Here is a 997,500-nt window from a genome sequence, read left to right as displayed (position 1 = left end):
ACAATGATAAATCCTTACTTTTTGCCCTGCAGCAAATTTTCCCCATGCTCAGGCAATTTTTTTTTTCTGCCAAGCTTTATAAATCAGCTCTCTTAGGATTTTTCAAGGTATCTCAAAATTGTGGAAAACATATTGAACACCTCCACTTGATTGCAGTCCCAATCTGCGGCATTCCAATCAATACATGAATAAAAATTCTCCCATGAAACCGTCAAGAATCATCATCTAAACATTTGCGCTTGTGCTGAAACTTGCCTCCAGCACAACACATTTTTATGACTTTCAGAAAATAGCCGGCTTGCAAGCCAGTTTCATAAAAAGATTTTGTACATCTTTATCATTTCCGTCTAATGTAGAAAGTTCTTTTTACCTCTCTATAGCATTAATTGCCAAGGTGTACAAGAGTGATTTTCGCTGCACATAAATTAGCAGAATAGATGTCATGTCTGCTTTATAGAAAAGGGTGAAACTTAGTGCTAGTAGTTGTTGAATTGTAAAAGTGATATGAATTGTAATACATTTAGTAGAATGTGATAAAGAAAGTTGCACGAACAATGCTTTTCTGTGGTCTGATAAGTGATAATTTTCTGTTTGTGTGATAGCATGTACAGCACTTATACATACACTGTATGTAAAGTATAATCATAAAGTTCAAAGTCAATGATTAGTGGATCCATCTACTGAAATCAAGATTCTTCACCAGGGAATACATTGCTCAATTAACAAACTGATAAAATAGTTCCTCTGTTCCTTTTACCAGTTGCTTAAGGCAGCCATGCACTAGTCGATTGCCACCAGATCGACCAACAGATAGATCCCTCTCTGATCAAATCTGATCAGAGAGGGATCTAATGCTGCCCATACACTGCACACAGATTTTGAATTGATTTCAGCATGAAATCGATTCACAATCTGTGGAGCTGCCATCTGCCTCTCTGCACCTGCCCCCCCCTGCCAGCAGCAATACATTACCTGTTCCGCCGGCGCAAGTTCCCGGTTCCGTATTGTCCCTTTCTCCGGCTCGCCTTCTTCATCTTCACTTCCTGTCCCGTCCTGTGAGAAGGGGAAGTTCAAACAGTAGAGCGCCTTCTACTGTTTGAACTTCTGCTTTCGGGGACTCGCGCCGGCGGAACAGGTGAGATTATTGCTGCGTCAATCGAGCAAAATTTTCCGCCTGGACAGATCGACAGAATCGATCGATTTTGGATGGAAATCAGTCGACTGGTTTGCATAATCAATTTCACAGCAGATTCGATCACAGTGATCAAATCTGCTGTCTATTGGCGGGAAATCGAGTAAATTAATGGGCACCTTTAGGTGAGTTTCTGCATCTTCACTAAAAGTTGCTGAATGAGTAGAATCGGGTTACAATCTTAGCTTTGTTATATGACACATGCTGCAGAGATTACAGCTTCATTCCATGTCCACTGTGACATTTTGCCCCAATAGCTGAGTACTTGCACTGGAGGTGCTGGCTATTAGGGTAGTATATGTTATTATTAGGCATTAGCATTGAAGCAAACCATCACTGAAAATAAACGTATGAGATAATTACATTGTATGTGTTGCACTAATGAAAATTAGAACAATCCCAGAGTCTCACATTTTTTATATTCAGTTTAAATGTTTAATTTGTAAGATTGAATACTTGAAACAGCAATCATCACTGTGTAAGAAAAATATAGCTTAATTCAGCTGTAAAATAATACAAATAATAGCTGTCTGAACGTTACAATCCTCTCCTGTTATCAGAAGTATTTCTTTAGCCAAACAAAAGTGTTAATTTTTCACGAGAGCCCAGGCTAAAAAGCACTAGTTTTCAATTCTTGCAATACACATAGAAAAATGTAAAGGGGCCTCAGACAAATTATTAGTAGGACTAGAACTTTGTGTACCCATATTTACTTTATCTCAGCATGTCACATGACACTTCATATAAGCTTTAAGCACTTAAAGTGAACCTCCAGACTAAAAATCTACTCAGCAGCGCTGAAAAGGCTTGGTGTTTCTTTAACAGTTTCACAGCATCAGAAATCTGTTTTTCTTACCTAAGCCTTATTTTTAGCTGCACAAAAGCTAAGCTCCGCCCCATCAAAGACAACTGCTAGGGCTGTGCAAAGCATTATGGGATTTCCTATGTTGTTATTCACGTTACTTAGCAACTGGGAGGAGTGATCAGCACACAGGACAGTTGGAACTGTGTCTCATGCTCCCTGTCACCTCTTTTCAACCAGGGTGGGTAAGAAATTATATTACCTATCTATTTTAATTAAAATAACTTATGTAACTTAATGACAGTATGTTTGTTTAGGCTGAAGTTCCTCCTTAAGGACCGCAGTGATAAACCCCCCTAACGACCAGGCCATTTTTTACTAAATAGGCCACTGCAGCTTTAAGGCCTCGCTGCACGGCTGCACAACTCAGCCCACAAGTGATTACCCCCCCCCCCTTTTCTGCCCACCAACAGAGCTGCTCTCTGTTGGTGGGCTAAGATCACTGCCAAGAAAAGGTGGGGGGAAAGGCTACGCGTCCCTAAACACATGCTGCAATTGAATGGTTAATCGCACAGGCATAAACCGCCTCTGCTAGACTGAAAAATGCATGCCCTGCAACCAAGACAAGTGCTAACATTTATTAAACTAGGAGGTACTTTAGCTTCCAATATGGTTTGCATGCAAAGTATATTATACTAGACACTTGCGCCACGGTGAGGCAAACCTCCGGGCAAGTGACCTAACCTAAATTTAAAACCTTGGGAGCAGCTAAGCAAAAAAAATGTGTGACTTACATTTGGTTGAAGAGCGAGGAGAACGCTAGCGCATACCACTAAGGCTGCATCTAAAATGATCACCAGCTCAGTGTGCAGCACCTAAATAGATTTTCTGCATGCTTTGCATTAAATTCAGATGCAAATCATATGCAAATCTGCTACTACTTATTATGCAAACAGGAAACTCAGGAGGAGGGGCTGGGAGCAGCTAACCTGACAGTTACATAGTTACAAAGTTAAGTAAAGGTGGGGGGAAAGGCTGCGCGTCCCTAAACACATGCTGCAATTTAATGGATAATCGCACAGGCATACACCGCCTCTGCTAGACTGAAAAATGCATGCCCTGCATCCAAGACAAGTGCTAACATTTATTAAACTAGGAGGAACTTTAGCTTCCAATATGGTTTGCATGCAAAGTATATTATACTAGACACTTGCGCCACGGTGAGGCAAACCTCCGGGCAAGTGACCTAACCTAAATTTAAAACCTTGGGAGCAGCTAAGCAAAAAAATGTGTAACTTACATTTGGTTGAACAGCGAGGAGAACGCCAGCGCATACCACTAAGGCTGCATCCGAAATGACCACCAGCTCAGTGTGCAGCACCTAAATAGATTTTCTGCACACTTTGCATTCAATTCAGATGCAAATCATATGCAAATTTGCTACTACTTATTATGCAAACAGGAAACTCAGGAGGAGGGGCTGGGAGCAGCTAACCTGACAGTTACATAGTTACAAAGTTAAGAAAAGGTGGGGGGAAAGGCTGCGCCAGCATGTTTATTTTTTTTATAAATATTTATCTTAATATTTTTAAAATAAATTTCCCTATTTTTTTAAATTATTTTTATAACCCTATCAAAATAATATGACAGCAGATCGCCTTTGTGCCTCCGGAGGGGACAGCCAAGTGAAACGGCTGTCCCCAGTACAGCGTTGCCTCAGATTGCAGCATGCCCGTTTCTAGGGTCGTGCGGGGCGTGCCGTCGCCCTGAGTGCTGTTGGGAGGGGAGGCGCTATAATGGAGGGGGGAGCCGGAGCCACGGGGAGGGCAGCCCGACCTCTCCCTTCCCCTCCTCTCCCGGGCTGCCCTCCGTGCTCCCCCCTCAGCTGTAGAGTGAGCAGGAAGCACTGGATACAACTCACCTCCCTGCGTTCCACTCGCTGCTCTCTCGCCGCCAGTCTCCTCTCTGTATACACACTTATACACACGCTGCTTCCTGTTTACCTGGAAGCAGCGTGTGTATCAGCGTGTAGGCAGAGAGGAAAAGATCGGCGGCGAGAGAGCAGCGATTGGAACGCAGGCAGGTGAGTTGTATCCAGCGCTTCCTGCTCACTCTACAGCTGAGGGGGGAGCACGGAGGGCAGCCCGGGAGAGGAGGGGAAGGGAGGGAGAGGTCGGGCTGCCCTCCCCATGGCTCCGGCTCCCCCCTCCATTATGGAGGGCAGCTACCTATCTAACCTATACTGGGGGCACCTACCTAATCTCACCTATACTTGGGGGCACCTACCTAATCTAACCTATACTGGGGGGCACCTACCTATCTAACCTATACTGGGGGGCAGCTACCTAATCTAACCTATACTGGGGGGCACCTACCTAATGTAGCCTATACTGGGGGGCAGCTACCTAATGTAACCTATACTGGGGGGCAACTACCTAATCTAACCTATACTGGGGGCACCTATCTAATCTAGCCTATACTGGGGGGCAGCTACCTAATCTACCCTATACTGGGGGGCAGCTACCTAATCTAACCTATACTGGGGGGCACCTACCTAATCTAGCCTATACTGGAGGCAGCTACCTAATCTAACCTATACTGGGGGGCACCTACCTAATTAACCTATACTGGGGGGGCAGCTACCTAATCTAACCTATACTGGGGGGCACCTACCTAATTAACCTATACTGGGGGCAGCTACCTATCTAACTTATACTGGGGGGCAGCTATCTATCTAACCTATACTGGGGGCAGCTACCTAATCTAACCTATAATCCGGGGGGGGGGGGCAGCTACCTAATCTAAACTATACTGGGGGGCACCTATCTAATCTAGTCTATACTGGGGGGCAGCTACCTAATCTAACCTATACTGGGGGGCACCTACCTAATTTAACCTATACTGGGGGGCACCTACCTATCTAATCTATACTCAGGGGCAGCTACCTATCTAACCTATACTGGGGGGCAGCTACCTATCTAGCCTATACTGGGGGGCAGCTACCTATCTTACCTGTATTGGGGGCACCTACCTACCTAGCTAGCCTATACAGGTGGCAACTATACCCGCTACCTATATTGGAGGCACCTACCTAACTAACCTATACTGGGGGCACCTACCTAACCTATGCTGGGGGCAACCATTCTAGCTACCTATATTAGAGGCACCCAGCTAGCTAACCTGTACTCGGGCACCTACCTATCTAATTTATACCGGGGGCGCCTGCCTATCTAATCTATTCTGGGGGCAACTATACTGGCTACCTATACTGGAGGCACCGACCTGGCTAACCTATACCGGGGGCAACTATACTGGCTCACCTATGCCTGGTTACCTATACTGGGGTACCTATTCTTGGCTACCTATACTGGGGGGACCTATACTAAGTGTAACTAGACCTGGCTAACCTATACTGCGGGCACCCATACCTTGCTCCGGGGGGGGGGGGGGCGCAATTTTTACACCCTCACCTTACCCTGGGTGCATTTTAGCCTAGAAACTGTACTGGATTGCAGCGCTGTACAAGGTAAATAGTTTAGTCGTCTAACAGTCTCTGAGTGGCGATCGCCGCTGGGAGACTGAAGGCTGAGCGGACCTCCGTCATTCCAGCAGGGATCCCCTGCAATCACTGCCCAGAGCTATTCACGCCAATCGACGTGGAGTGGTCCTGGGGCTGCCGCTGCATTCACTCCAATTGGCATGGAGCGGTCTGCAAGAAGTTACGGGCAGATTTTAGATAAAATTAGTGTAAAACGAATGGTTTACCTTTAAGATGTGAGTGTTTTACCATCTACATAGCTACATTTTTGAAAAACAGAATGTAGAAAGCCTGTATGGACACTGCTCTTTTTGAAAGGTTTTTATGTGATCTTGAAGACTTTTCATGGTAAGTAATGAGTACTAACAAGCAAACAATTGCCCTAGCATACAAATCTCCTCTGACCCAAGGGATGGAATTAATTTTCCCCAATGAAAACCTCTGAAAACCACCCATCAGCCAGTGGATTGCCATGTGCTGGCTTTGGTTCTGTTTCCTTCCTTTCCTAGGTCAGTATAAATTTGCATGTTAGGGGAATTTGCATATCATGCATAGTAAATTATGTACACTCACTGTATTTAGTCAGTGCCATCACTTACCACCTTCCACAAGGGCATGGGAGGGAAGGGGATGATGGGGAGTTGGGCTCTGGTGCTGAGTAGAGGTGGTCAATGAGATACTAATAATTCTGACTTGCATGCAGCATTAATGCAAATTGTATGCACTTTGGAATTTGGCCAATCTAAATCAATAGTGCATTTGAGTGGCCCAGTTCCAAGCTGCATACAATTTGCTCTATATTTGCATGCTACCTGGAATTATTAGCCTCTTACTGACCATATGTACTGCTGATATGGTATGGTGGTGGCTGGATAGTGTAATGGTTAAGGGCTCTGCCTCTGATACAGGCGACCTGGGTTCGAATCTTGGCTCTGCCTGTTCAGTAAGCCAGTACCTATTCAGTAGGAGACCTTAGGCAAGTCTCCCTAACACTACAACTGTCTATAGAGCGCGTCCCAGTGGCTGCAGCTCTGGCGCTTTGAGTCCGCCAGGAGAAAAGCGCGATATAAATGTTCTGTGTTTGTTTTGTTTGATATGATATGAATGCTAAGCATGCTCAGATACAATGTTTTTGACGGTGCTGAGGAAAAGGTTTAGGGTCCTTTGACCCTGGTGTTGAAAAGTGGCATTGCACGAACGACCACATGGTGAAACATATAGTATAATGAAAGTATGCTTCACAGGCAATATAAAACCAGCCCAAGACAACAGAGTTTGGGGTGTCTAGAGGCCCGAGGGTTGGTGTCAGAATCCCCCACCCCATCAGTAATACTGCTGTGGCAGCTTTACCCGAATCCTTGCCTAACCAGCCGCTAGCTCTGCCCCTCCGTGTCCCCCATCTCTATTGCCTCAGCGGGCCACTGCAACACAGCTAGGGGTGGCCACAGAGCTGGGGGCTGCTTAGGCAAGGCTGGGGGGCAGAGTATAAGACACTTAGCTAATTTATGGGTGAGCAGGTGAGTTTAATACATTTTTAATTGCCAATTCTTCATCAATATTAGACGTGAAGCATTTCACATTTATTATTAAGCACGTTTTGGCTGCTCTTTTAGAGAGGTTCTAGCTTACACCTATTTTACTCTAGTTTTGGAAGCCTCTAAAATGTATCTGGTTTCCATCCTAGTTACAGGCTAATGGCTTACTAAGTAGTAGGTAGTAAAGCCGAGATCAGGATGAGAGCCCTGGAAAATCATTTCTAATATTTCGGATCATATAGGTCTGATTTGAAAGGCAAACAATCAGCGCAAGAGCAAAGAAAGTAGTATTAAAAAAAAAAAAGAAGAAACTGCACTTTCCATAGTGCTCTTTTTTCTTCTTTTTTTTCTTTTTCAAACACGAACTTCATGGTAAATTTGGGGACATATTTATCTCATTCTTTAACCTATTACATCACCTTTGTATTTTTCTACCCAAGATACATTTTATGCTAGGTCTTATTTGATGTCATTTTTTATTTTGTAGGTTAACTAAAATATGTTAATTACTGAAAAATTCCAGGTATGATTTAATAAAGTTATTTGTTTTCTACTGAATCTTTTTTAAACTTAGTTAAGATTCTGCCCAGCGCCTGCCTCTAGGACTCCTTGAGAAGCGAGATGCACTGATAGCAAAACTATTTCCAGTTCAGTTGAATAACAAGTCAAAACTGACAGTTGTTTGTGCTGTTCATACTGAGTGAACACTTCACATTTTAAGCAAATTGCCAGTCTTCTTTTCTCAAAATGTGTCAGTGGCAAGCCAGAGTATAATGCAATAAAGGTCAAATAGGATATTAATTCAACAAACGCCATCTAGTGTCCATAAATATATCACACTTTATAATTCATCAACACAGCAGAAACATGACTTCTAGATAGCACAGTAAGTCTGCTGAGTAAATATCAACAAATATATTTGTTAACTGAAACAGAGCAAAACTTAACCATAAATTCACACAGATTAATTTTACACCACATTCTGGCATCTTGTTGCTTTTATTTCACATAGAAAATACATTATTTCCAATATTATTATTGACTTATAAAGCAAAGAAAATATTTTGTGGTGCTGTACAAAGTAATAAACAAACATGGGGTACATTATAATACACACAATAGCATGCACCAAAAATAGACACTGGTACAAAATACGGAATTGGAAGACATAGTAATTGCAGTGACAAATGTAACATGATGAATAAAATGTATAACAAATTCCAAGACACAAAAGGGTGAGAGAGCCCTGCCCTTGCGAGCTTACAATTTAAAGGTATAGGGAGGAAACAAAAAGCATGGCATGCAGTGCATTACCCCTAAACGTGCATGTTAACAGTAAATGGGAAGCATAGTTTTAATTGTCGCTTTACTGTACCTAACACAATGCAAACATAGCGTGCAGTGCCACTGTCCCGATCCATTGCGCCAATATCTCAGCCCCTGACCTCTGCACTTTTATCTCGAGCCCCTGACTGTCTATCTGCCGTCTATACATTCATATCATCTCGTTTCCTTAAAGGAGTCATCAGGGAGATTTTTATAAAATAAGCGCTACTTACCGGGGGCTTCCTCCAGCCCCAAGCTCCCAGGATGTCCCTCACAGCTCTGCCCGCAGCCATCCGCCGCAGGTCCATCCCGGTCCCCGGCGATAATGTCAGGGCGACCTCCAGGTGGCTCTACTGCGCCTGCGTGAGCGGCGCTGTCAATCACCGCCACGTGTGCCGGAGCAGACTGCGGAAGCGCAGTAGTTCTGCTCTTGCGCAGTCCGCTCCGGCCCACGTGGCGGTGATTGACAGCGCCACTCACGCAGGCGCAGTACAGAGCTCTGAGGTCATCGCGGTGGACCGTGACGGACCTACGGCGAACGGCTGCGGGCAGAGCTGCAGCGAGGGACATTCTGGGAGCTTGGGGCTGGAGGAAGCCCCCGGTAAGTAGCGCTTGTTTTATAAAAATATCCCTGATGACTCCTTTAAACTGTACATGAACAAAATGGGAATTGTGATATTTCCACTTTCTCTCTCTGCTCCCCTACCCAAAGTAACCATCAATGTAGAAAATACCCCGAAAACCTCAACGCCTAAAGCTGCCTGTCTGGAGGTAAGGGCTGGTGCACACCAAGCGTTTTTTGGTAGCGTTTTCAAAACCGCTGCCGCCTGTGAAAACACTTGGCTAATGTATCTCAGTGGGATGGGGCACACCAGCGGTTTGAGGTTTTTAGCTAACCGCAAACATGGCTCCTGCAGCATTTTTGCGGTTTGCAGATGCGTTTCTGCCTCAACGTAAAGTATAGGAAAAGCTCAAACTGCTCTTCTGAAAAACGCTAGATCAGAGCGGTTTCCAGGTGTTTTTGTTACAGTAACTGTTCAGTAACAGCTTTACTGTAACAATATATGAAATCTGCTACACAAAAACACTGCAAAAAACGCTAGGAATGTTTTGAAAATCTCTCTAAACATGCCTAGAATCGCCCTGAAAATCTGCTTCAAAACCCCTCTAGCGTTTTGCGAATCTGCTATAGGTTTTTGGTGTGCACTGGGCCTTCCTTTCACAAGAGGCTACTAAAATGTTTCTATATGCTCTAATCATATCGAGCCTTGACTACTGTAAAGGCACGTACACACGCTATACTGTAGTAAATGACTGGTCCATCAGACCTTACCGCTGGGTAGACATTCTGCCGACAGACAGCGTGTACACACGTGCCTTAACACCCTATTCTGCGGTCTGACATCTCTCCAGTCTCTACTGAACTCTGCTGCCTGCCTTATCCACTCCTCCTCCCACTCCTCTGATGCAGCCCCTCTTCGCCAATCTCTCCATTGGCTACTTATTACCTAAAGCAAAATTCAGTTTGATGAAGGAAGACAGCAAGGGCACCACTCTTGAAGAACCCTTTATTACAGCATGGGCTAATACAGGTACAGCAAGGCAGTGAAAGGGGAAACCTTATAGCTGTTTCTTGACCTAGTCGCTTCCTCAGAGGCAGTATTACCTAAAGCATCTAGTTTAAACTCCTCATCCTATTATGCAAAGCTCTTCATACATTTTCACCTTCTTACATTTTCTCATCAATCTCCAGTTACCATACCACCCCACTCATCCCAGGAGACCCTCTTATCCTCTAGCTTAGTCACCTCCTATCCCTCCCACAATTATCCACTCCTCCCATTGCTCCACCAGGGCGGCTCCCCTCCGTGAATCCCTCCACTGGCTTCCTATCCAGTCCAGAATCAGATATTGTGTCTGACCTACAAATCTGTCCACAAAACCTGTCCAACCTACATTTATGATCTTACTCAGAGATACACACCTAGACGCTCACTCCGCTCCTCCAATGAACTTCGCCTAACCGTCCCATACATCACCCAGTCCCATGCATGCCTCCAGGACTTCTCAAGAGCCGCTCCAACACTATGGAACTCCCTACCTCCACCCATTAGGGCAGCCACCTCCTTCAACATCTTCAAGAAGGCCCTCAAAACTCACCTTTTCACTCTGGCCTACCACCTCTCACAATTGCTCTAAACCCACAACGGAACTCTGGTACCTACCTTTCGTGTCTCTACCTCTCCTTCTAGATTGTAAGCCTTTGGGCAGGGTCCTCCTCCTTTTGTGTCCTACCTGATCATGCACCTCCATTACTGTGAACCCATGCTATGCACTTGAGTGAACCTAACTTGCCTAATCTCCATGCTCCATCCAGTCTCTACCTCTCCTTCTAGATTGTAAGACTTTGGGCAGGGTCCTCCTCCTTTTGTGTCCTACCTGATCATGCACCTTCATTACTGTGAACCCATGCTATGCACTTGAGTGAACCTAACTTGCCTAATCTCCATGCTCCATCCAGTGACTGACTAAGCATTACCTTATGCTCATACTGTGCTGTGTGATCTGGTTTTCTTGTATTTCTGTATTGTCATATTGCTGTATGTCACCCCTAAATATTGTCTGTAACCTAAATTAATGTCCAGCGCTGCGTAATATGTTGGCACTTTATAAATACAATAAATAAATAATAAATAAATAAATACTTTTATAAAAAAAAGCTCAGAAATACGCTTTTCAATCTGACACTTCCTCATCTGTCAGCAGGGCTGGTGATGAGGACAGGTATCTGCCACTTTAGGCTCAGGCTTCTATCACATGTATGACCAGGGGTGTAGCATGAAATCACGCAGCCCCATAGCAAAATCCCCTCCCCCCCCAAACAAAATTACTGTATAAGATATTTTTGTGCTATATGTATAGATTGGTATGGTTGCTACATTGGCAGCCTGCTATTGGTCTGGAGGGGGTCATCAAATGAGCTATAGGGGTTCTTGGATTACATTAATGCCAATGATCTCAATTTGCGGTTCACAATGAACTCCCATTCTACCACCACAGATTATCTAGATATCACTGTTTTTGGTTTTGTCGAGATAGGTAATGTCATGACCAACACATACCGCAAACAATGATTTGTTAATTCTCTTTTGCAGGCATCGAGCTGTCATCCACATCATACAATCGCAGCTTTGCCTGTTGGGGAGTTCACTAGAACTAGTGAACTGAATTAATGTGGCTTAAGTAGGAGCTAACACTTGTGGAACAGCGTCTCAGAGATCAGGGGTATGCTGACTGGCATTTGAGAAAGGCACAAGGGGTTGTGAGTGACAGAGACAGGTTGGATCTCCTGAGGGATGGACCTCCTAAACTTCCTAGAGGTGGCAGAGTGACTTTTGTCCCCCAATACAGTCTACAATATCCTAAGATTGTATCCATCATCAGTAGATTCCTGTCAGTCCTGTCCTCTGACCCCAAAATTGGTCAGGTTTTATCTAATCTTTTACATTTGCAAACCTGCTACTACAGGCTCTCATCTAGTTTATTGATATCATCACGGTCTGCATCTTCAGGTAATTGGCTGTCCACCATGGGCTCCTACAAATTTGAGGTACCCTCGTGTCGGTATTGTGTGGTCCAATCTCAGGGCAGACAGGTTCAATCTTACATATACAACAAATCTTTTGAGTCGTAGCAATTTGTTAATTTTAATACTAGCAATGTCATCTAGATGATTTCCTGCAAACTCTGTTGGCTCCAATACATTTGTTGCACCACTTCCTCCTTAAAAGGAAAGCAGTGTGGATTTTCAGAATGGGTACTCGGTCTCCAAAAAAGTAGAAAAAGTAGTATACTAGGCCTCTTGGAATGTAGAAAAACAATGTTAACTTTATTGGTATAAACACATGAATTGCGTCAAGCACATCATACCAGCAAATAAAATTTGCAAGTATTGCAATAAATGCTGGACTAACTTGAGGTCAACCTCAAATCAAATGTCATTCACCTCACCACACATGCACTGCAATATCATTGGTAGCCAACCTCTTGCACACTGCACAAATTTTGAAACAATTAATTCCATAAAAATAGGAATGAGGAAAAATGTCCATCATGGTACTGACAGAAAAACTGACATCACAGTAGTTGACAGTACTCGGCCTCCCACAGGCCTGAATGCCAACTGGGATGTTAGTCTGTTTTATGAACTATGATGTATGGTTTGCACCTTATGGCACAATATACCGGTACTCACTTGTTAAGATTGCTGTGAGTTTATTTTATATGTTTCTTTTTTTTTTATATGTTTTCAATTTTGTTCTTATAGAAGACATGGGACTCGATTCACAAAAGGGTGCTAACCTTAAAAAGCTTTGGGCGTGCTAACTAGGGTGCTAAGCAGTTAGCACGCCCAAAGCTTTTATTGATCGCACGCAAAATTTAGCGCTGAGCGGTGTGCGTGAAACGTTGCACCAGGTGCGATTAAAACATTGCACTGGGTGCCCCTAAAACATCACACCGGGTGCTCCCGAAACATCGTTTCGCACACATTTCGCAGAGCTTAAACTTTGCGTGCGCTAACTTAGCTCGCAAAACTTTGTGCGTCCTAAAGGGCTTTAGGCGTGCTAAGGGACTGCTAAGTAAGTTAGCACCCTTTTGTGAATCAAGCCCATTATGTATAGTGAAAATCTTCATACCATGTACTATATACGGTATGTGTAAGAGAGAGTTCCCCTTTAGGCTGTGGTTGCACACCTGGGGACAGGACCTCTCCCACTACTTGAACACACTTGATTGTGATGTTGAGCTATGGCTGATCACTGACCGATACATGTGAGCTTTTTGTATGTTGCCTGGATTTTGAAATAAAGATGTCAAAGTGGTTTTATGCTACTAGCGAGCAGTCTGTTTTTGCATGCTGTACATATTAATCTGTTAGAAGGCTGTTATAAACTGGTTTATTATAGAGCAGTAATGTAGAATGCAGGAGAAACAGATATTAACCAGGTAATCCTATCTGGACTGCTATAGTTCAATCATAGTGGAAAAAAAAGAGCATGCACTTCCTGTTAATTACCAGGATAGTGTATAGCACCTAGTGGGCAAAAAGTAAAATTAAAGTAAAAAAATAAAAAATAAATACACTGAATATTTAATAAAACCTTATTAACACCCCACCCTCCCCCGTAGCTTACTGTTATTTTAGCAAATAAGGGGCATGTAATTATTGATAGGGTAAAAACAGAAAACATGCACCTTTATTTCTGAATAATATATGGTCGCCATACATTGTACTAGGAAAATAATTTAAATGTTGTGATAGCTAGATGGCTCGAACCTCTGATGTTAGGTTCGCGAACCACGAACGCGAACCTCCGCAAAAAGTTTGGTTCGCAGCGAACTTTTGTGAACCGCAATAGACTTCAATGGGGATGCGAACTTTGAAAACTAGAAACATTTATGCTGGCCACAAAAGTGATGGAAAAGATGTTTCAAGGGGTCTAACATCTGAGTTTATGCATGGGGGAGTGGGATACACGCCAAAAGTCCAGGGGAAAAATCTGGATTTGACGCACAGCAGCGTTTTAAGGGCAGAAATCACGTTGAATGCTAAATTGGAGGCCTAAAGTGCTTTAAAACATCTTGCATGTGTATACATCAATCAGGGAGTGTAGTTAGAGTACTGCTTCACACTGACAGACCAAACTTACTGTGTAACGCACTGCAAACAACTGTTTGTGTAGTGACGGCCGTGCTGGACTGGTGCACACCATGGCCAGAGTGCAGGCCATGGTGGTTTTCAAGCCCATATGGTCGCCGGGCTAAGGTAGCTCAATGACAGAACAACAGTGACTGTCCAGCTGATCGAATTTGGTCTGCCCACAATGAAGCAACGACCCTATTATCTTGGGTGTGCCCCCTCGAGACACTTATATAGCCGGCGGTCACTGCTTCATTGTGATACGCAAGCCCCTTCACCGTGGTCTTTTGTTTTGTTGTTGCAGCTGCAGTGCAGCCAGAAAAATTAGGCAGGTATGTACACGCACCAGAAAAATTATTATAGAGGCCGCTGCTAGCAGTGGCCTTAAAAATTCAGGAATCGGCCTGGAGTCCTGGACCCTGTTGGTGGTGGCGGAGAAGATAGTCAAGCGGCCTGCAGGCAGAGATGCTGTGTGGGGACCGACTTAGTCTTGGGGCAGGCAGTCACACGGCGTGCAGGCAGAGATGCTGTGTGTGGGGACTGACTTAGTCTTTGGGCAGGCCTGACCGTGCTTTGCAGACCAGGCATCTGTGGTCAGATGGACCCTTGACCCAACGCTGTGTGCCAGAGATGTCACCACTTGCCTTTCAACATCACTGTACAGTTTAGGTATCGCCTTTTTTGAAAAATAATTGTGGCCTGGTATCTTACACTGCGGTGTGTGGCTTTGCTTTTGTGTGCTGCTTTTCCTCAGGTGGTCATCCCATTGCAGTTTGTGCTTTGTAATCATGTGCCTTCATAAGGTAGTTGTCCCTACACGGGTCTTGGTCTTTCCACGGCTCAATTTTCGGTGGCAGAGAGTACAGATGGCATTGCTCTCATCTGAGGCAGACACACAAAAACATTCCACACTGCTGAGCCCTGGGGTGATGGCACTTTGGTGATGGCTGCCGACGGAGTGTTAAGTGGGGTGCCAGACTCAGAGCAGGAGAAGGAAGATATCTCACGCTTCTGTGCGGAAGCTGAGGAAGATGAGGTGTTTTGTGTTAAATAGTCAACTATGTCCTGACAATATTGGGGGTTGATGGCACGTGCCTTCTTCTGAACACTGTACTTTGTTCGAGGGCCGCACAAAATCACGACAGCGCGACCTCGAACAGACCTGCCAGGTTGCCTGCCTCTGGCTCTACCGCTTGTTTTGTCCATATTGGGGGATGAAATGAAAGGTATGGACTGACTTGACTAATACAATGTACGGTAACACAGGTGCAGTGAACAGGTTGCAGTGACTGCTGGTACAACAATGTGCGGTTAAACAGGTTCAGTGAACAAGTTGCTGTGACTGCTGGTACAACAATGTGTGGTTACACAGGTGCAGTGAACAGGTATGTAGTGACTGGTATTACAAATGTGCACCTGTCACACACACACAGGTACCAAACAGGTACAGTGACACTGAGTGCGCTCACGTAGGTAGGTGGGTGCACTGAACAACAGGTAGGTGTATGCAGTGATGAGTATTACAAATCTGCACCTATCACACACACAGGTAGTCACTGAATGTGCTGGGCCTGGCAGTGGCACAGTAGGAATTACCAAGGGGCCAAGGTCCCAGCAGCAGCTGCGACTGACTGACAGGGCTGTATATGCAACACAAGTGTCTGTGGGATACACACACACAAAAAATAAAAATAGATCACAAGAACAACATTAGCTGTTGAGATGAGGAGTGCTTTTTAGCAATAAGTATCAGCAAGAAAGAGCAACCTAACACGCCTAACTGTAGCCTAACTAAGCTTTCCCTAATGTCTCTGCAGCACCTCTCTCTTCTCTAATTACTGCAGCCACACGAGTGAGCAAAATGGCTGACACTGCCTGCCTTTTATAAGGGGGGGGGGGGGGGCTCCAGGAGAGAGTGTAGCCTGATTGGCTGTAATGTGCCTGCTGACTGTGATGTAGAGGGTCAAAGTTGACCCTAATGATGTACTATGGGGGCGAATCGAACTTCCGGAAAAGTTCCCGGTTCTTCGCGATCACTAATCACCGAAGTTTGCCGGTTCCCGTTCGCTGGTTCCCGTTCGGGCCATCTCTAGTGATAGCCGAGAGAACTGGGCAAACAAAATGTGTGGGTCTTTTCTATTGAAGCTTTGTTTATTTTAAAACTAAAGGGGATGGAATTAAATAAATTGTGTATTTTTTAATTTTTTCTTTTCCCAATGAAATGCATAGAAAATAAAGTAATTACTGAAAGCAAGTGTCATCCCCAAAAAGCCTAATTGGTGGGAGAAAACAAGATATGGATCAGTTAGGTGTGATAAGCAGTGATTAACCACTTCAGGACCACAGTCTTTTCGCCCCTTAAGGACCAGAGCCTTTTTTTCCATTCAGACCACTGCAGCTTTCACGGTTTAATGCTCGGTCATACAACCTACCACCTAAATGAATTTTACCTCCTTTTCTTGTCACTAATACAGCTTTCTTTTGATGCTATTTGATTGCTGCTGCGAGTTTTACTTTTTATTATATTCATCAAAAAAGAAATGAATTTTGTCAAAAAAATGACTTTTTTAACTTTCTGTGCTGACATTTTTCAAATAAAGTAAAATTTCCTATACATTTGAGCGCGAAAGTTATTCTGCTACATGTCTTTGATAAAAAAAAAACCATTCAGTGTATATTTATTGGATTGGGTAAAAGTTATAGCGTTTACAAACTATGGTGCCAAAAGTGAATTTTCCCATTTTCAAGCATCTCTGACTTTTCTGCGCACCTGTCAGGTTTCATGAGGGGCTAAAATTCCAGGATAGTCCAAATACCCCCCAAATGACCCCATTTTGGAAAGAAGACATCCCAAAGTATTCAGTGAGAGGCATGGTGAGTTCATAGAAGATTTTATTTTTTGTCACAAGTTAGCGGAAAATGACACTTTGTGACAACAACAACAAAAAAAAAAGTTTCCATTTCTTCTAACTTGCGACAAAAAAAAAATGAAATCTGCCACGGACTCACTATGCTCCTCTCTGAATACCTTGAAGTGTCTACTTTCCAAAATGGGGTCATTTGTGGGGTGTGTTCACTGTCCTGGCATTTTGGGGGGTGCCTAATTGTAAGCACCCCTGTAAAGCCTAAAGATGCTCATTGGACTTTGGGCCCCTTAGCGCAGTTAGGCTGCAAAAAAGTGCCACACATGTGGTATTGCCGTACTCAGGAAAAGTAGTATAATGTGTTTTGGGGTGTATTTTTACACATACCCATGCTGGGTGGGAGAAATATCTCCGTAAATGACAATTTTTTTATTTTTTTTACACACAATTGTCTATTTATAGAGATATTTCTCCCACTCAGCATGGGTATGTGGAAAAATACACCCCAAAACACATTATACTACTTCTCCTGAGTACGGCAATACCACATGTGTGGCACTTTTTTGCACCCTAACTGCGCTAAGGGGCCCAAAGTCCAATGAGTACCTTTAGGATTTCACAGGTCATTTTGAGAAATTTTGTTTCAAGACTACTCCTCACGGTTTAGGGCCCCTAAAATGCCAGGACAGTATAGGAACCCCACAAATTACCCCATTTTAGAAAGAAGACACCCCAAGGTATTCCATTAGGAGTATGGTGAGTTCATAGAAGATTTTTTTTTTTTGTCACAAGTTAGCGGAAATTGATGTTAATTGTTTTTTTTCACAAAGTGTCATTTTCCGCTAACTTGTGACAAAAAATAAAATCTTCTATGAACTCACCATACTCCTAACGGAATACCTTGGGGTGTCTTCTTTCTAAAATGGGGTCATTTGTGGGGTTCCTATACTGCCCTGGCATTTTAGGGGCCCTAAACCGTGAGGAGTAGTCTTGAAACCAAATGTCGCAAAATGACCTGTGAAATCCTAAAGGTACTCATTGGACTTTGGGCCCCTTAGCGCACTTAGGGTGCAAAAAAGTGCCACACATGTGGTACCGCCGTACTCAGGAGAAGTAGTATAATGTGTTTTGGGGTGTATTTTTACACATACAGATGCTGGGTGGGAGAAATATCTCTGTAAATGACAATTATTTGATTTTTTTTACACACAATTGTCCATTTACAGAGAGATTTCTCCCACCCAGCATGGGTATGTATAAAAATACACCGCAAAACACATTATACTACTTCTTCTGAGTACGGCGATACCACATGTGTGACACTTTTTTGCAACCTAGGTGCGCTAAGGGGCCTAACGTCCTATTCACAGGTCATTTTGAGGCATTTGGATTCTAGACTACTCCTCACGGTTTAGGGCCCCTAAAATGCCAGGGCAGTATAGGAACCCCACAAGTGACCCCATTTTAGAAAGAAGACACCCCAAGGTATTCCGTTAGGGGTATGGTGAGTTCATAGAAGATTTTATTTTTTGTCACAAGTTAGTGAAAAATGACACTTTGTGAAAAAAACAATAAAAATCCAATTTCCTCTAACTTTTGACAAAAAATAAAATATTCTATGAACTCATCATACACCTAACAGAATACCTTGGGGTGTCTTCTTTCTAAAATGGGGTCACTTGTGGGGTTCCTATACTGCCCTGGCATTTTACGGGCCCAAAACTGTGAGTAGTCTGGAAACCAAATTTCTCAAAATGACTGTTCAGGGGTATAAGCATCTGCAAATTTTGATGACAGGTGGTCTATGAGGGGGCAAATTTTGTGGAAGCGGTCATAAGCAGGGTGGCCTCTTAGATGACAGGATGTATTGGGCCTGATCTGATGGATAGGAGTGCTAGGGGGGTGACAGGAGGTGATTGATGGGTGTCTCAGGGGGCGGTTAGAGGGGAAAATAGATGCAATAAATGCACTGGGGACGTGATCGGAAGGGGGTCTGAGGGGGATCTGAGGGTTTGGCCGAGTGATCAGGAGCCCACACGGGGCAAATTAGGGCCTGATCTGATGGGTAGGTGTGCTAGGGGGTGACAGGAGGTGATTGATGGGTGTCTCAAGGTGTGATTAGAGGGGGGAAATAGATGCAAGCAATGCACTGGCGAGGTGATCAGGGCTGGGGTCTGAGGGCGTTCTGAGGTGTGGGCGGGTGATTGGGTGCCCACAAGGGGCAGATTAGGGTCTAATCTGATGGGTAACAGTGACAGGTGGTGATAGGGGGTGATTGATGGGTAATTAGTGGGTGTTTAGAGGAGAGAAGATCTGCGGGCGATCTATTGGTGTGGGTGGGTGATCAGATTGCCCGCAAGGGGCAGGTTAGGGGCTGTTTGATGGGTGGCAGTGACAGGGGGTGATTGATGGGTGGCAGTGACAGGGGGTGATTGATGGGTGATTGACAGGTGATCAGTGGGTTATTACAGGGAATAACAGATGTAAATATTGCACGGGCGAATTGATAAGGGGGGGTCTGAGGGCAATCTGAGCGTGTGGGCGGGTGATTGGGTGCCCGCAAGGGGCAGATTAGGGTCTAATCTGATGGGTAACAGTGACAGGTGGTGATAGGGGGTGATTGATGGGTAATTAGTGGGTGTTTAGAGGAGATAAGAGATGTAAACAATGGATTTGGGAGGTGATCTGATGTCGGATCTGCGGGCGATCTATTGGTGTGGGTGGGTGATCAGATTGCCCGCAAGGGGCAGGTTAGGGGCTGATTGATGGGTGGCAGTGACAGGGGGTGATTGACGGGTGATTGACGGGTGATTGACAGGTGATTGACAGGTGATTGACAGGTGATCAGGGGGGATAGATGCATACAGTACACGGGGGGGGGGGGGTCTGGGGGGGGGGTCTGGGGAGAATCTGAGGGGTGGGGGGGTGATCAGGAGGGAGTAGGGGGCAGATTAGGGACTTAAAAATAAAATAGCGTTGACAGATAGTGACAGGGAGTGATTGATGGGTGATTAGGGGGGTGACTGGGTGCAAACAGTGGTCTGGGGGGTGGGCAGGGGGGGGTCTGAGGGGTGCTGTGGGCGATCAGGGGGCAGGGGAGGGGGAAATCAGTGTGCTTGGGTGCAGACTAGGGTGGCTGCAGCCTGCCCTGGTGGTCCCTCGGACACTGGGACCACCAGGGCAGGAGGCAGCCAGTATAATAGGCTTTGTATACATTACAAAGCCTATTATACTTGTTACATGCGGCGATCCGGGTGCTAGTAACCCGCCGGCGCTTCCGAACGGCCGGCGGGTTACAACGAACGGTGGGCGGAGCCAGTCCCCGGCGGCTGATCGCGTCACGAATGACGCGATCGCCGCACAGACACTCCCGCAGCCGCCCCCGCCGATGGGCGTATTGCGGTCGTTTGGGCCCGGTCTTTGCCGCCGCCCATCGGCTGGGGGCGGTCCTCAAGTGGTTAAGTTAATGTCAAATGAATGGGGGGAGTGGTACAGGGAAAAATTCCTGCCATCCTTAACCTCCCTGGCGTTATGATTTATTGCGGCGCACGGCCGCGGGAGGCTTTGTTTTGCCTAATTTTTTTTTTAACATGTAGCTAGCCTAGAGCTACCTACATGCTTCCCCCCTCCCTGCGGCGTCCGCCCGTACGCTTTGATAGCCGCCAGCGCATAATCCCAACAGGAAATCCTGTTTTGAACAGGATTTCCTTTATGGGCTTCCCCCATCGCCATGGCGACGATGGTGATGACGTCATTGACGTCGTGACGTCAGGGGGAGTCCCGATCCACCCCATAGCGTAGCCTGGCGTAGCCTGGCGTAGCCTGGCTGCGCAAGGGGTCTGCGGGGAGGGGCCTCTTTCGCGTCGGGTAGCGGTGGATCGTCGGCGAGCAGTGGCGATCGCAACAAACAAGCAGATAGCAAAGTGCTAGCTGCGTGTTTAAAAAAAATGTATGCAAATCGGCCCAGCAGGACCTGAGCAATCCTCCGCGGCGGCATAGACCGAGCTCAGCTCGGGATTACCGCCAAGGAGGTTAAGGTGAAAACAACTCACTGACTGAAGTGGTTAATAACACCTCATTGCTAATGGCTCTTGGCTATCACATCACCAAAAAGAACAAAAACTTGGTTTGGGATCAAAATAAGATACTAACCTGAAGAGAGGGAAGCCTCAGGATCCATCCTATTGAGGCCTCACTTGGTGGTCCGATGTCCCCTGTCGCTAAGCGTATCCCTTCTCCACATCAGAGCCGCGCAGCTCCTCTTCTTGCAGCGTGGCCTCGCAGTAGCCATGCTAGCACGGCCATGCATACGTAGTAGGTAAGCATCCAATTTGTACCCAAGCTTTGGCTCGGGTACACTTTAACCACTTACATTGCAGACACAGGAAGAGTAAGAACATTGCTACTAAAGCAGCACTGCAAACCCTGTGGTTAAGCTGGTAATGCAGCATCTTACCTAATGTACCGTATTTTTCGCCGTATAAGACGCAGGGACTGCGTCTCATACGGCACAGGCAGGGAATCAGCGAACTCCGATCGCCCACCGATACAAACCCCGATACAAACCACGCCATGTCGGGGATTCCCTGCCTCTTTGTGTCCACTCTCTCCTCTCTCCCCGCGTCTCTAATCTCCCTGCACAAGTGTAACAGTTCAGGCAGCCGGATCACATACCCCATAGCTGCCGGGATCTGTCTCCTGTGTAATGCTGCTGGTGGTCTTCTCCCCGTGCGCCTGTTCTCTATTGCATGTTCGCTCCACCTTGTGCATTTGTAAAATATTGGGCAGCTGGCTTCTCTATTGCCGCGAAGATTGTAGACCTATCTCCTGTGTGCAGCTGGCTCTATTGAAAGTCTCGTTCTGATTGCGTCATCAGTTTGAGCCTTTTAATAGAACCAGCCGCGCACAGGTGACAGGTCTGCAATCCCCGCGGCGATAGGAAGCCAGCTGCCTGATACTTTACATATGCAGAAGGTGGAGCAGACATGCAATAGAAAACAGGAGCACTGGGAGAAGAAAACCAGCAGCGTTACACAGGAGACAGATCCCGGCAGCCATGCGGTATGTGATCCGGCTGCCTGAGCTGTTACACTTGTGCAGAGAGATTAGAGACAAGGGGCAGAGAGCGGCCACCCACTTGGCACCAGGGAATGCCAACACAGGAGGACACCTAAAGGGACACAGGAGGACACCCTAAAGGGACACAGGAGGAAACCCTAAAGGGACACAAGAGGACACCTAAAGGGACACAGGAGGACATCCTAAAGGGTCACCGGAGGACTCCTTAAAGGGAAACAGGAGGACACCCTAAAGGGAAACAAGGGAACACCTAAAGGGACACAGGAGGACACCCTAAAGGGACACAGTTGGAAGCCCTAAAGGGACACAGGAGGACACCTTAAGGGACACAGGAGGACATCCTAAAGGGTCACCGGAGGACACCTTAAAGGGACACAGGAGGACACCCTAAAGGGACACAAGGGAATACCTAAAGGGACACAGGAGGACACCCTAAAGGGACACAGGAGGACACTCTAAAGGGACACAGGAGGACACCCTAAAGGGACACAGGAGGACACCCAGGAGGACACCCTAAAGGGACACATGGAGGACATCTAAAGGGTCACATGAAGGACACCTAAAGGGACACATAGAGGACATCTAAAGGTACACAGGAGGACGCATAAGGGACACAGGTGGACACCATTTGAGGGAGAACATGTACAAGACGCACCTGGAACATGGACGCACCAGGTTTAGTATGCATATATTTTTTTCCCTAGTTTGTGCCCTATGTCAGGAACCGACCCGCGGCACGCCTGCGTATGCGGTTTCCGACTGCGGGTTTGACCAGATCAAGCGGGGAGCAGCCTTATTTAAGCTACAAACAAGGCTGTGACCCCCCAGAACACTTCTCACTGCCACCACTAGCGGTTCGCTAGACACGTCCCCTCAGCTATCGAGGGCTAAACACGCAATCTGCGTTTTCGCATTTGGGTCAGCTTTGCGCTTAGGCCGAATACGAGAACGCCACGCACCCACACACAGTTGCAATCTTACACTGTAATGAAGCAAACCCACTAACAGTCGTTCCGAACGATACTGTTAGCCACTCTGCTGTCGCTACTCGCACTGGCGTTTTTCGTACGCTGGGTCAGCTGCGCGCTTTAGGCCAACTTATGACAACGCCCCCACACACAATGCAATTACAATTTCATATGGTAGTGTTGCTCAAACATACAACTAGGCACGGACTTATACACAGCTACACTGCAGTCTCCTCTAGGCTATGAGTGTTAGTTTAGTACGGCAGAAGTCAAGCTTATTAAATAATGATTTAATATTCCATAAAAACATAGAACAATGCAGAACTTAATATATACAGAAGATTACAAAAAGACAAAATAAAAATGTTACAAAATTAAGAGTTACAAAGATAAGAGGTTACAAAGATAACACACACGGATATTTGCGTAAAAATAAACGGGGGAAAAAAGAACGTTACCAGCTTAGGTTAGAACGTTGTTTGACGGGAGGACGCCGTTTCGACCAGGAGTCGCAATCATCCCTAGCTATTCGCTACCTCCGAGAGAAGATCCTTATTAGGTATCTGCCTCTGCTTTTTATACTCTGAGCTACGCCTGGAGGCTGCAACTTCCTTGGGGAGGGGAGGAACTAGGTTTTAATTAAATCTCAGACATAATTGGATATTCAGAGATCCAACATCCACTATAGTACCCACACCCAACAAAAGACTTCCTTAGCCCAATTTCCCCAGGTTACAATGTCTATACATCAAGAGATTGTTAAGTGAGGCTTTTCAACTCCACCAATAATTTAATTTCCTCTTAGTGAAATAGTTTTTCTTCACCAAAAGTTGACGTTGACATGTGTTAGACTTTTCCTGACTAGGCTTGCTTTGTGTATTGAGACAATGGGCTGTCTCCTGAGTTCAAAAAGCCAAGCAGATAATCCCATTAGCAGAAACTCAAAGCACCTCATATGGTCAAGACAATACCCACTTCCTTGCCCCAAGCAATCAACTGCAACAGCTCCCTTCTAGCAGACCTACATGGAACACAGGCAGAAAAATGAAAGAATATGTTCCTGTTATCCTTACATCATAAGCACCCCAATATATTCCTGACACCCTATATTCCGGAGCATCTTATACAGCGCAAAATATGGTATATACACATACTGTTGTTGCTAAATACGCATTCCATAATGATTAACAGAAATAAGAACAATAAGGTGCAGAGTACAATGAATTATCTAGATGAGGACATGAAGCTGCTATGTATTCTCAGATATACTAACCATTACTGTCTAAACAGTAGGTGTTGGCAGCAAATCAGAAAGTATGGATAAATGAGCCAATAAGTGTTGGCTAAGGAAGCTACCCAGGCAGATAATATCATAATAATTGAGTGCAGTAAGTAAGAGGGAGGTGCCCACATTCTTCTGCAGTCCCCCTACCCCGCCTGAAGAAGTGGTTACCGTCCATGATATGCGTCAAGTGAGGTTTGGGGTGGAGAACAGGGTGGCCCATCAGCCAGCTCTGGTGCCTCAGGGAAAAATTCTATCTGAGGGGGTGGGTAACAAAGGGGCAAACTAATACTGCATTTGGGGGTTGGTGAGGGGTGGCATCTTATATTGCTTTATTTGAGGGGAAAGGAGTTGCCGGTCAGGGGGGGCTAATGTTAACTAGAATCATCCCTGCCCTCTGCTTCTTGCCAGCAGTAAAGTAAATCAATGATCTACAAAAGACATTCCACTAAACCTTAGCCCACATAGGTCATCTACAACAGGTATTCACTGTGCTAAAATGTCTCCATGCGCTATTTTCTAACAATACCTTCACCGTAATTACATCACCATGTACAGGAAGCTCTTCTGTAGGGGAGGAAGCATGTCTGAAAAGGTTTATAGTTTAAAGGCCCATCTCTCTGGCCAGATTACTGATGCTTTAGGTAGTAAATAATATTAAAAAATGCAGTAAAACTGACTATTTTCCCCTATAGGCTTGACAAAACATAAGTGCAAAATATGTCCCTTGACAGATATTATTAGTGCATTTCTCCACTCTATGCATCCACATTATTTAGTTGACTCTTCGTGCATAATACATTAACTATCCTAATTCCAGTGACTCTATGTGCACAAGACTAGTGAATGTGAACAATACTTTCATTCGCAACATTTGTATCAATAAATCTGAAGCATTTACACAGATCAGCTATAACCCCGTGGGTTGGGTGATTCACAGGCAACTATTGGATTGGGCTGGGCCACAACAACATGCAGTTTTGAATAGCATTTCTGTACTCCAAATTATTAGTACAGAAGGGGTAACACAGGCAAGTGTGAGAGTGAAACATCAGCAATTGCAGCACAGTGGCATAGTGATTAGCACTCTAACCTTGCAGCGATGGGTCCCCTGTTCAGATCCCAGCCAGGGCACTATCTGCAAGGAGTTTGTATGTTCCCCCTGTGTCTGCGTGGCTTTCTTCCGGCACTCTGGTTTCCTCCCACATACCAAAAACATACAGATACATTAATTGGCTTCCACCTAAAATTGGCCCTAGACTACAATACATACACTAAATGATACATACATAGATATAGGACTATGGTAGGGATTAGATTGTAAGCCCCTCTGAGGGACAGTTAAGTGACAAGACAATATACTCTGTACAGTGCTGTGGAAGATGTCAGCGCTACGTAAATACTAAATAATAATAATAGTTGTTAAAATAGCAGTTCACAATCAGCAGTATTCCTTGCAGAGCAAGAATTAAAGTCTGTACGGCAATTCAGACTCAATCACTATAATTTCAGTTGTTACAGTGTCTTTGTGCTGGTGAAGGAACAAATTGTTGACCACAAACCAGTAGTTGCAACAAGGGCAAGACTATTAAACAATTACAAAAAATGCTAGAAGCAATCAGCGTCTTATGATACTAACCCACAGTGACAGTGCAAGCTTGCTTTTTTTGCTACTGTCACATTTTTCACATGCTGCCTGTCACATGCTACTGTCCCATTTTTCAGATTCCACTCACAGGCGGTATAGTCATGTTAGGAGTGGGAGAGAGTCTTTGGCTTTATGTATCTCACCTTAAAATCCTTGCTTGCTCCTGTGCACGTGACCATGGCAGCGCCGATTGTTGCAAGGGACAGTGTGGTCCCTCTACCAATTGGTATGTATCCCACCTTGAAATCCTCTAAAGATATTCCATATGCAACTATGTTAACCATTTATGCCACCAGGACGTAGCTCCTACGTCCATATAAGCAGTCGCTCATGCTGCCTGGATGTTGGAGTTACATCCAAGAGAAACCCCCCCTTGCTGCAGAAGATCACGCATTCTCCTGTGCACGTGACCGCAACAGCACCATCCAGTGCAATGGACAGTATGGCCCCTCTACCCGATCGATGTACCAGTAAGCCACAATGATCACTGTTACAACAAGTAACATTGATCACTGTAAACTGAGCACAGTTGTACACCAATGATTGGTCAAAGGAATCATGTGAACCCTTGACCCCTGTGACTGAAGTGATTGGCCCAAGGGATCATGTCCTCCCAGTCCCAAACATTGTTCATTGGTTTGAATTGGTATAGCCAGAGGATCAGCATTACAGCTTGGAGCTCATTTTCAGATGGTGTTGAAAATCGCAGGCTCCATAGATCTTCAGTGACATGTAAGTAAACATATCTGTTAGGAAAACTGGTGCAGATATGTGCAGGCAGCTTGGAATATAACTCTATAGAATCCTTTCAAATATATCACCATAGTAATACCAACAAACCCCAGAGACATACGGTACATAAAATCGTCTGCAAAAGAATAACTTTGACAAGCTGTAAAAAGTGATCATGTGGCCATAAAAAGTTATCATGTACGTCCTCTTCGTTGACTTTTATGCTTACTCCCTTTGAAATGTTTTGCACAAAAGAGCTTCATGTAGCAAAATATAAAATCTGCTATGTGGTGTAATATATCACGGAAGCACTTGTCTAGTACTGAACTCTTACTTATTATCTCGCTTTTTATGAAGAGAGATGACAATTCCGGGTCAATGAAACTCCCTTTTCCTCTGGAGCACTACAGTAACTGTTTTGATTTTTAAATGTATAACTGCTGTCACACAGAGTGAATAAGGGACGGTTTTTGAAAACAATAGGTTATCTTAAAATGTCCAAAGTTTACAGTGGGCCACAAATAATTTTTGTAAGCATGGCATATGCAACCAAAGCTTTTGGAAATCTTTGCACTACTAAAAGCTTGTAAACCTGGCATGTATATAAAAACAATCCCACTGCACTGCAGCGATGCTTCCTATGCATTGACGTTTGTCACGTTTATAAAGAAAAAAAAAGCAATATTAACATGCAGCCGTAGTTTAGATACTGAACACTCTGTAAAGGTGGCAACTAGCAATCTAATTTCTAGCAAAAAATCATTCGAGTGATCAGATAATTCTGATCGGAAGTGAAATATCGTAATACATCGTTCACTACACCATCAACGAACCAATCTTTGCTTCCTATCTATCATAACCAACAAGAAAATCCAAATTTTGGTTCAATGAAAATCTAATTGGATGACTATTTTTATTATTGTTCATAGTTGATTGTGCCCATCAACTGAGATTATTTACAACTAATTTGATCATCCAATCAGAATTTTCTGATTGCTCGAACGATTTTACACTAGAAATTGGACCGTTAGTGGCCACCTTAAAGGACAAATAAGACAAGACAAATAACATTTATATTGCGCTTTTCTCCTTGCGGACTCAAAGCGCCAGAGCAGAGCAGCAGCCACTAGGGCGCGCTCTATTGGCAGTAGCAGTGTAAGGGAGACTTGCCAAAGGTCTCCTACTGAATTAGTGCTGGCTTACTGAACAGGCAGAGCCGAGATTCGAACCCTGGTCTCCTGTGTCAGAGGCAGAGCCCTTAACCATTACACATACAGCTCCGAGCAGTAAATAAAATTAAAATCTAAACTTACCTGGGGCTTTCTCCAGCCCACCGTAGGTCAGGAGGTCCCTCGGCATCCTTCTGGCTCTTCTCCCAGGCCCTGCTCAGAAATGGCTCCCCGGCGGCTCCTGGCGACAGTCGTCACCACGACGTCAGTCGTCACCATGCCGGCAGCCTCACGTCATCACGGCGGCCGGCGTGACAGTACTGCGCATGCGCAATTAAAAAGCGCATGCATAGTACTGTTACTCCAGCCGCTGTGATGACACGAGGCGGCCTGCGTGGTGACGACTGACGTCATCTTTCAGGAAGAAGGAGCCCGACACTCGGGCCCAATGTCGCCGGGAGCCACCAGGGAGCCATTTCTGAGCAGGGCCTGGGAGAAGAGCCAGAAGGACGACGAGGGACCTCCCGACCTACGGTGGGCTGGAGAAAGCCCCAGGTAAATTCAGATTTTGATTTTAGTTACTGCTCGGAGTCCCTTTAACCACCCTGGCGTTCTGATTAAATCGCCAGGGTGGCTGCGGGAGGGTTTTTTTTAAATAAAAAAAAAACTATTTCATGCAGCCAACTGAAAGTTGGCTGCATGAAAGCCCACTAGAGGGCGCTCCGGAGGCGATCTTCCGATCGCCTCCGGCGCCCAGAATAAACAAGGAAGGCCGCAATGAGCGGCCTTCCTTGTTTTGCTTATATCGTCGCCATAGCGACGAGCGGAGTGACGTCATCGACGTCAGCCGACGTCCTGACGTCAGCCGCCTCCGATCCAGCCCTTAGCGCTGGCCGGAACTTTTTGTTCCGGCTGCGCAGGGCTCAGGCGGCTAGGGGGGCCCTCTTTCGCCGCTGCTCGCGGCGAATCGCCGCAGAGCGGCGGCGATCTGGCAGCACACGCGGCTGGCAAAGTGCCGGCTGCGTGTGCTGCACTTTATTTGATAAAAATCGGCCCAGCAGGGCCTGAGCGGCAGCCTCCGGCGGTGATGGACGAGCTGAGCTCGTCCAGACCGCTCAGGAGGTTAAAGAAGATATTGCTGGAAATGCGGCAGAGAGAAAAGCAAACCCCCAAACTCATTAACTAATACTGCCTTCTGCTTGTTAAGAGTAGAGTTCACTACATTATATATGAAACGGAATTTGCTACTTTTCATTAAAAATTTTCCTAATCAACAATTTTTTTGAAAAATAATTTTAGATTGCACTTTAGACATGTTAATACTGGTAAAGCTCCTGGGAACAAGGGACCAGCAGTAATATTGCTATGTGGAGACAACGCAAAACAATATTACCGGTACTACTGCCAGCAGAGTACTGTGAGTTACACTATCAGCCCGACCCATGGTACTCGAGTAACACGAGCATTGCTCTTAATGGCATTTAATAAAGGTCTTATCTAACTGAAACTTCATGCTATAGCTAAGCTCTGGTATTAAAAAGCAATAAAGCAGCACCTCTGCATTAAGGCCTAGTCCACACTAGGTCTGGAAAGATATCCGTGGCTCAGTTTTTCAGCCCTGATTAAAAACGGAGCCCCGGATACTAAAGGTTAAAAATAGCAGCCGTCTTCACCCAAGAAAAAAATGGATCCATCTGCATTTGCAGGGACCCGTTTTCAAAACCAGAATGGAAGGTCCGGATCTGCTGCATTTTCACGCAACGGATCTGGACCCTGATACACGGAGGGGTAATGGCAGGCAATGGGAAAATGGATTTCCCTCTACACAGGCAAATTTTGACAAAGAAACAGATCCGTTTCTGTGTCACAGCCCTGGGGGGGGGGGGGGGGGTTGGGTACCGCTATGCTGGAGGGTGATAGCAGGCAGGACGGGGGTGGCAGCAGTCGGCGGGGTTGGGGGACGCCCCCATCACCTGAGACCCCCGGTCCCCGCTACCCCTCCAGATAGTTTCAATCATTTAAAAATCGTTTAAAATCAATATAATGTAGCTGGCGGGGAACTTACTTCCTGGTGTCCCACCGCTGCCGCGTCACTTCCTGTTATGCCATCCTCTGATGTTCATTGAACGGCATTACAGGAAGTGATGAGGCGAGCGGTGGAGCGCAAGGAAGTAAGTTCCCCACTCGCCGCCTGCTACATTATATTGATTTAAAACGATTTTTAAATGATTGAAACTAGCTGGAAGGGGGAGCGGGGAAGGGGGGACCCAGGTGAGGGAGGGGGGACTGACCCCCCCTTCCCCACCGCTGCCCCTGCTGCCCCCTTCCTGCCTGTTCTCCCCTTCGGCATGGTGGCGCCCCCACCCACGGCAAGGACTGGGGACGTTTCCACAGATTAGAAACGTCCCTGCAAAAATACCCCATTTCTCTCAAATCGGAGAGAAAAAAAAATTGTTTACAAAAACGGATCCGTTTTAAACGGATCAGTTCTGTAGGGGACAAGTGTGAACCTAGCCTAAATCCAGGTACAGTCCCGGGTCTATTACTTTTTGCTTGGACTGTTCGCTCCTAAGGGTCGGGGGCTCCTGACCTGACTCCTTGGTGGATTATCTTGGAGTACCCATTGGTTGAGTGTGAGATGACTTTCTATTTATGGTCTTTAATTGGGCAGCAAGGTTTTAGCAGGCAGAGCATTTGTATCTGTCCCCTCAAACATGACTCTTCACTGAGACCTTTACGTGACTTAAATATGCTTTGTAACAACTGTCTGTGGAAAGGAAAGCTTGAGCAGCCTACTATATTTTACTGAGGAGGAGCCAAAGACTGAGGAGGAGTTAGTGCAGTGACTATTTAACATTTTTAAAATTCAAAAGTAAATCAGAATAGAAGATATTACCGAATTTCAACTGGTGCCTGGCTATCTGTTGCCCCCAGAGAGAGGTGAATAGCAGCCTCCATGCAACACTACTCTCGGGCCCATATGCAATTAACTTTTTCTCCTACGTTTTCTTCTAGGAGATAATTTTTCATTTTGGATTTAAAATACCGTAACTTTTGATCATCTTGGAATTAAGTTGAAAAAGTATAAAAAAGTAGCTCAAAATTATTTTGAGTATTTTCTTGCTTGCTTGTGATTAAAAATGCATTTTATTTTCAAGTTACAGTATGAAAATATCACCAAGGAGAAAAAGTGAATTGCATATGGGCCTCAATGTTTATCTGATTCTGATGCAATGAATGTCCAGTTTAGGATGTTTTCACCACACAGCAGAAATGACCGCTTTGGTACCTTGCTGCAGCATCCCATACGTTTGCTGAAATGTGTGATAGTATCTCTGTGTTTTTTTTAGTAAACTTCAAGGATTATTATTATTTAAGCTTGGTTTTTCTTCTCCTTATGGCTGTGCTGCACCCATACATTGTGAACGGATGAGTATATTGTGATTTGTAGTCTAATGTTCTAATTATACTTCAAGTACAGAAAAAAATACATTAATTGCTTGCAGAATTTTTCTTTCAAAATAGCTTGTACAAAATGAAAAAAAAAAATCTCTTTTTGTCTATGACTTTTATTCTTAAGTTGCTATAAAATGTTTTCTACTTATTTCTTCCATGGTAAATTACAAATTAATTAAGCAGGTTGTCAGCACGAAGTTATGCTTTATAAAATTGAGGTTTGACCTTTTAACATATTAATTTTAGCAGAACAAGTATATAACATGCAAAGAGCAAAATAAAAAAAAGTCATAAAATATTTTACGATTACAAGCATTCTTTGCAGGTATAAAGGTGAAAATAGTGGATTAAAGTTGAAGAGAAATCGAGAGCCCAATATGGTGCAGTATGTCAAAATTGATTGGATAAAAGAAACAGTGAGATGGCAATACTCACAAACACGGGTTACCACCTAGGTAACCGCTCATTAGGCAGGTGAGGAGATTAGACCTGTCCTCACTCAGGATTAAGAAGTCGCTCTCTGTAGATAGGAAGAAAAGGGGGTAGATCACCCCCTCCACGCGCACAGAGGCGCTCTGCTTGCTATAATTGAATTGCTGTAGTTTATCCCCTGCTTATTGCCTGAAGAAGTGGGTTGTGCCTGCGAAACGCGTTGCATCTTTGGGGTATTTTCAATAAATGTGTATATCTATATATTTACAGTCCTTGGTGTCTGCTTTAACGGAGGCGAGTCCACCACTTCCTCCCGGCAATTTGTTAAAAAAACTGTCCTTTGCCAGTGTGAGACTTAAAGAGACACTGAAGCGAAAAAAAATATATGATATAATGATTATACAAATGTAGTACAGCTAAGAAATAAAACATTAGGAGCAGAGATATAAGTCTAATAATGTTTCCAGTACAGGAAGAGTTAAGAAACTTCAGTTGTTATATATGCAAAAAAGCAATTGAGCTCCATGACTTTCAAAGTCGAAGAGAGCTCTGTCTTCTGAAGCTTGTTATCTCAACTGTCAACCATATCATCTTGTTCTCTATATAGGACAGGTCAATAGTTCACAAGACTGCTCTGTAAAAATATTTAGAATGCTGAGTAGTGTGTAAACTGCAAATATTAGAGAATGATGCAATGTTATAAAAAAAAAAAAACACTATATAACTGAAAATAAAAAATATGAGAATATTTTCTTTTCTACTACTCTAATAATTATCCGTACTACACAACCAATTAATTATATCATATTTTATTTTTTCACTTCAGTATCTCTTTAAGTAAACATGCATTTTTAAAAGTTTACCCTTTCTTTCAGTAAGGCCTCGTTCACATCAGGGCCGTTTCTGGGCGCTTTCCACAGCGCACTGCCCTGTGCGTTCAGCAAGGTATTGATTTTTCCATGTAACTAAATGTAGCTGGTTCACATCTATGCGCTGCGCTGAGCAGCGTTACAAAAACGTAGTGTTGCATGCATTTCTGTGCGCTGAGCTGTAAAGCGCACATTAATGCAAGTGAATGGGTCCGCTTTTTTAGCGCATAGAAGCGCGTACAAGCGCATAGAAGCGCATGCGTTTTTTACCCCTAATTGGAGAAAAAAATACATTTACATACAAAAACAAAGTTTTATTGACAACTGCTGCTGCTACAATAAGCAAAACGTGCTTTAAAGAAGCGCAGCGCAATGCACAGAAACGCGCACTAAAGCGCGCACAAGCGCATGCGTTTTTTTACCACGCGCTTTCACACGTTTTTCAGCGCAGCAGATGTGAACGAGGCCTTAGGCATCGTTTTTAGCATCCATGTATAGATGTATGGATGTTTAGGGCTTTTTGTATTATTCAGAAAAATCTTGTGTGTGGGGATATTATTATTATTCCCCCCCCCCCCCCCCCCATTCCCTTTAGATTGTAAGCTCGCAAGGGCAGGACTCTCTCCCACTTTTGTATCTTGGAAATCATTATATATTTTATTCCTCGTGTTACTTTTATCACTGTCATTACCACTTCTGTATTTTGTATTCTGTATGTTGTATTGTTTTTGTATTTTGTCACTAATTATGTATCTTGTACATTGCTGTACACCATTGTCTGTATTATTCTGTGCCCCATGTCCGTTCCTTACTTTGTACAGCGCCACGGAATATGTTGGTTCTTTATAGATCAATAATAATAATAATATGTGTGTCATTATATACAGTGCTACCAGTTTTTCCCGATCACCCTCACAGCCTGGGGACCCATTGTGCATAAAACAAGTGTGGCCATCACACCCATAACAAGTGCAGCCACAAAAACACCTGATCTGAAGGGAGTAAAGTAGTAGTTGGAGCCCCCTTACAGCTCTGCCCCCCCCCTGAGGTCGTAGGGCTGCTCCCCTGTAATGACGCTCCTGCTGTGTAGTGTACATTTTTATTTTATTTACATCTGTGTATAACTGTGATGTCTGTATCATCTGTATGGATGGGTTTTCTAATCTTATTTCATTTTTTTCCCTCTTTTCTTGTTCACTTTTCACTGTTTGTCCTTTCCACATTACTTTTTACTGTCATCAGGAGTAATCATTCTACCTATTTGACAGTATACATAACAAGTCCTCTCTGTAGAAAATGTGCACTAAGCCTTTGTTTGTATTCAAAACTGCACTAAGCCTTTGATCTGATTCCTTAATTCTTTTCAGCAAAGAATATGGGACTGAAGATCCCCTAATGAAAAACCTTGTTTCCCAAATATCTTATGAGAACTAATGTTACATGTATTGTACACCTATTAGCAGTACACTTTAAGGCTTTAAGGGCCTCTTCGCAGAAGTCATCTTGCACAGTGGTGCGCACTGTTTTGCTCTGTGTCTTCCCTGCTGCCTGAGATCCATCTTCACTTATTAAAGCACTGTTAAAACCACCTATGATGCAATGCGCCACCATGTGAAAAATGCATCAAGGCACATTTCCATGCATTGAAAATGGGTGGCACCATTCACTTGCATAGAATGGAATACTATACTCCCCTGTGGACGGCAGCAGTGCTACCAGCCCTAAATATGTAGAAATACAGAAACTACAGTGCCTTAATTTTATCAACAAAAGTATTTGTTCTGTTTAACTTTTATGTAATTTATGTTTATCTAGGCCCAATCATTTGGTACAATGAAGTTACTATGCCAAACACAAGTACCTCATAAGCCCAACAGAAGCAGCCTGGGATACATGTACCTATCACCTGTTGAGAAACACTACTGTAGGACACATGTATGACACAGAAAACATTAAGACAAGCAAGGAAGAAGGGGCGCTCTGAGACTCCCAGTAATTCAAAAGAAAGCTCCAATAGGAGAGGTCTCACCTTGTTCTCCTATGGCCGGCACAGCGTACACAGCCCCGATAACAAGCCGGGGACCGGGCTCTCCGTTCCGGCATGGCGGATGTGACGTCACTCCTCTCAGCACTCCCCACAAGTGTTACTATGGAGAGCGAGACGCCGCCAGTCACACGCACTGAAGCTGCGTGGTGGAATGCGTTTATTTCTCCGCATGGGGGAAGGATAGAAATATAAAAAAGCCGCTATGTATGCGGCTGTATATATACAGACCAAACTAAAAAGTCAAGAAAGTATAAAAATTTATTAAAAGACAACGCGTTTCGCAGAGGAACATCCTCTGCTTTATCAAGTCATTAATCACACTACATTATCCACAATTCATTATATAACAAACTGCAGCCAATCGGCTCTGTATGGGAGGAGGACCAATACCATATTCATCCTAAAAGAGATCCATTGCACGTAATGCCCCAGGTAGAAGGGCAGGGGACCAAGGGCATACACTGCACAGACTCTACAAATAGAGGCACCCAAAGTAAGAGGGAAAACAGCGACCTCATACCACATAAGATACCATCAGTGTATAAGATAGACATCAATCCAGGGAAAAAGATCCAAAAAACAATACTGGCCAGTATTTGTCAAAAATCCTTTTACATTCTCCGGCTTGGCCGGAGTAGTTAATAACTATGGGTAGGCGGCTTGCAATTAGCAGTATCTGGACCTCTATTTCTCCCTTTTATATCTGGGTGGCTGGACAATAAACAGTCCTGCTGTGAGAGAACAGATGCTCTCCCGATGAGTCATCTTCAGCCAATAGTACACTAGCTAGATCTGGATATTAACTTGGGTTTGCAACTAGCGTTTGGGATGACATATGAATTTGTTTATTTAGGTATGCATTTGCATTGATTTATACTATATGGTGCAGATCTGTGTTGATGCAGCCTATGGGTGCTGTATGTGAAAATATAATTTTTTTGGGAAATATATATCCTTTATAAATCATAACGCCGAACTGGGGACATACAGTGTACAGTGACTCTCTTTTTGGATCTTTTCCCCTGGATTGATGTCTATCTTATACACTGATGGTATCTTATGTGGTATGAGGTCGCTGTTTTCCCTCTTACTTTTCTCCTCTTGTTTTCTTTCTTTTGACACAATGGGTGCTTCTATTTGTAGTGTCTGTGCAGTGTATGCCCTTGGTCCCCTGCCCTTCTACCTGGGGCATTACGTGCAATGGATCTCTTTTAGGATGAATATGGTATTGTTCCTCCTCCCATACAGAGCCGATTGGCTGCAGTTTGTTATATAATGAATTGTGGATAATGTAGTGTGATTAATGACTTGATAAAGCAGAGGATGTTCCTCTGCAAAACGCGTTGTCTTTTAATAAATTTTTATACTTCTTGACCTTTTAGTTTGGTCTGTATATACACAGCCGCGTACATAGCGGCTTTTTTATATTTCTATCCTTCCCCCATGCAGAGAACGGAACGGAGAGCCCGGTCCGGCTTGGCTAAGAGGGACGCATGCTTATCGGAGCTGTGTACGCTGTGCCGGCCATAGGAAAACAAGGTGAGACCTCTCCTATTGGAGCTTTCTTTTGAATTACTGGGAGTCTCAGAGCGCCCCTTCTTCCTTCTTGTCTTTACAGTGAACAGTTTCAGGGAGTAGCCGAGCGATACCAAGTAGCCTGATCGCACCTATTTGGGGGAACTTTTCACTACCCCACACGGACTCTTCACAGAAAACATGAAAACATTCACTCTCCTTTTACAAAATTCATTTCATGTCTTACTCATTCTCCTGGTAAACACTTTGCTGTAACAATCTGCTAGTGTGTGTGGGCACTAGCAGACAGACAAGTATACAACGTTCCCTTAAAGGGAAATGTCTTACAGTGATAGTAGAAGGCAGTACTAACACTGAATACAGATATAGAGAATGGTCATACAAATTGGGTCGGCAACAGATCAGATGAGTAAGGTACAAAATCAGCAGGCAAAATCTAAGTGAGTAATCAGGCAGAGGTCGGCAACAGATCAGATTGGCAAAGATACAGAATCGGCAGGCAAAATCTAAGTAAGTAATCAGGCAGAGGTCGGCAACAGATCAGATTGGCAAAGGTACAGAATCGGCAGGCAGAGAGAAGTCAGAAAAACAGGCAATAGTCAAACACAAGCATTCAATATATACTGTATGTAAGCTGAGCTAGTATGGAATCCCCGGGGTCCTGCCGGTTCAAGCCACACACGGAACTGACTAGGGTCTAAAGCCTTCACTGCGAAGTGTTAGCTAGAGCAGACAGTGAACAAGTGTCAGAACAGCGCTTAAGAAGCAATATCTGGGTAAGCAGGAGAACACACCCCCAAGCCGTTTGGCTAGTCCGGAACCGGAGGTGGAGCCATGCGTGTCAGCTGACAGCTGGTCAGCTGACACGCTTCCTTAGAGCATAAGAGGAGCGACGCTGACAGCGTATGCGTCCACCCTCATTTACAGTCTGAGTATCATGCTGCCAGATCCCCACAGGAACGTCGCTGACACCAACCCTGCCACTGCGGCCAGCCGCACCGGAAGTCCCAGATGCGCTGCCAGCGGTGGCAGCAGCAACTGACCTGGTAAGCGCAGGATTACTGACATTACACCCCCCTCCCCCCGAAGCATGGACTCAGAACACGCCAGAACTGGTCTATCCGGGTGAGAATTATGAAATTCAGAAATCAATTCATCTGCATAAAGTCTATGAGCAGGAATCCAAGATCTTTCCTCCGGACCGTAACCCTTTCAATGTACCAAATACTGTATGGAATTTCTTCTTTTCCTAGAATCCAGAATTTTTTCTACCTCAAATTCAGGTTCCCCATCAATAATAATGGGAGGGGGGGGGGGGGAGTGGAATCAATATCAGCATCAGCAGCAGACTTCAGAAGAGACACATGAAAAGACTTGCTCCCCTTCATGGAAGCCGGCAGAGACACCTTATAGGTTACTTCATTAATTTTTTCAGAAATAACGTAAGGACCAATATATTTGGGACCGAGTTTGGCCGAAGGCTGGCACAAACCAATATTTTTCGTGGAAACCCATACTCGATCTCCAGGAGAAAACTGCTGGTGAGGAGAGCGATGACGATTGGCTTGTCGCTTCCTTTAAATTCAGATTGACTGAGGCCCAAATCTCTCGCATCCTGATCACCCAATCTTGCAGAACTGGGAAGGATGAGGAAGAAGTGGGGACAAAAGAGAATCTGGGAGATCTCCCGAAAACCACTTGGAATGACGAAAGTTTGGATGAGGCATTCAATAAATTGTTATGTGAAAATTCTGCGAACGGCAAAAACTGTACCCAATCTTCCTGGGACTCAGAAACATAACACCTTAGAAACTGTTCTAGAGACTGATTAGTCCTTTCCGTCTGGCCATTTGTCTGAGGATGGAATCCAGAGGAAAAGGACAAAAACATACCCAGATGTGCACAAAAGTTTTTCCAGAACTGGGACACAAATTGCACCCCTCTGTCGGATACAATATTTTCTGAAATGCCGTGCAATCGAAAAATATTTTCAATAAATAAATCAGCCAATTCTTTGGCAGAAGGTAATTTCTCCAGAGGTATGAAATGTGCCATTTTGCTGACCCGATCCACAACAACCCAGATAACCGTCTTTCCCTGGGACGCAGGGAGATCTACAATGAAGTCCATAGAAATGTGCGCCCAAGGAGAAGTGGGAACTGGCAACGGTTGTAGCGTACCAGCAGGAGCATTCCTGGCCGCTATGCTTCTAGCACAAGCAGTGCAAGCTGACACAAATTACTTACAATCGGTTTGAATGGAAGGCCACCAGAAATGCCGCTGGAGTAAATCCAATGTTCTGGTCACACCTGGATGACCAGCTACCTTACTGCAATGACATTGCTTCAGCACAGATAGCCGTAAATGCAAAGGAACAAACAATCGTTCAGGAGGTTTCCCCGACGGGGCTTCTGCCTGAAATTGAGTCCGTGATTCCAACAAATCGACTGATAATTTGGTTGCTGAAATAACAATATGTTCAGAGAGTATATTAGAAGGAGTAACAGGTTGTGACTCTATAGGATCAAAACATCTGGATAACGCATCTGCCTTTACGTTCTTGCTCTCAGGTTTATATGTTATGATAAACCTAAACCGGGAAAAGAATAAAGCCCAGCAAGCCTGCCTAGGATTCAGCCTTTTAGCTCCTTCTATATACTCTAGATTCTTGTGATCTGTGTACACAGTAATGGTGTGTTCTGCCCCTTCCAACCAATGCCTCCATTCCTCGAAAGCCATCTTAACCGCCAGCAATTCTCTATTACCAATGTCATAGTATCCCTCTGCCGAACTAAATTTTCGTGAAAAGAACGCACAAGGTAGTGTTGGGCGAACACCTGGATGTTCGGGTTCGCGAATGTTCGCCGAACATGGCCGCGATGTTCGGGTGTTCGTGCCGAACTCCGAACATAATGGAAGTCAATGGGGAACCGAACTTTCGTGCTTTGTAAAGCCTCCTTACATGCTACATACCCCAAATTTACAGGGTATGCGCACCTTGGGAGTGGGTACAAGAGGGAAAAAAAATTAGCAAAAAGAGCTTATAGTTTTTGAGAAAATCGATTTTAAAGTTTTAAAGGGAAAACTGTCTTTTAAATGCGGGAAATGTCTGTTTTCTTTGCACAGGTAGCATGCATTTTGCCGCCATGCAGTCATAAATGTAATAAAGATAAGAGGTTCCATAAACAGGGACCGGCAACGCTAACCCAGCAGCAGCACACGTGATGGAACAGGAGGAGGCGCAGGAGGAGAAGGCCACGCTTTGAGACACAACAACCCAGGCCTTGCATGAGAACAAGAAGCGTGCGGATAGCATGCATTTTGCCGCCATGCAGTCATAAATGTAATAAAGATAAGAGGTTCCATAAACAGGGACCGGCAACGCTAACCCAGCAGCAGCACATGTGATCGAACAGGAGGCGGCGCAGGAGGAGAAGGCCACGCCTTGAGACACAACAACCCAGGCCTTGCATGAGGACAAGAAGCGTGAGGATAGCATGCATTTTGCCGCCATGCAGTCATAAATGTAATAAAGATAAGAGGTTCCATAAACAGGGACCGGCAACGCTAACCCAGCAGCAGCACACGTGATGGAACAGGAGGAGGCGCAGGAGGAGAAGGCCACGCTTTCAGACACAACAACCCAGGCCTTGCATGAGGACAAGAAGCGTGCGGATAGCATGCATTTTGCCGCCATGCAGTCATAAATGTAATAAAGATAAGAGGTTCCATAAACAGGTGTACTACTGTTCCCAGCAGTGACACAGAGCACAATGCTATACAGTGGTGGGTGAGCGGTGTACTACTGTTCCCAGCAGCGACACAGAGCACAATGCTATACAGTGGTGGGTGAGCGGTGTACTACTGTTCCCAGCAGCGACACAGAGCACAATGGTATACAGTGGTGGGTGAGTGGTGTACTACTGTTCCCAGCAGCGAAACAGAGCACAATGCTATACAGTGGTGGGTGAGCGGTGTACTACTGTTCCCAGCAGAGACACAGTGTGGCAGTAAACACAATGCTATATAGTGTGGGTGAGCGGTGTACTACTATTCCCAGCAGCGACACAGAGCACAATGCTATACAGGGTGAGCGGTGTACTACTGTTCCCAGCAGACACACAGAGTGGCAGTAAACACAATGCTATATAGTGTGGGTGAGCGGTGTACTACTGTTCCCAGCAGCGACACAGAGCACAATGCTATACAGGGTGAGCGGTGTACTACTGTTCCCAGCAGAGAGACACAGAGTGGCAGTAAAAACAATGCTATATAGTGTGGGTGAGCGGTGTACTACTATTCCCAGCAGCAACACAATGACCGGGGGACCCTGGCTAGCCTGGCTGGAGAGAGAACTACCCTGCCTGCCTACCGAAAGCTAAACCCACAGACAAATGGCGGAGAAATGGCGTGGATCGGGTATTTATTTACCCAAACCACGTGACCCGTTCGGCCAATCAGAGCGCGTTCTGGTCCGAACCACGTAACCCGTTCGGCCAATCACAGCACAAGCCGAATGTTCGGGTAACGTTCGGCCATGCGCTCTTAGTTCGGTCATATGGCCGAACAGTTTGGCCGAACACCATTAGGTGTTCGGCCGAACTCGAACATCACCCGAACAGGGTGATGTTCTGCAGAACCCGAACAGTGGCGAACACTGTTCGCCCAACACTAGCACAAGGGTGCAAGCATTCTGGTTGATCAGAATATTGAGATAGGACAGCACCCACCCCTACCTCTAAGGCATCAACCTCGACGATAAAGGGTCAGAGGACATCGGCATGCATGAGGATAGGGGCAGAACAAAAAGCCTCCTTGAGAGTGTGAAAAGCTTGGGAAGCCTCAACAGACCAATTAGAAGGATCGGCTCCTTTTTTGGTCATGTTAGTCAAGGGAGCTACGATGGTAGAAAAGTTGCGAATAAATTTGCGATAATAATTCGCGAAACCGATAAACCTCTGCAACGGTTTCAGACCGAGCGGTTGAGGCCACTCCAACACTGCATCAACCTTTTTCTTGTCCATAGACAAACCAGAATCTGAGATGATGTATCCCAGAAATGGAATTTCTTTGACCTCGAAAACACACTTCTCAATTTTAGCATAAAGTGAGTTCTCTCTCAATTTCTGTAGAACAAATTTAACATGTTGACTATGTACATCAATATCTTTGGAGAAAATAAGAATATCGTCCAAGTAAACGATAACAAATCTACCTAGTACATCTCTAAAAATCTCGTTCACAAAATCCTGAAACACAGCAGGTGCGTTACATAACCCAAAAGGCATCACCAGGTACTCATAGTGACCGTCTTGTGTGTTGAAAGCGGTCTTCCATTCATCCCCCTGTCTGATCCTGATTAGGTAATAAGCCCCTCTGAGGTCCAATTTGGAAAATATCTGTGTCCCAGTGACATGTGAGAACAGATCCTCTATGAGAGGTAGAGGGTATTTGTTCTTTATAGTGATGTTATTCAGACCCCTGTAATCAATGCATGGTCTAAGACCACCATCCTTCTTCAGAACAAAGAAGAACCCTGCTCCGGCGGGAGAACTAGAAGGTCGGATGAAACCCTTCTCAAAATTTTCTTTGATGTATTCTTTCATAGCTTTCTTTTCAGGACCAGACAGAGGGTAGATGTGCCCTCTAGGAGGCATAGTACCTGGACGAAGATCGATGGGTCAATTGAAAGAACGATGCGGAGGCAATTTGTCCGCTGATTGTGGAGAGAACACATCAGAAAACTGCTCATACTGCTTAGGAACCCCCTCTACAGACAAACTCAGCGCATGCAATGGTAATTTTTGTAAACAATTCTTAAGACAAAATGGAGACCAAGACGTGAGTGGTCCTGTGCTCCAGTCAAACTGAGGAGAATGTTTTTTTAACCAGAGAAAACCCAGAACAATGGAACATGACGTCATTTTCAGAACATAAAATTGCATCTCCTCCACATGAAACAACCCAATCTGGCACGAGAGAGAGGTTGTCTGAGAAAGTGGTTGATGATCCTGTAGAGGAGAGTCATCAATACCAGTTACGTAGAGTTTTTTCGCCATGGGTACCAAAGGAATTCCCCATTTCTCCACTAAACTGGCATCGATAAAATTCCCTGCTGCTCCTGAATCAATGAAGGCTTGAGAAGAGAACTCACAATCCTTCAAAGATACCTTAATAGTTAGCAGTAGTTTATCAGAATTCTGGGGTGATTGAAGATCGCCTAGGGGTACACCCCTTATAGAACCTAGGAGAAGAAGTTTCCCGACTTCTTGACACAATTTTGTACCACATGCCCTTTTTCCCCACAATAAAGACACAACCCCTCCTGTCTTCTTCTCTGCCTCTCAAGATCAGACAATTTAGTGTGGCCCAGCTGCATGGGTTCATCAGAGTGTGTGACAGGGCTGGAGGTTAGCAAAATGTGACCGAGACCTGCTCTGGTGGTGATAACGGATTCTGCGGTCAATTTTAATGGCCAAACGGCTTCCTCCAACGTGCAAGGTTCAGGATGACCAATCAAGACTTCAGACACTTTATCAGATAATCCTACTAAAAATTGATCCAAAAGGGCAAAGTTTTCCCACCTAGAGGCACTAGCCCACTTTCGAAATTCCGCAGCATAATCCTCCGCAGAACTATGTCCCTGACGGAGGTTGCGGACAGAGCTGGGACAAGGTCCTCCAGCACCCAAGGCTGAGACACCAAAGTGCGCCCCTCCATCCCTCCCACCCCAGCGTCACACACTAATTGCTATTAGACTAAGAGGCGCCACAGGGCCCACAACCTCCCCAACACCCTAATATCTAGTTATCTGGCTTGCAGTCACTGCCATGTATCCCCTTTTCTTATTTCTTTCTGCTTCAAACACAATTAGGAATAACAGCTGAATGAATTGTGCGCCCCCTTCTACACTGCGCCCTGAGGCTGGAGCCTCTCCAGCCTATGCCTCGGCCCGGCCCTGGTTGCGGATCTTACGTACAGCAGTGGCAGCTTTATCTTGGTCATCATAAATGATAGCCATAGCATCAAAGAAATCATTGACAGAATTTAAAGCCTCATGGTTAGGTGGTAAATTATAGGCCCAAGTTTGGGAATCACCCTGCAAGAGTGTTTTTATCAAGGTGACCCTCTGATGCTCATTGCTGGAAGAAATAGGTCTAACTTCAAAGTAAGACTGACAGCGACTCCTGAAATTGCGGAAATCGCTTCTATGTCCGGAAAATCTCTCTGGCAATGGCATTTTAGGCTTAGGTACCAGGTGAACTGGTGGAGCAGTTTGAACTTGCTATTGCGGCTGCAGTTCGCGAACAGCCTGAGACAAACTGTCCAATTGTTGCTGTTGGTTGGTTACCGTATTGCTTAGGTTACCAACCGCCAGCATGAGAGCTTGAACTTGTTTGTAAAGCTCTTCCATATCGATATTGGTCTGCTCTAATGTAACGATCTGCTAGTGTGTGTGGGCACTAGCAGACAGACAAGTATACAACGTTCCCTTAAAGGAAAATGTCTTACAGACAGTGATAGTAGAAGGCAGTACTAACACTGAATACAGATATAGAGAATGGTCATACAAATCCAGTCAGCAACAGATCAGATGAGTAAGGTACAAAATCAGCAGGCAAAATCTAAGTGAGTAATCAGGCAGAGGTCAGCAACAGATCAGATTGGCAAAGGTACAGAATCGGCAGGCAACATCTAAGTAAGTAATCAGGCAGAGGTCGGCAACAGATCAGATTGGCAAAGGTACAGAATCGGCAGGCAGAGAGAAGTCAGAAAAACAGGCAATAGTCAAACACAAGCAATCAATATATATGTAAGCTGAGCTAGTATGGAATCCCCGGGGTCCTGCCGGTTCAAGCAACACACGGAACTGACTAGGGTCTGAAGCCTTCACTGCGAAATGTTAGCTAGAGCAGACAGTGAGCAAGTGTCAGAACAGCGCTTAAGAAGCCCGGGTAAGCAGGAGAACACACCCCCAAGCCGTTTGGCCAATCCGGAACTGGAGGTAGAGCCATGAGTGTCAGCTGACAGCGCATGCGTCCGCCCTCATTTACAGTCTGAATATAATGCGGCCGGATCCCCGCAGGAATGTTGCTGACACCATCCCTGCCACTGTGGCCATCTGCACCGGAAGTCCCAGATGCGCTGCCAGTGGTGGCAGCAGCAACTGACGTGGTAAGCACAGGATTACTGACATTTGCTTTATTAAAACCCATGTGTATAGAAGGTACATTTCTTCTGGATTTTAAATGATATAACAGGGCGATGATATTAGCAAATATTGTAAGGGTAGTACTATTAGTTTGGCGGGGAGGGGGGGACCTAGGAGCCCATCAGCTGATGATCCAGTCTGCAGGGCACAATACTATCTGGGGGAAACAATTCCATAGTGAGGTTCAATACCTTTTTAATACATATAATGCTGAAATCTATTAAAAATCTATCTGCAGTGTGTGGTAGGTATAGATCCATTTGTGATCAGATTCCGTTGAGAGAAGGATCTATTTTTAGACACGCTGGGTGGCCTTCTACTAGTGTATGGCCACCTTAAAGTGAAAGAAAAGCATTTTTCACACCAGGGCATTTCAATAGCACATTGAACATGCATGCCAATAATGTGAATGTCAAAAAAAACTTTCAATTTTATCTCTTCTTTTTACATTTCAAAGTTTAGCAGGGGATTTTTAACCTACTTCTGAGACCTGCCCAACCACAGAAACTGCAGGCAGATAAGGACTGATGTAATATTTTATTCCACACATTAGCAGAGAGCAAACAAAAGCATTCATCATTGGGGGCGTGGGGACATAGGACACTATGCTTCAAAGAGTTTAGAGAAGTCACAGATGCTATCTTCACACTTTCCCCTGGATAAATAATGGCAGTTAGAAAGGGGGGGGGGTGATATGGCAGCTCCAATAGCTGTTATTATTATTTAGTATTTATATAGCACCAACATCTTCCGCAGCGCTGTATAGAATATTTTGTCTTGTCACTTAACTGTCCCTCACAATCTAATCCCTACCATAGTCATATGTCTATGTATGTATCGTGTAGTGTATGCATTGCAGTCTAGGGGCAATTTTGAAGAGGCCAGTTAGCTTATTTGTATGTTTTTGGGATGTAGACGATAACCAGAGTGTCCTCAGGAAACCCATGCAGCCACGGGAAGAACATAAAAACTCCATGCAGATAGTGCCTTTGCTGGGATTCGAACCAGGGACCTAGCACTGCAAGGAGTGCTAACCACCATGCCACCATGCTGCCCATATAGCTATCAGAAACCAGGAAAAAAGCAGTGCTTGGTTCCATTTAACCAGATACCTTTATCTATGGGAATGGAAAACCATACCTGTTTGCTATCTTCTAAAGAAGGTCCTCCTCATTCTTATAGGAATGTGAAGAAAGAGACAGCAGTCTTTTCCGTTCTATTTATTCCCCTTGTGTCATTCCTCCATAACTGTTCTGCCCTTCCATTGCCCACAGAGCTGTAAATGAAAATTGTATTTTCTGATCATTTAGTGCTGGTTTAAAGCTATTGCTTTTGGTTGAAGTATACATTTTTCAGTATCTCTTGCACATGAATATACTAACACCTTGCATGCAATTTGTTAGGTACTTGTCCCTCCCACTGTCGAAGAAGTCTTTCCTCCATGGGAGGGGACCTAACACTAACTAAATCCTACCAATGCATATGCATAGCCTGGGCGCGCTACCAGTAAAATTAAGAATTGCGCAGAAAAAGTGGGATCAGCGCATCACCAGGCCGCCTCTGAATGGCCTCAGCTCAGAGATGCGCTGAGCCCCCCCAGAGACAGTGGGAGGGACAAGTACCTAACAAATTGCATGCAAGGTGTTAGTGGAAACTAACATCCTCCAAGTGGTAGACAGGTTGTATGTGTGCTCATTGTGTATTTGTATCCCATGAGTGGGGTCTGCACTTTTTTGCAGGTAAGCATTCATCTGTTTTTAAGTAGCGCTGTTCATTTCTTTGCTATGTTTGATTTAATTCTGGTCAGCTGCTCCCACTTGTTAGTTTTTCTTTGGTGTATATGCAGAGCCTCTGTTTGGGTTCAAGGTGCGTTTGTAGTTCCTGGGGGGGCTCAGCGCATCTCTGAGCTGAGGCCATTCAGAGGCGGCCTGGTGATGCGCTGATCCCACTTTTTCTGCACATGAATATACTGTATACAACAATTTGTTTTCTATCTATATTAATGTATAATTGCTAAGCTCTGAATATATTATTACCCCATTTAAAAATGAATTAAAATTAAAATACGGCTATAATAAAAGTTTTATGTCAATATGGGAAAATGGGAAGATACACGACATTGATAGAGGTGCTCAGTGCCCAACAGATAATAAAATTTAGGGAGACAGTGCAATCCCAGAGGAATGATGAAGCAGAGAACAGTCAGATGTCACATCTGTGATTGCTAACCTTCTGCCAGAAGCTGAGAAAGCGCTCTGGAGAACAGTAGGCTCTAGTGTGGATATCTGATGCCAGGCTGTATTTTATCCCTGTGATGATGGATGACTAGGTCAGTTACTAGCTGTATTAGTTTTCCTCTTGGTGGCATGCAGCCTGCTTCTCGTGTGCAGCTCTGTGACCAACTCTTTCCCCTCGTCATAATTATCTCGGTTTGGATATTTGTCCTGAGCATTTTGTGTGCCTCTGTTGGTAACTGTAGAAATGGCTGCTGTATTAAATTAGCTGGAAATCTGAATCCTGATCTGGACAAGAGGAATTTGGAACATAACCATCATTTTCCCCTAATCTAACCCACTAAGAATGATCCACTGTTCTTTAAGACCCATGTTTCTTATTTCTTATTACAGGGGGATGGTTACATGTATATTATATTTATGAAGCGTTTTAACATTCTCCTCCTCTTTAACAATGGCATTGCCAAGTATGCAAGGAATAAACGTTGAGGCTGATTTTGCAAAAGCAAGGTTGATAATATATCATTGTAAAATGTATTATATTCAGCCACATAATAAAATGTTAAACCCTTAATTATTTCTTTCTTAGTAAAGTATTTTTCATTGCCGGTAAAGAGGTAAAATGGAAGGGGAAAGTATTTACTTGGATAAATTACACCTACTCTCTGTTTACGGTGGATGTGTTTCCAAAACCAAACTTGGGTGTACAGCAGTTCATTAATAATACAGCATAGCACATTTCTCCTAAATCTGTCAGTAGGACTTGATTAATGTTATGATGCAATGATAAATTCATTTTAAGTATAGCCAGATCAATTATCTACTGAAGACTGTTTGTAGCAGCACACTACAGGGTTGTGTGGGGTCTTTGGAGACGTGGATTCTGTTTGGTCAGAACAAGAGGAGACCGCACAACTGTGATGTGAACATAACTCTTTTATCAAAGATTTTACAATAGAAAACAAGTTATACTGTATGCCCCGGAACTTAAAACTCAAACAAATTCTGTGTAGTTGACCTTAGCAAAAGAACAACTTTGTAACAATTATAGTATGCAGAGCAGACACACCTGATTTTTAATACACTCACTTTTAAATGGATATGCTTATGAACATCACTTTTAATTTTGTGTATACTTGGTTCTGCCAGTAACAGCTGTTTATTTCATAAAATTGTCATAAATTAATTTTGCTGACTTCTATTAATTACATTTGGATACAGGGAACAATGAACCACTTGCCATCTTTGCCAAGGATTGCAATTGGTTACTTAGTCTGGACTAATGGGAAGCCTCTGTAGGAGATTCAGATATCTTGGCGGCAGGAGGGGGCATTGGGCGGAGCGGCAGGGGGGGGGAGCGGTCATAGTGTACCGATGACGTGACCGATGTCATCACAGGGGACGCTGTTACCAATGCGAGGGACGCCAGGGGAGGAAGTCGGAAGCAGATGGAGGCTGTGCCTGCGGGGATCGGAACGGAAGGTGAGTTTTTAAGTAAACTATGCCTGCTTCCCCCGCCGCTCCGCCTAGTCTGATTCGGGAGACTTCGGGGCACCTTCCTATCTAACCTATACTGGGGGAACCTACCTATGTAATCTACACTGGAGTCACCTACCTATCTAACCTATACTCGGGGAACCTACCTATCTAACCTACACTGGAGGCACCTACCTATGGGGGGGACCTACCTATCTAATCTACACCGGAGTCACCTACCTATCTAACCTATACTGGGGAAACTACCTATCTAACCTACACTGGAAGCCCCTACCTATCTAACCTATACTGGGGAACCTAACTATCTAACCTACACTGGATGCCCTACCTATCTAACCTTTACTGGAGGCACCTACCTATCTAACCTACACTGGAGGCACCTACCTATCTAACCTATATTTGGGGAACCTACCTATCTAACCTACACTGGAGGCGCCTACCTATCTAACCTACACTGGAGTCACCTACCTATCTAACCTATACTGGGGGAACCTACCTATCTAACCTACGTTGGAGGCACCTACCTATGGGGGGAACCCACCTATCTAGTCTACACTGGAGTCACCTACCTATCTAAACTATACTGGGGGAACCTACCTATCTAACCTTCAATGGATGCCCTACCTATGTAACCTATACTGGGGGAATCTACCTATCTAACTTACACTGGAGGCACCTACCTATCTAACCTATACTGGAGGCACCTACCTATCTAACCTATACTGGGGGCACCTACGTATCTAACCTATACTGGGGGAACCTACCTATCTAACCTACATTGGAGGCACCTACCTATGGGGGGAACTTACCTATCTAACCTACACTGGAGGCACCTACCTATCTAACCTATACTGAGGGAACCTACCTATCTAACCTACACTGGAGGCACCTACCTATCTAACCTATACCGGAGGCACCTACCTATCTACAGCCAAGCAAAGCCCCAGGGCCCCAACCCAGCAAAGCACAGCCCTCAGCAAAGCAAACCCCACTAGCCTAGCAAAGCCTCCTGGTCCCAGCCCAGCAAAGCGTACAGCCTAGCAAAGCCTAGTAAAGCCCCAGCCCAGCAAAGCCCCCCAAAATGCCACCAGCCCAGCAAAGCCCCCAGGAAGTCACCTAGCAAAGCCAGGCGGGCTCAACATTACCGCCAGCCAAGCTGGCACAGTATCACCATCAGTCAGGCCGACACAGCATCACCACCAGCCAGGCCAGCACAGCATACCATAGCATAACCACCAGCCAGGCAGCCCAGCATAACCGCCAGCTGAGTACAGCACACAGGCCAGCCAGCTGAATACAAGACCGATGCCAGGCGAGGGGTTTATTTATGTGAAATTCTGCCTATTGAGTACTGTATTTTTCGGAATATAAGACGCTCCGACATATAAGATATATAGTTTTAGAGGGCAAAAATCAGGAAATTTTTTTTTAACTAAACCTAGATGCGTCTTTGGTGCAGGGGCGTCTTACCAACCTACTCCCCTCTAAAATGTCTCTATCTAGGCTACACTGGCCAGCTGCACTACACTTCACTACACTTCACTAACTAACCTCTGCTGTCCCCACCAACTACACTACACTTCACTAACTAACCCCTTCTGTCCCCACCAACTAAACTACACTACACTTCACTAACTAACTTCTGCTGCCCCAACCAACTACACTACACTTCACTAACTAACCCCTTCTGCCCTCCCACCAACGACACTACACTACGCTGCACTTCACTAACTAACCTCTGCTGTATCTCACCTGATCCTGCTGCCGCGCTCCTGTCCTCCATCTGCGGTAATCCGAGGCTGCCCAATCATCCAGATTCATGTCTTCTGTATCATGAGGCTTCCCACTCATTAAGGATGCAGCTCTTTGGTGTCCCATCCGCCGCGTTCCTCATTGCTGCAGTCTCGGTATATAGATTGCAGCCTTCCGGTGTACGTGTTCCTTTGCCGATACTCTTCCTAGTTACCGCCTCATAGGCACTTCCTGGTTGATCTGGATGATCGGGCAGCCTCGGATTACCGCAGATGGAGGACAGGAGCGCGGCGTCAGGATCAGGTGAGTATATTCTGGGACCCAAAACCGTACCTTTTGAATATAAGACGCACCCACTCCCCCCCCCCCAGTTTTGGGGAAGAAAAGTGCGTCTTATATTCTGAAAAATACGGTATATTTAAATGGCCAAAAATTGTAAAATTTAAAATATGTGCAAACACAGACAAATAAGAAGTACGTTTTTTCCAGAATAAAATGAGCCATAAATTACTTTTCTCCTATGTTGCTGTCACTTACAGTAGATAGTAGAAATCTGACGGGTTTTGGACTAGTCCATCTCTTCATAGGGGATTCTCAGCAAGGCTTTTATTCTTTATAAAGATATTCCCTAAAAAGGATTTAAACAATGATGCTGGCCGGCTTCCCTGCTCACTGCACAGTTTTTGGCAGTTGTACAGAGCAACTGCCATTCACTAGGTGCATTTGAAAATAAATAAATCCCTGAGAATCCCCTATGAAGAGATGAACTAGTCCAAAACCTGTCGCTTCTTTCAGATATCTACTACCTACTGTAAGTGACAGCAACATAGGATAAAAGTTGTTTATAGCTCATTTTACTCTGGAAAAAACGTACTTCTTATTTGTATGTTTGCTCATATATTACAATTTACAATTTTTCGCCATAGTGCCCCTTTAGGTTATGCCACTGCTATGTTCATGTACATTTGGCCCCACCTATGACCATGCCCACTGTCTGCAGCATTGCCACGCGCATTTTTTTGACACACAATCATTCCCTCTTGGTGCCCAGGGGTGCCCCGGATCTCCCAGGAACCTAGAAACATCCCCGGCTGCTCAGTGTCTTGTGTGATATGTGTAATAAGTAATAGGCAATAAGTTTACTCTGTAGCTATATTCCCTTCCTGCTGTAAGTTCTACTATCCTTCAAATGCGGTACTATATTAGCATTCCTAATTAGTAGAATTAGTTATTTCCACCTGCCAAAAATGTCCAGCTATCACTTTAGCATCAGGAATCTAACTAGAAAGAAAACCACAATCTGAACCACTCCCAGTAGTATGCCTCCTCTCTTTTTAGGACCTGTATGGGGCATATACCAGGTGATATCAGCATCCGATGTAAAGCATGCCACCACAAAAATATATTCTATAGTTCGCTGCCCTTCCCTGGCTACTGATTTGGTGCCATTTTGCCTTGGAAGCCCAACAAGCTTGTGAAATTTAACTCAAGCAAATGGCTAACATTTGGTTCTGATTTTTTAAATCTTGTGATCAATTTCAACCATGGATTTAATTTCTTTACCAAATCCAAAATAAAAGGCCCCCGCATACTGTTTTATTCATGGCATACAGAGCAGTCACAATGAACACAGGGCATAATAGGTGAGTACCATTGCTTGGCAATGCAAATTGAAGTATGACTCTTCAGCCTTTTGGGGGCTTATTAAAAAAAGTTCTAGATTTATACAGGTAATAATTAGACAAAGTAATAAATATCGACACATGAGTACATGCACTATTTGAGAGCAGCTATATACAGTATACACTCTATATACTGATATTGTAGCACTGATGATACCACTGAGCATTACTAAGGGAAAATTACCAGCATTACATAGTTTACGCATCTCTATGCATCTTTTTTTTTCAAAAGGAAATTGTTTTTGTCTGAGCTATTGCAAACATGCCTTTTTTCGCCAGCATCAACACTTGTTTTAGTTGTATCCTTGTATAACCTGCAGATTTACGAACTGTAGCCCATAACACCTTTGTTAATTCACTTCTCGGACCTGCAATCAGGATGGCTGAGTTCATGTGAGGGGAGGGTTTAAAAATATATAATTATAAATACCATACTTGGAAAATATCCAGAACAGTATGAATGCACTTTCTATGTTGAATGATGTCATAGTATTATATATATGGTGTTTAATACCTTATATTACCACTTATTAGCAGGCCGTATGGTCAGGCTGAAGTTTAACTAAATCTCAGGAAAAGGGGACTATTTATAATTATTAATATTTGTTCTGAAGCAAAAATAAAGTAATGTCTCAAGTAAAATAAGGAAAACAAGTAATCTGAGTGTTTTGGGGCTGGCACTAAACTCTTAAATATAATTGTACCATCCTTGTGCAATCTCACCTAGAAATATGTCGATCCTGACTGAATCTGAATTTTTCACAGATGCATTCACTCCTTATGAATAAAATGCCTTTTTAGCTGCCAACAAGCAAACAAGTGCTCACAATATGTTGTTCCAAATTTACTTCAGTTTGATATTACTTTTCTTACCTACCTTTTAGTACTCTTTCAATTGTTACGTACAGAAAAAAGTATTTTGTAGATGAGCTGAGAAACCATAGGTGGAAAAGTTAGTTGAACTTATATGGCCTGTCTATTGTATATTTATGTTATTGTATATTCACATTACTAACAGGTAAAGTAAAATTTTGTAAAGCTACAATTCTTGCTAAATTAGGTTTTGCATCTGTGTAAGGAGGAGCCTAAGTTAAATGCTTAGTCGAGGCAAGTAAGCCAACTGATGGAGTTGGGGTTTGCAGGTTGTGACCTGTTTAGTCTGGAATTTGTGATCACATAGCTTTAACACATCACTATGTACTGATCTGAGACAAGCTTATGCACTTTGGGTCCTACTGGAGAAATGCGCTTCACAAATGTTTTAATGTTGTTGTTGTGACAAACTGACAATCACAACACTGGTCTTTTGACTGGGGTTGCAGAACTCTGGCTAAGAGGAAAGAGCCCACTGCTCTCCAGGTACTCTGCTCTTGGCAGGCTTTGCAATGTAGCAACAATAGTTTATTTAAAATCATTACTCAAATTAGTTGGATGGGTTAGAGAAGGGGATAATCATATAAGGTACAGGAAAGGGGATTTGATAAAGTTGCATGGGAATCAAAGTGGCAAACAATTCTTTTTTACATGAGGATATGTGATCTAAAAAGATCAGTACAGATTGCTTTGGGTGACATCAGTTATAGGTGTGTACTAGACCTAAGGGCCTGTTTATGTCCATTTAACTAGCTTGATTTACAGAATTGATTTGTCTTGATTTACTAGGGATATAATCAATGTAACCAGGAAGCTGAGAGGATGGCCACAGACAATGGTATCAAAACTGTCACCTTTGGCCCACACACGACCAGATATCTGTTGTATGTTTATATGTTTCAGCCTTCTTTCCAAGCAAGGCCTTTGTCAGCTTCTACTGTGCTGCTGCAGAATTATACAGAAATAAAAAAACACACAATATTTGTACCAACGGCTTCTTAGTGGCATATACAGGATCTTTCAAAAAATTAGCATATTGTGATAAACTTCATTATTTTCTGTAATGTACTGATAAACATTAGACCTTCATATATTTTAGATTCAAATACACACAACTGAAGTAGTTCAAGCCTTTTATTGTTTTAATATTGATGAATTTGGCATACAGCTCATGAAAACCCAAATTTCCCATCTCAAAAAATTAGCATATTGTGATAAAGTTCATTATTTTCTGTAATGTACTGATAAACATTAGACTTTCATATATTTTAGATTCAAATACACACAACTGAAGTAGTTCAAGCCTTTTATTGTTTTAATATTGATAAATTTGGCATACAGCTCATGAAAACCCAAATTTCCCATCTCAAAAAATTAGCATATTTCATCCGATCAATAAAAGAAAAGTGTTTTTAAAACAAAAAAAGTCAACCTTCAAATAATTATGTTCAGTTATGCACTCAATACTTGGTCGGGAATCCTTTTGCAGAAATTACTGCTTCAATGCGGTGTGGCATGGAGACAATCAGCCTGTGGCACTGCTCAGGTGTTATGGAGGCCCAGGATGCTTCGATAGCGGCCTTAAGCTCATCCAGAGTGTTGGGTCTTGCGTCTCTCAACTTTCTCTTCACAATATCCCACAGATTCTCTATGGGGTTCAGGTCAGGAGAGTTGGCAGGCCAATAGAGCACAGTAATACCATGGTCAGTAAACCATTTATCAGTGGTTTTGGCACTGTGAGCAGGTGCCAGGTCATGCTGAAAAATGAAATCTTCATCTCCATAAAGCTTGTCAGCAGATGGAAGCATGAAGTGCTCCAAAATCTCCTGATAGCTAGCTGCATTGACCCTGGCCTTGATAAAACACAGTGGACCAACACCGGCAGCTGACATGGCACCCCAGACCATCACTGACTGTGGGTATTGACACTGGACTTCAGGCATTTTGGCATTTCCCTCTCCCTAGTCTTCCTCCAGACTCTGGCACCTTGATTTCCAAATGACATGTAAAAGTTGCTTTCATCCGAAAAAAGTACTTTGGACCACTGAGCAACAGTCCAGTGCTGCTTCTCTGTAGCCCAGGTCAGGCGCTTCTGCCGCTGTTAGTGGTTCAAAAGTGGGTTCAGGCTTCCATCTGCTGAAAAGCTTTATGGAGATGAAGATTTCATTTTTCAGCACGACCTGGCACCTGCTCACAGTGCCAAAACCACTGGTAAATGGTTTACTGACCATGGTATTACTGTGCTCAATTGGCCTGCCAACTCTCCTGACCTGAACCCCATAGAGAATCTGTGGGATATTGTGAAGAGAAAGTTGAGAGACGCAAAACCCAACACTCTGGATGAGCTTAAGGCCGCTATCGAAGCATCCTGGGCCTCCATAACACCTGAGCAGTGCCACGGGCTGATTGCCTCCATGCCACGCCGCATTGAAGCAGTCATTTCTTCAAAAGGATTCCCGACCAAGTATTGAGTGCATAACTGATCATAATTATTTGAAGGTTGACTTTTTTTGTTTTAAAAACACTTTTCTTTTATTGGTCGGATGAAATATGCTAATTTTTTGAGATAGGAATTTTGGGTTTTTATGAGCTGTATGCCAAAATCATCAATATTAAAACAATAAAAGTCTTGAACTACTTCAGTTGTGTGTATTTGAATCTAAAATATATGAAAGTCTAATGTTTATCAGTACATTACAGAAAATAATGAACTTTATCACAATATGCAAATTTTTTAGAAGATCCTGTAGAGGCAGGTTCAATATTGTCAATAATTCAGGATAGCCTAAATAATTTTATAATGTTTATTAACTGTTATTTAGATTTTAAGCTCGCAAAGGCACGGTCATCCTCCTAGTGTTTACTGTTTCTGCTTGAGACTCTGCTGTAAATTTTTTGGTTGTACCTATGTTCCCAGTGTTGTCTTACTGTGCTTTGTAAAGCGCTGCGGAATATGTTGGTGCTATATAAATAAATATTAATAATTAACGAAAGGAAAGCTGGTGCATTAAGGATTGTAGAAAAAAAGATAAGTAAATAATAGATCATTGTAAAATAAAATAAATAAATGATGAATAAGAATACTTAAAGCACTCCTGAGCTGACAAAAAAATTATGAGGTGGCCGTACTTAGGGCTTCTTTTGTGTCTCCATATACTGTGTGGCCCCTCACCACTGCTTTTTCCATTCCATACACCCTCTTTGTGTGACTTCTCCAGGGCTTTCCAAAGGCATGGGCATCCAAAGGCATGGGCGGTTACAAATGTTTCCGAACTATGCATGCCCACAACACACACTGGGCTGGGCAGGTAGAGTAGACAAAGTAGACAAAGCATACACCCAAGCTTCAATTGGGTCCAGTCGGAGCTTTGAATGGGACCATTGTTTCCATCGGAGGCCAGTGAAGCTGAGGGACCATACAGTTTATGGGACACTGAAGACGCCCCAGGTAGTACCACTTCATACATTTTTACTGAGTTAAGGTACCCTTTAACCACTTGCCCACCGCCCACTGCACAGGGGCGGGCGGAAAGTGGATCCCGCAAGGACCGCCGCACAGAGGCGGCGGTCCTTGTATGGGCATGGGCGGAGCGATAGCGTCATCCATGACGCGATCCTCCGCCGGGGATTGAAGGCCGGGGATTTAGCCTCCAGCTCGCCGGCCACTTAGCAGCGCCGGCGGGCAGAGAAATACAAATCTCCGCTGATCCATGCGTATAATAGGCTTTGTAATGTATACAAAGCCTATTATACAGGCTGCCTCCTGCCCTGGTGGTCCCAGTGTCCGAGGGACCACCAGGGCAGGCTGCAGCCGCCCTAGTCTGCACCCAAGCACACTGATTTCCCCCCCCTGCCCCCTGATCGCCCACAGCACCCCTCAGACCCCCCCCCCCCCCCCGCCCACCCCCCAGACCCCTGTTTGCACCTAATCACCCCCCTAATCACCCATCAATCACTTCCTGTCACTATCTGTCGACACTATTTTTTTTTTATTCCCTTAACTGCCCCCTGCTCCCTCCTGATCACCCCCCACCCCTCAGATTCTCCCCAGACCCCCCCCCCCCCCCGTGTACTGTATGCCTCTATCCCCCCTGTAATAACCCACTGATCACCTGTCAATCACCCATCAATCACCCCCTGTCACTGCCACCCATCAATCAGCCCCTAACCTGCTCCTTCCGGGCAATCTGATCACCCACCCACACCAATAGATCACCCGCAGATCAGACGTCAGATCACCTCCCAAGTGCATTGTTTACATCTGTTCTCTACCCTAAACACCCACTAATTACCCATCAATCACCCATCAATCACCCCCTATCACCACCTGTCACTGTTGCCCATCAGATCAGACCCTAATCTTCCCCTTGCGGGCACCCAATCACCCGCCTACACGCTCAGATTGCCCTCAGACCCCCCCTTATCAATTCGCCAGTGCATTATTTACATCTGTTCTTCCCTGTAATAACTCACTGATCACCTGTCAATCACCTGTCAATCACCCATCAATCACCCCCTGTCACTGCCACCCATCAATCACCCCCTGTCACTGCCACCCATCAATCAGCCCCTAACCTGCCCCTTGCGGGCAATCTGATCACCCACCCACACCAATAGATCGCCTGCAGATCCGACGTCAGATCACCTCCCAAGTGCATTGTTTACATCTGTTCTCTACCCTAAACACCCACTAATTACCCATCAATCACCCCCTGTCACTGCTACCCATCAGATTAGACCCCTATCTGCCCCTAGGGCACTCAATCACCCGCCCACACCCTCAGAATGCCCTCAGACTCCAGCCCTGATCACCTCGCCAGTGCATTGCTTGCATCTATTCTCCCCTCTAATCACACCTTGAGACACCCATCAATCACCTCCTGTCACCCCCTAGCACACCTACCCATCAGATCAGGCCCTAATTTGCCCGTGTGGGCTCCTGATCACTCGGCCAAACCCTCAGATCCCCCTCAGACCCACTTCCGATCACCTCCCCAGTGCATTGATTGCATCTATTTTCCCTTCTTACCACCCCCTGAGACACCCATCAATCACCTCCTGTCACCCCCTAGCACTCCTATCCATCAGATCAGGCCCAATACAACCTGTCATCTAAAAGGCCACTCTGCTTATTCGCCCCCTCATAGACCACCTGTCATCAAAATTTGCAGATGCTTATACCCCTGAACAGTCATTTTGAGACATTTGGTTTCCAGACTACTCACGGTTTTGGGCCCGTAAAATGCCAGGGCGGTATAGGAACCCCACAAGTGACCCCATTTTAGAAAAAAAGACACCCCAAGGTATTCTGTTAGGTGTATGAATAGTTCATAGAAGATTTTATTTTTTGTCAAAAGTTAGCGAAAATTGATTTTTATTGTTTTTTTTCACAAAGTGTCATTTTTCACTAACTTGTGTCAAAAAATAAAATCTTCTATGAACTCGCCATACACCTAACGGAATACCTTGGGGTGTCTTCTTTCTAAAATGGGGTCACTTGTGGGGTTCCTATACTGCCCTGGCATTTTAGGGGCCCTAAACCGTGAGGAGTAGTCTAGCAAACAAATGCCTCAAAATGACCTGTGAATAGGACGTTGGGCCCCTTAGCGCACCTAGGCTGCAAAAAAGTGTCACACATGTGGTATCACCGTAATCAGGAGAAGTAGTATAATATGTTTTGGGGTGTATTTTTACACATACCCATGCTGGGTGGGAGAAATCTCTCTGTAAATGGACAATTGTGTGTAAAAGAAATCAAACAATTGTCATTTACAGAGATATTTCTCCCACCCAGCATGGGTATGTGTAAAAATACACCACAAAACACATTATACTACTTCTCCTGAGTACGGCGGTACCACATGTGTGGCACTTTTTTACACCTTAAGTACGTTAAGGGGCCCAAAGTCCAATGAGTACCTTTAGGATTTCACAGGTCATTTTGCGACATTTGGTTTCAAGACTACTCCTCACGGTTTAGGGCCCCTGGACGTCAAACACTCTGATGAAGTCCGCGGTGGGCGGACGCAACGCGTCAGTGGGCGGGGCTACAACCTGCAGTGTGTCCTGAGCGTCTCCGTGGTTCATGAACTCTCAGCCGGAAGGGTTTGCCTAAGTGGATTAGCACACCGCTACTCCCCGCTGCGGACGCGCGGCTGGGTTGAGAGGCTGGTGGGCGAAGACAGCCCCTTAAACGGACATCCGGGAACGCTGATTGATGGCAGCGCGGTGAGACTGGTGAGGTACCGATCGCTGTTTTCCAGCTAAGGGATGTGGCTTTATACAAAAAACGGGAACCCTCAATGAGCTGAGGATCAAGTTCATGCAGCAGACCTGGCTACCTCTGTCTCCCCACTCTGAAGATATCGTAGTTGGTGCCGGTACCAGTGTGGATGAGGGGTGCTTGTGGTATGCTGGGTTGTGCTTGAACGGAGCGCTCCACATGTATTTTAATTGTTTTTAGGACGGAGGTGTCTTGAATATGTTTATATGAGTACAATAAAGCATTTTGATAATTTGGTATCCCCAGGGTGGTCACATTTTTTCAGTTGAGGTAGGAATTCGCAGACCCTTGTGACCTCCCCCTACTACGGTTTGGTGTGGGACCATCAAGCTAAGGGTGAGATAGACAGTTTTCAAGTTGGTATTAGGGCCCCTGAAATGCCAGGGCAGTATAGGAACCCCACAAATGACCCCATTCTAGAAAGAAGACACCCAAAGGTATTCCGTTAGGAGTATGGTAAGTTCATAGAAGATTTTATTTTTTGTCACAAGTTAGCGGAAAATGACACTTTGTGAAAAAAAACAATTAAAATCAATTTTCGCTAACTTGTGACAAAAAATAAAATCTTCTATGAACTCACCATACTCCTAACGGAATACCTTGGGCTGTCTTCTTTCTAAAATGGGGTCATTAATGGGGTTCCTATACTGCCCTGGCATTTTAGGGGCCCTAAACCGTGAGGAGTAGTCTTGAAACAAAAATGACCTGTGAAATCCTAAAGGTACTCATTGGACTTTGGGCCCCTTAGCGCAGTTAGGGTGCAAAAAAGTGCCACACATGTGGTATCGCCGTACTCAGGAGAAGTAGTATAATGTGTTTTGGGGTGTATTTTTACATATACCCATGCTGAGTGGGAGAAATATCTCTGTAAATGGACAATTGTGTGTAAAAAAAAATCAAACAATTGTCATTTACAGAGATATTTCTCCCACCCAGCATGGGTATGTGTAAAAATACACCCCAAAACACATTATACTACTTCTCCTGAGTACGGCAATACCACATGTGTGGCACTTTTTTGCAGCCTAACTGCGCTAAGGGGCCCAAAGTCCAATGAGCACCTTTAGGCTTTACAGGGGTGCTTACAAATGAGCACCCCCCAAAATGCGAGGACAGTAAACACACCCCACAAATGACCTCATTTTGGAAAGTAGACACTTCAAGGTATTCAGAGAGGGACATGGTGAGTCCATGGCAGATTTCATTTTTTTTTGTCACAAGTTAGCAGAAATGGAAACTTTTTTTTTTTGTTTTATTTTGTTTCAAAGTGTCATTTTCCACTAACTTGTGACAAAAAATAATATCTTCTATGAACTCACTATGCCTCTGAGTGAATAATTTGGGATGTCTTCTTTCCAAATTGGGCTCATTTGGGGGGTATTTATACTATCCTGGAATTCTAGCCCCTCATGAAACATGACAGGTGGTCAGAAAAGTCGGAGATGCTACAAAATAGGAAAATTCACTTTTTGCACCATAGTTTGTAAACGCTCTAACTTTTACCCAAACCAATAAATAAAGGCTGAATGGGTTTTTTTTTTATCAAACACATGTTTGTCCACATTTTTCGTGCTGCATGTATACAGAAATTTTACTTTATTTGAAAAATGTCAGCACAGAAAGTTAAAAAAATCATTTTTTGACAAAATTCATGTCTTTTTTGATGAATATAATAAAAAGTAAAAATTGCAGCAGCAATCAAATAGCACCAAAAGAAAGCTTTATTAGTGACAAGAAAAGGAGCCAAAATTCATTTAGGTGGTAGGTTGTATGAGCGAACAATAAACCGTGAAAGCTGCAGTGGTCTGAATGGAAAAAAAGGGTCTGGTCCTTAAGGGGGGTGAAGCCTACGGTCCTCAAGTGGTTACGTTTGGGTAGGGCTGTCCAGTCTTTTAGGTTACAGTAAGGAGTCAGTTTTTCTGCATCCATTCTGCATCCAATCTGCATGTAGTGGAAACAGGCCCTAAAGCTGGCATCAGTCAGTGTATTGCAGTTAAAGTGCTTTCTTAGCTTCTTCTACTCCGAACCATATGAGTGCTTTAATATTATATCCAGAAGTCAATTTGACAATAAAGCAACATGGCCTTTTAGATGCTCCAAATGTGATGGATTCTAGACAGAAGCTTTTTATAATTTCCTTCGGGCAGCTCGGCGTAAAATTCCACACTTTTTATTTTCATATTTTACTAGGTGAAAAAACAGTTTTACATTTTTGCTGACGTCAAATGTGACTATTCTGCTATGTTGCATCCATGACAAATCATTATTTTGAGTTTCTCAGTGTCATATTTAAATGTTCTTTCCATACATTGCGATTAGGGTGATAATCGGAATCTACGGAGGCTTCCTATACATTTGTAAATGATACCCTTCTGGATTTATTATAAATATGAATTTTGATGCTTGAACTCTGAGCTGGGAGGTCACCAGGACAGCAACTAATAGAACATAACATTTCCGTATGTTGCAGTGTGACTGCATTGCTCAATTCTGATCTTCTATAGCCATTGCTGTTTAAATCTATTATAAAATAATAATTTACAGCATGTATGAATTGCTATCCCTTCCACTGTGCTATTTCTCTTATCAAACTATTATTAGTATTATTATTAATTTATAAAGCGCCAACATATTCTGTAGCACTGTACATGGGTTACAAAATAATACAGACAAATGGAATACACCAATATACAAAGTACATACAGTAGTTGGTGACAAAATACAGATTTAATACAAAATACAGAATTGGTAATGACAGTGACAAAAGTAACATGATGAATAAAATGTATAATGATTTCCAAGACACAAAAGGGGGAGAAAGCCCTGCCTTAGCGAGCTTACAATCTATAGGATACCATCTAAACTATATTTTAGTGTAGCAATAAAACAACTAAACAGATTCCATAATTTCTGTTTTGGTAACTAATATAGTTCAATCACTATCCGCTAACTGAACACAGTACTGCCCATTGTGAGCTTACATAAAAGTTTGCTTCTTCCTTTTTGTTCTTTAAATAATGGAAGCAGTTTGACTGCTGCGATCCTCTGACTTCCCCAGTGTGAGGTGATAATTTACAGTTTGTGTCAGGCTTGTGCCAAGGCAGGTAAAAGCCAAGCCAAACAGAATTCAGGACACAGTCTTCAACCTTCCATTCACAAAAGAACAGACTTGGCTTTATTCCACTGCTATTCCAAAAATGTCTGGTATCCCCGGGTCCTGTGATTATGTTTTCTGTCCACTGAGATATTTTACACCAGCTCACAAGATTAAAAAAGGGGGCACTACTTTAAAGTTTAAAGGAAACCAGTTTGTACAGTGAGGAATATACAGGCTGCCTGTGCTGAGCTTGCCTTCAGAAAATGCTAACTGTACATCTATCATGCTGATTCAATTGCTTGTAGTAATTTCACTGACCCGCAACACACTGACTTCAGTGGCTGCTGGCTCTAGGTCACTCAGAATGTATTGAACCTTCTGAATAAGCATGATAGCCAAAAAGTTTCAGATTCTTTACAGCAACACCATCAAATGAATCCTCCTAATTTCAGTACGGTTTGCTTTAAAAGTATATTTCATTTTAGTCAAGTAATGTTAAGCATTGTTAATACTATTTTTTTCCCCTTTTCCCCATTCCTTTAGGAATATTGCCTTCCACCAGGTATATGCAAGCCCATGAGGTGAATAAAAATGAATAGGCACAGAATTGACCTTTTTCCGACCGCGTCACGCCGATGGGCGTGGCCGCGGCGGCAGCCCAGGACCGCCTAACGGCGATTGGCGTAAAGTCCTGGGGCTGTAATGTGCATGAGATCGCGCGCACACTGCGCATGCATCTCATGCTCGGAGGGCAGAGCTCCGCCTCCTCTTCAGTCTCCGAGCGGCTATTGCCGCTCGGGAGACTGTTAGATGGCGATCACGCCGTCTATTTACTAGGTGCAGCACTGCAATGAGCAGCAGCGCTGCACTGGGGACAGCCGTCTGACACGGCTGTCCCCCTGGGGGACAAGAGAGCGATCGGCTCTCATAGGCAGAAGCCTATGACAGCCGATCGCCGAAATTGGCTGGCTGTGGGGAGGGAGGGAGGGAGGGAGGGAAGGGTTTTAAAGAAACAGGGATTTTTATTAAAAAACAAACAATAATATTTATTATAAAAAAACTATCATGGGAGGAGCGATCAGACCCCACCAACAGAGAGCTCTGTTGGTGGGGAGAAAAGGGGCGGGGGGTCACTTGTGTGCAGTGTTGTGCGGCCCTGCAGCTTGGCCTTAAAGCTGCAGTGGCCAATTTTACTAAAAATGGCCTGGTCACTAGGGGGGTTTAGCCCTGCAGTCCTCAAGAGGTTAAAGAAGACACCTAGGAAGTGATGCATAAAAGTATCACCTTGTGGCACCAGTTATTGCTGAAAAATTGCTGAAAACAGCAGCATTGATGGTGAAATCAATGAGAATTATGGAGTGAGATAAACTGACGTTTTCATACCTCCTGTTGTACAGACAGAAGGCCCTGCTTACAAACAATGCGAGTTACAATGTTTCAGAGATACAAAGTTGTCTTCATGTAAAAAATATATAATATTGTTATTAATACATGTTTGATGTTACATGTTACTGTATTGTATAAACTGCTATAAGTAGTTTAACCACTTCACCTACAAGGGTTTTTCCCCTTAAAAAAAATAACAGCAATTTTTATCTGTCAGCACTCCTTCCCATCATTCGCCTATAACATTTTTACTACTTATCACAATGAAACAATCTATATCTTGTTTTTTTCCGCCACCAATTAGGCTTTCTTTGGGGGGTACTTTTTGCTAAGAATTATTTTATTCTAACTGCGTTTTAAAAAGAAAAATAATAACAAATGGAAAAAAATCATCATTTCTCAGGTTTTTGTCATTATAGTTTTAAAATAATACATGCTACCATAATTAAATCCCACAAATGTTATTTGCCCATTTTTTCCGGTTATTGCAACTTCCCTAGTACAATATATGTCGCCAATATTTTATTTGGAAATAAAGGTGCATTTTTTCAGTTTTGCGTCCATCCCTAATTACAAGCCCATAATTTGTAAAGTAACAGTAACATACCCTCTTGACATACATATTAAACAAGTTCAGTCCCTAAGTTAACTATTTATGTATTTTTTAATTGTATATATATATATATATATATATATATATATATTTTTTTTTTTTTTTTTTTTTTTTTTTTTACAAAAAAATGTAATGGTAACTATTGGGGAGCGTAGGAAGTAAGGGGTTAATTTTAAATGTTAAAAAATGTCTTTTAATTAAAAAAAGCATGTACATGTAATTTCACTATTTGGCCACAAGATGTCTTTGTGCATAACTTCCCTATGCATAGTATTAATATGCAAAGAGGAAATAATGCATTGATGTGTAAGTATAGTTTTTTGTGAATGGTGGCGCTGTCTAATATACGGTGGCAGTCATTCACACGGGGACTTAGATCAATGAATGGCAACTGTGTTCCCATTCATTGATCTCCCGGCTAACGATTGGCGGTTGTAAGGATCGTGGGAGCGCATGAGGGGCATCTGTTTGTAAGTAGGGTTCCACCTGTATTAACACTTATGAGCTGCTTGTTTTGTCATATCACTAGCACTTCATACAATATAAACAGGAACCACAAAATATAAAACTATCAGCGATAATAAATCAGTGGATGAATATCCACTTCCTCATGCTAAAATGCAACTTATGATATTCTAGTTCTTGAAAATATCAAACATACTTTCTCCTTTTAGGATGATGTAATGATTTCTATGGAACCTCATTGAGGGAAAAAGCATCCAATGGGCTCGATTCACAAAGCGGTGATAACCCAGTTATCACGCCTAAAAGACTTTAGGCATGATACCATTGCACCACGCTGGTGAAAAGCCCCTTATCACGCCTAAACTCAGTTTAGACGTCAGGAGTTTAGGCGTGATAAGTTTAGGCGTGATAAGTTTAGATAAGTTTAGATCGCGCGCAACTTTTCACGCGCACCAAACTTTGCTAGCGCAAAACTTTTGATCAGCTGTGCACTGCGGTGCTAACCCAGTTGGTGCTATAGTTATCACGCCTAAACTTATCACGCCTAAACTGAGTTGTGTCAGCTGTGTCAGCTGACTGTCATGGCAGAGAGCTAATTTGTAAACACAAGATGTTAACAATATGCTCCACCCACAACATGCCATGGCCACACCCACCCAGCCAGTGGGTGGGCCCAGGGAGGGGGGCTCAGGCCTGATGATGTGTGAGGGGCCCCAAAATTTCTGATAGCGGCCCTGCCAGAAGCATTCTGGGTCTGTGTAGCAGCTTATGTAGCAATAGGACAAATAGAAAGACAGCAATATCGGGTATCATTAACCAAAAAAGATTTCAATATTCAATAGATTTCTATCACACAATGAGTTGTATAGTGATTGTATCAATAATACTGCTGCGCTCTCAAGAACTTAATATATAAAAAAATTTCAATGAAATAAATTATATCAAATTACAAATAGCTTACAAAAATGTCCTTGAGTCCTCGAGTTCAATAGAGATGATTGATCCGTATTACGAGTCTCTATAGATGATTCAATGTTCAATAGCATTCAAAGTAGTGGCACTGTGATCAATTTCTCCTGAAAGACGTACACACATCTCCACATAGGGTGATAACGTTCAGGCAGTCAAACCCCAGCAACACACCACCACAGTGTGTCTGTGACTTGTGAGATTGGTGCCAATCAGGTACACTCCCTCACCCCCTCTCCTTATATGCTCACCAGAACTAAACCACCCCAGGTCTCAGGTGGGTCTTAGGAAATATTCAGATGCACATCCTGCAGGTATTAATCCTGTAATAGAACACTCCAACATAGGGTAATACTGTTCATATAGTTAGGCATTAATCAATGGCAACTCTTTGTGCAAACAGATTGTGCTTTCACTCCGTGTTTGTGAATAATCCCACTCCCTTCACAACAATCTGCTCACCGGATATGGCCCACCTAAGATTGCAGGTGGCAAATGCGCTTGTTATTGCCCTCCGAACAAATTTTCTGACTCTAATCCAAAGACAGCTTGGCCTCTCCTGAGGTCCTTTTTATCCCAGTTAAAATCTCAATAACAACACATAGAAAACACATGTAGTGTAAAACTATTAATGCTTGCCTCTGGGCGCACATAAAAATGCACTTACGCTTCCAGGGCAAGTTTGAACGTATCACAGAAATTTATTTTCCAATGCCCATCCGCCGGATGATGAGGGAATAAAGATGCCGCGGCTTCCCGCTCGAATCCTCCCTCCAGCCGGGTACTCCAATTGTTGTCCGCGCAAGTACGGTGACCGGCCGGTCCACTCGCTTCCGGGTGTGCGTAGTACATCAGACGCTAAGCTCCACCCTACGCGTTTCGTCCTCACGCCAGACTCATCAGGGGCTCCGCCTCCTAACGTCCGACGTTCTGTTACATAGTATCTGCCAGCTGCTGATAGGCTATGCATCCGTGCGGCCGGTTGGGCATTGTTTACAATCTGTCACTTACAAACATCCCCTCAATTAATTCAGCATTATCCCCAATACATAACTCTCGCTATTATACATTAAATTTCATGTAAAAATTGATAATATAAAATAAAAATAAAAAATTCTATTACATTAATTGGACTCCAATTTCTTGCCTGCTTACTGTAAGGACTGCCATCTAGTGACCATAATGTTTACTACACCGTGAGTCCACTGATTCTTAACCCAAAATGTTCACATGCCTGCCATCTTTTTTTATATATTAAGTTCTGGAGAGCGCAGCAGTATTATTGATACAATTTATTAGCCCACTGGACTTCCTGCAGCGATCCCAGTAACAAGAGCATACTGGTTTAATTAGAATTTTGTGGACTGTGGCGCAGTATTTAGTTAATATAAGTGTATAGTGATTGTGTAACATTTTTTAAAAGTGGACCCAAATTAAAAATACAAGATTTCAGAAATAAAATCTATTTTTAAATTATAATAATAAATAGCAGCCTTTTTCAGCTGCATGATGACAAATATAAAATATTTTACATTTATTGGAGGAACCCCTCCCTTCCTTTCATATTGCCGGGACAGAATCCGGCAAACTGGTGGAGTAGATGGTGTCCGGCAATGGAGGAATTGTTAATAGCTGCCCCCAGTATAACCCTAGTTATGAACAGAGAAGGGTGAAAAGCAGGCACTGAAATGCTTATAGGCTTGAAGGAGCATTTATTTATCTTTGTATGTGTCAGAGTGGTGCAACTAAATATTTTGAATTAAAAAAATTGTTTGGTTTGGGTCCGCTTTAACTAAACCAGAGTAACCTTCAACCAAATATATAAATAATGAGGCGGCTACTACCACATTACACAGCTGGCAGCACACATTTTTTACCTTTCTTAACATTTTGTGCTTATTTTAGCTATTGCCCATTTTTGATAACACAATGAGAAACAGCATGCACTCTACTTTTTAAGTATAAAAGGAGACACTTTACTAAAAAAAATAAAAAATACTTGGCTAGAAGTATAATTTATTTGAGTATCTGGCATGTGTTAATTACATTCCTTCTTGGACGTAAAATAGTTAAATAGCATTTAAAGGTGTCTCATTCGGGGATTATTTTTGTTTTGCCATTGGCATAATATTCTATAAGGCCCTTACTGAATTTAATATAGTTTTAAGGGTCTGGGGAATTTATTGATCTCTTAAGAAGGAAGAACATTATATGCCGCGTGCTCAGTTATAGTGTAGGAAGAATGTGGATAATTACACTGGAAGGGGCATTTGATTAGATATAAGAGCCTCCATTTACACAAACACTTGAAAAGCTGGCTTAATTAAGAAATAACAGTTTGGCATTGAAAGGACTGAATTCATCTGTGGCTTAGCGACAGTAATAAGTCACAAGATGGTATTAGTGTTTGCAGGAAAACACTGTAGCATCCTATTTCATACAGCACAGAATATGTAAAATTGCTTCCACCAGTATCTCGATCGATGCCAAAATGAATTTTAATGTCTGGATGCCAAAATTAATTGCATGTTCATGAAGTTTTAAAGGAGTTCTTTAAACATTTTCATCAGTTCATGACAAGTCCCCTATTACATTTTAGTGGAAATCTGGACTATTTTTTATATACCCCCTTTTCCCGAGATAACAGTTAACCTCTTACATACTCATGCAAACTGGGTGAACAGCAAGAAAAGGCCAGCAGGTTTTTGGCCCATTTGCTGAACCATACCTTCATGGCTTTCAGTATTATTGGAGGACAAGGAGCTCATAGCCATTTCACCATAGAGCAGGGCCCCTAATACTTTATTGACAAGACAAGACACAGAACATTTATACCATGCTTTTCTCCTGGCAGGCTCAAAGCACTTCAGGGCTGCAGCCACTTAGGGCGAGCTTCACGGCAAGCTCCACTTGCAACCAGGATCATTAGTGAGCCTTGCCCAAAATCTCTTTACTGTTTTACGTACTGGATTCGAACCCTGGCCAAAGGATCAAATCCCACATAAAAGGCCTTACCATTACGCTATCCTGCTGCTGAACCCTGAACTGCAGATCTTGACTGATCAAAATATTGGCAGCAAACTGACACACCCATCTGGCAGTTTCCTTTTTGAATGCTTTGGAATGGCTGCATTTTGCATATGTTATGGCCAAAGCCAGAAATCAGCCAAAGTGGGAAGTGGCCATATTTGACGTCGGTCAAAGTCCAAAATGCTGGGGATTGCTTACATTGGCCGGCCAGTTTGCAAAATGGACAAAGTCAATTGGCCAAAGTCCAAAATGTTAAAATCCCAGAACATCCCGTGTCCTGTCCGGCAGCAGGAAAGGCACTCAGAACTCCCTCTCTGCTCTGAAAGATACAGAACAGCATAATAACCTTTGAAGAAAAACATTTATTTGTTACAGCTGATACATATCCTGCAATAAATCTGCCGTGTGTCTATTTCCTGCTTTCAAGGAGACAGACATATTGTTAACTTCCTGTGCTTTCAAATTAGCTGGTCTGCCTTGGTAGTCAGGTGACCAAATTACCGTGGTGATTAGTCACAGATGAGGGGGAATTAGACAGGCTTACCTCTCTAAATACATACGGGATAGATTTTGCAATGTTTTCCTTCAGTCCTGTGCAAGAGTTCAGGTCCACTTTAAAGGAAGTGGCTGGAAGCGAGGGGCACTGCTCAGAAGCAGCCGAAGAGGAGAAGATGGAGAGAAAGCATAAGGTGGAGAAGGAAGGCGGCGGGGAGAAGATGCAGAGAAGACAGAAGGCGGTGGGGAGAAGATGATGGGGAGAAGATGGACAGAAGACAGAAGGCGGCAGGGGAATCAGTTGCAGCCGGCAGCATACAAGCCAGCCCCAGGTCCATACAGGAAGCGAAGTAAGCAGCTGTAGCCGGCAGCATGAAAGGAAGGCTTGGATCCTTGCAGGAGAGGGGGGCAGACTAAGCAGAAGAAAAAATAGGCAACGACAGCAGCAGCAGATGAACGACAAGGAGAGGAGATAATTTGCGGCGGGAAACAATACTTCTGGACTTGGCCGGTCATATCAATCTACCCATAATGCGTTCTGGCCGGCCGAAGTCCACAAAAAACAAAAAATCGCCGTTTTGCACACTGGCCGGATCAGCTGGCCACTTCTAGTTTTGACTGGCCAGAACCCAAAGTGGCTAGACTTCGGGATCTGGCTCTAACAAATATACACACACACATAAAAAAACGAGATAAGCTTGCTATATAACATTACCTTGTTTACTTGTACTATATGGGGTTGAACTTAACAGAAGTGAAACTTTCCTTCAAGAAAGTATTGCTTACTTACCAGCTGGCTTTTAGAGGACAGAACCTTGACCCAAGCCTTTATCAAACAGTCAGTTCTCCATTGTGATTGGGGATGGAGGAGTGTTGTTACCCCTGCATCAATTTGAGAGCACTTTCATTGGCTACAAACCTCAGTGCACTGATCTGGACACCTCTAAGCCTTCAAAGGAAACAGGAAGACTGAGCGGATACGGCGAGACTGGGGAAATCTATAGCTGGACCGTCTCCTGGGTTGTTTGAATAGGATATTGACTGTGACAGTGGCGAAATGGAGAAGTGATATTATGAATGTTTGGGAGCACACTGAATTCCCAGATTGGTAAGAAGCATTCCCAAAATGTCATATTCCAAACTAGAGCCAAATGTGTAATTAGAATATCATCATTGCCCTTCCCAATACAAATCCTACACATTTAGGAAAACTAATACTCTATACTGAATGGAGAAATTTTAGTGAGTGTGGAGTAGTGTGGATGATGGGAGCACTCTGCATCATGTTTTTATGTATGTTGTTAACAGTGTGTGGTTTTCTTTTTATCTGGAAATAATCATTTTGTACTTCTAAAGCTATAACAGAACATGGTCTGTCCCTATGTCCTTAATTAGCTATATAGTCTGGTAACCGCCTTCCTTCGTTGTGGTTTTGCTGATGATTTTAGCATCTGGTCTATTAACAATTGCAGTGAAGTTATAACTAGGCATAGTACTATATGTTGGACTTTACCGATTTGCACACTGATGCACCGATTAAAATGAAAAAAGCCCTAAGGATTTTGTGTAGATATGCTGCCATGTAAAATTTCCAAGAAATAAGACTATGTAAAAGAATACTTATGGGCAAGACATTTCCCACACTTAGCACATGAATGGGGCTTCTCACCAGTGTGAGATCTCTTATGTATGACAATATCTGATTTCTGTGCAAAATATTTCCCACACTCAGCACATGGACATGGCTTCTCACCATTATGAGATCTCTCATGTGTGAGAAGATATGATTTATGTGGAAAACATTTTCCACACTCAGCACATGGATACAGCTTCTCACCAGATTGAGAGCTCTCATGTGTGACAAGCTCCAATTAAGACCTACAACATTTCCCATGCTCAGCACAAGAAAACATGATCTTACCAGTGTAGATGCTTCATCACTTCAGCAAAGTAACTTTTCTAAACAGTGAAGAGGATTATTAAGATTTTTTCATAAGCCACTTCATTTAAAGTGGACCTGAACTCTTGCACAGGACTGAAGTAAAACATTGCAAAATGCACCCCGTATGTATTTAGAGAGGTTAGCCTATCTAATTTCCCCCTCATCTGTGACTAATCACCACTGTAATTTGATCTTGCCCCTGTGTCACCTGACTACCATGGCAGAGCAGCTAATTTGAAAGCACAGGATATTAACAATATGTCTGCTTCATTGAAGTGGACCTGAACTCTTGCACAGGACAGAAGGCAAACATATAGAAATGCACCCTGTATGCACTTAGAGAGTTTTTCTAATTACCCTTCATCTGTAACTAATCACAAGTTTTAATTTGATCCTTAGCTGTGTCAGCTGACTGTCATGGCAGAGAGCTCATTTGTAAATACAAGATGTTTAACAATATGTCTGCTTCCATGAAAGCAGAAAGTACACACACTGCAGATTTATTGCAGGATTTGTATCAGGTGTAACAGAGAAATGTTTTTTCTTTAAAGGTTATTATGCTGTTGCTTATCTTTTAGAGCTGAGAGGAAGTTCAGGTCCATTTTAACTTGTCACCTAGGACTTCTTCCTCAGTATGGGTAAGTTCTAAGTCATATACAGTTGAGGCCAAAATTATTTCCCTGTTATTAAATTAGACAATACTTGGAAACAAATACACAATGAGTTTAATTAGGATATTTTATTGATAAGCCGAGTTGAAACAAAAAAGGGAAAAATGAGAAAAAAATTATAAGCCCCCTGGCTGTCAATAGTCAAATGTGTACCCTTTCTGAGCCACAACTGACAACAATCAATTGGAGTAGTTCTTTATTATGTTAGCACAGGTCTCCTGAGGAATTCTGGCCCATCCTTTCATTGCTAACTTTTCTAGCTGGTCCAAATTTTATGGTTTCCAAGCATGGACATTCACTTTGAGCACCCGCCACAGATTCTCAATATGATTGAGGTCTGGGCTTTGTGTGGCCTACTCCAGGATCTTGGTTTTGATATCCTTGAGAAACTGTTGGACTAATTTCGATGTATGCTTTGGGTCATCGTCTTGTTGGAAGACCCAGCAACTACCTAAGCCTAGACTACAAGCAGATTTTTGTGTATTCTCCCTCAAATGACATAATTTTCTTTTTTTCATGAAGCTATGCATCCAAACAAGGCTCCCAGTGACTGAGGCTGCAAAACAGCCCCATAGAATAATGCTCCCACCACCATGTTTAACTGTAGGAACTGTGTTCCTAGGGTCGAAGGGCTCTCCCTTTCTTCGACAAACATATGCAACATCCATGTGCCCAAACAGTTCCAGTTTAGTCTCATCAGACCAAAGCACAGACTTCCAAAACTCATCTTTATCTTTTAAATGTCTACAGGCAAACCCAGTTTGGGCTGGGACGTGTCGCTGTTTGCGTAACGGGGTTCTCCTGGGACAATGGCCCTGAAGCCCACCATGATCAAGAGCCCTCACAACTGTGTTCCTTAAAACATCAACTCCAGAAGAGGCCAGGTCAGCAACAATCACCTTGACAGGTGTCTGGAGCTCCTTGCTGCCATCTCAATCACTATTTTTCTCTCCAGCGTTCTAGAAATCTTGCACTTACAGCTACAGCCAGGTTTGTTTTTTCAGAATTTGTCTCTTTGTACTTTGCAATGATGCAACATACAGCAGTTCTAGACATTGTGAATCACTTGGAGATGGCAGTGTAGCCTTCCCCCTTACCATGAGCCTGTATAATTTTCTTTCTGAGCTCCAGACTGATTTCCTTTGCCTTTGGCATGGTGAGTACTGTAATAGTAGTCTCTCTCATGTGTTCAGGTGCCCTGTTCCTTGGAGTCTTTTTATGCTGATTCAATGTTGTTAGGAAGCCAATTGACTACACAGGTATGGCGTCAAAGCTGATTTGTTAATTACTGTAGGTGTGTTTTGAAAGCAAACATTCACATGGAGACAATATTTTTGACCTCTCCATTTTTACTATATTTGATATAAAGTGTAAGTGTAAGTCTAAAATGTATTTTATATTACAAAATGTAGCGAAAGCTATCAAATAGGACAGGTAAATGCTTGATTATATCAAGTATCATCATTGCTGCAAACATTGGGAAGACAAAAAAGGAAGAACAACCAAGAGCCCCCAATAGTGTATTATTGTTGATATAAGGTAATATTTCAATTCGTACAGCAGATATGGATATACTCACAAGTCTGGGTTGCAAACTTCAGGCAACCACTCCAATCGCATATGGGGATATGTCCCAACTCAGGCTAAGAAGTCGCTCTCTATAGAAGAAAAATAAGGGTGTACACACCCATCCACCAGCAGAGTAAAAATTAGTAGTCTATTAAAACCAAATAAAAAATTGGGGGACCGGGGTGGATCCGTCTCCCCATTATATATGACACAACCACCATATATGGTATCCAGAAAAATATATATTTAATCAGTACTCCACATAAAATTATGCAACACGTTTTGCGAGTCCCAAGCCCGCTTCCTCAGGCAAATACAAGAGCAGGAGTAGCTTGTGCAGATAGGTGCAGCACCTCTGCCTTGGGAATATGTTTAGGAAAATGTTCCATAATTCCTGGAGGGGCTAATAATTTTGGCCTCAACTGTAGGTTCTTTATCCTTTTGTCCTTGCTGTTCTAGGATGCTGTATTTTATTGTTGATTTTTTTTCCTCCATGTTAGTTTTCCAGTTTTGTTGTGGTTGCTGGTCTGCAGTAGTAAGATGTTACATTTGTTCATTTGTCTCTTGTTACCCTTGGTTTGCTGGGCTAGCTGGACACACTCTGTACATTTTAGGTCCCATTCCAAGGTCTCACCAGGTAGTTTATATGCCATGTTTTGTTTAAAGCTGTCATTTTTCTGATGACTAGGAATAATTTTTGCTCATTAACAAACTTTTCAGTTTGTATAAGACATTTTTTTCAGTTTGTTTGAAATTTTGAAAGAGACGGAAAATTGATTTTAGGCTCTCACATCTATGTTTCTGCCACAATTCCATAAAGGGAATTCCACCAAAAAGAGGAAGGATAGGAAAGGTCAACAGGATCTCATTAGTACTGGAGTAGTAGGACTTATAACTTGGGGGCTCTGAAATTATGGTTATAATCTAGCAGACATATCAGTGGGAGTCAATATGAGAATGCCAATATGCTGTCTAAATTTGTATGAAGGGCACTCTGCATAGTTATGAAGTTTGAGGTAACTTTCTGCCTTATTAATTATGTTGTTATTGAGAGGGCATTTTTCCTAGGTGTAGTGCTTAGGAGGCATTGAGCCTAATTATGTTATTTGTGTTTGAGACAAGAAGAGACAGAGCATACTCAGGAGAACAGTACAGCAGTAGATTGGGTGAATTCAGAATAATCTCACCTCTAGAAGTTGCTGGCAAACCTGTACAGGAGTAGCCAGTGTGTAGGCTTTTATCCCTTTAGCCAGGGATCAGGCAAAAAGGCAGCTGGGTTCTTCCGTCACTCTTATGGTTGTTGGCAGGCAGCGACCGGCTCTGAGGTTGTACACCCTGTCTGTGTGCGAGTCCACTATATGCGACCGCGCAGACTGTGGTGAATTTCAAAGCATCAGCTCCAGGAGTGAGGAATCTAAAAGTAAAGCTCCATCTTTGCCTGATGAAAGGAGCACTTGGCCTCCTGAAAACGCGTTGCAATATACCTAAATAAACTTCAATCAACACTATACGGCGCCCGCCGTTTCTTCTTTCCTACACGCATTGCTGCATTACAATTAGAGAACCACTCCAACTGCCCATGAGCTGCCTGTGCAAGACTCACGGAGCAGCGCGTACCTTTGCCTTTAGATTCCTCACTCCCTGAGCTGACGCTTTGAAATCCACCACAGTCTGCACGGCCGCATATAGTGGACTCACACACAGACAGGGTGTACAACTTCAGAGCCGCTCGCTGCCTGCCAACAACCATCCAAGTGACTGAGGAATCCAGCTGCCTTTTTGCCTGATCCCTGGCTAGAGGGATAATAGCCTACACACTGGCTACTCCTGTACAGGTTCGCCAGCAACTTCTAGAGGTGAGATTATTCTGAATTCACACAATCTACTGCTGTACTTTTCCTCTGGGTGCGCTCTGTCTTTTCTTGTCTCAAACACTGATACTTTTGCCACCGAGGTGGGTACCAAGAGCAGCACCTTTATCCTCCCCCTCTTCCACCCTGCCATGCTGATCGCTCCTTCTGTTTGTCGGAAGAAAACCTCCTGCTTCGTTTCCTAATTATGTTATTTGGGGGATATGCTGCCTACCCATATTGTTTATGGGGCAGTCTGCTTAGTTATTACATTGGGTAACATTCAAATTATGCTATGTAGGTGAAACTGTCCTCAATTCACTAAGGGAAGTTCGGTAAAATAATTCAGTATTTTACACTTTTTTTTAAGTTCACAAAGATTTCCCACATGCGGTAGAAGTTTGGTAATATACTGAAAAAACATGCTTCAATTCACTAAGCCCTGCTCTGTAAGTTTCACCAGCTGTGGAGCTGGTCAGACAGGAAGATGTGAATTTTCCCACAAGTTCTGTATACCAGTATAAAGATATACAGATCTAAAGGGATACAGAAAAGCCTTTTTAAATGTATCCTTCTCCTGCTCTGCTGATGTGAAGTCTCACCATCTCACCATCCAGAGTATTGGATCAAATGGCGTGAGAAGCAAGACTGTGTGGCTCTCCATATTTGCTGTGTGGCTCTCCCGATTGGCTGTTTGCTACATCTGTCAATGTAACCAAATGGAATTTGTGAGTTACCGGCTGGTCAGAGCTGGAGGTAAATACCAAACACTTTTACTTGATTTACTGAATGCTTTAATCTTTGTAAATTGCAATTTCTTGACTTTTTTTTAGGTATTTACTGCACAAGACAGTAATTTACCTCACTAGTTGGTAATTTTACAGTGCGGTAATAGGTTTAGTGATTTTGGCATTTGACAAGGTGATCGGTAAAATCAGCTGTTTTCTGCATTACTGAATGCGGTAATGCTTAGTGAATCGAGGTCATTGTCTAATTATGATGGCTGATGGAATACTTTGCTTTAGGGTTGGGACGAATCCACAATTTCTTCGAATCCGAATCTAAAAAGGTTCTCGAATATCTCAAACCTTTCGAATCATGAATCTAACAAATCCTGCACCTAAGAATTGTGCGATCTGTGGTATAGTTGCCCACAGTGTAGGTACCCAGACATAGGTGCCTTCAATATAGATAGCTAGGTATGGGTGTCTTCAGTATCGCTAGCAAAATATGGGATCCTTCAGTATAGCTAGCTAGGTATAGGAGCCTTCAGTATAGCTAGATTATATGGGCCTTCAGTATACGTAGCAGGGTTATGTGCCTTCAGTATACGTAGCAAGGTATAGGGGCCTTCAGTATAAGTAGCAGGGTATAGGGGCTTCAGTATATGTAGCAGGGTATATGTGCCTTCAGTATAGATAGCAGAGTATATGGACCTTCAGCAAAGGTAGCAGGGTATATGATGTGCCTTCAGTATATGTAGCAGGGTATAGGGGCCTTCAGTATAGGTAGCAGGATATAGGAGCCTTTAGTATAGGTAGCAAGGTATCTGTGCCTTCAGTATAGGTAGCAAGGTATATGTGCCTTCAGTATAGGTAGCAGGGTATAGGGGCCTTCAGTATAGGTAGCAGGGTATAGGGGCCTCAGTATAGGTAGCAGGGTATATGTGCCTTCAGTATAGGTAGCAGGGTATAGGGGCCTTCAGTATAGGTAGCAGAGTATAGGAGACTCAGTATAGGTAGCAGGGTATATGTGCCTTCAGTATAGGTAGCAGGGTATAGGGGACGTCAGTATAGGTAGCAGGGTATATGTGCCTTCAGTATATGTAGCAGGGTACAGGGACCTTCAGTATAGGTAGCAGGATATAGGAGCCTTCAGTATAGGTAGCAAGGTATCTGTGCCTTCAGTATAGGTAGCAGGGTATATGTGCCTTCAGTATACGTAGCAGGGTATATGTGCCTTCAGTATAGGTAGCAGAGTAAAAGGGACTTAAGTAGCAGAGTATAGGGTTCTTCAGTATAGGTAGCCCCGTGCTCCTCCGTCACCCTGCGGCATCCTCCGCTTGCCCCCCCTGCATAAATAAGTTCCCACTCACCTTCCCTGTGTATCGCAGAGCGGCAGACCTCTTCCTTTCTTCCCTGTTCCCCCTAGAGGCCGGACCGGCTTTTACTGATGAGGTGATAGTAAAAGCTGGTCACTAGGGGGGAACAAGGAAGTCAGTGTGAGGTCTGCCGCTCCGCGTTCTGCTCTGGATAGGTAAGCGGATACTTTAACTATACAGGGGGCGAGCGGAGGAGGCGCGTTGGTTTCAAAGGAGGACAAGGGCAAGCAGGCGGAGCGGAGGATGCTCGGGGACGCAGCGTCGGGATTCGGCTGATTCGGAGAGCGGTAAATCGCGTTGGGATTTGAATCCACGAATCCCGAATATTTCCCAATAATCGAGAAATTCATGGATTTGCCGGATGCGGTAAATGGCGTTGGGATTTAAATCCAAGAATCCCGAAACTTTCCCAATATCGAGGGATTTGTGGATTCGCCGGATTCATCGTCCCATCCCAACTTTGCTTAATTTTGTTGCTTGGGAGATAGCCGGCATAATTATGCTTTAGGGGTATTATCAAAATTCTTCCCAATGTTTTCTTACTTGCTTGTGGTTTGAAAGGCAGTTTTTCTGTCAAGATGTGAAAGAATCACCAAGGAGAAAACTATGAATTTTTTTTTATTGATTAGGGGCTATTGTTGCAGAAGTCTTAATATTTGCACAGGTGTCCGTTTGCTAACTTTAGTCTTGATCTAATGTAATCTTTCTAGCATACCTCCCATGTAGTGGTAAACTGTGGATTTTCTTTTTAAGTGCAGACTTGTACACTTAATTTAACTTCACATCATGTGATAAAACTCTGAGGTTATTATTAGAGACAGTTTTCTACATGTTGCATTCTGAAATCGGGCAGAGACTGCCTGGGTTGGGCAAATTGGCTGCCGTTGGCTATCTTCTCCTCCACTTGTTGATGAACTTCTGGGCAGTGGAATGATTGACGTTGTATTGTTTGGTGACCTTTTTAAATCCCTTCTCTGTCTCATAGGCATGTATAACCTTCTTTCTGAAAGCCATAGAGATCTCTTGATTCAGGACGTTATGATACCTCACACTTCAACAACAAAAAGCAAATCAAACTAAGTGAGGTTGACATAAAAAAGGCTCATCTTCGCTTGCACTTGATCTTCTGTACCTTTAATTTTAGGTATCTGAGGTAGTGATAAATCTGTAATGAATTTTTCCATGTTCAAAATGTATGCACAATGCACTACAAAATGTAACTATCACATGATAGTTGTTACATTGTAACACCTTTATCTATCAATCCTCTTGAAAGGAAGATACAATACCTATATGTTGATTTTTTTTTTTTTTAATGTTCATGATGTATATTTACATTTTTAAAATAAATGTATTTTTTCTCTATAATATTTACATATGGATACTTAATAGTGTATTTTCATTCAGGACAACCAGAAAGCAATACAAATATGACAGAGGTTTTGCTATCCAAAACCCTTCTTCAGCCCTTATGTCTCCTCAAGTCCTTGGCACCCGCTCTCCTCTTGTCTCCATCTATGGGGAGTGGTGTGATCTGTGATGCCAAACCTCATATGTGTTTACATGCTGTTCCACTGCGCCCTTTACTGGCTAGGTGGTAGAACATTGACACTCCTATTAAATTTTGATGTATGAGTTGTGTTCTGGACAGAGTGGCAGCAGGTAATGAATAAACAGATAATCTTGACTCTTCAGATTATATGGCCCCTGATGCATGTGGGTATAGGCAAAACCAGAACAACTAATGGGATTGAGGAGAAAAAGCGGAGGCAGATATTTTGGAATTTTCAATAACTACACTTTCAAACTATTGTGCATCAATCCTGCTGTGCTCTCCTTCAGTCACATTCCTATAATAAATGCCAATAATCTCTCATAGCGTGATACTGTGTAAATAATCAAGTTTTAGCTGTTCCACATCAAACATGCATCTCCCAGTGATCGTGAATCACCAGTGCTCATCACTTTGTGGGTACACTGCACACCCCCTTTCACCAGCAGCTCTCCAGATCTGAACCACCTCTGTCTGCAGGTGGATCTTTGAAACTTCCTCAAAACTGTCTATGGAATAAGCCAACCAGATCTCAAGCTTCAGTGTATACAAAAATGTTTTTTTATCATAAAAGACATAAAAAATAATAAAACCAAATTGCATGGCCCCTTAAAATAATGGATTCCCAACTGCGCGCACAGATTGCACTTACTTTGATAGATTGCACCTTGGTTTTGACAGAGCTCATCAATAATCAATGTCAGCTGCCACCCCTCCATTGTCAGTGGCCTCTACGTGGCGTCATATTGGAGGAGCAGTGAGCGAGCGGAACTCTGTGTAGAGTATCACGCTATGAGAGATTATTTGCATTTATTATAGGAATTTGACTGAAGGAGAGCACAGCAGAATTGATGCACAATTGAAGTACCACGACTGAAGCAAACTCATTTAGATGTTTTGGTTGGATTGCTTTGATTATTGATGGCACGCTCATTCTCTTTTTTACACATTTTAAAACTGCAACTATCCTTTAACCACTTCAGCTTCCACTTCAGCCTACGGGCGTTTTCACCTCAAGGATGGAAGCAATTTTTCCCTATCAGCGCACCTCCCATTAACTCACCAATAACTTTATCACTATTGATCATATGTAAATGATCTATATCTTGGTTTTTTTTAGCCACAAATTGGGCTTTTTGGCAGCGATACCTGTTTTCTCAGTAATTACTTTATTTTCCATGCATTTTATAGGGAAATATGAGAAAAAATACCAACTTTCTCCAATTCTATTCCCTATAGTTTTAAAATAAGCAATGCTACTATAAAAAAAAACTACACATTTTATTTGCCCATTAGTCCCGGCTACCACAACATTGAAATGATGTTCCTAGTACAATGTATGGCGACAATATATTATTTGGAAATAAAGCTGTATTTTTTCTGTCTTGTGGTGTATGTATCTGGTCAATAATTACAAGCCCTTATTTGCTAACATAAAAATAATTTACCTTCATGACATACATATTAAGATTCTGAGTCCCTAAGGCAATTATTGATGTATTTAAAAACAAAACTGTGTTTTTTTTATTGTAATTGTTTGGTAACCTTTATCAGGTTAGTAAGTACACGGTTCAGGAGTACTTTAATTGCTTGCAGTCAAGGAATTTAACACTTAGTAGGCACTTGCTTAATCTGCAATACAGTAATAGTTTCTTAATGCGCTCCTCTCTCATACCACTAATTATACTTAAATAATTCTCTTATATAACAACACTCTGTATATAAAAAATTGGACTTGTTCGCCACACCCTTGAAGGACTTTGCTATAAAGGGGCCCATACACCTAATGATTTTCCCGCCGATATACAGCAGATTCGATCACTGTGATCGAATCTGCTGTGAAATCGTTGTGCAAATGCTGACAGAACAATCGATTTCCGTCCGAAATCAATCGTTCCCATCGATTCCCATCGAGCCGTCCATGCGGAAGATTTAGCTTAATCGCCGGCAGGTCGGGAGTGCGTCGATAGCGGCGTTCGAATGCCCGATGACCGATGCAATACAGTGGCAATACATTACCTGCTCCGTCCGCCGCGAGTCCCCGCTGTCACCGCTGTCTTCTTCTCCGCTGGGTTCTGGGTTACGGACCGGCTGGCTTCACTTTCTGTCCCGGCAGGAAGTTTAAACAGTAGAGCGCCCTCTACTGTTTAAACTTCCCTGGACAGAAAGAAGTGAAGCCAGCCGGTCCGGAACCCGGAACCCAGCGGAGAAGAAGACAGCGGTGACAGCAGGGACTCGCGCTGACCGGAGCAGGTACTGTATGCGGGGGATGGGGGGGGGGCTTTTGGGAAGGAGTGGCAGCACCACCACAGAACTGACAGGAAAGGACAGGACCGAAACTGGACACCTTTTAGTACTCGGTTAACGAACGAGATAGGGACTGTAGGTTAGTTTTTAACCTAAATCCGTTCTTAAGTTGGAACGTATATACTTTTAATTGGCTTCCTCCTAAATTGGCCCTACTGGATACATATGGCTATGGTTGTGAGGACCTCTGAGGAACAGTGAAGTGACAAGACAATATACTCTGTACATTGCTGCGGAAGATGTCAGTGCTTTATAAATACTAAAAAATATTAATAATATGAATATTAAATATTTGGCCAAGATAAGCTGGGACATGTAGTCCCTCTGCAGTGGCACTGAGAGTCCCAGCCTGTGTCTCTGCCTGCCCCTGAACAGCCCATCACTGCTAACCTAGTATTGTTTAATATTGTTTCGCCTCAGGGGCAGGGGTGCTGCGAGCATGTGAAACTGAACCAACTTACAGGAGAGTTCAGCCTGTCAAACTGTGTGCATGGACAGGTATTGACAACATTGGAAAACAGATACTCAGCAGCGGCAGCTTCTGAACAAATGGATCGTAACCAGCCCAGCCACATGTGCAGGAACAGACTTACGTCACATCCCCCTCTGACCTTCTCCTCCTCTTCCTCCTCTCCGCACACATTATTCGTTCTTACAGGGAGTCCCCGACTTGGTAGAAGATGTGACGGCATCCAAAGATGACGTCATCGTGGCAGAGTGATGGGACTGGAGGGCCTTTGTATCAGCGGTTTGTTCGTAAGTCGGGCGTCCGTAAGTCGGGGACTACCTGTATTTCCTTTATCTATCAAGTGGGTTGTCAACAAGCAGTTAAAACATGTAATTCCAAATGATTCAACTCATGCATTTAGCCCTGGCCTTCTGTCATATAATGATAAAACAAAAGTAACAGAGGCACCAACAAAGTGTAAAATGGTTAAAAACCGTTTAAAAGGAGGGGTGTAGGTGGATACACCTCTCAGGTAAAAATAGACCAGCCAATACGCTGTTAATAAATAACAGTATTATTTATTGGGGATTCTCCAAGCATGCAACGCGTTTCACGGGCAAAGCTCCCGCTTCATCAGGCAATCGAACAGGAGAAACACTAGGGGGAGAAACAAACAGAAGACAAATATGCCAGGGAACGCTTGATTTACAGACAAGACAGAAAACGCTAGACATTTTTATACACATTGTATATGAGATTATATATGAACTCACATGTATAGTATAAATAAACAATTTTTTTACTGTAGGTGTTGTTACTACAATTTAAATCATCACAAATTTTGGACACCCATCTATTTCACCTGGTATTATAGACAACATATGCTCAATAACCTTCTATATACTACTCTTTCAGGTATGGTCAGTTTAGTGGAAGCCATTATGTGAAGGTCTTAGTGCCTGATCCATATTCCATAGGATCAGGCACTAAGACCTTCACATAATGGCTTCCACTAAACTGACCATACCTGAAAGAGTAGTATATAGAAGGTTATTGAGCATATGTTGTCTATAATACCAGGTGAAATAGATGGGTGTCCAAAATTTGTGATGATTTAAATTGTAGTAACAACACCTACAGTAAAAAATTGTTCATTTATACTATACATGTGAGTTCATATATAATCTCATATACAATGTGTATAAAAATGTCTAGCGTTTTCTGTCTTGTCTGTAAATCAAGCGTTCCCTGGCATATTTGTCTTCTGTTTGTTTCTCCCCCTAGTGTTTCTCCTGTTCGATTGCCTGATGAAGCGGGAGCTTTGCCCGTGAAACGAGTTGCATGCTTGGAGAATCCCCAATAAATAATACTGTTATTTATTAACAGCGTATTGGCTGGTCTATTTTTACCTGAGAGGTGTATCCACCTACACCCCTCCTTTTAAACGGTTTTTAACCATTTTACACTTTGTTGGCGCCTCTGTTACTTTTGTTTTATCACTATACAGTCCACCCTGGGTGGAGGGGTGTTTTTCCCCATTTTTCTACAGAGAGCGACTTTTTTAATACCTGAGTGGGTCAGATTCAAATTATCCCCACCTGCATTCTCAGTGGTTGCCTTTGTGGTGACCCAGACTTGTGAGTATATTTACCACGTACTTTCATTTCTTCCCCATTTGTATCAACTTACTACACCATATTGGGCTCTCGGTCTCTTTGTTTACTTGTTTTCTAAGCTGCTTCTGTCATATAATGGACGTTAGGCAGCAAAACGTAGTGACAGTACGGGGTACCTGGTACAAGTACACCAGGCAAAAGAGTCTTTAAGACAGACAGTGCTTGAGGGAGGAAGCAATCAATGGGACCTCGGAGGACAAGCTGAGGTCAACATCAGTCTCCAGAAACAGCAATGAAACCTTGACAAAGTGTAATGGCCCATACTCACGAGGGACTTTTGTCGCCTCAACACGCGGCGCGCGCGTGTTGCGGCGACAGGTCGCCCGTGAGTATGGGCCGTTGCACGCGCGCGCACCCCGAACTGTCGCCCGTCGCTTTTGTCGCCATGCGATTGAAAGTTTCAATCGCATGGCAACAGTCGCCGCCGCACCTCCGCCGCAACTGTCGCTAGTCCGCGTGAGTACGCGGACTAGCGACAGCAACCTCCATAGAGGTAAATGGAGCTTCCGGCGGGGGGAGGAGGAACGTCGGCGACAGCTTCCGTCTCGCCGCTGGTCCCTCTTCCGCGTGTGTACGCGGAGGGACCTGGAGAGAAGCTGTCGCCGGCCTGTCGCTAGCACGCTCACGTGTGCTGGCGACAGGCCACTTCTGCAGCCCGTGAGTACGGGCCATAACACACATGTTGCCTATGCAATTTCCTATTGCCTCTCACTGTTTTATAGATGGTAAATAACTCAGCCAGCAGAGTGAGTGCTCCAGCAATGAGTATGGGTTTAGGTGAATTTTCAATACAACCAACAGAAGGATCACATCTGCAGTTTCCTAAGGCAGGGCTTGCAGGTTATGGTGTTGGAACATGCTTGTTGAAAGGAAACAAGCTGGCACTGTGCATTTTGTTGATATGCGTGTTCAGTGTTATTGTCTGCTATATTTCTCTTTACGTTATAGTTTTTAGCTTCCACCCTGTGAGATTTTTGCCGAATTCTATCTTTATCCTTGTGTGATGCACAAGTAAAGCTTTCTTACATACAGTATTGCTGAGCCAAATGCTCCCTGTGCAAACATCATAAAGACCTCAACTGTCTACACAACCCCAGATTCATATGCGATAAACCAGAAAGTCCACATAAACATGAGATCCCGAGGATTCAGAGACACAAATGCTGGCAGTTGAATGAATAAAGGTTACTGTTTTGTGAATAACACTTTCACCTTGCAGCACTAGTGCTGGTTCAAATCTGGGTCAGGGCACTATCTGCATGGAGTTTATGTTTTGTCCATGTTTGCAAGGGTTTCCTCCAGGTACTATGGTTCCCTCTCAGAGTCTTATATACACAATAAGATACGTACACCATGCAATTTTGGTTGCAAAAAGGGAGTATATTGTACAAAAGATATAACACGGACTACACAATCAGTCAGATGGACTATACAATCAAAATTGTGTATAAAATACAATATGAGGTACATAAATACAGCAATGTCCACATTTAAATACAAACATATGCAACAATCAGTAAAAAAAATCTGAACCAATATGCCTATAGAGATGCAGCATGTATGGGCAATCTGAGTCAAATATCCATCTGTGGACACATTGCATGTAAAAAGTCCTTAGGAAAATCAAATGCAATTGGTATGAAGCATATCAGATAGTGACTATATATGGGCAGCACGGTGGCGTAGAGGTTAGTTCTCTCGCCTTGCAGCGCTGGGTCCCTAGTTCGAATTCCACCCAGAGCACTATCTGCAAAGAGTTTGTATGTTCTCTCCGTGTCTGCGTGGGTTTCCTCCGGGCACTCCGGTTTCCTCCCACATTCCAAAAACATACGGATAAGTTAATTGGCTCCCCCTAAAATTGGCCCTAGACTACAGTACTTACACTACATAATATAGACATATGGCAATGGTAGGGATTAGATTGTGAGCTCCTTTGAGGGACAGTTAGTGACAAGATATATATATATATATATATATATATATACACTGTACAGCGCTGCGTAATATGTCGGCGCTATATAAATACTAAATAATAATAATAATAATAATAATAGTTCAATACAGCGTGGTGAAGGGGCAAACCCCGCCAAGTATTACCCAGACAGACGGCGTCGTTTCAAACAACAGAGTGTTCTTTCTCAATGGGTGCAAGCAGATACGGCAAACTGAAGCAGTGATGGTGGCGGAGATATCCTGCAGACTGCCAGAGAAGCACTCTTTTTAAATGCACAAGGAAGGCAGAGGAAGCTGTCACACCGGGGCCGGCCCTTGTAGTGTGATGACATCACGTGACGGGCATCGCCCGTGTCATCATCACTATGTGCAGACACCTGATATTCCCACCAGGGTTGGCTGGCAAACTGGAGGAGCAGACTGGGCTCCAATCCCAATATGGCCTCCGCTCCTATTGCTGTGGGGATAGGAGGGACGGCACTCACAGAGTACTTGCAGTATAGGTGGCGCTGCAGAGGCTCTCACACCCTAAAAACCTAGAGATAGTTTAATTAGTTCCCCACAAAAATTAGACTACAAAAGGAACACAAGCCAATGATTTACTGGAGCTAGTCTACTTTAGGGGACCCACCGTAAATCCCCATAGAGAATTGGAGCTGTGCTGAAAACGGAACAAATTTTCCGCTTTCAGCTCTTTTAAATCCCCACAAGCTATAGATCTTTGGAAAGGTTAGAATCTGCTCTAACGGATGATGCTACTTTCGGTGAGCAAAAGGTGCAACTCACCATGTAGGAAGCGCCGAAGGGCCGCGATCGCGGCTCCGTCGGCCATCTTACTTCTGTGCTGCTCATTTTTCTCCCTTCTCATTGGAGGGATTGTTAGCTGGAGGCGTGTCAGAAACTGCTCTCCCTTCTCCCCGGACAAGACAAACGCAGAACTAGCTACCTGACGGTTGTTTTTTTTTTCCCTCTGGCACGCCCCCAGCTAACAATCCCTCCAATGAGGAGGGAGAACAATATGAGCCAGCACAGATGTAAGATGGCTGACGGAGCCGCGATTGCGGCCTTTCGGCGCCTCGTTCACGGTGACTTTCAGTTTCTTCTCACCGAAAGTGGCATCATTCGTTAGAGCAGATTCTGAGCTTTCCATACATGTATAACTTGTGGGAGTTTAAAAGAGCTGAAAGCGGAAAATTTGTTCCGTTTTCAGCACAGCTCCAATTCTCTATGGGGATTTACGGTGGGTCCCCTAAAGTAGACTAGCTCCGATTTACTATAGTAGGGATTAGATTGTGAGCTCCACTGAGGGACAGATAGTAACTATATATACAGTATATATGTTACAGGCAAAGTACGAAATTCTATAGAATGCCTGAAGCGATTAGGCAAAGTACAAAATGTCTGTTTCGTTATGCACTTTGCCTAGGCATTCTATAGAATGTCTAAGAAACACTCGGCAAAGTGCGAAATGTCTGTTTTTTGTTACATACTTTGTCTCTCTCCTCCCCTGTTATGTCTGCAGCTCTCTCTTTCTCTTCCTTACTTTAGTTTTTTTCAGTAGTTTTTTTTTTTTTAGTCTCTGCCTCTATTTTCTCACAAAAAAAATCATGCTCATTTCTTGCTGCAAGTAGAGCATTGTTTTTTGCTGCATCATGGCTTTACAGGCTCCTCCCCCTCACTAGCCTTCAACTGCCAAAACCCAACTACCATTTTTCTGCACATGATGTCCAGCTTTTAACTCCTCTTTCCTGCTCATGGGCTCCCCCTGGTGGCAGCACCTGAAGGCTCCTTTACAGTAGCACTTTCCACAGTAAATATCAGCATACATGCACCCATCATCATCACTAGCCTTGCAGCTGTTATAGTCAAATTGTGAAAAAAAGCAGGCATTCTATAGAGAACTGGATATTCTACAGTTTGCCTGAATGATTTCAGGCATTCTATAGAATGCCTAGGCAAAGTACAAAACGAAACAGACACTTCGTACTTTGCCTAATTGCTTCAGGCATTCTATAGAATGCTTGATTTCGTACTTTGCCTGTAACATATACACTATGTAACACACTATGTAACATCGCTGTAGAAGTGTAATGTCTACAAGAAAATATATGTCTAAGCTATAACTCTGCTGCACAGATACACAACAAACAAATTCAAAATAACTACTTAGCTACAATACCTCCTTTGACTCCCTCAAACAAAATGACTGCATGTCAGGTGACATGCAGATATGAGAGTCACAAGGAGACAGTGGGGATCACAGGGTTTATTGTTACACCCCTACTACCCAGTAAAAGCTATACAAAGCAGCCAATTACAATAAAACAATTTAAGGAAATACAGTAAATATGAACATAAGACAAACCTAAAAGTTACCAGAGTATGTAAAATGGAAAATCAGGTAAAATGGTAACATATACGCTGCTGTAAGTTGTTACGAAAATGAAGGTATGTTGGTGCTATATCACACAGAGAGAAAGAAAACCTACAAGTTACAAAACAGGCACCCATACATTTTTTTTGCAAATGTCTTCTCATCCTCAATTTAGATGCCTTGTGTACCCATCACTACCTTTAACTTGTATTTATTCCGGAAGGGACTTTTCTTGAGTAAAAACATTTTATTTGTGCGTGTGTCCTGTTTACCTAGAGTGTTTTGCTGTAACTTGTGTCACTCTTTGTAAGTGGACCTTTCTTTTGGAGCTGTGACCACCATTTCCTACCCACAAGACCAAGTGTGGACAATACTTCCCCGAGTGGTTGCTTCTAGTAGTAACCCAGCCCTGTGGGTATGATCACCTACCCTTTATTTCCACGATATTACACCATATTGGGCTCCCGGTGTCCCTGTGTTCTTTTCTGTTTCCACTAGTCCAAATGTTGTTGTAACTTTCATGATTTTATTTATGCATTGAACTGTTTGGGTTGCAGTTGGACTCTCCAATGCTGTACAGATGCATCGCTCTAACCGTAAAGAAACAAAGTTCCCGAACTGTCACCCTAGCAATCGGATCTAATCACCACAGACTAGCAGGATGGGGATAATTGTTTTCCACATGCCCAGCTAGATAGACATTTTCTGAAAGAAAAAGGCAGACAAAGCCTAGGTATATGCAATGAAAAGTTACTGTTGTGGCAATATGTAGCAACACAGTTGAATTTTCATATTTGATACAACTGTTTTGCAAGAAATGTCACTTTAGAAAAGTCACATGATGCAGAAAAGGGCAAGGCTTGATAACGAATTGGCATTGGTGGATAACAAAATTACAATAATGATAAACATTGTTAACGAAATTGGTTAACGATAAATACGTTTTTAAAACAGATGGGAGTTGATAACGAAAATATATTAACGCTAAAAATTGTAACGTAATTCAACAATACAGCTTAAACCAACCCTGCTCTCACACAGAACCCTACCCTGGTGGTGCCTAACAGTAACCACCGTCAAGGTGGTGCATAACCGCAACCACCAACCCCTGGTGGCACCTAACCCTAACCCACCTGGTGGTGCCTATCCCTAACCACCTCCTGGTGGTGCCTGACCACACATCCCTGGTGGTGCCTAACCCTAACCACCCTCCCTGGTGTTGCCTAACCCCCCCCCCCCCCTGCAGAAACACCCTTTTATACATAGAAACAATATCTTTGAGAACATAAAATCTGTGCATACAAACAAAAAATAATATGCCAAAAACTATAACGTTGCAAGCTTCTAAAATAATTACGTACTTAAAAACTTTAATGTTCACAATATTTATCTGGCACCCTTTTTTTCTTCTTTTTTCGACGTATTACCGATAATTGCGTTAGAGTCTATGGCGGCGTCCTTTTCGTCCACTAGCCGCCGGTACCATTTTTTCCTGCTTCCGTGCACAAAGTATTGAGCTACTAGCAGAGTAGATTTTTTTTATTTGCACAGAGCTATTACCTGACACCTCTCATCTCCTCTCTGTGCTTCCTTGTGTGGGCAGAGTGAGCTTTGTATTCACAGTAAAACATGGTCTGGTGCCCCTTCCCAGCTCCACCCTAACTAGCTCCTGTGGTTGATAATATGATATGGGGAGAAATTTGGGAAATGCACAGATTGCTATTTAGTACAACCAAGCTGCATGTGACATTCACATCAGAAGTCAATATTGCAAACCTAGCCAGTAATATCTAGGAGAACTCATAGAGAAGCATATGATCAGTTTGGTCAGGTGATAGATTTGTAAAATTCTGATTTGCTAGCCATGATCATGTGCTTAAGAAGGATCACAGCTTTGCAAATCTATAAAACAAATCACATGCTTTTCCAAGAGACATGACCATCACTACCAGCCAGGTAATTAAAAAAATGGTTTATAAAATTATGATAGAGGTTATGAAATTATAAAATATTCCACACAACAAACATTAAAGTATGACCCTGAACTGGAACTTTAAGAACTAAGTCAAACAGATCAAGTTTACATATTGTAAAGATTTTGCACCAATTAAATATAATACTATTAACTTTTTAATGAGCACATTTAAACCAATTTAGCTGATTCTGCATGCTCATCAAATTACTTCCAGATTAGATTTACCATTATCTGTGGCACTGCACAAATACTGTGGTATGACATATTTGTACAGAAACTTGTGGCTGTCTTGAATTAAGTATTTATTTTTGTATGGGGTCATAGGGTTTGAGGAGTGGCTGAACAACGAAGTTGCTGCAGCTGTTAATAATTTTTGATAAAATCACAGTGACAAATGATGCAATATAAAATAGCACAAGCTTTGACTTCAAGATTTCTTTTCAATATTTTACCATTACGTTCAATGCAACATCGTTCTTAGATGATTGCTTATATTAAAACCTAACAGGCATTTGCAGAGGTTATTTTTGGTGTCACCTTCTATTTTTGGTTACTTACTGAACACCCTATCTATAAGGCCTCTTTTCCACGGACTGTTGATAGGCAGTGAAGTTCCTCTCAAACTCTCACAACTGATAACTGCTGCCTGGTAACTGCTTGTTGCTGCCAGGTATCTGCTCACTGCTGCCTGGTAACTGCTTGCTGAGCACACTGTTCAACAGTCCATGGAAAAGAGGCCTAAGTCTCACTGTAATAAAAAAATAGCTAAATTCAAAAAGACTTACAGCAAACCTAATGGCAGACAACGATCTTAATAAAAATATTCTGGGGTCACTGGATAATTTATCCAGATGCCCAACTGCCACTGTCACTCACATGAATTAATACATTTGTGACTATCTCCTGTCACATGGGTATATGTAGCAAGCCGTGCCCCCCTGCATAATTCACTTCAGGTCACTAGGCACAATTTTGGTCATTTGAGAGGAAGGAAATTTTCATCATAGGTTGATTCCAAACAGCTCTGGTTCCCTAAGCAGCATGTGCAAGTCAGGAGTTGGGTTCACTGATTCACTTGGGTTGACAGCATCCACCCACTCAATTTTAATTCTTAGTAATGGCATGTAAGCAAACGGAAAAAAATATATATCTCATTACGCTATTCACACAGAACAGAGAAGTGTCGATTTAGAGCTACAGTTATTTGAAAAACATCAGTTCAGCGTTAGGAATTAGGACAAATATCTTAAAATGACTACACCATTTTTGTGGATGCAACATACAACTTAAACAGCACAAGAACATCTGGTGCTCACCTCCTTCTAGGAATAGATAAATATATACAATAGTTATGCTGAACTTAACCACTTCCCAACCACAGGTTTTTTTCCCCTTAAAGGACTTACGAGCCCAAATACAAAAAAAAGTTCTGTACCAGTACGATTTTTGAAGGCACGGAGGATGCTACCCGGGCCCTCCGTGCAGTTCCGCCAGGTCCCCGCTTCTTAATCTCCCCCCCAGCCAGATCCCGACCCCATAGCCCGGGTCGGGCTCTCTTGCCTCCTCAAAAATAGCCACCGGAGGAGGCCGCGGCTGCGCAGTTCGCACAGACGCGAGTGCGGCTGCGCAGCTCTAGGGCCTCCCTCCCCGATCCACACTACAGGCTGTCTCTTGTAACAGATCTTACAGATCTCCAAAAGATCTCACAGGTCTCAGAACTCTGTTCTGTCCATGTACATACATACGCAACCAACAGATCTCAGGTCTCAGAACTCTATTCTGCCCATGTACATACATACGCAACCAACAGATCTCACAGGTCTCAGAACTCTGATCTGTTCATGTACATACATACGCTACCAAGAGATCTCACAGGTCTCAGAACCCTGTTCTGTCCATGTACATACATACGCAACCTACAGTTCTCACAGGTCACAGAACTCTGATCTGTCCATGTACATACATACGCAACCAACAGATCTCACAGGTCTCAGAACCCTGTTCTGTCCATGTACATACATACGCAACCTACAGTTCTCACAGGTCTCTGAACCGTGTTCTGTCTAGGTACATACATACGCAACCAACAGATCTCACAGGTCTCTGAACCCTGTTCTGTCCAGGTACATACATACGCAACCAACAGATCTCAAAGGTCTCAGAACCCTGTTCTGTCCATGTACATACATACGCAACAAACAGATCTCAAAGGTCTCAGAACCCTGTTCTGGCCAGGTACATACATACGCAACCTACAGTTCTCACAGGTCTCCATGCCATGGGGGAAGGGGAGGGGGAACACACTGAAATCCTCCTGTCCCTGCATAAGCTTATGGTATTTTTGACAGGACAGGTAACCCCAGACCTCTCAGTCTCAGAACGGCTGCTCAGTTTCTCCCAGGCTGTGAGTCAGTCAGATCATTCAGTTCACTCGTCATGGGTCACTGCATTCTCCTGACCCCGCACAGCTCCTGCGGTAGCGGCAAAACGCCCTCAGATCAGTATAAAAATCCATATGCCGCCATATTGTTTTTTATACTGATCTGAAGAAACAGAGGATGTTCCTCCTTTGAATGCGTTATCTTGCCCAATAAACTTTTACACCCTTCTCTGGCCCCCGTGATATACCCTCTCACAACCGCTGTGTATATTGCAACTTTCTGCATCTCAGTCACATCACAGTTGGCTATCAGCTACCTGACGCCAAAAGTTCCTGCATTGGATGAGCGGCAAGTGTATTGGGAGCAGACGTCGCTCTCCTCTCCTGAGCCTGTGTTCTGCCCCCTGCTCTCCAGCTGTCTATGCCACCACCAGCTCTATTTGCCAGAATTGTAGCAGACCACTTCCCGCGGAGACTCTATCACCGGACACCACCTGGAGAGCTTGGTCCCTGGCCTGCTTAAAGGGGACAACACTTGATTTGGCTGGACTGCACTAGACAGCCAACACCTTCCAGGTGAGACCTGTCCTGGGTGGGGCAGCGGTTTATTGTACTTTCTGTTCTGCAGAATAATATTAGAGATTTTATTTACTTTTTGATTATTAGTCATACTGAATGGAACTTTATTTCCAATGCGTTTAGGTCTGAAAGCATTTAGTATTCGGGCATTCCTCTCCATGTTTTGAACCTCCTCATAGGCTTTCTCAATCTGTATTTTGTCATAGCCACCATTATAAAATTACTGAATTTGCAAGCAATTTCTTCTCAGTCTAACAAACTGTATATATGTATATTAACAATCAACAATCTGTTGTTATAAAAAGGAAATATAACTAATAGAATCATTATTTTTCAATCTCTAACATTGCCTTACCAAATAAAAAAGCAAAATCCCTGAGCCTTTTCTAATGACTAAATCCAAATCCAGTATTAAAGGGGGTTGTAACATCCGAAAATAAAAAAATATCAAAAAATAGTTAGTGCCACAAATATTAATGTAAACCATTTTTTTTCCAAAATTGGTCCCTATTTGTACCTCACTTTCTTCCTTTTTGCCTGGTGTGGTTGCCTTTGCCTAACTGTCAGGAACTATGTAGTGTCAGTGGAATTGTGGGAAGCTTGATTTTTCTTAGCTACAGTATCAGGCTTATCTAAACATGGAAATAGCAGAACGCTTTGATAAAATAAGGCACTATGACCAGAAGAAAGAGATTTATTCCCCCTAACTCTTTATACAGTGATGTAAGCCTGTTGTCTAGGCCAGGGGTCCCCAACCCCTGGTCCGCGACCCACTGCTGGTCCGTGGGCTGTTTTGTGCTGGGCTGTGGGTCTAGACTCTCCTCTCTTTTTTTCCCCTTCCAGCAGAGCAGCATGCATCAGATTGTTAGTAGGCAGCGCTGTTCTCATTAAAACATCAGTTGTGCTTCCTTTGAACAGCTCAGTGCTGAAAAACTCTCTGCTGCATGCTGCTCAACTTAAAGGAAATAGAAGATGCCAGACCCGCGGTGGTAAGGCTGACTGGGGATTAGGAGTGCACATCTAGCTACCTAACCTGGGAGGGGGGCTACAGAACGCTGGGGGCAAATCTAGCTTCCTAACCTGGGGAAGGGGTGCTACAGAACACTGGGTGCACATCTAACTACCTAACCTGGGAGGGGGGCTATAGAACACTGGGGGCACATCTAGCTTCCTAACGTGGGGGGGGCTACAGAACACTGGTGGCACAGCTAGCTTCCTCACCTGGGACGGGGGCTACAGAAAGCTGGGGGCAAATCTAGCTTCCTAACCTGGGAGGGGGGGGGGGGGGCTACAGAACACTGGGTGCACATCTAGCTTCCTAACCTGGGGGGAGGGCTACAGATCACTGGGTGCACATCTAGCTAGCTAACCTGGGAGGGAGGATACAGAACACCTGGGATACATCTAGCTAACTGGGGAGAGGGGGCTACAGAACACTGGGGGTAAATTTAACTATTAATACTTGAGAGGGGACTACATAACACTGGGAGCAAATCTAGCCATCTAAACTTGGGAGGGGTTACCTAATACTGGTGAAACATCTGTGCCTGTGTGAGATCGTTTTTGAGGCCCAGTGGTTTTCCATGTGCCCGCACCATAGCCCTGTTTCCTGCCCACTCCAATTTGCTGACAACAAGCCCCCCCCCCCCGATCAGTGGTAGTCTCTATTCAATAACTTGTGCAATTCGCCATTATATAATTCTAATAAGTTATAATGACATAAAGGGACGTATATCACAAGTGACCAGATACCAGCCATTTTCCAATCCTCCCATTAAACATTTTATCATGTGACTTAAATATAGCTAGGGAGAAATTTGACCAAAGGTTGTAGCTGCAAGTCAACATACTCTGAAACCCTGTTACTGAGTCTATTCCTGAAATAATTGGGTGCCCTGGAGGTCCACTACATTTTTATGAACCTTTGATAATAAATATATCACAGGTGTCTTAGGAAACTCTGTTCTAAGATATTTTAATTCCTCATCGTTCAATAACCCTTTATCCTTCCCCCGATCCAATAACACATCCACATTCTTTTTCAATGTTCCTATAGGGTTAGACTTTAATTTCTCATATGTATCATTGTCTGATAATTATTTCAGTATTTCTTTATCATAGTTCACGTTATTTAATATTACAACTCCTTCACTTTGTCTGCTGATTTTATTACTATAGTGGGATCGCTCATCGGTTCTCTCAAAGCCTTCCTTTCTCCTATGGATAAATGATTACTCTTCAGAGGCTTTTTCTCTAACTTATTCACATCATCAATAACCAGTCTTTGGAAAGTATTCACATAATCACTGTTTACATTGGTAGGGTTAAATACTGTTTTACCTGCAAATCTGTATATCTGTTTTATGCATTTATTTTTCTTAGTTTATTCCTATTGTTAAAATATTTTTTTAGCGTTAGCTTATGCACATACTTGTTTACATCCGCAAAGCCTTCAAACAATGAAGACCTTTTGGGTCTGTCCCTACAGCCACATAATTCTCCAATGCCATTATATATTACCATACCTTAAATTCCGTTAACCTGAAATATTTCAATTCTCAAACAACTTTTTTCATCCAGATCTATATTATCTAATAAAATGTGAGTGTTCATCACTATGTTGCCAATTTCTGTGTCTTTCTGATTGATACTCACATGATCATAAATTTCAGTCTAGTTATTTCTCTATGTAATTCTAACCTATATGACTGCAACCACCAGAGAAGATTTAGCAAGGTCCACACTTGTCTTTGGCCTGGTGCACACCAAAACCCGCTAACAGATCCGCATAATGCTAGCAGATTTTGAAACGCTTTTTCTTATTTTTCTATGGCGTTTTGCTAGCGTTTTGCGGATTGCTGCAGCGGATTTCAGTATAGTACATTTCATATATTGTTACAGTAAAACTGTTACTGAACAGCTTCTGTAACAAAAACGCCGGCAAAACCGCTCTGAACAGGCGTTTTTCAGAGTGGTTTGCGTTTTTCCTATACTTAACATTGAGGCAGAAACGCATCCGAAATCCAAAAAATGCCTCACCCCGGCATTTTTCGTTTTTGCAAAACGCCTCCCGCTCTGGTGTGCACCACCCCATTGAGATACATTGACCAAGCGGATCCGCAGCCGCAAGCGGCTGCAGAAACGCTGAAAAAGCCGCTCGGTGTGCACCAGCCCTTAGTGCATGTTTTCTGCATAGTAAAACACAGTTAACTGAGAACCCATGTTGATGGGCTAATTTACACTTGAATGTGTTTTCCCATGCAAGAAAAAATGAACATCCTGCAACAAAATTTTAAACACAGTGTACATTTACTCTATCAATTATATTAGCAGCTGTGAAAAAAACATGCAGGTTTTTACACACACAAACGCATATGGTATGCAGAAAATGCAATTGGAAAAAACCCACACAGAAAAATGACAGACAAGTGTGAACCATGCCTGACACATAAAATTAATGAACAACATCACAATCTATGAGGCTTCACTGGAATGCCTATTTTCTTCTTGAAAAAAAAGGCCTAGAAAGATGTTCTGAAACACATTTTTATTCATAGCTTTTATATGGACTAGCTAACAGAATTATTTTTAGTACTTTTTTTTATTTAAGTAATGCTGCCTGTACAGTTTTACTATGATCACGGGGGTGTTGATTGCTATTTATAAAGTGATTTTTCTTGTAGTGTTGTACCGTGCTAGATCTCTAAGTAGCAGATGCATAATCTGGTGAACATGGCACAAGATGTTATAACGGCACCAGCACAGTTTAAAGCCACAGAGAGAACAATATATACACAGGAACCAGGGATCCGTGAAACCATGATTGGGCAAAACAATAAGAAGTGACGGAGTCCTGAAAATTGGCGATACTTTTCTGCTACAGCTTTATAAAAGGCCAATATCACAAAAAGGTAATATCTGATATTTATTTATGCCTTTAAGGGGTGAGTGCTTACATAATTTTATGCCTTTGTTCACCTTCATGAATAGGAAAGTCTGATACTAGGCTAATTCCCACATAGAAAGTCTTATATTCTGCTATTTTTGATAAACTTCACAAAAAAATTCACAGTATGCATTATAGAATATTTTTTTTATTTTATTTACAGAAGTGTCTGCATCATTTTGCTATTTCAGACTACAAAGGGGTGCAGCATGGATTAAACTGTTTGAGGAGATTACAGTCCAGTGTTCTCCCCATCCTTTTTTTGACCACTGGGGCACCCAGCAAATTTTCTGAACACCCAGCTGCCACAATGCAGCCCTCCAATCTATCAGCAGATGTGTTTATTACTACAATAAAGCTGTAAACACACTGTGGAGGCCCAACATAATAGGAACACATGGGGGGACTTTTTTTTTTTTTTTTAGTATTTATATAGCGCCGACATATTACGCAGCGCTGTACAGTGTATATATATATATTGTCTTGTCACTAACTGTCCCTCAAAGGAGCTCACAATCTAATCCCTACCATTGCCATATGTCTATATTATGTAGTACAAGTACTGTAGTTTTAGGGCCAATTTTTAGGGGGAGCCAATTAACTTATCTGTATGTTTTTGGAATGTGGGAGGAAACCGGAGTGCCTGGAGGAAACCCACACAGACACGGAGAGAACATACAAACTCTTTGCAGATAGTGCCCTGGCTGGGATTCGAACCAGGGACCCAGCGCTGCAAGGCGAGAGAGCTAACCACTACGCCACCGTGCTGAAACCTAGAAGAGATTTGTGGTTGTTAGGACCGGGCTACAATAAACATAAGACATACTTTGAAAAATTCTAGGAAATAGTAGCAAAAGAGGGCACTGGAATGATTCACCAGATAACTGGGGCACTGAAATTTTGGCACGCTAAATATTGTACTGCCTACTGTTGGTCACACCTACTTTTTGACTCCCCAGTTATGACATCAGAATACCATTACTAATATAAATTTCTGAGAAGAACAATGCTCTGCAGTTTATTTATTCATTTATGAAAACCTGAGTTGCACTAAGCATTTGGTAAAGGCTCTCCTGACCTGATCATTTAAAAGTGATTCTTTTGAAATCAACCTTCCCATGAGTTTATGCATAGATAAAACTATGTTGTGCCCGGGTTTTGGCTTTAAAGGGAACCAGAGACGAAGCGCTCTTGTGTATTTTACCATATATATCAGTAAGAACATTAGAGAAAACACTTACCATGCTCTCTGTTTCATCCTCACTGCTAAAAGTGTCTGTTATCAGCTGTGATAAGTATCCCGGACTGAGCATTCAGTCTGGCTTTGCAGGGAATAATTATAGCTGAGTCATTATAGCAGAGCCACAAGGGGGCAGGCTTGGGCTTGAAAAGACACCAGAGAAGACAGACTCAGCTATAATCTTTCCGTAGCAAAGCTAGACTGAGTGCTCAGTCGGGGATTCTTATCAGAGGTGATAACACTCAGATTAAACAGAGAACAATGAAACAAAGAGCAGATTAGGTGTTTACTGTCATGTTCCCACTGATTTATAAGGTAAAATACAAGAGGGTGCTTCATCTCTGGTTCTCTTTAAGGTGTTTTGTGAAGGTAATAAATAAAATCAATTTTGGTTTCTTTCCATTTAAATTATGAGCCAATTGTTTTACTTTTTCCCCAGTTCCACATTACATATACAGGTATTCGATAAAACAAGTTACCAAGCAGCTCTGTATGACGCAAAACCACTAGGAAAGTATAGGGGACTAAAAAAGACTGAAAAGCCCTCCTACTAAAAAGCAATGCTTAGAGTGATTGCCTTCTTAAAACAGAAGGTACTTGCATTAATTCAGCTTTAAAGAGACTCTGTAAAAAAATGTTCAGCCTTATTTCTTCTATAAGTTCCTATACCTGTTCTAATGTGGTCTGTCTTACTGCAGCCTTTCCTAGTTGCATAGTGGCTGTATTATCTCTGTTATATAATCTAATCTTCTTTCCTCTGATGGCTTTGTCTGACTCAGGCACTCAGGCTGGAATGTGCTGCTCTGCTTGTGATAGGATAGAAGCTATACACACCCTCTTCAGGCCCCCTGCAGGCTCTGTGTGAGTCACAGACTGAGCTCCTCTCAGCCTATCACAATCTGGTTAGCAGCCATGTCTTTTGTTTGTAAACACTGCCTAAAACTGGCAATTACAAGCCAGGATTGCAGCAGGGAGTGGCAGAAACAGCACAGAGGGGCCCAGGAGAACATAATGAATAGAATGGTATGCTTTTTATTGTAAGAATTTTAGAGTACAGATTCTCTTTAAGTGAACATTTGTGGTTTCCCACAATGTACCACTACTGAAAATCTAAATGATCTCTTTATGCCCCTGAAGCCAGGCTTGCATCAAGAACCGCTGGTGTATAGCTAGGCTATAGCTTTACATTTTAGATAGCCACATCAACCCCACATGCAGACAGCCCCGTTTTGTTTTGTTTTTTGTTTTATTGGTTTTGGGTCACCCCAAGCTGCTTGGTTATTCTGCTGTACTGGTCCATACCTATCCCATAGAGCCATCCAATCCCTGCCATGCACTGAGGAGGACTAAAAGTTCAAAACAGGCTGTCAACATGTGGGGTTGATGTGGCTCTGTACAATTTAAAGCTATAGGCTGTCTATACAACAGCGGTTCTGGATACAAGCCTGGCTTCAGGGGCATAAAGAGATAATTTGCATATTCAGTAGCGGTACATTGTGAGTAACCACACATGTTCATTTAAAGCTGGATTATTTGACTTCTGTTTTAAGTAGTTTTAAATATGGAATAAAAAAGTTCAGTGGTGCACATTGGTCATAGTGCACACTTCAGAGATCTATGAAAATATTTTAAACAGGCTTAAGCAACAAGCTTAATCTAGACAATCCCAACAGTTTTCACTGATAGAGGAAAGCCATCCACATCCCAGGTCAATTAAGACATTAAAGCACAAGTGAATTTAGATGGAAACACCTTCACCACATCCTTTGAGTGGGACCATTACCACATGACAATGGATCCATGTGGTAATGGTCCCACTCCATTTGGATCAACTGAATCAATATGTGGGGCAGTATAGCCCTCTACCACCATCACTACCACTAGGATAACCTTGTTTCCTTGTTCAGCAGTCCAGCATCAACCATCAGTTTCAGGAACTAGGTTGGATGGCCATATAGCTCAATAAAAATAATCTTACCACGTACTGTAAGCTACATTTTATTAACATGAAAATAAAAAAAACACTTCCACTCACTTTGGTAGATGAGTCAACATGCTTGACTTTATTCACAGGCCACTAGAATGACTTCTGCCTTCTCCACAGCACAGCACACACAATGCTTTATAGATTCTGCTATGCATATTTCATCATGAGAGTGACTTATCAGGGAGGTGTACAGCTATATAACCTGGAATTTACTAAACAAGGGAGGGAGTGTATCCTTATTGAAAGGGGAGGATCTTTTCTTGAGTTTCCCAACTCAAATGGCGTGGTAAAGACCTTTATATGCAGCCTTAGTAGTGCTTTGACATCCTGGTTGCCTTGGCATACAACATTCTTTCCACTGCCAGTGAATCCATTTAGGATTGTCTAGATTGTTTTGTAATGTTTTCCTTAAATATTATTCTAGTTGTTGAGCTTCGAAAGTCCCGAGATGTGAATACAGCATTAGGGATATTAATCTGCTTGGATCATTTGATCAATTTCAACTTAACAAGAATAAAAATAAGCCTTCCTTTTACATAGCATTGTCTAAACAAATTACAAGAAAATTTTCACTGACCAAGGAGTTAAAAACAAAAACAAAAAACAATCAATAGTCAAAGTGGTCAATAGTAATTTTCATTTACAATGCAGCTAGAGGCTTTGATTGGCTAGATTTAATTCCAGTACTGGACCATTCAAAGTTTATATGGATGAGTAAGACATACTTTTTTGCTTTTTACTAGTCTGTGAAGCAAATCAATCATTTCATGAAAAGGGAATTTGGGTGCTTTCTGTACACCAAAGAGCACAATCTATTTTATAAATCTATATAATCTAATAGTAATTGAACGATTGTTTACAATAATGTATCGTTGCCATGCTTTCAAACACATAATAGCTAAAATTCCTGATACAAATTATTGTCAGCAGCAAGAAACAGAAACATACATTTTAATGATATTACATTTCATAATGGTTTGCGTAGGAGTGATGTATGTTGCATGCTTTTTCTTTTCTTTTGTGCTTGTTTGTTGTTGTTTTTTTTAACAAAATGGAAATCACGCTTTACCGATGGATGCAGCAAGTGAAAGGGATTCCAGCATGATATGAGCACATATTCCCTACGTGTGACATTGTACATAACATTACTGTTTATCTCTTCACCTTCCGAAGGCCATCTAATTTATCCCCAGTTCACCAGGTTCATGAACTCTCAAGCTTCTATGATTCCCCAGTTTGTCCATCCCTCCTTTAGTGCTTAATATGTTTATTGTATTCTTCCCCTTTAGGCCTTATTTCATGAATCTCTTGCCAGCTCATTAAAGCCACAGCCGTGCACATAACGTGCATAGCCCTTTTTATCCATCCATGACACTTCCTACTTAACTTACACCCTCAAGCCCAATGTATTTTTCCTGTCAGTCTTGCTGCTGATTTTTAATTATGATAAATCCTCCTTCAGGCCTCTGTTAGTTTCTCCCATGGCACCACATGTCCCAGACCAATATTTGTACCTTAGGATGGTTACGGTTCCAATAGGCCACAGGAATATTCTTTTTAATGAACAAAGAGATCCTTGCACTTGGACTTGCACACTGCCACGCTTATTAAACCTGCTGGATGTCAGGCATTGAAAATGTCCCTTGGACACTAGTGATCGGCAAAGAAATAAAATGACATCTTCAGGCAAAGTTATTTATTTCATCTTCAAGAGAAGCTATTGTGGTCCAAACAATCTTTTGTATACCATTTATTACATTTTTTTAAATAACAAGAGGACTTTGCAGGTATCCTAATCATTGCTTCAGGTTTAAAATAAAGACAGTCTTAGTCCTCCTGACCCTTTCATGAATAGGTGTCTACGGCAAAAAAAAAATAATATTGTTACTTTTTTTAATATATATATATATATAGTGCTGACATCTTCCACAGCACTTCACAGAGTACAAGGAAGAAGTCAAGTCACTAACTGTCCCTCAAAGGAGCTCACAATCTAATCCCTACTACAATCCTAGTTTATTGTTGTAAAAAGGGTGCCTTAAGTACCCCACCCCCTAAAAAAGTATTTACTTCAGTAGGGGGAAGATACTTACCTGGGTAGGGGGAGTTTCTAGGTGGTCTAGAAGCTTCCCTGATCTTCCTATGCGCCTCCTGCACTGTGATAGGATACTCTAAATAATCTTCAACATTAAAGTGGAATAGAACCCTGCATTTCAACTTTGCTCTAAAACATTATTTACAGTATATTATATGCAACCAGCATTTTTTTTTTTACTAGACCAGCATTGGAAGGGTTACACAGAGCTTTAAAGTTCCTGGAGATTTCTGCAGACGCATCTGAAGCTGACATAGATACATTTTGTTTACATAAATGTATCTAAGTGTTGAATGTGACTCACTCTCTCTGAGGAGCTGGAGGACAGCCAAAGAGTGTGTAACATTTATAACTTGTTACATTCTATTTAGTTAAAATGTATCTATCTGAACTTCTGCATATCTCTCCACTGAACTTTAAACCTCTGTGTTTAACCCTTCCAATGCTGGTCTAGTAAAAAAAAAAATGCTGGTTGCATATAATATGCTGTAAATAATGTTTTAGAGCAGAGTTGAAATGCAGGGTTATATTCCGCTTTAATGTTGAACGTTGCATGCGGCCGTGCTCACCAGTGTGGCTACACTGTGCAGGCGCAAAGTATGGCCCACTCCTGCACAGTAGCATGGAGCTGATCATGCATGGCTATTTCTCTGTGCATGAGTGACTCCATGCTACTGCATAGGCGCTGACCAGCCACATTCGTACACGGAGGGGAGTGTGGCTGGAAAGAGGAAGAGGGTCCTGACTTTCTGCAGGGGGCTGTGGAGTATCAGGGTAGTCTCTGGAGCATCCACGAGTCTTCCCCCTACTGACATAAGTATGTAACTTTTTTCTTTGTTTGACCTGGCAAGTTTACTTTAACATGCAGGATCACATACAGAAAGGGTGCATGGATGAACTTGCATGTTGGAGTGCTGAACAGAGGCAACAGCAACAAGATGGAGGGGATGCAATAAGGTTCTGGAGAGCCTATAAATCATTATGGTAAAAAGATTCGAAACCTTTTTTTCCATCAGGTTTACTTGAAAGGGACTCCGAGCACCTCTCATGGGTATGACTTTAAGACTCCGACCAGTACTGCAAAGTACTTAAAGATGCATAGCTTTCTGTAGCTTGTGCTCTCCTCTTTCATTTGATGCCATTCTACACCAAATAGTTTTTGTTTGATTTCAATTTAAAGGGAAGATCCGCGCTGTTTTTAAAAAAAATAAAAATACAAATCCACTTATCTGGGGCTTTCTCCAGCCCGTGGCAGGCAGGACGTGCCCTCGGCACCGCTCCAGAGGCTCCCGGTCTTCTTCGGTGGCGCACCCGACCTGGCCAGGCCGGCTTCCAGGTCGGGCTCTTCTGCGCTCCAAGATGCGCCTCACCCGGGCGCGCTGACATCATCAGACGTCCTCCGGGCTAAACTGCGCAGGCAAAGAACTACTGCGCCTGCGCAGTACAGCCCGGAGAACGTCCGATGACGTCAGCGCGCACCAGTAAGACGCACGTTGGAGCGCAGAAGAGCCCGACCTGGAAGACAGTCTGGCCAGGTCGGGTGCACCACCGAAGAAGACCAGGAGCCTCCGGAGCAACGCTGAGGGCACGTCCTGGTTGCCACGGGCTGGAGGAAGCCCCAGGTAAGTGGATTTGTATTTTTAGTTTAGCGTGAACCTTCCCTTTAAAAATTGAGGCTGCCATCTTGGCTATGTTATAACTTCCAGGTCACCCCTGTCTTCTCTATTAGAGAAGTGCATCACAGAATGAAGCAGGAAGAGGAAGTGACACGCATGGCCATTGCAAGAGGCTCCTCCAGAGGGGTCATAGCACTACTTTGTTGGAAGTCGTCTGGCTTAAAGGCATGCCCATGAGAGGTACATGGCAAAGAAATGAACCTACCTGCAAGAGAGTGCAAGCCCCACTTGTGGGGTAAAATACACCTAGCATACACATGATCTGTCTACCACTGGAGGATGTTGGTGTCCTGTAACAGCTTGCATGCAACTTGTTAAGTACTCTTATTATATTATAGTATTTATTTGCCATGTACTAATTTGATTAATTTTTGGTCAGCTGCTCCCACTTAACAGCTTTGATTTTGGTGTATATGCAGAGCTTCTGTTTGGGTTCAAGGTGCGTTTGCAGTTTCTGGTGGGGCTGACCGCACATCTGATTGGAGGCCATTCGGAGGCGGCCTGGTGATGCGACTGATTCACCTTTTGCGCAATTTTCAATTTCAATTTTACTTAGTGGCACACCCAGGCTATGCATATGCATAGGTTAGGATTTAGTTAGTGTTAGGTCTACTCCCCTAGGGGGTTGGCTTCTCCGCAGTGGGAGGGATGAGTACTTAACAAGTTGCATGCAAGCTGTTACAGGAAACCAATATCCTCCAGTGATAGACAGGTCATGTGTATGCTAGGTGTGTATTTTATCCCACAAGAGGGGCTTGCACTCTCTTGCAGGTAGGCACTTATCTGTTTTTAAGTAGCGCTGCTCATTTCTTTGCCAAATACTAATTTAATTCATTTTTGATCAGCTGCCCCCACTTAATAGCTTTGCTTTTGGTGTATATGTAGAGCTTCTGTTTGGGTTCAAGGTGCGTTTGCAGTTTCTGGGGGGGGCTCAGCGCACTTCTGATTGGAGGCCATTCGGAGGCGGCCTGGTGATGCGCTGATCCACCTTTTGCGCAATGCCAATGAGAGGTGCTCGGAGCCCCTTTAAGCCCTACATTTCTATTCTGTGTATCTAATTTGTTTTCATATCATAACATATAGAGTTAGTATATTTAGTATGATCTTTCCTTGTTTTTTAAAAGATTCCTACAGGTGCTCCAATTTCCTCCCAAATCCCAATAAACTACTGATAAGTTAATTTACTCCACTGATACACTGGCCTTAGATGGCAGCACTTTCTGAATGAATACTTATAATGGAACTAATAGATCCCTGTAACTAATAGAACCATTTTCTAAGAAACACTTTTCATCTGTAAAACACATTACCAGAGTATTTTGTCTAAGTACAAATTTCCTAGTCAGCCTCAGAGGGGCTTAATATGAAAGTGATGTCCTCTGTAACATGTAAATTATGCATGCAAAATACGAGAACATGATTTCATGTACAGCACATATCGTCACGTCAGGATAAATATGTTCATAAAAGCCATAATAGAAACACCTGTATGCCTGCTCCCATTATAAAGGTTTCACAATCTAAGCAATTTATTTCTGTGTGTTTGGGTCTTAGCCAGACATATGTCATGTGGAGTTAGGTTAATCTTCATAGTAAATGTAATTATTACAAATGTCTAATACAGAATAGGTGCACATTAATAAAATATTGGTTATTATGATAAAACAAAACAGCTACTTGATGGGAGACAGGGTCCCAGCTAAATGAACATGGCCTTGGCATTATATCATTCTTACCAGGTGGATCCCTGGCATCCAGGGTAAGATAGATGCCAGGCTGCCAAGGAAAAACAGAGTATCAGACACAATAAAAAGGAGAATGATGACATATACATTAGCTATTTTGGATTAAGGAGGCACATAATAAATTCCAGCAAAAGAGAGTCATTCACAGTAGATATCAGAAGTCTTCAATTGCCCGGTAATGAATGAATATTACTGCTGATTATAGAAAGCATTTGGATGAATGCACAGAAAATAATGAACCTCTGAACACAAAATTCAGAGCTACCATATTTGTTCATTAAAGGGGCACTATGGCGAAAAATTGTAAAATGTAAAATATGTGCAAACATATACAAATTTGAAATACATTTCTTCCAGAGTAAAATAAGCCATAAATTACTTTTCTCCTATGTTGCTGTCACTTACAGTAGGTAGTAGAAATCTGACAGAAGCGACAGGTTTTGGACTAGTCCATCTCTTTATAGGGGGTTCACAGGGATTTATTTATTTTCAAAATGCACTTAGCAAATGGCAGTTGCTCCATCCAACTGCCAAAAAACTGTGTAGCGAGCAGGGAAGCTGGCCAGCATCATTGTTTAAATCCTTTTTAGGGATTATCTTTATAAAGAATAAAAGCCTTGCTGAGAATCCCCTATGATGGACTAGTCCAAAACCTGTCACTTCTAACAGATTTCTACTACTCTAAGTGACAGGAACATAGGTGAAAAGTAATTTAGGGCTCATTTTACTCTGGAAAATACATACTTCTTATTTGTTTGTTTGCACATATTTTACATTTTACAATTTTTCGCCATAGTGCCCCTTTAACCATTTACTGACATTCTAACGTATTAAAACGTCATGCTTACCGCTATTAACAGCAACATGACGTTTTAATACGTCCCGCGTTCCCGCCGCTGCTACCACCGTGTGTGCGCCGCTACCGCCGCCATTACCGTCGGGCTTCCGTGCTGGGTGATTGGGGAAGAGGACCGAACGGTCCTCTACCCAATCGCAGTGCCTGGAGTGAATGGACGTGACCGCGAACAGCGGCTACGTCCATTCACAATAACAGGAAATGTAACAATTAAATAAAGTGAAGAAAAAAAAAAAAAGTGAACATTTCCTATGAGTGTTCACTAGCATATACATATATAAAAAGTATATTACACCTACAAAATACATTCATTTTCAAGTACATACAGATCTTAATAAAATTACACTTCCAATCCTCCCCCCCCCCCCCCCCCCAAAAAAAAACACTTGTAAAAAAAAAAATCAGCTAAAAAAAATAAATAAATAGTTGCCTTAGGGACTCAGCTTTGTTAATTTATATTTTATGGGGGGAAATTAATTTTAATTTATTACATAGGGGCTTGTAATTATGGCCAGAATAAAAAAAAAACCAGAACAGAAAAATAACACTTATATTTCAAAATAATATACTGTCGCCATACATTGTGATAGGGACATAATTTAAACTGTTTAATAATCGGGACGACTGGGCAAATAAAACGTGTTTGTTTTATCCACAGGAGAATGTTTAATTTTAAAACTATAATGGTTGAAAACTGAGAAATAATGATTTTTCTTCTTTTTTTTCTGTTTTTCTCATTAAAACGCATTTAGAATAAAAAATTTCTTAGCAAAATGTACTATCCACAGAAAGCCTAATTGGTGGCGAAAAAAACGAGGTATAGATCATTTTCTTGTTATAAATAGTAATAAAGTTATTAGGGAATAAAAGGGAGGAGCACTGACAACTGAAAATTGCTCTGGTCCGTTAGGATAAAAAACCCTTGGGGGTGAACTGGTTAAGTACAACCACCACTTAAGGACCTCAGACTTTTACATAAACCAAGCAAAAACATTTGTCGTAATGAAAATGTACAGTGTTTTTTTTATATATATTAGAAAAACAGTTAATATTACAATTTAAAATGTGATATGTGTTTGAGTGCCACCTAAATGCTGGCTATAAGTATATCCCTACAGGAGGTCAAAGTCCCTGCATGCTTCAAGAGGTCTATTATGATAGACCTCGCTAAAATACATGGGGTCTCCTCAAAAACTGTAGGCCTGTGGCACTTACATCCGTCATCATGAAGACCATTGAAAGAGTGGCCTATCCCTCCTTAAAGAGAATCTGTATTGTTAAAATCGCACAAAAGTAAACATACCGGTATGGGAGGTCAGCAGAAGGTGCACCTGTACAATCAGGTCCTCCGCTGTTTAGGGCCTCACCTCCACATCCGACATACTGCCAACAGCTCCAGCACAAAGTCACTGCTGCTCCACTCCAGGAATGCTGGGCCCATGTGTCCCCATCCAAAATGGCCCCTAGAATACGCATAGGAAGTGGGGTAGAACGTCCGGTTTTTATAGCCAGTGTGTTCTGTGCTTTCTGTTCCCCATTGGTTTCTATATCCTGATGGTGCAGTCAGGTTCCGGTCCGGGTGCGTGGGCCGGATGATCCGGACCCGAAAAATGTCCGGAGTCCGGATCCGATCCGGCTCCATTCTGTACGGAACGTACACATGTGAATGTCTGCATAGACTTTGCATTGCTATGCGGAACGTACTTTCCGTTTGTACAGTATACGGTCCGGATCCGATCAGGCGAATCCAGACAGCGAACGCTAATGTGAACCGGGCCTTACACTGCTGTTTATTATCTCCCACTTTGAATCCTGTATGTACTTTAAATCCTGTATGTGCCAAATCCAATTCCGAGCATGACCCAGTTTTGCTTGACGAATAAAATGTTTCCGATTTTGATTTTAATTCTGATAGTTATCAGTCATTAGAAACATCTTCACTGCAGCAGTAAAGCAAAACTCTCTTCTGCTGACAAACTTTTACCATTTTTACCCCCAAAATTTTTTTATACCACAAGGATGTTTATAGAGTAGAAAAGGTCACAGCGTACAAATGACACATCAGAACAAAGTACACAAGGGTAGTGAAGTTATACTTTATGTTAAAGTGTAACTGTCGGGCATAAAATAAAAAATCAATTCTTTATTTTTATCTGGTAAACAAGTAATAAGGATGCTAACCAGTCAATCCAAAAGTTAAAATCACTATTACTTTTCTTGTTGATAAATGATCATTCCCCAGTTTACCTGACTCTTATTTGGTAACCACAAAATTTGGTACACAAAAAGGAAGTTGCAGGGCATGCTGGGTTGTGATCTTTTGCTTCTCTACTTCCCCTCAGACTTAACTAATACAGCCTGATTGGCTGAAGCCTCTTTCCCGCCTGTTTTCCTCTCCCACACCTCTGTTCCTCTCTGATTGGCCAATATTTCTCATGCTTAGACAATGCACTTTCTATAGTGAAGGGCGGGCAAATCAGGCAGAGAAGAATAAGGGAGGAAATGACATCAGGATTGGCTTCAAAATAGCCACAGTTAATATGGGAAATGCTCAGAAGGATTTTCTCTTTTTTTACTGTAGAAAAATCACTAAAATCAAAATGTGGACAGTGCAATGCATGTTATGTAAGTAGAGCAAGTATTTATATACTTATATATGTGTTTTTTTCTGAGATAGTATCGCTGACCGCTCCTCTTTAATGGTAACATTTCATTTACTTGCAGCTGGTGATATATCACCCAATCCTGGGCCACAGCCTGCTGCCAGACAAGCATCCCATGCTGACCTGCTTCATACACTTCACAGCCCTCTGTCCACAAATAACCTCAACACCCATCCTCGCTCCAACCTTATTTCCATCCATCCCACCCACAAACACATACTCCCCCTACCCTGCGGTCTCTGGAATGCCAGATCCGTCCGCAATAAACTTACAGCAGTCCACGACCTCTTCCTCTCCAAATCCCTCACCATCCTCGCACTCACTGAGACATGGCTCAATGGCTCACCCCCTCTGACTCTGCCGCAGAGGCTGCCCTCTCCTATGGTGGGCTTCACCTCAGTCACACCCCCAGACCAGACAATAGGGCCGGGGGAGGGGTGAGTCTGCTCCTCTCACCATCCTGCACCTTCCGTGTCCTAACCCCACCTACCTCTCTACAATTCACATCATTTGAGGCCCACACCATCCGCCTCTACCACCCCCTCCCTGCCATTGTTGCGGTCTTATACCGCCCTCCGGGCTCCACCCCACAATTTCTCGATGACCTTGCCTCCTGGCTCCCTCACATCCTCTCCTCTGACCTCCCCACCATCATCCTTGGGGATTTCAATATTCCCATCGATGGAGCCCAGAGCTCCGCTGTGACCCGGCTACTCACCATTGCCAACTCACTTGGACTAGTAAAACACGCCAACACCCCCACTCACACTGCAGGTCATACTCTCGACCTTATATTCACTAAATCCACCACCATTGCAGATCTTGACATCGCACCCTTTCCACCCTCAGACCATCACCTTCTCACCTTCAACCTCCTCACGGAAAGCACCTCCAAATTACCCACCCACCCACCTGGTCGATGGCAGCGAGACTTACGCAAGCTCAACCCTAGTGTCCTTGCTGACCCCCTCCATGCCCTCTCCTCCACTCTCCCCACCCTAACCTGTCCTAATCTTGCTGCAGCTCAGTATCGCCAAACTCTCTCATCAGCCCTAGAGAAAGCTGCTCCACCAATATTTCGCCGCCACCGACCCCCTAACCCCCAGCCCTGGCGCACTACCCATACTCGCAACCTCCAGAGGAAAACACGCACCACTGAACGGAAATGGAGAAAAACTAGACTTAACCAGGATTTCCTACAGTACAAGACCAACCTGCTGCAGTTCCACACTGCCCTTGCTCATGCGAAGCAGGAATACTTTACCAAGCTCATCGGAGCACAAGCTTCCAATCCCCGGCGTCTTTTTGCCACTTTCAACTCCCTGCTTAAACCCACCCTCCCCACCCTCAGTTTCCTCCCTCTCTGCCACAGATTTAGCCACCCACTTCACCAACAAAATTGTCTCCATCCGCCAAGAAATATCCAATCTCCAATCTTCACCTCCCACCCCCTCCCAACCAGCTCCTCCTCCACCCTATCCTCCCCTCACAACCTTCACTCCTACTACCACCGAGGAAGTCAACCACCTACTGCAGACTTCCCATACCACTACTTCGCCCCTTGACCCCATCCCTTCTGATTTATTCCAGCTTCACTTCACGGAATTGGCCCCAGTCCTCACTACCCTGTTCAACCTCTCCCTATCCACAGGCACCTTCCCCTCAGACTTCAAGCAGGCCACTGTACTACCCCTGCTCAAGAAACCCTCCCTTGACCCCTCGCTACCCTCCAATTACCGTCCTATCTCCCTCCTCCCCTTCGCCTCAAAACTCCTGGAGCGTCTGGTTCACAAACGCCTGACCCAGTACCTCAATGCCAACTCAATCCTAGACCCACTGCAATCTGGATTTCGGCCTGCCCACTCAACCGAAACTGCTCTCACCAAAGTGGTCAATGACCTTGCCTTAGCTAAAGCTGAAGGTAAATACTCCATTCTCCTCCTCCTTGACCTTTCAGCAGCTTTTGACACAGTAGATCATCCCCTACTCCTCCAGTCCCTCCAGTCCTTGGGCATTCACGATCTCGCCCTGTCCTGGCTTTCATCCTACCTCTCCAACCGCTCCTTCACGACTGCCTTCAATGAGTCCTCGTCCACCCCCAACCACCTCTCGGTGGGAGTCCCCCAAGGTTCGGTCCTTGGCCCCCTACTGTTCACCCTATACACATCCTCCATTGGCAAGGTTATCTCCTCCATGGGTTTTAACTATCATCTGTATGCAGATGACACCCAGATCTACCTCCACACCCCTGACATATCCACCACTACCATGGACAAGGTCTCCTCCTGCCTATCAGCCATCTCCTCCTGGATGTCCGCTAGGTTCCTGAAACTAAATCTAGACAAAACAGAATTTATGATCTTCCCACCCCGGCCATCCATGAACCTCCCAGATGTGCATGTCACTGTTAACCACACTACCATTCGCCCTACCTCTCAAGCCCGTTGTCTGGGTGTCACCCTGGACTCCGCACTCTCCTTCACTTCCCACATCCAAATCCTCACAAAGTCCTGCAACTTCCACCTCCGTAACATCTGTAAGATTCGCCCTTTCCTGACCTCTGCCACCACCAAACTCCTCATCCATGCCCTCATAATTTCCCGCCTTGACTACTGCAATGCCCTGCTGTCTAGTCTCCCTATGACCCGTACAGCCCCACTGCAGTCCATCATGAACGCGGCAGCCAGAATTATCCACTGCTCCCATCGCTCCACCACGGCAGATCCCTTCCTAGAATCCCTCCACTGGCTTCCTATCCAGTCCAGAATCAAATTCAAGATACTGTGTCTGACCTACAAATCTGTCCACAAAACCTGTCCAACCTACATTTCCGATCTTACTCAGAGGTACGCACCTAGCCGCTCACTCCGCTCTTCCAATGAACTTCGCCTAACCGCCCCCCGCATCACCCAGTCACATGCACGCCTCCAGGACTTCTCAAGAGCTGCTCCAACACTATGGAACTCCCTACCTCCACCCATTAGGGCAGCCCCCTCCTTCAACATCTTCAAGAAAGCCCTCAAAACTCACCTTTTCACTCTGGCCTACTACCCCTCACAAGTGCTCTAAACCTACAGCTGAACTCTGGTCCCCTACCGTTCGTGTCCTTACCTCTCCCTCTAGATTGTAAGCCTTTGGGCAGGGTCCTCCTCCTTTTGTGTCCTACCTGATCTTGCACCTCCATTACTGTGAACCCATGCTATGCATCTGAGTAAACCTAACTTGCCTAATCTCCATGCTCAATCCAGTGACTGACTAAGCATTACCTTGTACTCATACTGTGCTGTGTGATCTGGTTTTCTATTATTCCTGTATTGTCATATTGCTGTATGTCACCCCTAAATATTGTCTGTAACCTAAATTAATGTTCAGCGCTGCGTAATATGTTGGCGCTTTATAAATATAATAAATAATAATAATAATAATAATTTATATGTATATAACAATTATTTATTAAACTTTCTAATTAGTAAAAAAAATATATAAAGAAACAACTTAAAAATTGAACGTACTATAACAACACTATAGTTTCCCTTTAAATAAATATAATTCTATTTCTATCTCATACATGATTGCTGATACATTTAAATAATGTCCCTAGCATCAACACGTTGTAGATAACTAAAGATAGCACATTTTTCTTTACATAAATATATCTGATATTAGTCTTTGTTTCTGCCAAATGCACAGTCTCTTTGATATTGTACACAGTGTACTTACTGTGTTTCATTTTCCTCTAAAATCACTAAGGAGTCACTTCAGTGCAATAAAACAAACTGATGTATAATAGATCTCTTTCCCTATGTCTAGTGTGCCAAATAATTGTGTGAATGCTTCAACAAGGTAAAAGAAGGTCCCCCTCTTGTGGTGATATATGGATTGTATTATCATAATTTCATATGAAATACTGTAGATATATCAGTACTCTATGGAATAATATTGGAAATGATGTGTGTATGCTGTAAGTTGCTCAATGACTGCAGCAGTGATAGTGTAAGCAGAGACGTCTAACCTGCTGTCATTGCTAAACATTAAAGGATAACTGTAGAGAGAGGTGTATGGGGGCTGCCATATGTATTTCCATTGAAGCTATACCAGTTACCTGGGTATCCTGCTGATCCTCTGCCTCTAATACTTTCAGCCATAGACCCTGAACAAGCGCATGCAGCAGATTAGGTTTTTCTGACAATTTTGACAGATATGACAAGATTAGCTGCATGCTTGTTTCTGGTGTAATTCCAACACTACTGCAGCCAAATAGATCAGCAGGGCTGCCAGGCAACTGGTATTGCTTAAAAGGAAATACATATGGCAGCCTCCATATACCTCTTACTACAGTTCTCCTTTAAAATGGAGATCAGAATCCACAGAAGTTTCCAAAAAAGGGAAAAGCTGTATTCAAAAAAGTTATTGCAAGATATGTTTAACTGACTTGCCCAGTAAGGAAATATGAATAAGAAAGAAAATTCTATTGATGCCCGCAGTATAGTACACACTCCCTGCATCACTGTTTTACAAAGAAGCTCCTATGTTACATTTTAAACTACTTCTGGAAACCTTTACTGGAGGAACATCTGGCTACCTATACTGGAGGGGGGTACATCAGAACACCTATACTGCGGGGACATCTGGTTACCTATCTTCACAGAGGTGCCAAGCTGTTATTGGACCCCGAGCTGTGTGATACTCCAGTTGTTTATTGCCTAATGAAGCGGGATTGTGCCCGTGAAACGCGTTGCAGTTTTATCTAGGAGTATGTGAATAAAATATTTCTACCTAAAGCGACAGCATTGTGTCTGTTTTGGTGTGGCTGGTCCACCTCCACCACCAGAATGTTTTAAACCTTTTAGCATATTTTATCCTTTTGGCGCCTCTGTTCATCCTTATATCTGGTTACCTATACCATGGGACATGATCTGACCAGGTATACTGAAGGGACATCTGGCTACCTATACTCGGGTGGCATCTGGCTACCTATATGGGTGGAATGTCGGGGGATTGTATAATTACCAATATTGAGTGGACTTTTGGCTACCTTTATTGGGGGACATCTGGCTTCCTATATGGTTGGACATTTAGCTGCCTGTATTGTTGGACAACTGGCTACCTCTACTGTGGGGATATCTTTGGCTGCTTGTACATCTCCCAAGAGGAAGGGGGGGGGGGAGAGGGGGGCAAAACAAGACATGGGGCAATACGTAGGGTTTTCAACCAGGGTTGAGGTATCAAATTATTTTCAGGATCTCAGATTGGCCAGATGAAAGAAGACGATTGTGTGCAAAGTGGAGATTGCAGTTTGGATGGTATTTTGAGACTAGCGAGGAGATGTGCTGCTGGGGAGAGAGATTTTGGAGAGTTTTGTAGGTTAGACTAAAGTTTAAAGTGAATCCTCTGTTTAATTGGCAGCCATGAAGAGCATGCCAGAGAGGAACATAGGAATATTACCCCAAAACAATGTGCTTGGGGAAATGAGATTATAGGGTTCTTGTGGACATTTATTGTTATATCAGGCAGAGAAATGGATAGAGATACTGGAAAGATGATCAGTTTTGTTTTACTTATGTTAACTTGTAAGAAGTGAAAGAAGAAACAGCCGACAGGCAGTTAGGAAAACATGGAACAGGCCGTCAGGACTTTTTGCTACTTATATGGGAAGGGTGGGGGGACATCTGACGACCTATACTTCCACCTACAGTAAGGGGGCACCTGACTAGCTATAGTGGGGGATATCTGGCTACTTATACTGGGAGACAACTCTGGCTACTTATACTTTGTGGACCTCTGGCTTCATGTACTGGGGGGTATCTGGCTACCTATACTGTGGGAATATCTCTGGCAACCTACACTGAGGGCAACATCTGGGTACCTATACTGGGGGACCATTGTAGGCTACTTATACTGGGGAGAACATCTGGGCACCTATTCTGGAGGAACTTCTTTGGTAACCTATACTGGGGGCCCCTCCGGCTGCCTAGTATTATTGGGAAGCACATTTGCCTGACTTATAGTTTTGGGGTGTACATTTGGCTACTTAATACTATTTGAGGGGCAAATCTGTCTACCTAATACTTCTAAATGTGGGACATGCGACTTCTTAATTATTTTATCTTGAGGGATCTAGCTACATCATTATTTTATCTAGATGCACTTGACTATTTAAAGGGGCACTACAGCGAAAAACTGTAAAATTTAAAATATGTGCAAACATATACAAATAAAGGCTCGTACACAAGTCGGGTTTTTGCAAACGACCCGTCGTTTGGAAGTCCAAGCTGAATGACAGACTGTACACACGCCCGATTTGACGTCCAAGCGACGGGTCGTTTGCAAAAATCTGAGGTGTGTATGTAGCTTAAGAAGTACATTTTTTTCCAGAGTAAAATGAGCTATAAATTACTTTTCTCCTATGTTGCTGTCACTTACAGTAGGTAGTAGAAATCTGACAGAAGTGACAGGTTTTGGACTAGTAAAGCACTTAGTGAATGGCAGTTGCTCTGTCCAACTGCCAAAAAACTGTGTAGCGAGCAGGGAAGCTAGCCATCATCATTGTTTAAATCCTTTTTTGGGAATATCTTTATAAAGAATAAAAGCCTTGCTGATAATCCCCTATGAAGAGATGGACTAGTCCAAAGCCTGTCACTTTTGTCAGATTTCTACTGCCTACTGTAAGTGACAGCATTATAGGAGAAAAGTCATTATATGGCTCATTTTACTCTGGAAAAAAATGTACTTCTTATTTGTATATGTTTGCACATATTTTAAATTTTACAGTTTTTCGCTGTAGTGCCCCTTTAATAATTTTATCTGAGTGTATATGACTACATGGCTTTTTTTCTGGAGGCATGTAACTACTTGATTTGTTTACCTGGAGGCATGTGACTACTTGATTCTTTTATCTGGAGGCATGTCACTAGAGATATTTGTTTTATTTATATATAGACAAGACTACTTAATTATTTTATCTGGAACCATGTGACTACTTAATTCTTTAATCTAGAGAAACATGGCTACTTCATTATTGTATGTAGGGAGGCCACCGATCCTTTATTTATGTATCTGAGGGTCATATTGGCTATTAAATTCTGGTATCTGGAGAACCAAGCTGCTTTATTCTGGTATCTGGGGAACCCAATTGCTTTATTCTGGTATCTAAAGACTAAACCTCTGAATGATAACAGAAGTGTGGCCTACAGATAAAAAACTAGACTGCCTTTGTGGCAGTATAATGAATGATGGTTAACTATTGCCTATTGGACTGAGGTATTCCAACCTGCCTGAGGACCCTTTCAACAAATCATTGCTCAGTCTGGGGCTCTGCATGGTCTTTTCTGGTTCTGGTGGAGGGAAATTTTGTTTAGCTGCAGCGGGAATCGACTCATCTTACGTATTTTGATTCTCTGCTTTTGTTGTTTTCATCATTTGATTTAGGTTGGGCAACTGAATAAGGACAAAGCTAGGAATTGTACAGTGAATATATTAATCGACAACACATTGTAAAACCACATGCAGATTTCAGCATAAACACGCTTATTTTCATGCATATTTTCTCTCTAAATATGTTCATGAGAGATTTTATTTTGGTGCTGTGAAATTGTCCTTATTTGTCTCTACAATGATTTTTCTGGAATTCTTAAGTACAATGCTCGGGAAATCTAAATATTTCTATGTAAATATTTATCCTTTCGTTCCTAAAATGCTAGTAAATTCTAACTGAAAGTATTCAGAAAGCCAAATTATCAGGTTCAATTCGTATACTGAAATAGAAATAACTTGTAATAATGACTCGGGAAGATAGGTTTACTACAATGTGTTGTTATTTCTTCGTTCATTTTTTACATAAAAAAATCATACTAAGTAATACACCCAAACATTTATATTCCATAGCTATAAAATATCTGAATGCAAGATACAATAACAATAGTTGAATCCAGTTCACCAGGGCTGATTTTCAAAACAGGTGCAATGAGAACTGGTAGATGGGGACAGATGCCCAGAGCAACCAATTAGAATCCTTGGCCTATGTAACAAATGAAAATTGATTGGTTGCTAAGGGCATTGGGACTTCCGTATAGTATCAGTTTCTTGGACTGAGCAGATATGCCAACAGGAAAGACACTGGAGCGCCGCCAAAAGATTTTCATAGCTGATGGAGGTGGGTGGGGGAATAAATATTTTTTACACTGATTACTTAACTTTGTATCAAGTGTCAACTTTGTGCTGTCATATCTTCAGTGCTGTCCCATGAAAAGATAGGATAAAAGATTTACAAAAATCTGAGAGGCATACTCACTTTTGTGCGAGAAAATATACTGAAGTGCTCTTAAGTTGCATTCACACTAGGTCAAAGTCAGCCCCAATCACATTGTTCGCACTGTTCCCCCTCACCCATGGGAAGCTGATCCATGGTGCGCGGCTTGTCGTCTCTCTGCCTTCCTTGAAAGCAACCGAGCATATTGTCTGTACAGCATCAGGTTCTGAACTGGCGCCTGAGGGATCATATCCCAATCCCTGCTGGGTGAAAATGTTTGGCGTAACGTAGCCGGGTGACAATGTTTAGTGTAACGTAGCTTTAGAGATTGCCATGACTGACAGCACAGTGAATCCAAATCCAATCCAGTGTGCAACACCCCCATCCCTTGAAAAAAGAAAGAAACAGGCAGTAGATAATGGTTTCACAAATGCAATTCAGTGGAAAATACACAAATATTTTTTCACCTTACCTTTCCAGTTCTGTGAGCCCCGGCAGGCACGTGCAGATCGGGGGGCTCTGGGTGCCCAGACACCCCCTTTATTAAAATATTCAAAAAGTGGCCCCTTTGTCTGCCAAAGGAAGCCCCACCTACATCCGTGAGAAGCTCCACCCAACTCAAACAAGATGCTCTGCCCACCTTGCTGGAAGCTCTGCCCCTGCCTAGGACACTTTGGTGTGAAGAGGTTTCAGACAGAAATCCTCCTGTGGCCATTCCATCAGCTGTGTAGTAGCGAGTAAGATGGAGTCTCCCTGACAGCTGCACCCACAGTGACTTCTCCCTCCACCTAGCACCCACAGTGACCTCTCCCTCCACCTAGCACCCACAGTGCCCTATTCCTCAACCTAGCACCCACAGTGACCCCTCCCTCCCCAGAACTAGTAGTGATCCTGGCTCCCCAGCACCCACATTGACCTCTCCCTCCCCCAGCAGCCACAGTGACCTCCCCCAGCAGCCACACTGACCTATTCCTCCCCCAGCAACCACAGTGACCTTTCTCTCCCGCAACAGTAGCCCTCCAGTCCCTCAGCAACCACAGTGACCTCCCCTTCCTTCAACAAACCACAGTGACCTCCACTTCCTCCAGCTCCCTCAGAGACATCTCCCTCCCCCAGCAACCAGACTGACCCCTCTGTCCCTCAGCACCCACAGTGACCTCTCCATTCCCCAGCACTCACACTGACCCTTCATGGTCCACACCCAGTACCCACCCATGGTTCAAACCCATATGACACCCTGTACTCTCCCATGGCACACATCTAGACCCCACATGGCACTCACTACTCACTCATTCCCTGCCCATTCCACTTACATGCACCCAGTACTCCCTTTTGGCCTGTACCCAGCACTCACATGGCTCCCTGTACCAATTAGCACTCACATGGCACCCATCTGCTACTTGTTTAGCACCATCTGCTACTTATTCAGCACCCAGTGCTGCTAAGCACCCACTGCAAATTAACATCCAATACGACTTCCACTATAACTTACCCCAAACTAGACCTAGGTACCGCTGCAGTTTGACACAGACTGCACTTTGACACCTCAGCACCGATTGCAACGTAGCACAAACTGGACCTGTTACGTAACAGTTTGCATTTATGCATTGCACATGAGACAAAAAGGACAATGCCCACATGTACAACTGAAATAAATGCAAAGATATCCAAAAGGCAACACAATATTATATTCCCGCAGGCAAGTGTATTCAACAGGCATACACATGCAATCCGGGATATATACAATTAGACTACCCTGCATAAGGTATACATGCAGAGCAATCCAGTGTATATACAATTGTGTGCACATGGATCCCGTAACCTGGATAATATATACAATAGATATTTACAATATACTGTATTTACAAGACAATTCACGGTACACAGGGGACAGGCAAATGGATAGTCATACAGGCAAGACATAAACCAGGAGAACAGATCCTACAATGTAGTCGCTTAGGCAAAGAATCGTCAATAGCAAGCACAGGTTGAAACACAGAAAGGCAATCAACAAGGAACAAGGTACAAAGATCTCAGGAAACCAGGACAGGCTAGCACACAGGCTAAGCAGCAACAATGAACTAGCACTGATTAGTGCTCAGGCTTGGTTTAAATGCTGACAGATAACAGGTCTCCTCCCAGCAATAGTCTGTAATCACAGTTCCATACCTCCCAACTTTTTGAGATGAGAAAGAGGGACACTTAAGCCACTCCCATGCCACACCCCTGACCACTCCCCTGCCATGCCCCTAGTCACGCACCTGATAAAAATTTCATGAGTAAAATATGTTGTTTTATAATTCAAACCTCACTGGTCCTTTCTATCCTGGTTCATTTTCCTTCATTTTAACATTTTAAAATTAGTAATATATCAATTTAAAGGATGGGAATAAAGTTTAGAGTCAATCAAACAAACTTTTTAGTAGAGAAATATATATATTTACATAGAAAGAGGGACAAAGTCCTGATAGAGGGACAAATGAGGAGGAAAGAGGGACAGGGCTCCCAAAGAGGGACTGTCCCTCCGAAAAAGGGACAGTTGGGAGCTATGCAGTTCCTGTGCTGGTGGAATGGAGGAAGTTCATACCGGCAGTTCATAATGTCACCAGCAGATGCAGATCGTGACAGGACCTTTGCATAGTAATACGGAACATCTTGTGTTTGACTTCTTCTGCTGAGCACAAGCAGTACCATGGTTCTCCACAGGTGCGAGCCGTCTTGCACCTGCACAGTTTGGCATGCGCCCACAAACTTCCAGGGGCTCACAGCATCTAGTGGTGGTCTGGAGGAGGACATGGGAAGCCTTTGCAGGATCCAAAAGCTTTCCTTTACCGAGGTAATCTGATTTTTTTCAAACTTTAAGGTTTTCTTCAACGCAGTTGCAAGAACACCTGGAGAAAAAAGTGACTCAATTGTGCAGATCAACTAATCAGAATAATTTACAACTGAAGCTCCAGTGTTTGCTCTGCTCCCAAGTTCTCTGCATTTTTCTGGATAAACAATATAACTGAAACCCCCAAGCATTTGTACAGGACACACTGGACAGATTTATTTTCTGGATTCTGTGTAGTGGGGACCTGGACTTGCTATTTCATGCTATCACAGGAGAAAACTAAAGTGAGGGAGGGAGTAACTGAGGAATAGCAGTTATTGTTGGTGCTCTGCTCAGATTTGACCACACATTCGTGTGAGGTATGAATTCAGACCCTATAAACCCAGTGCAGGTGCAGAAGAGTAGCTTAACACTTCCTTTTTTTTTTTTATAGAATTGCATTCACCAGAGGTCTCAAATTATTGTAATACCTTAAACGTAAATTTAAATGTATTTTTTCTTTGAAATGGTGATTAAATTGAATATGAAAAAGACTCATTTGGAAAGTGCTGTATATATTCACAGATGGCAATGAAGTAACTTTATATGAACAACTAATCAGTGGTCCGCAAATTTTGTTTTTCTTGTGGCACAGTTACACGTGTTGCACTTTCTATACCATCAGTCACATGTAATATATTTCGCTTGATGGTGGTGTAGTGGATAACACGTTTGTCTTTCAGTGCTGGGATCCTAGTTCAAATTTGGGCCAGGGCATTATCTGCATACTTCGATTTCACTGTTTTTCTGTGGAATTCCTCCAGATACACCAATTACCTCTGACATCCCAAAACATATTGGTCAGAGTAGCATCCACATGGCATTCTAGGCAGGTGTCTGGGGCCTAGTGGGTGTCAGTGGGGCAGAGTTGTCATCTTCTTTAACCTCTCTACCACCTCAGCTTACCAGAAGAGGGAGCCAAAACTACTACTTCACTAGAGTCCTTTTTCATCCTAAAGGGGAACTGAAGTAAGAGGTATACAGAGGCTGCCATATTTATTTCCTTTTATTCGATACCAGTTGCCTGGCAGCCCTGCTGGTCTATTTCTCTGCAGTAGTATTTGAATGACACCAGAAACAAGCATGCAGCTAGTCTTGTCAGATCTGACTTTAAAGTCTGAAACACCTGATCTGCTGCATGCTTGTTCAGGGGCTATGACTAATAGTATTAGAGGCAGAGGATCAGCAGGGCTGCCAGGCAACTGGTATTGCTTAAAAGGAAATAAACATGGCAGCCTCCATATACCTCTCTCTTCAGTTCCCCTTTAATCCAGCTCTGATACTGATTAATTGTAACTTGCCATAGACTATGACAAGGGGGCATCAGACGATGACTATGATAGGGATTACATGTTAAGCTCCTCAGAGGGACAGTTAATGACATGACTACAGACCCTGTAAAGCACTAGATCAATCAGCATTATATAAATATACAGTAACAGAGCTATGCTGCTGTTTGTAACAAAGATATTGTTATTTGACTGTATTTATTTTGGTTTATAATCTGCATTTACTCATTTCTTATCCAGGCTTTTGATTGGAAAATGACATGTGGGTGTCTAGAAAAATATATTTTTCATATGAATTCAGCATGTTTCTTTTATTAAAATCATTGCCATTTTTTGTGGCTCTGCATCTCATTATATAGATTTTTTGCCTGTGTAAGCACATGCATACATGATGTACTGCAGCCAGGAAAATTATTTTTTTATGACAATAAATAAAGACTTGTATAATCACTAACATTTTCTAATGTTTTATGCTGAGGCCATTTGGAAATGGTCCAGGTATATGGGCATTGTAGAAGCATCTGTCTAGGTATGCTAATAATATGTTGTTGTAAAATTCCAAAAAATCACGCTGCGCTCACAATCCAAAAAGCCATGTACCCAGGATCACCCTAAAAGTAATAACACACAGTGTGCTCAATACTGTATGATAAAATCACTTTGCTAAAAATACACAGCACTCCACAGGGATATGCCACTACCAGGAAGGATCATATACAGTATACCCTGTGATCACCCTCACTGGATAGCTGCTTTTATCAGGCACCAGGGGTGTAGCAATAGGGGGTGCAGAGGTTGCGACCCCATCGGGGGCCCTTGGGCCAAAGGGACCCTGAGGGGCCCTCCCTCAACCACAGTATTAACTCTCTATTGGTCCTGTGCTCATAATAATCCCTTCTATAGATATTTTGAATAGTGGTAATCATTAACAAACTGCTCCCCATTCCCTTTGTGCACCTTGGACACTGTAGTTGCCATTGACAGGTTTTGGTGCGCCGTATCAATTGTTATGTATAGAGTGCTTGGGGCCCCGATGTAAAGCTTGCATTGGGGCCCACAGCTCCTTAGCTACACCAGTGTCAGGCACATCAAATTTAATCCGGAACTTCAGCTGTATAAAGCCTTAAAGTCACTCATGCGGGCAGCATAGTGAGTAAAAGTCAGTTTAATCCACTTCAAGGCAAAAAGACAGGGCACAGAACTTTGTGTGTGGCTAAGCCATGGATTACCGCCAGCACACTTCCTTCTCTCCCGAACACAGCATTGGCATCAGCGTACCTACAGGTTCTGCCCTACATGTTTAGTCAAAACAACGACTCATCAGGGGCTGGAGGTACACACCAAAAATGCCTTTCTCCAGTACTGCTCACCTCCGTCACCATAGCGATTAGAGGCATCGCTTGCACTTAGGAAAACTGGTTCTCCTTCAGTACGCTTTGTATCCTGCCACACCCAACACCTCCCACTTGTTGCCAGGCAACAGACGGGACGAGGAATGATTTCTGTAATCTTGACATATCCATAACTGAACTACATCCACCATGATACTTGAAGCTGAAGAAATTTTATTTTAATATATATTAAACCCCCAAAACCCTTCCCCTCATATAGCTCCTCAAACTTTACCCCATATTATACCTCATAAAGTACCTAATCTCTTTTCATGAACCAATCATGAATCTAATTATATACTATACCAAGTACAATGCTCATTATTTGACAAGTGCAAAGTGAAAGTAACTTAAAGAGACACTAAAGCGAAAAAAAAATTATGATATTATGATTTGTATGTGTAGTACAGCTAAGAAATAAAACATTAAGATCAGATACATCAGTCTAAATGTTTCCAGTACAGGAAGAGTTAAGAAACTCCAGTTGTTATCTCTATGCAGAAAAGCAGTTAAGCTCTGCGACTTTCAAAGTCGTGGAGAGGGCTGTTATCTGACTTTTATTATCTCAATTGTTATTGAACTATTTACTTTTTCTCTGCCAGAGGAGAGGTCATTAGTTCACAGACTGCTCTGAAAGAATCATTTTGAATGCTGAGTGTTGTGTAATCTGCACATATTATAGAATGATGCAATGTTAGAAAAAACACTATATACCTGAAAATAAAAATATGAGAATATTTTCTTTGCTGCTAAACTTCTAGTAATTATTCATAGTACACAACCAATTCATTATATCATATTTTTTTCCTCGCTTCGGTGTCTCTTTAAAGGAATACTGTAGGGGGGTTGGGGGAAAATAAGTTGAACTTACCCGGGGCTTCTAATGGTCCCCTGCCAACATCCTGTGCCCACGCAGCCACTCAACGATGCTCCTCCAGTTCAATTCTGGAATTTCAGACTTTAAAGTCGGAAAACCACTGCGCCTGCGTTGCCATGTCCTTGCTACCACTGACGTCACCAGGAGTGTACTGCGCAGGCCCAGTATGGTCTGTGCCTGCGCAGTACGCTCCTGGTGACATCAGCGGGAGGGAGGACACGATAACGCAGGCGCAGTGGTTTTCAGACTTTAAAGTCTGAAATTCCAGAAGTGAACTGGAGGCGGGGGAAGCGGTGCATCGGTGAATGGCTGCACGGGCACAGGATGTCTGCAGGGGACCATTAGAAGCCCCGGGTAAGTTCAACTCATTTTCCCCCGACCCCCTACAGTATTCCTTTAATGTCAAGTACCAGGTAGACCATAAACTCAAAAGTTCTACCTTTTAAATCCTACTAGCGCATGACTTTTGCATTATGCATCTATATTAGTGGAACCATAAAGTGCCATATTCATTAAGTTTAAATGAGTGCATAGTACAGACTTCATGTTCAGCAAGTGCCAGGTAGGCAATAAGCTCACTAGTTGTACTTGTTGATTACTACAAGTGCAAAATTTTTGTATTATACATCTAAAAAACAACTAGTGCAATTTATAAAAGTGTGCTACAAGAGAAAGGGTAGAAATGCTGGCACTGCAGCAGCCGTCTTCCATACAGGGAGAGGGAGGGGGGCAGCACAGTCCCAAGCTGTGGTGTGTGCACTGTGAATCTTCAGCGTGCTCAGGCCACAGTCGTATCTAATGCAAAGAGAAGAAGAAGAACGCCGGCACTGCTGTCATACTCTTTATTCAAACTTTTGCGAAATACAATGAAAATGTCCATATAAAAAATTATTAGACAACACATACCATTGATGACTGTGAACACATACCATCGATGACTGAGGCAGCCTCCGTAGAAGCGCAAACGCGCGAAACGGCCGTAAGGCTCTTCAACCCCTGCACCTGCCGCACCATTCACAGTCATCAATGGTATGTGTTGTCTAATTATTTTTTATATGGACATTTTCATTGTATTTCGCAAAAGTTTGAATAAAGTGTATGACAGCAGTGCCGGCGCTCTCCTCCTTCTCTTTGCAATTTCTAAAAGTGTATAACTTTTGTATTATGCACAAGTCACTAGTCATATATAAGTGCAAGTGCTTAGTGCAGCAATATTATAGCTTAAAGAAAACCTGAACTGAAAAGGAAAAGTCAAAATAAGCATACACAAGTCATACTTACCTTCCATGTATTCTACTCCTCAGTGTCTTTCTCCTGTCCTGCGTCCTGTTTGTTCACTGTGATCAAGGGAATTTTCCGTCCTCCATTTTGAAAATGGCTATTACCCATAACAGCTTTCTGGTCAGCACACAGTTAAAATGTAACATCGCCCACTTGAGTAATAGGGAAACATGGACATTACCTGGTACACCAGTTTTCCTCTCAGCTATAACTGACAGCAACTGATATTTTACTGACAGCAACTGATATTTATCAGATCTGACAAAATATTGTCAGAACTGGAAGGGATAATTGTCAGAAGAAAATGGTGAGCTTCTGAGAGGAACTGATGGCAAGGTAACTATGTAATGTTCATTTGAAGTTACCTCATGTGTTTATTTTAAATATTTTTACTCAGTACAGGTTCTCTTTAAAGAGAACCTGTACTGAGTAAAAATATTTAAAATAAACACATGAGGTAACTTCAAATGAACATTACAGAGTTACCTTGCCATCAGTTCCTCTCAGAGGCTCACCATTTTCTTCTGACAATAATCCCTTCCAGTTCTGACAATATTTTGTCAGATCTGAAATATATCAGTTGCTGTCAGTAAAATATCAGTTGCTGTCAGTTATAGCTGAGAGGAAAACTGATGTACCAGGTAATGTCCATGTTTCCCTATGGCTCAAGTGGGCGATGTTACAGTTTAACTGTGTGCTGACCAGAAAGCTGTTATGGGTAATGGATATTTTCAAAATGGAGGACGGAAAATTCCCTTGATCATAGTGAACAAATAGGACGCAGGACAGGAGAAAGACACTGAGGAGTAGACTACACGGAAGGTAAGTATGACTTGTGTATGCTTATTTTGACTTTTATTTTCAGTACAGGTTTTCTTTAAAGAGACAATGACCTTCAATTAAGCCTATAAAGTGCATACTCTTCGCAATTAATAAAGTGCATGTACAGTATTTTTTAATACCTCTTAAAGTGAATGGGAACCGCATTTAAAAAAAAATAAAGCAAATACTTACCTAAGGAGAGGGAAGGCTCTGGGTCGTATAGAGCCTTCCGTCTCCTCTCTCGGTGCCCTCTATCCTGTGCTGGCTCCCCCCCCCCCCCATTTCGTTCCCCTGCCGAAAGGGTATTTGGAAGTCTTCGGGAGCCGTGTCCTCCCGAAGATGTGCGGCTCCATACTGCACAGGCATGAGCGTGCAAGGGAGCGTGCTTGCGCAGGTGCAGTACAGGGCCGCCCTTCTTCAGGAGCACTCGGGCTCCCTGAAGACTTCTGAAGCCTCCTACGGTCGGGTAAAGCAGTATTTGACTAAATTAGTCAAATACTGCTACCGGGCGAGCCAGCACTGGAACGAGGGGACCAGGAGAGGAGCTGGAAGGCTCTATAGCAGGGGTCTCCAACCTTTTTGAGCCCGGGGCTCACTGTCCCGACCAAATTTTTTTTCCGGGGCCCCCCCGGGGGTGGGGGGGGGGGTGTTGGAGGGGTGTTGGAGGGGCGTGGCTAGTGGCGGCGGCAGTTACCATAGTATATTAAGTACAGTTAGCCCAGTATAGCTAGTACAGTTAGCCCAGTATAGCTAGTACAGTTAGCCCAGTATAGCTAGTACAGTTAGCCCAGTATAGCTAGTACAGTTAGCCCAGTATAGCTAGTACAGTTAGCCCAGTATAGCTAGTACAGTTAGCCCAGTATAGCAAGTATAGTTAGCCCAGTATAGCAAGTATAGTTAGCCCAGTATAGCAAGTACAGTTACCCCAGTATAGCAAGTACAGTTAGCCCAGTATAGCAAGTACAGTTAGCCCAGTATAGCAAGTATAGTTAGCCCAGTATAGCAAGTATAGTTACCACAGTATAGCAAGTACAGTTAGCCCAGTGTAGCCAGTAGTTACTCCAGTATAGCAAGTACAGTTACCCCAGTATAGCCAGTAGTTACCCCAGTATAGCAAGTACAGTTAGCTCAGTATAGCTAGTACAGTTAGCCCAGTATAGCAAGTACAGTTAGCCCAGTATAGCAAGTACAGTTAGCCCCGTATAGCAAGTACAGTTAGCCCAGTATAGAAAGTATAGTTATCCCAGTATAGCTGCCCCAGTGTCGCCAGTACACTTAGCCCAGTGTAGCCAGTAGTTACCCCAGTATAGTGCCCCAGTGTAGCTAGGATAGGTGCCCTCTCCACCCGGCGGCCGCCGCTCCTGTTACCTTATGAGCGGGCGGTCGCTTCCTTCCTTATATTCCCCCAGGTGCTCCTCTCCTAGGTTGCAGCATCTCGTAATACAGCAGCGCTTCCCGCGCGGCTGCGGTAAAGAAGGGAAGGAAGCAGGGCAGCGGCTTCCTGTAGCGGCGATCACCGTTACCACGGGAACCACTGCCCCGCCCCCTTCCCTTCTTACAGCAGCCGCACAGGAAGTGCTGCTGTAATACGAGATAGGAGAGGGGCTATGGGGAATATAAGGGAGGAAGCGGTCGCCGCTCTTAAGGTAACAGAAACGGCGGCTGTGGGGGGGAGAGGAAGAAAGGCCAGATTCGCCGCGGCCCCCTAGAAATTTGCCCACGGACCACCAGGGGGCCGCGGCCCCCAGGTTGGGGACCTCTGCTCTATAGGACCCAGAGCTTTCCCTCTCCTTGGGTAAGTATCTGTCTCATTTTTTAAATGCGGTTCCCATTCACTTTAATACCTTTTTAGGCCTTTTATGTAAGAACTAATCCTCAACTCGCACACCATCAGAGACCTCCACCTAAAAACACCCTACCCATAACCTAAATACATTCTCCACTCCTACGAAAGTTACATAAAACCAAGGTCAAAAAAGCCCATATTATATCAATAAGAAAACAACCCAAAAGCCCTTGACACAACTAGGGCTGTGGAGTCAGAGTCGAGGAGTCAGAGTCAGAGCAATTTTTGGGTGCCTAGAGTCGGAGTCTTCTATGGAACTTTGGAATCCCCAGTTCATAATCTCTAGAAATGTCAACTCCAACGAGACAGAATTGCAAACACAATTTTGACTTGGGCATTCAAAATCTGGAATTGGTTATCCACATACTGCACATATGGGTAATAGTGTGTTTGAATATGACACCCCACTATAGAAAAACTTGAGCCTGTCTGAATTAAATAAGATAGCCAGAATGCACAGGCTTGGAGTTTTGGAGTTGGCTGTCTTTGTCACATGCTAGAAAACAATCAATTGCTACCTTTTACTGTATTACAGACATGCTCTAAGAGCACAATTTAGAGGGAATGGGTGTGGTGGGAATGGTGAAACCAATATGCTGTACACATTACCTTTACAGCCAAAAATGAATGGAGGCCAACACCTAATTGAAGAGCTGTATCACATAATTTTGACAAATAAGTGTAAGGCCTGGCAGATTCCCTGCCTTCAGTCCAGTCTCTATGCCCCAATCTCCAACACAGTCATCACACTATGTGGCGTGTTCCCGTTCAGCCTCGGGGGACCAGTTATGTTTAACCAACACATGGTTTCACCCAGGCCTTAATGTGCAAGATATAGAGACTAAAGCCTCATCTACACGCGTAGATGAGGCTCCGATCCGATCGCCTCTTCCACGTCTCCGCTCGCCGCGCGTGCGCCGGATTCAATACCCGCTCGTCCCCGCACCGCGCCGCTTATCTTCCGCTCGATTCCCTGCCATTGTCCCCTCGTGGGGAACGAGCAGGGAGTCGGTGGTAGCAAGATCCGACCTGTCGGATCTTATCAATCGAGCTGCATCAGCGGCTCGTTTGATAAGGCACATCGGAGCCTCATCTACACGTATAGATGAGGCTTAAAGGAAGGGAGATAGATATACTACCAGAACCCACTAAACAAAGACAGGCATTACTGGGTAATTTCAGGACAAGTGTGGGATGCACTGAGGGGAGACAGTTCAGGTCAAAGCAGGAGTAAACAGACAAGAAACAGAAGAAGGTTGCTCAGAGTGACTGCAGTGCTGAGCTTGTGATAAGCTCCACAATAAACAAAACAAGGACAAACACGAGGGAATGTTCACCAACCAATTGCTACCACAAAACATCCACAAAAATACAAACAAGGCAGAACAGGAACGAGCGTGATTTTAGGATTGATCCTGTAAATCTGATTGGATTGGTTACGAGATTTTTGTCCATTAGTGGTCCCAAACGATAATTTCTGATTGTTCATATTTATAATCGTTCGTAAACGATTGGTCGGCAAATTGCATTGTTAGTGGCCACCTTTACTCTCAAATATCACATGGTCGTCATGCATATTAAAAAATGTTCTCACCAAGGTTCTCACTGCATCACTGGAACATCGTTTTAAATTATATATGATAACTGGCCTGCCCAAGAATGCACAGTGTTGAATGGGGAAATGTACAGTAATCCCTAGTCATTGTAACGGAGCCTAGCAAGATCTTAACGTGCAGAGAATTTGTAGTCCTCTGCACATCATGGTCCCATCAAGGATAAGATCATATCTTGCCTAACGTGTGGTTATTCTAAAGGTGCATACACACCTGTGACATGCGTGTCTTCACGTGGTAAGTGCTTGCCGAGCGGAGGTTAAGGGCTGCTGTACACACACCTGGTTATTGGCTGAAGAGGTCATTATCAGCCACCTCTGCTGACTTTAATCAAGTAAGCGTACTGGACTTTGGCCATGGGATTGGTCTTCGCAATCCTTCAGCTTAGTAAATGAGGCTTAGCTTGTAAAAAGGCTTCCCTTGCTTGGAACACATTTTAAAGAAGCACCACTGTGGCACCATTCAAAATACCCACTTTTATGGTACTTTTCCTGGTTTCAGCATTAGAAATACTTCCTATAGCTAAGTTGTATTGTTATGTATCCCACCCTCCTAATAATGTTACAGCTTAGGCTGTTTAGCTATGCAGAATTCTCCTCCCAGAGCATTTTGGGAGACCAGGTATTTTTTCTATGTTGTTGCCACCTGTGATCAATTTCGAAATGTAAATCAGTGTGCAATGTAATGTAAATGAGCAAATACTGACACAATAATTTATAAATGAATATTGTAAAAATAAATAAATGTATTTTGTTATTTTCAGTAAGTGGCATTCTGTATGCACCTCTAGGGATTTTTTAAGATTTTCACTATTCTGATTAGTATGTAGCGCCTCTTTTTATATGAAATTGCTCTTTATTCAGTTTAGAGGTTTCTGGCAGACTATCAGATTTGGCTTCAAGCTTTGTTTGGCTCCACCTCTGCACCATAAGTCTCTAGGCACAAGTTCTACACTAGACACACCTTCTCTGTCATTACCCATGGTTCATTAATATTCTCCATAGAGACAAGTACAAACCAAGACACACACAGAAACCATGTTTCACTGAAAGCCTTGGCAGGACAGTTTGCAGTGTCTATACATCCATTCCCTTTCATCCATTTCAATTGCAATTTTACTTTACTTGAGACCAAACCTGACAAATAGACTCTGCTGTGAAGCAAATTTGCTGACTACTGAAGACTAGAAATGATCATGGGATTTGGCCAGAGTTACATTCGTTCTGAATTGAAGGTATTCTGAACTTGCAAGCTACACCTGAATTTTGGCTGAATGACTGGTCATTCAAGTTTGCAGAAGATTGTTTTAAAGGATACCAGAGCCAAAAGAAGGAGGAGAAAGAAGGGGAACAGGCATGTATTGGAAGCTGTGTTGAAGCCATCCGCTTCCCCCGTTCTACTCTGCCCTCCTCCTTTATTACCTAAAGACCCCCCCCTGGAAGCCTCTTACGGTTCGCCGGGAGTTGTGATCACTGCGCCTGCACTGTCTGACTGCGTGCATCCTACAGTGGTCTTTAGGTAAGAAAGAAGGGGGGCAGAGGAGAACGGGGAGAGAGGAGGGCATCAACACAGCTCCCATTACATGCCTGTTTCTCTTCTTCTTAGTGGTGGGGGCATCTTATCATAGTGACATTTAGCTCATTAAGTTGCCTGTGATGAGTTTTGCATTGGTATTTACCTGAGTAAAACAGCAAGAATTTAAAAATTATGGTAACATTACATTTAAATGTGGTGATATTTTTACATCTTATCAATCAACTGGCTTTTAAGCCACCAGCAAGCAAAAATTACTTGTGACTGCACTTTTTCACCTACTTTTTGGTACTTTTTCAATTGCAGAGCGCTGAAAACGTATTTTAAACAGAAGATAGAAAATTATCTCCTAGGAAAAAATTTAGAGAAAAACTGAATTGAATAGAGGCCCAATGTGCTCATAAGCCAGAGAAGGGTTTGGAACACAAATTACTACAAACACACTGTAATTCGTCCGTCAGCAATAGCTGGAAGCCGAATGACTTCTTTTCTTTCCCCCACTATCCATGGCGGCCTGGAGGGGGAATAGTAATTAATGCTGCTGGGACTTGTGCAGGAGTAGGGTAAGCCATTTATCGGCTTTACCCTGTGCCCAGATCTCCTGCAGGCGGATACATAGGCACGCTGGGGCATGTGATTTACATTGGCTATATTGAAGAAAGCCATAACTAATGTGGACTACATTTGGGATGCTATGACTAATATGGATTTACATCGAGCAATCTAAATAAAATGTATTTGAAAAAAAAATGCTTGTGTTTTATGTCATTAAAAAATTCTAAACGTATCATTTTTTATAACTGTTATTGAAGAGGCACTGTAGTGACCTATAGTAGAATCTAGTAAATTATTCAGGATACTCCTTTTTACCTTAAATATCCTGGTTTCAGTATCAGAAACACTTCCTATGGCCTGGTGCACACCAAAAACCGCTAGCAGATCCGCAAAATGCTAGCAGATTTTGAAACGCTTTTTCTTCTTTTTCTGTAGCGTTTCAGCTAGCATTTTGCGGTTTTGGGAAGCGCTTTTGGTGTAGTAGATTTCATATATTGTTACAGTAAAGCTGTTACTGAACAGCTACTGTAACAAAAAACGCCTGGCAAACCGCTCTGAAGTGCCGTTTTTCAGAGCGGTTTGCGTTTTTCCTATACTTAACATTGAGGCATAAACGTATCCGCAATCTAAAATCTGCAGCAGCCCGGGAGTATGCGTTTCTGCAAAACGCCTCCCGCTCTGGTGTGCACCAGCCCATTGAAATACATTACCCTAGCGGATCCGCACCCGCAAGCGGATCGCAAACCGCAGCAGAACCTCTCTGGTGTGCACTAGGCCTGTATCTATATATTGCTGTATATAGGTATGTAACCCCACTTTCCCAATGATGTCACAGCCTAGGCTATTTAGCTATGCAGAATTCTCCTCCCAAAGTTTTCTGGGAGACCAGGTGTTATTTCCTCTATACAATAAACACAGTAAACAAACATTCAACAGTGATGCACCTACCAGCAGTAAAGATATTGCCACCCGTGAAAAAAATTTGAGAATGTAAATTAGGAAAAGAGGAAAAAAAAGAGAAAAACATTTACAAGTGAAAAACATTGCCTAACTAATCTATAACGTAGCATTGTTAAAAGTAAGCAATTTTATTAATTTAGCTGTATCCAGTAAAGTTCATTTTTTATACTGTGCAACTGGTCAAGGGTCTGTGCAAACACCCCATTAGTCATTAAGGCTAATTTCACACCAGGACGTTGCGTTAGAGGGGGCGTTAAGGTCGCATAACGTCCCCCTAACTCAACGCCTGGTGGTGCTGGATCTGGACGTCAGAGTGAGCCGCGTTGTGCAGCTCACTCTGGCGTCAGTGATGCCGTGATGCGCACTCTTGTGCGCATGCGGCATCACGTGGTCCCGCCGGCCAATCGCCGCACAGAGCGGCTGCTCCAGGAAGTAAACACTGCACGTCATAACATGCAGTGCATATTAATTAGCCATGTGCCTGGCCGCTCTCCGCTCCTCCCCAACATTACTGAGCATGTGCAAGCAGTCTAACGCGGCTCAGCCGCGTCCAAAGTACTGCATGCAGTACGTTGTCTTGTGACGCAGCGTTACAATGTAACGCAACGTCCGCACTGTGAACAGCCCCATTGATTTTTCATTACTGTGCGGTGGGCTACGTTACAGGCTGCTCTAACGTGCGCCTGTAACGTCCCACTGTGAAACCAGCCTTAACTATAAGCCAGTGGCTACCTGGTGTGTTCAATGTTGAAGAGAAACTTAAGTGAGTAAAATTATTTAAAACAAACACATGATGTAGCTGCAAATGAATATTACATACTTACCTCACTGTCAGTTCCTCTCAGAAGCCCACCATTTTCTTCTTTCAGTGGTCCCTTCCAGTTCTGACACTATTTTGACAGAACTGAAATACACCAGTTGCTGTCAGTTATATATCAGCTGCTGCCAGTTGCAACTGAATGTGCAAAGTAATGTCCATGTTTCCCTATGGCTCAAGTGGGTGATATTACAGTTTAACAGTGTGCTGACCATGAAGCTTTTATTTGGCTAATGGCCATTTTCAAAATGGATGACAGAGAATTAAATTGATCACAGTGGAGAAAGAGGACACTGGAGCGGAGGAAGAAATTGATGTATAGACTATACAGGAGGTATGTATGACGTCTTTATGTTTATTTTGATATTTTATTTTTGGTTCAGGTTCTCTTTAAGGGTGGGACTTGTTAGCACAGGACCCACCTATATTAATACTATTTGGGAAACCAGTAGTAGACAAGAACACCTTGCTCCTAGACATTAAGTTAATGGTGCATTTTAATGAGTGCTGTCTAACGTCACTTGCAAAGACTTGTGAGCCATGTGAGCTGTTTAGTGTTGTGCCACATTTGGCGGCCCTTTTTTTCTTGCTTCCCATCAGCTTGCACTGCTGAACAACAGTTAGGCTGGGACCACTATCAGGATCACAGCATAATTAATTCTGTTTAAATATTTACGCTACTTAAAACATCCTTAGTCTCTTCCAAAAATCCTCTGTACACCATCTCTCAGTCTGAAAACATAAGAAAATTGAGAGTGCTTGTACAGTCAGTGGTCACATATGGTGATGGGTGGTAAGATAGTAGGAGGACACAACTATAGCTAGTGCAGGTGCTTAACAGGCAAGAACAATGCGTGCACTGATAGTTGTATGTGGCTTGGCTTGGCAGTGACATGATAGTGACTCTGTAAACATAAAGACCCTCAATTGTAGCACCTGCAGTCCAGAACCGCTACAGCGGTGCCTGTAATCATGTGTGTACTCGAAACATCAAGTACTGCACACTAATGAATGTTGCTGCCTGCCTGGGTGTCAGCTGTATTGTTTATAACATCATCAATGTGCGTTCATTTTTTATTCATCATTTTGGATTGTGTACATACATGGAGGAGCCATGCTGCATTTGTATATAAAGGCTTTACATTATAGTTGTGTTTTATTGTATCTCTTATCTCAATTATAGCTACTCTCATCTCCACAGAGATTATCTCTTTGAAGACAATAGTCTGTCATTTTACCAGCAGTCACTAATGACCAGTCAATGAATAATCAAAATATACCTTTTCCCCAGGGCTCCTCCTTGCAGAAGTGAACAGACAGCTAAGAACAGTTTTCTGCTTTATAGATAGCTTAAATGACAACCGAGGTGACATGTGACATAATAAGATAGACATGTGTATGTCCAGTGCCAAGTAAATGAATAGGCTGTGCTCCTTTTTCTCTTGCTCTGCCTGAAATAGTTAAATATCAGGTATGCAAGTGACAGTTTCTGTCCGGATCAGACTATAGTGTAACCCTCACTGATAAGTAATTACAGCCATAACCACTTTCCTGGCAGTAAATGACTCCTCTGAGCAGTAAAAAGATAAAAAGGGTCAATACAGTGGCTTGCAAAAGTATTCGGCCCCCTTGAAATTGTCCACATTTTGTCACATTACTGCCACAAACATGAATCAATTTTATTGGAACTCCACGTGAAAGACCAATACAAAGTGGTGTACACGTGAGAAGTGGAACTAACATCATACATGATTCCAAACTTTTTTTTACAAATCAATAACTTCAAAGTGGGGTGTGCGTAATTATTCAGCCCCCTGAATCAATACTTTGTAGAACCACCTTTTGCTGCAATTACAGCTGCCAGTCTTTTAGGGTATGTCTCTACCAGCTTTGCACATCTACAGACTGAAATCCTTGCCCATTATTCTTTGCAAAACAGCTCCAGCTTAATCAGATTAGATGGACAGCGTTGGTGAACAGCAGTTTTCAGATCTTGCCACAGATTCTCGATTGGATTTAGATCTGGACTTTGACCGGGCCATTCTAACACATGGATATATATTTTTTTAAACCATTCCATTGTTGCCCTGGCTTTATGTTTAGGGTCGTTGTCCCGCTGGAAGGTGAACCTCCGCCCCAGTCTCAAGTCTTTTGCAGGCTCCAAGAGGTTTTCTTCCAAGATTGCCCTGTATTTGGCTCCATCCATCTTCCCATCAACTCTAATCAGCTTCCCTGTCCCTGCTGAAGAGAAGCACCCCCAGAACATGATGCTGCCACCACCATATTTGACAGTCAGGATGGTGTGTTCTGAGTTATGTGCATTGTTAGTTTTCTGCCACACATAGCGTTTTGCAATTTGGCCAAAAAGTTCCATTTTGGTCTCATCTGACCAGAGCACCTTCTTCCACATGTTTGCTGTGTCCCCCACATGGCTTGTGGCAAACTGCAAACGGGACTTCTTATGCTTTTCTGTTAACAAGACAAATGACAAGACAAATAACATTTATATTGCGCTTTTCTCCTTGCGGACTCAAAGCGCCAGAGCAGAGCAGCAGCCACTAGGGCGCGCTCTATTGGCAGTAGAAGTGTAAGGGAGACTTGCCAAAGGTCTCCTACTGAATTAGTGCTGGCTTACTGAACAGGCAGAGCCGAAATTCGAACCCTGGTCTCCTGTGTCAGAGGCAGAGCCCTTAACCATTACACCTTCAGCCAACAATGGCTTTCTTCTTGTCACTCTTCCATAAGAGCCAGCTTTGTGCAGTGCACGACTAATAGTTGTCCTATGGACAGATTCCCCCACCTGAGCTGTAGATCTCTGCAGCTCTTCCAGAGTCAACATGGGCCTCTTGACTGCATTTCTGATCAGCGCTCTCCTTGTTCGGCCTGTGAGTTTAGGTTGACAGCCTTGTCTTGGTAGGTTTACAGTTGTGCCATACTCCTTCCATTTCTGAATGATCGCTTGAACAGTGCTCCGTGGGATGTTCAATGCTTTGGAAATCTTTTTGTAGCCTAAGCCTCCTTTAAATTTCTCAATAACTTTATCCCTGACCTGTCTGGTGTGTTCTTTGGACTTCATGCTGTTGTTGCTCCCAAGATTCTCTTAAACAACCTCTGAGGCCGTCACAGAGCAGCTGTATTTGTACTGACATTAGTTTACACACAGGAGCACTCTATTTAGTCATTAGCACTCATCAGGCAATGTCTATGGGCAATTGACTGTACTCAGACCAAAGGGGGCCGAATAATTACGCACACCCCACTTTGCAGTTCTTTATTTGTAAAACAATGTTTGGAATCATGTATGATTTTCGTTCCACTTCTCACATGTACACCACTTTGTATTGGTCTTTCATATGGAATTCCAATAAAATTGATTCATGTTTGTGGCAGTAATGTGACAAAATGTGGAAAACTTCAAGGGGGCTGAATACTTTTGCAAACCACTGTAGTTCATAGATTTTAGCTTTTGCATACTTCAATGTAGGTGTCATTGAGCACAGACAATGAAACAGTAAAAACCTAAAAACTAGATTTAAATATAAAATAAAACTGTTGGATATCTAAAACATTTTTAGGAGGAGGAAGATAGATACTATTGTTTATCTCATCAGTTTATTTTCATCTTGAATGTCCTTTATACAATTCAGAAAAGATTGCTGGGATTTTCCAAGAGTAAAAGATTAAGGGAGGGATCACTTTTGAGTCTGCGGAAAACACCCGCAGTTTCCCTTGAACAATTCTTTGCTGTTTCAGCACACTCAGTCAACAGCCAGCTGACAGCAGCCGACTGTCGGCAATAGGAATCACACGTAGTGTGCGATAAAAGCAACCAAGTTGGTATTTTTATTCCTGCTGTGGAAACATTTACATTACCCCCACTTCATGAAAATCTCCTTAGGGATGCATTACGTGCGTTTCGTGTTTGCATTCGCATCACTGAAAAAAATTGTGTAAGTACTGCACGTGTGATCCCCGCCTCAAGCCTATTTTAAGACCCCAAAGCCCCTGTGATGACATCATTCTGGTGCTTCCATCTGTGCCACAATTGACATCTGCAGTTATGACTGACACATTATTTTAGGGGCTCTCACTGTCACTCAGTGGAAGGGACATGAAATTCCCTCTATTCACTCTCTTCTTTTACTGCCAGTTAGTGGGGGAAGCATGGCTGTTACAGTTGCTGACCTTCCCCTCATGTCTATCAGTTGGCGGGAGCTGTGTATAGAGCATATACTGCAGGAGAGGGAACACTGGACCACCACTAATAGTTATGGGTAGTAGTGCAAGGGGATGTGGAAGGGGGCAGCTTCAGTAATCGAGATGCGAAACAATCAAGGCATGCACAAATAGTTTGCTTGCACTCTGGGAGGAAAAAGGGGAAATGTTCTTTAGTTGTAAGTTATCACATAGATTGCTATAAGTTGTTTGAAGTGCAAGCTATTAATTAGTTGATAGCGACAAAAATGTTGTTGGGTGGGAAAGTGACCAACTGATGCTTAATGGCCAAAGTTCCCTCCGGTCTGGCTATCTATCCAATCTCCTACTCTCAGCCAAAGTTCCTTGTCCCCTCCAACCAGAAGTGAAGGTATGGTCCATGCAATATCAGGTGGAAGTAAAATACTTTGTTCAATCCAGCAAGAATCAGGCTTAAAATCCTAACACCAACATGCTGTTGCTGCTAGCATGTTGGTGTATGGATTTTAAAGGAAACCAGAGCTGACACTTACTTAAAGTGGATCCAAGATGAAAAACTAACTATGACAAGTAACTTGTCTATATATCTTATCTAAAGTTTAGATAGTTTACACAGCAAATCTGTCTGTATACAGCTTCAACAGTTTCATGTTTGTTTATTCCTGTGATACAATGAGAGCGGCCATGTTTTGTTTGTCACATTACACACAGGCAAGCTGCAACTGCATCTCCAGCCTCAGCTCACTCCCCTCTCCTGCTCCCTCCTCCCCTCAGCCTCTGAAATCTATGGCTAGTAACCTCCTCCTCCTCCTGCCCAGACTGAGCTCCCATAAGCCCTTGCTACATAGGTCTGAGTGCCTTGGCGTTTTGGAGAAGCTGTGGGCGAGGCTTGTTTAGTTTATAGGGAATTAGAGTATTAAAACAAAACAAAAAAAGTATTTGGCTTGAGGCATGCCATAGAAATTATATGTAAGGAACACAATTATGCAATGAGTAAAAATTTATCTCGGATCCACTTCAAAGTTTTATACATACCTGGGGCTTCTCCCAGCCCCACCCGCTTAGATCACTCCCACGCCGCAGTCCTCCGCTGTATGCAGCTTTGGTATCAGTTCCCTTCACTTCAGCCAGTTGGGGCCAGTCTACACAGGAGAAGTGCACTCTCTACGTATCTCTCCAGCTGCTACGTCAGACTGGCCCCGACTGACAGAAGTGACAGGACCCTGTACCGGAGCTGCAGACAGCGGAGGACGGCGGCGTGGGAGTGATCTGTGCGGATGGGGCTGCAGGAAGCCCCAGGTATGTATAAAACTTTTAGTAAGTGTCAGCTCTGGTACATTTTAAGCCTGATTTTTTTCGGATTGAATAAAGCATTTTACTTCCACCTGATACTGTGCGGACCATACCTTCACTTCTTGTTGCACAGGGCCCAAGCAGCCCAGTTCCTGCACTATCTGGGGATAGAGGTTGAAGAGTAGAAATTCACTGGCTATTCTCATCTCCAATCATTTTCATGTAACAAAACCCTACCCCTTATCCACCTGCATTCTGTGTGCAGGTGCAGTGCACATGTAATGGGGGCACTGTGTAGGAATGGATTTAGTGATCTGAAGGCGATTCTGTAATCAACATAAGTTACAGGCTGCACCCTCTATACTGCTATTGCGGCCTTCCTTGCCGCAGTAGCAGTATAGAGGGCGCTATTGTGGCCGGGAACGCGAAGAATCACTCGCGTTCCCAGCCTGTCAGCGTCTGTCGCTGAAACCGGAAGTAGCCGTCGGCGGGGTCAGGAGGATTGGAGCGAGGCTGCGAGGGCACCAGTCAGCTGCAGGGGGCTGAGGAAAGCCCCAGGTGAGTAAAACTCTTTTTAAGTGATTAACTTAATGCACAAACTAAAATGCAGGTAACGCCCTTCGGATGGCCCATTGAACAGTGAAACACTTTTATTACAGATAACATTTTAAACACCTTATTAAAGCGGTATTGTCACCATAAAAATCAAATTTCAACAGCAACTGGTCTCAGTGTATTAAGTGATAAAGATGCTAATCCTGCATTCAAAACTTGCTAAACTTTTTCTGCTGTTATGGTTTGGAGTTATCACATACTTTAGGAGCACTGGCCCTAGTGCCAAACAGTGCCAAAGAGTTGAATGCTGGGAGTTCTTTTTATCTATAATATATTCCTCCTCTGCCATTTATTTCCCTTCCTAGCTGCTTATCAGAAACACCCTCTGATTACTTGTGTTTACAAGCAAGGCTGAGGTGACTCGGTGATTGGATGTGTAAATAAAAAAACAGTACAGTTGTTAGTATACACCTCAGTGGGAGTGTCTGAAGACTCTGGGAGGAGGGCAGCTAATGAATACACAATGAGCAAGAGAAGGGAGGAGGAAAACAAGAGTCAGGGAGGATATGGTGTCAGCATTAGCTTGGCAAGATGGCCACTGCCTAGAATAGGATTTTCTGCTTTTCCTTTATAAAATTCACAGGAATTATAATGTGGACAGTGCAACACATCTATTATGTAAGTAGAAGTAGTATTTATCTACTTATATATGTGTTTTTCATTTCTCGGTTAGCATGGGTGTCGCTTGTTCTTTAAAAAATGACAATACCTCACATTGTTAAACTGTGGCGGCAAAATTCCCCATGTAGAAGACTGTGCGTCCAAACTAAATGCGTCCTGACAAAACCTTTTTTCTCCTCAGTAGAAGACAGCATTTGTAACCTGAATAGAAATAAGGTGTGGGCACAGAGAAGGGGCAAAGACATCTGAAACTTCCCTATGAATGCTAAACTTTTGTGTGCCAAATTAGTTTTGGCGAAAATGACGGAAGTACGACCAATGAACTACTTGTCACAGCGCTCACATACCAGCGATGTATGCCAACTGGAAGGTGGACAAGGACTTAAAAGAAGCTCTGTAAAAACAAACATATTTAGAAGTAGATCTCTGAGCCTGCCTTCTTTCACGTAGTTTCATGAAGGAATAATAAATGTGAACGTGCCACAATTTAAATATTCGTGCAATAGCTATATATGCAATAGTTCAATGATCAATGATTCTTAAGCTTTAATAGGTATGAATTGTCATGCTTTGTGGAACCACCTTTCATATTCCTTATTCTTCTCTTTCCCAGCTTATGACAGTCAAAGTCATTTATAGAAAGTGTAAGTCATTGGTAAAAGTCCTAGTGTGTGAGCACTAATTTCACTCTTGCACTAAGTATGTTGTAAACTTTTCCTAAAAAAAAATAAAAATCTGTTTCTTATCAGTTTCGAAGAGTAGGACACACAAACGTATTCCAGATTTTATTTGTGGGTTTTGGTAAATTCTCAAGATATGCTGACTTTGCTTACTGAACACATTAATTTATTTGGTTCAGATTTTTAAACGTTTATCTTTCTGACCCCAAAATGCTAGGCTAATAAATATTTTTGCAGCATTTTAATGCAAGATAAGAATAATTTTAGAAATCACAACTTACTTCCTATCCGGTTAACCTAGTGTGGGTCTTATTTAAAAAAATGTACTTATTAATAGAAATAGATTATTCATTACATTAATTAGTTAGAGTAAAACTGAAGCGAGGAAAAAAAAAAGTCAGATATTTACCTATGGAGACGGAAGACTCTGGATCTTATTGAGCCTACCCTGCCCCCTCTCGGTCCTCTCATTCCAGCACTGTCACCCTTGCTGCATGTATTTGACCAACTGGTGAAATATGCCTTTGGGACCCTTCAAAGGTTTTGGGAGCATTCGTGTCCACAAGTGCTCCCAAAGACGACTGTACGGTACGGGCCGTACTGAACATGTTCTCCTAGAACCTGTAAGACCGGCAGTACTCTGATGTTTATAGGAAGATGGATGCCTGTCTAGAAATATTTGTAAGTATTGGACAACTACCCAATAACCTAATTGATTGAGCTATATCTGCAGATTGAGGTGCTCTAGCAGGATTTGTAGCATGCCAATAACATTTTTCAAAGCTGTTTTTGCCTTTGCAAGAAAGAAATAATGAGCCAGTGGAGAACACAAATAAAGGTTTTATTGCCATCATAAGCCAACATGCTTGTTTTGCTGCATATAAGGTAAATAACTATCACTTTTGTAAAGAGCTGCAATTTTTAAGAACCAGTCTGGAGACCATAAGCATGCCTATGTTCTTTACACACTGGCCATGTGTGTAGTAGGCAACTTAACAAGACAAGACAAATAACATTTATATTGCGCTTTTCTCCTTGCGGACTCAAAGCGCCATAACAAGAGAATGTATCATTTTATAAAGTGTGAGGTATGTTACTGTACGTTGAGTCATTAAGTAATTCCAAGAATAAAAATGATGCGTTTCATGGCTAAGAACCCCTTCCTCAGAGGTTCATGGAATAGAAGCTGGTGGTAACGCTCTCTGCATGTTACATCCTACGCTTGTAGCCTTAAATTGCATCCGAAAGGCGCTCAGTGGTGAAAGTTGCCTAAGACATCTGCTATTATTTTTGGAACTTACACTTTACTTTCTTTATTCAGACAGGTACTATTGACCACAATGTATCTATAAGTGTTTAGTTTAACTGCATGGAATATTTTTTCTTTAATGTCCATGGTCATGAAAAATTGAAAATTTTGTAAAAATGTTTAACACATTACATTTCTCACAGGTTAGATGCACTATAAATTACTTTTATCCATGTATATGAATAGGCTGCACTCTCTGGGCCTGATTCACAAAGCGGTGCAAACTTTTTCACGGACTTTTGCGCGCGCAATTTGCGCGATCGCGGACTTTTATTGAGCGCGCAAAAGTCCGCGATCGCGCGAATCGCGGCAAATTGCGCACGCAAAAGTCCGCTAAACAGTTTGCACCGCTTTGTGAATCAGGCCCTTTATGTTGTTGCCAACACTTGACAGATAAACCACGATGACCAATAATAAAATCCCTTTCAGTGTTTTACTCACCAGATGTTAAGGTCACCAGATCCAGCTCACCATCTGTAGATGGCTCCTCCTCTTTAATACTCCGCGGTGTGGGAATAAAAAATGAGACGACCGGCTTCCAATAGTGTAAAACACCTTTATTTTAAAAGGTTGTGGCATGTAGCAAAATGGGCATATCAAGTCTTAGCAGGTGGGCTCAGCCCCCAGGTGGCTGCCCACACACTGCGTACTACCACTCCCTATTCGCATCTGCCGCTTGTTAAAACTCGCACCACTTTCTATCTATGTCACTCTTACACAGCAATACGCTGCGATGGTCCCACAATGCGGCCATTCACATTGGTCCGTTGGCTCTGCAATGTGTCGGGTTCTGTCATAGTAACATGTGCCCAGCTGGGCACTACCAGACAACTTGTGCAGTATGCTTTACAAATGAATGGCAACAAGGTACTGCGCATTGTGACACACACCTGTTACTCAAAGCCATTCATTTTGAAATCTGTTGTAATAAGCCACATTAAGTTTCAACTCGCACTTATGCTGGGTACACACAACACGATTTCCCGTTCGATCGGCGGGATCGATCGATTATTTCCGACATGTTCGATCAGGTTTCGATCGATACAGCCATCGAATTTGCATGTTAAGTATGCAAAATCGACATCTGTTTCGATCGAAGCCCAATTGAACATGTCGGAGATAATCGATCGATCCCACTGATTGAGCGGTAAATAGCATCGTGTGTACGCATCATAAGCACTTTTGAAAATAATGGAATCCCTGGGACTACTGTACGAGGAAATGGACTAGACAAATTTGTACTACTTACTGTAAGTGATAGTGACAAAGAAAAAGTAATTTATAGTGCATTTTACTCTGGGAGAAATGTACATGATATGTACTGTATGTATTTTACATTTTTCATGACAGACGTCCAGTAAATCAATATGAAATTAAACTGAACTTTATACATTGGATAATCCAGAAAGAAGTCTCAGTATACCTGAACATTTTTCAAAAGTCAATGGCAGTGACTCCACTGGTGTAAAATGTTATGGCATAGATAAGATTATGCTGCACTGGAGAGGGGACAATATGATTAAAACCCTCTCCCAGTTAGAAACAAGATCAATATACCAATTAAACACATTATCACCTCACAGATTAAATTATGCAAATATAGACCTCACATTTTTTTTTATCAGAGATGAATAATAATATTTAATTCACCTTTTTACTCTCTTATTATCTGATCCTATTAACATTTTACTGATGGATTTTATTATGATTTTAGTATGTGTCTTATTCTGTGTAATTCAATGTTATAATTGTTGCAAACTTATGCATGTTAAACATTGCATAACGTTTTGTTTCAAAGTTCCCTTTACTGACCTTGGGCTTGATTCACTAACCAGTGCTAACTCAGCACACCTAAACGCTTTGCACGTGCAAACTAGGGTGCTTAGTTTGCTTTGCAAAGCTGATGCTGTTCGCGTACTATTTTAGCGCAGTTATGGCATTACGCGGTACGCGCGAACGGCGCTGCACGCTACGCTCCATTCAAGTGCAAAATCAGCTGCTTCTCATGCAAAGTACGCTTATTACGTTACTTAGCACGCAAAGTATTTGATTTTGCACGTGAAGCAAAACTTTACGCGCGGAGCGCTGAACTTTACGGCGCAAATTCTTACGCGCATATTAGCTCTTGAAGAGGCACTTTGCACATGCTTAGGGGATTTCACTAGCATGCTAACACTTAGCATGCTTTTGTGAATCAAGCACTTTGTCTGGATTTTATTATGATTTGATTATGTGTCTTATTCTATGTAATTCAATTGTATTTAATTATACAATTGTTGCAAATGTATGCTTGTGAAACATTGCATAAAGTTTTTTTGTTTTTTTTAATTGCCCATACTCTGGACTGGGAAGGGCATTACTTACATGATGGACTCTGCTCTAATCAGCTGCATCCCCTGACGAAGACATAAGCCAAAATTCAGGTAGGGACAGGCAGCTTTAAATCCTTTGCTGTGCAATAAAACAAGTTTTTATCCAGTAAGTAGCAGTATATGTGCACATGATTTATTTCCAATGCAGTCTGCACTATTTTGTCCCCTTTATCTTATCTTACTTAGAGAAGAGCAGCCAGCCCTCTAGTTGAAGGGGGAAGCAATAAGTGGACGAGGAAGTATCCAGGCAGCGTGCACTCAGGAAGTCTAGTGTCTCCTTGTGCTGCATGGTTGTCGGCAGTGGTTATCGGGATTACTGGAAGTTATCACAAGCAGCGGAATCAGTGCGGGCAGCGGCACGGGGCGACCAGCTAGCTCACCAAGCGGTGTGGTTTTTTTGGTCTCTTAAAGCGGACCGAAACCAAGCATTTTTTTTAATTCAAAATATTTAGTTACACCACTCTGACACATACAAAGATAAATAAACACTCCTTCACGCCTATGAGCATTTCAGTGCATGCTTTTCACCCTTCTCTTTTCATAACGAGGGTTATACAGGTGACAGCCATTAGCAATTTCTACTTTGCCGGACACCACTTCTACTCCACCAGTTAGCCGGATCCTGTCCCGGCAATATGAAAGGAAGGGAGGGGTTCCTCCAATAAAGGTAAAATATTTTATATTTGTCATCATGCAGCTGAAAAAAAGGCTGCTATTTATTATTATAATTTAGAAAATAGATTTTATTTCTGAAATCTTGTGTTTTTAATTTGGGTCCACTTTAACTGTCATTGAACTACCTCAGCTTGACCATAGAGGCTGGAAACCCGTGATCACCTGCACTCCCACGATTGTGTGCACACGCATAGAGGCCACTACACAAAGACTGCCGCCAAGAGGACTAAAATGTATGTCCTGCTGAGAATTTCTTTAAACAAAGTCGCCAAAATAGGATAAAAGCGTCTTAAAACCGTTTAAAAGGGGGAAGCGGTGGACTTTCCTCCCTCAAGATCAAAACAGACAGGGATTCGTTATTTATATCAAAAAATAACATTTATTGTACAAATATTCCACTTTTCGCGTGGAGCATTTGTACAATAAATGTTACTTTTTGATATAAATAATGAATCCCTGTCTGTTTTGATCTTGAGGGAGGTAAGTCCACCGCTTCCCCCTTTTAAACTGTTTTTAGACGCTTTTATCCTATTTTGGCGCCTCTGTTTAAAGAAATTCCCAGCAGTATATAGTCCACCCCTGGTGGAGGGGTGTTACCCCAGTCTTCTCCTATCTTCAGAGAGTGACTTCTTAGATCTGAGTGGGGTCTGGTTATAATTCTCCCCACCTGCAAGTACAGTGGTTGCCTTTGCGGTAACCCTTGTTTGTGAGTAAAATTTTTCACATTGTGCAATGTATTTCTACACCTCAAAATACTACACTATTCTACACGGTATTGGGCTCTCGGTCTATACCTTTTTCTCGTTTTACAAACATTTGTGTCCTTGAGGTGTCAACTGGTAAAAACAAAGATATGCTCACCTGACGTAATCACTACAGGTCTTTGTGGTTGTTTGCGAACTGAGGTGCGTTAATCGTGGCGTTTCATCTGTCAGTGTGAAGCGGGCATAACCCTTACACTACCTGATCGACATGTACACATGCCGGATGTTTTAACCACTTGAGGACCGCAGTGTTAACTACCTCAAGACCGCGTCACGCCAAGGGGCGTGACCGCGGCGGCAGTCCCAGGACCACCTAACGACAATTGGCATCAAGTCCTGGAGCCAGCTACTGCAGGAGATCGCACGCAGACGCCTTCAGTCTCCCAGTATCGCCGCTCGGAGACTGTACTGCAATAACTGTGTACAGCGCTGCGATCTGCAGCAGCGCTATAAAAATAAATAAATAAACAGTAAAAAATAATGACAAAATAAGGACACAAATATTTATTTAAAAAAAAATAAACACTAGGGGGCAATCAGACCCCACCAACAGAGAGCTCTGTTGGTGGGGAGAAAAGGAAGGGGGGAATGACTAGTGTACTGTGTTGTGCGGCCCTGCAGGTTGGCATTAAAGCTGCAGTGGCCTATTTGTAAAAAAATAGCCTGGTCCTTAGGGGGGTTTAGCACTGTTGTCCTGAAGTGGTTAAACCCCCCTAAAGACCAGGCCATTTTCCCTAAATAGGCCACTGCAGTTTAAGGCCTCGCTGCAGGGCCGTACAACTCAGCACACAAGTGATCTCCCCCCCCCCCCCCCCCTTTTCAGAAAGTTCTGTTGGTGGGGTCTGATCGCTCACTTCCCCGGTGTTTATTTTATGTTTTTATAAATATTTTTCTCCCTTATTTTTAAATAAAAATGCTTATTTTTTTATTATTTTTTCCTCCCTCCCCCCGTCAGCCTATCACAACAATCGGCTGTCATAGGCTTCAGCCTAATGCTGGGCATACACAGATTAGCCGCCGATTAGCCGCCGGATCGACTTCCGCCACGTCGGATATTAGCAATCGAGCCATCAGGCTTGATGGCTCGATTGATAATATCCGACGTGTCCGATCACCGCGGGGATCGATTCTGCTGGCAATACCCGCGGGCAGACAGTAGAGGCGAATCGAGCGGAAAAAAAGAAGCGCCGGCGGGACGAGCGGGAAACGATCCGGGCGCATGTGCGGACAAGCGGGGGATGCCGCGGGAGTCGATCCGGCGGCTAACCGGCCGCCGGATCGACCCCTGTATGCCCAGCATTACACAGCAGATCACTTCTGTGTCTCCCAGGGGGACAGCCATGTCACACGGCTGTCCCCAGTACACAGTACAGCATTTCCTTAGATCGCAGCGCTGTACTAAGTAAATAGATGGCGATTGCCGCTGGGAGACTGATGACGGAGCAGAGCATTTAGCACATTCAAGCGGGTATGAGCGCGCCCCTGCAAACTCCGCCTCCAGGACTACACGCCGATCGGCGTTAGGCAGTCCTGGGGCTGCCGCCGCGTCCACGCCGTTTGGCGTGGAGAGGTCCTTTAGTGGTTAAAGCATTCCACGAGTTTAGGAATGTAACATGATTTCTGCCCTTTAGCAAATAAAACACGACTGTTTGTCAACTCTGTAAGTTTTTGTGGGACTTTTGCCATGGATCCCCCTCCAGCATGCCCCCGTCCAGGTGTTAGGCCCCTTGAAACAATTTTTCCATCACTTTTGTGGCCAAAAACAGTCTTTGTGGGTTTAAAAATTCTCCTGCCCATTGAAGTCTATGGAGATTTGCAAATTTGCCAAATTCACAAACTTTTGCGGATTTTCGGATTGGAAATTTGCGAACCCAAAATTTGATATTCGGCCCATCTCTGTTTGCCATAGCACCGGGGGTAACCACCTTTTTTTTTCTATATTTCTATATTTTCATATGTGCTTCTTATTGTATGCTTTAATTACTTTACACTGCTTTTGTTGATGCTAATTGTGCCCATATGGTACATTGTTTTGATTAGATAATTTTGATTGATTATTCCGTTAGTTCAAATACAAATATTTTTTCCAACATGTCCAATAGGATTTTTATTGGAAAAACAGGATAATCATTTCATTTTCTTGATAAAAAAAAAATATTATTTTCAATTCGATCATTTTGGTTAAAAAGAAAATTGGAAAAGTTACACTTTTTATTTTACCATGTATGGGCACCATAAGTCCTGTGCCAGCATCCAGTGGCAAAACTTGCTTTTATCCCTCTATAAGCTACTAACTACCTTAGCTATGCAAATATCCAGAGCTGCAGACTGCTACCTTCTCATAGAGTTCTGTCTGTGCCCCTCCCTTTTACAGTCTGACCAACATAATGAAGTAAGAGTCAGCTGTTAACTCTTTGTAGGCGTTGTTGCAGGATTTTTAGCTGCAGAAGTCTCACATGACACAGAAATGTAACACAAATGCACTGTAATGACTAAGCTATCAGATGATTTATCTAGATCTTTGCTTGGATTGAGGTTTAGGTTCTGGTTCTGATTTAGGCATTGGAAGTGAACACAGACAAGAATAAAAAGTTTTGTCTGTATTGGAACTGTGAGGACATTTCCAGTGATTAATCGCTTAGTACTGATTTTGGCACATGTAAAACTTAGCCATTAGTATTTGATTTCAATAGTTAATTACCTTTATCTCAGCGTTGTGTCAGTTTCGGGCGTGTGTTGTTGAGGTTGCAAATACATGTGCTTAAGGGGTAAATGCTGTGGAGGATTGTGATGCAGGCTGCTGTGTTTTCCTTGTGTCTCCAGGGCAGGGTTAGTTGGGTTGGCTCAGTGTCACACACAGATGTGACTCTTTACCCTGCAAACTTACACCGTGACGGCTGAGGAGGAGGAAAGGAAAAGGCATAAAAAAAAAAAAAAGAAACACAAATTCTTCCAAACCCACATTCACACACAGACACAGGAGCTGAAGAGAAGCCACAGACGGCATAACCAGACTTTGGGCAAAACTTCTAGAGTAGCCAAGTTTGGAGCTGTAACATTTCTTTCTTTGTACTGTCTTATTTCCCTCCCACCCCCTTGTGTATGGAGCAGTGTCTGGACTAGCTGTGCTGATAAGGAAGATACAACTGCAAGAGCAGCCCAGCAAGCTGTCTGTCTGTCTGTCTGCTTGGGTAGCAAGAAGACAGACTGAAGCCTTCACTTTTCACTGTCAGTAGCCCCTGCCCCTAATTCCATTCACTGTGAACTCAGAAAACATAATCACACTCCCGCTGAATCATAAAAGCACATAAAAGCCGACTGTGATTTACACCATATTAACTCTTCTTCAGCTGACAAGAAGGGAAAGTATGTGGCGTGCAGCAGTGCTGTTATTACAGATCCTTTTTAAGTCACCCTAGGTAGAGTAAATACACAGCAAGTGAGAGAGGGGGAACGCAGAGCTTCCCTCCCATCCTCTGCATCCAACTCCCCTCTCTTCCTCACTCTCTGCTCACATGCAGTTCCATGTCTTCAGCTTTCCCTGAACTTTTTTTCTGTAAGCAGAGAAAAGCCTGCCTCTCTGACCAGTATACTTGGCTTCCAGATATCTGGTGAATGAACAGAATACCTGAAGAATAGTGACACAAGTTTGCCTGGGAAAGAAAAAAAATAAGATTTGAGAGTTTACTGATTGGAGAAAAAGTTGGGACAAACTGACAAACTCTTTCTGCTCCAGCTACCAGGAGACGCTAATCTCAGGAGTCTTGTGCAGTTCAGGAGGAGCATGCAGCCATGGTAAGCAGCAGATTACATCATATATATACAATATATATATATATATATATATATATATATATATATATATATATATATATATATATATATATATATACATACAAGTTGTGTGAGTGTGGTGTGGGAGTTGTTTGTATAGAATAAAAAAATACATAAAATATGTATAAATTGTCATTAGTGATGCTGCAACTGGACTCGATGACATCATGACTTTTGGATGTTGAATTCATGTAGAAGAAGTACAAACAGCACTATAAAGTTTATATTATGTTACGATTGGCTATTTAATCTTCTCTTGCAATCATTTATATTAAATTAATATAAAAATGACAAACTTAGAAACAGGGTGACAGATGTGTTTATTTTAGAAGCATTTTTTACTTACCTTTGCAGAATGTGTACTGTAAAAAATAGTGTTAAATGTGAATCTGTGGAGCTGTGTATTACTGTTCACTAAGGTTAAAGATATAAGTCTGGAATTTGCTTCTTGTTTGCTCTGAGTGCCCTGGCTTCTGGTTCTTGCTTGTAAAGTTTCTTCCGTAAACCGGCAAGTGGCAGCATATTTTAGGAAGTGGACTGTCCTTGCCAGTGCTGGCTTATTTGTGTGTGTTTATCACTTGCAGTTTGTTGAAAATCCCTTCACTGCTGCCAGTAATTTATCACAGCCAGAGTTTTATCACTTTGTTTATACAATATAACCTCCTTGCTGTCCTAACCTTCTGCATCTAACATGCAGCAAGTGGGATGGAGTAGTGGGTACTCCCTATCACCCCTTCTAGTGCCAAAGACCAGATATGGAGGATTACGATTTTTTTGTCTGTGTGCCTCTCCTCTCCCCTTAATGTGACATGTCTTGTTTCAATGATCAAAGGCTCTGGTGGAGTGTGGTGGGATAGGCCTGTCAAAAAATGCAAGCATCAGAACATAGTGGGAGAGAAATCAAGAATTGGGAACTACCCAAAACACAGTGGTGGCAGCAACAATGACAGAAACTACAGTGGCTTTGCAAGCAACAGGAGATTTATGATATTTGTACTGATATTTTTATTTTTAATCTGTTGTAAAATGGGAATGATATACCTACTATGACATATAAAATAATTTGGAGAGTGGCACAAACTTCTACATCTAGAAATTGTATTCAAACACTTTTGTGCAAAACGAACGGATGTTTTGTGTTGTATAAAATATATCATTCTGCCCAATAAACTTTACAAGATGAGTGTTAAATGTTCGCTCCAGTCTTTTACGCAACCTTGAATATTAGGCTTCTTTAAAGGTACTGGTAGGCAAATGTATGAAGTGCTGGAATATTTTTGGCCCTGTGTTTACATGATGTCAAATCAGTTGATTCAACAATGACACTTTATTAGACCACAAACCATCTCGGTGAACAATATGAAGACATATTGACAGCATGAATGCATATCACAACAGTTACAAAACTTCTGAAAGGTCTGACCAGTAAGCTGCTAGAAACCAGAAGATGCCCAGTGCACTGATCTGATGGCAGACCTACAGCATGCCTAACTTATTGCCTGTAACGATAATATAGTTTTAAACTATATCTGTGTCACTAGGAACACAAACTGTCACACTTTCCGCTAGAAGCAGCGCTGGCTAGTGTTGTACAGAGTTTACATAGCGCAGCAAGTCTGTTATGCCAGGGCCCATTCTTTATTTAGTTAAGGAATGTTATATCAGAGATGGATGTTTAATTTAGCTAGAAAACATTAGCCAGGGTAGCAGTTACATCCACTGCATGGGGGGGGGGGGGGTGGATCTGAAATATAATGGCCTAGTGTCTTATACACACACACACACACACACACACACATATATACACACACACATATACATACACACACACACACACACACACACACAAACACACACACACACCAGACACACATAAGATTTCAGTCATGTCGTCTTATTGTGATATTTTCAATCTATCGGTATTTAACATGTCTGGAATTAGTATTATGAACGCTTTAATTTTAGAGTTAACTTATATTTTAAAACTTCTGTCTTTTCTTACCAGTGCGTTTATTTAAGTTCATTGCATATACCTCTTGGCAAAGTTTCTGCACTTTGACTGACTTATGAAGACACATCACAGCTTTCTGAAAAAGTTTATGAGTTGAAATGATTTTATAGTAACAAGGTAAACAAATGCTAAGCGCCGCTTGAAACTGTCATTTCATTTTGTATAGCGTAAACGTGGAGAGTTAGTAGGATTCTGCTCGCTATACACCTAAGGAGAGAAAAAACCTTTTTAGAGCCTGTTTTGGAGTGTTAGATTTTTCCCTCCTCTCTGCGCTTTACATAACATTCTGTCCTAATCCTGCTTGCTGTCAGAAATGTTTCATGGTTGTGCAATTGCTGTAGTGAAGAATGCCAATTTGCATTCCAGGAGTGTCATTTGATTACTTTTATCTGCTCTGCTCTAAGTCCATCCCAGACCTCTCATTTCATCTTTCCATGTCACGAGTCAATGCTGTGTCTTCTTTTCAAGAAAGAAAAAAAAAAGGCCTGGCCAAGACAGGGAAAAAAAATTCTTTCATGTTGCTGCTTCAGTCCCTCTCTAAGTTATCAGCAGCATAGAAGGATTCATTTGGGCCTAGAGACCTGGAACAGATGTGGGTTATGCAGTTCAATAAGTCTGTGGACAGGTACAATGTAACATCCCTAGAGAGGCTAGTTAACGAAGACCAGGTCTGCGGAGTTCCCAGTGCTCTGACCTGGTGATGTCCCCACAGTTTTCTTATTTGATCTCTTCTAGCGATTTTTTTACTCTTAGTTGACATTTTCTTTTCTTTACCTTCGGAGGCAGCTACCAAGGGACACAGATGACCAGGCAGGCTTAGGATGTATTTTTGAGGCAGGGAAATAGACATGCCACATGCTCAGCATGCCTGTTTGAATAAGTATCCTCACATAAAAAGACATCTTATAGGGATGGTGATAAATCATTAGAGTAAGGGTTAAGCACACATTTAATGTCAGGAGTCCCGAGGTGTGCGATCTTGTACAGTCGCTGTTTTGTCAACAATGAAGCTTTTGTGGAGATGAGGTGACGTGTTAAGTACCAGCTGCGTGCTCTGTCTTGTACTGTATTATGGAAAGCATATTTGGAAATGTGTTTTAAAATAAGCAAAAAAAAAAAGGAATAATATTACAGGCATACTTTTGATTCTTTTGACAAGATCTGTAGTTTCTTTTGGCCGCCATATTTAATATGCTAGAACTCTGGTGGAAACGTGAAACTTTCCCCAAGTGATAAACATTAAGGAATGCCGAAGACAGTGCATATGAACATAATGGTATTGATGGACTTATACCTTCTGTTACTTTATGGCAGTAATTCTTTGCCACAGAAGTATTATGGGATTTAAATGGTATGCCTGCCTTGCTATGATGGCCTTTTCATGCCTGATACATGGCAATGATTTATAATTAGTGGGATAAAGAAGAGTTGGACAGTTTCCTCTAAGAGCCAATCAGAATCCAGCTGTTATGTTTCCTGGGATGGTTTTAACAGAATTCATACATAAATTACTGTTGGTTGTAAAATAACATCTAGTATTTTCTGTATTCACATTACACTTTGTTCCTTAGATGCGCTCTTAATCTAATCTCCCTACCTCATTCAGCTTTGTGAAAATATTAGGTTAATACTTAAATAATGCTCAATGCTAAATAATAGCATTCAGAAAACATAGTCTAAAAAAAGCTGTTGTCAGAGAATGACCTTAACCAGTTAGCAGGGTTTTTAGCTGGGTGCAAGCAGACCCCATTATTTCCCATCATGGCTTATCCAGTTATCATTAAGCTATAACTGCAGGGGTCAGACTCAAATGTCCTCCTCTGATTCGTAAATGAAGCTTTTAGCAGACACCTATTTCTGTGGCAAATATAGCCCACTGGCTGAAGTGTAAAAAAATGAAGTTTTCTTAAGCACCAGAGTTTAACGCTTTCTCCGATTCAGGATAAACACAATTTTGGTTCTGTGCAAAAATGGGCTCATCTTTGTTTTTAAAAACTTATCTAGGATCCAGCACATGCACATTTTTGACTTGGATAAATCAGGATGCTGTCTTCATATTTATTTCCATAAATCAGCATATGTATATATTTATGAATGCATTTAATGTGCTTTCTTAAAACGTAAGATATATATTATGGTTAATAGGGCGGCATCTCTTGTAGGGAGTTGATAGTGACAGTATGCTCAGTTTGGAGTGAATATCGGAAACGGTGTGATAAAGTTTGCATTTTTATTTTAACTGATATATAGTAGTCACTTTCGGCTGTTCATCCACTTAGTGTACTGCTGCTGGTTCTAATGGTTGTATACATTTGCTATTATGGTAATATGGTTGTATGTTTTCACACTAGCAGTCCTTTTGCTTCTGTTTCTTTCTGTTACTTTGTTCCAATTTAATAACATTTATGCGTTTTCTTTAATAAGCTCAGAAACACAAACTGAAAACGGGAATGTATAGTGTTTTTCTAAGCAAATATATTATGAATTCATCATGTTTAGCAATCATTGGAATAATTTGAAAAGTAATACAAATTAATTATTCTATTTTGTTTGATTTTCATTTTTCCTCTCAGTTTGCTAGTGTAACTGGTAACATTTTTTGCACAGAATTGTGTGTTGTTTTTCTGTTGCAATAAAGAATCTTACAGTTTTTTTTTTCAACATTACTGATTTACAAAGCTTGTTTGTCAAACTAGCAATCGGGATGTACACAAATATTGTTATTGTTTATATTTATATAGCACTGAAATCTTCTACAGCAGTTTTACATAGTGTATATAGTCATGTCACTGACTGTCCTCAGAGGAGCTCACAATCTAATGTGTGGGGGTAAGGGCAATTAATCTATCTCTATGTTTTTGGGAGGTGGTAGGAAACCAGAGTACCTGGAGGAAACCCACACAAACACAATGATTATTTACAATCTCCACCCAGATAATGTCCTAGCCAAGATTTGAACAAGGGACCCAGCGCCACAAGGCAAGGGTGTCTGTATATGAATAAATTAAATGGAATTGCAAGAAATTCATGATGGAATTCAGAGTTTGGAAGAGTGTTCCAGAATGAGATACTGTAACATTTGCTTTTGAAGAGTTATGATGATGTTCCAGAATGTGATAAAATTTGAGTTTGGAGAGTTGTGACGATGTTCCAGAATGTGATAACATTTGAGTTTGGAGAATTGTGATGCTCCAGAATGTGATAACATTTGAGTCTGGAGAGCTGTGATGTTCCAGAATGTGATAACATTTGAGTTTGGAGAGCTGTGATGTTCCAGAATGTGATAACATTTGAGTTTGTAGAGTTGTGATGTTCTAGAATGTGATAACATTTGAGTCTGGAGAGCTGTGATGTTCCAGAAAGCGATAACATTTGAGTTTGGAGAATTGTGAAGCTCCAGAATGTGATAACATTTGAGTCTGGAGAGTTGTGATGTTCCAGAATGTGATAACATTTGAGTTTGGAGAGTTGTGATGTTCTAGAATGTGATAACATTTGAGTTTGGAGAGTTGTGATGTTCCAGAATGTGATAACATTTGAGTTTGGAGAGTTGTGATGTTCTATAATGTGATAACATTTGAGTTTGGAGAATTGTGAAGCTCCAGAATGTGATAACATTTGAGTCTGGAGAGTTGTGATGTTCCAGAATGTGATAACATTTGAGTTTGGAGAGTTGTGATGTTCTAGAATGTGATAACATTTAAGTTTGGAGAATTGTGAAGCTCCAGAATGTGATAACATTTGAGTCTGGAGAGTTGTGATGTTCCAGAATGTGATAACATTTGAGTTTGGAAAATTGTGATGCTCCAGAATGTGATAACATTTGAGTCTGGAGAGTTCTGATGTTCCAGAATGTAATAACATTTTGAAATACATTATAATTGTTTTTGTTCTAGAATATTTGTAGTTTGTTGTTCATGGTGTTCATAGAAATATACTTCATCCCCTGAAAATAAGCCCTAGCACATCTCCTGGAGCACAAATTATTATAAGACACTGTCTTATTTTTGGGGAAACACTGTATTGCTGTATATTTTCTATTCAGCTCAGAACACAACACACCCAATCATTCCTCAGCGACACACCTTGCCAGCACTAACGATGCCGCCACCTGTGATACATTTCAGAATTTAATTTGGGGTGAGGAAAGATTTTGCGATGGAAAAGCACTAATTTATTTATTGCAATTAGATCTTAGAACTAAGCGTAGATACTGGAACTGTTTACTGAAATTCTACCTACTGCTAAATACAACATACTGTAGACATATTTTCATGCTTTGTACTTTTTATACCTGGTCTATATGCATAATATTCTAGCAAGCACTGAAAAACCCAAGCTTATGTACAATGGGGGTTTCATTCATTTTTCTTGGGTTATTCTATTCACTACAGCTGAACTCCAGAAAGATATAACTGTGTATTTGTTCAAGAGATGATAATACATGATTAATGTATTACATTCATTTTTCAAAAAGCTAGTAGAAATATTGGATTCTGTCTTATATCACACTCTTGCTACCTCCTGCACAGCAAAATTAAAACTGGTAAATGGCATCCACCAATGTAAGCAATCCTGTTAATCTAAGTGTGGGAGATTCATTATAGGAATTGGGAGCTGGACAAAGACTTGCTACTTTTACTACCTAGGGAGAAGTCTGGTTGGAGGGATTATCAGGTTGTTAGTCAATTCTACGGTAGTAGGGTGAGCTCACATAGGATGACCGGAAATTAATGGCCAATCTCTTATCCATTTCATGTAACTCTGGGAACAGTTTGCAGTAGAGCTGAATGAAAATACTAATTTTTACTTAAAATTTCTTTCTGAAAATCCTTAAATTTTAGCTTTCGGATATGTGAAGTTGACTTTTCAGATGGCTATGCTAAGGGGTCTATTAGCTCTCCATAGTACTCTCCTCTTGTACCAACACACAGAAACTGGAACAACAGTTATATTTCTGGGTCTCTGTCTCTTTAAAAACCTCTATATGCTATAGCTATATATTGCTATACACCATTAAAAAATAAATACACTTTAAAGTGCGATTATACTCAAAATTACACTTTTCCTTTAAAACATTAAACACAGCACGATACAAATATAAGACACTAAGGGCCATATTCTATTGCTGAACTCGCCAGTGCTAAGCACTGACGAGTTCTTAACTTAGGCGATGGGGGCATCGCCTAATCTAATTAAACTTTAGACCCCCCCCCCAGGCGGAAAATAACTCGCTTGGGCGATATAATCGCCCAGCGAGTTCTTACTACGGAATTCAATTACCCTTATCATGTCTCCGGGAAGCGATGCTTCCCGGCAGACATGAGCGTTAGCTTAGACCTGCAAAAAGCAGGTCTAAACTAGCTAACGCACGTCGTTGCCGCTGCATCTGGGGGTCTCCTTTAATAAGGAGACCCCCAGATCTCCTTGTCGGGTCGCCGCACAGTTTAGAAGCCCCCGCGCAGCTCTGCAAAGGCTCCCCTGTCATACGTACCTTTGCCGATCACCCCACGCCTCTCGCTGCAAAATCCATCACGTAATTACAGTGTATCTAACACTGTAATTACTGTCTGTGTCCGCATAGAAGGAGCCCGGGCAAAGCATCTTTGAATCTGCAGCCGGGCTCCCCATTGTTCCGCTGTTTGAGCCATTTTATTAGTTCAGACAGTGGACAAATGGGGAGCCCGGCTGCAGATGCAAAGATGCTTTGCCCGGGCTCCTTCTATGCGGACACGGACAGTAATTACAGTGTTAGATACACTGTAATTACGTGATGGATTTTGCGGCGAGAGGCGTCGGGTGATCGGTGGCGGTACGTATGACAGGGGAGCCTTTGCAGAGATGTGCAGGGGCTTCTAAACTGTGCGGCGACCCGACGGGGAGCTCTGGGGGTCTCCATATTAAAGTGCTGCGGCGGAAGATGTTCAGCGGGCGAGTGCGCATGTGTGGGGAGTGAGGCCGTGGTGCTGATGGACAGTACCACAGCGTAAACCTCACTCCCCATCACTCGGTAAAAGGGAGCATCGCTCAGGCTTTCGCCTGAGTAATGCTCCCTAACGATCGGCCATCGCGCGAAGGATATGGGCAATAGGATTTGCCGGTAATCCTCGCGCGATGGCAAGGTGATAAGTAGCTTGCATCTGCAAGCTACTTATCACCTTGAATAGGATATGGCCCTAAGGGCCTGATTCACAAAGCTTTTCTGTTAAATTATCTCACCTTATTTATTAACTCACAGTTTATCTCTCCTTAAATGACTTAACTCATTATTTACCTCTCCTTATCTAACTTAAATCATGGTTTAGCTCTCCTTATTTGACATAGCTCATGGTTTAGCTCTCTGTATTTGACATAACTCATGGTTTAGTTCTCCTTATTTATTTATCTCATGAATTATCTCTCCTGTCCTTATTTGTTTATCTCATGCATTAGCACTCCTTACAGTTAAAGTGAAAAATAAGTAACCTTCATGAATCAACCCATATAAAACTTGTCTAATGTAAGTTGAATACATATTTTTACACCTCACTGAAGCTGACTGATATCAATCATATCATGGCTGCAGGACAAATTATTATTTAGACTTGCGATTAAAGGGACCCTGAACAGAAGAAAAAATGCCATACTGAACTTACCTGTGACGTCCTCCAGTAACACCCCCCCCCCCCCGGCTCCGTAGTCTGTGAGGTGCCTTGGCGTCCTCTGTGCTCTCTCTGTTCTCTCGCTGGTGGCTGCATTAGCCATGCAACTTGGCCGGGAGCAATGTGCAACTGCGCATGTGAGCCCTGCCTGCGTGCCTGACTTGTTCACTCACCGTGAGCGCTCTGTGCACGTGCGGTTCATTCTTTCAAGTGAGACAGCCCCCGCACGTGCAGTTGCGCATGACTTCCAGCCAAGTCGCGCATGTAACATAAGTAATTAGTAAGCAAATAAAGAAAGAAGTGAAAGTGATCTTCTTCCCTCTTGGACACAGCAGAAACATTTGTACCTTGTTTACACAGCGTAGTACACTTCCAGCACAATCTGATAATGCTAGCCCACAAGGGCAAGCTTATAAATTAGCAGCTAAATGAAGTGAAAACCTTGAGTGTTAAACCTTTCAGTACCACTTAAAACACTCAAATGGTTTTAGCTGTTAATTGTATATTATGTTTAAAGGGGAACTGAAGTAAGAGGTATACAGAGGCTGCCATATTTATTTCCTTTTAATCAATACCAGTTTCCTGGCAGCCCTGCTGGTCTATTTCTCTGCAGTAGTATCTGAATAACACCAGAAACAAGCATGCAGCTAGTTTTGTCAGATCTGACTTTAAAGTCTGAAACACCTGATCTGCTGCATGCTTGTTCAGGGGCTATGGCTAATAGTATTAGAGGCAGAGGATTAGCAGGGCTGCCAGGCAATTGGTATTGCTTAAAATGAAATAAACATGGCAGCCTCCATATACCTCTCTCTTCAGTTCCCCTTTAAGACCATAGTTGAAATTTGAGTAATCCCACTATTAGTGATGTATAATGTTGTCAGCTGATGGGGCTAGTATGCCCAGATAGATGACCTACCCTCACTCAGTGCATTCGTCAGCAGTTCTGGCAATTAATTCTTACTCCTCATAAAAGTCACTGGATCTGGAAAGTAGCATTTAGTGATAATTTTTAGGGTCAGATTAGTCCTCAAACATCAAACAAAATCAGTCATGCAGTTTTGCGACTGGACAATGTTTTGTTATATTTCCTGATTAGCACTTTCTCTTGCGATGCTGCAGGTTGCACTAAACCCAAGTGTGCAGGAACTTAAAGCGGACCCAAACCAAACATTTTTTTTAATTCAAAATATTTAGTTGCACCACTCTGACACATACAAAGATAAATAAACACTCCTTCAAGCCTATGAGCATTTCAGTGCATGCTTTTCACCCTCCTCTTTGCATAACGAGGGTTATACAGGTGGCAGCCATTAGCAATTCCTCCATTGCCAGACACCACCTACTCCACCAGTTTGCCGGATTCTGTCCCAGCAATATGAAAGGAAGGGAGGGGTTCCTCCAATAATTGTAAAATATTTTATATTTGTCATCATGCAGCTGAAAAAGGCTGCTATTTATTATTATAATTTAGAAAATAGATTTTATTTCTGAAATCTTGTATTTTTAATTTGGGTCCACTTTAAACAATGTATAACTTATGTATAGAATTATACTCTGTCTGGCCATTTCTTTTAAATGGTGGCTACATCACTTAGATACTTAGATACTTACCTTGGCAGAGGGAAGCCTCTGGATGCTCCAGAGGCCTCCCCGTCCCCCTCCGTTCCTCTGTTCAAGTGTTGGGATCCCAGACTGTGCAAGTGCAGACAGCTGCAGAGTAGCACAGAGCTCCCGCTGGGGCTTGGCAGAAATAGCCCTGCCCGTTTGGCTCCGTGCCAGTGCACAAATGCAAACTGTCTGCACCTGCTCAGTGCAGACGAACCCTGTCAACCAGCCTTTATCAATGGGCTTGCGGGGGTCTCAGTGCTGGAACGGTGAGGAGGAGGGCAAAGGGAGAAGTCTCTGGAGGATCCAGAGACTTCCCTCCTCCTGAGTAAAGTACCCAAATTGGAGTCTTTTTCCTCTAGGTTTACTTTACGTAAAACTATAATAAGAATTATAATCATTGAACTCAAAGCCAATTTTCAGGCGCAGATAGAAAAAACACCATCTAAAAGTTTAGGAATCCAAGTGCATAAATGCTTTCTTTTTGTTTGAGGAAAGCTTAGTGCAGCTAAAAATCCAGTCTTGGAATTTTAAACACGTGTCCAGAAGCTGCAGTAAGAGAGCATTCAATTTCAAGGTATGTAGGTGTGGCTGCCGCTGTGTCTGGATTGTATTTTTTCCATTTTGCATACTGCTAGAGGGCTGGCACAGTCTAAATATCTTGAAAAGATTGCAGCCTACAGCTCAGGCAGTCAGTGGTTGAAGAAGAGATCTCCTGATCTCCTTACCAGTATATTACAAGCAAATTATTTGGTAACTGCTTATCAAGGAGATTCTGCATACACTTTACTTAAGCTTATGTCGACTTATTATATCTCTACCGAGCATTTACTGCACCCCGTGACAACCACTGACACAGGTGTGGTTACAAATGCTGTCATTTGGTTGCACTGCACAGCAATCAGATGCTGCTTTCTATATGGCAGATCAGCAGCTGAACAGCAAGGTAACTGCACCATTTAGACTTCTGTATGAATAAGGACTTAAGCCACATTCACAGTGGCCATTGTGTGACGTTCTTTGTGACAGCAGGAACGCAACGCAATAGATTGGGAAAGCGGTGCTACACATTATGCTTGAGTGGCGTCGGGTACAGTGAAGCCTACAGCCAATGAAAAGTATGCTTCACTCTTACTGTTAATGCAGGTTTAGCAGTAACACACTGCATGAAGTATGGTACGATGCCACAACCAGGGCTGTATTTAGGGTTTGGGCTCCCCTAGGCACCCCAAACCTTTGACGCCCCCCCCCTAGAGGTACATGGGCGGCATGCGAAGCGCGCCGTGGCAAAAATGTGCGTGTCCATAACATACAGTGGGTGTGGATAATTAACATTTCCTAGTAAGAGTGCAACCGAAAGTCGGTGGGGCCGTGTTTTCTCCCCAGATATGAGTAAAGTGACCCTAAAAAAGCAAGCAGGAACTGTTTCCAAAACCCCCAAAAAACACACACATTAGCCAGTGTTCTCTCGCACAAAATAGTGGTAGGTATTAGATTGTGAGCTCCTCTGAGAAAAGTCAGTAACATGACTATGTTTTCTGCAAAGTGCTGCAGAAGATGCCAGTGCTATATAAATACATAATAATACGGTAGGACATTAGACTATGGCAGGATTAGATTGTGAGCTCCTCAGAGGGCAGTCAGTGACATAACTACGTACTCTGTGAAGTACTGCTGAAGATGGCAGTACAATATAGTACAGTAGTATGGCAGCACGGTGGCATAGTGGTTAGCGCTCTCGCCTTGCAGTGCTGGGTTCCCGGTTCAAATCCCAGCCAGGTCAACATCTGCAAGGAGTTTGTATGTTCTCCCCGGGTCTGTGTGAGTTTCCTCCAGGCACTCCAGTTTCCTCCCACATCCCAATAACAAATGATACCGATAAGTTAATTGGCTTCCCCCTAAAAATTGGCCCTAGACTACAATACATACATACACATGTGACTATGGTAAGGATTAGATTGTGAGCCCCTCTGAGCATCCCTCAGAGGGGCTCACAATCTAATCCTTAGTGACAAGACAATACATACTCTGTACAGTGCTGCGTAATATGTTGGCGCTATATAAATAAATAGTATAAGTACAGTATAAGTAGCCAGGTCTATAGGTGTCCCCAGTATAGATAGCCAGGTCTATAGGTATCCCCAGTTTAGGTAGTAGTCAGAGGCCTAACTACAAATCACTGGGCTACCTTGTAAAAATTTGGATGGGGCCCCCCCATAGGTGCCAAATAATTGTAATGGGGCAACGTTTCACCATAAAATAATCATAATGCAGCAATGTTTCACCATAAAATTATTGCAATATAGGCAGCATTTCACCAAAAAATTATCGTAACGTACGCCAGCATTTCAGCAGAAAATAATCGTACAGTGGGCTGCATTTCAGCAGAAAATAATCACAACGTGGACAGCATGTCAATAGGAAATAATCATACAGTGTGCAGCATGTCAGCAGAAAATAATCGTACAGGGGGCAGAATGTCTTCAGAAAATAATCGTACAGTGGGCAGCATTTCAGCAGAAAATAATTATACAGTGGGCAGCATGTCAGCAGAAAATAATTGTACAGTGGGCAGTATTTCACCAGAAAATAATCGTACAGTGGGCAGCACTTCACCAGAAAATAATCATAGAGTGGGCAGCACTTCACCAGAAAATAATCGTACAGTGGGCAGCATTTCACCAGAAAATAATCGCAACGTGGGCAGCATGTCAGCAGAAAATAATCATACAGTAGGCAGCATGTCAGCAGAAAATAATCGTACAGTGGGCAGCATGTCAGCAGAAAATAATCGTACAGTGGGCAGCATTTCAGCAGAAAATAATCGTACAGTGGGCAGCATTTCAGCAGAAAATAATCGCAACGTGGGCAGCATGTCAGCATAAAATAATCGTACAGTGGGCAGCATGTCAGCATAAAATAATTGTACAGTGGGCAGCATGTCAGCATAAAATAATTGTACAGTGGGCAGCATGTCACCAGAAAAAAAATTGTACAGTGGGCAGCCTGTCAGCAGAAAATAATCGTACAGTGGGCAGCATGTCACCAGAAAATAATCACAATGTGGGCAGCATGTCACCAGAAAATAATCGTACAGTGGGCAGCATGTCATCAGAAAATAATCGTACAGTGGGCAGCATGGATGTCACCAGAAAATAATAGGTGTCCCCAAGGTAGCAGCCGGCGAACAACTTACTTCTTCCACACACAAGGAAAACTTTGCATGCCGCTGCCTGGTCTAGTGACGTCACTGACTAGACCAAACAGTGGCATGCAGAGTTTACCTCCGGCGTCTGGAAATATCCCGGCCGCTGCAACTCTGCTGGAGGGGGGGAGCGAGTTCCCCTCCATGTTTGTGCCCTCCGCTGCTATCCCCCCCCCCCCTCCCCAAATGGAACTTTTTTTTCTAATAAAATATTTATTATAAACAAAATCAAATTTTTTAAAAAAATACACTCCTAATAGGTGGGCCGCCCATGGCACCGGCCCACCACACTGTGAACATTGCATAGTGGTGCACTGCAACACATTAAGCCACATTATAAAAGCGTTGATTACATCGCAATGCACCACTGTCAATGAGACCTAAATGTTGGGGCTGTGATCAGCTTTTTAGGGAGCAGAAAAGGTGGTTATAGAGGACACATTTTCTGTATCTACAGCTACTAAGGTGATTAGCTTTACAGAACAAAGTAATAACACCAGTGCAACAGTGAATAAAAACAAAAATCACTCTCATAAGTTGCAGTATTATGTAGATACAGACAAATAATAGACACAGTACAAATAACACATCGACTATGGTTGGATATACATTTTACAAATAAAAATATGCATAACAATGAATGGCCTTTCTCTTTGAAAACTCTTAGTGCCTCTAGTTTCCACCTGCATAGGTGTATTTGATTAGTAGTATCTTTTCTCCTCTCTGCCGTATCATAGTTCATACAGACTTTGGGGGTTATTTGATAAATAACAGAGACGTTTCTGTTGTTTTAAAGAGACACTGTAACTAGAAAAACGGCTCCTGGGGTGGGCGAAGCCTCCGGATCCTAATGAGGCTTACCCAGTCCTCCTCTGTCCCACGGGGGTCTCGCTGCAGCCCTTCAAAATTGACACATGTACATGCTTTTTGTTTTGTTGTTGCAGTGCAGCCAGAAAAATTAGGCAGGCATGTACACACACCAGAAAAATTATTATAGCAATTCAGGAATCCACCTGGAGTCCTGGTGGACCCTGTTGGTGGTGGTGGAGAAGGCAGTCATGTGGCCTGCAGGCAGAGATGCTGTATGGGGACCGACTTAGTCTTGGGGCAGGCAGTCACACAACGTGCAGGCAGAGATGCTGTGTGTGGGGACTGACTTTCGGGCAGGCCTGAGCGTGCTTTGCAGACCAGGCATCCGTGGTCAGATGGACCCTTGACCCAACGCTGTGTGCCAGAGATGTCACCACTTGCCTTTCAACATCACGTTACAGTTTAGGTATCGCCTTTTTTGAGAAAAAATGCGGCCTGGTATCTTCCACTGCGGTGTGTGGCTTTGCTTTTGTGTGCTGCTTTTCCTCAGGTGGTCATCCCATTGCAGTTTGTGCTTTGTAATCATGTGCCTTCGTAAGGTAGTTGTCCCTACGCGGGTCTTGGTCTTTCCATGGCGCAATTTTCGGTGGCAGAGAGTACAGATGGCTTTGCTCTCATCTGAGGCACACACAAAAAAATTCCACACCGCTGAGCCCTGGGGTGATGGCACTTTGTTGGTGGCGGCCGACTGAGTGTTAAAGAGAACCCGAAGCGGGGTTCTATGAATGCAATCCACATACAGAGGCTGGGTGTGCCTATACAGCCCAGCCTCTGTTGCTATTTCAATCCCCCCTAAGCCCCCCCTGCGCTCTGTAATCAGCCATAAATTACAGCCGCGCTGCTGACACGCAGCGTGTCAGAGCGGGTTGTGTTTACTTCTGTAATGTCAGTCTGCCGCTCCCCCCGCCTCCTGCAGAGCTCCGGTCCCCGCCCGCGTTCCTTCCCTCGACGCTGATTGAAGGGAAGGGACGAGGGCGGGGACCGGAGCTCTGCAGGAGGCGGGGGGAGCGGCAGAGTGACATTACTGAGGTAAACACAGCCCGCACAGCGCGGCTGTGATTTATGGCTGATTACAGAGCGCAAGCGGAATTTAGGGGGGATTGAAATAGCAACAGAGGCTGGGCTGTATAGGCACACCCAGCCTCTGGATGTGGATTGCATTCATAGAACCCTGCCTTGGGTTCTCTTTAAGTGGGGTGACAGAATCAGAGCAGGAGGAGGAAGATATGTCACTCTTCCGTGCAGAAGCTGAGAAAGATGAGGTGTTCTGTGTTAAATAGTCAACTACGTCCTGACAATATTGGGGGTTGATGGCACGTGCCTTCTTCTGAACCCTGTACTTTGGTCGAGGGCTGCATGAAATCACGAAAGCGCGACCTCGAACAGACCTGCCAGGTGGCCTGCCTCTGGCTCTTCCTTTTGTTTTGTCCATATTGGGGGGGATGAAGTGAAAGGTATGCACTGACTTCACTAATAAAATGTATGGTTACACAGGTGCAGTGAACAGGTATGCAGTGACTGCTGGTACAACAATGTGCGGTTGCACAGGTGCAGTGAACAGGTTGCAATGACTGGTATTACAAATGTGCAGCTGCCTGTCACACGCACACACAGGTACCCTGAACAGGTGCAATGACTGGTGGTATTAACAATGCATGCGCTCACGTAGGTATAGGTAGGTAGGTGCACTGAACAGTGAACAGGTGCAGTGATTTGGATTACAAATGTGCAGCTGCCTGTCACACACACACACACACATGGACTGCAATGACAGGTGCAATGACCGGTGGTATTAACAATGCGTGCGCTCACGTAGGTATAGGTAGGTAGGTGCACTGAACAGTGAACAGGTGCAGTGATTGGGATTACAAATGTACAGCTACCTGTCACACACACTGACTGCAATTACAGGTGCAATGACTGGTGGTATTAACAATGCGTGCGCTCACGTAGGTATAGGTAGGTAGGTGCACTATACAATGAACAGGTGCAGTGATTGGGATTACAAATGTGCAGCTGCCTGTCACACACACAGGTAGTCACTGAATGTGCTGGGCCTGGCAGTGGCACAGTAGGAATTAAGGTGTCAAAGGCTAGCTGCGACTGACTGACAGGGCTGTATATAATGCAAGTGGCCCACACAAAAAAAAAAAAAAGATCACAAGAACAAGATTAGCTCTCAAAAGAGCTGTTGAGGGGTTTTTAGCAATAAGAATCAGCAAGGAGCAAGCTAACAAGCCTACAAGAGCCTAACTAAGCTTTCCCTATAGCTCTCTCTGCAGCAGCTCTCCCTTCTCTAATTACTGCAGCCACACGAGTGAGTCCAATGCCTGACGCTGCCTGCCTTTTATAAGGGGGGGTTGGGGCTCCAGGAGAGAGTGTAGCCTGATTGGCTACAATGTGCCTGCTGACTGTGATGTAGAGGGTCAAAGTTGACCCTAATGATGCACTATGGGGGCAAATCAAACTTCCGCAAAAGTTCGCGGTTCTCAGCGAACACAAACCACGGAAGTTTGCCAGGAACCGTTCGCCGGCGAACAGTTCGGGCCATCTCTACTTATAATGTACATACTGGAGGTAGCAGAGATCAGCAAAGATTGCAGCTAGTTTACTATCAGTGCAGACACAGAGTAACAGCTTATAATGTACATACTGGAGGTAGAAGAGATCAGCACACACTGCAACTAGTTTACTGTCAGTACAGGCACAAAGTAACAGCTTATAATGTACATACTGGAGGTAGCAGAGATCAGCACACACTGCAGCTAGCTTACTATCAGTACAGGCACAAAGTAACAGCTTATAATGTACATACTGGAGGTAGCAGAGATCAGCACACACTGCAGCTAGTTTACTGTCAGTACAGGCACAAAGTAACAGCTTATAATGTACATACAAGCGCTAAAAACAAACAGTACACAGGGGGTAGAAATGAACAGCACAAACTACAGCGAGTTTACTCTCAGTATACTGTATACACTGGAGGCAGCAGAGATCAGCAAACACTGCAGCTAGTTTACTAATAGTATAAACAGAGTGACAGCTTACACTGTACATAGGCAAGGTATCAGGGATCAGCCCTCACGTCAGTTAGTTTAATATCAGTACAGATACAAAGTAACAGCTTATACTGCACATAATAGAGGTAGCACACGCTGCAGCTAGTTTACTATCAGTACAGGCACAGAGTAACAGCCTATACTGTAATGGGGCATGGAGTATGGGGCTCTGGCACAGACACACACAATGGGGAACACACACACACAAAATTGGGCACAGACACACACAGTGGGGCATATAGGATGAGGCACAAACACACACACACACACACACACACACACACACACACACACACACACACACACACACACACACACACACACACACAATGGGGCATAGAGAATGGGGCACGGACAGACTGACTGTTCTTCCCCTCTTCCTTTGCAGCTCTGCAGCAGAGGCAGATTCGATCATTGTGAATCTGATAAGGATTACTGCCCCAACATACTGCCCGATTGTAATTTTGGTTGATTTCTGCTAGATCGGACAATATTTTTTTTGCTGGTCGATTGGGTGCATGGCAGGGGTATCTGTGCGGGGGCCTAGAGCTGGTGATGAATCCCCCGATAATTCTGCTCTCCCCGGGGTCCTGTGCAGAGTATTAGCACAGCTAATCTATTCAAATTGATGTGCAATGTGTGGCAGTGATAGGTCTCTCTCTGTTCGGCATCTGTTGCTCTCTCTATTTGCCAGGTATGGTAGGCTTTAGCAGCAGACCAATTTTATCTAAAAAAATAATACTCATGTTCCTGTTGCAAGCAGGCCTTTGTGTTTTTTATACACACCAATAAGTAATGTGGATTATTACCCTCTCTGCCAAACAAGTTATTTACAGTATAAAACAAAGTTGCTGGCAAACACCACATGTATTGTTAAATGTGGAGTTTGCATGATGTTCTCATCTAATTTGTTATTTTTTTCAATCATATGTTGATAAGCCAGATCACAGCATGTTATGTTATGAAGCAACACTACCCCATATTGATTAAATTCACCACATAATAAATACTCCTCACGTCATATGTCTTTCATTTATTTATGCTTTTCCTATAAAATCCCTTTATACAATCTGTTCTTTAAAATATAAGATAATTCTAAATAATATGCCTGTACACTTTCTTAATTATGAAAACATCTAAGCCCCCCTTAAATGCAGATATAGAATTTTCCATAAATACTTCCTGTTGCAATACATTCCACATTTTAATCACTCTTACTGTAAAGAACCCTTTCCTAAATAAATGGCTAATACCTTTTCCTCCATACGCAGATCATGCCAACTAGTCCTTTGCGCAAGCCTAGGGACAGAAATCTTATCTGCCAAGCTTTTATATTACCCTCTGATGTATTTATTCATGTTAATTAGATCACCTCTAAGGCATCTTTTCTCTAGACTTAATAAGCCCAGTTTATTTAACCTTTCCTGGTAAGTAAGACCTTTCCCTCCCTCAAATCAATTTGTGTCATACCATAGGTTGTACGGTTCTTATTCACTTCTGTATAATGCCTGAAGAAGAAACTTAAATTTTTTAAAGCTTGCAATAAACCATGTACAATTAGTCATTAAAGATATTACTGGAATCAAAGCTTGCTTGTTTGATGTCTGCATTTATATCCTGCGCAATTTTGTATCATCTGTAAAAATAGCAACATTACTTTCTACTTCATCTACTTGGTCTTTAACCACCCTGGCGTTCTGATAAGATCGCCAGGGAGGCTGCGGGAGGGTTTTTTTTTAATAAAAAAAAAACTATTTCATGCAGCCAACTGAAAGTTGGCTGCATGAAAGCCCACTAGAGGGCGCTCCGGAGGCGTTCTTCCGATCGCCTCCGGCGCCCAGAATAAACAAGGAAGGCCGCAATGAGCTGCCTTCCTTGTTTTGCTTAGATCGTCGCCATAGCGACGAGCGGAGTGACGTCATGGACGTCAGCCGACGTCCTGACGTCAGCCGCCTCCGATCCAGCCCTTAGCGCTGGCCGGAACTTTTTGTTCCGGCTACGCTGGGCTCAGGCGGCTGGGGGGACCCTCTTTCGCCGCTGCTCGCGGCGGATCGCCGCAGAGCGGCGGCGATCGGGCAGCACACGCGGCTGGCAAAGTGCCGGCTGCGTGTGCTGCTCTTTATTTGAAGAAAATCGGCCCAGCAGGGCCTGAGCGGCAGCCTCCGGCGGTGATGGACGAGCTGAGCTCGTCCATACCGCCAGGCTGGTTAATAAATACATTGAAGAGTCCTGGGACCAGTACTGACCCATGTGGGACCACACTGCTAACTGTCACCCATTTTGAATATGATTAACTGACCATAACGCTTTGCCTTATGTCTGTTAGCCAGTTCCCTATCCATGCACTCAGATTCTTCCCCAGTCCTAGCATCCTCAACTTCTGCACCAGATTGTTGTGGGCAACAGTGTCAAAGGCTTTTGCAAAGTCCAAGGATATCACATCTATAGCAATCCCAATATCCACACTAGCATCCACCAGCTCATGAAGGTTGAGCATGTTAGTCAAACAGGACCTGCCCTTAGTAAACCCATACCGATGCTGAGAAATAAGTTTATTTTCTCCTATGAAGTCTTTCTATAGGATCTCTTAGGAACTCCTCAAATAGTTTGCACACGGCTGATGTTAAGCTTACAGGTCTATAATTTCCCAGATATGATTTTTTTGGCCGTTCTTAAATAATGGAAAAAACATGGGCGCTGTATGCCAATCTATTGGAACTATCCCCCTTGAGAGAGAGTCACAATAAATAAGATAAAAGATTTTATCGATAAATGAACTTAATTCAATTAAGCACCCGAGGATGAATGTCATCTGGGCCAGGTGCCTTATCAGCTTTGATTTTATTTAGTCTTGCCTTCCTGCGTTGAGTATTTAATATTAATATTGGAAGATTGGAACTCTTCCACATCTGTAATTTGCAACGGCGATGTTTCCCTTGTGAAGACAGAAGCAAAGCAAACATTTGATAGTTTCGCTCACTGGTGGTGCTCAGTGGTCGTTCACTGTTCCCTCCCTCATCCTTATACTAATACAGTCCACCTCACAATCGAATACTGTTCAGAGCACACAGAACTGTATGTGTGAGGACATCTAGTGGTTAAAAGAAATACATTAAGCATACACATTTTACACTACATTTTATACAATATAAGTTAAATAAAAAGAAATTAATCCCTCCTTTCCCCCTCCCCATCTCTCATAGTTACCTAAATAAAACAAGGGACACAAAAAGGGACAGCACTTACAAAAAACAAATAATTAGTAATGTTAGGGACTTAACGTGTTTTTGTTTTTACTATGCATGCCATGAGGGTATATTACTGTTATTTTTGAAAATAAGGGCTTTTAATTATTGATCGGGTACAAAAATACACCTTTATTTCAAAATAGTATATTGTCGCCATACATTGTACTAGGAACATAATTTAACATTATGTAATAACCAGGACAAATGGGTAAATATAATGTGTGGATTTTATTTACAGAAGCATTGTAATTTTAAAACTATAGGGGATGGAATTGGAGAAATAGTGTATTTCTTTCCTTTTTCCCCCTCACTTTCCCTTTTAAATGCATAGAAAGTAATGTAATTACAGAAAACCCATATCATTCCCAAAAAGGAATATGTGGTGGAAAAAACAAGGTATATTTAATTTCAGGAGTAAAAAAAGTGATAAAGTTATTAACGAATGAAAGGGAGGAGCGCTGAAATATGGAAATTGCTCTGATCCACAACACGAAAAAAAACCTTAGTGGTGAAGTAGTTAAACTACTTATAATAGTTCATACTGTACAATACTGTAATATTTAACAACAAACATATATAATAAAAAATCAGTACTGTACATTTTGTACAGGAAGACATCTTTGTTTGTATCTCTGAAACACTGCAAATTGAGGATTTTGTAAATAGGAAACTGTACATCTATGCATGAAAATAATTATAAGTTTAGCTTTCTGAAGTTCACAAGTGGTTGCAAATTAAAATAGAACAATATTTTTACTAACATTGAATTACAAAAATACTTTTTTGTTGTAAATGAGAACGTTCACTTTAAATGATCCAGAAGATATGTAAATATTCAGGCTGTTTGTATGTACATGACATGGCCATATTCTCTAGTTACATCGCTTTCTGCTTTTTTCGGAATAAATAGGCAGCACTTAGCAAAAAGACTAAATGTATACATGATGGCATTTAAGCTGCAGTTTATCATAAAAACAGATTGCTGTTTTTCAGTTTCAAGGCCACTCTGGCAACTGGAGAATGTTTTGCGATACAAATTCTGAATGAAATGTACTAATTCTTTCAACGAGATGCAGAGACAGCAAATAATTCTGCTGTCGTATTTCCAAGAGCCCAATATGAGGATTTTTGTTTATCACACACAGGTCCTCAAGAGTTTTAAGAAGTGCAAGGAAGAGGACTGCATCTGAATGATAAATTGCATTCTCTCTGTGTATTGCCTGTTTTTAAATGAAAATGAAACCTGAAAGATCATACTTCACTGCACAGTGCAAGTGGCTTAAATAAAAAATTCTTCTAAACAAGTACACGGGAGGACACATGAATTTCACAATTACAAATATAGAAGCGTAGAAAAGCCACCGCATTTTTAATTTGCAATTGAAGGTTTTTTTTTTACAGCATTGACAGATTTATAGTACCAAAATAATACTGTTTTTTTGTCTGCAAGGTTTTTTTGGTTACATTTTTGATGGGCTCAACAAGGCAGTTTTTATATTGAATATGGTCTCATAATAGTAGGTGTACAATCTGTAGTTCCACTAATGTGCTTTGGGTCCTACGGGAGAAAAGCGCTTTACAAATGTTTCGCTGTTGTTGTCATTGTTGAAGCAGTTCCCACAGTGCTATTATTATTATTATTATCATCAGTATTAGTATGTACACTATAGTACTGTATATAGCTCTGACACCTTCTGCAGCACATAACAGAATACATAATCTTGTCACTAACTGTGCCTCAGTAGAGCTCCCAGTCTAATCCCCACATCAGTAGAGTGTGCAGTCCAATCCCCACCACAGCAGAGCTCACAGTCTAATCCCCACCACAGCAGCGCTCACAGTCTAATCCCCACCACTGCAGAGCTCACAGTGTAATCCCCACAGCAGCAGAGTTTGCAGTCTAATCACCACCACAGTAGAGTTTGCAGTCTAATCACTACCACAGTAGAGCTCACAGTCTAATCCCCACTACAGCAGAGCTCCTAGTTTAATCCCCAACACAGCAGAGTTTGCAGTCCAATCCCCACCACAGCAGAGCTCACAGTCTAATCCCCACCACAGCAGAGCTCACAGTCTAATCCCCACCACAGCAGAGCTCACAGTCTAATCCCCACAGCAGCAGAGTTTGCAGTCTAATCACCACCACAGTAGAGTGTGCAGTCTAATCACCACCACAGTAAAGCTCCCAGTCTAATCCCCACCACAGCAGAGCTCACAGTCTAATCCCCACCACAGCAGAGCTCACAGTCTAATCCCCACAGCAGCAGAGTTTGCAGTCTAATCACCACCACAGTAGAGTTTTCAGTCTAATCACTACCACAGTATAGCTCTCAGTCTAATCCCCACTACAGCAGAGCTCCTAGTTTAATCCCCAACACAGCAGAGTTTGCAGTCCAATCCCCACCACAGCAGAGCTCACAGTCTAATCCCCACAGCAGCAGAGTTTGCAGTCTAATCACCACCACAGCAGAGTTTGCAGTCTAATCACCACCACAGCAGAGCTCCCAGTCTAATCTCCACCACAGCAGAGCTCTCAGTCTAATTTCCACCACAGCAGAGCTCCCAGTCTAATCTCCACCACAGAAGAGCTCCTAGTCTAATACCCACCACAGCAGAGTTTGCAATCTAATCCCCACCACAGCAAAGCTCCCAGTCTAATCTCCACCACAACAGAGCTCCCAGTCTAAACCCCACCACAGCAGAACTCCCAGTCTAATCACCACCACAGAAGAGCTCCTAGTCTAATACCCACCACAGCAGAGTTTGCAATCTAATCCCCACCACAGCAGAGCTCCCAGTCTAATCTCCACCACAACAGAGCTCCCAGTCTAAACCCCACCACAGCAGAACTCCCAGTCTAATCACCACCACAGTAGAGCTCCCACTCTAATCCCCACCACAGTAGAGCTCCCAGTCTAATCCCCACCACAGCGGAGCTCCCAATCTAATCTCCACCACAGCAGAGCTCCCAGTCTAATTTCCACCACAGCAGAGCTCCCAGTCTAATCTCCACCACAGAAGAGCTCCTAGTCTAATACCCACCACAGCAGAGTTTGCAATCTAATCCCCACCACAGCAAAGCTCCCAGTCTAATCTCCACCACAACAGAGCTCCCAGTCTAAACCCAACCACAGCAGAACTCCCAGTCTAATCACCACCACAGTAGAGCTCCAACTCTAATCCCCACCACAGTAGAGCTCCCAGTCTAATCCCCCCCACAGTGGAGCTCCCAATCTAATCTCCACCACAGCAGAGCTCCCAGTCTAATCCCCACCACAGCAGAACTCCCAGTCTAATCACCACCACAGTAGAGCTCCCAGTCTAATCCCCACCACAGAGGAGCTCCCAGTCTAATCTCCACCACAGCAGAACTCCCAGTCTAATTACCACCACAGTAGAGCTCCCAGTCTAATCCCCACCACAGTAGAGCTCTTAGTCTAATCCCCACCACAGCGGAGCTCCCAGTCTAATCCCCACCACAGTAGAGCTCCCAGTCTAATCCCCACCACAGCGGAGCTCCCAATCTAATCTCCACCACAGCAGAGCTCCCAGTCTAATCCCCACCACAGCAGAACTCCCAGTCTAATCACCACCACAGTAGAGCTCCCAGTCTAATCCCCACCACAGAGGAGCTCCCGGTCTAATCTCCACCACAGCAGAACTCCCAGTCTAATTACCACCACAGTAGAGCTCCCAGTCTAATCCCCACCACAGTAGAGCTCTTAGTCTAATCCCCACCACAGCGGAGCTCCCAGTCTAATCTCCACCACAGCAGAACTCCCAGTCTAATCACCACCACAGTAGAGCTCCCAGTCTAATCCCCACCACAGAGGAGCTCCCAGTCTAATCTCCACCACAGCAGAGCTCCCAGTCTAATCCCCACCACAGCAGAACTCCCAGTCTAATCCCCACCACAGCAGAGCTCCCAATCTAATCTCCACCACAGCAGAGCTCTCGGTCTAATTTCCACCACAGCAGAGGTCACAGTCAAATCCCTACCACAGCAGAGTTCCTAGTCTAAACTTTAGCCTAGCAGAGCTCACAATGCACCACAAATGTTGGAAATCATTCTGATTTTCAAAAACATTTTGATGAGGATATTTTTGAAATACATTATGGGTCTAAATACACTGGCAAACTAATACATTGTAAAAACGAATACCTGCTGTTCCTGAGAAATATAACACTAATATATATAGCGACACAACATAAAAAAGCTGAGTACATGGCCGTTCCAGCTTTTTCCACATTGTTGTTCACTAGGTCTGAGGGTGAGTTCACACTGTGCATTTTGTGCCGCTCTGGGTTGCCCAGGGGCTGTGGGGGCCTGTTTCTTCTCTCTTCTCCCCTGCAGAGTGAGCAGAGATGTGAGTAGGGGTGTATCTATAGCCCCCCCCTTCCAATCACATGGGTATTGGGGGGCTAACATGTTTGCTTTGAAATGGATAATGTTATGGTAACACATTTGTTTTCTTAACTCACGTTACTCTGCAGTTGTTCAGGGTGTTAAAATAATGTGCATGTTTTAACACATTGTGCACAGCAGTGTGTGTGGTGCTATGCCTGCGTTGTAGCTTGGGTATCATGCCACACTGTGACCTAAACATAGGGAAAGCTCAGCTCCTGTGCAGCAGTGAAAGGTTGTTTTTTTGGGGGGAAGGGGGGGGGGGGGGTTGTACTCATACTCACCTACACAATCATAATTGTTAGGTTTTCAGGTTCTTTGAAGGATATGGAGAGATTTAATTGGTCCCAAGTACCCTGTAAAGCACTGAGTAATATGTTGCCATTATATAAATACTGGAAATAATAAAACCTGTTCATATACATTTTGTTTATAATTACTTTAAATATTTAGACATGACAGTTCAGCTACTATAAATAAATTTTTAAAAGAAACCTGCTGAAATAAATATGTACACTGCTAATGTAGACCTTCTTCAAATGTCTGACTGTTAAGGTGGCCATACATCTGTAGACTTGGCGGCCAATTGACCATCAAATTCGATAATTATTATCGAATCTGATGAAAAGAGAGCATGCCTGATTGACAATAAGACCAATTTTGGGCTGAAATTGTTCGCATATATCGATTGGACATGCTGGAAAATATCGGGCCCACATGCTCAATTGGGTGCGCAATGGTAAAAGCGTGCAATAATTAAGCATGACCAACACAACAGATCTCTCGGCCATTGTCCCCCTCATGTTTTATGTCTTCCCCTGGTGCCCTTGCAGTTATACTTTACCTTTCGCCGTCCACGCAGAGTGTCCGTACCCTATCTGTGCATTCTGGCCCCATGTGACTACCAACATATAGCAGGTGGGGCACTGTGTGACGTCACACACTCCCCACATGCTATAATATCGGCGACCACGTAGGGGTGCAAAGTAGTACAATAGTAAAAATAGTGATAGTATTAGTAATAGTACTAGTAATAGTAGAAGAGTAGTAGAAGTACAATGAGGACACTCAGCCCGGAAGAAGGACAGGTAAAGTATAACTGCACAGGGGGGAGTGGGGAGGGTTGGAGATAAAACATTAGGAGGACAGTGGCCGGGGTTGGGAAGGTAGCATGAAATATTTCATGCTGAAAACGATCGGAAATCAACCTGCAGTTTATGGCAGCCAGAAGACATCTTTCCGCTCAGATTCGATCAGAGAGAGATCCGTCTCTTGGTTGATTGGCCACCAAAATGGCTAGATGTGTGGCCACCTTTACTCTGATCCACTGCCTTGTTTGTCTTTGTTTACTCTTTGTTGTTATTCAGTCATACCTTAAAAAAATCTTACTTTTATGCCTATTTATACAAAGGCGTACAACCTTTTCACTAGAAAAATAGTTATTTCTGCCAAAATATTACCATTTCACCAAAGTAGTGGAAAGATCAGCAATTTCATGTGATCACCACTTTCAACTGAATAAAAATCGGCTTTATGCACAAAAGGCCAGGGTAGCACCATCTGTTACTCTATAAGTACCACTCACGTTACCGAGGTACGTACGTTGCTATGGTAATGTGAGACGCATGTGATGCTAATAGTGTAAAGGTAGGCGCTCCTTTTTCCATATCTTTCGGTAATGCATTGGGGCAGCTGTATATATGCTAGACTCTTACCACAGATGACCGGACTGACCACCTTGACTAGATTCCTCTAGCACACATACTGGTCTTACCTTACAATAATGCATCATTGAGAGATCCACGGTGTCAGATTGTCTCCCTCCTCACCCTTCCTGCTTGAAACTGCTCTGTAATCCTTGGCATCATCTTCTGCACTCCCCTTTCCATGGCAACAGAAGGTGCCATGAAGCTGTAGCATCGCAACAAGTTTACATGGCATTTGATCCCAAACTGGTGCCCAAGGAATCGAGTGCATGTGCATGCAGTTTAAATTGCCGCATAGAAAAGCGAAAGCAATACAAAATGTTTGCCCATGTAATTAGCAAGCTGGCAAGATCACCAGGACTGTAGGAGTTACTAGAAAACTTGAAACTTTTACACATTGGGAATGGCTCAGAGTGGGAAACTAAAGAAAAAGGTGTTTCAAAAACTGAATTGAACTAAATGTGTAGGAGAACATGTAAGGGTCACTTTAAAGAATATTTCCAGTGTTCTGAAGCATTTCCTATATGAAAAGCCTGTAAAATAAAGCTTTACAATTGCGCCTTGTAGTTTCTTATATGCACTGTGTGATATACTCACCTTTTTCTGGCCATAACTTTAGGTACTTGTTAAGAGGTATCCTGAGCTATAAAAAGTGCTAATATAAAAACATTAAGCATGCCATAAACCTATGCTTTTTCTAACTGAAAAATAAGAAGCTCTTGTTGCAATGTAGTCACTATGAGGCACATAGTGGGCTCAGCAATTACCACAAGCACTTAATGCCGGAGTTTGATTTAATAAGGTTCTACAGAATAAGAATGTGACATTCTGTAGTTTCAATTTTTTAACATTTAAGTGAATCTCTGGGATGTCTGAAAATGCCTAATGTCTTGTATATAGCAATAGAATTCAAAGGCTTCCTACAGCAGATGATGCTCAGAAACAAGAATCATCAGTTTCCTAGTTAAGGCAATTGACTTGAAGAATGAGAAAAAAAGTGTTCCATTAGATCAGTGCAGAAACCAGGAAAATTAATGTGAGAGTGGGTATGCTGAATAATTTACTGGATTCTAGTATGATTTTTTTTGTGTGCATAGCTTGCTAAAAAAGTGTTAGGACATACCCAGATATGCCACGTTAGGACCTACCCAGTTAATAACCACCAAGGAGGTTAAGGGCAAGCTTTCAGGAAATGCTTTTTTTCTTTCTAAGACCCCTGTCAGACCTGTTCTGAGGAAGTAAAAAATAATTTGCCCCATTTGATAAGTAAAAATGAACTGTTAGTGCAAATAAAACATGTCACTTACAGTACTCGACACTTTGTTAATTTGTCTGTATACTTTTTCTCCTTCCAGTTCAATCTACAATTTTGTCTCTTAAAGTGTGCCAGAGCTCAGTAAAAATATACATACCTGGGGCTTCCTCCAGCCCCATACGCACAGATCTCTCCCACGCTGCTGTCCTAAGCCTTCTCCTGCACTGGTACAGGGTCCCGTAACTTCCTCCATTCGCGGCCAGTCTGTGCAAGAGAAGTCCGCCCTCTACGTATCTCTCCGGTGGCTGCTGGAGAGATATGTAAAGAGCCCATTTCCCTTGCGTCAGACTGGCCGCGAGTGGAGGAAGTTACAGGACCCAGCACCAGCGCAGGAGAAGGCTGAGGACAGCAACATGGGAGCAATACATGCGGTTGGGGATGGAGGAAGCCCCAGGTATGTATAACACTTTTATTTTTACTGAGCTCTGGTTTCCTTTAAGGTCTTATTGTGCTTCTTTCTGAGAATGTTGAAGGCAAGGTACTTTGCAGTGCGTGTACATTCCAGGAGCGCTACTGTTCAGTAAGGTTAGATAAAGGTAAAAAATATGAGCCATAACCTCAGCTGAGCATTGTGAAGTTAAAATGCGGAGATAAAACCAAAAAGCATTTTCCTCCTTAAAAATCATCACACCAAATACATATTGCATTTATCTTTTATACAGCTGTCCCACTACCATTATTGGCCTGCTTGTCCTTTTCGCCATTGTGTTTTTTTTTATGTACAAAGCACTGCTAACATTACCACCTAAATGTTTCCTTTATTGTGATCATAAAGCATTCAGCCCTGCTTAACAAGTTGTAGAGGGCTTGCAATAAAACCAAAGCACTCACCAGTATAACTCCTTGTTTGCCTTCTTAAGCATTTACTTGATGAAATAAGATATGTTTATTTGCTTTTAACATTTTTGCAGTGGAAAGCATCTGCAAAACAGCATATTGTTTTAGTAAATAAATATAAGAGTGAGCTGCTAGAAATAAAATCTGTAACAGCGGCACTAAAGTAAAACCCCCATCCTCACACTCAAATTGTAGAAATGGCAGTGGGGCACTCATTGAACACCAAACATTCAGGCAAATAATAGTTCTGTTACTTCTGCAGTCATAGTGCTACATGCATTCCTGATTTACTTTGAGCAATCTACACTATTAAAAAGTCATTCATTTTTGGCACAACCATCTAGGCTTAGTTACTTCTAGGACCTCCCCAAAATCCTTCCCAGACAATCCCCAAGCGCAATTGCAAACGCAATGTGATGTGATTGCGTCTTTGAATCAAAATTATTCTTGCCACTTTTGTGCATTAGCAATTTTGCTGAGGCCATTTTTCACAGTTTCCCTGATTGTTTACCTAAATACGCTAGGAAAATCGCACGCAATTTCTTTTGCTACACAAATGCAAACGCTCAAAAAGCTTTGCATACAACACGATTGCGATTTTCTAAAATTGCATCACTGCACTGTGTACAGAGCCTCATGATTTACATTGATTTCATGAAGGCTGCCGACTGAAAAATTGCATGCAATTCTAAAATTGCAGTGCAACGCAGCCAGTGTGTACAGTCCCCTAGAAGCCTAGTTTGATGCAAACATTAGTTTTTTGTGGCCAGCACCATCACCACATAATGTCGCCTTTGTGGATGAAGCGTTAAATGTGCAGACAAGGGCCCATATGCAATTAACTTTTTCTCCTAGATGATATTTTTAAACTTGTCAATAAAATGCATTTTAAATCACCAGCAAGCCAGAAAATATTTAAAATAATTTTAACAGTACGGTTTCACCTACATTTTGGTAGCTTTTTCAGAGTGCTGAAAAGTTACTGTATTTTTCGGACCATAAGACACACTTTTTCTTCCCCAAATCTTATGGTCTGAAGGTAAGAAAGAATAAAAATAGAGTGCAGAGGTGTGCAGGGAGTGACTGTTACCATTCCAGCGCTGAGCTTCTCTCTCCGTCCAGCTTCTCCAAGCGCCCCTCTTCTCATTGGGCATCTTTTTAGGCTTTCCTCTTCTCCTCCAGTGTGGGTCACATCTCCTGGCATAGCACGCTGGAATGCAGACGTCAGCGTGACCCCGGCGCACGTACGCCTCTCATGTAACAGCAGCTGCCGGACCAATGTGGAAGAAGAAGGAAGCCACATGGACGGGGGACCCGGAGCTGTACAGCAGCAGGCGCCTGCTGTGTACAGCTAGGCCAAGAGATGCCACCCATGCTGTAGGTAAAGAGGGACGCCTACGAAGATGCCCAAAGAAAAGAGGGATGCCTGGACAAGCCGGAGCAAGGTGGGAGAAGCGTGGCAGTAGGTTGAGGTGAGGGCTGAACTGTTAGGAGGACCGGAGGGGATTAGTGCAGTGTAATGTAATGTAGTGTACAGTGTAGTGAAGTGTAGTGTATAGTCTAGTGTGGTATGTAGTGTAGTGTATAGTCTAGTATGTAGTGGATAGTCTAGTGTAAGTGGTAAGGTGCAGCAGGGAATAGTGTAGTGTAGCTTAGAGACAGTTTTGGCAGGTAAACGTTCCATACAATGCCCCTGCACCATAGACACATCTAGGTTTAGATATATATATTTTTTCAGATTTTTGGCCTTAAAACCTAGGTGAATCTTATGGTGTAAAAAATACGGTACTTTAAATAGAAGACGAAAAACTATCTCATATGAGAAAAAGTTAATTGCATATGGGACAAAGTATTTCTGAGCCCATGCAGTAAATTTAACTGCAGAATCGTGTATGTTTTAATATAGTGCTTCCTGAAGCCCAAAAGATCATGGACATCCAATATTGTCTTTTTGCCTTGTATACAGAAATTTCCTTGGACATCCTAAATCTTTTAACTGAGTATGTACTGTAGGTTGAATCCCAAAGTCTTTGCAATTTACACAGAGGAATTGTAACGAGAAATCCGCAATGCCGTATGGATTGCGGAAGAATGGTCGCATCCAGTCCGGCAAGCGGACTTTCCAACGCAGGATGCGGAAATTCGTCCGCATCCGCTGCGCAAACCCGTCCGAGCACTCTGCTCCAAACTCACCAGCATGCTGCTCACCAGGGCTCTGCCATCTTGCCTCTAGGGGGTGCGCGCGCACGCCAGACACGCCTTTATACTCTTAGAAAGCGTGTCAGCTGACCTGGAGGTCAGCTGACATTTTAGCCTGCTCTGATTGGTTGCTGCCTGGGGTGGAGACTTCTCTCCCTGGCAGTATATAAGGAAGTGCTTTTCAGTCACACTTCATCTGTGTTTGCGATACCCTGTGTCAGCACTCAGACCTAGTCAGCCTTGTCTCTGGTATTGTGTTATATATTGGTTTATCGCCAATATATACACATATTATACTGTCTTGATTAACTGTGTATGATTCTGTGCCTGTCTTGACTATTCTTCTGCTTCCTGATTCTGTACTTCGCCAGCCCGTACCGTTATCGACTATTGGCTTGGTTTCCGACTATTCTCTTGTCTCACGTTTCTGTACTGTTTCCGCCTGATCTGTTGCCGAACCTCATTTTGTCTGACCTTTCTCCCTTCAGTGGAACGTCTCCCACTGTAGGGTTCTATCAGAGGCTTGCCTCTTGAGACGACCGCCTCTAGCAAACCTTTGCTGCTAGAGGCTGAGACTTCTCCATTACGTCCTTTGGAGGATCATCTCACACACGGGGTTCCCATTCAGAGGTAACCACACTTCTGAGGAATTACTGTGTGGTGGACTTTTCCACAATACTTGTGAATTCATACTGTATATCATTGTTGTCTGCTGTTCCAGCTTGCTGGAGGTTGTATTTCTGTGCCCTATAGAGATACTCTATTGCACCAAGCCTCTTCTTGCATCCGATTGTTCCATGTCACGCTATACTTGCATTATTGGTGATTCTGCAGATCACCATATAATCAGGTATAGCATCTGTATTATTGGTGATACTGCAGATCACCAATAATTAGAAAGTCTGTGCTTGCTGACACCAATCATTACAGGAATATTGTTTTTAAATGGTTTTTCTTTTCAGTATTACTGACTTATTGCCAATGAATCTAATTCATTTTGAGATGTTCCAACACGTTTTTTTTGTTTTGTTTTTTAGCATAACACTACTTTTTCAGCCTATTATTGCTCTTATCCTGACTTTTTTTAAACCTGTCATTGGCCCCAAATCTATAATGAGCATGCATTTGACATTTGTTTTGTTGCCATTTTATTTTTAGTTAAATTTAGGATATGAAATATTTGGAAATCTTCACATTCTGTTTTTTTCTATAACCATTTAAGCCTTCTGGATGTAGAGGCTACATCCAGAAGGCCATGTGCACTCCCGCGGCTGATCGTGCACGTGCACGCGCTCCCCCGACCTGCGGTTTGTTAGCCGAGGGATCAATGAATCGGGCCATGGTGCCTGATCAGTGATCCCTTTCCCCTGCAGAAAAAACGATGGCTTGTCTCGGAAGCCTAGCTTTTTCTGCCTCTTACATCCCCCTACGTCCCTCTAAGCGTACATGTTACGATTCGAGTGACGTAATTGTAAACAAACTCATGGCTGCCATCTTGTGGCCAAATAATAAAACTACAACTACATGTAAAAAAACCACACATATTTACATTAAAAATTACAATTTACACCCCAGCCTCCCAAAAATACCCATATGAAATGTTTAATAAAAAAAAAAACACATTACAATAATAATAAAAAAAGGTAAATATTTACCTAATGGTCTAAATGTTTTAAATATTCATGTAAAGATGAAATATTTCAATTTTTTTTATTATAAGCTTGTAAATCTTGATGGATGCAAAACGGAAAAAATGCACTTTTATTTCCAAATAAAATATTGTCGCCATACATTATGATAGGGACATAATTTAAACAGTGTAATACCCGGGACTATTAGGCAAATACAATATGTGGGTTTTAATTATGGAGGCATGTATTGTTTTAAAACTATAATGCCTGAAAACTGAGAAATAATGAACTGTTTCCATTTTTTCTTATTCTTCCTGTTAAAATGCATTTACAGTAAAGTAGCTCTTAGCAAAATGTACCACCTAAAGAAAGCCTAATTGGTGGCGGAAAAAACAAGATATAGATCATTTCATTGTGATAAGTAGTGATAAAGTTATAGGCTAATGAATGGGAGGTGAACATTGCTCGGATGCATAAAGTGAAAACGACTGAAGGCTGAAGTGGTTAATAATAGTTTGTAGTTTTTGTAATATGTAGTATAGAAATACTTATACGTTTGTTAAATAACACCGCAGCTTTTTGGAATTGGAGATGTATAGATTTCAGAAAAGAAACACATTATTCTTTTAATACAAAGTATTGTTGTTGAAAGCACCAACTTAATACCATCTTATTTTATAGCATAAGGGTACAGTGGTGAACATCCTTACTCTTCCTTTGTATTAGTATTTATAAAAAAAAATGACCACAGAGGACTCTGATGGTATAAGCTCTGCTCGATCACATGATTTTAACCATTAAGTCAAAGATTTACAAATAGACAGATCACATGTATCTTCTGCACTTCCTAGCTTACACTTCATAATGTCACTTGCGGGAGATTTCATGTAAGAGATCTTATCTCCCTCTACTCATAAATAAATTGGATCAAGACATTTTAATATAGGCAAACATTTATAGTTTTATTCCTTCATTTATTGCAGCTGTGACTTTTTTCCCCCGTGTGTCTCTTATGGCATAAGATATACAGAGAAAAACACAAGCACCAAAGGGGAGAGATATTTGTTTTACTTGTGAGGAATGTAAGTTAAAGTTGACTTGCCGCTATCATTTGACATGATACATGTTCACTCAGAGTCTTCAGAAACAGCATATTTATTGATTAAAATGGAAAGCACGTCAGCACTTTTCCAAAACATACTTTTAATGTCAATATTATCAGAATATAGTCCCCTCTCCAGATGCCGTACTGGCAGTGAAAGGTAGGTGGCATTAAATATTGAGCACGCTAAAAGAAAGAAGACATATGTCACAGTTAAGAAGGAACAGTTTTCAGTAAACTTCACGTTTTTCGTTTTGCTGAAGTCAGCTTAAAGCAAGCACATTTTACAGTGTTGATTCTGGAGGCAGAATTGTCAAGTAGTCAACTATTGAATTTTATGTGGGTAAAAGTAAAATGTTTGGAAGGATACAATTCCCCGGAAATATCTTTACATTGTCTGCCTTATTTTTCACTCTGCATTTCTTTTAAATAAAACAGATTGCAAACTGTTGTCTTTAGCCTGACTTCAATATCTGGTGCTGCTTGATATACTGTCGGAAGAATACTAAGGTCCTTTCCACTTGCTAAGACAGTATCAGTGCATTTGTTTTGAATTCATAGTTTAATCTGGCCATATATGGAGAGAGGACTTTGTGCACTACAAAGGATTCTGACAGGATTGCATAACGGTTGCCTAGTGTATTTTATTTAGAGGGACTGCAAGGAATAAACATGCTACAAGTCACTCAGTGACAATTCAAAGCAAAATTAAGATTAAGTAAAAAAAAATCAGCTGAGTATCGAGTAAAGTCACAACAGTAACAATTTTAAAAGCTTTCTCCACAACTAAATTTTCCCTCTCCTCATACTGATTATTATTGATGCTGATAGATAGTAAGATGGTCTACTCACATCGCAAGCCCTCCTTTAAACTCAAAAAATCCCCCCAAAGCACCAGTAATGAATGATGTCATAAAAGACTTTCAACTGGTCCGCTTATCCCTTCAAGAGCAGGGTTGCCACATCATAGCAGCAGCCTGGCCTTCCACACTGCTTGTTAGAAGGGATTGTGCAGCATACATCACCTACCCTTTCCTTTCACTGCTACTGGAGGGGTTGGTGTAGCAGGTATAGCTCCTAACTACACAGAGTGTAGTTATAGTATGACGTGATGGGGTGGAGGGGAGGGTGATGCAGCATTGTGGGGTACCACTCCAGGGATTTGTGGAAGAGTCAGGGATGGTTTGCCACAGTGGCGGCTCCAGCCTTAGTTTTTGTTTTTTAGACAAAAAAGGTAGTCATTTCTCCCATCCCATATTGAGTAGCAAATGCATTCCTTCGTCATTATAGATAGCAGATGCCCACCAGTATAGCTAGCCAGACATACCCTTAGTATTAGGTAGCCCCCCATTATAGGTAGAAGATATGTCCCCAGTATTAGGTGCCCCTCTTCCAAGTCTAGGTAACAGATGTGCCACTAGCATTAGATAGCCCCTTCCCCAGTATTGATAGCAGATGTGCCCTCAGTATAAAGGTGGCCACTCACCATACAATGTTTTAACCTCCTTAGCGGTAACCCCGTGTGTGACACGGGGTAAGCCGCCGGAGGGTGCCGCTCAGGCCCTGCTGGGCCGATTTACTTAATTTTTTTTTTGCTGGACGCAGCTAGCACTTTGCTAGCTGCGCCAGCACCCTGATCGCCGCCGCCGCGCGCCCGATCGCCGCTATCCGGTACGGCGCGCGCCCCCCCCCCCCAGACCCCGAGCGCTGCCTGGCCAATCAGTGCCAGGCAGCGCCGAGGGGTGGATCGAGTCTCCCAATGACGTCCCGACGTCGCTGACGTCATTCCGCCCTGTCGCCATGGCGACGGGGGAAGCCCTCCAGGAAATCCCGTTCTTTGAACGGGATTTCCTGATCGCCTATCGCCGGAGGCGATCGGCGGGGCTGGGGGGATGCCGCTGAGCAGCGGCTATCATGTAGCGAGCCCTCGGCTCGCTACATGATTTAAAAAAAAAATAATTTAAAAAAAACTGCTGCGCTGCCCCCTGGCGGTATTTTTCATACCGCCAAGGGGGTTAAATATCTGTTCAATTCAAGAATTGCAATCAATGTTTCTGACTTATTGTAACATTTCAAAAATCTGACCAATATACCACACACCTATGTTACATTTTTCCCCAATCATGATAAAAATGATTTGAAACTCTGAGAAAATTGCTAGGGTGTGCATATTAATAAATTGACAATCCAACACACACCATACAATGTTTAGAAAAATTTAAGAAAAATTTCCAGCATTCCGGATCAATAAAAATCGAAAAAATGGGAAATCCGATTGGATTTTTCAGTCGAATGAAAAAAAAGCTTTTGATTTTTTGGGGAGATCCGATCATATTTATTGAATTAATCGAATCATTTTATTGTATCGTGTGTGGCCACCTTTAGGTAGGTCCCCCCACACACTATAGGTAGCCAAATGTGCCCCGAGTATTAGGAAACCCTCCTCCCTATTAATGATGGCAGATAGTCATGTGCTTCTGAAGTAGAGGGATACACAAGGTGAATATGAGGTTGTTGGACAATTGAATCACATCTTAACTTAGATGGGATCTCACGAAGATAAAAAAAACCATTTATGCAAGAAGTAATTTATATCAGTGAATTGTATCAGGCCCCATGACAAAAAATCTCTAGCAAATTTACTTAGGTTCCCCCATAACTTTTGTACAGTGAGCATTGCTGTTGAAGGAAATACTGACTACATTAGCCATTGTTGTCATATGCCCATGTTAAATAGGAACTGCTGAATCTGTGTGTGTCATATGTCTTGTCTGCGTCATCAAGCCTTTGCACTTTCCCCTCAGTCACACAACACTGTGTTACAAGTACAAATGGAGCTTTGTCTGAAAAAACTACAAATCATTCTAACACATACAGCATAAAATAACATTGACTAGACTATCTTAAAGAGAAACTGTAACCAAGAATTTAACTCATCCCTATCAGTAGCTAATGCCCCCTTTCCCATGAGAAATATATTACTTTTCTCAAACGGATCTTCAGAGGGCTCTGTATGGCTGATTTTGTGGTGAAACCCCTCCCACAGTGTGATGTCAGTGCCTCACAGCACTGAGGTACTGACATCACACTGTGGAAGCCTTGTTGCATTGTAGGAAATAACAGCTGTTTACAACTGCCAAAAAAGCAAGCAGCATCTTCTTCCTGTGACATCAACTGCCAGCAGTAAAAATATCGCCAAGTGATAAATGTCAGAATGTCAATCAGAGAGAGGAAAGATTTTACAATGGGCAAACACTGACTAAATCATTTATACATAATTTTTGTAAAAATTAAGCACTTTTTTTATTACATTATTTTCACTGGAGTTCCTCTTTAAAGTACTTTACATTCTGTGCAGTATACTAAGAACAGTATATCTCTGTGTGTTATATTTTATGATTACTTTATTTCAGGCAGATTAGTTCATCAGTATCAGAAAGTCAAACATGTCCTTTACTTTATGTCTCATACATATGCAGGGCTGATTGGATGTCCAGGTACAATCGGACTCCACTCATACTGCAGCAAACATGAATGTTAAAGTGTACCAGAGCAGATGAAACATACAAGTTTTATACATACCTGGGCCTTCCTCCAGCCCCATAAGCTTGAATCGCTCCCACGCAGCTGTCCTCAGCCTTCTGCAGCTCCGGGACTGGGTCCCGTAACTTCAGCCAGTCGCAAACAGTCTGCGCAAGAGAAGTGTGCCTCTACGTATCTTTCCAGCGTCTGCTAGAGAGATACCTAAAGAGCGTACTTCTCTTGCAACAGACTGGCCGCGACTGGTTTCATCAGCTCTGGTTTCCTTTAAGGGACACCTGAACTGAGAAGGATATGGAGGCTGCCATATTTATTTCCTTTTAAACAATACCAGTTGCCTGGCAGCACTGCTGTTTTTCCACCTCTAATACTTTTTAAAATAAACCCTGAACAAGCATTCAGATCAAATGTTTCTCACTGAAGTCTGACTTAATATAGTTCAACTTCACTTACAAGCTGCATGCTTATTTCAGGTGTGTGTTCCAGACACTACTGCGGTGAAAGAGATTAGCAGGACCGCCGGGCAACTGGTTTGGTTTAAATAGAAATAAATATGGCAGTCTACATATCCCTCTCAGTTCAGGTGTCCTTTTAAGCTGACACTCCAGGCCCCATTTTAAAGGAAACCAGAGATGTTTGAATAAGCAGATTTTATACTTAGCTTGGGCTTCCTCCAGCCCGATGCTGGCCATGGGCTCCATCGCTGTCCTCTTGGGCCCCTCCATTCCTCCGCTAAGTCCCCTGGTATATTTCCCAGTCATCACGCATGTGCGGCCCAGCCTTGCGCATGGCCCTGTTGTGCTCCCACTGGTGAGAGCCTTCTGCATCTGCACAGTTAGTATTGTGTAGTTGCAGAATTCTCCCCTCGCTGGGAGCATTCTGTGCCTGTGCAGTTAGTACTGTGCAGGCCTGGAATGGCCGGGCCATAGGAACGCAACAGGGAGTGTGCGCTCCGGCAATGCATATGCAGTGGACTACAACTGGCCCTGACTGGGGACTATAACGGGGACACAGCAGAGGAACAAACAGGCTCAAGAGGATGGTGATGGAGCCCACGGTTGGTATGGGGCTGGAGGAAGCCCTAGGTAAGTATAAAAGCTGCTTATGCAAACATCTCTGGTACACTCTAACCTTGGAGAAACACAACAGGAAACAGCAATGATTTACAAGCATGCCCAATCAATTTTATCTGGTGGTCAACTCAATACTACTTCTATTAGTATTATGTATATATATTAGACTGGCTTATTCCCCAGTATGTAAATGAGTATACAGAACAATTCAAATTGAATTAAGCAGAATTACATGTGTAAAGTCTTACCACATAAGGGCTAGTCCATACGGAGGTCCGCCCGGCTTCCAGCAGCGTCTCGTTCAGCGGCGTCTTGATGGCAGCGCATTCGGGCTTTCGGCGAGCTTTCCATCGTGATCGGCATTTTCGTCCCCACAGGGGAACACTAGCCGCGACGGTTAACTGACCCTGTTTGCCTCAAACGCCGAGGAAAATCGGGATTGGAACGCCGTGTTTGCACAAACGTCTGTAAAAGCACAGTACAAATGTTGTTTAATCCACGAGTCCCAACCGACGGCGGTAAACGCAGGGCGGACATCTGTGTGAACAAGTCCTAACTCTCCATAGCCTCCAGCACAGCTGCTGCTAATGCTATACAGACGTTGCTGTGACTATAGACATTGTAGCAACAGGCTGTAGCATATATAGTACAAGCCCATGGAGCTTCAAGGCAAGTTTCTGCTCTTCTAAAATTGTTAATGGTGTAACATTCAATCACATCATTTGAAATGCAAGATCAGATAAAGAATTAAAATAAAATAAGTCCAATAAAAAGCTGCTTAGTATATTATAAACTGTAATTTCTTTGTGTAAAGTTCTTAAAACTAAGTGCTGACTAACTCATGAAGCAACTGTAAATCACAAGTGCTAACTGATAGCCATGAACAGTAGCATATTAGCAACCAACTAGCAAGAGATGCTATAAAGGGTGCCGCTTGCATAGTCTTAACAAAGAAAAAAAAAGATCAGCCAACGTGCTCATCTGACAGCAGGGCTTGAAAAACTAAAATCAAATGTGACATTCACTTTAATTGTATGGCAGCATGGGAAACCTGTGCTTATTTCAAATGCACTTGTTAAAATGATTTTTGCTTAATTTAACCATAGGCTGGTAAAGCAGGCAGGTCCCTTGAGGTGGTGTAAAATATGTTCTTTGTGTAACATGCTGATATGGGCACTTTTTTTCATAAAGATGCCTAAATACATAGCTACACATGACAGCACTTTGTAAAGTAAACTTTAGTCTATTAATAAAGATCAAAGTTTCTTTTGCATTTATATTACTATTATTTATTCATAGGGATTGGTTTCAAATATTACAGTTTGCAGAATTCCAGTCAAATAGGTTCAATAACCAGAAAAACAGAGGCACCAACATAGGATAAAATACACTATAAACTGGTTAAAAGGGAAGTAGTGGTGGGCTTACCTCCAAGTAGTCAGACCCGATAAGTCAAGTTTCAAAAACAACTTTTATTTTCACATTTGAAAAAAGCACTCCACCTCATTTCGTGGTTTAAACCCGCTTCTTCAGGCAAAATTATTGGTGTATCTGTTTTACCAAGGGTTCAAGCTTGGTCCCTCCGCCAGTGAAATTTTTGTCATTCAAGTTGATTTGAGTAAAATTAGATTTTGCCTCAAAAACTGAACTCTCATAAGTACGTTTTTTTGAAAAAAAAAAATACATAAATTCATAATGACTCTTAAAAGATCAGTCAGGGAACGTCATTGTAGAAGACCAAGTGAAAGCTGAAAATGTAAAGGCCTGATTTGCTTCTGGCTTTACCAAGGTGATGCCTTTAGTTCATGTTATGGGCCTGGGTTGTTCCCACTCTACCCCATTCAGCATGAATTGCCTAACACAGGGAGGTGTAAAGGCACACTTAAATAAAATCAAGATAGATAAGGCAACTGTCCCAGATGGCATTCGACCCCAAGTATTAAGGGCAAAAGCAAATAAAGTACAATTCTGGGATGCATAACATGGAAAATAAAATCATGAGATGCTAGTATACTACTCTCTCTGTATAATCACTTGTGAAGCAACATCTTGATTATGGGATACAGGTTTGAGCACCACACTATAGGAAGGACATTGACATACTAGATACATGTACAAAGACATGAAATGCCTCACTAACTAAAGAAGGTTTGAAAAACTGGTTTATTTAGCCTGGACAATGATGGCTAAGGGGTGACCAGGTTAATACATAAGCTTGGAAGATAAGTTTTTTGTCCCTTGGCTTGTACAGAGGACAAGAGAAAAGGTTTAAGAAGGAGTTCTTTACAGTAAGAGTGATTAAAATGTGGAATATTTTACCACATCAAGTAGTTATGGCAAATTCTTTATCTGAATTTAAAGTAGGCTTGGATGCTTTCCTTTAAAGGTTAATTGGCAAAGCCTTGTAAGGATTGTTTGCCTTCCCCTGGAACAACTGGAATATTTTAGGGTGCTGGACAGAAATGTGCCTAATTTTTATTTATCTATTTTCTCCTGGTTGACCATGATGGATGGATGTCTTTTTTCAACCAAACTATGTAACTATATAACTTGTCCAATGATACGGTCACAGAGATCAATCCCATCATGTGCTTAGGGAGGAGAAGATAATTATCCCTACACAGGTGTTGGTAGTCCCCCGGGTTAAATATGGTATAATCTGGATGCCCCTTTAATAAGAGATCCCCATATATCTGTATTCTTTGAATAAAATGTGCTATAATGGAAAAACACTGCTGCTCGGCCGCTGAGCCCAGATTGCACATTGTTATGTGCGAGTGTCCAGAGGAGCTTTACTCCCACTTTCTATACAGGAATTTCTACACAGCGGCAGACAGATTTTTGCCTCTGAGCAAACATTGCCTTGATAAAGGGGCCCTATGTGGCTCCGAAACGTTGGCCCTATGCTTTTCCATGGAACCAATAAAGATTTACTTTGGATGCGCCAACTCTTTCTTTTTTTGGAGGCTTAAGTAACAGCCTGGAAATCCTGGAGAAATTCAGCATAACACTCCACATTCATCTAAAGAAAGTAAAAAATCATGGTGTTCCAAATGAAAAACACAATGTCAGTCCAGAGCCTCGTCCTTACATTGAATGACTGTATACTTAGCAGAACTGAGAACTATATCTAGCTTGATCTGGAAATCAAGCTGTCTGGAATCCTTAAAGGGACTGTCCGGGCAACTAAAACACCCCAAAAACATATACTTTCCGTGGGAAATGTTGGGGATTCCTCCAGCCCCTTGCAGCCGACATGTTCCATGCTGCAGCTCTGCTCTCAGCTGTCGGCTTTCTCCTTCAGGCATCATACAGAACTGGATCAGAACTATACCGTAGGTTGTACGTGTCTTATCCAGTTCTGAATAATGCCTGAAGAAGAAGCTTAATGAAAGCTTGCAATTAACAATGTACAGTTAGTCACTAAAGGTATTACCCGAATCAACATTTGTTGCTTTGATGTCTGCATTTATGCTCCACAACTAACACCCAACCATACTTCACTTACTTGACACAACACAAATATGAGCAAAGAGGTCTATGTGGATAAATGGAGGAGCAAAATAAAACAGAAGCTTCCTATATACCAGTCCCTACAGAGAGACTATAAACTGACCCCATACTTCTAACCATAGACCATGAACAAGCATGCAACTCAGGTAGTCTGCCTTAAGTCTGACTAGATTAGCTGCATGCTTGTTTTACTTATGTGATTCGGACACTATTTCCAACTGCCAGGCAACTGGTATGGTTTGAAAGTAAATAGGTATGGCAGCCACCATGTGCCTCTCACGTCAGATTCCCTTTAAGGATAAAGATAATGAGCATTGGAGGATGAATACGGACTCAGAGAACGCCACACTCCTTCAGGCTGTCAGGTACACTAGGCTGTGGACACACTAGAAATTAAACCTTAGTAACTAGTTATCAAAAAGAAAAAGGTTCCACTGCACCAGAGGCTGGGTGAAAAAAGGTCTGCATTTATTGTCACATCAGTGGATACAAAGGATAAAAAAGCTCAAGCGTATCGGGGCTCATGGCCCCTTTATCATAGCTATGATTAAGGGGCCACGAGCCCCGATACGCGTGAGCTTTTTTATCCTTTGTATCCACTGATGCGACAATAAATGCAGATCTTTTTCACCCAGCCTCTGGTGCAGCAGAACCTTTTTCTTTTTGATGTCTATATGAGCCTTGTGGATTCCTGGCTCCCTCTGGCTTGTGTGTGTGTGGTTGTAGTGGGTCCATTTCTGTTCTATTAGTAACTAGTTGTCTTAGTATAATGAGGAAAGAAGGCAGCCTTGGATGCCTTACTTATCTGTATTTATTACAAAACAAGTAGGAAAATAATAGCAATAATTTTCAGCTTTACTGAGCACAATGGCCTTAATTCACCAGTGGTTACTGACCTATTTATCTCATGGGAGGTAATTTACCTCCTGTGCTATCTCCAATTAGCAATTCTCCAGAAGTATAGGGTGAAATATCGACAGAGAAAAATCCATGCGATAAATGTGTGATAAATGTGCGATAAATAGGCGATAGTTAGTCGTTTTTTTTCTCAAAATCACAATTCACCAGGGAAAAAAGGGGGTGTGGCCATTCGTTATTTTTTCATCTATTTATCTCCTGAATGTACCTGGAGATATGTGGTTTTTCTCACAGCTGCTGCAGCTCACTCTGCAGCTAGTTTACTAGCAGCACACAGTTACAGCCTATACTGTACATATTTCAGGCACCAGAGAGCAGCCCATTTACAATATTAAGCATATTAAGTATTTACAATATTAAGTGGATGGGCAACATGAAGGAGGAATCTGGATACATTTTTCATCAGGAGTGAGTGTGAAAATGTTTCCAAAAACCTCCTCCCTTTCACTTATTTACTTAATATTGTAAATGCTTAATATTGCTTAATATACTTAATATGCAGAACGAAGGGAGGGATTTGTAATGGAAGGAGAGGGTCAAAAACAGGGAGGGAAACCCTCTGCGGGTACATGCTGGTAATAACCTCCTCCTCCTACCCACAATCCTTTACTTCCAGCATCCAGAGAGGCAAAGTATCACATGCAAATCACTAACACCGCATATCTATCGACCGTTTATCGCACGGTTTTCGCATCCATATCGCTCCATTACCGCACCATTATCGCCTGCTATCAAACCCTCCTCTCTCTATCCTCTCACAGTGGTGAATTGCAAACAAATTGTTAAAATACCGCATGAGATAAAATGCCGACCTTTTATCTCTTACTAACTCTTCTCTGGTGAATTGAGGCCATAGTTACTGACACTTAAATGCAGGCTTCTAAAGTTGAATAAAAACTTTTTGCAGTTATAAAGGTAATTGTTTCTCAAAGAGATTAATTAATGTGCGTTGACAGTTGTTCCACATTTTAGCACCTCAGGGACATGGGATATTGCTACTTCACTGAGGTAATAGTGTTCCATAATGTGCCTTACAGCTTAGCAGGTTCTCAAAGCAGTGATAAAGTTCACAGTGGCACACTTTCTATAATTGTCAAGCCAATTGAATCTAATACTCACACAACATTTTATAGTGTCTTGTAACTGTGGAACATTGTCACAATATTTCATTACTTTAACACAATTCTTTTAAATTATTATTATGTATGATATATTCCCCCTTATAATGAGACTCCGCAGGAGATTGTCTCAAGACAGTGTCTGTCCTTTTATATTAAATATAAGGCTCCTTTATAATTAAAAGAATAATGCCATGAATGGTTTTATTTTAGTGTGGTAGTAGTAAACGCCACACCTACTCATGCAGCAACTATAAGGCTCTGACCATTTATAGTAGGCCAAAAATCTTTGAGGCAATACTATGACATTGTGTTTAATGCTAGGTACACACAATGCAATTTTCTGACATATTTACTGTCACGCTGATTATTTCCAACACGTCCGATCTGATTTCTGCTCAATTTCCCAATTGCTTTTCTGTTCACTTCTATGGAAAATTGATTGGAAAATTGTTGTCTGATCGGAAATCAGATTGGACATGTTGGAAATAATTGGTGTGACAGTAAATTTGCTCCACTTGTTAAATTATCGGGCGATTGACGTGCCAGTACTGTATAGCTGCAATTCTGCTAATTCTGCAGCTGTGGCCTCCATATTGCAATTGCTTGGCACACTGGCAATTCTGCTTGTTAAATTATCAGGTACTCAACGCTTCAGTACTGTACAGCTGCAATTCTGCTAATTCTGCTCCCCAAGCCCAATTTACTCACCTGGCGCTGCCAGACGGTAAATGCATTGTAGGCTATGGCGACACCCAAACTTAACAGGCCATTTTCACTGCTTTATTCTCCAGCACCCTCCTTACATGAGAGGACATTCTCTCATGTACAGCTTCAGCATTTGAACAGAGGTTTTATTAACATATCTCCAGAAAATTAATAAAGGAAAGCTAAAGCCAAATAAAAAAAAAAAAATCTGTTAACTTACATGGAGCTTCTTGCAGCCCCTTGTAGTCATGCCCGCACCATCATTCGGAGACCCCCCGGGAGACCCTCCGGCCAGCAGCAGCAACCCTTGCAAATCTGGCCAGCCACACACCTCCTTGTTGCGTCCTAATTGCCAACAGCATTCTGCGCATGTGCAGTATATTAATATAACTACTGCACACGCGCAGAGTGCTCACGGCAACTGGAGAGCAACCAGGGTGTGCAGTAGCTTCTGACTGGTGGTGACCGGCAGCTTTCAGGGGATTGCTGCTGCTCGCTGGAGAACTGTGGAAGGGGCAGGCAGAGAATGATTCCAGGGGGTTGCAAGAAGACCCAGGTAAGTAAACTGATTTTTTTTTATTAGGCGTTAGTAATCCTTTAAGCATTATAATATAACAATTAACATGATTACCATATATTGAGACCATCACTGTAACGCATATTGAATGAATTACAGAATTACAGTAGGAGAAAACACACTGATGACTCAACACCATAATGAATGCGTTACCCGTAGTATGATTCAGCAGGACATTTAGATGCCCTAACCTGAGTACCTGGAAAAAGCTTCATGTCAAGATATTGATACTGTTTGTTCCGTGTACTCTAAACCGATTTGAACCAAAAGACTGGCTGGGCAAAATGGCAAATCTTTTGACATGTAAGATATCTCATATATCTGCATTACAGCTTCACTCTAAAAAAGTAATTTCAGGCTGCTCTACAAAATGGTCCGACAGGTATTAAATATGTTTAAAATATTAGGATGTAACGTAACATATGTTGCTCATATCTTGACAACCTGGGTTGAAGATATGCTTTTAACATGAATGTCAGTAAATGTCTTAAAGGCTCCTGTGGTGTAAATATATACTGATCTTTTCCATTTGGGGTTCATCCTAGCTTCTACATATGACAACCAGCTTGGGGATTCCTGCCCATCTGCCCACAATGTGTCAGCATGCATGTCTTTTTCTAATTTCATATATGAAAATCATTAAAGACTTAGATATGTTGAAAATGTAGCTAATCATCTGAAAAGGGTGGATGCTTTCACATTGGATTATTGTTACCATACGTGTGTAAGACGTTACACAAAATGAGTATGTAGTAGACTCAGTCAGAGCAGGATAACTCCTGCAGGCAATTGGCACAAGGGCTTATACAGAATTCTAAATAGTATCTAGTAACCAGAGTTTCTTTCACTACCATACTCATTTGGCTGGATAGTGTAGTGGTTAAGGGCTCTACCCCTGACACAGGAGACCAGGGCTTGAATCTTGGCTCTTCCTGTTCAGTAACCCAGCACCTATTCAGTGAGGAGACCTTGGGCAAGACTCCCTAACACTGCTATTGCCTATAGAGAGCACACTAGTGGCTGCAGCTCTGACACATTGAGTCCACCAGAAGAAAAGTGAGTCTGACTCACAGCACTGCTAGGTGTCTCCACCCAGTATACCTATCTAGGGCTGCACATACAGAGCTGTTGCCTGCATTTTATTATAGCGCTCCACTCTGTACCTCACTGGTGTTCATTCAAATTTAGGCAGCTTTAAAATAGACCAATCAAATGCAGCTTTTAACTTGGAATTATTTGCATCTCATTGACTGTTGTCTTAAAATGTTAAGTTTACGTTCTATTGAACAAAGCTTAAGCATCAGGCATCTGGTGGAGCTTTCTTGGCTTATCAGAACATCCCTTTATCTGAGCCATGATTGAAAATTTTGGCATGAGAAGTGCAGTAATGTTGACCAACAATATCTGGTTTCATTAACCTGAATTTGGCTCATTGTCTGGGACAAACAAAAAGTTTACTTTCTTAAATGAAAAACCAGGGTGGTTTCTGGGCTAAATTGCATCCAGGGAGAGGGGGTAAAAATTGCGTCCCCACACCCTTGTGGACTCGCAAACCCTTACTCTTTAGTGACAGTCACACGGCCACAGGTCACAAGTAGATCTGCCTACTTACTAGTGACTAGCCCAGGCATGGGCAAACTCGGCCCTCCAGCTGTTACAGAACTACAAGTCCCACAATGCATTTGCCTTTATGAGTCATGACTGTGGCTGTCAGACTCCTTCAATGCATTGTGGGACTTGTACTCCCTTAACAGCTGGAGGGCCAAGTTTGCCCATGCCTGGACTAGCCGCTCATCCAGGAGGAAGCAGGAACCAGGAAAACACACAGGCGAAGAGAGCCCAGAAAGCCAACTCCTCCATGGGCGCTGCGCACTGACAACCTGCAGTACCGCTACAGGACAACAGGTGTCCTCACTTGGCGGTGACATGATGATGACTTGACGTCTGACGCAGGCAGCCTAGGAAGAATCAAGGAAGGTGATCAAGCTGGTAATCTTCTTCTTTCACTTGGCTGCACTGCATGTCACCAGCTCCCTAGCGGTTATGTCCTTTTGCCTGCGCCCCCTTCTTCTACTTGCCGGTCTGCATACAGGGTGGTCGCACTGCCCAAGATACGGCCCCGTGAAAAAACATTCTTATTTTCAGAAGTCTTTTGTCTTTAGGCCTTAATTCTCCTATCATTTAGGTTGAGCTCACAGGTCTTTTTACTACATTATTTTAATCTTACAGAGCATCTTAATAGGGAGATGAAATGCATTCTGCTATGATTGTTTACACAATATTTGTCTTTTAAGAGTTAAATACAAACATTTAGAGCTGCAGTTTCCAGAAAAACAGTTATGATTTTATGGCAATGCAGCTGCGTGCAATAATACAAAATGTGTGACTTTATTACTGCTTGGGGACATGTTAAATCCTTACTTTGGGACACAATTTGAGCCATAATTTGAAGAGAAGGGAAAACAATTTCTTTATGTGAGTGGCTAGTATTCCTCACCTCGGTTGGCTTTACCGGCTTATGTACACAATATTATATATAATGTTATAAAATAAATGACAATTAGCAACATTTTTTCTTTCATTGGTGTTTAAAGTAATCTAACAGAGGGTCACTGCTTCCCTTTGTGACAGTAAGGAAAGGCTGTTTAAAGCAGACCTAAACCCATGATTTCCGCTGTGCTCTAAAAGACAAGCAACAGCATAATAACCTTTACAGAAAAACATTTCTTTGTTACAGCTTACAGAGCTCAGCAGAGATTCTGCAGTGTAGTTACTTCCTGGTTTCCTGGGAGCACAGATAGGGTTAACCTCCTCTGCTTACATATAGCCTGCCTGAATTGTACACCAGGGGCACAGATCAGACAGAGCTGACAGATCAATTTAGAGTAATGTATTACTAGCAGATACGGGATAATTAGACAGCCTGTTATTTCTAAATGCAAACAGGGTGGGTTTCTCTCTGTTTTCCATCTCAACTGTGGAAGAGTTTAGGTCCTGTTTAGTATATACCCTAACTACCACTGCAGTATTGCCTACTGTCACAAATTGAGCTCTGAAGCATTGCTACCGACTCCCTTTTCTTTGGGAACCAAGTCCCTCTGCCCCTCTTTCTTCCTTATTCATGCCTCCTTCAGGACTGACATACCCATTGGTCTAAATATATGTATGTAATATCCCCCCCCCCCCCAGTGAGGTTTTTCAGGTTATTACAATCCTCTAAATTGATGTGATGCTTGTTTTCAAATGTCAATATGGAAAGTAGTGGTAATAGAAATAAGCATTTGCCTTTTGCTTTGCTTATCTGTCTTACAGGTGTCCCTTTTTCCTATCTCAAAAAGTTGGGAGGCTTGCTACAGAGTGCTTGTGAGTCTCCAGAGGACATGTGTTTGCTGTTTGGCCTAAGTATTGAGGTGGGGTAGAAGTAGGCAGAGGCATGGCAAGATTAAGGGAATGGGTGGCATTGGTGAACAAGGAAGTCAATCATTACATATTGGGGGTAAGAAAAACCTCATTAGAGAGAACAGATTGGAGCGCTGAGTTAGCATGGCTGTACAGTATACAGCCTTAGCACAGGTTTGCAATCCACAACTTTCCTTCAAAGTTCATTTATAAAGCAGATGTGAAAAAACAAAATATATAACTTTCTGTATCCTTCATTTAATTTAGGTGTACCCAAGGTGATATGTGACAAATGTGACTAAATAAACGTGTATATATACAGTGCCAAACAGATTTATAACTAGGCTGTTTTTCTTTTTCTGTCTGAAAGAGTTAACCTTCAGCCATGCAAGTGACAGTTTATCCCTTGTTAAACCCTTATTTGGTTGTATTGCAACCGTCACTTATAAGGAATCACAGCCATAAAACGTTTTATACAGAGAACAACTTCTAACTGCAGGGGATAGATAAATAAAGGTCAATAGTTCATGTATTTTAGCTCTGGGATACTTAATAGACTGTCATTGAGCAGAGACAATAAAACATTAAATCTACTTTGTAAATGTTTAACTACTTAAGGACCTTGATAGTTGAAATCTACGCCCTGTTTTGATGGCTACCTGGTTGCCAGGGCATAGATTTCAACTCATTGCCACTGCACGCATCCGCCGGTTTTTTGTTGCTCACACCGATCTCGCCACTGGATCCCCACTGTCTCTCCCGCTGCAGCTCACTTGCTCTGCCTGTTTCTATGATGGCAGAGACCTGTGAGCGGATCAGCAGCAGATTTCATTGGCTCCTGGCCCTGTCTTTCAATGTAAGCAACTCCCATTGGCTTATATTGAAAGACAGGATCAGGAGCCAATGAAAGCGGCTCCTGATGGACTCACAGGAACTCTGCCGTCCATAGAGACGGCAGAGTGGGTGGCCCAGGTTCCTGACATGCGGCGATGACGACGGTTGCGGTAGGTATGTACGGCGATTCGTCGGGTTTCCGCTGTTTCTGTACCAGCGGTCTCTGGTTCTTAAGGGGGCAGAGACCGCTGGTACTTAAGTGGTTGTACACAAAATAAAATGATGGGATATCTAAAAAAGCCATTTTTAGGAGTAAGGTGATAAATACAATTGTTTATTTTCACCTCGGGTTCACTTTAAAGCAGTATTCGGGATAGAGAGATTTTATTGTTTTCAGTGGTCAAATTGGAGAACCCAACATATGTCCTCCAGCCACTGCTATGGGCTGCAGCATACTCTACCCAGCCATTTGTTCTTGTTTATCCACTTTAGGAGACCTGCTTCTTTCCTGTACCTGGGCCGCTTACTTCCTCACTAGCTATGCACTAATGTTAACCTTCAGCCATATATTCATGGTGACACCATACATATAACTTCTACCTAAAAGTCCTAAGTGTCAGTCCCTTGATTTTAATTCTCTAATCATAATATTGTGGTTAAAAAAAATAGGAAAGGGACAAAAAATGCACATATACAGAAAGAGACAGAGAGAATTATATATCACCTGCTATTTGTGAGAATGTGATTTACACGTCATATCTGATCAAGCAGAAAAATGCCAGTAAATGACTGTGCATTTAAAGAGGAACTCCAGTGAAAATAATGTAATAAAAATAAAAGTGCTTCATTTTTACAATAATTATGTATACATGATTTAGTCAGTGTTTGCCCATTGTACAATCTTTTAAATCCCTGATTTACATTTTGACATTTATTACATGGCGACATTTTTACTGTTGGCAGGTGATGTAGCTGCTGCATGCTTTTTGGCAGTTGTAAACAGTTGTAAACAGTTATTTCCCACAATGCAGCAAGGTTCACAGACAGGAAACTGCCAAGAGTACGTACTTTTCTTGTGGGAGGTGTTTCACCACAATATCAGCCATACAGCGCCCCCTGATGGTCTGTTTTTGAAAAGGAATAGATTTCTCATGTAAAAGGGGGTATCAGCTACTGACTGAGATAAAGTTCAATTCTTGGTTGGAGTTTCTCTTTAAAGAGAAACACTTTCCTGTCAGTAAATGGCTTCTCAGAGCAGGAAAGAGAAAAAAAGGGTCAATAATTTATAAATTTGAGCTCTAGCATACTTCAATGAAGGTGTCATTGAGCAAAAACAATGAACAGTAAAAACTTAATAACTAGATTTAAATATAAAATAAAACTGTGGGATATCATAAAAAGTCATTTTTAGGAGAAGGAGGATAGATACAATTGCTTTTCTTATCCGTTTATTTTCACCTCGGTTGTCCTTTAAAAATACAGCAGTTCCCCTTTAACAGCAGAGCATAAGATATGTAAATATACAGTCCCCCCCCCCCACACACACACACTTAGCAACCAGTTACATGTTGACTAATATGTATGATTTTATTTGGCTGCTGCCGACTACTTCAAATTACCACAATTATATGATGCACAGCGTTCCAGTGACCACAAAACAATTGCTGGTGACTTATCTTTCTGTCCATTGAAAACATCTACCCTGTGCTTCTTGGAAAAAGCTCTTCCTAGACTGGCAGCATGATGGCTGAAAGCAAATGTTTCTTAAAGAGGAACTGTCACAAAAATCTTAACATTTAAAACACATACAAATAAGAAGTACATTTCCTCCTGAGTAAAATGAGCCCTAAATTACTTCTCTCCGATGTTGCTGTCACTTACAGTAAGTAGTAGAAATCAGACATTACTCACAGCTTTTGGGCTAGTCCAACTCTCCATAGGGGATTCTCAGCATGGCCTTTATTCTTTATAAAGACACTCCCTGAAAAAGATTGATACAAAAATGCTGGCCAGCCTCCCTGCTCACCGTACACTGTCTTTGGCAGTTGTATGGAGCAACTGCCATTCATTAAGTGCTTTTGAAAATAAAGAAACTCCTGAGAACCCCCTATGAGAAGATGTGCTAGTCCAAAATCTTTCGGTAATGTCAGATTTCTACTACTTAGTGTAAGTGACAGCAACATAGGAGAAAAGTGATTTATGGCTCATTTCACACTGGGAGAAATGTACTTCTTATTTGTATGTGTTTACATGTATTTTAAGATTTTCGCGCCAGAGGTCCTTTAAGCATACGAGAATGTGAAGAAATGCAAGATAGGTTCTAGTATTTGTCAGACAAACTGCAGTATTTGTGCATTTAGAGCATGATGGTAAAATTTAGGGAGCACGTCTGTAAAAACGGCAAAATTGCATACACTTATTCACGTGGCCCGGTGTTCTGTAGTTGTAGGAAATAAAGGTTTACATTTTCAAGAGAGCCTGAAATATGTACTGTCTGCACTACTTATGCTGTAACATCAGTTTGGCAAAGAATGTTATTAAAATAAACAGACCTTCACAGTAGCAAATGCCAGTTTTGGTCCTGAATGTTCATTATCAGATCATATGAATGGTTGCCAAAACTTAATTCGGGTTTAATTTTCCAGTACTTTGCTGACCTCGATGGCCAAAGACTGCCACAGTGCAATTACACTTCCCAGCACAACGGGAATGTTGGTTAAAAGTTCATGGTTACGGTATGTTAGTTTTACAGTGTAACCCCCATTCCCTGCTCCAGTGTACCAGTGTTCCCCTTAGGCCATGTGGCCTGATAGAGATTGTGTAAAAAAAGGACCACTCTTGTAAACACAAGGCTAGATCATTAATGTTGATACTTAATTGCTAGATAATTATTTTTGATATATGCTTCCCGGTGAGCTCCTCTCTACTTCCTGTTTGTAAACAGGAAATATGGAGGAGCTGGCTGCTGGGATGCATACAGCAATTGAGATAAATGCACCACTCTGCCAGTACTATGCAAAAGGACACAGGAGGGGGGCCCATGAAGAGGAAGGGAGTAAAGGTGGCTATGCACTTGTTAGATTAGCAGCAGACAGATCATCAGATAGATTTTCTGATCTATCTGATGTGTTTAGGAACATTTTTTACTAGTAACAGATTTCCAATAGATTTCAGTATGAAATCTATTGAAAATCAATCTGATGGCATTTTTTTGCCATCAGATTTCCATTAGGTCCAATGCAAATTGATAAGCAATCTCTTCAGATCGACCTAGATTTTCCAGCATGTCAGATTGATTGCAATCGATCGAAATCGGCCGCAAATTGATCGATCAGGCAATCAATTTGCGATCAATCGGCTGAGTGTGTGGGCCCCTTAATGATGTCGGCCCCTCTCCCTGCATTCTGCATCGGTGCAGCTGCCATATACTGGAGGCTGGTGCCTCAATCTTTTCTGCTGAGCAGGGGGTTGATTTGTCACCACTTCCTTGCTGAAGGGGGGGGGACCACATTCCCTGTGCCCCATCCCGTAACAACACCACTGTGGGTATGTCAGCTATTCATCTGACCTGCTTCTTTGGTTCTCAAGAGGAATAGCAACCATGGATAAGTTGTGTGTAAAGAAAGTAATGTTGCAGGGATATTCAATTATACTTCAATGGATTACAGACCAATTTACACTATGTCTGTTGCATTTAAGTAGAGAACACTGCATACACAAAGGACATGCTAAATATGCACATGATTTCACATAGATCCTTTTGCACGCGTCTGTTGCATCTCTGTGTGCTGCTTTACAACACTGCAGTGCACGTTTTTCTCCGCACACTTGATAAGGTACAGTCACAATACATGTCTTTGGCAATGCATAGGACACTTGTTGCCTGTACCTTTTAAGGGATACTTACTATCAGAATTAGTTTAGTGCACTGTACAGAATATGATCGTGGCTAACGAAGGGTGAATATAGGATGCATACAGGCGTTCAATTTTGAATGCTATTCACTGTAGTGTCAACAGATTTTGAAAACTATGAACAGGTTTTGTAGGTAAGCTGTCATAATACATGGAAGTGGTAAAACTGGCATCACTGGCCAATCAAAATTGTATGTGTGTACTAGGTTTATAACTATTTTTATTTCACCAAGTTTTTTGTGAAAATGTCACATCTTCGCACAGATGTGATATAACACATTTTCACACAGATAAAAATGTTTGCAAAAATATACGTGCAAGAGAAAACGTCCAATTGCCAAATGCAAAGAAAACACATTTTTGCACAGATGAAAATATGCATGACAATATATGGGCATGCATGCAACAACCCATTTTCAATAAATGCTTTTCAGTCAATGAGCATAAAAAAAGTGTAAGAAATGTCTTATTTTTGTGAAAATACATTATATGTTCTTGAAAATATCAAATCAGGTGAGTGTGCAAATTGTGATGCAAAAATGACTGGTGAAAATTTTAGCTTGTCCCTAGTCACATCCGCAAAAACTGTCAGGACAAAAGCATTCGAAATGATAGAAAAATGACTAGCAACTGCCCAATACACACAGCATCACATTACCTGACATATGCATTAAATCTCACGCATTAAGGCACGCATATATGTGAACTGGCCATTCCAATTAAAATACAGAATAAAACAACGCACACATTTCTGTATTATGTGTAATTTTTTTTTTCATTTAAAATTTACATTCAGACAAATGATTACTGAAGGCTTTTAGAGAGTGACACAATATCTAAATGACAGTACATGTTAAAGCAGAAATACCTGGCAAGTGTTAAAAGAATGAAAGTGGCACTGGGTGTAACAACTTTCTATTCTCATACTAGAAAAAAAATACCCAATTGACTTAAAAAAAAGATATTTCCTTCTAACACCTATTCCCCTGTATTAACCGGAGCTCTGCTTTTCATAATGCTGTCAACACACGCACTGGAAAAACTATGGGGTAAGCTTATACAAACATGAGGAGTCTGTAGCCTTCCACTTTGTGAGGCCTTTTCCCCTCTGCGGGATAGGTGACAGTCATATTTATAATGTGACAGAACATAAGCACCTGTCACCAGCAGGGTGTTTATTTACTAATATGCAGTTTCTTGTAGCTTCTGATCAGTCACTGTGCTTTTTAATATCTGTGGTCTCCAGTGCTAGGCAATGGCCTTTCTACAGTTGGTTTGAAGAAGTATGTTTTTGAGAAATCAGTGTGGCAGAATTTCCACAGCTACTGCGTTTACATGTAAAGTGAAATGCCACCGTTACTTAAAAAAGAGCAATCCCTTCAGTTCACCTTGATACCTTGCAGGTATAACTGGAAAGCCTTATTTCAGCCTTTATTTTTATATGTAAGCCTATAAAACCTGTGCATGTAAAACTGTAATACCACAGGATTATTTATAGATAGTGTGGGAGTGTTCAAGTATGCTGCCAGTCAGTGGACTAGTCCAGGTGTGTCAATTGAGTAATAAGTTCCTATTCTACACTATATACTACTATAGTTGGAAACAAGGCACACACACATATATACAATATATACATATACAGTATATATATATATATATATATATATATATATATATATATATATACATATATATATATATATATATATATATATATATATATACACACAGTGTATACTGGGGCCCCATAGTAGTACCTTTGTGCCCCAGGAGCCCCCCCAGTACAGGGTTCTAGAGCTACATTCTCTCCCCCCGTATTAGGTAGCCCCAGTATAGGTAGCTAGAGGTACACATAGAGCTTGATTCACTAAAGCGTGGTAAGTGTTAGCACGCCAAAGAAAAGCCTCTTAGCAAGTGCAAAGTGCCTTTGCACGTGCTAATATGCGCGCACAAAGTTTAGCACTGCACGGTGCGTACGAAACGTCGCACCGGTGCACGTGAAATGTCGCACAGTCCGCGTGCAAAATAGTCTGATAAGCGTACTTTGCAGGCATACGGTGCGACATTTTACACGCACCAAATAGCGTACGATCAGTAACAGCTTTGCCCGTGCAAACTACTTACCACCCTAGTTTGTACGTACAAAACTTTTAGATGTGCTAACTGTGTTAGCACGCTTTAGTGAATCAAGCCCATAGTATGAGTATCTAGGGAGGCCCCCAATGTAGGTGGCTAGATGTGCCCCTCCCCTCAGTGTAGGTAGCCTGAAGTAGCCCCCAGTATAGGTAGCCAGAATATCTCCAAAGTATAGGTAGCCAGATTATACACCCAAGTATAGGTAGCCAGATTAGCCCCTCCCAAGTATAGGTAGCTAAATTAGTCCCCCTGAGTACAGGCAGCACCCTCCCCACCATATGCAGAGCAGTGAGCGCAACACTGGAAAACAGTGACTCACCTCTCCGGGCTCCACTGAGAATCTACCTTCTACATGTACCCATGTCTCTATGATTACAGCTTTCTCTCTCATCATGTAACCCATATGATGAGAGAGGGTGCTGCAGTCCTGGATGCAAGGACGCTAGAAGAAAATTAGACCATCAGCAGAGCCACGAGAGGTGAGTCACTGCTCTCCAGCATTGTGCTTGCTTACTCTGCTCTTCAGGGGGCCAACCGTGTTCTCCATGAGGCCTGCTGTGGACCCCCTTTTTGCCAGCTAAGACCACCGGGCCCCCTTGGCTATGGGCCATATAGCAGTTTCTGCACAAATGTTTTCTTAGATCTGTGCATGTGCTCTGTTTTTATTTATTAACCAATGCCAAGCAAATCGCTTGTTTAATAGTTGGGGAGGAGCCCAGACACTGGCCAATCTCTGCATGACAGACTGGGCTACAAGGTACAACCTTCTCAGAAGGATTCAGACTATACCTCCCCCTTGCAGCCTAATAATGTCAATGATACAATCAAAGCAGCTTCATCAGTCACATCCATGGAGCCTGAAGCTGAATACTCACTTAACGACAAAAGAAGATGGATCATAGTGACGTCCCCCGACAACGAGTGTTCCCTCAATCCATCTTCCTGCCGACGGGAACACACAACGTGCACAAATGAGAGTTCAAGCATTCGTGGTACTTTGTGTTGTTGGGGATCTTAAATATTTGATTTGCTGTGACAATCGTTATCATCAAGTGTTGGTAAACGTTGTTCCTGTTATCTGCGCTTAGCGTACTGGGTACAAGCCTTAAAGTGAATCTCCAGACCTTTCAGCAGCACTGAAAAGGCTTGGTGTTTTGTTAACAGTTTTACAGCATCAGAACTTTGTTTTTCTTACTTAAGCCTTATTTTTAGCTGCACAGAAGCTAAGCTCTGCCCCATCAAAGAAATCTACCTAGGCATTTTTCCCCTGATGCTGTGCAAAGTATGATGGAATTTCTGATGTTGTTGTTCTCATTGCCTAGCGCACGCAGCGGGGACGGGTGATCAGGACAAAGGACAGTTGGAACTGTGTCTCATGCTCCCTGTCACCTCCTTTCAACAAAAAAGATGGCTGCCCCCATGAAATCACAAACATTTGCCTGTTCTTTTAAAACAGGGTGGGTAAGAGATTATATTACTTATCTATTTTAATTAACATAACTAATGTTACTTAATGACAGTATGTTTGCTTAGGCTGAAGTTCCTCTTTACGAACTAACTCACTGATCTCTGTGTTTCTGGACAGGGATGTCTCATTTCACACAAAAAGGCAACATGTGAGCACTGATCTGCGCCTAAACAGACTTAAAAAATCGATTTGGTTGTAAGACTACAAACTATTCAGCCTTATTATGTAGCCTGCGCTATTCATCTTACAAAATGTGTCTCCACTTAGTTCTTTCAGGTCGCTAAACTCTTAGCATGCCTACCATGATGTTATACACCGGCCTTCACACTGTGGAGGTTTATGTGGCGGCACTTTTTAAAGGAAGCATTGTAAAATGTATCCTTGTTAATAATTGTGCCAAATACACAAGTCAGACCAATCAATCTGACCTCTGTTAGCATGGAATAAAAAAATGTTACATTCACTCTGCTGTTTATTTGAGAGAATGTGGCACAAAATCTGTTTCGTGACAGTTTTCTTCCTGTTCTTGAGTTGTGAAAAATGTTCAAGCTAGATTTCTTGTGGTTTTGGAGGGTGTTGTTTGGGTGGAAACAGTGAGTAATTCTCCCAGTGGAATTATGGAATTCCCTACACCACGCTCTGCTTTTGGTCCCATAAATTTGGCTCAAAAGTGTACAGATAGGAAAAAACCTGAGATTGTGACAAAAGAAAATATAAACAGTGTCAATAATAGGTCTATGCAGACTTTCCCAATGTATTTATTTCACACACTGTCACTTTGTTTGAGGTGCTTTTCAGCTATTGAAGCAATCACATCACTGTCCCTCTGTTGATCTAATATTTCTACCATAGTCTAGCAACAGACAGTTAATCTATTAGTACACTTTAAAGCTGTGAAATAAAAGAAGTATATCCAGAGGACATTTATGCACACAGAGAGAACATACAGACTCCATGAAATAATGTCCTAGATTGGTAAACAGGAGAGCAAATTACTGGGCTTATACAGGAGACCATACAATATAAAAAATGACAAAAAATACGTAATAAACACATTAAAAAGAGCTGGAATAACCTCCTGAATGGACCCAACACATCTGAACAACCCCATAGCATGCCATCGGGTAGATGAGACATGCAGGAATATTCCGTTTGTTATTGCAAATAGGCAATCTAAATTCTATACCGATAATGTAGGAGAACAGTAGTCTATAGCAGAAGCAGTAGAAGCATTTCACATGTTGATGCACAGCTTGAAACCACATAAGCATATGCAAGGATGCATATAAGCAATGTGAGCTAATTGTGTAGCTGCCGATGAGCCAGAGGATAAACTGTCACATCAGACCTCCAGACCTGTGTAGGGCTGGGCAAAGAAGCTTAAAAGCACAGCGTCAAAGTTCCAAGCAGAGCGTGCAGGAAATAAAGAGCATGAAATATACTTACAAATGTCCTTCATATGAGTAACCCCAGCTACTGCATGTCCAAGGCCTTAAATCCATAGGTGAGATCCATAGGAAGAAACCATGGATGGGGTCCAAACTCAGGGAGAAATTCCAGCAACAGAGGCACCCTGGAGACCCACGGAAGCACTGGATCATCAGTGAGAACCCTCTAGAGTCCTAGATTGGAATAAAACTCTGGGCTCTACAGCCACAAGGCTAACCATTTATCATGGTGATGCTTATTTTTAATTTATTTTACTACATTTCTAAACAGCATGTATGAACGTTTGTAGAGATGCCTGTGATTAAGTGGTGCTAGAAATTACCCAGTGGAAAATTGTTATAGATTTGTGATATTATGTTGTCAAATGTATAAAACATGTCTGTATTAGACCCAAAGTGAATGTGGAGGTGGGAAATATCTGATCGCAAATTAAAAAATTACCTCAACCAATCCCACAATCCTTCTGACATTATCCATCTGTCTGTTTCCTACCCGTGATGAACCTTGTTTGATCAGGATGGATAACCTTAGGGTGGAGGGGGTTAGGCCTATCAGCCAACAATCTAGAGTACAATTTCATATTGGAATTTATTAGGGAGCCATATCCCTCTAGGCTTAGGGATGACAATTACAGTAGCTTCAAGAAAGCCTGCCAGGAAATCTCCTTACTCTGCACAATCTTGTCAGCTCAGGAGCTAGAAGGTCCTTGAAGATTTTGGAGTAGGCGGTGGTGTACCCATACAGGCCACGGGCTTTGGAGGCCTCTTAAAAATCTCTACCACTTCTTTGATAGAGATGTTGGGCATCCAATTTGGCCCTATCAGAAACTTGAAAAAATGGAATATGGGTCTTAGCTAGAAAGTCCAGGATATCTGGTACGGATACTTTAGATTTATCAGTAGTGGTACCATCACATAACTTGAAGTAGTAACCTGCAAATGTTGGTATTTGAATTTGACATAGTCTATTCAGAACACCCAAATACTCCCGACTGCCGCTGTGCAGCACCAAACAAGCAGACAGGGTCAGAAGGAGTTCACTGCCTTGCGAGTCACATTGCATTTCATGTGACTCCAATGCTTTCTTTTTCCTAACTGCCATGCAGTATAAACAATTTAAGTCCCTGCCCCCAATTTAAACCCCCACCTGTAGGGGATCTTGCATTTGATGAGCATTGATGTTAAGGGTATCATGTCCTTTCATCTTTTCAAAGTGATGGGGGAGAAATCAGGGTACAGGACTATAGAACTGCCATGAAACAGGGCCTCCGAGACCTTTCGAGCTGCAGCTAAGATGGCCTCATTGGTGCTGTAATAATGCATGTGAGCAATAACATTCAGTGGGAGTTCATCTGGCTTTGGCTTAGTGCTGAATGCCCTATATACTCTGTCCATCCTAAACTCCTTACCCACCTAGTCAGGAGCAAGAGAGGACAACATATATTTCAAATAAGGAGCTAAGTCTTTGACATCCTCAGGGATCCCTCTAATCCTAAGATTGCTCCTTCAATCCCTGTTTTCCTGATCTTCTTGACTGACTTTAATGGCTGACACATCTGACCTCAGCGAAGCAATATCAGGGTCAGATTGTGAGCAAAAAGTTCTCACCTCCTCTGGGCGCTCCTGTATATCATGTATGCATTCCCCAACAGAGGTAATTTCATGGTATTTATCTCATGGCCTTATTATTAGAAGTTTTGACCAGTTTCTTTGTTTTGCTTGCGGTCCATTTTAGTTACTGTCTTCCTTGACGCTATTAACTTACTAGGAGTCAAGGCTTCCTCTTGGGAGGCCTAGGCCCATCTTGTGAAGAATTCTGCTTTTGTTTGTGGGAGAAAAGCTACAGTATTCCCAGGTCAGCATCTGCCGGTGTTCGCTTTGGGACGATGTCTGATAGATCAAGGGCACTGTAGTTGCTGCTGGGGAGAGAAACACGGGCTCTTGAGAGGATGAGGGGAAACATTTTTTTCAAGTACCTTGACATTTCCCTTAACTATTGCAATAGCTTTCAGTTGTAATAAATCACATGCCCATACTTATCGATTATTGATCTAGATGTGTTATCAAAGTTCATAACATGCATGAAGCTGAGTAGGAGAAAGAACTTCTTATAGCCAACTGCCAGCTTCTTTCCTGTTCCTAACTGGGAATGAGGCAGGGATTTTAGGCTTTGGCGAAATGTCCCCGACAACACTGGTATCTTAATGCAATTGCGGATTTGTTTATCATTAGCAACCACTCATTTCTCTCTAGATGTCAAGTCCATATCATGATTTGCAGTATAACAACAACAAATCTAAAACCAGTGTAGTAAGTTCAGGAAGTGTTCACTTCTGGTGTCAGAGTATTTAGGCTAGATAATATTTGAGAACCTTGATGGAATTTTTTAGAACTTTATAAGCTAATGCTAGGTACACACCATACAATTGTCTGTTAGATTTTCTATTAGATTTACCTGCAAGATAGATAATTTCCAACATGTTGGAAATTATGTATCTAACCATCTATCTGCCTAGCAATTAGGCATTGTTCTACTCAGCAGGAGATAACCACAAGACAATGCACCAGAGATAATGACCAGTCTCTACCAGTACTTTACAGAAAATAATCTAACAGAAAATCAAAAGGTGCTTACACATGCACTACAAAAGGCAACGACGGGTCCACTGTCTTTTAGCCAACTGTAGCACGTGTGTACGCGCTGTCGGAGGACTGATAAGGCTGTTTCTGAACGATCCGCTGAGCTAAAAGACCGCCCAGCGGGAGGGCCCCGTCGTTGCCTTTTGTAGTGCGTGTGTACGCACCTTAACAAAAAAATCTAATGCTGGGAATACACGGCTCGATTCTGAGCTGATAAGATGGCTCGATAGATAATTTCTGAAATGTCCAATCACCGTTCGATCATATTGCCTCTCGATTTCTCATTGAAGTGAACTGAAAAATGATAAGAAAAATAAGCGGAAGATAAGAGAATCAAGCGGGCAAAACGATTGGGCGCAGAATCGAGCACCAGACCCGTGTATTCCCAGCATAACAGAAAAATCGAACAGAAAATTGTATGGTGTGTACTAGGCATTAAACGGCACTTAATGTTTCCGGCTACACGTGTACATTCCATATTTTAAGACTTGATTTTCTAGTCATGATAAGTTTTGACTTACTTACTTTTTTTTTCTAAAGTTGATCTGTAAAATGTAAATTATTATTGAAAGACAATGCTGAACCTAAGGCTGTATATTTTATTTTTCCAATCACATTAGATAAGGATAACATTAAATAAAAAAGTTAGTATTTTGTCTTGCATCATGCGCCTTGGTAAAGAATTGTCACCCAGGTGTACAAACTTCAATTATTGTGTGCCCCTTCAAATGTCTTGTTATCGTTGCAATCATCCAACCTTCTCATAGGGACAGACACTAATAAGTTCCTCCAGTATTAATGACAGTAAAGGCTGTTTTGTTGCATAATTTACTTGTTAAGATGACAATCATCCTTAATAGCAGGCAATTAAGTAAATTTCTGAGTATAATTATCTCTAATTAAATGTGAAATTAATGATTATATATAAAAATGTAATGTAGTAGTAATATGCTAGACGTTCTTTTCCCAGCATGCTTTGGCTAACATGTTCCGATGTTACAAGTAATACGATTTGGGAGAATACGTGTGGATCATAATTGTCACCACTAATCACTGCTTTTTTTAATTTTTATATTAGATACATGCAGTATAAGACATTCTTCCTCAGCCTTTTTTTTAATTGTCAGATAAAAGTCATGCAACATCTTACATTAAAGCCTCCAGGCATAGCTGTAAATATACCATCTGCAGAATGCCCATATGTTATATCTTGGTTGCTTCTTGGCTTGTTGATAGTGTTCAGACTGCAAGGAGTGGTATAGGGTGCATGGACTGGGCACTCAGTAACTAAGTTATTGGCAGGCTCCTATGTCACAATGTGTTATCAGGAAGCTAAAGCCAATCCAGAAGAAGGAAGGTGAGTACCAGTTAGAGTTAGCAGCTCAGGTTAGGTGCCAATTAGCAGTAGTAGTGGACTAGTGGTAGACTGTTTAGTAGTGGGAGGTTATATTACAGTTAGAATTAGGCATCAGGAAAGGGGTAATTTTACAAGGTTATGATTGGAGTGAAGGTTAGCATTGCATGTCAGAAAAGGGTCCATTAGACTTAAGGTTGACCATCGAGAAGGAGTTAACATTAGGGGAACGGGTTGAGGGGAAGCAACTTAAAAGGGTATCTAAATTGACACATGAGATAATCAAGTAGTCACATGCTGCCAAATAAAAATAAAAAGTAGTCACATGCATCCAGATATAATAATTAATTGATCACACATCTCCAGAAAAAATTAAGTAGTCAGGTGCCTCACGATAAACAGATGAGCAAAGAATTATAAATGAGAATAAACTAGCATAAAACTACCATCACCAAAAGGAATTCAGAGACCAACAGGTGCCATAATCAACCCCAAGCCACAAAATAAAAGTTAAGTGATCTGACTGTAACAAAATTGCAACAGAAGAACTCCCAAAGTGTCAGGCATGTCAATTTCAGAGGCAAAACAGCAGACAGGCAATACAGCAGTAAACAATTACACTTCACAGTGCACCCAAGATAGACACGTGGCAGTATGCAAAAATAATGACACAGTATGCAAAATACAGAGATCACCCCAGTAAGCAAAGAGCAGACACCAAGCCGTAGATGCAAAGTGTGAACAGTGGCAGACATCACTTCAGCAATCAATAAGAAAGTGTAGGCCGGCAGAAAATTACACAGTGTCTCACTCATATGCACGGAAGGGAATCTGAACGCCCACTAACCCGACACACTAATGCTGGATCTACACGGTGCGTTCGCGCACTCGATTTCCCGCTCGATTCCCGTCGATTTGTTTATTTCCAACATGTCCGATTTGGATTTCGATGGATCGTTAGGTCGATTCGGCATACTTCGCATGCGAATCGACCTAACGATCCATCAAAATAAAAACCGGACATGTTGGAAATAAACGAATCGACGGGAATCGACGGGAATCGAGCGGGAAATCGAGTGCGTGAACGCATCGTGTGGATCCAGCATTACATAGATGTGGGCAGCAGACACTGGTCCTGTCCCCCGATTGATGTACTTATCTTGTGCCGCCTACTGCCACCATGCAAAGTGAGTGGGCTTGGTCAGAGCATAGGAAGTGCTCAGAAAACTTTGGACAGGATGGAAAATTTAGGTCGATCAGTGGCAGGGTGAGAGCACTGGTAGATTGATGACCCATAGCATTGCACCATGTTAAACAGTGCATTGCTCCGTTTCAATTGATTTTCAATAGAATCCCGGCTGGAATCTATTGAATATTGATGTGCATTGTGTGGTAGGAAGTGTATGGCCAGCTTACATGTGGCAAAACACTATCAAAAATGCAGATGTGAACCGAAAATGTAAGGGTATTGGCCATAGGTTTACAGAAACATTTCTTATCAGCAGCCAATCCCATATCAAACTGTACCAAATCCATAAATATATTATTTTTTGAATCCCTTAAAGAGAACCCGAGGTGGGTTCTAAGAACACTAATTGCACACAGAGGCTGGGTCTGCATATACTGCCCATCCTCTGTTGCTATCCCCCCCACCAGCACTCTGCTCTGCCCCCATAAATCATATGCCGAGCTGTCGACACGCAGCGTGTCGCAGCTGGCTGTTTACCTCTGGATCTGTCACTCTCGCCGCTCCCCCGCCTCTTCCATAGTGCTGGCCCCCACCTGCGTCCCTTCCCTCGCCGCTGATTGGAGGGAAGGGATGAGGGCGGGGACCGGCGCCATGGAGGAGGTGGGGGAGCGGCGAGAGTGACATATCCAGAGGCAAACAGCCGGCTGCGACATGCTGCGTGTCGACAGATCGGTGTATGATTTATGGGGGCAGAGCGCAGCGGGGGGATCAGTATAGCAACAGAGGCTGGGCAGTATATGCAGACCCAGCCTCTGTGTGCAAATTAACGTTTTTAGAACCCACCTCGGGTTCTCTTTAAGCTTGAAAATCGCATATAAGAGATAGAAATCTGTGTCATTGGTGTGGGGGTAGCTGTCACAAGCACAATCTAGTGGTGTTGCAATTAGAAAAGGTCACCTCTATTTTTACCAACATGCTAGATGGTTCTTGACCAAGGTGGCTGGTTGGGGCTGCAGTTTATGATAATTTAGTGTGTGTATGGTGGCCCGCAGTACCCCTTGATGCGTTGGTGAGAGATCAGGACTGGTGGATCATCTTTGCCGAATGCAGGTATTTTACTCACCCTGGGCGCTCTGTGCTGCACCATCATGCGTCATGCTGTCTGCCCTCCTCCGCCCCTCTATAGCAAAAGAACATGTTGATAGCCTATAGGTTAGCAACCGATCTGAACAGAATTTGACCTCAGAATGTCACCTAAAGGATCAGTTCCCAATCCCTGCAAAAGGAAAGTAAGACCAGAAACCCACTAGGAGCGATTTCTAATCACTAGTTGTCACAGGAGCCCTAGTGGCTGACCGCCCTTAGCCTTCTAAACGGTGCCAGCGCACAGATCGTGCGAACTCTGGTCGCAGTCAATGCGCAGGAACCGTTAAGAATTAGCCGCAGACAACTCAGAAGGGAGCCTGTGAGACACGGGTGATTACAACTTCACCCACTGGTTCAGAGTAAACTGCCACCACCGCGGTTACCATGGGACCGTGGAGCCCATTAACTGACTAATCCTGCGAATAAAACGGTTAAACACACGATATTCTGTCTAGCCAACAACAAACAAACAGTAGCGTTTCTTCAGAGACCCGGGATCAGTTCTGTGTGTGCTGATAAGCAGGGTAGCAGACAGTGAATGACTTGGAGGAAGTCTTTTATTCACAGCAATATAAATAATTAATATATACAGACAATTATTAAAATCAACAATTATTAAAACAGTAATAGCCAGTATAAAAAATAAAAGAAGGGAGAAAAATACTTAGTTCCTGGAAAGATGTCCTTTTTGTGGGAAAACAGAGTTCTGGGTTTTCAATTTGAGTTCAGAGTTCAGACCAGGTGGATGCCAGCATATCCTCAAGCTGGCATCTGATGAGCTCAAGATGTTTCAGTGTGGAGGACACTGAGTTTGGGTCCTCAGCCATTCTTATGCCCCTGCTTCAGTAGGAGGGAGTGAGGGCGGGGAGCCATACACCCCCTTAGAAGATGAGATGAGCCCTCCCCTTATCCTGGGGCTAGAAATCATATCTACCCATATATGGGCTCTATCTCACAGAACCGTACAGGTCAGGGCAGATTTATTAACATTTTCAGGTCTGTCTTGATTTACCCAGCGCCCTGATACCAGACATGAGGGGTGGGACCCCTGTGGTATCATCAGGCACTTTCAAACTGCCTAACTGGCAGTCCTTACCTCAGAATGTTCTGAAACTTCCTCAGAACCAGCACCGGGGCTCATGCTACACTTCCCCCATGTTTGGCGAAGCTGCCATCTCAGGAACCCCAGAAATATGACAGATCTGGGAAGTTATGGATTTGCTATGAGACTCAGGTTATTCCCAGGCAAAGGCTCTTTGAAGTTTGGAGCAGCCAGCGAGGTGTCGCCTCCCCTGCTGGGAATGAGCCAGTGGGTCTGGCTTTTAGCCCAACTAGATTGCTTCTGCCATGGTGCTTGTCACCTTATACCTGATGGATGGGCCATCAGCACAGCTTGAAGCCAGGGACTCTCTGGGGCAGATTAGGCTCAGGCTCATTAGCATATCAAAAGAGCCACCAGCCTTTAGGATGGTGCTCTCTTTGCTAAGAAAAGGACTTCAGCTGTCCCTACACACTCAACCCAGATTGTACCGATTTGAAGCGCAATCGATGCAGGGAATCGAGTGCGATTGCTTTTTCTTCACGGGCGGTTCCAGGACGCGCCTGCGGCCCCGCAACCGTCCGTGACAGCCCTCCCTGGGGAGAAGGCAGATAGACATTCATCAGCAAGATGTGTGTCGTTGCCGCTAACCTGCGAGATCTGATCTAGTTCCCCGTTGGCGTTCTGGGGTCGGCTGCCCGCTGCGTGTCGGCCAACCTGGCTGACGGGTCTTGGGTTGCCGGTGCGGCGGGAAAACCTATTGGAGCCTGTGGCTCGGTTTCCCTGGACCGGGCGCGGTCTGCTACCCTCAGGGTTGACCCGACATGGACCGTTCTGGACAGGGCGTTTGCGCCACTGCAGTCGGACGTGGTGTCTGCCGGGACTGCTGACAACGGGCAGTGGGTTGGTTAGGTCAACAGCCAGCCCACGCGGGGTTCCCCTGCTAAGTGGCTGTGGACCTAAGGGAACCCCGCGGGGATCCCTGGACCTTCCCAGCTCCTGACAGACGGCACATGCTCTGCAGTAGTTTGCTACATCCCTGTTCATCCGGGGCCAATAAAACTGTTTCCGAATACCGGCAAGTGTCTTGCGGACCCCTGAGTGCCCTGTCAGAGGATTACCATGTGCGGATTTCAGCACATGTCCCCTGAACGCACTCGGGACCACAAGCCATTTGGTATTTGCGTGGGATCTACCTGTAGGGGGCTGTACAGACTCACTGTACAGTCTCCCACCTTCCCAGTACACCTTGAAAGCGGCCCCGTCTGCGAGGGGCTCAGCGGCTTGCTGCCTGAGCACCCTCAGGCTTGGGTCACTTTGTAGTGCGGCTGAGAATAGGGCGCTGTCAGTTTCAGCCAACTGGCTCATGTCACACGAGGCCAGCGGCTGAAAGGTCTCATCCCTGTGGTCAGAGGAGGGGGAGGAGGCCGGAACCCCCTCCACCTGTTCTGAGCTCGGGTTCTGAGCAGTGCAGCTGCGCGGTACTGCTAGCACAGGTACACTGTCAGAATGGCACAGACGGACATTACTCAAATCATCATTGCATGCAGTAATGACATTGACAGGTATAGACATTTTTTCATTACAGACGGGTTGTACAGTAAACTCAGGTACAGCTACAGCATCATCACAACAGACAGTCTGTACATCAAACTCAGGTGCCTTTGAAGCAGGCACTATTGAACCTGGTACCCTTGAACTGGGCACATTCAACCCACCTCCCCCTGGTGCTCCCCCAAGTGTATAAAGTACCTGGTGGTGGGTGGAGAGTCCGTCTCCTTCCGTGAGCGACAAGGCGGTCGTGGCAGGTTCATAGTAGGACACAAGCTTGCCCAAATCAGTCCCTAGCAACACAGGGACTGGGAGATCCTTCATAACCCCAACAACCCGTTCTTGGACTCCTCCCACTCCCCAATCCAGCTTCACTTTTGCGTGGGCTATGTGGAAAAGGGTGCCCTCTACTCCAGTAAGGGCAAGGGATCGGCTGAAGCTGATGCTCTCCTTTGGTACAAGGTGTGAGTGAACTAACGTGATGTCAGCTCCGGTGTCTCGAAATCCGGTGACAACTTTGCCGTTCACTCTAACAAGTTGCTGCTGGTCGGTTCGGTCGCGGATTTCCTTTCCGCGGGCAAACAGGACAAAATCTGATGATCCAGGCTGTGGTTCGCTGGCGGGCTGCCTCTGCTGTGGGTGAGGTGCAGGTGATGCAGATGATCCAGGTGCTGGTGGTGTCTGTCTCCGCTCCGGACAGTCGAATTTCATGTGTCCGGGCTGGCGGCAGTAGTGACAGGTGACCTCTCCAGGCGCTGCAGGCCTGGGTGCAGCAGCTGCGCTGGGTGGCCTCTGTGGCGGACGGCTCACAGGGGCAGGAGGGTCTGCCGAGGTATTGGGCTGACCTCCTCTCCAGCTGGATGGGACAGTTCTGCGGGTATCAGCCACCCGGGTAGTTGCAAAAGTCTCAGCAAGGTCTGCAGCGACAGTTGCTGAAGCCGGCCTGCGTTCTAGCACAAACTGGCGTACATCAGCAGGGCAAATGTTCAGAAATTGTTCCAGGACTATCAAGTCCTCCAGGACATCATAAGACCCTTTGGTGAGGCCTAGTGTCCACTGGCGGAGTGTGGTGAGCAAGTTGCTGGCCACATCTCGGTACGAATCAGAAGGCTTTTTCTGCCAGGCCCTGAACTTTTTCCGATAGGCTTCTGGAGTCAGCTGGTACTTAGTAATGATAGCGTCTTTTATAGCAGCATAATCATTATCCTTCTCCGCAGGCAATTCTGCGAAGGCATCAAGCGCTTTGTAGCGCAGCAAAGGTGTCAGATGTCTGGCCCACTGGTCTTCGGACAGACGATACTGACGGCATGCTTTTTCAAAAGACCGCAAAAACAAGTCAATGTCTGTGTCTTTTTCAATATTAGCAAATTTAAATTTTGCACTTACGGGTGGTGCAGCTCCTTCAGCAGGGAGGCTGGGCGGTGAACTCCGGCTGGCCTGTTGAACTTTGCCATGTTGAGCTCATGCTGTCGTCTCTCCCGCGCCTCTGCAGATTGGCGCTCCCGTTCGCGCTCAGCGGCATCCCTCTCTGCGTGGCGTTCTGCGGCTGCAGCAGCAGCGGCTTGCCGCTCCCGTTCCTCCCGCATTTGGCGCTCTGTCCGCGCTTCTGCAGATTGGCGCTCCTCACGCATGTACTGCAGGTACTTGTCCAGGTCAGTGTCCATCAGCTTTTGTAATGCCTGCTGCATTAGCGGATCAGTACAAACGGACAGTCCAGTACTGGCCGGTTCCAGGCGAGTACTTTCAGAAACTCTGGGATTGGGGTCCACACTGACATTCTCCTGCGTAACTGTTGATGCAGGGCCCTCAGGATGCACAACCTCTGTACGGTCAGGAGTCTCAGTCTCTGGTTCCCCTTGCCTTGAGTCAGATGGGTCAGCGTCTACCTCAGCAGACACATCCAGCTCCTGCAGTTGCTGGGTATCCCATTGAAACAATTCCGTTACCAGGTCCCCTTGTTTCTTGCGGCCGACATCAATGCCTCTCTCTTGGCAAAGATTTTGCAGGTCCGCCAGGCACATTTTCTTGTAGTTCCCGGACATTTCCACGCCAAATAAAATAAAACTTTTGGGGAGGGGTACTGGCTACACAGTCTCTCTGTATATATAAAAAATATATTGCCTTCCAGCTACACCAACGAATTAGTTCGTTTCTCGATAGCGCTAGTGCTATCGCAGATACTTTCAGCACAACACAGGTCCCAACCGCTGCCTAACACTGTCACAGGAGCCCTAGTGGCTGACCGCCCTTAGCCTTCTAAACGGTGCCAGCGCACAGATCGTGCGAACTCTGGTCACAGTCAATGCGCAGGAACCGTTAAGAATTAGCCGCAGACAACTCAGAAGGGAGCCTGTGAGACACGGGTGATTACAACTTCACCCACTGGTTCAGAGTAAACTGCCACCACCGCGGTTACCATGGGACCGTGGAGCCCATTAACTGACTAATCCTGCGAATAAAACGGTTAAACACACGATATTCTGTCTAGCCAACAACAAACAAACAGTAGCGTATCTTCAGAGACCCGGGATCAGTTCTGTGTGTGCTGATAAGCAGGGTAGCAGACAGTGAATGACTTGGAGGAAGTCTTTTATTCACAGCAATATAAATAATTAATATATACAGACAATTATTAAAATCAACAATTATTAAAACAGTAATAGCCAGTATAAAAAATAAAAGAAGGGAGAAAAATACTTAGTTCCTGGAAAGATGTCCTTTTTGTGGGAAAACAGAGTTCTGGGTTTTCAATTTGAGTTCAGAGTTCAGACCAGGTGGATGCCAGCATATCCTCAAGCTGGCATCTGATGAGCTCAAGATGTTTCAGTGTGGAGGACACTGAGTTTGGGTCCTCAGCCATTCTTATGCCCCTGCTTCAGTAGGAGGGAGTGAGGGCGGGGAGCCATACACCCCCTTAGAAGATGAGATGAGCCCTCCCCTTATCCTGGGGCTAGAAATCATATCTACCCATATATGGGCTCTATCTCACAGAACCGTACAGGTCAGGGCAGATTTATTAACATTTTCAGGTCTGTCTTGATTTACCCAGCGCCCTGATACCAGACATGAGGGGTGGGACCCCTGTGGTATCATCAGGCACTTTCAAACTGCCTAACTGGCAGTCCTTACCTCAGAATGTTCTGAAACTTCCTCAGAACCAGCACCAGGGCTCATGCTACACTTCCCCCACGTTTGGCGAAGCTGCCATCTCAGGAACCCCAGAAATATGACAGATCTGGGAAGTTATGGATTTGCTATGAGACTCAGGTTATTCCCAGGCAAAGGCTCTTTGAAGTTTGGAGCAGCCAGCGAGGTGTCGCCTCCCCTGCTGGGAATGAGCCAGTGGGTCTGGCTTTTAGCCCAACTAGATTGCTTCTGCCATGGTGCTTGTCACCTTATACCTGATGGATGGGCCATCAGCACAGCTTGAAGCCAGGGACTCTCTGGGGCAGATTAGGCTCAGGCTCATTAGCATATCAAAAGAGCCACCAGCCTTTAGGATGGTGCTCTCTTTGCTAAGAAAAGGACTTCAGCTGTCCCTACACACTCAACCCAGATTGTACCGATTTGAAGCGCAATCGATGCAGGGAATCGAGTGCGATTGCTTTTTCTTCACGGGCGGTTCCAGGACGCGCCTGCGGCCCCGCAACCGTCCGTGACACTAGTGATTTGAAAAAGCTCTTGCTAATGCAATGCTATGGGGGATTTTTATAAAATCACATCACTCAAGTGGGATCACACCCATAGCATTACATTAGCAAGAGCTTTTCAAATCGCAAAGCGCTCAGAAAATCGTTCCTAGTGGGTTTCTGGCCTAACTGTGTGTGTCTACGCACCTTTAAATCACTTCCTGTTTGGCCAGCTGCCAGTTGGCAGTATACTAATTACCGTATACTAACACAGTAATCCGCGAAGGCCTGTTTTTAGTGGTGGGTGCGGCCCACCCCTACTGCCAATATTCAGTGTGAAAGAGGCCTCAAATGCTGCAGAAGATATCAGAACTATATAAGGGCTCATTTATATTATAAATCGTATTCGTTTTTTGTGGTTTTGCACTGTCATTTTTCTGCTATTGCTTTTGACATTTTTGTCCCAGGATGCTAAGAACAGGGCTGCTCAAATCTGATCCGGGAGACATCCGGATAGTTGCTATACGGATATCTCCCAGTAAACCTGTACGGAGTGGGTGGGGGACGATCTTACCTGCCTGACATCTTCTTCGTCCGTCCTTCAGCGCCTCCCACGATGCACTCCACGCGCATCACGTGATTACAAACACTTCCTCCTTCAACCTGGAAGGAGGAAGTGTTTGTAATCACGTGACCGCTGCTTGGACCGCATCATGGGAGGCGCCGAGGGACAGACGAAGAAGACGTCAGGCAGGTAAGATTGATCCCCCCGCCCACCCCGTACAGGTTTACTGGGAGATATCTGGATAGCAACTATCCGGATGTCTCCCGGATCGGATTTGAGCAGCCCTGGCTAAGAACTCAGAGAAAATGCTGCATTGAGGATGTTGGCGACTGGGCAAATTTGGATCGCAATCATATCAAAGTGGTATACAAGAGTTCATGCGATTGGAAGTGTAGTGCTACAGAATGTGCATGTAACCAACATTTCTCTGAATTTCACACATGTATTTTCACAAGAAAGTTTACAATGCAACAATGTAAAACAAAACTCCTTTCCAAATAAAATGTGATCAAGGAAATGTATAAAAAGTTCCACTTTTGTTTTTCTTTCATTGTAAAACACTAGATTAATTCTACAAATTCTTCTGTTGCACAGCCTTATTATCCCCTTACCTTTTCTAGTGCAAATCTATAATTTCCTGTACAGTCTTCAAGAGATAGAATTTCACTGATCACTATTTATACTGCAAGTTGTTTTGCTTCTAACTTAAGGACCACTTAACTAGTTTTGTGCGTTAAACCAAGTACCCTATTACGCACTGATGTATAACTAAATGACTACAGCTGTCTGTGAGTTAAAAGAAAAACACTAATTAGCATAGGTTACATATGTCCCATCAGCAGTCGCAGCATATTCTCCCCTTCATGTCTCTGCTCTTTACTCTGTGTGTCTCTCCACTGTACTAGTTCATATTTCAGACTGCTCCCTGGAGCTCTCATGGCTGTGCCAGATGGAAATTCACAGAGGTTTGTAGAAGTCCCTGAGAGGCCACATGAAGGAGGGACACACAAGGAACAATCTAGCCCAGTTATCACCTCTGTCTCACTCTTAAGTCTGTCAGGCTACACAGGTCCACAGGGTGACTCATGCAAGGCCCATGTCTTTCCTATACCTCCATCCTCTTATATTTCTCTTTCGTCCTCATCCACCCTCCCATCTCCACCCCCCAATCCTTTTAGTCTCCACCATCCCAATTCTCTGGAGTCACCCATGAGGCCATCCAGTCATACGTTGTCCATCAGATATGTTTACTTATTCTGTGACAGCGGACACATCTGGAGCGCATATTCAGGTTATTCTAGTGCCACTAGACACATTCCACAAAATCATTCCAGCAGTTGTTATGGCGATCCTATTCCCTCCAGTGATTTTCAAGCTGCATGACAAAATATAACCTGGACCTTAGCTGGGAGGGGTACAAACAGGGATAGGGGAAACATAATGGTTAAAACGTGTAATCTGATGGCTAGAAGGACAAATAGAAACTGGTGCTGTGTATACTTCTAGTGCTTAGACCTACTTGACAGCCATAAGTGTGTGTATATCTGTAACTTCTGTGCTATCTGTACTGCAGCACTGTACAGTACAACTGCAGATATCATCTATTAAGCTTCTCTTAAGGTGGCCATACACTGGAAGATTTTTTGCATCAGTATCATCTGGCCAATTCAAGCATTTGATTTAATCTGCTAGAAATCGATATCACAAATGATTTCCAATCAATCGATTTCAGACTGAAATTGATTGATTCAGTCAATCGTGCAGGATGGAAGATTTCGCCTGATCAGGTCGGCAGCGGCGGCAGATTAACAGTCCATAGCGTTGTACTGGATCAAACAGTAAAACACTGGTTCTGTAGATTTTTTTTATAGATTTCATACAGAAATCTATTAAAAATCTATTCCTAGTGTGTGGCACAGATCAGATAGATCCCCATCAGATTTGATGTGACAGGGAGCTATCTAATGGTTGAATCTGGTGACCATCTATAAATGTATGGCCACCTTTGCAGAAATGACCTATTGCAGAAGTTTTATGTTAATATATTGTTTTACAGTTTTAGCTATATTTTAGCATACACACTCAACAATAGATGCTATCCCACAAAAAATGTTACCATGCACACCAGCACGCACAAACATAAGGAAGGAACCTGCACACTGCTCTGGAGAAGTTTTAAAACCTGCAGCCAATCAAATTGATAATTTCCAATTGTTTTGGTTAACAGTGTGCCACCAGCAAATGACAGTGCAAGCATACAGTACTTGATGGATTTAAAGTTGCAAAAAAACTCAAGAAAGCATACAGAAAAAAAACCAAAGCAATCAGTTTAATAGTCACTTAAAGGGAAGGTCAGAGCACAATAAAAATAAAAAATCTACTTACCTCAGGCTTCCTCCAGCCCCTTGCAGCCGTCCTGTGCCCCCGCTGCGGCTCCAGTGGCAGTGGCTCCCGGCCCCTACGGTGCAGATGCCGACCTCACCAGGTCGGCATCTGCTTGCGCTTAATCATGCGGCTCCCTGAGTCGCACTGATGTCATCCGGACTGTACTGCGCAGGCGCAGTACTACTGTGCCTGCGCAGTATAGTCCAGATTATATCAGCGCAACTCTGAGAGCCACTTGCACAGGCACAGTGGGCATCTTGCACCGGAGGGGACCCCGAGCCACCAGCGGGAAGCGGAGCTGCGGCGAGGTCATAGGATGGCTGGCAGGGGCTGGAGGAAGCCCCAGGTAAGTGATTTTTTTTAAGGTGCTCAGATGTGTCCTTTAAAAAATAGTCCGTTTGCAGATTGAAACAGAACGGATCCGAATGAATGCAAATGGATCCATTGTTAAACTATGGATCCGTTAACATCCGTCTGTTCGAACGGATCCATTCCGCATGATCCACTGAACAGCCCGCGACTTTCCTTTTGCAGCAAAATTTCCTGTACCGCTGAGCCCAGCAAAACAGAAACGAATCCTGAAGCCCTGCATTCACACTAGTGAAGAAACGGACTGTTCTAAACAGAAAAATACACTTTGGGGATAGGGTCTGGGGGGTATGTGGGGAAACGGAATAGAAGCAGCTGAAGGGAAACGGAGTGGCAATGGATTGAAAACGAATCTGATCAACCCGTGATCAAATCCATTTTCATGGATCCATTTGCCACTTAATTGCAAGTGTGAACCTTAGGCAGGTGTGGACTTATGGCTGTGCATCTGCATGAGGGACTTTACACATCTGAGGTACATGTTGTCAGCTACCAGGTTAGTGCCACTGTATATATGTATGTATGCTATAAAGACTGAGTTATCATTACTGCAGGTGTGTATAGGTTTGGCAAGCAGTGCAAGGCCCTCTATGGCAGCAGCAGGAAAACACTGTATCACTGTGCTGCCTATACTGTCAGAGTCAGGAGGAGAAAGCAGAGAGAGACAGTAACAGGATGCACACTCTGTCAAGCAGTCTGCAATGTTGTTGGACTGGCCCTGCCTGGCTGCTAGAGAGAGACACACAATTTATTTCTGATGTGGACCAAGGAAACTGAGGATCGGAAAAACACAAAGAAAAAAAACCCAGGAACCAATAGTTCAATATGTCTATACAGTAATACACTCACAAATGTTGGCTGATGCCTCAACATTTATGCTTTGTTTGTAAAGATTTGGAAAAGCAAATAGAATGTTATTTAACCACTTTACCGCCAGCGGTGCGGATTTCTCCGTCCCTTTTTCCACCCTGTTAACACCAAGGGACAAAGAAATCCGCACCTGACGCCGCTCCCGCCACTCTCGCCGCTGTCCGCGCTCCCGCTCGCTCGTCCGCGGCTCCGTGCTTTAAAAAGAAAAAGGATGGCACTCAGACTCAAACCACATAAAAAGGCAAAGTATAAAAAAAAACAAAAAATCATATACTTATACAATTGTCCAAGTGCTTAATAATCGATTTACTTATATATCTGTCTATGAGTCTTCATCTCAGGTAAGACTTTATATTCTTACCTGTTTGAATTAAAACTGATATACCTTATCATTATAAAACTGAGGGGCGCCTCCTACTGTATAAAATAATCTGGGAGGTGGTTACTTCTGGGGTTGCAGGTATTTCAGCTGGAGTTGACATATTTGTTGACCATCAAACTGTGTTCTGAAAAAAGAACTTTGTAACTGGTCTGTTAGATTAGATGCTTCTTGCTGGTGGTAGTGTACAGTATCTTGCTTGTCTGTTATGGGTTGCAATTGTGCAACAGGTAACAGATGCAATTCTGCTGCCATCAGAATAGGTTCTGCCCTAGCACCTTTAAAGGTTATCCTCATAGTGATTTTGGCTTTTTTTCTCCCATGGCAGGATGAGCTTCATTATTTTGGACTCGTAGCTGGATCCAGAAGGGTGGACAATTGGCAATCATCAGTGAATTTTATATTACCTATGCAAGATCTGTTCTGTAAACACAGCTACATGACAGCATGTTTAAGAGAGACACCTTAAAGTGAAAAAATGAATACAAAAGTATTTACACAAATAACACATCCCCAACATGATTCCAGTCTTAAATTCATTCAGACTTATTTAGAAAAATGTAGACTTTCAAATGTTTATTTAATACCTAGAATGATCTCATCAGCAAAAATAACACCAGAATAAAAATATAGCTTTTAAAAAGAAAGCAATAGTTAAGCAGCACATGTATTTACCCAGATCTGTATATATGATCTGAAAATGGACTGCTGGATGGTCCCAAAAAGGGACTGTTCTTGCAGAAAAGGTGCATTTGTGAGTTATGCTATGGAAAACTCTGGATTACTGTGGACTGAACACCTCATGTGTGTCTTTTTCTACGTCCTTTAATCCATAGGCAGTATCTGGAGTTTATAATGAATAAAATATTCCTTGTGTAAGCCTGCTCATTCTTCCTCTACTCCGAGACCAATATTCCTTTCTCCTATTCCTTTCCCAGCTTTCTTGGTTAAAGTCTCTTCCCTTTTGATGTTAGATACTACTCAGCCACCACAGACACTAAAAGAATGGCAGGTCTTCTTCCTACTGTGAGTTTGTCACTTCATCAACCTCTCACAGTGCACCAGCAGAAGAACAGTAGGACCCACAACACTGGTGTCTGGTCACAACCGACTCAATGGGACCTTAAAAGGGTTCTGTGGGGGGTTTTGAAATAAAAAAAACGTACACTTACCTGGGACTTCTACCAGCCCCCTGCAGCTGTCATGTGCCCGTGTCGTCCTCTATGATCCGCCGTTCCCCACCGCTATCACCGGTCAATTATTCATCTAACAAGACGATTACAATGCGGCTGCATGGCTGCGTCCACTCGCGAGCGGGAGCGAGGAGGCGTGCGGCCACAGCCACAGTTATATTCATCTAGTTAGACGAATAATTGACTGGTGATGGAGGCGGGGAATGGCGGATCGTAGAGGATGGCATGGACACATGACAGCTGCAGGGGGCCGGTAGAAGCCCCAAGTAAGTGTCTTTTTTTCTTTTCAAAATCCCCCACAGAACCCCTTTAAATGGTGCACACATCCTGTGTTTTAGTCATTTTATGCAATTTTATTGTTCACTGTTATTATTATGAGTGCCACAATCCATGTTTAGTCAATCTGTCACAGTGTCTCCAGAATGAAGGGACATCACAACGCTATAAAATGATGGCTTTACCATGCTGTCCATCAAGCTGCACAAAGCAGACCCTTCACACTAATATACACATTTCTCCCACAAACAGCAACATGTTCTTCAGACATTCAGTGGTCTTTCCATGCAATTATATTGTGTTAAACTGCGGTAGTTAAAGTGGACCTGAACTCTTGCACAATACAAAAGGAAAACATAGAGAAATTCACCCTGTATGTATTTAGAGAGTTTAGCCTGTTTAATTCCCCCTCATATGTGTCTTATCACAAGTTGTAATTTGATCTCTCCCCTGTATCACATGACTGCCCCGACAGAGATGGCAGATAAACTCATTTGAAAGCACAGGTTGTTAACAATATGTCTGATTCCATGATTCAGGAAATAGAAACAGAGCAGATTTATTTTCAGGACTTGTATCAGCTGTAACACATAAATGTTTTTATTTAAATGTAATTATTATTATTATTTAGTATTTATATAGCGCCGACATATTACGCAGCGATGTACAGTGTACATATATATATATATATATATATATATATATATATATATATACATATGTATATACACACACATACATATACACATATCTTGTCACTAACTGGCCCTCAAAGGAGCTCACAATCTAATCCCTACCATTGCCATATGTCTATATTATGTAGTGGAAGTACTGAAGTCTACTAGGGCCAATTTTTAGTGGGAGCCAATTAACTTATCTGTATGTTTTTGGAATGTGTGAGGAAACCGGAGTGCCCGGAGGAAACCCACGCAGACACGGAGAGAACATACAAACTCTTTGCAGATAGTGCCCTGGCTGGGATTTGAACCAGGGACCCAGCGCTGCAAGGCGAGAGAGCTAACCACTACGCCACCGTGCTGCCCATAATTATGCTGTTGCATATCTTTTAGAGCAGAGGGGACATTCTGAGCTCAGATCTGCTTTAACTTCCAGAGGCTAGAAAAAAACAATAGTTTTTTTTCTCTCTCATTGACTTAAATATACAAAATTTGGACTTTCTGAGTCCTGAACATTTTGACCTGTTTGGCAGAACTGTCCTTGAACCAGCCAGAGAGCAGCAACAGTGTTGAAACAGTTAGCACTAGGCCTGTTGTGTGTGTGTGTGTGTGTGTGTTTTTTTCCCTTCAATTAAGGTTTTAGTGTGGCATTCAGTAGAGAACATCTAAAATAGTTAAATACTATATATTCTTGCATATAAGACTACTTTTTAACCTTTGAAAATCCTCTGAAAAGTCAGGGTCGTCTTTTACGCTAGGTGTCATTGATGTCGGTTGATACCTATCCTGTTACCGACTCTCAGATCACGCTGCTGAGGACTGTAGTGGAGCGGCACAGGCGAGCATGTGCGAGATCTGAGAGGCAGAAAAGGAAGTAAATGGGATACAAGGGTGAGCCGGAAAGGTGAAAGAGGCGTGTTTTATGGGCACAGTGCAATCTATTCTCTCATACCACTTTGATAAACAGTAAGACAAGGAGAGCTGACCAATCCACTTAGGGAGAGGGAGAGTTGACCAATCCAACCAGTCAATCGCCTCTATACTGTTATATACTGGGTACCACATACAGTACAGCACTAGTATCTGTTCATACATAGTATATGTTTATGATGTTTTTTTAATTTTTATTTGGTGCGCGTTGGAAGAGAGGTACTCTTATACGGCAAATATATATCCCAAACTCTATATTTTAACTGGAAAAGTTGGGTGGTCATCTTATACGCCCAGTCGTCTTATACGCCCAGGCGTCTTATATGCCGGAATATATGGTACAACATGACAAATGAAACTATCCTTGCACTGCCAACATAAAATATTTTTTATAGCCTGAGAAAAATCTAAATTAAAAATTAGTAGATAAGATACATTTAAGGTTAATTCCATCTCAAACTAATTATTGTGGATTCAGAGAAAGAGCTCCTCATTTTCATCTACTTAATTATGTCTCAAGCCGGTATATTATGTGCAGCCAGTCATTTGAACTAAATATCCCTAAACAAAACTTAGTAGAGGGTTGGGGACTTTGCTGTTGTTTCTTTGACAGGAAATTTACAGGCCCTTGTAATGATAGTGGTAGTGGTTGTGATGGGCTGAAACCTGAGCTATATTAAAGCTCCATGGTGATAACATAATTGTCTTTTACCCACAGCTGATCTTTTTTTTTTTTTTTTTAGCTTTAAAAGACTTTTATTTGGGTTATGATTGTGTACTATAACAATATACATACATACTTACAGTACAACAGTAATGAAACCTAGTGAGGAACAGCCCCACAACTAGAAGAACAGAAAACAAAGACACTCAGGAACCTGTTGATAGATATAACATATAGTGAGAATCAAGTACGGTATGATACTACACATCAAAAATTATGCAGGATGTGGAATAGGCCACAATTCTCCAACCATGTGATCCAAGGGGACCAAGCATTGTGAAATCCTCTCATATAGTCAGTGACTTTTGCAGTGACATGAGCTGCCAGCATTACTCCAGAGAGAATACATCCTCTTTAGGATGGGAGGAGTATTCCAGTTTCAAGCAATAACTCATTTTGCATTCAAGGCCATGTACTGTAGGAGCCTGTGGTGTATATATTTAAGTTTGGAAGGCTTGTCATCCAACAGAAGGATAGTTGAACTAAAAGGATTGGGTATGGGAGCATGAAAGAGAGTATAAGTGTTTTATTTTCATTAGCACCACTATTTAAATATTGGGAACTGAGTAGACCAGTTGCTTTTGTTTTAAAAGTGAAACATTGTTCTATACTTGCCAGACTCTTCGTCATACATTTTGATTTGAAATATACCAAATATTTTTAGAGGGAGAAAGGTCTGTACTCCAGGTTGGCCAGGTTAGCACATATTATACTGTTGTAATACGGCAATCTTTGGTTTAGCTTTGTCTTGCTAAAATAAGCAAGGCCTTTTTTGAAAAAGAGCTCATCTAGATAGCAGCATATATTGCTCCAAAATCTGTATATAACTGTAACATTCAGTATTACTAATGTCTTCCCAGATGTACTAGCTTTTCATGCAATTTGGACTAATTTGACCCCATACTAGCAACACTGATGACTTTTGATTGTGTGCTGATAAACAAACTGAATAATTATTCAACTTTTTAGTCCAGGTGATATGGTGCCTATGATGTCTTCAAAAAATCATATTTTTATTCTCTAGACCAGTGTTCCCCAACCCTGTCCTCAAGGCCCACCAATAGGGAATGTTTTGTGGAAATCCACAGAGGTAGTTACTAGCTTTGCATGCAATGTGGACTAATTCGACCCCATAATAGCAACACTGATGACTTTTGATTGTGTGCTGATAAACAAACTGAATCATTATTCAACTTTTTAGTCCAGGTGATATGGTGCCTATGATGTCTTAAAAAAATATCATATTTTTATTCTCTAGACCAGTGTTCCCCAACCCTGTCCTCAAGGCCCACCAATAGGGAATGTTTTGTGGAAATCCACAGAGGTAGTTAACCACTTCAACACTGAGGGGTTTACCCCCTGACCACCAGAGCAATTTTCACCTTTCAGCGCTCCTTCCATTCATTTGTCTATAACTTTATCATTACTTATCACAATTAAACGATCTATATCTTGTTTTTTCCACCACTAATTAGGGTTTTCTTTAGGTGGGACATTATGCCAAGAATTATTTTATTCTAAATGTGTTTTAATGGGAAAATAGGAAAATCTGGGAAAAAATTAATTATTTTTCAGTTTTCGGCCATTATAGTTTTTAATTAATGCATGCTACTGTAATTAAAACCCATGAAATGTATTTGCCCTTTTGTCCCGGTTATAAAACTGTTATAAAATTGTCCCTATCACAATGTTTGGCGCCAATATTTTATTTGGAAATAAAGGTGCATTTTCTTCAGTTTTGCGTCCATCCCTAACTACAAGCCCATAGTTTATAAAGTAACAGTGTTGTACCCTCCTGACATAAATATTTAAAAAGTTTAGTCCCTAAGGTAACTATTTATGTATTTTTTTTTATTGTACATTTTTTTATTTTTTTTTAATTACAAAAAAAAATAAATTTGGGAGTGTGGGAGGTAATGAGTTAATTTTTTGTGTAAAAGTAATTTATTTGTATGTGAAAAATGTGCAGGGTGTAGTTTTACTATTTACTAGCGGCGGGCGGCGTGTTTACGAGCGGGAGCGCGGACAGCGGCGGGAGTGCGCAAAGTACGGATTTCTCCGTCCCTGGGGGTTAAAGGATGGAAAAAGGGACGGAGAAATTCGTACGGGCGGGGAGAAAGTGGTTAATTAGCTCTACTGAGACACTAATTACCTCACCTGTGATTGTGTAAGGTTTTCTTCAAAACATGTACTGTTGGTGGGCCTCGAGGACAGGGTTGGAGAACTCTGCTTTAGACCATAGTCTTTTCCACTTTGTCTCAGTCCAACTTAAATGAGCTTGGATCCAGAGAAGGTGAAAGTGTTTTTAGATAATGTTTATTGCCATTTTCTTATTGGTATTATAGTTTTACCTTGCATTTGTGGATGCAGTGACAAACTTTGTTCATAGATAGTAGTTTTGGCACATATTTCTGAGCCCATGCAGATCCAAAACATACTTTTTGTCAAAAAGACAAATGTTACTTCGGGTAAGAATGGCTAACCATAGATAGTTTTCTTTCAGGCTTGCATTGACACTTAGCCATTAAAAGTATACTTTTGTAATTTGTTTAAAAAAGCATGACTTACACCAGTCAACCCCTCGCTGGATGCCATGCAGTGATTTGCGCTGAATGTCTAAAGATCATGGACATCCAACTTTAGCTTTTGGACTTCTCCCTTGTGCACAGAGAATTTTGCTCTGAACAATTTACTGCAGTATACTGTAGATGATGTAATCTCCATTTTCACATCAATGCATTTAAGATTATGAGAACGTTACATTTTTGTGAAACTAAGGATCATTGCAAAATTAAAATAAAAAGTTTGCAATAGTCTGAAATTTCACATTGTGATTTTGCATCGTAATTCAGATTTTTACTGTAAAATTAATATTATGCAAATATCGAGCTCATCACAAGTTGTGAGTTGTTACAACAGATGATGTTGCCTAGCATCAGACTCAAATTAAGTACATATATTTTTTTCATAAAACAATAACATTGTTTTCTACTGTTTTACACACACACACACACACACACACACACACACACACACACACACACACACACACACACACACACACACACACACACACACACACACACACACACACACACACACACACACACACACATATATATATTTATTTGTATTTTGCATTATACATCACATCCCAACTCTTTTGGAAATGAATCTGTAGCAATTTTAGTGCAGTCAGTGTCTCATTACATCATTTCAGAACAGAAGCGCATTAGATATTTCAAATGTGCTGTGATTCCCCTTGGTCTACAGTCCAGCTAAAGCTGCTAAAGTAATTTATTTGGCTTCTCTCATTGAACTATTCTGTCTCCCCCTTGTAGTACTTACACAAATACCATTTGTGTAGATACTGTTGAGACCGGTCACCAAGGCAGCCTGGAATACCTACCCTCAGGAGGGCTTCTAGGGACATTTAAAGGTCACATAGTCAGACCAATATTCACTTGACACGCAATCATTTTTCCTTTTTCTGTTATGGCTGTGCAAGTTATATGCTCTTCTCTGTGACATATTAGGTTTCTAAACATTGCTGTACAATGGCACAAATAATTCAACTTACTGCATGTTGTAGCTCTAACTTCTGCAGCCACCCACATTACAGACAGGATAAATATTATTTTAGATACTCTATTAGACTATTCATATTTTTTTCTGGCATTTAAGCCCAAGGCATTTATACTCTTCTATATCCCCATTACACTTTAGCTGACAACAGCTAAAATGCAGCGAAACGACTAAAAGGACAAAACAAAATAATAATGATAATAATAATACATAGACAAGCAGTACAGCATCACAGAAAACAATGCAAATTTGCCAGGAGTTAAAAACATATGTGAATGTTTATAAAGTTTTGCCACTTTTGTTCACAATTTTTACCAATTAATTTTTTTCACTATATTTATTAAATTCCTCAAATAGTTTTCAGTTTTGCAGTTTTCACAAGTACAGCAAAGGCTGTACCAATCTCATGGCTCCAAAAACGTTATTTTACTGCTGTACTTCTCCCCAGCTTGCACACAAAGAGATGGTCAATGAGCTGTAGAGGTTTCTGGCTTGCATACACATTTAATGCACATCATTTGCAGCTTGGAATTTGTTTAATCAAATTACTTCCTGTTGCTTTTGATTAGCCTAATTCCAAGCTGCATTCACGTTTCAATAAATGGGCATGCAAACTGGAATTGACCATTTCTTCAGGTAATAGAACTAATCTCAATCACTGTGGCACCTGTCACCTGCTTTTGGGTGATTTGGATGCAGAGCTACAACACTGCTCTGTCAGCCCCGAGTGGCCTGTTGATGATATCTTCATTGCCTGTCAGATCTGTCAGACTTTTACTTCCCTAATGCTGGGTACACACCATGCGTTTTCCCGCTCGATCCGCGGGTCGAACGGGATCGATTCGACTATTTCCGACATGCTCGATTCGGGCTTCGATCGTTCCTGCCGTCGATTTTGCATACTTAACATGCAAATCGACGGCAGGAACGATCGAAGCTCGAATCGAGCATGTCAGAAATAGTCTAATCAATCCCGATCGACCCACGGATCGAGCGGGAAAACGCATGGTGTGCACCCAGCATAATACACGTTGACAGCAACAAAGGAAAAAAGTTATTTGAGTGCATCTTACACTGGGACAAGTGTACATCTTATATGTATGTATTTTAAATCTTAAAATGTTTTCGCTACAGTGGTCCTTTAATAAGTCACATCCATGTGTAAAGCCATAAACCTGCTTCCTTAGGTCAATAGTACAGTGCCTTAAGACAAACATAAGAGCTCACTGTCTCTTTTACAAAGTTAATTTGTTCTATGTGAATTTAAACACTGAACTGTCAGCTTTTATATTATTTGTTTCTATATACTGTACTATTGACCCGAGGAAGCTGGTAAAGCCCGCAAAACGCGTGCATCTTTTGTGTCCAATAAATTTTCGTATATCCCACTGCTTGCCAGAGGAAAGATTATTAATTTTAAACAGTTTCGTTTTTAATTTACGGTCCCAGGGTGCCTCCTCCCACCAATCCCATCTGATGATACCCTGTAAATTCATATTTTTGGTCCTTATTTTATCATTTTACTACCATTTGCAACCTTTTCTTACAAACGGTAATAACATGATAAAATAAAGACCAACATATTAATTTACAGGGCAGTCTATAGGAAATGTCAATCACCTATGAGTTTCATTGTCCTTCCTATGTCACATTCATTTTTTTTTCAATTGCCATTTTCAGCAGAATCAATGCCAGTTCTGTTCCACCACAGCCTTGCCATCATTAATTGTCAATTCTATATTCAATCTACCTGGCATTGGTTTTGTGTTTTGTATAGCACTGACTGCTATTAACGTAAACCTGTAACATTATTAGGAGAAAAATTCAGATACTTGCCTCGGTAGGTGAGAAAACGCAGCCCAATTGGCTGTATGCTACTGTGCTGGTGCAAGGCATCCTGCGCCTGTGCAGTGTGTCCGCACTTGGTAATGGACTCTCACCTTACTGACGCTCAAATTCCGGGTGGTGTTAATTACTATTCCCCCTCCGAGTCATAGCAACTTGGAGGGAGAAGTAATTTGGGGTCTGGCTATCGCTGGCACCCAAATACACTGCTGTGCTGTCTATGACGGCGCCCAGGTCAGGCATGGCACACGGAAGAGCACAGGGCGAGATGATCGTCTTGCTTTTTTCTCCTTCAGGTACACCTTAAATGAAGGTTTATTGTGGATAATCAGTTTCAAAAAGATGTGCTTTCCATTCTGAGACTGTAAGTTGGGAGGGTTTTTTTTTCTCTTTCTGTGTTTCAGTTTTGGGGGGACCTTTAAATATATACAAAGCTGCATTTACATCATCAGCTGTGTAGAGGTTTGTGGCTGTAATCGGTGGGAGGTGTTTAAAGGACAACTATCAAAGTCAACACAAATTCTAAATGCCACATATATTTCCAGTAATTACTAGCAAATAGCAATACAAAGGCTTTTTTTCATCTTTTCATTTTTTATATGAAGAAAATGACATTGACAGAGAACAGTTCTCACTGTGAGCATTACTATCCAGCATACAGAAACAATCTTCACTGGCTCTAATACTGTGACTGGAATCTGTTCAGAATGATAGAAAGCAGAATTAAGGTGGCCACACACCATACAATGTTTTAAATATCTGTTCAATTTATGAATTGCAATACATTTTTCTGACTGATTGTAAAATTAAAAAAATATGACCAATGTACCACACACGTATGTTCAATTATTCCCCAATTATGATAAAAATGATTGGAAACTCTGACAAAATTGCTAGGGTATGTATATTAATAAATGGACAATCTAACACACACCATACAATCTTTAGAAAGATTGAAGAAAAATATCTGGCATTCCGGATCGATAAAAATTGAAGAAAACGGGAAATCCGATCGGATTTTTCAGTCGAATGAAAAAAAAGCTTTCGATCGTTTTTATTGAATTAACGTAAAATAGGATTATTTTATTGTATCGTGTGTGGCCACCTTTATAACTTCAAATATGTGTAAATAATCATCAGATGAAGCTATGTGTTCCTGTCTATGTGTCTCTGTCTGACATGCAGTTTAAAGTAAACAGTTTACAGCCAGGTTACAGTTAAGCTCTGCCTCCCCCTTCCCTCCCCCGATGCTGACACAACATTGTTACATAACAGCTGGTAAACAAGGCTTTTTTTCACACAGGCTGTGATGGGAGACTTCTGAAAAGCATTCTAGTGTTAATGGCTAAAAGTCCTATAGGTACATGGGGTTTACAGAAAAACTATTTCTTTGATAGTTGTTCTTTAAAGAGAAGCCAAGGTGGGTTCGTGAAATCATATTAGGACACAGAGGCATATTGTGTGTACTGTGACCAGCCTCTGTATCCTTCTATAGTGCCTCCAGCCGCCCCCCCGTGCTCTGCTGTCCCCACTTATAAAAAGCGCCAGGCTAGCGACACTCAGATTTTCATTAACATAGTATTTACCTTCAGACTCTCAGTCACCGCTGCTCCCTTGGCTCCTGTATAGCGTGGCTCTCTGCCTGTGTCCCTTCCCTCCTGTTTAAGCCTATTGTAGGAAGCTTAGAGGCTGGTCACAGTACAGACAATATACCTCTGTGTCCTAATATGATTTCACGAACACACCTCGGGTTCTCTTTAATTACTTTTGTGTCTCTGGCCTCCGGAAATGTAAATCTGACCATAGCTGTTAGTAAAGCAGGAGAGCATAGCTGTTGGTAAAGCACACATGCTAGTATTCAATGAATAATCAGCAGTATCAAAACAAAAGCTTAGTGAAGGAGTATCAATTACTGCACAATACTGCAATATTGTTTAAAAGTAACGTGACAGAGAAAATACCATCCTAAAAGGTTGCAATACAAACACATTAAAGAGGAACTCTAGTGAAAACAATGTAATGCATACAATTGCTCGGCATGGCCGAGTGGGATACACGCCAAAACTCCCTGGGAAAAATCAGGATTTGACGCACAGCAGCGTTTTAAGGGCAGAAATCACATTTTATTGCTAAATTGGAGGCCTAAAGTGCTTTAAAACATCTTGCATGTGTATACATCAATCAGGGAGTGTAATTAGAGCACTGCTTCACACTGACAGACCAAACTCACTGTGTAACGCACCGCAAACAGCTGTTTGCGTAGTGACGGCCGTGCTGGACTGGTGTGCACCGTGGCCAGAGTGCAGGCGATGGCGGTTTTCAAGCCCATATGGTCAGGCTGAGGTAGCTGAATGACAGAACAACAGTGACTGAGTGTCCAGCTGATCGAATTTGGTCTGTCCACAATGAAGCAGCGACCTTATTATCTTTGGTGTGCCACCCCCCGAGACACTCATATAGCCGGCGGTCATTGCTTCATTGTGATACGCAAGCCCCTTCACCGCGGCAATGTAATGATCACGAAGGGGAATTGACACATGTACATGCCTTTTGTTTTGTTGTTGCCAGAAAAACTAGGCAGGCATGTACACGCACCAGAAAAATTATTATAGCGGCCGCTGCTAGCAGTGGCCTTATAAATTCAGGAATCCGCCTGGAGTCCTGGACCCTGTTGGTGGTGGCGGAGAAGGCAGTCAAGCGGCCTGCAGGCAGAGATGCTGTGTGTGGGGACTGACCTAGTCTTGGGGCGAACAGTAGCCCTCCGGGATCCATGCCTCATTCATTTTGATAAAGGTGAGGTACTGAACACTTTTGTGACTTAGGCGACTTCTCTTCTTAGTGACAATGCCTCCAGCTGTGCTGAAGGTCCTTTCTGACAGGACGCTTGAGGCAGGGCAAGACAGAAGTTGGATGGCAAATTGTGACAGCCCTGGCCACAGGTCAAGCCTGCGCATCCAGTAGTCCAAGGGTTCATCGCTGCTCACAGTGTCTACATCCACACTTAAGGCCAGGTAGTCAGCTACCTGCCGGTCCAGGCGTTGGTGGAGGGTGGATCCGGAAGGGCTAAGGCGAGGCTTTGGACTAAAGAATATCCGCATGTCCGACATCACCATGAGATCGCTGGACCTTCCTATCCTTGCCTGCGTGGACATATGCGGAGGATTACTGGCAGTGGTACCTTTATTCCTTTGTGCTGTGACATCAACCTTAAACGCACTGTAAAGCATAGTTGCCAGCTTGTTCTGCATGTGCTGCATCCTTTCTGCATTCAGGTGAGTTGGTAACATCTCCGCCACTTTGTGCCTATACTGAGGGTCTAGTAGTGTGGCCACCCAGTACAGCTCATTCCCCTCTAGTTTTTTTATACGGGGGTCCCTCAACAGGCTGGACAGCATGAAAGATGCCATCTGCACAAATTCGGATCTAGATGTACTATCCATCTTCTCTTGCTCTTCCTCAGTGTCGTCAGGTAAGTTCTCCTCCTCCCCCCCCAGCCACGAAAAATACCACGGGAACGTTGAGCAGCACAAGCCCCCTGTGACGCCTGCTGCGGTTGTTCTTCTGCCTCCTCCTCCAAAAAAACACCTTCCTCATCATCTGAGTCTGACTCCTCTTCCCCACATGGCTCTTCCTCCTCCTCTTCCCCCCTCTGTGCTGCCGCAGGTGTTGAGGAAACAGCTGGTTCTGATGAGAATTGATCCCACAACTCTTCCTCCTGTACCTGTTCCTCTTCACACTCCTCCACAGCTTGATCCACCACTTTACGCATGGCACGCTCCAGGAAAAAAGCATAGGGGATCAAGTCGCTGATGGCACCTTCACTGCGACTCACCATGTTTGTCACCTCCTCAAATGGCCGCATGAGCCTGCAGGCATTTTGCATGAGTGTCCAGTTCTTAGGCCCGAACATCCCCATCTCCCCAGACTGTGTCCTTCTACTGTAGTTGTAGAGATACTGGGTGATGGCTTTCTCCTGTTGTAGCAGGCGGTCAAACATGACCGGGGTGAATTCCAGTGAGTCGGGCTATCACAAATCAAGCGTCTCACCGGCAAGTTGTATCTCTGCTGAATGTCCGCAAAGCATGCCATGGCCGTGTAAGACCGCCTGAAATGCCCACACAACTTCCTGGCCTGCTTCAGGACGTCCTGTAAGCCTGTGTACTTAGACACAAATCTCTGAATGATGAGATTCAGCACATGTGCCATGCAGGGAACATGTGTCAACTTTCCCAAATTCAAAGCTGAAATTAGATTGCTGCCATTGTCACACACCACGTTGCCGATGTCCAGTTGGTGCGGGGTCAGCCACTGATCCACCTGTTTGTTAAGAGCAGCCAGGAGAGCTGCTCCAGTTTGACTCTCTGCTTTGAGGCAAGACATGTCTAAGATGGCGTGACACCGTCATACCTGGCATGCAGCTAAGGCCCTGAGGAGCTGGGGCTGTGTAGCTGGAGAGGAGATCGCAGCACCAGTAGAGTTGAACTGCCACTCAGCCAAGGAGGAAGAGGAGGACGACAGCGAAGAGGATGTAGCAGGAGGAGAGGAGGTGGCAGCAAGCCTGCCTGCAAGCCGTGGAGGTGTCACAAGTTCCGCTGCACAGCCACGTATACCCTGCTTGCCATCGGTCACCAGGTTGACCCAATGGGCTATGTAAGTAGTGCACCTGCCCTGACCGTGCTTGGCAGACCAGGCATCCGTGGTCAGATGGACCCTTAAACCCAATGCTGTGTGCCAGAGATGACACCACTTTCTATCGGGGGGGATGAAGTGAAAGGTATGCACTGACTTGACTAATACAATGTGCAGTCACACAGGTGCAGTGAAAGGTAGGCAGTGACTGGTATTACAATACAATGTGCAGCTGTCACACAAGTGCAGTTAACAGGTATGCTCGGAGTGGTATATTACACAGCGTGCAGTCACACAGGTACTGTGAACGATTATGCAATGACTGGTATTATAAATGTGCACCTGTCACACACAGACAGGTACCAGACAGGCACAGTGGCACTGCGTGCGCTCACGTAGGTAGGTGGGTGCACAGAACAACAGGTTGGTATATGCAGTGGTGGGTATTACAAATGTGCACCTGTCACACACAGACAGGTACTGGACAAGCACAGTGACACTGCGTGCGCTCACGTAGGTAGGTAGGTGCACTGAAGTGAACAACAGGTAGGTATATGCAGTGATGGGTATTACAATGTGCACCTGTCACACACAGATAGGTACCAGACAGGCACAGTGACACTGCGTGCGCTCACGTAGGTAGGTGGGTGCACTGAAGGGAACAACAGGTTCCCTGCAGTGATAGGTATTACAATGTGCACCTGTCACACACAGACAGGTACCGGACAGGCACAGTGACACTGCGTGCGCTCACGTGGGTAGGTGGGTGCACTGTGAACAACAGGTAGTTATATGCAGTGATGGATATTACAAATCTGCATCTGGCACAGTAGTAATTACCACCAAGGGGCCAAAGGCCAGCTGCGACTGACTGACAGGGCTGTATATAATGCAAGTGGGCCCACAAAAAAAAAATAGATTACAAGAACAAGATTAGCTCTCAAAAGAGCTGTTGAGGGGTGCTTTTTTTAGCAATAAGAATCAGTAAGGAGCAAGCTAACAAGCCTACAAGAGCCTAACTAAGTTTTCCCTATATATCTCTCTGCAGCAGTTTTCCCTTCTCTAATTACTGCAGGCACACGAGTGAGAGAAAAGCCTGACGCTGCCTGCCTTTTATAAGGGGGGGGGGGCTCCAGGATGGATTGTAGCCTGATTGGCTACAATGTGCCTGCTGACTGTGATGTAGAGGGTCAAAGTTGACCCTCATGATGCACTATGGGGGCGAATCGAACTTCCAGTAAAGTTTGCGGTTCTCCGCGATCGTGAACCCCGGAAGTTCGCCGGCGAACCGTTCGGGCCATCTCTAACACACATAAACACACATACTCGTAGTATATTGTATAGGATTTCAGAAAAATGTCAAATGTCAATAAAGAACACATTGCAAAACGCCTAAATTGCTTTTATTTAAATAGTTTACATCAGGTCCCATGACATTTCTTCTAATGTGTCAGTATAATCCCACACCATAAAAATCCAATATAATCTTCATAAGTATAAAGTCAAGTGCTGCAAATATTAAGACAAAGCAGGTGTCTGCATCATGTCTAGCCTGTGCTCAGTATGTAAAGCATTCAAGAAAAATGAAGAAGCCGTACTAGCATCTCTCTTACCAGATGTGACTTTGCAATTATGTTTAATGATATTTTACTTGTACTTCTCCTTTCATTAACATACACTAATATTAATAAGTAAATTACACTTTTGATGAAATGTCACAGTTTTAAGCCAGAGTACCTAACAAGACTACAAAAGACAACAGCTATAAGAAACAGAAGGAGCGCTCTGAAAGACAGGTAATAAGCAGCAATTATTGCCCTATCCAGGACAGGTCTCACCCGGAGGATGTGGGCTGTCACGATGTCCAGCCACAAACAGCGTGTGTCTACTTTAGGGTAGCTGGGGACCAGGCTCTCCGGGTGGTCTTCAGTGGTAGATGGTTCGTGGAAGGCAGGTGGCACAGACCTCAGCTGGCATGGGTGCGGTGTCAAGTGTCACAGTAAAGACGCCAGCTCTCCCCGGCGCAGCAGTACAGTGGGAGAGCGGTGCCTGTGTATCACAGAGTCGCCGCTTCCTCAATGCTGGGGAAGCAGCATTAAATCGCTGCTAGGCAATGCACCGTTATTGCAAAAGAGGGTTAGTGGGGAGCAAAGGGGTATAATAGGGGTAGTTTATTGGGCATAAGATAACACATTTCACACAGGAACACCCTCCATTTCCTCAGATCAATAATCAATAAGATTATTGATCTGAGGAAATGGAGGGTGTTCCTCCGATAGCATGGATGGTCCTGATTGGATAGTGACAGACAGGTTATACCTACTGCACTTATGCAGGAGTGGATCTAACTAACTATGCTGGCCGGCAATCCAGCGCCCCAGCTGTATGTGAGTGAAAGAGTTGAACCTGTTGGTTTGCAGCAAGTCAGACCATGGAGGACTCAGCCCCCTTTTCTCCTGTTTACTAACCTTCCTAGATGGTGAGGAACTATTGTCTCTTGAGTGCATTATGTTTTCATGGATCCAAGTCAAGTCAACTATTTGAATTATATCACCTCTCCAAAATCAATATTAAAGGGAAGCAGAGATGAACGTTTCACACAAAATAAACATATCAGTTGATAGCTTGTAAAGAATAAATGCTCTACCTGATAATTTTGATAATGTTTAGGACTAGTTCATCTCTTCATAGGGGATTCTCAGGGATTTATTTATTTTCAAAAGCACTGAATGGCAGTTGCTCTGTCCAACTGCCAATAAACTGTGTAGCAAGCAGGGAAGCTGGCCAGCACCATTGTTTAAAGCCTTTTTAGGGAATATCTTTATAGAGAATAAAAGCCTTGCTTAGAATCCCCTATGAAGAGATGGACTAGTCCAAAACCTGTCACTTCTGTTAGATTTCTACTACCTACTGTAAGGGACAGCAACATAGGAGAAAAGTAAGTTATGGCTCATTTTACTCTGGAAAAAAACGTACTTTTTATTTGCTCATGTTTGCGCATATTTAAAGTTTAAAAAAATTTTCGCCATAGTGCCCCTTTAATCAAGGCAGTGTGAGTGTATATATGGGTGAGCGGGCATATGTGTGACATCTGGTGAGTAATTACTAAACTAGAGAGTATGCAGTATGCATGTGTGCATTCTATTGTGGACACTGCTGGGCTATTGATATACCTACTGGCTGCAGGCATAATTTACCAAACTTTCAGTGTTTTGATGATGAGGTATTAGCCTAACCATCTGGTTAATCTAAGTTTGTAAGTGTGTTTGTCTATACCATTATGTACAATAAAGTATTTGTATTACCAGTAGTATTGTGACTCATGTGCAATTCAGTATTTGGTTCAGTATAGGAGACCAACCAGCATGTTGGAAAGGGCTATGCATCACATAGAGCAGTCACATAGAAGCTCAGCTGTAAGTAACTGTTAGTGAACATGATGGAAGAGAAATACCAGTAAATAATCTTTAACTCAGGCTAGTTTCTCCAGAAGCAGGAAATTTGGGCACTAGAGAGCTGCGTAAGTATGGATGCCGCTGTAGACGTCCTTACAAATATAATTTTAAGCAGGAAATTTGGGCACCTGCTATAAACAATATTTGTATGGGCACCTGCAGTGGTGCCCAATATTTGCGTTTTGGTGTAAATGGTTATATTTAGCGTATTTTTGTTGCGGGTTTGCAGTGGGGACTGTTAAGGTTAGGCATTGGCAGGGGGATTGCTAAGGATTACACCAGGAGGGGTGGTGGTTAGGGTTAGGCTTTGGCAGGTGGGGTGGTTAGGGTTAGGCAACGGTATCATTTACCCATATTTCATTATCGGTATCATTTACCCATATTTTATTAACATAATTTGCTCTGTAAATTAGTAAAAGATCAGTAAATTTAAGGATATTCTACTATCCAATATTTCGGGGTGACCAAATTTATGGGTGCCATTATTGCATGTATTCAGTTTCTCCTGCCCTGTTGTTATTATTATTATTTATTTATAAAGTGCCAACATATTGGCACACACCGTGGCGCTGAGTAGAAATGATGTGCCCTACCTATCGTGTCATTACCTCTCCCTCTGGATTGTAAGCCTTTGGGCAGGGTCCTCCTCCTTTTGTTTCCTACCTGATAATGCGCCTCCATTACTGTGCACCCATGCTATGCATTTGAGTGAACCTAACTTGCCTAATCTCCATGCTCCCCTCCAGTGACTGACTAAGCATTACCTTGTACTCCTACTGTGCTGCCTGATCTGGTCTTTCTTGTATTGCTGTATGTCACCCCTAAATATTGTCTGCAACCTAAACTAATGTCCAGCGCTGCGTAATATGTTGGCGCTTTATAAATACAATAAATAAATAAATGTGCCAGTGTACGTAATAATAATAAGTACCGTACCATAATAACCAGCTTTAACTTGAATTTTGGTGAACCAAGAGTGTCCGCATAACTGGTGCAATAGTTTATATTTAGTAGAACATGCTGGTATGCTGGTAGCTGTAGTTCCTCTGAATATCTATAAATCTGAACTAGAGCGGTTTCTTATTCTTGTAGGTCATTAGAGTGGCAGGTCAGGGACCCTCTAATCACAAAATTATTGATTCAGAGCTGTAAAAGCTTGGTGTGCTGCCAGAGCTTGCATTTATTGCTGCTTTTTCTGCTACTGAATCCATTTAAGAGATTGGTACTTTGGGGGCTCAGAAGGTTGGGTTGGAGAAGGTTAGTATGAGGGTTCAGTTAGTGTTACAGTCATATATACAATTAGCTAGGGATGTTCATTACATTTAAGCATATTTTTCAGGTGAAGTCACTCTTTATTGACATATTTTCAATCAGAGGTTGATGTTAGGCTGAACCTTAAGAGTTAAAGAGGAATTCTAGGCTCATCGAAAATCCCAAATTTACATTTCTGACCCTATTCTGACAAAGTTCAATTTAAAGCCCTTAGTTCTGGCTTGCTTTTTTTATGCATATGCTTATCAACAAGCCCTTATTTGCTATGCACAGGCAAGGTTTTTTAAATATATATATATATATATTTATTTTTTTTACCAGGCTGGTAGAGTTTGCAAATCCTAGCTCCGGCCTATCACCCACGACTCTAGTGGTAACTCTAGTGGCAGTGACATGCAGGGCCATAGGGGCAACCTGAGTAATTGCCCCAGGACCCCACACCAACTGCTGGGCCCCTCCAAGGCTCTCCCAATTTTATTGTGGGACCCCTGTTTTTAGCAGTGTAGCAACTCACCTGTACTAGCCGGTGCAACCTCCTAGCTCCGTGTGTTTCAGTCTTCATCCGTCTGGCTGCATCTTCACAGTGGCCGGTGGAATATTATTAGTACATAATAGTATGCCACGGACTCTGCAAGGGTCCTGGGCGCCACAAAAAAGTTGGGGGGGGGGTGACCTAGGAGAGGGGAGGTGCCAGCAGCTGGCTCTGGGGCCCCTGGTGGTTGGAGGAGGTGAATGAGGCAGCAAAAAGGTCCTCCTAATGCTCATTTTGGGGTGTCAGGTCGGTCATGGGGCCTCCTCGGTTAATTTTGCCCACAGTCCCTATTGTAGCAGGACTCTGGTGACATGGCCGTGTGCAGGCAATGACATGCTATAAGTGAATAGCCTCAAGCGTGTGGTGCATCACTAGATAAGAAAGAAATATCCATGGTTTCCACACATTTGTTTGGTAAATGTGAGTGAATGCATGCACTGTTTTCCTTTTGATTTCAATGGAGCAGTGTTCGCGGGGTACACAACACATGATAATCCACTATGTGATTTCCAGGCGTTAATGATTACTGTAACATTCATCTGCCATTTAGCTGCTGTGTACATGTATTTACAGTGTACAGGGAAAATGTTCATAAAACATTCCTGGGCCCATATGCAATTAACTTTTTCTGCTGAGTTTTCTCCTAAGTGATGTTTTTAAACTTGCCAATACAATGCATTTTAAATCACCAGCAAGAAAGAAATTATTTAAAATAATTTTGACAGTACTTTTCCACCTACTTTTTGGTACTTTTTTAATTTCAGAGTGTTGAAAAATTATTTTAACCACTTGAGGACCGCAGTGATAAACCCCCCCAAAGACTGAGCCATTGTTCTGGAAAAAGGCCACTGCAGATTTAAGGCCTCGCTGCAGGGCCGCACAAAAGTGATCCCCCCCTTTTCTCCCCACTAACAGAGCTCTCTGTTGGTGGGGTCTGATTGCTCCCCCAGTGTTTATTTTCTTTTTTATAAATATTTTTGTTTTGTTTTTTTAAATAAATGTACCTATTTGTTTGTTTTTTTCCTTAACTCCCTCCCTCCCCCCAGTCAGCCAATGACGGTGATCGGCTGTCATAGGCTTCAGCCTATGAGAGCTGATCGTTCTCCTGTGTCCCGGGGGGGATGGCTGTCCCCAGTACACTGCTGCCTTAGATCGCAGTGCTGTACAGGTATATTAGACAGCGGTTTCGGCATCTAAAAGACTCCGAGCGGCGATCGGGCCACTGGGAGACTGAAGGGGGAGCGGAGCTCCACCTTCCAAGCGGAGATGTGCGCACATCAGCGTGTGCGATCTCCTGCTAGCCCCATAGGAAGCTGTTCACGCCAATCCGCATAGAGCAGTCCTGGGGCTGGCACCGCGTTCACGCCAATTGGCGTGACGTGGTGGGCGAGTAGTTAAACACAAGATGAAAAATGATCTCCTAGGAGAAAACTCAGGTGAAAAAGTAAATAGCATATGGGTTCTGGTGTTTCTTTTCTAAAAAATTAGAAAATATATATATTTTAAAAAAAAATTATGCCACCCTTCAAGCTTTATTACCCTGTTGTCACAAATACGGACTAGTACACTCCAGGGAATTTAGTGAGTGCTAGGGTGGGGCTTCACCTTCTGAGCAATACAAGCCAACACGGTTTATAACATGAGAGGATATCTGCAAAAGGGGGGTTTACACACATGTGAGAGTAGGCACTGAGTGGGTGGAGGAACTTAATATGGAATGTAATATTCCCATTTAGTAAAAAGTTGGCCCCTGTATGGCAAAACATAATTAGGCAAAAGGGATAATTTGTGGCTTTCTGTCTACCGGTATTCAAAATACAGAGATACAATTAAAATACTAATTGTGTTATGTATTCAAGGCCTCCTTTATCGGTTAAATATTTTGGACACTTTCTAGTTCATTTTTAATTATGTGGGGGACTCGTCAGGAGTGCCCCTTCTCACCCCTGCTTTTCATTCTCACCTTACAACTAATTTCTTACTTTCTAAGTGGAAATATCTACATTCATGGAGTAGAAATTGGAGGAATCCATCATAAGAGTTTAATGTTTGCTGACGACACCATTTTATTTACTATTTATTTACTTCATACATTCTTCTACATTCTGCCACCTAGCTTTTTTCTTGTCGTATTATTCTCCTTTAACTTTGATCTCAACTCATCACAACTTGTCCAAACTCACCACAGCCCAATGCTATAATGATCTGGAGCTTCATCAGCGACTCCTTTGAATTTCCTTTTGGGGTGCACTATTGGTTCATTTGTTTGGACAAATAGAAATTCAGTGGAAATTTCAAATAAGCCCCTGGAGCGAAACATACTTTTAAAATTTACCATCTATAATTTCTATTTGTCTGTGTTAAACAATATGCTTGTTTTTTTTCCCTGCACACTGGTTCTCTTTAAGCCACCTGCTATGTAATGCCTATTTGGTTCAGTACCAAATGTTTGTACTATGCCCATAAGATATACAAAACCAATTTGTATTTTACCGTGCTCAGTAAACTGTTAGCTCTTTTGTGACTTAACTCCCCAAACAATGAAAAACAGCCATCTAGTTCCATGTTCATTCGGCAAAAGCGCTGGAAAATTAAATAAATATGTTACTAGGCAGGACTGTGGTATGAAACTGCTTTCTGTCTGCCACTTGGATCACACTTTTCTTTTTGTGTATTTTTCTTTTGATAATCAAACCGTTTTAGCTGGGTGAATTTGAAATGAAACAAACTAGAAAGTGAAACGGCAAACTAGGCCCGTGTTTGCTTAGTCTGCAATAGTTCTCAGAACTACATAACTCTCTCCCAGCTTCCATGAATTGCCATACTTTACACACATCCTTTCTTTGTCAGTGCTTTATTTGTTATCTTAGCCAAGAGACAAAATCATATTTATATTGTGAGGTATTGCTTGCTGTTGCCTAGGCATATGCACGTTCTGTCAAATACAATTACCCTGGTTGCCTAAAATAGATTATTTTTTTTTAAGTATGGATTTTTAAAGTCCTTCAAAAATATTTTATGTATTGGACATCGTTAATGTTTTAGGTATTTTGTTTTTAAAGTTCTAAAAACTCAGCACTTCCTGTCATCAGTGGGTTTAAGTGTAGTCAAGTTTCGGTGGAAATGGCTACCCCTTTATATTTGTGACCAGCGACTAGCTTTTGAAAAATGTATTAGCTGAGTGCTGATGGTGAGCTTGGGCTCCAGCTGCAGGGGATTATGGCTTTCAGTGGGTTGAGGGAGCTTGGAATGTATTCCTTGCTAGCAGAGGATTTGTGTCCCTTTCCTATTGCCATTAACCCTTCCGTGTCCTGTGGCCTGGCAGTAAATTGCCTGGCAAGAATTCTAAATCATGAGGTTAAGTCTCCAGTCAGTGCCATCACAGCCTCACAGGCAGCCATTACTGGTTCTTAGCTTTTAATGTCAGACATGAAAGTGTGGAAAGGTAAGACACTACTTGCGGGATAAAGTTATAAACAGATGGGCAGGTTGATGCTAGATATTAATTTTGCTATTTACTTTTGAATTAGTAATCAAAACATAGGATCTAAAAAATAAATGACTATTTTTCGTATTCGAGACACTTTCCTATCACAGTTGCAGAAATGCTTAGTTTCGTAAGTATATAATAGCGTAAGTATATAATAGCATAAAGTTAAATGATTGAATGAATTTGTTAAAAAATACCCCCCTCCCCCTTCCCCACACCTAAAAAGCAGTATCCGAACTATTGCCATTTGGCTACCGATGGCATTTCAGGCCATTGTGGTCTCTTGAACATTTGCCAAAGCTGGCACCCAATTCGACTACTTCAGTACAAACCTTGTTCAGAGGGTGTGTAGTATAACTGCAGATTTTATTGAACATGATGCCAGACTTTATGCAGCCACAGTCGTCTGTTTTTTTAACAAAAACACAAACCACCCTAAATGGAATGCAGAGGCATCATAAACTTGAATTAGCTTGGGTTTTTCAATAAACTACTGATGAGATCCATCATAAATAATCAAAATCATAAACTGTTTGTTTTTTAGTAACACACAAGTGTGAGCTTGGGGTATAGGCTCACATATGAAATTCCCAGAGTCAATTTTTATACACATACCATAAAACAAATACCTAACCAAATTAGTACATGGAAGCAGTAGATAGGTATTTGTTTTGGCCTAGGCTACTGGTTTGTGGAAAATGTATAGTTGGTGAGGGAGGAGTCTTTCATTAACCATTAGGTTGGTACCTAAGTAAAACTGCTGGTTAAGTGTTGGGAAAACATAGATGGACATACTTCATGAACTCAAGAAGGACCATGTGCTGTTCTGGACACCAAAGTATTTTGGCACTGTGGAAGAAAGCTTTCTGTATGAGTGCTTTACATAATTTGTGGAGTTCAGAGAGCCTGTTAAGGGATTATAGAAGTACAGTGATTTGTTTATGTCCTGTTATAGCAATGTGTCAGCATCTTTTGCAGCTTTGGGTCTGTTCATCTGATTGGAGGAGGACCTATTTAATTTACATTTACTGAGACATCACTTTTTGATTTATGTAGGACATTTCTGTAAAATTTTTATTTTAGGAAAGCCTGAAGTATATAATATATAGTGAGGACCTGTTTTCCCTCAAGCCACCAGTAGAAGGCCACAGGAATCCCGTAGGCATACATTTTGAATGATCCTTTGTCACATTTCATCGTACTAAACTGCATTCAGTGTGACCCTGACATAACGGCATTGTGTGCACACCTTTGTGTAATCCAATCCTCTAGATTTATAGTTTAAAAGGCATTAGAAATCGTTCCATTCAGCAATCCTGCAACAAAGCAAATCCACTCCTTTTCAGGCACTTCCATTAAATAGCACCATACTTTAAAATTCTGGTAGACAACCACAATATTATCTGTTGCATAAGCCTTTTCTATGTGCTTTTGGCCAACTACAGTGAGTGTCTGTTTCAGCTTGAGACTGCTGCAGTTCCCAGTATTTATTTTTGCATACTAGGAGGATGAGACTGCACCATCCCAACTGTGCAGGTGGGAAATAAAAGACGTATAATTTATGCCCACAGAAAATAATTTCCTGCAAAGAGCCTCACCAGTATAATAACCTTAAATAACATTAAATAGCATACTCTATTCATTTACAATCACAAACAATTTAAGAGGCCCTTTCATTATGATCATAGAGCAGCATGGTTACTCTGTCCTATATTACGTTATTTAATAAAAGGTGACCTTCAAAAAATACTATTTGCTGGATAAAGAATGAACAACCCAGTAAACTTGATACAAACACAGGACGGTATTCAGACATAACGCTAGTTAGTCACCTAAGACAATGTATGGTAACAGTCATTTAATGTACATCAGATAACAAAAAGTCATCACTCCCTAACCAGCTCCTGTCGTCTCCAACTCAAAAACATATTATATATAATATCTCGTCTGAACTTTTTTGTAACATACTAGTTTGTGGACTACCAACTAACAGACTGGCACCGCTCCAATCTATACTGAACTCGGCTCTCCACAATCTCTCTCCCCTGGACATCTCCTATTTTCCAGATATTGTCCTCCTCTAGAATTACTTCCTCGCATTCACGTATACAAGATTTTGCACGTGCTTCACCCCTCCTCTGGAATGCCCTTTCACAACACATCCGTCACTCTCCATCCTTCGATATCTTTAAATGCTCCTTCAAAACTCACTTTTTCTGTATATGCTCTACCTTAGGCCATTCCCCCTTTGTCCTCTGGCCAAGTTGTACTCCTTACTAGATAACCTAAAAACACACTGCCTCCAGGTATGATTATTGTATACTGTCCATCTGCTTATTATTGTATACTACCTCTCCTCTTGTTCCCTCCCTATTCCTCTAGATTGTAAGCTCACAAGGGAAGGGCTCTCTCATCCTTTTGTGTCTTGGAATTTTCTATACATTTTATTCATCGTGTTACTTTTGTCACTGTAATTACCAATTTTATACCAATTCTAATTTGTGGCAAATCTGAATATTGTGAATTGGTGTATAGCATTATCAGTATTATTATATACCCCATGTTTGGTTCGTACTCTGTACAGCACCATTGAATATGTTGGTGCTTTATAAATCAATAATAATAATAGAAATTGATTCAATTCCGCTACCAGATGTCCAGAGGAGCGCAATCATTAAGTTGTTGGTGCCAGAAAGGAATGTGGAGTCCACAGTTGTCTCACCTGTTCACACTCAATCTTTTTTTGTTGGTGGAATCTAGGGCAGAGTGACACAAGTTGTCACAAAGATTGACTGATTGATTTTGTGAGTTAAGGGCCTCATCTAAGGAGATTGTGGTAAGCAGGTGCTATATGATTATTGGGACTCGTGTGTAATGATATCAAACAACAGACATTTGTAGATTGTTGATATGAATAATCAAGGTACTTAAAGAGGAACTCCAGTGAAAATAATGTAATAAAAAAGTGCTTCATTTTTACAATAATTATGTATAAATGGTTTAGTCAGTGTTTTCCCATTGTAAAATTTTTCCTCTCCCTGATTTACATTCTGACATTTACCACATTGACATTTTTACTGCTGGCAGGTGATGTCAGTGGAAGAAGATGCTGCTCGCTATTTTGGCAGTTGGATCAAGCTGTAAACAGCTGTTATTTGCCACAATGCAATGAGCTTCACAGACAGAAAACTGTCAGGACCATGGTCCTGACATCCCACTCTGGGAGGGATTTCACCACAATATCAGCCATACAGAGCCCCCTGATGATCAGTTTGTAATATGTAAAATATTTCTCATGGGAAAGGGGGTATCAGCTACTTATTGGGATGCAGTTCAATTCTTGGTCATGGTTTCTCTTTAACGCTATGAAACAAGGGGCCTGATTCATCAAGCTGTGTTGCTTTAGCAGCACAGCTTAATGTGCAGTAGTGCTTGTTAATCCACGCTTTACATAGCAGCGCTTGCTGATTTGTAGGAGTGTGCCGTCCTTTAGTTACGCATCTTGATTCCTTAGCATCGCGCATAACTTTCAATGTGGATGGTCCTGTGAACTATAGTTACTGTGATACATTACTAACAGCCACTGCTGTAATAAGTAACATGCTAAGGAAACAATGTGCATAACTAAGGGAAGGCACGCTGCTATGTAAGGCGTGGATTAGCATGCGCTACAGCTCATTAAAGCGCAGTTAAAGTTTCAATACAAATTCAACTCTAAATCTAATATTCATTTCCACTCAGGAACCAACTGCTGTTAGGTGAATGGTGAGATGGAGAAGCCTCCTCAACATTCATCATAGAACTGTGCCACTTTCATTGAACATTGTACAAACTTAGTGCTCTGCAAGACATTTTGTAATATCTTGTTAGGGCCTGTACACACTGAAAAACGCAAGCAAAATCGCAAGCGCATGCGTTTTTAAAGTGCATGTAGTTTTAAAAACGCATGCGCTTTTGCCTGCGTTTTTTGTGCGTTTGCGTTTTTCTTGTAATTGCTGATTGGCTAAAGAATCCTTTGTTTTTTATCTAGTTTACATTTAACAGGAATCAGGAGATTGCAGAGTCTTCTGGGATACTGACTTCTGAAAAACGCAGGCAAAAACGCAAGCGCATGCGTTTTTAATGCGTTTTTCATGCGCCGCGCTTAAAAAAGCGCAGCAGGCACTGCGATTGCCTTTTTCTAAAAACGCATCGCACCAGTGTGTACAAGTCATCACGATTTTCATTCTTTTTCAAAAGACCTTGCATTTTTAAAAACGCATGCGTTTTTAAAAACGCAACGCAAGCGCAGCAGTGTGTACAGGCCCTTAAACGTATTTTGCTATTTCAGTTTGCATCCAGCTATATGTTTGAGGCTAAGTTCACAGTGGGACGTTAAAGTCGCACGTTAAAACAGCATTTAACGCAGAATAACTCACTGCAATGAAAAATCAATGCCCCATTCACAGTGCACACGTTGCGTTAGTGACTAACGCTGCACGTTAAGTAAAAGTACTGCATGCAGTGCGTTATACACGTTATTAGCTGCGTTGGACTGTTTGCACATGCTCAGTAATGACTTGGAAGCATACTTTTCATTGCCTGTATTTTCTACTGTATCTGCTGTATGCGACGGTAACGCTACGTTGCCACTTTTTGGGCGCGTTGCGTTGTAAGCTTGCGGTGCGACTTTAACGTGGCATCAAAACGCAACGTCCCACTGTGAATCTAGCCTCAAAAACTGAATGAAGCTGGAATTGCTAGTTGCCAGCCCTGTGCTCCCTTTCTAAGGTATAAGCAGTGTAGGAATGTCCATTTTAGTTGCATATCGACTTAGCTGCATGGTTAGGAGCATGTTGCTCATTGTCAACACAGCTATTGTAGAGGTACACTTTAAAGTGAACCTCCAGACTAAAAATCTACTCAGCAGCACTGAAAAGGCTTGGTGTTTCTTTATCAGTTTCACAGCATCAGAACTTTGTTTTCCTTGCCAAAGCCATATTTTTAGCTGTGAAGAAGCTAAGCTCTGCCCATTAAAGAAAACTACCTAGGCATTTTTCCCCTGATGCTGTGCAAAGCATGATGGGATTGCTGATGTTGTTGTTCTTGTTGCCTAGCAACTGGGAGGGGTGATCAGGACACAGGACAGTTGGAACTGTGTTTCATGCTCCCTGTCACCTCCTTTCAACCAAAAAGATGGCTGCCCTCATGAAATCAGCCTGATCTAAAAACAGGGTGGGTAAGAGATTATATTAACTATCTATTTTAGTTAACATAACTAATGTAACTTAATGACAGTATGTTTGTTTATGCTGAAGTTCCTCAATAAGTGTTTGGTTGGCCTGTGCATCAGTCTGTGGTATGTGGGAATGTTGTAGGGATGGTATACCATAAGTACAAAAGTGTTTATGAGTCTGATACATAGTGATGTCATAACAGACCAGTGCAACACCACTCTCTGCTGCCATGCAGGATTGCGCAAGGGAATGCAATTACACTCAATGGACATTTAAGTGGAGAACAACAATAACAAAGCAATGCATTGATGGTTGTAAGCAATCACTATAAACATATTTAACAGATTACTTAATTAACAACTTCAAGGATAATCCAGTTATTTTTGAAAACAAGAAGTTTAACAAAACTTCTGAAAAAATCAATTTAAATTAATTTCTCTTAACACAGTGTTTGCAGGAGTATAAAATGTTTCATTTATTCTTTTTAAAACAGAAAAAAACAAGGTTAAATCAGTTTTCAAAGATTAATTGCAGTTACTTGTTTGACTAGGTGCATGCTTTTATTTTCCACAGTGGAGTTCTCTGTGTCTTGTTTTAGGTAGTCCAAACCAGTTCCACTTGTTATACATTAAGGCAGTTCAAAGAGCTGTATCCCAAAGAATCCAATTAAATTCATTCACCTGCAGTACATCAATGTATAGGATTTAGAAGTGTAACAGAAAAGTGCTTTACGGTTGCTATGGGTTACTGTACCTTACCATCTGCTTCATTAAGTATGGCTCCCTGCTGTAATTGTTGGCAGACATCTGCCTCACTTACAGTCTCCGAGCAGTTTTTTAGCTCTTACTTCTTTTCAGAGGGAAGCTGTAAATTTGCATAATGAAGGCACATGCATCATACTTCCTCTGAAATGTTACAAAGTCATTTACTCTTGGCCACACTAGTCAAACTTCAATATGCTAACTGTTAGTTCATAATGTGTGTACATAGTTTTTTTTTTCCGATCCTCAGACAGAAGGCAAACGCATGCCACAAAGGTATGCTTTCTGCTGGGCTTTTGAAATTCATCTCCCATGCCAGCAAGCAGTTTAGTGGCAGGAAGTCCTTCTTCGTAAAGCAGTCTTGAACTGGTAAAGTAGAAGCATGTGTAAAACGTAAAGGGGATATCAGCTTTCTGAAGATTGCGGCCCCAGAGTAACAAGGTGCAAATGAGAGCACTGCCCCACCAGCACCCACCCCACCTGTGGTGTGAGACCCACTAAAAAAAATAGGAGACCCACTAAAAAAATGAAAATAACATAAATGTCACTGCTACGACTAATAATGTGCAGGAAAATGAAATATTTTTATAATCAGTTCCTTGATTCTCTACCCATTACATGAAATGTATAGTTTTGTACCATTGTTTTATATTTATTGTCAAAAACTAGTGACAAGTAAACTATTTTTATTACATTTTTTTATTAGGAACATTTGGATTACAGATAAACAGTTCATTTATTAGCAACTTGCTGGTTTAAATGTTTACATTTTGTGAACAGAATAAAGTGTTGTTTTACTCTTGTAGTTGCAAAGTAATTTCTAAGGTCTAAGTCATTTCTTTCACACTATACATGTGATGTTGCGATGCAGTGCTATGCAATCGCAATGCAGGACTGCCAAAAATGTGCATCGTACAATGGGCGATGTGCCGCATGCAGTACCATTAAAAGTATGCTTAACTAAGCACATTACTCTCTAAATGCACTGCATGCAGTGTGCTATCCCCACAGAACCTGTGGAAATGCGCCACACTCATCAATCAGTGTGATAGCACCATAGGAATATCTCATTGTGATGCACACAATGGACACAGTGTGAAAGGAGCCTACATACTACAAGTCTCAAAACTTGGTGACGGATAAGTTGATAACTGGGCCCTGTTGACGTTTATGGAACCTTGACTGCACAGCCATTAAATAAGCCTATTCTTGAACGTACAAAGATTGCCAGTCTGACCAGCAGGGTAATATTTTTAAATACAAGCAGTCACATACTGTTTTCTGGAATTCTAGGGTAGGATCACAACTCAAACTCCTATAGATATCGGCATCACTCAGCTGTCTCAGAGCCTCATTCCTGTAGGTTGAACTATCAAGAACGACTACCGCCCCCCCCCCCCCTCCTCCCTCCCCCCCTTGTCTGCATTACAGACAACAATGTCTTTATTATTCTGAAGACTTCTGAGGGCACAGGTCTCATCCAAGGTCAGATTGGAAGGACTCATATGTAGAGAATTTTCCGCTAGCTGTATCAGATCCATCTCAACAAAATCTTGGAAGGTGTCCACAGGGGGCATCCTGAGTCCAACTGGGTAAAATTGGGGTTATTGACTCTAACTGGTTCCACATCATCCATAGTGATCAGGCTAGCGCTATCAGATGCCAGAACATCTAGCATCCACCAGGCACGGGTATCCTGAAAATGACCTATGTCAGCTATATCAGCCGAGTGTGAACCCGTCTTTTCTTTTGTCAGATCAGCATCCTCTCCAATATGTTTTCTTAAAAGGATAGATCTGACGAAATGGTTAACGTTGACAAGTGTATCAAACACGTCCAGATGGTGAGTTGGTGCAAAGGATAAACCTTTAGATAAAATTTTAATTTCAGTCTCAGTGAGGAAAAGGAAGGAACATTCGCACTCTCTGACAGGTGGCATCCTAACAATTTTATTAAACAACCACAAGACAGAGATAAAAGTGTTTGGACTGCAATGTCCTTAGAAACAGTACTACACTGTAATAAATTCAAAAACAATGTGCATAGTTAGAGTGAGACAGACATGATGGGTAAAGAACGCAAGACGGAAGTGCTCAGGAGGTATACTTAGCAGATCAGAGATGCAGGCTGGAGAGGGTATGGAGGAGAAGAGATCCCCCGGTGGACTCCTCCATACCCTGAGCAGTCCACCGGAGGATCCCTTCTCCTCCATACCCTCTCCAGCCTGCATCTCTGACTGGCTAAGTATACCTCCTGTGCACTTCCGTCTTGCGCTCTTCACCCACTCTAACTATGCACATGTTAGAACTATTGTTCCAATTGATTAATATGCATGCTATATGGTATTGAATATCACACTTAGGTTATTATTCACATTGAATATTATCACTTTTTTGCTCTTCTTTGGAGGTAATGGACCCGGGTTCATGCTCTGTACAGAGTACCACAACTGATCTAATTGATATCTAATTGAATTGATGCATGTTTATGATGAGATGATGAAATACACATATATGTGTTTAGATGATACGTTAATATTTGGAGGGTATGACCAGTTTTTAATTGTTTTAACATTTTGGAATGAGATTATATATGGAATAAAATGTTGATATATTTTTTTTTTATTTATTACAGTGTAGTGCTGTTTCTATGAGCTTCTTTGCTTATTTTTTTGTCTATAATATATGAGCTCTAGCACACAGCTGAGTAAGAGTGCAGTGTCCCTTAGTATACTGCAATGTCCTTACTCATCAGCCCTTTATCTGTCTTGTGGTTGTTTAATAAAATTGTTTGGATGCCACCCGTCGGAGAGTGCGGAAGTTCCTTCCGTTTACAGTACTGCTGCCTGATTCCAGCACCTCGAGATGGAAAGAGTGAGTGTAGCGGTGTTTTCCAATTTTGTTTTCAGTCTCAGTAAGGGTATAACTGGACAAACTGACCACATTGTTGACATCTCCCAACTCAGACCTTGCAGGGACACCCCCAAGCAACCTACAGTTCTTTATACCTGCTCTCCGTGTCCTTCTCCTTTTCGCCCTTTTTTAATGGGGTGCTTCTGCTTTTTGTAATTGGACTGCTGTCTTGTGGGTTTTTTGGTGGAGGTGGTGCACCTGCCCCTACTCCCTGTCCATGTGAGTATACCTGTGATGGTATAACCTCCAACAAATAGGCTCCATCTGAACTACCAGCTGGGGCAGCCTGTGGAATTGTAACCTCAGGTGAGCTAAAACCGACCCCACGTCTGCTCCTAGAATGGGACCTGTGGTGAGCACGTCCACGGTCCAGGAGACCTGCGTGCACTCTCCCACTGACTCCATTCATAGACAGCCTTTCTCCTGTAATCCCCCATGTCCCATAGATGTTTAATCCTTTTTATATCCATAATCATAGCTTCTAATTTAGCAATATTATCACACATCTTTTTATTCAAGTCAACATTCTATGCCGCGTTGTACTAAAAAAAAAATAATATATATATATTGCTTATGCTATATGTTTAAAATCGGAGTTGTTCAAAAGTAATTCACTTATCCATGATTCACAATGTATTATACAGGACTCCACTTACAGGAATTCAACTTACAAACAATCTCCTGGAACCCGTTTGTAAGTAGGAGACCACCTGTATCCTATGATATTTCATATTTTGCGGTTTGAAATGCTTTAAAAAGCTGTATAAAAGCCCTTGTTCAGGCATGTGCGTTTTTCTGCATCTTGAGTGAACTATATTATAGTTAGCTATGTTTGCATTATTCATTTTTATTACCTGTCTAGTTAGGTTTGAATTGCTGCTTCCTGTGCTAATGTAAGACACTTCTTGGCTGGGCTGAACAAAAGTCCATGAGCTGTCCAAACTCTTCCCCTTATCCCTTCATCATGCACAGACATTAGTCAAGGAGGGTCTGGGAAGGTTTTTCAGTTTAGGTAACATTGCTCTTGACATTCCTCTTAGCACTGGTACACAGATTGAGCGCTTAATACCTACCTGATCTGGAGGCAGCTCTGGCTCTCTTCTTCCACCAATGAAGGGCGCTGTAACACTGCCATTATCTTCCGGCTCCCGATCACATGATGTGACAAATGATCAGGACCCAAAGGAGAATGTTAGCGTTACAGCACCGATCGGTGTTGGAGTAGGAAAGCCGATCCTGCACCCAAATCAGGTAGATATCAAAATGCTTCCTGCACCGCTCTTCATTAGGCTGGATGAGACACAAAATGAAAGTGCAGTGCATGTAAAAAACAAAACCCCAAATCAGCAATTAAAGGGATAAAGTTAACTAACAGTAATTCTGCCCCATCTGAAAATGCATCTCCTGGGTCATACTGTGAGCCCTTGTGTGTCACAAATTTGTGTGTTCACACCCAAAGAACAGCTCAAGAACCTAGGATGCCCAAAGCCTCCCTCCAGCCCTCTGTGCCCTCATGAAGAAGCCAATACAGTGAGAGTAGAGAAAGGATTTTGACATTGGAAAGGGTTCTTGTGAACATAAGGCAAATCTTCCCCAGATTCCCCATCCACCCTTTGCAAACGAGGGGGGGGGGGGGGGGGTGCTATCTGATGGCCACCTCTACACAAAGGCAAGGGTTGCAAACTTTTGCCACTGAGTAGAAGATATTTTTCCAGTATATCCAGGACAGTTGTACCAGATCACTTATGTTCGTCACTGACCTCTAATGTTCTCAAGTTTTAAAGAACAGAGCAAGTAGAGTTGATAATGGTTTTATTTTAAAAAGTAGCAACTTCAAGTGACACTAAAGTGAAAAAAAAACGTATGATGTAATGATTTGTATGTGTAGTACTGATAATTAATAGAACATTAGAAGCAAAGAAAACTGTCTCATTTTAATTTTTAGATATTTATTTTTTTGTTTAACATTGCATAATTCTGCAATTACCAGCCACACTCTGTATTTTAAACTATAACACAAGCAGAGCTAATGACCCTTTCAACTTCCCTGCAGTAAATTTTTTTATCTAAATCTGTCTCTGGGCTGGTGCACACCAAGAGCACTTCTGAGCACTTGTAAAAAAAGCTAGCGCTTTGAAAAGCGCTTGGCTAATGTATTTGAATGGGATGGATCACACCAGAGCGATGTGATTTTTTTTTCCTAAACACAAATCCTTCAGCATTTCTGAGGCAATTCAGACTCAATGATAAGTATAGGAAAGTGGAAAATTGCTCTAAAAAGCCATACACAGAGCAATTTTACAAGTTTTTTTTTTTATTTTTTTTTTTTACAAACACTGAACACTTCCATTTCCACTGTACAAAAAATAAAATATTGCTACACCAAACCGTTCCAAAAATCTCTAGGCATAACTAGAAAATCGCTAGGCACATGCCTGAAATCACTTAGAAAAATATCTTCAAAAAGCACTTAGCATTTGCGATTACGCTAGCGCTTTTAGGTGTGCACTGGCCCTCTGGATGTTTCTTTGATGTAAAAGTTCCAGAAAACAGTGACCCAGGTTGGATCGAAGAGCTCAGAGAGGCTCTTTTGCATAGATAACAACTGAAGTTTCTTAACTCTTCCTGTGCTGGAAACAATATAAGACTCATATTTGTGCTACTAATGTTATATTTCTCAGATGTACTACACATACAAATCATTATCTCATAAGTTGATTTTTACTTCAGATTCCCTTTAAGCATTGTTATTACCAGGGGTGTAACTAGAAATCACTGCCCCCCCCTGCAAAACTTTGGATGGGGCCCCATCCCCAACCCCCCCCCACTCCTTTCCCCCAGCTTTCTGCACAGGTAAACTGAGAACCAATGTTATTCAATTGGCTAGTGCACACTTGAATGTGTTTTCCCCATGCAGATAAAAACAGACACCAGTGAAGCACTGCACACATTTACTCTGTCAATTACATTAGCTTCTTTGATAAAGCGTGCATGTTTTCACACATACAGACACACATGGTGCGCAGAAAAAGCATACAGAAAACAAACAGATGAGTGTCCTCCCAGCCTCACCTTATTAAACTCACTCTGTCCATCTCTGACAGAGCAGAACTGGCTCTGAAGACTTCTCCAGCATCACTATAGTGCACAGCACTTGGGGAGGGGTAGAGAGGTTGGGGCTGGGTGCTATACACAAGAGCCTGCTGCACACTGAATAAGGACTGTCTACAAATCTTTGTCTGCAAAACTTTGTATGATTCCTCACTAGTGGCTGAGCAGTTGCAGTCATTAGAACAATTGTGCTGAGAGCAGAAAAGTTTTTTCTCTCTGTGCCCTTAGTTGTCAGTCTCTCAGGACACGGAAAAGCAGCTTCTCTCCCCTCCCCCCTCCCCCCTGCAGCTGCATACCTTGTAGAGTCTATTGTTATTTCCCTGGTTGTTACTATGACATTGCTGTATACTAGACTAATCTGTTTATTTGCCTTTAGTTCAGCTTGAAGTGTAAAGATTACAATGGCAAACCACTGCAATAAAAACAACATTAATAACAATGGCAGCTTCTTTATATCTTCTAGGTCAGGTGCTCTTTATTGTCTCCTGGTATTTGGTATTTCAAGTGATCATATTTAACTACTTGAGGACTGCGTCATGCCGATCTGCGTAAAGTCCAGGGGCTTGCTTTTGCAGGAGATCGAGCGAACGCTGCACACGCATCTTGGTAGGCGGGGCGTCTCCCAGCGCCACTCGGAGACCGGTAGACAGTGAAACCGCCGTCTAATTAGCATATACAGCGCTGTGATCTACAGCAGCGCTGTACTGGGGACAGCCGCGTGACACGCTGAAGCCTATGACAGCCGACTGCCGTGATTGGCTAGCTGGGGGGAGGGAGGGAGTTAGGAAAAAAAATAATAAACACGGAAATGTAATAATAAAACAATAACATAAATATTTTAAAAAAAATAAAAATAAACATTTGTTGGAATCAGACCCCACCAACAGGAAGCTCTGTTGGTGGGAAGAAGGGGGGGGGGGAATCACTTGTGTGCTGTGTTGTGTGGCCCTGCAGCTTTGACCTTAAAGCTGCAGTGGCCTATTTTACAGAAAATGGACTGGTCTTTAAGGGGAGGGTGGGGGTAAATGTGGTCCTGAAGAGGTTAATGTACACCTGAAGTGAGAGGGACATGGAAGCTGCCATATGCATTTCCTATGGCTTCTTCCAGTCTGGCTGTCCTTCTGATTCTCTACCTCTAATACTTTTAGCCATGGACCCTGAACAAGCATGCAGCATATCAGATGTTTGACTGGATGTGCCTCAGGTGTTTGATTCAGATACTAGTGATACATGAAAAATCAGCAGGATGCAAGGCAACTGGTATTGTGTAAAAGGAAAGAATCATGGCATCCTCCACATCCCACTCACTTCAGGTGCTCTTTATGGATAAATCTGCCCTAAAATAATATTTTCACATTCTAAACACAAAGTATAACATCAAACAGGCAGCATTTTATTTAGTAATTTATCTTTTTAGGTAAATTAAAAAAACAAATAAATAATAAATGCTGCATGATTAATTTTAACAGATGAAACTAAGTGAAAAAGAAAATATAACACACTGACAAACTTGAGTTTAAGAGACAAAAAAGAAAAGTACACATCTGTATTACTCACAGGACTCATACAAGGGAAAAATTGTTAAATTAGCAATGAAATCAGGCTATCTAAGGAATCAATTTATGCTAAGGGGCATATTCTATATGATCTAAAGCCAACGGCAAAAATTCTTATTGACAGCAGCTGGGATGTTTTGTGGCTTCAAAGGATATGGAATCTGTCCCGTACATAAAGAAAAATTGATCCATGTCTGGTTCAGCCTTCATAGAGTATCTACAGCTGCAAGCTGCTGTTATATTTTAATTCAATAATTTTTCCGCAGAGCATTTTAGAAGTCTGTTACACTGTCCAAGTACACATTTCATATTCATGTGAGCATATTCTTGTGGACTCTTCATTCTTAAAGAGATGACCTTTGCAAAATGTGTAACTCCCTTAAATTCTTTAAAAATAAATCATTATTTCATGGTACCCATATAAATACGCTTGTGAAGGCCTTACCCTGGGTTCACTGTCAAACATGTCTCTGAAGGAACTGAATTTGGATTTCAATGAGGGTTTCTAGGAAGGATGCCATTGCTACATGATCAGGAATATAGATAAGCATACTGAGATGCCTTAGGGCCTTTTTCCACTACCTTGCGATTTGATTCTGATCGCAAATTGCAAGGTATATTAAACTAAAGGAAACTGCAGCAGCAATTTTCATTAGTGCGATCCAATTGCGATGCGATTTTGGTCAAAGCGCAATCGTCGTCCTGCCGTGTTTTGTATGCGATTGAGCTGTACTATAATGAGTATAGTAGCTCAATCGCAATCGCAATGGTGGAAATTGAAATGCGATTGCAAATCGCATTTCATAGTGGAAAACAGCCCGTAACTGGATTTTAGCTCAAAAAAAGTACTCGTTCTCAGTAAGTGGAAATTCTGCTCCAAAAGAGCTGGTTTGCATTTTTGTGAAGATATGTGTGCTTTATTCATTAAAATGTTTTCACAATATTTTTTTTTGCCTTTTGTTTCAACAAACAAAATTCAGAAATGATACCTTTTACCTATTTTTTTGAGTATTGTTAGTTGGTACCTCGCTAACTTACTAAGGATCTGACCAGATAGCACCATAAGCCCCCATTCTATTACCCCAACTTCCTCTTTGGGGTAAACGGAGGTGTTGAAGAACCCCTTGTCCTTAAAATTAGGGCAAGGTTAATTTTGAAGGGCAAGGTTTTGCAGCCCCCCACCCTTCCCCCTGCAAGCCACCTCCCACTCTGGTGTTGAAAGCTATCCAGGTTGGTATGCATGTGGATTGGTGCTGGTCTGTGAGCACTGCCTTATGCTTTCTGGCTCTGTCCTCCTAGCCACCCATGCTGCATGGCTGGTAAAGGGTTTAAATCAAAAGAAAATAAGCAAATTTTAATAAAAAATAATAAGAATAGAATTTATTAACACAAAAAACAAAACAAAAACAAGTTGCAGCAGCAATCAGATGCCACGAACAGAAAGCTCTGTTGGTGGCAAGAAAATGGGGGGGATTCATTTGTGTGCTTAGTTGTATGGCTCTGCAGTGAACTTTTAAAGCTGCAGAGCGCTGCATTGTAAAAAAATCGCCTGGTCACTGGGGGGTGTAAACCTATGGTCCTCAAGCGATTAAAGCAGATCTGAGATGAAAAACTAACTATAACAAGTTACTTGTCTATATATCTTATCTAAAGTTTAGTTAGATAGTTTACACAGCAAATCTAGCTGCAAACAGCTTCAATAGAATATGATTATTTCTTCCTGTGATACAATGACAGCAGCCTTGTTGTTTGTAAACATTACACACAGGCAAGCTTATCTGCATCTTCAGCACTCAGCCTGTGAAAAAAACCTAATCCCCCCTTCTCCTCCCTCCTCCCCTCTGCCTGTGAAATCTCTAGCTAGTAATACCTCCCCCTCCTCCTGCCCAGACTGGGCTCCCATGAGCCCATGCTACTGTCTGAAAATGCCAAGGCTCTCTGAAAAACTGTGGGTGAGGCTTGTTTAGTTTATAGGGAATTAGAGTACTAAAACAAAAACAAAAAGTATTTGGCTTGAGGAATGCCCTATAAACAATAGGAAAGGAACACAATTTTGCAATGAGTAAAAGTTCATCTCGGATCCACTTTAAGAGTGACTTTGAACTTCTAGTCAGCATTAGCCCAGTGATGCTTCTTAATTTTTTAAGTTTATAGCAGAATTACAGTCAAAACTTTGCTTCTGCTCCAATGGTTTTTACAGGTAGTCCCTGACTTACAAACATCTGACTTACCAATGACCCCCCAATATGAACAGCCCGAAAATGGATCAAATCAAAAAAATGTATTTCCAAATAGAAAAAAATGTATTCAAGAAAACGTGTTTTAAAAGGACACTTTGCTGTAAATGCCATTTTGTGCCAGCACACTATACTACATTATATAGCGAGTTCCGAGTTCTGCATACACAGTTTATACATTTTAAAGCAAACCTGTGATCCAGCACTGGGACCCTCTGGAAGTTTGCTTGGATTATGTCAAATCAACTCAATTTTAAAAATCGTTATTACGTGTAATTTTGAAGTTTTACGGGAAATTTTGCGGTTAAGCAAAATTAGCACAATACGATCATCAGTAGGACAGAAGAAGGCACAAAGGAGGACAGAAGGAGGCATAAAGAGGGACGGGGGAAAGGGGGGGTAGAGAGGGTACATAACAACACATTGGAGGCAGTGGGACACGGGGGGGGGGGGGCAGAGGTGGCACAGAGGGGGGCACAGAGAGAACAAGGGGACAGAGGTGACACAGAGGGGGAGGGCAGAGGTGGCACAGAAGGGACACTGAAGGCATAGGGGGACAGAGGTGACACAGAGGGGGACACTGAAGGCACAGGAAGGCACAGAAGACGTACAGGGGACAGAGATGGAATAGTGTTCCGACTTAAGAATGGGTTCAGGTTAAGTACAAACCTACAGTCCCTATCTCATTCGTTAACTGAGGACTACCTGTACCAAGAAAAAAATACTTTTATAAAAAAAAGTGTCTGAGATGATAAGTAGGCTTACCTCTACTCTCTCTAGGATTCCTTTTACATTATTGCACTGCCTGGATGCTGTTTGACAGCCTACTCACTCCTTCACCACTATTGAAAGTACAAATGTTTTATAATCCTTACATTTTCTTTATAACATCAGTGCTATTTATATTGACAGGGTTAGACATCTCTGACTGACTAAGCTACTAGTCAATCAACCGTTTCATATATTTAAGTTAAAGTGAACCTTAAGTGTAATTAAAGAAGGTTTTTCCTCACCTGGGGCTTTCCTCAGCCCCCTGCAGCTGATCGGTGCCCTCAACGTCTCCCTCCGATCCTCCTGTCCCCGCCGGCGGCTACTTCCGGTTTCGCCGTCAGGACCCGACAGGCTGGGAACGCGACTCTTTTAGTTCCCAGCCACAATATCGCCCCCTATGCTGCTATTGCGACCTTCCTTGCCGCAATAGCAGCACAGGGGGCAATATTGTGGCTGGGAACTTTAAGCATGTGATAAAGTCTTCAGACATTAAAAGGGCGAAAGGAAATGATTAAGATTCTCTATCAACCTCATATAGTTGGTTTTGGAGGACAGGAATGTCATGACAGCAAACTGTAGGTTAGGGGAGGTTAGCTTTAGCCTTGCCATTAATTTTAGGATCCAGGCAGAGTTAGAAGTATTAAGGTATGTTAGTGATAGTTCAGGTAATAATTGTTTAAGGGTTAGCGTGAGGTGAGGGCGCAGTTTTTAAGATATAAGCAAAGGTGACGCCTGATACCTTGTACCAAAATCACCTAGCACCAAGTTGCCAAACAATGACACTTAGGCCTCTTCTACACTTGAAGTCATGTTATGGGTTCTTCTGCAATTGCACCACAACGGTGTCAGGAGGTCGCACCACAAGTAACCATTGTTGTGCCACTATTGGTTATCCTCTCGCCAATGTACTGCAACTCTGCAACCTGTCGCACTCTGATCACTGTGATAGGCCCATAGGGCAATCACTGCTTCTGTGGCAGGATGCTGCATTTTTGTGTGACGCAATGAAACATACCAGAGTAAGTTTGAAAGGTCCATTAAGCTTTACTGTGCTAACAGAAATGCAGATATCAAACCAACAAAGGCTGATCCAGGGAATACCTTTAATGACTAACTACATGGTTTATTGCAAGCATTCAAAACATTAAGTTTCTTCTTCAGGCATCATACACAACTGGATCAGAACCATACAGTTAGTCATTAAAGATATTACCTGAATCAATGTCTGTTGGTTTGCTGTCTACATTCTGCTCCACAATTGACATCGGACCACACTTCACTTACCTCACTGTTTTAACAAGCAAGGATTTAAGAAGCAAGTGTTAAGAAGGAAGGATACGCATATGTAAAGATATGTAGCTAATTTCTAGCCCAGTAAATAAGAATTCACCACGTGTATTTGTCGGAAATCCCCTTGTTTATAAAGTTGTTTTGGCAGGGTGAGAGGAGACTGATGTGGCAGCTACTAGGTGTCACACTGGAGAATGCTGCAGCTGCCGTTGTGCCATTTTGCCACATGTGTGGGAGAGAATTAAACTTCTAATACGCTTGAATGATTAGACATTCAAGCAACCAAGCCGAGACAATAATTACCAAAAGAGTTCATTAAAATCAGCAAAATAATAGTTAACGTTTGTATTTTGCTATTGTTCAACTTTATAAATGTGTTCTGCTTAAGTTAGCCAGTACAATGTCGTAAATTATCTATTAGGCTGTAGTCCAACTTTTAATACAAGCTAGACTAACATAACCACCCAACTTAGGTTATTTAGTCCTATGTGTTTTATTTGTAGTACATTGTAAATTGAAGAGACCAATAAATAATACAAACTTTATTATGGTCTATTTATCCCATATTCTAAAACTAAGTTGTTGTTTTTTTTGTTATGATTATTACTTCTTATTTTAACTACAACTCTTAATGCATGCTATTTAAAATAATAACAATAGTACAGCACTATCTCTTTGACTCTGCTTTCTCTATGAGCAATCATTTGTAATTTATTGAGCAGTAGTATTTGTAGTTCAGCATAATAATATGGTTAAAGAGAGCCCAAGGTGTGAAAATAAAATTAAAAAAAATCTAGGCTACCTGATCCGGTGGGCTAGGTGGATCAGGTAGCCGCCATCCCACCACTCTCCGCAGCTCCTGTGGCCAGATATCCTTTATTTTCAGCTCAGGTCTGAGCACGCTGCCAGTGCAAGCAGATGCACGCTCTTTGCAGCCAGTCTCCCCTTCCTCCGTATTTCCACAGCACTTTGGCAAAATCCTGTACATGTTCTATTTTCTTTGCAAAGTGATGTCATACAATATGAAGTATTTGTTAGTCACACAGAATGCTTTCTGAATAGTCCATTGCCAGTAGTATTGTTGTGTGTGGAAATATGGAATTCTCAATGGGAAGAAGTTATAGCGAATTCTAAATCTTCATTTAAAGGGTGCTTGAATGCTTTCGTTACATTGAAGTACATTCATGACTATAATTACTAGGTAACTTTGGTGTTGTTGACTCAGGGATTCTATCTGATTGCCATCTGGAGTCAATAAAGTGAACTTGAGATGGCGAGGGGGGATATATGTACTTAGGGCTTCCTCCAGCCCCCTCCAGGTCGATTTTTCCCTCACCATCCTCCACCACCTCCAGGATCTTCTGAAATTGTCCTCGTAGCGTCCTCTGGTCCGCAGCATACTGTGCATGCATGGCCCAGCCGTACGTGTACCCCCATGGCCGGGAGCTTTATGCACCTGTGCAGACGCACAATACTCCTGGCCATGGGAGTATGATGGGGGAGCGCGTGGCTGGACTGTGCCTGCTCTGACTGGCCCCGACTGGGGGATTTTCCGGGGCCAATTTCAGAAGATCCAGGAGGCGGAGTAGGACGGCGAGGGAGCAATCAGCCTGGGAGGGGGCTGTAGGAAGCACCAGGTATGTATATTTTTTCCCTCTCTGACATCTCAGGTACACTTTAATAATTTTTAATTTTTTAAGGCTGATTCGCCAAAGCCTTGTAAGGTTTTTTTTTGCCTTCCTCTGGATCAACTAGGATATGTGAGGGTGCAGGTCAGTGATGTACCAATTTTTCTAGTTGAACTCGATGGGCAGATGTCTTTTTTCAACCAAACTATGTAGCAATGAAACTTCTCAAAGGACTAGAGGACATGAGCTGCGCATGGAGGAAAAACGTTTTAGCCATTTATTTAGGAAAGGGTTCTTTACGGTAAGAGTGATTAAGATTTGGAATGCATTGCCACAGGAAGTCGTTATGGCAAACTCTATACCTGCATTTAAAGGGGGCTTAGATGCTTTCCTTGCGTTGAAAGACATCCATGGCTACAATTACTAGGTTATGCCTACTGATGTTGATCCAGGGATTTTATCTGATTGCCATCTGGAGTCAGGAAGGAATTTTTCCCTTTTGGGGCTAATTGGACCATGCCTTGTGGGGGTTTTTTCGCCTTCCTCTGGATCAACAGGGGTATGTGGGGGACGGGCTGGAATTGTACTTTGTACTGGTTGAACTCGATGGACGTATGTCTTTTTTCAACCAAAATAACTATGTAACTATGTAACTATGTAAATTGCTAGGGCTAATAACATGTTACTCCAAATATAATACTTTCTTTCTGAGCATGGAAAATCAGCCAAATCATGTTCCCAACACAGCCTGTCAGGTTAGGATTAGTGTTGGGCGAACAGTGTTCGCCACTGTTCGGGTTCTGCAGAACATCAACCTGTTCGGGTGATGTTCGAGTTCGGCCGAACACCTGATGGTGTTCGGCCTTTTAAGTTCGGGTTCGCCCCGAACTACTAATTGGCCACCAAACAGGGCCGAACAGGGCCCCTGTTCGGCCGAACAGGGCCCTGTTCGGCCGAATACTGCCCCCCTATGGGGTCGCAGGCATAAGGGGGGAGCATGCCCCGATCGCGGGGGGGGGGGTCGGAAATTCCCCCCACCCCCTCCGCTAGCGCTCCCCCCTCTGCCCGCTTCCCCATACAAAAGTTTCAGGAAGTACCGGTCCGGTGGTAGTGGGTGGCTGGCAGTGGGCGGCACTGTGAAGTGAGTGACTGAGGAGGAGGAGTCCGGAGAGTGACGCGTTGAGGGAGGCCGGGCAGCGGGCGGTTCAGCAGTAGTACGGTACTACTGTTGAACTGCCCGCTGCCCGGCCTCCCTCAACGCGTCACTCTCCGGACTCCTTCTCCTCAGTCACTCACTTCACAGTGCCGCCCACTGCCAGCCACCCACTACCACCGGACCGGTACTTCCTGAAACTTTTGTATGGGGAAGCGGGCAGAGGGGGGAGCGCTAGCGGAGGGGGTGGGGGGAATTTCCGACCCCCCCCCCCGCGATCGGGGCATGCTCCCCCCTTATGCCTGCGACCCCATAGGGCCCCCAAAAGCGGGATGTTCGGGGAGTTCGGGGTTCGGCCCGAACATGCCGAACATTGCGGCCATGTTCGGCGAACTTTCCCGAACCCGAACATCCAGGTGTTCGCCCAACACTAGTTAGGATTCCCCTGCTGCTGCCATTTAATGTAGATGGGAAAAATAACAGGACCTCCTGCTTTGTGCAGCTGATTACTCATGCACAAAGTGGAAATACTTAAGCTGTCAGATCACAAGTTTCAAATTCCTGTTCACTATTGGGAGTTCTTCAACCCTATCCTCAAGGCCCACCAACAGAAAATGTTTTGTAGAAAACTACAAACATGCACAGGTGAGGTAGGTAGTGTCTCAGCAGAGCTGAATAACTATCTCTGTGGATTTCCACAAAACTTTCACTGTTGGTGGGCCTTGGGGACAGGGTTGGGGAAAACTGCTATAGGACACAATACAGTAAGTTCCAGGTTAAAATGGACTTTTGTTTATTACTGCATTGGCGTGTAAACAAGTTGAGATTACAGGTTGTATCCCCTCTAAACTACCGCTGTTTCATGTATCTGCCCCTTTATCAAGGACATCTTAGGGGAGACGCAAAGAGTCTAGTACCATCTTCATACATAAACTGTGCTGCTTAAATAACACGTGGACTGTGACACAAGCCACGCTGTGCTATACCCTAGATATGCCTCTCCTCCAGAATAATACCCAGCAGATGCTGATACACCAACACCAAATCCAGACTGGTACTACCTTCTCTCCTCATACACCAATAAATAAAATAAATTAACAATTTCAATTTTTTAAATCTGTAAATAATTGACACATTCAAAACCCCTGGTGAACAGGCACTAGAGGAGGACTCTAGGAGGACAATGCCCTAATATATTGACAAAAGAGATTTACTGGACTACTGAAAAATCTTTTCCAAATTTGATATTTGTAAAGGTGGAAAACAGATTCCTGGTAGCAAATAAGTGCAGTTTATGCTTACTGAGATTTTTGTACCTTTTTAGCTGGCTGCTGATTGAAAAGTTTTAAATAACATTAAATTGCAAAGGGAAAAAAAAAAGGTTGCTTGCTTATACATTTCTATAGTACATTGATAGCAGGAGTGGAATTTCACCTTAAATAAAATTATTGCTTGACCAAAGCACTTTTTGTAAACCTATGTTTTTTTATTTCTTAAAACCTACAAAAAACATGTCTTGGACAAACTTTGCATTAATAGGACATCTATAAAGATCCATTCTGAGTAACTCCAAGTGTCATTCTGACCTAGACTTGTCTAATTAGATTAATGTTACTGTAAACATTAGATGACTTTTGATTTAATTCCTGCTGTTGTCTGTTTTCTATTAATTTTAATTAACATGGCTAATAAATACTGATATTAAAAAAGTCAACAGATGTGCAGCAACAAATTTGTCACTTAGAAGCCTATCTCCACTGACAAATGTAAATAACATCTAATAGATTCATTTTTAGAGTGCTCAAAATTGTCTTTTTGTGTAAAATAAGGCAGTTTTTAGAGGGTACCTGAGATGGGACTCCAGGCTATATTTATACTTACCTAAGGCTCCGTCTAGCCCCATGAGGCTCATGGGCTCCCTCGCCATACCTTGGGCAGCTCCATTCTCTTCTAATTCTCCCCGGTAATCTGGCCAGTCGTGCCTGGGAGCTTTCTGCGCCTGGGCAGTACTACTGAGCAGGCGCAGAATGCTTCCGGCTGCGTGAGTGCAACAGGGAGTGCATGCGCGGCCGGGCCATGCATTCGCAAAAGAGTGTGGTCGCTGGGTTACTGGACAGAATAAGAAGAGAGTGGAGCTGTCCAGGAGGATGGCCATGGAGCCCATGAGCCTCATGGGGCTGGAGGAAGCCCGAAGTAAGTATAAATATAACATGGTGATCCATCTCAGGCTCTCTTTACATTTTGATCACATGACCAGACGCAGCTGAGTTATTTCAGGCTATGTGGGTGGAGTCACTGCAGCTGATTTGAATTGCAAAGTTTTATTGTTCACACTCATGAGGAGGCAAGGACAAACTGAATCTCTCCAAAATGATGCAGCCTATAGCAATTTCAGTCTGTGAGGCAGGAAATGGTCCTTGTCTGCTCTCCTCTCCTGACCAGGTAGTTTACAAGTGATTTATCAGACATGAAACCAATCAAAGCGCTTCAACACAGACAAACACAAGATCTGCAACAGAGTGCCTACATAGATCTTTATAGAATCAGGCTTTTAAGAGGTAATCACAATAGGTGAAGGGATTTGGGTTTGATCCTCCTCCTCCTAAAACCATTTTCAGTCAATCATTTTTTATTCAGATTTGTAGTTTTCTTAAAATGGCAAATATAGGTGGGTGCCACCAGCACAGCAGTGGAATGTCACACCATTTTGTTGGATGAGTTTTCCAAGTGGCAGCATAGCAGCATGTATATCATAAACCATATTCAATGTTGTGCTAACAATGTGGGAACAACCTGCTGTTGGGCTCTCACTGAACCCAAATGAGTTCACAGTGCAGCATCCAGGGCTACTTATGTGAGGTGAGGCAATTAACTCATGTTTGTGTTCTCTTGGTGCCTAGAACACAATTTTAATTGGTTTTATGATTGCATTGACTCTGTGATCAAATAACGGTATTGATTGATTATTCATGGTGGTGCAGCCTGCTTTTTCCAGGATTTCTTTCTCTTTACTTTATACAAAACAAGCTACTAAGAGCAGCTATAAAAATGATTTTTAAATAAGAAAACACATTTCCAAAAGCAATACTTACAATTTACACTAAACAATGTTTGCTTTTAAAATGTAACAACTTCGATTTTGCATTTGTTGGGCTTTAACAATCAACCTTAGCATTGAAGGCCCACCTCAACCTCTACTGTTGCATGTGACTTCTTGTGGGGGAAAGTTGTTGAAGTCTTTTTTGAAGGATAGCCATCTGCTACGTTTAATGATTGCCACACAGGTTCCTGGATTCTAGGACCAATAGTAGCATATCCTTAGGGTGGTGGTGGTGGTGTAGTGGATAGCACTCTTGGCTTGCAGCGCTGGGTCTCTGCTTCAAATCCCAGCAACGACACTATCTGCAAAGAGTTTGTATTTTCTGTCTGCATGAGTTTCATCCAGGCACTCTGGTTTCCTCTCAAATCACAAAAAAATATAGATAAGTTAATTGGCTTCCCCCTAAAATTGGCCCCCTTGATATACTGGACATATAACTATAGTAAGGATTAGATTGTGAGCTCCTTTGAGGCAAGGTTAGTAACATGGATATGTATACTCTGTAAAGTGCTGTAGAAGATGTCAGCACTATACTAATACATAAAATAATATTAATAATAATAATAATAAATCTCTCCCTCTAGCATAGGAATGGAGGTGAGGCTTTGTGTACCCTGACCAACAGCTCAATTACATCCTCCTGAGCTGTAATAAGCATCAAAAGTCCAAATGGTCGCCCCCATGGTTAAAAATATATACATTTATTTTACAAATAGAAGGCATACAGGGCAGCCGTGTAGTCAACAGCCGGCCATTTCGGGCTATTTGCCCTTCTTCAAGCCAAAGAGCTAATGTCATATATTAGCAAACATTAGCTATTTCTTATTGTTGTGTGATTTTTATTTCTTTGCTGAGTACACTACCAACTGATCATTATGGAACAGAGATAATTAGAAGAAATAGAGTATACCTACAATATAATAAAACATTATCATCTGTATACATTGTTAATACACATTAATATTAATTAAACTGCAGTATTACTTTTGCCTCTCTAGTAAATAAAAAAATGTGCCAACATAATTTTTCTTCATGTGCCCTTGAGACATTAAAGAATATAAGAATTAAAGAATATAATGTAGGGGTGTGTGTGTGTGTGTCTTAACATGTTTATTGCACCTGTATTTTCTAAGCCAAGAAAATGGAATTTACCAGATGGCACTGGAAGCCAAAACGTGCTAGCTTTTGCACTTTTGGAGCTGTTGCTGGCTGCTGCTGCAGCTGTGCATTGTTTCTTTAAAACTTAATATGGAATGTCAATGTATGTACTTGTTTCAGAAAATACCACAAGACATTACACTGGCCAGATGACAGCCCAGGTTCACATTTATTATATAAATTTGTGGCTTCAACACACCATGATGCCACTTTTGACAGCATTGTAGATTTGTATGCACTTGTGCGTACTGTGTCAAAAGTGCAAGAGAGGCTTGTTGCTTAGGACGAAAGCTATGGCAAGTTTGCACAAAATACTAAAGGATAGAGATGTGACTTTACCAACAAAGATCAGAGTAGGGCTTGTTTCCACTACACGCGGAGCACCGCGGCCGAACTAAAACCAATGCACTGCAATTGAACAGTTTCCATTGCATGCTGGTTATGCATGCTGCAGATTCTTGCACAGCTGCATCTGCCCACATCCGCGTCCTGTCTCCTCCATTCACTTCCACATGGGAAGATGCAGAAGTGACGCGAATGCAAGCGGAAGTGATGCAATGTGACGAGGTAGTTGCATTCGCATCACTTTGCCAATGGAAAAAGTCCCTTAGTTAGAGCTATGGTTTTCCCAGAAATAAAATATGGCTGTGAAAATTGGACTATAAATAAGGTCATGCATAGAAAAAATTATGCTTTTGAATTTTGGGTGTGGAGAAAGCTTCTAAGAGTTCCCTGGCTAAAAGATCTAACCAGTCAATACTCAAAGAAATAAGGAAAACATGTTCAAAAAAGGGCTAATACTACTATTAAAACTCAAATGCTTTGGTCATATAATGAGAAGACCAGATTCTTTGGAGAAATCCTAGCTGCTTGGAGAAATTGAGGGCAAAAGAAGAAGAGGACACCAGACGCTAAGATGAAAGACAGTGTATGTGAAGCTGTGAACATGCCTATGCAACAACTGAAAGAAGCTGTAATTGACAGAGACATCTGTTCAAACGCACATATGGTCACAAAGAGTCGGTGTCAACTGAAAAAATGAGGAGAGGGAGGTGGAAAAACCTGGGATGAAACGTATGGCGGAATCTGGGAGCACCCATTAATAATAGTATATGATCAGATGTTCACACACTTGAAGATAATTAGCTAAAAGGAGTCACATTTGACTTCCTACCTGTTAATTATAGAGTGTTACAAATATATATATATATATATATATATATATATATATATATATATATATATATATATATATATATATATTGAAATAAAATGCGATCAGAATTAGACAACTCATCTTCTCCTTTTATATAATTATTTCTTTATAAGTGGGCAGGGCCCTCTCACCCTTTTGTGTCTTGGAAATTGTTATTCATTTTGCATCTTGCAATCTGGTATACATTTTATTCATCATGTTACATTTTTCACTGTATTTACCAATTCTGTATTTTGTACCAGTGTCCATATTTGGTGTATACCATTATGTGTATTTTTATGTACCCAATGCTTGTTTCTCTTACATTGTACATCGCCCTGGAATATGTTGGATCTTTATAAAGCAATAATAATAAAAATAAAGAAATTGTATGAGTGAAGTCAAATGATTATTAATTAAGATAAAGATAAGGAAAAATACAAAGTCACAAGTATGATTCAGAATTTGTTACCTGACCCATACAGTTATCGACTGAAGCAACAACAATTGTGTTGCTTCTGAAGTTTGTTAACAACAAGAAAGCCTGTACAACAAAGGTCAATGTCACTATTCTTGTAAGTTCTTGGTTAAACAAAAAAAAAATCTTGCTCCTTATGACCAGGTTAAGATCAGTAAACTGGATTAGTTTAACATATATCTACACCGTACGTTTTTTGTTGTCCCAACATCAGAACCACCTTATTGTAAACCATACGGTGTCAAATATTGTTTGCCTTTTTATGTATTATACATTATTTTTTGATATTCTTTTTTATCTTCTCATTCTCTTTCTATTGCTCATGTGGGGGTGCTTGATACATATCAAAAACTACTCACTGTACAAAAGAAAAATACAAATTACTTTTAAACCTCTACTAGTTGCATTAGCAGTTTTAAAAGTAAGCATTATGCTATTCTGCATAGTTACCGTAATTTTCGGAATATAAGATGGTCCTGCTGATAGATGCACTCCACTTCTCCTCCTGCAGCTGAGGATATAGCGGTACACTGCAGCCGCCTGCAGCTTTACAGCTCTGTGTCCTTCGTCCTTTTTGGCCTTCGTACTTCCTTAATAATGTTCTGTTACTGTAACGTGTACAAGTCACTTGTGCCACTGGGGTTACAGTAACAAAATACTAATAAGAAAGTACAGAGGCCATAAAGAACGTACATCAGCAGAACCGGAGCGAGGGGTAGAGGAGCACAGTGGCAGAATTAGGTGAGATCAGAGGATACTGAAGTGTTAATGTAGTGTAGTATAGTGTTGTGTAGTGTTAGTGCATTACAGTGCAGAGTTAGTGTGGCGTAGGGTGAGTGTAGTGCTTTGAAGTGTAATGTAGTGTAGTGCAATGCAGTGCAGCTTAGCTGGGGGGGGGCAGCAGGGGTTAGTGTAGTGTAGTGTAGTGCAGTATAATTGGTGGCAGCAGGAGGTGTTAGTGTAGTGTTAGTGTAGTGTAGCTGGGCAGAGTAGAATGTAGCTTAGAGTAGCTTAGAAACAGCTTGGGGGGGAAAAGGTCCATAAGACCTACACTGCACTATAGAGGCACCAGGTTTAGTATTTCCCCCCCGATTTTTGCCCTCTAAACCTTGATGCGTCTTATAGTTTGAAAAATATGGTAAGTATTTTTCTTCAGCAATAAATGTGGCATATTTTCTTTTATTTGTAAGGCAAAATTGTGTTTTACTTTGTAAGCCTGCCTCAGCCTTTATATAATTTGCTGTTATAAGATATCCCATTTTGCTCCTACAGGATTGCAATGGGGAATTCACCCCAACGATGAGCCATAGCACAGCCAGCAGTGAAGACCCACCTACTACACTAGAGACTCACAGTTTATCAGGTGCCGCTCCTACCTGGGAATTAAAATGGCCCTCCAGTAAAATGACTGATGATGTTGCACCGTCATACTGGACTGGGATGTGGCAGTCAGAGAAAAAAGGACAATCTGTAAGTGTTTCTTTGGATTTTAACTTGAAATTAAGGTAAAAGGGAAATGTTTATTGCAGCCCCAGTATCAAAAATGTCAGTGGTGCTCAACATCTAATACACAGGCCTATGCCCCCCAGAGGTCCATAGGCACACAACTCTATAATAATATTGGTGACAGTGGAATTGGGACAAATACAGGAGTTGCCATTATGTTCTGCCCAATCCTGCTAGGAGCCCAGGCTCTTAATCGTGCTATTACTTTCTGCTGCTGACAGTTTCTTTAAATGTAGGACTGGAGTGAATAGTGCCTATGATGAGCATATAAAAGGTGACAGTGATCAGTGTTTGCAACATTTAGAAGACTGCAAAAAAAATAGTGCAGAATCAGCTGTATTATTAAAATATTAATAAAAATCCATGAATGTTGCTCAAACGCAGACATTTCCATAATGTCAGTGCCTACCAGAGCTACCATCTCCCCATAGACTGTTTAGTTTATTATGTCTCTCTCGGAAATGGCATGCAAAGGGAATGTTGAATTTATAACAAACAACTCTTTTTTTGCTAAGGCATCATGTCGGATTTGCCTGCGATTAAAGGAACCACACACACCTTTACTCCCCTAGGTGGAGATAAATAACAAATATTTCTTTCTTGTTGTTTCTTAATCTAATTATGATGTAGTGGTGCACAATGTAAAGCGTTATCTTAACTTAAAATCTCTTGTTTTTTATACAGTATTTATACCTTTATTAGTTATAGTTTAGTTAGGTAAAAAAAAGGTAATTATTTTAACAATAAGTGTGTCCATAGACCAGGTGGCCCTAGGCAATTGTAGCTTGTTTTGAGACTGTCACCAAGTTAAACAACTTTTGGTACCATTGATATTTATTTAATATCCTGAATTATTTGTTAAATATTGCTAACTGTCTTTATTGCTGTTTTTGTCATCCATTGCTATTCTTTATTCCATACCTTGCATAATCCTCAAATAAGTTGTTTTAAAGGGAACCTAAACTGAGAGGGATATGGATTGTTCCTTTAAAAATAATACCAGTTGCCTGACTCCCCTGCTGATCCTTTGTCTCTAATACTTTTAGCCACAGCCCCTGAACAGGCATGCAGATCAGGTGCTCTGACTGATGCCAGACTGGATTAGCTGCATGCTTGTTTCAGGTGTGCGATTCAGCCACTACTGCAGCAAAAGGGATCGTCAGAAGTGCCAAGCTACTGGTATTGTTTAAAAGGAAACATCCATATCCCTCTCAGTTAAGGTTCCCTTTAAACTGTGTGTTAATGAAGTCACTGTCATTACAACAACTGCATCTTTATATTAAAACACACACACACACACACACACACACACACACACACACACACACACACACACACACACACACACGCACACACTTACTTAGTGTCACCCAAAATGATTGTGGCTCCATTGTTAGACTGACACTACAGGAAACAGGCACCATGCATACAGATCCCTTGGCTGTAGTATAGCTATGTACTATCCATAGGAAAGGGGAGGACAGACTGCAGAGGGTCATGAAATAGAGTCACTTCCAGTTGGCAGAGTAAAGCTAAGTACACACATGGGAGAATTGTTGCCCATTAGGGATCTAGAAATAATACCTCACGTGAGAATTCAGGGAATGATGCAGTACAGACACGCCCCTAGCCTTGAGGCTAGCTATGTGTTCTGTTGCTAAGGAGGGGGGCGGATGGACGACTGTTGGTGAATGACTGTGCAGCTTCAATTAGTCGGCAGGAAGTGGAAATAGAATTGCTAACGGTAATGGCCCTGATGCCCAAGCAATATCGATTATCGGTCGCTGTACACACATAACGATTGTCAGCTGAAAAGATATTCTCAATTATTTATTAAACACCAATTATCATCTCCAGATAACGTTGCTCTATCATGCTTACTTAGATGTGTTAAGGGTAGCACACAGCTGTAGCCAGGTTCTTAAACAATAAGCTTGTTTCCATGTTGTGTTACTGTCAACATCATCTGTGTGGTTGGCAAGCTCCACCTACCGATGCATTTTGCTGAGGTAGGTAGCTTTGTCAGAATAATATCATCTATCTACAGTTCTAGTACCTGCTCTTTACTGCATATCTACTCCACGTTTCTCCATCTAACTGTAACATGTAGTTGATTCCATTAACAGGTAGTGTGCGCATCATTTGTGAAGTGAATACGCCTTGTCATTGTGAATTTTTGAGAAATGTTTCGGGAGGGGGGAGTTGTGCATCACATACAGTGCTGCCCATAATTATTCATACCCTTGGCAAATTTTGACTTAAAGTTACTTTTATTCAACCAGCAAGTAATTTTGGAATTTTGGACTGGAAATGACATAGGTGTCTCCAAAAAGATAATAAGACGATGTACAAGAGGCATTATTGTGGGGGAAAAAAACATTTCTCAGCTTTTATTTATATTGGAGCAAAAAGTGTCCAGTCCAAAATTATTCATACCCTTCACAAACTGTCACAGTCTGTGGGAAAATTCAAAGTTCTATACCATTCCAAATAGTCCAAGCTGTTCTAAAGCATCCTAATTACCCTGATTAATTGGGAACAGTTGTTTTAATCAACTCAACAGGTGAAAAACAGCAGCTCTCTGCAGTTGGTTTGTGGAAAGTCATGGCTAAGACAAAGGAGCGACAGTGAGGACTTACGGCTGTGCATTGTGGCTGCTCAAAAGTCAGGAGAGGGCTACAAGGCCATTTCTAAATGTTCCAGTGGCTACAGTGCTAAATATTGTTAAAAATACAAGATGTTTCTCAGAGGATGTGGTCGAAAGCCAAAAGTAACACCTTTGCTGGCCAGGAGGATAGTGAGAGAAGTGAAAAAGAATCCAAGGATCACCACAAAGGCCATCATGGTGAATCTGAGCTCTGCTGGTGGCAATGTCTCAAGGCTGACAATCCAACAGACACTGCACACTGCTCGGTTTCATGGATGCAGACCAAGGAGGACGCCACTTCTCCAGATAAGGCACACAAGAGCTCGCTTGACCGCTTGCAAATGCTCATCTGGACAAAGAAGAAGACTTTTGGTCTTTTATGTTATGAATTGTTTGGTCACAATGATGTTTTCTTCATTTGGCATAAAAAGGAGAAGCCTTCAACCCAAAGAACACCATCCCCACTGTCAAACCTGGTGGTGGGAACCTAATGCCTTGGGGATGCTTTTCAGCCAATGGACCAGGGAACCTAATCATAGTAAATGACACCATGAAAAAAGAGCAATACATGAGGATTCTCAATGACAACATCAAGCAGTCTGCTGAGAAACTTGGCCTTGGCCACCAGTGGACATTTCAGCATGACAATGACCCAACTAGCACAACAAAAGTGGTGAAGGAATGGTTAGCAGACAACAACATTAACGTTTTGGAGTGGCCCAGCCAGAGACCTGACATGAATCCAATTGAGAATCTGTGGAGGGATCTAAACATCAAGGCGATGGTAAGAAGACCCTCCAACCTGAAAGATTTGGAGCTCATTGTTAAAGATGAATGGGCAAAAATACCTGTGGAGACATGGAAAAAGCTGGTCTACAGTTATAGGAACCGTTTGATTGCTGTAATAGCCAATAATGGCTTTTCTATTGATTATTGAGAAAGGTATGAATAATTATGGACTGGACATTTTTTGCTTAAATGTAAATAAAAGCTGAGAAATTATTTTTTTCCCACAATAATGCCTCCGTCGTATTATCTTTTGGGAGACACCTATGTCATTTTCCATCAAAAAATTACTTGCTGGTTGAATAAAAGTAACTTCAAGTTAAAATTTGCCAGGGGTATGAATAATTATGGTAATTATGGGCAGCACTGTATATTTTTTAGTTTTATGTTTTTTTTTTTTTTTTAAGTTTATGGCTGTTATGCTGTAGTTAGCTGTTTACATACTTTTTTCCATTACGGTACTACTGATGTGAGCTTGTGGTTCAGGGACCCATACATGTATCTTGTGATCTTAATTTTATTTTTTGTGCACTTCAACTTGACTATTGGTTGGAGTAAGTAGCATGCCTGTACTTATAAATACTATAATTCAAAAAGGTGTCCAGTTGAAACTCGCTTATATTGTTTCACTGGGTAACGTAAGGCCATTTGCACTAATGTCTTAAAGGACAGGCTGTAGGCTGTCAGAAACATGTAAAGACCCTGCCTCCCCCCACCCTCCCAAAAAACAAAAAACAAAACAAAAAAACAAAACAAAAAACTATACAAAGACATGCAATAATATTGCTGAAATCAAACCAACAAATGTAGATTCAGGTAATATATTTTAATCAATAATTGTACATAGTTTTCTAGCAAGCTTTTCTGAAACTTTAAAGAGAACCTGAACTGAAAATTAAAAGTCAAAATTTATCATACACAGGTCATACTTACCTCCCGCAGAGTCTACTCCTCAATCTCTTTCTCCTCTCCTGCGTCCTGTTTGTTCACTGTGATCAATGGAATTATCCATCCTCCATTTTAAAAATGGCCATTACCACATAACAGCTTCCTGGTCAGCACACTGTCAAAATGTAATATCGCCCACTTGAGCCATAGGGAAACATGAAGATTACCTTGCACATTCAGTTGTAACTGACAGCTGCTGATATATAACTGACAGCAACTGGTATATTTCAGTTCTGACAAAATATTGTCAGAACTGGAAGGGATCACTGTAAGAAGAAAATGGTGAGTTTCTGAGAGGAACTGACGGTGAGGTTAGTATGCAATATTCATTTGCAGCTACATCATGTGTTTATTTTAAATAATTTTTCTCACTTCAGGTTCCCTTTAAGTTTAATCTTTAGGAATTACACAGAACTGGATCAGAATTGTAAGCAATACTCTGTACAATTAGTCATTATCAGTATTACCTGAGACAACATTTGTTGCTTTGATGCCAGCATACCTGCTCCCCTGCTAACATCAGACCATACCTCACATGCTCTACCAATAATTATCTGGTTCACATATACATATGTGGTGCTGGACAAACATAGTAAACTTATTGTATGTTTTTTTGTACAGTCTTACCAAAAACGGAATAGCATGCTTAGCCAAACTAAAATTTCCTCCGGTAGTAGCATCCCACTTTTAACCACTTAACATCTCAGTCGTTTTCAGCTTATGCATCCGAGCAATGTTCACCTCCCATTCATTAGCCTATAACTTTATCACTACTAATCACAATGAACTGATCTATATCTTGTTTTTTCCGCCACCAATTAGACTTTCTTTGGGGGGTACATTTTGCTAAGAGCCAATTTACTGTAAATGCATTTTAACAGGAAGAATAAGAAAAAAAATGAAAAAAATCATTATTTGTCAGTTTTCGGCCATTATAGTTTTAAAATAATACATGCCTCCATAATTAAAACCCACGTATTGTTATTGCCCATTTGTCACGGTTATTTCACCATTTAAATTATGTCCCTATCACAATGTATCGCGACAATATTTTATTTGGAAATAAAAGAGCATTTTTACCGTTTTGCATACATCACTATTTACAAGCTTATAAAAAAAAAATAGAGAGAAATATTTCATCTTTACATAGATATTTAAAAAGTTTAGACCCTTAGGTAAATATTTATGTTTTTTTTTTTTTTTATAGTAATGTTTTTTTTGTTTTTTTTTTATTAAACATTTTATGTGGGCATTTTTGGGAGGGTGGGATATAAAAGTGTTTTGTTTGGGGAAATATTGGTGTAGTGTAATGTTTTTGGGTATTTGCTTGTAGTTTTACTTTTTGGCCACAAGATGGCAATCTCGATTTTTTTTACATGACGTCACTCTAAGCGTACAATGTACGCTTAGAGGTACACAGCTTCAGAAAGAGCGAAGCTTCCGAGAGAAGCTGTCGCTTTTTCAGCGGGGGAGAGGAATCAATGATCGGGCTCCCCAGCCCGATACATTGATTCCGTGGCTACCGACTCCGCGGCCGGGAGTGCGCGTGCACGCGCGCGATCGGCCGCGGGAGCGCGCGGGAGCGCGCCTGTCCTCCTTGACGTTTTTATACGTCAAGGAGGACAAAGTGGTTAAGGACAACTATTTCAAAAAAGTGTAAAACTAAAAATGCAAACATTTAAAATGTAATTTTTTCCCACAGTAAAATGCACTATAAATTATGCACTTATTGAAAAGCAGTTGCTTCATCCATTAGTGAGCACAATTCTGCTTAATTATATTATGTAATTATTTGGATGATGCAAACTATGTTATGCTTCATTATTTTATTTGGGGTTCCACATTGCCTAATAGTTATTTGGGAGGACCAGCTGCCTAATTATGTTTAGGAGGGGTGTACAGCAGAGTCCCAGTTATCCAGAACTCAACTAACCCGAAGTCTCCACCAACAAGAACAAATCTGTGGCAGTACTCACAGTAGTGGAGGCCAACGTTTTAGGGTTTTTGTAGGCTCTGCTGTGCTTAAATACTGGGTTCCATGGCCCTCACAAGGTTAATATACTTTCAATTACTATATTTTAACATTTAATACAAAGTTCATGGTATGTATACAGACTCTGGGATTGTACTGTATTAATTAGTCCTATTTTTAACATTTTTGGGCTTGATTCACTAACCGGCGCTAACTACGACACAACAAGTAGTTTGCACCCACACATTAGTATTAGTACCACTCACTGTGCGCACAGAGCGGGTGCACCCATATTAGTGCGTGGGGCGACGATAATGTCGCACCCGCTGCCCCTAGATAACGGCGCATGGGGGTGCCCCTGAAACGCTTCAGGGGCACCAGATGCGCCGTTATCGTCGCACCAGGTGTGATTTTTAAAGGGGAAGCGGGTACGACGTTATTGTCGCACCGCGCACTAATATAGGCAAGGGCGTGAGCGAGGCTGCGCACGAAGTAGCTTTGCGTGCACTAGGGGCAAAAAACTGCTTTTCACACCGGCACTAACACTTAGCGCCGGTTAGTGAATCAAACCCTTAGTCTCAAGCAACCAGAAAGTACACTTATCCGGCATCAGCCAATCCCCATGGGTGCCAGATAACGCGGGCTTCGCTGTAAGGCATGCTGCTTAATTATGTTGTTTGGGGGGCATGCTGTGTACGTTTGTTGTTTGGTGGACAATAGTTCATATATCATCAGCTTTATTATGTTATATTATGTCTCTGTTTGTATGGTAGATAGAGTCTATTTTTTTTTTCTTCGAGGAAAGGGAGCTTCATCCAAAATTATGTTGGGGTAGGGTGGGCCATAACTAATTTCTAGTTCCACCTTTGCTAGGTTTACATACATCATTTAGCTATGCCTACAGTCTGTCACGAGTTCACTCATTTTTGTAGTATGTCACACAATGCGTTTTTCAATAGTGCCCAGAGTTCTCCCAGATCAGAATAATTTTTTAATAATTGCTAGTTATGGGTGATCTGATCATAACTATCCATAAACTGTCATTGAGGCCCTGGGCCCACTAGGAGCACTTTTCTGCAATCGTGATTTTTGATGAGATTCTTAGAGCAATCTGAAGGAATGTGATTTGCCCCGGCATTCCTTCAATGTGATTGCACCGAAAATGCTGCATGCAGTTCCTTTGCAATCTCATAAAAGTCGTAACACTGCAGTCATAGGGTTCCACAGTGATTGGAAAATGCTGCAAAAGCGCACGTGGCCCCAGCCCTAAAAGTCTTCCTTCCACTATTCTCTCTTGTATTCCCATTTAAAAAATAAAAACCTGTGATGAAAAGTAACCCATGGAAACTTATGTCACTAAGCAATAACTTTGAAGATGAAAAGCTGTGTCTTTGAAATGTTATATTTATAACAGTGATGACAGTACCATTCTACAAAGATGTTTTTATACATGAAAAACTGCCTCCATGACAACTGTCTTGACCAATCACGTGTTCCATTGATAGATGTTGGGCATGAGGCGCCTGCTAGGGCAAAATGTAATAATATCTGAGCCTGAGCAGAACATCATACTCTGATTTATAATGCATGCATAAGGAATTCCAGCGCTGACGAAGTTAAGGAAATGTTCTATACAGCTGCCAGGTTTAGCGCTGCTTGCTTAAGGAATTCATTGTGTTTGACCAGAAGGTTATGTTTTCCATTAATTGCAACAGTTTCCAAATACTTTGACTTTCTCAATATGTCATACAAACTCATGTTCAGAGGGGGAGGAAACCATCAAAACTCTCATTACCTCTTTGATGCAAAATGACGAGGCAGCCAGCGACATCATTCTGGATGCTGTTGGAAGTGTAATTTCTTTTTGTGGGACTTATTAAGTGAAGCATTACAACCCTTCAATATGTTAGGATATAAATTTAATAAAAGTTACATAGCTTCTGCCTCTTTAGTGCCAATTTTGCTTTCAGAAAAATCCCATGTAGTGTATAATACAAAGGTGAATTCAGAGCTGCCAAGGGATTCCTCTAAATTGAATGTGCAGATTTGACTTATTTATTCTTCCAGAGAGAGTGTCCGTTTATAGATTTTAATAAAAGTAGGTCACCTGTCACTCCATATGGTTACAGTCCCCAAATCCTTTATTGTGTAGTCTGAGAATGGATGAAAGGGCAACCGAAGAAGGGGGAAAATTAAAAAATATGAGTGAAGCTTGGTGAAATGAACAGTCTTTATAGCATAATGAGATTTTGCTTGTAACTTTATCCAACTGCCCTTTTGAACCTTATGATAATTAAAAAATATAGGTGCCAAAACCTGCAGGCTACAGGTTGTTAGGCCTTTGCTAACTGAAATGGAACTCCGTTCCTAAGGCATGCCTTACTACAGGTCTCTTGGGGTGGTGAACAATAGTCCCATTGCAAACCTGTACTGGATTTATTAGAATTGTGTTTAGGTGGCAAGAGTTTTCAGCCTTTGCTAGGGCCAAACTGAACCACAGAAAAAAAAGCAGAAAGGCTAGCCATGTTCGACTCAACCTACAGGGAACTGTTCTAGGTTGTGAAATTTGTTAAAACCTTTTTTTTTATATTTTCATGGGCCAATAATAACTTTCTGAAGCTTAGAGTGAGTACAAGTGTCTCCCAATGTCATTGATGACATCCTCATTAGTGAGTGAGAACGGACTGACCCCCACCCCCTCTCCATAACTTAGAACAAGCTACCTTGTTTGTATTCGTACAATGATCTTTTATAGAATATTCAAAAACAATTTTTTGGGGTAATGATAATTGAAAGTGTGCATTTAGAGTGGGTACAACACTCAGTAAGTACAGTGAGCACAGATTAAGTTGCTTAACATCTCATGCACTAAGCAATTCCTTGCAATGGTCTTACAGGGTTTAGATATGGGTTGCATGTTCTTACCACTTTACAACTATTAGCAGGCAATCTTACATAAATGCCGATCAGATTTGTAAGGTCAAGTTTCCACCGCACACTTGTGTTTTAAGTGTGAGAATTTGCATGCAAAATATATACAAATGTTGTATGTGTCTAGTATATTGGGCAATTTCACCTCCAAAAGGTATGCAAATTTTCACATTTCACATGTGGAGCCATGTGCGATTCAGATGTGAATGAATGCTTAATGCTAAAAAATACAGCAGACTTTTTGTTTATTTAATACATTTCTGTTTTAAATAAATGAGAAAAATCACATTAATCTAAACTCCATTATTCTAATAGTCCTCCTTCTCCTAATATTTTTACACTATAAAAAAAAGTCTTGTAAGCCATCAGCAAGAGAGGAAATATTCAGAATAATTTTGACAGTCATTTTTCACCTACCTTTTTGGTACTTTTTCAATGCAGAGTGCAAAAGTACCGAAGATGAAAAAAATATTTCTTAGGAGAAAAATTAACTTAGATCAAGCCCAATAAGTTAAAGCCTACCTCAAATGACATCACAACTGGTGCTGTGTTTGCCCAAACGGACCATTTAGTAAGCACATACATGACAATGCATTTTGTGAGTTTGGGCCCAATTCTTTAGGTCAGTATGCAGTACAGTGCCTTAAAGGACCACTATTGCGAAAAAAGTAGGCAGTTAAAATCTGCCAGAACCGACAGGTTTTGGGGCAGTCCATCTCCTCATAGGGGATTCTCAGGGTTTTCTTTGTTTTCAATGCATTTCCTTATGTCTCGATAGTAGTCCTTTATTAATTATGGTTAGTAGCATATAGTGAGCTCTGAAGAAAATGTTGGGGTAAAACCCCCCAAACATAAGACATATGAGGCATGACTCATAACGCACTAAATGGAGGTAAAGTTGCTGTGCGCAGGCACGCATAGCAATTTTATTTGTAGTAATGTTGGGGAACACTCCCCGTTAACCTTGTAGCACCATATGCATTATCATGGCTACACTTTACAAGTAACGTGTGGCAATGAGTGGTGCTCCCCCAGTGTCAGCACCGGTAAAATTGACGTGTGCTTGCAGCACACAGGTAACTTTACCTCCATTTAGAGTCACAGGGCCATGCTACATAATACAAAGCATTACAAATAAAAGAAAACATTGAGTTGCTGATGAGAGACTATGAGATAGTTAAAGCGGACCCAAACCAAATTTTTTTTTAATTCAAAATATGTAGTTGCACCACTCTGACACATACAAAGATAAATAAACACTCCTTCAAGCCTATGAGCATTTCAGTGCATACTTTTCACCCTTCTCTTTTCATAACTAGAGTTATACAGGTGGCAGCCATTACTTCTGAGCTTAGTAGGAGGTTTTAGATCATGGGTGTGTTTGTCATCAGCTACCCTCCCTCACAGGGACGTCATCTATGTGAAATCTCACACAAGCTGAGATCACCTCCCCTGCGACATCATCAGTAGCAGCCTGTGTTTTTTTTTCTCCTCCACCAGTCTGGCAGATTCTGTCCCGGCAATAGGAAAGGAAGGGAGGGGTTCCTCCAATAAATATTTTATATTTGCCATCATGTAGCTGAAAAAAGTCTGATATTTATTAGTATAAGTTAGAAAATAGATTTTATTTCTGAAATCTTGTATTTTTAATTTGGGTCCACTTTAACTAAGAGATGGATTGCTGTTAGGCATGACTGTGTTGAACATTTGAAGGGCTAGAGTGTGTTTTTTGATAGGACAAATCAGAAAAGTTTGAGGAGATGTTTCTTAAAATGTTTTGAAGAAAGAGATGACTGAAGGCTGTCATTGTGTGAAGTCTGTATGGGTAAATAGGTATGGTGGAAGTAAAGGATGATGGTTGCTTATTGAGTTGTGTTGAGCCACAACACTTAAAGGACAATAGGAGGTATACATTGGGATGTGAAAGTTTGGGCAACCTTGTTAATGTCATGATTTTCCTGTATAAATCGTTGGTTGTTACGATAAAAAATGTCAGTTAAATATAACATATAGGAGACACACAGAGTGATATTTGAGAAGTGAAATTATTTTTATTACATTTACAGTGTGTGCAATAATTGTTTAAACAAAATTAGGCAGGTGCATAAATCTGGGCACCACAAAAAAGAAATAAAAATCAATATTTAGTAGATCCTCCTTTTGCAGAAATTACAGCCTCTAAATGCTTCCTGTAGGTTCCAATGAGAGTCTGGATTCTGGTTGAATGTATTTTGGACCATTACTCTTTACAAAACCTCTCTAGTTCATTCAGGTTCGATGGCTACCGAGCATGGACAGCTCGCTTTAACACCACTGATTTTCAATTATATTCAGGTCTGGGGACTGAGATGGCCATTCCAGAACGTTGTACTTGTTCCTCTGCATGAATGCCTTAGTGGATTTTGAGCAGTGTTTAGGGTCGTTGTCTTGTTAAAAGATCCAGCCCTGGCGCAGCTTCAGCTTTGTCATTGATTCCTGGACAATGGACATTGGTCTCCATAATCTGCTGATATTGAGTGGAATCCATGCATCCCTCAACTTTAACAAGATTCCCAGTCCCTGCCCTGGCCACACAGCCCCAGAGCATGATGAAAACCATATTTTACTATAGGTAGCAGGTGTTTTCTTGGAATACAGTGTTCTTTTTCCTCCATGCATAACACCCATTGTTATGCTCAAATAACTCAATTTTAGTTTCATCAGTCCACAGCACCTTATTCCAAAATGAAGCTGGCTTGTCCAAATGTGCTTTAGCATACAACAACCGGCTCTGTTTGTGCTGTGGGCTCTCGCATACAGCATCTCCTTGTGTAAACTGTGGCAAAAGGTTGAACGATGAACAGTGACTCCATCTGAAGCAAGATGTTGTAGGTCTTTGGTGCTGGTCTGTGGGTTGACTCTGACTGTTCTCACCACTCGTCGCTTCTGTCTATCCGAGAGAGCTACTCTTCAGAGAAAAGAGAAGGGAAACTTACAATTCACCCCCTTACTCTTTCTCATAATTCGATTCACCTGTGTATGTAGGTCAGGGGTCACTGAGCTTACCAAGCCAATTTGAGTTCCAATAATTCGTTCTAAAGGCTTTGGAATCAATAAAATGACAACAGTGCCCAAATGTGTGCACCTGTCTAATTTTATTTAAACAATTATTGTGCACTTTCTGTAAATCCAATGAATTTCATTCTCAAATATCACAGTGTGTGTCTCCTATATGATATTTTTAACTAACATTTTTTATCCTAACAACCAACGATTTATACAGGAAAATCATGACGGTTAACAAGGTTGCCCAAAAATAAAATCTTCTATGAACTCACCATACTCCTAACGGAATACCTTTGGGTGTCGTCTTTCTAAAATGGGGTCATTTGTGGGGTTCCTATACTGCCCTGGCATTTTAGGGGCCCTAAACCGTGAGGAGTAGTCTTGAAACCAAATGTCACAAAATGACCTGTGAAATCCTAAAGGTACTCATTGGACTTTGGGCCCCTTAGCGCACTTAGGGCGCAAAAAAGTGCCACACATGTGGTACCGCTGCACTCAGGAGAAGTAGTATAATGTGTTTTGGGGTGTATTTTTTCACATACCCATGCTGGGTGGGAGAAATATCTCTGTAAATGATAATTTTTTATTTATTTTACACACAATTGTCCATTTACAGAGAGATTTCTCCCACCCAGCATGGGTATGTGTAAAAATACACCCCAAAACACATTATACTGCTTCTCCTGAGTACGGCGATACCACATGTGTGACACTTTTTTGCAGCCTAGGTGCGCTAAGGGGCCCAACGTCCTATTCACAGGTCATTTTGAGGCATTTGTTTTGTAGACTACTCCTCACGGTTTAGGGCCCCTAAAATGCCAGGGCAGTATAGGAACCCCACAAGTGACCCCATTTTAGAAAGAAGATACCCCAAGGTATTCCGTTAGGAGTATGGTGAGTTCATAGAAGATTTTATTTTTTGTCACAAGTAAGCGGAAATTGATTTTAATTGTCTTTTTTCACAAAGTGTCATTTTCCGCTAACTTGTGACAAAAAATAAAAACTTCTATGAACTCACCATACTCCTAACGGAATACCTTGGGGTGTCTTCTTTCTAAAATGGGGTCATTTGTGGGGTTCCTATACTGCCCTGGCATTTTAGGGGCCCTAAACCGTGAGGAGTAGTCTTGAAACCAAATGTCGCAAAATGACCTGTGAAATCCTAAAGGTACTCATTGGACTTTGGGCCCCTTAGCGCACTTAGGGTGCAAAAAAGTGCCACACATGTGGTACCGCTGTACTCAGGAGAAGTAGTTTAATGTGTTTTGTGGTGTATTTTTACACATACCCATGCTGGGTGGGAGAAATATCTCTGTAAATGACAATCTTTGATTTTTTTTTACACACAATTGTCCATTTACAGAGAGATTTCTCCCACCCAGCATGGGTATGTGTTAAAATATACCACAAAACACATTATACTACTTCTCCTGAGTACGGCAATATGACATGTGTGACATTTTTTGCAGCCTAGGTGCGCTAAGGGGCCCAACATCCTATTCACAGGTCATTTTGAGGCATTTGTTTTCTAGACTACTCCTCACGGTTTAGGGCCCCTAAAATGCCAGGGCAGTATAGGGACCCCACAAGTGACCCCATTTTAGGAAGAAGGCACCCCAAGGTATTCCATTAGGTGTATGGTGAGTTCATAGAAGATTTTATTTTTTGTCACAAGTTAGTGAAAAATGACACTTTGTGAAAAAACTGTAAAAATCAATTTCCGCTAACTTTTGACAAAAAATAAAATCTTCTATGAACTCGTCATACATCTAACAGAATACCTTGGGGTGTCTCTTTTCTAAAAAGGGGTCACTTGTGGGGTTCCTATACTGCCCTGGCATTTTACGGGCCCAAAACCGTGAGTAGTCTGGAAACCAAATGTCTCAAAATGACTGTTCAGGGGTATAAGCATCTGCAAATTTTGATGACAGGTGGTCTATGAGGGGGCAGATTTTGTGGAACTGGTCATAAGCAGGGTGGCCTTTTAGATGACAGGTTGTATTGGGCCTGATCTGATGGATAGGAGTGCTAGGGGGGTGACAGGAGGTGATTGATGGGTGTCTCAGGGGGTGGTTAAAGGGGAAAATAGATGCAATCAATGCACTGGGGAGGTGATCGGTAGGGGGTCTGAGGGTTTGGCCGAGTGATCAGGAGCCCACACGGGGCAAATTAGGGCCTGATCTGATGGGTAGGTGTGATAGGTGGTGACAGGAGGTGATTGATGGGTGTCTGAAGGTGTGATTAGTGGGGGGAATAGGGTGATTGGGTGCCCTAGGGGCACATAGGGGTCTAATCTGATGGGTAGCAGTGACAGGTGGTGACAGGGGGTGATTGATGGGTAATTAGTGGGTGTTTAGAGGAGAGAACAGATGCAATGCACTTGGGAGGTGATCTGACGTCGGATCTGCGGGCGATCTACTGGTGTGGGTGGGAGAACAGATTGCCCGCAAGGGGCAGGTTAGGGGCTGATTGATGGGTGGCAGTGACAGGGGGTGATTGATGGGTGGCAGTGACAGAGGGTGATTGATGGGTGATTGACAGGTGATCAGTGGGTTATTACAGGAAAGAACAGATGTAAATAATGCACTGGCGAATTGATAAAGGGGGGTCTGAGGGCAATCTGAGCGTGTGGGCGGGTGATTGGGTGCCCGCAAGGGGCAGATTAGGGTCTGAGGTGATTTGACGGCGGGTTTGCGGGTGATCTATTGGTGTGGGTGGGTGATCAGATTGCCCGCAAGGGGCAGGTTAGGGGCTGATTGATGGGTGGCAGTGACATGGGGTGATTGATGGGTGATAGGTGATTGGCAGGTGATTGACAGGTGATCAGTGGGTTATTACAGGGAAGAACAGATGTAATTAATGCACTGGCGAATTGATAAGGGGGGGTCTGAGGGCAATCTGAGCGTGTAGGCGGGTGATTGGGTGCTCGCAAGGGGCAGATTAGGGTCTGATCTGATAGGTAACAGTGACAGGTGGTGATAGGAGGTGATAGGGGGTGATTGATGGGTAATTAGTGGGTGTTTAGAGAAGAGAAGAGATGTAAACAATACACTTGGGAGGTGATTTGACAGCGGGTTTGCGGGCCATCTAATGGTGTGGGTGGGTGATCAGATTGCCCGCAAGGGCAGGTTAGGGGCTGATTGATGGGTGGCAGTGACAGGGGGTGATTGATGGGTGATAGGTGATTGGCAGGTGATTGGCAGGTGATTGACAGGTGATCAGGGGGGATAGATGCATACAGTACACGGGGGGGGGGGGTCTGGGGAGAATCTGAGGGGGGGGGGGGGGTGATCAGGAGTCCCCAGGGGGCAGTTTAGAGAATTTTTTAAAAAAATAGCAGTGACAGGGAGTGATTGATGGGTTATTAGGGGGTGATTGGGTGCAAACAGTGGTCTGGGGGGTGGGCAGTGGGGGGTCTGAGGGGTGCTGTGGCCGATCAGGGGGCGGGGGGGGGGGAAATCAGTGTGCTTGGGTGCAGACTAGGGTGGCTGCAGCCTGCCCTGGTGATCCCTCGGACACTGGGACCACCAGGGCAGGAGGCAGCCTGTATAATACACTTTGTATACATTACAAAGTGTATTATACACTTTGTAGCGGCGATTGCGGGGTTAACAACCTGCCGGCGCTTCGGAATGGCCGGCGGGTTGTCGTCGCGGGTGGGCGGAGCCAGTTGCCTGGGGAAGCGCGCGTCATCAATGACGCGATCGCTCCCCCGGCATGCTGAAAGGACACAACGGCCTTGGGCATATTGCGGTCCTTTCGGCGTCCACTTTGCCGCCGCCCATTGGCTGTGGGCGGTCGGCAAGTGGTTAAACAGACTGAGAAAGCTGCAAACAAATATGGATCATAGTTATAGGTGATTCAGGCTATCCAGACATTAATGTGATATTAAAGCTACCTATTCTGATAAAAGTTAACCCTCCTGGCGGTCTATTAGAAATTGCCAGGGGGCAGCACAGCAGTTTTTAAAAAAAAAATTAAATCACAGCGGCATCCGCCCACTTCGATCGCCTCCGGCGTTCTTTAATCAAAGAACGGGATTTCCTGAAGGGCTTCGCCATGGCGACGGGGCGGGATGACATCATCGACGCCGTGACGTCAAAGGGAGTCCCGACCCACCCCTCAGCACTGCCTGGCACTGATTGGCCAGGCAGCGCACGGGGTCTGGGGGGGGAGGTGGCGCGGCGATCGGCGGATAATCGGCGGGTAGTGGCAGCGATCAGAATGCACATGCTGCTAGCAAAGTGCTAGCTGCGTGTTGCAAAAGAAAATTATGCGAATTGGCCCAGCAAGGCCTGAGAAATCCTCCTGCGCGGCATAGCTTACCGCCAGGGAATGTTTAAAAAAAAATGTACAAGACAATGAATTGACCCAAATAAAGTAGTAGCTGTGCCAACCAATGGAAACACACTGCTATATTTCAAATAGACTAAATGTTGTATCAAAAGTGGCCATTTAAGAGCAGTAGGGGAATATGGATCACACTATGGTGACATTTTATAAGGGGACTATTAAAATTATAGAGTGGAAAGTAGGACCAAGGCAGTGTGTCTGTGATGGTGGTGGAGAGGATGCTGGTGCTAATTTAAATGAAAACGTTGTGAAATGGTGAGGAAGGGGAAATTAATAGTTAATTTAATGTGAACCTTAAAGGACCTCTATCATGAAAAATGTTAAAAATGTGCACACAATACAAATGTACTATAACCAATTATATTGCCACTCGCTCAAATCTTCTGTGTGCATTAAAGTACCTGTATTATATTTAGCTTACACGTACCACACAAATGGGAAAAAGATTGAACCCCCCCCTTACCTTTTGTTACTTCACAAAAAAAAAAAAGAAGCAGACTGTGCTGTGCAAATCCAGTGCACCTCAATCTATGTAGTTATTCTAATTGGAACACTCCCACACCACACATGTTTCAGATAACCATGTCAGACACACAATAGATATGGTGCCATGTTTCCCAGGTCAGGAGATAAATGATGTTATTACCAGAGGTACAGACTAACCAGTAAGCTCATGGTGAACCAGAACTCATTGGAGTGTGTTATTACCTGAGTTATTCAAAAAAGCAACCTGTTCATCAGTGAATAGTACTTGAAAACCTGAATCTGATTTTCTGTATACGAAGGAGAGACCTCAACAAATTAAAAGGTTCTACTTTATTCCTGTGTCGCTGTCACTTATTTTAGGTAGTAAAAATCATAACAGACAAATCTGACTGGGTAATTTTGAATGTTCCCTTTATTTATTAAAAAATATTTGTTGAAAAGGAACTGTACAGCAATTGTGGCCAGCCTACCTATTTGTTTTCACACTGTTTAGGCAAATGGATTGAGCAGTAAGTGCTTTAGAAAAGAAAGAAAACCCTTAACCACTTGAGGACCCACCCTTTACCCCCCCTTAAGGACCAGCGCTGTTTTAGCTGATCTGTGCTGGGTGGGCTGTGCAGCCCCTAGCACAGATCAGGGTGCAGGCAGAGCGACCAGATCACCCCCCTTTGTACCCCACTAGGGGGATGATGTGCTGGGGGGGGGGTCTGATCGCTCCTGCCTGCCTGGGTGTTGCGGGGGGGGGGGGGGGCACCTCAAAGCCCCCCTCCGCGGCAAAATTCCCCCCCTCCCTCTCATCCCTGTCCCCCCTGGCAATCTGGGCTGCACAGGACGCTATCCGTCCTGTGCAGCCAGTGACAGGCTGTCCCCTGTCACATGGCGGCGATCCCCGGCCGCTGATTGGCCGGGGATCGCCGATCTGCCTTACGGCGCTGCAGCGCAGCAGCGGCGTACAATGTAAACAAAGCGGATTATTTCCGCTTGTGTTTACATTTAGGCTGCTTCCTGATTAATTAGCCTGCAGCCGGCGACGCAGAACTGCGTCGCTGGTCCTGCAGCTGCCACTTTGCCGACGCGCGGTATGAGTGCGCGGTCGGCAAGTGGTTAAAATCCCCCACAAAGAGATGGATGATATCAAAACCTGTCAGAGATTTGTATCATGCACTGTAAGCATGTAACATTTATAGTGCATTTTACTCAGGGACAAATGCACCTCTAATGTGTATTTATTTATTGGGGGGTTAGTCCCTTAAGTACCCCCAAAATACAATACAAAATACAACATTGCCTTCTTAAAACAATAAAAACAATATATAATTACATATGATGAAACCTAAACATCCCCCATTCAAAAAACACTGCAAGACAGTGTGAATTTTTTTCCCAAGACAGAGAAATACACGTGAGGTATGAACAGTAGGAATAAAATGCAAAACTGTCCAAGTGTTTACGGGAATTCAGAGTGGTTAATTTACCCATGTTGCCTCTCGCAACTGTTATGTACGCTGCTCTCCATCTTTCCAACACTTTCGCCTTCACAGTCAGGAGGATGGAGCACAGTGTTCAATGCAGCAGCAAAAAGAAGCGCCATGCGTAAGTTATCTCTCATTGCCATGCTCCACACCCTCGAAATACTCCAGGACAGTTTTGCTTTTCATGAAACTGAACTTGCTTATCCCTGTTAATCAGGTAAGTCTGGGTATCTTATGCATACTGGAAGTATTATAGGCTAAACAAAATGAATGGGTTTTCCAAGGGAGGACTAGTAAAGAGAGAAAAGCATGGAGCAACACTTAAAGTCTCTGGGAAAACCAATATGGAGGGGAGTGAGAGAGGGAGAGTCACCGCGGAAGAAAATCTGCAATAAGTGCTCAGATTAAGGTGAAGGAAAAGGAAATGGTTTTTAAAAAACATAACAAATTCTAGGTATTAACAGAGTTTTAATGCCTACCTTTAGAATGGTGCCATTTGGAAAGTATTGTCAATAAGAGCACCTCTTGCAGTGACAGTAATCAGCTGATCTCTCTGCCTATGTCTGTTTGGCCTCAAGAGTAATGAGCTTGGCCATGTTGGATCTTTAGCGACGCCTGAGCACCACACAACACCATCGTTCTCGCTGCTCCCAAGTCCGCTAGAAGCCACTCTACTCCCCCTACATACAAACATGTCATCAGCCAGAGGCTGAGGATGCATCTGTACAGCATCGTAAATGCTCTGTCGCCCGGCAGGGATTGGTACACAATCTTTTAGGTGACAGAGATCCAGAAGATGTCTGAAGGTGAGTATGTAGCTTAAGGGATTTAGGATGATACTCACGGAGATCTTTGTGCAGCTTTTGTTCCTGACTTATATCCAGGGGAAAATGTTGTTTATTTGGCACACTGTTCTGTGCCTCTCTCTGGCCTTTTGCATTGAGAATTGTGTATAGCTGGCCAGAATGTATGGGGGTCCAGTGGAAAGATTTCTATTACAAAACATGTAAATGGAATCATTTTACAATCTACTTTAATGGAGGATTGACTATCTAAGGAGAAATTTGTTATGAAAAGTTTGCTTCTACTTTAAATTGTAAAAGATGACACGGATATTGGTCACAACTGGTGATCTGGTGAAGCCCACTTTGGGAAATAGTTGTTAATGCATAGTGTATGCTTTGTATACAGTCCCTTAACCAAACCTTTACATTTCATCCTAATGAACAAAAGCTCTTCTTATACAGGGACGTCACTGAAGAACTGCTTTAGTAATGACCCATTTTTGCAGCGCTGAGGTGCATCATTGTGATGTTAAATGACAATCATGTGGTATATTCTTATGTTGGTAAGACTTAGACAGCTATTCAGCTACTCTCTGGACAAAGTCATTTGTGTCCATTTTAGTTCTCTGCACAGCGTGATTGTCATTAGACACACAGATCAATTTTGATGGATGAGACATAGTAGCACAATCATTGTAATAGTCATCCAAATCATTCAAGCTTATAAAGAGATATTAATTAGTTCAGTGACACTATATACGTTAATAGTTTAGTGTCCTTTGCAAATGTTTATTTCTTACTTGCTGCAGTTCTTTAAGCATATATTTTTATTTGTAACTTAGACTAAAACTCACTAGTATCATAGTCTTGGCTATTGGTCCTTAGTGCCAGTAAGAGAAATGCTGTAGTTAGGATTTTTCAGTGTACCATTGATTTAATGTTTCTGTACTTTAGAATGATAGAAGTTGAAAGTGGGGCCGAGTGAAGCTGTCCTTTTAACGTGGAATGGGTGGCAGTTGTAGATGCTGCCAAGCTTGGAAGAGTCCATAGATTATTTAGTAATGTACTCTTGAAGGTCTGAGACTGATATTGTATTGATCCTGCGTTGCTGTACACCAAACAGAATATATACCACTTCCAAACCACATGCAAACATCCCAGAGGGCTTTACAAAGCCATTTTCTGGAACTGGTAGGAAAAAGCCGTCAGCAAGAAAGAGTTGAAGTGTAGTCCCTCTTTACAATTAGCAGAGCTCTTGTCTGCTAAAGGTACAGTCTGTAAAATCGTTTTTAAAATTATTTCTACATTGTTATGTTTGGACACTATATATACAGGTAGTTCAATTATTCACATTACACTTCATAAAGTAACATGTATTGCATGTACACACAATACAATATTCCTTAAAGTGTAAGGTACCATTGTAGTTGAACCAGAAGCTATGAATTCAGTGAGTGCTGTACCTGGACATATTCATGTATTGTAGCTGTTACAGCTAAACATAGCAGTTTCAGTAAAAATCTCAGGCAATTGACTGAAGGCAAACAGCCATGGTTATTGACATAGTGGCAGATGCCAGTGGGAGTTTCTGAAAGTGCTGTGACATCAGCAGAGTGATAGGTCAAACATTTTTTTTTCCTTATTGGTTTTCTAAATGGCCAGTGATAGGGCAGTGAATGTAATACAGATACTGTAATACCTGGGTCAGAGTTCACCTCAGTTAGAGCAATGTGACTAAAGACTGTGCAGTTCCACACTCAAGTAGTATATTGCACCCACCCCTTTTAGAGGCAGTGCTCATTAAAGCGAACCTCCAGACTAAAAATCTACTCAGCAGAACTGAAAAGGCTTGGTGTTTCAATACCAGTTTACAGCATCAGAACTTTGTTTTTCTTATAGAAGTCTTATTTTTAGCTACATTTTTAGCTAAGCTCCACCACATCAAAGAAAACTGCACGGGCTTTTTTCCCCTGATGCTGTGCAAAGCATGATGGGATTTCCTACGTTGTTATTCACGTTGCCTAGCAACTGGGAGGGGTGATCAGGACACAGGACAGTTGGAACTGTGTCTCATGCTCCCTGTCACCTTCATTCAACCAAAAAGATGGCTGCCCTTATGAAATCACAAACCTTTGCCTGTTCTTTTAAAACAGGGTGGGTAAGAGATTATATTACCTATCTATGTTAATTGACATAAATAATGTAACTTAATTACAGTATGTTTGTTTAGGCTGAAGTTCCTCTTTAAGGAAGCAAGATCACTGTTACTTCCTCAGTCAGCACTACCTTTTTATGTTTACAGTTCAAAGGTTGGAGGTTATGCTCCATTCAAGAGCAGATTTTTAATGCATAAAGTGGCCCCATAGATCAATACACTTTAAAAGGCACATTTTATAACCACTGCCAATTTCTTTACTTAAAGAAGAACTTTAATAAATATAACTTAATTAATACAATTGCTTATTTTTTCAATAACATTCATAAATTATGTAGTCAATGTTGGCCCCTTTGTAAAATCCTACCTTACCCTGATTTACATTCTTACATTTATCAGTGGTGCAGGCGTCTTAACTGCTAGCAAGGTGAATCACTATGGGATTTTTGTTTTCTATGTGAAGTGAGCAGGAACATCACCTGATCTCCCAGAGTGCTCTGGGGACAAGGTTGCATTACATCATAGCCTAAAATGAGAGGGCAAGGTTACATACCAACATACAGAAATAAATGAATATAAGAAACATTTTGGATGCTGAAACCAGGATAATTAAGGTAAAAATGTGTCCTGCAAAATTGATTATGTTCTACTATATGCTATAATGGTTCCTCTTTAGGTAGATATGTTTATTTTAGTTTTTTTGTATACTTTTACAGAGACCAAGGAGACCTCTGTTTTGTTTTTATTGGTGTAAAGTGTTCCCATCTGGGAAAATTCTTATAGGGTCATGCCACTCAGGAGACTCAGTCACTGGCAACTACTCACAGGAAGTAGGTGCTAGTGGTAGCAACTAGCTGCTCTTCATGCCAAATCCATTAACATGGGACAACAACTTGCTGCTAGTGACTGAGTGGCCCATGTGACATGACCCTTTAGAAATGCTATTGAAAAACAAACTATGCCTATTGTTAACCCGTTCATTGTATCTGCATAGTTTTGTATTAGTGTGATCTTTTGGTAAATTGCACCATACAAAGCTGGAGATAACGCATACACCATACAGGGTTGCCGCCTCCATAGTGCTGCCTGGACTACCAAATGGGGCTCTACTCAATGTCAGATTCCTGAATATCACTGGACTTCTGTAGTGATCCGCTCAGCTGTCTGCACAGACAGACAGCTGTTTGACCATTCCTTAAGTCTGAGGGCTGCAGGTCTCTGGAAAAGAGACCTGCCTGTGCTTTGCAAGTATCAGACCTGCTCTGCTGCTGAGCAATTTGCATACACTTGTCACGCAAACAGCCTAGCTGCCTCCTTTGAAGGCTTGCAGTATAAATACCATGTGATCCCAGAGTCCTTTGCTGCTCATAGAGGTTTGTTCCTGCTGGACTCACCTGGAGTGTCAGCCACTGCTATCTTAATATAGTTAATTCTTGGGGAGTGCTCCTTGCATTCCTAGCTAGTGCAGTCAGTTTGTGTATAATTTGTACTGCCTATTCTGTCCTGTCTTGTCTGTCGCGATTGCGCTGTCGCCAGCGGCGGTTGATTGCGAATCGCTCTGCCTTGTTTGGATCGCACTAGCCTCTAGCGGTAGCGGCTGTGTATCCTTCTGATCTGAGTTTCTGGAGTGTATGCTGGACCAGCGGTTGCTACCGGCTACCTCATCTGTCTGTCTTGTTTGGATCGCACTAGCCTCTAACGGTAGCAGCTGTGGATCCTTCTGATCTGAGTTCCTGGAGTGTAAGCTGGAGCAGCGGTTGCTACTGGCTACCTCATTTGTCTGTCTTGTCTGTTTGTGCTCATTTGTGTTACTTGTGGCTAGTGAGGGTGGCGTGCTCGTCTCTGTTGCGCTTTTTGTGCAGAGACCGCGCTGTTGCGAATGAGTGTGGTGTTCGCGTTTAGCTAGCGTTTGTTATTTTCCTTATCTTTTATTGTTGTTTGCTGTGCCTTTGCTACTCTCGTGCTCTGTCCTGCTCAGTCTGGTGTCACTATTTGGCAATTGCCATTGTTGCGATTGCTTTCCCACTTCGTTTCCGCCATTGTGTGTTCACCGTCGCTGGGTGGCGACTAATTTGGTGGACACACATTGATTCTGTCTCTTTGCTCTCTCTCTTTGGGGGCTATCTTGCCTTGTGTTGCTTCTCTTCGTACAATTTCCATCTGGCATTTGTGGCAGCGCAGAGGGTTTATTCCTCTGCACTCCACAGCTCTACCTGCCGGTGGAAATTCCCCTCTACTGGTGCTTGCACCAAAAGCTGGGTTCTATTATTTTTGACACGCTTGCGGAGGACCTCCGTAGTGTCAGCGCACATCTTGTGCGCTGACCACGGAGATATCCCGCAATCGTTACAACTTCCCAGCTTGTAAGTCCATACTTGCCTAAAATCTTGATTGATACTCCCCTTAATGCCTAGTCAACACAACACACCTGGTTGCAGTACTGTAAAAGAAGCCTCAACATGAGCATCTTTAAATCTCCAGCCAGGGCTCTCCATTTGTTCATTTATCTGGTTTACGAGAATCATTCCTAAGGAAGATTCTCATTGATCATATCAGTGGACCAAGCAGTAAAGCCCATGTGGAAAATTCAAATGTACACCATGTTGGTGCTCCCTTCTGTCTGCACTAATTTGCTATAGTATTTATCATGTGATGCCAAAAACTTATTTGAATCTCCTGCTGGGATTTCTTTTGGTTCATTGAACTTACCAACCGGAATCGTTCCTGCTGACAGTTCAAGAGACAAATGTTTGAACTCCTTTCATTTGTTTCTTTACTTGTGTTTGGATGTTAGGTCTTTATGATGTAGTTTATAAAATCAAAAAACAAAATAAAACAAGTACAATCCTAGACAGTTTGGGTGCTCTGTTGGAAATCCTTGTAGAAAAAAATGTAGAGAAGCTAGACAGGAATTTTTTTTTTTTATTTGTTTAATCTAGACTGATTATCAGTTTGCACATTTAAAAAAAACAAACAAACATTATTTTATAAGACAACTGGACTCAATGACACACTTAGAAATGGTCTTGCGAGTCTGTGAAGCTTTGGAAAGGAACAAAAAAATTGCCCACTTGTGAATGAGAGGGTGCAGTAATGTGGTTCTTCCCAAAACCTTAAAATATGCCTGTTAACAAATTTCACGTCTGTTAATTTGTAATTCTAGAATAAAGCTATATGCTGCTGAGCCTGGCAAGATGGTACAAATGTGGCTCATTTGGCAAAATCCAATAATGGAATTAGTGACAGGTGTTTGAGGGGCTGTGAATAACTAGGTACACTAAGCTATATCTACTGGCCCTGTCCAAATATAGTTAGTTTTTGGCAAGAAGAACAAATACAAATTACCAGAATCTCCTCCATGCTTTAAAAGGTGACCCCTGGCAAATACTTTTACATTGGCACATGAAAAGAGTAAAAGTCACCATACACAAGAGAATGGTTCACTGAAATCAGCACTCTAATGAAAGTAAAAGAACTTTTGTATACATTAAAACACCAACAAGATTTTCTCAGATCTTGTCACATTCGAGTACTCAGGAGGACAACTTAAAGTAAAACCACATTAAAAATGGCTCCAGGTGGTGCTATACCAGTATATTATTATTATGATTTTTTGTATTCTGCAGTGCTTTACAGAGTATATAGTCATATCAAAGACAATCCATCAGAAGCTTACAATCTAATCCCCATCATATGTCCATTGTAATCTAGGGCCAATTTTAGGAGGAATCCAATTAACTTACTGTATCTGTATGTTATCTATATGTTTTTGGGATGTGGGAGAAACCCAAGCAGGCACAGGGATAACATACTAAAGGCAGCCATTCACTGGTTGATTATGCCACCAGATCTACCAGCAGATAGATCCCTTTGTGATCGAATCTGATCAAAGAGGGATCTATTGGCTGCCTATACTGCAAACAGATTTTGAATCGAATTCACTATGAAACTGATTCACAAGCTGTGGAGCTGCCGCTGCCGCCGTCCCCTGCATACATTACCTGATCTGGTCTCCTCTGTCTCTTCTCCGCTCTGGGCTCCAGCTTCACTTTACTTCCTGTCGGGGGAAGTTTAAACAGTAGAGGGCGCTCTACTGTTTAAACTTCCCCCGACAGGAAGTAAGTGAAGCCAGCCGCTGCCAACCACGGAGAAGGGACCGCGAGGACAGCGGGGACACGCGCCAGTAATATATTGCCGCTAGCAACGGTCGTCGGACATTCGAATGCTGCTATCGACGCACTCCTGACCCGCCAGCGATCGAGCGGAATCTTCCACGCAGACAGATCGACGAGCACGATCAATTTTGAGCGGAAATTGATCGTTCGGTCAGCATTTGCGCAACGCTTTCACAGCAGATTCGATCACAGTGGTCAAATCTGCTGTCTATCGGTGGTAAATCGGGCAAGTGTATGGGTACCTTAAAGTGGATCCGAGGTGAACTTTTACTCATTGCATAATTGTGTTCCTTTCCTATTGTTTATAGGGCATTCCTCAAGCCAAATACTTTTTTGTTTTTGTTTTAATACTCTAATTTCCCACAAACTAAATAAACCACAGGTTTTCAGAGAGCCTTGGCAGTCGCAAGGGCTCATGGGAGCTCAGTCTGGGCAGGAGGAGGAGGAGGTGTTACTAGTCATTGATTTCAGAGGCAGAGGGGAAGAGAGAGGAGGAGGGGGGATTAGGTTTTTTTGCTTAAGATACAGATAAGCCTGCCTCTGTGTAATGTTTACAAACAACATGGCTGCTGTCGTCGTATCACAGGAAGAAGTAATAATTTTCTATTAAAACTGTTTGCAGCTAGATTTGCTATGTAAAATCTAAACTTTAGATAAGATATATAGACAAGTTACTTGTTATTTAACCAATAGCTGCGCACTTGGATACTGCAAAACAAGTGTCTCTCTTTCTCATGCAAGACAGTCCTACAAGACAAGTAGTGTGGGGTTCTTCCTAAATGACCTCCGGGATGCAGTGACCAATTCTTGTGGAAAATCACCTCCACCACACCCCACACAGTGGGAACTCACCGCATACAAGTGACCCTCTGTTAGATGGGTCTCCAGCGCTTATGGGGTCATCTGGCCGCCCCCTGCCATTCAAGGATTCTCTTCCACAAAGATCACTTTGCTGCAGTATCAATACACCTCAAAGAAACATAACCAGAGCTCCCATAGCATAAAATTGTAAAACCACTTTAATTTTAAAAGAAATGCACACTTACAAACGTGTCCGGTGTTTTAGGCACAGAGTTTTTGTGGGCTCTACCCCAATCGTGGGCCGCCGGGTCGGCTTGGCTGCACTGGTTAGTTTGGCCTCCCTCTGACTCCTCACGTGTCCCCCTGTGTTGTCTCCATGTCTGTTGGCCGCGTGCGCTTTACCGGTTTCGTCGCCTGTAGCGACTCATCAGAAGCATGCGCGGCAGTGTGATAGCTACTTTTTATACCTAATAAGTCCCCCCCTTTCTCATTCCCCTCCCCACACCCCTAACCCGGAATGACTAGCTCTCTTACTCTCTCCACCAATGGAGAAGCGCTTACCCGCAACTCCTTCCGGCCACGCGTCTCCTTGGTAACGCTGTTTTCTCAGCGTGCAGCGCTATTCCCGCTACGTCATCTTGATGCGAGTCCAGTGTCGCGTAAACACTTGGGTCTAGACTTATTGCCATCTAGTGTTTGTTTCTCTAACTGCATCACTCGATGCGTACATTCCTCTTTTAATGCGGTCTTCTAGCCGCATTTTCTAATGATGTCTCCATCAATGCCCCCTGGTGGCTGCTCCTCCTCCTACATCTCCTATTGAGAATTTGGCCTAATTACTAGGCTTTTTCTCTCTACACAGCCTCTGCTTCCCCGGGGGCCTGTGGGATTTTGCCCTAACATCATTATGATACATATCATTCATTTTTATAACAGCAAATTGCTACATACAAGAGACAACATTGTTCACATTTATCTTTCCCTAAAGGTATTCCATACTATTTTTGTTCCCTATACAAAATTATCTTTTTTTTGTTCAATTCGACAAACCGGCTAGTGCCATACTTATCTTTCCAACATTTCCTTTCTCATACTGTGCAAAAATTCCAAACTACAAAAGTGAGTGTCGCCCTTTTCCAAAGAGCCACTTTTATTACCATGTGCAAAAAGTAAATATATATAGTGATAATAATAAAGGTGAAACCCCCCCCCCCACTTCCTCCCATATTCATTAGCCCCATTCTAACTTTAAGTGACAGTATTGTGGGTTTTCAGAATTGGCTTCTACTCACTTTTAGGTTTCTCAATCGTTACTTAGAAAGCAAATTAAATCATTATTCGGTGTTTAACCCTTTCGGTTTCAGTGTATCCAGCATATAAATCCATCTGGTCTCTCTCTGTGATACCCCTTTAAACAAATCCCCCCCCCCTCCAAGGCTTGACTATTTTTTCTACCCCACTGAAAGAGAGTAACGATGGATCCTTGTTGTGCACCCTCTTAAAGTGAGCATTAATGTATGGCTCATTAGACCCTTTCTAATATTTCTCAGATGCTCCCCAATTCTCTCCTTCAGAGGCCTTGTGGTTCACCCAACATATTGGCATCCGCACGGGCACCAAGCCACGTATACCACACATTTATCATTACACGTGATAAAATCCCTTATCTTAAATGTCCTATTATTAGAATATCCCCTAATATGTGCCCCTCTTTCTGGTTTAGCCTCCCTGCAGCCGTTGCAGTCCCTATATGGAAAAAATCCAGGCTTCTGCCACCCCATAAATTTGGGTGGCAGTTTCTTTGGCTCTACACAGCTAGGAGCCAAAAGGCTCTTGAGATTTGGGGCCTTTTTGTAAATGAATTTTGGTTTTGAGGGTAGTAATTTGCCTAGATCTAGATCTAGCTACTACAGTTTCTCCTCACCCTCATAAATTGTCCCCTGGGTACATTCTTTATCCACTTTGGGTGGTGTCCACATCTGGTGGATATATAACCGTTTCTGCCAGAAGTGGACACCACCCAAAGTGGATAAAGAATGTACCCAGGGGACAATTTATGAGGGTGAGGAGAAACTGTAGTAGCCTGGAGGACTATGAGGACCAATCAAGAGTTTTGAAAAACAGGTTTATGGAAAAGGGCTAGGAAGAAAGTTTTCTGGAGAAAGAGATACAAAGGGTGAGACAGGGAAGAACTAATACATAGGGAAAGAAATAAGGGGAAAGAAGGAGAAGAATATAACTATGCATTTATAACTGAGTTCAACAACCAATATAAACAGTTGGAGAACTTTTTTTGAAAATAATTGGGAGATAATATTGTCTGACATAGATCTAGGCAAATTACTACCCTCAAAACCAAAATTCATTTACAAAAAGGCCCCAAATCTCAAGAGCCTTTTGGCTTCTAGCTGTGTAGAGCCAAAGAAACTGCCACCCAAATTTATGGGGTGGCAGAAGCCTGGATTTTTTCCATGTAGGGACTGCAACGGCTGCAGGGAGGCTAAACCAGAAAGAGGGGCACATATTAGGGGATATTCTAATAATAGGACATTTAAGATAAGGGATTTTATCACGTGTAACGATAAATGTGTGGTATACATGGCTTGGTGCCCTTGCGGATACCAATATGTTGGGTGAACCACAAGGCCTCTGAAGGAGAGAATTGGGGAGCATCTGAGAAATATTAGAAAGGGTCTAATGAGCCATACATTATCAGCTCACTTTAAGAGGGTGCACAACAAGGATCCATCATTACTCTCTTTCAGTGGGGTAGAAAAAATGGTCAAGCCTTGGAGGGGGGGGGGGGGTTTGGTTAAAGGGGTATCACAGAGAGAGACCAGATGGATTTATATGCTGGATACACTGAAACCGAAAAGGTTAAACACCGATATTGATTTAATTTGCTTTCTAAGTAACGATTGAGAAACCTAAAAGTGAGTAGAAGCCAATTCTGAAAACCCACAATACTGTCACTAAGGCTTGTTTCACAGTGGAACGTTACAGGCGCACGTTAGAGCAGCCTGTAACGCACCCCACCGCACAGCAATGAAAAATCAATGGGCTGTTCACAGTGCCCACGTTGCGTTACATAGTAACGCTGCGCCACAAGACAACGTACTGCATGCAGCACTTTCTAAGCGGCAGAGCCGCGTTAGACTGCTTGCACATGCTCAGTAACGTTGGGGAGGAGCGGAGAGCGGCCAGGCACATGGCTAATTAATATTCACTGCACTCAGTGACGTGCAGTGTTTACTTCCTGGAGCGGCCGCTCTGTGCAGCGATTGGCCGGCGGGACCACGTGATGCCGCATGCGCACAAGAGTACACATCACGGCATTACGGACGCCAGAGTGAGCTGCACAACGCGGCTCACTCTGACGTCCAAAGCAGGGAGCACCAGGCGTTGCGTTAGGGGCACGTTATGCGACCATAACGTCCCCTAAAACGCAATGTCCTGGTGTGAAACCAGCCTTAAAGTTAGAATGGGGTTAATGAATATGGGAGGAAGGGGGGGGGTCACCTTTATTATTATCACTATATATATATTTACTTTTTGCACATGGTAATAAAAGTGGCTCTTTGGAAAAGGGCGACACTTACTTTTGTAGTTTGGAATTTTTGCACAGTATGAGAAAGGAAATGTTGGAAAGATAAGTATGGCACTAGCGGGTTTGTCGAATTGAACAAAAAAAAGATAATTTTGTATAGGGAACAAAAATAGTATGGAATACCTTTAGGGAAAGATAAATGTAACCAATGTTGTCTCTTGTATGTAGCAATTTGCTGTTCTAAAAATGAATGATATGTATCATAATGATGTTAGGGCAAAATCCCACAGGCCCCCTGGGAAGCAGAGGCTGTGTAGAAAGAAAAAGCCTAGTAATTAGGCCAAATTCTCAATAGGAGATGTAGGAGGAGGAGCAGCCACCAGGGGGCATTGATGGAGACATCATTAGAAAATGCGGCTAGAAGACCGCATTAAAAGAGGAATGTACGCATCGAGTTATGCAGTTAGAGAAACAAACACTAGATGGCAATAGGTCTAGACCCAAGTGTTTACGCGACACTGGACGCGCGTCAAGATGACGTAGCGGGAATAGCGCTGCACGCTGAGAAAACAGCGTTACCAAGGAGACGCGTGGCCGGAAGGAGTTGCGGGTAAGTGCTTCTCCATTGGTGGAGAGAGTAAGAGAGCTAGTCATTCCGGGTTAGGGGTGTGGGGAGGGGAATGAGAAAGGGGGGGACTTATTAGGTATAAAAAGTAGCTATCACACTGCCGCGCATGCTTCTGATGAGTCGCTACAGGCGACGAAACCGGTAAAGCGCACGCGGCCAACAGACGTGGAGACAACACAGGGGGACACGTGAGGAGTCAGAGGGAGGCCAAACTAATCAGTGCAGCCAAGCCGACCCGGCGGCCCACGATTGGGGTAGAGCCCACAAAAACTCTATGCCTAAAACACCGGACATGTTTGTAAGTGTGCATTTCTTTTAAAATTAAAGTGGTTTTACAATTTTATGCTATGGGAGCTCTGGTTATGTTTCTTTGAGATGTATTGATACTGCAGCAAAGTGATCTTTGTGGAGGAGAATCCTTCAATGGCACCACCAGTGAAACCTCGTATTTTATTATCAGCGCAGTTTTTTTAAACAATTGTGAAGTTACTTGTTATAGTTAGTTTTTCATCTCGGATGCGCTTTAAGGCTACGTTTCCACTGTAGCATGATATTTTCACCTGCAAAAATGGTGTAAGATTTTTCTGATTGGTGAAAATGTGCATGTAATTTTTTACACTTTTTATGCAAATTTTCGTACGCAGAAATTCACATTAGTTAAATATAACACAAGCTGCCTAGTAACACCTTAGTCATGACTGCTGACAACTTCCTGTAACCATGAATCTTATGTGATTTTTCGGGCAAATAACGCGAAAGTTAGCATTGCCCATACAAAGCATTGTACGAGAATCGTATGCGATGCCTGAAAAGATGATACAGGAGGACCTCAGAAAATTTGCATTGAATGGAAACAGCCCCATTCACTACCATTAGTTGCAAAATCAATGTGAATTTTCTGAGAGAAAAATCGGACACAAAAAGCACAAGTGAAAACCAGGCCTAACTCTGTACTGATAGTGCACTGGCTGGGAATTGGACCGAGCACTGCAAGGTGAGAGTGTTATCCACTACGCCACTGTGCTAAAGAAATACTATGGATATTTAACATTTCTTTAACAAGTTAGATTGCACTTCCAGTCCTGCTAATTGGCAGATGCAGTTTTTTGTGAGCTCTGAATTGCATCCTGCTGTTTTGCCTTTACTGACATCGTGGGAAGAGATATGGGAGGAGAAATCTCGCCCTAGTCTCTACCATCTAAATGTGCGTACACACGCACTACAGCAGCCAACAATGGGTCCGTTGGCACCTCCCACTGGGCGGGTTTTCAGCAGACTGTAGTGCGTGTGTATGCACTGTCGGCGGACTGATAAGGCTGTTCCTGAACGATCCGCTGTACGCACCTTAAGGCTCATTGCATTTTAATACAATCTACAGTATATAGCATACAAAGCCATTACAGTGCACATAAAGAAAGCAGAGCAGCTTATCTGTATGTGGAAGCTGAGCTTTTGTGTTTTCTGGCAGTTCTTTCTAAGGCACATTGCATGTAAAGAGCAGGCTTCTCTCCTTCCTATCTCTTAATCTTCATGGGTGCCCATAACTCTGTGCTCTGGGAGTTGGTAGCTCTGAATCTTTCTGCAGCACCTGCACCACCTGCAATTTAGATATGCAAAAGCCACGGGGGTAAATGATTATTAGTCACACTTTCAAAAATGGTTGTCTGATGTAATTATTCATGATCATTTCAAGTGGCCCTTTACTGTAGAAATGTTCTTTTTGTCTACCTGCCAAGCAATGTGTTCTGCAATATGGAGAGGGAGAGATGAGGAAGTGTGGCCGTGAGCTGCTGGCCCCTACAGTGGTAAATAGCAGTTGTGGTCAGGTATGGTTTTTAGCATTCCCTCTCACTAATGATCAGTCAGTTGGTGAATGAGTGCATACTTCAATGTTAGGTATGGTTAAAGTAGACCCAAACCAAACATTTTTTTAATTCAAAATATTTAGTTGCACCACTCTGACACATACAAAGATAAATAAACACTCCTTCAAGCCTATGAGCATTTCAGTGCATGCTTTTTACCCTTCTCTTCTCATAACTAGGGTTATACAGGTGGCACCCATTAGCAATTCCTCCTTTGCTGGACACCTCCTACTCCACCAGTTTGCCGGATTCTGTCCCGGCAATATGAAAGGAAGGGAGGGGTTTCTCCAATAAATGTAAAAAAAAAATTATATTTGATATCATGCAGCTGCTATTTATTATTATAATTTAGAAAATAGATTTTATTTCTGAAATCTTGTATTTTTAATTTAGGTCCACTTTAAATAGTATTTTCATTGTAATAGTAATCATTCTCATTCCAAATGTCTCAATTTTAGTTGTCCCCATTAAAATGTCCCACCAATGGTAAGACTTCCTATAATTTCACTTTTAAAGTGCCTTCATACATACCCCCCTCTATACTGTGCTCCCTCATAATGGTTCCAATGCTGTGTGCCCCAGTGCTCCACTTTAGTGGCCTATGTACTGAGCTCCTTTATAGTGGCCCCAGTGCATTTTATAGTGGTGACCATTCCCTCATTGTCCTCATGATTTTTTTCACTGATGAGTTAGTGATTTGCCCAATGCAGAGATTGCATATTTAGAAATTATAAGCTCACCTCTCCCTGTGTCAGCAACAAGTGATGCTTCTACTCCAGCTAGTCTTCTCTCGTATGTATCGGGTCCTGGCTTCATGATGTCATCATAATGGGCCTGGTACATGCATCTAGAGGAGATTATGCAGTACACAAAAGAGCTGTAGTAATTGATGGAATAAAGTAGAAGTGAAATGATACTTGCCTAACATTGCTTCCATTTGCCGGTCTCTGTGGGGATAAGAGGATGTAAGACATTGCTGGGATCATCCTGGGCTGTCATCTAAAGGCCCCGAGGGGTAATAAACACAGGAGCATGCTAACCTGCCTGCTGTGCACATTGATTACCCAAGTTGTACAGGATATATGTGTCCTTGGGCGTCATATACAGTACAAAGAACTTATACTCTGAGATTCTGTCCCCCATAATAGACGTATCCCCCCTCCACAACCCTCCTGCCCCCATGGCCCCTCCTTTCCCCCCTGACCAACTCTTTCAACTCTGCTAATAAATCTACTTAAACCAAATGACAAGAGCAAATAGTCACATTGCGCATGTTACACCAGGCTAAATATACACAATGCAATTTCCTGTCTGATTGACGAAAATCGGGTGATTATTTCGGACATGTCCAATTTGCTTCTGTTCAATAACAGAATACATTCTCCAAAGTTATAATGGGAAAATATATCCCGTTATCGATCGGGAGCAGTTTTGACATGTACACACAACTTTACAACAACAAATACAACTTTCCGTCCGATTATTCGTCAATCGAGCAGGAAATTGAATCATGTGTACCCAGCATTAGACTTGATTACAACAATACATAAACTAATGGCTTTAAACTTTATAGTGACAACAAAATAGAAATTATGAATACCCCTTGTGTGTAACACCTCTTTTGATGGATCCATCTTGCCCCACCCTGACTAAAGATATTGGTTCTTATTCTCTTTTTCTCCTAAGTTTTCTCTTAAAGGGGCACTATGGCAAAACATTTAAAAATGTAAACTATGTGCAAACATAGACAAATAAGAAGTACGTGTTTTCCAGAGTAAAATGAGCCATACATTACTTTTCCCCTATGTTGCTGTCACTTACAGTAGGTAGAAGAAATCTGACAGAAGTGACAGGTTTTGGATTAGTCCATCTCTTCATAGGGGATTCTCAGCAAGGCTTTTATTCTTTATAAAGATATTCCCTAAAAAGGATTTGAACAATGATGCTGGCCAGTTTCGCTGCTTGCTACAAAGTTTTTTTGGCAGTTGGACAGAACAACTGCCATTCACTAATTACTTTTGAAAATAAATAAATCACTGAGAATACCCCATGGAGAGATGGACTAGTCCAAAACCTGTCGCTTCTGTCAGATTTCTACTACCTACTGTAAGTGACAGCAACATAGGAGAAAAGTAATTTATGTCTCATTTTACTCTGGAAAACATGTACTTGTTATTTGTCTATGTTTGCACATATTTTACATTTTAAAGTTTTTTGCCATAGTGCCCCTTTAAGTTTTCTCTTAGGAGCTAATTTTTCATCTACCAAACAACTCTTCCGCATTCTACAGTTGAAAAAGTACCAAAAGTGGGTAAAAAGTACTGTAAAAGTAATTCTGAGCATTGTCTTGCTTGCTGATTGCATAAAAGCCATTTTATTGATTAAGTCTGATAATATCACGAAGTGAAAAACTTAGGAGAAGAAGTGAATTGAATATGGGCCATTGAGTGTTGGAAAGCAGTGATAAACTAGTGACTAAGGCTGCAAGAATTACCCTAAAATAAGTAGCCAACATCACTACTTTAGTTCGATGCAAAAAAATAAAAATGTAACCTCGAGTTGCTCGACTAGAAGGAAACGTGGAAGTGCTAAACATGTTTCTGGCAGTTGGTGGTGGAAATGAAAACATGAGTGTCTCTAAAATGCTCAGTCTGTTATCGCATTTTAGTGTGTGTTTTGGCAATTTACTGAATGCAAATCTGGTTTCATTTACAGCTTTCAGTACCCTTGAACACTTGCCTTCTTCCAGTTAGATGTTTGAAGTGATTATAATTTATGTCATAAATGTACCTAAAGAAATCCATTATAGATTCCTGAAACAGATCCAGCCACAGTAAAATAACTGATAGTGACTTAAGGTGGGCTTATACTGGGTGAAGGCAGGTACACACTATACAATTTTTAAAGAATTATGAATATATTAATTGAATTAAAATCTCTGTTGAGATCTGATCTAATATAAAGTACGGGGGTGAGCAATAGATATTATAGTAATTAAACTTTATTTATAAAGCCATAGCATATTATAGATAGGGCAGACAATACAATGTCAAAGTATTAAACACAGGAGCATTACAGTGTTTAACAATAGTACACAAAATAAACAATGGTGCACAGATTGCAAGGTAATTATATATATATATATATATATATATATATATATATATATATATATATATATAATGAATATAGACATTTAGTCACTGAGCCCATAAGGTGGCCGAGAAGAGCACATGAGGAAAAGGGCCCTGTCAAATAGGCTTACTATGTAAGGGATGGAGGAGGGGAACATATTAGAGGCAGTGGAGTGGCAGTTCAGTAGGGGGGATTGGAGCTATAAAGATGACAGGTAGGCTTTCCTAATAATCTTTAAGGCCTGCTTGAATGAGTTGAAGGTGGGGGTGAGACTTATGGGTGGAAGAAGAGAGTTCCACTTTTGAGAAGTCTTGGTTTTAGGAAGTCACATGTAGTCCCATGTGATGCGGCTGCTCTGGCCTAGAGTCAGGCCGCTTCCGGGTGCAGACAGTAGTTCCCTGCTGACAATGTGCTCATTGCGGATCAGCGCCGTATGATACTGGATGGGGGTCCCACTCCTTTATGTCGCAGTACTGCCTCAGGCTGCGACAGAGATAGGGTCAGCTGACAGATCGGTCCGTTGACACTGAGGTAGGATATTTACTATTGTCAGCTGACTTGCTGTGTATCTGTGTGTGTCAGCTGACATCCTTAGGTAGGATTTATTGAAAATGTGTGATTAGCTTCTGTGTGCATGTGGCCGGCCACTGATTGGATGCTTGGTGTATATTAACCTGCTGAGTGCACTCTATCATTACCCGTAATAGCGTTAGCTTGCTAGCTGCTGGGTGTGCCTGAAAACGTATGTGACCTTTGCTTGTTTCCTGACTACTCCTAATCGCTGCCTGTACTGACTCCTGCCTGTTACTTGGATTACTCTTGTTTGCCGCCTGGTCTGATCTTGGATTGCCTTGACTTCTCAATACTGTTTAGCCCTTTTGTACTGCATTATTATCTTCTGTGTATGACCCTAGGATTGTTACTGGACTTGTTTTGTTTGGCTTTGGTGAACTATATCCACTCTACGTTCAGGTCTGATACCTTGAACCCTTAAAGGCCTGGGTGTAAGTCAGGCAGGTGATTTTCCTCACCTCCCGTTCAAGCCGGGGGCGCGCCACAAAAGGTGAAGACGGTGGGGTTAGATTGGGCATTAGAGCTGAGTTGTGGAGATAGTCTGCCAAGCCTGACACCTGGAGCTTTTGAGTGAGCAAGTGATGCAAGGGGAAGACATCTGTAGGGTGTTGGAAGAGCAGAGAGAGTGGATCGGGGAGTATTTTAGGACAAGATCTGAGATGTACGAAGGGGAGATATGGTAGATGGATCTTTATGCCAAGCAGAGCAGTTTAAATTTAATTCTGAGGGGGAAAATGGTGCCAGTGAAGGGACTTGTGAAGAGGAGCAGCCGAATTAATGTTCAACCTCGTGATCAATTTGTTCACATAACTGATTAGTACATTTTTAAATAGCTAGATCACGTGACTGTTTGTGATCATGACCTGCTAATCAAAGAATCAAAGAGCTAGGACAGTGGTACAACCTCCTCCTGCCTGGTGCTATTTCCTACTACCATAGTGAACACATTTTCCATTTTAGAATGTTTACATTTAAGCAGGAACTCATTTTTGATTGCTTTGTATATTGCTACAAAGAGGAAACTGTTTTCTTGAGACTTTCTTCTGGAAGCTTGTTTTAAAAGTAAATATTTTCCAGCATGTGATATTCAGATCAGATGGACTGAAGTGGAAATAATGCCAGTTTCCTCAACAAATGTACAACAATCATATTTATTTGCCTACTTGTCTCAGTTTCTGAGATGGCAAGCATATTTGCGTTCTACAAAATTCAAGTGTGGGTGTAGGCTCGTAAAATTATATATATATATATATATATATATATATATATATATATATATATATATATATATATATATATATTCATATTTATATATATTGTCCTAGAGTAAAATGTACTATAAATTATAAATTAATGTTTTCTGCTGACTATAAATTATATTTTACCATGTTCCTGTCACTTACAGCAGTTAGTTAAACCTGACAGATCTCGCAAGCTTTGAACTAGTCCATCTCCTCATGGGGGATTCTCAGTATTTATTTTATTCTATACAAAAGCATTCCCTAGAAAGGATCTATACAATGCTCTTGGCTAGCCTACATCCCCTTGTGTACTCTATTCTGGTGGTTGGACTGTGCCACTGCCTTTTAGGGAGTGCTTTTGAAAATAAAGGCATTCCTGAGAATCTCTCACGAGGAGATGGACTAGTACAAAACCTGATATTTCTGTCAGATTTTTACCAACTACTCTATGTGACAGCAACATAGGAAAAAGTTAATTTGCAGTTCATTTTACTCTGGGACAAACGTACATCTTATATGTATGCCTACTCATGTATTTTAAACTTTACAATATTTCACAATAGTGGTCCTTTAAACAAGTTTCCTTTATCCGTTATAAAAAAAAAAAAATTTTTTTTTTTACAGAATAAAATCATATTTGTTCATTTTACATCAACAAAATATTGGATGCATATATTGTGTGTGCCTTGTAGTGTGCATTAAAATATGTTATTAGAGAGCAGTAAAATAAAGCAGCTTCAAAACATTGTTTTGCTGTTCTTCCTGTGAGCTCTCATTATTATACAAAACTTGTTAGCCTGGGTAAAGTGGCACCTTGAGCACTGATGTAAACTGCGTTTCCAGCACTATATTAAAATTTGCCATACTCCTCCCCTGATGATTAAGAGATTTACATCTGGTAGCAATTCATTCAGCCGAATGGAAGAGTTCTCCCCTGACATTGCTGATAAGCGGACACATGACATTTGCAAAGAGCAGTTTGCCCACTGGAGTGCCATGGCAAACTGCAGCAAAATCCACCCTTCCAATTTCATCAGAAACGCAGGGAATATTGCAAATGACACTACCAAATCAACTGTAAATAGATGATAATTTGATTGACATCTGGAAAGCTGTCACAGACTGAGCAGCCTATAACAGGAGCATTTACCCAGTGCAAAGACAGCTTTCAAGTAAATCACTTTTTGTCCAGTGGGGCCCAGCCAGAATATAATTGCTTGTCCTTGCCTTCATTGCAAATTCCCCATTACGGTTACTAGCAGTGTCTAATCATTTAAAGGAAAGTTGTCTTCCAAAAATACACATTTTTTAATGTTAACACATTGCACTCTGGTTTGTAAGTCACTATTTTTTTCTCTGCAGAGAATAAACTTTTTGTTCAGTACTGTAGAATGAGTGCATATATCAGGCATACTATAAAAAATACAGATCTAGGTTTTTTATTCAATAGTACTAAGCAGTGAGCAGCAACAATTTTGCTTTTCTAGTATTTACTACACAAGTATTGAACTATATTTCATTAAATCCACTAAACAGTGAACAGCAGTCATTTTACTTTTATTGTTATATGTTATCTCTAATATGCCAACATATTATACTGCACTGTACAATACATAGGGATAGTAGATGACAAACTTGCACACATAAAAAGTACAGACTATGACACTGGAGGAGGGGAACCTGCCCATTTAGGCTTAGGCTTGGTTTCAACTTGCGACGGTCCACTTGGCATACAGCGGAGCGGACCAGTTCAGTGTCCTCTTTGGTCCATTTTCCCGTCATGTTGGCATCTAGTGGCAGATGTGTTAGCACAATAGGTGGCTATGGGAAACTTATCCGATCATATGGAAAACTAGAGCAGGTTGAGGCAAACAAATCCATTTTTAATAACAAGTGGAAGCTGACCCTATTTTTAACAAAATTATCTGCTTCCTGTATTTCTCTGCACTGCACAGCATGTACTGTACGGGTTCATTTTCTGTTTAAGTGGAAACCAAGCCTTACAGTCTAGCATTTCTGCTACTACAAATTTTACACATTTTTCAATAGAAAATGCATTAGGGACCTTTTCTACTAGCGGCGATTGTGATGCTGAATCGCAAAATCACAGATCACTAGTGATTTTTAAATTGCTACAGTTTGCCTAATAACATAGGAATCGCGGTAGGTAATTTCCACTACCGCAATTCGTTTTTTACTTAAAGGGAACCTGAAGCGAGTAAAATTATTTAAAATAAATACATGATGTAGCTGCAAATGAATATTACATACTAACCTCACCGTCAGTTCCTCTCAGAAGCTCACCATTTTCTTCTTACAGTGATCCCTTCCAGTTCTGACAATATTTTGTCAGAACTGAAAAATACCAGTTGCTGTCAGTTATATATCAGCAGTTGTCAGTTACAACTGAATGTGCAAGGTAATGTCCGTGTTTCCCTATGGCTCAAGTGGGTGATATTACAGTTTGATAGTGTGCTGACCAGGAAGCTGTTAGGGGGTAATGGCCATTTTTAAAATGGAGGACAGAGAATTCCATTGATCACAGTGGACAAATGGGATTGAGGAGTAGACTACACAGGAGGTAAGTATGACCTGTGCATAATTATTTTGACTTTTTATTTTCAGTTCAGGTTCTCTTTAAGCGTGACCGCACTGCGGAGCAATTTTTGCTGCGATTTGCTAGTGGAAAAGGGCCCTTACACCTACTGCTTGATCCTGAAGGCAGCAAGCAAAGAGGCTCACTCTTTCTCTTGGCTTGGGACACATTACAAAAATAAGTGGAACCAAATCCATCCAAAGCTCACACACATCTAGGGATTTGGGACATGACTTAGTGCATAGCATCATGGTGGAATCTATTTGCCAAAAGTTGCCCATCTCTTCATACATCTATAAAATCTGCTTTGTGAAGTTCCTCAAAGGTTGCAGGACAATCTATCTACTCATCTACTTATACTGTGTGCAAGGCCGGGCTGAGGCAGAGGTGAAAAGGCACCTGCCTTGGCTGCAAAGAGGTGAAGGAGGGTTAAATTAACACATTTGTATCAGCGCAACTGTGGGCAGAAACAACTGCAGAGTACTAGAGAAACATATTGCCCACACAGTCCAACCACGTTCTCATCCCCTGCTGCCAGTCTGATGATCACTAGGAGTGTCTGTGCCAGGTTCACTCCACCCAACTCTGTGAAAGTCGTACTGTCAGAAGGTATGGTGGGTATGTAGTTTTGTAGTGAGTGTAGTCTTGTGTATGGTTAATAACTGTAAATTTGGGTCATATACTGAATCTACATTAACCATTTCAGCTCGCAGGGATTTTTCACCTTATGCATCAGAGCAATGTTCACCTCCCATTCATTCACTAATAATTTTATCACTACTTAACACAATTTATTGATTTAGAACTTGTTTTTTCCGCCACTAATTAGGCTTTCTTTGGGTGGTACATTTTGCTAAGAATTATTTTTTTATAAATGCATTTTAACAGGATTAATAAGAAAAAAATGGAAAAAAATTAATTATTTCTCAGTTTTCGTCCATTATAGCTTTTAAAAAATTCACGCTACCATAATTAAAACCTATGTATTTTATTTGCCCGTTTGTCTTGGTTATGACACCATTTACATTTTGCCCCCTTGAGAAAGCCGGAAGTCGGCGAAACATAGGAGGGAGCTGCGCGCATCCTGCATGGGACGCCACGCCGTCCTGACCTCCATCCCACCATCCATACCATATCCCAGGGGATCCGTCCAGGTCTGTAAAAGGGCGCTTCCATCCACGCTGCGCATGCAGTCTGCTGGACTGACTGACTGCCTCTTCTTTGACCTGCGGACTAAATCCCCCAGCCTGCTGCACTCTGCCGAGGCGGAAGTCATCACTCCCCTGGATGGGTTTAATTGCCATCGTCTGGAACTGGTGAGGTAGACGTACTACACTTGGCCACATTATCATTGCCATCGCAGGCTGGATGGGACTGTGATTGGATGTGAACAATCATTTCATGATCTTTCTCTTGCTGCTGCTGGTCACAACAGTAACAACTTTGGCTTGCTTACTAACCTCTCTGCTTTCGTGATTTGCTTTTTGCACGTTGATGCATATACACTATGAGGTTAACAAGTATATTTACTGTCTGGAGATGAGGTACAGACACAAATGAAGTGCTTTTTCAGCAATTTGGAGATTGTCTTATGACTATCACAAACTGCACTGCCTGCTTGCTACCAGCTATATTAAAGCTCTTTCATTACCAGACTGTTTCCACCTGGTTTAGATGCCGGCGTATGGGTGTCATGTAGGATGGATGTGTCATGACGGGGTGGCCATCCCATGTGCTTTTTAATATACATTTTTATATTTTGCTAGTTATCTAATAAAATTTGATTTCTCTTTTTCATACTTGATTAGCTTTTGTTGGATTTATTGGATGAGCTTTTATAGAACGTGTATGTTCTACTAGTCATATTTCCCACTGCCATTACTTTGATTGTTATAAATGTTGTCCCTATCACAATGTATTGCGCCGACATTTTATTTGGAAATAAAGGTGCATTTTTTCCGTTTTGCGTCCATCACTATTTACAAGCTTATAATTTAAAAAAAATGTTTGTAGTATACCCCCTTCAAATGCATATTTAAAAAGTTCAGACCCTTAGGTAACTATGTTTTTTTTTTTTCTTAATTGTAATTTTTTTCCATGAAAATTTTTATTTGGGTAATATTTTGGTGTGGGAAATAAACAGTTAATTTTTAATGTTATTCTATGTGCAAATTGTAATGTAAAAACATGTAGATGTAGTTTTACTATTTGGCCACAAGATGGCCACCTTGAGTTTTTTTTTTCTCCTTGTGCTTCTTGCTAACCGGAAGCACAAGGGGGATGTCCAAAATTGTTTTTGCAGAAAGACTGAAGCCTCTAGTTAGAGCGCTTCGGTTTTTCTGCTGGGGACACGGATCGGTGATCGGAAACCATGTTCCCGTTCACTGATCGCAGGACTACCGGGGGACAGCACGGGGGTGTGCCCGTGATTGTGCATGGGGAAGGGGGGGAACGCCCCCCTGCACGCTGCCAACCCCATCCTGGATGCTTCCCCCTTCACATATGTTTTCATGGACTGGAAATGTATGCTCCAAATGCATTGGGAAAGCGTAAAAATGGAGGGGGGGGGGGGGATACCAAACCAGATCCGTTTAAAAAAGATCCGATCTGTGATGGACCTAGTGTGGACCTAGTCTAATACACTGGTTAGCCACAAATGAAAACCACATGCGTAAAGATATACAGTATAGAGTAATATAGGAATACAATTAGATAGAGAGCAGGGGCGTAGCAATAGCCATAGCAGTCATAGCAGCTGCTATGGGGCCCTGGAGCAGAGGGTGCCCAGGTTGTACTTAATATATTCGCTATTACCTCCTCCGCCCTCTCACTTGGACTCTATGCAGTGTAGAAAGCATAAGAATGTAAATTGCACAATTAACTCATATCCAAAGGGTAGGGAAAGGTGGCATTGCTCAAGAGTCCTTGCATCTGAAGGCCCAATGAAAGTTTTGCTATGGGTCCCCATAATCTCTAGCTATGCCACTGATAGAGCCCTTTTTGTAGTTGTCTAGATCCTATTAAGTTGAAATGCTAAGTAATGTTGGTAACTTGCATATAAGGTGATATTATGTGGCAAAGCTAGGCAGTAACATGATAAAATGTCCAAAGCCAAATAATATGATTGCCTCAAGAGGTAGGTAGGAGTTTTATGGTGACTTTAAATATTTTGAGTGTTGTTGCAAATGGATGCTGGGTGTGTCAGCAGAGAGGAATGCTTCCTATTTCAAGCACTGTGGGGGGGGGGGGGGGGGGGGAGAAGGCATACAACTGTTGTGTTGCAGATTCGTGATGTGGTGTCCGATTCCACCCAATTTTGTAAGAGGTTAAGACCTTGATACAGGTATATTACTTCTGCTCACAAAAACATTCCAAAGAGATCACCTGCCACCAGGACTAAAGGTGTTTCTCCCTGTGATACGTTTCAGAAAGTTGGGTTGTGTACATTGTGCTCTCTCACTAAAGAAAGTAAAAACAGAAAATCCACTGGAAACTTAGGTAAATAGGACATTATGGCCCTTATTCAATTCACTTTTTCTCCTAGGGGAAGGAAATAATTTGTCATCTTATAAAAATAACTTTTCAGCATTCTGCAATGGAAAAAGTGCTAAAAAGAAGGTATTAAAGTGTTATCAAACTTATTTGCAGTATTTCAATGCAAGCTGTGAGCTTTAAAGGTACTTTATTGGTAACGTTTGAAACTATCTTCTGGGGAAAATTCAGGAGAAAAGTTAGTAGGATATGAGTCTATAACTAAAATGGAGGTTCTGTACAACTTTCTCAGTTTGAGAATATAGGAAAACCTTGGCCATTTTTTTACACTCTGTTGTAGACATGCAGGACCCAAAAGAGTTTATAGGCTCCCAATCTCCAGTTTTGGTAATAATAATAATAATAATAATACATGGTAACCTACTACTACTACTACTACTACTACTACTACTACTACTACTACTGCTGCTGCTGCTGCTGCTGCTGCTGCTGCTGCTGCTGCTGCTGCTACTACTACTACTACTACTACTACTACTACTACTACTACTACTACTACTACTACCATACTACCACTACCACTACTACTACTCCACTAAACCAACCAACCACAATAATAACTGCAAACTTAATAGGTGTACTAGAAACTCTAGATAATAATATTGATGAGAATAATATTTTTTTACATCCTAACATGTAATTTCTTTATTTTACAGTTTTAATTAGATCTAATAGTACATCAGATTGTAAGAATGCCTAGTAGTATGGAATGAAGAGGCAGATAGTGCAAAATGAAAATCCAACTTGTGTGGAAAAAATATATCTGGATACAGGGACATGACTGTAATTTCTCCTTCCTATTATAATATCTCCCTTTAGCAAGCTGGAACGAATGCTTCTGGCACTGGGACCAAACCAATGACTGACTGTATGACTAGCAGACAGGTTTATTATTATCTGTGCATCGCATACATATCTCAGTTGTGCATTATGCTAAAAAGTGTTGCTAGTCAGTTGGGAACTGTATCCATTACTGTTAGGGTTATCTACTTACAGGATAGATGAGATTGAAAAATGACGTGTCCATGAAGTTCAGGCTATTGCATAATTTCCAGTCCCTGGAACTTAAATATTCTTACCAGAACAGATAACTGTAGACTAAGGTGCACCCTTATCACAGTAGTAATTAGGGAATACCGACATATTACTCTTTAGAGTTACTTAATCATTTTAATGATGTATTTTATTTTCATGTCAGTCCCATTGTTTACAATAAGGTCTGGGGACCACTAAAGCGTTTTCAGCAGCATTTTGTAATCGCCAGCGATTCCTCAAGCACTAGATTAACGTTAACCTCCAGACTAAAAATCTACTCATCAGAACTGAAAAGGCTTTGTGTTTCTTTAACAGTTTCACAGCATCAGAACTTTGTTTTTCTTACCAAAGCATCATTTTTAGCTGCATTTTTAGCTAAGCTCCACCCATTAAAGAAAACTGCCTGGGCTTTTTTCCCCTGATGCTGTGCAAAGCATGATGGGATTTCCTATGTTGTTATTCATGTTGCCTAGCAACTGGGAGGGGTGATCAGCACACAGGACAGTTGGAACTCTGTCAAATGCTCCCTGTCACCTCCTTTCAACCAAAAAGATGGCTGCCCTCATGAAATCAAACATTTGTCTGTTCTTTTAAAACAGGGTGGGTAAGAGATTATATTACCTATCTATTTTAATTAACATAACTAATGTAACTTAATGACAGTATGTTTGTTTAGGCTGAAGTTCCTCTTTAATGAAAGTCAATGGAGATGATCCCACAGTAGCGATTGCAATTTCCTGAAATTGCAATTACAGCACCTGCAGCATTTTTGGAGCATTTGCGCTTCAACACAAAGTATAAGGACACTGCAAAATTGCTTTTTAATCGCTGTGCAAAGCGATTTTACATCACTTTAACTACCAAGCCTATGTAAATCACAAACCGCTATGGAAATTGCAACTTGTAATCACTGTCCAAATCACTTGCATTAAATTGTGGTACGCAATTGACACTTTTCTAGTTGGACCAAGTCCTTAAACGTATTTTGGTTATTGTTTTAAATAATGTAAATTTCTTTCCCATGATGTACACACATTCATGTACCTTCTTATGCAAGAAACTAAGTGGTTTTCAATGTGGTGGTTGTGCGTCTGCTGGTTGCATGTAAAAAAATCTTTCATTTCCCAGTTAAAAGTGCATGTAATTGTGCATGAGGTATACAGGTAGTCCCTGACTTATAAATGCCCGAATTATGAATTACAAACGTGGATAGAAATGGTCCAAAAGTGGGAAAAAGTCAAACAAATTAGTTTCTAAAAAGGCGAAGTAGTTTTTTGAGAAAGTCAATTTAAAAAAAACAATTCAAAGACAAAAAAATGGTCTTTAACCTTCCTGGCGTTATGATTATTTTTTATTTTTACATTTTTTTAGAAACGGTAATCTTTTATTAATAACACACAAAAAAAAAAAGAAACAAAGCAGCAGAAATTAGAGACCACCAGCATACAGTTCTATTAGTGGGAAGAAAAGGAGGTAAAATTAATATGGGTGCTAAGTTGGATGACCGAGCAATAAATCAATAACGTGGCGCAGTGCTGAATTTTAAAAATCGCCTGGTCAATGGGGGTGAGTGGGAGGGGGGGGGGGGCAGCTGTGTATACACCTGTGGTCCTCAAGTGGTTAATTAGTGATTCCATAATTCTTTATCAGTGATGCCAGCACCTTTTCTGCTGGGAAGGTGAATCACTGTGGAATGTTTCACTCCTCCCCCTCTTCCCACATCAAAGTCAAGTAAGTTCAACAGTAACAACTTGTTGTTGTGTGATTTTTTGCTTTTGCTCGGAATGAGCTGAAAATGTATTTATGTAGTTTATAGGGAAGGGGAGAAATACGCGAAGAGATTATTCATGAGAAAAGCTTTGTGAATCGACCCCCTAGTTTGTAAATGCCATGCATACAGGCTAGCCATCTGCACCCTTTATATGCAGTATAGTACAGTGGTTTGTAATAGGCTGGATTTTTATATAATAAAACAGCAATGATAATAATAACAACAGCAATAATTATGAATGAACGTATCATGTGATGTAATTTTTCAGATCATTTATCAGTGTGTCCTGATGTGAAGAGGACATAAGACAGGCTGTCATTTTTCCAGTTCAGGCCAGAACTCTGAATTCAGTGAATTGTACAGGATGCACCTTGCTATTTATGGCTTCTTTTGTGTGTGGCTAAGACAAAGAAGCATGAACGGTTTCCACCTGAAGTGGTCTTTAAAGGGGCACTACAGTGAAAAACTGTAAAATTTAAAATATGTGCAAACATATACAAATAAGAAGTACATTTTTTTCCAGAATAAAATGAGCCATAAATTACTTTTCTCCTATGTTGCTGTCACTCACAGTAGGTAGTAGAAATCTGACAGAAGCGACAGGTTTTGGACTAGTCCATCTCTTCATAGGGTTTTCTCAGTAAGACTTTTATTCTTTATAAAGATATTCCTGAAAAAGGATTTGAACAATTATGCTGGCCAGCTTCCCTGCTCCCTACATAGTTTTTTGGCATTTGGACAGAGCAACTGCCATTCACGAAGTGCTTTTGAAAATAAATACATCCCTGAGAATCCCCTATAAAGAGATGGACTAGTCCAAAACCTGTCACTTCTGTCAGATTTCTACTACCTACTGTAAGTGACAGCAACATAGGAGAAAAGTAATTTATGGCTCATTTTACTCTGGAAAAAAAAAGTACTTCTTATTTGTATGTTTGCACATATTTTAAATTTTAGTTTTTCGCTGTAGTGCCCCTTTAAAGGGAATCTGAAGTGAGTATAAATGTATGAAATAATGAATTATGTGTGTAGTACAGCTAATAAATAGAACATTAGTAGCACAGATATGAGTCTCATATTGTTTCCAGTACAGGAAGCGTTAAGAAACTTCACTTGTTATTTATGCAAAAGAGCTTCTCTGAGCTATTCAACCAACTTGGGTCAGAAACAGTCATGTTTTCCGAAGCACTTACACATCAAAGAAACAGCTCCAGATAATGTTTTACTGGCAGAAGGTTCAAAGAGTCATTAGCTCTGCTCTGTTTTATAGTATAAAATACAGAGTGTTGTTTGTAATTGCAAATATGACAGAATGATGCAATGTTAAAAAAAGGCTATATAGCTGAAACTAAAAATATGAGACTCCTTTCTTCGCTACTAATGGTCTGTACTACACATTCAATTCATTATATCATGAGTTTTTTTCAGTGGCGTAGCTAAGGCACTTTGGGCCCCGATGCAAGTTTTACAATGGGCCCCCCCCAAGCACTCTATACATAACAATTGATACGGCGCACCAAAACCTGCCAATGGCAACTACAGTGTCAGAGGTGCAAGAAGGGGATGGGGAGCAGTGTGTTAATGATCATTACTATTCATAGCATCTATAGAAGTCATTATTATGATCACAGGACCAATAGAGAGCTAATACTATAGTTGAGGGAGGGCCCTTTGGGGCCCCTCTGGCCCAAGGGCCCTGATGCTGTCGCTACCTCTGCACCCCCTATTGCTACGCCTCTGGTTTTTTTACACTTCAGTGTCACTTTAACAAGGTGCAACATGTATATCTACTGTATAGGCACAATTATGCTGAAGCAAAAATTCTAATTTGCTTCATTCTATGTAATATTATGTAAAAGCATAGTTACATGTGCAGTTTTGTGCAGATTCCCGGCAGAGACGAGTGCAATAACGTTGGCTGCAGACAGTGTGCCTCCTTAACAAGTGTCAGAGGCTTTGATAGGAGTGACATGCAACTAAATGGAACAGGGAGAGTGTCATCCGTGGTCTGCTAGTCCATTAGTTTCCTCCAGCAGCTTGTTTTACTAAGGAGCCTTCTAATGGGTTCTCGGCAATAATTACTATCTCTCTTTCACATGTTATTCAACATGACAGGCACTTGCTGAAGTTGTAGCTAGCATATTTGCACTCTAACAGCTTCAGAGTTAAAGCTTTTTTCCCCAACCTCGAGGATGTACGAGCAAGAAATCAAGCCAGTGTTCTTCTTTTCCTGTACTGATGTGCTTTGTTTACTATCAGTCATAAAGTGAAGTGCTTGAAGAAACCTGACAGATTACGGTTTGCTTCTGTACCTATACAGGTTATCTGTTAGCAGGGTGCTCGTATACATTCATGTATTTCACTGTCTAAACATTAGAAATAACGCAGCATAAAAATTGCAGTAAGTGCTGTTTGCATGGGTTTACTGTAAGTTTAGTTTAGACAGTTGCGGTACAAGGGTATGCATTTTAATTCAGATAAAGGGATTCTAAGTTTAATTTTTGTTGTTTTTGTATTAAGCCTTAGATTTTTGGAAAGGCCACACAGGCCCTGGTCTAGGCTTTTCCCCAAGGGACTAGGTGGACATGGCAGAGGGGTTAAAGAATGCGGGAACTGTAGGCTGCAAATGAGGAGCAATGCATGGCAACGAGAAGCTGCTGCTCAAGAGAGTTGTACATGGAAGAAAGGGCCTGGGCTGTAGATGGAATGGGAAAGAAGGGAAAGGATGCTCCAGAACATGCAAATGGAGCTACACGAAAGTTTGCCTGGGGCAGAAAATGCTTAAAGCAAACCAAAGGCGAAAAAGGTTGTAGCCTCCATTCAGGATGTCCAGGGTGCATGCAGAGCCTGGACAAGGTCCTCCAGCACCCAAGGCTGAGACACCAAAGTGCGCCCCTCCATCCCTCCCACCTCAACTGTCACACACGGATTGCTATTAGACTAAGAGGCGTCCCAGGCCCCTCAACACCTTAATCTCTAGCTATTTGGCTTGCAGTCACTGTTTTTGTTATTTCTCTCTGCTTCAAACACAATAGTGTTGTGATAGCTGAGTGCACTCTTATGCTGGGTACACACGATAAGTTTTTCCTGTTCGATTCTCTGCTCAAACGTTTTTTTCTACATTATTCTCCACTGGATTCTCTTATCTTCCGCTTGTTTTTCTTATCTTTTTCCATTCACTTCTATGAGAAACCGAGTGGTAAAACGATCGAGAGGAATATTGGACATGATGGAATTTATCAGTCGAACGCATCTATCAAACTGAAAAACGCAGTGTGTGTACCTAGCATTACATTGAGCCCTAAGGCTGGAACCTCTCTCGCCTCTGCCTCGGCCCGGCCCTGGGTGTATGCACATTCTATAATATCCGTGCGCCCTTTTGTACACACTCTTGTTTCATTTACAAATTCACAGGTTAAAGCAAACCTTTAAGCCCTGTACACAGTCTAGTTGAAACTCTTTCTCCAGTGTACTGTTGATCTTAATCTGTTAATTATGATTATGGAAAATTTTGCATACAGTTTCGCAGTTATGGTCATACATACAAGAATTACGATTAGGACATTCTATTGATTTCGTGTGACCCATTTGTAATTTCCCATAATTTTTGAGTAATTCTGTTCCGAATGTAACTGTTGTTACTGTAGCAAAGCCCCCCTCCATGCTATAATGACCACATTTGCTACATATGTTAAGGTGAATAGTAGGAATAAGTAAAAAAAAATAATTTTTCAAAAAGACTTTCGTTTTTGAGCAAATCAACAAATGAAAAATTACAGTTTAAAAAAATATGTTTCCCTAGCATTTTTAAAATTGAGTTTCTCAAAAGCTACAAGGTCTTTTTGAACAATTATTTTTTTGCCTTGTTCCCACTATACTTGCTCTCCCTTAATATACATAGCAATTATGGTGACAATAGCATGCATGGGGGCTTTGCTATTAACTCAGTCAGCACAAAATTATGCACACATTATGCAACATTTTGAAATTACTATCTCTGATTATGTTTACATGCAAAGTTCATTACAAATTTTCCTGAAATTTTTAATTACAATTTCTTATCGTAATTATGTGAAATTTGTGCTCATCACTAGTCCAGCATGTTGTCAGCAGCCCGTGAACCGAGAGCACTGTTCACCTTACTTATCCTTCCCACCACATAACTACACTCCTGTGCCACACAATCAGCCCCCTCCCCACAAAAGAACAGAACACGTAGCTAAAGTGAGACAATGGCAGTCAATAACATTAATGTTAGTAGCCCTTTCCCGACTAACAAGAAACCCACTCTTGGCCACTAGAAACAACCTCTTATGTTCACCATTCATTTGGGAGAATCCACATTTTCTTTCTAAAAAAAGAAAAAAAAGAAAAACAGATAAACTATTTTTAGTGCCAAACCTTATTAAAGAGCAAGTAAAAAAACACTGTACTTTCCCTTTAAAGATGTTAAAGTAGGAGCTGAAGTGTTTATTAGAAAACAGGAACACTACTACTACCTTTTAGTTAAGTCTGTGCTAGAGTCACCAAAATCAGCTTTCATTATATATCAAATACACACACAAAGCACACACAATTAAACAGTTTTGTCTTTCAAATCTCTCCTTTTCATCATTCTTCTTAGCAAAGAACACATTGCCCATTTTTTTTTGTCAGTGAGAATGAGAAATTAATAATATGACTAGCCATAAACCAAAATATAAACAGTAGTGTCATACTTCTCCGAGGCAGCTATAAAAACTACAATATTTCTAATTAAGTGATTTGTGTTGTTTACAGTGATGAAAACAAGCAACTAATTGCTTGCAAGCAGTTACAAATTAAAATATGCAAAAAACTACTTTAAAGCCCTTTTAACAGGCCTGTTAATCATTACTCTCCAAGTCCAGACATATTGTTGCCATTTATTTTGTTGTGTTGTCCCAAAGCTTGAGTAGTTGTATGCATACAACAGTATTATGTGCCTGATTTGGGAATGCTTTTTGAATGCTTTCATGCCTAACAAAGCACATTCATTGTGCTGATTGCCAGCTACATATATTTATCTAGGCAGACATCTATTTTACCTTCCAAATGTTATCTTAGAGCAAATCCCTCTGTGTTGATATTTTAAGTGCAGGTAATGCATTATTTTATGTTTTACATACATAGTTACAGGGTCGGATTTTCCATAAGGCACTGTAGGCACGTGTCTACAGGCGCCTTATGTGGTTGAGGCGGCCCCCCCTCCTCAGATCACTGACCTCAGGAGCTTACAGTCTAATCCCTGCCTCTTATCACTAACATCAGGCACTTACACCATAATCCGTGTCTCATGTCACTAAGGATAATATGAGCCAGTGATTAGAGTGTAAGATACTAAGGCCAGTTAGTGATAAAAGGCAGCAATTAGAGTTCGGAATATTTTTAATTGGGGGTGTGGCCTGTGTTCAGGGGCTGAGCTTATGGCACCAGAACACCTGTGCTTACCTGATGTAACAAATGGGTGTCAGCACACAGAGAGAATCTGATTATTGGGGATCTGCAGTATCACCAATAATACAGATGTCAACTGATCATTGATGATCTGCAGAATCACCAATAATACAAGTGCGACTAACCTCCGGACACCTAACACAGTGAATAAACAATAGCAACAGCAATAATATAGAAAGATCGTGGAAATGTCCACCACACGGCGATTCCTCAGAGGTGTGGTTACCTCTGAATGGGAACCCCATGTGTGAGATCAGCCTCGGACAGGCCCACCGAACCACCGATGGTCCCATCGGTGGGCCCCGGCCGTCCCGCCTCCTGGGGGCCCCAGTGCTAAAAAGGAGGGGGGCTAAGCGCAGGAAGGGGGGACATTGTGCACAGATCGGCGGGGAGGGGCGGAAGCCTCCCCCCCCTCCCTCACCTAGGGGCCCCCCTTCCGCGCTCCCCCCCCCTCTCCAGAATTGCAGCCAGCGGGGAAGAATCACTTAACGGCATGAGTTACGGAGATGAGATCCGTAGCTCTGCGTGCCGCTGGCTGGTCTGCTCTGGTTCCTGAACTGACTGTCCAATCACGCTCTCGCAGGAAGTACTGCGAGAGCGTGATTGGACAGTCAGTTCAGGAAGCAGAGAGCAGACCAGCCAGCGGCACGCAGAGCTACGGATCTCATCTCCGTCATGCTGGTAAGTGATTATTTGCCGCTGCCTGCAATTCTGGAGGGGGGGCCCCTAGGTGAGGGAGGGGGGTTTCTGGTCACTGCTGCCCACATTACGATTTTCTGGTCACTGCTGCCCACATTACGATTTTCAGGTGTCTGCTCCCCACATTACGATTTTCTGGTGACTGCTGCCCACATTACGATTTTCAGGTCTCTGCTCCCCACATTACGATTTTCTGGTGACTGCTGCCCACATTACGATTTTCAGGTGTCTGCTGCCCACATTACGATTTTCAGGTGTCTGCTGCCCACATTACGATTTTCAGGTGCCTGCTGCCCACATTACGATTTTCAGGTGTCTGCTGCCCACATTACGATTTTCTGGTGACTGCTGCCCACATTACGATTTTCTGGTGACTGCTGCCCACATTACGATTTTCAGGTGTCTGCTGCCCACATTGTGATTTTCTGGTGTCTGCTGCCCACATTACGATTTTCTGGTGTCTGTTGCCCACATTACGATTTTCAGGTGTCTGCTGCCCACATTACGATTTTCTGGTGACTGCTGCCCACATTGCGATTTTCAGGTGTCTGCTGCCCACATTACGATTTTCTGCGCGCGCCGCATGTGGACATATCCCTATTGGAGACTGTCCTCAGAAGTGCTCACAATCTTTTCCCTACCATAAACTCATGCAAAATTTCTAGAGTACATGTGTATGTGAGCCCAAAATGGGGGGGAGGGGGGTGGCGAGGAGGAGGGGATCGGGGGGGGGGGCCCCAGGCTGAAACTTCCTTGGTGGGCCCTTAGTGTCCCAGTCCGACCCTGTGTGAGATCCTCAGTCCAGGCAAAGAGAGGAATCTCGGCCACTAGCAGTAATCGTCTGCTAGGGCAGGCGTCTCGGAGAGGCAAGCCTCAGAGGTAGCCCTACAGTGGGAGACGTTCCACTGAAGGGAGAAAGGTCAGGCGAGCAAAGGTTCGGCAACAGAGAAGGCGGCAACAGTACAGAAACAGAAGGCTGATTCAGAGTCGTTTAAACAGGCAGGGTCGGCAACTTGAATCAGATAGGCAGAAGTACAAGAGTGTTTAGAGTAAAGAGTAGTCAGGGATAGCCAGAGTCAAAACACAGGTAAATATACAATACAATCCTAATCTAAGGTGTGACGTCCTTGGTGACAACACCTGGGAAACTGAGCTAAGGTCTGAGCGCTAACACAGAGTGTATTCACGACAGCAGACAATGAGATCTGTGGGCTTAAATGCAGAAGCCCTGTTCCACCAGCCCGCCCAGGGGCTGGAACTGAAGTCAGCATGTGATTGGCTGGCTGAGGTCAGCTGATAGCCGGATCAGCTGACCCGTCTTCTTAAGAGATAAATGTCCTGCCGTCTCGCGCATGTGCGCCTGACCCTCTGCCTCTGAACATCAGAGAGGCCAGGTCCTCGGTCAGCGCACGCCCGCGCACCGAAGTCCGCCAGCTGGATTGCGGGACCCCCTGCCATACTGTCAGCCACGGCGGTGACCACCCTGCTCTGCGCCGGCGGCTCCGTATGAGAGTCGGAAACCGCCGGCTGGGAAGCGGAGGCCGCCGCCATGCTGCCCTGCATGGCGGCGGCAGCGGCTCCGCTATTCCTCACACCTGGGTTGTAAATCTGGCCCTGCATAGTTATTTGGGTTAAAAAAGACATACGTCCATTGAGTTCAACCTGAAAGTTTGGCACAACACTAGCCTGAGCCCTCACGTATCCCTGTTGATCCAGAAGATGGCAAAAAACCTTACAAGGCCTTGACCAATTAGTCCCAAAAGGGAAAAAAAACTCCTCCAACTCCAGATGGCAGTAAGATAAAATCCCTGAATGAACACCGCCAGGAATTACCTGGTAATTATAACCATGGATGCCTTTCAATGTGAGGAAAACATCTAAGACCCCCTTAAACACAGATATAGAATTTCCTATAACTCCTTCCTGTAAGTAATACATTCCACATTTTAATCATTCTTACTGCAATCATTCTTTTCCTCCTTTTTCCCCCAAGCTGTGCTCGCCCTTAACTAGCGCCTCCACACCATGCCCTATACTCAGCACGCCCTCCGGGCAGGGCCTCACGGACACCGCGCTCTACAGCTTAATGCTATATAGACCCCTGTACTATGCCCTATACTGTGCACGTGTGCTTCTATACTGTCTGTGTTTTTTGTATTTCTGCACTATGACTGTTTTTTGTATTTCTGCACTATGACCGTTTCCCTCACTTTATGTTTTCTTTTGCTATGTCCATGCTATGTCCAATGCCAATGTGTACCAAAAATAATTCTGAGTGCGGCATCCGTCACACGCTAATCTGCCAAGCTATTATATTTCCCTCTGATGTATTTATACAGTACATGTTAATTAGGTCTCCACTAAAGGTGTGTACACAAGCACGACAGCAGCCAACGACGGGTCCGTCGGCACCTCCCGCTGGGCGGGTTTTCAGCAGACTGTAGTGCGTGTGTACGCACTGTCGGTGGACTGATAAGGCCGGCGGATCGTTCAGGAACAACCTTATCAGTCCGCCGACAGTGCGTACACACGCACTACAGTCTGCTGAAAACCCGTCCAGTGGAAGGTGCCGACGGACCCATCGTTGGCTGCTGTCGTGCGTGTGTACCCACCTTAAGGTGTCTTCTCTCCAGACTAAATAAGCACAGTTTTTCTAACCCTTCCTGGTAATTGAGACCTTTTATCCCTCTTATCAATCTAATCTTAAACTGCAATGTGCCTCCTGTAATGCCGTGCCCAGATCTGAATTTCATATTCCAGCTGCAGCTTTAAAAGAAAGCGGAACAGGGGCAGCATTAGGCTAGCTTCCTGATACTAGGGTTTTTATTTCCCTTTTAATACATCCCAAAATGTTACTTGCTGTAGCTGCAGCTGCTTGGCATTGAATACGATTATTTACCTTGTTGTCTTAAAGTGGTTTAAAACCCTGACCTAATATTCAGTAAAAACATGTTTTCCTACTTGTTATATGCCATACGGTTATCATATTTGCATTTGTGCATAGGTATTATTATTCATTTAGATATTATAGGTTCCCAATAGTACAGTTTTTTGCTTTGTGAGCTGACTTTGCATTTTATTAATAACTGGTTTTATTCATTATGTAGTGAAGGCAGACATGCTTTGACTCTCTGTCTGTGTTGAGCTGCTTCTCCACAGTCAGAGAATGTGTCACATTCCTCACTTGATACATTTAAGTAAACACAAGATAACATTATCTAAAGTTCGGATGCGTCCACATTTCACTACACTGTACTTTCAAGCTCTCTGTGTAACCCTTCGAATGCTGGTCTAGTAAAAAAAAATTGCTGGTTGCATTTAACCTTCCTGGCGGTAAGCCCAAGCTGAGCTCGGGCTATACCGCGCAGGAAGATATCTCAGCCCCTGGTGGGGCGATTTGCCCCATTTAAATTGCTGTATGCGCAGCTAGCACTTTGCTAGCCGTGCGTACAGCTTGATTGCCGCCGCTCTGCAGCGATCGCCCGCACGCAGCGGCGCAATAGGCCCCCCCGCCAGAGCCCTTCGCTGCCCGGACCAATGAGTTCCAGGCAGCGCTATGGGCTGGATCGGAGGCGTCTGACGTCAGGACGTCGGCTGAAGTCCATGATGTCATTCCGGTCGTCGCCATGGCGACAGGAGAAGCCAAACAGGGGAACACGTTATGTACGCGTTCCCCTGTTTGCTATTGATGCCGGCGACGATCGCACTAGAGGGACACATGCGCCCTCTAGTGGTGTTTCATGTAGCTACCACTCTGGTAGCTTTACATGAAACAAAAAACAAAAAAAACAAAAAAAAAGGATTTCTGCCTATCTGGCAGAAAAATTGAACTGCCAGGAGGGTTAATATGCTGTAAATAATGTTTTAGAGCAAAGATGAAATGCTGGGTTATATTCCGCTTTAAAGCGAACCTTAAGTCACCTAAAAAAATGAGATGAACTCACCTGGGGCTTCCCTCAGCCCCCAGCAGACGATCGGTGCCCTCGCAGCTCTGCTCCGATGTCCCAGGACCCGCCGGCGACGACTTCCGGTTTCGCCGTCACCGGCCGACGGGCATGGGAACGCGAGTCATTGTTCGCGTTCCCAGCCTGTATATCGCCCCCTATGCTGCTATTGCGGCCTCCTCGCGTTCCCATGCCTGTCGGCCGGTGACGGCGAAACCGGAAGTCGTCGCCGGCGGGTCCTGGGACATCGGAGCGGAGCTGCGAGGGCACCGATCGTCTGCTGGGGGCTGAGGGAAGCCCCAGGTGAGTTCATCTCATTTTTTTTAGGTGACTTAAGGTTCGCTTTAAGGGTCCTCTAGAATGTAATCCACTAGGCAGCGGATCGCAGCCCTCTTGCAGTTTGCCGCAGCACCTTACATATAAATCGTGGTGCTCATTTCCCACTAGTGTCATTCTTTTTTTTCCCAGAATGCAATCGTCGGCTTGTGCGATTTCTTTGTGCGATCGCACTTTGTTCCCGATGGTATCACGGCACAAATGCGGCAAGGGTAAATGCAGTGGGGTTGTGCTTGTGATCACGCTTCCCAGTAAAAAGGGTCCTATGCCCCTCTTTAACTTTGATGTCCTCATCTGTATCCCATTTATTTTGTATGGTGCTAGACCGTTGGTACGACCAAAAATACTTTAAATATTTCAACTTTGATTTTCATCTGCTAATAACAGTATGTGCCAATATAGCCATTCTATCTAGATCCTTCTGCAATATGTCACTATCCTCCTGAGAGTTGATAATCGTGCACAATTTTTGTATAATCTGCAAAAATAGCATTATAACAGATGCGTAACAATCGCCACCACGATCCCTGCCATCATGGAGGAGTTGCGTTGTCGGGGTTTTGCTGGGGGAGGCGACAGATTATAGATACCCACCTGGATCATAACCTTAATTTTGTACATGGCTGTAATCCTCAGGGTTGCTGTGGGTTTGTAAAGAAATTAAGTGCAGACTGTTATGATGAGATTACATCTGATTGACGCTCCTGTCAGCTTGAAGGCTGCTGGTTTTGCAAGACTAAGGGCCTTTCCACACTGAAAATCGCAACTGCGTTGTGATCGTGATTTTCAATTGTTTTCAAGCGTGCCTTTCGCTACCATTACAAGTGCATTCACCAGGAGTGATTACGATTCCACTGGAAACTTTTTAAATGGCTTGCTATGCGATTCCCCATTCATTTAACCCAATCACAAATACAGGAAACATGCAGCAGGCACTATGTTTGTGACTAGGTAAAAAACAGATTGCAGCACTCTGTACTGGGTACTGCAATTACTCTGTTAACCGTGGTGCCCTTAGGATCCTCAAAACGCATGTGCTTTGAAAATCGTATGCAGTGTGGAAGGGCCTGTTTACACCTCAAGTCAAGTCTCAACCCATCCCTTCTAATGTTATTGAACTTAGAAGATTGTAATAATGTTATTAACCATCCCAGACCTTCTGGAAAGGCATTCAATACAGATGAGTTGCATCATGGGAGGTTTATAGTACTCTTGAGCAGTGGCGGCGCCAGGGGGGTGCTTTGGGTGCTGAAGCACCCCCTACAATTCTCCAAGCACCCCCCAGTGTGAACTGACTTTCGGCGTCTAATAGACACCGTGTCAGTTCACCGGCAGCAGCAGCCCGCAGCTCCGGCAGCGGCAGAGCAGGGCTGCGGTAAAATGACGTCCGAAGCCCTGTTCTGGAGACTTTGAGTTGCTGGCTGCAGAGGATCATGGGAGCTGCACGCCGGACGGAGGACGTGACAGGAGGTCTGCTGCAGGTGATTAAATGTTTTTTTTTAAATTTATATTAGCAGGTGTATTTGCTGGTCAGGTCTGCCACATGATTGCACGTATTTTCTGGTCAAATCTGCCATGTGATTGCATGTATTTTCTGGTCAAATCTGCCACATGATTGCACGTATTTTCTGGTCAAATCTGCCACATGATTGCATGTATTTTCTGGGCAAATCCGCCACACAACTGCATGTATTTTCTGGTCAAATCTGCCGACATGATTGCATGTATTTTCTGGTCAAATATGCCGCATAATTGAACGTATTTTCTGGTCAAATCTGCTACATGATTGCATGTATTTTCTGGTCAAATATGCCGCATAATTGAACGTATTTTCTGGTCAAATCTGCTACATGATTGCACGTATTTTCTAGTCAAATCTGCCGACATGATTGAACTATTTTAACATCAAGTAGATGCCCACAACATCAAAAATAAACCATATCTCCAGCTCCATGTTACATATCAATAATCTTTATTAAGGAAGAAATGCTCATTAAAAACAATTAAAAAGTTGTACACAGGTCGAGCCACACTCTATTGTGTCTGGTTATGATTGAACTATTTTCTGGTCAAATCTGCCGCATGATTGAACATATTTTCTGGTCAAATCTGCCACATGATTGCACGTATTTTCTAGTCAAATCTGCCAACATGATTGAACTATTTCTGGTCAAATCTGCCACATGATTGAACGTGTTTTCTGGTCAATTCTGCCACATGATTGAACGTGTTTTTTGGTCAAATCTGCCGACATGATTGAACGTATTTTCTGGGCAAATCTACTTACATTATGTGTATTTTCTTGAGAAAACCTGCATAATTATGTGAATTTTCTGGGGAAAGGGTCACCAAAACTTGGGCCCACTGGTGGCAAAACCGAAAGTAGCTGGAGGCGGGAGAACGGAGGCTCGTCGAGAAGCGGCGCGGGACAGGACGGCATCTGGGGGCTTGGGGAAGCCACAGGTAAGTGAAACAATGTGTTTATTTTCTCTCTACAGTTCCGCTTTGAGGCTTGTACCCATGGTGCAATTTTGTGTGCGGTTCTTCTGACAACCAGCGTTTCTTGAGCGACAATGATCATTTCCACACTCTCACAATGTGGGTATGAGTGTGCGACTAGGCAAACAACATTTTAAGGTATGCGGCGATAGCGACTGTCACGGTGGATTGGATCTTTAAGATCCCCAACGACTCCCGTGCAAAGTGCCGTGATCGTTTGAATTCTCGTTCACGACCGCCGCGTGACATTGCGTAGTATCACTTCTTTCCACAGGCAGGTGAGTGGATTGGGGAACACTTGTCGTCGGGTGATGTGAACCATCTTTCTGCATCTTCAGGTGAGTATTCAGCATTACACAGGTGAGAGAAGCTATGTCTACCTTTTCCTGGGTTAGTTTCATGGTGAGGAAATTTGGTGATTTCTAGCTTACCTGCTTACCTCTAATAGTGTTGGGGTCATATATGGCATACAGAACCACATTTCTTTCATCTGCAAATGTGGGTTTCTGTTTTAAATAGATAACTTAATTTCTCTCTTTTTTTACATTTTCATTTTCTGGAAGTTGTTCTTTAAAGGCTAAATATAGATTTAGCCTTAGCAGCACAGTGGCGTAGCGGTTAGCGATCTCACCTTGCAGCGTTGGGTCCTTGGCTCGAATCCCAGCCAGGTCAACATCTGCAAGGAGTTTGTATGTTCTCCACGTGTCTGTGTGGGGTTCCACCGGGCACTCCTGCTTCCTCATCCACATCCCCCCCAAAATACAGCTAAGTTAATTGGCTTCCCTCTAAAATGGCCCTATACTATGATACATGCGCCTCATGATACTGTACATACATAGCCATATGACTATGGTCGGGACTAGATTGTGAGCCCTTCTGAGGGACAGTTAAGTGACAAGGCAAACTATACTCTGTACAGTGCTGCATAATATGTTGGCTCTATATAAATACTTAAATAAATACAATAAATATTCCCCTGATCAATAGTGTTATTCTGCATTCTGCTTTTTGCTACCCTCAGAAAATCTGAGAACCCCACTGGCTTCTTATTGATGAAAAACACTTTCTTCTCACAGCAGCCTGCATACTGTATGTACTCTGTATGACTGTACTAGTTTCTGCACTTCGCTGCTCTTCCACATGCGCAACTTGCCAATTCACCATTAGAGATGGCCCGAACTGTTCGCCAGCAAACGGGAATCAGCGAACTTCCGTGGTTCGCGCTCGCGGAGAACCGCAATTTTTTCCGGAAGTTCGATTTGCCCCCATAGTGCATCATTAGGGTCAACTTTGACCCTCTACATCACAGTCAGCGGGCACATTGTAGCCAATCAGGCTACACTCCCTCCTGGAGCCCCACCCCCTTATAAAAGGCAGGCAGCATCAGGCATTGGACTCACTTGTGTGCCTGCAGTAATAAGAGAAGGGAGAGCTGCTGCAGAGACATTAGGGAAAGCTTAGTTAGGCTATAGTTAGGCTGGTTAGGTTGCTCTTTCTTGCTGATACTTATTGCTAAAAAGCACTCCTCATCCTCAACAGCTCTTTTGAGAGCTAATGTTGTTCTTGTGATCTATTTTTTTTTTGTGTGTCGCCCACTTGCATTATATACAGCCTTTTCAGCAGCTGGCCTTTGGCACCTTAATTCCTACTGTGCCACTGCCAGGCCCAGCACATTCAGTGACTACCTGTGTGTGTGACAGGCAGCTGGACATTTGTAACCTGTACCTGTTCACTGTTTAGTCCACCTACCTACGTGAGTGCACGCATTGTTAATACCACCAGTCATTGCACCTGTCATTGCAGTCCGTGTGTGTGTGTGACAGGCAGCTGCACATTTGTAATCCCAATCACTGCACCTGGTTACTGTTCAGTGCACCCACCTACCTATATCTACGTGAGCGCAGGCATTGTTAATACAACCAGTCATTGCACCTGTTCAGGATACCTGTGTGTGTGTGTGACAGGCAGCTGCACATTTGTAATACCAGTCGCTGCAACCTGTTCACTGCACCTGTGTAACCGTACATTGTATTAGTCAAGTCAGTGCATACCTTTCACCTCATCCCCCCAATATGGACAAAACAAAAGGTAGAGCCAGAGGCAGGCCACCTGGCAGGTCTGTTCGAGGTCGCGCTGTTGTGATTTCGTGCAGCCCTCGACCAAAGTACAGTGTTCAAAAGAAGGCACGTGCCATCAACCCCCCAATATTGTCATGACATAGTTGACTATTTAACACAGAACACCTCACCTTTCTCAGCTTCCGCACGGAAGCGTGACATATCTTCCTCCTCCTGCTCTGATTCTGGCACCCCACTTAACACTCAGTTGGCCGCCACCACCAAAGTGCCATCACCCCAGGGCTCAGCGGTGTGGAAATTTGTTTGTGTGTCTGCCTCAGATGAGAGCAATGCCATCTGTGCTCTCTGCCACTGAAAATTGAGCCGTGGAAAGACCAAGACCCATGTAGGGACAACTACCTTACGAAGGCACATGATTACAAAGCACAAACTGCAATGGGATGACCACCTGAGGAAAAGCAGCACACAAAAGCAAAGCCACACACCGCAGTGGAAGATACCAGGTCGCAATTTTTTCTCAAAAAAGGCGATACCTAAACTGTACCGTGATGTGGAAAGGTAAGTAGTGACATCTCTGGCACACAGCGTTGGGTCAAGGGTCCATCTGACCACGGATGCCTGGTCTGCAAAGCACGCTCAGGCCTGCCCAAAGGCAAGCAGTGGCCGCTATAATAATTTTTCTGGTGCGTGTACATGCCTGCCTAATTTTTCTGGCTGCACTGCAGCTGCAACAACAAAACAAAAGGCATGTACATGTGTCAATTCCCCTTCTTGATCATTACCTTGCCGCGGTGAAGGGGCTTGTGTATCACAATGAAGCAATGACCAACGGCTATATGAGTGTCTCGGGGGGGGGGGGGGTGCACACCCAAGATAATAAGGTTGTTGCTTCATTGTGGAAAGACCGAATTCGATCAGCTGGACAGTCACTGTTCTGTCATTGAGCTACCTCAGCCCGGCGACCATATGGGTAGAGTTGGGCCGAACCTCCGATTTTAGGTTCGCGAACTTTCGCGGAACGTTCGGTTCGCGTTAAAGTTCGCGAACCGCAATAGACTTCAATGGGGATGCGAACTTTGAAAAAAAAAATTATGCTGGCCACAAAAGTGATGGAAAAGATGTTTCAAGGGGTCTAACACCTGGAGGGGGGCATGGCGGAGTGGGATAGACGCCAAAAGTCCCCGGGAAAAATCTGGATTTGACGCAAAGCAGGTTTTAAGGGCAGAAATCACATTGAATGCTAAATGACAGGCCTAAAGTGCTTTAAAACATCTTGCATGTGTATACATCAATCAGGTAGTGTAATTAAGGTACTGCTTCACACTGACACACCAAACTCACCGTGTAACGCACCGTAAACAGCTGTTTGTGTAGTGACGGCCATGCTGGCCTGGTGCGCACCATGGCGAGAGTGCAGGTTTTGGTGGCTTTACAGCCCATATGGTCGCCTGGCTGATGTAGCTGAATGACAGAACAGTGACTGTCCAGCTGATCAAATTTGGTCTGACCACAATGAAGCAACGACCTTATTATCATTTGTGTGCCCCCCAAGACACTCATCTAGGCGCCGGTCATTGCTTCATTGTGATACGCAAGCCCCTTCACCACGGCAAGGTAATGATCACGAAGGGGAATGGGCGCATGTACATGCCTTTTCTTTTGTTGTTGCAGCTGCCCGCAGTGCAGCCAGAAAAATTAGGCAGTCATGTACACGCACCAGAAACATTATTACAGCGGCCGCTGCTAGCAGCGGCCTAAAAAATTCAGCAATCCGCCTGGAGTCCCGGACCCTGTTGGTGGTGGCGGAGAAGGTAGTCAAGCGGCCTGCAGGCAGACATGCTGTGTGGAGGGACTGGGAGCGACTTAGTCTTCTTGGGGCAGAACAGGTATGCAGTGGCGGGTTCACTGAACAGTACAGGTATACAGTGGCGGGTTCACTGAACACAACAGGTATGCAGTGGCGGGTTCACTGAACAGAACAGGTATGCAGTGGTGGGTTCACTGAACAGTACAGGTATACAGTGGCGGGTTCACAGAACAGGTATGCAGTGGCAGGTTCACTGAACAGAACAGGTATGCAGTGGCGGGTTCACTGAACAGTACAGGTATACAGTGGCGGGTTCACTGAACACAACAGGTATGCAGTGGCGGGTTCACTGAACAGAACAGGTATGCAGTGGCGGGTTCACTGAACAGTACAGGTATACAGTGGCGGGTTCACAGAACAGGTATGCAGTGGCAGGTTCACTGAACACAACAGGTATGCAGTGGCGGGTTCACTGAACAGTACAGGTATACCGTGGCGGGTTCACTGAACACAACAGGTATGCAGTGGCGGGTTCACTTAACAGAACAGGTATGCAGTGGCGGGTTCACTGAACAGAACAGGTATACAGTGGCAGGTTCACTGAACAGAACAGGTATGCAGTGGCGGGTTCACTGAACAGAACAGGTATACAGTAGCGGGTCCACTGAACAGAACAGGTATGCATAAGTGGGTTCACTGAACAGTACAGGTATACAGTGGTGGGTTCACTGAACACAACAGGTATGCAGTGGTGGGTTCACTGAACAGAACAGGTATACAGTAGCGGGTCCACTGAACAGAACAGGTATATAGTGGCGGGTTCACTGAACAGAACAGGTATGCAGTGGCGGGTTCACTGAACTGAACAGGTATGCAGTGGCGGGTTCACTGAACAGTACAGGTATACAGTGGCAGGTTCACTGAACAGAACAGGTATGCAGTGGCGGGTTCACTGAACAGTACAGGTATACAGTGGCGGGTTCACTGAACACAACAGGTATGCAGTGGCGGGTTCACTGAACAGAACAGGTATGCAGTGGCGGGTTCACTGAACAGTACAGGTATACAGTGGCGGGTTCACAGAACAGGTATGCAGTGGCAGGTTCACTGAACAGAACAGGTATGCAGTGGCGGGTTCACTGAACAGTACAGGTATACAGTGGCGGGTTCACTGAACACAACAGGTATGCAGTGGCGGGTTCACTGAACAGAACAGGTATGCAGTGGCGGGTTCACTGAACAGAACAGGTATACAGTGGCAGGTTCACTGAACAGAACAGGTATGCAGTGGCGGGTTCACTGAACAGAACAGGTATACAGTAGCGGGTCCACTGAACAGAACAGGTATGCAGTGGCGGGTTCACTGAACAGTACAGGTGTACAGTGGCGGGTTCACTGAACAGAACAGGTATACAGTAGCGGGTCCACTGAACAGAACAGGTATGCAGTGGCGGGTTCACTGAACAGTACAGGTATACAGTGGTGGGTTCACAGAACAGGTATGCAGTGGCAGGTTCACTGAACAGAACAGGTATGCAGTGGCGGGTTCACTGAACAGGTATACAGTGGCGGGTTCACTGAACAGAACAGGTATACAGTGGCAGGTCCACTGAACAGAACAGGTATGCAGTGGCGTGTTCACAGAACAGGTATGCAGTGGCAGGTTCACTGAACACAACAGGTATGCAGTGGCGGGTTCACTGAACAGGTATACAGTGGCGGGTCCACTGAACAGAACAGGTATGCAGTGGCAGGTTCACTGAACACAACAGGTATGCAGTGGTGGGTTCACTGAACAGGTATGCAGTGGTGGGTTCACAGAACAGGTATGCAGTGGCAGGTTCACTGAACAGGTATGCAGTGGTGGGTTCACTGAACAGGTATGCAGTGGTGGGTTCACTGAACAGGTATGCAGTGGTGGGTTCACAGAACAGGTATGCAGTGGTGGGTTCACAGAACAGGTATGCAGCCAGGAACAAGCTAAGCCTAACTAATCTTTCCCTATGAGAGACAGTCTGCAGCAGCTCGCCCTACTCTCACTAATGCAGGCACACGAGTGACCGTAATGGTCGCCGCTGCCTGCCTTATATAAGGGGGGTGGGGCTCCAGGGGCTAGTGTAGCCTAATTGACTACACTGGGCCTGCTGACTGTGATGTAGAGGGTCAAAGTTGACCCTCCATGTGCATTATGGGGCGAACCGAACTTCCGCAAAACTTCGCCTGCGGGACGCGAACGCGAACCACGGAAGTTCGTATGGAACCGTTCGCAGGCGAACCGTTCGGCCCAACTCTACATATGGGCTTGAAAACCGCCATGGCCTGCACTCTGGCCATAGTGTGCACCAGTCCAGCACGGTGGTCACTACACAAACAGTTGTTTGCGGTGCATTACACAGTGAGTTTGGTCTGTCAGTGTGAAGCAGTACACTAATTACACTACCTGATTGATGTATACACATGCAAGATGTTTTAAAGCACTTTAGGCCTCCAATTTAGCATGCAGTGTGATTTCTGCCCTTAACGCTGCTTTGCGTCAAATCCAGATTTTTCCCCGGGACTTTTGGCATCTCTATCCCACTCATCCATGCAAAAACTCAGATGTTAGACCCCTTGAAACATCTTTTCCATCACTTTTGTGGCCATCATAAATGTTTCTTCTTTTTAAAGTTTGCCTCCCCATTGAAGTCTATTGCGGTTAGCTGAAGTTCGCGCGAATCAAACTTTTGCGGAAATTCGCATTCGCGGTCTGCGAACCGAAAATCGGAGGTTCGGGCCATCTCTATTCACCGTCACTGTGCATTTCTGTGTGAACACTTTGCTCCTATTTGTGACCTGTGCACTAGACCTAATCATTATTCTCTGCATATACAGTATGTTCTTGTGCCCCTCATGCATGTATGGGTGGGTGGGTGATGTTTGCTGGGAATTTTTTTGTTATTGTAACAGCCCGCATCTTGCCATGTGCCTCCTTCCTTTAATTTGCTCTGTTACAGTGCATCCATCATACATACTTAAAGCTCTAAGCCAAGCTCTGCAGGGAGTGAAATTTATAGGCAATGAGTTTTTTTTTTTTTTAATGTATGGGGTAACAAATGGACCATTTTTACAGACTGTCTGTACATTTATGGATGGTTGGAAAAAGAGAAATCCCTATCTGTATGTTTATGGATTGCTGGCAAAGAGGGTCTATAGGGCAGTTGTACATTGCCCACCTGCTCTGGCTGCTGCATTGCGTTTCCTGTGCAAGAATGCAATGGATCTTGACAGATGTGCTGCTTGTTATCCGCGCATTTCATCAGTTACAATGAAAGCATGCAGTCATGAAAAGCATTCTTCACATTTACTGTTAACATGCGCATTTAGCAGTAATGCACTGCATGCAGTGTGTTACCGTATCGAACTCGTTATACCACAATGTGAATGTCGCAAAGGTGGTGCGTTGCAGTGTTGTAAGCCACGTTACAAAGCAGATGTTACTCCGCAACACAACACTGTGAATGTGGACTCTTTGAGACACCCTCATCTCAAAATAAATGATGTATTTTGCAATATCATTGTTACTTAGTGGCCAGTTTGTGGCTTTATACTATTAAATATATTCACATATTTATTAATATACCGGTAAGTACAGTTTAAAAGTAAAAAAAAAAAAACAATAAAAATCCTTAGTTTTATCTGCAACATGTTTTTCAGCTTTTGCTTTTACAGCCTGTCCACTTCTGGGCATTTTCTGTACTTCTTGAACGCAGATCATGTTTTTATTTGGTCACATATTTTATTATATGCTTTATGTGATTTAGAAATGTTGATAAAAGTGAAAAAATGAAACTTTTCTTGTAATTTTCTTCATTTGCTACTTTTATGGAAATAATGTAGCCACAGCCACGTAAACCAAACTGTGACTATTTTGTTTGCAGGGGTGTAGAGACATCAGTATGCGTACCTTTCAGTAATTTACTGTAATTATACAGTTTGTGTTAGTATACTCATACTTAACGTTCTAGTTCATGCATATTTTTGTAATTGCTTTTCATAGAAGTGTTATTATAAAAAGAAGTACGTTTAAAATTATATTGTAAAAACACTTCATTTTTGCAATATAAAAATCTAACATTTTGGCTGCAGTCTGTCAGCAGTCACTGTGTAAACAGCAGCCATCTCTTTCTTTTCTACTGCCCTCTTCCCCCTCCAAGGGGAGACCTGGTCCTGCCACAGTGATGAGTGTGAGGTCATAGGGGGTGGGGCCATCTATTGACAACCTATTAAATGGATCTAAAGGTGCCCACTAATGATACAACCTTTTTTTTGTACAATCTTACAAAATCTATGTAGTAGAAGGGTAAACTGAGTGAATATACTTTGAATGGATACTTTAGGTAGTCCCTCATATTATTGTATTTATAAAGGGCCAACATATTACGCAGTGCTGGACAATACATATATACAATGATGCAAGGATGACAGATGTAACAAGGTTATACAACATAGAACAAAGTTATACAAGGCAAACGGTGCAAGATACATGAGCGTGCGATTATGGGCTGGTTAGATAGGCCCAGTAATACAAGTACAGGCTGTCATAGGAAAGGAGCACGCGATCGTGTAGACTACACTAGGGAAGGGAGGACCCTGTCAGAGGCTTACAAATGAAATTGAAAGATTAGACAAAAAAAAGACTGTATCATTAATGGGACACCTTTAGTCACTAGGGAGGCGTGAGTGGGTCAGTGGGGATTGCAGTTGGTCTCATCCCCTACAATTTCACACTTATCACTGTAGGCAGCCTGAGCTGTGGGGTCCCACATGTCTCATGTATGTACATCTAAGTGGGTATGGATGCTCGTTAGACATGACATGTGACCGTGACTGCTATCAATCACAAACATATGCATGGTAGCGGTTGCTCCCACACAGCTGCGTTACAGAGCACTCAGAAGGCAATTGCTTCCTGCAGTTTGGCGGAAGAACACAGTAAACGTGTAAGGGCCCTAAATGCACAGCCCACTCCCCTAAACATCTTGCAGCTTTTAACCAATTTCCCCTTCCCCTTAAAAACTATTTTTGGCGGTGGAAAGGGGGGCCTCACTTCTTTCCTCCCGCCCTCTCCTAGGCTCCCCGCCCCTTGGGGCATCAATTGACTCTATTCAAGTTGCTCCCCTTTTGTGATACCATTGACTCACTCAAAGTAGTTAATCTTCTCTAATAGTTGCCTCTTTGCTGCACTTCAGAAAACTAAAAAAAAAACCTTTTTGAATTCTTTTAAGCAAACTGCTGATCTCAAGAGCCTACCAGCCAAGGCAGAGTGCTAGGCAGAGTTCTTATATGGAAACAAAATAAGTCTACAAGCAGGGCCGCCCATTACTGTCTGTTATACAAGTAAGCTGACTTACTAAGCCAAAAGATGGTAAATTGCAGCCCTATAACTTACCCCAAGGTAGCATAGTGTTTGCGTGCCAGGATGCGATTCTGCCGTGATATGCTGGTATCCATTTACTGCTGCTGGTCCCTGCACATTCATTACATGAATAGGAAATACCGCATACTTCTTATTCATTGCACTGCACTGTGGACAGGCTTCTTGCATCATATCTCTAAAAAAATGTGCTGATATCTGACAAACATTTTTTTTTGCACACTGCCAAATAAAGAGCAGAAATTAGGAATTTCCAAAACCCAGGGCACCGGCCTGGAACTGTTACCTGAGGGATCGAGTCTCTTGCTTGTGTACATAGATTTAGGTTTAAAGTCATTGGAAACCGTTATAAAAACCGTTATAAAAAAGTCAGATACTTACCCAAGGAGAGTGAAGGCTCTGGGTCCTATAGAGCCTTCCTTCTCCTCTCTCGGTCCCTGTTAAGGCGCAGGATCCCCCATAGCAGTATTCAACCAATTTTGTCAAATACTGCTGTGTCCGCCAGCGAAGGGAGGCTCCGGAAGTCTTCGGAGCCGCCCCATACTGTGCATGCTCGAGCCCCCTCTCTCGAGCGTACTCGCGCATGCGCAGTATGGAGCCACTTGTCTTTGGGATGACTCGGTTCCCGAAGACTCCCGAAGTCCCTCGAAGCGGGGGATTCAAATGGAGGAGCCGCTGCCGCAATGAGGGTACCGCTATAGAAGGGGGAAGGCTCTATAAGATCCAGAGCCTTCCCTCTCCTTGGGTAAGTATCTGGCTTTTTTTTTTTAACGATTCCCATTGACTTTAAAGAGGGGATCCTTTTCATCTACAGGCTATTTGCAAAACTGGAATTGATCAAGTGACTATAGTAAACTGGGACACCTTTTTTGAATATTTTTTGCATACTGCAATAGTCTGCATGAGAATACACACCATAACATCAGTAAAGAATCAGGAATAAAATGTGTGGTGAAACACTTTCTCTGTACAACATGTGGATAAACCTAATATGGAGAAGAAACATTGAACCATCATACGGTTTCATTCTCCAACATTAACAAAAAGCAGTTTGTAGCAACTAACCCTTTAAAAGCCATATAAAGTAGAAAAAAAAGTGTGACAAATAATCCCAGTAGACATAAAAATACTTTTATTCTTTTTAAGAAAAAGAAAAAAGCCTGCGGAAAAATATTTAAGAGTAAAAGCAACGAGCATCCTAGAAAAAAGTGTAGTATGTTTTTCGTTAATATTTGCAAATGTAACACAGCTGCAATCTTCAACTTTTGTTTGCCCCCATCCTTCATTTCGCTGAATGTGGTGGAATAAAAGCAAGTTGTACTGGAAACATATTTAAAGCACATGATGATAATGAACTCAGGGTGGGGAGGGGCGTTAACATTTAAGAATGCGTTTTTCTTTACTGCCAGGTACTGCCAGATGTTGATATTGGCTGTACTAGTGTGGGGTCACACAGGGCATTGAGAAGCTCAGGGCTGTAGGGACTGGAATTCCAGCTCTTTAGGATTTGAAAAAAAAAAGCTGTCGCTAGTCTGATTTAAGAGCAACAATCTCACACATTTGGATGGTAAACACACGAGAAGACATAAAATTAAGTCAAGAGTCCATATTTTCATGTGGATTGATGGAAACCTGTACTAGGATAGGCTGCTGTTGCTGACTCTTATACGCTGCTATCCTCCTTGGATATACTGTTTTTCTTGCATCAGTACTGTTGGAACTATTGACCTTTAACAACCATGCTGCCACAAGTATAAAGCTGAATACTCAACACTTGACAGGTCCAGCAACGACCCCTTGATGATGAGCATCCAGTAACTCCTCTTCCTGCTCACGATGTCATGCGACTTTACACAACGGGCGCAAAGAGGAAGTCAAGCAATTGCGGTACGATTCATCAGGGATCTTAAAGAGACTCTGAAGCGAGAATAAATCTCGCTTCAGAGCTCAGAGTTAGCAGGGGCATGTGTGCCCCTGCTAAACCGCCGCTATCCCGCGGCTTAACGGGGGTCCCTTCACCCCCAAACGCCCCACTGCAACACTTGGTCGCAGACTTGGTCGCTCCTGGAGGCAGGGCTAACGCTGCAGCCCTGCCTCCAGTCGCGTCTATCAACGGCGCATCGCCGCCTCTCCCCCCGCCCCTCTCAGTGAAGGAAGACTGAGAGGGGCGGGGAGAGGCGGAGATACGCGCTGACAGACGCGCGTGGGACAGGGCTGCGGCGGTTAGCCCTGCCCCAACCAGGAAGCACTCCACCGCTGTACGGAGGAGATTTGGGGGATCAGGGACCCCCGTTAAGTCGCGGGATAGCGGCGGTTTAGCAGGGGCACACATGCCCCTGCTATCTATGAGGTCTGAAGCGAGATTTATTCTCGCTTCAGACTCTCTTTAAAGCCTTGACGGTCATTATCAGCATGCATTGCTAAACATCGTTCACGTGATCACGCGCCTGTACCCATGTAGCGAGAAACGGAGAAATGACCGCTCGTCGCTCAACAAAAATCACCAGCCGTTTGTCGGGAAAATCGCATGATGGGTACGGGCCTTTAGCCTGGGTTCACACTGGCAATAAAAACAATACGTTTAGTTAAACAAAATGGATCAGAAGGGATCCTATGCAAAGTAATAAGATCCGTTCAAATCGGTTATGTTCAATGATTCCAGATCAACCAGATGAAGCGGATGGCGACGGAGGCCAACAGAATAAATGCTAGCCTATGAGAACGGACAGTGTCTGTTCTCACTAGGCGGCTAGCCCCTTATGTGTTGCAAAATACTCACCTCCGCGCTGCTGCAGCCATCCATACTGGTCCCTGCATGCTTCAAACACCAGTGTACCAATCCCAGAGCCCCACCAGAAGCTAAAACTGGTTTACAATAGACGAGGAAGGATTCTTATTGGTTTACAGGGTAGTGGACCAATGAAAACCCTCCCTGGTGGCCAGAGAGGATTCCCATTGGTCTTTTGGAAACCAATGGGAGCCTGAAGCTTCTGATGAAAAGCCGGGATAAAAACAAAACTGATCCTTTTAAACGGAAAATGGAAAAAAAAACAGTTTTGCAGGATCAGTTTTTCATCCAGTATACTGTTAATCCAGATTAAGGCAAAGATGGTAAAGTGCGCAGGATATTTTAAAGTGAGACTCCAGACTTTTGTTTCCAGCTTTTGTTTTTAAAGCTATGTACTGGTGTTGCTGGTTAGGCTCAAGCTGGATCCTTCAGGCAACACTGCGGTGTACAAGGAGTGTTCACACACATCCCATGGCTGCAGCCAAGGCATGTTTTTATGTACAAGGGAAGTGGGCAAGGGCCCAGCAGATGATGCAGTGGCCTCTGATGGGTGGGGTTAGGAGTGGTCACACTGGGCTTGGATGTCGCTGATGTGACCCTGATACCAGTACACACACTAGATACTTGGCCGAGGTGGTTTCAACAGCCATCTTGCCTGAGTGTCAATTAGTGTGTGTAGCTTCAAGTAAGAGAAAGACAGTGCAAGACAGGTAGCTATACAGGAGGAGGCACTATGGGTGTAGCCAGCCAGGGGGAAGGGGTCCATGGTAATAGGCTTTGGGACCTCTTACAGCGCTATGCTCCCACCCCTCCTCCCCCTTCCATAGGAAAAGAAAATATAGCAAGGCTGTAGCCTCTTGACAGGGTTGTATGGAACCTGCCCCTAAACTGTTGCCAAAGGAATTGAGTCCTAATCCCTGCAGGAGACATTTTTCAAATTCCATTTCTTTTCTTCTTAAGGGCCTGTAAACTTTAACGCATTGCTGTCCTGATTCAGTGTGCCATAGGTAGGGTAGGGACTTCAGATATCAGGCATAAAACACTGATTCATGCACTGAGCAGAACTACATTCTAAAAAGGCACTGCTGCAAACATTTTTGACCGCAAAACAGCACTGTCCCATTTAATGTGCTGCAATAGTGCAAAGCAGTTGCCATTAGTTTCTTTAAAACATACAGCCTCCTGCATTGCAGGTTAATATTAATATGTATTTATAAAGTACTGATATATTTTGTAGCACTTTACAGAGTACACAGTCATGTCAATGACTGTCCTCAGAGGAGCTCACAATGTACTCAATCATAGTCATAATCTAATGTCTTACCATATTATCATTATTCATTTATATAGCGTATGCCAAATTTTTAAGCGATGGCTGGAGGCTGGCCGTCAACTCTCTCCCCCCATAGCAACAGTATATATAATATATAATATCAGTAGGCTGTAGCCGAGGGACCTGTCTATATAAGCTTGTGGCCACAACTGTCACCCTGGGGATCGGGTTCAGTTGATTAAAGCAGGCCTAGGGTAGTGGAAAGTACAAATCTGTCCGTGAAAATCCAGGAAGCCTCTAGACCATCAAGAAACTTCCCACTACGGTCTCTTTTTTTTCTTTTAAGTTCACTTCAGGTACCCTTTAAGTGCCTTCACAGGATTTGGAAATAATTTGCACTTTGAGTGTGACTTGTATTTATAAGCTTATGACCACAACTGTCACCCCGGGGATCAGATTCAGTTGATTAAAGCAGGCCTAGGGTAGTGGAAAGCACAAATCCGGCCGTGAAAATCCAGGAAGCCTCTAGACCATCAAGAAACTTCCCACTATGGTATCTTTTTTTTTCTTTTAAGTTCACTTCAGGTACCCTTTAAGTGCCTTCACGGGATTTGGAAATAATTTGCACTTTGAGTGTGACTTGTATTTAAAATGGTAAGGAATGGTTGGAATCTCTGTAAAGTTTTTATTGTTACCTATATCCCAACTGGGTAGAATGCCACTCAGAGGGACAGCCCAGATTCAATATAATTTTTTCACAGGTTTCTCACATGGGTCCTGAGTGACTCACACTGGTGAGTCCAATAATCAGGTGACAATAACGTTGCCTGATGCTATTGCATTTAGCCCCAGGCAGGGATGCTATTGCATTTACACCCTGTCCTATTTTAGTTTTCGTGCTGCCAGGAAACAATGCATAAGCTCCCCATGTATGCACGTCCCCCCACCTCCTCCTGCACAGCGAAGGTGGGGAAGAGTCCCTTGTCATGATATGGACAACGCATCTAAGAGAGGGGAAGGCTTTGTCACCCCTCTCTTACAGAGCTCCCCATATCAAGGACCATGTGGGCTAGTATGGGCTAGTTTCCGCGCGCGTTTTTCTGCATATTTTTTCTGCACACCAAGTGTGTTTCCATGCAGGAAAACGCGTGCGTTTTTTCATATAGCAGCTGATGTAACTGATAGAGAAAACTGCCAAAATGTGCAGAGTCATCATGCAGAATGTCAGTTTTTTTTCTGCGTGCGAACAAAATATTAAGTGTGTACTAGCCCATTGATTAACATGAGTTCTCAGTTTTTCTGTGCAGAAAACACGCACGAAAACAGTGAAGTGTGTTCCCTGCCTCAATTGCATGCCCCGACTTTCCAGTGTCTTTCTCATAGTGTGCCATTTCATTCTATGCCCCCATCATAGATTGTCCCAGCATTCCAGTGTCTCTGTAATAGCAAGTCCCTGCATTTCAGCTTCTTTATTATAGCCTGTCCCTTTATTCTAATGTCTCCCACACGGTGTGCCCCGGCATTGCAGTGATCCAATTGATATTTTGCTTTAGCATTCAAATTTCCCTCTTCTAGTGTGTCCCTCCTTTCTAAAATCCCATTCATAGTTCGCTCCAGCATTACAGCGCCCCCCTCCACAGTTCTCCTCCACAACAAGTGTCACTCTCACAGTGTGTCCCTGCATTCCAGTGCCCCCCTTAGGGTAGGCCTCAATGTTCTTGTGACCTCCTGATAATATGTCTCAGTCGTCTAACCCCTACCCCCCCCCCCCCCCCCCCAAAAAAAAAAGTGTTTCCCAGTGTCCCCTGAATAAATCCTAAATTCTCATTGTCCCCTGTAGTGTGTGCCAACTTTCCAGTTCCCCATGCATACCAATTGTCACAGATCCACTGCAACTGTGCTTGTTTTCATCTTGACATACTGGGACCTTTCTTTATCTGTCTTGTTGCTGGGGACATTGTAACGGACATTGTGATGGAGCACTAATGAGGGCACTATGATTAGAAGGTCAGTGATAAGGGAAATGTTATGACAGAGGCACTAATGGGGGTCATTGTAAGTAGGGAGCACTAATTTTAGTAAATCAATATTTTGCTCTGGCTGGTTGTGCAATATGTCAGGTCTTAGCTCTTGTAAATATTACCATATAAACTGTGTATAGATCACCAATTGTCTCTTTGCTACATCCCTTAATTTTAGCTGTTTGACCAAATACACCTTTTGCTGTGACAAACTAGGGCAGGGTTCACACTTATCATTGCAAAAAACTCTGCATTTTTTTGCGTTAAATTTTGCGTTCATATGCAAATTTTTGTCTGTTATTGCAGCTAATGAAAGTCATTGGAAAATTGCATGCATAATGTGAATTGATGCTACAAGATATACGTTTTTTTATGCACAGATTTTAGCATACGAGCAATTCTCCATTGACTTTCATAAGCTGTGCAGCGAACAGGTTTTTTTTTACATTTGCATGTGCATTCACATGCAAATTTTAAAAACCCCGCCTAAGCATGCTTCTCGCTCTCTCTGGCCTGGTGCACACCAAAAACCGCTAGCAGATCCGCAAAATGCTAGCAGATTTTGAAACGCTTTTTCTTATTTTTCTGCAGCGTTTCAGCTAGCGTTTTGCGGTTTTGTGTAGCGGTTTTGGTATAGTAGATTCCATGTATTGTTACAGTAAAGCTGTTACTGAACAGCTACTGTAACAAAAAACGCCTGGCAAACCGCTCTGAAGTGCCGTTTTTCAGAGCGGTTTGCGTTTTTCCTATACTTAACATTGAGGCAGAAACGCATCTGCAATCCAAAATCTGCAGCAGCCCGGGAGTATGCGTTTCTGCAAAACGCCTCCCGCTCTGGTGTGCACCAGCCCATTGAAATACATTACCCTAGCGGATCCGCACCCGCAAGCAGATCGCAAACCGCAGCGGAAACGCTCCGGTGTGCACTAGGCCTCTCCGGGTATTATTATTTTGTCACACCTACCCTGGTCCGCCTACTTCAGTCCTCAATCTGAATGGACATAGACCACCCAACATCTATATGCTAGCCAGCAAAGATTCGGCTAAGCAGACAGATGAGAGGGGTGCATGCAAACATACATTCGCTGCAAGCAGTTAATAGTAAACTTTCACCACCTATCAAAATGAGGATTAGGACCTGCTCAGGGCTGTTCTAAGCCTGCAAAGAAAAGTTAAAGAACATCTAATCTTTATACTCAAAACAAAATGCAAAGGTAATGTCTTTTCAGAAGTGCGGAGTTCGGTTCTGAGATATACTCATTACAGGTAGATAGCCTTTTAAATGTTTTTAAATCATTTATTTAGAAAGTAAGAGAGTGATTGTTTAGTGTACTTGTAAAGGGCACCACCTCTGCAGTATCATAGGAGACCTGGGTTTGAATCTTGGCTGTACCCATTCAGTAAACCAGTAGCTATTCAGTAAGGGGTCCTTGGGCAAGACTCACTAACACTGCAGGGTGGCCTATTGAGTGCGCCCTTATTGGCTGTTGCTCTCAATAATTTTGAGTCTGACAGGAGAAAAACTCTATACAAATGTTAGCATTATTAGTATTTATATTTACAGAGTACATAGTCTTGTCACTAACTGTCCCTCAGAAGGCCTCACAATGTAATCCATGTCATAGTTATATGTCCATCATAGTTGTGGATCCTTTTTCTCATTTTCAAATGTTGGGTGATAGGTGTATGTGGGACAGTAGTATTATGCCATATAAACTCGGACTGAACTCGGACCCTGCATTTAAAAAAGTGCCTTGGGGGGGGGGGTTCTTACCAGGGGGAGGGGGGCCTCTGAAGCCACAGCCGACAATTTGTCAGGCTGTGGTGTAGAAGCAGTAGCACCTGCAATATTTACCTTCCCGCCTCCAGCGCAGGCGCAGTAGTGGCTCTCGGCTCGGGGTCAGGTGGAAATAGCCGATCCCAGTTGGGTCCGCTCTACTGCATAGGCGCAAGTCACTTGCACCTGTGCAGTATAGCGGACCCGACTGGGATCTGCTATTTCTGCCTGATCCAGAGCCGAGAGCCACTACTGCGCCTGCGCTGGAGGCGGGAAGGTAAATATTTACATGGCCGCCATTTGGAGGGGCCTTGTGAGACCACCGTGGGATGGAGTAGGATGAGGAAGCCTTGATGGGATTCAGAGGCTTTTCTCTCCTGAGGTAAGTACCCACCGGGGTCACTTTTTTACTTTACAAGTTTTCTTTAAAGATAGGACACTCTGAATATTTAAAGGACCACTATCATGAATTTAATGGCATTTCAATAAAGTCCTAATCAAAATTAGTAGCTTTTCAGTACATTTTTTTCATTAGTTAAATTGATTAATACTCATCAACATCTGATATACACATTTCTATAGTAAATACATCGTAGGCATTCAGGAACAGTCCATAAAAAATAATAGGGGTGAACAGCAGCTCCATGAGGAATACAATTGTTGAATACTATAAACAGATATATCAGTGCTGTATGGAAGAGTTCATTGTCTGCAGGTCAAATTAAATCTCATTGATTTGATCAAAAAATTGTAAACTTAAAGAGACACTGAAGCAAAAAAAAAAATATATATGATATAGTGAATTGGTTGTGTACTATGAATAATTACTAGAATATTAGCAGCAAAGAAAATATTCTCATACTTTTATTTTCAGGTATATAGTGTTTTTTCTAACATTGCATCATTCTATAATATGTGCAGATTACACAACACTAAGCTTTCAAAATCAGTCTTTCAGAGCAGTCTGTGAAGTAATGACCTCTCCTCTAGCAGAGAAAAAGTAAACAGTTCAATTACAGTTGAGATAATAAAAGTCAGATAACAGCCCTCTCCACCACTAAACTTAGTTGGAGAGTTAATGGCTTGTTTGCATAGAGATAACAACTGGAGTTTCTTAACTCTTCCTGTACTGGAAACAATTAGACTGATGTATCTGATCTTAATGTTTTATTTCTTAGCTGTACTACACATACAAATCATAATATCATAATTTTTTTTTCGCTTCAGTGTCTCTTTAATTGTGCATTAATCAATGCAAACAAAATACCGTATGTGAATCTTGTCGGGAAAATACCGCATTCGGTATTTTAGATTTTTGTGTGCTACCTTAATTCATAAAAATCTTTACAGCTGCGATAGAAGTGCAGGGATTTACTAAACTAAACTGGCGGTAACATGAGAAGCTGTCTGAGTTGTTACATTTCTCTGTGCAGAGACAGCATTACAATAAAAGAGGCATCCCAACTTCCCATTAGATGTGCATGTATTGCTATACAGTGTGTTATACTGCCTCTGCTTGCCCTGAATCTGTCTATTAGTCTTTCTTATCAATCTATTTAATTGACACAGCTTAGAAGAACTTCAAGAAACTTTACATATGCCACGCTTCCAGCGCATAGACATCTCAAAAGCAGGAACCCAAGAGGTTAAACACACAGCCTAAGGTATTCAGGGAAAGCCTTGTTTGTTCCGCTCTTGCTGCTGCTGCCTGGGGGGAGGGGTCTCCATTAACATCACACAGTTACAAGCTCTTATCGCTCTCTTATCAGCACTTCAAAGCAGGCGGTATTCTTCGTGCCATTACTGCCTGCTATAATCTTTATGAATTGACATTTACTGACATGTGTTGAGGTAATTACCGCACAAGTCGGTAATTTTCCACACTGCTCAGGTTTCAGTTTTTCATGCGGTAACTGCTTTTATGAATTGACATTTTGCTAAGTGCTCGGTAAAGTCAGCTGTTTTCTGCATTACCGCATGCGGGAATGCTTTATGAATCGACCCCATTGTGTCTCTGTCTTATGTCAGACAGCTCTACTACTCCAGTATCTAAATCTGCTTGTGTAACAAGACTTCCATGTTAAAGGATACCAGAGCCGAAACTTATTAAAAATGGGGGAAGCAGGCATGTATTAGATGCAGTCCCCATGCCCACTGCTCCCCTGTTCTCCTCCGTTCCCCTCCTTTCTACACTATATTGGCGCTGCAGCTCAGTCCAGGCCATCCCAGGTCTGGAAGTAGTGCACAGAGGTGCACGGCCAGGAGCGCTCTGCATGCGCACACAATGGCACGTACACTACTTCCAGACCCGGGTGACCTAGACTGAGTTGCGGTGGCGATATAGGGCAGAAAGGCACTCTTTTGGCTCTTGCTCTGGTATCTGTAATGTCTTGCGTGGAATCTGGATGCTATTGGCCATTTAATTTGTTAACTCATTATTGTTTGGTAATTGATTTGATAATTCATTGACGTTTAGTAATTACCCTGATCATCTTATTATGACTGTAACTTCTTTTTTGTTTCTGAATTGTAAGGTAATGTGTCCAACAAGTGCTACTGCTTTCATGGAATTTAGAATAAGGTTGTGTTAATTTTATTTACTTTTTAATTAAAATACATGAAATAATTGTAATACATATTTTTAATGAATAATACAACATGTTTTAGACCCTTTACATGTCCACTACACTGTATGTTAACCTTTTCTAATGTCACACTGGCATTTCCAGTATAGGCCCAATGTCCGACATAAAACAATAAAGGAAAATTTGGCTGCTTCTAGGAGAACTGTAGCTGGATAAATGAAGCACAGTATCAGGTCCTTTAGATCAAAGTGTCAGACTACATCCGACACTTTGATTGCCACTGCCCCCTCTCCTGCTCTGCTGCTGTACCACTTCATTTAAATATTATGAGGGCGCATTTGGGCTTGCTGCTAGGGTGCCATCACCGGATCGAGTCCAGCATGGTGTCAGGCTATGCGGTTCAAAAGTGTCGGACAAAATGCGACACTTAGATTCCCTTCAGCACCGGATACGAAAAAATAAAGGCACGGGGGAAAAGGGCACACAAGAAGGTTGTTAGTAAAATATTGTTATTAAATACCGATATTTTATTATGGCCAAACCTAACCTTTCTCACACAGAACCTTCCCCCCCTGCCAAAGTCCAGAGCTGCTCCCGTGATATTCAGAGCGGCCTGAGAGTTGTGGTATGTGAGAGGCACTCCTGAGTTACCTGACTGGCAGCATGGAACATGTATCCTGACTAGCTTCAGGCTGAACTGCCTGCTATGTGCCTTCTCCTTTCAGGAGCAGCTCTACACTGTGCAGTGCTGGCAGTGTGAGCGCAGCCCTGACTTCCTCCGTCTGCAGATACTGGGGATTGTACATTGGGGAATAGCTGTGCATCATGTGGACCCCTGACCCCTACAGTGAAGATTGTCGCCATGGTGCTGGCCCCTTGCGGACTAATGCTGGATCTGAACGGTTGCATGCGGCAAGTGATGATTATTATTGTAACGTGCAGTACAAATGCCAATACACAATAGCAGCATTTGGGCGCCTGCAATGCCCGATATATAGCGGGCGCTGTATCAGCGCCCACATTTCCGCTGTGGCGCCTAAAAACTGCAATCGCGTTTCAAATTCCACCATGCGATTGCGATTGAGCTACTATTCTCAGTATAGTAAAGCTCAATCGCATCCAAAATGCGGCAGGACGACGATTGAGCTTGGACCAAAATCGCATCGCAATCGGATTGCACTAATGGAAATTGCTGCTGCCAATTCCATTAGTTTAATGTACCTCGCGTTTTGCGATCGGAATCAAATCGCAGGGTAGTGGAAATCCCCTGCCCTATTACTGTTGTTTGTGCATTTTTTCTGATCAAGTGACCAAAAATAGTACTGGGGTATCCAAGGCTTGTTATTATGTACACTGCTAATAGTTGCAGGCTTTCTTTAATTATTGTTGGCTAATTAGGAAACAAAACATAGCTTTCATCAAAATTGTCATTTTCGCTAAATAAGACTACACAGCCAGCCCTTGTAAAATTAGCATAGTGTAACTGATTGATTTTATATGTTTTACTGTTATGGAGTTGTAAGATTTGGAATATGCGGCATGTAGAGGAAAACACCTGACACTGCTTGTAGCAATATTGCAAATGTATTCACCAATTGCATACAGGTGCATGTTGCTGCAAAAATTCAGATAGAAAAACGGACACTCCAGGGTGAAGATGGGAGTTGAGCAGTGGGTGCAGTGCACTGAAGGGATCCTGATAGCCTTTTCATGCCAATTGGCTTCCAAGGCTGCGTCAGGCACACTAACCTCACACTAAGGGCCTGAGCCCACTAATGTAGTTGTGTCTGCTTTATCAGTTACACATCAATGTTAGAGCTCGTTTCCATTATGCAGCCGTGTGTCAGCGTGGCTCTATGCGTGCAACCATGCACTGCGTTTCAGTGGTGAATCGCAGCGCATGTATGGAAACATCAGATTGTGCAGTCTAGGCAATCTCTGCCCCTGCAGTCGCGTTTTCATAAGCGTGGCTAAAAGGGCGCAAATGGAAACAAGCCCTTACAGATGCTGAGAAGCAGACACAACTGCGTTAGTGGGCTCAGGCCCTAACTCTCACTTAACAATAACTTAAACTACCTTTCAGTCTGGTGGAGAGTTACATTGAGGGCCCGTTTCCACTATCGCGAATCCGCATGCGTTGTCCGCATGTGGATTCGCACAGCCAATACAAATGGATGGGCCTGTTTCCACTTGTCAGTTTTGCTGTGCGTTTTTCTGTGCAGGATTTTTCTGCATGGCAGAGCCCTCAGAATTCGCCTGCGTGTGGAATGCAGGCGAATCGCACACAATGTATTTAATAGGGAATTCGCATGCGGTTTCCCCATGCGTTTTTTGCCACGAATTCGCATGCGAATTAGCATAAGTACCAATGTAAATTCACACAGGCAGTGACATGGTTAACCCATTCGCGTTCCGTCGTTTTCACTTGAGCAATGTTCACCTCCCATTCATTAGCCTATAACTTTATCACTACTTATCCCAATTAACTGATCTATATCTTGTTTTTTCCACCACCAATTAGGCTTTCTTTGGGGGGGGGGGGGGGTACATTTTGCTAAGAGCCACTTTACTGTAAATGCATTTTAACAGGAAGAATAAGAAAAAAACGGAAAAAATTCATTATTTCTCAGTTTTCAGCCATTATAGTTTTAAAATAATACATGCCTCCATAATTAAAACTCATGTATTGTATTTGCCCATATGTCCCGGTTATTACACCATTAAAATTATGTCCCTATCACAATGTATGGCGACAATATTTTATTTGGAAATAAAGGTGCATTTTTTCCGTTTTGCATCTATCACTATTTACAAGTTTAAAATAAAAAAAATATAGAAATATTTCATCTTTACATTGATATTTAAAAAGTTTAGACCCTTAGGTAAATATTTACATGTTGTTTTTTTTTTATTGTAGTGGTTTTTTTTTATATTAAACATTTTATTTGGGTATTTTTGGGAGGGTGGGATGTAAACCATATTTTTTTAATGTAAATGTGTGTTGATTTAAATTTTTTTCACTTTTTGTTGTAGTTTTACTTTTTGGCCACAAGATGGCGGCCATGAGTTTGTTTACATGACGTCACTCTAAGCGTAACACACGCTTAGAGTGACGCATCGGGGAGGGAACAGCCAGAAAAGGCACAGCTTCCGAGAGAAGCTGTCGCTTTTTCAGCGGGGGAGAGGAATCAGTGATCGGGCACCATAGCCCGATTCACTGATTGCCTGGCTAACGAACCGCGGGCCGGGAGTGCGCGTGCACGTCGCATAGGTGAGGGTATATGCGATTTTAACCTATTTTGGTTCCTGGACGTAGAAACTACGTCCAGGAACCAAAATAGGTTAAAATTGCATATACCCTCACCTATGCGAATTCGCAGCAAAAAACGTATGCGGATGCGATTCATCAGCGGTGAAATCCAGGCGATTCCGCACCGCAATAGTGGAAACGAGCCCTTAGAGACAAAGCAGCAGTGGTCATCAGTGCTCAACTTGTGCAGTACCAACCTGAACTCCTTTATTGGCATGAATATGCTGGCTTTATATATAATTCCTATTTCACATTTTTACATGTTTTGTGTGTATCTAGAAGCCTGTTAGGTGAATGTAAATATCTCCGGTGTGAACAAACCCTGGCTTAGAATTGTTCGTGAGGCACCCCTTGATTTCCGCAAACTGAACTTGTTTAGAAATAGGATATAATCATTGCTCCCCTGGAACAATTGCAATTTTTTATTTTGCCCTCATTGGAAAAACAGTTCGTAAATTGTGAATACCAGGATATTTGTGGTTGTGCTATTCATAGCTTTGCGTTCAGAACTGCGATTAAAAAGCTTTTAATCATGCTTCATATTCTAAAACATATTTCACAAGAAAGCCAAGTGCTTTTACTGTGCCATGCAACTGCAGCGTATCGTGCTGTGAGGGATTAAACACCGCCAGCAATAAAATATAACAACTGGGATTCTTTCTTCCTTTTCTTTTGACGAATGCACAAGTCATCTCTGGTAACAGTAAACTGTTACTGTAGAAGCTGTGCCGTGGGCGCTTTGATTGGTTTGGTTGTTTGACTACTTTGTGGGAAATGATGAGGTTTCGAGGATATGTTTTGTGTTTGGATTAAATGTGTATGTTAATTTATGGTTAGGTTTTATGGAGAACCATACACACAACATTTTATTTACACTATGCCGGAGATTTGAGATGTGGGTAACATCTGACATTCATTTGTTGAGACCAAGGAATTTAAAGAAAATGGCATAACAGTGTGCTAATTAAATTGTCCTTTCCTGACGTTCCACATGCAGCAGGGACTATAACCAGCTGTTTCTCTACGAAGCCAGATCTTGGTATATATATATATGTATATATATATATATATATATATATATACAGTGGCGTAGCTAAGAAGCTGTGGGCCCCAGTGCGAGTTTTGAATGGGGCCCCCCAAGCATGCTATACATAACAATTGATACAGCGCACCAAAACCAGTCAAGAACAATGACAGTGTCAGAGGTACAAGAAGGGGAGTGTTAATGATTACTACTATTTAAAACATATATAGAAGGGATTATTACAAGCACAGGACCAACAAAGAGCTAATGCTGTGGTTGAGGGCCCCTCTAGTCCAAGGGCCCTCGCTGCGGTCGCTACTTCTGCACCCCATATTGCTCCGCCACTATATATATATATATATATATATATATATATATATATATATATATATATATATAGTGATGTCGCAATATATATCCGCGAACTTCCGCAAAAGGTTCGGTTCGCGCGAACTTTCGCGAACCGCAATAGACTTCAATGGGGAGGCGAACTTCAAAATTTTGAAAAATTTCTGCTGATTGGAAAAATGATAGAAAAAATGTTTCATAGGGTCTAATACTTGGAGGAAGACATTGTTGAGTAAAATACACATCAAAAGTCCCAGAAAAAAATATGGATTTAATACAAAGCAGTGTTTTAAGGTCAGAAATCTCATTAAATGTTCAATTGCAGGCCTACACTACTTTATTACATCAGGAATCCTCTCTCTCCCCTCTCTCTCCTCTCCCGGAGGGAGGAGGGTCTCATCTTCCAGGGAATTGTAGTATTTCAAAAGCCAGCTTACATACCGTGGCTGGAAATTGAACCCATGCTGGGCTGGGAATTGAACCCAGGTCTCAGTGTGTGGTAGGTAACTCATTTAACCACTATACCACCAACAACACTACATGCTGAAGCCAGCCTAGCATGTACTATTATGATCAATCCAAGAGAAAAATTAGCTTGCTTAATCCACGGAATTGTACTATATCAAAAGCCATCTTACATACCGTGGCTGGGAATTGAACCCGGGCTGGGCTGGGAATTGAACTCAGGTCTCAGTGTGTGGTGGGTAACTCATTTAACCACTATACCACCAACAACACTACATGCTGAAGCCAGCCTAGCATGTACCATTATGATCAATCCAAGAGAATAATTAGCTTAGAGTGAGGGAGGAGGGGTGAGGGAGTGAGGATAATTAATAACAATCTGCTAGGAAAAAACCTACAAGAGCCTAACTAAACTCTCCATAGCAGAGTCTGTCAGCAGCTGTTCCTTAACTAATTACTAGAGGCAGACGAGTGAGTAAAACGACTGCAGAACCTTGCCTTTTATAAGGGGGGGGGGGGGGGCTCCAAGAGTGAGTGTAGTGTGATTGGTGACAATGTGCCTGCTGACTGTGATGTAGAGGGTCAAAGTTCTGCTCAATGGAGCATCATGGGGCGAATCGAACTTCCGCAAAAGTTCGCCTCCGCCGGCGAACGTGAACCACCTAAAGTTCGCCTGGAACCGTTCAGGACATCTCTCTCTCTCTCTCTCTCTCTCTCTCTCTCTCACTCACTCTCTCTCTCTCTCTCTCTCTCTCTCTCTCTCTCTCTCTCTCTCTATATATATATATATATATATATATATATAATTGTTTTCTCTGTTTTATATGATCTTCACTAGTGATCTTTGTGTAACTGTGCTAATTTTTTATATGGAAAATAACTGATTTTATTGATGTATATTTTGCTTCATGTTTTGTCATTTATGCCCTTGTCAAAAATATGATTCTTAAGGTTTTCTGCTGAGTGGGCAGACTAGATCTCCATCCTAGTTGTACAGACAAATTACAAGCCCCAATACAGCATCTTCATTTATTATATTATACAATTATAGCCTAAGCCACCAGTAATTCTTTTTTATGTATACTGATACTTTGTAAAGGTTTATCGCTCCCAGCTAGTAGGTTGTGAACCTTGGCTTGCTTTGGAGTTACAAATGGATACAAGAAAGTTACAAAACTGCCTTTTCATTGTAATTTATGTTTGAGGTGCACACAAGTATCTCTCACTTAAAACAGTAACCTTATTAAGAAATAAAGTTAGATACTCTAGAGCCTTCCCATTCCTCTTTATGTCCCCTTGTTCCACCGCCAGGCCCACTTCACATCTCCTGACGGCTATGTCTCTGGCTCTCCTTGGAAGTACTTGCACACAAGAGGGACGTGCGCAAACGCAGTATGGAGCTGCTTGTCTTCCAGTATACTCTAAGATTGGTGTACTTTTGTGGTCAATTAAGGAGACCCAAAGTCTCCATTGACATTAATAAATCATAGGTTGGAAGAGGGGGCCCGGCGGTAGAACGAGATGACACAGAAAGCACTGGGAAGGCTTTAAGAGATCCTCCTCTTAGGCGAGTATCTAACTTTTTTATTTATAAAGTTACAGTTGTCCTTTAAAACATAATTTAAATATGAGACCCTTTCAGAATGTGATAGTCAAAGACACAGAGTTTTCTATTTGGAAATATTTTTTCATCTTCTGTTTAAAATAAGTTTTTAGGAAAAGTACCAAAAAGTAGGTGAAATGTTCTATCAATATTATTCAGAGTATTTTCTTGCTTACTGGTGGCTTTTATTAATAAGGTGTGAAAATATCACTTAGGAGAAAACTTAGGAGAAAAAGTGAATTGAATAATACGTTTTCTCCTAGGTGATGCAATATTTTCACACCTTATTAATAAAAGGTATGCATGGGGCTACAAATACTGGCATAAAAAATGTCTGCATTAAAGAGCAGCTGGTAGGCAGCTGGAAGTGGCGAGAAGATGGGAGGCTGAACTGCCTGACTACTGCACAGTTAAGCCTCCCACGTGAAAGAGGTGGTTATATCCCCACATCTAGTCACTGCTTCCTTTTTTTCGGCTTTGATAAACTGGACATCTTTGTATTCAGCTTGGTGTTTATTTGCTAAGTTAAACTTGTCTCAAACAGGCATTTTTAATTTTCTGCTTATGCACCCTTATTACTCTGCGGCTTTATCTTGTTGAAATGTAATTTTATACCATTTTACTCATATCAAAATCACCAGCTTTGTCAGAAAGCCTGTCCTAAAAGATGCTTAAAGGGAACCTAAACCTAACCTAGAAAAAACTAATATATATATATATATATATATATATATATATATATATATCACTGCTTCCACACCACATACACTCCCCAATTTTTTAGCATATTGAGCGGACCCCCGATCTACAGTACCTCTTTGCCAAATCGTAGTCCCTGAGCCCCGCTGGTTCCAGAGATAGATTACCGAAATGTATCTCGGGAACCAGCGGGGCTCTGGGGGCTACAATTTGGCACAGAGGTAGGGGGGTCCCCTCCATACCCTTAAATTTGTAGAAGTGTAGGTGGGGTGGAAGCTGTGATATTTCACTTCCCTTTGAGCATGCGTGAAGGGAGCTTCAGGTCAGCACAATCAGACACCTGCAGTCATGTAGTTAGACTCCTGTGTGCAAGTATGTTTGCTTGTTGATGTAGCTTGCCCAGTTCCTGTCACTCTGCCTTTCATGTTGCTGATAGTGATTTCTATTGGTGATGTGGGAGAAAGTAGGGGTGGGGGGAGTAGGTGTGTGTGGAGCAGGGATTTCTCTCCTAGGTTTAAGTTTTTAAATGACAGGCAGGTGGGGGGGGGGAGCAGTTGTGAGGCAGGGGTCTTTCTCTGTTTGCAGAAGACAGAGCTGGGACAGGTGACAGAGGGTTCAGAGAGGTGACAGGGAGATGGCTGGATGTAAGGGTGGTGCCAGGGGACAGAGCTGGGATAGGTGACAGAGGGTTCAGAGAGGTGACAGGGAGATGGATGAATGTAAGGGTGGTGTCAGGGGACAGAGCTGGGATAGGTGACAGAGGGTTCAGAGAGGTGATGGGGAGATGTCTGGATGTAAGGGTGGTGTCAGGGGACAGAGCCAGAACAGGTGACAAAGGGTTCAGAGAGATGACAGGGAGATGTCTGGATGTAAAGGTGGTGTCAGGGGACAGAGCTGGGACAGGTGACAGAGGGTTCAGAGAGGTGACAGGGAGATGGATGAATGTAAGGGTGGTGTCAGGGGACAGAGCTGGGATAGGTGACAGAGGGTTCAGAGAGGTGACAGGGAGATGTCTGGATGTAAAGGTGGTGTCAGGGGACACAGCTGAGACAGGTGACAGAGGGTTCAGAGAGGTGACAGGGGGATGCCTGGATGTAAAGGTGGTGTCAGGGGACAGAGCCAGGACAGGTGACAGAGGGTTCAGAGAGGTGACAGGGAGATGTCTGGATGTAAAGGTGTTGTCAGGGGACAGAGCTGGGACAGGTGACAAAGGGTTCAGAGAGGTGACAAGGAGATGGCTGGATGTAAAGGTGGTGTCCGGGGACAAAGCTGGGACAGGTGACAGAGGGTTCAGAGAGGTGACAGGTAGATGTCTGAATGTAAAGGTGTTGTTAGGGGACAGAGCTGGGACAGGTGACAAAGGGTTCAGAGAGGTGACAAGGAGATGGCTGGATGTAAAGGTGGTGTCAGGGGACAAAGTTGGGACAGGTGACAGAGGGTTCAGAGAGGTGACAGGTAGATGTCTGAATGTAAAGGTGGTGTCAGGGGATAGAGCTGGGACAGATGACAGGGGATTCAGAGAAGTGACAGGGAGATGTCTGGATGTAAGGGTGGTGTCAGGGGACAGAGCTGGGACAGGTAACAGAGGGTTCAGAGAGGTGACAAGGAGATGGCTGGATGTAAAGGTGGTGTCAGGGGACAGAGCCGGGACAGGTAACAGAAGGTTCAGAGAGATGACAGGGAGATGGCTGGATGTAAAGGCGGTATCAGGGGACAGAGCTGGGACAGGTGACAGAGGGTTCAGAGAGGCGACAGAGAGATGTCTGGATGTAAAGGTGTTGTCAGGGGACAGAGCTGGGACAGGTGATAAAGGGATCAGAAAGGTGACAAGGAGATGGCTGGATGTAAAGGTGGTGTCAGGGGACAAAGCTGGGACAGGTGACAGAGGGTTCAGAAAGGTTACAGGTAGATGCCTGGATGTAAAGGTGGTGTCAGGGGGCAGAGCTGGAACAGGTGACAGAGAGTTCAGAGAGGTGACAGGGAGATGTCTGGATGTAAGGGTAATGTCAGGGGACAGAGCCGGGACAGGTAACAGAGGGTTCAGAGAGGTGACAGGGAGATGGATGGATGTAAAGGTGGTGTCGGGACAAAGCTGGGACAGGTGACAGAGGCTTCAGAGAGGTGACAGGGAGATGCCTGGATGTAAAGGTGGTGCCAGGGGACAGAGCTAGGACAGGTGACAGAGGGTTCAGAGAGGTGACAGAGAGATGTCTGGATGAAAGGGTGATGTCAGGGGTTCAGAGCCGGGACAGGTGACAGAGGGTTCAGAGAGGTGACAGGGAGATTGCTGGATGTAAAGGTGTTGTCAGGGGACAGAGCTGGGACAGGTGATAAAGGGATCAGAGAGGTGACAAGGAGATGGCTGGATGTAAAGGTGGTGTCAGGGGACAAAGCTGGGACAGGTGACAGAGGGTTCAAAGAGGTGACAGGTAGATGCCTGGATGTAAAGGTGGTGTCAGGGGGCAGAGCTGGGACAGGTGACAGAGAGTTCAGAGAGGTGACAGGGAGATGTCTGGATGTAAGGGTGGTGTCAAGGGACAGAGCCGGGACAGGTAACAGAGGGTTCAGAGCGGTGACAGGGAGATGGCTGGATGTAAAGGTGGTGTCAGGACAAAGCTGGGACAGGTGACAGAGGGTTCAGAGAGGTGACAGGGAGATGCCTGGATGTAAAGGTGGTGTCAGGGGACAGAGCTGGGACAGGTAACAGAGGGTTCAGAGAGATAACAGGGAGATGGCTGGATGTAAGGGTGGTGTCAGGGGACAGATCTGGGACAGGCGTTGGAGAAATGGCAGGATATAGGGATGACAGCAGTAATTAACACTGTGACGGGTGGCTGGGTGTGATGGAAACACAGAACTGACTAGATTGGAATATGAACAGATGCAGGACAGACAGGGGCGTAGCTAGAAATCACTGGGCCCCATAGCAAATTTTTTTCATGGGCCCCCCCTCACCCCCCAGGTAAATTCTCCCTCCCCCAACACAAACACGCACACATTACAGGAAATATTACGGGAATATTGTTGTGGCCAGTTACTTACCTGGGGCTTCTTCCTGCCCCCTGACGTCCTCCTGGTCCCACACTGTCATTCTGCTCTGCTCTATTCCCCCATTGTCCCCCTTCAACTGTTGCATGTCTGGCCCCCTTGGCCAGGGGCATTTTGCTTTTACGCAAGTAAAAAATTGCAACTGCACATGCACAGAACGGTTCCGGCAACAAGAGGAGGATTAAAGAGGTTTACGGCCACATAGACGGCGACTGGCTGAGTCACCCAGATTTCAGAGCGGGACAGCAGAGGAACGGAGCAGCGTGGAATGATGGTAAGGGAGCAGGAGGACTTCAAGGGCTGAAAGAAGCATCAGGTAAGTAAGTGGACACATTAATATTTCCTTCAAGCAATACTGAAAATGGAACTGAAGTGAGAGGTATATGGTGGCTGCCATATTTCTCTCCTTTTAAACAATACCAGTTGCCCGGCTGTCCTGCTGATCTATTTGACTACAACAGTGTCTGAATCACACCAGAAACAAGCATGCAGCTAATTATCTCAGATCTGACAATAATGTCAGAAATATCTGATCTGCTGCATGCTTGTTCAGGGGCTATGGCTAAAAGTATTAGAGGCAGAGGATCAGCAAGACAGCCAGGCAACTGGTATTGCTTAAAAGTAAATAAATATGGCAACCTCCACATCTCTCTCACTTCAGTTGCCCTCGAAGTGAATAAAAAAAAACAGATACTTACCTATGGTGAGGGAAGGCTCTGGGACCTATAGAACCTCCGCGTTCCTTTTACAGTCCCCTCGTTCCAGCGCTGTCACCCCCGTTTGAGGCTATGGAAGTGTTCAGTAGCCTGAGTGCTCCCGAAGATGGGCGGCTCTGTACTGCGCATGCATGAGCACGCTCTCCTGCGCACAAGTGCAGTACAGAGCCATCCTTCTTCAGGAGCACTCAGGCGCAGCTAAGGTTTTTGTGGCCCTAAGCGGACTGCAGGAAGTGGCCCTCTTCGCACGCCGTGGCAAAAAATGGGCGTGGCTATTCTGCATGAAAGTGGGTGTGGCCATGACATGTGGGTCGAGTAGTAAGGGGGGATTGGGGGAGTTAGCGCGTCAAAAAATTGGCGTGGGGCTGTGCTGAAAAATGGGTGTGGCCATGACATTGTATGGGTGGAGCGTAACCGTCCGTAACCCCAAAGCAGCAAATATAGCCAACTATGACCATTAAATAATAAATGCAGCAACAGTTACCCCAGCCACCAGAAAATAAATGCAACTCAGCCCACATTTCAGCAGAAAACAAACGCAATTCGGGCGACATTTCAGCAGAAAACAAACGCAATTTGGGCCACATTTCAGCAGATAATAAACGCAGTTTGGCCCACATTTCAGCAGATAATAAACGCAATTTGGCCCACATTTCAGCAGATAATAAACGCAGTTCAGGCGACATTTCATCAGATAATAAACGCAGTTTGGGGCACATTTCATCAGATATTAAACGCAGTTCAGGTGACATTTCATCAGATAATAAACGCAGTTTAGGCCACATTTCATCTGATAATAAACTCAGTTCAGGCCACATTTCAACAGATAATAAACGCAGTTCAGGCGACATTTCATCAGATAATAAACGCAGTTCGGGCCCCATTTCATCAGATAATAAACGCAATTTGGGCCACATTTCATCAGATAATAAACGCAGTTTGGGCCACATTTCATCAGATAATAAACGCAGTTTGGGCCACATTTCATCAGATAATAAACGCAATTTGGGCCACATTTCATCAGATAATAAACGCAGTTCGGGCCACATTTCATCAGATAATAAACACAGTTTGGGCCACATTTCATCAGATAATAAACGCAGTTTGGGCCACATTTCATCAGATATTAAACGCAATTTGGGCCACATTCCATCAGATAATAAACGCAGTTTGGGCCACATTTCATCAGATAATAAACACAGTTCGGGCCACATTTCATCAGATAATAAACGCAATTTGGGCCACATTTTATCAGATAATAAACGCAGTTTGGGCCACATTTCATCAGATAATAAACGCAATTTGAGCCACATTTCATCAGATAATAAACGCAGTTCGGGCCACATTTCATCAGATAATAAACGCAGTTTGGGCCACATTTCATCAGATTATAAACGCAGTTTGGGCCACATTTCATCAGATAATAATTGCAACTTGGGCCACATTTCATCAGATAATAAACGCAGTTTGGGCCACATTTCATCAGATAATAAACGCAGTTTGGGCCACATTTCATCAGATAATAAACGCAGTTTGGGCCACATTTCATCAGATAATAAACGCAATTTGGGCCACATTTCATCAGATAATAAACGCAGTTTGGGCCACATTTCATCAGATAATAAACACAGTTTGGGCCACATTTCATCAGATAATAAACGCAGTTTGGGCCACATTTCATCAGATATTAAACGCAATTTGGGCCACATTTCATCAGATAATAAACGCAGTTTGGGCCACATTTCATCAGATAATAAACACAGTTCGGGCCACATTTCATCAGATAATAAACGCAATTTGGGCCACATTTTATCAGATAATAAACGCAGTTTGGGCCACATTTCATCAGATAATAAACGCAATTTGAGCCACATTTCATCAGATAATAAACGCAGTTCGGGCCACATTTCATCAGATAATAAACGCAGTTTGGGCCACATTTCATCAGATTATAAACGCAGTTTGGGCCACATTTCATCAGATAATAATCGCAACTTGGGCCACATTTCATCAGATAATAAAACACAGTTTGGGCCACATTTCATTAGATAATGAACGCAGTTTGGGCCACATTTCATCAGATAATAAACGCAGTTTGGGCCACATTTCATCAGATAATAAACGCAGTTTGGGCCACGTTTCATCAGATAATTAACGCAGTTTGGGCCACATTTCATCAGATAATAAACGCAGTTTGGGCCACATTTCATCAGATAATACACGCAGTTTGGGCCACATTTCATCAGATAATAAACAAGAGTTTGGGCCACATTTCATCAGATAATAAACTCAGTTTGGGCCACATTTCATCAGATAATAAAACGCAGTTTGGGCCACATTTCATCAGATAATAAACACAGTTTGGGCCACATTTCATCAGATATTAAACGCAGTTTGGGCCACATTTCAGCAAACGCAGTTTGGGCCACATTTCAGCAACAAAAAAAAAAGAATGTACTCACGTGACAGAAGTCTTCTCCTCCGGCTGGCTTCTGACACGCAGCTACCCCGGAGATCTTCTCCTCCTCCTCCTGCAGTCTCCCGCAGACCTGCGCTGGCAGTCAGGCAAAGCAGGGCTACGGGAAGATGGCGCCCGAAGCCTTGTACTGGAGACACAAACAGTCTCCAGTACCAGCCTCTCTACTCACTTACACACTATTTTGTCAGTTAGGCTGTTGTTCAGGAAATGCTGTTGAAAACAAAAAAAACCCTGAGAATCCCCCATGAAGAGATGGACTGGCCCAAAACCTATCGGTTCTGTCAGATTTTAAATGCCTACTTTTTTCGCGATAGTGGTCCTTTAAGAACAGGAAATCCTTTTAATGTAGACATAAACAGACATAGAGCCTGACAGATATTCCAGCCTTCCCTCCCTACTCTGCTGTAAATTTTACTTCCATCCATGCCACAGTAAGAATCTGTCCCACACTAACATAGACAAAACTTTTTTGAGTGAAGGACTTCTGTATTACAAATGTTAACTGATATATTTTACATGGAATCTCACTGGATCAGATTTATCAAAGCATTACCGACAGTTTTTTCTTCTTAAACAGTTCTAACTAGCAGGGGAACTGTTCTGCATGATAATAAAAAAACTTCTCAAATGCTAAATAATAGCAGCAGTTTAGCGTGGATTTCTAGAGCTGCACAACAGTTAAGAAAAGGGCAAATCCATCTCTAAACTGTTGCAGATTAAGAAGTGCTTAATAGCAGTTCTACAGATAGTGCAGCAGTGCATGCTAGGCATGATTTGTGAAATACTCCTCCCCCCTGCTGCCAGGTATCCTGTAAAGCTGTTCTGTGCTTAACCCTTCCAGTGCTGGGCATTGATGCAATACAGCAGATGTATTGGTTACCTTAGCAACAGCAATTTCCCTTACACACTGCACTGCCTGAGAGACCTTCCTAACTCCTCCTATTCCTAACAGTATAAGAAGGAATCTGCATTGTTTAGTGATATCTTAGGATGTCTGAGAGAGTTCTGCACAGATTTCTAAAAAACCTACTAATATTTTGTCTCAGATACTCTTGATAAATGTCCTCCACAGTGTTTTAGAGCTATGTTTTACTGAGGTACAGATTGGTTCCAATATTTTAGGCAAGTGTAAAAAAAAGTCAAAATAAACATACACACGTCATACTTACCTCCCGTGCAGGGATGGTCGTAGTCAGCCAACTTCGCTACACTGGAACTACATGTAGTTTCACGCAATTACGTTTCGCCAAACTATGGCTTAGAAATAAAATATTTGTATGCATTTCGTAGACTACGCATTAAAATACGCAATTACGCGTAGTGTGAAGCGTGCCGGATTTCCATTTTGTGGTTGGGGTTGGCTGCATGTTTTCGTTATTTTGTTAGTGGGGGGTTCCAGCCTGATATCTTTTTTTTCGCGGGGTCGATGTTGGTTTGGCAATTTGCAATTTGAGGGGTGGGGGGGTCTAGAAGCAGGAAATTTGGGCTCCCACTTGCGCCGGAAGTTTGGGTACCACCATAGGTACCTGTTTAATATCGGCTTTGAGGGGTAATTTGGGTGCCATTGACGTCCAATATTTATTAACAGATGCAGATGACCTGAGAAGTTATTTTTTTTCTTGAAGTGATTTTGGGGGGTGGGGTTAGGGTAGAAAGGGGTAGGGGTGTTTAGGGTCAGGTGTCAGATAGCAAATTTGTGCAGGGAGTGGGGAGGCTAGGGTTAGGTATCGGGGGGGGGAGGGGAAAGGTGGTTGGATGGGGGGGCCCCATCCAAAGTTTTGCAGGGGGCCCAGTGGTTTCAAGTTACGCCGCTTCCGGCTGCCACTGCCGCTACTTTACATTGAGAGGTACTGTGTGGTGCAGGAAATTGCTCCGACTTCTCGACTCCAACTCCTTAACAGGACTGTGGAGTCGGAAAAAAAAATTGTCTCTGACTCTTCAGATTATGAAACCACTGACTCCAACTTCAGGTACACAAAAATTACCCTGGTACTACATGCAGTGGGTTGCTGCATATCCTACCCTCAGCTTATACTTAAGTCAGTCGTTGTTTCCAGTCTTTTGAGTAAGCGTGGGGACTGGGGAGTTGGCTTATATGGTACATACTATATACTAAGTAATAAAAACATTATATTTTGAATGTCCTTGCAGATCGCACATCATATGCTTTGATACAAAACAAACAGAAACATGCATAGTGTGACCGAAGGCCTTATAATAAATGTATTCCTGTAATATAAGGTAATGTCTCTATTTAGCACATTTCAACCTAAACAACCCAACCCAAACAAAATTAGTTTAAAAACCTATCCTCACGGTAATGTGGGACATGACTCCCACTCTTGCTGCTTTTAACATTGAATCCTGGGATGGAGTACAGGGGACTGTATGAGGGTACACAATCAGCTGGTCAGTCACCCTACCTCTGCTTGAAGGAGAGGTATGGCTTGAGGAGGTCAGGGTCACTTGTGTCCAGATGGCCAGGCTCCTGGGGAATAAGAGCGGGATTTGCAGTCACTCTGGACACACTTGATCGCTCAAGCCCCAAGTTAGAAGTGGGTGTCAGAAACATGTTGGGAGAAGGCAAAAAAGGGAAATGGGTTTTAAATAGAGGTAAAAGATATCACCAGAAACTGAAATTAAATCAGTTGACTAATGTTTATGTGTTAAGCTACCTGACAAAGTAGCACTAAACAGGTACATGTGATATTATTGAATCCAATTACAGAGTCTTCATCATGATGCAGCTGGTATAATGTTTATGCGTCACATATATCTGTAAAAGTGTCACTTAAACAGTTTATAACCTTCCTTAGGAGCCTTGTAACAAGGAAAGCTCAGATGACCAAGAGCGGCCTGATCATTTCCCTGGAACATCCGCTTTACCTCGTGCAATCATCACTCACAGCGTATGTGCACACTGAGAAAAGGTCTTTTGTCAGGAAATGGCATAGTGGCAGACCAGGCAAAAGTTGAATGTAAATCCCCTCATTGATTTTTGGAAAGTCATAAGACTGGAGATGACACTGCCACATCCAACCTTTGGCTGCGTGTGATCTGGCACAGGGCTGCATTGTCTTTCAGCAGTATGAGCCTTATGTGTAAAGTGTAAACATTTCATGAGCTGCACAGTCTGATCCATTCGTCTTTCTGGACGCTGTCCCCCGACACTGTAGCGAGCAGCAATCAGGAAGGAAATGGTCAATGCAGCATGTCTAATGGTGGGAAGATATTCAGACGGCTCACTATGGACACACTATAGACTCTCTAAATAGCCTCTTTGCACCCTGAGTCTTATTGAGACGGGTTCATTAAAAAGAGACACTCAGGCACACAAGATCATCGTAATGAAAGTAGCTTTTGTCTTTTCCTTCTTGTTTCTGTAATATTACTAGCCACTTCTCTTATGTTGTCCATATAAGATTTCCCTTGTGCTTGTGTTTTTATTTTTTACTTTTTGTGTGGATAAAAATGGGAAAGGTCTTTATAGATTATACAAGTATTGCTTTCCATGCCATATGGCTGTCTGGGAAAACTGCACAAATAACTAGGTAGCCATAAATACGACCTGTTAGCTACACATGTAAATAAGATAAAACTTTATTCTATGTAATATACGAGGGACCAATCAGCCTGCTTAACTGAAATCATGTGATTAAATGCTATTTAGTCTGCGTTAGAAAAATAAGCTGAGACTGTTCATACAAAGCTTCTGTGTGTATACGGAGAGATGCAGCCAAGTACAATTTTCTAAGAATTGCTAATGACTACTTTTAGCTTATAACAAAAAGCAGTTAACCCTTTGCACACTTACATGAAAATGTTCAAACAAATGCATCCCCGACGGATTAATCATCCAGGCACCACTGCTATCCCCAGGGCTGGGTCGAGGCAGAAGCGAGAGAGGCTCCAGCCTCAGGGCGCAGTGTAGGAGGGGGCGCACAACTCACTCAGCCATCATTCCTCTATTGTGTTTAAAGCAGACAGAAATAAGAAAAGGGGATACATGGTAGTGACTGCAAGCCAGATTACTAGAGATTAAGGTGTATCTGGGATCTTAGTTACAAAAAGAATGCATTCCCTTGCGTAGTCACCTACACTGCGCAGAAGTACCCAGGCTTTCGTAGGTGTCATAACTCTGGCCCTGTAACAGGCATAGTGCAGACATGCAAACATTCATTACATCAAACCTATCTAAAAGATTAGGAGCACATATCCTGACGTCCTCTCCTAGGACAGACAGTGCATCAAACTAAACTCACAAGGGAGCTAACAAATTATATTAATGTCCACTATGCACACACCAGCATATGCACACACCAGCATAAGTGTCAGTTACAAGAAAGAGATACATATATCCAGGCCTCAAGTTAGGACATTTAATTCAGTTATTAGGGAGGTGCTAAAGGGGATGTGGCCAGAAAAATAGCAAAAAATAAACAAAAAACAGCTAACCCTTTGCACACTCACATGCAAATGTTCAAACAAATGCATTTACATGAATCAATCATCCAGGCACCACTGCTATCCCAACAGCTAAGTTAAAAGCCGTGGTGTCATGATCGCTGCTGCAGCAGGTATTGCTGGAAGTAGTAGACTGATTATCATTCACCTGTGTGGGAATCTGCATGTCTGCTCCCATTGGATGACCTCAGTATAAAGATCTGCTTCCTGCAGGACTCCTCGGGTTTTTCATAGCTTCAGTTTAAGCCTGTCTTGCTGTCGCTTCAGCCCCCGATCGTGTTTCTTGTTCTAAAGATACTTTGCTGGTCTTTGCATCATATATTGGTTCATTGCCAATATATATGCATACCAGCACGTTTATTATTTTCCTTGTATTCGGGTTACGTTGATACATCAGTGTCGCTGATGTATACGTACACGAACTGTTTATATCCTGTGTGCAGTTAGTCAGCTTTCCAGCACGTTTTGGTAGGTTGCGCGTACCGTGATCACCCGTGCTGAGGTAGTTACCCTGCTCCTGGTTCTGTTTGTGGATTGCGTTCATCTCTGCGAAGAGATAACGAATCCTTCTGAATCCTGTTCTGTTACCGTTTGTGGATTGCGTTCATCTCTGCGAAGAGATAACGAATCCTTCTGAATCCTGTTCTGTTACCATTTGTGGATTGCGTTCATCTCTGCGAAGAGATAGCGAATCCTTCTGAGTCCTGTTCCCTGTATCGTTCCAGTCCTAAGTCAGTGTTCCTGCTTATGTCATATATCGGTTCATTGCCGAAATATACATATGTTAGTCAGACGTTACAAATAGTTTCATTGATAGCTGTAATTGTAATACGCTAGGAAATCCTACTTATTGTATATTTATCTGTGTTACGTTCATCTATCTTGATCCTGCTATTTCCTGACTATCCTGTCCTGTCTTTGTGAGGCACGCCATCGCCGCTACGCATTGGCTGCCTCATTCCAGTCTGTCTTGTTGTGGACGCTTGCTGTCACTAAGTAGCGGCTAGCTAGCAAGCGTTCATTCTGTCTACCTGTCCTGATCTCCTCAGTTCTGGTTTATGCGCTCAGCGCTACTTTGCGCTGAGACGTTATAGCGAAAGCATTGTTTGTGGCTGTCGGATCTGCACCGGCTCTGTGCGCCACAATCTCCTTTTGGAGTCAGTCCTCCTCTCCACTATACTAGGGATAGCCTGTTTCCTTGTGCTAGTGTGTGTACCTCCTCCACGTCAGCTCATGCGTTGCATGCTGACTGTGGAGAATACACCACCAAGCCTTACACGTGGTCTTCGTTACAAAAGGGTGCATTCCCTTGCGTAGTCACCTACACTGCGTAGAAGTACCCAGGTATTCGTAGGTGTCCTAACTCTGGCCCTGTAGATTGCATAGTGCAGACATGCAAACATTCACTGCATCAAGTGTACAAGTGTGGTCTCCAGGCCGCACTCCCCCACAGCATGAACTGAGGTGCAAGGTCAGTCCGCCAGAGCACCAGGTCGGACCTCCAGTATACAGTCAACAAGGAGCAGCACACTCAGGGATTTTTTTCAACCTTCATAGAAATCTTTATTGACAAATCTCAAGCATTAAAACACATTAGTCATCACAAGGACAATCCAGCAATACTATAACCGCCAAAGACGGTAAGTGTCCATCAGTAGCTTAGTCCCCAAAAAGACAAAGTATTTATAGCAGTCGGGTAGACTCAAGTCACGATTGTATGAGCAGTCCAATCATAACGGTGACTGTCACCGGTCAAGAGCTGTTTCGGGCGTCCAGCCCATCCTCAAGCCAAGCAGAGTCATACAAGCAAAGTACTACTGTGTGGGCACAGAACATTCCAGGGCATGGACACAAGGTGTGTGCGCGTGGCCGAGCTGCACATGGGCAGAAGTCCCTGTCTGCCCGGATTATGGGGAGTCAAAGCAGCATAATGGAGGGGCCGAGGAGGATGGTGAGGGAGGCCACGGTGCTCATGGCACTGGAGGAATCCCCAGGTTAGTATAAATAAGTGGTAGTGAACCATCTCAGGTTCACTTTATGTTTGATACCCCTGGACTTAAAACTATTAATATCATTTTTCCTGTAAGTTTTATGCTTAATGCTTTAGACCATAGGTTCTCAACGTGTGGTACGCGTACCCCAGGGGGTACTTCTGAGGGTTCTAGGGGGTACTCGGGCTTGATATACTTAACCAAAAATAACAAATTTAGACTTTTAGAAAATGATAAATCTTATTTAAACAGCACCAAATTAGTATTTTAGCTAATTAAAAGCAATAGTAAATGCTTGGAAATGGTTTAGAACCAATTATAATGTACTACGATTAAATATATATTTGTCAAGGGGTACGTGTGATAATGTTTATTATGCTAGGGGGTACTTGGTGAGTACAGGGTTTTAAAAGGGGTACATACCAATAAAATGTTGAGAAACACTGCTTTAGACCACAGGTGTCAAAAACAAGAGCTGCGGGCCAAATGTGGCCCTCCTTGCCATTTTATGTGGCCCTCCAGAGCTTCAACTCTGCATAACTGAAAGCATTAAAAGAACACCAGCACAGTGCCTTTCTGTCCAGAGGAATACATCAGCGACAGTGATTCTGGTTGAAGATTGTCAGTTTGAGCAGTGGCACAGCACTAACCCACGGGACCCCCCGCTAAATTACCATCCCCCTTGTGTGGATGGTAAACTCTACCCTCAACCCCCCCCCCCCCCCACCCCCCACCTCAAATTACCAAAAAGACTACGGGGGAAGTGAAAGTTCACTTTTTGCCTTGGACCACACTTCATCTTGTTCCTTTTTTGCAAAAGCAGCACTGGGGTGGTTAAATATTAAACTGCTCCACTGCGCTACTCTGCAGAAGGCCTTCTGCAGAGTAGCGCAGTGGAGCCCCATGTTCACTGTAGTTACAACACTTAGTTATAATCCGATAATAACAATCCAAACTTTTGTATAGCGCTTTTTCTCCAACCGGACTCAAAGCGATCAAGAGCTGCAGCCACTGGGATGCGCTCAAGAGGCCACTCTGCAGTGTTAACCAGCTGGGCGGTATGGACGAGCTCAGCTCATCCAGTACCGCCGGAGCCTGCCGCTCAGGCCCTGCTGGGCCGATTTGCGCCAAATAAAGTGCAGCACACGCAGCCGGCACTTTGCCAGCCGCGTGTGCTGCCCGATCGCCGCCGCTCTGCGGCGATTCGCCGCGAGCAGCGGCGAAAGAGGGTCCCCCCAGCCGCCTGAGCCCTGCGCAGCCGGAACAAAAAGTTCCGGCCAGCGCTAAGGGCTGGATCGGAGGCGTCTGACGTCAGGACGTCGGCTGACGTCCATGACGTCACTCCGCTCGTCGCTATGGCGACGGTGTAAGCAAAACAAGGAAGGCCGCTCATTGCGGCCTTCCTTGTTTATTCTGGGCGCCGGAGGCGATCGGAAGAACGCCTCCGGAGCGCCCTCTAGTGGGCTTTCATGCAGCCAACTTTCAGTTGGCTGCATGAAATAGTTTTTTTTAAATTTAAAAAAAACCCTCCCGCAGCCTCCCTGGCGATCTTATCAGAACGCCAGGGTGGTTAAGGAGTCTTGCCTTGAACTCCTTACTGAATAGGTACTGACCCTAGCCAGGATTCAAACTCTGATCTCCCATGTCAAAGGCAGTGCCCTTGACCAGTACACTATCCAGCCACTGCCCAGTTATTAGTTAAATCTTAATAAAAATGTGTCCTGTGATGTAGGCTAGGTTTTAGATCTTGTCAACTTATGTGAATGAGTTTGACACCCCTGCTTTAGACCATCGATCATATTGGAATTTATTCCTACTTTAGGTTAAAAGCTAGGAGTGTCTATATAATCACTGAAGGTGTGCTGGACATATATATTAAATTAAATTAGGGGCAGCATATAACTATATATGTCCAGCGCACATTCAGTGATTATATATACAGACCTTTTTACGCAGGGTGGGGAAAGGGGAGTACCCCACCTTCGTTGGTCAGCTGCAGGAGGCAGAGGTTTATGAGTGGGTAATATATACGTATTACTGTCATTGTATTGACAACCCCAACATACTATTGAGATTGAAGCAGGGCCCCTCATTAGTTACAACTTTAAAAGCTAGGAGTATCCACAGAGGGGCGATTGGCAGTTAGTGTGTGTGTGTGCATGGGGGGGGAGTTCAGCAGGTTGGGGCAATTTTTTGTGTTACTACGGATAACCTGTGCCTAATTTATCAGGATCCATTATAATAGCATCAAAGATATGCAGAAGGGAGAACTAGATTGTATTTCAAGACTGTTGAACTTTTCTGTGCTGTGCCTGTGCTCACTGACCTGATTTGCTGGCTGGGATTTTATGTCTGTAAACATCTTAACTGCTCATATTTAAGATCATTTCTTGCTCCCTTCTGCTTTTGGGCATTTAAATAGTGAAGGTTATTTACCTCCCTCTTATACACATTCCAAAAGTGATTCTTAATCCTAAAACTGATCTACTCTAAAAACATAGTACAAGCATACATGCCACAAAATGTATAAAACCCTTTCATAGTATCACTGAGTAATATTACAAATATAACAGCCATTGCTGGCAGTGTGATCAGTGACAAATATAAAAATCCATTAAACACTGCTGTGACAACCAGGATAAATCTATGTGGAAATACATAACATCATATGGAAAACCTATTTTAAGGAAGTTGGGGTAAAAGGCATATTAAAAATAAAAATAAAAAACCCATGTGACACAAATCTAATAATCTTGCTGCTCCTGCAGGACCAGGTTGTGAGCTGCGAGTCCTTGCAGACGATTATCAGATTTTCTTTATGTATAGCACAATTCCCACTTGCGACCGCTATGTACATGGTATGAGAGGAAAGATATAGTAAGTATCCTGAAGGGAAATCAGCTCTTGAAACCTTTCATTAAATACAGCATGCTCGGTATCATGACATTTACAAAATCTTCAGAAGAAGAAGCCACTAAAGGAAGGAGAGGAAAAATGTGTTTTTCCTTTTTATCTTTAAAAAAAGGTCTATGTAATTTAGATTAGCTCTTAAGGAAACAGGTATTTTAGGAAAATGTTGAATACTTAACACATAAGCTTTCATGTAAACTTCTGCTTTACCTGAAACAACACATAATTAATTTCTGCCATGTTACCAAGTCTTCAACTGTGAAAAAATGAATAGGCAGAAGTCTTCTTCTTCCGCTTCATCTATCAATTGTAATATAATCTCTTACCCTGCCTGCTTTAAAAAAACAGGCAAATGTTTGTGATTGCATGGGGGCAGCCATCTTTTTAGTTGAAAGGAGGGGACAGGGAGCATGAGACACAGTTCCAACTGTCCTGTGTCCTGATCACCCCTCCCAGCTGCGTGTGCTAGGTAATGAGAACAACAACATCAGAAATCCCATCATGCTTTGCGCAGCATCAGGGAAAAAATGCCTGGGCAGATTTCTTTGATGGAAAGGAACTTAGCTTCTGTACAGCTAAATATAAGGCTTGGGTAAGAAAAAAAAAGTTCTAATGCTGTGAAACTGTTTAAGAAACACCAAGCCTTTTCAGTGCTTCTGAGTAGATTTGTAGATTGGAGGTTTACTTTAAGTCAAGAGAAATTTGTGGGTAGAACAAAAAAAAAAAAAAACCCCAAAAGTAACTTAACCCTCCTGGCGGTAAATTTTTTCTGCCAAATAGGCAGAAATCCATGTTTTTTAAAAAAAATTTTGTTTCATGTAAAGCTACCAGAGTGGTAGCTACATGAAAGACCACTAGAGGGCGCATGTGTCCCTCTAGTACGATCGTCGCCGGCATCAGTAGCAAACAGGGGAACGCGTATATAACGCGTTCCCCTGTTTGACTTCTACTGTCGCCATGGCGTTGATCGGAATGACGTCATGGACGTCAGCCGACGTCCTGACGTCAGACGCCTCTGATCCAGCCCATAGCGCTGCCTGGAAGTCATTGGTCCGGGCAGCGCAGGGCTCTGGCGGGGGGGGCCCTCTTCCTCCGCTGCATGCGGGCGATCGCCGCAGAGCGGCGGCGATCAAGCTGTGCACGCGGCTAGCAAAGTGCTAGCTGCACGCACAGCACTTTAAATGGGGCAAATCGCCCCACCAGGGGCGGAGATATCCTCCTGCACGGCATAGCCCGAGCTCAGCTAGGGCTTACCGCCAGGAAGGTTAATATCTTTTAATTGCTTTCTTGGTAAAAAGATCTAAAATTAAATTTAAAATGACATAGCAAAGGATATGTGCATATACCGATTAAAGATGCTGTCTACAAATAACATGTAAATTATGTTGATGCCACAAGACAATGGGGTTGCATTTCTAAGGCTGGAAAACAATGGAAAAAAGTTCTGGCACAAAAATGGAAAGGATTTTTTGAAAAACAATATGTTGTAGTTAAAGTTTGTAACCTTCCCCTGGGTCATAAAAGAACCTAGAGGTGTTTACTGAAGGGTTGGTGAATTAGACCTTATGCTATGACTACTGTATTACATTGCCCAAAGCGAGAACTCACTTTTAACAAATTGTGATACTCAAGCGCATGTATATAGCTGTCTGTACCACTAGCCTGCAAACTAACAGGATGTAAGCCCGACGAAGGCTGCAAGGCCATAAGCTTGCTTATTTTTATTCATTTTTAGTTAGCCAATAAATGGTATCAACCTGATTTAAAACGTCTTGCTTCAAGTGCATAAAGTATACTACATTATAGCATTGTATCTTAATTCAGTCAATAATTGGTAGTCACTTTTTTTATTTTCAGTGCTTCAACAAGAGACCACAGACCAAAATGCACAGTGCTCAATATGCAGAGATTTGCAAACAATATTATTGTATGCAAATATATATATATATATATATATATATATATATATATATATATATATATATATATATATATACATACTTACATACACACACGCACGGTTTTCTCCCCAGATTATTTTTTCCAGCCAGGTGGCATGAAAAATTAGCTGGGTGGGGCCATTGCTTACATAGGTGCAAAGCTTTTCCATAGTGTGTTTGAGAAAGATCGTCCAATGCACCAGTGTACAGAGCTGCTGCCCCCTAGAGTTTGCTATCTGAATTACATTATTTAGGTTTACAGGATGGTAAACTAAGTATGTCAGAAAACATTGACATATTTACCTAAATATTCAAAATATATTACATTCAAAAGCATGAATGTAATTGATATAAAGTAGAGCAAAGTCTTGAGGTCTTCAAAAAGCACACGAATGGAGGTAGTTTAATAAGCCTTACTAACCTTCCTTCAAAAGTGTTTGCAGTGTTTTTATGGTAGGAGAAAACACCCCAGGATGTGTAGGGCATGTGTTGCATTGTTTTAGATTCCATAATTGACTACAGGCAGACATACACAAGAGAAATTGTTGAACAATGTATTTTCAGCTGAAACAGGTGTGCCCAGGGGCGTAGCAATAGGGGGTGCAGAGGTAGCGACTGCATCGGGGCCCTTGGGCTAGAGGGAACCCAAGGGGCCCTCCCTCAACCAAAGTATTAGCTCTTTATTGTTCCTATGCTGATAATAATCACTTTTATAGATGATTAGAATAGCAGTGATCATTAACACACAGTTTCCCATCCCCTTCTTGCACCTCTGACACTGTGGTTGTCCTTGATTGGTTTTGCTGTGGCATATCAATTGTTATGTATAAAGAGCTTTGGGGGCCCCAATGCTAAAATTCCACTGGGGCCCACAGCTTCTTAGCTACGCCACTGGGTGTGCCATTGAAAATCCATATTGTCATTAGTATCAATTGGTTGGTTTGGAATCTCCCCTCTGTAAACTTGTCTTAATCTACTGTATGTGTAGGAGATTACAGATAATATGGGGATTTCCAAACACAGTCTTTTGAAGGACACTTGAACTGGAAAATAATCCCTACATATTAGCCCAGTAATGAGAAGCCAGGTTCTCCTGTAGCCCACAGTACCAGTGCAGGGCCGCTAATATCCTAATCATTGTGTGACGGTCAAATAGGAGATGAGATGGTACAACAACCCCTTTACCAACTCACCACATGCTGAAAGAAATGCAGATATCTGAAGAGGATTTCTGCTTGGTTGAACTGTTACAATTTTAAATTAAATCCCTAATCATCCTTCTTGAAGTGTCTACCAATAAGTGATATACAGTATATCATTTTACTTTGAACACACTATCAAAGCAGTTGTAATCTAGGTATAGTACTAAGAAAGCATTTGCTAACTGCTATATAACATCGCGTACTTTCAAATGTAAAGTTGCCATAAACCAGACTTATTGTTTATTTGTACTGATCCTAAAGATCATAGCACAGTAGAAACAGCTATGCACAAATAGGGTGAAGTAATGTCTGCCGTAACTAAAAGTAATGGATTTTTTTCAAAGCTAAATCATCTTGTTACAGATACCTGCACCATTCTGAAATTTATATTGTTTGTAGTGATATTTGAAAAATGTTTTGCGACAAAACCGTTTATGATCTAATTGGTACAGGGGCTTTGTGCTTATTTGGGAGCAGTGGCAGCAGAGCATTCCTGGCTTACTCCCCTCATATGCCTTGGTCTTTGTTTTCTTGCTGTATTCCCTACTGAGCAAACACCTTTTATACTTTTGAAAAAACGTAATTTCCCGCTTTAGTCCCATCGGAGTCCCCTCTAAACCCGTGATTAAAGTTAATTTGTTTTTACAACTTTATAATACTTTCACAGCACGTTAGGCCTATGCAGGCTGGAATTTCATGGAAAAAAACAAGGGAGTGTAAAATATATTCCTGCGGGATATTATAAATTGGATTTAGGCTGCAGTCTTTGGTTATATTAAAGGAAACTGCTGCTTATGGCAATATGTTACAATAGAACGTAACTGTGTGATTCATATGAAGTTCATAACAGTTCAGAGTTGTTATATTCTGAGTTCAGAAAAAAAAAACAACTATACATTTTTTTTTGAATTTTGTAAGTTAAGAGCGAACTATGAAATCTGAATAAAATCACCTTATTGTTCTTATGTGCTACTATGTTAGAATAAGCTTGGAATAGAGTGAAAATTTAAATTTAAATTTTGATTTACTTTAGTACATATCACCCTGAAATTTAATATGTACAATTTTAAATAAAAATATTAGTAGCTCACATACCCCACATATTAATATTACAGCAGTGCCTTAACCATAAAAAGATAGTGAATGCCTTTTATCTCTCTGTAAATAGTGGTTTTGTGAATAAGTTCCTTCTCACTGCAGTATGGTTAATGAGGTCGTGGATCTAAACTTCCCTCAGTGCAAAATAGGTAGGGAATGCCAGAGCTTGCAGATCTTGTCTGGCGGTCTGCGGACTGATGGTAATCCTAGACCATAGACTAATGCCACCTAAACTAATGCCACCCAAAATTGCTGCATCAGATGACAGCCTTCAGTCTGTACTGGGGTCCCTCTTCTTCAGCTGGTGTCTCTTTAGCAGTGCTGGATTATTTTTTATGATTACTATTGGTATTCTCTACAATGGCTCACAGGAGGACACTTCCTGCTCACTGTTTCCTTTTCCTTGAGCAGTATAGGTTTCTCAGCAGTCATGTCTGTACAAGAGTAGATGGTAAAACATTTACCTGAAATGTTCATGAAAAATGTTCTGTAGGAAGGTGATTGACAGTATTTAAGTGGCTTAAAGTAATCCTTTTCACGTCTTCACATATAATGAATTAAAGACCATCTTCAGTATCAGAAAAAAATATCATAGCCTTTCATGTTAAAATGTGGCTTCAGTAGCTAAAAAATATTGTCTCGAAGTTTTGATCACAAGAATTCAAGCAACTGACTTCTTTTTGTTTTTTTGCTTTTCTTTTTGTTTCATGTCTGGTATCCTTTAATCTAGACAAAAGCACACATAATTTGTATGTATGAATTTCCTATGCGTGGCTTACCAACTTTGCATGAGTAGGAGAACTCTATCTGTATGGAGTATTTATGCTTATAATCCCTGACATGGGATACAGTTCTTTGCAGTGAAAACATTTTTTTTTTCCAAAACACCAAAAGGCAGAAGAATCAACAGGTATTTTGACATAAAGTTAAGAAATCAGCCTGATAAAAAAGTCAGAGATTTCAAACATGAATTCAGCACACAATACAACAGACAACGGGAAGTCTTATTATATTGAATTGTACATCTCTTTAACCTACTAAGCAAACTTTAGACCCAGGAAACAGAAAATCTTTAATGGCCTCCTGTAATTGTTTACTGTGCTTCTGCTATTATGTTATTCTGTAAAATGTTTCCTAGTAAATTTATTTAAAATGGCTATATGGTTAGTGTAACTCCTAAATCACAGTTGCAATGATGGAACAAAACTATCAAACTTCGTTTAAATGTCAAGAGAGTACTGAAAATATTGTAATATTTTCAGCAATTTGTTGGGTAGGATCTGGTCCTATTCATCTTAATTTCCTCTTTGAAGAGTTCCCTCCTTATTGGCTGAACATCCTGTCATTCTAGGTAAGGTTACCATTTAGGGCATATCAAACTCTGAAAAATCTGCAATGTCCACTTATCAGCAGAGTTGCTGCTCAGGTATGTCCAAACAAAGAGGATCCACAGCACACCAGTGTCTTCTGCAATACTTAAAGAGAGCCCGAGGTGGGCTCATATAATAAAAAAAAACCTAGGCTACCTGATGCAGGGGGCTGGGCAGATCAGGTTGCCGCCATCCCCGCCGCTCTCCGCCACTCAGTTGGCCTGCACTGTCCTTCCTTTCACTGTCCTTCCTTTCACCTCTGGGATCACGACACTGGGAAGAGAGAGATCTCTTTCTCACGTGCAGGGAGGCAGGTGAGTGGCAGGGGGCATGGCCAGGGAGAGAGAGCTGCCCCATGGCAGCTCTGGAAAGCCTGCAAGATCATCCCCAGTGGGTGTTTTGTAAAGGGAATCCCTCTCCCCCCATTACCTTCCAAAATAGTGACAAATATTGTCACTAATTTTGGGGGGATATAGCGCGGCAGTGGGGGGGGGGGCAGAGAGCATCGTGGGTGGGCACAGAGGCATGTCATGAGGCAGAGAACTTGCCTCTGTGTCCCATCTGCTCCCCTGCAAACCCCATTTTATTATTGAACACAGAAGTAGCATATGGCACAAGATGACATGTTTTGGAGTTAGTGGACACCTGAAGTGAGAGGTATTTATTCCCTTTTAAACAATACCAGTTTCCTGGTAGTCCTGCCAATCTCTGTTTGGCTGCAGTAGTGTCTCAATCACACACGTGAAACAAGCATGTGGCTAATCTGCTCAGATTTTTGTCAGAAACATCTAATGCATGTTTGTTCACGGTCTTCGGCTAAAAGTATTAGAAGCATGAGATCAGCAGGACAGCCAGGCAACTCGTTTTTTTTGAAAAATGAAATAAATATGTCAGCCTCCATATTCCTCTCAGTTCAAGTTTCCTATAAAATGGTCCTTACTCATGATTGTTTGGAATGAAGAAGGCCTTGGTGTACCATGGATTCTCTGTATTCGTTTGGTGCTGGTGGAGCTGTAAGTTCAACCTCACTGCCATATAACAGTTTGCAGGAAAAATCCTTGTATTTTTATTCCGTGCTAGTTGTCCCCAACGCAAGCTGTTCACCCACACACCTGTAGTCATGTACATATTCAGCATACCTTTCCTGTGGCTACAGAATTTATTTAAAATGAACATGTTTTTCTTCCAATCTATAAGAACTGTCAGGCATAGTAAATATTTTAATGAAGGCTATCCGATAGCGGATAGTAAAATGTTAAACTGGTAGTAAGCCCGCCTGCTAAGCAACCAATCCCCGGACAGTAATGGATTTGCCATCAATGCTGGATTCCAGGGGTGAGAGAATCACAAGATTAAATGGACTTTGCCATGGACAATTTACATATGCTGTATTTCAGCTGGCTTAAGAGAACACATAATGTATGATATAAAGAGGAACTGTAGGGAAAATGACATAATGAGTACAATTGCTTATTTTTTTACAGTATTAATTTATAGATTGTTTAGTCAGTGTGTGCCCATTATAAATTCTTCTCTCTCCCTGATTTACATTCTGAAACGTATCACTGGGTGTGGCATCTTTAGTTCTGCCAGGTGATCTGTACAGAATGTTCGTTTGCTGAAAGTTCTATGCACTGAGGAAGATATTGCTTGCTTGGCAGTAGGAAAAAGGCATTATTTCTCACACTACAACAAGGTTTACAGACAGAAAACTGTCAGGACCATGGTCACCACATCACATTGTGGGAGGCTTTTACCACAATATCAGCCACACAACCCCCTGATGATCTATGTGAGAAAAGGTGACCATTTCTCACGTCAAAGGGGATATCTGATACTGCTTGGGATGAAGTTGAATCCTGGGTTAAAGTTCCTCTTAAGCTTGGCTATGTAAATTAATATACAATTTAGCATTATTAACCACTTTAGTCACACAGACGTGAGTCTTACATCCACGGCGGCTGCAGCTACAGCTGCACGGACACGACACTCACGTCCGTGCAGTTTGGGGGGCTGCATGCACATTCGTACAGGCAGAAGCTTGCGATTGTGATAGTAACGGAGGCAGGGGGGATTGGTGGCAGGGGACAAAAGTCCCCTGAGCCAATCCGTGCTTGTCTAGCAAGAATGATCACTGTTTTTTTTAAAAAACAGTGATCATTCTCAGATGGTGCCGCTGCGCTCCCTCCCGCTCGCTCTTTCCCGCCGCTTTTGCCGCTGATCGTTAGATTAATGAATAGGAACTTTTTCCCATTCATTCATCTTTCCTGTAAGACCCCGTGAACGCTGGCATCAGTGAGATGCCTGCATCACTTCCGAAGTAACACAGTCAAGCATTACCTCCTATTTAGTATACTTATTGTACGCATTAGGACATAATGTGCAAGGACATCTTGTGGCCAAATAGTAAAATTACGCTTACAGACTTTAGGGACTTTTTTTTTTATATGTATATCAGGAGGGTATATTATTATTCAATTATGTGCTTGCAATTAGTGATAGATGTAAAACTGAAAAAATGCACCTTTATTTCCAAATAAAATATTGTTACCATACATTGTACTAGGGATTTAAACTTTGCAATAACCAGTACAGATGAACAAATACAATATGTGGCTTTTATCCTCAGTTTTACATTTTGTTTTAGAGCTATAATAGCTGAAAACTGAGAAATAATGGTTTTTTTTCCATTTTGTTCTTATTATTCCCATTAAAATGCATTTAGAATAAATTAATACTTAGCGTAATGTACCACCTAAAGAAAGCCTAATTGGTGGCAAAAAATAAAAAAAACAAGGCATAGATCATTTTGCTGTGTTAGGTAGTGATAAAGTTATTGGGGAACAAAAGGGAGGGGTGCTGAAAATTCCTCTCGTCCATAAGGTGAAAACAACCCGCGGGCTGAAGTGGTTAATAATATTTTCATGTTTGTGGCCTTTTTTTAACAAATGACTATTTACATTACCAAGAGCTGAAATTTGCTTTATGTACATTCAAAAACAAGTAATGCCTCAGGCTTTATGACAATATTCAATACTGATAGTATCACTTACTATGCAATCATAGACACATCTTTTTAAAAGGGTTTTTCTATTTTTATCTTTATTTTTGTTATTTTCTAAATGTTCCTATACATAGAATAGAACCCCTTTGTTGTAAGACTGCCGTGCATGCACATACCTCTCTGTGGGTATCCGTCAGAACCCAGAGAGCCGCAATTAGTAAATGGGAAGAAGTGTTCCCTGAACTGATCAAAGTGCATGTAAGAGAAAGATCATGGCTTTAATGAGAAGCCAATAATCTTTGCTGTAAGCGTATTCAGCACACAGATTAGTGACATCTATTGGTAAAAAAATACATACAAAAGTAAAAAAATACACATTTCACACTTTGTAAATTAAATACAAATAAATGAATACCTCCTTCCACCCCTCCTTTGCCTCCCCCAAAACTACTAAAATAAAAAGACAGCATTTGAAAAAAAAAATTCATGAAGGTTTATTACTGTTAATATTTGAATATACGGGCTTGTAATTAGTGACAGACACAAAAAGGAAAACAATTTACCTTTATTTCCAAATAAAATATTGGCGTTATACATTGTACTAGGGACATAATTTAACAGTTGTAATAAGAAGGTCAAATGGGCAAATAATATATGTGGGTTTTATGCACAGTAGCACGTTTTATTTTAAAACTATAATAGCCGGAAACTGAGAAATAATAAATTTTTATCAATTTTTTTTCTTATTAATCCTGTTAAAATGCATTTAGAATAAAATAATTCATAGCGAAATGTACCACTCAAAGAAAGCCTAATTGGAGGCAAAAGAACAAGATGTAGATCATTTGGTTGTGAGACGTAGTGATTAAGTTAATGGCGAATGAAAGAGAGGAGTGCTGACTGGTGAAAATTGCTCTGGTCCGTTAGGGTAAAAACCCTTGGGCGTGAAGTGGTTAAAGTTTATGCTAACTAGTTTTATGTGATGCACATGTGTCCAAAAACCAACGGATCTGCTATTTTGAGCATTGGTTAAAAAATTACCATATTAGTTTCTGCAAACATGTCTCAAAATGTTAACTTTACAATACCAGCATTAGCTAAAATTTGTGAAAGCGTGTCTTGAATAAAAGAAAATCAAGTATTAAATGAATAAATATACAGGTAGTCCCCAACTTACGAACGCCCGACTTACGAACGACCTGTCGATACGTACGGCATAATTCTGTGTTTCCATTGGAACAAGCCAAAAAAATACATTTCAAATAGGACTTTTTTTTTGAGAAAATCGATTTTGAAAAATTCAAAGAAAAAATGTCTTTTAAACTTATATAAGCAGGTACAGAGGGAAGAGGTGACACAGAGGGGCACACTGGAGGCAGAGGGGGGCACAGAGGAGGTACAGAGGACAGAGATGGCACAGTGTTCCGACATAAGAACAGATTCCGGTAAAGAACGAACCTACAGTCCCTATCTCGTTCGTTAACCGGGGACTACCTGTACAGGTAAACGTGCAGCTTCCCCATGATGCATCAGTTCAGGTCTGTGAGGGAATATGCAAATCGTCCAAGTCCCTGAAAAGCCATACATGAAAGACCATTGGTTTTCACCAAGCCTATGGCTTATCAATTTTACAAAGCCAAGTACCCCAGCTTACTGACAGCTATTTCAGGCTTTCTTGGCCTTCATAAGTGCAAGGTATGGATTGATACCTTGTGCTGATAAAGGCTGAAACAGCTGTTTGCAAGTTCAGTTACATGGCTCTGTAAAATACAGAGGCTATATATAAATTCTGTTAATCAGTGGTCCTTGATGTATACCTGGCTTTTAAGGGACATGGTGGAATGACTTTCATATTTATTCACTGATCCAATTGATGCATTAGGGAGTTACTTTGAAAATATCTTCTGTTTAACCACGTCAGGACTCAGCCTTTACCCCCCCCCCCTTAAGGACCAGTGCTGATTTCTGAGATCTGTGCTGGGTGGGCTCTACAGCCCCCAGCACAGATCAAATCCCAGGCAGAGCGACCAGATCGCCCCTTTTTTCCCCACTAGGGGGATGATGTGCTGGGGGGGTCTGATCACTCCTGCATGCGTGTGGGTGGCGGGGGGGGGGGGGGCACCTCAAAGCCCCCTCCATGGCAGGATTCCCCCTCTCCCTCTTCTCCCTCCCTGCCTTGGAGATCGGAGGCTGCACAGGAATGAATCTGTCCTGTGCAGCCTCTAACAGGCTCCTGCCTGTCATGTGACAGCGATCCCCAGCCGCTGATTGGCCGGGGATCGCTGATCTAGTACAACGCTGCTACTGTTGTAAAAATGTAAACAAAGCACATTATTTCCGCTTGTGTTTACATTTAGCCTGCGAGCTGCGATCGGCAGCCCGCAGGCTATTCACGGACCCCCCCGCCGTGAATTGACAGGAAGCAGCCGCTCGCGCGAGCGGCTGTTTCCTGATTAATTAGCCTGCAGCCGGCGACGCAGATGTGCGTCGCTGGTCCTGCAGCTACCACTTTGCCGGTGCTCGTTATGAGTGCGCTGTCGGCAAGTGGTTAAAGGACGCAGCATTGCATTTATTGGCAAGTGAACAATACTAAAAAATAATGTCACACACAAAACAATATCTATTGTTTATTGTGTTGTAAGTTAAAATGTTTGAGCCATTTACCTCTTAATTACAAATAGTTATGTTGTTCAAATTGCAAGGATGTTACTTTTGCACTGTTAAGGTACTCATAGGCATTCAATATTACCTGTCCAATAGAGCTATTTACACAATAGCCAAGCAACAAGTGAATGTCTGTAGGTACACTTGACCTTCCCTTCCCTCTCCTCCCAAAGAAAACATCAGTGAGCTGCTTTGAATTTTTAGCAGCCAATTGTTTTGCTAATAGCACAGGACGCTATAGCTGGAACGTGGGAAAAGATACACGTGGCTCGGGGGGCGCTGTTGCTGTCGACATTAATGAAAGTATTTGACGGTGGGAGAACAGAGGATTGTGGAGGACCAACGCGGGACAGGAAGGATGCACGGGGCTGGCAGAAGCCCAAGGTAAGTGAAACACTTGTTTTATACCAATTTTCAGTTCCGCTTTAATCGGCTCTGCTGAGAAATGCTCTGTTGGTTGTGCTTGAGGAATGAGTTGAGAAACCCTGCTCTACAGTATACATAGCCATTATGTTGCCTCATACAAAGTACAAATATTGAGTTCCCCTATATGATCTGGATTTTACCTTTTTCTTCCTAAAACAAGTATACCTATGATGTACCACTATCATGTCCATCATATAACAGGTACACTGATCCTTCCTGCCGGATAACAATCATGTTCCCTTATATAACAAGTACAACTAGCTATAATGTTTGCCGTATAACAATATAACACATACAGCCACTAAAGGCTGCCATACACTGGTCGATTGCCACCAGATCGACCAGCAGATAGATCCCTCTGTGATCGAATCTGATCAAAGAGGGATCTATTGTCTGCCTACACGATTTCACTATGAAACTGATTTACAATCTGTGGAGCTGCCGCTGCCGCCGCCCCCCCTGCATACATTACCTGATCCGGCCGGGCCGAGTCCCTCGGTCTCCGCTGTCTTCTTCTCCACTCTGGGCTCCAGCCTCACTTTACTTCCTGTCTGGGGAAGTTTAAACAGTAGAGGGCGCTCTAGTGTTTAAACTTCCTGTCGGGACAGGAAGCAGTGAAGCCTGCCGGAGCCCAGCGGAGAAGGGACAGCGGGTACAGCAGAGATATGCACCGGCCAGATCAGGTAATGTATTGCTGCTAGCGTTGGTCATCGGACATTCCTGCCATCAACGCACTCCCGACCTGCCGGTGTTCAAGCAAAATCTTCCGCACGGACAGATCGACGGGAACGATCAATTTCGGTAGGAAATCGATCGTTCGGTCAGTGTCTGCACAACAATTACACAGCAGATTCGATCACAGTGATCAAATCTGCTGTATATCGGTGGGAAATAGTATAAGTGTATGGGCCCCTTAACACATACAGCCACTACTAATCCACAAATACATAAAGTAAATTCTGTGTACTTACACGATACTCATAGATCATATACAAAGTGGTGGCTTTGATGGTCAAATCAGGATAAAACTCATGCTAAATAAAAACATTTCTCCTCCATAGCTTTTGTTTTTGCTGGATCCATCGGTGTTTGGGTACCAGTACTGCAGAGACATTTAAGAGTAGCTTTTGAGGAGTATTGAAAACTTGAGCAGCAAATAGCTTTAAGGATACAAACATTTAATCAATGGTATAAATTATGAATATAAAGTAATTTAATGCTCAGTCCAATGAAATTTAAAGAGATACTTTAGTGACACATAGTAGAATACAGTAAATTATTCAGTATACCCACTTTTATGTACATTTTCCTAGTTTCAGCTTCAGAAACCATTAGCAACATATATTGGGCAGCGTGATGGCGTAGTGGTTAGTACTCTCGCCTTGCAGCGCTGGGTTCCTGGTTTGAATCCCAGCCAGGTCAACATTTGCAAGGAGTTGTATGTTCTCCCTGTGTCTGTGTGGGTTTCCTCCTCGTACTCCGGTTTCCTCCCACATCCCAAAAACATACAGATAAGTTAATTGGCTTCCTCCTCAATTGGCCCTAGACTATGATACATGCACTACATGATACATACATAGATATATGACTATGGTAGGGACTAGATTGTGAGCCCCCTCTGAGGGACAGTTAGTGACAAGACGATATATACTCTGTACAGCGCTGTGTAATATGCCGGTGCTATATAATTACTTAAATAAATTAATATTATTACCAATATACAGCAAATATATTGCTGTATATTGGTATGTATCTCTACCATTCCAGTTATGCTTTGCCTAGGCTGTTTAGCTATGCAGAATGCTGCCCCCAGATCATTCTGGGAAGCCAGATATTATTCGTACTTACTTTGGAACTCTCAGTAAACAAACATTCTGTAGAGATCACCTGACTGTCACCACCTGTAATACATTTCAGAATACAAATCATGGTGACTAAATAATTTCTAAAGTAATGTAAAAAATAAGCTATTTTATTCATTATATTATTTTCAGTACAGTCCCTCTTTAACTTGTTGCCAACCGCGTCACGGTGATTGGGGTTTCCTGGTGCGGCAGCCCCGGGACCACCTAAAGCTGATTGGCGTAAAGTCCTGGGTCGGGAATTTGCAGGAGATTGTGTGTTTCAATGCGAGCGCATCTCCGCTTGGATGACAGATCTCCACTCCATCATCAGTCTCGCCGGCAATCGCCGCTAGGAGACTGTTAAACGGCGGTTTACTCTGTACAGCACTGCGATCTAAGACAGTGCTGTAGTAGGGACAGCTGTGTGACACGGCTGTCCCCCTGGCAGGCTCAGGGGTGATCCGCTGTCATAGGCTGAAGCCTATGACCGCCGATCACAGTGATTGGCTGATAGGGGGAGAAAGGGAGGGGGAAGACAAAATATAAAAAAAATACAAGATTTTATTAAAAAAATAAACATATATTTGTAAAAAAAATAAACATCCTGGGAGCGATCATAGCCCACCAACAGAAATCTCTGTTGGTGGGCAGAAAACGGAGGGGGAATCACTTGTGTGCTGAGTTGTGCGGCCCTGCAGCGAGGCCTTAAAGTTGCAGTGGCCCAATTTGTGAAAAAGGGCTGGTCTTTAGGGGGGTTGAAGCCCGTGGTCCTTAAGTGGTTAAGAGAGTGTTTTCATATTTGAAGCAAGACTGTTACCATTGTATTTTTTATTTCATGCTCAGACTTTGCTATCCATACAGTATCTTTTTGTATAACAAAGTGTTCTTAAAAAAGGTGAAGTATGTTAGTATCTTGTTTTGCCAGAATAATCAAAGGTCTGGCCCAGGATTAGCTGAGATTTATAAAGGAAAGGCACGCAGGAAAGTAAGAAAAAAAAAGTAAAGCATATTTTAAACCGTTTTCTTGTGTAAGTTGTTTATTGTCCTTGCTGGTCTGAGAAAGCCCATCTAGAAATGCAAACGCTAATGTTCATAACTCAAAAGTTTTCTAAGGCCAAGTAAAAGCCTGCATTCCATTAACATATACTTTCATTGTTTCTATAAAAATATTTATGGACCCATTATTGCCATTATGCATTAATATTTGATTTAAATATGTAGAATGTTTCCCAGAGTAACTCATTTCACACAATGCATATTGTCTATGCACATGCCATGTTTCGGAAGACTGTATTTATATTTAAACATTATCGCAATTTATTTAAAAGTCATCTGTATTTAATTACAGAAAAATCACCATAAATATAATGAATGACCTATGGAATTTATATATGTTCAAATTGTATGTAGGGAGAATTCCCTTAGTCTATATAAAAATTCCTCCTTTTCGCTAACCACCTAAAATTCAATTACTTTGCGTATTGAAATTTATATTGTAGAGCAATGTGAGCCCTACAGTCTCTCCACATTATTATTTTTCTGTTTTCATTTTTTAACAAAGCCTTAAAAAAAGTGTGGAAAGCTGTTTAATAATAATGATCATGTAAAAACGTTTAATTATAATACTAATATTAATATTAGTATAGCGAGAAGGATGTAAGAGAAAGTCAAAGAACACTCATTAGTGTGACCCTGTAGTGAGAGGGAAATGAAGGCTATCATACTTATTTCCTTTTAAGCAATACAGCTGCCTGGTTGCCTTGCTGATTGCTGCCACCAATACCCAGAACAAGCATGGAGATGAGGCACCTTTACTAAAGTCTGACCACACTAACAATGTTGGTTTCAGGTGTGTGATTCAAACACTTCTGAACACAGAGCAGCCAAGGAACTGGCATTGGCAGCCTCCATATATCTGATAAATAAACACAGGTGACTAGTTTAATCCTTGGGGGAAAGTTTTGATTATTGCATTATTAACAGCAGGCACAGGACAAAGGGGTAGGCGCCTTCTGCTTAGGCTTCTTCTGGCACTTTATTCGGCCTGAGGAAGTGGTCACAGACCCACAAAATGTGTTGCCAGTGAAAATGAAATTTCGTTGTTTAGTATTATTATTATTATTATTATTTAGTATTTATATAGCGCCGACATATTACGCAGCGCTGTACAGTGTATATATATATATATATATCTTGTCACTAACTGTCCCTCAAAGGAGCTCACAATCTAATCCCTACCATTGCCATATGTCTATATTATGTAGTGTAAGTACTGTAGTCTAGGGCCAATTTTTTAGTGGGAGCCAATTAACTTATCTGTATGTTTTTGGAATGTGGGAGGAAACCGGAGTGCCCGGAGGAAACCCACGCAGAGACGGAGAGAACATACAAACTCTTTGCAGATAGTGCCCTGGCTGGGATTCGAACCAGGGACCCAGCGCTGCAAGGCGAGAGAGCTAACCACTACGCCACCGTACAAATTTGTCTTCGTTGAAGTAAGCCACCTCACACTATTCATTGTAGCTGTTTTTAACACAGCTTTAACATATCTTGGGCACCTCTTTTCCCTTTGTGTTACCCACTCTCCTTTTGGAGGGGTGTTCTATTGGTCAGGAGTGTTTCCACCACCCCCATAACCATCTAGAATTTTCTTATCAAGAGAGCGACCACATCCAGCCCGTCTGGACACCCGAGTAGAGTCGGGTTTGTGCATCTCCATCTGCCTAAAGTAACGGTTGGTTGCCCATCTGCAACCTTCCTTTGCAATTACAATCAGTTACATTTTAGCACTTGACCATTGTTGTGACATACTGCACCATTTGGGCTCCCATTGTCTCTGTGCTTTTCCTACCAGGGTGCTCTTTGAACACCCTACACACCTGCATGCACAGACAAGAGTTGGCAGCTATGTTGCTGCCAAGAGGACAACAAATGGAAAGAGTGAAACAAATTGTCTAAATGACAAGACATGACTTTTTTTTTGTAAATATTGGAAGTTGGATACTGCAGCTCAAGTAAGTCATGAGAACCTTGCATTTATGTGGTCATTCGGGGCAAAAAAAGGACCAGGGGGCCAGATTTATCAAAGCATTGCTGACAGTTTTTTCTTCTTAAACTGTTCTTACCAGCAGGGGGAAATATTCTGCTTGATAAAAATAATTCTTAAATGCTACTTAATAGTGACAGTTTAGCGTGGATTTCTAGAGCTGCACTACAGTTAAGAAAAGTGCATATCCAATCCTTAAACTGCTGCAGATTAAGAAGTGATAATAGCAGTTCTACAGATAGTGCCGCAGTGCAAGCTAGGCATGATTTGTTAAGGGCTCCTCCCCCTGCTAAATTCCTCACAGCTTGCAGGTATCAATAAAGCAGATGTATTAGTTACCTCAGCAACAGCAATTTCCCTCACACACTGCACTGTCTGAGAGACCTTTCCTAACAGTTCAAGAAGGAAACTGCACTATCTAGTGATTTCTTAAGATGTCTTAAAGAACTTAATGGAGTTCTAAAATCCTACTAATATTTTGTCTAAGACCCTCTTGATAAATGACCCCCATTGAGTGGTTATGTGAGATCCATGTTCATAGAAAAAATAAGTAAGGTCTAGTGTTTTTGTTTGTTTTGTAAATGTGATACTGGCCGTTGTTGCTACTTCCACCTGTGTGCCTAATATCTGATTTATTTATTTTTATTTATCTCTGGTTAAAGAGCGTTGAAAGTCACCAGACATTCTAGGTAATACTGCAAAATGGGTTTTATGAAAACAAAACAAAAATGAAATCTGTTATGGTTAATTGTCTGCAATAAGAGATGGCCAATGAGATGCTAATAATTATGGTTTTCATGCAAATTTAATGTAAGTTGTTTGAAATGTTTGAAAAAGGACTACACAGTGTATGGCAGCCACTCTACAGTGAAAATCTCTCTATACCACTGTGACTGAAATTTCCCAGGCATTTGACAAATTCTAAGAAAAGGTGACAACAGGAGTACATGTATCCCGGTGCCTTAAAAATGCTTATCACATGTTTATGAAATTATTATTATTATTATTGATTTATAAAACGCCAACATATTCTGAATTGAATGTTCATCAGAACATAATTTTGAGCAGGATGTACTTCATACAATTTTTAGGGTTAGGTGTGAAAAAAAAACATAAAATCCAATACACATTTATCAGAAAAAGGAGGTCCTCTAAATCGATATTCACTTGTTATGTTTCTGGGCACCCAGTACTGTAATCCATTGCTTCTTGCATATGGAGTCCCACAGGGTTCTGTGCTTTTACCTTTACTCTGTGCAGTCTACATGCTCCCGGTAGGCAATATATTCCAGAACTATGGCCTAGGATACCATTGTTATGCAGACGACACACAACTGTATCTATCCCTAAAGCCTGTCACACAAGACCCATCAGCATCCATCAATGCCTGTCTAATTGAATTACAAAACTGGATGACACCAGCTGGTTGAGGCTGAACACTGACAAAACAGAGGTGTTGGTGGCAGGTAGTCCACACACGATGGATAAAGGGCACCAGAGTAAGGCTCTAGAGATCTGTGGCTCAGTGAACAGTACTAAGTAAGCTTGTGGTTGCAGTAGGGAAAGGGATATTAGATCATATGACCACTGCAGTTTGATCTAGTATCGCGTGGGGCATTGTGGCAAGCAGGTAAATGGTTGCTATCAAGTAGATCTTCCTCATTTTCCACATCTGCTATAGCTATGTCTGACCTCCAAGGACTACAAAAACATGCTTCTTATTACTTCTCAAGTAAGCAGCTTGGCAAAAATGACTGGTATGGCAGCCAAAAAATAAAACAAATATTCATCAACATTGCTGGGAGCTTTCATCCAATAATCAGCATCTTGCAGCTTTTGTTTGTGACAAAAAGGGTTGAATTGTAATAATATTTGCATACCTTGAAAAAAATGGCTGCACTTACCACCTTGTCATTGTGTACTGAGAATTATACCGGCATTACCATGTGGTAAATAAACAGCATTTAGAGAGAGGAGGACATCTTCTGCATATGACTGCTTATTCTGCTTTTCCAGTGCAGTATACTGATTCCTCATATCTCTTTGCGATGAAATTCCTGAGGAGACCCATGGCTTGGCTAAGCATAGACTTGAATGTTGTTCTGCACAGAGGGTTCTTCTGTCTGTACATTTTACCAGATGGTAGCTATTGTTCTTGCATGACAAAAACATGTTTCGCTAGAGTCAGCAAAACTTGTAATTACATATGTGTAGCTGCTTCATATATTCCATTGATTGCAGTCACATATTAATCTCATTATTATGGCAAGTTGCATACATTCCAAACATAATAAAATAGTGTTTGCTGACTGTGTTATCTGTAGATCGGTGTGTAGTCATCGCCTCATACATTGTTTATACTGGTTTCTGGCTATACTGGTAAACGGAAAAAAAATGCTTATAGTAAAATTATAGTAACAGTTAACTATTAGTTTATATCCAGACAAGACATTCCTCTTTTTTTTTTTTTTTTTTTTTACAAAACAAATGCAATTTTTGTGAAAATGAAGATTTGTGTCAAATGTAATAAACATTCTAAAAAGTTTCATCCTTGTGAAAAATGTACTGTGAAAGGCTCAGTAAGGAGTCTCTTGGTAGTACTGGACCAATCAGTGGTAAGTATTATAAACTGCTTCTTAAGTATATAAGCAATAGTAGCGCAAAGGGGCAGGGAAAGAGGAAGTGTAAAGAGATATAGTAAAACATAATACATGAATCAGGATACCCATTTTTACATTAATTGCTTTCGTTGTCAGAAACCCTTCTTATAACTATACAGTGCTTTATATTGGCCCTCCCAGTGAGGCTTAGCCTAGGCTATGATTTCACACAACCTTCTGCCCCAGAGCACTCTTTGTTTTCACACTCCACTATGGTTATACTTAGAAAAGATGTCTCTCACTTGTCTCACACATTCTAATGGTAAGGCCACAGTTCATGAGTAGGAGAGCTCAGCAAGACCAAGAGGATGACACCTGCAGCCATAGACCAATGTAACTCTATTCACGATTGGGGGTTTTGACATTTTAATGGGTTTCTTACACTGCAGGTGTCACACACTGTGCTCCTTGAAGTGATGTACAATCCTTTTCTATACAGGCAGCATCTTATTTAACCTTTAAAGTATTACTAGATCTCTCCTTTCTCTTCCACACATTGTTTTGCCTTTCTACTACACTATTTATTATCACAATTCAAATCGCATTCATACTGATCTTATCAACATACACATAAGGGGATATTGGTCCTCACTCCTTCATACCAACCTCTCCTTCTATTTATCACTTTAACTAAAAGTCATGGAGGGAACACACTTGTAGGGCTGTTTTTCCATGCAATTCCCAGATTGCTGTTGGGTTCTGCGCTTCCGCCTAATGCGTACGTCCCCCGTGGTTGCCATTGCCTCCATGCTCTTGACTTTGCAGCGGCATATAGAGTATGCGAATGCGCGCATTGCGAGGGGAAAAAATGAAACAAGAAAGCATGGTTTGAAAATTCGTGGAAAAACGCAAACGCAAAAAGCAAACAAACGGTTGGGGTGAGTGCCTCCCAAACAAGGCCACTGACCTCAGTATCCTGTAAAAAATGCTGATTACCTAACATAGTTATCCACTCAAGAGTTATAGCATTTTGTTATGTAAGATCAGACAATTTTTAAGAAGTCCAAGACAGTTTTGATGGATCAAGTATTTTTGACAAAATCCACCTTAGAGATATAAACAGTGGGAAAGAGGTGCCCAGGTTATAATCAAACTGTGTTAAAAGCAATACAAGGACAAAAAGAAGGTGGCTTACCTTGGGGATGACACAGAATTGATTTTTAAAAATGTATTTGCACTCTGGCTACGCGTTTCACGGGGATATAGAAACCACTTCTTCAGGCCAGGGATCAGTGACTGCTGTTTGAAAGCCAAGCACAGAACATACCCTAGAAATGTTCAAGCAAAGCAGATAATGCATTTGTGTATTGACTCTAGATTAGTAGGGATTTTTAAAGCAGTGATTACCAAGCACAGTTTATGTACTAGGTACCAGATGACTTAATCATGTCCGGTATAATCATATAAAATCAAAATTCTTTACTTTGAACAACATTTTTTATGTTTTCCCCATTCCTCTTTACACGGCAGGTTCTAGACACAGCACCAGACAATTTACTCTGCTGCATTAGGATGGGATGGCTATATGGGCACATACATGTCAGATGAAGTTCAATGTTGACAAATGTAAAGTCATGCATTTTGGTCGTACCAATGGTCTAGCACCATACAAAATAAATGGGATACAGTTGGGGACATCAAACTTGGAGAAGGACTTAGGAGTACTCATCAACAACAAGTTAAATAATCGTACTCAATGCCAAGCCGCTGCAGCTAAAGCGAACAAAATTTTGGGATGCATTAAAAGGGAAATAAAAACTCGAGATGCTAGCATAATATTGCCCCTGTTTAACTCTCTAGTAAGGCCACATCTGGAATATGGAATTCAGTTCTGGGCACCACATTACAAAAAAGATATTGCAGTTTTAGAGCAGGTGCAGAGACGAGCTACAAAATTGATACGTGGGATGGAAGGTCTCGCTTACCAAGAAAGGTTAGATAAACTGGGTTTATTTAGTCTAGAGAAAAGACGCCTTAGAGGAGATCTAATTAACATGTATAAATACATCAGAGGGCAATATAATAGCTTGGCGGATGAGCTTTTTGTCCCTAGGCCTTCTCAAAGGACTAGAGGACATGATCTGCGCATGGAGGAAAAACGTTTTAGCCATTTATTTAGGAAAGGGTTCTTTACAGTAAGAGTGATTAAGATGTGGAATGCATTGCCACAGGAAGTCGTTATGGCAAACTCTATACCTGCATTTAAAGGGGGCTTAGATGCTTTCCTTGCGTTGAAAAACATCCATGGCTACAATTACTAGGTTATGCCTAATGATGTTGATCCAGGGATTTTATCTGATTGCCATCTGGAGTCAGGAAGGAATTTTTCCCTTGGGGCTAATTGGACCATGCCTTGTGGGGTTTTTTTTCGCCTTTCTCTGGATCAACAGGGGTATGTGGGGGACGGGCTGGAGTTGTACTTTGTACTGATTGAACTCGATGGACGTATGTCTTTTTTCAACCAAAATAACTATGTAACTATGTAACTATGCATTTAATGTTCTCACATGACATACTGCAGCTCAACACAATAGCACACTGGCTGGCTGTGAGTCTTTGACAAACTGCTCACCCTCAACCACTCCATTCTTCATCAGGAAGGTACACACAGTACAAAAATGCTTTCCCTGAAATCTCTGCGCCTGATGCAAGTGTTTCACCTTGCTTCATGAGAGAACTGGCCCTGCCTCTTGGACGTATGCAGATAAATGTGCATTCTCCTCAATATTTCACAGCTGGGCTGCTTTGAGCGTAGAAAGCTTCTAAAATGCAGTCAGCCTGCTAATACTAGTCTGTGTAATGCCACCAACGCACATAGTCATTTCATTGAGGCATCTTGCTTGCATTTACAGAGTTAGAGAGTTAAATATTATTTGAACAGACTATTAAAGTACTGTAAATCTTTGTGCTTTATACTGTAGGTGTTGGAAATATGGCTAAATCAGATTTCTGACAACATATGTGCTTACATATCCTGATTTTTATTTTATTTATTATGCTGCACTTTAATATTTATGCCCAAAAGTGCAATTAAAAATCAAACAAACTCTGTCATGATTTTCTGACATGCTGATTTGCTGCTGCAGATAATAACATCACAAAAGGCCAGTTGGTGACTTGCGTTTATTGGCTTTCACTAAAGCTTACACGCAGTCAGTCTGTCTGAGCAGAATATTACAAAATAGTTTTAAACTCCCCTTTAGCCTGCAATGGGAATATGCTGCATTCTAAATAGGAATTCCAGGTTTTATATTGAAGGTTTTTATTTCTGAGGTTACCACTATTCAGTGTATATCAACAACGCTGAATGTGGTGAAAATCTTCCCAGGCGACATAACATACATAGCAAACAAGGTCCGCAGAGCCCAGACACCAAAGTCTAACATTTTGGTTGGCAGCGAGATAAAATATGTATGTTTTAGGTAATAATCTCTGGCACACCTCCCTCACCTAGAAGACTAGCGCCTCTACTATTAAGCACCTTCTAAAATACCCTTTAGCAGCGCCTTCTAAAACACTCTTTTGTAATTTTTGCTGGTTTTTTTTTTTAAATAAATAAAATACTTATTCCTGCTTAGAGTTATTTTTTTTTCTTTTTTGGCAACTTTCTTTTCACAACCCCAAAGGCCCATTTGTCAAATCAGTTCATTTTCCCCAGCCTTCTGTTAATCTCTGTGTGTAGGAAAACATTTAACTTATTCTTCAAGTCTGAACTTTTGCACTGAAAGCACCTTCCCAGTGAGCTTCCTCCCACCCAGGCGAGTGGAAAAAAAACAGACGTTGTGCTTGTCATGAGCACAGGCTGTAAAGAAGGCAAGGCACTGCGGTTTGAGAAAAAAACAGTTTGCATTGGTGCAGACATAGTGGGTGCTGAGTATCTACTCTACCTACAGCTGTGGAACTGCAGCTGGCAGAGATTAATGTGGCTGCATGGGAAACCATAAAGTCACCCACACTGCTCCCTGTACAACAGTCCACACCTCCGGCGGTCTGGGAGCCGTTGTTAGCTGGAGTAACAGCAATAATAAAAGGAGTTGGAAAACGGCTCCTTCTTATTGGAAAGACATGGGACTTTTTGATCTTTCTGGAAAGGGGATCATGTGAAGAACATGAAAGTCTGACACTGAAACCTTGTTAGCGTAAGCATTTCATCCAGAAAAAAACGATTGGAATTTATGATTTTTTCCCCTTCTCTAAGCTATAATTTTTCAAGGTTAGTGTGACATAAACCATAATCCTCTGGAGTTCCCTTATTACGACACCTGCATGACTGGAACTATTCATTGGGGTGCCTGGATTTACTGTTGTGTGTGGATATATGCCTTAGAAAGTACTTTAACCTCCAAATCAGCCTAGCGCAGTGTATAATGTGACATCTCTGTTTCAGCTACAGAACCTTTGAATCTCACCTTCTGATTCCAGAATTCTGTGAGATGTATTACTGCTTATAAATCTGGCTTAATGTATAATTCTATGAAAAGGGTGAGTAGGCTTTAGAACAGTACTGCAAGTGTTACACTTTTGGTTGGTCTTGGGGAAACATTCCTGTATCTCATGCTCTATTGGAAGAGAGTCATATGTGCAACTTTTCTAGTTTACAAACATATTTACTCTGCTAAAAAAATAACCCAAATTGATGTATTATAATTTAAAAAAACCCATTGTTTTTAATCATCAATAGTTACAGAGCTTGCACGCTAGTTATCCTCTGATGTCTAGAATTAGGCTTCTGGTCGCTGGAAAAACAAAAACTTTCCACATTTCTACATCATTAATCCCACAAAGCAGACCCTTTCAGGGTACAATGCAGATGGGCAGGACTATACTTAGAAGAATTCTATTCATGATACATATGCTGTAAATGATAACATCCAACATTATATAGCTACTGCAGCTGTCTGTCGTTCTAAAGTACCAGAATTTGGTCAAGGTCAGTAACTGTTGCTTACACTTTTTTTGTGGACATTACAAACTTAACAGGCCATGCTAAGATGCTTACATTAGGGTTAGTGTGGATGAATGTCCTCTAAATCCACTACATGGTTGTAGTTTAACCTCAATGCCCAGAGTGATGATGGGCCACCTGTACAAAAAGTTTGGAAACATTTCAAGTCAGTCAAACCCCTGTTAAACTGTGTTAAGCTAGTGCTTAATTTAACCCCTGCATCTCATGATGGCGCCTGGTGAGGACGCCACGGCCACAGGGCTCTGGTCTCTTTTTCTTTTTTCCCCCTAACTCCACCTCTGGCGACCTCCCGACCACCTTCACCCACCTGGGGATGATGAAGAGGCATCGGATGTGCCTCCCGGGCTGCTGGAGGATCGGGAGGGTCGCATGCTCTGATGCGGGTGGGATCGCCGGAACGGGGAATCGCTGCAGCCAGGGGTGTCGGGACGCCGCTCTGGAGCCAGAAGACGTCGCACGCAGTGCCGCCGTCACGCTGCTCGTGCTATGCCTGCCGGGGACCTCATGGAGAGGGGCAGCGGGCGGCTCTACACTTCCCTCGGCCGCTCTTAAGGGTCTGGGGCTGCCGCCTGGGTAGAGGCCGCCGCGTGCTCCCGCCGCCATTACCAGCCGTCCAGGGCTGCTGCTAGAGACCTCCCCATCTGCAGCCCAGGATTGCTGGGGCTGCCAGACCCCCTCCACCACGGGTCGCCAAGGGCTGGGGCTGCCAGACCCCCTCCACCACGGGTCGCCAGGGGCCGCCGTCACACTGCTCATGCTATGGCCAGGGGCCTAGGGACCAGGATTCCAGCAAGGGCACGTGAGACACCCTCCACGTGCAGAGGAGGCCTGACTGCAGCTGCTCCCCCGGTCACCATGGGAACGACGCTGCCACCTCGCAAATGGAGGGCCTGTTGCTGCCCCAACGCAGCCACAGAGGAGGTATGCTGCCCCTTGCCTGTCCATCACTGCTGCCCAGCCAGGATGCCTGCACCCCCCCCCCGGCCCTATGTCCACCAATGTCGCCCAGCCGAGGTGCCCCCCGGTCCCATGTCCACCACTGCTGCCCAGGCCCCACGTCCATCATTGCTGCCCAGCACAGGTGCCCACTGGCACCAAGGGGCCCCCCACTGTACTGCACCGCACCCTCATTACCCAGCCGTGCGGACTTTGGATTTAGGAGCGCTTCTCCTCGAGCAACCTGGCTCAAGTAAACTCTGCTGTCCGCCTCCATCATGATCCCCCTCAACTTCCTCTCTACTTTCGTGGACAATCGGTAGCACCTGTCTTGTTGGGAGCGTGTCGCTGTGTAGCGTCCAGTGCCGAAAATGGCAGCGCTCATATCAGCTCTCAGGCTGCTCCTCCAGTCCCACTCTTTTCTGTTCCTCCTATCAGTGTATGTTTTTTGCTATGTTTGTATTACGTTAACTGTATGTGTATGCTGGTATGCTTTCTGTTTTTGTATTTTATTTTGCTATTAGTGCTTATATGTATGTACCATGCTTAACTGTATACGACGCTCTGCTAAATTGTACGCACAAGCTGTAATGTTATCCTATGTATGCTTGTCCCATGTCTACGTATGTACCATGCTTAACTGTGCTATTTCTTGTTTTTCATCAACGACCCTGTATGCGCCAAAACCAATTCCGGGTACAATCCACCTTTGTACTTGGCGAAATAAATAAATTCTGATTCTGATTCTGAATTTAACCTTAATGTGAAAGGGTCTTATTTGCCCCACTTTCATTTTAGCTTTTTATTAGGAAATGTTGGTACCCTCGGCAGCTTAGAACCTTGGGTGTAACACAGATCACAATACTAATTGTGGCTATAGCAGTGCTCAGTGGACAGTTTTGGTGCCTGAGGCACCGGATATAGTTTAAACACCAAGGCAATGGCGATCGTGGTGGTGGGGTAAGTTATAAGAGAATAGTGTTTAGGTGTAGATTAGTTTTAGGAGTAAGTAGGGGTGGGTTGATATTAGGCTTAGACAGTGGTAGGTTAGTGTTAGGAGTAAATAGAGAGAGGGTTATAATTACAGGACATTTAGGTAAAGCAATATATAGGTAAATTACCAATATCCTGTTATAGGAATTATCTGGCAACCAATAGTAGAATATTGGCAGTATTTCTGTTATCCTATTTGCGGCTTCAGCCTTTTCCCAGATTTCCTCAGTTCCCTCTTATCGTATATGCCACCATAGACCCAGAGGTTGCCAAATACTTTTTCTCTCTAATTATAACTTGAATGAAGGGTTCAATTTGCTCCCTTATCATGACAAATACGTCTTTTGTATTTATTCACATCATTAGCATTTACTGTAATTTGCGACAACATCGTACATCAAGCATCTAGAAGTGAGATAGGCCTGTGATCCTTGTGAGCACAGCTTCACTATTTGGGCGGCAGACTAGGGAACTGATAGTGCCTCCTTTGGAGCTCCCCACCACTCCCACCACTTTGTACTACAAAACAAACATAAACATTGAGAAACAAAAGTGAATAGAAATTGTTGCGCACAATTCTGGTGGTATGAATTTATTTGCTTCAAATATTTTTGCAGTTATACAAAAAATGGTGATAGTGCATTAAAATATAAAACTTTCAATAAAATTCCAGAATGGCTTCTGCCATCTGTGTCTGATTTGCCACCATTGAGTCTTTTCTCAGGGGAGGTGGGTGGGGTACCACATCACTGTAGGGGTGGAGATGGGAGGACCAACGCTCAGCTTTCAGAGCACAGCTGAACTTCTCTCTTCCAGTAAGATTAGATGCTGACTTTCACACTTCTTGGCAACATGGGCCTTTGTTGGAGGAAAAAATTAAGGGAATCTAGGAGAACATTTAATAAGCTCTCCAGGGCATATATTTTATTTAGACATATAAAATTTATTGCAGGTATGCCTTAAAGTAATGCACTGAACCTTGAAATCGGCATGTGGAATGTCAATTTACAGCTTACTTCAGCACTCTCTGTAATGGGAATTTTGTTTTCTCATTTAATTTAATGTTTGGAAAAGAATTCTATTTTTAGGAACTTGACTTTGAAACCATTGAAGTTACTTATTGTAACAAACTTACCTGGTGTGGTCTATGCAAGCTGCTCTGATAGTTTGGAGCAGCTGGAGCAAGCTTCCTCTTACTCTTTGATCAAAGGCATCCCAGCCTTCCCTGTAGATGTGAATCAGAATGATGGCATCCCCGGCTCCCCTATAGATGTGGGTTGGCGTGTTGGTTCTGGCAGGACACGCGCAGCTCAGAGCTGGCTTTTTTAGGCTGAGGAGGCGTGTCTGATGGGGTGTCCGCGGTGATGTCATCAGCTGACACCTTTTTGCAGGAGGTGCTGTCATTTCTGGGGGCTGGGCTTGTGCTCTGCCTTCTGGGTATTTTAGGCCAGAGTATTCATTTGCTCATTGGCCTTGATACTAATCAGTTTGCTGGTTCTTGGCCTAGCTAGTGAGATTAGAGAGTTACATTAATATATTGTGTAGACGCACAATATATATGTACTCTAGTAAGTCAGTCTTGTATTTTGTAGTTATATTATATATTATCGTAATATATTGAAGTAACATCTTATTGTGTATTTATCGGTGTACCGACTTTTTCCTGCCTCTCGACCTCGCTCTTGTCTCGTCCTCCTGTACCACTGCCATCTGATACACGTGTTCGACTCGGCCTGTCCCTGACTTCGTTATTGCCTGATCCTTACAATACAACTGATATCTGACTTATGTGTATGACCCTGCATGTTTATTGACTATGATATTGCCTTGCTACTCTGTACCTTGATACCTCTGACTTTGTATACGACTATGGCCTGATGCTGACTACGCTTTACGTACTACTGTTTGTCTATACACTTGTACGTTACCTCATCACGTATCAGCGTGATGCCTATCCATATACATATTAGAAACACTACTACTTGAAAATCCAGCACAAAAGTATACTTTTTGTAGTCCTCTGCTGCTCTTGTGCACCAGTCAACATTTGTCTGATAATTCATTCAAGATCAGTCCACAAAGGACCTTATTTTTACAATTAAAAGTAATTATCAATTGAACATCTAGTTGAATAGAAAGATCATGTAGTATATGGCCTGCATAAAAAGGGTAACATTTATAAGTGAATGCCATTAAAAGCTGTGGGGAGGCAGTTTTTGTGCCTTACTTTCAATATGTTTGCATATGTGTAGCAGTGCCAAGGAAACAAAGTAGCCGCTGCTGAGAGAAGAACAATGTCCAGAGTTCACAAACAGGTAAATTATATATGATCAGTGCAAAGTCCAAAAACAGAAGACGAGTCTTCAACAAAGAATAAGAGCAGGCAAATCTCCACCACAATAAATATTGGGGTCACGGCACAGCTCTGCAATCATGGATACCCAGAAAAAGGAAAGAGGCTTACCAGCTGGTGACAACCCACATTATAAGGTTGTATCAACAATTTGGTAGGACATCAGGAAGCAAGTCTGTCCAGGATCCACCAATTCAGCAATGATTCATCTCATGAATGCATATCAGTAAACATAAAAAACAGGGGATTGATCCCCTGATGACGCTAGTTTGCGAAACCGGTCGGGAAGGAGACAGACACTTAGAGTTGCCGTTTGTTTGTTTTTTATGATGTTTACTGATATCCATTCGTGAGATGAATCATTGCTGAATTGGTGGATCCTGGACAGACTGTTGCTTCCTGATGTCCTACCAAATTGTTGATACAACCTTATAATGTGAGTTGTCACCAGCTGGTAAGCCTCTTTCCTTTTTCTGGGTATCCATGATTGCAGAGCTGTGCTGTGACCAATATTTATTGTGGTGGAGATTTGCCTGCTCTTTGTTGAAGACTCGTCTTCTGTTTTTGGACTCTGCGCTGATCATATATAATTTACTTTTAATATGGATCTGGCAAATTCTTAACCTGTGTACCCATGGCCAGAGCGGGATCTCTGCTAATGAACAATTGTTCCCCGATCTATCTAGCCAAATCTGCATGCGTCGTTGGCAACTGCTAAAATGAACAATCGTGTAAATGATGACGGCCAATTATTACGAAAGTCAATGAGGATCGGAAATATCCTCCTCAAAATCATTTAACATGGTGGCTGTTTAAAAACAAATGATCGCTGTGGGTGGCCTGCATCGTGAAACATTGTTTACCAAATTTTTGTTATATGATGTCATGCAATATTGCATAAAAAATAGTTTGTCATGAAGAAATCATCTGGAAAATCGCGTTGTGGGTATGGGCCATAATAACTGGTGAAAGTTTACTGTTTTCAGTGAGTGAGGGCTTTACTGGGTCAGCAGCAGAAGGCAGCAAAGGTGCTAATTTAAAAAAACTCTCTGTGAGGTAAAGGAACACTATAAACATCCTCAATGTGATTAGGTGATTGCCAAATTAAACAGCTGTGGAAATAATAAATCAACAGCTTGAATTCAGCATTTTGTAGCAAAAAGGCATTTTCTTCACCCTAGGTTATAATTCCATAACAAAAGAAAAGCAGGAAACTGTCAGTGAACCAGCAGTACATGAATCTCATATGAAAAAAGTACGTTTTTGCACCAAATCATTATACTTAAAATATGCATATAACAAAAGAAACTCATAGAAACGTCCAGTTCAGCAGAATTCTATGTAACTGTTCAGTTTGTTGTGAAAGGTTGGGTCAACAGTACTCCAAACCAAAGTTCTGTCTTCAGTATTCTGGGTTTCCCAACAGCTGAATGTGAACAATGAAATTGTTCATAGTGCAGACTGTTTCACTACATATGAATGTGTAAATGAAAAAAAATATATATTAAAAAAGGATGTATGCTGTTAGCAATTATTGATGGAAACCTGAAATGTTTATGGTTACAGATCTAAAACAAGAAACCGTTTCGAAGTAAATAAGGTACAACAGAGAATATAGCTGTACAATACAGAACATCTTAGAATTAGACAGTACTGTTGTGTAGAGTTTGGGTTTTAAATCTTTATTTTCTATGCACAGGTAAAGAATGTCAGCAAATGCTTATATTGTCTTGGCAATGCTGCAAAATAGTTATTTTTATTTATGCACAGTTCTGCTAGATTATTAGCATTTGTTGAGTATAGGTCCTGAGGATACACACGTTCAAGCTGAACAATCCTCTTTGTCTCTCAGACAATTGCTATAGCAGGCAGAACATTTCCATGGAAGAACACAAACAAACATTTTGATGCCTTCTTACACGCAAAAGCCTTTTAGGTGAAGGGATTTGGATATCAGCATAAAGATCAATAGACGTTGCCTTGTGTTTCCTAGTTTGGTCAGTGGATCAATGTGTTGCCCCCAGCAAAGAGATTTCTAAATATTCTCATACATCTAGACCTTTGCACTCCGCTGAGATTCAGTAACCATTGGTAAATGCACATATCTATAATACAGTGCCATAAAAATATGGCTTAGTAATCATCAATATTACTAGTAACACTTGTGCCCCTCATTGTCAGGTACTTCCTAATACTGCTGTATAAGATGTACAGATTGCAAGTAAAAAATAAATCATTGTAAATAACAAGCAGCCACGTGGTCATCTGATCAGTGCAGGGGAGCAAATTTAGTGAAGGGTTATCATTTCCTTATTGATCAAAGATCTGGGTTTACGTTAGCATAACTATATTATAAGTACACTTATTATTAAAAACTGAGGTAAAACAAATGTAGAAATAAACCCAGCACATAACAGATTTACTAAATAGCTTCAGGGTTCTCCCCAGAAACTTTTCCCAGCTGGGTGGCATGAAAAAGTAGCCGGGTGGCATGAAAAAATAGCTGGGTGTCAGGCCTGTAGGAATATCCACTCATGAATCAGCTCCGATGCCCCAATCTTCCTCAACACGCTGCACCCTTTGTGGCGCGTCCCTGCTTGAGTGAGAGGTGAGAAGACAACACCTACCCGACTTCGGTTACACCCAGATCTTTAGTGTGCAAGGTATTTAAGCTGAATGTAGGGTGAGCAAATAAACTTCCAGACCTAAACAAGAATACAGAGTAGCAAAGTCCAGCAACAGTCCAGGGTCATACACGGGTAACAGAGATAACACAGTACAGGAGGGCTAGGCAGAAGAGAGGTTAAAGAACGTATCCGAAGTCAAACCAGGCAGCAAACAGTCGTAACGATAATCCAGGCAATAGGTCGGTTCAGGCAGCAGACAAGGGAGATCCAGTAAACAAGCAGAGGTCGAAATCCAGATAATCCAATATAACAAGAGCAGGTATACAGAGCACCCAGCAACCAGCAAGCTACAGCTATCACGGGCAACATGCAACTGTCACAGCAAGGTTTAAAGAGAATCTGTACTATAATATTCTTACAATAAAAAGCATACCATTCTATTCCTTATTTTCTCCTGTGCCCCTCTGTGCTGTTTCTGCCACTCCCTGCTGCAATCCTCGCTTGTAATGAACAGTTTTAGGCAGTATTTACAAAGAAATGACATGGCTTCTAACCAGAGTATCATAGGCTGTGAACAGCTATCTGGTGTGACTCATGCAGAGCTTGGAGGGGGTGTGTAAAGCTTCTGCCAATGACAAGCAGTGCTGCACATTCCACACATTCCAGCCTCTGCCCGACAGACACAACAGAGGAAAGGAGATAAGATTTATTACAGAGACAGTGCAAGTAGGAAAGGCTGCAGTAAGACAGACCACATTAGAACAGTAATAGGAACTTATAGGACAGAAGAAATAAGGCACAACATTTTGTTACAGAGTCTCTTTAAATACTGACAGCATCCAATCAGTGGCTGGCCACATGCACACAACAGCCAATCACACGTAGGCATTAATCCTGTTTAAGTGTCGGCGGACAGAGAGATCAGCTGACACAGGTGGCAATACATGTCAGCTGACTAACCAGTACTGACCAGCAAAACATCCTGACTGTGTGTCAGCCACAGCATACTGGTTAAGAGCACCGCCAGTGACGTGAGATACTAGGGTTCAATCCCAGCCAGGGCCAACACCCATCATTTACTATTTATAAAATAAGCCCCTGTCTAAGTGTCAGCTGACTACCTCTGTCGCCGCCTCAGACCATACTGCGGCCGAGAGGCGCGAGACATCCGCCCACCAGTATGCGCAGAGTCATCCCTTACACTGGGTGGGGTGAGATGAGAGATTGGAAGGCCGGAGCTTTTCTGCACAACTCTGCTTACAACAGAGGAGGAGGTGAGCCGATGACAGCCGGGTGCTCACCAAAACTAGCCGGGTGGAGCACCAGACTAAAAGAGCCTGGGGAGAACACTGAGCTTTATAAAGCCATCTCTGTATCTTTTTTTGTTTGTTTTTTTGTTTTTTCTCTGCATATGTTAGTCAATTTGAATTGATTACAAATATTCAAAATTTTGTACCTTGCACATCTGTATTTTTGCAATCCATATATTGAAAGTACTGTCTTGGTCCTGTATCTCCTTCCTACCAGCCTAATGAGGGTTGCTTCCCAGTGCAGAACAAAATCACCTGATGTTGCTCACACCTTTCTTCTGCTGGTGGGAGATTAACGCTTTGTGACCAGCACTGCAGTTTTGTCTCATGATCGTCGCATACAGTTCATCTCTGTGCAGTGTATAATAATTAATCCTTCCCAGTGTGTTTGTTAAAGCTATGCGTACCTCTCACTACCCCACCCCATCTGCCATTTTGCAGTGCTGTTTTATACAACCTTTTTTTTTTAAAGAAACTGAGTAGAGTGTGGGAAGGGTTGAATGATTTTTGCAAAATGTGCAGGGACAGATAAATAAAAATGACTTTATTTAGGCTGCAACTGCAGTGCTGACCATAAAGAGGTAATCTCTAGGCACCAAAAGGAGGAAATGGATTGGGTCAGATCTCTGCACATGGAAAGACTAGGGCCTCCAAATCTATCTCATGTAGGTGATGATGGGATAACTAGGTGGAGTATAACAGTCTTTCTGACCAATAAAATGCTCTGTCCTCTTAACAAGAAATTAAACTACAGGGCACAGCTAGCCAAGTACTTTTAGTATATTAATTTCAACAAAACTTTATTGAACAAAACTTTATTAATTGCTAATTAAGACTCATTTACTTTCAAATTCAATAAAAATGGAAGGCTGAAGTAGGACTTATTGAAGCAGAATCATTTCAACTTCTGTCTTCTATAAGCTATTTTGTTCTACAAGTGCCACAGTTATGCCCACTTAAAACAGTTAATATGGACAGTTCTTAGGCTCGACTCCAATTCAGCTGGATCACAAATGACCCTTATGAAGAGGACACTTCAGTGTCGGCTCCAGTGGTATTTTTTTTCCAGTTGTAGTCTGAAGAAGATGCATTTCCACTATACGCTCTTATGATGGAAAGGAAGGTTCAATCTCTTTCTTTCTCAATACTATAAAAGCAAAAATATTTTTAAAGCATACAGTGGTTTGCAAAAGTATTCTACCCCCTTGAAGTTTTCCACATTTTGTCACATTACTGCCACAAACATGAATCAATTTTATTGGAATTCCAGGTGAAAGACCAACACAAAGTGGTGTACACATGAGAAGTGGAACGAAAATCATACATGATTCCAAACATTTTTTACAAATCAATAACTGCAAAGTGGGGTGTACATAATTATTCAGCCCCCTTTGGTCTGAGTGCAGTCAATTGCCCATAGACATTGCCTGATGGGTGGTAATGACTAAATAGAGTGCACCTGTGTGTATAATAATGTCAGTACAAATATGGCTGTCTGTGACGGCCTCAGAGGTTTTCTAAGAGAATCTTGGGAGCAACAACACCATGAAGTGCAAAGAACACACCAGACAAGTCAGGGATAAAGTTATTGAGAAATGTTATACAGGCTTAGGCTACAAAAAGATTTCCAAAGCCTTGAATATCCCACGGAGCACTGTTCAAGCCATCATTCAGAAATGGAAGGTGTATGGCACAACTGTAAACCTACCAAGACAAGGCCATCCACCTAAACTCACAGGCCGAACAAGGAGAGCGCTGATCAGAAATGCAGTCAAGAGGCCCATGGTGACTCTGGACGAGCTGCAGAGATCTACAGCTCAGGTGGGGGAATCTGTCCATAGGACAACTATTAGTCGTGCACTGCACAAAGTTAGCCTTTATAGAAGAGTGGCAAGAAGAAAGCCATTGTTAACAGAAAAACATAAGAAGTCGCGTTTGCAGTTTGCCACAAGCCATGTGGGGGACACAGCAAACATAGAAATAAAAATAGAACTTTTTGGTCGAAATGCAAAACGCTATGTGTGGCAGAAAACTAACACTGCACATCACTCAGAACACACCATCCCCACTGTAAAATATGGTGGTGGCAGCATCATGCTCTGGGGGTGCTTCTCTTCAGCAGGGACAGAGAAGCTGGTCAGAGTTGATGGAAAGATGGGTAGAGCCAAACACAGGGCAATCTTGAAAGAAAACCTCTTGGAGTCTGCAAAAGACTTGAAACTAGGGCAGATGTTCACCTTCCAGCAGGACAATGACCCTAAACATAAAGCCAGGGCAACAATGGAATTGTTTAAAACAAAACATATCCATGTGTTAGAATGGCCCAGTCAAAGTCCAGATCTAAATCCAATCAAGAACCTGTGGCAAGATCTGAAAACTGCTGTTCACAAACGCTGTCCATCTAATCTGACTGAGCTGGAGCTGTTTTGCAAAGAAGAATGGTCAAGGATTTCAGTCTCTAGATGTGCAAAGCTGGTAGAGACACACCCTAAAAGACTGGCAGCTGTAATTGCAGCAAAATATGGTTCTACAAAGTATTTACTCAGGGGGCTGAATAATTACGCACACCCCACTTTGCAGTTATTGATGTGTAAAAAATGTTTGGAATCATGTATGATTTTTGTTCCACTTCTCATGTGTACACCACTTTGTATTAGTCTTTCACGTGGAATTCCAATTAAATTGATTCATGTTTGTGGCAGTAATGTGACAAAATGTGGAAAACTTCAATGGGGCCGAATACTTTTGCAAACCACTGTATGTACTTGCACAAGCTGGCAGGCTTCATTAGGTAATGTACTCAATTTTCTCTCATTAAACTATAGATAGCTTGCAACAAACATTTTGATATTTAAATATAAGTACTAACTTCTTGCAATTTAAAGTTATTTCATTGACATACTGCTGAGCATCTTATCAATTATGAAACAGGCTGATGCATATAAGGCTGCCTACCTAACAACTATGTATGAAATATGCTCCGATCTAATACATTGCAGGCCTCAATATAAAGTATTTAGCATTGGTTTGTATAATGCATTGTTGACAACAGAAGACCACAGAGCTCACAGATCAATCTCTTTTTGGCCAGTGGCATTAAGGAAGAATATTCTGTGACAAATATCACTTAGCCCTTTAATGGGAATCCTTCCATGCCAAAACCATTCAAGTATTGCTTTAGGACTGGTTGTTTTAAAATGACCTTTGAAGCTGCTGCCAAATGTTGCTGATGGATATTGGTTAGCATTACTGATACAAGTCAATTGAATAAACTGCTGCCGAAAGCTATCACTATTTAAAGGTGTACCCCTGGCAAACCAAAAATGAAGATGAGAAGTGTATAGATGAACTTGGCTTACCTTCTCTGGGTTTCACTTCTTCATTCATGAATAGATATTGCAGTACTTGACCATGCTGGCAAAAACTCCCTCGCTGCAGTGCTTTTATGAAGCCTGTAAAGGTTGATATTTTCTCCTTGAGAATATCCATTCTGAAGAGAGTAGAACATATGAGCGTCTCTCTATTCTAACTTTGGATTTTCTTGCAGAGATTCATTCTATTTCATTAGTCTTAAAGGTACGCACCCACTTTAGATAGTTCTTGATAGTTTGGGCGGCAAAGCGAGTACAGATGCTGCTAGCTTCGCCGGTCTCGCCTGTAGCGATCCACTCAGTCAGATCACTGCCCCCTGATTTTCCCTGTTCATGCAAGAGCTTTAAAGCGGATTTCAGCAGCATGGCGCTGCTTGTGTGTCTCTCCCATCCCTTCTCGACTGGATATTATATGACTACGCCAGGAGCTGAACAGCTTGTTTCTACCTAGTTACCATCCTTGTACATAGATTTCCCCTGTACATGCTCCTGTACATGTGTGCTGCCATATGTGCACCATCAGTAATATTTGTGCCTGTGCATCTGCAGGTGCGTGATCCCATTGAAATGTGAATGATTGTTGCTGTAGCAAATAGCAGCAATTATTCATTAAAAGTAAAACAAAAAATTAAAAAGTAAAAGAAAATTGCCAGGATAGCAGGCAAAATTTCTAGCTCCTTTGCGTTGTTTTTCAGGTTTTTTTTTAGAGCTTCCTGAAAGCTTTTACATGGGTAAGTCTTTAGAAATGCTGGGCACATACCCTGAACCAGTTGGCAGAGTGGCAGCATTATCCCTGGCTTTCAGTGGAAGCCTTATGGTGCTCATTCACGGTACAATTAAAACTTTGTTTTTGCCGTTTATTCGATCTAAATGATCAAATCGAATGACAGTCGAAAATAATCTTTTTTTGATCAAGAAATTCGGATTATCCTGTTTTTTTGAAAAAAATCTGAGCGGACATGCTGAAAAGATTTTGATGACTGTAATCTTTATTTGCATTTTTTTCATAACAAGAATAGAGATTAAATATTGAAGTATGTGTATGATTATTATCATTTTATTATAATTATATATTTTTTTTACAAAAGTAAAGTAAGTTTGTCCTCATCAAGGAGAGTCCACAGTACAATGCAAATGCAATTTTGGCCTTCTTCCTTTCAGTTAATAGAGTCATTTGTAATCGCTCTGTGGTAAAAATTCCCTCAGCACAAAAAAAAAACAAACCTTAACACTGTGAGGTAAAACACACCTATATAGTTGCTCTGATGTAATATTAACGTCCCAATAAATAAATTGAACCACTCAGAGGAAAAATACAGCTCAATGGATGCTTTGAGCTACGTCTGTGTTAACAATTTGAGGTAAAATAGAGCTTGAGCTGAAAAAAAAAGAGATTTCGTTTGAAAAAAAGTCACTTCTGATCGAATAAGCCGTTGGACCAAATCTTTTATTTTTTTATCTCAATCTTTTTGTTCAATTTAATTTTTCGGCATATTCAATCATTTTCCCCGGATTTTAAGCCTAATCGAACGTTTGTGTATGGTACCTCGAAAACAACTATGCAATTTTTTTTTTATCTAACGGGATAATTGAACAACTTTATCTAATCGAAAAAAACTAAATAAAAAAAATGGTACCATGTATGGGCACCACTAGGCGCAATCACAGCTGGTTGATCCTGCTCCTGTGTAGGTAAAAGGAGTGTTAGTAAATAGGTAAACATCTTATGGTACGATACAATAAAAATGTTCAATTTTCCCATTTATTCGATCTCAATGATCGAATCGAATGAAAGTTGAAACTATTTTTTTTTTCGATCAAGAAATTCAAACGATTATCCCATTTTTTTCTAGAAAAATCTGATCCAACATGCTGGAAAAATCTTTATATTCAATCTAATGGAATAATCAAACTTTAATTATCTAATCGAAAACAAATGAAAAATTGTACCATGTATGGCCACCTTTACTTTCTTGAAAAAATAAAAAAGGGACAAAAATTATAGTTGAATTTTGTATTGACAACACATTTTGCAGGTACACAGCCAGCTTAATCAGGTGATTATCTAAATCAAGTATTAGCAGGAGCTGTGAGCACATTACATGTCTTTTCAGGTTTGGACCAGTACTCCACACAATAATTTGCATCAAACAGAGGGACTTACAGGTTAGCAAGGCCAATTGAAAGGGTACTAGAATTAAGACAGGAAGATTGTTCCAAAGCAATCTGTACCTTCATTTTGTAACTGTGCCGTTTCCTGCGATGTTTACAGGTGGAATGAAAGAACAAAGTGTTCTTGGATAATTAGGATTTATAAATTTGCAAATGACAACACAAAGCAAAATTCTGCTTCTAAGAACAATGCTAGACATTTATTTTTATGCTGTTATTTAACAACTTAAAAATGTTACAAGCATCAAATCATTACATTGTAAATTACATGTGAAACAAGGAAATGTTAATCGCATTATTAACCAACTAGGCATTAGGCCAGTTTGTATATTAACGGGTGCTAGTTTTAGTCAAATTAGGTTTTATTAGGTAAGATGAGTTGGAGTAGAGGGCAAATTGTGTTCCTGTTACTGTTTGGATATATGAGCCAAACCAAATTCGATCGGAGATTCGATGTGGGTCTTTGTAGGCAAATTCTGCTGAGGCTTGTGGTTAAAGTTTGTCAGCTTTTCTCATAATACACCCATCCACCAATCAGTAGCCAGAGATAATCAAGTAAGTATTTCTAATAACTTGAACCTTTGGATCACCTGGTATTTAGCTCCACCAAGTAGAGAAATGCCAATTATGTGCTTCACTAATTGTATTTCTCAGCATCTGAGCAAATAGATTGTTTTCGAGATGAAGGATCATATTTCTACTGGTGTGGGTGGGCATGTATAGTAGAGAATTTGCAGGATACAACATACTACAGGTTGGATATGTCATAGGCAATCATCATCATTCGTCGGTGTCGTCAGTCAGTGGGGCTGCACTAGGTTATAACTATAATAATGAGGACAGCATATACAGTATTACAACAAACATGTTGTCTGAGTTATCACTGCCTTGATAAAGAGGTCCTGGTGGTCCCAAAACATTGGCTTCTTACGCTGTAACGTATTAAAGTACACCATTGTCTGCATTAAGTGTCTTGGCTTTTGTGTACTTTTGCTTTTTGGATTGCTTAATCCAAGTGAGCACCCCCCTGACCTCTGCAAGTTATATGTGCTATTGTCTGTCATTGCTGGGCCCACAATCAATTATATGTTTCCAGGTGTTATTGTGAAAGCATACCGGATATACATGTTTATTTAACTTTATTTGACAAATTGACACAATCAATTCTATAAGGATTATTAACCCAAGGGTTATCAAAGTCAATGGGAATGTAAAAAAAAAAGATATCAACAAGGTACCTAAGGAGAAGGAAGGCTCTGGGTCCTATAGAGCCTTTCTTCTACTTCCCGGTCCCCTCGTTTAAGCGGTGGCTGCCCCATTTGAATCCCCCACCAGGTGGACTTCGTAAGTCAGCCAAGTGCTCCCGAAGACAGGCGGCTCTGTACTGTAACTTTGTGAGTGCGCAAGAGTGTGTGCCCGTGCAGGTGCAGTACAGAGCCGCCTGTCTTCTTCATAGCCAGTGAGCATGGGGCTTCACACCTTAAAGCAGATCCGAGATGAAAAACTAAATGACTTGTCTATATATCTTATCTAAAGTTTAGATAGTTTACACAGCAAATCTAGCTGCAAACAGCTTTAATAGAAAATAATTCTTTCTTCCTGTGATAGAATGACAGCAGCCATGTTGTTTGTAAACATTACACAGAGACAGGCTTATCTGTATCTTGAGCACTCAGCCTGTGAAAAAAACCTAACCCCCCCTCCTCCCTGCTCCCCTCTGCCTCTTAAATCAATGGCTAGTAACACCTCCTCCTCCTCCTGCCCAGACTGAGCTCCCATGAGCCCTTGCTACTGCCAGGGCTCTCTGAAAACCTGTGGGCGTGGTTTATTTAGTTTATAGGGAATTAGAGTATTAAAAACAAAAAAGTATTTGGCTTGAGGAATGCCCTATAAACAATAGGAAAGGAACACAATTATGCAATGAGTAAAAGTTCACCTCGGATCCACTTTAAGCAATACCAGGCCTCATAGTTCTTAACATTAGGGCGTACCTTGTAAAACCGAGTGGGAAGCATTCTTACCCAGTTCCTTTACTCACAATAAAATTGAATGCACAAACACTCATACAGCACCATTTAATATTCAATGCATTTATTTTCCAACAAATGTAGTTGTAATGAATTTGAAAAAAAATTATTCCCAACTCCAGGCTCCTGAAGAGGCACTGTAGTGACGTATTAATAAAATATATTGCTTTATATTGGTATGTTACCCTACCCACCCAGTGATGCCTAGTATAAGATAATTAGATATGGGTAACTCTCCCCTACAGAGCATTCTGGGAGACCAGGTATATTTTCTACTAACTTTAGAACTTTCAAGATCACCTGCCAGTTTTAAGGATCTTGCCCCCTGAGATACATTTCAGAGTACAGATCAGGAAGAGGAAAGATTTTGCAATGGGTGACAACTGACTAAATACTTTATAAAGTAGCATTGTAAAAAAAATAAGCCATTTTATTAATTGTTATTTTCACTACAGTTCCTCTTGAAGGTCGATACACACACTGGGGCAGCCGGTTGGGGCTATCTCTGCCTATAATCTGGTGTGTTTACATCTGCCTCAATATCTGGAATGTCAGATCATCTTGGCTATGTGCAATGTACCCCTTTTTTTACTCTGTCCACGAGGAGATGCTCCACGCTGTTGTCCATCCTCCATAGCAACAATACACATCGTAAGACTACGTCTATATGGTACACAGCACCAAACTCTTTCCCAAGGGTTCAAGTTCTGAGCGTGTATGCAGTATGATACTGGGAACACATGGTACGATTTTCCGTGCGATGGATGGATCAGATAGATAAGATACGTAATGTCCGATATTACTCCCGATCGTTTTTGCGCTCGATTTCTCATAGCGGTGAATGGAAAAAGATGGAAGAAAAAAAAACGAATGAAGATAAGAGAATTGAGTGCGAAATCGAGGGTGGAATCATGCCGAAAAAAATGATCAGGTCGCAAAATCGCACGAAAAAACGTAACGTGTGTAACCAGCATTAGGAATATATTGTCCATGAGACATTTACATGACAATCATGGATAAAGAAATGGAATATTGTGTTAGCAGGATGATCCCTTACCCTTAAAAGGCTTTGAGGTGTTTTTAATGTACTTCTCTCTTATTCAGTTTTTTTCTTTATATATGTATGCACCGTTCTTTTGCCTGAAAAACTGCTTTATCACTTGTTCCCTAGGCTGTTTTCTTGTACTTTACATGCACTGTTTCTGATTTAGATATACATCTCACTGAATAAGTGACAGATTTTTTTTCTTCACCAAAAAACCTAAACAAATATATTAACTTAAGAAGTCAAGCTATGTCACCAGCAATGATCAGATAATTATTTTAGAAGCACTGTGACTTCTCTAATTGCTATGGGGATTGAAGAGTGTGTTGCTTACAAGTGCACTAATTGGATGGCAGGATATTAACGAGAACCTCTGTGCATTTCATAATGGAATGTGTGAAGACAGGGACTTGCTCTCAACCAGTACACCTAAAATAAAAATTACATCTATTGGTTCCTTTGATCTGATTCCACCCCCAAACCTCTTTTTTTTCTCCTACCTATCAAATTTTGATGCCATTGTAATGTAAGTGTGAAAGCCTGTACAGCCACTTCCCCTCTGCAATGACAACATGTGAAGGCACATTCTATGAAAGTTTGCTAGCAAACTGAAGGAGCTGACGGCAGTGTGCAAAAGTGACGATTAAAAAAAAATAAATTCATATCATTACAGGAAAATAGTGTTGGAGGCATAATTTAAAATATTTAATGTGTAAAAAATTGTATTCATGTTTCCCCATTGAAACCAGATGTGTCTGTGACACGGAGCAAGTCAGCTTGATACAGTTAAGCTCATGAGTTTACATACTCTAGCAGATTTTGTAAAATGTGTACCATTCTTTAACCTACCTGGTGTTCAATTTTTGCTGGATTTCTGTGCAGAAAGGGGTTCAGTTCATTTTTATGAAATTTTTTGCACCCCAAAATGTGCCAAGCAAAGGTCTAGTATACATTTTGAGTATAATTCAAAGTTTCAAACACAAAAAGCTTTATTTATCCAATGAGCATATCATAGAACAGAAGTAAAAAACATGCAAGGAACACCTTTACACAATTATAGCTAGAAAAAAAAGGCCAGTTGAAATAACCATACATACATACAGTATGATATAATGGTGAATGGACATGCTAAACACATTATCATCACATATAGGAAGGAAGAGAAAAAATACCCACCATATAGAAAAAGAAAAAATATCTATAGTAAACATACATGTGAGATTACCAATAACCACTAGTGTTCTGTTAAAATTGGATTGGGTTTCATTATAAAAATCTTACCAACTCCGTAAAAAAAAAAAAAAAAAAAAAAAGTGATGGCAATTGTTTCAAGAACTATTACCAGCTACCCAATTATAAGCGACAATTACCTTGTGACAGTGAACATAGGAAGAGAAGGAAGATTAGTGAAACAAAGGAAAGAGAAGGGAAAAGAGGGGGAAGAAAGGGGAAGGATTTAGTTCATGTACCTTATCCAGCTACAAGGAGATTTAGATAGTCTGCTGTGCTTTGGAAGTCTGCCCAGGAGGACCAGGTGAAGACATACTTGTGGATGTTGGGCACATGGCTACTTAAGTCTCTTATTAGGAGAATTGTGATTACTTAATATTTTTTATCTGGGAACATGACTATTTGATTCTTTTATCTAGAGGCATGTGACTATTTAAATCTGTTATCTTGAAACCCAAAGTTACGTAATTATTTTATCTGCATGCATGTCATTACTTGATTCTTTTATTTAGCTGCATGCAACTACTTACATTTATCTGGAGGCATGTGACTACTTGATACATTTATCTGGAGGCATGTGACTACTTGATACATTTATCTGGAGGCATGTGACTACTTGATACATTTATCTGGAGGCATGTGACTACTTGATACACTTAACTAGAGGCATGTGACTACTTGATACATTTATCTGGAGGCAGGTGACTACTTGATACACTTAACTAGAGGCATGTGACTACTTGATACATTTATCTGGAGGCATGTGACTACTTGATACACTTAACTAGAGGCATGTGGCTACTTGATACATTTATCTGGAGGCAGGTGACTACTTGATACACTTATCTGGAGGAATGTGACAACTAAGTATCTAACCTTGAAGCACACTACTTAAAGGGATACTGTAGAGGGGTCAGGGGAAAATGAGCTGAACTTACTCGGGGCTTCTAACGGTCCCCTGCAGACATCCTGTGTTGGCGCAGCCACTCACCGATGCTCCAGCCCCGCCTCCGGGTCACTTCTGGAATTTCAGACTTTAAAGTCTGAAAACCACTGCGCCTGTGTTGCCGTGTCGTCGATCCCGCTGATGTCATCAAGAGCACACAGCGCAGGCCCAGTATGGTCTGTATCTGCGCAGTACACTCCTGGTGACATCAGCGGGAGCGAGGACACAGGCGTGCAGGCGCAGTGGTTTTCTGACTTTAAAGTCAGAAATTCCAGAAGTTAACTGGAGGCGGGGCCGGAGCATCGGTGAGTGGCTGCGCCAACACAGGATGTCTGCGGGGGACCATTAGAAGCCCCGGGTAAGTTCAGCTCCTTTTCCCCCGACCCCCCTACAGTATCCCTTTAATTCTTGTGTTCTTGTCCCTTCAGTGTACAAGCATGGCTACACTGCACAGGCACGGGAAAAAGCTGTGCATGAGCGTCTCAATGCTACTGAGCTGCCACAGGCCATACTTTGCACCTGCACAGTGTGGATATGTTCGTACATTAACCACTTTACCCCCGCGCGTACGTATTTCTCCGCCCCTTTTTCCATCCTTTAACAACCAGGGACGGAGGAATACGTACTTTCCGCGTTCCCGACGCTGTCTGCGCTCCCGCTCGTAAACACGCCGCCCGCCGCTAGTAAACACGCCGCCGCCCGCTCGCCCAGAGATCAATGAACGGGAAAATCCATTCCCGTTCATTGATCTAAGCCCCGCAATGATCCGCTGCTCTCCTATGGGCAGCGCGATCATTGTGAGAAAAAACTCACGTGTCCAGCCTCCTTATACTTCCTCCAGGCTTCCGGAAGGAAGCTTGGAGGTCGCATTAAAACAAAAAGTTACTGTGGCCATCTTGTGGCCAAATAGTAAACTACACCCTACAAATTTTTCACATACAAATAAATGACTTTTACACATAAAATTAACTCATTACCTCCCACACTCCCCATTTTTTTTTTTTGTAATTAAAAAAAAATTACAAAATTTACAATTAAAAAAAATACATAAATAGTTACCTTAGGGACTGAACTTTTAAAATATTTATGTCAAGAGGGTATAACACTGTTACTTTATAAACTATGGGCTTGTAATTAGGGATGGACGCAAAAATGAAAGAAATGCACCTTTATTTCCAAATAAAATATTGGCGTCAAACATTGTGATAGGGACATAATTTAAATGGTTTTATAACCGGGACAAAAGGGCAAATACATTTCATGGGTTTTAATTACAGTAGCATGCATTATTTAAAAACTATAATGGCCGAAAACTGAAAAATAATTATTTTTTTACCCACATTTTTCCTATTTTCCCATTAAAACACATTTAGAAAAAAATAATTCTTGGCATAATGTCCCACCTAAAGAAAGCCTAATTGGTGGCGGAAAAAACAAGATATAGTTCATTTCATTGCGATAAGTAATGATAAAGTTATAGACGAATGAATGGAAGGAGCGCTGAAAGGTGAAAATTGCTCTGGTGCTCAGGGGGTAAAACCCCTCAGTGGTGAAGTGGTTAATGTTGAAAATTGTTTAGAGGGTCCAAGTGCAGCACAGGAGGGGCATAATTAAGTCAGGGAAGCCTCTGGACCACCCAGAGGCTTCTCCATACTGAGTTAGGTTTCTAACTGTTTTTTTTACCCTAACTACAGGTACCCTTTAAGCATTTAATTTTAAATCCTCACATATGTTCCAAGCTTGCTAAAGGAAAGTGTATGGAGAACAGATGATATATCAATGTTCCATATGTTATCATTCCCTTCATTGTTTCATCTTGTACTCTGTACCCCCTCTAAGAAAATGATGACTGTTCTTCTTCATACATATACTTAACTATTACTTTAGTAAACATAAAGTATTGTCTAACCCCTCCTTAAAGTGCTAAACCAGCAACTGGCGGAGCTTAGGTGATGAAATCGATGATGAATGTTTAGCTCACAGAAGTACATTGTAAGTCATTTCTAATGGCTGAAGGCACAGCAGTGATGTAATGTGCTTTATTTGAATAACTGGCTGTTTTTTAACCCTGACAAAGCTTACGTTTGCTTCTATAAAAGGAATTCTCACAGATGTCAAGAGCTTAGCTGTGTCTCAGCAGTTTTAATACTTTGGGTTCTTTAACCATTTATGCCGCGCAGCTGTGAGCCTCATGTCTGCAGTGGCAACTGCTACAGTTGCAGGGAAATGCTAATCACATTCCTGCAGTTTGGGGTGCTTTGCGGGTGATCATGCGGGCAAATGCCCATGATCGCGATGTTGCTGGTAGCAGGGGGGATTGGTTGCGGGGGGACATTAGTCCCCTGTGCCAAATCGTACATGTTCGCCGAGAATAAACACTGTTTTTGTTCAAAAACAGTGTTTATTCTTAAATAGAGCCACTTTCCGACGCTGATCATTAGATTTATGAATGGTAACAAAGTTCCCATTCATTAATCTCCCCGCAGGCCACCCGTGATAGTAGGCTTCCATTGAAGCCTGCGTTACTTCCCTAGTTAAAATGTAGCAACAAATTGTTTCCTATGTAGCATACTTATACGCTAATAGGATTTGCTCAGCAGGGACATCTTGTGGCAAAATAGTGAAATTACACCTACTGACTTTAGGGAATAAAAAAAATGAATATCTGTGTCAAGAAGGCATAGTACTATACATTTATGGGCTAAAAATTAGCGATGGATGTAAAATTGAAAAATTGTACCTTTATTTCCAAATAAAATATTGTCACCATACATTATACTAGGGATAAAATGTTAATATTGCAATAACTGGGACAAATGGGCAGTTAAAATGTCTGTATTCAAATTACGGTAGCATGTGGTATTTTAAAACTATAATGGCCTAAAACTTAAAAATAATGATTTTTTTCCCATTTTTTCTTAATTATTCCTGTTAAAATCCATTTAGAATAAAATAATTCTTAACATAATGTACCACCCAAAGAAAGCCTAATTGGTGGCGGAAAAACAAGGTATAGATAATTTCTTTGTGATAAGTAGTGATAAAGTTATTGGGGGATGAAAGGGAGGAGCGCTGAAATGGGAAAATTCCTCTCATGCATAAGGTGAAAAATACCAGTGGGCTGAAATGGTTAATGTATGTTCATTGTAGACAAATAATGACCTTCAATTTGAATGGTAATAGTTGTTATAGTTTAAATAATAGTCTCCTATTACTACGTTTTTACCAAGCTTAGAATGTGTCTGCTAGTAGGTCTCAAAAGTTTGTCAGCCCCTTCTGGGTTATAGCAGAGCATAGCAAGGATGTAGTAGATGTAGTAGATGTAGTTTTACTTTTTGGCCACAAGTTGGCAACCTTGAGTTTGTTTACATGACTTAACTCTAAGCATACAATGTACGCTTAGAGGGACATAGGAGCCAGAAAAAGCAAAGCTTCCGAAAGAAGCTGTCGCTTTTTCTGCGGGGGAGAGGTATCAGTGATCGGGCACCATGGCCCGATTCATTGATTCCTGGGCTATCGATCCGTGGACCGGGAGTGCGAGCGCATGCGCGCGATCGGCCGTGGGAGCGCACATGTCCTCCTTGACGTAGTTCTACGTCAACGAGGACAAAGTGGTTAAGTGAACGGTGATTACTTTAGTGCTTCCCAACTGTATAAGTATTTGACATGATTCAATGTTACTTCCACAGCCTCATAGGGGGCATTATATTGTATTAAGAGTTTTTTTTGCTTATAATAGTCTCCTATTACTAAAATAATAGTCTCCTATTACTAAGTTTTTACCAAGCTTAGAATGTGTCTGCTATTAGGTCCCAAAAGTTTGTCAGCCCCTTCTGGGTTATAGCAGAGCATAGCAAGGATGGCTGAAAGTTAGTGAATTAGCATTTGTGCTGTAGTTATATGCACACAACTGCAGAAGGATCTTTTGTTGCTATATATCCAGAACAGGATTAAATGCAACAGGACAAGCACAGTACATAGCATTGGTGGGAGGGATGGAGTTGGTTTTGGTGGATTCCATGAGTTCCCTGTATGAGCAGCATAGCTTAACCACTTAAAGAGAACCCGAGGTGTGTTAAAGAATATTATCTGCATACAGAGGCTGGATCTGCCTATACAGCCCAGCCTCTGTTGCTATCCCAAACCCCCCTAAGGTCCCCCTGCACTCTGCAATCCCTCATAAATCACAGCCGTGCTGTGAGGCTGTGTTTACATCTGTAGTGTCAGTCTCAGCTGCTCCCCCGCCTCCTGCATAGCTCCAGTCCCTGCCCCCGTCCCTTCCCTCCAATCAGCAGGTGGGGAAGGGATGCAGGCGGGGACTGGAGTTCTGCAGGAGGCGGGGAGAGCAGCAGACTGACACTATAGAGATAAACACAGCCAGCTCTGACAAGCCGTTTGTCAGCAGCGTGGCTGTGATTTATGCGGGATTGCAGAGTGCAGGGGGACCTTAGGGGGGTTTGGGATAGCAACAGAGGCTGGGCTGTATAGGCAGATCCAGCCTCTGTATGCAGATAATATTCTTCAAACCCACCTCGGGTTCTCTTTAAGCCCTTGGTCGTTTTCACTTTATGCATCCGAGCAATGTTCACCTCCCATTCATTAGCCTATAACTTTATCACTACTTATCACAATGAACTGATCTATATCTCGTTTTTTCCACCACCAATTAGGCTTTCTTTGGGGGGTACATTTTGCTAAGAGCCACTTTACTCTAAATGCATTTTAACAGGAAGAATAAGAAAAAAAACTGAAAAAATTCATTATTTCTCAGTTTTCGGCCATTATAGTTTTAAAATAATACATGTCTTCATAATTAAAACCATGTATTGTATTTGCCCATTTGTACCGGTTATTTCACCATTTAAATTATGTCCCTATCACAATGTATGGCGACAATATTTTATTTGGAAATAAAAGAGCATTTTTCCGTTTTGCATCCTTCACTATTTACAAGCTTTTAAAAAAAAACATAGAAATATTTCATCTTTACATAGATATTTAAAAATGTTAAACCCGTAGCTAAATATTTATGTGTTTTTTTTTTATTGTAATTTTTTTTATTATTAAACATTTTATGTGGGTATTTTTGGGAGGGTGGGATGTAAATAGTATTTGTTTGGGGTAAATATATGTTTATTTTTTACATTTAGATGTAGTTTTACTTTTTGGCCACAAGATTTGACTTGAGTTTGTTTACATGACGTCACTCTAAGCATACAATGTACGCTTAGAGGGACATAGGAGCCAGAAAAAGCGAAGCTTCCAAAAGAAGCTGTTGCTTTTTCTGCGGGGGAGAGGAATCAGTGATCGGGCACCATGGCCCGATTCATTGATTCCTGGTCTATCGATCCGCAGACCGGGAGCACGTGTGCACACGCGCGATCTGCCGCGGAAGCACGCGGGAGCGCACATGTCCTCCTTGACGTAGTTCTACGTCAACAAGGACAAAGTGGTTAAGTGAATGGTGACTACTTTAGTGCTTCCCAACTGTATAAGTATTTGACATGATTCAATGTTACTTCCACAGCCTCATAGGGGGTATTATATTGTATTAAGAGGGTTTTTTTTTTTGCTTAAAGGGGTTTTCCCCCCTTAAAGAGACTCTGAAGTCTCCCGAAAATGAGGTATTAACTTTAAAAATCTCATTAACATTATTGCCCCTCTTAAAATGCAGCAGCAACGCGGCTGAAAACCCCACCAATCATTGCAAACTCACAGGGGTACATCGCGGGCTCCTTCTGCATAGAGGCAGCGCAGCTCTGCCTCTATGCGTCACAATCAGCCCGGATCGCTGCCTCTCCCCCGCCCCTCTCATTCTTCCTTCACTGAGAGGGGAGGGGGAGAGGCGGAGATACGCGCCGATTGACACGCATAGAGGCGGCAGCAAAACCCACAACCAAGAAAGTCATGGATTTTGCCTGCCGTGTACCCCCGTTAGTTTGGGGTGATTGAGGGGGTTTCAGCCGCGGTTCTGCGGCATTTTAAAAGGGGCAATAATGTTAATGAGGTTTTAAAGTAAAACCCTTATTTTCGGGAGGCTTCAGAGTCTCTTTAAACACCAGAGCAATTATAGTTTTTAAATAAAATGTTCTACTGTGGATAAAACCCATGCACTTTATTTGCCCATTTGTCCCGGTTATTGCAACATTTAAAATATTTCCCTAGTACAATGTATGGCACCAATATTTTATTTGGAAGTAAAGGTGCAGTTTTGCGTTCATCACTAATTACAAGCCCATAATTAAAAAATAACAGTAATATACCCTGTTGACATAACTATTGATAACTATTTATGTATTTTTTTTAATGCAAAAGTTTTATTTGGGTAACTATGGTAAAGTGTGGGAGGTAAGGGTTAATTTTAAAGGTATATGCAAGACTTTTTACAAAAAAAAAAAATATGTAGGTGTAATTTTACTGTTTGACCACAAGATGTCCTCGCACATTATTTTTTCGCACAACTGGGAGTTCAGATTTGACATTGTAAATAGTGTGCCTGTGTCCATTCACACGTTTGAACAGAGTTTGGCTAGTTTCTCCCACATAAATACCTTTGAGGCATTTAGCACACATGATTAGATACACCAGATTAGTGGAGTCACGGGGAAATTTGCCTTGTATTCTGAACTCCTGTGGTGAACTTGGTATTGTTAATCTGTCAGTGGAGTACATGTGTATGCAGGTCTCACACCTTTTTTTGTTGGCAGAGTGATGTTCCGTTCTGTTGTGGCCTATTCAAAGAACTCCAGACAGTCATCTGTTTTAGATTGGGTGGTGTCGATATGCCAGGACAACATCATTAAGCTATTTGTGCCGGAAGAGGGCAGGGCACAGACATACCCATCTTGGCAGACTGAAGCCAACAGCTCTGGAAATCTGTGTTGCAGGATGTGGCTGGTGAAGGGGCTTAAAATAATTTGACATCAGCTAATTATAGAGCTCATAAACATATATGTAAAATAATGTCCTGTACTAAGTGCACATGGTGGAAAACATTTGAAACCTGTATTAGGCATTTAACAGTATAATTCAATTTTGAAACTTGCAAAGGTGAATGCTCCTCCAAAGCCTATCCCACAATACTTGTTTTATTGCATGAGTTGAACTCACCCCTCTGAGTGAAATTCACCCATACTAACCCCTGCTTCCTGAGTAAAACCTAGCCCTTCTCACCCCCCCCCCCCTTCCTCAGTGAAACTCAGACCTACTCACCCCCACTTCCTCAGTGAAACTCAGACCTACTCACCCCCACTTCCTCAGTGAAACTCAGACCTACTCACCCCTACTTCCTCAGTGAAGCTCAACCAAATTCTCCCCTACTTTCTCAGTGAATTTCACCTCCTTAGGACTAAATGCATCCCTTGTGACAAACATAGATGGATGTGATTCTTCAGACAGGGTGCAGCTAACAATAATTAGGAATTCCTAAATTTTTGATGTGTGTATCACTGTAAGGCTTGGTTCACATTGAAACGCAAAATGGACATTTTATTTGTCCATTTTGCTGATTTGAAAAATGGACAGTTGATGGATCCTATGTTATTATCCTGGTGGTGTTGATCCATGTATTTTTTTGTTCATCTCTATTAATGATGGATTGTTTTCCCTTTTGGGGCTAGTTGATCCATGCCTTGAATAGGTTTTGGGATTTGTAAAGGTGCAGGCTAGTGTTGCACCATATTTGCTGATTGAACTTGATAGACTGATGTCTTTTTTTAACCAAACTAACTACTGTATGTAACTATTAACAGGGTCCATTCACACTTGACAGTCCACAACGGGTTTGCTGTGGTCAACAAAATGTCCTTACCTGCATCTGCATCTGCCCTGGATTCCCAAGTGGACAACAATGGACCATCAGAGTGGACACTGCACTGTCCGCTCCTGATGTCAGTTGGAGATCTGGCTCAGGTCTCTAAGATCTGGCTCAGGTCTCCTGCTGGCCATTGGAGATCTGGCTCAGGTGTGATTCAAGCCTAATACATTGACAATGAAAAGTATCCCCTAAAACCAACCCAAGTACACTGAAATACATGACACACATATTGAGCATCTAGGTCATAGATCAGATAAAAAATGTATACCTCCCTGATATTATTTTACCACATTATACCACTGAATATTAATACAGATTCAAGGAACTATGACCCAGTATTGAACAGAAAGCTGCCGCTACTTGTCTGTACTATAAAGCTATGCAGCCATCATTCATGCACCAGTCCTGCTTGTAACATCCTATTTCAACTACACTTACTTGTCATATCACACCATTTAGACCATATTACAGGCTTATAACCACCATCCAGCTTTGCACCTACATTACTCTCTCTTTGCCTTCTTTCAACAATTTCTATGCACTTAATCTCATTTAGCCACATGGTCCATATTGCCATCATTCAGTCTTCTTTCCCAATTCCGTTGTATTTCCTTATATTACTGACATACACACACTTGTGAAAAATTATATGTTTACATAGAAATGTATGTCATTGGCAACACAACATGCTCAGGAAAGAAATCCCCCCTTCTGTACCACCTACCTACCTGACAGCAGGGAGGAAGGTCACCACATTTTTGCCATGACATAGCCTCCCAAGGTTTGTAATATGAGGGCTGTGATACATGGGCACCCCCCCCCCCCCCACACACACACATTTAATTCTGTTGGAGAAGTAGTATGGCAGTTATCATACAGTTCCTTATTGTGAATGTGGCCTTGGATGATGTAATGCTGTGGAGGAGCATGGCATTGTAGTATGCAGTTCTAGGTTTCCTGGAAAGGATGCAAGGGGCTGTGGGAGATGTGGCCCAGTAATGGGAGCAGTGTTAGAAATACAAGGAAGAGTATGAGGTACAGTCAACATTCAGGCAGTCTTCTCAGAGGTGGGTCACATGTGCTCCTGAACTTTAAGACCTCCATCATTGAGTATGAGGAGAGAGGCTTGGATGAAGTTCTTAATGATAGGCAAAGGGATGGAAAGTGAAATTCCCCTTTCTACAAAAGTTGCTATAAACAGAGATAAGTGCTTCTTTAATTCAGTGTTGATAAAATTATCTTTCCATTTCAAGTTGCAATCAGCCATGGATTTCAAGAAGTATGTGTAAACTCAAATTCCATATCTTCCAAATCTGGAGCCGGTATTCTTTCTGAAGCATCGATTTGCTAGAAATTCTAGTCTTTCTGCAGAGTAATTAGCTGCATAGAGCAGGAACTATTGTTTCTCATTTTCAACATTTGGACAGTGTCATAGTACTTATAATCAACATCGCACCCCTGGGAGACTTGATTCCTTCATTTCTGGTCAAACTTTACAATTTTAGGCTTAAGGGTTTTTAGATATTTAATGAAAGAAAGAAAAATGATGCAGTACTGTGTATAGAAAAAAATGACATAAATTAAAGTGTAACAGTATTAAATAAAGGTGTCTTAAAGAGAACCCAAGGTGGTATTTAATTATGTTAGTGGGGCACAGAGGCTGGTTGTGCACACTAACACCAGCCTCTGTTGCCCCATGGTGTGCCTCCAGGACCCCCCTGCGCGCCGATATCCCCTCCGCAGTGCTAGTGACGCACAGCGTGTCGCCAGCACAATGTTTAACTATGCCGTGTCTGTTAGCGCCGCTCCCCCGCCTCCTCTGTATCGGCGCTACTTGCCCGCGTCCCTTCCCTCCTGCTGATTGGATACAGGGTTAAGATAAGATGTCTAGGAATGTAAAAAAGGCAACATTATGTCAGATAGGTTTAGTGGTTAGAATCAGGCAGCAAGGGGATTAGTGTTTATGGGGTAATGTTGGAAAAGGTAGGTTTTCAATTCGAGTTTGGAAGTTAGGGTTAGGTGACAGAAAGAGTTCAACATTGGGGTAGGTTTAATGTTAAATGTCAGGAAGAGGTTATTGTTGGAGGAAAGGTTAGGGTTAGATGTTAATAGTGTGATAACACCAAGAGGGAACTTAGGGTTAGGCATTGAGAATGGTTAACATTATGGTTTAGGGTTAGGGCTATCTAGAATGAGGTAAGGTTAGGAAGAAAGGATCGTTAGGTATCACAAAAGGGATCTACCATACTTTGATCATTTAAAGTTAGATAATCAAGAGGGGAGATGCAACAGAACACCAACAAAAATATTGCTGTAAATCTAAAAGTGTATGAGTAATAGGTTAGCCAAATCTATATGCACTATGTTCAGTATGTGACAGGAGGGATAAAGTACTAACATTTATCCATGGACTTTAAGGCAGATGCAACAGAACTAAAAACTAATGTAAAACATTGGACTGGAGTAAAAATTCCAAAGCTGCTGTGGGCAGATTGTGAGTACTGTGCACATTGTTATAGACTTTACAGTTCATGTACCAGGGCAAGCTTTTGAGACTTACTCTCACTTCATCAGGTCACCGGTCTATGTTGTAGAAGCAGGTGGGAAGAGTGAAGCTGATGTCTGTAGATAGGAAAGGATTTATGGTAATGCTGCAAGGCCAGAAATAGCAAAAGGTAGTAAAATAATGCATAATTAATTTAAAACTGACTGAAGTATTTTGAACCTTATTCCCAGAGTTAATACAGCCTGGGCCAAACAAGTTTGAGAGTGTCTGATCTATGATATATAAATATCCACTTACAAGTATACTTAAACATAAATACAAAACATATACATTATTAATCATTAAATTTAATGTAAAATTTACTTTTATCATGTCTGTCAATAAAGCTATGAAAGTAAAGAAATCATTTCTAGACTATTTTCTAAGCGTAATGTACAGCTTCATTTTCCATAAAATCTGTATTTTCCCACACGTTAGATGTCTGTCATAGCACAGATATACTTACTTTCTATGTAAATGTGGCTCTTCTGGCAATATGTTGTTCTTACTTGGAGAATTGCACAGTGTGGTCTGTAATATTTACAGTTGTTTATGTAGGATACCTCTATTTCCTGTCACAGGTATCAGGTGGTGGTACAATAAGTCACCATCTGCACTAGTGGTTCAGTAGTGTTTCTTACATGGATAAGCAAATGAGAATACAAAGTTCGACCGTGCTGAGAATCATGCACTTCTAGCTTATTGAATCATCCATGTGGTCGCTTTCTCAATGAACAATCATGGGGTGGTATGATCCCAAAATATAGGCGGGAAGCACTAAATAGGCATAGCAAACAAGCCCCAGCAGCCAATGAGAACAGATCTCAGTACAGGCATATATAAAGGGGGTGGAGGGAAGCTGTTTTCACATAATCTTGTGTTGTCTGTGTGATAGAAGTGAGACAGGGAGAGAAGTGTATGCTTTCAGGGTGTCAGACTACCCAGCAAGCCCATGGTGAACCAGAACTCATTGGAGTGTGTATGGGGCTACAGAGGACCATAATGCCTCCTACTAAAAATGTTAAACAAAAGTTTGCCTTCTTAAAACAGAAGATATTTGCGATAATTCAGGTTGGAGTGATCATATGATGTCTGCCACGATGAATCACTACTGATTATGCAAATCATCCTTTCAGGGTGAGCTAGCTGATTGTTAGGTCCGTTTAAAGAGAAACCGTCACCAATAATTAACTTCATCCCAATCAGTAGCTGATACCTCCTTTTCCATGAGAAATCGATTCCTTTTCTCAAACAGATCATCTCTGTATGGCTGATTTTGTGGTGAAACCCCTCCCACAGTGTGATGTCAGTGCCTCACAGCACTGAGGTACTGACATCACACAGTGGGAGCCTTGTTGTATTGTGGGAAATAACAGCTGTTTCCAACTGCCAAAAATGCAAGCAGCATCTCCTTCCAGTGACATTACCTGCCAGCGGTAAAAATGTCACCATGTGATAAATGTCAGAATGTAAATCAGGGAGAGGAAAGATTTTACAATGGACAAACACTGACTAAATCATTTATACATAATTATTGTAAACATTAAGCACTTTTTTATTACATTATTTTCACTGGAGTTCCTTTTTAACTTACATTGATCACCGGGTCAGGAGAGAATGAAAACGGCTCCTGACTGGCTCACAGAGCTCTGCTGTCATAGTGGACAGCAGAGTGAGGGGCCTGCGGTGATGGGTTAGCGGGTCCTTGCGGCGATGCGTTGGTAGGACCTGCTTTTTGGTACCAGCAGTCTCTGGACCTTAAGGGGCCAGAGACTGCTGGTATGCAAGTGGTTAACCAACTTACAACTTTGATTTATAGGGTGTATTGTGTGTTGTGCAGACAAGTGATAGATTTACATAGGTTAGACCTGTGTTCTTAGTCACACGTTACAACAAGGTACCTATATTCCTCCAGTTTGCAGCTGTACTCTGCATCTACTACTGTGAGAAGAACTGTCAGCTATGAGATTCAGTCAGTGCAGATTCACATAAGTTAGAACTGTGGGATCTTAGTTACAGATTACAAAATTACAACAAGATACCGGTAGTCCTCCAGCTTGTAGCTGTACACTGCACCTAGTACTTCATAGAATTGTCAACTATAGCATTCCTTGAGTGCCGCTGTGTTGAGAAACTTAGGTAAAAGTGTGTGTACAAATTGGTTAGGCACTGTAGACAAGATAACATTTATATTGCACTTTTCTCCTGGCGCACTCAAAGCGCCAGAGCTGCAACCACTAGGGCGCACTTTATAGGCAGTAGCAGTGTTAGGGAGCCTAGCCCAAGGACTACTTACTCAAAATGTGCTGGCTTAAAGAACAGGAAGGGCTGGGATTAAAACCAAGGCCGCCTGTGTCAGAAGCAAAGCCCTTGTCCAGCCACTACTGCTACTACAGCCACTGTACAGCTGTAGAGTCACATTGTCCCTTAACTGGCTGTATTGTACTACCAACATAGAGAATTATCATTCATAAGAGTCATTGCATACTGCTTTGGTAAATATTTATTAACTGTACAAGTCCAACATAGCAGATGTGTTAAACAGGGTCAGTTGCCTTCCCCAATAATAATTACCTTCCTTTCATTCCATTTTTACATTTTTACTCAGGTTAATTGATACATTATAGCATTTAGCGCTCAACAGATAAACCTTCTACAGATCAACACCACAATACCACTGTCAGTTGTTAAAAAAAAAAAAGTACATTCTTTTATTTCACTGTTCAAGACGTTGACGTGTTGGATTGTGTTGCACCAGCACTAAACGCACCAGATAGGTGTAGCAAACAAATTTTACCTGCAACAATTTTCTGTGAGCAGTGATGCATTTTCTGACGTAAAAGCGTGGGTGCCATATTTTTAATATTTTGGTAATGACGCTCTATATAAATACTTTTTACTGTATTTTTGTTTATTTTTTTGTCTACATTTTGTCTGTCCTGCTATTTTCCTGCATATCTTTACTTAAATTTCTCTTACAACAAATTAATCAGATTTTAGCAACTGACTTAACCAATTAAGCCTTTTGGACGTAGCTGTTATGTCCTAAAGGCTGCTGGCCCGCTGCTCTGCGCTCCCATGGATGATCGCGCTCGCTCCCGTGCCGGTAAGCGTGATTGCATGCTTACAGGATGGAACAAAAAAAAAATTACTGAGGCCATCTTGTGGCCAAATAATAAAACTACATCTACATACATTTTTTTTTAATAAACACCATCAACTACATTTAAAATTAATTGTTTACCCCCCCACACTCCAAAAAATACCCAAATACAGTTTTTAATTTAAAAAAAATTACTATAAAAGCAAACAAAAAACATAAATAGTTACCTAAGGGTCTGAACTTTTTTAATATGCATGTCAAGAGGATTTATTACTATTGTTTTTTAAATTATAAGCTTGTAAATAGTGATGGACGCAAAACTGAAAAAATGCACCTTTATTTCCAAATAAAATATTGGTGCCATACAGTGGATAGGGGCATAATTTAAATAGTGTAATAACCAGGACAAATTGGCAAATAAAATACATGGGTTTTAATTATGGTAGGCTTGGTAGCATGTATTATTTTAAAGCTATAATGGCTGAAAACTGAGAAATAATTATTTTTTTCCCATTTTTTTCCTTAATATTCCCATTAAAATGCATTTAGAAAAACATAATTGTTAGCAAAATGTACCACCCAAAAAAAGTTAATTGGTGGCGGGAAAAAACAAAATATAGATCATTTCATTGTGATAAGAAGTGATAAAGTTTTTGACAAATGAATAGGAGGTGAAAATTACTTGGATGTATAAGGTGAAAAAACACTGAAGGCTGAAGTGGTTAATGGTCAGCAGCACTTACTGAAAAAGTCTTATCTCTGAAAAAATACCCCAAACAATAAGGCAGTTTTTCTAAACAAAATATTTGCATCTGACATAATCATGTGATGGTAACAGGCACTTCTTGCCATTTCTATACATCATCTGTCTGGGAAGCAGGGACATCTGTTGGGATTACATGCAGTGTAACAGATGTTGTACGATAAGATGTGTAGTTAGGTCTCCAAGAATGACACTGCACAACATATTTGTATGAACACCTCAGCAGCAACTGGTGTACATTATGTGATAATGTGATTCCTTGCAGGGTGATCTGGGCCTCTTTGATGCTGGGCTTATATCGGTAACAGTACCTCTTGTAGAAATGGCTTTCTGGTGCGTAGACACACTTTATTACAGCCTTTGTAAGCCATCTGTGATACTAATGCTTAAATGTGTGGAGTTGAGACAGGTGCTCATAAAATAACTAATGATGCTCTTGTGTTTAACAGAGACAAAAAAAGGTGACAGGAAAAGTTTTTCATTCTGTCTGATGTTTCGATCTATCATTATTAAGGAAGTAATTGCTTCCATTACATTTCTGGTACCATTTTGAATATTATTGATTATAGTGTGATGTTTTTTACTTATTTCGGGCCTGCTTCAATTACAACAATTGCTTGTGTTAAGGGCTAGTAGTTGTCACATGGCCCAATACCCAAGTGGCAGGCTTTATTTAACATGGGAACAATGAGGAGAATGTAGGGTGAGGTGTTTGGAGGGCATATTAATGTGAGGGGTATCAGTAAGAGTAAAGCAAGCAATGGGCTTACAAGGACTAAAAAAGTTAAGAATGATACAGCTGAAGCATGAGCCTTTTTGGTAATAGCATGCCGATACTACACATTAAAGATTATCTTGGCTGGTTCACACTGCAAGAGCTTTTTAAGCGCTAGTGATTTGAAAAGCTCTTGCTAATGCAATGCTATGGGGGATTTTTACAAAATCAAATTGTTTAGGTGAAAAATGCTGTTTCATACAATTTTACTTTTTAAATTATTTAGTCAGTGTTTGCCCATTGTAAAATCGTTCCTCATCCTGATTTACATTCTGAAATAGGTGGGGACACCTTTGCTGCTGGTAGGTGCTGTATTACTACAGATTCTTTGTTTACTGTGTGTTCTGAAGCTAGCAGAAATAACACCTGGGCCCATATGCAATTACCTTTTTTTCCCCTGAGTTTTCTCTTAGGTGATATATTCACACCTTGTCATTACCACCAGCAAGGAAGAATATACTCAAAATAATGCTGATAGTACTTTTTCACCTACCATACTTATTGGTACTTTTTCTATTGACTTACTGCTTAAAAGTTGAGTTAAGGGCTAAAAAGTTATTTTAAAGAGAAGATGAAAAAGTATCTCCTATTGAGAAAACTTGTTAGAAAAGTTAATTGCTTATGGTCTTTGGTCTCCCAGAGTGCACTGGGAGGAGAATTCCACATAGCTAAACAGCCTAGGCTAAATATCACTGAGAGGGCAGAGTTACATACCAAATATACAGCTACTGTGTATATATATATATATACAGTATATATATATATATATATATATATATATATATATATACATATATATATATGTATAGTATTTCTGATGCTGAAACCAGGATAATTCATGTACAAGTGAGTATCTTGCATAATTTACTACATTCTACTAATAGCCACTGGAGTTCCTCTTTAACCACTTCATCCACCACTACAGTATCATGTTCAATTTCAGCCAAGCGCTTCCAATAACCAACTTTATAGCCGTTCTCTATTCGCTACACCTCCACCAGGGTCACCCTGTGTGATCCGAACTCACCAACTCAGATGGGCCATATATCACAGTGGCCTAACACGCATCTGGGGCATTAACAGGCTCCCCACGCCTTCGGGCTCTTTGCCTTCCGGATGGTCACCAGCCCAAACAAGCAGATTTTCTTCAATAAGTAGCAGCATTCATTTCCATACGATAATACCTCAATGATAATAAAATATCCTCATTGCGCAGTAAGTTTAAAACCAGTGTACTTTATTGTGCTATTACACTCACATTTAGCAGATGTAAATCAGGCCTGTGGAGTTACTAACGGGCTCCCCCCCCCCCCCCGTGCGGCCTCCCGGGCTGACCGCCGTTCAGTTGTTATCCAGGGTACGGGCTCGCTTTCACCCCGCCTCGCTTTGCTAAACGCGAGTCTCCTTCCGCATGTGGCTCCTCCCAACTAGTTTCGTCACATTCACGTGACTCATTCAGGGGATGAGCCAATCATGCGGTGGGATCCTTTTATTCCGTACGCATCGCTTCCTCCCGCTGGACGCCTAAGGCTCCGCCTTGCCATACACCTCCCCTCCGCGTAATGCGTTCCGGAGCCCAGGAAGTCCGCACTATTCCCTTATCCACTACACAACTTTATTAAAAACATTGTTAAAAACAATTCCATTGCCAGACATTATTTTACATATATCCCCACTTGTTTATAGCCATCAAAGTGCATCTCTGTTCTAAACAATCCCCATTTCTATATGACCTAAGGTTGAACCCTATACGCTATATGCCATTTACAACCATTTAATCAGTATATATTATCTATGTCCAAACACTGCGGGCGGGACTTCCATGGTCATTTTGTTGTGGAAAACATTATCCCACTTAATACTCCGCTATTATAGGGATCTCTTGCTCTTGACCTGTGACCCCCCATTTGTGTGAAAACCCCCTTCCAATGTCTATTGACAGGAATCCCACCTACCATGTTTGGACCCCCATTCCTTTCGTATGAGATAACCTAGAAGAAAACATCCCCCATATTGCCACTATCCCAGGAATCATAATTTTTCCGTGTATAATACAACACGAACATAGCCATATTTCATTAATCATCACTTATAAAACAGTTTAGGTCCACCTCTATATTCAAGCCCTTAGGGTACAGTGTCTCCATGTTGAAAATCCATTTGGTTTCCTGTCTAGATAATAATCTGATACGGTTCCCTCCTCTCCATGGTACATCTACTTTCTCAATCCCGCAGAAGCGAAGCCCTGCTGGATTGCAGTTATGAGCCTTTCCAAAATGGTCAGATACACTATGTCCCTTCACCCCCCTCTTGATGTTCCTTATATGTTCTCCCATTCTCTCCTGGAGAGATCTTTTGGTTCTTCCTATATATTGTATGCCACATTCACACCACAGGAGGTAAACCACCCCCTTGGTGTGACATGTGATATTTTGCCTAATTTTAAAAGACTTTCCACTTTGGTGGGATACAAACGTATCAGTTCTATTCCCCCTAGCCTCCCTACAAGGGAGGCATCCTCCACATGGAAAGAAGCCTTTCCGTTGCCATGGTGCCGGCTCAGGTCTGCGTGGTGGAATGAGTCACGTGAATGTGTCACGTGAATGTGACGAAACTAGTTGGGAGGAGCCACATGCGGAAGGAGACTCGCGTTTAGCGAAGCGAGGCGGGGTGAAAGCAAACCCGTACCCTGGATAACAACTGAACGGCGGTCAGCCCGGGAGGCCGCACGGGGGGGAGCCCGTTAGTAACTCCACAGGCCTGATTTACATCTGCTAAACGTGAGTGTAATAGCACAATAAAGTACACTGGTTTTAAACTTACTGCGCAATGAGGATATTTTATTATCATTGAGGTATTATCGTATGGAAATGAATGCTGCTACTTATTGAAGAAAATCTGCTTGTTTGGGCTGGTGACCATCCGGAAGGCAAAGAGCCCAAAGGCGTGGGGAGCCTGTTAATGCCCCAGATGCGTGTTAGGCCACTGTGATATATGGCCCATCTGAGTTGGTGAGTTCAGATCACACAGGGTGACCCTGGTGGAGGTGTAGCGAATAGAGAACGGCTATAAAGTTGGTTATTGGAAGCGCTTGGCTGAAATTGAACATGCTCTTGATGGAGGAACTGACTCATTCCTAGAACAGCAGCGCACCTGCCAGAGGCTTTGTGTATTAGGTCTCCTTTCTCTGGTGCCCTAACCCTTGAAGATTAAGTGGACATAAGGGACACATAGACCATATTGGCCGTGTTGTTTTATCATATTGATATAAATATTTGCATGCATTAACCTTCATATTATACATCATATTGATAGTAGTAGAGTGAATATTCCCAAGCGCTGTATATCTTGTGTATATACACCACTACAGTATATCTATGTCCTCTGAAACTTCATCTAAGGCACGAGGACGTAGATATACATCTTGTAGCTGAAGCAGTATTGTGTAGGATTGGGCATTGCTCCTGTGCTCACCTCCAGCACTACCACCCGCAGCACTAATTGGTGAAAGGGAATATATGTTTACTGAAACAATAAGATTTATTTTTACCATTACTAATTTAAGCCTTTTGGATGTAGCTGCTACGTCAAAAAGGATGCTGCCCTGCTGCTTGCACGCGCTCCTGCTTCACCGCCCCCTTAGCCTGGAGATCAATGAATGGGAACACAGTTAGAACGATTAGAACGTTAGAACGATCGCTGGCTTCTATGAGAAGCCACAATCGTTCTAAATTACACATCCCCTCTTCACTTCCTGTAAGCGTACTATGTATGCTTGCAGGAAGTGAAGAGGGGATGTGTAATTTAGAAAAAAAAATTAGTAAAACTACATCTACATACAATTTTTTTTAATGAACAGACTCAAACTTACATTTAAAATTAAATGTTTACCTCTCACACTCTCCCAAAAATACCCAAATAGAATTTTTAATAAAAAGATAAAAATAAAAAATATAATTAAAAAATGTCAAGAGAGTTTATTACTATTTTTTTTTTAATTATAAGCTTGTAAATAGTGATGGTCACAAAACTGAAAAATGCACCTTTATTTCCAAATAAAATATTGACGCCTTACATTGTGATAGGGACATAATTTAAATGGTGTAATAACCGGGACAAATGGGCAAATAAAATATGTGGGTTTTAATTATGGTAGCATGCATTATTTTAAAGCTATAATGGCCAAAAACTGAGAAATAATGGTTTTTACCCCATTTTATTCTTAATATTCCCGTTAAAATTGATTTAGTAAATAATAATTCTTAGCAAAATGTACCACCCAGAGAAAGCCTAACAAGCGGAAAAAAACAAGATATAGATCATTTAATTGTGATAAGTAGTGATAAAGTTATTGGCGAATGAATGGGAGGTGAAAATTGCTCAGATGCATAAGGTGAAAAAACACTGAAGGCTGAAGTGGTTAAAAATACTTTTATTTTCTCAGTTCATAGTGAAAAATACACACTGTAGCATTATTTCAGAATCAAATATCTTCACCATAAATTGTGACAGGAACATAATATAAGTTTGTGATAAACAATAAGAATAGCCGAACAAAATTTGTGTTTTTTATCAACAGTAGTGCTTTTTATTTTTTAAATGGGTTTGGTAAAATTGAGAAATAATGTGTTTTTTTTTCCTATTTTTTCCCCTCTTTTTCCCATTAAAATGCATAGAATACAAAATAGTTCGAGAAAAAAAATGCCATGCAATGAAAGCCTTGTCTGTTTTGAAAAAAAAAATAAAAAATTATTTAGGAGTCATAAGTAGGGATAACGTTATTCCTGATTAAATAGGGACATAGCTAAAATGTCAAAACTACTCTGGTCCGTAAGGGGGAAACAAGGTCTGAAGTGGTTAAGGGGAACCTAAACGTTTAAATAAATAAAAAAATCAGATAGCTTGGGAGGAGGAATCCTCTTAATGAGGCTTCCCTCGTCCTTCTCAGCCAGCCCAATCCAGCGCTGACACCCCTATATGTATATATATATATATATATATACTGTATATATAAACAATAACAACAATCACCACTTTGCACAGGCGCACTAGTTGCTTTCCGTTCAGGCTTTGGCAAAAATAGCCAAGCCCGATTGGGTCCACTCTCCCTTGGAGGCACAGATGGCTCCTGTCTGCGCAGTTGAGCAGACCTGCTCAGGCACGACTATTTCTACCACAGCCCAAGGGAAAAGTTGCTAGTGTGCCTGTGCAAAGCACTAACGAGCTGACTTTCGGGATCCCAAAGCTGGATCGTCTTTGCTGAGGAGAAGGGAAAAGCCTCTTTAGGATGCAGAGACTTCTCCCTCCTGAGGTAAGTACCCCCTTGGGGCACATTTTTCACTTCAGGTTCACTTTAACCCCTTTGCATTCCTAGGTTTTTATCCCTTAAGATTCCTGACAATTTTGGTGTCACAGCTGTAATAACTTTTTACTACTTATGCCATCAAAGTAATACATATATTGTTTTTATCAGGATAATCTAGGTTCTCTTTGCGTAATATTATTTACCAAGAATTATTTAATTTCACAGGCATCTTATTGGGGAAAATTAGGCGTAAATTCAAAAATTACACATTTTTCCATTTTTCACCAATCCTAATTTTCACATAACTGCCACAGTTGTAAAACACCTAAAAATACATTATTTGGCATGTCCCGTTTAAAATTATACCATACATGCAATATTTTCTCACTAGTTGGGCATGCAGCATACCATTATCACCAGTCTGTGCATGTGTAGCAATTGGATGCTATCGATATGGAGCATAGTTTGTGGACCCCAATGCTTTACAGACATTGTTAGGCAACAGCATAGTGATACATTTATACAGCGTTGGGTCCATGAACTGTCGCCCTAGCCATCGCATTTGATTGCTATGAGCTGCAGCTATAACAGGTGTTCTTTAAAGGGAACCTTAACTGACCACAGGAAATAGAGTTTCACTTACCTGGGGTTTCGACCAACCCCATGCAACCCTCCTGTGCCTGCGGCATGCCAAACCACTCCTCCTGTCCCCCGCCGCGGCTTAGTTTAGTTTCTGCCAACTAATAAGTCGGTGGGCCACTGCGCCTGTGCATCCCCGGCCGTGCATCCCCGTACGCGTTTACGCCGGCAAGTGCATCCTGCGCAGGTGCAGTAAGAGAGAACCTTAGTTTAGTGCGTACTGTGGCCCACTAAACTAAGCCACGGCAGTGGCCTGGAGGATTGGTTTTGCATGCCGTGGGCACAGGACGGCTGCAAGGGGCTGTTCGAAACCCCAGGTAAGTGAAAGTCTTTTTCTTGTGGTCAGTTAAGGTTCACTTTAATCTTAAACTTTTCAAACTTTTTTAAAACGACTTTCAATAAATGATTGCTGCTATAGAGCAGTCATTCACTTTTAAACTGGTGCACATGCATGTGAATGTCAGAAGCGCACATGTGAAGCCCTCGGTAAGTTAAACTCTTTTTTTTTATAGCTTACAATTCTCCTTTAATAAATGTTGTGAAAGTATGTTGCTCCTTGGTAAAATTGTTTAAATACCTGATTTGTTGTTCCCTTAATATTTGGTACAGATCCTCTTTATGCTCCCAATTAAGGTTTGATGCATAAATTGGCTGTCTACTGTGCTGATTTGCAGTAATTCAAAAAGTTATTTTGCTGTGAGAAACCATATACAGTAGGGTTGATTTATCAAAATAAATTTAACCACTTCCCCTCCCCGGGACAAGTATCTATGTTCTTGCAGAACACCACTTTACCTTGCAGGGATATAGATACCGCACACTCCCAAACACACTCCCATGCACACTCCCATGCTCGTTCTCGTCGCTGATCATTAGAGGGGAGATTAATGAATGGAAACGCAGTTCTCATTCATTAATCTAAGTCCCCGTGTCAATGATCGCTGGCATCAGTGAGATGCCACGATCATTAGTAACTTCCGTAACATGTCCACCCATTACTTTCTGTTAGCATACTCTAATAGGAAATAATGCACAAGGATATCTTGTGACTAAATAGTAAAATTACACCTACACACATTTATTTTAATCAAAAGACCCAAAAATACATTTTAAAATTAACACCTTACACCCACACTATCCCATAATTACCCAAATAAAAAATTTGCATAAAAAAATACAATTAAAAGAAATACATAAATAGTTACCTTAGGGACTGAACTTTTTAATATGTATGTCAAGAGGGTATATTACTGATAATTTTTAAACTATGGGCTTGTAAATAGTGACAGATGCAAAACTGAAAAAAATGCACCTTTATTTCCAAATAACAACAACAACAACAAACAAACACAGAACATTTATATCACACTTTTCTCCTGGCGGACTCAAATCGCCAGAGCTGCAGCCACTAGGACGCGCTCTATAGGCAGTAGCAGTGTTAGGGAGACTTGCCCAAGGTCTCCTACTGAATAGGTGCTGGCTTACTGAACAGGCAGAGTCAAGATTTGAACCCAGGTCTCCTGTGTCAGAGGGCAGAGCCCTTAACCATTACACTATCCAGCCAAATAAAATATTGGCGCCATACATTGTTCTAGGGAAATATTGTAAACGTTGCAATAACTGGGACAAATGGTCAAATATAATGTATGGGAGTAATGCTTGAGGGGGTATACTTTCTTAGTCAGCGTGTGTGCTCAAGACTATGTAGCTGGGTAATGGAAGAGGCTACACAGGTGGCCACAGGAGTAATGAACAAGGGAGCAAGATTGCCCAGGGCAACTGCGGCTCTGGGCTTCCGATACCGCCTATCACACTAGGTGCTATGTGATACAATACACAACAGACATAGTCAGTAACAGGCTAGGGTCATAGACGTTAGATCAGATGGCAGTGGCACAGTGGACTAGACAGAATCAGAGTTGGTAACAGGCTAAGGTCATACACGTTAGATCAGATGGCTGCGGTACAATGGACTAGGCGGAATCGGAGTCGGTAACAGGCTAAGGTCATACACGGTAGATCAGATGGCTGCGGTACAAAGGACTAGGCGAGAGAATGGTCAGTAAAGCTAAGGTCGTATCTAAGTCAGTCTGGCAGTTGTATTGAAATACATTAATTGAGTAATGAAAGTCGCATTAATATACAATGGCTGCTTAGTGCGACGCCGCACTAATCCTCAGGCTGAGTAACAGGACAAACAACAGACAGACAGAATGCTTTGCCAACCTACGGCAAACATTCACACTGACATAGACAAGACAAACAGGTAGGAGCGTAACTTATGGCAACCGCTGCTTCAGTTACGTCCTCAGGAACAAGGCAAGAAGGATAACTACCAGTCACCAGCGTGGTGAAGGCAGTCTCCAATTAGCAGGATAGTGGACTTCACTGACCTGCCGTTGGTGCAGCAAACATACAGCAGCCTTGAAATACAAAGCAAGGCAATACACAATATTTTCACAGCAAGGACCCAGCAACAACTCAGGAAACTGTACGCCATGTCGACTTTTATGTCGCCATCAGCCAATGGATGCACGCATGCAAATTTCCACACAGCTGAATGGTAATTACTCAATCCTGAGCTGTCTGGATTACAAGCTGCTAGCTGACTGTGAAAAAGCACTCTCATAACAAAATACATGCAATATTATGTAACAACATGCATGTAGGACATCCAGGGCTATCTGGCTGCAGTTCAACTGCAGCAAGAAATAGGAGGAACCATGACCGCATCCTGAGCTGCTCTAATCTGCAGACTGATTGTAAATGACAATGAGACTTATTGCGAACGCGCAACCAAATGCAAGCAGATAAGTCAGAACTGCCCGGTTGCAACCGACAGAACATGCTACAGGAGAGATCCTGACAGTGGGTTTTAATTATGGTAGCATGTATTATAACTATAATGGCCCGAAAACTGAGAAATAATGCATTTTTTCTTATTTTTCCTGTTAAAATGCAGTTAGAATAAAATAATTCTTAGCAAAAAGTACCACCAAGAGAAAGCCTAATTGGTGCAGAAAAAAACAAGATATTGATTGTTTAGTTATAGTTATAGTGATAAGTAGTAATAACGTTATGGGCGAGTGAATGGAAGGAGTGTTGACAGGTGAAAATTGCTCTGGTTTTTAGGGAAAAAAAACCCTTGCAGGGGAAATGGTTAATGAAACTTTGTGCAAGAGAGCAGTTTCTTGGTGTGACCAATCAAACTCTTTCATCTGGGCATTCAGGCCTAGTGCACACCAGAGCGGTTCGGCAGCGTTTCTCGATCCACTTGCGGATGTGGAAACGCTTGGGTAATGTATTTCAATGGGCTGGTGCACACCAGAGCGGGAGGCGTTTTGCAGAAATGCATACTCCCGGGCTGCTGCAGATTTTGGATTGCGGAGGCGTTTCTGCCTCCAATGTAAAGTATAGGAAAAACGCAAACCGCTCTGAAAAACGGCAGTTCAGAGCAGTTTTGCAGGCGTTTTTGTTACAGAAGCTGTTCAGTAACAGCTTTACTGTAACAATATCTGAAATCTACTACACCAAAAACGCTTCCCAAAACCGCAAAATGCTAGCTGAAACGCTACAGAAAAATACAAAAAAGCGTTTCAAAATCTGCTAGCATTTTGCGGATCTGCTAGCGGTTTTTGGTGTGCACCAGGCCTCACTCATTTTTTGTGCCAATTTGCTTTCTACTGGTTTTGATAACTTTGTCCATTGAGTGCTTGCTGAAAAACATAAAATAGTGGTTTTGTTAATGATGGTCACATAGAGCTTGATCCCCTTTCTTTTATAAAATAAATTGCAAAATTTGAGCTTCAGACTTGTTTTTATGATTATTTGCATTTACTATATTGAGATCCAGTTTTATTCCCATGTTTTCAATACTGGCTCTTACTTTTAGCACATGGGAAATGCCTTCCTGGTGGCAGTATGGAACTGTGTCTTTTCTGGAAAGAAAAACAAATAGGTTTTCCCTGTCATATTTATTTAAGGAAGGTGATTGCATGTGTGGGTTAGTAAAAATGATCTACTTTGCTCAACTAAATTAAACTGCTCCACTTACATTTCTGTTTGTCGTCACCAATATGTACATGAGGCCAATATTAGAAGTGTTTATGACAGCCATTACATTTGGACAACTTCTGTTACACTTCCTATTTTACAGTGCTTTATATAGAAATGGTCTTTTAACTTTTTTTTTTTAGATTCTTATACAAGTGATAGCGAACAGCTTAATTTAATTAATCTTATCATTTCAGTAAGTGTTAAAGCTTATGAAAAAAAATGTTTGTATTTATACTTTGTTATGTCAGTCTGGCTAGATCTGTCTCCTCTGCTGTATCATCCTTGTAATTCTTATGTTTGTGAATAGGGTAACGTCTCACTGTTCCTCTCAATGGTCCACAGACATCTAGAAAATCTATCTGCTTAAACTTTTGTTTTTAAAGGGACTCTGAGCAGACGACATGGGTCTGCATATAAGTATACCCACGTCTATTTGCTTAAAGGACCTTTGTCACGAAAATTTTAAAATTTAAAATACATGTAAACATGTACAAATAAGAAGTACGTTTCTTACAGAGTAAGTTGAGCCATAAATTACTTTTCTCCTATGTATGTAACTTACAGTAAGTAGTAGAAATCTGACATTACCAACAGATTTCGGACTAGCTCATCTTCTCATAGGGGGATTTACTAAGTGCTTTTAAAAATAGAGAAATCCCTAATATTTATTTTTAAAAGCACTTAGTGAATGGCAGTTGCTCCGTCCAACTGCCAAAAAAAGTGTGCAGCGAGCAGGGAAGCTGGCCAGCATCATTGTATAAATCTTTTTCTGGGAATGTCTTTATAAAGAATAAAGGCCATGCTGAGAATCCCCATGAAGAGATGGACTAACCCAAAACCTGTCGGTAATGTCAGATTTCTAGTACCAACTGCAAGTGACAGCAACATGGGAGAAAAGTCATTTATAAATTTCTAAATGCATTTTAACAGGAACATTAAGAAAAAAATAATTATTTCTTATTTTTCGGCCATTATAGCTTTAAACTAATACATGCTACCATAATTAAAATACATGTATTTTACTTGCCAATTTGTCCCGGTTAATACACCATATAAATTATGTCCCTATCACAAAGTATGGCGCTAATATTTTATTTGGAAATAAAGGTGCATTTTTTCAGTTTTGCATCCATCACTATTTACAAGCTTATAATTTAAAAAATAATAGTAATATTTACTCTTCACATGCATATTGAAAGGTTCAGACCCTTAGGTAACTATTTGTTGTTTTTTTGTTTTGTTATTGTCATTTTCTTTAACAAAAAAAATGTATTTGGGTATTTTTTGCAATTGTGGGGGGTGGGGGTAAACAGTTAATTTTAAATGTAATAAATTGTATTTATTTTTTTTAAAAATGTATGTAGGTGTAGTTTTACTATTTGGCCACAAGATGGCCACAGTCAAAAAACATTTTTTAGTCCTGTAAGTGAGCTCTCTTGCTTACAGGAAGTGAAGGGAGGACGGGTAATTTTTTTTTCTTTAGAAAGATCAGGGCTTCTGAAAGAAGCCCATCGGTCTTTCTAACAGAGATTTCAAACAATGAATGGGAACTGTGTTCCCATTCATTGATCTCTGGGCTAACGAGTGGCATTATGGGAGCGAGCAGGCAGGCAGCCAGGCGCAACACAGTAGCAGCAGCCTTTTGGATGTAATAGCAACGTTCAAAAGGCCAAAGTAGTTAAGAGTATACACTTACCAGCCCCTTATGTAATTGCTCCTGCTCCCAGGGTGGCTGCTATAAATTACATTGCAATCGGCAACTCTCACCTAAAGTGAAACATTTTTGTAGAAAAAGGGCTATGCTAGGTCTTCAGCTTTCACATGACCACCACATCCTCTAGATGCAGAAATCCTGCTTCTGTTGCTTACAATACATAGATTAGGTGGCCATAGGCTCGGTTCACATTGGCGTTAGCCGTCCGGAATCGCCGTACCGGAGCCGGACCGCATGCGGAACGGACGGAACGGACGCACGGCATAGCAATGAAAGTCTATGCGTCCGTTCACATGCGTCCGTACCATGCGGACCGGAGCCGGACCGGATCCGGACTCCGGCGTAAGATCCAACATGCGCTATTTTTTGGTCCGGCTCCTCCGGCAGACGTATCCGGAGCGGAGCCTGACTGTTGCATCCGTCCAATACAAACCAATGAGAAACGGAGAGCGCACAACACACTGGCTATAAAAAACGGACGTTCTACCCCATTCTACCTTCTCCCTTCTACCTTCTCCCCACAAAGTAGTAGGTGAACAACAGGAAGGAGAGAATTCCCAGGTAATACGAGTAAAAAATGACTGGATCCATGGTCCCAACTGCAGTCTCTGTATCCACGGATGGTCTCCACACGTCCACCTGTCTCCAACAATGACCCCAGAGCTTCTGCTGACCTCCCAGACCCCAGGTATTTATACAGGTTGTTATCTCTGTAAACGGATCCGGACCGCAACCGTGTTCATACCGCACGGAAAACGGATGCAAACGGATGCAAACGGACCGGATCCGGAATGGATCCGGATAGGAACTGTGCGGATCCGGTCCGGTCCGGATCCGGACATCCGTTCCGTTTTTTACAAAAACGCAAGTGTGAACGGGGCCATACACAGACAGACAGTCTGAGACTTGAAGACAATCTGCCTGAAATCTGCTGCTTCTTCTTAAATCAGTGCATACTATTTTATTTTCTAAAGCACAGACAATTGTTAAGCCATCTGAACGATGGAAAATCTTGATCACGCCACACATGGGTAGAACGGGGAAACTAGTTTTAATATACCATATATATTTAGTATACCAACACAACAAATCTGATTTGAATCAATACTGCTGTTTAGTACATCAATTACAGTAGGGTTTGAAGTAGCAATCAATGGTCGGATGCATATTGAAAAAGAAAAAGTTGATTTTCAATGTGTGTTGATATTTAAGGCTACATTACAAGGTAGCACTGATTGTGTGTTGAATTCTTAGATAAGGTACACCATTCTCTTACTGCACTTTGTAACAGCTGTAGTAGCACTGTTTGTGTTTGACTCAAGATCAGACACCATGAACTACGAACATGTTTACATTTGGGAATTTTCAACTCAAGATGGGATTTTGTAACACACGGTTCTGAATGATTTTAATATGTGATTGTCAGCCGTGTTGTGTCACTGAGTGTATCATGTCTTCAAGACACTTGCTCGTCCATTACCCGGTACTGTCCCCAGAGCATAGACAAATGTCATTTCCTGGCTTCATGCATAAAACATAAAGGAAGATAGGGATAAACATTTGTAAGAAAGCAAGGCAAGGAAGGCAAGGACAAAACCAAACAAAAGAAAAGAAATGAAGAATAGAATACAGGCATAAACCTCATTAAATCCATTACATTAATAGGTTAGAGGTGTGTAGCAATTATAATGTGTAAGAGAAAAACTCTTTTGTTGATACAGTTAACACCACATTTCTACTAGCATTCACATGCAAAATTGCAAATTCATCCCACCTCATTCAAATTGATGCTTAAGCTTAAAAAGTATTGGCATCTTTCCAGAATACCAAACATATAAACACTCTTAAAAGGGAGCTCGCTGATCAGTCATATTCACATTAAGATCTTTTTCAGGATAGTTGAATGATTTTTTTTTTTTTTAAGGAACGAACTTTAGAATTGAGAACGTCGTCTGAATCCTTTAGTACAGAATCTCAGAACCTTTACATATGCCAGCCATGGCGGGGGGGGGGGGGGGGGCATGCGTGTGTTAATTCACCTTTGTCATCGCCTCTGGCCTATGTGCTCTACATTGCACTACATTTCTTCAATACTTCTTCTTTCATGCAACGTGGAGCACAGAGGCCAGAGGTGGCAACAAGGATCTGCTAACCCTTTGCTGCAGCCCGCATAAGTAAAGGTTCTGGTTCTGTGCCAAAGCATTCAGAACAGCATTTTGAATTCTGAAGCTCATTCCTAATGATAAAGAGAACCTTCCATGACCTGTTATACAAATAACTGGGGTTCAGTGGATCAGCCTGGATGTTCTTTAAATAAGTTTTTAGCAAACTAATACAAAATTGCTTTACCAACCAATAACTGTTTTCAGTTTATAATTTCACTAAAAATTGATTTTGTCTTTTTTTTTTCTTTTCTTTAAGCGGGGCTGGGGCACTATAGGAAAGCATGTAATGTGTAAGACAATAATGTGGATTATTTTTCTTTCTTTTTTTTCTGAAGGTAGAGTTAACACCAGCAGCAGCTTATAGCTGAACAGAGCAGTGACACTTTTTGTTGTTGTCAGGATTGACCTAAGCTATTTTCGAATTGTTACTTTTGTTTTGTGAGTGCAGTTACTGCCACCAGCAGCCACTCATCAGGATGTCAGAAGCAATGGATAAAATGGACACAATTTTACAACTGACAGGCTAAGCATATTTATACTTGTGTTGTAAGATGTGCTGTATGGAGACAAGGTGGTAGTAGTTAGGAGTTGCAAAACTGCAATACTTTTATGCTTTTGTGGTGTTTAAAGTACCACTGTTAGCTAGCAAAGTTAGTAGTTTTAGTATTTATTGAGCAGAGTGGCAGAAGAGATGGGTTAGTAAACTATTGTAAGGCCTGGTTCACATCTGCGTTTTTTTTCTAGAGCCGCTGTACGGATTTGGTTATCTGGATCCTGGAAAACAGTCGGTTTTTACGGCCAGTGTGCTGTAAAACGTCCGTTTTCCATAGATTCCTGTTGTGCTACTAAACCTTCTGTTTACGTTCCGCTGAGCGAAACGGTCCCAAAAATTGGGTCCTGCTGCATTTTTTGTCCGTTTAGCAGAAAGGACCATGGAACCGTATGGCCAGTTCCGTTGGCAAATACTAACTAAGTTGCTTGTGCTTTTGAATGATTGTTTGGGCTCTGGAGGAAGCAAGTAAGGGAGAATTTACACTTTAGGCAGTTAGTAAGCAAGAGAGTTTGGGGTCTAGTTGCAGATTAGCATAAGTGAATCTAGAAGGAAACTGTGATATTATGCTTAAGTAAACATGTGTCTGACAATGCCACCTGCTGTACTGAAAGATTATCTCTTAAAAGAGAAATGAACACTTGAGGTCCTTTGACTGAACCATTGTGCTTTTTTTTGACGTGGTCTTACATTTCTTAAAGCTATCTGGCTTGAGAAAATTCAGGTGATGACCCACATCATTTGCTTCATCTGGAATAGCAAACTGCATGGCCCAGCTTCAATATCTAGATATTCATAGGATCAATGTTCACCTAGCACATGGCAGTGCATGTAAGGAATTACCACGTCTTACTGCTGTTGACTATGGCTGTGGTGCAGCTACAGTTTGACATTGCAGCAAGAAAGAATTATTTCTGAAGTTGAACCAGTCTGGTCGGCTACTAATGGGCAGGAGAGGAGGAAACAATGGGCCTGATTGACAGAGTTTTCTCCAGCTGAAGAACAATAAAGAACTTTGCAGAATAAACTTTTGCATACAGTTGGGTTGCAGAAGTTTGCATCTCCCCTTGGTTATTGGGTCATTGCCAGTGTTGCTGAAAGGTTAGCAAATAAGGCCTGGTGCACACCAAAAACCGCTAGCAGATCCGCAAAATGCTAGCAGATTTTGAAACGCTTTTTCTTCTTTTTCTGTAGCGTTTCAGGTACCATTTTGCGGTTTTGTGAAGCATTTTTGGTGTAGTAGATTTCATGTATTGTTACAGTAAAGCTGTTACTGAACAGCTACTGTAACAAAAAACGCCTGGCAAACCGCTCTGAAGTGCCGTTTTTCAGAGCGGTTTGCGTTTTTCCTATACTTAACATTGAGGCAGAAACGCACCCGCAATCCAAAATCTGCAGCAGCCCGGGAGTATGCGTTTCTGCAAAACGCCTCCCGCTCTGGTGTGCACCAGCCCATTGAAATACATTACCCAAGCGGATCCGCACCCGCAAGCGGATCGCAAACCGCAGCAGAACCGCTCTGGTGTGCACTAGGCCAAAGTGTTTGTTCCGCAGCAGTTGCATGCACACATCTTTACCAAGAACTGTTTTTTAAAAAAAACAAAGACTATCTGGCTTACAAAAAAAATATTGCTGTGTGCATGTGACTGAAGGTGCAAACACGTGAAGTTACTAATCTTTCAGCAACCGTCACAATGGTCCAATATGATGCTGGAGAGGGTTGCAAATGTTCAATAAATCCAGACAGAGGTTTCAAAATTACCCTATGTGGGTTTCATAAGGGACTGGCCAGCAAGTAGAATTAAGTGGGACATATATTCACTAAAAGAATGCGGGGGTTGTGCACAAGGGTCAGGTATGTATGTTGTTACAGTGCAGTCCCAGTCCTGATAGTGCTGTACAACTCCAACCAGTCGTCACAGAGTAGTCCTATTTCAGTTAGTGCTCACAGTGTAGGATAAGTCCACTCTGGTTACAGTGTACACCTTAAGTCCAGACAATGGTCACTGTGCAGCACCCTTTCTTGTCAGTGGTCACAGTGAGATTCTAATCCTGTCAGTGGTAAACGTGGTCAAAGGGCATCCACAGCATAAGTGAGAAAGAGGCACCTTAAAGATGATAAAACTGAGTTAAAAACAATGAAAAAGAAAAAAAAAGGATTAATTTTAAAGAAAACCTGTAATGAGGAAAATGTCCCCTGTGGGGTGTTCACCTGGGGTGGGGGAAGCGTATTGAGGCTTCCCTGTCCTCCTCGGTCTCACGGCGGCAGAGATAAAGCTCCCCGAACAGCGGGGATGTAAATATTTACCTTCCCGGCTCCAGTGTAGGCCCAGTATCGGCTCTCCGCTCGGAGATAGGCGGAAATAGACGATTGCTGTCGGGCCACTCTACTGCACAGGCGCAAGTCTCCTGCGCCTGCGCAGTAGACGGACCCGACGGAGATCGGCTTTTTTTTTGCCTATATCCGTGCTGAGAGCCACAACAGCGCCCCCACTGGAGCCAGTAAAGGAAAATAAATCAGCGCTTGTCAGGCTTGTAGAGGGAGTATTCCGGGACACTTTGGCGGAGCCAGTGCTGGACTCCCTGCAGCTACAGGGTAGTGGGAAGGCTCATTCGGACCCTGAGGCTTCCCCCTTCCGAGGTGAGTACCCCCCAGGGGAACTCTATTTTGTTACCGGTTCTCTTTAACATGCACTGGCAACGTGTTTCATGGGCCCGTGCCGACTTCTTCAGGCCACATCAAGTTCTTACAAGTGCTCCAAGCCGCAATTGAGGTGCCTTAATTGCGGCTCGGAGCACTTGTAGGCAATTACTTCTTTCTTTTGTAGCAACATCATAGTAGAGAGCAGGTAAAAGGCCAGGACTGGCACCAGGTAGTTGTTGTTATCAGGTGGAAACTAGGACATGGCCAGGCTATAGGCCAGGCAGCAGGCATAAGTTTCGGGTGCATTGGAAGATACCAGCATCATTTCATATTTGTGCATACTGTGCCCTCACTAGATATCCCTGCAGAAGCAACCAGTAGCAGAATGGCAGTTACACACAAAAGAGAAAGCTGCTCTTAATACTTTCAAACCAAATTCACCTGTGTAACTTATGCCAGCTTAGCTGTTCATTGCAGATGGGGGAAACAGGTGATGGCCAGAAGTTGGAGGGCTGGGATTAAAGAAAGGATGAGCTTTTACTGTAATGTTTTCTGATCTGTTCTTCGGTGTCACATTTTGTTTTATTTTATTTTTTTATTTGGTGGGTTTTTGATTAGTGTGGCATGAGTGTAAAGTTAGTGTTCCTGGTGCAGGGGATTTTGATAGTAATAAAAGTGAAAACAAAAAAAAATATATTCAAACAGCATTGTTGCTTGGAGGAGAAAGTGATCATTGATTAATTGTCAGCAGTACATATTTTTGGTAACAATGTTTATCGTAGAGAACCAAGTAGCCCCAATATCCTTTTGCTGCCTCACCTGACCTCTCCTGACTCAGACCTCCCTAATAAACTCACCTCTTGCCCTTTGGTGAACCCTCCCCTCACCCTTTCATGTGCATGATACTAACTTTGGTGCCTTTTTTCCACTAACTACCATTTCTTACTAACCGCACTAAACTTTAACTAATTGTCTCATACACAAATCCTTCGCCTAAGCCTAATTCCAACTTTCACTCTTTACACAGTTCCTACCCCATCACCTAGCCTGTTATTAGTTACTCAACCTAATACTTTACCATAACCATTAATCATGTTCTTACCCTAACCCAAACCTTCATTGACTGTTCAGTTCCCCAATACTTTCTATACTTACAGAACAGATAGTCACAATAACTGCATCAGACATACTCTATACTCAGTGGGACATCATTGCCTTAAACTGCTTGATGTCAACAGTCATGGTATGTTCTGTTTCATCAACCACCACTACTTATTTTGCTATATCATGGCGCTGTTTCCTAGAATTGGTAGGCAGAATAGATTAAAGGAAACCAAAGACGAATGTGCACCTGCCCAGTATTAGGTTAGGTCCACACTTGTCCGTCCGTCGCAGATTGGATCAGTTTGAAACAGAACAGGGGCAGCAGGGGGTGCGGTGGGGGTGACCCCCCTCTCCCCCTCCAGCTAGTTTCATTAATTTAAACCATTTAAAATCAATGTATAAGGCAAGGGGTGAGCGGGGAACTTACTTCCTTGCGTTCCACCGCTCACCATCACTTCCTGCAATGCGGCACTCTGTACTTCATCGGGCGGCATTGCAGGAAGTGATGGCAAGCAGTGGAATGCAAAGTAGAACGTTCCCCACTCGCCGCTTGCCTTATACATTGATTTTAAATGATTTAAATTAATGAAACATGGTGGAAGGGAAACGGAGAAGGGAGGACCCAGATGAGGGAGTGGGGGCGATCCCCCTCCCCACCGCTGCCCCCTTCCTGCCTGCTACCCCCTCCAGCATGGCGGCCCCCTCCCCACACACAGACAGGGCTGGGACACAGAAAAACGTATCCGTTTCCATGTCCAAAGTTGCCTGTGTAGAGGGGGACCCGTCTGTTTTTGCATACATTTTCACTAACCCTCTGTGTATTCGGGGTCTGTGAAAATCCTGCAAATCCGGACTGTCCGTTCAGGTTTTCAAAACGGATCCCCCGAAACACAGTCGGATCCTTTTTTTTTTTTTAATGAAGATGGCTGCCATTTTTAACATTGGTATCCGTGGTTCCGTTTTTTATCTCGGCCAAAAAACGGAGCCACTGATGCGTTTTTTATTACATGTGTAAACCTGCACTGCGCATGCTCAGACTGACCGTGAATGGTCAAAGTTGCGGGACCTAGTACCGGAGCTGGAGAAGGCTGAGGAGGGCGGCATGGGAGCGATGGGGATGGAGGATGCCTCAGGTATGTATAAAACTTTGACTATTCTTCATCTCTGGTACACTTTAAGTTACTGTCCTTTTGCTAATATAACCAGCCCTTAAAGAGAAACCGTGACCAAGAATTGAACTTCACCCCAATCAGTAGCTGATACCCCCTTTTAAATGAGAAATCTATTCCTTTTCACAAACGAATCATCTGGGGGCTCTGTATAGCTGATATTGTGGTGAAACCCCTACCAAAAGAAACTGTGAGGACCATGGTCCTGGCAATTTCCTGTCTGTGAACATCGTTGCATTGTGGGAAATAGCTGTTAACAGCTGTTTTCAACTGCCAAAAAAGCAAGCAGCAGCTACTTCCAGTGACATCGCCTGCCAGCAGTAAAAATGTTACCATGTGATTAATGTCAGAATGTAAATCAGGTAGAGGAATGATTTTACAATGGGTAAACACTGACTAAATCATTTATACATTATTATTGTAAAAATGAAGCACTCTTTCTATTAAATTATTTTCACTGGAGTTCCTATTTAAGGCCCATACACACGACACACATTTGTCTGTAGTTGTGAGGCAGTGACAAGCAGACAAGAGACAACAGCATATTTATGGCAGCGACAATTTGCGACAGTTGTACACACGTGACAACAGAAAAAGTGAAGACATGACAGAAGCTGTCTGCCACAGACTACTTATAGTAGTAGTACTATGGTAGCAACTCTGCTGTCTGTAGACTTTTGTGCACACGACAAGACACCGACAGAGTAAGCGACAGTGAGACAAAAGTCACAAGAGATTCACCAGTTGAATCACATTAACATGGCTGTGTCTGCAGACAGTCTGCTGACAGTCTTTGTCGCTTGCCGTGTCCACGTGAACAAACCGCTGCACGAACCGAAGCTCAACAAGTGTCTGAACAGACATTTGTACGCCGTGTGCATGGGCCTTAAAGATAATCTGTACTCTAATATTCTTACAATAAAAAGCATACCATTCTATTCATTATTTTCTCCTGTGCCCCTCTGTGCTGTTTCTGCCACTCTCTGCTGCAATCCTGGCTTGTAATTAACAGTTTTAGGCAGTGTTTACAAACAAACTAACCAGCTTCTAATAGGCTCAGCTAAGCATAGTGTGTGAGTCATTCAGAGTGTGCAGGGGGCCTGCAGAGGGTGTGTATCACTTCTACCAATCACAAACAGCCCTGCACATTCCACACAATCAAGCCTTAGCCCGACAAACAGGACAGAGGAAAGATACATTGATTTATTACAGAGACAGTGCAGTTAGGAAAGACTGCAGTAAGCCAGTGCAGATTAGAACAGGTATAGGAACTTATAGGATAGAAGAACTAAGGCTGAAAAATTTGTTACAGAGTCTCTTTAAGAGTTGCTGCAGTTGCACCTTGAAGCTGTTATCAAGAGATGCAATGGGGGATTGTCAAGAGTTATACCATTTTTTTTTTTTAAGGAGAGACTTCTTTGAAATGATGTAGTCTTACATATATATAATGATGATTAGCATTCATCAAAAAATGTCAACACCATGGTCACAACTTTACTGGTTTGATGATTTTCCTGTAAGCAAAGAACAATTTTGGATGTGTATATATAACGAACACCATGATCACTACAAGCTACTGGACACATGCCTCATCTATTTTATATTACTTTCAACTGCTTGCTTCATGATTTAATATCCATTTGATACATCTGGCATATTCGCTCACAAAAGCAGTATTATAAAAAGGAGAGTAATAAATATGTCAAAAATACAATGAATATTATGTTTGTTTGCTCTCTAGTGGCAGTTAACAAAGTGTAGACGGGGGAAACTATGAAGAGATCTGAAATTAAAGGCAATGTCATATTTACTATATATTCTTAAACTTAGATTATTCACTCAGCCTGAACTAGAGGTTAAATAACATGAATGATGAAAGAAATTGTCATGATGAACACAATCCACTTATAGCATTTCATAACAAACCTTCTTAACTCCTTCCCCACCGCTGCTACGCATTTCTATGCCCCTGAAAACTTCACTTAACAACTAGGGGCATAAAGATGCGTATTTGTTTACTTACATTGCCCATTCGATCGCTTACTCTCCTGTTCGCATCCGTCGCAATCCTGCCCTTCCATGATTGGTGAATGGAACTATGTGTTCCCAAAGCCGATAAAAGTGCTGGTAATGGATAAAGACCAGCATCGGTGAGATGCAATGTTTATTCTCAAAGCGAAAGTAAGAAGCACTTACACGACACCTCCTGTGTACTGTTCACAGTACACAGGAAAAAAGTGTGGCAACATTTTGCAAAATATTATTATTATTATTAAGTATTTATATAGCGCCGACATATTACGCAGCGCTGTACAGTGTATATATATATATCTTGTCACTAACTGTCTCTCAAAGGAGCTCACAATCTAATCCCTACCATTGCCATATGTCTATATTATGTAGTGGAAGTACTGTAGTCTAGGGCCAATTTTAGGGGGAGCCAATTAACTTATCCGTACGTTTTTGGAATGTGGGAGGAAACCGGAGTGCCAGGAGGAAACCCACGCAGACACGGAGAGAACATACAAACTCTTTGCAGATAGTGCCCTGGCTGGAATTCGAACCAGGGACCCAGCGCTGCAAGGCGAGAGAGCTAACCACTACGCCACCGTGCTGCCCTAAATAGTAAAAATAAACCCATATACACTAAGTTCACCAAACTAAATCAACCTCCGATTATTTATTAACCCATTATTTCCCCTGCCCTCATAGTTACCACCCTAAAACACTTGTTAAAACAAAAAAACAAAGTCACAGCATAAAAAAAATACATACATGGTTACCTTATATACTTACTGTGATTTTTGCAAATAAGAGTTTCTAATAATTGATAATAGTAAATAGAAAAAAAACACTAAACAGAAAAAATAAACCTTTATTTCAAAATAAAATATTGCCATCCTACATTGTACTAGGATCATCATTTACATGTTTTAATAACTGGGACAAATGGGTTAATAAAATGTGTGTTTTTTATCTACAATAGCAAATTTTATTTTAAAACTGTAATGGCTGAAAACTGAGAAAACATGATTTTTTTAAAAAATATTTTTTCTTCTTAATATTCCCTCTTGAATGAATACAAAGTAAAATAATTCTTAGAAAAAAGTACCACTAAAACATAGCCTTATTTGTGGTCAACAAAAACATTATATAGATCAGTTTGGTGTGATCAGTAACAATAAAGTTATTGGCACATGAATGGGAGGAGCGTCATGTGAAAATTAGTCTAGTTTTTAAGGGGAAAAAACCTGTTGTGGGGAAGTGGTTTTTAAACTGGGCCTGGAACCCTCCCATGTCTACATAAACTTAGCTGTTTTTTGTTAAAAAATACATAATTTTCAACAGGCAATAAGGCAACATGGCCGTGGCTAGTGTCCTCCTCTGATCCTAGACTGTGAGACAGGAATGAACATACTGGTAGTCTACGACATGCCCCCTCTTTTTCAAGACTGAATGGGGCATCATGAAATAGACACAAAATGCAGAGAATAGAGAGGCCAAGCAGACCAGACATGGCCATGTGGAATAAGTGTTTTGTGCTGAATAAGTATTTTTGATTTTTTTTTCTTAATACATCCAAATCCAGTTATCACTGCTTTAGAGGGTGGAGCGTGATTTATACATTTTATTTTAATTTTTGTTTTCAATACAGTAGGAAATACTTGCTTTTTTGTTGCTTCATGGTACCCATTGTGCTGTTGGCGGTGTCAGGAATTTAAGTCCAAGGGCTTTTACAGACTTTTTCATGGGCAAAATCTTTTTTTGACTCACAAAATCAAGGGCCCTCATTAGAAGTAAACTGTATTCTTCTAAAGCCCTTTATTTTAACTAAAATTAGTATGTTATTTGCAGGATAAGAGTCTTTGTTAGTTTTTTGTGTGTTTTGTATATCCTCCCTGAAGAGATTTCTTTAGCCACTAGGGATGGTCAATGAGATGCAACATTTGTATGCAAATGTTCTTACTAAATTTGCATAATTCTACAACAGTTCAGAATTATTTGCATCTCATTGACCCTCCCTATCAGCCACAGATTTAGTATAACATACTTGCCATAATGCCATACATAAAACCAATTTGTCCAGGGTGTTGCTTTATGTATTTAAGGTATTTGAGGTAATCGCATGTTGTTTCCCTGTATGCAGAATGGAACCAGGTTCCCGCTTTCGGGAAATAAAAAATTGCTGCCTGCAGCATAATATCGCACACCACATGGGATTTATGTTCCTGACGGTGTCAGGTGCTACCAGAGGATCATGGGTGAATGCACATGTTTAAAGAGAACCCGCCTCCGTAAGCTGATTGGAGGAAGCTTACAGACGCGTGGAGGAAAGGGACACAGGCGGGGAGCCGCACTATACAGGAGGCGGGGGAGCGATGGTGAGTGGAGGCCTGAAGTAGAGAACAGGCTAGCGACAATCTGTGTGTCGCTAGCCTGGTGCTTTTTATAATGGGGACAGCAGAACCCAGGGTGAGCAGTTGACGGCACACTGAAAGGACACAGAGGCAGGTGATTGCATATAGAACGTGCCTCTGTGTCCTAATATGATTTCAAAAATCCACCTTAATTTCTCTTTAACCATTTATGCCGCCTTGATGTGATTGTCATGTCCAGGCAGCTGCTGCTGTTCTGTGGCACGCTCCCACCCGTGGCTGTGTGCTCCCGTGCTGCCCCCGTTAGCCTGGAGATCAATGAATGGGTACATAGTTCCCATTCATTGATCTAAGTACCCGTTATGAAAGACCAAACTAAAAAAAAAAAAATTCACTGTTGCCATCTTGTGGCCAAATAGTAAAACTACATCTACATACATACATTTTTTTTTAATAAAATAAACACATTATTACATTTAAAATTAATTGTTTACCTCCCACACCAAAAATTACCCAAATAATTTTTTTTATGAAAAAAAAAAATTGTTACCTAAGGGTCTGAACTTTTTTTAATATGCATGTGAAGAGGGTATATTACGAGCATTTTTTTAAATTATAAACTTGTAAATAGTGATGGATGCAAAACTGAAAAAAATGCACCTTTATTTCCAAATAAAATATTGGCACCATACATTGTGATAGGGACATTATTTAAATGGTGTAATAACTGAGACAAATAGGCAAATAAAATACATAGGTTTTAATTATGGTAGCATGTATTATTTTAAAGCTATAATGGCTGAAAATGGAGAAATAATGAATTTTTTCAATTTTTTTGTTAATCTTTCCGTTAAAATGGATTTAGAATAAAATAATTCTTAGCAAAATGTACCACCCAAAGAAAGCCTAAATGGTGGTGGAAAAAAACAAGATTTAGATCAATTATTTGTGATAATTAGTGATAAAGTTATTTGCAAATGAATGGGAGGTGAAGATTGCTCTGGTGCATAAGGTGAAAAATGCCCACAGGCTGAAATGGTTAAAGCACACATTGTAAGCAAAACATTGTTTGTAGAAAATGTGTAGAAAGTGTGCACCCTCTCTTAGGCCTGGTGCACACCAAAAACCGCTAGCAGATCCGCAAAATGCTAGCAGATTTTGAAACGCTTTTTGTTATTTTTCTGTAGCGTTTCAGCTAGCGTTTTGCGGTTTTGTGTAGCGGTTTTGGTGTAGTAGATTTCCTGTATTGTTACAGTAAAGCTGTTACTGAACAGCTACTGTAACAAAAAACGCCTGGCAAACCGCTCTGAAGTGCCGTTTTTCAGAGCGGTTTGCGTTTTTCCTATACTTAACATTGAGGCAGAAACGCATCTGCAATCCAAAATCTGCTGCAGCCCGGGAGTATGCGTTTCTGCAAAACGCCTCCCGCTCTGGTGTGCACCAGCCCATTGAAATACATTACCCTAGCAGATCCGCACCCGCAAGCAGATCGCAAACCGCAGCGGAAACGCTCCGGTGTGCACTAGGCCTTAGTAATGAATATGCTGTGCAAGGACATACCTAACCTGATATACTGTATGTTTACACTTGTGAGTTGTCCTGTGACAGGTTTCATTTTCAGCTAAGTCCATGTTTGTTTTTCTTCACCATCACATTTGGCAAATAAAGGAACACCATAGTAAAATGTTAAAAATCCTAATGAAAACAGCATTAGGAAACGATTGGCATTCCTATAGCTGGAAACCTGGCATCAGCACCCAGTCCTCCTGTGCCAGATTTAAACATATGCAGTGTGAGAACTTCTCTTGTCTAAGGTGACTCACAAATGTGTCTCACCTGGCAGAAACAGGGTTGAACAGTTTCTCTAGCAATACTCAGGAGGAAAGTCAAAAGTATTTCTGAGGTGGAATATGAAATTTCAAATTACAGAATTCAAAATCAACACAGTTGTTATCCAAAAAGAGAAGAGAAAATATTTGTCCATTCCTGGCATCCACCCAGTCTCATTGCAGAATCTGTCACCCTCACCATCCCCTCCAGCAGCCAGTCAGTGAGCAGGAGTTCAGAATGTTAGCGCCCCCCTTTATTTCTGCTGGTCTTTTTTTCTTTTACGTTTGTTTATAGTAACGTAGGTAATGCTAATTAGACAACATGTAGTACTCTGTCATTGGTTGTAATGGTAAGATTGCAGTGGGTACCCTATGCATGGCAATGTTACCTTTGCATCGAGAATCAGGACCAAATATTGTCTAGGCAAATGCAAAGGTAAAATACACTTTTTCAGTTTCCCTTGATTACACATGACATGATTTTACATATGCCTTATTTCATTACTAGTTGGGAATGTAGAATACCATTAACCCTAGCATGCCTATTTGTTTTTTAGCAGGGCAGAGTTTTTTCCATTTCATTTTGTAGTGTAATTCTTCCTTTGCAGAGTCCTAAATATGTCAGAACAGCTAACACATATCACCATTTTGAAATGCAGACATCCAGGGCTATGCCATTATGGGTATTTTGTGGCTTTCAAATTCTTGTGGATGTGTGCACATATTTAATGTTATTTTGAAAATATTTGTTTCTTTCAAGTGTTGGTTTCAGTTCATCACTTGATATTTTTATCAAGTCATGTGCCTCTGTTATAAATTACTGTAGGTTAAAAAGATGCCACATACACCCTATTTCATTACTAGCTGGCAAATGGCAATGTACTGTAGCACACTTATTTGGTTTTTAGTGCGACAGTTTTTCTCCATTTAATTTTATAGCATAATCTGTCCTTTGGAGAACTTACTAGTGTCTGAACAGCAAACAAATACCGCAAATGTCACATATGCCTTACTTCATTAATAGATGAGCGTGTAGCAGGCCATTATGCCTGGCCTGTACTATTTTATTTTTGGAGGGCAACACTTTCCTCTGAACACCCTGACTACCACCCTTGACTGCTGTCCTTCCTCCACTGTGATCTGCCAACCCCTCACCTTGAGAGTCACTGACATTGTTGATGCCAGGTGCAGCAACACTAGATTGCAGCTTGTGTGGCCACTGCACGTCATAGGAACAGACAACACTGAGGAAAGCCTCAACAGGATCCGGAGGCTTCCCTCTCTTTAGCTAAGTATTTCTTTCTGAAAATGAGATTCATCTTGGGTTCTCTTTAAAGATTCGGAGTGTCAGATGATCTCCAGTGAGAACATTGTTCACCTCTTTTTTCTTCCCACTGGAAGTCACTCAATGGGGCGCAGTGCTCCTCCTCTACCATATCCTCACAGTGCCACCTGCAGGATGTTACAGCTGCTGTTACCTGCTAAATTATTTTCCTTATGGTAGAAAATCTGCACCCTCACTCACTACTAATTTCCTACCTCCCCCACTCCCACAAGACCACTCTCCAATGCTAACATCTATAACCACACTCACTGAACAGCATCTTTCCTCGCTAATCTCCAAAGCCCATCTCACTACCTGTGCCCTGGACCCCATTTTCTCTCATCTTATCCCCCAGCATTCCTCCTCCTTTAATCCCGCTCTAACAACTGTATTCAACCTTTCTATCTACACTGGCACGTTACCTTCCTTATTCAAACAAGCTATCATTACACCACTGAAAAACCCTATCTTCACCCAACATCTCTATCCAATTACCATCCTGTCTCGCTCCTCCCCTTTGCTTCTAAACTGCTGGAATGTCCCATTCATTCAGAATTGTCTGCCTTTTTCTCTACCAACTCCTTACTTGAACCCCTTCAATCTGGATTCCTTTGAAACTGTCCTCATTAAATTTGCTAATGACCTACTAGTAGCTAGATCCAAAGGCCAGTTCTCCATTCTAATACTCCTTAACCTTTCTTCTGCCTTTGACACGGTTGATCATGCTCTGCTTCTCCAGTCACTGTCATCTTTAGGAATCAAGAGCCAAGCACATTCCTGGATTTCCTCTTATCTGTCTGGACCCTCTTACACTGTCTCCTTCTCTAACACCAATTCCTCCCCACGCCCACTATCTGTTGGTTTACCTCAAGACTTGGCTGTTGGGCCACTTCTTTTCTCAATCTACACTCATGGCCTGGGACAGCTAATCTGCTCTTTCGGTTTCCAGTATTACCACTATGCGGATGACACCCATATCTATCTCTTAGCCCTTGACCTGTCCTCACTACTACCCAGAGTCCTCGACTGTCTACGTGCTGTTTCTGCATTCATGTTCTCCCACTTCCCCAAACTCAATATGAGTAAAATGAAAATTGGTATTTATTCCACCATCACTATCTACGCTAGGGATTCTCGTCGGATTCCGCAGAACGGAAATGTCCGTGATTTCGGTCGGAAGTTGGCAATTCTTGGAAGTTCTTCGGTTGGAAGTTGGCAAAAAGCTATAGCGGTAATCGGATATAGCGGAATTTCTATGCGGAATTCCGTCGGAATTTAATCAGAAGCGTGTAAAAACTGCATTAGCCAATCAGAAGGGATAGACCCATCACAGAAGCTTAAAACATGATGATTTCAGCATTAAATACCGAATTTCTGCACCAATTAGAGTCTTAACAAAAAACAACCAATCCTACATTAGCAACCAGCTCCTAGCTACCTATCATCATCTATCCCACCCATTTTGTATATAAGAGAGGTGTGACAGTCACGAAACTTGTGGGTTTCAGTCTGGTGTTTGAGAGAGGAGAGACAGACCTATATTAGTTGTTTCAACATAAAACAATAGTCTTTTTAAAGACTGTATATAAAACAAAAGTATTTTTAAAGACTGTGAGAGAGAATTAGAGTTATTAGTGTGAGAGAGCTATTAGCAGTAGTAGGTGTATTTGTGAGAGAGTGCCAGTAGATTAGTTTGAGTGGTAGATTGTAGTGTAGTTAGTTTCTACTTAGTTAGTTTTTACTTAGTTCACTTTACTTAATTCAAGTTCATCTTTTTTGTTTTTTTGTTTTCATTATTTTGTTTTTGATTTATTTATTTTTTATTTCACCCCCTTATTTTCTTATCTGTTTTTTATTTCAAGTTCGGTGGATTTATTTTACTTTGGTTCTGTCGCTCATATCCCTTCCTCAATAAAGTTTTTGGCCCCAAAAGAATGGAGCGAGAGCAGCAGAAATTTCCTGCCACTCCTAAAAGAAAATGGAGTGATGGTGGTGTTGGTGGATCACGTCAAGTACGTGATCAGGTTGAGGGTGGCAGCAGCTGCAGGAAGCGTTCCGCCCTGATCAGAGATGTCTTCCCTGTGTTCGCACGCAGGAAAATTTTGACAGAGCAGCAGGCCAACAGAGTAGTTGATTATTTTGATCAGGAACCCTCTACCCAGTGTGAGGAACTTGAAGCTAGTGGCAGCAGCACCAGTAGTGGCCAAGTTCCTCATGACCAGAACCGGACCGCAGCTGCTTTTCTTGACGAGGTTGCTTCCTCCCAGTATTCTCTTCCAGAATTAAAGCACACCTATGTCTATGAGAGAGATGTGCAGAATGATTGGGAAGAGGCATTGGAGGAGCCAATAGGACCAAGGTCCCAAGAAGTGGTGGGTTCTGTGGTGACAGAAATGGCCCCTGTGTTTTCTTCATCCAGTAATCCATCACAACTGGGAGCTTGTGTCACCACCAATCTACATCACCACCAGTCAACTACAGAGGTGTTTCATGGCCAGGTGGAGGGTCCAGAAGAGTCACTTATTGGTTCCAGTGATTTGGTTGAACTAGATGATGTTTTGGATGATGAGGTGGCTGATCCACCATGGTTGCCATCTGGTGGGTTAAGCACTAGCAGGCGTGAGCAGCATGGAGAAACCGAGCAGACAGTTGGCCAGCAGCCTGCAAGTGCTTTCCCATCTGTCAGTACCCACCAGTCCAATGCTGAGCATCGACGTGCTAGAACAGGTTGCACCACTGCTCCACGTGCACGCACGTCCCCTGCATGGAATTATTTTACTGTTCCGGAAGAGGATGAATCCAGGGCAGTCTGTTCTGTGTGCTGTAAATCGGTGAGCAGAGGCAAATCGGGCAGCGGGTTCAGCACTTCAGGGCTGATAAACCATCTGCGCAACCACCACAGACGGGAGTTTGAATATGCAAAGAATTACTATTGGTGGATGAAAAGCAGCAGCAACAGGCCCCTCCTCTTCTTTTTCTTGTCGTCCTGAACCCTGTCCAACCTGCTCAGTCCTATTCTAGTTCAAATTCCTCTGCATGCCAGGCTGGAAGAGGACTCCAGACCTCGGCAAGCACCTCATCATCACCCTTGTTGGTTTCCTCTGAATCACCAGTGTTCCAGCGTCAGGCCTCTGTGCCAGAAATGTTGCAGAGGAAGCGGATGCTCCCTGCAACTGATCAGTTTGTTGTGAAAAATAATGCGCTCCTGGCAAGGCTGTTTGGCCAACAGCTGCTGCTCTACCAGTTTGTGGACTGTGCCCCCTTCTGCAGACTAATGAACAGTGTTGCTCCACAATGACGGATCCCCAGCTGCCATTATTTTGTCAGGAATGCTATCCCTGCCCTTCACCAGCACATTGTGGAGTGTTTCGGCCAGCCTATGGATCATGCTGTCGGTGGCAAGGTGCACTTCACTATGGATGGCTGGAGCAGCAGGCATGGGCAGGGAAAGTATCTAATATTTTCCGCCCATTGGGTCACCCTCCATGGTGTTTCTGAAGAGGGTGCAAGATCTGGGGCATCTCAGCTGGTGGTGCCCCCACATGGGTTAAAGGGGAGGCCTGTTCTACTTCCCTCTGCTACCTGTTCTGTCCACGGCCAGTCCGCCGTTGCTGAGCCTCCCAGCAAGTGGTCCCACTCCTACACTGGTATGCAGCACCATCGATGCCAAGCAGTGCTGAAACTCGAATCCATGGACGAGAACAGGCAAACCGGATCTGTAATCCTTGCAGCCTTACAGGATCAGATTCGGCAGTGTTTTTTCCCCAAAAAACTGGACACAGGGGTAACGGTGTCTGATAATGGTGCCAACATGCTGGCTGCCATTTCGAAAGGTGGTTTACACTCACTTACCTTGCTTGGCCCACGTCTACCTTGTAGTCCAGAAATTTCTACGGACTTTTGATGGGTTGAAGGACGCTGTGGCCTCAGCGCGAAAAGTGTCAGCCCTCATCCGTCGCTCCACAACCGCCACCACGGCCTTGAAACTGCTGCAATGCCGCCATATCCTGCCGCAGCACAGGCTTATTTCTGATTGTCCGACGTGGTGGAACTCCACCCTCTACATGCTGGAGAGGTTGTGGGAGCAGCGATTGGCGGTCAGGCTATACCTGTCTCAGACATCTTCCTCCAGAACAGGGCCACTGGACTACATTACTCAGGACCAGTGGCAGCTGATTGGACAGGTCTGTAAAGTGTTGGAGCCGTTTGAGCAGGCAACAAAATTGGTCAGTGAGGAGCACTGCAGCATATCAGAAGTGCTCCCTATTGTCTTCATGCTGGACAAGGCTCTTGACAAAGTGCTCGGACAGGGGGAGGAAGCCCTACTGAACAGTGGTCAGTCAAGTGGGGGAGTGAGTGAGCATGCTCAAATCCTGGATGAGGGGGCAGAGCTTGTGGAAACGCGGAAGAGCCCATTGTCCGGGGGTGGGAAGAAGATTCTGATGTGAAGCTGGAGCATGACGACAGTTCTGACAGCCAGGAAGAGGTGATTAATGGCAGACATCTCTTCTCTATGGCTGCGCATTAAAACTCTAAAATCAAGGCTCGACATGTGGGTGGCCACCATCTTAGATCCCCGGTGCAAGGTGAAAATGCAGCAAGGTGAAACCTGCTGAGTATTTTGAAGTAATTTTATCAGCCAATGCCAGATACTCCTTGTAGCAGCAGCACCACCAGCGGGCAAAGTAGTTACCGCCAGCGGCTGGCCCGTATGGTGAATGATTACTTGGGGTCGGACAGTGCTCCAGACAACATGGAGAGTAATGATGATCCCATGGAGTATTGGACAAAACAATTGGATACCTGGCCTGAACTTGCTCAGAATGCACTGGAGGTTCTTCCATGCCCCGCTGCCAGTGTTCTTTCTGAGCGAGTATTTAGTGCTGCAGGTATGTCCACAGACAATACAGGTATGTCCACAGACAATGTGGACATACTAACGTTCATTAAAATGAACGAGTCCTGGATCAGTGTGATAATTACAAGGCCCCTCTCACTGATTCATGATGAAGATTAGACAAACTAAATTAAAATTTTGCTGTAATGACTGCTGTGGAACCACCTCTAGGTCCAATGGCCTATGACAACTCCTGCTACTCCAAAAATAATTGTGATGATCGCCGTGAAACCACCTCTAGGTCCCATGGCCTACGACAACTCCTGCTGCTCCAAAACAAATTGTAATGACTGTCGTGGAACCACCTCTAGGTCCCATGGCCTACAACAACTCCTGCTGCTCCCAAAAAATTGTAATGACTGCCGTGGAACCACCTCTAGGTCCCATGGCCTACGAAAACTCCTGCTACTCCCCCAAAAAAATTGTAATGACTGCCGTGGAACCACCTCTAGGTCCCATGGCCTACGATAACTCCTGCTGCTCCAAAAATAATTGTGATGACCGTTGTGAATCCACCTCTAGGTCCCATGGCCTACGACAATACCTGCTGCTCCCCAAAAAAATTGTAATGACTGCCGTGGAACCACCTCTAGGTCCCATGGCCTATGACAACTCCTGCTGCTCCCAAAATTTTTTTTAATGACTGCCGTGGAACCACCTCTAGGTCCCATGGCCTACGACAACTCCTGCTGCTTAAAAAAAAAATTGTAATGACTGCCATGGAACCACCTCTAGGTCCTATGGCCTACGACAATTTTTGCTGCTCCCCCCAAAAAATTGTAATGACTGCCGTGGAACCACCTCTAGGTCCCATGGCCTACGACAACTCCTGCTGCTCCAGAAATAATTGTGATGACCGCTGTGAAACCACCTCTAGGTCCCATGGCCTACGACAACTCCTGCTGCTCCCCCAAAAAATTGTAATGACTGCCGTGGAACCACCTCTAGGTCCCACGGCTTATGACAACTCCTGCTGCTCCCCAAAAAAATTGTAATGACTGCCGCTGAACCACCTCTAGGTCCCATGGCCTATGACAACTCCTGCTGCTCCCCCCAAAAATTGTAATTACTGCCGTGGAACCACCTCTAGGTCCCATGGCCTACGACAACTCCTGCTGCTCCCCCCAAAAATTGTAATGACTGCCGTGGAACCACCTCTAGGTCCCATGGCCTACGACAACTCCTATTGCTCCCAAAAATAATTGTGATGACCGCCGTGAAACCACCTCCAGGTCCCATGGCCTACGACAACTGCTGCTCCAAAAAAAAATTGTAATCTGGATTGTGATTCAGCCACCACTAAAGCCAAAGTTATCAGCAGGACTGCCAGGGAACTGGTATTTGTTTAAAAGGAAACCTACATTAGGTTCCCTTTAACATTTAAAAGGAATTATTGTTTACAAACGTTGTTTTTTTCTACCTTTAACATTGTGGAAATAGGATCCACCGGAATGTAGCGGTGACGGAATTTCATCACCGCAGAATGCGGAATTATCACGATATCGGAAATCGCCTGTTCTGATCATCCCTAATCTATGCCCCCACCAATTGCAACCTTAATTGTAGACAACACCCCAATAACCTCGACTTCTAAGGCCTGCTGCTTGGGGGTTATACTTGACTCAGAGCTCTCCTTTAAACCTCACATTGCCTCATTTAGTACCGCCTGCTATTTCTAGCTCAAAAGTATATTCCGTATTCGTCACTTCCTTACACAAAAGGCAACCAAAATGCACACGCCTTAATCATCTCTCGCCTAGACTACTGCAACACCCTGCTCTGTGGTCTACCAAAGAACAGGCTGGCACATCTCCAATCTCTTCTAAACTCAGCTGCCTGCCTCATTCACCTTTCCACCCGTTCCTTTGATGCAGCCCCACTGTGCTGTTCCCTGCACTGGCTGCCTATTACCCAGAGGATCCAGTTCAAACTCCTGAATATCACATACATGACCCTTAACGAGTTGGCCCCTCCATACATCTCCTCACTAATCTCTAGATACTGTCCCACCCGCAAACTTCGCTCCTCCCAAGAAATTCTCCTGGCCTCTAAGCTGATCACCTCCTCTCATGCTCGCATCTAGGACTTCACACGAGCATCATCCCTCATCTGGAACTCTCTTCCACAGCCTGTACGTCATGCTCCACGCCTGGACATCTTCAAACGTACTCGTAAAACACACCTGTTTAGACAAACATTTTATAGCTCCTATTTACATATCTGTTTACAATGTAATTAGAGGCAAGTGCTCACTGCCTCATCCGCCCCCCCCCCCCCACATCTCCTTACCTAGTGTGTCCACCCACTACCCTTTAAATTGTAAGCTCGCAAGGGCAGGGTCATTCTCCTAATGTTTACTGTTTTTGTTGCAATACTTGTGATGCTTGAGACTCTGCTGTAGACTCTTGAGACGCTGCTGTTTTTTGGTTGTACCTATGTTCCCCTTGTCGTCTTATAGTGCTTTGTAAAGCGCTGCAGAATATGCTTGCGCTATAGAGCATAGAGCAGCAGGAGCTTGTTCAGAGCATTCTGTGCAATCTAGCGATAATGCTACGCTACATGCCCAACTAGTGATGAAATATGGCATATACAGTATTGTTTTAACCGTTACGAGTCAAAGAATGCATTTTGAGGTGTTTTCAAACTGTGGCACTTGTCATGTAAAAGTCAGGAAGGGGAACACATGAAAAAATGTCTAATTTATGCGTTTACGCCTAATTTTCTTTGATATATTGCCTGTGAAATAATACTTGAAAAAAAAATATTACCTAAAGAAAGCCAAGAAAGTGCTGAAGAAAAACATTATATATTACTTTCATGGCATAGGTAATACAAAGTTATTGCTGTATCAAAAGTGACACAGCTGATTTGTCAAGAACCTTAAGGAGTAGAAACCCCGGAACCTGAAATTAAGTGTGCAGATGCCAGTTTCTGCTGTAGGCAACTTACAGAGGAAGTGTAACCAAGGATTGAACTTCATACCAATCAGTAAATGATAGCCCCTTTCCCATCATAAATCTTTACTTTTTCTCGAATAGATAAGCGGGGGGGGGGGGGGGCTGTATGGCTGCTATTGTAGTAAAAGCCCTCCCACACCTTGGTCCTGACAGTTTGTTGTCTGTGAACCTCGGTGCATTGTGGGAAATAACAGCAGCTTCCAACTGCCAAGAATCCAGTATCACCCTCTGTGCATATGTATATCTAAAAAAAAACATTTATCACATTGTTATTGGGTGTAGTTATAGATCATGGCAGTTGTAGGTATAGTAAAGATGATTACATGCAGGCTGACAGTGAATTAAACAATATGAACAAATGACATGCCGAATATTAATCATTTCTTGATCTCTCCTATTTTTTAAAGGGAACCAGAGATGAAGCACCCTCATGTATTTTACCATATATATCAATGGGAACATAACAGCAAACACCTGCTCTGCTCTTTGTGTCATTCTTCTCTGCTAAATCTGCCTGTTATCAGCCCTGATAAGAATCCCCGACTGAGCATTCAGTGTAGCTTTCACCAGAATGATTATAGCTGAGTCAGTCTTCTCAGATGTCTTTTCAAGCCCAAGCCTGCCCCCTTGTGGCTCTGCTTTGCTGCTTTGAGGATAAATAGCAGGAAAGCAGAGCCACAAGGGGGCAGACTTGGGCTTGAAAAGATATCACAGAAGACTGACTCCGCTATAATCATTCCGGGAAAAGCTAGACTGAATGCTCAGTCGGGGATTCTTATCAGGGCTGATAACAGGCAGATTTAGCAGAGAAGAATGAAACCAAGAGCAGAGTAGATGTTTACTGTATTGTCCCCATTGATATATATGGTAAAATACAGGGTGCTTCGTCTCTGGTTCTCTTTAAGTTCTCTCTTTGCAATTTATTGATGTATTTGGTACTTACGTATTATCCCATCTGAAAAGTTAGGCAGCTTTTTGTTAAAGTTCTTTTTGATCCCTTAGCTGAAAGTCCCGGCTTTCCTTTGCACTGGGTCCCGAGTCAATGTGATGTCCCATTCCCAAGTTGGGGGGAGGGGTTGGGGGACGGGTGTCCCCTGCACTTTGCTGCAGAGAGCACAGTGGAATTGAGGCTTCTGCCCATTCCAGTAAGACAGAGAGGAGACGAGGGTGCATAGCTGCGCTGCTCCTTAATCTGTAATGAGAGACCCAGGGCATTTGACATAAGTTATGAAGACACAGATATATGCTGCGAAGGAAGAAGACCTACCGGGCGTGCTGTGCTGTGGGGTTCATCCAGTACTTTTGTAATTGCACTTTCTGCAGCCAAGTAAGGGGTACAGGATGACCTTGCCCTGGTGAACTTACAGTCTAGCAATGAGAGGGGCAGAGACATTAGGTAAGACCAAGGCAACAAAAGCAAATCTGCAGGAGGGAAGACTTTCTGACCTGCATTTTTAAGAGCTATTCAAGCTGTAATTTGATGTCAGAGGGCATACCATGCAAAAGGGCTGCGGAATATATCAAGCAATAGCAGGATCCAGTTGATTAAATGTAAAAGGAAGCTATCTGCTTTCAGTCTTGAAATACTGAAAGCTATACAGTCTCATGTCTGTGACTTAAGGTGCACTTTCAAAAACAACCATGTTCCATACTTTTTACTGGCTTTGTGCTTTGAACAGTTTAGTTTGTGTAAATTCTGACTGCTTAATCTGACCTGATCTGGTATTTAATGCTCAAATCCATACACCCTCTCGTCTATTGCTTGTTTTACATACTCAGATTTTTTTTTATCCTTCAGTAGTAGCCTGTACATTCTTTGTTTCGCCTCTATTGTGCACTATGCCGTGTGATCATAGAAGTCGTTAAGTGCACTCGTCACAGTTGAAGGCACGTTGTCAAGCCACACAGTGTATAATGATCTATTCTTATTGATCTTTTGTGTTTGCTTAATTTTTGAATTAACAATATAGAGGAATCTTAATGAAGATGGACACCTAGATGTTTTGATCTCTGTCTGCATTCTTCATCCTGATAGATAGGAGGCATGAGGTTCCTTCTCTTGCTCACTATACACCAGGTTCTAGCAGTCTTTGATTTTACAGGCATTGCACATGGGTTCAGCCCATCGCCTTGCACTGACCCTTGCATTAGGAAGTCACATTTGGATGTATTAAAGCAGTCTGCCTAATAACCCTTGCACAGTCCATATTGATTTTCTGGGAGAGAGTTTATGAACTAAATAAACTTGAAGTTGGTGTCTTAATAAACTGCTCTTCTCAGACTGTCACATTTAGTTACAGTATTGCGGAGTTTAGGCAGTAGTGGGGGTGCAAGGGGAGAGAGAGGCTAATTCTGTTACAGATTGTTCACAGCAGGGCCTCCAAATTAGCCCTTTGTTTTGTAATGCCACCTTGCCTGGGCTCGCTTTGAGCACACTTCTCAGTTTTACCCTAATGAGTTGCAACACTGATAATGTGCCTGATGATCTTTCATTGATTTCACTATCACTTGCTTGTCTGGTAATTGATCCGTTGCTGAGCCTCTAGTTAATTATATCGGCTCTGACATGGCCCAGTCCTCTGGGAATCTCAAGTCCTGCAGAATAACAGATTTAATAAAACAGTCTATTACTACGGCAGGTGCATACCTCTGATTATATATATATATATATATATATATATATATATATATATATATATATATATATATATATATATATATATATATAGTATTGCACAAGGAGCTGTAAATGTGAGGAGTGGTGAGAGAAAGGAGGTATAGGAGATGGATAGAGAAAGAGACAGGGACAGAGAAGGAGGAGGGGGGGGGGGTCGAGTGATGCAGAGGAGAGGAGGAAGCCTGCTATTGACAGTGTCCTTAAGCCTCCCTCAAATAACAGCCATTAGTGGGAAGGTCAGGAGCTGAGCAGGCAGCTTGACTGAAGCATTGAGTGCCACTTCTGAAATCAAGAGGCTAGCAAATTTTAGAGGGAGTTTAAATGGCTACTATCTGGCTGTGAAAGCACAGCCAGTGTTGGCACAGTCGACTCACAGCTTTTCTTCTTGGTTGTATGCTTACGTCCCATATATATATATATATATATATATATATATATATATATATATATATATATATATATATATATATTTATATTTATGTCTGTGCTCATGCACACACTTTGCTGTGAGTACTTTCTTTTGGAGTGTGTGTGTGTGTAGTGTGTAACTGTGAGTGTGTATAGCAGTGTGTGGATGTGTGCACGCACTAAATGGTTGTGAACTGAAGGAAAGTTTAACTGAAAAGCTTTCAAGAGCTGTTGGATGGAGAGAGCAAAGCACATTTGTGTCAACACAGTGCAGGTTTTCTCATCTCTCCTCATTGTGTACTAATGACACTGAGCAGTCACACAAGCTCTTTGCTGCTGTCTTTGTTTGTTTTACAGACACTGGATGCTGGCTTTATTGTTATGTTGAAGATACAGAGAGAAAGTGCAGCTTTTTTTTTTTTTGTCCATTTTGTCCTATTGCATGTCTGCTTTGTTTTATTACCAGACAAATCTACCCTGACTCTCTTTCTGAGGGAACTTTTAGCACAGCCTTTTTCTATGCAGCTTGCTTCACTGATGTCTGGGATGATTATGAGGCTAAAGGTATAACCAGGGTCAAAACTTTAACCCTTTCATTGCTGCTGCAGCTTCAAGGGCAGGTTCAACGGTAACAGAGCACAGTTTTATTTTAGCGCTCTTTAAATTGTATTTTGACTGTATTGTTCACGTTGCGATCTCTATTATAGTTGTGTAAAGTGAAGTGATTTTTATTACGAGGTGTGCTTTTTAGGGATAAAGTAAACCTTGCAGCTCAGGCTTTAGAAGTGTGCATGGAACTGAAATGTACGGGATGGATCACTGAGCTAAAAATAAAATTACAAAAAAAGTCCTGGTGCCTGTTTCTGTACCTTATTTAGTCTGGGTTTAAATCATTCATATTGACATTTTGGCACCAAGTAAATCAGTGAAATATTTCAGCTCTGCCTTTTGCCAACTTGCTAGATTCCCTCCTAGATTTTATTTTATTTAATAATCCGGTTGAGAATGATTAAAGTAAGAAAAATAAAACAACAGTGCAGTGGAAAGAGGTGTGTGGCATTGACAAGTGTCAGATGTGGCATTTTAACCTGACGTTTCATTGAAGAAAAGCAGGAGATAGAATGAGAGAAGCTGCAAGCGAGGGCCAGAGTCCTCTCCCTCTCCTAAGTGCCTGTGATCAGTGGCTGTGTGTGTGCGCGTGTCTATGTGTATATGGTTATCTGTAGGCTGAGAGAGGTTAGTGCAGGATGTCATTTGGTGCCTGACAGAGGAGCAGTGCAGCTGACTCTGTGCTCTTCTAGCCAGTGACATCCTTAAAGCTGCTTCTTGGGTCTCAGGCAATTTTTTTCTCCTTTAGTGCTACATGCACACCTGACAGGCAGCTGTTAGGCTGAGCAAAGAGGAGCCTTGGGGAGTCACAATCCATGCATAAATGATAGGGGTATCTGTGAGGAAGGTGCAAAATAAGCTTTGCATCTTTCACCCCCCCACCATCAGCAGCACATCCCTCCTTACTACTTCACCTCCCACCCACCCCCTTCCTCATCCTCTCCTACACTTTTTTACTCTTTCTCTAAATGAAATGCAGTCTACATGCAGCTCTGTAACTACTCCACACTTGTGCTACTGAATGCCAAGAGGCTCAAAAATCAACCTTCACTTTTCAGTCAGAAGAAGCAGAAGTGGATGTGAGAGAAAGAGACATACAGCGAGACAGACAGCGACACAGGAGGGCGAGAGACCGGGCATTCAGAGACTCTTGCCCTGACAACTCCATGCAGTTCGGTACGAGGACGCCGGCAAGCGAGCCAGGGTACATGGGGGCATGGCAGAACTGTGATGCCAATCTTCTTTTCAGAATGTCCCAACAGGTGAGTGCATGCTTTTTACTTTCTCACTTGCAGGATTGAAACTGTTGTATGAAGAGACTTGTGTCATTGTGCTTTTAACCTGTTTATTGCCAGAATTCCATGTTTATTTTATTGTATATTTTTTATGCGATAATGTGTCCACGGTCTGTCTTTGGGATTGTTTTAGCCAGTTTTTCAGGTTTACTGTTTTTTTTCCCTAAACACTTTATTTTACTGAACAAGGCTGACTTGCGAATGCAGTGCTGCTTCAGAGGCCAGTTACCTGCTTCTCTTTCAGAGTTGTTCAGAGAGAGGGAAGTGAAAAATCAACTGAAACATAGATGAAATGCAAAACAATTAGCCCGTAGCATCCTTTCTGCGAAAGTAATCAAAAGTGGAATTAAAACCACATCCACTCTTTCCTTCTTCCTTTCCCTGATTTCGCAGTGATAGAAATTTGAGGGGCCCCTCTCCTAGGATCTTAATTGACTTCATGTGGTTGAGAACAGCTTCCCCCAGTTCTCAGATGAGCTGAACTGCTGTGTTGTTTAAACTGCTCACGGCACAGACTGAATGGTTGATGGCTAAACTCAGTTAAACTGCTCTCCTTCTTTCTCCTTCTCTTTTTATTCAGCTGTTCTTTTTTCTCTCTGCTTCCTTTTCTGTTTATTTTGTTTCTTTCAGTTTATGTATTTGTTTAACCCATTTCCAGCTCAATAGGTTTCTTGCATTCTTTATCACATATACATAAGCACTTTCATTCTCCCCCTTTTCCTCTCACTTACACTGTAAGACTGTGTCTTGGCGTTCTCCCTAGAGCTTTTCCTGCACTGGGGGCCACCTTAAAGGCATCTTGGTATGCAGCTATTGACGGGGAAGCTGAAATGTTATTGGAAGGCCAGTAACAACTGATAATTAATCACACAAACTGGTGTCTCTGTACCATGCACATGGTGATACGTAGGCAGCCGGCTGCCTTTTCTCTGCCTCATCCTACAGTTCTGGCTTCAAAAGAAGTAAGAGAAAAATATGCAGCTAACTTTATCTTCTGGTCAAGCACTAAACTCATGTTAAAGTCTGTCCAAAGTATTTTTTCTCTAATCTTGTCACCTTTGTGAAAAAATATACCGCATAGTAAATGATTTTTAATAAATCTGAACATAAAATACCTTTTTTTTTTAAAATACCAAAAAAAAAACTATTTTTAACAAATGGGTGTGCTCCATGCTTTGTGTTTTACATACAAAATCGTTTCTAAAAAAAGGGTTTTCATGCATTGGATGGTAGGGAAGGTGTTAAAGAAGCTGTAACATTTCACAACTTCTCTATCATCAGGACCAAAGAGTTGGCTAAAGCATGCTTTGTAACAAGGCATATTTTGGTATCTCCTGTAGAGGGACCCTGATTACTGCTGATAATACTGTAAGCTGATATGAATCACTAACGAACATTAACAAGAACTGATAGACCAGCTCCTTAACATGGCTATAAAATATAAAGGTAACAACATTCATGATGCAACAATAAACAAACATACATACCTGCGTATGTATGTGTCCTGTATGTATATATATATATATATATATATATATATATATATATATATATATATATATATATATATATATATATATATATATATATATATATATATATATATATATATACACACAGTAGTATTTATGTGCGGCTGCATGCTTGGGTGCTCTTGAACAATATTCAACATTATTTTATTTTGCTATGTTCAGGCAGCTGAAATATTTTTTTTACACTTCACAATATTTTTTTTATCTGAAGTGATCACATAGTTGGTATAAGGAAAATTAACATTTCCATCAAAAGTTGTATTACGACAGGTAAATAGGCTTTTAGATTGTATGGCCTCACTCTAATGCTACAGAGAGAATGTAATTCTGGAGAAGAGCTAACAGAAGTGAATCCAAATAATGATCAATTGATAAATGGCTATTGAACCGCAAGGACAGTGTGAGCTATTGCCTGTTTGGCATTAAAAACAAGAGGAATAAATTTCAAAGCATGCAGCCTCAGCAGGGCTTGAAAAATACCTAACGTAAACAATCATGTAAATTAGGGATTGCGGTGGGAAGGGAAGCCTTCCTAAATTTGTTCCGGTCTCAGAGATTAAAAAGCTGAGAGAATTGGGACAGCCTTTATTATGGCTTTAATAATTTGCTACTCGTGTTTTGGCAGCGTATTACGATCTTGCACATTAATCCTAGACACGTGTTAAAACATTTGGAGCTTTTTTTTTTTTTTTTTAATCTAGGACATCGCTGACTTAAAACATCTGAAAAGTAAACAGGCCATCATAGCATTGCCTGTAAAATATCTTTATATTTAAAAATGTGTTTAAAAGTTCCCTAACTTTTTTCACGGATCTGACTTGTTCCAGTTTATTTGCAATATGAACCTGTTTTCAGTTGAGCACACTGATGAAACTTTCACTGCTTATCTGCATTCCATCAGGTGTATCCTCCAGAATTCAGATGTCAGCCACAGCAAACATATTGCTTACAGAGGAATTTATAACAGATTATCCTGATTAATTGCTCAGGAAATACATACAGGGCATCATTTAAAATCTCCATCTTCTAATAGTTAAAACTTAGTGAAAGGAACATAATGCTCTAAGTGGCAGCTTCACTTCAGGTGTCTGAGTAACACAACATCATTTTTTAATCATACTTCATCCTGATGTTTGTTGGGAAAATGACTTTTCAACTCTCTTAAATAGCAGTTTGGCTCACTATAAAAGTCAAGTTATGCGGTGCAAAGTATGCAAGGCAGCCACAAAATTGATCTTAATGGCACCGTTCTCAAGTCACAAATAAGCACATTACTTCAGCCTTAATATGCCCAACCAGTCCAGTGCAGTGCATTGCCCGTCTTAAGTATGTGTTCATCCTTTACTGTAAGTGTTTTTAAAATACAAATGGAATCATTAAATGTTAATAGCTCATAAAGACATTGATGTTTTCCTGAGCAAGTCATATTTAGTTTTTCTCTTTAACATAACTGCAAAATACAAATTAAGCGTTCACTGGGCCTCTTTTGTCTGTATTATATGAAAAAGTGCAAAACAGCTTTAAAGTATCCAAACTCATCATCTGGTTTTGTACAGCTTCTTCTTCTTTTTTTTTTTTTTTAGCACAAAAGAACTGATAACCTGAAAGGGCATATGTGTGATCTGCATTTAAAGGTGGTTGTCTGGGGTCACTTTGATCGATGACAAGTAGAGAATGACCAGAAACTGCCTGCATGTCCTTCTCTGACTTATGCCTGCTTACCCCCAACCCCTTCTGCCTTCATCTGGCAGAAGTATGCAGGGCAAATAGCAGAGAGGACATTGAGAGGAACAGGAACCAGACCTAGGGTGTGATGGATGACAGGAAAAAAAATATTAGCAAAGTTTTCAAATTCATGATCAGGGAATGTATGTATTTCAAGTTTTTTAACCAAGTAAGTTGATGGCTTTTGTGCTATTTCAACAAATGCCTGTCATTTCTTTAGACGGCCAGAGTTCACCAGTAAGCTCATTTTAGACTGCTATATTTAATATATTATGCTTAGGTTTAATTTGTACACAAACAGTTATCGGTCCTTTGGTATGCTTTCTGTAATAAATTCAGATGGATGGACGGACAGAAAGATGGATGGAGGGATGTGAGTACGGATGGATGGATAGACAGGTAGATGAGTAGATAGGTGGATGGATGTATACATGCACGGGAGGATGGATGGATTGGTTTTATGAAAAAATAGCAGGCAGATTTAAAGAGACACAGAGTACGGTTTGATTTCCGTAGTCTTGAGATATACTCATAACCTATATGTTATTCAGTTAAATTAACTGACCTGTGATTTTTCACTTACCAAAATAAAAAAAGCCCCTAAATAATTGAAAATGAATGAACGAATACACTGATTGAAGCTATGGTTTCATTTAGCTCGATGGATAAGCACACAGAAGCGGTGACATGAAAAACAACATATAAGGCTATCATAAAATAAAAAAAAAAATACTAGCTTTTAAGTGAAACTGGTACAATTAACATTTTAATATCCTTAAACTTTGATGCTATGTTAGCGAAATATATTCTGGAATGTAACCCAAACTAACCATTCCCATAAATTTAAATCCAGTTAATTAAACTTGATATACTGCAGTGACCCGTTATTTGCCAGTCTGGAATGTGACTAGGTGTGACGTGCAGCGGCCTACTAAGGCATTTGCAGCGTGCTTGTAAACCTTTTTAATAGCTTAAGACCCTCTGTTGAATGGTGCAGGTGCTTCCAGACGAGAAGGGGTTAAACACTTTGTAAAAAAGCCTTCATACGGTGCACTGGAAAAAAAACAAAACTTCAGCTTAATAGTATTCAGAGTCAATTTTTGGCAAGATAAAATATTTAATAATGTTATTATGAATTTGTATTATTATAAACATCCATTGAAATAGGTTGTATAATATAAAGCAGGGTTATATTTAGTCATTAGGCCAGCATGCTACTTCTTACTAGACATTAGGAAAACGTTCCTGTGTACCGTATGGGTCAGAATAGAAACACAAATTATACAATAATAGTAACAGTAAAAATAGAAATGAAAACAAAATCCAATGATTTAGATTCTAGATAACAGCTGCAGCTCATCAGTTTATGTACTTCTTTACAAATCTGATTAACATTTATTCTTATATATTTCATTCCTGATGATTTTAAACAAAAATTTGAGATGCAACAAAAGTCACAATGCTCATTTTATTCACCTCCTACCAGGTAAGATAGCCAGCAATGAACATTGTCCTACCTCACCTTGCCGTGAAACATGAAAAAAAATATGATTGCATATCTCATTCACTCTCCTGAGTGTACTTTGTTTAATTTCTTTTTAATTGTTTTTACTGTTTTACACGTATTTATTAAATATATCATTTTTGACAGGGTCACCTGTCAAACAAATAGGGTTTGAACACTGCTTATATCGTTGTTTTTTTGTGTTTTTTGTTTTTACTGAACACTCAGTAAAAATAATTCACAATTTTTTTTTTAATGAGCAGCTGATTGATTTTCACATGTACAGTTATTTTCAGAAACTGTACTCGATTGACAACATTTCCTCTATCCAAACTCTAGGTGTGTAACTGAATTACCTCAGAAGTAGTCATTTGCTTCTCCTGTCAGCGCTATGCTAAAAATTTGACATAGATTTTTAAAATTCATGTTTGTCTACATTTACTGAATTTTGTGTATTTGCCTACGTTTTCTCTCTCTCTCTCTCTCTCTCTCTCTCTCTCTCTCTCTCTCTCTCTCTCTCTCTCTCTCTCTCTCTCTATATATATATATATATATATATATATATATTCTTAACACACATGAATATGGTAAATTGCATATAGGATGAGCAACCTTTTACCTTTTTTTGGGGGGCATTTTATTTCTTGTGCTTGTTCTGATGTCATAGTTAGCAATAAGTAAAGCAATGCCCGAAATCACTGTCTCTAACTTCATAACAAGTGCTTCAGATTATAATGTTTATTATATAAGGGAACAGAAGGTTTCTATGTTGTTTAATTAAAATCTCCTTAGAGAGGAGTTTAAGTCAGTGTGTTCTTTCTAGTCCCATCATACTTCAGTGACAAGCTAAAATCTTGCAATGGCAGGTTTTATTAGCTTCCTTTTTTTGATGCGATGTACACTGCCATGCAATTACTCAATTGCCACTAGTCCTGGCGATTCATGTTGTACTCGCTGACAGAAGAATTGACATTAGACGGCTAAGTGACAGATCGTTACTACTGTATGCTTGTTTAAGCCATATGCAAATTTTGTATTACTTTGAAAGATTTTTTTGCCATTTGATCTTCAGTTTTGGAATATGTTCTACTACAATACTCTGGCATCCTGTTCATAAAAATGCATTATTATAGTTTACACTCTTATGCACTGTGTCACGTTAAAGAAGTCTGTGTCAGTACATTTTTTTTCAGCCTACATAAGTAGCCACACATGTTTTGCTTATGTTATCTATGTATATATTGTTGTTTTTATACCACGCTAATGTATTTCAAACCATAATTAGGTAATTTAGGCCGTCTATTTATTTATCTATCTGTTGGCATGGAAACATATGTTTTTCAGCTGAGCATCTACTTTTTCAGATTTCTTCTATGTTCCTTTTCAGTGCTAACTTTTCCCTGTTGTATTTAGCAAAATTATCTACACTGAGGATAAAATTCAGATCTTGCTATAATTTACTCACTCAGAATTATGCACAATAAATCAATTAAATCCACCTATGCACCGAAGTCTAGTACAAGCAGCACAAGTAGATACAATCTTTGGAAACTGATTGAAGTCTGCATTCAGTGAGGACAATTTATGCTGCTGTGTATGCACACCTTGTATAACATATACATATTGGTTATATGTAGCTTGCAGGTGCGTTAGTTTATTGTGGTTTTTTTTTAGCTAATCAGCAAATGATGCTTTGACTGTAGTAAAGGGACTGAAGCATTCCATTGCCTTGCATGTTTGTTGTGAGATGAGTATACTGCAGTATTGTAAATATTTACTCCACCCCAGCACCTCTTCTCTCTTCACTTGTCATCTTCTTACAGAACCTTTCTACTCAGTACACTACATTGTAACCCCACCTCATTCACACATTTAACATTGACCTTTTATATTTAGGCCTCATGAAAGAACAGGTGTCACAACGATTCTATTCTTATGGTAATGATGGTCAGTCTAATGATACACCCAAAATGTAGACCTATATTAGTGTATATGCCTTCATAGTGGTAGATGTTCAGTGTTTCAGGGATTGCTCTTTTGCCATATGTGAGCTATTTTGTAACTGAATATGCTATAAGAGATGTCTGCTGTTGCAGTGCAACCAAATAATTTGTATGCGGAATGCAATGAGGAAAGCTGTGTTTTGCATGGCATATTCAAACATGCTGGTGGCCATAGAATATCTTGCGAACTCCATCAGGGAAGGTGGGTTTTCAAAACTTGCTTATGTATATGAGTAGCATGTTTGTAATGTAGATGTAGGCTTAATGATTGCATTGGAAATGTGAAGCTATAAAGACACCTGTGTGCACTTGTATTTTATTATCTCATTCTTGAGGACAGACGACCTGTGCGAGCTAATGTATACTTTACAAACCTAATAATAATACACAATAATTTGTAAGTGCAACACAAGGTGCTACTTATCTTCTTCAGAAGAATCATAGAGCTGATATGTATCACACAGAATGGGCCAGAGTTGATGCCACAACTAAAAAAGGAAGTGGAGATTTGTCCTTATAAGTGTGTAGCGTTGCTGGATCCTAAACATTCCTCATAAGAACAATGTTTAAAGCTAAGATGATGAATATGATGAATTCAGCATGCAAGTCTGGTGCTTTTATGTCTAAGCAATGTGCATATTTGTCTAAGGCTTTTGGGATTGTATGCAGTGTTTACAGAATACACAGCGTATATGTCCACAGTGAAGCATATGCCTATGCTGCAGTAAGCTTCACTTTGCATAGCATTAAAATCACTTGAACTTTCAAATTGTATGTTGTCAATATTCAGCAGGTGATCCTTCCCTCGGAACGGTGGGAAAAGTGCATTGATAGCAGTGTCCGATGCTTCCATATATGTTCTGCCCTTGGCATGGGCTGGCTAGTCTCTGAATGAAAATTTGCTAGGCAGGGGCTGATGCTTTGGTTGTTTAAACTGACTCCAGCAGCCTAGACATGTTATTACGGTATATACATGCTGCTGGGGGATTGGCTAAGTACAATGCACCTGAAAACCAGTTGTCCAGAAAAAAAAGTGAATGTTGACGTTCAGATAAATTATAAAGGAACATACATATATATATATATATGTCAACACAGGCATCTATAAGAAAAGGTAGAGTGCCTCTTAAAATACATCCATAATTTGTATTCTGATATAACCTAATGAACATAAGATACATTAATACTCTTTTTGTAGAGGAATGTTGAGTATGGTTGAGTTACTGGTTATATTGTATTTTTACACAGTAATGTGTTTTATATGGTTGTATAATTTGAAGTAACAGAAAGAATAAGAAAACATATTGCAAAATGTGTCGTCATAATGTAGCACTGGCCATTAAGCAGGCATGGAAAACTTACAATGAAAAAGTAATAGAATGTGGCACACAATACAATTACAATTAGTTACTTTGTGATGCCCTTGTGTGACAACTGTGATGCTATTATAGTTTTTGAGAGTGTTTTATTTTACAGTATACATATATCATTTTTCTAGTAGTGTAAAAGGGCCTTCAAATAAGTGTATTTTTCCCTTTTCAAACTCTTGTAACACGATCATGTGAAAACAATCTATTCTCAATATTTTATGCTTATGCTTGAATTATTTCTACTCCACTGTCTGCAGTTCGTTTATAGAAAAAGCTTTGCCTTCAGAAGAAGATGTCATTTTGAATCTGAAGCCACAGTTTAAGGCCACACAAATTTCTGTAAACAATCTAGTCTTTGGACTGCTCTTATATTCTTGTCCGGTGTCATCGTCTACAGCTGACACAATCAGCCTTTTCTCGTACACATGCATAAGAAGTAAACATACCAATCTGCACTGTTGCTGTTGCGGTTATTCATTCAGCTCATTTTAAGAGTTAAGTGCAACTTCATACCCCACTGCAGACTTTACAAGAACCTGCCATGAAAGCATTATATTACCTCAACTTCCTTTCAATCCAAACAAACTATCTCCACCACTCAATTAAACAAGGTTGCACGTGCTGTTTGTAGTCGTTTTTTTTTTTTTTTTTAAATCCCTCTACCCATGTGTTTTTGACAGGAAGTCTCCTCTCTTCCATGCTCCCCTGTACAAAACTTTGATCAAGTGCTTATCGAAGACATGGTTCTTCAAGCTATCACACCAGATTATTCAGTAATACACCTGATTATAGGTGTACGATGTTGAAAGAAAAGTGTAATTGCATCTCAAAAGTATTCCTTCCTATGTACATACACATCAGCGCACAAGATGCCTGCAGCTCTGTTGCATGGCTTGTTGTTGCGTTTGCCGTCCTAGTGGTTCATTGGGTGTGCTAGTCCATCAGCTGGAAAAGGTATCGTGGGTCTTGCATCTTTATCACTTTGCCCATTTATCTGTATGTAACTTTGTTCACATTTCTGAACACAGAGGGACAGAATCTACTTGATAGAGACCAAATGTACTGCATTTATGTGACGTTTTATGCTGAAATTTATGGCCCAATATTTCTAGCATGTTGAGCAGAGGACAGAGCATGTCTTTTATCACCAATCAAAAGAGTTGCACAAAATTAAGGCTAGGCGATTGCATGCTTCTTCAGCACAACATTTCTTTTATCTTCTTCCTTTTATCAATCTGTGCATATATGTGCCAGGGAGACCTCGTATGACTGATGATAAGCTAGCAGAGGAATCTCTGAGTAGTTTACACGGTGATCTCCTATGAACAGAGGTAAAGGAAGGATTGCCAGAACCTTAGCACCAGCAAAAGATTTCTCAGTTTGCCAGGTCACTGTGACACTGTGATGGGGGCTGATTATAGGAGAACAGCTTGTCTGACATGATACAAGTCTGGCGTCAACCAGAGTCCAAGTAACTTCAAGCTTCTTGTCAGTCTTGCACTTTGTTTCAATTTATGAAGTGTAATAATTCAAAATTTTGCTATTCAGATGAGTTCCATCCTTTTGTCTGCATGGAATGAAATAAAAATAGCAGTTTCAACAGCTGATCTTGTAAGCAAGAAAAAATAATTGACCTTATTTGGTAAATACGTATTATATTGATGCCCGGACGTATTTAGGATGATAAAGAGCAAAGTGAAATAGTTCATAGTAACTATCCATCAATCATTTTTTAGTGACTTGACCCGTCTTATGCAATAACAATAGGAAAGCTGATGGTTTCTACTGGCCTGCTGCACTTTGCACATCAGGATTGCACTTAGCATTGCCCTATTAGACAAGGAAGAAGAAGTGCTTATTGCTACTGAGTCTTATGCTGTTTCTATGCCATGCAAGGATAAATAGATTTGCTTTACAGTTTGACTTCTGCTAGAGGTCTTCACCTCAGATGATAGTGATTCAGCCTTTTGTCAAGTGGAAGTAGGCATTTTGCTGATGAACATATAATATGACAGGTCATGACAGGAGATGATACTTTTATAGAATTGGTTTAAGGCCGCTGTGCTGCATTACTTGAAACGCTTAAAAATGTGTAAATATCTAGCCCAGCCGAGCTACTCAACCATCTGTTAAAAGACTTGGCCAAGCTGCCCATGCATTCAGTCATTTGGATGTAACTCGATTGTCTGTCTCCTGCACATACATCGGACATGTAAATTCCGCATGTTACTTACTTGCTTGTTACCTTCAGACTGACAGCTACGGACACTGGAAAATCACCTAAACATTTCCAACTCAACCAATCATGTCAGCTGCCCAACCGTTGACCACCACAATGCCTTTTTAAGCTTTCTTATCACTACGCAGTCCTGTTGGAATTTTGTATGTAAGATAGCAAGTATTTCATGTCCATTCTATGTGACACAACCACGTAGTCACTTTAAATGGCGTCAGTTATAGAGGACTATATAAAGGAAAATGTTTAGATTGCATGTTGATGTTCAGCAGCTGTTGTTCTAAGATGTTCTAAATGCTTTATTATTTCATTGATTCACACATAATATAGAGCGTCAATATCTGTGTCCTGCTCACAGTTTTTTCTTATTTGATTTTTGGCAAAAAGGAGAGCAATAAAACTCCTACACATTTGTTTATCTTTTTTTTTTTTTTTTTTTTAATCACAGACTGCTCTTTTAACTGTTATATTTCTGAGTTGCTAACATGCTGTTTTGAGGAGTTTTTTTGTCTATCACATAAGGGAGCAGCTCTCACAAGCTTGCAGTGGAGGAATACATCACACAGCATACTGCCACAAAGAGGCAGCCTGCACCAGTCAGGAAGTGTCTGCCAAGAGCTATAATGAATGAGAGCTCGCTGGCAATACTGATTCCTTTCCATGCTGATATTTCCTGGTGCTTCCACATCTGACACCTCCATACACTCCAGTACTTCTGCAGCTCTTTCTGTGCTAATGAGCTATGAGCAGCCTTTAAACATATTGCCATAAATCATAATATTTCTGCACTGTACTTTTTTGTGACTCCTCTTGCCTTTAATGTTATTTTATGGTGTTATTATCGAGCAGCGCCATGCTTAAGTGGTTAGTACTCTATGCTAGCAGCACCAGGGTTGTGGGCTAAATTCCCACCTCAGATTTAATACTTTTTCCCAAGCTTGTGTGAATTTTTTGTAAATAATCCGGGCTTATTCCTTAAGGTTCAAACATGCTTCTAGGTCTATTGACTCCTGATAAAAGGGGTCCTTGTGTGTGTGTGTGCGTGTGTGTGTGTTTCCATGCATGTCAGTGTATGTAGGTGTGTGCACGGGTGTGTGCTGCTTGTGAAACTGCACAGTTGCATGGTCATTTGTTTTCTATGTGCTGTGTGGGGCTAGGTTCACAGTGGGACGTTGCGTTATTATGTGACGTTAAAGTCAAAATGCAGCATTACAAGGCAACGCAAAAAAAGGTGGTAACGCACATAAATGCTGCATTACCATCGCCTACAGTAAGTACAGTAAAACAGACAGGCAATGAAAAGTATGTTTGTCTGTACCTGGTAACATGTGCGTTTAGAGGTAACGCACTTCAGCAGTGCGTTACCATAACACTACACGTTACAATGCGATGCTAAAGTCGCACTGTGAGCGTCTCATAGGCTTATCATTACAGTGCGGTAAGCTGTGTTATTAGATTTTAAAACGCAGCTCTGCAACATCCCACTGTGAACGTAGCCTGATAGTTTGTTGCTATTTGTGGGGAACAAATACTATTTTTGAAATATTTGCATAATTTAACATGTTTGTATTGCTACCTTTTAGGTATCGCATATAAGGAATACTATATGATCTTGTGTCTAAGTATTTATTTACTCAAGGTTTTTTTTTCCATCTCTATCATCAAATCACATTAAAAGGAAGTTAAGTTCATATTAGATGAATGATTGTTGGCAGTGCACATGCTGGCTAGTCAAATCTTTAGCAAATCCCCTAATTATTATTTTGCATTAAGTACTCTCATCAGTGTCTTTTTTTATTGAAGGTACAAATAAGGATCAGATTATTTCTTTGTCTCATTGGTGTTATTTGTTGTGACAAATTGGGGAAATATGGAAATGACTGAAGATTTTGTACTGTAAAAGAAGATGTTGGTTTTTTAATGATCTGAAAAGCTGAAGTGCATCTGTGCTGCTTTTGCACCTTCAGAGTATCACAAATTGCATGCTTAGCAATGTGTTGAAGGCTCCTCCAGATGCCAGGCATGTTAAAGGGAGTTTCTTCTGTGTTCTTCTTTCATACCATAACCAGATCATTTCCATTGGTTTCACAGGCTGGAATGGGGTTTAGCGAGATGCTTGTCATTAAAATGATGCCAATGTACCTTAGTAATTGCATGATGCCTCTTTAGCTATATTTTTGCTTGTTACAGTTATTCTAGTTTGTTATGCAGATGTATGCATGGGGTTACGTTTAAAGTATTTTCAGTATTATGTAGTTTATACACTATACCTTAAACATTGAAATTATTACGATTAAGCCACTGCATTTCTCATAAAATATAGTGTCATAATGATTTGGCATATACGGCATAAACCAGTGATCACCCCGTACACTCTGTAATCTTCACAGTTCTAGGTGGAGGCAATCAGTTTGTGTGGGAAGGTGATCACTCTGAGATTTATTACAATTTTTCTTTTATAAACCTTTTGCCAGATTATTGAGTCATGCATGTGTGTCACATACCTGTGCCAATGCAAAAATAAACTGCATGCAGTAAAATAACAGTAATACATAAATAGGCATAACACAATACAACAGTAGCACACAGGATAGTTAGAAATGGCGTAGATATTAATACAAACCTAATAGCGGATTCTGCTGCGAGGGAGAAAAGAAACTTCTGCCTCTACTGGTTGGAGGAGAGTCACAAGATTTGCTGAACAGCCACTGTAATACTGGGGTGTGGAGTGGGGGGTTTGTACCTTCACTGTAGTGAGCAGAGGATGATTAACTTAATATTCCAGAAATAGCAGGATAGATTACTCAGCTATACACATTTGGGCTGACTCGCTGACACTACAATAATATGTGGCAACCCCCCTCCCTGAGTGTAGTTGCAAATTTACTTTGAATGGTAAGTGAAAGTATGAAGCAGTTTTCCATGATGTGCCATCTGAAATTCCCCCTTCCCTTGCCCTGGTAGCAGAAGAGGCAGAGTTGCAGTAGGCACTGGTGATCTTCTTTTAGTTGTATCTTAGGCAGAAGAGGAGGGGTAAACTTATGAAGTACTACAGGCCTTTATATTATGGGGGTAGCATTTATTCAATAATAAATGACAAACATTTTTATTATTAAGCTGGTAAGAATGTATGTTGATGCATGTCTTCAGGAATGTGTCACGGTATGCCAAAGGTTCTCGCTTCATAATGGGAAAAGGGAGATCTTTTATTCCTAAGCAGCATTTAATCAACACTGCTTTTTTAGGTGACCACTATTAGATGGCAGTGAGCAGCAGCTGAGAGACCATGATGGTAAATTAATAAAGGAGATGATTAGTCACCATCAGTGAAATGACCTTTTATACACTTTCCATAACTAATAAGGTGAATAAGACTTGCATTATGTATAAAAGTGTCTTTGAGCAAACCGGTTTGTTGAAGAGAGCACTGATTTACTACACTGCACATCTTCTCTAATGTTTTTTCCCCGTAGTGCTTTCATATATGGCTACATGAAGTACCTGCTTATAAGTGTAAAATACAAGTAGAGGGTGTCCATTGTTATCAGAGAGGGGTCCATTGTGTAGCCACTACCCATTTGCCCCTGGGGTACACAATCTAGGGCAACAATGGCCATGCATACAGTTTTGAGCCTGTAAAGAAGGAAGAGGAAGGAGATGTTACAGGGTACAGGCATTGCTGTCACTGACTTATCGTACTTGTTATATTTATCAGCATAAGTTTTTAGAACAATTTAAAATATGTAAACCAAAATCTTAAACATTATGATGTTTGCACAGTCATCCTAATATAATGACCATAAATTCATGAAGACTGGACACGCTGCACTGCATTATCCTGTGCACCACTAACTACTCAGGACATAAGGATGGACCAGCTTGCTCCAATAAATAATAGCAGCTTGTACCAGGATTTTTGGGGAAAAAGTGTCCTTTGTTAATTGTATCGTCAAATAAATAGAGTAATAAATGACACTGTTGTTTCACCGGTTCAGAAATCAGCCAATCCCCGGATAGGCACATCAAATGGAACACTACCAAGTAATATGTCCAGCCACAACTCGACAGAAGACAGAACTATCTTAATAGCCACCAAACCGTCAAAACCCAAAACATACTGTGCTCACAGCACAATCTGTTGTTATCATGCATCACCCCCGATTTCTGCTGCAAAAAGTCTCGTAGCTCTGCAGACCAGAAAAGGAGCTCAGTAGCATTAAATCAGTGGTTACGGTTACAATATTTATGGTTGTCTGTGTAAAGATACAATTAATAAAGGAGTTAATATGAATAATCTTGGTGCAAGCTACTATTGAATATTGGAGCAAAATAATGAACTCAGGAACAATTAAATGTTTTAAAAAACCACTACTTATTGGCACCCATAAGTTCCCATGTGAGTATTTGTACTTTTTAAAACTAAATCATTCTCTTATTCGGATCAAGAGGTAAACAATGTCAGCTGTAATATGTTTTTCATAATACTATCACATTTGTGAAGTATTTGTTATAGACGGGTTTAGGTTTTGCATTAGGAGTTACACTGCGGGCTCCATTATGTGCTGCCCTGAGCTCCCATGTTACATTACAGCCACTGACATAGCTGGAATGCCTCTTGCAGCTGGTGGCATATGACTGTCATTTGGAAGCTGGGATGTGAAGAAGCGGTTCACAATGAAGGCATTCATAAAACTTTTCTTGTTTTATTGGTCTAAAACTTCTGCTGTTTCTACCTTATCTATGTTATTTTAAAGAACGCTCAGACATGGCAGAAATTAAAGTGATTTCAATTTTAAGAAGTGCTGTCACAAAAAAATCATAACCTGTGGCCTAAGCAAAAAAATAATAATATGCTGCATGAATTTAAAGCAAACATCACAATCCTGAGCAAAAGACCATGGTGGAAAAAAATATTATCAAAGGTAACTTCAGTGAAAAATAAAGTGAAATATTATTATTCCAAAAATGAGCAGTAACTCCAGAAATTAAAGAGGATCTGTAAAAGTGCCCCTATGGGGTACTTACCTCGGGAGGGGGAAGCCAGTGGATCCTAAAGAGGATTCCCCTGTCCCTCCATTCCAGCGCTGTCAGCCGCCAAAGATTATGTCGGCGCTGCTGAGCTCCAGGATCATAAGGGCCCTTTTAAACTTAATCAGTTGATCTCAGTTAAAACGGAAAGAAAACTGATTTTCAAAGTAATAATGCCCTGTTTTCCTATGGCAATTTTCACACTTAACGCGTGCACTGCTATGGAAAAAACACATACTAACGCGTACCAACGCGTACTAACGTACACTAACGTATACCAACTGATTAAGTGTAAACGAGGCCTAACAATCCTGTATGAGCCACGAGCCGCAGCAGTATCAGTTTTTCTTCAAGCTCAGGCAGAAATAGCTGAGCCCGATTGGAACTGCTCTACTGTGCAAGCATACGTTGTCTGCATCTGCGCAGTAGAACGGCTCCGATCGTGCTAGGCTATTTCCATCTGAGCTCAAAGGTAAACCACTACTGCACCGGCAAGAGGCTCACACAGGATTGTCATGATCCTGGAGGTTCTGTGGATCTTTGGCCGATGACATAGATGGAACGGAGGGGGACGAGAGTAGCATCATTAGGATCCAGAGGCTTCTCCCTCCCGTGGTAAGAGAAAACAGAAAGCTGAAATTTGCTTGTTTCATACACATGCTGCACAGTAGATGAGGATAGCTTTTGGAAAGGGATTTTGTGCTACAAGTCAGCCAGGAAACCTGCACTTTACTATCATTGCTTCTGTAAGAAATAGTCCTTCATTTCAGTTACAAGCCAAGGAATGACCTAAAAAGCCAGATGATTTTGGATCTTTTTAAGGAAATTCCCTAGCAGTTCTACAGTGATTAACAGTTTTCTAAAAGAAAAGGCTGGAAACTACCATATGGTTAAGAAGTGTGCCTTCAAAGTACCCTAATTCTAAAACTGTTTTCCCTTGCCATACCATCACACCTCTAACAATATGGTATGTACTTAGAAACAGTTTCAGATCCGCATGCATTCTGGAATTTACAATGTTATGCTCTTTCGCATAGGAAGACCTATCCCACATTTGTATTTTGTCAAAATGTAAAAACACTGAATGCTGCATTTTGACGCGTTTGTCTTTCAGTGAAATTTTAGTGGATGCTTTTTTAAAAACATTTGAAAATGTGGTCCAGGCCACGATTGCATGTGTTTTTTCCACTGACTATGAAAAAATGCAAAGCAGAAAGAAAACTCATGTAATGGCTTTAAAACAGTTCATAAGTGCCTGCATAAGTGCCTGCAAAACATGCAGGGGGACTTGCGTGTCAGTGCACGGTTTTTCTGTTGACATGTACTTTTGGAAACCCAGCCTTAATGCATTACCTTAGGGTCTTTTTTATTGATTTAATAACTATGCTACATTGTACAAAGACTTTTTATTCATTCATTTAGATAGTGCTGACCAGTGGTGTAGCTAAGGAGCTCTTGGCCCCCGATGCAAGTTTTACATTGGGCCCCCCAAGCACTATATACACAACAATTGACATGGTGCACCAAAATCTGACAATGGCAACTACAGTGTAAAAGGTGCAAGAAGGGGATGGGGAACAGCTTGTTAATGATTACCACTATTCAAAGTATCTATAGAAATGATTATTATGCGCACAGGACCAATAGAGAGCTAATTCTGCAGTTGAGGGAGGTTCCCTCAGGGCCCCTGTGGCCCAAGGGCCCCGATGTGGTCACAACCTCTGCACCCCCTATTGCTACGCCCCTGGTGCTGACGTCTTCCCCACTGCTTTACTGAGTCCATAGTCATGTGCTTTGCAGAGGCCATAGTTATATTACAAACTATTCCTTTAGAGGCGCTCACAGTCTAATCCATACCATAGTAATAGCCCCTGCCATAATCTAAGGTGGGGAAGAGGAACTAATTAACAGATATGTTTTTAGAATATTGGAGTAAACCGGCACAAACACAGAGTGGACCTGGAAACTCCATGCAGAGAGTGTCAAGGCCAGGAACCATACCAAGGACTCTGGGACTGCGAGGCCAGAGTGCTATCAACTACCCTACAGTGCCAACAATGAGAATAGTGTTTAGCACATCATTATTTTTTTATGTATGTAACACCAACATCTTCCATAGCGCTGTACATAGTACAAAACAAATATAACATGTTGTTTCACAAATCCCCAGGGTTAAAGCAATGTATTCAGTAGCTTGTACATTGTGTCTCCATCCTGGCATTCAAACATGTGATGATCTGTATAGACCAACGTTTGCCTCTGGCATAACACTTGCAGCATCTCAGAGGGATAACAGCATGGATCCTGTAGATGCATGAGAGCTATGAATCAAGCCTTTTAGACAACACACATCTATGCAAAACAACTCTAGTTTTGCTCTTTGATTCACCTAGTGATTGATGAGCACTTTATACAATGAGTTTTAAAAAAGCAATGCTAAAACGATAATATGAGAAGGACAAAGGAGGTGATACTGCTTATATTAGATCATAAATATAAAACAGCATCCGAAAGAGTGTCTTCCATGTGAAATAGCAATCAGTAGAACCAGTGTCAACAATACTGACTGAGTTTGTGAGTTTGTGCTGAATAAGCAGCTCAAACCCTGATATTTTTACTTTTTTATATACATGAATGTTTCCTATTATCTTGCGCTTTCGTTGCCAGAGGTATTGTTTTATTCCACTATAAAAAAAAGTATGCATGTGTGCTTCAATTTAAATCTTCATCCCAAAGTGCTATGCCTTGTCTCTAGAGAAATGAAGTTTATGAGCTAAAATAGTTGGGAGAGCTCAAAAAATGTGGGGTATTCCTTAACAAAAGCAATGGGAATTAACAGTGTTTAAAAAGATGTATTTTGAAGAAGAAAAAAAAAATTTGTGAACGATATATTGAGTGAAAAGTTTTAGCATGAAAGTAAGTATTTTAAAGTGTGATAGTGCGTAAGAGGTAGACAAATAGTGAGAAGAGGAATAAAATGAGAAAGAGAGAGGTGGGGGAGAGCGTAAAAGAGAGATACAAGTTGGAGGGGGCAAACTTTTTACTCTTTTTTTTTTTTGGTACATGTAGCTGTCAGTGGTATTACTAGGGCCGGCCTGCTCATGAGGCGGGGTGAAACTTTTGCCTCAGGCGGCACATTTCTAGGGGCGGCATCCGCCCGTCGGTGGGTGCGGGGAGCCGGCCGTCGAGCTGGAAGGGTAGCGGGCAGGACGGGGGTATTGGGCCTAGCGGCGGGGAGGGGGGTCAGACCCCCCCTCCCTCGCCTGGGTCCCCCGTCCTCCGCTCCCTTCCAGCCTTAAATAGATCAGAAGCGCTACTCGTAAGAGGCAGTGGGCGGGGAGGACTCACCTCTTCCTCGATCCAGCGTGCGCTCCACTGACGTCACTTCCTGCAACGCCGCCCACTGTATTGTAAGTGGACTGCGTTGCAGGAAGTGACATCAGTGGAGCGCACGCTGGATCGAGCGAGGAAGAGGTGAGTCCTCCCCGCCCACTGCCTCTTACGAGTAGCGCTTCTGATCTATTTAAGGCTGGAGGGGAGCGGAGGACGGGGGACCCAGGCGAGGGAGGGGGGGGGTCCGACCCCCCTCCCCGCCGCTAGGCCCAATACCCCTGTCCTGCCCGCTACCCCTCCAGCTCGGCGGCGGCAGGGGAAGGGGGGGGGGGGGGGGCGGCAGCAATAATTTTTTCAAAATTTGCCTCAGGCGGCAAAAAGTCTAGGGCCGGCCCTGGGTATTACTAAGGGTTGCTGGACAATGCAACAGAGGAAAAGGATGCGTGCAAATTCGTTTCATAGTCACAATTAATGGCACGCTGCAGCCCATCTCCCTCCATCTACCTTCTGCACAGCAGAAGATGCATGAGGAAGTGGAAAGAAGTAAACCATCTAGAAGTTGAGGCCAGAGTGACTGCAACCATCATTGACAGATAGCTGTATCATTACATTCTTCCCTGCACACCATGGGAAGAGCAATGTATGTAGAAGGAATAACTCTACTGAAGGGCAAAAAGAAAATGGAACTACTGGAGGGAGATGGCTATTGGGGTGCGGACAGAACAATTTAGGAGGTTATTGCTGCTGGGGTGAGAAAGATGCCACCACTGAGGAGGATAGGGCTATACTGGGACTTACACTCGATGGATCTAGCTATGTGGGGGGGGGGGTCATAACTTTACTCAGGAAATATGTCTCAACTCGGTGTGTCTACACAGTAAGGAAACTACTCGAGGGATATGCCTGGAGGAGCGTGGCTATAATTCGATGACATGATTGTTGTCGAGCAGGGAGGGGGCATGGTCTTTGCTGTTGGGGGGAAGGAAGGAACTCCTCTGTTTTGGTGTAGAGGAGAGGGGGATAGATTTCTTGGAAACAGGGATCACCATAGGGGTGGAGGACATGGGGGGGGGCTGATAAGTTTCCCTGGCGGGCCCCATAATTTGAAAGTACAGTTAATTATCCTGCCCAGAATGTAATGTTACTGGCAGGCAACAAAATCAAGGTCAATAGACTTTATAGCTAATGATGAAACATTACTGTATACAGGGCCGGATTTCTACTTTTCAACATCCTAGGCCAGCTATCACCAGGCGCCCTCCTCCTCCCCCCCCCCCCCCCCAACGACGCAAGTGGTATTAAAATCCAAAATAAAAACATGATAGGACATTAGACCCTGACTATGGCTAAAATTAGATTGTGATCTCTCTCTCTCTCTCTCTCTCTCTCTCTCTCTCATTCTCTCTCTCTCTCTCTCTCTCTCTATATATATATATATATATATATATATATATATATATATACACACGCACACATACACACACTCACATACGCTACATACATACATACATACATACATACATACATACATACATACACATACACGCACACTACATACACACACACACACACACACACACACACACACACACACACACACACACACACACACACACACACACACACACACACACACACACACACACACACACACACACACACACATACACCACACCCACACCACACACACACTACATACATACACCACACACACACACTACACACATATACACACACACATACACCACACACACACTACATACACACACACACACTACATACATACACACACTACATACACCACACTCACACACTACATACATACATACATACATACATACATACACACACACTGTGTATATACACACACACACACACACACACACACACACACACACACACACACACACACACACACAGTGCCTGAGCCTTCTCTCCCCAAACAAACATTACAATGCAGGACAAGCAGGCATAATATCTTAGATCTGTATAGCTAAGCTGCAGCCTGTCAGAGCTCTCAGCCTCACACATGCCTGACATTCCTGACGCTGCCTGCAGAGTCTGTGCTGCACTGACTGAGGAGCAAAGGCTGCAGCATGAATTCACATTCAATGTAAAAATGCTCGTGGTGTTAAATGCAGAGCTGCTCACAGTTTGATCTCAATTTGCATCCCAGCCTCTATTCTCCCTCCCCCTGTGCAGAGCTGGCTGTGCTGACTTTCATTTGTACCTCTCGTGCAGGCACTATTTCATTCCTCCTCAAGCAGGTCTGCTCGGCTCTATACAGCTTCATACTACCATAATGCTAAGGGGGAGGGGCAGAAAGACGAGCAGACCTGTTGGAAGAGGGAGGAAGTGGAGCGTGCACGGAGAGGTAAATAAGAAACAAGATCAGAAGAGCCTCCCCGGCTTGTACGGAAATCATTACCTCTCCCACCCTGTCCTGCAGATATAGGCAGAAGCTGGGGAAAGTGCAGAGACTCCACCACGATTGCTGCCTGCTCCCAGTGCCCCGCAGGCATCTTTCATCCCCCACCGCCACACAAGTGATTCATGTGCCACCCGACTCAGCCTGCCCGCCGCCCGCTGCTTATTATTTACAAACAATGCGGGGCGGTGGAGGATAGATCTAGTCTGGCTGCTTACAGCAGGGGGGAAAGTGTTACTGCAGTAGAGGCTTCAGCTGGCGGCTGGGCGCTTTGATGTTGTTTACTCCCGACACCTCTGTCTGCAGTGCGCACACTTTCCTGCCCCTCAGCCGCCCCAAACACTGCTGAAATTATGGTGCCCTAGGCCATGGCCTAGGTTGACTTGCCAGAAATCCGTCCCTGACTGTATAGAAAGTGAAAATTTCTGTGTTTCAGAAATATTTTACTGCCTTTCAAAGACATCATAAATTGCAGAGGAAAGCAAAGTGTACTTCACTGTTTTTTTGGGGCCAAAACCACCAGCTGCTCTTTCACTTATAAGTTGTGTCTTTTCAAAACAAGCAAGACTGTGATAATGAGTTTTAAGTGATACAAAGGTAAATTATGGAAAGTGATTTTTTTTTTTATTAAAGAAATCACTTCTGACATATTAGGACATGCAGTGGTTGGAACATTTAGTCTGGAAAGCATGAAGGCACAATGCTGGCCATTAATCTAATATAATTACTGTACTAAATTACGAAGCATAATTACTAAACCTCATATCTAATCATACTACTGGCAAATTGTAAAAAAAATGCATATAATGATAATCTAGTGTTTCCAAATCCATTTGCAACAAACACAGCCATTTTTTTTAATCAGTGAAATTGCATTGCATTGTAACATCAGCCTGACAGGCTTTATGTGAATCTGGAAACAGTCACATTACCTGCCAATTTCTGGGCCTGGAATACTTTAAGAATAACTTAATTGAAGGCAAAAATAATAAATTAGAGCTAATAAACATAATGATTGGCCAGAGCTACTGGCCAATACGAGTGTTTGTATGCTAAGCCTTAAGCTACGTACACACGCTGGATTTAAGTGGATATAACAATTGTTAACGATAATGGGATATCCAGAAGATATTTATCTTGGGAACGACACTGTACACACAATAATGAAGTCATCTTGCAGAAGCTCAACCATGTCGGTGGAGTCCTATATGTGCAGCCATAAGTGCTTCATGAACCTGGGTATGCAGAATGAGTTAATCCTTTGATTACCATATTTTTCAGACCATAAAACAATCTGGACCATAAGACGCACGTAATTTAGAGGACAAAAACCAGGAAAAAAAATAGTAACCCAGTGTGTCCATGGTGCAGGTGCTGGTGTCATCTGTTCAATTGAATGAGCGGCAATGCTGGAGGCTGCTGGTGATAGGCGCTGATGGTCTCACGAGCAGGACTACGGCTCCTTCGTTGTAGTGCACTGACTGTTACTGAGCAAGTGCACTGACTACCCTTAATGATGGAGCCGTGGTCCCACCCGCAAGACCATAGGTGCCTATCACCAGCAGCCTCCAGCATTGTCGCTCATTCAATTGGACAGATGATACCAGCATCTGCTCCAAAGCACTGCATCTGCGGCTCATTGGCTTTTGAACTGGAAAAATGTGTGCGCTGCTGGTTCCAGTTGGGCAACAGCAAGTCTGAGTAAGTCTTTATGCCCACAGCTCTGCTGGTGCTCCCCTCTCACTCTATCCGGCTGCAGTATGTATTTGTGGGGTTACATCTGGCTCTGTACCATAAGACAAACTCATTTTTCTCACCCGCTTTTGGGGGAAAAAAGGTGATAATTTGAAAAATACTGTATCTAACAATTTTTGTGCACACTGTTTCATGCACCGTAGAACAGACACATCAGGTTGGATTATTCTTCTTGGCCAAGATCGTTTGTTCCTCTGCATCAGATGATCTAATTTGTGTGTATGCTGTGGCAATAATTATACAACTTATCGTTCATTGGCCATTTACAATGACTTTCATCTAAGCATGCTGTGATTAACATACCTAAAAAAGTAATGCATCACCAAGGGATCTGAAAGTCTTCTTTACGGATGCAAAATAAAATGTATTTTTCATCAAGCCAACTAAATTATTGTAATTATTTTCTTGCTTGCTGGTGGTTTACAAGGCATTTTATGACAAAGTATGAAAATATCACCTAGGAGAAAACTCAGTAGAAAAAGTGAATTACATATGGGCCAAGGTCACACATAAAAGACATTATCCCAAACAGATTTGCCAGGATAAATCATTTGATTTGACCAAGGACCTCTGTTGGGTGTTGTCTTTTCACATCTCTGGGCTATTTTTTAACTATTGAGTGCTTATAACTGGCATGGATTGTTCATTAGCTATAATGTTTAGGTGTGCACACACATCCAATTTTGATTGGCCAATTGTCCAATTGTACGATTTCTATGTAATATGAGAGCTTACCTACACAATTTGTTCATAGTATTAAAAATCTCTTGGCCCACTACATAGAAGTGGTAAAATTGGTGGTCATTGGCGATTCAAAACTGGATGTGTATACACACCCTTTCTCTAGCTTGTGTAATCATTTTGATGCTCAGAGTTCTGCTTTAATGAACAAGATTACCATGTCCGTTCAATAACTTCAGTAGATGAAAGAACTGACAGATGTAGCAGTGGATGAAAGGCCAGGGGATTTGTGAGCCATTTTCAGTATCATCCACCGTGCTGGACTTTTACAATACAATACTTTTGGAGAAAAACTTTCATTTGCACAACCCACTATTTTAACATGTGTCATGAATTTTGAAGACAAGGAATTGTACATAGTTTAATAATTTTTATGTTGGAAGAAAGTTTGTAAAAGAATCCCAGCACTTTGGTAAAATCCTTCATTCACGTGTTTGAGAAATTCACACACCTGCATTGCAGGAAATGTCAGGCTCTGAAACTCTGCAAGCTGAGGAAAGAAATGGTTTTAGACATCATTCGTACCAAATGTCATTTTTACTTTTAAACACGGGCAGTCAGACAAAACTGTAACCACAGTTTAGCAGCACTTCTTAATAATAATATTACTGTAATCCTGAGCCACTTAGTCCCAGTGGAAAGGGTAAGGACTCAGGTAAACGGCAAGGCACCGAAGTGTTACTTAAAAAGACAAAACACTCTCCTTAACCTTCACAAAATGCCTTCCTTTTATTTAATAGATGTATTTTTATTTGTTGTTTACCTGTACTTTTTTTTTTCTAGTCATGCTTTCCTTAAAGACTCTTCTCAGGAAATAGCTGCCTATCTAGCAGAAATGGCATGTTTTTCACTAGTTTATCTGTGATTCAGCCATTCAGATTACAAGAGCAGTAGACTTCTGTAACTTTTGACAACCAACAATAAGGTACCAATCAGCACCCTGGTGCAGTCAAGTCAGTGAAAAATGATTTTTGTTTAGACAATGAATATTGTGTACTTTTGTGTTTAGAAAATATGTCAAAGAAAACTTGTAATAAAAGAAGTATGGGATAAAAAGGACATAAAACATGCCATTGATGGTTATTACTATCTATCTATCTATCTATCTATCTATCTATCTATCTATCTATCTATCTATCTATCTATCTATCTATCTATCGCATTGAGATTTTCTATGGCGCTGTTAAATAGATTTTGCCTAGTACACCGAGTTGCACGAACAATGGATGGACGCAGAAAACGCACAGTTGAATACAGAAGTGTCTGTTAAACATAACAGGCAATTACATTTGTTTATAGGAAATGCATAGAAAAAAATATGTTCAATCATACATCACAAATTGAAAAAACTAGGGCCCCTTATAATCAGAGGGGTTAAGGTTTTAAAAAAATAGGTGAAAGAAATGTAGTAAATGGTGATAGTGTAGCAGTTGGTGACCAGTTACAGTGGCTTGCCAAAGTATTCGGCCCCCTTGAAGTTTTTCACATTTTGTCACATTACTGCCACAAACATGCATCAATTTTATTGGAATACAAAGTGGTGCACATGAGAGAAGTGGAATGAAAATCATACATGATTCCAAACATTTTTTTTTACAAATAAATAACTGAAAAGTGGGGTGTGCATAATTATTCAGCCCCCTGAGTCAATACTTTGTAGAACCACCTTTTGCTGCAATTACAGCTGCCAGTCTTTTAGGGTATGTCTCTACCAGCTTTGCACATCTAGAGACTGAAATCCTTGCCCATTCTTCTTTGCAAAACAGCTCCAGCTCAGTCAGATTAGATGGACAGCGTTTGTGAACAGCAGTTTTCAGATCTTGCCCCCGATTCTCGATTGGATTTACATCTGGACTTTGGCTGGGTCATTCTAACACATGGATATGTTTTGTTTTAAACCATGCCATTGTTGCGCTGGCTTTATGTTTAGGTTCGTTGTCCTGCTGGAAGGTGAACCTCCACCCAGTCTCAAGTCTTTTGCAGACTCCAAGAGGTTTTCTTCCAAGATTGCCCTGTATTTGGCTCCGTCTATCTTCCCATCAACTCTGACCAGCTTCCCTGTCCCTGCTAAAGAGAAGCACCCCCAGAGCATGATGCTGCCACCACCATATTTGACAGTGGGGATGGTGTGTTCAGAGTGATGCACAGTGTTAGTTTTCCGCCACACATAGCCTTTTGCATTTTGGCCAAAAAGTTCCATTTTGGTCTCATCTGACCAGAGCACGTATGCATGTTGGATTATTATGGCTCTGTACAATTTAACAAGCTGACACATCATTGCATTCCAGCGGTTCTGGAGGTGTGTTTAGCTTCTAAGGGTACAATGGTTAATTTGCATATATTCAGCAGTGGTGCTCTGGGAGACATCTCGAGCTCACTCCAACCTGAATTATCGCAAATTCTTTCTGTTTTAGGAAAGCAAATTTTTGTTTTTCTTAACATCTTAGTAAGGGGGCTTTTAGGGCCATTGTAGTCCCTTACACACTCCAATGAGTTCTGGGTCACCATGAGCTTGCTGGTTAGTCTGTACCTCTCGGTTTACAAGCCCTACTCCATAGAGCCAAATTAATCCATGCCATGCACTGATGAGGATCAAACAATCCGAAACAGTCTGTATGCATGTTGGATTATTATGGCTCTGTACAATTTAACAAGCTGACACATCATTGCATTCCAGCGGTTCTGGAGGTGTGTTTAGCTTCTAAGGGTACAATGGTTAATTTGCATATATTCAGCAGTGGTGCTCTGGGAGACATCTCGAGCTCACTCCAACCTGAATTATCGCAAATTCTTTCTGTTTTAGGAAAGCAAATTTTTGTTTTTCTTAACATCTTAGTAAGGGGGCTTTTAGGACCATTGTAGTCCCTTACACACTCCAATGAGTTCTGGGTCACCATGAGCTTGCTGGTTAGTCTGTACCTCTCGGTTTACAAGCCCTACTCCATAGAGCCAAATTAATCCATGCCATGCACTGATGAGGATCAAACAATCCGAAACAGTCTGTATGCATGTTGGATTATTATGGCTCTGTACAATTTAACAAGCTGACACATCATTGCATTCCAGCGGTTCTGGAGGTGTGTTTAGCTTCTAAGGGTACAATGGTTAATTTGCATATATTCAGCAGTGGTGCTCTGGGAGACATCTCGAGCTCACTCCAACCTGAATTATCGCAAATTCTTTCTGTTTTAGGAAAGCAAATTTTTGTTTTTCTTAACATCTTAGTAAGGGGGCTTTTAGGACCATTGTAGTCCCTTACACACTCCAATGAGTTCTGGGTCACCATGAGCTTGCTGCTTAGTCTGTACCTCTCGGTTTACAAGCCCTACTCCATAGAGCCAAATTAATCCATGCCATGCACTGATGAGGATCAAACAATCCGAAACAGTCTGTATGCATGTTGGATTATTATGGCTCTGTACAATTTAACAAGCTGACACATCATTGCATTCCAGCGGTTCTGGAGGTGTGTTTAGCTTCTAAGGGTACAATGGTTAATTTGCATATATTCAGCAGTGGTGCTCTGGGAGACATCTCGAGCTCACTCCAACCTGAATTATCGCAAATTCTTTCTGTTTTAGGAAAGCAAATTTTTGTTTTTCTTAACATCTTAGTAAGGGGGCTTTTAGGACCATTGTAGTCCCTTACACACTCCAATGAGTTCTGGGTCACCATGAGCTTGCTGCTTAGTCTGTACCTCTCGGTTTACAAGCCCTACTCCATAGAGCCAAATTAATCCATGCCATGCACTGATGAGGATCAAACAATCCGAAACAGTCTGTATGCATGTTGGATTATTATGGCTCTGTACAATTTAACAAGCTGACACATCATTGCATTCCAGCGGTTCTGGAGGTGTGTTTAGCTTCTAAGGGTACAATGGTTAATTTGCATATATTCAGCAGTGGTGCTCTGGGAGACATCTCGAGCTCACTCCAACCTGAATTATCGCAAATTCTTTCTGTTTTAGGAAAGCAAATTTTTGTTTTTCTTAACATCTTAGTAAGGGGGCTTTTAGGACCATTGTAGTCCCTTACACACTCCAATGAGTTCTGGGTCACCATGAGCTTGCTGGTTAGTCTGTACCTTATTTGTAAAAAATGTTTGGAATCATGTATGATTTTCATTCCACTTCTCACGTGTACACCACTTTGTATTGGTCTTTCACGTGGAATTCCAATAAAATTGATTCATGTTTGTGGCAGTAATGTGAGAAAATGTGGAAAACTTCAGGGGGCCGAATACTTTTGCAAGCCACTGTACCTAGTTAAGATTGTATGCTTTCTTGAAGAGATAACTTTTCAGGTGATGAACTTATACTTATTTGTTTATTTATTTATTGTATTTATAAAGCGCCAACATATTACGCAGCGCTGAACTTATACAAAAGAAACACTTCTTTACTGACCTTCATACTAATTTTCCACATTTAATCTTTTTTTTTTTTTTTTTAAATTATGGAAGCGGAATAAGTATACATAACAAATGTATTTTCACTGACTGCATTTATGGTCCAGGTCAGTTGATACAAAGTTCTTCAGTGCTGATTTTCCATTGCTGAGTCATAGGATGCTAAGGTTAGGTTTTGAACCACACTATACAAAAAAAAATGACACCTTGCCTTACCTATGCTGATCCTAACCTAACCCCAAACTAGTCTACAGTTACCCTTTCCCTTTGCACCTATCTTATACTCACATTTTCTGTTCCTCTGCCTAATAACCTTAATCACTTACTAACCACATCTCTCCAGTTAGTCCTCCTAACCTGAACTCTGTGCCTAAACTTCACTCCTTCCCTGAAGAAACCTAAGCTCTAATGCCAACCTTTAACCAAGGTTTGCATTATATCTAAGAAAACCTAGTGTCATGGGAACAGCCACGAACAGACAGGAAAGCTGACATGGGAAGGATTCAAGCCTATATGTGCTTTGAAAATATGTAGGTGGTGAGGTGGGAGGGATAGGCTGGGCACATGAAAAAAGGTTGGGCCCTCTAGGATGTACAAGCTTGATTTTGACACATTTAATAGTAACATGGAGCTTGATGTATGAAGATGCTCATCTGCAATTAGTATCAGTAAATCTCCCATGTGTTACCTGTGCATGCCAGTTTTACTGCTGCTTTGCGCATCAGGCTTTTGGTAAGAAATGCCCTGCAAGCTCATTTTTTACAAGTCTGTTGACTTTCACGAGATGACTGGACACCATTCAGTAGGAAGATGGTATCCACATTCTGACCAGTAGGGCCTTTCCATTTCACTTGTGGCAGACATAAGCTTAAAAAAGAATTTGAAATGTGCACTTGAAGGGGGAGGGAGCTACTGTATATTTTTGAAAAATCAAATGATAATTGCAAAGTTTTTCTCCATACAAATATTAACCATCCTATGTAAGTTTATGTGTTAGGAGCCCTCTGAGGATTCACTTCCAAAGCACTTGATCTAACGTAACAATGACACAGCATACAACACAACATTAAAATGTATCTGGAAGGCACGTAGCTTAAACTTCACAGGCATGAAATAGTACCAATGTGCTTTACTGGATGTATACTGTATAAATCTGTGTCTGTGAAGCTCTTCATTTCATGTGTGGCTAGTTTGAAAATTCATGCTTAAAGAGAGAATTATTTAATTATAGGCAGAATTTGCATTTGCTATGTACTGAACATAGCAGAAGATTATTTTTTTCTCTACTTATCTGTATGGACCATAATATGTAGATGTATCATCTCCTTCTGTCAGTGATACAGTATGTGGACATTTGCAGAGATTCTCTGCTAATAGACATATCACTAAATGATTGCATCAGACTGCCTATAAAACATGCAGATGGTATAGATTTGTGTGGCTGCATGGTCACGCAATGATCTGCTAGAGCGTGTCACTTTTCTTCAGTGCTGTACAAGTTCCATATCACACACTGTTCTCCTGCACCAGAAATCATCATTTTGTCACAAGAAGTGGTATGCCACTGTATTAAAATGTGTTGTCTTCCCCCCCTCATAAACCTCCAGCCACACAGCTGTCACTAGCGGTGGGAGAATATAAAAAGATAAGGCTGGGGGAGATGTAGGGACAGAGGGAGGGCCCTGCTAAAATCGTGTCACGTAGCTCTAATTCATCTGCTCTCATTAGAGTGAGCTAGGGACAGCAGTTATGTCCAAGAGCACAGCTCTACACATGACACACGAACGGTTTGGGGAATAGAAAATTGCTTTCTCAGGAAGCCCAGCCAATTAAGGACTTGACCATATTGAATGTCAAGTGTTAATTTAGGTTTTTCTTCATTTTCCCAGCGGTAATGTGGGTCCTGTGATGAGCAAATACATGTCAAGCAAAAGTAGATTGCATGAAGGACCTGAGTATTATATGTCACCGGCAAGTCACAAATGTACTCTAGCCTTTTAACCCATTAGGTGAGCCCAGGAGGAGAAGGGGAAAGGATTAACTGCACCATAATGATAAGCGGAGCTCCAGCAATTTACAGCTTGGACAGGGAGGTAAGCAGAGCAGACAGACGCTAGACTAATGGAGGCTTTCCTTTTAGGGCACCAACCAGGTTGTTATTCTTGTTATTTGTTGTTTCCTTTTATCGGAAATCATGAATTTATTTCATAGCCTTGATCCCGCTCTCTGTATGACACCACCATTAGTACAGTCCAGGTATTTATTCTGAAAGACCAGCAGATTACCTGAGCTGATATCACCCAAGCATTTGCTGCACCTCTGGTAGCTCTGATGTGCTGCGTTTTTACCACACAGGCAATATGCAGAAATGTGCTCATGAGTCTGGAAAACACGCATGTTTAAGTGTCAGAAAATGATTGACTACACTGTATTCAAAGCTACCATAGCATTCTTAATGTGTATGGTGAAAAGCTGCTTTTGAGATAAAAAATCCAAAATCACACAAGGAACTACATTAGATAACACCGAAGAAATTGTAAGACAGATGAATATCAGTAATCTTACTACTCATTTAACTACTAGGTGACCGCCTAACGCCAATTGGTGTGCGGTCCTGGGTGCGTGTTTTGCTGGAGATCTCCGCTTGAATGACGGAGGCCCAGCGGCGATCGCCACTAGGAGACTGTTAGAATATACGGCTAAACCGCTGTCTAGTTACACTGTACAGCGCTGCGATCTACAGCAGCGCTGTACTGGGGATAGCCGTGTGACACGGCTGTCCCCCTGGCAGGCTCAGGAGTGATCGGCTGTCATAGGATGATGCCTATGACAGCTGATTGCGGTGATTGGCTGGCGAACATAGTGAGAAAAAAAAACAGCAATTGATTTAAAAAATAAACAAAAGTAATTAAATAAAAAAAAATCATGCCAGTGGGGTCCAGACCCCACCAACAGAGAGCTCTGTTGGTGGGAAGAAAAGGGGGGGGGGATCAATTGTATGCTGAGTTGTACGGCCCTGCAGTGAGGCCTTAAAGAGGAACCCCAGTGAAAATAATGTAATAAAAAAAGTGCTTCATTTTTACAATAATTATGTATAAATGATTTAGTCAGTGTTTGCCCATTGTAAAATCTTTTAAATCTTTTAAATCCCTGATTTATATTCTGACATGTATCGCATGATGACATTTTTACTGCTGGCAAGTGATGTAGCTGCTGCTTGCTGTTTTGGCAGCTGTAAACCGCTATTTCCCACAATGCAACAGGGTTCACAGACAGGAAACTGCCAAGAGTACGTACTCAGAATTTCTTTGTGGGAGGGGTTTCACCACAATATCAGTCATACAGCGCCCCCTGATGGTCTGTTTGTGAAAAGGAATAGATTTCTCATGTAAAAGGGGGTATCAGCTACTGATTAGGATAAAGTTCAATTCTTGGTCGGAGTTTCTCTTTAAAGCTGCAGTGGCCTATTTTGTACAAAATGGCCTGATCACTAGGGGGGTTTAAACCCAGGGTCCTCAAGAGGTTAATATAAGAATATGGACTTAGTTGTAGACATTTGCTGGAATACACGACATGACCAAATAACAGACTTTTGACGTGCAAAATGATTACTTGATTGACATCATGTCTGTACATGTATCCTAAACCTCTGTGCCCAAGCTTATTCAGTTGACTAATAAATGGCTAGGTTTAGATATTTATTACTACATCCCCTTTCTTGTTACCTCCTCTTCCTTTTTCCATAGCACAGTACCTGTTGTGATTGTGTTTTAGGCAACAGTCTGCCCAGCACCCTGTGACTACTACCAGTAGAAATCTCTGATGGAGCACATTGTTCTCTACATGCAGCTAGGCACCCAGTATAACAAGTTAGAACTCTTTACTGAAGAAAAACATGCAGGGATAAATCATACACCATCATGCATCAGGAAATGCAGCTTACTTAAAACAGAGAGGAGTATAGAGAATACAGGAAATAACACTCCTATAAAGATCATCATCACATTTTACACACAGTGACATATTGTAGTTGTTTTACTATGCTGTGGTTTAACGTAATAATGTTGTTAAATCTATAACAATCTCAACAAGCTTTAAGGAAGTTCCATAAAGCACTTAGTGATCGGAGACCGGCCAGAAGGAGGTATGTGCTCAGCTTGCCTGCCGCCGCTGCGGCTGCCACGAGCACCACCAATGATTGCTTGCAGGAGGGAAGCGCTGAGAGGAAAGCCCGAGGTGAGGGAGGGGGGGGGATGTCCCCCCTCCCCACCGATCTGCGGCCACAGCTCTCCTCTTATGCTGCGACCCCTCCTGCCCCCAAAAAGTCCCCGAGCGGGCCCTAGGGGCCCCCGCGACGGCAGGGGTCGCATCCCCTTTTGTTACGCCAGTGCTTTGGTGTACACATAGTTAAGTGTGCTTTTAAAATAAATCCCTGATCAGAAATACAGTATACTTGTATGTTTTTTCTATTATTCTATTATCTACTTGTTAACCACTTGTGTACCAGCAGTCTCTGGCCCCTTAAGGACCAGAGACTGCGGGTACCAAAAAACGGGGCCTACCAATGTTTCGCCGCACGGACCCTCCGCTCTTGCTGACCACCAATGAGATTGGCTCACAGTGATCACAGGGTAGGAGCTAATGTAATCGGCTCCTGACCAGCTCACAGAGCTCTGCTGTCACCAGCTCATGTCCATACTCATATCAACTGGTCCTGCTTAGCACATGGCAGCATATGTGCACGACTATTTGCTGTTTACCTCTTTGAATGGTAAACAACCAAGAACATGGCTGTTCCCCAAATCATTACTTAATCACTGGCAGAAGAATTCACTCCTGATTAATAGACAGACCAATCATTGGGATTGGATCAGTCATTGATTAGAAGCAAATATTGTATCATGTGTTGCAGCCCTGAAACAGGTCTGCAGAGGGGCAGGTCCGGGAAAGGAACTTCCAGCCTGACATTGTCACATAGAAGAATTATGTCTGCAGCCAGCTTTAGCCGAGTATCAGTTTTAGTGGAGTGATTCTTAGTTGGAATTTACACTACATATAAAAGCATTTGCAGCAGAATATCCCTAATAACAAACAATTTATAGCAGTGATTCAGTTTAAAGTTGCTCTGCAGCTCATATGAAGTTGGTACTTAGATGGCTTAGATGACTTGGTCACAGGAAGGACTGGTAAAACATTGGTGAAATAGCAGTTGTGTGACTGCGGTCACATGTACACCCCCATTGTGCATGCTGTCTGGGATTTATTGCTAAACACAATGTCACTGCAGATAAGTGCATTTGACTAGTGGTGGCTGGATAATGTGATGGCTGACACATGAGACCAGGGTTTGAATCTCATCTCTTCCCGTTTAGTAAGTCGGCATCTATTCAGTGAGGAGACCTTGGGCAAGACTCCATAACACTGCTACTGCCTATAGGGTGCACCCTAGTGGCTGCAGCTCTGGTGCTCTGGGTCCACCAGGAGAAAAGCGTGATATAAATGTTCTGTCTACAATCATTTTTTAACTAACCATTTGGTCATTCTCACCATGGTCTATTATGACCCAAGCAAGGGCTGTAAATTGTTGCTACCTAATAGCAGACACTTTTCAGTAAATGCAGTTAGGTCTGGGGGATTGCTTATGAGCTCCATTGTTCTCCCACTTTGGAGAGCCTTCGCCAATCAAGCCCTAATTTTTAACAGTGATCATCTAATCAGCTTCAGTAGTTGAAAAGCAGGAAGCTCTAGGGAAATTTCAGCTGTCTTCAGTGGTCAGATTCAAGCAAGGAAGAGTTAATGCCAATTCACAGCTTCTCTGTTTTCACTGGGACTTTGCTAAGGCACCCAATGTAAATTTTAGTGACAGCAGCTCTTGCTGATTCAACCCTTTCTCTGTCACCTTTGACGGATGGTTCCCAATGCAATCAGCCACACCACCTCAGCAAGTCTTCCTTCCACTAGCTGCTGAGTAAAAAGGCCGAAAACTAAAAGTTAATTATGATTAAAACCAAAAAAATCATTCCACCTATTTCTTACAGGACAAGTTCATCGGGAAGAGCAAAGACGCTTCATTATTCATTATTTATTTTTGCCAGGCGGCTCCCCACCCGCACGTTTTTCACCGTATTTATTTGTTGATAAATTTAAGAAGTCAAACGTCTGACACAGATGGATAATCTGAGTGTATAGGGTGAGGAGTTATAAATTAACACATTATTCGCTCCTAATGTGAAATACTTGAAGATGCATTTTTGCAGTCCCCTGACATCCACCCCAGCGAGGGTTCGCATTGTACTTTTTTTTCTTAGTGGCATTGATTTGTTAAAGCGCTGAATTAGCATGTCAGGCCAGCTGCCTGGTTCAGGGCTGTATGTTATGGAAGCCTATCTTTTCTCGCTCACCAGTTTACATCCTGCTGCCTTGGACACACAGAGAGCTGCATCATGTCTAGCCTTGCTGTTGATGAGTTGTATTTATTTTTCCTCTTATGACATTTCTAGGTAAAAAAAAAAAAAAAAGTATGAACCTGACAGAGTTACAACAAAGTAATCAGATTAAATTACAAGAATCCATCGATCGCATAGGTGGCATTTTTAAGATCAGGATAATTGACTTCACTTGACAGAGCTCCAGGTATAGTGTACAGTATAATGATGTGTGCCAGATCATAACAACCAATCATAGGCAGCATCTTTTGGAAATGTAAAGTGCTCATAGACATGGGAAAGCATGGCTGGCAAAGTGATGCTAAGAAGAAAGTGATTAGGCAGGTTGGAAAACCATACTTGATATAGTTCCCCATATGATGAGATGACAGTACTTCCTTCAGCTCCCCTGTAGCACAAACAGCAACAGCTTGTCTGCTTGTGCAGCCGTCAGACCACAGAATGGAGCATAGTTAGCAACACCAGTAACATTACAGGTAGCACATGGTAATTTTATTGGTACTTATGCCAGTTACATAGCCTGTGTTGCACAATTAGCGCTATCTGCGTTACACTAGCAATGTACTGTATATATTTCCTAGGTAACGCTTACTGTGCAACATGCGCTCAATAACTGGCATAAGTACCGTTAAAAATGCCCTGTAATTTTACCGGTGTTTGCTAAATATATGCCCCAGTGCCCTGTGAAATGTTGGATCATATCACCACATCCATTTGCTTTAAAATAATCATATACAATACAATTATCATTATAAATAGGTTAAGGTTAATAAAAAATAACATAAAATGTAATGAGAATATGCAAACAACCAAGGTGCACCTGATCAAAATGTAATTGAACGGCACCAAGCTAGTGGTGATTTGTAGCATGATATCTAAGGTAATTGTGTCAGCTCTACAGCTGGATACAGCTGGAGCAAGGTGTGTGACAAGGAAATGTTGAATATCAGCAAGATATATATTTTATTGGATCTACACCAGGGGTCTCAAACTCAATTTACCTGGGGGGCCACAGGAGGCAAAGTCAGGATGAGGCTGGGCCGCATAAGGAATTTTACAATTGCGGCACATCGCTGCCTCTGCCCCGCCCCTCTCACTCTTCCTTCACAGAGAGGGGCGGGGAGAGGCGGCGATCCGTGCGGTGATTGATGTCAGGAGGGGCAGAGCTGAAGCTGAAAGCTCTGCCCCTTCCAGGAAATGTCTGCGGATTGCCCCCTAGGCGATTTGGGGGCTCTGCAGCCCTCGTTTAGCGGCGGGGATGCGGCGGATTACTTGGGAGCACTGAAGCGAACTATAAGGAAGTTTTTGCCAGCGAGGACCACAAAATATTGTATCGAGGGCCGCAAATGGCCCGCGGGCCGCGAGTTTGAGACCCCTGATCTACACCGATGCCTGAGTAATTGTTGTGATTGCTGTTTTGCAGTTCCCTTTGAACATTTTTTTTCTTTAAGTGAAACGCCTGTTAAAAAAATGATCACTTTGTGAATGAGTTGTACACAAATCATTGGTCATTTAACAATGTTAGAAATTTTAGTTTTTTTCTAATTGTTTGTAGCCAGCAATGAAAGTTGAAAAAATGCCTAGAAACTTAAATGGCAGTTTTTTCCCAACTACAAATTCAGTAATTTTGTGATGTATGCTGTAATGTATGGTTTGCCGAGTAACTACCCTTCCTGCAAAAGAAACTAGCTGCACATAGCAGGAAGCATTGCGGCTCTTGCCACATGCCTCACCTAATCCACAAAGACTTTAAAGATCCATTTGGCATTTTGCTGGTTGGAACCCAGTGGAATGGCATTGTTTGTTTTTTTCACAGAGCACTGACGTAAGTAAGGTGAAATATTATTTGCAAATTTCTTACAAATGCATAGTTCTGGACTAACAGTATTGTTTTTTTTTCTCAACTTTTTTGTTCAGCTCAGGTCACATCTGGCTCAGCTCATCAGTTTGTTGTTATATTTAGACAAAAACAGAACATTTTGGCATGAGAAGTACAGCCAAGCTAAAGAATCATCTCTCTCTTTACAAAACACGGTCTATTGTTTTCAGTCAGATATACTCTCCTTTTCAGACTTTTGCAAGGGAAACAGCAATGGATCATGGGATCAGAGAATAGTACAGATCAGTGATTTTTTTTATGTCCTCAATTGTTTCATGAAAACAAATATATTTCAGTGAATATTGTTTTTTGCTTTCTGAAGTCAGTGGAGGAAGGGAAGACAAGAAGCAGCAGAAACCCTAATTGGTGCTCCATAGATGTTCCTCATGACCATAAATCCAGGATTCAGCACCCTTCACTTAGATTTTATAAGCCAGTCCACTTAAAATCAGAAGCTTTAAAAAAAAAGGGGCTAGGAAGTTTTTGTCTGATAAGGCACAAAACGGGCTGGAGCAAACATGTTTAGTAGGAGAAGGGGAGATTTTTGAGATACACCGACTCATTATATTAAGATATGAAACCCTGAGTGGACTGTGGTGTAAGGATAAGAATGTCTACCAGGTTGGTAGTGCCGTCTGTGTTCCTGAGAGAGCAGTGAAAGATTGCCGTACTCCTCAACAGTCTACAAAAGTTTTTTTATTAATACTTTCCCTGTCTGGCCTCTGGACTGAAAATTAGTGCCTTTTACTCAGTGTTATAAACAATGTAACAGAGGCGCCAGAAGGATAAAAATAGATAAAATGTTTAAAAAAACAGGGAGGTAATGTAAGGCTTGGTGGTGTATTCTCCACAGTCAGCATGCAACGCATGAGCTGGCGTGGAGGAGGTACACACACTAGCACCAGGAAACAGGCTATCCCTAGTATAGTGGAGGGGAGGACTGACTCCAATAGGAGATTGTGGCGCACAGAGCCGGTGCAGATCTGACAGCCACAAACAATGCTTTCGTTATAACGTCTCAGCGCAAAGTAGCGCTGAGCGCACAAACCAGAACTGAGGAGATCAGGACAGGTAGACAGAATGAACGCTTGCTAGCTAGCGGCTACTTAGCGACAGCAAGCGTCCAAAACCAGACAGACTGGAATGAGGCAGCCAATGCGCTGCGGCGATGGCGTGCCTCACAAAGACAGGACAGGACAGTCAGGAAATAGCAGGATCGAGATAGATGAACGTAACACAGATAAATATACAATAAGTATGTTTTCCTAGCGTATTACAATTACAGCTATCAATGAAACTATTTGTAACTTCTGACTAACATATGTATATATCGGCAATGAACCGATATATGACATAAGCAGGAACGCTGACTAGGACTGGAGTAATACAGGGAACAGGACTCAGAAGGATTCGCTATCTCTTCGCAGAGATGAACGCAATCCACAAACAGTAACAGGACAGGATTCAGAAGGATTCGTTATCTCTTCGCAGAGATGAACGCAATCCACAAACAGTAACAGAACAGGATTCAGAAGGATTCGTTATCTCTTCGCAGAGATGAACGCAATCCACAAACAGAACCAGGAGCAGGGTAACTACCTCAGCACGGGTGGTCACGGTACGCGCAACCTACCAAAACGTGCTGGAAAGCTGACTAACTGCACACAGGATATAAACAGTTCGTGTACGTATACATCAGCGACACTGATGTATCAACGTAACACAAATACAAGGAAAATAATAAACGTGCTGGTATGCATATATATTGGCAATGAACCAATATATGATGCAAAGACCAGCAAAGTATCTTTATAACAAGAAACACGATCGGGGGCTAAAGCGACAGCAAGACTGGCTTACACTGAAGCTATGAAAACCCAAGGAAACCCTGCAGGAAGCAGATCTTTATACTGAGGTCATCCAATGGGAGCAGACATGCAGATTCCCACACAGGTGAATGATAATCAGTCACAAGCTGACAGCAGGGAAAGACAGACAAAGCTATGCAGCTTGCATGGAAATAGATCAGAACTGCCTGAGCTGCAGCACTACTACTTCCAGCAATAGCTGCTGCAGCAGCGATCATTACAGTACCCCCGCCCTTAAAAGCGGATTCCAGACGCTTTTCAAAACTGAAATTCCCAACAAAACAGTCTGACTGATAATTCATGATGACCGGGACAGCCCGGCAAGACCGAATTCCAGAATCAGTCCCCACAAGGCTGGACCCATCAGAACCAGAACCTACAGAACCATGCCCATCAGTACTACAAGCCCCAGTGTGACACCCATCAGAACCATGATTTCCAGAAGAAAGCCCTCCGAAATTCCCTGAGCGATACCCACCGCCTTCCAGGAACCGTTCAGAAACGCCAAAGCCTTTGCAATGCCCACCGGTACTGTCTTTACCAACACAAAACCCACTGTTGAACCAGTCCAAGGCACCAGGACAAGTTTTCTCAGAGACCTCCCAGAACACCTTGAAGCTCCAAAGAGATCCCCATAGGTCAGAATGCCCCTTAGGCTCACATGGAGAACTATTAAGAACCCCTATGGAACCTAGGGCAATTCCCGAGTCAGGGCCACAAGGACAAACATCAATATCAGGGCTTTCAGGGACCAGAACCATCTCTGGGCATGCAGGCAGACTGGCAACATCAGAACGTGTTCCCACTAAGGAAGCATCAGAGCACGCTAACACCTTAGACACACTTGGGCATTCTGGCACACAAAGAACATCTGGGCACACCGGCACAAGAGAAACCTCTGGGCATGTCAAGGAACTGTGAGCCTCAGGGTCAGCCAAGACAGGACCAAAACCAGGACTGGCCAAAAAAAAATCATCATGACTAAACTTCGCAACTACTGGACTTTTACACGAGAATGCTGGATCAGACTTAGATGTCGCTGATTCCAGCAAAGTCAGTAACAAATCAGATTCAGGGGCACTAACAAGACAGGACAAATCTTCTGATGTATGCACTGAACCAGATAGGGACTCCACAACTACCTCTGGACTGGACAGAGACTCATTTAATACACTGGATTGGAGCTCATGAGGCGCTGCAGAACAAGTCAGTATTGCAGCAGCCCCCACTGGACTAGGCAAAACTGAGGAATTCCCTGGACAGGAAGGGGACTCTGGAACCTCTGCCACAGCGGCCAGAGAACCAGAATCTTTCAGGATACAGGGCTGGGTTTCAGGAACACTCATCAGACCGGACTGAAATTCTGAGATTTCTATTATTTTGACCAGAGAATCAGAATTATCCATGTTACAGGGCAAGACTTCTGAAACATTCAGAGGACAGGGCTGGAGTTCCTCGGCTGTTACAACACTGGAGAGGGACTCAACATTGGTTAAATCAGACTGTGTACAGGGCAAGGTATCTAACACACTTGCTGACGAAGACAATATTTCAATGGCTTCTGCTTTGCTGGGCAGAAATTCATCAAGTTTTATTAGAGCAGACTGTAATTCCAAAACAGCTGCTAGACAAGTGAATATTACTGCAACACCAACTGAGGTAAGCAGTGCCTCAGACCCTTCTGCTAGAGGGTTTGAAATATCCAAAGTACTGGGTGAAGCATAAGACTCTGCGACCACAGCTTCACTGGACAGGATCACTGAACAGTCCATATTGCAGGGCAAAACCATGGAAGCACCTGCTGGACAGCATAATGATTCTGTGACCTGAGTTTCATTGGAGAGATCTACTGCACAATTCATGGTACAGGGCAAATTTATTGGAACATTTTCTGAACAAGGTAATAATTCTGCGATTTCAGGTTCACAGAGCAGATGCTCTGAGCTATTCACGAAACTAGAGCGAGGTGTAGAAACAGGAAGATCAAGACACAATGTTTGCGCATCTGAATCACCATTCATTTGTAAAATTGGAAAATTCAGATGCTGGGGTTCTGAGGTGTCTAGACAGGATTGCTGGGACTCGGAAACTGATGTAGTGCATCTATTGGCATCTGCTGGATCAGACAGGAGTTGAACTTTATTAACACAGGTAATTTCTGCAGAAGTGTTTGCAGAGACAGGCAAGATTTTTCTGGTGTCTGTTTCACTGAACAAAGAGTCATGAGTACTGGCTAGGCTGGACTCGGAAGTCAGCAGGACCTCTGGATTCTCTGCTGAGAAATTTGCACAGGGCAAGGTTAAGAATGTATCAGTGGCTTCTGTTTTATTGGTAAGTAACACTGAGTTATCCATGGTACAGGGTGGAATTGCAGGAACTTCAATTTCACACAAAAAGAGCTCCGAATCACCTGCTGAATCAGCCAAAGGTGCTGAAGCAGGCGGGTCAGAACGCCAAATTTGCGAATTCGGAGTCACATAAAAATCATCCAAAATCAGTTCCCACACATCAATCAATGGAGCCACAAAGTCATACCCACACACACCAGTTTTTATTAGGTTATAGGCAGACTTAATGCATGCATTCAATACTAATTCACTTTTTGCACTGTAAAATTGACAAAATGAACTTGAATCATTCTTCCATTCATTGACCAGAGCTTCCATCTCTCCTTTCTCAAATGGAGGATTCCAAGCATACTTAACAGGCAGATCATGGTTTGCAGATATGATTGTAGCAGGGACATATATTGAGTTAATTAGCAGGTGATTGGCAGATTCCTTATTCCTAAGAATCTCCAATACCTGTAGCAAGTGCTGAACTGTAGTGTATGCAAACTTCCCTTGGTTCACAAATAAGTTGATTTGTTCAATACTCTGTAATATCTCCTCATAATCATACTCAGATAATTCTTTTAAACAAAAATCTTTATTTTCCCTAGCCAGGGAGGAAAGTTCATTAGTAGTTTCATAAGTCCATTTAACTCCCCTGAAAGACAATTGCATTTCATTATCTGTTAATGGCAGAATCTCATTATAGGTCTCAGTCGCTAAGGATAACGACTCTGCAGATCGGACACGTTTCTTAGAACGTTTGCGTTTGGCCTTAGACCCTGCTGTTTTCCCTGCTGTTCTTGGTGATTTATTCAAGGCTGCAGGAAAATTATCAGTAACACCTTCTGCTTGCTGAACATTTTTGCAAGCAATTGAAGGAGTAGCTGATTGACCTGCTGCCAGGAGTTCATTAAGAGGAAAAGGCAATGGATCTATGTGCAACCAGTTATGGATCACAAACGCTAGAAATTCCAGCGGTCTCTCTTTCAAATCGGAATGATTGAGAACATCAAATGCCCACTGGAATAATTCCCCTTTAAACAAAATATAACTTAGTTGGAGTGCCCAGGTTGAAACAGGAGTCGCTTGGAGATCAGGATTGGCCAGGAACCTGGCACATTCAGAGAAAAACTCATTTTCTGTTTCAGAGCTAAGTTCTTCAAATTTCTTAAAGGAACAGGAACCATAATTAACAGTGTCATACTTTCTGGGAATCCACCCCACAATGGGGATTGGTAATGGGGTTTTCATAATGTAAGGCTTGGTGGTGTATTCTCCACAGTCAGCATGCAACGCATGAGCTGGCGTGGAGGAGGTACACACACTAGCACCAGGAAACAGGCTATCCCTAGTATAGTGGAGGGGAGGACTGACTCCAATAGGAGATTGTGGCGCACAGAGCCGGTGCAGATCTGACAGCCACAAACAATGCTTTCGTTATAACGTCTCAGCGCAAAGTAGCGCTGAGCGCACAAACCAGAACTGAGGAGATCAGGACAGGTAGACAGAATGAACGCTTGCTAGCTAGCGGCTACTTAGCGACAGCAAGCGTCCAAAACCAGACAGACTGGAATGAGGCAGCCAATGCGCTGTGGCGATGGCGTGCCTCACAAAGAAAGGACAGGACAGTCAGGAAATAGCAGGATCGAGATAGATGAACGTAACACAGATAAATATACAATAAGTATGTTTTCCTAGCGTATTACAATTACAGCTATCAATGAAACTATTTGTAACTTCTGACTAACATATGTATATATCGGCAATGAACCGATATATGACATAAGCAGGAACGCTGACTAGGACTGGAGTAATACAGGGAACAGGACTCAGAAGGATTCGCTATCTCTTCGCAGAGATGAACGCAATCCACAAACAGTAACAGGACAGGATTCAGAAGGATTCGTTATCTCTTCGCAGAGATGAACGCAATCCACAAACAGTAACAGAACAGGATTCAGAAGGATTCGTTATCTCTTCGCAGAGATGAACGCAATCCACAAACAGAACCAGGAGCAGGGTAACTACCTCAGCACGGGTGGTCACGGTACGCGCAACCTACCAAAACGTGCTGGAAAGCTGACTAACTGCACACAGGATATAAACAGTTCGTGTACGTATACATCAGCGACACTGATGTATCAACGTAACACAAATACAAGGAAAATAATAAACGTGCTGGTATGCATATATATTGGCAATGAACCAATATATGATGCAAAGACCAGCAAAGTATCTTTATAACAAGAAACACGATCGGGGGCTAAAGCGACAGCAAGACTGGCTTACACTGAAGCTATGAAAACCCAAGGAAACCCTGCAGGAAGCAGATCTTTATACTGAGGTCATCCAATGGGAGCAGACATGCAGATTCCCACACAGGTGAATGATAATCAGTCACAAGCTGACAGCAGGGAAAGACAGACAAAGCTATGCAGCTTGCATGGAAATAGATCAGAACTGCCTGAGCTGCAGCACTACTACTTCCAGCAATAGCTGCTGCAGCAGCGATCATTACAGGTAATAGGTGGACTTACCTCCCTGATGCAGACACAAGTAAAAGTCGAGTTTACGACACTTTAACGATTTATTTATATACTCCAATATTTCGCAACGCGTTTCGTGGGCTCAACCCACTTCATCAGGCTATAAACAGGAGCAATCACACACTTGTAAGCAGCTTCAGTCAGCTTAGCGCCTTACTTGTGTCTGCATCAGGGAGGTAAGTCCACCTATTACCTCCCTGTTTTTTTAAACATTTTATCTATTTTTATCCTTCTGGCGCCTCTGTTACGTTGTTTATAATATTGTATCCACCCTGGGGGGAGGGGAATTGGCCCCCTTCTTTCTCATCTACAGAGAGCGACTTCTTACTCCTGAGTGGGGACAGGTTTAATCTCCCCACCTGCCTTCACAGTGGTTACCTGACAGGTAACCCTGACTTGTGAGTATTACTCTAACAATTTCACATATTACCTTAACTACCAGTACATACTGCACCATATCGGGCTCTCGGTTTCTCCCCCCCTTTTACTTTTACTCAGTGGTCAGAGTGTCGTTACATTTTTTTGACCCTGTGACTTGGACAGGAAGTGGTTTTAATATTCTCCTTGGGAATACTGTGAAACTTTTCATTACTCAATTTTTACACAGAAATATATGTTTGATACACTTCTTTTCTATATAATCTAGATGATAATACATATGCAATATGCATAGCTCAGAATGGTGATTATTTTGCACTAAAGTGTTTTTATTATTTTTTTTTTTTCCAATATTTTGTTTGTTATACCTTTTTATAAAATAGCACAGTAAGTATGCCCCTTCTCAGGCCTCTTGTATCCCTTCTTACCCTACAGATGCTGGTATTGCTAAAACGGCTGAGCCAGCCAGCGCGAGGTTCCTTTGCCTTAACAATACCAGCCCAAATAACATGGAGGCTCTGCAAGGAGGGGATACTTCCTCCTTATGCAAAGCACCTGAAAAATCAGGTTTCGCTCAGGGCGCTGTGAAACCTAAGGCCGGAGCTGGGTCCATGCAGGACAATAGTTTACTATTTTCTGAACACCCACAACTGAATAAGTCCCCAGAAGGTAGCAGGGCTTCAGTAAAACATAAAAATGGTTAATAATGAAAATCATGTCTTCTTCTATCAAGCTTGCGCAATGCTTGTAATAGCTGAGGCAAACCATTCTGTCCATGTAGCCTGCAGAGTATGGAGGAAAAAAGTATGTGTGAATTGTGAGAACTATGCTGGCTTGTTTAGGGCAAGGTAGCTCGGAGAGAAGTAGGGTTATTTCTGTGACAAAGTGAAGAAATGTTTCTTGATAACTGGTCCCTCAAAAGTTGTCACACAATATACTGGTGGTACGTGAGTGAGTTAGTGTGTGTGTGTGTGTGTGTGTGTGTGTGTGTGTGTGTGTGTGTGTGTGTGTGTGTGTGTAATAAAACGAGGTACTGGCAAATGTGTGCCACTTGAAGTCTGGCCTTGCTACAATCCCAACATCACAGTTAGCCTAGGCTAGAAATCAGGATTTTTTTTTTCTTTTAATTATTGCTTTTTTCAGAACTGCTGCATTGTAACAAAACTGCAGATGTAGATGTTTCATTCTGACTTCAGGTCTACCTTAACATATTTTTTGTATGTCACAGTTCAGCCTTCAAAATGCCTGAGAGAGGAGATACACAATGCCCAGTTGTTCATAACAGTTTTCACTGAGGAGTAAAAGTGACTTGGTCAATGTCACATGGACGTGCCAATTCCTCAGGCTATAGTCCATCTTAGGTTATGATTTTGTGCCTTTAATATTTACATTCTACAAAAATTAACCTTTCTGTATGGTTGTATTCTACCACTTCTGGCTCCATGACTATCATGCTGCTTGCTATACTGAGATTTTCTTGTATTCAAATCTAAACTTTGCAGGAATCCAACTTATGAAGGTGATTCAATAAGGAAATGCAGATGACTTTTTTCCTTCCCTCAAATCATTTCTTTGGGGGAGCTCCTTATCTGGCTACGAGACACCCATTTCTTCCACCAGATCATTGCTCAAAGACCAACCTCGCGTCCACAAAAATGGCATCCTTATCCATCAATAGTAAAAATGTGTACATTTGTAGAAAAGGAGGCTTTTTTAGGAAAGGAGAAAATGTATACCAAGAAATAACTGCCGAGTACCTTATCATATGATAGGAATGATACCATCAAGCTGATTTACTAAACCTACCGGTATGAAACAGCGCTGGTTAACACAAGCGAGAGCACGCTATGTGCAGTCCTGTCAGCGTAGCGTGCAGTCTTAATGGGAACCTTAACTGATCCTAAAAAAAATTCACTTACCTTCCACCAGCCGCCTGCACATGTCCTGTGCCTGCACGGTGACTCACAGATAATCCAATCCCCTGCCATGGCTCAGTTTTATTGTCAGCAGTGCACCTGCATGGCTCTGGCCGCACGAGTTTTCGATCGCGCTCCCATCCCTGTGGCTGTCTTGTGCCTGCGCAGTAAGCATGCTACGTACGTAAGTACGCATAGTACTACGTATGTACGTACGCGTACTGCGCAGGCGCATGATGGCCACAGGGATGGGAGTGTGATCGAGGATGCACGTGGCCAGAGCCATGCAGGAACACTGCTTAGCAACGGATTAGTTGCTGAAAATGAAACTAAGCCACGGCAGGGGACTGGGTGATCGGTGAGTGACAGTGCAGGCACAGGACATCTGCAGGAGGCTGGAGGAAGCCCCAGGTAAGTGAAACTTTTTTTCAGGTTCAGTTAAGGTTCTCTTTAACTTACGCGTGATTTATTAATTGACGTATTGCGGTCATGCTACCAGGACATCACATGCTAGTAGGAAGAATCACATGTAAGTTAAGAGTGCACGCTACTCGGACAGGACTGTGCATAGCGTGCGCTCGCTTGTATTAACCCTCCCTGTTTGAGTGCCGTAGGTTTAGTAAATCAGCCTACATAAAGTTGTACTTCAAACCTGTTTCTGTGGGCTTAGGCATTTCATTGGACATTGTGGAGTGGTCAACTTGAATAAATGATGGCAGTACAGAAGGGTGGTAAACATGGTCATATTTTTTTAGCATGGGTAGCACTCAGACAAAGATTTGGAAATTATGAGACAAAAAAGTTTGGGAAATTGATCTTCAGTGTCTGGACACAGAGCACTATCAAGCTTTTCACCTTGGAAATTAGAGAGTCAAATGACAGACATTAAAACCTGCTCATTTTAATTATTTTGAATTTAAAAAGTGGAAGTGATATTTGTTACTCTTCAACACTATGGCAGTGCTTCACATGTAATACATTTGGTTTATAGCAATTGCAAACTCTGGTGCTAGAATCCATTATGCAATTTACTTTTTCTACTAAGTTTTCTCCTAGGACAGTGGTTCCCAAACTTTTTTGGGTGAGGGTACTCTTGATGGCTTTGACATTTTTTCAAGGCACCCCTTGGCAAAAACAACTACCGAAATGCCGTTATGACCCTTGTTAGGCGACACTCCACTCCCAGTAGCTAGTGATGCTTATTAGGCACCCCGATTCCTTTGGATGTTCAACTTCAACCATGGCTGTGGGGACTAAAGGTTAACTAGAAGGTAATGCAGCCACATTGTATATCAATGTGCGGTTGCATTACCTGATGGTATTGCACTAAGGATGGGGATGCATGCCGAGGCTCCCCTGAAAGATGCCCAAGGCATACCAGCGTGCAGTGGAACCCAGTTTGAGAACCCCTGTCCTAGGAGATCATTTTTCATCTTCTGTTTGCAATAACTTTTCAGAACTCTGCAATTAAAAAACTACCATAAAGTAAGGGGAAGTATTGTTAAAATTATATTTGTATTTTCTTGCTTGCTGGTGGCTTAAATGGTATTTTATTAATAAGATGTGAAAAATATCACCTAGGGGAAGACTTTGGAGAAAAAGTGAATTGAAGAAGGGACAAAGACCCATATGCTATTTACTTTTCCCTTGAGTTTACTCCAAGGAGATATTTCAAACCTTATGAATACTTAGAATAATTTTGGCAGTACTTTTTCACCTACATTTTGGTACTTTTTCAAGAGCTAAGTTCTGAAAAATTGTTTTAAACAGAAGAAAAAAAATATCTCCTAGGAGAAAACTTAAGAGAAAAAGTCAGTTGGATTGTTCTGTTTCCTTTAATCTTATTTGAGTTCTGATTACAATGAACAAAGTGACCTAACACATATACTACATATATTTGTGTGTAGCTATACCTAGAATTAAGAGAAAACAGAATGTGACAGATACTCATGTAACTAGCATTATTCTTACGCACATAATTCATGTTTAAAAAACAATATTAGTATTAAAGATTATTATGGATTACATATGAAAGCAGTTAGATGTATGGAAATTGATTTCCTTATTAGAGAAACAGCTGCCATTCTGCGTCAGCATTTTGTTTGTTCATCTGCTTGATTTTGATGAAATGTATGGTGGAGAGGTCTGATTTGGGGTTAAGATTCCTCATCAGCTGAGCAGAAAATGACTGATTATCCTTTGTACTGTGGCTGCCCTGCGGACTGCTGCAACTGTAAATGATGAAGTGACACATGCAGTCACAAGCCCGTCACATTGCTAGGGCAGGTCAGAAGGTTTAGGCAGAGAGCTACAAGCTTTCAGGACAAAGGTCTTCATCATATTTCTGACTGTGTTTCTGCAAACTTTGAAATGGTTCTTTTTCCAAAGAAAAACTTTTTCCCTCCTGCTCAGCAGCATAGCAGGGACATTGTAACAGACCCAGGAGATGCAAACTGATGTTTGAACCGTACATTCCTTTCGGGATAAACTAGGGCTATAGCATTGTGCTCAGATTCCAAGTCACATGAATCTTTTATCGCCACTAGAAGATCATGGTCTTCAGGGAGGAGGGAGGTGAGGATGAAGTGTGTATCAGTGTGTGTATATGTGTATATGCACATGATGGAGGAGGGGTGAGCACATTGAGGGAAGGGAGGGCTTAAGGGCAGTGAGGAGGGAGGGAGGGAGCGATGACTGAGACACTCAGGAACTATGAGAGGAACACTTCCCTTGGAAAAAATGACCATCCAACGTGAGTCTGATCCGCTGTGACAGTCACTTACAAGCATTTTTTCTTTTACATTTTTTTATTGTTCCCTTAAACTTTGGCTGTTTTCTCGCAAGCCCAGACAATTAACAGCTGAAGAAAATATGACAGGACACACGCAAAAGAGGTTGGGAGATAGAGGGAAAGGAATGCACCAGAGCGAAGAAAGCTGACTTACTTTGGCTCCTTGTTTTAAACTGCCAGAGATTTTTTTTCCTGGTGTCCCTCTCCCTCCTCCTTAATGTATTTATTATTTTTTTGCACTGTGTACGAAGGCCAGAAGTGAGATCTGTTAACTGTTCCACACTGACTGAGAGGCCAGAGCAGCTCATGGTACTGTATGTTACCACTAATACTCCCTTCATACCTTCTTACATATTCTATTAATTTTATGGGAGGGGGAGGGCTGTGGCATGAAAGGGAAGGAACAGATTGGTCTCTTTGGGATTTGCTTAACCCTCTCTTCCCTACAGTGGCATCGGCAACAATATTATTCCTCCGGGTGGTTGGAAAGGGGTTAACCAAGACTATTTCCAGATGTTCTGACAGCTCAGAGGACTTCTCTGGTACCCAGTGCTGGTACGCTGGTCTAGCAGGAGGGGTGTTAAAATAACCCTTTACATCTACAGATCCCGCTTCCCTAATGAAAGGGGGTGCAGTTTGATGTTTGACAACTGTGCTGGGTGCTGTATAGGTGGCATTGTTTAACTGGTTTAACCTCTTCAGTGCCAGGGACAGAGCAGGTCTGTCCTCTCCCAATACGTTAAATCATTTATTGCTGTAACACTAATGGTATGCAGAATTCAGTTTAGGCAAAAGCTGTTTCCGAGCTAATACTGAAAAGACAATTTCACTGTTTCAGAAAGTAGTAAGAAAATTGTCTTTGTTCTCCAGCAGAGCTAGGATCGTGCTTTCTTGATCATTTCATGCATAAACACCTTGAATGATTTTGTTTAGCAGTTAACTTTTATCCTTTATCCTCAGTTGTAAAAGTTCTGATCTGACAATTTATGTTAAGTGACTAGCTAAAGAAAGGAGAGAGAGAGAGAGAGAGAGAGAGAAAGTAAAGAAAGTAGATTTTACAGTAGACAAGTAAGTTTGTATCTGCCAGGGTGAATGTAAGCGTCTAACTTTTACAAACGTCCCTTTCCATCCCATGGGTCTTTAAAGAGCATATAGTTTTAATTTACATGTATCAGTATAACTAGTCTGAAGTCCTGGCTGAAGATGTAGTGAATTGCTGACAGAGTATTCATCAGTAGATATAGTGACTGTCCAGTATGGTGTGTGGTTAATGTGACTGACATCTCTGTGCAATCAGCAAGCCCTGATTGTCACCAGACAAATTGCTGGTTACGGAGCTTTTCTAGCAGTGTACTTTTAGGTTGAATACAAGCTATACTTCTAGCATAAGAGCTTATATGATATTGCAGTGCAGGGGATACTTCAACTGTTCTCCTCTGCTCTTACCACTGAAAGCAATTTATTGTTAAATTACCCATAATCACTGGTATGGTTATTGAGTAATGCACCCTGTTTCCTTCTTTATACTGCATCAAACCAGCACTTTCACAAACACTATACACTGGATATATAAAAAGCCGTCTACATACTAATCATTAGAAATAAGAGAAAGCTTTAATCCAGAGTACACGTTACTTTAAATCATTACATTGGTTTTCTTGTTAAAAAGCATCTAATATTTTCATGTCACATTTGTAACATTGTCTTCGCTTAAAAATTGTGATAGTGCTCTAGCAGTCAAACAGGAAGTTGTGTTATCTCTCACCTTTAAAAAAAATTGTAGATACAATGTATAATTAGTTTGTCCCCAGTGGCCCATTCATATCTCCATTTTAAATGTTTGTGTGTTTCATGAGCATTCTACACATGCTGTTGGGGCATTTTGTCTGAAAATAAGGGTTCATCATGCACTGTAAAACAACATACACACCCTCAGATAATCCTAGCCCAAACCAATCATCACTGATCATTTAGTAATGATCATTGTACAGATGGGTTGCTCAGCAGGTGCTGTTTTTTTCTGTGAGTGTTATGTGTGTGTGTGTGTGTGTGCGTGCGTGTGTGTGTGTGTGTGTGTGTGTGTGTGTTTGTGTGTGTGTGTGTGTGTGTGTGTGTGTGTACATGCGCGTGTGTGTGTGTGTGTGTGTGTGTTTGTGTGTGTGTTTGTGTGTGTGTGTGTGTGTGTGTGTACATGCGCGTGTGTGTGTGTGTGTGTGTGTGTGTGTGTGTGTTTGTGTGTGTGTTTGTGTGTGTGTGTGTGTGTACATGCGCGCGTGTGTGTGTGTGTGTGTGTGTGTGTGTGTGTGTGTGTGTGTCCAAAGCATGGCATGGCTGAGTACTAAATTGAGGGCCACTGACTTACTGAGTATGGAAAGAGCCTAAATACAGGCCAGACTGCAGCAAATGATTGTTATAGCATGCAATGAAAATCTAGAAAATCTAAGGTGTGCACATGGCTAAAGTGGAGTAGAAAGTGTTTGTAAATGAGTTTTTAATGTTAATGATGTTATATCTGTACACACGTGACGTGCACCAAAATTTAATGCTGGGCATACACTATACATGTTGTGATAGGTCAGGTAAACTTCCAGATAATATCTTACCACTTTATACTGTTAGATATTAGACAAGAAATACTGTCATCCATTGCACTGCTGCAGCTGCTAGCTTTGTATCCCTTGCTGCAGTAAAAACCATGCTCATGTGCCCCTGCATCCTGTACCCCTCCTGTGGTCCCAATGGCATTAATCAGGAAAATATAATATTGATCCAAAATGCCTTCGTTTTGATAGCTTTTCATGAGATTCGATGTTTATATCCTATCTAATGTAATTGTGTAGTGGGGGGATCACACAATAGAGCTAACTTTTGACTGATTTGTTTTGTTACTCCCTCAAGAAGTGGACCCTCAATAAGCAGTGCAAGCTAGATTTTATCAGTGACTTTAGAAAACACTGCTAAATAAAAATGTTGTGTATGTGTGTATATTTAGTGTATATGTTAGTTGCTGTTAAGTTATCTGTAATGTGCAGTGCATTATCCCAGGCTAGACTATGATAAACATGGCATGCTGAGGCATTTTGTCCTGCCGTTAATAAGGCATATGTTGCAACTTGCTTTATCACTTCATCCAGCAAGGCTCACTGAACCACCAGCTTATATCTAATCTTTATCTAAACTAATGGACCTCATTATTTTGTTTTTTGTTCATGTATTATGCAGGAAATGGTGAACGGAACCCATATTAGTATGCAATAATACATATTATATACAACATATTAACCCTGAAAAACAAAAATAATGTTGACTTGAGCACTTCCAGGGAATCAGGCATAATATTCTGTTCTGTGGAGAGGGAGATTTGCAAGTGACATCTCACAATGAGTCCATAACAACTTTATTTGTAAATCACTGTCAACGATGTGGGTGATGACCCCATGTAGATTTTACAATTGTTTACGCCATGTAAAGCCAAAAACTTAAATTAACTGAATTTCACAGTTTGCATTTTTTTTTATTTGACAGACAAAAAGAAATGTGCTTATTAATGGCCATTAATATGAAGCAAAGCTTCAGACTATGGGCCTGATTCACAAAGCTTTTCTGTTTAATTATCTCATCTTATTTATTAACTCACAATTTATCTCTCTTGAAATGACTTAACACATGATTTACCTCTCCTTATCTAACTTTACTCATGGTTTAGCTCTCCTTATTTGACATAACTCATGGTTGAGCTCTCCTTATTTTACATAACTCATGGTTTAGCTCTCCTTATTTTACATAGCTCATGGTTTAGCTCTCCTTATTTGACATAGCTCATGGTTTAGCTCTCCTTATTTTACATAGCTCATGGTTTAGCTCTCCTTATTTGACATAGCTCATGGTTTAGCTCTCCTTATTTGACATAACTCATGGTTTAGCTCTCCTTATTTTGCATAGCTCATGGTTTAGCTCTCCTTATTTTACATAACTCATGTTTTAGCTCTCCTTATTTGACATAACTCATGGTTGAGCTCTCTGTATTTGACATAACTCATGGTTTAGCTCTCATTATTTGACATAACTCATGGTTTAGCTCTCCTTATTTGACATAACTCATGGTTTAGCTCTCCTTATTTGACATAATTCATGGTTTAGCTCTCCTTAGCTCTCCTCATTTGTTTATCTCATGCATTAGCACTGCTTACCGTTAAGGTGAAAAATAAGTAACCTTTGTGAATCAACCCCTATGTTTGCAGATTCCCTTACCTAAAGCTCTGCCCCTTGGTATCCTAGCAGAAGATACCTTTGCAGTTGAAAAGGGCACGGACGGAGTCCTGTTTAAAAGGGCTTCCACTATAATAGCAGGCCCAGGGGCCACCCACTATGCAAACTGTGGCTACAAATAGAGCTCACTCCCTGCGGGCGACCTTCTAAACAGGGCGCGTTTTAAGTGGGGGTTAATATTAGGTGAGGGAGGGAAGTGGGGTGTCAAGGTTAGCTGTCCACTAGGGGGGGGGGGGGGGAGGGGGGTTAGGTTAGTAGCCCACCAGGGGGCAATTTAGTAAATATATTCTACTACTGCTATCCTGTGCCATTTTCAACAGGCACCTTTTTCAAATGTATGCTGCTGCTCAGGGCATCTACTAATTCCCTATGTTAAACGCTTAAACAGAAACATACGTTTTAACGTTCCCTTCCTGCTAAAGTGGCATCCACAATTCTGAGGTAAGTCAACTGCTCCCTGTGGGATGATCTCTGTGTGTTTTATGTGTGTGTAGCTAAATAAGACATATCTGTGCTTATGTTGAAACTACAGCCAAAGAAAAATTGACAGTTAACTTCCATTCATCAAATATGTGCATACTCTCTGCTGTGAAAATCAGTGAACCCAAATCAAGCATATATAAATGTTCCCTGGCACAGTCATTTTCTGATACTTTTTATGTAGGTTTTTTTAAGGGCCTGCTCACACTGCATGTGCTTAGATGAGATTATTGAACGGGATGCGTTTTTGCAATTGCAAGGGCTTTGTGTTTAAGGCTGCTTTCACAGTGAGACGTTAAAGTCCCACGTTAGAGCAGCCTGTAACGCAAAGTAACGCACAGTAATGATAAATAAATGGGCTGTTCACAGTGCCCACGTTGCACGTTCTGGGAAAGTGCAGCATGCGGTACGTTATATGCGGCTTTAGCCGCGTTAGACTGTGTGCACATGCTCACTAATGTTTTCTTTTTAATATTTGCTTCTGGAGAGGAGGCGGGGAGAGTCCGCTAATGTAGCCCGGCACATGGCTACTTAATATTCACTGCACTTGCAGTGTTGTCTTCCTGGAGGGCCGCTGATTGGCTGGCGGGACCACGTGATGCGGAGTGGAACACTCCGCATCACGTGGTCCCGCCAGCCAATCAGCGCCACGGAGACCACGTAAACGGAACGATCACTGGTCTCTGCAGTCTGTACTGCGCACAAAGAGCTGCATAACGCAGCTCACTCTGGCGTTCTCCTCCAGCACCAACAGGTGTTGCGTTAGGGGAACGTTATGCGACCATAACGTCCCCTAAAACGCAATGTCTTGGTGGGAAAGTAGCCTAAATGGAACCATAGTTGAACATCATAAAGATTTTATACATACCTGGGGCTTCCTCCATCCCCATACTCTCTGATCGATCCCACGCCACCATCCTCTGCTGCCCGCAGCTATGAGAACCGGGACCCTGCTCTGCTCTCAGTCGAAGCCAGTCTAAGCGTAAGTGAGGTGCGCTGTTTGCGTATCTCTGCAGCAGCCGCTGGAGAGATACGTAGAGGGCACACTTCTCCTGCATAGCTGGCTCCGATGACGTCAGTGACGGGACCCGGTTCTCGTAGATGCAGGCAGCGGAGGACGGCGGCGTGGGATCGATCAGAGCGTAAGGGGCTGGAGGAAGTCCCAGGTATGTATAAAATCTTTTTCATGTCCCCATCTCTGGTTCTCTTTAATACAGTAACTGTGGTGCCCTTTTCACAGCAGTGCAATTCGATTTTCACCCAATTGCAAATGTAGTGCATGCTGCATTTTTTCTGTGTTTGTGATTGGGTTAAAGCAATGAGAGCGCAAAAAAACTGCATAGCAATTGAGGAGTTATGCAATTTTCTTGCTATCTTCCATATTAAAATTATTCCTGCCCTTTTTTACCTCCTGAACGTAAATCACCATCTCGCCAAATCGTATATTCACAACCCACTGATTGCACCCATAATATGTAGCTATGATGCGTTCCTCGTTTTCAGTGTGTATGGACCCTTTTTTGCCAATACCTGTTTGGTACCTTGTTTTGGCAATACCCTATAAGATGGAGGAAATTTTATGATGTACCCATTAAGAGCCTTAAAGCTGAATACTAAACTCATGAGGCAGGAAGATGGTGCACCACAACAATGAGCGTTCCCCGATCCATCTTCCTTCCGGTGGGTATTCGCAACGGCACACGACGAGCGTGAACATGAGTTCAAGCGATCGCAGTGCTTCACGCGGGACTAGTCTTCAGGGATCTTAACCACTTTAGGACCACAGGAATTTTCTATTATCTGTGCTGCGTGGGCTCTTCAGCCCCCAGCACAGATCGTGTGGCAGGCAGAGTGATCAGACTTCCCCCCCTTTTTTCCCCACTAGGGGGACGTCCAGCGGGGGGGGTCTGATCGCCACCGGCTTGTTGTGCCTAACGGGGGGCTCCTCAAAGCCCCCCTCCGCAGTGCTATTCCCCCTCCCTCTCCTTCCCTCCCTCTCCTCCTCACTATGGGTGGCACAGGACGGCGATCCGTCCTGTACCGCCTCTGATAGGCTTCAGCCTATCAGACGGCGGCGATCAAAGGCCGGGGATCGCCGATCTCCTTTACGGCGCTGCTGTGACAGCAGCGCCGTGCGACGTAAACACCGGGGATTTCTTCCTCGGGTGTTTACATTTCGCCTTCGAGCCGCGATCGGAGGCTCGCAGGCTGTTCACGGAGACTCCCTCCGTGAACTGACAGGAAACGGTTTCCATGGAAATACCACTGCTGGCTGGTCGTTAAGTGGTTAAATATCCGTTCTGCCGTGACGGTCATTGTCACCAAACGTTGTTTGCGTGATCTCTGCCTGTACCCATGTTGCAAGAACACAGAAATAATTGCTTGTCGCTCAAAAAATCGCCGGTCATCAGAAAAAAAGCGTAGTGGGTCTGGGCCTTTAGATCTGCACTGGGGACCTACGCAACCGCACCATGGGCCTTTTTCTTAAATTATTTTTACAAAATCTCAAGTTCAAGAGTGATGCATCAATAAGCATCACTGCTTTGATTCAATTAAGTGTGCTAGCCTTGAGCTACAACAATATGCCAGGATCTATCACTGTAAATGACACAATTAATTGTGTCCAATTTTTTTTTCGTGTAAAATCTCCATGTAGGCTTGAGTAATTTTACTTATAGAAAACAACATCCTCACTTTTTTTTTTATAAATCCATGCCAACTATAGTAGTGTGAAATATTTTTTTGCATAATTAATCAAGGGTAAAACTAAAACCCTTAATTTTTCTCACGCATTTATTTGCATAGCCATGCATTACTCTGCTTTGTTTTCATTTGTGTGTCTGCATTTACTAAACATGTGCAGTAAGAACGCCAGTGAGATAACCTGAGATCCTACAAGAATTGTTGTACCTGTATGTCTAGCCATTAAGCGGTCCAGTGAATTATTTATGGTGCCTCAGGATTAGGATAAGATGCATGTATGAAAACAAAACCATTATCAAACAATTATGTTTCTCCATGAATTTTTGTATGCAGTTTTCAGGCTATGAGATAAAAATAAGAGAAAAAAATTTGAGAAAAAATAAGCACTGGAACCAGTTAATTAATAACCATTAACTGACAAATAATACTTTTTTTCTGAAAATGTCATATATTTATTTTTTACATATAAAAATGCCTTTCATGATGCATACAAAGATTGAATTATGGTATTTTTATAAGAATTGCAATCATTCATTTCTTCATATTCATGCAACATAAAAAACAGAGCATGACTAATTAATACAGCCTAGATGTTTACAAAAATCATAACAATAAAAACATACTTAAAAAGCAGCATTTATTATGGCATGGTTTACACCCCTCTTCATGGTGAAATTGGTCCATAATGTGATTTGACCAATGATGGGTAAATGAATGGTGGTGCACATATGTGGCTTCATGCAAGTCCCAGCAGCGCAAAAATTTTCATTACTCAGTGCAAGTGTTGTTGTTTTTTTTGTTTTTGTTTTAAGTATCACTTATGATTGTTTGCCTATGTACTGTATAAGGCCTCTTGCACACTGCAAGCAAATCAGATTCAGATTCAGATTTTTAATCAGTTTTTACATCCGATTCCGATTCAGATTTTTAATCTTAACTGCATGCTGCGTTTTTTGATCCGTTTTTCTGTTGAATGTATTCAAGGAAAATCGGAAACGGAATCGGAATCGGAAACGGAATCGGAATCGGAAAACGGATTTGCAGTGTGCAGGGAGCCTAAACTGGTATATTCAGTAATGTGATAAACAGCCCTGTCTGTTGTTATCTGTTGCAGTATCACAGCTTGCAATTGCATAGGAATATACAGTAAGCAGTAGATGTTGAAGCTTGTAGGGCCAATTTTGTAGCAAGTTATCATCACTTATCAAGTGCTGGTGTTTTGCTATGGGTATTCGAATACTGTATTGGAATTTTCAATTGATTACATTTTAGAATTCATAAAAACATTAACTCCACCAAAATCTTTTAAAAAGTGGGTTACATACGAGCGTCTTCACAATTGTAATATTGATTAAACATACATTGGATAAGTCCATTCTTTAGATAATAAGACTTTGTTCACAGTGGTCAGTTTCAATGCAGAATACTTTTGCATGTCAACTCACTGCCCATACAATTTGATGGGCCACAGTACTGCTTTGTAATGAATCACATTATTGTAACTCGCTGCATGCAGGCTTTGTATTAAAGAGTATGTCCAGTCTCCTTTGCAGTTCACACTCATAACGCATGCATTATGCAACTGACCACTTTGAATGCAGCCTAAATGCCAGCAGAAGTGGAGCAGCAAACAGTATGTGTTCAGCATGGGGATAGCTTTGTACTACATAGCAGTAGTACAAAGCTTGCAGCTGTGGTCGTCCGATTTATCTCAAACAAGATTTTTCTGCTGAAATCTTGTGAAATATTTACTGGTACAAGGTGGTAGACCAGGTAAATGATTGATATCAGCAAGGCTGTATAGTTGAGGAGTGGAGTCAGAGTCGGAGTCGATGGTTTCATAATCTGAGGAGTTGGATGATTTTTGTACCGACTCCACAGCCCTGGATACCAGGCAGATACTGATGGTTTACCTGATGTGGCACAAAATGTATAGTGTAGGTTTAGCGTTAGATTTCTTTATAGGTTTACCCAGTTAAGGCTGTTAAACTTTACTAGAGCTATACACCTAGGGATATTGCATGTGGATGTTTGTAATCATTTATACTGCTGATTGGTACAAGCTATATGACAGCTATTGATTATCCACTGTTAAAATTGAATGTTATGTAGCAAACCATTTAAAAGTAATGCATTTAATGAAAGTGGTGGCAGGCATGTGTGTCTCAGGATAGCACATCGGTAGGCAGCATCATTTTTCCTCTCCGCACACAGAGGCTGGAAGAAACCTGTTTCCCAATGTAGCAGAATACTGTCAGCAAAAATGATGACTAATTTATTTATAACTATAAAAAGAAGATGGTTTTGTCTGATGAATATAACAGTCTGATTAGTGCCCTGTTTATGACGGTTTGCTTTTCCCCACAGTTATATTGACAGGGTTTATGGAAGTTGTAAACTGAATGAACTATCAGCTCAAGCTGCAAAATGGTGATTTATGGGTAGTTCCAGAGGCACACAATCCAGACACATTCATTAGCATTATCACTGATTTTCAAAGGACAAACTACAGTGGTTTTATCTCTGTAACTGCTGGATTGGGCAAATAAGGAGGGATATAATTGAGACAGTATAATTTACCATCCACGGATCACTTGTATAACAGACATCTCCAGCAATAGGGCAATTAACCCATATGCTCGGAAGGCTGGAAGAGCTGCTCTCTGCCATTTGCTATAAAATAAGTCTGAAATGCGCAGCTATACCTTTCATTTTATTGTCTCTTTATGGCATGGACATCTTTGTGGCTATTTTGTGCTCATGTGGGCTGGGAAAAAGAAATCTTACAATTACTCCTGACATCTGATGGGAGTCAGCTTCTTCTGCACAGTGGAGAAAATGCTCATACACAGTAATTTTTGTAATAGGAATATGACATTAAGCTAAATTCTTCACAGGGAGATACTTCCATCATCTCTGTAAATAGGGGCTGTGTATTGAAGGAGATAACAGCTGATGTGTAACATTTGCCTGATGCAGCCATGTTTGACTAGATGGGTCCATGGGTTATCAGGCAGTGTCTGGGGAAAAATGATCGGCCATGTTAGAAAAGCTTGCCCGATCATTGTTTTTCCATGGCTGCCATGGCACCCTCTCCACCATAGCACAAACAGATGCTGTTTGGTATGGATCTGTGCACCTGTTTGTGGGACTGTCAGAAAGATTGACTGGCAGATCATTCAGCTGCATTTATGGCTACAGTATTACTAGTATTACTAGCTTAGCTTGTGATGACTCTATGATATAAACTAGCTTTAGTAAATTTGAATGAAGTATCTATAAAATGTCATACAGACAGTAGATTCTCCTTTGCCTACACCAGGGGTCAGGAACCTTTTTGGCTGAGCGAGCCACAATTGCTACATATTTTAAAATGTAATTCTGTGAAGCTGACCACTAACGGTCCAATTTCTAGCGAAAAATTGTTCGAGCGATCAGAAATTCTGATCGCACGAAAAATCGTTCACTACACCATCAACTAACCAATCATTGCTTCCTATCTATCACGACCACCAAGAAAATCCAAATTTTCGTTCGACGAAAATTCATTCGGGCGACATTTTTTTCACTCGTTCATAATCGATTGTGTCCACCAATGGAGATTATTTACAACCAATCCGATCAGAATTTCTGATCGCTCAAACGATTTTTCGCTAGAAATTGGACCGTTAGTGGCCAGCTTGAGAGCCATACAATATTTTTCAAACTGGCAAAGTGTACATGCGCAGCAGAGGGCTCACATTCTTGTTGCCATGGTTATGTGTATACAGTTGATTCTCTGGGCAGCGGAAGTGTCACACGTCTTCAGCTTCTCTTGGGTTTCATCAACATCAGTAATTTCCCAGAGAGCCAGGCAGGAGAAAAAACAGATACCGAAATAAAAGCTTTTACAATTAGCTAGCTGACTTGGGGGTTGGATTACTTTGTAGGATGAGATCCCCGCAAAGTGACAGGCAGCCTATTGTGCCAATCAAAGTGCAAGGATCTCGTCCTACAAAGTCACTAGACCTGGCAGGAACCAGGGTGAAACAATTGGAGCAGCCGTTAGTTTTGGGGAGAGTGCGAGTAAGTTAGTAGTGCATTCTACAGCAGTAGCGTGCCTACTTTGAAAATTTTACTTACGCTGCCACACTAACTAACCTTCCACTCACCCAATGCCTATCCTATCCTATCCCAATCCTTTTTCGGCAGAACAGGGCATGCTGCTTGGTTATAGCTGAGCAGCATATCTGCAAAGTGTTTGCTCCTAAAATTTCTACTGGAACGATCAACAGTATGATTGTAATTGAGTGTCTATATGCAGCTTAAAAATGAAAATTGTTTGCTAATCAGAAAATTGACCACAGGTAAGTTATTTGCATCTCGAGCTACTTATATAATGTTAACTACTGAATTAAGAAATAATTTAAGGACTATAAACTAATACTGAGTTGTACTTTCTGCATATGAAAGCAAGTGATATTGTCAACTGAAGTAGTATTGATGAGAAGATCATTTTTGATTTATACAGAATGTCGTAGTTCCTTTTCAATAGTCTTAAATCAAGTTCAGGCACATTGCTCATTAACCCATAATGCTTTTACAAGAAGCTCAGGGTACAGTCTGAACAGAATACTTACCTACGTTGTTGGCAGGTTATAATTCTTTTTTCCACACTGGCTGACTGACAGTCCTTGCTCTACTGCCGGATGGCGCTGCCTGTAGCTTATGGCAGTATGTCGTGAGCGATCTCAGGAATTAAGTAATCGGTTGTGCAGCCTGTGGTGCTCATGTCTTGTGATATACTGTAGATTGTTTTATGTTTAGCAGTATGTTTTGAGTTGTGGGTTCAGCTCATCAATGGCAATATCAAACACTGGGACAGAACATAAAGGGTACAGCTCTAGCAAAGGTTGACAACGGGAGTAACTCATTTAATAGACCAAGCGACTTAGAAACCCTCATAATAAGTCAATAAATATGGTAAGCTGAATGAAATTGTGTAGTGGCAAGTTGTTGCAGGGCAGGTGACATTGAGATGGGCCTGTCATGCTATCTGCATATGGTTATTATGGTAGAAACCAGATAGACAAGCACCCAAATGGGGACAGACGTGTGCTTGAGTGGATAGACCCAATAGCCCTCAATGAGTCAAACGAAGTCCAACACGAAGAATCCACATCACCACGTCTTTTATTGTTTAACCACTTGCCGACCGCACGCTTATATCGTGCGTCGGCAAAGTGGCAGCTGCAGGACCAGCGACGCAGTACTGCGTCGCCAGCTGCAGGCTGATTAATCAGGAAGCAGCCGCTCGCGCGAGCGGCTGCTTCCTGTCAATTCACGGCGGGGGGCTCCGTGAATAGCCTGCGGGCCGCCGATGGCGGCTCGCAGGCTAAATGTAAACACAAGCGGAAATAATCCGCTTTGTTTACATTGTACGGCGCTGCTGCGCAGCAGCGCCGTAAGGCAGATCGGCGATCCCCGGCCAATCAGCGGCCGGGGATCGCCGCCATGTGACAGGGGACGTCCTGTCACTGGCTGCACAGGACGGATAGCGTCCTGTGCAGCCCGGATCACCGGGGAGGGGACAGGTAGGAGAGGGAGGGGGGAATTTCGCCGCAGAGGGGGGCTTTGAGGTGCCCCCCCCCGCTAAATGCCTGCAGGCAGGAGCGATCAGACCCCCCCCTGCACATCATCCCCATAGGGGGGAAAAAAGGGGGGCGATCTGATCGCTCTGTGTGCCCTCTGATCTGTGCTGGGGGCTGCAGAGCCCACCCAGCACAGATCCCATTAAACAGCGCTGGTCCTTAAGGGGGGGGTAAAGGGTGGGTCCTCAAGTGGTTAAAAAGGCAAAGAAATAGCCATAACAGCGACAGACGCTGTTTCGGACAAAGTCCTTTCTCAAGCTGTGGTTAAGGCTATCTCTTTGTCATTTTAAACAATAAAAGAGCTATACATCACTGACGTGGTGCTGTGGATTATTCGTGTTGGACTATGGTTATTATGGTGTAGTGGTTTTGCTCCCTTAACCCAAACTATGCTGATCTATTGGAGTGCAGAGTAATTTCCCCTGGCTTCTATATACTTTATGTACTTGTGTATATGGCACAACATAAAACACTTTGAATGTAAACACTGTGAGCAGACCTACTGTATGTGCTCAATATCGATCACAACACAGAAGCTATTTCCTCAACAGCAAGTAACAGAGGAGTCCACACTCTAACCTGGAAATGCATATGTATAGCGGTATGGAGAAACAATAGGGTAAATGCTGCCTTAAAGTGAACCTGAGGCGAGGAGGCTGCCATATTCATTTCCTTTTAAACAACACTAGTTGCCTGGCAGCCCTGCTGGTCTATTTGGCTGAGTTCTGACAATGTTGTCACAAGCATCTAATCTGCTGCCTGCTTGTTCAGGGTCTATGGCTGAATGTATTGGAGGCAGAGCATCAGCAGGACAGCCAGGCATCTGGTATTGCTTAAAAGGAGATAAATATGGCAGCCTCCATCTCACTCTCACCACAGGTTCACTTTAACTGACAACAGTTCTGTGCTAACAAGCATGCTTTGATGAAGTAAAAGTAGACAACAAAGCAGCTATCCTACCTAACAATTAAAGGCCCATACACACGTCCGTTTTTTACGAACGACGGGTCGTTTGAACGTCCCGTCTTTCAGTCGTTCGCCCGCTAAATCGGGCGTGTGTACAGACTGTCGTTCGCGTGATAAGAGTGAGTTTGAGTGATCCGCCGGGCGGATCACTCAAACTCACTCTTATCACGCGAACGACAGTCTGTACACACGCCCGATTTAGCGGGCGAACGACTGAACGACGGGACGTTCAAACGACCCGTAGTTCACGAAAATCCGACGTGTGTATGGGCCTTAAAGCATGAATAAAATACATTTTAGGTGTTGTGAATACTGGGTGATAAAAGGCAGGTTTTACTAAGATAATGCAAGAAGTCCTTCTTTTTTTACCTAATGCATACTTATAATTAACAGTCTCAAAGCAACGTCTGCTGCCTTTTTTTTCTCTTTTTGCATGGGAGCTGCCATCTTGTATCTTCGAAGAAATGAGCTTCATATTCGAGTTTTCATACATATCTACACTGACTGGAATCTGAGCCAGTCTCACCCTATTTGCATTGTCAGAAAAATTAGAATGTCACTGGTTATCTCTAATCGCTGATATGAATAAGAAAGACACCCTGTGGTTAAAATATATGTATTATAATCATTATTTTGTTGATTAAATCAACTGGTAAGGGTTTAGCTAGGCCAAGCAAGACAACAGTTACATCACTTGTTTTTGCTGAACATACACAAAACAACTTGTAAATAGCATTTCTCAGTCTGCTTTGACTCCGCTGAGATTTATAGCTGTGCTCTGAACCTTGCAGTCTCTTAAGGGGGTGCTTTAAAGGCATATTTTTGCAGTTCTAAGATTTTTTTTTCTTTTATCAGAAACAGAGACATGTCATCCAAGTAATAAAGCTTTTATTATGACTAGTATGTGTATAAATTCCATCAGCAGCAAGATAGAGTAATTATATTTCAGAACCTTGAAAGAGAGATACAAAGATAGAACACATATTTGTGGACAAACATGGGGATTGTGAAACTACTGATCTTGCTGCAAACCTTAAAGAGGAACTCCAGTGAAAATAATGTAATAAAAAAAGTGCTTCATTTTTACCATAATTATGTATAAATGATTTAGGCAGTGTTTGCTCATTGTAAAATCTTTCCTCTCCCAGATTCACATTCTGACATTTATTACATGGTGACATTTTTACTGTGGGCAGGTTATGTAAGCTGCTCCTAGCTGTTTTGGCTGTTACAGACAGCTCTAAACAGCCATTTCCTGTCTGCGAACATTGTTACATTGTGGCAGTTTGCCCAGAGTACCGTACGGTACCAGAGCCTCTTGTGGGAGGGGTTTCAGCACAAAATCAGTCATACAGCGCCCCCTGATGGTCTGTTTGTGAAAATCATTATATTTCTCATGTAAAAGGGGGTATCAGCTACTGATTGGGATAAAGTTAAATTCTTGGTCGGAGTTTCTCTTTAAGTACTATGACTCCTGAAACTTCCAGTGCCAAAGAGAAGTACCATAAATACTTAGGTTTAGATAGGTGACTCTTAAGTGTAAGGATAGGGGTAAGGCAACTTTGTGGATAGTGTAGAAGTTAAGAGCATGGTCATTGCCGCTATCTCACAATGTGGGTACAGACACATGATCACGTGAACAATGTTTAGCAACACGCACTGATAACGACCATCACGGCAGATTGAATCTTTAAGATCCCCGATGACTCCGCACAAAGTACCGCGATCGCTTGACTTCATGTTTGCCCTGTCGTGAGGGGTCGTGTATGTCGTATGACGTCGAAAGCAGGAAGAGGTTTTCAGGTTAGATTTATTGTTATGCTTTGACCTTCTTAGAGCCTAATACCGGAGATTATCCATCCATATTCATATCATTATTGTTATTTAGTATTTATAGAGTGCCAAGATCTTCTGCAGCACTGTACAGAGTATTAAGTCTTGTAACTTAAAGTGGTCTGAAAGCAAGCATTTCTACTTTGCTCTAAAAGATTCCTCACAGTCACAGCTTGAAAGCTACTATCCCAGAAATTTGTTTAGCAGAACATCACTGCAATGGTTAAACAAAGCAGTTTGCCCTGCTATTCAGCTTCAAATCTGCATCCAAACTGCAGGTAACAGTTTATTTGTTTGCATTCCAATGTTGATACATGTGTGTAAACACAGTGTAACAGGTGAATGGGAGCTTTCTGTGAAGATCTCTGTGCTACACACACACACACACACACACACACACACACACACACACACACACACACACACACACCTGGTAATTTGTAAACAGACAATATTACATGTGCACAAAAGCAAATATGATAACTGTATGAGTAATAAAAAGTAAGAAAACACATTTTTATTGAATGTTATGTCAGTGTTTCAGACCACTTTAACCACTTGCCGATGGCGGCTCGCAGGCTAAATGTAAACACAAGCGGAAATAATCCGCTTTGTTTACATTGTACGGCGCTGCCGCGCAGCAGCGCCGTAAGGCAGATCGGCGATCCCCGGCCAATCAGCGGCCGGGGATCGCCGCCATGTGACAGGGGACGTCCTGTCACAGGCTGCACAGGACGGATAGCGTCCTGTGCAGCCCCGATCACCAGGGGGACAGGTAGGAGAGGGAGGGGGGTGAATGTCGCCGCGGAGGGGGGCTTTGAGGTGCCCCCCCCCCCGCCAGCCACACGCAGGCAGGAGAGATCGGACCCCCCCAGCACATCATCCCCCTAGTGGGGAAAAAAGGGGGGTGATCTGATCTCTCTGCCTGCACCCTAATCTGTGCTGGGGGCTGTAGAGCCCACCCAGCACAGATCACATATTTCAATGCTGGTCCTTAAGGGTGGGTAAAGGGTGGGTCCTCAAGTGGTTAAAGAGGAACATTAACCCAGTACTGAACTTCATGCCATTCAGTAGTTGATACCTTCTTTCCTACAAGAAGTCTTTACCTTTCCTTGAATAGATCATCAAGGGGTTCTGTATTGCTGATATTGGGGTGAAACCCCTGCCACAGTGTGATGTCATGACCATGGTCCTGACAGCTTTCTTGTTGCTTTGCGGGAAAGAATGGCTTTTTCCAAGTGCCAAGCATACAGTACCTCCCTCTGTCCATAGAACTCTCAGTAAACAAACATTCTGCAGAGATCACCTGGCAGAACTAAAGATGTCGCCACCTGTGATGCATTTCAGAATGTAAATCAGGGAGAGGAAGGAAATTTAAATGGGCAAACAATAACTAAATAATTTATAAATGAATATTGTAAAAAAATAAGACATTTTATTCATTATGTTAAAGTTCTCCTTTAACTGTCCCTGTCAGAGGGGCTCACAATCTAATCCATGGCATGGTCACATGTCCATCATAGTCTAGAACAATTTTGCGGGAAGCTAATAAATGTATCTGTATGTTATTGGTATGTGGGGGAAACTGGAGTCCCCGGAGGAAACCCACCCAGACAAGGGGAAAACATACAAATTCTGTGCAGATAGTACTCTGGTTGGGATTCAAACCAGGAACCCACATCACCTGAACACCAATCTTGGTGATCTATGTCATTAGTCCTGCTGGATTCTGGGATCTTCTTTTAAGCTAAAATGGAAAAAAAAACTAGCCTCTAGATGGGAAAAGCATCTGGAATGACTGTGTTTCTGTTGTAGTGAATGTAGATAAAACCTTTCATGCTTCCTACATCCTCTAGTGGCTGGAAGTTAATATCTTGAGAACAGAGAATGTCGGCAGCAGAAGGCTCAGTGACGGAGTTCACCACGATTGGTTTAGGTGAAGGGCATGAAGGGCACCAGTGCTTATTCACAATTAAGGCCTGATTACTGTTTTTAAACATTGCTTTAGTTTTGCACCTAAGGGATTTAGAGCACATACAGAGCAAAGCAAATCCTATTCACATTTATGATTCTGATTCTGATTCTGATGAGTATGCTGACTGCTCTTTTACTTTATTATCAAATTCCAGGCTCCATGGATATATAATTCTGCCCAGTTCACACGTTATTACAGTATTATTATTATTATTATGACATCATGCTCTAGAGCTAAATGAATATCTGCTCATATACTAGTGGAGCGGTTGTTTAATATTAGTCATCAGGCAGAGAAGGCATATTTATATATCTTTATACATAAACATTGAAGGCACGATGTCTTGCCACCATAGGAAATTGTCTCTCATTACTGGCAAAATCGGATGTCTGTACTTAGCTTTGTCAGTTTGCATTCAAAAGTTAAGTTTGTTCAGATAAACAAATTACTTTGTGCTCTTGGAGTTGTTGTATGTAAAATAATTAACAAAAAGCATCAGACTGAGACAGCTTGCACATTTACAAGGTCACGTTATACAGCTTATGACAATCAGAAATAATGCTTACATCCTCATAAACCCTTAACGGCAAGCCACCACCTTCAGATGCGCCTCTCACGCCAAGCCACCGCCCACAACTGCGCCGTCCACAGTAAGCCACCACCGCACTAAGCTGCTGCCCACACTAAGCCAAAATTTTGTTCTTCTTGAGGGACTGCAAACATGTAATTATAACAGTATGTGAAAATCACATACATCCTATTTAAAGAGGAGGAGACTAAGCAGTGATTGAAAACAATTGATTACAATATATTGTAGAGTTAACTGCATACAACCATAATCTCATAGTTTTGGTGTCACTTTGGTATAGGAAAGGAAGCCATGCTTTAATGTTGCCATTCAAAAACATGAAAGCCTCTTTTTATCTATATTGGGCAGATTTTTTTCTTCTGAAACTTGCAGCAATGAAATTTCCCTGTAAATGTGTATGGTAAGAGGAATGTAAAGTCGGTATGTAGGTTCTGATGTAGTTTTACTCTAACTGCCTGAGAAACAGTAGAGAGAATCCGTGCAGGCCTGACCTCTGGTTGGGATTTAGCTGCTTACTCATGCTGTCTTTTTACAGAGGACTTTCCTTTTTACCTAACTTGACAGACATTTCCTGTTTGTTACACTTCTGCTCACAAAACCTTAAGGTTATCAAAGCTTTTCATTTAACAGTTATTACTGTAGGAAGTTATAACTGCACTACTGCTCATCATGTATGCTTTTTCTAAAGGGCATTCTGTACATACTTATTCCTCACAATAAAATCTAATAGAAGGTTGAACCTTACCGCTTTTCTTCTGATCAAGGGAATATTTGGCTACATAGAAAATATCTATATTTTTCTATAAAGCTCAGTGGCTGTTTGCTTGATATATCCAATTTGCTTGATATATCCTGCTGTCACATAATTCACTAACTAGCAACGTAACACAAATGCCCATTTTTGTTAAACTAAATACTCACCAACCAACGGCGCAAGATGGATCAAGTGACGTTCCCCTGATGACGAGGGTTCCGCCATTCATCTTCTGGTCGACGGGTACACGCAACGTCACTCGACAGCGCATGACGGGCACGATTGGGAAGTCAAAGTATCGCGGTACAGTACTTGAGTTGTCGGACATCTTGAAGATTCGATCCACTGTGACGGTTGTTATCACCACGTGTTGCTAAACATTTTTTGCGTAATAACCACGTCACGAGATCACAGGAAATGATCGATTATAATTTAGGCAAAATTGCGTAGTGTGTACGGGCCTGTAGACTTGTCTATAGCTATTTGCATTGATGTGGGAGAGAAGCATAAGCAATTTTAACATAAGATGGGGCAAATAAAGTACAGAAGGACCGTGGCCTAGGTCTCAGAAAAAGCTCAGGTTAACAAATTATGAGTTATTGAAAACTTAGTAGAGTTTTTGCATGTTTTAGAATACTTTTCATCACCCACCCAAATGACTTCCTCCATACAAATGAGAGGAGGTGCAATCCCCAGTATTTATGATTGTATGGGCAATTCAGTCTCCCTAGTTCAGTGATCTGCAAACTTGGCTCTCCAGCTGATAAGGAACTACAAGTCCCATAATGCATTTGCCTTTATGAATCATAACTGTGTCTGTCAGACTCCCGCAATGCATTGTGGGGCTTGTAGTTCCTTAACAGCTGGAGAGCCAAGTTTGCAGATCACTGCCCTAGTACATGCAATACAGCGTCTCCATCTAAACTGAAACACTGACGTTCAAACAGGGAGTTATCAGAGAGTCCGACAAACAGAATTTCTACTGCATTTTTTTTTTGAATAAAATGTATTGTTTACAGTCTGCTCTAATAGAAGATTGACAGTACAGTTACAGTACATTTGGAAAGCTTAGTTTAACGTTAAGTGTTTTTGGTTTACAAATTTAACCAGCTGTAAGTATGCAGGCATTTGTTCAGGGATGCTCAAGCTAACGAGCATTATTTTGGCATCAAAGGTGTGCGAGAACGACTTGTTCTCATGGATAGAGTTTCCTGTACTGTTTGTTAGTACTGTGTGGGATGCTGGCAGCTAGGTAGCCATTATTCCATTGAGTGGTGTTCCAGGTTAGAAGTTCACTTCATGCTTTGTGCAGGTTTAAACATTCCCTCCTCCTTGCAATAGTTATACTGTCGCTTATGGCAAGATGAAGAAAGACCTATAATTTTAAGAGACCAGAAGCTGCTGGAAAAGGCCACACACACTAATGGGTACTTTGCCAAAAAAGGCATTTAAAATGGAATGGCGTTAAGAGAATGGAAGGAACCGTTACATTTGTGGCCTATAACTAGGTGTTAAAGACTGTTAAAGACGGTGTCACTCCCAGACCTTGTTTCTGTTAAGTTGGATGGAAAACTCTCCCTTTTTCTTTCTCCCCTCCCTGTCTTCTTGGAACAGCAAAGAAACGACCTTGCACTCAAACACAGATGCTGCTCAGTGGATGGAGGTCTCCATAGACTAGTAGCATTGTGTTCAGGGCCACTTTGTCTTTTTCATTCAGCGCATACACAGCAGAAAAAAAACCTCTCTTTTTAACTATTGCCGTTCCACATATAGGATCATTTTATCTAGCACTCAACAACTGTGCTTGAAACAGGCCAGGTTTCTGTCACTATATCACATTGTTCTGTGTACCATTTCTAGTTCACCCGGTAAAGAGGTCAGTACATAAAATATATTCCTAGAACTACAAGGTAACCAAGGACGGAGTGCTGTCTTACATGAACATTTTCTTTTTTATCTTATCTTAACTTATTTGGAGCCTACAAGCAACAGTTATTTTACTTTTGTAAGCAACTTTTTATTTTACTAGAGGGTTTAAAGTGGATTTTTTAATCAATGATAATTGAACCCTTATAGTGATGGCAGCAGTTTTATATTTAGAATGTGCGACTTACGGTAGTTATAAACATTCAGTATGTTGTCAAACAGCAAACAACCTAAAAGTCAACAGCTGGCAAAAAATAAATAAATAAATGTGCCTCTGAGGGGGCAGTTTACTGCAGGAAAATAAATCCTTAGAAGTGAGCTTTTGATGGGCATCATCCAAAGTTTCACAGCTGATCTCAGCTAGTTGGTCGCCAATTCTCTCTTTATCTTCAAAAATTGCAGTTTATACTTATAGGACATTTCATCATAATTTGGTGCAATATTTGATTTTAAATTATTTTATACAGGGCCCTTTAAAGGCAAAGGCACTACAAGCTGCCCCCTGGAGCGCCGTTTGCTGTCATGGTGCGGCCAGTGAGTCCTGTAATGCACCTGACACACACTCACTTACTCCCCATTCATCTCATGCTGCTGTTGCTCCTTTCATTGTTTTCATATTCATAGCAGCGCCTTTATGCACCCCCACCCGCTGGACCAATCAGAAACTATTTGATGGTGCTCTGCCCCTCATCCACATTTAAGTCTGCCCCCACCAGACAGAAGTTTGGGTTAGCAGACACCCGCTGTTGTGCCCACTGGTGTGCCTGCTGAGTGAGACGGCAAGGGGAAGGATAGGACCTCTGGCTGGGAGGTGAGTAGGTGGAGGATAGAAAGAGAGGAGAGTTACTGCAGAAGTCAATGGGCAGTGGTGACATGACATCACAGCACTGGAGGATGTTAGGGGGTGAGGACTCAGAGGGCAGTACTAGCAGCAGTAGCAGCTGGAAACAGACACAGCATGGGCTTCTGTGTGCAGAATGTGTAAGCTCTTCAGCTGCTGCTGCTGCAGTGTTTTGAGAAAGGTCTAGTGTTGTCTGTGTGACAATACTGGCAGTGGACTGGTGGTGCTTTTTTATATCATGTGTAAATAAATTTAAATGAATTAATACAATGGTTGTCTTCTAAGGCACCCCCACCACCACCACCACCAGCTTTCCTAGAGTCCAGAGCAATGCCAGGGGGGAGAGCCCATTCTAATGGAGACCTTAAAGTATTTGGACCCCACAGAACAAAGAAGGGGGTTAACATAAAAACTGCTAGGATAGCTGGGGGGAGGGGGTAACACCATGTAAATTGGCCAATGTACCCAATAACCCCTTCTTGGACTAGGTATGTGCCCTGGTGTCCTTATACCTTGAGGTCCGTGTTTGGATTAGCCCTCCCAGTGCCACCTTTTTCCTATTCATAGCTTGGACTGGAGGCAGATGCTCCGTCCACTCCAGGCTCCCTGTGTGTCAACCTTCCCCCTGGCTATGCATGACAACTACCGCTGGAAGCACTTAGAGCTGCTTCTGAAGTATTCATGGCAGAACACCCCCAGCTGTGCTCAACCGGGCAGGAGCACTGACATGCAGAGAGGGTGGAGTGTACAGAGCATACTATATTCTTGAATTCAGTTCAGCAAAGATCACTTGCTGGCAGGGCCGGATTTACCATAAGGCACTGTAGGCACGTGCCTAGAGGCGCCCTATTGGTCAAGGGCGGCATGCCAAATGCCCCTCTTCATTCTGATTAAAAAGCGAGATTGCGATCAATGACTCCCCCGCTCGCCCCGCCCACTTACTTGAGGATACCGCGGCCGCTTTATCATCCGCCCATACAGCGAGCGACAGTCAGCCAGGCTAATGTGTCCCAGTCTCTCCGCCCCCCGCTGTATTTGTTCATGCCTGCACGCAGCACTACCTTCTCAGCAGCAGCAGCTGCGTACATGGGGGGGGGCGGTGCTTCTCAGTCTCTGCTGACGGGGAACTAGGAAGTGAACCATGTGGGCAGGCATCATTTCCCAATTCAATTTGCCTGAACGCTGGGGGACAGAGACAAGTGAGTGCAAAGGTAGGAAGAAAGCTCTGCTCCCCTCTCCTGTTCACGTAGGGCGGCAGTGTCACACGATCCCAGATGTCCTTCAGGAGCAAAATGAGTAATGATAACTTTTAATTAAGACTTTGATTTTTTAGTAACAAATATGCAGCTTTCCTTTACCTAACCTGCTCCTAAGAAGTTACTGCAGCCGGAGTGCTATAAAATAGTGCAGAAGATTTGATCTTAGGTATGCACTGCGAGTCTGCAGCCAGACTTTCTGCTCTGAACCCTGGCTCACACTTGCAGAAGCAGCTCATTAGCCATGCGTGGTGCTCCCTTTCCTGCTGTAGCATATATTTGCTCAGACAGAGCACTTGATTGCTGTGCTGGAAGGAGAGGGTAAGCAGTACCCAGCAGCAGCCCCTCCCTTCCTCCTCAACTGTGACATGCTCTCGACTAGAGAGTAGGCATGTGGCAGCAACCATAGCCACATAGGATAAAAGTAAGTGTGTGTGTATACAGTGTTGGTGGCTTTCAGTGTCTGTGGGTGGGTGTACCATGTGCCTGTGTGTTCAGAGTGAGTGGCTACAGTGTCTGTGGGTGTACTCTGTGTCTGTAGGTTCAGTGTAGGTGGCTAGTGTCTGTGGGTGTACTCTGTGTCTGTAGGTTCTGTGTAGGTGGCTACAGTGTCTGTGGGTGTACTCTGTAGGTTCAGTGTAGGTGGCTACAGTGTCTCTGGGTGTACTCTGTGTCTGTAGGTTCAGTGTAGGTGGCTACAGTGTCTGTGGGTGTACTCTGTGTCTGTAGGTTCTGTGTAGGGTGGCTACAGTGTCTCTGGGTGTACTTTGTGTCTGTAGGTTCAGTGTAGGTGGCTACAGTGTCTGTGGGTGTACTCTGTGTCTGTAGGTTCAGTGTAGGTGGCTACAGTGTCTCTGGGTGTACGCTGTGTCTGTAGGTTCAGTGTAGGTGGCTACAGTGTCTGTGGGTGTACTCTGTGTCTGTGGGTTGAGTGTGGGTGGCTACAGTGTCTGTGGGAAGCGAGTTGAAGGCAGAGTTCTGCAAGGATGCATTGCATAACTGCAGTGGGTGACTGAGGTGACACAAGAGAAGACACTGTAGAGGGATGGAGAGCTGCCTGGTGGTGGTGGCGGCAGTATCTGGGACTCTGGGGGGTAAGGTAATGGTGTGAGCTGCTACATGAAAACTGACAGTGAGGGACTTTGAAATGTTTCATCAGGACAGGTGTAAGTAAAGCTAACTATAACACTTCAAGGCAGCACATTTCCCCCAACCAAATGGAGTGAATCTGCCTTGTGCTTGTGTTGATATCTTGCAGTGCAGCTTTAAAGGGCCCTGACCCTCCTTTAACAGACAGGAACAAAGGCATGTGACTGGAACCTATGTGGAAAAAACTGTTGCCACCATTCTTTGTTGCCACCATTAAAGACACATAATTACTGATATACGGACACCTCTAGAGAGGTGCCGTTTCCATCTGGGTCCCTTCCTGTTGATTCAGTGTCTCTTCATCAGATTTTCTCTCATTGGTGGCAGCAGTGACTCTGAACAGTTGCACAGGCCCACAGAAAGCAAATTCGTGCATATGAAAGCTTGCTTTCTGTGGACCTTTCTGGTAGAGATACCATGCAGGCCCAGGCGTTCAGATGCTTGCACTCTGGTACACTGGAGATGTATCACTTATAAGCTCATGTATGCCCGGTGCACCAAAGCACTAGCATAAAGCTGAGTGACTGGATTCCATTTGCTCAAAATATGGAGAGGGATAGCACGGAACAGAGGGGGCCCAGGAGGTCCCCTCATAGGTTTTCCTTTTAAAAAATGGTCTCTGTTCAGGTACCCTTTAAATGTATTTTGTATTAGAATTAAAATAAACCTTGAAAACAAAGCCTCTGATTGCCCTGTGCTTGTTCTATACCTACTGTGTGGATTTCTAAATTCAATCTTTTTGTGATAGTGGTCCTTTATGGAAGTTTGCTGTAGTTTGGAAATTGTGTCAATCATTTCTCTCTATTCACTGCTGTCTTATTCATGCTGGCTCTTCTGCCTTCATTCTGATCTGTTTATATTGTTAGTTTATATTTTAGTGTCCTTAAAGTGTCCGAAAGTCACTTCAGTATTGCTACTTACCTGTTTAGAGGGAAGGCTCTGGATTTCATAGTCGCCCATAGTTCTGGCCATTTCAGTGCTGGCCTCCATTAAAGCTATTCAACCCAGATAGGTTGAATATCTCTTTTGCTCCCTGACAACTGCCAAAAATGAGCCCATCTGTATTAGGCATGCAGGAGTCTGGCCCTTGCTTGTCCAGTAGGCTTGTGTTGGCCTTCTGTAGCTGTGAGGAAAGCTTTGGGTTCCAAAGAATCGTCCATGTCAAATACCTTCAACTGAGGACATTGCTAGAATGGCTGGGCCTATAAAGCTATGGATACACTATAGGTTCCAAAGCCTTACCTCTACACAGGTAAGTAGCAAACCTGATGTGTACTTTCTCACTTCAGGTTTTTCTTTAAACATGAACTCCAATTACAAATGGCAGATTGTTCTAAATTATTCAGGATACACATTTTTACCTTTAATTATCTGGGTTTCAGAGTCAAATATGCTTCTCAGCTCTCTGTATAGCTATATATTGGTATAAACCCTACCCCACCAGTGATGTTTAGCCTTCTCTAATAAAGCACCCTGGGAGTTCAACTGATTGAACTGAAAAAAAAAGGAAACGGGAATTGGGGGTGTGGCCTGTACTGAGGGGCAGAGTTTAAGGCGCCAGAACCTCTGTGCCTACAAGCTCCTGAGGTGTAAATCCAGCCCTGCTTGCTGGTATTATAATCTGGCTAAATGAGGACACATAGAATGCTGATGTGGAGACACAAAATCCCTTCCCCAAGCACAGGGTTTTTCACCTCATGTCTCACACACAGAGAGGTTGGGTGGGGTCACTGTCAGGGATGAGCTGTTGAGAGAATGCCTGAGGCAGCAGACAAAGAAAGAAGACTAAAGCCTTGTACACTTGTTAGATGAAACTCAGCCAAAGCATTAGCTGAAGACCACCTCTGCTGAGAATCGAGCATGTGCACAGGGGCCCCCAACACCTCAGCCAGCGATCTGCCAGGTGGATCGAGTTGGCTGATCGCTGGCCGACAGCATTGTTCTCTCCTCTCTCCCCTACCCTTTGCAAAGTAACCTTGTCATGATGTTGAGGGACAAGGGGCTCATCCTCACCTCTGGCGCCAAGTAAAATTTAAAGAACGCCCAGTGGAAATTTAGAATTATCTGCGGAGGCTCCTTTGAATTAGCCACCACATTTTTTTTTTTTTTGCATTTTTTTTTTGCTTCTCACTTTTTACACGCTAGATATGTGCTCATGCACTCAAAAAGATGTTTTTTTTCCATTTAAAAAAGGATCACCAGTTATCACACAATATGTATGGAAGTTCACTTTTACTTTAAAGAATAATGTGGACTGCTTGTAGCCAAGACAGTAAAATGAATGGTAAAAAATAGGGAAATGGGTGCAAGTGCACTTTTCACCATTCATTTCAGTGGCCTCTGATTTGCAGAGAGCCACGGGAGTTGATTTAGCACATTGTGGCCGCACTGCCACCTGGACAGACTGTGATGGCGTCCTGTCAGATGACACTAGTGTACTGATCTGAAGGATAGCAATTTGTAATGCAGCTCAGTAAACCATGCCCAGTGTCTAGTCTACCAGAAGAGGGATGTCCATTTTTTCTAAAATTCTCATTGAATAACAAAGTGTTCATGACTTTGGGCTTGCCTCAGTAAAAAATAAGAATAGTGTAGGTGGCACAGCTGCTGCAATTGTGACACAATCTGTTTGCGTGTGACTGCGGAGTGTGTGTTGAAGTTTATGAAGATAGGTTAAAGAGAGAGCAGAGAAAGGGGTGTGGATTAGCGGGTGTAGCAGTCACTGTACCGGAGCAGCGCTGGTGTGTGTGACACATGGTTTTTGTCTTTTCATCTTCCTCACAAGCCAGAAAGTTTCCTGCGGCTTCTCTTCCCAGCTCTTGACAAATGATTGCCAGATGTTGAGATCTATTCAGACCTCTCTCCCTCTCCCTTTAGCAAAATTGCAGCGAGGGGATATTCGATTCTCCCTCGCCCATTTCATCTCCTTTCCACATCTGCCAGGGACACACAGGCATCACTTTCCCTACATGAGAGTTTAAAGTTTATCCTGCTCTCCTTACCTCCTCTCTGTTGCCTCCTTTTTTTAGTTCCTGGCTGCAATTCCGAATCAGCAGAATGAGACCCTTCTGGCTCAATTCATTCGAAAAATACAGACTGTTTATTTTTGCTTCTTTGCATCTTCTGTGTGTCATACGCTGAAGAACGCTATACTAGGCAGCTAATGTGTGAGTAGCACAATGCCTTAGTATCTGGGAAGCTGTGTAATTTCCATAGCATAATGACTAGCCTGCAGAAGTAGTCTCATGTCACAGGCAGTCGTACTACTGTTCTGTGCAGCAGAAGACCTGGCCCTTCAGCAAAATCCAGCAGCCTACTGATGTCCTCTCCCTCTATTAAACAAGCAGTAAATCAACTTAAAATCTGGCACTATTATCCTGTCTCATTTGTTTTTAGTCATTTCCAGTAATACGCGGTCGGTCTTCTTGATCCATTTCCACTACTATGGCTCATTGTACGAAAAAGAACTGAAATGTAATGACGTACACAAATTCCAAGTCGCCTTTTGGAAATATCCATCTGATGTCATGGCAGATGGAGGAATCAGTTTCTAATATGCAAGGTCTGTTATTTTTAGCCATTCTTACAAGTACAGATCCTTCCGCCTTTTATCTGCTGATATGTGTAAACCCCAAATTACACCTTTTTAATAACTCTCACATGAGGTATGTTTATGGTCATAATGATTAAGGCAAGTTGCATCTTCTTATCATTAAGTTTCCTCTTGTCACGTATGTTATCCACTAGGTATGAGCTAGAAAAAAAAAAGAAATGCACAAAATGAATTTCTCAGCAGAAAGTGCTATTAGGCTTTTGCAACCTTTTTCCTATATATTTTTTTTAAATAAAATTTTGCAGGAAGTAAAATGTGCATCATGAAATGTTGCCATCTGCCTTTTCCTAATGGCTTGGAGGGCACTACAGATGTAGACTCTACATCTACCTGCAAGTGGCTCTGATTGAACTAGTCAGCTGGAGGCGGAGGAGAAGACGTTTATCAAAGGTTACGAGCCTGAGTGACTGGCCAGTCATTGTGGCCAACTGACCATAGCCCATACCTCCCAACATTTTGAGATAAGAAAGAGGGACCCTCTGCTACACCCTTAACGATGTCACCAACACACCCCTAGACACACATACAATAAAGATTTAATAAGAAAAATATGTTATTTTATAATTCAAACCACACTGGTCCTTTCTATCCTGGTGCATTTTCCTTCATTATAACACTTAAAAATAAGAAATACCGGTATATTAATTTAAAGGATGAGAAAAAAGTTTAGAATCAAATAAATGCATTTTCAGTAGATAAAATACATATATTTACACAGATCTGTACATCAATCCTGAAAGAGGGACACATGAAGAGGAAAGAGGGACAGATGAACAGGGTTCCCAAAGAGGGACTGTCCCTCCTAAAGAGGGACAGTGGGAGCTATGCCATAGGCTAACATGCTCTTACTACACAGTTCTGCTGACTTTATTTACCTCTGATTGGAGGCGGATTTCCTCTATATAAAGGCTGTGAATACATATCCAAACCATAGTTCAGACATGAGTTTTTCTAATGCATATTGTGTGGAATAAATCATAATTTTCCATTGTACATAAAGAATTTTTGAATTATTTGCTTTTATTTCCTGGCTTGCTGGGTTTTCAAAACTGAATATGTCACATGTAGCCTTGTTAGACTGGAAAGCAGTCTATGAACTGTCCAAACCCCTCCCCCTGTCTTATCATCACTCTCATGGGAGGAGTTAGGAGAAGAAACCAGCCAGCCTTTTATTGAGGACGAAGAGCTGTCCTGTCCACCTTCTTGGTGCTACTGAGAGTTATTTTTTCCCCCAGGAGTACAGCACAGCAGCTCTGCAGCGTCATCACCAATTCCTGCCTAGTTCCTCCCATGTCCGTTTGTAACAAGTCATTTACCCTTCCCTCCTCCTCCTTTGGGGGAGTGAATGGGGTGGGGAAGAGGAGGGAATAAGAGGGTGATAGGAAGCAATGTCATCGCAACCCTGCCTCTTCCTGTCTGAAAATTTGACTTTAGCCAAAACGTATGGCTGCTTTTGCAATAGATCTTTAGTTTCAAACACATTTCTCTTGGTTCTTGTGTACTTGTATAGATATCAGTCATTCAGCAGCAACTGTGCAGGGTGTGACATGCCAAATTAATTCCTGAACACTGGATTGCCTGATTATTTGAACAAATCATTCACTGTTTGGAAGTCCGTATAGGCTTGTGTGCGTCTGCCCATCTAATGTAAAATGCCCTTGCACAGTGCATATTTTGAACATAATAAAATATTTGTTTCTGATAACTCTGGGTACTCAACTTTGCAGTTTCATTGCCTTCCTTCAAATAATATGCACAGGAATGTGGTAACATCATTAGATTGTAAGCAAATAAAGTACCATGATTTACACAATTTAGAAGTTTACTTTAAAGAGAACCCGAGGTGGATCTTCGGGGAGAAGATGGGACACAGAGGCATGTTGTCTGCTTAATGACATGGCTCTGTTTCCCCCAACCGCCGCTCTCTGCCCTGTTCAAAAACTCCCGCCAGGGGCATTCCTGCAGGGTTACCTGAGCTGCCATTGGGCAGCTCTCTCTCCCTGGCCATGCCTTCTGCCACTCCCCCGCCTCCCTGCATGCTGTGAGAGACACACAGTCTCTCAGTTCATCATCTGACCTATAAGTTACAAGAGTGAAAGTGGGCCGTTGCGGCCCATGGGAGCAGCTTTTTTTGCGGCTACCTGATGCGCTCAGTTCCGCGGATCAGGTAGCCTAGGTTTTTTTTTCATTTTTTGAGCCCACCTCGGGCTCTCTTTAAGCTGTCTTGTCTCATATGACTAAATGTATATAATTAGAGATGCCAACATGAAAAGTGGTTCAAGAACTAATATTAGCTACAGTAATATGTAAATTTCAACATTTTAGTTATGCTTGGCGCAGTATCAACGCCCATCATACATAATAATAGTTCCTTTATGTGACTGATAATGTTACTGACGGATAGCAAGGAAGCTCAGAAGCAAGACTCACATTACTCTCATTGGGGTCTGTTTTATAAAGAGGTGAAGAGCCAGCTACGCATAAAAATAACTTTTGCTGAAATATTTTTACATCACCATATTTATGAATACAGCAATAATTTTAAATGATTGCTAATTTTCTGTGATCAGCACTTGATCATTATTACACGATTTAAAAAAAATAGTGAGTCATCCAATTAATAAAGTGGCAGGAGCTGACAGTCACAGTGGCAATCAGTTACCCCATTCAAATGAATGGAATGTCTAATAGTCATGTAAAGGTAATTACCCTACCTTTTTCAAAGTGCTGATCACTAGCGAAGAAAACCTGATCACCCTTTTATAAATATAAATCTATAAAAGCGGTGATTAGGTTTCTAAAATTGGAGAACATGAAAATGACAAACTGTTTTCAGATTTCCACTTCTTTATAAATAGGCCTCTGTGGTAAACCCAAGTCTAGGCACAAACTGGACTCTCTGAGAAGAATAAGGGCTATAGTTATGTAAGTCTCTGATGCAGGGATCTGGGAAAAAGGGTTTGCAAAAAGGTACTTGCAATTAAAATAATCTATATTTGACAGGTTTTCTTGTACACTTATACCCAAGAAAAGATAGAATAGACTGTTAAATCCATAATCTAATAACGTTCATTACTCTTTTTTGACACATGTATTTTTTTGTCTCCAGGCCAATTTTCAGAGAGGTGATAATTTTTAGCAGAATCTTCTTCAGATGGTTAACAAATTTGCAGATTGTAAAATGTAATTGCATATAATTGTTCACAATGGCTTTGTAGCCTTATGTTTGGATACTACTGTTTGTTCTGAACCTTAATTACTGTTTAAAGTGAACCAGAGACGAAGCACTCTCATGTATTTTACCATATATATCAGTGGGAACATTAGAGAAAACACCTACCCTGCTCTCTGTGTCATTCTTCACTGCTTAGCCTGCTTGTTATCCGCCCTGATAAAATCCCTGATTGAGCATTCAGTCTGGCTTTGCTCAGGAATCATTATAGTTGAGTCATTATAGCAGAGCCAGAAGGAGGCAGGCTTGGGCTTGAAAAGACATCAGAGAAGACAGACTCAACTATAATGATTCCTGAGCAAAGCCAGACTGAATGCTCAGTCAGTGATTTTATCAGGGCTGATTAGAAGCAGGCTGAACAGTGAAGAATGAAACAGAGAGTAGGGTAGGTGTTTTCTCTAATGTTCCCACTGATATATATAGTAAAATACATGAGGATGCTTCATCTATGGTTCACTTTAAGCAGACACACACACATCTCTTTACATGTCAAGTCAAATGATATAATCTAACGACACATAAATTAATCTAATTGTGAAACGCGGCAGAACATTGTCAACGGTTTTTGTCAAAATCTTTACCATTTTTTGAGCTATTTATTATCTTCCCTGTTTTATTTTGCTCTCTTTCAAGAACTGGGAAACAGTTTCTCAGAAAAAAAGAACAAACATAATTCTCAGTTATTTTCACTATAATGAAGATGCCGAAAGTTACTGGGGAAAACGATCTGAAATGTAACTACCCTACATTTGTTTTCCATACATATGGTGGTCATGTGGAAAGTACCATAATCCCCATTTAATATTTTTGTTCTAAATTATAAATTCTACTGCTTTTATGCCATGAGATACAGAGATACTTAATTCATGGCTGGCATTCTGTATTTCAGAACCATAGATATGAAGCACAAACAAGGCGCAGTCATCAGCTTCTTGGCCAAATAAGAATGTATTTTGCCAACATGCACAGCATATGCATTAGCACGCCGCCAGGGAGTTGGGTGCAGGGCGAGCCAAATGGTGGCTCACCCTTCTGCTGCTAAAATTCCTGGGGACGTTAAATAATATTCCCCCTCCCAGTTGTAGCAACATGGTGGGGGACACGTAATTCAGGGTTTGACTATTGTCGGCACCCGAATTACAGGCACGCGGCTGCTGGCAATAGCATTGCAGCTATAGCCATGCTGACATCAGACGCTAAGCGGAGCTCAGAGTGTACCCAGATGACCTGCTTCGCATCCACAAAAGGCTTGGAAATATGTATAGTGGGTCACTAACTGATGAGAGGAATTAGCAAAGATGGGCATGTTGTAGACAAACTGTGTATTGGCTGTTCATTGACTGCAGTCACTGTGTTGCTCTTTCACATTCATGGTGTGTCTCTGGAATCTTAAAACATTCCCACTCTTTGGGGTCCAATGGGCTCCAGGTGGAAGTCCCAGAAGTGCCTCCAATCATTGCCTGAATTAAAATTCAGTATTGGAATATAGCCATATCTTTTAGTTTAGGTGTCATTTTGTAGTCTCCCCTTACTAAATGGCAACATTTATTCCTCACATCTCTACTTAACAAGAAATATACCAAGCCAAAGGATGAGGGCTTCTAGTGTTAGGGAGGGTAGGTGTGAAGGATATTACCAAAAAGAAAGTGGAAAGTGAACATAGTGTGCAAAGTAAAGTATACACATGTTACCATTTATAATCCAGCAGGAACAGAGTTACAGGCTTCTTTTTCCTGTGTTTTAACTAAAATAATTATGTTAACAATTTTGTAACTGCATCAAACTGAACTACTTTACAGACAGATAATGCCGTTTACATGAAAAGGCTTATCAGGAAAAAAAAAAAAAAGTTTAATGCTATCAAAGCAGTCCTGTGATTCAGCTTGTCCAGCCACAAAGGACAGTCATAACCAAATATATACAGTATAGCAAGAGAGCTACAGACAGTCTTCCCTGTGTTTCCTGTCTATCTTATCTGTAAGTCTGAAGTAAGTGAATCATGATGCTAGCATACATTTCTGATCACTGAAGGAGCTGTGAGGAGAGTGAAAAAGCAAATGAAGCCTTATGCTGAATACACACGGTTCGTTCCCGCATCAAATGCGGCGCCCGATTCCCGACGAATCGATTATTCCCGAACATTTCCGAGCGCATTTCGATGATTTTTAGGTCGATTGCCATGTAAAGTATGGCAAATCGACCTAACGATCCATCGAAACATGAATCGGACATGTCGGAAATAAACGAATCGACGGGAATCGAGCAGCGCATCGATGGGAATCGAGTGCGGGAACGAACCGTGTGTATCCAGCATTACCTTATTGGATTCATTAGACAGTGTGCATGAGGAGTTAATATTGGCAAGACAAGACACATAGCATTATATTGTGCAGCCACTTAAAGTGCGCTTCAGGGGCGGCCAGGATCATTAGGAGCTTTGCCCAAAGACTCCTTACTGTTTTACGTAAGATAGGTAACACGGGTAGGGAACACAGGGAGACGCTGTTTGAATCCTTTTTGCTACTGGCTTACAAACAGCCTATGTGATGTTAGGGGCTCTCTGATTCTGTACTTCTCAGTCTCATTTAGCTTTGTTTGCAATGTCCTCTGTACTTTCTGCTGCCTTCCTGATTTCTTGCCATGGAAACCAAAGGAGGTAGAGAGGGGGCTACACACACAAGGTGTCATCCGGCCCCACTCACCTCGGGAATGTCCTTCAGAGGACAACTTGTCACAAGCCGTCAGAAAAGACAGTGGCTTTGTGGTCTCCGAACATCTGGCAGCACTGCACAGGAAGCTGAGGGGGTGTCATTAATTGTGATGAAATAATTTAAACCATCAGGAATAAATGAGGCTGTTAAACTAAGTTCAGATTCCATTTGCAGCGCACACATGTGTCTAGCAGCCAACGTGCCATATTAAAAGAGGGAAAAAAATGAGCTTGTGGGTAACTGAAAACATTCAGTAAACTAAACAAGTTGCAGCCTCTCAGCTTCCCATTTAACAATGTACGGAGATGTCTCTGAGACTGTAAACTATTTTATACAGAGGAGTCTGCTGATTGTAATAAACTTTTACTCGAAATGATGTCCCCCTGGGAATCCCAATAGTTTCCATGCTGGGTGAAGAGTTCACTACATCAAAAATTATAATATTATGTTAGCTAATAGCAGTGTTTAAACCATGTATGTATAAATGTAATAATGGTTCATCAATATCTTGAATGTAACCTAATGGCATGTTCCCTATGGCACAAGAGCCTCTAAATGCAATTCAGATTTAGGTGCTGAATTACGAAAGCAATGCTTGATTTAAAGAAGTACCCTAGCATGAGGTTTGGTTGTTTTTCAAATACTCAATCAGATATAAAGAATGAACAAATACAATTCAATAGAGCTCTCTGATTATTTTAAATGAACACTGACTCGTGTGAAGAAATCCATTTAGTAAATCAGACTCTTAAAGGACTGCTGATCTTTCATGCATCAGTAGTGGCTGAATCACACACCTGAAACAAGCATGCGTCACATCCTGTCAGACTGCAGTCAGAGCACCTGATCTGCATGCTTGTTCAGGATGCATAGCTAAAAGTATTAGGACAGCCAGGTCATTTGCTTTGTTTAAAAGGAAATAAATATGACAGCCTCCATATTCCTCACTTCAGGTTGCCCTTTAAGACCGTAGAGTATCTTATTGTTGAAGTTCAGGCAGACGTGACCGCAATAAGCTGTTAGATAGATTAATTCAATTATTTTCTCATAGATTGCCTGTAACTTTAGTCACAGGCATGGGACTGTACCCTTGCATAGCCTCTCATTGGAGCAGATTAGAAAAACGTACCTCTCTCATCGTAGTGTTTTTAATCTACAAAAAGTACAAAAGCCTTCTATGTCACGCAAGGTTATTAAGAATGCAAATGTACTACATAGCCGTGATTAGGGGCAGCGGCCTAGTTGTTCCCCTGCCACATAAAAGTCCTCAGTAGCCATTTCATGTTTACTAAAATAGCTGACAGCTGGTTGGGTCTTCAAGTCATCAGTTCTCCACAGGGTTTCATATAAAGCCATCCCAACAACCTACCTGACCTCAATCCCTTATATAAGAATGAAGCACATGGTCCAAGCACAACCTATCTGACCTAAATCTCCCATATCTGGATAAAGTACAGGATGTTTTTTGGGGGCAGTTTTCAGGAACACAGAAGGATGAGTCAACTTACATTTGGAAGTTCATCTTGCAGAATTACAGTGCAGTCACTCCTCACTCCATAGTTCATACTTTTCTTTAGAAACTATGTGACAGCTTTCTTTGCAAATAAAAAGGTTTTAGGGATGTATTATCTTTCATAAATATGAGCTACCTACCTTTTATGAGAAGAGAATGACAGACATGCCGATACTTTCAAAACCGTCCAGAACAATTTACCTAACTAAACTTTATTTTTGCATTTACCAATTATTGTAATATATTATTGTAATTATATTACTGTATTATCACATGCTTAAAGCGTTCTGCAAAAATCTTGTTGTCCGAAACAGTTTTCCCTGTATGGATACCTTTACTGTGTTGTCCTTTGCAGTGTAGTATCTGAACAAAATAACCAAAAATGCTATGCTGCATGAATTTGTGTACAGATTAATCAGTTACTAATTGTCTGTATGTGCAGCTTTGTGCTACTATGTATGTAACACTGTATACTACTATAAAAACTTTTTCATCATAAATTAAGGGTTTAATAGCCCATTATTGTATCATCATTGTACTGTGAACTCAGTAAGCATGTATACATTTATTCCTTTATCTATTCCAGATCTTACTTTAAAGCTGACCATTGTTAGCCTTAAAGACACTGTATTAAATTCTGGTTATTTATTTACTTTTGTTCATATTTCATAGAATGTCTATGACTGCTTATATGTAGTGGCGCAGAGGCTAATTATGCAGCAAAGCCCTTAAATATATATATTATATAGGCAGAATCTGTGAGTAGCCACCAGCAATGAAGAAGCCATTGTCCCTAAGGAAGGAACAGCTAAGCCACTGAATATAGAGAAGGGCTTTAAGCGGAATCACCGATTGCTATAATTGTGTCTGTATTTTAACAACCTCTCACAGCTAGGGCAACCGGATTATGCTGCAGGCTCAGACTTTGTTACACAGGAAGAGTGTGTGTGTTTGCTGCATGGAAGAATACTAGCAATATTTTATTTCAGACATCTCTTTCTTTCTGTTGTCAATGTTATGGAAGAAAGAACATCTGCTGCTAGTCCCCTCCCTCTCCAAAAATAATAACTGCAAAAGTCATAAAAGTTGTGCTTGTTGTGATTGCTCATTTAAAAGCATTGTCTTATACCTTTGTAAAGCACATACATTCCATTATATGTCACAGAAAGTCCTTCCAGATGTTTTTTTTGTCACCATTCTTTTTTTTTAATCAATCATATTTCTGCATTTGCAATTAAATTGCCTCACAAAGATCTGTCTGTCTGTCTGTCTGTCTACCTATCTATCTAGGCCCATTTAAGATGTATATCTACTCTTCAGGAGAGATAGACAGCTTTCTTCAGGGCAGGTGTGTACTGTCTAGACGTTTTAGTGCACTTTCATTTGGCAGCTTCTTGCATACACCCGAATATACACCAATTTCAGTGGAAACTAATGCTAGGTACACACGATGAGATTTTCTGGCAGATTTACTGTCAAATCAATTCTTTTCAACATTTCCGATCGATTTCCGATAGATTTTCCATTAACACCTATGGAAAATGGATCGGAAATGGATCGGAAATCGGACATGTTGGAAATAATCAATCTGACTAAATCTGCCAGAAAATATCATGTGTACCTAGCATAAGGCTCCCAATTTTATCTGAGGTAAAAATGTTTGATTTGTCTTTAAATTGTAAAAGTCTTTACTCCTCCCTGAACTTGCCGTGACACTAGTTCCCTAGTCACACTAGTCCCCTATTAGTTTCCTGATTGACGCTTTTATCAACTTGGTATGCTGTTCCTGGTACCCCAGCCACATTTAGAGCATGTCAGAGGTAACTGCCATCGCAGTCTTTTATCTTTCCAGCTGTTGGGACTCCATTCTTCACAAGACAGTTCACAAGACTCCGCCGTAATTTTACAAATATAGAAGACTATGATCGGGAGGCTGAGAGACTTGTGGACTGTTTCTTGGAAAAGGGATATCTGGAAGAGGGTGTTGAAAAGTCCAGGGTGGCCGTTAGACAGAGGGACCGAGAGAGTCTTTTGGGCTCAAGGTCTGAACAAAATTGGGAATACAATGACTTTAGTGTTGTCCTACAGTACACATCCCAATCGAATAAAATTGCAAACATAATTCGTAAACATTGAGATGTGTTAAGGGAGGACAATTTTTACAGTTTTATACTTTTTTTCATTTTTTGTGTACACACATATAAGCAAAATAGAGGTAGAAGGGCCCTTCTGCTGTGGGTGTGTATGAGTGATGCAGATTGGATGAATTCGCCAAAAGGTCATTTTACCTGATTTTATTCATTTTTTGAAATAAAAGAAGTGCACATCAATAGCGCGTGTTAGACTTATTATATAATCTTGGCTTATTGTTTGAGGGTCTAAGGGATCCCTACGCTGCTTACTTGGTAGAGACGCCCCAGCGCGTGTTGACATCATTTATCTATATGGCATAATAGCCAATGGAATGACTACAGCTGTGTTCTTTTGCTAGGTGCCCAAATAAGCTAACTTACCTGTATATACTGTATATGCTAAACAGTTGTTTGCAACTTTTTCTCAGTTATTTCCTATAAAACAATGGGTGAAAAATGCTCTTAGTGAGACTCTATTTACTGAATAGCCCCATATGTTCTTTGTAATAAAGAGTTGATGTGCTAGAGCAGTAAAGAACTCAGCTTATACTGTGCTTATAAAATATTTGCATTATTAGTACTTTTTCCAATGCTGCCAACAATGAACTCACAACGCTAGGTCCTTGTGGGAATTCATTTTTTTTGTGTTGCTTGGACACTGCTTTGCAGTTTCAAAAGTTAATTGAAACCTTTGTTCTGGTGCATTTTGGGAATAGAAATATGTGAAATTTTAGGGATTAAGTAACATATGGCTATTGTGTGCAGCTCACAAATCTGTATACTTCAAAAGGTTTTTTTTCTGCTTCAGTGGAAAGGTTTGTATGAATTTGGTTTATCAGCTTTCTTTTAGGTACATTGTTCTGAAATATAGGTCATTTCTTCTTGTGAATATTTAGACTGAAGCGTTTGGAGCTATAGTAAGGCATTGTGGTGGTATAGTGTAAGTAGATCAAAGTATGTTCCCTAGTTGTCATGACTTTTTATTCTGACACTATTGTAGTCAATGGGGTCAGTAACGATAAAGCAAGGTTTTTTCTGCAAACAGTATAGACAGTACCAGCAGTACGGGATCTACAGCTGCATAGCTTTGGAGCAGTATGGAGGTTACAGTGGCAGTGTTATGATTGATATACTATCTGATTTCTGCTGAAATCTGGTTGAACAGGTAGTGATAGGAGGTGGTAAAGCAGAAAAACAATCGATCTGAATGGAGATGTTAAGTGCTTAACCTAATGCACTACAGATCTAATAGTGTATGGCTAGCATAAAGATGGTAATACAGTATGTTTTTTTTTTAATCAAATTAGATTTCTCTCTAGGCTGACACAGATCTGAGATTGACAACCTCTTTCCCTTCCCCAGGACAACTTCAAAATGAATAAAGGCACATACACACGCAAGATGGATTTCGCTTGATAGGTAATCAGTACCCAATCCCTCGGGTGACATTGCTGGGCTGAGGCTGTACAGATACTTAGTTAGCCTGTAGCCCAACAACTCATTGCAATGTGGGGGTTGGAGGGCCAGCGGAGCAGTGCAGACGTGATATCAGTGGGGAAAGCGGGAAGAGTGGGAAGAACAAAGCTATTGGTTGTTACTCGGCCAAATTGATCCCCCTGGCAGATGGAAGACCAAGCAGTGGTCAGTGGCTGCTGTACACACGCCAAGGAGAGGTTGATGAATCCTAGGGGTTCTGGTTCACCGTGAGCTTGCTGGGTAATCTGTAACTATGAATTTCCTAACAAGTACAATGTTGGAAATATCAGAAGGGTGGGAGAGACTAGGCACTAGAGTGGGCATAGTTTACAATTCCAGTCCTCCATTTTATTTTCAGGTTGAGGAAGGTGTCTGCTTGACATTTTATGGGTAGGCTAAGGAGGTTTCTTTTATGATTTACTATTTGCTGGTGTTTTGCCTGCCATGCTTAAAGTACTCTGGTCAGGGGTACATACAGTACATGACGAGTTAAAGAGGCCATTAGTGAACTCTATTTCTTTACTTTATGATTCCTTTGTTATAATACTTAAAAGTGCATCGTTTATTGTAAATGATGAACTGTACCTGATAGTTGGCTTGCATTAACATTGATGTGCTTTTCTGTTGTTCATACTTATACATCTAACACAGAATGGACTGCTAGTGATCTTGACTTGAAAAGACAAAAATACAGGGAGATCGGGAGCCCAATCTGGTGTATTAACGTTTGACTGACGTCAGATTACTAGTAGAGTAAGAATAATACTCACAAGTGTGGGTTGCTGGAGGCAACAACTCGTCTCGGCATGTGGGGGAGTACCACCCTCACTCGGCCTTTTCCCGTCCGGTTCGGTCGTCGCTCCAGAAAAATTCAGATATGACAGGGTGTACCTGGTATCTGTGGATCCTCTGGGAGGATGTAGCATAAGCTTAGGAGTAGTTGAAGGCGCCCGTGTAGGACAGGGTGGACTTTTGGTAGGGTCCCTGGGTTGTATGCGTGTATGTGGCTATTAATATCACAACTTTTTAATTATAGAGATAGCCTACCTTATTAGTAGTAATTTACTACTAATAAGGTAGGCTATCTCTATAATTAGAGAGTTGTGATATCAATTGCCACATACACGCATACAACCCAGGGACCCTACCAAAAGTCCACCCTGTCCTACACGGGCGCCTCCAACTACTCCTAAGCTTATTCTAGTGATCTTATTGCTAATAACTGATGGGGGGGAGAAAAGCAAGCGGACCCCTGTGTGATGTTGGAGATTATTTCAGAGAGTGAGGTTGGATGTTTGTTCTATGAGCGACATTTTAGAACTTGTCCACTAGTTCAATCTGCATGAAGTCTCATTGTCCACAGTCTGCTCTGTCTACCTGTGAACATCTGGCCACTTCCAGAGGCATGGGGAACTTTTCAGGTTGGAACGGGATTTGAACGCTTAAAGTACAGTGCTATAGTAGTTTCTTTATACGGCAGTATATATGTTTTTATCTTTAATGGCATTGAAAGAAGATTTAATATTGTTACAGTGGTGGACATTATTGCACAGAGGTGGTACTGATGAATACACTGGTGATTGCAGGTGTTATTTGTTATTAATTTCTTATATTTATAGTAACAGTACTGGACTCTGTTAAATGGATATGTAACTGTGTAAGGGCTGTTTCACAATACAGCAATGTATTTGTGTTCCTTTTCCTTTCACACATGCATACTTTTTGCTTGCTTGTTTTCTTCTGGTGTTTGCGGTTTTTCCCATTGATAGCTACGAAAATTGGAGAAAGCATGTGTTTTTGTCCAAAAATGCAGTATTCAGTGTGCTTAAAAAATGCAAACGCAGCTCATAAGTTTGAATGGTCTCTTTGAAATCTATGGGCCTTCTGTTTTAAAAAATGCATACCAATGCAATACTGTACATTGCCCTAACTGCTTATAACAGAATGCTCATTGCAGTCTTTTCAAAGACCTTTATATGTATAAGATTTTCTTTTAATTACTATAAGCGTTACAGTGGTGGGCATGCTTGCATTCTTGCGTAGAGATGCAACTAATTCATAATCTGGTAATGTGTTAAAATATCTTTGTCTCTTTAAAACGTTTTTTTTATACATTTACAGAGCAGGACATTACTAAAGGTTTATATATGTTAACTGCAGTGGTAGTTTTAGCTGTTTTATGTAGCTTCTAATGATTACACTTCTTTTTGTTATTTTTTTTTATAAAGTGAGGACTGCAGTGTATGTGACTTTGAGTTATGTACGAGGCTTATGTTATACTGTAATTTCCATGTTAATGATGGCATGCTGCAATCACTTGTGTTACTCATGTTGTCTGGATCTCTGCGACCTCTGCACACCTGCAGTCTGTGTATGCATGAACAGTTTGATAGAACAACCATTTCACCTGTAAGCACCTGGCCATCTTCCACTATGCAGGACCCTTTATATGTTGGTGTGGCTTCTTTATATGGGTAGACCTGGATATGGCCAGGTCTAGGCTGCTGTGATAATTTGAAAATATGATCAGACAGTTTAGGAAATTATGACATTTACTCTGAATGGATTGTTTTGTACAGTATTAACAGGGGCGTAGGAATAGGCCCTGCAGCCCCTGCGCCCGCGGGGGGGCCCGGCCCCCCCCCTGGGGCCCGCTCGGGGCCGTTTTGTGGGTGCTGGAGGGGTGGCAGCATGAGGGGAAAGCCTTGCCCACAGTCGGCGGGGAGAGGGGTAGTTCCCCCCTCTCCCTCACCTCGGGGCTCTCCCCTCTGCGCTCCCCTCCAGCTCGTAAGTGTCTGTGGGGCTGTGGTGGGCAGCGAGCGGCGGGCAGATACATACCTGCTTCCGTGCGTTCCATCGGAGACTTCTCCCTCTAGCGGCTGACGTCACTTCCGGAAGTGACGTCAGCCGCTAGAGGGAGAAGTCTCCGATGGAACGCACGGAAGCAGGTATGTATCTGCCCGCCGCTCGCTGCCCACCACAGCCCCACAGACACTTACGAGCTGGAGGGGAGCGCAGAGGGGAGAGCCCCGAGGTGAGGGAGAGGGGGGAACTACCCCTCTCCCCGCCGACTGTGGGCAAGGCTTTCCCCTCATGCTGCCACCCCTCCAGCACCCACAAAACGGCCGCGAGCGGGCCCCGGGGGGGGGGGGCCCGCTCAGAAAATCTGCAGGGGGGCCCGGTGGGGCCTAGTTACGCCCCTGAGTATTAATATATGTAAATTGGCAACGTTTTTCAGATTCATGTCGATTAACGTACCTTCTACATTTTATTTAAATATAATAAGGTTTTCACAACCAGTATACCACTGTGTATATAGTCATCCCACTTGGCACAGATGGCCCTTTTATCCTCAACTCAGTGTGGAGACCACAAAGTTAATTGCTTACTTCCACCCTATTTCCAATCAGTGTTTTTTGTGCCCAATGAACACTATGCTACTCAAAAATAGAACTATCCTTAAAGTAACTGGCAAGTTAACAAAACAATAAGACAAGTATATTTTGTAAGTTGTTAAAGGTCAGTTTGAAGGAGAATTAAACTGAGGGTCAGGTTAGTTTTTGAGTCAGGTTAGATCTAATGCAGAGGTTTTGAAATTAATATAGGGATGTTTATAATTTAAGGTCTTAGCTGACAGTGAATAATTCTTAATAAGTTAATGTTAGGTATTGATTAAAGTGGAACTCGTGATCAAAACTAACCCATGGAGGCAAAAGGTGATGCTGCCACAAGGAGACTTCTTCTGATATCTGGTGCTATTCTTCATTTTAAAGGCAGTGATATGTCTTCTTTGAAAGCAATGAAGATCCTTGCACCCCAGTTTCCAAGGTGTCCGCTAACCCCCATTACTCTTCGTAGTTGGCACTATTGCTTTAAATGGAAGCAACTTTGACTGACTATCACAGCTTACTAGTGATGTGACTTGAGAATGAGGACAGACAGAAAAAGCAAGACACTCAATGTAGATTTTAATGTTTAGCTGGGGGACAAGCAACTTGGAAGATGAGGACTGGAGATCTTATGGAATCTCAAGGAATCTCCCTAAGGAGGTGAGTATCACCTTTTCATAGGACATTTTTCATGCATGGAGCTAGGTGGTGGTTGGGGATAGAAAGGTAATGTTAGGAGAAGGTGTGAGTTCTTTGGGCAGATCAATCAATAGTGAAGTGAGTCAAAAAGTACCAAGATATTACTTCTGACCACTAATGTATCATCATGCATCCCTCTCTCGAGTCGAGGTACTCAGTGCTGTACTTACTGTTGTAAAAGTATTGCTGCTCCTGGGAGATCTTCAGTTCCAGAATTGGCACTAAACCCTTACAAGCGCATCTCGCTTTTTACCATTTTCACTCACACAGTTGGCATAATAAATTTCAGTGGATAGATTTTTGATATTTTATGATAAAACATTCCCAATTCATAAACCATATTCATGTTTGCATCTGAACTACCAAAATTATTTTTCTATTAGATCACTATTATTTTATACATATTCTGTATTATTATTGGATGTAGAATGGTCTCTGGATGACTTCCTACTCCTTCTGCAGTTATTTTGGCCACTGTACAATGCTTTGGGATTTAAAAAGTGTAGTTCTGAATCAGCAAGAATGTGGGGCAACTCTAAATGGAAAAAACACTGTAAATATGTTATTTCCTCCTTGCCTGCAGCTACAGGGTGGTACAATGTTTGCTTGTGTAATACAGAAAGAGACTTTTGTAGCGTTAAGCTTACTGAACTCCGACAGTGGTCTCAAGACATACAGCATATGTTTGCAAAAGGCACAAGCTTGACAAATGAGAAGTGCATTGTTATCTAGTAGAACATAACAATAGTATGCACAAAATACATTTGTCTGGCTTGCTTTATTACTAACATTTTTAAATATCAAATTGCGCCTAACTGAAAAAGAATGGCAGCATGTAAAGGAGAATAAGCTATACATAAATCCCATTTTGACAGAATGAGCTTGGCTTACTAAAGTTCTTCTGAGCTGGAGGGCATCAGAGAACTGAAGTGATCCTGCAGACCTGCCCTAGATGCCTATTATTAGGTGAACAAGTTATCACCTGAGCCATAAAAAGGTCAGTGAATTAAATGTTTTGAGATTACAGTCATGTGCAGCATCCACGCCAGGATTTCTTAAATATAAAGTGCTAGCTTTGGGTGTGTGCAGGCAACTACAAGAGCACCAGAGCTACTGTAATTCACTAATATTTCAGGAATTCTTGTGGTTCAGGTAAAAGTTGCATATTTTTCCCTATCTAAAAGCAGACAATTAAAAAAGAACAAAAAAAATCCCTCCAGTCTATATTTGCTGGTTCACGTATGCTCTCCCTACTAAATCAATCCCTATCTCTATCAACAAATATAGTAACTCAGCAGGACCAGAGAAGGCCAGGTGTAGTGACATCATTAATCCTCACTTAGCTCCTCAAGCCTACAAGAGGAGTGACAGAGACTAGGCTGTAGGCAGACCTGGAAGAAAAAAACAGTTTCTTAACTCGCAGGTACTAGCTTATAGGTACACCGCTAACCTCTGATTCAGAAAGTGCAGTCCTGGGGGTAAGTTTATCATAGCTATGTAGCATGGTAGCTATATTTGTGTTTACAGTTTACCTTTAATAATACCTATGTTCTGCTGATACATTTATTATCTAATAAGACAATGTGCCACAAATAGGATTTTTTTTTTAATTTTTATCTGTAATATTTTTTTAGCATACAACTTTGTACTCTACCGTACCCCTCTTATTCTAGTGACTCTCGTCTTTCTTGTAACTGCTTTGTTATATTGGAGATTCTGAGCTGTATTTAAGATGTTATATTGTAATTGCCTTTTGCAGCTGATTTCCATCTGTTCAGTGTGTTATTTTACTCTGCAGTTAACGCTGACAGAACATTTTTATAATTCCAGCAAATTGTTTTGTTCCCTTGGACCAGCACCACCAATTGAAAAAGGATGCAAGCAATAATTGCAAGGTGTTTGGAACTGTGAGTGCAGTCCTACAAGATTTCACGTTAATATTAGTGCACTTAATACTCTTGCTTGGGCAAAAAGATAAATGCATTTTTATTAGTAGATTGACCCATCCTTTAAGGTTCTATCTATTAAAATTAAATATGTCTATAGCTAGAGATGTCTACAGCTAGAGAAGACATGTTCATGTAGACTCTTAACTTTATCACTTTCCTAGTGATCTTCTGCAAGTTGGATGTGTTATTTTTGGACATGTTATTTACTATGCACTCACTGAATGTTCTTAACAGAGATAACACATAATGATCTTTCCCTTTTTTCTCCTTGCCAGTTGAGTCTGGATGTCATTAGATGTTTGGTGTGTCTTTTGTGCATGATAGAAATCACTTAACTCACATCTGCCAATAGGCTTATATCAGTTTACAACCTGTTCCATTATATGTCTGCTATAGATTTTCAGCGAATTGGATTTAAGCCATGTAAAGGTAATCAGTGATGCTAAACTCCATTTTTGTAAAAAACAAATCAACATACTTAGCATGTACCGTGTTTGTGTGTTGTTTAAACTACAGGTGTGCTCATACGTTTACATACCTTGTCAGAATTTATGATTTCTTAAAAGACATCCGAGGCGAAAATGAACGAATGAAATAAACAATTGTATCTATCTTCCTTCTCCTAAAAATGACTTTTTAAGATAGTCTACTGTTTTATTTTATGTTTAAATCTACTTTTTCAGTTTTAACTGTTTTATTGTTTTTGCTCAATGACAGATTCATTGAAGTATGCCAGAGCTAAAATCTATGAATAATTGACCCTTTTTATCTCTTTCCTGCTCTCAGATGACATTTTCTGCAAGGAAAGTTTTTTATAGTTGGAATTTCTTATCAGTGAGGGTCACACTGTAGTCCCTTCCTGTCTGAGTCAGGACTGAGTCAGCCACTTACATACCTGATATTTAACTCCTTTAGGCAGAGAAAGAAAAAAAGGAACACAACTTAGTTATTTGTGTGCTAGGCACTGTACATACCCATGTCTATCTCATTATGTCACATGTCACCTCGAGTATCCGTTAACCATTTTTCATAGAATATAAATGATAACACAAAAAACTTTTCTTTCACTCTTGGCTAGTGGTTTACTTACAACAGTTACTTACAACTGTGTTTACTTTTTTATATATAATAATCACTACGCAAACTACCCAAATGACTCTGATCAAAAGTTTACATACCACAGTTCTTAATAGTGCGTATTACCCCTTTAACATCAATGGCAGCTTGAAGTCTTCTATGGTAGTGCAGCATTGGATGAGAGGTACAATGGTCTGTCAAGAGTACAGAAACTCATTGACCTTTTATACACTGAGTACTATGCACTGAGGATTTAGATTTATAGTAAAGAGTAATACTAGGCATTTTTTTATTTCTGAAAGAGCAGGGAAGGGCCAACTAGCCTGTCTTCTGGTGTTGTAATTCGGCACTCAAATTACAGGGTTTTCTGTCAAATTCTTTCCAGCATGGCTGTAGCCGTAACAGCATTACATCTATGAAGGTGCCTAAAGCAGGCTCTTCACGGTTTGCAGAAGACCTGTCTCACCTGAGGGTGGGTTCTTTAAATTCTTTTTGACCTGGATTATGGTGGTTAAAGTAAATAAAAACTTGTGTCCTGCAAAGCAATTATCATATTATCCAACTGAGAATTGTAAAGAAGGCATTGTTAGGTTGTAGGTGATTTTGGGGTAGGTTAGAACTATGCCAATGCCAATAAATACTTTTGAGGGAAATAACTGGATTAGGTGAGACATAGAGGAGGTTGAACCTTATGGGTAGGAATTAAATGGGGGTTGGGGTTAGTGCTTGAGTTATTACAAGAATTACTCAAATATTCTGCACCAAAAAGAGCCCCAAAATATTGGTTTATAAAACATGACAACCCCTCTCCCTTCCCACATTATCCCAGTCCAGACTTTGCATAGGTGCAAAAGCTAGAGAAAAATATAAAACCAAATCTCTGGCAGTGCTGAAAGGAGCCGCATTTTGGGAAACTAACTGGGAAACCAGTGAGGACTGTGTGTGAGGGGAAATAGGATGCAACTTTAGACGTAATCTATTTTTGTAGGTTCAGAGTCACTTTTCAGTTTGTTTTATACATTTTACTGACTAACCCATGATTGTGTTGTTCCATGCGTGCCAAAGTAAAGACCTTTTGAGATATGATAACCTAGGCATGAATGGACTTCATTTCAGCCCGTGCAGGAGGAGAAATAGTGAAAACCACACTGACATTTTTCAGATAGAGCTTTTAATGTATTTTAAATATCTCATCTCAGATTTTGCAGGAGAATTTCACTAACTGAATTTGGCATTGTTAGAAGAGAGTTTACAGTTTGTACAAGTTGGCAGAATGCACCCTATTTGTGCCCTTGTAAATGGAGGGGATTGTAGTCTGGTGAGGTGATTGCGGCATAGCAGAGATGCCAGGTAAGCTGTTTGTGGTGTATGAAAAATAAAGGTTTTAGAATCCCACTTTTTCCCCCTGTTACATTTGCTCAACTCTGTACAGTTGCTCACTTCTCATTTACAGTTGTTTTGCACAGACAGCAGTTCTGAGAAAGGTTGTAAGAGTGGTTATCTGCAAACCAAAGCCTTCTCCGAATACCAGACCTTGTTATGACACCCATCTGCTGTAGCTTTAGTTCCCTGGCTGGGTGAGGTTCCAGTTCTGCTTCTTTCATTCCTTTTAACTCACAGTTTGTTTTAACAGCTACACTATCTGGCAGGGATTATCATGCAGGCTGCTACACTGCCATATTTGCTATGCCTTTTTTTTTCTCAAATTGCAGCTCTACTGGCTGTGTTATAGCATGTGTTCAACCTCGGAGGCAAGCTTTGTGTGTGTTTTATTGTAATAAATCAATGTTTAGATTCTCGAAATCATAACAATTTCTGGTCCCGAGTTGTTCTCATTCTGTAGCTTCATTGTGCAGTTTTTCCATTAATTTCCGGCAACTCTGTGATTTTCAAATTGTGTGCACTCTTAAATTCTGAAACTTTTTTCCTTGCCCAAAAAGCAGTTTATTTTTCCGAGCTCTGTATTTTTCTTGTAGGTTTTAATAGGAAAAGTAAATGATATTTTTCATATTTTGGGCATTAGCGAACACTACTGCAGTGTGAAGTAGCGTGATATTATTATGTTGTTCCAGAAGGTGCTGTTTAGATACAAGCTTTCTGCAGCCCCAGCCGTTTAGTTAAAGTGATTCCAACATAAAGACAGACAGAATTCATAATCACACTACTTCAAAGCACTCTAATGCTTTCTTAGAACAGAAGGCAATTACATGTGATGACCTCCCCTTGCCCAAAATGCAACATTCGTTATACTTCCCTTCATGACAGAGTATCACTGAAGTATACCTTGCACTGATGAAGAGGAAATACCCTGATAAAGCTGTATGCAACTTGTAGTGATGTCATCTAAAGATTATAGGTGTGCTATTTGAACAGCTCCACCTACTGTCCTGAAGTGTCATGTTATGGGTATCGTATTATGTATAAGGGGAGGTGATTATATGCAACTATCTTCTGTTCTGTTTTTTGAAGACAATTCTGCATTCCTCTGCATTCCTACGGCCAGTAGACTTGTCCAAGGATCAGTTGGATCTTTCCTCCAGCCTGCCAATGTCTGTTGTATGGTTTACTGTTTAATAGTGTGTCCCTGTGGCCAATTGTCCAGAACAGGTGCAGAAGTGCAATAGATGCCCCATGCATCTGGGGCAAATGAGAAATAAAAGAAGCAGTTGCCCGAAGCATTCAGTCAAGTTTTATTGGCTGCTATGGAGCCCAGGAAGAAGAGAGGCCCACATATTCCTGCCTTGTTCACTTCCTTATTTTGTGACTACAAGACAGCTGTAGTGAAGTTACTGGGTCTAACTCAGGGAGGTGGTGATAACACCTATCACTACCTCCCTGAGTTAGACCCAGTAACTTCACTACAGTTGTCTTGTAGTCACAAAATGTGCAGTGTGGAAATTGCCTTGATCTTTGGGTACTAACATATGGATGCAGGGAAGCTGTAATGAGTGTTGCTTCATGTCACCTGAGCACAGTAACTGGGAGACCAGACAGTAGTGATGTTCAATGGGAGCCACATTTTTCTAATTTAATGACAAATTGATTGCAGCAACCAAATTTGAGTCAACTCATAAAACTTAGCATTTAATTGATCATCGTTGCCAGTCAGGAAAGGTGCTGGTATATCAGTGTAATGAGAAGTTGTTGCTCAGCATATCTTTCCTATGGATTCTGCAGCTTTATGTTTGTTTGGTGGTAGGGCTGTAACCATAGATCTCGGCATCCATGAACTCTGTGTTATATTTGATTATACATTGCTGTGTCCACTCTTACCCATGGGGGAGGAAAGTTCTATTTCCTAAGGGTTCCCAAAGCCAGGGGCCCCTGTAACATTTCTTGATAGGGCCCCATGATTTGTAATTACATCTTTTGCAATGTGTGTGTTTTGCCTCAGCACAATCTCACAGATCCTTTGCTTCTTCAGTTCTAACCCTGCAGCCCTAACCTCCCCCCCCCCCCCAGTCACGACCTTTCCTCCTGTGACTATTTGCCATTTCCTTTCCTTCAAAATCCATTCCAGCTTATCACTGCTCCCCATAGTGTGGAGAAGAGCAAACAGAAGTTTTGTAGGCCTGCTGGCGGGTGCAGCAGCCAGGCAGCTAGAAACAATAGCGGGATGAAGCATTCAGTAAAAACAACCTGGGAAGAACAAGCTGTTTTGGGCAGAGTACAATCTTCTCCATGTCATGTCTTTGTGATAGTTCTTTTACAGTCTGTAATCTCACTTCCCTTATTTAACTACTTTCACCTCCTGGACGTAGAAGCTACATCCAGGAGGCCATGTGCGCTCCCGTGCGCTCCCGCGGCCGATCGCGCGCGTGCACACGAGCTCCCGGCCCGCGGTTCGTTAGCCAGGGAATCAGTGAATTGGGCCAGGGTGCCCGATTATTGATTCCTCTCCCCCACAGAAAAAAGGGTCAGCTTCTCTCGGAAGCTTAGCCTTTTCTGCCTCCTACGTCCACCCTTCGTCCCCCTAAGCGTACATGTTACGCTTAAAGTGACGTCATGTAAACAAACCTAAGGTTGCCATCTTGTGGCCAAAAAGTAAAACTAAATTTACATAAAAAAATAAATAATAAAATAAACATATATTCACATTACAAAAATTACTATTTACATCCCACCCTCCCAAAAATACCCAAATAAAATGTTTAATAATAAAAAAAAAACAAAAAAAACATTACAATAAAAAAAACAAAAAACACATAAATATTTACCTAAGGGTCTAAACTTTTTAATTATCTATGTAAAGATGAAATATTTCTATTTTTTTTATTATAAGCTTGTAAATAGTGATGGATGCAAAACGGAAAAAAATGCACTTTTATTTTCAAATAAAATCTTGTCGCCATACATTGTGATAAGGGCATAATTTAAACGGTGTAATAACTGGGACAAATGCGCAAATACAATACATGGGTTTTAATTATGGAGGCATATATTATTTTATACTATAATGGCCGAAAACTGAGAAATAATGAATTTTTTCAGTTTTTTTCTTATTCTTACTGATAAAATGCATTTACAGTAGGTAGCTCTTAGCAAAATGTACCACCCAAAGAAAGCCTAATTGATGGCGGAAAAAACAAGATATAGATCAGTTCATTGTGATAAGTAGTGATAAAGTTATAGGCTAATGAATGGGAGGGGAACATTGCTCGGATGCATAAAGTGAAAACGACTGAGGGCTGAAGTGGTTAATGTACTGTAACACTGCTTTTCTAAAGCTGAGCAAACTTGTAACGTTACAAACAAGAAACGTTAAAACCTACCTAGGTGGAGGGAATCTTACCAAATAGTCTAGACACTTTCCATGCCCTTCTCGACCCCACCGCAGCTGGCCGGGTACCTCTTTTAGTTTGTTGCCTTACTCTCAGAGCACATGTCCGAGTACTGTCGTACCTGAGCAGTAAGCCGAAGCCACTTGTGAACGGTGGAGAGCAAAGCCATTAGAGTATATATCCAGGATATTGTCAAATATGTTTAGCTGGACCTTACACAGCAGTTGTTAACTCCTAGATGGATTGAGAAACCGCTGAACCATCTAGAGGCTCTACTCTACCTAGTTCAGTATCTAATTTTTTTTTTTGCTTGTAACGTTACAGGTTTCCTTTGTAGAGAACCTGAGACGAGGGGGGTGAAAGAATTCCTCCATTCCCATGACCACCATTGCCTCCTTCGCTATCATCCATTTGCCTGCTATCAACCCAGCTGATCTGCTTGTTCTTCACATGTGTGACCCGGCTGTGCACGCACTCACTGCGTTTACGTAGCCGGGAGCATTCTGCGCCTGTGCAGTACTGCCTGTGCAGGAGCAGAACACTCCTGGCAACGTTGACGTAGGAATGGTCAGGCAGAAGAGCCCGACTGACGTGACTGAAGACAGATTACCGGGGCCAATACCCGGCAAACGTAGCCACCCAGGAGGACAGTGAGGGAGGCAACGGTGGTCATATGGCTGGAGGAAGCCCCAGGTAAGCTTTAAATATATTACAAGTTTGCATTTATTACTTGCATGTGGTCTTGTGTGTTTATGTGGTCAGAATCTTCATTGATTTCAATTATTTTCTTTTAACTGTTTGCGGCTGGCGCTCTATGTCCCATATAATATCATCATAACTCAGCTCTCAGATGGTGTCCACTCCTCACTAGATACAGTGATGGCGCTGACACTTTGGTTAAGGCTCATTATAAGAAAGTTACCTCACAGCTGTTCACTTAGCAGTCTGCTCCTGTATACTTTTTTTTCCTTAGCAGAACTTGTCACACACAGTGATGTTATGGGGAAGTGCAGGTCCTCTCAGGGGCAGATATAATTCTTCCAACTGGGAAGCTCTCTCCTACCAGCAGATGGTGTTTAATACATGAATACATATACAGTAAGAGCAATAATCGTAATTTATAGCAAGTCTTGCAATGTGTACATAAGCAGGTTTTATATTTGCATAAAACAGCATTTAAGTTGTATACAGTCATATATCTCCTTTACTAATATCCCATCATTTTCTGTCTTTGATAAGAATAATTAACACAGACACAAAAACAAATGACAAGTAGCAGTAAGTAGCGTAAGCCAGTAATATACTAGACAGCAAGTATGTGTGTAGGCCATAAATATGCATGTGTTTAGTCTTGCCATGCTGTGATAATTGTCTCTCCAAGGAGAGCCTCTCAGAATTCCGCAGCCAGAGACTTCCCTTCCAGTGGGTCACCGTAGATGACGAACACTCGCTCGTACTTCATTCCACTTGCCTGCACAAAACAAACCTCCTCTTGTTAAGAGATCAGGTCACTGTATACTTGTCCTCCAGAGTCTCGCCTTGTATACACTGAATTGTAGAAACTTTAAGCATCAATAAAAAAGGAAAATACTAATTCAACTCCCTAAAAGCACACCAGGCAGCAGGAAACATAGCTTCAGACATTTGAACCAGCTGTCAGTTATCTGAATTGTCTTGATGCTCAGGAAATTGTGTAAACCTTTTAAGTCTCAGCAGTTATATCAATTTTTGTGTTTTTTTTTCTTTTAGAATTTGTGTCAGTTAATTAACCTGAAAATGTCCTCTTTTTTAACCAGAAAATTTCCTCTTTAGATCATAAGAAGTGGAAGCTTTCCAGTAACTAAAAGAGTTTGAATGAAAGATGTTTAAATGTAAAGCAATATTATTGTGAGTAAAGATATTGTGTATTAAGGTAGATACGAACTCTACAAAATAAATATTCAACCTTTATGCTTCAGAATAAGTATGTGTGGCCTGACCCAAAATAACCATGGTTATAGCAAAGAAGATCGAAGGTTGTTGAAATGATAACAAAGTAGTAGTTTTGTGATCAATTACCCCTACATCAATCACTGTAAATAATGCTTAGTAATTGGTGTAAAATGTTCATTCTTTTACAAACTGTGACCTGTAAGTAAAGGGACTTGGCACAGTGCCCACCAAAAGTGAAGCCTTCTTACACTTTCAGCTGTTTTTTTTTTTTTAAAGCTGCATGACCCTGACAGCAGCTTCAGTATTTTATGTTCAGTCATTTGCAGCCACCTCATCCACTTCATCCCATCTATATTGCTGGCCCACCTGACTGTGAGCCAGCCTCTTTATTAGAAGTAAGGCTTTCTTGTGGTTAGAAGGGGTTGTAAGTATGGCCATGGTCCACAGAATCATGCCTCTGCACGCCTATATCATTACACCACTCTTTGCTATTGATAATTGTCTGGCATTCAGTTAGAAGGGCAGGTATTGGGAAGGGGGGGGGGGGGGGTGCAGTATTTCAAAAGGCGTTGTTTCTGCTGAAGAACAATTTCAAAAGTATCCAAATGGTATTACTACTAGTAACCTACTTGCAAACAGTTATGAAACAGGAAGAACCTTTCCAGAGTTAAAGGACAACTGTAGCGAGAGGTATGTGAAGGCTGCCATATTTATTTCCTTTTAAACAGGCAGCCCTGCTGATCTATTTGCCTGCAGCAGTGTTGGAATAACACCAGAAGCAAGCAGCCAGCTAATCTTGTCAGATCTGACAATAATGTCAGAAACACCTGATCTGCTGCATGCTTGTTCAGGTTTTATAGCTAAATGTATTAGAGGCAGAGGATGAGCAAGATAACCAGGCAATTGGTATTTCTTAAAAGGAATTAAATACGGCAGCCTCCACATACCTCTCATTACAGTTGTCCTTTAAAACCATTGACTGAGATATGACAGTGGGCTAGGGGCTGGCTAACCAGGACATTAGGTCATTCATTGTTTGTATTGACTAGCTGAAGCATAATGAGCTGGACCACAATGTTGGACAGCAGGGCAAATGGTAAAGAATATATTTCCCATGCATTCTTATGTGATTTTCTTGCACTCATTGATCCTTGCATTTGTGATTTCCAACAATTCCATTAGAAAAAAAAATAACAGGGAAATTGCAAGAAAAACACATAGCACTGTGTTTGCTTTAGAATTTTCTTGTGATCCCATTAACATGCCCTAATACTACGTTTGTGTATGGGAATAAATCAAATCACAACAGTGAAAAAGGGGCTCAGCAGTTTCAATGATAATCACGGTGCCCTTGTAAATGGTGAAGCGTGAGGGAGTTGCATGCAAACAGATTTTTGGATCAAAATGCAGTAGAAAAGGCTCTAAGGCAGGTATAAGGTGCATGGAAAAAGGCTCAAGGGCAAGCATAAGGTCCTAAATGTGGCATACTGTAGTGAAAGAAACAGAGAAGAGTGAAATTTGTGGTGAAACTGGAGGATGAAGGGAAAGAGAGTGAGAGGCAAGTAGAATTTGACTGGGGATCCCAGGCAGGACCATTCAGTTTTGAGTTTTTCAGCCAAAGCAGCTTCATTCCTTAAAAGAAGTTCTGCTGTACGTGTGCCTAAGTGGGTGTTGTGCCAGGATTCACACAGGCTCACTTCAGAAATTGCAATTTGCTGTAATTTGCCTGCTCATATCAGATATCAGCATTGTTTCTTATCTTCAGACGTAATGTATGCTTCTGCTTTTCACCACTGTGGAGTAACATTCTTAGTGTGCCTGCTTTTCGTTTCATAGTCACACCACTTTGCTCCTTCTCCAGCTTTCCTCGAACAAGTTTTACAAGTGTCTGATCAGCACCTAATTGAAATTCTTATGATTAGTGTGAAGTACCAAAGTGGCGGAGTTGATGAGAGGCATTCAAGAATCAAAACTATTTGAGGCAGACAAAAGCTGTCCACTGCTTTATTTCCAGCCAACTTGGTTAATGGCACACGCTCTGGAAAATAGTTTAGTGAAAACAACAGACCTACTGCATGAGGATTTCCAAAGCAAATAAAGCCACATGATATATGCTGCAGTCTTTTATTCGAAAGATGTATCTTATAAAACGATGCTGTCAGACAAAACAAAGACATTCTACCGAAATCCTTTGTTTCCAAACTGTTGGAGTAATTACTTAAGGGACGTAATTAAAGAGGGATTGTTGCAAATTTCCTTTATCCAAATAAGCAAGATGTCAGGAAAATATGCCAGGACTGGAAGTATGTGAATAAAGCATAACTTTTTGCAAACACACCAAACAGCTTGTTACTAATGTATGCAGGAATCCAAGTAGATTAACCGTTTGACTACCGAGGTCATATATTATTATTTTATTCCCCTCAGCAGCTATGGACGTATCCTATGGACCATAATAAGCAAAGGTCTAGAAACAAGAAGCTTTAATTGTAGGGATTAACCTAAGATTAATTGTTAGTCTCTGTGCTATCTGTAGAAATGAGTAGGTTCTCCACAGGAAAATAAGAAAGCACAGCAAAGAAGAAAGTTGTGTTCATGGCAGAGTTCTGTTTGTCACTGAAACCAGATATGAGAGCAGAATCTCTGTAGCAAACACAAGGTTTTTCTAGTGAAGATTCAATAAGGCACATTTAGGGTGTGGGTAGCCCACATTTGCTGGTTAAATGACCTTCACAGTTGTTTCTTAGCACTTATCTTACCTGAGATTAGAATTATTTTAATTTACCTAACACATCATTTTATTTAAGCCCGAAGGCTCTCTGGGTATGGTTTAGTATTGTTACAGTAGATGGACATATCCTAAAATCAGTGCAATTGTGGGATCAGGAGCGGCACACCTTTCCGTACTGTGTGAGGGTGCTGAACCTTTGATGCAAAGCAACATCAGATAATATTCCAAAAGTCCAAAGGTAGGTTCGCACACAAGCTTTTCAGATAAGCCAAAGATAATTTATTCCATCATAATGCGTCAACACTATGCATGACAATTGTTTCGGGGCCACGCAGGGTCCCCTTCCTCAGATACGTGCAGGCGTGTTTGTCTGCACGTATCTGAGGAAGGGGACCCTGCGTGGCCCCGAAACAATTGTCATGCATAGTGTTAACGCATTATGATGGAATAAATTATCTTTGGCTTATCTAAAAAGCTGGTGTGCGAACCTACCTTTGGACTTTTGGAATATCCTAAAATCAGGGGAAATCTCAATTGGGGCTCTAGAAAAGAGAAAAATACCCACAACGGCACTTAAGGAATTTGCTAAGTGATTCCTAACCATTGCTATGGGTCTTTATGCTTCAGGTGATATATTTTAAAATATAAGCAATTTTAGTCATTAAGGTACATTTAGTAAAATTCCTCTCAAGCTATTTCCCACTTCTGTGGGCCCCCAAAAATGGTAGGAGCAATTGAATAGGAGGAAATATTTAAGATTGTATCTGGTCTCTCCCTTGTAAAAAAAGGCAGATTATGAGTGACCAATTCAAAAGAGACACTTGTCTAACTCTACCATGTAGTTTTAGGTACCAATACTACCTTTTTAGGCAACATTATTGCAACATTAATGCAACTATTCTCAATAAATAGATAGTGATATCACTCAGATTTAACCTTCTATATAAACTTGCTTTAATTAGTAACAAAATGCCAGTAGCCAATAAAATCACATAAAACTACTGCAGAGAACTTCCCTTACATCTATCACAAACATACATGTCCCACACCATACTGGGTGCCAGTACCATCACACCTCCAGCATCCACAGATGGGAAAACACAGTTCATGAGGATGTCTAGATGTTATCAAACGGCTATGTGTCAATTCGCAAGAATGCCATCTTAGCCACACAACTTACTATTGGAGTAGTAGGATTTTGTAGACTTTAAACATACTTGGTCAGCCCATGGCTATCCCACTACTCTGGTGACCTATGGCGTGCTTCCGCTCAGTTGTGACTCCTAAATGGAGAGACATCACCCTCTCCTTGCGTACATTGCTACAACCTGTCCATGCCAGGGAGTAATGTGCAACAGCGGGTCCTGCTTGATGTTGATTAGACTGCACCTATCGGGATTGCTCAACGCTAGTGCGGGGCATAAGTGTGGGAATAAGTACAAGGGATCATTTCTAATCATGAGTTGAATTCAACTGTTTATATTTGTAACTCCCAACAGTCTACTGGTTGGATGGCACCTAGTCAGTGTGTATAAACATGCATAATGGTATGTCTTGCTGTGTTTGCTGCGCAATATGACAGAGTAGGAAAAACATCTTCTGTCTGTAGATGTTACCGAATGGGCTTGATTCACAAGACAAATAGCATGTCTTATCAGGGTTAACGTGCCTTATCAGAGTTAAAACACCTTATCACAGTAGCATAGGGGGCACTACAAACTTATGCCTACTAATTGGCAATGACGAAAGCTCCAGTCGTCCTGTCCTGAGCCCCTGTGGGTCCAATCACTTTAAAGGACATTATCCCTGCTCTTTGATTGGCCCAATAGGCTGCCTGTCACTTGACAGGCAGCCTATTGGGCCAATCTAATGCAGCAATAATGTCCTTTACCTCCCTGGCGGTCTATTAAAACCACCAGGATGGCGGCGCACCACTTTTTTTAAATTTTTTTATTTTAAAATCATGTAGCTAGCCTAGCACTAGCTACATGATAGCTGCTGTGCAGCGGCATCCCCCCACCCCTTCCAATCGCCTCCGGCGATCAGAGCAAACAGGAAATCCCGTTCACAACGGGATTTCCTGTTTGGCTTCCCCCGTCGCCATGGTGATGATCGGGATGACGTCATCAACGTCATCCATGTCATGGCGTCTGGGGGAGTCCCGATAAGTTTGTTACGCTCGCTATGCTACTCTGATAAGGCATGCTGACTCTGATAATACATGCCAACTCTGATAAGGCATCTTAACTCTGATAAGGTGTGCTGATTTTGATAAGGCATTCTATTTGTCTTAGTGAATCTAGCCCAATGTATGGAGCAAATTCTGCAAGTGAAACTTAAATGATTTTACTTTTTGGCTATTGCTCTTGTATTTTCACGCAAATCTATTCTCATCCATGAGATTCGGCAGCCTTTCCACTTGATTACCTGTTTGTAGTGGATGCTTTAGCCCATTTCATACACTGCCCATGGTAATGTGATATCGGCAGACTCTACAGACCTGCTTATAAAACTGAATTTTTGCTTTTGAGACTTGGCAGTACTTTAGTTTAATTAGTAAATGGTTTAAAAACAGTTATTTCATACTGAGAATAATCTGCTCTAATCCCACTTTAATATGTTGTAGAAGATTGGCCCCGTTTTCTGCATCGTTTACATAGTGACATGAGTATCCTCCTCCCTTCCCAGTAAACTAATACTACAAACAGTGCAGTTTTAAAGGATTTGTGTAACATGAGCCCTATGTACAGTATAAATAATTATATTGTAGCTGTGAAAGCTTGTATGGTGCTGTAGCATTTTAACGGTTCGTGAAACAGCCATTGTAGAAGTGCGCTAGCTGCGACCAGGCAGAAAAAAAAATACACCTCTTGGATTTTTTTTCTGCATTGTGATACTTTGAGTGCCTTAGAGCAACTGTCTGCAGAGCGATCATTGCCTGAATGCAGTATTAGTTAGGATATAATTACCAGCATCTTTTCTGCACTTTGTCCTTCTGATCCTCTTCATAGACGGCGTAGCTCAGTATGTGCGTATCGCTCTGATAGGTGTGATGTATTGAGTGACATTTTGCTGCAAGCTACGACACATGGCTTTCTCTACCTGAGCGAAGTATTAGAGACATCAGAAGACTGAGGGAGATGGGGGCGAGAAGAGAAGAAATGCATAGAACAGCCAGCCTAGCAGCTTCTGGATACAGATCAGACAAGCACTCCTGCCACCGAGATCCTCGAAACATGTCAGGCGCTGCATGTTTGTTGTTCTACACCAAGGGCACTGCCGCAGTCCACAAGTATTGATTCTTTCTTATTGTACAGAGACAGAAACTGTCAAGCTCCAGCAGGCTGACCTCGGTGAGGCTCAGACATGTATTCCCCACACTGCTTACCAGATGAACCCCTGTAGGAGACATCCTAGCAAGACATGCCAATGTCCATCTTTTACAAGCAGGAGAGAAGCTTCCGACTACCAGAGCAGCCCTGGTGCTTTTCCCAGGAGTTAGAGAAGGATATTTAATATTATTCAGTACTTTATCACAGGCAAAGACACTGGAGGAATGTAGAATACACATTGCAATTCAGATGAGACAGGCACACCTTGTCTTGTTGCATCAGAATAAAACAAAAGGGATATTTGCCAGGCATTTTATTTTATGCATTGTAATATTATTAAAGGACATCCTGGTGCAGAAGACAGTATTATGTAAACAATATTTATCTTCCCTTTCTCTTAACTTTTTTAACCAATAGTAAGCAGAAATTTTCAAAGCAATTGTGATGTAAGTAGATGGAAACAGCCCCCAAAACACTAAGATCCAGGGCAAATAAAGTTTCTGGGCTTCTTTCAATTTTTTACCCAGCTTTTTGGCCAGTACTGATGTTGTCTTTCAATGTTAGCTAGCAAACCACTGGCCCCATTGCCATAGTCACCACACCTCCTCTTGAATGCCCATTCTTGGGAGGAAGCACTGTGCTCCTTTTTATAGTGTTCTACAACCCAACAAGACCGCTTTACCCTGCTTTGTCTCATTAAAAGACTATGTACAACAATGGTGCAATTTGCAAAATAATTACATATAGATTTGGAAAGTACACATTGTAGACAGAAAAAAGTTATTCTTGCTTCTTCTAGGGAAGAATGAGGATGAAAGCACTACTCTTGCAATGAACGCTTGTCTGATGCCAAGGACAAGGCAGCCAACCTCCAGTGCACAAGGGGGAGGTGGTGATAACTACCTTCTCACATGTGGGTGAAGGTCTTGGGAATCCTATGATGGAATCTGAAACCTCCCGTCAATAAGGACTCTTAACACCCAGCTGCAATGAGTATAGGGGTGCATTATTTTGCTGAGGCTCCCTCTCTTGCTGCAACACTGAATTCAAAGGGAACCCTGCCAAAAGCACCTTTAAATTTCCTGCAAGGGACTACCATTGGTTTATCGTTGTGACTATGAAAAATCATCAGCAGGAACAAAGGAGTATTCCTACCTCCTGGGTACCGGAGGTAGCGATGAGACTTTAACCCTTAAAGCATAAAGGTGCTTTGCATAGGAAGGGATTTATTGACAACTGAGATGTTAACCCTACCCTAGTACCCCCTAATGTCAAATGACACATAGGCTAGTGGGGTTCAAATGGAAATACCAATCTGCATGAGGGATATTGGGTCAAGGGGGGGGGGGGCTTCTATTTTTCAATTTTCTTTTTAAAAAAGAGCATCTTCTCTAACTATAAAAAAACACTTCAGCTGAGGTATTCCTTGTCAATTTTACATGGAATAGAAGTCTTCAATTTCATAAATACATTTTCTTGTGTATTGCTTTCCCTGTAACCCCCTGCTATGAAACTGGACATACCATTATAGTTCCTGATTTCTATTAAAGTGATCAGTTTCATAAATAAAACAATTTCTACCAAGTGCCACAAGTGTGCCCTCTATAGGCAGTAGCAGTGTTAGGGAGTCTTGCCCAAGGTTGCCTCACTGAATAGGTGTGGGTTTACTGAACAGGAAGAGATGAGATTTGAGCCCTGATATCCTGTGCCAGAGGCAGAGCCCTTTACCAGTACACTATCCAGCCACTCCCATGCATTCTTTATAGAAATATAATAAAGAGCTAACGATCTCTGAAATTGTTTCATTCAGTTTTCCTATACCGACAGGAAAGGAGATTCCGCTACACCAAATGGCTGGGTGAAAAAAGTCTCCATTTATAGTCACATCAGTGGATACAAAAGTTAAAAGCTCACGCGTATCGGAGCTCACGGCTCCTAATCATAGCTTGTTAGTTTTCCTATACAGTAGACACTTTTATCTAATAAGCTTAGTAAATCTGTAATATAACAAAGCATGACCCCACTATCAGTATTACCAGTTTAGGTTCCTTGTGTATTCTTGAAATCATTCTCAGATCTGTATACTAGGGTAGGGATGGTCGGAATGCCAATTTCCGATTCCGCGGTAAATCCGCATTCCGCCATTGCCAAATTACCGATTTCGCCTTCCGCTACCAATTTCTGCATTCCAAGGTGGAATTTCCGCCAGAAATCGCGGAAATTCTGCCCGACTTTAACATTGATTTTTTTTGCATCTTGTTCAGAAGATTCTGTTTAATAAACTCTGAAAATTTGGTGTTTCTAGGACTTACGGGGGCTTTGCTATTAACTGCTAAAGTCGGCGGATTTTTACTGTAATGTAAAATGCAGAAAATAGGCAGATGCAGATTTTCTGCATTTTACATTACAGTAAAAATCCGCTGACTTTAGCGGTTAATAGAAAAGCCCCCTTAAGTCCTAGAAACACAACATTTTCAGGGTTTATTCAATTGAATCTTGTGAAAGTTTTCAAAAAGACCTTATAGTTTTTGAGAAAATCGATGTTAAAGTCGGGTGGAATTTCCTCGATTTCCGGCGGAAATCCGCCTACCGCACTAGAATTACCGATTTCCGCATTCCGATGCGGAAATGCAATTTCCGATCGGAATTTCGGAAATTGCATTTCCGCGGAATCCGAATGACCATCCCTATACTAGGGGAGGACACAGAGCACCATTCACAAGTAGAATAGTGAAGTGATATTTAAGTTTGACAAAAACTAAATTTGGGAGTACCTGAACCAGGACTTCAGATGGCTTGATAGTTTCTGGAGCTTTTGGTTCAGCTGCTCGGTAACTGATTGTCATTTCTCGAATCCCAAAAGATCTTGCAGTGTTCCTATCCAGCTAGAGGCTGCAAATTTGCCAATTTTTTTAGCTCTCCATTGGTATACACTAATGTTTTTATTGTTGTACATGGGGAAAATATCAGTAAGGGGAATCGATTAGCAAGAAAAGGGGTGGGCTTATCTCAAAGTGGAAGTGAGATAAGGCTTACTGTATTTCATAGTGCACAGTAATTCATTGGAAGATTATCGGAAGTACATATTGCTAACTATTGCTAGCACAAGGTTTGGTCCTGATTTGTTATATTACAGTCTCACTGTAGATGTCACCCTATGAGTTGATCATTTCCAGCAGTCTGTCAACAGAAAGGAAAAAGCTGGCAAAGCACAGAGATACAACATATAGTGACTTCAAATAAATGGAGAGCGTTAATTGCAAATAATAGCTTTGAAAAAACATTTACCTGAAGATCAATTATTGTACATTACGGGCTATTACACGCACTGTCAAACACCAGGTAAACATAGTTATATGGTACCCCTCTCCTCCTTTATGATGCTCTTTTCAAGTTTTCTGCCTAGTCCCTTATTTAATGTACAACATTACGTATTATGATGGCATTTTTTACATAATACATAATATGATAGCATGTTTGGTGTATTTTACATAGACTTGACAAATGTCCTGCCCTTTCTCTAATTAAATCAGCGGATTTCGTAACTACTGTAATACAATTCTTTAGCTAAATGTTAGAGAGAAACTACTGATTATAACTTAATGCATAAAATTGCTTATTTTTTTAATATTGATTAATTGTTTAGCCAGTGTTTGCTCATTGTAAAATCTTTGCTCACTATAGGGTTGATTCATTAAGCGGTTTAAAAAAAATGTAAAATCTCTGCGCGCATTACGTCCGGTAGTGCTGTGTAGCGTACGGTGGTAACTTACATGTGTTCCTTTGAAATACCGGCTGCTCCTTTAATCCAGCCCTGAACCCTGTCTGGTCCAGTGGCTTTCTACCAACAGGCAGCCTATTGAGCCAATCAAAGTGCAGGGATCACGTCCTAGAAAGCCACTGAACCCCGACAGGGCTCACGGCTGGATTAAAGGAGTGGCTGTTATTTCAAAGGAATGCATGTAAGCTACCAACGTGTGCTACGCAGCACTATCACGCATGCAGAGATTTTAACTAGCGTTACCACGTTGCTAGCAGTTGCATCACTGCAGAATATTTGTTTCATGTATGTTCCAAAGCCAGCAGAAATAATACCAGATCTCCCAAGATTGCTCTGGGAAGAGAATTCCAGATATCTAAAAAGCCAAGGCTAAACATCACTGGGAGGGTGAGGCTACATATCAATATACAGCAATATATAGATGTAAAAAAAATTCTGATGCTGAAACTGGGATAATTAATGTAAAAGCAGGTTTCCTGAATAAAGTACTTTATTCTACTATATGTTACTGGAGTGCCTCTTTAAGGGTTTTTTTTAACATCTCTCATCTACTAGTGTATGTATAGCACTTGTGCACTTCAAAAAGAAGGGATTTTATAAACTTTACTGTCCATACATTCATTTATGGACAAAAAATCTTCCGTCTTTATTACAGTACTAGTAGACCCAAGCCCGTTTAAAAACAAGCTCTAGGTCTTTTTCCTGCCGCCGCCAGTGCGCATACGTGCGCACCCACCCGCCTCGCTCACCCACCTCGCTCCCTGGTCCCGCCCAGCTGACCGTACTTCGCACATGCGCAGTAGGCAAATAACAGGGACACAGGGACACCTGGATGCAGCGACACAGGGGGATTATAGTATAGGATGAATAATTTTTTGTACACAGAGCTGCTGATAAGAGCCGGTTCTTCCTTATGACTCGCACAGTGAATGAAAGAAAAAAAAACTTCAGTGACTCAGCTCAGCGCCTCCCTGTGGTTGGTATGGTAACGAGGATGTAGTGCACACTAAGTCCCTGTTACAATACCAACCACAGGGAGGCGCAGAACTGAGTCACTGAAGTTTTTTTTTTTTTTCTTTCATTCACCGCGGGAGACATAAGAAAGAGCCGGCTCTTATCAGCAGCTCTGCGCACAGCGTCCCTGTTCCCATAGCAGCTACAGGGATGCGCGCAGAGCTCAGTGAAGAAAACATGATTCCTTTTTAATAAATGTATACATTTATTACAGGAGAGTTGCGCCAGAGGGTTGAGGCCAAGCCGCAAATTACCAACAGCTCTGCCCACAGCGTCCCTGTTGCCATAGCAATGACAGGACTCCTACAATCAGCCTGCACATGCGCAGACGTTAAAAAGCACTGACAAACAGGACGCAGTGACACAGGGGAATTATATGAAGAGATATGGATTAATTAAACCATTACAAAACATGTTTTTGCATTGAAATATAAATTGTAGCAAAAGGCATCACATTTACTGTTCAAATGACTGTGATATATACTGTTTTACTTTTAATCAGCAGTTTGTGTTACACTTTATTGATAATGATATGAGATAAAAGTGGCTTCTAACTCCCCAGAAATTGATGGTATTCATAATTATTCTTGCACTCAAAGGTGTATAGTGATGGCTAACCTTGGCACTCCAGCTGTGACAAAACTACAACTCCCATCATGCCTCTGCCTCCCTGAGATATGCTTAGAGCTGTCAGAGTATTGCAATGCCTCATGGGACTTGTAGTTCCACCACAGCTGGAGTGCCAAGGGTAGCCATCACTAATATAGAGTAAGGCACAGCATGGTTTGTGCCACGGCTCCAGATTATTTGGGGGCTCATTAGCTGCTGCGGTGCAGCCGTGCTAGACAGCTGAAAACACAGTGGCTATTTATTTTGGTTTTACTGAAGGGTATTGGGTCATGTGATCGGTCCACTCTAGCTATATTGACAGCCAAGCAAAGAGTATAAAGTAGGAGATCTAGGGGATACTGGGGACTGCATGTAACTGAAGTCTGGCTCAGATGTTGTTACTGGAAGACTCTATGATAATGGGGTCTGTCATGGTGTGCTTCCTACAGAGCAGCATCTGACAAACATTCTGCAGAGCTGCACCTGACAGCACTAAAGATGTCCCCGCCTGTGATACATTTTAACGGCAGTCAGGTAGAGGAAAGATTTTACAGTGGGTAACACTGACTAAATATTTTATAAAGTAATATTGTAAAAACGAAGCAATATTATGTAATATGTTATTTTATTACAGTGCCTCTTCAAAGGGAACCTGAGACTTCTTTCGTCATACTCACCTGGGGCTTCCCTAAGCCCCCTTAAAGTTGTTGGGAACCGGCAGGTAAAAAAAAAGCCAGATACTTACCTTCCGGCTCCTCTCCCTGTGCCCTCGGTGCAGCGCTGTCCCCAGGAGCATATTTGACTAATTTAGCCAAATACTGCTTGCTCCGCTGACTAAGGAGGCTTCAGGAAGTCTTTGGGAGCCTGAGTACTCCCGAAGACAGGCAGCTTTATACTGCACACGCGCGAGCACCCTCTATCACTCAATCCCGCGTGCGCAGTATGTAGCCCCCTGTCTTCAGGAGGACTTCAAACGGGGGATCCTGTGCTGTATTGAGGGCACCGGGAGAGGAGAGGGAAGGCTCATTAAGACCCAGACCCTTCTCTCTCCACAGGTAAGTATCGACTCCCAATGGCTTTAAGGCCACTCTGTCCCTCGCCATCTCCCCAGGTGGCTCCTGTTCCCCGCTGGACGGCCTGAGAGCCGAGTTGTACTTCATTGCGCATGTATGACCCCATGGCTGAGAGCCTTTTGCGTCTGCGCAATCACTACTGTGCAGGCGCAGTACGCTCCCAGCAACTGGAGCGGGACAGGGCTGCATGCGCACCTAGGCCATGCATGTGTGGGGAAACTCGACTTTGCCTGGCTATCAGGCCATCCAGCGAGGGACAGGAGCCACCCAGGGAGACGACGAGGGATCTAGTGGCTTTAAAGGGGCTTAAGGACGCCCCAGGTAACTACGTTACCTGAGACGGTTTTTGTCTCAGATACCATGTAAGTAACACATTGTGGTTCATTTATCCTAATACTGGTGGCTGCAACACTGTCCTGTGTCCTGAAGGTCTGCGTTGCAAGATCTAGCATTTTCTGACAAGACTTAAAGCGTGTGACTCTAATTTGAGTGTCTGAGTTCATAGACACAGCTCACCACCAAATTAAAGTCTGTTTAACAAAAGCCCTGACGTATTTAACAGTATAGGTGTACGAGAATTCCTTTGTATCATGTTATGGATAAAGACATTACCTCCTCCAGCTTGCCAGTTTATAGGATTACAGCTCTTCCTGACGTTTGACAGCACAGAATTTCTCATCTGTCCTTTAACTCGTGCGGCAGTTGCCACACTTCAGACCTGTCACATTATATATTTTGTGGACAGGTTACATAGATTGCTCAGTATATGTCTTAACATTACATTCCATGAACATTTGACCTTGCAGTCTGATTATCAGATTCTTTGTTTTTCATTGACAGATCTATCAATAGAAGAGATTGTTTTGTGCACAAGGAGATGTACAAGGAAATGTATGGCCATGAACATGTGTTACATCTCATAGCCTCATAGCCGGATGATCTCTCTTCTTTCTCCCTTTGGTGAAAAACATCCAGCGTTATAACTGACCTTTTACAGTGCGGAGTGAGTTTCAACATGGAGTTAAAAATCCAGCATAAGTTGCCACAAGCTCAGGCCTTTGATGCATAAATTATTTATCCCACTACTTCCTAGGGAGATGGCAGCCCATCACAGCCCCCCTAACTATATTGGTTTAGCCTCTGGGCTCAGTTCATAAACAGAATTAGCTTCTTTTCATTATTTCCACTTGTGTGCATTAATCTGAAGTCATGTCCAACACGACTAGAAAGAAAGATTATAATTGGCTTTTGTAGTTTGGTATCTATAAACTTCAAGGATTTTCTTTTTTTTTAATAAAAAGACTGAAGATTGGGTCATTTGGTCTGAGTGAGTCATTCATTTTGTAAGTAGCAGTAACTTTCCCTTGGTTCAGTATGAATGCACCCGACTCCCATGTCCATTTATGTTTATGATTTTGTTGGATTCTGCCTACTGTTTATAGTGCTGTGTTTATGCAGCACCAACATATTACACAACAACAATTTACAGTGTACATGCCACTCATGTCTTTTGTTCCCTTATGCCTTGATGTGGATACAAATGTTCATTAATTCAGTTCATTTTTCATGTGACTTAAAAGACCACTGTCGCAAAAAAAGGTAGGCACTTAAAATCTGACAGAACCGTCAGGTTTTGGGCAACTCCATCTCTTTGCGGGTGATTTTCAGGTTTTTTTTGTTTTCAACAGCATTTGCTGAACAGCAGTGGCAAAGTCTAACTGACAATATAGTGTGCAAGTGAGTAGGGAGGCTGGTTGGTATCTTACTATTTTGGCAGTTAAACTGCTGTTCAGGAAATGCTGTTAAAAACAAAGAAAACCCTGATAATCCTCCACGAGGAGATGGACTGGCCCAAAACCTGTCGGTTCTGTCAGATTTTAACTGCCTACTTTGTTCTCGATAGTGGTCCTTTAAGAAAGTTAAAGTTTGCATGAAGTAATATGAGGAGATACATATTTGTATATACACGTATATACACTACTAGTGCTACTTAGAACTTGCTTGGATTCCCTTTCCCCTTTTTAATTGTAATGGTTACTAATCCAGTGCCATAAAGCTCAGCCTCTCTGCATTCAGTAGACTGTAGGGCAATATCAGTAGTCCAATGACAAAAAGGTCATAAAAATCTTGTGTGGTGAAGAAGAATACTTCTGATGTCAAGAAAGAGATAAAAAGTTAAATAGGCCGTTATTACTCTGTTCTGTTCTGGTCCAGTCCTGTTCAATACCTGAAAAAGAAACATAATATTTCAAAAGCTTACAATAAATGATGCATACTTAGTCATTAACCGGTTCTAGACCACGCTAATTGAAATCTACGCCTTGTTTGGGACCTGTTATGCCTGCCAGGGCATAGATTTCAATTAGCCTGCCGCACGCTCCTGTCATTACCACTGATCACACGCTCTCCCGCCACTGCAGCGCAGTCGCCCTGCTGTCGGTATGACAGCAGAGCTCCGTGAGCAGATAAGAAGCCGATTTCATTGGCTCCTGGCCCTGTGATCACTGTGAGTGTGAGCTACTCTTATTGGCTCTCAGGGTCAGGAACTAATGAAATTGCCTCCTGACATCTAAGTGCAATTCCACACCTGAGGCCCTGTACACATTTGTGATTATTGTCACCCCAAACGTTCATTCCTGATCATTTTTAGTGACATATGTCTGTACAAACACACACCGTGGATTTTCATAACCATCGGTGGACACTACGGAATACTTGTAAACACACAGGTTAAGTCTCTCTAAAACAATGATGGATAACAAAAGTCTAACATGTGTATAGCCTAAATCATTGCATCCTGCATTCCAGGCAGTGCAGCATGCATGGCCTATGTCCTTTCTTTATCAGCCATCTGCTGCTCCTGCCAGGCAGTCGAGACCCCTGCTCAGTGAACTGGTGACAGGTCTTATGATTTACTCAGATTTTCATCACAAATTTGGAATGCAGTGTTTACAGTTACAGAATGACATTTAGTTTTGTTTTTCTACAATCATGATTTAAAGTAGAACTCTATCCTGTTAAATCAGTGCATGAGAGAGACTGGCCGTGGTCTTTACCTCTTGATCACAGGGTGATACTACTAGGCAGGTATTAGATGGCTCCATTATGGTTGAGAAAATTGTATTTTATCTGCAGCTTGAGTGAAAGCATTACATTCGCCATGACAGTTCACCAGTTAAAATATTGTTTGGGTAGTACTGCTGGGGGAATATAGACTGATGTGACGCACTGCACAACCATTTCCGAATCTGAAAATATATGCAGAGCTGGGTATGGCTCTATACGTGCTTGTTACAGTACAGTACTTCTTTGCTCACTGTTTCACTGTCTTGGTATCTAATGAGGCCCTTACATGGAATCTTCTATTGTGTTGATTGCATTGCTATTATATTTAGAAGAAGCAGGAGAGATTGGTACTGAGTTTGTGGTAGCCTCTAAGTTCAAGGCAATGCCAGGCTTTTGCGCAGTAGGAACAGTAGTAATGTTGTTTTAATAATTATGACATCACATTTTCATAATTAGCTATTGTACCAATTTTTTCACTATTTTTTCTTAGTTGTGTAAAATTTTTCTGGGCTTTTATGACTATATGTTACTGCACCTCATACTGTACTGTATTTTCATTTGGAATAAAACATGGCTTTGTAAAATGTCAATTTACTTGTGTAATAACCTTCCCTTGCACAGTTCTGCTAATTTAAACACAAACTCCATCACAGTTAGCCAAATAGTAAAATATCCTACACATACAATAAATGCCCTTAATAAAATAGCCTTATTAAAAGGGTGTCTCCGGCACATTTGTTATGCTTGTACCGAAACCCAGGAATGAAGGACTGCCAAGGAATAAAATGATCAAAAGAAACAACTACAACATGAAATGAAAGTGAGAAAATATCTGAAAGCTGAACATTGCAATCTGACCACAAAGTTAGTTTTTGCCTTCTGTGCCTCTGCAACCCGTGAGAGATGTAACTCAGTCCTTACAGGGAGCTCACAATTTATAAGCATTTACTTGGCCGGAGAAAAACAAAACAAAACATGCTACTCAGAATTAAAAAGCGATTGTGTAACACTGTTTTCAAGTATTTAAAATTTAGTTGGTTCTCCTCCTAAAATGTGCCTTAGACTGTAGCCTTGTACACATGCAAGAGGCAGGCCAAGTGCATTGATTTCTTTATGGCTCCCTCTCGAATTCATTCAATTGTGCATCTTGCTGTCATCCCCTTTTCCCTCCATAACTACAGAATGTGTTGATAGTCTGTAGGCTACCAATGTGTCTGTACAAGTGGGCCCCAAATCAGCACCTGAGGGATCGAGTCCTGATTCTTGCTGGACCATAGTAATTGTGCATTACACCATTAAGATAGGAACAGTCGATAAAGATAGGGCTTCAATTGTGAGCCCTTCTAATGGATAGTTTGTGATATACTCTGTTAAAGAGGACCTCCATCCTAAAAAATTAAATCTTGCAGCGCTGCTGAAATGAAAACTTATATTTACCTGCAGTGTCTTGTCCCACGAAGCCGACCCGAAGACCTCGCATCACTCCACTTCCGGCACCTGGCCCCGCCTCCCCTCTCTCCTCCTTTTTAACTGATTTAATTAATTTAAAGGGGAACTGAAGAGAGAGGTATATGGAGGCTGTCATGTTCATTTCCTTTTAATCAATACCAGTTGCCTGGCAGCCCTGCTGGTCTATTTCTCTGCAGTAGTATCTGATTAAAACCAGAAACAAGCATGCAGCTAGTCTTGTCAGATCAGAACCACTGAAACACCTGATCTGCTGCATGCTTGTTCAGGGGCTATGGCTAATAGTATTAGAGGCAGAGGATCAGCAGGGCTGCCAGGCAACTGGTATTGTCTAAAAGGAAATAAACATGACAGCCTCCATATACCTCTCTCTTCAGTTCCCCTTTAACTGATTCTGAACTGGTATTTTTACGGATTTCCCTTGAGCAAATAGATTGCCATTCACTGCAAGGGATTGGGATCTGTTCACAGCAGGTAGCCACTGTATGCAGCAAAATGTAATTTGAAAGAGTGCTACAGAGGGGCTTGCAATTTTGCCTGCATATTTTACATTACTATTGGATTGGTCACTCCTGTGCTAGTATCAAGTCCTGCTTTGTAAAGATTATCAGAATACTGAATGTGTCTCTTTGTTGTGAGTTATATCTCTATAAAGTTCATACAGTAAATTGGCTACACTATCTACTGTAGTTATACTGATGTTATAAAAAACTACATATGTTAAATTCAAGTTGTTGATTCTTTGATGCCAGTGGGATTACATTTAATTTCTGGCACAGTACCAGAGCAGTTGCCACTTGATGACAGTTGTGTTAAACAGCCGGTCTCCTTGATTCTAGGCTAATAAGAAATGTAATTCTAAAAATAAAAATGGAAATAAGTTATTAGACTTTAACTTGTATGGCTTGTGGAATTAAACTTTCACAGTTGCTCCTTGTTTAAAGCCAATGTATATTAATTATAGTAAGATTGATTGTACCGGTTTTATGACACTTTTGGAACATCTTAGCTGTTTGTAGTAAACACTTTCTTTCATTGTATATCGCATTACAGTACTAACCTGAATCCTCTGCATTTCCCATTTGTGTCCGTGCTGTGTTTCATTGCACACGCCCTAAGTGAGGCCTCCCACCTCTTTTATAAAAGTGGACCAGAACTTTTCCTTCTGTCCCATGAAAAAGTTCAGGTCTGCATTAATGTTCCTGCCTACTTCTTTTCTCAAATGATTAGTTTCTTTTTTGTAATTGGTGCTTAACACTGCACACCATTTCCAAGATGTTGCCAGAGTGTAATTTAACATGTGCAGTCATTCCGGCTTGATTCACTAACCGGCGCTAAGTGTTAGCGCCGGGGTGAAAAGCCACTTAGTGCACGAAATGTAGCTTTGCGTGCATTATTAGCTGCGCAAAGCTACATCACGCACAGCACCGCACAGCGCGGTGCGTCAATAATAGTGTGCGGTGCGACGATAACATCGCACCCGCTGTGCTGGAAACATTGCACCCGGTGCACCGAAAATGGCGCATTGAGAGTTGTTTTCGGCGCAGCGGGTGCGACGTTTCCAGTGCAGCGGGTGCGACGTTTCCAGCGCAGCGGTTGCAACATTTCCAGCGCAGCGGGTGCGACATTATCGTCCCACCGCGCACTATTATCGGCTCATCGCGTTACACGCGAAGTGTGCTGTGCGCAATGTGTGGGCGCAAACCACCTAAAGCCCTGGATTGCGCCCACAAAGTGTTTAGGCTCACTAAAAGGCTTGGCGCTGGTTAGTGAATCAGGGCCTCCATGTCTTATCTTTCTTTTATATACATTACCAAATTTTATTTGCTTTTGCTTGGAAGTTCTATGTGAATTGTCAGAACTGCATGCTTCTATGGGCCGTATCCTATTAACCTTTCTCCTCAGTTTCTCAACTTATCTAAAAATAATTTGACAGTACTTAGCAATTGAAAAAAGTACTAAACGTGGTAAAAAGATAATATCAAAACCATTTTGAGTCATATCTTGCTTGGTAGGAATATTAACAGTATTTTCTTGACAAGGTTTAAAAATATCTACTCGGAGAAAACTCAGGAGAAAAGTAAATAGGATATGGCCCTGTGAGCTTTCATCACTGAGGACATTGTTTCACTTATCTAGAAATTTGCCTACAATTTTGGTAGTACAGTCGTTCGTATCCAAATAAAGTCATCCATGTGCCTTAGACTTCTGCCCATGTGTCAGTTTGTGAATCTGTCTCTCCTATTCATTCTTGTGTGGAAATGAGTGCTACAGGATACAATACATTATTCCAGTCGGATTATCTAAAATGGGTTAAACGTATTGACATCAGTGGGTGGCTGGTGTAGATCATTATAAGGCCTGTTCCTTCAAGTTACCATGCTGCTAAAACCCTAGTTTCCTTTAAATGTAATTTATTCTAATTTGGTTTTAATTTACAGACAGTTAGTAATTATTTTCTCAAACAGTAAATACATACAATTTTCACTTCCTAGCAACCATAACAACATAGCAGTGTTTGTGCAATATACTTTCAATAAATCTTTTATGGAAGTCTGCACATAAGATTGTATAGACACAGGGGCGTAGCAATGGGGGTTGCAGAGGTTGCGACCGCATCGGGGCCCTTGGGCCAGAGGGGCCCCGAAGGGCCCTCTCTCAACTGCAGTATTAGCTCTCTATTGGTCCTGTGCTCATAATAATGACTTCTATAACTATTTGGACTAGTGGTAATCATTAACAAACTGCTCTCCATCCCCTTCTTGCACATCTGACACTGTAGTTGCCATTGGCAGGTTTTGGTGCGCTGTATCAATTGTTACGTATAGAGTGTTTGGGGGCCCCAATGTAAGACTTGCATCGGGGCCCACAGCTCCTTAGCTACGCCACTGTATAGACATCTTTAGCAGTTACACTTCTGAATATATATAATGGAGGCTAATTTTCTCATATATATCACAGGCAGGTTGTGTGTTAGGAATGTCTTTAATTTTTTGACACAAGCATGGAAATATTTAAAAAATGTTAAAAACCTTGGAACATACATAATTGTATTTAAAAAATGAAAATGGAGTTTCATTATAAATTGTAGTAATAGTATAAAATTCAAGGACTACTGCACTATACTGTATATTGTTGCTTTTCGGTCTTCAGACTTTAATTCTGTAATTTTTTAACTTGTTTGCACCACGGACTTCCAGGCCTGGAACCCACTATAGCATATTTTTTTTGAGTGTTTAGAGATCGCTAGCAAATTCCCTAAATGCTCTGCCAGTGTAAATGGATGGGACAGGTTCCATTAGACCGATTGAGAATAGGCAAATCGAAATCACAGGACATGCAGCATTTTGGGAGCGTTTACATTATAATGTATTGTATAGGAGCAGGGAAATTGCGTAGTTATGAGTGTAATGATCTAATTACAATTACGCAAAATTTAGTGCAATTTGCGAAATTACGATTATGTCAGTAATAAATATTTAGCGAATTTCACAAAATTACGTGAAATTTTGCGTTTATTGGGAATTTTGTAATTACAACCGTTTTTCGTAATTACGATCATTTACGTAACACAAACAAATCAGAATTTTGGAAATTTGTCCATTCTTGAAATTGTGTTCCAGTCCAGAGCCTCATGATATATTTAAAGCGACAGCACTTGCAGGTACTTTTGCATTATCAGATATTGCAAGGCCCAAAACCAAGTGTCTCAGCATGCATGACCTTGACAAAGAGCACCTGTCTTAGAAGTGGCTGCAGGTAGAGCCTCTGATGCATGTAAAGTGACAGCACGTGCAGGGACCTTTACATTATCAGATCTTGCAAGGCCCAAAACCAAGTGTCTCAACATGACCACTAAGTGCACCAGGGCAAAGAGCACCTGTCTTAGAAGTGGCTGCAGAGAGCCTCCTGATACATTTAAAGCGACAGTATGTGCAGGGGCCTTTGCATTATCAGTAATTACGATCAATAATAGCAATTAATCAGTGACTTTCCTGAGTTTAGTCATTACCTAAATGTGCATGATTACTATTAGAAACTAAATTACTTCCATTTTCCTAACTAAAATAATTTTGTTTCTATAGAAAACTTGAAATTATGAAATTTGGAGTTAAACACAAATTTGCGGCGAAACGCGAATTTACGAAACTGAAAATTTGCTTACGGAATTCCGAATCACGGTTTGTATAGCAATTACAAAATTACAAATGCGTGTGGTAGTGGCAAAATTTGCGTCCGTACTTAAGGAAACACAAAATTACGAACATTTCAGCTCAACACTAAAAGTGCGCCCAAAATCATTAGCAAAATGCTATAACAAATCGCTAGCGTTTGTGTTAGTGGGTCCCAGGCCTAACTCTGGGAAAGAGAAATCCAAAAAGGTTGGAAACAAGGTTACTCTGGAATCAAAAGTCCAGCAATATAGTTACATTTATTATCATTTTACATTGTAATATAGTTTAGATAAAACGTCATGTTCCAAGCCTGATAAGTGTAATGACCTGATGACTGAAGTTGTGACCCGGCCTGAACAGTCTGCAGTAAGGCCTATAAGCCTTTTACCCTCTTGAGTGTTTGAAGTCTCTAACACATTGAAGGGATTATCAACGGCCTAAATGCCTTCTGTGTGCAGTGTTGCTGGCTGCTTTGCTGTATCTGTGTTTATTCTAATCTCGATCCTCACAATTATCCATGGTTTGATTTCCTTCCTGCTGCACCATATTTCTTTTTTTTCCTGGTTTACAGACAAGCTAGAGCGCCAGTTCTTCGAAACCACTCAATCCAATCCAACTAGGAACTGTGAAACTTCAACCATAGGAGGCCAGTGTCTTGTTTATCCTGGCTAAGTGAATGTGATGAGCAGGTTTACACTAAATGATAAATGTTGCTAGTAACTTTACTGTGGCTGGCTCTCTTGCTGAGATAGTTTGTGAACTGAAAGCCAGAAGAAGAAATAGATAGGGGGATTTATTTTGTTTTAGGCTGTACACACACTGTGATAATAGGGTTGATCTGCGATTGACACCATGCTGCTTATCACCTTCCAAGCCAGCAGCAACTGCCAAGAATATTATCAAAACCCGATTTATATGGGTGTGCGTTTTTGTTAGCAATGCACAAAACATGCTGTTTCTTTACAACGATAACCATTCAGAATGGAAGATACATGCGGGAATTTCACTAAGTGCAAGGAATCAGAGTATTGCTGGAAGGGCTACGTCTCTCCTGCTGAGCTTATAATCCATGGGAACTGCTTAACTGGGTATGAATGGAATGCAGCAGAGCATGATTCTTTTCCTATTGTGTTAAAATAGAATGATACATATATAGATATATTTTTTTCTTGTTTTTACATATACTTCTACTACTTTATGTTGGCTGACAGCTTTAATGAGGCTGTCACAGAGCTGAACGGGTTGGCACTTTGACTCATATGGCTGCTGGTTATAGGAAGACCAGAGGATGCATCAGAGACACCGAGAGAACAACAAGGGTTCTGATGTAATAGCTAAAGAGGGAAGGGCTACAGTGATGATGAGTGTCCTGAGTACAGAAAGCAGGGCTTTTGTTTCATAGACACTCAGTATTTTGTCACTTCTGTATTACTATTAACATTATAAAATAAGGTAAAACATGCACTAGGTGTGCTCGGCAGACCCTGCAAAAATAAATGAAGAAGTTAAAAGGTTAAAACAAGAGGATAATTAAGCTTGTGCCCTTGGAAAACCATAGGAATTGGCTGCGTAACCACTTTTACTTAAAGATGAACCATAACCAAGGATTGAACTTCATCCCAATCAGTAGCTGATACCCCCTTTCCCATCAGAAATCTGTTCCTTTTCACAAACGGTTCATCAGGGGGCTCTGTATGTCAGAAATTGCAGTGAAACCCCACCCACAGTGTGATGTCAGCGCCTCACAGCACTAAGGTGCTGACATCACACTGTGAGAGCCTTGTTGCAATGTGGGAAATAACAGCTGTTTCCAAGTGCCAAAAAAACAAGCAGCAGCTACTTCCACTGACATCACCTGCCAGCAGTAAAAATGTTACTATGTGATAATTGTCAGAATATAAATCAGGGAGAGGAAAGATTTTACAATAGGGCAAACACTGGCTAAATCATTTATACATACTTATTGTAAAAATTAAGCGCTTTTTTTCATTACGTTATTTTCACTTGAGTTCCTCTTTAAGCACTGATGTTTATAGCATGTAAGGTTTAATGATGGACAGTACTCCTAGATGCAGGGTCGGCATACTTGAGATCTACTTCACTGTACCTCAAGAGCTAAATTCAGACAGTAGATCCCACAGCTGGGATATCAGCTTAAAAATGCATTCTGGACATTTATGGAGTTATAATTAGTATTACACATGATGGCTTTTGGCTGCAGCAGAAATTGTATCAGCAGCTTCACGAATTTGAATTTTAGTATAAAAGGAATAATGTTATATAACAGTGCCAATTTTGTGGGTCCCCTATAGTCTATGGGGTCTTTAGAAGCTGTAATCAGCAGGCACATGTACCTAATAAAGCTGGATTATACATAGGAAACCCATTATCAGTGCTTTAATACCGTTTCATATATTACACAGTAAATTCCTTTGAGCATTTATGGAGGAATTATTCTCCAGTTTTTTCCTTTTCAATTATTTTTTTAAAGGCACCTCCCTATTCAGTAATATTGTTTGCTGTAATATTTTACATATAGCTATTTTTGGTAATTTCATACACATAATTTAATAAACATATTGACAATTTAATTTATTTTATTTATTTTGATGGGAGGCTTCTAACGGCAAACTGCTACGTAATCACTGTGGCACGGTCTCCTGCGGCGACCTCTAGAAGGGAACATGGCACCTATGTGTCTATTTGTCACTGATAGGTGGAGGGGGCGTGGATACAGTGATGTATTGGTGCATGGCAACGTGGAACCAACATAGGAGTTCTTCAGATGAAGCGTGAGGGTCTGTGGAGAGATAAATCAAGACAACACTTTTTTCCAGTTATTTTTCCCTGTTTTTTTTTTTTTGTCTGCACTTCTTTTTTGCAGAACACCACCTCATCATCCATACTAGTCACTTCCATGGTCCAAACTGACTAGTTAGTATAACTGAATTTCCTTCTGAGGATTCCTATGTGTCTATTTGCCTGTAATAATGGCAGCTAACGTGGCAGGTGCTTTTTGGACACTGTCACATTAAGCCACTTAGCCCATTCCTTCCATGTTTCTGATCTTTTGAGGTTCATGATGATTTATGTTTACTCTCTTCACTACTTCCATTAGGTCATCTACTATCCTTGGAATTGTCTGGCTATCCTCGTTTGGCCCCTTTAGTCGGGTTTATGCCCCAAACAATGCACTAAAACTTCACTAAGGTTTATGTTCTTCTTAGACTCTTTCTCTTCTCCATCTACACTCACAGTCTGAGACTTTTATGCTGGGAATACGTCATACAATTTTGTGTTAGATAGATGTTTGATAGATAATTTCCGACATGTCCGATCTTATTTTCGATCGTTTTTCTGATCGATTTCTCATAGAAGTGAATGGAAGTAGATAAGAAAAGATAACAGAATCGAATCGGAAATAGTTCGGAAAATCGACCGAAAAAATGCATAGTATGTACCCAGCATAAGTTTTGCTTTCATGTCCCATGCTGATGACACCCATATCTATCTCTCAACTTCAAACTCTCTGCCCTATTAGGCTTCGTTCACATTAGGCTATGAGTATGGTCATCTGTTCAGGACACAAGGGCTTGCAATCGCACGCCATCTGCATTGCCGTGCATTGCGCTACTGATCTCATTCATTACAGTGAATGGGATCAGCGATGTGTTTTGCCAAAAATCCGTGCAGCAGTGTCATAGCGCATCACACTGCTGCGCAGCGCGCATAGTCTGAACGTCAAAAGTGCTGTCTATGCACTTCTGATGTTCTTGCTGATCACACACCATACGTGCTGTTGAAATGCGCATGGCAGTGTTTTTAGTGTAAACTAGGCCTTACTGTAACGCCTCGTTCACATTGGGTGCATTGAGAAACGTGTAAAAATGCATGATAAAAAAACGCATGCTCTTGTGCGCGCTTTAGTCCGTGATTCAGTGCATTGTGGTACGCTTTTTTCAAGCATGTTTTGCTTATTATAGCAATAGCAGTTTTCAATAAAGCTTTGTTTTCATATGAATCTGAGAGAGCCTAAGCGCTTTGAGTCCTATGGGAGAAAAGCGCTATAGAAATGTTATTGGTAGTTTTTTTTTTTTTCCATTAGGGGTAAAAAACACATGCGCTTCTATGCACTTCTATGCGCTAAAAGGGTGCACCCATTCACTTGCATTGATGTGCACTTTACAACTCAACGCACAGAAATGCATGCAACACTATGTTTTTTGTAACGTAGCTCAGCACAGCGCATAGATGTGAACCAGGCACATTAATTACATAGGAAAACCAATACCTTGCTGAACGCACAGGACAATGCGCTGTGAAAAGCGCACAGAAACGGCTCTGATGTGAACGAGGCCTTAGTTCACAACTATTTATTTGCTGTGTCTGTATTCAGGTCACCCGGTTTTCTCAAACTTAATATGAGTAAAACTGAATTTTTCTTATATTTCTACTAACTCCTCAACCTGTTCACATTGGCTCAGATCAGTGGACCAATGAAAAGCTGTCCTGTTAAATTTAAAAAAAAAAATATTAAAAAATTGAATTTAATGTTTAGAAAATTATTTCTGTGCCCCAAAAAATAAATCTGTAAAAAGCAAGATCACTTCAGCCACCATCAAGCATAAACCACCATAGTCAACAGCACCAATCAGTTTGGTGTATTGCTGATGTGACATTGTAACCATCCTCACTGACCATTTTAAATAGTGCATTAGTGAGCAAAATCACCGGTTTAAATCACAGACTGCAGCATTAGTTAATCATCTGACAAAATAACACTAAAACTCAATTCATACAGATATGCTGCAATTATCGCGTTATTTATATCCACTCATGTATAAGGAAAGATATACTTCCAGCAGCTGTTCTGATGTGGCATATTCAAGCATACAATTTAAATTATGTAAATTGCTGACTAATTTAGGTGGAAGGAACCTGGCAATGTAAATACATTAGTGAACTGCATACTTTTCTATTTACAGTACAGATCGCTGTGTAATCAACAGAAAGAGTAACTTAAAAGATGGTTTGTTTACATTGCTGGAATGGCTGGCTTACACATTATTTTACTTCTGCCTGTGAATCACATTGCACAAGTGTAAACACAGTGGTAGAGGCCTTTTTGGTTGTCTTAGGAAACAAACAGGGATGAGGAAGAATGTGCGCAGCTACTGAGCATACATTTTTATTGGCTTAAAAACAGCACACGCCGTTACACTTACAGGATAGACAGAGCTGTACAGAATGTGCATCTGCAAGGTGGAAAGAAATGATGGCTGAAAATTGAGAACAAGAAATAAAAGAGAGGGCTTAAATGGTAAAGAGGGTTTGCTGATTGAGGATTTGAATTTGGAGGCTTCTGTTGAACACTGATGATAAAATACTGCACATGTAGGTTTGAGGCTCCAGCTACCTCTGGGGAGCAGTCAACTCCTTCCGCCCCCTCCTCTACCCCTAAGAGCATTGAACCTAGCTCAAGCACATGCCCTGCCCCGACAGTATCCGAGGCCGATGTTTGCACCTCCTGTCTGCCCTGAATGCCAGGAAAGCACCTGGCCCTGATGGCATGTCACCTGCATGTCTGAAGTCCTGCTCATGTCAGCTGGCCCCCGTCCTCACCTCTATCTTTGCCAGGTCCCTCAATGAAGGGAAAGTCCCTACATGCTTCAAGGAATCCATCATTATTCCCGTCCCAAAAAAGCAAGGTATTTCTGACCTAAATAACTTCAGGCCCGTGGCCTTAACATCAGTGACCATGAAGACCTTTGAAAGAGCGGTCCTGCCTCTGCTCAAGAATGCTACCCTGGACCGACTGGACCCTCTCAAGTTCGCGTACAGAGCAAACAGGTCCACTGACGATGCTATTAACATCTGCTTGGAGTTTATCACTGACCACCTAGACAGGCCAGACTCATACGCTAGAATTCTTCTCCTGGACTTCAGCTCGGCCTTCAATACTATCTGCCCCCGTATTCTGCATGACAATCTCACGGAGCTCAGAGTCCATCCAATTATCCGTCTATGGATCTCAGACTTTCTCTCAAACAGGTCCCAGGTTGTTAAGCTGGGCAACATATCCTCCAGACCCAGAGTGACCAACATTGGAGCCCCTCAGGGCTGCGTCCTGTCACCATTTCTGTTCTCTCTATACACTAACAACTGCACATCCACAGCCGACTCTGTCAAAATCATCAAATTTGCGGATGATACAACAATTGTTGGCCTTGTTAGTGAGAACGATGAGCAGGCTTACCGCCAGGAGGTAGACAGAATCTGCAGTTGGTGTAAAGAGAATAGGCTAGTTCTTAACACAGCCAAAACCGTGGAGATGGTCATTGATTTCAGGAAGTATGCCAGTAACCCCCCCCCCCCCTGATATATATCGAGGGCACCGAAGTCGCTAGGGTTCCCAGCGTCCGCCTCCTGGGCATAACCATCTCTGATGACCTGACCTGGAGGGCAAACACCACCGCAACTCAGAAGAAGGCACAGCAAAGACTCTTCTTTCTTCGCCAACTAAAGAAGTTTGGTATGGCCCAAGAACTCCTGAGGTCCTTCTACTCTGCCACAATAGAGTCAGTCCTCTGCTCATCCATCCTGGTCTGGTTTGCTAGCTCCTCTGCCAGCGACAGATTTAAACTCCAGAGGGTTGTCAGCTCAGCGGAGAAGATTATTGGAAAACCTCTTCCCCCTCTGGATCTCATCTACAGCACTAGAATGCATAATAGAGCAATGAAAATTGTGGGCGACCCCTCTCACCCTGGTCACAGTCTTTTCAGTCGACTCAAACTGGGCCGGAGGTTCCGGTCCATCCATGCTAAGACTACTAGGCGTACGAACACTTTTTTCCCCATTGCCGTCAGACTCTTGAACTCTGCCCAATCGACCAATCCCCCCTGCAGCCACCTGCGGACTAATATCTAATTTCGGCTGTGTCCGCTCTGTTTACTGCCATGCTTTAGGTCGGACTAGAATTTATCTTCTGTCTCACGCTGCTGCACCTGCCAGACCCGCAATGCTCTACTTCAAATGTTGTATTACTCCAGTTCTGTTGTATTACTCCTGTTCTTATGTTGTACTAGTCTTGTTTTTTAGTTGTATTACTCTTGTCTGTTGTATTGCTCTTTCTGTGCCATTCAATGTGCCAAATCCAAATCCAGGCATGGCCCCAACTGTGCTTGGCGAAATAAACAAATTCTGATTCTGATTCTGATGGAAAGGAGGGCTGCTATACTGTACATGGAAGGGTAGAGAGGGTGCACATGAACAAAGAAAAGATAGCACAATAACGTTGGCAGCTGCAGGACCAGAAGTGATGGCACATGACGGGCACAATTGGGAAGTCAGTTGTCGGAGATCTTAAAGATCTGATCCACCGTGACGGTCCTTATCACCATGCATCGTTAAATGTTGTATTGTACCCACGTCACGAGATCACAGAAACAATCGCTCATTGCTTAACCTCTTGAGGACCATGGGCATAAGCCCCCCTAGTGACCAGGCTATTTTGTAAAAAATTGGTCGCTGCAGCTTTAAGGCCAAGCTGCAGGGCCGCACAACACAGCACATAAGTGATTCCCCCCTCCTTTTGTCCCCTTCAACAGAGCTCTCTATTGGTGGGGTCTGATCGCCCCTGCAGTGTTTTTTTTTTATATATAAATAGTTTTGTTATTTTTGTCATAGGCTTCAGCCTGTGAGAGCCGATCGCTCTCTTGTCCCCCAGGGGGACAGCCGTGTCACACGGCTGTCCCCAGTACAGCGCTGCTGCAGATCGCAGCACTGTACAGTACAATTAAGCGGCGGTTTCGTCGTTACAGTCTCCCAAGCAGCGATCGCCGCTCGGAGACTGAAGTCCACCAAGCAGGAGATGCGCACGCAGCCTGCGCGTGTTCTCCTGCAAATGTAAGCCCCAGGACTTTACGCCAATTGGCGTTAGGCGGTCCTGGTGCTGCCGCCGCAGCCACGCCCATTGGCGTGACGCGGTCGGCAAGTGGTTAAAAAATCGCCGGTCGTTGGAAAAATCATCTGAAAAATCACGAGGTGGGTACGGGCCTCACGTCTTGTCATAACTGCTTCTGCCCATCACAGGTGTAAAAGGCAAAACCAGTGCAAGTTGTAGCTTCATACAGAGATCACACATTCGTATTAAGCCACACTCATGCAGCTTCATAATAGCATTCTCTCTTTTTGTTCCTTAAGTCCACTGTTGGTAAAACCTGGCTGCTTGCCCTAAACTGCTAGGAGATCTTGTACCCTCTTAATGAAATTATTTCATAGATGGTCCTAGGCAGTACCTGCAAAGGTATCGCTTCTACCTGGCTGAAGTCACCTAACAATACAGTTCAATACAATCGTTGTATACCATGACTTATATGCAGTTAACTTTTTCTTCTGTATTTTCTCCTAGGTGATATTTTTACAGTTGTCCTAAAATGTCTTTTAAGCCACCAGCAAGTTAGAAAAAACTAAAAATTATTTTGATAGTACTTTTTTTACCTACTTTTAGGTACTTTTTCAATTGTAAAATGCTTAAAAGTTATTTTATAGACAATATGAAAATGATCTCCTAGGAGATAACTTAGGAGGAAAAGTTAATGGCATATGGGCCCAAGACTGTTGCACACCTCTCCTAGAAATGATGACGGTAAAGAGCTGCCAAATGAGTACAAACACATAAGTGGAAAACAAAAAAATAAGGAGCGCTAGTCTTCATGGCACTGATATGAAATTCTGGTCTGTCTATATGAATTTTGAACTGTAAACATACTAGAAAGCCACTACCTGTGTGTGATTAACAGCATGAAAATAAAGCATTTAGAATGGAATAGCCCCGGAGCTTTCCTTTTGTGTACACAAAGCAAATGTGCCGCTATAACAAATTCCCAGGTGAAGCTAGATCGCAAACCTTTGAAGTCATGCTTAAGAAATAAGTCACACATGCATACTACCTTGCTTTCTTTGGAAGGCAAGGCTCCTTACGCTTTAAGTTTGGAGTCTTACAGTTCTGATCATTTTCCATAAGAGGAAACATCAGTGTTTAACAGATATTGAACGCAGATTTAAAGGATATGGAATGTGTACCATACACTGATTTTTTCCCCATTAGGTTTACAACCTTCCAATTACCCCACCTATTTCTGCCCCTTATGTGTTTCCACTAATGTCATTTGTGTTATCTGTACATTGCATTGGACACAGAAAGAACATGGGTAGCAGAAAATGTTGTTTAGACCTGATGTGCAGGGCACTCATTGCGACTATGTCATACTTCTGGCACACATTAAAGCAAAATGGATGTGGGGGTGTTGAATAGTGCCAGGAAAAGGGATGGGAGAGCAGGCAGCAACAAAAGCTGTGATGTGCACATGTGCAGACTGATGGAATGCAGATATTTGCAACAGAGCTAAATTAGTGATGCTTTACAAATGCATGAATGATCAGGGGCCAAATCATCATGATACATGATACATGAATACAATTAACTTACGCATACACTTATACACACACACACACACACACACACACACACACACACACACACACACACACACACACACACACACACACACGTAAGCACTAACACACACACACACAAACACACACACACACACACGTAAGCACTAACACATGATCGCTCAGTCATACACATACATAAATACACTAATACTAAGGGGTTGATTTACAAAGCTTATTTATTATTTACAACAGGAGAAATTGGCAGCGCTTCCAAATGCAGGCTGCACCCCAGTTGACCAGCTGCATAGATGTGCAGAGCCCAAAACAGAGGTAGATTATTCAACTTGCATTCAAAACAGATGCAGCAAAAGGAGGTCGTTAGCTTCCAAATTGATTGTTCAGATTGATTTTTTTTTATGCGTTACTTATTTTTCACATTAAGGAAGCTAATGCATGAGATAAATACGGAGAGATAATTCATGAGATAAACAGATAAGGAGAGATAAATCGTAGGTCAAGTCAAATAAGTAGGGATAAACCATGAGTTAAGTCAGTTAAGGAGAGAGAAATCAGGACTGAAGTTAGATAAGGATCGAAAAATCATGAGTTCAGTAAATTGAGAGATAAATTGTGACTTATTAAGTAAGGTGATATAACTCGGGGACAGGCAAAAATGGCGCACAGTGCCAATAGCATCAGAATGGCGCAACAGTAATTAACATAAAACTATATTTATCGTTTTATATTTTAAACAATTTTAAGCAACAGGGGTCGGGCTGGAGAGTGGAGAGGCAGCGGGGGTCGGGCTGGAGAGTGGAGAGGCAGCGGGGGTCGGGCTGGAGAGTGGAGAGGCAGCGGGGGTCGGGCTGGAGAGTGGAGAGGCAGCGGGGGTCGGTCTGGAGAGTGGAGAGGCAGCGGGCTGGCAGCGGGGGTCGGGCTGGAGAGGCAGCGCGGTGGAGGGAGGATTAGGTAGCATTGATATACATTACCTTTTTCCCCCTCCGGCAATCACTCCTTCACTTCTGTTAGTTTTCAGGAGTCCTGCATCCAGCCAATCACCATGCGGAAACTGAAGCCGCATAGTGATTGGCTGGATGCAGGACTCCTGAAAACTAACAGAAGAAGTGAAGGAGCGATCGCCGGTAATGTATACCAATGTTACCAAATCCTCCCTCCACCCCGCTGCCTCTCCAGGCTGACCCCCGCTGCCAGCCTACTGCCCGCTGCCTCTCCAGCCCGACCCCTACTGCCTGACTAGCTCCCTGCATTTTTCAATGGCGCACCGTTCCGCTGTTTTATAAAACGCTATTTACCGTTTTAATGTATTTACATTAAAACGGTAAATAGCGTTTTATGATCGGCAGAACGGCGCGCCATTTTTTACTCTGCGCCATTTTTAACTGTATGCATATAACTCACATATACACGTAAACAAACACACCACACACATATACAAGTAAATTCACAGATATGCATACACCAGCCGAAAAGCGAAACTAGAATGGTAACCAGAAGCCATTCTGCAAATGATTGATGTAATGTTTCATAAATGCAAATATATTGTAAAGTAACTTTAGAAGCTAGACTTACACCAGCTCTAATACAGATGGGGGTAATGGATCCTTACTCAGTGACTTATAATATAATAATCAGTGCTGAATAGAATACATAGAAATGTAAGGAGGACCTGTCGGTAGTGCAGATTTACTCTGCTCTGTCATGTGGGGCTGTGGTAGACTGATAGGCATGTGGATTGTGCATCTGTATGTGTAGCCTGTTAGGAGCAGCGCTGCAATAAATGAGTAAAATACATTTGTCCATGACAGTAAATGTGACAGTATTCTTTACAGGTTTCCTATTCTTTCCCCAAAACAGTGTTGGTGATTCATTGCCCCATATAATGGCACAGATTTGGTCATTAATAAATTTAGACGGGGCAGTATGTAACTTGAAGGAAGCAGTCTCTCTAAAAATCATCAGCATGACTATAAATAGCATTGCTATGGCAGCATGGATGTAAAGTGAATTGTAATATCTGAATTCATGTTAAGCGTTATATTGCTAATACAGGTTACCTTCAAGAACCATTTGTGTTATCAGCTATATTTTCATAGTGTCTATGATATCATATAAATATTATATTGCAGTTCATATCCTTTTACACCATGTGTCCAGTAATATTTACTAAACATCTTAATTCGTTCTTTTTCTTATGTTTTAACATCTGATGTCCACTTAGAGAATTTCTGGAAAAATATACGTACCATAATTTCTGGCAGCACTGTTGGTCCTTTGTTGTATATAGGAAGTCCCTGGCTTATAAACAACCAACTTATGAATACTACTACAAACAGCCTGAAATGTGAAATTTGATTCTTTTGATTCTTTTTTCAAAAGACCTTGTGGTTTTTGAGAAAATCTATTTTTACAAAATTAAAAGAAAAAGGTTTTTAGTTTTTTTTTAAACCGGTTTTGCTGTGGTGCACTGTGCACACAAGGGGACAGAAATGACACAGTGGGTGGCAGAAGTGGCACAGAAGGGGACACTGAAGGTATGGGGGAACAGAGAGGGGGTAGAGAAGAGGTACAGGGGACAGAGATGGCACAGTGTTTTGACTTATGGACAGATTCAGATTAAGAATGAACCTACAGCTTCTAATTTGTTAACTGGGGACTACCTGTATACGTTAGTCATGCTGTGATAGAATCAGTGGATTGTGAGGTGTCTCAGAGGCAAAAATGTATCAATGCATAATGCAAGTTGTAAAATATTGGTGTTATAGGCGTTAAACAAACCAATACATAAAATGTGCAATGCAAAATTGAATCCAAAATAAACTGGTAGTATAACAATGCAAACTTTCTTAAAGTTTTCCATTTTGTTTTGAAAGTTTTGACCCATTGTTTTAGACAGCTATATTTAAGAGCAATTTTCCTACGTTACAACACTTTCCCGTTAGCACATGTATTATTTTCATGACACCTATGATGAAGGACTTGAACCACTGGCAGGGTCAGTGCAGCAACTATATGAGACAATGACTGTCTGCTGCGTGAGACAGCCTTGACACTAGGCAAGTTCAGTGAATCATTCTTTTCCAATGAAGTCCTTTTGGGATATGAAATGATGCTGTTGGGGGCTGCCCCTTTAAGTATCCTGTGGCTTTGTTGCACAGCTGGTTTTAGATGCGTCTGCCTTATTCTGCTTGGGTTGCTTTGCCAAAGCAGGGCTGTCACAGCTGGTAGTACTTACGATACTTGCGGGAAAGTATGTGATTCATTAGTTGGGGCCGTATGTTTTTCACCAGTTCTGGTCATGTTTTCGTTAGGATGTGGTAAAAAGCATAAGCAAGGGGTGAAGGGACAATGGAAATATGTGACTTGTTAAATATTGGCCTCAAACACTTATTAGCTTACACTGAGCACTCTAAAAGAAATGTCTGTTAGCTCATGCAACAAATCACCTAGTTCTGCCCAGAGCACAAGTGACAGATTCGTATGGAACAAACTGTAAGTTTCTATTTTCTTTTTTTTTTTACAATAGACCAAATATAAAAACATTTTGTTCTAGGATTCCTGACAATAACATGGAATGTGGCTTGTCCAATAACGCAGCACAGAAAGCAGTCACAGTTTGTGGGATGCAGTAAACTTTGGCAGCCAATCTACTTACCGTATTATAGTCTGAACTATAAAATATGCTTTGTGATTGATTGTTGTGGATTGCTACACTGTTTGCACTATTCTGTATTTTGCTTTGTTGAGTAACTCGAATCATTAGTTGTATTTGTATATGCTGTGGGATAATGAGCTGGTACAGAATCTGAGTTCATTAGATTCCTCAGGCTGCAGATCACTTGAAAACACAAGTGTTGCATCCTGGACTGCCTGCTATTCAGTGGCAGAATCTTGCAACCCTCACCCAGGTTAAATACTGTATTACAACTGCTGAAAGGTTAGTGTGTTTGTGGTTTTGCACATTTTCTTATGTAGACAACTGAAGTTTTTCATGAACCTGACAGATTTTCAGGATCTAATATGTTGTTCAATGATCCCCACCACGGGGTCCTTTCATGCTGAATAAGTTGCGTTCACAGTGTTCTCCCCAGGCTGTTTTAGCTGGGTGATCCACCTGGCTAGTTTTGGTGAGCACCCGGCTGTCATTGGATCGCCTCCTCCTCTGCTACATGGCCGGCCTTTGACCTGAGCGACCGGAGCGGTCGCTCAGGGCGCCGGCTTCCAGGGGGCGCACGTCCCCCTGGAGTCACTTAAGGCATCGCTTCCCTCCCTCCGATAAGTGCTTTCCCCACCGCACAGCTTCCCTTCCTCTGATTAATGTCGCTCGCTCCTCCGCTCTGAGCTCCTCTCAGTTCCTCTCCCTCCGATGTTGAGATCGGTGCTGGCAGTGGCTCACCGTCCATCTCGAAAACACCTGCATTGTTCAGCTCCGGGGCATTCTTCTGAATTAGAAGGGCTTTGCTTGAGGACCTCATCAAGCGAGGACCCTTAAAGCCACAGTTCAGAAGAATGCCCCGGGAGCTGAGCAAAGCAGGTATTTTCGAGATGGATGGTGAGCCACTGCCAGCACTGGTCTCTACATCAGAAGGAGGGCTACTACAATAAAGGTAAATGGGGTATATGCCCCTGGGTCTGAAGAGGCTCCCAGGCTTCCCCATTGCCCCTTTTAAAATTTAATCTAGGCAGAGTAATATAACCGGAGCGCATGTGTGACGGTAGGAGACAGGCAGCAGCAGCAGCAGCAGGCAGGGGAAGCAGGGGGAACATGCTCTGTGTGTATCAGCTTACTTTGCAGCATTGCCACTCTGTCCTGCCTCCCCAACCCGACCTGATCCAGCCACGGTTCCCTCCTTGAGAGCACAGCAGGCACATGATGTAATTTAAGAAAGAAAGTGCCGTGCTGTAGTAGGTAGCAAACGGAATGTGTGGAGTCCTTAGCAGCTGCATCCACGGTAAGAGATGCTGCTGTACTTCCACACTGCACGCTTGGGTAGGGGAGGGGTGTATGGAGAAGGAAGAGAATGCTGCCTGTAATTTAGGATCAGTGACCATGGCCCCCTCCTCTTACACACACACACAAATGGCAAAAGCAGCAGGAATGGGGGTTGGACGGACTGAGGAACGAAGAGAGAGAGAGCTGCCTTCATGCTGGGAATAGTTAAGTTACTGAGGGGGGTAGCCAGGGGCAGAGGGACCACCATGTACAAGGCTGAAAAGATGTACAGGAGGCTGCAAACATGAGCAGGACACTCATTCAGAGAAGGGACTGGCTGCAGATCTCCTGCACTTCCCTGGAGGTGTGTAAAATCTGTCATGACTCTATTTGTGGATTCTCTGCAGTCTCTTCCTGTTTTACATCCCTCTTTCTTTGCATTGGATGGGACACCACAGCTGCACTACATGTAGTGGTGAGCATTGTGGCTGCCCTTCATGTAATAGGGACATTATGAAAGCATGTGTTACATGAAAGGCATAATACCCACACAATTGCACACAGCTGCCCTTCCCCCGACTTGTGCACCCTGGGGCCCCTGCAAAGTTTTTGACAACATAGCAACAACTCGCCTGTCCCGACTGGCACTGCTTCATTAGTCCCTGCTACATGTCTTCATCCTCATTAGATGCATCTTCTCAGTGACCTGGCACATGTCATTATGTAATAACATGCGCCAGGCCATTGAGAAGAGGCGTCCCTGCGAGGATGAAGACGAGAGCTCAGACTAATAGAGCAGCACACCTACAGAGACAAGTGAGTTGCTGTGTTGCCACAAACTTTGCAGTGGGCCCTGGGATCAGTAGGCCTGGAGAGGGGGCACTTCGACAGCCAGTTTGGGGACCCTGGGGGGTGAATTTGCTGCCAGGAAGGGGGGGTCAGGGGGCCCCCCGGTTACTTTTGCCCCAGGGCCCCATTGTAGCTAGAACCGGCCCTGATCGGATGGAGGGAGGGAAGGGAACTGAGAGGAGCTCAGAGCGGGGGACATTAATCGGAGGGAGGGAAGCTGTGCGGCGGGGAAGACACTTTTATTGGAGGGAAAGAAGCTGTGTGCCAGGGGGAGATATTTTAATTGTAGGGAGGGAAGCGGTGCAGCAGGCGCCTCTTATTTGACTCCAGGGAGACGTTCTGCGAGAGGAGAGGCCATGTGTGATCTGCTTGTGTGTGACCTGCATGTGTGTTTGTGTGTGTGATCTGTGTCTGTGTGTGTGGTCTGCGTCTGTGTGTGTGGTCTGCGTCTGTGTGTGTGGTCTGCGTCTGTGTGATCTGAGTGTGTAATTGATCTGCGTGTGTGTGTGTGTGTGTGTGTGTGATCTGTGTCACACACACACTAAAGGGGGAACTGCTTTTATACTCTGAAGGGGGGAATCTGCCCAAATACACCAAAAGGGGGGCTCTGCCTATATACACTATTATTATTATTATTATTATTTATTGTATTTATAAAGCGCCAACATATTACGCAGCGCTGAACATTAATTTAGGTTACAGACAATATTTAGGGGTGACATACAGCAATATGACAATACAGGAATACAAGAAAACCAGATCACACACCATAGTATGAGTACAAGGTAATGCTTAGTCAGTCACTGGATGGAGCATGGAGATTAGGCAAGTTAGGTTCACTCAGATGATAGCATGGGTGCACAGTAATGGAGGTGCAAGATCAGGTAGGACACAAAAGGAGGAGGACCCTGCCCAAAGGCTTACAATCTAGAGGGAGAGGTAAGGACACGAATGGTAGGGGACCAGAGTTCAGCTGTAGGTTGAGAGCACTTGTGAGGGGTGGTAGGGCAGAGTGAAAAGGTGAGTTTTGAGGGCTTTCTTGAACATGTTGAAGGAGGGGGCTGCCCTAATGGGTGGAGGTAGGGAGTTCCATAGTGTTGGAGCAGCTCTTGAGAAGTCCTGGAGGCGTGCATGGGACTGGGTGATTCGGGGGGCGGTTAGGCGAAGTTCATTGGAAGAGCGGAGTGAGCGGCTAGGTGTGTACCTCTGAGTAAGATCGGAAATGTAGGTTGGACAGGTTTTGTGGACAGATTTGTAGGTCAGACACAGTGTCTTGAATCTGATTCTGGACTGGATAGGAAGCCAGTGGAGGGATTCTAGGAGGGGATCCGCCGTGGTGGAGCGATGGGAGCAGTGGATAATTCTGGCTGCCGAATTCATGATGGACTGCAGTGGGGCTGTTCGGGTCATAGGGAGACCAGACAGCAGGGCATTGCAGTAGTCAAGGCGGGAAATTATGAGGGCATGGATGAGGAGTTTGGTGGTGGCAGAGGTCAGGAAAGGGCGAATCTTACAGATGTTACGAAGGTGGAAGTTGCAGGACTTTGTGAGGTTTTGGATGTGGGAAGTGAAGGAGAGTGGATCTAAAGGGGATCTTGCACATTGGCGTGTGTGTGTGTGTGTGTGTGTGTGTGTGTGTGTGTGTGTGTGTGTGTGTGTGTGTGTGTGTGAAGAGGATGAATGGGGGGCACGAAAATCTGGTTACGCTCAGGGCGCTGTGAAACCTAAGGCCGGCCCTGCTCTGCTATAAGCAGAGTTGTGCAGCGAAGCGCCTGTCCTGCATTCTGTCATCTCACCCCATCCAGCTACTTTTTCATGCCACCCGGCTGGAAAAAAATTCTGGGGAGAACACTGGTTCTGATGCAGCAGACAACATCCTTGAAACTCATTGAAATGATATTTTTATAGAAGGTTTGCATTGAGTGCGGTGTGGCAGGCCCCATCGGAATAACGTATGCTGTGCGTTTACTGTACAAATTACGCATATACAGTGGCAGGGAAGCATACTTTTATTGTACTGTATGCTACACTAAATGGTCGAATCACACGTTTTTACACGCGATGCAAGGCAGTCTGCACAGATTGAAAGGACCATTAGTCAGATCCAGGGTTGTATTCATAATGATTTTATTCAGTACAATAAGAGTTGTAGGCTAATCTTTCTCCCATTTCATCATAGTTAAGAGTTTATATGTTGTCAATCAGATGTGGCAGAGATGTTCTAGCATACTGAAAATGATTGTGCTGTGAGTGTGAAGTGCATTGTCTATTGTGAAATTAAATGACAAGGACAAAAGACACAATCCTTGGCTTTGTATTTTAGAGAACAACTACTGGATCTCTTGTATATAGGCATGCTTTTTCTGACCAAGTCTGACAACATTAGGAAGTTTAATTTACTGATGAAATCCTATAATACATATTCTACAAAAATACGGATGTTCATAGAATAGCCATGGGTTGGAAAACATTCTGAGATCAATGTGGACCCACTGGAGAGTAGTCATTAAACATTGATGATTTGTTGATAATGACTAGCTTTCTCTGTGGTAAGTATGCATGTTCCAACTGGCTGTGTGAGCCTCCTTAACGTGTACATGTTCTTATGTTACAAGGTCACTGTAGATCTTATTTTATAGCTTATAGAGGTGATCCTCTGCATAATGGGTTTACTTAACACATACCAGGTGGCGGGGCTTTTAGCTTGCACATGGCTTGAAAGGTAAATAGAAAAGAGGGGCTACCCATAGACATAAGATAGTCATTGTCTGATCTGCTGAATGTAGAATCATAGATATTTTAGCAGTGATACAGCAAAATAATCACTTGCTCATTTAAAACAGTGTAAGGATAAGGGCCCTTATAGGCTTGCGTTTTATGTGACATGAAATGCACATGAAAATAAAGAAAAATGACGTGTATAACATACTGGGCTTGATTCACTAGCCAGCACTAAGCCGGTTAGTGAGCCCTATCACTTAGTGGGCGCAAACCACGGCACTAAGTGGTTTGCGCCCACACATCTCTCTCAGTCCCGCTCAGTGCGCGCGCAGCGCAGGTGCGCCTGTATTAGTGCACCCGCTGCCCTTTAAACGTCGCACCTGGTGCGAGGATAACATCGCTTCTGGTGCCCCCGAAGTGGCGCCTGCATGCACGCTAATACAGGCGCACAGCACTGCCACTGTGCGCGCACTGAGTGGGGCTGTGCGCGAAGTAGCTCTGCGCAACCATTAGTGCGCGCAGAGCTACTTAAGGGGCACTAAGGCTTTTTCACAGCGGCGCTTTGTGAATCAAGCCCACTGTATATAACAACTCCTTTTCTTCTTTACTTCCTTATAAAAACGTAGGCAAATTTCCACATTTCACGTTGACTCATTGGGAATGACTGTATTATGCACAATTTGAAGTGAAAACATGTATCATGTGAAAAATCTGACTGTCAGGTTGTTTTCTGCAAAGATAGATGAATAAAAATGTGCATGTAATGGACACAAGTCCATAGCCCAGCATTAATATGCAAATGTTTGCTATGCAAAAATGCGATAAATCACATGTAGTGGAAATGAGATCTTCAAGTGGTAACTGAAAATTACAGGGCTTATACTATCCAGAAGGGGTGCTGCTTGGACCAGGCAAACCAAGCTGCTGCTTTGGGCCTCATCCACAGCAGGGGCCCCCCATGCTGCCAGGGCTGCCCTGTCTGGGACTTGTATAGACACAGCTGCCTCCCAGTAACTCACACACAAACCTCAGATCAGTGGCAACATGAATGGAGGAAGTGCCACACAGTGACCACTGCAGATGTGGAAGTGAGGTCATTGCTCACTTCCTGCATTTGAAGTGTGTTGCACAGTTACTGAGTGCTGCTCTTCTCTCTTCGGTACCCTGCTGTTCTGCAAGTCTATGAGTGTTGGGGATAAAGAGGCAGCAGGAAGTAACATAACCCCCACTGACACCAATGCACTATATGGGAAGGAGGGACATCTTTGGCTACTTACACTGGGGGTGGCTACCTACACTGTGGAGACTCCTTGGCTTCCTTTATTAGGGACAGCTACCTATTTAGTGGGGGACCCCTTTGACTACCTTTCTGTACTGAGGTGCTGCCATTGTTTTCTTCTTTTCCTTTTTTTTGTGGGGGGGGGGGGGGGGATGTTGGCTATCTATTATTATGGGAGAAAGGGCTTCTGAAGGTGTGCGTGTGTGTGTGTGTGTGTGTGTGTGTGTATGTGTGTGTGTGTGTGTGTGTGTGTGTGTGTGGGGGGGTTATTGGGCACACAAATGATGTGCCGTTGGGTCACAAAAAACTTAGCAGCACCTCTTCTAACCAGTCTGAGTTCATTTTGTTCTATTCTCACTAATAAAGTTAATTCTGATTAGTTGCTATGCTACTGTTTACAGCTCTTTTCACTTAGCATTTTGTTCCTTGTACAGCTAATTGTGTAACCCACCAAGTACGATGTGATCATGCTATATGGCTGATGGAGACTAAACAAGTTTCTAACACGTGGGTTGATTATTAATTAAGAATTAGGCAGTGCGTTTACACGCTGAGATGATCTATTTATCCCTCGGTTATCTATATCTGTGCAGTTTTAGTCCTATGCATTAAAAAAATAAGACACTCTTTATGCCCTGAAGTCTTGGAGGAATAGACAGAAGTTGCTGCCTATAGACAACATGCATGAATAAGTGGCTGAACTGATAGCTACCAGAGGCCTGTAATTTGGTAAACAATGAGATGCTCCTGATACATTGGGGCTACTTTTCTCCATACACCGAGTGTGTTCATTAAAAGTTTTAGAGCGACGGCTCTGCACTGAATCCTGTCGCAACAAGTCCCTTCTGTATCTATTAGAATGACCTGTGGCACTGAATTTTTACCTGCTCACGTCTAGTTTGTACTGCTGACCTTTGTCAGCCCGATAAAGAGCAGAGCGGCTCCTTGTGTGCTTGTCATTTTTTTCTATTTTTCTCTGTGTATTGACTATCAATGAAGCTGCTTGAGCAAGGGAATTCTCAGGCCTGTGCTCACTTAAATTAGGATTCCGGAGACTAGACTGGGTAAGATTTTCCTTAACTGCCCTATGTGTGTCATTGTGATTGGCAGACTTCCAGTATTGTTAGCAGCCGCCGCTATAGTCTGTAACTATTTGGTGGCCAACAAGACATTTTATTGTACTATTCTGCAAATGCCTGTTGTAGAAATGCCATCACTTTAGCGGCAGATCTTTGCTTATCACTATCGTTATGACTACTGGCCATAAACCAAAAAGTTGTATCTTTAAATGGCAAGCACCTTTTATAGAAGAGAAGTCATACTGTAGAAATATACTATAACTGGAAGAAAGATGAGTGCATCTCAATTATGCCATACATCAATGCATTTACAATCAGCATAGGTATGTTTTTTCCCTCTCATACAAACTCTATGCAGATAAGGCCCTGGCGGGGATTTAAACCAGGGACCCAGCGGTCTAAGGTGAGAATGCTCACTACTACGCCATCGTACTGCCCACTCATACATATGTCAGTTCTTATACTTACAGCATACAACTAAACATACATACCATACATGGTTGTGTGCATGTGATACAAGAATGATTGTGTGAGAACTGACATATGAACTCCCAGAGTGATTTTATGGGGTATGGGTCATACTTTTGTCATTTAAAATTGACTTGATATCGTTATGAATTTAGATACTGTTAAGCAACCTCAAAATTAATTAATTTACTATATGTTGATGTTGAGATCACTTTCCTATCCCATGTAGTTAGAAGTATCTTACTATTTCTTACTCCGTGTCTGTGTGGGTTTCCTCCGGGCACTCCGGTTTCCTCCCACATTCCAAAAACATACAGATAAGTTAATTGGCTCCCACTAAAATTGGCCCCAGACTACAGTACTTACACTACATAATACAGACATATGGCAATGGTAGGGATTATATTGTGAGCTCCTTTAAGGGACAGTTAGTGACAAGATATATATATACTCCGTACAGCGCTGCGTAATATGTTGGCGCTATATAAATACTAAATAATAATAATAATAATAATAATATTTGGTGGTAGGCCCGTTTCATTAGTTACTATGTAACCTTCGTACACACATATGAATGTGCAGTGGTTTGAGATCATGTGGCACAAAATGTTAAATCAGAAAAGGGTGTCAGAGGGTATATTTAAATCTGTGCCTGGTGTCGAGTTTTATGGCCTAGTGTAGATCTTTATTAGCATGCAAGTTAGAGCACCAGCTATCCTATGTCCCTAACTCCCACGGTTCAGAAAACTAGTATATACCACGCTAAGAAGCTGCAGGACCTACACACTGGAATATGAAACTAATATGCTGCCAAAGGAGATTTTTGACACAGTCAATTGGATAAGCCACATTTCAAACATCTGTCTGTGGTGTATTACATTGAAATTTTAAGCTGCAAGAATGCATAATCAAGGGGCTGTAGAGTTTCGAAAAGTTCTTTCTTTTTTTGCCTTTTGAGCTTTATATGAGCACCTGATTGCAACTGCATGGCTTACTTTGTCACCAGTCTGGAATTTGTTTCATGGTCTTTTAGGTAACGCTAATCATGTAACACTTTTACACTCTCTATAATATTTCCTAATAATGTAATTTAAGCAGCACTAGGGCCACCTTGTGTAATACATGTGTGCTTTTATGACCTTGCTCTCATTTTCCTGTTATGAACTTTTCCACCCAAGAGCTATTTGTCTGTTTTCGATATATCGGCCTCTCCTTCTTATCAGAATTCCTCCTCCCCCGTCCTTTCTCTCCTCTCTAGAGAGATGCCTGGGAGCGGTAATAAGGCAGAGAAGAAGCTGAGGTTTGTTAGAAAAAAATTAAGGCTAATGATCAGCGGCTCATTTTCATATTGTGTGGGTGTGGACGGAGGAGTTAATCAGTGCAGGTGGCCCCATCCCGTTGGGAGGTCCCCTTTTGTCATCATGAAAAGGAGGGGAGCACAGAGATTGAATTACCACAGCTATGCATGGACTAAACATATTTTAGCTCCCAACAGGCTTCTAGTCTGAGGACTGAGAGCCAACATTAATTCCACTCTGAGGCAGCACTGCAATATGTATTTATAATTAGGCTGACTGCAAGGAGCAGCGAGCCTTGTTCGAATTTAATTTCTGGTGTAATCTTGCTAATGATGGCCTAGAATGCAAATGGCCTTTGATTCAGTTTGACAGCTTGTGTATCTGGGCTCAAATAAGGATGTAGCCACTTGCTCGTTAACCCTTTCAACGCACCATGTTAGGAAAGGAGGACATTCATAAGAGTTTTTAAAATTCGATCCTTACTTCTTGTTCATTGTGCTTTGCAAGGATTTTGTGGTCATCATGTAGTTAAAACTCCCACTCCCTTTCTCTCTCTCTCCCTCTCTCGCTCTCTTTATTTATTTTATTTAGTATTTATAAAGTAAAAACATCTTTTGTATCTATTTACAGAGAATATAGTCTTGTACTCAATTGTCCCTCAGAGGAGCTAACAATCTAAATATATATATATATATATATATACTGTATATATATATATATATATCAGTATACATGTACTGTATATATATATATATATATATATATATATATATATATATATATATATATATATATATATATATATATATATATATCTATATATATATATATATATATATATATATATACAGTGTATATATAATGTGTGTGTATCAGAAATGTCAGGAGCCTCTTTATCAGTCATGTCTTGCATGCCACTCTTCCGTAGCCATAGGCTGAAGCTTCAGAGAGTACATGCAGTCAAAAAGCCAGTGGATCCCTATGGGGCAGTTCCATTAGCAGTGTTGCAGTCGTTGAACCATTGCAAAATGCTGCTTGCAGCAATTTGGGAGCAAACCTGGAGTGATCGCATCAGTGGTTACAGCAGTCAAATACCAGTAATTGCACAATTTAGAAAAGCGCTGGTGTTTTGCGATCCTGCAAAGCGCCTGTATTGGGTCCCAGCCTTAATGATGCAAACCAAGAAGAAACAGGAATTTGTAATTTATAGCTTTTAGATCTTCTGTGCTTCAACATTTAACCATTTGCGGATTGACACAGTTGAAATCGTTCTGTATGTGGCAGCGCAGATCTGACAGGACGTAAATTTCAATCATCCCGGCGGCAAGTCACGCTGCTCCCGCCGATAGCACAGTTTTCTTCCTACCGCAATACACTCGCCCTGCCATCTCGATGACGGCAGAGCTCTGTGAGCCGGTCAGGAAATGTTTTTATTGGCTCCTGGCCCTGTCATCCCTGTAAGCTAATTCCATTGGCTTACATTGATTGACAGGGTCAGGAGCCATTGAAAGCGGCTCCTGACTGGCGCAGAGTGCTCTGCTGTCATAGGGATGGCAGAGAGTGGGACCTGTGGCGGGGACAGAATGGCGTGATCGGCAGGAGTGGCAGATTATTGTGGTGATTTGTCGGGAGGCGGCGTTTTACCGTACTAGCAGTCTCTGGTCCTTAAGGGGACAAAGACTGCTGGTACAGAAATGGTTAAAGGCTGTAAGTCAAATATAGGAATCAGTCTGGAGTTAACAGGGCACACAGACTGTTTTGTAGCTGCAAGGTCAAAGAGGATATTTTAAATACAAATGGATGCCTCAGGGAAATAACTTGTTAGAGCTAACACAACAAAACGTTTGAAAAGTCAGTTTATCTCACTTGAGGATTAATTGTTCTTTTTGCGGTTTTCAAAGCATAACAGCAAATAAAAACAAAGATTAATATCAGTAACTGAAATAAATTAGGGGATACTTTCAGGTTCCTGTGAATGTAGACCACTCCTCCTTTTGTCAGAGCAGTGTTCCCTGCAGTGATGTGGAGTCATGTGACCACTGCAAAGATGTGCTTCATATAGCAGGAGGAGATTGCACCTGTTCTCCTTATGCTGTATGTTGTGTATGTATTCCATATACTATTTTGTGTAGGCTGCCTGTAGTTTCAGTGGGGAGAGCAGGTGCACCCTCTACTGTGTTGGCCACATCTCTGTGGGCGACCTTTGTGTCGGTCCTGGGCTCCAACGGGTTTTGAGAAGGAAGAAGTTGATATGGACTTTGACATTAGAGCAAGATGATACAGGCAACAGTGAAATAGACAACAATAATTAAGGGTTTTGTTTTACTGTTGTTTTTTTTTTTTACTACAACTTTTTAAAGAAAAAAACAATTAACTTCCAATGCATTTTTAAAATCATTCCTTGATCAGTAACTTAAAGTAACTTGAAATATTTATCCTTAGTCATAATGCATCACTGAGTTAAAGTGTAAGAATAATAACTGGGACTCAGAAGATTCATAAGGATTTGTCCCATGAATAGCATATATACAGTGGAGGAAATAATTATTTGACCCCTCACTGATTTTGTAAGTTTGTCCAATGACAAAGAAATGAAAAGTCTCAGAACAGTATCATTTCAATGGTAGGTTTATTTTAACAGTGGCAGATAGCACATCAAAAGGAAAATCAAAAAAATAACCTTAAATAAAAGATAGCAACTGATTTGCATTTCATTGAGTGAAATAAGTTTTTGAACCCTCTAACAATAAAAGACTTAATACTTAGTGCAAAAACCCTTGTTTGCAAGCACAGAGGTCAAACGTCTCTTGTAATTGATGACCAAGTTTGCACACATTTTAGGAGGAATGTTGGTCCACTCCTCTTTGCAGATCATCTCTAAATCCCTAAGGTTTCGAAACTGTCTCTGTGCAACTCTGAGCTTGAGCTCCCTCCATAGGTTTTCTATTGGATTAAGGTCCGGACACTGACTAGGCCACTCCATGACCTTACTGTGCTTCTTCTTGAGCCACTCCTTTGTTGCCTTTGCTGTATGTTTTGGGTCATTGTCGTGCTGGAACACCCATCCACGACCCATTTTCAGTTTCCTGGCAGAGGGAAGGAGGTTGTCGTTCAGGATTTCACGATACATGGTGTGACGAACATTACGGAAAGTCGTGCGCGGAATCGCAACGATTTTCGTATGGTCCAGCCATTACTGTCAGTGCTGTGTAACTGTACAAAAAAATGCCCTTCCTTTCTCTTTCCCCCTCTGAGAACATTGCAGAGAGTACAGTGACCTTCCCCCACATCCTGCGTCAGGAAAGAATGTCACAAGTGGCTAACTCCCCTGCCGAAAAGCCATTTGGTCACCCAGCTCATGTTCCCCAAGCCAGCTCAAACTGGTTGAAATTCAAAATTCCCTCCCAAACTCATAAGCTTCAGACAAAGAGAACTTTATGTATTAATAATTCAAAATGAGGTTGGCACAGCAAGACAAAAATTACATTTCCTGATACCTAGGAATCAGTTCTATCCTACACAGGAAGTGCACTTTTCTAGCTATCAGGAATCGGTAGAGAAACCACTTTATCCGGCATGCGTAAAGCGAATTCGTAAGACTAGGCATGTATAGCCTCGTTTAATATAGAGTCGCATGCTGCTTATGAATATGGTCTCGGATTTGCGATGCACCAATCTTGGGCCGAGTCACACAAATTATTAATAATTGGTACATTCCTTGCTCTGAGTCTGTGGGTGGCAACCTGACTGCCAGGAAGTAACCCTGCCTTAAACACACCTACTTTCCAGGTAGTGACCGCCCCAAAACTCAGGTCAGTAAAAAGTGTTTGCGAGGAACTCCTCCTCAGTTCTTCAATTTCCATCGACCAGGGAAGTCCAGACATGTGCTCAAGGAGAACCGGGCGCATGTTGTGTACAAAGGACTTTTAACCTGAATGCCTACCTTTAAACTGGACTATTTTTCTTCATGCTTCAAATGGACTGCTCAGCTAGCTAAGTAAGAATTTTCTGATTTTATTCCTTTTTATTTTTAAGCTCTGTGTTTATATGTTAATAGGTGTATATAACTGTATGTAATGCATTTTTGTTATTAAACGTTTTAAAAATCGTTTAGTGGTTATGACCTGTTGCTGAACATACACAATCGTACCTATTCTCCTGAAATTGCTACCCTGTGTTTAATAGAAGTACACACTTATAACCCGTATGCGAGAACCCGGCCCAGATATAATGATCTGACCCAGATTCTTGCATACTGCTAAGGGTTAATAGAGCGTTCTCGAAGTCCTAGTAAAATTACAGTAGCGGGCTGTGTAACTCGCTTGGTGGCAGATCTTTGAATTGTATGTGTGTGGTGAATCGGTTGGTATCAGAACGCTCCCTTCGCGAGTCAGTTCATCAAATTGCAAACGCGGGTTACCCTTCGTGATGAACAAATGACCGTGTGAGAGGATTTCTGACGCTGATCGATTTACCCCATCCGCAGACCGGCCTAGCGGTCTGTGACACATGGCTCCGTCCATTTTCCTGTTAATGCGATTAAGTTGTCCTGTGCCCTTAGCAGAAAAACACCCCCAAAGCAAAATGTTTCCATCCCCATGCTCGATGGTGGGGACGGTGTTTTGGGGGTCATAGGCAGCATTTTTCTTCCTCCAAACACAGCGAGTTAAGTTAATGCCAAAGAGCTTTATTTTGGGCTCATCAGACCACAACACCTTCTCCCAGTCACTCACAGAATCATTCAGGTGTTCATTGGCAAACTTCAGACGGGCCTGCACATGTGCCTTCTTGAGCAGGGGGACCTTGCGAGCCCTGCAGGATTTTAATCCATTGCGGTGTAATGTGTTTCCAATGGTTTTCTTGGTGACTGTGGTCCCTGCTAATTTGAGGTCATTCACTAACTCCTCCCGTGTAGTTCTAGGACGCTTTTTCACCTTTCTCAGAACCATTGACACCCCACGAGGTGAGATCTTGCGTGGAGCCCCAGAGCGAGGTCGATTGATGGTCATTTTGTGCTCCTTCCATTTTCGAACAATCGCACCAACAGTTGTCACCTTCTCTCCCAGCTTCTTGCTAATGGTTTTGTAGCCCATTCCAGCCTTGTGCAGGTCTACAATTTTGTCTCTGACATCCTTGGACAGCTCTTTGGTCTTTCCCATGTTGGAGAGTTTGGAGTCTGCTTGATTGATTGATTCTGTGGACAGGTGTCTTTTATACAGGTGACTAGTTAAGACAGGTGTCCTTAATGAGGGTGACTAATTGAGTAGAAGTGTCTAACCACTCTGTGGGAGCCAGAACTCTTGATGGTTGGTAGGGGTTCAAAAACTTATTTCACTCAATGAAATGCAAATCAGTTGCTATCTTTTATTTAAGGTTATTTTTTCGATTTTCCTTTTGATGTGCTATCTGCCACTGTTAAAATAAACCTACCATTGAAATGATACTGTTCTGAGACTTTTCATTTCTTTGTCATTGGACAAACTTACAAAATCAGTGAGGGGTCAAATAATTATTTCCTCCACTGTACATACATGTGTATATATATATATATATATATATATATATATATATATATATATATATATATATATATATATATACAGTATATCCTGTGTGAGCTTGTGGCCTCTCTGTCCATGCTGCTAATAGGAAGAGTTTTCTTTCCTCAATACAGTGGAAGCTGTAAGTCCACCATCACCTCATGATTTGTTGTGGAATCTCCATTACAACAAAGCTAGACCTGTAACCTCTACCTGGTATTCTCCAGAGTCTCGCTGACCTGCTTTGACTTGCACAATCTGTTCTTACAGAAAACAACCGCCATACGTTTTTATTCTCTTTGTGAAATAAAGTCTTAGGCATCTGTGCACAACTTTCTCTCCCTGTATATCAAAGGCTCACCACCAGCAACAGTGAGACAGTAATGAATATCTGCAGCAGGCATGAGTTCTACACTGCACATAATCCACCTCAGGTCAAATTTCAGCTGCACATACTGCTCATACCTCTATAATACGTGTGTGTGTGTGTGTGTGTGTGTGTGTGTGTGTGTGTGTGTGTGTGTGTGTGTGTGTGTGTGTGTGTGTGTGTGTGTGTGTGTGTGTGTGTGTGTGTCTGTATACACATACATACAGATTGCATGTCATAGGAATATATGTTCGCTCTACTTTCACCATTTATATTCAACAAAACCTTTGATAGAAACCTACTGTATATAAGAGCTGTTACCTTAAGCTGGGGCAGGAAAGGATGTAAGGGATTTTGTGGAGGAAGTGCCTGCTGACTTAAAGGGTCTACAAGCTGCCTTTAGTTTGAGCTATGTTAGCCAGTTTCATGAAAAGAAGGGAGAAATCAGCTAAAGTAAAACAGGTTTGCAATAATCTACACAAGCCAACTATGTCAGAACTTAAATTTCAGCTTGGACCACCCTGTATATAAGCTTAAAGGGCTTGAAGGGTTTCTGTGGTTAGTGGAAAAAAAACTGAAACCCTTCACACAGGTTAATCAACCTGTTTAATGTAAATAATGAACAACCATAAACTCTGTCTTATTTTGATATATGATTTGAAGGTTGAACTTTACCGTTTTGTTTTTTTTCTTTAGATTGAGGAAATGTTTTATTACTTGCTAGGCCATTACATCACACTTAACCCGGGTCTCTTAGTGAATGAATATAGGGTTAATGTAATTCAGAGGTGAACCTGTAAATTTGGCTCACATCTTAACTGCCAAAGGAAGACCATAGAAGGAAGGCGATCTTCCAACTGCAGTCACAGGCAGCAATAACATTGTGTTAGGGGTCAGGTTTTGCCCCATGCACACCATGGGCGCTATGCAGCTACCAAACTCACCTGTGATAAGTGCTTAAAATAGGCGACGAGAGCGTCTCCTAATGCAACTGAATTTAACAACCCCCAGGTGGTAAAGACCTCGCTTGGGCAATATAACCACCCAGTGAATTATTTGCCCCATATTCAGTTGCATTTTTCACTCCACGGGAAGTGATGCTTCCCATCAAACATAGGTGTAAACTTTTGACCTGCTCTGAGCAGCTGAAAAGTCCCATCGCCTATATCCCATGGGCTGCTTTTGGCAACTGGGAGACTCTTTTACTAAGGAGAACCTAGATGCCATTTAAATAGGTAAAGGAGACAGTTCTGACTTTAGGAGGACACCCCGCCCAGGGTCTGCGGGACCCTCACAGGGCTACTGGTTGTGATGTTCTGAAGGTGGCTCTACTCACAACACTGTTACCTTAACAAAATGTATAGCCTAATCTACCTCCCATATGCAGTTGAAAATTACTTGTAGACCTGATCTGTTAAAGGATACACTCACATTTGCTGGAAGAGCAGCAAAACAGTGGCCAATATTGCTGTAATTTAATGTGATGTCCTTGTCATAACTACCTCTATGTATGCTGTACATTGGAATATTGCACACTATTATATAGATAAGTATGCTTTTTATTGAGATTTTGTGAATCATCAGCAAATCAATCCTGCAGCTTCAGAAATATTACTGTTTAACATTCATTGGGAAATGCATTTCTGTTATGAGTCTTGGAAATATGAGACCTATTACATTTTCCCAGGAATTACTTGGGTCTGGTTTACGAAGGCATCTCTGGAGTTCTCTATGTATCTCCAGTGGAGATATCATAAGTGACCCAGCAATCACACAACCATAAATATATAAACCTCTCTGCAAGTCTAACTATAATCTGATATGACCCAGCTAAAGGTGAAATACCCCACCCACCTTATAACAGCTTGAGGTACCCAAAAACATATTTATAAGTTAATTGGTACCCAAAAACACTTGCCCTTAGACTACTGAACTGACAGACTGTGACTATGATTGGAATTAAATTGTGAGCTCCTCGGAGGGACAGTTAGTGGCAGGACTATGGACACTTTAAAGCTCCTGCCTAAATACACAATGATTATAATAATAAAACAATTTCTGTAGATTCCTTCGTATATCAGGCCAAACAAGTAGAAATTAAGATTCAACGCAATACATTATCTTTCTACTTATGTACTGTGATGAACAAGCTTGGTATTTAATGTAACTGCTGCAGATATAAAACATCAGTGGTAAGGATTTTGAAAAAAAAATTCTCTTAGAAGTAAGTGTATTTGAAAGCTTGGAATTTTTACATGACTTGAATATGCAATGTTCAGATTACAATTCTCACATATAATCCTAGTAACCAGCATAATGAGGGGAACACGGTGACCAACCTTATGCAGCCCAAATGATTTCATTGTTTGTGAGCGCGCTTGGTTTTCACTTCCGCGCACCCAGGAGGAATCAAAACTTCTGGATGGAGAAATAAGATGTTTAAGTTGCCATACTGTTCAAGGTTTTTAATAGGTCACAGAGGTACAGCAGTGAAACCTGTATAAATATACATGGATATACACATTGTTAGCCTACATGTGCTGTGGCTTGCAGAGGTATTCAATAGCATGCATTGTAAGAACTTTATAAATCATTTACAGCAGGTGTGGTCTTCATTATTCCAGGAGAAGGTAGCAATGAAAATGGTTCTCATTTTTGGCATCTAACTTTAGTAAGCAATTTATATTTGTTGCTCTGCTAGGAAATAAGGTGCATTTTGCCCCAGTACATTGAATGAAGTTTAAACTACTCCTGTTGCATGGCCTCAGCACTGGCCTAATTGATTTATGTCCATCTAAACCTAAAATCACAAAAAATGTTTAACTTTGGAAACTACAGTAAAGCTGCTTATAAACCATAGAATCTTGTCTATTTTACCACATCCAAATTATAAGAAAACTTACCTAATTAATCAATTTAAAGTATTATCAATCTGGTAGTTCTTACTACATATATGTGGTGAGCATGCAGAACTTTGTAGCATACAAAGTTCTGCATGTATGGCCAGTTTAACCTCTTGAGGACCGTGGTCTTAAACCCCCCTAGTGACCAAGCCATTTTTTACAAAATAGGTCACTGCAGCTTTAAGGACTCGCTGCAAGGCCGTACAACTCAGCACACAAGTGATTCCTCCTCTATTTATTTATTTTTAATCCTCTCTCCCTCCCCCCACCAGCCAATCAGCGTGATCGGCTGTCATAGGCTTCAGCCTCCCAGAGGGACAGCCGTGTCACACAGCTGTCCCTAGTACAGCTCTGCCTTAGATCGCAGCGCTGTACAGTGTTATTAGACAGCGATTTCAGCGTTTAACAGTCCCTAGCGGCGATCTAACGGAGACTAAGTGGGGATGCGCGTGCCTATGCGCCTGCAATCTTCGCCCCCAGCTCTTCACGCCAATTGGGATGGAGTGGTCCTGGGGCTGACGCGCTGCTCATGCCAATCAGCGTGGAGCAGTCGTTAGGCAGTTAAGAGATGTCTTGGAGTAAATGAGGACATCTTGTTGGGAAGATTCAAATAATTTTGCTGTGAATGTTTCTCAAATATTATTGTGTTTTTATATGATAAAGTATTGGTTATCTTTGCTATTGAAATTAAATTACTGTTTATAAAGCTTAAAATGTTATTGAGGCGAAAAGAGCAATATAAATTGGTTAATATGTATAATACTGATTTTTAGCAGAAAATGATTTGTATAGTCTTTTTCATTATAAACTTTAAGGCGGCTACTTCTTTTCCTGGAAGAGGTAGTGTGACACTGTGGCATGAGGAGCAGGAGAGCTTGATCGTGGCTCTATAATATATATATATATATATATATATATACATACATATATATATATATATATATATATATATATATATATATATATATATAAGGAATTTCCTATGGGTACTGAAAATGTATCAACTGAAAACAGTGGCTACAACATGTTACCTTGAACCTTGGATGTGAAGTCCAAGCTCCTCAACATATCATATTATGCACATCCCAAGGCAGTGATGTCAAACTCTAGTCCTCAAAGGCCAAGGTCCTTACACATTTGGCTAGGGCCCTCAGGACAGGAGTTCGGCACCTGGGTCCTAAGGGGTACTTCTAATGGACTTATTGGGTACTTTTTCATAGTCAGTTCATTATAGTAAGGTTTGAGATAAAAAAAGACATTTATTATTATTATTATGAAGCATAATTATAGAGTACCCCCCGCTAACAAATATATATCACAGGGTACTCAAAATGATGTAACGTACAACACTGTAATTCATAAAGGGGTACCTGACATAATAACACTGAGAATCACCACTTTAAATAACACTTATTATTTAGCTGGGAGAAACGTGCTGAAATTAGACACTTATGGCGTCAAGACCTACGTTTCGGCACTAAAAGACACAACAAAGTTTGGCTCGAGAATCTAAAGCTGAAAAGACTTTGCATCCCTTCGGCCACACTGACCGATTCACATTTTATTTGTGACAAATGTGGCAAGAAATGCCGTGCTGCTATCGGCTTACTTAGCCACAAGTGAAAATGTGGCAACACTAACAGATGATACCCACAGACATAGCAACAATCATCTGAAAAATATGTGGTGGCCAATAAGATAATGCCCTGTTGCTGTATGTTCCTTCTTTGATGTCCGTAAGCACATAGAGAGTCTTCTAAGATACTACCAATAGCCCTGGAATATTGTGCGCTCGCCTTGCCAATGGCTTTTGCCAGGGCTGATAAACATCATGAAGATTTATATTACTTTTATTATGCTGTATGGTTAGAGAAAGAAAAATATCCGTCTTTAATGTAGCTATACCGGTGAAAGGTGCTCAGTCACCTCTATTCTATGTAATTCATTACTTAAACATCCTGTGCAGAGATTTGTACAAGTTCTTTCTTTCATTTTTTCATGAACGTTCCACATGACAAAAAGTGTTAATATTTTCAAGCCTAGGCAGCAGTAATCCTTTTACTTGAGCGAATCATGTGCTAATCTGCTGGCTGAGTCATGGGCATATTAGATCATTAGGAATTCATTCAGTGAGGCTGGCTGAGAACAGTGACAGGAGACTAGGGAGGCATTGAAGAAAGTGTCACCTAATACAGAAAGCTCTGCTCTTTTGATATTGCTACCTCAGTGGGCCCGATGCATCGAGTTACAATATCACTTATCCCATGCACAAAGTGGCAAAACCAAGTGATATTATCATGTGTTATATTAGAATGTTATTCATAAAACAGGGAAAGGTTTCAGGCATTATTTTCACCTGATTCTTTTCCCTTATGATTTTTGATACCTAACCTAACTCACAAAGATTTTTCACCAATTTCAATTAATCTAGTTTTCGCTAGTTACAGGTTACATGCAGCTAACAAACTAGCAATGTCACATTACATGCACTCTTCTAGGCCTCAAAGATGTTTAAAGTGATGTTCTAGTTTTGTTCATGAAATGCAATACCCTTCGTTCATATCTTTACAGCATGAATTATGTCAAAATTATTACCTATGTTTTATCTGTAGAGACAACCACATTTGAAGCTAAGTCTTACTGGAAGCAAACCAAGCCAGTTTGTGCCATTAATACTCTGTGTAGTGAATTACACATGCAGGAAAAGAAGATTTGCTGGAACATTATTGGGAAGTCAGTACTTTACAGAGAGCACTAACATGATTTCCTCCTTCAAAAGAAATGCTATGTAAGCATGGAAGGATGATTTTTAATAATATTAAAATACAAAATGGCTTTTGTACCACTGAGAGAAGTCAAATGATTTTTTTTTTAAAGGTGGAGTTTAACTTTAAGAAACAATGAAGGCATTACACCTCCAGGAGGACCCACAGTTTTTCAGTTTGTGATTCTGAAGCGGTGAACTCTTTTTATTGAGCCTCTAGGAAGTCTGCCATTGTAATTTTCAACATGTTCTGTTTGATGGAGTCATCCTTTTGGTTGCTTTTAGCCCCTCCGTCTCCTTCATTATTTGTAGTTGGATATGTATATTATTCAGCATTACAGCCATAAGACACTGGAGTGGAGTGACATTCAGGCAGAATGCCAAGCTGAATGCCAAGCTGATCACTGAAACCAGCAACAGCAGATGCATGCATGCTTTAGGAACATTTGCCTGGCACTGTATGTGCTTTACTAGTGTAACCGTCTTCTGTATATCAAAGCCAGCAGCAGAGGTTCTAGCATACTTAATTACCAAATATGCATTCACAGTCCCACATTCCCTCACAATGTCCTTTACAAACACAGGGTTCCTCATAGTCGGGAACTTTATAGGCATGGGCACAGCTTCCTTGCCCCAATGGGATCATGCCAAATGTTTTGATGCTTTTCCTAACTGCCTGACAGTAAAAAAAACAACTTTCCCTCATAGACTTCTGCAGTTTTATAGCACTTTGAATTAGGTCAATGGTGGTCATAGGCCCAGGAAGATATTATCTACATCCAATGGTGAAAGATCTAGCAAAATCGTTTTGGCTTAAAATGGTTATAACAGTACAGTATTTGTTTTATGTACAATGTATTTTCAGTGTACTACATTAACCTTTTTCATACCATGCTGATGTGATAGTGTTCTGTTATGTGTGTCATTTACTCATAGGTTTTAAGTGTGTGAATAAAAATGGGATTACCTACTCCTATTTCACCTAAACCAGAGAAATAGCAACAGCAGCTGGTAGGGGGCCGACAACCGGTTAAGAGGAAGATGTTGGGGAAATCATTGGGTGTTCACTGATGCAGAACTTGCAAGGGAACTGTGCCAATTATTGCTGTCTCTCCCTGTTGAATCATATGGGGGCACCATCCTGCAGGAAGTGACCTCACTGGTCAACCATTTTTCGCCAGCCTTGCCATCTGTAGACTATGTAATGAACCTTGCAGTTCACTGGCTCTACTTTAGCAGGGATTCTTTGGTGTCCGGTGTGCTGATACAATATAGAATGAAGTTAATCTATTCACTGCCAATGAGTTGTCCAATATATACGTACTTCCACGTTTTAGCCATTGCACACCCTGCGCGCATTTCCTTTGCCATCCTGCCGGATAATGATTGGTGAATGGGAACATGTGTTCCTAAAGGCAATTAAAGTAACAAATGTTTACCAGCATCAGTAAGATGCCTGTGGTCAATCACACTGTGAGAGTAAACACACACATTAACACTACTTCCTGTTTACTGTTCAGTGCACAGGAGTAACTGTGGGGAAATCTAGTGTACAAAAGTAAAAATACATGACATACATTAAAAAAGAAATCCCCCGATTTTGGGCCGATTTTGATCTTTTAAAAAAAAAAAAAAAAAACATGCAGCAAGCACTTTGCTTGCTGCGTGTTCGGGTCAATCGCCGCTGATCCGCCGCTACCCGACGCGAAAGAGGGCCCCCGCAGACCCCATGTGTAGCCTGGCCAATCAGTGCCAGGCAGCGCTGAGGGGTGGATTGGGACTCCCGATGATGTCACAATGTCGATGACGTCATCACGATCATCGCCATGGCGACAGGGAAGCCCTAAAGGAAATCCCATTCAGAATGGGATTTCCGGACGGACATACGCGCTGGCGGCGATCGGAGGGGTGGGAGGGACGTCGCAGGGAGGGGGGAATCATGTAGCTAGTGCTAGGCTAGCTACATGATTTAAAAAAAAATTAAAAAATAGTGCTACGCCTCCACCCTGGCGATCTTAATAGAACGTCAGGGTGGTTAAAGTGGATCTGAGATGAACTTTTACTCATTGCATAATTGTATTCCTTTCCTATTGTTTATAGGGCATTCCTCAAGCCAAATACTTTTTTTTTAATTCTCTAATTCCCTATAAACTAAAAAAGCCACGCCCACAGGTTTTCAGAGAGCCAAGGCACTTTCAGACAGTAGCAAGGGCTCATGGGAGCTCAGTCTGGGCAGGAGGAGCAGGAGGAATTACTAGCCAGAGATTTCAGAGGCAGAGGGGAGGAGGGAGGAGGGGGGGGGGGTTAGGTTTTTTGCTCAAGATGCAGATAAGCCTGCCTCTGTGTAATGTTTACAAACATGGCTGCTGTCACTGCATCACAGGAAGATATAATCATATTCTATCAAAGCTGTTTGCTGCTATTTTGCTGTGTAAAATATCTAAACTTTAGATAAGATATATAGACAAGTTACTTGTTATAGTTAGCTTTTCATCTCGGATCCGCTTTAAGCCCTTCTCCCCTTACCCCATAGTTACCAAAATAAAGCTCTTGTCAAACAAATAAAAAAAGAAAATTATTACATTAAAAAAACAAATAGTTACCTTTTAGGACTTTAAAAAAATTGATTTTTGTAATGAAGGTTTGTTACTGTTATTTTTGCAAACAAGGGCTTGTAATTATTGATATAATATAAATAAGCACAAAAGGGAAAATTACACCATTATTTCCAAATAATACATTGTCGCCATACTGTGTACTAGGAACATAATTTAAATGTTGTAATAACCGGGACAAATGGGCAAATAAAATGTTTTAGCTACAGTAGCATATTTTATTTTAAAACTATAATTACTGAAAACTGAGAAATAATGTTTTGTTTTTTTCATTTCTCTTTGCCATACTGTGGCAACCCACCCAATGTGTGTGTATATATACAGTGTATATATATATATATATATATATATATATATATATATATATACATATATATATATATATATATATATATACAGTATATATATATATATATATATATATATATATATATATATATATATACAATTTTGGTGTGATAAGTAGCAAAAAAAATATTAGTGAATGAATGGGAGGAGCATGATATGTGAAAATTGTTGTGTGTTTTTTTTAACCTCCTTGCCGGTTATCCCGAGCTCTGCTCGGGGTAACCTGCGCAGGCGGATTTCTCAGGCCCCGCTGGGCCGATTTGCATAATTTTTTAAGTTTGCTAGCTGCATGTAGTACACGATCGCCGCCGCTACCCGCCGATTCGCTGCTACCCGCCACGCCGAGCCCCCCCCCCGCCCCAGACCCCTGCGCAGCCTGGCCAATCAGTGCCAGGCAGCGCTGAGGGGTGGATCGGGATTCCCTATGACGTCCTGACGTCCATGACGTCATCCCGCCCCGTCGCCATGGCGACCGGGGAAGCCCTGCAGGAAATCCCGTTCTGAACGGGATTTCCTGCTTACTCTGATCGCCGGAGGCGATCGGAGTGGGTGGGGGGATGCCGCCGCTCTGCGGCTATTATGTAGCGAGCCCCGGGCTCGCTACATAATTTGGAAAAAAAATAAATAAAAAACAAGTGCTGCGCTGCCTTCTTGCCGCCGGGAATTAGACCGGCAAGGAGGTTAAGGGGAAATAAGCTGTGGTAGGGATTTGGTTAATAAATCAGGCCCACTGCGTTCATTTTAGTTGATGTTTTTCTTTGTGAGAGTAAATAGAATTGTTAGGAAAGTGTACCTGTCACCTTGTCTATAGAGACGGAAGTGATGATAGAAACTACACCTGTAGTGAAAGCTGCATCTTAGAGTGATTAACAGGAGGTGCTTTTTTATTTTGTTCCAATTGCTTTTATTTTTAGAATGATATATCATAATAGGTGTTTTCATCTTACTGAAATTCCTGTACAACTTCATTAAATAACACAGTATAGCAGATATTAGATTTAGCTGGTAATAGTTTTAGGTTTGTACTCATATTGTGTACTGTATTTATTAAATGTTTTCAGTTTACAGCTAAATAAATAGTAATAAGCAAAACTGAAAAAAATGCAGAGAATTAAACATTTTCCAATCAGATTCAGAATTCTTAATATAAATATTGTGGAGTGATCCGGGAGCGATCCCATTGACGGAGTGCAAGTCCAAATTGTGATTCAGCAAATTGTGGGTGCTTTGCGATATCCCGCAATGTGCTTGTAGTGGGTTCCAGGCCTAAAAGGCAGTGGTCATCTTCAAACGCAAAGAAATGTCTTGGAACTACATGTAGTTCAGTAGAGATACAAATATCAATCCTTGTGTTAAAAAGAAATTCAGTGTATTTATATGGTTAACTTTATTTTGAAAGCTTCCACTAAAATATATAAAAACACAAGCATTGCTACACTGCACTACCAGGTAAAGCTACAGATGCTGTTTGTACACTGCTTCTGCCGTAAACTCTTTCTGTATGCATGATTTTATCCGAAAGGAACATTTCTGCTCCTGTGATATTTAACAAGATTAGAGGAAAATGCTTCCTGTAATATTCTGACTACATTTGACACCAAAAGGAAAGCACAAGCCCGCTTTTAAGGACTGATCAAACATCTCATCAGGTGTTTCAAGGCGCAATGGTAATTGTTGTCTCTGTCTTACAAGTCTGAGCCAGTTTCATAAATAACATGGATGATCCAAGGTGGTTAATTTTAAGTGTAATCAAGAGAAAAAAAGTTATGGAAAATGTTTAAGCAGAAGGAGAAAATTGTGGCAGGCATACACTGGTACAAGAACAGCCACAGAGGTCTCTGGAGGAGGGTGTGATTAATTTGATGTTTAGCAGCCCAGTCACTGACAGCAAGAGTTCAGTTTGGGATGAGATGAACTCATGCCTATTCTAAAAACTTTGGCACAACATTCCACAGTCTATACAATGCTTGTTATACTTTGGCAAGGCATTACAGACATTCTATATGCACACCGTAGGTGAACTTGCCTGACTTTTCATGTTGATTGTTGGTTAATATATACATTGTGCTTGCCTGGCAATATCTAGATTTTTTTCAGCAGGCATCGTGTTAGGTGAAGTTCCTTAGTTTTATGTTTTGTTTAATTCTGGATGATTAAAGAAGATCTCCCCCCCCCAAAAAAAAAAACAGAAGCTTGGCCTGGAGGCTTCTGCTGCTGCTTGCTGTTGTTCTGCATTTGTCATAATGTAACCAAAAAAGCCATAATGTAAAACAAACTGTACTATGATCTGCCCATGTATAGACAATGATATCACTAGGCCACTGCTGAATACTGATCAGATGGGAAGGCTAGGGCTGCTTCTATTCATCAATACTGATTAAAGTGGATTTCGAGTAAACTGGAAATCCTTAAGTTGCTTGGGATCCATCCATGTATTAGCACAGAGGATTTCTTTGTTCCAACTCCCAAAACTCTTGGATAGCCGGGAATGTAAAACAGGAGCAGGGATGCAATAGCAGGACAGCCTGCTTTGTTATATAAATGAATGGGTTTACCTATGTAAGCCTCCCAGAACAGAAACTAGGAAAAAAGCTTGTGATTTTATCATGTGACCAGTTTGTAAGTCGGTGATTGGTTGTTCAGAATCACATGATCACATATAATTTCTGCTTCCTGTTTTAGATACACAGAAAACAAAAGTGACACTTCATTTAAATGATTGGAGATCAAAAGCTTCCTCCCCTACTATAAGTTGGGAGAGGTAGCTTGTTTTCTTCTTGTTCTGCTACATAATAAAATGCTTCTAGACCAGATGCAAAACAGTAATAAAAGTACACTGTGTTATGATCAGAGACTCATTTTAACTTGTTTTTAAAGTGACTCTGTAGTGGGTCATTGCTTCACTAGTAGCAATTCTGCACAATAGGCAATCTTACTACCTTAGCAGCATTGGGTTCTGTCAAAAAGGGGGTTCTGAGTCCACATAAGCCAGCATAGTCAGATTCAGAGTCTGAGCAGCATGATTAAACGTCTATCTCCCTTCTTCCCTACTTGAGAGCAGCCTGACTTTATTATTTATTCAGAGGCCTGGTGAAGATATAACCTCAGGAGCCAGGCAGAGGCGTGACCACTGACCAATGAAAATGGGTATGTCAAGTGTAGGTAGAAGTGTAGCATGGCATGGGTAAAAAAAAAGCATGTCTCTGTCTGTAAGTCCAGCAAAACTCCTGGAATTCACAGATGATCAGCAGAGCAATGCTATTGAGGTAGTAAAGTTGTATACTGTACAGCCCTATCGCCAGATAGCGAAAAACTTTGAACTCACTTATGTATAAGTACTCTAACAGTTTAAGACAGCCATAGATGTTCACTTTCCACAATTAATGTTCCCAAGTTCCCAGAAAACAAATGCAATTACATCTAAACCTAAAAACAACTGGCGCAAATGCCAGTGTGTAGTTTGCATATGCTTTAAAGCGGTATCGTCACCATAAAAATCAAATTTCAACAGCAACTGGTCTGAGTATATTAAGTGATAAAGATGCTAATTCTGCATTCAAAACTTTCAAAACTTTTTCTGCTGTTATGATTTGGAGTTATCACATACTTAAGGAGCACTGGCCCTTTAGTAGTCGTGCCAAAGAATTGCATGCTGGGGGTTCTTTTTATCTATAATCTATTCCTCCTCTTCCCTTTATTTCCCTGCCAGCTGCTTATCTGAAACCTAATCCCCTACTCACTTGTGTTTACAAGCAAGGCTGAGGGGACTCAGCGATCGGAGGAGACAAGAAAAAAGTAAAGGGCAGAAATTACATCACGAGTTAGCCTTACCTGTGGGCAAAAGACATGGCCCCAACCAGGAACAGAATTCTGGTCATTTACTATATAACATTCACTGAAATCAAAACGTGGACAGTATAATACATGTGTTATGTAAGTAGACCAAGTATTCGTCTACTTATATATGTGTTTTTTTTCCCTGGCATAGTATGGCTGATCCTACTGCTTTAAAGGAAATTTACAGCCTATTTATACTGAGTCCTTACGTCATTTTCAAACTTTAAAAAACATTTTTTCTTTGCATTTTTATTAAAATCGATTTTCTCAAAAACTGTATTGTCTTTTTGGAAAATTCTTTTTTCCCTTGTACCCACTATTCTCTTTAACATATGTAGCAATGTTGTTGTCAGTAGCATGTATGGGGGCTTTGCTATTAACCTCCAAAGTCGGCACAAAATTACGCAAATTTTTAAGCGAAATTACGAATGACTACGAAATCAATTTAGTTTGCAAATTGTAATTACGTATAGGCGTAATTGCGAACATTTACGCAAAATGTTGCGAAATCGTAATTTTGCTGATTACGATCATCACACACACACAGACACACACACAGACACACACACACACACACACACACACACACACACACACACACACACACACACACACACACACACACACACACACAGCCACACACACACACACACACACACACACACACACACACACACAGACACACACACACACACAGACACACAGACACACACACACACGCACACACACAGACACACAGACACACACACAGACACACACACACACACACACACACACACAGACACACACACAGACACACACACAGACACACACACACACAGACACACACACGCACGCACGCACGCACGCACACACACACACACACACTGGTAGCCAAACACCGAACTAAGCTATGGAGTGTTGACCCGCTTTTTACTCAATAAAACATGAATGTTGCCATACATTTGACATATATTTAGGATCTAGAGTTTTATCATTAACTGCTTTATCAGGAATGGTATAAATAGGAGCTATGGGTTTTTGGTATTATGCAAAAAGATCCAGTGTCCAGTATTTATTTCACAGGACCTTGGAAATCACTGTGAATACAGTTTGGTCAAAAAGGTCAAGTACCACTCCACATCACACTTGCATGTGCTCATTGTCTATCATTCAGGGAAATCCTGTGTTAAACACAAGCAAACAGAGCACAGAACAGTCAGTAAACTAGTCACAGAATGGTGGGGAGCCAAGAACAACATCATATCTCAGTCCAAAACTAAATGATGCGGTCTGTGAATAAGATAACTAAATACCAGTGATTCTGTTTTATGGTAATTTACTATAGTTGCCATGGATGCCTTAGCCCTGTTGATGGAGGAAACATAACATCAACAGAGTAAAATAATTCTATTCTACAAACCAGTAGTAATTCTTGTTTTGCTTTTAGAAAAGCCTTTGTAGCTGGCAAACACTGAGGTAAAGCCACTGCATCCCATTATGCTGTTAATAAATGTAGCATAATTAGAACTGTATGTACATTTTTAGTTTATTGTACTGTACTGTACGTTTATTTTTACCTCAAACATTTATTGAAAATGTGAAAAATCACACTTGTTACAAAATGATTTTCGATGGCATTTTTTCTCAAAAGTCGAATTTACCATTATTTTCACAAAAATTAAACCAAAAATAATATTGGCATTTTTGCTCGTTATTGACCAATAGCAACAGGTTTTATCTTGTGCTTTAATATGATCCAATGCTGCCCAAACTCCTAAAAGGGCACCTGAAGTGAGAGGTATATGGAGGCTGACATGTGTATTCCCTTTTGAAGAATACCAGTTGCCTGATGTCCTGCTGATCTTTAGTGCATCAGTTTTGTCCGAATCACACACCTGTAATGAGTAGGGATGATCACAGATATGCAAATTGTTGATGCAAAGTTATCCAAATTTTTAAGCAAATGTGTGCAGCTTGAAAACGGACCAATCAATTGGTTCATTTTCAAACTGCATACATTTGCATAAAAATGTACATAATTTCAGAACAATTTTCATCTTATTGATCATTCCTAGTAACAAGCAAGTGGCAAAACAAGTAAAACTTCAAACTTTCAATCTGCATGCTTTTTCAGGGTCCATGGCTAAAAGTGTTAGAGACAAAGGATTAGCAGGACAATTTGCATTGTTTAACAGAAATTAAATATGGCAACCTCCATATCCATCTCGCGTCAGGTGTCCTTTAAGCTACCATTTCTTTAAAGTTAAATCCTAACCTAAACTATTCTATCTCTTGCCAATCCTAACCTAATCAAGTACTTTCCTCTAACCAATAATCCTATCCTACACCTAATCATGATCTTCCTAACATTCCTAACCCCAAATATTTTCCTTTCAGAGATCATGATAAATGGATGGGATGAGCTCTGTGTCCAGTTAACCTTTGCTGGAATCCTTTTTTTTTATTTGCTATTATACCAGGAATACCTTAATGTAAGTCTTAAAAGGAGTAGCATATGAATGCTGGTGTTGTTTGCTTTCTTTAAAAAGGCTAATTCCGCGACTGCTCTTTTCATTCTTATCCTATCATCATTTCCAGAACAAGTATGCAAATGAAGTATTTTTACTTTTGGGTCCGCTATCTGCTTATTGATTGCAGGCATGACTCACAATCTAATAAAGGCAAAGATTCAAACTGATAGTTAAAGTGGACCCAAATTAAAAATACAAGATTTCAGAAATGAAATCTATTTTATAAATTATAATAATAAATAGCAGCCTTTTTTCAGCTGCATGATGACAAATATAAAATATTTTACATTTATTGGAGGAACCCCTCCCTTCCTTGCATATTGCCGGGACAGAATCCGGCAAACTGGTGGAGTAGGTGGTGTCCAGCAAAGGAGGAATTGCTAATGGCTGCCCCCAGTATAACCCTAGTTATGAAAATAGAAGGGTGAAAAGCATGCACTGAAATGTTCATAGGCTTGAAGGAGTGTTTATTTATCTTTGTATGTGTCAGAGTGGTGCAACTAAATATTTTGAATTAAACAAATGTTTGGTTTGGGTCAGCTTTAAGCAGAGACTACCAATCTTACTAGAATTGCCATGTTTGTTAGCACTGCTGACCATGCTAATTCAGGCTGAAATACAGACAATTCCACCTTTCTATTCTCCATATGGCATTTATATGTTCCAACAACGAGGCTGGATCGAATGGCCGGCTTCTTACTCTCTCTGATGCAGTTTTTTTACTTCCTGAGCGTACATTATCCCCAGCACCCCTGCACACACGTGAGCGGGCATCACATGTGTCACATGCACCCACCAAGTTATTCACTCTACTGGCACCGTTTGTGCTAACACTGTTGGAGGGAATTACAGGTAATCAAAAGTTGTGGATTAGTGGCAAATTTTTGTATTGCCACCTGTACTGACCTCTGCTTGTTCTATCTACATTCTTGTCTCATCCCTTGTTTATCTGTCTGGTTGCCTGATAGTGTGTTTGATCCCTATCTCGTTCCACTTCACCTGACCCTTGGACTGAACATCATCTGACATCCTGTGTTTGACTGTTGACCTTGTCCCTGGGTTTGTTACTATTTTGCTCTCAGCTATTTAATTGGTTACCTCGACTTTAGATCTTTAGGTTCTGGGGCAAGCAAATTCATGTAGTGTCCAATTCAAGCAATGGCTTTCTAGATATGAAGCATGCAGTGGAGATTGGGGTATAGGATCTGAAAGGAAGCTAGTGATCACCTGGGATCTATACAGTTAATAGGCAATTTCAAAACTCCAAAAAGGGTCCCAATACAAAGCCTTGTGGTTCAACATCTACTAGGAGTTGTGAAATGTGCTGTTTATCCAGAAAGTTTCACGTAAATCCTAGGAAGTACAGAGTGTGAAAAGGTGATAGTCTTCATTTCATACAGTATGTTGTTATTACCAATAGTATTATCATAATTTATTCTTGTCTGCATAGCACTCGTTATAGTCAACATAGAAAAAGTTAAGGTATATTATTTAGGATGGTTTCCTTTAGCTGTAATAAGCCAGTCACATAAGTGGGCCCACCCACATAATTAGGTTCCAGTGCTCATCACTGCTGTGAACGTTTGTGGTGTGTGCTAACAGCTTGCTAAAGTTCAGTCTGTTAACAACACGTGTTTTCCTTGTAAGCATTTGGTGAATGAAAGGCAAGATACCATAATTACAAGTGCTGGTTTAAAAATAAGTAAAGTGAGATAGAAGTGTCAGCCTGACAGCTTCTTTCTGCTGGATCTTCCACAACCTGTTTAGCAAATGATAAGTCTCCAGTTAGCGACAAGCAGTGGAGTCCTGCAGAGAGCTTTGATACTTAGTCGAGTGGCGGATATTAATTAAACCAACATGCTTAACAAACTGCAGACAAATAAAAAATGACCCCAAAGGCTAGAGTGTGCATCTAGCAGAGAATTTGTTTTTAAGTACTAATTTATATCCTTGACACTGTAAACTGCCCATTATCCTGCTGCTATATTGTTTGTTTACTTTAATCTGCTTTGTCTGTGAGGAACACAGTGTATTCACTTAATCTTCAAATCCTTCACGAAATCCTTGAGCCAAATTTTGCTTGCTATAAATATTACATTTTTTTTTAGCGAAACAATTAGTATTAGATGTCTGAATTGTGGTGATCTTGTAAGCTTGTTTATGCTGTGATGTTACATATAGTGAAAGCGTTTATGTCACCGGTATATTACTAAGAACCATATTTGTGGACTGGCACGTTATGTATCCTAAATTTGACATAGTACAAGTAAAATTACTGTGATGTAAGGACATAGCGATCATTCCTCGTTCTAACATGTTTCCACTTTATAACATGCTGGTTCTGTTTCACACCATAGTATTGCTAAATTGTGGGGGCCATTCATGAGGGTGTCTGGAGAGTAACAGCCGTTTGCTTTTATCTGCCTTGCAAGGTATTCTTTCTATGTTATTTCACTTGCATCTGTGATATATTGATCAATGAAAATCCTCCTCAGGGAGCATTCTCATTGGCTTATAAGCTAAACCAGTGTGGAGCCCCAGCAATTTTCTCAAAGATGCTTTGTCCAGGCTCCTTTAATAATATAGCGCCAGAGAGACAGCTAGAAGGGGTGTGCGCTCCCGGCAGTCCGCGGCAGGGCAGTGAGTGGTAGTGAAGGTGCTGAGGGTGCTTGTCAGATGAGCTGCGTTGCGAAAGTAGGAAGTGACGAGGCGAGGTTACTGGTCAACAGGGCAATGGTAACATGTTTTTGTTTTTACACAAAATAGGTAACAAGTGAAAAAATGCCTTCCTTCACCTGTTTACAAGACAGGCATCTGGGCTCTCCTTAGTATGTGTATGTGTGCATTGAAAACAAAACAAAAACAACAACAATGGCTTCTGCATGTTTTTTATTGTTCTGAATATATTTGCGTTATTTATCTTGCCCCCCTTTTAAAGGGAACCTAAAGTGAGAGGAATACGGAGGCGGCCATCTTCATTTTTTAACAAACAATGCCAGTGGCCTGACTGACTGATGCTCTGCCTCTAATACTTTAAAGGAGTTATCAGGGAAAATGAATAAAATAAGTGCTACTTACCGGGAGATTCCTCCAGCCCCAAGCTCCCAGCATGTCCCTCGCCGCAGCTCGCTCCCGGTCCCTGGCGATGACGTCAGGCCGACCTCCAGCGAGCGGCGCTGTCAATCACCGCCACGTGAGCCGGAGTGGACTGCACAGGTTCAGAACTACTATGCCTGCGCAGTCCGCTCCGACCCACGTGGCAGTGATTGACAGCGCCGCTCGCGCAGGCGCAGTACAGGCCGACCTGGAGGTCAGCCTGACGTCATCGCCGGGGACCGGGAGCGAGCTGCGGCGAATGGCTGTGGGGAGAGCTGTGGTGAGGGACATGCTGGGAGCTTGGGGCTGGAGGAAGTCCCCGGTAAGTAGCACTTATTTTATTCATTTTTCCCCTGATAACTCCTTTAAGTCACTGACTCAGAATAAGCATGCAGATCAGATGCTTTGACTCAGATACTTTGACTCTGGTCTGACCCCATGGGCTTCATGTTTTTTCCAGATGTGTGACTGAAAAACAACTAAAGCCTTAAACTTAGCATGACAACCAGGCAACTGGAATTGTTTATAAGGGAATAAAGATGGCAGCCTCCATATTCCTCTCTCTTAGGTTCCCTTTAAAGGTACGTACATGCACATGATCAAAGTTGTTTGAGGTAGCCTATAACGACCACCTCTGCCGATAATCATGTGTGTGTACAACGGTTCCACAAGCTTGGCTGAGTGTTGGCCAGCATTATTGTGTGCTCTGCTCTCCCCCCGATCACTGCATGATATCATGTACTTGTCATTCTGTTGTCCCTCTGCCCCTCCCCCCTGCATAGCAACAGAACGCTTTGTCAGCTATGCACCTGACTTCATGTCTGTTCAGCCGGCTCAGGGATGTTACCCGAGGGATAAGGTCCCAATCCCGACAGGCAACATCAGGCAAAGATATGCAGGCGCCAAGGCAATTAAATCCAGTTAAAACTTATGGTCCAATGAATTTGATGGCATACCTTTTCTAGAAAACAGTGGGCTTTCAGGGAAAAGTACCATATTGTTTTAACCATAAGTTAAAGATACATGCATGTTAGGTTTGAATAGTTTTTGATGCGTAACCAAGGAAAGTGCCTAAGGCTGTAGTCTCAGCAGAAATGCTTTATTAAATGTATATCCTGACTACCCCTGACGAAATACTTTGGAAAATATGGAGATTCTGGGGAACACCAGCACTTTTATCATTGTGGCAGGATTGTTACTTCATCTGTTTATAGTCAAACTGAGCAATTATTCTACGTCTGTATAAACCTTGCTGACCTCTGAGACCAACCCAAGTCAGAGGATAACAATCCACTAAAGTGTATTTTTGGGTGATCTCTATTTGCATGGCTAAAAATATTCAAATATCTTTACTTAGCTTTAAAAACAACTTGATGTAACTCGGTTTAATTACTGTTAAAAATGCGCGCCCCACTCTGAAGGGTTTTATTATTAGTATACATAGCACAAGCATGTTATGGTATAAAACCTCGAATGCAAATTTGCTTCATATTTTACTTCAACTGTCTGCTGTCCCCTTACATGGAAGGCAAGGGAAAGCCCTTGTGGCTGACTTTACATATGCATTGTTTAAAAAAAAGAGTCGCTTGTAATTACCAGTTTGCAGAAGGAATTCCTGAAGGGTTTCTGCTCTCCCCATTAGTAAAAGAGATAAGTTGAAAAGTATTAAAATTTCACCATACAGCTGGGAGTTGTTCGCAGTAAATGTGTTAATGTTTCTTTTTACAATTGCCATAATGTTTGTGTTCAAACTCAGACAATATGCTCATCAGGGATCGCATCAGAAGAAAATTCTTCTTTGTGTGAAAAAAAGAACTCGTAGAAGTGCAATGCTTGCTAGTGTATAGGAGAACTTGCGGAGAGGCATGTGATCAGTCTGACCAGGTGATACATTTCTTGGGCCCCGTTTCTGTTGTGTCCAAATTCTGGACAATGAAGAAAACAAAGATATATAAAATCCATACTAGATGTGACAGCTCATTGAAAATCATTGGCATGTTTCCACCTAATGCTGGAAATTGTGCGCATTCGTGCCCAGGAAACATTGTGATATCTGCAGCATTTGTCTGGATGATGTTCTTTAGGTAGTGCATCATAGCTGAGAATTTGTCTTGGCTTTATTAAAGCCCAGGTTCAGCCACAGTTTTATATATGCATTTATTAGAACATTATTGTAAATTAATTGTGCATAAAAAGTTTGGAGCTGCAATTTTTGTGAAATAAAAAAGGGAAACCCTTGCTTTTGCAATTAATAGATTCCCATGTCCTCCTCAGCAGCCATTCAGTGCCTGCTCACTTCCCCTCTGAAGCCACGCCTTCCCGCTATAGACCGATAGCAATGAAAAGCCAACAGTCAGCATGAAGGCATGGTCTCAGCTGAAAGACTAATCACTCTTTCTCCCTCGTGCCCATGTTACTAGGAGGGTTTTTTTCTGGCTAGAAAAGAACAGATAACTGTATATCACTATGGAGGAGATGCTAATCTATAAATTAGTCATCACAGTGGCCAGATGCTGGCCTGCTCAAACAGTTATCAATATGTAAAGGCTGGACAGTGTGATGGCCAGCAATGTTTCTTTTGATACACATAACTGTGGACGTGCACAGTGTGTCAAAGGCAGTCTTGGAGAAAAGGTTATTTTTCTATATCAGAAATGTAAAAAAGTAATGTTTCTCTCAAACGGACAACTATCAAAGTTAACTAAAATTCTAAATGCCACATATATTTCCAGTAATTACTAGCAAATAGCAATACAAAGGCTTTTTTTATATTTTCAATTTTTTTATGTGAAGAAAATGTGACATTTACAGAGAACAGTTTTCACTGTGGGCATTACTATGGAGGACTGTGTCCAGCACATCCAGCATACAGAAACAGTCCTCACTGGCTATAATCTTGTGACAAAAATCTCTTCAGAATAATAGAAAACAGAAATATAGCAACAAATATTGTGTAAATAACTTAACCTCCTTAGTGGTATGGACAAGCTCAGCTCGTCCATTACCACCGGAGGGCGCCACTTAGGCCCGCTGGGCCGATTTTCACAATTTTTTTTTTAAACACGCAGCAGCACTTTGCGTGTTGGTTCCGATCGCCGATGCTTGCCACTGATGCGCCACTATCCGCCGACCCCAAGACCCCTGAGCAGCCTGGCCAATCAGTGCCAGGCAGCGCTGCAGGGTGGATCGGAACTCTGGATGACGTCACAACGTTGATGAAGTTATCACGATCGTCACCATGGCGACGGGGGAAGCCCTAAAGGGAATCCTGTTCAGAACGGGCTGATCGGAGGGGTGGGAGGGATAGCGCAGGGAGGGGGGCATCATGTAGCTAGCGCTAGGCTAGCTACATGATGGGGAAAAATAAAAAAAATACTGCTGTGCATCCACCCTGGCGATCTTAATAGAACGCCAGGGTGGTTGATAGCTGCTCCTGTGTCTCTGTCCGCCTCATTTGGTATAAAGTAAACAGAGACTGCAGCCGGGAAGATTTCATTCTGAATGGGGGGGGGGGGTGTAAGCATGCAAGTACAGGAAAACGTTCAGGTCCTTTTCTTCAGATCCTTTCTCTGTAGCTGAAAAAAATCTCTCAGCTGTTCTCAAATGATCTGTGAAAAGGCTGTGTGTATGAGCAGTGCAGAAACAGTAAATCATTCCTCTGTGAATAGTGACAGAAAAGTGGAACCTATCTTTATGGTACAGCTCTAGCTTCAACGCTGACACAAGCTGTTACAAACGTTTATAAAGAAAGCATTGTTTCACACAGGCTGTCATGAGAGACTTCTGAAAAGCTTTCTATTGTTGCTGGCTAAAAGCTCCGGAAGTTAGGTATGTGGGTTTTACAGAAGGACAGTTTACTTGATAGTTCTTCTTTAAAGAGACTCTGTAACAAAATTTTCAGCCTTATTTCTTCTATCCTATAAGTTCCTACACCTGTTCTAATGTGGTCTGGCTTGCTGCAGCCTTTTCTAGTTGCACTGTCTCTGTAATAAATCTAATCTTCTTTCCTTTGTCAAGCCTTGTCAAGGCAGAGAGGAATGCATTGCTCTTCTTTCCTTTGTCAAGCCTTGTCAAGGCAGAGGGGAATGCATTGCTCTGCTGTGATAGGGAGAAGTTATACACACCTCCTCCACCCCCCCCCCTGCAGACTCTGTGTATGTGCTGTGTGTATGAGGCAGACAAGCTGTGACCTTATGAACAGCTGTGAGTGCAGAAAGATCAGTTCAGAGCTCAGACAAGAAGCTAAGGCAACAAGTGGTGTAACATTCCAGCAATCAAATCACGCTTGAGAGGAGCCTCTGCAAACAGGCACCTGCTCTGATGATGTATTTCCTGTTTGGCGGCCATCTCCATTGTTTACAAAAACAATGAATAAAACAGTGATTTTATCACCAAGAAAGCAGCGGAGAGCAGCGAAAATGTCATAGAGGGGGCTAGGAGAAGACAACAAACAGGCTGGTACATTTATTTATGTAAGATTTTCACAGTACAGATTCTCTCTAAAGAGTGCATGAAGCAAAGACTGGATTAAAAATTAAATTCTTACATCAGTAGTGGGAAACCTCAGGAGAGTCCAGAGACTTCCCCCGATTTTCTTACACCCCGCTGTTCCAGTGCTGGGTCCCTATAAACATATTTGACAAAGGCTTTTCATATATGGTTCTCATGCCCCTATCTGAGTGCGAGCTTCTCCATAGAGGTCATGCACAAGTGTATGCCCAATAGAATGAAGACGCTTGTGCAAAGCTTTTTTTTTCCTGTGTGCACAATCCCTTTGTTCTACTGGGTAAGCCCACAAATTATTCACACATGCCCTGTATGGAAAAGCTTGTACTTGGATTGGAGCATTGTCACAAGAAGGGGGTTTTGGACCGCAGCGGTGGAGTGAGGGAGTATCTGTGAAGCCTCTGGACCATGCAGAGGCTTCCCACTACTTAGGTAAGCATCTCACTTTTAGGCTTTTCTTCCTACCAGGTTTGCTTTAATGCCATATTTCCCATGCAGTTTGATATAGCCCAGGGATTGCAAACTGCACTTGTACAATGTCAAGCATAAGAGTTCATGGCAACAGGGGCAGCACAGTAAGCTCCTATGAAGGTATGAAAAAAGGAGGCAGAAAAATATAAGATCTCAAAGAACAGAAGAGCAGCAGAACAAAGAAGAAGAAAGAAGTACACAGATGAAAAAGACAGAAGAAGAAAGAAGTATTATTTTTTACCTCTTCTCTCTTTTTTTTTTTTTTTGCTTTACTCATATAAAACCTTTTAAGCACCCCAAAAGCAAAACAAGTGCTAAAATATCAGGTATAAAAATGATATCTAAGTTAGAATTCAACTTATTTTTTTCATCTTCATAAAATAAAATAAAAAGCAAGTAAGGCAGGATAAATCATGACGTTAGTTTTGTGAATCAACTCCTATATGTGATGATTGTTGTTCTGTTTTAAGTATACATTTGTATGGGATACCCATTTTTTTTATTATAAAAAAAAACTACTTTTCTCGTAAATGCACAGTGAGCACACTTTACTGCTGTTGTTCATCACTGCTAGGTCTTGTCATGTTAGGTGAAAATAATACAGAGTCAAGATACTGTAACCCATAATTGGAATTAACTCTTATCAGTCTGTAGTATATAGAAATATGGCCACTGGAATATGAATCTAATAATTAGTCTATGAAATACAGTCATGTAAATATTACTTAGTAGAAACCAAAAATTCTAAAGACAAAATTGTCTTCAAGTTAATATTTTCCAAGTATGCGCCCAAAGAAAACACATTATAGTTTCCCTGAAAAGGACTTGCGTGGAGGGAAGATTGGGTGACAGAACAGCCCATTTGTGATACATTATTCGCACCCTACTGCATTTCAAGTGTATCTCATATCTGGAATCGTCTTCACTAATACAATTTGAAAAGCTGCTAATACACTTAGATTTCTCTATGGTATTGCTGAAAAGTCTTGCTAATACAATAGAACACAATATTGTGGGAAAGTGACAGCCATCCGGAAACTGCTGTGTTGTTATTAGTGGTAGCATACTTCTCCTACGGCCATAGTCACTGTTACTTACTCATTATGTAACTTTGCAATGAGAGAATTTTCAATGAAATTTGTAAACATAGTTTGGACCTTGTAGTAGGAAAATGACTGATCTGTACTACCTATTTTCTGGCTGAATGAATGTCTTGTTCACACCGAATCACTGTCCTGATCCAAACAACCAGCCCAAGCCTGGAGCTGTGGTGGCGGCAGCAAGATTACAGATGCAGATTGATACTTGGCAGCTAGTGTATTGCTAATCTGGTGTGTGCTGTGGGTGCAATGTTACTGACAGTTCCCATTACTATTGGTAGGCTCCTGCTTTCATCATCATTGAAGCTTCACAAATCTGATTGTATCTAGTGGTACCTAGTTTTTACTGTAATAATGCTATGGTGGTCACATCTATTAATATGCCATATTAATAAATACAGTTAGCTTATTTAAGAGAGGGTATGCTCCCATAACAAGATCCAAGTAACTGGTTTTCATTGGAGAGGTTGTGCTGTTCTGTACTCTCTGTACTGACCTCCCCCGAGCAGTGTACAAACATGTTGAGCCACTTTAAAAATATTCATACAGTATAAATTGCAGGTATTTATTAAGGCACTCCAAAATGTTAACTCAGATGTGCCCATTACTCAGCATTATTACAAGTATTGTGTATGGTGTAAAAATAGGAGAATCCGATATATTAAGATTATACTGGGCTATAAATGATACGTGATCCTGAAAACATGACTTGGATTTATTAAGAAATATCTGTTATATGTCTCTCTTATGGTGGCCATACATGGTACAATAAAAACGTTCGATTATCCCGTTTATTCGATCTAAATGATCGAATCGAATGAAAGTTGAAAATAATTTTTCTTTTTCGATCAAGAAATTCAAACGATTATCCCGTTTTTTCGAGAAAAATTAGATCGGACATGCTGGAAAAATCTTTATAATCGATCTAACGGAATAATCAAACTAAATTATCTAATCGAAAAAAAATGAAAAATTGTACCATGTATGGCCACCATAAGTGATATCTTACAAGAAACCTTAACTGGATTTAAATCTGCATTATGTTACTTACTTCGGGCCCTGTCCATGCAGTTATCTTGATTGCGCTCCCACCAATGGGAGAGTTCTGCGCATGCACAATTCTCCCCCTCAAAGAAAGTGCATGCACAGAATGCTCCTGGCGGTGGGAGTGTGGTCAAGATGGGTCTGCGACTGCCATTTGAGTCATACATCTAACGGAGTTGCCAGCGGGAGAATGGAGAGTACCGAGAGGATGCCGAGGGACATTACGGACTTACGGGGGCTGGAAGAAGCCCCAGGTATGTAAAATAGGTAAAATAGTGCAGATTTAAATCCAGTTCAGGTTTCCTTTATATATATATATATATATATATATGTATATATATATATATATATATATATATATATATTTATATATATATGTATATATATATATATATATATATATATATATATATATATATATATATATATATACATATATATATACATATATACAGGATCTTCTCAAAAAATTAGCATATTGTGATAAAGTTCATTATTTTCTGTAATGTACTGATGAACATTAGACTTTCATATATTTTAGATTCACATACACACAACTGAAGTAGTTCAAGCCTTTTATTGTTTTAATATTGATGATTTTAGCATACAGCTCATGAAAACCCAAATTTCCTATCTCAAAAAATTAGCATATTTCATCCGACCAATAAAAGAAAAGTGTTTTTAAAACAAAAAAAGTCAACCTTCAAATAATGATGTTCAGTTATGCACTCAATACTTGGTCGGGAATCCTTTTGCAGAAATTACTGCTTCAATGCGGCGTGGCATGGAGGCAATCAGCCTGTGGCACTGCTCAGGTGTTATGGAGGCCCAGGATGCTTCAATAGTGGCCTTAAGCTCATCCAGAGTGTTGGGTCTTGCGTCTCTCAACTTTCTCTTCACAATATCCCACAGATTCTCTATGGGGTTCAGGTCAGGAGAGTTGGCAGGCAATTGAGCACAGTAATACCATGGTCAGTAAACCATTTACCAGTGGTTTTGGCACTGTGAGCAGGTGCCAGGTCGTGCTGAAAAATGAAATCTTCATCTCCATAAAGCTTTTCATTCGGTATTTTGCACTTTTTTTCCAAATTCGCTAAAGTTTTTACGCATGAGGCAGAGGTTCGGTAATTTACCGAACAAACATGCCTCAATTCACTGAGCCCTGCTCGGTAAGTGTCACTTACTAGCCGTCTAACAGGGCAGCGGACAGGCAGGGAGCTGGCGTATCACTCAGATGTTTTCTCTCCAGTGTATTCTGCCATCCCTTTAGATGTGCTGCAGCCACCAGGGGGAGCTCTTCTGTATGCTAGAATACAGATTTTCACATCTAAAGGGATGCAGAAAAGCCCTCAAAATTGTCACCTTCCTCTGCTCTGCTACAGTGAAAGACCCACCCGATACACTATTGCATCAAATCAGCTGAGAAGCAGGTCTGTGTGGCTCTCCCTATTGGCTGCCTGGCTCTCCCCAAAGGCTGTCTGTCAAATCTACCACACAGAGAGTGCATGGAGACAGCGAGTTATCTACTGCTATGAGCTGAAGAAAAATACTGAACAGTTTTGCCCGATAAACCGAATGCGGAAATCTTTGTGAATTGCAACTTCTTGAAGTCTGTAATTTACCTCACTAGTCGATAATATTAATTTATTCAAAAATCAATAAAAAGTAGGTTTTGTGTGGCACTTCCCAATGAATAAACCATGAGCTGAGCAAATCACACAGGTCCAATATACTTCGCAACCATGCAACACCCTGCACTGTAGGATCCAACAGTAACCTGGATGTGTGCTCTGCATAAAATGGAAAATACAATGGTAAATCTTGTTGAAGAGAAAAAAGCCAGAGCAAGCGTGCACTTTCCGTCCCACAAATTTAATAATGTGACGTGACAGTCAATATTCAAAACAGGCGTCAAAAACACGCAAACATGGATCAAATGTAACATCGGTGTGGTACTTTACATATCTTACATGTCCAGCAATAGCAAGGTCAACAGTGCAGGAGGTGGGTGGTAGGCACTAGGTGGTGGAGCGACGACCGTTTTGCGTCGGTATGACGTTTGGTCACACTGTCTTTTTTCCCTTCAACAAGATAATATTTATTTCAAGTGCGGCAACAGATTTAGTGAATTGTAATTAGGGAAGGTGATCGGTAAAATCAGCTGTTTTCAGCATTACCAAATGTGGTAATGCTTTGTGAATAGAGCCCAATGCGTCTACCTTTTAAAAAAAAAAAAAAAAACACCTGCTCACAAAACATTGCTAGGTGCAGGTGTGGAGCACCAAAGCCACTAAAACATGTTTTTAATACTGTATTTTATTGTTTAAAATCTATAAACACACATCACACACATCCTTTAAAACACTTTTGATACATGAATCCCTATGGAAAATGCTTAGTCATGTTTGTTGTCCATTTATAATGAGCTTTCGTTTGCTTGGTGTAGTCACTGTAAAGATTGCTACATTTGGATTGCTTTCTATAGGTCATTGTACTGTCTTCTTTGAACATAGTGGAGCTGATTGCTCAGATATAAGCAAAGAATCTGAACCAAAAATGAAACAATTAAACACACTAAATAATGAGAGAGAGAGAGAGAGAGAGAGAGAGAGAGAGAGTGTGAGTATGTGAGTATGTGAGTATGTGAGTATGTGTGTGTGGTGTGTGGTGTGTAGTGTGTGTGTGTGTGTGCGTGTGTGTGTGTGTGTATTATTTTCTCTGTGTTGCACTTTTTTTCCTTAGTACTGGCTGCGTACATAGATAGTAACAGTTTAGTCATGCTTGTTTGCTGTAATGAGCCCCCCTGCATTTACTGAGTGTGACTAAGCTATTTATAATGCAGAAAAAAACCTTTATCGCTGCCTAAGCAGGGCCTCATTGACTGCATCACTCTGAAGTTAACGTATTCAACGCAAGTCAGTGGGGCAAGAAAGCCGCTTCCATAGACAGCAGATCCATGTTAGCCCAGTTTTAATAAATGAATCTTACACATCACAAGGAAATTATTGTACTTTGCAGATGGCTACCTAAGAATGGGTTAAAAATCTGACTGTCCCTTTCCATGGCGCAGCACAATTAATTACAGAGTTCATTAATTAGTGAACATATTAAAGAAAGACACCATTACTGACAAGTGCAGACGTGATATATCATCAAGTCAATAAACTATTGAACATGAAACTGGACCTTTCAGCAAGATCTCCTTTCTTCCTCACTGTTAACCTACAGACACATATATTATTCCTGCTTCATCAGCAGATGTCGTTGGTAATATATTTCATATTACTATTTCCGTTAATCAGGAATACATACTTATATAGCTTGGAAAATGAGCAATGAAACCGTTTACATGATGGAAGGGAGGGGTGGGCGAGTGCTAGAAGTACTGTGTGTGACAGGACAATATATTTTATGCAAGAGACTTGCTTTAAACAGTGCTGTTACAGAAGAGCTATGATGAGAGTAACCTAGTGGTGCTCCTGCCACAGCAGAAGCATAGACTAAGCTAGACAAGTCATAGTATGTACAGGGATGCAGGAATGGTCTCGATCTCAGGGTAACATACTGGAATTTAGTCAACGTATACATTTAGCCTGTAGCATGCACAAAAATATCATTACCTAGTAATTCCTGCCTTGTTTAAGTCGAGGCATTTCAATGTCTTTTCACGCAATTATCAGCATAATATCTTTTAAGTGTCCATGCTACAGACAAAATGGGATGAATTTTTAGCCAGCTACTAGATAGGATCCTAGATTTCAATACTGCCAATCCATAACCCAGAGGTCAGAAGCCTGATTTGATTGGATGTTTTTTGCTGCATTCACTTTTCCTATTGGCCTGCATCAAACACAATTTAATAGCTGATACAGTTGTCTAATGCTTGTGGTGCCTCTGCGATTTGGAGTTTAGCTTATTGATAGTGGTACATTTATTTTAGTATTGTACTCAGTGCTGTAATATGCAGGTGCTATATAAGAGAGCATATTGTCTTGTCACTAACTGTCCCTCAGAGGGGCTCACAATCTATTCCCTACCATAGGCATATTTCTATGTATGTATTGTGTAGTGCATGTATTCTAGTCTAGGGCCAATGTAGGAAGAAGCCAATTAACTTATCTGTATGTTTTTTTGGGGATGTGGGAGGAAGCTGGAGTGTCTGGAGGAAAATCATGCAGACACTGTGAGAACATACAAACTCCTTGCAGATGTTGGCCTGGATTCAAACCCGGGGACCCAGCGCTGCAGGGCGAGAGTGCTAACCAATACGTCACTGTGCTACATTAGCTTAGTGGTACATTAAGCTAATCTGTCTGAGCTTTAGAGAGCTGTTTTTAGACATATTGGTTGGTGACCTTCTTCAGCTCTATATTAGCTTCTATTGATTTTTATTTAGTTTTTTTTTTGCTTTTTTAAACATTTTTTTTTAAGAAAAAAACGCAGTGTACCATCCCCTAAGACTCTTTTTGCCCATGCAGACTGATTCTGCCAGAATATCTTAGTCGTCCAGTGTGAGTCCCCACTGCATGCTTCTTGACAGAGGGGGAGGCTCTGCACATGAGACTCAAACATATTTCCCATATGAAGAACAAGGTGCTCATCCCCACTGTGTGCTCATGGAGGTGGGGGTAATTATCCCCACACATGTGGGGACAGACACTGGGGGGTTAAGCTACGTTGGAATATGGAAACCCCACCACCCCAGGGGTTTAAAATGACTCATTCCAGCAAAAAGGTAGACATAAAAAACATGCAGTCACTGTAAAATAAATAAATAAATAAATAATAATATATAAAATGGCATTGCAAAAAATAATTCTATTTGCCCACGGCTGTAATCCAAGTTCAGTGATTTATCCAATGCTAATACATATTCTCATGCATTAGACAATTGCTGGTTGTTGTTGGGCTCCATATATATTGTCGTATTGTATTAACTTGCAACATTATCATATGTATTAGATTAGAGCAGATGCTGCATTTTTGTCTTTCTTTTATATCTTTACCTACTTCTGATATCTCTGGCTTACATGTTTAGAGATGTAAAGGTACTTTTTCCAGCAAAAAAAAAAAAAAAATATATATATATATATATTCCTTATAAGCTAGAACTGGAATTCTGTCTTATCTTTCAAGAGGTTAACTTCTAACAATCTCTCGGCAAGCTCAGTCGTTAGCCATACCAATTACTTCTCAAGGTAGTTTATAAAAGTTAATAGAAAAATTGCCAGTGTAATTTCATAGGCAGTTGCTGGGTGGAATTAGAAGTGCCTGGGCTCTGCCTCTAGACAAGGCATTCAGCTTAATAAGCAGAGTAGTAAAATTGCAGTTTTGAGCAAGCTGCATACAACTTTTGCTTTTTAAGAGCAGTTTGCCGTCATTTTGTACAGTGTATATTTATTCACTATGTACACTCCAAGATAGACAAGCGGGCTCAATAAATACTAATAAGCCAAGAAGGATGGTAGCTTCCTGAAAGCTTAAGATTCGGAGTTGATTCCTGAGTGAAAGCCCTGGATTATTCATTGCTAGTAAAGGTGAATAGTGACTACTCCAGTACTCAATGTTCAAATGCCGTGCAGCTGATTTTAGAGCAGTGCGCTTCATGGCTATTAGTGAAGCTGCATGGCTATTTGTCCAACTCTTTCAGCAGTGACGTAACTAAGGAGAGTGGGGCCCCAGTGCGAGTTTTACATAGGGCCCAAAGCATTGTAATAATATGGAGCTTTAATACCTACCAAGGACAGATTTATAAGAGTAAGGAACCAGTTTGTTAATTATTATCACTATTTAATGCACATATAAAGGTGTTTTGTAATGAACTTCTCAGCTGGCTGCACAGGCAGACAGCTGTTTGGCCATTCCTTATGTCTGAGGGATGCAGGTCTCTGGAAAAGAGACTTGGCTTCATCTTGCAACTTTCAGAGTTGCTTTGCTGAGGGATTTGCATACATGCAAATTGCCCAGCTGTCTCCTTTGATGGCTGGCAGTATAAAAGCCTTCTGCTCCCAGAATGCTTTGCTGGTCATAATGGTTTGTTAATACACTCCTGGAGTGTCAGCCTTCTCTGTTGGATTGTTTAAGCTATCTTAGAGTAATTCTGGGGGCTGTATTAGACACTCCTCTAGTTCAGTCAGGTTGTATTATTTGTATTGCCTGTTCTGTCTGTCTTCTGGGGGTGCTAACCAGAGCAGCGGTTGCTACTGGTAACTCCTTCTGTTCACCTGCTTGGATCGCACTTGCCTCTAGCGGTAGCGGCTGTGGATCCTTCTGATCTGTATTCTTGGAGGGTAAGCTGGAGCAGCGGTTGCTACTGGCTACCTCATCTTGCTGTACTTGGATCGCACTTGCTCTGGCACAAAGAGCAGTGGATCCTGCTAACTCTGTTTCTATACTTGGATCACACTCGCTCTGGCGGAAAGAGCAGTGGATCCTGCTAGCTCTGTTGCTTTACTTGGATCGCACTTGCTCTGGCGGAAAGAGCAGTGGATCCTGCTAACTCTGTTTCCCTACTTGATTCGCACTCGCTCTGGCGGAAAGAGCAGTGGATCTTTCCTATCCTGTTCCTGAACCCGGATCGCACTCGCTCTGGCGGAAAGAGCAGTGGATCTTTCCTATCCTGTCCCTCAACCCGCATCTCACTCGCTCTGGCGGAAAAGCGGTAGATCGTATCTCTCATATTCCTGTTTTCCGTCCGTCTGTCTGTCTTGTCTGATACGAACGCTTGCTGTAGGCTCGGTGAGGTAACCGTTAAGCAAGCGCTCGCGTTCTCTGTTTTGCGTTTGAGTGTCGGTGGTTAGTTAGGGTGGTGTGCTTGTCTCTGTTGCGCTTAACGTGCGGAGATCGCGCTGTAAACGCGTTCGCTGTTGCGAATGAGTGCGGTGTTCGTGTTTAGTTAGCGTTTGTTATTTTCCTTATCATTCTCATTGTATGATTTGCTATGCCTTTGCTCTGCTCCTGGGTTTACCTCTGCTTAGTCTTGTGTCACCTCTGGCAATCGCCTCTCTCGCGATTGCGTTCCTACTCTGTTTCTGCTGTTGTGTGTGCACCGTCGCAGGTTGGCGACTAGATTGGTGCACACACATACATTCTGTCTCTGTGTTCATTTTCATTCGCAATCGCTTCTCTTGCGATTGCGTTCTCACTTGGTTTCCTCTGTGGTGTGTTCACCGTCGCAGGTTGGCGACAAGATTGGTGGACATACATACATCCCTTTTCTGTGCTTATTCAGTCTTGTGTCACTATTAGCATTTGCCATCTCTTGCGATTGCTTTCCCACCTGATCTTCTCGGTTGTGTGTTCATCATCGCGGGTTGGCGACTAGATTGGTGGACACACATACACCCTGTCGCTGTGCTCTCTCTCTCTCTTTAGGGGCTATCTTGCCCTGCTCGGTTGCAATTCGGACAATTCCCATCTGGCATCTGTGGCAGTACAGAGGCTTTGCTCCTCTGCACTCCACAGTTCCACCTGCCGGTGTGAATTTCCCTCTACTGGTGCTTTGCACCAAAGTTGGGTTCTCTCCTTTCATACGCTTGTGGAGGTTTTCTGCCGTGTCAGCACACGCCTTGTGCGCTGATCACGGAGATAATTCCACAATCGTTACATGTTTATTACAAGATTAAGGATGAAGGAGAGCCCCTAGTGGGCCCCTCTGGTTTAGGGGCCCTGGTGTGGTTGCAACCTATGCATCACCTATTGCTACGTCACTGGCTTTCAGAGTCCGGCAACGAAATGTATGATCCTAAAATATTTAAAGAAAGATGCTTTGAGCCCAAATTCTAGGGCTTATTAAATGCATTGTATGCACAATAATGTGACATATACAGTATTCCTAGATCTTGTCTGGTTACTCTGCTTTGTGTTGAAGAGTCATTAAGCGCTACTTGTTGTCTTCAGCCTGTGTGGGCCAGGTTAACTTGGGAACGTGGTTGTTTCTGAGCCATCTCTAATTTCTCTACAGTGTTCTCAGGTGACCCCAGTGCTTTTTATTTTGTTTATTGGTTTTAATGTTATGACAGCCACTTGGAGCTAAGGCTCTCTTAAGCATTAGAGAGTTGCATTCAAATGTACTTTCCATTTTTTGTGTCCCTGCAAACAACACTAATAGGCGATTACACTGTGTTTCCATAAGCCACAACATCTCATACATATTGTAAGAGCATAAATTGAGAAATGGACATCTGGATCAATGAATCTCTCTTTCCTCTTTCTCCTAGGCCATCCGATGTACACTTGTAAATTGCACATGCGAATGTTTCCAGCCTGGGAAGATTAACTTGAGAACCTGTGACCAATGTAAACATGGCTGGGTGGCACACGGTAAGAAAGAGCATTGTGCTGTTCTTGTAATGTGGGGTTTTGTATCATATTCTTGTAATGTGGGTTTTGTATCACTAGTACGTGTTGATCACTGTTACAGATGCCTACCAGTAAAATATGTACTGTACTACTAGTAGGCCTAAGCCTGTTACAATAACGGGCTCTAGGCCTCCCTCACAACCCCCCACCCCTGTCACCTCTGTCACCACCGCCGCCGCATGTTAGCACCCGCACCGCTGGCGCACGCACTCGCTTGCCTTTCTGGCCCCGTCCTTCTCCTGTCCCAACAGCTGCCCGCGTGCCACACATGCGCAGTAGTGCAAAGGCACGGACACAAGGACAGGAGAGGAGGCAGGGACACAGGGGGTTTATTGTATAGGATGACATCTGTGGATCTCACCTGTTATGCCAAGAGGAAGAAATGCAGGTATTGCCAGTAACAACTACTCTCTTTTTATTATTATTTAATTGTACTGCAAGCATGTAAGGTATTTATTTGTTATGGGAAAAACCTCAAGTTTCTTTTCCCAGTACTGGTGCACCTTGATGGTCCTAATTGCAACCTTTAATTAGTTATTAGATTCCTCAGTGGCAGTAAAGCCTTTACATTAGCCTTCACAATTTTGGGCATCAACTGAAATCAGTCAGTATATTGCTAATGCAATCCAGGCAGTTCTGCTCACAGGTTTTCATGATCTGAGTTTATAATAATCCAATCCTGATTTTACAGGCTTTACACAAGGCTGTGAGACCTACTTTCTCCTGTCACATAAAGCCACCCTGTACCCCCAGAAAGTGTGAGGGTGAGTGATGCTCCTGTCCAGTCAGAGAGAGGCCAGTTTCGTAACAAAGGAGTTCAAAAGATCAGGACACTTACACTACAAGAACATACTTATAGTTGCAAAACTAAAGAGTCAATGGGCTTTATTCACAAAAGAGTGCTAACTGTTAGCGCGGCCGTTTTCGCGCAAATTTTCGTTATCGTCTTCATGCGTAAATTCGCATTTGCGTGCTAAAACGATAACGATTTCACGCGAAAATTTGTGTTTGCGCGTGAAAACATTTAATTGCGCTCAAAAATTCGTGATTGCGCGCAAACGCGAACATTCGCGCGTAAACGGCCGTGCTAACAGTTAGCACTCTTTTGTCAATCAAGCCCAAAGTGTTACATCATTCTTATTTGGGATGATAGCCATTGTGACATGGAACAATACTGCTTTACTATTCCTATTTTTATCCCCAAAAAATGGGTATACCATTCAAACTATTAATGCTTTAAAAAAAAAATCATTAGTTTAGTTTCAAAAGTTTTTGTTCACGTCATGGATACAGGCATAGGATGTAAAACATTACAATGCTTTCTAATACAATAAGACACTTGTTGTATAGCTGGTATTCACAAGGAATGATTGCTAATAAGCAACATAATATTATACCAGAAGTAGGCATCATGCAAGACATTTTATAAATTGTTTTTTTACCATAGCCAGGGCCGGTTGAAGGAGCCCCAGGGCCCTGGGGCAAACTGAAGCATGGAGGCCCCCTGCCGAACCCCCCCCAGCCGCCATTACCCCACTGCTCTCCGGGGCCCTGCAAGTGTAACCACAGCACTATTTACCTATCTGTTCCGGGCGGGCAGGCAGAGGCTGCACATTTTGTGCTCTCTGAGGCACCCTGTCTCCATCCTTCTCTATGACCCGGCACGTTATGTGTAAACACATGCCGGGTCATAGAGTGAGAGGGAGACAGCATGCCTTAGTGTGCACGGAATGTGCAGCCGCTGCCTGCATGCCATAACAGATAGGTAAATAGTGCAGTGGTTGCACTTGCAGGGCCCAAGGGAGCAGTGTGACTGAGAGTAGCAGCAGGGCCAGGGGCGTTGGGGCCCCTGCAGATGTTGGGGCCCCAGGGCAATTGCCCCCTTTGCCTCTATGGCAGCGCCGGCCCTGACCATAGCCTGTGTTTTATAAGGAAAATAAACTATACATGTATATGCCTATGCAATATATATAGTCTTAAATACCATATGTATAAAAAAAGGGTTGAACATGGGAAATAAAATTATAAATATATAACGATCACCTGGTCCTTCCCATATCCCACCACCTTTCTCATGTACAAAGCAATGTTTTTCACTTGGAATGGAATCAGGTCTCTAGTGTCTTGTAGCCACAAGGCAGAGGAAGTGGGCTATCATTTGAGCTAAATGACAGCTTTGGCTGCTTAGATGGGCAGCCAAGCAATCCTGAAATGACAGCAGGGGTCCAACTCCACAAAGGAAATAATTTTAGCTTTTGATAATGTTGAAACTTTTTTTGTGCGCTTTACCATATATCATACTGGATTCCTGATTATGTAAATGTTTGCTTATTTTTTATTTGTATATTGCTTTACCTAAATGTACAGTACATTTCCCATCTTTTGACCTATATAATCTGCTTTGGATTTTAATGATGTCTGATTCACCACTGAGTAGATTTTTCCTCACTTCCTCCCACCTGGATCTCCATAGATTTGTCCCAAAAGCAAAAAATAAAGGCCATAAATTGAAACTTTATCAGTGTTTTATCTCTTCTTCACTCTAAAAAAAATAATTTGTTGCTCCTACTTTCCCTGTTGGAGAAATTACCACTTCCTATCAGGACAGAAAGTGTTGGATATTCCTGCAAATGGTGACAACAGACAGCAATGAAAACTTAAAATAGAGTAAGGCTCACAGTGGGATTTGCATTTAATTTCCTGTAAAAACAGGAACGCAAGGCAATGTAAGGAAAAAGTCACAACGGACGTTATTCAAGCAATACCTCGCATACAGTCAATGAAAAGTATGCTTCACCATCACTGTTAACTCATGCATTATGTGGTAACGCACTGTATGCATTGCATTGGACACACTGTGAACCTCTCATAGATTTAACATTGCAGCGCGACTTTCTGCATTACAATGCATACGTTACATTGCACCTCAACACCTCACTGCGAACAAGGCCTAATGCTTTCTACACTTCAAAAATGAAATTGTATTTTGCTTCTGGAGTTGGGGTTTCCAGGCTGCTATAGAGCCACTCACTACCTTATGTGCTCCCGGTTTATTTGCCTTCATATAGAGACAGGTGTTACAGGCATTATGAAATTTACTAGATCATTTATGTGTCTGTGCAAAAAGCCAGTTCACTGTATTACCCTACAAAACAGTAAAAAGAAAACAGCAAGGAAAATATAACTGTCTGCAAGTGTGTTTCAGAAGTATGAAACATTTAATACCTGTACTGAAGCAACCTCAGATGAAGCAGCCTCGGAAAATGCAGCCACTGACACTCGCTAATTAAAAAGGTTGAGAAATGTAACCATTTTAAAATATCCAGTAGTCACTCAAAGAGACACGGGACGCTCACATCCCATATGCAGATTTTCTAAACAAATGCTCTTTTCCTAATGATTCGCTGCAGCTAGCTGGCTATCTACATCCTGATACCTGTCAGATTCTTGCTCTTGATGGCTCAGTGAGGCAGGTCAAGGGAACATTTCATCTGCCATGCCGTACAGATAGGCTTCTAAATGAGCACACCAGGACCGCGCTATGCCTGCTTTGAGACTCCGACCTCAGTTTGTTTTTTATTAAATACTTTTAAAAAGAAGTTTGAAAAAAAGAAAAAAAAACACGCTGCTTATTAAATCACAACACAATAGCAGCTGAATGTAAAGAAGCACTCATTCGAATCAGATTACTATTCTGCGCCTCCTTCATTCAGCAGGATAGGCCTGAAATTGTTCCGTGAATACAAATCACTGCTCCCTGCTGCAATAATTACACCGTTTCCTGGTGCTGTCATTAATGAAATTAATTTACACCCGTGCCGCTAGTGATGAAAAGTTAGCGTAAAATATGAAGACAGATAATATGTGTGCTTTGGAATGTTGAGCTGATTTTATCGTATAAACTGAAATTACAGCTAATTAATGAGGTCAAAGAGCAGGGCATGAATGTAAGGTCTTGGCTGACTGACATCTGTGCTCTCAGTGAAACTTTGCTGTTCTGTACAGATGTAAACACTGGTGTCTCCCTTTACTGTGTGTTCATCATGGCCAGAAATAGTCTGTTATCCTGCAGCGCTACACATGATCATGTCAATACACATTAAATGTAAAAGAAGCCCTGTTGTATTTTTAGGACACCTTAAAATATACATTGTATATATTGATGGTACCTTAATATTTCATGTAGCTAGTGAATGCTTGTCTGTCTGCTTGATATGGATCAGAGACTCACTCTTAGTTATATAATAAAGTAAATGTCAGTAGAGTTGGTTTGAAAAACAATCCATACAGAAGAATGCGCCTGATTTGAAAAGGAGTCCTTAATTGGCTAGTTAGATTCATATGAATTAATTATACTAGATTTATGCTTCCTGTTTTAGCAGAAGTCAAGACATGGTCATGTGATAAAAAAAACAGCCAATCAGAGGCTCACAAGCACCTGCTCAGATAAACCATGTGCTTCTTCAAAAAATGACTCTTGGTTCTCGATTCACAAAGCAGTGATAACCCAGTTATCATGTCTAAAAGACTTTAGGCATGATAACTATTGCACCACGCTGGTGAAAAGCCCCTTATCACGCCTAAACTCAGTTTAGGCGTGATACGTTTAGGCGTGATAAGTTTAGATAAGTTTAGATCGCGCGCAAAGCAGCGTCATTAAACTCTATGCGACGTTTCGCGCGCACCAGACTTTGCAAGCGTAAAACTTTTGATCAGCTGTGCGCTGCGGTGCTAACCCAGTTGGTGCTATAGTTATCACGCCTAAACCTATCACACCTAAACTTATCACGCCTAAACTGAGCTTAGGCGTGATAAGGGGCTTTTCACCAGCGTGCTAACAGTTTGCACCGCTTTGTAAATCAAGTCCATGGTGAGAAGTTCTGTAAAATAAATTGATTATTGCTAGAGATGTGTTTTACAGAACAATAAGGCTACCTTTGTTGACTCTAGTCATCCAATCTGGTGCTGAAGGAAAAAGAAAATGCACATGGAGAGATGTTTCAATAGAACATGACATAATCTCACCACACATATCACTAAAGCCTCAGAGAATGAGTTACAGTTAAGTAGTCAGCAACTTCCCAAGGGCAACTCTACCATAACAGGTTCACTTTTACCAGTGATCTGAATCTTTGGTCTATCTTGTCCAATGAGTTATAAGTACACAACCACAATCAGGCCAGTTTCACACTGCAAACTGGCTGCAGCGATGTGCTGCGTCGCGCCCGCCACACCATCAGAAACAGGCTTTCAGGGAACACCGCGTTAGTAGGCAGTGTTCCCTGTCTGGCCACCAGCCAAGCAGAAAGTGATGTGCACTTGCCGTCACTTCCTGCTTCGGGTATGTGGAAGTGCACGGAAGCGTATTGTTAAAATACGCATGCGTGCCACAATGTCACAACGCCAACATTTTTAAAATCCCTGCATCGATTAACATGGCTTCCGGTCAAAAGCAGAGTGACGCAAGTACGCATGTTAACATAGTTTTGTCCTAGTATCGCGGATGTGGCAAAACGTCACTTCCATCACATTGTGTCATACCGTGGCAGTATGAAAGTCTCCATAGACTTTCAGTGCCCGGTGGTGGGGTCTGGTAAAAATACCGCACGGCCCCTGTGTGAAAGGGCCCTCAAGATTGACTCCCCTGACATGTTTAATATTGTGAGTTTTACGAATTTCAGTGACGAAAAATGTAACAATTTCTAAGGCAGTAATTCCAACAGAAGTGCAGTTAAAGAACCACTATGACAAAAAACTGTACATATAATATGCACATTTGTCCCAGAGTAGATGCACTGTAGATGACTTGTTTCCTATGTAGCTTTTACTTATAGAGAATATTATTAATCTGACAACTCTGATCCTCGTCTCATGGGGAATTTCCATTACCTCATTGGGAATTTCAAAAGCTACCTTATTCTATTCAAAACCACTCCCTGGCAAGTACCAATACCAAGATGCCAGGCAGCCTGCTGACTCCCAAGAACACTATTGTGGTAGTTGGACTGCGTCACTACCATTCAGGAAATGCTTTAAAAAGCATAAAGGAAACCTTAAGTATCCCCCATGAGGAGCTGTACAAGTCCATAACCTGTCAGAAAGAGGATCAGAGTCACCAGCTTAATTACCTGTACTATAAGTAACAGCTACAAGCATAAGCCACATAGGGAAAAAGTCATCTTTGGTAAAAATGTGCTTCTTAATTTAAATATTTATATAGTGCCAACGCATTACGTAGCGATGTACAGAGTATATTGTCTTGGGAGGGGCTGACAATCTAGTCCCTACCATAGTAATATGTCTATGTATGTATCTATCATGTAATGTATGTACAGTGGTCTAGGGCCAATTTTAGAGGGAAACCAACTAACTTATATGTATGTTTTTGGGATGTGGGAGGAAACTGGAGTGCCTGGAGGAAACCCACACAGACACGGGGAGAACATATAAACTCCTTGCAGATGCTGACCTGGCTGGGATTCAAACTTGGGACCCATCGCTGCAAGGCAAGAGCACAATCCACTACGCCACATATTGCTACATTAGCTTAGTAGTACATTAACCTATTTTGGTTCCTGGACGTAGAAACTACGTCCAGGAACCATGCGCGCTACCGCGCGCTCCCGCGGCCAATCGCGCGCGTGCACGCGCATTCCCGGCCGCGGATTCGGTAGCCACGGAATCAATGTATCGGGCTATGGTGCCCGATCACTGACTCCTCTCCCCCGCTGAAAAAGCGACAGCTTCTCTCGGAAGCTGTGCTTTTTCTGGCTGTTCCCTCCCCGATGCGTCACTCTAAGCGTGTGTTACGCTTAGAGTGACGTCATGTAAACAAACTCATGGCCGTAATCTTGTGGCCAAAAATTAATACTACAACTGAAAGTAAAAAAAAATAAAAATTAACACACATTTACATTATAAATCTATTGTTTACCTCCCACCCTCCCAAAACTACCCAAATAAATTGTTTACTATAAAAAAAACCATTACAATAAAAAAAAACCATGTAAATATTTACCTAAGGGTCTAAACTTTTTAAATATCAATGTAAAGATGAAATATTTCTATATATTTTTATTTTAAACTTGTAAATAGTGATAGGTGCAAAATGGAAAAAATGCACCTTTATTTCCAAATAAAATATTGTCGCCATACATTGTGATAGGGACATAATTTTATAATTTTAACGGTGTAATAACCGGGACATATGGGCAAATACAATACGTGAGTTTTAATTATGGAGGCATGTATTATTTTAAAACTATAATGGCTGAAAACTGAGAAATAATGAATTTTTCCATTTTTTTCTTATTCTTCCTGTTAAAATGCATTTACAGTAAAGTGGCTCTTAGCAAAATGTACCCCCCAAAGAAAGCCTAATTGGTGGCAGAAAAAAACAAGATATAGATCAGTTCATTGTGATAAGTAGTGATAAAGTTATAGGCTAATGAATGGGAGGTGAACATTTCTCACGTGAAAACGACAGAACGCGAATGGGTTAAGCTAATCAGCTTCAGCTTTAGAGAGCTGTTTTTAGACATATTGGTTGGTAAGCTTCTTCAGCTCTAACACATTTACATTTTATATGTATTTGTACACATGTATTTTTTATATTTTACCATTTTTTTTTATCATTGTGGCCCTTACATTTTGAGGACCTATTACAATATGCAGCAATACTACCTGATACACTTATTCCATATAAGTGAATGGGGCTGCATGTCAAAATGCTGCAAGATGATTTCTTATTAATGGAGCCACACTGCACTGGTTTGAATGGAGTGTGCAAGTGAAGGAGATCCCTGGGTAGCAGCAGTGAACTCCATCACCTTAGGACAGATCAGGCCCTTACATATCTTAAATACTGTGTGTGAGTAATGTCCTATCAGTTAGCAGATTTGTCATTTTTCCCTGCTATGTCTACGGATCAAGTGGCAATGCAAAGCCTTGGTAGAGAGCATGGCAGGCAAACTGGCCCAATTATTTTTCATTGTACTCCAGGAAGCACAGAGAGAACATGTTGATTGGATTGTGCAGAGCAGCAGCACACTTATGTGCCATCTCTACAGTCTCTCCCATTACAAGCTAATCCACAATGTAAGACTGGCAAAACTCTTCTGCTTCTCCCTCATTCAGTCTAACATATGATGTCCAGTTTATTACAAGAGACAGGTGTAGGTACACTTACTTGGTAAATAAAAAAATATTTTTGGGAAAATGTAATGTAACATAAAAGGTTCTGGATTATTTTTTTTTCTGTTTGGCATGATGTTCACATTTAAAGATATAATTTAATTACTTTTTAATCTATATTTTTCTTATATATGTATTTATTTATAAAGTTTATCATTAGTCCTTTTTTTTAATATTTAATCAGTAAAATATGAAAACAAGACATGTAGTAAATAAAAGTTAAATTTTTTAATCCTGAATCCATTGAATTGTATTTAACATAATAAATAAAAAGACAATAAAAAACAGAAAAAAAACAAAAAAAAATACTATACATTTTTTACTACTTTACCTCTTTTCATTACCAAGGAAATGCAGCAGCAGCTGGGAGTTGTATAAGACTAGTGCACAAATATGTGCTTTCCTAAGCCTTGAAACATATTGAAACATAAGCATGCTCTGTGTATGAATAGCCACTTCACATCAAAGTGCCATTTATTTCCCCAAATATTAACTCATTCCTCTTTATAACATGAGTATGTATTATACAAGTGCAAAATGGTCATTGTGCGACAGGCAATTACAACTCTTGGGTCCCTGGCTGTTGTATGTGATGTGATCACAAAGAGGCAATGTGATCTATCTCTGTTTAGAGCTTGTAGACAATCTGTAAATAAGCCTAAACAATTAGTATCTTTCTTACTTCATAATTGCCAGCAACACTTCAATAAGTGTATAAGTACTTAAAGCATCAGTGAATAGATTACAGTAATATGCTAAAAAAAACAAAAAAAAACCACACAAAAAAACCAAACTAATTTTCCACTACTCAGCATTATAATTATAGTACATGAGTTTTGCTTTTCTGTTGAGATCTTCTTGCTGACTGTTTTATACAAACACTTTTACATTAGCAGCAGTCTCTATATCGTATACAGTAGTGTTGTGGCTGCTGCCACCTTCCCCTGCTCCCCCTCTAACCTCCACACTCCTCAACACTGAGTTTCCAATGGTTAAATTCCCTATCTGTGAACTGAATACCACTTCTGTAATCAATTGGCTGCCTGTTAGATCTGATCTAGTCATAGATAGGAAGGAAGTGGATTGCAGAGAGCAGAATTCAGGATGATAAGTAGATAACTTATCACAGGTAGGTAAGGAATGCTTAGAAACGAAGTAGTGGTGAGTTTGGTGGACCCATGGAGATCAAAAAAAAGATGGCAGCAGCCACAGCACTCCAGTGTGCAATGTGCAATGTACACTAGTAGTGTGTACTAGCTAGTAATGTGTGTTTTGTGTTTGTAACAAAAGGCAGCCGAGTGGGACATCAGATCTTCAGTGGAGCAAAATCAATAATGTATTACATTGATAATACTGATCAAGTGGTGTTTCTGGGTTGACATAGCATATGAATGATACAAGTTCACAAAGGGAGGGTTCACACTTACAGGGATCACGTGTGATTTTCCTGCATGCATATTCACATTGAGGCTGCTTTTACACTTGTGTGGTGATCCCATGGCATGGATCACCCTACTAATCAGTAATTTAAATGACCCTGCGGCAGAGTGTGCCAACAGGGTCACAAGCATATGTCCACCCCTGTTCAGTGAGGTACTTACTGCTGACAGTAAGTACGACACCAGGATTTCCTGTTGGTCCACGCATGTGTGCTATGTAGACTTACATTACTGATTAATCCATGTGGTAGGTAGGGATCATGCGGTAACGCACCTTTGACTTTGCAACACCATTGTTACAATTTGACTACTTCTGTTGCTTCGTGTTGTGTTGCATTAAGTATGAAAGTCTCAATAGACTTTCATTGACTTAGTGGCCTCTTGCGTGAAAATTGCTTACCGCAATGCCATAGTGTAAAAGGGCTCTAAAAATCTGTCAGCCCATGTTAATAACTGGTAGTGGGGTCATTTGCATTGATTGTAATTTCCACATGCATAAAACAAACTTGCAGCAGTGCATCACTTTTTTGTACAATGCATGAGTTATCGTTATCAAATTCATTAGCTATTTTGTTTAACTATTCACTTTCCTACATAGATTAAAGCACATGATAAGCAGGCTTACCAATAGCTTGCCTGAACTTACCGAACATTTCCTGAAGCTGGTGCCTCTTATCATAACACTTGCTGAAGTTAGCACCACTTATCGATCTTTCTGCACAGATTTCTAAGCCAGCGCCATTCGCCCAACCTCACTACAGTAATCTTTAGCACTATACACAGTTACTAGTTCTTTCATGTTACTCAGCAAGATAGAAAATATATTAAAACAGTGCTCTCCTTAGCATAGAACATGCATACTCAGCTGAATTAATATTACTGACGTGGTAATCAGTATGTGCTTTAGATACCTGGCTACCATCTTATATCTGTTACTAGCTTAAATTATTAGGATCTAAGAATTATTGATAGCGTGTTCTACTGCTAAGTGGTCCTAAAAACATACAGAACATAGGCCTAGTTGCAACCCTACCCTCTGGTATTTTAATTCTTATGACATTGCAATTTTTTATTATTGGCCAGATATTGTAATTGGCCTACCTTTGAGTAGAAACACTTTTGCAATCCTCCTTCTCATATTAGGTGTAGTCTATCTAAACATATTATTAATAATGAGGATGTTGCTCTCATGAGACCTGGAGAACAAACACATTTGCCTGTTGTTAAATACTCATTTGAGCCATGTTTAATATCACTTCTTTACCATTTTACCTCATATGCAGATCCGTGACCCATCTTTCTTAAAGAAAACTCAATGTTGAACATTTAGCAGCTTTGAATAATCTACAAACTAATTAGCCAAGCGCCTGTGAGACTCTTGAGGTTGTGAGAAATCCCTAATGTGTACAGAGGGAGTTTTCCTTCAGAAGAAATGGGAGTCCTGAGGCTGGAGTGAATTTAACCCTCCATCTTCACATTCAGCACCTATTCGCTGTAAAGACAGTCTACTTAGCATTCCTTCATATGTACATTGTGCTGGTCTCTTGCACATTTTCATTCAGAGGAAAACATTGTCAGCACGAAAATGCCGTGGTAGGATCAGAGGAGAGTGAAACAGGTGTCACACAGGCCATCAAAAACGAAAGGGGGGAAAAGATCAGGGTGAAGGCGAGAGAGACAGACAATCATATTAATGCTGTCGCTTTTATGTTGCAGCTTTGCGTTATTACCTTGAGGTGCTGAGTGCGCAGTTGCCTCAAAGAAAAGTAGACAGGAGACAAGGGGGAACATGATCGTTATTAACTGAAGAGGCAGTGTGTCAAAGCTGGAGAGGGTTCAAAGTTTTGTTTGAAAAAAAAAAAAAAAGTCAGACAGCCACGTCTGTGAACAAACTGCGGTTCTGCTGTCGGCTACATAAACAGAGTAGCCGTCTAAAATGCACTGCTTGGAAAAAGATCATAGGGCGAAAAAATAATAATGAAAGATGTCATTGAGACTTTTTCCGGCAATATTTTAATTATATTTAATTTGTATGTACATACATTTTGGAGGCATATTTTTCACTGACGCTCAGAGAACATCCTGGCCAAAAATGTACTGCTAATGCTCTAAAGCCAGTCATAGAGCATAGAGTGGAGATGGATGTGTCACCTGTCTTACATTCCAGTTCTCCAGGTAACCTGAAGCTGAAAAGATTGTATCATCATCTTTTTTGCATGTGACTTTATAACATGTTTTAATCTGTTATGCCATTGTTCTCTTTACAAAGTCCGAATTCAAATCTAAAATCAAAAACATTATTTAGTCCATTTATTCAACTACTGAAAATATCAATAAGTTCAGCTTTAATAGAAGTACCCAAATCACACTTCTGCTCAGCTGTGCTGCACACTACACCATAATCACTTATGAGTGTACTGCTGCTATTCACAAGCATAGCAATGGTTTCTTCATGTCTGTTTTTGTTTGAGTTCAGTGCTTAAAGGACAACTAACAAAGAGTTGTTTTTTTTTCTCCTCAGGATTTCATTAATAAATAGGAGTGACTTAGTACTAAAACACTAGCCCTTTTCCCCTTGGTATACCTGCAGAACACTCTCCTATAAAAGTACTGATGGCGTCTGCCATGGAAGAGCCCACTGTTTCACACAGGATGTCTCTCTGTAAATAAATGTTTGGCACAGTCCAATCACTGACCCCCCACCAGCACCACGCTCTTCAAGGTGCGCGGCCACAGTCTACAAATGCTCACTCCACTGTCCACAAATGCTGTAAATGCTGTACTCATGCAAGCAGACCCCTTTGATGGATGCATGCACCTGCAAACATCCAATCAGAAGGCTCTGCTTGCATGCATGCACATTACAGTATTTGGGGTGCAGCCTATATCTGAAAGCACTGCCATGCCTTCCTGCTGTACATTACAGCATTTGTTTACATCAGAGGTGCAAGCTGGCTATCATGCTGCGGCCGTAAAGCTTTCAGAGCGCAGTGGGGGGACCAATAATTGCGTTGTGCCATACATTTGTTTACAGAGTGGCATCCCCTGTGCAACCATCAGTAGTTTTAATGGGACAGTCTTTTGCATGTTTTGCAAGAGGAAAGGAGCCACTCATTTATTTTTAAAGGATACCAGAGCTCAAAATGTTTGGAGAAACGGGGGGAGCAGGCATATACTACCACCTGCCTCATACCCCGTTCCCCTCTCTTCCCCCCATAGCTCACCTAAAAGCCCCCCTGGATCCTCTTCCGGTCGGCAGGGTCGGGCTTACTGCACAGCGCATGTGTAGGACGTCACTGCGTTATGTGCAGTGACGTCATACGTAGTGCACTCCCGGCCATGGGCACATGCTGTAGGACACGCACAGCCCAGCCGGTGCCTGTGCAGTAAGCCCGACCCTGCTGACCAGCAGAGGATTCGGGGGGGGGGCTTTAAGGCCCCCAGGTTCCTGTTTAACCACCTTAGCGGTAATGACGAGCTCAGCTCGTCTATTACCGCTGCAGTGGATATCTCCGGCCCCTGTGGGCCGATTTTGATTTTTTTTTTTCATACGCGCAGCTAGCTAGCTGTGTGTGGGGTCCAATCGCTGCCGCTCTGCGGCGATTCGCCGCGAGGGAGCCCACCCCGCCCAGACCCCTTGCACAGCCTAGCCAATCAGTGTTAGGCTGCGCTATGGGGCTGGATCGGACACCCCCCGATGCCATGACGTCAATGACATCTATGACGTCATCCCGATCGTCGCCATGGCGACGAGGGAAGCCAAGAAGAAAATCCCATTTACAATGGGATTTTCTGCTTGCTGTAAAAGCCGGCGGCGATTGAACTAGATGGGTAGATGCGCCCGCTAGTGGTGAATCATGTAGCTAACTGAAAGTTAGCTACAATGATTCAGGAAAAATTTTTTTTGAAAAAAAAACTGTTTGCACACTACCTTGGCGATTTTACTGTAACGCCAGGGTGGTTAAGGTACTTACACACAATCACAATTTAGAATTATTGACGGCCACCAGGATTGAACTCAGTTTGTCTGCAGATGACAATCTGGGACCTCAATTCTCTACAGGTGCATTGCTAGGGAGGAGACTATGGCGCCAAGCACACTGAAGCCGTTTCCACATGTGGGGTAAGGAGAGGAACAAAAAAGTCAGCTGCCGATGTTTGTTCAACATGGCCTTGGTGGACCTCAAGGGACTTCCTTAATAATACTACATTTTCAGCTCAGACAACCCTGACTGGCTACCTTGGCCAATAACAATGAGCTTGAATTTGCATAATCATAATTTCGTATTGAAATTTGCAATTGTGATGAAAAATCATACTGAAAAATTTTGAGCAAACTCAGAATTAATTTAGGTCGTAAACGTAATCGGGATCTATAATTTTGCAATTGTAGGTAATATTGAAGTCAATACCGCTGATTTAAGCTGTTAATAGCAAAGCCCCATACATGCTACCATCACCAAAAATGCTTGCCATTTTTCTAAAAGATTGACATTTTGCTGCAGTATACCTTAACCACTTTCCCCACCACTACAGTATATCTAGGTCAGCTGTAGCACCCTCCAAGCCACAGCCACATAGATATACTGACCTGCTTGCAGCCCTGTTGTGCACGATCGGGTGCGCATCAGAGCGCACCCCCCGGCACTGTCAGCTGCCTTACTAATTGGCAAAAGGGAACATGTTCCCTTGTAGCCAATTAGTGACCCCCCCCCGTGCGGATGAACGATCACCGCTGTAGCAAACAGCGTGATCCTTCATCTCCCCCCCTCCGTGGTCAGAATGTAAAAAATGCCCCTGCAAGTTGAATACCTCACCTGAATTGGTTCCTGCGATCATCCTGCAGTTTCAGCCTCCATTCACCGCTCTTCACTCAGCCCTGTGACGCTGAATATCCGGGTCCCGGCTTTATGACGTTATCAAGCGCCGGGACCCGGTGTTTGATATCACAGGGCTGAGTTGAAGCACAGTGAATGGAGGCTGGAGCTGCAGGATGATCGCAGGAACCAGGTAAGGTGAGATATTCTACTTGCAGAGGCATTTTTTTAACGATCTGGCCATGGGGGGGGGGGGGCATAGTGGTAAGGGGGGGGCACATCTGGCTGCCCATAACAGAGGGTGACGGTTCTAAATCTGGAGGGGGGGGGGGGGGTTGAAATGATTATTGGGGCCCATCAGGGTAATGGGGTTTAAATTTCATAATGGGGGGCACATCTGATGGTCCTGAGGGACATAACTTAATGCTGGGGGCACATATGGCAATAATGGGGCGGGGGCGCTAATCCTGGGGGCACATCTGGCTATAATGGGGAACACCGATCCTGGGGACACATCTGGCTATAATGAGGGGTGCTATATTCGGATACACAGCTGTATATATATATATATATATGTGTGGGGGGTAGCAAATGCGGGGACATATCTGGCTATAATGGAGGCTGATATTGGGGGGCACATCTGGCTATACTGGGGGGTCTGATACTGGGCACACATCTGACTATCTGTCCTTGGGGGACTTAATACTGATGGCATGTCTTTTACCTACTGTAGCACTTTTTATTTTTTACTAGAATTGAAGAAAACCTGAGAAATAATGCAATTTTAACTTTTTCCCTCTTTTTTCCCCGCTAAAATGCACAGAAAAAAAAAATCTCGGGACAAAATATCCCCCAATGAAAGTCTATTTTATCCTGAAAAAAACGATATCTAGCTCATTTAGGTGTCGTGAGTAGGGATAAAGTTATTGCTGATTGAATAGGGACATAGCTAAAACATCAAAACTGCTCTGGTCAATAAGGGGAAAACAAGGTCTGGATGCGAAGTGGTTAATATCTACAATTCTAAGCTCTGTTAGACATTGTATACCTTTTAAGAAAACAAAGTGTGGTTTCCCTCCTCCTAAACCCCTTGTCACCCATTCAAGCTGATATAATCAGAATGCAGAGCCTGGAACTCGAGGAACTCCTCTCACTTAGCTATACCAGTTCGCATGGTCCGTGTTATTGGGGGGGCTCTGGAAGAGAGGAGCAGCAATCCATGGACAAGGGCTGGATAGTGTAATGGTTAAGGGCTCTGCCTCTGACACAGGCAACCTGGGTTTGAATTTCGGCTCTGCCTGTTCAGTAAGCCAGCACCTATTCAGTAGGAGACCTAGGGCAAAACTCCCTAACACTGCTACTGCCTATAGAGCGTGTCCTAGTGGCTGCAGCTCTGGCGCTTTGAGGCCGCCAGGAGGAAAGCACAATGTAAATGTTCTGTGTCTTGTCTTTTCTTGCCTCTGGTGCCCAGGAAGAGATGGGAGTCTACACCCTGGGGGTTCACGGTGGCATATTGAGGTCCACTTTAAAAAGGGGACCCCCAGATGTCCCCCAGGTGACAAGCATAGCGGTAGTTTATCATTATTCCTCCTCCACATTCATTTAGTTGACTCCGACTCTTTGTGACCATTTAAACTTTTGTACGCCAGACGTGTCTGTCAATCATGGCTTCTTTCAGCTGTTTAATTGGCATGTTCATAGCTTCACATCTGCTGTCTAGCCAGCTTAGCCTCTGCCATCCTCTTTTTCCTTTGCCCTCAATTTTTCCAAGCTTAAAGGATTTCTCCAAAAAATACAGTCTTCTCATTATGGGCTTGATTCACTAAATGCAATATGCTCACACAGCGCGGGTTAATTTTAGCCAGCGCCCGTTACGTGTGGTCCTGTCAGCGTGGAATACACTCTCAAGTTATGCTCAATCCTTCTAAGGATGTGCTTGTAGCGCAATTGCGATACTTTGCTAGCACAGCCGCTACTACGTTAATTAACTAAAATGGACAACACTGAAGATATGATACTTTGACGCAATATAAAGTAGTCAGTGTACAGCTTGTATAACAATGTAAATTTGCTGTCCCCAAAAAATAATTAAATGACTGAACTGCTGGCAACAAAACTGAGTACACCCCTAAATTCACTTTTGTGAGAGTGTGTGTGTGTGTGTGTGTGTGTGTGTGTGTGTGTGTGTGTGTGTGCGTGCGTGCGTGTGTGTGTGTGTGTGTGTGTGTGTGTGTGTGTGTGTGTGTGTGTGTGTGTGGACTAGGGAACTATTCCTGTCACTAACTGTTCCTCAAAGAAGATCACAATCTAATTACCCTACTACCATACTCTAGGACTATTTTGGGGAAAGCCAATTAAGCTACTTCTGTAGGCGATCGGTAACTAGTGAAGCATTGGACACCCAACTCACTGCCCGTGCACCTGATTACCAATACTTTCTATTAGCCTGCTGATTGCCGCACCAAAATCACCTGCTTTAACAAATCCTTACTATCACCACTTATATCAGTATACAGACTAACCGGCAAGCTCATGGTGAACTAGAACTCATTGGAGTGTGTAAGGGCTTACAATGGTCCAAAAAGCCCCCTTAGTAAAATGTATGGAAAACAAAAGTTTGATTTCTTAAAACAGAAAGTATTTGTGATAATTGAGGTTGGAGTGAGCTCCAAGATATCTCCCAGTACATCACTGCTGAATATATGCAAATTAATCATTGTTATTCTTAGAAGCTAAACGCACCTCCAGATCTACTGGAATGCAATGATGTGTCAGCTTGTAATTAGTACAGAGCCATAATAATCCAACATGCATACAGACTGTTTCGGATTGGTTGATCCTCATCAGTGCATGGCATGGATTAATTTGGCTCTATGGAGTAGGACTTGGAAAAACCAGAGGTCCAGACTAAACAGCAAGCTCATGGTGAACTAGAACTAATTGGAGTGTGTAAGGGGCTACAATGGTCCAAAAAGCCCCCTTACTAAAATTCATGGAAAACAAAAGTTTATTTCTTAAAACAGAAAGTATTTGTGATAATTTGGGTTGGAGTGAGCTCCGAGATGTCTCCCAGTGCATCACTGCTGAATACACACTCCAATGAGTTCTGGGTCACCATGAGCGTGCTGGTTAGTCTGTAACTCTGGGTTTTCCAAGTCCTACTCCATAGAGCCAAATTAATCCATGCCATGCACTGATGAGGATCAACCAATCCGAAACAGTCTGTATGAATGTTGGATTATTATGGCTCTGTACTAATTACAAGCTGACACATCATTGCATATCAGTGGATCTGAAGGTGTGTTTAGCTTCTAAGGATGACAATGGTTAATTTGCATATATTCAGCAGTGATGCACTGGGAGACATCTCGAGCTCACTCCAACCGGAATTATCGCAAATTCTTTCTGTTTTAAGAAAGCAAACTTTTGTTATATCAGTATGTGCATTCAGCTTAACTATGTTTTTGGACACAAGTATGATTGATAGAACTTTTCTGGTGCATATCATCCCCCCACCTTGCAACATCTAAGAAACTCAATAACTAATAATAAACAACACCCCAAATGCCTCAGAAAGTCCAGTGTAGCAGTTGAAGGCAAGAGCACTGTGTTGAGAACATGAAGTTGAGATTACACCCATCGCTGGGTGGCGATTGTAGTGTTCTTCTTACCTTCCCAACTTTTGTGTATTTTTAATGACTTTATTCTGCGCAGAAGGCTCCAACTATGTGAAGAGAGTGGTCCCAGCAGCAAAAATACATAGCCGCATCCACTTCCTCAACCTAATTATCCAATATACATATACTGTACACGTTTCTAGAAAATAAAGTACTACCGTAATTGTTCCATGATGATCTCTGTATAAAATGTTGCAAGAGACAGTTAATTCATTGTTCCCTCATCACTGGTAAAACTGATGCAGCCCTCACAGAATTCCTGTATATGTGGTTCCTTCTTCATTCTTCACTGCCATATGGGTCTGGTATACTTGTATTAAGCTTAAGCCCAGGGCAAATTGTCCTGTAAATTCTGCATTGGCTCTCTGTGGAAAGACAGTTAAGTTACCTTGTCCTACGAGCAAGCCTGGATGTTTTCATTAAATTTCTCTCCACAAAGCCCTCCAGTGCTATTTCAGAATGTATTCAGCTCCCATTTCTACCTGATCTCAAGACCTGTGACATGTCTGTGTTCTGTACCATCTGTTCAACACACTTTTGCTTGATTTAAAGATGTCTAGTAATGCAGTGCTGTGTTAACTACAATCCCCTCAGTTCTGCTTGATGCTCGAGGCAGCAAGATCACAAGAGCCCCTAATGAAACACTTGTCATCTCCTCTAACCAAACCCTACTTAGTCCTGCTGTTCTCAGCTTAGCTGCACATAAGCTCATATAAAGCCAGTCATTGCTATTCATTTTTTTCTGAATCTTTTTTTTTTGTCTGAACTGATTCTGCATGCTTGTTCTTGAGCTATGCGAGCCATAACTTTAACAAAATTAACCTGTTTATTTTCTCACAAAAATTGGCAGCTTTATAGACCATAGCTCAACTATATTGCTCTTTGAAAACCCAGATATTTGTAGTTGGACAGACTAAGAGAAAATAAACAGTAAAAAGTGTATTTTGAACACTCGCAGGGTGTTTTTCGGCACAAACTCCTGTCACGCTTTGGGCTTTTTCTAGGCGTTGTCGGTTATAGAGTGGTCAAGTAAACAATATATTTATAAGGTAAAGCACAATTAGGTTCAGAGATTTCTCTGGCTGTTTTGTGAAGACTTTAGCTAAATACTTTTCTATGAGAGATAAAGAACAACATGTTTGTCCTTGCAGTCAGCAATTGTGTAGATGTTTTTCCTAAAGGAAATGCACAGTGTTTTATTTTTTGAAGGACTATTATAAAACATTTTAAAATGTAAACTCCATGCGTAAGCATAAAAATAAGATGTATATTTGTCCCTGAATACAATGTACTGTAAATTACTTTTTTCTTATATTGCTGTCATTTACGGGGGGTGGTAAAAATCTGACTGGTTTTGGAGTAGTTCATCTTCTCATGAGGGATTCTCAGGGTTATCTTTATTTTCAAAAGCACTCACTTACTGAACAGAAGTTCCTCAGTCCAACTGCCAAAACAGTGTGCAAATGCATAGAAAGGCCGGCCAGCATCTTTATATAGATGCTTTCCAGGAAGAGCTTTTCAAAGAATAAAGGGAATACTGAGAATCCCCCATGAGGAGCTGATGATTATTATTGATTTTTCAAGCACCAACATATTCTGTACAAAGTAAGAAACAAACATGGGGTACATAATAATACAGACAATGGTAAACACCAAATATAGACACTGGTACATAATACAGAATTGGTAATTACAGTGACAAATGTAGCATGATGAATAAAATGTATAACATGCCCTTGCAAACTTACAATCTAAAGCAATAGGGGGGAGGGGAAGAGGGGAGTATGTAGTATCCATACAGGCAGTGTGTTTTTAGGTTATCTAGTAAGGAGTACAACTTGGCCAGAGGCCGAAGGGGGAATGATCTAAGTTAGAAGATCTGATTGTCAGAGAAAGTGAGTTTTGAGGGAGTGTTAAAAATGTCAAAGGTTGAAAAGCAGGCCCATTTCTACGGGCAGGCGGGGCGAGTGGCCACCAGGGGCACTGTGATGGAGGGGAGTGCAATAAAGGAGGCTGGCTAACCTATACTGGGAAACGTATGACTGGCTAACCTACACTGGGCCACCTATGGCTGGCAAGCCTATACTGGGGCACCTATGGCTGGCTAAACTATGTTGGGAGCAATTTTGCTTAGAAGCTGCCCTGTTGGAGAGTGACGGATGTGTTATGGAAGAGTATTCCAGAGACAGAGTGAAGCACGGAGATGGACTAGTATGTGAAAACATGTATTTTAAATTTTTAAATTTTTACTATATTATGATTTTGTATTAAAAATATACATTGCTGAGTTTTTTGTTTTTTTTTATCAAAACAAGAACATACATCCCAAATATGATAATTATTTAGACCTCATTCTGCTTACTTGACTGGCAAGCATTGAACGTCCAAGAAATGGCTCAGATCAGATAAGATAGCTCTATACAGTAAATAGCACTAAGGACTTGTAGTATGCTGTCTAATCTTAAAATAGCATTAAAGGGAGGGAGACACCGAGAGCCCAATATAGTGCAGTATGTACTGGCAGTTAGATGAAAGTGTGCAAATGTTAGAATGGTACTCACAAGTCAGGGTTACCTTCCAGGTAACCACTGTATAGGCAGGTGGGGAGATTAAACCTGTCCCCACTCAGGATTAAGAAGTCGCTCTCTGTAGATGAGAAAAAGGGGCCAATTCCCCTCCACCAGGGGTGGACACAATATTGTAGACAGTGTTACAGAGGCGCCAGAAGTATAAAATTAGATAAAATGCGTAAAAAATAGGGAGGTAATAAGTGGACTTACCTCCCTAATGCAGACACAAGGAAATGTCGGGTTTTCGACAAAAAAACATTTTATTTATATACTCCAATAATTTGCAACGCGTTTCATGGGCTCAACCCACTTCATCAGGCTATGAACAGGAGTAAAAGGAAATAAACACTTGTGAACAGCTTCAGTCAGCTTAACGCCTCTGTCTATGTTTTACGCATTTTATCTAATTTTATACTTCTGGCTCCTCTGTAACACTGTCTACAACTTAAAATAGCATTGGTCACATTAGCGCCTCCTGCTGAGGAATGCTAGTGTAGTTGGACTGACATATCAGCATTTAAATTTGAGGAGGGAGTGGTCATGGATGGAAGATGTCATTGAGAGTGGAGAGTTGGAACAGAGGAAGGACACATCATGCCCCGTGTAAACAGATCACTTGTGGGGTAAAGAAAGTATTAAGGCTTTATTAATTTTTGGCAAATATAAAATAATTTTGGAAACTGTCCTTGAACTTTGTATATATCATGAGCAGGTAGCTGCAGTCTGTTATTTTTCTCAGGATTTATGTTTTAACCACTTAGGCCTACAGTGTTGTTTCACCTTATGTATCCAAGCAACTTTCACCTCTCATTCATTTGCCAATAACTTTATCACTACTTATCACAATTAATTGATCTATATCTTGTTTTTTCCGCCATCAATTAGGCTTTCTTTGGGGGGTACATTTTGCTAAGAAAAAAGTTGAAAAAAATCATTATTTCTCAGTTTTCAGCCATTATAGCTTTAGAATAATACATGCTACCATAATTAAAACCCATGTATTTTATTTGTCCCGGTTATTACACCATTTAAATTATGTCCCTATAACAATGTATGGCGTCAATATTTTATTTGGAAATAAAGGTGCATTTTTTCAAGTTGTGTCCATCACTATTTACAAGCTTATAATTTAAAAAAATATAGTAATATACTCGCTTGACATGCATATTAAAAACGTTCAGACCCCTAGGTAACTTTATGTTTTTATTTATTTATTTTTTATTGTAAATTTTTTTTTTATTAAAAATTTTATTTGGGGTTTTTCGGAGTGGGGAGGTAAACAGGTGATTTTAAATGTAATTGATTGTGTGTATTTAAAAAAAAAATGTATGTAGATGAAGTTTTACTATTTGGCCACAAGATGGCCATAGTGATTTTTTGATTTTTCGTCCTGTAAGCGAGAGCTCTCGCTTACAGGAACTAAAGAAGTGATGTGGGACATAGAAAATTGCGGCTTTTCAGAGAAAGCCGTCGGTTTTTCTTAGGGGGACATAGATCAATGAATGGAATCTGTATTCCCATTCATTAATTTTAGGGGAAGCGGAAGGCGGCAGGAGCGCGCAAGGCGCCACAGCAGCAGTGCAGGCTATCTGGACGGTTATATCCGTCCAGATAGACCTAAGTAGTTAATGAAAGGTAAGAAAAAAAAGCCCTCTGGCTGTACACCTGATCATTTGCTGTGTAATATGTTGGCGCTTTATAAATACAATAAATAAATAATGTGTTCTACAATAAAGGGATCAGCTGTATGCCTTATGTTGATATAGGTCATAGAATTCCTAGATTGAACAGGTAGATTCCAGTAAATTCATTTTATGTATGTGACTGAGAATCTTCCAAAGAATTACAAGTTAGTATTATAAACAGAGCCTTAGATTAAATAAGTATAATGGTAGTAGAGTTCTATTACGGATCTTTCACAACGTGTTTGTGCAAATTTTTGCACTTGTGCTATTTTTTAAAAAGAGCGCTTATGGTTTTTCCATTAACTTAACAGCTACCGTGTTTAAAAGTGCAGTATGCCTTTTTGGGGGGAGGGGGGGGGGGGAGGGGGGTGCGCGACAATACACTTTCCAATGGTCTCCATAGTGTGCAAAATTACAGTCATGCCCAAAAAAGTGCACACAATGTACAAAAAAATGCAAAAAAAAAAATTAGAATTGCACTGTGCACACAGAAAACTATAGGAATTAGCGTGAACTTGAACTTACATTTTGGTGTGAATGAGCCCTTTAAGAATAATTCCATTAAGTGATAGTGGTGGCTGTAAATTCAAGTAAGCCCTGTCAAGCCATATCACCATAGTGCGCTAGCCAATAGCACCCATAAATATAGGCAGGGCTGGCAAAAGAGCTTGAATTTGGCATACCCTGCTGGCATCATCTCTTCAATCAACAAAGATGAGACTAAAGGTAAACTTACAAGACTGATATTGGCTTTAATCAGCATGACAAGTTTTTTTTCAAGCAAGCTGTCAGATCTCTAACAACATTAAAGAGGAATTGCTCTGCAGTCAGCATACGTAGAGATGGCAAATCAAGATGTGAGTTCCCGTAATAGAACTCTGAAGACATCAATCAGAACTACGGAGAAATAAAATATATCTGTGTGGCTTATAAGCTCTTATTTTACACATATTGTAAATAGTAAAGTGTCTTCTGAAACTGTAATATATTTTATCTCTCCTTTAATACGGAGATGCAGAGATTGGAGGGGGGGGGGGGGGGGGTTTGGGAAGGGGGATGATGAGGATTTCCCTTCCCTTATCCCACCAATTTTAATATCATGTGGGTTAGTATTGTGAGGAGGTGGAGCTCAATGATCTGCTTTGCCAGCCACTCAACCTTCTTGGTGGATTTATTTCATTAATAATGTTTATGCTTTCTCCACCAGGCCAAGCTATTCCTGGTGATTACCAGGGTAATGTGCATTCACATGTGCAGAAAACATGGGGAATCCACAACTTCCACACTAAGCAGCTACTCATAGCCTAGTGAGGATGCAGTTGCAAGTGCAGCTGCAAATGTGCACAGTTTGCAATCTTTTGGCCTAATAAATCAGGCCCTAAGTGTCTCCATGGAGGATAATCAGAAGCTGTCATATGTACATAAATACTAGTGAAAAAGCTCTGGTTCAAAACTTAAACAGAAAGCCAATATGTTCTTGACATTCAACCAAAACAAACCTTACAAACTCACCAGTTGAAAAACGATGAAATGAGCACTTTAAATTTAGAATTTGCCGCAGCTGTGTATGTCATTCTTTTGAAACACAAGGACCCTTTTCAGTTCACTTCCTCCAAAATGTCAGCTTCTTTGCTCTGCAAAGTATGTGGTTTTAAGATTCATTAAGTTCTCCCAGCTCAACATGTAATTGCTCTTTTCTCAGTGACTGCACACATTCAGGCCCGGAGCCCTCACAGAGAGGGCAGTGTTGGCCAGTAAAGGTGATGCACACAGCTGGAGTGCTTATCAGATAAACATTCACTTCCACTGGTAGCATAGCAGCGTTTCACTTACAACTTCTCATAATTCTAGCTTCGGAAAGGCAGACAAAATAGAAAAATGATGAGGTGGAGTATTAAGTGGTTAAGTAAATATCAACATAGTAGATCACCCATCCTGAATGCTATACATTTAAATAGTTAAAAAAGTGCTGGTAGAGCTGTAAAAGTGACTTACCACACACAATGCCAACAGCTTCTTTTTAAAGTGAAAAGTAAAGTATGTTAAATGTACTGTATAGATAGTGATCTGTAGAAGACTGTTATGTTGGTGAACTGATGAAAAGGCAGTGTATTCTATAACCTTACTATCTAAGGGATACAGGTGGCTCCTGCAAATGTGCCTATATATGGGCAGCACAGTGACGTAGTGATTTGCACTGGGCCCCGGTTCGAATTACTGCCAGGGTACCATCTGAACAGAGTTTGTATGTTCTCCCTGTGTCTGCGTGGTTTTTCTCTAGGCACTCTGGTTTCCTCCCACATTGGCGTGGGAATTTTCTAAGGATATTGGCGTGGGAATTTTTTTTTTAAAGGTACAGGTATTTATGGTTAATTTATAATAGTAAAGGACTTTTCTCGTCATCGTGTTTTTATTTCACTTAACCCTTTGTGGAAATTAGTATAACCATTTCTCCTGGGAGGGGTCGGGCATCTGGGGGTCACTTTCTTAAATGGGAATCCCAGATGCCACCATGAACCCTCCCCAGGGTGTTGTCTGCCTGCACTGGAGGTGGGAAAGATCCCCTTGTCCATGGATTAAACAAGGGCTCCGGGGGAGAGGTGGAGGCTTTGCCTCCGCATTCCCCCCTGAGCCCCTCATACCATGGACCATGCAGGCTGGTATTGCTCAAGGTGCGAAGCCCCACAACGCCGGGGCTCCGCACTCTGGCTATCCCAGCCTGCATGGGTGATGAGGTGTTAAAGAGGCTGGGGGGGAGGAACCCCAGATTTTTTCTTTAATTCCCACACTGAACATATATATACAGGGTGGGCTATTTATATGGATACACCTTAATAAAATGTGAATGGTTGGTGATATTAACTTCACTGCATATACTTACCTGTTGTTCACAGTGCACCCACCTACCTACATGAGCGCACGCAGTGTCACTGTACCTATGTGTGTGTGACAGTTGCACATTTGTAATACTCAAAAAACTCAAGGGGAATGAGCTGTACATGAGCTGTGGCCACGCTACTAGACCCTCGGTATAGGCACAAAGTGGCAGAGATGTTTCCAAATCACCAGAAGGCAGAAAGGATGCAGCACTTGCAGAATAAGCTGGCAACTATGCTTTACAGTGCGTTTAAGGGTGATGCCACAACACAACGGAATAAAGGTACCACTGCCAGTAATCCTTCTCCCATGTCAACACAGGCAAGGACAGGACGCTGTGAAGCAGTACTCTAATTACACTCCCTGATTGATGTATACACATGCAAGATGTTTTAAAGCACTTTAGGCCTCCAATTTAGCAATAAAATTTGATTTCTGCCCTTAAAATGCTGCTGGCGTCAAATCCAGATTTTTCCCGGGGACTTTTACCGTGTATCCCACTCCTCCATTCAAAAACACAAAGTGTCATTTTCCGCTAACTTGTGACAAAAAATAAAATCTTCTATGAACTCACCATACTCCTAACGGAATACCTTGGGGTGTCTTCTTTCTAAAATGGGGTCATTTGTGGGGTTCCTATACTGCCCTGGCATTTTAGGGGCCCTAAACCATGAGGAGTAGTCTTGAAACCAAATGTCGCAAAATGACCTGTGAAATCCTAAAGGTACTCATTGGACTTTGGGCCCATTAGCGCAGTTAGGGTGCAAAAAAGTGCCACACATGTGGTACCACTGTACTCAGGAGAAGTAGTATAATGTGTTTGGTGGTGTATTTTTACTCATACCCATGCTGGGTGGGAGAAATATCTCTGTAAATGACAATTTTTTGATTTTTTTTTACACACAATTGTCCATTTACAGAGAGATTTCTCCCACCCAGCATGGGTATGTGTAAAAATACACCCCGAAACACATTATACTACTTCTTCTGAGTACGGCAATACCACATGTGTGATGCTTTTTTGCAACCTAGGTGCGCTAAGGGGCCTAACGTCCTATTCACAGGTCATTTTGAGGCATTTGGATTCTAGACTACTCCTCATGGTTTAGGGCCCCTAAAATGCCAGGGCAGTATAGGAACCCCACAAGTGACTCCATTTTAGAAAGAAGACACCCCAAGGTATTCTGTTACGAGTATGGTGAGTTCATAGAAGATTTTTTTTGTCACAAGTTAGCGGAAATTGACACTTTAGGAAAAAAAAACCCAATACAAATCATTTTCCGCTAACTTGTGACAAACAATAAAATCTTCTATGAACTCGTCATACACCTAATAGAATACCTTGGGGTGTCTTCTTTCTAGAATGGGGTCACTTGTGGGGTTCCTATACTGCCCTGGCATTTTAGGGACCCTAAACCGTGAGAAGTAGTCTTGAACCCAAATGTCTCAAAATGACCTGTGAAATCCTAAAGGTACTCATTGGACTTTGGGCCCCTTAGCGCAGATAGGCTGCAAAAAAGTGCCACACATGTGGTACTGCCATGCTCAGAAGAAGTAGTATAATGTGTTTTGTGGTGTATTTTTACATATACCCATGCTGGGTGGGAGAAATATCTCTGTAAATGACAAATTTTAGATTTTTTTTACACACAACTGTCCATTTACAGAGAGATTTCTCCCACCCAGCATGAGTATGTGTAAAAATACACCCCAAAACACATTATACTACTTCTTCTGAGCACGGCGATATGACATGTGTGACACTTTTTTGCAGCCTAGGTGCGCTAAGGGGCCCAACGTCCTATTCACAGGTCATTTTGAGGCATTTGTTTTCTAGACTACTCCTCACGGTTTAGGGCCCCTAAAATGCCAGGGCAGTATAGGAACCCCACAAGTGACCCCATTTTAGAAAGAAGACACCCCAAGGTATTCCGTTAGGTGTATGGTGAGTTCATAGAAGATCTTATTTTTTGTCACAAGTTAGTGAAAATGAAACTTTGTGCAAAAACAATAAAAATCAATTTCCGCTAACTTTTGACAAAAAATAAAATCTTCTATGAACGCTTCATACACCTAACAGAATACCTTGGGGTGTCTTCTTTCTAAAATGGGGTCACTTGTGGAGTTCCTATACTGCCCTGGCATTTTACGGGCCCAAAACCGTGAGTAGTCTGGAAACCAAATGTCTCAAAATGACTGTTCAGGGGTATAAGCATCTGCAAATTTTGATGGCAGGTGGTCTATGAGGGGGCGAATTTTGTGGAACCGGTCATAAGCAGGGTGGCCTCTTACATGACAGGTTGTATTGGGCCTGATCTGATGGATAGGAGTGCTAGGGGGGTGACAGGAGGTGATTGATGGGTGTCTCAGGGGGTGGTTAGAGGGGAAAATAGATGCAATCAATGCACTGAGGAGGTGATCGGAAGGGGGTCTGAGGGGGATCTGAGGGTTTGGCCGAGTGATCAGGAGCCCACACGGGGCAATTTAGGGCCTGATTTGATGGGTAGGTGTGCTAGGGGGTGACAGGTGGTGACAGGAGGTGATTGATGGGTGTCTCAAGGTGTGATTAGTGGGGGGAATAGATGCAAGCAATGCACTGGCGAGGTGATCAGGGCTGGGGTCTGAGGGTGTTCTGAGGGTGTGGGCGGGTGATTGGGTTCCCTAGGGGCAGATAGGGGTCTAATCTGATGGGTAGCAGTGATAGGTGGTGACAGGGGGTGCTTGATGGGTAATTAGTGGGTGTTTAGAGGAGAGATCAGATGTAAACAATGCACTTGGGAGGTGATCTGACGGCGAGTCTGCAGGCGATCTATTGGTGTGGGTGGGTGATCAGATTGCCCGCAAGGGGCAGGTTAGGGGCTGATTGATGGGTGGCAGTGACAGGGGATGATTGATGGGTGGCAGTGACAGAGCGTGATTGATGGGTGATTGATAGGTGATTGACAGGTGATCAGTGGGTTATTACAGGGAAGAACACATGTAAATAATGCACTGGCGAATTGATAAGAGGGGGGTCTGAGGGCAATCTGAGCGTGTGGGCGGGCGATTGGGTGCCCGCGAGGGGCAGATTAGGGTCTAATCTGATGGGTAACAGTGACAGGTGGTGATAGGGGGTGATTGATGGGTAATTAGTGGGTGTTTAGAGGAGAGAACAGATGTAAACAGTGCACTTGGGAGGTGATCTGACGTCGGGTCTACAGGCGATCTAATGGTGTGGGTGGGTGATCAGATTGCCCGCAAGGGGCAGGTTAGGGGCTGATTGATGGGTGGCAGTGACAGGGGGTGATGTATGGGTGATTGACAGGTGATTGACAGGTGATCAGGGGGGATAGATGCATACAGTACACAGGGGGGGGGGTCTGGGGAGAATCTGAGGGGTGGGGGTGATCAGGAGTCCCCAGGGGGCAGTTTAGGGACTAAAAAAAAATAGCGTTGACAGATAGTGACAGGGAGTGATTGATGGGTGATTAGGGGGGTGATTGGGTGAAAACAGTGGTCTGGGGGGTGGGCAGGGGGGGTCTGAGGGGTGCTGTGGGCGATCAGGGGGCAGGGGGGGGCAGATCAGTGTGTTTGGGTGCAGACTAGGGTGGCTGCAGCATGCCCTGGTGGTCCCTCGGACACTGGGACCACCAGGGCAGGAGGCAGCCTGTATAATACGCTTTGTATACAATACAAAGCGTATTATATGCTTTGTATGCGGCAGATCGGGGGTTAACATCCCGCCGGCGCTTCCGTATGGCTGGCGGGATGTCGTCGCGGGTGGGTGGAGCCTAATACCGCCGGATGCGCGCGCATCAATGCGTGCGATCCCCGGCCCGGAAGAGTCCCAGGACCCAACGCCAATGTGCGTTACGTGGTCCTGGGGCTGCCACTTTGGCGGTGGCAGCCCCAGGACCACGGCGCCAATGTGCAGTGGGCGGTCGGTAAGTGGTTAAAACAAAAACAAAAAAAGTATTTGGCTTGAGGAATGCCCTATAAACTTTATGTAAGGAACACAATTATGCAATGAATAAAAGTTCATCTCGGATCCACTTTAAAGTGACAAAAAAAGTGTTTTTTCCCCCCTTCAGTTAAGTTTAAAGTGAACCTTCCGGACTAAAAATCGACTCAGCAGCACTGAAAAGGCGTTGTGTTTCTTTAACAGTTTCACAGCATCAGAACTTTGTTTCTCTTATACAAGCCTCATTTTTAGCTGCACAGAAGAAAACTGCCCGGGCTTTTTTCCCCTGATGCTGTGCAAAGCATGATGGGATTTCTGATTTTGTTGTTCTTGTTCTGCTGCTTTGGTGGAATTTTTTTTTTATACATTTTGAATTTGACATTTGAAGCCTAGCGTGTGCAGCTGGGAGGGGTAATCAGGACACAGGATAGTTGGAACTGTGTCTCCTGCTCCTTGTCACCTCCTTTCAACCAAAAAGATGGCTACCTCCATGACAAAGATGGCAGCCCCGATGAATCACAAACATTTGCCTGTTCTTTTAAAACAGGGTGGGTAAGAGATTATATTACCTATCTATTCTAATTAACATAACTAATACCTTTTGAACCCCTGTTATACCTGTACAAGTTAATACACCTGTAATGATTGCCCCCTGATGTGATCGCCAGGAAGACAGTTTGGGACCCGATGCTCTACGGATGCATTACTCTGCCATTGCCTAGCAATGCATCTGTACAGCACTAGGGCTTCTGAACTGTCGCCATAGCAATTGCATTTGATCGCTACAGACGTGCAGGCAGAAGATAATGGTCCACTGCATGCCCAGCTAGTAATAAAAGAGGTGGTATAATTTTAATTGGGATGGGCCGAAGAATATATTATTATGGATTTTATAACTGTGGGACTTATCATGTGAAAATTAGGATGGGTGAAAACTGGAAAAAGTGTATGTTCTCAATTTATATATATGTTGTGGCAAACAAATAATAATAGTAGCTGTTTTTAGCAGTTTTTATGTTTATGTGGGTTTAAGTCAAAGAGTTTCTTGCTGTTTCTTAAAGACCTGATCCCGTTGTATTTGTCTTAACTTGCTAGAACCTAAGCTTACGACACTCTAAAACATTAATGCTTCTGTACTTGTTCACGACCATAATTGAAAACCTGATAACGGCAGGACAAATGAAGTAGAAGAAGTACATAAGTGTAGGTACCTGTTTGAAGTGGAAAGATTATCATGTAATCTCTCATGGGTTAAAAATGAAGAGGATTGGATCAGATATCTCAGTTATTTTTTTGTTTTTTTTTTAAACATAATTTATTGTCAAAAGATAAACACATACAGAAAAATAATCCATTAGTAAGGCAGGGAGCATACTTGTCTTTCAGTCTTCTGTGCACGTTTTTCTGCGTGCGTTTTCTGCACACCCTGTGTGTCTGTGTGTAAGGGAAAAAGTGCATGTTTTATCACAGGTGCTAATGTAATCGATAGAAAACGCGCACATAGTGCTTCACTGCTGTCAGTGTTTTGGGTTTTTTTTGTATAGGAGAAATGCACTCATGTATGCACTAGCCAATCAATTAACATTGGTTCTCCTGTGCAGAAAACGCATACAAAAACGGTGTGCTCCCTGCCTTACATATACAAATCCATAGATTTGCAGTAGAAAACATATACATATAAAATGGCATGCAGAAAACATCTAATTCAAAAAGAAAAGTATCACATACAAACTAGAAATGGCCTTATACTTCTGTAACATATAGAAAACAAAGAAATTGTGTCTATTGCATAATCACTCACCAAGATATCTCTGATTGGGCAGTGCTGTTCAGAGTACTTTACTACCTCAGCAATAACAAGCATTCATTATATTAATTTAATAGACGTTGCTCTTTTTAGATTTGTGCTTTCATATTTACACGTACGGGTTCGTTCATATTTATAGATCACATTCCTTTTGATTAATAGTATTCTGTGTGTGCTAATTACAGTATTGATATTAAAGAACTTTTTTTTCAAACTGAGTTACAAAATAGAAGAAAACTCTAGCAATAAGCAATTCTTGTGCACTTTATGCAGTTCAGTTTTTGCATGGCTTCATTCTCTGGCTAGAAAGCTGGGAGATTTTCCTAGTCCCCTTGATTGTGTAGAAGCATTCAGTTCTTTGCAAGACAATGCATTATCCTTAAAGGGCATATTCTCTAAGCTCTGACAGCTTTGGTACAAAATCCCTCTTGCCGAAAGGACCGTCATTCCTAGAGCCTGCATGTTCCTAATTGAGTTAAAACAAGACTGCGAGTGACTTAGACACTCTTGCCAGAAAAATCCTCTTGCAAGTCATAAAAATTATTGGCTGATCTTTTAATACATGCATCTTTTTTATTTCTGCTCTTTTCTATTACTACAGCTTTGGACAAGCTCAGCACTCAGCACTTATACCACCCAACACAAGTGGAGATTGTACAATCCAACGTGGTCTTTGACATCAGCAGCCTTATGCTGTATGGTACACAGGCTGTACCTGTGCGGCTCAAGATATTGCTGGACCGGCTTTTTAGTGTTCTCAAGCAAGAAGAGGTTCTGCACATCTTGCATGGCTTGGGTTGGACACTACGCGACTATGTCCGTGGATACATACTTCAGGTGAGATAAGTTGTAATGGGTAAGAAGAAAATTAAAATCAAATATTTTTTATGTTTTGCAGGATTTGATTCCATAACAAAAATGCTGATAGCATCTGCCATTTGTCAAACTGCTGATTATTTAAGTGATTTACGCAGAGCATATATAATTGCATAATAGAATAACGATCTACAGGATCTATCTATCTATCTATCTATCTATTCTCCCTAATAAAAGCCCTGGGATTAGCATACATGGGCTGCCTCTATGCCACATGCATGGGGGATGTAGGCACACATGGTGGGGAAGGCGGACGTGGGTGCCCATATGTGCCAGGGTGGCCACACATGCTGCTGGCTGTTAATTTAATGCCCTTTTTTTTAAATGGGCCTAATTGACTAGCATATTGTATATGTACTACCTTTTAAAACCTCCATGCCCTTCCCACTTTATTGTATAGTTAATTTTAAAATGCAATGCAACATTTCCCTAAATTCTACAAGGAACATCTATTCCTCCTCTCTAAATTGAGTAAATGTCATTTATATGAGAGGGTAAAAAAAACAGATTTCTCTATTTCTGTTCAAACTAATTTTTGGGTCACATGTGATTTGCTGACTTCAAGGACACTTATTATTCAAGGCATAATTGTGGTGCTCCCTTCCCACTCTTTATGTTGCATCCTGGTTGAATCACAGAATTCAGCACTATTCAGCACTGAACCTGTGGACAGGGTCAGGGGGACACAAGGGGCCTGAATGTAAATACATTAAATTAAAAACACATAAAATGCTAAAGGATGAGGTGGCTTACCTCTAAATAATGATACAAAATGAATAATGAAAAATGTTTATTCATACACACTGGCAATGCATTTCATGGGCTATTTGATGGCCCAGAGCTTGGCTATTTCAATTGTTTGGCACTTTTATTGCCCTGAGGAAGTGGACAAGAGGCCATGAGACTTGACACCACTGTGTACATCATTATTCATTCTGTGTCATCATTTAGCATTAAACACTTTTTCCTTTATCATTTTTAGGAGTTTTTAAGGTAATTTTATTTACATTTGGGCACCTCTCACCTGTGCTTTATACCTTCTGTCTGGAGGGAACCTGGTCCCCAAACTGCTTGCATGCACCTGAGTGACCATATCCAGCAAACACCTAAATGGAGATGGGTTGATAATCTCCACCTGCATATTTGGTTGGTTGCCTTACTGCAAACCTTTCTTGTGATTACTATCTTTAATGTAACATCTTCCCTTTATTATGACATACTGCACCATCTTGGGCTCCTGTTGTCTCTTGTTACTTTGAAGGTGCTCTGCCACCTTATCCCACCCAGAGTTAGAGGGAGTTCACTTACTTGCATTCACAGGACTTTCTCCTTTCAGCTGTGGAAGGTGGAAGTATGTAGTCACATGAAGGACACCCTAAAGCGCAAGTAAATGAACTCCCCCTGACCCTGTCCACAGGTTCAGTGCTGAATGGTGCTGAAGTGTGGTCTTCAGGTGAGTTGGGAACGATGCTCTGAATTCAAAAATCACCACTACATGCAAATGGAATAATAGTGGTGATTGCATCTTTTTCTTAATTATGAACTATTTAGTATGAAAAGGGTACTTGAATTATTACTTTCATCTTGAAGAAGTTCTGTGTTAGAGATGGTTTATGCTGAGAACTTAAAGTCAGAAATGTTCAGTTGAAGCAGAACATTCACAATCTAATGCAGAAATATTTTTGGCAAATTTGAGAGTGGTTGCTGCCATGCAGTCTACATCTGTAAGCACTTTTTCAGAAAACGTGCTAACGATGGGCATTATATACTTCTATATTTTTTACATGAACTATTGTGTTGTGAAGTCAGAGTGTTTCTGTTTCAACCATCCACTGACTTTCCCTGGGATTGTGCTGCATCCCTGTGTAGACTTATTGGCATATGCAATGCACATAAAAATCACACATTTAAGTTTGCATATAAATTCAAAACTGTTCCACATGCATACCAAAGTAATATGTTCATTTAAAAAAAATGGCAGCAGAAAACATTAATGCCTAACTCAAAGTTTGCTCTAGTTTGAGATTGGGGGGAGCCTCTAGTGCTACTTCCCTGCTGCTCTGTCAACCTCTTTTATCTACATTGCTAAATAATAATTGATATTGTTTTCCACGCAACCAAATATTTTAAGTTTTGTATCCCCAGCTGTAATCTTTCAGTCTGGATTAAACACTTCTGCTTGCTCATACGTAATAAACTGAGTAGGGTTTTTTATTTCTACTGAATGTAAGCCACAATAAGGATGTATATACACGCATTTGTGTCACCTGTAAGGATCCAACTTGATCCTGTGGGTGATGCTACTGGGAACAAGCACACTGTTGCTATGGGGAGGGAGAAACAATGACATGGCACACGATGGAGTGGTTTCTGAAAGGGTAAGGGAGGGAAAAATGTGGTTGGCCAATGCTGTTGCGTAACATCTACAGGGGACCTCTGTCCTAACGCTAGGTTCTTGGCCGTAGCAGCTGAGCTTCATCTAACGTGTATATGTAGCTTAGAGGTGGCCAGACACATCATGATGTATAGTGGATCAAGTAAATTATTACTATCAAACATAAATCATTTATCTGGTCTACGCCTTAACCCAGTAGAGATTGGACAATATTTGAGCAGTAATCTTGTCCAATATCAATCATACCATCGCCACTGCTAGCTTTGTATTCTTTTTTGCAATTCGAAGCTATACAGGCATCAATTGCATACTGCTTGGGCCTATGACCCCCACACCCTGCACAGTCTATTATCCAAAGAATGTATACAATCACTATTAATAAAGCAAATCATTCATTTTTGGGATGGCTGCTGCAGCTAGTCATTAGCAGACTTCATCTCACCACTGTAAGGACAAGCTACATTTCACATGTGTCTTTATACCTAATATTGGCATTTTGTGACTGCATGTTTCTATGATGTAATAGATTATTTTTCTAGCATTTAAGTGATTCCGCCTGAAAAGTTTCAGAGAGGATTAGTAACTTATATTCTAATTAGTTTTTGTTGTGGGGACTTTTTTTTTCCAGCATAAATATTCACCTCCAGAGAAGACAATGTAATATAGATAGGGTACTGGTTAAGGGCTGTGTCTCTGACACAGGAGGCCTAAGTTTAAATCTCAGCTCTTCCTGTTCAGTAAGTCTGCACCTATTCAGTAGAAGACCTTGGGCAAGTCTCCCTAACACTTCTACTGCCTACTGAGTGCACCCTGAGTGCAATGGCTGCAGCTCTGGCGCTATAAGTCCACCAGGACTCATGATATTTGTCTTGTCTAATATATTTACGGGGCATACTATTGCGATGATGCCAACCCTTCCATAGCATAATCATGTCATTTTGTGTACTATAGTGATGTAATCCTTGGAACATCAAGAGCCATCTGCAAATTATTGTTTTGTTTAAATCAAAGCATAACATACAATCTCAACAGTACTCCTTCCAGTACTTAGGCCTGAGGCTAGACTCTGAACAGAAATACTTTCTTGTCACCTGTGGAAGCATGAGGCATGATCAGTTGCACCAGCAGATGAGATTTCTTCACATACACATGCTATGAATTATCGTAAAATAAGGAAAAGCCTTTGCATATGCAGTTAGGACATTTATATTCTAGCCCCATTACCCATTCTCCTCTGCGGTTTGGATAAAATGTGAGAGACAATAGTCCATGCTGCTGATTCAGACCAGCATTTGCAGAAGCAAAACTACCTGAGGTAAATATATATACATATATATAACCATTTTTTCTAGTTATGCTCATAAAGTGTCCCCGGGGCGGATTGTTACCTAAAGAGCAGATACTTGCCTACAAAGGGAGAATCCTCCAGGGCTTCCCAAGTCCTCCTCACCCCCACTGTTGCTTAGCATGGATCCCCGGAAAATATCTGACAAGAGCTTGTCAGATGTGTTATTGTGGCATGTCGGAGCCATACTGCACGTGTAGAGTATGGAGCCACACCTGCGCAGTAAGCTGGAGCTGCTCATCTATGAGCAGCTCCGTGCTACTGTGCACGTACAGATTTATTCATGCGGGTTTAGCACGGCCATTCTCCTGCATAGCGGGGAGGGCAGACGCAAACTTGTAGAGGGTTCTGGGTAGCGGCGGTGGTGTGGAGGATAACACTGAAAGCCTCTGGAGGCTTCCTTCTTCCTATGTAAGCATCTATTTTTTAGGTCACAAACAGCCTCAGGTTTTCTTTGATATTTAATATTAAATTGATATTAGATATTAAATATTTAATCTTTATGGTATGCATGACTAGCAATGTGTTGGGGGCATGATTAGGGGTGTGGCTTTATATGTCCCTCCTTCTTAAAAAGTTGAGTGGTATGGATTCACATAGCTTTAACTGGAAGGAGCAGAATGATGACTCATCAGTATGCTGCCACTCCTTAAATCTGATCAGCTCTCTGAGCGAGGGCAATTGGGCGGCCTGTATCCCTCCCCCCCCCCCTCCTGCAAGGAGTAGAGAGCTGGATGGGTAAAATATATATATATTCATTTTGCAAGTAAGGAATTTTAGATATACCAAATTCTATTTGAATTGTCTATTTAGCTACCGTAACTACTGTCAGTTCAGCCATAAGACAATAGGCACCAGATATTCATTTGCTTCTTTTGCAATGTGCAATAGAAATAATATCTCTCTTCCCTGTCAGGAGTGAAGCCCTGATCTCAGTCAATGTTTTATCAGTATATCTCACCTAACCCTTGACCTCCTGTTCTCCTACACTGTGTCGTAATGTTATATGGTAAGGACAGGCGACACAGCTGTGCAGTGCAATAGCTTTACTAAAAGTTCTTGGCAGGCTAATTAATAACTGCAGCAAGTTCCAACAACAATGATAAACAACTTCATGAATAATAGTTTACAGAATGACTAAGCCTTACACAGATGCTTCAGTCTTGAAACTTTATAGCTCAAGGCCTAAAGCTCAGATACAACACAGCACAGCTCTTATCTGTGAACGCAGGACCACTTGCCCACTCCATTTCAGCCCTGTCTGGGCATACATTTTATTTGGTGATTCAAATGGCATAGCATCTCCAATTGGCCACAAGGGATCATATTGTAGTGAAGCACCCTGTTCCAATAGTTACCACTAGAGCAGCCTCAATCCTAGCTTGTATTTTATGTGCTGAATGGGATTGTAGTAGTGAAGAATAATGCAGTCTTTTTATATTGCTGTCTACACTTGCCCTTCCCCATTGTCACTACATGCTGTAACCTGTAACCTAGCACATCAAGTTGCTCAATGGCCTGAAATGTTTATTGTCATTGCTTCATAATTGACTGTTTAGCAGCCTGCAGCTTTTCTGTAGCTGAGAGGGACCATGACCCACAGGGCTACATGGGCAGTGTGCGCATGTTGGCAATAGTGTTCCCTGGTGCAGTAACATCATCCTATGTAACAAAACCTAAGTGCCCCTGCGTCATCATGTCCCTGTATCTGTGCATTTGTGCTACTGCACATTTGCAGCACGGACAGCTGTTGGGACAGGGGGAACGGGGCCAGGAGCTGGGCGGGCGCGTGCGCGGACGGGTGTGCGAGAACGCGCACTGACATGCGGCGGTATGACAGAGACCTAGATTCCGTTTTTAAACGGGCTTAGGTCAACTAGTAATATCATAATAGTGTTGAAGGTTGGAAAGAAATCTTAGTAGTAAGGGCAAAGAATGACCATACTTCCTTACCCATTCAAACTCATCTGCATCTATGTATTTTAACCCCCTTGGTGTTCTGATTCTTTCCGGATTGTAGGGTCTAAAAGTGGTGCAATTTTTTTGCACACCTTCAGACCCTAAAACTGGAAAAAATCAAGGAGATCTACAGCAGTTCTGCAATCAGTCACCTCCCTGGCTCCAGCTCTGCAGTTAGGCCTCCATCCTCTGGGTGGCGCTGCAACTCTAAAGTGAAGTTGCCGGCTGTCGTCATGACGACAGCCGGCGATCTCACCAGCAGGAAGCAGAGCCCCGGAGGAGAGGAAGAAGAATGCTGGCCAACGTCGGGATCCCCGGGAGGTATGTAGAAACGCTTCCACTGCGCGCATTGCTCTGCATTCAGCCTCCGGCGGCTACCCCGAGCAGAGGTCGGGATTACCGCTCTTAGCTGCATTTTTTGCACCCGACCCTAGCTCGGGATAACCGCCAAGGAGGTTACGGATGGATTGAAATGCATTTAAAGTTGAATTCACATTTATTTCTCTACTAATTTACTTATATTTACATTTAATATAAATGCACGATAAACTGAACAAGCATTAAAAATATAGCTATGTGGGCACTTGTATGAAGACAAAAGATAAACATGTAAAGTGTACCTGTATCACCAGCAATATTATTGACAATAAGGCTACATCTGAGAAACTGCTGCTCCCATTCATTGGCTCTCGAGTACTTCTATAATTTCTGCTCATCCACCTCATGTTGTCAACATGCTTGGAATGTGGGCTGAGGCTGGTGCAAAAAATGTAGAATGTGAGTGCATGGGAGGGTGAGGGCAGGACTAGAGTGGCATTTCTTAATGGCCACTTCAATGACATCAGCACTTTAGTGGCCTTGGGAGGAGCCACAATGAACAAAGTAAAGCCTAGAAACTCTCCCCCGGTGGGCAACTTATAACCCCCCCCCCGGAAAACGAATTACCTCCCCCCAGACAACTAATAACCCCTCCTTCCTTGGATAACTAATAAACCTGTACACTGAGTCCGTAAGGACAAACTGCAAGCAGCGGATAACTTGCAATCTAAATCAGAATTAAATGCATTGCATCAGGGAGGGGATACTCATTCAGTATAACCTCAGTGGGGTCCTGTATCATGTAACATGGACCTAATCGTACTGTGGAGGTCTTTGCTTATCCTCCACCGTTCCCCATATGTATCGGGGATGTGGTGTAGCTATTCCACAATTGGGTCCAAACAGGGCACCCACAATTGAACACAGGTGGAGGTATGGTACTCCCGGGATACAGGAGTGCAGACTACCACAGGAGCACCAAAAGTGGAACCATCCAACCTGTGTACACTAGCATATAAGAGACATACAGACAAAGTGCTGGTGCTATATAGATAGTGCTGTATACTGGTACTCTGACATGTTTCACCTTACGGCAGTAAAGTTACATCACATTGTGCACCTCCCACCAAATCGCAGTATGCCCCCCATATATGTAGCCCAAGTCCAGCTCTGACTTGGGCTACATATATGGGGGCATACTGTGATTTGGTGGGGGGGTGCACTATGTGATGTAACTTTACTGTATATATGTATAGCACTCTTTGAAAAAGCCGTGAGGTGAAACATGTCAGAGTACCAGTATACAGCACTATGTATATAGCACCAGCACTTTGTCTGTATGTCTCTTATATGCTAGTGTACATAGGTTGGATGGTTTGTCTTTTGGTGCTCCTGTGGTAGTCTGCACTCCTGTATCCCGGGAGTACCATACCTCCACCTGTGTTCAATTGTGGGTGCCCTGTTTGGACCCAATTGTGGAATAGCTACACCACATCCCCGATACATATGGGGAACGGTGGAGGATAAGCAAAGACCTCCACAGTACGATTAGGTCTATGTTACATGATACAGGACCCCACTGAGGTTATACTGAATAAGTATCCCCTCCCTGATGCAATGCATTTAATTCTGATATAGATTGCAAGTTATCCGCTGCTTGCATTTATACCTATAGGGTTTGTCCTTACGGACTCAGTGTACATATTTATTTACCTGGTATACCACTCGGTTAGTGCTTGACAACTAATAACCCCCCTCCTCCAGACACCTAATAATCCCCCACAACTAATAATCCCCCCTGATGGCTTCCCACTAAATAGCAGGCGGCAGAGTCACCCGCTATGCAAACTGTGGCTACTAATTGTGGATGCTTCATGGTTGCTATTTGTAGCCCCATTTCACATAGCGGGTGGCCACAGTTCACATAGCAGGCGCCCATTTTTGTGACAATGTGTGACACTGCATTTAGCTGCTTTGTCTCTTTTCCCTTCTGTGCCACCCAAGCAGTCAGCTGTCAGGCTAACCATGGACATGTGAGGGTAGGTTTACTGCAAATCTCCAAGTCCTATAAGTCCTAAGGCTTTCCTAAGATTTGCATAGGCGGGACAAAGAGTCCTGAAACTAAGAACGGAATGGGTGAGTATCTGTCACAGGTAACACGAAGGAATGAAAGTGGTTAGAGGAATTTTCTAAATTTGAATTCAGCTTAACTGTGAAGAAAACATTTGGCAACAAGGCAACTTTATATTTAGAATTGATTCAGATATTCAACTAGTTGTATTATGTTGTCCTATAAACTTGGTGTAGCAGAACATCGCCTGATTTTAACATCCCTACTCGTTAATGTTGTTGGCAGCCTTGCTGCTTTTGGATTACATCTTTTTTTGACATCATTAAGAGCGTACTAAAACAATCTCAGAGCTTTGTCTTTATAAAAGGGTCTTCTCTGCATGCCGTTTGGGAAGGGTTTGTGTAAATACTTTTTTTAAAAAAAGTATTTTTTTTTTTTTGGACAACACCCGCCTATTAATTCCAACCACTAAACACTCTAAATAATGTTAACTTCCATAAAATAAACAGACTGGTGGTTATGCACCATATGTTTTATAATTATCATGTGGATTTTGTTTACTGTGCTGTTACAAATCCCTCAGACAGCTCTGTGAAGCAACATCTTTGCTAGACACGGATGGCAGTCAGCACTTTCTGGCATCCATAAAAGGAGTTCAAACAAACCCAAGTGTCACTGTCTAGTCAGTGTGACCATATTTAAAAGACACGCTTTGTCTCTAGGATTTGTAGCCACTGCGCGCATCACTTGTAAGTCACTGAACTATAATGCTCTTCTTCTTACAGAAAGGTACTCACAGTTATACCTAAATAAATAACAGAGTCTCCAGCCATGCAATATGTGCATGTTTATGCAGACTAGGGATAACTTATCAAAGCAGGGGCAAAGAAATCTGTAGCTCTAGCAGTTCAGTTGCAGAGAGAAACCAATCAGGTTTCAGCTTTTTAATTCAAACTAGAACCCTAATTAGGGTTGGTTCAGGGAGTCTGAACCAGCAGCCTACAGCCGCCCGGCATCTCCTTCACATGCTCTTTCTGCAAGCGTGTAGAAAAGCTTTTGACTATCCCCATGCATCGTGTTTGTGACCCCCATTAGGGGACATGGTAGCGCTGTGGTTGCCGAACTTGACGCTGCTGGTTGTGTAGTAAACACTGTCCATTCATTTGAATGGGCAGTGCTTAAAGGATGAGTGTTGCATACGTTGTTTACTGCTGCTCAGGCTTATGTATGAACCGGCCCGGAGTTGCATGGGGCAGCGGGTCAACTTTCACTCCAAATTAGTTTGCCCGTGCTTTGGTAAATGAACACCTCTGAGTGTAAAGCTACATACGCAGCTGATATAATTGTCTCTGGAAATGATCATTAGGGATCATTTCAGGTTGCAGTTTTGGAACAAAAGCTAGTCAAGCACACTGCTAGACTAGCATCTTCTCTCCTATAGAGATAGGAGGGATGTGGATGCATGAATGGCTCCCTGTTGACAGAACTTTGAAGTTAAAATGTCCATGACTAAGGCCTAGTTCACACTACAAATCACAAGTGCTTAGCTCTTTTGTGAGCAATTTGTGAAATGATTGGCAGTGGTTTTGTTTTTTTGAGATTTGCATTTTTTGCAAGTGATTTTGTATGCGTTTTTGTTTTGCGATTTTGTGTGTGCAGACAAACAAGTAGTGCACTCTTTGATCCGGAGCTTTTAAAGCGATTTACGATTTTTTTTATACAATGCCGTGAAGTGTAAACGCCCTGAAAATGGTGCAGGAACCACGTTTGCGATTGAAAAGTAAGCTCATTGTCATTTATGACACAAGCGTTTTTACAGAGCTTTTAAAAATCCTAGCGATTAAAAAAAAAGAATCTCAAAATGTTCATAGTGTGGACCAGCTCTGAGAGTGATTAATCCTCCTGGATTGCTAGAGAAGAGACCAGCAGTATCATGCATATGTGTACATTTGCACACTTGCGGTAAAAAAACAGTTCGTTTGCGGAGTGGAACAGAATGGATCGTAATGAATGCAAATGAATCCAATGTTAACCTATGCATCCGTTCACATCCACCCGTTCAAACGGATCTGTTCCGCAGGATCCGCTGAACTTTCCTGCTGCACCAATTTTTCCAGACCGCTGAGCCCAGCGTTACGTAAATGGACGCTGAAGCGCTGCATTGGGGGCAATGAGAAAATTGAACATTTCTTCACACTAGTGAAAATACACTTTAGGAGTGGGGGGATGTGGGGAAATGGAATGGTAGCAGTGGAACGGAAACGGAGTGGCGTCAGAGGAAAAATGGATCCAATCGACCAGTGATCATTGGTGATGAAGCATACAGTCAATTAAAATGATGCTTCACCATCATTGTTAATGCACGCGTTATGTGGTAATGCACTGCATTGGTTGTTCTGTAGTTCTTTGGATCACATCACACCCGATACACTCTAAATGTTGCGTAGACTAAAGGTGCCCATACATGGTACAATTTTTCATTTTTTTCAATTAGATAATTTAGTTTAATTATTCTGATAGATCGAATATAAAGAATTTTCCAGCATTTCCGATCAGATTTTTCTAGAAAAAAACGGGATAATCGTTCGAATTTCTTGATCGAAAAAAAATATATTTTCAACTTTTATTCGATTCGATCATTTAGATCAAATAAATGGGAAAATCTAACGTTTTTATTGTATCGTGTATGGGCACCATTACTATTGCAGTGCAACAGTCTTTGTTAGGATGCCTCTTTAAAATCACACTGCAATGCCCCACTGTGAATGGGGCCTTAAGGTGGCCACACACCATACAATTTTTTTAATATCTGTTCAATTTAAGAATTGCAATCAATTTTTCTGACTGATTGTAACAAATTAAAAAATATGACCAATGTACCACACACCTATGTTCAATTTTTCCCCAATTATGATAAAAATGATTGGAAACTCTGAGAAAATTGCTAGGGTGTGTATATTAATAAATTTACAATCCAACACACACCATACAATCTTTAGAGAAATTGAACATAAATATCTGGCATTCCGGATCGATTTAAATTGAAAAAAACGGGAATTCCGATCTGATTTTTCAGTCGAATGAAAAAAAACCTTTCAATTTTTTCGAGAGATACGATCGTTTTCATCGAATTGCTGTAAAATTGGATCATTTTATTGTATCGTGTGTGGCCACCTTTAGAGTTCAACTGTAGCCAAATGCAGTAATGCAACACGATGGTCCATATGCCCTGTCCCAACCGTTTTGAAACATTTTCCGAGTATCAGATTTAAAATGATCTTATTTCTTTCATAAAACAATAACCTTCTCGGTTTGAACATTTCTCTGTACTGTTTGCAATTAGATATAGTGTTTACATGATTGCAAATAATCACACTGTTTTTATTTACATTTTACACAGCGTGTTCACTTTTTCGGAGACGAGGTTGTACTGAGCCAAAGGGCTGTGAATTGTGTTCCTTTGGCATTGCATGAAGCTCAGAACACAAGTGTAATCAAATTCTTCCTAGCCCATGATGCTGCTGCTATGTGCAGTAAACAACAAACTCATGTAGCTCTCTGCACATAAGGACTCGGAGTTGTTACTGGCTGCACTGAAATAATCATTTATACGCGTTTCAATGTGAACTGCTGGACATTGCGCTGAATTTTGGGCAGGCCAGTCATTTTTTTTAATGAAACTTTTGTGCTTTGGGAATGCAGTGCAATGAAAGATTAAAAAAATACTTTTAAAATCTTTTGTTGGAACAATTTTCTTACTGCAGGTTTAATGAACTTTACTACAAGGTTTGGGGAACAAGGACAGTTTTCATTTGATTATGTTGCATACTGCATTGAATGAAAAGCAATAATGCTATATTAGTGATCATTAATATGTAGGAGCATAATGACCTTGGTACCCAAGTGGCAACCTTGCTTAAAACTGCTAGTCTACGCAGTTTCAGTAATGTGTTAACTTAGTAGTTTGCTGTTTTATTTTTATGCCATTAAAATCTTATTTCATAGAGGATTCATGACACAGAAAAAATATCCATTTTTTTTTTTTAGATTTATCTAAAATTATTGTTTTCTTTTACTTTATAGCTCTTATGCCCTCTTTTTTAACTCTAGGTTTCTTCTTTTGACTAAAAATAATTAAAAACATTGCTTTTAAATAAACTTTAAATAATCTTGATGTCCATACAGGGTGGGAGGAGGCACCCCAGTGTGAGTGTAAAACTTTCAATTTTGGGGTTGTATAGTCTAGTCCCCCTCTTAAGCCCAATCTACATGATACGATTCTTTGTGCGATTTAATTACGATTCTATTTACGATCCGATTAAATCCGACATGTCCAATCGAGATTCGATTCGGTTCAATTCGATTTGCCATTGCAAAACAATGGCTAACCGAATTGAATCGAATCGAATCCCGATCGGACATGTCACATTTAATCAGATCGTAAATAGAATCGTAATCGAATCGCACAAAGAATTGTATCGTGTAGATTGGGCTTAAGATGTTATCCCTGCAACCAATATCCAGTGGTTACAGTGGACCTGAGCTGTCTTCAGCACCTTGCACCACTTATCACCTCAGTACCACCATTATTTTGGGGGGAATCATTTTTTTTATTGTTTAGCCCCACCTGTTCCCAAGCTTCTTTTGACCGTTTATTTGCCATGTAGGCTATTAAGCTTGTATTGCCAGAACAGCTGAGCTAGCTGGTGTAGGGCTCTGATATCTGAACAATTACATCATGATAGAAAGGCGTCCTGCAAAAGGAGAATTGAAAAATGTTCTCCTTCTTGCAAACCATCCATTTCTTTGTTAATGACAATGGATTCTCCCCACTGTGCTGGAGATGTAGAGGTAACCTCTCCCACACCTGTGGAGACAACCCCCAGGGTAACCTATGGTGGAATCTGGAAGCCCCCATATTAAAGCGGACCCAAACCAAACATTTTTTTAATTAAAAATATTTATTGCACCACTCTGACACATACAAAGATAAATAAACACTCCTTCAAACCTATGATCATTTCAGTGCATGCTTTTCACACTTCTCTTTTCATAGCTAGGGTTATACTGGGGGCAGCCATTAGCAATTCCTCCATTGCCAGACACCATCTACTCCACCAGTTTGCCGGAAAAATCCCAGCAATTTGAAAGGAAGGGGAGGGGTTCCTTCAATAAATGTAAAATATTTTATATTTGTCATCATGCAGCTGAAAAAAGGCTGCTATTTATTATTATAATTTAGAAAATAGATTTTATTTCTGAAATCTTGTATTTTTAATTTGGGTCCACTTTAAGAGAGCTCCATTCACCCAGTGCAGCTCCCCCCAAAGATTTTAAATGAGGGTACATCACTTCCCCCTACCTATTAATGCAAAAAGTAAAATAAGCAGCTGGCAAAGATTAAAAGCAGGGATGCTCATCCGGATTCCGGATATCCGGGTAACCCGGATATCCAAACTTTTTTCCGCTACCCGATTCGGATTCCGGATTTTTTTAAAATTCCGGATAGCTATCTGCAGATATTTGGGCGCATAATGCGGATATCCGCGGATATACAGAACTGCTGTGCTGTGAGCAGTGGCAGTGTGACTGTGCACTAGTGTCTTCTCCTTTGCTGTCTGACTGTCACTCGGCACTTGGCACGTGTCACATGGCACTTGGCACGTGTCACTTGGCACGTGTCACTTGCCAAGTGTCACTTGGCACGTGTCACGTGACACTTGGCAAGTGCCACGTACCAAGTGACACATGGCAAGTGCCATGTGCCAAGTGATACGTGCCAAGTGACACGTGCCAAGTGCCACGTGACACGTGGCAAGTGACACGTGGCAAGTGACAAGTGCCACGGGACACGTGACACGTGTCAAGTGCCACATGACACGTGCTAGGTGCCAATTGCAACGTGCCACGTCCAGCATGCTCCTGGCACACATTACACCTGTTGCATTGCCCGCCAGGCCAGGGTGCCACAGGCCACTGATACCACCTATGTTTAACCAAAACACAATTGCTGCATAATTTTTTGGAGGTGTCTTGGCTGAAAACTGTCATGCCCCAGTTGTGCGGTTGGACTTGGACACAATGTGGGCTGCACGACCGCTGTTTGGAACCTAGGCCTAATGTTAATTGACAGTCCCCACATCATCAATTAGTGTTCCCGTTTACAAAATAATGATGCTACGTGCCTCATATACTCTAAAAAAACATTTTTAAAGCAATTTAAAGGCCACTTCCGGTTTTTCTATCCGGATATCTGAATTTGCACGGATAATCCGGATACTAGGGTCAGATATCCGATTCGGATTGGAAAATTTTGAAATTGGATATTCGACCCGGACCGGATATCTGGGTTTCCGGATCCGAATTGGATCTGGATTTTGAAAAGGGGTATCTGAGCACCCCTGATTAAAACCACTTTACTTAAAAAATACAGTTCCTTAAAAAAATATTATCCTACGTCATCATCTACATTCTAGGTCTTAATCATTTTAATGCTCAAGGGTCTTCCTTCTTAAATTCCTAATTAAAGACCTCAGTGACTGTCTACTTTGCTGTAAATCTAAACAGTACTAAAACGAGAGCCCTTTCAAAAACCTCTTTAAATTTCCCATTAGGGCTCTCTACTGGTCCATTGATTTAAAGCAATGAGAATCCTCTCTGAACAGGATTCTCGTTGAACAAATCAGTGAACTAATAATTTTCTCCACTAAACTGTTCAATGCAAAACATCGAGGGAACCTCAGCAAAAGCAATTTAGAATCTCTTGCCAGGGTTTTCTGTTGGTTAATTGAAAATAAATTCATAAAAAATTAAGGTCGACGAAAAAAGGGCACTGCTATCAGACAAGTAATATACTGTATGGTATCACCTGGATAGAGCAGGTTAGTAAGTGTAGCACTCATCTCATTTTTGCCATTATGCAATGCCTCCTGCTCTAAGTGAAATAGGTGAAAACATTTTTAGGGGGAAAAAGACATTCAAGTGAAATTTTTCTTGCATGGCTGAACAAACTAATCTCCCAGATTCTGTTTTGTTAATTGAATTGGTCGATTGTTGTATTTAAATTGGTCCACCGCCTCCTAGTAGTGATATAATGACCCCTTCTTTAACCACTTAACCTCCCTGGCGGTAAGCCCGAGCTGAGCTCGGGCTATGCCGCGCAGGGGGAGATCTCAGCCCCTGGTGGGGCGATTTATGTGCTGTAAATTGCTGTGCGCGCAGCCAGCACTTTGCTAGCCGCACGCACAGCTTGATCGCCGCCGCTCTGCGGCGATCGGCCGCACGCAGCGGTTGAAGAGGGCCCCCCCCCTCCAGAGCCCTGCGCTGCCCGGATCAATGAGTTCCGGGCAGCGCTATGGGCTGGATCGGGTGTGCCTGACGTCAGGACGTCGGCTGACGTCCATGACGTCATCCCGATCGTCGCCATGGCGACAGGAGAAGCCAAACAGGGGAACGCGTTATATACGCGTTCCCCTGTTTGCTATAGATGCCGGCGACGATCGGACTAGAGGGCCACATGCGCCCTCTAGTGGTGTTTCATGTAGCTACCACTCTGGTAGCTTTACATGAAACAAAAAAAAAATTAAAAAAAAAAGGATTTTTTTAATAAGGAAAAAAAAAATTAACCGCCAAGGAGGTTAAGTACCAGCGGTCTCTGCCCCCTTAAGCACCAGAGACCGGTGGTACCAGAAACGGCGGAATCTCGACGGATAACGACGAATCACCGCATATATATACTTGCCGCAATCGCCATCACCACCGCACGTTGGGAACCTGGGCCACCCACTCTGTCGTCTCTACAATGGCAGAGCCCTGTGAGCCAGCCAGGAACCGCTTTCATTGGCTCCTGACCCTGCCTATCAATGTAAGCCAATGGGAGCGGCTTACATTAATAGACAGGGTCAGGAGCCAATGAAATCAGCCCCTGACCCGCTCCCAGGGCTCTGTCATTGTAGAGATGGCAGAGCGAGTGAGCTGCGGCGGGGAAAAAGCGGCGAGATTGTCGGGAGCACGAAAGCGGCGACAACGCGCGGCGTTGGTTGATTGAAATCTACGTCCTGCCTGCCAGGTAGCCACCAAAGCAGGGCGTAGATTTGCGGTCTAAAAGTAGTTAACCTATCATTAATTAAAATTGTTAAATAAACTAACTGGGTGTTATGCTTTTAGCGCCTTTTTTATTACAGTTAATTTTAATTTAATTCAAAAATGTATTTTTATTGCATGTGAAAAGTTTACTTTTTGCTAAAAAAAATTCCAATGCTCAGGCTGAAAAAGGTTACATCTTTGTCCTTCAGCTCCCTTTCACCTCAGGTTAGGTTCACATTGGGACATTTTGGTGCCTCGTATGCATTATAAAGTCTTATAATGCAGCTTACCGCACTGCAATGATAAGCCTATGGGACATTCACAGTGCGATGTTAGCGTCGCAATGTATCGTGTAGTGTTATGGTAATGCACTGCTGCAGTGCACTATGACTAAATGTACACGTTACCAGATACAAGGAAGCATACTTTTCATTGCCTGTGTGCTTCACTGTACCTACTGTATGCCACGGTAAGGCAGCATAAATATGCATTACCACCTTTTTTTTGCTTTGCATTGTAATGTCCAAATACATGGGGATCTATTGTTTCCTATGGTGTTGGTTAATGGTTGTCCTCAATTCAAAAACCAAATTCTATCCTGCTAAATATAGTATGAGAATGTGTTTTCTTCCCAATGTCTTGACATCTGTGCTGGACACATTTTACATCTGTTCTGCTATGAGACCTTGAGGACAGGGAGGGGATGTGGAGAACAGGGTGTGAGGGGGAGGGGAGATGTTACAAATCTCTTAACTTCATCATTGATGCTCATGCAATTTGAGGATCATATTTTATGACAGGGCTATCTCTTTCATGTCTCTGTTTCTCACTTTGTGATGACAGTGCCGCCTGAGTGTAAAGCACTGTTCTAGAGTCCCCTCATTCCCTCTCCCTCTTGACTTCAATTTGCAAGTGCGCGGCTTGCTCTATGACAGGCAGGTCGTTTGTGCTTGAATAACTTGCGCATCCATGTAATCCTTAGCAGTAGGTACAGCTGTTAACCATTCACTTATAAATAATCTCTCCCTCCCCACGCAACCTGTCTCTCAGGTAGTATACCTGTCACTATTAATAACTCACAGTCTTTGCTCCCAAGTGATCTGGCCCATCGCATGTCATTCACAGCCGACTGATGCACGGGCCAACTAGTGGAGTTCAGGCAGACAGCCTAAGCAATTCAGTCATGGCATTAGCTGTAAAATAATTTCATTTTGTCTGGGTTGTCTAGAGAAAATGACAGACCCAGTTTGCTTTCAGTGTACTGCTGTATGTTTGGAAGAGTCACCTAACTGAACATAAATCATCTCCCACAAAGAGCTTGTAACCCGCTTGACAAAACAGGTCCTGTTGACAAGTGCTTGAAGAATTTTCTATTAGTTTGGTATATTACAATTTAGTGGTGAATGTTGGGAGGATTAATTCATTATTAGAAGACCAGAACGTAGCTATCTGTTCACTGTGACATTTTATCAGGGAAGATCCGTATGTGTATATATATATATATATATATATATATATATATATATATATATATATATATATATATATATATATATATATATATATATATATATATAGACACATTTGCTGGGACCTAAGGACTACTATATCAAAGTTGACTATAATGAGATTCTACTGTATTATTATTATATGACATTTATAGTGCTTACAAATTTTTTGCAGCACTTTACGAAGTACAATAAACAACTCATATTACTAAAGGTGCTCACTAATTATACAATCTTGATTGTACAATCTTACCAAATGTATGTAGTAGAATGGTAAACTGAGAGACTATACTATGAATAAATACTTTAGGTCCATCATATTACAAGGAAGTGGTAAGATTGTACAATCTAGATTGTTTCATTAGTAGGCGCCTTATGCCTGGTACACCGTGCAATTTCCCATCAGATGGATGGGTCAATAGACAAGACAAGACAAGACAAATAACATTTATATTGCGCTTTTCTCCTTGCGGACTCAAAGCGCCAGAGCAGAGCAGCAGCCACTAGGGCGCGCTCTATTGGCAGTAGCAGTGTAAGGGAGACTTTACAAAGGTCTCCTACTGAATTAGTGCTGGCTTACTGAACAGGCAGAGCCGAGATTCGAACCCTGGTCTCCTGTGTCAGAGGCAGAGCCCTTAACCATTACACCATCAGTCAATAGATAATTTCCGACAGATCTAATCGGATTTCCGATCGTTTTTATGATCGATTTTCTGATCACTTCTATGCAAATCGATCGGAAATCAGATTGGACCTGTCGGAAATTATCTATTCGACCCATCTATCTGATGGGAATGGAAATTGTATGGTGTGTATTAGGCTTAAAGGGCTTATTCAAGCTAGTTCTGCTGCCAGATAACTTTCCAGAGCAACTAACTTTTTGGGAGGAAACTGGAATGCATAAGGGAAGAAAACAAACAAACAGGGAACATACAATCTCCATGCTGACTGTCTTGAGGCTGGGACCATGCCAGTTATTTATTTCTGTGGTCTTGATTTCAGATCATATGAATGAGTGTATGGAGCTACATTTGTGTTCAGTGCAGTAAGGTTGCTCGCCATACAACAGACACAGAATCTAATGTATCTTTGTTATGTACTGCTGTATTTATTGTATTGCACAATCTATTCTATAAACATGATTCGCACTGCTGTGGTGAAATGCCTGCTAGCAGAGTATGAAATGTGCTTAGAAAACTACTTGAGAAGAGTCCACAGAGACTTCTGTACTTTTATGTAAATGTTATGCTAGTATGACACATCAATAGTCAAGACTGGTTCATACTTGGACCATTGATAGTGTAAATCCAAATGATGCATTGCTTAGAGGCACATTAATCAGTACATATGCATGTTGGATTATTATGGCTCTGTACAAATTAACAAGCTGACACATCATTGCATTCCAGCAGTTCTGGAGGTGTGTTTAGCTTCTAAGGGTACAATGGTTAATTTGCATATATTCAGTAGTGATGCACTGGGAGACATCTCAAGCTCACTCCAACCCGAATTATTGCAAATTCTTTCTGCTTTAAGAAAACAAACTTTTGTTTTTAGTAAGGGGGCTTTTAGGACCATTGTAGCCCCTCACACACTCCAATGAGTTCTGGGTCATCATGAGCTTGCTGGTTAGTCTGTACATAACATAAGACACATGAGGCATTTATTGGTGAAATGCAAGCTATGCAGTGTAGTAAGCTAAAGAAAAGGATGCGGCTTTGAGTCTAGCAAACCTCCTTTGAACTCAAGCATGAACTTGCCAACCTTTTACCTTCCTCTCATGCAGTCATAGAAGAAACCCTCAGCAGACCTCAGATTGCAACTTCCCTTTTTAAAATGTTATAGCATCTTGGTATGAGAAGTAAAAGGAAAGAAAGTCTCAATAATGACCCACAGTTATGAAAAGACCACAATACCGTGATACATTGTCAATTCAATTCTTGTTTTTTTGTTTTGTTTTGTTTTTTTAAGTTCCTTGGGCAATCTTTGGCTATTTGTAAAGGTTCAAATATTTGAAGCTGGGTACCACAACAGCACTAATGCTATAGTGCCCACCCTACACAAAGGTAATTTGGGGTTCCAGCAATCGCCAGCCCCAAAATTACATCTCCCTCCGAGTTGCTATGACTTAGAGGGGGTATAGTATTGAACACTGCCTGGAATTTCAGCAGCAGCAGGGTGAGCCATCATTTGTCTCACCCTGCGTCCAATTCACCGGCGGCAGAACCATACTTATGCCAAAGATTGTCCTGCACAACGCAAATCGTCAACAAAGTAGCCAGATGCATTATGCTACCGACCTATTTTCTTTCTTCATCAAGTGATGCAGAGAGTAAGCAATAGCGTGGACAGGGATCCCTAACCATATCACTGCATGGAAATGACTGGAGAGTGTTCATTTTACCACAACTCTTAGCCTGTTGTGATGTCCCAGGAGCTGAAGATTTAAACAACTACAGCTATGAAGTTCAGCTTCACTGACTCCCCCACTAACTCCCCATTTTGGAATTGTGGTTGATTTATGAGAAAGTAGTTTAAGCAAGAGTTAATTCCACCTTGCCTTTCCTCAGGTAAGTACTATTGAGGTAAATATCTGTTTGGGGCACTTTTCAGTTCAGGTACACTTTAAGCAAACCCCAAAGCAGTAGGTGGATGTCTTCTTCCATCACCCTCCACATTTTGCTTAGTACTAGCACGGCCCAGAAACCTTTTGTTGGAAATGTTTATACCAACTGCTTTCAAGTTTGGTTTACTTTTTAAATATGTAACACTTGCCAGCATCTGCCCAGCCCTTACCAAGACCCTCCCAACCTGAATTTACCTTTATCTGTGCGTGTCTTCTCACTAACCTATTCCTAACTACATTGACTGCAGATGAGAAAGCATAAAATCAAAATGACCTCCAGACCTATTGGCTCTGAGACGCCAGTTTATCAGTTCTCCACCGCCTCCTTCCCTGTAAAGATCCATAGTGAAGTGTGAAAAGCAGCAGAAAACCATGTTTGTGCCAGTGTAGCTTTTTTTACTTGCTTGCCAGCACCTTCATCTCCTCATATGTTTCTAGCTAAAGACTAACATGGAACACAGAAAAGAAGAATTAAAAAAAAAAGCCGACAGCAATAGAGACCAGATGCCGGTATTTCTTCTCTGTCACTTGGCTGCCGAGCAGATGGAATTTATATCATTCGGGCATGCTAGAAGGAAGAGGCCTAGAGCAGCCAACATGTGGAACTAGGCCTGAGTGACATTTTTGCTAATGTTTTGTCCTTGTAGAACATTATGCTTCCTCTTTGCTTATGAGCTGTGGTTTTCCTGACTCAGACAGAGTTTCCAGGCCCAGCTGGAGTGAGGCTCTCCCCCTCCTTGTCCCTTCCCACCCTCTCTGAAAAAGGCCTATGGAGCAGAAGTGGACCCTTGTACAATGAAGCTCTTTCTTAAAATACCTGACATCTGTGTGCAATGCACAAACCAAATCAGCTTGAGCTGCATTGTGGAATTCACAAGGCATTACCAGTCACTTGTAGTCTGACTCTTCTTCCTTGCCTGATTTATGTAGGCCTCTGGCAAAAGAGTGTGTTAAGTACTTTATTGGACTAGAGCAATCTTCCAAGAGGTATTGTCCTATAGATACAAATTAAGTATTTTCTCTTCCCTTGTGGTTTCCAGACATCAGGAAAGTAAGACAGAAACAGAACTCGATGAGCATTGTTCCACGCTAACTCAAAATATATGTTGTGTCTTTTTTCTAAAATGAGATATCTAACATATGTCTGTGTCTGAGCATGTTTTGTTCAAGGAAACAATGCTTTGAACATGAAACCTAAGCTGGTGTGCTGTATAAGTATCAAATAATATAAATCCTACTATAAGTCTGTCAGCACCATCTGAACGTATCACAGTGCCTTGCATTGTTCTCCTTTTGTACTTCAATAATAAAGTCTAAATAAGCCCTTCTATGAGATAGTGGCAGTTTCACTATACTCAGAATCTTTTTCAGCTGTGTTGGTTCTGTTTTTTTTTAATCTCTACTGTGCTACCTCTGCAGTGTTGGTTTGTTTTTTCTGGTGATTCGGACAAGGTGCATGACTTACTGACAAAGGCCTACCGCAACTGTGCACACTTACTTCATGTGCACAGTTGTTCAACAGGAAGTAAGTGTGCAAAGTTGCGGCTGGCCTTTGTCAGTAGAGTGTCTGGTTGTTCCTTGTCCTGTCATCAGTGAATTTACATCACATGATTTTTGCTTATGACATATGAGAGCTCTAAGCTTGTGCTTTCATTGCGACTTAAATGTCACCAATGACAGGACAGGGAATCCTCCACCTTTTAATTATAAGCTGGACAAGATAGATTGGATATGGTTACAGTATTGATAGGTGGGGTTGCTTGCAAATGTTCATAATTTTAGCATCAAAAATGGCATTTTAGATTTTCGAGAAAATATTGCAAAACCGCAAAAAATTGTATTTTTCTAGCAAAAATGCAAATATATATATATATATATATATTAGCATGAAACATCACAAACGTATTACAAAATGATTTTTGATTGCATTTTCGCTTGAAAGTTGAATTTAACACTATTTTTGCGAAAATGAATGCAAAAAGATTATCGTCATTTTTGCTCATCACTGTTGATAGGTTCCAACTTCATGTGGGAAGACATAGCATTGTGACTGACTAAGGAGTCCAAAAGGCCCCTTAATAAATTCACTTGAATTTGAAATAACTGAGTATGATGATAAACTTACTTGGACATGCTAAGTATCCCAGTTCAAACGAATAGATATCTGATTCAGAAAATGTTTTGATATGAATTCTGGTTCTGGCAGATCAGTTCATTGAGTGCTAAAGAAAATGGAGTCATCCCACCATATCCAAAAACTACAGGTACTGTATATTCCTGCGTATAAGACTACTTTTTAACCCTTGAAAATCTTCTGAAAGGTTGGGGGTCGTCTTATACGCCGGGTATCATTGATGCCGGGTGATACCCCCTATCCTGTTACCGTCTCTCAGATCTTGCTGCTGAGGACTGTAGTGAAGCGGCGCAGGCGCACATGTGTGGGATCTGAGAGGCAGAGAGGGAGGTAAATAGGATACAAGGGTGGGCCAGACGGGTGAAAGAGGCATATTTTATGGGCACAGCGCGATCTACTCTTCCATACCGCTCTGATAAACAGGTAGACAAGAAGAGCTGACCAATACACTTAGGGAGAGGGAGAGCTGACCAATCCAACCAGTCAATTGACTATATACTGGGTACCACATACAGTACAGCACCAGTATATGATTTTTTTTTATTTGGTGTGCGTTGGAAGAGGGGTAGTCTTATACGGTGAGTATATCACAAACTCTATATTTTAACTGAAAAAGTTGGGGGGGGGGGTCGTCTTATACACCCAGTTGTCTTATACGCCGGAATATACGGTAGTTGTTATTCTGAATCAGTTTACACTATCAAATGTAACCGTTTTTTGTATTATTTGCTTGAAATCAGAAATCTAGTCAATCAAGGACAATATGTTAGTAATTAGAAAGTGAACACGTCTGTTGCTAGCAGCTTCATGCTATCCCTAACCGGGTTAGAAGGCTTTGTACTGAGAGGAGGAACTAACAGCAGTGCAGCTATCTGCTTTCTCAAGCAGTACAGTTCTATCCATCGCTATGACAGACACGTTCATATTATATTAGCATAATGCATATAAAGATTATTTACAACACTCAGGGTCAGAAGGGTATACAGTATGTATGAGTAGATATGGTCAAGGATATGCTGATGAAAATGTTATACAGCTGCCGTTGTCCTATCAACAAGTTGCACATATTTGCATACAACTCCAAGCTGCCCACATTTACATATGATTTGCATTAACTCAGAATTTTCATAATCTAAATGACCATCCCTAACAAGGTTACCATGAGGGTTTTCATAAGCTAGTGCTTTGTTAGAAACAGAGTTCAATTATACAAGGATACTTTCAGATGGGAAGGGCATCGCAGTTTTGTTGGACCCCTCTGATACATTTGGGGTTTTCATTTGTTTACAGATAAGTAGATGAAGTGAGCTCATGCAAACAGCAAACATATGGTAGAAGCTCTATACAGATACCGTCTTTGATGAATATCACAAGATTTTAAACAATTAGCCATTGTGCTGGCCTATCATTATGATTTAAGTAGAGCTAACATCTTCATCAGCGCTTTACAGAGTATACATAGTCTTGTCACTAACTGTCCCTCAGGAGCCCTTACAATCGAATCCCTTCCATAGTCATAGTCTAAGTTCAGTATGGGGGGAAGGGGGGGTCAATTCACCAATTTGCTTGATGAAACCAAAGTGCCTAATGAAAAACCATGCAAACATGGGGAAACGTGCAAACTCCATATAGATAGTGTTCTGACTAAGATTCCTACCTCCCTCCACCCTTCCTTCCTTCCTTTCCTCCCTTAGCCCTTCATTACCACTCTGCATCATTCCTTTCGTTCTCCTACATTAATACATGAATCATGCTCGAACTCTGAGCTTTTATTTTAATGTAACTTATCATCAGTTTGCTTTGTTTCTAGTTTTTTTTCAACTGCTGCATTCTGAGCCCATTCAGTTATCTTGGTAGGTTAAAAGGAACCCCACGTGAGAGACATATGGAGGCTGCCATATTTATTTCCTTTTTAACAATACCAGTTGCCTGGCAGTCCTGCTGATGTCTTTGGTCAGTATTGTCAGAATCACACATACCTGAAACAAACATGCAGCTAATTTTGACAGATTTTTGTCAGAAACATCTGGTGTGCATGCCTTGCAAGCTCTATGGATAAGAGTATTAGAGGCAGAGGAGCAGCAGGCTAGCCAGGAAACATGCATTGTTGAAAAGGGAATACATATGGCAGCATTTATATGTCTCTCACCTCAGGTTCCCTTTACGTAATTTTTATGAGTTCATGCATTTTACCTACAAAGAGTAATGAAGCAAAATGCATAACATTGCATCAAGTGAGAAAAAGCTTTTACAATGACCACCAAAAGAGATCTGTGTTCGATAATGATCTGTGTTCTAAAATGAACATGTGATTTAATTGCAAGTGAAGATAAAAGTCTCGTTATATCACTTTTCCAGATCAGCGAAAGTGTGTTTATTATATGTAATATCTTTATAGCACACATTAGACACCCCAAAAGAAAAAAAACTGTTATGTTACATTTTATGAGATAATTATTTTCTCATTGCAAACTTTGCACAATGTTACATTCGTATGGGTGCAGCAGATCTTTTTTTGAATACATCTTGAGAACCATTATATTCTTTACATTGCTTATGTACTTAAATGGACATTCATTATTCTAAACCTGTTCCATGTTATCATTGTCAGATGCTTCTGCAAGTTTCTCAGAACAAAATGTTGTATTTTTTTTTTTTCGTGAAAAAGTTCAGCCATGTGGTTGTGATTTGGAATTGTCAAGCCGAAGAGATTTTTTTTTATTTTTGTAAAAAAGCTGCACCTTCTTCTTTGGCCAAGACTCTAGCTGTAGACACATCAAAGACTGTGTACATTGGATCAAGGTGATTTTTTTCTGGTCACATCACTGCCAGCTGTGGTGTTTATGATTAGAGTCAGTGTTTTCCAGACACCTCACAGTCCTGTCCTAGATGATGTTCTATAACTGGATCCATCATTGGGGAGTGACAATAAACAGACAACCTGAGGGAGGGAGTGTGGTTCCAACAAGAAATACCCAAAATGAGCTTGCACAGCAAACTCATGAGGCAACCAAACTCTTGCATACATCAGAAGGTTTGACATGCCTTGGCTTTAGCTAAATAAGTACTCCAGGATCAAAAGTAAGGGCAACACTGCAACGCCCACTGTTAGCACATTTTCTATAACTAAGTTGCCTGAATAAATAACTACCTGAATCTTAAGTGGTCACAATGGCTCAGTTCCCTGTGACAGTACATCTTCATTGTGATCATTTATGTTGCATTCTGTCACAATGAAGGCTGGGGAAGTAGATTTGGTGGCAGTTTCTTTAATGTGCTACTACAATAAACAGGGCCGGTGTGCCTGGGGTGAAAAAGAACACAACACACCACACACACACACACACACACCACACACACACACACACATACACACACACACACACACACGCGCACGCACACACACACACACACACACACACACACACACACACACACACACACACACACACACACACACACACACAACAATATTAGGTGGCCTTTGCCTCCCCCAACAATGTGGAGTGAGCACAGTGGAGCATAATATCCTGAACTGAAGGCAATGCATGTTTTTCAACAAAAGTCCAGTTTCACTTTGTCGCTTGGAGCAGTACAAGAGTACCCAAGCAGCTCGGGGTGACCAAAAACCACAAGGAACTTATAGGGGACTAAAAGAGACCGCAAAGCCCTCCTACTAAAAAGCAATGCTTAGTGTGATTTGCCTTCTTAAAATAGAAGAAGAAGGCAAACCAACCTAAGCATTGCCTTTTAGTAGGAGGGCTTTTGGTCTCTTTTAGTCCCCTATACTCTTCTTGTGGTTTTGGATCACAGTAGCTGCTTGGTTACTGTATTGTACTGGTCCAAGCCCTATCCCATAGAGCCACATTAATCCCTACCATGCGGAGGACCAAAAGTCTGAAACAGGCTGTCAGCATGCTGGGTTGATGTGGCTCTGTACAATTTAAAGCTATAGGTTTGCTATGCACCAGCAGTTCTGGGTGCTAGCCTGGCTTTCATGGGCATAAAGAGATAATTTGCATATTCAGTAGCGGTGCATTGTGGGTAACCACAGATGTTCACTTAAAACTAAATTATTGTAAATTCCTTCTGTTTTAAGAAGGAAAACCTACCTAAGTTTGTGCTTAAAATAACTTAAAATGAGACTTTGTTCAATGCATTATTTCTGTCCCAATGCAGTTGCAGGAAATATACGTCTTGCTGCACAAGAGTCTTTTATCTTCACTGCATCGCTCAAATGTTGACAGGGATTTCTGATGTTATTTTAATGCTCCCAATGCCTATTCAATCTCAGATTCATCTGGCATGTTAATCAATTTAAGCTTTATGAGGGTGACTGTAAGGGCCCTTTTCCACTAGCAATCGCAATCACAAATCACAAACGCCAGCGATTGCGATTTTTCATTAATTCTGTAATGCGATTGCGATTTGCGATTTTCATTTGCATTGCATTGTCATTGTAAAAATCGCTCCAGCAAGCGATTGCGATTTGCGATTAGCGATTTCCAAATCGAATCACTGTAGTGGAAAATGCTTCTCGTGATTTCTATGATAAAGTAACAACCCTAGAGATTTAAAAATCACTAGCGATTTGCGATTTTGTGATTAAGCAATCACAATCGCTCTAGTGGAAAAGGGCCCTAAATGAGAAGCTGAGTAAGTTCTCTTAATCTTGTGTGCTGTCTTCTTCACCACATATCAACTGGCTAAAGCTCAGCCTTGGACATGCACTGTAGGCTACAGGCTGCAAGGCGAAATAAAAAGATCATTTTTAATAACATTCAGGTCCCTTTCACACTGGTGCGGTGCAGTGGGTCATTTTACTGCACCTCACTGCTATGCTAGAACCGCTATGCCATGGGCACTGAAGAATTTGAAAGCCTATGGATGATTTCATACAGCGTGCAGTGCAGTGCGCCGCAAGTTGACAGATCTACTGCAACTGCAAGTGCACACCGACGTTACCACGCAACCTCTGCGACGACCTGCGGCGATGAACGGCAGACCAAAAGTCATGTAAGTCTGTGGCGACACAGAAGCGTATTTTTTACAATATGCTTCTTTGCACTTCTGCATTTTCCATACATGAAGTGACTGCAAGTGAGCGTCACTTCCGGTTTGAATCTGAGCCAGAAGGGGATTACCGCATACTAAAGCGGTAATTCCCGAGGGCCTGTTTTTGGCAGTGCGGTGCGACCCCTGGGCTACGGCCCACCGCTGCCGCCGATCTATAGTCTGTCTGAACCTGCCTAAATTGCAAATAATTCATATACCAGAGATACATGTCACTAATACTTTTTTAACAAAGTTGGAATTTCTGTTTAAACATTTACTTTCATATAGCCATCATATAAAAACATAGACTAAGGACTTGAGACTTTCTGAGCTGTCTCTCTTTGTCTTTATTAACACCTCTCAATTCCAGTGTTTTATACCTTTGTGGAGGAATTTGTTTTATGCACTTGACAAAAAAGTAAAGTTCTCTATTGCTGTACTGTAATTTATTGCTCATCTTACAATTATACTCAGTAGAATTACTATTTATAGAGCACCTATAAATTTAGTCACAGCGTTCTTTATTGATAATGCCATGATCCTGCTTTGTTTGGGACTGAGCATCAAAGCAGAAGGTTAATAGTGTTTGCAATAGGAAAAAGTAATGACATATCACAGGACTGATTCATGCAGAGGCCCTCTGTGTATATGAGGCCTAGGGCGGTTGCTCTTTTTGACCTCGACTAAAAGTGTCACTGGAAATGAAAGGAGCAGTTGGAACACTCTACACAGGCTTAGCACAAGCTCTCCTAATGCTGGGCTTCGGGCTGCCCAGAGGCCTAGTAGTCTTATGTATTTCAGTACAGCTTTCATTAGCGGAGTAAGGAGGGAGTAGCTGAGAGCCTGGCGTAAGCTGTCATTGATCCGCTTTCACAAAGTGCAAAGATGTGCAGCTTTCTAGTCACAGGCCATTCAGCTTCTGAGCAGCTTCATTTGACACTGCTGACAGCCCCATACTACAGAACTGGTAAAAGAAAAAAAATGCTGGAATAATTCCCCTAGCTATCGGATTCCCTGCTAACGACATAGAATTCCCCTTGGACATGGCTTGACTGGAAACATTAGCACTTGTTCTCGGGTCTTGTTGACATGAAATTCTTTCAATAGATAACAGGACCGGGAGAATGCTATCACCCAAGCATGGAGATATTATTTTAACAGCCTAGTTGGGTGAAAATGTGATTTATTGACAAACAAAATGCTGCTGTGCTTTTCAAGCTGTGTGTAATTAGTCACCGTTCCTAATGTACTGTGCTCGTCTGCAGCGTGGCATGCCAGTCAGTAATAGAAGAATTCACCTCGCATGGCATTGATCCGACGACTTGCATTTTGATCTATAACCACAATTTCCAGTAATTGAGTCTGTAGGGCTGCATGACAGCTTAGCCAGCCATCAAGTCACAAGACCTAGTGCTTCCAGAACTTGCAGATATTTTTACAGCGCTACCTACTATAATTGCATCAGCTTGATGCATTTATTGAAACATCTGATTTTGGTGCAGTACTGTTGCTTTAGAATACCAGTCTGAAATCAGCTTGATTACCTTACCGGCTTCTATACGCTGATGTTTATTTTTTCATCTGATTTGCATTTCTGAAGAATTTTGAGTGCAAAACTGAAATGTGGGGTTTTACCTTTGAATCAGAACTTATCGAGCAATGTTATCTATGTGAAATATATTTAAACTGTGCTTGGTTAGCAATGCAGATTTCCAAACACAGCCTGCTCTAGTTGCCTTTATTTGGAGTCAGTTCCTGATTTTTCTGAACTTATTGGCTGGTTTGTGTTGTCAGCCAATGCAGTTGTGTTCTGCTACTACTTATCGTGTTTACTTCCCAGCAGTGGTGTATCTTGAGGGGTGCAGTCATGGCTGGTGCCATGGACGCCACAGCACATATGTGTCTCCCATTCCGCTGCCTCCATGTCACAGCATCACTCAGACCTCAGATCAGTGGCAACTGAAGTCTGCAGAGGGTGCACGGTACCCGCAGAAACGGAGCCCTGCACACATGAAAGTGACGTCATTAGCCACACACCATACCATTTTTTAAATGTTTTAAATATCTGTTCAATTCAACAATAGCAATCAATTTTTCTGACTGATTGTAACAATTCAAAAATCTGACCAATGTATCACACACCTATGTTCAATTTTTCCCTAATCATGAATAAAATAATTAAAAGCTCAGAAAAAAATTGATTGGAACTGTACATAAAGTCATTGACAATCCATCACATACAATTCTTGATAAAGTTGGTCTGAAATTTCCAACATGTCCAATCTCCAAAAATAAAAAAACTGGGAAATTTGATTGGATTTATCTACAGAAAACAATGAAAAGCTCTTGATTTCTCAGGACAACCGATCAAACTTATCAAATTGGTGAAAAATTGGATCTTTTCATTGTATAGTGTGTGACCACCTTATTTATGTATGAACACACCCATAGAAAACTGATACAAAACTGACAGGACAGGAATGGGCTGGACCAGAAATGTACATCTTTGATGTGTGAACCAAGCCTTAGAAAGCTAATACTTAGTTTCCTACATACTATCATACAAAAGTGATGCCAAACTGACTGCACAGGACAGGACTGGACCTGAAATGTACACATTTACGTGTGAACCAAACCACAAAAGACTTTCAAAAACTGACAGGACAGAACTGGACACCTTTTATGTGTGAACCAAACTTTATATAGGGGCACATGGCTACTTGATTCTGTTATCTGGGGAGTATGGCTACTTTATTTATATATATAGTGAGTACTTGGCTAACTAATTATTTTATTTGGCTATTTAATTTGTATATCTTGAGGCACCTGGCTGTTTAAATATTGTATCTGAAGGTGTGTAAAGTGCACATCAATGTAAGTGAATGGGTGCGCTTTTTTAGCGCATAGAAGCGAATGCGTTTTTTACCCCAATCGAAAAAAAAATACATTTACATATAAAAACAAAGCTTTATTGACAACTGCTACTGCTACAATAAGCAACACGTGCTTTAAGAAGCACAACACAAAGCACATAAATACGCACTAAAGTGCCCACAAGTGCATGCGTTTTTACCACGCGCTTTCACACGTTTCTCAGCGCAGCAGATGTGAACGAGGCCTTAGGAATCCTCATACATGTTTAGGCCGGATGCACACTATAAGAGTCTCTGGTTGCATTGAATTAGTGCTTTCTGAGCGTTTTTAAAAATTGCACCCATTCACTTTCATTAAAATCAAGGTAAAAATTGAGTAAAAATTCATACGGTGATTTTAATGTGAATGGGAGCGATTTCTAAAAAGCGCTCAGAAAGCACTAATCAAATGCAAATGCTCCAAAAAGCACTTATAGTGCGGATCAGGCCTTACTGCTATCTAGAGCTCCCTCAGAGGCGGGCAATAATGGCATAGTAACTAAAAAATGTTATCTTTCAAAAGTTGCATTTGAAAAATAGTATCTTTTACACCTGATTGGAGACAAAGTCAATTCTCTATCTGACCACACAGCAGCTGTCTTTGCAACAACCAGGGTCTGGGAGTACAGTGGGAGAGTTAGTCAGAGCAGGATCATCCGCCAGGCAACCTAGCCAGGTGCTTAGGGCCTAGTGAGTGTCAAGGAGCCCACCTGCCACCTTCTCCGACCTCTCTCCACTTCAGCTTACCAAAATGACCACAAAGAGGCCCCAAATATACTACCTTGCCTAGGTCCCTATTACATTTCCATCACTGGAGTTAGTGATAACAGTTGTTCATTGTTCTCTGTAACGTACTGCAGAAAATGTGTCAGCACTGTATCTATATCTGAAACTTTGTGCTCACATATTTCTCTCACCACCCTAACATAGGAGACCAGGTTTTTAAATTACGGCTAAAGCCAGGACCTATTCAGTAAGGAATCCCTAGGCAAGACCCCCTAATATTGCAGGGTGGCCTATTGAGCACACCCTTAGGGCTGTGCCAAACTGCTGAGCACTTTTTTATCCATTTTCATTTTTTTTAAACATTCCCATTTACTTGCACTAACCACTTCCCCTCCCCTTGATGAGTAACTACGTACCTGCATTTCCCCATATCTTCTTGCAGGGGCATAGCTACTACTTCCCTCCCCACCATGCACTTCCGCTCACCCCGCACGCTCCCGCGCTCGTTACTGCCGCCGATCACTAGCTGGGAGATCAATGAATGGGAACACAGTTATGAGAAATGAGATGACACCCTCATTCACAAGAACCGATACTTTCACGTCCATTAATTGCTTCTGTTTGAGTAGTAATACTACGCATAAGGAAGTTATGCGCAAGGATATCTTGTGGCCAAATAGTAAAATTACATCTACAAACATTTTTTAGGACTAACAAACTTTTTTTTTTTCATTTAAAATTAACCCCTTACCTCCCACACTCCCAAATAGTTACCCCATTTTTTTTATTTTTTTTGTAAAAAGAAAAAATACACAATTAAAAAAAAATACATAAATAGTTACCTTAGGGACTGAACTTTTTTTAATATGTATGTCAGAGGGTATATTACTGTTACTTTTAAAAGATGGGCTTGTAATAAGGGATGTAAGCAAAACTGAAAAAATGCACCTTTATTTCCAAATAAAATATTGGTGCCATACATTATACTAGGGAACATTTTTATACGTTGCAATAACTGGGGCAAATGGGCAAATAAAATGTGTGGGTTTTAATTATGGCAGCATGTATTATTTTAAAACTATAATGGCCAAAAACGAATAATGACATTTTTCATTTTTTTTTCTTATTTCTCCTGTTAAAATGCAGTTAGAATAAAATAGATCTTAGCAAAAAGTACCCCCCTCCTCCAAAGAAAGCCTAATTGGTGGTGAAAAAAACAAGATATAGATTGTTTCGTTGTGATAAGTAGTAATAAACTTATACGCGAATGAATGGAACGAGCGCTGACAGGCGAAAATTGAAATGAGAGCATTTTTTTAAAAACTAAAAGGGATCAAAAAGTGCTCAGTAGTGTGGCATGCCCATTAGTGACTGCAACTCTCAAATGCTTTGAGTCTATCAGGAGAAAAGCACCATACAATTGTTATTATTATTATCTGAAGCTGAGGAAAGAGACTTGGGGGAGCCATTCTCCAAGGCCACCAATTGGACAGTATGGAGGATGGAGCAACTGATGCGTCTTCATTCTTATTTTCCTCCTGTAATCAAAGTCAGATATGTATACCAAACACTGTGCTGTGATTGGCTCACAACCCAAACATTCCACTCCCAGTGTGAGTGGATAGTATATAGCACAAAGCGTATATAAAGATAGAATGAGATATTTGTATTTTAAAATGAATTAAAGTAATACTGAACACTGAATACACACCTGCCCTTTATATCCTTAGTGCTGCTTCTGTATTGAGCTAATCATTTTTATGGCCACTTCTTGTTTCTAGAGGATGTCCTGGATGGATTTCAGCAATCCTTTTACAAATAAAGCAGTGAACTGATATTCTCTTTCTCTTAATTCTTCCCGCTGACACACTGAGGTTACAAACACTTAAGGCTGGAAATGCAGTGAATTTTCCCTGGTCTGTACATATTCCTGAAATCATCAGCTCCCATACAGGCCAAAGACAGATAACAGAAATGTGCTTTGGAAAAAGTAACTGTGAAAACATGCTGTGGTAAGCATGTCTGTTACTTCAACTTCCTGAAAGCTTCACATTTATTTGAAGTGTGTCTTAAAGCACGCCTAAACTGAGGGCGATATGGAGGCTGACATATTTATTTCCTTTTAAACAATGCATATTACCTGGTTGCCCTGCTGATCCCCGGGCTCTAATACTTTTAGCCGTAGATCCTGAACAAGCATGTAGCAGATCAGTTGTTTCTTTCTAGGGATGCTCATTCAGGTTCCACAGAATTTACATTTTTGCATTTCTGATCAGAAAATGGAAATCGAAATTCCGCAGATATCCGATTTACTGCAACCCGGTAATTTTGGGCCAATCACAGAACTCAGAAGCATTGGACCAATCAGAGGATGCAGAATTTTTCTGCAAAAATCGGATCACCGCGGTAATTTGAGACCAATCGCAAAACTGAGTTTCCATGTTTCCGATTTCCTTACTCCGTTCTTCCAATTTCTGTTTTTCCGATTTCCAATTATTTTTTCTCATGTTTTGCATTCCCTGATTCAAAAAATGATGGATAAAATATACTGCACTGAAATCGGAAAATCGGAAATCGAGAAAATGGAAATCGTAAGAAAACAAAAATTGGCATTGGCGCCCATCCCTACTTCTTACTGTAGTCAGACTGCATTAGCTGCATGCTTGTTTCAGGTGTGTGATTCAGCTACTACTGCAGCCAAAGAGATCAGCAGGGCTGCCAGGCAACTGGTATTGTTTAAATAGAAACTAATATGGCAGCCACCATATTCCTCTCAGTTCACTTTAAGGCTTTTTTCACTTCTAAAATTGAAATCGCTGATGCTAGCGTTTTTCGATTTTTTGCACGATTGTTTTTAGCACATTGCGCTTACCTGCGCAATGTGATTTTTTGTAAAGCACTTTTCCAAGTGCTTTTGCAGAGCGATTTGTTTTATTCACTTCCTGACACGAGTCAGGAAGTGAACTCTTTGACCCGGAAAAGAATAAATACAATGTATTTATTCTTAAAAACTCTGAGGAAATCACTATGCAAAGCACTTTTTCATGCGTTTTGCGAGGAAGTCACCCCAAAAATGGTACAGGCAGCACTTTGGTGAGCGGATCGGAATCGAACCACTCAGATGTGAACACCTCATAGGGAATCATTGCACAATTGCTTTTAGGGCGATTTTCAAATCCAGAAAGCGCCCTTAGAGTGAACAAGCCCTAAATGATGATTTATTTTCTATATGTGCTGGAGGATCAGCTTTAACTACTATAATACTGCATCACACTGATGGGCGTCATCACGGCGGCAGCCCCAGGACAGTCTATTGCCAATTGGCGTCAAGTCCTAGGTTGGGGATTTGCAGGAATTTGCGCACACCGATGCACGCGCATCTCCACTTGGATGACGGAGCTCCGCTCCGTCATTAGTCTCCCATCGGTGATCGCCGCTAGGAGACTGTTAGACGGCGAGAACGCCGTCTATTTACTGTGTACAGCGATGCGATGTATGGCAGCGCTGTACTGGGGACAGCCGTGTGACACAGCTATCCCCTGAGAGTGTCAGAAGCGATCTGATGTCATAGGCCGATGCCTATGACAGCTGATCGCTGTGATTGGCTGGCGGGGGGAGGGAGGGTGGGGTGGATAGGAAATAGGGAAAAAAATTGTAATATTTATTTTAAAAAACAACAAAGATTATAAATAAACAAACAAACATCCCGGAAGTGATCACAGTCCACCAACAGAAATCTCTGTTGGTGGGCAGAAAAGGAGGGGGGGGGGATCACTTGTGTGCTGAGTTGTACGGCTATGCAGTGAGGCATTAAAGCTGCAGTGGCCTAAATAGCAAAAAATAGCATGGTCACTAGGGGGGTTTAAGCCTGTGGTCCTCAAATGGTTAATGCAGTTAATCTGTGCTTAGGTTCTTTTTTGAGTGTGTGGAAGCTGATTAGAGATGGTCTAGGAGATGCTAATAATTCCAGCTTGCATTCCAACTCAGTAAAAGCTGTACGCAGCTTGCAATTGGTCCAATCAAAATAGCCAGGAGCTGTGTTTGGTTAGTCCAATTCCAAGCTGAATAGCATTTGCATTACATTTGCATGCAAGTCAGACTTATTAGCATTTCAATGTCCCTCTGCAGTGCCAATTGAAGTGCACTTTATCCCAGCCCTGGCAGCTGGGACTCCTCTTCCCCTTTACATGTAGACTTGTAGTCGGCGGAAATCAGTAGGGCTTCTTTGAGAAGCGCTCATTAGGGTTCAGAGAAAGGCTCATGCAGCATTACGCTAGTCCCCTTCTGTCTGCGATGTGTATTTCTCAGTGAAAACAGACTATAGGTACACAAAAGGTTGTCGTCTAATAGTCTGCGCTCCTTCATAAGCAAGTAATTGTTCATTATGAGGACATTGATCCAGAAATAGCGCACTCATTTTAAAACCTGCACAGGCTGAAAATGCAGGTTCATTACAGAGAATTCACATTTTGCTAATTATTTGCCATAGAAGCAGCAAAACATTTTTTGTTTCCAGCCTCTGCCGGCTTGTTACACTTTTTACAGACGACTCCCACTGAAGTGACAGCAGACATATTAGACTTGGCAGGTGGTGGTGGCTTTAGTCCCTACTGGATTGCCGTGTTTGTGAGCCCCCTTTTTTTCTTGTTATCTACTCATCCATGCATTCACACACCCACACAATGGGCTTCCCTTTGTCTGTCCATCTGATGGAAATCCACCAAGAGGACCATGTAGCCTAGCAAATATTGCACCAGTTAGAATCATGTGTCAATTGTTTTCCTGGAGGTTGTAAAACTCATATCACACCCCATATTTTCTTTTCCACATACATAGCATGCTACATGACCTAATAAATGTTTTCTTAGGTAGCTCCTCGATTTAAGTGATGATTTATGTGTTAACACCTGATCCTGCACGAATAGCGAAGACAAAGATATCTGACAACAGCTTGCCCCTTGATTTCACAGCTCTTGTGCCCATGTGTGACCTCCTAATTCTTCCTGTCTTGTTATTTCTTTTGATGTTACCTTGAGTATGGCTAATATCTGAGAAGCACACGCTCTTCATATCCTCCCATAACAGTAAATCACTGACAATTTACTAAGTATAGATGCATCGGTTAGAATAAAATAGGTTTATTTGGATGGACATTGCTGAAACGCTAAATGTAGGTTAAACTTTAACTCTATTCACATAAATAGGGCATTTTACCTCTAGCAAGCTGAAATCCAGCCATATATTAATATGTGAGATTGTTTTCATTAAATCCTTCCATTGTAAAAATATGTTTTCCTGTGCTGCTTGGTGAACATTGTCTAGATTAAACAAATCAGAGGAATACGTCCAATCTCCTTTGACTTAGTTTACCTAATTGTCTTCTAAATAGGTATGAATGAAAAAGGCAGTAATCAAATGAAGAAAATCATTTTTAATAAATAATTTTATTAGATTGTTTCACAGTGAACAAGGAGGTGATGACTTTTTCCCTCCCTCCTTCTCTGTGCTGCAGCTGAGAGAATAACTCTTTGTGAAGTAACATGTGACATGATGAGATAGACATGGGTATGTACAGTGCCTAGCACACAAATAACTATGCTGTGTTCCTTTTTTCTTTCTCTGTCTGAAAGAGTTAAATATCAGGTATGTAAGTGGCTGACTCAGTCCTGACTCAGACAGGAAGTGACTACAGTGTGACCCTCATTGATGAGAAATTCCAACTATAAAACTAGCAGAAAATGGCTTCTGAGAGCAAGAAAGAGATAAAAAGGGGATTTGGGCAGCACGGTGGCGTAGTGGTTAGCGCTCTTGCCTTGCAGCGCTGGGTCCCTGGTTCGAATCCCAGCCATCGCACTATCTGCAAAGAGTTTGTATGTTCCCTCCGTGTCTGCGTGGGTTTCCTCCGGGCACTCCGGTTTCCTCCCACATTCCAAAAACATACAGATAAGTTAATTGGCTCCCTCTAACATTGGCCCTAGACTACAGTACTTACACTACATAATATAGACATATGACTATGGTAGGGACTAGATTGTGAGCTCCTTTGAGGGACAGTTAGTGACAAGACAATATATATATACACTGTACAGCGCTGCGTAATATGTCGGCGCTATATAAATACTAAATAATAATAATAATAATTTCTTATCATTGAGGGTCACACTGTAGTCACTTCCTGTCTGAGTCAGGACTGAGTCAGGCACTTACATACCTGATATTTAACTCCTTAAGGCAGAGAAAGAAAAAAGGAACACAGCATAGTTATTTGTGTGCTAGGCACTGTACATACACATGTCTATCTCATCATGTCACATGTCACTTCGGGAATCCTTTAATACATACACTGGAAAGAGTGGATGAAGTTAAATGATTTAGTACACACTTAGCAAGAAAGAATTTCAAAGGAAAACGAGACTGCTGAGTTGTAGAGCTGGCCACAAAGAGTTAATCTGTATTTAGTAGAAGGAGGCGATGGATGGGCTCATGTGATCAACTCTTTGTGGAGAAGTGAGAAATGTTTGTTTGCTTGGCAAGCGCCCATTCTCCTGGCAGCTTGGTCAATGTCTGACTTTTCCATACAGAATTTCTCTGGAGCAGCTGCTACAAATATGAAAATGATGTTACTAATAGCATAACTCATTTTAAAAGTTGACTAACCAAAAATCTAAAGAACAGGCTTAAAGAGAATCTGTACTCTAATATTCTTACACTAAAAAGCATACCATTCTATTCATTATTTTCTCCTGGGCCCCTCTGTGCTGTTTCTGCCACTCTCTGCTGCAATCCTGGCTTGTAATTAACAGTTTTAGGCAATGTTTACAAACAAACTAACCAGCTTCTAATAGGCTCAGCTAAGCATAGTGTGTGAGTATGCAGGGGGCCTGCAGAGGGTGTGTATCGCTTCTACCAATCACAAGCAGCCCTGCACATTCCACACAATCAAAGCCTTAGCCCGACAAACAGGACAGAGGAAAGATACATTGATTTATTACAGAGACAGTGTAATTAGGAAGAGCTGCAGTAAGCCCCAGCACATTAGAACAGGCATAGGAACTCATAGGATAGAAGAACTAAGGCTGAAAAAATTGTTACAGAGTCTCTTTAAAGGTTTCAAACAATTAGTCTTTGTTTTGCTGAAAAAACAGTTTCCTTGAGAGAGAAGCCAGTATATGTATCCGTTACATGTCTGTAATAGTTTTGATGTTTGGAAGTAAAGCAGAGAAAAATAGGGTCACCGTTTTAGACACGTTAACACGTTAACATTCGCGTTCGCGCGATAATGCGTATTTATCACGCAAACGTGACCATGAATTTTTGCCCGTGATAACCATTATCACGCGAATTCCAGTTAGCACCGTTTTGTAAATCAAGCCTTTTATGTGCTGCACTATTTGTGCACTATGATGTGGGCATGAAGTAACACACCGTACGCATGCAAATATGTGTATTTCATAGCATGTTCATTAGCGCTATCTAGAAACGCACTGTAGAAGCATTCCGTTGCAACAAAGAGATGTGAACATGCCCATACAGTCATATGGGCAGTGAGTTCCCATGGGATAATGTGTTGCATTATTACACAATGCAATGTGCATAGGGTGAAAGCAAGAACCAAAAGAGTTTCTGAATGGGCATCTTGAGTATGCTATGTTGACTGCACATCTGCTTGAATGCTGTGTACATAAAAAAATAGGAGGGTGTCTGTCATTGTTATAGGGAACCTGAGGTGAGAGGGATATGAAGGCTGACATGTTTCTTCTTTTAAATAATGCACATTGCCTGGCTGTCTTGCTGATCCTCTGCCTCTATTACTTCAAGCCATAGACCCTGAACAAGCATGCAGATCAGATATATAGGACACATCTGCATGCTTGTTCCAGGTGTATAATTTAGACCCTACTTACCAGAAAGATCAGCAGGACTGCCGGGTAACTGGTATTGTTTAAAGGAAACCAATATGGCAGCTTCTATAGATTTCACGCCTTGGGTTCCTTTTAAATTTGGGCGTGTAGGGCCTATAAAACGAATTAAAAGGAGCAACCACACTGTCAGCTATGATTTTATACTTGGCATAATGGTTAATCCAAGGGGCAAGGTGAAACTAGGGCATGGCACATTTTATTACACTGTAATAAAAGGTAGAAACTAAACTGGGGACTGAGCTTTTTTTAACAGAACAGCAGTTTTATAACCCACAAAGACATATGCTGTAGCGTGTATCATTTACAGTGACTGGGATTTTTTATTCATTTGTACCTCCTCTGCCTCTCTGCATAGTATGCAGGCTCCATTCTGCAATTCAGCAAACATCTGCATACTCTGCTGGGGCTATGTAAATAAACTTATACTTGCATACATTACACAAAGCAAATGACAGGGAGAAGACACAGCGTCGTTTACATGTATTAATATATAAGTGGCATGTAATTAATGATCCCCTTATTAACATCTTTAAACTCTGTGCTTCAGCTGTTTTTCCTCTTGACTTCTTCAGTCATGTAGCGACAGCAGTAGGAAATAAAAGGGAAGATAATTATGCTAATAAAAAAGAAGTGTAATGAACACACACACTTGTCATTTTGAATTTCCAGCAAAAGAAAGCAGGTGTCCAGATGTTTACTTTCTATTACAAAATGTAATTACCATAATTAACATCAGTGTCAGTTATTCTTGAAAAATGCATTGATTAGCTTAATAATTTGGTAGAAGATGCTAGCCACAGAGAAAAGCAGAAAGTTCGGAAATAGGGATATCGTTTATTGGCTACCTCTAGACTGAACAGCCAAGCTTACAAAACAAGTTGCTTGTCTCTTAACCAGCGGCGATAACCTTTTGCCCATAAAATAAACAGTAAACAGATGTAATATAAGGGGCCTAGAATGCAGCATACATGGACAATGATTAAGACTTGTATGGAATTCTGACTCACTTTAAAATTCTAGCCTGCTGATAGTAGACCTGTAACCTTTTTAGATATGGCTTACCATCTACACACTAGCCCACAGATACCATTGGCCTTATTTCTAAGTTCAGCCAGTGTTGTACCTATCCAGGGGTCAATGCCAGTTTTCCATTCACTGTTGTGCAGATTAACATCAGCAATGAGCGAAAGAAATTATCTATTTCGTAATAATTCTGGGATTTTTTACAAATATTCATGCTAAAGCTTTGCGTTTTTGCTAATTTTTGTGAATTTTCACCATATTGCAAACATACAATGTATTTTTGTGAAAATTTTCTCAAAATTGAAGTATGAAAATGACTTTGGTGAAAATTTGCAAGTGATTAACTGATTAACATGGTTACACAATGCTTCCGCAATGCAGATTGAAACACAGTCATCCCGGCAGATTTGATTTTCCGTCAAGAAATATCTTTCATTGAGATAACGTTACATCTTTCTTGTGGCAGATGGTCAACTGTAATGGCTGATCCTTAGCCAGTTCTACAGTTTTCACTGCCTGAAGGATAATTAAAGTGGATCTCCAGCCTAAAAATAAAATCCAGCAGCCTTCCCGTAAAAGAAAGTTATAGTTACCTGTGCTATAAAGTAATTCACTACACTTTGCAGTAAAGCAAGCCTGTGAAAACATTACACATGCTTTTTGCCCCATGTATGACTTTAATGTTATTTGTGTTGTTCGGAAACGTCCTTTCTTTTATGTGTGTATGAAGTAAAGGTGCGTACAGTACACACGCCCAACTTTACGCCTGATTGTCGTTTAAAATGGTCGTTTGAACAACTTGAAGTGCAAACGTCATGTGCACACTGAACAACAAAGCGGCTGATATGTTAATTTACCTAATTTACATGTCGTTTAACCAACTTGATAATGGAAAATGGACTGGATAAAACAATGAACTCGACTAAACGACTGATCAAACGGCTGTATGTTTGAACGTCTAGTAGTTGGACAAATGACGAGGAGTTGTTTGTACACACTTACAAACCTGACAGTCGTTTGAATGACAGTTGTTCCAACGCATCTGCTAAGCAGATCGGGCAAACTGCCTGTTATCAGTCGCTCGACAACACATATACGCGTCCAACTTGTTGTTAAAATGGCAAGCCGGACGACAAGTTGGTTGAAAAAGTTGTACGTGTGTACGTACATTAAGACTTCAAACTGAGTTGTAAAGCAAGCCCTTCTTAAAATGCCATTGCAGTAATTCTCAGAGATACTGATGGAATCAACTGCAGGGGATGGATTTCCTGTGCCCATCAGTTGTTTAAAACCTGCAGGCCACCAAAAATATAGCAGGCTACTGCAGGTACCCCTCACACCATTTCCCATGCATCAGCATTCACATGGTGCAAATACTACTCCTTTTTTAAACATTACAACCAGTTTTTCTGTGCTGCTATGAAAGTGTTAAGGCTTAAGTATTACAGATAGTTTTAACTGGGACTAACCTCTCCTTGATGGCTGCTATTAGATACTTTTGACTGGCAGTTGCACAAGACTGAACAGCACATATGGTGTGAACAGGAACATAGCCTGTCTTTTAGCAGCCGCAATAGAATACCATTCAGGAAAGAAGGATTTCAGCAGCCACTGGGATTTAACAAGCTGGCTAGCCAGCTACACAAGATGTAGAAAATTACAACCACTCAGATGATAGGCTGGATCTTCTTAGTGAGATAAATATAAGTGTGGATTACTAAAATGCCATTGCGTTTCAGTAAAGATTTATAAAATAACAATTCTAATAATGAGTACTTTCATGAATTCTAATAATTTAATGTATTCATAATGAACTTTAACAATTCATTTAATTGATAAAGGAAACCTTTACTGAACAAAAAAATAGAGGTTGTTATTGCTAACTTTTTTCTGAATAATTCTGTTTGACTTTCTGTCATGCCCATCTTTTGGTTTCACTATTAGTAGAACCCATGAAATAGAACAAGCAAGCAGCTAGTGGACTAGCTAGGCACTGTGTATACACATACAATAGCGTGCTGTAGCAGATTAGCTCAGTCCTCTCCATCGTCCCCCCTCCCCATCCATACCACCAAACCAAGTCTCTAGCCTTCATGCTAGCAATACATCTGCACAGAACTCGGCTTGTCCATGTTCGAAAGATCGAGTCCCCGATCCCTTTGTTGCAACATGTGTACCCAGCTTTAGGGAACATCACAACATGAGACCTACAAACTTACTCTGAGTCAGTAACTCAGAGTATTTGGGCTTCTACGTACTGAATGTGTTTTGTGCAGTACAATGAGCCACATATGGGGCCTAACTTACTAAGGCATCTCCAGAAATCTCCAAGTATCCTTAATGTGGATAGACTAATCCAGACTGATTTTAATTAATAATTGCATGCTACTTAGTTGTTAAAGTTGTTAGGCTTTACCAAACTTGCATCATATACCATCACATTCAGGGATGTTGACAATTAGTGTTTGAGGGATTACAGATGCATGCAGCATTCACAATTCATTTATTAAATAGATCCAGAACAGCCCAACTTCATTAGAATATACATTCTTTCTGTCGTCTCCTGCATGAGACTGGAATTACACAACCGCTAATATCCTAACCTTTCAGCAACATCCTCTGTATTTTTTATATGATTCAGGTGAGAGCTAAATTGTTTTACAACCTAACAAGACAAATTAAAAAAATATATACTCTCAGTTTAGAGGTCACTTACAGTATCCCCACTAGAGATGCTTGGAGATCTCTGGAGATGTGTCAATAAACTAAGGGCAAAGTGTCAAACATGTCATTTTAATTGGGCAATTCCGGTTCTTGAGAAGAATGGCATGGCCTTACATTCAGTGTTATACAATTCAAGGATAAAGACAAACATTACCAAAGTCTGATTATCTTGCTTGAATTGTGGACTGTCTGTACACTAAACTGGAAGCTGTTACTATGCTTGCATAGAAGTGTGTTATGGTTTGTTTTAGAATTGCATAGTTGTAGTGGAAAGAACATTTCTAACCTACTTATGCAAGAACATCAGACATTACATAGAAAGTGCTACCAGTGCAATGTGTTATCATGTGATATGCTGTGATAATATATTGCTGTGTGTATTATAATGCACTGCCACATTTAGTATAATGAATAGGGTTACCGTTACAGGATGCAGTACCACAGTTGCCATGCATTGTGGAATAAGTCACTTCCATTTGCATTAGTAAGTGTGAAAGATGCTTTGGAGGTAGAGGATGAGTACATCAGTCTGCATACTAACTTTTGAACTGGTTCACATGGACTTCTGTGACACATCTAGACGATGCTAAACGCTTTTCTGCAACTAAACAGAAAGTGTTTGGCATTGGTTCCTATAGTTCTGTCATCACGTTGCATTTTCAGACATATAGAGGGACATGGAATCACCAAATGCAACCACTGCTGGACTCTGCGCACAGGTTATTCAGTTGACCAGAATTCGACAGAAAATTAATTGAGATGAATGCTGCCAACGATCTTGGGATTTAAAAGCGAGGACAGACACCTGCAGAAGAATTATTACCATTGATCATTTATAGTACTAAGAGTTCTTACTACACATTTATACAGTACTATATTTTGTGGCTTCAGAGACCCATTGAATAACTCATATCACGGACTGTCCCTTAAGGGAGCTTACAATTTAATGCCCTTATCACAGGGCCAATTTTAGGAAAAAACAATTAACCCAGTGCATACAGGTGAAGCTATTGATCAACTGGGCTTGTACTGAAGGTGATAGTAAATGAGTAAAATATGTTTAACGATATTCTGCTATTGACTTTTTGACAAAGCTTTCATCTTTGATTTTGGCACTACTGCCCATTGCACAGCTACTCCTTAAAGCGGACCCAAACCAAACACTTTTTTAATTACAAATATTTAGTTGCACCACTCTGACACATACAAAGATAAATAAACACTCCTTCAAACCTATGAGCATTTCAGTGCATGCTTTTCACCCTTCTCTTTTCATAGCTAGGGTTATACTGGTGGCAGCCATTAGCAATTCCTCCATTGCCAGACACCATCTACTCCACTAGTTTGCCGGAAAAATTCCGGCAATTTGAAAGGAAAGGAGGTGTTCCTCCAATAAATGTAAAATATTTTATATTTGTCATCATGCAGCTGAAAAAAGGCTGCTATTTATTATTATATACTAGCAGAAAAAGTGTATATAAGTGTATAGTATATATATTTCGTTGGCAGGTTGCATGAAAATTGTGATTATGAATTCATGGATAAGTTTATAGTAATATTTTTCTCCCCATGTGCACCAACTCTTCCCACATTTGAGCTATTTAATATTTATTTATTATTATAATTTAGAAAATAGATTTTATTTCTGAAATCTTGTATTTTTAATTTGGGTCCACTTTAACTGATTCTCCATTCTCCCCCTAATACCTAATCTTAATTTAACCACCCAATGTAAACACCTTCCAAATGCCTAACCCTAACCTCTCCCAAACATTAAATCCTTATTGATACCAAACTTTTGTCCACTCTTTTACTTAGTACAGCACTGTACTTTTTACTTAGTACAGCACTGCGATCCACAACAACGCTATACTGAGTATCACTATGATTGACTGGTGGGGGGTGGGAGGAAGGCAGAGGGAAAAACAATTAGGTATATTTAATAGAAGAAAAAAAACATAAATATTTGTAAAAAAAAAAAAAAAAAAAACAACTAGGGGGCAATCACTCAGATCCCACCAACAGAAAGCTCTGTTGGTGGGGAGAAGGGGGGGGGGCACTAGTGTGCTGTGTTGTGCGGCCCTACAGCTTGGCCTTAAAGCTGCAGCGGCCTATTTTGAAAAACACTGCCTGGTCTTTAGGGGGGTTTAGCACTGTGGTCCTCAAGTGGTTAAATGCCTTGCTTTGCAGCTAATTTATCAGCAAGTTTAAGGGATGGGGAAAGAAACATATAAACTCTTGATATATGAAGTCCTGGCTGTGGAATTGAACTTGGGTCTCTAGCCTTGCGAAGTGAGAGTGCTAGCTTCAGTGCTGCATTTAGCTTTAAATATGCAGTGGGAAGAATACAACACAGAAATGAAACCCTTGAAAACAGCAAGAGCAGTGGAAGACTTTGTAAATATATCTATCTTGCTGGCATAGCTAGAATAATTTAACATGACTTGATTGAATTACATGGCTGCTCTACGGCAATGAACAGGTTTCTCATTCATTTGTCCAATTGACTGAAAAAAAAATAAGTCTCTTTTGACTGTGAAATCTGGGACCTTGCTAATTACAGTAGAGGCCATCCATCTTTTACCCTGTCCCTTCCTGTTATTAGTCATAAACAGCCATGTCGCTTCTCATCAATCCTACGACATCCCTTCTGGGAGCTCCAGCCAGAGAGGTCAATTCTCCAATTGCTGTCCAACGGTTAACTATAAACATTGACCCCTGCCTTCACAATAAATGAATGCCACAGAACGGTCAAGAAGCACTGTCATTTGTAACAGCTAATGCTCTCAGTGACAACGGAGAACTGGATACCACTGGCATTGATATACAGCTCTATTAAGTACTTAGACAATGCAAATATTACACTTCAACATCTGTGCTTAACTGCGGGAGGAAAAAAAACATAATAGCAAAGATACCTGTAACCGGATGGATTCATAAATGCTAAAAATTCAGAATAATTGTGTGCTATATCAGAAATTTGACATTCCTGAGTAGGCTTGCCAAAATGTAGTTGCCTGTCCTCTATAGAACTATAGAAAGATCTATAAGACACAATAAAAAAAAAAATCACTCTAGCTACGTAGATACATTAAAGCAAATTTATTACATGTAAAGTGAAATCACGATGTAGAGCAATTATTGCTGAATACTCAGCAAAACAAAGTCAGCGTTTTTTGTTGCCTTACTTAAAACCACCAGGCAAGTAAGAAAACATGAATATGTACCTTAATAGGTCAACACCTTTCAGCTGTAATAAAAGATCAGCATACATATGCTGATCAATTAACTAAAGTATCTTGTCAAACTTATTTAGGAGGAGGTACTGTATATGTAAACAAATGACATCCCTGCAACTACTTTAGGTTTGGGATTAGGAAGGGGATTTCAGCTGCTTTATGCAGTCAATAACAACACTGGCCTCTGAGTGGAGTTCCTACGCTTTCACTGATAAGATGCCACCTGCTGTTCTTCAAATACTCTGCACCCATAGATTTGACACCACTGTAGTAAATTCAGCAGTCATTTGTTGTCAGAAGGCCGGAGGTGTGGATCAGAAAACAATTTAAACATGATAGAAACCTTGATTAAATTATTATTTTGAATTTTAGAAGTCAAAAGGGACATGAAGTGGTGTTAACAACAACAAATATGAATTTCATATTTTAGGATTAATTTTAGGGTGGACTTGGGCTATTATTGTATAACTGGCTGTTCTGTTTGCTTTGGCAAAAAAAAAAAAGAATATATATATATATATATATATATATATATATATATATATATATCTATATATCTATATATATATATATATATATATATATATATATATATATATATATATATATATATATATATATATATATATATATATTGTCACCTCACTTGAACAATTCTCTCTCTAGCCACCAGAGGATGCAAAGTACTAGATAAGCATTTTTAAAACTGTGCCCCCCTAAGCCTTATTTACCAACTTTCCTGGATGGATGCTTGGTTTAACCAGGAGGGCCGAGGCTCATCCACTAGGGGTCATCTGCACCTAGCGCTAGTGAAGGTGATAGTAGGCCTTGGGATGTAATTACAGGAAATCTGGGAGCCCCATTTGAAGACAAGGGCACCCCAGTTGTCCATCCCCTCCTACCCAAATAGAAAAAGGGTGTATTTTATGACCCACGCCGCGCGCACACACGCCCACCCCTTCTGGCCCCGTCCTCCTCCGGCTCTCGGCAGTGTTTCTGCATCTTGTCCCTACACATGCGCACTGCAAAAAAGCACTGACACAGGGACGGACGAAGGGACACTTGCATATTATTATAGAGGATAAAATCTGAATGTTAAAGAATGTTATTTTGTTGTGCGTATGCCCATTTGTATTTACCTTTTCGGTGTGTTTGTACTTCACTCTCCCCATGTACAATAATATTCTTTAAACACCATTTCAATAAAATAAAAAATATATATATATATATATATATATATATATATATATATATAATTTTTTTTTTTAAATAAAATAAAAAGAAACAAGGTAAGGTTATTGTGAATTTGTATTAGTAGAGTATTACTTATTAAAATATGTTTAATAAATGTTGGTAGTTGTAAAATGGGCTGTTCATAAAGTTATAAGCATGAAATATGCATATACTGTCATCATTGGATAAAAAGATATTTGTACTTTTTATGCCTTCAGCGGCTGTCAGTGAGAAAGTTGTTCTCACTGTTGGATTGTACCTCGTTACTTGTGTTACTAAGGGCTCTGCAGAGAAACACCAGGGGTGCTACTTGCTACCAATATACTCCAAACAGAAGTGAAAATACAGAAACTCTGGCTGGGAAGATCTATTAGACCACCCAGCCAGCAAAAGAAAAGTTAAAAGTAATTACATAAAATTAATTACATTTAACACGTTTTAGACAGACCTGAAAGAAAGCTAAAGTTTAATCCCTCTGTGTCAATTTCCAAAAGCGCTAAATTTAGTGAAATTGGAAGGGTGTAGCTAATCTTTATTTGGAAAAAAACAGCAGCTTTTTAAAAATCGCTTTACAAGGAATAAGTAATTAGGTGTTCATAGTATACTGTACTATACTGAAAAGTGTAATACTACAATCCTTACACTGAAAGGGATAACATAAGGAGCCAATCTGGTGTAGCAGTAATAGAGAAATAGGTATAAAATTGTAGAATTCACAAAAGAAATTGCAAAAGAATGGCAATGACCAATGTTAGCTGTAGGAAAATTGATCAATTTCTAAAGCAAACCTGTATAGTGATGGCAGTCAGGGCCGACATCAGAAATGTTGGGGCCCCTCACACAACATCAAGCCTGGGCCCCCCTACAGACTGCTGTGCATTGCACGCCCTCTAGCCACCCCAGTATAGCCAGTACAGTGCCCCAGTATAGCCAGTATAGTGCCCCAGTATAGCTAGTATAGTGCCCCAGTATAGCGTGCCAGTATAGTGCCCCAGTATAGCCAGTATAGTGCCCCAGTATAGCTAGTATAGTGCCCCAGTATAGCCAGTACAGTGCCCCAGTATAGCACGCCAGTATAGTGCCCCAGTATAGCCAGTATAGTGCCCCAGTATAGCTAGTATAGTGCCCCAGTATAGCCAGTATAGTGCCCCAGTACAGTGCCCCAGTATAGCCAGTATAGTGCCCCAGTATAGCCAGTATAGTGCCCCAGTATAGCTAGTGCCCCAGTATAGCCAGTATAGTGCCCCAGTATAGCTAGTGCTCCAGTATAGCCAGTATAGTGCCCCAGTACAGTGCCCCAGTATAGCACGCCAGTATAGTGCCCCAGTATAACCAGTATAGTGCCCCAGTATAGTGCCCCAGTATAGCCAGTATAGTGCCCCAGTATAGCGCACCAGTATAGTGCCCCAGTATAGCTAGTGCCCCAGTATAGCCAGTATAGTGCCCCAGTATGGGTAGGTGGTGCCCCCCGCTCGTCCCCGCCGCTGTTGTTACCTTAACAGCGGCCGCTCTCCCCTCTCTGGCGCGTGTACTTATTCCAGCAGCATCTCCCGGCTGCTGTATGTGATGCGGCAGGAAGCAGGGCAGCGGCTTCCTGTAGCGGCAACGTGTATCGCCGTTACTATGGGAACCAAGCCCTGCTTCCTGCCGCATCACATACAACAGCTGGGAGATGCTGCTGGAATAAGTACAACACACGCCGGAGAGGGGAGAGCGGCCGCTGCTAAGGTATTAACAGCGGCGGCCATTGGGGGAGGGGAGGCGGGAAGAGGACAGTCAGGAGGTTAATGCCTGGGGGGGCCCGAGGCTGCGGGCCCTGGGCCCGCCCCGGGCCCGTGACGGAAGTCACAGCTGTACCCCCCTGATGGCGGGCCTGATGGCAGTTAGCTGTTATGAATGGGTTTGCGAAGAAATGTTCATTTTGGGATTTGCAGGTATGCAAAAAGCATGCCGCAAGACGTTCACCCATTCACTGTGGGCTGGACCTCTCAATGCCTGGCCACCTGCACCCACTCACTCACTAACATGGGAAACAGGCTGATGTCATGGCAGCGCACAGGTTGCTTAGAGAGCTGGATGGGCAGTGAATAGGAGAGCAGGCCTCTGTTTGGCTGAGTTTTGCTTCTTTTTTGAAGTGTTTTGCTTCTACTTTCTTTTCAAACCTGATGTTCAACTGTCTAATTTCCATGCAGTGTTTCTTTTTAACACTTGTGATGAAAAAAAAATAGAGAGGAACCTCAGACAAGTTATTAATAGGATTAGTAAAATATGTACCCATTTTAATCTCAGCATTGAGTGTATTCATAAAAAGTTAGTAAGGTGTTTGTACAAAGAAAGAAGATGTATATTTTAGGGGCATGATGCAAACTACCTAATGCGTAATAAATAGTTTGCATAGCTTGCATTACATACACAGCAGTTTAGCTTACTAGGGGTTTGTTGCAGCCATCCTGTGCCTGCACTGTACTTCCGCCAACCTCAAGCAAGCACAAACACTGGTGCACGTGGCAGACAGCAAGCAGCGGGGACCCCCTGAAAGCTGGCCGGTCATGGCCAGTCAGAGGCTACTGTACCCAGGGCCGGCCCGCTCATGAGGCGGGGTGCATGAGCAGAATGTTGCCATGCACGGCGATGTGACGAGGACGCCGCTGTCTGGGAAGGACGACATGGGTACATGATGACATGCAAGAAGCCCCAAATCAGTTAAACTGTTTTTTTTGTTTGTTTGTTTTTTGTTTTAGCTTTGCATTTCCTTTAGGCAGGGAACACACTTGACTGTTTTCGTACGCGTTTTCTGCACAGAAAAACTGAGAACCCATGTTAATCAATGGGCTAGTGCACACTTACTGTGTTGTTCACACGCAGAAAAAAACCTGACATTTTGCATCATGACACTGCACATTTTGGCAGTTTCCTCTATCATTTACATCAGCTGCTGTGAAAAAACGCGCACGTTTTCCTGCATGGAAACACACTTGGTGTGCAGAAAAAGTATGCAGAAAAACGCGCGCGGAAAACTGAAAGTCAAGTGTGTTCCCTGCCTCAAGTATATTTTCAGTTCAGTTTCAGTGGTTTAGCTTGCTTCTTGTAGGAGTATAGCCAAATATTCTATATGCAATACTGATTAAGGGCCCTTTTCCACAAGCAGTTGATAGGCAGTGAAGAAAAGACTGTTGAACTCCCAAAACAGCTTGCTGCTGCTTGGTAACTGCGCACTGAGCGTGCAGTTCAGCCGCCTGTGGAACAGGGCTCTAACAAATACTTTAAACATTTTATACAGTGATCTAGCTAAAAGTACAGTTATGCTTTAATGTACAATAAAAAGACTTAAATAACTAGAGGACAATTGAATAAAGTATGTTAGTTTTACCCAGTCCAGTCAAGCTAGTGTGTAAGTCTGCGTTCGTTTCAAACTTCCAGTTACTTTAAAATCTGTAAGAGGCAAGCACTGCATCTCTGCTCCAGCTTAAAACCTCTGCCATTAATAGTAAATCATTCTTTGACTTGGAACATTTTTACTTTCCTGTTTCGTGTTATCTCGCTCCAGACTGTTGAAAATCTTCACTTCGGAGGCTGCAAATAATAATGCAAAGGGGAGGAGCAACGTACAGTATCTGCTATGTGTTTGTGTTATAATTTATTAAACCGAGAGGCTGAAATTTATGAAGTATCTTCTGGGCACAATCTTTAAAGACTTCATAGGTCACTTTACCAGATGTGAATACTGAAGGCTTCCAAAAAAGAAAAGAAAAAAAAAAGTGGGAGAGTGCAGGCCGAGGGAATGCTGAAACGTGCTGTTCCTGGGTGATTGTGACTGAATCACTATTTTATTAGGCAAAGCAAGAGCAACACGCATCCTGTGGATGCAAAGCACTATTAAGCCGCTCATACATGTTTTGCAGCATAAGAGGGGTTACAGTTTGCAGATTCTTTCACAAAAGTGAGAGCAACTCTGTTTCTTCGTGTGATGTGTTTCTCCTTGATAGACTGCCAGCGCTGCTGCTGGTACAAGGCTCTCACACATAACCTAGTCATCAACACTGCTTATTGGAACACGCTGTGTTTGGATAATTTACTTTGGCAATAAACAAAAGATTAGAAGGAAAATTTCAACAATGTGGTCCATGTGGCACTGAGATAAGTATAGAAATATGCTGAATTTAGCCACGGTGCCTTACCAGAGGCGCAGGCCAGTCCGGTACCATAGGAATAAAACATTTGGATCAACCTTCTGGAAGTAGGAGAACTCTTTTCATTAACTGTGCACTACACCAAAGCCATGCTGCCTCTGCACTTTGTATTTTAGAACTCGTTTAGCCTGATTTCATCTTGTTGCTGTATATATCTTGGTCACTGTATATTATCTAAGATACATGGCACATAAGTATGATAGCTCCTATTGTACAGCTAAATCAATACATTTAGGAATGTAACCAAATGTGTAAGGTGAAAATGACCTGATGAACCAAGTTTTTTTTTCCTGTGCCTGTTTTACATCCCTGGAGCCTGTAGAATACCTGATGCCCCCATCATACACCACACCCCAAAAGTCACACCCTCTTTATGCTAATTAGAATCATTTATAAAATTTTGTTGAAAAAAATAGAAATGATCAATAAAATGCAGTTGATGCAAATTTTCTGAATATTTCATTGGATTGGACCATTTCCAAGCTACAAATTTTTTGCATTACATTAGCATAAAATATGCATCAACTCAGAGTTATTAGCATCTTATTGACCATCCTTAGAAATAAATAACCTTTAAAGAAGAAAAGTTACCAGTGCCTTACATAAGATACTTTAAGTGATGTCATCTTTCCTTGCTCACCCCCATTATAGCAATTTATTCCTTTCTGTCCCTTCCCACCTTCTTTTAATTATAACATGCCTTTGCCTCCTACACCTCCAATTCTGATTATAACAAGCATTCTTCTCCTTCTTCCTTCCCTCCATTATAAGGGCTATGGCCCACTAGAGCGCCTTTAGCCATGCTTTGGAAACACTGATGATTCCAAAAGCGCTAGGCTAATGAAAATGAATGATGAGCCCACAGGAGTGATTGCGATTAGGGAAATCACAATAGCAGGTCCTGAAACTTATTTGAAGCGGTTGCGCTCCAATACAAAAGATCTAAACATTGCAAAATTGCTTTGCTATCGCTGTGCAAAAGATATTTTGCAGCAATTTCACTATCCAAGGAAAAATATATATATTTATATATTTTAAATCCCAATTGCTCTGCAAATGCAAGTACAAATCACTATACAAAACACTTGCAAAAATGCTAAGCAATTGTGAATAGCATTCGGTTCTCACTCATGCCTTTCCCTCCAAGTAAAACTACAAGCAGTCTCTTGTCTCTATCCTGATTATAACAAGTGCTGTCCTCCTACCCCTTTATTGTAACCTTTATCTCCCCCATTATAGTAGTGCTGTTATCCCACTACTTTCCCCCAACTACCTAATTGCAACAGTTGCTAATATTCTGGTAGATCCTTTCTGCTTAAAAGACCACTGTCGCAAAAATCTTAAAATGTAAAATAAATGTAAACACATACAAATAAGAAGTATCAATCTTCCTGAGTAAAATGAACCATAGATTATTTATCTCCTATGTTGCTGTCAGGGCCGGCCCTAGACTTTTTGCCGCCTGAGGCAAATTTAGAAAAAAATTGCCACCGCCGCCCGCAGGACGGGGGTATTGGGTCTAGCGGTGGGGAGGGGGGTCAGACCTTCCCTCGCCTTGGTCCCCCAATCTGCGCTCCCCTCCAGCTGTAAATAGAAAGCAGCCCATGCCGATAGGAAGAGGCACGGGCAGGAAGGACTCACCTTTTCCGCGTTCCAGCGTGCGCTCCACTGACGTCACTTCCTGCATCGCCGCCCACTGCATTGTACGTGGACGGTGATGCAGGAAGTGACGTCAGTGGAGCGCATGCTGGAACGCGGAAAAGGTGAGTCCTTCCCGCCCGTGCCTCTTCCTATCGGCATCGGCTGCTTCCTATTTACAGCTGGAGGGGAGCTCAGATCGGGGGACCCAGGCGAGGGAGGGGGGGGTCCGACCCCCATCCCCACCGCTAGGCCCAATACCCCCGTCCTGCCTGCTACCCCTCCGGCTCGGCGGCCGGCCCCCCTGCACCCACGGACGGGCGGGTGCCGCCCCTAGAAGTTTGCCGCCTGAGGCAAAAGTTTCACCCCGCCTCATGAGCGGGCCGGCCCTGGTTGCTGTCATTTACAGTAGTTAGAAGAAATCTGACAGAGCCGACGGGTTTTGGGCTAGTCCATCTCTCCATAGGGGAGTCTCAGTATGGCCCTTATTATTTATAAAGACACTCTCTGAAAAAGATTTATACAAAGATTCTTGCTAGCCTCACTGCTCGCTACACACTTTTTTTGGCAGTTGGATGGAGTAACTGCCATTCATTAAGTGCTTTTGAAAATAAAGAAAACCCTATGAACCCCCATGAGGTGATGGGCTAGTCCAAAATCTGTTAGTTCTGTCAGATTTCTCCTACTTACTGTAAGTGACAGCAACATGGAGAAAAGTAATTTATGGCTTATTTTACTCTGGAATAAACATACTTCTTATATGTATATGTTTATATATATTTTAAATGTTATGATTTTTGCGACAGTGGTCCTTTAAGCTCCTGATCCAACCCGCTATTCTGCTGTCATGTATGCACAGCTGACTAGAGATGTCCCGAATGGTTCGCCGGAGAACTTGTTCGCTCAAACTTAGCTGGTTCGAGTTTGCGGTGAACCGCGAACACTTAGCGAGTTCGACCCGCCCCCTATACTACATCATTGGGCTAAACTTTGACCCTCTACATCACAGTCAGAAAACACATGGCAGTCAATTAGGCTGCACTCCCTCCTGGAGGCTCCCTCCCTTATAAAAGGCAGAAGCATCAGCCATGTTTTTGCTCTGTGTGCTGCTGTATTAGTGAGAGAAGGGAGAGACATAGGAGAGATAGGGAAAGCGATAATTAGGAGGTCTGTTAGCTTGCTCCTTGCTGATATTTGTTGATGAAAAGCACCCCAAAACAGCTCTTTTGAGAGCTAATGTTCTTCTGATGTGTGTTTTTTTTTGTGTGTGTGCCACTGACACTACATATACAGCCCTGTCTGTCGCAGCTGGCCCTTGCTAATTGCTACACTGTGTCAGGCCCAGCACATTCAGTGTATACCTTTCACTGCCTCTGTGTGACTGCACTTTGTATTATACAATACCACCACCAGTCACTGCATACCTTTTCCCTGCACCTGTGTGACTGCCCAATTGTATTATAGCAGCAGTCACTGCATACCTTTTCCCTGCACCTGTGTGACTGCACACTTGTATTATAGCAGCAGTCAGTGCATACCTTTTCACTCCACCTGTGTAACTGCACATTGTATTATACCACCAGCAGTCACTGCATACCTTTTCACTGCAACTGTGTGACTGCACATTATATACCAGCAGTCAGTGCATACCTTTTCACTGTACCTGTATGACTGCACAATTGAATTATAGCGGCAGTCAGTGCATACCTTTTCACTGCACCTGTGTAACTGCACATTGTATTATACCACCAGCAGTCAGGTCAAAAACGTGTTCAGTACCTCACCTTTATCAAAATGAATGAGGCATGGATCCCAGAGGGCTACTGCCTGCCCGAAAACGTCAGCCCCCACACACAGCATCTCTGCCTGCACGCCGTGTGACTGCCTGCCCCAAGACTAAGTCAGTCCCCACACAGCATCTCTGCCTGCAGGCTGCTTGACTGCCTTCTCCGGCACCACCACAAACAGGGTCCAGGACTCCAGGTGGATTCCTGAATTTTTATGGCCGCTGCTGCTAGCAGTGGCTGCTACCAAACATAATAATAATTTTTCTGGTGCGTGTACATGCTTAATTTTTCTGGTTGCGCTGCGGCTGCAACAACAAAACAAAAGGCATGTACATATGTCAATTCCCCTTCGTGATCATTACCTTGCCACGGTGAAGGGGCTTGCGTATCACAATGAAGCAATGACCTATATGAGTGTGTTGGGGGCACACCCAAGATAATGAGGTCGTTGCTTCATTGTAGACAGACCAAATTCGATCAGCTGGACAGTCACTGTTGTTCTGTCATTGAGCTACCTCAGCCCGACCATATGGGCTTGAAAACCGCCATCGCTTGCACTCTCGACATGGTGCACACCAATCCAGCACAGCCATCACTACACAAACAGCTGTTTGCAGTGCATTACACAGTGAGTTTGGTCTGCCAGTGTGAAGCAGTACACTACTTACACTAACTGCTGATCCATGAATACACACGCAAGATGTTTTCAAGCACTTCAGGCCTCCAGTTTAGCAATGCAATGTGATTTCTGCCTTTTAGGGATTATAACCCTACTGTGCGTCAAATCCTTAATTGTCACCGGGACTTTTGGCATGTATCCCACTCTGCCATGCCCCCTCCAGGTGTCAGACCCCTTGAAACATCTTTTCCATCACTTTTGTGGCCAGAAACAGTGTTTGTAGTTTTTGAAGTTCTCCTGCCCATTGAAGTCTATTGCGGTTTCGAAAAATGTGCAGGTTCGCAAAGTTTTTCAGAAGTTCGAGTTCAAGGTTCACGAACCAAAAATCGGAGGTTCGAGCCATCTCTACAGCTGACTCACAAACCAACAGCTGGACTTCACTGTGATGGAATGGCTGCAGCAGATTATGAGTTGAAGAGGGAAGGAATTAGCAGCAGGATCAGATAGTCATATATATATATCACAGAAATGTTACCTATAGGGCAGGCCTACAATGCTTAATGAAAAGACAGGCCTTTCTCATTAGTTATTTCTTATAAATGGTATAGGAATAGGGGATGCATAAGTTGTGACCACCTTAGGGTCCCTGCATTAGATGTGCCCCCCAGAAGTCCTCCTTCAACTGCAATAGTAGCTCTTCAGTGGTACTGTGCTACTAATAATTACCGCCGCATGTATTCCGAATAGTGGTAATCATTAACAGACTGTTCCCATTCTCTGCCTTTACCTCCTTGACACTGTTACTTTGGCAGGTTGTGGAACTCAATATCTATTGTTATGTATAAAGTGCTGAAGGGGGCCCAATGTAAAACTCCCACTTGGGCCCATTGTAAATAATGCATATTCAATTTCACTGTAATGGCTTATTCACTGTGCAACGTTGCATTGTAATGCATAGTTAAGGTCACAATGCAGCATTACAACGCAACGCAAAAAAAAGGTGGTAACACACTTTAACGCTGTGTTACTGTCGCATACAGTAAGTACAGTAAAGGATACAGGCAATGAAAAGTATGCTTTCCTGTACCTGGTAACGTATGTGTTTAGAGGTAACGCACTGCAAGCAGTGCGTTACCATAATGCTATACATTACAATGCGACACTAATGTCGCACTGTTAACGTCCAATAGGATTAGCATTGCAGTGCGGGAAGCTGCTTTATAAGAGTTTATAACGCAGCTCCGCAATGTCCCACTGTGAATGAGGCCTAAATGTCCTAAAAGCATTAGAGTGTCTATTGACCTCTGCTGATTCCTAATTACATTTGTGTCATTCCTATGCAGCCAATGGCTTTTTTTTTGGGGGGGGGGGGGGGATTGATTTGGATAGGTGTTGAAACCTCTTTAGAAAACCTTAAAGGACCACTATTGCAAAAATTGTAAAATGCATATATATATATATATATCTATATATATATATATACATTTGTTCCAGAGTAAAATGCACCATAAATTACTTTTCTCCTATGTTTGCAGCTGCTTGTAGTATTTAGTGGAAATCGCATGCCATATTTAAGATTAGTCCATCTCCTCATGGGAGATTTTCAGTAAAAGTAATTAGTGCATTTTACTCTGGAACAATACTGTATATATATTTTATACGTTTGTATAAACATGCATATTTTAAATTTTACGATTTTTGGTGATAGCAGTCCTTAAACTGACATAACTTAAGGTCTGAATAAGTGTCTGAATATTTGCAGGGGGTACATGTTATATATTTATTATCTGGATAGATACAGCTACAGATAAGATACTAGTTCCTGGGGACGAACATCCGGTGAATTAAATCCAAGCAACCATATTACAATAATTATGTAGACTGCATCAGTTCTTTTAGACACATCCTTGCCAGGATTTAACCTCAGGTTTCCTTAAAGAGTACTGAACACAATAAATCTAGTTTTATATGACGGATCCTACGCATATCACCAAATTAGTTTATCTACAGTGTGACAATGTGGATATAGCTGTTTGTTATCATATGCAAATTACAAATTCAAATATTCAGTGTAAGCAGAAGTTTGGTTGTAGATATAAGAAAGGCGAGTGTTGGAACTTGCTTTGTGATGTAGATTGTTCATTTATGCGTACATTAGTGATGAAAGGACCTGTAAAAGGGACCATTGAACTTATCTACAACATTATCTATTTTGCACTGGTAACATAAAAAAATCCGACTTCACTGACACATCTCTAGAAACTGAAGTATCCCAGATAGCAGGCTGTCTGTTTATAAAGGAATTGAACCATTTTTTGCTTTATGAAATTTCTATACTAGAAAGAATTGTACTGGCAAGGATTATAAAGACACATATGACGGCTTGGCATTGTTAATGGGAGCCGTAGATAACAAGCTTTTGGAACATTTTCTTGCAGTGGACGTATTCAGGTTTTATTTGTACAGTTGTTACAAAAATAGCAGTTTTATACACTTGATTCATACTGCAGCTACTACTGGGAATATTAATCAATTTCTTTTCAGCTCTTACAAATATCTTCTTTCTATGACTACATATTTGTATGGTGTTCACCGTCAACAGTTTCTGCACACGTGCTGCCACTAGCAATGGTTTATTTTAATATAATAAGAACAAAGAATGGAAGAACAAGATTGAGGACTGCCGAGAGTACAGATGAGATTCATCGTCTATGTCCTCACAGGCAGCAGTTTAGTGAATAGCCTTTTAATGCTAGTCTTGTTGTTCTGCTAGAAGTTTGATCAAGATGCACATCAGAACTGGAAAGCACATCAGACAGGCAATGAAAGTTGTCCAGTCTGACCTTTTCATATCTCATATCTGCAGGGTTCCTTCAGACAATGTCAGCTCAGGAGTTATCAAAAATCTTACCCTATTACTGTAGTTTCCCTTGATGATAGGTGTGTTGGATATAGCTCCCTGTCTCTCTCCAAAGTATATATTGACTGATGGGATCCTCTGAGGGCAGTTAGGTGATGCCTTCAATGTATAAACACAACGAGCATAAAAGAACTAACAAAAATCATGGCCATGGAGGTACACTACAACTTCATGGTGATGCCTTCAAGTCCAACTGTCCTCTAAGCTCAAGATGCAAAGTATACATACCCCTTGGGATATTTGCGTTGTAAAGATAAATTATATATAAATAAACTCAAAAAAGTACTTTTGATGTACTTAAAAGTGTAAGGGATTGCTTGGAAGGTACTCAAAAATAATTATAAAAACAAAACACTGCTCTGATAGTACAATGTGGAAAAGGAAATACAAACTTGGAGTGTGAGGAAAGAGAAGATACAGGAAAAAACATAATAGTCTGTTAGAAAATAATTTTGATAACATTCTCCTGTGGTCAAAAGTAATAAACTGAAAAAACAAAACAAAACGAAACAAAAAACAACAACTTGAGAAAGAAATCGCTAAATAGCAGGAGCTAGGCCTTAAGACAAGCCTCTCCAAGATGGCCAATTGACTAAAATCACAATGATATAGTGTAGAATAACTAGAGTTGAAGTAAATTCCAACTTATTGCAAGTTTGTTTTGGTAATTTATATAAATATATGCAACTTTCAAAGAGACTATGCTGCCACATCTGCATTTAATCAATCACTTTAAAGCTGCATTCATTTGCATAAGATTCCCATCAAATTTGCACCCACTTGGAATAATTTCCCTCTCATGAACCATCCCCAGGCATAATAAGCCCTCAGAAGGCACAGTGACAACAGTACTCAGAGGAAATTGTTAAAACTGCTTACTAGAAATCTCTGTCATCATAGGGCCTGGATCCTGTACACGTATATACTGATCCTCACAGTATCAAATGCAAAATACGAATAGCTTCAGTCCATTGGTTGGTTTCCAAGCTTGTACACATTTGCATAAAACTGTTCATAAAATCTGCATTCATTTAGACTTATTTACATCTAAGTGATCATCCCTACTCCCAAGGTACTTAGAAGGCGTGGTAGCCTAGATTAAGATGTCAGATGTAAAGTTATACAAGTTGTACATAAAACCTGATGATTCAACATTTACATTTACTTTGCCACATGATTCTTAGTGAAATAACATTTTTCTTCACAATCACTGGCTTCTTGTTGCACTCTGTCTGCATGTTAATTATAGAAATACAGAATATTACACATGGTCCTTATTATCATAAACCAGGGCTGTGCTGGTGAAGTATGTGTCTTACTGCCTGAAACAGCCCATGGAATTGAATGAAGATATTTGGATGCGTGTGAATGCTTTCTGGAGACTGATTATGGTATGTAGAGATGGATAATTTTGTCAGTGATTTTGCTTGGGAAGAGAAATCAGATAAATGTAGAAGTGCATCCACTCTTGATAAATTTATTTTGGAAAGCTCAGTCATGTGTTTTATTGGGAAAAAGTGCAGCAGCCAGTGATCACCTTATCCCACCCACCTCTCCCATCTGCTACTTAGAGATTATATCTTTGTGGTCAGCACAGCAGCTCAGGTTCCTGCCCAGTTCCTCTCAGCTAAGTGTATAATAAAACATTTAACCTTTTTTAAAAAAATGTTTCTCACTGTTATTTTGTTTAACAATTTTTGTAAACACACCAGGGTGAATGTGGAAAAGGGATTGATTTTGAGACTCTGCAGACGTGTAGCTGCAGTGCTGGCCACAGAAAGTTAATTCCTCAGCAGCTTAGTCAGGGGTCAGGTGGATGAACTAAGGTGATAGGCTCTTTCTTCACAGTGAAAGACTAGCTGATGCCCTCTCCTAGCACCTCCTTGACTGGGCAATGATGGGACAGAGGAGATGTTTTTTATAAAGTACAGACTGCTGCCCTCTCAGGCAAGCAGCATCAGACAATGGCACAGAAAGTCCATTTCACAGTGATAAAAAAAATGACAATGCAACATTTATTTAATGAGTAATACACAAAATTTAGTGTACAGCAAATTATGATATATTTTACTCAATATGCATGAGCCTAAACTAGGACTTTAATTTATAGTCTACAAATCATAAAAAATGTTGTTAAAACTAAGTTAATCATGGATTGATTTTGCATTACAGATAGAAGGTTGTCTGACCCATCATGCTGATATTTGTAACCCAGAAGTTCCTATTGCATGGAGATTGTTCATATAAGATACATTTATAGGATTGGCAGAAAGCAAAGTACTTTACACACAGCAACCAATTAAATCTCAACTTCTCTCATTCTAACCTGACATCTGGGATATAATTGGTTGACATGGGCAACACAAGCACTTTTTTTCCTCCAGCCTCTATAAATCTGTTAAAATATTCTGGATAGTACTTCAGAAGAAGCAATCATTTTCACACTGTGCTTCATAGGTTATTCCTCATCTCTGTAGCACGCAGCATACTTGGAAAAGATTTAGTGCTTATTTAAAATGGTATTTTTTATCAGTCACACACAATAATATTAAGCTATTAATACAATTCCGCTTAAGCGGATTACAATAAAGATTTAATGTCCCACTTTCAGCTTAGAGAATGATGCTCAGTGTGAATTGCTCATAAAATGATACCCAATGAGCCAGGCCTGAGTTACTGCTCTCTCTGGCATTCGGGTCCCTCATACATTTTTATAAAACGTATGGCAGCTTCTCTGTCTTGATTAAAAAGGTAATGCTTTATGAACTTTTATTCGAACCTACCAGGAACGGCCATAGATTTTGTACACATGTATTTCTCACTGGTAAGAGAGAGTCATTTTCCCCCTAGCCTTTGTTCACTTCAAATGCACGGCTCAACAGAATTTCAGCAGTACTAATAGTGCCCCCCTTCAGCTTCCCTCACTTCCTGTAATAACCTACTGGTTGTATCTTTATATTTAGCTGGGTTTATGTATACTTTAGTTGCACCATCCAGCCAACAGAGGGAGAAGCTTGCTAGACACACGATGGTTTACGTGTAGCTTTTCATTAAAGTGGACCTGAACTCTTGCACAGGACAGAAGGAAAACATAGAGAAATGCACCCTGTATGTATTTAGAAAGTTTAGCCTGTCTATTCCCCCATCATCTGTGACTAATCACAACCGTAATTTGATCTCTCCGCTGCATCAGCTAAGGAATCTCCTCTGCCACTGACAAAGCAGCTAATTGGTAAACACAGGATGTCAATAATATGTCTTTTTCCATTAAAGCAGATTCAGGTGTTTGACTAAAGTTTGATTGGATTAGCCACATGCTTGTTTCGGATGCGTGAATTAGACAGTACTTTTTGAAAGATCAGCAAAACACAAGGCAACTGGTGTTGTATCAAAATACATGTCAGACTCCATATCCCTCTCACTTCAGGTGACAGATGTCCTTTAAACTGAATGGTGGCGCCAATAAGCGGCTTTCCGTACAGCCCTTGGTTTAATTCATGCCTATGCAAATTTGAATAGGTTACTGCTGAAAAATGAATTTGAGCATTGTTATGCAGTTCAAATAACCTTTTCTGGAAATAGAGGTGGACAAACACAACTAATTATTGTAAGTGGTACAGCACATTTAGCATCTTTTGTGAAAACAGATTATTATCGTTACAATACATTTGCAGAGGCTGAACGAGGCACTGGGGAGATTTTGCTGTAAGTGGCTTGGCATTTAGAAGCTAAATCTAATAGACAATATGCAGCAGGACTCACAGTGAAACTTATGCTGGATACACACCATGCGTTTCCGCGTCAAATGCGTCCGTTGATACTCGTCGATTCGATTATTTCCGAGCATTTCCGAACGCATTTCGATGATTTTTAGGTCCATTGCCATGTAAAGTATGGCAAATCGACCTAACGATCCATCGAAGCTTGAATCGGACATGTCGGAAATAATCGAATCGATGCATATCGACGGACGCATTCGACGCGGAAACGCATGGTGTGTATCCAGCATAAGAGATGAGGTTTTGTGAAAACTTGCCTTTTCCATGTTTCTGGAACCTCTGGAATTTGTAGACTTCTGCAGGAGTCTTAAAGACCTCTGCAGAGGAGAACATACTTCCCACTGGCTGATATTGGGAGCCACAACTCTGAATAGACATCTACAGCCAGTTTAAGTTAGATGCTACTTGGAAAAGCAATTGCAGGTTTTTATTTTGCATCTATATGGAGCCCTAACAGACTTTTTACAGATAGTCATTGTGGTCTGTCAGTGGGAGCAAGGCGCTGCACTAAGTGGTGTGTCCAACCCGAGTGAGTCAGTCTCCTCACAGAATACTACGGTATTTATATGAGTGATGTGATCAAAATGCCCAGCTCTTTCTGGCCTCAACTAATGGACTATTAAAGGTAGCCATTGTAAATAGCAGTGACGTGTTAAGGAAGCCAGGGTGAATCTGAAGGGAGTAGGGACATGTTGCTTAATATGGAGCTTCTCCCAGCAGCAGGTAAGTGGTATATCATTTACTGCCGTTCATGCAGCACTACATAATATGTTTGGAGAGGATAATACTAATAAATAGAAGGTTTTTCCCTTCTGTAGCCAGCCCAACATTCAGCCTATTTATACAATTTTGAAAAAGATGTTTTATTGAGAACACCTTGTGGCAAATTGTAATAAGCTGTTTGAAGAGTACAGCTGGGAAGTGTGACAGACACCCTTTTATTTGCCACTGTAACTGTTCCCAGCCACTTTTGCCATGGTCAGACACTTTCATTTTCTGTGCATTTCAGTGGAGCTGCCTTATGAAACGTGATTTCACTACTTTTCCAGTATTTTTTACTAACTTAAAATACGGCCCCTATGGAATTAGCTTTTTTTCTCCTGCGTTTTCTCCTAGGAGAAACCTTTTCATCTTCTTTTCACAAAAACTTTTCAGCATGTTGCAATTGGCAAAGTACCAAAAAGTAGGTGAAAAAGTGCTGTGAAAATTATTTACTGTATTTTCTTGCTTGCTGGTGATTTAAAAGGTATTATATTGATAAGGTGTGAACATTTCACCCAGGAGAAAACGCAGAGGAAAAAAGATCATTATGGGCCAAGTTCTCTATTCTGCCAATAGAGTGATATAGTAGAATATTGTAAGCACCCACTTGGAAGAAATAAACTCTGTTCAATCACATGAAACTTCTCAGTTCTACACAGGTTATAAGTATGATAAAAGGTATAACTTTTAGTTCTCTTCAAAATGAGAATGAAGGTAATGCTGAAATAAGTTAGAATGAAAAAACAAGGATTTCCCAACACTTTAGAATCTTGTCTTGAAGAATATGAAGAGTCTGACAGTGGTAACTCTATCCACCACTAAATAGTACCACACGTTCAGCAGTTAATGTAGCTTCTCATTTGCATCAGGAAATATAATAAGCGCCCCTAAAGCATGTTAGCTTTTACAGTAGGAGAGTGAAAATGTGCTGAGAAGGAAGCTTGTCAAAGTCTGTGGGGAAATGCTGAGTGCTTGTGGGAATGATTTATTTGTAGCTGGATTAGCTTCAGGAAAGATTCAATTATTCCTGGAGACAGTAGAGAAGTATGACTGCAAAAGGAGAATGAAGATTTACTTCACTACAGACTAAGGCTTGTAGATACTTTCATCAAGGGTTAATGATGCATTCAAACAGAAAGGAGGTCATTTTAATTATTTTTCTTCTTTGTCCATTGGTGATTTAGGGCATTTTGATCTAGAACATGAGAAGTTTTTTTTTTTCTTCCAAAAATCAACATCAAATAAACTGCCAATTGAGTTTGTATTTTTTTTTTAACTCCTAAGTATTGTGTAACTGTGCTCTAATCACATGTTGGACCCCCAGTCAATCTACTACTATATATAGTTGCAAAGGAATGTTTTAAAACTTAAAATAAACACCTGCCAACAGTTTTTTGACATCTGATACATTACTGAAAATATGCACACCCACAGTCAGTTTTCTTTTTTAGCTTAGAGTTTCAACTTTCAAGCAAATGTGTCCTTTTTAAAGAGTTCTCTCATGGCCTCATTTGCTCAGCCTCAAATTTGTGGAAAGTAACCTATAAGTTTAGAATGACACCTATATTTAAATTGGTTGCTGAGGATTCACATTGTCCCAATGATGATAATTACTTGAGGTTGCAATGATGTTTTAATGATTATTTTTTCTTATCAAAATTCTTGGTTATAATGCAGCCATCCTGCCTTAGTCCAAATAAGATTGTACAAATGGCTAACAAATGTTATAGATTTGTAATTTGACAAGGCAAAACAATTCCACAGTTAACACTAAGGTAGTAGTCACACTTATCTATATAAATACTGTATGAGATTTTCTGTGCTTTTCCCCTTGTCCATTTCTGCATTTTGCGTTTTTTGCTTTGTTTTGTTTTTTGATTTATTTTTCCCTGTGCGATTTTTCATTTTTGTGCATGTTTTGTATGCAATTTTTGGGATTGCAATTTTTTCTGCGCATACCATTGAAGTTAATTTACATGAGAGTGTGTCTAACTTCAAAATCAGATGCAATTTTGGCGTAACAAATGCAACTGTTTTGTATTTTTATTGGCTTAACATTACATGCTAATTACACATGGAAAAGAAAGTATCACTGCAGCACGATTTAAAAAAGGCACAAAAAATAAGAAAAATGCGATGCTAATGAAATGCATTAGATGTGCAGCAAATTCAAAGTCTTAACCCTACACAATGTACGAAAATTATAACACACTTTAGAGGACAAGCTGCAATTAATGTGGAAGAGGTGCTTCTTCAAGACCAGTCCTATATTGATTGTTTGCTTGCTCTAATGCCATCTGATAGTGTGTAGTGTGCTTCAATGATGCTCAGGTTATGTAAATATCACTAAAATTATAGGACATTTAAAACATATCAGTGTAAATTTTTTTGTAAGAAAGCCTTATTATGAAATTGAGGACTTGTTGAAGATATTTAACTTACTGGTGTTCTTGCTTCTTGAATTAACAGTACAGACCAGTTTCTGCACTTGTACTGAACAGTTTAAGTGTTTGTTTTTTCCAAACGGCACTTCAGCCTGAGTTTACTGTTATTGTTATTGCCGACAATAAATGTGAACACGAAAATGCTGCTGCCAAATTTGCCATGGTTTTTGCGGACGAAATTCTGAAGCTTTTAAAATGTGTTTTATGAAGATGCACAAGCGCAAAACATTATTGTAATGCCAAGCACAAGTGTTGGGAACCGTGCACTGTTTTAGATCATTAATTCTGGTTCTCTTTCCTTTTCTTGTGGCATGGCCCATTATGGAACAAGCAATAACAATATCCACATCTGTGTAAATCATTAAGTCATTAACTAAATAAAAATGTTTATATATCTGGATGCCAGCACATGCAAGATGTGCAGTCCAAATAAAAAAATATACTTTTTTTCTCTCTTTCTTTTCTTATTCTTTTTTTTTTTTTACAGTGGTCTTGAAACTATGATGCGCAACTCCAGTGTTTTATTTCATGCCAGCTCTGTGCAAGCTGTTGTAAAAATTGCTGTCCATGCCAAATTGGGAAGCAGAGCCTATAGATTGAGTCTCTTCCAACCTTTAAGTGAATCAATGTGACGTTTACTGGTTGCACAACTGCTTTCCCTGACCGCAGAAAGAATGTATCAGCTCTTCCAAAGTTGTTATGATTAGAGCGGAGTTGTAAAGATGTTTATAGAAAATGAACTGTTGCCAGTTCTCTAAATATGTTGTAAATATTCTTAGTTAAATATTTCTTTTTAATATAAATCTTTTTTGGGCGTGTGTTACTATGTAAGGCTTATGAAGATATACTTTAATATAAACTGGGGTTCTTTAAATTGCCAATGTTGTCTCTGTGCCCATATTCTTAATTGTCCCAACACAATTGTTTGTACTATTATTTATTGCTTCCATATGTCACCAGCGTTTTTCCTGCTGCACAGTCACTGTCCACCACAGTAGATCAGCCTAGAGGCTGCCATAAACATGCTAACTTCATCTGCCAATAGCATGCTGGCAGCTCATTTTACTGGCCTGCAGTTGGGCAAGTGCGGTCATAGACTTAACAAGCAATTGTCTACTGAAACTGTGCCTAGTGGCAAGTGTTTGATGATGCGGCTAAGAAAGCTATAAAGATAAATACTCACCACTCGACGGAGGAAGATGGATCCAGCGACGTCACCCTTGACAATGAGCATTCTATGACCCATCTTCCGACCAACGGTTCACACGACGGCACACAATGGGTATGAATGGGAAGTCAAGAGATTGCAGTACTTTGCATGGAGTCATCAGGGATCTTAAAGATCTGATCCACCGTGGCGGTCATTATCGCTGCGCAACGCTAAACGTCATTTGCGTGATTGCGTAGCTGTAAACACGTTGCAAGATAAGATCGCTTGTCGCTGAAAAAAATTGCTGGTCATCAGAAAAATCATCGGGAAAATTGCATAGTTAGTACGGGTCCACTCAGTATCAGCCAGCATAACCATAAACACAGAGTACTTGCCTGACACTTAATTAAGATATGAATTATCAAGTGATTAACCAATGCTCAGCCAAAGTCGACTGGTTCAGTCTAGAAAACGATCTGGCCACTTCAGGGTCCACGTCATAGCCAGCCATGATCATATAATACGGCTACAGTATATTATCAAGGGATTTCCAAAATGAAGAATAATTATTGATTTGTCACAATGCTTTCCTAGTCTTGAGACCCATTAATGTTTGCAGTGATGCACGTCATTATCCCCCCTGCTGGCCACATAACTGTGTTGCACAGTGTGGCCCCATTCCATACAAGTAAATGGGAAACCATTTCAAAATGCTTTCAGGGAAACTTTACTTTACAGCATCATGCACTACACTGCTATTGGTGTGAATGTTCCTGTGTGAAGTAGGAAAAAGTTTGGGCAGAGCTAAGTGGTGGGTACCATGCCATACCACTGACATTGTGAAAGGAACCTTATGGGTTGCACATTGGTTCTGGCATGATGATATACCAGTGATGAATTAACTTAGTTTTATCCTAAAATTGCTATTGAAATTTGAACACTTGAGAATTTAAATTGTAAAACACCTCTTCATTTGCTAACCATTTTTTGTACTGTAGATGGTGTCTCAGGTAAAGTTATGGCTCCCATACACTGATCGATTGCCACCAGATTGAACAACAGATAGATCCCTCTCTGATCTAATCTGATCACAAAGGGGTCTATTGGCTGCCCATACACTGCACACAGATTTGAATCGATTTCAGAAAGAAATCGATTCAAAACCTCTAGAGACACCACTGCCGCTTGCCTTGCCGCTCCAGGTCACACTTGCTCCCTTAGCCAGCAGCGATTACATCACCTGTCCGGCCGGCGTGAGTCCACGGAATCGGTGCTGTCTCACTTCTTTTGTCATCCTCCATGTCCTCTTCACTTCCTGTCTCATCCTGTGGCAAGCAGAAGTTCAAATAGCAGAGGGCACTGTACTGTTTGAACTTCGGCTTGTCACAGGACGCGACAGGAATAGAGAAGAAGGCCAGCTGGAAGAGGTGAGACTGAATGGATCCCGAGAACTTGCGCCGGCCGGACAGGTGATACTGCTGCCGCTATGCTGCGTTGGTCATCGACAAATCTAATGACACTAGTGATGCGCTCCCGACCTTCCGGCGATCGAGCAAAGTTTTTCATCGGGACCGATCGACTGAAATGATCAATGTCGGATGGCAATCGGTCAAATGGTCAGCGTTTGCGTTATCAATTTCAAAGCAGTTCAATCATAGTGATCTGCTGTATATCGGCGGGATTTCAAGCCAGTGTATGGGTACCTTTAGAGAGTCGTCTCTCTGGGATGCTTCACCCAGAAGCTCTACACACAGTAATCAGAGTCAGACAGCAGAAGGCACCACATGTGAACAGTGCTTGCAGGACAACAATTGCAGGGTTTGATGAAAAGCGTGTTTTGTAAAGACATTCTATTAGATTGGTATATGTATTGATATTACTACTGGCCCATTGTTACACTTTAAAAATTGTAAGTTCTCTCAAGCATTTACAAAATAGTATTAATGAGAATGTATCATTTCAGTGTATTGTGTTACAGAACTTGGTGGACGTAGGTCTTTTATTCAACTAAACCATGTAACTGTGAAAATGTTCACTGCCTTCTAAGGGCGCCATCACCCTTTCCTTTTTTCAATTATGAAAATATACATTTTATTGTTTTAATACCCAACAATAGTTCTTTTAGTTCAGCATTTGCCATTAATGCTGAGTTGGGTTAAATTGTTCAGAATATTATTCGTTTTCTCTTCATAGTGCAGGAGAGGTAACCTTAAAGGGATACTGTAGGGGGGTCGGGGGAAAATGAGCTGAACTTACCCGGGGCTTCCAATGGTCCCCCGCAGACATCCTGTGTTGGCGCAGCCACTCACCGATGCTCCAGCCCCGCCTCCAGTTCACTTCTGGAATTTCTGACTTTAAAGTCAGAAAACCACTGCGCCTGCACGCCCGTGTCCTCACTCCCGCTGATGTCACCAGGAGTGTACTGCGCAGACACAGACCATACTGGGCCTGCGCTGTGCGCTCTTGATGACATCAGCGGGATCGAGGACACGGCAACGCAAGCGCAGTGGTTTTCAGACTTTAAAGTCTGAAATTCCAGAAGTGAACCGGAGGCGGGGCCGGAGCATCGGTGAGTGGCTGCGCCAACACAGGATGTCTGCCTGGGACCGTTAGAAGCCCCGGGTAAGTTCAACTCATTTTCCCCTGACCCCCCCTACAGTATCCCTTTAACAAAGGCAATTTAGTGCTTGTGGAAGCTGTAAATATATACATAGAAATGTATGCAGTGAGTATACATACACTTTTCCAAATTTTCTGGGGATTATTTTGACTGAAATTCCAGTCTTTCAAAAGTCAGGAAGAAGCACACAAACCATTTTTATTGGAAAGTGTAGCCCGGTAAAAATGTATATGTGAATATATTTACATTAGTTGACATACTTTACAAAGCATAGTGCACTGCCAATGTACAAGTGAGCAAAGCTGTCTTCAATATGAGAGCAACCCTGTAACTAGTCTAGCATAGTTAAGCTAGTAGCTTCACATTCTTTACAGTTAAACGAAAGCCTTAAAGTGGAAATTTACCAAAAGATAGTAGTAGGGGGGAAAATAAATCAAGATAGTGCAAAGTGAGAGGCAATTCATCTATGTTGTTTGATCCACCATGAGCCTGCAGGTCATCATATTTACTTCTGGCAGACATGAAAAAAAAAGTACAAACTTACCATTAAACACACACCCACTGTAAACATGACAAAGAGTTTTTTTATATGTATAAATATGCACACAGGGAGATACTGCTTGCTTGGCAGTTTGCAACACTTGTTATCTCCCACAATGCAACACAGTTCACAGACAGCACACTGTCAGGGCCATGGGTCTGACATCACACTGTGGAAGGGGTTTCACCAAAATATCAGCTATAGAAATGTCCCCGATGATCTATTTAAAACAAGGTAAAGATTGGAAAAGGGGGAGTTGGCTACTGATTTGGAAAAAGTACAGGGCTGGGTTAAAGGACAACTGAAATGAGAGGGATATGGAGGCTGCCATAGTTATTTATTTTTAAACAATACAAGTTGTCTTGCTGTCCTGCAGATCTTCTGCCTCTAATACTTTTAACCATAGACCCTGAACAAGCATGTATAGATAAGATGGTTGAAGTAAGTTTGACTGCATTTGCCACATGCTTCTTTCAGGTGTGGGACTTAGACACTACTGAGGCATGAAAAATCAGCAGGACTGCCAGGCAACTGGTATTTTTTAAAAGGAAACACTAATGGCAGCATCCATATCCCTTCCACCTCAGCTGTCCTTCAACGCTCTGTAAACTGCATGGTGCAGGGCAGGGCTCTCTGATAGGAGTGCAGGCTATTGCTATGGGTCTTGTCTGTACTGCTGAAAGTGGTTGGTGAGCCTGATCCTGATAATGTACTTTAAAACTGATTTCCTCTTATCTGGGAGGTTAGGGACAGCTTAAAAACGAAAGTTCTGCTAGTGTCGGCTAATACAAGCTTATTTACACTTGTAGATGGACTTTAATGGGTGGCTGCTTTGACCTCTGACACAACAATATTAGCATCAGGACATCAGCTATATGCTGCTCGAGCCTGATATGCTTCACGGACTTCTGAAAAATACAAGAATCCAGCATGCTATTTAGCCTGCCACCAACCACTTCATACTGACACATTGCTTTCAGATGGCTTCTAAACATATATGCAGATAGTAAACTATTTCAGTTATTCAACCAATAAGTATTTTTAGTATTCTGAGGTCCTAGGCAAAAATGTTCATTGTGGTGGACCTATTTTAATGATTCTGCAGATTATATCTTATTATTAGAGTAATTAGTTTGCTATTATTTGTTAAGACCCAGCCAGAGGAACTAATGTTTTACCAGCCCTAAACAGACTCTCTTTTTATTATTAGTGTGAAAAATACTTGACTAGTTATTGTTAAATAAATGTGTTTTAAGTGCCTGTAATCTCCTCAGCAGCCATCACCTGCAGCACATATTTCAAACATTCAGGGCCTGTTTCCACTAGTTTCCTACGAGATGCGCGGCGGCACTTCCCTGTTCTGCGAGTACGCAGACGAATCCCGAAAGCCGTGCCATGCATGGCTATGTGATTCACTGCCACTCGCGAAAATAAAAGCATAATCCCTTATGGCAGAGTTTCCCCTGCGCAATTTGCTTGGGAAGAAAATCTGCAGTTTAGCCCGATTTCCGCTGTAGTGGAAATGGGCCCTCAGGCTTTGGCCTTCTCAGACAGCTTTGTCTTGGCCCCACCCCCTTCCTATCTGAAGACCATGGTGATTTTAGACCAGCAACAGTCTAATCTCTTTTGGCATATCTGTGCCAAGTTAAAAGTAATTAATTCTAGAAGTTTCATGTGACACTAAAAGGAGACATCCTGAAGCAAGTGAATAGGCACTGGCTACACCAGGTGCTCCAATACACCACATTGTTAATTGCATTATATAATGCCCAGCTGGTTGATTTGGCACCGAAGTCGCTAGCTGATTAACTATCACTAGTAGATCAGCTAGCAGTTTTGCTATGAGATTCAACTTACCAGCCACTAAGGTAATACTTCGGCTGGCATGATTGGGTTATACTAGGGTTATACTAGCTGAATGGCTACTACTTTGGCTATTGAATTCTGTTGGTTTGGGCACCAGAGGTCGGAGATACTGTTAGGCATTTAGAGGAGGTTAATGCTAGGTAATAGGAGGGAGGCTGGTGTTAGGCATTGGAAGGAAGGGTTCATGTTAGAATGAGGTACCGGGTAAGTTGATAGTAAAATATCGGTAATATTATCCAATATTTTAATTATCGGCATTAACCCAGCACCCAAATTAACAGTGGCATTGGGAAATATACAGTATACCACCTTCTGACAGAGCCACTCTACTTGCTAAGCTGGTATGTTTAGACTTCATTGGTAGCAAAATGTGCACAGTCTATACAGAACCTTCCACTGAAACAAATGTCCATAGAGAGTAGCGTGTTGTAGGCTTTTGTACAGAGCCTTATTCTGTGGGCAAACAATATCAAACACAACAAACTGTTTTTGTCCCAAGTGATATCAAGACGGGAAAATAATGTAAGTTGCATTACTTGGTATTCTATACCTCAGTTCAAGATTCTCAATCTGACTGCAAGTAGCTAACTAAGCAAACATCATCTGATGTCTCTAGCTAGCTTTTCATAACTCAGAGTTTCTCCATTCTAAAGGTAGCTATACACTGGTCGATTTGCCATTAGATCGACCAACTGACAGATCCCTATCTGATCGAATCTGATCAAAGAGGGATCGTATGGCTGCCTTTACTGCAAACAGATTGTGAATCGATTTCAGCCTGAAACCGATCACAATCTGTTGAGCTGCTCCTGCTGCCTGTCCCCCCCCCCCCCCCCGTATACATTACCTGAAGCTGGCTCCGGGTCCTCTTCCACCGCATCCCGCACCGCATCCCAGCATACACTGTGTCACTCCGTTGACCAGGAAGTTCACTGGAGTGACACAGGAAGTTAATGTACGCTGGGATGGAGCAGGAACAGAGCGGTGCAGCGCAGAGAAGATGCCCGGGAGCCAGCGTCAGGTAATGTATACCTGTATCGGATCCGCCGCCGCTAGCGACGCGCTCCCTACCCGCGGGCGATCGACGGTGATCGAATCTGCTGTCGGACGGCGGCAAATCGGGCCAGTGTATGGCCACCTTAAGAGTCTCAAGCGAAATGTGGTACATGCAGCCAAAGATTGATTCCGTTTTCTATTAGGAACTGGAGAGATTGGGGATTAGTCATACAGACATTTTCTGGACATAACATGATCTGCTTGTGATCAGATATGCTGCATTGTACCTGTCTTATGCATTGTGTCTCATGCTTTTTTTTAATGAGTACATTCTGTTTAGTGCACTCATTATCAAACAGATGTTGCCTTGTTCTTCGCATTCAAAAGCAAATCAAATACCAGTCTAAAGAAAACTGACATTCACCCATAAGATCGGATGTATCATGAAAGCTAGCTTAAAAAAAGTCATTGTCAAAACTTAAAATTTAAATGTTATTTAAAGAAATGATAGCAAAATGTTATGCAGGCATTTAAATTGTCCTTTATATGACAAGCCATTGGCCTCTTTTCATCCTGTATAGTTAGCATTCCTTTCATCGCACATGTGCTATTATTGAAACATACGGTAATTAGTCCTGAGAAAAAAAGGAAGATGCTATGTGACATCCCAAGTTGTGTTGGGAAACACAGGCTTTAAATATTTTACTCCCAACAACTCTGTCACGCTGGCAGCAAACAATAGCGTCTGACTGAAGTCAGCATATGAACACCGCTTGCTATGACATCTGGAGGCCTGTTGTATCTATAAGCACAGTTGTAGACAAATGAAAGAAGGCAGATGTAAGGCTAGGGTGGCATCTTTGCCTCGAGCGCTCTCAGGCTGTACATTTTCCAGCGTGTCAAAAGCAGGGAGCTTTTCTGTTAGAGTAAAAACATTCTGTCACATCTGTGCACAAGCTGCTTTGTCTCCTCTCTGCTCTCAGGCGAAAGGCAGCAGAGACTTTTCCATGTTTAACAGAGAGCCACAGTCAAAGTAGCAGCACAGCAGGCTCACAGCATTCTGGAGAGATGGAGTATAAAAGCAACAGGTTGGGGCATTCTCCTACTCAGTATGTATACAGTGGCAGCTTAAGCCATTTCATGCTTTACTGAGATATATTCCCAAAGAGCAGAATAACATCAGGTATTCCATCCATACAGGGATAGATTATATTGTAATGTTACTGAGCTAAGTGACCAATTTTAAAACAAGCATAATAGAATAAAGATCATAATTTGAGTGCTTTAAAAAATATAGATTTTTAAAGGCATTGACTGTCTTTGAAGCAGCACTAAATACTTATTCAGCAGCAACTTAAAGTGAACCAGAGGCGATCTTTGGTCAAAAAACAGATACTTACCTAAATCCTCCAGAGGCTCTCCATGTTCTCCTCCTGACCTCCATAGCTGCCTAGGAGTGTCCTGAAAGTCACACTCCTCTTCATGCACCAGCTCGGCCGCGCTACACCCGAAGGAGTATAGCCATGCCTGCAGCTGTAGCACGGAGCCCCTGCATGAGCGGCTCCAGCTTACTGCTCAGGCATGGCCATACTTGTGCACGCGGCGCTGCTTGTGCAGGAAGAGGAGTGTGGTCGCAAAACGATTTCTTTCAGGGGTCTATGCGCAGCAATGGTGGACACTAGGAGGATGTGGGAAGCCTCTGCGGGATCCAGAGGCTTCCTTAGTCTTGGTAAGTATTTGTTTTGTAACCTTAGAGTTGCCTCAGACACACTTTAAGTATGGAAGTTGCTTCTCAGAGACATGTCTGGCCAGTCAGAGCGTCATCCCAGGGTAGTTCTGTCTGATCACTACCTTTGCTTACAACCAGGGGTGTTTCTGAGTCTCCAGTTACGTTGCAAGAGCCAAAACCAGTTGGTGTTTTGTAGAGAGGCAAAAGCAACTGAGAAGCTCCCCTGTTGAAAAGCCATGCCAAGCAAACTTTTGTCTTCTTAAAATAGGAGCTATTCAGCTTCTTATGAGCAACAAGTAAGCCCCATGAATACATATGTTCAGGTAACTATGCAAATTGCACCTTTATGACCCTTAGGGGCCATACTCACGGGCTACAATTGTCGACCCCGAACCGTCGCTCATCGCTGCTGTCGCCGGGCGATTGGCGTGGTCAATCGCCTGGCGACAGTTGCCGCCGCAACTTCGCCGCAACTGTCGCTAGTCTGTGTGAGTATGCGGACTAGCGACAGCAACCTCTCTCCAGAACACGAAGCTTCCGGCGGCGGGGGAGGAACATCGGCGACAGCTTCCGTCGCACAGCTTATCCCTCTTCCGCGTGTGTACGCGGAGGGACCGGGCGACGAGCTGTCGCCGGCCTGTCGCGCACACGCTCACGTGTGCTGGCGACAGGCCACAAATGTAGCCAGTGAGTATGGGCCATTACAATCCAATAATATATCTACAATTCATAGACTGCAGCATGTCTATAGCCTGCAGTAAAGTAAAACTAAATTGATTGTACCATGATAGACTTCTTAGTCACATTTGCTAATTGCCTGGCTGTTTTGTCAGTCCTTGGCTTTAACAATTCCTGATTCAATGGCTGAGAGTAAGTTTGCAGATACGATACTATTGATTGTCCTCTGACTCTATTGGCTACATGCAGATGTGAGACAGTACTGAATTCACAAGATCGGTACTAGCATTGCTTATGTATAGCAAAACACAAGGACAAACATGGTTGATCAGTTAATCATGTGATCAGGTGATAGATTTGCATGGCTACTAATTGATACCTGCCGGTAAGAGGTGTAGAGCTGTCAGAATGAGAATACCTACTGTAATTGGTAGTTACATAAAAAAGTCAATTACCTATACGTTGTGTTTTACTCTTAGATAGATGTGCATCTTCTGTATATGTGTATCTTACATCTTATAAGTGTTTAGGAATCAGGAAATGATCTAACCACCTGTTGCTTGGTAGACTATATTAATCTTATTCTAGCAATGTATGGCAGAGAAACATAACACTTTGAGTCATCCTACTCAGCAGCAGGGAATAGCAATAGGATTTGTTTGAATTCTTCTTACAGTAGTCACCTGGAAGTTTCTGGTGATATATATATTCTCAGATATTGGGCAGTTGCCAATCCATGCCTATTACTATGTACACACAACGCATCTGCATGGTAAAACAGCAATAAACAAAGCGGAAGTTTCTTAGAACAGAAATTAGGGAGAAGTACCACAGACTCAGGTAGCTATAAAACATTTGCAAGGCTTCTAGGACCTCCCTGTGTCGTCTAACACAAAGCAGAAAAAAAATGATGTTAGCCCTTTCATTTTCATTCTCAGCAGATTTTGTGTGATTAAATTGAAATTATGTTTGGCTGTTACGCCCTAATGACAAGTTCCTCTTTGTAAAATTGATGAAGGCTGTCAGTTTAATATTCCTTTTGCTGTATCTTGTGTCCAATTGAATAATTGCAGAGACACGTTTACTTCACCTGTTTTAAACCAGCTGAGTTTAAATTTCATTTCTCCATTTCTTTTTATCATAATGAAAACTTCAGTAAAGTTCCCCTAGAAGGCTGAGACATTCCACTCACTTTGTATGCAGCTTAAATAGCAGTGTCATGGTGAATTTCCCCACAATCTTAAGAATCTTGGATAGAATTCAGAGTGGATATACCGTATCTGCCAAAAGACAAGATGGATCATGTTCATTCAGAGTACAAGCATGTTACACTGTATATGTGTGTATCCCTTATCCATCACTAAATAAATATTAGATATACATTTTAAATAAAGCTTTTAGTCAGAATTACACTGGGCCACAAAAGTCCTAGACTCAACAAGTATAAGATGTATTTTACTTAATGCATTGCAAGTTGCTGTATTTCTATTTTTTTTATCATCTAATTTTTGCTGGTGGTTTAGTGGTTTTATTCAAAATCAAAGCCCTTTGTGGACCTAAGATAGCAGAGTAAGGCAATACATGTATTTTCACATTCAGCTGCTATGTTGACATATAATAATTCATATGTGCTAAAGTATGTTACCATTTAGGTCAGTTGTTACAAATTAATGACCATAACTCTCTTCTAGCACATGTTGGTATGTGTGAACAATATTGGTACTTATAGACTAGGCATTTTTTGTTTACTTTTGGTCGGCATAGGTCACAGTAAAATGGCAAGATTTAGTGAATATGGCCCTAGGTCTCTTGTCTGAAATGGCCTTTAGCACCTGCATACATTTAAAAAAGGCACATATAATAATAACAGTTATAGAATATCGATAATATTAATGATATTCTATAATTCACTATGGTAGAATATCGGTAATTTTACCAATTTTTTACTATCACCCTATGTTACCTGTCACACAACCCTCCCTCACCTACACTTAACAAGAACCCTCCCCTATATATGCCTAACAAGAACCCTCTCCTATACACTATATGTCTCACAAGAACCCCGCCCAATATGTGCCTAACAAGAACCCTCCCCTATATATGCCTAACAAGAACCCTCTCCTATATATGCCTAACAAGCCCCCCCTATATATGCCTAACAAGAACCCTCTCCTAAATATACCTAACAAGAACCCTCCCCTATATATGACTAACAAGAAACCTCTCCTATATATGCCTAACAAGAACCCTCCCCTATATATGTCTAACAAGAACCCTCTCCTATATATGACTAACAAGAACCCTCCCCTATATATGCCTAACAAGAACCCTCTCCTATATATGCCTAACAAGAACCCTTCCCAATATGTGCCTAACAGGAACCCTCCCCTATATATGCCTAACCAGAACCCTCCCCTATATATGCCTAACCAGAACCCTCCCCTATATATGCCTAACAAGAACCTTCCCCTATATATGCCTAACAAGAACCCTCTCCTATATATGCCTAACAAGAACAATACGCAATATGTGCCTAACAAGAATCCTCTCCTATATATGCCTAAAAAGAACCCTACCCAATATGTGCCTAACAAGAACTCTCTACTATCACCCTCTGTTACCTGACACACAACCCTCCCTCACCTACATTTAACAAGAACCCTCACCTATATATGCGTAACAGAAACTCTTCCCTATATAAGCCTAACAAGAAACCTCACCAGGGGAGTAGCAATAGGGGGTGCAGAGGTAGCGACCACATCAGGGCTCTTGGGCCAGAGGGGCCCCGAGGGGCCCTCCCTCAACTTCAGTATTAACTCACCTATATATGCTTAAGAGGAATCCTACCCAATATGTGCCTAACAAGAACCCTCCCCTATATATGCTCAACACTAACTCTCTCTGATATATATGCCTAACAAGAACCCTCCCCTATATATGCCTAACAAGAACCCTCCCCTATATATGCCTAACAAGAACCCTCTCCTATATATACCTAACAAGAACCCTCCCCTATATATGACTAACAAGAACCCTCCCTATATATGTGCCTAACAAGAACCCTCACCTATATATGACTAACAAGAACCCTCCCCTATATATGTGCCTAACAAGAACCCTCTCCTATATATGCCTAACAAGAACCCTCCCCTATATATGCCTAACAAGAATCCTCTCCTAAATATGCCTAACAAGAACCCTTCCCAATATGTGCCTAACAGGAACCCCTTCCCTATATATGCCTAACCAGAACCCTCCCTTATATATGCCTAAAAAGAACCCTCTCCTATATATGACTAACAAGAACCCTCCCCTATATATGCCTAACAAGAATCCTCTCCTATATATGCCTAACAAGAACCCTTCCCAACATGTGCCTAACAGGAACCCCTCCCCTATATATGCCTAACCAGAACCCTCCTTTATATATGCCTAACAAGAACTCTCCCCTATATATTCCTAACAAGAACTCTCCCCTATATATGCCTAACAAGAACCCTCTTCTTTATATGCCTAACAAGACCCCTACTCAATATGTGCCTAACAAGAACCCTCCCCTATATATGCCTAACCAGAACCCTCCCCTATATATGCCTAATGAGAACCCTCCCCTATATATGCCTAACAAGAACCCTCTCCTATATATGCCTAACAAGAACAATACGCAATATGTGCCTAACAAGAATCCTCTCCTATATATGCCTAAAAAGAACCCTACCCAATATGTGCCTAACAAGAACTCTCTACTATCACCCTCTGTTACCTGACACACAACCCTCCCTCACCTACATTTAACAAGAACCCTCACCTATATATGCGTAACAGAAACTCTTCCCTATATAAGCCTAACAAGAAACCTCACCAGGGGAGTAGCAATAGGGGGTGCAGAGGTAGCGACCACATCAGGGCTCTTGGGCCAGAGGGGCCCCGAGGGGCCCTCCCTCAACTTCAGTATTAACTCACCTATATATGCTTAAGAGGAATCCTACCCAATATGTGCCTAACAAGAACCCTCCCCTATATATGCTCAACACTAACTCTCTCTGATATATATGCCTAACAAGAACCCTCCCCTATATATGCCTAACAAGAACCCTCCCCTATATATGCCTAACAAGAACCCTCTCCTATATATACCTAACAAGAACCCTCCCCTATATATGACTAACAAGAACCCTCCCTATATATGTGCCTAACAAGAACCCTCACCTATATATGACTAACAAGAACCCTCCCCTATATATGTGCCTAACAAGAACCCTCTCCTATATATGCCTAACAAGAACCCTCCCCTATATATGCCTAACAAGAATCCTCTCCTAAATATGCCTAACAAGAACCCTTCCCAATATGTGCCTAACAGGAACCCCTTCCCTATATATGCCTAACCAGAACCCTCCCTTATATATGCCTAAAAAGAACCCTCTCCTATATATGACTAACAAGAACCCTCCCCTATATATGCCTAACAAGAATCCTCTCCTATATATGCCTAACAAGAACCCTTCCCAACATGTGCCTAACAGGAACCCCTCCCCTATATATGCCTAACCAGAACCCTCCTTTATATATGCCTAACAAGAACTCTCCCCTATATATTCCTAACAAGAACTCTCCCCTATATATGCCTAACAAGAACCCTCTTCTTTATATGCCTAACAAGACCCCTACTCAATATGTGCCTAACAAGAACCCTCCCCTATATATGCCTAACCAGAACCCTCCCCTATATATGCCTAATGAGAACCCTCCCCTATATATGCCTAACAAGAACCCTCTCCTATATATGCCTAACAAGAACCCTTTCCTATATAAGCCTAACAAGAACCCTCCTCTATATATGCCTAACAAGAACCCTTTCCTATATAAGCCTAACAAGAACCCTCCCCTATATATGCCTAACAAGAACCCTTTCCTATACCAGTGTATGCCTAACAAGAACCCTTTCCTATACCAGTGTATGCCTAACAAGAACCCTCCCCTATATATGCCTAACAAGAACCCTCCCCTATATATGCCTAACAAGAACCCTCCCCTATATATGCCTAACAAGAACCCTTCCCTATATATGCCTAACAAGAACCCTCTCCTATATATGCCTAACAAGAACCCTCCCGTGTATATGCCTAACTAGAACCCTCCCCTATATTTGCCTAACAAGAACCCTACCCAATATGTACCTTACAAGAACCCTCTCCTCTATATGTCTAACAAGAACCCTCTCCTATGTATGCCTAACAAGAACCCTTTCCTATATATGCCTAACAAGAACCCTCCCATATATATGCCTAACAAGAACCTTCCCCTATATATACCTAACAAGAACCCGCCCATATATATGCCTTAACAAGAACCCTTTCCTATATATGCCTAACAAGAACCCTCCCATATATATGCCTAACAAGAACCCTCCCCTATATATACCTAACAAGAACCCTCTCCTATATATGCCTAACAAGAACCCTCCCATATATATGCCTAACAAGAACCCTCCCCTATATATGCCTAACAAGAACCCTCTCCTATATATGCCTAACAAGAACCCTCCCGTATATTTGCCTAACAAGAACCCTACCCAATATGTACCTTACAAGAACCCTCTCCTATATATGCCTAACTTCTTGCATTAGTTTTCACTATTAACCTGCAAAATCTGATCATTAAAGATTTATTTAAGCTCATTTTTCTTTTATAACATGTAAAACAGCATTTAAATAACAGTGGAACACATTTCAAATGCAAATTCAACAGGAGAGTACAAAACTGCTACATAGTTTAAAAGGAATTTGCCACTAAAAATATATACAGATTTTCATGTGGTGATTGACAGGATTTTAGCATGCTTTCTCCGAAGACTATTTATTTTTCTTTAAAGGCTTCAAAGCCTAAAAAATTCTGCTTGCATTAGTTTTTCAGTGAAAAGAAAAAATATATACGCTTTGCATACTTCTTAAGAGACGTAAATGGATCACTGTGATCAAGAAAGCGCTATGTCATTGCTAAGGAATACATTGGTGGTTATTGACTTGTTCCGTGATCCCCTGTGTTTTACATGGACATCTGAGGAAGTGCAACAAACTATTCATGAAATGCTCATCTGTCTAGGTGCCCATCTGCATGGACCACAGGGAGGAAGCAATACAAACTCAAGTGCCTGCCAAGAATACGTGATGCAGCAGTTGTTTGATTAAATGTGTTTCAAGGAGTACAAAAATATTTTATCAGTAAACTCCCTTTTCTGTAATGTTGTGCTTCAGTAACCATTACCTTCCAGCTCTGCAAACTAATGGTAACTTTTACCGTGGCACATTACTGAGTTTTTATTTCCTCTCCATATGTGTGTAGGTGATCTTTGGCATCTGCTCCTACAACTCTTTCAGTTCTGTTTGCTTTGAGGAGAAAAATGTTCAACAAGATTTATTTTTGGTGTGTGTATTGACCTGCATTTTTCTGTCACCTCAACTTAAAGTCATCTCTACATTGTAGATTTACTTTCATGAAAAAGTAAAAAATTGTCTACAAAAAGACAACAGTTCAATATTGCTTGTTGGCAGGTAAACATGTAGTTATATAATATATTTTGTATGTGGACAATCTATACCTGTCTGATGAAATCTAGACTTTTAAAGGGAACCTGAAGCGAGCAAAATTATTTAAAACAAACACATGACGTAGCTGCAAATGAATATTCCATACTAACCTCACCGTCAGTTCCTCTCAGAAGCTCACCACTTTCTTCTTACAGTGGTTCCTTCCAGTTCTGACAATATTTTGTCAGAACTGAAATATATATATATATTATGTATCAGCAGCTGTCAGTTACAACTGAATGTGCACGGTAATCTTCATGTTTCCCTATGGCTCAAGTGAGCGATATTACAGTTTAACAGTCTGCTGACCAGAAAGCTGTTATGGGGTAGTGGCCATTTTTAAAATGGAGGACAGAGAATTCCATTGATCACAGTGGACAGATGGGGAGCAGGAGAGGAGAAAGAGATTGAGGAGTAGACTACACAGAAAGTAAGTATGACCTGAATGAACATAACGAGGATAAAGAGTCAATTTTGTGGAGTACATAGACATTTCCCCAGCTGCAGTTAGTAACACGCCCTTTAATTAAGCAGCATTACTTCAGCACCCATTCCAGACTGTATGCGACCCCCATTAGCTGGACAAACATTTCCTTACCTAACTAGGCCAAGACTCACTGATCCGTCACTCTGATGTCCAACCTCAACCATGGCTGCCAGGACTAAAGGTTAACTGAGGGGTAATGCAGCTGCATTGTATATCAATGTGCGGTTGCATTACCTGATGGTAATGCACAAAGGATGAGAATGTATGCCAAGGCACCCGTGGGAAGGGCTTTAGGCGCACCAGGGTGCCACCCAGTTTGAGAAGCCTTTGTGTAAGCTAAAGTTTGCAAACCAATTGGGAATGTGAGTAATTTAAATCTACACATTGTTTATTGCCTGTTGTTCCAGCCAGGGCGAAATTTAAATGAATAATTACCATACGGTCCCACCACTCTTATTGCTCAAGTCACTTTGGTGTCACTGCAGCCTGCTCTCTAAGCTGTCCTAGTGACAGCTGAACTCTGTACGCCGGTCACCTTGTGATCACTGTGAGCCAATCACAATGATCACAGCATGTCAGTTAGGGAAGAAACAGTCCCGCTCAGTAGGGAAAGGGTTAATGTAAATTATAATTGTAGCTTTATCATATGCATAGAAAGCACATTTACGATGAAACATTTGTCACATAAATGATATATAAGTCTTGAGAATATTGCGGCACAATATTGACTAAGTGATCCAGTGAAAAACACAGAACACATGAGGTGATATAATGTTAAGAGCACTGCGAAAAACATGTCTTTTATATTGACGTCTTTGTTGCTTTCGTATCTTGGTAGCTTTCTGAAAGGAATGCTGTGGAACACTTTTGTTTAGAAAACAGAAGCATTATGCCATTAACCTAAGACAAAGCGCACTGTCCATTTCCTGCTCTGTCCCAGCCACACCACCATCAATCCACTAAAAGTGTTTGTATTCAGAGCCCAAGGGCCCAGAGTAAGTGCCTTTGTGTATACAAAATGGCACTTTTTTGTTTTACATGCTGTTAGCACGAGGGCTGAGGAAGCGGGAGTGTAATTGCATAATGTACAGCAAATGGCCATTTGTACCTGCAAGGAGCAAATGGGTCCTTTCAGACATATAGGCCAACCTTTAATACCACTTGAACGAGCTGATAGACAAGACAGAGATGTACCTGCTTTACCAAAGACCCGAGGGCCCCTGTACCTGTGCATGACTTTTCACTTAAAAAGCTGCACTGTGCTTCAGTGACTCCATCACTCTATTTGTGCTCCCTGGCTCTCAGGAGCATGTAGGCTTATCCTGAGAGTGTCGGCTCTAAAATTTTAATGTGGTGCTGCCAGGCCCCATGGCAATCTTCCTGTGTGTGAGAGAGCATGAGAATGGAAAGAAAAACAGGGGATGTTTGGGCAAATTCTATTTAGGACATAGAGCTGTATGGATGCATCATGATGTAAAAAATAAAAGGCAAACACTAGATGTTTCAGGTGACCTGTTTAATCACTAACCTTTTCAACTAACATCAGAAACGTTTGCTGGGTGAACTGATGATTCCCAGGTCATTCTAGAAAACGTTCAGCATGGGCTGTGAGTTCACCTATATAGTTCAAGGATAACTATACTATAAAAATGTCCTTACAGAAAACTTAAGTAGTAGACCCTCAGCAAAATGCCAGTATGCTGCGTTCTTATTCCAGCTTCATATGACTTCCCTAGCATGCCTATTCTAAGTACCCAGGGTCACTCAGCGTGTGAAAACTATTGTAGTGTTTCGCACTGCCTCTGTGATAAATAACTCATTTGATACTGGTCGGAACTGTTAGTGTGGTATTAGAGGCATTTTCCCAAACAAGGCTATCGATGCTCCTCCTGCTAGGACTTCAATAGGGGAAATAGAGGTGCAGAAAGATGTGCTCAATTTACTTGCAAACAATCATTGACTACACTCAAAACACAAGTATTAAAGAGGAACTCCGAGCTCCTGAAAATTCACCATACACTTTCCTAACCCTTCACTTATTAGATGCACTGAAAAACTCACGTAAATAAAGCTTGTGGATGTGTTCAAATAGTCTCTAAAATCCCAAGGAAATCATCAATCCAGCCCTGCTGCATTCTACTAATAGCAAGGTTCCTGGGTGGGGTTGCTTCTGCCTTCTGCACCACTTGCTGATTGGACACAAGTACCACTCTTCTCATGATCTTTAGCAGTGACTGGTAGCTGCTATTGTGCTGTTTCTGTTTATTGTTTTTTTTTTTCCCCAAGTAGACTGCTATTGCCAGAATGTTATACAATTCAACAGAGCAAGATCATTCACAAGGCAACCTAGGCAGGTGCCTGCGCCCAATGGGTGTCAAGGGGCCAACTGCCACTTTCTCTGATCTCTCTCCCATCTTAGATTACCAAGAGGACCATACAGGGGAGCCAAAGTTATTACCTTGCCTAGGGCCCCATTTCATCTTAATACACTTCACTCCAGTGCCCTCCACCAAGCAACTCCACAGATTACCAAAGAGGAGCAGACCCAAATCATACAGTCTATAATAGCATCATGTCTCTTCTCGCCTCTATGTAGCAGATTACCAGTCGTATGTATTCATTCAATCTTGTTTGGCCTGGAGTGACATGAGAAAATAAAAGACTCTCTAACTACAGACAGCTTTTACTCATTCCCAAACAGTTTAATTGCCCACTTTAATAGTTCCCTTTACCATAAAGTGTAGATTTTAGAAAATTGACCATTTCATTGTACAATAAACGTTTAAAGGAAACGTGTGGTGAAAGGGATATGGAGGCTTCCATAGTTATATCCTGTTAAACAATACCAGTTGCCTGGCAGTCCTGCTGATCTTGTGTCGCTAATACTTTTAGCCACAGCCCCTGAACAAGCATATGCAGATCAGGTACTCTGACTCAGATGACCCAGGTTTTACTGGATTAGTTATATGCTTGTTTCAGGGCTCTGACTCAGACACTGTATGCCAGAAGATTAACAGGACTGCCAGGCAGCCTTCATATCACTCACCTCGTGTTCACTTTAACGTATGTGGTCAGCATTAGACAGGAAATTATCTTAATGGTTCTGCACACTCTATGAAGGTTTGCTTTATATTTCTCACACTATGTTAGTTAGCATATTTAATACATAATGTACTTCTTTGCCTCAGAAATTTTGATGGCTAGATAAATATCCTGTTTTATTTCAACCACTGAAACGCTCCCAAACATTCTGCGTGAAAGACACAAGAGAAGGCAAATTAGGAAGAAAATCCTTAGCAATCATAATAATTTCCAGAGGATTTTATTTGCAAAGAGTTCCTATCTTTTTTGTTATCTGCACAGCGCACAGAACTGTAAAATCTATTAAGTATGTATTTTGTGGAATATGGCCCCAAATGAAGCATGATAAAAATAAAATTGTTAATCCCATAGTAAATCCTAGGGAGAAGCAGAATTGTGCTGCAGCATAATGCTAATGGTCTTGTGTCTTCCTGGTGTCAATAATAATTCTGATGGCATTAAGTACAGAGTCCATTACTGTATCCTCTTCAGTAGCACCATAGCAACACATCCAACACTCTGAAAATAACTTGTATTCAGTGTCATGGACATGGTAGCTTCTTTTTCCCTACTTATGCAGCCTAACATATAGAGAGTATGTATTGTAATACTTTGATTCTAGACTTCCTCTGTTTTTTTCTTTTTCCTATAAGCATTATTGGGATTTTTAATTAACAAAATAGAGTGAATGTGTTCATTGAATACAGAGAAAAATTTGTCTTGATGTAATGGTTCGGCGTGTTGTCTATGTAAATAGTTGGTAAATGCCCACCAAAAAGTACATCCATGGAAAAGAAAGATTAAAAAGAGCAATAGCAAAGCATATATCCTGCTACGGAACAAAGAGAGAAATAAAAACAAATGCAAACACATATAACGTAAATAAGTATGGGTTGCTTGGAAGTAAGTGGTGTCTTTGCAAAGTATTCAGTGATTTCAATTTGCCATTAGTTTAATTATTGTTTAGACATTGATCTGGGTTTAATTTTTTCAGATTAACTCTGCCCGGGGTAATTTAGTATAATGGTGGCTATTAATGATACAACCTTGATTGTACAATCTTACCAAATCTATGTAATATGAGGCACTACCTAAAGAATCCATTCAAACAGTTATTCTCTCAGTTTACCATTCCTTCTGGATTAACCTAAAACATTAGGTAGACTGTAACAATCAATTCCAGGGAGGCCAAAAATCTAGCCTAGGTAACCTAGAGGTAGAATATTAAACACTATAGGCTTTCATACTTTTATTAATCTTAAAGGACGACTGAAGTGAGATGGATATGGAAGTTGCCATATTTATTTTTGTTTAGCCAATCCCAGCTGCCTGGTTATCCTGCTGTGTGGCAGGGCTTCATGCGGCTATAGCAGCAATGCTACAGTCTACGTCACACATACAGGTCATTTGGGAATTTGGCGATTGCCAGACCCCGAATTACTTCTCCCTCCGAGTTACTACGACTCGGAGGGGGAATACTAATTAGGGCGCCCAGAGCGAATGTACACATCCTGTTGATCCACTGTCTTTAATTTTGTTTTGCCATAGACCCTGAACAAGCATGCAGCAGATCAGGTGTTTCTGACGTTATTGTCAGATATGACAGGATTAAGCAGCATGCTTGTTTCTGGTGTTATTCCGATGCCAAATAGATCAGCAGGGCTGCCAGGCAACTGGTATTGTTTAACAGGAAATAAATATGGCAAGCTCCATATGCTTCTCATTTCAGTTGTCCTTTAAGCTCACTCTTAAACTTGAAAATATGGAGGAGTCCATCTGAACTCAACTCATGCACAGTAGAGGATTGTATGTAATAGTTTCACCCTAGAGTTAGTTGGCTTCAGGATTGAGTGAAGATGTCAACGTTCATTGATGTTCTGCTGAATGCTGCCTGTTCCAGGAGTTCCATTATAGGTGCACCCAGTGGTCAGCAAAGTGTCAGTTAGCATTGACATCTGCATGCATCATAGTGATTTATCGCTATGGAAGAGGTTTTTGCTCCATGCACCATGCTAGTATGAGCCTTTGCAGGCATATAGCCTGATAAGTAAACTGTGCTTGGTAACTTTGTATTTTATCTATTTGTTACATTTACGGGACACCAGCATGCTATTATTATTATTATTATTATACTAAATATACATTTGTCTTCTTTAACCACTTCGGTACCAGCAGCCTCTGCCCCCTTAACCACTTCACCACTGAGGGGTTTTACCCCCTGACCACCAGAGCAATTTTCACCTTTCAGCGCTCCTTCCATTCATTCGTCTATAACTTTAATATTACTTATCCCAATGAAATGAACTATATCTTGTTTTTTTGCCACCAATTAGGCTTTCTTTAGGTGGGACATTATGCCAAGAATTATTTTATTCTAAATGTGTTTTAATGGGGAAATAGGAAAAAATGTGGGAAAAAATTATTATTTTTCAGTTTTCGGCCATTATAGGTTTTAAATAAAGCATGCTACTGTAATTAAAACCCATGAAATGTATTAACCCATTTGTCCCGGTTATAAAACCATTTAAATTATGTCCCTATCACAGTGTTTGGCGACAATATTTTATTTGGAAATAAAGGTGCATTTTTTTCAGTTTTGCATCCATCCCTAATTACAAGCCAGCAGTTTATAAAGTAACAGTGTTATACCCTCTTGACATAAATATTTAAAAAGTTCAGTCCCTAAGGTAACTATTCATGTGTTTTTTTTTATTGTATTTTTTTTTTTTAATTACAAAAAAAAATAAAAATTGGGGAGTGTGGGAGGTAATGAGTTAATTTATTGTGTAAATGTAATGTTTGTATATGTAAAATGCTTTTAGGGTGTAGTTTACTATTTGGCCACAAGATGGCCACAGAGTGTTTGTTTACATGCGACCTGTAAGCGTCCGGAAGGACGCTTACAGGAAGCAGTAGGAGTCTGGGAGATGCACAATGATCTCGCTGTTTCTGAAAGAAGCAGCAGATCATTGCGGGGGCTAGATCAACGAACGGGAATGGATTTTCCCGTTCATTGATCTCCGGGCGAGCGGGCGGCGGCGTGCACGAGCGGCGGGTGCGCGCGCACGAGCGGCGGGAGCGCGGACAGCGGCGGTAGCGTGGAAGGTATGGATTTCTCCGTCCCTGGTTTTTTAGGAGGGAAAAAAGGGGCGGAGAAATTCGTACCGCTGGGGGTAAAGTGGTTAAGGAACAGAGGCTGCTGGTACACTAAAACGCAGCATACTGACGAATCACCGCAATAATCCGTCTCTCCCACCGGTCACAGCGCTCTGTCCCCGCAGCAGGCTGCTCTCTCTTCCGTGTGTGCGCCAGTCAGGAGCCGCTTTCATTGGCTCCTGACCCTGTCACTCAATGTAAGCCAATGGGATTGGCTTATAGTAATGACAGGGCCAGGAGCCAATGAAAATGGCTCCTGCCCGGCTCACAGTGCTCTGCCGTCATAGAGGCGGCAGGGCAGCACATTGTGGCGGGTAGAAAGCGGCGAGAGCGGCGGTAACGGGCGGTGACGCGCGGTGAATAGGACGTAGAGCTTACGTCCGGTCAGAACCGCAGTGCCACCCGCCCGAAGTAGATTTGTACTGCGTCGGTCCGAAATTGGTTAAAGGACGCCTGAGGTGAAAATAAACTAATTAACAATTGATTTTGCTCAATGACAGATTCATTGAAGTATGCCAGAGCTAAAATCTATGAACGATTGCCCCTTTTTATTACTTTCCTGTCTCAGAAGCAATATTCTGGTAGGAAAGTGTTTTATAGTTGTAATTTCTTATCAGTGACAGTCACACTGTAGTCTGACCCAGTCCTGACTTAGACAGGAACTGCCACTTACATACCTGATATTTAACTCTTTCAGGCAGAAAAAAAATGAACACAGCATAGTTATTTATGTCACCTCAGGTATCCTTTAAGCAAAAGGTATTCACTGTGTGAAAAACTCCTACCCTACATCCGTACTAAAAATGGCCATATAAGGCAGAAACAGCTGTATGCATGTGGGTTTAGTGTGGTTCTGTAAAATTAAGAGACACGCTGTAAATAGTGGATCTGCTTGCGTATTTGGCCTTCCAAGGACGCAAAGGAATGATTTACATATTCACTCAGTAATGCATCATGGGAGAGCCCTCTTGTTCAGATAGGGTAGAATCATTGTGAATACCTTTTGTTTTAATAAGGCAGCAAGCCTTTAAGGCCCTTTCAGTCCCTTAGAAAAGTATTTTTTTTCTGGTTCACCATGACTTGACAGGGTACTCTGTAAAACTATTATAATATAATTACTGATTAATATAGCATTAGCTTCTGTGTATGCTATTTGAATAAAGGATGCATAATATTTACAAAGGTAATGGATAAACATGGGCAATGTAGATATTTGTGTAGTTCACCTTGTACGATGTACAGTATATCTTGGGATTGGCTTATAGTAATGACAGGGCCAGGAGCCAATGAAAATGGCTCCTGCCCGGCTCACAGTGCTCTGCCGTCATAGAGGCGGCAGGGCAGCACATTGTGGCGGGTAGAAAGCGGCGGTAACGGGCGGTGACACGCGGTGAATAGGACGTAGAGCTTACGTCCGGTCAGAACCGCAGTGCCACCCGCCCGAAGTAGATTTGTACTGCGTCGGTCCGAAATTGGTTAAAGGACGCCTGAGGTGAAAATAAACTAATTAACAATTGATTTTGCTCAATGACAGATTCATTGAAGTATGCCAGAGCTAAAATCTATGAACGATTGCCCCTTTTTATTACTTTCCTGTCTCAGAAGCAATATTCTGGTAGGAAAGTGTTTTATAGTTGTAATTTCTTATCAGTGACAGTCACACTGTAGTCTGACCCAGTCCTGACTCAGACAGGAACTGCCACTTACATACCTGATATTTAACTCTTTCAGGCAGAAAAAAATGAACACAGCATAGTTATTTATGTCACCTCAGGTATCCTTTAAGCAAAAGGTATTCACTGTGTGAAAAACTCCTACCCTACATCCGTACTAAAAATGGCCATATAAGGCAGAAACAGCTGTATGCATGTGGGTTTAGTGTGGTTCTGTAAAATTAAGAGACACGCTGTAAATAGTGGATCTGCTTGCGTATTTGGCCTTCCAAGGACGCAAAGGAATGATTTACATATTCACTCAGTAATGCATCATGGGAGAGCCCTCTTGTTCAGATAGGGTAGAATCATTGTGAATACCTTTTGTTTTAATAAGGCAGCAAGCCTTTAAGGCCCTTTCAGTCCCTTAGAAAAGTATTTTTTTTTTCTGGTTCACCATGACTTGACAGGGTACTCTGTAAAACTATTATAATATAATTACTGATTAATATAGCATTAGCTTCTGTGTATGCTATTTGAATAAAGGATGCATAATATTTACAAAGGTAATGGATAAACATGGGCAATGTAGATATTTGTGTAGTTCACCTTGTACAATGTACAGTATATCTTCTATAAGTAGGATAACCAGAATATTCAATCGTACTAATATACAACAGAAGAGAGGTCCCTGCTCATACAAGCTTACTTTCTACAGGTGATTACATGGGCAAGGGTGTAACTACAGGGGAGCAGCCCCTGCAATTGCAGGGGGACCCGGAGCTGTAAGTGGACCCCAGCTACTACTTTACTTCCTTGATCATCCTTCAGATCAGCTGTTTTTATGGCTACACTTGTTATGGGTATGAAAATTATGTTAACCACACTTGTTTTATGATCCTTGGTAGATAGGCCCTCGAGATGTGTGGGCAGGGCCGGCCTTAGGTTTCACAGTGCCCTGAGCATAGCCAGATTTTGGTGCTCCCCCCCCCATTCATGCTCTTCATGCACATGCAGGCAGGCCCAGGCACAGGGAGATCCCCCCACTTGTTTATTGTATATAGGCAGATCTCCCCTTTTAGTACTGTATATATAGGCAGATCCCCTTTTAGTGTATATAGGCAGATCCCCCCTTTAATATTCATAGGCAGATCCTCCGCTTTAGTGTATATAGTCCAATTACCTTTTAGTGTAAATAAGCAGATCTCCCCCCTGTAATATATATAGGCAGATCCCCCTTTAATGTATAAGGGCAGATCCCTTTTGGTGTACATAGGCAGATTCCCCCCCCCCCCTTTAGTGTATGTAGGCTGATTCCTCCCACTTTCGTATATATATATATATATATATATATATATATATATATATATATATATATATATATATATACAGGATCTTCTCAAAAAATTAGCATATTGTGATAAAGTTCATTATTTTTTGTAATGTACTGATAAACATTAGACTTTCATATATTTCAGATTCAAATACACACAACTGAAGTAGTTCAAGCCTTTTATTGTTTTAATATTGGTGATTTTGGCATACAGCTCATGAAAACCCCAAATTCCTATCTCAAAAAATTAACATATTTCATCTGACCAATAAAAGAAAAGTGTTTTTAAAACAAAAAAAGTCAACCTTCAATTAATTATGCTCAGTTATGCACTCAATACTTGGTCGGGAATCCTTTTGCATAAATGACTGCTTCAATGCGGCGTGGCATGGAGGCAATCAGCCTGAGGCACTGCTCAGGTGTTATGGAGGCCCAGGATGCTTCGATTGCGGCCTTCCAGAGTGTTGGGTCTTGCGTCTCTCAACTTTCTCTTCACAATATCCCACCGATTCTCTATGGGATTCAGGTCAGGAGAGTTGGCAGGCCAATTAAACACAGTAATACTCAGTAAACCATTTACCAGTGGTTTTGGCACTGTGAGCAGGTGGCAGGTTGTGCTGAAAAATGAAATCTTCATCTCCATAAAGCTTTTCAGCAGATGGAAGCATGAACCCACTTTTGAACCATAAACAGCGGCAGAAGCGCCTGACCTGGGCTACAGAATAGCAGCATAACTGAACATAATTATTTGAAGGTTGACTTTTTTTGTTTTAAAAACACTTTTCTTTTATTGGTCGGATGAAATATGCTAATTTTTTGAGATAGGAAATTTGGGTTTTCATGAGCTGTATGCCAAAATCATCAATATTAAAACAATAAAAGGCTTGAACTACTTCAGTTGTGTGTATTTGAATCTAAAATATATGAAAGTCTAATGTTTATCAGTACATTACAGAAAATAATGAACTTTATCACAATATGCTAATTTTTGAGAGAAGATCCTGTATATATATATATATATATATATATATATATATATATATATATATATATATATATACAGATCACCTTTTAGTGTATATAGCTAGGCAGAGAAATAGTGTATAGTATACAAGCAGATCCCCTTTTAGCCTATATATGCACCCCACTTTCCTAACCGGGAGGCAGTTGGGGAATCTTACGTTTCTGCTTGGAGCTGGGGACAGAAAACGGACAGGAGTCAGGAGTGACAAGCGGGTCTCTCTCTGATAAGTACGCAACACAGACATCGCCTGTGAGCGAGGGGTGACACTACTGGCATGCACTGCTCACACTGACTCAGCAAGAGGCAGCAGCAGGTTCCTGAAGTCTTCGCCCCCATCATCCCCAGCAGCACCAGGGGGCGGAGCTACAACTCGCAGCAGCCACAGACAGACCTAGAGCCCGCAGCCAGGAGGTAGAAATGTGGCCAGGGCCAGTTCAATGCACATCACGTGCGCCCCCCTGGAAGCCGGCGCCCTGAGCGACCGCTCCAGTCGCTCAGGTCAAAGGCCGGCCATGTGTGTGGGTCACCAAGTGGAGACAAAGGAAAGGTTGTGTAGCCTATCCTTAATGGTCTGGCTTTGCATACACTATTTGGATGTGGTGACTGAGCATTTGCAGAAAAAAAAGATGGTATTATATGCCTTACTGTTTAGCTTAGGAGTAAATAATGTATGTGAGAAATGTAAGATAAATGACCATTCCTGGGGAGACGCGGTAGGAAAACTAGTTTAAGGTTGTGCCCTGTTATTGCAATCTAGTAAAAAAGATGTTTTTTCCTTCTGCTTAAATAATGTTTCACCTTGTGGGTCTCAGGACAGACTGACATACGGTGGTGAATTCCATAAATGATGTTTGTTTCCTCCCCTTCCAGCAATACATTTGTAATGTCGATAACAGTATTGCAGTGCATTGTATTTAACATCCCATATAGTGCATACATGCAAGAACATTCCGGTTGCCTTTTCATTTGATTAAAAAGAATGGCATTTAAATGCCTTATAAAGCAGATAATTTCTGTCAGTTCCAGCAGCAGAGTAGTAATGTAGACCAGTGTGTACATATTTATAATCTCTCATGTGAGACGTTTGTGTTACATTGTTATATCCTGAAAGCACTTACAGTCTCGCACCTCAGTGTATTCCCAAGGAGGCTCAGAGCCAGTGGCATAGATGTACACACAGCGCATGTTGCTGACATCAAGGGCTGTTGCACTTTCGGAGCTTTGTTGGTTCAGCAGAGCGTGCAGTCTCAAGTGATTGGAAAGTGTCACCAGAATCTACATTTCAGACAAAGCTGCTCCAGCTGAGGCTTTGGGGACAACCTTCCATGCTGCCACTTACTGATGTAACAAAAGCCTGGGGAGGTAGTGATCAGAAACCTAAAAATTTCAAAGACTTAAAAATCCTGGGCTTTTTTCCCGTGTGGTTTACATCAAAACTTAGATGCTTTAAAGCTTAAAAAGACTAAAAAAACTTAAACCAGTATTTATCCAGCACCCATCTAGAATAGGATTTGCTGTAATCGACGTTGAATTATGCAGTCAGGGTTTTTAGCTGTGTAACAATCAGATGTGAATTGGCATGGCATGGCTTCCCTTATTCCCCTGTCAACTGGACACAGTTGAGCGGAAGCATAGTAACATTGGAAGGTGACCTGTGTAGCTTTTCCTTTAGGTAGTTAATGTAGAACAGGTGGCTTATCGTGAAAGACTGACCACATACCTGACCTATGAAACAAGAACACCAATTGTAGCGAGGTTTACAGTGAATGTGTTGCGCCAACACATCAGTTGTCAAGCAGATTCCTTTGTCAATATAATAACAATGGATCCACTGTACACTGGAAATACATGCAGCAGTGTGCTGTGCACTGCAATAGATGTGTTGCCATTATATTGTATTAGCACCACTTCTGGACAGTAACTGATGCACTGATGCAGCTATCATTATATACAAGGACATATGCAGTGACATCCTATAGAATAAAATACAAGTGTCCCTGTGTCTGTCCCTGTGTCAGTGCTTTGCACTACTGCTCATGTCAAGCACTGACAGCCGTTGGGACAGGACGCAGGGCGGGCCGGTCGGTGGAGCGGGCGGACGGGTGTGTATGCGCGGCAGGCAGGTGCACGCATGGCGGGCAGGTGCGTGCGCATTGACTGGCAGCTGTTTTGGCGTGAAGAGGCCTAGAGCCCATTTTTAAACAGGCTTAGGTCAATTAGTTGTCCATATAGCTGGAGGTTCATAGTGGTTTTGACTGCATGACGCACTGCAGCCCAGTTTTTCTACCATGGTTGTCAGTCTCTCATAGGAAGTTGTGGCTACACTAGGCCAAGCAGTTGACCCTACCCAACAATGTGCACCTCATCACTGAAATGCCAGGTGACATCTCTCTCTCTCTCTCTCTCTCTCTCTCCCGGTGGGGTTGATCCAGGGATTTTATCTTATTGCCATCTGGAGTCAGGAAGGATTTTTTTCCCTTTTTGTAGCAAATTGGACCGTGCCTTGTAAGGGTTTTTACCTTCCTCTGGATCAACAGGGATATGTTAGGGTGCAGGCTAGAGTTGTACCTTATTTTCTGGTTGAATTTGATGGATATATGTATTGTTTCATCCCAAATAACTATGTAGTCTAAAGTGCAGATGCAAAGCTGAAAAGTGGAATAGAGGCTGCATAGTCTCTTTATTTACAGGTGACTCGAGGGGTTGACAATTCACTACAGAAAAAGAAAACACTTTATTTTTAGTGTGACTTTCAATTAGACCACTTGTGACGAAACAACAAAATGTGTTACTAGGGACTCCAGGACGTAGCAGCTACATTCTGCGCTAAAACCTCTGTTGTGAATGTGATAGTACGGTAACAGAGGCACCAAGTAGAATAAAATTAGTTAAAATTGTTAAAAAGGGGGAAGTGGGTGGACTCACCTCCCTTCTGGAAAAATGACCGAAGAAGCGGGAAAATTCGAAACACGAAACTCGTTGCACTTTTGGAACTCTTAATAAATGTTACTTTAGATTGCAAGTAACTTGCCAGTTGTCCGGTCATTTTTCCAGAAGGGAGGTGAGTCCACCCACTCCCCCCTTTTTAACAATTTTAACTAATTTTATTCTACTTGGTGCCTCTGTTACCGTACTATCAAATTGTCTAGTCCACCCTTGGTGGAGGGGTGTATCCCCACTTTCCTGTCTACAGAGAGTGACTTCTTAGACCTGAGCGGGGTCAGGTTATAATTCTCCCCACCTGCCTATCCAGTGGTTGCCTTAGCGGCGATCCAGACTTGTGAGTATATATATTACCCTCTTTCACCTCAGATACCACCACTCTAACATACTACACCATCGGGCTCTCGGTTTCCCTTTCTCCAAGCTCTGTTGTGAATGATTGCGCGTGCATACGCATGCCCACTGCACGGGGCTAGGAACCATTCTAAAAAAAAGTTGTGGTGCATGCCATGGATAATGGTATGGTGATTAAATATGAGTATAGTGGAGAAGTAAGAAAATATGTACATTTAATCCTCTAAGCACTGAAGTCATATGACAAGGATGCCATCTCAGCTTCCATTGTTGTTTTATGCAGTGACACAGATAAAATATGTTTTGCAGAGCAGTGAAGTATGAATGGTCTGATTGCTAAGACCACCAGCAGTTATATGACCCTTGTACATTGCTATTTTTAATTTAAAAGGAACCTGAGACAGGGCGATTTAAAAAAAAATTATACATACTTGGGGCTTCCTCCAGTCCCCTCCAGGCTGATCGCTTCCTCGATGTCCTCTTGTGCCAGCTGGATCCTTTGCAATTCGGGCTGGAAAGTCCTTTGGTCTGGAGTGTACTGCGCATGCGTGGCCCAGCTGCACCCATGCCTTATTGCGCTCCTGTTGCCTGGAGCATTCTGCACCTGCGCAGTGCTAATGCTATCAGGTGCACAGGCGTTTAATATTAAAGGAAACCTAAAGTGAGAGTAGCATGGAGGCAGTCATTTTTATTTCCAAACAATTTAAACAATGCAGATTGACTGTCAGTCCTACTAATCCTCTGCCTGTAATACTTTTAGCCATGGTCCACGTATAAGCATGCAGATCTGAATTAGCCTCATGATTGTTACTTTCAGGTGCATGATTCCTACGCTACTGCTGCCAAAGAGATCAGCTGGATTGCCAGGAAACTGATATTATTTAAAATGTACCCTTAGGCATTGTATCTGACAGGCCTTCCCTTATTTGACCTGTTTTTTTGTTTTGTATTTTTAGCATTTCATTATTATAACAGAAAGACTTATCCCAGTTTGCATTAAAGAGAATCTGTATTGTTAAAATCGCAGAAAAGTAAACATACCAGTGCGTTACGGGACATCTCCTATTACCCTCTGTCACAATTTCGCCGCTCCTCGCCGCATTAAAAGTGGTTAAAAACAGTTTTAAAAAGTTTGTTTATAAACAAACAAAATGGCCACCAAAACAGGAAGTAGGTTGATGTACAGTATGTCCACACATAGAAAATACATTCATACACAAGCAGGCTGTATACATCCTTCCTTTTGTATCTCAAGAGATCATTATACACAGGCAGTGTGCATAGAGGGGCCAGGAGGGGGGAGATGCATCACAGAACCACAACACTGAAGAACTTGGCAGCCTTCCAGACACAGGCTGACAAGTCTGACAAGAGAGAGATAAGTTGATTTATTACAGAGATGGTGATAGTAGAACGTGCTGCAGTAAGCCAGAACACATTAGAATAGCTTTTGGAACTTGTAGGATGATAAAAAACAGGATGTAATTTTTGTTACGGAGTCTCTTTAAGCTTGCCTCTTAATAAAATTATAAGACTAATCTTAGGTGATAATTCCATTATATCCCTACCAGTTTTAAGCAATGACATGTTCATTTTCTCATTTCCCTGTCAGAGCAATTTACAAGCCGAAGCCTGCGATATAAATGTGGCCATAGTAAATTAATTTACAGTGACACAATGGCAGGTACACAGAGCAGAACCCTTCATACCAGATAAAGTGGACTGAGTGACTTATGCAGTAATTAGGGGATAATTGTCATTAACCTCGCAAACAGTAGTTTACCCATATTGTTTCAAAGGCTCCAGGATGCATAATGACAAGGTAATCTGTCAAAGCGCTAGGGGGAAATATTAATGAGATTTGTGCAGGCCTGTATTGAAAATATGCAGAAAGCGGCCACATTAAGCTAATTGGTGGATGAATATACACTTGTAAAAGTGCTTCTAATGGCACGTTTGCTTCTCTCCAAATGACTGCTGTTAATGTGGAGAAGTGGGCTGCTCGGAAAGTCAGGACTGCTGGGACAAGAAGCGCATTAATATGTACAGACATAGTTATTAGTACTGTACATTGTTCACTGCAGGGCTGCAATATTAACTTTATTATTTTTATTGAGCATTTGTAATAGATCCTGAACAAAGAGTTCATCGTTGATTTGCTTCAGGTGTTTAAAGTGGACATAGATGCTGGTACATTCTTTAGCATTGTTAATGACATCATTCTAAATGACTGTGTCTCTTAAGGTTGGTGTATGTGGGTCGATAACAACCCCTTCCAGCAGGTGATCAGTCACACCCTGTTAAGAAGTTGATCAGGTTGTAGTGATCTGTGTAGGTGTTACCACATTGAACCTATCAACTAAACATAAAATCTGCTAGATATCAGACTCTGAGCTGAACAATGTCCTGCCCATGCAGCACAATACTACGCAACTGACCCCCTGCTGTGCCTGCTGATTTGATGTTAATGCCTGATTACCCTTTCGACATAAAAGGATCAGAATCAGTTTATGATTAGTTGAAGAAGATTCAACTAAACCAATCAAACTGTCCAGGAAAATTGACCCCTGTATTTGCGAGCCCTACCAAGGTATAGTTTAGTGAGTGTTAAAATTCCTTCAAGAACTTTAAGCCTTACATCCAAAGAGTATTTATTCCAATTAGTCAGACATAATAATTGATTTTCTACCCATTACTAGAAGCACACAGCCGGAGTCTACAGTATCCGATTGGTTTAGTGTATAAATGTAAGTATGCACATTTATATAGCAGTTTGTTTGGCCATTGAGGCAAGGCTGTTAGTGGAACGAGCCATGGCCTAGCAGTCTGCTGTTGGGATGCTGAAAGTCCTGCTTTGACTAGTAGAGGACCCATATCCATCTCCTGCTTCCACTGAAGTATTTTGTGTGTGTATGAATATGAGATTGTGATTACACTCCTGATGAATCCCCCACTAGAGGGGGTGAAATGTAGGGATTTTCAGTTTCATAGTATGACTGACTTATACAATTTACTGGCTATATGTATATAATGTTTTGATATAGAAATAATCAATATGTTGACTCTTACATAAGACATCTAGGTATCCCACACATATCCATGTTTGCTGGTTGGGTTATTCAAGAAACATGCAGCTGTTATTTGGAGATTGCAGGTTTGTGTATAGCCAGTTTGTCTCATGCACTTTAAAATGGACTTGAACTCAGAATTTCCTCTCTGCTCTAAAAGATAAGCAACAGTGAATTTCTGCACTGACACAGCTGAGAGATCAAATAACACTTATGATTACTTACAGATGAGGAGAAATAAGATAGGCTCTTCTCTCTAAAAACACACAGGGTGCATTTTTCTCTGTTTTCCGTGTGCCCTGTGAAGAGCTAAGGTCCACTTGAAATACTTTTTTCCTTTACATATAGTCATTAGAGAACTTTTGTCCCTTGTGAACTTTTGTCTCCATAAAAGTCATGGCTGTCATATTCGTCTTTTGGCTTTTGTATTTTCTGAGTCATCAACAAGCATTAAGCTGGTGGAGTCATACTCAAGTCAGAAAACCTGACATGCATAGGCATTTAGGTGAATAGATGTTGGTGGGCTGCATTGGAAAATGGCAAATGGCATGACGTTTTGTGTGCAGCTGAGAGCTTGCAGTATCCCCCAGAGTGCAACAACAGAGGTAAACATACAATCGAAGAGGACTCCAGTCATACAGTATTTCTTTACTTTGCACACCTATTCAGAGGCAGTAGTAAGGAGAGAGGATTAGAATAACAAGAACATTGACTAGGAAAACAACTCTGCTTTGATTTGTGATTTAACTTCTCTTATCAAATGTCTACAAAACAGAGAGTGTAGATATCACAGAGTCAGTGATATTGTCACTGAGGGTATCTCCGATCTTTAGACTGTATCAGAAAGGAGAGAGTGAGAGCAGAGGCACTTCATTACAGTCTACTGTTTCTACTCATAGAGTCTAGCATACAGTAGATATCTCCTACACACAGCTGTGATAAGCTGGAGAGGCTTCAAGTGTTTTTACCATGACCCAGACATTCACCTCTCATCTTCCAGTCACACCATCATGTTTACTCACAGCTGAGATATTTTCCTGGATCAAATTGCAAAATGTATACATTCTTGTAAAGGGAACAGAACACAGAGAATTGCTTGAAAGAGGGGGGTGCTATTCATTGTGTAAAAAATGTGTAAAGAACAGAAATTATACATATGAAATCATGAATACATTAATAAGTTAGCAAAATATAGGACGGTCACAGGGAGTTCTTTTCATTAATGACCCTTAATATAAATGAATCACAGATAATATGCATCTATAAAAAACTGAAATGTCCATTTTAGTGGATAGTGACCCTGAAGTGATACTAAACTTATAAGTTAAATAACTGTATCTGTTGAACTTAGCCTAAATTGTTTTGTCATGGAGTCCCATATTCTTATTTTTTATTTTAAGATCTGGAATTCTAGGTCTGGAGTGTAAGCAGCAGCCATGTCACTGTGACATTAAATGTGCATTATTCAGCTCCCACACAGAGAAATACTAACCTATGGAACTGTTCTCCATTATCCTGTTATTAAAAGCGTTTGCATGTTCACCCAGAGGTTTTATGGCGTCTAGCTATGTTTCAGGAGAGCTGCCAGCAGTCCAAGCACTGGCTTTTAAACTCTCACAAAGAAACCAAAAAATAGGCAAGTACTAAGTAAGATTGGTACTATAGATATGCATGTTTATCTCATCGTGTCACATGTCACTTAAAGTACACTTTAAAAAGCTTCACTCGTTTCACTTTGTTATGTGACCTTTCTCTCTCTCTCTCTCTCTCTCTCTCTCTTTTTTTGAACCCCACAGATGGTGTCTTTTTGACCTTATTTCCCCCTTGGGGATCCCTTCCCTTTATTATGCACTCCCAGTGTTCGCCACCTCTCATTGTTCTTGTTTTTTCTTCCTAAATGACTTTTCCTTCACTATCCTTTTTCTTTTTCTGTTTCTTCCTATTTCTTCCCTTTATTTCTTTCTCTGTTACTCAGTGAACAGAAGGGGGCACCAATCCACACTTTTTTTCTATGCTGGGAACTGTAGTGGAAAAGCCACTGGCACATGCTCACCTTGCTACCCAGGCAAATTATTTATTTATTTTAGTATTTATATAGTGCCGACATATTATGCAGCACTGCACAGAGTATATTGGCTTGTCACTAACTGTCCCTCAACATATGTCTTTGTATGTATCTTGTAGTGCATGTATCAGTCTAGGGCCAATTTTTAGGGGGAAGCCCATTAACTTATCTGTATGTTTTTGGGATGTGGGAAGAAACTGGAGTGCCCAGAGGAAACCCTCACAGACATGGGGGAACATACAAACTCCTTGCAGATGTTGACCTGGCTGGGATTCCAACCGGGGACCCAGAGCTGCAAGGCGAGAGCACTAACCACTACCCCACTGTGCTGCCCATAAATGGGCAATGGATGCTTTCTCTCACTTACTAGAAAACTGGCTTTACTTCTCTGTGGCTGTTTGTTCTTGCAACCAGGCTAGGGGTCAAGAAGCAGAGTCAAGCGCAATGGCGCTGCCTACACATAACCAATTGTGGATAAATAGGAGGATTGTGCCACACATTATAGCCTCAGGAGAAGAAGCACCATCAGCGCAAAACAGCTGTCAGTATACTTTTTTCCCTCATGCCCACCACCCATTTTTACATCATCCCTGCTGGCATGTGTCTGCTTGCATGGAATTTGTAATGCACTGAGAACTTTAAAATAAAGTGGACTTCAACAGAACCCGAGGTGGAGTGGGGGGCAGATGGGACACAGAGGCATGTTCTCTGCCTCATGACATGCCTCTGTGTACCCACACCACCGCTATCTCTTCCCACACACGCGCTATAGCCACCCGAGATTAGCGACAAGATTTGTCGCTATCTCAGAGGTAAACACAGGGAGAGGGATTCCCTGTTCAAAATGCCCGCAAGGGGAGTTCCTACAGGGTTTCCAGGGCAGGCATGGGGCAGCTCTCTCTCCCTGGCCGCGCCTCCTGCCAGTCCCCTGCCTTCCTGCATGCTGCGAGAGACACACAGTCTCTCCATGCAGCGTTGTTACCTACAGGTCATGAAAGTGAAAGTGGGCCAGTGCGGCCCACAGGAGCGACGGGGAGTGGTGGGTTTTGCGGCTACCTGATCCGCTCAGCCCCCTGGATCAAGTAGCATACTTTATTAATTTTTTTTTAGCCCACCTCGGGCTCTGTTTAAGTAGAGCTGACCTCTGTCTTAACCTATTTTACTACATTTTACAATTTGTAAAGCTCTTGCTAATGTAATGCTATGGAGGATTTAAAAAAAAAAAATCACATCCCTCAAGTGGGATCACGCCTATGGCATTAGATTAGCAAGAGGTTTTCAAATAACAAGCGCTCAAAAAAGACTTCGAAAAATGCTGCTAGTGGGCTCCCAGGCCTTAGAGACTGTTTGGAGAAGTCACATAGTGGCCATAGTCAGGAAGCAATCTTCTGCATCAATCAATCTTCTGAGTTTGTGACAATCATGTTTTGTCTTTCTGGCATTCTTGTATGTATTAGATGCTCCTCTTCATCTAACAGATTTCGCTGTACGGCTCGCGATTTTGAAGCCCTTGACACTGTGTGCCTGCTAGTTACATCTACTGGGAAAGTGACACTTTGATTTTGCTTAATATATATGGCATGTATAAAAAGAAATCTAAGCATCTATTTCTTATGATATGTTCAAAAATGTGATGTACCTTTCAGATCTTCTGCATGCTTTTTCTCTTGAAAGTATTTCAGTGAACCTCGTGTTTGACTCTTTGTGCAAGATATTAAGCTGACAGCTTGCATCTTCAAAGCTAATCATCTTGCACTCATCCCTAGCTTCAGACGTGACTCAGATGTCGGACAAAGTATGTCCTTATGTCTGGGTCACATCCTCACACATTTTATCCTTGCCTGCAGGTCAGCTGCAATCATATCATCAGTTCATGGGAGGAGAGTCCTACATGCTGCATAGTCTTAATAATAAATTCTTCTTGTGCTGTGCAAGATAATAAGTCCGGTCCAGAGGTCATCTAGCAGATGCTGTTAAGGTTTAGGAACACGCTGAGGTTGAAATGGCGGTACGAAAAGTATTGGGACTAAGTAATAGTGCAAAGCATTTTCTTTCTCTTTTAGATGTTTAATGTGTTTGCTTCAAGAAGATACATAAACGGTGTGAAAATACATGCTGCAGATTCTGTTTTAAACAATTTAAGAATATGGTTATGACATTTTTATACTTAATGAACATCTATACCAATATAAAAACCTATAAAATCTTAAATAAATGTGTACACATAGATAGAAGATTTACATTTGCCCCAAAGTAAGATTCACATTAATGACTGTATTCCTATGTAGCTGTCACAGTAGGTGCTAAATGTAATTGTGCCTTCTAAAAACAGAAGATATTTGCAACAATTCAGCTTTAAGTCAGCAACCATGGTTTCCCATGATGCATCACTCCTGAATATGCAAACCACCGAATTATGCCCATGAAAGCAAGGCACACATCCAGAACCTCTGAAGTATAGTGAGCCTGTAGCTAATACGTTTTAGAGCTACACCAATCCAACATGCATAGAAGGCAGATTATATTCAGAGTTGCTTTTTAGTAAAAGGGCTTTTTGGCCTCTTTTAGCCCCCATACCTTCCTTGTGGCTCTGGGTCCCCATGAACTTTATGGCTACTCTGTACTTACAGTAGGTATTATTAATCTGACAGATCCTAAACTCTTTCTGAAAAATGTCAGACTAGTCCATCTAGTGGGGGATTCTTAAGGTTTCTTTTATTTTTGCTCTCCATGGTAAAACCAATACAAAGAAGCCAGCTGGCCTGTTTGAATGTAAACTATTCCGTGAGTTAGTCTGTGTCACTGTGTGGAAAAAAATAAAATCTTCCCTTGCAGGATACATAAATCTACTTTTACACTTCTTTAGGACCTGAGCCCACTAACGCAGTTGTGCGCAGCTGTGTTCGGTTCTGTCCACTTTTCAGCATTTGTAACATTAATGTGTTGCTGAGAAGCGGACACAGCTGCCCACAACTGCGTTAGTGGGCTCAGGCCCTTATACAGTAATAAACCTCTGATGCATTTAGTTAAGTCTGGCCTTTGTCCTAATTTGTTTTTAAAGCTAATGGGAATCCTTATTTAAATAAAAAAAAGTCAGACACTCACCTAAGGAGAGGGAAGGCTCAATCCTAATGAGCCTTCCCTCTCCTCCCCCGGTGCTGTGCTGGCTCCTCCGTTCACATCTCCCACCGAGGGGACTTCGGAAGTCTTCGGGAGCCGAGTCCTCCCGAAGACAGGCGGCACACACGCGAGTGGGTCATAGAGGCCGAGCGCGTGTGCGCAGTGTAGAGCGGCCCGTCTTCGGGAGCACTCGGGCTCCTGAAGCATTTCTGAAGCCTCCCTTCGGCCGGGATACAGTGGTATTTGACCGCAACGGTTGAATACCGCTACGGGGGAGCCAGGACATCAGCGGGCACCAGGAGAGGAGAGGGAAGGCTCTATGGGACCCAGAGCCTCCCTCTCCGTAGGTGAATATCTGACTTTTTTTTTCAATACGGGTTCCCATTCACTTTAATTACTGTATTCCAACAGGAATACAGAGTTTATGGTAAGTATACAGCGTGGGGTACAGTACTGTTTTTTTTATAGCTAGGCCTATTTTTCTCAAACTACACTTATCCGGCATCAGTCAATCCCCGTTGGTGCCGGATAATGGGGGTTTTACTATATAATGTAGCCGTGTGACATGTACCATGTTAGCTCATGTGAAATATGATTTTAGTGATCGGTCTGCTATATATAAAAGCAGCAGCACTGCCAAAATACTTGAATGAGTGCTTTCAAATTTTAAATAGCTTTTGTTATCCCAAAGACCATATAATGGCTTACACTGAACTTCTGTTAAACGAAGGCAATTTTAGTGCGTTTCAGCTGTAAATGTGACCAAACATATAAGAACAAGATGAATTTTGAATATTATGTTAAAAGGGCAGGCTACCATCTCATAAAGTGCTGCCTATACTTTACATGCTCTTAGGAGCATTATTAAAAGCTGTAAAAATATTTTTAGGACTACCAAAATGTTGGAAGCCCTTAAAGCAGAATTCCTGTCTGGAAACATGCTTTATTTTTACAATAACCACAGGCTTACTTTCCAAAATACTCCATTTTATTCATGTCTAATTTCTTATCCAGACTGTGTGGTTGCTTAGTAACCCTTTTTTGGATGAATGTTTGTGTGACTGTACTGATATAAGTTGGCACTGCTATGTTTCAGACCGTATGGGTGTCCTCTACAATTATGTCACACTGCTGTTTCTGGAATTATGGCTGCTTTTAAGGAAAGCGAGTTAATATGTATTTGAACTCTGTGTAAAAAAAAAAAAATTCTTGCTGAGGCCAGCCTAAACAAAACTAAAAAAACTGCAATTACAACAGTCAGAATCATCTGTCACGTGTTTATTTCATAGGATTGCAGAGAGCTTTGCCAGGTCTCTTTTATCTGGACTTCCTTGCTCTGGGGGATGCTTGCTGACAGTAGCAAAGGGGGGAGTCACACTATCAGCTGAGCACCTACTGAAGATTTTGAAGCAGTACCTAAATGATTAGTCATTTTCAGAACTGACATGATGAAAGGTTACATATTATATAGTAAGCCTCTGGCCAAAAAACAATGACAGGAATTGCTGATAGCTTTCTGTAGAACTTTCCAGAAGATGGCATTGACTGCTGATATTAAAGTAAGAAGTATGTATATACCATGAAGTATGCATGGTCCATGCAGCATAGTCTTTGTTTTATTTGTGTGCAGAAAGGGGCAGGTTTACTATTCATGAGTATGCTTTTTTAAGGTAATAAAGATGGCAGCTTTCTCATGTCTAGTTTGTTCTCCTCTTCACTGCCATGTTCAAGTGGAAACTAACAAACAACCCTGTACAGCCCCACAAGTGACATGCAGGGCCCGTACAGGACTGTGTGTCAGCGCAAAGCTGCAGACGGCATTGAAGAGGAGAGCGGTCCTGGCACTGAAGCAGGGACATAGCCTGTGCTTCTCTTCACTACTCTGCATCTTGGGATGAACAGTGGCCACTGAGGGGAGAACTGGAGTTGAGCCTGTCAGTGGCGTATCTGGGTAGTATAGCGCCTATGGCAAACTATACTATGGCTATGGTAGGATTAGATTGTGAGCTCCTCTGAGGACAGCCTGCTGTACCCACAGTGACTGCTCAGTCATCACATTCTTGTCCCCTTGTGAGAGTCAGAGAGCAGCCTACACGCAGCAATAAGACGGGGGATCAGATTGCAGGGCAGCCTGTCAGTGCACTACACATACATCACTTTGCAGCTGAACAGATGCTGCCTGCAGAGTCTGGGCTGCACTGATAAACAATGCTCCCTTCCCCTTGTGCAGGGCTAATACTAATACATTTTCATGCTTCTCTGCACTCCCCCTCCTACAGATCTGCTTGCCTCTTAGCTCATCTTCTCCACTACCATCCATGATGCCGAGGTTAGGGCAGATCTGTGATCCTGGAGGGGGGAAGAGTGCAGGCATGAAGAGCCACTGCAAAACCACCTGTGGAGAGAGAGAAGTGATCCAGCCCACACCCAGACAAGTAATTTGCCTCCAGCTCTCTGCAGCTCCAGCAAGTGAGCCCCTCAATCCTTCTCGGCAAGTTCCCATCTCTCTGCACTTCCCATCTCTGCACTGCACGAGCCTCTTCAGAGCTCAGTGCACTCACTCTCGCCTGGAGCTCCCCCTAGTGGCGCCTCCTCTCCGTTCTCTCCCCTGGACGGAACGAGCAGCTTAGCTTTGCCTGTGTGTATCCGCTATCGGGACACACACCAGGGGGCTTCAGTGGCACAACACGGGTGCAGGCATGGCGCCCATGATGCTATTGGCGCCCATAGCACTTGCCATGCCTGCACCCTTCTCCATACGCCTCTGGAGCCTGTAGATTTGAGGGAGGTGGGAGAGAAATGAGTTGCTCAACTTGTAGTTAAAGCATTCATGCTAGCCAATTAGTCACTGTTCTGCCCACTATTTTAGAGACCGCTTTACTGTGCTAGCTAAGTGACACTCTGTTTTACTTATGAAACTTTACCAAGTGAAACTGCAGGTGCAGAACAAAAAAAAGAAATAAATGTTTTTGGAAATGTGTTATTTGTTTACAGAAGCGTAGCTATGGGTGAGCAAGGGGGTACATATGTCCCCCGGCGCAGCACTGTGAGCGTACTCAGCACGGCTGCTGCACCCTCACGCATGTGAGAGGCAGCTTGCTAGCAGCCAGAAGTGCCCCTGCTTCTCTCCCTCCTTCTGCAGAGGAGTGTAGAAACGTTACAGCAGCAGAAAAGCGAGCACACCTGTATATATAAACAGGAGGAAGGGGAGCAAATCTGGCTACTGAAAAGGGGGCACATCTGGCTATTTAAAGGGGGCACACCTGGCTATCAAAATGGGGAAGAGGGGCACATCTATCTATGGGGAAGGGGACACATGTGGCTATCTAAACTGCATTTGTCCATCTGTCTCCACCCATGAACACGCCCACATTCTGACGCATGTCCATGCCCATTTTGTCCAAGTGAAGGTCGGCCCAAAAATTGTCTTTGTCCCCGGGCACTGAAAAACAAAGCTACGTTTGTTTATAGTTAGCTTTTTACTTATTTACTAAAATTAATAAATATTCTAAGTTTAGCAGTGCATAACCTTTAAGTAAAAGACAACATGCATCTTTATGTAAAGAAATTGGCCTAAATTCACTAAGCTTAACTCCTGTCTTTAATAACTCTTCTGAGCTGTTTTACAGTTATCACAATTATATCACCATGGTGATAACTGTAAAACAGCTCAGAAGAGTTAATAAAGACAGGAGTTAAGCTTAGTGAATTGAGGCCAATATGTTGGCTTGCCTGTTCAAAATACTCTTTGTTACAACTGCATTGTATGGGACTCACCTGGGTTCCCATGCCTCAGTAGGAGCAGAGTTTCGGGTGTTTCTTGTTAGGCTGTGAGATTCCTTGCAGCTTTTCTGTTCTGTGTTTGAAAATTGTGTAACTGGATATATATCCAGAATAACAATGATAAAAAAAGCACTTTTCTGTGGAATACCTCTTTAAATATTGTGACCTCTGAGGTCTGGATTTGTTGCTGCTATTGACTCTTACTTAAACTTTGCTTTCCATTTAGCATTTACATGAAAGACAAGTGTTTTCTTGTTATTTAATAGAGAGTTGCTATCGCTACTACTTGCACAGTATGGTGTCACATCTTTTACTAATGCATGATAAACAGTTATACACTGATCACACTGTTAAAATCACAGGGTTGCAAACAGTTTCTTTCACAGAGCTCCAGTAGTCTATGCTGTGTTTGTTTTTACATTACTTAGTACAATCTGTTTTATGGAGACTAATTACCGCATTTACATGACATAAAAAAGTTGCTTCTTCTAGCTTAGCATTATTCTAACTTGCTCATTTGTATTCTTCAAATAAGCAATTGATTTTTTTTTCTAGGCTAATGCAACATTTTGTGGTTGTTTATTTTTCTTTGTTTTATTATGTTTTTCCCAGGATACTGCTGGCAAAGTCCTGGATCGGTGGGCAATCATGTCTCGGGAAGAAGAGATCATCACTCTGCAGCAGTTCCTGAGGTTTGGAGAGACCAAATCTATTGTGGAGCTCATGGCCATTCAAGAGAAAGAAGGTCAAGCAGTAGCTGTCCCTTCCTCAAAGGCTGATTCAGACATAAGAACTTTTATTGAAACCAACAACCGAACCAGAAGTCCAAGTGTACTCTCTCATTTAGAGAACAGCAACCCCTCCAGTATTCACCACTTTGAGAACATGCCCAATAGCCTTGCATTTCTCCTTCCATTCCAGTATATTAATCCAGTATCAGCTCCTATGCTTGGGTTACCTCCTAATGGGCTTATGCTAGAACACCCTGGACTTAGGTTGCGAGAACCTAACGATTCAAATCAAAATGAATGTGAAGAAACCAGTGAGTCTGAAGTCTCCCCCATGCCTTACAGTAGAAGTGAACGGCCGTCCAGTAGAAATGCCTTGAGTAGCATCACAAACGTAGAACCAAAAACAGAGCCAAACAATGTTTCTCCTACTCAAGCCTCAACACCTGTCAGTGAGATTAGTAAACCTGATCATGTCAAAAATCCCTTTAAGATTCACAGGATGAGAAGGATGGGATCCTCATCACGGAAAGGCAGGGTATTTTGCAATGCATGTGGAAAAACCTTTTACGACAAAGGAACTCTAAAAATCCACTACAATGCTGTGCATCTCAAGATCAAGCACAGGTGTACAATTGAAGGCTGTAACATGGTTTTTAGCTCTCTTAGAAGTAGAAATCGGCACAGTGCAAACCCCAATCCCCGACTTCATATGCCAATGCTGAGGAATAACAGAGATAAAGATCTAATACGTGCAACATCTGGAGCTGCTACACCTGTTATAGCTAGTACAAAATCAAGCTTGTCACTAACCAGCCCAGGTCGACCACCCATGGGGTTTTCTACCCCACCCTTAGACCCCCTTTTACAAAATTCCCTTTCTAGCCAACTAGTATTTCCTACATTAAAGACTGTGCAGCCTGTCCCTCCTTTTTACAGAAGTTTATTAAATTCAGGAGATATGGTCAGCCCTCCAACATCACTACCTACAAGCCCAATTTTGCCTGCCCCTCTTGGGGTGGATCATCCTCTTTCTTCTCTGCCTCAAGAGCTGCAACAATCTGTGATTAACATGTCAACACAGGACTCAAATATGGACCTTGCTCCTAAAAAGAAACCACGAAAATCAAGTATGCCTGTCAAAATTGAGAAAGAAGTCATTGATACAGCTGATGAATTTGACGATGAAGAAGAAGACGAAACTGACCATGGCCAAAATGACCTTAGCCAAGATAACATTTCTCAAGGTGATGTAAGTCCTGGATTGTCCATCAACAGCTACTCCAAACATGGTAGTAATAGGTGTATTTTGAGGACAGACACCAGAGCGAACAGTATCACTTCTGAAGACCAGGAACATGAGAGAGATTTTGAAAATGAATCAGAATCATCTGAGCCAAAGTTTTGTGATGAACCAATGGAAGATGATAATCTTCCCCTTCATAAAGAAAACAATCCTCGGTCTATGACAGACAATGAGAAATCTTATGAAAATCACATTGACTGTCATCAGCAGGCTGTCATAAAAGTAAAAGAAGAGTTTACAGACCCTACATATGATATGTTTTACATGAGCCACTATGGACTTTATAATGGGGGTAGTGCCGGCATGGCTGCACTTCATGAAAGCTTAGCTTCATCTTTGAACTATGGAAGCCCTCAAAAATTCTCTCCTGAGGGTGATCTCTGCTCAAGTCCTGATCCCAAAATTTGCTATGTGTGCAAAAAGAGTTTCAAAAGCTCATACAGTGTGAAGCTGCACTACAGGAACGTTCATCTGAAAGAGATGCACGTCTGCACAGTAGCTGGTTGCAATGCTGCTTTTCCTTCACGACGAAGTAGAGACAGGTTAGTAATTACATTGGCAATGAGGAAGTTGTAGGTTTTCATATCATTATTGTTTACATCACTGTTCAGATTGTCAATTTGGTGAAGAAATCAAGAGTGAATTTTATTAACTTATGTTTTCCATAACTACCATAGATTTTTACACCACAAGACTCCCCATTCCAGACAGTTTATACTGTAGATTTACAGTACTAATGGCGTGAAAAGGCAAAATCTAGTGACACCTGTAGTATCAATATAAAACATCTTCATAACTGAAACATCCAGTCAGGCGTTATCTTTTAGCTTACAAATGTCCATGAGTTTAATGAGTTTTTAAAGCATTGCCATTTAGGAGTATTTAGTTAATTTCCTAGCCCTTTCTCATGAATTATGTAACATTATCTATTTTCTACCTTATCTATACAAAAGTTTTTAAGCACCCAAAAAAAGTGCAAATAATATGGTGAGAAAATACTATCAAAGTTATGTTAAAGTTTACCCAAGGACGATGAAAATAAAAAAGTTAGCTACTTACCACTGAAGAGGGACGTCCTCATTGCCCCCACAGTTGCCACATGCTGACCCTCTGAACATATTGCCTTGTCCTTTATGTCCTTTATGTCCTTACAAGTACAGTGTGGCCACGCACATGCATGATGGGGAGCGTGGTCACAATCTAAAAGTGGCGATAGTCTCTAGGAGGATGTGGATCCTACAGAGGCTTCCCTCTTTATAGGTAAGTAGCTAACTAGCTAACCTTTTTTTCTTTCATCAGCCTCGAGTTTTCTTTAGTCACAAACAACTTATTCTGAGTGCTTTTTGGGGGCTTAGAAAGTATTGAGAAGATAATTTATAGATAATGGGAAAAATTAGAAAGGAGAGTTAATTCATGATATAGGTTTTGTACATCAACACCATTGTTAGCACAGTGGTTCTTTGTTTATATGAGACACTTAAAGAAAACCTGTAGTGAGCAGCTTATGAACGCTGCCATGCTTACTCTATTTTAAAAAACTACTGCTTGATTGACTGTTGTTCTGATCCTCTTTTTGTAATACTTAATGAATCTGTGACCCAAAATGAAAATATAATGGGCTTGATTCACTAAGACAAATAGCATGCCTTATCTGAGTTAACACGCCTTATCAGAGATAACACGTCTTATCTGAGTTAACACACCTTATCAGAGATAACATGCCTTATCAGAGATAACACGCCTTGTCAAAGTTAACATGCCTTATCAGAGTAGCATAGCAAGCGCTACAAACCCACAGGGGCTCAGGGTAGGACGAGTGGAGCTCTCATCATTGGCAGTTCGTAGCACTCGCTATGCTACTCTGATAAGGCGTGTTAACTTTGATAAGACGTGTTATCTCTGATAAGGTATGTTATCTCTGATAAGGTGTGTTAACTCGGATAAGACGTGTCATATCTGATAAGGCGTGTTTACTCAGATAAGGCATGCTATTTGTCTTAGTGAATCAAGCCTATTGTGTTCAGGGACCTCTGGTTGCATGGCTAGTACTAAGAAATAGTGATTATTGAAGGTTCTCATAAAATTTCCATTGACCCAGGAAGAAAATGAAAATGAGATTATCAAAGCCAGAAGCTTTTGATCAATTAGCTGGTAGCTTAGTTATTACCTGTAACCGGCAGTGGGAGGTTTGAATTGGCTAAATTTCATTCACTTCCTGGTTCAATGGAGAATTTTGTGCTCATCCCTACTCAGAGATTCCTTAAGCAAAAAATTGCCAGAGCATCCAGGGAACTGCATTTATTAAAGGCCAATTAGGATGGCAGCTTCCATATTCCCCTTGCTACAGGTGGTTATAACGGTAGCCATACATTTTTCCACAGGCACCAGATCCAGCAAAAAATCTATATCTCCCCGATCAGAAATCTGAACATAGAAATCATTTTATCACCCTCCCCTACTTCATTTCAGTCAGATATTATCAGATTGAACCACACCACTGCTGGTTAAATTGTGTAATAGTAAGATGGGCAGTTGTCTATCCCCACAGCTTCCCCTATGCTGATCATTTAAAATGTCAACCTTTTATTAATGATTCAAAGAAATATTCCAATAAAAATAGATACAGTGAGGCACAATTTGTATTGGTTGTTGTTTGATTCAATGAGTTTATCAAATCAAGGGCCTTATGCACGTGTTACTGTGTACATTGCTAAGGTTACACATGGGGTAACAATTGTTACAATAGCACTGCGCCCCTTACTGCGGTGACATACGTGGTACTAATTGGTTAATGGCCGGTGCTCCCCTGCACTAGTAATGGTAAAATTGCCATGGCGTACGCCAACTTTTACTGCAGTGTAGTGGATCAGGGCCAAATGTCTAACCATTGAAAACATTGGATTATGTATGGCTAGCTTGAAAAGGAAACTTTTTTGATGCTATAACTTTAGGTATCCTAGAAAATATTATATGCAATGCAATTTATTTTAATGACCTTTCTTCCCTTCCTTAAAATTTGTTTTTAAAGACCATTAAATTAGACTTCATTGCCCCTAAAAAACAAACTCATAGGAAATGCATCTTGCCATCAGTCATTTCAGGGTACAAGCCTGCGGCAAGGAGGCCGCAATAGCAGCATAGGGGGCGATATTGTGGCTGGGAACGCGAATAATCACTCGCGTTCCCATGCCTGTCGGGTCCTGACGGCGAACCCGGAAGTGGTCGTCGGCGGGGACGGGAGCATCGCAGAGACACAGCGAGGGCACCGATCGGCTGCAGGGGGCTGAGGGAAGCCCCAGGTGAGTAAAACTCACCGTAACTTTTTTACGAGACTTAAGGTTCACTTTAAAGGCAACCCAAGGTGAGAGACATATGGAGGCTGACATATTTATTTATTTTGTAAGCAATGCACATTGCCTGGTTGTCCTGCTGATCCGCTGCCTCTAATACTTTTAACTCCCAACAAGTTGTTTTGTTTCAGGTGTGTGATTAAAACACTAATGATCAGATAGATGAACAGGATGTGTCAGGCAACTGGTATTGTTTTAAAGTAAAAAAAATTGGCAGCCTCCATATTTCTCTCACCTTGGGTTTCTTTTAACTAGGGATGGTCATTGAGATACAAATAATTCTGACTTTATCCAAAATTATGCAAATTTTGTGTGCATATATATGGAGCTTTAAAATAGACCAATCGAATACTGCCAAGGTGAAATTTGGCCCATTCTCAAGCTGCATACATTTGCTTACAGAATTTGCATAACCCTGCATCAATTTGGAATTATTAACATCTTATTGATCTTCCCAACTTTTAACTGTTGAAGGTGACATTTTTTTTAATATTTTAAATTGCAAATATTCTTCTTATCCAAATGCCAATTCAATGGAAATGTATATAATTTTCCATTAAAGGACCACTATAGCGAAAAAAGTAAACAGCTAAAATCTGGCTAGTTTTAGACAGTCCATATCCTCATGGAGGATTCTTATGTTTTTCTTTGTTTTCACAAAAGAATTTCCTGAACAACAGTTGCCAAGTCTAACTGCCAAAATAATAAGATGCCAGCTTCCCTACTCACTTGCACACTATTTTGGCAGTTGAAATGAGCAACTGTGATTCAGGGAAATGCTTTTCCAAACAAAACCCTGAGAATCCTCCGTGAGGAGATGGGACTAGTACAAAACCTGCTTCTCTCGCTGTAGTGGTCATTTAACCAAAACCAAAAGACATTGTGCATTTATATTAGTAAGTATAGAATTAACTTCCTAAACAAACCAACACCCCTGTCTTCAAATGATCTTCTTTTCTCTGGTCACTTTCTAAAGTAATAGTAATAAAAAAAAAAAAATCTGGCACACAAGGAAGAGAAAAACATAATAGAACCTTCATGGAAGTCTCATGACACTACAAAATAACTTTAAAAAATATCATCAGGAAATTGATGGATCTATATAGCTCATGCAGCACTTTGCTCAGCCGCTGGTTAATGTAAGAGATAATCTGTTCTTCAAGGATAATTTCTCCTGCTAGGAGAATTACATGCTTAATTAATCAGGTGATCATTTTGTAGTTTTCTGGTTGGCTGTTTGTGATCATGTGATCAAGTATCACTTTTGCTTCCTAATTAGGCTCATTGTGACAAGCCAATCACGTTGCTCCAGCATGAATCCTTCCACAGGAGAAATTCTCTTAGTAGAATTGGTCATCATCTTTACTCAGTACTTGTCTTTGCTGAAGGGTATCTGCACTTTGACTGTGCATCTCACTGCTGTGTGGGCAAGACGCTATACATGGATAATAATATTAATGATACTAGATACGGTGAGCAGTAAGGTTGTAACTTTTTCTTAAAAAAATATATTTTTGCTCTTGTATGCATTTTTATACAATGCATATAATTTTGTGTGTAGTTGCTTTTGACCATAGAATGTTAGTTTGTAATTAGAAATATTGAGAATCTAGCCACTGTTTTGGAAATAAAATTGATTCTTGAATAAAATAAGGGAGTCAGATTATTAAACTGAGGAATTCCCACTGCAGATTTACATTTTTCTACTGGGGTTTCTCATCTAGATCAACGTGTATTTAAAGTGAACCTCCGGACTAAAAATCTACTCAGCAGCACTGAAAAGACTTGGTGTTTCTTTAACAGTTTCACAGCATCAGAACATTGTTTTTCTTACCAAAGCATCATTTTTAGCTTCATTTTTACCTAAGCTCCACCCATCAAAGAAAAAAAGCCTGGGCTTTTTTTTCCTGATGCTGTGCAGAGCATGATGGGATTTTCTATGCTGTTATTCACGTTGCCTAGCAACTGGGAGAGGTACTCAGGACACAGGAAAGTTGGAACTGTGTCTCATGCTCCCTGTCACCTCCTTTCAACCAAAAAGATGGCTGCCATCATGAAATCAAACATTTGCCTGTTCTTTTAAAACAGGGTGGGTAAGAGATTATATTACCTATCTATTTTAATTAACATAACTAATGTAACTTAATGACAGTATGTTTGTTTAGGCTGGAGTTCCTCTTTAAGGACTTCAGTCCTTTACAACATGTATGATAGCCAAAGTAGGTAATTTTTCTCCTCCCATTCAGTTCATTGGCTGTACTAGTACATATCCCATGGTACAAGGACAACCCAATTACTGAAGGAAACACAGGAATGACTGTGTGCATCAAGACTTTTATCAGTTTCATGTCTGACTACAGCTAGATTTTAATACATCTCCTCAATAATGGTAACTTCATCATAAGGGAATCTGAGTATAAGTGCTTGACTTTTGTTCTCATGCAAATGTATTAATAGCTCACTAAACCTATTACTATGAATATCTTTATAAACTCGGACTCAGTCCCACCACTTGTAATACACTGCCTTTAGGAGGGTGTATTACTTAATTGTTACTAGATCAACAGTGTAGGAGAAAGGCTGACTAGAAGATGAGCGTAATAATGTTGCAATGTATTTATATAATAATATATAATACTTGGAATCTTGACAGCTTCAAAATCTGTAGTAGGTAAAAAAAAAACTTTAACAAAAGCAGTCATGACAGTTAATCAAAAAGTGTTAAACATGATTCAGTCTAGTCCAAAAACCTCTGACTTGTATTATCTTAGTCATCAACATGCTTGTTTGGCAATGATTAAATAGAGCATGCTTAAAATATTACAGCGATAACACAAAGTATTGATAAATATATCACTGTTTACAGTAGAAACTGCAGGATGATTAAGAAAGTCATTAAGCATCATCTGATTCATCATTCATGCATGCCAGTCACATCACAAAGTCATTGACTCTGTCATTAAATCACAGATCAGTTTCCATTCTGTTCTCCACAGTAGAAACATAGGGGCTTATTCAAGGTACAATTAGAAATATGCAAAGGGCAGTCGTCCATAACAAAAATAGCTGATGAGTCTTGATAGGTTGCTATGGGTTACTCCACATAATACTGTACAAGTTATATACCCTTTATATTACTACACTAAATAAGCCAGACATTTTGTTGTGAAAGGCAATACAATTTGGGATATCTTAAAGAGGATGTATAGGTTTCTATTTCTTATGTTTATTTTTGTGTTGTGGTTATTGCTAAACACAATTCAAAATGATTTAGCATCTCTGATTTGAAACATATAAAATATTAAAATACATATTTTAGTGTTCAAAATAGCTATATTGATAAGCAGTTTAAACGAAAGAGAGAATTTAGCAATATTGAAAAAATATATGTATTTGGAGGTCTCATATAAGAGACAACACATATTAATACAAGAACAAAAGAAAAAATGAAGCAGCAGCAAGGACATAGGGTACATCAAACATCAAAATATGGTTTCTTTTTGGTTTACAAAGATAATTCTGGTTACAGCAAGTAAACACAAACATGGTAAGGGTATCCAACCTTGGTAGTCATTCTATAGGCATAACATCATTTGGGGGATTGGTGAAATATTGAAATAAATATTTTGAGTTGAATATTTTCAATATTTCATCGTGTTTGGATGATTTTGTTTTCTTTATTACAAATAATTAATCTAAACAAAGACTTTAATATTAATATAATAATAATTTGTATCAAGCCATGGGAGGATGTTTCACATTTTAGTTGTACATGCTTTCTATTGACCTAGGGATTTTTAGCTTCCTTCACTGCCCGAAGCAATAAATAAAGTTGTATTAAATGAGGCTTCTGCAGTTGAAAACGTATAATATTTAGCATATTCATTGTGAAACCTCTCACCCATTACCCTTTGAATGATATCAGTCTTGCACAGCTGATTGTCGCAGTCCACAGTGTCCTTAGAGTGGAACTGTACATTGTGTTCCCAACCCTAACATGTTACTATATACTTTGCTTCTGAGAACAAGCAGGATAAGACTTCCACAATTTTCAGATAATAATGGCAATAGTATAAATGTCTAAGACAACACACTTGCACACAATTCTGTTTTAAAAAGGGGCAGTACTGTGTCTCCTCCATAATCTTATCGCTGAGTGACCTGCTTCTTCTAAGCAGTAGTGTACCAGTGGCGCCAATCAAAAATCCCAGGTAGTTCTGGTCAGCTAGTGCTGGGAATTCACTTTTCATAAATACATTGTAAATACAGAGCGTAATTGTAGTATGAAATATGGAAGTATAGTAGGTAGTTCCTATGTGCCCTGACTATCACGTATTTCATGAAACCAAAGAAGCTTGCAGTCATAACATTCACAACTTGTTCAAAATTACAAGGTGTGTTCTAATATACTGTATGTAGTGTTTTGTTTTATTTTTTTCTTGTATGTTGCCTTAGATGTTTCCCCTAATGAAGAGAAAATGTAATTTAATATGATATATTTTAGACCTACGGCATTTTGGACCTCATTTATGAACTGTCTGGCTTGATTTTCTATTCTCTCTTAGCAGTCTTATCATGCAGAGTATACAGCAGCTATCCTATAGTGAAAAAAAAGTGTTTCGTGTATAATTGTCCTCTGGTAGCTTGGACATGCTGTACTTAATGCCCCCTGACTCCAGAAGGAAATTCCATACTTTGGATCAGTTCTCTACACTACAATATCCCCAGCAGTGGTCAGAGAATTTGTGCAAATGTATGCATGTAGATAGTAAATTATATTTGATACCATTATGGTCATTTACAATGGTTGCTCATAATTCAGTCTTTTTGTAACTTGATTTGCAGTCAAGTATGAGTTTATAAAACTGGGAGAAAGCTTAAAGCCCAACAAAACCCCCAAATGAAGTAAGAAAGATCATTGGCATTGTATTATGACATTTAAAAATCTTATCTCTTTTTCTTCCTCTGTATATTTATACAAGATCCCTTTTGCTAGTTGGGTTCATGTTCACAAAGTAGGGTCTTTCACTTCCTGTGAACTAGAAGTTTACAGCAGTTTATACACAAACTTCTGCCCATCTCTTGTAAATGTAACTAAATATGGATGAGATGGATGTAGAACTGTGCAACTATAGAAGCAATATTCAAAATGTTACTCCACCCTTGTCACTGACTCTGTCAGTATCTGTTGCCAACCCTCCAATCACGTCTTCTACTGTAATGCTGGAAAATGTAGCCTCTAATATTCTTGAGAGTTTCATAGACTCATTCGTAATTGGCCCTTCCACCAGCTAAATCTACTGAGGTCAGGTAGATAGCAGCTGTACTGCACTTGCAAGCACAATTGACTCATGAAAAAAGAGTATTTTGCCCACCATCTATACAATCTTTTGATTTGCCTGATTGCTATTAGAATGTGTTGTCTTTTATTTTGTGTTTCGATACACTCTAAATTACATTTCATTACAAGCATGAAATCTGTATTTTCTAAAGTACAGACTGTCTAGACCTTTACATCTGCTGCACAAGCAGTTAACAATACAAGTGAAACTGATTATCTTCAATAATGTATTATATTCAAGCTTTGGATTTAGTAGTACCACATACTGTATTAATAAATATAGTAGAGTTCTTAGCAATATTATCTTAGTCTTAATATTGGCGTGCCTTCATACACATGACTTTGCCACTTTTGAGCACACGTTTTCTCGTTCTAAATGTGTTGCCTATTTAAGTGTGCTGAAATGTGTTATTGCAGACAGCAACTCAAATAAACATATTTATTCATCTTGGGAAGGCATGTAAACCTTTGTAAGGCCATAGCAGATGCCAGAGGAGCTGCTGCCATCAGGTTGTTAGCACAACAAGCCTAGACGAGGAAGGAAAACAATTGAATTACACCTAGAATTTGCATCCAGTTCATGAAAACCTCCTGGGGTTTCAAGGGTGCGTTAGTGACATCTACAACACCCTTCTGCTGCCAGGTTACCTGACTGCTGGATACAACAGGTGTGCTGGAATAAATTAACATGGCATATCGGATGAGTCACTGCATAACATTAACAGCGCAGGTGATAGTGTGCCTCTTGTTAGCACATATTAGCCTCTCTTGCTTTGGAATTGATTCAGATAACTTTTCTAACATTCACCCGTTTGCAGATCCTGTTATTATTCTCTACAATGCAAGTTCACCTCAAGATGTTATACATCATGACACTGTTTTTAGCTTTTACATGTTAATATGCAGTCAATAATTACACTACACATCATTTTGTTCCTTGCTTATTCATCATGTATTTGTAGAAAATAGTTGTGTGGGGGTTCTTTTTAGACGTAGATATACAAGTTAAAATGTATTGTTGTTGGTGCTTGCTAGTTTATAATACTCGATGAAGTTCTTACCCATTGCCACTAATTTAGCCATTTCCCATAGAGTTAACCATAGCCACTAGTTTTTACTTTACCCAGTTATTCACTTCCGAAGATTTTTGGCTGTTGTAAACGACTCATCTTTGAAAAATGTTCAGAGAATTTTCTTAGGTCCAGAGACCTCTGCTTCCAGGCATTCTACCATAGTACAGTGCAAACAGGTCACCAGTAATTCATAGGCATAACTGCATCTATTGAAAAGCATAGCCATACAAATGCTCTATAAATAATCCAAAACAATGAAGTAAGCTTGGTGACTGCAAACAGTCTTGAGAAAGCCCTAATAGAGGGGAGAAACATTGTTGACCTACTCCTGCATGCTTCACTAGCTTGGTTTGCCCTGCTGCTTGTTGACATCTGCACTGTGAGTTTATCATGCTGGGGTTGCAGTTCCCCATTTCTAAACATAGAATCAATAAATGGATTCCTTCGTTGTTTTTCGTCACTAATATGTGATGCACCTTGATCTTCATTTGTGCTTTTTGACTTGTTTCCCCTTATCATCCAGAGACCACTCCACTGTAAATTAATACGTGAGTACAATGTACGCAGGAAGAGAATTCACTGTGATTCTCTTTCATTTGATTTACTTGCAATCATATTAGTTTACCTATAGCCCTGTTTTTAGATATTCCATTTTCTGTAAACCAACGGTGTCCATTAATGATACAATCTTAACTGTACAATCTTACCACTTCTATGTAATATAAGGGTCTACCTAAAATATATATTCAAAATATATTAACTGAGTTTACCCTTCTGTTACACAGATTTGTCAACGACACTGTAATGATATATATAGAATGCAGTAAATAATTCAGGATATCCACTTTTTATGGTAACTGTCCTGATTTCAGCATATGTTTACAGAAACACTTCCTATAGCTATACAGTGTATTGCTGTATATTGGTATGTAACCCCGCCCTCCCACTAATGTCAAGTCTACGCTGATTAGCTATTTGCCCTTCTTCTCCCACTGCACTCCCAGTGCACTCTGGGAGACCAGGGGCCATATGCAATTTAATTTCTCGCCTGAGTTTTCTCCTAGGTAATATTTTCACAACTTGTAAATAAAATGCCTTTTACACCACCAGCAAGCAAACTCATTCTCAGAATAATTTTGACAGTACTTTTTCACCTACTTTTTGGTACTTTTTCCACTGCAAGTGCTAAAAAGTTAATTTAAATAGAAGATGAAAAATGTTCTCTTTGGAGAAATCTCAGGAGAAAAGGTGAATTACATATGGCCCCAGGTGGTTTTTTTCTATCTAGTTCAAAACACACAACCCCCAAACATTCCTCAGCAATGCACCTGCCAGCAGTAAAGATGTCACCACCATTCTTACCCTATTGCCAGCATCTGAGCTCTCCTGTGTGGCAAGTGCTGAATGCTAGGGATATCTTCTTGTTGGCTGTAACTTCTACAGTGTTCCTAGTGTTGCGGTCTGTGCTACTTTACAGACACGGTCAAGATCGCGTGGGTGCAGCAAGGCTGCGGTCTTGCCAGAAGAGGAGTGTGGCCCCCGATGTTCCCAGCAAAAAGCAGGGGGAGAAAACAGGAAGCTTCCCAGAATGGATCCAGAGGCTTCCCTCTTCTTTTTCCTAGGTAAATACGTGTTATCTTACCAAAGGTTTGTCTCGGGTTTTCTATAAGGATGATAGACTGCAATCATATGGAGGAAACATCTCCATGTGAAAAGTTGCAGAATGTAATACTGTACACTCCATCAGTACAGTGAATTTGTAAAACCCAGCAAAGCAGTTTGAGCATATGATCAGGATTTGCTCAGAACGCTTGGGATATATATAAAACAACCAAAGTTGGCTTATAAGTATATTTACATGTATATGTTTTAGTTTAGTTCAGTTTTTTGCTCTTTTTTCTACAATTCATTATTTTATCTTATTTTTACAGTCTGCCTGCTTCTCCCATTTCTGAATTGTTGCTCTCTTTTTTTTTATCATATTTTAGGCATTTCTCTCTCTCTCTCTCTCTCTCTCTCTTGCTTTTGTTACCAGATCTGAGAGTCTGACAACAAACTCTATGTATTGGAAATTGAGAGACACATAAGACAAGTCAGATGCAGAAAAAATACTTATCTGATCTGTGCTACCATGGAGAGGAAATGTAGTATGTAATAACAATATGAATGTACATGTTTTTAGACATTGTTACATCTGTAGACCTAAATAATAATACCCTAGAAAGTAAAACTTAGTTCACATACTGGATTAAATGTGTCTGAGGTGGCAATTAAAGAACACCTGTAATAAAGAAAAGTGCCCCTGGGGGTACTTACCTCGGGAGGGAGAAGCCTCCAAAGATATTGGCGTGGGAACTTTTTTTAAAGGTAAGTATTCATGGTTAATTAGGAAACATAAAGGACTTTTTTAGTTCTTGTGTTTTTATTTATTTTAACCCTTTGTGGAAATGGGTCAGGGGTACTATGTACCCCTATACTCATTTCTCCTGGGGTAGGGGCTGCCATCTGGGGGGCCCCATCTTAAATCTGGGTTGACTAGAGGACAGTAGAGGACTTAAAGCAAAAGTAAACTCTTGTAGACAGTTTCCATGATTATTTATTAGTGCTGCACAAATGGTTATGCAGTTTGATAAATTAAAGAATCACCTTTAATTTCAATTTCAAAAAAATATATACACAATCTGTATGTCATTTTTCAACTCGTGATTTGTACCTTGCACATGAGCACAGACAGCCTGTAACGATCGGTGTAACACAGAGAGGGTCTGATTACCGGTGATCTGCAGTATCACCGAGAATGCAGAATATACCCGATTATTGATGATCTGCAGTATCACCGATAATCAGATATATCTTCTAACCTCTGGACACCTGAGAGATGAGAGTGTTTGGTGCAACAGTAATACTTTGAGGAAAGCACCCGTAAGATAGGTGCTAGGCAGTAAGAGCTACTGCTATGGATCAGATTCCTTCCACAGGTCTGATGCTCCCCAAGGGGCGGAGCCAGGCTGAGACAGTGGGAAGGACAGAGCGTGAGTGACACCAATGGGCAGTGTCACTAACAGATCTGTGAACTATCTCTTAACAGGAGAGATAGTTCTCGAGGTCGGACAGGCCAGGTCGTAAACACACGGACAGACACAGTACAGAGACAGGAGACAGATGCAGAATCCAGGGACTAGCAGAGTTTGGCAACAAGGTATCAGAAAGACAAAGGTGCAGAATCAGAGATCAGAAGAATGGTCAGGAAGGCAGAAAGGTCATAACAGATAATCAACAATGCCTAAGCTTGAGTGTGAGCTCCAAGATTCTCACACTCCAGGAACTAGACTAGATAATAACAATAATACAGATGGTACAGAATTCCTAGACTAAGGTGTGAGTTCCTTGGCCATCAACACCTTGGAAACTGGTCTAGATAATAATACAGATCATAACAGAATTCCTAGGCTAAGGTGTGAGCTCCGTGATCATCAACACCTACGAAACTGTCTAATAAACACAGATACTGACAAGGTCTGAGTGCTACCACGTAGTGATCGCAACGCCAGACACCAGATGAATGACCAGTACCCAGTATATATACACCAGCGCTCACCAGAGCCTCCCCTAAGTGCTGCACCAATGAAAGTTGCTGAAATTGTCAGCTGACCGGCTTGGTCAACTGACCCCCTTCTGACTGCCATAAAGGCCCTGCCTCTCTGCGCGCGTGCGCGTCCTCCTAAACCTGTGTGGACTATCAGTGCCAGCCACACCAGTCATGTGTTGTAATGTTTCTGCTGTGTTGGATGCGTAATCCGCCGCACCGCTGTCCGTGCGTGCGGCGTTTTCTCCGCATTCCGCATTACTGAGAGGAGCAGGCCTATGCGTGCAACTTGCCGCATTGGACGCGGAATCCGCCACCCTGTTGTTTGAGCATGCGGCGGTTTCTCCGCGCTCTGACTGCGCGCCAGCTGCCATGTTGAACGCGGAGTCAGCCGCCTCACTCTGAGTATTAGCGGCGGCTTTTCCGCGTTTCCTCACACAGCCCCATAATTTTCTAATCCTTGTATGTTATAGAGATTTTGTTAGGTTTTTAAAGGGAACCAGAGAGGAAGCACCCTTGTGTATTTTACCATGTATATCAGTAAGAACATTAGAGAAAACACTTACCATGCTCTCTGTTTCATCCTCACTGCTAAAAGTGTCTGTTAACAGCAGTCACAAGAATCCCAGACTGAGCAATTAAATCTGGCTTTGCTGGGAATGATTATTGCTGAGTCATTATAGCAAAGCCACAAGGGGGCAGGCTTGGGCTTGAAATAACACCACAGAAGACAGACTTAGCTATAATCTTTCTGTAGCAAAGCTAGACGGAGCAGCCTGACTTCTCAGTCGGGGATTCTTATCAGACGTGATAACAGTCAGATTACACAGAGAACAATGAAACAAAGGGCAGATTAGGTGTTTACTGTCATGTTCCCACTGATTTATAAGGTAAAATACAAGAGGGTGCTTCATCTCTGGTTCTCTTTAAGCACCTGCACTAATGAAGTGACTGGAAGCACTATGCCAAACGTATCCCTCTCTGTTCAACTCATGAGGGTCTAAGGAGGGGTTTGTTTGTGTTGTGCTCAGAATCAAGTTACACAGTTTGAAAAATTGTGGCATTAATCCTTAGGAATTAATATTAGGTGTCCAAGATTTCCATTCCTAGCCTAGATCATATAAGAACATAGTGGGATTGCTGGAAAATTACTAAATTAATGATTGTGTGACTGCAGCCATGTGCTAAAGATGACTAAAAGACATCAAGAGTATATGTCCTCATATTTGTACAGTCAGTTTTTAAGGTATACTCTTTTAACTGCCTATGACCAGGATAATTACCGTTATTGAAAGCAACGTACACATCTCTGAGCTGTATACAGGTTTCCGGGCAGTTGACATCACAGCTGTATCAAGGAGGCTATGATTCCCTGCAACTAGCATGTGGCTGATATGTTAGACTTCTCTAAGCCAAGTATGAAGGGACATCAAAGGGTGCCTTTAACTTGTCACACAGTATCTCCTAAGCCATCATTGTTGCCATTAGAGTATACTTTTATCTATTAATCTGAAAGATAATGTATTTTATTGATTTATTTCTAAAGACCTTTTACTTTACACAGTCCAAAAGTGTCACCAAATACAGCCAACTTGCTTTTCTTCAAAATCAATACAACAATCAATAGCGTATATGGGCTACCAAGTCTGGTGATTTAATCCAGATATCAGTTTATTGTTTCCTGTTATTAAATAAATAGTGCTTTATGGTTGATCTAACTGATCTTGTCCCCAGAAAGCCTTGCAAAACCCGCCATGGAAATTCAACAGTGAAAGTGTGGATTAGGCACGTTTGTCCTATTTTTTTTCTTGGTATTATTTCATTCTGCAGTCTGTCTTTTTTATTGCGAGGACTTGACATTAGCACTCCGAGCTATATTAGCATCCATTTCAGCAGTTCAGTAATGGTATTAAAAAAACACTTAACTTCAACGGTGAATGGTCGCATGACAGGGTCGTAAAAAATCCACATTAAAAGAAATGTATGTATTTGTCCTGACAAATAACTCTTTTTACATTTTTTTTTTGAAAAAGTATTAAAATGGGATGCGTAATTAAACATAAAATGCCAAAATAGAAGGACATTTTAACATGCTAAAGATATTTTAACTATCCAGTAGGATGCCCAAAATTAGCAAGATTTTATAATTGTCATATTTTTTAACTTATTATGCCTATTTAAATTAAGGCAATATCATTCATTTAAAGGGATCTGTAGTCTCTTGTTGTTGCTTTTTTTTGTTTTCAAGTTTATGCTTACTAAACAAGTGATAGAAGAAAAATACTTGCAGAAAGAAGCGCTGAGTCCTAATGTCTAAAATTGTAAAATGGAGCTTTTGCTATAAATCTGCAGTGGGCGAAGAGGAGGAGTTAAGCACAGTTACTGTAAAAGATATTTTAGAAATAGTGATGTGACGAACTGCTTGCAGGAGAACAGTTTTCAGCAAACAACGGCGAACGTTTGCAAAGTTCACATTCGCCCCATGTTAATGTTTGCCACAAACTGTTCTCCTGCAAACTGTTCATCTTATCACTAATTAGAAAGACAGTATGTTTAAGACTGAAGCAAATTGCAGAACTAAATATTTATATATATATATATATATATATATATATATATATATATATATATATATATATATCTGTCAATAATACCAATACTTTTTCTACATGTTGCTAGAAATCATTATAAGGGCTCTATGCCAAAAAAATGTAAAATGTAATATATGTGCAAACATAAACAAATAAGAAGTGTTGCTGTCACTTGCAGTGGGTAGTAGAAATCTGACAGAAGCGACAAGTTTTAGACTAGCCCATCTCTTCATGGGGAGATTCTCAGGGATTTATTTATTTTCAAAGCAATTAGTGAATGACAGTTACTCTGTCCAAGTGTGTAGCGAGCAGGGAGGCTGGCCAGCATTATTGTTTAAATCCTTTTTAGGGAATATCTTTATAAAGAATAAAAGCCTTGCTGAGAATCCCCTATGAAGAGATGGACTAGTCCAAAACCTGTCACTTCTGTCAGATTTCTACTACCTGCTGTAAGTGACAACAACATAGGAGAAAAGTAATTTATGGCTCATTTTACTCTGAAAAAAAACGTACTTCTTATTTGTATATGTTTGCACATATTTTAAATTTTAAACTTTTTCGCCATAGTGCCTCTTTAACAATAAGCGAATCAATGTAAATCATTTTACACCTATAATTTAACTGCTGTAATGCCATAAAATATTTGTGCCCTACTGTGTTTAAGTTTAAAGCTGAACTACAGGGACATTTATAACACCACATATTATTATCACAGCTATATATTTAAAAGCTTATTAGATGTATGTTATATATGTTAGAGCCAGAACCCGAAGTCTGGCCACTGACTTCTGGTTCTGGCCGGTCAAAACTAGAAGTGGCTGTCTCACTTCGGCCAATGTGCGAAATGGATTGAATCCTGCCGGCTCCTTCTCTCCCCGGCTCTGGCTCCTCCCTCCACCCCCCTCCTACTGAGTTCTGGCAGCTGGGGACACATGCCCCCCCCCCCCCGAGTCGTTCATCGCAGCAGGGAGGCAGAGCGGGAACACTGCAGACATTGCTTCTGCCAGCACCCGCTTTGCAGGAAACCCCTGCTTTCCTGCCATGCAGACAACTCTTAGGAAGAAGGGAATGAATGTTTGTTACCAGCTCTCAAAATACCAGAACTCGATAGGAGAGGGACGGGGGAGGAGTCAGAGCCGGGGTAGAAGAAGGAGCCGCTAGGATTCAATTCATTTCGCACATTGGCCGCAGTGAGACGGCCACTTCTAGTTTTGACCGGCCAGAACCCAAAGTGGCAAGACTTCGATTTCTGGCCGTAACATATATAAGTGGTATAATAGTAGAAATACCCCAAACTATGTTAACTTTATGTAAATTTTTACAGAGCCACACTTAGGTTGTGTTTTCTGATTCTGATTTTTGCTAATTTATCTGATTCAGAGGAATGACAGCAGGGCTTAATTACAAGTCTTTTGACACATATGATATGTCACATATACTGTCCAACTGGTTGTTGTTTGGATGGAGATTAACATTAAAGGACAGCAGTAACATTTAGAAACTAGCAACAAGAATTCTGCTTTTACCTAAACATATACAGTAGGTCAAGCAGCCCAACTATGTTAATTCATAGACTATAGTTGTCAGTACACTTAGGGAGCCTAGTGTTCCTTTTGAGGGATAATGATATCTACCTTTAATACTAGCATGTGCAATACTATGTTGATGCCATTTTTTTTTTTGCAAAGTCATGCTCCTTAAAAAGCAGCAAAAGCTCAGTTTTCACGTTGTATACATCTGCATACATTTTACATTCATTATTTACGACTCAGTTCAACACTAACAAATGTTTCAAGAAGCATTAACAGATTGGTTTATCAAGCCTTTAATAATGTGCAGTCGAGGGGGGGGGGGGGGAATAATAGTTGCAAATTTACTACAAAAAGTAGGGCCGCTATCCTGGTGGTGGCTGCAGTGACTGCCACCTAATATCTGGTAAAGTTGCTGCCTTTGTGTGTTAAATACATGCAGAGAGATGTTTCATTAATGTATTCCCTACCTATCAGGTGAAATGTTTAACAACAGAAAATGTAGGTTAGCACCCTTCTCGTGTTTCAAAGACTCCCTACCTACAATGCAGCCTGGGGTTGGCCAGGAGGTGGAGCTCTCAAATGTGGGACTGAGCTGGGCTTTTAACATTGGGTAACACCTTACAACACCTTAAAAAGGAGAAAGACCCCTCCCCCCCTTCCTTTTCCTACCCCTTGCAAATATTTTTTTTCATATGCAATGTACAAAAGGGATAATAGCATGAATGGGGCTAATGGTGATATCTTAAGCAGAACCATTTTATGTTTACCCCAAAAGGGTTACAGTTGAGTCATTAAAGTCAACTGTTAATATTTTTTTTCTTAATGCTCCTATAAGTCTTCTTACAGGAATAATGATCCAGGCAAGCACCACAGAACCAACTTGTGATGATAGACTACTGATTTAGAGCATCCCCAATCATCAGATCTTATGGGGAGTTGCCAGTATGCATTGGTTAATTCCTAACAAATGTGGTCTCAGGAATGAGAGACGGGGTCATGGGCACCCAGGGTTCATTAACTGCACATAGGGAGCAAAAGCTAGTCTGGTCCAGCCCCACAATGGAGCTACTGTAGCACAGATTATAAAAAAAAATGCTGGCCATGAGAAAGAGGCATCAAAACACACAGAGCATTGTCGCTTTGTATGTACAGGGCTGAATAGCTGAAGGTCAAAATATCCATTCTTACCTCTGTGTATCCAAAATAGCACTTACAATGGGTACATGATTGTCAGAACTGGAGCAAAGATAGCAAGGGAAGTGGGTAACCTGATCTGAGGAATCACAGTTTCATTTAAATCTTGCAGATGTTACCACCTACCTTAGGATTGGTGAAGACCACATATGCCCCATTATGGCAGTGGTATTATCAGATGCAGAGGATTTCATGGTAAGCTCTGTTTAAGGAGCAATATTTTAACCTGATTTGTAAATTGTGCTTGCCCCTTCCTCCCAAAGTAAGCTGCTCCCATTAATCAAATGTTACCAGACCGATAGTCATAAATCCTGTGACGAGTGTCACATGACAAGAGATGGTGACATTTAGCCAGTAGCAGCAGATTAGTGAGTGAGAAAAGGGCAGGCACAATGAATAACTCATGCATTAGCCTCAATCCATAATCAGTGGGACTCATATTCAAGTTAAAGGATCAGGTGCTAACATCATGATGCCAGATACTACAGGAGACCTGCAGGGGTCTTGTGGAGTCCATACTTTGTGGTTCAGAGCTCTTTTGTTGACACAAGGAAGACCTACTTAATATTAAGCAGGCAGTTCTAATGTCCTGGCTAATCAGAGTCATATATTTAAAGTAAACTCTCTAATTTATGCTTTTGGCAAATCAGTCTCACACTATCTCCTTCTCCTGTAAATATAGATAAAAATTACTCAAGCTGTATAAATGTAATTAATCTTGTTTTTATTTTCACTGTTCTGCAGCCAGAATAAGGGTTAATGGCACCCCGTGGCTTTGGAATCAGATACGCCGTTGCAGTTGTTTTCAGCCACGTTTCTTTCACTAAGTGCTTTGGCAGTTCACAGTCTCTACACGAGAGAGATGCTCAAGCTTGGTTCTAAATTTTGATTAAACGCAATGCCATTAATCAACAGAAAGACACTGAGCAGTTGGCAAGGTCCAGAGCTGCACAATGTTTAAGGCATAAAACATTTCCAAGTAATTAGAAAACATTCCTTTCGGAGGAACAGTGCCTTCAATAAAGAGGTAAATGATAGCATATTTATTGTGGACGTAGGCAGGCAGTGCAATATGATAAACTACAGGAGATGCACGTATCAGTAATCATCCGCATTATTAGTGCCATTAATCATAATTCCCAAAATATAAGGGCCGCCAACACATCCATTTGACCAAAGTTGCCCTTAGCAAGCCTCTTCTTGACCATTCTAATTTCCCTAGTAGACTGTTGTAACCTGGTCTTGCCATGAATCACAGATCACATATTGAGGCTGAGACCTGATAACCTATTACATTTGAGCAATTAGTTCCAAGTCTCTATGGAAATATTTAATAATCTACTTTTCTTAATAGGAGAGACCTTTAAACTTCATTGAAATACTAGTTACAAGTGTACTTTTATTGTTTTACTTGGTTACAAGTGGATCCTTTTGTTATTTGGTGAAGTTGTAAACGTTTCATATCATGAACTATAATGTAACGTATCAGAAGCTTATACGATGTCTAAGAAGTACATACCTGCCTTTGAACTGAGTCATGTGGGATACATTTAACCATGTCAGAAACTACAGTATAAGTCTTTACCTGCAACTGAGTTTTATGAAAATCAAACATTTATTCATACTTAAAAAATAAGTATGTAGGTAGGACATGTGGAGGGTCAGAAATGCAGCTATGCCTTTTCTATTTACTTGAATTGCAAGAATACAGTTCTGTTTATTGAACATGCACAATTGCAAGCATCATCATTTCCCCTCAAATGGTTCACACCATCATGCATAGTACAATAAAACCTGCTGAACCTCGAACCCTAAGGACTGGTTCCCACACAAATCGCAAAACACAATATGCGCTTTTGATTCATTCTCAGGCCTCTTGCACACTACATGCGATTCCGATTTTTTTTATCTGATCTAATTTTTGATTCCAATTAAAAAACGCACTGCATGCCGCTAGGTTTTTTTAATTGGCATAAAAAAATTGGACGTATAAAACATCGGAATCGCATGTAGTGTGCAAGAGGCCTCATAGTGATTTTGCAATTTGATTTTGCTGTGATTTTCACTAGATGCTAGAAAAACAAAGAAAAGATGTAGAAAAATAAAGTATGCAGGACTTTGTTGATCAGGAAAAATCCCACCACAATCACATTGCACTAGTATAAAAGGGATTCCTGTGATTTTCATTATTTTCCTTGCATTTTGCAATTTGCATGTGATTCGAAAACACAGAAAAATTGTGTGTAGTGGAAAACAGCCCTTGTGTAAGATCTTATAGTGATGCAGAAAAATTGACAAGAGCAGCATATTGTTTCCAACATATTGCAAAACTAAATCATTTTACATTATAAAATTGTTAGCAATCTTAAAGAGAACCTGAGGCGGGTATTTTAAATCTTAAGAGACTACAGAGGCATGTCCTGTGCATAATGACATGCCTCTGGGTCTTGCTATTGCCGTCTCTAGTCCCCCCCCCCAGGGTCTCCTGTGCCCCCCTGTAAAAAGCGATCGGCTAGCGACAGTCTCATTGTCGCTAGCCATCTATTTACCTTCTGTATGTCATTCAATGCGTGCTCCCCCCTCTGTCCGCGCCGCTGCCCGCCTCCTGTGAGCTTCCTCCAATCAGAAGCTAGGCCGCGGCCTATGAAGTACTTCCCAGGTAACGGCTTAGCTTCCAATTAGATGACCCTTTTTAAGGGGGGGCACAGGAGACCCTGGGGGGGGGGGACTAGAGGCGGCAATAGCGAGACCCAGAGGCATGTCATTATGCACAGGACATGCCTCTGTGATCTCTTAAGATTTCAAATTCCTGCCTCGGGTTCTCTTTAAGAATATACAGTGGTTTGCAAAAGTATTCAGCCCCCTTGAAGTTTTCTACATTTTGTCATATTGCTGCCACAACCATGAATCAGTTTTATTGGAAGTCCACGTAAAAGACCAATACAAAGTGGTGTACACATGAGAACTGGAACGAAAATCATATATGATTCCAAACATTTAAAAAAAACAAAAAACCTGCAAAGTGGGGTGTGCGTAGTTATTCAGCCCCCTAAGTCATTACTTTGTAGAACCACCTTTTTCTGCAATTACAGCTGTAAGTCTTTTAGGGTATGTCTTTACCAGCTTTGCACATCTAGAGACTGAAATCTTTGCCCATTCTTCTTTGCAAAACAGCTCCAGCTCAGTCAGATTAGATGGACAGCATTTGTAAAAAGTAGTTTTCACATCTTGCCACAGGTTCTCGATTGGATTTAGATCTGTACTTTGACTGGGCCATTCTAACACATGGATATGTTTTGTTTTAAACCATTCCATTGTTGCCCTGGCTTTAGGTTTAGGGTCATTGTCCTGCTGGAAGGTGAACCTCCGCCACGTTTTTTTTGCAGACTCCAAGAGGTTTTCTACCAAGATTGCCCTGTATTTGGCTCCATCCATCTTCCCATCAACTCAGCTTCCCTGTCCCTGCTGAAGAGAAGCACCCCCAGAGCAAAACTGCAAACAGGACTTCTTATGCTTTTCTGTTAACAATGGCTTTCTTCTTGCCACTCTTCCATAAAGGCCAACTTTGTGCAGTGCACGACTAATAGTTGTCCTATGGACAGATTCCCCCACCTGAGCTGTAGATCTCTGCAGCTCATCCAGAGTCACCATGGGCCTCTTGACTGCATTTCTGATCAGTGCTTTCCTTGTTCGGCCTGTGAGTTTAGATGGAAGGCCTTGCCTTGGTAGGTTTACAGTTGTGCCATACTCCTTCCATTTCTGAATGATCGATTGAACAGTGCTCCGTGGGATGTTCAAGGCTTTGGAAATCTTTTTATAGACTAAGCCTGCTTTAAATTTCTCAATAACTTAACCTGTCTGGTGTGTTCTTTGGACTTCATGGTGTTGTTGCTCCCAATATTCTCTTAGACAACTCTGAGGTCATCACAGAGCAGCTGTATTTGTACTGACATTAGATAACACACAGGTGCACTCTATTTAGTCATTAGCACTCATCAGGCAATGTCTATGGGCAACTGACTGCACTCAGACCCAAGGGGGCTAAATAATTACACACACCCCACTTTGCAGTTATTTATTTGTAAAAAAAAAAAGGTTTGGAATCATGTATGAGTTTCCTTCCACTTCTCACGTGTACACCACTTTGTGTTGGTCTTTCACGTGGAATTCCAATAAAATTGATACATGTTTGTGGCAGTAATATGACAAAATGTGGAAAACTTCAAGGGGCCGAATACTTTTGCAAGCCACTGTATGTGGGGTCTCATTACTGACTTTTAGAGAAGACTTAAAGGGTACCTGAACTGACATGTGACATGAGTATGTACAGTATAGTACTTGTCCTATTAATGACTTGTCTGACATTCCTTTTTATTATATCCTTGCAAGGGTTAAAACAAGTGATTTAATCTTAGCAAATGTGGCAGTCAAACAGCAGTCAAATGCAGCCTAGGCTGTCAGGAAAAGTAAGCAGAAGCCAAAACACTTATTTTAGCCTGAGGAAACAATCGTGCGATAACAAGACAGGGCTGCAAAGTTCAAACAGCCTTTATTTCCTTTGTTTTGTAGTTGAATGAAGTAGAATTAACACCAGACTTGGCTGCTGTTTAGAATGCAGTCTTAGAAGTTCCTTCCTTAAACTGAAAATAAGAATGTGAAGCTCAAGCCATTCTATCTTCCGTTATATTACTACACACACCATTCATTATCTTATAGGTTTATTTTCAGTTCATTTTTGTTTTAAAGTGAAATTCCAAAGTGAAAAAGAGCCAGAATGACACTTACTGTGGCTATTACGCTTCCTTTTTTTTACCCAGTGCAGCAATGGCTGACTACTTTTTTAAGCAGCAGGAAAGCATTGTGGCAGCTCGAGAATGCAACATTCTGTGGCTGGCACTGCACTACTTCTCTCTTCACATCTTCTCTCTGAGATAGGCTGGCTCGGTGACACAGGTAGAAGCAGAGTGCCCCTATAGCACACTATGATGCACCTCCCACACACAGATGACACAATCTCTTGGCATTATTTTCAAACACAGAAAACTACCAAGGCAGTGTTTCAAAAAGGATGTAGCAAGTTATAATGTATATAGAACCATTTATATATCTCCACAGAGTTGACAATTCTAGAATTTCAATTTCTACCTGCTATTATTCATCCTAAATGAGATCTCCATTCACTTAAAAAAGTTAGCCTTGCTTCCCCTTGCACCAACACACTAAATATGCTTTTAAAACATACAAATCTGAAAAATGTCAATGCAGAGCCCAGACTGTATTCTTCTGGGCTCCTTCCCTTCTTATGGAGATGCACTGCATGTTCCAATTACCATAGCCTCCCATACAGCTTTTTTGGACAAGGCTTGGCTCAAATTGACACTCACTCTCCCTTCCAGCAAGGCCCATTGGGAAAATAAGTTATTTGCAATTTATTTTTATTGCTTTTGTTAAAGTGATTTCTGTGAATCTTTTCTAGAACATGTTATTTTTATCTACTGTTTTAGGGGTCTGATAGGCCATAAACAGTGTGCTATACTAACAAAATAATTAGGGTAGCCAGGCACCTACATTCTAGCATGGAGAAGCTGCATTGTTTGGCAATCAGCACTTCTTTTGCAGAATTATTTTTAAGGATTCCATTTTCAAGTACTGTAGCACTACTGACTGGTAAAGTGGGCTCATCTTTACACGTGACTTAAGTTGGTTTGATGCAGAAGGCCAAACAATTCCCTCCCCAGATTCTGTGGTAAATTTTCACTGACAGGATTTAAACATATTTTCTGAATCAGTTCCTTGGATCTTAGTATTGCTAGACTATCATTCAAATATTATAATGACAACATTACTTGCAAATGACTTGTCTAGATGTCTTTAAAATTACATTATTGATTTTTTCATGACTGTCTTGTGTTAAGATTAACATTCAGGTACATTGCGTTACAGCACAGTGACTGGCATACACTGTGCTGTGTTTTTGAGGCAACGATTACAAGAGGCAACCAGTGAACCAATCTGTAGCATGTAGGACCCTTAAATGTAGCACCATGGTGTAAATGTGCCCCTTAGAAATAATTAATTTTACTTTGTTTTTTCCTGTTTTTGAAAATGCTGCTTATTGTAGTTGATTTTAAAAAAAAACACTTAGGGGCATATTCACTAATTAATATTAATATTGCGGTGTGTAGTTAGCACACAGCCATCTTAATGTTACTTATGCCAGTTATAGCTAGCTATTTGCACAATACAGCACAAAAAGTAATTGATGTAAGTAATGTTAAAATTCCCATGCGCTGTGTGCGAATGGCAATTTAAACATTGCTTCGTGAATAGTTGGATGAAGAATGGACGTTTGTTTGGCATGCTTGTTAATTGATTCACTGATTAAATATTTTATTTACACACTAAAAAACTCAGATACTAATAGCTACGCCACAAGTGGGAAGATATCACATTATTAGTATCTGAGTTTATTCCCTTATTTTTGAATGTAGTCGCCTGCCTTTAAACCTTCTTCAAACTACTTTTTTCATAAGACTAACATTCACCATTTGATTTTTACATAGATTTCTCATAATGTCAATAAATACATTATAATCAAAGAAAAATCTAAAAAAAAAAAATTAAAAAAAAATGGTGCTCCATCAATGTACCCCACTTACATATCTTGGTCATCTGTTCTGTAACCATTTCTTAATCTACAATTTCTTATAGTTCATGTGCTCTTCTATGGGTGACAGTATCAAGTGCTATTCCAAAATCCATATAAATCTCATCAACTGCATTTCCAACACCCTGGTGTAACTTTTCTCCTCATAAAAACTTGGCATATTAGTTAGACAAGACTTATCTTTCATGAATCCATGCTGATTGGATTTCCAATTGCTGTCCATTGCAGGTTAAGTGATAAGGCTGGCAGCTTTAATGTGTTGTGTTCCAGATATGAGATCAGGAGCTGCAAACTGATTTATCAGAAGCTAGAGGCATTGATAGGCTAACACTTTGCACACGTGCTAGACCCTGGTTGTCAGGAATAAATATTAAATGGCAGGACAACCGAGAATCCCTGAAAAAAAAAGTGTCACAACTACGGTAAAAGACATTATGTCCTTGAAGACCAATCATCTTAGTGGATCGGTTTGGATGATAATTGGTGTTGATTTTTCATACTGCACTATGGCAAACATTTGGAAGTGGGCCTTCCCCAGCCTGGCAGAGTATGCTCTAGTATGCACTATCCGCTACACCTGCAGAGTTATTGTGTGCCAATCTATTGGAAGAATGGTAACACATTCACTCTCCAAAAAACATATGCAGTCAGCTTTGCCCTTTGTGGACATGCAATGGGCAAACTCAGATATGGTGTAAGTACCTACATAGGATTTGCAGTCATTCAGTGTAGAGATTATTTTTGTTGTTGTTGTCTTAAGTATTGTTGCTTATGTGTACAAGAAGAAACATAGGATCAGTTTAATCAGCTGAGCGATTTGTAGGTCTCTGAATTGGTGAGATCACTTCCTTCTGTAGCAAACGACCTGCAAACTGATCACATGCTTGTACGCATGAGCAAGAGTAGTCACAACTGGGCGGCAAAACACAAGAGATACATAGGGATGATTTACTAATACAGACTTTCCAAGAAGAGCAGTGAAGCTTCACCCTGATCATGGTAAACTTTCTATTGAGTGCAGATTATTTCCTATTTTCTAAAACTCTTTTGCACTGGTTTCATGTTGGAAATGATCACAATTAAACCTTTTGACCCCCTACCTAACAACTCCCAATAAATCCCCCTAAACTGGTATGGGGGACTAAAACCTCATCTGAGCAGAGAAAAATATTCCTTCAGTATTCAATGTGCTAAGCAATAGCTTAATGATCAGATCACACTTACTATATATATATATATATATATATATATATATATATATATATATATAGCTTATGTGACACAGACAGACGTAATGATATAGTAAGCATGTGCAAATACAAAGTCATTTCACCAATGCTTCATTAGTCAAAGTAACTTTTGACTTACGTAAAATGTATATTTATGACTGTCATAATTACCACCAAAACATTGCCTTCCCCACCACACAGCGCAGTGTTAGGAAACTTTGTATTGGGGTTATTTTACACTCATCACAGCATGGGGTACTAGACAGTGATTAACATTCTTGGGCCATGCACATTAATACAGTACAATGCTTCCTCTGCAAAGTTAAATGCCTTCTCCTGAGAATTCCCCTTGTTGACTAGACACGGCTGCCAATTTTGTTTGCCTGCCACATCAGAGGTTCCCAAGAGGGATAAAAGGGCTCATGAAAAAAGAGTAGCAGAGTAGGCAGCATAATTCATTGTGAACTGAGCAAAGAAGTCTAATTCAGATAAATGGCCAACCCCAGTGCATCCTACCTGTTATTACAACAGACATGCAGTATCTGTGCAGTAAATTAGTCAAACCCCAATAGAGCTTGGTGGGAGCTTATCTTCAAGTGTATAATTTGAGTGATGAGGGAGCTGCCTCCGTGACCAGACTGACTGATTTCCTTCATATTGGAGAAGATTTACGTAACTATTTTCCTGCCTTCTAACCCCTCTGTTCTTATTCTTGCAGAACTTGCTTATTACTGTTGCTTAAACCTCTAAACGTACACTCTCATGAAAGGCATTTTCTCTCTCATGATTATGTAGGCAAAAATATTTCCTAAAGTGTGGACTTATTTATATCGTGCAATTGGAATGTGAACATCTAAATATTAACATTTCTAGTAATTGCACGATCATTGTAACATTTCAAATTTATTCGTGAACAATTTTTATGTGCCATTTAATTTAGGTCTTTTACTTTATCTGAGTATGACTCCGGAGCTAAGTGTCAGCTTTCTGAGGTCTCTGAGCTAATAGGCTGTCTACCCTCTAATATCATAATACTGTGGGCTCGATTCACAAAGCGGTGATAACCCAGTTAAAGACTTTAGGCGTGATAACCATTTTTATCATGCCTAAACTCAGTTTAGGCATGATAAGTTTAGGCATGATAAGTTTAGGCATGCTAAGTTTAGATAAGTTTAGATTGTGCGCAAAGTCCCGCACGCAAAGCAGCGCCATTAAACTCTATGCAAAGTGCACCAGACTTTGCTAGCGCAAAACTTTTGATCAGCTGTGCACTGCGGTGCTAGCCCAGTTGGTGCTTAAACTTATCACACCTAAAAACTTATCACACCTAAACTTATCACACCTAAACTTATCATGCCTAAACAGAGTTTAGGCGTGATAAAGGGCTTTTCACCACGGTGCTAACTGTTAGCACCGCTTTGTGAATCAGGCCCTGTATGTATAACAGTATTGAGTTAAAGACGAACTGCAGTGAAAGTAATGTAATGAAAAAAAGAGCTTAATTTTTACAATAATTATTTATAAATGATTTAGTCAGAGTTTTCCCATTGTAAAATCTTTCTTCTCCCTGATTTATATTCTGAAATGTATCACATGGCAACATTTTTACTACTGGCAGGTGATGTATGTGGAAGGAGCCTCGTTGCATTGTGGTTATTTCCCACAATGCAACAAGGCTCCCATGGTGTGATGTCAGCACCCTGATGACATCACACTGTGGGAGGGGTTTCACCACAATATCAGCCACAAAGAGCCCCCTGATGAACTGTCTGAGAAAAGATAAGGATTTCTCATGATAAAGGGGATATCAGCTACTGATTGGAATTAAGTTCAATCCTTACAGTTCCTCTTTAAGCTACGTACCCACCAGCAGATGCAACAAATGATTGTTTCCCCGATCCATCTGGCTGAATCAGCAAGCGTCGTTTGCAGCATCAGAAATGAACGATAGCAGTAAAACCCGGGCAAGCCAATGAGTATCGGAATGATCCTCAAAGACTTAACCAGACATTTCAGTCGTTCAAAAATGAATGATCGTGGTGATTAGTGTGCGTCCTTAAATATTGTTTAACGCATTTTCATTAAACCACGTCATGCAAAATTGTGCTCAAAAAGTGCTAACTGGGTATGGACCCAAAGGATTCTATTTTTAAGCACACTTTGGATGAGGGGCAAATGTTTTCATGATGATTTCAAGTGGCTGATACAAAATCTAAAAGTCTCAGAGAATATGCTCCATAGTCATCCTCAATAAAGGTGCGCATTATGAAGTAAGGAGGTAAACATTACACTGCCATGATGCATAGCATTTGTAATTTGAAAATGAATTGTAAGAATATTGGATAAGCTCGGCCATTACTTTTTTCTTAAACCATTTATTGTGAAATTAAGGATAGATTTATTCTATTTTGTTTTTTACCCGATATTATTATTATTATTTAGTATTTATATAGCGCCGACATATTACGCAGCGCTGTACAGTGTATATATATATATATATATATATCTATCTTGTCACTAACTGTCCCTCAAAGGAGCTCACAATCTAATCCCTACCATTGCCATATGTCTATATTATGTAGTGTAAGTACTGTAGTCTAGGGCCAATTTTTTAGGGGGAGCCAATTAACTTATTCGTATGTTTTTGGAATGTGGGAGGAAACCAGAGTGCCCAGAGGAAACCCACGCAGACACGGAGAGAACATACAAACTCTTTGCAGATAGTGCCCTGGCTGGGATTCGAACCAGGGACCCAGCGCTGCAAGGCGAGAGCGCTAACCACTACGCCACCGTGCTGCCCACTATAGCATATAGTTATTGTCAAAACTTATCTTATACATTCTTATACGTATAATTTCTAATTAAAATGTATCATAATTTATCTCTCATTATTATTATTGATTTATAGAGCGCCTACATATTCTGTGGCGCTGTACAAAGAATAATGTCTTATTTGCAGCTAATTTCACCTTTCAGACAGAGTTCATGTCACATTCTGCAGAGTAATGGGGATGATTGTGAGGCAGAAGGTGAAATGTTTAATATATAAAAATAGCTTCCTATAATAGTGGTTATGTGTGTAGCAGTGCAGGTTATTAAGACATTTCATTACTTTTTGCCATACATATGAGTTGAAGTCATGCAGCTGCTGCAGGACAAAATCAGCTAACTTTTATTTAGAATACAATGCATCCCCATTATGCTCACTTTTGTCCTTAGAGGAAACCTGTAGTGACCTTACATTAAACACTATCCCATGAAGGGCACTGACTCTACCTTGTTAGTATAAGTTTTAGTACAAGTATCCATTGGGGTCAAGTCCATGAAAATTCAACCATCGGCATGGTTGCAGAGTTTGACCTGGATACAGTGACTGCCTCTGCCAGTCTCTGGCACATTCTAAAGTTCCTCCCCACTCACCTCCTCACCCTCATCTGCTTATCCAATTGTGCAAGAGGGAAGGTGAGCAGGGAGTTATATAACAGTGTGGGTGGAGGGCCACAAAAGAAGGCTACTTTATCTAGGTCAAGCTCCATGCAACCTTACTGATGACTGACTTTTCATGGAGCTTAACACTGGGAAATACAGACAGGACCTGTCTCTAGGTACGGTAGGTACCCTATATGTCGCTGTGTTTCATTTATTTAGTTTAGGGTCACTACAAGGTCCCTTTAATCCCTGGGTAATAGAAAAGGATGCTTGTTATGTGCTAACACAAGGATATCGTTTTTGTGCGAAAATTCACGCTTGCGCGCGAAATCATGCAATTGCTTGCTCAAATTCATGATCGTGCGCAAACGCAAAAATGCGCGCAAAAATGGCTGTGATATGAATTTAGTGAATTAAGCCCTAGATGTGATTTATTATTATTATTTAGTATTTATATAGTGCTGACATATTACGCAGCGCTGTACAGTGTATATATATATATATATATATATATATATATTGTCACTAACTGTCCCTCAAAGGAGCTCACAATCTAATCCCTACCATTGCCATATGTCTATATTATGTAGTGTAAGTACTGTATTTGAGGAGAATTGCAAGACAAAGTGCATTATGAGAAAACTTTCAGCAAGTATTGGCTGTTGCAAATGACTGCATTATGCTAGTGTGTGAATGGGCCTAATCTTAAAATGTTGATTACTGCACTTAATACAGTCTTACACCCCTGATATCTTATGAGGCAATATGTGTTGCATAATTGGATAGCAGCCATTTCTGACATAAATGAGCATCCAATCATGTTATAATTTTTGACTGCTATTTTATATTTGCATGCTAAATTTAATGACTGCCATTTTAATATAACACATTCTATAGCTGCCAAGGCTGTTTCAAAACACGTTAAGACTACAGCTAATTAAACATCACGGAACAGTTTCCCGTATTGTATACACTTAATGTAGTCTGTCCAATATCTTTTAGCTAGTCATTATAGTTTGTCCTAATTAATCTGAATGCAAAATTAAGGAGCTGATGTATTTTTTTCATTCACACCATATTTTTGTGTAAAGTTAAAATGTGAATACACCTTCCTGTGTTACAGTATATTTGTCAACATAATTTTGGCCTACTTGCTTTGAAGTGTGCAAGGTCTGCAAATGCAAGAGTGATAGTGCTCAAATAAATTGTAATATTTTATTGCTGTCAGACAAAATGTGTCTATACCCAAATGCCTTGTAGTTTACTGCTGTGAGCTATAGCACACACATGACCCTTCGGCACCCTTCAATGCATCTAGGCCTTTACATCTGCCCGCTATGTTGGTATTTTCAAGTAGCAAGGACATGGTTCCAGAGTTATGGGTGTGGTTTGTTTCTGTTTGTTTTAATGCAGACCGTCCGGATTGCACCCAGAGGATGAAGCAGCAATTGGGGCAATGGGAAAATTAGAAATGTAACTGGGTAAATATCACTTCTTATAAGATTCATTATTAAGTTGATTGCCTGTACTCTATTTTGAAAATGATTGTGTATTTTTATCAATTTTGTTACATTTCACTTGTCCTTTAGCTAAATTTGCTCCCATTTTTTTCAACAGACATCCAGCACAATTGTTCAGTGAACTACTAGCCAGACACTTAAAATAATGGGACCTTTAGACACTACACCAGTCCAATAAAACACACCACACTCTAGCTACCAGTTCATAACTACTTCAGCATGGTCTAGACCTCTAAATTGGGTGGCATCTGCTTACCTAGTGGGGTGACTCAAATAAAAGCTCTCAAATGGAGAAGTTTGGAGGATATATGGGATTCCCTGTCCTGTCATAAAGATCATGATCATCTACTAAAGCATTTGTGAACTGGCAGCATACTGTTTTAAAGTTCAAATAATGGGATGAAGGGCATTTAAAATGATAAATTATTTTTAATACCGCTTCTGAAGTATACCATATTTTCCGGCATATGATACGCTCCAAAATGTAAGACGCACCTAGATTTAGAGAGCACAAACCAAAGAAAAAAAATATACTAAACCTGGTGCGTCCCTATTCCAGGAGCATCTTGTAGATGTTCTCCCCAATTATTGTGTCCTTCTGTGTCCCCAATGTGTGCTCTTCTGTTACCTTCTGTGCCTAGTGTGTCCTCTTCTGTCCACAGTGTGTCCCCTTCTGTCCCCAGTATGACCCCTTCTGTCCTAAGTGTCTCCCCTTCTGTTTCCAGTTTGACCCATTCTGTCCCCTGTGTGTCTCCTTCTGTCCCCAGTGTGACCCGTTCTGGCTCCTGTGTGTCCCGTTCTGTCCCCAGTGTCTCCTCCTTTGTCTCCTGCTCGCCCCCTGTGTCTCTGCTACTCCCACCCCCGTGTATAGCAGAGGCAGGAGTGTGTCTCACTTAATCCATGGCTCCCTCGGAATCAATCCCAGACCTTTCTTCTCCTGCACTTTTCCCCTAGTGTTGGCCTCTGGTGATAACGTGACCAGCTGAAGCCAACACTAAGGGGGCCGTGGAGTGTGCAGGAGACGAGAGGTCTGCGATTGCTGAGGCAGCCATGAATTAGGTAAGATATACTCCTAAAATGGCTAATTCTACACAGGGGAGCAGGAGACACGGGGGGGGGGGGGCTTTTCAGGCGGGGGCGGAGACATGGGAGGAGCGGAAACGCAGGGGGACACAGAGACGTACGGGGTTGACAATGCATAGATTCCCAGATGTCGCGGGAGGTCGGCGGTTCGTATTGGCGTACATAAGTCAGGAATTCCCTGAATTTGCCATATGAGATGCAGGGACTTTTTCTCCCCGTTTTTGGGGGAGAAAAAGTGTGTCTCGTACGGTGGAAAATATGGTATGTGACATTAAATGGCAGTAGAGTAAGGCTAAAAGCTCAGATTCCATGTAGTACATGACACGCCTTCCTTCTCTTCCTGAACCCAAAGTTCCCCCAAAAAGTAGGTGAACAAATACTATCAAAATTAGTTTAAGTATTTTCTTGCTTGCTTGTGGTTTAATATGCATTTTATTGGTAAGGTGTGAAAATATCACATGGGAGAAAACTCAAGAGAAAAAGTTAATTGAATATGGGCCCATTTGAGTATATACAGTAGTGCAAGTAGTGATTCCAAGTGGGAATGTTAAGTGCAGATTGACCAATATTTATGACTAATCAGTACTAGGGATTCCCATTGCAATACTATAAAACAGGAGCTGGGTCCCTTGGCTGGTGATCTCAGAGGAGCAAAACCCGACTTTGTTTATAGCGTAGGTAAAGTCTATTAAACCTTTATAGCAGTGAAAATTAAGAAAACATTTTTTGCAGTCACCACTGAAAGAAGCAGTAATGCAAAAAAAATGTCAGGAAACTAGAGTTATTGGTCACTGTACTTCTATAGCAGTCTTAATACCCTTGTAGAGTTCACTGCTAAACCAAAAACACACATGCATATTTGTAAGCAAATCCTGATCGAGTGTAAGGTTGTTTTAAGTATGGAAATGATTTGTTTTTTCTTTATATAATAAAACCCCCAAACTGGCTGTTTTGGGTAACAACCATGCTTTTTAGGAAAAAATAAATTATGCAAAAAACTGGATTATAATATTTTTCATTTAATTGTAATATTTGACAAATGCAAGATTTTCTTACAGCATACAGTTATTAATATTATTGATTTATAAAGTGGCAACATATTTCATGGCGCTGTACAAGAAAAACAATCACGGGGGCCATATGCAATTCACTTTTTTACCTGAGTTTTCTCGTAGGTGGTATTTTCACAACTTGTAATTAAAATACCTTTTAAACCACCACCAAGCAAACAAATACTCAAAATACTCTTCACTTACTTTTTTGGTACTTTTACCATTGTAAAGTGCAGAAAAGTTATTTTAAATTGAAGATGAAAAATCCTAGGAGAAAACTCAGGAGAAAAAGAGAATTGCATATGGCCCAGAGTACATAATAGTATATACAATGTTATACTGTACATCAAAAATAGACACTGGTACAAAATTGGTTATTACAGTGGCGACTGTAACATGATGAATATATAACAGACTGCAAGATACAAAATTAATAACAAATTCCCAGACACAAAAGGGTGAGAGAGCCCTGCCCTTGCAAGCTTACAATCTAAAGGAATGAGGGAACAAGAGTATGTATGCAGTATTCATACAGACAGTGAGTTTTTAGGTTATCTAGTAAGGAGTACAACTTGGCCAGGGGTTGTATAGGTATTGGCCTAAGTTAGAGAATATGCTTGTCGGAAAAAGTGAGCTTTAAGGGAGCATTTAAAGATTTCAAAGGTTGGAGAGTGACAGATCTGTTGTCTCAAGGAATTCCAGAAGAGGGGTGAAGCATGTGAAAGACCTTCCAGAGAGATAGGAAGATATCTAAGAGAAAGCAAGGCCCTTTATGCCTATAAAGTATCTGTAGGACTAAAGTGTGGCCAGCAGTATCAAACACTCATGACAGATGAAGGAGGATGAACATGGAATAATGATCTTGGATTTAGCTGTACGAAGATCACTGGCCACTTTACCGCTGTTACTGTGGAGTGGCCCGGGCAAAAGCCAGACTAGATCTGATCAAACAGGGAAATAGCAGATAAGTAATGGCTTAGTTCAGCATGTATATTGCATTCAAGTAATTTAGATGCAATTGGGAGAAGTAACACAGGACGATCGTTGGTGAGTGCAGTCCGATCTAGAGATGTTGTTTTAAGTAGTGGTGTCACAACAGCCTTTTTGAGTGCGGTTGGAAAGATGACCAGTGGACAGGGATAGGTTAATATAGAAGAAGATGTTATCCCGCTACACCAGATGGCTGAGATAAAATCCAATCTTTATTGCAACATCACACACAGATGAAAGCGCATGCGTATCGGAGCAAAGCATGACTCCTTAATCATAGGAATAGGTTAAATAGTGATGTTAGTACAGGTCGTGGAAGTGAGCAGATCCTACTTATAAGAGAAAAGGATGTCGTCATTCCAGAAAAGTATAGGTTGAGGAGCATGATGAAGCAGCAGTCTGGTCTAATGTACCTTAAAGGCCAATGCATAGTCAACCGAGGTCTAATTGACCTAATAGCTCAGTTATACACTAAAGGCTGCTAGCTTCCTCATGAACACAACTGAGCTTAGAGCGACTTCAGGTGTGACTCAAATAACACTTATTTAAAGTGAACCTGAAAAAAAAGTGCCCCTGGGGGTACATATCTCGGGAGGGAGAAACCTCTGCATCCTTAAGAGGCTTCCCCGTCCTTCTCAGCACCCCCATTCTAGTGCTGCCCCCTCCCTCGAAAATCCACCAACAAGCTTGTGTGCGCAGGTGCAGTAGTCATCCGACTCCAGAACCAAACCATAACAATCCTGTGACATGCATGAACACTTGCAGCTTTCTGTTGAGCTCCGGCGTAAATAGCCAAGCCCAATTTGGTCCACTCTATTGCACATGGGTAAGGCATCTGGTGAGGCTATTTCTGCCGGAGCCAATTGGAAAGCTGGTACTGCGCATGCAGGGTTATTATGGTTGAAGACAGTTCGGGGGTATCTGCACTGGATCACTCTTGCTAAGGAGGACAGGGGAAGCCTCTTTAGGATCCAGAGGCTTCCCCCTCCCGAGGTAAGTACCCCGTAGGGGCACTTTTTTCATTACAGGTTTACTTTAAATAATTTAAATAAGTGCATAACTAGTTTACCATTAGTGATGCTTTAACTCATTAACATTTTCTGTTCTATGCTGACATAATACAGGCCAGGCCATTTCTGTGAAAGGAGATTTTGCAATGCTGACACCACAGGGATACATACAATTTTAGGACACCTAAGCTTCTTATTTGTTTATGTCTGTTATAGTGGACATACAATAACTTTTCATAGTTAGCTGAGCAACGTGTACTGTTGCTAAGCTTATGGAAGTAGCATTGTTGGTATGGGGAACAATGGCTTCCATTAGTAGAAATAGGGAGTGAAACAATGTCCTGATTTGTTGCTGTTGTTTAGAGATGGGGAGGTTTAGACAGGCTAGATTCTTGGATGAGTTGGCCACCATGGCTGGGTTCCATCTAGCATATGTGCCAGGCTGTGTTGTACAAGGCTCTACAGGCTTCAAACCCTTACGGTGAGAATTCTGAATATAACTTACAGGTAACGGTGTAAAATTATAAAAAGGCATACTATGTACCGGTTTGGATGTCTTCAGGATTACGTTGCAAACTTTCTCTAATTGCAACAAATACAATAATGAATCCCACCCTCCGACTACTATAGCTTGACATTTAAAGTTAAAAATGATCTGCAAATTGTTTTTGATTGTGCTAAAGAAATGTGTTTCACTGTGAGTGCTATATAGTTATGGTTTGTGTGACTGCTTTAGGTGAGGATGTGTTGCGTTGTTGCTTGCTGATGTTGGTCTGAATGAGGCTAATTGATAGATTATCGGTAATGTGATACTATCAAGTTTCTGCTATCCCCTTTCCCACTACCTAACCCTAACATGAACCCCTGTAGCCTATGCCTAACACTAGCCCCCCACCCAAGCCTAATACTACCCCACCTACCTTTACCTAACACAAACCTAACCCTAACATGAACCAACCCCATCTCTCCTTATCAAAAGTCTGGCACTCAAACTAACTCAATAGCCAGAGCTTGGCTACTAATAGCCAAATTCTGGATCCATTCCCCAAGCGCCAGTTCCCAAAAAAATCACAATATCCAAAGTCTGGATAGCAATAGCCAAATTCCAGAGCCATTTCCTTATCGCCAGTTAACAAAAACCTAAATATCCGAAGCTTGGCTACTAATAGAAACAAAAAGACCAGTATTGAACTAACTAGAAAATAATCGATCTCCAGTAAAACTTTTTTAACTGGAATTGGGCCTTAGGCTCTGCAGAAAATGCCAGGAAGGCTTGGCACCAACCAGTTTCTTGATGCTGGTCCAGATATGTGATGATACTCCTAGAGTAGTCATATAGCTGTAGTGAAAATAAACTTATTTTAGTTCATTATAAAAAGTACAAGCAGAAGGTAAGAATTCACTTTTGTCTTAATTGCAGAGTCTGGAGTTTTGTTTTAAAGTTGTGGCTTGAGAAATGAAGAAAGGTATTCAGCTTACAAAGCTGAATATGTATTTTTCACTGTTTAATTTCAAATATAAAGTAAACCTACAGCACCTTTTGAGAAATACATTTTGGAAAATGTACATGTGCTTACAGGTGCAGCTGGAGCTAAAGTTGCCCATGCCGCCTTTGTGTTGCTTTGAGGCGAATATGTTTGGACATCTGTGTACTAACTACCTTGTGCGATCAGGGTTTTCTATAGTGTATCCTAGGCACCCTTACACATTGACCTGCAGTACTGTTTCCTCACAAATGGAACAGTTATGAATTCTAGCAGCACTCTGAATTGTCTTACCAGTTCTGAATGGAAATGCCTATCCCTTTGCTCTCCATACAACAGTCTCTGCGTTTATGCATAAGTCACATATAATCATTCAGGGGAATGAATCAAGTCCAATTTGGATCAGAATGAGGTTCAGTCTTGAGGAAAAAATTACCTTTAAAGACCCCTATAGCAGTTGCGACTGTTAATTTTGTTTCATCAGACAAAGTAATTTTAGTCAGATAAATCTCAATAGATTGTAATTATTGACTGGTGGTGGAAAACACTTCTGATGGTTTACTCTTCATTATTCATCAGGACTCGGAGACAAAGTGGCCTTTTTCCATAAAGCTGCAGTTGCCCTCCACTTTTATCGTTTACCCCTCTTTATTGCAGTACATTGCAAAACTAAATTTCATTCTGCTTTTAAAAGTCTGATTTTGTCTGTGATGTCTGCCACTACTGCAATCAGCAGCTATGCTCTTTTCCCAGCAACCAGCTCCCCACTGACTAAAAAGGTTTACATGACGTTAAAAACATCATGTGACCTTTTAGACCAATGAGAATATTCCACCCTCTAGTTGAAGGATACTGCTGTGATTGGTGGATGGGGTTAACTGAGTGTCAGCCCTTTAAGTGCACCGGCTGGGATCACTAACAATTGCATGCCCTTCTGTGGCCCCATCAACATCGGCTATTCTTGTGGAGAGGTACAAGTTTGCACTAGCTATGTGCCTAAAGTCATATTCAAGAATGGCAGTTTGCATTTTATAAATAGACCCCAGAGAGATGGTTCAAAGCTAGTGGAGTAATCTCCGTCGCATCAACTCCAAGGACCATTGTGTAATCAGCAGAGCTCCTCTAATCCTTACTTCACCATAATTGGCTGTCAGATGTCTAATTTGCTTATAGGCTGAAGCTGGTTATCATAAACCAATAAAGAATAGTTATTTGCTTCACAAATTGTTGTCAAGAAAACATAGTCAAATGAGCAGGGTGCGGAAAGTTTTTTAGAAACACAAAAATAAACTTTGCTTTAGATATTGTATGTTTTTGGCCTTGCAGTCATGCTGTCTTTTACAATAGACAAACATATTTTACTTGTAATTTCTGTAAAGAAAGAACAATTTATGGAAACATATCACTAATAGTAATAGTAAATTAAATTACCACTATTGTGAAAAATTGTAAGATTTAAAATACATTTCCATAAAATGTACACTCGTCTTAGAGTATGGGCTGGTGCACACCAAGGGCGCTTTTGAGTGCTTTTAAAAACACTCACATTTGGAAAAGTGCTTGGCTAATGTATTTAAATGGGCTTGATCACACCAGAGCGATGTGAATTTTTCCAAAACGCAAACGTGTGTCCAGCAGCATTTTTGAGGTGATTCAACCTTAATGTTAAGTATAGGAAAATAAGAAAATTGCTCTAAAAACAACAGAACAGATCAATTTTCCAAGCATTTTTAAGCAAAAGCAGGTCACTTTCAGGTCAAAGTGTCAAAAACAAAAAACAAAAAAAACAACAACAAAAAACTACACCAAAACGCTCAAAAAATCGCTAGGCACATGCCTCAATTCGCCTAGCAAAACATTTTTGTGTTTGCTATTGCACTAGCAATTTTTGGTATGCACTGGCCCTGAAATGCAGTATAAATTACTTTATCCTATGTTGTTGTCACTTACAGGAAGTAGTGTAAATCTAACAAATCTGACAGGTTTTAGACTAGTCTATCTTTTTATGGGGGATTCTTAAGGTTCTCTTTATTTTTAAAACCACTTACTGAATAGCAGTTGCTCAGTCCAACTCCTAGAATAGTGTGCAAGTGAATAAGAAGGCTGGCCAATCCCAGCATAGATCTGGTACACAGAATGCTTTTGCAATGAATAAAGGAGATGCTGAGATTCACCCACGAGGAGATAAAGTTGTCCACCGACTGTAAGCGATAGCAACATAGGAGAAAAGTAATTTACAACAAATGTTACTTTGAGACAAATGTACATCTTATATGTATTTATTTTATATTTTACAATTTTTGCAATCGTGCTCCTTTTATATTTATATCATATCATTATTTCCTTGGTACGACTAATATAATGTGAGTAGTTCACTATATCAATGTCTTCACATTGCTGATTGGACTTCCTGTCTTTGATTTTTCTTTTAACAGATAGTTATTGGTTTTGTGACAATAGCCAGATTAGAAAGAGAACCTTCTGATTAATCAGAAGTTAATGCTTCATTAGGTGAGCACACAATTACAGCACTGTTTTTCTCATTAAGCCTTAGCTAGTAGTAGTCACTTATAGATGAATGGAGAAAACAGCAACACCAGTTATTAATGAACAAACATTATGTACATGACTGTGGCTTTATGTTCTGTTTATAGTATTCATAAATACTTTAACTATGGCAATTGCGTTGCCCATATTTTCATGACAGATCGGGCCTGGTTTGCTGTGGGGTCTTTTTTGTTTTGATCATATTACATTGAAGCCAGCAGAAAGATTAGACATTGTGGCTGTGCAATTACTTTCACTTGTACATGCATGCAGTGGGAACTCTTTATTAATAAATCCAGTCTGTCCTGGAATTAATAAAAATTAGTCCTCGGTGCAGGTTCATGTATTGCAGTTGCAAAGCCATTAAAGCAAACCTGAACTGAAAAATAAAAGTCAAAATAAACATACGCACATCATACTTACCTCCCACATAGGTTACTCATCAATCTCTTTCTCCTCTCCCGCGTCCTGTCTGGCCACTGGTCCTTTTTTAAAAATAGTTATGATCCCATGACAGCTTCTGGGTCAGCACTCTGTTAACCTGTAATATCGCTCACTTGAGCCATAGTGAAACATGGACATTACCTTCCACATCAGTTGTCCCTTCAGTTATAACTGACAGCAACTTAAATAGTGAAAAAGGGCCCTAACACTTCCAGTTCTGACCAGATCTAGTCAGAATTGGAAGGAATAATTGTTAGAAGAAAAGGGTGAGCTTCTGAGAGGAACTGACGGTGAGGTTAGTATGTAATATTAATTTGCAGATACATCATGTCTTTATTTTAAATCATTTTACTAATTTCAGGTTCCCTTTAAGTTACTAATCTTTCAGCAGCCATTGCCATAGTCCATGAGAGCAGAAAGCCCTTGCCATCTAATAGATTAATTTTAATAAACAAAGGTGAGTTTACAGGATCACTTTTGTTCTGTGATAATCACCAGCTCAGATATGCCTTAATAAATCAAGTCTATTCTATTCTAGTGACCACTTCTATGTAAGCACTTTATACATAAGGTTAATCTTGAATATGGGCCAATCCAATTCAACCTGAGCATGGATCAAATGGTCCGTTTTTCAGATGTATAAATCTTCATAAGAAATTAGCACGATCCTGCATCAATTCAGAATTATTTTCTATCACCATCCCAACTATTTACCTAATATTTTTTATTTGTTTAGTAGACACTAGTTAGTACACCTAGATTACGTTAGTAAATTCAAGTTTACAGGAAACCAGAGCTGAAAAATATAAAAGATTTATACATACCTGGGGATTCCTCCAGGCCCATCTGCATGGATCGCTTCAGGCCGCGGTCCTCAGCCTTCTGCAGCACCAGTACCGGGTCCCGTCACTTCAGCCAGTCGTGGTCAGTCTGACGTAAGAGAAGTGTGCTCTTTGCGTATCTCTCCAGCAGTCGCTGGAAAGATACGTAGATGGTGCACTTCTCCTGCGTAGACTGGCCCTGACTGGCTGAAGTAACGGGACCCGGTACTGGTGCTGCAGAAGGCTGAGGACGGCGGCCTGGAGCGATCCGTGCAGATGGGCCTGGAGGAAGCCCCAGGTATGTATAAATCTTTTGTATTTTTTAGCTCTGGTTTCCTTTAAATATCAAGTACTATAGGTGGACTTGAATTGACTAATGTAATCTAGGTGTACTTAGATAAGTATCTTCAATAGTCTAACTAGTGTCTACTAAAAAAAGTATTTTATATTATTTATATATATATTATTTATATTTTTCCGCTCTGGATCACTTTAAAAAACATGCATTGATGTCACAGACTCACGCCTTTTACATTTTTGTTTTGGTGATTCTTTCATCTGTTTCATCAGTAAATTAAATATTTCAATTTCACTTTCTGTAAAATGTTTTTTCAAATGTTTTTAGTAGCACAGTGACACAGAGAATATCTGCTCACTCTGTATTGGTTTGATCTGCTGAGTACTGCTTTTGCCAGTCTGTGTCAGTCTGTTCAACATGGTTGCATGTTTGAAACCTTTCAGCCACTGCCAATAGTTGCTAGTGCTCACTTGACCACTGCTTTGGTGCTTGCTCACCATTTTCACTACACAGCTGGATTCCCAGTGGTCCATTGCACAACACACCCATTATAATAATGTAAACTGCATTAAAGATGGGACAAAGACTTTAATACAAAGCCTGCATGCAGTAAGTTAGAATAACGTGATCCATTACAATGTAGTATTGTGAACAGACCCATAGATTTGTATGGGCAGTTAGTTGACATGCAGAATTATTCTGCAACGCAAATGAGCACTGTGAACTACTGGTAGGTCTTAGGCTAGGTTCACAGATGTCAGTTGCATAACTCATGCGTTATAATGACTGTGAACTGCAATTGAGACTGGCCATACACTTTAATACAAAGCCTGCATGCAGCGAGTTAGAATAACGCAATCCGTTACTGTGGACTGTCCAATAGAATGGTCAGTGAGCTGACATGCAGAATTATTCTGCAACGCAACTGATCACTGTGAACAGGGCCTTCGTCACTGATCAACAACAAATATGCCACATGGAACTTTTGATTTTATACTTTTTACCAATTACTTTTTTGTCACTGTGTACCATGTACTGCCCAGTAATTTTTACTTACATTACTTATGTATTGCCACCATTTCAGCGTGCTTAAATATCTAAAAATCCTTATGTTTTAAATAACTAAAATAATTAGCCTGTTTCATGTATGATTTATCAATTTTTAGAACATTAACCTATTATGATTAATGTGCATTAACATGAAGCCCCTGTAGACTTGTCCCATATACCCCATAGTGTAGACATACCACAGATTGAGAACCTGCTATTCAGATACATTGGCATGCAGCAAGGATGCTTGGCAGATGTTGTAAAGGGCTCCTACCGCAATTAATCTGATAAATATTGCCTACATGTTCAGATTTGATAACTATAATAAATATATCTAGTGTGAGTATAATTTGCCCCAGCTTCTAGGGTATATAGAAAGCATGCTTGCTTAAAGGAACAAAAGAAAAGAAAACAAGTTTGTCACCAGGTGTATGGGTCATTATTTTTTGCATACGGTACTGTGCTAGGTTATTAAACAACAGTGCAATAGATTAAAGAGTGACAAGAGCTGCAAGATCAATTCTTTTTCAACTGAGGTGGCATAATGGAAATCGACTTCTATGAATGAACTCTGGTTACGAAGTTATGAGGTGCAGAGCTAATGCACTGCCATGAGTTCATCTTTATTATTGTGTTACACCTGAATCAATTGACAAAGCCATCTTTTTTTCTTCTTCTTCTGCTTCCCTTTAAGCAAGAGATGGCACTTAATTGAATAAAAGTCAATGTAATTATATTAACGGACTCTGTGTTAGTGCTGACAGAGAGAAAGGGACACTGCTCCACACATCTTCCTTCTGTATTTCTACATTCAGTTTGGCTTGACAGAAATTGAAGGCGTCTACACGTTCTAATTAGATTGCAGGGATCTTTAAATTTCACTGCTGTGATAAAGGAATCAAGAAAGTAGTTTATCTGTAATGCAAGCCTCTCAAATTGCTGGGCTTCCGCATACTTCTGCTGGCTGAATACGTTTGTGTAGTCTTAAGTTTGTGCAGGTATTCAGATGCTATGAGTGCTGTATATGAGTGCTGTGTCCAATACGTTTGGTCCATCGCCTTCACAAGAATCTCTAATAGCCTGACTAGAATTATCTCACATTTTATTTTCCTTTTAGAATGAATGTAGAAACCGGATATGTATGAATTCATAGTTAGCTCATCCTATATCCAAATCTGTGTTATTATGGTTTGCATTGCATCAGGAATATAGATGTTTGTAACGAGGACAGCCAAAGCAAATTCATTTATAGAGTTATAATTAGAGACATCCCATAATACCTCACTTAAATCACAAGGGCAGAGATCAACAAAGATCATAAGTGATCCTACAAAACTGACCTGGATTTAAATAATATATCCATTATTATGTGTCATTGAAGCAGGTCATTTTGAAGCCTAAAACGCGCCACTCAGTGCTGGATTTGGGCGTTGCCATAGGCTGTAATATTAAGTAAGGCTATAACGGCACAGCCCGAATAACAGTATAATTGTTAGCATCCTAAGATGAAAATTAGGTAATAAGTAGGGGAATATATTTAATATGTTCCCCGAGATTACCTTGCTTAGGTATATCCATCCCTTGGCTTCTCCCACCGCTCAAATGTTATGCGATAACATATGCAGGTGGCAAGGGCGTGCAAACCTGAGCTGGGTTATATTTGTCCACAACAAGGCCTTCTTAAATCAGTAGTTCTGCAGTGACAATTTTGTAAAAATAAATCCAAGATGCCCAAAATTAATTCAAAATTTGAGTGCTGCAGCTGCAACCATTGGAGCACCACTAATGTCTCTAAGTATGTATTTTACCAACTTAGTAATTTGTTTCTAAAAACTTTATAAGTAATATTTGTTATGGAGCTCTGTAGGAATGATATTAACCTCTTGAGGACCATGGTGTTAAACCCCCCTAGTGACCAGGCTATTTTCTACTTAATTGGCCACTGCAGCTTTAAGGCCTCGCTGCAGGGCCGCACAACTCAGCACACAAGTGATCCCCCCCCTTTTCCCCCCACCAACAGAGCTCTCTGTTGGTGGGGTCTGATCGCCCCCTCTGTGTTTACTTTTTTTTAAATAAATATTTTTATTTTTTTAATATTTATATTTATTACTATTTTTTTTTTTTACAACCCCTCCCTCCCCCCAGCCGGCCAATATGCTTCTGCCTATAGAGCCGTTCACTCTCTTGTCCCTCAGGGGGACAGCCGTGTCACACGGCTGTCCCCAGTACAGCGCTGCTGCTGATCGCAGCTCTGTACATGTAAATACACGATGGTTTCACTGTGTAACAGTCTTCCGATCGCCGCTCAGAGACTGAAGGTGGAGCTCCGCTCCACCCACCAAGCAGGAGATGCACGCGCAGCTTGCGCACGATCTCCTGCAAGCTGCTGCCCCAGGACTTTGCGCTGATCGGCGTTAGGCGGTCCTGGGGCTGCCGCCATGCCCATCAGCGTGACGCGGCCGACAAGCAGTTAATTATTACGCTGAATCTATGGTGCATATTTTGAGGATGGCACTTAAGTAGTCACAGCCTCCTAACCAAGGTATAGTGGTGACACTAGTTCACAACTTTTTTTGGTATTAGTGTTGCTATGCACAGAGTCTGAGTTTAATTTTGCATTTTTTTGTCACTGCCAATGCATAAAACACCCACCAAAATGTAAAAAAGATGCCAGTTATTTTTAATAAAACACTTATCCTTTTTCACATTGCTTTAGACTTTGCAGACTACATACTATGCTTTTATTAATTATTTAATATGTGTTTTTCATTGTAGAATGGAAGGACTAGGCAATGATTTTATATTTACTTATTTTTATGTGACTACATTATAGATTGGAATTAAATAAACAGACATAGGCCTCAATTCACTAAGATCGTGCTGGAGATAATAAGGCAAGAGAAAACTTACCACCACACATCAATCTTGCCTTAATAAGGTGTAGAGATAAGATTTCAAAGTGGGAGAGTTATCACATCAGTCCTTAAATTACCTCCTCTGTAGTTATGTTCACATGAAGTTAATTAACAGCCTGTCTTTAACTTTAGAATTTTGGAGTTATTTTATGGATTGAAGAGTTAACTTTAGAGATCTCACCTTAACTTAAAGACAGAAGCGTTAACTTTAGGTTTGCCTTAGGTAAAATGTTTCCTGAATACTACATGCCTTATCACCATGGTGATAACTCTAGAAACATTATTAAAGACAGGAGATAAGCTTAGTGAATTGAGGCCATTGAGATTAGCTTTCATAATTATATGGAGCATTTTATTTTTTCGAGTGTATAACAAAAGCAATTATGTTAATTTTGCTTACCTTTTTGCTTTATTTTATTTCAGACATAGTGCCAATATTAACCTCCACCGCAAACTGTTGACCAAAGAACTGGATGAGATGGGGCTGGACTCCTCTCAGCCCACCCTCCGAGATGAGTTCTTGGCAAAGATCTATGGTGGTCAACATCCTTTGGGCCTGGATGTTAGAGAGGACACCAATTCGCCGCTCGGTACTGAGGATTCCCACATCAACGGATATGGTCGGAGCCTGGCAGATGATTACATGGTCTTAGATTTGAGCACAACGTCCAGTGTCCAGTCTAGCAGCAGTGTTCATTCCTCTCGGGAGTCTGATGTGGGCAGTGATGAGGGTATCCTCCTTGATGACATTGATGGAGCCAGTGACATTGAGGAGTTCCCTCAAAAAGCTGATGCTTCTGCCCCTCTTATGGGTCCAGGCAACGACTTGTCAGAATCTTCCTTATACAACAGCTTTGCCATGAGCAATGGTGGAATAATGTGCAACATTTGCCATAAAATGTACAGCAACAAAGGGACTCTACGAGTTCATTATAAGACAGTGCACTTGCGGGAGATGCATAAATGCAAAGTCTTTGGGTGTAACATGATGTTCTCCTCTGTACGCAGCCGGAATCGGCACAGTCAAAACCCTAATCTCCATAAAAACATTCCCTTCTCTTCTGTGGAATAGCTTCCAAACAGACAGTGTAAACTCCAGATTTCACAGAAGACATAACTGAACTGCTCCATATTTATATATACGTACATATATATGAAGAAAATGTATATGTATGTTATATATCTCTATATATAAATCTAGATATATATTCTTTTTTATCAAAAAGAGAAAAAGAAAACTACAAAACCCTAGGTGCTTTTCTATTTTCACTTAAACGTGAAACTGCCCTCTGGAGGACAACCGGAAAAATATTAATATGGTCACTTATACCCACTTTTTTTGTTAAAAAAAAGGAATGAATTACTTGGTTATCTCCAAAGATAGTGTCTTAATATTCCAGTGACTATTGCTTGCAACAGAAAAAAAATAATGAAAAATTGTTTTGTTTGAATTCACAAGAACACACAGTTAGGTACTTTTCGAGAACACTAAGCATGGCAGATTCACCTGTATATATGGAGTCCCCTTGGGAGGACAGTATTGTATTGATGGCTGTGAACTCTTGGTTTCTTGTTGCAGTTACATCGAGCTGAACACAGGAAAATGGGCTGCTTTCTAAGTCTGTTTCTTTATTTTAGCTTTAATGCACATTTTTGCAACAAAACCACCAAAACACAACCATTTTGTAACTACCTGCTAGATGTAGTATTACCCTGGTGTTGCATGCTTACAGCACTATTTGGCCATTAAGTGTTTTTTATTTCTTTTCTTTTGTGTTTTGTACTATTTGTAAGAAAGCAGTCATGCACTTTTCCCCAAACAGACACTACAATATGTGTATTGATATCCTGATTTTAATTCTTCAGTGCTCAGATCAGTATATTTGTCCTACAATGATGCTATCTCCCAATCTGAAGAAACTAAAAGAATTTCTTCATGATGAGAGGTACCCGCCAAACCAATTTTGTTATTTAAAGGGCATGATTGCCAAACAGAAGTATTAATTGAGTATTGGAAAAAAAAAGTAGAATTGCCAATTTTGCACATTTCACTTAAATGCACAAACCATCCCAATGAGCTGTAAGCCATATTGCATGGGCCTCAACAAGATTGAAAAAAAAAGAAGAAAAAAACTATCATTTAGATAAAAAATACAAATATTTTAATACTGATTATTAAGAACCATTCCATATTTCACACCTGGTACAGGGTGATCGATAAATATTAGATGATGTATGATTACAATTTACACTCACACACACACACACACACACACACACACACACACACACACACACACACACACACACACACACACACACACACACACACACACACACACACACACATATATATATATATATATGTAAAAACATAACAAGGAACAATCAATGTGTTTGTTTCAGTACGCTGCAGATTTATTGCACATTTATACAGAGGAATCATGATACATACATTTCTAATAGTATTTCAATACTGTATGTACAGTAGATACATTGAAAACATTATTGAGAACTAGTAGACCCAAGCCTGTTTAATAACAGGCTCTAAGTCTGTTTTTTTGTACCTTCGCGCCGCGCGTGCACCCGCCAAACATGCGCACACGCGCACCCGTCCTCCTGCCCGGCTCACTAGCCCCACCCCAACTGCTGCCCGGGTCCATGCTGCGCACATGCGCAGTAGCAAAAAGCACGGACCCAGCTACACAGGGACGGCGTGACGCTGGGTTTTATTATAGAGGATAACAAAAAAAATAAAAAAGAAAGCTCAATGGATCTTACTTATACACTACTGTAAGTGTTTGTCCCGGAAATTACCTGTGAAGTCTTAATTTGTATTCTACTGTCAGTATTAAAGGTAGCGATACCTCCCTAAAAATCTGAGTTAGGTCACAAGCAGGATTTTTCAGTGAGGCAGCACAACTGCTGTTGGAATTACAGTGTTCAACACACCATACTCTATAGCAATGCAACAGTTACACTTGCTACAGAGTGATGACTTGGTGTGAGTTACTGCTGTTTGCACACAGGCACTGCATGTTGTAAAGCCTTACAGAATAAGCCTGTAGGTTGTCAAGACATGGGTGCTTTCACATGAGTCATTTTACTAAAAAATAAGTGAAGTGCATTGAAACAAACCCATAACAAGAATAAACACCCAGTCACATTCAAGAGAAAATGAAGGAAAGTCCACTTTTGTTGAGAAATAAACAAAATTCCCAGCTCAGGACCAATCACAAACTATTTTGACTCACCTAGATCCTTTGTATGTGCATATAAAACCCAACCAGTGCACAGTGTTGCTAACAGAAGCTGGCACAAATGTGTATCAATGTGTAGGTGCTGAATAACAATGGCTCCTGCTCAGTGCATCTCTTTCATACATTAAAGTGTACCTGAGCTGAAGCTTGGGTACAAAATGACATACTTACCTAAGTCTTACTTACTGTGCAGTGGATCTGTGCTACTGTGCAGGCGTGGCCGCGCTTATGCCAGGAGAGAAGCACCTCCCGATCAGCTGGAGGGTCATGGCGAGCGGCGGAGGACAGCAAGGGAATGCTTCCCTCTCCATAGATAAGTATGTATTTCTGAAGCCTGGGTCTCTAGGTGTGAATTTCTAATCAGTCTGTACTCTAGAGTATTTTTGAAAAATGTGAAATTTGATGTTACTGTCAGAAATGTTTTAACTGGTTTCAAATTGAAAGGGAAATAATATTTTGTAACAGCATTAAATTACAAAGCACTTTGGTGCAGCCCTGATGTAAGTTCATGCCAATTTTATAACAAAAGCAGAACTAATGTTTAAAAATTAGAACTTCACTGAATATGATTGGATTTGTGAAGTAAACAGCTCCTGTCATTGCCCTTCACAGCATTTCCTGTTTTGTAGTACACACGCTTACTGTAAACCATGTGTTTGTTCCATTATATTTGGCATGGTCCAAAAACAGTTTTGTAAACTGGTAGTCATCAAGTGGAATGCAATAATTTGTGGATCATGTTTGAAGCTATGATGACAAATGTTTACACTTCCCAAGGAACAGTTTCAAGGACTTCTTAGAAATCCCTTGACTGCCACATGTGCCATATCATAGATTCAGTTGTTGGCAATCCAGAATAATAGTAAACCAACACACGACTGTACATCTTGAGCCCCGCTGACATATGCAACAAGCTCATCTAACAATGTAGATGCATCGATCATCTATAGTATGTTCATAACACTCATTATTTCCGTCGCTAGTATGCTAGCAAAACTCTGAAAAGTGTCCATGGATGTGTAGAGGGGAAAAAAGGTATGATGTGAATATATTATTTAATATATTACTTAATTTCCAAATGCAAATCCTTATTGAGCCTATTGAATGTCCACAGAGGATTAGAGGACAATTACCATAGAGGAAAAGTATTCCATTTAATGGCTTAGCAAATGCTAGATTTGCTTTCCTCTGCAGTCGATGTATACCTTACAAACACTTTTGCAGTTAAGGGGTTTAGTATTACATCTCAAATTTACAAGCCCAGACCTGTGAGTAATAAAAACATCCAGGTGGCTTTCCAAACCTCCCCCGATAAAAGGCTCAGCCAGAATGAATCCCATGATGTTCATATTGCCAGAAACATGCAAAAGCAGTGGTGGTTTTGTGTCATTGGCCTTGTCTTGGGAATATAAATACCTAGTATGGAGACTAACTAGCAATTATTTTAGTACCTGGGTGGTCAGTGAGATTTAATGATATTCCAGTTGTCAAAAACGTAGGAGCGCAACAGTTGCAGCACTTATATAGTCCAATAAGAGGGGAAGCTTATGCAGGAATTCAGATGGCCCCATTCCCGTAGTAGTGGGAAATTAAGATGAATAAAAAACACAATAAATGTTTCTAATGCCCTAGGAGATATTTTGCAGAGAGCAATGCACAGAAATATAGAAAGAAAAAGCGCATGGCACTTTTTTGTTCTTTGAAACCTTCAAGTTTGTTTCCTGTGTTTACACCTCTTGCCTGAGCTGTTGAACAACACAGGCAGCTTATATTACTAGCAAATCATACTAGTGGAAGGATATTCACATAGCCAGTGTTCTGCCAAATTAATAGCTATCTATATATCGTTTTTTTCTTTTCCATCTAATACCTCTTTAATGAATTCCAGTGAGATTACAGTAGATTGCCATACTGTCCTGCATGTAGCGTCAATATAATTTTTTTTTTCAGTTACAGCATCAGTTTGTCATGATTATCCAAGCTTTCGTTATATTTGCAGCAAATATCCCTTGTTTGCCAAAGGAACTCATTATATACAACTTTCTTTTAATGTTCAGTTCTTGTAAACCGCACTCTTTGTGGATTCCAAACATGCATATGTTCTAACAGACAAGACAGTATTTACCGTTACACTGATTGCTAAAACAAAACTTTACTATCAAGAACTGTAAAAATGCCCGAAAGGAATGACCAATTATGTTTCTCCCTGGGTTCACAGTTATAAAGACTGAAAATACTTGTGAAAACAGTTAAAGACTTTTTTTTTTTTTAATTTAAAGTCGCATTTGTCCAACACTAATGTTTACTGAGAAAAGCTGAGGAATTTTTTGATGACCATTTTTTGGGAAATGTCACTGAGTTTTAAGTACTACTCTCGGTTAAATTGAATAGTATTCAGCTTAGTTTTTATACCGTTCATGTATACTGTATGTGTTTGTTAAATTGCAACCGGACTAAGTAAAGTGTACTCTTCTTATTCAGTTTGTATGTGTGTCCATGCTACAGTTCTGTTACATTGCTTTATTCTACAAAAAAATGGGGAACATCATGGTTTCTAGGTATTATTAGCACTTTTCTCATGAAGACTTTTTTGATTGTGAGATACAAACATGTTTTCATAATAAAACTGAAAAAAATAAAAAATATATCTCTGCACTTCCAGTAAGGTCTATGATTATAATATATGATAACTTACAAGTGTAACAGTCTGGTACATAGTAGGGGACTAAAACCACCATTTTGCATTCAGAAAGTGTAATTGCAGGCTAACATGGACTTACCAGACTGCTCAGTATTAGCCATTCCTTTGCTTTTATTGGCTCCTTGCACCATGAGGTATGTTTACACGTCATGCCATTGCTGAAGTAAAGATGACATGACTTTTTATTTTTTACACTAAACTGGACTTTGTGGTAAAATTTGCAAATGTGAAACACACACACACACACACACACACACACACACACACACACACACACACACACACACACACACACACACACACACACACACACGATATATATAAATACAGAGGGGCTGCAGCACACAACAGGAAAACGGTGACAGGGGCTCTTGGTTACGCTTTACACATTTAAGCTCACCAACTGCACCAAAGTGTCCCCAGTCGGGTGAGTCCTACTCTAACCATGCAAAATTGCTAGTTTAGCCTAAGTGTCAACTAAATGGGGAAAAGGAAATTAAAAACACCTCACCTTCTACTAGCTACTGACTGTACTTTGAGCTCCGCTCATTTATATGCTTAACTGTGCTAGAGGTGGGCGTGGCTATGCACGCTCACAGGGGAAAATAATATTTACCTGGGGATGAGCAGCACAAACCAAATTATATGCAATACTATGCAAAGCATGCACGCAGCCTGGAGATCCCTAGTCTCCATAACAAATATATAAATACAGAGGGGTTGCAGCACACAACAGGAAACCGGTGACAGGGGCTCTTGGTTACGCTGTAATGCATTTAAGCTCACCAACTGCGCCAAAGTGTCCCCAATCTGGTAAGTATATATATATATATATATATATATATATGTATATATATATATATATATATATATATATATGCTAAATGGCCACTCCTACATTTTAAAAGTGTGCTGATTAACACAAATGATCTTTACATGTGGGGGAAGGGGAAGGCATGACCACTACTGTTACTGTTTGTAGCATTACCATAGAGGGATCCTGATTATACGTGACAAAAGGTCCATGGAGCCCTCTATTGATTTATATTTAATGAGGAATATAAACTTTTGGAAGTTGTATTGGTTTGTGGCATGGAAGAGCGCTTGTGTACTGAAATCATTAATTTTTAATAAAGAATAAATTCCTCATTAAATATGCATCACGATAGAGGGGTCCTGCGGCCCTTAGTAAAGAATGTGTATGCTCCTATATGGGATCACTGTGATAAGTAAGTACTTCAGTGATCTCATTCTCCTAAATAAACATTAAGGCCTCCTTTCCACCAGAACAGTATGGAAAGGCATAGAAAAATGCAGAGTTTTGTAATGCATTTTTTCATGCATGTGCAACACAACGCAAATTGCTGTACCGGTCAATTGCATTGATTCGGTTTCCCTAAAATTATGTGCAGCAGTGAGCTTGTGGTTTAGCAAAAATGCAGACACACTGGCGAGAACAGGTATAATGGTGGGATCTATTGGGGAATCCTAAGCTATATACAGATCCGGGACTGCATGCAGTTGTGGAAAATGCACCTTTTAGCCTGTTTGGAACAAGCTGTTATGTATGACTATAAAAGAGGGAAGAGAGGCACTGTAGTGAGTAACATACATTGGAATGTATTAAATTATTCAGGATACCCACTTTTACAACAAACATCCTGGCTTCAGCATCAGATACATATACATACCACCTACATGTAGAAAGAGAGCTTGCCAAAACAATCTGTTCATAGTAGACAAAATCTTTTGGTCCTCATACTACATGGAAGTGGTCAAATTTCCCAGCCGCTGACTAATCAAAATTGGATGTGTGTACCAGGCTTTAGAGATATTCATCCTTCAGCTCCTGCTTTGGTTGTGCATACATATGACAGACAATGCAGTGTATTAATAAAGTCTTCAATCTTGCTGTCACTCATCTCCAGTTACAAGTAGACAAAACTAGGCTGGTTATATTGTTTATATGTAAATGTAGGCTATATAGTACTCAGTTTCAAACTTTTTTAAACTCATCTTTAATTTCAGTTATCCCACTACCACTTGATTGTATCAAATCACTCAATGAATGCTTACTAAATTAACTTTTCAGAGCATACAGTACATGGAAATGAAAAAAACAAACAAACTGACAAAAATACGTGATTAGTAAAGAAGAAGATGCAAGGATGGGAATGACAAAAATAAAAAGAACATAAATGCTGTCTTATGCTCGGCACACCAACTCCTCAAAGAAAACAAAAAATGAACTCACGGTTATTCAAATTCATTAAGCAACTGAGTAAGCCAAGTACCAGCCAGTAGTTAGTGAACTTGTAAAGGGTTCCTTTGGCCACCATGCATGTTTATCGGAATAGCCTTTGCTCTATGCTGGAGTGTGCTTCGTGATCTCTTTGCCAAGGATCTCTTGACGTAACATGAGATCAAGAATTCTGCTTCATGCTCTTCTGCCCATCTGCTTTGCACAGAACATACACTTCTGAATGCATCATACACTCACCAAGTGAGCTGGAAAGGCATGCAAATGACCCCTGTGCCAGCACACTGCATGAAGAGTTCAGTAGTGTGGAGATCAGCATTTCACTGCTAACATTTTTTACTTACAGAATGGTCCGATCAGGACCAAATTCCAAATTAGGCAAAAATATCTTCTCATCAGTAATCACTAGTCAGAAAATGTGTTTACATTAGCCAACCATTAGATTGCGTTATACCAAATAAAATATAATATACAGGATGTTTGCTTACATTCACAATGCATTTGATCTACACAACAATACTAAATGAATAAATGTTGTTTATATGTGCACGGTGACCAGAAGGCAGCTTTGTGCTTTTCCATATTGGTTTACTTACATATCTGAAGATTGCCTGGGTGACTCGTAATCATTTATTAAATAAGAGGTTTGTCATGATGTTACCAGAATCATTAAAAGCAGGTAAGACTCATGGGCCAGTCATTCCGCTAATTTTCCTTTCATCAAAGCAATCAGTAAAGTAATAAAATCTCTGCATCCATTTCAGAATGACAATACCTTTGTGTGCATTTCTAGTAGACTCATTTACTTTACTGTAATTATTTCCACAGCTTCTCAAGGGAAACTGTTCCTGAGAATGTCCCATTTTTCTCAATGCTAAAGTATCTTGGAGAAAGGATGACTACACATACAAAAACACATACACAACATAGACAGAAATACAGTGTAATGTGGTCAAACAAGGTTATCTGAGGTCTCATAAGCTCCTGCCTGACACCCCAAATGACATCTATGTAGAAGATATGATCTCTCTCAGTCCCTGGCTACCAAGGTGGCATAGTCTCTCCCTGGACCAAGTGATATTTTGAGAACTCACAACAGATGATGAATGGACAGCCCTAGTTGATGTTGCAATAGATTTTTGCAAGAAGCATATCCACTGGGAGCTAAATTCCAGATAGAAACAGTATCAGGATGGGCATAGGTGCCCAATGGGAATAAAACTAAGTTAAGAACCAAAAAAAAGAAAATAAGAGGTAGCTTACTTCTCATATGACACAATTAATTTTAGAAAAAAAATGGTTTATTTAGCACAGGCCACTCCCACTGGGCGCCCCTTCACCATCTTTGTGCTAGCTCGACCTTCCCTCTTCTTAAAAAATAGAGGCAGTCATAGTCCACAGTGGACCATCCACTTGTGGTACTGTTTCATTTTTTGTAAGAGTGCGACCACCCTACATCTGGCTACTCCTGAAGATACCCGAGGGGAGATGGGCGTGTATTCTCCACCTGCTCTATATGGTTGGTTGCACCTCTCACGCAACCCACCTTTGTGAGTATATTTCTTACTTCAAGCTCCTTTTCCCATAAATCAAGTGACATTTTGCACTAACTATGATTAAGGAGCCATCTCTGCTCCGATACACGTGAGCTTTTTATCTGTATGCTGTGATGTTGGATTAAAGAATAAAGATTTTCTACTTTCACCATATCAACTGGTGCAGCGGGATACTCCTTTGTTTACATAGGGAGACAGTACACATGTCCAAGATGGCAAGCAACCTACCTGCATGCTTATGAAATTAATTTAATCACTTTGGAAATGTCTCTACATACGTCTCATTTTTGCTTAGCAAATATGTGAATGCCTATTTTGTGACATTTCTTTGGTGAACCACGCTTTTTTTTCTCTTCCACATTTTTCCCATTTCACATGTTAACACCATGGAGCATCTTGTTGTGCTTGTCCCTGGCTAAGCAGCATATTGTACCTGGAGGTCTCTTATCCCCATTCCTGATTTGGCAGTTCCTCTGTAAATACACCTGTAACCCTTAACAGTCTATTCCATTATCAGTTATGAAATCAATATACTTAACTGACAATTCCCTATATAATAATCCCCCCGTGCCTGCATGCTCCTCTGTTCCCATGTCTGTGTCAGCTGCCTGGTGTGCGTGTGGAGCACGTGGCCTTTGGGGCTTTGGGCTGTGGTTGTGGATGGGTGGCCATGCACATGTAAGTCTTAGCCGTACATGCGTTGCTTGCGGGGGGGGGGGCAAGGTCATGCATGTACAAGATTGCAGGTGCGGCATGCAGCTGTGGACAGCCTAGGGCACGTTTTTAAATGAGCAGGCTTTTTGACTAGTTACAATATAAGTGTTAAAACTGAAAAATATGAATAAAAAATATATATAGGCTCATTTCAAATTTTATGTCACCAACGCATTTCCAATCGGTTGGGACCGGGGCGTGATTAGCGCTGTCTTATATCACCTGTTCTTTTATCAACACTGCATGAATGTTTAGGAACTGAAGAGACCTATTGCTGTAGTTTTTAGCTGCTCATGCTCATCGTCCCGGGGCCTCATTTGACTCATTTTGTGTTTCATAATGCACCAGATTTTTTAAACAGGTATGGACCACTGACACATCCTTTTAACACCCAGACTCTTTCATGATAGAGCCACGTTATAATAAGTTCAGAATGAGGTTTAGTATTGCTGTGCTTAAAATAAGCAATGCCTTCCCTAAAAAGAATGGTATCTGAATGGCAGCATATATTACTTAAAAACCTGTATAAATCACTCACCATTAACAGATGGTGCCCTTCCAGATCTGCAAGCTACTTATGCAGTCTAAAGTCTGTGTCTGTTTCTCAAGTTAACAGTATGTTGGTAGTGCCTCCATTAGTGGTGCCTCCTTTAGTGCCTCTCCATATAGCCTCCTTCTCCCTATGGTGTATCTCCTTATACTGTCCCCATTAGTGCCCGTATTTATAGTACCCAACTCCTTATAATAAATCTCTTTATAATGCTCCCATTAAAGGCTCTCCTTATAGTGCCCCATCGTTAGAGTGCATCTCCTTAGAATGCCTGCATTAGTATACCATTCTTAGTGCCAATCCTTACAGTGCCCTCATTAGTGTGCTCCTTTTAGTGCCACTTATTATAGTGTCCATGTTTCCATTAGTGTTCCCTTCATAAGCAAATAACATATGAAGTACCTCATGCTCAATTCACACCCAGTCATGTCACCGACCTGTTGTCAATTAACCTAATTAATGAAATGATGTTCTAATAGTTTTTTTTTCTTTTGTATTATAAAAACATTCTGTCTCAACTTGAAAATGTTTTGCTAGCATCAACGTTAAAGTGAATATATATATATATATATATATATATATATATATATATATATATATATATATATATATATATATATATATATATATATATAATTTCTCTATTTTAACATTTGATATGTTGTTTTTGCACTATTTTCATCTAATTATAGGGATAACATGACATGGCAGCTCATTGTATTCTGTCTTATTTTACATTTCACACAACATCATCCTTTTTTAAGTGGGAGTGCTAAAATCTGCAGGAAGCATTCCAGGTTGGGCAGTATGCAAAGTATAAGGCTTCTTTCACACTAAGACGTTGCGTTAGGTGCTACGTTAAGGTCGCATAACGTGCACCTAACGCAACGCATGGTGGTGGTGGCAGAGGACGTTAGCAAAGAGCCGTGTTAAGCCAGTCCCGCCAGTGACGTCAGCACAGTGCAGTGAATATTAATTAGCCATGTGGCTAATCACTGCGCTGTAACGCCGTAGCATGCTGCACTTTAGATTGACGTGCATCGTTACAATGTAACGCAACGTGGGCACTGTGAACAGCCCATTGCAGTTACATTGCTGTGCGTTGGGGAGCGTTACAGGCTGCACTAACGTGCGCCTGCAACGTCCCACTGTGAAAGCAGCCTGAAAATCTATGAAAAAAAATCTGAGTACTGGGGCCATATGCAATTCATTTTTTCTGCTGGGAGATATTTTTTAATCTTTGATTTAACCACTTGAGGACCACAGTCTTTCTACCCCTTAAGGACCAGGCACTTATTTTCCATTCAGACCACTGCAGCTTTCACGGTTTATTGCTCGCTCATACAACCTACCACCTAAATGAATTTTGGCTCCTTTTCTTGTCACTAATAAAGCGTTCTTTTGGTGCTATTTGATTGCTCCTGCGATTTTTACTTTTTATTATATTCAGCAAAAAAGACATGAATTTTGGCAAAAAAATGATTTTTTTAACTTTCTGTGCTGACATTTTTCAAATAAAGTAAAATTTCTGTATACATGCAGCGCGAAAAATGTGGACAAACATGTTTTTGATAAAAAAAAACCCATTCAGTGTATATTTATTGGTTTGGGTAAAAGTTATAGCGTTTACAAACTATGGTGCAAAAAGTGAATTTTCCCATTTTCAAGCATCTATGACTTTTCTGACCCCCTGTCATGTTTCATGAGGGGCTAGAATTCCAGGATAGTATAAATACCCCCCAAATGACCCCATTTTGGAAAGAAGACATCCCAAAGTATTCACTGAGAGGCATAGTGAGTTCATAGAAGATATTATTTTTTGTCACAAGTAAGCGGAAAATGACACTTTGTGACAAAAAAAAAAAAAGGTTTCCATTTCTGCTAACTTGCGACAAAAAAAAATGAAATCTTCCACGGACTCACCATGCCCCTCTCTGAATACCTTGAAGTGTCTACTTTCCAAAATGGGGTCATTTGTGGGGTGTGTTCACTGTCCTGGCATTTTGGGGGGTGCTAAATTGTAAGCACCCCTGTAAAGCCTAAAGGTGCTCATTGGACTTTGGACCCCTTAGCGCAGTTAGGCTGCAAAAAAGTGCCACACATGTGGTATTGCCATACTCAGTAGAAGTACTATAATGTGTTTTGGGGTGTATTTTTACACATACCCATGCTGGGTGGGAGAAATATCTCTGTGAATGACAATGTTTTCATTTTTTTTACACACAATTGTCCATTTACAGAGTTATTTCTCCCACCCAGCATGGGTATGTGTAAAAATACACCACAAAACACATTATACTACTTCTCCTGAGTACGGCGATACCACATGTGTGGCACTTTTTTGCACCCTAACTGCGCTAAAGGGCCCAAAGTCCAATGAGTACCTTTAGGATTTCACAGGTCATTTTGCGACATTTGGTTTCAAGACTACTCCTCATGGTTTAGGGCCCCTAAAATGCCAGGGCAGTATAGGAACCCCACAAATGACCCCATTTTAGAAAGAAGACACCCCAAGGTATTCCGTTAGGAGTATGGTGAGTTCATAGAAGATTTTATTTTTTGTCACAAGTTAGCGGAACATGACACTTTGTGAAAAAAACAATTAAAATCAATTTCCGCTAACTTGTGACAAAAAAATTAAAACTTCTATGAACTCACCATACTCCTAACGGAATACCTTTGGGTGTCTTCTTTCTAAAATGGGGTCATTTGTTATGTTCCTATACTGCCCTGGCATTTTAGGGGCCCTAAACCATGAGGAGTAGTCTGGAAATCAAATTCCGCAAAATGACCTGTGAAATCCTAAAGGTACTCATTGGACTTTGGGCCCTTTAGCGCAGTTAGGGTGCAAAAAAGTGCCACACATGTGGTATCGCCGTACTCTGGAGAAGTAGTACAATGTGTTTTGGGGTGTATTTTTACACATACCCATGCTGGGTGGGAGAAATAACTCTGTAAATGGACAATTGTGTGTAAAAAAATCAAAAGATTGTCATTTACAGAAGTATTTCTCCCACCCAGCATGGGTATGTGTAAAAATACACCCCAAAACACATTATACTACTTCTCCCGAGTACGGCAATACCACATGTGTGGCACTTTTTTGCACCCTAACTGCGCTAAAGGGCCCAAAGTCCAATGAGTACCTTTAGGATTTCACAGGTCATTTTTGTTTCAAGACTACTCCTCACGGTTTAGGGCCCCTAAAATGCCAGGGCAGTATAGGAACCCCACTAATGACCCCATTTTACAAAGAAGACACCCAAAGGTATTCCGTTAGGAGTATGGTGAGTTCATAGAAGATTTTATTTTTTGCCACAAGTTAGCGGAAATTGATTTGAATTGTTTTTCTTCACAAAGTGTCATATTCCGCTAACTTGTGACAAAAAATAAAATCTTCTATGACCTAATGGAATACCTTTGGTTGTCTCCTTTCTAGAATGGGGTCATTTGTGGGGTTCCTATACTGCCCTGGCATTTTAGGGGCCCTGAACCGTGAGGAGTAGTCTTGAAACCAAATGTCGCAAAATGACCTGTGAAATCCTAAAGGTACTCATTGGACTTTGGGCCCCTTAGCGCACTTAGGGTGTAAAAAAGTGCCACACATGTGGTACCGCCGTACTCAGGAGAAGTAGTATAATGTGTTTTGGGGTGTATTTTTACACATACCCATGCTGGGTGGTAGAAATATCTCTGTACATGACAATTGTTTGATTTTTTTTACACACAATTGTCCATTTACAGAGAGATTTCTCCCACCCAGCATGGGTATGTGTAAAAATACACCCCAAAACACATTATACTACTTCTGAGTACGGCGATACCACGTGTGACACTTTTTTTGCAGCCTAGGTTCGCTAAGGGGCCCAACGTCCTATTCACAGGTCATTTTGAGGCATTTGTTTTCTAGACTACTCCTCACGGTTTAGGGCCCCTAAAATGCCAGGGCAGTATAGGAACCCCACAAGTGACCCCATTTTAGAAAGAAGACACCCCAAGGTATTCCATTAGGTGTATGGCGAGGTCATAGAAGATTTTACTTTTAGTCACAAGTTAGTGAAAAATGACACTTTGTGAAAAAAAAACCAATAAAAATCAATTTCCGCTAACTTTTGACAAAAAATAAAATATTCTATGAACTCGTCATACACCTAACAGAATACCTTGGGGTGTCTTTTTTCTAAAATGGGGTCACTTGTGGGGGTTCCTATACCGCCCTGGCATTTTACAGGCCCAAAACCGTGAGTAGTCTGGAAACCAAATGTCTCAAAATGACTGTTCAGGGGTATAAGCATCTGCAAATTTTGATGACAGGTGGTCTATGAGGGGGCGAATTGTGTGGAACCGGTCATAAGCAGGGTGGCCTTTTAGATGACAGGTTGTATTGGGCCTGATCTGATGGATAGGAGTGCTAGGGGGGTGACAGGAGGTGAATGATGGGTGTCTCAGGGGGTGATTAGAGGGGAAAATAGATGCACTCAATGCACTGGGGAGGTGATCGGAAGGGGGTCTGAGGGGGATCTGAGGGTTTGGCCGAGTGATCAGGAGCCCACACGGGGCAAATTAGGGCCTGATCTGATGGGTAGGTGTGCTAGGGGGTGACAGGTAGTGACAGGAGGTGATTGATGGGTGTCTCAAGGTGTGATTAGTGGGGGGAATAGATGCAAGTAATGCAATGGCGAGGTGATCAGGGCTGGGGTCTGAGGGTGTGGGCGGGTGATTGGGTGCCCTAGGGGCAGATGGGGGTCTAATCTGATGGGTAGCAGTGACAGGGGGTGATTGATGGGTAATTAGTGGGTGTTTAGAGGAGAGAACAGATGCAATGCACTTGGGAGGTGATCTGACTGCGGGTCTGCAGGCGATCGGATGGTGTGTGTGGGTGATCAGATTGCCCGCAAGGGGCAGGTTAGGGACTGATTGATGGGTGGCAGTGACAGGGGGTGATTGATGGGTGGCAATGACAGGGGCTGATTGATGGGTGGCAGTGACAGGGGGTGATTGATGGGTGATAGGTGATTGGCAGGTGATTGACAGGTGATCAGTGGGTTATTACAGGGGAGAACAGATGTAATTAATGCACTGGTGAATTGATAAGGGGGGGTCAGAGGGCAATCTGAGCGTGTTGGCGGGTGATTGGGTGCCCGCAAGGGGCAGATTAGGGTCTGATCTGATAGGTAAAAGTGACAGGTGGTGATAGGGGGTGATTGATGGGTAATTAGTGGGTGTTTAGAGGAGAGAATAGATGTAAACAATGGATTTGGGAGGTGATCTGATGTCGGATCTGCGGGCGATCTATTGGTGTGGGTGGGTGATCAGATTGCCCGCAAGGGGCAGGTTAGGGGCTGATTGTTGGGTGGCAGTGACAGGGGGTGACAGGGGGTGATTGATGGGTGATAGGTGATTGGCAGGTGATTGACAGGTGATCAGTGGGTTATTACAGGGAAGAACAGATGTAATTAATGCACTGGCGAATTGATAAGGGGGGGGGGGGTCTGAGGGCAATCTGAGCGTGTGGGCGGGTGATTGGGTGCCCGCAAGGGGCAGATTAGGGTCTGATCTGATAGGTAACAGTGACAGGTGGTGATAGGGGGTGATTGATGGGTGATTAGTGGGTGTTTAGAGGAGAGAATAGATGTAAACAATGGATTTGGGAGGTGATCTGATGTCGGATCTGCGGGCGATCTATTGGTGTGGGTGAGTGATCAGATTGCCCGCAAGGGGCAGGTTAGGGGCTGATTGATGGGTGGCAGTGACAGGGGGTGACAGGGGGTGATTGATGGGTGATAGGTGATTGACAGGTGATCAGTGGGTTATTACAGGGAAGAACAGATGTAATTAATGCACTGGCGAATTGATAAGGGGGGGTCAGAGGGCAATCTAAGCGTGTTGGCGGGTGATTGGGTGCCCGCAAGGGGCAGATTAGGGTCTGATCTGATAGGTAAAAGTGACAGGTGGTGATAGGGGGTGATTGATGGGTAATTAGTGGGTGTTTAGAGGAGAGAATAGATGTAAACAATGGATTTGGGAGGTGATCTGATATCGGATCTGCGGGCGATCTATTGGTGTGGGTGGGTGATCAGATTGCCCGCAAGGGGCAGGTTAGGGGCCGATTGTTGGGTGGCAGTGACAGGGGGTGATTGATGGGTGATTGATGGGTGATTGATGGGTGATTGACAGGTGATTGACAGGTTATCAGGGGGGATAGATGCATACAGTACACAGGGGGGGGGGGGTCTGGGGGGGTCCTGGGGAAAATCTGAGGGGTGGGGGGGTGATCAGGAGGGGGCAGGGGGCAGAGGGGGGGATAAAAAAAAATAGCGTTGACAGATAGTGACAGGGAGTGATTGATGGGTTATTAGGGGGGTGATTGGGTGCAAACAGGGGTCTGGGGGGTGGGCAGGGGGGGTTTGAGGGGTGCTGTGGGCGATCAGTGGGCGGGGGGGGGGCAGATCAGTGTGTTTGGGTGCAGACTAGGGTGGCTGCAGCCTGCCCTGGTGGTCCCTCGGACACTGGGACCACCAGGGCAGGAGGCAGCCTGTATAATACACTTTGTATACATTGCAAAGTGTATTATACACTTTGTAGTGGCGATCGCGGGGTTAACATCCCGCCGGCGCTTCCGTATGGCCGGCGGGATGTTACGGCGGGTGGGCGGAGCCAGTTGCCGGGGGAAGTGCGCGTCATCAATGACGCGATCGCTCCCCCGGCATAGGAAAAGGACGCAACGCCCTAAGGCGTATTGCGGTCCTTAAGGCATCCACTTTGCCGCCGCCCATGGGCTGTGGGCGGTCGGCAAGTGGTTAAAATAACTTTTTAGGACTTTGCGATGGAAAACTTACCAACAATTACTGGTAGTTGAAAAAGTACAATCATAATTATTTTGAGCATTGTTTGCTTGCTGGTGGTTTAAGCAGCATTTTATTAACAAGTTGTGAAAATATCACTCAGGTGAAAACATGAATTGTATATGGCCCCATGTCTCTGAATGGACAGATATATTAGATACTAGCTGATTGCCCGGCGTTGCCCGGGTATGTATTTGGCTGGTGTTGGCTCCGCCTACTTTTTCTAACCCTAACACACAATTACTCACTGACCAAGTTTGTGAGCTTTGCGGTCTTTGGTATCAATAATCTGCATTGAAATGAAACAAATCTGATTGGGTGTGTGTGGCTCCACCCCTTTTTCAGAATTTGAACCCCAGTCACCCAATAACCAACTGTACCAGGTTTGAGGCCTGTGCCATTAACAGTTCAAGAATTGTAGCAATTAAATATTCCCCTTGAAAAGCAACAGGTGAAGTTTGATTCACTTTTGTAGGCTCCACCCACTTTTCTGAATATTAATCCCAGTCACCCAGTGACCAACTGTGCAAAGTTTAAAAACCCTGCCATTAACAGAATGGCTGCAGTGTACATTTTCCCAGTGAAATTTGTATTTGTCTCCACCCACTGATGACCCAGCATTGCCCGGGTATGTATTTGACTGGTGTTGGCTCCGCCCACTTTCTAACCCTAACACACAAACACTCAATGACCAAGTTTGTGAGCTTTGGAGTCCTTGGCATCAATAATTTGTATATTCCCATAGAAATTAAACAAATCAGATAGGCTGTTTGTGGCTCCACCCCTCTCCAGCATTTGAACCCCAGTCACCCAATGACCAACTGTAGCAGGTTTGAGGCATCTGCTATTCACAGTGTAAAAATGGCAGCAATTTAAATATTCCACTTTAAAATCAACAGGTGAATTTTGATTGGCTATTATAGGCTCCACCCACTTCCCTGAATATCTCAGTCACTCAGTGACCATCTGGGCAAAGATTGGGAACCCTAAAATAAACAGTGTAAGAAGGGCTGCAGTTTACACTTTCCCAGTGACATTTGTTTTTGGCTCCGCCCACTTTTTGTAACCTGGACACAAAGTCACTACTCAATGCCCAAGTTTGTGAGTTTTGGGGTCCTTGGCATCAATAATTTGTATTTTCCCATGAAATGAAACAAATCTGATTCACTGTTTGTGGCTCTGTCCCCTTTTCTGAATTTGAACCTCAGTGACCCAAAGACCAACTGTACCAGGTTTTAGGCGTGTGCCATTAACAGTGCAAGAATGGCAGCAATTTTAATATTCTCCTTGAAAAGCGACATGTGATTTTTGATTGGCATTTTTAGGCACCACTAGTGTTGGGCGAACATCTAGATGTTCGGGTTCGGGCCGAACAGGCCGAACATGGCCGCGATGTTCGGGTGTTCGACCCGAACTCCGAACATAATGGAAGTCAATGGGGACCCGAACTTTTGTGCTTTGTAAAGCCTCCTTATATGCTACATACCCCAAATTTACAGGGTATGTGCACCTTGGGAGTGGGTACAAGAGGAAAAAAAAATTTAGCAAAAAGAGCTTATAGTTTTTGAGAAAATCGATTTTAAAGTTTCAAAGGGAAAACTGTCTTTTAAATGCGGGAAATGTCTGTTTTCTTTGCACAGGTAACATGCTTTTTGTCGGCATGCAGTCATAAATGTAATACATATAAGAGGTTCCAGGAAAAGGGACCGGTAATGCTAACCCAGCAGCAGCACACGTGATGGAACAGGAGGAGGGTGGCGCAGGAGGAGAAGGCCACGCTTTGAGACACAACAACCCAGGCCTTGCATGAGGACAAGAAGCGTGCGGATAGCATGCTTTGTACCACCATGCAGTCATAAATGTAATAAAGATAAGTGGTTCAATAAACAGGGACCACGCGGCAACGCTAACCCAGCAGCAGCACACGTGATGGAACAGGAGGAGGCGCAGGAGGAGAAGGCCACGCTTTGTGAGACACAACAACCCAGGCCTTGCATGAGGACAAAAAGCGTGCGGATAGCATGCTTTGTACCGCCATGTAGTCATAAATGTAATAAAGATAAGAGGTTCAATAAACAGGGACCACGCGGCAACGCTAACCCAGCAGCAGCAGCAGCAGCAGCACACGTGATGGAACAGGAGGAGGCGCAGGAGGAGAAGGCCACGCTTTGTGAGACACAACAACCCAGGCCTTGCATGAGGACAAAAAGCGTGCGGATAGCATGCTTTGTACCGCCATGTAGTCATAAATGTAATAAAGATAAGAGGTTCAATAAACAGTGACCACGCGGCAACGGTAACCCAGCAGCAGCAGCAGCACACGTGATGGAACAGGAGGAGGCGCAGGAGGAGAAGGCCACGCTTTGTGAGACACAACAACCCAGGCCTTGCATGAGGACAAAAAGCGTGCGGATAGCATGCTTTGTACCGCCATGTAGTCATAAATGTAATAAAGATAAGAGGTTCAATAAACAGGGACCACGCGGCAACGGTAACCCAGCAGCAGCAGCAGCAGCAGCAGCACACGTGATGGAACAGGAGGAGGCGCAGGAGGAGAAGGCCACGCTTTGTGAGACACAACAACCCAGGCCTTGCATGAGGACAAAAAGCGTGCGGATAGCATGCTTTGTACCGCCATGTAGTCATAAATGTAATAAAGATAAGAGGTTCAATAAACAGGGACCACGCGGCAACGCTAACCCAGCAGCAGCAGCAGCAGCAGCACACGTGATGGAACAGGAGGAGGCGCAGGAGGAGAAGGCCACGCTTTGTGAGACACAACAACCCAGGCCTTGCATGAGGACAAAAAGCGTGCGGATAGCATGCTTTGTACCGCCATGTAGTCATAAATGTAATAAAGATAAGAGGTTCAATAAACAGGGACCACGCGGCAACGGTAACCCAGCAGCAGCAGCAGCACACGTGATGGAACAGGAGGAGGCGCAGGAGGAGAAGGCCACGCTTTGTGAGACACAACAACCCAGGCCTTGCATGAGGACAAAAAGCGTGCGGATATAGCAGCAATGCTTTTTGCCGCCATGCAGTCATAAATGTAATACAGATGAGAGGTTCAATAAACAGGGACCGGAAACGCTAAACCATCCCAGATGTTCATCGGTCATGTTACTTGGTTGGGGTCCAGGAGTGTTGCGTAGTCGTTTCCAATCCAGGATTGATTCATTTTAATTTGAGTCAGACGGTCTGCATTTTCTGTGGAGAGGCGGATACGCCGATCTGTGATGATGCCTCCGGCAGCACTGAAACAGCGTTCCGACATAACGCTGGCTGCCGGGCAAGCCAGCACCTCTATTGCGTACATTGCCAGTTCGTGCCAGGTGTCTAGCTTCATGCCCGGTTTCAGGTCCAGCGGTGCCAGCCACAAATCCGTCTGTTCCTTTATTCCCCTCCAAATTTCCTCCCCTGTGTGCTGCTTATCCCCAAGGCAGATCAGCTTCAGCAACGCTTGCTGACGCATGCCAACAGCTGTGCTGCACTGCTTCCACGATCCTACTGCTGCTGGTGCTGGGTTAGCATTTCCGGATGAGGTACAGCTTTGAGATGCGTTGGAGGAGAAGGAGTCAGAGAGGTAGGTGCTGCTGTTGTTATCCAGCTGTTTGCGGCGTGGGCAACACCCGCGCCGTAGCAGGTGAGGAATCGCTGCCAGGCTCCACAAGGTTCACCCAGTGCGCGGTAAGGGAGATGTATCGACCCTGGCCGAACGCACTCGTCCAGGTGTCAGTGGTGAGGTGAACCTTGCAGGCAACGGCATTCTTCAAGCTTCGGGTTATTTAGCTGACCACGTGCTCATGCAACTCAGGCACTGCAGAGCGCGCAAAGTGGTAGCGGCTGGGAACCACGTAACGTGGGATGGCCACTGACATCATGCCCTTGAAGCTGTTTGTCTCCACCACTCGATATGGCAGCATTTCGCAGGCCAGAAGCTTGGCTATGCTGGCTGGCTGTTACTGCCACGGCCCGGGGGTCATTTGCTGGCAATTTCCTCTTGTGCTCAAACATCTCAGAAACAGACAACTCAACCGTAGCGCTGCACACCGAAGGGCTGTTGGTTGTTGTGTTTGATGAACACTGGGAGACCTCAAGAGCACTAGTCCGGAAAGTGACAGTGTCAGCATCGTCTGATGTTTGTGAATGTTGTGAACCACGCAATGGCTGGGCTACTGCTGCTGCTGAGGCGGGTCTGGTGGTGAGTCTGGTGAACCCAAGGGAGGCAGTGTTGCTGGTGGTACCCTGTCCTGCCGCGTTTGCCCACAGAGTGGGATGTTTGGATAGAATGTGGCGGCTCATGCTGGTGGTGGAGAGGTTGTTAATACTTTTCCCCCTGCTCAGGCGGGTCTTGCACACCTTGCAAATCGCCATGGTAACATCCTCAGTGCAGTCTTCAAAGAAAGCCCAGACTTTAACTGGCTGAGGACTCGGACCTCGTGCGTGATGTGCTGGTGCTGCTTAACCCACTGCTGGACGCTTGAGAGGTCATCCAAGTAATTATCTGGTCCTGTTCTTTTGGATCTGTGAGGGTTGTTGTCCTGGACAACATGGGCAGTATTGAGTGGGTTTTCTTGGGTGCTCCCCTGTGGCCTGTACGTGAACCGTCAGGGGAAACACCTCTTCCCTTGCCCCTCCCTCTTTCACCGGATTTCTTCCTCATTTCACTTATCCTTAAAGTACACGCTGACTGGCAGCAGTACAGTGGCAGTACAGAAATGCTATACAGTGGTGGGTGAGCGGTGTACCACTATTGTCAGCAGTGACACAGAGCACAATGCTATACAGTGGCGGGTGAGCGGTGTACTACTGTTCCCAGCAGACACAGAGTGGAAGTAAACACAATGCTATATAGTGTGGCTGAGCCGTGTACACAGAGTGGCATTAAACACAATGCTATATAGTCTGCTATATAGTCACCCCGAACAGGGTGATGTTCTGCAGAACCCGAACAGTGGCAAACACTGTTCGCCCAACACTACTGGGAGGGAACGCAGATTTTAGTACCTAAACACACGATACAACATGTTTTCCGGGGTCGGACTCTGAGGCACATACAGATGGTCCCGATCATCATCCTCATCATACAACTCTTCTCCTGAGTCTGACCCACCCACCACCTCTGCCACCCCAACATCCCCAGACACAGACCCCTCATCGTCCTCAACATTAACTTGGGATGCTGGCCTGAGCCAGACCTCCTCCTCCACATCAGGCCCCATCATCTCCTCAATGGCAGCCCTCATTAATCGCTCTGGCGACGGACTGATGGACACAACGTTCTCCTCCGGGGAGGGCTGCTGCTGACCACTGGCTGCTGGGGTGGATGTTATAGCTTGCGTGGGGCGTTGGCTGTTGCTGTTGTTGGGAGTGCTGCTCACAGCGGAGGTCTCTGGGGAACTCATGTTGAGCTCATATAGTGGTTGACGGTGAGTGGAGTATTACTGATCCCAGCAATATACACACTGACTGGCAGAGTACGCAATGCTATATAGTGTGGCTGAGCGGTGTACACAGAGTGGCAGTAAACACAATGCTATATAGTCTGGCTGAGCGAGCGGTGTACTACTGTTCCCAGCAGAATCAGAGTGGCAGTAAACAATGGTATATAGTCTGGCTGAGCGGTGTACATAGAGTGTCAGTAAACAATGGTATATAGTCTGGCTGAGCGAGCGGTGTACTACTGTTCCCAGCAGAATCAGAGTGGCAGTAAACAATGGTATATAGTCTGGCTGAGCGGTGTACATAGAGTGTCAGTAAACAATGGTATATAGTCTGGCTGAGCGAGCGGTGTACTACTGTTCCCAGCAGAATCAGAGTGGCAGTAAACAATGGTATATAGTCTGGCTGAGCGGTGTACACAGAGTGTCAGTAAACAATGGTATATAGTCTGGCTGAGCGGTGTACACACAATGCTATATAGTCTGCTATATAGTGTCAGTAAACAATGGTATATAGTCTGGCTGAGCGGTGTACACAGAGTGTCAGTAAACAATGGTATATAGTCTGGCTGAGCGAGCGGTGTACTACTGTTCCCAGCAGAATCAGAGTGGCAGTAAACAATGGTATATAGTCTGGCTGAGCGGTGTACACAGAGTGTCAGTAAACAATGGTATATAGTCTGGCTGAGCGGTGTACACACAATGCTATATAGTCTGCTATATAGTGTCAGTAAACAATGGTATATAGTCTGGCTGAGCGAGCGGTGTACTACTGTTCCCAGCAGAATCAGAGTGGCAGTAAACAATGGTATATAGTCTGGCTGAGCGGTGTACACAGAGTGTCAGTAAACAATGGTATATAGTGTGGCTGAGTGGTGTACACAGAGTGTCAGTAAACAATGGTATATAGTCTGGCTGAGCGGTGTACACAGAGTGTCAGTAAACAATGGTATATAGTCTGGCTGAGCGAGCGGTGTACTACTGTTCCCAGCAGAATCAGAGTGGCAGTAAACAATGGTATATAGTCTGGCTGAGCGGTGTACACAGAGTGTCAGTAAACAATGGTATATAGTGTGGCTGAGTGGTGTACACAGAGTGTCAGTAAACAATGGTATATAGTCTGGCTGAGCGGTGTACACAGAGTGGCAGTAAACACAATGCTATATACTCTGGCTGAGCGAGCGGTGTACTACTGTTCCCAGCAGACACAGAACAGTAAACAGAATGCTATATAGTGTGGCTGAGCGAGCGGTGTACCACTATTCCCAGCAGACACAGAACAGTGAACAGAATGCTATATAGTGTGGCTGAGCGAGCGGTGTACCACTATTCCCAGCAGACACAGAACAGTAAACAGAATGCTATATAGTGTGGCTGAGCGAGCGGTGTACCACTATTCCAAGCAGACACAGAACAGTGAACAGAATGCTATATAGTGTGGCTGAGCGAGCGGTGTACCACTATTCCCAGCAGACACAGAGTGGCAGTAAACAGAATGCTATATAGTGTGGCTGAGCGAGGTACACAGAGTGGCAGTAAACAGAATGCTATATAGTGTGGCTGAGCGAGCGGTGTACCACTATTCCCAGCAGACACAGAACAGTGAACAGAATGCTATATAGTGTGGCTGAGCGAGCGGTGTACCACTATTCCCAGCAGACACAGAACAGTGAACAGAATGCTATATAGTGTGGATGAGCGAGCGGTGTACCACTATTCCCAGCAGACACAGAACAGTAAACAGAATGCTATATAGTGTGGCTGAGCGAGCGGTGTACCACTATTCCCAGCAGACACAGAACAGTGAACAGAATGCTATATAGTGTGGCTGAGCGAGCGGTGTACCACTATTCCCAGCAGACACAGAACAGTGAACAGAATGCTATATAGTGTGGCTGAGCGAGCGGTGTACTACTGTTCCCAGCAGACACAGAACAGTACACAGAATGCTATATAGTGTGGCTGAACGAGCGGTGTACTACTGTTCCCAGCAGACACAGAACAGTACACAGAATGCTATATAGTGTGGCTGAACGAGCGGTGTACCACTATTCCAAGCAGACACAGAACAGTGAACAGAATGCTATATAGTGTGGCTGAGCGAGCGGTGTACCACTATTCCCAGCAGACACAGAGTGGCAGTAAACAGAATGCTATATAGTGTGGCTGAGCGAGGTACACAGAGTGGCAGTAAACAGAATGCTATATAGTGTGGCTGTGCAAGCGGTGTACTACTATTCCCAGCAGACACAGAGTGGCAGTAAACAGAATGCTATATAGTGTGGCTGAGCGAGGTACACAGAGTGGCAGTAAACAGAATGCTGAGCGAGCGGTGTACTACTATTCCCAGCAGCGACACACAATGACTGGGGGGGACCCTGGCTAGCGTGGCTGGAGCGCGAACTACCCTGCCTGCCTACCCAAAGCTAAACCCACAGACAAATGGCGGAGATATGACGTGGTTCGGGTATTTATTTACCCGAACCACGTGACAGTTCGGCCAATCAGAGCGCGTTCGGGTCCGAACCACGTGACCCGTTCGGCCAATCACAGCGCTAGCCGAACGTTCGGGGAACGTTCGGCCATGCGCTCTTAGTTCGGCCATATGGCCGAACGGTTTGGCCGAGCACCGTCAGGTGTTCGGCCGAACTCGAACATCACCCGAACAGGGTGATGTTCTGCAGAACCCGAACAGTGGCGAACACTGTTCGCCCAACACTAGGCACCACCCACTTTTCTGATTATTAATCCCATTCACCCAGTAACCAGCTATGCTAAGTTTGAGAACCCTGCCATTAACAGTGGAGAAGGGCTGCAGCTTACAATTTCCCAGAAAAATCTGTTTTTAACTCCACCCACTTTTTGTAACCTTGACACACAGGCACTACTCAATGACCAAGTTTGTGAGCTTTTGGGTTCCTGGCATCAAAATTGTGCTAATGGAAGCAGTTTATCCAGCAAAGAAAACCCCAAACACTTAACGACCGACTGTAGCAGGTTTGAGGCCTCTGCTATTAACAGTGTGAGAATGGCTGCAGTTTCAATATTCCCCTTGAAAATCAATAGGTGAATTTTGATTGGCTCTTGTAGGCTCCACCTACTTTTCCGAATATTAATCCTAGTCACCCAGTGACCAACTGTGTGAAGTTTGAGAACCCTGCCATTAACAGTGTAAGAAAAGCTGCAGTTTACATTTCCCCATGTAAAAAGTTAGTTGTTTTTGGCTCTGCCCACTATTTCTAATTTTGACATACAGTCACTTAATGACCAAGTTTATGAGCTTTGGGGTCTTTGGCATCAATAAGTTGCATTTCACCATTGAAATTAAACAAATCTGATTGGCTGTTTTTGGCCCGCTCCCTTCAGAATTTAAATTTCAGTCTCCCAGTGACTGACTGTAGCAGATGTTAGGCCTCTGCCATTAAGAGTGCATGAATGGCAGCAAAGTAAATATTCCTCTTGAAAATCAAAAGGTGAATTTTGATTGGCTGCTGTAGGCTCCACCCACTTTTCTGAATATTAGTCAGTCACCCAGTGGCCAACTGTGTCATGTTTGAGAACCCTGGCAATAACAGAATGGCTGAAATCAATCTAGCAAATCTGATTGGCTGTTTGTGGCTCCACCCCTTTAGTGAATGTGGATCCCAGTCACCCAATGACTGACTGTATCAGGTTTGAGGCCTCTGCCACTAACAGTGTAAGAATGGTAGCAATGTGAATATTCCCCTTGAAAATTAATAGGTACATTTTGATTGGCTGTTGTAGGCTCCACCCACATCTCTGAATATTCATCCCAGTCACCCAGTGGCCAATTGTGTAAAGATTGGGAACCCTGCAATGTTGTTGGCACCGGCCAGTTTTTCTAACCTTGACATACAGTCACTCAATTATCAAGTTTATCAGCTTTGGGATCCTTGGTATCAATACTTTGTATATTCCCATTGAAAAATAAACAAATCTGGCTGTTTGTTGCTCCGCCCCCTTCCTGAATTTGGACCCTAGTCACCCAGTGACCAACTGTACCAGGTTTGAGGCATCTGCTTTTCACAGTATAAGAGAATGGTAGCAGATGAAATATTCCCTTTGAAAATCAAAAGGGGAATTTTTATTGGCTGTTTTAGGCTCCACCCACCTTCCAAAATCTTAATCTGTGACCCAATGACCAACTGTGCAAAGTTTGAGAACCCTGCCATTAACGGTGTAAGAATGGCTGCCGTTTATATTTTCCCAGTAAAAGTTGTTTTGGCTCCGCCCACTTTTTGTAACCTTGACACACAGTCACTCAATGACCAAGTTTGTGAGCTGTCAGGTTCCAGGCATCAAAAATGTGTGAATGGAAGCAGTTTATCCACCAAGGAAATCTGATTGGCTGTATGTGGCCCCGCCCCTTTAGTGAACTTTGACCCCAGTCACCCAATGACCGACTGTAGCAAGTTTGAAGCCTCTGCCATTAAAAGTGTAAGAATAGCAGCAGTTTAAATATTCCCCTTGAAAATCAATAGGTGAATTTTGATTGGCTGTTGTAGGCTCCACCCACTTTCTTGAATCTTAATCTCATTCACCCAGTGACCAACTGTGGCAAGTTTGAGAACCCTGCGATTAACAGTCTAAGAATGGCTGCAGTTTACATTTTCCCATTTAAAATGAACGGCTGAAATTTGATTGGCTGTTTTATGCTCCGCCCACTTTTCCTGGATTTGTTACCTCGGTCACCAAGTGACCACCTGTGCAAAGTGTGGGGACTGTGGCTTGATTACTGTGATAATGGCAGCCTTTTACATTTTTCCATTGACTTGAATGGGTGAAATCTGATTTGCTGTTTGTAGCTCCGCCCAGGTGTGCAGGGGGGCCGCGAGACCCCCAGAACATATCATCCCAGGTAGTGAGGGATCTGTGTACCAAGTTTCGTTCAAATCGGTCAAGCCGTTTTTGCGTGATCGCGGCACATACACACATACATACATACATACATACAGTACATACATACATACATCCGATTTTATACATATAGATAAGGTCATAACACGTGTGTGAACTAAGGAAATATTTACAAACATAATCTATACCCAAGCTTCTCTCACAAACACAGTTCCAGCACATATCTTTTGTTTCACAGTTGCAGCTCCTTTCACTAGAAATTCATCTCTTTAACCACCCTGGCGTTCTGATTAAATCGCCAGGGTGGCTGCGGGAGGGTTTTTTTTAAATAAAAAAAAAACTATTTCATGCAGCCAACTGAAAGTTGGCTGCATGAAAGCCCACTAGAGGGCGCTCCGGAGGCGATCTTCCGATCGCCTCCGGCGCCCAGAATAAACAAGGAAGGCCGCAATGAGCGGCCTTCCTTGTTTTGCTTATATCGTCGCCATAGCGACGAGCGGAGTGACGTCATCGACGTCAGCCGACGTCCTGACGTCAGCCGCCTCCGATCCAGCCCTTAGCGCTGGCCGGAACTTTTTGTTCCGGCTGCGCAGGGCTCAGGCGGCTAGGGGGGCCCTCTTTCGCCGCTGCTCGCGGCGAATCGCCGCAGAGCGGCGGCGATCAGGCAGCACACGCGGCTGGCAAAGTGCCGGCTGCGTGTGCTGCACTTTATTTGATAAAAATCGGCCCAGCAGGGCCTGAGCGGCAGCCTCCGGCGGTGATTGGACGAGCTGAGCTCGTCCAGACCGCTCAGGAGGTTAACTGTCATACCTCTTTGGGAATCTCTGTGTAATGTATTGCACTGACAGACTGTTTGACCCTGATAGGCCTCCTAGAAAAAGCTGAATTCTGGCAGAGATGCAGCTGACCCTGTGGTGTATTATTATTCAGAAACTGGATTTGAACAGGTACAGTAATCCAGAATTTCAAAAAGCTGGATCGCACTCTTCATAAAAAAATAACAGATTCTCTAGCTCTCACCCTTTCTCTTATCACTATACTGTAGAAGGATAGATTTAGTGTTTGAATGGAACTTATCTGCTACCTCAATTTCTTGATGTTAAGAGGCATACAACAATTAAATATAATTGTCGCTCCAGGAATGAATTTAAGACAAATAAAGGCCTTGTTAAGTTAAGATTTAGTAATAGGAGAAGTTTGCTACATTTTCAAACATGGCTTTAAAGTACACCTGTAATGGGGGAATACCTATGAAATCATAACTATAGGGAGCTGAATTTCTTTTTCAGAAGTGTCCTGGTGCTGCTTATTCCCCCCCCTCTCCCTATTCCCTGTCCCCAGTCCTGCACTATCCAGAAAGTGGTGCACAGCTATTCTGGACTGTGAGGGCTTGAGTTTCAAACTGTGTGGATGAGCACTTGCTTTTGCTGTGCTCGCGTGGCTTGGAACTTGAGACCTGTGAATCTCTCATTCATGCAGTGCTGCTTGGGGGATCCCGTCAAATATGAAGAACACCAGACTTTATCTTCCTCTGTGAGAAGATGCACTAGCCTACAAAATCTGTTGGTTAGAGGTACAGAGCTGTCAGGTTAACAATACTTACTGTGAGTGCCATCTAATTAAGAAAAAAAATATGGTATATTTTACTAAAATGTACATCTTATATTTAGGTTTTCCAGTTTTCCAGTATAGTGGCCCCTATATATCATAGAGCTTGCCTCTGCTGGATATATATATATATATATATATATATATATACACACACATATAAATAGTGAATAGACCAATGCTTTTATCTATGCACATGAGGCAGTCAAACAGCAGTCCAATGCAGCCCCACTTTTCCTGAAAAGATAGCAAGACCTTTTTATTTGTATGCACGCAAACTCCTTATAGGTAGATTGTGCTACAATCTTCACATGGTAATTCAATTTCTCCCCTGGAAGTTGAATCAGTCAGATTCTACCTCACACTGCCATGGCTGATGTTTACACTTCACATTGCTATTGCAATTTAAAAAACTGAAAGTAAGAAAGAGAAACTGCAGGAATTACATATTTATCATTAGTTCTATGCATACAAATTGCATACGAATTATCTCATAAGTTTATTTTCAGTTCAGGTTTGCTTTCAATGTTGTCATGTTTTGTCTCCTGACCCTCTTTACAGCCGGAGGCTGTTAACCTGACAGCTCTGTACTTCTTACCAACAGATTTTGTAGGCTAGTGCACATTCTCAAAGAGGAAGCTAAAGTTTTGGTTAGAATCTTTACAAAGATGCTGGCTGGCCTGCCTACTCATGTGCAACTATTCTTGCAGTTGGATTTTCTCAAGACCATCCAGTGAATACTTTTGAAAGTAAAGGAGACCTCGAGAATCCCTCATGAGGCGATTTTGTAGTTCAAAACACGTTGGTAAGCGGATCAGAGCCATCTGATTGAAAAAACTTCTGGAAGTGACAGCTACAAATAAAGTAAGTGATTAACAGTACATTTAACTCTCAGACAAATACTTATTTTATATGTACAGTATGTGTACACATGTATTTTTAAATCTTACAATTTCTTTGTCACGTGGCGCTAAGGACACTGGCCTTTAAGGGCTTAATGATAACTGTGTCCTTAAACCGTATACTGTAGAGAGTATGGAGGAGCAAGGACAGATTAGCAAAAAGCAAAACCATCCTATAGTGTTCAGGAGGTGCATAGACTGGGGCACAGAGGGTTAACTTTCGTTTTTTTGTGGCTTGGCTGCAGCACTCTTCTGCGACCGGCAGTGCTCTGTGCATGCGCATAGCATAATGCGCAGAGTGCTCCCAGCCACGGTTGTGTGCTGTAGGACTTGTGCAGCTGGGCCAGTGTAGGCGCAGTGATGCCCAACTCTTGCGACCCAAAAGAGTTTGCCGGAGGGCATTTAGAAGCAGTGGAGGTGCAGAAAAGAGTATGGGGGAGCGGTGGCCATCAGGACGGCTCACCATACAGGACTGCTCCCCCCGTTTCCCATGTGTGCTTCGGCTCTGGTATCCTTTAAGTTTGGATGTCATATATATAGTAAGAGTTTTAAAAATCCTTTTTAACATTAACTTATCATAAACTTCACAGATCCATTCATATTACAGACTGTTTGGGAATGTGTGGCTAGTTGGTGAGCTTTGATGGCACTTTTAGAAGATGAAAAATGCAAGGGAGTTTCACATTATCCTTATTCATTTACCAACAACCATTGTTAAACTTTGTTATCATTTTAAAAATCATTTTTACTTTCCTTAAAATGTGCAACTGCTACAAATTACACTAATCAGCAAACATACATCAATCATTTTTGATTGCTCCTAATTATGTTTTAATTAATAATTTAATTATTAGTTTGTGAATCTCCATCAAGTTTTTTTACCGGGGAAATGGATGGAGCTGGGTTGTTACAGACTTACTGAATCTAGCATGGCCAGCTGAGAGAATAGAACCAGCTTCAAAGAATAGTTTCTGAAAGGTTTTCCTGCAAATGGCACTTTTTTTGAATTCAAGGACATAAACTTTAGTGCCAACAATGTGTCAATGGGATGGCAAATGCAGTTACAAGTAAGGGACAGCTGTATCATTGTGTTATTCTTTTGTCATGGTAACCATGGCATGAAATGGCAGGGGTCGCTTGCTACGTATATGTGGCAGAGTTATACAGCTGTGAACAGCCAGTGCCTTCTCATATAGGTGAAACTAATATTTTCCCATGCTAAGTCTGATTTTAGAAAAGTCATCAACTTAGGATCAGAATAAGGTAAGACCTACTTATTTTTATGGTAGGTCAGCAGAACAGCAGATTTCAGCTTTCCCCAAGCTGTCTCTATAAAGCTGGAAGAACAGAGGAAGTCAGTAACTCCATTTAAAAGGACTTTAAGAAGGAATCCGGCCACTGGTAGCTATTATGTTGCGGGCCAAAAAGGTCTGTACTCATACCTCACCAAGTAGATCACACTCAAGGAACATATTATAATATAAATCAGCTCTTAACCACTTGCAGACCGCACACTCATACCGTGCGGTGGCAAAGTGGTAGCTGGAGGACCAGCAACGCACATCTGTGTCGCCAGGTGCCTCCCTAATTAATCAGGAAAGGCCACTCGCGCGAGCGGCCGTTTCCTGTTAGATCACGGAGCGGGTCTCCGTGAATAGCCTGCAAGCCGCTAATCGCGGCTTGCAGACTAAATGTAAACGCAGGAGACGTTTGTCTCCTTTGTTTACATTGAACGGCGCTGCTGCTACAGCAGTGCCGTAAGGCAGATCAGCGATCCCCGGCCAATCAGCGGCCGGGGATTGCCGCCATGTGATAGAGGACAGCCTGTCACAGGCTGCACAGGATGGATAGCGTCCTGTGCAGCCCCGATCACCAGGGGTGAGAGGGAGGAGAGGGAGGGGGGGTATTTTGCCGCGGAGGGGGGCTTTGAGGTGCCCCCCCCCCCCCCCCCCCGCAACACCCAGGCAGGCAGGAGCAATCAGACCCCCCCTGCACATCATCCCCATCAGCGGGAAAAAAGAGGGGCAATCTGATCGCTCTGCCTGCAACCTGATCTGTGCTGGGGGCTGCAGAGCCCACCCAGCACAGATCATAAAAAAACATGCTGGTCCTTTAGGGGGGGTAAAGGCAAAGGGCAACATGTGAAAATGCAAAGCAGTATAGTGAAACATACAAATAAAAACGGTGGTGAAAAAAGGCAAAATCACCAACCTCAAAGCAGGTTATTTGGGGATGATAGAGCCAGTCTCAACCTGGTGCCTCCATAGACTACTTATAGGTATGGCAGGCTGGTGGGCTTAGTTTGGGTGCAGGCACTCAGCTAAGATATTGCAGAGTGCACGGAATGGTTATGCTTAATATGCTACAATGTAGGAATCGTTCTGAGTTTGGCTACAGTGTAATCAAACTCATAGGTGTAGAGATAGCGTATGGTTTGCCGGGATGGGGCACTTTGGGGGTTGATTTGGACATGGGTAGACAGAATAGTTATGAGTTTGGCTACACAAAAAATGATATAATGGTAGAGACAGTGCACCAGGGTTGCCAACCTAATTTCTAATTTTTGACGGACAAAAGTCCTAAAAAAGCTGGACACCCAAAATTTTGGACGGACAGGGGGCGGGGTTGAGGGCGGAGTCAAAAGCGCACTTTTAAAGTGCACCTAAACTGAAAGGGATATGAAGGTTTCCTTTTAAGCAACACCAGCTGCTTGGCAGTCGTACTGATCTCTTCAGCTGCAGTAGTAACTGAATCACACCTGAGACAAGCATGCAGCTTATCCAGTCTGACTTCAGTCAGAGGACCTGATTTAAAGAGAGTCTGAAGCGAGAATAAATCTCGCTTCAGACCTCATAGTTAGCAGGGGCATGTGTGCCCCTGCTAAAACGCCGCTATACCATGGCTTAACGGGGGTCCCTTCACCCCCAAATCCCCTCCGTACAGCGGGGGAGCGCTTCCGCATTGGGGCAGGGCTAACCGCCGCAGCCCTGCCCCACGCACGTCTGTCAGACGCGTATCTCCGCCTCTCCCCCGCCCCTCTCAGTCTTCCTTCACTGAGAGGGGCGGGGGAGAGGCGGCGATGCGCGTCTGATAGATGCAACTGGAGGCAGGGCTGCAGCCGTTAGCCCTGCCTCCAGGAAGAGAAGATTTCACGACCAACTTGCGACCAAGTCTTGCGGGGGTGGGTTTGGGGGTGAAGGGACCCCCGTTTAGCCGCGGGATAGCGGCGTTTTAGCAGGGGCACACATGCCCCTGCTAACTTTGAGCTCTGAAGCGAGATTTATTCTCGCTTCAGAGTCACTTTAAGGGGCTGTGGCTAAAAGTATTCGAGACACAAAATCACCGGGAGAGTCAGGCAACTGTCTGGTGTTATTTTAAAAGGAAAAATCCATATCCTACTCAGTTTAGGTTCACTTCAAGTAGAGTTGTGAGTGGCACTAAGCTCTGGGCATCATTATTGGTATTGATATGATATGCCACAGCATTTTACATAGGTCACTTATTGTCCTCAGGGGAGTTCACAATCTAATCCCTACCACAGTCATAATGCAGTGCCTGCTGTATTATTATTATTATGTAGTTATATAGCTCTTCTGCGGCACTTTACTGTCCTCATACTTGCTCACAATCTGTAGACTGCAGCTTCTATAGCAAAGAGGGTAAAGCTGCCTGTCTGCCTGATCAGAGCAGCTCACAACAAGCCATTATATAAAGTGACACCATGACCATACATTTCCCCTTCAGAGCAGGATTCTAGTGATTTTATCTTTATAAAGCTCAGCTCTGGTTTCAGCTGTAAATCACCCTGTCTCTTCACTCCTTGTCATTGTAAATAACCCCCAGTGCCCTGCCTATAGACCGGTTTCCCTGCTCCCATCCCTCCTGTGACCCCATCTAGGTCTCTGAGGAATGCTGCCCAGCATATAACAGTGCAGAGCACGGAGGATTCCTCCAGCTGAAGTGCCGCTGCCTGTTACACTGATCAGGTTCCTCCTGACTTGCAGGAGAGCTGAATTTACGCTGACAGGCTGTGAGCAGCAAAGATAAGGCAGATTGCAGGGCAGTGATACCTGGAGAACTTCAGGAATAAATACAGCTACCTCCGCATGGCTGAGAGCAGGACTCCAGGGTTGTGGGGGCGGGGCACGCATGGCTGTCTCTCTCACTTCTATTGGCTGGAGAGAGCTGACAGCCAGAAAAGAAGGCTTCTGATTGGAGGGCGGGAGGAGGAGGATGGGCAGCAGACTTCTATCCCTGCTGAAACTGTTCAAGCTTGCTGAACCACTCGGTTATAGTGGGAGCTGTGCTGGCTCTCTAACCAATGCACCGAGAATGGTGAAATACATTTTTTTGACGGACAGGGACCTTCAAAATACGGACAGTACGGACATGCTTAATTTCAAGTGATTTGTACGGACTGCCCGTCCACGGACGGACGGTTGGCAACCCTGCAGTGCACAGATGGATTGTGAGTTCAGCAACATTGTGTGGCAGGGACGATGGGTTAGTGTAAAGGGTTGGAAACTGAGTAATAGGTAAGAGGAGGGAGGTAAGTGTTAGGCGTGGAGAGTGAGGTTAGTGTTAAGCATGGGGAGGGGTGTTAGTGTTAGGCGTGGGAAGATCGGTCAGTGTGAGGAAGAGAGAGCATGAATAGGGCCAACCCCTCCGTTCCACGCTACGTAGCGTGGATCAGAGGAGTTGGCCCTAGAGCTGCGCAGCCGCATTCGCGGCCAGGCGGACTGCGCAGCCACGGCCAGAGGAAGCGGCCATCTTTGGAGGGGAAGAAGAGCCCGACCCGGGCCGTGGGGTCGGGAGCTGGCCCGGGGGGGATAATGAGTGGGGGACCCGGCGGCGCTGCACGGAGGGCGCGGACAGCGTCCTCCGTGCCTGAAACTTAGAGGCAGGTAATTAACTTTTTTCACGTAGTTGGCCTCGTAAGTCCTTTAATGCTCTTTATGTTGTACAATTGTACAAGGATGGATGTCTACCTTCTTCCTCCTCATATGTAGGTTTATGTGTGTAGGATAGGTGGGCAAGATTTCTTCAGAAATTTAGTAGGTGAATGATGAACAACTCAAAAAGGAACGAGTGAAGGGATCATTGTATAGACAAGAAGCCAAAGAAAACAGAAATGACAATTCATCATCATGATATTTAAATATTAAATACATTAACATACATAAAACAATATGTGAATATTCCAGTGAACATATTAGGGGTTTTAACTTTAGGATGTTTAATTGACATTTTGGATTAACTTGTATGACTTGTAAGGAACAGCAAACCTAAGAATATTTAGTATATGTCCTGTGCCTTCTTCTAGATCTTTTCATCAGCAATGATTAAGCTGGACTGCCTGAAAATCAGGGACATACAGTATGGTCACCTCATGGGGATGAGAAACATGGAATAGGGAAAAATATGCCCTTTATTGGACTGAAATATTTTCTGACTTTCTGATAAGTGCCTCATAAATTGTGTTTCTCCTTTTAGCCTCCTCTTTATTTTGCCTTCCTCAACTCGATGTCTACCAAGTTTCATCTTTTCTTATTTTCATATTTTAAATTTTTTTTCTCTGGTTACAACTGCCAATGAGTGAAAGCTGTAAAAATAGCGCAGGAGATTTGGGCGCAGCCGGTGCCACCATAGGCCGTGATAGGAATTACGGCTATAGTGGTGCTCAGTGATTCATTTGAGTGCCGTCAAAAGATGGAGCTCAAATAACTTTTAAAACACTGTAATTTGACCGCCAGCAATAGCTAGAATCTGAATTACATCATTCCCCACTATCCATGGTGGCCTGGAGGGGGAATAGTCATTAACGCCGTTGGGACTTGTGCAGGAGCAGAGTTAGCCATTTATCGGCTTTACCCTGCGCCGAAATCTCCTGGTGGCCATTTCATAGGTACGCCCAATTCTCACCTATGCACACAGTTGGGAACAGCTGTGTTTGGGAGGTGGGTGGATGGGGAGGAGAATTAAATGGGGTGAAATACATAATTACCGTTTAACACTAACTCCAGTCAAGTATTTGTCATTTGACCTGGTTGTGTAAAGAAACAAAAAAGTCTAGCAATTTCATGGCCTATGTGTGGAGCAAAATATATTAAAGGAATACTATTTATTTTTAAATGCTGTATGTTGTAGCACACATTAGGGCAAGTACTAGGAGCAATTTGATTCCTCACACAGCTGTTCCTCTCAGCTGTAAAATCCTCCATCAGTTTTGGCGTCAGTGTTGGATACAAAATGTATCTAATACTGAGCTCCCAGAGGGCTAGACCATGTCTCTGCAAAGGGGAGATGCTATCAACTCCTCAGTTTATAGTGTAATTATCACCTTGCTGAAAGAATCTTATTGATATGGTCATAAGGGGTTAAAGATTCTAACAATGTGTGTTTATTATCTTTGCTTCTCTTGACTGATAAAGATACTAATAATGCTAATTGTAGACAGTGGTCTGCCCCTCTCAGCAGCTTGTAAAGTGGATGCAGCCTGGAGTGAATCGCCTCAAGCAGGCAGCCAGTCTGAGTGTAAACACAGACTCCTGGTATAGCTAGTTATATTCCAGCAATATTCCAGCTCATTTAGTTACCTGTTACCACCTCAGATCAGCCTATTTCTCCTCATGTCTGCTGCATGCTGTGAGTGACACAGTGAAATATATTTGTGAGCTGTGTGACAGAGTAACCAAGCAGCTCAGGGTGACCCAAACTACTATGAGCTGTGTGAGAAATGAATTTTTAAGCAGGGATAGCGAGAGAGAGACCTGGGTGAATAAATAAAGTGCCCCTAGCACTAGTGGTAATGTGTACACTAATATAGAGTATTAAAAAAAAGTCGTTTCAATCGATAGTACTCCTTTAACAATACTGTATATTTGCAAGATGAGTTCTGGGTCACCATGAACTCTTTCTGTTTTAAGAAAGCAAACTTTTGTTTTTCTTAGCATTTTAAAAAGGGGGCTTTTAGGACCATTGTAGCCCCTCACACACTCCAATGAGTTCTGGGTCACCATGAGCTTGCTGGTTAATCTGTATCTCTCGGTGTTACAAGCCCTACTCCATAGAGCCAAATTAATCCATGCCATGCACTGATGAGGATCAAACAATCCGAAACAGTCTGTATGCATGTTGGATTATTATGGCTCTGTACAAATTAACAAGCTGACACATCATTGCATTCCAGCGGTTCTGGAGGTGTGTTTAGTTTCTAAGGGTACAATGGTTAATTTGCATATATTCAGCAGTGGTGCACTGGGAGATGTCTCAAGCTCACTCCAACCTGAATTATCGCAAATTCTTTCTGTTTTAAGAAAGCAAACTTTTGTTTTTATTTGCAAGATGCAATGAGAACATACTGCTATATTTCTCTACATAATGATCTACCAGTGAGGACTTGTGATGATTTTTTTTCTTAAATAGCAGCAGTGGATGAAATGTAATGCAATTGTTGTAAAATATCCTTATACCATCATAGCGCTCATTAGGTCTCATTTTCAACATCCAGTGACACATCACATTGCTACAGTCCTGTTTGCTGCGGAATTAAATTATGTTATGAATGAATACAAAAATAGCAGGAGCTGAGCTGTAAGGGCACCAGTTCAATTTCAACTCACATCTTTCTAATATGTTCATGTTACTTTTTTATTATACGGTAATGTAAGAGCTGTCAAAGGCCTGTCACGCTAGCAGTCGGCAACTCCTGCGTGTTGCCCCCCACATTTCTTACTTCTGATTACTAGTAGGCCTCGAAGGAATAGAAACGAATAGGGTTCATTCACAATCACTTGCCTTAGCAATGACATAATGCAATATATAAACGCCTGTTTATCTGCAACATTGAGGCACATCAAGCAGGTAACGTCCAGTGTATACATCATCCAATAAACCATGTATGCACAACTGTATAAAATATACTGTACGTTCTGTAAATCATCATTTCTAAATAGTGTAAGAAATCTGTTTGTATGGATTATTTATATTTCACTATAACTGAAGAGACACAGGCTAAACATGCAGTTCATTAATCATCTGTACAGAAGACACATATATGTAGGGTTAAGGCAACCAGCACTTTTGTACATAATGGCCATAAAAAAGGATAGTTGACATCTGTGATCCAGACTTCTGATTCCTAGGAGAGAGATCTCCTCCCCAGAAGGGGTCTAGTATTGAACTATATGAACTATGAAGTAAAATTTCCACATTATAACATTCTACAAGCAGAAGAAAGAAAGGGGGCACTGCTAATGATATCTCCCATCCTTGTATAATTGTTGTAGCTTCTACACTGTGCATTCAGCAGAAAGGGTGACAGTTCTGTGTCCCATGAAGCATGCTGAATTTTAACGCCAATGTCACATCGTGTCTAGTGAAACATGACTGCATTGTGATGCTCACTCCAGAGCTAATGATACAAACATATCAGTATCAGGGGAGCGAAAGCTTAGCATCATACTGATATAACCATTTTGGCATTCATAGCTGCACACATAAATACTGAATGAATATCAGACATGCTATTTCCATTAGTGACATCATACTGTTAACCTTGTCATTGTCAAACAGACATGCAGCATTTGGCCTGCACTTAAACGCCTGCACATTATAGTTAAAGTACAAAGGATGCTTGTATAATTAGACAACGGACAAACAAGTATCCATTTTTAATTTTTTTTTTTGTAAATGTATTTTATTCATACTATAAACAACAACTAGTTTTCTTTCATCATGCTAAGCACAGAAGAGGTTTCTCTCTTTAATAGCCAACGCAACTTATTGGAAAATTGAATATTTATAAACAGGATCCGAGAAGGTTTTGTTCCTTACAGGCACTTTTTTGGTACTATTGACCGGACGAAGTGAGGAAACACTCACAAAACATGTTGTCTTATCCTGTAAATTTTGTGTAATAAATATTCGATTTTCCAGTAAGTCGTTTTTGGCTATTGTGCTCTACAAGAGAGGTAAGCCAACTACTACCTCTCCTTTTCAAACTGTTACTTATTTTATCATTTTTTTGGCGCTTTCATACTCCAGTTTAATAGAGAAGATAGCAGCTCAGACTTTTTTACTAAGATGGATGAGGATAGCAGCTAATAGAAGATTGCAGTCATGCCCCTGGAAATTCACTGAGCCCAAGGCACCCAGCTAGGTTGCCTTGTGGGTGAACCCTCTCTAGCCCTTTTTTAATTCACTTTTTGTCCTAGCTGATATTTTTACACCTCATAAATAAAATGCCTTTGAACCCACCCACAAGAAAATACTCAGAATAATTTTGACAGTACTTTTTCATGTACGTGGTATTTTTTTCAGTTGCAAAGTACTGAAAAGTTATTATAAACCAGAGATGAGAAATTATTTCCTGGGGTACAATGTAAGAGAAAAGGTGAATTGAATAAGGTCTCTGTCTGTTATAAATGGTTCATAGCTGAGATCACAGTAGACCCTCTGTGCCACCAGCAGTCAGTCACTAAAAAGCTCACCTAAGATGCATTGTATAAAGACTGCTTTGCCCTTCACGCATCAAATATATCAGAGTTGGATATGTGACAAATCACAAGATGAGGTACAGTATGTGCATTTGGGTCTGCATGCAATAACTGACCACAGATATTCACTAGGAACTGGAACAGAGGTCAATGCAGGCTGGAAAATTGAATAACACATGATCATACCAAGCTATGAAAAGTAAAACAGACTTTTAGCCATAATGTGGTCAGTAGTCACTGCAAACAGCAGATGTTGTTAGATAAAATTAGACAGAAGATCAAGGCAGGTGAGAAGGAGTTTCATGGACATACTAAATTCAATAAACAGAATAGTAATAAAGAGATCAGCATGGTTACCACAGCTAAAACAATTAAGAGGAAGATCTTTGATTAACTACCTGACGACCGCTCCACGCTGATGGGTGTGGCCGCGGCGGCATCCCCAGGACCGCCTAACACCGATTGGCGTCAGGTCCTGGAGCCGGCTACTGAAGGAGGCGCGAATGTCCTTCTCGGGGGCGGAGCTCCGCCCCCTCTTCAGTCTCCGATATTTACACAGTACAGCGCTGCAATCAGCAGCAGCGCTGTACTGGGGACAGCCGTGCGACACGGCTGTCCCCCCTGGGGCACAAAAGAGTGATCGGCAGTGATAAGCTGAAGCCTATCACAGCCGATCGCTGTGATAGGCTGGCTGGGGGAGGGAGGGAGGGAAGCTGGCTTGGGTAGGCAGCAGAAATGTTTTGTTTGTTATATAAAATGACAAAATAAATATTTATTTAAAAAAGAACAAACACGGGGGGGGGGGGGGGTTCTCTGTTGGTGGGGAGAAGGGGGGGATCACTAGTGTGCTGTGTTGTGCGTCCCTGCAGCGCTTGACCTTAAAGCCGCAGTGGCCCTTTTAGTAAAAAATAGCCTGGTCTTTAGGGGGGTTTAGCACTGTGGTCCTGAAGTGGTTAAGCAATAACCCATAACAGGGAGAGCCATCTTCCTGCCACTGCTTTTATGGTCATGCAGTGGGAATCCCTACAATATTTGCCAACAGTGAGAGAGAGAGTGTATGTATGTCTATGCAGCAATTAGAGGTAAACAGCAAAGGTCCCAAAGTGATGAGGGAAAGTCACTGCTACTAGATTGTTTTACTACTATACATTTTATTTACATTTATATATAATAAGCATCATTGTATTTTCCAATAACATGCATACTTTTTAAATCATTACCAAATATGTAGACTTAAAATATTCAATATTGAATCAGTATTTAAATATTCAATCAGTATTTAAATATTAAATACTGGTAAGAAGCAATTCTGTGATGCAAATCAAAAAAAAAAAAGTGTAAACTGACTGAGAAATGCATTTTCTATGTGGGTATCCTTCTATGTCATTGATGTGTCAGAGCAGTTCTGCATGGAAGCCAAGGCATAATTATAATCTTTTCATATGTCATAACACATCTCTAATTGGCATGTGTTTCCTCAAACAGATTTTTTCACATGCAGGATTTCAGAACCTGAAAAGGGATGTAGCCAGGCACCCATACAGACAGCGCTTGGCACAGAGTGCGAAAACTGCCTGGGCAAGGGCCAACTAAACACCCACAGAGACACTTACAAGCTTGCTGCCTGCTTATTCCCTCTTTCTAAATTGACAATATGACACTGGATTAAGTGCCACTAATTTAATAAAACTCTGCTCAGAAACATATTTCTCTATATGGGAGAACTAAAGAACATGTTACAATCAGCCTCAGGGAAACTATGAATCAAAGTGCACCAGATTCCAACTACCTAAGACATAAAATACCCATTGGGCAGAGAGTCACACTATAAATACAAATACAAATTCTAAAGATCGCATTACCTCAGAAAAAAACAAGTACAGTAGGAAACATGAATACTGTTATAAGGTAGAACCTTTGTATAATAAAAAAAATCATGTTCCTTAAATGCATTCTCAAAGCCTACTAACTGGAACTTCTGCAGTACATAGATTGCGCTACTATAAAAGATATTAGTGTTGAGCTAAATATTTGATAAATATGCAAATTCTAGTTCAACAAATTTGAAATTTACTGAGGCAGACCTTTGCAGCAGGATAAACCAGTCTGAAACCTGCTGACAAATGAACGGGCTTCTTGTTAAACAACTGTTAGCTATTTGAATTTTTATTGAATACTGCTACCCATATACATGAGTATAAACACATTGAGCCGAAGCATTATTATTTATTATTGTTATTATTGTAAAGAAGATAACAATTACAAAATAGAACAGTGCCCACAGCAGCAAGGTATGATGCCGTTGTGCTGTGCTCTAACTCCTGAATTTAATGTTGCTCAATATGCTACTCTAGAAAGCAGAAGGGGTTGAGCAGCACGTATAAGTGTGCGATGACCTACCCCGTGTACCAACAGGATCTATAAAGCTTGCAGTAAATACTTCCAAATAAAATTTGTACTTTTATTGAAAAAATCAATTTAAAAAACATGCTGTAAAGCATATACAGCCCACCGTATTGGATACATTGCCCATTTACCTTCTGTTTTAAAAAAGCTAAATTCTGTTTTACATAGCGATCTGCCCATACATTGTTAAAAATAATACCAGTTTCCTGACTCTCCTGCTGATCCTGTGTCCCTAATACTTTTAGCCACAGCCCCTTAACAAGCATGCAGATCAGGTGCTCTGACTGAAGTCAGACTGGATTAGCTGCATGCTTGTTTCAGGTGTGTGATTCAGCCACTACTGCAGCCAAAGAGATCAGCAGGATTGCCAAGCAACTGGTATTGTTTACAAGGAAAAATCCATATGCCTCTTAGTTTAGGCTCCCTTTAAGTGTTCTTAATAAATATACAGTATGTATTCTTTAATCCTGCATCTGAAAATTAAATAATATTTGCCATACTGCTGATTGACAAGTAACTTTAAATGCAATCTTCATGAAATAAACTTTTAAAACCATAGCTCATATCAGCTCATAAACAGTGCTTGGCTGTTCTTACTCTCTGGAATAATACTTACCAACCTGGGAATAAAACATATCCTGGTGTTTACAATAGTTTGTTGCTGATAATGAACTTTAATAATGAGGTACTGAGCTCCCCCAGAGCCTACTGAAGGCTCTTTCACAGTATAATTATGTTTTAATATTTGACAGGCTACTTTCTTTTTGATAATCCCTTGCAACCTATTAGACCAGACTTTACATACAGTATATGTATATATATATACACCCCTCGGCACTGCCTGGCACTGATTGGCCAGGCAGCGCACGGGGTCTGGGGGGGGGCGTGCGCAGCAACAGATAGCGGCGATCGGGCGGGGGCCGGTGGCGATCAGAGTGCTGGCGCAGCTAGCAAAGTGCTAGCTGCGTCAAGCAATAAAAAAATTATGAAAATCGGCCCAGCAGGGCGTGAGCGGCACCCTCCGGCGGCTTACCCCGTGTCCAGCACGGGGTTACCGCTAAGGAGGTTAATGCAGATCAAATTACTGCTGGTGGATTTTGAATGCACATACAGGGCTGGTTCTTGACTTTTTCCTACCTGAGGCAAACTTGTGAGGGTGCAACCCCCCCCCCCCCCCACCACCACCCAATTTGAAATGATCACACAGCACCCGACAATTTACTCTGCATCAATTAATGTTCTGATATGACATGCTGCAGCTCAACATAATAGCTCACTGACTGTGAGTCTCATTCTCTTCCTACTCTGACTACATGCTGTTAGTGTAAATACAGTACAAAAATGCTGCCCCTGTAATCTCTGCCACCTGACGCAAATGTTTCACCTTGCCTCATAAGAGGATCGGCCCTGTGCACATACATATTAGTATTGTGGCTGTACATATATCCATAGCAAAAGTAGTGAATTTGCCCCCAGGGTTCCTTTTGGTTTTGGGTCAGTGCACTGATAGTATAATTACCAACAGTAAACCCTGGGGTAAATTTTAATGCTTTTGCCGGGAATCGCTGTACAGCCACATAGGGCTATATAGACTGTTCTCTGCTTACAAACGACTCAAGTTACAACATTTGAGAGATACAAACAAAAATTGTCCTCGTGCAAAATATACAATCCTTTTTTTTATTACCGTATATCCTTGAGTATAAGTCGACTCCAATATTTGACCCTCTTTGTGAGAAAACGCGGAAAAGCCGCCGCGTGTGCTCAGAACAAAGCGGCTGATTCCGCATCCAACGCGGCGGTTTGCACGCGTAGGCCTACATCTGCCAGTATGGCTGAACGCGGAGAAACCGCCGCATGCCCTGATAACCGCTATCAGGGCATGCGGCGGTTTCTCCGCGTTCAGCGGCTGGTTCCGCGTCCAGCGCGGCGGGTGGTACGCAACACATGTCTGGTGTGGCTGGGACTGATAGTCCACACAGGTTCAGAAGGACGCGCGCGCGCTGAGAGGCAGAACTTTTATGACAGCCAGAAGGGAGTCAGCTGACCAAGCCGGTCAGCTGACGATTCTACCAGTTACCATTGGTCCAGCACTTAGGGGAGGCGCTGGAGAGCGCTGTGCTATATATACCGGGTGCTGGTCATTCGCTGGTTGTCTGCCGTTGCAATAACTACGTGGAAGCACTCAGACCTTATTGTCAGAATCTGTGTTATCATGCTGTTGTACTTCAGACTAGTTCCAGGGTGTTGATGATCAAGGACCTCACACCCAAGATTAGGAATCTGTGTTATTCTGTTATACTTCAGACCAGTTCCAGGGTGTTGATGATCAAGGACCTCACACCCAAGATTAGGGACTTGTGTTACCATTCTGTTATACTTCAGACTAGTTCCAGGGTGTTGATGATCAAGGACCTCACACCCAAGATTAGGGACTTGTGTGACCACTCTTCTTTTCACTGATTCGGTACTTTGCTATATCTGATACTCTGTTGCCAAACCCTGCGTGCCTTAGGATTACCGAATCAGCCTCCTGTCTTTGTACTTTGTATGTCCGTGTGTTGCCGACCTGGCTTGCCGACCTTGAGAACTATCTCCTCAGTTTAGAGATAGTTCACAGATCAGTCAGTGACATCTTCCTATTGGTGTCACTCACGCTCTGGTCCTTTCTTCTCCCAGTCTGACTCCTCCCTGCGGGAGATTCTCAGGCTGCTGAAAGGTACTCATTCTCTAGTGCAGTATTTCTTACTGCCTTTGTACCTGTCCTCCAGATATTGTTCTCAAAGTATTACTGTTGCACCAAACACTCATATTACTCAGGTGTCCAGAGGTTAGTAATATATCTGATTGCCGGTGATACTGCAGATCATCAATAATCAGGTATATATCTGTATTTTTGGTGATACTGCAGATCACCAATAATCAGACCCTCTCTGTGTTACACCGATCGTTACACTCTTAAGCTGGAATTTTTTATGAACTCAAGTATAAGTCTATGCAGCAAAGCTGATGGCTACACTTCCTCTATGCTGCAAGACCGACAAATGGGATTTCTCTGGGAGCAGGTAATGTATAACGCTCCACTGCTGCTCTGCATACCCATAAAACCACACCCTACAAGCTGCAAGCCCAACAGCTGGGTAGCTGATGCGCTGTAAATCTGGCCAGCCGATAGGCGGCTGGATTTCTCTCTCCCTCCCAGGCATTGGGCTCCCTCACCATTTCCCCAAGCGACAATGATTATCCACTGGCGCCCACTCCTGGCCACAGGAGCATGTCGGGGATGTGTGCATGTGTGACAGATCATGACTGGACAAGCTTACCAGGTCTGCCAGTGGACAGTTGTATTGGCTCTATGAAATGGTGAGGGAGCCCACTGACTGAAGGGGGTTCGAGGAAGACATAAGTATAAATGCTTTGCATTCACTCGTCTAAGGTACACTTTAAGCTTTGCACTAATTGCTTCCCAAACCTTTTACACTTAACACAAATCTTTCCTTACTTATTACCACACACTATTTTTTTTTTGACACTAAGATTAAGGCTGTGTATACAGCTATTCTAATATTTATCATTTACATATAAACTAGACACATGGAATAAATATAATACATAGGATACAATTAAAATACTTGCTTGAACTGATATAAATCTAGCCAGCACAACTTTTTGTAATTGCATAATTAGTTCCTCATATTTGTTTTACACTTACCTTATTATCTATTCAAGTTGTACAAGCGACCTGGGACAAATGGCACTTCCGTGTTTTCAAAGTAAAATCTAAATTCAAAATGTCATGTTAACTTGAATGTCTCTTCATTCTAGCTGTTGTTTTATATTCCCCAGCCTGGTGCTCTCAAGCGCCAGATCGTTGAAACTAAACATGCCGTAATCCATAATTGTGCAGGATTTATTTAATTTAGCTTTTTATATATAGTTGTATGGGGACCGTGATGTCTTTCTAGCAGTGTGCGCTATGATCTGTCAATTTTTATTGTGAGTTTTCATTGAGTTCTCCTAGCTCAGATACAAGATCATTAAGAGGAATACTTTATCTCCAGTCTGACTTGTCAGCATACGTTGTGAATAGAGATGAACTGAAGTTACCTTCCATGCATTTTATTACGGTATAATGCTTTCAGTTAGTCTCTCCAGCAGTAACAGATACTCCATGTTTTGCAGTTGTATATTGTTTAATGTTCACTGCATATACATTAGCAATATAGCAATGCTATAGTGAAGAACGATTTGATTTTTTGAAGACTTAAAGGACAACTGACCTGAGAGAGATATGGTGGCTTTCATATTTATTTCCTTTTAAACAATGCGCATCGCCTGGCTACCCCGCTGATCTTCTGCCTCAAATACTTTTGGCCATAGACCCTGAACAAGTATGCAATACGTTCTTTTGCATAAAGGACACCTGAGGCGAAAATAAACTAATTAAATAAACAATTGTATCTATCTTCCTTCTCCTAAAAATGACTTTTTAAGATAATCCACATTTTTATTTTATGTTGAAATCTACTTTTTAAGTTTCAACTGTTTTTTTTGTTTTTGCTCAATGACACATTCATTGCAGTATGCCAGAGCTAATGATCTATGAAACATTGACCCTTTTTATCTCTTTCCTGCTCTTAGAAGCTATTTTCTGCTAGGAAAATATTTTATAGTTGGAATTTATCAGTGAGGGTCACACTGTAGTCACTTCCTGTCTGAGTCAGGACTGAGTCAGCCACTTACATACCTGATATTTAACTCTTTCAGACTGAGAAAAAAAAAAGGAACACAGCATAGTCATTTGTATGGTAGGCACTGTACATACCCATTTCTATCTCATTGTGTCACATGTCTCCTCTGGCATCCTTCAAAGGTGATCCGTAACTTTAATTTTGCCAAAAAAAACAGATACTTACATTGGGAGGAGGGAGCCTTTGAATCCTAATGAGGCTTCCCCATCCCCCTGTGCCGTCTCATGCCAGCAATGGGACCCCTGATCAGTATGCTGCCTGTGCTGGCACTGTAGCAGCTTTCCCCTTGGGCTCCTGCCTGCGCAGTAGAGCAGACCCGATCAGACTTGGCTATTTCTGCCCGAGAGGAAAGCTGCTACCGTGCCTGCATGCAGTGCCAACAAGGAAGGTGACTGAAGGGGAGGACAGGAGAAGCCTCTTTAGGATCCAGAGGCTTCCCCCTTCCGTGGTAAGTCCCCCCTAGGACCTCTTATTGAGATTGACCTGTCTGTGGATGAGTGGAACCAACAATCCCATTTGTTTTAACTGTTGTGTGTATCTGCTGGCTTTCTGTGAGTTTGAGCCTTTTGATCTCTTCATATGTTCATTGTAAGCCTGATTGAGTGAACCACCATTTATTGCTATGCTGAAGAGTGCTGGAGAAGGTCGTTCGTTTTCTACAGGGCTTGACTGCACCCTTAGGATGTCACCAATCCATATTGCTGAAAAAGTGACTGCCATTACTTTTGGTCTTCAAGCAAGTTGCTGTTATTGATTGGAAGCATGATGGCTCCGATGTTCCTTTGTGATGTTGTTATTCGCTGTTTGTGAATGTTGCTTGAACTTTCTCGCATCACTGTTGGTAGGGAGGAGATGGTCCATGTTTTGAAGTCATGTCACATAATCCTCTGAAATAAACATGCACACGTATGTCTTTATACAATCGTCAAGTCATTTTGGCTATTTGGCAAATAAACCTTGCCACCGAGTGCCTGCAAAGGTCTACAAAAATATTTCATTTTGTTGGGGCGTGATTGTACCTATACACTATATTCTGTCTGAAGCTAATGATTGAAAAATAAACTAAGCATAAAATGAATTGTTCTCTCATATTCACACCAGTATATATTAAACCTCCCACAATTCTGTGTATATATAGAAGAATTACTTATCTAGACATAAAATAAATATACAAATGATTTGGTGACACTGAAAGTGTAATTTCCTCTCTTCTGTTTACAAAGTCAGCCTGATGTCATCACTGGGCAAATAAACGGTCTGACACAGCAAAACAATATGCATTCCGTATGTGAAGAAGCTACAACCATGGAAAAGATCCTAAGTTACTGCTTTTTAAAAATAGTTGACATGCTGGATGAGTGCATTGGCCATTCTGTTTTACACTTTGCATAGTGTTAGCATACACATTCTTAAATGTTTTTAAAATGGAGTCTTGGTCAAAAATGCATCATATTACCATATTTGTAGAGGCATTTCTGTCAGCTAAACAATGCCTATAGTGAGTATTTTCTATCATAAGTTGCCCAAACGTGACCCACTGCTGAATATCCAAAGGGGAGTGAGGTGAGGGGTCACCTTTAATTGTAACTGTCGGGCATAAAATAAAAAATCAATTCTTTATTTTTACCTTGTAAACAAGCGCTAACCAGGATGCTAACCAGGCAATCCTAAAGTTAAAATCACTATTACTTTTCTTGTTGATAAATGATCATTCCTCAGTTTACCTGACTCTTATTTGGTACACACAAAATTTGGTACACAAAAAGGAAGTTGCAGGGCATGCTGGGTTGTCCTTTTTTGCTTCTCTATTTCCCCTCAGACTACTAATGCAGCCTGATTGGCTGAAGCCCCTTTCCCTCCTGTTTTCCCCTCCCGCACCTCTGTACCTCTCTGATTGGCCAATATTTCTTATGCTGAGATAATGCACTTTCTATAGTGAAGGGTGGGTAAATCAGGCAGAGGAGAGTAAGGCAGGAAATGAAATCAGGATTGGCTTCAAAATAGCCACACTTAAGATGGGAAATGCTAAGAAGGATTTTCTCTTTTTTTACTGTAGAACAATCACTAAAATCAAACCGTGGACAGTGCAATGCATATGTTATGTAAATAGAGCAAGTATTTATCTACTTGTATATGTTTTTTTTTCTGAGATAGTATGGCTGACAGCTCCTCTTTAAGAAAAAAAAACACAGACCACAGGAGCCCAAAAATGCAATATGTCACGTATCCTGGAATTGTGGAAGAAACAGAAATGAAATATACTCACAAATGTGGGTTGCAGTAAGGGGCAACCAACCACATGTAGCAGATAAAGAGCATAAACCTGTCTCCACTTAGGCAATCCTGATTGGCTTGATTAAAAGGCGATCGCACTCTTGAAAAAACGTACTCTGGTTCTGCAGATGGTAGGGGCCACCGCAGATGAATAGGAGGTGGAAAAGCACAACAAGGGTGAAGAGGCGCCCAAGAACAATACAATTTGGTTAAGAACACAATGAAAGCAAAAAAAAATAATTGGAGGTTATTTGCCTCTCCAATGATGCAAGTGAAGGTAAAACAGTCGTTTTTATTTTGCACAGGCCACATGTTTTGTGAGTGCAAGCCCACTTCCTCAGGCCAATAACAGTGCCAATTTGATAAAGCCAAAGAGTTCTGAGCTCCTCTCGCTACCTAATTCTGTAGGCTTCTCTGGCTACCTATACTGTGGGTACCCTTTATGGCTACCTAATACTAGAGGGCAACTCTGGTTACTTATATGGGAGTGTGGGGAGATTTTTACACATCACCCTGATAGCTATGTAGCCAATAGATTGTCCTTAATGCAGTGATCAGAATGATAGAATGTATGGAAACCACACAGATTTTAAGTGTTGCAGCATGAAGCTTTAGACAACAAAAGATACAGGGGTTATTTAAAGAGGAACTCCAGTAAAAATATTGTAGTAAAAAAAAGTGCTTAATTTTTACAATAATTATGTATAAATGATTTAATCAGTCTTTGCCCATTGTAAAATATTTTAAATCCCTGATATACATTCTGACATTTATTACATGGTGACATTTTTACTGATGGCAGGTGATGTAGCTGCTGCATGCTTTTTTGGCAGTTTGAAACAGCTGTAAACAGCTATTTCCCACAATGCAGCAAGGTTCACAGACAGGAAGCTGCCAAGAGTACGTACTTTTCTTGTTTCTTGTGGGAGGGGTTTCACCACAATATCAGCCATACAGCGCCCCCTGATGGTCTGTTTGTGAAAAGTAATAGATTTCTCATGTAAAAGGGGGTATCAGCTACTGATTGGGATAAAGTTCAATTCTTGGTCGGAATTTCTCTTTAACAAATTAACCATTTAATAAACAAGTATACCACATTTGCAAAATGATAGCATTACTATATTAAGAAATACAAATGATTTTTTTTCTGAATATTCTTAGCATTTTAGAACATTGTCTTTAGTACTCTTCTGACAGGCTTAATATACATCCTCTTCTTTTCATCTCCTTTTTAACCAACTTGTCTGTCCCTGCCAACAAAGCAAGAGGCCATAAATCTTAGTCAAACAATCACAGCATGGAACAGCTAAGCAATCCTGACGTCCCAATTCCTTCTGAGAAAAACACAAATTCCTAATTTCTTGTAATGTGAGCTCTCTAGAGTATGGCTATGTCAACGTATTAGACTTTTTACTTGGGTGTATTGATTCTGGTCTACACCAATGTGGTCCATAATGCTGCTTAATGTTATTGATGAGCCATCAGTCACGTTGGGAGGCATGGTACTCGCAGGGCTCTGTGAACCACAGAAACATTTGGGGAAAGTGAGATGAAGAAGAAACGTAAGGGGAATTAAAAGGAAAAAGGTTCATTCCAGAGAGCAAAATATTAATGAAAGCTTAATGCTAAATTGTATGAATGGGCTGATGGTTTATGAAATAATTATGAGTTTGAGGCTTAGTTGTAGGATGTCAGCAATACAATGACTGAGCTCTTAAAACTCTTGACCTGAAGACACCTTTGCATTAAATGGCCTTTGTATAATGGCTCTTTACTGCAACGTTCACGCAGTAATAATGGTGTGAAGTTCTGAGGAGAACTGATTCTGATTCCTCCATTTCCAAACTCCTCGAAATTTGCATAAAATTTGCATTTAAGCTGGAATTAGTAGCATCTCATTGACCATCTCTATTTGTGACCACTAATGTAAGAAGGTTTTTTTTCAATTAAGTTATAAAGAGGTATACAATAATCATAAAACAACAGTTAAAATCATTTTCAAAAACAACACATATTTCCCATGCAAGGGATAAGAAACGCTTGTCTCTTGTGGGTTTGTACCATATAATTCCCTGGACTAATTTTTATAGTTCCTCATTTGTAGTAAGCACAATCAGGGTAGCGGGATTGAGAACACTTTAGGGGTGCACATAGTATGTTGTAAAGGACGGCAGTGTTGCTAGCAAATTTTTGCCAAGGATTTTCACATCAAAAATGGTTTTTTTTTCGATTCTGAGAAAATGTTCTAAAAAATACTTTGTCTGTCGCGAACCTCCGATTTTTGGTTCGCTAATCCCGCTTTCGCGGAAGATTCAGTTCGCGCGAACTTTCGCGAACCGCAATAGACTTCAATGGGGAGGCGAACTTAAAAATTTTGAAAAATTTTTGCTGACTAGAAAAATGATAGAAAAGATGTTTCAAGGGGTGTAATACCTGGGGGAAGACATGGTTGAGTAAAATACACATCAAAAGTCCCAGGAAAAAATCTGAATTTAATACAAAGCAGTGTTTTAAGGTCAGAAATCTCATTGAATGTTTAATTGCAGGCCTACACTGCTTTATGACACCAGGAATCTCTCCCTCTCCCCTTCCTCCCAGAGGGTCTCGTCTTCCAGGGAATTGTGGTATTTCAAAAGCCAGCTTACATACCGTGGCTGGGAATTGAACCCAGGTCTGAGTGTGTGGTAGGTAACTCACTTAACCACTATACCACCACCAACACTACATGCTGAAGCCAGCCTAGCATGTACCATTATGATCAATCCAAGAGAAAAATTAGCTTGCTTAAGGATTTGTAGCATGTAAAAAGCCAACTCACATTGGCTGGAAATAGAACCCAGGTCTGAGTGTGTGGTAGGTAACTCACTTAACCACTATACCACCACCAACACTGGCTTCAGCATGTAGTGTTGGTGGTGGTATAGTGGTTAAGCTAGCTGCGTGTGCATACCGATCATCGCCGCTCCGCGCCGATTCGCCGCTACCTGCCCCCCCCTCAGACCCCTTGCGCAGCCTGGCCTATTAGCGCCAGGCAGCGCTGAGGGGTGGATCGGGACTCCCAATGACGTCACGATGCCGATGACGTCGGTGACATCATCCCGCCCGTCGCCATGGCGATGGGGGAAGCCCTCCAGGCCAGAGGCGATCGAAGCGGGTGGGGGGATGCTACTGCACAGCGGCTATCATGTAGCGAGCCCTAGGCTCGCTACATGATTTAAAAAAAAATAAATAAAAAAAACTGCTGCGCTGCCCCCTGGCAGTTTTTAATAGACCCCCTTGGTCTATAGTGATGCAGGGTGTGTAATATAGTCCAGGTTCTGGAGCTCTGCCCACTGATGCAGCTTAATCACTAACTCCCCCTCCCTCTCTTTGCCTGCAGTGTATGCTGGGTGTGTAATTTAGTCCAGTTTCTGGAGCTCTGCTCACCATTGCAGTTAAATCATTCAGGTATGAGGTTGTTTGAAAGCGCTGCCATGTCTCCCACTGTGCAAACTTAAATGTAAGTATACTAGTGGCTAGCTGCCTTCACTGTTTTAAATTCACTCTCAAATTTTTAGATTAGAGTTAGCACATAATTTTGCATCTGTTTTGCATTAGAGGCATGTATTCAGCCCTAGGGGGCTCTGCATTGCCGCTGATTGCTTACAATTCAGGTGCATCCTTGAGCGCTTATCATTTGTCTGTTTTGCTTGTCTTATGAAATGTGTATACCATTTATGAATAGCAGCACGAGGAATTATGTTTTTATTGCTAGGTTAGAGGTAGGTCTTCCCCAAGGGGGTACGTCACCGCCGTGGGGAAGTCTATTAGGTCATAATTTGTGCACTAATTATCACTGAAGCTAACACCCCCCCTTGGTCTATAGTGATGCAGGGTGTGTAATATAGTCCAGGTTCTGGAGCTCTGCCCACTGATGCAGCTTAATCACTAACTCCCCCTCCCTCTCTTTGCCTGCAGTGTATGCTGGGTGTGTAATTTAGTCCAGTTTCTGGAGCTCTGCTCACCATTGCAGTTAAATCATTCAGGTATGAGGTTGTTTGAAAGCGCTGCCATGTCTCCCACTGTGCAAACTTAAATGTAAGTATACTAGTGGCTAGCTGCCTTCACTGTTTTAAATTCACTCTCAAATTTTTAGATTAGAGTTAGCACATAATTTTGCATCTGTTTTGCATTAGAGGCATGTATTCAGCCCTAGGGGGCTCTGCATTGCCGCTGATTGCTTACAATTCAGGTGCATCCTTGAGCGCTTATCATTTGTCTGTTTTGCCAGTTTTTAATAGACCGCCAGGAGGGTTAATACAGAATTTTTTTTATATATCCGGAGATATTCTAAAATTGTTACGAATTTTTTTTTTAAAGTGAACAGAGGAAAAATGGAGATATTTACTCATGCTTGGGATCAGTGGCATTACTAGGGAAGTGCAATAGGTGCGGACCACACCAGGGGTCACCAGCAGAGAGGGTGGCACCAACTCCAGACTAATGAAGAGTGAAGTAAGGCTATGTAAACATAGACCAGACTGGTATATCTGGCCTGACCTAGTTCTCACTCCCTTGCTTGTTGCTGAGTTTTTAACAGAGTTCCAAGGCCACCAGGGCCATGTGGTGATCACCATAAAACCATCCTATTCATCTCTTAGTAAAGGTGTCCCATTCAACCACCCACCCCCAAGTGTTTCCAGTTCGGTACCCCTCCCTTTTCACACCGCTAAAGTGGCCAGAATTCCCCCACTCACCCAAAGCAAAGTGTGGCCAGTATAATGATCCTTAACTCCTCCCTCCCCCCTAGCATATGTGTCCAGTGCGGTCTTACTCCTTTACCTGCCCCCCCCCCCCATAGCAAGCATGGTCAGAATCCCCGCCCCACCCCCATAGCAAAGTGTAGTATTAGTCAGTTTAACAATCCATAACTCTTCTCTTATCCTATAGTAAATGTGTCCAGTATAACGCCTTCCCAACCCTAATCTCAACAAAAGTCAGTAACAAGTAACGTTACTATGTGAAAGAATATTTTATTATTTTGTTCAGCCTGGTAAGGTTGGATGTTCTTGGGGTAAGAGAGGGATGACACAATGAGTTTCCACACCAACCCTAGTATTGCCTCTGCTCTGGATGACTTTATGCTTCATCCCAGCACTCGGTTACACCCAGGTTTTAAGTGCGCAAGACATAAAGACTGAAGGAGTTAAGGCAGAAGTGCCACCAGATTCCAACTGTGTCTTCCTTCTGTCTTCTTATCTCCCTGAGACTGAGGCTAGTGGCACACTAGGCAGAATTGGGACAGTTAAAAATGGCGCACAGCGCCAGATGAATAAGAAGGGCGCCCCATAGACTTGCATTATATAACGCTATTTAGCGTTATAAGTGTTAAAAAATGGCGCAGGCAGTGTGCCTTACACTTATAACGCTAAATAGCGTTATAAAGCTTCAAAATTTCTGAGGACAGAGGGGTCGGGGGAAGAGAGAGGCAGCGGACACTGAAGGGCATAGGCAGCGGACGAAGATGTGTTCAATATGCATACATTACCTTGTCCCGGGCCGCCGATCGCTCCTTCCCTCCGCTCCTGCACTTCTTCCGTTAGTTTGCTGTAGTCCTGCAGCCGGCCAATCACCATGCGGTTTCATTCTCCGCATGGTGATTGGCCGGCTGCAGGACTACAGCAAACAAATTAGGAAGTGAAGGAGCGGAGGGAAGGAGCGATCGGCGGCCCGGGACAAGGTAATGTATGCATATTGAACACATCTTCGTCCGCTGCCTATGCCCTTCAGTGTCCGCTGCCTCTCTCCCCCAACCCCCGCTGCCTATACTAGCGACCCGCAGCCCTCTGCTTGCTTTAATGGCGTACCGTGCTGAAATAAATGTAGCATAAAACGCTATTTACCGTTTTAATGTATTTTTGGTAAATAGCGTTTTATGATACATTTATCGGCAGAACGGTGCGCCATTTTTCTCCCTGCGCCATTTTAGATGGACCCAGGCAGAATAGCTAGAGTTGTGGAAAACACAATGTTTTTGCCAATAATGAGAGGCTACGGGCCGCATGTAAAAACGCATATGTGTGCATTTTACAATGTACATTTTTGAAAAAACGTACAACTTGCTGCATAGGTCTCAAAAACATATGTAAAATGCACTTAATGTATCTCAATGGAGATGCAGGGGACTGCATTTTTACATGCATTTTTGATGCGCTTTTAAAAAAAATCTGATGTAGTATTTTGCTCCATTGGTAAAGGTAAAATATTGAAAAATGCAAACGCATCAAAAACGCATCAAAATTAAATACCCCACCATACAGAAAACACATGGTTTTCCGCACTTCCTAGTGTGCTCCTAGACTCAATGTTACGGGGCTCTCTGTACTTCCTATTTATACTTTTCTGAGTATTATAAGGATACAAAGGCCCACAACCATCTTGGCAAATGATGTAATGCAATACAATATTCTAGCATATTCTAAGATAGAAAAAAAAAAATATTTCAGCAGTTGGGCCAAGCAACAGTCATTTGGTAAGGTCTTTTGAAATTTAAGAAAACTCTGAGAATCCCTCACAAAAAATGTACTAATCCAAAACTTTTCAGTCTGTCAAATTTTCACTACATACTATGAGGGCTCAAACCCACTGGCAGCCTTTTCTAAGTACTAGTGATTTGAAAAAGCTCTTGTTAAAGGGACTCCGAGCTAAAAAAAAAAAAAGAAAATTGCACTCAATTACGTCACACGTGTCGTATGCGGAAGCGGGAGCCCGACACTCGGGCCAGTGTCACCTGGAGCTGCCCGGAAGCCGCCGGCCAGCCATCTCTGGGAGAAGACCTGGGAGAAGAGCCAGGACACTGTCGTGGGACCTCCCGACCTACACTGGGCTGCAGAAAGCCCAAGGTGAGTGCAATTTTCTTTTTTTTTTTAGCTCGGAGTCCCTTTAATGCAATGCTATGGGGAATTTTTATATAATCAAATCGCTCAAGTGGGATCACAACCATAGCTTTACATTAGCAAGAGCTTTTAAAATCACAACTGCTTAGTAACTGCTTAGTAATAGCCTGCTAGTGGGTTCCAGGCCTAAGTGACAGCAACCAGGGCCGGGCCGACACATAGGCTGGGGTGGCACCAGCCTCTGAGCGTGGGTCAGGAATGGGCACTGTAAAGCTGTAAATTATCTCGCAGTCCAGGAAAAAAAAGTTTATTTCCTCAGGGAGACTGAAAACTAAGGGTGCGGAGAAAAAAAGCTTTTTGCTGCTCTCTGCACAATTGGTCTAATGACTGCATCTGCTCAGCCACTGATAAGGAATCATACAAAGTTTTGTAGACAATTATTTGTACACAGTCCTAATCAGTACTCAGCAGGGTCTTGTGTACAGTGCCCAGCCCAGCTCCCAACCTCTCTACCACTCCCCAAGTGCTGTGCACTACAGTGATGCTGGAGGAATCTGCAGAGCCAGCTCTGCTCCATCAGAGGAGGACAGAGTGAGGCTGGGAGCACACTGGTCTGTCAGTTTTCTGTATGTGTTTTCTGCACACCATATGTGTGAATCTCAGCAATTGCAGCGTCCTGTCCTGAATGTCCCTGGTAGTAGCAGGCATGAGGGGAATGGGGAGGGGGTCACACAGTAATGAGACTTTCAGCCAAGTCTGTAACTTTGCTAGGGATGGGTGCGTGTAGGGTGCAGAGACTGAGCACACTGCATCTCTGGCTGCTGCGGAGGGTTGTTTATTTCCAGCAGGAAGCACGTTTGTGCTGTGGAGGATGTGTTTCATAGGGGGTACATGGGTTGCCAGGGGGTTTGACTGGGCATAACATTTATATAGTTTTATGCATTTTTGCCTCACTGTTAATTGATTGTGTTTTGCACTGTGTCTGATGTGATTGTGGATGTGGAATGTTCCTGGCTGCTGTAAAAGTTTTAGCAGAGATGGAAGTCTAGACTAGAGTCCCTGTAGATGGATGTCAGTACGGCCGACAAATCCAGATTGGTTGGCTTCTTCTTATGCCTGGTACAGACCATGCAATTTCCCGTCAGATAGATGGGTTGAATCGATTGTTTCCAACAAGTCCGATCTGATTTCCGTTTTTCTGATCAATTTTCCGATCACTTTATACAAAATTGATCAGAAAATCTGGAAATTGCATGGTGTGCACACATTACATACATTACTATAGGAGATTGCCTGTCAGTTTGATGTGTTTGGCCTGTGCAGCAAACTGTGGTTATTTTTTATACAGGAGAAGGTGTTATAATATTACCTGCTGCTGTTTAACTTTGGAAGTTGTAGTTAATTAGCTATAGTTGTAGTAAATTAATACTACAGATATCATTTTTAAAATTATTTTACTATGATGTTTTTCAAGCATTTTTTAAATGTCTGACCTCATTCAATCCCTGTACATGTCACTGTATCATTTCAAGCAAGAAGCATTTGATGACATCCAAATAAAAGTGGCATGACTGCATCCAGAGACTTTTCAGAGAGGTTACTAATTGAAAATACCATATTGGTATGAAATAACCTGCTGCAGCCATTAAAATGCAACCACATTCACAGTTTAGCCCACCCAACTCTCTCCTTAAAAGTGTGTTGATGACTCCACCCCCTGTCTGTCCCAAATTTTGGGTGTCCTGATTTTTTGGGGCCTTTTGTCCATAAAAAAATAAAAAATGAGGTTGGCAACACTGGTTCCAGGCAGCGCCGCTTTCACCAGCAGCCAGACATGTGTGCAGAGGGAGCCAGCATGCATCAGCTTAGCCTATGCTTGGCTGACACTGCTGACAATCTCTGCCCCCTTCTCCTGAATGTCCCTTTCAGCATCCGATGCTCTGCCAGAGGGAGTCACTCAGGACTTGACTATACTTTAACCACTTGTCGACCGCACGCTTATACCGTGCGTCGGCAAAGTGGCAGCTGCAGGACCAGCGACGCAGTATTGCGTCGCCAGCTGCAGGCTGATTAATCAGGAAGCAGCCGCTCGCGCGAGCGGCTGCTTCCTGTCAATTCACGGCGGGGGGCTCCGTGAATAGCCTGCGGGCCGCCGATGGCGGCTCGCAGGCTAAATGTAAACACAAGCGGAAATAATCCGCTTTGTTTACATTGTACGGCGCTGCTGCGCAGCAGCGCCATAAGGCAGATCGGCGATCCCCGGCCAATCAGCCCGGTTTACCAGGGGGGGCCAGGTAGGAGAGGGAGGGGGAGGATTTCGCCGCGGAGGGGGGCTTTGAGGTGCCCCCCCCCCCCGCAACACCCGGCAGGCAGGAGCGATCAGACCCCCCCAGCACATCATCCCCCTAGTGGGGAAAAAAGGGGGCGATCTGGTCGCTCTGCCTGCACCCTGATCTGTGCTGGGGGCTGCAGAGCCCACCCAGCACAGATCAGCTAAAACAGCGCTGGTCCTTAAGGGGGGGTAAAGGGTGGGTCCTTAAGTGGTTAAAACAGTGAGTAGGCACCATTGTTGAGGAGTCATGTATGTTCATGCTGCTGCTGAATCATATATTGTCTGGCTGTGGCTCAGGAAGGAGGGGGCGCACTTGGGCAGCTCAGCCTCGGTTGGTCGTGCACCTCGTCCCGGTCCTGACAGCAACCGAGAATATAGTATTATAGTGCATTATACTCTGACACCTGGGCTTTTTATATGTGTGCATTACAAATTGTGCAATTGTTTTAGGATAGTGCTCCTTTATCAAGTACAGCACAACAGTTCACATGTACTGCATTCATTTCAGCCGTTCATAGCAGAAAGGCCAAAGACACTTGTGACATATAGTTATATTAAAATTTTCTGTTGAAAAAAGGAACCTATGAAAAGGTTAAAAACAATGCGTGCATTGCTTTACAGACGCAATCAATACATCACAAAAGATTTTACAGATTATAATTGATTTGTCTGCTTGAGAAACTTGCAAGGCTGAGCAGACCCTGGAGACAAGACTTTGCAAAGTCTCTCTGATATTTTATACAAACGACTTCAGCATTAACAGAGCACTTATGATAAACTACTGCTGAGCCATGGCTCCCGATTTTAGCTTTCAAGGACCCTCTGTGGTAAGGATTTCACACACAGAGCAGCCACTGCATTTCAAGTACTGACATGGGAAGTGAATAACATTGCTTCTATCATAAAAATGGCACCTGTCAAGGGATGGGATATGTTAGGCAGCAAGTAAACAGTCCTTCCGGAAGCAGGGAAAATGGTCAAGTATAAGGATTTAGGTGACTTTCCCAAGAGCCAAATTGTGTTGGCTAGGTGACTAGATCAGACCATCTCCAAAATAGCAGACATTGTAGGGTGTCACCAGTATGATGTATTTACTTCTTACCAAAACCAACCCATCTGGTGGATTTAAAAGGCACCATTTCCCACCTGTGCTTTAAAAGTGATTTTCCCAAATTGCAAGGTCTTCTTGAAAAATGTGTCAGATTGCAGCGATTTAGTCTTATTAGCTCCCACGTGCTTTAAAGAGAATCTGTATTGTTAAAATCGCACAAAAGTAAACATACCAGTGCGTTAGGGGACATCTTCTATTACCCTCTGTCACAATTTCGCCACTCCTCGCCGCATTAAAAGTGGTTAAAAACAGTTTTAAAAAGTTTGTTTATAAACAAACAAAATGGCCACCAAAACAGGAAGTAGGTTGATGTACAGTATGTCCACACATAGAAAATACATCCATACACAAGCAGGCTGTATACAGCCTTCCTTTGGAATCTCAAGAGATCATTTGTGTGTTTCTTTCCCCCTGCAGTTCTCATGCATTGAAGTTTCAGGCTGCTCGTTTCTTCCTGCAAACAGCTTTTCCCTTGTCTGTAATTCCTAAGTATGTGAAAGCCCAGCCAGCTCAGAGGACGATTTATCCAGCTTGTAAAAGATAAGAGAGAAGAGAGAAGCTGCCCTAATAATCTAAATAATACACAGGCAGTGTGCAGAGAGGGGCCTGGAAGGGGGAGTTCATAGCAGAACCACAACACTGAAGAACTTGGCAGCCTTCCAGACACAGGCCGACAAGTTTGACAGGGGAAAGATACATTTATTTATTACAGAGACTGTCATAGTAGCAAGTGCTGCAGTAAGCCAGAACAGATTAGAATAGATTTTGGAACTTGTAGGATGATAACAGGATGCTATTTTTGTTACGGAGTCTCTTTAATATATACGGTAAAAGCTGTGCTGGGTAATCAGGCTTGGAGCTCAGCTCAGTGATTACCCAGGTTAGTTGTTGGGGCCACCCACAGCACCAACTACTAACCTTCCCATCCTCCGATATAGGGGACTATACTTCAAGTGTTTTTGTAGCTACACTTGTTATGGATGTGAAGGTCATGATGATCACACATGTTGTATTACCCTTGTAAGATGGGCCCCATGGCCGTGAAGGGCACCAAGGGGAGGCAAGTGAATGGGTGTGAACATTGGGGGACCCATCAAAGTTTCGCTGGGGGGCCCATAAATTATAATTACTCTGCATAGTCAGCATTGACTGCTGACACCTTTCCCTGGCTCACTCCCATTGACTGCTGACACCTTTGCCTGACTCACTCCAACTGCTTTTGACACATTTACCTGGCTTATTCCCATTGACTGCTGACACCTTTCCCTGGCTTACTCTCACTGCTGCTGACACATTTCCCTGACTCACTCTAATTGCTGCTGACACCTTTCCCTGGCTCACTTCCATTGACTGTTGACAACTTTCCCTGGCTCTTTCTCACTGCTACTGACAAATTTCCGTGGCTCACTCCCATTGACTGCTGACACCTTTCCCTGGCTCACTCTCACTACTGCTGACACCTGTCCCTGGCAAACTTTTATTGACTGTTGACACCTTTCCCTGGCTCAGTCTCACTGCTGCTGACACCCTTCCCTGGCTCACTCTCATTGCTGCTGACACCTTTCCCTAGCTCACTCTCATTGACTGCTGACACCCTTCCCTGGCTCACTCTCATTGATTGCTGACACCTTTCCCTGGCTCACTTTCATTGCTGCTGACACCTTTCCCTGGCTCACTCCCATTGATTGCTGACACCTTTCCCTGGCTCACTTTCACTGCTGTTGACACCTCTCCCTGGCTCACTCCCATTTACTGCTTACACATTTCCCTGGCTTACTTTCATTGCTGCTGAGCCAAAACCTTTCCCTTGCTCACTCCCATTGACCGCTGACACCTTTCCCTTGCTCACTCTAATTGCTGCTGAGCTGACACCTTTCCCTGGCTCACTCTCTCTGCTGCTGACACATTTCCGTGGCTCACTCCCATTGACTGCTGACACCTTTCCCTGGCTCACTCCCATTGACCTTTCCCTGGCTTACTCTCATTGCTGCTGACATCTTTCTCTGGCTCACTCTCATCATTGCTGACATCTTTCTCTGGCTCATTCTCATTGTTGCTGACAAATTTTCCTAGCTCACTCTCATTGCTGCTGACACCTTTCCCTGGCTTACTCTCATTGTTGCTGACAACTTTTCCTGGCTCACTCTAATTGACTGGTGACACCTTTCCCTGGCTCTCTCTCATTGCTGCTAACATCTTTCCCTGGCTCACTCCCATTAACTGCTGACACCTTTCCCTGGCTCACTCTCATTGCTGCTGACACCTTTCCCTGGCTCACTCCCATTGACTGCTGACACCTTTCCCTGGCTCACTCTCATTGCTGCTGACATCTTTCCCTGGCTCACTCCCATTGACTGCTGACACCTTTCCCTGGCTCACTCTAATTGCTGCTGACACCTTTCCCTGGCTCACTCCCATTGACTGGTGACACCTTTCCCTAGCTCACTCTAATTGCTGCTGACACCTTTCCCTGGCTCACTCCCATTGACTGGTGACACCTTTCCATAGCTCACTCACATTGACTGCTGACACCTTTCCCTGGCTCACTCCCATTGACCTTTTCCCTGGCTTACTCTCATTGCTGCTGACATCTTTCTCTGGCTCACTCTCATTGTTGCTGACAACTTTTCCTGGCTCACTCTAATTGACTGGTGACACCTTTCCCTGGCTCTCTCTCATTGCTGCTAACATCTTTCCCTGGCTCACTCCCATTAACTGCTGACACCTTTCCCTGGCTCACTCTCATTGCTGCTGACACCTTTCCCTGGCTCACTCCCATTGACTGCTGACACCTTTCCCTGGCTCACTCTCATTGCTGCTGACATCTTTCCCTGGCTCACTCCCATTGACTGCTGACACCTTTCCCTGGCTCACTCTAATTGCTGCTGACACCTTTCCCTGGCTCACTCCCATTGACTGGTGACACCTTTCCCTAGCTCACTCTAATTGCTGCTGACACCTTTCCCTGGCTCACTCCCATTGACTGGTGACACCTTTCCATAGCTCACTCACATTGACTGCTGACACCTTTCCCTGGCTCACTCTTATTGACTGCTGACACCTTTCCCTGGCTCACTCACTAAAAGGTAGTGGCGTAGTCCTGGATAAGCAGCCTGGGGATACTGAGTTAATCCCTAGGCCCAGCAACAAAGTCAGATAAAAAACACAGTAATCTCCTGGTGCTGTAATGAAACAATCGATTGAGCCCCTGTAAGCGTATGAAACTGCAGGGGGCAACCATTGTACGTTACACCTGGCCGTCTTTGAAGTCCGCTCCACTCTTTTCATTCCTTCTGGGTTTTTTTCCAAAAATAGGCACGCAGACCAAATCTACATGAATGGGAATGAAAGAGAGAAAACAGTTTAGACTGCACCTATTTTTGACCACACTGCACACTGCATCTTACATACTACAAAAAGACTTGCTTTATTGCATATCAAATTATTGTTGATGTCCTGACCTGTCAGGGGAACTGACATCACCATAAGAATAACACATGTACAATTGTTTACAATAACTGCATCCCACAATTAACATATACTGAGGAAAGCCTGCATAGTCTTAAAGGTACCAGAGATAATTTACAGTAGGAAGGTGTACACAGCTGCTCAAGAGATGGCACACCATGTGCGCTGGCTTAGCCTTTCTGGTCAATAGCAGCCCAGTTAGATTATACAATAGGAATTGGGATCATAACATGAGCAACATTATAGTTACATTGCTAGATGTATCTGTTGTAATCAACATAAATGTTTCTTCAGAGTCCTTCATTTAATGTTGGACATTATTTAGTATTTACGTAGTGTAGAGCATGTTACGGAAGAGCCGTGAGACCAGAAAACGCAATCGCAATCAGTTTCCTGAACCGATTGTCGTTGTGTTGCCAGATCAAGATGTTATGTCTAGGGGTCTTCGTTTGGAAATCTAGCTTTCATAGCTGCCAGAGGAAGTATTTCATGAAGCCCTTTTGTCTGTGGCTGTCCCAAGGTTTTGTTTAATTAGCAAGGAACAAACAATTTCCTATCACAGCCAGATCACAGCTAAGTGTGAGCCTGCCAGGTGGAAAGGATACCATTTGTTGAGCTCCCCACACAGCAAGGGCTCAGACTCACCGGAGCCATGTAGATAGCTTAGAAATACATGGAGTTTATGATTTTTAGCCGGTTTAAGGAATACCGTTCATATGAGAGGTATGAAAGTTATCTCATTCTGCTGGTCCGGATCTGATGAATATTTTAATATTAAATTGAGGCCACTGACATAACCAGAACCCGAAGTATTCCACTACTTCGTAATCGGGCATGCGAAAGCACCCAAGTTTGATGTCATATGAACTGGCATATTCTGAGGAATATGAATCTGTGACTGTTATGTGTGTGCAGGAAGCTAAGCCGAGATATGACAACTGCCATATTTGGTGGGCACTAGAAACCCACCCAGGAGGTTAACCGCACCCTGTACAGCCCATGGGCTGAACCTGAGACTCCACCCAAAATTGTGGTTTATTCAAAAGTGTTTGCCAGGGCCTCCTCCTTCATTCCTCCAATTGCATCTTCATGTGAGCCTGCTGCTGCCTTGAGGACGGGCAGCGGCCATCTTGTCTGAAATTCGGCTCCTGAACTGAAACAAAGAACTGCACGTGTTTTCCCAGAAAGGACATGAACTTAAGTATTTTCTTCCCTTTTTTATTTTTTTTATACTGTGCTATGATTGTCTCCATAATTGTTGATTTTAATGATTTTCTGTATATATTAATTATTTCTATTGCACTTATAATAAAGACTTTATAAAAACTCATTTTATTTGCTCAGCTACACCTGCTATTCAGCCGCACAAACTGAACTCTAGCTTCTGAAGAGTCGCTACTATTGTTGATAGCTAGATAAAATAGAGTGTGTTTAACCATTTTATCTGCAGGTATGTGTCTCAGTATAGTTAGGACTACTACCCTTCTTTAGGAGTGGTACTCACAAGTTCCCTTCTAGTGCGTCTGCTGCCAAAATCCCAATTGGTTTCTGCGCACCGATTGCGACCACAGATTGCATGGTCTGTGTGCTGAAACCGATTGGGAAGCATTGTTCGGTCCAGCCACTAGGGTGCTTGTGACAGAGCATTACAGAGTGCATATAGTCTTTTCACTAACCTTCAGAGAGTCTCACAATATAATCCTTGCCATAGGCATAAGCCCTCACAGTCTGAGGTCAATGTTTTGGGAAGCCACTGCAAGTTTCTGGGAGGAACCCAGAGTGCTTAGAGTAAACTCATTCAATTACGAATAGAAGATACATAGTCCATGAGGCACTAGTGACCCAGTGCTGCAAGGTGAGAGTGCTACCTTTTATGCTACTATGCTGTGTCCATTACCTGTCTTTATTGTATAAATGGAAAAAATTCACCAACCTGCTGTCATGAATAAAAATATCCATACAAGGAACTTATCTGTATCTGGTGAAAGTTGCGCTGAGAGCCGGGCTGAGACCTCCACTTCCAGGTCTCTGCACTTGTTCCTCGCTGATGATGTGCAGGCTGGAACACAGGCCGCACTTACTGATGGAGGTGGAGGGAACGTTCTCAGTACACCCTACGCAAAGGTAAACAGTAGTCAGCTGACTGCAGTCAGCTGACAGCACAGGGTCAGCTGACACTTAGCACAAAAGGGTGCTAACTTACTTAGCACGCCTAAAAGCCCCTTAGCATGCCTAAAGCTCTTTAGGACGTGCAAAGTTTTGCGTGCTAAGTTAGCGCGCACAAAGTTTAGCGTGCGCGAAATGTTGCGCCAGGTGCCCCTAAAACGTTGCACCAGGTGCGCCCGAAACAGCACACTATGCGACGTTTCGGATGGTGCAACATTTTAAGTGCACCCGGTGCAACCTTTTAGTCGCACCCGGTGTGATGTTTCGCAGGCACCGTGCAGCGCTAAACTTTGCACGCGATCAATAAAAGCTTTGGGGGTACTAACTGCTTAGTACCGAAGTTAGCACGCCCAAAGCTTTTAAGCATGCTAACTACATTATTTAGCCCCCTTTTTGTGAATCGAGCCCTTAGGCAGGATACTGCTGTCTGATTGGATGTGCGGAGTGTGGCCAGCAACTGATTGGATAAGAGTTGTATTTAAATGCGCTGAGTGCTCCCAGTCATCGCCCGTGATAGCATAGCTGTGGCTAGTTGCTGGGTGCTCACTCTTACCTGTATTATTGTTATCTGGAATTGACCCTTGGCTTGTTTGACCATTCTTGTCTGCTACCTGAACCGACCTTTGCTTGTTACCTGGATACTCTTGCCTGCTGCCTGGACTGACATTTGCTTGTTACCTGGGTACTCTTGCCTGCTGCCTGGACTGACATTTGCTTGTTACCTGGATACTTTTGCCTGCTGCCTGGACCAACCTTTTCTTGTTACCTGAATACTATTGCCTGCTGCCTGGACTGATCTTTGCTTGCTACCTGGATACTCTTGTCTACTGCTTGGACCGACCTTTGCTTGTTACCTGGACACTCTTGCTTGCTGCCTGGACCGACCTTGTCTGTCACATTGTGGGCCTCATTCTCATCACCAATGTATTATTACAGTTTGCCACATGTGAACTTTTGAACTCTGTTGATACTTGCCTCAGTCTGTATGCCTTGTACGTTAAGACCTGGGGGTAACCAAAGTCAGGAGACAAATAAAGTGTCCTGTGCACACAGGTGCTTGTCTATAGGTGAAGACCGTGGGCCGGGCTCAGATTCACGGCATTAGTTTGGGGCATAGGGACTGATTGTGGACATAACCTGTCAAGCCTTACAATCCAAAGGACCTCAGTTGCAACTAAACAATGAAAGGATCTTACCTTGCTGACCCAGGGAACTCCCTACAGGTGGCATTTGATCTGATTAGTGAGATGGGAAAATACTCTGGTCTGTCTGTGAACTGTCTAAGTGTCTAAGCTAGAAACTACTTCCCTTTGGTCTGATAGAAGGATAGTATACTAAGATAAAATACTGCATAACGCCTGCTTCTTCCCATTCTCCACACTTCAGGAGCAGTTTTCCTAAACACCAAGGCACCAATTCATGTACCAGCAGTTACAACATGCATTGCGTGAGCAGTTTACCTTTAGGTTGCCCCATACTGGTGTCTCCTTGGTGATGGAGAAAATAAAGGATGACCCGACTAAGCACCACATCAGTGCTTTGTACTCCCTCCTTTTTGAGCACCACACCCGTAATAGATAACTCTCAATCTAAATTAGTATAGATGAACAGGAATGGGAGGATTGCCTGTCTCTACTCCCTGCTTCTGTCACCTTGCCTCAGGGATAGACTAACACAAATTAATATTTTGCATCAAAGTTACCTTACAAAGTCCAGGACCGTTGGCTAACTCTCAGGTATAATATACACTATGTGTAGGTCCCTTGAATGGGAGTTCCTGTCATTGGTAATGCTTGCACTTCCCCTAATCCATTTATCTATGATATACTGTACCTCATTGCTGTTGGAGTTAACAACTGTCACCACATCCCTGCCATTGTATTTTTCAACAAATTTGCATACTGCAGATTGTATTCTGTTCTAATCCTTTAATAAACACCTTTAGTTGATGAAATGACCTTAGGTCATTAGCTGATAATACGTGGTACAGAAAACCACAGTTCATTAAAATGAACAAAAAATTCAGTCACTTGCCAGCTTTAAAGAAAACCTGTAACTAAAAAAAGTTCCCCTGGGGAATACTCACCTCGGGTGGGGAAGCCTCCGGATCCTATCCAGGCTTCCCCCCGTCCTCCTGTGTCCCACGGCGGTCTCGCTGTGCCCCATCAAAGAGCGGGGATGTACATATTTACCTTCCCGGGTCCATCGCAGGCGCAGTATTGGCTCTCCGCTCGGAGATAGATGGAAATAGCCAATCGCTGTCGGGCCGCTCTACTGCGCAGGCTCCAGTCTCCTGCGCCGGCGTAGTAGAGCGAACCTGACAGAGATCGGCTATTTCTGCCTATCTCCGTGCTGAGAGCCACAACAGCACCACTTGCTGGAGCCAGGGAAGGTAAATATATAAATCCTTGTCAGGCTTGTCAAATGAGGAGTTCGGGAGTCGGGATGCTTCCGGAGAGTCAGCGCTGGATTGCCTACAGCTACAGGGATGGGGAAGCCTCATTGGGACACTGAGGCTTCCTCCTCTCGAGGTAAGTACCCACCAGGGCATGTTTTTTTCAGTACAGAGTCTAATAATAATTTTTCCTTAGCATATATTCAAAAAGATATTTCTTTCTATTCACATTGCACTGCTTCAAATTACATTGGAACCTTGGTTTGCAAATATAATTCATTCTGGGAACATGCTTGTAATCCAAAGCACTCTTATATCAAAGCTAATTTCCTCATAAGGCTTAATAGGAAATCAGATGTTTTGTTCCACAATTCAAGATAATTTATGGAAAAACATTTAATACAAAGTACTGTACTGTGTAAAGTAAGAATGTAAAATAAAGCTTTTCACTATAACTAACAGAATCGTTGTTATCTGTTGGCTCACACTAGCCTTATTCCTGTGGCTCTATCAAAGAATGTATCCAATGACCATTGCTTTTTCCTTATTATTGTTATTATTGATTTATAAAGCGCCAAAGTGTTGTGGGTGAGCATTCCAGAGGAGGGGTGAAGCACGTGCAAAATCTTGTATACATGAGTGCTTACTTTTAAGGATTTTTTTATGGAAATGGGAAAAGAACCATAGGTTCAGTTGTGATGACGCGACGCCTATAAACATTCTGTTTTTGTGTATCAAGATGTTGCTTGCTTATCAAGTCCAAATTTCATTAAAATTTCTGCTTGTCTTGCAAAGCGCTCTTAAACCAAGTTACTCTCAATCCAAGGTTTTACTGTATACGACTATTTCCAAGCATGTAATAACAATGCGATGATGTTGCCATTTCATGCATGCAAGTTCAGTAAATTACTTAGGGGAAAATAGCTGTAAAATACTTAGAGGCAGATTTAGTAAAATCAGCTCATGTATTAACATATGTTGAAACATCTGTGATCATGTCATATTTACTGCTGTGTTTTCTACAAAGCCTGCTAAGATATGTGCAGCACTGTCATTGTGATGCCAATGCTTACATAATGATGGAAAAGCACAGCTCAGCAGTACATGACATATTGTTGTTCCTTTTTGCGGTATACATTAATTGTATACAAACATAAATGCATCCAATATTTTCCAGTGCCAGAGTAATGACAGTTATCACTGCTCTAGAGCCATCTGTGTCATTGTTGTTATATTAATATCTGGTATTAAAAGCGTCTGTTCTGCTCGCTGTGCTTGACACCCACACAGTTATATGATTACTGAGTTGTAATCACGTCATTACACCTTCTCTTCACCAGATGTCCTCATGAATCCTAAGCAGTTAATGAAAGACAGGGTTAGCTACTGCCGCTGCCACTGCTGCTGGTAGCTGAACAAATTTGGAATAGTTACACTAGACTATAAATCCATGTATAGTATATGAAATATATTTAACTAATAAAATACATCATTAGTGGAGATTACTTGAGAATATTGGTAAATAGATTAGTTCATATATTTTGTTTATGGCTGGAGACACATCTGTTTGAAAAAAAAAAGAAAAAATACAGAGAAAAAGAACAAAGCAATGGGACATGTAGCAACTGATCAGTCATGTCTTGTTGTATTTTTGTTGCCCTCAAAAGTTAACATAAGTTGGTTTTTAGTTGGATGCTACGGATTACTGAATAATAATAAAAATAATAATAATTAGTATTAATATTATTGTTATTTGGCTATTTTGTTGTTGCTGTCATTTTATTTGTTTATATAGCACAATCATCTTCTAATAGATAGCAGTACATTATACAGTTTCAGGAACAACAAGGGGATACAAAACAAAAAAACAACAAAAAAACACAATTGAACAGTATGTAAATTGTACATAGAAAGGAAGGAGATGGACAAATATTACATATACCATGAAGAGACTGCCTTATTGAGACAATGTTCAACTACATTTTTATAGTCATAGTTTCGTTTTATTCTACCCTATTACATCTGAAAAAAACAAAGATTTTTCTTTGTTTGCTACTTTAAAAAAAATAAATTTGAAGGCACCATCATAGCTAGATGTGATCTCAGCCTAAGATTTTTTTAGTGAAGTGGGTTGTCCAGCATTTTCATTAGTGATGAGGTATTTTTGACTGACTGTGTTCAGTGGTCCTTTAAAATTATTAAAGCACTACAACCAAGCACTATCAAGCCTTGGTGTCATATTTATTGCTGTGTCAAGGGGGAGAGGAACACTCACAATCAATCAAGCACAATCAGTCTGGGAGGTGGGACAAAAATTGAAAAGATGAACAACCATGCAGAAGGCTATCTACAGAAAATACCATTTAGATGCCTATGGTAGTTCACGTGGCACATGCCATTCAATAAGAATGTCTATCATTTCATTAACACTCTCCAGCAGCCATTTCATATCCCTCCAGCAATTTCCTGTATACCATCCTTGAATACACTCAAAAATGCTCTCCACATGCCTGTAGACCAGGGGTAGGGAACCTTGGCTCTCCCAGCTGTTAAGGAACTACAAGTCCCACAATGCATTGCATGATTCTGAAAGCCACAGCCATGATTAATAAAGGCAAATGCATGCTGGGATTTGTAGTTTTATCACAGCTGGAAAACCAAGGTTCCCTACCCCTGCTGTAGACTGATGAGTTCATGCTTTACAGGTGATTGGAGGATGTTCCCATTCACTTTAATTAGGACATCTGAGCTTAAAAACCTTCCAAAAAATGGTGTATCCAATGTTTTCCAAATGTGCAGACCCAAAAGTCAAAACGCGGGTCTGAAGTGTGATATTTGCTAATGAAAAAATATTGTAACATTATTACTGAACAGCTTTTTTGGATAGATTACCCTGTTCATTGCTTTACTAATATCAAGGAAAACAAATCTCATACAATTCTCTCTTACCAAGAAAAGTTATCCACTTAGTAAGAAAGGTTAGATAAACTGGGTTTATTTAGTCTAGAGAAAAGAAGCCTTAGAGGGGCTCTAAGTATACATACATCAGAGGGCAATATAAAAACTTGGCGGATGAGCTTTTTGTCCCTAGGCCTTCACAAAGAACTAGAGGACATGATCTCCTCATGGAGGAAAAACGTTTTAACCATTTATTTATGAAAGGGGTCTTTACAGTAAGAGTGATTAAGATGTGGAATGTATTGCCACAGGAAGTAGTTATGGCAAATTTTATATCTGCATTTAAAGGGGGCTTAGATGCTTTCCTTGCATTGAAAGACATCCATGGCTATAATTACTAGGTAATGCCCAGTGGTATTGATCCAGGGATTTTATCTGATTGGCATCTGGAGTCGGGAAGGAATTTTTTCCCTTTTGGGGCTAATTAGACCATGCCTTGTAAGGGTTTTTCGCCTTCCCTTTGGATCAACGGGATATGTACTTTGTTTTCTGGTTGAACTCGACGGATGTATGTCTTTTTTCGACCCAACTAACTATATCTGAGAATAGCAAAAACTGTAGCAGAAGGTGAATGAAAGTTGTAAAAACAATATCTTTATAACATGCAGTACTCTAACACACACTTTAACACAACTAACTGCTAGAAATATTTGCAAAGGCCAATGTAAAATGGGAAGCTCTGAGAATCAGTTTGCTAAATTAAATCTCATTGCTCTGTGTGGAGATCTGACCAGAATTCTCTTCAATAGGACTGATTTCTTATAAGTACACTACATATGAATGTTGTGCATGGCTGTATGTTTGAAGATCTGCTTTCTTTCCTGACAGAATAAAGAAATGTGACCTTTTGCTACAATTTTCGAATCCAAATGTGGACCACCAAGACATATTTTTCTTGTTAAAGTCAATAATAAACACAAAAAAGATTTGGATCAGCACCCATCAAGTAGAGAGAAGCGTGTGCCCAAGCTTATAGCGTTCCACACCACTGGAGCCGTTGATTCAGTAAATCCACATGGAGCAGGCACCATCGTTGGTGCCTGCTCCATGTGGATTTACTTTTCTTGTTAAAGTCAGTTACAAATTGTGGGGCATTTTATTTCAGTGATTCCTATATTTAGTAATTTTCCAGGTACAACACTGGCAGATGTCATGTTGTATAATTGATCATCCAGCAGGACTGGACTTAGCATTAGGCACACTAGGAAAACGCCTAGAGGTGCCTGCGTGCTTAGAGGCTTAGTGGCTGTCAGAAGTTCTCAAACCTGTGCTCACCATACTGGAGTCACACTGGTGTCACCATTCCTTTAGCAAAGAGAGCTGGATAGGTGGGCAGGATGGGCAAATGTGGTTTGGTGGGTGTATGCACAAGACCACATTTGTGTAGGGATTTGTGGCTTCAGCAAAGGAGGAGTTTAGTGTACCAGAACTTATGTGCCTATAAGCTCTTGAAATGTAAATCCAGCCCTACCATCTGGTATACGCCTCACATATGTGTGGCCATGGAACATTCAGAATTTGTATTTATTGTGATTAGATTATTTCTGCAAATAGTTACCGAGAGTATTTGAGAGGAATAATCTACTTTGTACTTGTGAAGTATTGGAATATAGCATATGTGGAATATGTCAGGCAGGGTTTGTCATTGAATATATACTGTTTTGTAAAGTCATGATTATCATGGGGCAGGCTGGAGGATGATCTACGAGAGGAGCATGCCTGGCTTTCCAGTAGGCAGAAAGACAGGTCATAATGGAACCTGTCTCTCTCTGTAACAGTGATGAAAGGTAAGCTACACAGAACAATGCTAAGGAGAAATAGTTTGTGTTACTGACTGAATAAAAAGAGTTAAGGGATAAAATATAACACTTCGATTAGAAAAATGATACAGTGTTAATTTGCATTGAATTACTTCATCATGAAAGATCAGATAAATGCACATTTTAGGCTTATACAAGTCATAAATATTGAACATTTAAGTGGGTCTCATGCTCTCAACATTGTAGAGAGAATAAAAATGCTTGTGCATTCATTGACAGCATATTTTAAACTATGTCTGATCAATAATATTTTATCAACTGTACAAGAAATTTTGACTTTTTCTTTCAGAAAAGTTCATTCAAAATGCCAAAGCTATGCAGAAGATTATGGACAACTGTCAGGAGAGCTTATCATGAAGCTAACCTGTCACAGATCTCAGCAATGGAAATGGATCCTGTGATAAAGCAATGGGCAGCATACTAGATAGTGATAACCAGGACCGGTTCAAGCTTCAACGGGACCTTGTAACCCTAGGGCCCCCTCTCCCTCCCCCACAGCAAATTCAGCCTCCGAGCGCTGCCAGGCCCCCCTCATACTTCATGACCCCCCCCCCCCTCCCTCCCCGACCAGCCCCTTAAACACCACTGTGCTTCCTGTCCCACTGCAGGATCAGTATTGTAATTCGCCTGTCCCGGCGCCCTGCTCAGTCCATGCTCCCTGTCTTCATCCTGCTGCCTGCCTCTTCTCAGTGACCCGGTGCATGTTACTGCATAATGACATGCAAGGTCACAGAGGAGAAGCAGGCAGGATGAAGATAGGAAGCATGCACAGAGCAGTGTGCAACAGGTGAGTTGCAATGCAGATCATGCAGGGGCCTTGAGAGCACAACAGTGTTTAGGGAGCCTGGCAGTGCTCGGGGGCTCTGGAGCAATTACTCCCTTTGCCTCAATGATATCACCGACCCTCATGGTAACCTAATTGTATTACAGTCCCGAACTTGATCCCAACTAGGAAAATACCTGGAGCTTTCATATTCTCCTTGGGTTTGAATGTTTTTCTCTCTGGGTGCTCTCGTTGCCTTTCTCCCAAAACATACTTTCACTGTGAAATTGTCTTTTAAAAGGTGAATTTTAATGTGATAAACGGAAAACAAATTTAAAAAATCCTTTCCATATGACGGTATAATTTCACAAGTAATTTGAATTTAAGTGTTTTTGATAGTAGTCTTTTAAATTGGAGCTGTCAGCCATACCATCTCAGAAAAAAACCCACATATATACATACATACTTGCTCTACTTACATAATATATGTATTGCACTGTATGCATTTTGATTTTAGGGATTTTTCTACAGTGAAAAAAAAATCCTTTTTAGGATTTTCCATTTTGTCTGTGTCTATTTGAAGCCAATCCTGACATCATTTACTCGGTCTGTTTATCATTGCCCACCCCCCTCCCAGTCTTCAGACACTCCCACCCAGTTCTGCAGTAGAAAGTGCATTGAGAAATATTGGCCAATCAAAGAGGAACAGAGGTGTGGGAGGGGAAACAGGAGGAGAAGCTTCAGCCAATCAGGCTCCATTAGTTAAGTCTGAGGGAAAAGAAAAGAAGAAAAAAGAAAGCCCAGCATACCCTGCAACTTCCTTTGTGTGGCATATGTACTAAACAAGAGCCAAGGAAAGTGGGGAATGATCTTTTATGAACAAGAAAAACAAGGTTATTTTTAACTTTTGGATTGCCTGGTTAGCATCCTTATTACTTGTAACCTTGGCCTGCCACCTTTGAGTTTGTCCTGCCCTCTTCCAGTCCTAACTCATGTCAACCTAGCCCTGTCAGTTACTCCTTTCCTTACTCAGATCACAGTCTCACCCTCTCTACAGTGCACAGTTCACCCTCATTATTTTCTTGGCACTAAAGGGTATAGCATGACCAGGTGGTCACTTGCAACACAGTAATCTACAACCCATTTGGGGTGGAAGCCAATTGACCCTCTCAACTGAAAATCAGTGGTCACCTAGACTCCATGACCTGGGAAATTCATACATTACTAAAAGGTTTGGGGAACATTTGGGGGTCCTCTTGTTGTAAATTAAGTGGCCCCTCCTCCCTGAGCATGAGAAGGGGATGGTTTCTTGTTTATAATACTGAATGAGGGTGCCCTGTAAAGAGAAGAAATTGATATCTCGCCCCCTTTTGCAAAGGGGGCCATGTAGCCTGATATTGCTTAGGATGTATAGCCCAATTCCGGCAGGCTCTGGTTTTCCTGGGGAATCCTAGCATGGGAGACAATAGAATAAAGGTGCGTATGTTGTCTGTGTTGTTAATATCACCTTAAATATTAACATTTTTACCAACTTACTCTAAAATATATTGTAGATTGAAGCACGGAGTGCAATTGAGCTAAAACTTGCTATAATTCTACCCATCAGTGTTTACCTGTAAAAAAAAATAGTCATGTTAAAGAGACTCTGAAGCGAAAAGTCAAAATCCATGTTTTTAACTTTTATTAATGTTAAGAACTATAGCTAGTGCTAGTGCTAAACCGCCGCATCCCCGCGGCAAAACGAGGGTTTTACACCCCCCAAATCACCTTGTTTAATTGTGGGGAGCTTAGGCTGTAGTTCAGCCTCTTTGCACATCAATCTCTCCCCACTCATGAGAGGGGCGAGGGAGAGGTGGAGATCCGTGGGCAGATTGATGCGAATGGAGGCAGAGCTGCAGCTCACAGATCTGCCTCCATGGGCAGCAAAATTCACGACCATGAAAGTTGTGGATTTTGTGATTTGGGGGTTATAAACCCCTTGTTTTGCCATGGGGATGCGGCGGTTTAGCACTGGCTATAGTGCTTAACATAAATAAAAGTTAAAAACATGGATTTTGACTCGCTTCAGAGTCTCTTTAATTTTCTAAAAAATGGCAAGGGTTTTTTTTGTTTTGTTTTTTAATTACAAGTGGTCCCAGCAAAAAGAGTTTAACCACTTTAGGATCCTTGGTACACATATCTACGCCCCTTTAAACTTCACGTGCGGATCAGGGGGGTAGATATGCATACTGCTGCCTTACTGTCGCGTTCACGATCCCCGTGCTGTTTACCGTCAATCCACCATCGCAGCCCCCTCCATCTGTGATCAGGATGTGAGAATCTTTTGATTCTCAATCCCGATCACCGTTCCCGTTTCTTCTGAGAGCTTGTAAACGTCACACAAGCTCTCAAACCCGTCACTTCTGTGTTCTATTAATAGAATAGCACCATATATAAATACTATATAAATACTAAATAATAATAATAATAATAGCTATTCTATTAATAGAATAGCATCAGTAGCACCATCTTGTGGCCAAAAAGTAAAATACACCTATTTATACCAGTATAATGTTTTATATAGAAAGTTTATTATTATTATTATTTCTTTATTTTGTTACTTTTAACCCCTTCCAACCCCTGCCCCACAGTTACAGAAATAAAACACTTGTTAAAAAATAAAATAAAAAAATTACATCATTTAATTTTTTTTACATAAATAGTTACCTTAGGCATTTTTCTAATATGGATGTCATGAGAGTATATCCCTGTTACTCTTGCAAAAAAAAAAGTCCTGTAATAGGTGAAAAAGTATTAAAAATCCCTGAATGGAAAAATGCTCCTTTATTTCCAGATCAAATATTATCACCATTTATTGTACTAGGGACACAATTTAAACATTGTAATAACCAGGACCAAGGGCAAATAAAATGTGTGGGTTTTATGTACCGAAGCACGTTTTATTTTAAAACTATATTGGCTGAAAACTGAGAAATAATCATTTTTTTCTTTTTTTTCCTTATTATTCCCTTTACAATGCATATAAAATAAAATAATTCATAGCAAAAACTACCACCCAAAGAAAGCCTAATTTGTGACGAAAAAAACTATATATAGATCATTTCAGTGTGATAAGTAACAATAAAGTTATCGCTGAATGAATGGGAGGAGCGCTGAAATGTGAAAGTTGTTTTGGTTTTTAAGGGAAAAAACCTGTGATGCTGAAGTGGTTAAATTCTGTCTCTTAGGGGCAAATGCAAGTTCTTTCAATTCTGATTCAAAATTAAGCAAGTGAGAAATACAGCATGTGATAATCTATAGCCACAAGCACATTTGGTGCAAGTTTTGTCTGAGGGAACTGCATTTGCATACATGCCCTGGTACTTGTAGGTCTAAAATTGCAACAGTTGTACTGAATCTTTACAGAAATTCCAGTTAGGCAGGGGGCTTGTGGCTAAAGAGGCAGGAAACTCAATGAACACCTTACTGACAGGAAGACAGATGTGGTGCGTGTAAACTAAAAAAAGAGGATAGTCACTCAGCTAATGGCACCAAGTTGTCTAGGACCATCACAAATATTTCATAGCTCATAAAATTTTGATTATCTGTAGATTGATATGTGTCACATTTTCTAAAAGATTGTGAAGAGTGCTACATGCATATTTGCATTTGTATTTTCTGGCCTTATAGAATCCATTAGAAACAGTCTAAGGACATATTCACAGTGGGATGTTGCGTTTTAATGCGACGTTAAAGTCACAATGTGCCTGCGTTTAGATGTAACGCACTGCAAGCAGTGAGTTACCGCAACGCAACCTTTTTGAACTAGACGATAACGTTGCACTGTGAACGGCAGATAGGATTATCATTGCAGTGCGGTAAGTTGTGTTATAAGACTATAACTCAGCTCCGCAACGTGGCACTGTGAATGTGACCTAAAGGGTTAAATAGATCCTGCAGCAGCAGTCATGGTATATTCAACCCAGCCATCAAGTCAGTTTGGGCCATACAGCTATTGGTTACTATAGGTCACTTCAGAAACCAAGAACTGCTGTCCCAATAGCCTACATACCATACCTGAAAATGGTTAAGGGAACAAATCTGCCCTTGAAAAGTGCGGGCCTGCATTCCCTGACTCGGAGCATTAATGTGGAGCTCATCCAGAACAAAAGAAAAACACTTATATTGCACGTTTCTCCTGGCGGCCTCAAAGCGCCAGAGCTGCAGCCACTAGGACACACTCTATAGGCAGGAGCGGTGTTAGGGAGACTTGCCTAAGGTCTCCTGATGAATAGGTGCTGGCTTACTAAACAGGCAGAGCTGAGATTTGAACCCTGGTCTCCTGCGTCAGAGGCAGAGCCCTTAACCATTGCACTATCCAGCCACCTAGGATAGTTGCACCTCAAAAGTTGCACCACAACTATCCTAGTTGTGGTGCACTTCCACCAGTAAACAATACTGCCTAATAATTAGCATTTTTTTTTTGGTTTTGTTTTATGGGCAAGCAATATTACAATATTACTGTGTGTTTTTATTCTTTCCTGCTCTGTTTGTCAGTATTACTTTGTGCACCTATGCTGTTGTGTTTTTGGCATGTAAAACATAAAGTCACTATTAGTGCCACTTGCATTACCGAGGTAACGCACGCATTGCTATGGCTGGTGTGAGAGAGGGGAGAGAGGGGCGGAAGGGGGGCAGTGATGATCGTAATCAGCGAATATGCTTATACGTAATTACCATTTGTAAATTCAATGGATTTCTTATAGTGATTTGTAATTTCGCCTAGAATTTCATTATAATTTTTTCGTAATTTTATGCCGACTTATGCAGTGAATAGCAAAGCATCCATACATAGCAGTGACATCAACATTGCTACATATGTTAAGGAGAATAGTGGGTACAACTAAAAAAAAAGATTTTTCAAAAAGACCTTGTAGTTTCTGAGAAAATCGATTTTTAAAAATGCAAAGAAAAAGTGGTTTTTAAACAAAAAAATTGATTTTCTCAAAAACTACAAAGTCTTTTGAAAAAATTATTTGTTTGACTTGTACCGAATATTCTCCTTAACATATGTAGCAATTTTGGTAGCAATAGCATGTATGGGGCTTTGCTATTGACCGCTAAAGTCGGCACAAAATTTCTCAAAATTGTGCAAAGTTTACGCGAAAAATTATGCGAAATTATGAAATACTACTATTACATACGAAATGAATTACAATTTTCCCTGAAACTTCACATTATGATTACGATGCGTAATCAAATTTTGATGTGAAATTCGGCCCACCACTGGTGGGGGGGGGAGGGGGGTAAAGGGTTATAGAAAAGAGTAAAAGTGATTGCACATTGAACGGGTTGATTCTGCACCTGTAAGGGGTCCCACAAGAAAGTTGGCCTAGGAGTATAAAAAGCATAAATCTGGCCTTGCAGAATGGAATTTGCCTGTGTGCACTAGATGTTGGGGAAGTAGTCTTTCATGTGGTGGCCGGCCATGTTGCAGGCTGTCTAAAGTGCCTCACAAGCTTTGTTCTCCCTTTCCAGGTTAAACTATTTCCTCCCACAACTCTCTAAATCCACGCTGTTGTTCTGGCTAGAGAATAACTGTGGGCATATCATTGGCATCCAGAAATAAATAGCAGAATACAGCCGACAGGCACTGCACTCCGCTTTTAGTTTTACAATATTGCAATCATTCTGAGGGTAAGGATTTCTTTTTTTATTGATACGTAAGAAAAATATGGGTTGGTTATCCAAAGCCACACAATCTTCCTCTTATATACTCTCTCATTCATTGATTCATTGTTCCTCAAAAGTAACTCTTTTGTCTTCTAAACATTTTTATCCGTTTTAGTCCTCAAATCAGAATAAATGAACCACTTAAACGTCTGAGTTGTGTGCGCTGTAATATAAATCTAGTCAGCAGTGAAAATCTTAAAACTAAAAGCAAGAAGTGGGCAAGCGTGTATATACATCCCTGTTGTCATCTCTAATAGTCCATCTTTTCATGTTTCACGGGTATGCTTATAAATCTGCCATAGGAAAAAAAAGTTTACTGCCTACTAAGATTTTAGAAGAAAACATGTAGGTAGGTGTTTCTAGTGACTAGATCACACTAAGTAGTGTAATTGATTGATCCATAGATTTGCACTGAAGTCAATTTCATTTCCAGCTAAGCTGCCAAGCCAGGCTGAAATCCCTTCGCATGGCTTCCAACCATTAAAAGTATTTACAGAACAGCTTAAACAGCAGATGTCATTTTACTGTTGGGGGCTTGGATTAAATTGTGATGTAAACCCCAATAGAAAGATTACACTCATTAAAAAGAATCTCTCACCCAGCAAACTTGGACCTCTTTCAAATCCAGCTCTACGTTCCTTCTTTGGTCATGTGGGATAGGTTTTTATTTACTTCTGCTGCACAAAATACAACTGCTGCTGAATAATATCCTTGCAACACGGGCTTCAACAACACAAAGAATCTGCTCCTTTATAGTCAATGTTTTACTCCTGACATCAAAGGTTTCATACTGTAGAAGGCAATTAAACATTTTTTTCATGGCAATTGGGAATGAGTAAGCTGTACTTTATTGCTTCTAAAATCAATCGTGGCTAATTAAAGTAACAATACAAAACACACACACACACACACACACACACACACACACACACACACACACACACACACACACACACACACACACACACACACACACACACACACACACACACATATTTATATTTGTTTTTTATAGTATGTGTGTTCTGTGCAGGCTCCCCAATCTAGGAATGTCCTGCATGTGTGCAATCTTGGTTAGAGTCTGATGGCTGCAGTTGGAGGCATGCATGCTGTCTTGGCAAAGCAGATATTATAGTGGCGCATCACCTCCACACGTAAGATGGGCTTCCAACATCAAGGAAATGCATTAAAACCTTGTCTCTAATTGTCATTAAAAGCATGGGTATTTGTCACATAAATTAAAAAAACACTTTTAAGCAGAGAGGGCACTTACAAGCCTCCTGTATTGCATCCATGTAAAAAAAAGGCGCCTGGGAAACAGGGCACAGGGGATTGCCGCTAGTATATGTCGGTAAAATTACTAATATTCTACTACTTAATTCCGATAGTAAAATATCGGTAATCTTTACCAATATTTTATTAGGTCTTAGCCTAACCCTATCTCACACAGAACCCTCCTTCAACCAATTCCTATCCCTTAACCCTCCCTTTACTAATGCCTACCTTTAACCCTTCCTCTACCAATACATAAACCTTAACCCTACCTCTATCTTTGCCTAACCCTTAACAACCCTGGTGGCACCTAACATGTACCCCCCCCCCCCCGTGTGGCCTAAACCTTAACTCCCCCCGCCACAAAGCCGCAATTCTTAGTAATCTGCACAAATGTGGGCAACAGAAGGTGCCCAATAAAATAGTGGGCACTGAGTCTTCCCAACTCATACCTTCTATTTTATCAAGTGCCTCCTGATCCCCAAATTTCCACACATTGATGCAAATCGCAATTTTTATAATGGGTGCCTCTGGCAGTGTCCAGGGTGCCTATGGTGCCCTTTTTCCGGGTTTGTCCTCTGTTACCCATGGCCCTACCACTAGCGTCATTACCAGAAAGATAAGCATGCCAGATAACAGCAAGGGCTGTCAGATTGCCCTTAAAATGGAAGCCAGCCCTGCCATAGCCAGCTGCAGAGTCCAAATGAACACTAAAAAACATCACTGAGTCCAGGACATGCTTATGAACCAGACTAAGCACCACACTCAGATCAGGCATCAGAATCAGCCAATCACTAGGGATGGCCGGAAAAAGGATCAGTGATGGTGGAAGAATCAAGAAAAATCAGCAGTAGATATTGTTACGTAGTCGGAAAGGGGGGGGGGGGGGAGGGGGTTCACAGCAAGGCCTTTGGCAGAAGTGAATAGCTACAGAAACTGGATATGCTTAAATAATGTATATATTTTTTTTTTTTTTTGCATGATAGCGAAAAATGTCTGCTGAGCATGTTTGAGGGGTGTGAAAGCAAAACTTCCAAGCTGAGTTGTGTCCTATTGTGAACAAATTTTAACAAATTTGAACTCATTTATTTTATTTAATTGTAAATGACTGTGTACATATTTTCACACATTTGCATTAACCAAATATACCGTAATCTTAATTTTGGTTAGTGACAAAAAATAAAGCTTTCAACCAGACTACATTATTATTATTTATTGTATTTATAAAGCGCCAACATATTACGCAGTGCTGGACAATAAATATATACAATGATACAAGAATGACAGACAGACGTAACAAGGTTATACAACATAGGACACATTTATACATGGCAAACAGGGTACAAGATACATGATCATGTGATTTGGGCTGGTTAGGTAGGCCCAGTAATACAAGTACTAGGCTGTCATAGGAAAGGAGTGCATGATCCTGTAGTCTACGCTAGGGAAGGGAGGACCCTGCCAAAGGCTTGCAATCTAAGGGACTACATGGCCTGCTTGATAATGTGGTCTCAGATTGAGGGGTTTACTTTTAAAGATCGAGTCACACTCTTCTTCTTTCTTTTCAGCTGACCTACACTTTTATAAACTTTACATTTTGAGTGTGGATTTAGCTATTTTACCAGGAGGTTCCTAAGCATAATTCCAATTTGTCATTCAGGAACATTAATGCTATCCTGGACCCAATTATAAATGTAAATACTTAAACATTCAGGAAACAGAATAATGTTATACTAGCCTACAAGGCCATGTTGTGGCATAGGCAAACCAGGCAGATGCTTGGGTGAAATCTTCAGAAGGGGGCACCATAGACCTACTTAATGTAGTGTAGATTTTAGATGATTTGTGCCTTGCATCTGGGGAACCCATGAAAATATATTACCATAGACTGTTTAGTTTAAGAAATGATCTCCTAGAGAAGGACTACAGACTACAGTAACTATGCAAGTTTATATTTTTTGTTCCATCATTTGGAATGTTAACTATCATTAAGAGTGTTTTTTTAATTTTTCTTCTGAAATGAATGTATGCATCTGAAGGATGTATGGCTATCTTAAAAGGACCTTAGCACCGTTAATCTCCCGGCATGCACTGTGGTTGCCAGGGACGCACATTATTAGCGTAGGTAGTGCAAACTACTGCACCTGTGGCTGGGATAGAGAAGATTGTAGACCACATACAGATAAGGGGCTAGGAAGCCAACCCAAAGGAAATTAAAGTGAACCCGAAGTGAGAGTGATATGGAGGCTGTCATATTTATTTTCTTTTAAGTGATACCAGTTACCTGGCTGCTCTGCTGATTCTCTGCCGTTTAGCCATAGACTCTGAACAAGCATACAGCAGATTAGGTGTTTCTGATAATATTGTCAGATCTGAGAAGATTAGCTGCATGGTTGTTTCTGGTGGGATTCAGACTTTACTGCAGCCAAATAAACCAACAGGGCAGCCAGCCAACTAATGTTGTTTAAGAGGAAATAAATATGGCCGCTATTATCACTTTAAATGCTTGCTGCCCCTGTTAGAACCCCCAATCTATGGCTGTACCTAATTTCATAGCCCTGTGCCCACTGGTTATCATATTAAATCCGCTGAGCTGTATGGAAGTCACAAAGACAGGAAGTACAGGAAAACTCTCTGCAAAACCTCTAAAGGCTTGTAAGCCTTTTCAATGCTATTTAAAACTAAAATAAAGCATTTCTGGAACCGAGCTTTAAGCTTCACTTCTCACTTCTTACAGTTTTTTTTGTGTGAAAAGTGTCCATTTATTAAGCCTGAATAAATAATATACAGCTGCTTGGCTCATACATCTTTTTGTGTGATTTGGACAGACTACCTTAAAAACATGCTTTTTCCTGTGCCAGACAAGGTCTCTACTTTGCGTCTCTTATTACTCCTATGTGCTCTGCTATTTTTCTGCTTCATCTTGAAATTTTTTATGTTTTTTATGTTTATTTATTTATTGATTTATTTGTGAAATTTTTACAGAGCAGATTTAGAAATAAGGTCTTACCTGAGTCATTCTCTCTGCTCAGAGCTTCCTTGCTCTGATTTTTCTCTGAAACCATCTCACAGATTTTATTTTAAATGTTCATATTTTGAATTTTTACTACTAAGTTTTTAGCACAGACAACTTTAACAAACAAGATTGCCTTTTCTGTTCCTATTACTTATTTTGACTAGTATCAATTCTTTGTGGCTTTTAGAAATGCTGAACTTCTTCTTTTTTTTTTTTTTTTTTTTTTACTATCAATTATCTCCACACACCCACCACCCCTGACACCACAAACATGAACTCTATTATCAAGCTTCTTAATTTAGCTTGCAAAGCTCTCTATAACAAAGTTCCTTATACATTGCTGAACTTAAACACAGAAACAACCAAAATGTAATCTGCAAATAAACTTCCCATCTGCTGTATTCACCTCCTCCCACACAGGCATTCAGAACTTCTTACCAGCTATTCCTCTCTTCTGGAAAGTACTTCCACATCTCTCAAGATTTTAAAAGTAACCAAATAACCAGTGGTGTAGCCAGGGGCATAACTAAGAGCCACTGGGCCCCCCTGCAGAAATTCTGAGTGGGTCCCCCCTCCCCCCGGGGCCCGCTCGTGGCTGTTTTGGGGGGCTGGAGGGGTCGCAGTATGAGGGGAAAGCTATGGCCACACTCGGCGGGGAGGGGGACGGTCCCCTCCGCCCTCACCTCGGGCTTTCCCCTCTGCGCAGACAGAACATACCGTTCCGTGCGTCCGGACGCTTCTCGCTCTAGTGACTTCCTGTTTATACAGGAAGTCGCGTCAGTCACTAGAGCGAGAAGCGTCCGCGCTGGAATGCACGGAAGGTATGTTTGTCTGCCGCTGCCCGCTGCTCCGCTGCACATTTATAGCTATTGAAGCTGGAGGGGAGCGCAGAGGGGAAAGCCCGAGGTGAGGGAGGGGGGGGGGAACCATCCCCCCTCCCCGCCGAGTGTGCCCATGGCTTTCCCCTCATGCTGCGACACCCCTCCAGCCCCCCAAAACGCCCCCCCCCCCGCGGGCGCAGTGGCTGCATTCCCTATTGTTATATCCATGGGTGTAGCTTAGGAGTTCTGGGCCCCAATGCTAGTTTTACATCGGGCCCCCTCTAGCGCTTTTTACAACAATTTATATGAAGCACCAAACCCTGATGAGAGGTGTAGGCTGAGGAGGAGAACAGTCTATTGCTGGTTACAACTAATCAAAGCACATCTAGAGGTGACCATAACCAGCACAGCACTGATAAATAGCTAATAAAGTGCTTGAAGAAGGTCCCCTAGTGGCCACCTTTTGATCTAGGGGCCCTGGATGTGGTCGCTACCTCTGCATCCCCTATTTCTATGCCACTGCTTATAACTTATCTCTTTAGGAAAGGATATAATCTGACATCCATTCTCTACTTAACCACAATATTAACTCGCATAGGGGTTAACTTTAATTATAAAACTTAACTTTTAATAAATTATTAAAATCCTGTCTACAACTGACTCGTACCAATGAACAATACTATCTAATGATGTGGGAGCCTGCTGATAGTGGCTTATATGCTGTATCAATGAGTATTAATGTTACTGTTTTAATATAAATGTAGCACTTTAGCACTGTAGCGCTTTTGCACTTAGCACTTTTCTCTGAGGAAGCTTCAAATTAAGGAAGTGAAACATGTCAGTTTTGGTGAGGGGTTGTGTGTTTAATACATTATGTAATGATGTGTAGGGAATGAGGATTGGTTTCCTCACTTACTTACCTGAGTTCCCACATCATTAGTTAGTATCATACATTGGTACTAGTCAGCTGTAGAGATGGCCTAAACAGTTCACCGGCGAACCGTTTCCGGCGAACTTCCGTAGTTCGCATTCGCGGAGAAACTTTTGCGGAAGCTCGATTCGCCCCCATAGTGCATCATTAGGGTCACATTTGAACCTCTACACAGTCAGCAGGCACATTGTAGCCAATCAGGCTAAACTCCCTCCTGGAGCCCCCCCCCCCCCCCCTCCTTATAAAAGGCAGGCAGCGTCAGGCATTGGACTCACTCGTGTGCCTGCAGTAATTAGAGAAGGGAGAGGTTGCTGCAGAGACATTAGGGAAAGCTTAGTTAGGCTCTTGTAGGCTTGTTAGCTGGCTCCTTGCTGATTCTTACTGCTAAAACAGCACCCCTCAACAGCACTTTTGAAAGCTAATGTTGTTCTTGTGATCTTTTTTTTGTGTGTGTGTCCCACTAACACTTGCATATACAGCCCTGTCAGTAAGTCGCAGCTAGCCTTTGGCACCTTAATTCCTACTGTGCCAATGCCAGGCCCAGCACATTCAGCGACTACCTGTGTTTGTGACAGGCAGCTGCACATTTGTAATCCCAATCACGGTACATGTGTGTGTGTGTGACAGGTGCACATTTGTAATACCCAGCAGCACTGCAAATACCTACCTACCTGTTGTTCAGTGCACCCACCTACCCACGTTAACGCACGCAGTGTGATATTTAATACCACCAGTCACTGTACCTATTCACGGCACGTGTGTGTGACAGGTGCACATTTGTAATACCCATCACTGCATATACCTACCTGTTGTTCAGTGCACCCACCTACCTACGTGGGCGCACGCTGTGTGCTATTTAATACCACCAGTCACTGTACCTGTTCACGGTACGTGTGTGTGATCGGTGCACATTTGTAATACCCAGCAGCACTGCATATACCTACCTGTTGTTCAGTGCACCTACCTACCTACGTGAGTGCACGCAGTGTGCTATTTAATACCACCAGTCACTGTACCTGTTCACGGTACGTGCGTGTGACAGGTGCACATTTGTACTACCCATCACTGCATATACCTACCTGTTGTTCAGTGCACCCACTTACCTACGTGAGCGCACACAGTGTGCTATTTAATACCACCAGTCACTGTACCTGTTCACGGTATGTGTGTGTGACAGGTGCACATTTGTAATACTCAGCAACACTGCATATACCTACCTGTTGTTCAGTGCACCCACCTACCTATGTGAGCGCACGCAGTGTGATACACCACTCCGTGCATACCTGTTAACTGCACCAGTGTGACTGCACATTGTATTAGTCAAGTGAGTGCATACCTTTCACTTCATCCCCCCGGTATGGACAAAACAGGTAGAGGCAGAGGCAGAGGAAGACCCAGAGGAAGGCCATCCGGCAGGTCTGTTTGAGGTCCTGCTGATGTGATTTTGTGCGGCCCTAGACCAAAGTACAGTGCTCAGAAGAAGGCACGACCCATCAACTCCCAAGATTGTCAGGACGTGGTTGACTATTTAACACAGAACACCTCATCTTCCGCAGCCACCAGCACTACTACTAGCACCACATCCGTTCCATTTGACAATTTGCAGGAGTTATTTGGTGGGGAATTAACTGATTCACAGCAACTACTGTTACAACAAGATGAAGGTGCTAAGCAAGTTACACCACCTCATATGTCTGAGTTAGGTGACACTATGGACGTAAGGCATGAGGAAGGGGATGAAGAAGTACCTGATATTGGTTCAGTTTATGAGGTGTCTGAGGCAAGCGAAGCTGGGCAGGATGATTATGATGGGAAGGCGAACTTTGAAAACTAGAAACACTTATGCTGGCCACAACAGTGATGGAAAAGATGTTTCAAGGGGTCTAACATCTGAGTTTTTGCATGGAGGAGTGGGATAGACGCCAAAAGTCCCGGTAAAAAAAAACCTGGATTTGACGCAAAGCAGCGTTTTAAGGGCGGAAATCACATTGAATGCTAAATTGTAGGCCTAAAGTGCTTTAAAACATCTTGCATGTGTATACATCAATCAGGGAGTGTAATTAGAGTACTGCTTCACACTGACACACCAAACTCACCGTGTAGCTCACTGCAAACAGCTGTTTGTGTTGTGACGGCTGTGCTGGACTGGTGCGCATCATGGCGAGATTGCAGGCGATAGCAGTTTTCAAGCCAGGTCACCAGGCTGAGGTAGCTCAATGACAGAACAACAGTGACTGTCCAGCGGATCAAATTTGGTTTGTCCACAATGAAGCAACAACCTTATTATTTTGGGTGTGCCCTCCCCCCAGACACTCATATCGGCGTCAGTCATTGCTTTGTTTTGTTGTTGCAGCTGCAGTTCAGCCAGAAAAATTAGGCAGGCATGTACATCCACCAGAAAAAGCAGTATAGCGGCCGCTGCTAGCACCGGCCTTAAAAATTCAGGAATCCACCTGGAGTCCTGGACCCTGTTGATGGTGGTGGAGAAGGCAGTCAAGCGGGCTGCGGGCAGAGGTGCTGTGTGGGGAGCAACTAAGTCTTGGGGCAGGCAGTCACACGGCGTGCAGGCAGAGATGCTGTGTGTGGGGACTGACTTAAGGTAGGCAGTAGCCCTCCGGGATCCATGACTCATTCATTTTGATGAAGGTAAGGTACTGAACACTTTTGTGACTTAGGCGACTTCTCTTCTCAGTGACAATGCCTCCTGCTGCGCTGAAGGTCCTTTCAAGCCTGCGCACCCAGTAGTCCAAGGATTCATTGCTGCTCACAGTGTCTACATCCACACTTAAGGCCAGGTAGTCGGCTACCTGCCGGTCCAGGCGTTGGTGAAGGGTGGATCCGGTAGGGCTAACCGGTAGATCACGACTGCCTATCTCGTATTTTGCGGCTGGCAGCTCCCATTAAATTCTGCACCCGGCCGCTAGCCAATAGAGAAGCAGGAGAGGAGAGGCGGCGTGGCCGTGACATCATGGCTGGGGGCTGCGCCGAGCACAATGTAACTACGCACAGAGCCCGCGGCCTGCCGCCCCCCGCCGGAGCGTTCCCTCAGCCACCGCTCTGCACTCCAGCCTGCCGCGGCTGAATTAGGGAAGACAAGGATGAGCCACACCGCCACTGGAGGGAGGTAAGTGGCACCTTCGCTACCTACACTGAGAGCACAGCTACCTGGCTACCTACACTGAGGGCACATCTACCTGGCTACCTACACTGAGGGCACATACACCTGGCTACCTACACTGAGTGCACAGCTACCTGGCTACCTACACTGAGGGCACATACACCTGGCTACCTATAATTAAGGCATCTATACCTGCTACCTATAATGAAGGGACCTATATCTAGCGGAGGGACCTATACCTAGCTACATATACTGGACTTGTACCTGGGGGCTGTTCATGACAGCGGGGGTGTAGGAGTCTGGAACATTTGAAATGTTGGTAGATCCCCTGGACTTGGCAAGCTTTGAAGTAGCTCGTGAGCCGAAAAAGTGTGGTTACCCCTGGACTACAGAATGTTCACATGTCCGACATCACCATGAGCTCGCTGGAGCATCCTGTCCTTGCCTGCGTGGACATGGGAGAAGGATAACTGGCAGGGGTACCTTTATTGCGTTGTGCTGTGACATCACCCTTAAACGTATTGTAAAGCATAGTTGCCGGCTTGTTCTGCAAGTGCTGCATCCTTTCTGCCTTCTAGTGATTTGGAAACATTTCCGCCACTTTGTGCCTATACCGAGGGTCTATTAGCGTGGCCACCCCGTAATTGTCATTCCCCTTGAGTTTTTTTATACGGGGGTCCCTCAACAGGCTGGACAGCATGAAAGACGCCATCTGCACAAAGTTGGATCCAGACGTACTATCCATCTCCTCTTGCTCTTCCTTAGTGACGTCAGGTAAGTCCTCCTCCTCCCCCAGCCACAAACAATACCACGGAAAAGTTGAGCAGCACAAGCCCCCTGCGACGCCTGCTGCGGTTGTTCTTCTGCCGCCTTCCTCCTCCTCCTCCTGCTCCAAAGAAACACCTTCCTCATCATCCGAGTCTGACTCCTCTTCCCCACACGACACTTCCTCCTCCTCCTCCTCTTCCCCCTCTGTGCTGCCGCAGGTGTTGAGGAAATATCTGGTTCTGATGAGAATTGATCCCACAATGGTTCCTCCCATAACTGTTCCTGTTCACTTTCCTCCACAGCTTGATACACCACTCTACGTACGGCACGCTCCAGGAAGTAAGCGTACGGGATCAAGTCGCTGATGGTGCCTTCACTGCAACTCACCAGATTGGTCACCTCCTCAAACGGCCGCATGAGCCTGCATGCATTTCGCATGAGTGTCCAGTTGTTGGGCCAGAACATCCCCATCTCCTCAGACTGTGTCCTTTTACTGTAGTTGTAGAGGTACTGGGTGACGGCTTTCTCCTGTTCTAGCAGGCAAGAGAGCATAAGGAGGGTTGAAACCCAGTGAGTCGGGCTACCGTAAATCAGGCGTCTCACCGGCAACTTGTCTCTCCGCTGAATATCGGCAAAGCGTGCCATGGCTGTGTAAGACCGCCTGAAATGCCCACACACCTTCCTGGCCTGCTTCAGGATGTCCTCTAAGCCTGGTATCTTCCACTGAGGTGTCCCAATGGCCACAAATTTATGGAAGGCCTCAGAGTCCACCAGCTGGTATGGTATCAGCTAGCGAGCTAACAGTTCCGCCAAGCCAGCTGTCAGACGCCGGGCAAGGGGGTGACTGGCAAAAATTGGCTTCTTACGCTCAAAGATTTTCTTCACAGACACCTGGCTGCTGTGGGAAGAGGAGCAGGAACCGCTCAAGGTCAGAGGCGGAGTGAAGGAGGGTGGCTGTGAAGGTGCAAGGGAGAAAGCGGCGGAAGATGCTGCACCTGAAGGAGGAAGAGGAGAAGGAGGGTGGCTTTTCCTTTGTGTGCTGCTTTTCCTCTGGTGCTCTTCCCAATTGCAGTTTGTGCCTTTTCTGCATGTGCCTTCGTAAGGCAGATGTCTCTACGTGGGGGTTGGAATTTCCACGGCTCAATTTTTGGAGGCAGGGAGAACAGATGGCATTGCTCTGATCTGAGGCAGACACATTAAAAAAATTGCAAACCGCTGAGCCCCCCTGGGGTGATGGCACAATGGAGGCATCAGCAGCTGACGTTGAAGGGCATGTTGGCTGGCTGTCCATAGGTGGTGATACATAGCGCCGGACACTGTCACCAGCTTTTTCTGATGACGGGATCCCCCTGCTTCTTTCAGGAACTCATCTCCTCCTACTCCTCTCTGACTCCCCCTCTGAACTGCCTCCCTGTTCAACTCCTCTATTGGGAACACACCTGGCATCCGTATCATCGTCATCATCATAATCATCCTGCCCAGCTTCGCTTGCCTCAGACTCCACCAAAACTGTACCAACAGCAGGTACTTCATCCTCCTCCTCCTCACACGTTACGTCTTCATCTGTTTGTAACAATAATGGCTGTGCATCAGTGATTTCCCCACCAAATTACTCCTGCGAACTGTCAAATGCAGCAGATGTGGTGCTTGTAGTAGCGCTGGTGGCTGCGGAAGATGAGGTGTTCTGTGTTAAATAGTCAACCACGTCCTGACAATCTTGGGAGTTGATGGGATGTGCCTTCTTCTGAGCACTGTACTTTGGTCCAGGGCCGCATGAAACCACATCAGAATGACTTTGCACAGACCTGCCAGGTGGCCTTCCTCTGGGTCTGCCTCTATTTCTGCCTCTACCTGTTTTGTCCGTTTTGTCCATCTCAGGGGGGGGGGGGGGGGGGGGAATGAAGTGAAAGGTATGCACTGACTTGACTAATACTATGTGCAGTTACACAGGTGCAGTTAACAGGTAAGCACAAAGTAGTATATCCCACTGCGTGCACTCACGTAGGTAGGTGGGTGCACTGAACACAACAGGTGGGTATATGCAGTGATGGGTATTACAAATGTGCACCTGTCACACACACGTACCTTGAACAGGTACAGTGACTGGTGGTATTACATATCACACTGCGTGTGCTCACGTAGGTAGGTGGTTGCACTGTGAACAACAGGTAGGTATATGCAGTGATGGGTATTACAATGTGCACCTGTCACACACAGACAGGTACTGGACAGGCACAGTGATGCTGCGTGCACTCACGTAGGTAGGTGGTTGCACTGTGAACAACAGGTAGGTATATGCAGTGATGGGTATTATAATGTGCACCTGTCACACACAGACAGGTATCAGACAGCACAATGAGTGAAAGAGGCACCCTGATTTGGATAAAAGCTTTTATCTTGTCCAAGGGGTGGTGACAGAACACCAGTTGTTTTACCACAGTTGATACTTTGTCCATCCTTTTTCGTCTATGAGAGCGAGCGCATCCAGGTCCGTCCAGGACTACCCCTAGTGGAGTTGGGTTTATGGTCTCCACCTGCTTCCTGTGGTCGGTAGCCCCTTGCAACCCTCCTTTGTGAGTAGCCCTTTCAATCAATTAATTTCTCCACATACCTACAACTGACATATTGCACTATCGGGCTCCCTTTTTTGTCTCCTGTATTTTATCCATAGGGTGCCAAGACACCCCAACCACAGACAGGTACCGGACAGGCACAGTGACACTGTGTGTGCTCACATAGGTAGGTGGGTGCACTGTGAACAACAGGTAGGTATATGCAGTGATGTGTATTATAATGTGCACCTGTCACACACAGACAGGTACCGGACAGGCATAGTGACACTGCGTGCGCTGACGTAGGTAGGTGGGTACACTGTGAACAACAGTTAGGTATTTGCAGTGATGGGTATTACAATGTGCACCTGTCACACAAAGACAGGTACCGGAAAGGCACAGTGACACTGCATTCGCTCACGTAGGTAGGTGGGTGCACTGTGAACAACAGGTAGGTATATGCAGTGATGGGTATTATAATGTGCACCTGTCACACACACAGGTACCAGACAGGCACAGTGACACTGCGTGCGCTCACGTAGGTAGATGGGTGCACTGTAAACAACAGGTAGGTATATACTGTGATAGGTTTTACAATGTGCATCTGTCACACACACAGGTAGTCACTGAATGTGCTGAGCCTGGCAGTGGCACACACAGTAGGAATTAGCAAGGCTGTCTATGCAACACAAGTGTCTGTGGGACACACACACACAAAAAAAGATCACAAGAACAAGATTAGCTCTCAAAAGAGCTGTTGAGGGGTGCTTTTTTTTTAGCAATAACAATCAGCAAGGAGCAAGCTAAGAAACCTACAAGAGCCTAACTAAGCTTTCCCTATAGGTCTCTGCACAGCAGCTCTCCCTTCTCTAATTACTGCAGGCACACAAGTGAGTCCAATGCCTGACGCTGCCTGCCTTTTGTTAGGGGGGAGTGGCTCCAGGAGGGAGTGTAGCCTGATTGGCTGCAATGTGCCTGCTGACTGTGATGTAGAGGGTCAAAGTTAACCCTAATGATGCACTATGGGGACGAACCAAACTTACGGAAAAGTTTGCGGTTCCACCCGAATGCGAACCACCGAAATTTGCCGGGAACCGTTCGCCGACGAACAGTTTTGGCCAACTCTATTCCTCAACAACTGTGGCAGCACAGAGGGGAGGAGGAGGAAGAGTCGTGTGGGGAAGAGGAGTCAGATGATGATGAGGAAGGTGGTTTTTTTGGGGGGAGGAGGCGGCAGAAGAACATCCGCAGCAGGCATCGCAGGGGGCTTGTGCTGCTCAACTTTTCCGTGGTATTGTTTGTGGCTGGGGGAGGAGGAGAACTTATCTGACATCACTGAGGAAGAGCATGATGAGATGGATAGTATGTCTGCATCCAACTTTGTGCAGATGGCGTCTTTCATGCTGTCCAGCCTGTTAAGGGACCCCCGTATAAAAAATCTCAAGGGGTATGAGCTGTACTGGGTGGCCATGCTACTAGATCCTCGGTATAGGCACAAAATGGCGGAGATGTTTTCACATCACCAGAAGGCAGAAAGGATACAGCACTTGCAGAACAAGCTGGCAACTATGCTTTACAGTGTGTTTAAGGCTGATGTCACAGCACAACGGAATAAAGGTGCCACTGCCAGTAATCCTTCTACCATGTCCACACAGGCAAGGACAGGGCGCCCCAGCAATCTCATGGTGATGTCGGACATGTGGACATTCTTTAGTCCAACGTCTCGCCTTAGCCCTTCCGGATCCATCCTTCACCAAGCCTGGACCGGCAGGTAGCCGACTACCTGGCCTTAAGTGTGGATGTAGACACTGTGAGCAGCAATGAACCCTTCGACTACTGGGTGCGCAGGCTTGACCTGTGGCCAGAGCTGTCCCAATTTGCCATCCAACTGCTGTCTTGCCCTGCCTCAAGCGTCCTGTCAGAAATGACCTTCAGCGCAGCAGGAGGCATTGTCACTGAGAAGAGAAGTCGCCTAAGTCACAAAAGTGTTCAGTACCTCACCTTTATCAAAATGAATGAGGCATGGATCTAGGAGGGCTACTGCCCGCCCGAAGACTAAGTCGGTCCCCGGACACAGCATCTCTGCCTGCATGCCGTGCAACTGCCGGCCCCATGACTAAGTTGGTCCCCACACAGCATCTCTGCCTGCAGGCCACTTGACTGCCTTCTCCGCCACCACCAACAGGGTCCAGGACTCCAGGCGGATTCCTGAATTTTTAAGGCCGCTGCTAGCAGCAGCCGCTATAATAATTTTTCTGGTGCGTGTACATGCCTGCCTAATTTTTCTGGCTGCACTGCAGCTGCAACAACAAAACAAGAGGCATGTCCATGTGCCCGTTCCCTTTTGTCATCATTACCTTGCCGTGGTGAAGGAGTTTGCATATCACAATGAAGCAATGACCGCCGGCTATATGAGTGTCTCGGGGGGGGGGGGGACCCAAGATAATAAGGTCGTTGCTTCATTGTGGACAGACCAAATTTGATCAGCTGGACACTCAGTCACTGTTGTTCTATCATTGAGCTACCACAGCCCGGCGACCATATGGGCTTGAAAACCGCCATGGCCTGCACTCTCACCATCACGCACACAGTGAGTTTGGTCTGTCAGTGTGAAGCAGTACACTAATTACACTCCCTGATTAATGTATACACATGCAAGATGTTTTAAAGCACTTTAGGCCTCAAATTTAGCAATAAAATGTGATTTCTGCTCTTAAAATGCTGCTGGCTTACTTTTGGCGTGTATCCCACTCCTCCATGCAAAAATTCAGATGTTAGACCCCTTAAAACATATTTTCCATCACTTTTGTGGCCCGCATAAATGTTTCTAGTTTTCAAAGTTCGCCTCCCCATTAAAGTCTATTGCGGTTTGCCGAGGTTCGCGTTTGAGGTTCATGAACCGCAAATCAGAGGTTCGAGTCATCTCTATTCACCAGGATGGTTTGATGGTGACCCTTGGATTCTTTTTCACCTCTCTCACTATCCTCCTAGCCAGCACGGGTGTCACTTTAGGCTGCTGACCACGTCCTCTGAGATTTTTCAGTGTGGAACATCTTGTATTTTTTTTATAATACTTTGCACTGTAGCCACTGGAACTTGAAAACATTTTGAAATGGCCCTGTAGCCCTTTCCTGACTTGTGAGCAGTCACAATGTACAGCCTCAGGTCCTGACTGAGCTCCTTTGTCTTAGCCATGACTGTCCACAAACCAACTGCAGAGAGCTGCTGTTTTTCACCTGTTGAGTTGTTTAACCACTTCAGCCTGACTGGACAAAAATTTTCGTCCAGTTAGGCTGCGCGCACTCCCGTTTGCCCCCCCCCCCCCCCCCCCCGCTGCTGGCCGTTAGCCCACCGATCAGTGAAAGGGATTATAAATCCCTTTCGCTGATCGGACCCCCCCCCCGGAGAAAAGCCGACAGCGTCTCTTCAGACACTGCGGCTTTTCTGAGCTCTGGTCTCCTTTCTTCTGCCTGGGAGAGAGATCGATCACTCCCAGGACTTTTTGGACTGTGGCCATCTTGTGGCCAAATAGCAAATTACACCAAAAACACACTTTGGGCCTGATTCACAAAGCGGTGCAAACACTTTGCACGCCTGTGAAAAGCCCTTTATCACGCCTAAACTTAGTTTAGGCTTGATCTGAAGGAATTCGCGCGAACTCCCATGCGCAAAGTTTTGCAGCGCACCGTGCTTCACGTGAGGTGCCCATTAAGCCCTTTGCGCGCGGGAGCTTCTCACAAATTAGAGCACAAAGCGGTGATAACTTTGCTAGTGCAAAGGTTATCACGCCTAAAGTCTTTTAGGCGTGATAACTGAGTTATCATCGCTTTGTGAATCAAGCCCTTTGTGTTAAATAAATACATTTTAATACATTAAAAAACCCCTGTTTACCTCCCACACCAAAAAATACCCACATACAAGTTTAAATTAAAAAAAAAAAATTACAATTAAAAAAAAAAAAAAAACATAAATAGTTACCTAAGGGTCTGAACTTTTTAAATATGCATGTCAAAGGAGTATATCAATATGATTTATTAAATTATGGGCTTCTAAATAGTGATGGACGCAAATTGAAAAAATGCACCTTTATTTCCAAATTGAATATCGGTGCCATACATTGTGATAGGGACATAATTTAAATGGTGTAATAAGCGGGACAAATTGGTAAATAAAGTACATAGGTTTTAATTATGGTAGCATGTATTAATTTTAACCTATAATGGCCAAAAGCTGAGGAATAATGATTTTTTTCCATTTCTTTCTTAATATTTCTGTTAAAATGGATTTACAATAAATTAATTCTCAGCAAAATGTATCACCCACAGAAAGCCTAATTGGTGGCAAAAAAAACCAAGATATAGATCCATTCATTGTGCCGAGTAGTGATAAAGTTATTAGCAAATAAATGGGAGGTGAAAGTTGCTCAGATGCAAAAAAATTTCAACCCTGTGGGCTTAAGTGGTTAAAACAGCTGTTCCCAATTAATCAGGGTAATTAGGATGCTTTAGAACAGCTTGGACTATTTGGAATAGTATAGAACTTTGGATTTTCCCACAGACTGTGACAGTTTGTGAACGGTATGAATAATTTTGGACTGGACACATTTTGCTCACATGTAAATAAAAGCTGAGAAATATTTTCTTTTCTACAATGAGTCCTCTTGTACATCATCTTATTAACTTTTTGGAGATACCTATGTCCAGGGGCGTAACTAAGAGCCCCTGGGCCCCCCTGCAGAAATTGTGAGTGGGCCCCCTCCCCCCGGGGCCCCCCTCCCCCCAGGGCCCGCTCGTGGCTGTTTTGGGGGGCTGGAGGGGTCGCACCATGAGGGGAAAGCTATGGCCACACTCGGCGGGGAGGGGGGATGGTCCCCTGCCCTCCCTCACCTCGGGCTTTCCCCTCTGTGCTCCCCTCCAGCTTCAATAGCTATACAAGTGCAGCGGAGCGGCGGGCAACGGCAGGCAAACATACCATCCGTGCGTCCGGACGCTTCTCACTCTAGTGACTGACACGACTTCCTGTTTTATACAGGAAGTCACGTCAGTCACTAGAGCGAGAAGTGTCCGCGCTGGAACACACGGAAGGTATGTTTGCCTGCCGCTGCCCGCCGCTCCGCTGCACTTGTATAGCTATTGAAGCTGGAGGGGAGCACAGAGGGGAATGCCCGAGGTGAGGGAGGGGGGGACCTTCCCCCCTCCCCGCCAAGTGTGGCCATAGCTTTCCCCTCATGGTGCGACCCCTCCAGCCCCCCAAAACGGCCACGAGCGCCCCCCCCCCCCCCCTGCGGGCGCATGGGCTGCATCCCCTATTGTTACGCCCATGCCTATGTCATTTCCCATCAAAAAATTTCTTGCTGGTTGAATAAAAGTAACTTTAAGTCAAAATTTGCCAGGGGTATGAATAATTATGGGCAGCACTGTATGTGCACATAAGTAATACTATTAATAATAATGCAGTGATGCATTTCTATGTTGTACTTTGTCCCATAATACTGCATATTGCAGGGCTTTGCTCAAGGCAAAAAGAAACATGAGCTTATTCACAGGCTGAAGTGTATTTTTAATGATGTAATGTGTACTAATATTTTTCTGCTGCTGGCAGGTATTGCTAATTTGTAGAACTGACATCTCTACTGCATGCAGTTATCAGCACCTGTGTATATGGGCCGAGGAGTGCATAGGCCTAGTCTGTGCATTTGCAGGAGGCAGAAGTCTTCTGTTCACCCCTATGCAGGACAGGTGTTTCTTGGTTCAGAGCATTAGCGCTTTCTGTCCCTATGTGATTATAATTTTCTGTTGGAGAGGATTCTGCCCACTGGCGCACGAAAGGGGGGGTTCCGGGTGTCTGGAACACCCCCCTGCACCGAGACTGGAAGTGGGGCTGGCGTTTGTGTGCAGCGGAGGGTCCCATCTGACTGGCAGCACGAGCAGGGGCACCCGAGGCCTCACGCTGCGGGGGGCCTCGCTTGCTGCTGGCGGCGGGGAGCGGGCGTACGGGCACTAGCACTGCGGGGAGAAGACTTTCCACTTACCTTCCTCGATCCTGCCAGCTTCTATCTACATCCTGTCCCAGCCGGCGTCTGTCGTTATGGTAACAGCGCCCCCTGTGATGACGTAACCGCATGTCATCACAGGGGGAGCTCTTACTGATGTGACACGTGCCGGGAGAGGATGAAGATAGAAGCTGTGTGCAGGATGAAGACAGGTAAGTGGAAACTCCTCTCTCCCCGCTCCCCCCGCCTAGCCTAACTAATGTATACTGGGCATATACCTATCTAATCTATACTGGGGGACATATACTTATCTAATCTATACTGGGGGCATATACCTATCTAACTTATACTGGGGGCATATACCTATCTAATCTATACTGGGGGACATTTACCTATCTAATCTATACCTATCTAATCTATACTGGGGGACATTTACCTATCTAATCTATACTGGGGGACATATACCTATCTAATCTATACTGGGCATATACTTATCTAACTTATACTGGGGGACATATACCTATCTAATCTATACTGGGGGACATTTACCTATCTAATCTATACTGGGGGCATATACCTATCTAACCTATACTGGGGGCATATACCTATCTAATCTATACTGGGCATATACCTATCTAATCTATACTGGGGGCATATACCTATCTAATCTATTCTGGGCATATACCTATCTAATCTATACTGGGGGCATATACTTATCTAATCTATACTGGGGGCATATACCTATCTAATCTATACTGGGGGGCATATACCAATATAATCTATACTGGGGGGCATATACCAATATAATCTATACTGGGGGGCATATACCAATCTATTCTATACTGGAGGCATATACCTATAGCCTATACTGAGGGCATATATCTATCTAACCTATACTGGGGGCATATACATATCTAACCTATACTGGGGGGCATATACCTATCTAATCTATACTGGGCATATACTTATCTAATCTATACTGGGGGAAATATACCTATCTAATCTATACTGCGGACAGATACCTGTCTAATCTATACTGCGGACATATACCTATCTAAGCTATACTGGGGGCATATACCTATCTAATCTATACTGGGGGGCATATACCTATCTAATCTATACTGGGGGGCATATACCTATCTAATCTATACTGGGGGCATATACCTATCTAATCTATACTGGGGGGCATATACCTATCTAATCTATACTGGGGGGCATATACCTATCTAATCTATACTGGGGGCATATACCTATCTAATCTATACTGGGGGGCATATACCTATCTAATCTATACTGGGGGCATATACCTATCTAATCTATACTGGGGGGCATATACCTATCTAATCTATACTGCGGACATATACCTGTCTAATCTATACTGCGGACATATACCTATCTAAGCTATACTGGGGGCATATACCTATCTAACCTATACTGGGTGCAACTATATGGGCTACCTATACTGGGAGGGACCTATAGCTGGCTACCTATACTGCGGGCATCTATACCTGTCTCCACGTTGGGGGCACATTTTACGCCCTCACCCTGGATGCAATTTAGCCTAGAAACTGCTAGTATTTGGCTCCACCCACACCATGTTTTGGCTACGCCCACACGCCACTTTCAGGAAACCCCTTGGAATATACCCCTTGGAAATCCTGGATTTGCCCCTGCTGCCCACTGCCAATTGCAAAGATTCTCTACAGTTCCAAACACTAAATTAACTTTTCTACCTTAAGAGTTGAAAAGCTAATCCTGGAAATAGACACAGTGTGGCATTAGTGAAATACCTTCTCATCTCTTTATTGACTGCAGCAGCATTTGTGTTAAAGATACACATTAAAGTTTGTCCCTTTTAAGTTTTTTTTTCCTATTCAGGCCCTTAGTACTAAGTCTCCAGCACATGTTTGACAAGGCTGGCTATCACACTTGGCTACAAATATCAAGAAGCATTCAGTAGAGCTTTGCAAATTTTCTACATTCGTGGTGTGTTTTGCAAAAATGTATTTTTAATGCATCAAAGCCACAGTTGTCAAATCTTCGTGCCCATGTCTCAGGTAAAAGCCTGCCACATTGAACTCAGGTAATGGAAATCTCAAACATCCACTAAAGTAAAGAAAGAAATGGAAAATCGTTTTAGATGTGGAATGGAATTTTGGTTGACTGTTTCAAGCAAGGTAACATGATGGAGATTTTGCTGGAAAGAAAGCTTTCTCCTTGTTTGAAATGTGTTTTGTCTATCACTGCCGCACAATTATTGCTAGTCACCACCATGGATGTCCTTTTAAAAATGTTTGAAATGTATTTTTCTATCAAAGTTTAAAAACCTGTGTTTTAAAACCTGGGTGGTCAGCAGGTAAAGGGGTCAATTTAAAGTGTACCCAAAATGTGCCCCAAATGGCTAATCACCTTGGGAGAGAGAAGCCTCTGGATCCTCCACAGGCTTTACCCACCCTCCTCTATTGGACCATTTCAGCTCTCTGTCCCTTCAGCAAAGCAGTCGACAAGGGCTTGTCAATAGCTTGCACATAAATAGTAGCAGGCATCAAGCCTCAATGTAAAAAGCGGAGCCTCCGTGATAGTGCGCATGCGCGAGCCACCTGAGCCTGCACAGTGGCATGGACCTGATCAGACCTGGCTATTTCCGCTGAAGCCCCAAGTGCATCTGTGCTACTGTGCAGGCACAATACAGCCACACTTCAAGGGTCTCTGCTCTTGAATGGTGGAGAAGGACAGGGGAAGTCTCTGAAGGATCCATCTGCACCTGCGCAGTAGTACGGATGTGATGGGACTTGCTATTTCCGCTGAAGCCCCAAGTGCATCTGTGTTACTGTGCAGGCACAGTACAGACACACTTCAGGGGTCCCTGCTCTTGAATGGTGGAGAAGGACAGGGGAAGCCTCTGGAGCATCTGCACCTGTGCAGTAGTACGGATGTGATTGGGCTTGGCTATTTCTGTGCATCTGTGCTTCTGTGCTACTGTGCAGGTGCAGTGCAGCCATGCTTTGGCGATCCCCACTATGGGCCCCCTGCGACTGCAGGAGCTGCTCCCCTACAGTTACACCCCTGATTACACTTCATAAGTTATAGTAGCTGACAAATAATATTAAGCCTGATTATGCTATAATTAGATTATTGTAATTTGAATTTGACTGGCAAGTGTTAGCATGAAGGGAAATTGTATATCTGGATTTACAGAGGATTGTTTCTGTCTCCTGTAAGCATGGACTTTGCATTAAATAAAGTGGTGAATTACACTGCTGATGTCCATAGACATCTATTTTTGGAGTCAGTTACTATACTAGAATTATAGTAAGGAAAACAATGGAGACTGATGCAAAAATAAATGGCAATTGGGTACACTCCCTACTACAAATTCACACAATAACTGGCAAGCCGTCTATGTACCTTTTCAGTGCTACATATACCTCTTGCCACACTAACTCTTGCTGCATGGAGGGGCAGCGTGCCATTGTGACCTATTGATTTGTCATATCTGTTTCATGGGGAAAAGCCAGTGCCTGAATCTGATATGCTTTTAATCAATTCAGCAAGACAGTGCAAAATGTCATTATTACTGAAAAGTGACCTAAAAAAAGCCCCAGGCAACATTACACAGTCTTTTAAAAAGGACACCTGAAACTAGACTGTCACTAAGAGATGAAATAAATATGTCTGATGGAGTTCTTAATCCCATCTTACTTGCCCATAATAATAGATGATATACAACTTTGGACTTTCAGTCACCATGTATTTAAATATAAAAGCTTGGAACAAGACAAGGGAAAGTTATCTATCTATCTATCTATCTATCTATCTATCTATCTATCTATCTATCTATCTATCTATTGCAGACTAAATTAGGATTACCATATTTGCTAAGCTATGAGCTGAGAAAATAAGATCTTGTCTACAAGTCAGACCTACATTTCTGACTAATAGCTGGGATGTGGTGTGCACTGAAGAGGAGATGAAAGTCCAAAGGTGGAATAGGTAAATGCATTCTGCTGCAGCTGCTCTACATATAGGCACAGGGGAGGAGAGAGATAGGTGGGGGCCCTTGGTGGAGGAGCGGGTTAGTAAAAACAGTGCCAGCTCGGGGGTGCACACTGAATGCTGGCCTTGCTTTTTTTTGCGGGGGGGGGGGGGGGCTGTTGAGTAAGGATACTGGGGCTGCACTGATTGCCAAAGGGGGGGAATAAATACTAGCCTCGCCAGTTACCAAGGGAGAGATAGAGGGTGGATAATTTCTGCAGTTGAAGAACATTAGGTTTAATAGCTACACTTGGGGACCACAAGGTTAAATAGCTGAATTGGGAATGGGGACCAGGAAGAGTTTATAGCTATACTTGGGCCCAAGAAGTTTAGAAATTGCACTTGGGTACTGGGGAGGGGGGGGGGGAAGAAAATGGCTGCAATACTTTATCCAGTGCAGCTGTTAACCCCTCCTGATCCTCAAGTGCAGCCGTTAATCACCCCTGGCCACCATATGTACACATTAAGTTTTCAAGCTTAAGAGGGTCAAATACTGGGGTAAACTTATACATAAGGTCGGCTTGTAGTCGAGGATGTATGTTAGTTGAATAATTAATAAATAAATAATAAATCATAGGCCATCTCAGCAAAACCTTAATTTGTCGCCCCCTTCCCTTTGATTCCATCCTCCTCCCCTTGAAACTGGTGACTTCAAAAAATTCTATAGTGGGTGAAGGTTCTGCAAATGTAGATTTTTTTTTAAAAAAAGGATGTTTTTGCAGAATCCGCAATATTTTGTAGGTGTAAACTAGTATGCGGACATACTCGGTAAACTTTTGCATTTGCTGATTGACCAAATACTTCCAATTGGAATACTGCAGAAATTTTAGATCAATCACAACAGACTAGTATGCAGGGGAGCCGTTGTATTATATACTCTAGTGCCAAATTTCCAAATATGTGCAGCTGCACACTTGTTCTCTTCTCTTCCCAGTCCTGTTTTCGAGGGATAGAAGATATCTCAAAGTCCTCTTGTTATTAAAGAGGGATTGCAGATTTCAACACAAGTCCCCACCTGGTTTGTACAGTGGTGTAGCTAAGAAACTATGAGCCCAGTGCAAGTTTTATCCCCCCCACCCCCACCCAGCACCCTATAGATAACAATTGAAACAGCACACTAAAGCCTGCCAAGAACAATCTCAGTGTCAGAAATGCAAGAAGGAAATGGGGAACAGTTTGTTAATGATTGCTACTATTCAAAGCATCTATAGAAGTGATTTTTACCAGCCCAGGGCAAATAAAGAGCTTATACTGTGGTTAAGGGAGAGCCCCTCAGTGGCCCTCTGGCCCAATTGCCCTGGTTGCAACCTCTGCCTTCCCTATTGCTACACCACTACTGCTATGTGCAAGGTGGTAGTTTTCCCACCTCTGGAAGCACAAGCTGGGGATGAGCCTCTTATTCATAGCATTGGAAGTAGTGATTTGCAAAAGGGAGGGCCCCTAATTTTCTGGATCATTGGGCTGGTATTGCTCAGGTGTAGGAGTCCCATGTTTGTAGGTTTGGAACTCCCCTGATGATTCTCTGCATGAGGTACAAGGCACAAATAGTGCTTAGGAATCAAAACCTGTACATCGTTTAACTACTTAATAGCCGCGATGATTGAAATCAATGCCTTGTTTTGGTGGGCTCCTGGTTGGCAGGGCGTAGCTTTCAATCACCACCCATAGCGCGCATCCGCCATTTCCGTCGCTCCCTGCCGATCAAACCCGACGTTTCTCGCCACAGCCCACTGGCTCTGCCTGTCTCTATGACAGCAGAGCCATGTGAGCCAGTCAGGAGCCAATTTCATTGGCTCCTAGCTGTGTCTATCAATGTAAGCCGCTCCCATTGGCTTACATTGATAGATATGGTCAGGAGCCAACAAAAGCAGCTCCTGACCAGCTCACATGACTCTGCCATCATCGAGGCGGCAGAGTCTACGTCAGAAGGAACCCGGCGCGTGGCGGTAACGGTGGTTGTGGCAGGTTTTCGCGCGGCGAATCATCGGGATTCCGTCAATGTTGTACCGGCAGTCTTTGGTTCTTAAGGCGGTAAGCTGCGCAGGAGGTTTTCTCAAGCCCTGCTGGGCCGATTTGCATAATTTTTTTTCTGCATGCAGCTAGCACTTTGCTAGCTGCGTGAGCACACCGATCGCCGCCGCTCCATGCCGATTCGCCGCTATCCATCGCGCCACGCCACCCCCCTACCCCAGACCACGTGCGCTGCCTGGCCAATCAGTGCCAGGCAGCGCTGAGGGGTGGATCGGGACTCCCTTAGACGTCATCCCACCCCGTCGCCATGGCGACGGGGTGGGCCCTCCAGGAAATCCTGTTCTTTGAATGGGATTTCCTGATCGGAGATCGCCGGAGGCGATGGAAGCGGGCGGGGGGATGCCGTTGCCCAGGGCTCGCTACATGATTTGCTGCTGCGCTGCCTCCTGGTGGATTTTAATAGACCGCCAGGAGGTTTAAGTGGTTAAAAATGTGTTTATAAATATGTAGTGTTCAGTTAATGTTTTACCAACTGACTGAGGAAATATACCTCTTGTATATTAAAGTAGGAGGTGCAAACTAGGTAAAAGCTGCTAACTTCATTCATTTTTTTTAAATATTCTTTATTTTGAGAGATAAACATTACATATAAAGAAATACGTACACAACCATATATTAAAGATACAACAAAAGACATTGCTTATGATAGAAATGGTGAGGGAACAGCCGGGCACCTAATGAATATAACATCAGATAGTAAAGTGCTCCACATCTAGAATATAGGATCCAGGCGTCCCCCCCTCCACCCCACAGTCATGTAAGGATCTAAGGAGAATTTGGGAGAATATCACATCTCTTGCCTTTATCAATAGGATATAAACCTATACATTATAAACCTGCTAACAGTTTATGTTACTTGCGGTATAATCTTTTATTCAGAGATGGGACTATAGTTCTGTTCACAGAGAGGTTATTTGCTACGGAGTAAGATAGGAAGGGGAAAAGGAAAAATGAAAGAAAGAAAAAGAAGGAAGGAAGAAGTAGAAAAAGAAAGTGCAATCCCCAAAGAGTGGACTCCATGAGGATCAAGTAAAGGAAGAATAAGGGCAATACTGAAGGACCCACACCAACCCGACCCAGTTGACCCCATGCCATCTAGGATGCTCACACAACATTAATTATTTTTAATTGATGACATATCTTGGTTGTTCTTGACCTTCATACTGAATTTGATTAGCTTAGCAAGTCTGTGGGCTTTGGAGGCTTGCAACCTGGTGCCATAATAAGTAGATTTTGTGAGAAATGAATTTTTGGAGGCAAATTTTAAGTAGAAGAATAGTTCTGGGTGACAGTGAAGATAATTAGCAGAGGTGCGTAAAGGGGTGGTCATAGGGAGATGGAAGGATAGTTGAGGAGTGTATAGATTATGGCATGAGTGTGCACAGTGTGTTGGAGTTAGTGGGAAAGGTAAAAGGAAGGTGGATGTTTGAATGTGGATGAGAAGTAATGACATGTGGGTGGAAGGATAAATGAGAAACAAGAAGTGGGTATATAGGTGAAAGCCAGGAGAGGTGCCATGTGGGTGGAAAGATAATTGACAATGAGGAGAATGAGAGTAACCAAATAATGTAAGTTTGAAGTGATGGAGGAATACATGAGAGGTGGATGGTAAGGTTAGGAGCAGTAACAAGTGAAGTGAAGTGAAGACAGGTGACATAAGGGGTGTGCGCGTGTGTGCAGGGGAGATGGAAGGGTAGATGAAGGGTGGGTAAGTGAAGGTCAAGAGAAGTGAGACACTGGGTTGTGAGGATAGATGAGGGGTGGGTTGGTGAGGATCATGGGATATGAAATAGGGAGGCTGAAGGTGGAAGGGGCGCAGGGGGTTTCTGGAGAGGTTGGGAGGATAGAGTGGTGGTTAGGTTAGTGAAGGACTGGATAGATGACATGGGAAAGGTAGAGGAACAAATGGGATGGTAGAAGAAATGGTGCTTTAGTTTTCAGAAAAGTATGTGGGGTATAATGAGCATTAGGTTAATTCCTGTGATAAAGGGTGCTTGGGTTGCTTTCAGTAAACAGACATAACATAGGGTGTGAAAGAGTGATTGAGGGCTGAATAGGGTTCAGGAGAGGAGACATATGGGGTGGAACGATAGATGAGGGGAGGGTAAATGAAGGTCAGGAGAGGAGACATGTGAGGCTAGCAGATAGGTGAGGTGTGGGTAGATGGGTTACATGGTGATTGGAAAAAATAGATGGGGTGAAAGATAGGTGAATGGGTGAGACATGGGAGGTGGAAAGATAGGTGGGGGTCAAGGTGAGGAAAGGACACATGATGGGAAGAATGAATAAATTGGGGAGTAGAACATGCTTCAGAGTCTGACAATATGCCTGTATGAATGGAGAAGCAGAAATAAGGTGGTGTAGCAGGTTGTCCACATGGTAACATTGAGTTTATACAGACATTGGTAGATTCTGGCTTCTGTGTGGTTCCACTATCATTACTTTTGAAAGCTGGTCCATCACCTTCAGTGAAACAGTATGCATCTGACTGCTGACATTAATGATGATGAAGCCGTGCGAACATTCCTGCTTGATATCTGTGTTCAACACTGCCACCAGCAATACTGCTACCATTATACACCCTCCTACTACACCATCGTTATTCTGCACCACCATTCTCATGGACAAATCTTTACAGCTTTCCACCACACTTTCTAGTTATTGCTTTCTGTTCAGGTGCTTAATTAGCTCTGCTGCCTCAGAAGGAAAGTGTTTACATTCCCTTTAAATAATATAGCACATACTGGTAGAAGCTATTTTCTCATGCAAGGTCAGTTTAACATACTGAGATTATATTATGTTCGGTGGTTGCAGGGATAATAGTTGACACAGGACCTATTTAAACAAGCTAAGACACTTCAGACACAGATGAGGTTAGATAGTACACTTACAAACATATGTGATAGTGCCAGACTAATCTGTAATCAAATAGTGATCTTCAAATGACATTTCTCGGTGAATCATAAACCAGCTGCAAAAATACATCTGACATTTCCACTGAGGATAGATTATTTTAGAATCAAAAGTGTAGGGCCAGTAATCAGAATATAGCTAGAGGGTAAAGGAAATTTGTTTGTAATACTGAATTATCTTTCAATAACGTACTTGAGTATTAGTTTTAGAACTGGTTTTAAAGAATTCATTATGTTTGTATGCTGTTTTCCTTTGCTCTGTTGTGGTCTACATGTAATCCTGCAGTTTCATCACTTTTATGAAATATTTTCTTTTTAAAAATAGGAATCCTGTTGTATAACCAAATTTTCAATAACCTTATTCAAATCACTATCTTCATAGCTTCTTTGAGCTAAGGTATGTATATAACATGTATATAAGTAGAATGTACATAAAAACAAAAATAAGATTAGAACACTTTAAATTAAATAAAGGTTTCTACTTGGTGACAATGTATGTTGTTTTAATGGCTTCACCCAAGACTTGTTCTACAGTAATCTAGAATATGGACATTACAATTTGAACCCCACTGGAGGACTTCTAGTGATGTTGAAAAGGTGCCAGCTTTTTTAAGAAGGTCATCATAATTGTGAATTTGAAATTTAATATTGATGAATTCAAGTCAAGTGCATATGTAACCACTTCATTTGTAGCCATTGTTTTCTTAAAATGCAACTTTTTTAAAAAAAAAAACTGTAGAATATAAATCACTTATGGATCCAGGATTTTGAAGTTTAATGTTAACACCTTTCAATTTCACTGTTCAGCCAGCTATAATTTTCTAAACATGCCAAAAGATTCCTTGCAATCATGGCAACAGTCCACTTGTTCCATTTAGAGGGAGTATTCCCGACTAGAAAGATATATGAATGTAACATTTCTATTCACCACTCAAGTGTAGACACGCCTAATAATCACTTGTACACCTGTGCAGCCAACAGATATCCTTCTCAGCAGATGTCACAGTGAGTGATATAGGGAGGTGCGTTATGCAGTCCCCCATCAGGTCCACCTATCCTGCTGGAATTGCATTGGTTGTTCACTGTACAGGAGACAGACCCATAGGGTGGAGTACTCAGGTGTACTTCTTTCTGGATATAGGCGGGGTCCTTGTACAGACCCACAGCTCCCTATCAGGTCCTGTGCTTGTTTTACTACTGTGTGATTGGCTGCTATCCCAGTGGAGTATTTTGAATGGTCCATGTGACCTTTGTGTGAGAGTATATGTTGTGTTGTTGTGACATTGTGGTATGAGAGCCAGTGCAGCTTGATAAAGGAGATACAACTCAGAAACAACATCTGTTGCTGATGGCTTATCCTCTCATCACTGCCTAAATAAAAGAGCATTTTTACATTCACTTAGTTATGTTTGCTAAAACCTTTGCAATGTGCATTTCTCATGGAGGCAATCGTTTTTAGTTAAAGTGGTGTTTTAGTAACATAACACCCTCTTTATGTTTCTGATTTTTTTTTAAATTTTATTTAAAAACTAGCTGATTGCCCGGCGTTGCCCGGGTATGTATTTGGCTGGTGTTGGCTCCGCATACTTTTTCTAACCCTAACACACAATTACTCAATGACCAAGTTTGTGAGCTTTGTGGTCTTTGGTATCAATAATTTGCACTGAAATGAAAAAAAATCTGATTTGGCTGTTTGTGGCTCCACCCTCATTTCTGAATTTGAACCCCAGTCACCCAATAACCAACTGTACCAGGTTTGAGGCCTGTGCCATTAACAGTGCAAGAATGGCAGCAATTAAATATTCCCCTTGAAAAGCAATAGGTGAAGTTTGATTCACTTTTGTAGGCTCCACCCACTTTTCTGAATATTAATCCCAGTCACTCAGTGACCAACTGTGCAAAGTTTAAGAACCCTGCCATTATCAGGGTAAGAATGGATGCAGTGTACATTTTTCCAGTGAAATTTGTATTTGTCTCCACCCACTGATGACCCGGCGTTGCCCGGGTATGTATGCCCACTTTCTAACCCTAACGCACAAAACACACAATGACCAAGTTTGTGAGCTTTGGTGTCCTTGGCATCAATAATTTGTATATTCCAATAGAAATTAAACAAATCAGATTGGCTGTTTGTGGCTTCACCCCCTCTCCAGCATTTGAACCCCAGCCACCCAATGACCAACTGTAGCAGTTTTGAGGCATCTGCTATGAACAGTGTAAAAATAACAGCAATTTAAATATTCCACTTGAAAATCAACAGGTGAATTTTGATTGGCTATTATAGGCTCCACCCACTTCCCTGAATATTATTCTGGGCAAAGTATGGGAACCCTGCCATAAACAGTGTAAGAATGGCTGCAGTTTACATTTTCCCAGTGAAATTTTTTTTGGCTCCGCCCACTGTTTGTAACCTTGACACACAGTCACTCAATGACCAAGTTTGTGAATTTTCAAGTCCGTGGCATCAATAATTTGTATTTTCCCATGAAATGAAACAAATATGATTCACTGTTTGTGGCTCTGTCCCCTTTTCTGAATTTGAACCCCAGTGACCCAATTACCAACTGTACCAGGTTTGAGGCTTGTGCCATTAACATTGCAAGAATGGCAGCAGTTTGAATATTCTCCTTGAAAAGCGACATGTGATTTTTGATTGTCATTTTAGGCTCCACCCACTTTTCTGAATATTAATCTCAGTCACCCAGTAACCAGCTGCGCACAGTTTGAGAACCCTGCCATTAACAGTGAAGAAAGGCTGCAGTTTACAATTTCCCAGAAAAATCTGTTTTTAACTCCACCCACTTTTTGTAACCTTGACACACACTACTCAATGACCAAGTTTGTGAGCTTTTAACCACTTCCCGACCGCCTAACGCACAGAGGCGGCCGGGAAGTGGAGCCCTTAAGGACCGGCTCACCCACAGAGGCGGCGGTCCATTTAAGGGCATGGGCGGAGCGATCGCGTCATCAGTGACGCGATCCTCCGCCGGCGCCTGTCACCGCTCGCCCGCCGCAACATCCCACCGGCTATACGGAAGCGCCGGCGGGATGTTAACCCCGCGATCGCCGCATACAAAGTGTATAATGCACTTTGTAATGTTTACAAAGTGTATTATACAGGCTGCCTCTTGCCCTGGTGGTCCCAGTGTCCGAGGGACCACCAGGGCAGGCTGCAGCCACCCTAGTCTGCACCCAAGCACACTGATTTTTCCCCCCTCTGCCCCAGATCGCCCACAGCACCCCTCAGACCCCCCCCTGCCCACCCCCCAGACCCCTGTTTGCACCCAATCACCTCCCTAATCACCCATCAATCACTCCCTGTCACTATCTGTCAACGCTATTTTTTTTATCTCCCCCCCCTGCCCACTGCCCCCTCCTGATCACCCCCCCACCCCTCAGATTCTCCCCAGACCCCCCCCCCAGACCCCCCCCCCTGTGTACTGTATGCATCTATCCCCCCTGATCACCTGTCAATCACCTGTCAATCACCTGTCAATCACCCAACAATCACCCCCTGTCACTGCCACCCATCAATCAGCCCCTAACCTGCCCCTTGCGGGCAATCTGATCATCCACCCACACCAATAGATCGCCCGCAGATCCGACATCAGATCACCACCCAAACGCAGTATTTACATCTATTCTCTCCTCTAAACACCCACTAATTACCCATCAATCACCCATCAATCACCCCCTATCACCACCTGTCACTGTTACCCATCAGATCAGACCCTAATCTGCCCCTTGCGGGCACCCAATCACCCGCCTACACGCTCAGATTGCCCTCAGACCCCCCCTTATCAATTCACCAGTGCAATATTTACATCTGTTCTTCCCTGTAATAACCCACTGATCACCTGTCAATCACCTGTCAATCACCCATCAATCACCCCCTGTCACTGCCACCCATCAATCACCCCCTGTCACTGCCACCCATCAATCAGCCCCTAACCTGCCCCTTGCGGGCAATCTGATCACCCACCCACACCAATAGATCGCCCGCAGATCCGACATCAGATCACCACCCAAGCGCAGTGTTTACATCTATTCTCTCCTCTAAACACCCACTAATTACCCATCAATCACCCATCAATCACCCCCTATCACCACCTGTCACTGTTACCCATCAGATCAGACCCTAATCTGCCCCTTGCGGGCACCCAATCACCCGCCTACACGCTCAGATTGCCCTCAGACCCCCCCCTTATCAATTCGCCAGTGCAATATTTACATCTGTGCTTCCCTGTAATAACCCACTGATCACCTGTCAATCACCTGTCAATCACCCATCAATCACCCCCTGTCACTGCCACCCATCAATCACCCCCTGTCACTGCCACCCATCAATCAGCCCCTAACCTGCCCCTTGCGGGCAATCTGATCACCCACCCACACCAATAGATCGCCCGCAGATCCGACATCAGATCACCACCCAAGCGCAGTGTTTACATCTATTTTCTCCTCTAAACACCCACTAATTACCCATCAATCACCCATCAATCACCCCCTATCACCACCTGTCACTGTTACCCATCAGATCAGACCCTAATCTGCCCCTTGCGGGCACCCAATCACCCGCCTACACGCTCAGATTGCCCTCAGACTCCCCCCTTATCAATTCGCCAGTGCATTAGTTACATCTGTTCTTCCCTGTAATAACCCACTGATCACCTGTCAATCACCTGTCAATCACCCATCAATCACCCCCTGTCACTGCCACCCATCAATCACCCCCTGGCACCGCCACCCATCAATCACCCCCTGTCACTGCCACTCATCAATCAGCCCCTAACCTGCCCCTTGCGGGCAATCTGATCACCCACCCACACCAATAGTTCGCCCGCAGATCCGACGTCAGATCACCTCCCAAGGGCAGTGTTTATATCTGTTCTCTACCCTAAACACCCACTAATTACCCATCAATCACCCCCTGTCACTGCTACCTATCAGATTAGACCCCTATCTGCCCCTAGGGCACTCAATCACCCACCCACACCCTCAGAATGCCCTCAGGCCCCAGCCCTGATCACCTCGCCAGTGCATTGCTTGCATCTATTCCCCCCTCTAATCACACCTTGAGACACCCATCAATCACCTCCTGTCACCCCCTAGCACACCTACCCATCAGATCAGGCCCTAATTTGCCCCGTGTGGGCTCCTGATCACTCGGCCAAACCCTCAGACCCCCTTCCGATCACCTCCCCAGTGCATTGATTGCATCTATTTTCCCCTCTAACCACCCCCTGAGACACCCATCAATCACCTCCTGTCACCCCCCTAGCACTCCTATCCATCAGATCAGGCCCAATACAACCTGTCATCTAAAAGGCCACCCTGCATATGACCGGTTCCACAAAATTCGACCCCTCATAGACCACCTGTCATCAAAATTTGCAGATGCTTATACCCCTGAACAGTCATTTTGAGACATTTGGTTTCCAGACTACTCACGGTTTTGGGCCCGTAAAATGCCAGGGCGGTATAGGAACCCCAGAAACGGACCCCATTTTAGAAAAAAGACACCCCAATGTATTCTGTTAGGTGTATGACGAGTTCATAGAAGATTTTATTTTTTTGTCAAAAGTTAGCGGAAATTGATTTTTGTTTTTTTTTCACAAAGTGTCATTTTTCACTAACTTGTGACAAAAAATAAAATCTTCTATGAACTCGCCATACACCTAACGGAATACCTTGGGGTGTCTTCTTTCTAAAATGGGGTCACTTGTGGGGTTCCTATACTGCCCTGGCATTTTAGGGGCCCTAAACCGTGAGGAGTAATCTAGAAAACAAATGCCTCAAAATGACCTGTGATTAGGACATTGGGCCCCTTAGCGCACCTAGGCTGCAAAAAAGTGTCACACATGTGGTATCGCCGTACTCAGGAGAAGTAGTATAATGTGTTTGGGGGTGTATTTTTACACATACCCATGCTGGGTGGGAGAAATCTCTCTGTAAATGGACAATTGTGTGTAAAAAAAATCAAACAATTGTCATTTACAGAGGTATTTCTCCCACCCAGCATGGGTATGTGTAAAAATACACCCCAAAACACATTATACTACATCTCCCGAGTACGGCGATACCACATGATTGGCACTTTTTTGCAGCCTAACTGCGCTAAGGGGCCCAAAGTCCAATGAGTACCTTTAGGATTTCACAGGTCATTTTTGTTTCAAGACTACTCCTCACGGTTTAGGGCCCCTAAAATGCCAGGGCAGTATAGGAACCCCACAAATGACCCCATTCTAGAAAGAAGACACCCAAACGTATTCCGTTAGGAGTTTGGTGAGTTCATAGAAGATTTTATTTTTTGTCACAAGTTAGCGGAAAATGACACTTTGTGAAAAAAAAACAATTAAAATCAATTTCCGCTAACTTGTGACAAAAAAATAAAAACTTCTATGAACTCACCATACTCCTAACGGAATACCTTGGGGTGTCTTCTTTCTAAAATGGGGTCATTAGTGGGGTTCCTATACTGCCCTGGCATTTTAGGGGCCCCAAACCGTGAGGAGTAGTCTTGAAACAAAAATGACCTGTGAAATCCTAAAGGTACTCATTGGACTTTGGGCCATTTAGCGCAGTTAGGGTGCAAAAAAGTGCCACACATGTGGTATCGCCGTATTCGGGAGAAGTAGTACAATGTGTTTTGGGGTGTATTTTTACACATACCCATGCTGGGTGGGAGAAATACCGCTGTAAATGGACAATTGTGTGTAAAAAAATCAAAAGATTGTCATTTACAGAGGTGTTTCTCCCACCCAGCATGGGTATGTGTAAAAATACACCCCAAAACACATTGTACTACTTCTCCCGAGTACGGCGATACCACATGTGTGGCACTTTTTTGCACCCTAACTGCGCTAAAGGGCCCAAAGTCCAATGAGTACCTTTAGGATTTCACAGGTCATTTTTGTTTCAAGACTACTCCTCACGGTTTAGGGCCCCTAAAATGCCAGGGCAGTATAGGAACCCCACAAATGACCCCATTTTAGAAAGAAGACACCCCAAGGTATTCCGTTAGTAGTATGGCAAGTTCATAGAAGATTTTATTTTTTGTCACAAGTTAGCGGAAATTGATTTTAATTGTGTTCTTTCACAAAGTGTCATTTTCCGCTAACTTGTGACAAAAAATAAAATCTTCTATGAACTCACCATACTACTAACGGAATACCTTGGGTGTCTTCTTTCTAAAATGGGGTCATTTGTGGGGTTCCTATACTGCCCTGGCATTTTAGGGGCCCTAAACCGTGAGGAGTAGTCTTGAAACGAAATTTCTCAAAATGACCTGTGAAATCCTAAAGGTACTCATTGGACTTTGGGCCCTTTAGCGCAGTTAGGGTGCAAAAAAGTGCCACACATGTGGTATCACCGTACTCAGGAGAAGTAGTATAATGTGTTTTGGGGTGTATTTTTACACATACCCATGCTGAGTGGGAGAAAGATCTCTGTAAATGGACAATTGTGTGTAAAAAAATTAACAAATTGTCATTTACAGAGATATTTCTCCCACCCAGCATGGGTATGTGTAAAAATACACCCCAAAACACATTATACTACTTCTCCTGAGTACGGCAATACCACATGTGTGGCACTTTTTTGCAGCCTAACTGCGCTAAGGGGTTCAAAGTCCAATGAGCACCTTTAGGCTTTACAGGGGTGCTTACAATTTAGCACCCCCCAAAATGTCAGGACAGTAAACACACCCCACAAATGACCCCATTTTGGAAAGTAGACCCTTCAAGGTATTCAGAGAGGGGCATGATGAGTCCGTGGCAGATTTCATTTTTTTTTCGCAAGTTAGAAGAAATGGAAACTTTTTTTTTTTTTTGGTCACAAAGTGTAATTTTCCGCTTACTTGTGACAAAAAATAATATCTTCTTTGAACTCACTATGCCTCTCAGTGAATACTTTGGGATGTCTTCTTTCCAAAATGGGGTCATTTGGGGGGTATTTATACTATCCTGGAATTCTAGCCCCTCATGAAACATGACAGGGGGTCAGAAAAGTCATAGATGCTTGAAAATGGAAAAATTCACTTTTTGCACCATAGTTTGTAAACGCTATAACTTTTACCCAAACCAATAAATATACACTGAATGGGTTTTTTTTTTATCAAAAACATGTTTGTCCACATTTTTCGTGCTGCATGTATACAGAAATTTTACTTTATTTGAAAACTGTCAGCACAGAAAGTTAAAAAAATCATTTTTTTGCCAAAATTCATGTCTTTTTTGATGAATATAATAAAAAGTAAAAATCGCAGGAGCAATCAAATAGCACCAAAAGAAAGCTTTATTAGTGACAAGAAAAGGAGCCAAAATTCATTTAGGTGGTAGGTTGTATGAGCGAGCAATAAACCGTGAAAGCTGCAGTGGTCTGAATGGAAAAAAAGTGGCCGGTCCTTAAGGGGTAGAAAGCCCTAGGTCCTCAAGTGGTTAAGTTCCTGGCATCAAAATTGTGTGACTGGAAGCAATTTATCCAGCAAAGAAATCTGGCTATTTGTGGCTCGACCCCTTTACTGAATTTGAACCCCAGACACTTAACGACTGAGCAGGTTTGAGGCCTTTGCCATTAAAAGTGTAAGAATGGCTGCAGTTTCAATATTCCTCTTGAAAATCAATAGGTGAATTTTGATTGGCTCTTGTAGGCTCCACCTACTTTTCCAAATATTAATCTTAGTCACCCAGTGACCAACTGTGCAAAGTTTGAGAACCCTGCGAATAAGAGTGTAAGAAAAGCTGCAGTTTACATTTTCCCATGAAAAAAAGTTAGTTGTTTTTGACTCCGCCCACTATTTGTAATCTTGACATCCAGTCACTCAATGACCAATTTTACGAGATTTGGTGTCCTTGGCATCAATAAGTGATTGGCTGTTTTTGGCCGGCTCCCTTCAGAATTTAAACCCCAGTCTCCCAGTGACTGACTGTAGCAGATTTAAGGCCTCTGCCATTAAGAGTGTAAGAATGGCAGCAATGTAAATATTCCTCTTGAAAATCAAAAGGTGAATTTTGATTGGCTGCTATAGGCTGAACCCAATTTCCTGAATATTAGTCCCAGTCATCCAGTGATCAACTGTGTCACCCACCCACCCAGTTTGAGAACACTGCCAATAACAGAATGGCTGAAATCAATCTAACAAATCTGATTGGCTGTTTGTGGCTCCACCCCTTTAAAGAATTAGGACCCTAGTCACCCAATGACTGACTGTATCAGGTTTGAGGCCTCTGCCATTAACAGTGTAAGAATGGTAGCAATGTGAATATTCCCCTTGAAAATCAATAGGTGCATTTTGATTGGCTGTTGTAGGCTCCACCCACATTTCTGAATATTTATCCCAGTCACCCAGTGGCCAATTGTGTAAAGTTTGGGAATCCTGCCATGTTAAAAATTTAGTTGTTGGCACCGCCCACTTTTTCTGACCTTGACATACAGTCACTCAATTATCAAGTTTATCAGCTTTGGGATCCTTGGTATCAATACTTTGTATATTCCCTTTGAAAAATTAACAAATCTGGCTGTTTGTGGCTCTGCCCCCTTTCTGAATTTGAACCCCAGTCATCCAGTGACCAATTGTACCAGGTTTGAGGCATCTGCTATTAACAGTATTAACAGTATAAGAGAATGGTAGCAGCTTAAATGTTCCCTTTGAAAATCAAAAGGTGAATTTTTATTGGCTGCTGTAGGCTCCACCCCCTTCCAAAATCTTAATCTCGTTCACCCAGTGACCAACTGTGCAAAGTTTGAGAACCCTGCCATTAACGGTGTAAGAATGGCTGCAGTTTATTTTTTTCCCAGTAAAAGTTGTTTTTGGCTCCTCCCACTTTTTGTAACCTTGACACACAGACACTCAATGACCAAGTTTGTGAGCGTTCAGGTTCCTGGCATCAAAAATGTGTGAATGGAGGCAGTTTATGCACCAAGGAAATCTGTTTGGCTGTTTTTGGCCCCGCCCCTTTAGTGAATTTGAACCCCAGTCAACCAATGACCGACTGTAGCAAGTTTGAAGCCTCTGCCATTAAGTGTAAGAATAGCAGCAGTTTAAATATTCCACTTGAAAATAAATATGTGAATTTTGATTGGCTGTTGTAGGCTCCACCCACTTTCTTGAATCATAATCGCATTCACCCAGTGACCAACTGTGGCAAGTTTGAGAACCCTGTAACTAGAAAAATACCAGCACACCAATTTTGCTTAGTGAATATATATATTGACAAAGGCAAAAATACATACAGCATTAGCAGAAAAAGTTGAAGCACACAGCATAGCAGTTAAACTGGAATGACTGAAACCTTATGCAATCCAGTGAGAGCACAAAACAGACGCAGGAAACATATGTACAAAGTTTAGGTTGCTAGACAAGTAGCAGCAAGTGATGTGTATAATATAGTATTTGAACAAATGGCTAACAATCCAAAATGTACACACAGTTAACTGCACAGAAAATCACCCTGCATAGATTACAATGAGAAAAAAGCATCAGAGTTCAAAAAGAGCAAGTAGAGCTACAGGGATGCAGGGGATGCCAAAAAACAAAAAGTGCTCAGAGATCCATTTACCCTGACAGCGCTGTTTCGGAGTGAATACTCCTTCCTCAGAGGGTAGCCAGGTACTGCTGCAGTGAGTGCTGAGCTGTTGGGTGCTTGAACGCACCTTATATACTGCTTCCTATGCCTAATGTGAGCCACCTGGACACCGGGGCCGGCCCTCTGGCATCAATGATGATACGAGGCATGCGTCTCGGCATCACGATGTCACTTCCGGTTCCGGCTGGCATCACATAGTGAGGCAGGCCAACCAGGCAGCCAAAAGGCCACTCCCAAGATGGCCGCCGCACATGTGCAGTGATGCCTGCCGACCAGGAAACAGAAGCTAAGCTAGTGACACAAACAAAAGTACACAAAGTGGAGATTCTTGAGCAAATTCAGTGTCCAATAGCAGTGTCCAGGTGGTTGATAAGATGAAAGCCTAAAACAAAACAAAAATAAGGGAAATTAGTGTGCAGCAGAAATTCTTAAAGGGACATACCCTAATGTTAAAAAGTACTTAAAATTACGCTGGATGCAATACTACACCACAGGGAAAGACAACAGGACTGCGACAGCAAAGTATGCCAGATAATTAACGAAGAAATGGAGACAAATCCACATCCTCATTCATACCATGAGGTGCAATGGAATCTAATTTGTACATCCAGTACAGCTCCCTCTGTAGGAGCTTCTGTTCCAAGTCCCCGCCACGATGCGGGGGTGTAACCACCTCAATCACCCTAAAACGCAGCTGGGACACATTGTGCCCTGCTGTTATGAAGTGCCTAGCAACAGGAGACTCCATCTCACCCCCCCGTATATTGCTCCGGTGCTCACTAATTCTCGAGCGAATCTCACGGGTTGTTTGGCCTACGTACAGCAGGCCACAAGGGCAAATCAGGCAGTACACCACATTTTTTGTGGAACAACTAGCAAAGCATCTAAGCGGGAAACGTTTACCCGAGCGTGGGTGTGGGAGAGAGGCGCCTCTCTGGACGAATCCACACTGTGTACAATGCCCACAAGGAAACATACCCAAAGGGGGAGGCCGATTGGAAAGCCAATTACCTCTTTCTGCTGGTGGTATGGTACTCCTGGCATGTACGAGGGCGTCTCGTAGATTATTGGAACGTTTAAACGCGCAGACTGGTTGTTCCCGGAAAGCGGTGGGTAATGTGGGGTCACTGCCGAGGATGTGCCAGTGTTTCCTGACTATTTTCTGTGCCTGTAAAGAAAGGGGGGAATAGGTTAATACCATTGGAAGTCGAGATGTGTCCTGTCGGGGATTAAATTGCAGAAGAGATGACCTGTCCCTCTTTGCTGCTCTTTGCAAGGCTCTGTCCAGATGCACTGGATCATAACCACGCTCCAAGAAGTGCTCGTACATGGTGCCTGCCTCCTTATAAAAGGATGAGTCATCAGAAGATATCCTTCTGAGGCGCAAGAACTGCCCATAAGGAAGGCCTTTCTTGAGCCTCTGAGGATGATAGCTTCTGGCTGACAGGTAGGTATTCCTGTCGGTGGGTTTGCGATACGGCGAAGTCTGTAACACCCCATCTTGACTTTTGACGAGTACGTCCAAAAAGTGTACATCAGTCCGACTATGCTCGAGAGTAAACGAGATGGTCGGGAAAAACCCGTCCAGATCGTTTTTAAACTGGAGCAATGAATCCTCTGTGCCAGACCAGATGAAAAAGATGTCATCTATGTACCTAAGCCAGCAGAGTGCATGGCCAAGGTACATAGGATGAGGGTACACGAACGATTGTTCAAACCAGTCCATGAATAGATTTGCGTAGCTTGGCGCTACATTGCTACCCATGGCTGTCCCACGCTGCTGTTGGTAAAATACCTCCTCAAAGCAAAAGAAGTTCCTAGTCAGAACCATGCTGAGCAGTTCCAGGAGGAACTCGGAGAGGGGTGGACTCAAATCCATTTTAATAAACGTGTTGCGAATGACAGCAATGCCCTCTGCATGCGGAATAGAGGTGTAAAGGCTTACCACATCCATAGTGCATAGAAAGATGGGGGAATTGAAAGTTCCAAAACCGGAGATCTTGGAGAGAAAGTCAGTGGTGTCCAGTAGGAAGGAGCGCATACCTGATACCCTAGGGCGGAGAACCTGATCAAGAAAAACAGCCAATGATTGAAAGACAGACCCGGTGCCCGCCACTATAGGTCTCCCGGGGGGATTCACCAGGGATTTGTGAATTTTAGGAAGTACGTAAAAAAGAGGTGTAAGTGGAAAAGGAGTGATCAAAAAGTCATGAATGCGTTTAGAAATGATGCCAGCCTCGAGAGCGGAAGACAACAGTGTGTCCACGTCCCTTTTGATAGTCATTGTGGGGTTTCCTGTAAGTTTAATATAGACGTCAGTATCATTCAATTGTCTCAAAACCTCCCGTCTGTAGTCAAGTCGATTCATGATCACCGTGGCGCCCCCCTTGTCAGCAGGCTTCACAACCAACTCAGGATCATCACATAGGGATCTGAGTGCTGTATGTTCCTCGACTGTGAGATTAGGGTGTGATTGGCCGCGATTACTGCCGACAAGGCGGACGTCACGCTTGACCATAGCTATAAATGTCTCCACCGCATGTGAGGTATTGGGTGGTAGCCACTTACTTTTGGCCCGGCACATGGTCAAGTTGACCTCGGGTGGGAAAAGGTTGGAGTCTGAGGAGGGTGTAGAGGTAGTCGATCGTCCAGAAAAGAAAGCCTTCAACCTAAGGGTCCTGAAAAAGTTAAAGAGATCACAGTCAAGTTCCAAGGAGCTGCCAGAATGTGTGGGTACGAAGCTCAAGCCTCGTCTAAGTACCTGTAATTCGGTATCTGTAAGTGTCCTGGATGATAAATTGACTACTAAGTCCTCGTTTGCGTTTTGCTGCGTGTGGCCCTGGGGTCGATTTTCACGCTTCCTGCCCCTCCTCGTCCTCTTCCTCTTCCTCTTTTGGATTGTTGTTGGCCTAAAAAATCAGTGGAGCCTGAGGAGCCCTCACCTGAACTCTCTGACTGGGGGTTACTGGGAGTCTGATAAGGCCGTCTCCTGGGACGTCGCTCTGGGCGCCAAGAATATACTCGATCCTCCTGATAATCGAGCGTGTCCCTACGAAACTTGTCTAACTTCTTTGTCAAAACCTCCTGTTTGTAACTCGAAAGGTATGAGTCGTTGAATTCAATATACACCTCAAAATCGTCCTTACTGAGAATTGCCTTAAGCTTGTCTCGTAAGGTGAGTGCCAGAGATTCCAATCTGGTAATCTCTGTTTGGATACCCCTGATGGTCAGGGTGATCAAATCTAAGCTGCACTTGTTGAGTATGCGAAACCAGTCCTCACAATAAGTTTTACTGTTCCTGCAGAAAGTGGGCCTAATATTGAGGCGTAAGCCTCTAGGGATCCGCTTAGCCCTAAGGTACTCAACTAATGTATCAGAGTGGAGTTTATAGTCCACTACTCTCTTCTCCAGATCTTCGTATTGCTTTTTAAGGTATGATGGATCTGTGGAGATATTACAGTGGGTATTGGCAAACTCTGTCACAGTGCTGTCTATCTCAGCCTGTGTGTAGGCTAGGGTTTCAGCTGAGCGATTGGCCAGACCACTCAGATCAGAAAAAGACATATCTTGCAGTAAGACGGTAGCAATGGGGTGCAAAAAACCTGAAACACAAAATCAGAGACAATATTAAATAAGAGGTTTGCACACCCTGAGCATAGTATGAAGCAGATCTGCTGGGTGCTTGGTACAGTAAGACAGACCCGTGGGGAGGTCCTAAATAACAATGTAACTAGAAAAATACCAGCACACCAATTTTGCTTAGTGAATATATATATTGACAAAGGCAAAAATACATACAGCATTAGCAGAAAAAGTTGAAGCACACAGCATAGCAGTTAAACTGGAATGACTGAAACCTTATGCAATCCAGTGAGAGCACAAAACAGACGCAGGAAACATATGTACAAAGTTTAGGTTGCTAGACAAGTAGCAGCAAGTGATGTGTATAATATAGTATTTGAACAAATGGCTAACAATCCAAAATGTACACACAGTTAACTGCACAGAAAATCACCCTGCATAGATTACAATGAGAAAAAAGCATCAGAGTTCAAAAAGAGCAAGTAGAGCTACAGGGATGCAGGGGATGCCAAAAAACAAAAAGTGCTCAGAGATCCATTTACCCTGACAGCGCTGTTTCGGAGTGAATACTCCTTCCTCAGAGGGTAGCCAGGTACTGCTGCAGTGAGTGCTGAGCTGTTGGGTGCTTGAACGCACCTTATATACTGCTTCCTATGCCTAATGTGAGCCACCTGGACACCGGGGCCGGCCCTCTGGCATCAATGATGATACGAGGCATGCGTCTCGGCATCACGATGTCACTTCCGGTTCCGGCTGGCATCACATAGTGAGGCAGGCCAACCAGGCAGCCAAAAGGCCACTCCCAAGATGGCCGCCGCACATGTGCAGTGATGCCTGCCGACCAGGAAACAGAAGCTAAGCTAACCCACCGACAGGAATACCTACCTGTCAGCCAGAAGCTATCATCCTCAGAGGCTCAAGAAAGGCCTTCCTTATGGGCAGTTCTTGCGCCTCAGAAGGATATCTTCTGATGACTCATCCTTTTATAAGGAGGCAGGCACCATGTACGAGCACTTCTTGGAGCGTGGTTATGATCCAGTGCATCTGGACAGAGCCTTGCAAAGAGCAGCAAAGAGGGACAGGTCATCTCTTCTGCAATTTAATCCCCGACAGGACACATCTCGACTTCCAATGGTATTAACCTATTCCCCCCTTTCTTTACAGGCACAGAAAATAGTCAGGAAACACTGGCACATCCTCGGCAGTGACCCCACATTACCCACCGCTTTCCGGGAACAACCAGTCTGCGCGTTTAAACGTTCCAATAATCTACGAGACGCCCTCGTACATGCCAGGAGTACCATACCACCAGCAGAAAGAGGTAATTGGCTTTCCAATCGGCCTCCCCCTTTGGGTATGTTTCCTTGTGGGCATTGTACACAGTGTGGATTCGTCCAGAGAGGCGCCTCTCTCCCACACCCACGCTCGGGTAAACGTTTCCCGCTTAGATGCTTTGCTAGTTGTTCCACAAAAAATGTGGTGTACTGCCTGATTTGCCCTTGTGGCCTGCTGTACGTAGGCCAAACAACCCGTGAGATTCGCTCGAGAATTAGTGAGCACCGGAGCAATATACGGGGGGGTGAGATGGAGTCTCCTGTTGCTAGGCACTTCATAACAGCAGGGCACAATGTGTCCCAGCTGCGTTTTAGGGTGATTGAGGTGGTTACACCCCCGCATCGTGGCGGGGACTTGGAACAGAAGCTCCTACAGAGGGAGCTGTACTGGATGTACAAATTAGATTCCATTGCACCTCATGGTATGAATGAGGATGTGGATTTGTCTCCATTTCTTCGTTAATTATCTGGCATACTTTGCTGTCGCAGTCCTGTTGTCTTTCCCTGTGGTGTAGTATTGCATCCAGCGTAATTTTAAGTACTTTTTAACATTAGGGTATGTCCCTTTAAGAATTTCTGCTGCACACTAATTTCCCTTATTTTTGTTTTGTTTTAGGCTTTCATCTTATCAACCACCTGGACACTGCTATTGGACACTGAATTTGCTCAAGAATCTCCACTTTGTGTACTTTTGTTTGTGTCACTAGCTTAGCTTCTGTTTCCTGGTCGGCAGGCATCACTGCACATGTGCGGCGGCCATCTTGGGAGTGGCCTTTTGGCTGCCTGGTTGGCCTGCCTCACTATGTGATGCCAGCCGGAACCGGAAGTGACATCGTGATGCCGAGACGCATGCCTCGTATCATCATTGATGCCAGAGGGCCGGCCCCGGTGTCCAGGTGGCTCACATTAGGCATAGGAAGCAGTATATAAGGTGCGTTCAAGCACCCAACAGCTCAGCACTCACTGCAGCAGTACCTGGCTACCCTCTGAGGAAGGAGTATTCACTCCGAAACAGCGCTGTCAGGGTAAATGGATCTCTGAGCACTTTTTGTTTTTTGGCATCCCCTGCATCCCTGTAGCTCTACTTGCTCTTTTTGAACTCTGATGCTTTTTTCTCATTGTAATCTATGCAGGGTGATTTTCTGTGCAGTTAACTGTGTGTACATTTTGGATTGTTAGCCATTTGTTCAAATACTATATTATACACATCACTTGCTGCTACTTGTCTAGCAACCTAAACTTTGTACATATGTTTCCTGCGTCTGTTTTGTGCTCTCACTGGATTGCATAAGGTTTCAGTCATTCCAGTTTAACTGCTATGCTGTGTGCTTCAACTTTTTCTGCTAATGCTGTATGTATTTTTGCCTTTGTCAATATATATATTCACTAAGCAAAATTGGTGTGCTGGTATTTTTCTAGTTACATTGTTATTTAGGACCTCCCCACGGGTCTGTCTTACTGTACCAAGCACCCAGCAGATCTGCTTCATACTATGCTCAGGGTGTGCAAACCTCTTATTTAATATTGTCTCTGATTTTGTGTTTCAGGTTTTTTGCACCCCATTGCTACCGTCTTACTGCAAGATATGTCTTTTTCTGATCTGAGTGGTCTGGCCAATCGCTCAGCTGAAACCCTAGCCTACACACAGGCTGAGATAGACAGCACTGTGACAGAGTTTGCCAATACCCACTGTAATATCTCCACAGATCCATCATACCTTAAAAAGCAATACGAAGATCTGGAGAAGAGAGTAGTGGACTATAAACTCCACTCTGATACATTAGTTGAGTACCTTAGGGCTAAGCGGATCCCTAGAGGCTTACGCCTCAATATTAGGCCCACTTTCTGCAGGAACAGTAAAACTTATTGTGAGGACTGGTTTCGCATACTCAACAAGTGCAGCTTAGATTTGATCACCCTGACCATCAGGGGTATCCAAACAGAGATTACCAGATTGGAATCTCTGGCACTCACCTTACGAGACAAGCTTAAGGCAATTCTCAGTAAGGACGATTTTGAGGTGTATATTGAATTCAACGACTCATACCTTTCGAGTTACAAACAGGAGGTTTTGACAAAGAAGTTAGACAAGTTTCGTAGGGACACGCTCGATTATCAGGAGGATCGAGTATATTCTTGGCGCCCAGAGCGACGTCCCAGGAGATGGCCTTATCAGACTCCCAGTAACCCCCAGTCAGAGAGTTCAGGTGAGGGCTCCTCAGGCTCCACTGATTTTTTTAGGCCAACAACAATCCAAAAGAGGAAGAGGACGAGGAGGGGCAGGAAGCGTGAAAATCGACCCCAGGGCCACACGCAGCAAAACGCAAACGAGGACTTAGTAGTCAATTTATCATCCAGGACACTTACAGATACCGAATTACAGGTACTTAGACGAGGCTTGAGCTTCGTACCCACACATTCTGGCAGCTCCTTGGAACTTGACTGTGATCTCTTTAACTTTTTCAGGACCCTTAGGTTGAAGGCTTTCTTTTCTGGACGATCGACTACCTCTACACCCTCCTCAGACTCCAACCTTTTCCCACCCGAGGTCAACTTGACCATGTGCCGGGCCAAAAGTAAGTGGCTACCACCCAATACCTCACATGCGGTGGAGACATTTATAGCTATGGTCAAGCGTGACGTCCGCCTTGTCGGCAGTAATCGCGGCCAATCACACCCTAATCTCACAGTCGAGGAACATACAGCACTCAGATCCCTATGTGATGATCCTGAGTTGGTTGTGAAGCCTGCTGACAAGGGGGGCGCCACGGTGATCATGAATCGACTTGACTACAGACGGGAGGTTTTGAGACAATTGAATGATACTGACGTCTATATTAAACTTACAGGAAACCCCACAATGACTATCAAAAGGGACGTGGACACACTGTTGTCTTCCGCTCTCGAGGCTGGCATCATTTCTAAACGCATTCATGACTTTTTGATCACTCCTTTTCCACTTACACCTCTTTTTTACGTACTTCCTAAAATTCACAAATCCCTGGTGAATCCCCCCGGGAGACCTATAGTGGCGGGCACCGGGTCTGTCTTTCAATCATTGGCTGTTTGTCTTGATCAGGTTCTCCGCCCTAGGGTATCAGGTATGCGCTCCTTCCTACTGGACACCACTGACTTCCTCTCCAAGATCTCCGGTTTTGGAACTTTCAATTCCCCCATCTTTCTATGCACTATGGATGTGGTAAGCCTTTACACCTCTATTCCGCATGCAGAGGGCATTGCTGTCATTCGCAACACGTTTATTAAAATGGATTTGAGTCCACCCCTCTCCGAGTTCCTCCTGGAACTGCTCAGCATGGTTCTGACTAGGAACTTCTTTTGCTTTGAGGAGGTATTTTACCAACAGCAGCGTGGGACAGCCATGGGTAGCAATGTAGCGCCAAGCTACGCAAATCTATTCATGGACTGGTTTGAACAATCGTTCGTGTACCCTCATCCTATGTACCTTGGCCATGCACTCTGCTGGCTTAGGTACATAGATGACATCTTTTTCATCTGGTCTGGCACAGAGGATTCATTGCTCCAGTTTAAAAACGATCTGGACGGGTTTTTCCCGACCATCTCGTTTACTCTCGAGCATAGTCGGACTGATGTACACTTTTTGGACGTACTCGTCAAAAGTCAAGATGGGGTGTTACAGACTTCGCCGTATCGCAAACCCACCGACAGGAATACCTACCTGTCAGCCAGAAGCTATCATCCTCAGAGGCTCAAGAAAGGCCTTCCTTATGGGCAGTTCTTGCGCCTCAGAAGGATATCTTCTGATGACTCATCCTTTTATAAGGAGGCAGGCACCATGTACGAGCACTTCTTGGAGCGTGGTTATGATCCAGTGCATCTGGACAGAGCCTTGCAAAGAGCAGCAAAGAGGGACAGGTCATCTCTTCTGCAATTTAATCCCCGACAGGACACATCTCGACTTCCAATGGTATTAACCTATTCCCCCCTTTCTTTACAGGCACAGAAAATAGTCAGGAAACACTGGCACATCCTCGGCAGTGACCCCACATTACCCACCGCTTTCCGGGAACAACCAGTCTGCGCGTTTAAACGTTCCAATAATCTACGAGACGCCCTCGTACATGCCAGGAGTACCATACCACCAGCAGAAAGAGGTAATTGGCTTTCCAATCGGCCTCCCCCTTTGGGTATGTTTCCTTGTGGGCATTGTACACAGTGTGGATTCGTCCAGAGAGGCGCCTCTCTCCCACACCCACGCTCGGGTAAATGTTTCCCGCTTAGATGCTTTGCTAGTTGTTCCACAAAAAATGTGGTGTACTGCCTGATTTGCCCTTGTGGCCTGCTGTACGTAGGCCAAACAACCCGTGAGATTCGCTCGAGAATTAGTGAGCACCGGAGCAATATACGGGGGGGTGAGATGGAGTCTCCTGTTGCTAGGCACTTCATAACAGCAGGGCACAATGTGTCCCAGCTGCGTTTTAGGGTGATTGAGGTGGTTACACCCCCGCATCGTGGCGGGGACTTGGAACAGAAGCTCCTACAGAGGGAGCTGTACTGGATGTACAAATTAGATTCCATTGCACCTCATGGTATGAATGAGGATGTGGATTTGTCTCCATTTCTTCGTTAATTATCTGGCATACTTTGCTGTCGCAGTCCTGTTGTCTTTCCCTGTGGTGTAGTATTGCATCCAGCGTAATTTTAAGTACTTTTTAACATTAGGGTATGTCCCTTTAAGAATTTCTGCTGCACACTAATTTCCCTTATTTTTGTTTTGTTTTAGGCTTTCATCTTATCAACCACCTGGACACTGCTATTGGACACTGAATTTGCTCAAGAATCTCCACTTTGTGTACTTTTGTTTGTGTCACTAGCTTAGCTTCTGTTTCCTGGTCGGCAGGCATCACTGCACATGTGCGGCGGCCATCTTGGGAGTGGCCTTTTGGCTGCCTGGTTGGCCTGCCTCACTATGTGATGCCAGCCGGAACCGGAAGTGACATCGTGATGCCGAGACGCATGCCTCGTATCATCATTGATGCCAGAGGGCCGGCCCCGGTGTCCAGGTGGCTCACATTAGGCATAGGAAGCAGTATATAAGGTGCGTTCAAGCACCCAACAGCTCAGCACTCACTGCAGCAGTACCTGGCTACCCTCTGAGGAAGGAGTATTCACTCCGAAACAGCGCTGTCAGGGTAAATGGATCTCTGAGCACTTTTTGTTTTTTGGCATCCCCTGCATCCCTGTAGCTCTACTTGCTCTTTTTGAACTCTGATGCTTTTTTCTCATTGTAATCTATGCAGGGTGATTTTCTGTGCAGTTAACTGTGTGTACATTTTGGATTGTTAGCCATTTGTTCAAATACTATATTATACACATCACTTGCTGCTACTTGTCTAGCAACCTAAACTTTGTACATATGTTTCCTGCGTCTGTTTTGTGCTCTCACTGGATTGCATAAGGTTTCAGTCATTCCAGTTTAACTGCTATGCTGTGTGCTTCAACTTTTTCTGCTAATGCTGTATGTATTTTTGCCTTTGTCAATATATATATTCACTAAGCAAAATTGGTGTGCTGGTATTTTTCTAGTTACATTGTTATTTAGGACCTCCCCACGGGTCTGTCTTACTGTACCAAGCACCCAGCAGATCTGCTTCATACTATGCTCAGGGTGTGCAAACCTCTTATTTAATATTGTCTCTAAGTTTGAGAACCCTGCCATTAACAGTCTAAGAATGGCTGCAGTTTACATTTCCCATTTAAAATAATGGCTGAAATTTGATTGGCTGTTTTATGCTCCGCCCACTTTTCCTGGATTTGTAACCTCGGTCATGAAGTGACCACCTGTGCCAAGTGTGGGGACTCTGGCTTGATTACTGTGAGAATGGAAGCCTTTTACATTTATTCCATTGACTTGAATGGGTGAAATCTGATTGGCTGTTTGTAGCTCCGCCCATGTGTGCAGGGGGGACGCGAGACCCCCAGAACATATCATCCCAGGTAGTAAGGGATCTGTGTACCAAGTTTTGTTCAAATCGGTCAAGCCGACACACACACACACACACACACACACACACACACACACACACACACACACACACACACACACACACACACACACACACACACACACACACACACACACACACACACACGCACACGATTTTATATATATAGATGAATGTATTACATACCAATGGTTACAGTTGCAGATAGGAAGAGTCTTGGAAAGTGATAGATGGCGTTTAGGTATCTCCCTTATTCCTCTAATCTGTACTGCCATTTTAACCCAATTTGGCTTCTCCCTAAGGCTCCTTCCTAAGGATTTTGGCTCCTCCCTAAGGCAGGTACTCAAGTAAACAGACACACCAGGAATTGTCTATTTCCCTGAGAGGGCTAATCAGATGCAGCATAAGGACCCATTCTCACTTGGGCAATTAGCGGGTGATTCCCCACTAATCGCTGAAGCGTTAGTGCTTTTTAAAGCATTAGCACAATACAAACTAATTGGCAGTGATCTCACTGTTGTGTTTGCCGCCGATTGTAGGTGATTCGCGTTTAGCACCAATCGCAAAACGTTTTGCATGTAGTATTTTGCCACGATTCTGGAACGATTGAAATACAGTGCTTAAAAAAAGCACTGATCATGATTGCTCAGGAATCGCGAGAGTGTTCAGTGATTTTACGACGCTAATTGTGGTAAAATCACCTGTGCAAAACACTAGCGCTTCCATTGCTAGTGTGAATAGGCCCTAAAAGGCTAATCAAGCCAGACTGTTGCAGTCTGATCTGGGATAAGCACATTGGGTGTGAAGAAAAAAGAATGTGATTCTTGAGTTCCTATTTTGTTCAGGACAGATATTGTGCCTATACTGTACAGGTAGTCCCCAGTTAACAAACGAGATAGGGACTGTAGGTTCGTTCTTAACCCTTTAAAGGGGCACTATAGCGAAACATTTTAAAATGTAAAATATGTGCAAACATAGACAAATAAGAAGTACGTTTTTTCCAGAGTAAAATGAGCCATACATTACTTTTCTCCTATGTTGCTGTCACTTACAGTAGGTAGTAGAAATCTAACAGAAGTGACAGGTTTTGGACTAGCCCATCTCTTCATAGGGGATTCTCAGCAAGGCTTTTATTTTTTATAAAGATGTTCCCTAAACAGGATTTAAACAATAATGCTGGCCAGCTTCCCTGTTCGCTACACAAATTTTTGGCAGTTGGACAGAGCAACTGCCATTCACTAAGTGCTTTTGAAAATACATAAATCCCTGAGAATCCCCCTATGAAGAGATGGACTAGTCCAAAACCTGTCGCTTCTGTCAGATTTGTACTACCTACTGTAAGGGACAGCAACATAGGAGAAAAGTAAATTATGGCTCATTTTACTCTGGACTAAACGTACTGCTTATTTATTTATGTTTGCACATATTTTACATTTTAAAATTTTTCGCCATAGTGCCCCTCTACGTCAGAATGCTGTGCTATCCTTTGTGCCCCCCTTTGCCTCCAGTGTCCCCCTCTGTAACTCTCTGTCTCCCTATGTGCTTGTTTGTCTACTTCAGTGCCTTTGTTCTCCCTCTGTGCCCCTCTATGCCTCTCTATGTCCCCACCTCAGTTTGTACCCCCTCTTTGCCTCTGTTTATACCCCCTGTGCCTTTGTACCCTTTCTGTGCTTTTGTTTGTACCCCCTGTGCCTCTGTGCCTCCGTTTGTACCCCTGTGCCTCCACGTGTACCCCTCCTGTGCTTCCATGTGCACCCTCTGTGCCTCTGTCCCCACTCTCTGCCTCCATTTGTAAAAAAAACCCAGTGCCTCCGCTTTTCCCCCTCCCCCATGCCTCTGTCCCATCTGGAATCGCCTTCCAGCCCGTGTCCAACGCTGTTTGTCCTCCGCTCTCCGCCTCCTGCTCCCTCTAGCCGTGTGCAACAGCACCGCTAGATGCAGCACCACATAGCTTCCAGTATGTCATGTGACATACAGGGACCTGTATGTCACACGACATCCAGGAAGCAAAGTGAAGCATTTAGCAGTGGCTGTATGCGGCTATTGGAGCAGGAGACGAAGAGGAGCAGGAGGCGAGTCTAACACTGCTGCGGAGACACGCGCCGGCACTCTGGGGATGTTTAAGTCCACTTCTTCATCTTCAAACTTCCCCCACGTGGAAGTGATGTCATTGCGATGGGATTGGGCCGTTCGTATCAGCAGGTCGTTCATAAATCGGGCATTCATAAGTCGAGGACTACCTGTATAGAGAAGGATTCTCAGTGTCAAAGAAAACCTGTAAGAAAAAAAAAAGATACCTACCACAGTAGAGAGTAGCTTCCCATGTCCTCCTTGACACCACTGCTGCTGGCTGGAACCCTCCTCCTCTTCATGGCCATGCTTTCAACCATGTACAAGCTCAGCCGTACTGTGTATGCACCATTATGGCCCATGGCTGCACAGTAGCATGAAGCCACTCGTGCACTGATATTTGCTGCGTGAACCAGTGGCTTTGTGCTACAGTGCAGGAACAATCTCTTTTCAGGTATGCTCAGAGGAACCCACCATGGGAACGGGAGGTAAGTATCTGTTTTGAATTATTTCCTTTAGTAAAGGTTCACTTTAAGTTTGTAGTAGTCAATCAAGTGGCAAGTTTTTTGTTTCTGCATATTTCTTGTATATATTGTACCTGGTTATAAATAGTCTATGCAGTACAAAAGAATGCTTGGTGTTTGTGTCCTGTAAAGACTATCTATCAGACTTACGGCAATGCCTTCCTGTCCCAGAAGGTAAAAGCATCCTCTACCTATCCCTGATGTTACACCATGTATGTCTCAAGTGGATGCTGGAGTTATTTTTATCTGATGGCTGCTAGGGATGCGCCATCATTTCCTGTGGAATCAGTATGGCCCACTCCACCTACATTTTCTCTGCCCATCCACCTCACTAATATAAACACTGGTGATGCAAGAAGGAGAGGAGCAGTTTAAATTGCATCTCTGGAATGATGACTCACGCTTCACCATCTGGCAGTCTGATGGGTGAATCTGGATTTGGCAGATACCAGGCAAACACTACCTGACAGCCTGCAAAGTACCATCTGTAAATCTTGGTGTTGCAGGCAGGGCCGTGCCGACACAGAGGCGGAAGAGGCTGGAGCCTTGGGGCGGAAGTCATTGACAGTCTGTGCGGGCGCAAGGAGCAGGACTGTTTTGCCTGGCTGCTCACGCCGCCTGCGCCCCGCCTCAGTTCACACAGTGCTGACCAGGCTGTCTGCCGGTGTTGTGTCTGATTACGCTATTACACCGGGGATGACAGAGCGGAGCGGAGTCAGTGTATACATTCCACTCCGCTCTGTGCCTGTTGCCATGGTTACCAATGCCGCCCGCCCCTCTCAGAGAAAGCCAGCGTGCATCTCTCTGGCACAGGAGTGACATCAGCAGCCTGTGAGTTCCGCCCCCTTGAAGCTGGCTGAATGTGCCTCAGCGTCTCCTGTCCTGTGAGTCAGCAGCTAGGAGGAGTCAGGCAGGAGACAGTGTTCCTCTGTGCTGGCCCCGTCCTGTGGTCATAGGCAACTCAAGTAAGTGTGTCTGAGTCTTCATGTCACTCAGACAGCCAAGACAAGTGCCCAGTTAATATGTATATTTGTATATAATCAGCGCCCTCCCCTCAGACAAGTCACAAGGGAGATGAGCAGCAGCTGCAGCAGCACACAGACAGTGATGTGATGTCACAGTCAGGGTGGCTGATGAGAAAATGAATTCTGCACTAGCACACCAATAAATAATGGAATTATTATTTATCTTTTTGTTCTGATCATTAATAGACCCTGAACTGAGGGAAAAAAAAGACTTTTTAACATACCTGGGGCTTCCTCTAGCCCCCTGTAGTCTCCACGGTCCCACAGGTTCCCTGTCAGTCATCCAGCTGGAGCTCTTCAAATCCTGTAACTTCGCTCAAAGTCACGGTAAAGTGCGCTTGCACGGCTCGTAAGCGCTCCTGGCAAGATGGCCCAGGCCGTCTCCATAAGCTTGCTGTGCATGCGCGGTTCTCTGATGACTGAACTGCGTGTGTGCAGTAAGCTTACAGAGATGGCCTGCGTCATCTTGCCAGGAGTGCGGATGAGCCGTATGTGCGCACTTTGCCGTGACTTCGAGCGAAGTTACAGGCTTGCTCCATTATGTGAATTGTTCGGGGAAAAGCTGCGCCATTATGTGAATTGTCTGGGGAAAAGCTGCACCATTATGTGAATTGTCTGGGGAAACGCTGCGCCATTATGTGAATTGTCTGGGGAAACACCGCACCATTATGTGAACTGTCTGGGGAAAAGCAGCACCATTATGTGAATTGTCTGGGGAAACACTGCGCCATTATGTGAATTGTCTGGGGAAACACTGCGCCATTATGTGAATTGTCTGGGGAAAAGCTGCGCCATTATGTGAATTGTCTGGGGAAAAGCTGCGCCATTATGTGAATTGTCTGGGGAAACACTGCGCCATTATGTGAATTGTCTGGGGAAACGCTGCACCATTATGTGAATTGTCTGGGGAAACACTGCGCCATTATGTGAATTGTCTGGGGAAATGCTGCACCATTATGTGAATTGTCTGGGGAAAAGCTGCACCATTATGTGAATTGTCTAGAGAAACGCTGCACCATTATGTGAATTGTCTGGGGAAACGCTGCGCCATTATGTGAATTGTCTGGGGAAACGCTGCGCCATTATGTGAATTGTCTGGGGAAACGCTGCACCATTATGTGAACTGTCTGGGGAAAAGCTGCGCCTTTATGTGAATTGTCTGAGGAAACGCTGCGCCATTATGTGAATTGTCTGGGGAAACGCTGCACCATTATGTGAACTGTCTGGGGAAAAGCTGCGCCATTATGTGAATTGTCTGAGGAAACGCTGCGCCATTATGTGAATTGTCTGGGGAAACGCTGCACCATTATGTGAACTGTCTGGGGAAAAGCTGCGCCATTATGTGAATTGTCTGAGGAAACGCTGCACCATTATGTGAATTGTCTGGGGAAACGCTGCACCATTATGTGAACTGTCTGGGGAAAAGCTGCGCCATTATGTGAATTGTCTGAGGAAACGCTGCACCATTATGTAAATTGTCCGGGGAAACGCTGCACCATTATGTGAATTGTCTGGGGAAAAGCCGCATTATTATGTGAATTGTCCGGGGAAAAGCTGCGCCATTATGTGAATTGCCTGGGGAAACGCTGCTCCGTTATGTGAATTGTCTGGGGAAACGCTGCACCATTATGTGAATTGTCTGGGGAAAAGCCGCGTTATTATGTGAATTGTCCGGGGAAAAGCTGCGCCATTATGTGAATTGTCTGGGGAAACGCTGCTCCGTTATGTGAATTGTCTGGGGAAACGCTGCTCCATTATGTGAATTGTCTGGGGAAACGTTGCTCCATTATGTGAATTGTCCGGGGAAATGCTGCACCATGACGTGAATTGTCTGGGGAAACGCTGCACCATTATGTGAATTGTCTAGAGAAACGCTGCGCCATTATGTGAATTGTCTGGGGAAACGCTGCGCCATTATGTGAATTGTCTGGGGAAACGCTGCACCATTATGTGAACTGTCTGGGGAAAAGCTGCGCCTTTATGTGAATTGTCTGAGGAAACGCTGCGCCATTATGTGAATTGTCTGGGGAAACGCTGCACCATTATGTGAACTGTCTGGGGAAAAGCTGCGCCATTATGTGAATTGTCTGAGGAAACGCTGCGCCATTATGTGAATTGTCTGGGGAAATGCTGCACCATTATGTGAATTGTCTGGGGAAACGCTGCACCATTATGTGAATTGTCTGGGGAAACGCTGCACCATTATGTGAACTGTCTGGGGAAAAGCTGCGCCATTATGTGAATTGTCTGAGGAAACGCTGCACCATTATGTGAATTGTCTGGGGAAACGCTGCACCATTATGTGAACTGTCTGGGGAAAAGCTGCGCCATTATGTGAATTGTCTGAGGAAACGCTGCACCATTATGTAAATTGTCCGGGGAAACGCTGCACCATTATGTGAATTGTCTGGGGAAAAGCCGCATTATTATGTGAATTGTCCGGGGAAAAGCTGCACCATTATGTGAATTGCCTGGGGAAACGCTGCTCCGTTATGTGAATTGTCTGGGGAAACGCTGCTCCATTATGTGAATTGTCTGGGGAAACGCTGCTCCATTATGTGAATTGTCCGGGGAAACACTGCGCCATTATGTGAATTGTCTGGGGAAACGCTGCTGCATTATATGTATTTTCAGTTGAAAAGCTCCCTTATTACATATCTTGCTGACTGAAGGGTTCTGCCTGCTGTCCCTGTCCCTTGTTTGTAGATTGGGGGAGGGGGACATTGTGTAATTACCTTTAGGGTCCCTTGCCTGTGTTTTGGGAGAAAACTAGGGCCCACTGTCTTTGCGTTACACTGTTACATTACAATTAGCTCCGCCCACATCTTTTAATGGCCACACCCATCGGGGGGCGCACTTGGGCACCTCAGCCTCTGTTGGTGGCGGACCTTGTCCCGGCCCTGGTTGCAGGAATAATGATGCAGAGCTGGTTTTTTATGGTTTTGGCTAGGTCCTGTAAAGCTGCATACCAGGAATTAAAATATATATATATATATATATATACTGTATACATTCAGATTAGATCTACTTCTATGGTCATCTGACCCCATTAGTTTGCATTCTATACTGCAAATTATGCACAAATTAACATCTGTAAGCTTTATCACAAATCACTAATTACTGAAGTCATAGCAGAGAAAATTAACATCATATGAGGTTTATCAGCAATTCCGTTCACTGACAGTTATGAAGAAAGGAAAACTTTCATTAGCTTAGACAAGCACAAGTCCCCAGACTGGTATGAAGAAGTCCCCCACTCAGGGTGGCAGTATTTTATTCCTATATAGTTATTTTGTTGTCTTTATTTCTTTCACGCATTGTAATCATAATGCAAAGTTTACGGATTACGCATAAAAAATGTCATATGTAAACGTAATCGTTTACTGTAATTACGCATATAAACATTATTTACATGTAATTTCGGATGCGAACAGTTTACGCATACAAACGCATTTTTTTGCATTGAATATTTAACCTAGTGCTGTGCATGTGCAGTACACTGGTGAATAGATGCAAATATTTTCAAGCATTAAACGTGAAATTAAGCATAATTGCGGTTTTACAGGCGTAATTACGACTCATAACCGGAGTATGCTGTACATAACGTTATCACAATTATGCAATGGGTAATTGCGAAAAATTACACAAATTTCACATAATCGTAATTGACCCATTACAAGCACCACTTATCTCTTTGTTGCTCATTAAATTAAGACTCAAAGTTGTGTTTAAGAAAAACAAGGGAAAATAGTTGTAAAACAATTCAATTTACAACTTTTTCTGTTACCTTGGAAAGAAATATCTTTCAAAAAAAAACACAAAACAAGCTAGCTGTTTTCATTAACACATAACAAATGCCTATCACGGCTCTCTCTGTCAGCCACTTGGTTCACTCAAAGGTTGACTTTATTTTTTTTGTTTGCATCAGCAAGCAATATAGGATCTGGTAACAATGACTAAAATGAAGTGCTATGGGAAAAGTTATTGACAGAACATGTGTCACTTTTGCAGTGTTTCCAATGTCATTTAAAGGTTTCATCCTGCAGAAGAAAGATTGAAAGGGAAACTGACCCAAGGGACGCACCTTTAAAGCGGAACAGAAAAAAAAAATGTCCAGATAAATATAGCAGACCAGCTTTGCATATGTGCATCTTCCCTAATAAATCACATTGTACACACATAATCAATAAGCAGTCAAACTGCTACTCCTTATTAAATTGAACCATCAAATCCTGTCCTCTCATAAAAAAGTGAATAAATGTAGGCTATATGGTACTGTAATGCTAAGATGTAAAACCAGAAACAAGAAACAGTAAAAGAAAACAAAAAACAGTAAAAAATGCGCTCATTATATTCACCCTGGGGAAAAATACTTAACAGTCTGATGTTCAATCAAGGCCCGAAAATCACTGGGACAAGCCATTCTTGTTAGACATGCTCTTTCAAATACATTTTCTCTGGACAAATGATTATGCCTACTGTTTGTTACCTAACAGCTAACAGGGAAATGAATGACAAATCTAGAATATTATACACTGCAGAATAAAACTGTTACATTTATTTTTTAGCAGGTATATCACCTCCTAAATCAGGATCATCACCTACAGAATTGAAGACATCACCTTTAAACGGGCTTGATCCCTCCTGGGGATTCAGTGCTCTGCGTTTGGAGACAGATTTATCAGCTCTTGAATCTGATACCTCACCTTGTAAATCATGTAAATATCACTAGCACTGTGTGCTGAACAGCTGTACAGTAGATAAATGTAACAAATTACTTGCTAGAGTTGACACACCATTTAAACAATTATGTTAAGAAATAGCCCCAACATATCACTCATCCTTTTAAACAGAAAGTGTCAAGTGCTTAGTGACAGTGCAAGTGCTCTTTGCGCTCTGCATTTAGATTACTAGTCAAGCCTTTCCTGCTTTAAAAAAGAAACAGGCACTGTAACATTCTATTAAAGAAAACACAAAATCGTAGAAAGTACGCATGCATTTATTGAATGCGCATATGAAAAATGGAACATTTAATCTCATAGACCTACATTTACATTACTGCTATTTAAATGTATACTTTTTTGTTGCTTGTGCTATATGTATTAGGTTTAAAGTTTATGAATGCAAAAGCAAATTTTCTTTATGGCAAGTTGAGGTTTGTAAGTAATATAGCATCTCTATGTATTAAGCCAAGTAGATTCATACAATGACCATCATTTTTGTTTTTTTTGTGTATGTACATATTGTATGTGTCCTTTCTCTAGCTGATGAGCCCAACATTTGATTTGAAAACTAAGACCCAGTTCACATTAGCGTTTTTTTCCGGATCGAAACCGGAACATATATTGTACAAACGGAACGGAAGTGAAAGGATTTAGTGTTAACCTATGGGTCCAGTCACATGTGTCCATTGGTACGAATACGTTCCATACGTTCCGGTCCCCAGACCTAAAAATTGCTGCAGGCCCTCATTTTCCGGACCATTCTGCTTAGCGGAACGGATCCGGACAAAAAATGCAGCAGGATTCGGGCAATGTAAAACGGAACGTTTCTTGACACTAGTGAAGAAACGGACCATTCCACGGGTGATGGGGGCATGGGCCGACACGAGTGACGGGAAGGTGCAGCAACCGGGCAGGTGGGTGAGGGAGGGTTTATACATACCTAATCTTCCGGAGCAGCAGGCGGTAGAGGCCTCCGTCTTCTTCCGCGTCATGTGACTAAATGACGCGTCATGTGACTAGTGTAGGCACAGCATAAGAAGAGGAAGTCTCTACCGCCAGCTGTTACGGAAGATTAGGTATGAGTGAAAACGGATCCGATCAATCATTGGGCCGCGGACAGAGCCACCCGGATCCGGTGAAGCAGAGACCGGTTCCGCTCACCGGATCCTTTTGGCTCAAAAACGCAATGTGAACCAGGCCTAAGTGTTGCGATCTTTTAGATAAATCAGAAATCATGAAATAAAGCAAGGTTTTCAAAGTATATTTCTATTGTCATGACTGTCCCATTTACAGTTTGTTTCTTTGTTTTTATCTATGTTGGAGCTGTCTAAGGGTTCACACTAAAAACACAAATCGCGATTGTGGTCAGGATTTTGCATCAGGATTTTGCCTCAATTTGTGCTTTTATACCCATTTAACAGAACGATAACCACAATGCTATCACCCGCAAAGAGCTGCATGCAGTGGGTTTGCAATTCATACAAATTGCAAATGCTGCAGTGAGAATGATCTCATAGGGATATGTTAGCAGCAGAACTTTGTGAATCACCAGCGAACAGCAAAACGCTGTAAAGTGCTGAAGTGTAAATCAGCCCTAACTGCTTGTGAAGTCAGCACTAGGGATGATCGGAAAGAGAAAATTCCGTTCCGCCGGAATTTGCGGATTCCGCCAGCGCTTAATTCCATCGCTATGAAAATCTGTCGGATTTTTGCGAAATTCTGCGGAATTCCGTATTCCGGTGGAAAAATCGCAAATGAAACCTTGTTTATGCTAAATGGTAGCCCATAGAACCTATTGACTATTCCCTTAGTCCTTTTTCTCCTTCCTCCTCCTCCGGAGGAGGGTCTTGTCTTCCAGGGAATTGTAGGATTTCAAAAGCCAGCTTACATACATTGGCCGGGAATGGAACCCAGGTCTAGTGCTTGGTAGGCTCTCCTAACCACTATACCACCAACAACACTACATGCTGAAGCCAGCCTAGCATGTACCATTATGATATATCCAAGAGAAAAATGAGCTTGCTTAGGGATTTGTAGGATGTCAAAAGCCAACTCACATACATTGGCCAGGAATCGAACCCAGACCTACCGCTTGGTAGGCTGCTATCCTAACCATTATACCACCAACACTACATGCTGAAACTTCTTGGAGAAGACTTACTTCCTTCCTCCAAAAGACACACATACATCCCCATAAAATCATTCAACAGCAAATGCGTGCACAGTCTTTGTGGTACACAGTCTCTGTGGCACAATTGGTTAACGCATTTGGTTGTTAACTAAAAGGTTGGTGGTTCAAGCTCACCCAGGCATGGCCTTGCCTTTTGTGTTCAACAGTTGTCCGAAGAGAACCCCAGATAGCCATGTAGATTCCTCTCTCCCCCTCTCTCTCTCTCTCTCTCTCTCTCTCTCTCTCTCTCTCTCTCTCTCTCTCTCTCTCTCTCTCTCTCTCTCTCTCTCTCTCTCTCTCTCTTTCTCTCTCTCTCTCTCTCTCTCTCTCTCTACCAAGTGGTAGGCCAGGGTTCGATTCCTGGCCAATGTATGTGAGTTGGCTTTTGACATCCTACAAATCCCTAAGCAAGCTCATTTTTCTCTTGGATATATCACAATGGTACATGCTAGGCTGGCTTCAGCATGTAGCATTGCAGTGTGTTGTGTTGGTGGTATAATGGTTAGGATAGCAGCCAATAAGCGGTAGGCCTGAGTTCGATTCCTGGCCAATGTATGTGAATTGGCTTTTGACATCCTACAAATCCCTAAGCAAGCTCATTGTTCTTTTGGATATATCATAATGGTACATGCTAGGCTGGCTTCAGCATGTAGTGTTGTTGGTGGTATAGTGGTGAGGAGAGCTGCCTACCAAGCACTAGACCTGGGTTCAATTCCCAGCCAATGTATGTAAGCTGGCTTTTGAAATCCTACAATTCCCTGGAAGACAAGACAAGACCCTCCTCCAAAGGAGGAGGAGCAAGGAGGAGGGAGGGAGCAATTAAGGAAGTCTGGCTAGCAGAAATTCTTCTTATTATGTAAAAATCAGTTTGGTGGGGGAAAAAAATTGCATTACGTAAAATTCCACGGAATTTCATATTTTTCCGCAGAAATTCAGCTATAGTGATATAACAATTCTGTTCCGTCATAACGGAGCGGAATCACCAAATTCCGGCCGGAATCACGGAATTCTTAATTCTGTGGAATCCAGCGACCTTCCCTAGTCAGCACATCAGTTTGAACATTTTTGCACACTTACTTTTCTAATCTGAGATAGCTTCTTTGCTATTCTGTAGTGATTTGAGTCAAATAAAACTGTTGTTGAAGAAGGTAGATTCGTTTTTCATTAGTCCTTCTTACAACTTTCAAGAATGTTTATCTGGACTTCTGTCTTTTCAGTCTGCTATGTTTTCAAGACGTTTCCTTTAGGGAAAAGTGTACTTTATAGATGCATACCTAGATTATGGCAGACATGGCTTATGCTTTAGTCCATGGATGATTGGGGTGCAGGGTACAATTATGCTTGCCATACCCTAGAATAGCTGCTGCAGGGCAGTCTGTGAACTTGGCAGCCATTGGGGGAGGGGGATGGAGTGGAGCACATTTGGTCCTCACATTCTATACAGTCTAACTGTCACTGTCTAGGTTAGGGTAATGCTGTTCATGTGTCCCGATACTCTTCATCCCAACCAGCCAACATGTATCTCAGCTGCCCAACATCTCTTGGTCATCTTCTTTCAAACTCCCTCATTGACCAACCTATGAGGAAGTGGGTAGGGAAATGCAGACTGGGAGATGCTATAAGGTCAAGATGAATGGGGGGAGGGGCTGTTATCGGGTGCTCTGCATTACTGCCTTCCTTCACTCTGCTTAGTTGTTATTTGGGGAATATGTTGTTGCCGTTTTTTTTTTTGGGGGGGGGGGGGCAAAAATATGTTGGAGGGTGACATAAATATGTTGACCCACATTTATATCACTGTTTGATTGACCTATTATGTACCTCATTATTACTGCCCATGCATTTTAGGTTGGACATGTATACCACTGGAACGTTAATGTCAGTGATGCTCAGCAAGATTTTGGATATCCGAACTACCCAGATAATCCGAACTTTTTCCACTATCCAAATTTTGAATAGCAATTCAGATATTTTTTAAAATCCGAATAGACTATCCAGGCAAACTCGGATTTCCCATTTGAAATCCGAAATGCGGGCGGATAGTTAGTTCAGATATCTGAGCAGAAGCCAAAATCACCTTCAATGGCAAAAATCCCTTGAGAGAGAGAGATATCCGAATCCGGATAGATATTGGGTTCGGATATCCGAGTTTACTCAGATACCAAAAAGTTCGGATTCGGATATCCGATTCAGATCCGGATATCTGGGTATCTGGATCTGAATCAATTCAGATTTTAAAAAGGGGTATCCGAGTACCCCTGGTTAATGTTACTGTCTACAATCTTTACTTCATGCTTGCAAACTATATAGGCAGCTTTTTTGTACAATATTAATGATTACCATACTTTTATGAGAATATATTGAGTACATGCGATTAATGAGGCGATATTAAGCATTATTGATTGCTGTTATGCAATAGACTGTACAAAAAATTTCCTCTCCTTTTATCCTACAAATTTTATGCATGAGAAATTAAAATAAAATTTTATATGTTTATCTATATCTGTATCAAAAGTAGTTATTAATACATTGAGATATACGGATTGTATATGCCCAGCGCAACCATCCCTTGATTTTAAGCTTTTTTTACAAGTTGAGTGGAATCACTTGATACCACACACTATGTTGTAATATTCTTTTCTTACTCTAAATCTTTAAAACGTGGGATAGCTTTGCAGAAATCCCTGTGCCTGGATTACCTTGTTATAAAATAAACATATCTACTGCTGTACTGTACAAGTAGCGGCTAATCTTACTTTCTTGTAACACTCACTCTCCATAGGTTTCATGTAAACATTTATTTGCAGAAAAGCAAACCTATCTATCTGCTCTTTGAAAAAATCTGTCTTCTGTCTATTTGTGGAAAATTCTGTTTTAAAATATAGTTTTGACTCTGTAGCAAGTATCTACTGAATTGTAATTGTAGAAGACCTTTAAAAACAGTTCTTTATCTTCAAGGATGTTTGTTTCTAAGGAAAGAATTCCCAATATAGGAAAATGTTCCATATGAGCAATCAGATTCTGCAGGATAGTTGAAGTTGATATGATGCACGTCCTGCAGTATATTGTATTTTATCTTGTACACATACAAATATTTCTTCACTAATAGCATCTAGGTTATGTGTCAGTTTACTGAAGGCCACTAGTGATGAACTACGCATAGTTCCATCTTTCGTAATCGAAATTATGAGTAAAACTTGCTGGCTGTGGCAGCGGTGCCTATAGCTAATGCACTCCACTCCATGTTCGCCCATGTAATATGTCACTCCCATGTTTCCTCCTTCAAACCAAAAAGTTGAAGCATGTAAGTGATGTGGGAAGAAAGTGAACGCAACATGGAGAGCATTGGCTATAGGCGCCGACATGGGTAAGTGTCAGCAAGTGTCAGCAATTTGCACTCGTAATTTTGATTATGAACTGTGGAGCTATGCGTAACTCATAGTTTAAGGAAAATTTTAGGAGAAAACCATTTATCATATACTGTATGTGTGGATAATCCCTCTAGCAAAAAAGCCAACCCCTCAACCCCCCCCCCCCTCCCCACGCACACACACTTTTGGCCTAAAAAATAGGCCAAAAGCTATGACCCACAGATTGTCCTACACCTGCTATTGCCAAAATTCTGTTTTGTCCCCACGTTTATTGCCAGATGAAGCGGGCTGGGCCTGCGAAACGCGTTGCACTGTTTTGGGGGTACCGTATAATAAATGTATTGATTTATATGAAGACAGGATCTCGTGTCTGCTTTTGGGAGGCAAGCCCACCACTTCCTCCAAGCAGTTTGTAAAACATTTTATTGACTTTTATCCTGCTAGCGCCTCTGTTCTACATACAAATAAATGATAAAGGTTCCTCCATATAATAAATAATGAATTGCATACACCAAATACTCACAGGGGGCAGGGGCTGCACAATCCAATAAACTGTCCCACAAGTTGCGCTATAGACACTTTAATTTAATAATGATAATAAATAAGTCTATGCAGTTGCCAAAACTTAGACTAATAGAGTAAATCAACCACTTGAGGACCGCAGTCTTAAACCCCCTAGTGACCAGGCAATTGTTTACAAAATAGGCCACGGCAGCTTTAAGGGCTCGCTGCAGGGCCATGAAACTCAGCATACAACTGATTCCCCCCCCCCCTTTTCTGCCCACCAACAGAGATTTCTGTTGGTGGGGTCTGATCGCTCCCCAGATGTTTGTTTGTTTTTTAATACGTTAAATATTTATTTCATTTTTTTTTTAATTTTACAAAATTTTTTTTTAATTTTATTATCCCTCCCACCTTTGCCCCGCCAGCCAATTACAGCAATCGGCTGAGATAGTCTTCAGCCTATCACAGCGGATCGCTTTAGTGCCTCCCAGGGGGACAGCCGTGTCACACGGCTGTCCCCAGTACAGCACTGCCTTAGATTGCAGCGCTGTACAGTGTTATTCAATGGCGGTTTCGCCATCTAACAGTTTCCTAGCGGCAATCGCCACTGGGAGGCTGATGATGGAGCGGAGCTCCATCATTCAAGTGGGGATGTGCGCGCATCCCCTGCAATTTCCGCCCCTAGGACTTCACGCCAATTGGTGTGGTCCTGGGGCTGCCGCTCCGCTCACGTCATTCGGCGTGGAGCAGATATTTAGCAGTAAAATACTTGAATATAAAACTGTTCAAATAAAAAAGTCAATAAATTACGAAACATTATTCACCATAAAGCCCCTACAATTATTTAGTGTGTTTGGGAACCTCTGTTATTTATTATAATAAATTATTTATTACTAATTTATTACCTATTCAATCATTATTACACAACTTATTATAAATCTTATTCTTGTATGACATCAGTCCTCTAAATAAAATTGTCACTACTTCCATTTTGATCATGATTGAGGTACGAAATACCTTCATTAGGACTGAGATAAGAAACATCATCATAACAACTTACCACATTTACTTAGTTGTTAATTTATTTATTCATTATCAATTACATTATTCCTCTAATATTTTGGAATATGTATTATTATTGCTAAGATGATCATTTTAATATATGGTAGGCGCTTATGAATATTTTATAATTATGAATATTCTATAATTATGTTTACAGTTAGGCGTATTTTTTGGTATTTATTGACCTGAGGTTAGTGGCTGAATAGTGTAACGGTTAAGGGCTCTGCCTCTGACATGGGAGACCTGGGTTCGAATCTCGGCTCTGCCTGTTCAGTAAGCCAGCACCTATTCAGCAGGAGACCTTAGGCAAGTCTCCCTAACACTGCTACTGCCTATAGAGCATGTCCTAGTGGCTGCAGCTCTGACGTTTTGAGTCCGCCAGGAGAAAAGTGCAATATAAGTGTTTGTCTTTGTCTTTAAGTAAGTGGGGAATGCCCAAGAAATGTGTTTTCGGACCCTATTGTGTGCAATAAACAATTGAACCTTTAGACATATTGGCTGTTTAAACCTTTAGGAGAGGTAAGCCAACTACTACCTCTTATTTTTAAACAGGATTTACTTGTTTTCTATTTTTGGGTGCCTCATCCTTATTACTGTTTACACCTTTACTGGGAGGTTTTATTTTATTGGGTGCCACCCCATGGCACTAACTTAATCACCAGGAGTGCGACCTTCGAGGATTCTCACAAGCCCAAGCGGTAGTGGGAATTTTCCTGCTAGCCTTATTGGTGGTTGCATCGTTATTGCAACCATAAATTTGTGAGTATTTCTTTTACGGTGCCAATACATGGTACATTTTTTAAATCCAATCTTACCATTCCTATGTAATATAAGGGAACTGCCTAAATTATCTTTTTAGTACATTCACTTAACCTCTTGACGACCGTGTCATGCCGATGGGCGTGGACGCAGCGGCAGCCCCATGACCGCCTAACGCAGATTGGCGTACGGTCCTTGGGGCGGGGATTGCAGGAGATTGCGCGCTGATGCGTGCGCATCTCTGCAGTAATGACGGATCGGAGCTCCGCCATCAGTTTTCAAGCATCGATCGCCGCTGGGAGACTGTTAGACTGCAAAACCGAGACACGAGTGACATGGCTGTCCCCTCCATTGGCTCAAGGGTGATCCGCTGTCATAGGCTGAAGCTTATGACAGCCGATCACAGTGATAGGCTGGTGGGGGGGGGGGGGGGTAGTGTGAAAATAAAAAAAAATACCCTTTTATTTAAAAATAAAACAAATAAATATTTATTTAAAAAAACAACATTGGGGGAGCGATCAGACCCCACCAACAGAGAGCTCTGTTGGTGGGGAAAAGAGAGGAGGAGATAGGGGAATCACTTGTGTGCTGTGTCGTGCAACCCTGCAGCGAGGCCTTAAAGCTGGAGTGGCCCTTTTTTGTGAAAAATGGCCTGGTCTTTAGGGGGGGTTTAACACTGTGTTCCTCAAGTGGTTAATTTACTCTTATACTAAATGGAAATGGTAAGATTGGATGAAAAGAAGTGTACCATGTATGGGCACCATTCGTCAGATAATATCTTGGCATATTGCACTATTGGCTTCAGTTTTTTTGTCTCCTTTTGTCTTTCCAGCCCATGGATTCTCCTGGTCCAGCAACCTTCACCAAGCATTGGCTTTCATCTTTAGATGCTGCAATATAATATACATCTCAGTCACTAAACCTATGCTGCTTTAGGTAATGTGATTTATCTTTTAGAAAATTATTTTTAGTTGTTGTAGGCAGGGCGGGATTTGTACTCTTTACCGCCCAAGGCTACTGTCAGCAGCCACCCCCTCTAGTATAGGAAGCCCATTGACCCTTCCCTCTACTATAGGCAGCCGGATGACCCTTCCCCCCTCCACTAGATTTGATAGCCTGATGACCCTCCCCTTCCTTTTAGTATAGGTAGACTGATGACCCCATCCCCCTTCCCTTAAGTATAAGATGCCAGATGACACTCCCCATTATGTATTTATAGCCTGATGAACCCCCCCCCCCACTCACTCCAGTATAGGTAGCTAGGTGGGCCCACCTCAGTATAGTCTGCTGCCCACCTGCCCTTGATCCTGTGGTGCGCTAGGCCATGGCCTATGTGGCCTTGCTTTAAATTCGGCCCTGGTTGTAGGCGCAGGAACCTAATTTTCTTCCAAAAGTTAGCACTCTGATTACGAAATGATCAGATAGTATATTTAGGCCTGCACCTTAAGATGGCCTTTAACCACTTGAGGACCGCAGTCTTTTCGCCCCTTAAGGACCAGAGCCTTTTTTTTCCATTCAGACCACTGCAGCTTTCACGGTTTATTGCTCGGTCATACAACCTACCACCTAAATGAATTTAACCCCCGTTTCTTGTTACTACTACAGCTTTCTTTTGGTGCTATTTGATTGCTGCTGTGAGTTTTACTTTTTATTATATTCATCAAAAAAGACATGAATTTTGACAAAAAATGATTTTTTTTACTTTCTGTGCTGACATTTTTCAAATAAAGTTAAATTTCTGTATACATTTTTGTCCAAATTTATTGTGCTACATGTCTTTGATTAAAAAAAAAATCCATTCAGTGTATATTTATTGGTTTGGGTAAAAGTTATAACGTTTACAAACTATGGTGCCAAAGTGAATATTCCCATTTTGAAGCATCTCTGACTTTTCTGACCACCTGTCATGTTTCATGAGGTGCTAAAATTCCAGGATAGTATAAATACCCCCCAAATGACCCCATTTTGGAAAGAAGACATCCCAAAGTATTCACTGTGAGGCATGGTGAATTCATAGAAGATTTTATTTTTTGTCACAAGTTAGCAGAAAATGACACTTTGTGACAAAAAAAAAAGGTTTCCATTTCTTCTAACTTGCGAAAAAAAAAAGGAAATCTGCCACGGACTCACTATGCTCCTCTCTGAATACCTTAAATTGTCTACTTTAATATCTCTGTAAATGACAATTTTTTTATTTTTTTACACACAATTGTCCATTTACAGAGATATTTCTCCCACTCAGCATGGGTATGTGTAAAAATACACCCCAAAACACATTATACTACTTCTCCTGAGTACGGCGATACCACATTTGTGGCACTTTTTTGCACCCTAACTGCGCTAAGGGGCCCAAAGTCCAATGAGTACCTTTAAGATTTCACAGGTCATTTTGTGACATTTGGTTTCAAGACTACTCCTCACGGTTTAGGGCCCCTAAAATGCCAGGGCAATATAGGAACCCCACAAATGACCCCATTTTAGAAAGAAGACACCCCAAGGTATTCCGTTAGGAGTATGGTGAGTTCATAGAAGATTTTCTTTTTTGTCACAAGTTAGCAGAAATTGATTTTAATTGTTTTTTTTCACAAAGTGTCATTTTCCACTAACTTGTGACAAAAAATAAAATCTTCTATGAACTCACCATACTCCTAATGGAATACCTTGGGGTTATTACAAGGGGGATAGAGGCATATAGTACACAAGGGGGTGGGGGCTGGGGAGAATCTGAGGGATGGGGGGTGATCAGGAGGGAGCAGGGGACAGTTTAGGGCATACAAAAAATTAGCATTGACAGATAGTGACATGGAGTGATTGATGGGTGATTAGGGGGGTGATTGGGTACAAACAGTGGTCTGGGGGGTGGACAGGGGGGGTCTGAGGGGTGCTGTGGGCGATTAGAGGGAAGGGGGGGGGAGATCAGTGTGCTTGGGTGCAGACTAGGGTGGCTGCAGCCTGCTGTGGTCATCCCTCGGACACTGGGACCACCAGAGCAGGAGGCAGCCTGTATAATAGGCTTTGTATACATTACAAAGCACAAAGCCTATTATACACTTTGTCAGCGGCGATCGGGCAGCTAGTAACCCGCCGGCGCTTCCGAACGGCCGGCAGGTTACAGCACGAGGGGGCGGAGCCTGTCGCCGGTGGCTGATCGCGTCACGAATGACGCGATCGCCACATAACCATGCCCGTTGCCGCCACCGCCGATGGGCATATTGCGGTCGTTTAGGCCCAGCCTTTGCCACCGCCCATCGGCTGAGGGCGGTCCTCAAGTGGTTAATGTTACTGTGGGCATACTGGATGAAGGACTGAACATCACATCTGCACATTGTAGCATTAGTAGCCATTCTTTCAATGTCAATGCTGCCTGGTTAAACTGAGATTTAAAATATTTTTGTTGTTAAGTACACATGTCTGTTAGCCTATAATGCAAAGATAAAGGACATGACACAAGTAGATAATTAGAGATAACTAGTACCAGGGCCGGTTTAAGCAACAATGGGGCCCCAGGTCAAAATAAACCTGGGGGGCCCCCCCAACATATACCCCGGAACAAAAATCGGCATTAAGAGACCTTTTTTGCAGCTGATATAGTCAGGGTGTGAAGCCCCAATCGGTCGGAGCTCCACATTCTGGCTATTCCAGCCTGCATGGGGGACAAGGGTTTAAAAAGTTTCAGGAGGGGGGACCCCACAATTTTTTTTTTAAATTCCCACACTCTAAACATAAAAAAAAATAAATTAGGAAAATAGGAAAACATGCCAGGGATCTTCATACAGCCATATTGCGGCTGTATAGCGATCTCTGGCCAAAGCGCTGCGGCTGCGTATAGACCCCCTGGAAACCCCGTCAGGAAATTTATTGCGCTTTCGTTTGATGCATGTAAAATTACACTACCGTTAGGTTTGCTACTAAAAGTGACATTTACCGCATTTAAAAGTATACTTTTTTTCCTTTGAAACTTTAAAATCAATTTTCTCAAAAACTATAAGGTCTTTTTGAAAAATTGTTTTTTCCTCTTATTCCTGATGATATTCTTAACATACCCTGCAAATTTAGGGTTTCTAGCATTTAAGGTGGATTTGCTATTAACCATTAAAGTCGGCAGGTTTTTAAATGTGTTTTTTTTTCCTTTGAAACTTTAAAATCGATTTTCTCAAAAACTATAAGGCCAATTTTGAATTTTTTTTTTCCTCTTGTAGCCACTGGGGGCCCCTACAAGCTCTGGGGCCCTGGGGCAGCTGCCTCCTTTGCCTTAATGGTAGCGCCGGCCCTGACTAGTACAAGTAAAATGAGTAAAAGCTTACTAGAAAGCATCAATCATACAGACGTGTCGAAAACTTTGTCATGCTTGCTGCTATCAGTCAGAGAGCCTTTGAATGCACTAAGTCTTTATTCAGTATTGCCTAAGACTCCAATGACTGTGTGTAGAAGTGTTAGTCCAGATAAATCCTTGAAGGTTTCAGAGATTTGAAGATCCCTGGCACTTCCTCGTGCTTTCCCTGCCCTTCGCCCTCTCCGCCATGATGTCATTATTGAAGTTTTACATTCACTATGCAGGCTGCAAGTTGACATTGACAGTTCCAGTGCTTTCACATTGACTCTGGAGATTTCTTAGCTTTGAAGCTATTTGGCCTTGAGCACAAAATTCTTTCTTTTTTTTTTTTCCTTGTCTTCTTTTTTTTTCCTATAAAGCTTCTACTAGCTCGTAATCTTTAAAAAAAAATGGCTTTTACATTTAGAGCAGCCTTGGGTAATGCCTTAAAATAACAGCAATCTTTTTCAGGGTTGAAATAAGATGCAAAACTGCAAGATTCACATCGTAACATGACACGTATTACATCAATTTTTATGCTGAATTCAGTGAACATCATGGAGGATCAGTGGCTAGTACAGTGACAGTCTTGAGCTTTGTTCTCAGTTACATTACGATGTACGTGGAGATGTTCTGTTTTTGTTTTATGATGGTTTTCTCTAGGTGCCTCAGTAGGTTCTCACAGTCCAGAAATAAACTAGTTGGTTTACTGGCCTCTGACCTCATGTGTCAAAGCAGAGTCTCAGGGACTGTTTACACTTGCGACTTTGCACATACATGATTCTCCAATTTCCAATTTTGTATTCTTTTTTTTAATTAACATTTGTGAAAGTTTTACAATTTTTATGTGATTGCATGTGGAGATTCACGCTGCGATTTTTAGTGAATATCAATGGAGCTAAATTATGTGAAAATCCATCTAATTAACATCAAAAACACCTGCAAATGTTTATGCAAAATGCAAATTGTTATGCAGATGTTCTGTGTACCCATTGACTTGCATTGAAACACAATTTGCACATTGCACATAAAAATAAGTGGACCTATAGAATATTCACAAATACAAATTCACACAAAATCATAAATACGTTGTGATGACATTGCGATATACATTACATCTGTAGTAAACATGTTTTAACAATTTCACTTATCGAATGTGAATTTTAATAAGTATGAAACCTGCCTCAGTCTAAGTGTAGCAATCAGGGACATTACTATAGCCATTGCAGCCTTAGTGGTCCCTGTAGGGCCCTGAGGTAAATCTACTCTGTCCCTAAGCTGTTAACTGTCCTCTTCTATATTTAGTGTCCTGCCAAACTACAGCCACTGAACTGCTGTATTTAAAGTTTATGGAGGAGATTGGTGAGGGAGTGCAGCATATTTTCACTGCCTTGTGATATATTGGTAAATCAGTGGTTAGCCTACTCTGCAAGTTACCTTCTCCAGTATCAAGAATAAGGGCCCGTTTCCATTATATGTGTGTGATGCGGCTCCATAGCCATAATAAAGATACTACACTACTACAAAGGAGGAAATGCTAGCACCACATTTACCATTGCCACATTTACCATTATGACACTCATAAGACCTATCAGGGAAGTGTTAATGACTCATTACCACAAAGGTGCATATTTTGTTCAATTCAAATGTGTTTAAGTTGGAATCAAATAATGTATTAAACGCTTTTGCCATTTTGTTTACAACATTATCTACTGGCTTGGCTAGATTACAAGGAAAAACAAAGAAGAAAATAAGAAAAAATACATTGTGACGAATGCAGCCTGCTCATTCCGACAACAAGTTCACAGGGATGGCTTGCTAATTAGGATTGTCCATCGTGCGGCTGGTGCCTGCTGTAGATATGGAATGATTTACCCAAAGTCCCAGTGGGTGCTGGTGTGGTAACTACTGAATGAAAAATGTCAACGCTTCTGAGCTCCCCATCCTCCCCCTCTCATTCCCTCCTATATCCCCAGTGCTTCATGGCATAAATAAAGATGATTACATTACACATCTTGATTTTACATTCTCACACATTTATGAACACATTTGACAGTACTTTACATTAAGTGGCACTAATTAAACTCTGTACAGAAGACTTGCAAATCATGAGGAAACAAATTTTAAAAATTAAAGTGTAAACTAATTAGTGGATCGAGCAGCCAAGCAGGCTGTACTGTACTTTTATGTTGTGATCTTTTTTTAATCAATTTAATGTAAGATCACCAATTCCCTGAGGCACAACTATGCTTCATGTTAGTTACTTGGTTGTAAGTTTTTGCTATCTGCTTGCAATGTTTATTTAAATTGTACATCCACCTTTGGGAACTTTTTCTTATATTATGCATTGCACATTTTACCGTGCACGCATGCACTAAAGTTCATACAGCCATTTTTTCTTTAACCACTTGAGGACCCACCCTTTACCCCCCCTTAAGGACCAGCGCTGGTTTGATTGATCTGTGCTGGGTGGGCTCTGTAGCCCCCAGCACAGATCAGGGTGCAGGCAGGGAGATCAGATTGCCCCCTTTTTTTCCCCCCTATGGGGATGATGTGCTGGGGGGGTCTGATCTCTCCGGCCTGCTGTGGGTGGCGGGGGGGGGGGGCACCTCAAAGCCCCCCTCCGCGGCGAAATTCCCCCCTCCCTCTCCTACCTGCTGCCTCCCCCGGTGATCGGGGCTGCACAGGACGGCTATCCGTCCTGTGCAGCCAGTGACAGGACGTCCCCTGTCACATGGCGGCGATCCCCGGCCGCTGATTGGCCGGGGATCGCCGATCTGCCTTACGGCGCTGCTGCGCAGCAGCGCTGTACAAATGTAAACAAAGCGGATTA

The 997,500-nt window shown here is 42.0% G+C and overlaps 3 protein-coding genes across 10 annotated transcripts; 2 read left to right on the top strand and 1 right to left on the bottom strand.

The window, feature by feature from the left end:
- The first annotated feature begins 148,384 nt into the window (after positions 1–148,384).
- On the top strand, positions 148,385–851,807 carry BNC2 (basonuclin zinc finger protein 2). Of its 7 annotated transcripts, XM_068234379.1 has the most exons (8): positions 148,385–148,771; positions 274,853–275,050; positions 475,048–475,251; positions 659,057–659,159; positions 690,805–691,040; positions 799,342–801,305; positions 832,169–832,236; positions 846,393–846,469. In XM_068234379.1, the coding sequence occupies exons 1-7, from the start codon at positions 148,769–148,771 to the stop codon at positions 832,230–832,232; spliced, it is 2,772 nt and encodes a 923-aa protein (XP_068090480.1). In that variant the 5' UTR covers positions 148,385–148,768; the 3' UTR covers positions 832,233–832,236; positions 846,393–846,469. The 7 variants fall into 7 exon arrangements, with proteins under 7 accessions (XP_068090480.1, XP_068090475.1, XP_068090476.1 ...); XM_068234374.1 differs by lacking the exon at positions 832,169–832,236 and having other exon boundaries at positions 846,393–851,807; XM_068234375.1 differs by lacking the exons at positions 148,385–148,771; positions 832,169–832,236 and adding an exon at positions 241,052–241,203 and having other exon boundaries at positions 846,393–851,807.
- Positions 851,808–963,188: 111,381 nt separating this feature from the next.
- Positions 963,189–965,216, bottom strand: LOC137551883 (uncharacterized). Its single transcript, XM_068271367.1, has 2 exons — positions 964,261–965,216; positions 963,189–963,631 (listed from the first exon to the last, which is right to left on the bottom strand). The coding sequence occupies exons 1-2, from the start codon at positions 965,201–965,203 to the stop codon at positions 963,588–963,590; spliced, it is 987 nt and encodes a 328-aa protein (XP_068127468.1). The 5' UTR covers positions 965,204–965,216; the 3' UTR covers positions 963,189–963,587.
- A 5,490-nt stretch (positions 965,217–970,706) lies between these two features.
- LOC137551857 (uncharacterized) lies at positions 970,707–973,370 on the top strand. Of its 2 annotated transcripts, XM_068271366.1 has the most exons (4): positions 970,707–970,741; positions 971,245–971,364; positions 972,142–972,298; positions 972,928–973,370. In XM_068271366.1, the coding sequence occupies exons 2-4, from the start codon at positions 971,269–971,271 to the stop codon at positions 972,969–972,971; spliced, it is 297 nt and encodes a 98-aa protein (XP_068127467.1). In that variant the 5' UTR covers positions 970,707–970,741; positions 971,245–971,268; the 3' UTR covers positions 972,972–973,370. The 2 variants fall into 2 exon arrangements, with proteins under 2 accessions (XP_068127467.1, XP_068127466.1); XM_068271365.1 differs by having other exon boundaries at positions 971,245–972,298.
- The last annotated feature ends 24,130 nt before the right edge of the window (positions 973,371–997,500 follow it).

Source organism: Hyperolius riggenbachi, chromosome 1 (assembly GCF_040937935.1).
Source record: "Hyperolius riggenbachi isolate aHypRig1 chromosome 1, aHypRig1.pri, whole genome shotgun sequence".
NCBI lineage: Eukaryota > Metazoa > Chordata > Amphibia > Anura > Hyperoliidae > Hyperolius > Hyperolius riggenbachi.
Note: the sequence above shows the minus strand (reverse complement) of the source record. Positions and strands in the feature narration are given on the sequence as shown.

Excerpts from the sequence above, each read along its gene's own strand:
- LOC137551883 (XM_068271367.1), bottom strand. The coding sequence starts at position 965,203 with ATGGATGTGGTAAGCCTTTACACCTCTATTCCGCATGCAGAGGGCATT. Across the intron at positions 963,632-964,260 it reads CATACCACCAGCAGAAAGAG|GCTTTCATCTTATCAACCAC; the intron begins GTAATTGGCTTT and ends GTTTTGTTTTAG.
- LOC137551857 (XM_068271365.1), top strand. The coding sequence starts at position 971,269 with ATGCGCTCCTTCCTACTGGACACCACTGACTTCCTCTCCAAGATCTCC. Across the intron at positions 972,299-972,927 it reads CATACCACCAGCAGAAAGAG|GCTTTCATCTTATCAACCAC; the intron begins GTAATTGGCTTT and ends GTTTTGTTTTAG.
- BNC2 (XM_068234374.1), top strand. Across the intron at positions 475,252-659,056 it reads TTTTCAGAATGTCCCAACAG|GCCATCCGATGTACACTTGT; the intron begins GTGAGTGCATGC and ends TCTTTCTCCTAG. Across the intron at positions 691,041-799,341 it reads TCCGTGGATACATACTTCAG|GATACTGCTGGCAAAGTCCT; the intron begins GTGAGATAAGTT and ends TGTTTTTCCCAG.